The sequence below is a fragment of the Lagenorhynchus albirostris genome, chromosome 20 (genome assembly GCF_949774975.1).
Source record: "Lagenorhynchus albirostris chromosome 20, mLagAlb1.1, whole genome shotgun sequence".
NCBI classification, from domain to species: Eukaryota; Metazoa; Chordata; class Mammalia; order Artiodactyla; family Delphinidae; genus Lagenorhynchus; species Lagenorhynchus albirostris.
In genome coordinates this window covers 13,517,833-14,663,792 of record NC_083114.1, presented here as the reverse complement: position 1 = coordinate 14,663,792, position 1,145,960 = coordinate 13,517,833, and the positions used below count along the sequence as shown (strand labels likewise).

At 46.6% G+C, this 1,145,960-nt stretch overlaps 19 protein-coding genes, 5 long non-coding RNA genes and 1 other non-coding gene across 76 annotated transcripts in view; 13 read left to right on the top strand and 12 right to left on the bottom strand.

Annotated features, from left to right (window-relative positions):
• The window catches only part of BLMH (bleomycin hydrolase), a 44,020-nt gene extending 41,501 nt beyond the window's left edge, over positions 1-2,519 (bottom strand). For 4 of the 6 annotated variants that reach the window (XR_009537519.1, XR_009537520.1, XR_009537521.1 and 1 more), the window contains exons 1-2: positions 2,318-2,519; positions 1,805-2,005 (exon numbers count right to left, since the gene is read on the bottom strand). Coding sequence is in view for 3 of the 6 variants with exons in the window: in XM_060133934.1 (XP_059989917.1) it covers positions 1,805-2,005; positions 2,318-2,357 (241 nt within the window). In the remaining 3 variants the exon portion in view is untranslated. The remainder of the gene's footprint in view (positions 1-1,804; positions 2,006-2,317) is intronic. The other 2 variants (XM_060133932.1, XM_060133933.1) reach the window with 2 other exon arrangements.
• A 150-nt stretch (positions 2,520-2,669) lies between these two features.
• LOC132511111 (uncharacterized) lies at positions 2,670-16,069 on the top strand. The gene is made up of 4 exons (XR_009537522.1): positions 2,670-2,774; positions 10,725-10,859; positions 12,746-12,792; positions 14,869-16,069. It is a non-coding gene; the product is annotated as an uncharacterized LOC132511111 (long non-coding RNA).
• Positions 16,070-19,214: 3,145 nt separating this feature from the next.
• Positions 19,215-31,102, bottom strand: TMIGD1 (transmembrane and immunoglobulin domain containing 1). Its single transcript, XM_060135563.1, has 6 exons — positions 31,021-31,102; positions 29,108-29,386; positions 25,405-25,683; positions 20,671-20,774; positions 19,817-19,857; positions 19,215-19,264 (listed from the first exon to the last, which is right to left on the bottom strand). The coding sequence occupies exons 1-6, from the start codon at positions 31,100-31,102 to the stop codon at positions 19,261-19,263; spliced, it is 789 nt and encodes a 262-aa protein (XP_059991546.1). The 3' UTR covers positions 19,215-19,260.
• A 38,317-nt stretch (positions 31,103-69,419) lies between these two features.
• CPD (carboxypeptidase D) lies at positions 69,420-135,711 on the top strand. Its single transcript, XM_060133172.1, has 21 exons — positions 69,420-70,220; positions 75,795-76,042; positions 94,645-94,787; positions 95,468-95,637; positions 97,072-97,421; positions 97,905-98,096; positions 100,154-100,321; positions 105,390-105,499; positions 115,149-115,251; positions 115,739-115,881; positions 116,999-117,168; positions 118,526-118,849; positions 120,824-121,019; positions 123,289-123,424; positions 124,350-124,481; positions 125,281-125,376; positions 125,481-125,545; positions 129,474-129,605; positions 130,152-130,337; positions 130,638-130,737; positions 132,380-135,711. Exons 1-21 carry the CDS (start codon positions 69,487-69,489, stop codon positions 132,604-132,606), a joined length of 4,125 nt encoding a protein of 1,374 aa, XP_059989155.1. The 5' UTR covers positions 69,420-69,486; the 3' UTR covers positions 132,607-135,711.
• Positions 135,712-142,821: 7,110 nt separating this feature from the next.
• GOSR1 (golgi SNAP receptor complex member 1) lies at positions 142,822-188,838 on the top strand. Of its 2 annotated transcripts, none has more exons than XM_060133945.1 (9): positions 142,822-142,876; positions 145,215-145,329; positions 151,006-151,093; positions 151,449-151,556; positions 155,501-155,592; positions 158,858-158,932; positions 178,057-178,086; positions 185,509-185,591; positions 188,466-188,838. In XM_060133945.1, exons 1-9 carry the CDS (start codon positions 142,846-142,848, stop codon positions 188,588-188,590), a joined length of 747 nt encoding a protein of 248 aa, XP_059989928.1. In that variant the 5' UTR covers positions 142,822-142,845; the 3' UTR covers positions 188,591-188,838. The 2 variants fall into 2 exon arrangements, with proteins under 2 accessions (XP_059989928.1, XP_059989927.1); XM_060133944.1 differs by having other exon boundaries at positions 145,215-145,335.
• Positions 188,839-211,017: 22,179 nt separating this feature from the next.
• On the bottom strand, positions 211,018-231,278 carry TRARG1 (trafficking regulator of GLUT4 (SLC2A4) 1). 6 transcript variants are annotated; one of them, XM_060134616.1, is made up of 4 exons: positions 230,508-231,278; positions 221,531-221,663; positions 220,908-221,099; positions 217,268-220,052 (listed from the first exon to the last, which is right to left on the bottom strand). In XM_060134616.1, exons 1-3 carry the CDS (start codon positions 230,892-230,894, stop codon positions 220,927-220,929), a joined length of 693 nt encoding a protein of 230 aa, XP_059990599.1. In that variant the 5' UTR covers positions 230,895-231,278; the 3' UTR covers positions 217,268-220,052; positions 220,908-220,926. The 6 variants fall into 6 exon arrangements, with proteins under 6 accessions (XP_059990603.1, XP_059990599.1, XP_059990600.1 ...); XM_060134617.1 differs by having other exon boundaries at positions 217,268-219,561; XM_060134620.1 differs by lacking the exons at positions 217,268-220,052; positions 220,908-221,099 and adding an exon at positions 211,018-211,095.
• A 7,087-nt stretch (positions 231,279-238,365) lies between these two features.
• On the bottom strand, positions 238,366-244,486 carry BHLHA9 (basic helix-loop-helix family member a9). 3 transcript variants are annotated; one of them, XM_060134625.1, is made up of 3 exons: positions 244,243-244,486; positions 240,199-240,491; positions 238,366-240,100 (listed from the first exon to the last, which is right to left on the bottom strand). In XM_060134625.1, exon 3 carries the CDS (start codon positions 239,522-239,524, stop codon positions 238,859-238,861), a length of 666 nt encoding a protein of 221 aa, XP_059990608.1. In that variant the 5' UTR covers positions 239,525-240,100; positions 240,199-240,491; positions 244,243-244,486; the 3' UTR covers positions 238,366-238,858. The 3 variants fall into 3 exon arrangements, with proteins under 3 accessions (XP_059990608.1, XP_059990607.1, XP_059990606.1); XM_060134624.1 differs by having other exon boundaries at positions 238,366-240,357; XM_060134623.1 differs by having other exon boundaries at positions 238,366-240,491; positions 244,330-244,486.
• An 11,528-nt stretch (positions 244,487-256,014) lies between these two features.
• On the top strand, positions 256,015-256,121 carry LOC132512406 (U6 spliceosomal RNA). Its single transcript, XR_009538136.1, has one exon. It is a non-coding gene; the product is annotated as a U6 spliceosomal RNA (small nuclear RNA).
• An 11,678-nt stretch (positions 256,122-267,799) lies between these two features.
• Positions 267,800-271,516, bottom strand: LOC132511514 (uncharacterized). The gene is made up of 3 exons (XR_009537626.1): positions 271,398-271,516; positions 270,572-270,664; positions 267,800-268,062 (listed from the first exon to the last, which is right to left on the bottom strand). It is a non-coding gene; the product is annotated as an uncharacterized LOC132511514 (long non-coding RNA).
• Positions 271,517-283,382: 11,866 nt separating this feature from the next.
• Positions 283,383-461,727, top strand: ABR (ABR activator of RhoGEF and GTPase). 4 transcript variants are annotated; one of them, XM_060134493.1, is made up of 23 exons: positions 283,383-284,541; positions 368,866-369,050; positions 389,588-389,686; positions 396,307-396,492; positions 401,581-401,688; positions 404,431-404,491; positions 409,304-409,356; positions 409,943-410,083; positions 411,741-411,862; positions 413,805-413,970; positions 417,650-417,772; positions 418,135-418,210; positions 418,554-418,658; positions 419,575-419,649; positions 422,390-422,487; positions 422,890-423,021; positions 452,284-452,343; positions 452,587-452,696; positions 453,390-453,529; positions 454,593-454,727; positions 456,009-456,114; positions 458,232-458,379; positions 459,010-461,727. In XM_060134493.1, the coding sequence occupies exons 1-23, from the start codon at positions 283,503-283,505 to the stop codon at positions 459,097-459,099; spliced, it is 3,558 nt and encodes a 1,185-aa protein (XP_059990476.1). In that variant the 5' UTR covers positions 283,383-283,502; the 3' UTR covers positions 459,100-461,727. The 4 variants fall into 4 exon arrangements, with proteins under 4 accessions (XP_059990476.1, XP_059990477.1, XP_059990478.1 ...); XM_060134494.1 differs by lacking the exon at positions 283,383-284,541 and adding an exon at positions 328,502-328,590; XM_060134495.1 differs by lacking the exons at positions 283,383-284,541; positions 368,866-369,050 and adding an exon at positions 380,993-381,433.
• On the bottom strand, positions 429,063-468,886 carry TIMM22 (translocase of inner mitochondrial membrane 22). Of its 6 annotated transcripts, XM_060134498.1 has the most exons (5): positions 468,604-468,885; positions 466,312-466,508; positions 465,617-465,689; positions 464,151-464,223; positions 461,274-464,021 (listed from the first exon to the last, which is right to left on the bottom strand). In XM_060134498.1, the coding sequence occupies exons 1-5, from the start codon at positions 468,839-468,841 to the stop codon at positions 463,880-463,882; spliced, it is 723 nt and encodes a 240-aa protein (XP_059990481.1). In that variant the 5' UTR covers positions 468,842-468,885; the 3' UTR covers positions 461,274-463,879. The 6 variants fall into 6 exon arrangements, with proteins under 6 accessions (XP_059990485.1, XP_059990481.1, XP_059990482.1 ...); XM_060134502.1 differs by lacking the exons at positions 461,274-464,021; positions 464,151-464,223 and adding an exon at positions 429,063-429,271 and having other exon boundaries at positions 468,604-468,886; XM_060134499.1 differs by lacking the exon at positions 464,151-464,223.
• On the bottom strand, positions 451,365-452,424 carry LOC132511363 (uncharacterized). The gene is made up of 2 exons (XR_009537601.1): positions 452,174-452,424; positions 451,365-451,964 (listed from the first exon to the last, which is right to left on the bottom strand). It is a non-coding gene; the product is annotated as an uncharacterized LOC132511363 (long non-coding RNA).
• Positions 468,887-479,138: 10,252 nt separating the features above from the next.
• On the top strand, positions 479,139-619,980 carry NXN (nucleoredoxin). 2 transcript variants are annotated; one of them, XM_060132846.1, is made up of 8 exons: positions 479,141-479,617; positions 596,944-597,061; positions 598,758-598,891; positions 599,422-599,522; positions 601,113-601,219; positions 613,287-613,466; positions 615,240-615,364; positions 618,345-619,980. In XM_060132846.1, exons 1-8 carry the CDS (start codon positions 479,246-479,248, stop codon positions 618,525-618,527), a joined length of 1,320 nt encoding a protein of 439 aa, XP_059988829.1. In that variant the 5' UTR covers positions 479,141-479,245; the 3' UTR covers positions 618,528-619,980. The 2 variants fall into 2 exon arrangements, with proteins under 2 accessions (XP_059988830.1, XP_059988829.1); XM_060132847.1 differs by lacking the exon at positions 613,287-613,466 and having other exon boundaries at positions 479,139-479,617.
• A 6,044-nt stretch (positions 619,981-626,024) lies between these two features.
• MRM3 (mitochondrial rRNA methyltransferase 3) lies at positions 626,025-631,603 on the bottom strand. 5 transcript variants are annotated; one of them, XM_060133129.1, is made up of 5 exons: positions 631,536-631,579; positions 631,276-631,456; positions 630,782-631,026; positions 629,207-629,374; positions 626,025-627,026 (listed from the first exon to the last, which is right to left on the bottom strand). In XM_060133129.1, the coding sequence occupies exons 3-5, from the start codon at positions 631,017-631,019 to the stop codon at positions 626,482-626,484; spliced, it is 951 nt and encodes a 316-aa protein (XP_059989112.1). In that variant the 5' UTR covers positions 631,020-631,026; positions 631,276-631,456; positions 631,536-631,579; the 3' UTR covers positions 626,025-626,481. The 5 variants fall into 5 exon arrangements, with proteins under 5 accessions (XP_059989112.1, XP_059989107.1, XP_059989110.1 ...); XM_060133124.1 differs by having other exon boundaries at positions 631,276-631,603; XM_060133127.1 differs by lacking the exon at positions 631,276-631,456 and having other exon boundaries at positions 631,457-631,590.
• A 52-nt stretch (positions 631,604-631,655) lies between these two features.
• Positions 631,656-652,303, top strand: GLOD4 (glyoxalase domain containing 4). Its single transcript, XM_060133130.1, has 9 exons — positions 631,656-631,793; positions 634,582-634,631; positions 635,194-635,314; positions 639,053-639,197; positions 644,573-644,709; positions 645,479-645,565; positions 645,833-645,946; positions 646,037-646,123; positions 651,753-652,303. Exons 1-9 carry the CDS (start codon positions 631,704-631,706, stop codon positions 651,816-651,818), a joined length of 897 nt encoding a protein of 298 aa, XP_059989113.1. The 5' UTR covers positions 631,656-631,703; the 3' UTR covers positions 651,819-652,303.
• Positions 652,304-654,607: 2,304 nt separating this feature from the next.
• Positions 654,608-661,314, top strand: GEMIN4 (gem nuclear organelle associated protein 4). The gene is made up of 2 exons (XM_060135394.1): positions 654,608-654,752; positions 657,966-661,314. The coding sequence occupies exons 1-2, from the start codon at positions 654,743-654,745 to the stop codon at positions 661,133-661,135; spliced, it is 3,180 nt and encodes a 1,059-aa protein (XP_059991377.1). The 5' UTR covers positions 654,608-654,742; the 3' UTR covers positions 661,136-661,314.
• A 1,354-nt stretch (positions 661,315-662,668) lies between these two features.
• TLCD3A (TLC domain containing 3A) lies at positions 662,669-671,049 on the bottom strand. Of its 2 annotated transcripts, XM_060135407.1 has the most exons (5): positions 670,830-671,049; positions 670,303-670,386; positions 666,249-666,453; positions 664,739-664,834; positions 662,669-664,286 (listed from the first exon to the last, which is right to left on the bottom strand). In XM_060135407.1, exons 1-5 carry the CDS (start codon positions 670,949-670,951, stop codon positions 664,017-664,019), a joined length of 777 nt encoding a protein of 258 aa, XP_059991390.1. In that variant the 5' UTR covers positions 670,952-671,049; the 3' UTR covers positions 662,669-664,016. The 2 variants fall into 2 exon arrangements, with proteins under 2 accessions (XP_059991390.1, XP_059991391.1); XM_060135408.1 differs by lacking the exon at positions 666,249-666,453 and having other exon boundaries at positions 664,151-664,286.
• Positions 671,050-684,845: 13,796 nt separating this feature from the next.
• Positions 684,846-824,626, top strand: VPS53 (VPS53 subunit of GARP complex). Of its 10 annotated transcripts, none has more exons than XR_009537729.1 (29): positions 684,846-685,994; positions 687,954-688,034; positions 691,146-691,195; positions 695,348-695,414; positions 718,210-718,296; positions 721,603-721,718; positions 723,401-723,520; positions 734,099-734,177; positions 736,767-736,910; positions 737,739-737,881; positions 741,553-741,694; positions 752,186-752,287; positions 758,520-758,614; positions 768,853-769,095; positions 772,031-772,178; positions 775,737-775,819; positions 776,790-776,868; positions 790,219-790,367; positions 793,753-793,822; positions 806,659-806,796; positions 808,528-808,632; positions 809,097-809,818; positions 811,031-811,296; positions 811,880-812,058; positions 812,143-812,199; positions 812,357-812,486; positions 820,078-820,148; positions 822,803-824,040; positions 824,594-824,626. XR_009537729.1 is itself a non-coding variant. In XM_060135395.1 (22 exons), the coding sequence occupies exons 1-22, from the start codon at positions 685,908-685,910 to the stop codon at positions 809,265-809,267; spliced, it is 2,499 nt and encodes an 832-aa protein (XP_059991378.1). In that variant the 5' UTR covers positions 684,846-685,907; the 3' UTR covers positions 809,268-811,006. The 10 variants fall into 10 exon arrangements, 1 of the variants encoding a protein (XP_059991378.1); XR_009537730.1 differs by having other exon boundaries at positions 824,542-824,622; XR_009537732.1 differs by lacking the exon at positions 820,078-820,148 and having other exon boundaries at positions 823,091-824,040.
• A 1,349-nt stretch (positions 824,627-825,975) lies between these two features.
• On the top strand, positions 825,976-839,312 carry RFLNB (refilin B). 4 transcript variants are annotated; one of them, XR_009537739.1, is made up of 4 exons: positions 825,976-826,236; positions 828,989-829,098; positions 830,918-831,642; positions 839,266-839,312. XR_009537739.1 is itself a non-coding variant. In XM_060135410.1 (3 exons), exons 1-3 carry the CDS (start codon positions 826,049-826,051, stop codon positions 831,246-831,248), a joined length of 624 nt encoding a protein of 207 aa, XP_059991393.1. In that variant the 5' UTR covers positions 825,976-826,048; the 3' UTR covers positions 831,249-834,034. The 4 variants fall into 4 exon arrangements, 2 of the variants coding, with proteins under 2 accessions (XP_059991393.1, XP_059991392.1); XR_009537738.1 differs by lacking the exon at positions 839,266-839,312 and adding an exon at positions 833,844-834,034; XM_060135410.1 differs by lacking the exon at positions 839,266-839,312 and having other exon boundaries at positions 828,989-829,093; positions 830,918-834,034.
• Positions 839,313-845,778: 6,466 nt separating this feature from the next.
• Positions 845,779-848,550, bottom strand: LIAT1 (ligand of ATE1). Its single transcript, XM_060134668.1, has 2 exons — positions 848,367-848,550; positions 845,779-846,185 (listed from the first exon to the last, which is right to left on the bottom strand). The coding sequence occupies exons 1-2, from the start codon at positions 848,548-848,550 to the stop codon at positions 845,779-845,781; spliced, it is 591 nt and encodes a 196-aa protein (XP_059990651.1).
• Positions 848,551-861,335: 12,785 nt separating this feature from the next.
• RPH3AL (rabphilin 3A like (without C2 domains)) lies at positions 861,336-1,006,402 on the top strand. 8 transcript variants are annotated; one of them, XM_060135400.1, is made up of 10 exons: positions 887,747-887,831; positions 903,332-903,693; positions 917,359-917,470; positions 921,022-921,165; positions 923,894-924,023; positions 952,276-952,362; positions 981,572-981,746; positions 1,001,762-1,001,875; positions 1,003,337-1,003,481; positions 1,005,262-1,006,402. In XM_060135400.1, exons 3-10 carry the CDS (start codon positions 917,394-917,396, stop codon positions 1,005,290-1,005,292), a joined length of 903 nt encoding a protein of 300 aa, XP_059991383.1. In that variant the 5' UTR covers positions 887,747-887,831; positions 903,332-903,693; positions 917,359-917,393; the 3' UTR covers positions 1,005,293-1,006,402. The 8 variants fall into 8 exon arrangements, with proteins under 8 accessions (XP_059991384.1, XP_059991382.1, XP_059991386.1 ...); XM_060135401.1 differs by lacking the exons at positions 887,747-887,831; positions 903,332-903,693 and adding an exon at positions 861,336-861,354; XM_060135399.1 differs by lacking the exon at positions 903,332-903,693 and having other exon boundaries at positions 887,704-887,831.
• A 4,803-nt stretch (positions 1,006,403-1,011,205) lies between these two features.
• On the top strand, positions 1,011,206-1,021,097 carry LOC132511790 (uncharacterized). The gene is made up of 3 exons (XR_009537745.1): positions 1,011,206-1,011,381; positions 1,017,792-1,018,116; positions 1,018,681-1,021,097. It is a non-coding gene; the product is annotated as an uncharacterized LOC132511790 (long non-coding RNA).
• A 10,561-nt stretch (positions 1,021,098-1,031,658) lies between these two features.
• On the top strand, positions 1,031,659-1,055,574 carry DOC2B (double C2 domain beta). Of its 2 annotated transcripts, XM_060135398.1 has the most exons (9): positions 1,031,659-1,032,076; positions 1,039,710-1,039,789; positions 1,043,308-1,043,382; positions 1,045,812-1,045,921; positions 1,046,062-1,046,188; positions 1,048,811-1,048,968; positions 1,053,652-1,053,733; positions 1,054,543-1,054,639; positions 1,055,222-1,055,574. In XM_060135398.1, the coding sequence occupies exons 1-9, from the start codon at positions 1,031,704-1,031,706 to the stop codon at positions 1,055,356-1,055,358; spliced, it is 1,239 nt and encodes a 412-aa protein (XP_059991381.1). In that variant the 5' UTR covers positions 1,031,659-1,031,703; the 3' UTR covers positions 1,055,359-1,055,574. The 2 variants fall into 2 exon arrangements, with proteins under 2 accessions (XP_059991381.1, XP_059991379.1); XM_060135396.1 differs by having other exon boundaries at positions 1,054,543-1,055,365.
• LOC132511789 (uncharacterized) lies at positions 1,052,244-1,078,371 on the bottom strand. 4 transcript variants are annotated; one of them, XR_009537742.1, is made up of 7 exons: positions 1,078,242-1,078,371; positions 1,059,216-1,059,330; positions 1,058,210-1,058,384; positions 1,057,260-1,057,528; positions 1,056,430-1,056,503; positions 1,056,068-1,056,167; positions 1,052,244-1,053,655 (listed from the first exon to the last, which is right to left on the bottom strand). It is a non-coding gene; the product is annotated as an uncharacterized LOC132511789 (long non-coding RNA). The 4 variants fall into 4 exon arrangements; XR_009537741.1 differs by lacking the exon at positions 1,078,242-1,078,371 and having other exon boundaries at positions 1,059,216-1,060,252; XR_009537743.1 differs by lacking the exon at positions 1,078,242-1,078,371 and having other exon boundaries at positions 1,057,260-1,057,385; positions 1,059,216-1,060,252.
• A 7,621-nt stretch (positions 1,078,372-1,085,992) lies between these two features.
• YWHAE (tyrosine 3-monooxygenase/tryptophan 5-monooxygenase activation protein epsilon) lies at positions 1,085,993-1,129,627 on the bottom strand. Of its 2 annotated transcripts, XM_060135847.1 has the most exons (7): positions 1,129,448-1,129,627; positions 1,097,753-1,097,952; positions 1,095,276-1,095,382; positions 1,094,211-1,094,417; positions 1,091,749-1,091,885; positions 1,088,579-1,088,625; positions 1,085,993-1,086,956 (listed from the first exon to the last, which is right to left on the bottom strand). In XM_060135847.1, exons 1-6 carry the CDS (start codon positions 1,129,509-1,129,511, stop codon positions 1,088,618-1,088,620), a joined length of 723 nt encoding a protein of 240 aa, XP_059991830.1. In that variant the 5' UTR covers positions 1,129,512-1,129,627; the 3' UTR covers positions 1,085,993-1,086,956; positions 1,088,579-1,088,617. The 2 variants fall into 2 exon arrangements, with proteins under 2 accessions (XP_059991830.1, XP_059991829.1); XM_060135846.1 differs by lacking the exon at positions 1,088,579-1,088,625.
• Positions 1,129,628-1,145,960: the final 16,333 nt, after the last annotated feature.

Sequence of the window (1,145,960 nt, the reverse complement as noted above, 5' to 3'; positions counted from 1 at the left end):
AGAAAAAATAATTAAAAATAAGTAACTACACACAGTGTTTTTCAAAAGTCACTAATGGGGCTTCCCTGGTGGCACAGTGGTTAAGAATCCACCTGCCAATGCAGGGGACACGAATTCGAGCCCTGGTCCAGGAAGATCCCACATGCTGCGGACCAACTAAGCTCGTGCACCACAACTACTGAGCCTGCGTTCTATAGCCCGCGAGCCAAGCCACTGCAATGAGAAGCCTGCGCACCACAATGAAGAGTAGCCCCGGGGCCTCCCTGGTGGCGCAGTGGTTGAGAGTCCGCCTGCCGATGCAAGGGACATGGGTTCGTGCCCCTGTCCGGGAAGATCCCACATGCCGCGGAGCGGCTGGGCCCGTGAGCCATGGCGGCTGAGCCTGTGTGTCCGGAGCCTGTGCTCCGCAACAGGAGAGGCCACAACCGTGAGAGGCCCGCGTACCGCAAAAAAAAAAAAAAAAAAAAAGAGTAGCCCCCATTCACCGCAACTAGAGAACAGCCCGCGCGCAGCAATGAAGACCCAACACAGCCAAAAATAAATAAAATTTTTTTTTAAAAGTCACTAATGACTTAGTATAGCTCATCTCTACCTTGGTTTTATCTGTATGCCACCTCTCTCATAAGCACACTATTATTTTCTAGTGAGGAAATCTGGATGAACTGTTAATGTGAAAACTGCAGGAAAATAACCTACATAGCTCATGTGCTATTTGTACCTCTTGCAAATAAAAGTGACATTACAGGATACATAAGATATGATCTGTTCTAGATGAACATTTCCAGGCTTTTCCCTAAAAGGGCACTGCAATCTAAACCATGTAGGACCACTAATAACATTACTAACTGGATCTAACTGGATAATTTGTAGCCTGACAGGCCACACCACCCCAAGCACTTTCTACTGTGGCAAAACATTAATTACTGCAAGATCATAATTTTTTTCTTAAAATTTAAAAATAACCTTTACTGAGGTATAATTTACATACAATAAAATACATCCATGTTATAAATGTACACTTTGAGTTCTGACTGGCTTTAAGCAAGCAGTGATCTACTTTCTGCCAAAATAAATAGACTGGGAGTAGTTTTAAAATGGATAGACTTTAAAAAGTCCTTTTAGTACAATTCTGCCATGAGAATGTCCTTATTTACATTCCTGGATAACCCATCTTTCACTGTAGCTGTTTTTCTGTTTTCTAGTGGTGCTAGATAGCAGATAGCAAAGCAAGAGCTCTTGACCACCAAGGCATGAGAAATGAGTATTTTTCTGTATTACAAACTAGTCTACTGGTGGTAACTTAACCCATTAGCACATGTGTTCAAATTGCAACCAAAAGGTACACTTAAAAATAACATTTGATGACATTTTGATGCAATTACATTGTGTCTTTTCCATCCCATACATTTGTACATGGCCTTCAGGGAAACGTGGAGGTGTCCTCTAGGGCATGAACCTTTTTGCATGATCTGTTTCGTACCAAGAACATATATCTCCAAGACATGGGGCCGCAGTCACATAACTTCAAGACAGAATATCGTGAATTACATTCAAACAGATGACCATGGGCTAGTCAGTCACTTTAGTGCTCAAATCAAATATATTAACGAACCACAGAGCACGAAAACAAGTTACAAAGTAACCTTCTTGGACCTGCCTGTACTTGGCGCCTGTTCTCTAAAAATTCACTACAACTTCTTTCTATCCAAACCTCTTCTCCCCAAGGCCATTCTTAGGTGAGACACCACAATGGGACGCTGTCAATAAAGTCAAGGGAAGTGTGCAAGAAGTTTGAAGACCTCACCTGAGCTCTTCTGGTTGGTGACGGGCTTGCCTTCAGGATGCACGGCGTGCTGGAACACATGCTGAACACCCTGGACCGTGGCCCTCTTCAGACAGATGTCCAGGAGGTCGTGGGTGGTGCCGACATTCTGGGCCAGTACGAACTGAGGATCGGAATTCAGTTTCTGAAGCAGAGCAGCTACCTTCTCCGAATTCAGTCCTGCTAAAAGACCAAATGGGATTGATTATAACATCAAAAAGAGGCTGAGAAGGGCTGATCCGGGACTCCCACACTCGGGCTCTAACTTGGTAAGAGCATCCCGTGGTGACCATAGCAGCGGAGAAGCCCTTCACCGGCGTCCTCGCCCACGACGCTGCCTCCCTCCGGGCCGCTCCAGCCCACCCAGAAAGCTCTACCCTCACCATCGCCCCGGGACCCGGCCCCGGCCCTTCCCCGCCGCCCCGGCCCTTCCCCGCCGCCGGGCCTCCGGGGCGCAGCTGAGTCCCCAGAGGCCACCCGCGCCCCCCGGCTTACCCTCGGCGGGGAAGAGTGGCGCCTCACCCGCGTCGTTCATGGCGCCCACGCTGCCCGGCGGGGGAACGGTAGTTTCGGGGTCCTCAGGCAAGAGCCGGGGCTGCACAGCGGCTCACTGCCTAAGCTGCCCGACCTGTCTCTCGCACCCCGACCGCCGGAAAAAGGAAACCGGCTCAGCGGTGGCGGACGGCTGAGAGAAACGGGGTCCGCGGAGGGACAAAACTCCCCCCACGCGTTGCTGAGTCAGCGCCATCGGGGCTGGCCCCGCCCGTGGGAGGGCCGAGGGGGCGGGTCGCTGACGCGCTGCAGCCGCCTGCGCCCCCGCCACGGGCGGGTTCCCCTCGGCTCAGGCCCAAGCTCTCCCTCAGCGCTGCCAGCCGTCGGCCCCGGCGGAGCCGGCGTCCACAGACAGCCGTGATTATGCTTCCTGACCACCGGGGCGCCCTCCTGGGATAAGGTCAGCCCCGAGCGTGGAACTCGAGGGGTTACATGCTGGGCCCGGAGACCGAATACCCTAGCTTTGTGAAATTGGCTCCATGAAGCCTTTTCAGAGGCCAAAAGGGGGCTCCAAGGCGGTAGGGCGGGCTCAGGGGCCGCATAATTAAGCACTGGGCTTAGGATGGGTTGACTCGTTTCAGAAATGAACCCGAAAGCTATTCCAATAGGCATCCTTGGCCGACCAGCCACAGCACTTTCAATGGCAATGTTTTTTGTGTTTGAGGGGAAATGGAATCAAGCTCTTTCTTACCCACTCAGTTGCTACCAGGGTTCAACAAACATACAATTGCTGGAACCTCCCTGGTGGCGCAGTGGTTAAGAATCCGCCTGCCCATGCAGGAGACACGGGTTCGATCCCTGGTCCGGGAAAATCCCACATGCTGTGGAGCAACTAAGCCCATGCAAGCCACAAGTACTGAGCCCGCATGCTGCAACTATTGAAGCCTGCGTGCCTAGAGCCCGTGGTCCATAGCAAGAGAAGCCACCACAATGAGAAGCCCACGCACTGCGTGGAAAAGTAACCCCCGCTCGCGGCAACTAGGGAAAGCCTGCGCGCGGCCAAAAAACCCAAAGCAGCCAAAAAAAAAAACAAAAAACCAACAACATAAAAAACATACAATTGCTCATTTCGAGGAAACTACCCATTCTGGGCTTCATGGAGTCAGTGAGTGTCTCCTACCTAGCTAAGGGAAGTGAAAGAAGTCAGTCTGATGCATCGATACTGTTTTGTTTGTCCAGCCCTCTACAAAACCTTCAAATGAGCGGGCCCTCGTCCCCAGGCTTTCAGGATAACTGAGAAGTTTAACAAGGTTTTGAGATAGTGAAGCCTTTTTGTGTTGTTTTTCGTGCTCTAAAATCTCAAACTTCAGTGAGATGTTGGCTGGGACCCAAAGGTGATGAAACAAATCCAGATAGATCTGTCTACCACTGAAAAGCCTGACTCTGCTACTTAGAGCAGTGAGAGTCTTCTGTGGAACCTAGCATCTAGGTCCTAGATTGAAAATAATCTCTGATTCTAAGGAACTCTAATATCTGGGGAAAAACCATACTCAGACACCAATCAGTCATTTGAGAAATCACAGTCTCTGTGTCCCTAGAGAGACCTAGCCAAAGTTTGGGGATATGACATAGCAACTGTCTCCAACAGGGCCCATCAGCTGTCCCATTCTGAGAATCTTCTGATGTCTGAAGAAAAGGAACAGGTTGAAAATTATGCTGAAAGAAATCATTGGTCCTTTCACAAAATGATGTTCACGCATCCTGCCCAATTCAACTCATAAAATTTTATTCAATATCTACCATGTACAGTCACTGGGCAAACTGCTGATGATATGGAGACCTTAAGCTTAAACTTGCCCTTAAGAAACACACAATGTAGCGAAAAAGATGCAAAATAACTTTTGGAGAATCTGTATTAACATAACAGTAGAGATGTAAAAGCAGTGAGGAAGGAGCTGTTAATTGGACCAGAGGTGCCTGAAAAAAGGGGTCACAGTGAACATAGTCTTAAAGAGTGGATGATGGGCTTTCACAAGGCAAAACACAGAGGAAGGGCATGCAAGGCACCAGCAAAGGCACTGGGGCATTAAAGCATGTGGCAAAATTATGTTCAAGAAACTGTGCATCATAGTCTGATGTGGTTAAGATCAGGGAAGGTGTTGAGAGCAGGGACAAAGTGTAGGACTGGAAAGGTAGATTTGGGCCAGAATATGAAGGCTTTTGTATGTCATGCCTGAGTATCTGGACTTTATCTTATGGTTAACTAGAAGCCAATGTAGGTTTTTGAACAAGGGAACCATATGCTCATTTCTATGTAAAGAAAGAAATGCAAGAGCAGTGGGGAGAGTGATTTGGAGGGGAGAGATTCTGGACCTAGGGAAACTAGTTAGAAGGCTAACCCAGCAGTGCACTTGGGGGATGATAGAAGCTTTAAACTGTGGAAAAGGAGGAAGCACAGATAATCTGGAAGTTTTCACTTGAGGAGTGGATGCATGGTGGTGTCCTTAACTTAGAGAAGGAATACAGAAAAATGGATATGTTTGGGAATATGCAAGTGAGTGGGTAATGAAATTAGTTTGGGCCTTGGCAAGTTTGGGATGCCCACAGGACACCCAGGAAAAGAAGTCCAGGAGGCAGATTAAAAGATGTCTAGAATTACACAGGTCTTCGAACCATGAAAGTCAACGAGGTTGCACAGGGAAAGAGAATAAAGAAGAAAAAGATGAGCACCAAGATTGTACCCTGGGCAGCTGCATGCTGTTGTGCAGGGTGTTAATGGCACAAGGGTACCAGGCTGAGTGGGGTGAATGGGACCTGAAGCCACATGCCCTGGCCCAGGGCTGCACCCAATCAGAGTATGGTGAACCTTTTACTGCTTGTTACAAGGATGCCATAAGGGGGGGTACCATTAACTCTGGAAATAGTGGCATTAAAGAATGGGTGAAGACAGAGAAGCTAGCAGTAAATCACAGAAAGAGCACTGAGAGAGGGAGGAGAAGACCCGTAGAGTTATGCCCTGGAATCCCAGGAAGGCAAGGAGAAGATGGTGAATGGGACTGAAAGCTCCAGAAAAGTTTGGTAACTACGTCAGAGGCAACCTTAGAGAGGACAGCTTCAGTGAATGGTGGGGTGGGCAGAAGCCACCACACTGCAGTAAGTTGAGAGGGAAGGAAATACCAGGGAAGGTCTTTTGGGAGAAAAGGAAAACTAATGTCTACCTGGAGGGTGAAAGGCAGGAACCAGTACAGATGAGAGATTAAATATGTGGCAGAGAAGGTACCATGGCTAGAATATAAGCACTGGAAAAGAGGAGGGATGGAATCACTGGAGAAGGTGGAGGGGCCAGTTTTACTGCTACCCTTTTCATGCCAATGACTACATTTCCCCACCCCATGCCCAGAAATTCCTATCATCATCACTTTGCCAGGTCTCCTGCTCTGCCCTCATTGCCAGGGTGTCACCCTTAGTACCAGTTTCCCACCGAGCAACTCACACCCATACACTCGGCCCGTGTGTGGGCACGGAGAAGAAGAGCAGAGGAAAGCTGGTTTTGCAATGGGTCTGCCCCAGATGACCAAGCCAGGAAGACGTTTCCCTAAGAGTAGGATTGTTCAGACCTACCCCTGTAACTCCATCCAGAAAAGATACTGTTGAACCCTGTGACATCTCATGGAACAAAGCTACAAGAAGCAGGATTCTAGCATGAATCCACAATTTTAGAAAAGAAAATGCATATAAATTCAGTGAGTGGCATCACCTGCCTTTGCAGATATGCCTTCTGCCTATTGCTTCTATGGGGCTTCCCTAGTTAAACAGATCCAGTGTCAAGGCAAATTAAAAAATAATACTAAAAGTATGTAGAGAGCGCCTAAGCGTCAGTAGGAAAAAGACAAAAAACCCAATAAAAAATGGAAAAAAGACCTAAACAGGCATTTCACACAAAAGGAAGAATGAATGGCAACAGTAATGTTGGAAATGCACAATAAAATTTTAATAAGATGCCATGTTATCTCTTGATAGGCAAAAGTTTTAAAGGCAGGTATTAAAAAGTAATATTGGCAATCGTTACATACTGCTTGAGGAGATTTAAATAATATTACCAAGTTGGAAAACATTTGTCAATATTTGTCAAGTTGAAGATGCAAGTACTCTATAGCCCAGAAACTTTATTCGTGGGTTTGTATTCGAAAACTACACTGTCCAGTATGGTAGCCACTAGCCACTAGCCACTTGTGGCTATTTAAATTTATTCATTAAGATTAAAGTTAAAAATCTACTTTCTCAATAGTAGTAGTCACATTCCAAGTGCTCAGTAATGACGTGCGGCTACTATATTGGAGAGCATAGATACAGAACTCTTTCATCAGCAGAGTAAGTTCCATTGGACAGCCCTGCCCTAGAGAAATTCTTGCATACGTGCCCTAGGCGTCACAGTCATGACTGTTTATGTGAGCATTGCTGGTGATTGCATAGAACCTGGAAAAAACCCAATAGTTCATCAACAGGAGTGTGTGTGAATTGTGACATATTCATACAATGGACTACTATAGAGAAGATGAAAATCAACGTGGGTGAATTTCAGAAACGTAATGTTGAGTGCAAAGAGCAAATTGCAAAGCAAATGACACACAACCACTTTTTAAAAGTTCAACAACAAACAAAATTACATAATGTATTGTTTAGACATACAGACATATGTGGTAAAAGAATTTGTTTTTAAAACAAGGGAATATACAAGCAGCTCATGCAGCTCAATATCAAAAAAACAAACAACCCAATCCCACTACTGGGCATATACCCTGAGAAAACCGTAATTCAAAAAGAGTCATGTACCACAATGTTCATTGCAGCTCTATTTACAATAGCCAGGACATGGAAGCAACCTAAGTGTCCATCGACAGATGAATGGATAAAGAAGATGTGGCACATATATACAGTGGAATATTACTCAGCCATAAAAAGAAACGAAATTGAGTTATTTGTAGTGAGGTGGATGGACCTAGAGTCTGTCATACAGAGTGAAGTAAGTCAGAAAGAGAAAAACAAATACCATATGCTAACACATATGTATGGAATCTAAAAAAAAAGTTCTGAAGAACCTAAGGGCAGGACAGGAATAAAGATGCAGATGTAGAGAATGGACTTGAGGACTCGAGGAGGGGGAAGGGTAAGCTGGGATGAAGTGAGAGAGTGGCATGGACATATATACACTACCAAATGTAAAATAGATAGCTAGTGGGAAGCAGCCGCATAGCACAGGGAGATCAGCTCGGTGCTTTGTGACTACCTAGAGGGGTGGGATAGGGAGGGTGGAAGGTAGACGCAAGAGGGAGGAGATATGGGGATATATGTATATGTATAGCTGATTCACTTTGTTATACAGCAGCAACTAACACAACAATGTAAAGCAATTATAATCCAATGAAGATGTTAAAAAAAGAAAACAAGGGAATATTAAACATCGAATTTAAGGTAGTGTTTGCCTTTGGGAAAGAGACACAGCAAGCTTCAAAGGTATTGGCAATATTGCGTTTCTTCAACTGGTGGTGGGTACGTGGGTTTTCATCTTATTTGTTACACCTGATTTCATACGTTATCTATATTTTTGTATATATGAAATATTTCTTCTTAAAAAGGTCACTCTAGCTGCAGTGTAAATGCGAGACTGAAGGGAGATGGGAATGTAAGCCAGAGACCTGTTAGGAGACTATAATTGTCCAGGCAAAAGGTGACTGGAGACCTTGATCAAGAGGGCAGCAGTGGAGATGAAAGGAAGTGGATGAAAATTGGATATGTTTTGGAGGTGAATCACCCTAACCCCAATCCTAACCCTAACCATTATGCTCTGGTAGAGGTTTGCATGGTGTAATGTGGAGCATGAAAGAGGAATATGTAAGTCAGACCGGGAGGTTTAGGGAGAGCTCCTTGGAAGAGAGGAGAAATGATTTGAATTTGGGGCAATTAGGGGTTTGTTAAATGATAATGATTGAGGAAAGGCATTCTACCTGGAGGTAATTCTTCTTTTAAGAAGAATTTAAGGCAGCAAGTCTCTGTCTGGGAACTGAAGACACTGAGCATGGTTGGAACTAAAGAGCGAGAAGGCAGGGGCCCAACGCGGAGAGCCCATTGTGTCCATTGGGGGTTAAGACCTTATTCTGGAAGATGCAGGGAAATTGCCCTTGTTTTTCTTTCCTTTTGCCAGATCCTTGTGAACAACAACAAAATAAGGAACGGATATAACGCTGTGAAGATCTAGCCACAAGGAGGCCCTAGCTGGGCTACTCTGAGAATGCTTCTCTTTGAACTAATCGTTTTTAGAAAATGATCACCCGTGATCACCAAAACCTAAATTGTAGAATCACAGAAAGATTGAGATGAGTATGAAAGGAAAAGAAAGGCACATGGAAGAGAAAATGATAGAGATGAAAAAGGAGAAATTGGACTTGAGAGAAAATAATAAGCATCATTGGAGACCATAGATCCCGGTTTCCTTTTAGGAATGCTGTTAGACTGGTTTTCCTTAATGGTGCAACGAACAAAACCAGAGCTTTCTTTATTTCTTCTTTTGTTCATGGACTACATTCTTTGCTATCTTAAGCAAATATTTAAGTGTAATAATTATGACATTCTTGTACTCTTTTCAGAGGTGTTTCTTGAGACAAAGTATAAAAATCTGAGAAATATAGTTAATACGAAGGAGGTGGTGACTCAAATCCACCTTTTCTAATGCACATTCTTTATAATATTTTCTCATCAGATTCCCATTTGTGCATCTCATTTTATTTTTCTTTCATTTAATTTTCTTTCTTCCTTGTTCCAAGAATAATTCATCAGATAAAAGTAAAACTGGACACATTCACAGGGCAAATAAAAAACTAAAAGAAGATAATATGCATCTCACCCTGAAAGTAGATGAAAAACTTGTCCTCTCTTTTAAGGACTAAAAAAAGAAAAGAATATGTTCCTTAAAAACTCTCTGTTAGAAAGCCTGGTTTCTTCTCTTAAATAAGAAAAGCAATGTGGAGTTAAGAGGCAAAGGTTTGAAGTTCATTAGACCTTGTTTTTAAGTCCCAACTCCTGTTTATAGGTGTAAAAAATCATTTAATCTGAGGCTCAGTTTCTTCTGTAAAGTGGGATAGTAGCTATAATAGCTAAAATTCAGTGAGTGCTTAGTGTGACTTACAGTGTACACGTCTCAGCTCATTTAATCCTCATAGTAACCATAAGTCAGGAGGTAGATTCTATTTCTATCCCCATTTTATAGATGAGGGAATGCAGGAACAGAGAGGTTAGGTAACTTGCCTATCACCACACAGCTAGTAAAGTGGTAGAATTTGGATATATACCTAGGTAGTCTGATTCCAGAGACTAAGAGTTCAGGCTCTCTAAGCCTAAGGATCAAAAGATATAATGTAAGTGAAAGAATTTTGAAACAAGTACTTGAGACATGTCAGTTTAAATAATAAACTTGCAGATTTATAAACTGCTGAACGTCATTTTTCAATTTGCAATGAAGTAACCATTGTGGATATTCCATTTGTGGATGGTTTAGTTTTATGGGTGCTTTTACTCTAGGCTTTGACAAATGGAACATAATCAGGAAGTTTTTCTTGGGCCCATACGTATGCAGCTGTTAAGTTTTCGCATTGGCCCATTTTAATTGGTCTAATATAGGTAGAAAATCATGATAACCACTCATCATGACAAAACAAAGTCAATGATAGAAGCCTTAATAGCTTAATAGATGCTTAACTTTTTTTTTAATTAATTAATTTTATTTATTTATTTTGGCTGTGTTGGGTCTTCATTGCTGCACACGGGCTTTCTCTAATTGCGGTAAGCGGGGGCTACTCTTCATTGCAGTGCGCGGGCTTCTCATTGTGGTGGCTTCTCTTGCTGCAGAGCATGGGCTCTAGGCGCGTGGGCTTCAGTAGTTGCAGCACGTGGGCTCAGTAGTTGTGGCTCACGGGCTCTAGGAGCACAGGCTCAGTAGTTGTGGCGCATGGGCTTAGTTGCTCCGCAGCATGTGGGATCTTCCTGGACCAGGGATCAAACCCGTGTTCCCTGAACTGGCAGGCAGATTCTCAACCACTGCGCCACCAGGGAAGTCCCAAGATGCTTAACTTAATAGCATTGTGGAATCATAAAACACATTATGCCTACATCTAGAGTGATTGAAAGAGGTTGTGCAGAAATCTTAAGCAGAAATATGAAATTGTTAATAGATTGTTAAATATTTTCTTAAAAACAAATATGATCCACATGTCAGATTGGGGCAAAGTCCTTTAGACTGGTGATTTCCAAGTGAGCCAAGTTTGTTATTAAACACTTTTATGAGTACCATAACTATAAAATTCAGGAATTCAAGGCTATGATTCTTTATCGACAGCAAAGTCTATATCCTCTTTAGTGCAGTGTTTTAAATGATGCCCTTGAGCTGCCTATAAACTGCCTACAAATGACAGCTGGAGTGAAAAATGACCTGTTTTGGGATGAGAATCTGTTGCAAGAGGAACATACAGTTTGCAAAATGACGCACAAGGAGGTAAGACTTCCTAAGTTTTGTTACCATTAAATTATTTTTTTAAATGTCAGTCATATAATATGAGGGCTCGCAGGATCTTAGAGATGGTCTTTTGGTATAGTCCCTTAGTTCAGAGTCTCTGAAAGATTATGTGACACCCTTGAGCTGAGCAGCTCTTTAGTGGCTGAGCCAGGAGGAGAGGCCTGTTTTTCTGTTCGTACATGTGGTAGCTTCATGTACATCTGGTAGCTGAAACTTTTCTATGAGCAATGTTGAATATATGCAGCAGAGTTGCGTTACAGCTATAGGAATCCAGCTACTCCCTTTGACCCGGCTCATGTTCAGTGATACAAGTGGGTTGCAGCTTACTCAGAGATAAAGTTCCAAAGTCAGGCAAAAATAGACTATAGTCAACACTATCCTTGGAAATTCTCTGGGAAAGTATCACTTCAGAGACCCAAACACCTCCTCTTAATAAGCACTGCAGGGCAGGTTTCTATTCCAGTATGGGAAGAGATTGCTGTTTCTTCGGTTGAGAACCAAATGAAGTAGTTGGCAAATCTGTGAGCACTAGATTCTTCCTCAGCACATGAGATGCTCACACTTTGAGAGCCATGAGGGAATTAACTGGGACTGGCCAGGGGAGCTGATTCTCCTCCTCATCTCATACTCACTTCAGGGCACATGTTCTTTCAGTTGAATGGCATGTCTCATTGCAGGCACTTTTAAGTTGTTCTTCCTGTCTGTCTCTCTCTCTCTCTCCGCACCCCTCCTTTTTTACCCATCCTCTTTTTCCTCCCTATCTCCTAAATCTAATTTCGATTTGAATTCAAATGTTAAATGTGTTGCTTATAGGGATTAAATGAGTTTATATATGTTTGTTCCTGCCATGTAGGAAGTACTATATAAGTTAGTCATTAATGTAAGAGGCAATTTTGTCTAATGGTGAAAGACCCAGGAACCATACAACCTTGGTCTCAATTCTTATTTAGCCACTAACAAACTGTGTGACCCAGGACGTGTGACTTAAATTCTCTGTGCCTCAGTTTTCCTCCCCTGTAAAATGGGTGTGATAAAAATAGGACCCTTCTTATGTGATTGTTACAAAGATTAAGTAAGTTATACATAAGGTGCTTAGCATAGTACAATATAAGGGAAGTGTTTATTGGAGTATAACTATTGCTATGTGATGTCACTATACTTCAGGTAACTCAGAGAACTCAGTTTTGAGAAGTTCTAAAAATTACATGTGTTAGTTTAATTTCTCATCTCCTATCTCAATTCTTACTGGCATACAGTGATTACCCATAAGGCAAAAGGGCTGAATGATTGTCCTGTACAAAACCGAGAGCAATTGTAGTACTCACCTAGAGCCAAAATCATCATAAATAATGATATCACTACCTGTCTCACAGAGTGACTGTGAGGATCAAACAAGACATGTGTAAAATGTTTTATAAACTATAAGGTAACATGAAAATGTAAGAGATTGCTGTTAATACCTATAATTTAAACAGAGGCTGACACTATTGTTACTACCAAGATTGCCCAGAGAAATAAAGACAAATAATTCATGAGTTTCCACAGCAACACTTTAGGAATCTGTTGGCAGGAACACCAGATCTCCAATTTTTTCTTAATATGTACACAATCCTCTGAGAGCACAGGTTTTTGAGAATTCACAGTAGTGTCCTTCATGTTTTCTAGTATTACATACAAAAAAACTGCCCATGACGTTTGCTATACAACCTTGATGTTTCAGAGATAGGCTCTTGAAAAAAGATTATATGAGTGTTAAGGAATTTGTCATTAACATATAGATTTTATTTTCTGTAGTTGCTGGCATGAGATTAAGTATAATTTGTCTTTTTTAATAAAATGAAACAAATGAATTAATTTTTTTCTAGCTGCACTACTGCTGCCCTATTTCCTTAAAGATGTGTTGTCAATAGATGTAAGTCTATTCCGAGGGAAAATTATGATTTTACTGCAGGTTATTCAGCATTTTATATGACTCAGGGTCCCTGGTGGGAGGGATGGGGATTATTATGAACTTGCCCTTGAAATTAAGCCGTATTTCATTAAACTAGATTAAACTTTCCCCTGAATTCTTACTATAATGAAAGTTTTCTGAGTATTTGAATTATGCCAATGAAAATACCTGTGTTAGGATAGGCTAAGTTATGCTGCAGTAACAAATTAACCCTAAAGAATAGTGGTTTAACACAAGGATCTACTTCTCACTTACATGTGAGCAGGTAGCTCTGTTCCACATCATTATTCAAATCCCAGACTAACAGATGTTCTCCCCAGTTGCCATGTCAGAGGAAGGAAGAAGTGAAAAAATATGCATCCATTCTGCTTTGCTTTGTCTGAAAGTGACACCGTTAATTCTATCCATAGCCCCTTGACTAGAACTATTCACATGGGCTAGTTAATGGCAAGCGAGCAGGGAAATGTGAAGAGCACAAGGATATTCAGTGAATGATGAATATCTCTGCTACAACCCCCAAACTCCTAAAGCAGTAAGATGTTCTCAATCGCTTTCTGGTAGCTTTATCCTAATCCTTAGTCTCCAAGATACTGCAATGTAGAGGAAGGAGCATGGACTGTGGGGTCAAACTGCCTTGAGTTCAAATCCCAACTACACCTCCTGCTAGTTGTGTGAGTTTGAGCATGTTGTTTTGTTTCTCTAATCCTCAGTTTCCTCATCTGTAAAACGGGGATTCCAACACCTACCTGTTAGGGTTGTTGCAACAACAGGAAATTATGAGAGAGGTGGTTTGTCTTTATTATTCAACTTTTGCCCCTTCTGTGATAGCTTCTCTCCTACTCCAGGTCCCAGGCTTTGGATCAGCTTGGTATGAATTCCAGCTTAGTCCCCCTCTATTACTTAGTTAAGCATTCTGAGCCCAAGTGTCCTCATCATCAAAGTTGAGACGATCATGACTACTTTATAGGGTTGTTCACAGGATCAAGTAATGCAGGTAAAGTCCTCAGCACAGCGCAGGCATACTTTGTTTTATTGCCCTTCGCTTTATTGAGCGTCACAGATATTGCGATTTTTACAAATTGAAGGCTTGTGGCAACCCTGCATCGAGCAAGTCTATTGGTGCCATTTTTCCAACAGCATTTGCACACTTTGTGTCTCTGTGTCACATTTTGGTAATTCTCACAATATTTCAAACTTTTTCATTATTATTATATTTGTTATGGTGATCTGTTATCAGTGATCTTTGATGTTACTTTTGTAATTGTTTTGGGGTGCCACAAACTGTGCCCAGCAAACAATTGATAAGTGTTGAGTGTGTTCTGACTGCTCCATCGACCAAGCTGTTCCCCTGTTTCTCTCTCTCCTCAGGCCTCCCTATTCCCCGAGACACAGCAGTATTGAAATTAGGCCAATTAATAACCCTACAGTGCCCTCGAAGTATTCAAATGAAGGGAGATGCGCGTGTCTCTTACTTTAAGCTTAATGAGGAAGGCATGTCAAAAACCAAGATAGGGGCTTCCCTGGTGGCGCAGTGGTTGAGAGTCTGCCTGCCAATGCAGGGGACACGGGTTCATGCCCCGGTTCGGGAAGATCCCACATGCCGCGGAGCGGCTGGGCCTGTGAGCCATGGCCGCTGAGCCTGCGCGTCTGGAGCCTGTGCTCTGCAAAGGGAGAGGCCACAACAGTGAGAGGCCCGCGTACCACAAAAAACAAAAAAGAAAACAAAACAAAAAAACAAAAGATCAGAAACTGCTTGGAAATATTTCTAACACTTTTGGGGATTATACTCATAATCTAATAAAGATTATAAACTAGCACAATCATTACTGGGGCCAACATTTCAAAATTCGCCAGTCAAAGCTAGCACCAGGAGAGTATTATACACATAAAATTGAGAAACAGATAAACTTTACTTCAGAAAATAACAGTCCTACAGAGTATTGCTCTCATTATTTAGCTAGTATAAGGGTCAATCTGTCTCACTGAGGCATGTATCTATCTTTGCGCTATTAACATCTTATCTGAAATGCTTTCCAGTTTTTTGGTACCTGTTGAAAACCTGTGCTCTATAAATGGAACAACAAAGCCTGGATGACAGCACATCTGTTTACAACATAGTTTACTGAATATTCGAAGCCCACTGTTGAGATCTATGGCTCAGAAGAAAAGATTCCTTTCAAAATATTGACAATGTTCATTGACAATGCACCTGGTCACCAAGAGCTCTAATGGAGATATACAATGAGATTAATGCTGTTTTCATGCCTGCTAACACAACATCCACTCTGCAGCCCATGGATCAAGGAGTAATTTCAACTTTCAAATCTTATTATTTAAGGAATACATTTCATAAGGCTATAGCTGCCATCGATATTAATTCCTCTGATGCATCTGGGCAAAGTCAATTGAAAACCTTCTGGAAAGTAGTCACCATTCTAGATGCCACTAAGAACATTCATGATTCATGGGAAGAGGTCAAAATATCAACATTAACGGGAATTTGGAAGAAGTTGATTCCAACCCTCATGGATGACTGAGGGGATCAAGACTTCAGTGGACAAGGTAACTGCAGATGTGGTGGAAATAGGAAGAGAACTAGAATTAGAAGTGGAGCCTGAAGATGTGATGAATTGCTGCAATCTCATAATAAAACTTTCATGGGTGAGGAGTTGCTCCTTATGGATGAGCAAAGAAAATGGTTTCTTGAGATGGAATCTACTCCTGGTGAAGATGCTATGAAGATTGTTGAAATGACAAGAAAGGATTTAGAACATTACATAAACTTAGTTGATAAAGCAGTGGCAGAGTTTGAGAGGATTGACTACAATTTTGAAAGAAGTTCTACTGCAGGTAAAATGCTATCAAACAGCATTGCCTGCTACGGAGAAGTCACTCGTGAAAGAAAGAATCAATTGATGTGGCACACTTCATTGTTCATTACTGCCTTATTTTAAGCAATGGCTACAGCCGCCCCGACCTTTCAGCAGCAACCATCCTGATCAGTCAGCAGCCAAGAACATTGAGGCAGGACCCTTCACCAGCAAAAAGATTACATACAACTCACTGAAGCCTCAGATGATGGTTAGCATTTTTCAGCAATAAAGTTTTGTTTTTTTTTCTCTGCTGCACCCTGCAGAATATGGGAATCTTATGTCCCCCGACCAGGGATCGAACGCGCACCCCCTGCATTGGCAGCCCGGAATCGTAACCACTGGACTGCCAGGGAAGTCCCGGCAATAAAGTATATCTAAATTAAGGCATGTACATCGTTTTTAGACATAATGCTATCGCACATTTAATAGACTACAGTGAAGTGTAAACCTAACTTTTATATGCACCGGGAAACCAAAAAAATTTGTTACCCACTTTTTTGAGATGTTTGCTTTATTGCAGTGTATCTGCAATATCTCTGAGGTATTTCTGCAGAACTAATTGTCCTCTGATTTGGTTCATCGTGATCATGCTTGAGCTTCGGGGAATAGTAGACTATGAGTGAAAATTACAAGAGCTGTTCCACAAAAATCTCCATGAAACAATGAAAGCCCAAGTCAACACCAGGTTTTAACTTACCTAACAGAGAATGACACATATTGGGGTGAGAAGATTCTTCTACTCCTAAATATACAAGATTTTTTTTTAAGTTTTTTTAAATTACACATAAAAATCCAGATTTCTGACTTCTCTTACAGAATCAGAAGACCTGTCCCCAGTGGTAACTATCAGCTCCCTTTTAGACATAGATGTGCTATTTGCCACATTCTCCACCATTCCCTATTGTTGTACATCTAGCCTGCTTCACTCATTGATCTGCTTGACCCCTGTAAGAATTTGACTTTATGACCCCTGGCTAATAGGTTCAGGAAAGTAGTCATGATCATGGTGATGAGAGGCGTAAAGTTGGTGAACTATTTGGTAATAGTTGGAAGCTATTTTCAATGATTCAAAAAGCCTGATTGCAATGATTATATTGTTAACCTCTAAAAAACCGCACAGGTTAACTATAGTACGAGATTTATTTTCTTTTAAATGGAATTACATCAAGTGGGTAATTGTATTGTCATAAAAGAAGCTTAGACTGACAAGTAGGTATTATTGGTAAATGTTTTTTAAATTGGGAAAACAGATGACTCTTATTTAACAAGTAAAATTTGTTTGATAGACCAGTTCTTTCAAAATATGGGGCCCAAGAAGGAGAAAAATAATAATTATGAAAGTTGTCCTTATTGATAAAAAGGTTGAGAGGGGAGCAACTGGATTTTTCTGTCACTTCTCCACTGGTGTTTGTAGTCCAAAGGGTCAAAACCAGATGAGGGAATGTTGGAATTCCCCGTACCTCACAGTAGGTAGAGAAAACATTGGGGAAAGGTTATGGGGTGTCTTTATTTTTTTAATTTTATTATTTTTTAATTGAAGTATAGTTGATTTACGTATGGGGTTTCTTTTGAATCCTGGAATTTCACATCTTTCTAAGACAGGCTCTAAGCTAACTTCTAAGTTTAAATAATAGACATAGTTTTAGTACAGACTGTGTTTCAAAACTGTAAGGCAAAATGAGAGGCAATGACTATTTATAATATTGCTGTGCTCTGTTAAAACTAGTTAAGGTTCCTTCTCTGTGCTAATGTACAAGGTCACTGTGTTTAACAAGGGTGAAGAAACTCTTTCCTGATGACCTGTAATTCTCAAGGATATTTATATGTCCTAGAACAAAGCTGATTCATAACTCTGCTAGGCGGGGCAAAGGTATTACATTTTCAGTCTTTCTTGCCAACTCCTTTAGACATTAAACTATGTGGGAATCTTTTTAGGATCACAGAATTTTCAAGCTAAAATGAAAATGCATCTTAATCCTCCTCTTAATCCAACCTCCTTATTTTCCAAAGGCCCAAGAGAGGGAAAAGCACTTGCCCAAGGTAACACAGCCAAGACTGGAACTCAGATCTCCTGATTCCAAGTCCAATTAAAAAAGTTAAAAAAAAAAAAAGTTAAGTTTTTCTGTTTCCTCTTCCACTTTAAACTATCCCAACCCACCGTTTTTTAATTTCTCGTTTCCAAGGTTCTACTTAATTGTCTAACCTTTCAGATTTTCACAGTCCTCCTACCTTATCCTTACAGCATTTTCACAGGGCTTCCAAATTCTAATTTGAGAAATCCTGAATGAGGGACATGATCTGAAGGCTTCCCCACAAAACCTACTAGGGCCTCCAAGAAGACAGAGAAATCTGTGAACCACAGTTTTTAATGGTCTCTCTCTCCATTTCATGCTGACGTTTCCAAGGAAGCAAAGAGGAGCCTAACAGGAGGATATGTCTGTTCTTCTTAGAAACAAAACACTGTTAAGATTTAATACATTCTGCTCATTTCTTCTCTTTGCTTCTAAGGCAATAAAGGGATTTTAACCACCTGTCTGACAGCAAGCAACTCTCTCTCTTTCTCTTTCACTGTGGCACATTTAGCTCCTGCAACATTAGACAAAAAAATTTTTTTCTAAGATAGAGTGAGAGCACAGCAGAGACAATCAAGGGTGCTTCTGGCCAAGGCTGCCTCTCCCTATAACCCACCCCAGCTGTGTGGGAAACTGAAGCAGAGACTCTTACAGGGAAAAAAATGAAGAAAGAATGGAAGTGGGGAAAGTCAGCGATAAATAATAGGAGAGCTGCAATTTTAAATTAAGGTATATGAGAAGAGTACAGGCTGATTCATAATATCGCTGGATCTATGCAAGTGGCTATGCGAAAAGAACAAAGGATACTAGGAAACAAACATGCTATCCCCTGTCCCCTGCCGTTTTCATCTTCATCACCACACAAAACTCACAAAGTTTGTGACTGTCAACCACGATAAGATGAGAAAAATAAGGACATATGTTGTTTTTTATAATACTGAATTTTTTCCATTTAAAGGAATACTTTATATTCTGAGATTATATCCTTCCTTTTTTAGTCCTAGAACATTTCTTTTTTGAAATGACAGTGAAGGTAGATATAATTGATATTACTTATGTGTTTCCTTGGCAACTTTAGAAATTGATCCCTCTATGTTGCCCCCATCCCCCAGTTTTTTTTGGTAATGTACTGATTTGTGAAACCCAAATGTCTGTTAATCTCCTATCTAGAAGAATACACACTAAATGTAAATGGTTACCAATCTTTTCAGGACAAATTTCAATTAATTGACATATCCTTCAAGGAGAAGACTTTAAAAATCTTATCTTTCAATCTTTACAGCTTTCTTCCTGAAAGTGTTCTTGCAAGTATATTAAATTAGTCATAATAACTACTTCTAAGTGCTTAATGAAACACTTCTTCATAACCTCTGACAATTTGACAGGAATGAACTTAGTAATAGCAATAAATACAGACGGGACTACATAAATCAAGGAGGTCCTGATGCAAAACTCTTGCCGTATTAGATGTCATCTTGGCTTTTTCATCTGAAATGAATCAAGAAATTAATTATAAAGGTGATCATAACACTAAGAAAAAAAATCAAAACAAAATTCATACTCTTGGAAAGTATGCCTCTGTTCTCTTTAGCCACTGCCCGCTTCAGGTATGCTGGAGCCAACAGTCTAAAGGAAGCTCCAAAGAGGAGGCGGTATTTAGGATGAGGAATGTGGCTTCTGACCTGGTTGTAAAGGAGAATGCAGCAGTGGCTTCCCCCAGGGTAAGCTCTCTCAGACATTTACATTGTGTGGCGATAAAAGGCAGTTTGCACAAGAATTAGCCTGAAATTGCTTAAAGAAAAAGCAGGCTCAAGACCAAAGGTGTGGTCAGTTCCAAGCAACCTTCCAACCTAGCCTCACCTGTCTTCCTCTAAAGGGGAGGCAGATTCTCCTCCACCCTCCAGTCTCCTCTGAACCACTTCACCTTCTAGCACCTTCCATCTCAGGAGGAGTTTGCCCAGGATGGGCTTTATGATGCGCACCACTGACTGCTACCCATCTGCTTATGGAAAATCGTTGACCCCAGCCCAGAGTACTTACAGAGCTGTTCTGCTTTGAAGATCTGTATCCTTTACGCAGAGCTAAAAGCAAACAGGACAAGGGCAATGAATTTGCCTGTTTTGCTAAGGCCCATGAATAAACATTTTGAATGCATCAAGGTGGCTCAAGGGACCGGAAACCCAAATGTCTGTTAATCATCTATGTAGAAAAATACATACCAATACAGAGGTGGCTGGGAATACAGCCACCTCTGCACTGGTCGAGGTCTTATTTCTTTGACCACATTAATCATTTTTATTTAACCTAAGAAAAGGTAATTCCACACTGGCCTTTCCTTAGAGGCTTTCTGCCACATTTGCCTGCCTTTGGCACTGGATTAACTGGTGGAGTCAAATGCATAGCATTAACCTATGCATGCAGGTCCTCTGCATCATGCTAACCAGCAAGGTTAACCATTCAACAATTCAAACTCCAGCCCACCACAACCAGGGCATGTGGCTGTACTCAAGAGGTGAGCAGTAAGTGCCGTGTTTTTCACACAGATCTCTGAATCCAGAGCAGATGCGCCTCTATATTTATTTATTTATTGTACCAAAGGAACCATAGCAACAATAAAGAGAAATTTAAAAGGAAGAAAAATCAGCACCTACTTCTAACACCACAGCTATTTTCATTCAGGTCTTGTCCACATGCACTTCTATCCTTCTACTCTATTCTTCGTAAAGCTGTACTCATAATAGATGTACAATTTTATTCCCTTAAGCAACTTCCATTTTAGATCTCATGGGAGAGAGACCAGATCGTTCAAGTATGGTTCCTAATTCTATAGTCACTTATATAGCCAGTTCTCTGCTTTTGTTTAGATGACTTTTTAGCTTAGAATACTTAGATACCTTCATCATTCTTTTTCTTCTGGCAATCAGTCCAAATAACAAGGTCAGAAAGACCACAATACATGCAGCAATAATGGGTTCTATTGGTACAGATGAAGCTTTATCTGTTGGAAGTGCAAACACAGGAAACGAGAAAGTTAACATTTATATGCTTCTAATTTATGTACTTCTAGTATGTCCCAGCCACGGTGCCTTGCACTTAACATTTTTCCTCTTAATTAAATTCTCCAAACAGTCCTGAAGAATTTTATTATCATTCTTTTTTATAGGCGAGGAACCGGGGGCTTTGAGTTTACTTGTCCAAAGTCACAGAACTAGTAACTAGCAGAGACAGGCTTTGAATCCACTCCTCTTTGGAAGGATAATTTATTGTAATATGAATAACTCCCCAAAGTCAGATCATTTTGTGCTTGATCCATAATTTTTGCCATGCGGAAAGCAGAAGTAAGCTGAAATCAATGCTTTTTCCTGCCATTTGAAAAGCCCGAAAGATGTTGGGAGGTATCCTCGAAGGAGAAAGAGAGGCAGGAAGGTTTTAAGAGGAAGAAGAGAAAAGGTGAGGAAGCTGCTGGACTAAGGAGGGAGGAACAGTGGGACCCTTGTAGCTGTGCTGTGATTGTGCCCCAGGTAGGTGACAAGACATTATACAGGGTGATTGCATAGTGCCTGCCCCTAGGAAAGTAGAACTCTAAGCATCAGCCTTCCCAATCTTGGCAAAGATTTTTATCTTTCCCTAAATGATATGGAAGAACAGAGAGTCTACTTCTAATTTGGGCTAGGAGGACACCAGCCACCTAGAAGTGAAAGCCCATTCCCTTGTTTTGTGAACACCAGGTAAGCTCAGAGCCATTTTGTACTATAGGTGCAGTCCCTGTGCTTGTAAGCTTTCCAATAACCTATGAAAATATTTGAGACTGGAAAAAAAAGTATTGGCTCCAAAATATGAAAATAAAGTGGTAAAGTTAATCAAAATGCATAAATGTTTAAGCATCTATAAAATGTAACTTTGTGTCGACTATCACCCAACTGTTAAATAATAATAATAACATTTAAAACTTAAGAACCAAATTAATAACTTATTTATAGAAAAATTTAAAATGTATGCAAGTTTTAAATACCCTTTCAAATTTTTACAGCCAAAAAGTATACTTAATGCTTCATGTTAATATATTTGATATGGGGTGAAACGTACAAAAGTAAGAGTGCTAAGGTCAACAAAGGTATTTAAATGACTCTGTCTAAGCTCCTGGATTCTGATGCCACCCTAGGAGGGAAAGGGGTTCCAATCATGGCTAAGATAAAATTTTTGGAATTTATAGGAAATAAAGAGTGTGCTATTTATCGTATAATTGAGTTTGTAGAGTGAATGAAATCAATAGATTTTTGCTAAATGACTACTGTGTGTTAGGTGCTGTTCTTAGCCCTGAAAAAATAGGACAGGCATGGAAGGCTCCTGTGTCTGAGGAGCTCATATTCTAGTGGGAGAGACTGACATTAAAAAAAAAAAACTGCTGCAGATTGAGATAGTGTTGTAAAGGACAAAGTGTTACGAGATAGTATATGAAGGGTGAAAGGAAGAGAGAAGGGGAAGAGAAGACTTTTGATTAATCTAATTTCAAAGCCCAAGCCCTATATGCCTCAAGATTATGACATGGGGTTTATCCCTCCATAATTGTATGACACACTATTTACCTTTCAACTGTTGTCTTCTCCATTATGTGTCCGGCTCAGGATAATTTTAGGGAGTAGATTAAGCATCCTTTACTTTTGCTCTCTTTTGGCTGTTGCTAAAAATTATTCTCATGACGGTGTGGGTGACACCAACCCTCTGGAGAAGCTCTTCTCAATGGGATTTCTTTCTTTCTTTTTTTTTTTTTAAACTATTTATTTATTTGGCTGCACTGGGTCTTAGTTGCGGCATGTGGGATCTCTAGTTGCAGCATGTGGGATCTAGTTCCCCGACCAGGGATTGAACCCGGGCCCCCTGCATTGGCAGCACAGAGTCTTAGCCACTGGACCACCAGGAAAGTCCCTGGGACTTCTTGTAAACCCTGACTCTGTAATAGCCAGCCCTGGGACACACCAAAGGGCATCTTACTGGGGACCCCATGAACTTATAGTGCCAAGGAAAGATGTCAAAATGAAGGAGAGGCAAAGGTGGTACAGTTGGGGGAAAAAATCAGAACTCAGTCACAGATCAGAATATTTTTACCAAGCTGAATAAAATGAAGCCATACGTGACAGCTTTCAGTCCATAAACAAACTGAAATAAACTGCCTGACCCACTGGCTCACTTTGGATTCCGAGTTTCTGTTGAAAGTGAGTTTGGAAAGTGTAACTGCATCTCTTCCCTTTACTCTCTTATTTATAACCAGATCTGGTATTTCCCCCCAACCCAACCCAGCCCATATTCATTACGGTAAAATAATCTCAACACGTGGCTAAAATCTTGTGCTCAAGAAAAGATCCGTGATGTCATTTCTCACTTTGCACAGCCTCATTTATAAACTACCCCACTGAGCGGTGAAGCTGGGAGAGCTCATGGCAAACCTGGCATTTAGCCTGAGCACCAGCATCGGAGTGCTTATGCTCCTAAGGCAGCCAATAGCCAGGCAAGTAATAACGCAGGAAGAAATGAGAAAAACCAGTTGGTTTGGAAGAGCTCAACCCCAAACAGGATTCTGCCCATGAAAGCTAATTTGCCAAGCTGGCATCCTGCTTGCCACACAAGCTGTATGTTTAATGTGACATAGAGCAATTATGATTCCTTCTTAACCAAGAGTTTGTGGGTTTGGTGGGGTTTTTTGTTTGTTTTTCTTTTCTTTCTTTTTTTTTTTTTGCGGTACACGGGGCTCTCACTCTTGTGGCCTCTCGCGTTGCGGAGCACAGGCTCTGGACGCGCAGGCTCAGCGGCCACGGCGCACAGGCCCAGCCACTCCGCAGCATGTGGGATCCTCCCGGACCGGGGCACGAACCCGTGTCCCCTGCATCAGCAGGCGGACTCTCAACCACTGCGCCACCAGGGAAGCCCGTGGGTTTGGTTTTTAAAGCAAGTAGCCCCTGGGCATACTGTCACTGTTCTGCAGGAGAAATTACTGAAAGCACCAGTAATCACAGTGATGGGCATTCAACTGGCAGCCCTTCCTACCCACCAGCCACTCTATTGGTACAGTAATAAGAAGCCCTATGGTCACATGTCCAACGCTTCTGGCTGGGGTTCAATTGGCTTCCTGAGGACTGGCAAGAAAGGCAATGAGTGGCACAGAGAGGCAAATGACAAAGTGAGTGATGTTCTAACAAGATGTGGGAGCCTCAGCTTGTTCGGCTGCTTCTAGCATCCTGGCCCCAGACCAGGAAATGTGTGTGTGAGCATTATCTGCATCTGCCTCTCCAGGTATCTCGCCTTCCTCTTTCTGTATGAGTGAGAAATAAGAGGAGGGAAAGACACGTGGAGCTTCTTTTGTTCCTTGTTATTGCAGAGATCATAAACCTGGGTAGAAGAAGTATGAAGCCAAGAGAAAGAAGCTGTTTCCCCCATTCTCCCTCACTCACTTTTCTGATTAGCCTATAGGTTACAATTTCAGAGTTAGGAGTGATTTTATAGATCTATTTTCTTATCTAGTCAGTATATTTTTCCTCTATGTGTTTATGACTTCTCTTCCGTTTGTCACTAAGCTGTTAACTCAAAAGTCCAGTTCTGGATTTCCCTGGTGGCGCAGTGGTTAAGAATCCGCCTGCCCATGCAGGGAACATGGGTTCCAACCCTAGTCCGGGAAGATCCCACATGCCGAGGAGCAACCAAGCCCGTGTGCCACGACTACCGAGCCTGCGCTCTAGAGCCTGCAAGCCACAACTACTGAGTCCGCGTGCCACAACTACTGAAGCCTGCGCGCCTAGGGCCTGTGCTCCACAACAAGAGAAGCCACCGCAATGAGAAGCCCACGCACCGCAACGAAGAGTAGCCCCCGCTCGCCGCAACTAGAGAAAGCCCGTGCGCAGCAATGAAGACCCAACACAGGCAAATAAAAAAAAAAAGTCCAGTTCCTACAAACCTTGTTGCCTAGGAAAATTCATGGAAATACTCCTCCATAAAAGCCAACCAGAACTGTCTTCTACTACTTGATTCTAGAAAAGGACCTTTGCTCAAAAAGCAGTATCCTATATGGAATGGGAATAATTCCCCTAAAAGAAACAACTAGAATTCCTTGGATCGAGATAATTCTCCAAAGAAAATCCTAGCTACTAATCATAATTGTCATCATCATTAGTTGTCACAAAAAATATTTACTGAGCATCTCTCTGAGTTTTGTACTATGCTAGATATTACTTAAAAAAAGAGTTACCTTTGTGGATGGACCGCAAAAGTATTACGCTCTCTGTCGATTTGACAGAGAAAGACAAATACTGTATGTTATCACTTATATGTGGAAAAAAAATAAATGAATGTATAAAACAAAACAGAAACAGACTCACAGATATAGAAAACAAACTAGTGGATACCAGTGAGGAGAGGGAAGGAGAGAGGGGCAAGATAGGGCTATAGGACTATGAGATACAAACTCTGTGTGTAAGCAACAAGGATATATTGTACAACACTGGGAAATATAGCCATTGTTTTGTAATAATGTGAAAGGGAGTATAATCTATAAAAATATTAAGTCACTATGCTGTACATCTGAAACTAACATAATATGGTAAATCAACTATATTTCAGTAAATAAACAATAGAGTTACCTTTGACAATAAGGTGAAAGTCCTTGGTCTTCGTTTCTATAAGTGAATTTGCAATACAGCTGTAGGTTCCATTGTCAGATTTCTTGACTTTGGTGATTGACAGTTGAAGATACTCACTTGTCTGTTGGATTTGGTGATGGTTTTTCTCTAAATTCAAGAAGCCACTGTTTTTGTACCACATCATTTGAGGCTGGGGGTTGGATTTCACATTGCAAACCAACTTCACATCACTGCCTTCCTCAGCTGTTTGGAAGTCGTTTCCACTTAGGAGAGGAGGAACTGCAAGACGCAAGCATTTAAGTTTAATTAGCAGATAAGCAGTAGTTTATTGCCAGTGTTCAAGATGTCCCTTCAGTCTATCTCATGTAGTCATTCATTTATTTGACAAAAATTTATTGAGTACCTACTGTATGGCAAGCACTGGGCTAGGAACCAGGGGTACAATGGTAAATAACATACATCCAGTTTCAAACTTAATAGCACTTTTAATGTGGTGGGGAAGATAAACCATGAAACAAATGTATATAATAATGAATCTGTATTAAGTAGACAATTTGTAACACACGGAACAATAACCATACTTGTCCTGGCCAGAGATTTACCAACGCATATTTGCATTTCCTCAATGATCTTCTAGAAATAATGTCCTTCTATCAGAAGGCACTCCAGTCGTGGCAACTCTGGCATCCATGGAAGGTGAGCATAACCTTGAGTCCCACTCAACCTTCTGTGTGAGCAACTTCTTATTCCCGTCATGATAAGGACATCTGTAGACCCATAGATTGTCAAACACATTTATCTTCACCAAATGATTCCAACCCTTACTACCACCAGGGCTTTCCAACATCTAGGGGGAGAAATGGCTGAACTGACTCTCCCCTCTTCTCCATGCTCCTTGCATTTTTTTGGCCAAGGTACAGAAGAGTAATAAAATGCATGAAAAGTGGGCAGTAGGAAAGAGATAGACGCAGAGAAGGAGGGAAAAAAGGAGCTTGTATAATCTGCACACTGAATAATTAGACCCTGAGTAGGCTGTGCTATTAATAGCTCTCTCAGAAGAATGACATTTTATTGCTCTTTGGAATGTGTTTGAATTCTGTGTTCATGTCCAACAAGAATGTTATATGGTATTCAGATAGTTGTTCCTTTTTATTTAACTATTTAAAATTAATTTTTAAGCATATCGGCTCTACATGAGCATTCCCTTTTAAAAGTATTAGTACATTTCAGATAAAGTTAAGGTCCTCCTTGACTCCATCCTGGTCACTTCCTGACTCCCCAGAGACACCCAGTGCTATGAGTTTGATGTAAATACTTGCAGATCTTTTTTTTTTTAAATAGTATTTTAAAAATACATATGATATTCCCATAGGAAATATATTGTATTATTCTAGGAGGGTGAGAAGTGTTTACATAAAAGACTTCACTCTCTCAACAATTGCACGCTTTGAGATATATTCATGTTGAACCACATAATTCCAGCTCATTGCTTTTAGAGTGCTATAGTATAATATCTGACTCTTTAATTATTTTATTTTGATGGGCATCAGGTTATTTTCATTTTAAAATGCTAAACAGTGCTTCAATAAACATCCTTGTAAAAAAAAGTATGGGCTCAGGACAGAACCCTGTGTAGTGACTATAATCTAAAGACTAAAAGCAAAAACAAGGAGAAAAATGTGACCAGATGTTTAGCAAATATTTAAATAAAATCTAAAAGAAAAAGTCCAAAAAAATCCTTGTATATGTCTCTTTATGCATATGTGCACGTATTTCTCTAAGGTTAACATCTCAAAGCAGAAACGCTGGGTCATAGGGTAGGTGCACTTTAAATTTTGATAGGTATTGCGAAAGAGGTGGTCTCAATTTATACTTTCAGCAACAACATTATAAAAGAAGTTTCTGCACACCCTCCTCAAATAGTGTATTATCAAGTTTCCATTGAGTTCTTGGTCTGCCATTTATAACAATAATCCATAATACTCAAGATTGTACATGATATTCTTGTCACTTTATGACTTTATCTTAATTTATTGATTGATGAGTTTGTGTCAGTTATTGTCACTATGAATCACTGACCAATTGGGTTTTTTTTCTATATATGTGCAACGATGATAATATTAAATGTGGAATCAGGCTGGGAAACTGAAAATCATTTTTTTAAGCCACTGAATCATATTATCGGCATTTCTACTGCGTCTCTCTTAAGAAGGTTACAGTGGGAAGAGCACTAGATTAGGAGCCTGGGGATTTGTTTTCTGTTCTCAGTTCCAGATGTGATAATTAGGGCCTTCATTCTGGGCCTCAGTTTTCTTGTCTGTCATTTTATAAGGATTACAAAAGCTCCAAGGTATGCTGATAGTCTTGGATTCTAACAAAGTCGCCAAGAGATAGTTTGTTAAAAATCACATTTTATCAATTCATAGGAAATAAAAAGCAAAGCTTCTTTGCCCAGAAACATGTAAGTGATTCACTCTGGAAGCCCAAGCTGCAGGATACCAGCAGATTCCAGTACTGGATTCCTTGGCATTTTCCCCACCCTTTTATCTCAGGAACAATGGCATCAATTTTTCACAGAAAAGTTTGCTGAGCTCATGGGATCAAATGGCTTTGACATTTTATTACTAGGTTCCAAGTCCAGAGCTCTTTCTACCAGACCACACCATATTATCACCCTTACTCACATCACCCCTCACCACACACTATCCACACCCCCCTCACGTAGAACCAGTTTTCCACCCAAACCACCTACGTGATCACCTCCGTAGACTCATTCGAAGGACGACTAACCTCAGATAGTTCCACCAATGGCTTACCAGTACCTGGAACCCAAATATCAAAGAGCTTCACCTTTGAGGGTTTAAGGTGATGTTAAAAGATTGCCAATGAATATCTTTCTAAGTAGAACACAAAAGCTAGAAAAACGTTTAAGAAAGAAAAGATTGGTAATTTTAAATACACAAACATTTAAAATTTCAATATGGCAAAAAAAAAAAGAACTATTTTAAAATGTCAAAAATAAATAGACGAGGGGCTTCCCTGGTGGCGCAGTGGTTGAGAGTCCGCCTGCCAATGCAGGGGACACGGGTTCGTGCCCCGGTCCGGGAAGATCCCACATGCTGCGGAGCGGATGGGTCCGTGAGCCATGGCCACTGAGGCTGCGTGTCCGGAGCCTGTGCTCTGCGACGGGAGAGGCCACAACAGTGAAAGGCCCGCGTACCGCAAAAAAATAAAAAAATAAAATTAAATTAAAATAAAAATAAAATGAATAGACGAAATACTTATCATTCAAAATGACAAAAGGCTTATTTCCTTAATGTACAAAGCGCTTATACAAATCAATAAGAAAAAGGCAAATAACCTAATAGAAAAATGGGTAAAGGACATGAGCAAGCATTTTGCAGACAAGAACCGTGAAAAGCTAATGCATTTACGAAAAGGTGAACACCCTCATTCCTGATTTAGAAAATGAAAATAAAATTTCAAGTCAGGCTGGCAGATTCTTAGAGCTTGAGGATACTCAGGCTCATGAGGGTGTGGGAAACAGGCACCCTCATGCAATGTTGTGGGATCATAAATAGGGCAATTGGGCAGTATCAAGCAAATGTTAAAATACACATACTCTTTAGACCCAGATTTCATCTACCACTTAGTGTAGTACAGACAACACAGACTAACTAGCAGTTTCTTTCCCCTCACTCACAAATGACATTCAGCACCACTGAGATGGATGTCGACTGATTCCTCCTCAGCTTGCAGGTAAAGGTGATGCCGTTGTCATTTTCACTGATGGAAGTGACACAGACAGAGCTTGAGTTGATTTTGTTTCCAGATTTCAAATCCACTCTCCCATCTTCGCGGTACCAGAGAAGTTCTTCTTCTCTCGTATGGTTTTGCACAGCACAGTTCAGAGATTCTTCGAGGCCAGGCTCCGTGTCCAGAATATAGTTTTCAGTTTTACCATTCACAGTTAAAACAGAACCTGGGAGTGCAGGAAGAAACTATTTAGAGTGAACAATCTAAATGACCATAATTAGAGAATTGGTTAAATATGTTACATCAGTACAATGAAATGCTCTGCAATGATTAAAAATAGTCATATTGAGCTATGCGATTTTACAAGGAAAAGATCGAAAAAGGATTATTAATTTAAAAAAGAAAAAGGTTAAAAAATGAGGGTTACCAAATTTTGCTGCACATTGGAATCATCTGGGGATCTTCAAAAACGTACTGATGCCTGGCTCCCACCCCCAGACGTTCTGACTAATTAATATTAGTGTAACCTGGGCACTGGGGTTTTAAAAAAGCTCCCAGGTGATTCTAGTATGCAGAGAAGTTTGAGAACCACTGGGTTAGAAAACAATATGTATGGAATTACCCCATCTATACACGCAAACACACACACACACACATGCACACACATATACATATATATATGTATACATATATATATGGACAAGTCTTGGGAAAATCCTATCTATATATTGACTAGGATGGATAAAAATAGAGAAAACGGTGGAGAAATAGTTACCAGATCTAAATTGTTTATTTCAAGTGCTTGGAAATAGCATAGTAAGGGGATGGGAGTGGGGAAATACAAAGGAGAAAGAAAGAGCAAAATGGAAAAATATTTAAGACATAATATTAGGTGAATAGGCAGAATGTAAAGTACGTCTCTAACAATTCCTATAAATATATCAAAATTGAATATGCATATGGGCAAAAGCTACTTTGAAAACATTTTTGATTAGATGATGGGATTATAGACAAATTTGGTTTTGTATATCTGATGTTTCGCTATTATACTGACAGTGTAGTAAAATAAGATGTTTAAACATCTGTGGTTTGTGTGGTAAAGCTGTTGTTGTGGGGTGGATGATCAGGATATATAGCAGTTAATTTTTACCTCTGATTTTTAGAAATCCATTGTAACATACCTAAATTTCAGTTTCTACTTTCCTCATTTAGAAGCAAGTAACAAAGCTAAAAAATGACTTTATCTGCCACAAACTTGCCCCCTGTGTATCATTTGTTAATATATTCTGTAAATGCATTAACTTTTCCTGTAAAAAGCATGAACTACTGGTGATTGCTGCCTAGCATTTTTTTAAAACCTGGAAGAATATACATCAAAACGTTGAGTGGTTATCTCTTGATGATGGGATTTGGGGGGATTTTTACTTTTCTTTAGTCTTTTATATATTTCCTAACTTATATTACAGTGACTGCTTATCACTTTTTGAATCAAGAAGGAAAAAGGTATTTCCAGGTTGGGGTGGGGAGCAAACATAGAAAAGATTTTCGTGTATGTTGTATGCTCAGATAAAGAGCAGAGGTTTATTTTAGGTATGATTAGTAATGAAATGCATTAGAATGTAGGAAAATTCTGGCTGTGGCTCTGGAGAGAATAAAATACTTCAACTCTGTCTTATAATATCAGAACCATAAAAATATTTTTCCACTTAATTTTTCACTATTTTATCTGACTTCTGTACTCTGAGCCATACCAACTGTGTAATCATTCCAGTTTGGATTCTGTATTTTCCCAAAGCCCCCAATCATTTTATAATCTGAAATTTTCTTTATTTAAAAAGAAGCCCAAAAGTATTAACTTACTTGTCATCTCATGTGGCAGAAATAAAATCACTAAGAGAAGAAATCTGTACATTTGCATTAGGCTGCTGGTCTTCCATGCCATGTTTAATGAATTTAAGTCTGATCTGCTGGGGGAAAAAGAGTGCATTTGGTTCTGCACTTTGGTCTACACTGAGCTTATGAACCTCCTCTTGTCTATTATATATTTAAAATAAAGTCCCAGATGAGTCATCCCAGTTATAATGGTACTATTTCTAGTTTTTAATTAAACAATCTTGTTCTGACTACTAAGTTCAAAGTACTTCTAGTATTAAGTTTCTGGTTTTTTTTTTTTTTTTTTGCGATACGCGGGCCTCTCACTGTTGCGGCGTCTTCCGTTGCAGAGCACAGGCTCCGGACGCGCAGGCTCAGCGGCCATGGCTCACGGGCCCAGCCGCTTCGCGGCATGTGGGATCTTCCCGGACCGGGGCACGAACCCGTGTCCCCTGCATCGGCAGGCGGACTCTCAACCACTGCGCCACCAGGGAAGCCCGTATTAGGGGTTTTTTTAAAAGACAGCAAAAAACGAAACCACAAGGAAATAGGCCATAAAACAGAGGGTAGCTACAGAGCAGCCCCGGGGAAGGTGAAACCAGTCTTCCCTAGAGACATTGATAGAATGTCATTTTAACAGTAAGAAAAGTGAAATTTCCTTTCTGCTCAGATAGCCTCTGCTGAACAAAGTAATTCTTGTCTTGAAAGCCTCTCTTGGGTCATTTTTCATAAAGTTGCTCTCTGCTAATAGAGGATTTTTGAAACTGTTCCAAATCACATAGATTCAAATGGTTTGTACCTTAGAAAAGACTCAATTCGAACACGGCCTCTATAGTCTTTTTTTTAAGATTTATTTATTATTTAATTTATTTTTGGCTGTGTCGGGTCTTAGTTGCAGCACACGGGATCCTTGATGTGGTGCGTGGGCTTCTCTCTAGTTGTGGTGCGCAAGCTTAGTTGCCCCATGGCATGTGGAATTTTAGTCCCCTGACCAAGGACTGAACTCGCGTTCCCTGCATTGTAAGGCAGATTCTTTACCACTGGACCACCAGTGAAGTCCCAGCCTCAAGCTTTAAACCACATTAATCTCTGCTTTCCCCCTTCCCTCCACCCCTCATAACACTCTTCCCCCTTGACTCAGTATAGGCTAAAAAGAATAAATAACAAAGGCCTCTTTTCTCCCTTCTTCTGCACTTTTCCTGCTGCCATCTCTCTCCCAAAGATATTCCCTGCTTCCATCTGGGAGAAACATGTACTTATTACTTCCTTTTAGGAGTATCACTATAAATACAATAGAAACACATATGGAATGTTTTCTAAGCAACAGGCAGTGTGCTAAACACTTTACATACATTATTTCAATCTCAGTTAAGCCCCTAACAAGCTTCTTGAGGTCATTTCTAAAGGTTTTGAGAGATTATATAATTTGACCAAATGTCAAATTACATGATCTGTAAATGTCACGGTGACGATTCTAACCCAGGACTCCTAAAGCAATGTTCTTCACCATGCTGCTGCCTAGGTAAACATTATCTCCCTTAAAGAAACTGCTGTTAATCCCTTCCTGTCCCTGTCCACTCCAAAGACCTCAGCAACTTGGAGTTTTGTCCTCTTAACACAAATATAAAACTTCAAGAGCTGGAACATACCTATGACTTTTGGGGGCTGGCTCTGCTCCTCCCCATGCCAGGCCTGTCCTGCCAGGAGCAAGTTTCATTCCTGCCAGGCTCACTCTTTCTGGCTGGCATGTCTTCATCAATCTTTCAGTAAGATGCTATTAGAAATAATATTGATTCTTTTATAATTTAAAAATTTTGTCAGTAAGATTTCCAATACAGCACTGTTAACAGTGATGATTTCAGAATTTGGTCATTAATAGAGTTTTCTCAAGCACTATCCACTGTAGATGCTTAGTAAACAGTGAGAGTGTGGGCTTCTTAGCAGACCTCACCCTACCCTATTAAGGAGGATGATTGCTGTCTCCCTTTCTCTTCCACCCCATTAAGACAACAACTTTTCAAAATGAATTTCTCTCACTTGATTTGTTTTTAATTTTCATGACTCTTTACTTTCTATACAAGACAAAGTCTTACCGCTTACCCACTGAGCTCTGAAAGCTGACTTCCTTGGCCAATCGTTCCTCCATCTGGGAACCCTGAATCCTTTTCCTGTTACCATCTTTATAATACTTGAATTTGAACACTTTATGACAGTAGGGTCAAGTAAATAATGTACATTGGGTTCAAAGTCTGTTTCTCTTTGTGGATTCTTAGAGAAGAGAGTAATTGGGAAAGGCATCTTCTTAAGATCCAAGTTTTTCTGTGTACTTAAGTTACTGGGTGGGGCCAGGTATTACTAACAAGGATGTAATTGTTCCAAGAAAGCCTGACCTTGTGCAAAAATTGTAGCACACCTCACTGAGAGTTGTCATGCTCAAGTTAGAAGGCTGTGCTTGATAACCTGACAGCCTGAGAATTGTGATAGGGCAAGTCTGAGGGGAGTCTGATTTTCATAGCGGCTGAAACACTGGAAGATTCCACACAACTTAAATAATGCTGGAAAAATATTACTTACCACTGGCAACCCAAGTGTAGTATATAAGCTGTGCTAAGACAGGCATGGCAGGGGAAAGTTTTATCCCTTTGAGGCTCTCAACTGACTGAGAATCCTTGCTTTACACTTTCAAGAATTAGTAATTTGAAGATAACATTTTTATTTATTTATTTATTATTTATTTATTTATTTATTATACAGCAGTTTCTTATTAGTCATCAATTTTATACACATCAGTGTATACATGCCAATCCCACTCTCCCAATTCAGCACACCACCATCCCCACCCTCCCACGGCTTTCCCCCCTTGGTGTCCATATGTTTGTTCTCTACATCTGTGTCTCAATTTCTGCCCTGCAAACTGGTTCATCTGTACCATTTTTCTAGGTTCTACATATATGTGTTAATATACAATATTTGTTCTTCTCTTTCAGACCTACTTCACTCTGTATGACAGTTCCTAGATCCATCCACGTCTCAACAAATGACCCAATTTTGCTCCTTTTTATGGCTGAGTAATATTCCATTGTATATATGTACAACATCTTCTTTATCCATTCATCTGTTGATGGGCATTTAGGTTGCTTCCATGACCTGGCTATTGTAAGTAGTGCTGTAATGAATATTGGGGTGCATGTGTCTTTTTGAATTGTGGTTTTCTCTGAGTATATGCCCAGTAGAGGGATTGCTGGGTCATATGGTAATTCTATTTTTAGTTTTTTAAGGAACCTCCATACTGTTCTCCATAATGGCTGTATCAGTTTACATTCCCACCAACAGTTCAAGAGTGTTCCCTTTTCTCCACACCCTCTCCAGCATTTGTTGTTTGTAGATTTTCTGATGATGCCCGTTCTAACTGGTGTGAGGTGATACCTCATTGTAGTTTTTTTATTTTTTTATTTTTTTGCGGTACGCAGGCCTCTCACTGTTGCAGCCTCTCCCATTGCGGAGCACAGGCTCCGGACGCGTAGGCTCAGCGGCCATGGCTCATGGACCCAGCCGCTCTGCGGCATGTGGGATCCTCCCAGACCGGGGCACGAACCCGTGTCCCCTGCATCGGCAGGCAGACCCTCAACAACTGAGCCACCAGGGAAGCCCCTCATTGTAGTTTTGATTTGCATTTCTCTAATAATTAGTGATGTTGAGCAGCTTTTCATGTGCTTCTTGGCCATCTGTATGTCTTCTTTGGAGAAATGTGTATTTAGGTCTTCTGCCCATTTTTGGATTGGGTTGTTTGTTTTTTTAATATTGAGCTGCATGAGCTGTTTATATATTTTGGAGATTAATCCTTTGTCGGTTGATTCGTTTGCAAATATTTTCTCCCATTCTGAGGGTTGTATTCTCATCTTGTTTATGGTTTCCTTTGCTGTGCAAAAGCTTTTAAGTTTCATTAGGTCCCATTTGTTTATTTTTGTTTTTATTTCCATTACTCTAGGAGGTGGATCAGAAAAGATCTTGCTGTGATTTATGTCAAAGAGTGTTCTTGCTATGTTTTCCTCTAAGAGTTTTATAGTGTCCGGTCTTGCATTTAGGTCTCTAATCCACTTTGAGTTTATGGTGTTAGGGAGTGTCCTAATTTCATTCTTTTACATGTAGCTGTCCAGTTTTCCCAGCACCACTTATTGAAGAGACTGTCTTTTCTCCATTGTATATCCTTGCCTCCTTTGTCATAGATTAGTTGACCATAGGTGCGTGGGTTTACCTCTGGGCTTGTTTCTATCTTGTTCCATTGATCTATGTTTCTGTTTTTGTGTCAGTACCATATTGTCTTGATTACTGTAGCTTTGTAGTATAATCTGAAGTCAAGGAGTCTGATTCCTCCAGCTCTGTTTTTTTCCCTCAAGACTGCTTTGGCTATTTGGGGTCTTTTTTTTTTTTTTTTTTTTTTTTTTTTTGCGGTATGTGGGCCTCTCACCGCTGTGGCCTCTCCCGTTGCGGAGCACAGGCTCTGGACACGCAGGCTCAGCGACCATGGCTCACGGGCCCAGCCACTCCACGGCATGTGGGATCCTCCTGGACCGGGGCACGAACCCGTGTCCCCTGCATCAGCAGGCAGACTCTCAACCACTGCACCACCAGGGAAGCCCCTATTTGGGGTCTTTTATGTCTTCATACAAATTTTAAGATTTTTTGTTCTAGTTCTGTAAAAAATGTCTTTGGTAATTTGATAGGGATTGCATTGAATCTGTAGATTGCTTTGGGTAGTAGAGTCATTTTCACAATATTGATTATTCCAATCCAAGAACATGGTATATCTCTCCATCTGTTGGTATCATCTTTAATTTCTTTCATCAGTGTATTATAGTTTTCTGCATACGGGTCTTTTGTCTCCCTAGGTAGGTTAATCCTAGGTATTTTATTCTTTTTGTTACAATGGTAAATGGGAGTGTTTCCTTAATTTCTTTTTGAGATTTTTCATCATTAGTGTATAGGAATGCCAGAGATTTCTGTGCATTAATTTTATATCCTGCTACTTTACCAAATTCATTGATTAGCTCTAGTAGTCTTCTGGTGGCGTCTTTAGGATTCTCTATGTATAGTATCATGTCATCTGCGAACAGTGACAGTTTTACTTCTTCTTTTCCAATTTGTATTCCTTTTATTTCTTTTTCTTCTCTGATTGCCGTGGCTAGGACTTCCAAAACTATGTTGAATAATGAAGATAACATTTTTAATTGGTTTAAAATACATATGTTTATGATATCACTTATACATGGAATCTAAAATATGACACAAATGAACTTATCTACGAAACAGAAACAAACTCACAGACATAGAGAAGAGACTGTGGTTGCCAAGTGGGAGGAGAGAGGCAGAGAGATGGACTGGGAGTTTGGGGTTAGTAGATGTAATTATATATAGAATGGGTAAACAACACGGTCCTACTGTGTAGCACAGGGAGCTATGTACAATATCCTGTGATAAACCATAATGGAAAAGAATATGAAAAAGAATGTATATATATGTATAACTGAATCACTTTGCTGTACAGCAGAAATTAACACAACATTGTAAGTCAACTACACTTCGATAAAAGAAATTTTTAAAAATACATGTTTATGGTGTTGTTGCAACATGAATTTTATCTGGCAAGTACTGTTGTTCCCATTCATACAAGAATAGAATGAAAAAATATTTATGGTCATCTGTACATTTTAATACATTGGTTAAGAACACCAGAGATCTGCTGCTTGCTAGCTGTACGAGTTCATAAACCTTTTTACTCCTAGGGTCCTCAGGTTCTTCATCAATACAATGGGAATAATAATAGTGCCCTCCCTACAAGGTCACTTGAGGATTAAATGAAATAAAGCATGTGAAGCAGCCACACAGTAAGCTCTTATTAAGCATTAGCTATTATTATTATTAATATAGGCTGGGCAGGGCATAATAAATAAACACAGCCTCACTATAGCATTCTTCCAGTAAGAATCATAACTAAGGGCATTTCCTGTTGACTGGGTTGCAAGCACCATCTAAGCAGGTTTTGAGTTTGCTTCTGTATGGATCTAAGGGCACTGTGTTTTGCTATCATTTTAAAGATTTTTACATTTATTTATTTATTTTATTTATTTATTTTTAGCTGTGTTGGGTCTTCGTTGCTGCGCGCGGGTTTTCTCTAGTTGCAGCGAGCAGGGGCTACTCTTCGTTGCGGTGTGCGGGCTTCTCATTGCGGTGGCTTCTCTGGTTGCGCAGCATGGGCTCTAGGCGCACGGGCTTCAGCAGTTGTGGCACACGGGCTCAGTAGTTGTGGCTCACGGGCTTAGTTGCTCCACGGCATGTGGTATCTTCCCAGACCAGGCATGTGGTATCTTCCCAGACCAGGATTTGAACCCATGTCCTCTGCATTGGCAGGTGGATTCTTAACCACTGTGCCACCAGGGAAGCCCTTGTTCTCATTTTAAAATGAACTTAGCAGAGGATTGATGTCTTGGTTCTGGGTCCCTCCAAAGCAGACCTGAAGATAAAACTTTGCGTGCAAGTAGTTTATTTAAAGGTGATCTCAGGAAGCACAGTAAGGTAGTGAGATAGGGAAGGAAGGAAAACTAATAAAGGATGTGTTAATGAACAGGTTACTATGGGCGACTGTTGCTGTGGACCCTTTGACAAGCTCTGTGGAACACACCTCAAAATCAACTCATGCGGGGGAAAGAAGCTTGAGTATCTATCTACCAACTTTCCTCCATCATTGGTTAAGGGGCACTTTTGGGGTGTTGACTCCCCAGCACTTCCAGCCCACCCTGTGAAGGCAGAGTGCACTCTCTTGGTCTGGCTGTGAATGTCCAGGCAGACCCTCAGGAAGTCATTGGCTATACGGGAATTGTTTGCGGGTGACCTCTAGGCAGGCCAAGGGAATGTGAGTAGGGCACCAACATCAACTTTTACAAGTGGGTACTAGGTGGTTAGGAAATAACGGTTAATTACTCTTATGTGTAATAATGGTATTATTGTTATATAGGAGAATGTCCTCATTCTTAAGAGATGCCTACTGAAATACTTATGTGTCACAGTGATTGCAACTAACTTTCAAATGATTCAGCAAAAATAAATAAACATACTCACAAAGCAAATACAGCAAAATGTTAACATTTACTGAATCTAGAGTTAGGTAGTGGTCTATAGATATTCATTGTACTATTCTTTCAACTCTTCTGTATGTTTGACATTTTCATAAATAAAATGTTGAGGAAAAGTATTTAGTATTTATTGAGTGTCTGCTATGTGCTGAACACTCTAAGCAATGGGGTTGCCAGTCCCATCCAAACCAAGATGGTAGCTTTGTCATGAATTAGTAAGATTTGGCTTTTCAAGTCACTCTCCTGCCATCTGTGGAGAACTGTTTTAATAACTATACAATGGATAATGTCTATAAAACGAATGGTGCTCCCTTAACTCCACAACATTAGGTTGGTACCCTGGGAGATACAAAGATGAGCAAAACAAAGCTCCTGGTCTTCAAGCGTCTTACATTTCTAGAGGGTTAACAATGATTAGGAGCCAGTTAGAGTGCATTTTCAGATTAAAAAACGTTATCATGGCGCCCCTTCTAGAGAGTCAAAGAAGTGACGTGCTTTGTCCAAGAACATATAAGTTGTCCCTGGAACATTCCTCTTTCCTAGGACCGACGGGAGAGGAAACCATTTTGCCATAAGTAGTTAAGCCCAGTAGTTAACCATTAAGCCTAAGTAGTTTCGCTGGTTGGAGTATTAACAGAGTCCAATACTCCACGTCCTCCACAAGTGGCTCAGGCCCAGAGGGACAGAAGACAGGCAGCCTCAAATGTGGAAATTCCTGAGAGTAGAAACAGTCTGCTCCACATCAGGCCCATGTACTTCTGGGCAGAGGAAGGGGTCCAAGAACTGGCAGCCATGGCCATCTGATTTAAGTGAGCCCAAGAAGCACCTGTGGAGTCTCTGGGCACCTTTCCTTCATCAGGAATCTCATCTTTAACAAACTCCCAGGTGACTGACATGGTGGTTCAGGGGTCTCATTTTGCGAACCATGGACTATGGGACTAAGTATTGATGCGGGTGATGAAGGTAGAAGCCCCTCAGCTCAGGGTAAGTGCCTAGCACAGTGCCTAGTGCATGGTGGGTACTCAGGAAACAGTAGTGAAAGGAAGGAAGGAGGGAAGGAAGAAAGGAAAAAAGGAAGGGAGGGAGGGGGGGAAAGATGGGGAGGATGCCTACTTGGAGGTAAATTGGGTGCTCTGCCCTGGAAGAGAATGTGTACACAGGGCTGCCCCGTGGGAAAATGACTCTGCTGGTGCACAGACCTCACAGTACTTCCTGCTGTGTGGGAATGAAGAACAGAGAGGGAAACAGACAACGAGGAGGAAAGACCCGATGGGCAGCACAGCTGACTGCTGACACGTGCCATCCCCAAAGGCCTTTGAGCTGCAGCCTTCACATCTGCTGTCACCAAGCTTGATGTGACAGAGGCAGCAGCTCAGCAAATGGGTGGAGGGTCACAGGCCATCAGGGTCATCTGGCCAGGTCACTGGAAATACAACTGAGGGTTTTAATGTAAAAGAAAACTTAGAAATCTGGTAGTCACAGCCTTGCAATGACAGAGTGGTTCTTTGAGCAATGCAGGGACCCAGTGTGGTGCCTTTCCATCTAGAATCCGACACAGTTTCAACTAAACTGCTTAAAATTGGTCATGGAACTTCAGAATTTCCAGCTTGTAAACAGTAATTAATGATCCTCTAACTTCCCATCCTCCATTAGGATTCCTTCATCCCCAAAAATCCTAGACCTTAAATCAAGACCTGAAAGGCCACCTGTCTAGGGTTGCCAGATTTAGCAAATAAAAATACGACACCCATTAAATGTGAATTTCAGATAAGTAACAAATAATTTTTTAGTATAACTATGTCCTGTGCACCTACTATCTGTTAATTTATGACAAAGCCAATATTTGGAATATACTTATACTAAAAAAAAAACCTTTATTTATGTGAAATTCAGATTTAACTAGGTGTTCTGTCTTTTATGTGGCAACTCTACTTCTGCCTAATCCTCCTGTTTTTTAATAGGTGAGGAAGTGAAGTTCAGAGGGGTAAAGCGACTTGTTCCTAAAGTGACACAGGGTTAGAATCCATTCAGGATTCCTCGCTGCCACACTGTATCCTTTTCCAAATGCCTTACTTCAGAGTTTCTTAACTTGGCTTCTTGAACCACTAGGGATGAATTTTAGAGTGTCAGTAAAATCCCTGAATTTCAGGCAAAAACGTGTGTGCGAGTGCGTGTGGATATTTCTCTGGGGAGGTCATCTCTGCTTTTTCAATTAGCTTCTCAAGAGTCAAGATTTTAATAAAATATTAAAATAGACTATTTCAGGGACTTCCCTGCTGGCGCAGAGTTTAAGAATCCACCTGCCGTTGCAGGGGATATGGGTTTGATCCCTGGTCGGGGAAGCCCACATGCCGCGGAGCAACTAAGCCCGCGAGTCACAACTGCTGAGCCTGCGTGCTGCAACTTCTGAAGTCCACGCACCTAGAGCCCGTGCTCCGCAGCAAGAGAAGCCACCGCAATGAGAAGCCCTTGCAGTGCAACGAAGAGCAGCCCCTGCTTGGTGCAACTAGAGGAAGCCCATGCGCAGCAACAAAGACCCAACGAAGCCAAAAAATTTTTTAAAAAATAAAACAATAAAACATACTCTTTCACAGTACTACGTTCAGCTTTCAAAATGCAGACATCTACTACTTTGGGCTGAAATCACATTTCTGCTTCCCCTATATCCCTTCATTCCCTGGCATAGCACTGGGTCCAATCATGCTAGGAGATGAATAGATTTTGAGTGCAAGTATACAGAAAACCATCCACTACATCTTCTACATGCCATGCAGTGGAAGCCATCTTACCCTCCACACCCTACCTATATCAAAATGCAAAATTCCTCTTAACTATCCTATATTTTACTTCCTCCACTTCTTAGACTGGCAACCCAGAGTTGACAGGTCAGAACACCTTTCAGAGGATAGGTAGAAGGTCGCAGTGATGTGACCTTTGAGATTGACCACTAGAGGTCCCTTTTTATCCACAGTGATTCTGAAGTTAGACTTTGCTAGGGGTTAGAGAAGATATTTCCATGGACCAATGGGGCAGATCTCTGCCTGTTACAGGCATAACTGGCGTATTCTGTATCAAGCAGTGGGGAAGTAGCCATGTGATACAGCAGGAATGATGCAGAATAAAATGGCTTTCTAAGAAGAAATTGGATAATGTCTTCCAGTGTCAGGCTCGAAGGCAGAGTTTTTAAACAGAAGCAGGGGTCTGGAGCTTCCTCCTCAACAAAAAGGAAAAAAAATGCAGGACATTCCACCACTCACCAACACCAGGCAAACATCCAATTTCCTTCTGAGTGTAGTCTGGCTCCAGGGGCATATTTACTGGAAGCCAATGATGCTTCAGCTGGAGACCCTCATTTGCACAGGCTCATTCTAAAGGCCCTGACCTCAGTAGCTTTATATTGGTGATTATATTTGTAATTCTTTTCCTTAAAGAGGATCCCTGAGTATATAAACATTAGGCCCCATAGGGCTTGGATCTAGCCTGTCTGGCTCCAGGATACAGGATGTCAGGGAGGAAGGAGGTGGGGGAGAGTTTCAAAGTCCCTGGAGACTAACCAGAGTTTTCTGTGGGATGAGGAAGAGATTGATACATGTGCCAAAGAACCAGGCAGCAACTTAATTTCCAAAGAATTGTAACTGTGAGGGCACCAGAAGTGAGGGGGCTCCTTCTTGCCTGCTCAGAGCTTTCCTTGGCCAGTAGAAGTTTGCCAAATCTTCAGGTGAACTAACAAGCCTGTAGCATCCTGTTGGCTGCTTTCTGAATAAACAAATGGTCTTGCCAACCATTGTGTAGATTTCGGAGGAAAAAACCAACCAAACAGAACTCTGGTTCCAGAATTCCTGTGAGCTGGGATAAATCATGAAGTTTACAAAGGATTAAATAATCAACCAGGGTTGAATGAACAATTCTGTTTGGGATTTATGGATTGGATTTTGGAATACCAGTTAAAGCAATATCCACAAATGTAGAAGCAGATGAGTGTAAGGAGTTGCTTCTGTTTTTGAAAGAGAATATGGTGCTGGAAACCTGCAGTCAGCAACGTGGTGGAACTGCCAGTACCGACTAGTAAGAGCTGCCTCTGCGCTTTTCTTCTCAACTCTGCATTCAGTGACTTCAACTTGGTACATTGAAATTGGCCTCATTGGGAGCATTTACACCGTTGAAATTGGCAACCGTTACAAATCAGGGCTCTCCTCTCCAGAACGGGCTGTTAGACCTTTACCAGCACATTGCTGCTTGCACCCCACCCCTAACCTACTCTCCCCCTCCTGCCCCACCCCACCCACTGACACATCACAGAACCTGCAGGCACATCCCCCTGCGTATTTGTATATGTGTAGACACACAGAGGATCATATATGCACACTTTCCCCTTTACGGCCAGCTTGGATGTCAGCAGTCATCCTTGCTCTGTCGTGCCGACATCTTTGGTGTTTTTCTACTAATTACATCGTGATCTCACACAGTGATCTCTCTCTCTCTCTCTCATTCACAATTGTTCTGTCCCTTGCATCATGAGGCCCTCAGTGCCTCAGGGATTAAAGTAGCCAATTGTGAAAGTTCTGAGGCAATAATACTGGTCAGGATAGGGGATTTACCTTAGCTATCCATAAGTGAGCAGTAAACATGACACGAATAACTGCACAGTATCATCCAAATGGAAACCATGTTAATACTGGGTCAGTGTTCTTTCACAATGCTCAGTTTTCACCAGTGTACATCCCGTTCTTGTAGCACTCAGAGAAATTTGAGATGAGCAGCTTTGTGTCAGATGGACAGAAGCAGGCAAAGAAAAGTCATGTGACTTGCTCAGGCCAGTCAAACCCAGGAACGGATGTCACTTCTCAGCCTGAAGACCTTGAGCTACAAAATATTACATGGGAGACAGAGGGAAGGGACTGACATTTTCATGCCTACTTTATGCCAGGTACTCCTATAATAAATAGTCATTATTCCCAATTTCCAGACAAAAGAACAGAGGCCCAGGGGATTTAATCTATTCAAGGATATATAGCTAGTAGGTAGTAGAATATTTTGTTGATAATTTAAAATTTTTTATATCTAAGAAAGGTGTGTATATACATATCCTAAATCCACTCCCCAAAGGAACTCTTTTCAGACTTTTACTGTTTCTTCTGGTAGTCATCTTAATGTCTCCACCTTTAACCAATAGGCTTATTAGTAGAATAAGGAGTACAGTGGCTTTTTTTAGTTTAGTATTTTATGTTTGTATCCTTGATACCTAGAACAGTGCTTGGCACATCATAAACATGTGTTGAAAAAATATCATTATTTCTTTTTAAAAATTCTTTTCCATTGCAGTTTATTATAAGATATTGAATATAGTACCCTGTGCTATATGGTAGGATCTTATTGTTTGTCTATTTTATACACAGTAGCTTGCATCTGCCAATCCCAAACTCCTAAATTAACCCACCCCCCTTTCCCCTTTGGTAACCATAAGTTAGTTTTCTATGTCTGTGAGTCTGTTTCTGTTTTGTAAATAAGTTCATTTGTATCATATGTTAGATTCCACATATAAGTGATATCATATGATATTTGTCTTTCTCTGTTTGACTTACTTCATTTAGTATGATAGTCTCTAGGTCCGTTCATGTTGCTGCAAATGGCACTATTTCATTCTTTTTTATGGCATGTCTTGGCTATTGTAAATAGTGCTGCTGTAAACACTAGGGTGCATGTATCTTTTTAAATTAGAGTTTTTTCTGGATATAAGCCCAGAAGTGGGATTCCAGGATCATATGATAACTCAAGTTTCAGTGTTTTTGTTTTTGTTTTTGTTTTTTGCGGTACGCGGGCCTCTCACCGCCGCGGAGCACAGGCTCCAGACGCGCACGCCCAGCGGCCATGGCTCGCGGGCCCAGCTGCTCCGTGGCACGAACCCGTGTCCCCTGCATTGGCAGGCGGACTCTCAACCACTGTGCCACCAGGGAAGCCCCTCGATTTTTAGTTTTTTAAGGAACCTTCATACTGCTTTCCATAGTGGCCGCACCAATTTTCATTTCCACCAACAGTGCAGGAATATCGTTTCTTGATTTATCAATTGACCTCCTGCTGTGAGAGAACAGGCTCTAGTGCACTAACAGCATTTCCCTTTCATCTCCCAAGCTGCTTCCCGGTAAGGTTTTATCAATATTTTTAGTTCTTCAGCTGGTCATCTTGTAACTCTAAGCAATGGATGTACCCCTTCATTTCTTGTTCCACAACTACAGATAGTATCTTTGGACTCCAGTGTGAGAGTCTTGATCTCAGTGCAGGTCTGCCTGACTTGAGGACCCAAACACTTTGTATTCCACACCGAGCCTCCCACACTGACCCCTTCTGGACCAGTGAAGGTCCCTTTGCCTGATTTTTGGGAAATGTATTTTAAAATAATTGGCACTGGTAATGGATTTTGAACAAGAGGTATTCTTGGGCCAGTGCATACCAAGATAGAACAGTCTGAAGATAATGGAGTAAGTTTATCAAACTAAAGTTAAATTTAGTTCAGAGCATTCAGAAAAATGTGCATGGTCTAGAATTTTGACAGTAGGTAATAAATTTGCTGAAACTCTCCTGTTCCTTAAGGTGAATTCCTGCTCTTTCCACAAGGCTGGACTTGCATTTTACAATAGGAATACTTTGAACCTAAGAAACTGGTGGATACCTTGGATTCTCCACTGCTCTCATCGGCACAAAATGCCCCAGAAACATCCCCTGTGTGTGCCCTGAGGCAAGTTATTTCTTGGTATGCCGTGAAAAGGAGAGTGAGAGCTGAGCATAGCCCTGGCATAAGCCTGGGTGTGGGTTTCACTAGAGAAGGTCATTGATACCGTAGAGCAGAGGCTGTGAAAGGAAAACAGACATGGCCTTTGTTTCCCAGGGCCCTCTGGCTGGCATTGCATACACAACGCAAACACTGTGCACGTTGGTGCTTGATATGGGTTTTTTGTTTGTGTCTATTCCCTGCCTACTTTCAGAAGACAGTTTTGCTTATCTTTTATCTGTACTTCCTTGTCCCTGGCAACTCCCACCCCTTGTTCTTAAAGGTACCTGCTGGCTCTGCATATCTGAGTTAGACAGGGACTTGACCTACAGATTGTGAACCTGTCAGGCCTTTGGACTTAGGCAGCACCCATGGCAGATGGCAGGAGAGCTCAGGGTCCCACAACCTCCTGCTAGCCCTGCTACCCGAAGAGAACCCCAAGGACTAGCCCCTGCCCTGATGTAGCCCCACCCCTGGGGTTCCACAGGTACATCCAGCTCACTGCAGATTGCCCCATAATCTGGATACAGCCAGTCAGCCCATCCTAGGTCCTCACCCATTACCAGTGGGAACCTGGCAACGTTTGCTATAGCTTTCTGCCCTATACTTAGAAACAATACCTGCCCACTGGAAGAGAAGTAGGAAGCAGTGGGGCAGCTCAGGTCATAGCAAGACTAGATGTGAATTGCATACATTTAGGATCTGCACTTGGACAAAGCCACATCTGTAGTTAGGATTAGCTTCAGTCAGGAGTAACAGAAAAATCAAGACATGGCTCAAACAAAAATGCAAATTTATTTCTCTTTCACATATAAGAAATCCAAAGATAGTCATCCCAAGATTGATGTGGTCTGCCAGAGTGTCCTTCTTTCATGTTGTTTCATCCTGCATAGCTTCTACTCCCAAGGTTAACTCAATATGACTGCTAGAGTTTCAGTCATTACATGCATATTCTAGCTAACATAAAGGAAAAAGGCTATAGAAGGGTATACTGCTTTCCTGTAGGGCCACTTCCTCAAAATTGCTCACACCATCTACTTATATTGCTTATACCAACTATGCTTATATTTCATTGGCCAGAACACAGTCACATGACCACATCTGACTGCAAGAAAACTGACCATTCTTGTCCTTTCTCCTGGCAGCCATGTGCCCAGCTAATAATTGAAATTTATTTTACTAAGGACAAAGAGGAAAATGGAGATTGGAGGATGACCAACAGTCACTAATCCCTGGTAAAGCAGATCGATGAAAGACTCACTGCCCTAATTCAAGCCACTGTTATTTGGGCTGACTGGCCGAAACAAAAAATGCCTAAAGTTTGAAAGCCTACTCCCAATGCATAACGATGGAGAATCCTCTCAGGTCAAACCCACTCTATTGCTGTTTCAGTCAGGTCAGACCAACTCTATTTGAGGAACTAGGATGAATCCATTTCTCAATGTATCCCAGCTGAAATGGCACGCTAACTGAAGACAACCTTTATTCCTGCCATGGGAAGGAAGAACAATAGGTTTAGACCTCTCCCACCAAACAGCCATCCCAGCTGAAGGGGGCGGAGGAATAGCCACTAGCTCTATAATACAGGTGTACGCACAGACACTGGACTTCTAGATGAGGTTTTGATTTAGACCTTACACCCATCTTCAGCAACTGACATGGCTGGTCAAGTTTGGCCTCCTGGATCACAAAACACTGAGAATTCAGCCCATGCCAAATGGAGGAGTAGAGAGCTTCACTGATCAAGACCTGGTGAATTGTGTGACACCTGGTCCAAGTAAAACCATACCCACGAAGTATATGGTTACTGTGGCAGGCAGCCTCTGAGAGGGCCCTAATGATCCCTACCTCCTGGTCTCCATACCTGTGTGTAATCTCCTCTCCCTGTGCATGGGCAGGACCTACTGACTCATTTCTAACAAATAGATTAGGGCAGAAGGGATGGATGTCACTTCTGAGATTAGGTTACGAAAAGACTGTGGCTTCCGTCTGGCTGGCCTTCTCTTACTCTCTTACTTACTCTGAGGGAAGCCAGCTGCCATGTTGTGAGATGGCCTCGGGGTGGATGGAGGGGCACGTGGCACTGGATGAACTGCCATCTCCAGCCAACAGCCAGGGATGACTGAGTCCTGCCAACAGCCGCCCAAGTGAGCTTGGAAGTGGATCCTTCTCCGGTCGAGCCTTGAGACAACTGCAGCTCCAGCCAATAGCTTGACCGCTGCCTTGTGAGGAACCCTGAGCCAGAGGCACCCAGCTAACCTGCACCCAGATTCTTGCCCCACAGAAACTGTGAGATCATAAATGTTTGTTTGTTTTTTGTTTTTTTTTGCGGTACGCGGGCCTCTCGCTGTTGTGGCCTCTCCCATTGCAGAGCACAGGCTCCGGACGCGCAGGCTCAGCAGCCATGGCTCACGGGCCCAGCCGCTCTGCGGCATTTGGGATCTTCCCAGACCGGGGCACGAACCCGTGTCCCCTGCATCGGCAGGCAGACTCTCAACCACTGCGCCACCAGGGAAGCCCTGTTTGTTGTTTTATACTGCTGAGTTTGGGGATAAGTTGTTATGTGGCAACAAATAATTAATTCAGCTTGTTTATATCTTCTTAAGAAATTCTGCTGGTTTATTTTCAACTTTTAAAACTTGTTGCTATATCCATCTTGAAGTGACAGGTTCAGGCCATGCGAGACTGTGAACACAGAGCCGAGATAATCCACTTGAAAATAGAGAAATGTCTCTGCAGGCATTATGAGTGTCACGAAGAAATACCAAAAATCCCTTCCTTTATTTAAAAAAATGTGTGGGAGTGACTTTCTTCAGCAGACAACATGTCTCCACTTAGAAAAGCAGAATCTTGTTTCTTCTCGCTAAAAAGACATTCACTCAGTGGCTGTGACCTGAACATATTTGCGATCTTCACTCTTGCCTTTATCCTTGATTCAAGGTCAGGGTGCATGTTGTCTGCTAATCATTCTCTAGGAATGAAGCAGAAGATTGGCATTCAAGTGCAACCTTTCTTTGCTAAACATATGGCCAGGTTTTCATCAGTACCGACTCCAACATATATTTTCTCAGAAAATAATTTTTGTAGATGAAAAATTTCTTCTCCTGTAGCATGCATCTGTAGTGATAAATAGAATTAAATGTCGTGGAGCGCTTTCCCCTCATATATGTAGCACACATATGTCAAGGGCTGATTTGTACATAGCATATCAGCCGTTTCCTTCCTATGCAATGGGCAATAGCTTCCAGGATGCACACATGATAGTAATTGCTCTTTCACATTGTATGCCATTGAATTTCTGCAATTGCCTAGACTTTATAAAGGACTTTTGTTCACTTTCTCTTCAAGCATAAAATGTGTCATTAGCTTCGTAATTGGATTTATACCTATTTGGCAATAGAATGATTTACAGCCTGATTTTGCTGAAGAAAGGTAGATTTCATTACTATAGCAATGATGTTGCTATAGTTTTGATATTTTCTGCCTGCCTTTAGAAACAAAATTCTTCCATTTGGAAAGTATTGTTTTGTTCTTATTCTAGAAAAATATTATTTCTTTACTAGGCAGGTCACTTTTGTTTGAAAATGACAATAAAAAATCAAGGGTGGCTTTATGCTCATATATGAACAAGTTCATAATAAATAATACACTGAGGAATACAGATGAATAACTTGCTAGCCCAGTAATATCCAATTTTCAGATACTCTTCATCCCTTTTACTATTCGCACTGTTATCTTTTGCTTACCTGTGCAATTTAATCGTATTTTCAGATGCTTATTCTATAACACACAGAATCATACTCTATATTTTCACTAGAGTCCTGTTCACTGTTTGACTTTATAATGCTATTCTGATTTATGGTATCACATTACCATATTAATGATTTGTTTAAAAAACTTTAATAATAGGTTTATTGATATAAAATTCACATAAAATGTGCCCTTTTAAAGTGTGCAATTCAGTGGTTTTCAGAATATTCATAGTGTTGTGCAACCATCACTATCTAATTTTAGGATATTTTCATCACTCCAGAAAAACCCCTGTGCCTCTTAGTCGTCACTGCCTATTTCCCCCTTCCCTCCAGTCCCTGAAAAACCACTAATCTACATTCTGTCTCTATGGATTTGCTTATTCTGGACATTTCTTATAAATGTAATCACACAATATGTGGTCTTTTATGTCTGACCTCTTTTACTTAGCATGATGGTTTCAAAATTCATCTGTGGTATAGCATGTATCAGGACTTCATTTCTTTTGATGGTCAAATATTACTCCATTGTATGGATATACCACATTTTGCTTATTCATTCATCAATTCATGCACAATTAGATTGTTTCCACTTTTTAGCTATTGTGAGTAATGCTTCTATGAATATTCATGGACAGGTTTTTGTGTGGACTATGTTTTCATTTCTCTTGGGTATATACTGAGGAGGGGAATTGCTGGGTCATATGGTAACCCTATGTTTAACATTTTGAGGAACTTTCAAAGTGACTGCATCATTTTATGAACCCACCAGCCACGTATGAGGGGTGCAATGTTTCGACATACTTGTCATCATTTGTTATCGCTGGTCTGTTCTATTTTAGTCATCCTAGTAGGTGTAAAGTGGCATCTCATTGTGGGTTTCCGGTGATGGCTTTATTAAGATATAATTCACCTGCATACAATTCACCCATTTAAAGTGTACAATTCCATGGGTTTTAGTACATTCACAGTTGTGCAACCATCACTGCAATCAGTTTTGGAACATTTTCGTTGTCTCCAAAAGAAACTCGGTATCTTTTAGCAATTTCATTGTGGTTTTCATTTGCATTGCCCTAATGAGTAATAATGGTGAGCATGTTTTCATGTTCTTATTGGCCATTTGCAATTGTTCTTTGAAAAAATGTCTCTTCAAGTCTTTTGCCAAATTTTCACTGAGTTATTTTTCTTCTTATTTTTGAGTTGTTAAGATTCTTTATATATCCTAAATACAAATCCCTTATCAGATATATGATTTGCAAATATTTTGTGGGTTGTCTTTTCACTTTCTTATTTATTCGTTTATTTTTATTTAGAAAATATGCTCCTATGTTGGGTGCATATATATTTATAATTGTTATATCTTCTTCTTGGATTGATCCCTTGATCATTATGTAGTGTCATTCCTTGTCTCTTGTAACATTCTTTATTTTAAAGTCTAGTTTATCTGATATGAGTATTGCTACTCCAGCTTTCTTTTGATTTCCATTTGCATGGAATATCTTTTTCCATCCCCTCACTTTCATTCTGTATGTGTCCCTAGGTCTGAAGTGGGTCTATTGTAGACAGCATATATATGGGTCTTGTTTTTGTATCCATTCAGTGAGCCTGTATCTTTTGGTTGGAGCCTTTAATCCATTCATGTTTAAGGTAATTATCGATATGTATGTTCCTATTACCATTTTCTTAATTATTTTGAGTTTGGTTTTGTAGGTCCTTTTCTTCTCCTGTGTTTCCCACTTAGAGAAGTTCCTTTAGCGTTTGTTGTAGAGCTGGTTTGGTGGTGCTGAATTCTCTTAGCTTTTGCTTGTCTGTAAAGCTTTTGATTTCTCCATCGAATCTGAATGAGATCCTTGCCGGTAGAGTAATCTTGGTTGTAGGTTCTTCCCTTTCATCACTTTAAGTAGATCATGCCACTCCCTCTGGCTTGTAGAGTTTCTGCTGAGAAATCAGCTGTTAACCTTATGGGAGTTCCCGTGTATGTTATTTGTCATTTTTCCCTTGCTGCTTTCAATAATTTTTCTTTGTCTTTAATTTTTGCCAATTTGATTACTATGTGTCTCGGCATGTTTCTCCTTAGGTTTATCCTGTATGGGACTCTCTGTGCTTCCTGGACTTGGGTGACTATTTCCTTTCCCATGTTAAGGAAGTTTTCGACTATAATCTCTCCAAATATCTTCTCAGGTCCTTTCTCTCCCTCTTCTCCTTCTGGGACCCCTATAATGTGAATGTTGTTACATTTAATGTTGTCTCAGAGGTCTCTTAGGCTGTCTTCATTTCTTTTCATTCTTTTTTCTTTATTCTGTTCTGCAGCAGTGAATTCCACCATTCTGTCTTCCAGGTCACTTATCCATTCTTCTGCCTCAGTTATTCTGCTATTGATTCTTTCTAGTGTATTTTTCATTTCAGTTATTGTATTGTTCATCTCTGTTTGTTTGTTCTTTAATTCTTCTAGATCTTTATTGAACATTTCTTGCATCCTCTCGATCTTTGCCTCCATTCTTTTTCCGAGGTCCTGGATCATCTTCACTGTCATTATTCTGAATTCTTTTTCTGGAAGGTTGCCTATCTCCACTTCATTTAGTTGTTTTTCTGGGGTTTTATCTTGTTCCTTCATCTGGTACATAGCCCTCTGCCTTTTCATCTTGTCTATCTATCTGTGAATGTGGTTTTTGTTCCACAGGCTGCAGGACTGTAGTTTTTCTTGCTTCTGCTGTCTGCACTCTGGTGGATGAGGCCATCTAAGAGGCTTGTGCAAGTTTCCTGATGGGAGGGACGGGTGGTGGGTAGAGCTGGCTGTTGCTCTGGTGGGCAGAGTTCAGTAAAACTTTAATCCACTTGTCTGCTGATGGGTGGGGCTGGGTTCCCTCCCTGTTGGTTGTTTGGCCTGAGGGGACCGAACACTTGTGCCTACCCGGGCTCTTTGGTGGGGCTAATGGCGGACTCTGGGAGTGCTCACGCCAAGGAGTACTTCCCAGTTCTGCTGCCAGTGTCCTTGTCCTCACTTTGAGACAGAGCCATGCCCTGCCTCTGCAAGAGACCCTCCAACATTAACAGGTATGTCTGGTTCAGTCTCCTGTGGGGTCACTGCTCCTTCCCCTGGGTCCCGATGTGCACGCTACTTTGTGTGTGCCCTCCAGAGTGGAGTCTCTGTTTCCCCCAGTCCTGTTGAAGTCCTGCAATCACATCCCGCTAGCCTTCAAAGTCTGATTCTCTAGGAATTCCTCCTCCCGTTGCCAGACCCCGAGGTTGGGAAGCCTGAGGTGGGGCTCAGAACCTTCACTCCAGTGGGTGGACTTCTGTGGTGTAAGTGTTCTCCAGTTTGTGAGTCACCCACCCAGCAGTTATGGGATGTGATTTTATTGTGATTGTGCCCCTCCTACCATCTCACTGTGGCTTCTCCTTTGTCTTTGGATGTGGGGTATCTTTTTTGGTGAGTTCCAGTGTCTTCCTGTAGATGATTGTTCAGCAGTTAGTTGTGATTCTGGTGTTCTAGCAAGAGGGAGTGAGAGCACGTCCTTCTACTCTGCCATCTTGAACCAATCTACTACTAATTCTTTTTAAAATTTTGGAAATATGGTGCACTGTGATAGAAACAATGAAAATGCAAATTTGATCATTGTTCAGTCAGAATTCTTAGTTGCAAGCAACAGAAACTAGGTGGTTTAAGCACAAAAGAAAATTTGCTGAAGAGCTATTGCTAGGAAGGATGGAGAAATAGGCTCTGAAAATGGTCAAAACAAGAAGTCGGGGTGGCAGGGGGTGGCGGCAGTCCCAGCAGCAGTCAGGACCACAGCCTAAATGTTGCCATAAGTCAGTCCAGAGAGATTCTGTGACAAGTGCTGAAACATTGAATGCCACAGGTTGGACCACGGTCCCCAGAGGCACTGGACACTACCCCACTGCTGAAACTGTAGCCCCTGCAAATGGATGTTTCTCCCACCAAAGCTGCCACTGGGCACCATATGCAATTCTGGATTCATTGTGTCACTTGCTCTAAACTCAAAGTTGAGGGGAGGGGCGTGCAAGTGCACTCTTACTCTTGTCTTTCTTATCTGTTGACACTTGCAGTGGTGAGGAGGTATAGCGCTCCAGCGTTAAGAGCACACCTTTGGAATAAGACTGGACCAGATCAAAGATACAGCAATCTGGAGGAGGTCTTGTGTTGAAATTGCATTCACAGAGTTGTTTTTCCTTAGATTGTATGTTTATTTGAGGTATTTGAGGTGGCTTTGGGCAAACTAATAGAAATTATGGAGAGACAGTGGTTGGAGCACTCCTCCACACCAAACCATCCTTTAGCATACGTAATTCAGACATACCTAGGTTCAAATCCTGGCTGAGCCACTTAGTTTAGCCATGGGGCTTAGGAAAATGGCTTCATTTTTCTAAGCCTCAGTTTCTTTGTCTAGAAATTGAAGTCATAACAGTACCTTCTTTACAGGGCCACCGTAAGAGTTAAAGAGACAATGAACATAAGGTGAATAAGACAGTGTTTGGGACATAGTTAGCATTAACAGCTGGTGGCTATTGTTCGTATTCCTCTGTCACCCTATTCCTTGGCAACCAGATCCTTTTCCTTGGACTCAACCACAGTCTCTGTTTTTCACTCTAGCTTTTGAACCATTTCTGGCTCCCAGTCTTTTTTCATATTTCAACCCCCAACCAGTGCCAGTGTTTCTGAACTTGAGTATCTGATCCACTCAGAAGCAGCACTGCCTCATATTGAACTTGGGATCGGCCATGTTATTGGCTGAAAGCTGTCTGACTTAGCAATGCCTCTCCACCCCTGTTACAATTAGCCATGACAAGTTGGCGTGAGACAGGGCAGAACAATGAAGTGCTATAAGCACAGGCTCTGGTGTTAAACTGCCTAGACTCCAACCCACCCACCTCTACCATTTACTAGTCAGTGACTTTGGGGAAGTCGTATAATCTCTGTGTCTCAGTTTTATCTTCTGTAAAATGGGGATAATAATATTATTTTAGAGAGTTACGAGGATTAAATAAATGTATGTAAAGCACGCAGAACAATACTAGGCAAGGAGTAAGCGCTGTAGTATTTGCTATTATTGTTGTTGTTATTACTTTATCTGTTTACCTATCTATCTGTCTATGTATCTATCATCTATTTATTTTCAATCCGGGACTCAATCCCAAGCATTGGCGAATGAGGACACAAGGCGAGAAAACCATAACTGGCAACTAAGTTGCTAAGGTCAGACTGTGCCCAGTAGAAAGACTGGCTCAGGCCAAACAGTGTGTTGCTGACGTTGGCCTCCTGGCAGAAGAGGGACAGGGTCAGAGCAATGTTTTACGACAGTGGCCTCCAAAGGGGGTACCTGTGCTCTTTCCTGAGTGTACATTAGATGCTGCCTTAGGATACAGGAAAAATATTACAATTTCTATTTATTTTTCTTTAAAAAAAATTAAACTTTACTGATATCTAATATATCAATTCATGCTGGTAGCCACACTTGTCTGTACAGAAGTTGTGTCATAATGGTAAGAGAAATCTCCTGAGAGGAATTTGTGTGCTCTCGGGTGTCATTGTTAAGAACATTTTCATAAAAACAAAAACAAACCCCCCAAATTTTTAAGTGGCAGAACCTTTATAATATTGTAATGAGATGGGGAGCAACAGTAAAAATCAATTGTATCAAACAGGTTCACGGGTCACTTGATGGTGAAGGAGTTAAAAGAATTGTCAATTTAAAGATGAATTACTTATTCTCTTACAAAAAGACCGGTGTTCCAAAATTCCTGACCTTTTCTGTTATGACAAGTGACTTTCAATACTGTGCTACCTAACAGATATTAAAATAATAAATACATTTATTTAACCAGTACCCTTAAGGAAAAGATGGTGTTAACAATGAATGAAAAAGTAACTGCTTTTGCAAATAAACACTTTTTATTGAGAGAGCATTTTATTTGAAATGCCTGGAAATGTTTCCATTATTATTTTATTCCTGAAATTAATAAAACTGTATCATTGCCTATGAAAAATTTATATTTACATGCTTAAAAAAATTGGAAACAATCTTCTAACCTATTAATATTCCAGATGTAGACTTATAATATCTTTCAATGAGCTTGCAAGAATAACTCTTTGATGGGACTTCCCTGGTGGTGCAGTGGTTAAGAATCCGCCTACCAATGCAGGGGACACCGGTTGGAGTCCTGATCCGGGGAGATCCCACATGCTACGGAGCAACAAAGCCCATGCACCACAATTACGGAGCCTGTGCTCTAGAACCGCGAGCCACAACTACTGAAGCCCACGCGCCTAGAGCCCATGCTCCGCAACAAGGGAAGCCACCACGAGAAGCCCATGCACCCCAACAAAGAGTACCCCTGCTCGCTGCAACTAGAGAAAGCCCGCACGCAGCAACGAAGACCCAGTGCAGCCATAAATAAATAAATAAAAGATTAATTGTAAAAAAAACACTTTGCATAGTTGGTGGATGAAAATGAATAATAGGATTCAGTAATGCATTTTTGGTGCATTTGGTACTATGTAACTTTGTGAATATCTTCTTCGGCTATGATGACAATTAAAACCTATTTTCAAAAGACAGTGAAGTTAGAAACATACTTGTGAATCTCTGCATCACAAATTATTAACCAATAATTTAAAAAACCAGTGACATTTATTCAATTATAGGGAGAACAAAAATGATTTTGTACCTTTAAGAAAGCAAATAAAAATTTAAAGTATTAATTTCCTCTCTATTTCCTTTTACTTTCTATTTTTCTGTACATTTTACAAAGTACATGTATATGTGTACAAAGTCATATGTGTACATTAGTTAGAAATAAATAAATATAGTAGGAATTCATGCTCAAGCATTTTTATTGGTAGAGTGTGCTTTCAAAAGGGTTTGAAGACCACTGCTTAGAAGGACAGGTCTGAACCTGTGTATGAGATAAAAGTAGAGAGAGGGCAGAAGGATGACAGGACAAGAGATTAATCAAGCCCTCGAACAATGCAACATTCCATGTCAGGGCAGAAGCTAAATTAGAGTGGTGACATTTTGAATGGAAAGGAACAGATTCAAGAAAATGAGGGAATGATGAGAGTTCCCTGGTGGTCCAGTGGGTTAAGACTCTGCGCTCCCAATGCAGGGGGCCTGGGTTTGATCCCTGGTCGGGGAATTAGATCCCACGTGCATGCCGCAACTAAAAGAGTTCGCATGCCGCAACTAAAGATCCCTCATGCCGCAACAAAGATCCCACGTGCCTCAGCTGAGACCCAGCACAGCCAAAATAAATAAATAAGTATTTAAAAAAAAGAAAAAGAAAATGAGGGAATGAAAAGACAGGAGCAATAAATTTTGATGGCTAATGGTACGTAGAAAGCAAGGGAGAGGGAGGTGTCAGTGAATAAACTGGGAGGAAGAAAAAGTCCTTGGGGGTAAATCAATGGATTTCCCTTTAAATATGTTGAACTTGAGTGCCTTTTGGAACATTAACTGAAAGGATCTAGGGAATAGTTGAAAAAAGGCCGGGTGACAGTGACTAAAAATGACTTTTTAGAGAAGTTTTACAGTCCATATGTTTTACAATTCTGACATATATTGCTGTAAAGATAATATGCATTCGTGGGAACCAACAGATTTGACTTCTTAAAATATGAATACCCTTTAGAGGCACACACATCTCTTTTTGTCCTTCAGGACTTCCCACTATAGCAGCAGATGGGAGAGAGAGAGGATTAATGTGGAAACACTGCTTTGGGAAACTCTGGTTCCAAACCCACTCTACCATTTAGCAGTGAGGCAACTCTGGAGATTTATTTAACTTTCCTGAGGCTTGATCTCTTTATTGAATGATGGTCTAATAATATTTGTTTTGTATAGTTAGTTTGAGCATTGAATGAGTTAACACATGTAAAGTGCTTATGTCTTTGCCTTGTACAGTTTTGAAGCATTATTTAATGTTAACTAAAAATTAGTTCTAAGTATTGCTTGGTCACTGTAGTTCTTGGAAAACAAACTGACTAGTGTGTTATCTTTTATCTCAGCCTACAACACCATTATCACACATTCACATGCTTATAAAACCTGGACCTTGTGGTATGTCTGTTCCTAAATAAACATTATTTTCTCCCCTTCAATATTGCTGTAAACAGTGGCACACATGTAGCATATGCTTGATTTTTTTTTTTACTGTTTCATAAGAAAAGTACATAATGCTCAAATGTGTACACACACACTCAAACACACACTAAAGGTCATTCACAAAGTTTTTAGTATCTGAACTGAGAAAGAACAGTAAAATTCCCATATTTGGATCACACTTGTAACAATAATTATGATCCTTATGTTCTGGACTAAATGTTTGTGTCCTCTCAAAATTCATATGTTGAAATCCTAACCCTCAATATGATGGTATTAGGTGGAGTCTTTGGGAGGTGATTAGGTCATGAGAGCGGAGACCTCATGAATGGGATTAGTGCCCATACAAAAGAGACTCCAGAGAGTTCTCTTGCCCCTTTGACTGTGTGAGGATACAGTGAAAAGATAGCCATCTATGAACCAGGAAGTGAGCCCTCACCAAACACTAAATCTGCTGGTGCCTTGATCTTGGACGTCCCAGCCTCCAGAAATGTGAGAAACAATTTTCTGTTTTTTATGAGCTACCCAGTCTATGTTATTTTGTTGTAGAAACCTGAGCTAAGACACCTTACAACTACATAGAATTTTGCAGTTATAGAAATGATATACATTGATAAGTGACAAGAGAAATCCACTATATAAATATATTTGGTGTCCCTGAGGTAGAGAGTACAGCAAATGGAGAATAAAAGTATTCAAAGAGAAAAGTATACTTTCCTGAAATGAAGAACAGAATCCACAAATTTAAAGGATACACTGTGTTGTAGGAAAAATTAACACAGAAGCATAGAGATATGACATGGCCACATGAAATGACTAAACTCATGAATTAAGTGAATAATCCTATGTATATCTAGGCAAAAAAACACAAGCCACGTGTACTAGGAAGAGGTAAATCTGGGTTCAAACTTACTCACAGCAATGAACCTCACTAGAAGATGATAGAGCAATGTTTACAAAGTTCTAAGGAGAAATGAGGTGACCCAAGAATTTTATACCCAGCCAAATTTCTGTGTATGAAGGAAACCAACAAATAGTCTCAAAAATGCCACGGCTTGGGTCAGGTAAGGCACATACAAATACTTTTAGAAAAAGTTGGGGACTTCCCTGGTGGTGCAGTGGTTAAGAATCCACCTGCCAATGCAGGGGACACAGGTTCGAACCCTGGTCTGGGAAGATCCCACATGCCGTGAAGCAAGTAAGCCCTTGCGCCACAACTACTAAGCCCGCGTGCCACAACTACTGAAGCCCACGGGCCTAGAGCCTGTGCTCCACAACAAGAGAAGCCACCATAATGAGAAGCCTGTGCACTGCAACAAAGAGTAGCCCCTGCTCACCGCAACTAGAGAAAGCCCGCGTACAGCAACGAAAACCCAATGCAGACATTAAAAAAAAAAAAAAAGCGCTACCTGATGATAAAATCCAGCCAAGTAAGACATTTCAGAACAGAAAACAAGGGAATGGGGAAAATAGGATATAACAAGACTTGTCGTGAAGTCTAATCTATGTAAATCTAGAAATAAGGCAAAACAATTACAGATATTGCAAAATATGACCTACATGTTTGAACAAGGAAGATAAACTGACAAGCAAAGTGAGGAGGACATCCATGCAATGGTGCAACCCAGTATGGGGTGTCAGAGCCTGAGTGGAGCAAGGAGAGCATCCCCTCAGGGGAGCAACTCAGCACAGGGTGGGTGTCCGAATCTGAACAGGGTGCCTCTGGTGGAATGCAAGGAGCTGGAGCCTGTGCAAGGTGAGAATGGTGTCCTCATGGAGCGGTGGTGATGGTGGTGGCTCAGAGCAGGGTTTAGAGTCTGAGCCAGTTGAGGAAAATGTCCGTGCATAGGGGTGACCTGGTGAGGGTATCAGAGCCCAAGGAGGGTGGAGGAGAGCCGTCCTATGGGTGCACAAACTGGCATAGGGTTTGAGGGCTTGAGCAGGATGAAAGGGAATCCCCACTGGAGGGACATAAAAAAGTTTTTGTTCTTATTTATGATTTTTCTGAAAGTATGTTATTTTTTAAAATGTGTCATAACCCATCAGTTTTTTTTTCTGATATTGTGGCTACTTACCTGGGAGGAAACAACATACAAAATATATTTAAAGTCTTATTTGATGTACTATATGTCTACAAATGCTGGGATTATCATATTAAACCACATGACACCGATTCCTTTCAACTGTATCTTGCTTTCATAATACATAAATCATTCTGGATGTATCAATAAGAATTTTGTTGTGCTAATTTAATAGAATATTTTAATGCTACTTAAAGAATGTGAAGTCAGTAGAATGCATATAGACCCTGAAAATTCCTGGACTTCGCAACGCCTGTTCACCTCTTTCCTAAACGGGCACATGAAACTTAGTGTTCAGGCACCCAGAATTTTCTGGGACGCCACTCACTGCAAAGGTTGAACCTTGGAACCAGCTCTGAATTTCCTTGTGGTTTCATTTTCTTCTCACCTTGCCACTTCCCACGCAGACTCAGCCTTCCTGGCTGTGTCAACTTTGGGTTGCTTCACTTCCTGGCTTCTGTGAAGCTGCAGCTGCAAGAGCTTTTGCACGCTAAGCAGGCGACCTATATAAGGCACACAAATTAGAACATAGATGCAGGAAAGTCACAAGTGTGCTTTCTGAGGGTGTCAGGGTGAGAAGAACATTGTGTCCCCAGTCCTCACTGTCATCCTCTGGTGAAGAGGTCTCTCTGATCTTCAGTCTTTCAGAAGCTGTCTCTGGGATATTTTTGTGTGATAGTCTCTACACGTGAATGAAAACATGGTTTCAGGACACCGGAAATGTCATGTTGGGTCAAATAATTGTTCGGTGGGCTCGGGCTTTTTATCACTGCTTTTGATGCCACCCACCCCCACTTTGTAGTAGCTAGTGGTAGCAGTTCCAAACTCTGGTCTCCAAACAGCTGCTGATATGGGAATTTTTTTTAAAAATTAATCTGTAATGAAATAAGAAGAGTAAGAATAACATGGGAGAACATGTCCAAATGTCATTTTGGGGTAAAGAGCTGTTCTTTATCGTGAGACTATGTCCTTCCATTTTTTTACCTTCAAAAATATCCCTCCTAAAAAAAAAAAAAAAAAATCCCTCCTTTTGTGTAATACAGGTAATAGTAGATGGCAGGTTGTTTGTTGTTTTTTTTTGTGTCTCACCTGGCAAAATAAAAAGAAGACAATCACAGTCCCTGTGCAACTTTTTTTAAAAAATTGTGCTGACAGGGAGATCAGCTCGGTGCTTTGTGACCACCTAGAGGGGTGGGATAGGGAGAGTGGGAGGGAGGGAGATGCAAGAGGGAGGGGATATGGGGATATATGTATATGTATAGCTGATTCACTTTATTATAAAGCAGAAACTAACACACCATTGTAAAGCAATTATACTCCAATATAGATGTTAAAAAAATTGTGCTGAGATACACATAACTTAAAATTTACCATAATTTTACTGAAAAATTTTCAAGTATACAGTGCAGTGGTATCAAGTACATTCACAATGCAACCTTCACCAACATCCATCTCCAGAACTCTTTCCATCTTGCAAAAAGGAAACTCTGTACCCATTAAACAATAACTCCCATTCCCTCCTCCCCTTCCCAGCCCCCGGCTACCATCATTTACTTTCTGCCTCTATGAATCTGACTATTCTAGGTACTTTATATAAGTGAAATTATACAGTATTTTTCTTTTTGTGACTGGCTCCTCTCACTTAGCATAATGTCCTCAACGTTCGTCCATGGTGTAGAGTGTGTCAGAATTTCCTTCCTTTTTTTTCTTTTTTAAAATAAATTTATTTATTTATTTTTGGCTGTGTTGGGTCGTCATTGATGCGCACGGGCTTTTTCTACTTGCGGAAAGTGGGGGCTACTCTTCGTTGCGGTGCGCGGGCTTCTCATTGCAGTGGCTTCTCTTGTTGCGGAGCACGGGCTCTAGGTGCACGGGCTTCAGTAGTTGTGGCGCACGGGCTTAGTTGCTCCGTGGCATGTGGCATCTTCCCAGACCAGGGCTCGAATCCGTGTCCCCTGCATTGGCAGGTGGAGCCTTAACCACTGCGCCACCAGGGCAGCCCAGAGTTTCCTTCCTTTTGATAGCTGAATAATGTTCCATTGTATGTATACACCACTTTTGTTTATCCATTCTTCTGTCAATGGGCCCTTGTATTGCTTCCACCTTTTGGCTATCCTAAATAATGCTGCTATGAACATGGGTGTACAAATATTCTTTTTTATTGAGGTATAATTTACATAAAATGCACAGACTTTAATGAACTGTTTGATGAGCTTTGACAAATATATAGATCAATGTAACTGCCACCCTACAGAACATTTCTACGACCTCAGAAATTTCCCTTGTGCCTATTTCAGTCAATGTCTCCTCCCAAACAAACTCCTCCTCCCACTCTCCTGATTTTTATCACCATAACTGATTAGTTTTGCCTGTTACTAGAACTTAATACAAATGGAATCATACACTATGTACTCTTGTGTCTGGCATTTTTTGCTCAATGTAAGGTGTTTTTTTTTTTTTCAATGTAAGGTTTTTGAGATTCAACCACATTATTGTAATTCATTACCCTTAATTGCTAAGTGTTATACCATTTTATAAATATATACAATTTGTTTATCCATTCTCATTTGAGTTGCTTCCAGTTTGCAGCTATCATGAATAAAGCTGCTAAGAACATTCTTGTACATCTTTTTGTGGACATATATTTTCATTTCTTTTGGGTAAAGACCTAGAAGTGGAATCTCTCTCATAGGAAAGGTGTATGTGTAACTTTATTGGAAAATGACAAAAAGTTGTTTTATTTTATGTTTATCATCTTACCCCTTGTCCTCAGCAATGTCTGAGAGTCCCAGTTTTTCCACATTTTCGCCGTTTGGTATTGTCAATTTAAAAAATTTTAACCATCCTAGTTGATGTATGGTAGTACCTGTGCAACTTTTAATAAATTCCTCAGGCAATTAATTTCCTTCAGTAATATTGCCAGATGGCTTTGCTAGGATAGGATTCTTTGGTTAAAAGTTAAAGAAACACAACTTAAACTAGTCTAAGTGGAAACAAAATGTATTGCCTTTTGCAACCAAACCATGGAGGTCAGAGGTGGAACTGCCCTTCAGATCACTCTCCCTGTGTCCTCTCCTCTCTACCTCTCTTTGCATGTTGGCTTCATTCTCCAAATTCCATTGTCCCCATGAAATTGGAGGTTTGTCTTCAAGCAAGTCTAAGCTTTCATCCACATGGCCTTCCAACTGAACAGAGAAGAAATCACCTTTCCATCTGTTGCAGTTAGAAAACTCCAATTATCCTGGCTTGGGATTCATGCCATCCCTGAAACCAATCATTCTTCAAATCACTGACAACCACAAGTCAGAGATACAGCCCAGACACTTCTTCATTTTTTTCTTGGCCGTGCTGCACAACTTGTGGAATCTTATTTCTCTGACCAGGGATTGATCTTATTTTCCCAACCCAGGCCCTGGACAGTGTGAGCACAGAGTCCCAACCACAGGACTGCCAGGGAATTCCTCCAGACACTTCTTTTCAAAAAAAATTTTTTGTATTGAGTATAGGTGATATACAATGTTGTATTAGTTTCTGGAGTACAGCAAAGTGATTCAGTTTTATATATATATATATATATATATATATATATATACACACACACACACACACACACACACACATATATACATATTCTTTTTCATATTCTTTTCCGTTATGGTTTCTTACAGGATATTGAGGATAGTTCCCTGTGCTATACAGTAGGACCTTGTTGTTTATGTATTTTATATACAGTAGTTTGTATCTGGTGATCCCAGACTCCCAGTTTATCTCTCCCCTACCCCTTTTCCCCTTTGGTAACCATAAATTTGTTTTCTATGTCTGTGAGTCTGTTCCTGTTTTGTAAATAAGTTCACTTGTATCATATTTTAGATTCAACATATAAGTGATGTTATATGATATTTCTCTTTCTTTTTCTAACTTACTTCACTTAGTATGATAATCTCTAGGTCCATCATGTTGCTGCAAATGGCATTATTTCATTCTTTTTTATGGCTGAGGAGTATTCCATTGTATATATGTATCACATCTTCTTTATCCATTTATCTGTCGATGGACATTTATGTTGCTTCCATGTTTTGGCTATTGTAAGTAATGCTGCTATGAACAGTGGGGTGCCTGTACCTTTTCTTTTTCTTTTTTTCATGTATATGTTTTGAATTAGAGTTTTCTCTGGATATATGCCCAGGAGTGTAGTCTAGACACTTCTAATCTCACTTAATTTGTTGCACGTCTCTCAGCTATGGGCATATTAACCATCCATGAACCAATTCCATTTAGGTTTCGGCTTGTATGGCCTCTCAGGTGAACTTAGGAACTGGAAGAGAAGTGCCACGTAAGCAACATTCTGTTGGGCCCAGTAGCCAAAATCCCATCTAGGCTTCCTAGCAGGCCTGCCACACCTTACTAACATGTTGACATTCTCTCTTTCATATTCTCCTTTGATTATTTAATCTTGCCTTTAGAACCCAACTCTACACAGTAAATCATTGGCTTTTAACTCCTCTTCCAATGTCCAGCTTTTTTTAAAAAATAAATTTATTTATTTATTTATTTATGGCTGCATTGGGTCTTTGTTGCCGTACACGGGCTTTCTCCAGTTGCGGCGAGCGGGGGCTACTCTTCATTGTGGTGCGTGGGCTTCTCATTGTGGTGGCTTTTCTTGTTGCGGAGCACAGGCTCCAGGTGCATGGGCTTCAGTAGTTGTGGCACTTGGGCTCAGTAGTTGTGGCTTGCGGGCTCTAGAGTGCAGTCTCAGTAATTGTGGTGCATGGGCTTAGTTGCCCCACGACATGTGGGATCTTCCCGGACCAGGGATTGAACTCGTGTCCCCTGCATTGGCAGGCAGATTCCACTGCACCACCAGGGGAGTCCCCAGCTTATAACTGGAAACTTTCTTTCTTTACAGTTCTCAGTTTCCAAGCCTAATTATTTTAGCTGTTGGAGGCCATCTCAGGAACTCTCTTTTCCTCCCTGGTCTTGACCCATACCTATACTGCTTTTCTGTGGACCTGCCATTCTTCAAGTTCTGCCTGATTTAACATTATTCTCAGACTTTAGCCACTGGATTCCAATGGTCCCTGAGGTCGTTTATAAGAAGTGATCTCTAATTCTGGTGTTCAAGGATATGATGGACAAGGCCACTTTTGCTGAAGCCATAGCTTTATGATTTGGGTCATATAACCTCCCAATTTTTATATGTTTAGATAGTGTTAAAAGTATGAAATGATTTAGTTTATCATTAGGATGGAAGTCATTTCATTCCTCTGATATCTTGGTGTTCCTCCTCTCAAAACCTTCGGCACATCTTGAAGCTCAACTACTAAAAGTTCATTCAGTGTCCTGATGTGAGATCCCAGATGATTCTGTGGGATTTTTGTCATCAAGAAAGCTGGCCCCTTTTCCAGCATATTAATTCCTCCCCTTGCTGCCATCCTATTCTCCTTCCACTCATTAACAACCATGGTGGTTACCAGAAATTGGGAAAGAGAAGAGCAGCCATTGTAGCCAGAAAGGCAAGCATCATCCTCCCTCTTGAGAGCTTTTTAAGGGCTGGGAAAAGGCCCATAGCTAGGTTACCCCTTAAGGCACTGGCAAAGCAGGAACATCAAAATGAGAGAAACATTCATCTTTAATGTAATCTGAACTTTCTCATCCTCAAATCTAGAAGGAAGCTATTTTGATTCTGGAATATATATAAGGTTTGTGTCATTTTGAAAAATAAAATTCTAATTTGAGTTTTATTTTGGGAATGGGATACCATAATTCTTTAGTTCTTAAGGCGCTGAGGCTCTTCTTAATCTGCTCTTAATTGTGTTTTCCTTACTTCTATGTCCAGAGCCTTGTACTGGATCTGGCACAGAGACTGTGCTTAGTCAAGTTCTATTGCATGAATTAATAAATGGATGGAAGACTTGTAGAGTAGAATGAAGTGCTGGGTAAGGAGCAAAGATGGGAGTTGGGGGGTAGGATGGCATTGGGAAGCAGCATTAGAGAACCTGACAGGAACATCTGCTCTGGTGTCCCTAGAGATTTGCTATAATTGCCATCTATGCTGTCTTGTCTTTGGTTGCATCAGTTCCACCTGTTTTACCTGGTTTCCTTGTCATTCTTTCCTTTCTGCATAAAGTGTTTCCCTTCTCTATTGAGCATATGAGCCAGTAATTCCTTCTTATAAGGGTCATTTTGCAAACCCACTGCTTTGTTCTGTGTCCCTGGCACTCAGGGTCTCCTGGGGAGCCTTGGCTTTTCTGTGGGCTTGCAGCATTTCAGTAACTGCTTTGTCCTGGTAACTGCTATCATTCCCTTACACCGTTTTCACTCAGACCTGTAACAGAGAGATGACTGCAGATTGTTCCCATAAATAGTATCAATCTCTTCACCTTCTGGAAATTCTTCATCTTATACTCTCGAGATAGAGTCCAGCTGGCTGGGTGTGAATGTGCTTTGTTTGTGCCAATCCAGTCTCGGCAAGTATTTTCATCAAAATTAGAGGCTGCAATTGCTGACTGCCAGAGCATCCCTGGTAACAATATTTTTCTGGTTGGGAGGTGTGAGTTGTGCTCTGGGGCCTTTATGTAAGAGCGCACAGTCCTAGTTTATTGCTGTTTTTATTGGAAGATGTCTTTGGATTGGGGCATACCTGACTATGTCTGGGCAAGAGAGCGCTTGGTTTCATTTGAATTTGTTGCTAGAATCTAGGACCAGCCTTGGGCAGACTTATACAACAGGTATAAGGTATAACCCAAGTAAGACTAAGCTCTACTCAGCCCTGTCTCAGCATGGTCACATCCAAAGGAAATCCAAATCCGATTCCTGAAAAGTATGGTAAGTCTTCACTGAAGTTATCTTAAAGGTGTGTCTCTCCTAAAGTCTCACACTTCTCAGGAATTTCCTCCAGTCTTCCTTTTCTCTCTGAAATTCCTCCACCCTCATACATGCTCTTTATTACCTCCCCACTCTCAGGGAATTCAGGGTGTTTTTTTTTTTTTTTTTTAAATTTTAGCTCACATAACATAAAATTAACCATTTTAAACTGTACATTTCAATGGCATTTAGTACATTCACAATCTTGTACAACCATCAGTTTTATCTAGTTCCACAATTTTTTCATTGCCCAAAAGGAAACCCTGTATCCATCAAGCAGCCACTCCCATTCCCCCCTACACTTGTATTTTCAAAAAGCTCTCAAGGTGGGCTTCCCTGGTGACGCAGTGGTTGAGAGTCCGCCTGCCGATGCAGGGAACACGGGTTCATGTCCCGGTCCGGGAAGATCCCACATGCCGCGGAGCGGCTGGGCCCGTGAGCCATGGCCGCTGAGCCTGCGCTTCCGGAGCCTGTAAACAGCTAGAAAATGGCTGATCTAGGATTTGAACTCAGTTCATGGTCTAACAGTATTGATGAACTTTTCTCTGACTCCCCATCACAATTAGTTGCTTTTTCCTCTGTGTTCCAATAGAAGGTTTTTTTTGTTTTTGTTTCATTTTGTTTTGTTTTAGTTCACTACATAGAAGCAGTTTTATCATAGAGTAAACACACAGACTCTGAAGCCAGACTCCCTGAGTTTGAGTCCTGGATCTTTGGCTTGCCAGCTGTGAGATCTTGTGCCTCAGTATATTTATTTATCTTTGAAACGGGGAAGATAATAGTACATAACTCAGGATTGTTGTGAAGATTAAATGCATCAACCAATGTAAAGGGTTTAGCACAGTGCCTGTTACATAGCACTGGCCTCATGGGAATATTCTGTCCTGTCTATGTTATATCTCCCTCACTAGACTCTGGCCTCCTAGAAGAGGACAATCCTTCATTCATCTTCCAATCCTCCTGCACCCAGCACAGCAGACCTTTCACTAGATGGGTGCTCCATAAACATTTGCCAAATTGAATGTGTCAGTCTGTGGGTGTTTCTGCCAGACAGTGTGACATTTACAGGTTCATGATCTATGGTGTGCTTCAATTACCTAAGAGTCTTTTTAGAAAAAGTGGTTGCTGAAGTCGGGCAGGCCATTCAAAAGCTCTGCCCTGTTTCCAAAAATCCAGGTCATTACCACTCTGCTTCTGTGAACCAGAAGCCTTTCCCCAATTCCCTCACTTGTGAGGCCAAGACTTCCCTTGTGGGAAGGAGAAAAGGGACACCTGTCACAAGGTTAAGATTTCTCAGGGGCAGCTGGAGTTATTTAGTTGGAGTTTTCCCCTCCAGTGAGCAGTGACCGGGTTGGGAGCTTTGGGTTTCATTTCTAACCACCAGCACAGGGTACCTGCTTAGGATGGAGACTCCAGACCCAAAAGAGGCTACAATCACAAGGCAGGAGGCCCAGGGATTCCTGGGAGGGTGGTGGCTCAAGTTACATCACATTATTTCACTGCCTTCACACGTTTATTTATTGCCTCACTAGGTGAGGCTGCAGGAGTGAGTTGGCAGGAAGAGGCTTCAAAGGAGAGTGAAAACGGTAGAAAAGGAAATATTTGATTAGAGGTTAACATGTCCCCTGGGGCTTCTTTGATTTGGATTATTCTAAAAGTACACAGTGTAATGATTAAGTACTCCGGGTTGGAGGGGGGGAAGGGAGGAGTGGTCTCTGTACAGAGTTGGGGCTCTGTTTCTGATGAGTTGCAGCTGCTGTGTAAAAGGCGCACTAAACCAAACAGGCAGGGAGGAGAAGAGGAGCTCACAGGACCAGAGTGACTGTGTGCTAAAGTCATCATCTTCACCTAAGCCCGCGCTTTCTCCTGTCCTACACCTCAGTGAACACCTGCAAGTTGCTTTGGCTATAACCTGAAGTCAGCCTACAACCCTCTGTCTCTCTCTGTCACCAGATCCTGTCCACTTTCTCTCCTAAAGGTCTTTCAAATCCATTTCCTTCTTTCTACCTCCACTGGCACTGTCCTTGAGGGTTCAGAGCCTCATGTCTTCTCGGATTATATCTTCCTTACAGGGTTCTTGGTCTCGAGTCTTAGTCCTTCCACTCCATTCTCCATGTTACTGTCAGAGAGATTTTTCTAAACTAGCTTAAAATCCATCAGTGGCTCTCCGTGGTCTTACAGATCAAGTGCTCCCCAGAGTCTGGCTTGTGAGGCTCTTTGGGTTCTGGTCCTGCTTCTCTGGCTTGTGTCCTCCATACCTGTGAGCTCCTTCACAATCCTGCTCTGCATGCAGTTCTCAGAATGTGCAGTATTTGCTCTCAAGCCTTCGGCGCTTGCTCTTCCTTCTGTCCAGAATACCTCCCTTCCTCCCCTAGTTTCTCTCTTTCTCCCTTACTCCTCCTTGGGTTGAATGAGGTTTCCCTCACCTGGGCCCCCATATCCACATTGTACCGCTTACCACAAACTGTGTCCAACCTCTAACTGAGCAGAGTGAATTGCTTACCAGCACGTAGCTCTAGCACACAATAGTTACTCAGTAAAAATCTGATAAATGAATGAACCCTTTACTATTCATATTAGGGTTCAATCATAGTTCAAGGAAGGAGACTTGAATCGCTTGGCTCTGAAAGAAGGAACCAGAACAGTTATTGCAATTATGTTCTTTGTTGGGTAGAATTTCACACTTGATAAAAGGATTGTGAGGTTTTGTGTTTCTTCAAGCTAAAGTGATTTAAGCCTACTTTGAAGACCAGTTTAAAGGCCTCTTCTCCAGATGATAAAACAGGGTACTTGTCAGTTTTGAGGCGTTCCGGAATTATTCTCACCAAGCAAGTGTCTCCAGAAATGTCATACCTGCTGCTTTTAAAATGTTATTCTAAGGCCACAGTTAAACAAGTACCTCGCTCAGGAGAGGTGTGAGAGGTGGGCAAGTGAATCATGAAATGAAATCTGCCTACAGGGCTGAGAATAGCACACACAGGAACCAATGGCAGTGAAATAAACTGGGGTAACACCAAGGAAATATATCCATTAACACAAAGGGAGCCTACTACATAGCAGATTTCCACTGTACATAAAGGAGACACCTTCTTTCAACAGAGACTAAAAACTGAAATGAGGTAGTGAGCCCTCTGCCACTCCAAGTGTCCCAGTCTCTTCAACCGCTGCCGAGGCGCTGGGCGACAGACTCCGATGGAAGGGGTGCAAGGTGCAAAGGGCTGAGGCGTCTTTTAGCTCTTCCAAGGTAGATTCTTTAGAACTTTTGGGTTTTTTCGAGTCCTTTGAGTCTTTCTAACCTTTTGATTCTTTCAATTCTCGGTTCTAAGCGTTAAAGCGCCGCTAGGAAAAGCTGCAACAAAGATGGGAAGGAAGCTAGTGAGAGTACTCAGAGAAAAAGGGGTGAGAATTTAAGGGGTAAGCCAGAAAGAAGAGACTGAGGGAGTAAAGGAGAAGCGGAGCAAACGCAGAAGGGAAACGGGGAGGAGGGAAAGAGAGCGACAGGAACCTAGACCGATGAAGAGAGTGACCAAACTCTTCCCCGAGAGAAGGAAGGCACGCCCAGAGGGAATCGGCTGCTTTAAGGACAGCCCCGCCCCTCGGCGTGACGCCGCAGCAGGGCCGGCCACGATTGGCTGCGGCCTGAAGGGCGGGATGGGGTTGCTAGGAGCGGAGGGGATCCGGCTGGCCAAGGCCTCCCGGAGCGCGGAGCCGAGGGAACGGGGTCCGGGTTTGCAGCGCTGCTGGAAGATGGCGAGAGGCTGGGACGCGCGGCCGCCCTGGCGGCCAGGGCGCGTCTCGCTGCTGCTGTGTCTGCTGTTGCTGCTGAGGAGCCCGGCCCGGGCAGCGCACATCAAGAAGGCGGAGGCGACGACGACGACGACGAGCGCGGGCGCCGAGGCGGTCAAGGGCCAGTTCGACCGCTACTACCACGAAGAGGAGCTGGGCTTGGCGCTGAGGGAGGCGGCGGCCGCGGGGCCCCCGGGCCTGGCCCGCCTCTTCAGCATCGGCAGCTCGGTGGAGGGCCGGCCGCTGTGGGTGCTGCGCCTCACGGCGGGCCTGGGGCCGCCGCCTTCTGACGGCGATACGGGGCCCGACGCGGCGGGGCCGCTCCTGCCCGGCCGGCCGCAGGTGAAGCTGGTGGGCAACATGCACGGCGACGAGACCGTCTCGCGCCAGGTGCTCGTCTACCTGGCCCGCGAGCTGGCGGCTGGCTACCGCCGCGGGGACCTGCGCCTGGTCCGCCTGCTCAACACCACTGACGTGTACGTTCTGCCCAGCCTCAACCCCGACGGCTTCGAGCGCGCCCACGAGGGCGACTGCGGCTTCAGCGACAGCGGCCCTCCCGGGGCCAGCGGCCGCGACAACAGCCGTGGCCGCGACCTCAACCGCAGCTTCCCGGACCAGTTCAGCACCGGTGAGCCCCCGTCCCTGGACGACGTGCCCGAGGTGCGCGCCCTGATCGAGTGGATCCGCAGGAACAAGTGAGTGTCGTCCTCCCTCCACCGCCGCCTCCTCCCCCCCGCCCCCTCCCCATCCAAGTGAGCCTCCAGAGCAGAGGCTGGATCCGGCACTCAGCAAGCGCTCAAACGGTGCTCTCAGGCCTAAGGGACGGGAGTAGTGAGGGCGGAGAGCGACACCCCGTAACGGGGACAGGGCCCAGGCCGCTTAGCCTCCTGTCCGTCTAATTGTCCGAGAAGCGCTGCCTAGAGGCTGTCATTTATTCAAAGGATGCAGAGAGCGCTGTTTGGCCGGAGGGGAGACTCTTCTAGCATCCTGGCCCCTGTTCTCACAGGGTCGTAGAATATGAGCGACGGAAGAGACATTGAGGATGACCTAGGTCAGCTCACTTATTTTATACATAAACTGACAAGATTGCGATTATCTTATTACTACTGGCATTGTGCTAAGCCCTTTCCGTGGACTGCATGATCTCAGTTGATGTTGGCCACAACCTGATGAGACAGACAGCATTAACATCCCTGTTCTGTAGCTGGAACTTCAACTCACGCATTTAGTCAGTGCTCTTAACGGGCATGGAGGGAGACTGTAGCCTAGAAATGACAGATGACACTCCCGGGGTCTTTTTCTTGGTTATTTAACCGAAACTGATTCACTTCCAGTCTTTACCTCTGACTCAGCTGTGGAGCATATAGGTATGGCTGGCTGGAGAACTTGTACAGATCTGGAACCTTCATCTGTAAGCAGCTTCATTTTAGACTCTGAAGGGTTTCTGCTGCCACTTGTGCACATTATTAGTGGGCCAGGGCCAGATGGCTAATTGTCACACTTAATAGACACCTTAAGTGTTAGTAACCGCTCTGTGAGATTTAAAAACTTAAAGGAAGCACGAGGACCTGAAGAAATTGGTGTATAACAAGAAAATATTATAAATATATATATGGTGTGTTTATGTACCCAGTTAAACCTTACAGGAATTGTTCCTACTGGCAAAATGTGTGTGGGCTACAATAATATGGGTCATCTCTGTGGAGAAGGTAGAACTTGAACTGAGTCTTGAGAGACGGGTAGGATTTTCAGCAAAAAGGTGGAGGAGAGGAATAAAGGAAGAAGGAACTTATTCCAGGTGGAATAATATCTGAAGTGACCATGCACCTCTTCCTTTTGTCAAGCATCGGCTTTGCCAGCATATCCCCATTTTTGTGTCTTCATAAGGCTTGTGAAGCAATTAATCTTTCCATACTGATTTGAAGAAGATATCTGAGTGACAGATAAGATACAAGCAATAATGAGCAAAGAAGTTTCCCTTTAGGACTTGGAATCATCTCTTCTACAAGGTTCAGCATATATAGCAGACCTTGAAAAATTCATGGCCATTATGACAATTCTAGATTCTTTTTATCTCCTACGTTTCACTTTACTCCTTCTGAGATCCCTTGTAGGTATTAATTTCACATGCTTTCAGGGAAGATTTTTCCTTTAAAGATAGTGGTGTCGGGACTTCCCTGGTGGCGCAGTGGTTAAGAATCTGCCTGCAAATGCAGGGGACACAGGTTGGAGCCCTGGTCTGGGAAGTCCCACATGTCGCAAAGCAACTGAGCCCACAAGCCACGACTGCTGAGCCTGTGTGCCACAACTTCTGAAGCACACGTGCCTAGAGCCCGGGCTCCGCCACAAGAGAAGCCACCGCAATGAGAAGCCCGCTCACTGCAATGAAGAGTAGTCCCAGCTCGCCGCAACTAGAGAAAGCCCAAGTGTAACAATGAAGACCCAACGCAGCCAAAAATAGATAAATAAATAAATAAATTTAAATAAAATAAAAAAATAAAGATAATGGTGTCAGGACCTCTGAACATTTACATAAGAAGTGTGACTTTAACATACAGCTTATTGTCAGAAGCTGTGATGGCCAGGGCCTTTCTGAGATGATATATCAAATTCACTGTTTGCATTGCTTGAAGGACACGTTTAAAAAGCCCCATCATGACCTTTGCAGGGATGTAAATTCTGTGAGTAGATTTTTCTATTCAGTATTACTTCTGCTGTGACCAGAAATAAAAATGAGCTTTGTCTTGGTGCAAGTCACCTTGAGACTATACTGAAAGCTTTAAATTTTAAATCTAGGACCAAAAATGTGCTCTTTGGATAACTCTTTCATATCACCAGTATTTAATGATTAAAGTTATGGTCTGGGCTGGCTATTCAATGATAGGAGCTTGTGAAGATTTTAAAAGCTCATCTGTGTCAGTTGGTATTACAAAGGAAGTGGCTCTATTTTGTGGCTATGGACTACCCTAATCATATCCGCCCTCTTTTCAAATGTAACTCTAATCAGAAGGGAAAGTATGTGAGTATATAGGGTGAAAAGTACATCCTTCCATCCTCAATTATAAATAACTCAAGATGCACATTATTTAATGATTAATCAGTAACAAGGGACATTGATATGTGAATAAAGTAAAGAAAGCAAGCACATACACGATTTGAGATTGATTCCTAAATATATAGAGACAACTTTATGGATAGGAAATTCTAAAACCACAGACATCTGTCTGTACAGGGAAATTACCTTTTTCAATGTATTTCGTGAAATAAATCATTTGAATAATTTCTTGATATCCTATTCACCCAGCTGTATTAGAAATAGATTTTTGTTGTTGTTTTGGATATGTAACAATTTAACACTCATTTCCTCCTGCTTGGGAAAGTGGAGTTTATTTTCTTTGTTTCACTTTATACTTCATCCAATCCATGATTTTGTACTACTGATAATTGACTCATCTGCTCAAGAAAATATACAAGATTTTAACTCCATCATTAAAATAAAGATTTTATAGTTTACTTCACCCTCATATTTTTGGCACAGTTCTTTAATTAAATATACCTGCTTAGACTTTAATAGGAGATTAGCATATAAATGATTTTTTGGGTATGTTTGTGAAAAGCATTATCATATTGTTGGGGTAGGTGTATAGCTACAATTTCCTGAAACCTTTAGAATTTAGTTTATCAGACATCAAGTTTTCTTAATTTTTTTAAAGTTATTTACAGGGTTATCTGGGGACCATAATAAAGTTAACTTAGAGATTGACTTTTTAATATCTACAGACTCTTGTTTATAATTTTTATGATATATTTACCAGTTACTTTAAATCTTACGCAAGGAATGATATATGATATTGAAGTCAAGTGTGAGAAACACTTAAGAGAATTGATTTGATTGGAAACCATAAAATACCCTTCAAATAAAATTGGATCGATATACAAAGTTGGTTTGACAAAGACTAAAAGAAATAATCTTACAACCACTATAATAGATATCACTTTCTTTTGAAATCGCCCTTACCAGAGTGGCATTGGTGCTTTTAAAACTATGTGAGTAGAGTAAGGAAAATCTAATAATTTAATTTTATCACTCAAGTAGATTGCAAATATTTCATTGTTCTAAAAGTATTTGATTAGGCCATTTTAACAGTATTTCAAAATGTGTTACAAGAAATGTCAAACAAAGTGAAAAACAGCATTTAATAGAGAATCTTGGAATTTAAAATTTTAATTGAACACGTATAAAGTAACATGCTTCACTTATTTAGAATATTCAGTTACCCTATTTTTTTTTTTCCCCACTAGACTTTGAATGCCATGAGGGCATTTTTGTATTTGTTTCTTCACTAATATATTCCTTAGTGCCTATAGAACATTTGGCTTATAGTTGACACTCAAGAAAATTTGTTGCTCAGTTGATTGTCTGAACTGGGCCAGCCTTCTTGTAACTTTCCCAAAGTCAGTGTGGGGTGGTGGTGGGGATACTTAAATTATCTTAGGCATAGAAACCAAAAAGTAAATTGTTAATAACTTGCTATGGAGGAGGGATGGGTAAATTGGAGTTAGAATAGATGCTTAGTTTTTGTTTCTGTAACATTGTAGCATTGGAACTGGTGAGTAGAATTATAGTCTGTAAGGCAGTGATTCCCTAAGCAGGGTGCTAGAGGTCTCCAAAGGAATGAACATTTGCTGAGCAGGGGATATAAAGCAGTCATTGTGCTGGAAGATAATTGTACATGTATTATCTTATTTAATTCTTGTAACAACTCTGGGAGGCAGGTAGCATTAATCCCCATTTTACAGATGAGAGAGAAACTGGGGTTCAATGGATTTAGAGGCAGCAACTTCTCCTGATCATGTTACTAGTGAGTGACATGTCTGCAAAACCAAATGTTCTTATGCATATTTGCCTGGTTTTAAAGCCTGTGCTATTGCCACTATACCAAATGGCATTCCCCTCTGGTATCTAGAACTGTGCTAATTTTAATTATGTAAAACTAGTCTTCTTTCATAGTCTATTCTGGTGTTTAATCACTGTCTTTATCAGCTAAATTCTGTCTTCTGATGAATAGATTCTGTGTTACAAGTAATTTTCATTGTTTGACCTCCTCTGGGAGGTACTGATCATACTTAACCTTTCAAATTAAACATATCGTAGACTTAATTTTCTTTCAAACATATAGAAAGAAACGTTATAAATCAACCCCCTTTAGAATTACTGTAGGTCAGTTTATTTCAGCCACAAAAAGGCAGAAGCAAAAAATCTAATTTTGAGTGCAAAGAGAAAAGTGTTTAATCTCCACTCATAGTAATGGTTTGAACTGTTACCTGAGTGAAAAATGTATAAATAGGACTTTGGCATGTTTTTGCCTTTACCTTTTACCATAAAAGGCATTCTTCAGTATTTCTATATCTATAAATTTGACCAAATTGTAAATGGGTTCGCTTAAAAGTATCAATAAAAATGCAAAAAGTTTAAAATGTTTCTTTTATAGAAGCAGCCTTGTCTCCATGTCAGTTTATTTTTTAATGGTCCAACCGGGAACCTTGCACCTAGAAAGAGAGCTGCTTTTACAGTGATGCAATGTGCTGTATTGTTTTTATCTGAAAGCAGCTCGGGTCTTCCCCGCCACTGAATTTTCTCAACTATGGCTTCTCTCCTGGAAATGTGAATTTAGTGTACTGTGAAAATGGAATGAGGCAAAGCACATCCTGTTTTAAATTAGACTCCCTATCTTAAAAATTCTCTCTGGACAGTAATATAAAAAGCATGAAACTTATTAACCTAACTCGTATATTCAACAAATATTTATTTATGCCAGCCATGCTTTCTATGAAATTAACACAATATGAAGTACAAGAATTAGATTGAACTCTATGAAATTGTAATTTTTGTAGGTCAAGACATGGTTGAATAGTGGCAAGTTCATATTGTTCAACTTAATACATGATTTTACAGTTCCCTGAATAAGACGTCTCCTGAAACATTAGTTTACACTGTGTTATTCAGCTATTTTTTTCAGTGATGGGGAAATTATTTAAAGTTATTTGAAGTTAACTTGGACTGTAAAAACTGTTTGAAATTTATTGAGTTAATAATACTTTCTTTCCATTTTCTTTTATTTTATTGTTGTTAGTCTAACAGCTGATAGAGTTGTCCTCTAGGTGTCAAGAGGAATATCTAAGTTCATTTATAAAAGATGTAGAATTTTAAAATACATGTTTTCTGTTCCCTTTAAAAAATGATATGTGATTTGGTTATGTTTTCAAAGGTTTGTGCTTTCTGGAAATCTGCATGGTGGCTCAGTGGTAGCAAGCTATCCTTTTGATGATTCTCCAGAACATAAGGCTACTGGAATATATAGCAAAACCTCAGATGATGAAGTATTTAAATACTTGGCAAAAGCCTATGCTTCAAACCACCCCATAATGAAAACTGGTGCCCCTCATTGTCCTGGAGATGAAGATGAGACTTTCAAAGATGGGATCACAAATGGTGCGCATTGGTATGATGTGGAAGGTACGTAAAGCCCTGAATATGCTATATTTCCCCCTGTGTACATTTAGCATTCCTAAGTATACTCTGGTGGAAAGAGGAAATTTCGAGGAATTCTGATTTTTTTTTTTTTTGGCCATGCTGCACAGCATGTGGGAGCTTAGTTCCCTGACCAAGGATCAAACCTGTGCCCCCTGCATTAGAAACGCAGTCTTAACCACTGGACCACTGGGGAAGTCTGAATTCTGATTTTTTTAATCTTTTGTTTTTTAATTTTGAAAATTTCAAACCCACAGTAAAATTGAAAGAAAACTACATGAACACCTGTATATCCTTCATTTAAATTCACCGTTATCTTACCCCAAATGTTCCCCCTCCTAACCCCTCTCACGTGTATGCACACACACACACACTCTTTTGCCAAATGATCCAAAAGTAGGTTGCAGATTTTATGACACTTCACCTGTAAATACCTCCCAAGTATGTATTTCCTAAGTACAAGGACATTCTCTTGTGTAACCCATGTACCATTATTGTAACTGAGAAATCAACAGTAATTCAGTACTATCATCGCACATGCTGTTCATAAACTCAAAATTCCTCTATTATCCCCCAGATATCTCTTATAGCTCCTTTTCTTCCAGATCAGATGCAGTCAAGGTCCCAGCATTGCATTTGGCTCTTGTGTTTTTTTAGTTTCCCCCATCTAGAACAGTCATATCAACAGTCTCTTTTCTTAATGATGGTGAAACTTCTGAAGTGTCCAGGCCAGTTGTCCTACAGAAGGTCCCATATTCTAGATTTGCTGCTTTCTTCCTGGTAAGATTATCAGGTCAGAATTTCCAGCAAGATCATTATATCAGTCCCATCAGGAGGCACATAAAGTGAGGCTGCAAGTGGCCAAGTTGGGCAGCTTGGTTAATGTGATGACCACCACTTCTCTCCATTTTACATAAAGGCACATTTTCCCTTTGTATTTTAATATGTGGGATGATTGTGGAATGCTGTTTTTTAAAAATTGTGGTTGAAAAAAATATATCATAAAATTTGACATTTTAACCTTTTTTTTTTTTTTTTTTTTGCGGTACGCGGGCCTCTCACTGCTGTGGCCTCTCCCATTGCGGAGCACAGGCTCCAGATGCGCAGGCTCAGCAGCCATGGCTCACAGGCCCAGCCGCTCTGCGGCATGTGGGATCTTCCCGGACCGGGGCACGAACCCACGTCCCCTGCATCGGCAGGCGGACTCTCAACCACTGCGCCACCAGGGAAGCCCTTAACCATTTTTAAATGTAGAATTAAGTGGTATTAATTATATTCACAATGTTGTACGTCTGTATCACTACCGTCTACTTACAAAACTTTAAAAATACCAGACAGAAACTCTGTAACCATTAAGCAAAAACTCCCTATTCCCCACTCATTTCCCACCGCCCCCACCCCCACCCCCAGCTACTGGTAACTTCTAATCTCCTTTTTATCTCTGTGAATTTGCCTACTCTAGATATTTCATATAACTAGAGTTAATATATTTGTCCTTCTACATCTGGCTCATTTCACTTAGCATAACGTTTTCAGGGTTCATCCATTTTGCAGCATGTATCAGAACTTCATTTCTTTTTATGGCTGAGAAGTATTCCATTGTATGTATATACTACATTTCATTTATCCAGTCATCCGTTGTTTCCACCTTTTAGCTACTATGAATAATGCTGCTATGAATGTTGGTGTACAAGTATCTACTTGAGTCCTTGTTTTCAAATCTTTTCAACTACTCAGGAGTGGAATTGCTGGGTCATATGGTAATTCTGTATTTAGCTTTTTACACAGTGGCTGTAGTACTTTACATATCCACCAGCAATTTCTCATGAAATGCTATGTTTATGTTAAAGTAAGCTTGAATTGTTTACCTTTTCTTTTAAATGTTACAAAAACAGCTATTGTTCTTTTTAAACTTTTGGTATCCTTTGAATAATGACTTTTTCATTTTTATGCCCAGGCTTAGACAATTTAATTAAGAGTAATCAGAAGGAACAAGTCACTCTATGGAAAAGTCATCAGTATAAACTTTTTTCTCTTCTTAGAATCTGCCCACGGTGAATGCCTTAGATTTCCCCTTACCTTGTTGTTGGCAGTTAGTCACATTATAAAGTATGTTACGACGTTTCTCTTCATGTGCCTTCATATAAATATTTGAATAACTCTTTGACTTCTTATGTCAAGCCAAGTGTACACAAATTGGGTGCTAAGTTTGAGGACTTGATACTTTCTAGAGTCTTTTTATTCCCGTATAGTTTCTACCAGTGTTTCTTATATATAACTAGTGATTTGAACTATTTAGAAAGGGCTTTGAAATATTTAGAAGCCAGACTTTCTGCCCAGAACAATTAGAAGTGGTTTGAAAACCATTAAAAAATTTTAAAGATAAAGGACGTACTTTAATGTTTAATCTCATTTCAATCTTTAGCAAATATATTTCTATTTTTTCTTTCTTTCTTTTTTTTTTTTTTTTGTGGGATCTTAGTTCCCCGACCAGGGATTGAACTTACGCCGTCTGCAGTGAAAGCACAGAGTTTTAGCCACTGGATCACCAGGGAATTCCCTTTAGCAAGTATATATAATAAAACCTGATTTCATGAACTAGTGGTTTTGTGATGTAGTCAAGTTGCTTCATTATTTGAGATACTATTTAAAATAATGGACTAAAAAATAATTAAATTTTCATTTTTGGAGAAAGTTGTAAAAGGTTAGAAAGTAGTTTCTAATTGACAAATAATTAAGGAAGGTAAATATATGTTATACTATTTAAAAAGTAAGTGTGCTTCCTTCATAGTAAGATTACTTGGTTAAGCCAGGCAACGGGTTTTTCTGAGTCTTCAGACATCTAAAGGAGCTAAATTTTGCCGTTGCCATTATTATTGTTTTTATGAGCATCTACTTCTCTCCTATTTTAGCTGGATGGTCAGGCATATTTTATTTCTACAATAGGTAGCTTATATCTTTTACTGCCTTAGCGATATTGAGCAGTTTCGGTAGTTTCTTTTGTGTGTGTGTTTTAATAGCTTTATCAAGGTATAATGGACATACAATAAACTGGACACATTTAAAGTGTACAATTTCATAAGTTTCAACATATATGTGCACCCATGAAACATAAGTATTAAGTTTCAGTAGTTTCAACAGGGTAAATTCATTGTTTGTCTTATACTGGACTGCGATAAGATGTTGTGAAACCTTGTGACTAGGCATATATTCAGACCCGGATATCCTGGAATAACTTGACTGACATTTATGTGATGTATTTAAAAATTCTAACTCAAAGAAGTTTAGAGCTGAAAATGAATATATTGATCTAGTCCAACCCTTCTGCTTTATAGGAAATCAAGGCCTTAGAGAAGAAATAACTGGTGCGGAATCATTTATTAACCTAGCAAATATTTACTGAGCACTTGCCACATCCCATACACTATATTAAGTGATGGGGTACAGTGTGAGCAAAACAGAAACAATTCCTGCTCTCGGGGATCAGATAGTGTATTAGTAATGGGGGATGTGAGGTAATTTTGCCCCCACCACCTTCACCTTCATTGCCAGGGTTGATTCAGCATATCTAGCTGCCTGCGTGGGTGGCCTTGCTTCTCTCAACATGTCTCTCAAACCTCAGGATCCATCTGGGGAATGACTATCCTAATAAGGCCTGTGAACAGTCGTGCTCCTCTGCTAAAGCCTGTTACTGTGAGAGCCTAAGCTGAACTTATTCACGGGGCAGGCCTTCTTCTATTTTTTTTTTTTTTTTTTAACCACAGTGTGCTGATTTGTATGCCTTTTGTTTACCATTCTTTATTATTTTCTTTCTTCATGGTTTTGAAGACATTATAAAAATCATCTGATGGTTTAATATGTTTATTCCAAAGCAAACCTAATGAAACTGAATTATAGTTTCAGTCAACTTTTAAGAATTGCCCTCTTTCAACTTACAGAAATTTTTAAAAGGGCAAGTAACCACCTAGAAAGAGAAGAGAGCTATGAAATGTGACCAGATAACATATCTGTAACTAATTCAGGATTTTTGGTGCGACTTTAAACTCCTTTGATCATGTGGGCAGCCCTTCTCTGCGTAAAGTGGAGGTCAGACTGAGTAGCACTGATGTGCTCTTAAATACTGAGGTATGTTTGGCTTTAAGTAGATTGCTGACAGAAAGGAAAGAGCCTGGGGAAAATAATTACCAAACTGTTTTGAACAACATAAAAGGTTAGTTAGATTTGGTCCAAAAATGGACTGAAAAGCTTATTCTTGTGCAGCATTTTCTGTGTCATTAAATAGGGCATTATGTTGTAATTCTTATGACACCAGGAAATTGGAATCTATATAAAATAAAAAAAAATCAAATGGATGGTACAGAACTGAAGAAATATAATATCTGGTATTAAGAAATAGACAAATCCATAAATACAGTAGGAGATTTTAAACATGCCTTTCTCAGTAATTGTTAGATCATGAAGACAAAAATATCAGTAAGGACACAGAGGATTTAAATAACATAAACCAATCTGACCTAATGAACATGTACAAAATACTGTCCTCATATCTAATTTTCCTGCAGAGTCTGTTTACTAATCCAAAGTGTATATGATAAGTGATTTACCATTGGTCACACTTAAGGTAGATGTGTCTAGTTCTATTAGTGCTTGTGTTAATTTTTGTTTTAAAAATTACATATTAAAAGCAAACTAGCAAACACACTAAAACTTAAAGCATTCTTATATCTTTGCTTGTTTCACATTTTAATTGGAGCAAGTCTAAACTTTTCACAGTCTGACTCAAGCCTACATTTCTAGTCTTCTCTCCTTCTTTTCACCTACCACTGAATGACTTGTCCTTCCTGCAAAATGTGAACCTTCACATACTAGGCTATTCTCTGTCTGAAATGCTTTTCTCCAGTTCGGCTGTAACCTTCTCTGAAAACTTCCCCTGTAGTAACTGTCACTCTTACCTTCCTAGAACATTTTGTTTAACATCAGTGTAATGCTTATCTACTTATGTCGTTAGTTTTTTGTGTCTCCTGCCAGAGTGTGAATTCTTTGATAAGGACAGTGTGGTGCTATGCATTTTGTAGTTATCTTTATACAAAATGTATTGGCAGGGAAAGGGTCCTACAGGAAGTGAGACTAGGGAGGTTTTTACGGTTATTTGGAGTAAGGTCTTTTTTTGGAGATATGGGATTTATCTAGAGGGATGCCATGGGAATGAAAAGGGAGTATGAGATATATAAGAAATTGTGCAAGAAAAGTTGCAGAACTGACCGTCAGTTAGATAGTAAAACAGAGTGTCAAGGCAAAGAAAGACTTAATTAAAGATATAACTTGGAGATTTTGAGCCTGGATAAGTAAGAATGATAATGGAAATGGGAAAAAACTAATTGGAAGGGGTGTGTTTGTGTGTGTGTGTTTTCTCTTTAGATGTGAGAGGAGTGAAAATTGGAGGTGAGGTGGTACTGGATGTACTAGTTATAAATACTTGATGTACAGTTGTGAGATAGGCTCTGGAGCTTGGGAAAGAGGTCAAGGTTATAAAGAGATTTAGGCATTATGAGATATGTGGAAAGCATATGGCAGTGTGCCTGATTTTGAAAATTGAATTGATATTGTTTCCTAGCATCATTTAATTGCTTGGAGCAAGAAATTCAACTAGGGGGAAAAAATATATATATATATGAACAGATGGGTGCTTTTTCATCTCCAAAGTGAATGTACTTCTGGCATTTTGTACTGGGATGTTTTCTTTAAGGAATGCCAACAGTTTAGATATTCTCAGCCTGTTGATATTTTAAGAATACTATTGATAATCAAATGTGCATTAATAAAGGGCTTTTGGTTTTATCTGATCTTGTACATTAAGGAGCTACTTGAATCTTTCTTCCTTTCTCTCTTTCTCTCTTTTATCTGAGTGCCACCTCATTTAAAAGGAAAGCAAAAACTTAAAATGATACTCAAACGGAATTTTTTCTTCTGCTTGAGTCATAAGTTTGTTTGTTTTAGTAAACTGAAGTATAGCCTCATATAAAAATCTAACCTTTAGGAGCAGTGTGCTTGTATATTTTGTAATGTAATAGTATACTTTCATCAAGGTTGAGAACCAAACACTGTTTTAGGATATGGCTCCTAAATCTTCAGATCCAAAGTCTAAAAATTAGATGTGCTTTTTTTTTTTTTTTAAATACAGGTGGTAGAAAATAGGAAAGTACTTAAAAACAACAGCAACAACAAAAAAACCAAAGGAAAATACAGTTCAAAGACCTGCCTGAGAGAGAGTGTTGACCAAGTTAGACAAAACTGAAAACAGATACAGGACTGTGTAATGTAGTTTAACTTTGTAGAATCATATCATTAGCAAATGTATATTCAGTGGGAGTGGTGAAGGAAATAGATTTTCATAAGATAAGTTGTTCAGAATATGAAGACCAAGTTCAGTTAAGATTTGGTGAAAGCAAACTTGAATTTAAAGACCAGGAATATGGGAAAAATTCTTTCAAGGGCAATCTCTGTTTTTTCCATTCATTTAATGCAGATCTTCCACTTAAAATTTTTTATGACCATCATACTCATTAGCTTTTAAAAATATCTCAAGGAGTGCAAAATTATCATTTAATAACCCACTTATTTATAAATAAATTGTTCACAGAAGTCAAAGTTGTGAGAACTTTTCACTATCCCTTGAAGTAGTTTTTTTTTTTTAAATTTTATTCCACCACATTCTTTTTTTTTTAACATCTTTATTGGAGTATAATTGCTTTACAATGGTGTGTTAGTTTCTGCTGTATGATAAAGTGAATCAGCTATACATATACATATATCCCCATATCTCCTCCCTCTTGCGTCTCCTTCCCACCCTCCTTATCCCACCCCTCTAGGTGGTCACAGAGCACCGAGCTGATCTCCCTGTGCTATGCAGCTGCTTCTCACTAGCTATCTATTTTACATTTGGTAGTATATATATGTCCATGCCACTCTCTCACTTCATCCCAGCTTGAAGTAGTTTTATTAAAGAAATAACAGTAAGCTCCAAATTTAAATATAGAATAGAATTTGCCTGTCTATATTCCTGCATGCTAAAATGCTTTTCCTAATGAAAAAAATACATTGCATTTTTTTTTTCTGTAAAAGGTTTATGGGGTTCTTGTGTCATACAGTTTGATACTTTATAGTTGGCCTACTGAGGCAAGTTAAAAAAAAAACTTGCTCTGTTCAAGTCTTAACATTGTAGCATTGGTTATATTTTTTTTCCATTGGCTTTCTGCATGAGGCATAAGAGTGAGTTGTTAGTGCACCATCTTTGAATGAATGGTTGAATTTATTTAAATACCCTCCACTTCCTTAAAGCTAGATCTCTCTAGTGAAAACAGTAATAGGGATTGGTTCCATGATAAAGATGAATTGAGTATCTTCAGGCATACGAAGATTAGTTGTGAGACACATGGATTGAAGGAGTTGAATGGGTATGAATAGATTCTTTGATCAGAAGATTTAGCCACCCATAACAATTAGTATTGATCACAATTTGTTGTAGTGCTGGACAGATTCCTAGTGATTACACTTTTAGTCTTATTCTTTAATATTGGTAAAGGAATGAAAACATCATAGCTTTCACAATACATTGCATTCAATATTTTCTGAGTATAGAAAAATTAGATTGGTAGGTAGGCTTAAAACCAAAATATATACCTTTCGTCTTTCTTTGCCAGTTTCCCTTGGGAGTAGAGGAAATAGTCTAAATCAGTGGTTTTCAAGCTGGGTGTGTATGGGGAGGAGGAAGAGACCACTTAGTTTGGATAACTTTAAGGAAATAAATTTCCAGATCTTCCATGCCTGAGAAAGATACTGGCTGCTGAGGTTCAATCTCATATCCTCTTCTTCCACTTGACTGAAGATAGGCCTATTTTTTTCTATCCATCTGAATCACACTATGATATGTTAACTCAGGGTTTTACAAAGTGCACCAAAAACAAAAGGGACAATTTGGTGATTACTTTAATGGTATCATGAAAGCATCACTGAAACGTCTCATGAAAAGATATATTTTCAGTAATTATTACCTGTTAGGTTTATTATTTATTGAAATTGATAATAAAACTATGCCTTTATTGATAAATTGTATACCAGTAGTTATTGTCATACTTCAATCTATAAAGTTTTTTTTGATGTGGGCCATTTTTAAAGTCTGTATTGAACTTGTTACAGTATTGATTCTGTTTTATGTTTTGGTTTTTTGGCCTCGGGGCATGTGAGATCTTAGTTAACTCCCCGACCAGGTATACCCCCTGCACTGGAAGGCGAAGTCTTAACCACTGGACTACCAGGGAAGTCCCAGTAATTCAATCTAGAAGACAAAAATTTAATAGGGCATTAATGTCATTGGAAATTAAGAGAAATTTAAATATGCATACATACGTATTATAGATTGAAGTATTATAGGATGATCAATGAGGGACTTTCAAGCATAAAAGTATATCCCATTTGAAGCAGCAGCATAGCACAAGGAGATCGGCTTGGTGCTTTGCAATGACCTAGAGGGGTGGGATAGGGAGGATGGGAGGGAGGGGATATGGGGACACGTGTATTCATATGGCTGATTCGCATTGTTGTGCTACAGAAACTAACACAGCATTGCAAAGCAATTATACTCCAATAAAGATCTATTAAAAAAAAAGTATGTCCCATTTGAATAACAATCTGTGGAGCAAGTGGAATGGAAATAAAAGTTCAAGTTTCTTTTACAAAAGAAAGCTATAAAATTCCTCCTGTTGAAGAAGAGTGTTCATGCAAGTTTTAAAAGATGATTCTAGGAATCAAATCTCTGTAGTATTTTTATTTATTTGAATCCATCTAAAATAACAATGTAAAGGCTTTATTTAAAAAATAAAAATTTACATTATGCAAGAAATTACATTGTTACTATTTAAATTTAAAATCAAAACTTTTAGGTACCAACTTTAGAATGTGTGAAATGTTGCATAATTTTTCAAGATTATTTTCCTATGAATAAAAAAGTTTGAAGGTCATTGGTTTAGATAGCCCAGTAAGAGACTAATGGATTTTAGAGGCTTGATTATTTATGATTGTTAATGAGTAGGATAAATAGCAGATCCTTTATACTGTTAATAAAGTGCTATATTGCTTTGAGATATGCCTATGGTGAATGTTTCATTCCCAAAATTAAAATTTTCTTTGACTGGATAATGTTCTGAAATCAGACATTTTATCCTTTAGTCTATGTTGAGCCACATAACATGCCAGCTTAAAAAAATAAACTGAATCTGGTAGTAGCTGCAGCTGTCAGAAATGTCAGGCCTATCTGCAGATCAGTGTTCTCTGTGACAGTGAACTCTAGCTCTAGCTTTGCATAAGTAGGTTTTCTGTTAAGGAAAAAATCAAGACAACGGATCTGGACCAGCTACTTAGCTAAGATTACTTATACAGTCTTTGACATTTAGTATTGGAAAAATAATGTGAAGTTTAATACAGATGGCAAATAATGCCTATTTGTGGCATCTTGAAAAAAAATCTTAAATTATTCATAACTCAGTTAATATCCCATTTGTTTCCAGTTTTTTAGATGATTTTGAAAAGTTTTTTTTTTTTTTTTTTTTTTTTGCGGTACGCGGGCCTCTCACTGTTGTGGCCTCTGCCATTGCGGAGCACAGGCTCCGGACGCGCAGGCTCAGCGGCCATGGCTCACGGGCCCAGCCGCTCCGCGGCATGTGGGATCCTCCCGGATCGGGGCATGAACCCGTGTCCCCTGCATCGGCAGGCAGACTCTCAACCACTGCGCCACCAGGAAGCCCAGACCTTTAGTTTTAGATTGTTCGTAAGTTATATGCTACAAAATCATTATTTATATAAAATGTGATCTGTAGGACCAGAGGCCACTGAATGTAGTTTCTTCTCTGAGAATTAGATCATATTTTTAAAAGACTTCTGTCCTTCCTCCCCGCCCCTTACCCTGGGCATATGTTTGTATGTGTTATTGATTGGAGCTGGCTAGTTACAGTCCTATTAAAGTTACATCTAAAAAGATGATTAGATAACACTCTAAAATATGACTGTAAGCTTTGTCTTCTTGTTGCTGTTAGCTAGTATTTCTTAAATTATTGCTGAAGTAAGACAATTAAGGGGTAGACAAAAGAATGCTAGGACTCAAGCCTGGTGATTATAGTATTATAAGTAGTCTACTTCACTGCATTCTGACATAATTAAAGCGTGAGTTGACTGTGTTTGCAATTTAATTCAGCTATTAAGTTTTTTTTTTCCGTAAATGGGAAGATTTTTTTTCTATTAACTTTTATATATGCAGAAAAATAGATTAGTTCACATTTGTATTGCTCTGAAATTATTTGTATGTGTTCTGTGTTTCTTTTCCTCACCAAGACTCTAAACTCTGAATGGAAATATGTCTCCTATTTATAAATCCCTATAATCTTAGTTTAATGATTTACAATGACCATTGTACTGTGACCAATACAGTAGTAAATATTGGCGATTAATAAATATGATATACAATGAATAACATATGTATGTTCACATGTGTACATGTGAGTCAGAGTTACCAAAGATGATCAGAGGTCAACAATGACTGAAGGTGACTTACGTCACTTAATGACGAAATATGACTGGTAGGGATGTGAAAATCAGCATCTCACCATTTTTCTTCCAGACCCAAAGTAAGTGCCAAGATGCTGGAAGATAAGAGAAAACCAAAAGATGGATAGCTTGCCTTCTAAGAAAAAAGGTTAAGACAAAGTTACTGGGCTTGTGGTAGTGGTAAACCTGCACATATATTTTACGAAGACAAAGTCTATTTGACATCTCCACATGGATGGTCAATGGGAATCTCAAATTTAATGCATTCAAAACAGAAGTCTTAACTTCCCACTGATCCAGCCTACTTACTTTCATTCCTTCAACAAATATTTACTGAAGGAATACGATGTGCCTGGTACTGTTCTTGTGCTTGGAATATCCATCAATGAGCATAACAAATATTCTGCCCTTGTGTTGCTTATAATCTAGGAAGGAGGAACAGGCAGTAAATAAGAAACATAATAGGTAAATTGTTAGGTACCGTAGAAAAAAAAGAAAAAAGTAGAAAAGGGTGAGAGTGCTGGTGAGATGGGCTTGGGGACAGCGATGGGGAGAAGTAAGTAGCAACTTTTAAGTGGGGAGATCAAGGTGAGCCTAATTGTCAAGTTGAAATTGGAGCAAAGACCTGAAGGTGAGGGGAAGGAGTTAGTCAAGTAGAGATATGTGGGGGAAGAGCATACCAGGCAAAGGAAACAGCTAGAACAAAGACCCAAAGTCAGGAGGTACCTAGTGTATCCGGTGAACAGCGGGGAGGCCAGTGTGGCTGGTGCACAGCCAGTGATGGGGAGAGTATAAAAGGAGGTTAGAGAGGGAAGGGGAGTGGTGGTGGACAAATCATGCAGAGGCTTAGGCTTTGGCTCTTAGTCTGAGTGAAATAGAGAGTCATCGTTTAGGGGAATAACATCCGACTTACATTTTAGCAGAATTTCTCTGGCATCTCTGTTGAGAAAAGAACATAGAACGGCTAGGGCAGGGACAGGGAGACCTATTAAGAGTGATTGCAGAAATCCAGGTGGAGAAACAATTGTGGCTTGTATCAGGGCAGCAGCAGTAGAGGTGAGGAGAAATCTTGGGATTCTGGATATATTTTGAAGTTAGAACTAGCACGATTTCCTGATGCTTTAGATGTGGGATGTGACTGCAGAGCTTTGGGCCTGAGCAACTAAATTCTTCTAGTGCCATTGACCATCATGGGAGAGACTGGTTTAGGGAATATGAGAATATGTTAGATTTGTGATATCCAAGTAGAGATATTAAATAGGCAATTGGATGGACAAGTCTGGATTCTGGGAACGAGGTGTAGGCTGGACATAGAAATTTGAGAGTTGTCAGCCGGTAGATAATATTTAAACCCCATGGGGCTGCATGAGACACCAAGGGCATAAGTGAAGAAAGAGAAGAGGATCAAAGACAGAGCCTTAGGCATGCCATATCTGTTTCCTTTGTTCTCCTTCATCCTCTCAGTAAATGACACTAATAACACTGTCTCCCTAGTTTCTCAAGCCAAAAATCTAGACATCATCCTTGACTCCTTTTAAACAAGTCCTTTCTGCATCCAAGTCTCTCTGCTTTATCTCCATTACCAGCAACCTAGTCAAATCCATCATTCTCTTCTAATTCATCTTCCTGCTTTCCTTTTCGTTTCCCTATAGTCATTTTTCACTCAGCAGTCAGAATGATCTTTAAAAAAGACTGTTCAGATTATATCACACCTCTGCTCAAAACCCTTCAGTGTTCTGTGCAGCAAGGGAGACAATCAACAGAGTGAAAAGGCAGCCTACTGAGAATATTTGCAAACCATATATCAGATAAGGGGTTAATATTCAGAATATATAAAGAACTCCTACAACTCAACAAGTAATCTGATTAATAAACGGGCAAAGGACTTGAATAGACATTTCTTCAAAAAACATATAAACGGCCAACAGACGTATGAAAAGATGCTTAATATCATTAATGATCAGGGAAAAACAAATCAAAACCACAATGAGATATCACCTTATACCTCTGAGGATGACCACTATCAAAAATACCAAAATAGCAGGTGTTGATGGGGATGTGGAGTTTGCACAGTTGGTAGGAATATAAAATAGTGCAGTTGCACAACTTTGCACAGTTGGTAGGAATATAAAATAGTGCAGTTGCTATGGAAAACAGTATGGAGCTTCCTCAAAAAGTTAAGAATAGAATTACCATATGATTCAACAATCTCACTTCCGGGTGTAAATACAACAGAATTGAAAACAAGATCTTGAAAAGATACTTGTACACCCATGTTCATTGCAGTGTTAGTCACAATTGCCAAGAAGCAACCTAAATATTCATTGACAGATGAATGGATAAAGAAAATTTGGTATATACATACAAAGGAATATTATTCAGCCTAAAAAAGAAGGCAATCACATCTGATAAAGGACTGTTATCCAAAATATATAAAAAACTCTTAAGACTCAATACTAAGAAAACAACAACTGCATTAAAAAATGGGCCAAAGACCTTAACAGACATCTCACCAACAAAGATAGACAGATGGCAAATGAACATGAAAATATGCTCCACGTCATATGTCATCAGGGAAATGCAAATTAAAACAAGTTACCACTACACACCTATCAGAAAGGCTAAAATCCAGAACCCTGACAACAGCAAATGCTTGTGAAGATGTAGAACAACAGGAACTCTCATTCATTATTGGTGGGAATGCAAAATGGTACAGCCATTTTGGAAGATAGTCTGGTGGTTTCTTACAAAACTAAACATACTCTAATCATACAACCCAGCAATTTTGCTCCTTGGTATTTAACCAAAGGAGTTGAAAACTTAACGTTCTCACAAAAACCTGCACATAGATGTTTATAGTAAACTTTATTCATAATTGTCAAAACTTGGAAGCAACCAAGATGTCCTTCAGAAGGTGAATGGGTAAAATAAACTGTGGTACATCAGACAAAGGCCTATTATTCAGCACTAAGAGGAAATGAGCTATCAAGCCATGAAAAGACATGGAGGAGGGAATTCCCTGGCAGTCCAGTGGTTAGGACTGCACTTCCACTGCAGGGGGCCCAGTTTCGATCCCTGGTTAGGGAGCTAAGATCCCACAAGCTGCGCAGCCCAAAAAAAAAAAAAAAAAGACTCAGAGCAACCTTGAATACCTATTACTAAATGAAAGAAACCAATCTGGAAAGGCTACATACTATATGATTCCAACTATATGACACTCTGGAAAAGGCAAAATGATATGGAGATAGTAAAAAGATCAGTGGTTGCCAGGGGTTAGGGAGGAGGTTGGGATGAATAGGTGGAGCATAGAGGATTTTTAGGGCAGTGAAACCACTGTGTATGATACTATAATGGGGAAACATGTCATTATACATTTGTCAAAACTCATAGCATATACAACACCGAGAATGAACCCTAATGTAAACTATGGACTTTGGGTGGTAATGATGTAGGTTCATCAGTTGTAACAAATGAAGATTTTTGCATCTGTGTACATCAGGGATATATTCTTTTTCTGTAGTGTCTTTGTCTGGTTTTGGTACCAGGGTAATGCTGGCCTTGTAGAACAAATTTGGTAGTGATTCTTCCTCTTCAACTTTTTGGAATAGTGTGAGGAGGATAAGTATTAACTCTTTTTTAAATGTTTGGTAGAATTCAGCTGTGAAGCTGTCTGGCCCTGGACTTTTGTTTGTTGGGAGTTTTTTGATTACTGATTCAATTTTATTATTGGTAATCAGTCTGTTCATATTTTCCATTTCTTCCTGATTCAGTCTTGGAAGATTGTATGTTTCTAGGAATTTATCCATTTCTGCTAGGTTGTCCAATTTGTTGGCATAGAATTTTTCATGGTAATCTCTTATGATCCTTTTTATTTCTGTGGTGTCAGTTGTAACTTCTCTTTCATTTCTGATTTTATTTATTGGGGCCGTCTCTTTTTTATTTGTGCCAAGGTATTTATTTATTTCCCCTTTGATTTCTTCATTGACCCATTGGTTGTTTAGTTGCATGTTGTTTAGCCTCCACATGGTTGTGTTTTTCCCATTTTTCTTATTGTAATTGATTTCTAATTATTGTGATCAGAAAAGAATGCTTAATATGATTTCAGTTTTCTTAAATTTATCGAGACCTGTTTTGTGGCCTAGCATGTCATCTATTTTGGAGAATGTTCTATGTGCATTTGAAAAGAATGTATATTCTGCTGTTTTGGGATGGACTATTCTGTATATATTTATTAAGTCAAGCTGGTCTAATGTGTTGTTTAAGGCCAGTATTTCCTTATTGATTTTTCTGTTTGGATGATCTATCTATTTATGAAAATGTGTTAAAGTTCCCTACTATTATTGTGTTCTGTCTTTCTCTTTGTATGTCTGTTAATATTTGCTCTCTATATGTATTTAAGTTCTCCTGTGTCGGACACACAGATATGTACAAGTGTCATGTGCTCTTGTTGGCTTGATCCCTTTATCATTATGACATTCCCTTTTCTGTCTCTTGTTACAGTCTTTGTTGTAAAGTTTATTTTGTCTGATATAAGTATTCCTCCCTCAGCTTTCTTTTCATTTCCATTTGAGTGGAATATCTTTTTCCATCTCTTTACTTTCAGTCTGTGTGTGTCTTTAGATTTGAAGTGAGTCTCTTATATGGGTCTTATTTTTTTATCCATTCAGCCATCCTGTGTCTTTTGATTGGAGCATTTAGTCCATTTACATTTAAAGTAATAATTGATAGGTATATACTTACTGCCATTTTGTTAATTGTTTCTCTGGGTTTTTTTTAGTTGTTCTTTGTTCCTTCCTTCTCTTGTCTCTCTTCCCTTGTGATTTGATGACTATTTTTAGTGTTATGTTTGGATTCCTTTCTCTTTATTTTTTGTGTATCTCTTACCAGTTTTTGGTTTGTGGTTACCTTGAGGTTCATGTATAATGACCTTTGTATATAGCTGTCTATTTTATGATGATCTCTTAAGTTTGAAGGGATTCTAAAAGCCCTACATTTTTACTTCCCCCACCCCTACACCACGTTTTATGTTTTGATGCATATTTTATATCTTTTTATTTTGTGTATCCCATAACTATTTATTGTAGATATAGATGATTTTACTACTTTCGTCTTTTAACCTTTCTACTAGAGTTATAAGTGGTTGATCCACTACCTTTTACTATATGTTTGTCTTTGCCATTGAGATTTTTTCTTTATTCATTTCTTACTTCTAGTTGTGGGCTTTTCTGCTTGGAGAAGTCCCTTTAACATTTCTTGAAGGGCTGGTTTATTGGTGGTGAACTCCTTTAGCTTTTGTTTGTCTGTCAAACTCTTTATCTCTCCTTCAATTCTGAATGATAACCTTGCTGCGTAGAGTATTCTTGGTTGTATTTTTTGTTTTCAGCACTTTGAGTATATCATGCCATTCCCTTGTGGCCTGCTAAGCTTCTGCTGAAAAGTTAGCTGATAGTCTTATGGGAGTTTCCTTATATGTAACTACTTGTTTTTCCTCTTGATACTTTTATGAGTCTCTTTATATTAAATTTTGACATTTTAAATATGTGTCTTGGTGTGTACCTCTTTGTGTTCATCTTGTTTGGGACTCTCTGTGTTTCCTGGAACTGGATGTCTGTTTCCTTCCCCAGGTTAGGGAAGTTTTCAGCTACTATTTCTTCGTATAAGTTCTCTTCTTTTTTTATCTTTCTTCTCCTTCTGGGACCCTATAATGCAAATGTTAATATGCTTGATGTTGTCCCAGAAGTCACTTAAACTAACCTCATTTTTTTTTTCCTGTTCAGCTTGGGTAATTTTTACTACTCTGTCTTCCAGATCACTGATCCATTATTCTGTATCATCAAATCTACTGTTGATTCCCTCTAGTGTATCTTTCATTTTATTTTTATTTTTTTAAAAAAGTTCATGTGTCCCTTTCTATTTATTTATTTATTTTAAATTTTATTTATTTTTGGCTGCATTGGGTCTTCGTTGCTGCACGCGGGCTTCCTGTAGTTGTGGCGAGCGGGGACTACTCTTCGTCACGGTGCACAGGCTTCTCATTGTGGTGGCTTCTCTTGTTGCAGAGCACAGGCTCTAGGTGTGCAGCCTTCAGTAGTTGCAGCACGCAGCTCAGTAGTTGCAGCATGCGAGCTCTAGAGCTCAGGCTCAGTAGTTGTGGAGCACGGGCTTAGTTGCTTCTCGGCATCTGAGATCTTCCCGGACCAGGGATCAAACCCATGTCCCTTGCATTGGCAGGCAGATTCTTAACCACTGTGACACCAGGGAAGTCCTATTTTTCATTTTAGTTATTGTATTCTTTAGCCCTAATTGGTCTTTTTTATATTTTCTAACTCTTTGTTGAAGTTTTCAGTGTGTTCACCCATTCTGCTCCTGTGTTCAGTGAGCATCTTTATGATCATTACCTTTAACTCTTTATCCGGTAGATTGCTTATCTCCATTTCATTTAGGTCTTTTTCTGAGGTTTTGTCTTATTGTTTCATTTGGAACACATTCCTCTGTCTCTTCATTTTGCCTAATTTTCTGTGTTGATTTTCTTTGTATTAAATAGGTCTGTTATGTCTTCCGATCTTGGAGAAGTGACTTTATGTTGGAGATGTCCTATGGGCCCAGCAGCTTGCTCCCCTCTAGGCAGACACTTCAGGGGTGTTCCCTATGAGGGCTGCTTGTGCCTTTCTGTTGTGGCAGGGCCAACTGCTTGGGCACATTGATGGTCAGGGCAGGCCCGGGCATGATTGAGTGTGATGCTCAGCATTGTTTGACCACTGTGGGCATGCTGGTGGGTGAGGCAGGCCCCTGGCTCTAATAGGCTCGAAAGAGGATTCCAAAATGGTGCCTGTCAATGCTGGTGTCAGCATGATAGAATGAGATCACAAAAATGGGCTGCTGCCAGCATCTCAGTCCCCAGGGGGAGTCCCAGCTGCCTCCTGCCTCTCCCGGAAGCTATCCAATATCAGCAAGTGTGTCTGATTCAGGTGCCTTTCAAACTGTTGCCTCTGTGCTGGGACTTGGAGCAAGTGTATTTTTGCATGTACCCTTATGAGCAGAGTCTTGGTTTCCTACAGCTCTCTGGTACTCCTGAACATAAGCCCCACTGGCTTTTAAGCCATACATTTTGGAGGCTTGTCTTCCTAATTCAGGACCCTGGTCTAGGGAGCTCAGTGTTGGTCTTGGACTCCTTGCTCCTCAGGGATGACTGTCACAGTTGTGATATTCCTCCTGTTTGTGCGTCGTTGCATCAGGGGTGTGGGCCCTGACTAGACTGCATCTCCACCCACCCACCCCATTTTGTTGTGGCTCCTTCCTTATATCTTTAGCTGTGGAAAATCTTTTCTGTTATTCTTCAGGTTGTTCTCAGAGGTAGTTGTTCTGTAAGTAGTTGTAATTTTAGTGTGCCTATGTGAAGAGTTGAGCTCAGGATCTTTCTATTCTACCATTTTGATCCAGACCCTTCTTGTCACCTTTGTGATACAGGGAGTACAGTTAGAATAGTAAGCCCTTAATAATGCTTTGGTGTGAATATCCTTTATAACTTTAAGATCTTGAGTATTCTTCATGTTCATTCTGTCAAAAATCTTCACCTCTCTGTGCCTTACTTCTCACATCTGTAAAATGGGTGAAATAGCAATACCTACCTCAAAAAGTTTTTGTAAAGATTAAATGTTAATACACATAAAGGTCCTAGAACAGAGCTGGCATATAGTAAACACTCAAATGTAGAGTGGTTATCATTATTGCTATTGTTATTAACAATTATATTCATGCTCTTTATAACTTTATCCTATCAATCAAATATATTTCCTTTATGTATATTCCTTTCCAAGGTGTATTCCTTTCGCCTTCCTTGTTAGTGTCCTCTATAATTCAAGAGCCTTCTCCAACTTCAAACAATTTAATTAAAAGAGAATTTATACATGCAGAGATGACTGATTTAATTTCTATGGTCTTTTTAAGAGTAGAATTCTGAGAATAAACTTATTTTTTCCTTCATGTTTCAGGTGGCATGCAAGATTACAATTATCTATGGGCCAACTGTTTTGAAATCACATTAGAACTGTCTTGTTGCAAGTACCCACCAGCTTCGCAGCTTCAACAAGAATGGGAGAACAATCGTGAGTCTTTGATCACATTGATTGAAAAGGTAAAAGCTGAATGGAAGGTTGGCGTATGGTAATAATTGATTAAATAAGGGAGAAATTTGTGTATATGAACAACAGTTTATTCTAGATACCCTTTATTTTTCTGTTTTTATTAGTTAAGATGGTAGATTATATTTAGAAATTATTATATTAGAATCTGTTAGAACATATTCTAGCCATGCCTCTGTTATCCTTCCCCCCAGCTCTTTTCCTCTGGAGGGCTTCTTTTGACTGTCTTACAACACTTTTACCACCTGAAATAATTAGCAAAATTTGTAGTACCAGATTCTTACAATGCCATTCGATCATATTTGCTAGAGAACCTTTATCATTATATGAACCACGGACATAAGTTTAATTTAAATATCAGGCAGGCTAATATACTACTGGATAAATCAGAAATGATTACTTATATCTTGCTGATAAAAGCAGAAGTCTGGCTTTGAGGAGAAGGAATTTCAAAAGCATTTTACAGTCTAGATTTCAGATGACTTAAGTTTAAGGATTTAATTTTTTTGGTCTATATTTTATTTTAACTTGGAGAGATTGAAAACTATTTCAGGGAGCTAGAGGAATAAGCTTATTTTAAAAAACTTCTAGCATCAATGCAGAGAGGTTATTTTCTCTTGCCTTCCAAACTGATTGTCTGTGAGCAGTCTACTTTGATCCTTGTTTTTTTTAGGTCCACATTGGAGTTAAAGGATTTGTTAAAGATTCAGTAACAGGAGCTGGCTTAGAGAATGCAACCGTCTCAGTGGCTGGTATTAATCATAATATCACAACAGGAAGATTTGGTGATTTCCACCGATTACTTGTTCCTGGAACTTATAACATTACAGCAGTTTTAACTGGGTAAGAATTTAAACTAGACTCTTAAAATGTCAAGTTTCCGTTTATATCTAAGAAGAGAAATATACTCTTGGAGATCTTATTTACTGTATCTGGCTTTTTTTTTTCTTGTTTTCTGATATTTTTCCCCCTTTATAACGAGAAAATACTATGGTGGATCTTCTGTCACATTAACAATACAACTGGATACGAAGCATCGTTGTAAAATTGGGAGGAAGGACAGTTTTAAAAGCTTGATGGGGCTTCCCTGGTGGCGCAGTGGTTGAGAGTCCGCCTGACGATGCAGGGGACACAGGTTCGTGCCCCAGTCCAGGAGGATCCCACATGCCGCAGAGCGGCTGGGCCCGTGAGCCATGGCCACTGAGTCTGCGCGTCCGGAGCCTGTGCTCCGCAACGGGAGAGGCCACAACAGTGAGAGGCACACGTACTGCAAAAAAAAAAAAAAAAGCTTGGTGGTCAGCTGTGTAAAGCATTGCTGCAAGGCTAATTGAATACCAAGGTAGAAGAAACTCAGGGCTCTATGAAAGACATTTTGAAGAGCCGTCTCACCATCAGCTTTCTAATACATGACATGAGTGGTTCCCCACCTCCTCTGGGAGCATTTCTGGAAGCTCATTTTGCTAAGGATTTACCTTTAGCAAATAAATTACCTTTAATTTTGAACTTTCCCATTTGGTAAAGTAGTTGGAATGTCAGTCAGATAAGGCACTACAAAGAATTGGATCATTTATCCCTACTTTGAGTATTGTAGCAATGGTTACAATGGATTAACGACCTTCATTTTTCATCGTATTCTCTCCTTTGAATGTAATTTTTTAAATTATTTATTTAATAAATTTATTTATTTTTGGCTGCGTTGGGTCTTCGTTGCTGTGCACGGGCTTTCTCTAGTTGCAGCGAGCAGGGGCTAATCTTTGTTGCAGTCCGCGGGCTTCTCATTGCAGTGGCTTCTCTTGTTGCGGAGCACGAGCTTTAGGTGCGCAGGCTTCATTCAGTAGCTGTGGCATGTGGGCTCAGTAGTTGTGCCTCTCTGCCTCTAGAGCACAGGCTCAGTAGTTGTGGTGCACGGGCTTTGTTGCTCCCTGGCATGTGGGATTTTCCTTGGACAGGGCTCGCACCCGTGTCCCCTGCATTGGCAGGCGGATTCTTAACCACTGCGCCACCAGGGAAGCCCCTGAATGTAATTTTTTATAAGCATTCTAATGTGTGGAACCTGAAAGGATGGTAAGAGAAATAGTTCTTTAAATACTTAATCTGGGATTCTTTGTGAGATAATACTCTAAAAGTCTTGAATTTACACATTTATCTTTATTTGATTTGATTTTCGATAGGCCAAGCGCAAGAGTATGAAAAGGCTATTGTACTTTTATAATGTTAATGCATTGTCTGTTTCAATTTAACTCCAAGCCATCTACTTTTTCAAATTTTTCTCTTCAGGTATATGCCACTGACTGTTAATAACATAATAGTGAAAGAAGGACCAGCCACAAAGGTGAATTTTCCCCTTCGGCCAACTGTGGCTTCAGTAGTCCCTGACACAACTGAGGTTGTAGTAACTGCTAGCACGGTTGCTATACCTAATAGTCCTCTTGGAACACAGTCCTCCCACCAGCCAGTTCAGCCACAGGACTTTCACCACCACCATTTCCCTGATATGGAAATCTTCTTGAGAAGGTTTGCCAATGAATATCCTAACATCACCCGGCTTTATTCATTGGGAAAATCGGTAGAGTCAAGAGAACTTTATGTAATGGAGATATCTGATAATCCAGGTGTCCATGAACCAGGTAATTGGTGTAGTTTCACACATAATTTCAGATTGCTTCTCAGAGCTATGTGCTATATTGCTTTGCTTCATCTAGAAAGGTCACCTATTGTATGTATAACTGGATCAAAGAAAACGTAACCAATTTTTTCCTAGAAAAGAAGAAAATCCATTTGATAATCCATATTATGCACAAAGTTTAACATACTGCATAATTAGATTCTTTCTGCTAATAGTACTTTTATTTTCATATTATATGGCATATATACGTATGTGTATATATATATCTATATATATATACACACATACGTATATATGCTTTGAGCTTGCTTAGACGTATATATTAGTAAGGACTGCTTTATAAGATGCTTTTTCCTGTTTCTTTTGCCAAAATACATCTTAAATCTTTGGTTTAGGGTCTTTGTATGTGTTGGGGAAAAAGTAGAGAGAGTCTAGGATTAATGAAGAGGAAAAAACATCTTCCATGTAATTACTTTATTTTCAGGTGAACCAGAATTTAAGTACATTGGAAATATGCATGGAAATGAAGTGGTTGGAAGAGAACTGTTACTGAACCTCATCGAATACCTTTGTAAGAACTTTGGAACAGATCCCGATGTAACAGATTTGGTTCTTAACACTAGAATTCACCTGATGCCATCCATGAATCCTGATGGGTATGAAAAGGCCCAGGAAGGTAAAGAATAGCTGTCTACTAATGCTTAACCTTTTTGATTATTATATGGCATAATTATTTGGGGATAGAAAAGAATTTGAACTGGTTGTTTCCCTGAAATTTCTTCCTATTTTTATACTTATAATTTATCATTAGTTCTAGCTTTTGTATTCTTGTAAGATAGGCTAGTTCATTCAACAATTATGTCATCAAGTTTATATTTAATGAAGTTCTCCACTTTGGTAGTGGCTCTTATTTACTAAAATAATGTAAGATTTTTACAAATTGTTCCACTTTAACAGTAATTTTTATTAAATTATTGTATTGGGAACTTTATCTCATAAGTGAAATCTCAAACCAAATATTTTTTAAGCCAGTGACTCTGTTTTGACTCCCATTTCTACTCCCCATGCATGTATAATCTAAACCTGCTAAGTTATTGACTTCCCATTCCTCTACCTCCTCTAGGCTAGCCCATCTTTCCTAGGGCATTATAGTAAGGGCAGGGAGAGCAACTTTCTTACATGGGCCACATTTTGCAGAACACTAGGAGAGTGAGAATCCATCTTTTCCCAGCCTGTGATTCCTTCTAGGCAGTGATACCAGTGAGTAGAAAAGATACCACAATATGAATATGCAGCCACGTGGTTTATTACTCTCACTGACTGAACACTGAGAGAATCGATTAGTAAATGACCAGGTTAATCCTTATATATATCGTTTAGATTCTTTCGCTAAGGACCTTATTCTCTGTCAGCCTCACAAATTCCTTCCACATTCCTCCCTTGAGACCTTTCTGAAAGATGGAACTACTTACTACTAGTGAGTCCTCTAGTAGGTTTTCTTCATTCACTTGCATTCATTTTCTCATTATAATGACAATAATAGGGCTCTCATCCCATAGTAAAATGGAATAAGCTTAAGTTGAACCCTTTCTCCTCCTCCCTTCCAACTATGTTCTTGACTAACTTTACCTTTTTGTTATCACTTTAATGTGAGCATACTGCAACTTTTTTCTTTTCATTTGGTCTGTTTATTTACATTGTTTTAGTGACCTGTATGCCAGTACAATAGAGTCCCCCCTCATGCCAGTCATGCCCACTCAACATTGTGATCACGTCACCGTATGTGGATTATTGACAGATGAGCAATATGTTAATATAATTCGTATGGTTGGAGTTTTTCCCCTCAAAGTATGACCAGAGGCAGAAATGAAAGGATAATGGTTTTACCTTTCTATTCAGAAGAGAGATACATTTTTTTTAATGTACAATGTAAAAACGATGTGTGTTTTAATCACGTTACCCAACTGAACTTGGATCCTCTCACCTGCTGCAGAGCAAAGCCAATTTACTGATATGAGGTTGTGGTGAAGGAAAGTACAGGATTTATCTGCAGGCACTAAACAAGGAGAATGGGCAGCTCATGCTCAAAAGACCTGAACTTCTCAATGGCTTTCAGGGAAGGATTTTTAAAGGCAACATTTGGGGTGAGGGTACAGGGTGCATGACTTTCTTCTGATTGATTGGTGGTGTGGAGGTAGCAGGGTGATGTTTCGGGAATCTTAATCATCAGCCTTCTGGTTCCAACCAGTCCGGGGTCTACATGCTTGTGCTCAGCACATAGTCACCTCCCCCTACTGGGTCGGGGTCTTACATCCTGCAGAACAACTCAAGGATACATGTTAGATTGTTATGTATATCCCTTGAGTAAGAACCAGGACTCTTGTTTTTAATCGGGAATTGTTGTCATTACTTTTCTTGCTTAACTGCTTTTCGTTTACTTCTGAATTTCCTCACTTCCCTAATTAGTAACTGCTTATACCTGCTCTTTGGAACTCAGGGAAGGCCTAGGAGACTAAAGCCTTTTTTCTACAAACAAGAAATACGGGATACAGAGGGGCTTTTTTAACCTGGGAAGGCCCCACAGGGTCCTACTCCGTTTCAATCATAGTGTGTTTGATCATAGTGAAGCCTGATGTGTTCACACTTACCTTTGAGTTAAGATAGCTGAAGTCGTATGTATTGGATTAAAATATAAATGAAACATGGCTTAAATTTGAATCTTTTATCATACAGGAGATTCAATAAGTGTAGTCGGCAGAAATAACAGCAACAACTTTGACCTGAACCGAAATTTCCCAGATCAGTTCATTCAGATCACAGATCCTACCCAACCAGAAACTATTGCTGTAATGAGCTGGATGAAGGCCTATCCATTTGTGCTGTCAGCAAACCTGCATGGAGGTAATAGCAACTTGATATTCCACTAATTAATTCTTGTTGAGAGCATTTGAAAATCCCAGTGGAAGTTTATCTGTTTATAGTCTTAGGCTATCTTAAGCCTGTTATTGCTTTTGTGGCAGACAACCATAAAGGTCTTTTCTCATTACTTTTTAAGCCAGTTTCCTGGCTGTTTTCCCCGTTCCTCCCCCACCCCTCCCCTCTCCCAGTACTCTTCCATTCTCCCTCCTTCCATCTGCCCTGCCTCCCTCTCTTTCTCTGTCTCTCACCCTCCACCTCTCCTTCCCTTTTCCTCCTTCTCCCTCCCTCCATTTCTTTCTCACTTAGTTCTTCAAGTGTTTTATATTTATCCCTCAGAAATGTTTTATATTTATCCCTCTCATTGGGAATTTGGTAACATGTTCTTTGTCATTTATAAAAATTAAACACTAACAGATCCAAATGTTTAGTCCTATTTCTCCCTAAAGTTTAATATGCCCTTTTATGTAGGTTTAGATTTTGACATTCTCTTATCTTTTATCTGCTGTGTATTTAACTGTAGCACAATGACCTCATTCTCATGTAGTATCTGAGCTTATACACCTCCATATAATTCAGCAGGAACTTAGTTGAATGGGATGAGAGGTCAAGATTAAAAATCATCACAATGAGGCTTCCCTGGCGTCTCAGTGGTTAAGAATCCACCTGCCAATGCAGGGGACACAGGTTCGAGCCCTGGCCCGGGAAGGGCCCGCCTGCCACGGAGCAGCTAAACCCGTGCACCACAACTACCAAGTCTGGGCTCTAGAGCCCGTGAGCCACAACTGCTGAGCCCAGGTGCCACAACTACTGAAGCCCACGTGCCAAGAGCCCGTGCTCTGCAACAAGAGAAGCCACCATAACAAGTAGCCCGGGCACTGCAACAAAGAGTAGGCCCCCCTGCATGCCACAGCTAGAGAAAGCCCGTGTGCTGCAACAAGGACCCAACGCAGCCAAAAATAAATAAATAAACAACAACAACAAAAAATCATCACAATGTCCAACTAGGGTTGTGTGAATAAGTGTCAAAACCCTAGAGACCTGAAAACACATGTCTACATGTAAACTGGTATGTGGACGTTCATAGTAGCACTATTCATAATAACCAGGAAGTATAAATAACCCAAATGTCCACCGACTAACGATCAGATAAATAAAATGTGGTATACAATTGAATGTTAACTGGCTGTGAAAAGGAATGAAGGACTGATGCATGCTACAGCATAGATGAGTCTTGAAAGCATGGTAGGTGATAGAAGCCAGTCATAAGAAACCATATATTGTATGATTACATTTTTTATGAAATGTGCAGAAATAGGCAAATCCATAGAGATAGAAAATAGATTAGCAGTTGCCTCAAGCTGTAGAGGATAGTGGTGGAGAGGATGGGGAGTGACTGCTAATGGGTATGGGTTTGTTTATTTTTTCAGTAATGAAATGTTCTGTAATTAGATAGTAGTGATGGTTGTATATTCAACCCTGTGAATATACTAAACAACAGTGAATTATATACTTTAAGTGGATGGATTGTATGGTATGTGAATTATATCTCAATAAATTAAAAAAGAGTGAAGGTATTAACACCAGGGGCAATAGGTAAGAAATTTAGTGTCCACATTTGTTGGATTATCCAAGGAAGTATCACAGTCGAGATTTGATGGCATATAGATTAACCTGCCATTTTAGAAATGACAGTACACACTTATGGATATTTGTATTTAAGAAGTAAATTGAGATTCTCCAAAAATGACTTTGAAAGCTTGCTAATAGTAGGAGAAAATACTTCTATAATTGGTAATCATGGACGATTCTCAAAGACCCAAATAGGAATTATGAAGTGGCAGCCTGGTTAGCAAAATAATTTTTTGGCTTTTTTCTTACTTTATTAATTGTATACCATGTTTGACAGAAAATATTTTTTACTTTGAGCTTTAAAAAATATTCTGTAGTGTTTCCCTGGTTGCGCAGTGATTGAGAGTCCGTCTGCCGATGCAGGGGACACAGGTTCATGCCCCGGTCCGGGAAGATCCCACATGCCGCGGAGCAGCTGGGCCCGTGAGCCATGGCCACTGAGCCTGCACGTCCGGAGCCTGTGCTCCGCAACAGGAGAGGCCACAACAGTGAGAGGCCCACGTACTGCAAAAAAAAAAAAAAAATTCTGTAAAAAATATATCACGTCATATTGGCTAAAGCTGAAAACTTAATACTAGTTACATTCCAGTGAAAATAATTGACAGATGTTTACATGTGGTATCAAGACCTTGGCATGGTGGGGGATACATCTTCAATCACGTAGATGTGTTTCTTTCCATGACGTATTTTGCATTCTCATCTTAAAATCTTTAAGTGAGTTTTGAAATCTTGGCAAAGAAATTTAACAGAGGAATTCTTTGCTGCCAACTTAACAATTTAGAAGGATTTTGAAAGAATATAGAGAAAAGTAGTATTTCTTTTTGTAATTTTTGATATTAATTTTTTATTTAGGTGAAATTCATATAACACTAACCATGTTAAGGTAAATAATTCAGTGACATTTAGTGCATTCACAATGCTGTGCATCCACCATCTCTATCTCGTTCCAAAACATTTTCACCTCCCCAAAAGGAAACCCCTTACCCATTAAGCAGTTGCTTTCTATTCCCCATGCCCCTCAAGCCCTGGTAACCACCAATCTGTGTTCTGTCTCTATGGATTTACCTGTTTTGGATATTTCATAGAAATGAAATCATATAATATATGACCTTTTGTGTCTGTCTTCTTTCACTTAGCATAGTGTTTTCAAGGTTCATTCATATTGTAGCATATGTTAGTACTTTATTTCTTTTTATGACTGAATAATTTTCCATTGTATGTATATACCACAATTTGTTTATCTATTTATCTGTTGATGGACATTTGGGTTGTTTTTACTTTTTACTATTATGAATAATACTACTATGAACATTGGCAGACAGTATCTGAGTCCCTGTTTTCAATTCTTTTGGGTTATCCTATGTTTGGCTTTTTGATGGAAATACCATCATATGGTAATTCCGTGTTTAGCTCTTTGATGCCAAACTTCCACAGTAGCAGAACCATTTTATATTCCCACCAGCAATGTATGAGGGTTCTAGTTTTTCCACATCCTTACCTTGTTAATTTTTTTTTTTTGATTATAGCCGTTTTAGTGGGTGAAAGGTGATATCTCACTGAAATTTAGATTTGCATTTCCCTGACGGCTAATGATGCTGAGCATCTTTTTGTGTGCTTGTTGGCCGTTTGTATATCTTATTTGGAGAAATATCTGTTCAAGTCTTTTGCCCATTGTTAATTGGGTTTTTCATCTTTTTGTTGAGTTGCAGGACTTCTTTATATAGTCTGGATTCTAGACCCTTGTCAAATTGCTGATTTGCAAATATTTTCTCCCATTCTATAGGTTTACTTTAACTTTCTTAATAATGTCCTTTGATACACAAAATTTTTAATATTGATGAAGTCAGATTTATCTTTTTTAAAATAGCTAATGCTCTTTGTGTTGATACTAATTTTTATTTATTTATTTATTCATTCATTCATTCATTCTTGGCTGCGTTGGGTCTTCATTGCTGCGCGCGGGCTCTCTCTAGTTGCGGGGAGTGGGGGCAAGCCCTTGTTGTGGTGCGTGGCGCTCTCATTGCGGTGGCCTCTCCCGTTGCTGAGCCAGGCTCTAGGCGCGCGGGCTCCAGAGCGCAGGCTCAGCAGTTGTGGCGCACGGGCCCAGTTGCTCCACGGTCCCAGACCAGGCCTTGAACCCGTGTCCCCTACATTGGCAGGTGGATTCCCAACCACTGCGTCACCAGGGAAGTCCCAATACTGTTTATTTTTTAAATAAACTTTTGTAGGAGTATTGTAAGTCTTTTATGACTTTTTTTTTTCCCTTATAAAATTAGCCATTTGAAAGACAATATTAAGTAGAAGTTGACTTTTTTTTGTTGTAACTTTTAGGCATGAGTCATAGATCCAGGGTGAAATTAAATTTTTTTGGAGTAATTTGTCTAAGAACAGGTGTTGAAGTACACTTATCTTGTTAGAACTATTTTGGGGAATAAAATGAGCTAGTTCTTCATACTTGTTTCTTAAAGAAAAATTTTTTTAAATATATGAATGTTTGCTGGTATTTGTTATCACAGGATTACTTCATCTGGATTCAAGTTGAATTTGTTCCTTCACTTCCATGCCCAGGAAGTGGCATGCCAAAAAAGGCAAAGATGAATGGCCTAATCAAGGCAGAATAAATGGGCACATGGACAAATGAAAATGATGTGACTAATAGGAAAATAAGGGATTTGATCCTATGGTGGGGGAGGTGGGCTCAGGGCTCCTGCCTGAGAAGCACCCTAATTGCTTTATGTCCTAGGGGAAGCATGAAGGGAGTTGATATCCTTTATATATGTTTTAAAACATCACTCTCTGTATTTTAGGTCATGAAAAATCATATGATATAACTCCAGTTGACTAATTTATAATATGAGCATAAGAGAAATTTTTAGCCTTTTTTTTCTGAATGAAGGTCAGGACTGGCTCTACTATCCATACATTTGTTGTTTAGCCTCTCCATTTTAGACTCCACATCGGCAAAATGAAGAGGGTGGGTTAATCGGACTTCAAGGGTCCTTTCTTAGTTTAAAATTCCATGACATGACCTTATAAATGTCTGAATTTTAGTGAAAAAGTACCAAATTTTGCTCAATTTTTCTGATCCTAAATATTATAAAAGTAAAATTGTTTAAATTAAGGCTGTATACTTCTGGTTTCAGTTCTGACATGTAAAGTATGCCTGTAAGTTCAGGCAGACTCCCAAGACCTTTCCAGTTAAGGCAGTCTTTAAGTGTCATGCATAGCTATTTAATATTTTATTTATCCACTTTGATTTTCTATTGAGGAAATTAGCAACTTTTTCATTTCTATTGAGGAAATTAACCTTGGAAATTTGTATTGGTTTCCTGTCTCTGGCAGTACTGTGAAAAGCTTACTTTATGTTAATGCTCCATCTTGAAAGAAATAACACAATACATTTTGCTCATTTCCCTCATAGGTTCTTTGGTGGTTAACTACCCTTTTGATGATGATGAACAAGGGCTTGCCACATACAGTAAATCACCAGATGATGCTGTATTTCAACAAATAGCACTTTCTTATTCCAAGGTAGGCTTGTGCTTAAACATAAAATGCTATAAAAATTCATTTTTCATTTAAAAAAATGCGTTAAAACGAAGTCCTACAAGACTCAGGTCAAGTGCTTTCTTCTCTGTTAAGCCTTCCGTGATTCCTTTCAGACAACCTTACCTCTTTTTCTCCTCTGTTTCCCACCTCACTTTTAAACATACTGCATGTGTTTCCCCATTAGCCATGAAGTTCAGGTAATGTCTTTTCATCTACAGCTTTTAGCACAGTACCTGGAACATAATAAATTAAACAAACTGCTAGTTTATTTCATTTGAGAAGTACTTAAATATAAACCTTGTAAAGTAGTCTAAGGTGGGGTTGACAAGTTACAGCTCTGGGACTAAATCCAGCCTACCACCTGTTCTTGTAAATACAGTTTTATTGACATACAGCACATCCATTCTTTAAAATATTGTCCATTGCTGCTTCCTTGTTTAACATTTGAAAATAAGTCAGTGTAATTCACCATATTAACAGACTAAAGAAGAAAAACGCTGTAATCATCTCAATAGATGCAGAGGGCAGGGTTGAGTCATTGCAACAGACACTTTAGAGCCTGTAAAGCCAAAAGTTTTTACTATCTGACCCTTTACAGAAAAAAATTGCCAACCTATAGTCTAAGGAAGTGGTCTCCAACCTTTGTGGCACCAGGGACCAGTTTCGGGGAAGACAGTTTTTCCACGGACAGGGGTGGGGAGTGGGGGGTGGTTTAGGCAGTAATGCGAGTGATGGGGAGCGGCAGATGAAGCTTTGCTCACTTGGTGGCCGCTCACCTCCTGCTGTGTGGCCCGGTTCCTAACAGACCAGGGACTGGTACCAGTCCACAGCCTGTGGGTTGGGGACCCCTGGTCTAAGGTATTTAAGAGCCTAGTTGTAACATTGCAAAGGAGCAAGTAGAAATTTCTGTATTTTCTAAACTTCCTATAATGAACACACATTACTTTCATAATCAGAAATGTTATATTTGTGTGTGTATGTATGTGTGAAATTTTAGTTTAAAAGTTGTTCTTAGAAAGCATGTTAAAAGTTGAGGCTTGGGAACTAGGCTTGCTAGTTTCAGTTTTTGGTCTTACTACTGACTCAGTCTGTGACTTTATTGGTCATAGATAAATGAAGATTATTACTGCAGCTCTATGCTCTGTAATCACACCTTTCTGTCATTCTATTTTTCCCACTCCCTCATTCTCTGCAAGTGCATCTTGTGAGATTGTTCAGAGTTTCTAATAGGGGAGTACATCTATTATTTCACCTTAAAGTGTAGTTGTCTTCTGTTTGGGCATGCCGTTTTAGAGGGATGTACATGAAATAATGAAACAAAAATGAGATACCCTCCAATCATCAAAATAAAAACTAAGTGATCAGATTATACACATATCCCCATCACATTCTGTCCATTATTATAGTTCCACTTTTCATCCTCTTTGTAACTTCTCATTCCTTAGCCTCTTTTTATATTTCTTTGACCTTGACCCTTTTGATTTGATTTCCTTTCTACCCAGCCTACACCTATGGACATACCTTTCAGTGATGCACTCACCTACACCTTAGGATCTTTTATACCCTTTTGACATACCTGCCTTGCCAATGTCCAACCCTTAGTAATTACAATCATCTCTCTTCTACATCCCAGAAAAGTCACATAGTCATGGCAATTGACTACACTATGTATATATAGTGCTCTCTAACCTCAGCTGAGCCCTCAGTTCTACCTGGCAATATTTCACATTTTGCTACGTGACTCCGTGGCTCACTTCCCACTATGGTGATTCTGAGCCTTCATCCTCTTCCTGAGCCTTCTAATCCTAGCTTTGTCTTAGTCTCAGTAGATCACTTTGCCTTGAACTAAAGTGGAACTGTGAATAATCTGATGTGTGTTCATTCTGATTCTGTCTTCTCAATTATTGTTTATTTGTATTTTACCCATATTCTGCATTTCTTTTTTTCCTCCTAATTCTTTTAAATTAAAGTACATTTGATGTATAATATTATATAAGTTACAGGTATGTAATATAGTGATTCACAATTTTAAGGTTTATACTCCATTTGTAGTCATTATAAAATATTGGCTATATTCCCTGTGTTATACAATATATCCTTGTACCTTATTTTATACATAATAGTTTGTACCTCTTAATCCCCTACTCCTACATTACCCCTCCCCCCTTCCCTCTCCCCACTGGTAATCACTAGTTTGTTCTCTATATCTGTGAGTCTGTTTCTTTTTTGGTATATTCACTAATTTGTTGTGTTTTTTAGATTCCACATATAAGTGATATCATACAGTATTTGTCTTTCTCTATATGACTTATTTCACTTAGCATAATGCCCTCCAAGTCCAACCATGTTGTTGCAAGTGCCAAAATTTCATTCTTTTTTATGGCTGAGTAGTACTCCGCTGTGTGTGTGTGTGTGTGTGTGTGTGTGTGTGTGTGTGTGTGTGTGTGTGTGTATCACAGCTTATTTATCCATTCATCTGTTGATGATTGCAGTTTTCTCATGTCTGGTGTCTGCCCCCTGGTGGGTGAAGCTGGTCCACAGGCTACAGTGGGCTTCCTGGAGGGCAGGGTCAGGGCCCAGGGGAGTCTGGGACTGGTGCCTTCTCACTGGTGAGTGGAGCTGGGTCCTGGGCCCTCTGGTGGGCAGGGCTATTTCCAGAGGCAACTGTGGGTTCAGGAGATCTTCTGGCAGCCTGTCTGCTGATGGGTGGGGCTGTGTCTCTGCCAGGTTAGTTACTTGGCCTGAGGCATCCCAGCACTGGCACCTACAGGTTGGTTGTTGGGTCGGGGCCAGGTATTGGCATTAATGAGCCAGAGGGAGGATTCCACAGGGGTGCCTGCCAGCACCAGTGTCCATGCAGTAGAAGGAGGTCCCCAAAATGGCTGCCACCAGTGTCTATGTCCCTAGGGTGAGCTGCAGCTGCCCTCCGCCTCCCCAAGGCACTTTCCAAGATCAGCAGGTAGGTCTGACCCAGGCTCCTATCAAATTACTGCTTTCGTCCTGGCTCCCAGAGTGTGTGAGATTTTGTGTGCGCCCTTTAAGAGTGAAGTTTCTGTTTCCCCCAGTCCTGTGGGACTCTTGAAATTAAGCCTCACTGGCCTTTAGAGCCAGATGCTCTAGAGGCTCATCTTCCCTATGCAGGACCCCGGGCTGGAGAGCGGGATGGGGATTCAGAACTCTCACTCCTGTGGGAAAACCTCTGCAATATAATTATTCTCCACTCTGTGGGCCGCCCACCCATGGGTATGGGACTTGACTATATCACGAGTCCGAGATGGTCCACAACCCATCTTGTTGTGATTCCTTCTTTATGTCTTTAGTTGTAGAAGATCTTTTCTGATAGGTTTCGGTCTTTTGCACTGATGGTGGTTCTGCAAATAGTTGTGAGTTTGGTGTGCTCGTGAGAGGAGGTGAGCTCAGGGTCTTTCTACTCCACCATCTTGGCTGATCACGCTTCTTCATTTCTTGATCCCACAGCACCCTACCTCCTCTTTGTCTTTGTTTCTTCTGTTGTAAATGGGAAGGTGACAATTAAATTCCTCAATCATTACTCCAGCCTCCTTTCTCTTGACTGTGATCTATCATGATCTGTTGTGCGCCCAGCCACCTTTCCCCTGCCACAAGGCTTCATGGTAAGGAAAAGCAGACCAAGAAAATTGGTGAAGACAAAAGAGGGGGCTTTAAGGAACAGCAGGCATAAAGGTGATTCGAAAGGACCACCAAACATTGAAAACACGCTACATCTGAAACCTAAATCTGAAAATACTAAGATAGTAACTGGGCAGATGAAAGCACTGGAATATAGGGAAGAGGTTTCAAAGTACATGCAAATTAAAGGACCTGGTGTACTTAAAGGAATAGGCACAATTTAAAAGGAAAGCTGGATTTAAAGGAGAATCTTCCAATCTCCCAACTTCTGGGAGAGAAGAAAAGCAAAAAGAAATGAAGAAGTGGCCTTTGACAATTAGATAGTGAAGGGGAAAGAGAAAAGGGGGGAAATGTAGCATTGTCCAAGACAGAAGAGAACCATAAAATCAGTGGACTCAGAGCTCCACCCTTATACCAAGGCAAATAAGCAAACAAACAAACAAAAATCACATTAAAATACCTTGACTTCTAGACTGACAGAAAAAGGGCACCATTAACTAGTAATCATGTGAAACAACTCAGTATAATAAAAATGAACAAGAGGGGGCTTCCCTGGTGGCGCAGTGGTTGAGAGTCCGCCTGCCGATGCAGGGGACACGGGTTCGTGCCCCAGTCCGGGAAGATCCCACACGCCGCGGAGCGGCTGGGCCCATGAGCCATGGCCGCTGAGCCTGCGCGTCCAGAGCCTGTGCTCCGCAACGGAAGAGGCCACAGCAGTGAGAGGCCTGCATACCGCAAAAAAAAAAAATGAACAAGAGGTAAAAAAACCCATGAAGAACCATTGCAGAAAAAAATCAGGAAATGGAATTTCACACATATCACCTGAGGAAACCTTACCACTACCAAAAAACAATCAAGAAGCAGAAGAAAACTATAAGTTTACACTCCAGGCAGATTGACTATACCCAAACACACACTGAGAATATGAAAAACCACATAGGCTCAGATATTTAAAAAATTAAAACAGGAATGAAAAAAGAAACAGGAAGAAATGAAAGAGAGTTGATAGAATTCAGGAAAGTAATGGAAGAAAAAGAAAATTATCTCTAAAGTGAAGAATAAATTGTAAGGGCTAAAGACCTCACGTCTCCCAATTTCAAACTTACTTCAAGACTGTGGTAATTAAGACACTGTGATACGGGAATAAAGATGGACATATACATGGCACATATATACAACGGAATATTACTCAGCCATAAGAAGAAACGAAATTGAGTTATTTGTAGTGAGGTGAATGGACCTAGAGTCTGTCATACAGAGTGAAGTAAGTCAGAGAAAAACAAATACCGTATGCTAACACAAATATGTGGAATCTTAAAAAAAAAAAAATGGTTCTGAAGAACCTAGGGGCAGGACAGGAATAAAGATGCAGACATAGAGAATGGACTTGAGGATGCGGGGGGGGGGAGGGTAAGCTGGGATGAAATGAGGGGGTAGCATTGACATATATACGCTACCAAATGTAAAATCGATAGCTAGTGGGAAGCAGCTGCATAGCACAGGGAGATCAGCTCGGTGCTTTGTGACCACCGAGAGGGTTGGAATAGGGAGGGTGGGAGGGAGGAGATATGGGGATATATGTATATGTAATGGTGATTCATTTTGTTATAAAGCAGAAATTAACACACCATTGTAGAGCAATCAATTATACTCCAATAAAGATGTTAAAAAAAAAAGATGGACATATACACATCAAAGAAATAGAATTGATAGTCCAGAAATAAACTCTTACATTTATGGTCAGTTGATTTTTCAATAAGAGCACCAAGACAATTCAATGAGTATAGAAAAATCTTTTCACTAAATGGTTATGGAAAACTGGATATTCACATACAAAAGAATAAATTTGGACCTCTTCCTCATATCATACCCCAAAATAATCTCAAAATGGATCATAGACCTAAATGTAAACTGTAAGACTTTTAGGAAAAAATATAGAAATAAATTTTTGTGACCTTGGGTTAGACAATGGTTTCCTAGATGTGACATCAAAAGCACAAGTGACAGAAAAAAGACATACTGGACATCATCAAACTTTACTGGACATCATCAAACTTTAATACATTTTTGTTGCAAACTTTAATACATTTTTGTTGTTGTTGTGTTAGTTTCCTAAAACTGCGGTAACAATTTTCCGTCTCACAGTTCTAGAATCTAGAAGTCCAAAATCAAGATGTTGGCAGGGCCATGCTCCCTTGAAACCTGGAAGGGAATCCTTCCTTGCCTCTTCCTAGCTTCTGGTGTTTTTCTGGCAGTCTTTGCCATTGATTGGTTTCTAGATGGATTATCCCAGTCCTCTGTCTTCACATGGCATTCTCCCTGTTGTCTGTGTCCAAATTTTCCCTTTTTATAAAGATACCAGTCATATTGGATTAGGGCCTACTGTAATTACCTCATTTTAACTTGATTACCTCTGTAATTAAATACATTAAATGTATTTGATTACCTCTGTAATTAAATACATTAAGTCACATTATGAGGTTTTGGGGGTTAGGACTTCAACATATCTTTTGGAGGAGACATAATTCAACATGTAACAGATAATAATCAAGGAAGTAAAAAGACAACACACAGCATAGGAGAATACCATATATCTGATAAGGATCTTATATCTAAAATATATAATGAACTCTTACAACTAAATAATAAAAAGACAATCCAATTGAAAAATGGGCAAAGAATCTGAATACACATTTCTCCAAAGAAATATACAAATGACCGACAAGCTCACAAAAAGGGAAATGCAAATCAAAACAACGAGATACTACTTTTTACCCACTAAGATGACTATAGTTTAAAAAAAAAAAGAAAAGAACAAGGGTTGGTAAGGATGTGGAGAAATTGGAACCCTTGTGCATTGCTGGTGGGAATGTAAAATGGTACAACTGCTTTGGAAAACAATTGCGGTTCCTCAAAATGTTAAATATAGAATTATCGTATGGCCTGACAATCCCACTCCTAAGTATATGTCCAAGAGAAATGAAAACATAGCCCACACAAAACTTGTACACAAATGTTCATAGCAGCATTATTCATAATAGCCAAAATGGACACAACCCACATGTCCATCAAGTGATAAGTGGATAAACAAAATGTGATATATCCATGCAATGGAATACTATTCAGTCATAAAAAAGTAAAGTACTGATACAAACTACAACTTAGATGACCCTTGAAAACATGCTAGGTGAAAGCAGCCAGTCACAAGAGACTACATATTGTGTGATTCCGTTTATATGAAATGTCCAGAATAGGCAAATCCATAGAGACAGAAAATAGACTGGTAATTGCCTTGGGCTTGGGATGTAGGGACGGGCAGGGAAGAGGTTGGGAGGAAATGGGGAGTGCTGATGGGTACAGGTTTATTTTGGGGTCATGAAAATGTCCTAAAATTTACTGTGGCGATGGTCACACAACTGAGTGAATATACCAAGGACCATTGAGTTGTATACTTCAAATGCGTGAGTTGTGTGGGGTGTGAATTATATTTCAATAAAGCAGATTTTGAGAACCTAGAGAAGACTCAGGGGTGGGGTATCCATGCTCAGTTCATATGTAGGCTAAAAAAACGTCAAAAGTTATATGCCAAAATATTAAATGATTGGTGATCTCTAGGTTTATATTTTTTTCTTTTGACTTGCCTCAATTTTCTAATCTTTCTACAATAACTTTTATTATATTTTAAGTATAATGAAATTCAATGAATTCAATTAAGTGAAAGTGAGAAAATGGAGCTATACAGTGTGACATAAGTGAAGAGAAAATTTCAAGGAGGCATTAGTGGAAGACTGGTGATATTTGAATAAAATATAGGTTTTTTAGTTAATAGTATCATGCCAGTGTTAATTTCCTTGTTTTGATCATTGTGCTATGGTTATATAAGATGCTAACATCAGGGAAAGCTGGATCAAAGGTATATAAAACTCTCTGTACTATTTTTGCAACTTTTCTGCAACTCTAAAATTAGTTCAAAAGAAGTCAAAAGAAAAGAATAAGAAAAGTGAATAGTCTCTGCTTATCTCCACTTCATTATTGTTCTCTCATGCCTGTTTCTTGTCATCTGTCTTCTGCCTACATTGTTTTACCTGGAAGTGCCCCCTCAAAGGTTACCAGAAGTCTATTTTTTTTAAATGTTCTTGACCTCTGAAGTCTAACGCTCTTGTCTTCTTCCCTTGATCTCTGTTACATTATATAGCAGAGAGCTTTGCTTCCTTTTTTCTCTTTCAGTGGCTCAACCTCTCTCTTTTACTTTTTTTCCCGCCTCCATATTCTGTCCTTAGCCATTTTTACTGTCTTGGCAATTGCATCCAGTTGCTTTAGCTGTCACCACTATGTAAATGCCTCTTTAAAAAGTTGTTTCATATAATGAAAGTTATTATAAAAAGATTAGAGACTATAGCCAAGCAAAAAGAAGAGAATCATTTACTGTCTTGGTATATATTTTAGATTCTATATATGGACTGAGACTGGACACCTACATCCTCACCCCCTATCTTCTCTAAGTTGTCAAACTGCTTTAAAATTTTTAATTAGTTTTTTCAAAAAAGATTATCAAAGTAGAGTAGTGAGAATTAAAGAAGATGGTAAAATACACATGGTAAAACCTATCTGTCATAACCTTTCAGATGCTCATTATCTCTCAGTTGGATTATTTCAGTAGTACTCTGATGAGTCTCCCTGGCTTTGGTCCATTTTTTCACATTATTATTGGAATAAACTTCCTAGAGCCATGAATATATCATATATCACCCTTCCATCAGAAATCTTCACAAGTTCCTTATTGCTCTGAGAATAAAGTCAAAATGTTAACAGTAATTGCCTAGAACTGTGGTGTCTAGAGTGGGTTTTATACTAGATGATCCGTTAAGATGTAGGAAGACTATATTAGACGTTCTGTTTTTAAAATGTTTTTTTAATGCAGGTTTGTAATATACATACTATATTAATTAGTACAGTAGTACATCTATATAATTTATAATCAAATGGATAGATATTGATGGAAATGGAGATAGGGATATAGAGACATAGAAGATGTGTGCAAGTGTTTAGTGGAAAAACCAGAGAGCAAAAGAGCATGTACACAAATATTCCAGTAACCTAAAACAATAGCTTTCATTTGATAACATTGGTGGGATCATAAGCCTGTAATTGGTATGTCAAGTTTACGAAAGGGGGTTGTTTTGTATATTTTAAAGTTAAATGGTTAATTCTCAGTGATGGGAAAGTGAGAAATTACTTTTCTCTTTACACTTTTCTGTACTTTTTTTCTTTTTCTATTTACAAAAGAGAGAAATGAAGTTTTGACCACCTTTCAAAGCTTAATTTCTTCAGGAAAATTCCCCTGCCACTCTAGTCAGAAATAATCTTTCTCTCCTCTAGCTCCCAGTAGTGTTTATTTGTGCCTCTGTGGCAGTTTTTCTTACTCTCCATTGAACAAGCAATTGCACACGTGCTATGTAGACACTGCTGGATGCCGAGGACACAAAGACACAAACTATTTCAAGGAGTAGTGTATTGTCTTTAGGGGGAGAAGAGGTGCAACCAGTTTTAACAGGATAAAATAATTGTACAGAGTGCAGTCAAAGCACAGCGGGGCTACCTTAGTCCCCAAGAAGTCAGAGAAAGATGCCTACTTTCCATTGTGTGTGAATTACCTCTTTTGGACTTTAAGCTTCTTGAGATCATGAAATGAAAGTACGGATATGAACAGTGTTGTTTTTGTTTTTGAGAGGGGTTAGGTTGGATTTTTATATTACTTGTAATTACAAGTAATAAATGAAGTCTTCACTTTTTTTTTTTACAGAGCATAAACTGTTTAGCTTTGATTTTAAAAAATAGGTAGAAAGTCACTGCTTCCCATGACTCCATCCACCCCCACATATACTGTATTGTTAAACACTCTTCCTATCTTTCTTTATCCTTCCCATGTTTTTTGATGCAGATACAAACAAATACAAGTAAAGATTCTTTTTTTTTTCCCCAGGAAAATTCCCAGATGTTTCAAGGTAGACCTTGCAAGAATATGTACCCTAATGAATATTTTCCTCATGGAATAACAAATGGAGCCAGTTGGTACAATGTCCCAGGTAAACATTTTTTATATTAAGGCCGTATAACTTGATGGATTTTCTGTCCCCCTGGATGGTACTGCTTGTTACTGATTTTTTAATTTTGAGAAAGAATCATTCTTTTAAAAATATTGTATAAATAGTTTAAAACATTCAATTTACCATTTCAACTATTTTTAATATTTGGTGTACTTTGACCTTTGAGTAAAATAATGTACTGAAACTTCATGAAAGTGTTATATTTTACTGCTGGCTATTACAAAGAACTTTAGATGTGCTAAGAAGAAGAGTGTGAGCTACACTTGAATTCTTCCTGAACATGAAAGTACAGATGTTTTACCTGGACCACAAGCATCAGAGAGCTCTCAAATGAACGCATTATTGGTTTTCAGCCATGCTGATAAAAGATGAATTTGGCTTTTTACTAGGAATGTTGCTTACGATTTGGGATCTGAGCTAGTTAGAACTTCTTCAGAGTAACTAATTTAAAATTTTTATCCTTCAGGTGGTATGCAGGACTGGAACTATTTACAAACAAACTGCTTTGAAGTGACTATTGAACTTGGTTGTGTGAAATACCCATTTGAGAAAGATCTGCCCAAATTTTGGGAACAGAATCGAAGATCTCTAATCCAGTTTCTGAAACAGGTGACGATTCTGGAGTGACATGAAATTTCTCCCAAGAGCAAGAAGATTTTTGTGTGTACATGTGGTTTTCATGCATTGATTTTAGAATACACCTCATTTGAATTTCAGTTTGACCTATTCATGTTTTCGTATATCTATCTAGAAAATTCATGGATGTAAATGAGTTTATTTATATGCGCAGAGAAGAGTTAAAAATGATTAAACAATATAGTGATGATGTTTGGCACTTAATGGTTAGTGGTCACTTTTTACCCTTGTCTTTATAAAAGGCTACTATAGATTGGGTACATGCCTAAGGATTTGTCAAGTGATAGAGATGGGCTATGGGGTAATTTTTTTTTTTTTCCGCCATTGGTTTACTGTGAAACGATTAATTTCCTTTTGTTTGGATGTGCATCATGGCCAATAGGTAAAGACTATAAGAAATATGCTAATAGTGGTTAAAATTATTAGGATAATCAGACTAATACTTTGTGCCAGTACTTTGCTGAGTAGAATGGCATAATGGCTGTGAGTTTGCATACTAATTTGTTAGAACATTTTATTCTGAAAATGTGTAAGCATCAGGAAAAATTATAAGACTAACAATAAATACTACTATTCCTTTACCTCGGTTTAACAATTTTTATACTTTGCTGCATTTGTATTTTATATATATATAAACACACACACACTTTTGTTGAACTATTTCAGTATAAATTGCAGGTGTTACGATATTTATCCCAAAGTATTTCGGAATACATCTTCTAAAAATAAGGTTAATTCTCCTACCTGACTTCTCCAATTGCTATTATCTCACCTAAGAAAATTAACAGTAACTCCCTATACTACCTAATACCTAATCCATGTTCAAATTTCCTCCACTTGTCCTCAAAATGTCTTTCTATAGCTGATAGGAAGATAAAGACAAATCTAACTTATGAAAAACTAGCCTTTTAGAAACTGAAATATTTTGTTTAATGGGCGGTTACATTTAGCTTTACTCTGAGCTCCTGAATTCCTATTTGTTCTACATGTTTACATTATTTAACAATCTGTTATTTTGGATGTGAACTTCCAAAATAATTAGATGATGATCTTTATCAGTAAAATCTGGGTGTCCTTGTGCTTTATCCAGGTTCATCAGGGTGTCAAAGGATTCGTCCTAGATGCCACAGATGGCAGAGGTATATTAAATGCCACCATTAGTGTTGCTGAAATTAATCACCCAGTAACTACTTACAAAACTGGAGATTACTGGCGTCTCTTGGTTCCAGGAACTTATAAAATCACAGCATCTGCTCGAGGGTGAGTTACTGAATGCTTTGTAATTGAGTGCTTGGAGATGAAACAAGCATAGTTCCATTCTAAAAGATTATTGCCAGAAAGCCCTGTAGAGGCTAAGCAACCTTGAGTTTAACGCTGAGAAGTCTAGAGCTGGTTACACATTTGACTCTTCTCTGATGGCACAGTGCATACATGAACCGTCAGATGTAAGAAATCTGTGAAATTATTCACTTTGAACAGTAGCCTCTTTTACCTTCATCCTCTCAGGTCACCTTCCCCTGTCCAGATGTAAAGCCATAGTGACTGATTTCCTTCACTATGGGTAACAGTTCTGGGAAGTACTTGTTAGTAGGGAAAAAAAGACTTCTGTTCTGCATACTTCTAGTCATGTTGTCCCCAAAATACCACCACTTTACATTTGTACTCTTTTAAAACTCTTTCACAGACATTTATTTTTTATTATTGTACCTTTGCCTTCTCACATCAAGTGAGATTTTCTTACTTACTGCTAATTCTCTGAGAAAAGCCATTTTCATATTTTTTACAGTTTTTCTCACCACAAAGATATATTTACTTGAAAAGAAAAAATTAACTTATGACCTTTTCCCTTGGAAAAAACTTAATATTCCTTATGTTCCTCCTCCTTTACAAATACCTTAGAACTGGAGCCACCTTACTTTTTAGTCGAAACTTATAATTTTTATCCTCTTGTAGTTTTCTTTTTTATATTTGATACATGTAAGTGTTCCCACAGAATATTTTCCCCTCCCCCTACTAGCTCTCTTATTTCTGAAGAGTTAGTTTGAACACTCATTGAAGTAACGGTAAATACATGGAAACATTTAAAGTTATTGTTACCTTTTTTTAAAAAATGGTTTTCAAATATCAAGTGGTCTGTAAATGAATGGGTTAGAACTTTAACGAGTAAAGAAGTCTATTCTGGTTTTTTTCAGTTTTGGCATAGTATTGGAAAAACCAAAGCATCAAGGTGTCTGAAAAATGGGGCAAGAATGATGCGTTTGGCAGAGAATGTCCTAAGTTAGTACTTCTCAAACTTTTTCCACCATATTCCCTGATGACAGACAAGTGAACTCAGATTCCAGGAAATATGGGCGTATACGCTGCAAGCATGAGCTTTCTTCTGAAGTCATATATTTAATCTTAAAAACTCATTTATGTTTTATAGTCTACCCTTGTATGGTCTTCGTTAATGTTTAAAACAAATCTTAAATTCTCACAAAGTTAACAATTTGACCCTTTAGGGAGATGCACCACATTTATCTCTAGGATTCACATATCCTCTGCACACCTCTGTTTTCCCAGGGTTTGGGTACTCCAGCTGCAGAAGCGTGGCTCTAATCTGTCTCCCTTATTACAGGTATAATCCAGTTACCAAGAATGTGACGGTAAACAGTGAAGGTGCTGTTCAGGTCAACTTCACACTTGTTCGATCTTCAACAGATTCAAACAATGAATCAAAGAAAGGCAAGGGGGACAGCACCAACAATGAGGGTGCCAGCGATCCGACTACTAAAGAGTTTGAAACTTTAATTAAAGACCTTTCAGCTGAGAATGGTTTGGAAGGCTTCATGTTACGCTCCTCCTCAAATCTGGCTCTTTATCGATACCATTCATACAAGGACTTATCAGAGTTTCTGAGAGGACTTGTGATGAACTACCCACATATTACAAATCTTACCAAGTAAGTGTCACCCTTCTTGCTACCTTTTTTTCCTCTTTCTTTCTCCCTTTCTCCTTCCCTCTCTCTTTCTTCCTTCCTCCCTCCCTCCCTCCCTCCCTCCCTCCCTTCCTCCCTCCCTCCCTTCCTTCCTTCCTTCCTTCTTTCTTCATTTTAAAGAGGTTACATTTAGCATAAGCCACATTAAATGGTTCTTGTAATTTATTTAGAGATATTTGGGAGCTGAATGTATAGAGAGTTGGATTTCACTTATTTTGAAACAGATGTTTGCTTGGAGATCTTTCTAACAATGAATCTTGGAACCTTTTATGAGAAACATTGGAGCAGAATTACTTGTTAGTTTAGCAGTGTGTGGCTTGTGCCTCCAGAAAATGTAAAATCATTCTTTCTAATGATTACTTTGATTTCAAAACCCTTTCTACTTCTCAGTTGCAGATTCACATTCTGACTAAATATTATTTAGTTTGTTTCATTTTGCTGGGGGCAGGGACAAATTTGGAACTATGAGCTCACTTGTCAGGGATCATGTTTAACCTTTTCTTCAAATTAAATAATGAAGCCTGGTTGGCTGCCATTTTCTGTGCTTCAGTCTCTACTCACAGTCATGGTTCCCTGAAGCCTTAGGGACATATGTGATTGAGGGTTCTGGGAAAACATGCAGTACCGGCTTATGTAAAACTGATGGCTGAGACAACTTTTACCTTCACTTCTTAGGCTTCTCTGCTTCACTTCCACTGTCTCAAAACTATTTCCTTGATTTGTTGATTCCTATTATTTGCCTATTTTAGGGCCTTTACTTTTTGCCCTGAACTTACAGTTCTCTACTACAAACCTAATGAACATTAACTAGACTTTCACGTTTTCACTTTTTTTCCTTCATTGGTTCTTTTAATTTTACCAGTAAATTTACTTTCTCAAATACTGGTTTATAATGTCTGTAATTGCAAAGACTGATATTTACTTTGGCAATACCAATTACCTCTCTTCCGCAACTGACTCTTGAACATTTCTGCCCAGGTCAGGTTTTAATACTGTCCATGTTAGTGCCATATAGACGTTACAGACTTTCTTATTTTAAAACAAAAAATTGGACATTATTTTGCTATCCATTTACTTAGTTCATTTGTTTTTTTTTAACCTTTCAATTAAACATGCCCTTCTTAGTTAAATATTTCCCCAGCAAATATGCAACACCTGCCAGTGGTGGGACACAAGCCAGTTTTAGGTGGTCCTCCAACGGTTGCTAAGTATCATTAAATACCATTGGGAGATAGTGGTACTTTGTCTATTCTATTAATCCTCAATTTAATGCCAATATTTTTTTTCTATCTAACTCTTATAAATCTCCCTTTATATCAAAGAAAGCAGGCCTTTTCAATTAGTTTTGCTGTAATCTTGGTACTGCATTTAAAGTATAAAACGTCTTATTTGTGTAAATTAATTTAGATTTTAAAAGTAAGGTGCTCTGCATTTTTGTATATTTAAATATTTCCATAATAAAAATTTAAGTGAGTTAACTTAAAAGACATATGTTAACTAGAGACTTCCCTGGGACTTCACTGGAAGACTCCATGCTTCCAGTGCAGGGGCCGCGGGTTCGATCCCTGGTCAGGGGACTAGGATCCCACATGCTAGGCGGCACAGCCAAAAAAAAAAAAAAGACATAAATTAACTAAAGAGTAGTATAGATTATAGAAGATTGGGTAAATATCATGAAGATGATAGGAGAATGACAATTTGGAGGAATGCTGAACTAAATCATGATCTTTCCTAAATCTGATAGTATCTCACATCTATTTGACTTTCTTTGATTAAGGGAACCTAATTTTCTTAAAGTAGTCTGACATAAAGATTTACTCTTTAAAGACTTTTTAAGACTTTTCAAATTTTGTTCTCATTTGTTTTTTTAAAATCTGTAAGGCAGCATTAACATAATACTTGATTACTTGCTGACTTTTTGTTTCTGGTTTTTGAAAGTTTGGGACAGAGTGCTGAATATCGTCACATTTGGTCCCTTGAAATCTCCAATAAGCCCAATGTATCTGAGCCTGAAGAACCAAAGATTCGTTTTGTTGCTGGTATCCATGGAAATGCTCCAGTTGGAACTGAACTTCTTTTGGCTCTGGCAGAATTTCTCTGCCTAAACTACAAAAAGAACCCAGCTGTTACCCAAGTAAGAAAATAGCCTGTTTTGACATGCTTTAAAAGGAAAAAGCTCAGTGATACACTGATATCAAGGCACCATTTTTTAAAAATTTAATTTCCTGTTAGATTTTATACAGAGGTACTTTTAAGGTCATTATACACTTTACTCTTTAAAAATGGACCTTGGTATATAGTCATTGTTAATAGTGTCTTTCTATTATATTTCTTTGTATGTATTAAGAGCCATAGAGGAAAAAAATAATAAAGATTTGCATTCAGTCCTCTATTCCTTTATGTTACCCTTCCAATCTTTACTCACAGTGATGTATATTCTAATTAGAGGGACTTCCATTGCCAATTATTTATAACTAGGATACTGTATTGAAAAATGAGGTAGAAGAGAAATCGGGGTTTTTTTTCATGTAATAAAGATGAAATTATTGGACACCTTGGATGCTAAGAGATTTTAGAAAAAGTGATATGGCAGTGCCTACTTTAGTCGCTCGTGACTATAGAATAGAACGTTGATCCAGAAGCTGGTTATGTATGATTAAGCAACCTAGTTTCTGTGTTGTCTTAGGGAAAGGAAGGAAAGAGTGTGCATCTGTCTAGAACACTCACTAATTGGCACTGTCTGTATAGAATTTAGGAAAGGGAAAAAGTACTAGTATTTGTTTAATACCTACTATGTGCTAGGTACTTTACATACATCATAATTTAATCCTCAACCCTGCAATTATGTTAGCTTCATTTTATAGATGTGAAAACTGAGGCAAGACATTTGATAACTTAGAGGAGGTCACACAGCTACTAAGTGGTAAAGCAGGGATTTAAACCCAAGCATGTCTCACTCTAAAGCCTGTGCTGTTCTGTTTTACCCTACTGCCTCCCCTGAAAGAAATTTGGAAAGAATTGATGTCATGATTAGGATCCCATGATGTGGGATTAGGTGAGATGAACTTAAATCAGACTTGATCAAAAATTATTTTACCATTTTCAGCAAAACAGATCCCATTGACTTCTTCATGTGAGTTGCAGGAGTATTTCAAAGATTTTTGTTGTTGTTCTTTTTTAAAAGGGAGATTACCTAGGACAGTGGTTCTCTACCCTGGCTATACATTGAAAACATCTGGGAAGCTTTTACAAATACCGATGCCTGGGCTCCATCCCCAGAAGCATCAATATTTCTTTAAAAGCTCCTTAGGTTATTCTAACATTTAGCCAGAGTTACTACCTACTGATCTTAAGGTTATAAGAGACTATATATCCCAGGTAAAACATCTACCAGGAATTTCAAAACTCCTAGTTTATGAGAATTTGCCTCACTGGTCTAATTAGGCTTAGATCACTTTAGATTGCCATTTGTTTTGAGCTAAGTGCCAGAATTGTCTGGAGAGTTCATGAAAATATACGTATACCCAGAGACATATGGTTAAGCCCAAGCATATAGGAAAAAAATCTCCCTCAGAGATTCCAGCATAAATGAATTAAAGGATTGCAAATATATTTTCAAGCTATTGACAATTTTACTAGAATAAATAAACCAGGGATCACTTATTCTGATTTATTATTAGAAATATGTAGGATGAATTATATCAGAAATCATGCCATAAATGTAGGTATTAACACCTCTGGATATGGCTCATTTGAGGGAGAAATTATGAGTAAGACAAATATCCCACCTCATTTTTTTTTCATATGCTGATTTCAACTCTTCTGTCTCATTGTTTCCAGACATACATTGATATTTGTCACATTATATGTTCCAGTTTTTAATCTGGAAGTACAATATTATTATAAATACAATATTATTGTGTTTATTGTATTTGTATTATTTTTATTTATTGGTCAGTTATGATTGATCTAAGCCAGTGGTCAGCAAACTTTTTCTATAAAGGGCCATATAGTATATATTTTGGACTTTGTGGGTCAGATGCTGTGTGTTGCAACTACTCAACTCTGCCATTGCAGAACAAAAAAAGTCATATGAATGGGCAAGGCTGTGTGCCAATAAAACTTTATTTACAATAGCAAGCAGCAGGCTGGGTTTAGCCTACAGACAGTGGTTTCTGACCCTGTTGTAAGATATTGGGAGGTCTCTGGGAACAGCCGCTGTGCAGTTTTTTGTTTCCTTTTTAATTTTTTTGGAGCAAGAGAGAATTTTATTTATTTTTCAGTTCTGCCTTTTAAATCTGTGTTTAAAACAAACAATAAAGACTTTCTGTTTGAAGCATGGGAGGGTACCTTTTGATTCCACATAGAGCTAATAAACTCATTGATTTCTGTTTCCGTTTTAGTTGGTCGACAGGACTAGAATTGTGATTGTCCCTTCTCTAAATCCAGATGGGCGAGAGAGAGCACAAGAGAAAGACTGTACTTCAAAGATAGGACAGACAAATGCTCGTGGCAAAGACCTGGATACAGACTTCACAAGTAAGACCAATATTTAGGTCATTAAAGTACTTTGTAGATAATTTTATTTCTCTTTGCTAGGATATTGGTTGATCCTATTTTATAGATGAGTAAGGGGTGCTTTCTTGTCTAGGATGTACAATATAAATGAATAGAGACATCTAGAAAACTTTTCAAATTCTTCTTGTTTTTCATTTGCAAAAGTAATTCAAGTTTTTTTCTTAGAAATTCAATCAATAATATTGGGGGAGAGGTTTTCATCATAGTCATACAGAGATGTATATTCTTCCTCTCTACTCTCTTATATATGAGTGTACACACACGTATACACACACACAATGTATGTGTGTATTGATTTGAAGGGGCCTGTTTCTTATTTACTTAAATAGGATCATCAGCTATACATATTGTTCTGCAACATTTTTATTGGATATATCATTGACATCTATCTATTTCAATACTCATAGATCTCTAACATTCTTATTAATGGCATCTTATTATGCTATTAATATATGGTAGTATTCTAGTTTATTCAACAATTTCCCTACTGATGGACATTTAGTTTCTTTTTAATTTTTTGCTCTTGCAAACAATGCTTCAGAAAATACCCTGATTTCTGAAAATCTTATTTTCTTTCAAGGACAGGCTACTATTTTTTAAAAGAGGATATGTCCATCCCTTTTTGTTTCCAGTAAGAATTTTCTTAAACTTGGTTAGAGTCATTAACCTTTCAACATTATCCTAAAGGGTGTAAAACTCAAAATAACCTACCTCCTAGGAAGTATATTTCTTGCGTGAGGTAGTGGCTTATGGAGTAATAAAGTATTTATCTACAGATTTTGTAAGTTAGCCTTTTGACTGTGCTCAAGTAGGGAATATTTTCTTAGCTGCTCATACTAAAATTTTAAAACTTGGTATTTTATGTTTGACATTTCTATATTTTTAGATAATGCCTCCCAACCTGAAACTAAAGCCATCATTGAAAATTTGATTCAGAAACAGGACTTCAGTCTTTCTGTTGCTTTAGATGGTGGTTCAGTGCTGGTCACATACCCATATGACAAGCCAGTACAAACAGGTATGTAGAGTGTCATTTTACATATATACTATTTAAGCTTAAATAGGAAATTTCAATTAGGTAACATCCCTTCTAAAAATTTTTTAAATGGTGAGCATTTGAGCACACTGCATGAATAAACAGCCTAAGAAGTCTGTACATACATCAACAGTTCAGTTACTTGGAACAGGGAGGTCAGATCTAATGATGGCCTAGCTTTATTCAATGTAGCCATCTTGTCACATCTGCTCAATTTTTACTCCATAAACATTTATGGAACAATTATTATATCTCTGGACATTGGAAATACAAAAGGGAATAAGACACAGTGCCCACCCCAAGAAATCCATATTATGTAACCAAACATTAACAATACAGAATTGCCCTCTCCTGCTTTAAATCTTGACTGACTGGTTGCACCTTGTGGTGAGTTAAACAGTTGCCTGTTGAATCTCTCTGAGGCATTGTATATGGAGATAATTTGTGTTGCTTGCAATGCAGCTTACAAGGAATATTGTAATTAGGCCACAGTTGCCCCCAAATGAAGTAAAACATACCAGAATAGGTTTGTATTTTAGTGTGATAACTTGTTAAACTCGCCGTTAGTGCCTTTTAATATAAGGAAGATGCTTATCTTCTTGGTCAGATTATCTTGGCGTGAACAGAACCGTGTGCTTAATTATAATAACTCCTCAATAAACTTCAGTGAGGTACAAGATTTACTAGAAGGAAAGGAATATGACTTTTGTGTCCATGAAGTTGAACTTGGAGACAAATCTTTTCAATTTCTCCGCTAACTTCTGTATTTTTCTTTTTGTAGTGGAAAACAAAGAGACTCTAAAGCACTTGGCATCTCTTTATGCAAATAATCATCCATCGATGCATATGGGTCAGCCCAGTTGCCCCAATAAATCAGGTAGGTATTCTCCCTACCCTTTGTTATTGTTGTTGCTGTTTCGGGAGAGGATGAGGACTTGCCTTATGATCTTGTTGATCCTACATCTCTCAATGCTTTTATAGATGAGAATATTCCAGGAGGAGTAATGCGTGGAGCAGAATGGCACAGTCACCTGGGCAGCATGAAGGTATGCTTTATAGAATATGGTGAGGATGGAATTATAAATACATATTGGACATTGAGTGAAAGAATAGGTGACTTTTCTGATATAGTAAAGTGAATGGCATCTACTTTGTGGCTTCCTTGACATGATAGCCCTTAAACTAACTAACCCCTGACAGCAATTTTTTTTGCCAATTTAGCCATTTTTAATTATAATTTCAGTGATATTTTAATTACATTAACAGTGTCATGCAACTATCACCATATCTATTTTCAAAACTTTCATTACCCCAAACAGAAACTCTGTGCCCCAAAGCAATAACTCCCCATTCTCCTCTTCTCCCAGCCCCTGGTGACTTCTAATCTACTCTCTGTCTCTATGTATTTGCCTATTCTGGATATTTCATATAAGTGGAATTGTACAATATTTTTTCTTTTGTGTCCAGCTTTCTTCACTTAGCATAATGCCTTCTGGGTTCATCCATTCTGAAGCATACATCACCTACTCCATTCCTTTTTATGGCTAAATAATATTCCATTGTACGTGTAGATCACATTTTGTTTATCAGTTCATCTTTTGATGGACAGATGTTTCCACCTTTTGGCTCTTGAAAATAATGCTGCAGTGAACATTCGTGTACAAGTATCTGTGTAAGCCCCAGTTTTCAATTCTTTTGAGTATATACCTAGAAGTGGATTTGCTTGTCATATTGTAATTCTCTGTTTAACTATTGAGGAACCACCAAACTTCCACAGCAGCTGAACCATTTTACATTCTTATCAGCAATGTATAAAGGTTCCAGTTTCTCCACATCCTCACCAACATTTATTTTCCATTTTTTAAATTATAGCCATCATAGTAGGTGTGAAGTGGTATCTCACTTTAGTTTTGATTTGCATTTCCCTGATGACTAATGATGTTGAGCATCTTTTCATTTGCCCATTGGCCATTTGTATGTTTTCTTTGGAAAAATGTCTATTCAAATCCATTGCCCATTTTAAAGTTGGGGTTTTTGTCTTTTTGTTGTTGAGTTATAAGAATTCTTTATATATTTTGAATACAAAACCCTTACCAGATGTTTGATTTGTCAATAGTTTCTCCTATTCTGTTGTCAATAGTTTCTCCTGTTCTGTAAGTTGTCTTTTCACTTTCTTGATAATGTCAAGAAAACTTCTGATACACAAAAGTTTTAATTTAGATGAAGCCAAATTTGTTTTTTTCTTTCGTTGCTCATGCTTTATTGTCATATCTAAGAATTCATTGCCAAATGCTAGGTCATAAAGATTTACCCCTGTGTTTTCTTCTAAGAATTTTATGGACTTAGCTCTCATATTTAGGTCATTGATATATTCAGAGTTGATTTTTGTATATGATATGAAGTAGGAGTTCAACTTCATTTGTTTGCATATGGAAGTCCAGTTGTCCCGGAACCATTTGTTGAAAAGACTATTCTTTCTTCCATTGAATAGTCTTGCCATCCTTGTCAAAGTCAATTGACCGTAGATGTATGGATTTATTTCTGGATTCTCAATTCTATACTATTGGTCTATATCTCTATTCTTTTTTTTTAATTTTATTTTTATTATTTTTGGCTTCATTGGGTCTTCCTTGCTGCCCGCGGGCTTTCTCATAAGCGGGTTGGCTTCTCATCGCGGTGGCTTCTCTTGTTGCAGAGCAGGGGCTCTAGGCACGTGGGCTTCAGTAGTTGTGACACGTGGGCTTAGTTGCTCCGTGGCATGTGGGATCCTCCCGGACCAGGGCTCGAACCTGTGTCCCCTGTGTTGGCAGGCAGATGCTCAACCACTGTGCCACCAGGAAGCCCCTATATGTCTATTCTTATTCTAGGACCACTGTTTTGAACACTGTAACTTTGTACTAAGTTTTGAATTGGAAACTGTGAGTTCTCCAACTTTGTTATTTTCCAAGATTGTTTTGGCTACTCAAGGGTCCTTCCAGTTTCACTTGAATTTTGGAATTGGCCTCTCTTTTTCTGCAAAAAGGCTGTTGGGATTTTGTTAGGGGTTGTGTTGAATCTATAAATCACTTTGGGTTGTTTTGACATCTCGACAGTATTGTCTTGCTATCCAAGAATACAACATGTCTTTGCATTTAATGTCTTCTTTAATTTCTTTCTGAGAGCATTTTCATTTGTTGTCCATCCATTTCAAATTAGTCAGGAGTTGTTAGCAGATGGGTGGTTAGCTCATCATTCCGTTCACACGTACAACCAGAAAATTGACTTCATTCCCTTCTCTGCCTGCCTTCCCTCCTTTATTTATTAAGAACTTGTTATGCGTGAGGCACTTTTCTATATGAAAGATAGAGAATATTCTGTGGCCCATTAAACAAATAACTATGTTACAGAATTAATCACTGTGATCTAGAAGAGATCTCAATGTGCCATGAGAAATTAAAGACAGAAAGGGTTACACCTAGTCAGAGATGTAGCCTTCTTTTCATAGATGAGATGGCATTAGGGATGCAGAGCTGGTGAACCGAGACATCCATAAAGAGGAAGCAGTAAGGGCAGAGGTCAAGAAGCAGTCTAATATGTACACACTGCTATACCAACAAGGACCTACTGTATAGCATAGGGAACTCTGCTCAATACTCTGTAATAACCTAAATGGGAAAAGAATTTGAAAAAGAATAGATACGTGTCTACATATAACAGAATCACTCTGCTGGACACCTGAAACTAACACAATGTTGTTAATCGGCTATACTCCAATACAAAATAAATGTTTTTTTTTAAAGAATCAGTCTACATTAGTTAGAATATGGGATGTAATGGAGAGCAGCAGAAGACAAGAATGGAAAGAGAGTTTGAAGCTTTGAATGCTTTGTTTTTTTAGTAAGGAATGGGAAGCCATGAAAGGTTTTGAGCAGGGATATAGTGACATGATCTGAGCTATTCTATGGAAATCTTTTAACAGTGGGTTAAGATGGTTTGGAGGAAGGAGAGACTGTGGCACAGGGAGACTGGTTTAGAATAGCCTAGACGAGAACTACTGAGGGCCTAGATTAGAGTAGTAGCAATGGGAATGGAATCAAGGGATGAAGTTCCAGAGATATTGTAGAACTGGAATTCACAGGATTTGGCAAATTCTGGATGACAGCAAGAAATTGAAGTCAAAGACAAAAGATTTCATACCTGTGTGAGAAAATGAGTTACTGTCATTAACTGAATTAGGAAGAAGAACAGGTTTGGTGTGAAAAAGTGGTAAGTTAGATTTTGGAACCTGTCCACACAAGTAGTTCCTACCTAAATAATTGCTATATTGCTGTATGGTAGGTTCGAGCCTGCAGATTGAGGGTATCAGAGAGCAAATACTTGTGCTTTTACCTCTAAGAACTCAAAAACAGCAGTAAGGGGCTTCCCTGGTGGCGCAGTGGTTGAGAGTCCGCCTGCCGATGCAGGGGACGCAGGTTCGTGCCCCGGTCCTGGAAGATCCCACTATGCTGCGGAGCGGCTGGGCCCGTGAGCCATGGCCGCTGAGCCTGCGTATCCGGAGCCTGTGCTCCGCAACGGGAGAGACTACAGCAGTGAGAGGTCCGCGTACCGCAAAAGAAAAAAAAAACCCAGCAGTAACAGCAGTGAAGTTCCAGGGTTTAGAGGGAAGTTGACCCTCTGCGTGTACTTATTCATTTATTCAACAAACCCTAATAAGAACCCCTCTACTGCCAGTCACTGTAGGAAGCACTGGAGATATAAAAATGAATTAGACATAGTCCCTGATCTTAAGAACTCTCTTAGGGGTGGCCATGTTTGTGACTGGTTATAATACCAAGTGGTTTATTTGTATTTGCTGTAAAATGCTTTACAGATTCTTTGTTTACATCACCCAGCTTTTCTTTTTATTCCATTCCTTCCATTTGTCATATTACATAGCCTCATTCTTACTTTTACTTATTAATTTTCCTACATTTGTTTTTGAATCTTATATTCCAGGATTATAGTGTTACCTATGGCCACTGTCCAGAAATCACAGTATACACAAGCTGCTGCTACTTTCCTAGTGCAGCACAACTCCCTTCGTTGTGGGCAGAAAATAAAAAATCTCTTCTTAGCATGTTGGTGGAGGTGAGTCTTTCCCTTTTAACTAGAAGCAAACTCCCAGGAATCTGGTCACTGAAAACGTTTATCAAAATATTTTCTTAATCTTTTACCAAAATTTTGTATTGTTTATTTTAAATGTATGTAGAAAGGAGAGTTTTGTTCATTTTTTATTGCCTAAACAGGTGCCATGAGTTCGCATATCTGATGTATATTGAGGTAATTTAACCCTGTGAGATGCTGCAGGTTCTTCCATTTGAATATCACACGGAGTTACTTGAGACAGTGTCCTGTGGTGGGAAGTAAAGCATTCAAGACGTTGGAAGACTTGGGTTCAAACATTTTAGGCTTTGACTCTATCAGAGGCCTCTCTCCCCTTATTTCCATCTCCGTGCCTCTGAAGCAGTGAATGAGTAGCAAACAAGGTCAGAGTCAGTGGGGAGGGACGAATAAGCTAGACTTACAGAGGGTTTTGTTGTTTTGTTTGTTTTTGTCAAGCCTCAAGTTATGGCCTCTAGAATATCTGGCATTATGAAAACATAAATTTATATCTTAAACATTTATTTTTTTAAGGTTCACAAGGGAGTTCATGGATTTGTTAAAGATAAGTCTGGAAAACCAATCTCTAAAGCAGTCATTGTGCTCAATGAAGGAATAAAAGTACACACAAAAGAGGGAGGTTATTTCCATGTACTGTTAGCCCCAGGTGTCCATAACATCAATGCCATTGCCGATGGGTATCAGCAACAACATTCCCAGGTAAGAAACTCAACTTGAGTGGTCTCATGTAAATTTTTATTATTAATAATACTTATATTTAATTTGAAACTCTTGTTCGAAAGCTTGTGGGGAATAAAGAAAAATGTGACCGCCTCTTGATTATGGTACTTGTTATCTTTCTATCCTTTAGCAACAAAAGGGAAATTTTTGTAGCATTTTGTGTACTTTAGATGACAGTGAACCATCTCCTTGGTTTGCTATAAAGGCCCTAGGAATATAGCAGGGATACAGTATACCTTAGGTAAACTTTTTCCTAATTCTTGCACTTTATCTTCCTAGGTCTTTGTGCATCATGATGCAGCCAGTTCTGTGGTAATAGTCTTTGACACAGATAACCGGATATTTGGTTTGCCAAGGGAGCTTGTGGTAACTGTATCAGGTAAAAAAATTTAAATCTTCAGTAGTTGAAGTTAAAACCAATCCTGACATTTCAATTTGAGAGTGGATCACCTCCATAATCACCCGAAAATAATCACTTTTCTTCTAACGTCTATCTAAACATGATTTTCCTGGAACACTATTTTCTCATATGTTCTCATGGCTTGCCCCATCACATTTTCAGGTCTGTACTCAAATGTCACCTCCACAGAGAGGCCTTCCCTGATCACCCTAGCTAAAATAGTACCCCTGTCACTATCTCACCGCCGCTCGTTTCTGTTAAAGCCCTTATCACTACCTGCCGTTCCATTATGTATTACTCATCTATTTGTCTGTATTCGATCTCTCCCACTAAAACATAAACTCTGAGAGGACAGGGATTTCATCTGCCTCCCAGTGCCTAGAACCATGGGTTGGCATGTAGTGGGTCTTAATGAAGAGTTGTTGATTGAATGAATGATTTGCTTTATACTAAGATCATAAGTCCCTTGGACTTTGACTTATATTAGTTCTATTTTTTCCATGATCCTGGAAGGAGGGAATGTTTGTTTTCTCCAGGCTTAATGTGTGCCATTGCTTGAATCACTGAAAGTTTAGAAAGAAAAAAATGTGGTAAAATAATAAATACTCTGCTGTATTGTATCTTTTGACACAAAGAACCTTGGTTCATTTCTAAGTACAACTTGGACCTGATGCAAAGTAACCAAGTTTTATTACAGGGTGTGTTGGGGAGAGATCCTTAGTTGAGAGAGAGTGGTATATTGGAAACATGGTCAAATCATAGAGCCTGTTGTGGGGTGTTTATGGTAGAGTTCTTAACTTGAATCGGATAAAGCATAAATCACTAAGTGCTTAGAAACATAGGAGCTGGGATTCAGTTTAAATCTGGCTCTGCCACCCATTTGCTGTTGTGAACCTAATTTTTTTTTTAATATTTGGCTGCGCTCGGTCTTAGTTGCGGCACCCAGAGTCTTCATTGTCGCGTGCGGGATCTTTAGTTGCGGCATGTGGGATCTTTAGTTGTGGCATGCATGCAGGATCTAGTTCCCTGACCAGGGATCGAACCTAGGCCCCCTGCACTGGGAGCCTGGAGTCTTAACTACTGGACCACCAGGGAAGTCCCATGAACTTAATTTTTATTATGATTTTATTGGTATTATTTTCTGTTACTTAGACTGTTACTCTGATAACCTTATGTAAAAATATTTTAAATAAATGAGGGATTTGGGATGAGATGAAAATTTACCAGAAAGGAAAAGTGGAAGTCATTGATTGATGAAAAGCAGGTTACACAACAGTAGACACAGTTTGAATTCATTGTGGTAAAAGAAAAAATATATGTGTACATACACACACGTGAAGGAAAATCCAGAAAAAATATGCCCTAGGGTTGTTAAAAATGACCTCGGGGTAATGGAGATGTGAAGTGGAGTTTGGAGTATGGGTTTTTGGTATTTTGTTTGTATTTTTCTAATTTTGCACATGATACATGTACCACTTCTGTAATAAAAAAGGTTGTTTTTAAGTGAATGAAAATAAAATAAAATAAATGAAGGGCATAATATAAAAAGTGCTATTGTAAGCAGCTGCTTATATGTATTCTTCAACTAGAACACCACTCACGTGATGGTTTTGGTTGACAGGTGCCACCATGTCAGCATTGATCCTAACAGCCTGCATTATTTGGTGCATCTGCTCAATCAAGTCTAACAGACACAAGGATGGCTTTCATCGGCTCAGGCAGCATCATGATGAATATGAAGATGAAATTCGCATGATGTCAACCGGCTCCAAGAAGTCTCTCTTAAGCCACGAGTTCCAGGATGAAACAGACACTGAAGAGGAAACATTATATTCCAGCAAACATTGAAACACACACCTTGCATCTCTCCCAGCATAAGTACCAAGCAAAGTTACAGTTCCTTTTGGGAGACACTGCATTAAGAAGAGAGACTATTTTGCTTCTTCAAAGAGCTTTGGGAAGTTAACTTGCTAAATCTGTATTCTCTGAATTTGGCTGGCAGTTTTGAACTTCCCCTCCTTAAAGTACTCTTACCTTAAAAAGAAAAAAAATCTGCTTTCTATTTATGCAGAGATGGGACAGCCACTTTGTTTTTCTTCTTAATTTAAGATGAGCTGTTTGGAGCTTATGCTATAACTGAAGAAAGCCAACTAGTGGATGTTGTATTTTGCACACCAGGTGTTTACTAGTGGCTTTAGCTTTTTCTCTTTATTTTAAATGGCCAAAAGAATCCAGAAACATTAAGGCAGGGACAGCAGTCAGAATCTGACATAAAGCTTTAAAAACTCGAGGTTTTTTCAACCTATTGAGGAGTACTTTTCTCTAGTTATTAAATAGCTGGAGTTTCTCTTATTATTCAGGTTTAATGGAGGCTGGATTGATTTTGAAACTTATGTAACATTAAGAAATGATTAAACGGGCTTCCGTATTTGGCTTTCTACCTGTTCCAAGGCTAGATCAGAACTGGTGGGCTGTGCTCTAAGCAGGATTTCACTACCTCTTGTGTAAGGTTTAGCAAAGCTGTAAACATCCCCATTTTAAGGGAGAACTTGTTGACTGTTGTAAAAGATCTCGGTGTCCATTTGCGTAGAGCTGAGAGGGAGATCTAGCAAAAGCTAAAACTCGTGTTGCCTATCTTTTAACTTGGTAAAAACCCACAGGTGCTGTTGCTTTTATCTGTGAAGCACTAGTTTATTCTAGGAATGCCTAATTCTTTACTATTTCCTAAATTTGAACCTTTTTCTATGTTGTACACTTAGGGTTTTCAGATGACCTGGCAATCGACAAGATCTGAATTCTACTGAAAATACCTGGAAGTGTGGAAGAGACCTACTTGCACATTCTTAACCTACCTTTGAACGCAGAATATCTACGCTCCTTGTTAGCCCAAGCCAGCGCCCTATCATAGCATCCTGTTATTGAAATAGCTTGGCCAACCTTATGCGTAAAGGCCTCTGCGTGTGATTGGGTTCTTTGTCCTAATGTTTCATTTGATGGTCTCTTCTTGATCAACCAATTTTGTTAAAAGTTCAGTTGAAAGCACTTAAATATGGCTCCCTCCATTAAAAAAAAAAAAGTAACACTGTAGTGAGAAAGTGTTATCTTCAGTGCCAGTGGGGTTACTGCAAAGGCCTAAAAGATTTGCGTTTTATTGTGTCTGTCATATCATGCTATTCAATGGAAATGATGCTTTTTGTAAGTATGAGTCTTACCAATGATCTAATGGTTTAATACCTTTGAATGTTTTAATGGCCAAGCTGCTGCTGAACTTGTACTAAATCAGGGGATCAAAAAACTTGCTCTCATCTTTTCAAGTTGTATTCTATATCCATTAATGTATCTATCATCCCAAAGCCTTCATGTGGAGGTGGTTTACCACCCATCTAGGTCATTCAACCGAGTATTGTGAGAAATGTACCCAAAGTGGCTTCATAAACAGAGATTTGCTTTAGCAGGAATAATGAAGTCATGACATTTATTAATGAGTATCTGTGATCTAATTTGGGTGGTTCTGGGTTAAGCCATTCTGGTATTAATCCTGTTATTAACAACTCGAAATTTTGAGCCCTTGCCACCCCACTCTTAGCCCACCACGTACACAGGACAGAGTTTGTGGGGTGCTAATACTTAATGAAATATACATGATTTAATTTCTTCTAATAATGCTCTGCATTTTCCTTAAGGGGATGATGTGGTGGTATCGCTTTTTGCAGCTTTATTTTTGAGTGCAAAGTCAGAAAACCAACAAAGGGCCTGTGAGTGGCTGGCTCTGCTTGGGACATTGCAGGTAGAAATGAAACAAAGTTGACATGACAACCTTTACTTTATTAGCATTGGTCTTCACTAGAGGATGCCTTTTAAATTCATCTCTGTCTTAAATTAAACATGTCTTTCACTGTACATCACAGTGGCTGGAGTCCATTGCCTTTTAAGCATGTGTAAACTATTTTTAGAGATGAACATACAGGTAGTTCTTTTAATAATTTTTCCTGAAAGGAAAACCAAATTCTGCTATGAATCTTGAATCTCTAATGAATTTCTAAATAATGCATTGCTCTGGAAAACAAGGCCTTCTCAGCCTATGTTACCTGTTAACATGAATGTACAGGGTAATGACTACTAAGACTGTGTTCTCTGCCCTGCTTTGTCTTTTATTTGTGGATCTAATCTAATATGAGACCACATCAACTGCTTAAGGCGTTGAAGCCATATGGCATGGGGAATGCATTTCTTCAGTATTTCTCCTAGAGACTTTCCATTTCCTTGGAGTCATGGAGGCAAGTAAGTATCACAGTATTAAGAAATTTGCCCAAGCCTGAGTTGTGCCTTTCTTTACTCACAAGGCTTTTGTTTTTTTGTCCTGGTGATCAGTTTGTAAGCCTTCTTCCCTCCCAGCTCCTTAATAAAAGCAAAGTGATTGAGTAGGTAATGTTCAAAGTGTCTGCCTATGTAAATGCACTTGTACTGATTATGCAGTTCAATAAGATGAACTCAAGTTAATTTCAGAAGGAAAGACCCTTTAGTTTTGATGTATTTCGCTGAACATTTGAGTAGTAGTTGGGATCCCATCCAGTTGAGGAATGCTTGCAATTCTCTTTGGAGGGAATGTGCTTTGGGACTTTGTCATCCTCCAGAAAGGAAACGTAATGTATATTTGGCCCAGTGTGATTGATTGGTTAATCTTTGGTAACTTTCACCTGAATGGGATTTGCTGAATTAATGAATATTGAACTTAAAACTAATTATGAGTTGACAAATAAATAAAAGGTAGTGCTTATGCCTGAACTTATTGTGTTTCTGAGCTAACACCAGGTTACTCAGTAACCAGGACCTGTTCTTCTATTTCCATTTATTTTCAGCAGTAAATCATTTTATTTTCTTGTGGCCTGAAGTGCACTTGTGCCAGGTTCTGTCCTTGCTGTATTAAAAGCTTCTTGGCTATGAATGCTGTAATAGTGCCCTATGTTATGGTTCTCTGGTGGAATTGTTTTTAACAGTAGCAACTTTAATGTTACTACAAAAAAGTCCACTATGGTTGATGTTCAGTGATCTTCTATATAGCAAATTTTTTGATAAGTATTTGGTTTCTGATTTGCTTTAATTAAAGCAGATTTTGGGGGGGGGTGATTAGAGCCCTTGATTAATGTCAGCTGAACTTGGATTTCCAGTTCACGAAGAAATGTTTCCCAACGTCCAATCCTCCTATTTTTAGCAATAATTCATTAATATTCCACTTGACTTTCAGAATATTATCCTAGTTGATTTCCATTTGGCAGAATCTATTGTGAAACTTGAAAATAGGCTACCATTTTGAGGCATTTGGATATAAATTATATAAATATGTATGATTATGGCTTTTACAAATGGCATAACATGAGTATACTAGCTACCTTCTATGCTGGCCATGCTGCAGACTTTCTGGAGGTATGCCATAATGGTATTTTTTTACACACAGATTAAAAATCAACTTTTCACCTCCCCATTTTTTCAGAGTGACATTCCCCAGCTCCAGAACAATCTATAGCTATTTATATGAGGTGCCCAGAACTCATTCATCTCAAGTGCTTCAGTCTTTGGTTCATTTTCATGCACTGTGCCTTCAAAATGAAATTTTTAAAAGGGACTTTAAAAAAAAAAAAAAAAAGGGACTTTAAACAAAGTTGAATAGTAGTTTTAAAAAGTCAATCTGTGTAATTTATGTGAAATCTAAATGTAATGAGGGCCTTTCTGTTTTTTATATGTAAACAGATCTACTAATCCTGTATAAAAGTTATTTTATGATGTTTGTCTTTCTTTGTGTTTTGTCTCATAATCTTTTTTCAAAAGCAATAGACCAGAAAAAGTTACTGTTCCAATTCGAAAGTTACGGATTTAGATTTTCTACCTATATGAGGGGAAAAATAGTCCCAGGCAAGGAATACAGGTTGTTAGCTGCAGAGTGTTTCTGTCTTCATGAATTGACTTAAAATAAAACTATGTTTCTGGAATAATTACATAGTAGCCACAGCTCAGCTAGATTGATATGTGTCCAGTCATTCCACAATGAACATAATAAAAGTGGCCATTGAAAGGTTTATGTACCCATTTCAAGGTTGTTTGTTTAAAATTTGGTTCTTTTTACAGATGAGCCGAGTTAGAGTAATGTGTCCTGGCACTTTTAGGCACAGTGGCAATGAATTTAATATCCCCTTTTCATTTAGCAATAACTTGTTGAGACTGCTGCTCTAATAGGAATTGGGAAAACAAAGTTATATAAAAAACATGGGCTCTGCTGACAAGGAATTCATACTCCAGACCAGAAAAATAGAAATGGAAATAAGCTGTACTTCTATAGTGACGGGTTCCTCTGAAAAGAAAGTCTGCTATAGAGGAAGTACAGCATAGAGATCTGAGCATGGACTTTGGAGTTGAACCAATCTCAGACTGACTCTTGGCTCTGCTCTTGCTTCCTGTGTGACTTAGTTTTGTATAAGCTTCTTAACATTCTCTGAGTCTTAGTTTCTCTACTGGTTAAGGAATAATACCTGAAAGGATTGGAGCGGGAATTAAGCGAAATAATGTTAGCAAAGGGCCCAACATAATATTTGACTCAGAATTGAATTACCATGGTAACCAGCATCATTTGCTGTTTTCTGATCCCTGTGAAAGAAAGTTATTTTATCAAATATATGAACAAAGATCTGTTTACAGGTGGCCTTTTAAATGTAGAAGAAATCCCTAGACATGAGTACTAAAAATGAAATAAAAGTTTCCATTATGTGGTTCCATAAATTGTCTATAGCATGGCAGTAAAGTTTTAAATTGTGCCAAATGCTTCCTATTTGTTTTTAAATAAAATTAGATTATATTTATGCTTATTCAGTGAAAACAGCCTTACTTAAGTGCTGCGAGAAATATGAACCATAAAGATGGCTCTTTTCCCCCCAACGTTTGAAATATTTTCCTGAATTTTTGTCTGGAGTTTTCTCATAACTCAATCAAGAAACTTTTGGTTTGTGTTATAAATAGTAACCTACCAATTATATTCAGTTTTTCAGATTTCTAGAAGCTGATTGTTCTCAGCAAAGTAAACATGAATGCTCAATGCTAATGCACTACTCAGTTACGAATAAATGCTATCACGTAGGTCTTCACCTCTTACTCTCGCTTGCAGTTAGAATGCCAACTGATGCTATGCTGTTTACAGCCTCAGATAAATACACCATTAACTCCCAATTCAAAACCAATGAAATCAGCCTATAAAGCCAAATTTTAACTTTAGTATCACAATTTCCACCTACATTAATCAGTAGAATGTTAAAAGTAAGCATGTTATTTGGCATTGTGCCTGGAATCCTATTCTCTATCACTGTGTAAACAAAGGTCAACGAGGCAAGCAAGAATTAGAGTAGAAAGTCATTCAAGGTTAGAGGCCAGCCTGGAAAAAGCTTGAAAGCAGAAGGGTGAGAAGCTTGATTAGATTGAAAAATGTGATCATTGTAAGTGGGGGTATATAGAGATGGATGCCTCACATTCAGCTAAGACAGTTTATTGATTCAATCAGAAGCCGTATGAAGAGATTTTGATATAGTCAGAGCTGTAGGTGGAAAATAAAAGTAGTAGGAGGAGAAATTTAAGATAGAACATGTAGAAAGAGATTATGGATTAAATAGAAATTGTTTTAACATGGATTATATTCTGTGATTGTCATTGAGGTTGAGCCAAAGTGAAAGAATCACAGGGAAGGTCTAGATTGCTAGATCTGAACCACTAGTAATTTCGAGTATTTGCAGTTATTGCAACACTTATAAGTATTATCCTCACTTATTTTTGTATGATTCCTATTAGAGTTTCTCAAGATCAAACGACTTCTGATTTGGTGTTTGAAAGATGGCAGGTGCCCAGAAAAATTGATCCTAAAGATAGTTAGGGAATGGGATAGATGGGGAGTGGGTATATTATGGTAATAGCTGAATTGGATGACTGCTGGATTTTAAAAATAATTTAGAAGATTTAGATTTCCCGAAAAGTTGCGAAGATAATATAGAATTGGCGGCTGGACTTTTATTTGGAGGGTGTGGGTGTTGGGAGGGCAGAAGAGAAAGGATTGTACAGTTTGCTATTCAGCGGGACTTGAACACATTTGAAAAGGAGTGAGCGTAGGAGGGAACACGATGTCTAGAACCTAGTCAGGTATGTAGAGCCTGGGTAGTCCAGGTGTCAAGCCACGTGGGACTACTTCTAGTTCAACTTAGATCTTCTCTAGCGGAAGGTATCTCCGTCCTAGATTTGGAGATCTCACTATTTTTCAAGAGCGATGACCAAACATGGAAAAAGATAACTAAGCATGTAGAGAAATAAGACACCACCAGTAAAAAAAGCAGAAAAAGCCCACCAGCTTCAGATGACGACATTATCAAACACTGTAAAGCAAATAAACTTACTGTTTTCAAAGAAATAAAAGATAAACCTGAGACTATCACAGGTAAAATAATAGAACTTCTAAAAATGAAAGTACAGAAACTAAAATGGATAGTTGGCAATGGCAGTTTGGACACAGAGAAGCAGAAACTAGAAGGCAGATCTATAGATTCTCTCCTCTGCAGCTGAGACAAAATGGTAGAAAATAGGAAGGAGAGGGTAAAAATATGACGAATGCATGTTTGATCATTTGTTCTAGAGAGAAAGAGGAGAAAGAATGAAGCATAGGAAACTAAGAGACAACAATGGAGAATTTTCCAAAATTGATAAATGGTATCTGTAGATGAAACTCCATCCAAGACAGACAAAGTAAACATCCACACTTAGACACATTGGTGAGACTGCTGAGCATCAAAGACAAAGAGAAAAAAATGTAAAGCAGAAAGAAAAGAAATTAACTTCAAAGAATTAGCAATTAGACTGAGATTAGAATCACTCCCCACAAAGGAAACCAGCACAGTGAAATTAAACTTTGGAAGTGCCAGGGAAGCCATTAACTTCCAACATAGAATTCTCTATTGAACACATCTTTCAAGAATGAAGGTGAGGGCCTTCCCTAGCAGTCCAGTGGTTAGGGCTCCAGGCTTCCACTGCTGGGGGCATGGGTTCGATCCCTGGTCGGGGAACTAAGATCCCACGTGCCGTATGGTGTGGCCAAAAAATTTAAAAAAGAATGAAGGTAAACGTCCAGGTAGCTGAAAACATTGGTGGCAACCTAAGCTCCCCATCTCCCAATATTTCGTTGTAAAATAAGGCAAAAAACAAGAAGGAAAAAGTAAATCTATACAAAAACCTCAGTGTAACTTGAAGCCAGACAATTTTGAAACTTCAAACTGACAATAAAATGAGAAAAATCACCAAATCTCTGCATATACTTTCACATGCCTGCCCCAGTCCCACCTCAGAGCAAGGCTTTGTGGAGAGAAGGCAGAGGGAGATGAACTTCAAGAAAGAGAGAAGAAGGATGCCAGCAAATGGGCCTAAAGTTAGTGTAAAACTACTGCCAAAAAGACTAAGTGCACCATAAGTCTGAATGCTCTAAAAAATATGTGCAAGCAGATCAGAGCACAAACCATAGAGAAGGGGCTTCAAAGCGAGCACAATTTAAAGGGGCTGGTGTAATCTAAGCGGGCAGTCTCTGAAATACAGAAAAAAAAGTGAAAATGGAGATGGACCTTTTGACAATTAGGTGATGAGAGAGAAAAGAAAAAGGAAAATTTACAGTCCTGCAAGATAAATGAAAACTGCAAAATTGGAACACTTATGACCCCTCCCTATCACCAAAACAAACCAACAAAAACCCCACTAAAGCATGTGAACTTTGTTGTATGGACAGAAGAGATCTCAGCCATGAAGCATGGAAATATCAGTAACAGATATGAATATTGATAAGGAAGAAACAAATTTGTCATTATTTGTAGATATGATTGTGCATGTGAAAAATACAAAAAATCTACAGATAAGTTAGAGATAATAACATAACTTAGCTTTACTTCCAGTTATGGGTGGATTAAAACAGAAAGACCTTCCCATCAAGAATAATTAGAAAAGCTTGCATTTTAAAACAACCACCAAAAAACCTGTTGAAGGATTGAAGAGCTACTAAAGTAACAAAGACTTAGGGGTCAAGATCCTAGCAAAGGGAATTCAGGGATGAAAATAATGAAGTTTTTACTTTAAGTTATTGGTTGATTCATAAGTGGTGACTAAGAGTTTAGAGATGCCTGGTAGCAGAGAGGCCAGGCAAGAGGCAGAGAACCATGCAGAAGCTTTAGGCAGTACCACTGTGTGGCAGGAAATATGAATTCAGCACCTATCAAGGCAGTGGGCACCAGTCAACTTTGAGTTAGGACACTTGAATGGCCACACATTAGAAGTAAGGGCTAGTCAGAAAAAGACCAATTTTTATGTAGAATCCCACTTGGTATTAGTCCCATCCCATACTGGAGTAAGCTGATCTGCCCCTACTTGAACTGCCTGCAAGAAGCAGCAAACTGTGTCTGGAGCAAGATACCATCTAAAGCCTCAAATGATTACTGCAAATTTTAATCCATAACATATAGCATCCAGTTAAAAGTTACTTTTATTGTCACATCTCAAATGATGAAAGATCAAGAAAAAAAATAGAAACAGTCCCACGGGAGTTACAGATTTTTCAGTTATCAATCAGAAACTTTAAAACAATGGCAAGGAATAAATTCAAAAAAGTATAAGACAATGAAGAATTTTTTTTTTTTTTTTTTTTTTGCGGTACGTGGGCCTCTCACTGTGTGGCCTCTCGCGTTGCGGAGCACAGGCTCCGGACGCGCAGGCTCAGCGGCCATGGCTCACGGGCCCAGCCGCTCCGCGACATGTGGGATCCTTCCGGACCGGGGCACGAACCCGCGTCCCCTGCATCGGCAGGCGGACTCTCAACCACTGCGCCACCAGGGAAGCCCCCAAGATGAAGAATTTTAGCAGATAATTAAAATCTATTAAAAATTAAATGGAGGCTTTCATTTCTCGACAAAATGGACTAGATGTATTTCTCTTCTATTCCTCCCACTAAGCACAGCAAAAAACATCATGTGTTATATATAAAACAAAGAAGACTCAGAAAGGTGAAGAGAAGAAGGCAGACCAGCTAGGAACCTCCAAGGAACCTCCAAGGGACCTCCAGCATCCAAGGAACGACACTGTGATGAGTTCCTTGGTTTTCTTTTTGCCTCATATATCCCATAATAGATGTTGCCTCATGTATCCCATAATGGATGCTGGAGAAGCTGGCAACCCAGAAGTGGCACACGGGCTTAGTTGCTCCGCGGCACGTAGGATCTTCCCAGGCCGGGGCTCGAACCCGTTTCCCCTGCATTGGTAGGCAGATTCTTAACCACTGTGCCACCAGGGAAGACCCAGGTGTGATTTTAAAACCTTTACAAGACGTAAGATTTCTGCATTTCACAAGAACTGGTAAAATGTGGACACGAGCAAACTGTGATAATTTGTGTATCTATAAAGAGTGAGTTTGGACAGCTGATTTTAACAGGTTGAGGGGTCAGGATGAGGCACATGGAAGCAGTTAGCACACACTTTTTAGATTTGGCGGCTGGGAAGGAAAGAGGGCTGGGATTCTACCGTAGACAGAGGAAAAGGCGGCCAGTGGAGAAGAGCACATATATCAGAGATGTGGGATAATGGAACACAGGCAGAGGTAGCATGAAGAGGTTGGTCTTGGGAAGAAAAGAGCCTCTGGCTTGGAGAAGAGAAAGAGGCTGGCTGAAGATGCACATTTGAGAGAAGGTGAAGGAAACAGGTAGTTGTGTCTAAGGATAACTTTCTTCTCAGCCTGGGAGGTCCCTGTTGGAGAGGGGATAAGCCCAGCTGAGGGCGATGATGTAGGTTTAGGGCGCGGAGAGCGGATACCAACACCAGAAAGGCAGATGTTCAGGGAGTGTCAGGTGCTAAGCCTGAAGTTGTCAGTCTCGCTGCTCAAAAGGTGTAAAATGATGAATTGACCGCCAGGTGGCGGTGTCTGTGGAAGCTCACGTATCCCATCGGCCCTGGCGCCAAGCGGAAGAAGGCGTGGAAATGACTCTCTGGCCTGCATCGCCTCTACTCTCCTACCCCGACTGACGTTGGACAACAAAGATGGCGGCAGGAACCAGCAATTACTGGGAAGGTAAGGGGAGACTTCCGTGTGCGTCTCGCCGAGGGGCAGAAGAGCTGAGCAAGGACGGGTCTTGGCGGAGGCAGCAGGGGGAAGAGCCTGTCTTCCGGAGCGGCCGAGTTGACGGGCAGGGCCGGGCCAGTGCGAGCCGCCGGGCCTGGGGGCTGTAGAGACCGTGCGGTCTGGGGAGGGGACTGACCTGAGCGACAGCGGGACCTGGGGCAGGGGTTGGGCAGAGAGGGCTGAGCCGGGACCGAGAGGAAGAGGGTTTGAGTCGCCGGAGGAGAGCTGGGTTGAGGGGGGAGCGGAACTCGGACGAAGGGGGTTGGGTGTGAACTCTGGGAGGAAACGAGTGTTGAGCGAGAATATGCCGAGTCCAGGAGACTGGAGGTATCAGCGCCTTAGAGTTGAGGTAACTGTTGGGCAGTTGAGTAGGAAAAGAGGAAGGAGAAACTTGTCAGTCCGGTCCATCGAGGGAAGTTGTGTGAGCGGAATGTCTCCCTCCTGTTGGGTCCGCTTGGCACCTTCAGGCTGGGACTTCGAGGATTGGGTGTGGAGTCGGGTTTGAAGGCAGAGGAAATAACTTTACCCTCTGCTCTGGAAATCGGTTTTCTTAAAAAGAGAAAGTTGAGAGAACCAGTGTGATTTGTAATTATTGCATTTGCTTTACCTCTTCTACCAAAAAAAATCTTGTGACTTGACAAGCAAGTTTATTTAATCTGAAAATACGGTTTGATAAAATGGGCTCATGTAAAACTCATTCCTGGACCATGATGATAAGCAGAGATCAGAGAAGGCTGACCTTTTTCTTTCAGTTGTCTCTTTGCTTTACTGCAAAATAGAAACTACTCTCCGAATCCCTTTTCCCTTTTAACCTATTTCCTCTTGCTACCCACCGAAACCTCTGGAACCCACCACAAATAGCAGTATTGTCACTATCAGCCACTTGGTCTAAAATACTTAATTCTGAGGTCATCCATACTTGCTTGTTATACTTTCAAAATGCTTTTACTTGATGTTTTCTACTATAGAAGACAGTTACTAATTACAGAGAAGCATGCTTATAGTTTAACACATGTATTAAAACGGTTATTTGAAATGTGTGTGCTAGCTAGAAAATATTTTAAAATTATGTAGAAGTGCCTATTGGTATCTTGAACATTAGTCATTAGGCTATACTTTCTTGAAGCGTCATGCTCTAATAATTATAGCAGCTTATTATTGACAGCCTACTCTGTGCCAGGTGCCTTAAACACATGATTAGTAATGCATAGGAAAACCCTGAAGCTAGGGGTTTAAAAAACAAAAAGCAGAGATTCATAGGTTAAGTAGATTGTGAATAAATCAGAGCCAGTTCTCAGAACTTCAGAACTTTAGGCTGAGCTGAGATTCTAACTGAGGTTTGGTCTCTGAGAAAATGTGCTCCCCTGTATCACCTGCATGCTGCTTCCTACTTCTGGTTGCTGATAAGTATATTGAAATAATGTTTCATATTCTTATTCCTGAAAGATGAGATCTTTATACTATGCCTTCTGTATTTCAGCCCTTTTATTTTGACCTCTACTTCACCATTAATGAGAGTATTCACATCTAGATATGGGCTTCCTCTCACTCAACCACCTTAGATGCCAAACCATTATACCAATTTCTCTGCATGCTTGTTTGCTTCTGTTCTTTAAAAACTTACACTCTTATTTCTGTTTTACTTATATTTGACCTTGTCGGTAGCACATCATTTACTGTCAAACTCATCCTCTCCAGATATCTTTCAGTAAGCTTATTGAAAGACAGTTTTTTAAATCTTTGTCAGTGATTTTTTTCTTTACACTCAAGCACTTATTCACTGTACTGTTAAGAATTTCATAAGCTTAATAAAGCTTTGGAACGTAAAGAGATAGGAAGATCCTTGTCAAAAACAGTGATGGTTTCTTTCTTATAAAGTTAGCTGGTAAATTGATATAATGCTTGTCATAAACCATACTCGGTTCCTTTGTGATTTGTATTCTCTTCTGTTTTCCCCTGAATTAAAATTAAAAATTTTAGCTGTTGCTATATAAGTAATTTCAGGGATGTTAGAACAGCATTTGTTGTCTAGCTGTCTTTGGGATAAAGCTGAAAATTTGCATTTCCCACTGTTTCTCCCCTTTTTGCCTCATCTGAAGTTTAAATAAGTGACAATTTGCTTTCCTGGGTAGGTGTTTGGTTTGCTTCTTTTAATACTTTTCTTTAAGGGAGACTCTAGATATATGATCATTTTCATAGTTTGTTTTCTTCAGAAAAGTTTTGTGATTTTTATATCTACTGATGGATTTTTTGTGTCTAATTATTTGCTTTTGTAATTTTGTTAAAGATCTCAGGAAACAGGCTCGACAGCTGGAAAATGAGCTTGACCTGAAACTAGTTTCCTTCAGTAAACTATGTACAAGTTACAGTCACAGCAGTGCCCGAGATGGAAGACGCGACAGGTATAGGTACTACCAGATTCTCTCTATTATGCCTTAAACTATATAATGTTTTTGAAGCATTAAAAAAATAAAGTAAAATATATAACTCTGTAACTTGGTCTATTGGTAAATTTTTGGTATTTTATTTTTTGTTTTTGCCTTGTTTTTTAGTGACTTATAAAAATTTTTAAGTCTTGAGACGAACATTTATTTGGGATCCTTAGGCAAAGACTGTGTTGTTGTCAGGAGGAAAATGCTAAGGCTTAAGAGTGAGTTTGCATCAGAAATAAGCCAGTATAAGGAAATGTTGCTTTGCCCACATTGTATTTCTTATATTTTCTGATTGCTAAATGGATCTGAGAGACTACTCAAATGCACAGTATACCTACTGCTATTCTGGTGTTTTAGGGTTAATCTAATGCAGTGTGTATCCTCACTGTTAATGATCGAAGCTCTTTTAAATTTTGGTTCTTTTTTGAGAAACTGGTATACTACTATTTTGAACATATGTAAATGTATTCTTATCTTTGAAACTCACTTTAGACCATCCACTTTGTTTTGAAAAATATTAGGAAATATTTAAGACACTTAGGAAGATATAAAGAATAATATAATGGATCCCCATGTGCCTATCTCCCACTTTAAGAAATAATCATTACCAATTCAGTTGAGGCCCCTGATGGCATCCCATTTTCTCCCTCCGGGTAACCTCCATCTATTTTTACTACATATATATTTGTGTTCCTGAACAATTCATAATAGTTATTTTGCAACTTGCTTTTTTGTGTAACATTATTTTTGAGATTAAGCTATGGATACATTTAACTCTAGTATATTCATTTGCTGCATATAGTATTACATTGTGTACTTGTATCAGTTTATTCTGTAGATGAGTGTTGTTTCTAATTTTTGCTTATTTTAATAATTTTAAACACAAGAGTGTTCATCATGCCTCAGGTCCTGTTTTTAAGAGCTTTATATAAAGGATGCTGGGAACATTTTTACTTATTTTACATACCTTCTTGAGGATTGGTGGTAGGTGGGATATTTTTTCAGCTAGTAATAATAAAAACTGAGCTTGGATTTGAAACCAGATCTTTCTATATCCTGAGCCCATGCTCCAAACCTTTCTGTGTACATTCCAACAAAAGTCTTATTTCAGTACTATAGCCAGTGTTGCTTCTTTTTACAAGGTCACATGATTAAAGAATTAAAGATAGCAGGGCCAACATATTAACTTTAGGAGCTAAAAGTAAGCTATTGGCATGTCACATAGCTTTGATTGCAATGCATTGCTTTCGGCTTGCCTTTATTTAGCAGGTAAAGCGAATGAGGAATATTCTTTTCTATGAGTAAACTTATTTTATCACTAGAAAGCATTTTTCCTGAATTTAAGTCTCCCATTTGACTATGCCGGTGAGTATACAATTTTAAAACTCCAAACTGTTAAGAGATACGATTACATGATGCTTTTCCTGTGTTCTCTGTGTATCACGATCTTAATTCAGACACACCTTGTTTTATTGCGCTTTGTTCTATGTGCTTCACAGATATTGCATTTTTTACAAATTGAAGGTTTCAGCCCTGTGTTTAGAAGTCTGTTGGTGCCATTTTTCCAACAGCATTTGCTCACTTCGTGTATCTGTGTCACATTTGGTAATTCTCGCAACATTTCAAACTTTTTCATTATTAGGATATATTTCTTCTGGTGATCTGTGATCAGTGACCTTTGATGTTACTTTGTAATTGTTTTGGGGCACCACAAACTGCACCCCTATAAGATGACAAAGTTAATTGATAAATGTTATGTGTGTTCTGATTCCTCCGTGCACAGGTCCTTCCCCCATCTCTTTCCCTCTCCTCAGGCCTCCCTATTCCCTGGGACACAACAGTATTGAAATTAGACCAATTAATAACTACAGTGACCTCTAAGTGTTCAAGTGAAAGGAAGAGTTGCACGTCTCTCACTTTAAATTAAAAGCTGGAAATGATTAAGCTTGGTAAGAAAGGCATATTGAAAGTCGAGATCAGTTGAAAGCTAGGCCTGTTGTTCTAAACAACCGAGTTCTGAATGCAAAGGAAAAGTTCTTGAAAGAAATTAAAACGTGCTACTCCAGTGAACACACGAATGATAAGAGAGTGAAAAGCCTTATTGCTGATATGGAGAAAGTTTGAGTGGTCTGAATAAAAGGTCAAACCAGCCACAACATTCCCTTAAGCCAGGGCCTAATCCAGAGCAAGGCCCTAACTCTTCAATTCTGTGAAGGCTGAGAGAGGTGAGGAAGCTGCAGAAGAAAAGTGTGAAGCTAGTTGAGGTTGATCCAAGAGATTTACGGAAAGAAGCCGTCTCCATAACATAAACGAGCAAGGTGAAGCAGCAAGTGCTGATGCAGAAGCTGCAGCAAGTAATCCAGGAGATGCAGCTAAGGTGATTAATGAAGGTGGCTACACCAAATAGCACATTTTCAGTGTAGACAGAACAGCCTTTTATTGGAAGAAGATGCCACGTAGGACTTTCATAGTTAGAAGTTGATGCCTCAGAGCTTCAAAGGACAGGCTGACTCTCTTGTTAGGGGCTAATGCAGCTGGTGACTTTAAGTTGAAGCCAGTGCTCATTTACCATTCCAAAAATCCTAGGGCCCTTAAGAATTATGCTAAATCTACTCTGCCTGTGTTCTATAAATGGAACAACAAAGCCTGGATGTCAGCACATCTGTTTACAACATGGTTTACTGAATATTTTCAGCCCATTGATGAGACCTACTCTCAGGAAAAAAGATTCCTTTCAAAGTATGACTGCACATTGACAATGCACCCAAGAGCTCTGATGGAGATGTACAATGAGATTAATGTTATTTTCATGACTGCTAACACAATGTCCATTCTGTAGCCCATGGATCAAGGAGTAATTTCAACTTTCAAGTCTTATTATTTCAGAAATACATTTCTATGGCTTCCGTAGATAGTGATTCTTCTGATGGATCTGGGCAAAGTCAGTTGAAAATCTTCTGGAAAGGATTCACCATTCTAGATGCCGTTAAGAACATTCATGATTCATGGGATGAGGTCAAAATAACTACATTAACAGGAATTTGGAAGAAGTTGATTCCAAACGTCATGGGTGACTTTGAGGGGTTCAAGACTTAAGTGGAGGAAATAACTACAAAAGTGGTGGAAATAGCAAGAGAACTAGTATTAGAAGTGAAGCCTGAAGATGTGACTGAATTGCTGCAGTCTCATGATAAAACTTGCACAGATGAGGCGTTGTTTCCTGTAGATATATAAATTTCTTAAAGGTGAGTGGTTTCTTGAGATGGAATCTACTTCCGGTGAAGATGCTATGAAGATCATTGAAATGACAGCAAAGGATTTAGAATATTACATTAACTTAGTTGATAAAGCAGCAGCAGGGTTTGAGAGGATTGACTCCAATTTTGAAAGAAGTTCTACTGTGGGTAAAATGCTATCAAGTAGCATTGCCTGCCGCAGAGAAATCGTTCACAAAAGGAAGAGTCCATCAATTCAGCAACTTCAGTATTGTCTTGTTTTTTAAAATTGCCCCAGCCGCCCCAGCCTTTAGGACCCGGATCAGTCAGCAGCCATCAACATCAGGGCAGGACTCTCCACCAGCAAAAAGATTACTCACTGAAGGCTCAGATGATGGTTAGCATTTTTTAGCTATAAAGTATTTTTAAATTAAGATAGGTACATTGGTTTTTTAGAATAATACTATTGCAGACTTAATAGATTACAGTAAATTGTAAACGTAACTTTTATATGCACTGGGAAGCCAAAAAATTAGTGTGACTCACTTTATCGAGATACTTGCTTTATTGTGGTGGTCTGGAACTAAACCCACAATATCTCTAAGGTATGCCTGTACTTTTATGACTCCTTTAAAGGGGAAACTATTCAAGAACATTCCCTCAGAAATTCTACAACAAATTGGAAATGAGTTTGTGGAATTACTTCAGCCTCACTGTCCCTTTTAATGAGAAACCTAGAGCCATGAGGACCAAGATCCAATGTGCATTCTAAAGTTTTGTTTGTTGCCCAGGTTGAAAGCACATCATAATGAATAAACTCAGTGACGACCAGAAGTTTCTTTCAGGAGTAATTTTTTTACTTTTTGTATTTTGAGAACTTTATGATCTTATGAATCACCATGTACTTATAAAATGAATTAAATTTAACTGAATCTTAGTATTGTGGAGAGGATGTTTTTGACCTTTTCCCCGGACTCATACCTCCCTGAGAATGGTGAGTGTAGAGATTGCCTCCTCATCCATTCAACAAGTATCTAAAGAGCATCTACTGTGTGCCAAGCACTATTCTCAGTGATAGGCATATATCTGTGAGCAAGACATAGGCAGTTTTCCTCCTGACGGAGCTTATGTTATTGGCCCATTGTTCTTTTTCTTATTTCTGGTAGGGGAGGATCTGTATTAGTAGTATATAGAGCATTTCACATGGGCATGTTCTGAGATAAGCAGAGAACCTTGGGTTGGCTCTGACACATGATCAAGAATGAGATATTTTAAGGCAAATAAATTAAAATTTTTAAAGAAATAAAAATTTGGACCTAGTTAAACATCCTAAGATAAAAATCCTCCTTATTGGCTCTTTCACTGCTTGTTACTATTGCTGTAGATGTGTATGTGGAAAAGGGAAAGAGCTAAGGTAAATTTACCATTAAACTGGTTATTTAATCTTTTCATTTACTGCACCCAAGCAACTGTCACAGGGCAAGAAAAAGTCTTCAGTAAGGTTGGAGAGCATAGTCATTTCCTGGTATTTATCTGTGTTCAGTATAACTAAGATCAGTATTGAGCTGCAGCTGCTCATATGATAGTATATACCACTTGGGACCTAATGAAGGTTAATGGTTTTTCAGAAGAGACAAATGAAACTTTCAAGACATGTGGTTTTAGAATTTGAATTTGTCAAACATAGTTTCACTTGTAAAAAGTTAGGATTGACTATTAAGATTTCAGAAGACAGTTAAATACATTTTTGCAAAGCAAAACAGAAACAATTATGTAATATAAGTGGAAATGTAAAGGATTGGTATTAAAACTTCCCTGCTGGATGTGGCTATCTGTATTAGACTTAAAGCCAGTTCCTGATTATTTAATAACTATTTATCCAATCTGTGGATTGTTTAAATCTCAATTTTATTTCTTCTTGGAAAGAGTCATAGAAGGAAAAGAGAACTTAAATTAAGGTCTCAGGAACCATAATTGAGGTAAAAATTTTAAAGGTTATTCCTCACAGAGCTAACATAATTTGTAATACATTTTATGGCTCTTCTTAGATGCTGTACTACATAGGTCTGCAATTTTATTTCACATAATTTGTTCCTTTAGATACAGCATTTAATTGGGCACTGCCATAGTTTAAGTTACTTTCATTTGGGAAACAGTAAACAAGCATTTAGAATTTCTTTGCATTATTAAGATTGGATGTATTAAAGCTTGGGACAGTCTTACATTCAATTATATTTTATACTGAATTTAATATTTAGGATGTGTGATCTTTATAGAAAAACTTCTATAAAATTATAACTTCTTATGAAACAAAAAGAATGTCTCCGGGGTTCCACTTGACCTCTTTAAGAATAATTACCTTATTATTTTAAGTATATTTTAAAGGATTAGGTTTAAGTAATGGATACTCTTTATTTGAACTTCTCTTCAGCTCTGACACAACACCCCTTTTAAATGGATCAAGCCAAGACAGAATGTTTGAAACTATGGCGATTGAGATTGAACAGCTTTTGGCAAGGGTAAGTACCTTCTGTTAAATGGCTGTTTTGCTAATAACTGTGTACCTGTTAGATATGGTACTAGATTATATTAATGCAGACGTATTTATTGAAATCACCCTTTCATTCAAGGTGTATGCCTCCCCAGGCCACTTGAATTTTGATGACAGCCATTCCCAGGTCCTATGGATGTTATTTTAGCCTTTATGGTTTATTTTGGGGAAATACTGAACCCTTGCCTGCTGTCTTCTTGGTTTTGTTTTTGTTTTTTGCTGTTAGCCAGAAAGGCATATAGGCATATAATTTACTTTTATCTCTTTACAGTGCTTTCTAAAATATTTTTATTGGTTTTCTTTTTCTTTTTTTTCTGTTTTAGCTTACAGGAGTAAATGATAAAATGGCAGAATATACCAACAGTGCCGGTGTCCCCTCCTTGAATGCAGCATTGATGCATACATTACAGCGACATAGAGACATATTGCAGGTAGTACATTGGGCTTGAGATTTTTATGTTATTATAGGAAGTTTTAGGGTTTTTTTTAACTCTATGAATAGAATGTGTTCACGTGTATGTAGGGGAACAAAGGGAAAAATCTTGTAAGAGGATAAATGCCATGCTATAGAAGTTTGTCCTGTTTTACTTTTTTTTCTTGATATTATAAAATTCTGAAAATGGTTAGCAGCTCTTGCTTTTGCCTGGTAAAATTGAATAATATTCATCAGTAGGTAAGTATACTTCTACTGTGGAAGATCTTGCTAGCTAGCTGAAACAGTGAAATAGCCAGTGGTCACGCATAAGCAGTCATATGGTGGTTTAGAGTATACTTTCATCAAGCTTTGAAGATAACATGGAAGAGAAGTAATTTGCTATATTTAGTGTATTGTTTGAGAAAAATATTAAAAGTATACCAATAAAATGAAAAAACTTTTAAAGATTTACATGGGAGGTGTTAAAAATATAGTGGTACAAATAGGAAGGCAAATTTTTTTTTTTGGCTGCGTTGGGTCTTCGTTGCTGCGCATGGGCTTTCTCTAGTTGCGGCTAGCAGGGGCTACTCTTTGTTGCAGTGCGTGGGCTTCTCATTGCAGTGGCTTCTCTTGTTGCGGAACACAGGCTCTAGGCACACGGGCTTCAGTAGTTGTGGCACATAGGCTCAGTAGTTGTGGCTCGCGGGCTCTACAGTGCAGCCTCAGTAGCTGTGGTGCATGGGCTTAGTTGCTCCGCGGCATGTGGGATTTTCCTGGACCAGGGCTCAAACCTGTGTCCCCTGCATTGGCAGGTGGATTCTTAACCATTGCGCCAACAGGCAAGTCCCCAAATTTTTTAATATTGAAAAAATTCCACCATTTCTAATTTTTAAAACTTATTAAAAATAGGACTAGAAGGATACTTTATTTACCTACTGCAAAAATGTGTACATCAGATTAAAATCTGTCATAATGCTTAATAATAAAGCACTAAAAGCTTTCCCACTGGAAAAAAGAAAACAAGACAAGGAGGGACTTCCCTGGTGGCTCAGTGGTTAAGGATCCGTGTGCCAATGCAGGGGACATGGGTTCAATCCCTGGTCCAGGAAGATCTGCATGCTGTGGAGCAACTAAGCCCATGTGCCACAACTACTGAGCCTGTGCTCTAGAGTCCGCGAGCCACAACTACTGAGCCTGCATGCCACAGCTACTGAAGCCCATGCGCCTAGAGCCTGTGCTCTGCAACAAGAGAAGCCACCGCAATGAGAAGCCTGCACACTGCAACGAAGAGTAGCCCCTGCTCGCGGCAACTGGAGAAAGCCCATGTGCAGCGACAAAGACCCAACACAGCCAAAAGTAAATAACTAAATATATTTGAAAAAAAAAAAAGCAAGACAGGAATACCCACAATCCCCATAGATGTTTAACATTGTTTAGAAGTTCTTGGTTGTTCAGTTACACAATAAAAAGAACAAGATATAAAGACTGAAAAGGGAGACAGAATCTGTATTCTGTGGTAATGATAAGATTATATAGCTAATACAAACCAAGAAAACTAACTAAAAAAAAAAATTGGAAACATTCAGTAAGTTGATGACTTATAAAATTAATATATAAAAGCAAGTAGTTTTCCTACACACAAACAGTAATCTGTTAGAAAGTACAATGGAAGAAACTATTAAAATTTTATGTATAATTTAATAAGAATGTATAGGATTTATATGTATAAAACTCTACTGAGGAACATAAAAGAAGGTTTACTCTGCTTTTTTATTTATTTATTTATTTATTTATTTTTTTGCGGTACGCAGGCCTCTCACTGTTGTGGCCTCTCCTGTTGCGGAGCACAGGCTCCGGACGCGCAGGCTCAGTGGCCATGGCTCACGGGCCTAGCTGCTCCGTGGCGTGTGGGATCTTCCCAGACCAGGGCACGAACGCATGTCCCCTGCTTCGGCAGGCAGACTGTGAACCACTGTGCCACCAGGGAAGCCCTTACTCTGCTTTTGGATGGGATGATTTCTCTCTAAATCAGCCTATATATTGAATCTTATCCCAGTGGAAATAATAGGGGTTTTTGTTTGTTTCATTTTTTAAAAAACAGCAAAATGACACCAAAGTTTATTTGGAATTATAGTTATATAAGAATAACCAAGAAAAAAACCCATGTGAAAATGTAGATAAGTAGTAAAGGATGCCTAATTCTGCCACCTGTTAAAACCTGTTAAGCTAGAATAATAAAACTGTTTGATTCTGGAGAAAAAGTAGATGAATAGAGTAGAGTTCATATATAGACTCAAACATGCATGAAAATTTACTTTCTGATAAAGGTGCTATTTTGAATCAATGGAAAAAAGAGGGATTATAAAATAAATAAGGCAGTAACAATTTGCTAACTATTTGAGGGGAAAAACCCCTCAATTTCTATCTCATTCCTCCTATCCAGAGTAAATTCCAAATGGATCAAAGATTTATATGTAGAAAAAGAAACAATAAAATTTCAGAGTAAAGCATGGGTGAAATTGTACATTTTGGGGTAGTAAAGGACTTCCCTAAGCAAGACCTGATACCAGAAACTATAATAAATGACTAGTTTGCTTAATATACAGAGATAATAGAAATAAGAAAAAAGCAACCCAGTAGAAAAATGGGCAAAGGATATGAACTTGTTTACAGAAAATGAGTGGCCAAAATCATAAAAATATGGTCAGCCACATTCCCAAATGAAAATATACAAATCAAAATGAGATATGGAAAAAAAATGAGATATGATTTTTCACCTGTCAAGTTAGCAAATATTGAAGCATTTGTAACCCATTGTTGGCAGGAGTGTAGAAAAATGGGCACTCATCCATTTGCTGGGCATGTAAGTTGGTGTAGTCTTTCTAGAAGGCATTTTAACACTATCAAATTCATGTAAGATTCTTTGACCCAGTTATTCTGCTAGGCATTTACCCTTTAAATACATTTAGTTCAATAAAATATATACACAAGAGTGTTTATTGAAGCATTTTTTTAACAGCAAAAAAAAGGCAACTAAAATGTTTATCAGTAGAGAATTTATTAAATTACTATAGTCATAATTTAAAAATTAACTATTAAATATTAAAAAGAACGTAGATTTCAATTTGCTGATATGGAAGGATTACTTCATACTTTATGAACTACAAAAAATAAGGTTGCAGCAGAATATAGTATGATTTCTTTATCATAAATGAAAGAAATAATAAACTCATATATGCAAAAACATATTTCCTGAAAGAAACTGAAAGACAGTGATCATAATATTAAGAACTGTGGAGCAAGATGGTTTTTACTTCTGTTCTTTTTGGTACTCTTTTAGTTCATGGTACCCCATGTTCATGTATTATTTTTGTTTTTAAAGGGCTCTCTGGGAGGTGGCATTATGTTTTTTATCTTTTTTATATACTGATCTGAATTTTTTTAATGAATACTCCTTAGCAACTTAAAAATATGGTAGAAAAAGAAAGGAAAATATTTAAAATTATTTTATTCTTTATAGCTCTCTTCTGTTCTTCTTTTGATTAGTTTAGGAATTAAATTTCTGCAGGAGTTCCAAAAAGGTGAAATTTGAAAATAAGCCCCATTGGGTACACTGATGAGTAGAAGGAGCCTCTTAAGTTTTATCCTAGGCTATTTGAAGTCATGTTATCTGAGAATTATTTTTTCTTTACAATTCTGCCCCATAAGACAAGGTACTAGGGGATACAAAGGATAGTGATTTAGTGGCACTGTTCCCCTACCTCCAAATTGTTTTCATTTGAAAGAAGTTGGTCACTCTTCAGGAAAGTGATTATAATGTTATTTTTACCTCTTGGCAATTTGATTTCTTAAATAGCAGTTTTCTGGGCAGAAATTTGTAATATAACAATACATAACTGGCTCAATAAGGTGAAAATTTATAGTTAGCTAGTGTTGATTCTAGATGTTGATTGATTGCAGGATTATACACATGAATTCCATAAAACCAAAGCAAACTTTGTGGCAATACGGGAAAGGGAGAATCTCATGGGATCAGTACGAAAGGATATTGAGTAAGTTACCTTTTATATTTTTTTGTAGGATGTTTATTCAGAATCAGATTTAGAGTATATCCATGATTAATAGCAAATTGAGTGGCAGAACCATGGTTTAGATTTCAAGGTTTCTAATTCCCATTTCACTGTTCTTTAAACATTGCTGCTCCAGTATAGTCCTAATCTACTTTGCTGTCTTATCTCCAGTTTCCCCTAGTTTTATCATTGGCTCCTGCCAACCTTGACTTTCCTGTCTTAATTCAAAGTCCAGTTTAGATGATGTCTTCGTGAGTTCTTCTCTGATCTCCTACCACCCACCTTAAGCATTATAACGTTACCAATAAATGAAGCTGTCCGTGTTTCCCTTCCTGATTACTGTCTATCCCCCTACCCTCTCCCTTGCCCCAACAATTACATATCAATACTTAGGTAGCTATCAAAGTAGCCTTTACTTCCCTGGAATCTGAAATCTGTTTTTTCCAGATTTCATACAGACTCATAACTTTAGTCAAATTATTTAAAGACTCCCAACATTTTTATGCTGCTCTTAAGCCATAATTTTAAAAATGTATTCTTTTCTTCCATTCCTTTACCTCACCTTTAATAATATATTCTGGCATTTTATACACATTTTCAAAATGTTTTTCACAGCTGTACATGACTGACAGGGTTAAATCCATTGGGCATCTTTAAAGCTGCAGACTTTCCACTTTTGGACCATCTGTTGATGGCTATCATTGTCTCACTTGTGATAAGCTTAAGTTTCATAAGTATGATACTTATGTTTCATGAACTATGATGTGTACTACCATCTCATGAACTGATATATATCATGTGTACTCTGATAAATATTTTCTTAGAGTTCCTTTATTTTGTTGTAACAGTAAGACAGTTTTGCAGGAGAGATCATTTAATATTCATCCCATGCAAAATTTTTGTCCAAAACTCTAAACCAGGATTATCCAGTCACCAGTTGTGTTTCTACCTCCAGAAATTATCTTGGAAAATTAATGTTTATTGTTTGTCTGTGTTTTATCTGTGTTTCTTATATTTAGTCATATGTACTTTGTATAACATACAGGAGTGAAAAAAATGAAACATTTTTGCCATATTAGGAATTTTGGAATATTTTTAGTTCTCTGGCACATATATAAGTCTTGTGTCTGTTTTCTGTATAGTCTATTTACATAGGTATTTTAAAGAATGCGTTGAGAATCAGTGTAGCGGAAAGCCTTTGATGTGTAGGCTTTTAACTACCATTCAGTTTGTGGGAATTGTTAGACTACATTCCAATGTAATAACTTGTTTTCTAAAAGATGATCATAAAAGAAACATGTTCATCCATTTACTAAACTATTTCCTGATTACCAACCATGAGTAAGATAATATGTCAGTCACAGTAGAAGGTAGAAATGAAAAGATCAACATGGCCCTCTAGATGCTAGAGGGGAGTAAGGCACATACTCAAATTAATATAATACATGGCAGAATATGATTAGTGAAATGAGATATAGTAGTAATAACTGACATTTAAGAATTTTTTCTGCAGTTACACACTGCTTTTTCATATATTCTCTCTTTTTTGGCCTCATATAATCTTTGGGTATAGATATAAATTATTAGTCCCATTTTATAAAACTAGGTATTAAGAGTTATCTAAGGTTAACTGGCTAGTCATCAGTCTTCCAAGTCCAGTGTGTTCTTGGTTATATCATGCTGCTTTTCCTGGTGTTTTCTTTCCCACTGCACTTTGCACATCAGCCCTACTCTCAGCTAGTGATTCAGTTTTACCAGCATGACCCTCTTTTGTCTTACTGCGGTGTATGTGCAGTTACTTAAATTTTTTATTTTGTTCTTGATACTTTGTAAGTAAGGAACTGAAACGTGTAAGTGTTGATAGTAATGATACAAAGCGTTTTCTAGTAAATTGTAATGAACTTAAGACCAGGATAGAAATCCTTAAGTATGCCACAACTGGCAGATCTTTAGCTTCCTTTTTGTGTTCCTTAGACTTCAGTTGATGGACTGCGTGTATCATTGTGAAGGGAAACATTCCATTTCAATAGCTTCCCCACCCCATGTGCTGTGTAGTAATCAATCCAAAGTAGTATTCCCGGACTTCCCTGGTGGCGCAGTGGTTAAGAATCTGCCTGCCGATGCAGGGGACACGGGTTCGAGCCCTGGTCCGGGAAGATCCCACATGCAGCGGAACAGCCAAGCCCAAGAGCCACAACTACTGAAGCCCGTGCATCTAGAGCCCGAGCACGGCAACGAAGAGTAGCCTCCGCTCACTGCAGCTAGAGAAAGCCCATGCACAGCAAGGAAGACCCAATGCGTCCAAAAATAAAACAAACCAAAAAAAACCCCAACAAAGTATTATTCCCACTTGGGGAAAATAAAGATATAGGAGATAATAGACAAAGAAAGGAAAAGTAATGGCTTAAAAGGCCTCTCCTTTCCTCATCTTTTACAGTATCCTCCCAAACCTTACTCTTCAAGATGGACAATGCAAAGTTTTCTGAAGACACTCTGTTCTTCCACACCTCATGATGCTGCACACGCTCTCCTTCCTTCCTGGAATAATCGTCCACTTTTTATAACTAAATTATCACTCGTTCTACAGGGTACCCTTTGAGGATTTTCTCTCTTTAAGAATGTTTCTGTATTTCTCATAGTCTCTCTAATCTACCCCCTGCCCTATAGAAATGACTACTCTCTTCTTTTGTATATAAGTATTATCATAATAGTTCCTATTACACTGAATTACAATTATATAATTTATGTACCTCTCTAAACTCTCTATGACCAACTTGTGGCTAGGTAGCATGTTTTACTGTTATAATGTCTGGTACCTCACAAATGTTGAATAAATATTTGCTGAGTTAATGAATAAACGAATGAATGTATATTCTCTTTTCATGTACTTTTAGTGAGTTGGAATTTTTGGCAACTGATACAAAATAAACACTTTTAGAAGAGTTATTAATAAATGTATATAAAATCAAAAAAAGGAAAAAGTAAGATTTTTGTTTAAGAATGTTGGATTATTTTGGTGAAAAATAATAAAGTCTTAGGCCTAAGTTAGAGAGCCAGTCATATTTATCTATTTATGATAGATGCTATTTTTAGAAGGAAATGAAAAGGATTATACATTAGAATTGTTTATTCAAAACTATGGAGAGGCTCAATTTGTCCACTTTGGATATTACTTGAGTCAATCATTTAATCCTTTTTTATAACATGTACCAAAAATGTTCTTAAGTTTTCTTTATTTTTGTTCTAGGTCATATAAAAGTGGGTCTGGAGTAAACAACAGAAGAACTGAACTATTTTTGAAAGAACATGACCACCTTCGAAAGTAGGTATTATTGAAAAAATGCATACTATATAGTACCTACTTATTTATTCACATATATAGCAAACATTTTATGGTGTTTATTATAGTAAGTGCTTTATCAATGCTAATTCATTTAATTCTTCTAATGATCCTATTGGGTAGAAATAGAATTGCAACTGTTCTAACCATAATTAGGAACAATATGATGCTATCAGATATACAAAATATGCATTCATTACTTGTTACCTGTAATATGTCTTTTATTGCCTTAATGTTTGTTTTCTTTAGTGAGTCTATTGCTGTAATACTTTGTCCACTACTATAGATTACTGGTAATAATAATAGTAATAATATTGATACTGACTTATGTTTGAATGGCCTGATACCACTTATATATGTCAAGAAGCTTTACAAAGGGTAATTGGCCATACATCAAATTCAAAGAAAATATCTTATCTCCCAAGAACTCAGAAGAAAATACCTAAAAACTTGGATGAACGAGATACACACACACACACACACACACACACACACACACACACACACACACACACACACACACACACACACACACACACACACACACACACACACACACATATAAAAACAAGCCACCATACTCTATCCCTGCTTTATCTATTTTCCTTCTGAAATACACTGGTTTCTTTAATTACTTTCTTTGTATTTTGTTATAGAACTTAAGGATCAGAAAATTACTTCTCTCTCTGAGCTCAGCCTCTAAGCACTTGAGCAGCTAATATCCATGATAGTTAAATGATATGAATTATGTTGATATTTGCTGCTGAATGTCATAAATTAGTCATGTCCATATGCGCTTAATGTGCTGTTCAATTTGTTTTTCTTTAAAGATTACCACTTTAAATATGAGCTGTTGAAATCAGAACATGGAAAGATCAAGACCTTTTTAGTAGAAGTCTGAGTGCTTCTAGTGTCAGAATGTTATTTCTTAAAATGTTAAATATTATTGATTGGCACAAGGGGGCAGCCTTTCCTAGAGTATGTTTAGTTTATAGTTATTTATAGCTTTGGTAGTTCTTTTTGTATTTGATAGAGACCACCATAAAAAGAATTTTGCGTTATATCCAAAACTATATTAATATATTCTTGGGGTACAGAGTAATTTAAGGAATAAGATACTCAAGTAGCATAAAAATAAATATTAGCTTGCATTAACATTTTTATATTTATCAACCCCAAAAGAAGTTAAACAGAAATGCAATAGTTTAATTACTTTAAGGATGTTTTGATGCTGAAAAGAGTATACCAGAGTTATTATATAAATTGATATTCTTTATTTCAGAACATATTGTTTATTATAAATTTTATATGAAAAATTTTAGTTTTGCATTCATTTTAGTAATTCAGAGAAAACCCTTCAGGAGTTTAATATTGTCCGTTTTACAGGAAAATAAATATAATAGTTCAGGGGCACACAGCTTAAGTAATTTGTTTAGGGTTATAAAAATGATAAGAAAATTGGCTATCAAAAGGTATTTACCATTTTGTTTCCCAGGTGATTTTATGTATGATATACTTTACATATATTCCTTTCAGCATTCTTGTGAGAAGTTAGTATGTGCTTACTCCATACAGAGAGAAACTGAGGCAGGATGAAGTTGAGTGAAACATGAGCTGATAAATGAGGGGAATTGTTAACACTAAGGCTTAATCTCAATAACAAGAGTTTAGTCATTGCTTTCAGTATTAAAGCACAGAGCTTCCAAATATGTTTTAGAAAAATCAATATTTTGTGTAAATTACAAATACTTGTCAAGTAATAAAATAATAAAAAATTATGGACTAACATATATACAAAGTAATAATGATATGAAAAAGTTTCTCTTTTTCAATGTTGTCTCTCTTTCATTTGCTAAGTGCTTTGAGGAAGAATTTTTTTAGAATAACTTTTTAACATAAAAGCTATACGTACTTTTTATAGTACTCATTTTAGAAGGTATGAATAATAATTCAGCAACACAGAAAAGACAGTTTGAAACACTTATCAGTACAGATGCGATACCATTTTTTACTCATCAGTAGGTTGTGAGCCTTCTCCCATGTTATTTGACAATTTTTTGTGTTTGTTTTTGAATAGTTCTTTTAACTTTTAATAGTCTACATATCTTATAATACAGATAAACCATAATTCATGTAACCTAATGAGTGTTGGCCTTTTGGATTATTTCTAGTTTTTATTATTGTACATACTGAAGTCTTTGCATGTATCCATAATTATTTCCTTATGATAAATTCCTAGAATTGGCATTGTAGGATTAAAAAATACATTCATTTTTAAAGCTTTTGATATAGTATTGGCAAAATTCCCTCTAAATTTTTGCTACTTTAGAGTCCCATTAGTAGCATATTCTGCCAGTGCTCTCAGGAACAGTTACTTGATTTTTTTCTAACTCATGCCATGAAGATAGGCGAAAATTCTCAGGCAATAGATTTTTTTTTTAAATAAGAAATATATTTTCATTAGAGAGAACATAGGTCAAACAGCCAAGCACAAGAAGCATAGGTGGTCCAGTGGTTAAGACGTGAGCTTTCACTGCCGTGGGCCCAGGTTTGATCCCTGGTCCAGGAACTAAGATCCCACAAGCCACATGGAGTGGCAAAAAAAATTTAAAAAAAAAAAGAAGAAGAAGAAGTAATAGTTAAATTAACCTAAAAGTGAAATAGACAGCAAGAGATTATGTATTGCAGCAAGACCATTTGTAATGAAGAGGCCAGATTTGCTGTTAGGGTACTTTTTAGTTTGATCTTTCATGAATAAAGGTGTTTTTTTTTTAATATGGCAAAAAGCATATTTACATTTTTATTTGATTCTTTATAAAATATTTTTTCATGTTAATGTAAATTTCTACAACTTGCTTCAAAAGTCCATATTTTTGGGCTTCCTTGGTGGTGCAGTGGTTGAGAGTCCGCCTGCTGATGCAGGGGACGCGGGTTCGTGCCCCAGTCCGGGAAGATCCCACATGCCACGGAGCGGCTAGGCCCGTGAGCCATGGCTGCTGAGCCTGCGCGTCCGGAGCCTGTGCTCCACAACGGGAGAGACCACAACAGTGAGAGGCCCACGTAACACACACACACACACACACACAAAATCCATGTTTTTGTCTTGAAAAAGAGTAAAGCAGTTTTTATAAATGAATGGTAAACTTTATTAAAAAAAAACTGACTTTGTAATGAATTGCTTTTAAAGCTCTTCTTAATATTCTTTTTGTCTAAAAATAAATGTTGTTATCTTGTAGCAGTTTATCTTACAGAAGATAGTCATTTCTCTTCCTATTTGGTGGATAAGCTAACTTTCATTGTTTTTTTTAAGATTTAATTTTATTTATTCTTGGCTGCATTGGGTGTTTGTTGCTGCACGTGGGCTTTCTCTAGTTGGCAGCGAGTGGGGACTACTCTTCATTGCGGTGCGCTGGCTTCTCATTGCAGTGGCTTCTTTTGTTGGAGAGCACGGGCTCTACGTGCTCAGGCTTCAGTAGTTGTGGCTCACGGGCTCAGTAGTTCTTGCTCGTGGGCTCTAGAGCGCAGGCTCAGTAGTTGTGGCACACGGGTTTAGTTGCTCCGCGGCATGTGGGATCTTCCCTGACCAGGGATCTAACCTGTGTCCCCTGCATTGGCAGGCGAATTCTTATCCACTGCGCCACCAGGGAAGTCCCTAGCTTTTTTTTTTTTTTAACTTGCCTTTCCCTGAGTCTCAGTATGTCAGAAGAAAATGCTGGCTTTGAATGAGTGTCAAGCTTGTAGCTGTTTGTGTTTTGCTGTACTGTGGATGCATTCCTGTGAGCTCTTTGGTTGCTGTTTAGATTAATTTCCTTTATATGTTTGTTCTCTTTCGTTGCTCCCTTATATTTTCCTTTTTGAAAGGAGTATCTGAGTTAGTTTAAAGAGTGTGGGGCTGATTGTATTATTGCTGTTTTTACAGCTTTTTCTTTAGAAGAATTTTGTCATTTTGAATAAAACATGTCTTCCACATTTACCTTAATGAAGTTGACAAATTTCAGAGTAGTGGTGAGAAACTTGGATTAGGACATAAGTATACACAAATAGAACGAGCCTAGGCTCTTGCTGGACTTCTTTACTGCCAGTGATCATCACCTCCACGTGAAAATTAGCCACCTTTTACCAAGGCTGCTGCCTCCATCTTCTCATCTGTGATTCTATCACTTCAGAAATCTTCAACTCTAACATTTCACTCTGACCAACACAGTTTATTCTTCCAAGACTATCTGCAGCATCACTAGCTTCTCTTTTATATTTTTCTTCTTACCTTTAACCTCTCCTACCCTCGCTAGCTTGGATCTCATAGTTGATCAACTGAAATATTCCCAACATTTGGCCTTTTCTGTGCTCCTGTCTTTTTCTGTACCCTAGTAAAATGCCAACCCGATCCACAGTCTGCTGTTCTACTCCTCTATTTAAGGGTTAAACAGAAAGCACCCAATATACAGATTAACTTTGTTTTAGATTCATTATTTCCAACCTCATCTGAGTATTCAGCATTGCCCAGTACCTTTTGCTTGCTTGACCCAGTTTACTTGTCTCTCTCATTCTTTTCAAGAAATTTACCAGGACTTCCCTGGTGGTCCAGTGGTTAGGACTCTGCACTTCCAATGCAGGGGGCGCGCGTTCGATCCCTGGTCAGAGAACTAAGATCCCACATGCCACAGCGCGGCCAAAAGAGAGGTCCTTAGCTCCTACTTCATTGAATTTTTAAGGTTCTTTCTCCTTAGTACAAATTCACGTACAGGAATACCCTTCTTTACCCCTTTCCTGTAGTTTTTAGAGGACTAGTTTTTTTTCCTGGGAAGGCTAATACATCCGTCTGGCTTCTATCTCTGTCCTTACCTGCTACCTCAGCTATTTTACTCTTCAGTCATCTTCTATACTGGCTCTGTCTCTCTAGTTTATGAATACACTTGCTGTCTCTGTGTCAGTACTCATTTCCTCCTTAGCCTATTGACTTCTTCCCTCACAGTCTACTGAGCATGTTGTCACTGGGGACATCAATGAGCTCCTGAAGGCCAAATCTAATATTGTTTGACTGCTCTGCCTCACTTGATACTCTTAATCTCTTCCCTCCTTGAAAACCTAGGCCACTGTAACACTGAAATTTACTGGTTCTCCACTTGCCTTTCTTACTACTCTTTGTTTCCTTCCTGGCTGCCTTCTGATGTAGCCTCAGAATCCTTTACATAGTGTTCTCCAGGCAGAAATTAATTAGAGCTAATCCACCAAGTGAAACTTATTTGTCATCTACCCTCTCACATTAGCCCAGTTATTTGTCGTTGACATGCATCATAACAACAATTCCTCCTCCCCAGAGATGGCAGCTATAAAGAAGACCTAGTAAAGAGAAATTGAAATTTTCATTCAAAAATTTATAGGAAAAGCAACTGGTGAGATTTTTTTTTTTTTTTTTTTTTTTGCGGTACGCGGGGCTCTCACTGTTGTGGCCTCTCCCGTTGCGGAGCACAGGCTCCGGACGTGCAGGCTCAGTGGCCATGGCTCACGGGCCCAGCCACTCCGCGGCATGTGGGATCCTCCTGGACCGGGGCACGAACCCATGTCCCCTGCATCGGCAGGTGAACTCTCAACCACTGCACCACCAGGGAAGCCCAACTGGTGAGATTTTTATATTGCCAAGAATAATAAAATTAATGAGAGAGTTGAAGAAAGAGGAACAAATTCTGAAGTTATATAGACCCAGCTAAGAAGGTAAGCTGAGGAATTTCTTCCATACTTAGAGGCTCTGTTTGTTTTCATGGAAGTACTCTGATTTGTGGGAATGGCATGATTACAACTGGAATTGCAGACTGGTTATATTAAGCACATCACCTTAAAAATTCTTGACATTTTAAACAGACCTTTGGCAGTATTTCAAAGTAGTCAAAATATTTAAAATATTACATAATATGTCGGTTTCTAAATTATCATTTCATTTAGTTGGATCACATCATAAGAACATATAAATAGACATTTTAGTTTTTCCTCTTATTAACTTGCCACTTTTATCTTGACTAAGATACCTTAATGGATTTATTCCTTAAACTGGTATAGTAGATAGGGAATGGGTTTTGAAGCCAAACAGATCTGAGTTTAAATCCTGGTGTGAACTGTAAATTTGGGGGCAAGGGCCTTAAACCCTCTGACTCTCTACTGTCTTAAATGGGGAAAATTGAATTCTTACTTTGCACAGTGTTAAAACACTTAAAATTAGAGATAATGTGTAAAGGTTTTGCCTAGTACAGTGCCTGACATGTAGTAGACCAGTTCTCAAATTACATTGAGCCATTCTTGCCTGTAGCAGTATTAGAACAGAAAAGTAGACTAGTAACTAGAATTGTGTACCCAGAGCTAGATGACAGAGACTCCAGCCCTCTGGGGCCCTTCAATGCCAAAATGGTATGTAGGAATAAATAACTATCAGCTAACCCTGATTATCTGTTAAAGCTCAGAGTGTGTTTTTAAATCATTCCCTTCATTTATTGCTCATTGGATTTTCATTAGTATAATAAGTGGTTTATTTATTCCTAAGCTTCATTTCTAGATAGGAGTTTTCAAATTCCAGTTGCATTCCATCTGTTTCTTTGCATTTATCTGAATGCACATATAATTTTTTGTATCAGTTTTTGTTGTTACTGTTGCTTATTGAGGTAACATTGGTCTATAACATTATATAATGAAGTTTTGTGTGTACAGCATTATATTTCTACTTCTGTATATGCTACAGCTTGCTTACCACCAAAAATTTAGTTCGCATTTGCCACCACACAGTTGATCCCCTTTACCCATTTTACCTTCCCCTTCCCTTCCCTTATGGTAACCCCTACTCTGTTCTCTGTATCTATGTATTTGGTTTTGTTTGGTTTGTTCATTTATTTTGGGTTTTTGTTGTTGTTTGCATTTTTTATATTCCACATGAGTGAAATCTTATGGTATTTGTCTTTCTCCATCTGACTTATTTCACTTAGCATAATACCCTCAAAGTCCACCCATGTTGTCACAAATGGCAATATTTAATCTTTTTTATGGCTGAATAGTATTCCATTGTATATATATTTACCACATCTTCTTTATCCATTGAGATATTACCTCATACCTATTAGAATCACTATTATAAAAAAGGCAGAAAATAACAAATGTTGGTAAGAGTGTGTAGAAGAGGGAACCCTCATACACTGTTGGTGGGAATGTAAATTGGTACAGCCTCTATGGAAAACAGAATGGAGATTACTCAAAAAATTATGAGTAGAACTACCATATGATCCTGCTATTCCATTTCTGGGTATTTATCCAAAGAATATGAAAACACTAATTCAAAAAGATAGATGCACCCCTCTGTTTATTGCAGTATTATTTACAATAACTCAGATACGGAAACAACCTAAGTGCCCATCAATAGATGAATGGTTGAAGAAGATGTGGTATATATATATTCAGTTTTCATTGTTTTACCAAGCATTTGTTGAGCATCTACAATGTGGAAAGCATTGTACTGGGTGTTGGAGATAGAGAAGAGATAAAGCCTAGTGACATTCTGCCCTGTTTTTAATGAGCTCCCCTAGGATGGGAGTCGGGGGGCAGAAGAGAAATGTTAACAGGTAATTACAGTGCATTGTAATTAAGTTTAATGTATGGAGACGTTTGTGCATACCACTATAGTATCACATTAAAGGGAATGATTAACTCTAAAGCTTCTGAAAGGGCTTTATAGAAATAAAGCATTTGATTTGAGTCTTGAAGGATGAGTAGGTATTCACTAAAGTCGACATAAGAAAAGGTTTTGGGAAAAGATGAAACTTGAACCTTATGATCATATCTTTTTTTTAAAAAAAATCTGTATCATTCCTGATAAATGATCAATGTAGATATATTAGAAATATCATTCATTTATTGCCTGTCTACAAACCCTCTCCCAGATTACAGGCCTTACTCATGACCCTGAAAGGGCAGCCTCATGGGGAGCAAGAGAAAACAGTGGAGGGATGAACTGAGAGGCCATAGTGTTTCTGAGATTCATCTATATGTTTTGTTTTGTTTTGTTTTTGTGGTACGTGGGCTCTCACTGTTGTGACCTCTCCCATTACGGAGCACAGGCTCCGGATGTGCAGGCCCAGCGGCCATGGCTCACGGGCCCAGCCGCTCCGCGGCATGTGGGATCTTCCCGGACCGGGGCATGAACCCGTGTCCCCTGCATCGGCAGGCGGACTCTCAACCGCTGTGCCACCAGGGAAGCCCCTATATGTTTTTTATATCAGTAGTCAGTTCCTTTCTATAACTGAGTACTTCCCATTTTATGATGCTATACCACAATTTGTTTATCCATTAACCCATTGATGGATATTTGGGTTGTTTTCAATTTGGGGCTGTTACAAATAAAGCTGCTATGAATATGAATATTAAAGCTCCTAATATTCTTTCTTACAGAATTCCAATTAATAAATGTACAAGGACTGATAGAAATAGAAAATCAGTAGGTGAACAGCACAGTAATAATGGGAAAGAAAGATTCACTAAATGGATGCTAAAATTAGTGGGAATTTTGAGGAGAAACAGGGTACCTGCATATTCTCAAAGCATCTTCCCCTACGTTAATTAATTACAATAGGAAATATAGTAATTTTACAGTGGAGAAACCTGGCAGACACCACCTTAACTAAGCAGTCTAGGTTAACATCAGTAATAAGACATATTGACATGATATACAGCCTGATATGATGCTTCAAGGGCCTGACATCACTGTATGGTATTCTTGCTAAAACTGCATAAGGTCATGACCATAACACTTTAAAATACTAGTCAGTTATTTTTGTAGAATGTCCCTCAACTTGGGTTTGTCTGATATTTCTCATGACAAATTAAGGTTAGGCCATTTTGTCACAGACTGAAGGAGACTTAGGAGACATGACAACTAAATGCAATATAGGATCTTGAATTGGATCATAAAAAGGGACGTTATGCTGACACATATATATGGAATCTAAAAAGTAAAAAAAAAAAACGAAAGAAAAAAAATGGTCAGAAGAACCTAGGGGCAAGACAGGAATAAAGATGTAGACCTACTAGAGATTGGACCTGAAGATATGGGGAGGGGGAAGGGTAAGCTGGGATAAAGTAAGAGAGTGGCATGGACATATATATACACTACCAAACGTAAAATAGATAGCTAGTGGGAAGCAGCCGCATAGCACAGGGAGATCAGCTCGGTGCTTTGTGACCACCTGGAGGGGTGGGATAGGAAGGGTGGGAGGGAGGGAGACGCAAGAGGGAAGAGATATGGGGATATATGTATATGTATAGCTGATTCACTTTGTTATAAAGCAGAAACTAACACACCATTGTAAAGCAATTATACTCCAATAAAGATGTTAAAAAGGACGTTAGTAGAAAAATTGGTGAATAAAGTCTGTAGTTAAGTTAATATTCTTGTACTAATGTTAAATTCACTGATTTTGATAACTGTACTAGGGTTATGTAAGACATTAACATTAGGAAAGCAGAGTGAAGGGTATACGAGAATCCTCTGTACTATTTTTTGCAATTTTTCTGTAAGTCTAAAATTACTTCAAACTAAAAAGCTAAAAAAAACCAACCAACAGAAAAACAACCATAAGCAAAATAGGAAGGAAAAGGTTCTTCCTCAGCCTGATTAAAGGCATGTACAAAAACTGTTTGAAAACATTCATCCATATAAGGATGAATGCTTTCTCTCTAAAATATAAAACAAGGCAAGAATGTTTGCACTAACCACATTTTACAGCATTGTACTGGAGGTCGTAGCAAGTGCAATAAGGGAGGAAAGGGATAAAAGGAATACAGATTGGAAAGGAAGAAATAAAACTATTTTTGTCAGATAACAAGATTACATAAACAGAAAAATCCCAAAGGATTTACCTAGAAGCTATTAAATTAGTAAGTAAATTTAGCAAGGCCACAGGATGAAAGGTTATATATAATTATAAATTCTATTGCTATACTAGCAAAAACAATTAGAAAATTAAAAATTTTTAATTCCATTTATAATACGTCCCCAAATAGGAAATATTTTAAAGTAAACTGAATATAATTTGTGCAAGACCTTTATGCTGAAAACCATAAAATGCTAAGAGAAATTAAAGGAGACCTAAATAAGTGGAAAACATACCATGTTTCTGGATTGGAAGATTTCCTACTGTTAAGATGGCAATTCTCCCCAAATTGTTCTATAGATTCAATGTAATCTTATTTAAATTCCCAGCATATTTTTTTACAATCTGACTGTAAAATTTATATGGAAATGCAAAAGACCTGGAAGAGCCAAAAAATTTAGAAAATACAAACAAAGGTAGAGTACTTGCACATCTCAACTCAAGACTTACTATAAAGCTATAATAATCAAAACAGTAAGCTACTGGCATAAGATGGACCTATATAGGTTAATGGAACAGAACAGGGTTCAGAAATAAACCAACTAACATGTGGTCAATTAATTCCCAACAAAAGGTGCCAGCATAATTCAATGGGGGAAAGGAGAATATTTCCAACAAATGGTGCTGAAACAATAAGTAAGTCCCCTACATACGAACCTTCTAGTTGTGAACTTTCAAAGACGCGAACCTGCGTTCGCATGTCCAGTCACGTAAGTTAGTTCACGTGTCTGATGTACATTGTCACGTGCGTGCATCCTCTACAAGTGGTTGTGCTTTTGTGTACTTTACGGTACTGTTTATTACCAGGTAGACTCAGTCTTATTTTATACTCTGGGTTATAATCCAGCACTATCATTATTTTGTTCTTCAAACTGTTTCACCTTTGGCCATTGGGAGCTCCTGCAGATTAGCTTCTGTCATTTGACATGCCCCATCCTTTTTTTGAGCATTTCCTGTACTATCTGGCACGACAGTGTTTGTGGCTCATCTTGTACTTTCCCTGCCTTGGCTCTAGAACCAACCACTTCTCCAAGCAGCCTTGGTTCCTCTTATTGGAGAGTGGTTCAGAAACTAAGATCTGGGTGCTAGATATGCTTATTGCTATTGAAGTGTCATTCCTTCTAGGCTCTCTCTTGCTAAAAGTTTTTATCTTGAATGGGGTTGAATTTTTTCATGTATTTTAATCTGTTGAACTGATCGGATCTTTACATTATGCTTATGAAGAATATCTTTAGATTTCTTTTCTTTGACGTGTTTTTGCCTGGTTTTAGTGGAAGGGTAAGACTGGCACCATTAAAATGAGTTCTTTCTGTTTGCTGAAAGAGTTTGTGCAGGCTTGGTGTTGTTTCTTCCTTAAATATTTGATAGAATTTACTATTGAATCCATCTTAGCCTAGAGTTTTCTTTGTGGCAAGATATTTAAATTACAAATTCGGTTTCTTTTGTAGATGTAAGACTATGGCTCTGTTTCATTTATTCCTGGGCCAGAGGGTGATAGGTGATTGTGATTGGCCCAGCCTGTCACACATCCATCCTTGTGGCCAATGGACTGGAAAGTTCGTTATCAGAAGAAAGAGAATGCGGCATATACAGGGCTCCAGGGAAGTTATCAGCCAACTTAGTCACTTCAGTTTGAGTTTACTACACTCTCTTCTATACTCTAAGCCATAGACGTAGAAATAGTATAGTTAAGCAAAATCCTTTTTTCTAGTGATAGTTATTGAAGTGGACTTTTACTTTAATATTTCATTCCTCCCTCCATCCCCTACCAATGAATTATGAACTTTTTATGGGTCTATAACGCCCTACATGACCAACATACTACCTGTTTTATCTCTTTCCATCCCTTCATCTGTATCACTCTCTCCCTCTACTTATTAGGTACCAGCCTGACTGGTTTTTATTCATTCCTTTCCCAAAGATATCAAGGCTTTTCCTTTCTTGCTTCTTTGTTCTTATATTTTGGTTTATCTGCTTAAAATACTCTTCTCTTAGCTTTTCATATACCTTATTCCTTGACATCTTTATGGTCTAAGCTCACTTGTCACCTCTTCAGAGAGGCCTTTTCTAACTATCTTGTCTGAAATAAACTCTCCCTTATTGTTATTTAACAAAGTACTTTTTTTTGTTTCCTTCATAGCATTTATGAGAATCTGTAATAATTTGTTCTTTTTGTTTATTTTTTTAATTATCTGACTTTTCTTAGGCTTCCTGAGGGTAGGGCCTAGTTCATCTAGTTCTTGGCAGTGTGTTGGGTGCCCAGTTCCTGTTATATCATGAACACTTAATATTTACTTGTTTGAATAACTGGATATAAGTAGAAGATGTATTAATTTTGGTTTCATATACATATGTGTATATACATGTGTGCCCCAATGTAGAAAATCTGTTTCATTCATATACTTATTCCTCAAATATTTATTGAATACATACTGTGTACAAGGTATTGGTTCCAATGCTATGTATATATGAAATCTGATTTTGAGAACTGAAGGGGATATTATTGATGTGATTTTTTGTGCTTTGCAAAATGAATTCTCCATGAAATACCTTTTAAAAATCAAATTTTTACGTGGTATATAGTAAAAGTCTGGCAAGCATCTCTCTTATTTACAGATGAGGAAACAAGATTCAGAGAGGACAAGGTCTCATAACTATTTAATAGTATAGCTCTTACTAAACCCACATTTCCTAACCTATTTCCATATTTGTCCCACATCACACTGCCTTCTCTGTGATTTACTTCTTTAAATCTTTATTTTTTCTTGTATTAGGGAGCCAGCATGGTGTAATGCTAATGAGAATTGAAAGACCAGTGACTTTTCACTTCTCTGAAAAGCAAGTGACCTGGCCTTTCTCTGTTTTTTCCATCTTTAAAATGGGATAGTAGCTGTTCCCTTATGTTAGATGATTTTGAGGAAGAATGACTTAAGATTTAAGGCATTTTACAAAATTAAAAGCACTCTAAAAATCTAAAGAATTTGTTTCATATAACTTTTCAAATATGGGACTGTTGTACAAAGCAAATTACACTTAAACAGGATCAGTTACATTATTTAGTTGAGAATTTGTTTTGTTTTCAATCCATTAACTATTTAGCAGATATGATTGAGTTATCTGAGATGGCACACATATTTGTATTATAATTGTACACTTCAGTATAAATATGTCCATGAATGAGTAAAGAAAATTCTCAGGTGGAGGCTTAGTTTTATCTGCTGACAACTTTTCTTATGTCTTAGGCTATGTTTAGACTTGAATTTTTAAATTCACCAGCCTTTTTTCACTTTTTGTTTGTTTCATGATTTTAGTTAAATTTCCCTGAGGTCACATGCCTAGTAAAAGCTGAGATTTAAACCTACGTCCTCTGATTGTGTTGTTTCTGCTATACTGCACTACCTCTCCAAGATGATTCTTACGGTATCTACTTCACAGAGTTGCTGAGCTAATGCATGTAAAAAGGCTTTGTAAACTGTGAGGCATTTCTGTATAAGGCAGAACATAACGGGGATTATAAGAGTAAGAAAAGAAAATATTGAAGGAGGAAACCTTTTATATGCACTGTCAATTTACCTTTCTTAAATAAAATTTGAAATACTTTTGATGCCAGAATAGTCTTGATGAAATGCATTTCTAATGTATTAACAGACCATGACCATATTTGAAAAATATGAGATATATGATCACCGTAATTTAGTGACCTTTTGATGGAGTGGTTTTCTCCCAAAAGTTTTTGGTATACATAGTTTATATATATTATTTAATAAATACCATACAAGTCAATTAAATAGTGGTCAGATTATAACATCTGTGAATGGAACAATATAGTAGACTCTTGGCATTCAAGATTAACATTAGCTTTCTTTTTTTTTTTTTTTTTTTTTTTTTTTTGCGGTACTTGGGCCTCTCTCTATTGTGGCCTCTCCCATTGCGGAGCACAGGCTCCAGACGCGCAGGCTCAGCAGCCATGGCTCACGGGCCCAGCCGCTCTGCGGCATATGGGATCTTCCCGGACCGGGGCACGAACTTGTGTCCTCTGCATCGATAGGTGGACTCTCAACCACTGTGCCACCAGGGAAGCCCTCATATACTCTTAAAAATATTATTTTTCTTTAAAGATTTTTTTTGATGTGGACCATTTTTAAAGTCTTTATTGAATTTGTTACAATATTGCTTCTGTTTTATGTTTTGGTTTTTTGGCCACGAGGCCTGTGGGATCTTAGCTCCCTGACCAGGGATCGAACCCACAACCCCTGCATTGGAAGGTGAAGTCTTAACCACTGGACCACCAGGGAAGTCCCCAAAATATTATATTTTTTAAAATATATGAGATAACATGTGAAAAACTTCCTAAGCTTTACACATTTAAAATACTTTTCCTCCAGTGCATAGTATGATGTCTGATATATCTTAAATGCTTGTTATAATCTTAAAGGAATTGATGAAGAGCAAGGAGCTATGAAAACACATTATAGTATAAAGAAGTATTAGTTCTGCCTGATGTATAGATAGAATGGGAAAGGCTTCCCAAAGGATATGACTTCTGAACTGGACTTTGAAATGAAAGCAATTTATGTTGAAAATCAGGAAAGGGGTTGCATAACAAGAGAGAGACTATGAGGCATGAAAGTTCCTTGATCTACATGAGCCATGTATCTGTAGGCTTATACAGTTTACACAGTACTTTTGTTTACACTATCGCTTTTGAGCCTTATGACAACTCCATGAGCTGAGTTCATATAGTCAAGTGCTTGAGCCTTGACTAATAAAACTCAGGTTCTAGGGTGTAAGAGAAAGCAACTAGCCATTTTATTCTTTATAGTTTCATGAATGTCATGATTGCTGATACTATTGAATTTCTATGATTATATTTATGAAAGAACTGTTTTCTGAGTTATAAGTATGTGAGAGAGAAAAACATATACATACAATGAAAAGTATATTTCCATTTTTATTTACATAAGCAGATTAGTTTATATTGATATACAAGTTAAATTTTTATAGGTCTCAAACAAATTAGAAAATGCTTCCTTAATATTTCATACTCTTTATAATTCAGGTAGGTTTTTAGGATTTCAATCCTTGTATACCATTTATCTAAAGAACAACAAATGGAAACTGTGATTCCTCACATTTTCTCTTAGGCTTTTTGTTTCTGCTATAGTTAAACAAGTTTGTTGACATTAAAAAATTTTTTTTTTGCACAAAAATGTTTATTAAAATACTTTGAAGGAGAAAAAGAGAAACAAAAACTCTCCCCATTTAAACTTGACTTCCTATTGTATATTGTTTGTAATCAAAACAGTGTGGTATTGGTGAAAGAACAGACAGACAGATCAGTGGAACAGAATAGAGAGCCCAGAAATAGACACACAAATATAGTCAAACGATCTTTGACAGAAGAGCAATGGCAAGTCTGTGGAGAAAGGATAGTCTTTTGAATAAGTGGTGTTAGAACAACTGGGCATCCACATGCAAAAAAATGAATATAGACACTGACCTTATACCTTTCCCCAAAATAACTCAAAACAGATCATAGACCTAAATGTAAAATACAGAACTTATAGAAGTTTTATAACATAGGAGAAAATCTAGGTAACATTGGGCTTGGCAATGAGTTTTTAGATACAATGCCAAAAACACCATCCATGAAAGAAAAAGTTGGTAAGATCTACTTCATTAAAATGAAAAACCTCTGCTCTTCCAAAGACACTATCAAGGGAATGTAAGACAGCTACAGACTGGAAAAAAAATATTTGCAAAACACATATCTGATAAAGGACTGTTATCCAAAATATACAAAGAACTCTTAAAACTCAACAGTTAAAAAGTGGGCAAAAGGTCTGACAGACACTTCATCTGAGAAGGTATGCAGCTGGCAAAGAACCATATTAAAAGTGTTCAACATCATATGTCATTAGGGAATTGCAAATTAAAACAACTGGATACCACCATGTACCTATTAGAATGGCTAAAATCCAAAACATTGACACCACCAAATGCTAGCAAGGATGTGGAGCAACAGGAATTCTCATTGCTGGTGGGAATATAACGTGATACAGCCACTTCGGAAGCCAGTTTGGCAGTTTTTCTTAAAAAGCTAAATAATCTTACTATATGATCTAGCAGTCACATTCCTAGGTATTTACCTAAACGAATTGAAACTATGTCTAAATAAAAACCTGCACATGAATGTTTATAGCACCTTTACTCATAATTGCCAGAAGTTGGAAGCAACCAAGAGGTCCTTCAATAAGTAAATGGATAAGCAACCTGTAGGTACGTCCATTCAATGGAATATTATTCAGTGATACAAGAAACAAGCTATCAAGCCCCCAAAAGATATGGAGGAACCTTAAATGTATAAAAGAAGCCAGTCTAGAAAGACTTCATACTGTATAATTCCAGCTACATGACATTCAGGAAAGGTCAAAACTATAGACAATAGAAAGATCAGCTGTTGTCAGGGGTTCAGGGTGGGAAGAGGAGGAAGAATGAACAAGTGGAGAATAGGGGATATTTAGGGCTGTGAAACTATTCTGTATGATACTGTAATGGTGGATATATGACATTATGCATTTGTAAAACCCATAGACCTGTACAACTGCAAAGAGTAAACCCTAATATAAACTATGAACTTTGGTTAATAATGTATCAGTATTGGTTCATCAGTTGTAACACATGTACCACACTAAAGATGTTAATAATAGGTGGGGGAGAATGGGTATATGTGCTCCCTGTACTTCTTGCTGAATATTTCTGCAAACCTAAAACTGTTCTAAAAAGTCTACTGATTTTTTAAAAATAGAAAATGTGGCTCTCTGATTTCACTGCTAATAATTCAGCTTTTATCTTTCTCTTTTTTCTCTCCCTGACTGAAACGGGCAGAGTCTGTCAGGTGCTTAACTTTTTTGTCTCTAGGTAACTTCATGGGATTATAAAACAAAATTTCTCTGCTAAATAAACCATGAAAAAAGCAAGTAGAGTTACTCCTTGGTCTACCCAGACAAGAAACAAATATGCCACAATATCAGTGTTAATGGAAGAATGGTTACAAATGATTTCTACGTTCATCTTTGTTTTTCGGTATTTTCCAAATGTTATCTGTAAAAGAACACTTTGTTAGCGCTTAAACAGCTTTTTGTATCCTACTGCAGCTTAACTGTATTGTTAACATGTCTTAGAAGATATTATATAGAAATAAATAAGACACAGGTCTCTGGTTAACTGTAAGTGAAACACTGTATCACCACAGTGCTTGATGTAAATTATCTCATTGGTTGGTGACAACCTCATCAGATTTTTTTGCAGTTTACAAAAGGATCAGTTTTAAAATTTTATTCGTTATGCACTTGATTGTTTGTTTTCTTACTTGCTTACTTGTTTATTATTTACTTTCTCGTTTATTATTTACTTATTCACCTACTCTTTTAAAAGAAGATTCTAATTAGTGTTACCTAAGTGGTTTTCCCAAGTTCTTACATTTTGTTGGTTAAAACTACTTTAAAATATGTGCTTGAAATTTGTGTCATTTGCAGTTTGTGTATTTAGGGAAATGAGTTATTTTTTAAACAGAATTATTATCTAAGTGTGGCTTTAGTGATTCCTTGGTACAGTAATTGGTGATGAAATTTAGCTCATTGTTTTCAGCTAGTTTAAATCAGTCTTGAAAGAAACAGAAACTTGTTGCTTAATATAGACTCTAGATGACTCTTTGGAATGCCTCTGGGCTATTATGAAGTACTTGTTTAAGAAGGATAATTCCACTTGATTATATATTATATATAATTTTAAATTCAATTTTAACTAGATTATGCTGTCTTTATGGAGCCACTTTGTTGCTGAATTGTATCCACACTATCCAGGATGCTTTTAATGAATGGAGTTTATTCAGCTAATAGGTGATACAGTTACCATTCAGAAAGCCACATAGTCTGGCTCTTAATCCCTCCACCGTCTTTGTAATTTTTGAAATTCTTAATCATAGCATTTATATAAGATATTTATGACATTTTTAAAGTTCATCTTTGTTCCCTAATTCATACAGTAACTTAGATTTCCTGGTCCACTACCTTATAATAAAACCTCAGTTTATTAATTTATACAATAAACTTAGAAATCCTTTTGGAAAGAGGTAGTTGGAAAAAACATACAAGTATTTGAGTCCCTGCTGTGTTCCATGCACTGTACCAAATGGATACAGATGTCTGGGAGTTTGTTTTCCTACTTTCTGCTATAAAGCTGCCCCTTTACCCAATTTAGCTACCTGTAAATTCCTCCCTAAAATGGATTTTTGGTGGGTTTCTTTGTTTCCAGTGTGTGATGCATAAAGGCAAATATTTTACGGATCAAAGGTGCATTGGTGTCTTTATTCAGGTTCCTTTTTTTTTAAACAAGTGAAGGGTCCTTTATTTATTTATTTATTTTTGGCTGCATTGGGTCATTGTTGCCGTGCACGGGCTTTCTCTAGTTGCGGCAAGTGGGGGCTGCTCTTCATTGTGGTGCGCAGGCTTCTCTTTGTGGTGGCTTCTCTTGTTGCAGAGCACGGGCTCTAGGCGCGCTGGTTTCAGTAGTTGTGGAGCACGGGCTCAGTAGTCGTGGCGCACGGGCTTAGTTGCTCCGCGGCATGTGAGATCTTTCCGGACCAGGGATCAAACCCGTGTCCCCTGCATTGGCAGGCGGATTCTTAACCAGTGCGCCACAGGGAAGTCCCTATTCAGATTCTTGAATTCTAAAGTGTGGCAAGCTGAGATTTGATTTTGTGTTTCAAAAAAGGAAGGAACTTTAAGATATGAATAATTACTGCTTATAGGCATTAGAACTATATTTGCCTATCCTGTCTCAACAAGTTGGTTGTAATTCTTAAGTTTTGAATAGACAATGGTGACAACTTGGAGCTATCTAAACTAAAGAAGTAGTTCTATTTATTTGTGCTGTCATTAAAACTGTTCTGACTTTAATAATCAAGTATCTCTGTGGAAGAAATAGATTTAAGCCAACAAATAAAAGTAAGATGAAAACTGTATATGTGGATTAATTAATTTCAGAGTCCAGAATTTTCTCCAGACGCTTTCAAAAGTCTGGGTGCTCTTTCTACATAAATGGTTGGAAATGTAATCTATCTGTAAAATGTAGAAAAATTAAGTGCAAGTTTTAAATGTGCGTTTAATAATTCCAGAATTTGAATTTTTTTATTTGCAGCTCAGATCGTCTAATAGAAGAGACAATAAGGTAGGAAAAATGTTTTGTTTTTGTTTGTTTGCATATAAATGAACAGATAAAGTTAATTCTATAACTAGAGTTAAAGTCAGTTCATCTTCCTTAAAGATGAGAATTTCATTACATGGTAATGTATTTTTACTGTGACTTTCCCTTGTAAAATACATTTGAAGCCTAAAACATTTGTTTCCAGAATTAGTAGAATTGAGCTGTTTTACCTAGGTCAATTTTTCTGATTAATTCATACTCGGTATTTTCAGCCTCTGTCTTTTTATTCTTATTTTTTAATGAAAACAGTCTTGAACATGTGATTTGTTAAATGTCTTATGTATACCATTTATGTAGACTTGGTTTCTGTTACAGCAACTATAGAAAACCTGTAGTAATTACTATTATCTGTAATAACATTAAAGTAGTTTCTTGCTTAAGGTAAGGGAAATATGTTGGTTTGAACTGCTTAAGTCTCTAGGTTTGGTGAATTTTTAAGTACCTATTTTAAGACAGTAAAAAAGTAAGTTAACTAGGAACGGTCTCCGTTCTTTAAAATTCAGCAATGTCTACAGCACTGTTTTTCAGGAAAGGTAGAACGAAGTACATGGGAAAAACAACAAACATTTGTATTCTTACCATAGGCTTTGGTATTGTGTTCAAGTGTTTTACATGCTGTATGTTATTTAATCTCCTCAATAACTCATGAGATAGGCACTGATCACTAGATACTATCTCCAAAACAAAAAAGAAGTTAAGGTAAGTAATTTGCCCATGGTCACATGACTAACAAATAGTATTGAGGATTCAAATCCTCAAATCTGAGTCTCTAACTGTAGAATAAGAGCTCTATCTAAACCACTACTATATTTACTACCTTACAGAAAGGACAAGCTTTGGAGTGTTATTTGGTTTGAAACCTGGCTGTGCTACTTAATTAGATCTGTGTCTTGGATAAGTTTCTTCATTTTCTTATGGGATTGATGATAATACCTACTCTAGAAGATTGTTTTGAAAATTAAAGATAATATGAGTAAAATGCCTAATACAATGCCTGGCTGATACTAGGTAATTTGAAAATGGCAGCTCTATTATTTATATATTTTTTTAACTTTTTATTTTGATTTCATTTTGGATTTCAGAAAAGTTCCAATGGTACAAAGAATTCCCTTATACCTTTTACCGAGATGCCCCAAATGTTATCATTTTGCCACATTTGCTTTTTTGCAATTTTTTTTCTGAACTACTTGAAAATAAGTTGCAGACATGTTGCCTCTTAACCTCTAAATATTTCAGTGTTCATATCCTAAATATTTATGTTGAAATGGCCTCATGGATTCTTATTTTATTAAATGGATCCTATCATTATTTAATAATCTTAATAAATTATCTTTTATAGTAATACGCAGTTATCACATCTTGGAATTTTGTTTGAATTGCATGCACTGGGTCTTCCATCTGACCAACGTTTTCACAAAATTGCCTAATTATCAACTGAAATATCTCCCTTGTGACTCCTTACCTTTCATCAGCACATAAAGTTGGGTCACATTTTGCAAAGGATTCTTTACTTAAGGTTTCCTTATAACCCTTTTCCTTTTTTTTCATCCTTTTATTTCTTCCTTTATACCTTATCTTCTAGCACCAGGCTGCCTTAAGCTTTTCGATTCCAAGCTGGCCTTTTTAAGGGCAGGTGATATGAGTATAAAAATTTGGAGTACCTCATAGGATAGGAACATTTGAGAACTATCAAGTCACTGATATTATTATTTTGCTAGTTAAAAAGCAAAAAAACATGTAATTAGAGGCCTTTTATTTCACTATTTCACTTTGTTTCAAAATATGATAGGTATCACAAGTGAAATTTTATTGAATATAAAGCTAGTTATGATTACTTACGGATAATATAAAATTAAAGTGTCAAATAATTATTTTTACATATTTACATGTAAAATTTTACCTTTTCCTTTTAGAGCTGTATTTTTAGAATATGTACACAAATGAATATAAGCTGACACCAGTTTATTGAAAAGAACGAATATTTTTAATATTTGTAAATGTATTCTTAAGCTTTAAATGTATAACTAGTATTGTCTGTTGTTGAAAAAATAAGTGTCTGAGTTTAGTTCACAGAACGTGTGAGAAAGTTGAAGTTCCAGTAAACACATCAATAATTTATCATTTTAAAAGCATTATATATTATTTGGAGCTTATGTTTTGCCTCTGCATATTTGACCCTTGAAATAACAACAGCCTAGATTCACTCAGCTTGACTCCAGATGATGGAATAAGATGGGAAAGTATATCTAGATATACTTGGTGTGGTACTGGAAATCATGCATATTCAACAAGATAATAACATAATGTATGATGATAATATCCGTTCTCCAAGGAACACAAAGTGCTTTGCGGAAATTATTTTTTAATTTTCCCTATCTGCTTCTGAGTCAGAGTGCATAGGAGATGGTGATAGTCCCAGTTTAAGAAAACAGAGGCATATATGATTCAGAGATTGGCCTCAGATATCTCAGCCCAGGTTTGAATTGTAACTTTTTACAAGGCCATAATACCTATTTAAAAATACCTGGTAAAGTAAATTTATTATAAAACAACCAATTTTAAATGTATTGTATTCTATCATAGATATACACTTAACCTGAAAAATTATGAATAAGGACTGATGGTGCAAAGGATGTTGTTAGTTTGACTCTTATTCTTGTGATCTTTTTACTTTTTGGATCTAAAATTCAATGTGCTATAAAGTTGACATTGCCCGCCTCTTTCTGCTCTAATCTTGACTGGTTTTGCTCTAGACCTGGTGCATTCACTGTACTGGTCCTGGGATGTCATTTCACCATTATCCTAAAATGACCTCCTCTATTGGATCACTTATTTCTAAAAAATAAAAGTCTTCAACTGTCTTAGTTTATTCCCTCATTATGTTGGACCATGTTCTTTAGTAGCTTCCTCAGAAAGAATAGGAGGTAAAATTTTTGGACTTTACACATCAAAAAAAGTCTTTATTCTACCCATATTCTTGATTCATTGTTTAGGTAAGATATAGAATTCTAGATTGAAAATAATTTTGAAATTTTTGAAAGCATTGTTTCCAGTGCTGCTTTTTAAGTCCAATGCCAATTAAAATTTCTGGTCCTTTATGTTTGTTAAGCATTTTTTTTTCCTCTGGAAGCTTTTAAGATCATCCCTTTTCCCTTATGTTTTTGTTTGTTTTTAATCTCACCATATGAGCTTGACATGCATCTTTTTTAGTCCATTGAATTAGGCATTTGGTGGGCTCTTACAGTCTGGAAACTTATCTTCAGATCTGAGAAATTTTCTTATGTTTATCATTTTCTTCCCTCGTTCTTCTTGATCCTTTTTTCTTTTTAATATACACTTTATATTTGTCAAGTATACCTAAATAAAATGGGAAAAAAAGAATTCACCTAAAATACAGCCACTAGATTGGTTAATAATTTGGTATGTGTTCTTCCATATTTTTCTCTATGTCTCTCTTTGTATCTGTGTAAAAATAATAAAAATATGAACATATTCATAGATATAGGCAGACACATGTGTAATTGGGCATTTAGAAAAAGTGGAATGATATTAACCATAGCAGGTTAGTATGTGCCATCACCTAACTTGTCCATGACTTAAATCAGTAAGTTGTGAGAGGGCCATATGGGTAAGTGTTAATCCCTGTAAAGGGAAGGGTGGTTGCTTGTAGAACACTGGTTATGGACACTGGAAATGGGGTTCCTATTCTTGACCAAGGATAATCTTGGGCAGTGGAAGTCCATGATGGTCTAGGGAGCTGCCCTACTGTAACCAACCCCTGAATGGTGGAACCACAACATGCATTTTTCCTAGTTCCTTTTTATTTTTGTAAGGCCGCGCCATGTGGCATGTGGGATCTTAGCTCCCTGACAAGGGACCGAACCTGCACCTCCTGCAGTGGCAGCGCGGAGTCTTAACCACTGGACCGCCAGGGAAGTGTCCCCCCCTTTTTTCTTACTTTTTTATTGAACTATAGTTGCTATACAATACTCTATAAGATATGCATGTACAATATAGTGATTCACAATTTTTAAAGGTTTTTACTCCATTTATTAGTTATTATAAAATATTGGCTATATTCCCTGTGTTGGGCAATATATCCTTGTAGCTTATTTTATACCTAATAGTTTGTACCTCTTACTTCCCTACCTTTTCTTGATCCTTTCTTACCTTTTCTCTGTCTTGCTTTTTTTTTTTTTTTCCTACTTTCTGGGAAGTTTACTCAATTTTTCCTTCTAACGCTTCTGTTATGTTTTTATTTCCACTCTCCTTTTTGTAATTTACACGAGCTCTCTAAAGGGATAGACACACACACACACACACACACACACACACACGTTTATGTTTGTATGTTTCATGGATGTGATACTTTATCTCGGAGGGCATTAAATATAATTAGATTTTAGAGTTTCATGAGCCTCCTTTATTGCCTCTGTTTCCTCAGAATCACTCTTCTGTTTGCTGGTTGGTTTGTTTGGATCTCTGCGTTTTATGTTAGAGGCTCTCCTCAAATGTCTGGTGAACCTTGGCTCTTTGTTCATATTTAAGGGTGAGGCTCCAAATCTAGTGATTGGACGCTCATTCTGTGTGCGTGGGTGGTAGGATTTGTTGAGTGGGAGGCTTCCGCATGGGTGATCAGGAAGGGGCCTGGCTGTTTCATTGGGGGCTTTAAAATGTCAGTATCTGTAGGTCTCTTCTTGGTTAGATTTTCTGCTGAACTGAGGGCAGTCACCTGCCTGCATGGTTTGGAGCAGGTAATTTAGGGGTCTGACAACTCCTTTTACAAATTTCCACAAATGTTCATTCTGTTATACCTGATCCCTTCAATTCTTTAGATTTTCTAGGATCTGGGAAAACCTTTATAAATCATTACTTGACTCATAATGGTACTGAGGTGAATAACAGTAGGGGATTTGGTGCTAGTAATGTTATTAACATTTCTTAATCACTCAGGTGGAATTCCTCTAATTTTCTTTTTGATTTTCTTTATTAGATGTTTATGTATTATAAAAGTACAATGTTCTTACTATAATAATTTAAATAATTCTAAAATGTATAAAGAAAAAGTTTGTCTCCTGGTGGTGCCCCGCCATTCCTACCCCCCGAAGTAACTTGTATTAGCTGACAGTTATGTATCTTTCTGATAGCTTTCTCACTGTCATACAAACATACACAAAGATGTTTTGAGTGTTTCTTAAAATAAAAAAGGACTAATACTATACACATTCTGTGGCTCACTTAAATCATTCAGTATATCATAAACATCCCTCCAGGTTAATGGAAATAATTCTGATTCATTCTTTTAATAAGCAAATATTACTTCATAGTATAGGTATACCATAATCTACTAAACCATTCCAGTGTTGTTACCAGGTTTTGCGGGGAGGGGGTGATGGTGGGGAGTATTTTTTCATTTGTCTTTCACTATTCCAAACAATGCTTATCCTTTTATATATCTCCCTACACACTTTTGTTTCTTCTTTGCCTTCTCAGATCTTGAAATTTCAGTTGATTCATTTGTCATTTGCTCCAAGTACTCCCTCTAGCATTTTCTTCCAGAAGCATACCTGGTCTTGGCCTGTCCAAAAATGTCTTCAGTTAGCCCTCTGGTAGGTCAGGCTGTTAGAGACCCTAAAGCAGGTACATACAGGTGGCAGTAGATGGCCCAGCAGTTTTCCCTCTTAGGGGCTCGTTGTCACACCAGCTTGTAGATGTCAGCTGTCTGCTTATAGGTCTCTCTGGCTGTGTGTAGCAGGCCTTTCCCAGCTGTAGGGACTGAGCAGTTCAGTACATCACTGCAGCCCCTGTGCATGCAGACCCTTACCTTCCACTGTCTGGGCTTCTCAAGATGCAGTGAAACCTACATCTTTGCCCCAGGCTTGAAGAAAAATATAGTCTTCCCTGCCATCAGTTCTTTGGTTCTTCCCTTGCTTGAGAGAGTGTAGCCCTCCCTGGCTTTCTTCCCTCGAGATCTCAAGAGAACTTGGGACCTCAGATGGACCCTCCCTGGCATGTCTGCCTTTGTCTTGTGTTCTTCCATAGAGGAAACTGGGCCAGAGATAAGGTCAAGAATTTGTGCTCTACCATCTTCCCAGAATATCTTCATTTCTGTTGCTTTTCGGTTTTTTTAATGTTTCACGTATTTTCAGAATTACTGAAGAACTTCCTATTTCCTACTGCTTTTTATAATATCAGTATCTAAAACGCTCCCCTGTGTGTTACGTATCAAAATGTATACTGACCCTGCCCTCTAGGATACTAATGTCCAAGAAGATAAGACTATTGAAAGTTAATAATCCTGGCAGCGATAGCAAAAAGATATTAACTGAGATTTCTTTAAAAAGCACATCAAAGTAGTTACATGAAAGAAACTGTACTCTACAAAGAGTGAAAAAGTGACTTCCCTTCTTTCTCATTTGCTTAATGAATCTGTGACCTTTGTCACCTGGCTTGGAAACTAGCTTAATGTTGCATGTGTGTCCTAAAATCTACTTGGTTGGGTCTCAAATAGAGTTTTGGAACATAATTTCTTTTTTTAAATAAATTTCTTTCTTTCTTTCTTTCTTTTTTTTTTGGCTGAGTTGGGTCTTCGTTGCTGTGCGTGGGCTTTCTCTAGTTGCGGTGAGCGGGGGCTGCTCTTCATCGTGCTGCGTGGGCTTCTCATTGCGGTGGCTTCTCTTGTTGTGAATCACGGGCTCTAGGCGCACGGGCTTCCGTAGTTGCGGCACGCAAACTCAGTAGTTGTGGCTCACAGGCTCTAGAGCGCAGGCTCAGTAGTTGTGGCTCACGGGCTTAGTTGCTCCGCGGCATGTGGGATGTTCCCAGACCAGGGATCAAACCCGTGTCCTCTGCATTGGCAGGCAGATTCTCAACCACTGCACCACCAGGGAAGCCCCTGGAACGTGATCTTTCCATAAGTTAAGGGCTGGTTGTATATAAATATTTTGTGATATGTTGCACCTTTGGTTCTATTTTTATAATTGTAATTCCCTACTTCTCTCTCAAGGGTTTTTCCTGATTAAGGATATTTTAGTACCTGGCCCCTTTTAAAACCATTTTAAGAAGCTTTTGTAATGTGTGATTTGTCAGTTGTCTTATTTCATTTGTTACTTTGGGAAAAAAAAAAAGCAACCCACAGGAAACAGTCCACTGCCTTGTCCAAAAGAATATCAGAGAATAGCATTGGGGATGAAGTGGTCATTCAGAAAAAGGACAATGGGAAGATGACTTGGGAGGTGATTTTTTTTTCTTCCATGTTCCTGCCCAGTGCTTTTCAAAGGTGATGTGCTCACCTTAGTTTTCTGTTTACTTTTAAGAGTATGATGGATGCATGCAGGATCATCTTGAAACATCAGTTTATTGAGCTTCTCTTTTCCTCCCTTGCAGCATTGCTATGGCAACAAAAGAAAATATGACTTCACAGAGAGGAATGTTGAAGTCAATTCAGAGCAAAATGAACACTTTGGCCAGTATCCTTTTTGAAAGCTTGAAATCTGGGGTTTTTTGGGGGAAAAAAGTCTGTGTATGTGCTTCACCACTCTCCCCCTCTTCTGGACAGGTTGCCATCATCAGTAACAGTAGAGGCCATCAGTAATTCTGTATTATGATATGCCCTGCACTCCTGAAAGATCATACTGTTTAATGCCATATGTAAAAGATTGCACACCAGAGGGTTAATACTAGTAGATCTAGAAAATAATTATGTGAATTTTCAAATTCACAGAATTATTTTACATTTTAAAAGCTCTTGAACTTTTAAACTTTTAGAACTCCACAGTGTACACAGTTTTTACCTAAACATCATAAATTATGTGCTTTTTCTTCTTTATTCAGTTTGGAGAATAAGTCAGTGGCACATGCTTAGAAAGAGAGGGAAGTAGACAGCCATACATGTAAATGAGTTGTCACTGCTGGTGGCGTAGTTTCATTTTGCACAAGCTAAACTCTAGGATAGATTTGCTGCTTGTTTATTGTGACCTCTACCTTTTTAATTCTTCAGTTTCCCAATTTAAAGTAGGATTACTGCTACTTCTGAGAAACCCAGCAGGGAAACTGATAAGCCTGCTAAGCTAAAACATTTTGTTTACTTTGAGAAGTCAAACCTTCTTAGAGAAAAAAGTTTCCTCCCCCAATTACTAAGGGGGAAAGGACCTTTAATTTTCAAAAGTTGAGTATCTTCTGGTCCTAGATAATTTAAGGTCACTTTTAGTTTCATACCTTATTTGCCTAAGGAAAGGAATATCCTGAAGCCTGTTGGTATTTTCCAGTTTTTGGTGAATTTTGTTCTTGCTTTGTCACCCTAAGTATAAAACCACACCTCCAAAATCATTTATATTTTATATAGGGCTCTACAGTTAACAGAGTACTGTTATATACATTATCTCATTTTACCAGTACCATAAATTAGAATCATTCCCAAAATTATGTTTAAAAAAATCAAATAAAATGGGTGTGAGTTAGTCAGGACTCCATAGAGAGATAGTAATAGAAACCTAATTCATACTGACTTAAGGAGGAAAAGGAGGGAATTAATTTGTTCATATATCTGTAAAATTCAGGGGTAGAATTTGGCTTAAGGTGTAGCTGGAAGCAGGGGCTCAGATTTTATTATCAAGAATCTGCCTTTCCTCTCTGTTCCCCTACTCCATCTCTTATTTCTATTTTCTTGTGTGTTGGCCTCATTCTCAGGCAGATTCCTCCTCGTGCTGATAGAGATGGCTACAAGAGTCACCTCCTACCAGTTCAAAAATTCTCATGGAAAAAGGGTGTCTTTTCTGACAGCTCTGGCACATGTCCCAAGAGGACTGTGGTTGCCCTAGCTTGAGTTACCTCAAGCTGTTCCTAACCCAGTCATTGGCCAAGGGGAGTGAGTATTCTCTCTGGCCAATCCTGAGTGCGTATGTACACCTGATGTCAGAGGACAAGGTCAGCCCCACCCTGTTACGTGAACTGAACTGGATTATTATAGAAGGAGGGGGGTGGTTCCCCTAAGGTAATAAACTAGATAGTAATATGTCCACTATAGACAGGGTTTCCTAATGTCAAAAGTTTTCTTACTTTCTCTCACGGGGTTGTTGACCCTTCTTTTACCAAGCAAGAAAAGATTAAGCATTTGCTTTAAAAGAGATTTGTACCTTACACTGTATAAGTTTTTGCACATTACTTCATGCTTTCTGTTCTGCATTTTAAAAGTTGTTTCTGCAAATTGTCCCCTTTTTTTGGTTGATTAATTTGAAAAACACATGAATGCCTACAGTGTGTAAAGTTCTCTTCATTAGGCACAGGAAAGTTCAAGATTAGAAAAAAACATAACCTCTACATACAATATGTAGAGTATATAAATACACAATACAGTCCCTGCTGAGAGTCATTTATTTACAGGAAAATGCAGTGAGGATTCACCGGGAGTAGGGATTATTCCAGCTCTCTAGTAACCTAGGTGATTTTGTTGTTGCTTTTCTTGACCTTGATACAATACCTCTATTAACAAAGAGGATGCACCTGCAGGTGTGTAGTCAGAAACCAGTGCTAGAAATGCAAAACAATGTAGGATGCAGAAGCGTGTGCTTTGCAACATACCAACAAGTAAGATATGAAGATATTTTACAGTACTAAGTAAAATGCAGTTGTGACTGCTATAAAACTCCTAAAATCGAAAATTTTCTTTCCTTTCTTTATGTTCCCCAAACAGGACAGCCAGAGCAATTTAACCCACTTTCTTACGGTATCCTGCCTACTGCTGTAAAGTAAATTTAAAATTTTAAATAATTAACCAGTACTTGATTATAGAGACACTTAAGAGTTTGTTCCCACCAATTACCTGAATCCAAGGAGGCTTAGCACCTTGGGGAGAAGATCACATATTCCTCAAAACCTTTCTGGCAAAACTTCCCAGTCTCCTGAGAAAAGGGGTTTAAGAAAGAGAGGGAGAGAGAAAGAGAAGGAAAAAAAGGAAAGACAGGAACCTCAGGATAATGGTGGTGGTAGCTGGCTGCACCTGTACCTCCGTGCCCTGCAGGGTTCCTCTCTCCCGACCACATGGGCTCCCACCCTGATAGCAATCCCTCGGTACATGGTAGCAGTCATCATTGTTTCTTCTCTGGCTGTTAATTTTTTTCTTTTCATGGTTCTTGTGTACTGCAGTTTACTAGGAGACTTGAATTTGCCCTTGAGCAGTAGGGCATTTGTGTTTGCTGTAGCTCCCTCAGTGTGACCTTTTTCCCCTCTATTTCTTCTCATCATTTATCGTTTCTGGACTCCACTGATCTCTGTTTTTGTGATTCCTGTGAGTTTTCACTAAAGAGGCTTCTTCCAAATATGACCTTAATAAAGATTTCCCAAAGATCGTTTTCCTGCTGTGAACAGCCTTATCCAGAGGATCAACCTTAGGAAGCGGCGAGACTCACTCATCCTGGGTGGTGTTATTGGTGTCTGTACCATCCTATTGCTGCTGTATGCTTTCCATTGATGAGACATCTCCAGGGACTCTTGACAGCCACCACTTTCACACCCTGATCCGGAATAAGAAAAAGTAGGAAGGAGAAGTTGACTGACCTGATAATTAGCCTGACCGGCAGGATTAATTCAAGACTGATAGTGACGGACTCTGTGACATGGTCAGGTTGAGCTGAAGTCACAGGTTTTCTGTGCTATCTTTTCTAACACACGTTTCCTTCTGTTTTTAGTTTTAAAAAAATAATAAATGTTTTCAGTTGCTTTTGTCTCCCAAAGAGGTAAGTAAACCCATCAGAAACAGAGTTTCCGTGCCTCGGTGAAAGTGTTGAAGGCTGATGACAAGCCCGGTCTTACAGCTGGATTCTTCAGAAAACCAGGTTTCTCTATATCCAAAGACTGCTTTCCTTTCAGCCACCAGATGGGGTTGTGAATAAAAATAGTTTTTGTCCTTCTATTTTACACTCATGATGAGAAATCACAAGTCATTTCTTGATAATCTGTGCTATAAATTTCTACTTTGTCCCCAGCTCTTTCGGTATTCAAGAAAAATTACATTTTTCAAAGAATCTTTGAGATGCTCACAGACCAACTTCAACACAGTTGAGGTTGTCTGAAATAGAAGACAAGTACTGCAAAAAAGCTTTTTTCTTTATTTTATTTTTTAATAGTGCACACTCTGGGGTTAACTGTGTTCCTGGAAAATCATCAAGAATGACAGGCTTTTTTTTTGGTCAGTCACTGTTTTTTGTTAATCTCTTCCATTGGGTTAATATTTACTACTGTAAGAAAATGAAATCTCAGTTCTACCATGACAAAAAGCCAGTGTCTGTCATTGCAACTATTCTTCATCATGTCAGGATTAACACCGGCAACTGAGTGAGGGGAACGCTTGGTTTTCAGTGAGATCTCTTTAACAGGCCACATGTAAAAAGACACTGAGTGAGGGGTCACCATCAGATAATTCCATTTGTAAGTGTTCCACATTTATGAGCAAAAGTTTAAGAACCACTGTCTGATGTACCAGGAATTCTGTGTTCTGTGAAAACCTATTCATTCCAAATCTCTTAAGCTTTTTCAAACATCCAGAGAATGGCTTTATTATTGAAGGTGCATATAACAGAATCTATCTCTATCTGCACCTGTTTTCTATTACCACCCTGGACAGTGACAAAATTTTAAACCACCCACCAGAAATCTTTTCAAGTTTAACCATTTCTCAGTTTCTGTGAATCTATTACTTCTCTAACTGAACTACCACAAATAGGCCGAAGACTTCCAACAGCTGTATTCCTCACCAAGAAAGAAGGCTACTCTTCACCTTTGGAATTTACTATGGTATTTATAGTACTGGCTTAAGACCATGCCATGGGGAATAAAAGGATATTAGTATGTAGTTCTTAACTACATCACAGAGTGTTGATGGTGATATTCAGATGAATTTGATTACAGGCTGATGGGTAGACTAACCTCTGGTCTGGTGCAGAAACGGAGAGGTTTTTCATGCTGGTGTCAAAGTTTTATTATGTTCTGGGTAGGAAGAGTGTTTGATACTTTTTTTTAACTATGGGGTTTATTTTTCTAAATATGGGTTGATTGATCAGTCAGTTGATTGGGGATGCCCTTAAAAGAAAGTTTAAGTTTTCCCAGTGTGAACCTTAAAAGATCAGAGAAATAAGTTCATTTATTTAATTCTCTGTTGGGAGAACAAAACTTCTCTCCCCTGACACTTTATTATCTTTGATTTTTCAAAGGGTCTTGATCGGTGGTTGTGCCTCAGCTAGAATTTATGGGACTTTGGTTGCTGTATAGTCGGCATTTAGAAAATCTGAAGTATAAATAAAGTTATTTATTTAATTATACTACCAGTCTTTTTTACTGGTCTGTTTGGTGTGTTCATTAATGGGTGGTGGTGTGAGACTAAAACTAGGACCCAAGCTAATCTAGCTTTTGCTGCAGCTGAGCAAACAAACACTTTTGATGGTTGGGAAGCCTTTCCATTAGGGTTGTGCTTAAATGAAGTAATAGAATTATGTTGATTATTTTCTTTATGAAAATAAAGAAACTAGTTCTTCTGAGGAAGTTGAAAAAGCGTGGTGTAGATGTTGGTGTCAGGTAGGTCTGACTAACCTCCCAGTGCTGTAGCCCATAGTGAGGTAACCCAGGGCCAAACGTAGAGCGCTAGGGCTGTGCTCCTCTGTCCTTTATGGTTCCTTCTTTTGCAGAAGGAGGCCCTAGAGCGAGGATAGAAGTGTGCCATTTACAAGTAGAGGCTTATTTTGGATCCCGTGATAGCTGATTTGAACTCTTGCAGTTTCGTGCCATTTAGCTTTTTTTTTTTTTTTTTTTTTTTTTTAGCAGCTTGGTTTTCTTAACTTTTTTGCTGTCCTTACAAACCAGTTACTAGGCTCAGGGGCCAACAGTAAATTGCTTATTAGAGCCAGTCAGAGCCAGGTCCAAGGAATTTTCTATTCCTTGTCCCAAAGGTTACCTCTTAGAGGAAGTTATTCTCTCTCAGCTATTGTCTTATATGATGGATCTTTCCTTTTGGGATCTTCTTAATAACCACTCAAAACTGTCCGTTTCACTTAAAAGTATGAAAAACCATGGCAACAAAAAGGGTAGAAAATTCCAAAAGGTATACTTCTGAGAGTTTGTTTTACTGTGCGCTGATAACTTTAGTTTAAAATGCTTAATGAATCTATTACTCAAGTTCAAGCCCAGATATTCAAGTGCTTCAGTTGATCTCTCCTGGCTATTTCTATATTCTTCTTACTGTTATTAATAACAATGCTGAAGGAGTCCCTGTAATTTGCAGCATTGCATACCCATATTTTTCTAATGTTAGAAAAATATGGGCTTTTCTTCTCCATTATTCATTTCTCCTGCTTACCAAAATTCACTTTTATAGAGAATGCCTTTTTCCATACTGCCCAGTACTCAGATCAGACATGGGAGTACAATCCTGAGAGTGGAGATGAGCAGTGAGAGGAGTCATCATGAGGGCACTTTTTGTATCTGGAACCAATTAATATTGATTTTAGTTCTTTCCTGTTGGACGCTGAATACAAAAATGTACTTATGGAGCTTTTTGATGCAATGACTTTTGGCCTCTATGGAATTGAGGCACCTTGGACTTGCATTCCCACCATTAATTTTCTATTTCATTGTTAATGATCTCAACCTGAGGAAAAGGACTTTAAAGAACTGGACTAGCCTTTTTGGTTTTCTAATACCTCATGTTTGATCACTAGCCAGATATGATTTCTTGGAAATTGACTGCATTTTCTAACTTGCAATATTAAGCTATTGAGGATAAATGGCCATGTCTAGTGTTACACTGAATTTTGTGGCAAATGTAAAGAGTAAATGGATTCTGCTGGGAATTAAAATGATTGTGTTCTATTCTCCTTTTGGGGTAGGGGTTGTTTAGCCTGGTCTCCAAAAAGATATAGAGCTTTTCATCATGATCTTTATAAACTAATCTTGTTATTCCTTTATAAATCTGCACACCCGTAAGTTTTATAGGGCAAAAGAAAATGAGGAACAAGTGACTCTTGAGGATGTTTATTGGATAAGAAGCTGAGACAGCTGAGCCATGTCCTAAGGGATCTTTCTCATTTTCTTTGTGCCTAGTACAAAGTATCAGAAGTATTACTTTAGTTTCAAAGTATTTGCATCTATTCCTATCGTATTTAGCTCTTAGGGAGGGAAATCAATTCCAATCACACTTTACCATGATGGAAGATGTTTCCTCATGAAAAATGCCAATACAGGTTTTAAAAAATCTATTCCAAATGCACTTTCTAATTTTTTGCTTTTAAAATGGCTTCTTGGAACCAGGTTTATTGTATTTGTACTTAATTTTTTGTTCTCATCTAAATGTGCATTTTCTGACTGTATAGAAGAAGCTTTGTTATGTAATTTAATAATAAATTAGAAATATGAATGGTGTGTCTGTTGTTTGTATTGGAATAGTGCCATCAAGGCAGTTTGGGGTAGTGTTATGAAATCTTTGGTATTAATAAGTATTTTTCATGGTGTCCTAAAACCCAGGGTGAAACAGTACAGGCACTGAAAAGCTATCACCTATCATTCAAAAACATCATAGGAATATTCCACTAATAATTTAGCCCAAGAAGTGAAGGAGAATCTCTTAGCAAAATGAAACTTCAGGAAGTATGATGGAAATGTAAAATAGTAGAATTTAGCAATAAAAACAAGTTCTTGCCCTCCCTAAATAATGACATTTAATTGTATAGATCTGAGGACCCCCACCCCGCAAAAGAGTTTGAAAATCCCTCACTTCCCATTACCTCTCCAAATGTTCTCATTCATGTATTCTGCATCCTTTTTAAAAAATAACAGCATAGGGACTTGCCCTGGTTGTCAAGTGGGTAAGACTCCACACTCCCAATGCAGTCGGGGAACTAGATCGCACATACATGCCACAACTAAGAGTCCGCATGCCGCAATTAAACATGCTGCAACGAAGATTCCACGTTCCGCAGCTAAGACCTGGTGCAACCGAAATAAATAATTAATAGTAAGTATTTTTTAAAATAACAGTATAATTGAGATACAATTCAATTCACAAAATTCACCCTTTCAAAGTGTACCGATGGATTTTAGTATGTTAGTTGTGCAACCAGCACCACTGTCTAACTTTAGAACATTTTTGTCATCCCAAAAGGAAACCCTGTCCCCATTGGTAATGATTCCCCACCCCCCGTTCATCCTTTTTATCTGACCACGCTGTTCTTCCTTTGTGGGCCACCCCCAGCTTTTCCCGCCCATCCACTCACATGGCTTCTAAAGCCACCTATTCCTCGGGATCTTGACCTTTTTACAGATTAACAAACTAGTGCAGAGGACTAATTTGCTCAAAATCAGAGTGAACAGTTTAAAGATTTGAATCTTGAGGGCTCTTTGGTGCCAAACCTTGTCCTAGTTCCACAAAATATATTGTAACTCATGCTGCATGATTAGGAAAGAAGCTATAGAAGAACCACCAATTTCGCCTGATTTTAGAGGCAATACATTTAGAATATTTAAAGCCCTGTGGCTTGATTATTTTCAAGGAATGCTAGCTACTAGCCAAGGGCTTAATAAAGAGTTCTCATTTGTAAATCACTATCACTTTACAAGAAATAATGCATTGAAGTTGTAGGAAATTTTTTTTTTAATGGGTTTAATTTGGACCAAACTTCCTGCCCATTTCTTCTAGTTTAGAACCTTGGAGGTCTTCCTAGAGATGGCTGAGGCCAAGCCTGACAAAGCACCTCAGCACAGATCCTCAGTCAGTGCCACCCAGACCGTGTCGTGGTACATTTCCCTTCAGGTGGCATGGCTTTGAAGGGCTGCCAGCTCCTACCTAACCTGGCCTTTCCTTAGGATCCGAGGCTCTGCCCCAACATGCCTTGTCTGCTGCCAGAGGCGCCTAGAAGTAAAAAAAACAAAAAAAAAAAACAAAGGCGGCTGGGGAATCTCACTGAAGGTGTTTTCTATCAGGACATTTTCTCTTGTTTCTATAAAGCAAGAGCCATGAGAAAAAGAAGTGTATTCCTCCTTCCTAAGATAAAGATTTGCCGGCCGAGTTGGACCAAAGAGGAATGCACTTCAGCCTGATGCCTTCAGCTCCACTCAACTAAGATTTCTCACCTTGGCAGAGATGATCAGCTTGCAAAGCTCTTTATTACTAACTCTCGGAAGACACTTAAAAGCTAAGAAGATAGGAAGCTGAAAGTCTGTTGTAACTTTTTGCTTAGAGGAATCCCAGAGATCATTGACAATGTTCTCCTCACCCTTGTAAAATTGCCTTCTAATTTGTTATCCCGATCTGTGGTATTCATTTTCTCTCCTTTGAGGTATAAAGCTCTTAGGAAACAGTCACTTTGTCTTAATTGGTACATTTCTTTTAGATACTCTCAAACATTCAATTAGTCTTTTACTGATGAAATTGCTTACAGCTTGAGAGAGCAGGCAAATATGGTTGGTAACTACTTTTAACTCAGTGCCAAAAAAGTATGGTTTAACCATAATTATTTCCCCCAAAGTGACAAGTTATCCCTAAACGAATGTGGCATTTGCTTTTTTTTTTTACAGTTCTCCCTCTTATTAAGGATAACATGCCGAGAATATGGCATTTGGGGGATTTTCGCCCTGGAATCAGTTCTCAATCAGTTCTCCCTGTGGCAAACAGCCCTCTGGGCTGACTGCGCTGTCTCCCATCTAACCCCTCTACCCGCTCTGCACTTAGCTGCCTAGTTTATGTTCCTAAACAACTTCTAATCTGTCATCACTCTGTTCAAGAATATTTGGCATGGCCTCCCCTGGTGGTCCAGTGGTAAAGAATCCACCTTCCAGTGCAGGGGACGGAGGTTCGATCCCTGGTTGGGAACTAAGATCCCACATGCAGCAGGGCAACTAAGCCCACATGCCGCAACTAGTGAGCCCGCGCACTCTGGAGCCTGTGCGCCCTGGAGCCCGTGCACCACAACCAGAGAGGAGCCCGCGCACCGCAATGAACAGCCGTACGCTGCAACAAAAAGAACCCGCATGCCGCCACAAAGATCCCTCGTGCTGCAACTACAACACAACACAGCCTAATTAATTAATTAAAAGAAAAAAGAATATTTGGCAGCTTCCTTCTATCTCTGCCAGTGTGTTATAGCAGCACTTTGCTTTGTACGTACATACCTGCGTGCCTACATACATCACACATAAAAAATGCTGTTCACTTAGTGAGGCAGTATTCTCCTTTTACAGATAAAGAAACAAGCCCAAGAGATCAGAGTACTCCTGATAGCCATGTGCTGCCCTTTGCCTAGCCAGAGTTTCCTCATCTCTCGTGAATGAGCAGAGCCGCCTGGTGCGATGGAAAGAACGAGGCTTGGAGTTTCTGACTATATCCTGGCACTGGGTCTGATCCTTTTAGGCCAAGGGCAAGTCACTAAACCGCTCTAAGTTCAGTTTTCTTATCTGCAGAATGGACTCCAGTAACTTGATGCAGTTGTAGAGATCAAGGATAACAGTGGGACAAAATTCCTCAGAATGTTCTCAAGAACTAATGTGGAGGCAGAGAGTTTTCCATGAGGCTGCAAATCCCTGGAGAGCCAGGGCAGTGGTCTGATCATCTTAATGTCATGTTTATGAACCTTATGCAGAAACTGTCACAGAACTAAGTTCAATTAAATCTGACTCAGAGCTCCCATCCTACTGGGCTTAGCAAAAAAAAATAATAATCCTGCTCATAATTGAATCTCCTTCCCTTTGCCTCTTGGGCTATGCAAAGCTCCCAAGAGTCTTTCACAGTCCGGAACACTTGGGGCAGGTACTCTAATCCGCACCGGACCCCGCTGATAACGCTTGCCATCTGAGTCTGTGTAGTCCTCCTTGAAGCCACCAGCTGCTCTGCTTCTGTGTCACCCTTGAACACAGGGATCTTTGCCAAGGAGCTCCTGGGCCAGGAGGTTCAGCCTCCCTGGCACATAGTAGGCATTAAGTTGTTGAATAAATGAAGGAAGGAATTTTTAAAATGCCACAAAGTTTTAACGCTGATTTGCTTGTGTTTGACCAGTTCCCAGAGATGGTCCTGCTCTGTGTTGTGTCCTGCTCTCCATACAGCTGGAAGGGGTGCCTCTCACAGCACCATGTGGTTTGCCCGCTCCTAGAATGGTGAAGTATGGGGTCAGAGTTCTTCCAGTGGTCTCAACTTGGAGAGATTTACACATAAAGAAAAAACATTTTTTCTTTATATATAAATACGTATATATATTTGGGAGATGTATATATAAAGATGTTCATGGCAGCATTGACTGTAAAAGAAAGATGGTAAGTAACCTAAATGTCCATCAGAAGAAGGATGGCTAAATAAATTGTGTAAATCCATACCCTGGAATACTTATTAGCTGTTAAAAAGAAAGGTAACTTGCTATGTACTGATACGGAATGATATCCAGGATATGTTAAGTGGGGAAATGATAATGCCCCCCCCAGGGGGCATTTAGCAATGTCTGGAGACGTCTTTGGTTGTCTTAACTGGGCTGGGGTGGAGTAGGGCAGATGCTACTGGTAGTGGATAGAGGCCAGAGGTGCTGCTAAAAAAATTTACAGTGCAAAGGACAGCAAAGAATTATCAGGCCCCAAAACGTCAGTGGTGCCAAAGTTGAGAAACCCTGGCTCAAACTGAATTCGTATTAAAGTTGACAGTATCCCCCCAGGCATGAAGATTACTCAAATGGATTCCGGAACCACCGATTCCTCCTGTGAGCTGCTTCCGGGACAAAGGTGGCACGTGTGATCTTCCCTGACCCTCTAGCCTTTCCTTCCTGCCTCATCTCATCACTTCTTCACCCCCGCAACACACACATTTGCACCATCCCAAGTGACTTGATGTCCCAAAGCCTTTGTAAAGTTCCTCTCTTGGAATGGCCTCCTTTCCAAGCCTGCCTGTGCAATGCTTCCTCCTTGTTTCTAAACCCTGTTTATGGGGAGTAACTGCTTAATGGGTATGGCGTTTCCTTTTGCGGGACAAAATGGAAACTACAGAGAGGTAATGTCTGCACAATGATGTGAATGTACTAAATGCCACTGAACGGTACACTTTAAAATGATTAATTTTATGTTGTGTGAATTTCACCTCGATTTTCCACTTAAATGGTCTTTCCTCTGGGAAGACTTTCTGACCTTCCCCTACTCTGTGCCTCCTGTTTTCCTCTGTGATCCCACAGTCCCTATCGATCAACATAGTAGGTGCTCAATAATTATTGAGAAAGAGAAAGAGAGAAAGAAAGCTAAATGGAAGGATCTGGTTGCCCTGCATTAAAGTAGTGGCTGTAACGCTGGAAATGAATGTCATGAGATGCTGTGGCTTCCCCACTAACTGCCGCCTCACTGCTTTACAGCAGCCCAGCCCTTCAGGTTCCTTTCCCTGGGTTCAGTCAGATAAATTAGGCACCTTGGCACGGGGCACCTGATTTCCCACAACTGTTCCAAGAAAATCCTGTTGCCAAAGAAAGCTTGGAATCAAAGAGTGACTGCAAATCAGGACTGCACCATCAGCTCACAGGAGCGTAATTGCCAAAGAAATCCCACTTTGTGGATCTCAGAAAGCTGCGTGGCAGTTTCTTTAATCCGTGTGAGGACCATCCCTTCCATTTCAGAACAAGGCAGGACTTGAGCCTGTGAGAGAAATGGGGCCATTTCATACTGTCTTTCAAAATCGTACATTAAACCTTTGACTAATAAGAAAGTCCACTTCTAAGAATTTATCCTACAGGGGCAAAAAGATGTATATATAAAGATGTTCATGGCAGCGTTGACTGTAAAAGAAACATAGTAAGTAACCTAAATGTCCATCAGAAGAAGGATGGCTAAATAAATTCTGTAAATCTATACCACGGAACTCTTCAGCTGTTAAAAAGAAAAGGTAACTTGCTGTGTACTGACATGGAATGATCTCCAGGATATGTTAAGTGGGGAGATGATATGTATGTGTCACAGACACATACATATGGGTTTTTTTAAAACAGATTTATTGGGTATAACTGGCATATAATAAACTCCATATGTTTAAACAATTTGATCACCCTAATCAAGACAATGAATGTATCCATCATCCCCAATAGTTTCCTGTGCCCCTTTGTAAATCCCTTCCTCCAACCCCTTCCCTGGGTGGTTCCCCAAGCAACCACTGCTCTGCTTTCTGTCACTATCAATTAGTTTGCACTTTCTAAAGTTTTATGTAAGTGGCATCATACAATATGTACTCTTTTGGTATGGGTCTGGCGTCTTTCACTTACCATAATTATTTTGAGATTTATCCATGTTGGTGAGTGTACCAATAGATCATTCTTTTTTTAAGTAACTGTTAAATGGTTTTCCAAAGTATACCATTTTACAATTCAGTCTGAGAGTTCCAGTTCATCCACATCTTCACCAACACTTGGTACCACGCCTTTATGTTTTAGCCGTTCTCATAGGTGTGTAGTGATGTCTCATTGTGGTTTTAACTTGCATTTCCCTAATAACTAATGATGTTGAGCATCTTTCAGGTCTTTATCTGTCACCTGTGTATCTTTTTTGGTGAAATGTCTGTTCAAATTTTTCCCTGTTTTTATGGGTTGTTTATTTTATGTGCAGAATTTGAGGGAAGATATTCAAGAAGATGGTATGAGCAGTTGCCTCTGGGAAACAGAATGAGCAGACTGGAAGGCACAGATGAGGAGGACTCAATGTCTCACCCTCCATATACCGCATTTTTTGTTTAAATTATATTTTATTTATTTATTTGTTTGTTTGGCTGTGTTGCGTCTTCATTGCTGTGCACAGGCTTTCTCTAGTTGTGGCGAGCAGGGACTACGCTTCATTGCGGTGCATGGGCTTCTCATTGCAGTGGCTTCTCCTGTTGCAGAGCACAGGCTCTAGGCGTGTGGGCTTCAGTAGTTGTGGCTCAGGCTCAGTAGTTGTGGCTCGCGGGCTCTAGAGCGCAGGCTCAGTAGTTGTGGCGCATGGGCTTAGTTGCTCTGCGGCCTGTGGGATCTTCCCGGACCAGGGATCGAATCTGTGTCCCCTGCATTGGCACATGGATTCTTAACCACTGTGCCACCAGGGAAGTCCCTAAATTATATTTTAAAAAGAGAAGTAGGTTGCTCTGAAAAAGGGCAGTATTGAAAGCATGTTTTTTAATGGATGGATGGAGACTGTTCTGTTTAGCCAAGAGCACTTCAGAAACTCCACACTGGTAGGAAACTGGAGCTCTGAACTATTAATGAGACATTGAGCATTTTACAGTGTTTTGTATTTAATCATTTACGGTGGTGATGTCTGGGCTATGGCTCCTCTAAGACCCCATCAAGCCGACTTAGTATTTATATTTAAGTGAATACTGTTCCAGCTTTTTAATTTCCTCCCCCTTCCCTGCAAAAGGTGACCTATGAAAAGAGAAGCCAAGAGTGGCTTTCCCAGCCTGTCTGTGGTAAATGATTTGGTAAAGTTTTCCTTTTCACAGCCTGCTTTCTGCTTCCAGCCCTGCTTCCCACCTTGGGACGTGACTTAGGCTTGTAGGTGTTGTTTTGCAGACCCTGGGTAGGTAAGTGCCTCATCCAAGTTCATGTCCTTTTAAGAAAGCAGTAGTGAATTGACAAGAAATGCTTTGTTTTCTAAGACCTCTTTGTGACTATTCTGGTCCTGCTCTTTGATCCAACCCACTAATTAGTTCATAAAAATTTCACATAAATTAAATTCTGTCTCCTAGTCAGGGCTGCATTCTATCAGATTAACATTTGACTCCGAGGAAATGTGGACATTTGCCTTAAAGAAGTTCTTTATTCCAGGGAAGGATCTATATTGTTGTCATTATTTGAATGTCATTCATTATGCTGTGAAACTCTGTTTCAGCCTAAAACTCTGTGCATCCCTCTGTTGAAAACAGCAGAATTTTATGGATCAATTCACTGACTCAGCATCTAAGCTTTTTTATTACTTTTTTTCTGACAAAATTGATGTGTTTATTATAGAAATAAGGATCAAATAGAAAAATAGAAATAAAAACTACCTATTTCCCCAACATTCTGTGATAATGGCTGTTAACCCTTGGAATGTTTTTCATTTTTCAAATATCTAAACACTTAAACATGCATATATTTTTAAATTGGGATCCTCTGGTACATATTATCTTGCGAACAGGTTTTTTTCATGTAATACAGCATACACAGCCTCCCGTGTCTTTAAATTTTCATATGCAGCATTCTTTGCAATGGCTGCACTGAATTTCATTATGCAGATGCCCAACTTCTGATTGTTTCATTGTATGGCTATAACACTTTTTTTTTAACTATAAAGTGGTTTCCCATTTTTATCCCATTGTAAATAACTGAGCAACACTTGGTTTTTCTTTTTAAAAATCTTACAAGCAGGATACATTCTGCCAACTCCCAGACTACTGTTATGTCTGCAGCCTCATCGTTTCCTTCTGGGTGTGTGTATGTATGTATTTGCTTTTTTTTTTTTTTTTTTTTTGCGGTACGTGGGCTTCTCACTCTTGTGGCCTCTCCCGTTGCGGAGCACAGGCTCCGGACGCGCAGGCTCAGTGGCCATGGCTCACGGGCCCAGCTGCTCCACGGCATGTGGGATCCTCCCGGACCGGGGCACGAACCCATGTCCCCTGCATCGGCAGGCAGTCTCTCAACCACTGCGCCACCAGGGAAGCCTGCTTGCTTTTTTTTTTTTTTTTTTTTTTTTTTAATTGGACCCAGTTGAGCTCTCCAGTTTGCCGTGAAGAAAGCTCTAGGCTATTGTCGATATAAGAAGAAGGGAGTCCAAGGAAGACAGTGCCAGAGTAGAGAGAGTAGCACTCATCCACTTAGAGTGGACCAGGAATGGTTTTATGGAAGCAGGGTTGGTGAGGGAGGGGTACTAAATGACCTCCCCTGAAAGGTTCCTTTTTTTTTTTTTGATGTGGACCGTTTTTAAAGTCTTTATTGAATTTGTTGCAATATTGCTTCTATTTTATGTTTTGTTCTTTTGGCCACGAGGCATGTGGGATCTTATCTCCCCAACCAGGGGTCGAACCTGCACCCTCTGCATTGGAAGGCGAAGTCTTAATCACTGGACAGCCAGGGAAATCCCTGAAAGGTTCCTTTTAAAACCCTGTCTCATGGTCCATGCTTTGGAACACTCCACCTCCTATTTGTTGATTCATTACTATGATCATTCTCAATCCTTGCTGCATATTAGAATCACCTGGGAAAGAGCGGTTTAAATATATATATATTCCAGTTCTACCCCCAAGAAGTTTCAATCCAATTGCACTGGGTGGAGCCCAGACATCGGAATTTTTTATAAGCTCTCTAGGTGATTTCAACTTGCAGCCAGGGCCGAGAACCTCTGCTTTATGGCTTCTTGTCTTCCAGTGGGGCTGGAATCACTGGCCTGGGTGCTGAATCTCTTCAGGTCACAGGCTGCTCTTGAGGAGTTCCTACTTCCCACTGGGCTCTGCCAAAGTCATAAGCAGCTGTTTGAAAAATGCTGATGCATGGAGGAAATGGTCTCCCAGCTCACTCCAAGCGATTAGGCTGGAAGATCAGCATTTCGCTGCAGCTGCATCCACCTCCCCAGACAGCCAATTAGCCACAGACTCAGCAGACACCGCCTAAACGAGCTCTTTTGGGGATGAACTTTTAATGCCCAGAAGCACATTATGTAGCTAAACAATACTATATTCATATCAAGCAAAACATCTTGCTTTGAGTCACAGTACTTGTTTCCTGGAGAAAGAGGGCCTCGCCTTAGACCTGGAACGTGATGGTACCCAGATGGATGGAGAAGAGGGAGAAACGTGCCTGGGATTCTGGGGATGCAGCCAGCTATGGAGGAGGGAGCATTAATCCAGAGTCAGAGGATACGGGTTTGAATCTCATCTCTACTTTTGCCTAGCAGCATGATCTTGCAGTTAATCCAGCTAATGATCAATTCCTTCTCTATAAAATGGAGACAAAGATGGCTGCCATAATTATGTCAAAATTATGCTCTAAGTATGTTGTCAGGATTACGTGAGGAAATGCTCATAAGTATATCAACAAAGGCAGGGGTTCAGAGCTGACCTGACAGAAGAGAGATTTTTGTGTATGCACCAATGGTCAGAAACCAGGCCACTTATGCCTCCTGAGTCCCCTCTTTTGCAGATACAGGGAAGGAGAGAACATTCAAGGTGGGGCTGGGAGCCATCTTCAACTCTGATAAGGACAGCTAAGGGGAAGAAGAAATGTGAGCTGTGTTCTCTGTGGTGCCAGAGGACGGGCAGCAACCAGTAGTTTAACAAGCCCTCCGGGTGATTCTGATGCACACAAATGTCTACCACTGCTCTAGAGTATTCCATTGTATGAATATCTACATTCTATTTAGCTGTTCTATTGTAGGTGGATAATTTTTATTTTAAGTTTGGAACTATCACAAATTGTGCTGCTCTGAACATTCTTGAATGTGGGTTTGGGGCCACATATGTGCACTTTTTTGTTGTTTCTATATCCCTAGGAGTAGCATTGTTGGCTTCTAGGTTGTGCATACACTCGGTTTTATGATACACCGGCAAACAGTGTTCCAAGGTGAATGTGCCAGTTTCCATTCCCACCAGCAACGTATGAATATTCCAGTTCCTCCACATCCTCACCTTGGTGCTGCCAGTCTGAACTTGCATTCCCTGATGCCTGATGAGGTTGAACATTTTTATATGCTGTCACTATTGAGGAGATATCCTTTGTATAGTGTCCGTCAAGTTTTTGCACATGTATTCATTGAATTATCTTTTTCCAATTAAATTTGCCATTATTGGATAAATATATTGCAAACATACCCTCCCATTCTGTGGCTTGTCTTTTCACTTTTTTTAAAATATAAATTTATTTTATTTATTTATTTTTGGCTGTGTTGGGTCTTCGTTGCTGTGCACGGGCTTTTCTCTAGTTGTGGTGAGTGGGGGCTACTCTTCGTTGTGGTGCGCCGGCTTCTCATTGCAGTGGCTTCTCTTGTGTAGAGCATGGGCTCTAGGCACATGGGCTTCAGTAGTTGTGGCACGTGGGCTTCAGTAGTTGTGGCACGTGGGCTCAGTAGTTGTGGCACGTGGACTCAGTAGTTGTGGCTCGTGGGATCTAGAGCGCAGGCTCAGTAGTTGTGGTGCACGGGCTTAGTTGCTCCGCAGCATGTAGGATCTTCCCGGACCAGGGCTCGAACCCATGTACCCTGTCTTAGCAGGCAGATTCTTAACTACTGCGCCACCAGGGAAACCCTCTTTTCACTTTCTTAATGATGGTTTTGATGAATAGAAGTTCTTCATTTTAATATAACTCAATTTATCATTTTTTTTTCATTTATGGCTGGTATTTTTTATATCCTGTTGAGAAATCTTTACCTACTCCTAAGGCCAGGAATACATTCTCCAGTACTTTCTTCTTGAAGCTGTGTTGTTTTACTTTTTGTATTTAATGTAATAATTATTCTGCAGTTGATTTCTGTGTGCAACATGAGGTAGAAGTCAAGATTCATTTTTCCTTACAGATATGCGGTTGATCCAGCATCATTAATTGGAAAAGGCCATCCTTTCCTCACTGCACTGGTTTGTCAGCTTTGTCATAAATCAAGAAACCGTGTATGTGTGGATCCTTCATTCTTTTCCACTGTCCTGTTTTTCTATCCTGAGTCAATACCAACCACTCGATGTTATGTCTGATAGTAAAAATCCTGCAGATTTGTTCTTTTCCTCAAGATCATCTTGGCTATTCTTGGTCCTTTGTAATTCATATAAATTTCAGAATCACGTTGTCAGCTTCCACAAAATGTCTGCTGGACTTTGAGATTACACTGAATACATAGATCAGTTGGAAGAGAATTAACATCTTTATAATATTGAAACTTCCTATCCAAGCACATGGTGTTTTCCTCCATTTATTTAGGCCTTTTTAATATTTCAGTGCCTTTTTTTTTTGCTGTACGTGGGCCTCTCACTGTTGTGGCCTCTCCCGTTGCAGAGCACAGGCTCCGGACGTGCAGGCTCAGCGGCCATGGCTCACGGGCCCAGCCGCTCCGCGGCATGTGGGATCCTTCCCGGACCGGGTCACGAACCCGCGTCCCCTGCATCGGCAGGCAGACTCTCAACCACTGCGCCACCAGGGAAGCCCTATTTCAGTGCCTTTTACTGGCAGATTCTGATGTCTCTCTGATCACTGTCCCTATGAACAGAGCCCTTTTCATTTTACATCTTCCCTGTTATTAGGGACAATGTGCAGGATATAAAACTGTGGGCTTACCTCTCACACCCATTAGGATGGTTACTACCAAAAAAAAAGAAAAGAAAAAGAAAAGTATCAGTGAGGATTTGGAGAAACTGGATCCCTTGTGCACTGTTAGTAGGAATGTAAAATGGTGGAGCTGCTATGGAAAACAGAATGGCAGTTCCTCAAAAAATTAAAAATAGAATTATCATATGATCCAGCAAGTCCATTTCTGGGTATATACCCAAAAGAATTGAAATCAGAGTGTCTAAGATATATTTGTACACCCAGGTTTATTGCAGCAGCATTCACAATAGCTGAAAGGTGGAAGCAACCCAGGTATCTATTGATGGATGAATGGATCAACAAAATGTGGTATGTATGTACAATGCAACATTATTCGGCCCTAAAGTAAGGAAATTCTGACATACGCTACTACATGGATGAACCTTGAGGACATTATGTTAAGTGAAAGAAGCCAGTCACAAAAAGACAAATACTGTATAATTCAACTTACGTGAGATACCTAGAACAGTCAGACTCTTAGAGACAAAGTAGAATGGTGGTAGCCAGGGACACGGGGAAAGAGGAAATAGGAAGTTAGTGTCTAATGGGTAAAAGTTTGAGGTTTGCAAGACGAAAAGAGTTCTGCAGATGAATGGTGGTGATGGTTACATAACAATATGAATGCACTTGACATTACTGAATCATACGCTTAAAAATGAGTAAGATGGGGCTTCCCTGGTGGCGCAGTGGTTGAGAGTCCACCTGCTGATGCAGGGGACATGGGTTCGTGCCCCGCTCCGGGAAGATCCCACATGCCGCGGAGCGGCTGGGCCTGTGAGCCATGACCCCTGAGCCTGCGCGCCATGGCCCCTGAGCCTGCGCGTCCGGAGCCTGTGCTCCGCAACGGGAGAGGCCACAGCAGCGAGAGGCCCGCGTACTGCAAAAAAAAAAAAAAAAAAAAAAAAATTGTGGGCTTGGGCTTCCCTGGTGGCGCAGTGGTTGAGAGTCCGCCTGCCGATGCAGGGGACACGGGTTCGTGCCCCGGTCCGGGAAGATCCCACATGCTGCGGAGCGGCTGTGCCCGTGAGCCATGGCTGCTGAGCCTGCGCGTCCGGAGCCTGTGCTCCGCAACGGGAGAGGCCACAACAGTGAGAGGCCCGCGTACCGCAAAAAAAAAAAAAAAAAAAAAATTGTGGGCTTAAAACTGATTTAGGAGAGATTCTTCGCTTTCAAGGGTAGAAGGCAAAGATGTTAATTTTTGTTCTCCAGTTGACTGCGTGTCCTTGCATAATAACTAAAATATTTATAAACCTTTGTTTTCTCATCTGTAAAATAGGAAGACTAGGGCCTCCCTGGTGGCGCAGTGGTTGAGAGTCCGCCTGCCGATGCAGGGGACGTGGGTTCGTGCCCCGATCCGGGAAGATCCCACATGCCGCGGAGCGGCTGGGCCTGTGAGCCATGGCCGCTGAGCCTGCGCGTCTGGAGCCTATGCTCCGCAACGGGAGAGGCCACAACAGTGAGAGGCCCGTGTACCGCAGGAAAAAAAAAAAAAAGGAAGACTAATCCCTGTTTAAAATAGGTTGTCATGAGGATCTAATGAGATAGTGTATGTGAAAGTAAGTGGCACATAGTAGATGTTTAATAAATGTTAGTTGAATGTGAATTTGTTAGTCTAAAATAGAGCTTCTGAGAGTGGAATGGAGTATCTCATGATTTTTCCCCAGGTAATTAGCATTAAGAATGAGACTGAAGTTTTTGGTGAAAATGAAAATCTGCAATTTACTATGGATTTAATTCACCTGTGCTCCATCTAGCTGCCCACTATTAGCCATCTCTAAAAGGGGTGACTTTTTCATGTCTCTTTGCTCTCCAGTCACATGCCCTTGTCCCCAGAGGGAAGATTTTCTTAATTTCTGCATCAGTGAATCCCTCCTTAAGCAGGGAGAAGTCTCAAGGGAGGTGGTTTTCCTTCTCTGCAGGACTAAGTGTCCTGAGAATGAGCCTCCAGGGCTCAGCCCCCCCCACACCAAATCCCCCACCTCCCCGCACCCCTGATCTGCCCTGGGGAGATGCCTCTGAGCTAGGGAGGTGTCCTGGGGCACAGGGCTCTCTGGGGACTCCAGCCTGCTGGGCCGTGGGTTTCTCAAGGAGGCTCCTTGGGCAGGCAGGACTTTGCCTTTGGTGTGGTTGGACCCTGCAGGGCTACTGTTGGGGCCGGGACTGAGTTGCAGGAAAATTTCAGGAACAGACTTCCCAGAGACATGAGTGGTTATCCAGAGATGAGAACCCGAAGACCTCTTGTTAAAATGATTTGGTCTATGAAGTTCAATCCATACCAGATATAGTTCTGGCTGGGTAAGTGTTGATGGCTGGAGGTGACCAGAAAGAAGACTGACAACATTGGAGGAGGCAGCTGGGAAAGGGACTGGATTTGGGGGACAGATAGACCTGTGCTTGATTTTAAACTAGAAACTGTCAGAAGCTCTTTTGTTGGATCACACTTGTAAACTGTTGCTGGTGGGAGATAGCAAATTGCAACAGTCTTCTCAAAAGCCTCTCTGACATACTTTTTGATTTTGAAAGAACAAAGACCCAGAAAAGTGGGGTGATTTTTTTTTTTTTGGTTGTGTTGGGTCTTCGTTGTGTGCGGGCTTTCTCTAGTTGCGGCGAGCGGGGGCTACTCTTCGTTGGGGTATGCAGGCCTTTCATTGCAGTGGCTTCTCTTGTTGCGGAGCATGAGCTCTAGGCGCATGGGCTTCAGTACTTGCAGCACACGGTCTCAGTAGTTGCAGCAGGCAGGCCCCAGAGTGCATGGGCTTTAGTAATTGTGACTCATGGGCTTAGTTGCTCTGTGGCATGTGGGATCTTCCCGGAGGAGGGATCAAACCCATGTCCCCTGCATTGGCAGGCGGATTCTTAACCACTGTGCCACCAGGGAAGTCCCCCCGATTTATTTTTAATTAGCAAGTGCAGTTGATGTATTTCATTTGAAGTGATGAGTATATACAGTTGGTATATATTCAACTGTAAATATATATGAATATATAACAGTTGAACTATTACCATCTCCTGACTGAACCACAATTTTTTCACAATTATCTAAAACATATTTTACAAACATAGAGCTTTACATTTCAGATGGATAAAGGCAAACTCATACATTAAACCAATCTGACAGCAAGGGAATCTTTATCTTCCTGTGTTGAACGAGACCAGGGTCGCCCAATTTAAATTCCTGTGAGAACTTTGCCTCGGTTAATTAATCAGCTAATCAAACCTCTTTGTTGAATTCAATCTTGTGAAACACATTTTCTTATCAGCAGAGACTAAGGTTTTTGATATAACAGTGTCCAGATGAAAAGGGCATCTGGGTCCCTGAGATGGGCTTCAGAGCTTCTTTTTAATTAAAAGCCACTTTTATATGTAACCCATATTTCTGATTTGATTTTTTTTTCTAAAAGATGAAGCTTTTATTATTGTATCTGGAGTTCCAAGTCTAACTCCACTGCTGACCAGCTCTGAAGCCTTGAGCAAGTTCAGTTAAGTTCTCAGATTTCTGAACAAACAACCCCAAAGAGTTATGAGATATAGTCCCCACACGGGGCAGACGTGGGACTCTGACATCAACGTCATTAGACCACCTTCTCTGTGCCTTTCCCTGTCCTACCTGTGCCTAAGCTGGGCCCAGAGCCACCAGCCCTCCCTCCCCAATGCCACCCCAACTGGCATGAAGAACATGAAGAGATCAGTATACAAAATAGCATGAACTGGGTCATCACAACTGAGTGAAAACATACACATCACTCTGAATTCATTCATTCATCAAACATGCAATAAAGCACCTACTATGTGCCTGGCCCTTTCCTGGGCATTAGCTGTGTACAAGGCAGACTTAAGACAGACTCTTTCTTGGGCTTCTGTATAACTTAACTTGTATACACTGTGTACATGCAACCAACCAAGAGAAAACCCAACAGCAGACACTTAAAAAAAAAGTGGGGGGGCTTCCCTGGTGGTGCAGTGGTTTAAGAATCCGCCTACCAATGCAGGGGACACGGGTTCCAGCCCTGGTCAGGGAAGATCCCGCATGCCACAGAGCGACTAAGCCCGTGCGCCACAACTACTGAGCCTGAGCTCTACAGCCCGTGTGCCACAACTACTGAAGCCCACGCACCTAGAGCCCATGCTCCGCAACAAGAGAAGCCACCGCGATGAGAACCCTGTGCCCCACAACAAAGAGTAGCCCCTGCTCGCCGCAACTAGAGAAAGCCCGCGCACAGCAAGGAAGACCCAACACAGCCAAAAATAAAACTAAATAAAGTAAGTTTATTTAAAAAAAAAAAAAAAAAAAGGCACTGGGGATTCCCTGGTGGTCCAGTGGTTAGGACTCGGCGCTTTCACTGCCAAGGACCTGGGTTCAATCCCTGGTTGGGGAGCTAAGATCCCGCAAGCTGCATGGCGTGGCCAAAAAAAAAAAAAAAAAAAAGGATAAAATTAAGGTTGTGGTGGGAGAAATAGTAAACAAACAAACAAAGAAGTCAATAAGATGAATTGGCAAGTGAGATGCTAAAAATAAGGCTGCTTAGTGTGAGAGGAGCTGACGGACACAATCTGGAGACATTTTTGTTTTGTTTGTTACGCTTTTTGCATTTTCCAAGTTTGCCACAATGAAGTTGTATTAATTTTGTAATCAGAATGAAATTAAGGAAGGAAAAAACCACTCCACACTCTGGTGGAAGTCACCCAGGAGGGAGAGTGTACATACCAGACAGTGGAAAAGTGGGGGGAGGTGGCTGGTGAGAGATTTTCCCTCTGTGTCCCCCACTTTCTACCCTGTCGTCGTTATGTTGCGTTTGCAATGCGACCCGCTGCACAGGGAGCAGGCGCCGGTCTCCTCGGTGCCTGTTTTCCTCCTGCCTGTTCAACCAGCGCCAGAGCAGCTCCCACGGGCCGCGATCAAAACATGAGTTCACCGCGCTTGGTTCCCCTGGGAGGGCAGCCTGGCCCTGCCTGGAACTGTGGGTCCCCCTCTCTGGGGAATGTCCTGAGGCTCCAGAGTGTCTCTCCCGGCCAACCAGCCAGAGGACGCCAGACCTGGGACCTCCCTCAGCTTCCCAACAGATGGATGGGTTTGGGGAGGCCTGTGAGGTCTGGTTTGAGGGGTAAAAGAGAAAAATCACACAGGCCCATTTTTCCATCCAGGTTTAATCCCACTACAGTAGACTTCCCAGCATCCGAGTTGTCCCTTAAATGGATGGAGTACTACAACTACAGCCCCTGAGAAAGGTGAGCAAAGAGAAAGGAGCTCCGACTTCAGGAGGGGAAGGAGGTACCAGGGGCATCTGCCTCCAGCTGGGGTCATGGGAGGGCAGGGTTCCAGCCAGGAGGCCTGGGGCTGGGGCTGAGAGGAAACTCCAGACAAGAGCCAGACAGAAGCATCCAGTTCTAGGGCAAGGACCAAGGGCAAGCACTGACTCCAAAGCAAAGGTCAGAAGTGAGCCCTGGGGAGGTCCTGGAGGCCATGCTGACGGATGATGGACAGAGCTTTTCTGGAGACCTGTCTGGGCAGTCGGTCAGTCCAAGGAGGGGAAGAGCTTCTGGGGGCTTCCAGCCCCTCTGACAGCACCCACTCCATCCTGCCCCCGTGGCGCCCGTGTTGTAGTGCTGAGACTGGCACATGTAAGGAGGTGGGCTTGAGGGAACGTAAGGGGCCTGTTAATTAAAAGTGCTGCAAAGTCCAGGTACAATGCTAAGAGCACTTAGATTAGCCCTTTTATTATAAAGCAACTCGCTGCATATTAAAAACAAATTCCTTTTTAAAAGCCTAAAAGAAATATACTCAGATATTCACATTGATTGCTTCAGCTAATGGATTATGGGGAAGATTTTTTAAATTAAATTATAAATTGTCCAAGTAATACAGATATAAACACTTGCTGTAAGATTCCGTGGATACGAGGTATATGGAATAAAAACTTGATCACTGCCCCAGTGCCACTCCCCCACCCCATGTGTGACTGCTGATATCAGTGTGGTGTCTATTACTTGTATAGTTTTTATGTTTAAAAAAAAGTTTAAAGAATGCATATTGCATGGGCCTGGGAGCACAGAAAGTTCTCATGGAAGAGGGTTGTTGACCACATCTGAGGGGCCTGAGAGTCAGGCGAGCATTGCAGCAGCAGACAGAGGCGTCTGGGACGCTGATGCTTGCACCACTGCCCTCCTGCCCACTGCATTACTGGGACAGTCCCAAGGAGACCAAGTCTCCTCTCACCCAGAAACCTCTTCCCCTGACAGGCAACTGTGCACAAGGGGATCCTTGTTAAAACTTCCTTGAGGATCCTAGAATTCAAACCCGGTTAAGAAATGTGTACAGGAAAATTCTTCATCCAGTGAGAAGGCAGGAATGTGGGCTAATCTACTCCCAGCCACCCTTCTTTCCCAGCTCCTGACCCCTGCCTCCCACTTTGCCCCAGCAGGCAAATTCATGTGGAGAAGGAGGCTTCTGGCTGGTAGCCTGGCACTGCCAGTAGCCATGAAGAAAGTAAAAGCAGTTTAGAGGCCCGTCCATCATTCCCAGGGGGGTCCCCCAACAGTCAGACCTGGTCAGCCTCAGGGCTCAGGGTCCCAGCCACCAGACCCTGGGAGCTTCCTTGTGTAGTCCCACCTGCCAGCATCTTCCCTCTTCCTGACTCTGTGGTTGCCATGGCGACGAGTCAGCCCCAGGCATTGCTCTTCTCCCTGGTTCCTGAGAGCAACAGAACCCAGTGAGGCCCGAGTAGCAAGAGATGCTCCTGGAGCACTTTCAGAATTTCCTCCCCTAGTGCTTAAGCCCTGTTTTTAAATTATAGGCAGGAAAAAAAAATGGAGAGAGAAAAACTGAATACCTACATGCCCCGCAATGGGAGAAAAGATAGGTAAATACATGAGTGATGGTTTATACCTATTATACAGCCACTAAAAAAGATGTTTACAAAGAGTCTTTAATAACAGGGAAATGCTTGGCTTAGCAAATCTACAGTAGGTTCGCAAGAAAATGCACCTCAAAGAAAGGGCTTGGTGGTGCATTAAATTTAGGAAATACCATGTCCCTACCCTCTCTCACAGATTCATGTTGCACGTCGATGTGTTCAAGGCTCTGAGGAGTGTCACAGTCAAGCAACTGTATTTAGCTTTATTTAACTCAGTGTTTTCCGGATCTATTTGACGACAGAGCCCTTATCTGTGGAGACCCCTTCTCGACCACAGGGCCGAGGCATGTTGCCCTCAGCCTCCCTGTCTCCCTGTTGGGTGGTCACTGTGTCTCTGGCACCTGGTGGGCTTCCCACACCTCCTCGGAGGCCCCCAGATCTCCTGGACATGGGAACTGTATTTCCTATCTCCTCTCCCTGCCCCTGATTCCCACCCATGGCCTGGCACTTGGGAGTTTGCAGTACGAGCTTTTGGATTGGACTGAATTACAGTCCATGTTTGCTTCCAGTTTAGATACTGATGATCTGACTTTTCGTTTGTTCTTCTTTAAATGGTGTTTATCGTGGGAAATGAACAGTCAGCCCCAGCACTGTCATTAATCTACCTACAATAAGGGATTAATCACCGATGGGCCAGGAGGCAGGTGCACTAACTGGCCTTCCTAATATTGCCATGTGATAAGCCCAGCACTTTCCCACCTGGACCTTGGCCCGTGCCAGCCGTTGGCCTGGCTCTGTCTCAATGCCCTCCCCACTTCCACACCTGGGCAGCTCCTTCGGGACTCGGTGTAAATGTCATTTCATTAGGGAGTGCTTCCCCGATTCCATCATCTGTGTTAGTTCCCTCCATCACGTACTTTCGTAGACACTTTCTACCACCCATCACAGATTGTGATTATGTATTCATTTGTTTAATCTCTCCAGACACTAGGCCATAAAATCCTTGAGCGTAGGCACCCAGTTGGGTTTTGTTCAGCATAGTATACCCAACACTCAGCACAGTGTCTGGCACATAGTAGGCCAACAAATACTTGTTCAGCGAATGAACTATAACTTGACATTACTTTACTTAAATTACTTAGCCAATACCTTGATATTTCACGTCTTAAATTAGCTCACCTTACTTTCCCATCTGTAAAATGGGTAGAAAAAAGGAAGGAAATTGAATTAGGTACAGATAAACCCTGAAATCTTAGGTGGCATAACATGTATAAGTCCAATGAGTAGCTTGGGATTGAGGAGGGGGGCTCTGTTCCATGTAGTCATCCAGGGACCCAGGGTGACAGCATCTCTGCTGTCTTCAATGAGCGGCTTCCAAGGCTTCCCTGGGAGTTGATATCAGCTGGCAGATGGGAGAGATGGAGGATTCTGGGGGAAGTTTTTAAGGGCCAGGCTTGGAAATGAAACACATCACATCCATTCACATTCACTTGGCCAAAACCTAGTCCCATGGCCACATCTAACAGCAAGGGAAGCTGGGAAATGTAGCTAGGTGCCCAAGATTCAAAGGAAAATGGGTTTAGTGAAAAGCTAGCCTGTTCTTGCCACAGAAACTGATATATTGAGTGGGTTTAGAGCAGGGTTAGCAAACTACGACCGATGGGCCAATTCCCGTGCACCCCATGTTTTTGTAAACAAAGGTTTATTGGAGCACAGCCATACTCCTTTGTGTATTGTCTATGGCTCCTTTGTGCCACAACAGCAGAGTTGAGGAGTTGCGACAGAGATCATGTGGCCTGCCAAGAGCTGACATGACCAACATGGAAACCAGCATTATTATTATCATGCTTACTGTTTGCAGTTCGTTTTTAGTAGCAATTGCTGAAGAGTACGAAATTGCTTTTTTCTTGCTTTGAAAGAGTATTTGCCATCTACTGTCAGACTTGACACTTTTCCTTATAGCCCAGGGTGGAGAAATCATAAATAGAACATTTGGAGAAATCCTTCTGAATCAGAGATAGGCAAACTTTTTCTGTAAGAGGCCGGATAGTAAATATTTTCAGCACATTGAAGGTTGACTCAGCAGCCATCTGCAGGGACTGAGGGTGACAGAATGGGGATGCCTCTAGACGACACCGAGGACCAGATTGTTGCCACCTGTGTCCTGGACACCCCGGCCTGCTGTCATCCCCAGGGAAAGGGGAAGGAACTCTGAAATGACTGGGCTTATGTTTTCTGCAACTAGGCAGAATGGAGACAAAAGAGAGATTAAACTGAATTATAAAGAAAAAAAGGAAACATTTCTTGCACACCTGAGTTTGGCCTGAGACTGTACACTGACATCACCCTTACTAAGTACGTGTTACGTGGAACCATCAAAACAGAACTCAGCGCAAAAGCCCAAGCATCAGGGAACGGGTAGATTCCAACACGTGCAGTACCCCCTGCCTCTCCCTGGGGGATTTGAAGCCCCCGACGCTGTGGTTTGGAAAAATTCGGTCAGAAGGAAAATCACTGGAGGGATTCTGAGTCATTCTTTCAATACTCTCCACTACCACCACCCCCGTCCCACACGGCCAGCCCCGCTCCCGGGCACCCACATCCGGGGGTCCCACACCCCTGTGCGCTGAGTGCCCCCCACCCCAAGCATGCTCACCTATCATCCAGTGCTCACCTCCTTCCCAGCTGGGGCCCTCAGCCTTTTCACCAAGACCTCGGCAGCAAAGCATCCCCCATTTATGACAATGGCCTCAACAGCAATAATGACTCGTGTTTACTAAGCAGGTGCTGCGGGTCGGACGGTGTTAGGCCTTCTCACACAGGACTCATCCTCCTAATCAGAGGGGCTAAAGGGCCCAGGCCGTGTGCCTCGAGTCCCCGGTGACCAGAGCATGGTGGGGATGGACGCTCTGCTCCCGGAGCTGTGGGCAGCTGGGTTCGCTGCAACCCCAAACCTTCGAGGTCTTTCTAAGCCTGCCCTGTTGGCAGGAGGAGAAACTGGAGAGTCAGCAGGGGCCTTCCTAGAAGCGCATTAGGCAGAGCAGAGCTCGAGGTGGGGAGGGGCCCAGATGCCTAGAGTTTGGATCCTCAGGCTTCCTGCTCTGATGAATTATTCACGTCCACGGCCAGGCAGCAGATCAATAATGCAGGAGGCAGAAACCCTGGCAGGGCCCAGCTTCTAGCTGACCAGCTCTGTCCCCCGGCTCCGGGGAGGGACCCTCGGCAGCCCTGTCGCAGTGGGGCGGTGTGGGCAGGCCAGTGGGGGAAGTCAGCTGTGCCCGGGCCTCTGCAATCCAGCTGTCCTCAGGGCTCCAGGCTGGGAGTGGGCTACAAACACAGCCAGGAAGGGGAGGCCGTTTACAATTTCCGTACTTCCTCTGCCTGCAGTGGGCCTGTTGGGCCATCAGTACAGGGGAACCATGTGTACCTGGGCCAACCCTGGGAATAGGAATTTCTGCCAGAGGACAGGGGTGCAAGAGGCATCACAGTTTCTCGAGGTCCCTTCTTCACGCTTCCTCCAGGGCCTAGGGGCTGGGGGATGGAGACCCAAGAGAACCAGGGTGTTAATTTTGACTGCGAGTAGAACTTTCCATCCAAGCAGCTTTAAAACACCTGCTTGCCTCCGCCAGCCCCATGCAGGTTCTAGCCGGTGCAGGGGGTGGGGGTGAGGGGTGACAGGCTGGGAGAGGGGAGAAGGTCCTGGCTTCCTAGGGGTTTGTGCTTTGGGGGCACACTCACCACCCACACATACCCATACCCACACAGGCCACCTTCTGCGCACTGCAGCCTCACAGGCAAATGTAACGGAGCAAAGGGCTAGTGTGCCCACAGCACAGAAAGCCAGACTCTGACAGCAGGAGTTTGCCGCAAAGTAAAGGTTTATTACAGAGCACCCAGCAAGGGAGTGGGAGACAGGCCTCAGACCCACTCCAACTCGGTCTTTGAGTTAGCAGTTTGTTTCTTTTAAAGGGAATAACAAACTGGCTGGGATTAATCATTGTCTTGCGACATTTCTTAATCATAGTTTTCATGAGTCAGGATGTCTCTGGATTCCCAGGCCAGGTGGTCTGTGGCTCGGGGGTCTGTTAGCTCATCTTGCCCTAGAGAAATGATCTGAATTTGCAGGTTAATGACGAGATCTATAACAGCAGTTCTAGTACATTGGTGTTGATATTCACAACAGCAGTCTGAGTCATCTGATTCTGGTTGATTAATGTTCAGTTCGTTCAGGGTTGGGGTCAGAGGGAACAGGAAAGGGAATAAAGTTTTGGAGGGAGAGATCAATCATAAACTCGTTAAGGGAATTCCGTTAAAGGGGAACTCAGTTTCACAAACACTCTGGGAAACAGGGTGAAGAATTTTTCTGCTATGAGACCCCCCCAACTTACTTGGGGTTTCTCTTAATGTCCTTCTCTTTGCTTCTCAGTATTGCCTAGATTTTCTCCATTTGTTTCAGTAGATCCTTGTCAGAAAGAAAGGAGAATGGGACTTCCCTGGCGGTCCAGTGGTTAGGACTCTGTGCTCTCACTGCTGAGGGCCTGGGTCCAGTCCCTGTTTGGGGAACTAAGATCCCACAAGCCGCGCGGAGTGGCCGAAAAAGAAAGGAAAACAATTATTATTTTTAGAGGGGAGATAAAAGACCCGCCCCCACAGAAGGTACGGCCTAAGGGGAGACTGCAGCAAGTTGGCCCACGAGACTCGGCTTCAGGCGTCTAGCCCAGAGCGTCCCCAACTTCCGTGCACGGGAACCACTGGTGATCTTGTGAAAGGGCAGAGATTCTGGATCGGGGTGTGGCCCGAGCTTCTGCATTTCTGACCGCTCCTGGCGACGCCCATTAATGCTGAGTAGTAAGTCTCGAGGGCCCAGCCCCATAGCTCCCAACTTCAAATGACCATTGGGATCACCTGGAAATCTTTAAAGGCTCTGGAAGCTTAGGCCACACCTCAGACCACTTAAGCCTGATTCACTAGGAGTGGCGGCCAGGCACCAGCGTGGCCCACGCTCCCAGGTGATTCCAGCGTGCCGCCGGGAGGGATTGAGAAGCCCGCTCTAGAGCCGCACAGCTCACTCCTTTACCTGGAGACTGAGGCCCAGAGAGAGGCCAGGGCTGCTCAAGTTGACACAGCCAAGGAGTGAAGGTTTGAGGCCTGGGCCAGAGACCTCTCCTGGGCACGCGGGGTGGTCTCCTGTCATGGGTCAGGGAGAGGCAGGTAGGGCTGGGGATGGAGGGGAGCAGAGTCTCAAGGGCCAGCCTGGGATGCCCAGCACCTCCCAGGTTCTGGGGTGCTCTCCTGGCTGTGCCTTGGGAAATTGTTATTGGCATTCCCCACGTGTATCCAGCCCTCACGGTTCACCAGGACACGCCACTGGGTCTCCGCCAGCCCTGTGGGTGTGCAGAGAGGATCACCGCACCGTTCACAGGTGGGGAGTCCAGGTAGAGAGAGGGCGCAGCCATCTGTGATTTCAGGCTTCTGCATTGTGGAAGCTGCAGCTTTTCCCTTGCTGAATCTCAGACACATGTACCCCTGCGCCCTTTGCCCCTACAGCCTTTGCTCTCCAGGCAGCAAAGCATGGTGGCAAGAAGCCAACTTTGGGGTCAGACCCAGGGATGTGGTCAGTTCACCAACATTTCTTCAGTACCTTCTGCATCAGGCATGGTGTGACCCGGGCCCAGTGTCTGAACCTCTCTGAACCTCGGTTTACTAATCGGAACCCCGGGATAACACTAGCGACCCCCTCGGATGGCCGTGTGGATTTACCAAGGTTTGTAAGACGCCAGCACAGCCTCCTGCCCTCTTCAATGCCTGAGGCCTTTGTTCAGAGGCAGAAGGAACGACCAAGGGAAGACCAGCATCGCTCACCAGAGAAACTGAGGCTGGGTGAGAACAGATGGCTTGCCCAGGGGAATGCTTCATGGTGGCCATGGAGCCCCTGGATGGCCAGGCTCCCCAGTGCCCCCCAAGTTGTTTGGAACCCTTTGAACCCAGCGGCACAAACAAGACCCTCGGTGGGCTTGGACGGTCAGCTTTATTTCTTTCCATGCCGAGAAATACAGAGAGAACTGGTGAGTGGGGGCCGGTGGTGGTCAGGGGGTGGTGCTTGCTGTTCCCTAGGGGACCTGGGGAGGGGCTGGGTCAGTGCCCCAAGCCAGGGGACCACTGTGTTCATGCAGCCAGTACTGGACCCACGAAGGCGCTAGGATGGCAGGGCCACTGTCCCTTCGTATTCAACGAGGTCTGGGGGTGTCAGGAGACCTGTGGGTGGGAGGCAGCAGGGTCCCTCCGTCCCAGCCTTACCTCTGAAGGGTTTCCCATCCTCTGGCCCTGGGCTCCTCTCTGCCGGAAGGGCCCGTCTCCCGAGGCCTCTGCCCCTCCCACACACCTTGGAGGCCTCTGAGCTACATCCTTAGTCTGACTAGAAGACTCTCAAGTCGTTCTCGCCTGAACGGAAGGATGCTCCTGCCGTGCCTGCGTTTGCAGTGATCTGCTGTGGCTTCTCTCCTTCTCCACCATCCTGGGTTTGGAGTAGGAGCCAGTGTGTGTATCTGTGGGAGTGCGTGCGTGGCAGGGCCTGTTTTTGTGGGTGAGACTGTAGATGGGGGGCAGGTCTAGGTGTGTGTGACGGTCCCAGGGCACACAGAGGCCGCGGTCCCACCTCTGCCATCATTTTCCCACAAGACCACGCCTAAACAGTCTGGTTCACTGCTCTCTTCTCCCTGGGTGCTGAAGCTGGGGACCCCTGGGACCTGCCGGAAGACAGCTGACTCATGACCCCTCCTTCCAGGGTGGGGGCCGGTGAATGTCAGATTCATAGACCTCATCCTGACTCCCCTGGCCTGACCTGACCTTGAAAGTGACACAGATACTCTGGGCTTATCCCCTTCCTCCCCCCCGACAAACACGGGCATTTCTATTTTGGCCTCAAAGGTCCCATAAAGCAAATCCAGCTGGTCCCTCCTTTAGGGTCGGGAGAGGTTGGAGTTTATTCCCTGGGTGGGTGACTGACACAGGAACGCCAGCCCTAGAGGGATCTGCCCATGCCCCTGGGCCCTGAACCCTCCCCTCGTTCATACAGGCCCTCCTAGAAGGCTTGGGGCTGCACCCAGGACCCAGAGCCCCTCCCGGCAGACAGAGCCTCTGTGCTGACATGCTCCCTCCTCAGGAGCCTCTGAGGAGGGTGGGAGAGACGGGCAGGGACCCTGAAAGGAGGCATGAGGGTCCTGAACAGGCACAGAGGAAACATTCTTGGCCAACTTGGGGCCCTGAGAACCTGCCCTCCCAACCTCCTGGAACCCTAGCTGCTAGGCAGGGCCTCACAGGGTGGGAAGGCCTGTAGCATCCTTCTCCAAGGGTTTGGGGGCTGAAGCCAACAGGGGAAGTGGGAGCAAGAAAGACCCGGGAGAAATCTGAGGGGCCCTGCTTAACTCCTTCCAGGTGTCCCATTAAGTCCTGAGACAAAGGCCATGGAGTCCGGGCCCCTGATTCTGGGCATGTGGATGTGTTCCTAAGCCTGGGTCCCCAAAGATGGGACCCTTCAGCCAAGCTCTTCCCTCTTTCTTGAAACTCTCTAGACCCCATGAACAACAAACCTTCATAAAAACTCTGGCCCACGCCCCTGCAGAAGGCACAAACACCCCTAATGGCCTGGGAGCCCATGGGAATTTCCCCCAGGGGTGGTCCCAAAGCCTGCTCCAGGGAAAGCCTTCACTGTTTGTGGTTGGCCAGGGGCACAGGGTGAGGCACAGAGCATCAGATGCAGCTGGGCTGGGAGCTGGGAGCCCAGGCCCCACCTGAGCCCCTCTGCATGGGGACCCTGAGCCCCTCTGCATGAAACTCTGAGTTTGTGCCCCAGACAGCCAGGGAGGGCCTGTCAGGATGAGAGCTCAGGCCTGGGTTCCTTTTCACTGGCTGTCCTGGAGGCAAGGTCAGGCCCCGGGAGTTCTTGGTTGGTGCCCAGGCTACAGCCCAGGTAGGGACTAGAGGCAGACTGCGTCAGCCTGGCAGATGCTCTGACACCAGACTTCTCAGCCGAGATGCTCGTGAGGCTGAAATGTCTGGGAAGAGGTCTGTGGGTCATGCTGTCCCCGTTTCTGTCTCCACCAACATTCCGCTCGGTGCCTGCACCCTGCGATGGATGTAGGATTGAAGTATGGCTGTTGCCTCTTTCCAGAGCAGCTGCACATCCTGTGTGTCCGAGGGGTTTCAGGGCATGTGCTGAGCAGAAGCTTGGCCTCTGAGCTCAGGGTACTGGCTGGGATCGCAGCAGGCACGTGGCACAAGGCATGCACACAGTCTTTTTTATCCTGCCTCAAGAAAAATACAAAAGATAATAAAGGCCCGCGTCTTTTCTCCCGGTCGTCAGACACGCAGGGACTGTGCTACCTCTCTCCCCGCTGTAGTCTTGCTTGTGGGGCTGGTTTCTTCTCACTCTGGCTGTATGTGCTGCTTGGCAGGTCCCAGGAAGTCGTGGGGATGAGAAACCAGCCAGAACCCTGGGGTTAAAATGCCGGGATGTGCATCTGAGATTAAACCACAGTATTCACTGGTTTCACAGTCAATTTCATCTCCTCCCTTCCTTTCTTCCTCTTGCTTTCCCATTTGATGTGGGCTGGCAATGGGGTGACTTGGGGGTTTCCCTACAAGTTTGTACTTTTGGAGCTGGGGGACAGGTGGGCACTTGGCAGTCACCATCCTGTCCTCCGAGGTACATGGGGCATGTGGGTGTGGAGCTTTCCAGTGGGTGGGGGCCTGCTTCTGCTAGCACAGCCCCCTAGTTAGGTTTATTTCTTCTGAACTGTAAAGAAAAGAACAGGTATGGCAGAACAGAGCTCAGAACATAGGGTCTTCCGGTCCCTTTTTTGAGGATTTGAGTCTTTGTTTCCTAGCGGGAAACGGTACCGGGGTGAGTTGGCTGGGGGCTCCCAGTGGAAGTGAGCTCCTGCCAAGGACAGGACCGGGGCCTCGGTGGTTGGTTCGGAGGTAGGCGCGTGGACCCCTGAGGCTAGAACCATCGCTGCTTGAATATTTTAGTGAAAACTAAAGTCCCCTTTGCCAATTTGAGTCCAGTGGTTGTCACTTGCCATTGAAAGAGTCATGGCTAAGGCGACAAGCAGCAGCAGAACAAAGAGACTGAGACGTCGGAAGGTGATACTGAGGTTCATACCCTGGGCTAGTGGGTTCCTGCTTCTCAGGCACCTGCACACCTGTCCAACTCAGAGATTATGGAACATGCTTCCGCTCAGACAGATGAAATGGAGGACCTGCCTTTTGAACCCAGGCAGACTGATTACAGACCTGAACTCTTCCCTCTCCTACGAGGCCAAGGTTCCCCATGACCCCATGGCTGAATCCCAGGCTTTCTACCCCAAGTTGAAAACTCTGTATTCCAGATCAGTGCCTCCCAAACTCTAACGATTGGGCTGGGAATCTTATTAAAATGCAGATTCTGATTCAGTGGGTCTGGGTGGAGCCTGAGATTCTGTATTTCCAACCCTTTCCTGGTGTCAGCAGCCACGGCTGCTGGCCCATGGAGCACACATTGAGGGGCAAGGTCTTTAGGGGAACAGCTTACGTTGATCACCAAAGGGGCAGAGATGCTTGGAGGCTCCCAATGTGAGTGTGTGACGAGAGGGAAATGGACAACACTGACCTGCATAGCCCAGAAATTCTCAAAGCTGCCTGGGCTCTGTGAGCAGCTGAGTGTCACCTTTGAAAATGGTCGTCCTGCTTGGATAACTTCCCTGGGCCACCTTTGGGCACTCACAGAAGTGTTGCTTCCTGACTTCCAGCACGTGCATGGTTGACTTCCAGTAGGTCCTGGTTGTCTCATCAGGGATGCTGTCTGGCAGGCCCCCAGTTTACAAAGCAGAGTCACATGCATCATCTCAGGTGATGCTCACAAAAGCCTCTGTGCTGGAGGCTTCTTCCTACCGCTTTCGACGTGAAAACCCCGAGACTCAACCCAGGCAGACCCTGGTGCGGGACCCAGGACCATCAGAGCTGAGACTAGAGCTCGTGGCCTCTGACTCCTGGGCACGTGCTCTTCCCACGCCCTTTCCTAGTGATCTATTCTCCAGGCATTAGAAAGTCAGAAAGCCAACCCCACTCAGGCAGTCCCTGCAGGGGACTGGGTTGCTTTCCTTGAGTGAGAGGAAAAGGCTGTGGCCCACACGTGCTCTTACCCTTCTCCCCACCAGCACCCCTGTCCCAGGGCGCTGGGCCACAGCCTTCCACAGTCCTCACTGAGTAAGCTGGAGTGCGGCTGGGCCTCACCTGCAAAGTTGACAGCCACGGCCACGATGATGATGACGACCCCCAGGATGATGAAGGTGACGCTGAGCATGCCGGCCAGGCGGCCCAGCCTCCGGGCCCCGTCCAGGTCTCCCTGTTGCATGCTACTTCGAGACTGCAGAGAGAAGGTGGCAGAGACCTCAGGAAGGCTGTCCTTGGCAGCCTTGGAGGGGGCCCCTTACTGAGCCCCTGGAACACACCCGGTCCCCACTGCGGCCCACACTCCAGCAGCCTCCATAGGGGAGCGGCAGGGGGCTCCTTCAGGACTCCAGTGGCCAGACCTCTTGAGGAGACCCGTAGCTAAGCCTGCCCCTCGCTGGCAGGGGACAGCTGGAAGCATGACCAAGCAATGCAGGGTGTTATCTCAGGACAGTGACGGGCAGGGTGGTATAGTGGAGACCGAGGGCCTGGGAGGGTGGACCAGGTCCAGGCCATGCTGAGCTGGCAGGAGAGATAAGCCAGGCCCCCGCGGACCCCAGCCCAAGGCTCATTCCTACAGCTGCACTAAGGCAGCCCCTGTGGCTTTTTCTATGGCCTCACATACCTGCCTCTTTTGCTCTGTGAGCCCCCTCTTGCCATAAAAGGAAAGAAATCACTGGCCCTCCCTCTCCCTATATCCCACCCAGGAACCACATCCTTGTTCAACCAAGTCCACTTCCCAGATCACACCAGAAAGGCGAGGCATTTGGGGTTTGAACCAGGAAGGCTGGGGCTGGGGCGGAGCCATGTATGGCTTCACAGGGGCCCCTATCTGATATTTCACTCCTTCTCAGTGAGCTCGGCTTCTCTTGGCCCTATTGAATTGGGTGAAATCAGGTGGGTTAGGATGGGGATGGACAGAGGACATAGGGACAGATAGGATCATGAGGGGTCTGGGGGGAAGCAGTAGGAGGTGTGTCCCAAGCTTCTCCATGGAGGCCCCCTCACCACTGCCCAGGCTGGCCTGGGACCTCCAGATTCCTCCAGCTCTAGAATTTGGACTTCTATTGATAGAACAGGCACAGGCAGGAGTCTACTAAAGGTGTGACGACTTACAAGACCTCAGGCCATTTATTTGGTTATTTATGTTCTGATTATTGGAGGCTCCTGAGTTCAGCATGGAACCATCAAGTACCTTGACGATGATGGTGACGATGATGACAAAGATGTATTGAGCCCTTACTTTGTGCCGGGCAGCTTACTGACGACTATGCCTAAATGGTCTCATTTAGCCTCAGAATCATTCTATGAGGTTGGCAGTGTTGCCCATTTTTAAAGACGCTGAAGTTCACAGAAGTGACACCTCCCCCTCTGTTCTCTTCATTGGGGCAGTCCCCATTCCCTGGGTCCTGTCTTCATCTCTCAGAATTCTGATTCCCCACCTCCACCCCGTGGTTCCCTGTGCCAAGCTCCTTCCAGGCCAGTACCAGCTGCCTGCCCCAGTGTGACCTCACTTTGCCCCAAACCACAGCTTCCTACTTCCCAGATCTGCTCCTTGCCTTGCACTCCGCCTTCCACGTGCTCAAGCCCCAATTATTGGCAACAGCCTGGAGTGTCCTCCCACTGGGTCATAACTCCCCTCCCATCCTACTCTACTAATTAGTTTCCTCTCCTAGTCAATTCCATTGCAACTCTCCTCTCTAGCTTCGCTGCACTTGCCCTAGTTCCAGGGGCCACTTCTCACTCAAGCCATGACAAGAGCCTCCTGAAGGTCCCCCTGGCTCCAAGCTCTTTTCCTCTCCATTCTACTCCCCACACCACCATTTCACCCTATAGATATTCATGCCAGGCATGGTGCTAAGACCCTGGGGTGCAGCGGTGTACAAGAGAGCCCCGGTTCTTATGCTCATGGAGCTTACAGCCTTGGGGGGAGGCTGGCCTCCATTGTGACCACACAAATAAAAGCAAAATTGCAAGTGTGGGTAGCGTTCCGAAGGAGAGGTACCTGGTACTATGAGAGTTTATAAAAGGGGAGAGTCAGGGAACACATCCTGAAGGGAGGACATCTGGACTGAGATATGAGAGATGAGTAAGAATTAAATAGCTTTTTTTTCAAATGGAAGAAGTGTCCTGCGCAGAGAGAACAGCATGTGCAAAGGCCCAGAGGGAGTCCCTACGTGGCAAATACGTAGATGTTCAATAAATCGTTATTGACTGAAGGAAGCAGGTGGGAACTTGACAAAGGCCAGTGCAGCCGGGGCTGAGACTGAGGAAGAGGAGGCTGCAGAGGCGGGCAGGGCCAGGCCAGGTAGGGCTCTGCCCATACAGCAAGGAGGTCGGTCCTTATCCCAGAACAGTGAGAGCCAGTGAAGATGGAAGAATGGGGGCAGAGGATGGTATGATTGGATGCAGGTTTCCCAAAGACCCCCCCTGACTGTAGTGGGGGATCACAGGAGAGCCAGGAGCTCAGGCAAAAGCTCAGAGAGATGATGATGGCTGAGGCAATCACTCTTGTCCAGCATCCTCCACGGCCCCCCACTGTCTGCAGAACAGAGTCCAAACTCAGGTTTGCTTTGCATTTCCTGGTTTTACCCTCTGCCATTCTCTTCCACAACCTCTGGGTCTAGCCGATCTGAACTGCTCAGGGTATGAGCACTGACTTCCACTTGCCTTTGCTCGTGCTATTTCTCCCGCCCACATTCCTGCTCCCCCATAACACCTCAAGTCCAAATCCTCTCTATTCTTCAACAGCTGGCTCCAATGCCACCTCCTCTGTGAAGCCCACTGAGATTCCTCCACCCCCACTGGAATGGTCATAATCCCTAGCATTATTTGAACATTTACCTTGTGCCAGGAACTATGCAAGCTCAAGTCTAGACCTCAGCCTCTCTCTGCTGCCCAGGGACATTGGGGCACCAGTCACTCCTTGGTCTTTTCACACTCTCCTTTTTTTTTTTTTTTTTTCACCCTCTCCTTCTTGACTAGATCTTTTTCTCTCCTGTCTTGAAGAAATCCTCTATTTGTCTCACCCAGTTGTAGGCTCCCCAGTGCCTACAGGACAAAATCCAGATTCCGTTTTGTGACAGTTGGGGCCCTTCTTGATCTGGCCTTTCTCCATTTCTCCAGTTGCTTCTCTCACCATGCCTGCCTGGTGTTCTATATTCCAGCCGCATCTCCTCATCTGTAAAATGGCCTAATAACAATCCCTGCCTCATAGGAGTGGTAGAGGATAAAATGCTCTAATGGACGGCAAGCTCAGGTCACCAAACTCAGGACATCAACACCGAGGCAACATTGGGAGGAAGAGGGAGCAACATACAGAAAGACTTCTGGGATTTCCAGGAATTTCAGCTTCAGAAATCCTGGGGTTACCTTGAATCATTATCCAGGACCCATTCTCAGCTGTAAATATAGCATCAGGGGGAGGAGCAGAGGGTTTAAGATGAGTCCTGCCCCCCATTTTCCAGAAAATGTCTGTGCAGTAATGATTCAGGGCCATGGAGAGAGGCACACAGGTAGTTTGTTGGGTATGAGAGGTGAGGAAGAAAGGTGAGAGGGAGAGAGAATTTTTTTCAGTTATACTGAGCCCAGTCTCACTTATTTATCCGCAGAGCCATCAATCCATGCATCCTTGGATTGATGGAAGGTCATGCGTGTTCCTTCAAGCCTGAGGGACGCCACTGAAGGAGACACAGTGGGAATGGCTGCATGGGACAGGGCAGACCTGATTGTGGCTTCTTTGTTGTGTCAGACACTTTATACACTCTCTGCAATGTAAACCTCACAACTATTCTGTAAATTTTAGTTTTCCAATCTGTAGAAAGGAGGGATAGTAACTGCCTCTAAGAATAGAGCCCTAATTTTACGTGAGAAGTTGTCCACTGCTAGCTGGCACTCCTTTCTGAAGTACCCCCCTCCCCAAGTAGTTACCAAATGAAAGATCCATCCCTTGTTTCCAGGGATGGAGGAAAACCCTTCATTTCTTTTTATGAGTAAATTACCAGCTGCTCTGCATCTCCGTTAGTGACATCAACTTCCTCTTACACCAAATGGCTCAAGTTGAAGGCAACTAATAATAATTGCAGTAATGGTTGTAATGACTGAATTAATAGATCATTTGTGATTGCAATGACTGTGGGAATGGTGAGTGAGAAAATGAATTCAGGTTAATAGATCAGTGAGGAAAGATATTGAAAAAAGTTTGAGTGTGGGGAAAGGACAAGGCGGGGTTGGGGAGAGGATAGGGTGAGAAGGATGCTGATGACAGCTGCTAGAGGCTGAAACCAGCCAGAGGAGGGTGGCAACAGAGCTTCTCAGGAACGAGCGTTCTCCACCCATGAGGCTCAGGCCAAGGCCTAGCAGGTCTCAGGAGAACTGACAAGATCAGCCAGGGCTGATCAGTTATTGGCCCTTCCACAGAGATCAAGCATCTCCCAGTAGGTCAAGGCAAAAGGATGTGCTTCTCCATGTGCTTCCCAGCACTGTCTCTGCATAGACACAATTGTTTCTGAAATGCCCTGACTACAGTTTAACCCCCCTGTTGCTGGAGAGAGGGGAGGGGTGGTGGAGGATCCTGGGGAAGGAGTCAGGGCAGCTGCAGTGGTGGATGGGACGGATTGGCAAGACTTCGGGGCTTGAGACCGCAGCTGTTTACCAGCTTATTCAGGAGTATGTCAAGAGGCTTCCCTGGTGGTCTGGTGGTTAGGACTCTGTGCTCTCACTGCAAGGGCCCAGGTTCGATCCCTGATTGGGGAACTAAGATCCCACAAGCCACGAGGTATGGCCAAAAAAAAGAGAAAAAAAGACGTCAATATCTTAAGCCATATGCCTACATACCAGCTGACCGTCAGCCCTGGTCAGGGCTTAGCACTCTTGTTGAGTGAATGGATAAATCATAAATGAATGAGAATGAGCCTGCAACACATCAGTTAAATAATTAAGTTGTTGAAAATGCCTGAGTAAGGAAGCGTTGAAGCCGCTCTGGATCTCTGCGTCGCTCCCACATGCTGTAGGAACAACCTACAGAGAAGGGACTGCTCAGAGGCCGCAACCAAAACCGCAGACAGGGCCGCCTACCGTTCCCAAGGCTGTAATGAGGGGTGGGACTCCATTATATCCAGATTGCTAAAAGCCAGAAATGCCTGTTCACTGGGGGTTTGTCCTGTCCGCTGACGTTGCAGTTTCATTTAGTATTAATAATAATAGCAACCACTTCCATTTATTAAGCATTTACTATGTTCCAGGCTTTGGCACACACGTTAGTTCATTTAATCCTCCCAACAGCCCTATGAGGTAGGTGGTTTTATTATACATTTTATAGCTGAGGAGACTGGAGCTAAGGAAGGAGGTTGAATGATTTGGACATGGTCATGTGACTTAAAGGGGCTAGAGATGGGATACACACCCAAGTCTATCTGATGCTTCTTTTATCAACAACTGAAGGCCCACTGCCTGGGGCCCAGCATCCCTCACTGACAGGAGATCTTGCTGGATCGGGGAGCATGGCCATTTCTCATCCTGACCCAGGGGTAAAATGGATGAAGCCAACCTTGCCCTGGCCACCCCAGGAAGCTCACAGGAAGCTGCGGTGCTGAGCAGGCCTGGGCCTGGACATCTGTGATCACAGCTCCTGAGGTAGAGCCCCTGATCCCAGCCCTGGTCCCAGCAGGCCCCTGTCAGAGCTACAGTGGGAAGGACACTGCTGGTCCATTAGTCTTCCACTGATGGAGTGAGTGGGTGGTGGAGAGGAGGCTACTGGGAGGTGGGGGAGAAAAAGAGGGAAGGAAGTAGAATTATTCCCTCCCTGCATAAATGCCTAAAAGGTTTGCCTTTCCTGGGAGGGACACACCATCCTTGTCCCAGAGGTAGATACAGGGTAGGGCCATGAAGAGAACACTGGATTCAGTATCCAGGTGATGTGCCTCTTGCCAATTGTGTGACCATGGGCAAGGCACTGTTTTACATGCCTCAGTTGCCTCATCTGATAAATGGGAACAATTAGCTAGACTCTGTCAGCCTCATACTAGGGCATGCATTGCAGACAGCTCTAGCCAGGCTGTCAGGGCTGTGGGTCTCCTTCTCCCCTGGGGTCAAGGGCTTGATCCTTCACTTGGTAACCAGTGGGAAGACTTCAGATGAGGAGCTCTGAAGTCTGTTGCCAGGACCTGGAGACACCAGCATGGAGACTTAACCCTTTCCATACTCTCTGTCTCTCCTTCACCCCTGTTACTGTTTGAGTGGCACTAAGTATTTCAGCTCTAGATAAATAACTGACCCCTCCCTCCCCAGGGCATGGAAGTGTCCTATGAACTAGAAAAGTGAATATCACAAAAAAGTGACTCACACAAATGTTTTGGATTCCCAGTGTATATAAAAGTTACGTTTATACCTCTCTGTAGTCTAGTAAGTGTGCAATAACATTGTATCTAAAAAAGCAATGTACATACCTTAATTTTTAAATACTTTATTGCTAAAAAATACTAATCATCATTGCTCAGCAAGTTGTGATCTCTTTGCATTAGTAACATCAAAGATCACTGATCACAGGTCACCATGACAAATATAATAATAATGAAAACGTTTGACATATTTCGAGAATTAACAAAATGTGACCCAGAGACACAAAGTGAGCAAATGCTGTTGGAAAAAAAAGAGGCGGCAATAGACTTGCTCGATGCAGGGTTGCCACAAACCTTCAATTTGCAAAAAATGCAATAGCGGCAAAGCACAATAAAACAAGGTATGTCTGCTTATAAAATGTCCAGAAGAGGCAAAACCATGGAGACAGAAAGAAGATGGGTGATTGCTCAGGTTTGAGAGGGATGGGGAAGAAAAAGGCCCTGGGTTTCTTTTGGAGGTGAGGAAAATGTTCTAAAGTTGACTGTGGTTATAGTTGCGCTTGTCTGTGAATATACTAAAAATCATTGAATTGTACGCTTTAGATGGGTGAATTGTATGATATGTGAATTATATTTCAAAGCTCTAAGAAAAACAACAAACAGGACTTCCCTGGTGGTCCAGTGGTTAAGACTCCATGCTTCCAATGCAGGGGGCACAAGTTCGATCCCTGGTCAGGGAACTAAGATCCCATATGTTGTGTGGCGCGGCCAAAAAAAAAAAAAACAACAACAACAACAACAAACGTGATGGCTTCCCATCCCCGCCAGGGAGACACTCACCTAATTACTACCATCACGTAATAGCTCTTACTATGTGCTGGGTGCCTTAGCACTTTGTATGGCTCATCTCATTTCACCCTCACGCAACTCTGTAATTTAGGTATTATGCTGACACCCATTTTGCAGATGGGAATACTGAGGACAAAAGATGTTTGAGTGACTTGCCCGAGGCCACGGAATACCCTGTGGTTTTGTCTAGCGTGGGTGCTTCTTGCAATGTGTTGTAAGGGTCTGTTTACAAGTTTCTCCCCACTGGACAGGAGGCTCGTGGGGATTGGTGCTGGCATCTGGTTTAGCACTGTATTCCCTGCCCCAGGCCCGGTTACCATCAGACCTGACTCAAGAACCTGAGAAGGATGTAGAAATGCACTGGGGGTGGGTTCGGTGGTCTCACAGCCTTGGGCCCAGGTTTCCCTTGACAAAGGCAGCTCCTACCCAGCTCACACCCTGCCACCCCCAGCAGGAGATGGATTCTAGCGAACGTTTTCTCCTGGGTCCTTGTGTGGATTCCCTCTGCAAAGCCTGTCTCTCCTCCTGGGGCTTCTCCCTGTAACCAAGAGGTTGGCCCTGCCCACAGCCACCGGGTGCACCCCTGTGGCCCGGCTCTGCCCCCAGCTGCCTCCAAGAGCAACAGGCAGCACAGGAAGTTCCTCAAAGGCCTGGCCCAGCCCTGGCTCTTCTGCCCACACCAAGTCCCTACCGGTGTCCCCTAAAGCCCTGGCAGGTGGTGCTGGATTTGGTGGGGTTTGGGGAAGGCCCCCCTGGCTGGAGACTGGGCCTCGGTGAAGTGGATAGAGACGTATGAGGAAATAGGGGGTTTCTCAGAGGAGAGTGGGCAGCAGGAATGACCACAGCTCCTGGGGGCTCGATGATGATGACTCAGCAGGGGAGTCACTCCAGAGGGGAAGCAGACAGTGTCTCCCCTCTCAGTGTACTGTCCCCTGCTGCTAACCTCATTCTGAAAGTCATTCCCTGCCAGCCTCTCTCTGTGTGTCTCTCTCACAATCTCCTGGACCACAGAAGTCACTTGCCAACATGGACCAACATTTTCTGTGGCTCCTCTGTAAGTAGCTCTATCCAGATGACTTGGATTGGAGCTGATCTAAGGTAATTTACTCAAAACCCTAGAGCATGAGTGTGTGGGAAGCAAGGACTAGCCCCCATGCCCCTCCCTGGCCAGGCCAGCCATGCCCTCTGACACACGTGTGTTCCCACCCTTGGCCCAGGCCCCCCCACCCTGAAGACATGCTGAAATCGGTGCAAAGGCGAGGCCCAGAGGGCCCCAGCGAGAAGTTACCCCCAGAGGAGCAGCCCTGGGGCAGCCGGGCCCCGGAGCCCTTAGTCCATGGCAGGGAAGCCACTGCCTGCTCTTGGAAACCAGAGCTACCAGAGGCTGACAGAACTCTGGGGGGGGGTGCCTGGATCCCCTCCTGAGAACATGGGGCCCTGGGACCCCATGCCAGGTGCAACCTCTGCTGATTCACAGCCCCACTCAGGAATGACTCCTTGGGACAACGCCCCCAACCCCTGCAAAGGCAAGACCCCCAACTTGGCTGTATTTCTGTGCAGAGTTTAGCTCCAGGTGGCTCTCTGGAATCCCCTTCCCAGCAGGGATGTGTGCAAAGTCAAGCTGTGATGTCCAGGAGCAGAGATGAAGGAGGACAGCAAACAGAAGCTCTCCAGGCCCCTGGACCCCTCTCCAAGGGGGAGTCATAGACCAGCTGAGAAGGGGAATCTTCCCCCAAGCCCCCGGCACCCAGCTCTTTTCTCTACCTCCCAGGCAGGGAGACTGGTGCCTGCAGGGAAGCGTGGCTGCTGACCCCAGGCCCAGCCCCTGCCCTGGAACAAAGAGTAGCACTTACCATAATGGAAAAGATGAGGGGGATGAGGTTGAGGGGCCAGATGGGGCAGAAGCAGGAGGTGATGGCAAGGACGAGGTAATCTTTGGGAACTTCTCTGTCCCGGGTGTAGGAGGTGGTGGCAATGGAGGATGCCCGCCTCGAGCTGGCCCGGGAGGATGCCTGGGGGATCGAGGCCTCCCGGTGCCCCTCGGATACCACCTTGAAGGGCAGGCTGTGGCAGCCCTGCTCCAGGTCCAGAGCCCCCGAGGGGGACTTGGACAGCTTCAGGGGCTTGTCATCCTGGCCCCCGACCTTGGTGAGGAGTTTCTCCATCTCCGGCAGGTCCAGGGGTGAGACGGTGCCTGGCTCCTGCGCCGGGGAAAACTGAGGCTGCCCGGGGTGGGCCATGCTGGCCTGGGCCTTGGGCTGCTCCAGCTCCAGGCCGGGACGAGGGGCTCCAGAGGGACCTCAGCGCACCATTCCTCAGCCCAGACTCAGGGCCTACAGGTCAGGGGCAGACGTGTCACCCAGGAGAGCAAGGGCCAGCTGGGGGCTGGGAGGGTCAGCCTCTCCAGGCCAGCTGAGTTCAGAGTCTCAGGCCGGCCTACTGCCCCATGGAGCTCCGGGAAGCTGGAGCCTTCAGCTCCATTCAAGTTTGAGGCCAACTTTGCCGATGCTGCTGACAGCACAGATGGGCGGGGAAGCAACAGAAAGCAGCTCGAAGAGCAGAGAGAAGACTGCTGTTCTCCGGAGTGAGGCTTAGACTAAGTCAGGGAGGGTGTGTGTGTGTGTGTGTGTACATCACCCAGCCTCCCTCCCTCCCTGCCCTCCTCAGAGATGCTTTTCAATTCCTCTCTCCCCAGAGAACCGCCCAGCAGCATTCTGCCTCTGTCCCAGCCCAGCCCAGCTCAGCTCAGCCCTGCCCAGCCCAGCCCAGCCCAGGGGGACTTGGGCCAGCCTCTGGCTTCCACTACTGACCCAGGACCTGCTCTTCAGGGTGGGGGCTCTGGATGGGGAAGAAAGACAGAGTGGGTCCAAATGGGCGTGTCTTCAACTGTCACGGGAGACTGAGCCCTCTGCTGCTCCTCTACTGGGGCAGGCTTCCGCTTCTCCTATCTGTTGGGAAACGCTGGCCCCTGGACCTACTGCATCCCACCTCGACCCTGACCTCCAACGTCCAGAGGCGTCCAGGCCAGAGCCTGGCTCCTAGCTCCGGGGGGGCTACTACTAGTGTGGCCCCTGGATTCTGCCTGGACCCTCTGAATGGGTGTATGAGCAGCTCACCAAGGGGTGGGGCAGAGGGGCTATTAGGGAGGAGTGTTGGCCCCATCTCATGGCCATTAGAGCTTTTCTAAGGTGCTTTTAAAAAGCCAGCAAAGGGGCTTCCCTGGTGGCGCAGTGGTTGGGAGTCCACCTGCTGATGTGGGGGACGCAGGTTTGTGCCCCGGTCCGGGAGGATCCCACGTGCCGCAGAGCAGCTGGGCCTGCACGTCCGGAGCCTGTGCTCCGCAGCGTGAGAGGCCACAGCAGTGAGAGGCCTGCGTACCGCAAAAAAAAAAAAAAAAAAAGCCAGCAAAGATCCTGTTTCAGGAGCTCCTTCGCGCAGATGCCGACTTGAAGGGCCCGGGTTCTGGCTGCCTGTCCTCTGTCTCTTTGTTCTCTCATGTCTCCTCCCTCCGTTTCTGCCACCTTCTCTATTGTCTGCATCTCTTTCTATGTCCCCGATCTCTCTCCTTACATTGTTTTATAAGGTGACCTAGAACCACCAGGGTGTGTGTGTGTGTGTCTGTGTGTGGTTTGGAGGAGGGCATAGGTCATGGGGGTTGGGGGTGGGAAGTTAGAGGTGAGAAGGGGTCTCAGAGGTTGTGGCGTTCAAATCCTTTGATATCACAGATTAGAAAAGCAAGGCCCAGAGTCATCTCAAGCTGTATCCCAATCAGATATCAATCCCTGGTCCAAGTCCAGGGGCTGGCTTGGAGCAAGATGAGCCATTTTAGTGGAAAGAATTATCTTTGGGTTGTGTATCAAGCTGGCTTCAGAAATGCTGCTTCCAACAAGGGCCGTGACAAGGCAAAGGAGGCAGAGAGTGTGACGGGCAGGGAGTGGAGAGCTGGCCACAAAGGGATGGGAGGAGGGCTCCCCCAGGCCAGGGTTGGGGCAGAGGGAGTGAGCTGGGCTCTTGTGCCCAGGAACTTCCAATTTTATTTATTTATTTTTTAACATCTTTATTGGAGTATAACTGCTTTACAATGGTGTGTTAGTTTCTGCTTTATAACAAAGTGAATCAGCTATACATATACATATAGCCCCATATCTCCTCCCTCTTGCATCTCCCTCCCACCCTCCCTATCCCACCTCTCTAGGTGGTCACAAAGCACCAAGCCGATCTCCCTGTGCTATGCAGCTGCTTCCCACTAGCTATCTATTTTACATTTGGTAGTGTATATGTGTCCATGCTACTCTCTCACTTCGAGAGAGTGGCTAATGTCATTTTAAATAAGAGACCTCCTGCAGAGGGTGGCGGGTTGGGTGCCTGAGACCCCTGGACTCTAAGTCCGTGTCCAGCTTAGACAGGATTCCGTGTTACAACCTGGGAGCTGATTCTTGGGGTGAAGGACTCAGGCCCTGTGGACCTACCGCTGCGCAGCCCAATTCCATAGCCTCCAGCCCAATGTGACTACCAATCGCCTGAAATGTGGCTCATCCGCACTGAGATGTGCTGTAAGTATAAAACATATACTGGATTTCAAACATTTAGTACGAGAAAAAGAATGTAAAATATCTCATTAATACACTGTATATAGATCGCATATTGAAATGATAATATTTTGGATATATTGGGCTACATAAATCATTCTTAAAATTAATGTCACCTGTGTCCTTTCTTTAATATGGCTGCTAGAGAATTGAAAACGTGGCCTCCAGGCACTGGCCTGGAGGACGGAAGGAACCTGACATAAAGGGATTTTTTGACTTAATAAAAACTCGAAGAGAAAAGAAAAAGCCAAGAAGTCCTCAGGGTGGCCCACGGCAGCGAGGTTACCAGGTATGCTGGGGTTCAGGGACTTGGGAGCCGCGTTTGCTCTGTCTGCTGTGAGATCCTCGGCTTGTGGTGCCACCTAGTGGCCGAGTGGTGGTGAGGGAAAGGACCAGAAGTGGGAGCGGAAACCAGGGGGAGGGGCAGAGGCGAGGACCAGGAGCCCCGGGATTGGGCTCCGGGGCTGGTGAGCCCAACCCAGCCAGCTGCGCCTCCTCTGGCCCGATCCTGCCCCCGCCTGCAGGTGCGGCCTCCCCACTCCGCCCCAACTGAGGTCTTCGATGGAGGCCCACGGGCCACGTTCATCATGCAAAGTGGGTTTGGCCTGCACAGTGTTGGCTCAACAGTGTTTTTAAAAAATCCATTTCACAGACTTTTAACATGAAGATCTGGGAACCCTGGGCCCATTTTCTGCAGAGCAGCAAGCAGCTGGGCCCGCTGCAGCCTTCAGAAGGGAGGGCGCTGAGCTCCGACTCCGACTCCGCCCTCACACCGCCCGCGGGCCTCAGGTGGCGGCCTGCGCTGTGAGCGCCTGCAGCTACACAGGTGTATCGGCCTTTCTGTTCTGCTGCAGGCTGGCCTCGCTGTTCTCTAGTGTGGATGCAGGGAACTGAAGAAAGTCACTCCCCTCTCTGTGCCCCCTCCCTGATGGGCTGTGACGTCTTGGAGCGGGCAGGTGTGACCCCAGCTCCCTCGCCCAGGGCCTGACTTGCAGTGATGGCTGGCTGGATGAACCAGAGGAAGATGAAGACGCCAATAAAATGCCCAGGGTGTGTCCACACCGACGCTAAGTCCACCTCTGCCTGTCCCACCCTTGGTACACCCCGGGTGTGAAGGATGCTGAGGTGTAAACAGTGGAGTGGAAAGTGGACAGGGTGGACAGGGAAGCAAACCTCAGAAGGGTAGGTAAGTTCGAGCTTAATCCAAGGAGAAGAGGTAAAAAGCCCCCCTATACCTGTACCCATGGCCTTTTTTGTTCAGCCGTGCGGAGCTTAATTCCCCGACCACGGATCGAACCCGTGCCCCCTGCAGTGGAAGCGTGGAGTCCTAACCACTGGACTGCCAGGGAATTCCCCCCAAGGCCCTTTTTATCCCCAGCATCGCCTTGGGTGTCAGGAAACCATATGGGGCTGACAAGGCAGGAGTAATTAAGAAAACTCCACTTCTCACTGAGGCCTGCCTGGGCCCAGCTCCACTGCTCCAGGCAGCCTTCTGGTGTCTGCACACACATACACTCATACGTGCAAAGTGTGAGCAAAACTTGATGTGGTCATGCACCCATCAGCAAGCACCCCAGTTTCACATCCAGTGAGGTGGGGTCCCTCCAAAGGAATCCTTGCTGTCTGTGCTCAAAACATTTCCCTACTCCTCTTTGGAAGGTGCCCTAAGGAAACAAAACTTTCACCTTTTAAAAACAATTATCAAGAACCTAATGGAGGGACTTCCCAGGCAGTCCAGTGGTTAAGACTTTGCCTTCCCAGAAATAGAGACACAGATGTAGAGAACAAACATATGGACGCCAAGAGGGGAAATTGTGTGTGGTGGTGGTGGGATGGATTGGGAGATTGGGATTGACATATATACACTAATATGTATAAAATGGATAACTAATAAGAACCTAATGTATTAAAAAATTACAAACAAAATAAAGATTAAAAAAAAAAAGGGGGCTTCCCTGGTGGCGCAGTGGTTGGGAGTCCGCCTGCCGATGCAGGGGACACGGGTTCGTGCCCCGGTCTGGGAGGATCCCGCGTGCAGCGGAGCGGCTGGGCCTGTGAGCCATGGCCGCTGGGCCTGCGCGTCCGGAGCCTGTGCTCCGCGACGGGAGAGGCCACAACGGTGAGAGGCCGGCGTACCGCAAAAAACAAAAAACAAAAACAAACAAACAAACAAAAAAAAAAGACCTTGCCTTCCAATGCAGGTGAGGGTTCGATCCCTGGATGGGGAGCTAAGATCCCACATGCCTGGTGGCCAAAAAAACCAAAACATAAAACAGAAGCAATATTGTAACAAATTCAATAAAGACTTTAAAAGTGGTTCACATCAAAAAAAATCTTTACAAAAAAAAAAAAGCCTTAATGGATACTAACCCTGTTACATCCTCCCAAATTCTCTCAAGGTCTGTTCCTGCACCTACCTGCTTGTCCACACTTATAATCAGCAGGTACAGACCAGTTTGTGATCCGCTCCCCGAACTCACCATAACTAGCATCCTGTCACAACACTAGAGAATGCTTTGCCCGTGCCTCTATGGTTGGGCATCTGTGTTGTTTCAAAATCTTTCATCGATAGGTACAGTGCCGATGGGACTGCCTTTTTGCAAATTTGTTTTTGCTTTTGGATTACTCCCTTGGGGTATTTTTACTGCGATTTTGCCAAATTGTTCTCTACCAAAAAGGGAACAGACACACAGTACAAGTAGAAATCTGTAAATGTGCCCTTTTCTCCATATCCCTGACAACACTGGGTCTTACAATTATTTACTTTGCTGGCATGTCTCATTCATTATGCTGTAAAGCTGCTAAAAGTGCTGTAAATTGTTATTATTTTCTGCCCTTTCAAAGTGAACCCTCTCTCTGCTTTGAACACTATTTGAGGGATCTGTTGGGATTAACCTTATAGATACATAATTTCTGTCTTTAGGTATCAGTCGTTCATATCTTTTGGCCATAACTTTTAGCAGCTCTCTCTTATATGTGTTTTCTCTTTCCAGAACTTTCCTTTTTATATTCATTCAGTGCCTCTCCTTGTATTATTTTTCTCAATATTTGAATAAACCTATGTGGCCTTGGTTGATAACTTCCATTTCTTTAACAATCACAGATTTATCTTCTTTCCACAGCAAATCAGTTATCTTGGAGAACGGATATGGTCTTAGGAAGCAGATTAAAAAACTCAAGCAAGAGTTCCAGAAAACCCGAAGGCACATAATTAAAGGTATTCTGGCCTAGCGTCCCCTAAAGAATCAGGGAGAGGAGGGGGAACCTGTTAGGTCAATACATACACATATGCACACACACACATTCACAGATCTACACATCTCTGTAAGCATGCACAAAGTGTGTACACGTTAAAAAACCTGAGAATGCCAGGCAAATACGTATCATCTTGGAAATATGCAGATGTGTGCACTCAAACAAATAGCCCTGATGAAACAATGTTACTAACTAACGTGTTGGGGGCTTTAGTTTATAAAACACCTTCCCATGCATTCTCTCCTCATAACAACCCTGTGAATAGAACTCGTCTTAATAGCTTCCATGCAGTGAGTGCTTTGTGGGCCAGGCACTGTGCTAAGTGCCTTAAATGCATTCTCTCCTTTAGTCTGCACAACAGTCTATGATGTGAGTACTTATTTCAGCCCATTGTACGGATGGAAGTACCTAGGCTCAAAGCCCTGGGGGCGCCCTCAGCGGGGAAGAACGTCGTTTCTTTCCATCCTGGAACTTTGGAAAGCAGGACTTGATGGTCATTTTATTATGTTTCCAGAGAATAGAAACCTGAGGCGGAAGCAAGGTGGAAGCATTGTCCAGGCTGGTCTGTCATAAAATTATAATATGCAAACAGTACTAAGTTGTGGAAAACCTTCTCATTGCCAGAAACTGTACCTTAGAACGAATGTTAATGCTCACAGCCACCCTGAGGTGGAATCATCTGTGTCAGAGGTGAGGCACTAGAGGCTTAGAGAGGTTAAGTGGTCACACATGTAGTAAGTGGCAGAACAGAGATTGGTTTCCAGGCCGGTCTGGCTCTTTCCTTTCCGCTCTTAGACTGTGACACTGCCTCTCCCTTATAGGGCAGGCTCAGCGGGCAGGCCTGGGGCCAGAGTCCCACATTTTGCTCCTAGCTAGGCCCCAAGACCCCTCTGCCCCAGAGTCAAAGCCCTCCCGTGATCTGTATCTACCTGCCCTGTGAAATTTGGAGCCCTGAGGCCTGTGGACCTGATGCCAAGTGTGGCAGCCAGTGTCTCACTTGCAGAAAGCAAAGACACCTGTAATCAGGACGGTGAGCCTCATCTCAGCTGTTCTGGGGACACTTCACTCCTCCCTGGGTGACTACAGGCATCTCTCCAGCTTCTGTGGGGTCCCCCATTCTGAGCTGCATAACTCCCCCCACCCCAAGCTGGCAAGAGCCCAGCTCTCCAAGGAGACCAGCAAGCCCTCAGGCCTCCCCTGGCACACCTGGGTCCTCACCCCAGCAAGAAGCACCTGCAACATCAGCCAGGTCAGCCCAAGTGAGACCGGACACGAGCCCGGAGCGCTCACCTTAGATGCAGAGCAGCTCTCCAGACTTCTCTGGGGGGGCTGGCTGTCCCGCCCACTTCCTCAGCAGCCTTGGCCCGAGGCCCATCTTCCTGGATTCCAAGTCTGCCCCTCATCACAGAGGCCCTGGCTGCACTGGCCCACTCTTCCCTGGGAGCTCCATCCGCCCATAGCTTGGGGTACAGGCAGGACTTACCCCCCAATCCTTGGCCCTGGCCTCAGCTTCCTTCCCTGAGACTGGCCCAGACTCCGCCCTCATTGCCACCATCTCTGTGGCTCACTGCAGACAGCAGCTCTGCCGGGGGGCCAGAGAGGAGGCTGACCACATCCTTAGCCTCCCAGTCCCGCCTCCTGTCTCCAGATAATGTCTTCTCCCGCAGTGCCCCTCACAATGCTCCGTCACACCTGGGGTCTCACCAGGAACCAGTGTCTTCAAGTACCTACCTGTGGGCCTCACTCAGGCCAGGGCCCAACATTCCAGGGTGAGCCTCCAGGCCTCAAGCCCCTCAGGCCTTCTTGCCACCCTGGGCTACTGGGCCCAATAGAGTCCTGGTAGCAGACAGAGACCATAGCTTCTCCTTTTTATTTAGCTGCTCCTGATGGCCTCTCCCGGATCACAGACTTGGGGCCTCAGCACAGGCAGGGGGAGGGGACCCCACACTGTGCCGTCAGACCACACCAGCTGCCACCCACACTCCCACATACCATCACCCCCCTGTCCAAAAGTCCCCATTCTCCTAACAAACAGCAGGACTTAGAGGCACAGGGATGCAAAAGTCACTTTCCAAGAAGAGTTCATCGAGTCCAAAGGTAAGAACCCAGCAGGATCCTGCTCCTTTTGGAGCTGCCAACCCTGGCTGGGATTGGGGGGGCGGGGTGTTAAGGGGTGCAGCCCCAGGCTCAGAGTTCCTTCCCACTGGCAAAGCGCCTCCTTTCCCCCTCTGGCCTCAGCCCATTCAGCTATGCCCAGGATGATTTTATAATCTTCCCTTCTGTAGTCATCAGGTCATTGGCTCCTCCCAGGCCGGCCTTCCTCCAGGCCCGCGGGTGCTCTCGGCGCCGGGTCAGGAGTGCTAGTAGCCCAGCCCGGGGCCCGCTCGCAGGTGGCCCCGCGGCCAGGCAGAGGGAGCCCCGAGACTTCGGCGCCAGCTTCCCGCGGAGGCCTGGGCCACGCCCCGCGCCTCGGCCACCGCCCTGGCCTGTCCCAGGGGCGTGTGCAGGAAGCACGAGGCGCAGCGCGGCGCGAAGGGCCCGGCGGGCAGCGGCGCAGGCTGCGGCGGGCTGGAGCCCGCGTCCGCCGCGTCCCCAGCGCGCGCGGCTTGGCCGTAGCACTCCAGGTGCCCGCAGGGCCAGCGGGGCGCGGGGCTGGCGCGCAGCACGAGGGAGAGCGCCGAGATGCGGTGGATGGCCCTGCGCAGCGTGGCGATCTTGGAGAGCCTCTTGCCGCCCAGGTCGTGCCGCAGCGCGCGGCGCAGCGCGTTGAAGGCCTCGTTGTAGTCCAGGATGCGCTTGCGCTCTCGCACGTTGGCCGCCATGCGCCGCGCTTTCGACCGCACCGGCCGGCTGCGCTTTCTGCTGCCCACCACCTCCTCTGCCTCGCCCAGGTCGCGGGGACTGCTGTTCTCTCTCAGCACCCCAAAATCCCTCCCGGCCTCCAGGCAAGAGCTCCCCAAGTCCTGGGCAGAGCCTTCGTCCCCCTTCAGGCCCCTGAGGCCTGGTCCCGGCGCGCCTCGGTGCATGGCCTTCTCCCGGGCCTTGGCGCCCCGGCTCCGGCTCACAAGCCTGACAGTCCACCTTCCGAGCGTTGACTCCTGCAGTCTGGACACTCCCGGGACAGGCCCTCTGGCTGGGCTTTATGGCACCACGTGGCTCTCCGCCCTCCCCATCCATCCATCTCCCTCATCCTGCTTTATTACCTGCCTCCAGGTAGGTTGGTGAGGGAGGAACCCAGAGGAAGGAAGCAAGGAAGGGAGGACGCATGCAGATTCTTGTAGGAAGGGATCAGATGGGCAGCCGGGCCACGCCCAGGGCAGTGCTCCAGCCGCGGGGAGAGGTTGCCCTGCTTCACTCCAGGGCCTCTCTGCGGTGGCTGGGTTCCACCTTCTTCCTCCCGACCCCAAAAAGAGTGCCACATTTGGCCTCCGGGCAGGAGAGCTGATAGGTGCACAGAAGGGCCCCAGTTTTGTAGTTGAGTGTGTTTAAAGAACCTTGAAAGTTTTGTCAAGTCCTGTGGGCAACCACGGGGCTGTCACAGAGGAAAGCATGACTGTTCCAGCGGGACCGATAAGGGAGGGGCAGATCAGCTAGAGCAGGGCCTGCAGATGAGATGGACCGGGAACTTCTGGCTTTCTCAGCTCCCAGAGTGAGGCTGGCTGTGATTCTGAGTTTGGATTTTGCTTGGGCCTTAACTCACCTCCTATCTCTCTTTACCTCCCTCTTCCGCAGGCAGAGCTGGGCTGAGTGCTGACTCAGAGGGTGATGGTGATTGTCTGGTGGCCCCCTGGCTCCCCTTGTGGTACCCATCAGGGCATCTTTTGGAGTCCAGAGTCCTTGAGCAGCTCAAGACACAGCACTGTGGGGAGGTGGAAGGGTAAGCTGGGACGAAGTGAGAGAGTGGCATGGACATACATACCCTACCAAACGTAAAATAGCTAGTGGGAAGCAGCCGCATAGCACAGGGAGATCAGCTCGGTGCTTTGTGTCCACCTAGAGGGGTGGGATAGGGAGGGTGGGAGGGAGGGAGCCGCAAGAGGGAAGAGATATGGGAACATATGTATATGTATAACTGATTCACTTTGTTACAAAGCAGAAACTAACACACCATTGTAAAGCAGTTACACTCCGATAAAGATGTTAAAAACAAAACAAAAAAAAGACACAGCACTGCCATGTTATGAACTCAGTGAACCCACTCACCACCCCCCACCCCAGGGATTTTTAATTTTACACAGGGTATCAGAAAAAGAATAATGCTTAGTCCTAGAGAAAGACTCCCCCCGCAATGGAATTTCCGGCATCCACAAGTAAGTTGTATGGAGCACCAAGGTCAATATCATTCCCAGCCACAATCCAAATGCCTCCAAAATGCCAAGACTGTGTGATCAGCTGGGATGGATATGGAGTTCACATCCATCTCGCCAAACAGCGGACTAACAACCCCATTACTTCAAACTATGAATTGCTCTATGGAGAAAAAGAATAGGGCTGTTCTTTGGTTTTATTTTCTGCCTTGCCTACTAGACTGTAAGCACCCTAAGGACACTATTTCTAGGGCTCTAGTCCCCAAATCTGCAATGTCTGTGAAATTTAAAAGTGAATGGAAGCAGCTACAGCTGGATGTTTTCACCTCTCAGGCCGTTTCCCACCGTCCCTAGAAACCACAGACACACAACCATACAGAAATGCAGGCCTCAAGCAGGATTCTACCCTGAGCCTGAGCCTCACAGCAATCCTATAGGGAAGGCTCTATTTTTATAATACCCATTTTACAGACTGGAAACTTGAGACTGAAAGAGTTAAGGAATCTGCCCCAAGTCAGAGGGCTGAGCTGTTGCTGAGCCAGGATTTCAAATCAGGTAGCGTGGCTCCTATTTGAAGACCTAACCCCTAACACAGCACAGAGCTCCTAACCCTTCTGTGCTGGGCCTGCGTTCTGGGCTCAGTGAGCACTTCTCCACCCCCAGTGCGGACAGCCTCCACCGACCACCTGTAGGTAATAGAGGCCTTGCATCTGCCCTTTGAAACAACAGTCATCGAGATAGTCAAATAGTTTCAACTGCGTGTGAAAATAAAAAGCTTGGCTGCTGTAGAGAAGACTGGGAAGGTGGGGGGGGGGGAGGGTCCTCCAAATGGAGACAGACAAGCAGGAAAAATATAGAGAATCTGCGCTGGAAGCTAGGAGCAGTCCGAAGCAGCCCAACTGCCTGCCTCCTGGGACGGAGATTCGCTACCTGGGATTTGCTTGGCTAATTCTAACTCTGTCCCCAGCTGAGCTGACGGCTGCTGGACCCCAGGGGGAGCCTCAGAGAGCAGAAGTGACAGGCCAGTGCCCACTTGCCAACCTGACCCTCCACTGCAGGTAAGCCAGGGCCCTGTAAGCCAGGAGTAGCCTGAGGGGACTCGGGATCAGCCTGCAGCCACCTGCATGCACGTGTTGGAAAGGCCTTAGGCCTCTGCCTGCTGGAGATGTGGATTGAGTTCAGTGGTCTGCAGTGGGTCACCAGCCCCGGCTGCTTGCCAACATTTCATCTGTGAAGCCAGCCCCGAACCCTCCCCTTCTGTGCTTTACCCCACCTTAGCATGTAGCAGATCATATTATGCTTCTTTTCCCATGTATTTATATGTCTTTTTTTAAAAATTGAAGTGTAGTTGATTTACAGTGTTGTGTTAGGTGTACAGCACAGTGATTCAGATATATATATGTATGTACATGTATGTATATATATATATAAGAATATATATATATTCTTTTCAGATTCTTTTATAGGTTATTACAAAATATTGAGTATAGTTCCCTGTGCTATACAGTAGGTCCTTGTTGGTTATCTACATATCGTATTCAATACTTCTATGTTCATGCTGGATCCACATCCAGGTCGCTTCTATATTCCCAGTACCTAGCACAGTGCCTGGTACATAGTGGATGCAAGGAGATATTTGCTGAATATTGAATAAATAGTGCCATCCCTGATATTAAGATATTCACAAGGGCTTCCCCGGTGGCTCAGTGGTTAAGAATCCGCCTGCCAATGCAGGGGACATGGGTTCGAGCCCTGGTCTGGGAAGATCCCACATGCCACGGAGCAACTAAGCCCGTGTGTCACAACTACTGAGTCTGTGCTCTAGAGCCCACGAGCCACAACTACTGAGCCCGTGCGCCACAGCTACTGAAGCCCACCCTCCTAGAGTCTGTGCTCTGCAACGAAAAGCCACCACAATGAGAAGCCTGCGCACCGCAATGAAGAGTAGCCCCTGTTTGCCACTGCTAGAGAAAGCCCGCGTGCAGCAACAAAGACCCAACGCAGCCAAAAAAAAAAAACGAAAAAAAGATATTCACGAAACTCTGGAAACTCCACACTGGTCTGATCAAACAAGCTCTATATTCAAATCTGGTAAACAGTTATTGAACATGTACTAAATACCAGGCCCAGTGCTATAGGCTGTCACGTGTGTTGACAGCCATGAACACGTATATTAAGTATACAGAAGCTCCATGGGACTTCCCTGGCAGTCCAGTGGTTAGGACTCCGCGCTTCCACTGCAGGGGGCATGGGTTCAATCCCTGGTCAGGGAACTAAGATCCCACATGCCATGCGGTGTGGCAAAAAAAAAAAAAAGTATATAGCTCCATATTAAAATAGAAGGAAGTAAACCTTGCAGCCAAAAAGAAATGCCATAGAATTCCCCACCGCCCCCAGTCACCTGGGGGGAATTTGATAATTGCCAAAGCTGTATTCACCCATGTGGTTGTGGTGGCAGCAGCAGTACATTATAACTTCTCAGACCCCACCCCAGATCTATTGAATTCAAACTTCTGAGTTAAGAGCAAAGTGGTTCAGATGTTCAGAAATATATATTTGTTCTTCCAGAACCTAGCCCAATCTAAATTTTACCTTGCTTAAGAATGTTCAGGATTGTACACATAATGACTTATTTAAGGTTAATTTAAGTCTTATTCAAAGATAATTTTGAGTACACACAATTTTCTTCTTGCACATTAACTTGAGAACGTCCCCACCTATACTTGGATGGAGGAAAAAATACTCATGGCAATAGACACCTCTGGGGCTCAAATGTAACAATATAGTCGTAGAATAGCAGCAAGGAAAGAAAACGAGGTTGAACCACAGATTTCTCTGCTGGCCCCCGACCATGAACCCTCAAATCGATATGAAAAGGAGGTCAGTGAAAGTAAAAACAGTGTCCCAAGGGCACAAGTTCCCCGATGCCGGGAGCAGGCCTGCCGTCCCATCCCTTCCCTAGAACAATTCTGGCTTTTCCTTCCCGCGTGTCCTACTTCTCCAGGCCGGCTCCTCCGCCCTTCCCCGCACACGTCAGGAAATGACCCTCGGCTCCAAGTTAATAATTCTGAGGCCACACACTGCTGACAAATGGCCGGGGCTCCCAGAGAGAAGCGCCCCCGCCCCACTCGGCCCCCTTCCCACGAATCCCTGGAATCCGAGGGGACCCGTGTGATCCCCGGCTGCGACCCCCGGGGCGTGCAGCTCGCGGGGGCCTCGAGCGGGGTTGGGCCGACTTCAAAGGCCGGCGGCGGAGCAGGCATTTCCGCGGCATCTGCAGCGGCGGCCCGTCCCTCCCGCCGCGCGGCTGGAATCCGCCCCCGCGGGGAGCGCCACTCTCCCGGCCGGGCCGCCAGGAGGCGGGCGCGGGGAGGAGGGGCCGCGCTCGTGATTTAGGGCCGGGAGATTCCGCTGACGGCCGCGAAGGTACCTATTACCTCTCGGCGGGGCTTGGATTTCAGAAATTCCTGCTCTTCCCCGGGAAGTTCCGGCGTCGCTCCCCCGAGGGAAGACAGAACTCCCACCTTGGAGAGAAAGCCGGGATCCAGGGACGGGCCTTCCGGAGAAACCGAGTCCAGGGCGTCCTGAGAACCCCGTCATCTCCGGAGAGCTGGCCTCCAGAAAGGCCCACAGCCTCCCTTCTCTCCCAGACCGGGATCCTCAGCGTTCAACTTAGAGAGAAACTTGGCGTGGGGGAAATGTGGAATCTGGCAGTTCTGGGCTCAGTTTCAGGCTCTGTGCCTTCATTCAACAAAAATGTGATGACTGCTTCCTGTTCTAGTTACTGGTGCAGAGTAGTGAATTAAACAGGCAAAAAGCTGGCTTCACGGAAGTCATATTCAAGTGCAGAGAGCAAATAATAAGGAAAATAAGTAATTTATGTAGTAAATAAGTACTATTAGAATATATTAGAAAGTGATAAATGGTACAGAAAAGATAAAATCAGAAAAGATAGAAAGTGGAGAATGTGGGGGTGGGAGGGGTCAGGGAAAGCCCACCTGAGAAGGTGACATCTGAGTAAGGACTTGAATGAGACAAGGTATTTTTGTGGCTATCTTGAGGAAGAGCTTCCAGGCAGCAGGAACAGCATGTGCAAAGGCCCTGAGGCAGGAGCGTGTCTAAAAGTTCCAGGGGCAGCAAGGTGGCCAGTGGGGCTGGGGCGGAGCAAGAGGTGAGCTCCAGCTGGTGACATGGTTGCACAGTCTACTGCAATATCTTGCACTTTTACGTGGCAGGAGATGGGAAGCCATTAAATAATTCCATCCCCTCACTTCATGAGTCTTAAATACAAAAGAAAACCCATCAGCTTTCTCTTTCTCTGACTGCTGGATGAGTATTCCATAAGCCATCATAGTATGATGAGGAAAATACAGTAAATTGGCCAAACCATGATATGAGAAAGCAGGGGGTGATGGGAGATGAAGCTGGGGGTTTACTAGGCATCATGCCCAAAAGCTTGGATTTCATCCTGTAGATAACTGGGTACCACAAAAGGGTATTAAGTTAAGGAATGACACAGTCATGTTTGGATGGTAGCTAGAGCTCCTTCGAACAGTGTGGAGAAGGGATCTAAGGCAGACTCCAGTTAAGATACTGTAAAGATCCAGGTGAGAGCGGAGTGCCCTGAGTTATGCAGGTGGTTGGGGGTCCTGTTTGCAAAGTAGAACTGGCACATGGGGGTGGCCAGCTGGAGGTAGCAGCTGATGAAAAGGAAAGTGTTACCATCTCCATATCCTCCTTCAAGAATCGGAGGCCTGAGATTTCTGGGCAGCCCCTAGTGATGGGCTCTCTGAAACGCAGAGTCCAACTCTGGATGTGCGAGGAGGCCCAGGAAGGACAGAGAGTTGATGGCATTCTGGTCGCTTCTTCCCAGGGGCTGGGAGACCTGGGGCACGTGGGGCTTGCAGGGAATGTTTTTTTGTTGTCATTGTTGTTTGCTCTGCAGCATTTTAATAGTCTGTCTGTCTAGGGGAGGGACGCCTCCATGGTGGGGCTCTGGGTGGGAAAGACTCCTGGCAGCTAGGACAGACAGGAGTCTAGGTACTTGACTCCTTGAATTGAATATGGAGCAGGTGTCCCAGAGAAACAGGCTCTTGGGGAGAAATTGCCTGTACTGGGCCAGTAGCTTCCAGTGTCCTGTGGGGGCATCCTCAGGAGCTTACTGGCTGGGCTGTGGTTCCAGCCACCCAGTTTCCTATAATTCTAATGAGTTTCCCAAGCTTAATCCCATTCAATTTTCTACTGATCCTGTGAGCTATCTCAGAGCTGTCCAGCAACTTCCTCTTCCTCTTAAGTGAACCAAGTTGGGTTTTGTTATGACCCAAATCCAGACAATCTAGAGCAGAGAGGAAGTAACTGCCCTGTTGCTGCTCTCTTAATCCCAAATCAGTCCCTGTACCTACCCTACCATTTACCAGCTTTGAGACCTGGGGCAGGTAACTTAACCTCTCTGAGCCTCAGTTTCCTCAGCTCTAAAATGGATTGGTAACTGCCTCACAACTGGAAGGCCCTTGGTGCAATGCCTGGCAAACTTCATAATAGTTATTGTGTTATTTTTATCCTGTTTCTGGCAGACTTAGCATCCCAGGGGTACTTTCTTCCAAGCTTATGTAATATCCCTTTCCCCTGCCCCTACTCCCAGCCCACAAAGTAACATCGCTCAGTCAGGCATCTCCTGACTGCTTGCTCCTTCTTGGTGTAAAGCTAGACTATTTCTTGGACCTTCCCCTACACTCACCTCTGCTGTGCCTATAACAGTGAACAACAGAGTGGATGTTTGGGCTCTGGAATAAGACCATCATTTATTAACTGTATAACCTTGGGTAAAATGCTTAATTAACCTCTCTGAGCCTCAGTTTCCTTATCTGTGAAATGGGGATATGCAATAATACTGCTTCATCAGATTAGTTGCAAGGATTAAATAAAACAGCATGCTATGCTCTCATAAGAGGTCCTGGCTCCTCTGAGGTGCTCTAACTTTCTCATCCTCTTGCGGCTCTGCTCCCTTCCCCAGGCAGCCTGGCACTGCAGCTGTAAATCATCCAGAAGCCAAGAGCACCCTCCTCCCTCCCACCCCAGTACCAAACTCCTCATCACCTCCACCCACTAATGACCTGGTGATTGGCTTCTCATTAAAGCAATGACAAAGAGGCCTCTGTGCTTTTAGCTGGGGTCTAATCAGCCATAGATCTGCCCCAGGGTCAGTCAGGGGTGAAGGAGGAATTCTGGTTCCTGGGGCCTGGCTTGGCGTTGATGGGGCTGTCTCCTGGGAGGGGCAACCACTGGCCTGAACTGGAATTCTCGGGACAGGGTCCTGCTATTGTGGGGAGGAGAAACAGGGCTCCTACTCAGTGCCCAGGAGACTGAGAGCCTTGTGTGGTCTGCCTTCCTGAGATGCAATTTTCTCATCTGTCAAGTGGGAATAATAAATGATAATACCTACCTCGTGGGGTTGGTGTGAAAATAGACATAAATAATCAAATGTACATTTCTAAAACTTTGTAGCTGTCAACAAATGGTAGCCAGTATCGTTGTGATTGCTTTCATTATGATTGGATTTTTATTTTAATTTTTATTGGAAACCAAATGCCAATTTTTCCACCTCCATTTGGTGAATAGTTTATTCTGTCTCCAATGATTCATAATGCCACATCTCTATAATGCCACCTCCAGCCATCTCTGTTTAATGCCTGTCTGATCTGGCAATCCCTTGGCCTCATTGCTCATTTTCATAATTTTCTTGAGTACTCTTGGCTCTTTACACTTCCGTGGGAATTTTAGAACCCCTTTGTTTAATTTAATCATCCATATGGTTATTCTTCTGTGATTCTTTTCATATCTCTTCTATGTATATTGGTTTCTCAAGGTGGCTTCCCTCATGGTGGCAAAATGGCTGCAGGAGTTCTAGGAATCACGTACATACTCCATCATGCACAAAAGGGGAAGAGACTTACCCAGGTAGGCCGCTTCTCAAACCCTGACCCATAGAAACTGTGAAGTAATAAATGCTCATTGTTGTTTTAAGCCAATATGTTTTGAGGTAATTTGTTACATAGCAATAGATAATGAATACAGCAGTTATACCATTTCCCAGCCTTTCCTGCAGTTGACTGAGTTCTCCTCTTAATATGAGCTTGAGTGATGTGTGTCACTGCCAGGCCTGTCCATGATAACTTCCCATGTGCAGCCTCCACACTCCTTCCCCTTCCTCCTGGATCAAAGACCCAGGGCAGCCATGGGAGCCGCAAGCTAAAGATGATAGAGCCAAAGGGTAGAAGGAGCCAGGCCCTTCATCGCCTGGAGGAGAGCTGCCCAGGAAAACTGCCTGACCGGGAACACCCACAGTGAATGATTACACAAGTGAGAAATAAACTTTTATGTTAAAGCCTTTGAGATTTGGGGATTTATCTCCTACAGCATTTAATATCATCATTTTTTTAAGGTTTTTTTTTTTTTTTTGATGTGGACCATTTTTAAAGTCTTTATTGAATTTGTTACAATATTGCTTCTGTTTTATGTTTTGGTTTTTTGGCCATGAGGCATGTGGGATCTTAGCTCCCCAACCAGGCATCAGACCCGCACCCCCTGCATTGGAAGGCGAAGTCTTAACCACTGGACCACCAGGGAAGTCCCTAATACCTTCTTTTTAAAAAATTTTTTTGTTTTTGGCGTCGGGTCTTTGTTGCTGTGTGTGGGCTTTCTCTAGTTGTGGTGAGCGGAGGCTACTCTTCATTGCGGTGCGCGGGCTTCTCATTGCGGTGGCTTCTCTTGTTGCGGAGTGCTGGCTCTAGGCATGCGGGCTTCAGTAGTTGTGGCTCGCGGGCTCTAGAGCACAGGCTCAGTAGTTGTGGCGCATGGGCTTAGGTGCTCTATGGCATGTGGGATCTTCCCGGATTAGGGATCGAACCCATGTCCCCTGCGTTGGCAGGTGGATTCTTAACCACTGCACCACCAGGGAAGTCCCCCTAATATCATCTTAATTAATACACTTTTCATATAGCATTTTACAGATCTTTTTTTAATACAATCAATGTTCATTTAAATGTGCTCATATATTTACTAATTTCTTTGCTCTTCATTACTTCCTGCATCTCAGACATTCCATGTGGAATCTTTTTTTTTTCCCTGCCTGAATTATGTCCTTCAGAATTTCCTCCAGTGAAAGCCCACTGGTGATGACTTGCCTTTATTTCTCCTATACAAGTCTTGTCGGTTCTGCTTTTTAAAGTCACTTTGAAACTATGATGTTGTCTTCTTACTTTCATTACTATGGATGAGATGTCAGCTTCAGAGGAACTGTTGCTCCTTTGACGGTAATTTTTTTTCCAGATTGGTTTTGAAATCTTTTCATTGTTTTTGGTTCCTGATATTTCACTATGACACATTTAAGTGTGTGGGTTTAAAAAATATATATCTTCTAGGATTTGTTGGGCTTCTTGAATTTGTGGTTTGATACTTCTCAGATTGGTAAATTTCCTCACACTTTGTCTTTTCAAATATTGCTTCTGTTGCATGTTCTTTTTTCTTTTCTTATGGTTCTTCAATCACATAGGATAGACTTTCTCACCGTCTCCTTCACATCTATTCTCACTTTTGCTTTAGTCTACAGATACTTTTTAAAGCCATTTCCATAAGCTTCAGTTTAATTTGATCCTCCTAACTCCTTGTGACGTAGGTAGGGCAGAGTGCCTCTTTTGCCAAAATAATTATTTTGTCAGCAAGGCAAAGGTGTTTGCCCAAGGCCACACAGCTGGTGGCAGGGCAGTCAGTGAGGCAAGTGGTAGCAAAGAGGCAGGATAATCTAGTCAAAAAAGTTTAAGCTCCGGGGACAGATAGCCAGGGATATGAGTCCTGGACCCACTACTCAGTAGCCTAGTAACCTTGGACAAGTCACTTAATCGCTTCTTGCTTGGATTTCTCCATTTGCAAAATGGGAACCATAATGACTAACTGGCAGGGCTGTTTGGGGAAGTTCACTAGATAATATATGCAAGATTCCTGGCACCGAATAGGCACTCAATAAATATTTGATCAATGAATTAATAAAGTGTTTAGCCAGCTTGGCGCGCAGTCTCTCAATCAATGTTAGCTATTGCTATTATGCTTAAATTTTATTTATATGTAAATGTATTAGTTTAGTACCGTTGTCATTTCAACAAGGCCCTCAGAATTCGGGATCCTCTCTGGTCTCCTGTCCTCCCACCCCTCCCACCCCTGTCACCCCCGCCCCTCCAGGCTCCCCTAGACTTGCCCAGACACAGGACTCAGCCCGTCCCGGCATAAATCAGGCCCTGCAGACCCTGGGTCTGTAATTAACAAGCCGAAGTGGGCGGGTCTGGGTGACCCCGCCCACCCCGTCCCAGGGGCTTCCTGCTCCCGCAGTCCTCCCCAGAAGGGGGAGGAAGGGCGCAGGAAGGTGTGTGTGTGGGTCTCTCACACTCCTCTAATTTATCGCCCTCTGTGTGAAGGAGATTTACGAGCTACGAGACCGGGAGCAGGTACTTTGAGGAAGGGGTGGAGGGGGCGGCGACGGGGGGACCCAGGGGCTAGGCGAGGAGGCAGGTGGTCCACCCGCCTAAATCCTGCAGGGTGGCCGTGCGCGTCCTGCCACAATTCATGGTCCCCAGGTCCTGGCGCCTCCCTCACCAGGGTCTCCCAGGGCCAGGCTCTGAGCTGGGGGTTCCACGTGCTTACCGATTCTTGACGACATCCTGCAGGTTCTGGTATCTGTTGCCCTGTTTTTCAGATGAGAAAACGAAATCTCAGAGACTTCCTTTGCCCTGACTCCAAAGCTTCAGTTCTGTCTATTGTTCCATCCTCAATTACTTCTTGGGGAAGTAGGAAATGAAAATGAAAATTTTCCTACAATTTAAATGAAAATTTTCCTACAATTTAGCTGTATCATTCCCCCATAAAGGAAAGAGCCACCTGCTTGGGGTGGGTCAGGGAAGTGGGGAGAGGGAGCAGACATTCTCCAGGCACTGCAGAGGCCTAGCTTAGCTTCAGGACAGCTCTTTGCTGTGACCATTTTTATGCCCAGTTCACAGAAATGGAAGGAGTTTGCAGCTTTGCCAAATTTATTGACACAGGATCCTTTTCTCACAGAGCATCTCCCAGGGCAAGCTTTCCAGCACACACACCTGTTGAAAAATTGTTAATTGGTTGATTGTTAACTGAAACGAAGCAGGAGTAGGGCTACACTCCAACAGGAAGGATCTTCAGATAACCTCCTTTACCTCTCTCAGACTCCATTTATTCCTCTGTAGATGGGATAATAATAACCACTACCTCAGAGGTGATTTGTGAGGATTAAATGAGACACGCTTGGAACATCACACGACACATAGTAGGTCCTCAGTAATGGTGGTCGTGTCCTCTGCTTTGCCGACGCTTCCTGGAGGGAGGAGGCAAGTAAAAGACATTAGCTCTGAGACACATAGCTAAATTCTTGCTCTTCAAAGGTGTTCCTTTGGGCTAGTTCAAAGAGTTTATCGTCCTTCAAATATGGCTGGCTCAAAAAGAACGTTTTACTCTTGGAATCAGAGGGAAAATTGGGAGATCTAGGACCGGGTGTGAAAAAGTTGGGCGGTGTCTTGGCGCCCTCTGCTGGTCAAGTAGTGGAACTCCAAGGAGACGGTCCAGCTAGGCCTCTAGGCCTGCGGCCCAAGGTTCTGCCTTTTGGGGCAACACAAATCTGTGACGTGAGAGGAAATTGCTCTTTTCTGCCTCTGGTCAGCTTCCTCTTGCACTCCTCTCAGGGGCTCTCCAAACTTTTGCCACTTGCAACCCACAGTTTTTCCACAGGCCCTCTCTCCGCAGATAGCCCACCCTCACCTCTTGTGTCGTAAAGGAAAAACTGAGGCCATCAGGTGGAAACCCTCAACTTCCTGCCGAAGGCCTACAAAAATATCTGTCTGCACCCACCTGCGCCTTTTTTCCTCCTGCCGTCTGAAGCTAATTCCCCTCCTGGGGAACAGATAAAATAGATAACTGATGAGCACCTACTGTATAGCTCAGGGAACTTTACTCAGTGCTCTGTGGTGACCTAAATGGGAAGGAAATTCAAAAAGAGAGGGGTTATATGCATACGTATAGCTGACTCACTTTTCTGTACAGTGGAAACTAACACAGCATTGTAAAGCAACTATACCCCAATAAAAATTAATTAAAAAGTAAAAAATAAAATAATTCCCTGCTGGGGTGGGAAGCCCCTCCCCTGCCATCTCTTACAAAACCTACACTTTGTCCCTCGCTCTCCTGTATTTTAAAAAATTTTTTTGAAATAGACTATCTTTTAAAAATAATTCTAGATTTACAGAAAAATTGAGAGGATAGTACAGAGAATTTCCATATGCTCTGCACCCAGTTTTCTTTATTATTAACCTCTTACCAGGTACATTTGTTACGATTAATGAACCCATATTGATACATTATTATTATTAACTAAAGTCCATAGTCCATAGTCCATAGTCCATAGTCCATATTTCCTTAATTTCCTAATGTTCCTTATCTGTTCCAGGATCCCATCCTGGATACCACATCACATTTATTTGGTGGAATTTCAAATTATTTGGAATTCTTCTGCACTGGAGATTTGTCTCTTCTCTCCTATTCATTCCTTCATTCATTCATTCATTTCATTGTGGGCTCATCAATATTTATCTTGTATAATTTAATATAACTTTGGTTTAATACTTTATTTTGTTGCTTAAATTTTTCTCTCTCAAATATTTTTAACTTCTTCCTTCTTTGGTGTCAGACACATAGGGATATTATGAAGGCTTGTTCCATGATATTTATCGCAGCACTATTTCAAATAGCAAATATGGGAAATAACCTAAATGTCTATCAGTTGGGTTAGAATGATTAAATGAGTTTTGGGTATAACCATTTTATGAAATACTAGGTAGCTCCCCCCAACTCCCTGTCACTTTCTTTCAGTGAAATAGATCTTCGTATACACCTGCATGGAAAAATATAGTGATTGAGGCCACGGGCTCTGGAGACAGGCTGAGTTCAAATTTTGGTACTATGGCCTTGGGCAAGTTACTTAACCTCTCTGAGCATCAACTTTTTTAATCCATAAAATGGTGATTACAAAAAAAAAGGTAATGACAAGAGAATCTATTTTGTGGGATTGTTGTGAGAATTAAATAATACATGGAAAGTGCCCAGAACTATGCCTGGCACATGGTAAGCTTCAATAAATGTTAATTATTATTGGTATTATTATGGAAAGATCTCCAAGACATTGTGTTGAGTAAAAGGGGCAAGTTGAAGAAAAATACTTAAAGCGTATTACCATATGGTATACATATTCATTACATAATAATAGGTAACACCATATGCATATAAAATGTGACACTGGATCAAGTCTATTCCATATGAGGGGGAAAAGTCTCCCTGTGGCCGGCATCTCCTGCCATGTATGCTCCTAGAGGGAATAGTTCCTATTTATATCTCTTTATCCCAGCAACTGGGAGAACTGTGGGACAGTAATAGTAATAAAAATAGCTAACATTTATTACTCTTGGCTCTTGCCATGAGCCAGACCCTGTGCTAAGCTCATTTTATGGATTCTTTCATTTATTTCTCCCAAAAAACCTATGCAGTAGTTGCTACTATTGCCTCCATTTCACAGATGGGGAAAGTGAGGCCTAGAGAGGTTTAGAGCTAGCTAGCAAGCAGTGGAGCCAGGATTCAAACCCAGGCAGTTAGACCTTCCATAATCCTTTACCTAGATTCCCCAATTTTTAGCATGTTGTCCCATTTGCATTATTATTCATTTGCTCTTTATATATGTATATATTTATGTTTTTTTCCTCCTGAACAATTCGAAAGTTACAGACATCCTATCCTGCTCCGTTTACCCCTAAAGACTTCCATGTGTATTTCCTACGAACAAAGACATTCTCTTACATAACCTGAGTACGATTGTCAAAATAATCAATACTATTATCTAATCTACAGTCCATATGCAGATTTGTCAGTTGCCTCATGAATGTCCTTTTGAGCTCTGTATTTTTTCCCCCTGGTCCGTGCATTGCCTTTGGTTGTCATGTCTTTTTAGCCTCCTTTAACTGGGGGCAGCCTTTCCCTGTCAGAGGCCTCACTCTCAATCCCCATGTCACAGGGGTGAAGCTTAGCAGAGCAGGAATGGCACCTTTGTTTATTCGGGAAGTGCTACAGAAATTTTCAAAGCAATGACTATCTCATTTATGCAAATAAAATTGAGTCCCAGGTCTACAAGACTCAGACTGATGGGTCTTTTCCTAAGAAAAGAAAAGCTCCCCCCTGTGCATGAAGTTGAGGCCAGCAGATATTATCAGAGGTATGCAAACTGCCTCAGAATTAGGAGTCTAGTGGTTGAGGGAAAGGCAAAGAGAAGTCTTCACAGGCTGCTGAAACCTGGCAAGCATTGGGGGCACCTGTGAGAGGTGGAAAGTCAAGCCTTTCCTCATCCCCACCAAGGCTATGTGGTCTCTGACTCTCTTGCCTGAAGCTGTTCCGGCGTCAAGGGGCCAAAGAGCCTTCGAGACAGGCATGAACTGCATCCACAAAGGAATTGCTGCTCCAGACCGCCACCTTCACCCACAGAGGAGCTGGTGGGGGTTTCTGGTTGTTTTCCTGACACCCATTCCCTCTTCTCCCACCAAAATGATCTTAATTTTCTGTTAGAGGTTCACTGCTCTTTCATTCTCGGCACACTGGGTGGGATCCCGTCAGGAGGTCTCATCCTCTTGGCCATAGTACATGGTTCAGGTGTGGGCAGTTGCCAGCCAAAGGCAATAAGATACCCAGAGACGTTTGCTGGAGCTTCCAAGAATCTCAAGCCTCCATCGTCCTGTGTGGAAATTGCCTGAGTAGACTCACCTGCTGGATAGGCAAGAGCCTGGCTCCAGCTCTGGGGGGTGGTTATTTCCATCTGGCAAACCATGGGGGAGAGCAGGCCTGAGAATGGAGCTAGCATCAAGGAAGGAGAGCCAGGAAGGTTGGTAAGAGAAAACCCAGGTTCCTGGTCACGTTATTTGAAGACTAGATCAAGCCAGATTTAAAAATCTACCCACACTGTTCGGTTACGTGAGCCAAAATAGTCTCTTTAATATTTAAGTAGTGCCTTTAGATGGAATTGTTGTTTGTAATGTGAAGAGTCCTAATGAATACAGATGGTCAGATTCCATTGATTCTATTTAATGGGTATTTCTTGATCATCAGGCTTTTCATGAGGGGCTGGGGAAATGCAAAGATAAACAAGAGGGGGTCCTGTCCTTAAAGAGCCCCTTTTCAGTCTGGAGAAGCGGACGAGGGAAGAGAAGGATGGCTTGAACTTGAACCCTGCCTCTGAAATGCAAATATTCCTCCGAGGAGTTCACACAGCTCCTATAATCAATTAATAGACTCACCCTAAGCAGCCCAGCTATGAAAGCCCATCTCTGGATATTGCTGGAGACGCTGCTGGAGAGAATTAACACCTGATAGTTTTGCTCTAAGCATTTGGGATTGAGTAAGTCAATGTGTCCATCAAGGAAATAGCAGCCGATGAAAACCCAAATCCCACATCGTTCAATGTGGTCAGCAAGGCTTTACTTTCGATTTTCAAGAACGAGGCGCCAATTTTGCACCTAAAAGCTGCCCAATCTGACCTTGCTAAACAGCAAAATGAAGAGCATCCTTACACAACTGATAAAATAAAGGCAGTTAGGTTACAAGACAAACTGTCATTACAGATGAACCCAGCTTGGTCTTTTAATTTTTTTGGCCGTGCCATGGGCCATGTGGGATCTTAGTTCCCCGACCGGGGATCGAACGCGCGTCCCCTGCATTGGAAGCGCGGTCTTAACCACTGGACCACCAGGGAAGTCCTCAGGCTTGATGTTTTTAAAAAATCAAAGTTTTCGGGTTTCCCTGGTGGCGCAGTGGTTGAGAGTCTGCCTGCCAGTGCAGGGGACACGGGTTCGTGCCCCGGTTCGGGAAGATCCCACATGCCGCGGAGCGGCTGGGCCCGTGAGCCATGGCTGCTGAGCCTGCGTGTCCAGAGCCTGTGCTCCGCAACGGGAGAGGCCACGACAGTGAGAGGCCCGCGTACCGCAAAAAAAAAAAAAAAAATCAAAGTTTTCAAGAAAAATTCCAGCTCTGCAAGCCCAGATGTTTCTGTATCCTAGAAACATCCTAAAGAATGAAGAGATACGACCCAAAATGAATGCTATCAAATGCTCCCTTTGGCAGCACATCTGCTAAAATTGGAAAAATACAGAGGAGATGAACAGGGCCCCTGTGCAAGGATGAGACCCAAATTCCTGAAGCATCTCATATTTTTCAGGTACACTCATCACACACACAAAACAGTGACTGTGTGAGGAGATGTATGTTAATTAACTTGACTGTAGTCATTTCACTATGTATATCAAATCACCATGTTGGACCCCTTAAATATATACAATTTTTATTTATTGAATAAAATTTATAAAGAGAGAAAGAAAAGAGTCATCACCATAAAAACGACCAAACAAACAACCAAACAAAATGCTATCAAGATAACCTTCCTCTCACTGGAAGACACAAAATAGTGTAAAGTAGTTGCTGGAATCCCTAAGCATTACAAGGTTCTCCTCCTGTTTCTGGTGAATTCACAGCAGTGAAAAATGAATATTTTGCTTTTTTTTTTTTAAATTTTCTTTCTTTAAGGCAGCCTGTTATCTGGGATCAAATAAGAACCTGAGTAGGAAAATAGGCCAGACCCAGGGAGGTGCCTTGTAGTCAGGCACCCCAGAGAAACAGAACCAATAGGAAATTGTGATATTGTGATTTATAATAAGAAGTATGTAGTTGGTGTTCATCCCCATTCCTGGCACAAAGCCCCTAAAACCCTTGGAATTTCCTAAGTGATGAGAGTTATAAACATGTCTACTGTTGTATTAATGAGTTATAAACATGTCTACTGTTGTATTAATGAGGTGACTATTAGACTGTATCTTAGGATGGGGGCTGGTTGCCAGGAGAACCAACCATGTGATTAGAGTATTGGAACTTTCAGTCCCCAGTTCCTCTGGGGAGGGGAGAGGGGCTGGAAGTTGAACGCATTGCCAATGGCCAGTGATTTAATCAATCATAACTCTGTAATGAAGCCTCCATCAAACCCCAAATGGTTGGGTTCAGAGAGCTTCCAGGATGGTGAACACATGGAGATTTGGAGAGAGTGGCACACCGTGCCCTTTGCCCATACCTTTCCCTATGCGTCTCTTCTTCCTGGCTGTTCCTGAGTTCTAGGTAATAAGCCAGTACTATAGTAAGTAAAATGTTTCAGAGTTCTGTGAACAGCTCTAGCAAATTAATTGAACCTTAGGAGGGTCATTGGAAGCTCCAGTCTATAGCCAGTCAGTCAGAAGCACAGGTGACAACCTAGACTTTTGATTGGCATCTGAAGTGGCAGGGCGGGGGGTGCAGCCTTATAGGACTGAGCCCTTAACCTGTGGGAGCTGATGCTACCTCCAAGTAAATAGTATCAGAATTCAGCTAGTGTCAGAGAATTTTTTGGTGTGTGGGAAAAGGCCACATGTCAAAACTGGGTGCAGAATTGGAGTTTCTGGTGCAGAAAACTGTGTTGGGTATGGAGGAAGCTGGGTCAGGTTGACTGGAGACAAAAGGACCAGCAAAGGCAAAAGATACTGCACCAGTTCAGGCAAAAGATAATGGATAATGGAGGCCTGAATTAGAGGTGGAGTAGTAGGGTGGATGGGGAAGAGGGAGTAGATTTTTAAATAGACAAGACTTGGTGCTCGATTGGATGAAAGGAGTGAAAAAAGGGGAAAGTCTAGAATGACTCCAAGGTTTCTGGCTCAAGCAACTTAAGTTGTCAGGGAATTGCCTGAAATAGGCAACTTTGGAGGAGGAACGAGTCTTGAGAAGAAAATGAGCTTAGTTTTGGAAACGTTGACGTTGGGGTGACTGTGGGACATCCAAGTGGAGATATTCACAACAGGCGGAGGGTTAAAGAAGCGCGAAGCCCGAGGGAGAGGTGAGTGTGGAGATATAGACTGGAGAGTCAGCAGCACATGCTGATGGCCGTTAACACCAGGTGAGTGGATGACATTGCCCAGGGGAAACGTGTAGAGTGAGAACAGCGGTGAGTCACTAAGAACGTTAAAGTAGTGGGTGGTAAAGAGGACCCTCAAAGGAAGCTGAAGATGGAGGTCAGAGAGGTGGAGAGGAAACCACGAGAGAAGATTCATGGAAACCAGTGAGTAGCACATTTCAAGAAGGTAGCCACGGTCGTGAGCTAGAGGCTCTGGAGAAGTCAAGTAAGATGATTAACCGTCGGGTACCGGCTGGATTCTGAGGTGGTTTCAAGATACAAGGAAGGGACTTAGTTTACCTTAGGACAGTGGTTCTCAGACCTTAGCGTGCATCAGAATCACCCAGAGGGCTTGTTTAGAACATGCCTGGCTTCCAGAATTTCTGATTCAGTAGGTCTGGGGCAGGGCCTGAAAATGTGCATTTCTAACAAGTTCCCAGGTGGTCCTCATGCTGCCGTCTCAGGACCACACTGTGAGAACTACCGCCTTCAGCGTTACCATCCTCAGGGAAGTGAGGTAGCAGGGACGCCTTCATGGCAGCCACACAGTGACCCAGGGACACAGGGAGAACTAGGACACTGGCTGGTTGGAATTCCAGTCATGGAGGAGGTTCTGGTCTAACAGAGGGTTGAGAAGACAGGCCCCCTCTGCACAGAGTGAGGCCAGTTTCCCTCCCGGCAGCCATACCTGAGAGGGCATCACCCTTACGAAGGGCAACTTGGCAACAGCTATCAACGTAGCACTTGTATATTCCCTTTGACCCAGCAATCCTACTTTTGTGTAAAATAAGAATATAAATGTTTATATATAAATATATGTACATACTTGCAATTAAAGAAATTCTTTTTTTTTTTTTTTGCATGAAAAAATTCTTGAAGGATAAATGAGAAATAATAGTGGTTTCAGAGACCGGGGTGGGGTAGGACTGGAAGGATGGAGAACAGAGGTGGGAGATAAACATTTTACTGAATACTCTTTTATGCTTTTTTTAAAAAGCATTTGGACCATGTGACTCTATTATCTTTTTAAAATAGACTTTATTGTTTAGAACAGTTTTAGATGCACAGCAACACTGAGCAGAAGATACGGAGATTTCCCATATGCTCCCTGCCCCAGCACATGCACCGCCTCCCCATTATCCACATCCCCCATCACAGGGGTGCATTTGTTACAGTCGATGGACCAACACTGACACATCATTACCACCCAAAGTCCACAGTTTACATTAGGCTTCATCCTTGGCTTTGTATATCCTGTGGGTTTGGTTAAATGCATGATGACATGTACCCACCATTATAGTATCATACAGAGTAGCTTCACTGCCCTAAAACCCTCTGTGCTCTGCCTGTTCATCCCTCCTCCCCCCACCCCCTTCCCCTGGCAACTAAGTGTTAATCTTTTTTTTTTTTTTGCGGTAGGCGGCCCTCTCACTGTTGTGGCCTCTCCCGTTGCGGAGCACAGGCTCCGGACACGCAGGCTCAGCGGCCATGGCTCACGGGCCCAGCCGCTCCGCAGCATGTGGGATCTTCCCGGACCGGGGCACGAACGCGTGTCCCCTGCATCGGCAGGCAGACTCTCAACCACTGCGCCACCAGGGAAGCCCTGTTAATCTTTTTAAAACTTAAAAATGTTTATTATTCAAAGAAATAGACTAATATCTTCAGTCCTGCTGCCTGGGTTTGGATCTCCTCCCTACCATGGCTGTGTAACCCGTGGCACATGGATTAACTTGCTTAAGCCTCTGTTTTCTTATCTGTAAAGTGGAGGTGCTAATAGTATCTATGTTGTAAGACTGCTGAAAGATAATCTAAAATTTGAGAAGCATTCAGCCGGGCACCTGGCACTTAGTAAACACAAATCCAGGTACATACCATGGTTATCATCTGTCATCTTGTCATCTCTGTGGAGGCTGCCTTTCATTGTCCCAGTGTGCATCTCACATTCATCCATCCAGAGGAAATCTGATTGGGTGACGTTGTCGTTATCCAATATGGAGCGTCTCTGTTAGACTCTTACAGACCCATATCATGGGTGGTTGGTCATTTTGATGTGCAGCCTATCCATAGCCACTTTGGGCTTGGGCCCCACCCCCAGACTAAACCACTGGCACCAGAAGCATAGTCCAGTGATATGACACAAGACAGAACAAGAACTGCCCCCCACCAATGTAACCAATTTCCTCAGAGGAGGGCTCTGGGGGTAGCAGGCACTCAGAACTCTTTGGCTTGTGCAGTACAGTTGGTTAGGAAAGGAAAAGAATCCAGAAAGAGCCTGGAAGAAAATGAGGGAGGACTTCCCGGGCGGTCCAGTGGCTAAGACTCTGTGCTCCCAGTGCAGGGGGCCCGGGGTTCGATCCCTGGTCAGGGAACTAGGTCCCACATGCCACAACTAAAGATCCCGCGTGCCGCAACTAAGACCCAGCACAGCCAAATAAATAAATAATTTTTTTTAATGAGGGAACAAGGGATTAAAAACTCTATTATTATTGGTTTAGGGTTGCTGGGAGGATTAATGGAATCAATCCACATACAGTATTTCTCGAAGTGCTGGGTGAACTGTAAGCACTCAATATATGGTAGCCTTGAGGATGGCAGTGATGATGGTGGTGATGACGATTATGACTGTTATCAGGTCTATTTGAGGCTGAAGAACAGGTACAGGTAGAATGATGGGGAGAGGGAGATAAAGGACGGATTGTACTCAAGAGAAAGGCCATTAGGGTTTAAGGTTTCAAAGCAGGAGTAGCTCCTGGGGATGTAACAGCCCAAGCCGAGGTCCTAAGAGTGGCCGTGTGACATGCATACACCTGGCAGCTCCTTCCTCCCTGCACCTACAGATAGACTGAGTGTCCAAGATCTGTATTCTCCTATGGTCTCACGCAGTGCCCACTCCTCCTGCCTCGGATCCATGGGGAGTGCTCTGCCACTACCTGATGCCTTTTCAGAGGTACCCAATTCTCTCCCCTCCTAGGACTTCAGAAAGGGGCCAGTGTTTGAGGTCCTCCTGCCTGCAGAGCCACTGGATGGCACGTACTGGCAACTGGTGTGAGCTTGGGCTGCGGGGGAGGTTCCAGAACAGGAGACTATTTATAGCCTGGCACAGATGCCCAGTTCCCAGCTAAGGGAGGGGGCGTGGTAGATGGGAAGCAATCGTGCTTCCATTGTTTATTATTTTATTAACCACTTAGGAGACTGTATGCAGTGAGCATCACCTGGTTTCATCTCTAGTTTTCCTGTTTGCGATTCCTTCCTGCTTTTTACCTCAAGAACAACATTCTTCCCCAGGGGCCAAAGAGGGGCCAGGGAGAAAATGAAATTGACCAAGTGACAATGAATGACGGCAAAGAAGGGATAAATATTCATCCAGCTCCATCAGCAGTGGGAGTGGGTCCAAAAAAACACTTAGCCTCACAAATTGCTCACTTATCCTCCCCATAGTGAGTTTGCTCCAAATGGTTTGGAAAACTATTGCTGCTAATCAAAGGCGTCAGGCCCTTTGCTGGAAGGGGGCCAAGCACGGGCCCAGCAAGAGTCTGAATTGTGCCTGGATTCATTATCTAGTCCAACATTTTAGTGGTAGGTTTTTGTTTGATTTCAAAGTGAGATGGTTAGGTCATTATTTGTTAAATTATAGCTTTTAATTAGCAGCTCGATTAAAATGAAAAGCCTAAGAGAGGCTCACATGCCTCTACGTTTTTGTTTGGAATTTATAATTGTTGCTATTTGGAAAAGATTAGCTGGGGGCATTAAAGTTTGTTTGTTTGTTTGTTTTAAAGAAAATCCTCAAATTATATGCTGTTGGGGAGGGAGTGATGGGGGATGCCAGTAAGCTAGATACAAAGACCTTACAAGAATGCTATCTGTATTATTACCCATGCCCAGTGTTCTTATATTTGCAGAAAAAGAGGGGGGACAGATGTTTTATAATAATTCATACATTTTCCCCCAGGTTGAGCCCAAGATGGGAACTGAGGCATTAAGGGGTAGTGAATTTGCCAGAAGAGTGGTTAGCCAAGGCCCTGGTTACAGATGGAGTTTTGTTCACCGCTTACCCACTCCTGATTCCCCCAGAAGGTTGGGAAGATGGGGGGCCCTTGATCAGCCTTGGTAGATTTCTTCCCCTTGGCAATTTGGTTTCTGCATTTGGGAGGAACGAGGAACATTCCTTATTCCTTGCCCCAACTTTGCGGCCATCATCCCACCTGGTTTAGCCCTTGTTCCGCTAGTTGCAGAACAATCTTAGATCCAGCAGGGGGCGCGCCACTGCCTGATTTAGAGCTCGAGCCTCCCTCCCTTGCGAAACCACACCCCCACCATCTGCACAGAAAGTGTGCTTTTCTTCCCGTCTCTGTGTTGGTTTTCCTTCTCTGGTAACAGCAAGGATGTAGATTACAATCTCTGCACGTTGGGCCTCGGGCTGGGAGCGGCTGTCAAGGCAAGCGCCTTGGTTTTCTTCATCTTTTCACACCCAAAGAGAGCATCGCCGCCCACCCCATGGGGGCTAAGGCAGAGAGAGGACCCCCGGTGTCTGAGCCATTTCCCTCAAGACTCCTTTGCTTTGCGCTCTGCAGGTCCCACCGACAGCAGGTGGGAAGCGTCTCTAGAGCGCAGGGTGAGCCCACATCCATCATCCCTCATCCGATCTCCTGTGGTACTTGGGCATCTTGTACCATTGGGCCACAAATGCCATTAGAGCAAAGATCAGGGTTGTCCTCTGATCTATTACCGACACATGTATCACGGATACATGATACATAATGAATGAATGAATGAATGAATTCATATAAACCTTTCTTTAATTATTTCATTCTTTCACGTACTGAGCAAGCACTCTGTGCCAGACACTGAGATTAAAATATAATCCCAATCTTCAAGGAGATTATAGCCTGGAGACAGAGACAGACATGAATCTGGGCAACTAGAATTTCCAGCTTCCCCTAGTTAGTGGTTAACTAACTTCATTTAGCCAGCAAAATCACACCAGTCACATAGTAAGGATACATACTGGCTGGACACGACAACATCCTTCTGAAATTCAACCACCTCTTACCTTGGCAGTGAACTTGACTCCCACCCTCTTTCCCAGGGTTGTGGGGCAGGGGAGGTTCCAGTTCAGATGCCCTTAGTCTCCTATTACTCTGAAGCTCCAGATTACGCTCTACATCCCATATCTCCTGTGGAACCAGGCCACCTTGCCGAGGTCACTTTTGACCCAAAGCCCTTTGGCTGTGCGTCAGGGTCTCTGTGAGTGATTTTTCCCTCAGGAGGGGAGATGTGAAAATAGCCCATTAATAAATAACACTTTGTCCTAAAGGACTTTTGGACGTATGCTGTTATTGATGTTTTGTTTGTTTTGATTTTGCTTTAGAGTATAGATTTGATGTTCCACCTCCCCATCTTGCTTTCATCTTTATTCTTAATGATCACGTTTTATTCCACTTATAGGAGTAATCAAAGAGGTAAAACCCTCTGCCTGTGGGGGAGAACAGCACAGATAAGAAGCCCAGAAATAGGAACTGTTTTCTGATGAGAAAATGTCAAATTTTATAGGAGATTAGCTTTGAGTATTGGAGGGAGGGTTATCATTATGGCCTGAAGCAACTATACGTTATCTCTAGAGTTCTGATGGCCAAGAAAGGTGGAATAAATGTTTGGGAAGTGTTTTAATATTTTGATCTCTGAAAAAGGCTAGAGCATGAAATAAGTAAACGAAAAGACTTTGACGCTTTTTGACTCTTGGAGCAAAAAAAAAAAAAAAACCCACAAAAAATTAACCTTTATAATTTCATGGTATTGAAATTTTACTAGAATTAAATTGTTTTAAATCACACAATTGCTCCAGCTCCAGCTGTGTGCGCTGGTGTGAATCAAATACTGTCTGTCATTTAGATTACACTTCTCCCCTCCGTAGCCCCCCAGCAAGGGTCCCAATGACTACAATTAAAACCACTGCACTACATGGTTTCGCAAGGGAATTCTAACAAACCTTTAAAGAGAAGATAATCCCAGGGCTGTTTAAACATGCTATGTAGAAAAAAGAGGAACTTTTCCAAAATCTTTTAGAAATATGAGCACAAGACTGATACCAATCCAGTGAAGACTTCATTAAATATAAAAACATAGGTGCAGGTCATTAATTACTATTAATGCAAAAAGTTCAATTACAATATTAATAAAAAGAATATAGCATAGTAAAATTAATATATCATATGGAGTTTGTTCCAGGAGTTCAAGGGTGGTTCAACATACGGACCTCTACTACCAAAACCCAGAACATCCTCTTCTGGTAGTAGTGGACTAGATAATTTAGAAGAATACTTTCCACAAAGAAAAATCTTTAAGTTAGACAAAGTATAACAAAAATATTTTAGTAAGAGTTAATAAGATAGGGATCAATTACCGAATGAGGTCTGGGAGAGGTTGGGAAAGTGGGTTGGTGAGCAGAGCACTTGGGGTCACTTTTTCCAGAAAATGTGCTGAGAGTCTAAGATGTACTTTGTGCAGTCCCATAGGGATGGGGGACAAAAGATGGAATCCACCTAGGGTAGGGACTGTGGTTCCATCCCATAGTATTTAATTCAGATAGAATCTAGAAGCAGTGGGGGAATAGATTGATTTCTCAATATGTAGTATTGGAACAACTGGGTAGCCACTTGAAAAACAAAGTTGGATTCAGACTTCACACTACATATGAGGATAAATTCCAATTGAATCAAAGTTTGAAATGGAAGAAAAATGAAATCATGAAAATAATAGAAGAAAATATGAGAGGATTCTAACTCCAAAGGGAGCAAGCCCTTTCTCATTATATCACAAAATCCAAAAGCCACTAAAAATAAATTGATACATTTGGCTACATAAAAAATTTTGCAATGCAAAATACAAACAAAGACAAATGATAAACTTGGAAAAATATGTTCAACTCAAATCACAGGCAAAGAGTTAATTTCCATAATATTTACAGAGGAAAAGATCACTAGCCCAAGAGAAAAGTGGGCAAAAGATGGTCCACAGATGGTTCACAAAAAAGAAAAGAGAAATGACTCTTATTATAAAAAGATGCTCAACCCTAGTCATATGAGAAATGCAAATTAAAACCACATTGAGGTATCATTTTTTACCCATTATACTGGTAAAATCCAAAAATTTGAAATCAGACTGAATGGGTCAGAAAACAAGCATTCTCACACGTTACCAGTAAGAGGGTAAATTGACACCCCCTATCAAGGGCAATTTGTCAGTATTTATCAAAATTACAAATGTTTATACTCTGATCTAGCAGTCCCAGAATTTTTTCCTGCAGATATCCTTACACATGTGCAAAATGATATTCATAATTACGTAATGGCAAAAGAATGGAAACAGCTAAATGTTCAACAATAAAGGATTGGTTAAATAAATTATGGTCCCTCCATATGTTGGAATATTATACAGCTGTAAAAAGAGAGTAAGGAAATTCCTTATGTATTTTATGGAAAGTTCAGCAAGGTACGTTCTAACAAAAAAAGGCAAAGTCCGGAGCAGTGTGCTACCATTTGGGTAAAAAAAGAAAGAGAGAAAAATAACGTATACCCATAGTAGTTGGTATACACATAATTTTTCTAGAAGGATAAACAAAAAACTAAAATCAAGAGTCACCTATTAAGGGACATGGGCACTGAGTGGATGGGAAAAGGGTAGGAGGGAGACTTTTTACTACCTGTGTTTTGTTTTATTGGATGTTTGAACGATGTGGATGCCTTATTTATTTACACCTCTGAGGTGTAACGTTCAGTGTCATGGCCAACCTCCTAACCCACTATTAAAGTAGCAGACGGACTCTATTTCCCAGCAACCAGAAGAGATTGCCCTGAGATGAACTCTCTTCTGGCCAAAGGCATTGATTTCTAATCACCAGCTGGGCTTGGAATGCAGCTGACGTGGTTTATGAGACAGAATGGAGCTAACAGGCCCCTACTTCAATTTTACCTCTAACTTTGACTTAAGAAACAATTTTTTAATCGTGGTAAAATATACATAATATAGAAGTAACCATTTTAACCATTTTTTATTGAAGTATAATTGATTTACAATGTTGTGTTAATTACTGCTGTACAGCAAAGTGATTCAGTTATACATATATATACATTCTTTTTTAAAATATTCTTTTCCATTATGGTTTATCATAGGATATTGAATATAATTCTCTGTGCTATACAGTAGGACCTTGCTGTTTATCCATTCTATATATAAAAGCTTACATCTGCTAATCCCAACCTCCCACACCAGCCCTCCCTTAACCCCTCCCCCTTGGCAACCACCAGACTGTTCTCTATGTCTGTGAGTCTGTTCCTGTTTCACAGATAGGTTCGTTTGTGTCCTATTTTATTTTCTTTTATTAAAATTTTTTTAAAATTTTATTTATTTATTTTTGGCTGCATTGGGTCTCCACTGCTGTGCATGGGCTTTCTCTAGTTGTGGCGAGTGGGGGCTACTCTTCATTGTGGTGCGCGGGCTCCTCTTGTTGCGGAGCACAGGCTCTAGGCGTGTGGGCTTCAGTAGTTGTGGCACATGGGCACAGTAGTTGTGGCACACAGGCTTAATTGTTCCATGGCATGTGGGATCTTCCCAGACCAGGGATTGAACCCATGTCCCCTGCATTGGCAGGTGGATTCTTAACCACTGCACCACCACCAGGGAAGTCCCCTGTGTCATATTTTAGATTCCACATATAAGTGATATCATATGGTATTTGTCTTTCTCTTTTTGACTTACTTCACTTAGTATAATAATCTCTAGTTGCAACCATGTTGCTGCAGATGGCATTATTTCATTCTTTTTTATGGCTGAGTAGTATTCCATTTTATGTAGGTACCACACCTTCTTTATCCATTCATCTGTCAATGGGCATTTAGGTTGTTTCCATGTCTTGGCTATTGTGAATAGTGCTGCTATGAACATAGGGGTGTATGTACCTTTTTTGAATTATAGTTTTGTCAGCATTTTAACCACTTTTAAGTGTACAATTCAGTGGCATTAAATACATTCACAGTGTTGTGCAGCCATCTCCACCATCCATCTCCAGAAAATTTTCATCATCCCAGATAGAAAGTCTGTACCCATTAAACAACAATTCCGCATCCCTCCTTCTGCCCAGCCCTTGGTTACTACTGTTCTACTTTTTGTCTCTATGAATTTGCCTATTCTCATATAAGTGGAATCATACAATATTTGTTCTTTTGTGCCTGGCTTATTTCATTTAGCATAATATATTTTTTATAAATTTATTTATTCATTTATTTTAATTTTTGGCTGCATTGGGTCTTTGCTGCTGCACGCGGGTTTTCTCTAGTTGCGGAGAGTGGGGGCTACTCTCTGTTGCGATACATGGGCTTCTCATTGTGGTGGATTCTCTTGTTGCAGAGCACGGGCTCTAGGTGCGTGGGCTTCAGTAGTTGTGGTTTGCGGGCTTCAGTAGTTGTGGCTCGCGGACTCTAGAGCGCAGGCTCAGTAGTTGTGGTGCATGGGCTCAGTTGCTCCGCGGCACGTGGGATCTTCCCGGACCAGGGCTTGAACCCGTGTCCCCTGAATTGGCAGGCGGATTCTTAACAACTGCGCCACCAGGGAAGCCCCATTTAGCATAATATTTTTTTTTAGCATAATATTTTGAAGGTTCATCCATGTTGTGGCATGCACCAGAATTTCATTCCTTTTTTATGACTGAGTAATATTCCATTGTATAGATAAACCACATTTTAGTTCTTCATTCATCAGTTGATGGATATTTGATTTGTTTCCACTTTGCGGCCATTGTGGATAATGCTGCTACGAACGTTGGTGTCCAAGTGTCTGTTTGAGTCCTTGCTTTCAGTTCTTTGGGGAACATATACCTGGGAATGAAATTGCCCTTATTTTGGCTTTTAACCAAATGAGCTAACCAGAGCAACACTCCTCAAAGATTGTGAAGACTCTTGACTGCAAGGAAAATCAGGAAGAAAGTTAAAATACAAACAATTAAACAATGTAAAACAGCCAAGCAGCGTCTACACATAAATGCATCACAACCAAAATGAACGTGAGGCAACTGAATGCCACGGGCTTGGATGTCGTCGACTTTTTCCCACAGATGATCCACAGCTGTGTTGGTATCTCAGGTTTGTCTTCATCCCAGGGCCGGAAGGATTTCAAAGGATGCCTGGCACTCCTCCTATAGGAAGCACAGATGGATCTGCAGTTTCTACCTAGTCACAGGTAAATTGGAACCTGAGCTGTGCCTCATGGGAGTTTTGGCACTCAGCAAAGCTGCCCTATGGTGGCACTAATGTATCATTTGCTTTTTGAACTCTGAAAAAGGCTGCCGGCAAGCTTAATAATTTGCTGGTGGCGTTCTGACCTCCTCTGAGAGGGCTTCTGGGCAGGGGCATCCTAAATGGCCTTAACCCTGAGCCAAGGTATCACCAAATTTGTGAAATAAGCACCCTGCCCTTCTCACTTCTCTGGCATCAGTTTTTACTCATCCTGAACAGTGGTGAGTGGCTATTGGCAAGGCTGCTTCCTCTATGTAAAACTCAAAACCCGCCTACAGTGGGTCACTTGTGAAGTCCCACAGTTGGCCACGGAGAAGCGCCTGTTAGGTACATAGTCGCCCCACATTCACCCTGTGTGCAGTTCTCACTGTGGCTTGCTGCCAGGCAGATGGCAGAAGAGGCTCACCCTTAACTCCAAGAAGATAAGGGAGGGATCATGTACGCAAAAACAGCTTCCTCTGCCTTGAGGAGTTGAAAGAATGACACAATGAACTCTTGGAATCGGGAGAGCTCTTTTTTGAGTACCCTTAGTTCAACACAGAGCAGATATTTTTGTTTGCCACCCCCTCTTCTGTCCACACCACCCTAATTTCTCATGGGGGAATTAACCCTTCCCTGGTTCGCAGCCATGTGGTACTTTTTGTTTTTTGGTTTTTTATAGCCGTGCCACGTGGCTTGCGGGAGATCCCCGAGCAGGAATCAAACCCATGCCCCCTGCAGTGGAAGCACAGAGTCCTAACCACTGGACCACCAGGGAATTCCCTCAGCCACGTGGTTTAGATATACCTAACCCTGCCCCACAGTTCCAGGGATGGATGCTGATTCGCTTAAGACAGAGTGTCCCAGCCCTTGGATGCAGTGATTAGTTTAAAATGAGTAGTTAACCCAAGCCAGTCAGATGCAAGGAAATGTTTGCTGGTGTTTCTGGGAAGGAGAAGCCCCCTTTTGGGGCAGAAGTATGCAAATAAGGAAGGATGTAACCTCAGGAGTGCCTGGCAGCCATTCTGCTACCATGAGGGAGAGCATGCCTGAGATTAAAACTGAGGACGTTGAGAAACCAACAGAGAGAAACTGGGCACACTGTTTGAACCTATATCAAGCCCCACCTGAAGTTAACCCCGTCTCTGAACCATTCAGTTATGTGAGCCAATAAATGACCTTTATTTTTTTAAGCCAATTTGAGTTGGAGTTTCTATTACTTGCAGCATAAAGTTGTCCAGCTAATTCAAGGCTTCATAATCAATGCTACAAGAAATCTAGATCTTCCAGTGAGAGAAAATTGTTAGTTGTTTCCGTGATGTGTTACTGGAAGTTCAGCAGAGGATAAGGGCAGGAGGATGGAAAGCATGTGAAGAGGAAGTTTGGTGTCTGGCCCAAGGAAGTGAGAGTCCCTACTGAAGACTACTTATTCAGGAGGGAAGTTGCTATGCCCCAGGTGATGGCATGAGAACCATTCTTGTATAAATTGAAGAAAGAAGACAAGTTTGTCTTGGTCTGATCTCCCCCTATTATTCTCATTTCCTCTATAAAATGAGGATGTTGGATTTGGTGAGCTCCAGCATTCTTAAAGAGCACAGGCTTCCGAACCTCACATACCTGAGATTGGATCCTAACATCAGCTGAACAACCTCAGTCAAGTTACTTAACCTCTCTGAGCCTCAGTTTCCTCAGCTACAAAATATGGGTATCGATTATACCTTCCACACAGTGATTTTTGTGACGACCTAATGAAATACCACGTATGAAGGTGCTAGCACAGTGCCTGGCATATGGTAAATATCCTATAAATATCAGCTCTCCCTCCCCCACCCCACTGCCATCTCTGTAAGTATAGAACAAAGGGTGGGCAACCTCTTGCTGACGGGGCCAAGTCTGGCTCCTGCTTTTGTAAATAAAGCTTTATTGGAACACAACTGTGCTCATTCATTTACACATTGTCTATGGCTGCTTTCTAGCTCTAAGCAGAGTGTTGAGTAGCCAGGACAGAGACTGTATGGCCCACAACACCTAAAATATTTACTGTCTGGCTCTTTACAGAATAAGCTTCCTGATGTAGAACATAAGGCCTGATCTAGATTAAGGAACCTGAGTCATTTTGCCAGCAGGGAGGGGAAGTGTTGGGAGGGTATAAAGAAACTTCTTGATGCCTCTTGAATCTTTCATGCTGACTCTGGCGGCCAGTCTCAAAGGAGAATAACCCACGGCAGGAAAAAATCCCAGGGAAATAGTCAAACATGGTTCAGGATTCAAACCTTCCCCAGCACTTGAGGAAAGGGGCCGAAAGGAAGGTTGTCTCTCTAGATATCACACACACACACACACACACACACACACACACACACACACGCGCGCGCACACACGCACACAGCTACAAGGACGTGACCAGACTTTTTTTTTTTAAGTACTTACACAAAAATAGTAAATGTTGCAATAGGTCTGGGATGCTGTTCTGGTGAGAAGAAACAACTTCCTTTGGGGCACCATTTTCTGTGGGTGTGGCATCTGGAAGAGATTATGTCAGGGTCACGAGCATTCGTTGATCACGGGATGCTTGGGTGGCCCCAGCACTGACTGGAGCTGAGTTTAATGCCCCAAACAGATTACCTGACCCACCGTCCAGAGCAATGTATGGTTTCCTCTGTACCTGTAACTGTATGAGAAAATGGCCGGCCCCACAGATCTAGCTGTTGCCCTTCTGGGTGGTACTGACCCACGGTAATTCACCATGACTTTCCCTGCAGAATGAGTGCAATTTACACCCCTCTGAGCTGCACAGCCATCTCCATAGAAGATACTATCACTGGTAACTCAGCTTCTTCCTTAAACAGATAACACGAGGCACACATGCCACTGAAAAATGTGGGGTTTTTTTCCCTTTTTAAATTGAAATATAGCTGACATACAACATTATGTTAGTTTCAGGTGGTGGTGTTTTTCTTAGCAAGACACACCTTACTGGGTGAGGCCAGGAGCGCCCTGGCCCTGCTTGAGTAACAAAATACCTCAAGGCACTTTTTTTTGTTTGTTTTGGGTGGTTTTTGTTTGTTTGTTTGTTTGCTTTTAGCCTTTGCTCTGTGAGAGAAGCCCACCTCTGTGTATTTCTGGGTACTGGGGGCTGGAGACCATTCCCCGACCCCATCACCTCCACTTCCTGGAGAAGTAGTTCTGATTAACTTGCTCTGTCTTTCTTACTTTCTCCCTCTCTCTCTTAGAAACACATAAACTGTGTGCTTACCTCATGACACGTCTCACCCTCTTGTGATGATCACACAGCCTGCATTGCCCTGACCCCAGCCCCTCCAGGATCTGGACGGGGCTGCTTTAATGCTTCAGCTGCCCTTTGGCGCTTCCTGTGCTTAGGAGCTGGTCAGCTGCTTAGATGTTCTGCCAGTGACACCAGAGAGAGGCTTGCTGGTGTGGACTGGAACCACCCACCACCAGTCCTGAGCCAGGAACTCTGAAGGGAGAAAATGTTTCTAAACTAGGAACTCTCAGTGCATGGAGATGGAAGGGGTTACAAACCTTGCCTTCGAACCTGGAAGGGATTTCAAATCATTTCCTCCAACTTTCCCATTTTATGGATGGGGAAACTGAGGGCTTGAGGGGTGATGTGGTTTCCCCAAGACACCCAGCTGGCTCTTGGCAGCACTGCAAATCAAGTCCCAGGTCCTCTTTGTCACATCAAATGGTAAAGCGCATTATTGCCGTTCTGCAGCTGCGTCCAGCACCAAGTGAAGGCAGGCATTTGGTCTGGCTTTTCTCAGAATGTGGTCCTTCTCATGAGAGACAGGTGGGCACGGGGCAATGACCGACGTCTCTTCTCCCGTTTTCATCACAAAATGCCAAAGCCTGTAGGGTAGTGATTCCCAGAGCGTGGTGCTCATACCACAGGTGGGTTGTACATGAGATGATTTCAGGTGGTACCCACTTATTAAGTGTTAACCCTAACCCTAAGCAGGTAACCTCTTAACATTTATTTAATGTGTATTTATGTTAATGTGCACTAGGGAAGTATATAAGTGGACACCAAATCTATTCATGTTTATTATGCTTGTATATGACGACTTAGGAGGGGGGTGGTGCTCATTAACTAAAAATATATTCAGTCAATAATAGCATGCGTGATTTGTTAATTGGGAAAAGACATACTAAGCAGATGACTGAAGTTCAGGAAATGCGGTGTGGAGGATACCAACGATTTGGGGGAAGAGACTTAGACCACTGACTTGCCAGTGATGAAGAAACACCCCCTCAGCCTCATTAATCACCAGACAAATGCAGAATGAAAGTAGAATGAGATAACAATTTTTCACCTTTCAGTTTGGTCAGGATTATATAGTTTGTTCTCACTTCAGCGGCACATATACTAGATGTAGAATGACACAGAGAGCATTGGCAGGGTCCCTGGGCACAGATGACATGCAAAGTAATGACCAATCCCGTGAGGCTGTTATGTGAGTAATCGAATTAGTATTATTGATAACAGGGGCTCTTTTCTGAGGAGGAAGAAGGAGAAAGTGAGATCTTCGAGAGTAAGTGAAAATTCTGTCATCCTGAATATTAATGGCAAAATTCACTATACACTCATGACATGGTTTAAATGTGTATATTTCTTAGCTTTTTCCCCTGAAAAGACCTATAAACAATGACCAATCCAGTAGCAATAAACGCCCCTAATACCTTGACTGAGGTCTCCAAATGCCATTTCCCACTAAAAAGAACCAGAGCTCTTTGGAGAACAACTGATTTTATGTCTAGGACAGGAAATATATAAGATAAGCCTGAAATATCTTGTCAAACAAGAAAGCAACAAAACTATCAAAGACTACTAGAGTGATGTCAAAAGGCCTCAGAAGTTACCTTGAAGAAGCTCCCGCTGGCCAAAGATGGGACAATTTGAATGTCAAGAAGGTTAATAACTATACTAGAACAAAATGCATAAATACACTTAAATCCCTGAATTTATCATTATACTAAAAACAAGTCAAAACAAAAGAAAACCTCACTGGTTACTTTTCTTTTTTTTTTTTTAAATTTTATTTATTTATTTATGGCTGTGTTGGGTCTTCGTTTCTGTGCAAGGGCTTTCTCTAGTTGTGGCAAGCGGGGGCCACTCTTCATTGCGGTGCGCGGGCCTCTCACTATCGCGGGCTCTCTTGTTGCGGAGCACAGGCTCCAGACACGCACGCTCAGTAATTATGGCTCACGGGGCTTAGTTGCTCCGCGGCATGTGGGATCCTCCCAGACCGGGGCTCGAACCCGTGTCCCCTGCATTGGCAGGCAGACTCTCAACCACTGCGCCACCAGGGAAGCCCTCACTGGTTACTTTTCAAGGATACCAGTGAACCAACTCAATTTTAAAAATTGGAAATAACGGTAAAGGGTCAAGTAATCATCCTGTGTTTCATATATGAACTATACCTCTGGGTCAACAAATAGTTGATGAGGGGAAGTTTCCTTTTTGTTTCTTGGGTTTTTTTGCTCTTTTTTAAAATTTTTTTATTTATTTAATTTTGGCTGCATTGGATCTTTGTTGCTGCACACAGGCTTTCTCTAGTTGCAGAGAGCGGAGGCTACTCTTAGTTGCAGAGCACAGGCTCTAGGCACACAGGCTTCAGTAGTTGTAGCATGCGGGCTTCAGTAGTTGTGGCTCACGGGCTCTAGAGCACAGGCTCAGTAGTTGTGGCGCATGGGCTTATTTGCTCCACGACATATGGGATCTTCCCAGACCAGGCCTCAAACCCCTGTCCCCTGCATTGGCAGGCGGATTCTTAACCACTGCGCCACCAGGGAAGCCCGAAGTTTCTCTTTATAGGCATTTTCCTGCTGCTACATGGAGAAGGAATGATGGCATAACACCTTTTGCACTCATCATGAAGAAAAGACATGATGACATGGTTACCATCTGAGGGAAGAACACAACTCCACGTGCAAAGCAGTCCTACCCTCTCCCCCATATTAAATCTGATCAAGGCTCTAGATCTAACTACCAATTCACAGAAGGGACATGTTAAAGGATTCCATGAGGTTCCCATCAGCAAAATACAGACTGTAGGAAACTCTACAGGATAAACTATCTAATGTCTTTAACAAATAAGTTACAAGGACAGATGAAGGTAGGGGCTGAGGGGACATGGAAGGAGAACCTATATGTTAAAAGAGACTTATAGACTGTAATCTATGGGATGTTTTGAATCCTGATTCAAACAAACTACCAATAAAATTATGAGACAATAGGGAAATTGAAGACTGATATTTGATGATATTAAGGAACTATTTTTTTATTTTATTGAAGTATAGTTGATTTACAATGTTGTGTTAATTTCTGCTGTATAGCAACGTGATTCAGTTATACATGTATATACATTTTTTTGCATATTCTTTTCCATTCTGGTCTATCACAGGCTATCGAATATATTCCCTGTGCTGTAGAGTAGGACCTTGTTGTTTATCCATCCTATATATAATAGTCTGAATCTGCCAGTCACAAACTCCCAGTCCATCCCTTCCCCACCCCCTCTCCCCCTTGGCAACTACAAGTCTGTGCTCTATGTCTGTGAGTCTGGTTCTGTTTCATAGATAGGTTCATTTGTGTCATATTTTAGATTCCACATATAAGTGATATCATGTGGTATTTGTCTTTCTCCTCCTGACTTACTTCACTTAGTATGATCATCTCTAGGTCCATCCATGTTGCTGCAGTTGGCATTATTTCATTCGTTTTTATGGCTAAGTAGTATTGCATTGTATGTATGTACCACGTCTTCTTTATCCATTCATCTGTCGATGGGCATTTAGGTTGTTAAGGGACTATTGTTAATTTATTGAGTTGTCATCAGGGAATTGTGGTTGTTTTTTTTTGTTTTCTTTTGCGATACGCGGGCCTCTCACTGTTGTGGCCTCTCCCGTTGCGGAGCACAGGCTCCAGACACGCAGGCTCAGCAGCCATGGCTCACGGGCCCAGCCGCTCCGCGGCACGTGTGATCTTCCCAGACCGGGGCACGAACCTGTGTCCCCTGCATCGGCAGGCAGACTCTCAACCACTGCGCCACCAAGGAAGCTCAGGTACAGGATTTTTAAGGGTAATTTAACAGTGTCTATCCATATGTCAAGGGTACATATACTCTGACCCAGGAATTCCACTTCTGGGAATCTAACCTAAAGGAATACTCAACAAGGATGTTTCCTGCAACTTTGTTAGTGTTTGCAAGAAAACTGCAAATACTGACAACATCTATCAATAGTGGATATTTCAATAAACTACTGTTAGCAATAGCAGGAGTAGGCAAACGCCTGCAATGTCTGTCAATAGCAGATGTTTAAATAAATTATGGTACATCTATACAGTGGACTGCCATGAATCTATTAAAAATAATGAGGAAGATCCACACCTGCGGTAAAATAAAAAATAAACCGTTAATCTTTGTCCCTAGTTCCTGGCTCAGAGCTCCTAAATCCTTGGAATTTACTGTCTATTGTAAGTTAATGAGATGACCCATGACAGGGGGCTAGATATCTTCAGGATGGGGACTGGTGGCCAGACAAACCAACCACAAGATTAGAGGCTTAGAACTGCCTCCCCCTCTAGGGAGGAGAGGGGACCTGGAAGTTGAGTTCAATCACCAGTGGCCAATAATCTAAACAATCATGCCTACATAATGAAACTTCCATAAAAACCCCTAAACAGCACAATTCAGAGAGCTTCTGAGTTGGTGAACACATCCGTGTCCTGGGAGGGTGGTGAAACCCAAGCCCTGCTACAATGAGGACCTTCCAGACCTCTCCCTGTGTACCTCTTCGCCTGGCTGTTCATTTGTAGCCTTTATAATAAGCTGTAGTAGTACATATAATGTTTTTTGAGTTCTGTGGGTTGTTCTAGCAAATTATCAAACCTGAGGGTAGGGTATGGGAATCCTCAAATTTGTAGTTCACTGGGCAGAAGTGTGGGTAGCCTGGGCCCCCATTTGTGGCTGGCATCTGAAGTAGGGGCAGTCTTGTGGGACTGAGCCCTTAACCTGTGGGATCTGACTTACTTCAGGAAGTTGGTGTCAGAATTGAATTAAATTGTTAGTGTCAGAGAATTGTAGGACTGATTGGTGTCAGAAAGAAAAAAAATCACACAACATGTATTGTCATAGAAGGATCTCCAAGACCTATTTGAGGTTAATTTTTTGAATAGCAATTTTTGGTTCATTGGGAAGAGTGCAAATTCTCTTATTATAAAACAAAACATTTACAAAGCCACAGTAATACAAACTGTGGTGCTGGCATAAAGACAGACACACAGTCCAATGGAACAGAATAGAGGGCCCAGAAATAAACCTTCATATTATGGTCAAATGATCTTTCACAAGAGTTCTAAGACCACACCATGGGGGAAAGAACAGTCTTTTCAACAAATGGTGCTGGGAAAACTGGATATACATATGCAAAAAAAATGAAGTTGGACTCTTACCTTATACCATATGCAAAAAACTAACTCAAAAAAAAAAAAAACCCACAAAAAACCAAAAACAAAAACCAGACCTAAATGTAAGACATGAAACTACAAAACTCCTAGAAGTAAACATAAAGGGAAATCTTCATGACACTGGACTTGGCAATGATTTCTTGGGTATGACACCAAAAGCAACAAAAGCAAAAATAGACAGATGGGACTACATCAAACTTAAAAACTTTTGTGCATCAAAAGAAATAGTCAACAGAGTGAAAAGGTAACATGGAATGGGAGAAAATAATTGCAAGTCATATATCTGATAAGGACCTAATATCAAGAATATATGAAGAAATCCTACAACTCAACAACAACAACAAAAATAACCCAATGAAAAAAATGGAGGGCTTCCCTGGTGGCGCAGTGGTTGAGAGTCCGCCTGCCAGTGAATGGGACACGGGTTCGTGCCCCGGTCCGGGAAGATCCCATATGCCGCAGAGCGGCTGGGCCCGTGAGCCATGGCCGCTGACCCTGCGTGTCCGGAGCCTGTGCTCCGCAACGGGAGAGGCCACAACAGTGAGAGGCCCGCGTAACGCAAAAAACAACAAAACAAAACAAAAATGGACAAAGGACCAGAAGAGACATTTCTCCAGAGTAGATATACAAATGGTCAACAAGCATATGAAAAGATTCTCAACATCACTAATCATTAGAGAAATGCAAAACATATATGACAAAAGGTCTGAATAAAGAATATGTGAACTATTACCACCCAAATATAAGAAGACAAACATCCAATTAAAAATTAACAAAAGATTTGTATAGATTCTTCACAAAGAAGATATACATATGGCCATAAAGCACATGAAAAGATGCTATACATCACCAGTCATCAGGGAAATACAAATTAAAACCATGATGAGATACCATTACACACTGTCTAAAATGGCTAAAATGAAAAGACTGACATCACTAAGTGTTGACAAGGATGTAGAGCAATGCAACTCTCAGACATTGCTGATGGTAATGGAAAATGGTACTGGTACAGCCACTTTGGAAAACATTACATAGCAGTATCTTCTTTTTTTTGGCTGAGCCGTATGCGGGATCTTAGTTCCCCAAACTGGTGCCACCTGCATTGGAAGGGCAGAGTCTTAACCACTGGACTACCAGGGACGTCCCTAGCAGGATGTTATAAAGTTAAACATATATTTGTCATCGACCCAATAATCCCATTCCTATGTATTAGTATTTTTTAACAGAAATGAAAACTATGTCCACAAAAAGACAGCCAAATGGCCAGCAACTGGAGAATGGATAAACAAATAGGAGTATATTCATAGTATGGAATACTGCTCAACAATAAAAAGGAGGTAATTTATACCAACTCTCTCAATCTCATCAAACCATAATTTATTTATCTGCAAGGTGGTGATAATACTTCTGTCGCAGCACTGTGATGGGGGTTGAACGTGACAAAGTACATTAAAATGCCTATTCACTTGACCCTGGGGGGAGAGGGAGGGAAGGGATGAAATATAAATACACATAACAGACGAAACTCAAAAATAGGACACTGAACTTCAGCACTCAAACACCAAAGATACATTCGTTCATACAAAAATCTAGAAAAGGCAAAACTATAGTGACAGAAATTATAGAAACCAATTATTGCTTGGTACTGGGAGTCAGGAAAAGGGGTTGACTGCAAAAAAGCAGGAGGGAACTCTTGAGGGTGATGGAGCTATTCTGTATGTTGTTTAATGTGGAGATTACACACATCATGGTTTGCAATGACCAAAATTCATCAAACTGCATACTTAAAACAAATGAATCTATTGTATTATACCTCAATAAAGGTAAAGAAAAGAAAAGAAAATACCGATGTGGGGTCCCATTCCTGAGATTCTGGATGAATTGGCGTTGAAGCAAGTCCAAGCCTGAATAGTCTTACTTGCTCCCCCAGGTTATTCTAATTTGTACTCAGGAGAACTCCTGCATTAGAGGAAGCAAGCCTGGTAGAGAGGGTCCCCCAAAAGAGGGGCCTTTTTTCTGTGTTCACACCTTTAGCACTCAAAGATGCAGGCCTCATCCTAGCCCAGTCCTCCCCAGGTTACCCTTCTCCTTCCGGCTGCACTCTGCTTCCATTCTCCTTCCTAGTCCAAACTCCCAGCCCTCTAATACGAACCTCAGATAACTGGAAAAAGCAAGGGAGAAGCAGTTCACACTGAAGTGCGAATGACTGATAGTCACATTTTATATTTCCATAGAGGCTGCTTGTTAATCTAAAGGAATTTTGTAAAAAGCAGAGTTCCTGACAGCATGAGCTCAGAGGTGTCTTCCCACTTTTCCTTCGGGTGAGGGTGGTCCTGATTTAAGATAGCGTGAGGTTATGGTGTAAGGAGTCCACTCACTCATTCATCATTCATTTATTCCCTTAGCAGACACGTACTAGGCACTGACTCTGGCACCGTGTCAGGGGCTGTGGCAGTAGGAGGAATAAGAGGTACCAGCTGGCTGGAGCCAGGATTTCCTCAAGGAGCCATGGAACTAATTACAATGTGGCGTGACTAAGTTAGATCCCTCTGTAGACGAGCATGCCTAACTGGACCTGGGGAAGGGAAGGCTTCAGATAGAATGTCACAGGTGAGCTGGGCTTGGGCAGGTGAAAAGGGATCTCATCCTTTCACACAGGAGGAAGCAACATGGCAAAGGAAGACAAGAGAGATGGGGGAGTAATTGGGGGAACGGTGAAGCGCCTTGTGTGGCTATCAGAGAGGGTGTGGGGAGGCTGGAGGGTGTCTTAGTGGGGGGACCAGAGGGGCAAAGCAGGGACTGACACAAGGACCCGGTACAAGTATTTTAGTCAGGAGATTATTCCAGGAAGCAGGAGTGAGGGAGAGGGAGACAGACAAGAAGGGAAAGCCAATAGAGAGCTCATTATGGATTGATTACCAGTGTGAACAGTGGGGGCTCATTCCTCTTGGAGACCACTGAGCAGCCATGCAGAATATACCTCAGGCCCTCCAAAGACAGGAGCCTGCGGCATTTATTAACCAACTCCCATTTCCACTGGCCATGGGATGCCCCGGCATAACTTCCCCCCATAGAAGCTTTCATCTGGGATGCTTGAGAAAAACCCTAGGACAGAAGAGTGGAGAGTAGTAGGGGTGGGTGTTTGAGGTGAGACCCCAGCAGCCCTTGGGAACTGTCCACTGCAGCTGCCGCAGAAACCCAAGATGGGCCAAAGGGAGGTGGCACAGAACAGAAAAGGCATCTTCTCTGTGGGTGACTCAGATTGGGGGCCTGAATGGGTGCAGCAAGCAGAAGAAATTCAAGAAATGGGGTTGGACAAGTAGGCTGGGGTCAGAGGATCCATTGTGAAGCGTCTGATATGCCAGGTTACAAAGTTTAAACTTTATTTGCCAGGCTCTCGAGCTTAATAGGTGCTCAACAAATATTTATTGAATGAATAAATGCTAATGACCAGATGCACCTGGGCCAAGCCCTTGCAAAGCTACTGAGCTTTAGACTCCAGAAAATTAGCTGTGTGACCTCTAACCTCTTTGATCTTCCATTTCTCTCTCTCTCTCACTATCTTGACAATAATACCTTCTTTACCGGGTTGTTGTCGAAATTAGGTGAGATCAAAGATGCATGGCCACTAGAAGTGTGGACTCAGTAAATGTCAGCCTCTCTATCCCTGCCCCCACGATGACCCAAAGCCAAGTAATAAAGCTGAACTATCGACCAGCTAGAAACAATGAAGGTTGCTCCTGGGATCTCTTTACAGATGATGAATGCTGGCATTTCTGGCTATATTGGTCCTCGTGGAAAAAATTAGTGGTATTGGTAACAGCTTCCTTGGACAGAAAGGGAATCATACTGCTGCTTTAATTAAAGGACAGAGTTGAAACTATCCTCCCAGGGAAATTACAAATTCAGAAATGGATGCTCATAGTAACTTACAGGGTTTTTTCCTTTGTGCATTTAAATATACATATGGAAACATCTTCCAATCAATACGCTGTTGACTGGGGTTATCCATGTCTGCTGTGCTGCATTTCTCCCCCATTCTGAAATCTTCACAGAGGCCAAGATGCTTGTGGACTCCGCTTGATGGAACACCCCTGCACTGGCTGGCTGTAGGCATTGGGAGCACCTCAATCCCTCCCAGACAAAGATGGTGGTGCCCTCTAGGGAGGTAGGGAGAGTCTCTTCAAAATATGAAGCAAAGGTGGAAGAGAGAGCAGCTTAAGGGACTAGGTGAAGGACTGAGAAATCACACAAGCTGGGGAATATGCAACTAATGTTTTTTAAAACATATCCATTTCTCCATAGCAATCGAGCACAAAGACAAACACAGAGATGAGTCATACCAGTGGCACACCAAATTTAAAAAGAAAAGCAGGAAGGAAGGAAAGAAGGGAGGGAGGAGGGAAGGAAGGAAGGAAGGAAGGAAGGAAAAGAAAAGAGAAAGAAAAAGGAAGAAGGGATATTGGGAAAGTGAGTAAACACAGACTTCGTCAAGGAAGGAAATTCCAGAGTTGAGAAGTGTCTGTGGGAAGCACATCTGCTTCCAGCCCAGAGTGATTCACAACTGGAGCAGCGAAGCAGGAACTGCAAGGTGAGGATTCGGTCATCTGCCTGTTCATTCATTCATTCATTTCATTCAACAATTATCAGCTATCTGTCAGTCACACTCTCCAAGAAGCAGCAAGAATACAAAACTGGAAAAGACACAATCCCTGACCTTGAGAGCAGCTATGAGAAAGGGAAACAAAAGATGTCACTAATTATTGCCATAAAGTGGAACAAGGGCAAAGATAAAGACACATACACGATGGAGTGTGACACAAAGAGGAGGGAGAGGGGCCGGAAAAGTTTTCTCATAGGTGGAGCTGGGTCTTAAAGGAGGGTTGGAGTCCCCCAGGCAGCAGGGAGTTGGTAAGGCTAAAGCCTAGGAGAAAGGCAGAGAGGTGGCAGGGACCAAATGTGGGAGGACCTCCTTTGTCAGTGGAGTCTGGACTCCATCCTGGAGGTGTGCGTTATGAGGAGCCGCTGGAGGGTTTTGCTTGTTTGAAGATTTTGTTTTGTTTTTTGATGTGGACCATCTTTAACGTCTCCATTGAACTTGCCACAATACTGCTTCTGCTCTATGTTTTTGGTTTTTTTTTTTTTTGGCCGCGAGGCATGTGGGATCCCAGCACCCCCACCAGGGATCGAACCCGCACCCCCTGCATCGGAAGGCGAAGCCCCAAACACTGGACCGCCAGGGAAGTCCCTGCCACCGGAGGGTTTTGAACAGAAGCATGACACTATCTCATTTGTGGTTAAGAAATACTTTCTGGTATCTTTCCAATATCCAGCCTTGAGGGATAGGCTGAAAGGGATTGGAAGGTGGGAGAGGGATGGCCTGTTCACATGGTTCAAGTGAGCGGCTAGTGGCAGGGATCTGGAGAGAGTCGCTGAGTTTAGCTCCAGTCCCCAAAGGGCATTGTGGCCAGGAAGAATTTCCAGCTGCCAAGTCACTTAGTCTCTTACAGGATCAATTTCCAACATCCTTAAAACGAAGAAAATGTGAATCACCGACAAGGTCCCCCCTTGAGGACAGCGCGAGACAGTTTATCAGGCCCTCTCTCTGCAGACAGTAGGACCTCACCGAAGACCCTAGAAAAGTGGTGCAGCCAGGTGTGAAGAGGAGGCGAGGCGGGAGCCCTCCATCCGCCCCACCCGGAGTGTCAGGCCAGGCACCAGTACCAGCTCCTCCCCAGGGGAATTGTTGAGGCCACAAAGAGGAAGCAGAGTGGAGGGTCCTCTTAGACGCCCAGGTGTTTAAGGCCCCTGCCAGTCATGGTTTGATTCCATCACAACAAGTCACATGGGAGGATCCTCAGCTTTGAAGTCACAGGGGCCTCTAAGCAGAGCCACTTGGAGCTGTCACCCTTGCCTATTTCTCACCTGAAAAGCTCTAGTGAGCAGTGGAGAGAAAGCTTTAAAGGGTCTCAAAAAAAAAACAACACACACACAAACCAAAAAAACAAACAAAACAAAACAAAACAGGTTTATCCCCAGCTTTGGATTAAGCAGCTCCGTGATTTTGGACAAGTTAGTTCAAGGCGCTCCATAAATCCCAGAGGAGGACAACCCCGCCGGTCAGCCCTTCAGCACCTGCCCTCGCCGCCGCGCCACATCGCCTTTCCCCCACCTTTTCCTTCTCGGCCCCAGGCGCCGCCCGGACCCTGGACAGGCGAGGCTGTGGAGGGCCGGGCGAGCGGAGGTTGGCTGCGGCCCAGGGCGACCCTGCGCGTTCCCTCCCCGCTGCTCCCGCCTCCCCGGCCGCGCGGCCCCGCGCTCGGCTGCAGGGAGCCGGCGCGCAGTGCGCCGGCGGCGACGGGAGCGGCGCGGCCCGACAGGCCAGGAAGATGCGAGCCGGGCCTACGGCGGCGGCCAGCTTCAACTATCGCCGGCGCCTGTGGAGTGGGCAGCACCGCAGGCCCGCCGTGCCAGGCCCTCTCGCAGCCTCTCGGCCGCCGGCGCAACCCAGAGCTCGCCCGCGAGGCTCCGCCCCCGCCGCGGCTCTCCAGACACCGGAGCCCGCGGGGCGCAGGGCAAGGCGCGGGGACTGCAGATCGCCGGCTCAGCGCGTCCTGCCCGGGGCGGGCCCTGGGCGCCCAGGCGCCCGCCTCCGCCGCCGCCGGTGGCCGCTGACGTCAGGGAGGCGAAACCCAGAAGAAGAAGAAGAAGAAGAAAAAAGGCACGAGGGCGGAAGGGGAAAAACTTTATTTCTCTTCTGGGGCTGAAGGGAAGGGCAGGCCACTGCGCCAGCGCGGAGAAAGCCGAGCGCGACACCAACCCGCTGCGCGCGGAGGAGCTGGGCCCCGGAGGCCCGAAGGGGCTCCCGGCATGTGGGACCCCCAGGACTTTGAGCGCCACTGGCAGGCCGAGTTCCCTGGGGAGGAGGCGCCTGTCATGCGGCTGGACTCGGTGCCGGACATGGAGCGCGAGCTGGAGCGCAGCAAACTCAACCTGAAGTGGCTGCAACAGGTGCTGGCTGAGGAAAAGTTCAAAGTCGGCTACCTGCAGGCGGCCCTGGAGAAGCGGGACCTCGGCTGCGGGCGCCTGGAGGGCGGAGACGGGGACAGCAGGGGGGCCTCGGCTGAGGAGCCGGCCGGGCCGGAGGGGGAGCCGGCGCCGCTCGAGGAGGAGGAGGGCGCAGCGGGCGGCGGCGGAGACCCCCCGGGCCCGTCGCTCCCCTCCACGGAGGTGGCCGCGAAGGCCGAGAGTCCCCCCTACCTGTGCCAGGACCTTCCCACCTGGCCCAGGGCGGCGGGGGCTGCGGGCGCTGTTCTCAGCTTGACCGCCGCCATCCACCAGCAGCTACTGCAGCCTCGCCTCCTCTTAAGGCCGCGGGAGGACTGCGCGCCCCCCGGCCACGATGGCACAGTTCCCAGCGCCCCGGGAGAGGAGCGGTCCGCCCGGACCCGCGCGGGGCGGGGCTCGGAGGATGACGAGCCGGACGCCTCGGGCGCGGACGATGGGGGCGACAGCAGTGACCACGACTTCGAGATGGTGGATTTGAACGAGAAACTCACCCCCAGCCAGTTGCTCGTGACCCCTTGCCGGCCCGGGACCTGCGATGAGGCGGAAAAGCCAGCGCGGGTGTACAGTTCCCATCGCTGGATGCACCTGATCCTCGGGAGCCGGCGGCAGCCTCGCGGGAGCCGCGACTTGGAGCAGTTAGAGGCAGAGGTCAAGGACGGGCGGGGCTCGCCCCCGGCGGCAGAGGAGCTCCTTCAGCGTAGGGCTCGCGAGCCCCTCCCCCCGTGGCGGCGCAAGAGGTTCCTGGGGCTGCCCGAGCGGGACTCGCCCAGTCACAGCTCGCCCGACAGGGGCAGTGACTGCAGCCACAACAGCTCCGACCACGAGGATGGCTCCTTTGCAGGTAGGCGCACCCCTCTAGATCCCCGTCTCTTGTATCCTGGGCCTCGCCTGCTGGCCGCTTCCCCACCCCTCCCTGGCACACCTCGCTGGTTCTGTTTAACCTCAGGCGCCGGGGCAGAAGGGAGATAAAATTTACCTATTTACCTTGAAGGCACTTGTGGAACTTAAAAAAAAAAAAGAGGGTGCAAAGTGATTTCGGCTTGGGCAAGTTTAAGAAAATAAGCATTATGGCGATGGTAGGGAATGAGGGGATGATGCATGCGCTCGACCAGACCAAGGGAGGAATCTTTCACTTCAGACCTCAGCCTTTCTTCTGTATTGCAACATCACCGCCCTCCCCGCCCCCCACCCCAACTCATCCTCTGCAAGTCGGTGAGATTCCCTTGCACCACCCACACTGATAGTATGCTTCTCTGCACTAACTTCAGTGGTTCCCATTTCCTCCAGATTCCTTGATGTGGAAGTCTGAATCTTCCACTTAATGTTCTGAACTTATCGCTCATCTTCTCCAGCCTGTACCTTGTGTTCTGGCCAAAATGAAAGAACCCCTCACTGTGGGAAAGGTACATAATAATCCTCACCACCCGCTTCCTTTGCTGACTGTCCCCTTCCTAAGAGGCACCACCTGATCTGTCAGCTTCCTAGGCGCCTAGGAGCCTGAGTGGGAAGGGGAGGGCTTGGAATCATAGAGTTTTTGAGCTGGCCTAGTGCCCAGAGATCATGTCTAGTGCAGTGCCTTCATTTGATAAAGGAGGAAACTGAAGCCCAGAAGGATTAAGTGCTTGTTGGAGTGAGCTGGGACCTCCACTCGGCACTCCTGTCATTTTCTTGCTTCTCCTCACATCTGCCCTCTCTTCTGAGGACAGGACCCGGTCTTAGCCGTGTTGTGGTGGAATCCCCTTTCGGTGGTCAGCACAGTGCCTTGCATACAGTAAGTGCTCAATAAATACTTACTGAATAAGTGGATGATTACATTGAATTTTAATTTTATTTAATTTATTTATTTTTGGCTGTGTTGTGTCTTCGTTGCTGCGCGCAGGCTTTCTTTTTAGTTGTGGCGAGCGGGGGCTACTCTTCGTTGTGGTGTGCTGGCTTCTCATTGCAGTGGCTTCTCTTGTTGGGGAGCACAGGCTCTAGATGCGCAGGCTTCAGTAGTTGTGGCGCATGGGCTTAGTTGCTCTGCAGCATGTGGGATCTTCCCGGACCAGGGCTCGAACCTGTGTCCCCTGCATTGGCAAGCAGATTCTTAACCACTGTACCACCAGGGAAGCCCGATTGCATTGAATTGAATGTGTCTTCCAGCTACCCAGCTCCCCATAGGTCGGGAGTGGGAAAAGGGCTAAGGAGGAAAGGACAGATAAGGATGTGGGCTGTCCTGTGACTGATGCTTTGCTGCCCCAGGGACTGTCACGGTCTCTTCAGCCATAGGGAAAGCATAAATTGTCATCTGATTGGGTCAAGCTGTGACCAGGAACTTAAGATGCCTTCCTGCTCAGGGAAAGAGGAAAAAAAAGAAATCACTGATGCTGGGATTCTTCCAAAATCTCCATTATTAGATCTTATCTAGGTGAGCTTGCATTTGAATGAAAAAAACTGTCCACTTTGCTAAAAGCCATTTGGAATGGCCATCAAGTCATCTGTTGTGATCAATTACACTTACTCATTAGCAGAGACTGACTGCTTTTCCCATAGGTAATGCTTTTGCTGCCCATGCTAGTAACATTTTTATGTGCCCCTTTAACTTGGAGTCTGAAGATTTCACTCTAGTGCCAAGTTTCAAATGTGCTCAGTGGAGGTTACCCAAGTGGCCCAGAGCTGCTTTATTATTTTTTTAATTTATTCATTCATTCATTTATTTTTGGTCGCATTGGGTCTTTGTTGCTGTACGTGGGCTTTCTCTAGTTGTGGTGAGCAGGGGCTACTCTTCCTTGTAGTGTGTGGGCTTCTCATTGCAGTGGCTTCTCTTGTTGCGGAGAACGGCTCTAGGTGTGCGGGCTTCAGCCGTTGTGGCTCGCGGGCTCTAGAGCGCAGGCTCAGTAGCTGTGGCACACGGGCTTAGTTGCTCCGCAGCATGTGGGATCTTCCTGGACCAGGGCTCGAACCTGTGTCCCCTGCATTGGCAGGCGGATTCTTAACCACTGTGCCACCAGGGAAGTCCCCCAGAGTTGCTTTAGAGCTGGCCCCAATCCCGTCTCCCCCCGAGACCCACTTCAATCACCCTGCCAGGTGTGCTCGATGCACTGGATTTTCCCCGGGGAGTGATTTTTATTTCTGTGCTCTGTCTCCTCTATTCTTAAGGGCACTCTAGCACATAGAGCACCTTGATTCACATTAGGAACTAGCATTCCCTCTGGCCTAACAGTTTACAAGAGGTGCTCCCTCTGGGTGGACCAGTGATAAAAAGATTTTCCTTCCTCTGACTTAAGACTCCAGCTGGGGCATATGTCTGGCGCTTGTGGCATTGGCTGACAGTGCCTGGGCTGTTTTTTAGGCCCCATTCCAGGACCCCCTCTGCAGGGCAGGCTTGTGTAGGGAGCCCCTGGAAAGCTGCATGTGGGAGCCCTGCCTCCTGTCTCCCAAACGTCCCCAGTGAGGAAGCGAATGGGGTGGACATGTGTATGCATACATGCATGTAGCACATCCATGCATGCCTATACATGTATACACATGTGCATGTAGTCACATACAAGTGTGCACAGTCTAGGAGGAAGAGCCTCCAGACATACAGGAGGCACTGGAGTGGAGAGATTAGGGGCCAGGGTTTTCCCGCTGTGAGTGACAGCCCACTGAAATCAGCATAGTGGGGAGTGAACACATCATGAGGCCTTCTCTGGCCACCTTGGCCTTCCCTGCTTTACTTTTCTCCACAGCACTCACCAAATTACCACCTCAGATGCTACGATTTTGCATGTGGATCTTATTCACTCTCTCTCTCTGGTAAAATGCAAGCTCCAAGAGGGCAAGGATTTTTATCTCTTTCATCCACTGACTTAGCCCCAAAGCCTAGAACGGTGTCTAACACGTAATAGGTGTTCCATAAATATTGTTGAATGATATATATTTTTTAATGGAATAGAATAGAAAACACCAGAGTGCATTGCACATGGTAATGGTGAGTAATATTCTGTTTTAAAACTTTGTTTCAGTTCTATATAACTGTGTGAGTGTATACTGGGTCCTGCTGTAGAATGTATTTCATGCCGTGGGTTGGGCCAAAAGGTTGGAAAATGCTGATAAAGACCGTGGGCTCTGAAGCCAGACTGCTTGTGTGACCTTGGGAGAAGTTATTTGAATTTTCTGTGTTTCAGTTTTCTCATCTGCAAAATGGGACTGATAAATACAGGTTACATCATACCATTGATATGAAGAGTAAATGGGATATTATTTCTAAAGGACTTTGAACAGGCCCTGGCACATAGTAGGCACCCATAGTATTAACTAACTACAACTGTGGGTCATTTTCTTTGAGTTAATGCTTCAAAGCTTCCCACTCCCAGATCATTCTGGATCACAGATGGTTCAGTTTTCTTTTCTTCGCTTTTTTTATTGGGGTATAGTTGTTTTACAATGTTGTGTTCGTTTCTACTGTACAGCGAAGTGGAGTTCTCATTCGTTATCTATTTTATACATATTAGTGTATGTATGTTAAATCCAATCTCCCAATTCATCCCACCCCCCCTTGTTGTCCATATGTTTGTTCTCTATCTCTGTGTCTCTATTTCTGCCTTGCAAACAAGTTCATCTGTACCATTTTTCTAGATTCCACATATATGAGTTAATATATGATATGTGTTTTTCTCTTTATGACTTACTTCCTTCTGTATGACAGTCTCTAGGTTCATCCACATCTCTGCAAATGACCCCATTTCATTCCCTTTTATGGCTAAGATTCCATTGTATATATGTACCACAACAGATGGTTTGGTTTTCTATGATGCACGTGTTTTTTCTAGCAAGGCTCTGGCTCTTTCTAGAACCTTCCAGGAGCAGGGCAGGACCCAGGGCAGAGTGGTAATCTTGGCTCATGAGGCTCTCTTGCCGGATTGGCCCTCAAATTGTTTCTCCCTCTCCACCAGCAATCAGGCCCATTATCTCTACTCAGAGAACCTCACCTGATGGGGTTTTATTGCACAATTCAGGCTTTGCCTTCCTCTCAGCATTTGGAGGAGAGCATGTGAGGCCTTCCATAAAAAGGCCCAAAGGCAGAGGTTCTCCCCTCCTTGGAAAAGGCCCGTTTTCTCTTAGCTAAGGGACAGATCCCCATACCAGGACACACTTGGGTTTGTTCTACATGTAGTAGGCAAATCAGGGTTTAAGTCAGTTAGCATGCCAGTTCTTTTAGTATCTTCCCTTTAGCACCTTGCAGCCTTGGTTGGTACCAAGAAAGACTAGGCCACGTTGGCATGGATGCGGGTGGTAATGTGAATGGGGTGGGGTGGGGGTCGCAGAGCTAGAATCAGCCGTGTTGGGTCATGTGTGCTTTGAAGACAGACTTGTGTGTGTGCCCAGGCTCTGCCCCGCAGCAGGTGTGAGGCCATGGACAAGCCACCGGCCTTTCTGCACCTCAGTCTCTATTAACGGAAATAACAAAAGTAGCTAATCTTCCTGGGGGCTTACTTTGTGCCCACTCCTGTTCTAAGCATTTTACACATATTAACTCATTTATACCACACAACAGCTTCATAAGACAGGCACTATTATTATTTCCATTTTACATATGTTAAGCATGAGACTCAGAGAGCTTAAATAACCCTGCCCAAGGTTACCCAGCTTGTAAGTGGCACTTGGGATTTGAATCTAGGCAGTCTGACTCCCAAGTCCGTGCTTTTAAACAGCAAACTATACTGCCTCAAACAATAGCACCTACTTCCCAGGGTAGTTATGAAAATTACCTAAAATAAAATACTTAAAGAGTTTACTTTTTTCACACAGTGACCATTAAGTGCATATGTGTGATGTGTATGCATTAGTATTATTTTCTTTATCACTAAAGTCCCCAGAAGACCCCAGTTCATCTGCTGTTGAGGTGAACCGTGAGGGCTGCCACCTGCCCATGGGACTTCTGCGTGGACTTGGCCTCACAGGTGAGCAGACCACCTGCTGGATTTTAGATCTTCCCTCCTCAGCTGGGAGCTCTTGGGCAGACACAACTGCACACCCACATGTGGAGGTCTTGGTATTTTTGCTTTCATGTTGGCATGCTTCTGTGCCAACCCTGCCAAAGAAGTTGGGTAACATGTCCTTCCAGGAGTTTACATATCCCTCCTGTAGCCTGTGGCATCCCCTTTGCCACACGTGGACCAAAGTGCGCTCGTCCAGCTAAAGCCCAAGTCAGGCATCCTTTTGACTGGCAGCAGCTATTCATCTGGTATTCTGATGTAGTTCAGATGACAAAGTCAATATCATTAATATTTTAAATTGGTAGCGTTTTCTCCTTGCATTAAACTTTGCTTAGTGGAGGATGAGCAGTCATTTTTGCCAGCCCTTGGAAATCCTTCATTCATTCACTTGTCCATTCCACTCGACAAGGATTTATGCAGGTCTTACTTTGTGCCAAGTCTGTGTTAAGGGTCAAGATGGCAAAAGTCGGTGACCTGCCCTCAAGGTTCTCACTGGCTTTTTTGCTTCCGGGGTAGAAACCAAAGGTTTTTAGATAAACAGCTTTCCAGCAGGTAACTTGTTAAATCCTGAAATGAGTGACTAAGTAAGGACTGCCATTTAGAACCTCAGTGACAGAAGAAGAAAGGATCTTAGATTTGGTCTTCCAAATCTAGGATCTTCCTGGCCCTCTCCAGACAGATGAGGACCCTGGAGCCCTAAAAGTAACCTCAGGGTCACATGCTTATGACCCTCAAGGCAGGGTCTAGGAGCCAGATCTAGGCTCTTTCCATTGCATCCTATGGCCTTTTCTTTCTTGGAATTTTAAGCAGAGAAAACTTAAGATGTGAGTCCTATCAAACAGCAGTCCCCAACCTTTTTGGCACCAGGGACTGTTTTCATGGAAGACAATTTTTCCAAGGACCAGGGCGGGGAGATCGTTTCGGGATGATTCAAGCGCATTACCTTTATCATGCACTTTATTTCTATCATTATTACATCAGCTCTACCTCAGATCATCAGGCATTAGATCCCGGGGGTTGGGGACCCCTGCTGTCAAAATCATAGTAACAGGAGCAGCAGACTGTCTCATTTAGCCTCATTTAGTGGGTGGAAGTTATTTGTCCCACTCTATAGGTGAATATGCCGAGGCTGGGAGAGGTGAGGACGTTTACCCAGCGTCAAACAGCTCATGGTGGAGTCAGCATTGGAACTTGGGTCAGGCTTACAAAACTGACACTCTTTAACTTCCAGTATGTAAGGCTGTCCTGGACCAGCTGTAGAATTCCAGATTTCTCTACTACTCAGGAGGCCCTGGCATCAGATTCTCCCAGGCTGCCAATGGAGACTTTTTAATCTTCATGGGAAATGCATTTCCTACTAGGCACTCATGTTACCTAGTTCATTTGGGACCTGATGGTTTTTTTTCCCCTTCCCATTAGTGACTCATGAGATTTTTGCTCCAGGAAGAATTCCTTGTGTTCGTTGGATGTGTCTGAATATCTTAAGTCAAAGTATGGAATTTTTAGCCTTAGCTGTGAGGGAGTAATTTTTTTCCCATTCCCTGTTGTGGAGGGATATTAAAAAACTACTTGAGACGCGTGAGCTGGTGGTTGGCTACGATTCATCTGTAGCCAGAGCTGACATGGCCTCACTGTTTGCTTGGTTCTTTAATGCGTGGTACCCCCCACTCCTCCCCCCGCCCACCTTAGCAACATCTACACCTCGTGAACATCATTCGGCCAGGGGGTGTGGGTGGGTTTGTTAACAATGTGTTCCTCCTCTACAAGAGGTAAATGTAACCAAGCCTGAAAACTTTTCTATTCTTCTCATCTGTTTTTCTTCTGGTGAAGAGACTATTCACAAAGCAATTGGCCCTGTGTTTGATTCTGAATCTTTGTGTGTTTTCTTTTTTATAGATTTTGTTTATTTATTTATTTTTGGCTGTGTTGGGTCATCGTTGCTGCGCGCGGGCTTTCTCTAGTTGCGGCGAGTAGAGGCTGCTCTTCGTTGTGGTGCGCAGGCTTCTCATTGCGGTGGCTTCTCTTGTTGCGGAGCACAGGATCTAGGCGTGCAGGCTTCAGCAGTTGTGGCACACGGGCTTCAGTAGTTGTGGCTCGCGGGCTCTAGAGTGCAGACTCAGTAGTTATGGCGCGTGGGCTTAGTTGCTTTGTGGCATGTGGGATCTTCCCAGACCAGGGCTCCAACCCGTGTCCCCTGCATTGGCAGGCAGATTCTTAACCACTGCGCCACCAGGGAAGCCCTCTTTGTATTTTAAGTCAGGATCTTCATACCTTTTCTTTTTTTTCTTTTTTTTTGGCTGTGTTGGGTCTTCGTTGCTGTGCGCAGGCTTTCTCTAGTTGCAGCAAGCCGGGGCTACTCTTCGTGGCAGCGCGCAGGCTTCTCATTGCGGTGGCTGCTCTTGCTGCGGAGCACGGGCTCTAGGCGCACGGGCTTCAGTAGTTGCAGCACGCGGGCTCAGTAGTTGTGGCTCGCGGGCTCTAGAGTACAGGCTCAGCAGTTGTGATGCACGGGCTTAGTTGCTTTGCCTCATGTGGTATCTTCCTGGACCAGGGATCGAACCCATGTCCCCTGCATTGGCAGGTGGATTCTTACCCACTGCACCACCAGGGAGGTCCCCCAGACCTTTTCTTAGCTTTGAAAGAATGGTTCAAACACTTTCTGCATCTGAAAAGCGGGCTGGATGTTACCCAGCTTGCAGGGTTGTGAGGCTTACCTTGGACAAGTTACTGACTCTCTCTAAGCCCCAGTTCTGTGTCTGCCAAATAGGGGTGATAATGATAGGACTGTGTCATAGATGTGTCGAGAAGCTTCACTGAGATAATGTGTACAGGGTGTATAGCACACAGCAGAGCACATAAGTGTTTAATAAATCTTAGATGGTGTTACTATCTAAGAGTTACTATCTTCAGTCCAGAAACGTTCAGCTGGCTGGACCAGGCCACAGCTCATACTCACATTTCTTCATGGAATAAAGTCCCCAAGCCTCTTCATCTGCCTCTTTGTTTCCTTTCTTACCCTGCTCCAGCTCCAGAGATGTTTCGATCCTTCAGAGGGAAACAAGCTTTCTTAGCCCTCTGTGGTCCCTGGTCCTTCCCCAGTCAAGCCCTGTCTCCCCTGCAAAACCATCATCTGACTTCTCCTCATTTCCTACTCTCTACCCACTTGGCTTCGGCCAGTGCTCCTTCTTGCCAGTGTCCTTTCCAGTGCTCTTTCTGGCATTTGAGATGCCCTCCCCCCTTCACTTCCCCAATTGGAAAGCCAACCCTTCCTTTAAGGCCTGGCTTTTCTGTGGAACCTTGTATTGGTTAAGATATGGGTTTGCTGCATTCGACAAAACCCAAAAAAGCAAGATAGAGGTTTACTTATCTCTCATGTAAAAGAATACTAGAGATAAGCAGTCCAGGGAGAGGATGGTGACTCTATGATCATCAGGAATTTAGGCTTCTTTTTTTTTTAACATCTTTATTGGAGTATAATTGCTTTACAATGGTGTGTTAGTTTCTGCTTTATAACAGTGAATCAGTTATACATATACATATGTTCCCATATCTCTACCCTCTTGCATCTCCCTCCCTGCCACCCTCCCTGTCCCACCCCTCTAGGTGGTCACAAAGCACCGAGCTGATCTCCCTGTGCTATGTGGCTGCTTCCCACTAGCTATTTTACGTTTGGTAGTGTATATATGTTCATGCCACTCTCTCACTTTGTCGCCGCTTACCCTTCCCCCTCCTCGTATCCTCAAGTCCATTCTCTAGTAGGTCTGCATCTTTATTCCCGTCTTGCCCCTAGGTTCTTCTGGTCTTTTTTCTTTTTTTAGATTCCATATATATGTGTTAGCATATGGTATTTGTTTTTCTCTTTCTGACTTACTTCACTCTGTATGACAGTCTCTAGGTCCATCCACCTCACTACAAATAACTCAGTTTTGTTCCTTTTTATGGCTGAGTAATATTCCATTGTATTTATGTGCCACATCTTCTTTATCCATTCATCTGTTGATGGACACTTAGGTTGCTTCCATATCCTGGCTATTGTAAATAGAGCTGCAATGAACATTTTGGTACATGACTCTTTTTGAATTATGGTTTTCTCAGGGTATATGCCCAGTAGTGGGATTGCTGGGTCGTATGGTAGTTCTATTTTCAGTTTTTTAAGGAACCTCCATACTGTTCTCCATAGTGGCTGTATCAATTTACATTCCCACCAACAGTGCAAGAGGGTTCCCTTTTCTCCACACCCTCTCCAGCATTTATTGTTTGTAGATTTTTTGATGATGGCCATTCTGACCGGTGTGAGATGATATCTCATTGTAATTGTGATTTGCATTTCTCTAATGATTAATGATGTTGAGCATTCTTTCATGTGTTTGTTGGCCATCTGTATATCTTCTTTGGAGAAATGTCTTTTTTAGGTCTTCTGCCCATTTTTGAATTGAGTTGTTTGTTTTTTTGATATTGAGCTGCATGAGTTGCTTGTATGTTTTGGAGATTAATCCTTTGTCAGTTGCTTCATTTGCAAATATTTTCTCCCATTCTGAGGGTTGTCTTTTCGTCTTGTTTATGGTTTCCTTTGCTGTGCAAAAGCTTTTAAGTTTCATTAGGTCCCATTTGTTTACTTTTGATTTTATTTCCATTTCTCTAGGAGGTGGGTCAAAAAGGATCTTGCTGTGATTTATGTCATAGATTGCTCTGCCTATGTTTTCCTCTGAGAGTTTGATGGTGTCTGGCCTTACATTTAGATCTTTAATCCATTTTGAGTTTATTTTTGTGTATGGTGTTAGGGAGTGTTCTAATTTCATTCTTTTACATGTAGCTGTCCAGTTTTCCCAGCACCACTTGTTGAAGAGGCTGTCTTTTCTCCACTGTATATTCTTGCCTCCTTTATCAAAGATAAGATGACCATATGTGCGTGGGTTTATCTCTGGGCTTTCTATCCTGTTCCATTGATCTATATTTCTGTTTTTGTGCCAGTACCATACTGTCTTGATTACTGTAGCTTTGTAGTATAGTCTGAAGTCAGGGAGCCTGATTCCTCCAGCTCCGTTTTTCGTTCTCAAGATTGCTTTGGCTATTCGGGGTCTTTTGTGTTTCCATACAAATTGTGAAATTTTTTGCTCTAGTTCTGTGAAAAATGTCAGTGGTAGTTTGATAGGGTTTGCATTGAATCTGTAGATTGCTTTGGGTAGTAGAGTCATTTTCACAATGTTGATTCTTCCAATCCAAGAACATGGTATATCTCTCCATCTATTTGTATCATCTTTAATTTCTTTCATCAGTGTCTTATAATTTTCTGCATACAGGTCTTTTGTCTCCTTAGGTAGGTTTAATCCTAGATATTTTATTCTTTTTGTTGCAGTGGTAAATGGGAGTGTTTTCTTAATTTCACTTTCAGATTTTTCATTATTAGTGTATAGGAATGCAAGAGATTTCTGTGCATTAATTTTGTATCCTGCTACTTTACCAGATTCATTGATTAGCTCTAGTAGTTTTCTGGTAGCATCTTTAGGATTCTCTATGTATAGTATCATGTCATCTGCAAACAGTGACAGCTTTACTTCTTTTCCAATTTGGATTCCTTTTATTTCTTTTTCTTCTCTGATTGCTGTGGCTAAAACTTCAGGCTTCTTTTTGCTTTTCTGTCTCAAGGTTGCCTCATGGTCCAAAATAGCTGCTGGAAATCCAGCCATCACATTCATGTTTCAGACAAGAATTAGAAGAAAGGGAGAAAGGACATAAGAGTGAGTAGCAGCTGTTGGTCTGCCTTTTAAGGCACTTTCCTAGAAGCCTCTCATGACAATTTCTGTTTAGATCTCATTAGCCATCTCTAGCTACAAGGGTGGCTGGGAAATGTAGTATTTTATCTGGGCATATGGCCACCTCAAATAAAATAGGGGCTCTGTTACAAGGAAAAATGGAAGAATTGATATTGAGTAGGCAACTAGCAGCCTCTGGCACAAGCTTTTTCCAAGTACTCCAACCCATCTTGTGGTTCTTAGAGTGAGCCCCACATGTACACAATTGTTTTATTATTGTGCCATCTATTAATTCATTGACCCAATGAACAAATAACAACTGAACCACTGCTCTGTGCAAGGCACGATGCCTTTTATATGTTTACTGTTAAGTGTTGCTCTCAAACCTAAGAGGTTAGCTGGCTCCTTGAAAGCAGGGATCAGGGCTTATGCTTCTTTTTCTCCCTCACAACAGTATCTTTCACAAGGCTGGGCACACAGCAGGTACTTGAAAAGTACCTGGTTGATTTTCTAATAGTCGCAAAAGAGAAGCTCAGTGAAGACTTAAATTCCCTAATGTGGTACTGTGCCCAACTATTCTGGTTGTGTAAGGTTTGTTTTGGGTTCAGTCTGGTTTTGAGGAACCATAGCAAGGAGAGTGGGGCCTGGGTCATCTCTAAACATCAGGGCTGTGTTGTGGCCACACGGACTTGTCCAGGTGTTGGGGTGGATTTGGCTATTTTGCAAAACTGGATTCTGTTTGGATACTAAACTAGAATGATAAGCAGAAATGTCTGCACCCGCCTGACTTTCCTTAACACTGCTCTGTCTGTGTAGCTGTTTTCACACTGCATGAATCGCTCCCGTTATTTCTGCACTGCATAGCTGCAGAGTAAATCTTCAGTCTTTCCGCAGTGAGCATCAGCTTCTGTCCGTGTTCCTGTCTTCCCATTCGTTCCCTGCTCTTGTCTGCCTGAGATAAGACTGTCTGAAGGGAGGTTGCCTAGAGCGTATGTCACATCTTGTGGCTGAGAAAATGATTGTTTTAAAATTTTTATTGGCACTTAGGAAGAAAGGAACTAGAAGATATTTTGCTTCTACAACCTGCAAGGCACTGTGTTACATGCTTAACCTACATGGTCACATTTAATATTCAGAACAGTCTACTGTTCTGTTCTTACTGTAAAGAAAGTAATACTATTCTCATTTTGCAGATGAGGAAACTGAGGCTCTGACCTGTTAACTAACAAGCCCAAGTTTGCTTAGGGCTAAGTGGTGGAATTATTCTTTCTCCCATTAAAATAATTAATTAATTTTATTGAGAGATAATTCACATACCATAAAATTCACCTGTTTAAAATGGATAGGCATGGTTTTTACTATATTCACAAAGTTGTGCAGTCATTGTCACTCTCCAATTCCAGACCATTTTCATCAGGTCAGGTAGGACTGTTTCGAGCCTAGACTTCTCCTACAACTTTGCCATTTCCTTTTCTAATTTGCCACATGCAGTGATTTAAAATAACTAGACTGGATTTGGAGGAACATCAGGGCTTGTTTGAGTGAGATGTATACATAAAAAGAGCATCGCCTCTTAAGTCGCTTTCTTCCCATTACTGCAACAGTCCTGGTGCCCCTTGAATTGCTGCAGAATGGGGCTGGCTTTAATTTCTCTGGGCCCCATCCTACCCCATTTGTGTTTCCTGAACTTTGGGCAGGGGGCAGAATATCCCAAACTTGAGGTTCCATGAGCACCCCTCATTCCTGCCCTGGGGTTGTGATTGATATGGTGAGAGGCACCCTTATTCTGACCTGTATCTTGTTTGTCTCTGTAGCCCCAGAATGTGGTAGTGCCTGACATAATGGGAGATGCTCAATAAAGGTTGATGAATACCCAGAGGTTTATTCCATTACCTCTAATGTAAATCACTGCTATAACTTATTGTTCTGCCCTTAGCCTTTCTCCTCCAGCCCCAGTTATCTTCCACATTAAAGACAAAGCGATTGCTCTAGCCCCTAAATCTAATGAGATTAGACTGCAGTGGTCATACTGGCTGACTGTCCCTTTAAAAGACTTTCCCCCAAGTCCTATCTAGCAACTGCTACTTCCATGCTATTGGCCAACACTGGGTCATATTGCCCTTAGCTGCAAAGAGGGCTGGGCAATCAGGAATTTACACTCTTCAGCCTCTATAGTAAAGAGTGTTAAGGGAGAAGGGGACTGTGAATGGCTTTTGGAAAACCAGCCCAGTGTTGGCTCCACAATCCTCCCCTGAACTTGCGCATTCATTTGAGCAATTATAAAATGATTTAAAATGGTTTGTCTCTCTGTTTTCCCCACTGGATTCCAAGCCCCTAAATTGTGTGTGTTAGAGGATGACCATTTTAAAAAATTCTAGTATCCCTGCCCCTAACACCATGCTGGCATATGGTGTTTATTGAACAATAAAAGAAAGATTGTACATTTTCAAGTAAGAATTTTGTGGGATTGGGACTATCTGGGCAGACTCTTGGGGTCTTTAAGCATTTAAAACCTTTTTCATTTTCTCTTCCCCTTCCTCTTCTTATTCTTTACCTTTATCTTCATCTCTTCTTCTCCCTTCTCCTCTTTATTTTTGGACCAGTAGGATAAGATGTATTCTAGAGCTGTGATTCTCAAGGGATGTGCTGGCTTTTTCTTCCTGAAGCTATTTTCAAACATTACATGCCCCAAGGAGATTTTGATGTCTGCCCTTCTGCCTTACTACCACAATCCACCTGCCCACCAGTTGAGAATTTGCCATTTTGTGCCCCTCTTCCTGAGAGGAGTGTGCTGTTTCCTGAAGGTGGTCAATGCACAGAAAGGCCGATATTCAAACCTGCTCAACTAGGCCCTCCCCAACTAATGGAGAACTGTGCTAGTCATTAGGACCATAAACTAAGCATTTTGGTTCCCCTTTGCTGTCCAGGAACATGGTAGGTAGGATTATATTCCTGGTTCCCTTGAAATTGAGTAGGACTATTTGCCTAGTTCTAACCAATGAATTTGAATGGAAGTGATTGTGCAACTTCCAGACCAGAGCATTTCATGCTGGTATGAGACCCTTCAGAGCACTTTTTTCCCTTTGCTATTGCAACGTATACTGTTCCAAATGGTGGCAATTTTGTCAGCCTGGGTCCTAGGGGGAGGGCAATACAGAGCAGAGCTCCTATTCAACCTGCAGTGGACATGTCCTAGAGTGAGAAATAAACCATTGTTATTTGAAGCCACTGAAATGTTTGGTGCTGTTAGTTACTGCAGCATTACCTCATTTATCTTGACTGACACAAACACCTGACTTATTTTCATACAGAAGAATGGCTCTCTGAGCCTCAAAACTCAAAGTAATTTCCTGAAAACCTCTAAGTTCCCTTCTCACTAAGGCCAAGTGGTAACCATAGCTGTTTGTACGTGTATATGAGAGGGTAGGTCTCAAAAATGTGAAAAACAATGTTAGAAATGGCTAAACGGTTTCACCATTGTTTCATTCAGTGATTTGCTGGAGGGATTTATAAGACCCAATAGCAGATTGTACTCATGGCTAAGTTTTTTTTTTTTACAGAGGATACAGAACAAAAGCAAGAAAAAATATATGTATCAACAGACTCCAGAGAGGTCCAGCACAGGCTTTTGATGTCCTTCCTTGTCTTAGGCCATATTGGAATGCTCTCTCTCTAACAGCAAACACGAAGACATATATGGAATATCTTCCCCTAAGGAAGTCTGTTTCAGTCTCAAGGTATGAGACTGTTTTTTACCATAAAGAATAGATTATACCTATGCAACTTTGTTTATTTGATTGACAGAATAAAACACACTTTAGGGGCTTCCCTGGTGGCGCAGTGGTTGAGAATCTGCCTGCCAATGTAGGGGACGTGGGTTCGAGCCCTGGTCTGGGAAGATCCCACATGCCACGGAGCAACTAGGCCCGTGAGCCACAACTACTGAGCCTGTGCGTCTGGAGCCTGTGCTCCGCAACAAGAGAGGCCGCGATAGTGAGAAGCCCGTGCACCGTGATGAAGAGTGGCCCCCACTTCCCACAACTAGAGAAAGCCCTCGCACAGAAACGAAGACCCAACACAGCCAAAAAATAAATTAATTAATTAACTAAAAAAAACCCAACAACACACGCCTTAGGATAATATTTTATCCTAGTATTTATGCAAATAAACAACCTAACCTTACACTTAAAGGAACTAGGAAAAGAAGAACAAACAAAACGCAAAGTTAGTAGAAGGAAAGAAATAATAAAGATCAGAACAGAAATAAATGAAATCGAGAATTTAAAAAAATAGGAAAGATCAATGAAACTAAGAGCTGATTCTTTGAAGAGATAAACAAAATTAATAAACCTTTTGCCAGACTCATCAAAGAAAAAAGAGAGAGGACCCAAATAAATAAAATCAGAAATGAAGAAAGAGAAGTTACAACCAGCACCACAGGAATACAAAGGATCGTAAGAGATTACTGTGAACAATTATGTGCCAATAAAATGGAAAACCTAGAAGAAATGGATGAATTCCTAGAAATGTACAATCTCCCATGACTGAATCAGGAAGAAATACAAAATATGAACAGACCATTACCTGTAAAGAAATTGAATCAGTAAAAACAACAACAACTCGCAACAAACAAAAGTCCAGAACCAGAAGATTTCACAGCTGAATTCTACCAAACATTTAAAGAATTGACATCTATCCTTATCAAACTATTCAAAAACATTGAAGAGGAAGTAACACTTCTGAACGCATTCTACAAGGCCAGCATCACCCTGATACTGAAACCAGACAAAGATACCACAAGAAAAAGAAAATTACAGGCCAGTATCACTGCTGAACGTAGATGCAAAAATCCTCAACAAAATATTAACAAACTGAATTCAACAGTATATTAAAAGAATCATACACCATGATCAAGTGGGATTTATCCCAGGGATACAAGGATGGTTTCATCCCTGCAAATCAGTCAATATGATGCACCACATTAACAAATTAAAAAATAAAAATTATATGATCGTCTCAGTAGATGCAGAAAAAGCTTTTGACAAAATTCAACATCCATTTATGATGGTAGGATATTAACTTCATTTGTGATGATGGAATGCCTAAATGTCTGATTGCCCAGATCTCTGAGAAATGTGATTTCCTCAGGGATTTTGCACACGTGGAATGAACATGACACTTAGAAAAGTTGCAGAAGTACAATGCAATTTTCCAAGGTCTTTGTTGATTAGATTGGGGGTGGGGGGGCTTCCTCACAGCCTACTCACCACTTACACTGTTATTTCAAATCATAAAGAACACACTTGTAAACAAAAGTTTGAAACTATCAATCTGTGATTTGGGGATACCTGACTATAATGATATGGTTTTGCCATGCCGAGTGTTTAGTACAAGTATATATTACACACGTACTTTAATCAGTATAGTCCCATAAGACCAAGTATTATTATTCTTATTCTATAGTAATAATAAGTCTAGAAACGAGTCACTTAGCTAATAAAGAACAGGAGGCTTCCCTGGTGGCGCAGTGGTTGAGAGTCTGCCTGCCGATGCAGGGGACACGGGTTCGTGCCCCGGTCCGGGAAGATCCCACATGCCGCGGAGCGGCTGGGCCCGTGAGCCATGGCCGCTGAGCCTGCGCGTCCGGAGCCTGTGCTCCGCAACGGGAGAGGCCACAACAGTGAGAGGCCCGCGTACCGCAAAAAAAAAAAAGAAAAAAGCAGGGCTAGGAATAGAGCCCAGCTCTTTCTGGGGCCAAAGTTACTCTACTCCATCTCACCACTAACTCTTAATTTCTCCAGGCTACAGCTCCTCATCTCTAAAATAAGGTGATTGGACTAGATGATTTTCCAGGCCTACTTTTATAAATACCAGTAAACTGGATGAGCTGGGACTCTGTACCAAGTAATGGTTAAGAGCTTGGCTTTGAATCAGAGGAACCTGGTTTGGATCCAGGCTGCTGGCTGCTTGTTATTTTGTGCCCTTAACCAAGTTACTTCACTTTTCTATAAACCTATTTCCTTTTCTGTACAACGGAGATGATTATATCTCACCTGATGTTGTAAAGACTAAATGAAATAATGGACAGAAAATATGTAGCACAGGGCCTGGCATACGATAAGCTCTGTATAAATGCAGACAGCCGCCGGTATGGTGCTCAAGAGCATACCGTCTAGGACCACATTGCTTGGGTTTGAATCCCAGCGCTGCCACGTAACTGCTATGTGACTTTAAGCTAGCTTAAATTTTTTGTGCCTCAGTTTCCTTATCTTAGACTGAGTGATAATAATATGATATCAATACCTAATTAAGTGTGTGTGAAGATTAAATAACTTGATATATAAAGCACTCAGCACCTGACACTTAGTAAACAGAGCGTGTTGACTAATTTTATTATCATCACAAACATTACTGTTGTTGGCCATTTGCATTGCTGAAATAGACAATAAGGGTGAAAAAAACGGTATCTTGCTCATCTTGTTGCCTGGTCATATCCTTAATTGAAACCCGAGGCTTCTGGAAATCCTGCAGTTTGAATAATCCAGGAGCTGAAGCAGTGGAGCGTCCAATTACGGATGCCTCACGGCGGGAACCCTGGGGAGGAAGGTGAGGTCTCACCATTGTCTAGCTGAGGTTGTGGTCCTTTTAGGAAGAAAGCCCTGCTTTGTATGCAGCTGCCTTGCCTTCGGTTTGGCTGCATAATTGCGCCTTTTTGTTTTATTTTAAAGCATCTTGAGGAATTCAGAGTCCTCTCCCGCTGACAGTCAGCAGAGAAAGCCACTGAGTGTCACATCTCTAATGAGCCTTGTGGACACTCTGATGGCCCCACTGAAGCAGCCAGGCAGGGAGCGTGCAACACAGGCCTGTGCCTACATCCACAGGCTCCCTTTGAGCACAGGCCACCACGCTGGACTTCATTATGGGGCTCCCTGTGCGCCCCCAGGATCTCCCATGCCTGTCCTCATTGTCTCAGGAGGACATGGCATTCTTCCTGAATGCCGGGCTTGTTGGTAACCTTTGTGGGCTGGCAGTGAGAAAACAGAAATTAATTATTCATATCAGTGGGCCTGAAGAGCTGTTGTTTGCAGAGTTGAGTCTTCTCCTGGCTACCAGACCCAGAATTCCCCAGGGCCTCTGGACCAGCAGAAGGTGGTGTGATCCTTGGAGACAGCTGCTCTGAAAGCAGGGATGGCAAGTGTCTGGCCCCGGGCTACATGCTACGTGCTTTGTCTGGGCTTCAGGGGGTTAAACCAAAATTGAAACCATTTAAAATTGGGAGATTTTTACATAAAATCTGGATTTCTGAGTTTTCTTGAAAGATGGGAAGGTCTACAATACATGTGGAGATTACGGGTAGCGCCGAGTAGCTGACCCCTTGAGATTGGACATGATTTCGCTGATTGCTTCAGCTTCATCTGGCCCCTTTATTCACTCACATTGTGAGAGGTGTGTGTGTATTGTGGCGAACAGAGCTGCCTGGCCTTGCATCCTGCCTCTGCCACTTACTAGTTATGTGACCTTAGGCAAATTACTTAACCTCTGTGGGCCTCAGTTTCTGCATCTGCTAAATGGGGATTATAACCGTTTACCTCACAAATCTGTGAGAACTAAATGAGTTAGAATAAGTGCTTAGAATAGTGCGCCTGTCACATAATAAGTACTGCTTAGGTGTTAATATATAGTAGTATTAACGCTACGTACCTGCCTAGTGTTTTAGGCATTTGAGATGATAATCCTTGTGTTACACAGTTTCCCATAGAAGGAAAAAAAAATGTATTTATTTCCTAGTGTGTGTCTTAACTCACTAATAAGTGTTTACTCCCTCCTCCAGCTCCTAAGCTCAGCGCCTTGGAATGTAACAGAGTAGTGCTACCCACCGTAACAAAGTGTCAGTGGCTTAACAGGCTAAGTGTAGTATATGCCCATGTTCCTGATGGGCAGGTTTGCTTCCCATGGTTGCTCAGAAACCAGGCTCCTGCACTCTTGTGGACCTGCCCTCCTCTAGATCTCTGTGGTTCTCAGTTATCAGGGAGCACTGGAGAACCAGAGAGTGAAGACACACTTGCTTCTTCTTTTTTTTTTTTTTTTTTTGCGGTACGTGGGCCTCTCACTGCTGTGGCCCCTCCCGCTGCGGAGCACAGGCTCCGGACGCGCAGGCTCAGCGGCCATGGCCCACAGACCCAGCCTCTCCACGGCACATGGGATCCTCCCGGACCGGGGCACGAACCCGCGTCCCCCGCATCGGCAGGCGGGCTCTCAACCACTGCGCCACCAGGGAAGCCTCACACTTGCTTCTTAACTCTCTTAGCCCAGAACTGATACCCATTTCTTCTGCTCATATCCCATTGGCAAACACAAGGCACACGTCCCCTCTTAGAGGCGAGGGTCTTGGCAAATGTAGCCCCTGACTGAACAGCTGGTTCCCAGCAACAGCCCTACTCTGGGGAGGGGTCTGGGGCAGGAATATTTGGTGAACCCTCAACTGTCTTTGCCACCACGGTCATATTAAATAAGCTCCGAATCAGCATCTCCCTGGACCTATTTTCTTGTTCCTTTTCGCCTATGAAATGTCTCCAAGGGTGACTGCCTTGTTTTTGTTTGGTTTTGGGGGGGAAGAAGGAGAGAAACAACCATTTTATTTTTTCATCTCATGCTTCAAATTCATATGTACCATAAAAGCATTGATTTAGGATATCAGAATTAGACTTGAGCAATAGTGTTTCGTCTGGGTTACTTACTTGGAGAGAAATACAACTTAGCCGTGGTGCTGACATGTACATTAAAAGAGCTGCCAGATTAATGGAAAAATGACATTTACAATTAGAATGTTTATATGCAAATCTTAAATCTCTCCGACTTTCTTCCTTTATATTGGGTTCATTGTAGACATTTAGCATTTGGCCTTGTTAAGGTAGGTAATTTAAAAATTAAGGCAGTCACTCATGGGGAAATAGGAAGAGAGAGAGAGAGAGAACAATAAAATATACTAGATAAATTCTAAATATTGATGAAAGCCAAAATAAAATTTTAGGTTGGAGGAGCTCTCTAATAGCTAATCTTTAGGATTGAGACACACACGCGCGCGCACACACACACAAAAAGAGCATTTCACGTCTCCTCAAAATAAAAAGTCTTGCACTGCCTTTTTTTAACCAGTTTGTTTCTTTGGAACCACAGAGCCTGTCATCTTTGAAGACATGCGATCACTGTGGGGTTAAGACAGTGTCTCTGCTGCAGTTCACACACAATCTCTGAGAAGCCAGCGCAGAAGAACTTCTTCTGAGTTAGGAATGACCTTCAACCTCTGTGGCCTTAATTCAGACGAAATAATATCTGCTTAGTCACCTAAAACAGGGTCATCTTCCTGATTTTAGATGCCCCTGAATTTGCTATTTGGGTCCCAAACTGCCTGACACCTCTCCCTGTACCCGGAATCACAGGCTTCGGGTCAATCACTGGCACCACGTGGAAGGAAAATCCAGAATCTTCAGTTTCACGTCTGACCACTTCCCAACCTGACCCGACTCCCACCCCAAGCACATTACAAAATCAAGAGGTTTTAGAAAGTGAGAAGTGGAAAGAGCCAGGTTTCTCCCTTGGTCCCAGGCCGCAGCTTGTTTGCTGCCACGTCTTGAAGAAAGATCTCTGTTAGGAAAAAAAAAACCTCTGTGGATCTGTCTCATGGACAGATGGGTTGATTCTCTGTGACTCCATTCCAGAATTTGCTAGGGAATTTCACAGTCCTTTCGCTGTTTGATGAAAAGGTGAAAAATCTCTGGAGTCCAAACTGTGGTCCCAAACATGGCTCCTCCCCTAGGACTTGTCTTCGCATCTCAATTTAACACGTATATCATTCTGCCCCTTATTATGGTCATTTCAGGGATTCCCCCACCTCACAAGGCCTGCTGAAGGTAGGAACTGGCTTATGGCGGTAAACAGTGCAGGCTCTGGCATCAGATCTACTAGTTGTGAGGATTTTTAAAAGTTATTTCGCCTCTCTGTACCTGGTGAGCACTCAATAAGCCATAACTCATTATTATTTACCCTCTGTTTTCCTAGCATCTGCCACAGTATCTTTTGTGTCTTGCCTACTTGACAAATGTTTGCTGATTAACCTGAAAGAATAATTGAGGAACTTACTAAACTATCATTCTTCTACTTTTGGAATAATCGAGATGAAGTACTGACTGCAAGTCAGAATTTTCTTTAGGGACACTGTAAAAAGACAGATTCCTGTTACCAGAGCCCACTGAAGTGGAATCCCAGTGGATCTGGGCAAAACCTGGAATCTATATTTTAACAGGTCCAAGGGGATTCTCGGCAGCCAGCCCAGCTCCCCAGAGTTCAGCAGGCTTTGCTAAGTGCTTGATATGAGGTGGTGGTCAGTGTCTGGTGTTTTTCTTGGTGTTTTTGATGTGTACTTTTATAGTTTGTTTCATTGAAAAAGAAATTGTATTACAATTACCACCAAATGTGGAAAACAGAGTTAGGCTATGTACATTATCTCTCTGGTTTTGTTTTTTTTTTTCCAAAAAATGTTGTGTTAAAATACACCTAATATAAAATTTATCATTTTTAACCATTTTAAGTGTACAGCTCAATGGCATTAAATACACTCAGAATATTTTGTAACCATCACCACTTCCATCTCCATAATTCTTTTCGTCTTGTAAAACTGAAACTCTATACCCATTATACCCCACCCTCCACTTCCCACTGGCTCTAGCAGCCACTATTCTACCTTCTGTCTCTAGAAATTTGTCTATTCTGTGAGTACCTCATGTAAGTGGAATCATACAGTATTTGTCTTTTTATGACTGGCTTATTTCACTTAGCATAATGTCCTAGGGTTCATCCATGCTGTAGCAGATGTCAGGATTGCCTTCCTTTTTATGGCTGAATAATATTCCATTGTATGTATACGCCACATTTTGCTCATCCATTCATCTATCCATGGACACTTGGGTTGCTTCCATGTTTTATCTATTGTGAATAATGCTGCTATGAAATTGGTGTACAAATATCTTTTTGAGACCCTGCTTTCAATTCTTTCGTATGCATACCCGGAAGTAGAATTGCTGGTTTATGTCTGGTGAGGCCCTTTCTGTCCATACAGCCTAAAGGTTGACATTAAAAAGGAAGCCAGGGCTTCCCTGGTGGTGCAGTGGTTGAGAGTCTGCCTGCCGATGCAGGGTACACGGGTTTGTGCCCCGGTCCGGGAAGATCCCACATGCCGCGGAGTGGCTGGGCCCGTGAGCCATGGCCGCTGAGCCTGCGTGTCCGGAGCCTGTGCTCTGCGTCGGGAGAGGCCACAACAGTGAGAGGCCCGCGTACCGCCAAAAAAAAAAAAAAAAACAGTTTACTTAAGAACTTTAGATGCTTCTAAGCAAAATGTGGAAGGAAAAGCCCTTTTGAGTTTGTGTGATTAGATAAGGAGTTGCCAGACAGTCGATTAAATAATCCATTTGTGTTAGGAGCCAGCAAGCGGTTAGAGGGAGGAAGCAGCCCAAGGTGACCTTTGGCCCGAGAGCAAACACAGCAGCAGAAAGCTGAGTGACATTTGGATGGTGGAACAGAGAAATCCATTGAGATCTGCTATTTCAAACCACCTGGCCAGCTGTGATTTGAATTATGTAGGTGACCCTCTTGCTGCCCCTAGATAGTGATCATGGTGTTTGAAGGTGTCAGGTTCCAGGTGTGAAGGCTCACCCACATTCATTCTCCCTGCTGAGCTCTGGGGAAGGAGGTCACTGGGGTAGGGTCACTTCTTTCCAACCAGGTGACAAGTGACAGCCCCTAAGTCCCAATAGGCAGGCTGAGTTTCTGCCTCTCCGAATTCCATTACTTTCTGTCTCTCTCAAAGAGATCAGCCTTCCCTGATTTATCAACAGATTTAGGTGGCATGAAATACGTGTGTGTGTGTGTGTGTGTGTGTGTGTGTGTTTTCTTTGGCAGGAGAGATCAATGTGATATTAAGACGACAGTTTTGCTGCAATTTGTAAATTTGCTGAGTTTATAAATAGGCAAACCTGGCGGACTTTGATAAATGGAACTTTTTCTGGTAATTTTTAAAAGTCACTGTGAGAGCATGGAGTACTTATAACCTCCACACCCACCAATAAAAAGGTCGACAAAACACCTTTAATTCTCAATGTTTATGGGGTATCTAAATCACCAAGTATTAGAGGGTTAAAAGAGAAGGATTTGGACAATAAAACATCACCTACTTCAAAGCAGGTTCCCGAGAGTAAAGCATTGCATGTCTGATTTTATGGCCACGAGAGACCAATTCTGGGCTACCATAAACTCCTTCTATCTGTGAAAAAGGGATGCAGGCACCATTAAAGCAACCTTTATTGACACCTGAATTGTGCCAAGCAGTGAGCCAGGGGAAAGGGTTCAAACCTCTGCTTCAAGATCTCACGGTCTCACTGTGGGACTAGGCTGGTAAGCAGGTTTTCACCACCTAAGTGTATAGACAATAGAGACCCAGGCTAAGGGCTTGCCATCTTCAACTGTCTTATAAGACCCAAGGTAGGTCTTTATAAACTGTTGGCAGCCACTGCTGTTCAAATACCAACCACACCTTTGCTGGATGACCAGTAGTTATGAAAGTGATAGCACCGGCTCCACAATCTTGAGGGCATATCATTTGGCACTTTTCCTTATTTCTTCAGCTCCAGTGCCCACGTGCCTTCCAGCAGAAAGTCCAGTAGTTCCTGAAGCTCTCCCTCACAGAGTCAAAGAAGGAGCAGTGCTTGGTGCTGCCATACCCGAGTCTCCTTAACAGGAGGGACCTCTCATTTCACAGGCCAACAGATGTCCCTGGTACACAGAGGCAGTGGGAATGCACTGATTGAGACCTAGCACAGGCTGCTGCTATCCTTGGAGAGAAGATAATGTCCATTCCTTAGTGCTGAGCTCAGCTGGGGACACCTACTCCTTACACTCACATCCTTCAGGTCACAGGCAGAGCTGCTTCCCATGTGTCCATCTGCCCAGGAAGGCCAGGCAGGACAAGTTCTAGAATCCACCACTATATCCTTTCCATCGCTGGGGACCCATCTGGGGGGAGGTCAGACTACTTTTCAAACCCTCAGAACACAGGGGGGCCTCTTAAACCCTCTTTCATGTCAGTGGCTCCAAAGCGGTTGATCTTCTAAGAGAAGCTGTCCAAGGAATTATGAGGTTATAAGGTCTGTGATTCCAAGAGTACTTTTTTCCCAGCACTTCTCTTGTTAGAGAAAAGGCAACGGGGACAAATCTAATCCTTAGCAGGGTATCCCAATTTCTGCTACTCCAAACAACGCCACAGTGAAAAACCATGTATGGTACACAGCCCATGTGTGCACCTGCGTGAATATTTCTCTAGAGAATATCTAGACATAGAATTGCAAAGCTGAAAAAATGTGCATTTAAAATATTAATAGATATTGTCAAATCGTCCTCTGAACATGTTGTTCCAGTTTATACTCTGGCCATACTTTTTGAGAGAACCAGTTTAGTCCCTCACCAATATTTGTTATATTTCACTCGTGCCAATCTAATGGACAAAAAAATGGCATCTCAATGTACATATGACCCTGATTACTAATAAGGTACAGTATCTTTTCTTATATTCTTTGGCTATTCGTATTTCCTCTTCTTTGTGATATTCTTTGCCCACTTTTTAGGTTTAATGTGAATACATTTAACATTTCACCTTGAATAGTATGCTAATTCTAGATTTCCCTAAGTTAAGGAAACTTGTTGTAATTTTTACTTCTAGTTTCCAGGGGTATTTTTTTTCCTGTTCTTTTTAAGCAGAAATAGGTGTTAACTTTTAACAATGTTTTTATCAAATATGTTAAGATAAGAGAAATATGTTTTTTCTTCCTTAATCTATGAATGTGGTGAATTACACACATAGATTTCTAATGTTGAACTAGGCTTATATTCCTGGGATAAACCCTATTTGATCTGATATACAGGGATTGGGGAGGCTCAGTTGTACACTATACAACTCACTCACATGGCATCAAGTTGTGCAGTGCACAACCTGCACAGCCATGCATAGTGGTTAGTTAGGTAGCTCCCAGCTGTTTCTATGTCCTGAAACAGTTTTTATAACATGGGCATTTTCTGTTGGTAAAGGTTTGGAAGCTCTTGCAGGATTTTCCTCTCAAACCATTATCTGTATATTTTCCTGGAAAACTGATCATCTCAAACTTTTGATCAAGTTCATGCTGTGAATTCATGCTTTAAGTTTATCCCTCTGCTCTAAACAAAGCCATGATAAATAAAACATGTTTTTAACATTTAAAAGGTATAGGTGGGCTAAAACCTAAGATACATATCTCCATGAACCAGAAATGGAATAAAAGCCAAGTGTGAAAAAGAGCTAGAGCCAGAGCCTGTTGGGCCCCTCCTGCTTCCTCTCCACTTGTCTCCCAGATAGCTGGCCCTGGAAGCTTTCCTGCTCCAGGATCTGCTTCTTCTCTGCACCCTACCCCACCCCACGTGTTGGAAGCAGTCCTGTCCTAGGCATGCTGTGACCTGTGGCTTCCTCTTTCAATCTAATACCCACATCCTCTCCTTTCAGGGATTACTTAGAATTCCTCATCCTTGCGAGTACCCTGTGTTATTTTCCTGGGCTGTTATAGGTTTGGGGTTACTATATGACAAAGCATGTCTAGAGATTTGGGTTAAGAGGGAGAGGCATATGACAAATTTATCATAATGGTATAAAACAAACAAAAAAAACTACATGCATTCAGTCTTCCACCTTGAACCAGAAGTTCCAAAGGAAAATTAAGTTAGAACTAAGATCTCAGTTTTAAAAATTAACAACTGAGTATCTACCATGAAGCAGTCCCTGCATGAAACATAAATGTATTTTCAATATAAAAGATGCAAACAGTACTGAAGTCTTTGGAGTAGAACATGAAAGTCTTGTCATTTCTTCCCCACCACTTTCAATCCTCTCTCCAGAAGGAGCCTGCAGTTAACAGTTTGTTGTGGATTTTATATCCTTCTAGTCCTTTTTTGGCACATGTACAAGTATTTTTCTAATCTTTGCATTGCTTCATTTATTCTCACAACAACCATAAGAGGTTAGTATTAACCCCATTTTATGGATAAGAAAATTGAGGCCTAAGAAGATTGGGTAATGTGCCAAGGAGCACACAGCTAGTTTGAACCCATGTTTCTCATTTTGAAAAGAGCCAATGCCTTTTTTTCACAAACCCAAACCGGTCTGAGGGAGTCCCAAGGGACACTTGGGTCTTTCAGCTCAGCTATACTCTCCTCTAGCAGCTGTCCTTTGGGAGACCTGAGTGGGCAAGCCCTTGATTTATAATTTGAATTTCAGGCGACGCTCATCTGGATTTCAGATCTTCCCTTTTCCTAGGGCGTGTTGAAAAGACATCCTTGAAGTGCCTCCAGGAAAGGTTTTCAGGTGCTGGGGACCCTAACAGTTCTTCCCCCAAGTGCCCTGGGGGAAATCCAGGAGACCCCGGCAGTGGCTTCACCTGGGAAGAGCTGGAGTTGAAGCCAAGAGGAAATGGGCCGGCCCAGCGCCTTGGGCACGTGGGCCTGTGCTTTCTCCCTCATTCCGGCTCTGCTCCAGGGACTTCCTCAGTGGACCCAGCTCCTAGGCCAGAAAATGAAAGCTGTTTGATCTGTTTATTTTTAAAGACAATAAACGTTGGAGGTGGTTTCACATCCCGCATCAGGCAGCACCTTCCTGAACGTCTGCCGCTTCCTGCTGGTGTTGGCCGAGGCGTGTCAGCTCCCACATAAATGCCACACCCCACGTATTAGGGAGAGCCTGGGCCTCCCTTCACCACCACCCCCAAGTGCCGAGTGTGTAGAGAGGCCCCCAGAGCGTTGTGGCATCTGCCTTCCTGGGAGAGCCACAGAAAGCAGGCCCAAGACCCGGAATTCGTGTGCATTGCAATAACTGCGTAAACCTCACAAACCCAGGCTGCCTCGCCTACCCGGCTCCACGAGCTGCAGGCCACCACGGGGTTTCTCATTTGATGTCGGATTAATCATGCGTGCAGACGGCGGCAGCGCCGGTGGCCCGCGAGGTTTAGCTGCCGGTGCTAGATTTCACATTTAAATGCCGCAGCCCCCGTCACGTGACTGCGAGCCTGCGGCCCCACCCCGTGGGAGCTGGCGGGGAGCTGGCCAGGAGCCCGGCTGCGAAGCCCCATCGATGCGATGCTCACGTGAACTAATGGAGAAGCTAGCTGGGGGCGGGGAGAGTTGAATTTACCGTTGCTGCAGGCGTCTGGGGGCTCCTCGTTTAAATGAGAGGGCCGTTTGTCTTCAAGCCAGCTGTTTCCAGCCGCAGTGTTTCTAAACAAGCCCTAAACCTAGGCAGGCTTTCATCAGGCGTCTGCGGATTACGAATAGATGATTATGAATCATCTTCCCTTCCCTAACAGGATCATCAAATTTCATGCAACATTTACCAAGGGCTAATACGTGGAAGCATGAGAAGGCGATTACACTCTGGTGGGCACACCATGGGGGAGGGGGCTATGATACCTTCAGAAGAGAGTTGGGAAGTTGTGCCTCTTGTCCACAGGGGAAATACCCTTAAATGTATGCCCTTAAAGGTGTGTGTGTGTGTGTGTGTGTGTGTGTGTGTGTGTGTGTGTTTTTCCTGGCACATCTGTGTTTGGAGACTGTTTGCTGAAGAGTATATGAAAAGGCAGGAAGGATACCCTTTCAATTTGCAATTTAGAGTGAGCCATCACACTGAAGTTCCACATGAGTAATAGACAGACTAGAGAGTTTCTCTTTAATGTGAGCTGTGGGGCTCTAGCATAGCTGAATCTGTTATTATAAGAGGTCCTTCCGGATCCCATGTCCCTATAATAATAGTGACGTGCCCTAAAATTTATAATTTATTTGTGTAGAATTGTGTGTAGTGGGGAGGGGGTACACTAATTTCTGATTTTAAGAAAAATTTTTTTTTGGTCCAGGATTTTGATTGAGTGTTTACTTTGGGTAAACCAAGGTTTATAATTTTAACATGAAATTACTCATATATCTTTTTTTTTCTTGAACACATTTAAACACTTCAGACCTCAGTGTCCCTTTTACTCAAAGAGGGTACTCTACCTAGGTGCCCTGGAGAAAATTCTGTTTGTCAGGAGAGCTTATAGACTGTACTCAACTTTTCAGTTTCCATTGTCCTTGAAATCTTTCAAGGACAGTGATCTTTAGCAATGTAGAAGTTCCTGCCTCTCTCCAATATGACAGCCCTGACTTGAAGGCAAGGAGATTATGTTTTTCTAGATGGGATCTTCTTTTTCTTATTCCAGCTGCTATTGAATAGCAAAGTATGGAGGGGGCACACTTAAGACGAATAGGGTTGCTTTGTCTCTTAAAAATGCTAAAAAATTAACTCTGCAGTGACAATGAGACAGCTACAGGAAACGAAGTGTGTGGTTTGGCTTTGGTGGACTCAGTATAAGTCGCAGTGTCTCTACTTTAGGTTTGCGGTAACCTTTTCAGCCAGGTTTCACTTTTTGCCTTGTTTGGCCCTCAGGAGAGAGATGTGAAATGTGTGTGTGTGTGCGTGCAGAGTTCAACCACCATAATGATAATAGCTAACTTTGCTTGGGTGGATATAATGGGGCAGGCACTGCCCTGAGGGGTCTAACATCTGTTGATCTCATTTGATACTTTCAACCATGGAGTTGAGGCAGCTACCATAACTATCATATTACCATGAAAGAAACTGAGGCTCAGAGAGGTTGAATTGCTTAAGGACACCAGATCTTGAACCCAGGTCCGTTCTATCTCCAGAACCCACATCCTGACCTATACCATTAAGCTCTGCATCCGGAACTCTGGAACTCTCTACACACTCAGCTCTGCAGAAGCCCAGAAGCTGGCCTCTTGTAGCTGTTGCTGATGTGAGCTGCCTGCAGGGGACCAAAGCTCCTGGTAGCAGTGCCCAAGGGAATTAGCCGGTGTCCCTACCCCCAGGCACCTGGAATGGGAGGATGGGCTAACCCAGGCCCGGAGCATCAGAGAAGAGCTGCTACCGTGTTGGCAGTTCTGCTTTTGTAAAAGTAAGTATCAGTCTCCACCTTGGCCAGGAAACAGGAACTTTTTGACAAGATCGGCACAACCACTGTCTGACCCAAGCCACGGCATTCTCCTCCAGGCTGTCAATTCTGCCTTATCAGCAGCCATGCCCAGCAGATAGGATGTCCTCCTGGGAAGTGTGCCCTCAGCCCCGTTGTCTGGGTGTGAGGGTGAATTCACCCGGACATTGCCTCGTTTCACCTGCTATGGGGGCTGGCATTGCTGCCTTAGAGGGAGTTTCACTGGCTTTTTCTTGGCATTGTGGGGGCTTCTAAACTCTGAAATGCTTACGAAGCCTGCGGCCACCTGGGAGGGTTTGTTGCAAGCAGAAGACCATCTCTCCCCACTCCCTCTCCCCGATCCGTGTGCCTAGAACAGGCTGAAGGTGTGGGGAAATACTGACATCTCAGCTTCAGGGCAAGTCATGGGGCAGCGGAACGGCCCCCCCTCACCTCTGACAGCCGGCAGCTTTGTCTGCTCATGGCAGCATGCTGTGCAAACACTGGCATTTCCTGCACACGCCACCGGGTGAAAAAGTTTGGCCAGCGCTTCTCTGTCCTGCTCTCCTGAGATGGGAACGGCAAACCCAGCCCTCCACTCGTTCCGTTCCTGTCTGGGGGTTAGGGTTTAGGCAGTGAACTTCCGCAGAACTCTGTCTTTACCATTCTCCCTGTTCCTCCTTCCCCTCCTCCTCAGTTTCCTTTGCTGAAGGGCTGACATCACTAGGACAGCCCCTCTGAGGCAGGTGGGTAGCCCTGTCCAACCCCCAGACTCCCTTCCCATCTCCAAGCTGACACCCAGCCCCCAGGAAGTAAGAGGCCTGGGGCCCCATCAGGAGCAGCTCTCGCTTCCTACCAAGGACTCTGCAGATGACACTTTATCTCTGGTGTCCCTGGTGGCGCTGACAAGCGGGTGATGTTCCTCCCTCCCCCAAGGAACCAGAGACATCTCACTTGCACTGTGAACAATCTTGGATGGCGAACTAGAGTTTCCACACAGGGGCTGATCTTTGTGTCTGGCGCCAAGGAGACCCTGAGCAGAGTGAGGTCATAGCTTGTCTGGGTAGCGCTTGCCCTGCTGGACGTAACAGGACAGGGGCGGAGAACGAAGGAAGGCTGGACCAGCTGAGGATCCGTAGCCGAGAAGCTCCTGAGCACACTCCGGAGAGCCCTGGTGCACATACCAGAAAGGGCTGAAAAATGCTAATGCGGTGGTGCATTAGCAGGTCGCATTTCACTCTTTTACTGTCTAAATTTTTTTTAATTGTGGCTTTCCTTTCACAACAGAAAAAACAAATTGCATAAACTTATAGTTAAAAAAACCCAACAGCCTATATGCCTCACACCTTCTTTGAGGCCTCTGGTGACATGTGAAATGCATACAAATGAGCAAATGGCAGGGTGCTAATTGCAGTGTGGCTTCTGAGCGGACAGCTTAGGTGTTCTTCACAGCAGGACCTCAGCCCGGCTCCTGTTTCCCCATTCTTCCCTGCCACCTGCAGAGCGAGAGAGAACTTGTTTTCCAACACGAGGTGTCTGTGACCCTGACCACTCCCGACAGAAGCTTCCACACCTTCACCAGCTGCATGGGAGAGAGTGTCTTGTCCTTGGAACCAAGCACCTTTGCCAGCAGGATCAGGCAGGCCAGGTGGAAAGTCAGCTGCTGTTAGTGGCTCGGGCCATGTTCTCCTGGACAAGGCAGAACCTCTTCGTTTTGGGTCCTCAAGCCACGTTAGAAATCAGCAGAAGTACCGCCCACGTGTCCTGCTGTTGGGGTTCGTGGTCTTGTAGGAAGTCAGAGCTCCTTGTGGCTGGGCCTGGAAGGAAACGTGGCCTGCCTGCGTGTGCAGTTCCACGTGTGGCCTCGGGAACAAGGAGCCCCGCCAGAGCTCCTCTGTGGCTCCTTCCTCGTCTGTGGTCCGCTGTGATGGGAGGCACACAGAGTCTCTTTTTACAAAAGCGGCCTGCTTACCTCCAGAAAAAAACCAGCCCAGCGTCCCTGAGGGCCCCCAGAGAACTAACCTCCTGTCTCAGCAGCTTTGCTCCAACACTGCATTTGCCCCAAGAGCCAGGGATCTGAGGGGCAGAGCGGGCCCGGAGCCAGGGCCAGCTGGTGCTAAGAGGAGGCACCATGTCCTTCCTGGCCTGTCTGGAGTGGTTGCTACTGCCTTCTGCCTTGGGCTGCCTGACACAGAGCCCATGTCAGGGGCCTCCTGCAAAAGAGACTGTTCTCCGGGGAAACTGGAGACCAAGTCAAGATCTCATTTGGGGCTGCACTGTCTCCCCCGGGTGGCCCCGGGCTCCCTGGGATGCTGGCTGCTCGGAGTGGGGAGCCACTACCCAAGGCTCTGGGGTCTTCCCAGCACCCTCTCCTCGCCACCGGTGACCTATGGCTACCCCCACGTAACGAACACGTGGCTTCCTGGAGGAAAGAAACTTGATTAATCAGATAGAAATAGGAACCGGAACCTGGAAAATAACTCAGTGCGGCACGTAAGAGATTGGGCAATGAGTTGTCTAGAAGACCTTGGGCTGTGAGAGGGGGATTAGGGTGAGGCACCATGTTTCATCCGAGTCATGGCTAAGATCTAAGGAAGTCTCCAGAGCTTGAGACTTTGGAGGGGGCAGGGGGCAGAGGGACAGGGTCTTCCTGTTTGCCACCTGTCAGACTGGACATTGGATATGGGGCCCACGCTGGAAGGGATGTGCAGGGGCAGGTGTTTGAAATCATTCAGAGGAAACTAAGGCTGCTGCAGCTCCCACTTCCCAGCCCTCACCCTCTCCACGCAGAGCTTGAGACCAGGCCCTGTTTCCCAGTTGGCTCTGGAATAGGAAGGATTCTCTCTAAGTGCTCCTTAATAATTCTCAGCTGAGCCTGGGCCAGGCAGGGCTGGGGGCTGCCTTTGTGGGAGAGATGCCTCAGAGATGAGCCAACCCCTGCAGCACTGAAAAGTGTTTCCGCCCAGGTGGCACTGCAGGGGCCGGGGCAGGGCGGGGGACTGAAATTCCTCAGAGCCTTTGCCTTTTGAGATTCTGTGGGAAGCTTTCTCAGAAGCACAGTGTCCTTCTTTAGGAGAGTGAATCTCTTATACCTTACCATGAGGTGTTACCTTCCCCCAAGGCCTCTAGCTCTGTTCAGAGAACAAAGAATTTTCGAGAAAGCTCTGAGTGTACTGGTCTTCTTTTTTAGGGCCAGGGCAGTGGAGGCATGAACATTTGGATAAGGCAGGATGTAGAGCTGATACCCCAGTTTTCTCCTGCATTCCCCTGACAGGTTCACGAAGGGATGATTTTCCTTAAAATGCTCCTTACAATACTTGGATGAACCTGAGCCCAGGCAAGGCTGGGGGCTGCTTTTGTGAGAGACGTACCCCAGAGACTTCCTATTGCATTGCAAAACACCTTCACCACCAGGAACACTCCAGCTACAGGCCTCGTGCCCAAGGAGTAGTCGAAAGATCCCAGAGCTTGTCAGACTTCAGTTGAGGAGAAAGGATGGAAACGTACCTTTGTGTCTTCTTTGGGGTTTTTTTTGGTTTTGGCCGCACCAGCGGCTTGCAGGACCTTATTTCCCCAACCAGGGGTTGAACCCGTGCCCCCCTGCAGTGGAAGCATAGAGTCCTAACCACTGGACTGCCAGGGAATTCCCTCTGTGTCCTTTTGTGTCTGGAGAATAGCTTTAAGAGCTCTGCCGATAAATTCATGTTAGTGTCAGATGCCAAAGCTGCCTGGAATGCCCGGGAACTTGGCTCCCTTGCCAGGGAAGAATCTTGGGGTGTCAAAAGCTAGGATGCCTCATGCGGCGTCATGACTGGTGGACAGGCACAGTCCATGGTGGGTATCTTGATCCGCTCAGGCTGCTATAACAAAATACCATAGACTGAGTGGCTTAAACAACAGGTATTACTTTCTCACAGTTCTGGAGGCTGGGAAGTGCAAGATCAAGGTGCCAGCATGATCGAGTTCGTGGTGAGGCTCTCTTCCTGGCTTGTGGTCATTGCCTTCTTGCTGTGTGTCCACACGGCAGAGAGAGAGAGCTCTGGTCTCTTCTTATAAGGGCACCAGTCCCATCATGGAGACCCCACCCTCGTGACGTCATCGAAACCCAATTGCTCTCAAAGACCTCACCTTCAAATACCTTCACATTGAGGATTAGGGCTTCAACCTATGAATGGGGGGGGGACAGGGAGACACAAACATTCAGTCCGTAAAAGCTGTTGAGGACCTAACTCACCACTGTAAAGCAATTATACTCCAATAAAGATGTTAAAAAAAAAGTCAACTGGAAAAAAAATAAAAAGCTGTTGAGAGCTTGGGCTCTGGACCCAGTCAGATCTGACTGAAGTTGGCTCTACCACTTACTAGAGGTGTGACTTTGAGTCTGTTCTATAAAGTAGGGATAACGATTGTGTCTTCCACGTAGAAGTGTCATGTATTAAAGGTTAGAGTTACATAAAAACAAAAAGTAGAGTGGTGGTGAGCAGGGGCTAGAGGACGGCAGAAATGGGGAGATGTTGGTCAAAGGGTACGAACTTTCAGTTATAAGATGAATGAGTTCTGGGGTTCTAATGTATAACACGGTGACTCTAGTTAGCGATACCGTATCGAATACTTGAAAGGTTCTCAGAGAGTAGATCTTAGATGTTCTCACCACACACATACACACAAAGTAACTACGTGAGATAATAAATGAGTTAACTAACCTTATTGTGGTAATCATTTCACAATACATTCTTATATCAAGTCATCACACTGTATACCCTAAACTTACAAAATGTTTTTTGTCAATTATATCTCAATAAAGCTGGGGAAAAAAAGTGAGAGTGAAAGTCATGCGCTTAGCACAGTGCCCAGAACGTAAATATTGGTGAAGCCGGGGACACATTGATGGAAGGGCTTTCGGGAATGAGTGCCTCTGCCCACAAACTCACAGGGAGGGGAGGTGGTCCTGAACCTTTGTGGGCGTTGCAGGGGGAGGAGGTGCCCCAGAAAGGCTTCTTTATAAAGACAGGCCTAAGAAAAGCTGCAGATTCTGTTGTGTCCCTGATTCATGCTGAGGTTGCACATCAGATTAGCAAGTCTGTATTCTCCCCCAGTTCCCAAAAGAACCTTCTCCCCAGTCATCCATTCTGGTCTCCCTCCTCATCCACTTTTTGCCTCTGTGTAATTGCTTATGCTTCTCCCCCCCACCCCCCGCCAGAATGCCTGCCTCCCCACCCCACCATTTTTGCCAATGAAATATGAGATGTCCTTCCAGGCCCTGGTTCAAATGGCATTTCCTCCAAGAAGCGTTTAGTCAGCAACTCAGTTCCAAGTGGTGACCCTCCCCACTGCCTCCATACCGTACTGTCTAGACCACTCTTTGGGCACAGCAGGGGCTGCCTTGCCTCTTGGTGACTTCTGGGCATGTCTCAAATCCACTGTCATAAGCATCCTGAGCAAAGGAACACAGTCTTATTTATATAGGGTTCAGGGACTATTCGATGAGGTAATGAGTAACTTTTCTAGCCCTCATAACCCATGGAACTTCCTGAAATCTTGGGCAACTGAGGCGTAGGAAAGAAGACAGTTTTCCTCTCCCTCATCAGCTGTTTCCTGGTCATCTCTCAAGGAATGACAGACTGGGCAGCCTTCATCCATGCATATCATGGTGAGGAAACAGAGGCCCAGAGATGGAAAGAGAGTTCCTCAAGGTCACACAGCAGGTTAGGGGCAGAGCCAGGACCTGGATTCAGGGTGTGCTCAGTTTAGTGTGTTTCTTTGGGGAGAGGAAGTAGAGTGTTGAAGGGCAAAAATTTGGATTCTGGGGTAGTTGGGGGTTACTGTGATAATTCAGTGATTTAATGCATGCAGTCCTTAGATCAGCCCTGGCACGGGAAGCACCATGTGTTTGTTGCTGTCACCTTTATTACTCTTCCTCTGCCCTTTGTTGTCAACCACTACCTCCTCCCGGCAGGCCCCTTCATTTCAGGGAAGAGAAGTACACAAAGGGTATTAACTACGCCAGAACTTCTTTACTAAGCAGTAGGTGAGAAGTTGGCAGGTAGCGTAGAGGACTAACCATCCGGGTTACTGACCCCAGTGGCCTAGGGTGATTTCCTGGACCATCGAGACCCAAGGCCCAACAAATCAGACCTGGACGAATAATTGGACATTGTATTTGTCTCTGTTTTGGTGAAGGGGAAAATGAAGAGAAACCCGCTTCCCTTTTCGCAGGTGCCCAGCAGACCGGGTAAGTCTGGTGTAGTGCCCTCCAGGGCTCTGAGGTCTGCCCAGTGGTCACCATAGCTCAGTGCAAGCAGCAGCCACAGAGGGTCTGCCCAAGCCCTGTCCGTCTGTCTGTCCAACTGTCAGGCAGTCTGTAGAACCTCTCAAGCTGGGTCCTCAGGAGGACAGGGTGCCCAGAATCAGTTTCCACCTCCTTCTCCCATCACTGAGCTGAAAGCAAGATTTCCCATCTGTCTGGTTGAAGGGGCATCAAAGTTACCACTGGAAGCTGGTGAGTGACAGCTTCAGCCTACAGCCCCCTGGGACAGGGGAGTTCAGCATAGCTACAGGCCACTGGCATCTTCTCTCCTGGACTCCCAGTGTCCGCACCCTACCAGGAGGAGAGACAGGACAGGAACGTACCCAAATCAAAATTAATTGCAAATTTGGGACAGGCCTAGGAGAAGGACTCTGAAAATTGAGACCAAAGTTCCCTTAGTGGGCTGAACCATTTCTCAGTTTCTATTCCATTTCCACGTTGGAGTCTGATTGGGTGAAAAAGAGCGCAGCATCAAATGCTGGCTGCTTAGCAAGGGAGCCCTGGGCACTGGGGAGTTTTTAGTTGGGATTTCGTGTGAGCAGTTAGAGAATTAATTGGAACAGCGATTCTTCTGCTCCAGATCCGACTCTAGGATCCTGTTGTTTTTCTGCGTCTTTCGGAGAATGAGACCCTTCTCGACATGACATTCCAACTGGCCTTGACTGTTGTCTTTTTTTTTTTTTTTCTGCACTGCTCAGCTTGTGGGATGTTAGTTCCCCAGCCAGGGATTGAACCCCGGCCCTCAGCAGTGAGAGCGCAGAGTCCTAACCACTGGACCACCAGGGAATCCCCCCCAACGGTTCTTTCCAGTTGGAGCTGGGTCGGCTGAAACTTCTGTACTCCCGCATTCTAAGGTCTTAGTGACCAGGAGCATCTTTGGTCATTCATTCATTCATTTACTTATTCGTTCATCGAAACCACTATTTCAAGGTGCCGGGGTACAGTGGTGAACAAGAGAGATGAGGTTCATACCTTCTCGGAGCTCTCAGTCTAGCAGAGGAGACAGGCATTAGGTGATTTGCTAGAGCACTGAGTCATCTGAAATGCAGGCCTCCCCGGTCTGGTGGTTAGGGACAGCTTCCTAGCAGAAGTGATATTTACGATTAGAGGGAAGATAGGAGGTATCTGGGCGGAGTTGGATAGAGCATTTTAGCCAGAGATGTCGTCCTGTTCAAAAGTTCCGGAAAAGCAAGAGAGAACCGGGAGAAGAATGTGCCAGACGAAGATGAGAGGAGGGGAGGGGCCAGGCCACAGGGCCTTGTGTTCCACTAAAAGGGTGTGGTCTGTATTCTGACAGCAATGGGACGTGTTCTCTAGTTGCTGTTTGATGCTGGAAAACTTCTTCCCCCAACTGATCGTTCTAGCCATGATGTCAGCCTCGTGAGCCTGCGACTTCTCAGACCAACAGGCCCGGCTCAGATGTGACCACGGTGTGGCTTCCACTGACCACGGCAGACGGTGTTTCATTCCTTTCCACTCTTCCTTCATTAGAACATATGTCACGTGTGTTGGTTTCTCATGTCAGCCAGTGGCACCAGACAGTGTTCATGAAACTGAGCTGACCAGCCCAGATCAGGATGCGGTGAGCTTGGGGAAGGAGGAATTAGGACTCACCGGGTTTCACGATCAGTACTTGAAAGTGCCTTATGTGAAAGATGGGTGTCACGGGACAGTTTGGAGACAGAGAGCAAAGCTAGGTTGAGTCATCCATGTGGGAAGGAAGGCAGGGTGGCCCCTTGGGGGAAGGAGGGGCCGGTCTTCTGTGATTTCTTCTCAGAGACCATCTGCTGCTTCCTAACGGTCTGAGTCAGGCTGCCAGCCTGTCTGCCTTTCCCATCTACGGGTCATAACAGCCCAACGCACACTGGGTGCAAGTGTGTGCCTGGCTTTGGGGGAGGGGCAGCCAGGGGCACTGGCGTTCCTTGTGAAGGGGGCCTTGGCCAGATCACTCCCTCTCTCCACCTCTAAGGGTATAAAGGTAAAATTTAAGGAGGACGCCAAAGGCAGAATGATGGGGAAAAGAAGAACGGTGGGTGTGTGTGTGTGTGTGTGTGTGTGTGTGTGTGTGTGTGTGTGTGTGTGTGTGTGTGTGTGTGTGTGTGTGTGTGTGTGTGACGTTGCTAAGGAACAAGCCGCTGTTCCTCCTAACCAAGTAGTATTCTTAACACTGTTGGCATTTGGGGACAGACCTTCTTTGGGATACTTCTGCATACTGCAGGACATTTCAACATCTCTGGCTTTAAAATGCTCCTACACATTTTCAAATATACTTCCTGGTGGGGCAATACAAACTAGCCCTCTCCTAATTGAGAACTACTGTTCCAGTGTTTATGGAAACAGGACACATACAGGCCTTATGTCCTGCAGATGGCCAGCAGGAAGACTTGATAAGTCCTCTAATTTCAGAATATCTTAGAGAAGCTTTGGTCCAGTGGGATGGTTATTCTTCCCAGGCCACTCATGGGGGCTCCTGCTGTCTCCTGACCCCAAAGGGAGTTCCTCCTGACTTCTATAGCCTCATTGCTCACAGTGGTAACCCAAAAGCGCAGAGCAAGATCCGGTGGACGAAGCTGAGATTTTGGTGCAGGTACTTCCAGGCCTCTTGGCTGGACTGTGTCCAGGGTGGCAGGACTGTGTCCAGGGTGGCTGAGATGCTGCTCTGTTGGACCACCAGATGGCGCTTGGGAGTCCCCGTTGTCTGCCGCAGGACCACTGGTGGCTGGAGTGACTGCAGAGGGAACTCCTCTTAAAGAGGCCTGGTCCTTAAAGAGACAGGGCCACCCACCATGAACTTGAACGGTAACCCCAGAGCGAGACTCCACTGATGACAAGCACCACTGGCTAGGCTCCGATGCTCCTTTGTCCTCCCCTTCTTGAATGCTGAGCCACTACTTCTTGGAGCTGGTCTCCTTGACAGGCAGCCCTCAGCCCCTGCAGCCACTCCTGGGCCTGACAGGGACAGGGCCAGCCTGGCGGGTGGCGTCAGAGCTCGTGGCAGAGCAGCGCAGGGCTGGGAGGCACCTGCAGAACTCTGGCTGAGAGAGCAAGAAGCACAGCCAGCTTCAGGGGAATGGTGACCACGGGAGGGCAGAGGGCCAGCCTGTGAGCTCTGGCCCCAGAGAGACATGCCTTTGCTTCACTTGGAGCTGATAAGTTTGGAGCCATCGAACTTTGCCTCTGGGTTTTGGGGACTTGTAGAATCCTTCTGTCTCTTCTGCTTGCCTCTTTCCAAATGCTGATGGGGATGCTGTGGTAAGTAAATCAGGCAGGGGACTCCAGACCCTACTGTCGAGCCCTCTAATCTGCTCTCGGAAACCTCGCATGTTGACCTCTCGGTGGAACGATCCGAGCCCTGTCGGGTGAGGGCCACTTTAGCTGGGGCTTGGCCCGAGACCCTCCTGAAATTGCAGCTTGCTTAGTGTACTCTAAGGCAGCTACTCTTCCGGGGATGCTGGACTCACTGTGGCCCTAGCCATGGGAGTGGGGCTTCAGCACAGCCCCCGAGAAATATGTGGGTGTCTGTGGGGAGCTTCACAGCTACAGGGACCTGGATGTCACCGTGCTTCTCCCGACCGTGGTGCCGAGGGAGGCAACAAGGAGGTGAACGTAATCCTTTGGTTTACATCTTGCCATGACTCTTACATCTCTCCCGTGACTCAAGCTGACACAAAACTTTGGAAGAGAAATGAACAGCGAGGAGGGCTTCCAGTAAGCCTGCGCTGCCTGTAGATCTCGCTGTCTGCTGGAAAAGTGAGGAGCCTCGGAAGAGACGGGAAGGAAGAGGGCAAAGGACAGACTGTTAGGCCAGAACTTCCCACTTAGAGGTGACCCAGGAGAGGCCTGGGGAATTCTCTTCTTTCCAGGCCCAAGGGGTGAGGGTGAATCTTAGAAGAGTAGATGCTGATTTACTGTACAGAGGTTAAAGGAAATGAAGCAAGGAGCCAGAAACAAGCCAATCCAGGGTCTGCCAGGGCAGATAGGAAGCCTGGAGGTCATCTCCCTGCTCCACCTGGGTGCCCACCTAGAGATGTGAAAACTGAGGCTGGAAAGTGGGGTTTGGCGGGGACTAGAGTTCAGGAAATCGTCATCGGATCGATTGCAGCTAGCTTGTCTCCAGGGTCCTGTGCCCTGTTGTAGTAGATGCGGTTTTCTTTGGGAACCAGTTCTTTCTGCTTAATCATTGGTGGCTCTGGGGGGTTCTGGAATTGCGTTCCTCCTGTAGCTCCAATTTCATCCTCCCTGAGTCTATAACTTCATTCTGTTTATTCATTTATTCCCTCATTGCAGCCCGGTACAGAGATTACACATGTGGACTCCGGATTCAGAATCTCGGTTCATTTCCAAGTATCACCACCTGCTAGCTGGCCAATAGCATAGCCTTCCTGCTTCTGCAGGACGGAATGGAGAGACTAGTAGTGCCTATCTCATTGGTTCATTATGAGGACTAAGAAAGGTGGTCTATGTGAAGCAGGGCCTGGCACTCAGGAAGCACTCCATCGAAGTTAGCTGTCATTAGTTTTATTTATTCAGCATGTATTATTGAAGGCCGATCTATTGGGCTTTTGGCAGAACGCTGGTCTGGGGGCGCAGTGTAGTAACGGCTGCCTTGGAGGTCTACCTGCTTTATTCATCCACGGGGCTGAGTGCAGTGAAAAAAGATGCAGTCCCAACTTTTAAAGAGCTGATCTGCCAGAACGGGTGCCAACGGGTTTTTGACTATCACAGTCTGATTCTGTTTTTGTGTTTGTGTTTTTGGCTGCACCGTACGGCATGCAGGATCTTAGTTCCCTGACCGGGGATGGAACCCGTGCCCCCTGCAGTGGAAGCGAGGAGTCCTAACCACTGGACCGCCAGGGAAGTCCCTTGTTTTTGTGAATTTGAATGCGGAGCCCACCGCCACCCCACCCCTGACCACCTGTACCTCCAGCCTGCTCACGCTGGTGCTCTCTGTGGGACTGAGAGTGGGAAGAGGTGAATGGACATCCTCTTCATCAACAGTGACCCCTGCAGGGACTCCCAGGGGCCTTCCTATTGTGCACAGTGGAGCTGAGTTGCTAACAGCAAGGAGGGAAGAAAAATGGAGATACCCAGTTTTGTTTCTAAGCATGGTCACCCTTTCCCCATTGGAGAGGGAGTGAGTAGCGCAGCCCTGGGGATTAAGGTCAAGGCCGCTGACCTTCAGGATGGGATATATCTTCTTCCCACTCGGCCTCTTATCGTCAGCCCAGTGCTCCCAGCAACCTACCCTTAAATCCCCCTTAAATCTGGTGGTGAGGCAGGAGCAGGCCCGTTGCTATGGGAAGCAGGGAGCCAGGACAGACTGAGTGCACAGGCCAGATGGGAAGGAGGAACGTGTTCACCCAAAGGGCTAGACAGCAAATGGTTAGCGCAGACTTGGAGGACGAGGTGTGATGGGTGCTGATTCAGTGCCTTGGGGTGCACGGGCAGGTCCACACTTAGCTGAATCAGGGTGGCCTGTCCACGGAACGTCCCCCTGCTGCTCTGACAGATGCGGGTTGCTGGCAGAGCACTTCACCTTTGGCACAAGGCGAATGAGAATGACTCTTGCAGGTCCTTCCTTCCTAGGATGTGGTATTGGGTCTCCCCCCACCTCCTCTCCACCCTCAGTGCCAGGAATCTGGAGGTTTCTGTCCTGGTCTCATATCACCCTGGTGCTTCCACACACTTGTCTCTATAGCCAAGGTTAGATGTTAATGTCTAACGTGTGTGATGTTAGTGTCTATTGGAAGCCATCCAATATAGGCATCAAGGGATCTTGAAGTAACTGCCCTTTCCTGGGACATATGTGTGAGACAGTTGTATGGAGATGGAAGAGGATTGGGAGAGTTTTCTAGAAGGTGGTCTCTAACCCACGGACCCGCGAAGATTTCCAGGGACCTTCGCCATCCTGCTTTCAACCCTGACAGTGGAGGCAGCATGCATGGCATTTTAGCTACACGAGTAGACTGCCAGGGTTCAAGTCTCAGCCCTCCACTTACTGTCTGGACAGGCTACTTAGCTGACCAGTGCCCCAGTTTGCTCAACTGGAAAATGGAAGGAGCTGAGATAACAGTGAGGTTGTCATGTAAACAAAGCCTTAAGATCCAAGCCAGGTCCACTGCAGGCGTTCTCTGTTAAGTATTAGAAGTGTTCCTCCTTATTTTCCTCCAAGATCCCTCTCCCCTCTCCCCTATATTTTGTTCTGGATTGGGAGGTCCAGGACAGGCTTGGACAGAAGGTAGAAAAAAGCAAACCATGGCAGTGTTAAGGAGAGCAACTGTTAACATTTTAGTCTGAAAATAGCTTGTTCCAGCCTTTGTAGATAAAAATGTAAAATGTATGCAAATGTATGTGACTCACGCAGAAACATACATCCATGGCCTCCTCGCAGTCAGTGCCCAGATGTGGCCATCAGGCAGCGTGCAGAGAGGGCCCAGGCTGCCTTGGTGGAGATGGGGGTCCTTGGGGAGGGGGCAGTGCTGCTGCTTCCCCGGGCGGGGCTCCTGCTTGCACCTTTCTTCTGGGTTCTGTGCCTCCCGTGTGGCAAGAAGAGAGGCCCTGGGCCCCTCTCTGCTCCTCCATCTCACTGTCCTCCCTCTGGTTCCTCCAGGAGCCCGTTTGCTTCCTCTCCCATCCTGGCTCTATTTCTGGAGCATCTCATTGGAGATGCACGCCCCCCTCTCTGCCAAGCTCCAGGTGCCTGCTTGCTTGGTCCTCCCAGTCTTGTGTGCAAGTCAGAGACGGTGGGAGGGTGACAGCTGAGCAGGGAGACCCACAGGATCCAGAGCCTGAGCCAGGAGGCCTGGGGTGGGGGAGAGCCAAGTGGATGCAGTGAGGGGACAGTGTCACCTCTAGGTTGAAAAACACCCACGCAGCCACCTATGGAGGCTTTTCGCTCCCCAGAGCATCTTCCCCTGCAACTCCCAGGGGCTCACCCGGCCTGCTGTGAGCCTAGTGGCCACCACCTCCCCTTGGGCAGTTCTGGAGGCCGCTACCTAAGCAGCTGCAGGGGCTGGGTGCAGGCCTCCTTTCAGCATCATGGGTGAGGGTCTGCTTCTCCGCTTAAGAACAAGGTCTGAAACTAATATAATATTGCATGTCAACTATACTTCGATTAAATTTTTTTTTTTTAAGAAGAACTAGATCTGTGGTTGTTTGAGATGATGAGCGCCCCCCCCCCCGCCCCCACCAAATGCTCTGGAGATGCTGACAACACTGCCCCCTATAGAGGCCAGGGTGAGCTTTGCCTTGTAACCCTGTCCGTTGACCTGGGTCCCATGAAGTCTTTGCCCTTAAAGCTGCTTGGACATGAGGGGTGGGAGGGTCTGGTCCATTATCAGAAACCTCACTATCTGAGGTAAAAGCAGGGTAAATGGTCCAGGGCAGGGTTCCCTTGTGAGCCCGCTGCCTCCCTTCCCTTGGGTTCAGGAAAGGAGATTTAGCCCCACTGCCCTGGACCACCCTAGCCTGACCCTCCCTCCTCTCCAGTCCCTTCTCCAGGGTCCTTTGTTCCAAGGAGGCCTGTAGGACCAAACCTGCAGCCAAGTTGCCTTGGGTCACTTAGAACGTGCACCCAGGGCACAGGTATAAAACTCCCCCACTCCAACCTCTTCACAGCTTTTGGGGGGCGGGGGGGGCGGGTCTTAGAAGGAATTTTGTTTCTAAAGGTCTGTTCTCAAAGGCATCTTGACCCCAGCCTTCCCTCAGCTTGTGATTAGGCATGCATGGTGTCTCTCCTTACATGGGCTGTGGCTGGGATCCCCAGAGAAGGCTCCTGGAGGGAACCCAGCGGAGACCCTGGGGTCTCTCCTGTAACCCAGTTTACCCTCCACAGCCCCTCGACGAACCCCGGCCTCCCGCCTTTCTCCAGCCGCCGCCCGCTGGTGTGTAGGGCAGGAACCGCCCGGCCTTTGGGTCAAGGGTGTTTAAATAGATGAGGCACTGTTAAGGTTTGGAAGGAAAGAGTCCTAGGGCAGCCAAGAATTCCCGCGGGCGGGCAGGACGTTAACCCCGTCAGCGCCGCTCCCCAGGCTTGCCTAGGGGAGGGGCCTGGGAGCCTCACTGGCCCCTGAAACTGCGCTTAGAGATCCTGGGGTGGCAGGTGATGTCACCCCTGCGGGCTCGTAGGTCTCCCCGCGGCACCTAGTCAGCGGGTTGCCAGAATTTGGCCGAGCCCAGCGAGGGGAGGAAGAGGAGCCTGGGCCTGCGCCGCAGCCCGGAGACCCCCCGCGGGCCACTCCTCCGTCACCGGCTGGAGCGCCTCTCGCGTGGGGACCCCGGCTGCTCCCCACACCCCTACCCGGCTCTGGAGGCGTGCTGCGGGGAGGGGGCGCGGGAGCCTCGCGCCGATTGGTCGCGGCCCCCGCCCCCCCCGCCCCTGGGCGCCGTGCAGCCCCGGAGAAGTTGCTAGTTGGCGGGCGGGCTGCGGGGCCGCCGCTCCGGGATCCGCAGCGGGGCTCGCGGCGGTCGCAGGGGCCGGAAGGGCTCCCGGGGGCGCTCGCCGGCCCTCGCCCGCCCTCCCCTCCTACCGGGCAGCTCCGGCTCGGTCCTCCCTGCTACCTGTTTCCCCGCCTCCCCCGGCTTCCACCCCACGCTCGGCAACTTCGGCCTCTGGGGCTGGCCGCCCGCCCGCCGCCCGCGCCCTCCCTCCTTTGTTGTGCGATGAGGGTCGGGTTTCCGATCTGACGGAGCCGCCGCCGCCGCCGCCGCGCGGAGCCGCGGGCATGGAGCCGCTCAGCCACCGGGGCCTGCCGCGCCTCTCCTGGATCGACACCCTCTACAGCAGTACGTGTGCGCTCGGGCAGGGGAGGCCAGGCGGGAAGGGGCCCCGGCACCCCGCGCTGCGCCTGGACGGCCCCGGGGCCCGCGATGCCGGGCTTCTCTGGGGAGCCCCGCGCGGACTAGGGGCTGAGGGCACGGCCGCCCAGGTGCCCGGCGGGCCGGCAGGCGGGCGGGCGGCGTAGGGTCCCGCGATCGGCCGCGGATGGGGTCCCCAGAGTGGACTTCAAGCCGGAGGGGGTGCGCAGTGGACCGACGGGGCCAGGAGAGCTGTGTCACCCCTCTCCCACCTGTTGTGTAACCGAGCACTCCCCAACCCTGGGGAAGAGGGGAGAGCTCTTGTAGGGTGCTGCCTCCGCTCCTCGACTGGCTTGTCCTTCTGCCCACGTTGAAGCAGAAAGGCCATTTTTGGTAAAGTCCTTGGCGCCTGAGTTTGCCACCTCAGGGACATCCTGAGGCCAGTGTGTTTCGGGGTGGGGGTGGGGTCGTGTGGTAAGGGAGACTGTAGGTGCACATCTCTGTGGGGGCCATTTGGATTCAGGACCTGAAAACCCCCAGCTCAGCAGTACTTCCTGCCGGGCTCAGCATCACCCGCACTTTCCCCCTCCTCCCCCTCTCCCCTCCTTCCACACCCCCCAAAAAAGAAAAAACACTAACCTCGGCGGCGTCTCCACCCCCTCGCTCCCAAATCTGCCGCGATCACGTGATTGCCCTTGCACTGCCGCTGGGGATGTGTAACTGACCACTCGTACCTTCTGGGGGCTTGCGCCCAGCCTTCAGCGCCCGGACCCCGACCCCGACTCCGACTCCGACTCCGACTTGCTTAGGTGGCTAAAGCACTGCATTTCTCCCACCCCTCCCTTGAGACACCTTCCCCTAGCTTTCAGTGGTACAGGAAGAGGGTCCTGATAACCCCTGAAGAAGATAGTAAGTGGATTTCACCGTCCCTGATCGGTTCAGTGGGACCCTCCCACTCTCTCTTGCTAGGTCTCCTAGCCCAGAGTCCTGAGGCAGGGGCAGGGGTTGGGGGAGATAGGTGGAGCCAGGTTCTGGTTCTGGACCCTGGATGCCATGGGACAAGGACATTTTTAAGGGTCAACCTGGCTCGAATTCCTTGGTAACAGTCTTACGGTGGGCGGAGTGGACAAGGTGATGCCTTGAACCCCAAAGGCTTGCCCTGGAGGCTCCTCAGTACTCAGTACCCAACCTCTGACCTCTGTATCCCCTTGGGTCCCCACCATTCCCCATACCTTTTTCTTCTCCCTCTTCTCCCTCCATCCTTTTTCCTTTCCTTTCCTCCTCCCCACCCCATCCCCATCCTTTTCCCTTTCCTTTCCTCCGCCTCTCCCCCGCCCCAGCTCTCCTTGTGATGGTTCATTCTGCTTTGGTTTTTCAACATCAAAGGGACAAAGCTGGATCCCCTGGGTGTCGGTCCCCCGCCAAGCCCAGCCACTCCATCTGCTCCTTCCCCTGCAGAGGCCAGCATCGTTGGGTGAAGGTCAGGGCCCACGGTTGCTGTGTGGTGTGTGTGCACGTGTGTTTGCCTGAATGGGGCACACATCTGTTCAGAGCCCTGCTGCAGATCAGCTCCTGACCCGAAGGAAGGATTAGTGACCTTCTCTTAGCTGTGCTCTTGCAAATAACAGTCATAACAATGCCTCATATTCACATGCAGCTTATGTTCCTGAATATTTCTGACTCTTTGCAAAACCCAGTACTGCCTTTCCCTATTTCCCAGAGCATAGAATCCTATGGAAACCTGCCTCTGGCTTTCTCTTCATTGCCTTAAAGAAGACTCCCCCACCTGATCACCTGATCATTTCCAAGTTTTCCTACCACCCCCAACCCACCCCAACACCTAACCCCACACACAAACACAACCTGGAGCAAAGGAGCAAAATTGCCTGAGGGTGCTTTGAAAATTTCCGACTGGAGGAAGGTGGGATTGGAAAAGGGAATTAGATGGAGGCCTTCTTTGAGGGGTGCCTGTTTATCAGCCCTGACTCAGGCAGGCTGGCATCTGAGCTGTCTACCCTTATGCTGCTGCCCTAGCCTCTGGGCTCCTGGGGCAGCCTGGATGGAGGGGAGGGGGCACACCAACTTGGCAGCCATGTGAGGAGGAGTCCTTGCCTCCTTCTTCCAAACAGCTGATTGGAGAGCCGTAGAATGAGGCTTCCTGGGGAGGTGCTGTGCAGTCATGTTTGGGCTGTTAGCCATAAATTTTCCTCTTGACAAGAGCCTAAATTAAAACAAATACCCAAGCTGTCATTTGCCTGGCAGCATGGTTTTTGTGCCTCCCAGAGGAAGTTCCTCTGTCTCTCAGGAAGCTTTCTGCTCACAAGGTTCACAGGGTGGCAAGTCCCCACAAAAGCCAAGTCCATCAGGAATTGTAAAGGGGATGTACCCAGGGCACAGGGTAGCCCGTGTACTTCTTAGGGATGTGAATGACCCAGTGACAGAGGCTCCTTCTAAGCGCTGCTCCAGGTGGCAGTGATAGTAGCATCTCCTGAGGACCTACCATACGCCAGCACTGTGCTAGGCACTCCATCCGGGCTCTCCGTACCTCACAACTCTGCAAGATAGGTAGTCTTATCTCCCTTTTACAGGAAGAGAGGCTGAATAGGCTAAAATCATTACCCAAGGTCACATGACTGGTAAGTGACAAAGCTCAGATTTAGATGATACCCTAGGATGGCGAGGAAGACCCTGAGTGTCACCTAGATATGCCTGAACTTATTCAAGGTCTTGGAATGTCATGGAATGGGGGACCTCTGTCAGAGTTCTCCCCAAAATGGTCCAGCGGGGTAAGTGGTCTGAATGACTGAGCCTAACTTGCCTCTGTGTCTCTTGGAGGAACTGAGGGCTGGCCCTGGAGCCAGGGCAGGGGTGGCTGAGGCTCTGTCTAATTTCACTGAGGCTGGTGATTCTCTACACCTAAGAGGCCAGGCTGACAGCCAGACCCTCCCCTCACACGTCTTACCTTTGGAGTTGTCGGTTCAATCTTTCTGGCTTTAGCATCTGTGCACACTTCCGCTGCAGGCTCATGGTCACTTGACAAGGGGTGAACCTCAGACCCCCTCTTTCCCCTACAGTAGAAGTCCTGAAGGTCTGTAGTGATGGAGATCTGTCTGACTCAAGGAGATGGGCTGGCTCCCAGCTGCCCGTGTGACCTGGGACTGATTGGAGCACGGCCTTTGCCCCCGGTAAACTAGTGTGGTGGATGAGAGTTCCAGCCACCCCACCTCCTGTCTCTGGACCATTCATTTTCCTACATGAATGTAACAGTGTCAGCTTTGCCCCCTCAGTGCCTTGCCTAGATTCTTTCCCTGGAGCTGGTGTGTTTCTCTCTGCACGTCTTTTCTGCCTGTGTTATTCATTTTATCTTCTCTCTGTCTTTCTCTCACCACTGTTTCCACTAGACACCACTTTCTCTTGGTTTTCTTCTATACCACGGGATCACGTTGGATCGTACTAAGTTCTATGGAATAACAAAAATGGGAGGTGCTCTGAAACTTTCTCTGTTCCTCCGAGTAGAGACGAAATCTTTCAGGATCTGTGTAAAAGAGAACTGAGGGCTACATTTAAGGTCTCTTCCTTGGCCATTCCAGCCTCTTTTTTGTCCCAGGCAATTTAGCTCTGGCCTCAAACATGCCGACTATGGAGCCAAGCAAAACCTCTAGATATTTGGGCCTCATAGAAGACAGAACATGATCATCTGTAGTTATTAGAACCTGCCTTTGGAGCTCACTTCTGTGACCCCAAGCGACATTTCCAAGGGAAATCTCTGGTGATATTTTTATGCCCCTTACAGACTCAGTGCCCTGTCCCATGGCCAGGAAAGCATCTGGGGCTGTGGGGATACAAACCCATCTCCAGATGATCAGGAACCTGCCTCCGTTTCCCACCTTATTCCTATATTAGCTGCACCAAGGACCAGGCCACTGGCCTGACAGTCGGTGTGGATTTGATCAGGGCAACTCTCCTACCCAGGCGGCATCAGACCACTCTGAGGTGCCAGTGAACACCTGCAAATGGATGATTTCTTGTCCTGTGACAAAGCCTCCGTCACGTATGCCTGCTTGTCAACACCAGCCCATATTTGACGTGGCTGCTGGAGTCCCAGAGGTGGGCCTGGCAGAAGAATTAAGTCTCCTACTCAGAGAAATGTGATTTTTTTGTTGCTGTTGTGATCGCTGCTGTTATGGTTCTTTGGGAAAAGGAAGGAATGACAGGAACATTGGTGAAGAAATAGCTAGGTGGGTAGAAGAAGCGGGGAGAGCCGGTAGGATGGACGACTTGGGCTGTTCTCTGGGTCCAGGGGCGATTCTGGTACCTTCCTTACTCACACTTCTCTGTAAAGTGAGGCTACGATGTCTCCCGTGGGTGCCACGGGGGTTAACCGGTTAATGTTTCTCAAGTGCTTTGAAGATGAGGAGTGCTATTGAACTGATCAACTGTCCAGCTCCTCACAGCCTTTGTCACTGAACAGGGATCCACGAAAGGCTTGCAGAGGAGTTTGGAAGGGGCTGGGAAGTGTGTGAGGGGACAGGCAGGGGCAAGAATGTTGGACCAGGTTCTCAGCTGGTGCCTAGCCCAGTGCCTTGTGCTATAATCAGCCCACAGTAATTTCCAGTTGTGTGTGTGAGTATGAGAGGGAAGAGAAAACTTCTGGGTTCTTGGTTCCTTTAACTCCTTACTCCACCAGCAAACCCCAGAAACCCATTAGCTGGTCCATTCACAAGTTTCTGGCTGTGTGGATCTGGTAATTGTAGACCCCCCAAGGGAGTCCCACGCATTGCTAGGGCTTGTGATTATGTGATTGGAAGCCTTCCCCACACCAGTGTTGGTGCTGCAGCTGTTTGGCTCAGCTGGAGCCCTTTGGGGCAAACCAGGAGGAAGGCAGCTTCAGGACACCTGCACGTCATCTCCACGACGTCTGCCTCAGCCGGGCCCCTGGCTCTGGAAGGCTGAGGGGAATCCATGGGGCTTGGAGTTCCCACCACATTCTACCTGCAGGGGCTTGGCGCTTTCCACTGAGTACCAGGGAGAGAGGCCTGCAGCCTTACCTGTCTCCGGGGCTGGATAGGAGAGGCTGATTGTTTTGACTTGTGGCCTTGGTCTGCCCTAGCTTGCATTCCTTCGGGCAAGATATGGTCTGATGGAGCCATGGATGGCCCTGATTGGCAGTGGGAGCGTTCTGCTTGTCTCTGAAGCTTGGGGAGAACCTGATCCTGTAAATGGGGAAGAAGAAGGAAATCAGGGCAACAGGCAAACTAGAGGATGCACCCCCATAAGAGGGTTGGGGATAGACGCCCAAGCCTACTCCCTGCCCAAGGCATTTGGCAAAGAGCCCTTTGAGGTGGGGCCGGCTGCAACCGTGACCCACTGCAGATGGGACAGCCAGTTCTCTTCCCCCAGGTTCAGACCTCATTTGGGCCTCTCACTCCGTTTTCTGCCCCCTGTGCTTTATTTCTGTCTTCTCTTCCTGCCCTTCCTTCCCTACCATACTGCGGGACGAAAGGCGAATGTGGATTTACTGGCCATATAGAAACTGACAGGGTCAGTGTGGTCTTCGGGAGACAGGGCGGGCTCTGTGGTGACCTAATTGGTCAGGTGCCCTTCCCCTCTTTCCTCCACCTTCACCTCTGAGGCTTCCGTGTCCCTCTAGACCACAGATAGACGTAGCAGATGTGGTCAGGCATTTTGTCAAAGGTGGGCAACGTCTCCAGGAGTTGGGCAGCTGGGAGGACTCAGGTGGGCCAATGTCGATGGAGCTCAGAGTCCTCGTCACTCCAGGCAGCATAGCTCTTGGCCTTCCTGTGGTGTCAGTGGAGCTGGTACTACCTAGAAAAGCCCCAAATTGGCTAGGGATCTGTGGGTTTACTCAGGGCTGTTGGGGAAGGATGTGGCCATAATTACCTTCATGGGATTGAAGGGCTGATCCTATTAGTGTGTTGGGCTAACCCCTTCCTCCTGGGCATTGCCTCCTGGCCAGCAGCAAGGGTTTAATGGATCAAGATTATGGAGACTGAAGATGTTATACAATTAAGCCTAGTTATTTCCCTAGCTGGGGGATAGCTACCACGGACAACGGCAATTGGTTTCCTCACTTGTGGTCACTGTTCAGGTGCAGGTTGCCCTGGGCCTAAGCAGCATGTAGTCCATCTTTTTGAGTGAGTTTCTCCCTCGAAGGTACGGCTTTATGAGAAAGATCCCTTTCTGAGAGGTTTGGGGTCTGGGTGGCTGTGTGCTCTATGAGATGGTACCCCTGGAGTTGTGCAATGGGGACCTTTTAGGGAAATGTGTTTGAGCTCTGCAAAGGTACATAGAAACCTCATCCTTGGGGCTCTCACAACCACTGGACCCCCCAAGGGAGTCCCACGCATTGCTAGGGCTTGTGATTATGTGATTGGAAGCCTTCCCCACACCAGTGTTGGTGCTTGAACCAAGTTCAAGGAAACCTTGAACCAAGTTCAAGGAAATTCGATTTTTCCATTTGGTCGAGGAAGAATGGCAGAAAACATAAAGTTTAACCAGTCGTACTACGTGCCAGATGCTGTGGTAGGTACTTCCTTACATTATCCTAACAACACACCAAGGTACCTTTTATCATCCCCCTGGTCTATGGATGAGGAATCTGAAGCCCTGAGAGGTTAACTTATTGCCGAAGGTCTCCCAGTTTGAGCTGCATCGGATCTCAGATGGCTCCAACTCTGTATATAGCCCACGCAGCTGCCAACAGCAATAATGATCTTAGCCAACATCGATGAGGACCTACTATGTGTCAGCACGGTCCCGGGCAGTGCCCGTGTGTTATCACTAATCTTCAACAGCCCCTACCTTATGAGGTAGGAAGGAATTATCTCTATTTTATAGGGAGGAAACTGGGACTCAGGGAAGTTAAGTAATTAATTCAAAGTCCTAGCGCTAGAGTACAAGCCAGGAATGGAGCACAGGGTTGGCCTGACTCGAAACCACGCTTCCTCCCACACTCCCTCGCCTTTCATGGGAGCTGGTATTTCGTGGAGTTTGATTGATCTGTTCACCTCTCTAGCTAGAATGACAACTGTGGGGACTGTCTTGGCTGCCCCGTGGTATTTGGGCAGCTCTCAGCCTCTGGGTTCCCTGTAAGTGCCCACCAGCTGGGCTGCCTCTTCCTAAGGATGATTCCCAAGGAGCTCTCCCATGGGTACTTGGAACCCATATCCCAGAGTCACCTCGTCCCTGGATTATTGGCAAGAGGCACCGTTTGTTAACCCCAAAATAAAGAGGAAGTAGAGAAAATAGACTCTGGGGGTAGGGATGGGGTACAGCGAAGGCCCAGTTTCCAGAGCAGAGCAGGGCAAGGGACAAGTAAGTGGGGACTAGAGGAAGAGAGGACTTGGCAGAGCTGGCGCGCTGGCTCTGATCTCAGGCCTTTTAAGATTCACCCCCATAGTTTCCAAAGGAAAATAAAGAGAGCTCTCGGCCATAAATCAGGCCACTGCGCACCAAGGTCCTTTGCTGAGGCCCAGGGCCAGTTGGGCTACAGAACCAGCTTCTGCATTTGAACTCACCCACACAAAGCATGCTAATCATGGGGCGGCTCCAGTGCAGACCCAGAGTCCCCTGCCCCGAGTTCAGGCCTCTGGAGGAAGCCTGTGCCTGGGGCCTTCCTCCTTAGCAGACCCCTCTTTGGCTGGAGCCAGAAAGGCTAAAACAAGATAGGAGGACTTGTCGCACAAAGGGTTTGCGTGTGGAGAGTTTTTGGGGTATGATAAAGGGGGTGAAAGACTGCCTTGAGCTGACAAGCGAAGCAGGAAGGTAAAAGTGGGGACGTGGGGGAGGGGAAAGGGTCCCACAACTCCATTCTCGTCCTTTCCCTTTGCTGCTCAAGACGTCACTGGCAGCTTACTTCCTTCTCTGAGTCTGCGGGCATTTTTAGGAATTCCTGCTTGGTAGGGTGTAGGGACCCATGAACCTTCCCCTTGGCTCACTCGTCCGTTTGTAGGGGGGCTAGTGTGAAATTTCAGCTGGCGCTGGGGCCTTACGCGCTCCGGACCCCTTCCTCCCCCCACCTTGAACGTGCTGCCCCAGTCTTCTTCCTCCTGCTGCCCTGGCGGCGTGCTCCTGCCCTCCCTGTGGGTCCAGGATGCAGCCGGCCAGAGGCTCAGCCTTGACAAGTCCATCCTTCAAGTGCCACCCTGTGCTGAACTCTATCCCCTCCCCCACCCAGAGCTTTCTCCTGTTCTTCCTGCCCTTCCCCCAGCCTCCTTCCCCCTCTCCATCGCTGCTCTTCAAGGGAAGAGACATCTTTCAGGGAAGACCAATGAAACAGAGCTGCCCAAGCCTGGGAGGGTTCAGAGGGCCAGGAGAGCAGATCCTGGTGATGGGGATCCTGTCCCTCCAAAACTGACATGTCTTCATGCTAGTGCATCTCCACACTTCTTTCTGTGCAGGTGCCTGAGTCTTTCCTCACCTCAGCGGGGCTGGGAAGCATCCGTTTAATAACTTGTGGCAGAGACTACTATTGTCAGTTCTGTCAATGAGAGAGGAGCCAGAGAGCTGTGGTGGGACCTCGACACATGCTCATGGGTGGTCTGGCCAAAGGAGTCAACTCCTTCCCATTGGAATTAAGTTAGCAGAGGCCAGGGGCACCTACCAAAGGGAGAGTGGACTCCATGAGTGGCTTGCTAACTCTTTGGACCACAGCCCATACAGAATCCAGACATTTTACATTGTAAGCCAGGACACACACAAACTGAAACAGAAGTTTGTGGGATAGTACTTACTGTTTTATCACATTTGCAATGTTCTCATAATTTTATGCTCTTCTAGTCTATTCCATTCCATTCCACTCCATTAAAAACAAACCCAAGAAGTGCTGGTCATGACCTACTACATTGATTTCATGACCTGTAATATGAAAAAAGTGGACGAGCTGATCTCAGCGGGCTCTTATGAACTGTAAGGAATAGTAATTTACCAAACTGCCGTGATTTATATCCGTGTTGTGATTTTTGCCAGATTCACACACTTCTGTTATTATGGACCTAACTGTTTTTCTTCAATTTGACTCATTGTTTTAAATATCAGTTACTTAGAAAGGAAACGAATGGAAGATCTGTATCTCTTGCAATAAATAAAAAGTTTCCTTACAAATAAATGCACTAAACACTCAACAGTGTTATTAATTCTAGTTACACACTGTTGCCCTTGGAAAGCTCTAGGTCTGAGCCTCCTATGTCTCTGTTTAAGGGAAGGAAACAGAATCGATGTTAAAGACATCTACTACCAAATAGTAGTGGGAAAGATTGAAAGGCATCAAGAAGGGAGTAATTTTCTCAACATGTGCTCTCGTGTGCTTTAATGCAGCATGGCAAGCAAGCAGGTGCTAATCAAAGGGCCCTGCGGCATCAGCATCCTCTACTTCTGTCCACCCGGAGTCCTGGGCCCCGTATTTCCTGAGATGGGAGAGGAGAGGGGAGAAGATGGTTTTTTCCTAGGACCAAATATACTAGAGCAGAGTCTCAAACTCTACTGTGCATTTTAATGGCCTGGGGATCTTGTTAAGATGCACATTCTCATTCAGTAGGACTGGACTGAGGCCTGAGGTTCTGTATTCTAGCAAGCTCCCAGGTGATGCCAATGCTACTGTTGACGGTCTAGGGACCACGATTTGGGTAGCAGGGCTCCAGGGTCCTTTATACCCTCTCCTAGGGGACTGACTGTGGACCCTGAACCAAGTCAGACCCTTCTGTTTCCCAGTAAAAATAACAAAGCAATTGATGGGACACCTAGTGGGTACCACACCTGAGCTAGTGTTCTCACGTTCGCAATCTCATTTAATTCTCAGAGTAAAGCTGTGAAAGGTTGTTAACCTCATCTTAAGGATGAGAAGAGGGAGTGGCCATTGTGATTGGTCTCTGCTGGGGACTTCTCCATGGGAGGCACCCACCATGGGAGACATACCAGGTTTCCTCTGCCCACCCCCTTCCTGAGTGGCAGAAGCCCAGGCATCTGGCCTTTATGAGTTCCTCTGTCTAGACAAAACCTGTCCCGCTCCACCCCCCCACCCCCCACCCCCCCACCCCCATGCCCCCCACCCCCACCCCACCCCGCCAAGGGCCAACTTCGGTGTTAATGGAGCAGAAAGCCTTAGTTGTTAATTTTCTAGTGCATCATTGGGAGGGTTAATGAGAGACCAGCTGGTGTGCCACCCAGCCATGTGGAAGGGCCATTTTCCTTTGCATTTGGTCTGCAGACATTTTGCAGACCCTGTGGCAGCTCCTGACCTGGATGGGTCAGTGGGCATCGTGTGCTGTCTTTGGGTGCAGAAACTTTAGACACCCGAAGCAGGATCTTGTTCTGTCTCCTGCTCCTTGGAAAGGAAGGATGGGATGCAAGTTGGACGAAGAGCTATTTCTTGCCCGGGGACCCACGGTGGCTGCCACCACAGCCAGGCCCTTGCTGCGGACACCTGAGCATCCTCAGGCCCCCTCCCTGACCTGAGACACCACTCCCCATCCAGTTGCCTGTGACTACACTAAACCTGCTTCCATCCACCTCTCCTTTGCCCAGAAACCTTCAGTGAGGCATTTTCTTTCCACATCCAATCCAAACTGCCTTCAAGATGCCCCACGCTGGGGGACACCTCGCACTACCCATCCATTAAGATCTGCCAGCATCCCAGCACGTGCCCCCCTGCTCTAGCCAGTGAGACCCTCACCGTTCCAAGCCAACCTCTGTGCTCAAGCCTCAGCTCAAGCTACCACCACCTCCAGGAAGCCCTGCGTGATTATAGCACCGGCCTTGGTGAGCACCCCAGTTCAGAACCCAGCACTTCTTGCTGGGCCACAACATTGAGTTCTTTCTTATTTATTGTTTTGTAGTGTTTACCTATGTAGGCTTTGTGCCCTGTTGTCATTTCTTCTCAGCCAGACTCTACACTCCTTAGAGGCACAAAGAAGAATAACAAAGGCTGCCATTTATAGGGGGCCAGACACTGTCCTTAAGCACTTGACAAACAATGTCCCGTTTAATCTTCAACCCCCGCTGCAGAGGTCTCAACTATTTTTATCCACTTCTAAGGATGAGGAGACTTTTTTTTTGTTTATGATCCCAGAGAGGGTAAACAGTTTTCCTAAGGTCACACAGCCTAGGAAAAGCTGAGCTGGGCTCTAAACCCAGGTCTGTGTGATGCCGGAGGTTGTGCTTCTCGCCAGAGGTGCTCAAGTGCCGGGGCCCTCGGCATGAGAACCTGGGGTTGGGCCCAGCATCTGTGTGTTTGCAAAGCTCTTCTGAACACCCTGACTCTTAACCACTGTGTGCATCTATCTCCCTTTGCCCCGAGCACGTGGGAGCTTGGAAATGCTTTGTGGTTGGTGAGGGGGTATGAAGAGAAGGATGTTCTAGGGGGATGCGTTCTAGCACTTAGGGCCACCTAAGAGAATCACGGAGCAGGAAGGATGCAAGGAGACAGTAGAGCTGAGCATGAGGAAGGCAGAAGGGCAGTCAGAAAAGGCTACTGGAGAGGTCAAACCAGTGACCCTCTCTCCACCGCAGCCGTAACTCGGCCTCACCTAGACATACGAATCAGCTGGGGCATCTTGTGAGGATGCAGATTCTGGTCCAGCAGGTCTGGGGCAGGGTCTCCTGTTTGGCGTTTCTAACAAGCCCCCAGGTGATGCCCATTCAGTAGGAAGGCCCTGGGGTCCTCAAGCCCTCCTGGAGGATCTGATTCCTTCCCTCACTAGTCTAGCACCTTCCCGCCTCCCTCCTTCCTAGAGGATCAAATCTAAACTCCTAGCACAGCACGGGAGCCTTTTCAGACACCATCTCCAGCCTCACCTCCTGGCTCTCTTAACCACACTCCCCACCCTGCAGCTGCCCTGAATCCTTCGCTGTTCCCCAGACACACCATCCCCAGCCAGAGTTTGTTGCTTTTTGCACAAGCCATTACTTTGCCTGGAGGAATGTGCTTTGGCCTTTCTTGGCCAGGTGAGAAGGAAGCTGAATGTCGCCTTCCTGGGAAGTTACAGACTGGGGAATGGGCTCTAGACTCCTGGGTCTGGAGAGAAGCCCTCCAGAGGTTCTTGGACTCCCTTCCCTGTCCCTGCTCCCAGCAAAGGCCAGCCATGGTCCCTGGCCCTAGAGAGGCGTGGAATCAGGCGACTTAATTGTCCTGCTTTGAACATTCGTTGTTTCTTGGCACCTTCGAGTAAAAATAGAGCTGAGAATGACTCAAGTGAAGCCCCAGCTTGGAATCTGGAGAGCAGAGTGGAGCATGTAGGACATTCTGTGGAGCCCGGGAGGCCAGGCCATCTGCGGGAGCTCTGGGGAGGGGGCCCTGTGACCTGGGCCGGGGCTACCAGGATGCTGTGGTCATACCCGGGGCTCTGAGAGGCCAGCCCATAGCTGCTTTCACTTTAAACTTTTCTCTCCTAGCTGTGGAAATATTTCAGGACTTCCGGAGAAGTTTCCTTTGGTGCTTCCTGAGTTTTCTCCTGTGATTTTTTGCCTCCAGATTTCAGCCCCAGGCAGGGGGCAGCTCCCGGAAGAGCTGCGGGTGCCGCCCTGGCTGACTGCAGCCCTCACAGGACCTCCTCCCTGTTGCCTCCCAACCTCTCTCCCCTGCAGGAAGCCTCCCCGTGCACTGGTTTTGGGGAGCAGTAGCCCCCCCTCTCTGGGAAAAAAAAATATCTCTTCCTGCATTCAGGCTGCCGCCTGGGGGCTGTGGGCAGGTGATCAAGGGCTGTGTCTCCGGCTATAGGCCTGCCCCCCTTCTGAGAGCAGAGCAGCTGGAGGGAAGCGGCCTGCTGCTGAGGGGGAACCAGAGCCTTTGAATACTTGCTGGGATTCACCTCTTTGAGCTTCATTTTCCTCACCTGTAAAGTGGGAAGAAGCTTACCAACCCCACCAAATAGGGTGGCCAGATTTTTTAGCAAATAAAAATACAGGATGCCCGGTTAAATTTGAGGTTTAGTTAAACAATGAATACTTGTTTAAGCATAAGTATATCCTATGCAATATTTGGGATATACTTATACCAAAAACTTATTACTCGTCCAAAGTTCAAATTGTACTGGGCGTCTTGCATTTTATATGGTGTCCCTATTGCTGGATTAAATGGTGTGTATCGTATGTAACACTTAGCAAGGGCCCCATCTAAATGTTCCTTGCTCGTTTCATTACTCCCTTCTCTCCTCTGTGCCACCCTCTGACCCCTGGAGGCCAAGCTGATGAGACATTTCTGTGGAGCAGTCACAGAACTATTGAGATTGTTTTTATAAAATCGACACAAAAATGAGTGATTAATGCACAAGTGCCAATAATAATAGCTGTCACTTACCTGGCACTGGCTGTGTCCCACGCTGTTCCAAGCACTTTCTGTATATTAATCCCCTTACCCTTCACAATAATCCTATGAAGAAGATGCTTATCTCCACTTTACAGATGAGAACGCAGAGGCACAGGTTAGGTAAATAAGTTGCTCAAGGACACATAGCTAGTAAGTGATGAGCTGGATGTGAACCCAAGCAATCTGGCCCCTGTGTTCTTGGTGTTAAAAGGACGTATTGCTGCATCTTGCCTACCAACTGCCACAGTTAAAGATGTAAAGTTTCTTTAAGGTCAAGGACATAGAAACCTACAGGGGTGGTTTCACAAAGCAGGTGATAACACAGCACGCTCCCAGAGGGAGGTGTGACTTCCCGGGTTCCCCCGCCGAGATCCTTGCATGGAGAGAGGGTTCAGCCAGGCCTGAGGAGCTCACACTACGGTTTATCTCTTCCTGCCCACCACCCCTGAAGGTCACAGAGGTACTGGCCATGTGCCAGCCTGTCACCAGGTGAAAGTCTCCAGCTCATCCCTGAGGCCCTGCAAACCCTAATCCAGGTCCTTTTCAATCTTATTAATTCACAAATAACTGTGCCACCGTGTGATGTCCTCTTCTTGAGATCCTTCACGGTTTTCCAGGATACAATGTTTTTCCTTTTGTAAAATGAACGCATATAGTTATTGAGGACTAGAAAAATACCTAAAAGTAGAAGGAAGACAATCCATGTGCCACTGACCCACCCCCTGAGGTGAGTCTTCCTCCTTGCTCTTGTCTGTGGCCCAGGGTCTGGTCATGCAGCCCCACTGTGCGCTCTCGGCAGAGGCCAGGCTACAGGCCAGAGCACGATAGAAAACTCAAATGGCCCCATGTCCCAGCACCACCCCTGGATGCTTGTGCCAAAGGGGATGAGTTGGAAACAGGGTCTGGAAACCAGTAGGTACCATCTCGCCTTCTCTAGAGTCCTGGCTGGCTCTTTGAGACAAGGTGAGGATCAGGTGCCCGCAGCTCCCTTCTCTCAGGGGCTTCACGTGCCCACCTGTCCTCACCCCCACCCACGCCATGAGTAGCAGTGCAGAAGTGCCCGTTGTTGGAAGGGGCTGCCCCGTCCTGTCTCAGCTTATGACCAGAGATGGGTTTCCCGAACACTTTGTAGGTAGCACTAAAGGCTCTGCTGGCCCCAAGCCCAGGTTCCAAGTCTTGCCACCTCTTTTCCCACCACAGGCCTCCCCCAGGCCCAGCTGCTCAGTGTTGTGGTCTTTCCCCATATTCTGAAGGTTAACTCCAATTAATTCAAAGAGAAATCTGAGACTAAGAGCTTGGCCTGTTGCCTCTGCTCCTACCTCCTTCCGTGTCTCTGCCATCTTCCTTTTCTCCCTGTCCCTTCCCCACATGTCCCCAAGGGACTATTCAGTAGATGCTTGTTGGCAGGTTCAGAGAGACCCTGGTTCATTCGTCAGGAGACCAGAGTCCCCAACCAGAGTCCCCAACTTAAATGCCTCATCTGTCAGGGTCCAGCAGGAAACAGATGACACACCCAGCTTGGGGGGTTTGGGGAGAGCTTGTAACAAGACTACGACCAAAATGTGGGCAGGGTGAGGGGAGGGTCTGGTTCCCATACCTGGAGACACAGGCCATGTGGGCAGCTTCCTGGCAGGAGCTACAATACAGCCTGGGTGGCCCACAGGGAGGAGCTGCGGGGAGAAATATTCCAGCTTCCCTCACACCCCTCCCTTCCTGTGATCTCCTGCTGGGACAGAAAACAGGGCGGAGGGGCAGGGAGAATGGACCTGGAGGGGTGCACTCCAGGTATAATCATTCTCTCTGCATCTTTCCCCATTTGCAAAGGGAGGGTTGGAAATACCTGCCCTGTGTATGTCCTGGGGTTTGTAAAAATCAGCTAAGATGATGAATGGTGACGGTGTGTGTTCATCATTTAACACCAGAGTAAGGGATAAGTTATTATTGATAAACACTCACCAGGTACCCCCGACAGAATGAGTCTTACATTCTCACTTCTGCTGGCGAGCCGCTCATCTCCAAAGGACATATGGGTAAAGGAACAAGAAATTGCAGAATTGCAAAAGCCTGGGTTTGAATCCCAGAGCCCCTGCTTAATGTTCATATGGCCTCAAGCAAGTCATTTAATGAGCCTCCCTGCGGTGAAATGTACCTCATTGGCGTTCAGAGGAGAGTGGATGCGGGGTCGTTACTTTTAGCCAGCCGCGTAGGGGGTGCTCGGAGGACCTAGCAGCATCCCTCAGCCCTCAGCTGAGTCCAGGCCCTGCAGTGGTGCCCAGGCTCTGGATCCCTGGGTCTCTCTTCTCAGTATCATTGACCCAGGCCCAAGGACGTGGAAGCAGCTCCTAATGTTAACAGTAATAACCACCACTGATTTTACTGATTGCTTACTGTATACAGGCACTGATCAGTTCATTCTCTTGGACTCACTAGAGTCCCCATGGCTAGAATAGCATTTTAATATAATTGATTTCCTTTACAATCCTATGTATTTAATGCATTTCAAAACATTCTTAGGAAAAGGGACCATTGGCTTCACCAGACTACCATGGATAGATCAAGGCATGAAAGAGTGAAGGGTCCCTGCTCACTCCCAGGGGACTGTGAGTTCCAGGTTCCCTGTACTCTGAACTGAATTCAGCCTTTTCTGGGTACCTCTGGGCCATGGCTGTGATGGTGGCCTTTACTGAACTGGGAGGCAGGAGACTGGGGATCTTCCCCTAGCTCAGCTACTCCCTGGTGACCTTAGCCAGGTCCTCTGTGCCTTCCACTGCAAAGTGTAATGGTTGGACTACCCCTACCTGGTTTTTATTTCTATTTTATATAGGAAATGTATCATATATACGAAAGAGCATATACAATGTCTGGGTTTGGTTTCATAAAGACTTATAAGACAGACATCCATTTGCCCTCCATTAAACTTCAAGAGACCGCTGCCAGTCCTGAGAAACTGCTGTGTGCCCCACTGTATTTATTTGCTAATACAAAGCACCTCAGAGTAGGGGCACTTAAACCGCAGTGGTTGATCGTCTCACAGTTCTGGAGACCAGAAGTCTGAAATCAAGGTGTCAGCAGGGTGGGTTCCTCTGAGGCTCTGAGGGCCACGCCTCTCTCCTGGCTTCTGGTGGATTGCTAGCAAGCTTTCGTGCTCCTTGGTTGATCTATAGATGCATCACCCGATCTCTGCCTTGATTCGCTCTGTAAAGACCATGTTTCCAAAAAAGTCACATTCTGAGGTGCTGGGGGTTAAGACTCCAACAGATTTTGGGGGGAACACAATTCAACCTGTCAACCTCACTGCCCCCCTCGCCGTCCTGAATTTTGTGTTAATCATTCCCTCCTCTTCTTTAGAGGCTTATTACATAGGTATGTGTCCCTAAATAATATAAATGTAGTTTTGCCCGCAATTTATATAAATAGACTAATAGTAGAAGTGTTTTTCTGTGACTTGCCTTTTTCTGCTTAGAATTATGTTTTTTGGGATTTGTCTTTGTTTTTGCCTATAGTTCTAGATTATTCATTGTCAAAGCTGCATAGAATTCTATTATAGGAATAAACTACAGCTTATTTAGTGGTAACAATGGTACTCCTACATTTTTGGACAAAATCCTTAGTAGGGATTTCATTTTATACTGCAACACAGCTCACACACCTTGTGTGTGTGTGTGTGTGTGTGTGTGTGTGTGTGTGTCTGAATTAGCTTCATAAAACTATCCTCCCTTAGTATGTGAGTTGCTGCTTTTCAATCCATTTCAAAGGTGACCTGCCGAACTGATTGCGTGATCCACTAACGGGTCAACCTGCAGTGGCTGGATGCTCCCCCTCATGTGTCCGGCGTGGTGGCCCTGTGGTTCCGTGCCCAGCAGGCAGGCATGGCCTCGCTGCTCCCCACAGGGCTGTCTGCCTGCACACACCCCTTGGCACCAGACCACGGTGCCTGCTGGTTCTTGTCCTTCCATCTGTCTTGGCTGTTGTCTTCTCCCTGCTCCTGCTGGGCACGTTCTAGCTCTGGCCTTGCCCTTGTAGTGGCTGCATCTCATGGGCTGTGACCTGAGGGACCAGACCCTGGGGCATGTTAGAAATGTGTGCGCTGTAGCGTTACTGATTTAGTCAGGTAGCAAGAGAGAGGGTAGTGTCTGGAATCAGACTGTCTGGATTCCAAGCTTAGCGACTCAGTAGCTGTGTGTTGGGCTCAGTTGGGGTGCTACTGAGCCCACCTGTGCCTCAGGGCTGAAATCTGTCTAATTCTTTGTTAATATCTCTGAGCACAGTGGCTATACTAGGAAGAGGTCAAAACACCCAGTTAAAAGGAAGCTGGAGGTGGCTAGAAGAGCTGGTTCTAGGACTTCCCTGGCAGTCCAGTGGTTAAGACTCTGTGCTTCCATTGCAGGGGTGCAGAGGCGGGGAAGTAAGATCCTGCATCCCCGGCAGCATGGCCAAAAAAAAAAAAAAAGCTGGTTCTGCGCTCAGGCTGCCTGCGTTCAGATCTCAGCTCCATTATTATTGTTATTTGACCTTCCTGTGCCTTCTCTTACCCATCTACAAAATGGGGGCAATAATAGAACTCACCACATGCTTGTTAATAGGATTGAATGAGATAATGTTCGTAAAGCTTTCAGTACAGCATCTGGCTTCGCCTTCTACCTGGTTTCCAGCCTGATACTCAAGAGACAGCTGGGGTTTTCGGGGCGGGGGTTTGGTTTGGTTTTGTTTTGTTCCCTGCGCCATGTGACATGTGGGATCTTAGTTCCCTGACCAGGGATCGAACCCATGCCCCCTGCAGTGGAAGCGCGGAATCTCAACCTCTGGACTGTCAGGGAAATCCCTTTTCTTTCTTTCTTTCTTTTCTTTTTTTAACATGAAAAGAGGTTTACTTTCTCACTGTGACCCCATGTGGAAGGAGCGGCCACCTGGCCCCAGGTTCCCTCTCAGCAAAGGTTCATTTTTTGGCACTGCTCCACTCACAAGCCCACTGCAGCCAGAGGCCTGCCCACCCCCACCGCCCCCCACAAAGTGTGTGCTCCTTAGAATACTCACCTTCCCTCTGGTGTGGTCTGGTGGGGTGGGTGTGGAATATTCGCCTTCCCTCTGGTGTGGGCTCTGGGTTGGGCGTCTTCATTCGGGTCCCCACAGGACTCCCGTTGTTTTCAATGACGATCGCGTTGGAGTCCAGCCTGGGGGTCATCTGTGCATAGGCATGTAATGCCCCCCAATGAGCACTTTTCCTTCTGTCCCTTGATAGCCAGCAGATGCCCCCCTACCCATCACCCCGTATTCTTGTTATAGACGTGGATGCAGTGAGGTGGAGGATGGTGTGGGACGTTCCCAGTGCACTGCTGTCTACCACACGCACCCGAGTCATCGTTTCTCCCCAGCCCTCCACAGCTGGTCAGCCAGACCACCTGCCTTCCCTTGGAACCGCCTCCCAGCCACCTTAGGGTGTCCCCAAACTAAAATCAGATCAGGTCCCCCTCCTGCTGAAAACCCTTCCGTGGCCCCCAATTGCCCTGTGGGAGGGAGGGGTCCCGCTGCCCAGCATAGCCCCTGGGCCTGTGTGGCAGGCCGCTGGCTTCTCCAGCCGCATCACTCTCCCCACCCCTCACCTTGCACTTGAACCTTCTACTTTAGTACTGCCGGCCCTCCCCCACCCGAGTGTTTCCCAAACTCAAACTTCTTCCCCATTTGCTTGCCTGATGAAGACCTTCAAACCCAGTTCATGTCACCTCCCTCAAGCAGCCGTCTCTCACTCCCAATAGAATGAAACACTTCTAATAATACTCAATATCATGTCATTGTTGAGAACATGGACCCTGGAGAAAACTACCCTGGGTATGAATCTCAGCCACACCATTTACTAGCTGTGTGATCTTGAGCTAGTTACCTAACCTCTCTGTGCCTAAATTTTCTCATCCATAAATTGGGGGCTCTCAGAGTACCTACTTCACTGTGGGGCTTGAGTGTGTTACTACATGTACCAGGCACGTGGTAAATGTGTACTATCTCTCCACTGGGTGTAAGTCTCCTGAGGGCCGAGGCTGAATCTGCTTTGCCTCCAAGTTTTGTCCCTATTGCCTGGCACAGTGCCTGGCACATAGTAGGTGTACATCAGATATCTGTCAATCGAATGAAGGGAAGCCGTGTTTACCTTCTTTGGAGAAAAGTCCATTCAGATCCTTTGTCTATTTTTTGGTTAAGTTGGGTCATGTGTCATTTTATTGTTGAGTTGTAAGATTTCTTTATATAGTCTAGCTACAAGTCCCTTATCAGATATATGATGTGCAGATTTCCCCCATTCTATGGGTTGTCTTTTCTTTTCTTTTTTTTTTTGTAACTTTATTTATTTATTTTATTTATTTTTGGCTGCACTGGGTCTTCGTTGCTGCGCGTGGACTTTCTCTAGTTGTGGCGAGTGGGGGTTCCTCTTCGTTGCGGTGCGTGGGCTTCTCATTGTGGTGGCTTCCCTTGTTGCGGAGCGCAGGCTCTAGGCGTGTGGGCTTCAGCAGTTGTGGCTCACTGGCTCAGTAGCGGTGGCTCGGGGCTCTAGAGCGCAGGCTCAGTAGTTGTGGTGCACAGGCTTAGTTGCTCCACGGCATGTGGGATCTTCCCGGACCAGGACTCAAACCCGTGTCCCCTGTGTTGGCAGGGGGATTCTTAACCACTGTGCCACCGGGGAAGCCCCTCTTTTCACTTTCTTGATGGTGTCCTTTGAAGCACAGAAGTTTTTAATTTTGATGACGTCTAGTTTATCTATGTTTTCTTTTGCTGTTTGTGCTTTTGATGTCATATCTCAGAATCCTTAGCCACATCCAAGGTCATGAGCTTTACCCCTGTTTTCCTCTAAGAGTTTTACAGATCTTCGATCCATCTTGAGTTAATTTTTGTATGTGGTGTGAAGTAAGGGCCCAACTTCATTCTTTTGTAGGTGGATATCCAGTTGTCTCAGCACTATTTGTTGAAAAAACTATTGCATGGTCTTGGCGCCCTTGTCAAAAATCAGTCGACCAGGGCTTCCCTGGTGGCGCAGTGGTTGGGAGTCTGCCTGCCAGTGCAGGGGACGCGAGTTCGTGCCCCGGTCCGGGAGGGTCCTGCGTGCCTCGGAGCGGCTGGGCCCGTGGGCCGTGGCCGCTGGGCCTGCGCGTCCGGAGCCTGTGCTCTGCAGCGGGAGAGGCCACAGCAGTGAGAGGCCCGCGTGATAAAAAAAAAAAAAAAAAAATCAGTCGACCATACGTAGATGTGTTTACTTCTGGACTCTCAAGTCTACTGCATTGATCTATATATCTGGAGAGCCACCTCCATCTCTAACAGTTTACCGTCTCTGCCCATCTGCTCTCAGCAGTCCTGGAAACTCCCACAAGAAGCGTTGATAGGACATCCCACAGCCGAGCGCCATCTCCCGAATGGCCCCCCCCTGGAGTTAATCACTTTCCGCATCTATCGGGGGGACCACTGGGAGGACCCAGTGTGACCCGCCCTTGAGGGCATGTGGGGGAGGATGCCGTGGAGACGTGCTTTCTCTCCCTTCACCTGCACGCCGGCACATCTCCTCCCAGAGCAGGTCCTGTTTGTGCTGAGGCCCAGCTCCTAATTGGGTGGATGCCCTTGATGCGGACCAGGTAGTTACCTAACCTCTCCTGGCACTAGAGGCATCTTCACCAGAACAGCGGCGTTGGGAGGGAGAGCCTGCATCAATGGGTAGGCACTAGGAGGCTAGAGAGGGCCATTAGCATAGCCAGGCTCTCTTCCTAAGGTGGCTTCTGTCCCTGTTTCCTTTGTGTGTGTATGTGTGTGTGTGTGGCTTGATCCCCCTCCTTTCCGAGGGCTTGTTCCTTCTGGTTGGGGGACTTGTGTGCTTTAAGAGGTCAAGTGGCTCTTGGCCGGTATGTCCTTGGTGCAGGACTGTGGTCTCACATTGACTCTAGCCAGTGAAGAAGACTCCCCAGGGCAGCCAGAGCCCCTAGCGGAGTGGGATGGAGAGCTGGGAGGATGGCGCTCTGTGATACCACGGGGACACTCTAGCTTGCAGGGAGCTCCGAATTTATGGGTGCTTTAGTATAGCTCAGGCAGAGAACACAATTGAGCAGAGAATTGTAAAGTTGCACTATACAACTTGTTGAATTCTACAGGGCAGGGCTGCCTGTGAGCTGAGAGAAGTTGGGGTGCTTAGCTGGTAGGGTGCTGGCTCAGAAGGAGGAAGGGGCCACATTATAGTAGAGAGGCCCATGGTACAGTGTGTCCCCTGCCCCTCCAGATCCCCTAAGGCTTTGGAGATGAATCTTCCTCAAGTGGCAGCCACTGCAGTGACATTATATTTGTTAGGGACCCAGGAGGGGAATCCACTTCTTCCTTCCTTAGATCCCTAGAAGCAGAACTGAGGGAGAGCAGAGATTTCTGTAGAGTTTGTGCCCATCTCCTCCCTCTTCAGCTGTTCTCCCCGCTCGCCCGCCCCTGAGTGGGAGCAGAGCGGTGTGAGCTGGGTTGGAGCTGCTCACTGCCTTAGAATTGCATCAGCCTCGCCTGGCAGGCTGGAGCGGGAGCCTGTTGCTATGGTGACCACTAGGCTTCAAACCAGTGAGAAGGATGAGTTAGTTAGTCGCAGGGTGTGGTTTTCTTGTCTTGTGATGATGTCTTGTAATAGGCACACAGGGTCTGTGTTCTCAGCCCTTGCATGGGGAGATGTGTCATCTGCTCAGGTGGGCATGATGGACAGCTGCTCCAGAAACTGTGTGGGCATTGACCAGATTGGTTACGTGTGACAGAGGACACAATTGGCTCCCTTCTGCCTCATTCTGGCGGCAGTGGGTGATTTGACCAAGTAAACCAGATTCTGGGGGAAGGGAGGGGACCAGGATGCAACCTGTCACCCAGAACGGAAGGCTGCTCTGAATCCCAGCCAATGAAACCTGCCCAGGCTTCATCATGATTTTTTTTCAAAACCACCTGACAGAACTCATCATCTTGCTAAAGATAACGGCTGCTTGGCCAAGCCAGCACCGTACTTATTAGTTCAGATCTCTCCTCTCACATTTTGCCTGCAGTGGGAAAGGAGATAAAAAAGTTTACATTCCAGCCACATTGAGCACTTTCTGTGTGCTGGGCACTGCACTAGACACTGCCTCATCGTTTTATCATCTCCTTACCTCTGCACTCGAGAGCAGGTGATGCTGCCCCGGTTCTGAAGGGGAGTAAGCCCTGGGACCTGGAGGGTTTAAGTGACTTGCCCAAGACTTAAACCTAAATCTTTGGGCTTTATGACTGGTGTTTTTTTGGATTCCAGATGCCCTTAGAAACAGGAATTCTTAGGATGTCCAGTAAAGAGACACACTGTACATCTCCTAGTGGAAAAATCTTGGCAGTGTCTCTCCCCAGAAAAAACACAGTTTCTATGTGGCGAATGGTTGACTGGAGCTATTTCTGATTTCTGAACGGGAAGAATGAGAGATGTGGGCGTTGCCTGCAGACAGAGGAAAACCTGGGAAGCAGTTGGTGAGGTCAGGGCAGGGCATTGACAAAGCCCAGACTTGGTACAGAGACAGCCTGGGATTTCTGCCTGGGGCCCTCTACGGGTGCGGATCAATTGTCAGATGAGTTCTCAACAAAGAGGTGTCTGGTGAACTGGTCCAGGGTAAGATGTAGAACCGGAAGAGAACTAGGGCCTCAGCGAGAGCCTGGCAGTCATCAGATCTGACTTGCTGAGCTTACGAGGAATAGTAACGGCAGTCAGTTCTCAGATGGTGCCGTCACTCTTTGAGGTGCACTTTAGATATAATTACTCATTTCATTTTCACAGAATCCCTGGGAGTTTGGTTGCTATTATTCCGTTTTGAAGATGAAACAGAGGCACAGAGAGGTTGAGTGACTTGCTCAAGGTAACACAGCTGGTAAGAGGTAGAGCTGGGGATTCAAGCCCAGGCAGTCTGACTCCAGGGCATGAGCTCTTGACCAAATGTTCTACTGGCTCTGCTCGTACCTTCTGGAAAGATGATAGGGAGTTAGCTTGTATGACCCACACTGAGGAGTGTGTGTGTGTGTGCACATACATGCACACACACACATATACCCTAATATACTGCAGTGGGAAGGAAGGCTCGTGGCTGCACTTGTGAGCTTCTGTGTATTGATGGCTGTGCCCTGTGCATTTGCGGGGGCCCAAGGAGACCTGTACGTGCGTGTGATGCTCCTCCCTTCTTCTCTCCCTCCCTCCCTTTGTGTTTCCCCGGAGGCTGGGTGCTCTGCCCTCTCTGGTGTAGAGCTGTGGAGGATATTGCTGCAGACCTTGTGCCTGGATTGCTTGCCTAACTGTGTTGAAGGGCCCCGGGCTCTCAGGAAGGAGCTCAGATCTAGAGCTGAGAGTGGACAGGGGCCCCAGGAAGAGCAGGCAGGGAAAGTGGGAGCACAGTTGCCGTGTGTGTGGGGGCATTCTCTTGTGCCTCTTTTGGTGCTTGGGTCACCTGTCTGCTACCCACACAACATGCAGCTGCTTCCAGACAAAATGGGCTTCCTCCTGTCTTCCCCAGGGCCAGGATTGTAGGGAGAAATAATTAAGATAATAATAAAAATAATGAAATTAACAATAACAGCAACTAACCTTGTTTACTACATGGCAGGCACTGTTCTTAGTGCCTCTACTTGAACTAACTCATTTAACTGTCACAAAAGCTCTATGAAATAGTTTTATTATCAGTAGCTTCGTTTTATGAAGGAGGACACTAAGGCACAGAGAGGTTAAGCAAGTTGCCCAAGGTCACACAGCTAAAACTGGAATTTGAATTCTGGTAGCCAGGCTGCAGAGCATATGAAAGCACAGTACACGACTGTGTCCTTTCATGCCTCCTAGGGGAAGCCTCCAGACCTTGTAACCCATTTCTGCCCCCAGTTTAGAATCTTGTTTTTATTTTCCTGAGAGACTGGGTTGTACTCACTTCCCTGCCCACAGGTCCTGTGTATGAGATGTGGCCTCTGACATCATCCAGTTTTTGTGGGAATTGTGCCCCTTCTCTCCTCTCATGCTCAGGTGCTCAGGCATGGAAGTGACGTTTCCAGGAGCTGTCCTGGGAGCAGAGGTAATTAACTTTGGCCATTGCTGCTCTGGCATCATCCCGCCAGTCTGCCTGCACACAGGTGGTTCAGTGTGAACACCTGGGGCAGGGCAGGTCCTGCCAGCCCTGGAGGCCCTGCTGCCTGTTTCTCTCCTGTCCTCTCTGACCTGTGGTCTACAGCCGCCCTTGTTATGAGAGCCGAGTTGAAACATCTCTTTTTCCTTTCCACTACTTGTGGCCCCCAACCCCCCGCCCCGTCTCCTGTCAGTCCCTGGGCCGTGTCTGGTCCTGAGCTTGATTCTTGGAGGAGGCTGCCTTCCTGTGGGAGAAGGCTGGCATCTCTTGCTGCCAGGTGGGAGCTGTGTGGATCTGAGTAGAGGACTTGGGAGGTGACAGAGGGATAGGGGCAGAGCCAGGGAAAAGGGGTGACCTGGGGGAAGTTTCATATCCAGCCATGACCCCTGGGGGTTCTGCATGCTCCCCAAGACATTGCCTTTGCCACTGGAAGGTTGAACTTGGGGTGCCCAGGTGCTGCCTGATGGGGGAAGGAGTATTGGAATTGAAGCTGACAGATGCCTGGCAGCCCCTAGCCTAGGGCAGAGCCAGGCTTGTCTTGTGCCAGGAAGTTGGCAGCAAAACAGAAATGAGCTATGGAGGTGGAACCTGGCTTTGTTACTTAGAAGGTGACTCGAAAGCTGTCTTTGGAAACTGATGGGTTCCAGGCCTAGTTTAGTCCCTGTGCCCCCCTGCTAATTCCCATGAAAGAGTTTCTCTGGTATTTCTCCTTCCCTATGTGCTTTTTTTGAAGTTATATTTTATTCTATTTTTAAAGTTGCGGTAAAATACATATAACATAAAATTTACCATCGTAATCATTTTCAAGTATGCAGTTCAGTGGCGTTGAGTACGTTCACATTTTTGGGTGGCCATCACCACCATCTACCACCAGAACTCTTTTCATCTTGAAAAACTGAAACTCTGCACCCATTAAACACTAACTCCCCCTTCTCTCCCTACCCCCGGCCCCCTGGCAGCCATCATTCTACTTCCTGTTTCTGTGAGTTTGACTACTCTAAGAACGTCATATAAGTGGAGTCATACAGTCTTTTCGTGACTGCTTACCTCACTTAGTGTAATGTCCTCAAGGTTCATCTACATTGTAGCACATGCTAGAATTTCCTTTGTTTTTAGAGTGAATAATATTCCATAGTATGTCTGTGCCACGTTTTGTTTATCCATTCATCTATCAATGGACACTGGGGTTGCTTCCACCTTTTGGCTGTTGTGCAAAATGCTGCAATGAACATGGGTGTTCCCTGTCTACTTTTGGGCTTACTTCACACATCAGCAATGGGCCATCCTTGGGGCTTGGTCAGGGATGGGCCCACTGACTTGGCCCCAGGAGAGTGGGTGGCTCACCAAGTTGACGGGGAAGGCTCGGCCCTCTGGTGTCTGCTTCTACCAAACACTAAGATGTCAGTGCTCCTGGCACCAACCTACTTGCTTGAGGACCTTCCGGATTTCCTTCCCCTCTGCCTTCAGAAGAGGGTGCTGGATTCCTGGTTCTCTCATGGACAGGAGGAGGGCAGCGGTGGTTCGCCACGAGCCCAGCATGGGTGGCGTTAGGAGAAAGTGACTGTCAGGTGTTGGGAAGGGCACATGGAGCCTCTCTGAGAGTGGGGTGGCCAGGTGACCCCACATGAAGGAGCTGGAGGGCAGGCTGGTAATGCTGGGGAAGAAGCTTAGTGCTGAAATCCCCATGACTGAGCACGAGCAAGGTTTGCTACTTGCTCACCTGGTCCATGGCAAGTGAGGTGGGGCCTCTGCTCCACGTGGTCACTCAGGGACCCAACCTAATGGAGGCTGCACCATCTGGAACCCAAGGCCTTCAAGGTCACTGCCGCAGGGGAAGAAGGAGAGGGAGAATTGTGCATGAGGACTGACCAGAACAGTGGGAGTCAGGGGCGTCAGGGCCTTAAGGAGGTGAGTGTGTCTATATATGTGTGTGTGTATGTGTGCATATGTGTGTGCTCCTCTGTGTGTGTGTGTGTGTGTGTGTGTGCGCGCACGCATGTCAGCAAAGAGAAGAAAGGAGCTGGCAGGGGAACCCCATTGCCCTTCCCCAGCTTAGCCCTCACCTGGCTTTGCACCACGCAGAAGAAAGGTGACTTTGGTGTTTAAGGAAGAGGCCATTGACTTGGGGAGTTCCTCTCATCTCCCCTCAGTGGGTGACCAAGCTGGAACAGGCGAAATGACTGGCACTCTGGAGCTGAGGGGAAGGGAGAAGGACGTGAGTTTTGGAGGCATCCTCTTATGGCCCTGGACAATCGTAGAAATTTTTTAAGGTCTAGGGAGACTCTGAGTGGATGGCCAGCAGCTTGAGCTGAATGCCAGTGAGCCTGGCCTCCTGGCAGCAACGGGCAGAGGTGCAGAGTGTTTCTGTGGGTGTATGGGTGAGGGTGTATAAGCATGTTCAGGTTGGGAATGTGTTGGCTGATTCTGCAGGTGGGGGTGGGGAACCTGGAGCCACCAGGCTCTGGGATTGAAGGGAGCCCCTGATGTAACAGGGGGGGTCATAGATTCTGATCCTGGCTGCCACAAACGTGCAAGGCCCTTTGAGAGTCTTACTGGCCTCTCTGGACCTTGTATTACATGGTTGTTCTATGAACTGCCCCTGCCTTTTCTCAGCACTAGATTGAGAGTCATTTAATTTTTCACAAATACCCCAAGGACTCATGAAACCATATATGGGAGAGGGGCTCTGAGGCCGGTGATAAGTGGGATTGGATCCAAAGGTCATTGTCATAATGGTCCTTTGATTCCTCCTCCTCCATTGCCTCCTGGCTGCTCCCACTTCTCCCCCCTTGGGGGCCCAGCTGCATTTCCCACCAGCAAGCGGGGAGAGGGGAGGAAGAACAGAGCCTTAAATCAAATCAGTCCAGGATCATTACTTGTTATCAATTCATGACAGTTTGGAGGGGAAGCAGGAGGCAAGTTAAAGCTGTTAACTCTATCAAAGGTTAGAACTCCTATAGGATTTGTCAGTGACCTCCTGGCCCCAGACCCTAAGTAATTGAATTGGCTGTTATGGGAAGAGATTAGAGGATTTTTAAGCGATTGTATCAGCCAGTCGGCAGTTATCCAGCATCCACTGTGTGTGAACACTGTGCCGAGTGCCACGAATAATACGAAGAAAATAGAAGTGGGCCAGCCTGGGACTTCCCTTGTGGCGCCGTGGATTGGACTTTGTGCTCCCAATGCAGGGGGACCGGGTTCGATCCCTGGTCAGGGAACTAGATCCCACGTGCATGCCACAACTAAGACCTGGTGGAACCCAAAAAAAAAAAAAAAAAGGGCCATCCTTGCCTTCCAGACTCCTGCCACCTAGTGGGGAAGCCAGGATATACCAAAGGCCAAATGAATATGCACTTGACTTTCTTTGTAGAGGATTTTTTTTTTTTCAATTTTTTTTTTTCAATTTTTTTTGGTGGTACGCGGGCCTCTCACTGTTGTGGCCTCTCCCGTTGTGGAGCACAGGCTCTGGACGCGCAGGCTCAGCGGCCATGGCTCACGGGCCCAGCCGCTCCGCGGCATGTGGGATCTTCCCGGACCGGGGCACGAACCCGTGTCCCCTGCATCGGCAGGCGGACTCTCAACCACTGCGCCACCAGGGAAGCCCGAGGATTTTTATTTTATTTTATTTTTTATTTTTTTGGTCTGATTGATTGACCACTGTACTGTTTGTGAAATACTCTTCTTGTCTGGTGTCTCTCATTGGTCTTCAGAGCAGCCCCGTGGACTGGGCATGGCAGCTGCATCATCCCATTTTCCAGTGAGGAAGGAGAGGCTGTGTAGAACTGGGACCAGAACCCAGTTCTATCTGACTTCTAGCCCGGGCTGCCGATCTTTGGCTAGCAGAGGTGGGAGTGCTGACTGCTGCTTAGGGTCTGTTCCTGTCACTGTCTGGTACGTAATAACTTAGGAGATGTTTGTTGAATGACTATTGCTCATTTACACATGAAGTAAGTTTTCCTCCATTATGGTAGGGTCATCTGGTCATTCTGCACCATTATTCCCATATGTTTGGTGGACATATAACTGCATTTCCTAAGATCAATTAGGAATTTTAGGCCCCTCTGCCCAGGTGGGGAATTATGTCAAAGTACAACAAGCAATAGACTTGATCTAAAGAACAGGCATTAAGTTGTGGCTCATTTGTTTATTAGCCAGGTGGCTGTGGATGAGACCCAGAACCTCTCTGAGCCTCAGTTTTCCCCTGTGTAAAATGGGGGAGTAATATCTCCTCTGACAACCTCCCCGGGTTTTGAGAATGAAATGAGATCTTGGCTGTGGCGTTGATTTGTACACTGCAAAATACGGTGCAGATAATAGCGTTTCTCATCCATCTTTCTGAGCCTGGACACAGTGAAGCCTCTCTCCCTTCTCTGCCCAGGGCCAGTTGGCAGGCCCCCCATCCCTCGCCTGCCTCGTCTGCCCCAACTACTGATGCCCAAAACCTACGACTCCTTTGCTTCAGGCTTTGGAGTCCTGGCTTTTCCTGGCGTCCACGGCCTCTGCCTCCTTCCCCCGGGAGCCTGGAGGTGGAGGATCGGATCGCGTCTCCATGGCAACCAGAGAGTCCGAGCCGCACCCCGCGGGGGGCCAGCGTCTGTTCCAAGCAGCGGGGGCGGAGCCAGAACTGAGCGTTCCAGCTACGCGGTAGCACCTCCGGGAACCAGCTACCGGGTCGCCTTTGCCGGGTCTTTCAGTTGCTCCTTTGCGGGGCTAGTGCCCCTGCTCCAGGCCTGCCGGAAGAGCTGGGGGTGAGGGGTAAGCCATCCTGCGGTCCAGGCGACTGCTGCAGGCCGAGTCTGAGGGCTCTGTGTGAATGGGACAGGGGCTGCCCTCCCTGCCTGCCCACGGTAAAGCCCTGTCTGTGCGCCTCCTTCACCTCGTCACCAGCAAACCTCCCAGTCCTTCAAGGCTTAAGTCAAACCCTGCCTCTTAAAGTAACCTTTCCTGTGCTTCTCATAGAGCCTGGCAGATGGCTTCCTGGGGCTCTTTCAGAGTTTAGTTTCATTTGACTTTAGGGGCTCTGACCTCAGGGTCCTTGTCTGAAACTGGTGGTTCTCGACCTTACAATACATTAGAATCACCTGGGGAGCTTTTAACAGCCCTGCTGCCCCAGCTAACCACACCAACTCAATATGGATCTCTGGGTTGGGGGCCAGACACCAGTCTCCCCAGGGGATTCCAGTGTGCAGGGAAGGTTGGAACTGGTGTCTTGAAGTTCAATTATTTATTTATTTGTTTGTTTGTTTTTGTTTTGGCTGCACCGTGGGGCTTATGGGATCTTAGTTCCCGGACCAGAGATTGAACCTGGGCCCACGGCAGTGAAAGCACCGAGTCCTAACCACTGGACCGCCAGGGAAGTCCCAACTTCAAATTTTAAACACTCCCATGGCCTGTGGTGCCTTGCTTGATGCTAAGCCTACTGAACGTAGGCTGACTGATGAACAGTTGGGTCCACTGATGAAGGAAGGCCTGCTAGAGCCTAGCCCGGTTGTATGTTTCCAAAGCTCTGGTTTGTTTTGGTTGTTGTTGTTTTGTTTTTCAAGGACTAGGAGATCTCTGAGGGCACTTACTGCTCAGGAAGAGGACTGGGGTGGTAATGATAATAGCTACTTGTTTATTTAGCACCTGCCCTGGACCAGGTGCCTTTCATTGCATTTATTTTTTGATGGGGACCCCACAAAAACCTCATGAGGTATAGGCATTGTGTATTATCCCCATCTTACAGATGAGGAAACTGAGGCTCTGGCAGGTTAAATATCTTGCCCAAGGTCCCATGGCTCTTAAGTGATAATACTGGGATTGGAACCTGAGACTAACTCAAAGCCCGTGCCCTTGACCACTGCCCTGTCCTGGCTTCCAGCTCCCTCTTCCATCAGTTGTAGGGCAGGAGGTCCTGAGAAGGAGGCGGCTTGTCCCATGGGAAAGATGCTGGTCCCAGGATGCCTCACCTTGGTGCCATGCCACCACTGAGGGGCTCCCAAGGGGACCTCCGGGGTCAGCTGGGGTCACGGGGTCCTGAAAGTGTCCAGCCCTTTCTCCTCTTCCTTCAGCAACCTCTCCTGAGGACTGTTCTGCCCAGATGCTGTCCAAGTTCTTTAACCCCCATAATGTTTAATGTCTCACAACCAGCCTGTGACACGGGCATTGTTATTCTGTTTCGAAGATGAGAAACTGAAGTTTGGGGCGTCCAGAGCCAACCAGCTGACAGTCCGCAGAGCAGTCCTCCCGGTTCAGTGGCTCCAAGGCTCTGGACTCTGAGTCTGCCTTGGGGATCTTGGCTTCCCCCACGTTGTTGGGGGAGAAGAGGCCAGCTTCTGGAGCCCTGTGTGCCTCGAGCTGTGGGAAGGAGATGAGGGTCACTGTGTGTGCTTATCAGCCTCAGAACGGACCCACCTGTTGAGAACAGGAATGTGTGGAGGAGTTAGAGGATCTGGGGGGAAATGGGCAGCTCTGTGCACCTCCCAGGGGAGGGGCCGACACTGGGAAAACACATGTGCACGGTTTCACAGCAGGATCAGTGCAGGCCTCAATCCAGTGCCTGGCATCCAGGGGGGGTCTGAGCAGGGGACAGAATCATTTGCTGGGAGCTAGTGACAGGAGTGGCAAGTTGGAAGGACTGTACCCGTGCAGGAGGGCCCTCAGCTTCAGCGACACCAGTCTGTTCATCTGTGCCCTGAAAAGAAGGGCGTGGTCCTGCCCGGGGTCTTTGCAGCTCTGTCCCCCTCAGTGGGAATGGCCTCTTCCTGCCCCTCTTCTCTCACTTCTGTCAAGGCACACTCAGACCCTTCGCCAAACGGCCCTCTTCTCCTCCAGACTTTGATTCAGGTTGTTTCTTCCACTCGTGGGCCCTGAGAGCAGCCTGCCCAGGTGGTTTCTACAGGTCCTACACATTATAACGGTTGAAACACAGGTCCCGGAGTCAGACGAGCTGGCTAGTCTGTTAAGTGCACTTAGCAGCCTTTAAACCTTGGGCAAGTGACTTAATCCCCTATACCTTCACTTCCTCAGCTGTAAATGAGAATCACAATGGTGGTACTTAAACTTGGTTTTCAAATTTAAAAAAAAATTTGAGTGCACCAATGTTAAGCATACAGCTTAATGAACTCTTACGTACGTCTGCTCATGTACCCACCCAGATCGAGATGTAGCACGTTTCCAGTAACCCAGAAAGTTCCCTCAAGCCCCTTCTCAGTCAATACCCACTGCCTCCTGCAGCCCACCCCCGGGTAGCCACTACTGTGAACTTCCATCGCTGTCTCTTAGTTTTGCTGTTCTTGAACTTCATAGAGATGGAATCCTACCGCATGTGCTCCTTTGGGTCTGGTTTCTTTTGCTCAACACATGACATGGTAAGATTCATCCATCATAGGGTTGCTCTGATGGTGAAATGAGGTAGTGTACAGCCCACGGCCCGGCCCAGTCACAGATGACAGTGAGCATGCTAGGACCACACTGTGAGGTCCTGGAGGGGAGGATGGAGCCTGTGCCCTGTGGCCCTGTCCCCACCTGACACAGCGTGTGGCGTACAGAGATTTCTGATGCTCTCTGAGGAAGTTTGATGCTGCTTTGGTGGGAAGGATGGGCAGGCCTGAGCTTCCCTCCGCTGTTCTCCTAAGGTTCCCTCCACCCGCACTCCCATTGTCAGTTCTAGGGCAGAAAGTGGGTTTAATCACCTAATATCAGCCTTTGTACCTCCCCTGCTGGGAGGGCAGGACCTTTCCACACCTGGAACTTATCTTTATCCTGTACCCACAGGTTCTTAGAGTGTCTAAGAGGAGGTTGGAAAGAACCCGCAAACTTCCCTCAGCATCTGTTTTCGGGGATTGGGATACCGGGATGGATTCTTGGCTGTGTCCATCAGTCGTTGGTGATGGGCAGTCTCAGGGGAGCGTTGTAAACAGCTTGACACCTGTGTGCCTCCAGCCACCCGGGCGCCCCTTCCCCCCCGCCTTGCGCCTCCCAGAGCTGAAGGTGGTAGAAACGAGAGCTGGTCATTTGGGTTTGAACTTACCCCCACTGGCCAACTCTCCACCTTGCCCCGAAAGAGCATGTTTGAGGTCTCCACGGTCTGTCACTGGTTGGTTCATATCCTTTCATCTGGCACAGACTCCATCACAGGCTTAGCATAGGTAACCCTACATTCACATGTGGTCCCAATCTGGGCTGTTCTTGGCGATCTGGAGGTCACAGGATTCTGCCTGCATTGTAACTCAGCAGAGGAACATACGCGTCCATTGGGAGAAATTATCTAAAGTTAGAGATGCCCGGCAACCGTGTGGCTGGCAAGACCCCACGGTAGGAAGTGGTGCAGATCAACCGTCTTCCCTGGGTCCTACCTAACTCTTAGCTCAGCTCACAAGGCCCTGGGTGTGCTGGTCTGTGCCCACTTCTCCGGTGCAATCTGCCCCTCAGCCCCCTGCTCACTCAGTGTTCCAGCCAGGCTGGGCTATTTACAGTTCCCTAAAGCACTTTGTGCCTTTGCCAAGCCTCTTCTCATTGCCTGGAACTCAGCTCCTGTCCCCCATCTGCCTGGCAAGCACCCACACATCTCTCAAGATTCGATTAATTATATTACTAATAGCAGCTAAGATTTATTGGGTGCTACTACGTGCTGAGTGCCTTGCGGGCGTTACCCAGCTTAATCCTTGCAGTAGCCCTGTGTACTCCATCTCTTTGTCATCCTCTTTCACGGCCATTGGTTTAACCAGTATCCATTTATAAGTGGCTGCCTTGTGCCAGCCACTCTTCTGAGCACAGAGGAGTGGGATGTGCTTCAGCCTGGATTGGAACCTAAACTGTGGGACCCCAGGGTCCTTGCTCTTAGCCACAGTGATAAACCACCTTCCTTGGAGTATCACCCAAGCCCATCCAGCCATCCTCTCACCCACACTGTTTCCTGCTCCCTCCTCTTTGCCTTGCCCGTGAGGTACTTCTGTCATAGCATCTAGGATGTTTTCATGCTTGTTGGACTGCCTCCCTCTACTGGGCTGTAAGGATTTCAGTTAGGAATGTGTTCATTTTATGTGGCAGAAAATCCAACATATAGGGGCTTATAGTTCCCATTTAGCAAGAGGTGAGGTAGGCTGTTTCTAGTGTGGTTCACTAGCTCAGTAGCATCCGGGAAATGTCTGCATTCTTTCATGATCATTTCCTCATGGCAGCAGCATGGCCACTGTAGCTCTGGTCATCACATCTGAGTTCAAGGTATAAAGTCCCTTTTTAATTATCAAAGCAAAGGCCTTGTCAGAGGCCTACACTTGCATCTCATTGACCAAAAACTATGTCAAATGGCCACTCCTAGTCGTAAGAGAGGCAGAGAAAGTGGGTATTTTGCCAGGGACTGGGTTCATTGCCACCTCATATGAAACCAGCATAAGGTAAGCAGGGAAGGAGAGAAGATAGATATTGAGTAGGAGACAAGCAGTGTCTGCTAGTAACCTAGAGAGCAGAGACCATGTATTAATTGCTCCCAGATTCTCAGAATCTGAATGCTTTATAATTATTTTGTATTGTTGCCTTGCAGGCAACGTACAGACATATGCACATACAGAAGTTTTTTTCAAACACAGTATACTGTACATACTATTATTAATTTCTTTTTCACTTAATAAGATGATGTAAGTCATCCAGATAATTTTTGATGACTACATAGTAGTCCATCTTGGAGAAATCCCATAATTTACCCAAGTCCCTATAATTAATCATTCAGCTTATTTTTAATATTTCACAATCATAAACAGCCCTGTGATTAATAATCTTGTAACTTTAATTTTATGTACATTTATAATTAATTTCTTAGGACACAGTCTTAGATGATGCTGGGTTAAAAGCTGTACCAACTGTTAAAGCTTTTGATACCAAGTTGACTCCAGAAAAGTTGTGCCACTTCTACACATCCTCCAAGAGATTTCGAGAGTGCCTGTTCTCTTACAAGCTTGAGTATTTCCCTTGCTGATTTGATAGGAAAATTGCAAAAGATAGAGGTTTGCATTTTCTTTGATTACAGGTGAGGTTAACATTTAACATATATATGTTTTATATATATATATTATATGTATATATATATACACACACACACATTGGGCATTTGTAATTCTCTTTTTAATTTTCCATTCATTTCTCTAACTCATTTAGAAAGTTGAGGTATTCGTCTTTTTCTCATTGGATTGTAAAAACGCTTTATATATTCAGGAGGCAAGGAGGTTCATAGGAGAAGGGTGGAACTGAGCTGGATTTGAAGGCTAAATAGGACTTCGCTGGGCCGTCAAAGGGTGAGGAGGGTGTTCTAGGTATAGGAACAGCATGTGCAAAGGTCCAGAGGTGGGAAACTGTGTGTTTGGGGACTGTGTTAATTTCATAGGGCTGCCATTAAAAAAATCATCACAGGAGGCTCAAGAGGGAGGGGATATGGGGATATATGTATACATATAGCTGATTCACTTTGTTGTACAGCAGAAACTAACACAACATTGTAAAGCAATTATATACTCCAATAAAGAGAGAGATATATATATATTTTTTATGTTGGGGGTAGGAGTTTATTAATTAATTAATTTATTTTTGCTGTGTTGGGTCTTCGTTTCTGTGCGAGGGCTTTCTCTAGTTGTGGCAAGCGGGGGCCACTCTTCATCGCAGTGCGTGGGCCTCTCACTACCGCGGCCTCTCTTGTTGCGGAGCACAGGCTCCAGACGCGCAGGCTCAGCAGTTGTAGCTCACGGGCCTAGTTGCTCCGCGGCATGTGGGATCCTCCCAGACCAGGGCTCGAACCCGTGTCCCCTGCATTAGCAGGCAGATTCTCAACCACTGCACCACCAGGGAAGCCCCTAGATATTTTAAAAAATTAAAGTAAAAATAAAAAGTCATCACAGGGACTTCTCTGGTGGTCCGGTGGTTAAGACTCCGTGCTTCCACTGCAGAGGGCATGGGTTCGATCCCTGGTCAGGGAGCTAAGATCTGAGAACCTGTGTGGCCAAAAAAAACCCCCAAAATTTATTTTCTCACAGTCTGGAGGCCACAGTCCAAAATCAAGGTGCTGGCAGGGCCATGCTCCCTGCCAAGGCACTAGGGGGAGAATCCTTGCTTGCCTCTTCCAACTTCTGGTGGTTCCAGGCATCCCTTGGCTTTTGGCCAGATAACTCAGGTCTCTGCCTCCATCTTCACATGGACTTCTTCTCTGTGTCTGTGTCTTCTCCCCTTCTGTTTCCTATAAAGACATGTCATCAGATTTGGGTCCCACTCAATTAAAGTAGGATCATCTCACCTAGAGATCCTCAATTACATCTACAAGGACCTTTTTCCTAAATAAGGTCACATTTATGGGTACCAAGGTTAGGATTTGGACATATGTATTTGGGGGCTACTATCCAGACCCTTTCAGGGACCTACCTAGAAGATGTCTGATATAACAGGGCAGCAGAATACGACTCTGTAAAGGAAGAGTCAGGTGCTGACTAGGAAAGGCCTTGAGCCCGGGAGTTTGACGTGAATGGGGAACTGTTGAATTTTGAACAGTGGGGAAACACGATCAGATTTGCAGTCTGGCAGTCATGGGGAGAGAGTGTTGGAATTGTCCTTGTAAGAGTCGGTGAGGGTGGGAAGGTGGATAGGGAGTGGGGATATTTCAGGGTATAGGAGGTAAGGAGGAAGAGGGAGGAATCTGGCCCGACTCCTAGGTTTCCAACTTGAGTGATCTGGCCGACTAACTTCAGGAAAAACTTGGGTTTGAAGTTCCTGGGGGTGGAGATGTCCAGGAAACAATCAAAGAGATGGGTCTGCAGCCCAGACCTCTCCCTAGAATATAAATAAAATTTGGGAGAGGGAGTAAAGTAGAGGTGACAGAAGCCTGGAGAACACCAATTTTTCCCCATCATTTTATTATGAAAAATTTCAAACATACCTAAAAGTTTAAAGAATTGTATAGTGAACACCCATGTACCCACCATCTGGAGTCTATAATTATCATTTTTCTCCACTTGCTTTACCACACATCTGGCCATCCCTCTGGACATCATCAACCCATCTTGTTTTTTATGTACGTCAGAGTAAGTTGCAGACATCAATACATTTCACTTCGACACTTAAACATTCATGTCACTAACTAGAGTTAAATATTTAGTGAAATGCACAAATCTTTGATGCGGTGTACTATCTGACGAAGTCAGTGAACACATCCGCCTGTGTACTCCAAATCCCTGTCAAGATACAGAACATTTCCATCACCCTAGAAAACTCCCTGTGCCCCTTACAGTCAATTCCTGTCCCTACCTGACCCCCAGAAGCAACCACAATTTTCTTTTTTTTTCCAAGCGTAAATTAAATTTGTCTGTTCTAGAACTTCACATAAGTGGGCCATACAGGATGTGTTCTTTTGTCTGGCTTCTTTCACTTAGCATAATGCCTGTAAGAGTCATTTCTGTGTGTCTCAGTATTTTGTCCCTCTTACTGCTGAGCAGTATTCTATTGTAAGGATGTATAGGGAATACCAATTTTTAAGGGGTGGGCGGGGAAAGAGGATTCCACCAAGGAGACTAGAAGGAGCAGTGAAGACCGTAGGAAAAGCACCCAGATAGAATGTCAAGGAAAACCATCTGGATCAGTTATAATTAGGTTTGACTGCATATAACATAAAAACTAAATAACAGTGACTTAAATAACATAGGCATTTTTCTTCTGTCATGTAAAAGAAGTCCAGAGGTAGACATTCCTGGGGTGGTATGTTGGCTCACTGTGCCGTCACGGGCCCAAGCTCCTAGCTTTGTGCTCAGCTATATTCAGCACTGGCTTCTATCCTCAAGGTCCCCTCATGGCTCAGTATGGCTGCTGGAGCTCCAGCTCTCCTATCTGCTTTCCAAACTGGCAACAGAAGGAGGAAGCATGGAGAGAGGGGAAAAATACATTCCAGTGAAAACAATCTCAGCAACTTTCTTCAAAGTTCCACACATATCCACTCAACATCTCATTGGCCAGAACTTCATCACATGGCCCACACCACTAGGAAAAGTAGCCTTTTAGCTAGCCACGGAGCACACTGCCACTCCAAAGATAGTGAGATTTCTGTTACTAGGAGGGGAAATGGATATTGGCTGTCAGCAGCCTCCTCTGCCTTTTCTCTTTTGACACCTGCTGGCCAAGCCATGGTCCACTCAGCCTTCCTGTCTGTGGACCTGCACAGACTGAAGGCTGTGCTTGGCAGATTTCCACCCTCCTGAGTCCCCAGGGCTCCTGCTTTCTCAAAGGGTTGTTTCTCTGTCTTCTGTATCCCTTTTCCTGGTAGGATTCTCCGGGGTCTCTGGCTGGCTTCCTGGGCTGTCAGGGTCTCCTGGAGGTTGGAATGAAAGGGACAGTATCCAGGAACATCTGCAGAGAGCTCTGCGGGCACTCTCCTCCACGCCCGGGCACCCCGCTGTTGTGGCTGGCAGCCCTCTCTCCCCTCCTTGGTCAGCCTCCCCAGACGAGGGCTGTAGAAGGAGATTTCCCTAGAAGATTAGTGAGATTCAGAGGGGGAAAGATGGCATTTGGAGACAGACTTGGATTCAGATCCTTTCTGTGCAAATCTCTCTGAGACTCAGTGACTCTGCCTGTGAACTGGGGATCGTGAGAGCAGCCTCTCCGATGTGGCTAGGTTGAGATGTGGGGTCCAGGGGCACCACTCTGATAAGGATGAATTGGGCACACATGGCGGAAGGCTGGCAGAGACCTTCCCACCCTGCTGTGACCCAGGCAGCTGCAGACTGTGCGGTAGTCAAGCCTCACCACTTTCCCTGTGGTTCCTTCTCCCCTTGCCCTTGGGAAATATCCTGAGAGTGAAGGCTCTGGTCCTGTGACCTCTGGGAATTGGTCAGTGTCCAGGAGAATCAGCGGGGCCTGCTGGAATCTGAACGGATGGCCAGGCCAGTGTTCATCAGAGTTCACATCCCCCGCTTGACTCTAGGCACCAACAGGGCAGCCTGGAGCCTCCTGGAGGAAAGACCGCAGGTTAACGTGGTGTTTCGTTCCCTCCTCCAAAGTGCTTCTCCAAAGTGAGTAGGTCTCACCAAACAGCCGGGCTCCCTCGCAGTGCCAGACTCGGGCAGCCCGGATGCTGTGGTTCCTCTTCCTCCCTCCCAGGATCACTGGGGGCACTAGAGGGCCACGCACTGTAGGAGTTCTGAGCTGGGACGCCAGGGGGGACACTGTGGAGGAAGTGATATCTGAGCAGATGATGGGACAGACCCAGCCAGGGGTGGAGGTGGGGGAGGGTCCCTCACACAGCTGTAGGAGAGACCCCCATTGGGGGGGTGGAAATAGCAGAGTCGGCTTACCCCCACCTGCTCCTGAGACAGAAGCCCTGTGTCCTCCCGGCAGTGGGTCCTGTTTCCCGGGTGCCTGGCACACACACGTCCCAGTGTCTGGATGGCTAGGTCCTGTGGTTCTTCACGTGCACGCCTGTCCTGGGGAAAAAAATAATAGCTCACGTCCCTGACAGCTTAATGGGCCGTCAGCACAGGACTGGAGAGGAAGTCGGCAGGAACAGGTGCAGCGAGGCTGGGGGACGCTCTCGGCTGCCAAAGGGGCAGATTGGACTGAGTGTGGCCGTGGCCGGGCGCCCTGGTGACCCGTTGACACCATTCTCAGGCTGCCGGCGGCCCGGGGGCTGGTGTGTTGTGACAGGAGGAGGAGCCAGGGCCCCCGCTGAGAACTGGGCTCAAGCCTCAGACCTGAGAGGGACGGTGCATTCCTCTGCCCATTCACTCACTCCACACACGTTCCCGAGAACCTGATGCACGTGGGCCGTGGCTGCTGGGCACACAGCGATGGCTGTGCTCAGGGACGAATGGACAGGATCACTGGGGGCACTAGAGGGCCATGCACTATAGGAGTTCTGAGCTGGGACGCTGGGGGCAGGGTGGGGGGGGGACACTGTGGAGGAAGTGATATCTGAGCAGATGATGGGACAGACCCAGCCAGGGGTGGAGGTTGGGGAGGGTCCCTCACACAGCTGTAGGAGAGACCCGCACTGGTGGGGTGTGATGAGGGCCTTTCTGAGATGCTGCCTTGCGCCCCCATGGACCCGGCCTGCTGTCCAGGAAGGGGGTGTCTGGGCGGGGGCTCTGGCCCCTGAGTGGTGCTGGCAGAGCCGATGGGGTTGACGGCAGCTTGACTTCCCTGTGGCTGTTTCTTCCCTCCTTTCCCCAAGGAATCCTACATTGAAATTACAGAAATAAGTGCCGGCTTTTGAGAAGTCTGCTGTGCAACCGCATGCCTGCCAGGCTCGGCCGCCTTCTCGCCCATGCGCTGCCAGCCTTGGGCTCTGACCTTTGCGGAGCCTTGTTCGAGGGGTGAGGGCTCCCTCGGGTGCCGTTCCTCAGCCCCCACCCCGAACCCTGCTCTGCCCCCCGATCCAGGGATGGGGCTCAGTGTACAAATGGTACCCAAAGAGGAGGGGCTCAGGAAGTGACATCGCTCGGCCCGCCCGCACCTCCTTATTCCCTATAAAAAGCAAAATGGTGACTCAGAGAGGAGAGTTGGAAGCGTCCTGCCGCTTGCTACCACTGTTAATTTTTAGACTTGGAATTAGGCAGGAGGCAAAGGAAACAGCAGCTCGAAATACGCGACTGACATGCTCTTAAGCCGGTGGCAACAGCGGAGCCGCTCCCCGTCGACTCCCAGCGGCCCCTGAACCGCAGCGCCTGGTGCCTGCTGGCGCTCCGGGCCGCGCAGCCCTGCCCGGGCTGGGCGTGGATGGTGCGGCCCGGGGCATGGCAGCTGGGGACCGCCGCTGGCGCCCACTGCGCTACCAGTCCCTGGCAGCCCTCGTGGAGGACTCTCAGTGGCCTTTCTTGTTCCTTGTCTCAGACTTCAGCTACGGGGCAGACGACTACGACGGAGAGGGGAATGAAGAGCAGAAGGGGCCCCCGGAGGGCTCGGAGACCATGCCGTACATCGATGAGTCGCCCACCATGTCGCCCCAGCTCAGTGCCCGGAACCAGGGTGGCGGGGACAGCATCTCCCCCACCCCACCTGAGGGGCTGGCACCTGGGGTAGGTACACCTGCTTTTCCTTCTGGGTTTGGGAAGAGGGGGCTTTGGGGGAGGGGGGTAGGCAGGCATGGGTGTCGTGGGCCAGGCTCTGCTTGGAGCGCTACTGGGGTGCAGGACTCGGGAAATTTGGGCTTGCTCTTGGTGCCCTCATCATCTCATTCCGGTCCTGGGCCTCTCAGATTAGCCCCCGCCCCCCACCTGCTGCTCTCTCTGCCACTGCTGCACCTACCCCTGCCTCTTCTACCAGCCATCTGCTCCCTCTGCCTCCTGGACACCTCACTTGCTCTTTCAGCTTTCTCTCTCAGTTCTTCTCTAGCAGGATGGGACCTTGTGGGAGGGAACAGGCTCTCCTCTCTGGGCCGGGATGGGCAGTGGCTGCATATGTGAGTTGTGGGCTATAAATGCACAGGTCCCAGCTCAGCAAACCAAGGCTGGCCTCGGGGCCGGCAGTGGGGGGAGTGAGCAGCTCCTGTAGCATTCCCTGAGGACCCAGGGCCCCGTCCAGCCCTCCTCTGTTGACTCTGGAAGGGAATGAGCCGTAATGGTGTCCACCTCTCCTCTTGTCCACCGATGAGAGCTCTGCTCCAAAGAGAAGCATTTTACAAGCAATATTGAGGATGTGCTTTGAGACAGGCAGAGGGATAGAGATGCGAGGAGGTTTGCAATCCTTGTGATTAATGCTGTTCCTGGGCCCAGAGACCAGCTCTGTCCGTGCTCAGCTTGTGCGAGTGTGTCTGAGACACAAGAGCAAGTGAGACAGAGGGATTCCTGGGGGCTATTTTTCAGAAATTGGGAAGAATCAAATTTCTTGTTGGGCGGGCGGTGGGGGGTGGCTTGGATTGCTTGGTCCTGCTTGGTAGGGGGCTTGTCCAGGTGTGTTTTGTAGGGGGGAGTCCCCTTTCTTCCCTCTAATACCCTCGAGGAGCAGTCACTGAGTTGCTGTGAGATACTTGTTTCTCTCCTGCAGGGCCCAGCACACACCCACTCCAGCCAGGGGACTGCCTGGACCCTACCATTTCTTGCGAACCCCCTGCTTCCTTCCCTCCCAGCCTCCTCGGCCACCCTCCACCCCTGCGTAGAGCTCTCACCCCCTCTTCACACAGCCGGGTGGCTGTTATAGCCTTTGGCAACAAGGGCCTTGGCAACCAGCTTCCCACTTGGGGGAAGCCACATTGTTGCCATGGCAACAGAAGCCTAGGCAGAGCTTACCAGCTGCCAGGCAGTGCAAGTTTGGGAAGGGATGGTGGGGGCAGGTGGGAAGTGGAAGTGATGGGCAAGGGCATCGATCAGGTTCAGGCCCCCCACAGCTGACGTTCTGGGGTATTGTCCTGTCGTCCTAAGGAAGGGTGGCAGGTGAGAGACAGCCATCTTGGACCTGCGGGGCAGGATTCTTGCTACTGATGGAGGAGAGGGTGCTCTGGGACCTGAACTGACTCTAACCAGGGGAAGCAAAGTGACAGCTCTCGCTTCCCGTCTCTGCCTTTAGGTCTCTGACCACAACAGGGCTTAGAGACATCCCCCTCCCATCCCGGAGACTCAGCTATTACCCCTGTGAGCTGGTGCAGAAAGAGTCACTGTAGGACTCAACACAGCACCAGGAATCCTGGCTGAGAGTTGAGAACGTGTGGCCAGATTAGAGCCACTTGCTGAAGAGAAAAGCCATTTATTTCCCTTTCTCCTCTGCCTTCCTGTCCTGTCTCCTTCCCTCATCACATGACCACCTTGCTGGAGTGCTTTTTGTCCATCGACTTTTAGGTTCCCTGGTGAAAGGTACTCAGGTGCTTTCTCTAGTGAAACGGGTCACAGGCATAACAGGGAGATGCCCCCACCTGGAGCTCTGAGGCTTCGGGGCAGGGACTTCCTTTACTACGATGCTGCCCATTTTGCTTGGTGACTCCCAAGGGAAGAGCTTGGTTTGAGGACTTTGAAATCCAAGAGATGCTACAGTGACAACTGGCCAAAGTGCTTGCGAAGCCCAGGATTAATTTTTGCACCATTGGCTAGAAATTATACAAGGTAGGGATGGGGAGCATTAATCCAACTTGGGGATCCTAGCAAAGATTCCAGCCCAGTGTACCCGCTGCCTGCCTACCTTCCCTCCTGAGTTGCATTTCTGCCCTCTCTGCTGTGTCACTGGCCCCATCTAGTGGACTCAGCAAGTATTGCTGTGTACGTTGGGGTGCTGGAGAGAGTTGACACACCTCTTCCGGAGTACTTGAGGGCTGTTTCAGTTTTTTTTTAAAAAAAAAAAAAGGAAAGAAAAAGAAAGCCAAGGTTTCTGCTGCTTGGCTCTGCTCATTTGACCAGGCAGGTCCCCTCCCTGCCAGGCTTCCTGTTGGGGCGTTGGGAACCAAGGGGACTTTTGGACCAAATCAGATGATTGTTCTAGATATTCAGATATCTACCCTCTGGCAGCCGGACATTCCACACCCAAATGTGCATCCAACTTGTTCCTGGAAGCCCAAGGTTTGGTCTTTATATTAGGGTTCTCCAGAGAAACAGAACCATTAGGATACAGAGAGAGAAGGATTGATTTATTAGAAGGAATTGTCTCACTAGATTATGGAGACTGAAAGGTCCCAAGATCTGCAGTCAGCAAGCTAGAGACCCGGGAGAACGGACAGTATAGTTAGTTCCAGTCTGAGTCCAAAGGTTGGAGAATCAGGAGAGTTGATGGTGTAAGCTCTAGTCCGTATTGAGTCCAAAGGCAGGAGAAGACCTATGTCCCAGCTCAAAGACAGGCAGAGAGAGTGAATTCTCCCTTATTTAGCCTTTTTGTTCTATCCAGACCTTCAACTGATGAGATGAGGCCCACCCACATTGGGAAGGCAACCTGCTTTACTCAGTCAACTGATTCAAGTGTTAATCTCATCCAGAAGCACCCTCACAGACACACCCAGAATAATGTGTGGCCAAACGTCTAGGTATCTGTGGCCCCGTCAGGTTGATGCATAAAACTAGCCCTCACGGTCTTACTCTCCAAGCAGCTCAGAGAATGGAAGGGACGTGAGCTCTGCATAGATGAACATGTTCTGCTCTCTAGCTGTGGGACTCTGGATCAGTGTCATAGCCCCTCTGAGCCTCAGTTTCCTCATCTCTAAATAGGACTAATCACCTGAAGGGTTGTTGAGAGGACGGACTGGGATAGCTCAGGTGAGGCCTGCAGCGCTGGGCCTGGCTCACTGTGGGTCCTCAGTCCTTGGCACCCAGGGCCCACGAGACTCTTCTCACCAGCCATTAGAGGGGTGGGGAGCCCAGAGCACTGCGAGGACCTGGTCTAATGAAATATTTGCTGGACAGCAACTGAATCTGCTTTTGCAACCTCCTTTCTGGGGTCAGATCTGTCCTCCCAGGTGTGGTAGCCCAGATGAAACCGGGTCTCCGGTGTTGCAGGACAAACGCTCTTCACTCCCCAGAACGCCCTGCAGCCTCACTCTGCCCTCACCTTAGATGTGCCCCAGTGTGCAGCCCAGCGAGGTATCAGGGTGAAAGCTGAAGCCCCGCCCTGCAGACCCTCACTCTCCCCAAGCCCAGGCTGAGTACAGCTCCCTCCGGTGGCTCAGTTCAGCAGAGAGGGCCTGCTTTCACCCTGGGAAGCACGGGCCTCTCCATCTCACTGACAAGCAGGGCACATGTTCCCCTGCCAGGACCGTGGTCATTCAGAAAAGCGTGTGCCCCACAAGCCATGGACTCCTCTGACTCCCCTCTCGGGAGGCACCGTGAAAAGGGGCCACAAGGCAGAGAGAAGATCTGGTGGTTGTCTCAGTGCCACCACTTCCTAGCTGTGTGACCTGAGGGATTTCACTCATCTGAGCTCCAGTTCGCTCATCTGTAAAGTGAAGATACTGAGAATTTCCTCCCTCCTGACCTCACACAGCTCTCGGGAGGCTTCTGTGAGATGCTGCCAGTAAAGTCTGTACATGTTAGTACTGCACTAACTGCTGAATTGAGGAGTTTAGACTCCAGACGGCAGGATAATTTAAAGATAGGTGGGGGAGAGTTGAGATGATCACCAGCTGTCATCCTCATCTTCTCCCCTCCCCCGCACAACCCCCCCTTCCTCACAGCTACTTAGACTCACCTTGAGCCTTTTACATGGGGAGCCAGAGATGTACTTAAACTTGGTCTTTCTTTTATTCTTTTTTTTTGGCCGTGCCTGCATGTGGGATCTTAGTTCCCTGACCGGGGATTGAACCCGTGCCCGTTGCATTGGAAGAGCAGAGTCTTAACCACTGGACTGTCAGGAAATCCCTAAACTTGGGTCTTTCTGACGCTGGAGTCTGTGTGGTGCTCCCAGGTCCCCTCAGATACCACCTCCTTTGTGAAGGTTTTCCAGCCCATGGCTGAGCCCTCCACTGTCTGGGGACCGTGGGGACAGTTACTTGTGGGGCACGTCTGCCCTGCGAGATCCGGAGCCCTGATCCCCGATCATCTCCGGGACCCGCATCAGCAGCTCCCGGGCACCTAGGAGTATTCACCCGGCGTTTATGGAATTGAATCAAGTAGCACTGGGTTGGCCAGGGAGCAGAGAGGCAGGGCAGATACAGTCTCAGGGGATGAAGCTAGGACGAACTGCTGCCCCCTCTTCCCTTCCTGGTCCCTTCTGAAGCCTTGGGGTTTGGGATCTGAGGTTGCAGGACAAGGAGGTCGCTTCTAGGTGAAAGGAGAAGCCACGGGGCAAGCCGGGAACATCTGAGATGGTGTCCCGGTCTGCTCTCTTTGGACGGCGTTCGAGGCCTGGGCTGGGTGGGTTGGCGGCTGCCCTTTATCTTTACGCCTCCCAGGAGTTTCCAGATGCAGGTAAAACCAGAGACATCTCTCCTCAGGTTGCCGACCTCCTGCCTCAGCAACCTTGCTGCCCATTGCCCCCTTTCTGGATCTTGGTCCCCACTCCAAAGAGGAGGAGCTTGCCTGGCTCCCACTGCGTGCCAGGTGCTGTGCCAGGTGCCCACGGGCTTCATCGCCACCTATCCCTGCAACCACTGGGAGAGCCCCCCATTTTGTAGATGAAGGAGCTATGGCTCAGCGGGTTCCTTGGCTTGTGTGAGTTGAGGGGGATGTGAGTAGGAAGTAGGGAGACAGTGCCCTGGTTGTGGTCCTCAGCCCCTCCATGGCTGGTGCTCCCTGGCATTTCTGGCTCATCGCCCCCCTTTCACGCATGGCTGGGATCTGGGCTTCCCTGACTGACCACACGCAGCCGACCTGGAGCATCCCGTAGTGCTCACAGCCTGCCTGGGATCTCCCTCTCCCTGCTACTGTGCTGTGTGTTTCACATCAGCCAGTAAGGCGACTTCCAAAGCAACATGTATTCGGTGAAGGTTTGCTCATCTCCTGCAGGTCCCAGGGACAGTGGATAGGAGAGTGAGCCAGACCCATTCTCTGTCCTTGAGGTTCGGGAGTCTTTGGGGGTGGGGCAGGGAGGCCAACCGACCCGCCTAATCGCACCAAGAGGTGTGAAATTGCCCCTGAGAACGCCTTCAGTGTGAGACGTTTGGCCACACAGGTGAGCCGCCAGGGGGCAGAGGCTGGATGTCCCCCTGGGCTCTGGGTTCTGCCAGGGTGCAGAAGGGCAGGGAGCATCCCAGCAGCAGACTGGCTCTTACCCACGGACTCTCTTTTCCATCCTCCTCACCTAGTTCCTCCGCTAGTGGGTGCTAGCACTTTCTTCCCACGATGATGCTCTGATGATGCCCTTGTGGACCTTCCTCCCACAGGGTTACGGGCTGGTTGCTTCTGTCTGAAAAGCCACACAGCCCACCTCCTGCCTATGTGGCAGAAAGAAGAAGAGAAAGAAGAGAAACGCTTCCATAGCACTTACTGAATGCCAGGCACTGTTGTAGCACTTTATAAATACTAACTCATTTAGTCCTCACCACACCTTGGGAAGTAGGCACCGTTACTGCCCCATTTTACAGATGTGAAAACTAAGGTGCAAAGAGGTGACATAACCCACCTGAGGTCCCAGAGCTGGTCAGTGGTGGGTGCTCACCACCGCTGTTCTCTGCCACCTCTCCAAAACAGGAACCTCAGTGCCCTTGCCTTATGTCTTTCTGGTTCTGTGATTTTGGATGACCTGTAGAGTCTTGGTCCCCTCAGCTGTAAATAAGGATAAATACCTCCTATCTGGAAGGGCTGCTGGGAGGACCGAGTGACACAGTGCCCTTGGCACTGGCCCCTGGGGTCAGTTCTCATTGGCCCAGGGTCTGCTGAGCTCCAGAAAGTCTGGAGGTGGGACTTGAGCTCCTACCAAGGAAGTTGGAAGGGCCAGGGATAGGCAGAGAGGAGGGAGAGGGGGCTCCAAGCCAGGTCAAGGCCTGGAGGTGAGAATGCACCTGGCCCTTTCATGGGACAGCAAACAGCAGAAGTTGTTGTCAACGGTTTGATCAGTTGAGTCATCAGCAAGGGCCCCACTGCCCTTGTTAGGGCTGACTTGGTGGCTTCCTGCTGGGTACAGAGTGAGCAGTGTTTTAGAAACAATAATCTGATGTCAGCAGGAGGGATGCACTGAAACACTGTCTGGTCACTCCCTGTGAAATTCTTCAATGCCTGCCCGTAGCAATGCTGTCAAGGCCGTGCCTGACCTGACCACTCGACCTCTGCCTACCTCTGCAGGCTCGTTACAACCCCCCAGCTAGACTGGGAGCTCTGCCACGGAGCTTTGTCACTTTTGTACCAAAATGTTTGCTCACTGCAAACTGTAGTGCCTAGAACTGCGCCTGGCACATAAGAGATGCCTAGTAAGTATTGGTTGAATGGATGAAGACTTGCCACCCAGACTGAACTCATTTCATTATGCCTCATGCTATCCTGTCTGGCCCTGAGTCCCCCTGGCACGGCTAATCCCTGTTCATTTTCAGGTAGAAGTTTTTTTTGTTTTGTTTCGTTTTTTGCGGTACGCGGGCCTCTCACTGTTGTGGCCTCTCCCGTTGCGGAGCACAGGCTCCGGACGCGCAGGCTCAGCGGCCATGGCTCACGGGCCCAGCCGCTCTGCGGCATGTGGGATCCTCCCGGACCGGGGCATGAACCCGTGACCCCTGCATTGGCAGGCGGACTCTCAACCACTGCGCCACCAGGGAAGCCCCAGGTAGGAGTTTTAATGTCACCTCCTCTGGAGAACCTTCTGTGACTCTCTACTTGCCCAATTATAGCACTTACCACACTTCTTTTTTTAATTTCTTTATTTTTCCTGATTACATCACTGAAAATTCTAACTTTACAGAAACATATAATATGGAAAGTGAAAGTCTCCTTAAGTCTCATCCTACAGAGAGAATGTCTGTTAAGAGACATCTTCTTTTTCCATGTGAGATAGTACATATATATATATATACACATATATGTAAAAAGTACATTTTTCTCTGTGTATATATTATATATATACACTTTTTTAAAAAGTGGGATCATACTATTAATACTGTTATGCAATTTTCTCTGGTTATTTAATAAGTCTTGGACATCTTGCATATCAGTAATTAAAGACCAACTCATTCTCCTTCATGACTGTATGCAGTGTTTCTTTTAATGGTTGTACCATAATTCCCTTAGCCAGTCCTCTTCTGTTAGACATTTGGGCTGTTTCCAGTGTTTCACTGGCGTAACCATCATTGCAGTGAACATCTTTGTACAAAGATCTTTGAGTCCTTGTAGAAATGTTTTTGCAGAAAAATTCCTTAACGTGGAGGTGCTGAGTCAGAGGGTGAGAACACATGAAATCACAATAGCTTTTTCCATGTTATTCTTTCTGGAAGAGTTGTACCTTAGCCCCAGAGTTCTGAGATCGTGCCCTTCCCCTGGCCCTGCCTTGGCTCACGGTGGTCAGTCTGTCCCCAAGACCATCAGCCCGCACGGAGGTAGAGACAAAGCGTCCCACTTGTGGCTGTGTCCTGGATGCCAGCACAGCACCTGGTGCATGGTGGGCAATGAATAGATACTTGTTGATTGAGTGGGTAAGGGAATGAGGGGATGGAGAATGAGTGTGAGAGAAGGCTGTTGGGTTTGGGGAGAGTAAACTGTTGGTGGCTTGAAAGCGTGGATTTGGTGGGTGTCTGAAATCTCAGTCCGTGCCCCTTGTTCATGGGGGAGTGGTTCCCGCCCACTTCTCCAGGTTCATCACCTGCCCCTTTTCTGTCCTCCAGCTGTGCTTCCTGGGGTTCCTTACAAAACATTGTGCTCCCTTTGCCTGGAAATGCTTCCCCTTTTTAAGATGCTGCTCAGAAGCCACGCCTCTGTGGAGCTTTACCTCTCAGGCAGGGTTAGTGCCTTTGTCCTGTGTTCCCACTGTGTTGACCAGTGAGAACACTGCCTCATTTGTTTATATGTCCTTCACCCGCTGTGGGTTGAGAGCATCCTAATGGCAAGGCCTGTGTCTCCCAGGTCTGTGTATTTGTAATGCCAGGCCTTCTCTGGGTTGAATGAACAGATAGATGGACAGGCAAGATCAGGAGTCAAAGTGGAATATTATTGCGGTTATGTAGGTGTGAGAGTCTACAAACCTTGGTTGGGGTGGCGGCTTTGGAAAAGGAAGAGAAGGAAGAACCAAGGGGACTTGGTGAAAGGGATGTGGGGCCTGAGGGGAGGAAGAGTCACAAGATGGCGGCCCCGCCAACAGAAGTGGAGAAGCCAGAAGGGGAAGCTGGTTTAGGGAGGGGGAAGGGTCGTTTGGTCTGGAGATGTGGAGCTGAGGGGCTGCTCATGGGACTTCCAAGTGAGGAGAACCAGCTGACAGCACAGATGTCACACTGCAGCAGAGCAAGATGTTGGAGCCGCAGATGGTGACGGGCTGCCGTTGGCCTAGCAGTGAGAAGGGATGAGTTCTCCAAGGATAGAGAGCAGAGGGCTGCGGCCTGGTCCGAATGGGTGACTCCACACTTACAGGAGGCAGGAAGAAGAAGGGCCAGCCGGAAGCAGAGCGATCAGAGGCAGCATCAGCACGGCCACAGAAGCTGAGGGATTTAAGAGCAGCCAGACTGCAGAGGCTGAGGAGCAGAGAAGGTGGCCTCTGACTTTGGAATAAGGCCGTTTAGAGGCCTTTGGAGCAGCTGCTTCTCTGGAGAGGAGGGTCCGGAGCCAGGCCAAAGCAGGCAGAGTTGTAGAGGACGCAGGGAGGAAGCTCGTGTCCAGGGCATCGGTAGGGGAAAGGGAGGAAGCACCATTGGGACTTGTGAGTCACTTCCCTCCAGGGGCAGAACTGAGTGGAGTCTGTGTGCCCAGTGGAGATGGAAGGGCATTCAAATTACTCACTGGAATTTCCAGCCAACCCGGGTGGGGTGGAGTGGAGATGCCTTGGATGTTCAGGGAGCAGCTTCTGAGAGCTTTCAGAGTTTGGAAGAAGTGGGTGTCGACACTGCCGTGCTAGGTAGGGGCATGGGGAGTGGAGACAGGGGTACTCTCGGAGACTCCTGAGGGCCCCTCATGTTCCTTTGGGTGGGGGAAGGGACACTGTGCCGGGGGGGGTGGTTCCTTGGGCTGTTAGGCCTTTCTCCCATTACACCTGCTTGTCCTACCGGAGCGGGCAGCCCACGCCGTGCACTCGGAGCCTGCAGGATGGGAGACAGACTGGCACAGAGCCCCGGGCTGGCATGCTTGTGCCCTGGGGAATGCCAGGCCTGGTTTTTCCCAAGCGCTGGGAACAGCCTCACCCGCCCAAACCAAATGAGGAATTGTGGCTGAGAGGGCCCTTCAGATCTACGCCAGCTATTTATAACCCAGCCCAGGCGGGGACAGGGAAGAACCAGGGATGAGGGAGAGGGCGGGTGTGGGGTGGGCTGTGCCTCTGGGGAGCCCCGTCAGCCCTGAGGCCCCAGAGAGCCTACGCCAAATCCCTCGGTCTGCATTTCAGCTATGGTGACAGGGAGAAACCTTTTACTGGTGAGGACAGCTCTAACAGAATGGCAGGAGCCCCACCCAGAGCTCAGAACCTCCACAGACTTTTTTGGGGAGTTGGGATAAGGAACCATGTCCATTCCTCTCCTTTTTCCCTCCTCGCTCTTCCTCAACCCTCCACCCAGCTTGGAGGATCAGTCAAGGGCCCTGTTCTCAGCTGAGATGCCCAGTGGGAAGGAGAGGTGATGACCCCAGGTGGGCCTAGGATGGCGCGCCGTTAACCCCCCCTTTGGAATGCATTTCCAAACGAGCTCCAAAGAGCTGGACTCTTCCCCCTGTGGCCATACAGTTGCCACCTGACAGGGGATGTGCCGTGTGCATAAGGAGGCCGGTGGTAGACACACGAGGCATTAATGGACAACTCAGACACTGTATCATTAAGAACCACACTGGCTGGTCTGGCAACTGTGTACTGGGAGAGACACTTGTGAGCTAGAAGCATCAGGAAGATTTTGAGGAAATCCCTGACTAGAGACATGGTTTGGGGGCTGGTGGGAGATTGAGGGGATTGGCGTGAGTGGGGCTGGAGCTTCAGGGCTCATTACTCAGAATCCGGAGTTTTCACTTGACCTGTCCGGCTGGTGGCACGTATTATACAGGTTTATAAAGATAAGTAGTGGGCTGGTCGTGTGTGAAGCTGAATTTGATTCCAAGATGCCAGGTCCAGTGATAAAATGGGACAGAGGTGATATTCAAGGAACAACCCCCCCCCCCACACACACACCTCCCAACCTTCCCTCAAAGAAACACAACCAACTGCAAGAAGGCAGCAACCTTGTCTGTGGGCCTGATTCAGTGCACAGATGTGTTTCATTGAGACTGCATCATGTTTTGTTTTTTAAATATAATTTGTCTGCCATCATTTTTAAATTGAGAGCTATCACCTAACAATCCGGATTCCAGCTTCTCTTGATCCAAGATGGGGCAACCTTGAGCCTGCACTGCCCCTGGCAGCCAGCAGCTGGAGCTGAGTGACAGTTTCTTCAGTTCACCTGGTCCCTACCTGGCTCATTTCACTAACTAATCTTACCTGCACCCTCTTGGGTGCTGGAGTTGGCAACCTTTGCCCTAGGTGTTGTGAAAGAGCTTTTCCCAGCTGCTGCCCTTAAACTCCACCCCCATGAGAGTAGATGGATTACATCTCTGGATGGGGCTAGGGGACCAGAGTTTAGCTTCTGTAACCATGGAAGAAGCCAGGGGAAGCAGGCTGGGGGTGGGCAGGGCTGGCGTGCTCCTGGTCCTGGGTTAAGTGTACCCTCCCCTGTGGGGCTGGTTCTACTGGGCCCAGGCCCCTCTTGAGGGAAAAGAGCTCTGAGGAGGTGTGGTGTTGCTAATCGGCAGCATCTGTGAGTAGGAGGTGTGGCACCTCCGGCTGCCCGAGGCGGCCCGGCTGCAGCCCCTGGCTGGCACTTGTGCCTTCGTGGCGAGGCAGGTCAGGCCTCCTTTGCACAAAGCCTTGTTCCCTCAGCCACGGTGGCGATGGAAAGAAACTATGGTTTCTCACCAGGGCTTGGCCTCCCTTCCTCAAAGGTGTCGGAGCCTGAGGCGGAAATGAGAAGGGGCTTGTAGGCATCCCAAGGTGACACCGAGTTTGGCCCGGGGGCCCGCGAGGCTGTGCGGGCAGCTGCTCGTCCGCTCCGCCCCCGCCTGCCCGCGGGGCCGGTGAGGGGCTGTAAATAAAGCCTGTCTCTGGGAAGCGGACCTCCCCCTGCGCCCGGCCCGGCTGCGGCCTCGTCGCCCCTCCTCCGCGCTCCCGAAGCCTCCGCCAGCCGGCTGGCCCGGCGACCGCAGAGAGGGAACGGCTCCACCTCACCCGTCGAGTCGTGCATTTCCTGTGTCTTGAGAGCGAACGCGAACCTCCGCGTCCAGGAGGGCGGGATCTGTGGGGCCGGCGGCGGCGGCGGCGGCGGCGGCGGCGGCGGCGGGGCGCCCGGCCGGGCTGGGAGCGGCGGCAGGGAGCGGGGCCCCGCCTGCCTGGAGAGCCGGCGCGCACGGCAGGAAGGGCCGCGGCGGCCGGCAGGGGCGCGCGGGCTCCGGTGACAGCCCTGGAATCGCGGCGGCGGCAGCGGCGGCGGAGCTCCCCGCGAGAGGCGGCCGGGGCCGCACGGACGCCCCGCTTCCCCTTTCTCCGGGAGGACCCGGAGCCGGCGGGCGGGAGAAGGCTCATAATGGAGCCTTTCATCGGCAGCCGGTGGCCGGGCGCCAGGACGGACTCCGGGGAGGCCCGCGTGCTGGTTTAGGCCTGCCCTGCACGCTCTTCCCGTCCCCGCCTGCCGGCCTCGCTCCTGGGCGCCGGCGGCCACGGCTGCCGCTGCCGCTGCTGCTGGGACCCTGCTTCCTGTTTGCCCTCCGCGGCTCCCGCTGCCATGGAAGAGGAAGAGGAGGCGATAGGCTTTTTGGACAAGGTCCTGGAGGATGAAGATGTGTTTCTCCTGGAGGAGTGCGAGCTGGGAACCCCGACCAGCCCCGGCTCAGGGTCCCCATTCTTGGTGGCTGTGAAGGTGGGAATGTGACACGCCCTGGATGCTTGTCGGGGGAGGGGGCAGGGCTCGCAGCTCTGACTGCCGAAGTCTGTGCGGCAGAAATGGCTGATTTGTGCACAAACCTTGTGGCCGAGTGGAAGCACCTCAGCCTGAGAGGGGCTGGCGCCTGCCTGCCAAGGGATGCAAGGGGCTGTGCTCTGGGCACAGCTGTTCCTGGGGGAGAGGCGCAGTGCCCGCCGCCTCCCCCTGGACCAGTTGTCCTCAGGGGGAGTGGCTGCTGGCTTTCCCCAGGCCAGTTGTGCAGAGGGCTTTCTCTGGCAGTGACATGAGTCCCCTGGTGGGCACGCCAGTGGTGTCAGCCTGCTGCCCCAGAGGAGCTGGTCGACGTGAAACTAGGAGGCCGTAATTCCTTGTTTCCATGGCAGCAGTGGGATAAGTGCACTTGTGAAGTTCAGGCCAAGGGAGCCACTCTCTTCCAAGCAAGTGGAATCTGGTGAATCTGGGCTAGGGCATGAGAGCATTTGGAGAGATCGAGAGCCAGAGGTCCCTGAACTTCCTTGAAGGGAAAGAATTGGATCAGCCGAAGAGGGGCGGTAACAGCTGGCTTGGAGGCAGGAGCCAGGTGGCTAGGCACTTTACCCAAGGTGGGCATAGGCAGGAAGCATCTGCTGGACCCCAGCCCACCGACTCTGGGGCTGTCTCGGCAGCAATGCCTCTGTTTAATCAGAGAAGTTGCCTCGAAGGTAGAGCAGGAGGGGAGTGGTTGCCTCAATCCCCTTCTCTTCACGCCCCCCCACCCCGCCCCAGGGGCCGGGATTCCACTTGAAAGTGCACCAGTGCTGCCTAAGGCATGCGCACCACACCGTCCTTCCTTTCTTTCACCTCTAACCTCAGTGTTTTGCTCACCTCCTCTCTGTTCTGTGGCTTGAAGGGAGGGCCAGTGAGAACGTATGGCAGGGAGTTCACAGACTGCAAGCCAGGCTGCCTAACAGAGAGCGCCCATCTTGTGGGGCCCGAGCCTGTCTGCCCTGGCAGCACTGCACCCCAGAGGGCATGGTGCACGGAGCATTGCTCTGGGCAGGAGGCTGTCGCTGAGCCTCTCTGGGCCTCTTTGTCCCTCCTGTAAGATGGGGATCACTGCCCTGCTCCACCCGTGCTACAGTGTGGATCAGAGGAGGAGCTAATGGAGGTAAAAATAGACTGCAGACCCACGGGTAGATGGCTGATGTGTGGAAGGGGCGGAGCAGTCGCTGTAGGCCTGGGTGTGGGGCAGAGAGGAGCCGTAACGGGAGGCTGGCAGTGGCTGGCGCCCCAGCCCTGGTTTTCTCATCTGGTGCTAGCTCTGCACACTGGGGTAAGTCACATCTCTCACTGGGCCCCCAGGGCCTTGCCCTTAGGGTCTGCCCAGCCATCCCAGGAACAGGATGGGGAAAAGTCTGTTTATGAGGCAAGAGCACCTGCTGGGAGCTTAGTAGTAGTAGTGTGTAGGGTGGGATCTCTGTGGGTTCCTCACGGCCCTTCTCTGAGACACCCTCCCCAGCACAGATGGGGTTCCACTCATATGCTGCCTTATGGGTCCTCCCTTACTCTGGACCTCTAGTCTGGCTTATACCGGGCTAGCCCCTGTTTCATTCTGTTTGGAACTCTAGACGTGTGCCTCTCTCCTCCAGGGCAGGGCCCTCTTGTTTTCATTGTGAACGCTGCACGGTGCTTGGTGTGTGGCTGGTGTCCAGTGGATTGGTGGAATGAGTGAGGCTCCATGGGGCCCACACAGGGCGTACCATGTCCCTGGCCTTATTCCATCTCAGAGGTTTTCTAAGGAGGAAGCACACGGATACCAAAGGGGCTTGGGTGTACATCACACCTAAAAATGCTGTTCCTCCCCAGAGCCCTGTGAGCGCCAAGATGGAGTCTTCCTCTCTGCCTCGCCGCCTCAGTGTTCCCGGACCTGTCTCCAGCACTGGGGGGAGGGCCCCTTTCCTGAGTGTTGGGGGATTCCAAGCCCCCTGTCCCAGCCTGAACACGTCTAGGATGCCCTTCTCCTCTACCAGGCTTGGCCATCTATAGAGGGAGAAGACGAACAGAAAGCTCATTGATTCATTCAACAAACACTGTCAGGTTGTGTTCTATTCAAAGCAGGCTGCCTGGGGGAGGAGACAGGTGAACAAGGCTTGGTCCTTTCTCAAAGAGTTCACAGTTCAGGGTAAGGGGGCAAGTTCCCAGATAATAGGAACATAATGAGAAAGTAGGCAGGGCCATGAGAAGGGTTCTGATAAAAGGGTACTAAATTCAGAGGAGGAGGGACCACTTCTCGTTGAGTCAGGGCTGGACTGGGCGCGTGTGTGTGCACGTGTGCGTGGGCATGTGCACATGTACATGTGAGAGGTCAGGGCTCATTTCTGGAGGGTGTGCTCCTGTCCTGGGCTGTGGACTGGGCATACTCCTGCATGGTAGACTCTTCTTGGTGGCTGGTAGAAATCCAAGGCAGTTCTCTCTTTGCTATTACTTCAGGAGTACTTACCTTACACAGCAGTCGTGTTCCTGAGCACATGTCCAAAGGCCAGTCCTATAAATCAATCCTGTTTTCAGTGTGATTTCCGAGATGCTTCGTCTTCCTGGGGGACAGATGCGAAGATGGCAGCGCTTTTCTCCAGAGCTGGAGCTGGAGCTTGCTGTGTGTTTCAGCCCACACGCCCCTTTGAGGAGTTAATGGTCTATAAACTGATAATAACGTGAATACTGATAGCAGCATCACCTCCCCTCTGTAAAACGTTGTGTACGTCCCCCACATCTTTCATAGGATTCTATTTAAAGGTACCTAGGGCTGATAGGGGCCTTGCTATATAAAGAACTCATTTGTCAGGAATTTTGAAATCCTTTTGTAATGCAGATTAACCCTTCAGGTTAATTCTGTGCCGATTTTTAATGGATTATCTGAACAACCTGTGTTTCTTTTTCACTTGTCCAGGTCTCCGCTCCCTCCATGTGCAGTGATGGCCATGCCTGTGTCCCCCACTTAGGTTTTTTTCCCGAAGTGTGGGCCACATATGAGATGATTTGAGGGATGATTTTAGGTGGCACCTGGATATATATTTTGCACTTTAATAGTTAGGCGTAAATTTTAATGTATCTTAGAAAAAAATAGGGACTTCACTGGTGGTCCAGTGGTTAAGACTCCGCGCTTCCGCTGCAGGGGGCACGGGTTCCATCCCTGGTCAGGGAGCTAAGATCCCACATGCCGCGTGATGCAACCAAAAATAAAAATAGAAAAGTGACTTGCACGTCTTTCCTGTGATTTCAAATATAATGCTTGGGATAAGGCTGTGCTTTTAAGAAGCCAGTTGTTGTGAAGAACAGTATTAAGTAAATAATAGTGCCGGTGGTACGTATGACAGAACTGCAAAGGTGTGGGATGTGAATAGCTGAACTCTGAAAACACTGCTGGACCCCATGGGACCTGCCTGCAGCTTCAGACAGCAGGGAGCCCAGAATATGGAGATCTGCCCTTTAGGAGGGTCCCCCAGCAGTGCCCACCCCACTACCCCCCCCCCACTCTCTATTCTGCTGAGGAATTAGCTGAAAGAGACCTCCCTGGTGCCTAGGGCTGGGGAGAGGAGAGAATGGCTGGAGTTGAGTCCCTGCATCGACTCAACTCAGGGAGGGGCCAGCTGTCCTGAAGCTGAGGCTGATACTTGGCATGGACATAGCGCCTAGACCCAGTGGCATCTGCTCTGACCAGACCCCCCCCCATCCACGGGGTGCTCCTCGCAAACTGGTGTGGCCCATGGACTGAATTCTACTGTCTGTGGAGCTGCTTGGCCTAAGGCTCTGAATTGCAAGTGGCCCTGCTTGTTCAGCCCACGTTGTTGTCCTGGAGGAGGTCAAGGCTCCTGGAGAGAGTCTTGACTTGGCCTGGAACCAAACCTTTGGAGACTTTATTTAGCCCCGACTGTAGAAGACCAGGCCAGGCCAGAGCCAGCTAAGCCTTACTTGCAGATACTGTCCCTACCAGAGTGACTTGACCTCTTGGATTTGGGGCCTCAGGCTGACACTTTCAGCCCAGCAGATTATGTAAATACTGGGCATGAATGAGCCCCCCGTGGCTGCCGCATTTCGTAAGCTCCACTTGGGGAGGAAGTGAGGACAGTGTCACTCAGATGGCAGCTTCCTTGTGCTGCAGGACTGGCAAGCAGCGTGGCACGGGCTCTGGGGGCCCTGAACTCCAGAAAACCCCTCCCTGGAGATTCTGGGTGTGTGGGCACCTCTGGAGGGCTCTTTGGGGGCAGAGACTGTCTCCTTCACTTGTCTTCCCAGTGCCGGGCACATGGTGGGGAATGAGTGAATGGATGTCGAGCCCTGGTGTTTTATGGGATGATAATAGCTCCAGGAGGATTGAAGAAACAATTGTGAATTTCCAGATATTCCAAGCCAGGGACAGGTGGGGTCTGAGGAAAGTGAAGATGGACGAGGTTTTGGGTGGTAACTGACAGCAGGCCACCTGTTGGTAAAATGCACAGAATTTAATTTCACATCCTTTCCCATCACCTCCACCCCCATGCCAGCCAAAATGTCAGGGCGAATGTGGCCCAGAGTGGGGACTCTTGGGGGTGACTACTTACTGCCTTCTGGGGGGTTCTTTCAAGATTGGACTCTGAGGTTGGAGTCTCACGAGGAGCGGGTCCTGCTGCAGTGGGCCGTCACGGGGCCTGACACAAGGGTCTGTGCTCCTGCCAGGGCGGGTGAAGGCTTGGTGGGGCTGTGAGTCACCGCGTCTTCACCCTGGTCCTGGTCCAGCCAGCTCTACATTTAAGCTCACGTTGTGCTTAAGTGACTTCCTTGAGAGGGTGTTTGCCAGGCCCTCAGGCAAATCCCCAGCTGGCAGGGAACGGGAAGGGAATGGGGCACAGGAGGGGAGTGCTGGCCCCCAACGTGGAGGGCGAGTTCCCATTTGTCAGTCTGGGGAAGCAGCAGGTCTGACCTCGACCTCCACTCCCACCTCCAGGGCTGCGAGCCCTGCTCCAAGCTCCGGTCTCATTCCTTGGAGGGGGTGCTGCCTGCCTGCGATGCCCACAGCTCTGGGCAGCTGGCATTTTCCACTCTCTGTGCCTCAGAGGGATAATGATAACACCTTCTAGACTGTGGGATTCCAGTGAGTTAATCCACGGAAAGTGCTTAGAACAGTGCCTGGTACTTGTGAAACCATCAATAAATAACCATTGTCTCTCCCTAAAGCTTGGCATCCATACTGGTCTCCTAATGCTGCTGGAAACAAATTACCACACATTTAGTGGCTTAAAACAACACAGATTTATTCTCTTACAAGTCTCAAGGGTCAACAGGGCTGCATTCCTTCTGGAAGCTCTAGGGGAGAGACCCTGTTTCCTTGCCTTTTCCAGCTTCTAGAGGCCCCCTGCATTCCTTGGCTCCTGGCCGCATCCTTTGTCTTCAAAGCCAGCAGTGTAGCATCTTTCAGTCTTGCACTCAATCTCTCCCCGTCCCCTTCCGCCTCTTCCTCTACTTCTGCGGGCTCATAGCCTTTTCTCTTGCCTGCCTCTCACAAGGACCTTTGTGATTACATAGGGTCCACCTGATCATTCATTCCCAGGATAATCTCCCCACCTAAAAATCCTTAACTTAATCAATTTGCAAAGTCCCTTTTGCCGCATAAGGTGACATAGTCACAGGTTTTGTGGATTAGGAGGTGGACATCTTTGGCAGGACCTTGTTCTTCTATCACAGGATCAGATTACATTTCAGAGACTGGGAGAGGCAGCCTCCAGCACAAATTGCTAACTGGTTTGCTGATGGAAGGTCAAGGGTTAAGTCCTTCACCTGGGGAAAGGGCAGGAAAGCCTGTGAGAACATGCTGGGGTGGCCATGCAGCAGGGGGAAAGCAGCTCTCCTTCGGACGTAGGAGATTTCTGGTAGCTTCAGACACTCTCCCAGCTTATGCTAAGGGTGTGCATTTGATGCCCAGAGAGGGATCTGTTTGAGATTCCAGTTAAGCATCCAAAGCTTGAGAAAGGAACAGGAGAGTGAGGACATCATCAGAGCAGTGGATAGGACGAGAATTTGGTGTTCGAAGACCTTCAGGGGAATCCCAGCTCTGCCACTTTCTGGCTCTGTGTGGTTCTGGGCTAGTCTCCTCCCTCTTTGGAATCTTATTTGCTTGTTTCCATTCTTATAATGGAAAAATATAGTACCTCCCTCAGGGAGGTATTTGAGAGAGGAATGAAGCTAAATGAGAGAGTGGAAAGGACTTACAAGGCGCAGGTGCCCACATGTTCGGGGCATCACGTGGTGCTGGGCTTTAGGGGTGTCCAGAGGAGTGTGACGCAGGTGCCTCAAAGACCCTACAGAATCACCGGGCAGGTAACAAGACAGGGCGCGCGTCAGGTGCTGCGGCGGTGCCACAGATTCTGACACGAGGGCTGACCCTGCAGGCCAGAGGCTTCAGCTGTGTCTTCAGGAGAGAAGACCCCATGTGGGAGAAGGCATTTTAGGCAGCAGGGATGACGAGAACCAGAGTTCAGAGGCTGGAACATTCCTGGCATGTTGGAAAGGCAGAGATCTGATGGCTGTTGGGGAGATTGGACAAGTAGGGAGAGGCACTAGGAGCCATTGCAGGTGTTTAAGGAGAGGATATGCTGAACCCGCATCACACTTTGTAGTCTCATATTTATATTCACTCGGCTTTTGTGTTTTTTTGTTTGTTTTTTAACATCTTTATTGGAGTATAATTGCTTTACAATGGTGTGTTAGTTTCTGCTGTATAACAAAGTGAATCAGCTATACATATACGTAAATCCCCATATCTCCTCCCTCTCACGTCTCCCTCCCACCCTCCCTATCCCACCCCTCTAGGTGGTCACAAAGCACCAAGCTGATCTCCCTGTGCTATGTGGCTTCCGCTTTTGTTTTTTAACGTCTTTCTTTCCCACTAGATTATAAGCCACATGAGCACAGGGGCTATTGAATGCTTGTTTCCCGTTGTATCTACAGGGTCTGGTGGGCATTTGTTGAATGAATAAATAAATGAGTGAAGAACCTACTTGAGTCCCCCAGTAATCACATTTTGCAGCATTGAGTCTTTGACAAGCCTCAGGTGTAGGGTGGCGTTCTGGGAAGGTTCATCTGGCTCTGGTGAGTGGAGCGGAGGCAGGAGAGAGCGGCACTTGGAATCCAGTGGGGAGTGGGATGCTGTGGGTCTCTACCACAGCAGAGGAGAGGGTGGCGCAGAGGGAAGAATCCTTGCAAGAGATGAGCAAGGACACTTTGAAGAGCTTGGGGACTCAGTGTGGCAGAGGAGGGGGAGAGAGGAGGAAGAGGGGGCCAGGAATGACTTGGGGATCTTAGGTGACAAGAAGAATTTTACGTCTTTTCACTCAGGGAAAGTTTTCAAGCACTTTCTGTGTGCGGGGCACTGTGCTAGTTGGTGGCCACTCAAGGCTAAATGGGGTATGATCTCCACCGTAGAGGAGAAGGAATTCTGGAGGAAGGAGGAGGCCTGTTGGCGTCTGTGCCTTACACAGTCAGGAAATGCTGGCGGGGCTCGGGGGGTACAAGGGGTAAAGTTGATGGCCCACAGCCAGCACCTTCCATTGTGGGATTGAACCCCCAGGGACAGGAAGATATAGTCAGAGGTGTAGCTGGAAGGCCGCTCGGCCGGGGTTCCCATGCCCGCTTCCATCCCATCCTCTCTATCCCTACTCCTCTCTGTTTACACATCACTTCCCCGGAGCACCTCCTCTGGCCCCTGCTGTGCCCTCCACGTGACCATGCCCTGCCTCAGTCATGACTCTGATTTCCCTTCTTAACTGTCTGTATCCCACCACCCCCACCCCCATTAAACTGCTCCCACACATGGGGTCAGGTTCTTTTTTATCTTGCTCACTATTATAAGGTTGAATAGGTGGCTGGATACAAATAAGGAAATGTGGGGAAAAAAAAGGATGGGAGAGAATTAAAGCAAGACATTAGCAGTAGGAGTAAGGGTGATTGTTTTTCCTTTTATATTTCTTTCCTTTTATATTTTACAAATTTTCTATAATAAGTATTTGGCTTTTATCCCCTGCAAAAGTGTGAAAGAAGAGAAAACAGGCAAGAAAACAGGCAGCTCAGGGTTTTGGTCTCCTTGCTCATGAGCTGTTGGCTTTTGACCTGCTTTTACAGGTGGAAGCAGGGAAAGGCCTGGAGATGAGGAAGCTGGTTCTCTCAGGGTTCCTGGCCAGCGAGGAGATCTATATTAACCAGCTGGAAGCTCTGTTGCTGGTGAGTATATACTCTGGGGCCTTTGTGCTCTAAAACTGCTTTTGGAGTTGGAGAGGGAGGGGGACCTGGACCAGTCCTTCCCAGAGGCGGGGTCTGTGGTACTACTCTGCCTATGGCTTGGCAGCCAAGGTCACTGAAAAGGCCTCTCAGCCCCGGTTCTCCATTACCTGCCCTGGGAAAGGTAGAAGAAGAAGCACCACCTGGTTGGGGGTGGCAGACACTCCATCATCCCTGACTACAGTGCAGGCATTACTAATGGATCACAGTTCTCTGTCCAGGTGGGGTCTTAGCCTCCGACTCCGGCTGGTACTCTGGGCAAATCTCAACAAGTCAGTCACGTGGAGACCTCTTTGTCATCCCTAGTCCCGTTCCTTCCTTCTCCCTGGAGTAGTTAACCGTTCGCCCCATCCTGAGGCCCTCTGGCCGGAAATGTGTTGAAGGGCTGTCTGTGTGGTTCTGAGAAGCTCTGAGGCATTAGACAGGCTGCCGCCCTCTGTGAATGTGCCTTAGTTTCGTCTCCAAGACGGAGGTGTTGTTGTGAGAATCGGACTGAGAGGGGAATAATACAATGTTTTCAAAAGGCAAAAGTAACCACACAGACATAAGATGTTTTTGCCTCTGAAGAAAGTGCATATTAGATGCGTCTGGATACTTACTGTGCAGAGTGATTGTGGCATGTGAAGTCCTCTTCCTTGGGTGTTGCGCAGTCTGAGACATCAGCTGGTATCAGAAAAAGGAGGGATCAGAAAGGTAGATGTAAATCAGTAGATAGTCATTCTTACAAGAATTGTAAGATACGCATTTATGTACTTGCTGCGATGTGAGGTACTGTCACCCGGTGTCCCAGGGGACTTGGCATTTATTACCCCAGGAGTAACTATTGAGATGAGTAGCTGCTTTGTAACATGCTGGGATGAGTCGGTGGTCGATCTCACTGGGAGTTTGTTGGTCTGCACAGTCATTTTTTCAAGGGAGGAACAGTTTGGCAGGTCCATAAGGACTCGGGTCTGGGGCCAGAGCTAGGGCAAGACTTGATGCTGCCATTAATAGTAGACTTATTGCCCCTATCTTTCAAACTGTGCAACTTAACCATTAGTGGGTAATGTAATCAGTGTAGTGGGGTGAACCAGCATTTTAAAACAAACGAGAAAGAAAATGTTGGCCTGCATCCCATGTAGTAAGAATAAGTACTATTTCATGCAACTTTTGGCTTGTGTGGGTATGTGTATGTACGTACTGGGCCACATGCTTTCTTACATGCGTTGTCGGTTTTAAAAACCACTGGTGGGACTTTCCAGGCGGTCCAGCGGCCAAGACTTCGCACTTCCAATGCAAGGAACAAGGGTTCAATCCCTGGTTGGGAAACTATGATCCCACATGCTGCGCGGCGCAGCCAATAAATAAATAAATAAGTAAATAAATAAATACGTAAGTAAGTAATTTAAAAAAAAAAAAAAAACGGCTTTGGGCAAGCCATGGGTAACCTTCTTGAGCCTCAGTTTCCTCATCTGAAGATGAAAACAAGGCCATTACCTTCTCTCTCTCCTTCATGGGGTTGAGAAAATCAGGTGATCCTTTTGGGGACCTAGTACAGTGCCAGGTACTTAGACACCGAAATATTATCGGAAGGAAGGAGGACAGACAGACGAAATACACCTTACAAACTATGAATTGCTGTGCCCAGACACAGGGGCGTAGTTGTCATTACTTAAAGGATGCATATTTGAAAGACTTCAGAGGAACCAGACTGCCTGGCTTTGAATCCCTGCTCAACTGCTTACTAGCTACAGACCTTCAGCAGATTAATGAACCTTTGTGCCTCATTTTGTCCACCAGCAAACCGGGTATGCTAATATTAGTACTCTCTTCATGGGGCCGTTGTGACGGGTAAGTGAGTTTGCAGGGGAAGCTCTTAGAGCCTGAGTGTGAGTGGGTTCTAATTTTTCCTCCTGTTCTGGGAAAGAGCGCAGGTTAGAGCTTGTTTGTTTCTATCAACCCAGCAGTTCCCTGAAGGAAGGGGAGGTACATGTTCCCATCAGAAGCATGCCCCTCTTAGATTACAGCTCGTTCTAATCTGTCGCTGGGCCTAATTTGAGTCCCATTTGTCTGGGTAAAGATAACAGATTTAGGGGCCAAAACACTCCCTACCTGCCTGCCTTTCTAACAGCTCACGCTCTCAAGGTAAAAACTGGGAGGCTGAGGCTGCCAGTCCTGGGGTGTGACCCAGGGTAGGTCCCTCCTCTTCCCCCCAGCTTGTTCATCCTGGCTTGGTTCTTTCTGGAGCAGAGGCAAGAGCTAGGGAGGGACGGGCCAGGAGGCCTGGTCTGCACCTGGAGGCCCCTCCGGAAGAGGGGGCAGGACCCTCCACGGCCACAGTCTCAGATGATAAGCCTCAGAGATGAGGAATCAAGCCCTCCTCTCTCTCCTGGAGCTGGGGGCCCTTCCCAGCTACCCAGGAGCTAAGCCCTTTGCTCTTTGGGGTGATCTGACAAAGGCGTTCAGAGAAGAAAACCTGTCTTCCCCAGCTCCCTCCGCCTCCCACGCCCAGCTCTCCTTGCCACCCTACCCCCATTCCCGCAGCTCTTCTCCTGAGTGTTTGTTCTCAGTTTCACACTTCCTGATACGCAAACAGCTGGTCGTGTGTAGCCTGGACTATGGACACACAGACGCAGACGGGGAGGCCACACAGGAGGCTCTGTTCCCGCCGCCTGGGTTGCTGGCTGGGCAAGGTTTGGTAACCTTCCAGAGCCCTCCAGGTTCCTGATGGGCTCAGATGACAAGGGAAGAGGGTCTGGGAGCTGGGGCTGAGGTGGGGAGTGGAGGAAGGGGGCAGACCAAATGCATGTAATTCTGCAAGTCTCTGCAGGCTGCAGGTGAGCTGGGTGCTCCCTCTGGCCTGCCTTTGCCTTAGCACCTTCCAGCCCTGGGTCCCACCTGGCCCTCCTCTCTTCGACTCTCCTTCTGGAGTTTGCTTTGCTCCTTATCTGTAAGATAGGTTCAGGATGCTCCCCCCGACCCCTCCACCCCCGCCCCCAGCCTGTGGTGATAGTTAACAAAAAAGTACATGTGGCAGCCTCCAGGCCTCTTGGGATAGGAGGTAGAGGAAGTGGGCCGATTTCTTTCCCTGGTTTCGAAAGTCAAAAGGCAACTTGCTGGGGGACAGAAGAGACAAATGACAGTGTGAAGTCATGAAAGGAGTTCGAACCCGCCTGGCCCGTCTTCCCGAGGAGCACTTCATGGGACACCCAGAGCCAGAGTTAACTCTAATAAAATGGGGAACTGGCGCCCCGTCCTCTGCTGCAGGATTCTGGGAAGAGGGAGGGGGAGCTGGTGTGCTCTGTCAGGAGAGCAGGGCTGCCTGTGCCTTTCTGCTGCCCTCCTTGCCCGAGGCCTATTTTCAGGCCTTCACCTCCCAGGGTCTCAGGCCAGCTGGGGGCACACATCCAGCACTTTCCCTTCCCCCAAAGGCCCCCCCAACCTTGTCCTGAGAACCAACGGCCTGATGCCCCAAGCGCAGTCCCTGTCTGTGTGACCTGCCCCTGGTGAGCACCGGCGCTTCCCCTTTTGCATACAGTGGGACTTCAGGAGGAAGCAGAGCACTTGTGTCTTGTCCCTGCATAGGCCTGAGTGCTTCCCCAGCAGCTTCTGAGAAATCCTGACCGCCCCCCGGCTCCTTCCCCAGGACTGTTCTCTCCTATTTCCTTCATTCCCCCCGGGTGGGGATTGCACCCCGGCTGGGACAGGGACTCCGCGATGACTTGGACCCTCCTCTGGACTTGGGTAGATAGAGGTAAAAAGGATAAACTCTGATGGATCCCAAGGGCCAGCTCTGTATCCTTCACGGAACGTCGGGAGCCGTGAGCTCAATGTCGCTGCCCACCTGGGGTGGGGAAAACATTCTTCCTTGCTCCTGGCCCCGGTTCCCTCTGTGTCCCTGCCTGCCATGCTTCCCCAGGCCCCAACCCTCCACTTACTCTGATATTCCGTCTGAGGCCCTTTCCCATCACCTCCTCTGTGAAGCCCTCTCCGAGCTGTGACAGTTGGTTGGTATTTACAGTCCAAGTCGAGTAATAAGTGTATCTTGCTTTGTCCACGAAAATGTTTCATTTGTGTTGGTCCAGTTTACCCAAATAGATTGTAACGTTGTCCGGAGCAAGGAGCATGAGCCATAAAAATAATCTCCTGAAGGGAAAATTGGACCCCGTCACTCCCCTGTTTCAATCCCTCCGGGGAAAGCCAGGTCATTACATGGGCTTAAAAGCCGCATTCCTTCCCCCTGTGTGATCTGGCCTCTGCTCACCCCTCCAGCCCTCCTTTAGGGCCCTGCTCGCCAGCCCCCTCGCTCGCAGCACACAGGCTCACTGCTTGCTTCTAGCTCCTCTCTCTGCCCAAGCTCTTCCCACCTTGGGACCAGGCGTTGAGGAGCTCTGCCTGAAATACTGTCCCCTTTGCCCCCACGCTTCCATTTCAGGTCAGTGTCTCCTTCTTGTCCTTCAGCAGGACATCCCCTTCTTATTTCCTTCATTGCACTTATGTGTGATTTTGTGTTTGTTTCCTCGTGTTTTGTTTGTCTCCCCTACTAGATGGGAGGCTCCATGGGGGCAGTGATTAGTGAATCACTGACTACCCGCTACACCCCCTGGTCTGGCCTTACGTGGGCACTTGGTCCATTATTTGTGGGGTAAATAGTAATAACAGTAGCAGCTAACACTTACTGATTGCCTTCTGTGTGCCAGGCACATACTCAATATTTTAGATAAATGATGGCGTTTGATCTTCCCATCAGTGTTCTTGAGAAGGTAATATTATCCCGGTTTCACAAACAAGGCTGCTGAGGCCCAGAAATGCTAAGTGACTTGCCCACAGCTATTAAGCGGCAGAACTGGGACTCTGGCCCACACTGCCTGGCCTGCACCAGGTCGAACCCCAGCCTGCTTTCCCAGCAAAGGGCTGGACGTTAAGGCCTCATTGGTTCCAGCACTGAGAGGGTCAGAGGAGGACTTCTGCTTTTTCCTGCTTTCATCATCACGTCTGGATTTTTTTAGAGCTGGGAGGACAGGGGAGCTAGACGTCAGAGCACTGTCTGGGTCTTTAAGTAGAGGGGACTTCCCCTTGTGGACAGACAGATGGGAGGATAGAGTGAAGCCTGGCTGGACATCCGGCAGCGTGGCTGGCTCGAGCTTGGGGGTCTTCTCTCAGGGTGAGCCAGCGATAACTTCGGCCTCCCTCAGGGGAGGTGTTTCCTGCAGTCCAGCACTGGGTCACCCGTTCTCTGCTAGAATGCTTGCCTCGTCGGAAGCTCGCTACCTAATCCTGTGAGGTAGTGGGGGGCAGCTCTAGTGAGCCCATACCTGCGCCTGCAACTTCTCCTTTCTGCCCTCTGGGTCTCCAGAAGGACCCAGACTAAGTCAAAGACCTCTTTCCACACAGCCCTTTATCTTCACAGTAGATGAAGAACACCAAGCATGTCTGACTCAGGCTTCTCTCTCTCAAGTACGCGTACCCCTCCCCCCACCTCCCCACCCCCATGCGTTCTCTATGGGGCAGGTTCCCAGACCCTCTCCCCTGCAGGGCCTTTGGTGTGCAGTCTGGGCATGGTTGGGGGCTTTAGGGCTGAAGGAAGGTCAACCATGGAGGAGCTCTTTATTCTTCAGTATCATTGATTGTTTGTTTCAATGATTAATTTTAATAGCTTTTTTTCCTGATTATAAAATTAATATTTACTCACTGGAGGTGATTTAGAAAATACAGAAATCCCACTGAAGAAAATGTATCCAAGCCTCATTTTCCCTTCATGTTGGGCTTTACGGTGATAACTTCAGCCAGCAAGTGTTGGGGATGGTCCTGAGCTTCCGTCTGTCACCTCACCCTCTCCACCAGCAAGCCTTGGAGCGCCTTGGTGTAGATAAGCAGAGATGACAGATAGGGATATTGCATGTCATCTTGCATGTCAGCCTCGGCATTGAGAAAGAGTCTGAGGCTACGACAAGGCTCAGTGAGGAAGGTCATTGTGCTTGCTTAGCAATGTCTGCCGTGGGTACAGGAGGTAGCACGGTGGCATGCGTGCCACGCTCACTCTCTCTATACTAAGTGATGGGAACTTAAGATATCAGTGCAGCTGAGATTGGTTTGGGTCCCTTAGAAACTCTATTCCCCAAGTCCTAGAATCATGTTCTGTTTCTTGGAAGGAAATAGCTAAGGGGTTGAGTTCCCCGTCAACTCTCCTTCCCACTGAAGCATGACAAGGGAGTTTGTGACTCAGAGCATGAGGCCATTGTGGAAGAAAGCTATGGACCCTGTTAAACCATCAAGCAAACCCAGTACAGGCTGAGAACCAGAGGTCCCTCAGGGGACACAGGGTGGGAGAAATGTGTCCTGGCACCACCCCTCGGACCTGATGGGACTGCTGGACCAGGCTCCCTCTTCTTACAGTAATGGGTGGCTTGCTGGGGCCTGTGACAGCAGCTGCTCCATTCAAACCGCGCTTCAGGTCCCCTGGCCTCAGTGGCCTTATCTGGGCAGAACTCGAGCAGCAGGAGGGCCTAATCTGGGCCCTGGGCCTACTGACCCTCCGGTTGATTTCCCTCTCACCTCTGCTCTTTCTTCCTCTTCTTGCCCAGCCCATGAAACCCCTGAAGGCCACTGCCACCACCTCCCAGCCCGTGCTCACCATCCAACAGATCGAGACCATCTTCTACAAGATCCAGGACATTTACGAGATCCACAAGGAGTTCTATGACAACCTCTGCCCCAAGGTGCAGCAGTGGGACAGCCAGGTCACCATGGGCCACCTCTTCCAGAAGCTGGTGAGTCTCCCGTCGATGGAGGGCCCTTACCCGGGACCTCAGTGGAGTTGCTGGTGTTGAGAGAGGACTGGTCAGCCCCAGACCTCCTGGCCTCCTTGAAGGCCTGAGTCATTTCTGAGTCCTGGAGGAAAGCCTGGGCTTCTGCCTTATGGGGAACCTGGGCCTGCTGCCTCGACTCCCGGCCTCCCCCAGTGAAGCCCTAGACTGCTTCTAGGGCTGCCAGGGACAGGCCACATGGGTAGGTGCCCTTGGCAGGGCACTGTTTCTCTCACCTGGGGGCGCCAGGGCTGGACCGAAGGCTCCCCTGCTGGGCTGCAGGGCCAAGTGCCAGGTGGACAGGCAGGGACTGCTCACCTGAGACTTCAGACGCTCGCCTCACTTCTGCGCTGCCTCTGAAGTGAAGAGTCGGGAGGGAGACCATGTCAGCCGGCGATCCTCTCCTGAGGACCCTGGAGCAGGAAGCACTGAGAGCCCAGCCCACCCGCAGGGCAGGGAGAGGGACAGAGGAGGTGGACGTAGCGTGCGGCCTTGGTCGGGAACGACCCTCTCCTCTAGCTCGGCGTCCGTCTCTGGCCGCGTCCCCTGAGGACCCCCAGTCACACCCACAGGGCCCCCACCGGCTCTCCGCCACATAACTTCTGCCAGTCCAGCAGGCGGGATGGAGCTCAGGAGTCTGTGGCCCTATCCTCTGGGTATGAGTGGGGGTGGGGCAGGGAGCAGTGCTTCTCCGTTTCCTCCCCTGCAGTGGTGGGACCTGTTGAATGGACAGGGCTCTGTTTTTCTCACATGGAGAAGACTCTTGCTTGGATGCTCCTAGGCCACAAGCTCAGATGCTCAAAACTGAACTCATTGGCTCTGAAGTTCTTTGCTCTTTTCCCTGCCTCTGTCTCAGTGGGTGCGGCCATGTCCCAACCACCGTCCATCCATGGCTCCCGGGGGCTCATCCTTGGCACCTCCCCTCCCCCACCCCCTAACACCTCCCTGCATCCCATGGAGTCCACTTCATTAAAGCTCACAGCCACCTGCTTCTCTCCAGCACTCTGGCGCCCTCACCTGGACCACTGCTGTGGCCTCATGAGTGGCTTCTGCCCCAGACCTGCCTCCCAGGCAGCCTCTGGCCTCTACCTAAAAGCAGGAGAGCGTTTTCTAAACTCCTGACCGGACCTCAAGTCCCCCCTGCTCAGGGATTTGGATAAAGGCCAGGCTCCGAGGAGTGGCTTATGAGACCCTCTGCTGCTGGCCTCAGCAACCCCCTCTGCGCCCCCGACGCTGAACCTTCTGGTCTCAGTTCACACTGCAGGCGCGCTTGACCTCTCTGTACTTGCGCTCTAGCCTGAAATGTCCTTCTCTGTCTTATCTGGCTTCTCTGGTCAGTTTCCAATTTAGAAATGACCTCCGTGGAGAAGCCTTCCACAGCCTCTGAAGTGCAGCCCCTATGCTTACCCACTCCGTGAACACTAAACTGCCTGACTCCCCAGAACCATAAGCTCCAGGAGGACAGACTGTATTTTCTTCGGTTTGGACCCCCAGAACCAGCCCCGTGATCAGTACATGAATGAGCGAGTGAGTGAGTGAATGAATGGGTGAATGAGCGCACCGTGTCCTTGACCCCTGGGACCAGGGAGAAGTTGGAAAGGCATGGAGGAGACATCACAGGACCTGAGGTCTGTGTCCTGAGGGACAGCAGTGTTACAGAGATGAGCACAGTTTCTAGAGCCAGGTCGCAGCTGGGTTTGAATCCGGGTTCTGCCACAGGTTAAACTTGTGACACTGGGCAACTTACCCAACTTCTCCTGACTCAGCTTCCTCATCTGTAAAAACGGGGATAGTGATGGTATTTACTTTATTGGGTTGTTGTGAGGCCTGAGTGAGTTAATACCTGAAAAGTTCTTGGAACAGGACTTGGAATATAGTAAATGAGTAAATACTCCGTAGTTAGCCATTATCATTACTGTTATTACTATCATTACCGCTATTATTATTATTATTAGGAAGAAGCACCCCTGAAAGGCGTTGTTGCCAGGGAACTCCACACTTCTGGTTCTGTCAGCCCCAGAGTGCTGGCCCCAGTTCAGGGATGATGAGCGCCCAGTCATCACTGCCCGCCTGGTCCAGGAGCCTGAGCTGATTGGCTTGGTGGGCAGCCTCTCCTCAGCCCTCAGGAGGGCAGAAGAGAGCAAACCCCGGTGGCGGGGGGGTGGGGGTGGGGGGTGGCGGTGGTAGGAGTGAGTAGCCCGGAGCATAGTGGAAAGGCTGTCCCGGTTTATCTCTGTCACTTGGACCCTGCTGTCACCAGGCTTCCCCATTCTGGTCTGAGCTTCACTGGCCTGGCTATGAATTTGCTACCCGCCTCTTCCCTCCCCCTGCATCATGAACTGATGTCTGAAGCCCCTGGGGCTACAGGCTTGGGAGGAGGCCGGGCAGGCCAGGCATCTGGAGACAGTTTATTTTCAGCTGGTCTCCGGGTATTTGATTATCCATTACCGAGAGAAGGGAATTAGCATCTCCGTTATTTGTTTTATGGTCACCCCAGTGCCAAGCTGCTGTTTCCAAGCAACCTCCACTTCCCAGTTAATGGCCCTGGCAGGCCAGGCCTTGGGCCCTGCAGGCGAAGGTGCTCCGTGGAGATGGCAGTGCCTGGGACGGCCGGTGACCCCTGCACACAGGCCTTCTGCCCAGGTGGCTCCTGCTTCTGGCTCACCTCCGGCTACTCCCTTCTGTAGTGGGATAGGAGGGTAGCGTTGCACCCTGAGCACCCAGCCTTTATCCTTCTGTGGGAAGGGGGACAAGGAATGTGCATACTTAGAAGAATAGCAATGATACTTTGGTTTAGGAAGTGACTGGCTAGCACATCCCCTGTAGCGCGGGACACCAGTGGGCCAGGGCTCCCTCTGGAAGAGGAAACGAACTCCATCCCTTCCCGCCCCTCCCCATCTGGGATTTTCCTTTCTGAAAAGTCTGGCCCATCTGGGGCTGAGACCTGCATGGCTCTGGCCCTGGCTTCTTCACAAGCATCCCAGCTCTCACTTTCCCCTCTGGCTTTCCTGCGCCCCACCTGCCAGCTTCCTCGAGTTCTGTCTCTGCCCTGGGTGGCTACAGGTCCCCCACCCACCTCTTCGGATCTTTGAGGAGCACAGGGATTCTGCAGAAAGCAGAGTCGATCCGGGGCAGGGCTCAGGGGCAGCCCACTTCCCGCCTCGTACCTTGGTGGGTAGAACGTCCTTCCTACTTCATTGGAAAAAATTTTAACCAGAAAATCTAGAGAATAATGTAGCAAACAGTGGTGCAGTCACCTCCCAGAAATAACAGATGTTAAGCTCTGAAGATATATGGAAAGACTTTTCAATCAAGAAAATAAAGCGTTACAGATGAGAATGAAGTCTCTCTCTCTCTCCCTTTCCTCTTGCTCTTCCTCTCAACCTAGAAGCAGCTACTGACATGAATTTGGTGTGTAGCCTTCTAGGCTGCAGTTCGTGTTTTCGCTATGCATATATATCTTTTTATGGCATTGCATGTACTTTTAAAGTGTATATAAGTGTGTCTGTATGTATCATATATTTTGCAATTCAATCAGCATTCATTTTGAAACTTGTCAACGTTGCTACACAAAGATCTAGTTCATCCATTTTAGCTGCACTGTGTGTATGGGTTCCCCTTGTGGGCATTTGTTTCCAGTCTTTTCACAAAAGAAAGAGTGAGGCAGGTAAATACCCTTGTTCACATTTCCTTGTGCACACACATATTCAAGTTTCTCTAGAGCAGTGCTTTCCAGTAGAAATAGAGTGCGAGCCACGTATATAACTTAAACTTTTCTAGTGGTCACAGTGAGTAAAAATAAACAGGTGAAATTAATGTGAAGAATATATTTTATTTCGCCCAACAGAGTCAAAATATTATCATTTCAACATGTAAACAAGATTAAGAAATTAATGAGATCATTTACATTCTCTTTCTCATACTAAGCCTTTGAAACCCAGGGTGTATTCTACACTCAGCACATCTCAGTTTGGACTAGTCACATTTTAGGCGCTCAGTATCCACGTGTAGCAAGTAGCTCCTGTACGGGACAGCATAGCCCTGGGGTCTGTTTGTAGAAGAGGATTTGCTAAGTAGCAGGCTAAGCTGTGCATATTTTCAACTTTATTAGTTATTGACAAATTACTCTCCAAATAATTATACTAACTTACACCCCCGCAAGCAGTCTGGGAAAGTTCCTATTTTCCTACATTCTTTCCAACCCTTAATATCATTAGACTTTTAAATTTTGACCAGGTTGATGGGTATGAAGTAGTATCTCATTGTGGTTTAATTAGAATTTCCACCCTTTGCTCTGGTAAGAGGAGATGTACGTGCAGAGCACAGAGAAGGCTTTCCATACATATTTGCGGAATTGAATTAACGAGCCTTGGTTTCCCCTTTTGCAGAAAGGGCTGATGGCATCTGTTCTGCCTCCCTAAGGAGGCGACGAGGCTCTGTGTGGTCCGAAGCTGTGGAAAGCTTTGTGTTACGTTCAAAGCGACATGCAAATGTGTAGAGAGGAAGGACCTCTGGCTCCTTGAAGGCTGAGGAGGTGGGGACAAGGACCTCGAGGGAGGCCAAGGGAAGTGGGGACTGTGCCTTTAAATACAGTTCCCCACACTGAGCATGGGGAGTGGGGCACTGAGCAGGCCACATGTGCCCACCCCTCTCCCTGTCTCCCCCTGCTTCAGCTAATTCCAGGATGTGAAAGATGCGTGAGGCATTAAGGGGCTTCAAACCGTGCGAGACTTTGATGATGCTAAATAAAGCCAAATGCTGCAATGAACTGAGTTTTGGCATGCCAACAAAGGCCGTGCCCTGCTCCCCCCAACCCCCAATACCCCCTTGTTAACCTTATTGGCTGAGCCAGTTTCCATGGAAACTACCAAGTTCAAAGGGATACTGTAGTATGTTCACCCTGCCTTTTCCTTCTGCTCCCAGCTAGCCGCTCGGACTGAGTTAGAGGTTCTGAGTGCTAAGGGAGCTCCAGGTGCTCTGGTTATGCTTTCATCCATTCATTAATCCTCTCTCCCCACCCCTCTCCTGCCCTTCTCTCTCTTCTCCCTGCAGGCCAGCCAGCTTGGCGTGTACAAAGCGTTTGTGGATAACTATAAAGTCGCTCTGGAGACAGCTGAGAAGTGCAGCCAGTCCAACAACCAATTCCAGAAGATCTCCGAGGTGGGCAGCTCCCTGCACAGCCACCCCTACGACTCGGGGTTTGGGGGGCTGCTCAGAGCCTTCTAGCCTTAGGGCCTCTCCTCCCCTGCTTGCCAGTGAGGAAGATGGTTCCCCGGATGAGTAACACTGAGCCTGATTTGCTTTCTTGCCCGCGACACTTTCCCTCTTAACATAAGAATATCGCTTTATGTATGATTTTGTTATTCTCTTTTAGGTTATTCTGCATTAGAACAGGGGAAGCAAAAAAGGAAATTAAAAAGGCAGCATTCTCCCACACTGTGGTGACCTTAAGCAAGTCACTTCCCTTCTCTTGGGCTTATTTCCTCTGCTGTAGAATGAGGTGTCTGGATTGATCCAGCTTATCCCAAGCCTGCTGGACAAGAACCACCAGGGGCCACTGTTTAAAATGCAGATCTTCAGGCACCTTCCCTGGAGCTTCAATTCAGAAGGTTTGGGGTGGGGCCCAGGAGTCTGTATTGTTAACAAACTTCCCCAGGTGATTTTTATAATCGGGAAGATTTGAGGGAGTCTGGACTAGGTGATCTTTTAAGATCCTTGCAGTCCCACAGAGAGCGGACAAAGGCCACGTGGGTAAGAAGCCCTAGACCTTCTGGCTGGGAGTATGCCTGTCCCTGCGGCTGCAGCCCAGCCCTCCCACCACCCTCCTCCGCAGGGCAAAGATGTGGCATTGGCTGCCGCCGACACTCCTATCCAGGAAGTGGCAGGGAAGGGCTCTAGGATTCCTCAGGAGCACAGCCCAGCTCACCCCTTGAGCCAAAAAGATCTCAGGGATACCCCCCACCCCCCACCCCTCCCACCCAGGCCACTGGCTTTACAATCACAACACCCAGCTCCAGGCTCGGGGCCGGAGAACCTCTGGTTCCAAGGAAAGGGAGCTCCTTCTGCAGTTTTGGAAGTCCTGCCGTATAGGCCCCCTCTGAATCCTTTGCTTTCTCTCTCAGCTCTGTTGCTGGAAAAGTTGGTGAGGTGCAGGGTAGTTTTCGAGAAACTACTGGGGTTATAAGGGTCATACCCAAGTTTGGAATCAGCTGGGAGGCAGTACAAGAGTAGGGCAGATGGAGATGGAAATGTCAGCTTGATTACTAGTCAAAGCCGGATTGGAAAAACGTGACACGGACCTGTAGCCACACTGGATTTGCTAACACTTCCCTCCACGTTCAGACACATCTATTGGGGGCAGAGAGAGGAGGGCTGAGCTCTGTTTCTTCTCCCAAACCCAGGGGTCGGGTGAGTCACCCTCTGCCTGGGAGGACGGAGTGGAGTGAGGGGTGGGAAGGTCCCTCTAAGTGGAGCAATGAGGCTGGAGAAAGGGTGTTTCTCTCACGGCTCCCCGCCCTCCCTGGGAACAAACTGGGTTTCCCATCTGTGTTCAGAGTGACCCTGCCAAGGCTGCCCGGGTGCCCGGGTCATGTGTGGTCCAGAGAGTGGTCAGGGGGTTCTCCTCTTAGCCTGGGCTGACTGCCTGTTCTCCATGGTTGGCAGAAACCCCCGCGCTCTTCCCCAAACCCCTCTCATAGCCAGCTGGCCCCAAGGGCAGAGCGAGGCCCGTGGCCTGCTGCCAGTGGCTTCTCACCCTGACTCATGCGCAGACGCTGTCACTTCCCACTGCTGCTGCCGCTTAATTACTGCAATTAGGCCCTCCTCCTCTGCAGCAGAGCGATTTCATACCTCTAGGCTGCCCTGGAAGGGGACGTGGAGAAAAATTCCCTAAACCTGGGAATCCAGACACATCCTTGAGAAGCTGAGTAACCTCCCTTTTCCCCAGCCCCACACCCCAGGCTCAGTCCCTGGGGGTTTTCTCTGTCTAGAAACAGCTTGAGGCAGGAGTAGGAAGTGTGGAGCCCCCGCTGCCTGGGCATTGCCTCCCAGGCAGAGCAGGCAACATCACCTGGTACCTGACCTTGGCCTCACCTCGTCCCCACCTTCCTGCTGACACGTCCCCTGGGAACACCCCCCCCCGTCCCCCGCCCCCCGCCAACCATGCACTCAGTCTTCCAAGTGAGGATTGCATTACAGCTCCAATTACAGGCCACGCTGGTCCAGTGGCAAGGGCTAGAGCTGGAACCTCTGACTCTAAAGGCAGGTGAAAGAGGTTAGGATCAGATAAGCTATCCCTGGGGTCTGTTTCCGGCACTCACTCCCTGTCACTTTGCACGGGATCCAGGAGGGGTGTTGCCTCTTCCTTCCTTGAAGTTTCCTCTCTGACGCCCAGCCCAGACATGGTGGGTGGGGAGTGCGGGTGGGGCCGGTGGCTGGGTGAGTCCCTTTCAATACGCTCGGACTGCCTGCCCCTCCGTACTTCCCCCTGTGCAGGTGTGTGGGGCCCTCCACTCCTACCTCAAGGGCTGCTCACGCCCAAGGAGCAGCTGGTGCCCTGGTAGCTTGTCCACTAAAAGCCTGTTGGCCCTGGGCTGGCGTGTACAGACCTCCAAGTAGCAGCCGCTGCTGCGGGGTGGAGGAGGGTGTGGGCCTCCTCTGGAAGGCCCTCTGAGCTGCTGGGGAGGGGCTTCAGGGGACCCCCGAGGCTCCAGGAGATGATGGGTGTGGCCCAGGGGCTCATAAGCGGAGAGGCAGAGGGAGGCCTGCACGTGTTAGTCTTTGTGTCTCTTCTCCTATTTGCACCCCTGGGTTTCAGAGCCCTGCTTCCTGCGTTGCTCACGATGGGGGATGGGGAGGCTCAGGGGACAGGCCAGGTAGTGATTCCTCTCCTCTGTTTGGCAGGAACTGAAAGTGAAAGGTCCCAAGGACTCCAAGGACAGCCACACGTCAGTCACTATGGAAGGTACTTTGGGGAATGGCTTGGATAACAGTCACCTTCCTTTGTCTGGCTTTGTGAACTATGGTGCCCGGCTTGTGTGTGTGCGTGCGCGTGCATGCGCGTGTGTGTGGGAGCATGCGTGTGTGTGTGTGTGTGTGTGAGCGTGTGCACGCGAGGCATCCAGCCTCCGTCCCCAGGCAGCTGGCCAGCTACAAACGTGCTCCTCCCTAGGATGCCAGCAGGCGGCTCACTCCCCCCCTCCTCCCCCCTCCACGCACGCAGCCCTCCCCTCCCCTCCCCTCCCCCTTGCTAGAAGAGCACTCAGAAGCGGCTGCTTGATTCTGGAGGCTGTGCAGCAGCAGCCGGGAAGGTGGCTGAGTGGCCGGGCCGCTGATGGGAGCTGGGGAGCCGGGAGCGATGGCCGCCCGCTCCTGCCGCGGGGACGGAGGCTGCCATGGAAATTCTCCTCATCATTCGCTTCTGCTGTAACTGCACCTATGGTAACCCAGGCCCCCTCTCCCGAGAGGTGGTGTGTCTTCCCACCTCTGGGGGCTGGCTGGAGTGGGCTGAAATGTGGCCATCAAGGTTTGGGGGGCAGCAGGGCAGGGAGGGGGGACAAGTGGCTGGACCTGTGTTAACCCCGCGCCAGCCAGCTTCCAGCCTGGAGTTGGAGCCTGGGGGCCGCTCGGGGCAGGGTGGCTTGGAAATGGGAGGACCAGGCTAGAGGGGTCCAGGTACCCCGAGGATCTGTGGGGAGCCTCAGCTTCAGAGGCTGGGGGCAACTTCCTGGAGAGGCTGTTGCGGAGAGAAAGTGACAAGGCTGGGCCTGCAGGGGTGGCCACCCTGGGGTTGGAGAGGGGTCAGCAGGGGCAATCAGAGAGTGACAGATGGTCTGGATGGCAGTGCCTTGGAGCGGGAGGGCGCCAGCCCCGGCTGGAGGGAGAAGTTGGGAGTGTCTTTGTTTCGTGAGAGGCCAGGGTATTGTGTGCCTGGAGTGCACACACCGCCTTAGCTCTCTCCTCTCTGAATGGCAGGGGAGCAGGAAGGAATTGGATTGCTCCCAGGGGGTTCGTTTCTAGCCACTGGAGACCCTTGAGCTGAGGTCTTGGCCGTGAATGCTGGTGGGAGAGGGGGGCGTGGCCGGCTGCTGCTTTGTGAAGGTCACACACCCACCATACAATAGCGGGGACGGACAGAGCATCATCTTCGCAGCTCCCTCAGGGAGGAGGTCCTGGGACAGGTGTGTGCAGTCAGCCAGGCTCTTGCTCAGAGGAGGCTGGCACAGATGTAGGCGAGGAAGTGTCCGGAAGCTAGTGGGCCCCGCCTTCCGAGGCCAGAGGTACCTTAGGGATGAGCCCCGCTGCCTCTGGCAGGGGCATAAGGCTCAAATGTTGCCCCAGGCCAGCTGCTCTGGGCTCCTGTGGCAGGCAGCTGGTTTCAGGACCTTCTTCTCTCCCACCAGGCGTTGTGTCTCTGCACCCCTCTCAGTCACTTTGCTCTCATATCTCCGTGGTAACCCGGAGCTCCTTGTTGAAGGCTGAACAGAGGGGGGTGGCAGCATGCTGGAGGAGCGATGCTGAGGTTTCTCGGGCTCTTCCCGGAGGCCGCTGTGCACGATCAGCTGTCCCCTCACCTTCTCGGGCTGTCCTGCATTGAAGACTGCTCGTGATGGAGATAGCCCCTGCCGGTCGCCCCTCTCCAGCTGTCCCAGCAGGACAACTGTAGTCACAGGCAGAAGCTGACCTGGGTCCCCACCCCTCGGCTGAGATTCTGACAGGCTTGAAACTGGCGTGGTCCTAGATCTGAGGGGAAAATGCCCTTTTTGGTCTGGCCTAGGAGTTGGTCAAGTCTCCAGTCAGTCTCCCTAAAGAGGAAACGGTCGGCCCTTTGCTTCCTCTTTCTTCCCCCAAAAGAAGCTTAGTTTTAGTGAAACAGGCCTGGGACCTGGAGTTCAGGGTTTCTTTGGTCCCTGCAGGAAAGTCAGCTTTCAAGTGAGGGGTCAGGAGTGAAGGAGCCCTTGCTGACCACGCTGTTTGACTCTTCTCAGCCCCTCCAAGGGGTGCTGGTTGTGGGGTATCAGGGAGGCTGTGCCACTTGGGGCTCACTCTGCAGGTGTCTGCCTTAGCGGTTGTGTGCCGAGCGCCCAGTCTGCAGGGCTCCAGGGCCACACGCGGTGGAGGTGCAAGGAAAGCCGCGTGTGACCCAGGCTCCTAAGAAGGGGGCTCACCTTGGCAACAAGAGAGGCCCGCTCATCCACTCCTTCCCGGTGAATCTTTCCCAGAATCCTCCCGAGGGCCACCGAGCTTTTGCAGGTGCTGCCGCCCCTACGGAAGGGGACATCTCAAAGATAGGAGCACGGGTAGACCATGGGTAGATTCAAAACCCAGCTGTCCCTTACAGCTTTGTGACTGTGAGCAAGTTACATAACTTCTCTGTGCTTTCAAGAAGTTTCTGCATCTGTAAAATGGGGCTAGTGATAATTGCTTCCCTTTTTAATTAAAGGAAATAACGCACGTAAAACAGTGCCATTGGACACAGAGTAAGTACTCAGCAAGCTAGAGAGAGGCCAGCTCGCACATGTCATGGTTGGACTTTTAGGCGCTGTGAGTGTTGCTTGTGAAAATCCTGGTTGGGGAAGGCTTTCTGGAGGAGGGGGAGAGACAGGCATTGCAACTTGGTGAATGGTGTCTGTCCCAGAAACAGGAACCCCATGGTGGGCAGGGGCAAGAGTGGGTGAAGCAGAGGCAGGAAGCAGGCCAACCTGCTGGAGCCGTGGAGCAGGTGAGGTGGGAAAGATGGGCTCTTCACCCTGCATTCTCAGGGGAAGCAGGTGTGCAGGTGCCGTGGAGAGCACGAACGTCAGGGCCACACTGGTTCCTTCCATACCTGACCGTGGCCCCAGGGCCCTCTCCCTGCACTTGCCTCTCCCCACCCTTCCTCCCACCTGCCCCTCCACCACCTGGGGCTGATGCATTAGGACTCATTCCACGGCCACAATCAAGTGGACTCTTGAGGTGACTCTAGGCATATTAATAACCCGTCTGAAACCCAATCCACCATTTGTGCAGACCTCTGAGCTTAGTCAGAAACCTCTTCCTCCTGGGACCTGACAGCGGGGCAGAGGGAGCTGACACTGTAGTATCAGCTTTCCCTGGACGGGAACTCGAGGGCCCACCCTGGCAGGTGTCTGCTGAGCTTGCACTTTCTCTGGGTCTCTGGGGTTCTCAGGGAGTGATTTTTTTCCCCCCTGCAAATGGGCTGAGCCACAGGTGGGTATCCTAGACAGCCTCAGAACTGGTCCCCTCCTGGGCTGGTAACTGGGCCGTACCCTCACTGTCCCAAGATACCCCAAGCCTGGTCCTGTCCATTCTAGCTCCCATAGCCCACGGGGAGGGGCTCTAGAAATTGCTCAATTAAGAAAGGGCTGCAAATAAATCATGGGAGATGTGTTTGCACAAAGCAGTGGTTTCCAACCATTATGACATATCAGAATCGGCACAGGAGATTTTTTTAAATGGTGATGCCTGGGTTCTGCCCATCAGAGCCTGCTGTTTAGTTGATGGGAGAGGGGGAAACAGGCATCTGAATCTTTTAAGAGTTCCCTAGTGATTCTAACGGGCAGCCAGGCAAAGCCAACAGATGAGGCTCGAGGCACACCACTGAGACTGCATCTTCTCCATAGCCAGCACATTATTCCCCAAAGTGTCCATTTAGCAACGCGCAGGGTATTTATATCTAGGGCTTTGGGGAACTCTCTGGTTTGGGGGCTGGCTGGGCCATGAATGTCAGCTCTGGGACCTGTCACGGCCTGGTCCCATGGGACACCCACTCTGGGGTCCTCCTCCCCAGACCAGCATCCTGCCTCTTACTGCTCCCACGGCAGGAGGACAAAGGTCATGACCTCATGGACAGAGGTGTCCAGGTGCAGGACCGGAGCTGAACCCCCCAGGCTGGGAGGGGCAGGGCACAGCTGCTTGCAGGAGCCTTGTTTGGAAGTATCAGTGGGCCAGCTGCCGCCGCCACCTGTCCCTGCTGAATCCCAGCAATCCTCATTTGGTGTCCTGGTCACCGAGGGGTGTGGCCAGTGGGGGCCCCGATGAGCTTGCATTTTCCCAGCCTCTTCAGGGGCTCTCATACTCGAAGCCCCACCTGAATTCCTTTAGGAAGTCTTTGCCCCCCAGCTGCCACTAGCTTGAGAGCAGAGCCTTTCTGTGGAGGTTGGGCATGCCTCCTTGGCCCTCGGCCAGGAGGGGGTTGAGGGCATGGAGAGGGGTCTTCCTCATGGAGATGAGGTCAACCGTGTGGGTCAGAACGATGCATGCTGTTCCCAGCTGGCGGTGCCAGGCCTTGGACCAGAGGGATATGAGAATGATGGGGCACAGGGACACCGCCCTCCCTGGAAAAACAGTGTCTCCTTCCTGCATTCTGGGGTCCCGGGTGTGACCCCCAGAGTCCTGGAGCTCTGGGGGGTAAGGCTGTGTGATTCATCGTGGAGGGTACAGAGGAGTATCTGTGTCTGCTTTGAGCCTGGTCAAGCCAGGACGGGCCTGGGGGATGCACAGTCCTCGAAGAAATCACGTCTGGTGGGAGATGAGATGAGGAGGCAGGTGGGAGGCAACCCGGGCCACCAGAGCTGTGTGTCCCCCTTTTGGTGTTATCTGGCCTGCCTGGGGTGAAAATGGAGGTGTGGGTTACCATGGAACCCCCTTTGGCCTTCTGTAAGTGGGTGTCCATGCAAGGGAGGGAGGCGGGTGGGGGCATGAGGCTGCCCCCTAAGGTCTCAGGCTGCTCCCTGTATTTCATCTGACCTGTCTCCTTTCTCCCTGCCCCCAACAGCTCTGCTCTACAAGCCCATTGACCGAGTAACCAGGAGCACCCTTGTCCTACACGTGAGTGTGTACCCCGCTGAATGGCCTGAGAGGGCTTAAGAGTTGGATGGGAGACTGAACTCAGGGTGGGCGGGCACTGGAGTCGCTGAGAACAGCCCATCTGGGGAGTTGGGCAGAGGGTCGCTGGGCCCTGACTGCACCTGCCTGGCCTGTGGTGACCATGCCGATGGGTCCAGGGCCTAAAAGTAGCTTGGCTACTAAGCTTGATTTTGGGCCAGATGCTCCCCAGGAGGCAGGCACTTCCTGCCTCCCGATCCCTTGACTGATGGTCTCGAGTGTCCTTGGAGCAGCTGTGGGGTGAGTAGCGGGGTGTCTCTCCCAGCTGCTTGGTGACACGAGACTCCACCTGGCCTGTGCTGCCCGGGGAAAGAGTAATGACTGCAGCAGGAATAAAGCGGCACCACTGCCCTCACCCCTGCTGCTCTGACCCTAATTTTTATTTCAGATTTTGCAGGCATGACCAGGTTAGAGTGTGGGTCCCTAGTGTCTCCCTCGGAATTCTTTCAGTGAGGATAGAGTTCTCCCCACTGTCTTCTCACTAAGCCCCAGAACCGCTCCCCGCAACTCACCACCCCATCCTTCCCAGGACCTGCTGAAGCACACACCTGTGGACCACCCAGACTACCCGCTGCTACAGGATGCCCTCCGCATCTCCCAGAACTTCCTGTCCAGCATCAATGAGGACATTGACCCCCGCCGGACTGCAGTCACAACCCCCAAGGGGGAGGTGAGCTCAGGACCCAGCATAGCCTGGCACCCAGATTGCCCGTCCCTGCTCTCCTGCCCCACTCGGGCACCACTGCCCAATGCTCTGTGGCTCTCCAACCCTGATCTCTCATTCCCAGCCGAGGAGAGGCCTTCAGGTCCTGGACTGACAGCTTAAAGTCCAGCATCTCATGAATCTTCACAATAGTCCACAGGAGCAGAAGAGGAAACGGGGCCCCGGAGAGTCTCTCCAGGTCTCCTGCATGAGGTCTCTCGGCTATAAGTGTCGGAACTGGATTCTTTAGCTGGGGTTATCTGTCTGCGAGCCTCATGTGCTGACCCCCAGACCAGGGCTCTGGCTATCTCGTTCTTGAATGCAGACAGCCCCCTCTGGGCAGTAGGATGTCCTCAGAGTCCCCTGGAAGATAATGGCTCAGGCTGAGGGAGCTTGTGGAGTCAGGGAGAGATGACTGAGGCTGCCAGGTGGCTGGACTGTCCCAGGTGGGCACCTAGGTGTGGCTAGCAGCTCCAGTTCCCTGGGGGCCCTTTTTGGTGGAAGAGTGGGGACACCTCAGTGAGGGGAAGCAATGTGAAGAATCAAAGGGACCGTTAACTGCATGGGTCAGCAGCCTGGCCCACGTACGGGGTTTCCTGTCCAAGAGAGGTAATTAAGTGGCGTTTAGGAGTGAAAGCTGGCTGGGTTTATGCTCCTTTTGTGACATTTACGAGCCTTCAGTGTCTCCTGGGGAGGGAAGTAATGAGGGACACGTTCTGGAGAGTGACTAATAGGGTACAGAGAGCTGTTCCTGGTGCAGCTCCCAGCCCTGGTTTGCAAACCCTGGAATGTCCCCAGTTTGTTGGACTCTGCGGATGTCTGAAAGAGCTCCAGAGGCCCTGGAACATGACCAGTTTCAGATCATTTTAGTTGTGTACTTTCTAGGTACTCACCTACATATGGCAACGTATATAGGTCACGCGGCACGTAATACGGGGAAGGCTGGGACAGGTAGTGGCAGCCCCACAGCAGCCTGCTGGCTCTGAGGGCGGCAGGGAGGAGGCTCTGGAAGTTATGCCTGGAGCAGAATGCTCTGGGCCAGCCAGAGCCCAGGTTAGAGACGGCTGCAGGTTCCGCAGGACACTGTGATGGCCCCACGGAAGGAAGTCCAGGGTCAGAGACGGTGTAAATGGGCCTGAGTGGTTCTGCGGGTCGAGGTTTAGCTGAAACTAGATCAACATCTTAGGCAGGGTTAGGGGGGTTTTATGGTGGGGGTGGGAGGGAGTGTTCATCACCCAGGGTGGGTCCATCCAGGTGTGAGCTGTTGAGAGCTGCAGGGAAGTGGAAAGCTACCGCTTGTTGATCACATCTTACATGCCGGCCACTGTGCTAACTGTTCTACATACACCATGACTCCTACCTTGCGGGGCAAATATCGTTATCCCCATTTTACAGTTTCTAAGACTGAGGCTTAGAGAAATCGGGGAAATTGCCCTCAAGATCACAGCCAGGAAGTGGCAGAGTCTGGATTTAAGCCCATGTCCCTGACCCCAAAGCCAGTGCTCTTAACCACCAGACACTACGGTCCCTCCCTGGAGCTCCACCCTCACCCCCACAGCTGGATGGGTGCAGGCTGGGCCCTGGGCTGACTCCCAGGCGGGGGCGGGTGTACCATCTCCCTCAGACGCGGCAGCTGGTGAAGGACGGCTTCCTGGTGGAAGTGTCGGAGGGCTCCCGGAAGCTGCGGCATGTCTTCCTCTTCACAGACGTCCTACTGTGCGCCAAGCTAAAGAAGACATCGGCGGGGTGAGTGTGCAGGATGGGGGGCTGGAGTGCAGCTAGACCCTGCCCGCTGTGGAGCCCCTCAGCAACCAGGGGCAGTCTGCATTTTTTTTCCCCTTTTTAAAAACATATTAATTAATTTTATTTTACTTCATAGCCTTTTTCTAAAAATAAATCATGGTTTTAATTGTAAAGATAACGCAGCCAGATTACAGAAGAAAAAAAAAAAACCCCGTCACCCACCTGAACATAAGCATCGGTCTCCTGCTGCTGTATTTCCTTCCAGTTTTTTAAAATGTTCTTATGTTTCTTCGTATACTTGTAATCAGAGTGAATACCCAATTTGGGGCTCTGCTTTTTCCATTTCACGTCATAAGCATTTTCCCTGTTGCTGCCTAATCTTCATAATCATCATTTTACTTTCCTGCGTGATGTTACGAATGGATATGCCATAATTTACTTAAGCATTCTCCTTTTATTAGACATCTCTAAATTTTTGCTAACTGCAATTCAGTGAATATTCATTAAATCTGCTGGTATCGTTTATTGAGTGGTTATGCCATGCCAGGTGCCACGACAAATGCTTTGAATATATTATTTCTAATCTCCCCAGTGACTCCACAAAGTAGGTATTATTATCCCCATCTCACAGATGAGAGAAAAGGCTTAGAATAAAGTTAAATAAGTTGCCCGAGGTCGCACAACTGAAGTGGAGGAGATGGGATTTGAACCTTAATCTGACTTGAAAGCTTCTTTCCAGCTCCGTCACTATACCCAGTGATATGGGTGTCCCTGTGTCATGAGCAGGAAAGCTTATTCAGTATTCACTCCCACATCCTTCCACCTGTATTTCCTTATCATCTACGGTGTGCCAGGGGAGACAAGCCATACGCTCAGTGTTGCAGGGAGGTGCAAACCCAAGTCCTGGGGGAAGTGAGAGAAGGAGAGGTTATTATGAGTTTCAAAAGAAGGGATGACTCCCTGGAACTAGATGACATTTGAGATGATTCTAAAGCGGAGGTGACAGTCGTAAGTATACGTACCTCTGCCTTAAGTCCTTTGCCCAAGGCAGACGTTACTAGTGGACCATGGCACCGTTTCTCGTTAGACTTGGATGTGGCTTTTTTTTTTAAGGTACATTCTCAGAGATTACTTCTTTTTTACTCCCTTTTTAAAAAAATTAATTAATTTATTTATTTTTGGCTGCGTTGGGTCTTCATTGCTGTGTGCGGGCTCTCTCTAGTTGCGGCTAGTGGGGGCTACTCTTTGTTGTGGTGCGTGGGCTTCCCATTGCGGTGGCTTCTCTTGTTGCAGGGCACGGGCTCTAGGCACACGGGCTTCAGTAACTGTGGCTCACAGGCTCTAGAGAACAGGTTCAGTAGTTGTGGCGCACAGGCTTGGTTGCTCCACGGCATGTGGGATCTTCCCGGATCAGGGCTCGAACCCGTGTCCCCTGCATTGGCAGGCGGATTCTTAACCACTGCGCCACCAGGGAAGTCCCTTGGATGTGGCTTTATAATCCTCAACTCAGTATCCCATGTGACCTCTATTGATAAAAGTTGGCATTCAAAATAGCGTCTGTATTCTATCTCTAGCCTAGAAGATAATGAATATAAGCTAAGTATAGACAGGCTAGAAGGGAAGGAAGAGTGTGGGATGGGGAACAGGAAGGCATGAGACCACTCTTGCTCATACCCTAGATGTTTGGGCTGTTTAAGAACATCAGTTGTTCTGGGCCAGAAGAATGACAGGCCCAAGGTCCAGAGCCCTTACTGCTGCCTGACCCTAGAACCCAATTCTCGTAATTCCACGAGTGTTTCCTGATTAGGCTCCTCAAGGAGGGGGATCGTTCTTGGCTGTGATGAGTTCTTAGTAAATGCCTTTCAGGTGGTGTTTGGTTCCAGCAATTCAGGCCTGAAGATCCAAATTCCTCTCTGGCTCACATCTCCCTCTGACTTGTTTGCAGGAAGCACCAGCAATATGACTGCAAATGGTACATCCCCCTGGCTGACCTAGTGTTTCCATCCCCTGAGGAGTCTGAGGCCAGTCCCCAGGTGCACCCCTTCCCAGACCACGAGCTGGAGGACATGAAAATGAAGATCTCTGCCCTTAAGAGTGAAATCCAGAAGGAGGTAAGCAGAGCCTGGCCTCAGCTGGGGCAGGGAAGTAGGCCATTTTTATTGGGGCCCTTTGAACTGGGTGTGCCAGGGAGGTGGAGGGAGGGGAAGTGGTAAGGTTTGGGAGTCTGACAAGGGAGGCAGGATGTAAGAGTGGGAGGTCTTTCTTTATAGTCTTCAAGATACATTTATGTGCCCAGGGAAAGACTCTAAGCATTAGCACAGAGCATATGGAGGGCGGGCCAAGGAGGAGTCAGTGCTCGGAATGCAGTGGGGTTAATTACGGGACGTTTCCTGGGGAACAGTGTATGCCAAACACTGCAGAATAGGAAAGCAAGAGAAGAAAAAGTCCTTCTTAAGGAAAAGCAAGATGTATGCAAGAGAAAGGACCTGGGAGGACCCTCAGAAATGGACAGATCAAGTTGGCAAATAAATAACAGAGGGAGCCTTGAATATCACTTGATCTAAAAATGCACAGAATCTTGTGTCCTGACAGAGAACTGAGATTCTGTCAAACACACATGGAACATTCACAGACATTTATCATGTATTAGACTGCATAGGAAATCTCAAATTCAAAAGAAAAAATGATAGTGTACTGGTCATGTTCACAAACTACAGTGCAGTAAAATTAGAAATTAACAGCTAGAATATAGTTAAATATATGCCTGGGAAGTTAAAACTTTCAAGATAAAGAGGAAATCAAAATGGAAACTGCAAACTGTTTAGACCTGCTTGAAGATGAGAGCACTCCATATCAAAACCCATGGGATGTAGCCAAAGTGCTCTTTAGAGGACAATGGATAGCCTTAAATTCACTTATTTGAAAACAGTGGCTAGAGGAAAGCACCTTACAGGCAGAGCCTTACGCATGTATGGAAGGAAGAGCGTGGAGGGGCTTGGTTGGTTGGCCTGGTCTCTCCTCTTCACCCATCCAGGCTCGGCCTTAGGCCTAACCTCACCTGATGACCCTTCCCTGATGTCTGCCCGCTACAGTCTGGGTTGGGTGCCCAGCTTCCTGGTTCCAGACGTTTACCTCTTTGCTTTGCTTTGTTGGTACTGAATGAAAGTTGCACGCTCTGCTTTCTCTTTTCCCCACTAGAATTTCAGCTCTAGTGAGGGGGCTGTTTGCTCCAGTCCTGTGCCCTAGTACTTAGCACGTAATAAATAGGTGCTTTGGGAACAGTTGTTGAGAAATACATGACCAAGTGGCCTCTAAGGAGTCTTTAAACCCAGGCATCTGTCTTTGAACAGCGGAGAGGAAGACCATAGTAGTAACCCCAGGAATGTTTGGTTCAGGGGAATGTCCTAGGGCTGAGGGTCAGACTGCAGGTGCATCTGCCCGGAGGGAGCCCCCTGACAAGCACAGGTGTCCTCCTCCTGAACAGCCAGGCTTACCCTGCCTCGGTGGAGCCTGTTTCCCCATCAGGCTCTGTCCAGCATCCCCACTTCAGGGGCATCCTGCATGCATGTTTCTCACCCGGTCCTGGGAGCAGCAGGCTTTGTGCCCTCCGTCCTTCCCTGGGTGTGCAGACATGGCCTTCTGCTTAGTTGACTCCATGCTTACACACCTCTACTACTGGCTGCTGGCTGCAGGGGTGTGCCAGATGCCTCGCAGACCTCCGTATCCAGTGGAGAATGAAGACATTCCTGTGTGTGACCACAGCATGTGACACAACGTGATAAGAGTCACTGGCGAGGCACAGTGGTGTTCTCTGAATCACAAAAGAAGCAGCAATTTATTCTTTAATAGTATTTTTTTTATTTTATTTTATTTTTTTTTTTTTGCGGTACGCGGGCCTCTCACTGCTGTGGCCTCTCCCGTTGCGGAGCACAGGCTCTGGACGCGCAGGCTCAGCGGCCATGGCTCACGGGCCCAGCCGCTCCGCGGCACGTGGGATCCTCCCGGACCGGGGCACGAACCCGCGTCCCCTGCATCGGCAGGCGGACTCTCAACCACTGCGCCACCAGGGAAGCCCAATAGTATTTTTTAAACACAATTTTTTTCTAATTACCAATGTAACACTAGCTTATTATAACAAGAAATGCTCACAATATCAAAGTGTATAGAGTAGAACTGATCATCATCACCCCACCATTATCACCAGTTTGAGGTGTATTCTTCTAGACTCTTCTATGCTTATACGTGTGTGTGTGTGTGTGTGTGTGTGTGTGTGTGTTTGTGTGTATGTATTTTTTTAATGAGATTAGACTACACGTGCTGTTTTGCAATTTAATCTATCAGATCCTTTTTTTTTTTTTTTTGGTACACGGGCCTCTCACTGCTGTGGCCTCTCCTGTTGCGGAGCACAGGCTCAGGATGTGCAGGCTCAGCGGCCATGGCTCACGGTCCCAGCCGCTCCGCGGCATGTGGGATCTTCTCAGACCGGGGCACGAACCCGTGTCCCCTGCATTGGCAGGCGGACTGTCAACCACTGCGCCACCGGGGAAGCCCTATCAGATCCTTTGTAACAGCTGCATCCTCTTCTGTTGCTCGACTACATGACAACGTATTTGAGTCTTCAGCTTGTTTCTCGTTCTTTAATCTGCACTCATATTTCCCTCCGGTAGATTCCCTACAAGTGGGATGTCTGGGGCAGAGGGCTTGTGCATTTCATTACCAGATTTACCTCTGAAAAGTTTGCATCCGATCATGTTCTCCCCAGCATTGTGTCACAGTCACTGTTCCCCCACACTGTCACAGCACCAGCTGTGAGCAATTGTCACAATTTTGCCAGTCTAGTGGGTAAAAAAAAGTGCTTCAGAGATGCATTCTAACCGTGGAGCTTGAGGACGGCGTTGGAACAGAGATATGAAACATGATAGCAGTTAATAAAAGGAAAGGGATCTTTTATAAAATATAAACTTGAAAAACTGGAGAAGGGAACACTGGCTGAGAGGGGGAACAGCTTGTTAGAGAACAGGGATAATAATAGCGTGATGCTGGGGTGGAGGGTGCAGGGGGCGAGTGACGGGACATCGGCTGGGCGTGGAAGCTGGAACCCAGCCAGGGGAGGCCCCGTGTGGGAGGCCAGAGGTGGGGTCTTTATGCTGAAAGGTGTCTGCAGTTTTTAAGCAGGGTGTCTCAGCGGTACCCGGGATCTAATTTATGGAGATGAATGAGTGACAACTCAGAGATGCTGATGCCACTGGAAGATTTTTATTACTTATATTTATTTTATTACTTATAGTTTCCAAGAGAAGGGGGCGTGCCACATGGGAGAGCACCAGGTTCGGTCAAGAGGCAGAAGGAGCGTGGGGAGTACGTGGCCCAGAGCCTGGATTGTGTTTTCCACAGGAAACAACTTAGGACTGGCTAGTTTGAATAAGGCAGCAGGCTCTGGGCTAGAGTAGTGGTGTCTAGTTGCCCTGGGTTATCTAGGGCAGAGGAAATATTGGATTGTGTGTGAGTTCGTTAAAGGAGATGGTTGGAGGTGTGGACTCAAGATCGATTGGTCTGCACATGAGAGACGCACTCACAGAGGAGTCATTTACTAGCTTAGGATTTAGCATGTCCTGGGAGGAGCAGTTTTCTCTGTGGCTGGCTAGGCCCCCCAAGACATCAAATCATCATAAAATATAGAAAAGGGAAAAAAAATGATGAATACACAGGGGAATGTTGTACATAGAGCTACTGGGTGAGAAGTGGAGTCTGAGTGTGAAGAGAACCGTCTGTGCCCTCTGTCCCCCGCAGAAAGCCAACAAAGGACAGAGCCGGGCCATCGAGCGCCTGAAAAAGAAGATGTTTGAGAATGAGTTCTTGCTGCTGCTCAATTCCCCCACAATCCCATTTCGGATCCACAATCGGAATGGAAAGGTCAGAAGGGTGGGGACGGAACAGAGACAGTTCCCTTCCTCGGTCCAGGGCTGCCCACTCTCTATAGCTCCTGGCCCTGACCCGTGGGAATCAGGGACTCAGGCCCCCAATTCCCAAGGAGGCTGCCATGGCTCCAGCCCTGGACTCCCTCTCCCCGCTGGTGGGGAGCCAGTGCCCTCTGCTGGCCGTCACTGGCACTGCCACTCCTGTCACCAGGCTTCCTAGGAGGAAGGCCTTCCTCCTAGCTGCCCTTCTCCAAGCGTAGGGGTACCTGGGTAAAGGAGCTTCACTGTGGGCCCCAGGATCCAGAAATGTCCTTGGCCTGACTCTGGTCATCCTACTGAATTCTCTTCTTTCTACAGAGCTACCTGTTTCTACTGTCCTCAGACTATGAGAGGTCAGAGTGGAGAGAAGCAATTCAGAAACTACAGAAGAAAGGTAAAACCCTGCCCCAACTACGCTACCCTGATGGTGATTTGCTTAAGGCATACGATGAATTAGCAATAGGACTGACCCAAAGCCCAGGGCTGTCCAGCTCTCTGTCTCTTGCTCTTGTTGTCTCGTACACACATTCGTGAACCCCTCTAGTTAGACCCTCCAATTCTTACCCCTTCCAGCAGCACCCGTGACTATTCCCAGCTGAATGTCTACTCTCCCTCCCTGCCAGTGACCCACTCTGCCCCTAGAGCTCAGCTTTTTTCCTGCAGTAGCCCCCAAGAAAGAGCAGTAGGTCCTAGTGGACCTGTGGTGACATTCCCCTCTCTCTTGTCTCCTCCTGCAGATCTCCAGGCCTTTGTCCTGAGCTCAGTGGAGCTCCAGGTGCTCACGGGATCCTGTTTCAAACTTAGGACTGTACACAACATTCCTGTCACCAGCAATAAAGACGGTAAGATCTGGAACCCAAGGTTACTCAAATCAGCAGGTCCAAGCCCCCAGGGCATTGCTGGGGCCTTGCACGAAGACCTACCTAGACACTCAGCTACAAATAGCTGATCTCTGCTCTGCTGGGCTGGGAAGACTCAGTTGCCAGGTACACAGTTTGAATAGGGGTTGTTCTCTGCTGAGTCTCCAGACAGCCCCAACTACTCCCTGACCACCTCTGGCTGGAGAGAAGATCTGGCGCCCTGGTGCACTGGGATTGTGTTGTTAATATGTTCCTGAGGTCGTCAGTTCATGGAAGCCAGTTCATGGAGTAGGGTGGTGGCGGAGGGGAAGGGTAGGTGGATGAGAGTAGTGTATGAGAAATATGGCTAAAAGTTTCTTGGGATCAGATCTTAGAAGGCCTTGAATGCCAAACGAGGGAGTATGTTGTTCAAGCTGAGGAGTCTGTGGGAGGTTCTGGAGTAAGGGAGGGGTTTCAAAGCAAGCTCTCCTCCACAGTGGGGGTCATCTGCCCCGCATGTCCCAAAGAGGAGGCAGAGCTGGACCTTCTCTTTGCTTGGCACAGAGTGACTTAATATTGGTTAATTTCAATTCGGAAGGCTAAGCTGAGTCGGGCAGCCAGGGGTTAGGCAGGATTCATGGGGGAGGGAAAGTGCCCCGCGGGAAATGGGACGAAGTCCCTGGCCCAGGAGGAAGGTGTGAACTGGCCACCCAGGCTGAGTGGAGGGAGAAAGGAGCATCGGCCCACATTCCCGGAAGCAGTGGACTGTGGAAGCTTCTTCATCTGGCCACCAGGTGGTGCTGTCGGACCAAGGCACAGACTGTCTCCCGCCCTTTCTGCATCCAACCAGCCTGGGGTCAGGAGGGGAAGAAGCAGACCTCTCATCACCCCCTTCCCTGGGGGCTTTTCTCTCTTGCAGACGACGAGTCTCCAGGACTCTATGGCTTCCTCCATGTCATCGTCCACTCTGCCAAGGGGTTTAAACAGTCAGCCAGTAAGTACCCCTGGCCACCAGCCCCAGGAAGAGGCTGGGCGGGCCATTGTTCATCCTTTCACAGAAAGTCCCTGTGGACCCATTGCATAGGGCCTCCCACTGCTCACCTGCTCTGCTCTTGTCTGCCCAGGCTGGGACCCTGCCAGCTCCTCTGAGATGTGGGGCATTCCCCCAAAGGCCAGGAACCAGCTCCTCTTGGCGGGGGATCATCCCTGCCCTTTGTCTCCAAGGTCTGCTCTTCCCCAAGCCCTTCCCCACCCCCAGGTATCAGAAATACGGGGCTCCAATCCCACATCTGCCGATTACAAGCTGTGTGACCTTGGGCAAGTCACTTAACCTCTCTGAGCCTCAGCTTCTTTCTCCATAAAAGGCAATCATGCTTGTTAATACAGACCTAAGAGCAGGCTTAAATATGACCTGTATGTGTAGTGCCAGCACACTGCCACACACACTTTCTTTTTCCTTCTAAATCACCATCTACTACATCAGTGCAGTTCTTAGTATTTCACAAAATACAGTTCCATTTTTATCTAATTTTTCTCCCTGTAGGAATTTGTGAGTCAGTTAGACAGCTAATAGTTTCTCCCCATTTGCCAGATGAGAAAACTGAGTCACAGAGAGATAAAAGGACTTAACATCACGTAGGATCAGAAACCCAGGGCTCCTGACTCCTCTCACTCCCTCTTTTCCCCTCTGGCGGATGAGATCTGCCCTTTGCCTCTCTCCCTGCAGAGCACCACGGAGAGGTTATGCCATTGGCTCGCAAACAGTCATTTAATAAACACTCACTGTGAAGCCTGAATTCCTGCAGTAAATCTGCCTCCCCTCTCTGTGTTCCCATCACCCCAAGGCAGCACCTGTCATACTGTTTTGTCACTTAAAATTTGCCTCTTCGGGCTTTCCTGGTGGCGCAGTGGTTGAGAGTCCGCCTGCCGATGCAGGGGACACGGGTTCGTGCCCCGGTCCGGGAAGATCCCACATGCCGCGGAGCGGCTTGGCCCGTGAGCCATGGCCACGGAGCTTGCGTGTCCGGAGCCTGTGCTCCGCAACAGGAGAGGCCACAGCAGTGAGAGGCCCGCGGACCACAAAAAAAGAATTAAATTAAATTAAATTAAAATAAATTGCCGCTTCTGCTATGAGTTCGTAGAGAACAGAAACCACATCTCCTTAATCCTTGGATGAACAGGAGCTCAGAAATGCTGAACAAAGTAGTTTATTTCCAGACACCTACTGTGTGCCTCGGTCCCTTACTAGATGCTGGAGAAAACGCAAACGTGGCCAGCAAGTGGATAGTGCTTGACACGTTCAAAGCACTTTCAGGTGCGTTATCTGCTCTGATTCTCCTGGCATCCCTCTGAGGTCACTGATGCCATTCCCACTTGGCACACCAAGAGGCTGAGGCCCAGCAGGCTCCAGGGACTTTCCCAGGTGGCCCAGTAGGGCACGCAGGTGGTGGCATCAAATCCATGCCTTCTGACGCTGAAGCCCACGTTTTTGCCTCTAGAGCAGCCCTTCTCTCGATGTGGCCAGGACCACCCCTCTCATCACTCCAGCCTGTGCTGGTGGTACATGCGACAGCTTCCAGGACCCTCCCCACACCCACAGAATCCCCTGGCGAGGGGGTGGCCCAGGAATATTCCTGGTCAGTCAGCTCCTCGGGGCTGTGACACACACCCAAGTCTGCTGCCCACTGAGCTGGACCAGGTGCCCAGATGTCTCCTGCTTCCTGTCTCTCTGCGTCCTTTTGGCTGGGATGGGCCTCAGGGAGCAGGCCCATAGGGGTGGGGCATCCCACTGCCCCAGAGCAGGGGTTTTACCTCTCAAACTGGGTCAGGGTGCTCAGACATGGGGTGAGGTGCTGCTACAGGGTCTCCCCTCACCTCCAGAGCGTCCTCGCCTTCTCCTTCCCCCGGCCCCCTGACCCACTCAGGCATTCATTCTGACTCGGAGTTAAGCCTTGGGAATCTTCAGCCACGGCTTCTTGTCATAGTAAACTCGTCACATTAGGCCTAGGGTGCAGGCACCGTCGTCATTCCTGACTTACAGATGAGGGCAGGAAGGCACAGAGGTAGGGGGTCTGTGCAGAGCTGGGATTTGACCTGGACAGTCTGACTGCAAAGCCCTTCCTTTTATCCCAGGAACTGTCCCCTGGCCCCTGACAAAGGGTTCGCTCATAGCAGAATCAGTTAAGGGGCCCTTCACGCCCCTCCATCTCTCAGCCACCCAGACGCGTCTCTGCTCTGATGGAGGCCAGGGTGCGTCAGGCCTTCCGCGTCATTCGCCTGTTTACCTGCGCTCACAGCCTGTTGGGCTCGGATACCCGGTTACATCTAGTCTCTGTCACACCCAGTTAGAGGCAACTCAGGGATGGCTGTACCCGCTCTCCCCTCTGTAGGAAAGCCCTTCTGATGGAGGATGGCCCAGCTGGGCAGCTCCTGGGGCCTGGGAGGGGCACTTATGTCCATCCTCTGACCTCTGCCCCTGGCCTCATGATTCACGCTGCAGAGGATTGGCTGTAGTGCCCCAAAGCCACCCTCCAACACACACCATTACCCTGGGAAACAACCTTGGCACCACCCATGGAGGGGAAGACTGCCAGGGCCTGAGCCCGGGAGGGAGTGTGTGGATTTGCCGACCGCCCATGGGGATGCTGGGGGGGGCCGATGAGTGATCCCCCTTTCCCTCCCGGGTTCCTGAGCCTCGGGCCTCACTCGGTGTGTCTCTGCTTGTCCCCCCGCAGACCTGTACTGTACCCTGGAGGTGGATTCCTTTGGCTACTTTGTCAGCAAAGCCAAAACCAGGGTGTTCCGGGACACAACAGAGCCCAAGTGGGACGAGGTGAGTGGAGGGGCTGGTGTCCCCATGGGGACCCCTGGGCTTGTCCCCCACCGTGCCCATCCCATTCCTGGTGCTCATGTGCTATTAGCTGGTCCAGGACAGCCAAGCCTGCTGTTGGGCCAGCTCTGTCCCTCTGCCCCCTCTGCCCCCACCTCCCTGCTCCTCTGGCTCTGATCTCGGGTTTGTATTTAGACACGGCGTTACAGCTCAAGCCCTAAACTCCACTTCCTCAGCGATTCGGAGGCCTCTGGATCTCCAGAGAATGAGGACGCTGCGCCAGGCCTCACGGCGGTCCTCACAGGCCCACCTCACCCCCTCTCACCCTTGCAATGGTGGGGCGGGAAGCCACTGGGAAGCCAGGTCAGCTTTGGAGGTTCAGGACCCTGTCCCATCTTTCCCCAGGAGTTCGAGATTGAGCTGGAGGGGTCTCAGTCCCTGAGGATCCTGTGCTACGAGAAGTGCTATGACAAGACTAAGGTCAACAAGGACAACAACGAGATCGTGGACAAGATCATGGGCAAAGGGCAGATCCAGGTGAGAGGCAGGCACAGCCAGGGCACCAGGGCAAGGCTCGGGGAGCTGTCGGGAGGTGGTACCAGCGGGGAAGGCGTCCTTCTCCACCTTCTTGGTCAGGGTGATTGGCCTTTTGTGACTTGGGTTCAAAGCTGTTCTGAGAAGCGTTCGCCGAGGTGGTTATTCTCCCCTGCTGGAGATGGTGTCTTATTCTAGCCCCAGAAGCCCACATGTGCCTGGTTCCTTGGGCTTCCACATCTGGTGCCAGTGGATCGTCCACACTCCTGCAGGACGGACAATAAGGATGACAGCTACCTTTGTTTTCACATCCCATCTTTAGCCTACTAGTGGCTTTTTCCAGGAACACTGTGTTAAGAGGGATTCTGAGGCTGTATCCATGAGAGCTGTGTTGGATTAGCCCTGTCTCCCATGGGAGGAGTGAGACCACCCCCCCCCCCAAGCATTGGCCACTGGACCAGAAGGGCTTAGGATCCAGCTGAGTTGCTGGGGGCTGGTCTCTGACCTGTTGCTAGGGTTGCTGGGCTGACTCACCTGTGCCAGGAGTTCGTTCGTTCGTTCGTACCACAGGAGTCCTGTGGTACGAGCAGGGGCAGGGTGAGAGTATATATGCCTCAGCTACGTTTTTCGGTGCCTTACAAATGTACAGAGGGAAAAGGGCTTTGTTTGCAGCCTGTGTGTTTGGAAGTTCTGCCAGTTTTGAAGGTGGCTGCTATGCACTTACCTGTCAAGGGGATGCAGGCTTGGAGGGGTGCCACTGAGTGTGGAGCTATCCACATTCCATCCGGCACCTTGTATGGCCTCGTGCTTTTGACACAAGTAGCCTGCTTCGGGTGTGGATTCTCTGACCGTGCAAAGGAAATGCTAACTGACACCCTGCCGTTGAGCTGTGGGCCTTGGGTACTCTAGGTTTCTTTTTAATTAATTATTTTTTTAAAACGTCTTTCTTGGAGTATAATTGCTTCACAATGGTGTGTTAGTTTCTGCCTTATAACAAAGTGAACCAGCTATACGTATACATACAGGCTTCTTAACAGTTGCCCCAGATGTGATCTGGGTGCGGGGAGCACAATGATGCTTTTTCACAGGAAGCATTTGTTCTCTGATGCACTGTTGAGGCCGCAGAGTTTGGTACCTGACTCTTGACTGGGTGTCCTTGGTGGCAGTGTCCCCTTGGGGACTTGCGTGCGCCCCCCCCCCCCGCCCCGCCCCTGTCTCAGGCTCCTGTGTTTGAACAAGGGAGATGGCATCATTCAGCGGGGGCCCAGCCATCTGCCTCATGTCACCCCATGTTCCTGAGCACATCCTTTCTTAATGCTGGGGACCTGCACCTCACTCTTCAGCACCGTTGCCAGGGAGATAGTGCTGCCAGGCAACCATGAGCCGGTCCTTCATTATTTAGGAAATGGGAGCTGATGAGAGTGAGCTCTAGATTCAGTCCCGGGAAGCTACTTCCTGCAGGGATGAGGATGGGGGCCCCATCTGCACATCCCCGGCCCGTCCAGCCCCGGGAGATACCCAGCCAAGAAGCGTGACCGGTGGCCACGTCCCCGGGTCATTTAGTGGCTGCAGGATGGAAGAGTTTAAAAGGGTGTCCTGGGCAGCCAGCTCAGTAAGCACCGTGGGCGCCAACCCCCCAGCACCCGGATTCCAGGGCTCGAAGGCATTGTCCCCACCTGGACTTGCAGCCCTGTTGCTTCCCTCCTTCTCACCGCTGTCAGCTGCACGGGCCCCAGGGGAAACACACCATAAATCATTACATCTTGGAGACAGGAGCAGATGGAGGCGGTGGGGGAAGGGGAGGAAGCCAGGTTATGTTTGGCAAAGCAGAAAGCACAGTCTGGTAAGGAAAATGTTTCTGTGTTTAAGCTTCGAGGAATGTTAAATGCCTGGGAGTTGATATTAAAAGAAACACAAACCTTCCTGCTGCCAGCTGACCTGGGCCTGTGAGCCTCCGGTTCAGAGACAGCGTCCTCTGGAGGGCTGTGAAGTTTCCCAGCCCTCAACTCCCCAAGGCCCAGGCCTTGTCCTCAGATGTGGAGCTGTCTTGCCCTCCCTCCTGTGGATCAGAGGGCGGGCTGTCCCCACCAGGGGTGTGCCATGCCTTGTAAAGTCCTCTCACCCTGGGACTACCCTCGGAGCCACCCAGGATGACCGGGCTGGGTTGGAGAGACTGCACTGAACCCCACGGAGCCACAGAACGGTGTCTGTTCCCACAGCTCACTCCCACCTCCCTTCCCACCTCGTGTCCAAGGAAGAGAATTGGAACCAGCCTCTGGCCCTCGGTCCTGTTCCCCTTCAGCGGGCGCCGAGGATGGAGCTAAAGGTGGCCTCACAGTAGGGGCCATGTTCAGGGGATGTTCAGGTGGCCTGAAAGAAAGGCAGGGGAGGAAGGCCCACTCCTGTTGCTCCCACTTCTTTCTAAGCCTGTCCTCCCTCAGCTCATCTAGAGAACAGTGAGGGATCCCGTCTCCTAAGCTCCAGGCATTTGCTCCAAGATGAGTCTCCCTCTCTGGGTTGGCCTCGTGCAGCAATGGGGGCAGGGACCCTGCAGCGGCAGGCTGGGGGGTGAGGAAGGGGCAGCAGTTAGTGACAGACAAATGGCAGCGCTAATCACCAACATGTGTGTCCAGCACTTGTGCTCTTGGAGGCCCGTTCCCAAATGTTCTCGTGTGATCCTTGCGACAGCTCTGTGAGGGAAAGGATGGTCGTATCCACCCCATGTTATAGATGAGGACACTGAGGCCCTGGTGCCTCCGCTGACGGTGAGCAGGGAAGGCCCTGCTCCCTCCTCTGTGCTGTGTCTCCATGGCCCAGGCCTTCATCAGGGGACGCCCCAGCCTGGGTGAAGGGCACTGCATGGCTAGTGGCCTGGAGAAGGAGCTGGGGTGATTTCCCGGCCCTGCATCCCTCTCCAGCCTTTGTCTGGAGTCCTCTTAGCTCCCCTCAGGGGACGTGTCTGCCTGGTGTACCTGGAAGGAAGCAGAATGAGTGTGCGTGGAAAAGAGCCAGGGAAGGGGGACTTCCTCTGCTTCTGCAGTGTGCCCCTCACGGACTGGCTGCTCTGAGGTGCAGGGGCCTGGCCTCAGGGAATCGACTGCCAGATTGGAAAGACGAGAGTATCGATATATGCCACGCCCCTAGGGAACAAGGCAAGGTGCCAATAACGATGCTGGAGATGGTGGTGATGCTGGGCTGCTGATGGTGGGGGTGGGGGTGGGGGTGGGGGTGGTCACATCAGAGAGCTTTGCGTGAGCCCGCACTGGGCTAATGCTCACAGCTGTTACCCCGGGGGATCTTCACAGTACCCTGTGGGGTAGGAAAGTTATCACAGTTTTAAAGATGAGAAAGCTGAGGCACGAAAGGGTTAAGGAACCTGCCCAAGCCCAGGCAGCCAGAGGGTAGGAGAGCCTGGAGTCTCCAGAGCCCCTGCCCTGCCCTCTCCAGGGCAAGCCTCCCACCGTTCCCTGCATAATGAGATGGAAACTTGTGCTGCAGGAATTCAAACAAGGAGAGATCATTGTGGGCTGGAGTTAGGGAGGCTTCCAGGAGGAGGTGGAGTGAGGGATTTGAGAGCACTGGGTTTTTTAAATTCCGAAAGCAGTGTTTATATTAGAAAGAGAATTGCAATAATAATAATGAGACTTGAAACGTAATCACTGACCGTCCCTACTGCCACTCCTCTGAAACAGCCATCTTATTTTGTGCCTTTTCCCTTCCTCAGGTATACAGATTTTTATATGGTTTTAATGATGGTGCGTATTTTTTTTTTCTGTTTTCAAGTAGCATTACCATAAACCCCCTTTTTTCTAGGTCTGAACGTAGTCTTTATAATTACCTTTCTTGTTGCATTGTCCAAAGTACTTTATAAAAATCATTTACATAATGGCCAGCACATTAATTACCATTTTAAGGCTCTGGTGTTCTAGCAAGGTGGGCAGGCTCTGCATCAGCAGAGAGCAGCGGGGTGGGCATTCTGGGGGAAGGGCCCACGTGGCCCAGAGCAGGGAGGGAGGCAGGAATGCACAGGGCGTATCCCAGGAAATTAAGGAGCCCGCCTGCCCTGGGCTGGAGGGGTTGTGAGCCGTGCAAGTAAGAGGGAGGTTGAAGGAATGAACGAAAAAAGGGGGATCGGTAGGGTTATAGCCAGAAGGAATCCTGGAGGGCATTTCATCCAATCCTGTTTTGAGGGGAGAAGGAAACTGAGACCAGAAAGGGTGAGTGACGTAGCCACAGTCACACAGCTCATTAGTGGTTGAGCAAAGGCTCCAGATTCGGGATCTTGATCCCAGTTTGGTGGTGCTTGGTCAGCTGCTGGGCAAATGAGTGAACGGGGCAGGGGGAGACCTGGATGTCAGCCTGTGACTCTTAGGGGTCAGCCCTTCGTCACTGCAAATTTAGTAGAAGATCCCACCAGCTTGGTGCATTTCTGAGCCCTCCCTTCCCTCCCCAGACCTCCAACTTCTCCATCCAGGCCACCCCCACTGTCTGCTTCCTCCCTGCTGCCCCGCCCCTGCCCAGCCCAGGAACCCCTCAGCCAGGAGGCCCCCCCTTCTTCTGCCTTGGCTCCCTTGGCCCTAGGGGACTCCTGTATGTTTGTCCCAGTCTATTTCCAACCATGCTGCTCCAGGCTCCAGATGTGCTGTCCCCTACTGGGACCTGCTCCCAGGCTGATTAGCATATTCCCAGGATCCAGCCCTCGATGACTGGCTGGGCCAGAGGGGAGAGTTCTCCCTGAGGACTTCACAGCTCAGTTCCTGCCACTGACTTCAGACTAGAGAGGGGTCTGAGACCTGGGATCCCCTTCATGCCCCTGCTCCCCCGCTTCCCAGCTCAGCCACAAGCCTGGGGACGGGCCCCCAACCTTCGGCCCTGTTCCCTCTGGTGGGACATAGCTACACTTTCCTGTGAGCCTGCTAGGGGTGGTCCCCTGGGCCATAGGAGAGCTCAAGACCCTGGGGTGAGCTGGGACAGGGTTCCAGGCCAAGAAGGAAGCTCTAGCTGTCCTAATGCCTGGAGTGGTAACTCCCTCTCACTCCCTCCACCCCATCCCCCTCATTGCAACATTTAGGCCCGTTGGGAGCCTCGCCCTCTGTCCTCTTCCCATCTGGAGCTTGGAGCCTGTGTCTGAAGGGGAAAGGAGGGTGATTTCTTTGACATTCTTGACCCTGACCACTTGGAAGCTTGGAAGGGAGAGGTCAGAGCTATTAGAAATGACACTCAGAGGAGGTCATGAAGGCCAGTCCCCTGCCTTCAGGAGTTGGGTGTGTTCTCAGAGCCCAGATTGGTACATCTGACAATATCTAGACCTTCTTATTTTTTTGTTCAACTGTGGTAAGATACATATACCATGAAATGTACCATTTTCATGATTTTTAGGTTTACAATTCAGAGGCATTCATTAAGTACATTCACACTGTTGTGCAACCGTCACCACCATCCATCTCCAGAACCTTTCATCTTCCCAAACGGAACCTCCATACCCGTTAAACAGTAACTTTTCCATTCCTTCTCCCCCAGCCCCTGGCAACCAGCATTCTACTTTCTATGACTTTGACGATTTCTGGGTACCTTGTGTAAGTGGAATCCTGCAATACTTATCCTTCTGTGATTAGCTTACTTCACTTAGCACAGTGTCGTTAAGGTTCATCTATGTCGTATGGCAGCGTGTGTCAGAATTTCCTTCCTCTTTAAGGCTGCATAACATTATACGTATAGATCACATTTTGTTTATCCATGCATCCACCAGTGGACATTTGGGTTGTTTCCGCCTTAGAGTTTCTTACTTTTAAGTGTGGAGAAGAGCGTGGTCTCTGAGGATGCAGATTTCTTAGCCTTCTTCACTCCAGACCCAGGGTTACCACGCCCCCTCCCCCACCCCTGGTTGCTCATCTCTCTCCAGCTGTCACAGGAGATCAGGCCCCCCAACCCCCCAGGACACAACTGGTCACCATTAGCCTCTTTTTAAGATTTTGTTTTATTTATTTATTTATTTATTTTTGGCTGCGTTGGGTCTTTGTTGCTGTGCGCGGGCTTTCTCTAGTTGTGGCAAGCGGGGCCTACTCTCCGTTGAGGTGCGTGGGCTTCTCATTGCGGTGGCTTCTCTTGTTGCAGAGCACGGGCTCTAGGCGCACGGGCTTCAGCAGTTGTGGCTCATGGGCTCCAGAGCACAGGCTCAGTAGTTGTAGCGCACAGGCTTAGTTGTTTCACGGCATGTGGGATCTTCCCGGACCAGGGCTCGAACCTGTGTCCCCTGCAATGGCAGGTGGATTCTTAACCACTGTGCCACCAGGGAAGCCCTAGCCTCTTTTTTTTTTTTTTTTTTTTTTTTTTGTGGTACGCGGACCTCTCACTGTTGTGGCCTCTCCCGTTGCGGAGCACAGGCTCCGGTCGCGCAGGCTCAGCGGCCATGGCTCACGGACCCAGCCGCTCCATGGCATGTGGGTGGGATCTTCCCGGACCGGGGCACGAACCCGTGTCCCCTGCATCGGCAGGCGGACTTTCAACCACTGCGCCACCAGGGAAGCCCTAGCCTCTTTTTTTTTCAATCAATATTTTTTTATTGAAGTATAGTTGATTTACAATGTTGTGTTAATTTCTGCTGTACAGCAAATTGATTCAGTTATACATATATACCCATCCTTTTTTTAATATTCTTTTCCATTGTGGTTTATCACAGGATATTGAGTATAGTTCTCCGTGTTATACAGTAGGACCTTGTTGTTTATCCATTCTACATATAAAAACTTACATCTGTCACCATTAGCCTCTTCTAGTTGAAGAAAACAGCTGCCGCCCGCTGGCTTTCTCTCCCCCAGGTTAGGCATCCCTGTCTCCTTGCCCCTCCTTTCCTAACTTGTTTGTCTTCCCCTCGGTCAGTGGTTTAGATAGATGGAGTGTGGAGTGCAGTTACCCTGACAGTGTAGGAAGAACACTGGGCTGAGGGTGGGAAGATGCATCCAGGTCCCTTGACCTTTGGAGGCCTCAGTTTCTTCATCTATTAAATGGGGACAATTATCCCCACTGTGCCTCTATCAGAGGCTTGTTGTGAGGCTCAAAGGATGGAATGTCCCTGAAAGAGCTGGTCCGTGCACATCCACGCTTTTACTAGTTTATTCCTGCATTTCTGTTTGTTGAACTCCCTCTAAGGGGCAGGCACTGTGTGGTGGATGCAAAGAATGAACAGGACCTCCCTCCCCATGTAGTGAAGAGAACAGAGGAGAATTGTGACCATTCAGTCAGTGTTGAAGGGGCTTTGAGGCCAGACAGATCTGGGCTTCAGTCTAGCTTTCTCCATTCATGAGTTGGGAGAACAGGTTACTTTACCTCTCTGAGCCTCAGTTTCCTCATCTGTAAAATGGGTGGTAAAGAGAACAGAAGGGGAAAGTCCGTGAGGCCCTTGGCACAGGACCTGGCACAAGGCCTGTCCTTGTCTAGTGATGACAGCCCTTTGCCCAAGCCGGCAGGTCCAGGTCCACTGTCCGCCTTCCTGCAGGGATTCTGGGTGTAGCTTGTCAAGCAAACCCCCTTCCCAAAGGCTGTCACCTGCAAGTGGCCCCTGTGTTTGGGCCTTAGGCTGGCTGAGGCCACATCTGTTTTCTTATGCTGTTGGAGTCAGACCAGCTTTGATGAACCGACCTCGGAGTGGGCAGGAGGTCAAGGTTGGGGCCTTACGACCTGCCAGCCTGAGGTTCCCTGCTGTGCCCCCACCCCGGGCTGAGCAGCTCGGGGCTCATCCCCCTCAGAGCCGCGTTCAGCTCGGCGGCGGCGGCGTGGTGCGGTCAGGCCCAGAGTGAGTGATGAGCTGGGAACAAGGGGTCATTGTCAGCGGGAACTACTTCTGGTTTCAATTACTCTGCAGGGCATGAGGAAATTCGGAGTGAGTGCAGGTCGGGAGGCTGCTAGGGCAGGAGTCGAGGGCTCCCCCACCCCACGTCCCTCCCTCTGGCCCCCGAGGTGTCTGTTGTCCCCGTTTGACTCTGCCCAAGCGTCAAGCATCCCAGCTTTACTGCCCTGGAGCTGGGCTCTGGGGCATTGGCCTGGTTGACCCAGAACCCCTTCCACTTGGGCTCCTCACAGCTGGGTGCCTGGGTCCCTCCCTGTGTGGAAAGACAGGGGACATTACCGGGTGTCCTTAACACCTTCTCCCATGCATCCTTCAGGCCACACTGACCACAGCCAGGCCCTGTCCCCTGAGAGTGGCCGGTTGTGACTCGGATTGGGGGGAAGGGCAGCTGGGGGAAAACTTGCCAGCAGGGAGGCAGCTAGGCAGCTCCCTGCCCTGGGACACCGCAGTGGCCATGCAGGGTGTGGCTTTCCAGCCTCTCCCTGGAAGATGGACCCCTCCCCTGCCTTCAGCCTGGGCTGGGTGTGCACGTCCAGGGGAAGCGTCTGCCTCGAGAGGCCGTGTTCTATATCCGTGCTGCCTCCTGCTCTCAGCAGGTCCATGGGGGGCTCTTCCCTTCGCTGCCATCATCACCACTGCGCCAGCCCAGGAGCACACGGACGGGGAGGGACGGGGGCACCAGGACTGTTCCTCTCCCTGCCTCTGACACCACCTCCTCCCAGGGCCCAGGTGACTAGAGCTGTTTCAGACCCGTTCACTGTCCAGTGCCTCACCTGCTGTCCCTCTTCAAGGCAGGTCTCTGGATGGCTCGGTTGTACTTGGAGAGCAGAGTGGGCAGCGGGATGCGGGAGAGCCAGGGGCAGGATCCTATGAGAGGGGATCTCGTAGGATCCTGCCCCTGGCTGTCCAAAGGCCTCCCGACACTTGTAGGACAACCTCTCTCTTCCGGCCCCCGCTTAGCTACCTCCGTCTCCGGGTGTTCCTGATCTTGGGAGCCTGGGCTCCGCCCAGGGGGTTCTGGAGACAGGAAGCATTGGGCAGGAAGCAGACGGAGGCACGGGTCTCCTCTGCCTCCTGCCCTGCGTGGGAATGCCCCCTGCTTACCTGGGAGAGGTGAGAGGCACAGAGAAGCTGATCTGGAGAGGACCTTGGGAACTGATTCCTTCAGGCCCTTAGAACAATCCCGCCTCTCAACAAACCAAAAGAGGGTGCTCTCCCAGCTCTGGGCCCCGGGGGCTCCTAGACTCAGAAGCAGAAGACCCAGGTTTGATCGCAGCTCCACCATCTAACAGCGAGGTGACCTCTCTGTGTGTTCCCTCTCAAACCTGTGCAAGGACCAGATGAGTCCTGGGAGGTAACAGTACCTGGCTTACTGCTCGCTCCCGGTAACCGCTCACCTCCCTGCTGGCGGAGGCTGCAGCTTCAGCCTCCTGGGATGGTCCTGTCTTTGATTTTATTCAAAACCTTTGAGAAAAGGACTTAGTAGGGGAATTGCCAGGGACTCCCTGAGTGAGGGCTGAGGCTGTACGTGAATGCTGATCGGGGGCGCCTCGTGTGGCTCTCCCTCGCTGTGGGCGCTGCACAGCCCACCTCAGCGCCTCACCCAGCCCCGCCTGGCCGTGGCACGAGCCGTGGGGGCAGTGGGGGCTCTTGGTGAGGGTCTGACCGCCAGGTGCCACCCGCTCCCCATGGGCTGGCACAGGGGAAGCGAGGCATAGCCTGCTCACACCCTTGGAGGCAAGAGCTGAGCTACACTGGCTTCAGGCCGGAGGTGACCCAGAAAACACCAACCAGACTGACTCCATGAGATAAGCATTATCCTATTGTAAGGCCACCGAAGGGAACCCACACCAGCAAAGCAGAGGCCCAGAGTTTTCCCAAAGCAGGGAGAAAAGTAGAGATAAAACATGAGCTTCGGATCCAGGACTCTGACCCAAAAGTTTCCTTAAAAAGCCCCTAATCTCCCGACTTCCACATCTGCCCACCCTGGAGGGGAGCGAGGGCCAATGGCCGTGGTAGAGGAATAGCAGTTCTCATGGGAACTGTCCTCCTTTAAAGCCTCTGTCCTTAAAGGAGGACCAGAGGCTTCAGAGTCTGCGGGGCTTGGGGATTACTGGGGCAACCGAGGAGGTGCTCCCAAGGCAGGGAGTGGTGGACAACGGCAGTGTGAGTGGGTAGGGCCCTGAAACCCCACTTCAGCCAGGGGCCTCTGCTCCCTGCTTCTGCCGTTAGCTGATTGGGGGCAGGGAGACTTTGGCCTAAGGTTTCATTTAGAAAGAAAGCGGGCTGTATCCTCTGCTTAAAAAAAGTTCACTGCGGACCACTTGTCTCGTCCAAGATCCTGTTTGACAGGTGTGGAAACTAAGCCCAGAGAGAGGGAGTGGCTGCCACAGTGACCAGGCAGGACCCACACCCTGGTTCCGTGGCTCCCGGGAGCTGTCTTCTGTTCATTTGGAGCTCAGAGTGGGTGGAAAAGAGTTGCTTGATATTAGCAAAAGAGAAAAAAAGCATGGAGGCTCAGCGGACCCTGACCTACTTTCAAACCCCCCTGCCTGAGGCTGTTGTGTTTTCAGTCTGCAGCCTGGGAGGCCCCCTGGGGTGCTTAGGCCCCTGGCTGTGCTGGGAGACCCCGGCCATACTGCCTCCGTCCTGGGAGCAGGCAAGCGGCCAAGGGGGTCTGGGTGTCAGTCTGGCTGTGAGTTCCATCCATGAGTTGTGTGGGAAGGAATGGATGGATGTGTGGTGGGTGTGCTCTACCCACTCCATCCCTGGTGGGTTTTGTTTTAGGTATACAAGATGTTCCCAAAGGCTCAAGTGGATTTTCCACCCTTTTTCCGTGACCAAATATGCTGTGAGAATTACTAGGAGTTGCCAGGGCCCATTAGGACATTAGGACAGTCCTGAAGCAGGCAAGCCCGGTGGCTGTCTCAGCCTCTCCTAGAGCCACCAGGCACCCTCGAGACACCAGCCTGGGGTGGCCAGGCAGAGTGGAGGGTGAGGCTGTGTGCAGAACAGCCCGTGCTTTGCACTGCCCTCTGACTCCAAGGCCAGGCCTTGGGAGACGGGAGGGTCATGGTACACCTTGAGGTTGGGCTGCAGAGCAACTACCTTTGAGTCCTGGCTGCCGCCTGTCCCAACATCCTGGAAGCCGCTCCCCAACTCCCTCTCAGGTGGCCATCTAAAGCTACCGGTAACCACTAACCTACAGAGTTGAGGCTCCAGGCCTTAGAGACCTGTAACCCCATGCACAGCTGTTAGCAGGCAGGGCCCAGACCCCGGAGTCCTGGCCTGGATGCCTGGAAGAGTCCCCAGTTGCTAGCACTTATCTCCTTGGGTGGCGGGTCAGCGGTGGGTTGGCTAGGGCTCGGTTTGGAGTTTCACAGCTCCAAGTGAGCTGTGACCTGTTCAGGGTCCTCCCCACCTGGCATGTGGTGGCTATCTAGTCAGTGATGAATGAATGGGTAAATGAGCGAAAAAGTAGCTTCTAGCCTCAGCTCTGCCGTTGGCTACTCAGTGACTTTGAGCAAAGGGTTCCTGTCCCCAGGCCTAATGCAGGCCTGGAACATAGCAGATGCTCAAAAAGTGTGGATGGAAAAACATAAACGGGTCTCACTTTCTCATTCTCTGAAGATCTCTGCCCTTCCGATCCACGGTTTGGGTTAGGATCGGTACAGAACAAGGTGAGAACACACGTGAGGAATGCAGGGACCCCAGGGCCATTCATTTTAAAGGGACGCTCCCGCCCCCCTTTCTCACAGTTTCCCTGCGGTGTGCCACCCTCCCTGCCAACTCACACACCCTCTGCGTGGGCCCCAGGCTCCCGTGCACTGCCCGCCCTGCTGGTTCTCTCTCGGGCTGGACTCCGGTGCCTGTCTCTGGGCAGGAACCACCATGGGCTTCCCTTCTGCAGCCCTCCCAGCCTCACACGCCACCTGCTCTCCACCCACACCCTGCCTCCCAGCTCTGCTCCCCTGGGGCTGAAGGGAGCGCACCTGGCTGACCCCGGACCACACCCGTCTCGGTCCTCCTCAGCGCCATCCCAGGCTCCTCTCCGGCTCCCGCTCCTGCACCCAGCCTCTCCGGGTGGCCCTTTGGGGCTCTCCCCTCCCCCTCACTCCCAGGCTGTCCTCGCTGGGGTGCCTGTGGCCTTGGTCTAGCTGGCTGCTCAGAAACCCCCTTTCCTGCCTTCAAGTCACTTGGCTGGAGGATAGGGGCAGGGAATCAGGGTCCCAGTCTGGGCTGAAGGGAAGATGAAAGTCGTTGCAGTGGGGAAAAGGAGGTCACTCCAGAGAAGTAGCAGCAGCATCCCAGGGTTCTGCGAAAGAAACTTCCTCCTCGCGTTCACAGGCTGGAGGATTTGCCTGGAAGCCGTCCCCGTCCCCAGCTGTCACCGCGCCGCACTGGTGGCAGTCCCTGCCTCTCCTGCCCACACAGCTCAGGCTGCATAGATTCCCTGTTGACCTTTTTTTTCTTCAGTGATGCCTCTGCTGATCACTTTAGCCTGATTTTGCCTCAGTCATAGCTGTGCTGGGTGGCCGGTCCCAGCCACCCCAGGTGTATACCCCTCCCTCGGTGTAACCTAGGGTCCTGCCCTGCACCTCCCTGGGGACGGCCCCTCTCATTCCTTTGGCAGAGAGCCTGGGGAGGGGGTGAGGGAGGATGGGACAGTCTACTAGGAATGTTTTTAATTCCAAAGGCAGCGACATCTGTTCATGTGGGCCTTCCCACCCAGGCTCTGTTTATCCAGACAGGGGGCCCTTGCTCATCCTCAGAGGCCGGTTCTGCCAGGATGGACAGAGGGGAAAGGGGTGCCGTCACTTCCAGGGTGGCCGGGACAGCCTGAGCCTAGCCCACCCAGTGAAGCTGAGGAAGGGTCTGTGGTGGGCTGGAGGGAGCAGAACTCAGACGGCTGCTTTTGAGGAACTCGCTAGGATCATTTGTCTTGCCCAACCCCCCTGCTGCAGCCTGCTCCTAGACCGTTGCTTCCAGGAAGCAGTGAGTCAGGCTTGGGGAAGAGAAGGCAAATCTGTGCTGTCCCTAGAGAGAACCCCCAGCCCACAGGGAGGAAGGAAAGATGAGCATCTCAAGGGAAGAGCCTCCCAACAGCTATCCATCTGCTAAGGTGCTTATGTCACCATGGAGACCAGTTGGCCATCTTTCATCCAATGAGAGCTTGCTTTACCCAGACAAGTGTTGAGCCTGGGGTTCCTAAGACAGACAAGTATAAAGCTTTGGGAAGAGGATCTGCACTGCCCCCCTTCTCCCGCACACCTGGCGGGGGACGCACCTTACTCAACATCCCCCAAACTGCATCCTGTGGCATGTGACCCAGATAGAGGACAGAGAACCTTAGAAAGCCAGTGAGGGGCCAGTTCTGAAGTTAACAGTTGGCAGTGCCCAGCACGCACCATGTGTCTGCAGCAGGTGAACGTGGTTAGCAATTATAATGGCACCTTACTGGCCAGTTACACAACCAGCACTTGCCCATTAGCTGAGGGATGCAGAGCAAAGCCAGGGAGGGTGATCCTTTTTTCTCTTTTGGCCCACGCCAACCCCTCCTCCAGGAAGCCTTCCCTGATTCTCTCTGGCTAGAATTTTCCTCTCCTTTCTCTCAGCTTTCATGGCACTTGATCTGTGCTGTTCTTGCGGCATAAGACTGGGTTTCTTGAGGGCAAAAATGATGCTTTGTCCATCTGGGTGTGACGTGTGGTAGGTGCGCGATTGGTAAATGCCAGATGCATGAATGCCTTTCTGCCTCCTGTTAAGAGGTGTTTAAGCCTTTGTCTCCTCTCCTCTTTTGGGTTGTCAGCTTTGTCAAGCACAGCCTTTTGATTCATCTTTGTGATTCCCCAGCCCCTATCCAGGGTTGGGCACATAGCCAGGCCCTCAGTCAGTACCTCTTGAATGAAATCACTGGGATGAAGAGGTGAAGACCACAGGAATGGGTGAACCCTTGGAGGAGGTGGGTTTTGTGCAGCTGGTGGGGGCAGCTGCTGGCCACTCATGGGGCTGGAGGGAGATTCTCTTCAGAGGTGGCCCCCAGGTGCCCTGGGAGAACAGGTCAGGGGTGGGTCAAGAAGGGTGGCTCAGGCCCCGGCTGGGCAGGGGACACAGGCATGTCCCTGCCTTGGTGGGTCTCCCCGTCCCACTCAGGGGTTACTGGGAAAACGGTTGTGGCTCTGCCCCACTTAGCTGCACTGGCTTTGGGCAACTTTAGCTCAGGTAGCAGGAGGCTCTGTGCAGCCTTGGCGGCCCAGCCCTGTCTGCACTGTGCAGAAGCAGGTGTGGAGCATGGAGCCCTAGAAGAGATGGGGCTGGCCCAGCCACCCTGCAGGGACCACCAGCGTCCAGCAGAGTTCCAGGACTCCACGTTCACCTCCAGGCAGAAGGCAGCACAGGACCAGACCCTGCCACACTGGGATATCACAGTGGTGAGGGCCTAGCCAGACCTCTGTTCGTGGCCTGGCCCAGGCTGGTCTGGGCAAGTGGCTTAGCTTCTCTATACCCTTAGTTTCCTCAGATGGAAAAATGGGGATGTGAGGACATACTTCCTCAGGTTGGGGGAGCAGTGAGTGAGGTACTCCAAGCGGAGGGTTAGCGTGGTGCCTGTCGCATAGTAAGCTCGGTGAAGGGCGTCTCTTGTCATGATCAAGGCTTGGCTCCCTCTGTGGTGAAGCCGCCTCTTTCTGCAAAAGCACCGCGGGCTCTGATGATAAACCCCAAGACGTGTGCGCTGGTTGAGATTCAGCAGGTGCATTCCAGACGCCAGGGGCTGCTTCTGGGCCCCGACCCACCTGCCCTGGTGGCCTGACCCACCTCTTTTCCCCGAATCCAGAGAACCAGCCACACTTCAGTGGTTGTGAGCACCAGGGCCTTTGGAGAAGGCCTGTCACTAGCCAGCTGCAGTTCTGTGACCTCAGGCGAGAACTTCATCTCCCTGAGCCCCAGTCCTCACAACTCTAAACAATACCACCAACGGCACAGAAGTCGCAAGGCTTCAACGCCAGCAGATACTTGAACACCCTTTGCATGGGACCCGGCTCACGGTTGGCACTGCGAAAATACTGGTTTCCTTCCTCCCCCCATGCCAAACTCTACAGGGTGTGATGCCTGGGCGCCTCTGGGGTGTGTGGACCCTAATCATCTGGGGTTCAGGCCTTTCTCTGTTCTCCAAACACCGGACACTGACTTGTTACCTTGTGAAATGAACATTCATCAACCTGAGAGTCAAGAACAAGTTCTTAGTTCTCTATCCCAAGGCACCCAGCACAGAGTGGCTTTTGTTGCCATTCTGTCAGTGGACGTCCTCTGCCCCCAGCAGCACAGCCCTTTTTTTGGCTTTTCTGGTGAAGGGCACCAGTGATGGTTAGAAGTGGCCCGTGAGAGGAGCACCTCTTGCTGGGCATCTGTAACCCGTGTCGTCCTTGGATTTTTTTGCTCATGTCCCCAGAGAAGGTCCATAGTAGCTGATTCCCTCTGGGGCTGCTAAAGCCCAGGAGGTTGCCCAGCTAGGGGTCTTCTTTATCCTTTACACAGGAGTCCACGCGGGTCGGGCCCTGTCACTGAGTTGGCATTGAGGGAGGCATCTGGGGCAGGAGTAGAACCCCGGGGCAGGACTGGTCCTCTGCCCGGGACAGGGGCAGCTGTTGATGGCTCCTGGCCCTGAGCCCTGGGCTCTGCAGACCCCCTCTGGCTTCCCCCAGCCTCCCGCAGACACCCCAGCAGCGAGGCGCCGCCTGGTGGGGAAGGGGTTAACCAGGGCTCTAGAGGGGAAGGGCCTGGCTGGTTGTGCTGCTTGTCAAACTTACTTTAGGAGGGGCTGGAGGGAGGGCCGAAGGATGGGTGTGGAGGAGGCCCAGCCTGCCAAGAGTTAAAACCGGGAGGTTGGGTGTTTTGGAGGGGGCAGCCTCCCGCGCCTCTTTTGAGTCACTTCCTCCACTGGGGGGGGGGGCTGGGGGCGGGGGCTCCCCGGCAGCCTCGGGCGCTGTGCCGCGCGCTCGGGGCTGGCCTCCCGCTAGCCTGGCCGGGACCAGCGAGCCGCTGCTGCTCCAGCGGTGTCTCCGGGGAGGGAGGACGCAGAGGGAGGAGAAAGCGGAGCCCCGCACCATGCGCTTCCCTGCCCGGCTCGAGTAACAGTCCCGGCGGCTGGCTGAGGCTGCGCCCGCTCCCACCCTCCCTCCAGCGGCTCCGGAGCCCCGGCGGCCCGCGCCTCCCCGCCTCCCCGCCTCCCCGTCCCCGGAGCTGAGCTGGCCCCGCGGGCAGGCTCGCCGTCGGGTCGGGCTTTGCCGCTGCCGCCGGCATGACAGACGTCCTGCCTCAGCCCGACTGCAGCTTGAAGGCGGTGTGCGAACCCCTGGAGCGCTGCTGCCTGGACCCGCTGGAGGAGCCGGGGAGCAAGCGGCCCCCCAACACCGGCGCGCGGCTCTGGGGCCGCGTGCGCAGCAAGCTCCTCCGCCAGAAGGTGCCCGAGGGGCTCGAGGGGTCGGCGAGGGTGGGCGAGAGGGACTGAGGGGGGCGGGGGGCCTGCTGGGGCTCTGGGCGGCCCCTTCTCGGAGCTCACTGCGCCTCCTACCTGACTGAGGGACCCTGGGACAGAGGCTGGGGTAAGCTGGGGTTGGCTCTCAGTGGCCTTAACGTGATGATGAACGCTGTTGCTACCCCAGCCTCCGAGCCCCGCTCTCTCTGCCTCTGTCCCTGTCTCAGGAAGAGGGGGGCTGTCTCCTGTGGGAGAGGACTGCCTGCCTGCTTTCTGCGCCTCTGCGGGTAGAAATATGAACAGATGGGGCGAGGGGCTCCTGGGTCTCAGTTTCCCCTACAGCGCCCAGCCCAAGCCCGACCCCCTGCGTCCAGTGGCCGCCCCTTCTGCAGAGGGGCACCGGCGGAAGCACCTCAGTACCACCGGCCGTGTGAGGTTTCTTTGGGGTTGTGGGGAGCTGGCGGTGCTGCCGGGTCTGGGGGCTATAGGCTACCTCTTCAGGGACCACCCAGAGGCCTGCTGGCCCAGTGCTAGTCAGGCACCAGGCAACTCAGTCAGTGTGCCAGGGGTTTCCTGACCCAGCAGGCAGCTCAGACCAAGCTGAGCCAGGGCAGACTGCCCATCCTGCCTGCCGCCCCAGACCTGGGCGGGGATGAAAGTCTGAGATAGAAGCTGACTGTCCTGCAGCTGGGCAGGCTGCCGCAGGGCTGGCTTTGGGCCCTGGCATTGGGCGTCTGAGGAGGAGCCAGGCCATCGCCTAGCACACAGTGAGCGCTTGGTAACCGTAGACCAGATTAACCACCTAAGCACATGTCTCAGGGTGCCTGTCCCGGCTGGCCAGGGCCATGCCTGTCCTTCGAGGTAGTGATAACAGAGGCTTGGCTAGTCTGTGCTGCTGGGGGGGATTTAAAAGCCCTCCCGTGGGGGCCCGAGGGGGGTCCCTCTGCACAGGTCCTCACTGCCAGCCAGCATAGAGGCTCCTGGCACCTGCAAGAGGATGTGATCTGGGGCCCGTTGTCTCCTTATCTACTTTCATCCTCTTCCAACGGGGCATACGTGACCTCCCAGCGGGGACATCAGTCCTGGAAAGTGCTGGGCAGGGCAGCAACTTGAGCTGTCCTGCATTGGCCCCTGTGTCACCTTCAGCCTCTCTAGGGACGAGGCTAGCAGAGCCCTGCTGGCCTCAGCTGCTACCAGAGCCCCTCTGTGCTGAGGCAGCTGTCTGTGCCCGGCAGCCCGGAGCCATCCCCTGCCTGTACCCCCTTCCCAACCCCTGCTGAGGCCAGCAGACACCAGCCCAAAGCTCATTGTCCATTTCCAGACCTAGAGGTTGGCGAGAAAGTGACCCAGCAGGTTCCTGGCCCAGTCCCAGCCAAACAGAGTCCTTCCGGTTTACCTGCCCCTTTGCTGGGGTTGGGGGGTGGCAGGTAGGGGGCAGTTTCTAAACCTTGAAACTCCAGACTTTCAGTTCTTTTCCCTGGGCATTAGTGACTAGCAAAACCAAGAAGCCGCTTCAGGAATCCTTTAGCCAGCTTCACCTCTGGTGGCGTCTGACACTTCTGTGTCTGACGGTGCCCTCTGGGCAAGAGTGGCAGGCCAGCCAGGCTCTGGGCTGCTGAGCTGATTGGCATCAATGCAACTGCAGGGTGGCTGTGGCGCTGGGATGCTCTGTGCGGCGGGTGATTCAGTCCTCTAGCTCCTGCTGTGTGACAAAGTATGTTGGTGTCACAGACACAAGGGTCTGTACCGTGGGGGACAGAGGGACATTCATTCACCCTGCTGTGCCCGCCTTGCTGTGCCCGGGGTTGGTGGGGGAGCAGGCAGGCTTGTGGAACCAGACCCGCTGCCCACCTCCCTTCTTTTCCCAGCTGCATTAACCTATTTTTTTTTCAGTGCAGCAGACTCACTGCCAGACGAGGGGGCTGGGATCAGGCAGCAGCTTAGGTGGGTGGGAGAAGGGTGCCAGGTACTGCCCAGCCTGACAGGAGGGGTCACCTCATTAACTCCTCATTTAACTTTGCCACAAGGATGTGATGCTCTGGATACCTGAGGCACCTGTGGCCCTCCTGCTGCCACTTAACTAAAGATTCGTGAAGCCTGGAGAGGGGTGTATGTGAGTCATCTGGGGACCCCGTGCTGGGGCCGAGGAGTCTGTTTGAATGGAGAAAGCCCAGTGTTAGCCTGTGGAGCCTCTGGCCCCAGGAGTCTGCGCTTGCTGGAAGAGGGGCAGTAGGGACCACTCACAGGCTCTCCTTTGTGTCCTCAGTGGGGGGCTCTGTTTGGGGTTGTGCTTGTCCCCGAGGAGAGTCCTGGGGCTGAAGCCTCACTCCAGACTCTGACTTGGCAGTTGGCTTGTTGTGCAAGCATTGAGCAGAGGAGACACGTGGCATTTGAGTTTGTGGGTTCTGCCAGTGCTCTCAGCGTTTAACTTCACATTTCTGCTTTCCTTTTCCTTTTTTTTTGGCTTTAAATCACACTCAAGACCAGGCTCAGTGCCTGGTCTTCCTCCCATCCTGCCTGTTTCTAGATCCTTAGGTTGCACTTGGGAGGGAGAAGGACTGAACGAGGAATCCCATCCCTACCCCACAAAGTGTCCAAAGGTTTTAATGGGGTCACGTGGGAGCCAGAGAGGCTAGGAGTGCCCCAGGGAAGCAGCGGCCAGGCCAGAAGTTTTTGTCTCTGGGCAGCGGGGATGGGGAGGGACAGGAATCCATGCCCCTACTGTTGCCCTGCAGCCAAGGTGAAGACGTCCAGACCCAGAACAGGCCAGATACTGGCTGGAGGTAGGGACTCAGGCTGAACTGGCAGGGACTCAGGCTGAACTGGCAGGGTCCAGGGGAGTGGGGGAGAGTTGAGGATGGTTCCTGATGACCTTGCCTCTGCTTCGAGGGGTTGCCACATGGGTCTGGGAATTCCCCACCACCCAAGAGCTTCTCTCAGGAAACCAGAGGCCAGCAGGGTGAATTGAGATGTTTCCTGCTGAGCTCCAGGACGAGTCCACCTGCTCTGAGGTGGGCTTTGCTCCCCTCTACTTCTAGGGAAGGTCAGAGGTGCAACCCAAAGAAAGACAGGATGGGGAGCCCTCTTTGGGCCACTAGTCTGGGGAGCCTAGGGTTCAGGAGGGTCCCTTTCTTTGTCATCTTGATCGCAACTGCAGGACAGCTCCAGACCCCTCCCAGAGTGTGTAATATAACCTGACAGTTTCCTAACAGGTAGCATCAGGTATGCAAACCATGTGCCTGTCCCCAGGGCTCAGTCGGCCATTCACTGGCTGTTCCAGGCATTGAGGGTAGAAGGGTGCCGGGGTATAGAGGGATGTCTTGGGCTCATTTACTTTCACTTCATCATCTGGCTCTGGGCATCAAGAAAGATCTTGAAACCTTATTAGACGCCAATAGATACCTCTCCTGCCCCGGCTGCCCACCTCTCTTCCCTACCCCCGTTCTCCCACCCTGCCCCCCATCACCTTATTTACCAGAGGGAAGGGACCTGCATCCTGTCTTCACCATTCACATGCCCATTCACACCCCTATAGCGATCCCTCAGCTGTCGGAAGCGGACAGTAGTGCCTCTCCGCGGGGCTGGAGACCCCTGCGGCCAGCCATTTCCTCCCTGGCCTCTGTGTGGGCCAGGACTGTGACCAGGCTGGCTGGCTGGGGGCTTGGAAGGGGGAGTAGTGAGACCTCCCTGCATCCCTGCAGCCAGCATAGGTACTGCCTAGAGGGAGAGGATCTTACTCCTGGAGCCACACGGGTGGCCTCCTGACCCCCCCTGTTCCCTACTTCTCCACTAAGCTGGCTCCCAAGAGGCCTGTTTGATTCCACAGAGCAGGAGTCCTCGACTCTGAGAATGTGATGACAGTTATGGAGCTCCACCCAGACCCAGAGCCACGCATATGCACAAACTGTATGCTGTTTCAGGGGGGGTCACGGATACCCAGGTAGGAACCCGTGCTCTGAGTGCACTTGGCAAGCTGCTGTTTCTTGGCGCCTGGGGAGGTTAGAAGGGGCATCGGCCCTCTCCAGCATCTCTGTGGTCCACAGGTGGCTTGGCCAGGCAGCCATGCTGGGCTTGGTGCCCCAGCTTTTGGTTGGCCTTGGACCAGGGAGAGCTGAGCCTGCCAGTTCTGCCCAAGGCCAGTGGTGCAGGACTCTCCAGAGGCCGTGAAGGCCCAGGAGGGCAGACGTTTTGGAAAGAGCCCAGCAACTTCTGCAGGTGCCGGTGTGGCGGAGTTACCAGGCGCTGGTCAGGGCGCCCAAGTCTGAAAGGCCCAGCTCTCTGCTGAGTGGCCTTGCTGGATGCCCAGGTTGTCAGGGGCCGGTCCGCAGGTGCTATTTTGGCTTCCTTTTCCCCATCAAATCGTGCTGGGAGTTGGAAAGATGTTCGTGTTCTGACAGCTCCCTTGCACCCAAAGGAACACACGTCCCCGTGCCTGGAACTTGCCTGCCCAGTCCCCGGGAGAAAGCCAGAGTCCGTCCTGGATCCCAGTAAGGCTTAGACTAAGGCCCCATTGTCCTTGGTCCCCCAAGGTGGGCCTAGAGAGGGAAGTGACCGTGGGAGCTGCTGGTGGGAGTCTGCTGCAGAGAGGCTGGGAGGGCCCTGTAGCCCCACGGTGATTTCACCAATTCTGCTTTGGTTGAGAGAGAGTGGAACTCATGCCTGAGCCAGAAGGTGGAACCGTCTTTCTCCTGGACAGTGACCCCAGCCAGGGTGGGTGCCTCAGATGGGCACAGCCAGAGCAGCGACAGCCACAGCTCCCCTTCCCATCAGACACCTGAATGCCCCCCTGTGTGCTCTGGCCTCCTCCTTGGAGCGCCCCACCTCCTCTCAGGCTGGTGTAGCCTAGGAGGCCACAGAAGGAAGGGCACTGGGCTGGTAGGAGTCAAGAGGCCTCGTTTTTCTAATCCTGAGTCTACGGTCTTAACTTGCTGTGTGACCTTGGGCAGATCGCTTCACCTCTCTGGTTCTCTGGCATCAGTATAATGAAGGAGCTGAACAGGATGATCTCCTAGATCCAGTTCATATGATGATTTTGGCCACGTCTCAAGATTCCTACGCCTAAGCCTTAAACTCTCAACATGCTGGGAAAGTCTGGGTGGAAGAGGTCACAGGGCTGCCCCTGGGCCACGGCCAGCCATTCACTGAGCACGGGAGGAGAGAGGCGAGCAGGCATGTGGGGCTTCTCGACCCCTGTCCCGAACAAAGGGCATTGCTTTCTCCAGCCTGCATAACCCACTTTGTTCATTTGGTCTCTGAATATGTTGATGGCGCATCTTCATGTGCTGGGCTCTCCAGAGGCAGCCCAGGCAGAGGCCGTGCTCTCAGGGAACTTGCTGTCCATAGGAGAGTCAGGCAATAAATGAGATCATTTTATGCTGCACAAGCACTGCAGGAAGATGAAATTGGGTAGCAGATCAGATAATAAACAGAGGGGAGAGGCCTTGCTTGAAGAGATAATTCTGAACTAAGATTTCAGTGACAAAAAGGATTCTTGAAAGATCCGGGGACAATGCCTTCCAGGCAGAGGTGAAAACCCCGCAGCCTGGGGGGACCATGGTGTGTTCAGAGGCAGGCAGAGGCTGTGTGGAGCATAGGAAGTGACCTCGGACAGAGGGGGCAGCAGCCTTAATCTGAGTGCAGCGGGAAGCCACTGGGGAGTTTAAGCCCAGTTTTAGTGATGCTGACATGTTTTGATCCGGTGCTGAGTACCAGGCATCATTCTTAGCTCATGATGTGAGTTAGGTGATAACCCACGAGGTGCTGTTAGGCTCAGAGGGTGACACGGTGAGGTCCCACTGAGTGGCTTAGTGCAGGAAGTGCTTTTAGCCATCATGCCCCCCGCCAAGGAGGAGGCCCAGGGCCCACTCGGGTTTGCGGCTATCTCTTGGTTGTCTGGGTGGTCATGGGGCCCCACTGGGGTCAAGGCTGCGTGCCCTCGATGGGGAGCTTCCGGGGGTGTAGAACCCAGCCTAGCAAGCTGTGCACAGAAATGGGCCAGCACGTGGGGCCTGGGAAGAGCCCATCAAGAGGCCCCTCAGAGCGGGTACGGGCAGTGGCTTTGCCGAGCCGCATTCTCACCAGCAGGCTCTGCGCCCAGACGGTGTTCCTGGCCTGGGCAGGGAGCATGAATTCAGCTTCAGAGAAGGACTTTCATAATTCTTACCAAACCACGGTAAGTCTGGAGGGAGGCCACCGAGCCCACGGCAGTCCTAAAGCCCTTGGCCTTTCTTTCCATGGCAGCTGCATGAGACTTCCCGGTCATGCCTGGGGGAGCCCCTCGCTTGGGACTTTGACCTCTAAGGTGGCCCCTTCCCTTTGGGGACAGGGCTGCTGGGGGCTGCCCCTGTGTTGCTTTAGCCCTGACCAGTCCCTTTCCCGAGAGTGACCCTGTGCTCGTCAGCTGGTGGCCCTGAGCTGGGCGGGACAGCTTGCTGGCTGTTGGTTTGAGGCCTGGCTCTGGGGTGAAGTCTCCAGGCCGGGCAGGCCGTGGAGGGCAGGCCAACTCTGGGGAAGACGGGTCCCCGGGGCTCGGGGCAAGACGGGCCCTCTCCCAGTTCTGTCTGCAGCTGTGCCGGCCCGAGGGCTAAAAGCGTGGCGGCACAGAGGAGGCTGAGCCCTAGAATGCAGGGCGCTGGGGGGGCAGGTCACAGTGGGTTCTACAGGGCTAACCTGGCTTCAGTAAACGCCTCATTCAGAGCTGCTAAACCCTTCCCATGCGTGGGCCTCAGGGAACTGCACAGTTCCGGGGGGCAGGGGAGGCAAGCGGAGGCGAAGTGGCCTCATCCCGGTGCCTGGAAGGACAGTGTGCACAGGCCTTCCGTGTGGCTGTCCTGGAGAGGGTGCCCGACCCTGCAGGGCCAGGGCTGCAGGGACAGAGCTTGCTTGACCTTATGGTGGGGGGGCCCGGCCCCTGGGAAAATGGGCTCAGTTTACTGAGGCTGACCTTGGTCTCCCCTCAACCAGCTGCTGAGCTGGAAGCCAGGATACAGGCCCCAGCGCCCCCTCCCACTCCGCCCTGCCTCTCTTGAGTTTCTCTCAAGCGGCCACGTTGACGGAACCCTCCAGTACCCTTCCCGGGGCGGGGGGGAGGGGGGCAGGCTCTTGGCAGTGCCCTGTTTGTTCCCCCAGTTGCCAGCCCTACCGTGCCTCTCACGCCTGTGGTCTGCCCCAATGACAGGCTGGCTTTGGTGTCCCAAGGGGACCAGCCCAGAGCACGTGCATGCACTTGGGGGAGGGCAGGAGAAGGCCAGCCGGGGCCGCCACCGTGGCCACTGACCTGGGAGCCACAGGAAATGTCCCCCCGTCAGACAAAACACCCGGCTCAGGGCCTGGTCTCCACGGCCCAGCGCTCAGCCTCCGGCCGGGTCCCCAAAACACAGCCACACCTCTGCCTTCTATTCGGTGTCCTGTTCACCTGTGAGGGTGACAACTTCAGCTATACTATGGTTTACTGCACTTAGTTTTTATCAGCCCCCAAAACAACTCTGGGCTTCGAGTGAAGTCCATGCCACCAACCCAGGACAGGCCCAGGATGCCAGGCCCCAGGCCCAGAGGGCAGAGGGTAGAGCAGTGCTCAACGAAAGAAAGCGTGGGACCAGGCCCAAGAGGGACAGGAGGTCAGGGGTCGTGCACAAGGAGGTGGGCTTCCTCAGGGCCTGTGCTGTGGAAATGACAGTGTGAGGTTTTGAGGGAAGAGGCTCAGCGCCAAGGGGCCACAGGGTGGGAAAGTGGGGTCTGGGAGCCCTTGGGAGCCCAGGTGAATACTGTTTTCACGGGTCCCTGTCACCCGCAAGCCCCCGTGTTACCTCCCAAAGTAACTGTGCCGCTGCTCTGTGTTCTGTGCTGGGACCATAGCTGCCGGTTGTGACAGGTTATCCCACACTGACCCCTCCTTGTGGATTGAGCCCCCGTGAGGGCCCGCAGGGAGGGGCGAGCTGCGTGGCGGAGGGAGTGTGGGATGGTGGGAGGACCGTGCCCACGATCCAAAGGACTCTGTCACCTACTAGGGGGAGCAGGAAGGGGGCCCCCAAACTCGCTGGTGCCTCCGAAATCCCAAGCACTAGGAAGTAGCCGTGAACAGCTCTGGAGCCAGAGAGGAGAACATTAGGGTCTCCTACCCCAGGCTGGGGAGAAACGGGTGGGAGGAAGGGCTTAGACCCCTCAGAAGAGACCCCTGAGGACATTCCTGAAGCAAAGGCCGCACCCACCACCTGGGGGGTGTTTGGGTGCACATAGAGCATCCTCCCCTGGCCTCAGGGCCTCAAATCCTCTCAGCCCCCTGCAAGGCTGGGGAGCCCATTTCCTGTCCTAGATGTGAGGCTGCCGAGGTCCAGGAACGTGAGGCAGCATCCCAGCCACCTGCCAGATTCTCTCTCAGACGCTGTGGACTCCTTGCCTGGGTTGCAGGATTCCCAGCGGGGGCCCAGGATGTTGTTGCAGGGGACCTGGGGGGTTCTCTCGGGGACATCAGTCCCAGAGGGCAGCGGCTTCTCCACAGGAGAGGTCTGAATGTGCAGCCATGACCTGACCAGGTCTAAATGCAAAGGCAAAAAGGACATAATCGAGCTGCTCCCAGAGGCTGTGTTCAACCACTCATTTATAACTTTCTCCGGGATGTTCTATGGCCTGCTTCTGTCTCCTGCCTGTGCTCCTCGGGGGGAGCCCCACTGCGTTTTTGTTACCTGTGTGGTGAAGGAGGGGCCCCTCTTGGGGGGTTTCCCCAGCCTGGCCCTTCGCAGCCCCATCTGTGTCACTACCTCAGGTGATCTGGTATCCCCCTGGTACCTGGTCCCCAGGCGGGGGGGCACAGCACCTATCGGCTGGGACTGGAGGGTGAGCGGTCAGGTGTTCCTGTCCACTGACATCCAGGGAGCTGGTTCCTCCACCCCCAGCGTTAATCTAATCAGGAAATAGCAAAGTCCACATTTCCCAGGGGTTATAAATAACCACAGCAATTCAGACAGCATTATTCCTCTGGAAAATGTGCCATGTCCCTCTCTACTCTGCACCCTCCCTTCTCTGTATTTAAATGACATCCTGAAATAGACTTGGTTTCTGGAGGCTGCTGGCCTCCTGGGAGACAGGGCTTCATTGTCAGGGCACCGAGGGGCTGGGCAGGCCTCCCCACGCGGGTGGCAGGGCCGCACCTGCAGACGGGATCTGGCATAGGGCGGTGGCAGGACTCACAGTAAAACACGACAGTGCCACCTTACCCAGACCTGGCCTCAGACAGGCTGAAACAAGAGCAAACTGTGCAGGGGACGGGGTCCTAGCGTGGCAGGGAGGCAGAGGGGAACTGAAGGTTCCTGAGGCCTGGAGTTATCTGGGAAGGCTTTCTGGAAGAAGCAGGGCTGGGATTAGGCCCTAGCATCAGGGCTTGCTAAGGCCCTGTCTCAGATGTTCCCAGGAAAATGTAGGGTTGCTACTTGGCAGCTGGAATAGAAGTGATGGGGAGGGAAGGAATGAAAGAATCGTACTGGGGTTGGCCTGCCAGCACCCAGGTCAGCCTGTGGGGCCAGGCCGTGGAGGGCCGATGTCTCCTTTCTAGATAAATAATGATCACAGCAGCTGCCTTGCAAGAGGCAAGGATGCCTGGCTAGGTGCAGTACACCCAGCTGGGCTGGGTAGGATCTTGCAGGCTTAGCTGGGGCGAGTCAGGGATACTTGATTTTGTACCCCAGCTCTCACTGCCTAGATGTGGAGCACTGGGCAAACTCCTCATTCTCTTTAAGCCTTGGTGTCTCATCTGTAGAAGGGGAGCAGCTAGAAAGGCTTACACCTCATGGGCTTGTTATGATGATTGATTGAGATGCTGTATGTCAGGGGTTTGTCATAGAGCCAGACTTACAGGAAATAGCTCACCACACATCAGTCGCTGTTACTATTTTCCATAGCAACACTCTGAGGCAGGTATGGACACCCCTGTAGGGAAACTGAGGTGCCAGGAGGTTAAGTGACTTACCCACATTCACACAGTTGAGTGGAAGAGTGAACATTTGGACCCAGGTCGGTCTGACTCTCATTCCCTGCACTTTCCCCACTTGGGCTATGTCCACATAGCACTCAAGGGCCCAGGGAGGGACCACTGGCTCAGTCCACAGGAGGTGCCAGGTCATGGGAGGCTGGGGCAGGGGAGGGGCACTAGGGGCCAGGACCACAGAATTGGCCTGAGGCTTATGCTGATGACTGGAGAGAGCTGCATTAGAAGCAGGTGGTCATTCCAGAATGTGTGTCCCAAGGTAGTATCTGCCCCAGTTGACGAAGAGCAGTGGAGATCTCTCTACTCCAGGTGGCCACTGCTCGAGGTCAGGGCTGGGGACAGACCAAGGCCCTGTGTCCAAGACCCAGGATTCAGGAGGGGATGAAGGAAGTGGAAGGAGCAGCCTGTGCCACAGGCCTGGTGAGGGTTGGGACAAAAAGTTTAGGGGAGGAAGGTTTCAGGGGCCCAGTAGGACTTGGCCCCGAGCCTTGTAGAATAGAGAGTCGGGGCAGCAGCCGGGCTGTGAGTCCCACACGCTTCCCTAGCATGTTTGAGGAGGTGTTCAGTCCTCTCCACACCACTCTCCCTCTGTCCTGTTCTCCAGGCTGGGCCTGGGCCCAGATGGAGGGCCCAGACCCTGTCGGAGGCTTGGGTGCCCCCTGTCCCCAGCGGGTGTGTGGGTGATAGAAGGTGCGGGGGTCTTACCTTGAGCTGTAAGAAGCACCGGGGCCCAGCCCACCCTGGACTGACTCGGGTCCAGCTTTCCTTTGTGGCGAGGGGCCTGTTAGAGCAGCAGTGTTCAGACTATGGTGCACATGCCCTGGGACTGCAGAGACGGTCCAGGGGTATGAGGGCAGAAGAGTTTTAAAGCATTCAGCTTGCAGATCCTCAGCTCCCGCCAGAGCTATTGCCAAAAAGCGACCCGCCAGAGAAGGGCCTTGCACCACCACCTCGCTCTGCAGCGGAGCCCGAGGCTTCCTGGGGGACTCGGCTCAGGGCTCCCAGGCCTCCTGGGTGGCAACAGAGGGGCCACTTGAAGTGCTGATGTAGGAGCTGAGAAAGTAAAAGACTCTAAAAGCTGGGTTTCCGACCCTTTCACAAGTCACGTGGTTTCCAGTTCTTTCTTTCCACAAAAGTGATGGAAATGGTCAGCTGAGATCATTTAAGATAAATATTGCTAATAGGTATCTATGCAATTTAAAGCAAATACAGAGGAAAGAGGTTCAGCCCCATCTACTGTATGTGAACAAGATGTTTCATCCTTTACATCTTTAAACACCAAACCAAGGGACTTCCCTGGCGGTCCAGTGGTTAAGACTCCACGCTTCCTCTGCAGGGGGCATGGGTTCTATCCCTGGTTGGGGAAATAAAATCCCACAAGCTGTACTGTGCGGCCAGGGTAAAAAAAAAAAAAAAAAAAAAACCAAGGTCTTTAAGCAATACTAAATGCTAATTAAATCATGTCACTCCCTGGGTAAAAATCTTGGTGGAGTCTCATTAGAATAAAACTTTAATTAAAAAAATGAAATAAAAATTAAAACAGTATTGATGCTAAAACCCCATTTCACCCTAGCAAATATTTGTATACATACATTGAACTAAAACAGAAAAAATGCTCTACCCATCTCATTAAGTGATGCAATTCCACCAGGATGGTACTTTGCTGCTGAATATTTATTAAAATTTGTACTGTGTTGGTCAAATTTTTTATTATGTCCTGCTAATCGTTGTAATAACTAACCCAGAACATGTTTCGAACATTTGGAGCCTAGTGGTCTCAGGAGATCTTTCATTTCCATTTATACAGACATTTTTGTTGAAGCAAAATATAATAGGGTGAGGAATAAAAGACTTTAAAAAAGAAAAATGCAAACTAGGGCATAATTCTTTGGGAGAAATAGACTAGAAACACAAAATCAAAGAGAAAAAGGAACGTTGCAGGGTTTCTACAAGGGAAAGAAGAACTTGTTTATGTGTTTTTTAAATGGATGATGGTGGATATCAAATCACTATGGAATTTGGATTCCACTGAATACATTTAAAAGAATGATGTAACAGTTTTATTTTAAGATGTAAATATTTACATTATTCTGGAAATTATATTCTTTGCAGCTATTTAAACTTGCTCTGGAAACATTCACATGTTGACTTAAGAATGTGCCAGGGTGTGCACTGGTTTTCCAGATGACTTTACGGATGCACAGGGAAAACAGTTTGAAGGCCACTGAACCAGAGAAACAGAGTCCCGTTTGATCACCTGTGGATGTCTCTGCGCCTCCCCCTGCCATCCCCACTTCCCTGGGGCTCCTGCCCAGTCTGGGGGCCTCCTCTACGGAGTGTTTGCTTTCTGGGAGACCAGCCGTTTACCCGTTATCTTACTGAGTCTTCACGACAGTCCAGCAAGGCAGGTTCTTTACTGGCTGCAGTGAACAGCTGAAACAAATGAGGTTTAGCAAGGTGAAAACTTCCCAACGTCACACAGTCGGCAGTGGCAGAGCTGGGATTCAGACCCAGGGCTCTTCACCTCTATGTGGCACCGCCTCCCGTTCGCCACCTCCAGGTACACGGGCTGCGTCCCCTGCTGTCAACTCCAGTTCAGGAAGTTGAGCAAGTTGCTGATGGTTTGTGAGCCTCGGTTTCTGCGTCTGTGAAATGGGGTGATAATACCCGTCTCGCAGGGTGGGGTCAGGAGTGAATGAGAGGTGATGGGTGAATGTGCCTAAGAGCGCGCCCCACCTCCCTCCCAGAGTGGGGGCAGTCCTGCACTAGCCAGGGCAGGAGGGGCCTGGGGGCTGGAGCCCCCTGCAGGACTGATGTCGAGAGAAGCATCAGCCCCCAGTTCCATCTTCCTGACCTTTTAGCCAACTTGTGAGCTGTGGCTGAGCAGCAGGGAGAGCTCTGGCTTGGTCTCAGCTGTCATCTCTCTCTCTCTCTCTCACGTTCTCTCTCTTTCTTTCTTTGCAGCTGGATCCACAAACTGTAGAAACGAAGCACTGGCACACAGATGTGATCGAGATGAATGGGGTGAGCCCAGAGAGATAGGAAGTGTCTGCACACTGGGTGGGCAGCCTGGCCTCTGCTGGTGCCCTGGGGGGCTGTCGGACCCCCGCCCCTCCCCCCTCTCCTCTGCCTCCACCCCTCTCGCTCGCACCCTGTAGGTGTTTCAGGGAGCCCTGGGTGGGAGAGGTAGCCCTTGTTTGCAGTCCTGGGGGGCACTCCTTGGGCACTCATGCCCTGGGGGATTGTACCTGCCTTGCCCCCAACCAGATCAAAGTGGAATTCTCCATGAAATTCACCAGCCGAGACATGAGCCTGAAGAGGACCCCGTCCAAAAAGCAGACCGGCGTCTTCGGTGTGAAGATCAGCGTGGTGACCAAGTAGGTGCTGCGCCCGGGGTCCCTGCCAGCCCTGCCCTCCAGGCCCCCCGCCCTTGTCTGGCCCCTCGACAATCACTTTCCAGTTCAACAGTCACCACGGCCAGTTTGGAGGGCAAAAGTGGCCTGCAGAGGTGTGTTCTCTGCCTCACACGATGCTTTAGAAATAAATGAGCTAGCACTTAAGCATTGGGAGACTGCACGTGAAGATCCCGGATGGTCAGCTTCTTGTAATAGGTGGGAAGGTCTGACACCGGTAGGCCCGTGTCTTGGTGTGACGGTGGCAGGCTGGAATCCAGGAGTGGCTGCTCCTTGGGAGAGGGCACCCTTCAGCCCCCCTGCCCTCCCCTTGTCTCCAGGACCTGGCCCACCCCCCTCTGTAGGTAACCTGCTGGGTGTCCCCAAAGCATTTGAATCTGAGCCCTCTGTTCTGAGGAACACTCTTTCTTTAGTCTTCGGGTTGATCTCCTAAAACTTCCTCCCTCCCACCTTTGTCCCCTGCTGTCCCTCAGCTGCAGGCAGGCTGTTGGGGGGTGGGGTGGCGTGGCCTCTTTCTCAGCCCTCTCCTTGCCCCCCCACCTCCTGATCCCAGAAGCCAGAGCTCTCTAAGGCCAAGGTTTGCAGAGAAGGGGTACATATAGCTATCACTGGGGGGCTCCCTCCATCCTCCGTCCCCTCACATCCCCTCCCTACCAGGCGGGAGCGCTCCAAGGTGCCCTACATCGTCCGGCAGTGCGTGGAGGAGGTGGAGAAGAGGGGCATCGAGGAGGTTGGCATCTACCGGATATCAGGGGTGGCCACAGACATCCAGGCGCTGAAGGCCGTCTTTGATGCCAGTGAGTCTGGGAGGCCCAGCTGGGCAGCAACGGGGAGGGGGCGCTCCGGCAGGCTCGTGGGGCTGGGAGGAGAGCGCAGCAGAAGCGGGAGGCTTCTCCACGGAGAGGCCTCCGCGAGCCAATGGCAGAGGAGCCTCGGTCTGTGAACTACAGCCCAGCATGGCATGGGGTGATCCCCTGCCCTCCAATCTCTTCTCCATTGCTACAGATTAGGAAGCTGAGCCTCAGAGAGGCCAAGTCACTTGCCCAGGATTACTCAGTATATAGGCTTTGAGCCTGATTTAAACTCAGATCTTTCGGGTTCCAGAGTCTGTGTTCCTGGCTCCCTGGTGCCCAGTGGGCTGCAGGGAAACTAAAGGGCTTTGAGCCTGGGTTGGCTGACACGGGCACCTCCACCTTCTCCCAGGCCCCCAGTGCCCTCTGGGAGGGGCATTGCTGCCTCTCGCTTTGACTGGGGGCTCCTTGGTGGTGGTGCCTGACCCTTCTGGTTCTTGCCCCTATCTCGCCGTTCAGGCTGCAGCAACAGCACACCCAGTAGTCAGGACGCCTGAACTGGCCGGGCAGTGCTGATTCCATGGGAGCTGAGAGGGGCCTGGTGGGTGTCCCTGGGCAGCTGCCCGGCAGACGTGTTCGGGGAGCCTGGGGTGGGGGCTGGGGACGTGCTGGCACACGGCTCCTCTGTGCCACCTGGAAGCTGAGGCTTTGTCGGAACATGACTTTAGGTATAAAAAATGCACAGCGCCTTCCAGAGAGGGGCTTAGCAGTGGGGCGATTCCAGTTGGAAGGAGGGCATGTGACACGTGGTGTGAGTGTGGCTCCAGGACTCTGGGCGATGAGCTGTGCTCCCCTCCCCCCACGGAGCTGAGTCACGGGCCACCTGTGGACACTACCTACATCCTGCCATTCCTGGGGAGAGCAGACCAGAGACAGCATGGGGGTGTCCCGGGCAAGCTGTCTCAGGATGGATAGAGGGACGGAACAGGGCTACCTGCCCAGCTGAGGGCTGCGTGGGGGCGGAGGTGGCTCAGCCAGCACAGCCCCTGACCTCCCGTCTCCCCTACAGACAACAAGGACATCCTGCTGATGCTGAGTGACATGGACATCAACGCCATCGCTGGCACCCTCAAGCTATACTTCCGGGAGCTGCCCGAGCCCCTCCTCACAGACCGACTTTACCCAGCCTTCATGGAGGGCATCGGTGAGCCTCCAGTGGGGGCCTGAGGGCTGGGCTGAGCCAGGCCTCCCTGACCAGTAAAGAGTGAGAGAGGAGGGCTTCCCTGGTGGCGCGGTGGTTGAGAGTCCGCCTGCCGATGCAGGGGACACGGGTTCGTGCCCCGGTCCGGGAAGATCCCACATGCCGCGGAGCGGCTGGGCCCGTGAGCCATGGCCGCTGAGCCTGCGCGTCCGGAGCCTGTGCTCCGCAACGGGAGAGGCCACAACAGTGAGAGGCCCGCGTACCGCAAAAAAAAAAAGAGCGAGAGAGGAGATCTGTGGCTTCCCTTGCTTGTTGATCTGCCCACTGCATAGGGCCGTGTGGCTGAGTGGCCTGGAGGGCAAGGTGTGGCCTGCTGGGGCCTCATCTGGAGGCTGGACCCTCTCTCCCCTGCCCCTTTCCCGTCTCATCCCTCTGGGCTGCCCTCTGTGCTTCCTCTTTGGACACTGACCTCCTTGCCTAGAAACCCAGGCACCCAGGGAAATCTGCCCTGAGGTGGGTGGTCAGGCGCTGGTGCCCTGGGGCCAAGAAGAAGTGAGCAGGCGTACACTTGACATGGCCTGTACCGAGCCTTCCAAAAGGAGCACTGTCTCATCTCTGACCTATGCCCAGGGTGGGGAGGAAGCTGGGAGCCCTGGCTGGCAGGGCTCCCGGCCTCTACCCACCTGGGCCAAATCCTGGCCTGGGTGCATCCCTCCTGCCTTGTCTTCTCCTGGGTTGGATCACAGGAATGAGGAGCCCATGGAAGGCAGCTCACTGCTGGGCTCCGGCAGCGGAGGTACTTGAAGAAGAACATTCAGGGAATTCCCTGGTGGTCCAGTGGTTAGGACTCTGTGCTCTCACTGCAGAGGGCCTGGTTTCGATCCCTGGTCAGGGAACTAAGATTCCACGAGCCGCGCGGTGCGGCCAAAAAAAGAGAGAGAGAACATTCATGCCATGACATCACTGTCTTAAACTCAGCCTTACAGTCCAGGTATGGGGAATGGCTCCAGCCCCAAAGGCTTCTGCAGGGAGGGGAAGGACAGTGTCTGCTGAACCACCAGCCTGCCTCCTGGCTGAGTTACAGGTTGTGGTGGGGCCTCCTGTAGGAACCTCCAATAGCCCACTGTTGGGGAAATACCAGGCCCTTCCCTGCAGGGTCTGCTCCCCTGACCCCCTGCAGCCTGGGCTTTCCCGCAGTGTCCCGTAGCCTCCTGACCACAGGGCGCTGGCTAAGGCCTCCCTGCCCAGAGCCGAGCCCCGCCCCAGCCCCTTCTCTCCCCACAGCCCTGTCAGACCCTGCTGCCAAGGAAAACTGCATGATGCACCTGCTCCGCTCCCTGCCAGACCCCAACCTCATCACCTTCCTCTTCCTGCTGGAACACTTGAAAAGGTAATGGGGAGGGGCCCGGTCCAGGGGAGGGGGCAGCTGGGGGGAGGGCACATCCGCTGAGGAACCCACATCCTCCGTGCCTCCAAGTGGGTGCTGGTGTCTGCTGGGACACCATAGCAGGGTGAGAGTTTGCTCTTCACATTCTTGCGTTCACATTCTTCTCTTTTGAGAAATATTTGGGTCCTAATGGCAACCTCGAATAGTGGCTAGAGAATGCTTAGAAAGGCAGGGCTAGAGCCAAGGACTGTAGGTGGATTTACAGTCAGTAGGTCATTCGGTCCACTTAGCATTTTTTAAACGGAGTAGGAGGGACAGCCTTGGGGTGCCTATTGTTCTGTTCAGTTACGCACGTTGCGTGTGCTGGATGCTCAGGTCAGACGTGTGTGTGTGTGTGTGTGCGTGTGCTTGTGGGTCACAGTCAAAAAAATCTGAAGCCCGCTGGTCTTGACCCACAGCTCATCGAACAGATAGGGAATCTGAGTCCCCAGCCCAGCAGGGACTGCCTGGGGTCAGCAGCAGCTCTGCCCTTAGAAGCCACATCCCCCAGATCCTCAACTACAGCCCTTCCGACCTTCTCCTCTGCCCCCTCCACAGTCAGGTCAAACCAACAGCTGCTCAAGTTATGCCTGCAGCAAAGTTCATACTGGAAGCTAGCCCTGACGGTGACCTTGCACTCACTTTTGAGTCCAGGACTGGTCCCAGGTGTGAGTGGGGAGAAAAAGTCCCCAGGCGTCCCTTAAGTCCATTTGCCACCCGGGACCAGGGAGCCCCTGGTGAGGGGCCGTGAGCCCTCAGGCCCAGGCTCCCAGTGGCAGCTCGGCCACCAGGCCAGGCCAGGCTCTGGAGGGCCAGAGACCTGGGAACGCCTGGGCTGCTGTCTTGTTTTTCCCATTATGAGACATTTTCCCTCTGGTTTGGCCAGGACCGAAGTCCCAACCAATTCCCGAATAGTTTGGCGAGCACTGTGGGGAGGACACACAGAGGAGGAATGGGAAGGAAAATTCATTAGGCTTTCCACCCTGGGAACCGGGCACGCTCTGTTCCCACATCTGGGCCCTGGCCGGGGTGCGCGCGCGCGCGGTGAGGGGCTGGGCCAGCTGCACAGCTGCCTCCTGGCATGGCAGTGTTTTTCTGCCTGTTTCCAAAGCAGTCAGCAGGCGCATCGATGGCTCCGGCCTGGAGGGTGGCGTGACGGTGGAGTGGGAGTGCGGCGAGGGGCGCTGTTCAGGGCGGCTGGGTCTCAGCCCCAGACACATTGCTTGGGACTGGGGGAGGCACAGGGCCTCTCTGATGAGCTGGCTGGTGCTGAGCCTGCTGGACACCAGCCACAGATGGCAGCCCCTGCTGTCACTCGGGAAATATCTACAGAGCATCTGGCTTATTATGCAAGAGAAGCAGAGGAAGATCCAAAGGGAGGCAGCTCTGGAGCCCCATGAGGCAGACCCTTCTGGAAAAGCTTGGGAGAACAGCCCCTGGGCTCCATCTGGGTTGAGGGTTGTTCCTGCCACAGTGCAGCAGGCAGACCTCAGGCCTTTGCCCCCTGCCCAGCCCCGCCTGCTCGGACTCTTCCTCAGGGCCCCCCTCCACGGCTGGGCTGATTGTGGGGAAGAGCCTGGGCTCTGGAGGCAAACTGCCTGGGTTCAGACCCCAGCTCTGCCACTTGCTAGCTGTGTAACCTCGGGCAAGTCACTTAACCTCTCTGTACTCTGGTTTCTTCATCTGTACAGTGGAGATGATAATATTACCTACGCAAAGGTTTGTGATGAGCATGAATTACTGTAGGGAAAGTTCTTGAACCAGTAATAGTATCTCTAAGGCAAGGGAGTTGGAGTGGGTCCTTCTGGCTCTGACAGTTTACCATCAGTTCAAGGGGCGGCCCAGGAGCTGGGAATCTGTTACTGGAACGTACTGGAACATAGCTTGGAACTTGGTCCCTTGGCTGAGTCCCCTCCCTACCAAGCGGTCTCTACCCTCAGGAGAGGGAGGCTAGTGACCACCTGTGGGAATCCTTCCAGGAGTGGTAACAGCCCAGGGTCTGGAGCCCCACGCGGCTGCCAGGAATGACTTTTTCCTCCCCTCCCCTCCCCTCCCCTCCCCTCCCCTCCCCTCCCTCCCAGGGTTGCTGAGAAGGAGCCCGTCAACAAGATGTCCCTTCACAACCTGGCTACTGTGTTTGGCCCCACGTTACTGAGACCCTCAGAAGTGGAGAGCAAAGCACACCTCACGTCGGCTGCCGACATCTGGTCCCACGATGTCATGGCACAGGTACCTACGCACTGCCCATGGCCTGCGGCTGCTGGAGGGGAAGGACAAGCCTCCCTGAGGGGTGGAGAGAGAACAGCTAGGACTCCTAACCCCCTCCCCTCCTGACAGCGGGGACGATGGTCTGTAGGATGTCACCAGGGAGGCAGGGCTCTGGACAGTCCTGCTGAAAAGTAGGAACCTAGACCAGGGGCCCAGAGGTTGTCTGTCTCAAGTGCTGGCTGCAATCCTGGGAGCGCCTGGGCCTCAGAAAGCAAGCCTAGGGGTATCAGAAAAATCTGGGGCCTTGTCCCCACGCACGGAAGCTCTAGCATCGCTTCCAGGGTCAGGAAGCTTCCCTAGGAGCCCTACAAGACCCAGGGCGGGGTCTGGTCTGAAGCAGGGCTGCCAAGCCAAAGCCCAGCTCTGGAGCAGGTTGGAAGTTTATGACTGAGGTTGGCGAAGTGGCCCCAGGCTCCCCACCCGCTGCCCTGCGGCGCCCTCTACTGCTGAAAATGGGCAGCCACACCTGGGCTTCAGAGGAAGGGGAAGCGGGGAGCCACAGGGGCCCAGCCTGGAGACCAGGGCTTCTCAGCGGGTCAGAGGGCCTCCAGGGCGAGGACCCCAGCCTCAGCCTCCCCTGTCTTCCCGCAGGTCCAGGTCCTTCTCTACTACCTGCAGCACCCCCCCATCTCCTTCGCAGAACTGAAGCGGAACACACTGTACTTCTCCACCGATGTGTAGCCCGAGGTGGGAGCGTCTGGGGGGGGGTGGCCCGAGCCAGCCTCTCCAGCTGGGGACCCAACCCAGACTTGAAGGACTACAATAGAGAACTCCCAAACCCAGCGCTCCAGACTCCAAGGGACACAGATTTCCAAGAACTGGAAGACGTGCATCTTTTGTGCCACCTTGTACAAAGCCAGCTGACCCGGCCCCAGCCTTGCTGCGCACCCCGGGCTCTGCCCTCTGTTCCTCTAGTTGTGTCTAATGCTCCGTGCTGTTTGGGAATTGTTTTACGTCTACTTGTCATGCAGGAAAGGTAGTGACCGACCCGGTGTGGGCACACAGACAGCCTGCTTTGTTCTTTCATTTCCTCCAACACTTTCTTTCCTCCTGAGTCCGGTCCAAGGGCTTTTATTTTGCGCGCTGTGACTGCTGCCAGCTTCTCCTCTCTTGGCCCTGCCCCCAGATCGCAGTCTCCTGGCAGCCTCCCCTCGGTCTTCCTCCGCCCTCTCCTCCCTCCCAGCCTGCCTGCATGCATGTGCAGCCTTGGTTTTTGATCCAGCGCCTCGAAAGCTCTGAGGAGGCCCTGGGCGGCGGTGGCAGTGGTGGCCCGTGCCGCGCCGCCGCCTGCCGCCCCCGGCCTCTCCTTGCCCTCTGCCTGCGGAAGCGCACCTGCTTGCCTTGCCGCCTGTGCAAATGTTGGACAAGGAGACAGACTCACACTAATCCTCAGCTTAGCACAGGCTGGAGGGCGGATTTCTGGGATTTTTTCCACCTGAGACTCTCCATTTCTGGGTTTATCTGTTCTGTCTCCAGTACCAGTGAGGCATCTTTGACTGTTTCTTCTGCTTTTCAGTTCCTTTTCCCTTGGTGTTCTGTTTCCTTTGAGTATACAAGACTCACAAGTGACCTGCTACCAAGGTAGCCAGAGGGTCAGGAAAGAATCGGGGGAGGTGGGAGGGTCAGGCCGCCGAGGAAAAGGGACAGGTGGGACGTTGAGAGGAGCGCCAGGGAGCGCTGGGTGTCCTGGGCTGGGGGGAAAGAGGCTCTCGGCAGCAAGCAGTTGTGGTGGCTTTTCTCGTGGAGCTGGGCTTCTGGGAGGGCAGCTACTACGGCTGAAGCAGGTGTCCAGAAACAGGCAGGTTCTGTCCAGGAGGGCTAGTCCTTCCCGGTGCCTCCCGTACCTCGTGGCACCTTTGCCTTAGGGTTTACACTTTCTCCACAGCCAAGCACTGCCAGGGGCAGCCCCCACGGCCACGTGTGCTCCAGGCCCTGGGAAAGGCAGGCACGGTCCAGCTAGCCAGCCGTCCTGGTGCTGCCTTCCACCCTCGGCTTCTAGATGCAGCCTTGTGGGTGAACTCGGGGAAACTCCAGGAGCTGGGGAAGAATGAGGAGTCACAGGTACCTGCCTCTCTCGGGACTGGGTTTTGCAGGGGACCCTCGTTGTGGACGCTCTGCTCCAGAGTAGGGGATCAGCAGGTTCCGATCCCAACACCGAGGCCCGCTGCTCAGCACTGGAAAGGAGAAGTACCCCCAAAGTGCAATTTCTCCCCACCTGAGCAGGGGCCGCTGGCCTCTGGCAGTTAGCCTGGGAGGGCAGACACTCCCGGGCTGCAGAGATTGGAGCTGCAGTACACAGCTCCCTGGCTCTCCTATGTGGCAGAGACTGGATTCTAGGCCCTCAGGATTGGAGAGAAGAGCTCCCCTAGCTTGAGCTCAGAGCTGTTTTAAAGAAGGGTTTAGGGCCCTAAAGCCGTAGCACTTGCTCAGTGAGAGGAAGGGCCCTTTCTCATCTTGTTTACACCTGTTGCCCAATCATGGGCAGAACGGTACACATTCTGTGCACATCGGAGGAAAGAGATGCCTAAGAGGAGGGCAGTACTGACCCCCTAGCTGCCTGCTAGCAGCTCAGCAAGGAGCCCCGCTCTCTGAGACAGGGGGTAGAGAAAGAAGGCCGCTTGAGTCTGAAGATCCCCAGTGTCTGATCATCCCTGGAGTCTGCTCGGCACTCAGGAGCTGGTATGTGGCATGGAAGGCTCTTGCTTCCACAGCCATTGACTGGAATGAACTGGAGGGCCAGCTAGAGCTATTTACAGCCCCAAATGGGTGCCTCCCACCTCCCCAAAACAAGGGAGGTTTGCTTCTCAGCATCAGGTATACTGCAGCCCCCCAACCTCACTTAGGCAATGAGAATGGGAGGAAGGCCGGAAGGGCTGAGAAATGCAAAAGGCTCAGAATATTTATAAATTCCACCCCCAAGAGCAGGGAGGGGCGGGGTACCAGACCTGGACTGAGCTGCACTGAGGAAATAGCCCGTGGGTTCTCCTACGAGACAGGGACTGTGCAGCCCAGAAGCCCCAGCCACTGTGCCCAGCAGGGCAGTCTGTGCCAACAGAGGCCCGTCAAGACAGGCTACAGGAATCCTGCATGCCTGTCCTTGCTGGCAACGGCTGTGGGCCGCCGGTGTTTGCTGATACAGGTAGGATGGGACACTTCATTAATATTTGACTTTAATAAGTTGGTAAGGATATATTTTTGTTTGGTCTATGTTCTGTTTCAACTTACGTAGATTATAAATTGATGTAAACCACGTGAGAGGAAAATGTTAATAAAAAAAAATGCAAAGCCCCAACATTTGCACACAACTCAGCCCTGTGGTGTGGACGTTTGTGTTCTCAGGAGTCCAGGGAAGACCACCAATCTAAATATTTAACTCTTCCAGCTGCATCCAGATGTGCTTCCAAGAATCTGTTTACCTAGTGAACTCACCCTTGAGCGTCCCTTCGGCCTGTGGAGCCTGTGGCGGTTTTGGGGGGCGATGAGCCCGCGCCCCGTCCTTGCTCTTTCACCAACGCCTCCACCTCAGTCACCAGCCGGTTCTTTTCATGAAATACAACTGCCCCACCAGGGACGTGGCCATCAGTGTGCCTCGAGAGATGGCAGGAAGTTGTCCGTTCAAGTGGAGGCTTATCTTATGTGAATTTTCTCTCCATTTTCCTTGGAAGTAGCAGGTCCTTGGGGCAGCCTTGTGTCCTCATCTGCCTGTTGGAGTCTGCATCCCCTAGAGGCCCATCCTCCCTGTAAGAGCTAGTGGGGTTAATGTAGGCTTCCACCAGCCTAAGCCATTGGACACTGTGTTTATTCTGGAGATCAGGAACAGATGTCTCTGAAAATTGGTGTTTGGTTTATGAGCTCATACTGCCTCCTTAGCCATCTAAAACAGGAAGCTATTCATCTCCTCTCTTGATTGAATAGTCAACGTGGACAATGCTTGGCTTATTGAACTGATGGCTACTGACAGCCCGGGGCTCATCTTTTTCAAGGCAGTCGTGCGGACAGTTTCCTGTACTCAAGTCAGTCAATGTATTTGACCCCACGCACTAGACTGGATGGTAGAAGATGCTGGGCTTCTAGCACTGTAGCAGGTGCCAGGGTAGGAGTATCTACTCTTGCTCTAAGTGCTTATAGGCGACTTATTTACAGACGGTAGAGGAAACACTCCTACATTTGTTCTCTGACCTGTGAGGATACTCGAGCCAGCCTAGCCGCAGTGAAGCCTCGTGACTGAGACTGGGACAGGCATTCTATAGAATTCCCCATAGAAGGACATGAGTCTTGTGTACTAGCTCACTCATTCCAAAGGCAACAGCAGACATGGCCAGAGGAAGGTGTTACCAGCTGGGTTTGACATTATCTCACACACACACTCACTCAGGATGTCTGGATGGTTCAGCTGAGTCTGAGTTCTGGTTAAGGGTGGGTGAGCTGGAAGACGGCAGACAAGGGGGCAGAAAGCCAAAAAGAGGCAAAAAGGCAAAGGTAGAATAAAGGAGACGTTACCACTGGCTTACGGTGGCTGGAATTGCATGGCCCCCACCAAGCTACCTGCCTGTCCCGAGTTCATCTTCACCCCACCACCAGAGCACCCGAGTAAAGCAGCATCTGTGGCAGATCCCAATTGTAAAAGGCTATTTCTTTGCATATGGCACAGAATTAGGCTGAGCTGCTACTGTCAGAAAAAAGGCTACCAGGTCAAGTCAAAAACACTAATATGTTTAAGGAAGAAAGAAAAACGCTGACATCAGAGAAAAATGGTAGCGGTGAACAGCTCCTCAACTCGGTCTGATCGTAACCAGTGGCTGCTGTGACTTAGTCACCAGGAGGACCAGAGCAGGACCCTTCACACACTGTGTCCTTGAGCCGGGCCTGGTCTGGTGGTCAGAGCGGAACACCAGTGTGTGGTTTAGACCGCAGGCATTCCCATTGGCCAGCCCACAGGAGGGATTCTTTAGAAGAGGCCAGCAGGGGTTATGCGCGGAATTTCAACGCATCCTAGGACATGGCTAGGCTGGGCTTCTTTAGGGGAAGGCCCTGGCCAACGTAACAATCTCAGTGAGGATAACGCTACTCTGCAGATCCTGGGAACCTAACATTCCCAAACTTCGCAGGAGTTTGCTCACGCTTTCCCTATGTATGTTCAATCTTTGGGCACCTGGAACCATTTTTGGGAATTGTGGAATCTGAAAATAAAAATAAGCCAACCTTTTAAACTGTAATATAAATACATATATATATATATGTTTTTTAACAAGGCAGAACACTAAACAAAATGACATCATTGGTCGGATGGCATAAATTCACTTTGCCCTGCCCCAGTGTGTGAGATGGATGACGGCGTGGAGGTCCAAGGTAGAACAGCTTCCCGGGTATATGTGAAGTTCCCTCCATTCCCACGGCACCAAACCACCAGAGGGCCAGTTGTGGTCAGGACTGAACGTCTGCGGGACTCAACTCCTACAGGTCAACACGCTGACTCCTGATCTGCCCGAAAGAGAGCGGCTGGCGTGGCACAGCCCCCCACAGCCTGGCTGGAGTCCAGGAGCAGAGAGCGTGGCAGCTCAGAGGTGGCAGATTGCAGCCAGGCAGCTCCCTCACGACACCAACTATGTGAGGGAAAACAAATGTCTTCAGTCTCTGAAGCAAGTGCCCCGGCATGGTGCAGACACTGCCCTACACAGAACAGCTCTGATCCTGGGCTGGCATCATCCTTCCCTGGAGGCAACTGCTCTCACCGTAGGTAATAATCGATCGCAGCAGAGAAAGCAGCAAAACCTCCACAACCAATGACCCCAGCCTTTACGCCAGCTGCAAAGCAAACACAAATGACATCACCTGTGGTGACAGATGCCGGGTCAGGCTGCACTCAGGAAGAGCCTGGGTACCCGCAGACGCAAAGAAACCGGCGGACGCGTTCCAAATCATTCAACCTAGCAGAGAGCTGGAAGACTTCAGTGAAGCTGTGCACACGATCTGATCCAGTGTGCTTTTATCTAACTGTACGTTCATTTAACTTCTCTCGTTCTAAAGAATTACTATTTCCAGCCTCATGAAAATAGCCCCTCACAGGCAGGAAACTGGTTAAGAGAACCAGCCCTTGGAATCAAGTGAAAGCATATGGCCTATACCCTGATTTGTTTATGGAATAAATTCCTGGGAAGGTGATCAAAGCAATCCTAGAGGGAGCTGAGCCTCTCAAAGGCCCTGACAAAGCTGAGACATGGGAAGACCAAAGGGGAAGTTACTCCATAAATCACAAATGGCTGTTTGAGGAGGAAAATCAGGTTTTAATGATAGCAAATTATCCTGCCTCTCAGAAAATGAGAAAAAAGGCTTTTTGCTTTGGATAAGTCCGGGCACAGCAGATGGAGAGCAGCCCAGCAATGTACACTGTTAAGAACACCCTGTCACTGACGCGCTGCACCACACTCTTGACAGACACACCAACACGGAGAAGTGGCAGGGAACCGGTTTTTTTCTTTGTTGTTTATAGATGATAATCCAACATTTCTAGAATACCTATATTTGGCTTTCAAGGGGTAGAAATCTAAGAACCCTATTACCGTGATAACTTATACACAAATTAAAATGACAGTTGTATAGTACGAAGAAAGATGTCTGTTTGCAATGCGTGGAACTGAAATTTCAGCAGAGCCTGCTATTTGGCCAAATGGGGCCCAGCTATGCTTCTGTACTTTCCCGCATAGCAACACACACCTGCATATTATGAGGAAGTTCTTCCCGTACGTTCAAGATGGGGGCAGTTCTTTTTTCTAAGATAGATCTAGATCTCTCTGTGGTTCTCACCTGGGGGTGACTTTGTTCCCCAGGGGACATTTGGCAATGTCTGGAGACACTTTTACTTGTCACCACTAAAGGATGCTACTAGCATCTAGGGGGTAGAGGCCAGGGATGCTATACATCCTACCATGCACATGACAGCGCCCCCCTCCCCCTAGCAAACATTTATCTGGTCTAAAATGTCAACAATGCCAAGGATCAGAAACCCTGATCTAGATACTAGAAGTTTCCAAAACTGAGTTAACACAGAAGCAAACGTGATTTACTTGTCAGAAGGGAAGAATATCAAGTGTCAATATATGCCTTGGGCTGTCCTTGGAATGCTCATATGTTTAGAAATGTCAACTTCAGCATGTTGTCCAAGGCCACAAAGAAAACCATCTGAGAACTGTTTACTAACCTCTGAAACCAATGGCTCCTCCAGTGATGCAGCCACTGATGACACTGTTCTTCCAATCTGATTTTCCCCGGTACTGTGGGTGGAGAAGAGCAGTTCAGAGCCAAAGAAACAAGCCAGACAAGATGATTAAGGAAAAAAAAAGACGGGGTTTCTGGCTGGCGAATTTAGTCCCTCCCCAAAGGAAACCTATCTTTTTCTCTTTCAAAAGTATAGTTCCTAAAATTTGAATGTGTTCATAAATGCTTCCTGCAGGTGGTACCAGAGCGCTGAGACCAAGTGTAACATTTGAGAAGTAATCAAAATCTCGTCTCAGTTCCCCAGTAAGTATTCTGTTTAAAATCATTCACTGGGAATTCCCTGGCAGTCCAGTGGTGAGGACTCCGTGCTTCCACTGCAGGGAGCCTGGGTTCAATCCCTGGTTGGGGAACCAAGATCCTGCAAGCAGCGCGGTGCAGCCAAAAAATAAATAAAATAAACTCATTAACCAACTTCTAGCCTCCAAAAACAAGTAAAAAATAATGCAAGCCCAAATCATAAACGCACAAAAAGTTTACATTAGGGACTACTTCATGGAAATTTAATCTAGCAAGTATTGGACATTTCTGACCTGCTTTCTAGTAGCATTAAGCGTATTTCTCTTGAGAAGTCCCAAGATGGAAACAGGCAAGGCTTTCTCAGAAGACAGGGACACTTACAGATTCTACCAAACACTCAGTGCAAGAAAACATGGCGCCCACGATGGCAAAATTTTTGGCGTAGGACATTCCTCTCTGCCCCATGTCTTTAAGAACTTCTTTTGCTGTAGGTGTGCGGTAAGGATCCTTAGGGTCAAAGCCCACATTGGTATCAATGCCAGCAGTGAACACCCCAAATGCACCTCCCAAGACAAATCCTAAAAACAAACACAGAGATGAAGATTTCTTTGGTATGTTTTCTGGATTACTGTAATGGGGTCATACTCAAATAGCACCTTTTGGATGGCCACCAGCGAAGAGGACGCCCCTTCTTGCCTGGAAAACTCTCTACTTGTCTGGTTTCCACGTTACAAAATCCAGAATCTATCTTGTTGGCAGCTTCTTCTCTGACTCTTCTTGGATTTCTTCCTCCTTTCATTTTCTAACATTCCTCAAAATTCAGTCTTTAACCCTCTTTCTCTCTCTACACTCTCACATGTAAACCAGTCACCCTCAAGTTCAGGTATCAACTTTGCAAATCACTCCCTTGACGACGGTGACATCCATAATACTCATTTGGTAAATACCATGTGCCAATCACTCTGACGCTTTATAGTCCCAGCCTCATTTATTCTTCACAATAGTCCTGTGAGATAGATACTATTATCCTCTCCTTTCTGTAGGTGAAGAAACTGAGGCTCAGAGAGGTTAACTAATTTCCCTAAGGTCACAAAGCTACCAAACGGCAAACCCCACACTGCTGTCCACAGCTGACCTTCCTGAGCCTGCTGGACATTTCAACATGGATGTCCTCTTGCCACCTCAAGGTCGGTATACGTTCAATGAAATCATGGGCACCTCCCCTCCAGACTTTCCTGCTTATGGCTCCTTCTTTCCAGTCACTCCTACTCCAAACTTCAGGGGCATTTCTGACTGTTTCTTTGCTTCCCCCTGTAACCCTATGTCCACAATTATCATCCTAGTCTAAGGCCTTTATCACTTCGCCCCTGGTGCACTACAAAGACTCATTCATCATTTCAACAGATATGTATTTATTAGGGTCAGGCACAATGATGAACAAAGACCCAGTCCATGTCTCACGGAGCTTCAGTCTAGCAAGTTCCCTATATGGTCTCCCTATCCACAGACTTGACTTTCCTTCATCACACTCCACCTTGAGTCATCATGCTCATTACCACTTGTTACCCTCTAAAAAACCATCAACGGGGACTTCCCTGGTGGTCCAGTGGGTAAGACTCCACGCTCCCAATGCAGGGGGCTGGGTTCGATTTCTGGTCGGGGAACTGGATCCCACATGCATGCTGCAACTAAGAGTTCGCATGCCGCAACTAAAGATCCCGCGTGCCGCAACTAAGACCCAGCGCAGCCAAAATAAATACATACATAAACATTAAAAAAATAATTTAAAAACCATCAATGACTGCCCTACTGCCTGCAGGCAAAAAGCCCAAATCCCTCACCCCACCCCCAACTTGAAATGCTGTTTCTCCTCCTCTTTGTCTAACCCCATTCTCTCAATCCTCCAAGACACGCTCTAGTCTCACCTCCTCTTGTGGCCTTCCCCCAACCAAAAAAGATCTTTTTTTCTTTCTGCTCTACTTCACATGTGCACTCTCACCTACATTCCTTTCTTAATTGCCTTTCATTCTCAATGAGACTTCAAATCACCTGCAAATGTGGCCACCCTCTTTACTCTGCATACAGGAGGGACACATACATTCTCAAATCCTCAAAACGTTAAAAAAAAAAAAAAAGCCAAGTCCAGACTTCTTTCCCCCTCTTTCCCTGCTGTCTAGTCACACTGGCCTCACTGGCCTTTCTGTTTTTCTAACCTCAAGCCACTTCCGGCCAGACCTTTGCAGGTGCTGGGCCCTATGTCTGCAGAGCTCTCCTCCAGGCTCCTTCTCAACAATTTTCTATGTATATTAAAATGTTAGCTTCATGAGAACAAGGATCTTGTTCTCACCCTGTCTTTCCACCGCCTGACACGTGATAGCTGCAAAGTAACAAGTTGTTGGAAAATGATTATTTAAAAGCGAATGAATGAATGAAGTCAACCATCTTAGAACCCCCAGGTCCCGACCCAGGATCGATTCTCTGATCCAATTTCCAGAGGCGAAAGCCACCCTCGGGATCTAGGGAGGCGCTGCTCGAGCTCACTGAACCAGGCGGGGGTGGGTCAAGGTCGAAGCCCATGGACTCCTCGCCTCCCAGGCGCGTGGTCTTATTGGCAGGGGACCCCTATGCCGCCCAAGCCCTAAGCCTCCCAAAGGCCCCCCCTCCTCGCCTCACCTCCCAAGCAGGCCAGCGCCGCCTTGAAGGCGCAGCTTTCCATCGCCCTCTCGACCATCTTCTGCTCCTCACTCTTGGCCGGACTCGGGATCCCGCCCAGGCTCCCAGGCTCCAGGAGCCGGGGCTGACGCTTGTCACCCACCAGGTACTGCAGAAGAAGGCTGTACTGCAGCGGGGCTTCGGCGGAAGCCGCCGCCCCAGGCGCGGAGCCCGCGGCACTGCGGGCCGTCTCCCCCATGACTGTGGCTGCCTAAGAAACCTGGCTTCCTTCTTCCCACAGCAGATTCCACAGGCCTCCCGTGGGGCCTTGCGCTCCCAGCCATTGTGTCGCAACGGCAGATTCGCCACACCGAGCGAGACCGAGGAAGCAGCGGAAGCCAAGTCCGTTCGTGCACACCCGGCGGAAGAGCTATCACGTTCTCCCAAAACCTCCTGTGAATACTGAATCAGGCTTGTGCAGCAGTCCCAACGACACTGACAAAGATTCAGAGTCACCAGAAAACACCCTCTTCGGGGCTGCAGCGCGGTGAGTATCGGGATTTGTAGTTTAACACGTACACCCCAGACATTTCCCAGGAAGCTTTGCGCGGGCACTAGCGTCTCAGCCTTCTCTCGAGCTCCTGACGGGCGGGAGGGAAGGGAGGCTGCAGCGCGCCGGGACGCCAGCAGGAGATACGCGCGCCCCGCCACTGCCCTTCCCGCCTACTAATTCCTAGCGTGTGTTGTGAGATGTCAATAGGGGAAGGTGCTTTGTAAATCAACGTGAAAGCGTGGTATAAATGTATGGAATAAATGTTTTATTCAATAATTAAACCGTTGAGGGGAGAGAGAAGGAGCCAAAAAATGAGTGAAGCTATTTAAAAAAAAAAAGAAAAAGGAATTCCCTGGCTGTCCAGTGGTTAGGACTCCACACTTTCACTGCTGAGGGCCCCGGTTCGATCCCTGGTTGAGAAACTAAGCCTCCGCAAGCCTCGCAGCGTGGCCAAAAAACAAACAAACAAACAAAAATAGTGATGCTAACCAAGCTTAATATGAGACAATGATAGGAAGTGGAGGTGGCTTTGGCCTGACGGAGAGCAAGGGAAGCTGAGGCTGCTACTCACGCCAGCCAGCTGTTGTCAATGGAATTAATGATGTGGGACTAGCATTGCCATGAAAAGCCAAATTTATATTATGCTGAATCAATTAAAGTGCTTACTAGCTTGCAAACTGAGGACTTGAAGGTTAACTGTGAGAGCACCGTGTATGAACCCAGAAAATCTTTTGCAGTAGTTTCTGTGGTACTAAAATAGATCCCCAACTGTTGTATTGATCCAGACTAGCAGTGTATCTGGGTGTATCAGCTAAGAGAAACATAAATGGAAGCAGAAGGTAGTGAGGTAGCCAGTCAACAGAGGCAGAGATACCTCTTTGGTAGCCAGAGTTCTCTGTGCCGCAGAGCAGAGCCTGTGGTTCACTCTGCTTCTGCTCCCACCAGACCACTAAACCAGCTTGTCCTAAGGTCCCTGGTGACGCCTCAGTTGTTAAGTCTAATTCAGACCTCATTTCACTTTACTGCTCAGCTGCGTTTCACGCTATTGACTCCTCCTTCTGTGAAGAAACTTCAAAGCCCCTCTCCCCTCGTTGTGCTACAGCCTCTCCAGTTTCTCCGTCTTCGGCGCAGGCACCGCTGCCTGAACTTTTCCTGTTGGTCCTCTCAGGGCTTCATCCTTTATTTTCTCATGCAGCTCACTCTACCTGAGCAACTCATCCGCACTCGTAGCTTCTACTACCACCTCTAATGCAGGAATGACTCCCAAATCTTCATCGCCAGCTTCGACCCTTCTCATCAACACAAGAACCAGACATTTCCTGTAGGCACCTCTAACTCAACACACCCTGCCAACCACCCATTCCTTCCAGATGAGTGAGGGGCCCAGGGCTCTGATTCATGCTGAGGTCTTAAGAGCTGAAGCTGGATCTGAGAGAAGTTGGGACAGGGCCCTAGGCAAGTCCCAGGCAAGGTGGCCTTGGAAAGCAAGGAATGATCTAAACAATTAATCCCTGGGACTAGTTAGAGAGCAATAATTAATCCCTAAATGAAGGGTCTGCCTCAGATTTCAGGTACGAGCCAAGTCAGCATGTGGTGAGATCCACTGTAACCATGGTGAGTGAGGGAGGGAGCCTTTTATGGAACATAATGGCCCGAATCACAGATGGAGACACAGATACACTGATCTGGTATCTCTCTTCCCCCACCCATCTCCTTCCATAGGTGGAATGCGTTTCACCTGATGGAAAACTTGAACCTCTTCAAGCATATTCCGAAAGAGAGAAGTGGTTTCTCATGTCTGTTTCCCTGGCCTGAATCTTTGCCAGCACCCTAGGGACTTTATCTGGCCACAGCTTCACTAAAAGTCCAGCTGCTCTCACGTTACAGGTTGTCTGTTCTGGCCGCAAGGATACAGAGGTGGGGCGATATCTCAGTGGGTCAGAAAGGAGACACTTCAGGATGAATGAGATTCACAGGCAGGGTCGTAGGAAGTCAGAACACTCTGAGTTGATGACCCATCACTTGAAGGACTCCAGGTCAGGGCACAGATGGGGAGGTGCTGAACTGGAGGAGAGCCTGATCGTCTCTCGCCCCAGGTGTCTGGGAGAGCCTGGCTGGCCTCTAGTTCTCTCAGCATGTCAGGAGTGCAGAAATAAAAGAAATAGCAGGAGTGGGATAGAATGAGGAGGTCCAAGTTGAGAAGTGCAGTGTGTCCTACGTGGATCTGAGTTGGCTGTGAATTTGGTAACAGTGAGTAGTCTGAATAGTCCCATCGCTGGCAGGAGGTCTGGCCACATAGGTACTCTGGGTAGCCAACTGAGTCACCATGTGTGGTGGGTACTGGACAAGTGACTTTGTATTTAAAGTTTTTTTTTTAAATTTACTTATTTATTTTTGGCTGTGTCGGGTCTTTGTTGCTATGCGCGGGCTTTCTCTAGTTGCGGTGAGCGGGCTTCTCATTGCGGTGGCTTCTCCTGTTGCAGAGCACGGGCTCTAGGCGCACGGGCTTCAGTAGTTGTGGCACGTGGGCTCAGTAGTTGTGGCTCACGGGCTTTAGAGTGCAGGCTCAGTAGTTGTGGTGCACAGGCTTAGTTGCTCCACGGCATGTGGGATCTTCCCGGACCAGGGCTTGAACTTGTGTCCTCTGCATTGGCAGGCAGATTCTTAACCACTGCACCACCGGGAAAGCCCTCACTTAATAGACTCTTAATTGGTCTGCATGCCTCCTATCTTGCTCTTCTTCAAACCATCCACAGAATGGTCTTTCAGCACTGAAGCGTGATCATGTGCCCTGCTCAGAATTCTTCTCTGTGCCAGGATAAAGCCTAAACGTGGTGTGTTGCTTCTACAACTTGTGCCCAGGAAGACACATATGCTTCCGCCCAAGTTTAGTGCTTCCTCGAATATTTCCATTCCTGGTTGTCTGCTTTCTTTTTTTAATGTGCTATTTTAACCATTTAAACATGTTTTTCTTTTAAAAAAATTTTTGGCCATGCCATGCCGCGCCATGCGGCATGCGGGATCTTATTTCCCCAACCAGCGATCGAACCCGTGCCCCTGCAGTGGAAACATGGAGTCTTAACCATTGGACCGCCAGCGAAGTCTCTCAGATCTCTGCTTTTGATAATCTCTTTTGGATCTGAAAGTGGTGGCTCAGAATCATTCGCAACAATGTGTGGTCTTTAGTGTTTGGGAGGTGAGTTTGGACTTTTGGACTCAGTGTCATTTCTTTGATCTGTGCCTTGTCCTCAGTCAAGTGTAAATTGTTACAAAATATTTATTATTATTATTTCTTAATTCTTTTTACCTTTGACCTATGATAGCCATGGTGACAACAGAGGTATCCTGTACTGTTTCCAGTGACAGATGCTTAGACTCTGATTCTGATGGGTGGTCTTAATGTTCTAGAGCAGATTTCTTCCACAGCATAACTGTTTGGAGGTTTTATTTACTCACCCAGACCCAGCAATCCAGATTTGCTTACTATCTCTTCTGCTGTTGCTTTGACTTTGCTTATGAAAAGCTATATTGGAGATTTGACCTATAGTCTGGCAGTCGGTGGATGTTTAGGACCTATTTCAGACTCAGGCAATGAATCATACACTCTGGCTAGATCTGCAGTAGGGTCACATTGATGACAAGTTGTGATCCTGAGATCTGCTCTGAAAAGTATTGGAGGCAAGTAGGAATATGCATCATGTTTTTCTAGCACCTCACACTTCTGACTCAGAAAAGAGTTAAGAGGCTTCAAAAACTAGAGACCGGACTCCTGCTTTGCTGAGGGATAAAATGAAATATAGAAAGAACTATGATGGTGAATTCCCGAGGTTACATATCAAGTTGGTCCCAGAAAGAGAAGCAGCACACTTCTGCTGTAACCAGTGAGGGCAATGCCCCTCTCTCCCTTCCCTCATCTTGATCTTTGTCAAATCTCACTCCATATTTTGTTTCACTTACCTCTCTATCCAGCAATTTCCCTTATCAGTGGATCTGCCACCAAAACCCAGCTTTTTAAAAAGGAAATGATAAAACAGATGCAAAAACTGTACTAGGGCATTAATCTACAGGTAAAATCCTTTCACAGGGAACTCCCAATTAAATGGAATACATTTTTTGTTTGAATCAATTTTGATTCACATTTTGTTGACTCAATTATTTCTTGAACTAAGTGGACTTGGAAAACTTTTATAATCAAAGTGTTCATTTTGTGCTAACAGCTTTGTTTTGTTTTTTTGTTTTTTTTTAAACAGCTTTGTTTTAATAGCATTTGAATTTGTGTATGTGAGACATTCTGTCTCTTTTATTCTGAGACGTCCTGATGTACTTTAAATATTTCTTTCTCCATTTATAGCATCTTATCCTTGAATAAGTTCTTATTTGAAAATGCAAAAAGTACTTTCTTTTTGGACTAGATAATACCTTCCATATTTTTCTCACATTTATTCCCAGTTCTTCAATTCCCTTCCCTAAGCAACCTGTTACTATTTCTTTTTCTTTTTCCTATTTTTTTTTTTGGGCTGCACTGCGCGGTATGTGGGATCTTAGTATGCCACCAGGGATCGAACCCGTGCCCCCGGCATTGGAAGCGCAGAGTCTGAACCACCGGACCGCCAGGGAAGTCCCCTGTTACTGTTTCTTAAGTGTCTTTCCAGATATGTTTCCTCCATACATAAGCATTATATTTGTGTATACATATATATGTTTTTTTCTCCACTTAAAAATTCACAAGTGGGGCTTCCCTGGTGGTGCAGTGGTTGAGAGTACGCCTGCCGATGCAGGGGACACGGGTTCGTGCCCCGGTCTGGGAAGATCCCACATGCTGCGGAGCGGCTGGGCCCGTGAGCCACGGCCGCTGAGCCTGCGTGTCCGGAGCCTGTGCTCTGCAACAGGAGAGGCCACAACAGTGAGAGGCCCAAGTACCGCAAAAAAAATAAATAAATAAATAAATAAAATTTACAAGTGGTAGCTTAGTCTTTCCTACCTATTCTGCACCTTACTTTCTCTTGTGTTACATCTTAGAGATATTTCATATCAGTGCAAGAGATGGTTAATTTTATGTGTCAACTTGACTAGGCCACAGTGTGCCCAGTATATTCCTCATTTGGGTGTGTTACTCTGGCCTGTTTACTGAGTGACCACAAAAGTTGTTGGTTTTGAGGGGGTCCCCGAACATGGGAAGACTCTGCAGAAGTTCCAGCCTGCTGTACAAACTGCCCTGTCCCTTGGGCCATATGACCCATCAGATCCGATGGTGCTTGAGGTAGGTCACAGGCAGATAGGGATGCTATTTGGAGACTTTGGCAGCCCGTGTAGGTGAGGCCTGCCATTCTCTGTGGATAACTACTCACCTTTGGAGAAACAGTACGTGGCCTGCTACTGGATCTTCATAGAGGCTGAACACTTGGGCCACCACGCATCAGTTACCACGCTACCTGAGCTGTCCGTCATGAACTGGGTGTTATCTGCCCCACCAAGCCATAAGGTTGGGTGTGCACAGGGACACTTCATCATCAGATGGATGTGGAATATATGCCATTGGGCCCAAGCAGGCCCTGAAGGCACAAGTAAGTTACAGGCTCATGGAATTCACAGGTTACCATGTTCCTCACCACTCTGAAGCAGCTGGTTTGGTGGAACAGTAGAATGGCCTTTTGAACATTCGGTTTACAGCACTAGTTAGGTGGCAGCACTTTGCAGGGCCAGGGCAAGGTTCTCCAGAAGACTGTGTGCTCTGAATTAGCATCCAGTATAAGGTGCTGTTTCTCCCATAGCTAGGGTCACGGAGCCAGGAATCGGGAGGTGGAAATGGGAGGGGCACTGATCACTATTACGCCTAGTGACCCACTAGCAAAATGTTTGCTTCTTGTTCCCACAACGTCATGCTCTGCTGGCCTACAGGTCTTAGTTCCAAATGGAGGAGTGCCTCCACCAGGAGAAACAACAGTGATTCCATTGCACAGGAAGTTAAGACTGCCACCTGGCCACTTTGGACATCTCATGCCTCTGAGTTAACAGGCAAAGAAGGGAGTTACTCTGTTGGGTGGAATGATTGATCCTGACCACCAAGGGGAAATTGGACCACTGGTCAACAGTGAAGATAAGGAAGAGCGTATCTGCAATATGGGAGACCCCTTAGGGCATCTCTTAGTTATCATACCCTGTGATTAAGGTCAAAGGAATACTACAATAACCTAGTCCTGGCAGGACTACTAATGACCTAGACCCTTCAGGAATGAGGGTTTGAGTCACTCCACCAGGTAAAGAACCATGACCAGCTGAGGTGCTTGCTGAAGTCAAAAGGCATAAAAAAAAGATAGTAGAAGAAGGTGGTTATAAATACCAGCTATGATCACATGATCAGTTATAGAAATGAGGGCTATATTGTCATGAGTATTTCTTCCTTGTTATGAATATATGTGTGTGTGTTTGTATTTGGCAAACATCTTTGTTCCTTTTATCTCTTATTTCCTTATAATGTAACATAAAATGTATTGACTTTATATTGTAGAATTTAAGTATTGTTAATTTTACATCATCGTACTTAAGTTACGGGATATCAAGGTGAGTGAACATCCTCAACGACTTTACCGTCTCTTATGGGGATGGAGTCAGTGCATTTTTGCTTGTATACATGATACTTGTATCATTTTAGGCAGGATTATGATCTTGTTATTGTCTTTATTTGGAGAGTAAGTGTGGTTTAAGGAAATGCATATGGGTGCCAAATTGACAAGGGGTAGACATGTGATGTTTAATTTTGTGTGTCAAATTGACTGGGGTGCAGAGTACCCAGATACTTTTTAAAATATTTATTTATTTATTTGGTTGTGCCAGCTCTTAGTTGCGGCAGGCAGGCTCCTTAGTTGTGGCTTTCAGGGTCCTTAGTTGCGGCTCACCTGGCTCCTTAGTTGTGACATACGGGCTCCTTCGTTGTGGCATGCGAACTCTTAGTTGCGGCACGTGAACTCTTAGTTATGGCATGCAGGCAGGATCTAGTTCCCTGACCAGGGATCGAACCCATGCCCCCTGCATTGGGAACATGGAGTCTTAACCACTGTGCCACCAGGGAAGTCCCGAGTATCCAGATATTTGGTTAAACATTATTCTGGGTGTGTCTGTGAGGGTGTTTCTGGATGAGATTAACATGTAAAACAGTAGACAGAGTAAAGCAGGTTGCCTTCCCAATGTGGGTGGGCCTCATCCAATCAGTTGAAGGCCTGGATAGAATAAAAAGTAAGGGAGAATTCACTCTCTCTGCCTGTCTTAGAGCTGGGACATAGGTCTTCCCCTGCCTTTGGACTCAATACAGACTAGAACTTACACCATCAGCTCCCCTGATTTTCCAGTCTTTGGACTCAGACTGGAACTAACTATACCATCAGTTATCTGAGTCTCCAGCTTGCTGACTGCAGACCTTGGGACTTCTCAGTCTCCATAATCATGTGAACCAATTCCTTATAGCAAATCTCTCTCTGAATTGGTTCTCTTTCTCTGGAGGGCACAGACACAGAGCTCTGTGCTGATACAGTGTACATCTCCTTAATTCCTTTCAATGACTAGATTGTATCCCAAATGATGAATGTGCCATCCTTTAATCCTCCTCATTGATACATAGTTAGGCTCTTTCCAGTTTTCCAGTCTTTTTCTGATTTCACCAGTGTATCAATAACTATCTGTACACATACATCTTTGTGCCCTTATGCTACTATAACTGAAGACCAAGGAATGTGATTTATGACTCTTAAAGGTGACAAATATGTATTTGTTCTGTGCATGTTTTGTATGACATCATGTGCCTTAGAATGCAGTTTCCCCAAAGAAAAACTCTAATGTGTAAGTGCTATAAATGTCAGGTATGTTGCGGCTCCCTAACACATATTTTAAAACAATAATAATTTGCAGAATAGCAGGTCAATTCATGTAACCTAACTAGCTAAATACCAGTTGGGACATTTTCTTTAAGTGGGTCTCTTGAACCGTGTACTCAGAGAGAGTGCTTTCCATAAGCCAAAGGATGTTGGCTATTCTTTACAGGAAACCCAGTGAGTCTCCTCAGGCTTCTTCTTGTAACAAACACCCACTAGAACCATGATTTTGGAATCATTTCCATTGCAAATCCCCTCTTTCCACACCCCTTTAAAAGGCAGCTGCAGTATTTGGCATCTAACCAAGGCCTGCTGCACCAACAATTCTCTAAATTTTATTTATATTTCATGTGCAGTATGTTCAAACTCTCACTTTCCCAGGTGCCAGATGCTGGTTTGGACACACTCCAGTAGAAAGTGCTTTCCTGTCAAATAATAAAAGGAAAATGCTGAACATACCACCTCTTTATACAGACTTGCGTATAGTATACCAAAGTTAAGTACTCTAATAATGACTTCACTATTTCCCCAATTTGCAATCCCCCCTAATTCCCTCCTCACCTCCCTCCACACCAAATACTTTGTCCCTCGTCTCCCATAGGATGTTTATGGTCCCCTTCCATATCTTCAGTGTTCACTTGAAAACGTCAGGGTGTAGGAATCTATCTGTCTCACATGCCTTGGATGGGGCCTGATGTAACCCACCCACGGGTGTTTCAAATATGATTTGGATGAGAAAATAAAACACTTTAACCCACTTTCAGTATTTTAAAAGATATCTAACAACTTAATGTCTGCTATGTTAATAGCTTTTACATGTTTTCACTAAAAAGCGATGCTTTCCATGTGTTGGATAATAATACTGTCCCTGCAGTCGCACAGAATTTTGGCATGACACTAAAAATGAGCTTGGAATTCGCCTTTATCATAGGTCTCTTGCCTGCCTAAAGGCAATCCTCAGTCCAAAGATCCTACTTGTGAAATGAGCAGCAGTGTTAGGTGGATGCTGAGAAAGTAGATATCGTTTCAAGAGATTGCCAGTCCACTCGTGGCGCCCGCCTCCACCTCCACCTCTTTCACCGCTTTATGTGGTAACATTTCACTGAACCGAAAACTAGTACAATTCCATGTTCTATCCCAGAAAATTGGGAACCTTAAGCGTGAAGATTTGTGTTTGTGCCCAAAGCTTGCAGTTATATTCTGAGGTTTAAATGAACTCTTGTAAAGCAGGCTATGATTTGTGTGTGTGTGTTTGCATGTGTGGAAAGCCGCTATAAAATATAGACATTCTGCTTGGCTGCCAGTATCTTCTTTTTTTCAACGTTTCCACTAGATGGCGGTACATGTCCAAGAAATAACTTGCAAAAGCCTGGTGGAGGGCTGTGAGAGGGGCGTCCCATCCTTTCACTGGGCTGTTGGTAGCTGAGAGGACACACTGTTGTTCCTCTGTTGCGGGTGGGCATGGTGTACATTTTATTTTTTCGACTGTGTGTGTGTCGGGGTGGCGAGGCCGGAAGACTTGCCACAGACCACCTGTTTAATCCAGGTTCTATCTAACCATAGGGTAGCGTCTTGCCAGCTGGGGGAAAAAAATAATCCCTAGAATTTTTCTCAACTATCAACAGACTTAATAGAAGCCACGGAACCGGTTCAGGAAAGCAGCCAGCTTCGATTTAGAGATGCCGTGGCATCTGGTCCCTATATTTGTGGAGATGGAAGAGAGCCAATCGCTGGTGAGGAAATGGCCGCGGCGACCTGGGGACTGAAATCCCACAGTGAGTCCTGCGATCAACCCACAAGTACTTATGGATTCCCTCCCATGTGCCTAGCACTAGATCAGAAGCTACACAAGAAATAAAAGAGGTGGCGTCCTCCAGTCCTCTTATAGTAGAGAACATGAAACATACACACAGAGAAGTAAGTGCCGAGCAAGACCTAGCGTGATGAAGGTAACATTGTGTGAAGATGGGAAGTCCTCCGCCAGGGTTGTCTCCCGAGCACTTCGGCCACGCGGCGGGAGCCCGCGCCCCCTACGCCCTCTGCAGCAGCCAGTGCCTAGGCGGCTAGCACTGCTACAAAGGGGGCGTGGCGTGGGCGGGCCCCACGGGCGGGGCTTTCTTTTCCCCAGTGCCCGCCGCCGCCGCCGCTGCTGCTGCCGCCTCTGCCCGCCGCGCGGACCGAGGGAGCGCGGTCGCCGCCGCCTGCCTGCCCGGGTGCCCGCGTGCCCGGGCAGCGGTGGGCCAGGATGTCGGGTTTCCTGGAGGAGCTGCTGGGAGAGAAGCTGGTGACGGGCGGCGGTGAGGAGGTGGACGTGCACTCGTTGGCTGCCCGCGGCATCTCGCTGCTCGGGCTCTACTTCGGCTGTAGCCTGAGCGCCCCCTGCGCGCAGCTCAGCGCCAGCCTGGCCGCCTTCTACGGCCGCCTGCGGGGGGACGCGGCGGCCGGGCCAGGGGCTGGGGCCGGCCCGGGGCCGGGGGCCGGGGCGGCGGCGGAACCCGAGTCGCGGCGCCGCCTGGAGATTGTCTTCGTGTCCTCGGACCAGGACCAGCGGCAGTGGCAGGACTTCGTGCGGGACATGCCGTGGTTGGCGCTGCCCTACAAGGAGAAGCACAGGAAGGTGAGCTGCGCCGGCCTCGTCGGCGGCTCCGGCCTCGTCGGCGTCCCCGGCCTGGGTGCGCAGCCCGCGAGTTCCCGGGAGCCGGGTCCTCGCCGCCCCCCCCCCGCGCGGCGCGCCCTCCGCCCCCTCCGCCCCCTTCTCCGTCGTGCACGAGCTTCCCCTTCTGCTCCTCAGCGTCCCCTGCCTCTGCCCGCCTCCCCGTCCCGGAACCTCGCCGGCTAGCGGCTCCCGCGGCAACTCCTCTGTGCCGATGCCAGGCCGCGCCCGCTGGGGAAGTTTGAAACCCTTGGGACCCCGACTCGCATCCTGGGGAGTCGAGAGCCCGGTTCCCCCATGGTGGGAAGCCTCGAGTTAGGGGGTGGCTGCGCTCGGGGGTCGCGACTCGGTGACCCCCGCCCTCAGGCAGAGGCGCAGGGAGGGGCCGCTTCCTTTCCCTCAGCGCTAGACTCCCCGCGGATACCTGTGGTGGTGGGGGAGGGCGCTAGCCCCCTACCCATAATGCCTGAACCAGGAAGTTTCCTCTCTTTCCAAGAGAAATCGGCTTTCCTGGGGCTCTCTCTGGCTGTGGCCGGGGACCTGGAGGCCGAGGCTAGGCCGCCAGGCGCCCTTGAGGGGCGGGGGGTGTCGGCCGCTGACCGTGGCTTCGGGCGAGAATGAGCTCGCTCGTCTGCCTTCGCCTTCCCTCCGCCCCCAACCCCTACCCCGGGCTGAACTAGTGGCCCCCGGGGAGCCTTTCATTGTCTGGCTGTCCAGCCATCCTCACCAGATGCCTCTCGGGCACCGGACCAGACCCGTCCGTGCAGCTCTTAGTTGCTTGGTTGGTGGGCCAGTGTTGCCTTGACATCGAATTAAATGCTGAACCGATCCCATAGGTGCAGATTGACCGGAAGAACGAGGATTGGGGGAAATTTATACCTTGCTGTCAACTTCTCATCTCCCGCCGCCCCCCCGCCCCTCCCCCGGTTTGCTGCTGAAATTAGCTTTGATTTTTGAGTGTGTCTGTTGGATGAAGATGTCTGTTTTAATAAAACAAATTCAGGAAATTTTGCCATGAATCGAAACAGAAAAAGTTTTGGAGCACTTTTGCTTAATTAGTATGCCTGATGCAACGTGTGAATCCAGCCCCTTCCTTTCCGGAGGAAACTCTCATTTTATGGAGTGGACAGGAGAAGGGCTCTTCTGGGGGCGTTTAGGGCTGCCATGTGCTGCTTTAATGTGTACAGAATCTTGTTGAGAAGCATGATTTAAACTTAGTCGAGTAAAAGACTTAGACTGTGACCCCATATGTCTCGAGTAAATCATCCATGGAAGCAGTGTAAGGTACAGACTTGGTATTTAAAGTATGAAATACAGTTTAACAAATACAGTTTGTAAATTTAACATTGGAGAAACATGGGCTCACTAACCACACAGAGGCAAAGCTTGGCGTTTTAAACACTTTTTAGGTGATCTTGCCCATATTTGATTTATATGGTGCCTGAATATGAATAGCCAGTCCTTTTTTGCTTTAAAACATGGGAATCCTTTGTTTTCCTTGGTGGTGGTTTTTATGATCATTTTGGGGAGGAGTAATGTCCAGAAAGTGATTTATCAAGAAATATTTTCATTGTTATGTCCATTTTCTGTTGTAGACCAAAGGCCATGTAAAATAATGTCCTTATTGGGCAATACAAATGAATTCTAGCTTTTGCAAATACACAGTGATGGTAAAATGTTACAGACCTAAGGCCTATTGTTGTGTTTTCCTCCACAACAAGTGGGGGAAATAAATTTGCTGGATAGTAAAAAATATGGGGCAAATTGAGATGTTTTGCAAATGCTTAAAGCTTTTTTTCCAAAAAGGAGAATATCTGATATGACATAGGCCATGCCTAGTTCAGTGCGCTCTGGGCAGTCCTTTTACATGAAAAAAAAGTGGTCTGTAGCTCCAGCCTGGACTTGCTAATTCCACCAGGATGAGAGTCTGGATGACACAGGGCAGAACCTCATTTGAAAATACAGTTCAGATTGCTGGCCCGTGCCCAAACCATGGTGCGTTAGCATATTAAAAATTTATTTTTGCTCAGAGCTTTTCTGACTCACATTCTGTAGTTCACTTTGTTGTCTAAAACAAGTCCAGGGCTTCCCTGGTGGCGCAGTGGTTAAGAATCCGCCTGCCAATTCAGGGAACCCAGGTTCGAGCCCTGGTGGGGGAATATCCCACATGCTGAGGAGCCCGTGCGCCACAACAACTGAGCCTGCGCTCTAGAGCCCTAGAGTCACAACTACTGAAGCCCGCGTGCCTAGAGTCCGTGCTCTGCAAGAAAAGCCGCCGCAGTGAGAAGCCCGCGTACCTCAAAGAAGAGTAGCCCCCGCTCGCCACAACTAGAGAAAGCCCAGCCACACACAGCAAGGAAGACCCAATGCAGCCAAAAATAAATAAAGTAAATAAGTTTATTAAAAAAATAAAACAAGTCCAGTTCTCAAGGAGGTAGTTTCTGCTCCTTGATGTTCATGAATAGGCAACTCAAGACTGGATCCTAGAAATATTCTTATTTGTGGTGATATACCAGGTAAAAGGACTCCAGCTGTGTTTCTTATGGAAAATATACTCTTGGAAATTACAACAGCTATGTACTCACTTTGGAAGAAATTATTTTCCCCCTTGAAACCAAAGAGATGTAAAACAAATTCCTTTTCTGTAGCTTTGAGTTTTTGTCTCTTATTTGAAATTGGTGTGCTTAGAAATCTGTGATCTTGGGATGCCAATTCTGTGATAACAACAGTGAAAAACCCAGGGCACCCGCGATTCAGGGTGCTCACTGGCTAGACAGCTTAGCTTCTTGTTGATGGACTCTGTCCATGTTGTTTCACCAACTATAAAAATAGCATTAAAGGAGAGAATTTTGTTTTTACACTGAAGGGAAACCAAAGTTCCAGATTACTAATTTTTTTAAGTTCTCATTAACATTTGTTCTTAAATCCATTGGTATACTTCCCACTGGGATAACAAAGGATATGGTTCTAATTAGTTATTGGCTGGCATTTCTCTAAAGAAAATTGAAAAATTATGGTAGGGAAAGAAAATGCAGTGTATTATTTCTCTTTTTCTTCTTTTATTAATTTCCCCTTTATATAGTAAGAAAGTCTCGGGATGGCCGAGACTTTAAAACTGCGTTTTGCATGGCTCCTCTCACCTTGCTTGGAACTGTGAGAGAACACCAAATAACAGGATTCCAGCATCTTTTTAAAAAAAATTCTTTGTGGAAGGTTGTCCTGTTTCTACTTGCTTTAGTGGTTGGGGCAAAAGTAATTGAAGCTTCACTTTTTGGCTTCTAAGCACACACGTATAAAGAGCTGTATAGAAATTGTAATTAGATGATAACAGAACTTTGAGTGCTTTTATAAGAGCCGTGTTGTCAGGAAACATATAATCCCGAAGTTAAGGCAGTTAGATTTGTTTTAATAAGTAGGTTTGTTTTTTGTTTTGTTGATAGACATTTTTCAGATTTCTGGAGAGAAAATGTGATGAATAGTTGGGAAGTGGTGAAGATTCGGACTTTTGGGATTTGATCTATCCCTTTAGACTAATATGGGTTACTTAGCTGTCAAAACTAGAGAGTAGATCTTTGGGATCTGCTTCAGCATCACAGAGGAAAGCACTGGTTTTGGTCTTAGAGACACAGGGCTCAGCTTTGCCTGGGCTGGATGCCTGATGAAAAACATTTGGTCAGTGTGCGTGCCCTGACATCAAAGGATGCAGTACCACTGGTCTTTTTTTATATATCTATATATATAAATTTGTTTATTTATTTTTGGCTGCGTTGGGTCTTCGTTGCTGCGTGTGGGCTTTCTCTAGTTGCGGTGAGCGGAGGCTGCTCTTCGTTGCGGTGCTAGGGCTTCTCATTGCAGTGGCTTCTCTTGTTGCAGAGCACGGGCTCTAGGCGTGAGGGCTTCAGTAGTTGTGGCTCGCGGGCTCTAGAGCGCAGGCTCAGTAGTTGTGGCGCACGGGCTTAGTTGCTCTGCGGCATGTGGGATCTTCCGGGACCAAGGATCAAACCCATGTCCCCTGCACTGGCAGGTGGATTCTTAACCACTGCACCACCAGGGAAGTCCAGTATTGCTGGTGTTGATCTGGACAGGTTTGGTGGGCTCTGGCTTGGTCCCAGAACTTCCTGCCCCACAGAAAGGGGACGAGAAAGTCAGAGCAGGAGAGCGGCAGAGTTAGGGGCTCTGGTCTAGCGTCTCTGGTCCGCCTGCTTCGGCCAGGGGAAGTGGTATCTTCCTGTTCCCCACCAGGGTTGTTTGCTCTCGGTGATTCTGATTCAGACTAAATCAGAGGCTTGGCCTAGAATTCACCTGAATCACTTGGGCTCTTTGGATGGGGTGAGATTTGGTACCAACCCCGGCAGTCTTACAGCTCTATCTCTCCCAGTGCTTTCTCCCTCAATGCAAATACCCTAGCCACTAAGAGAATGATTTCTACAACACTGACAAATGACTTTCGAGGTGGTAAAAGATGGCAAAAAGGCACCGCTTTGAATATTGGCGTTTTCTGCCTTCCACATAAGGACCAGCCAGGACAGGTTCCCTCTGTTGACTGTGTTTCCAGGACTTGGATCCGTCTAATAAAAGACAACAGTCTGATTAAAGTAATAAGAGCAATTTTCCTTGAGAGGCTTTTTCCTCATTCCATTATTTGTAATGTATTTCTTAATCTCATTTTTCTTCTCTGCATAATGAAGCTGTCTAGTGTAGTGGCTGAAAATACAGACTCTTGTCCTTTAGATCCTGGCTCTGCCATTTATTAGCTGTGTGACCTTGTGCAAGTTATCCTACCTCTCTGTGTCTCAGGTTCCTAACCTATAAAATGGAGATGACAACAGCACCTGCCTTACAGCATTGTTGTAAAGACTACACAAGATAATAGACACGTGCCTGGCATATAGTACGTGCTCAATAAGTGCTAGCAATTATTATCTGTTAATAAATGACCATGAACTTCAGTAATTCGTTTTATAGTGTGAGCCTTTGGAATATATCACATTACAGAATTGCAAAACTGTTATGAGGCATATTTTTAACTTTTCGAACAAATGACCTTTATAACCATACAAGGGGATATGAGCAAGGAGTTGAAAGAATTGCCCTAGAAGAGCTTACAATCGAGGAGAAAGATCTAGAAAAATGAAACAAAAGCAAATGGATATAACAAACATCATTCCTTAAAGTACTGATAGTACCGATATTTACTGAGCTTCTTACTTATATTTGCCAGTGAAACTTGAGACAGCAAATCAGGGAAGCCAGGCATGATAAAGGAGAACAGCTTTCAGGTGATGGGGCGCTCTTCTTGAGAGAGATTAATTACGTACTTGGGTGATCGTTTTTGTGGTTTGCCAAAGCCATCAGGCATGTCTTCTGCTGATCCTAGCTGCTCAAATCTGGGCGGCTTGGGGGTTGCAGAATTGCCGCTCTTTCGCGTGGGAAATGGACGGTGCCTGCTCTGGTCTCTGGAGCTGTAGAAGCCTCATCCCCCTAAGACGGAGCTGCCTCCCTTCCCAGCTCTGGAATGTTGTAGGATAGGTTTGTTCAGACCTGTTGCCATTTGCGGATTTAATGCTTGTCTTCTAGTTAGCGGCTCGGGCCTGACGGACCAGCTGTCCACAGCTTTTGCTGATCCATTTGTCTCCTGATGTGGGTTGGGATGTGAACTAGAGCACAGAGGAAAGCAGTGGGTTTTGAGGTTAGGGTCATTGATTTCATTTACCCGTTTCCTCCGCCCCTACCCCCTTTTTATCACTGTTCCTTGTGGTTTGAGGCCTTGTTTTAATATCTGCACAAATTGGAGAAAGAAGGCTTTGTGTTGTATACAGCTGGGGTGGGGGGTGAACAAGTCCCTCAGTTGGGGGGATGGCCGGGGGCGGGGGTTCTTCTTTATTTACTGTTAGGACCTGGGACCCCAGGGTTCCAGCTTGCCCCATTCTGAACTAGTCCGGGCTCCTTACTGCACGAATTTGTTTCAGGGGGAGAGTGTAAGCTTGGCATAGGATGTGTTCTTTTTTCATGTTCTGAATCCCCAGTGGAGCTCAGTGTTAACCACCGGGGTGCTTGGGTTTCTGTATTTCATTAATTTATCATTATACTTATTCAAAGGCACTCAAAGAAAATGGCTATGAATTTAGAATCTTTTTGCTGATCCTGACTTTTATGAAGCTTTTGCATACTGTTGCTTTACATCTTGTCATTATTTAAAAAGTGACTAAGAGTTCTTGAGTCTCAGGAGTCATCCTTGATTCTCTCCCACCCCTCACATCTAAAAGGCACTGAGGGACTTCCCTGGTCACGCAGTGGTTAAGAATCCGCCTGCCAACGCAGGGGACACAGGTTCGAGCCCTGGTCTGGGAAGATCCGACATGCCGCGGAGCCACAAAGCCCATGCGCCACAACTACTGAGCCTGTGCTCTGGAGCCCGCGAGCCACAACTCCTGAAGCCCGCGCGCCTAGAGCCCGTGCTCCGCAACAAGAGAAGCCACTGCAATGAGAAGCCAGCACACCGCAGCGAAGAGTAGCCCCTGCTCGCCCCAACTAGAGAAAGCCCATGTGCAGCAATGAAGACCCAACGCAGCCAAAAATAAATAAATGAATAAATAAAATTAAAAAATAAAAGGCACCGAACCCTGTTGATCTCCTTAACAGTTCTCAACTCTGACCCCTTCTCTCCATTCCTACCATCACTGCTTGAGTTCATATTTCATCTGGACCACAGCAGCCTCCTCCATGGGCTCTTTGCTTCCAATGCTGACCCCTGATTCTCAAGACTAGAGCTTCTCAAACTGTCTATAATCAAGGATCAGTTTGCTTTTGTTGTGTTAATTTGCAATCAGTCACACACCCATACGTGGCCCTATTATACAGGACTACTGTACAGCTTGAACCACATACAACTCCCCGCTGGGTTGACAACACACAGACTGGTCTCTGTCCTGTACAACAAGATGAGACCATTGGTCACAAGCTTGGATGTTGCTGGAATGTTGAGCTGCTGTAAGCAGTTCTAGGTGCTCACTCTCCATTTCTGTACCTGTCCTGTCATGGACCAGTAACAAAGAACTGATGGATAACTACTGGGCTACAGACCCACCTTGAGCAGTACTGCTCTGGGCTGTTTCCGGAATGGAATGACAAGTTCAAAAACACAACTTTGATCTTGTCATTCTCCTGCTTAAGAATTTTTCAGTACTTCTTCATAGCCTCTGGGGTCAAGTCCAAACTCTAAAGCGTGGTCCCTGACTGTTCTCCTGCCTCTTCTCCCACCTGGGCAGTGTCCTCTTTCCTCCTACCTGGCTTGTTTGGGTCTTTCTAAAATCACTTCTGGTTTCCCTGCTCTAAGAATCTTTCCTGTCTCTTTCCTCTCTGGGTGGGATGCTTTTGTGAATGTCCATAGATGGAGTACATAGATGTCTTAGCACTTAGCCTTGTGTGATTTTTTTTTTTTTTTGGTCTTTTTCATTTGACTTTAAGCTCCTTGAGGACAGAAACCAGCCAAAGGGAGGGGAAGATGATCAGTGTTTTGGTGCTGACAATCGGATAATATGGTCACAGAAAGCAGGCGTGTGACTTTTAGATTTGTAACTTGAAAGCACAGTAGTTTCCACATTGTGTGAGTTGGAATGTGCACTTTCACTGGTACTTAGCTCGATTTTAACATTTAATATTAGAGTTGGGCCCTAATTGAACTGTATAATTGTATATACCCACAGTATGTGGCTGGTTTTGTTTCTTAATGAGTGCTTTCAAGAGTACTTCCATGAGCAAGTGAATGTGTAACTCCGTTGCCCTGTAATTCTGTGCTCAAAAATAGAAAAAGACTCGCCTCTCCAGTTTTGAAATGTCAAAAATCTTAGTTAAAAGCTACAGGCCTATCATTCTATGCATTTATATTTCCTAAATAGTTTGTGTTTCTCTAGCATCTTTCTTCCAATGAACTCAAACTGCATGCATATTATATCTTCCAGCAACTAGTCATCAGTAGCTATTAAGCATTTTAGTTTTTCAAAGTATATTTGAGTTGGAGAATTGATTCAAAGAGAACCAATTATCAGATCAGGGTCTCAGTGTTGGAAGAAAGGGCTCAGCTGAACTCTCTTAAATTCAACTCAGTCCTTTCTGTTCAAGAAATTGGATCTTAAAAAATGTGCACATCAAACATTCTCCAGGGAAGAGGAGGGAGCCGAAACTTCTCTTTTCAACAAATCACTTTCTGAGTGGATTCACTCTAGATAGACTCTGAAATAAGATAGATATAGTTTAACCACTTGAAACATTTGCTGTTGCTGGGAAGACAGGGGAGCCAGAACGTCTTCTCTTGCTGCCTTTCCGTGGTGGTGGTTTCTAAGGGCCTTTTAATCATTTGGCTTTTTTTAGATCAGCCAGTGAAGTGTCCCCAACGCCCCTTCATCCTATGTAAAGCCTTGGGGCTGCTTTCGTGCTTTTGTTCAGAGACGAAATTGAACTTCAGGTATCCTGCCGAGATCCTAGGACTAAATCAGTCCTCCCTTTTATGAGGTTTTCAGAAACTGCTGTTCTAACTTCCAGTGAAATCTCAAACATGTGCTTTCTGCTGTATGACAAGTAAGAAGTATAGTAATTGAAAGTTGCTTGAGTGCTGTTATTCTGTAGTGAAACCCTGTAATGGAAACTTTTGTTCTGTGGCATCTGTGATTAAATGCAAACATAAATTTTCTGCTGCTTGCTGGTCATATAACTCTTGGACCAGATATACAATGGATTTTTGTGTGAACTACACCTCAGAAAACCCTTTTTAAAAAACAATTTAAGCTTAAAGTTCAGCATTCCTTTCTAGTACATCTATCACCCACTCCCCTTCAGATTATCTTGAAACCCCAGTTACAGGTAAATTCAAGTAATATTTCTACAGTTAATAATGCTTTTATCTTGGATCATTGTTGAGTAGTCATAAAATAGGGTGTGGTAAGTTTTGCTGTTCCAGGGATAGAATTTCCCTCTTTGTTTTCCTAGGAGAATTTTATCCACATGAATCGGTTTTTTGCAGTTTTTTGTTTGTCTTTTTTGGTCAATATTCCTGGGATGAAAATCTGAATGGATTGAGTGTGCTTAAAATCAGAAGATGCTGCCTTTTTTCCCCCTTGTACGTGATCAGGTCAAGACAGTTTTCTTTTGATCGTGGTGGCTCACAGCACAGCTGCCTCATCTGTTACTCATTTTTTAGGGTTTGATGTGAAATATAAAGACTGGGCAGAACAACGTGCAATAGGCAAAATCACAGTGCTGCCCTCTGAGCTCTGAATGGCAGTGGATGTGGGTCTGAGAGCAGCCTTTTTTCACCTTTGGGCACGTGCTTGACTGCAACTTAGAAAAGTGTTTAAACCCACAGACCTTCAAAAATACACCATTATAAGTGGTATTTAAAATCCGTTGCACAGTGCATAAGAGTATGGACTCTGGATCAAGTTTCCTGGATTTGAATCCTGTCTCTGTCACTCTCTAGCAGTGTGACAGTGACGCAAATTACCTAACTTGTGTGTCTCTTAAGTTTCTGGTCAGTAAAATGGAGATAATAGTATCTATCTTATAGGGTTGTATTGTTAAGGATTAAATGAATTAATATTTGAAAATTGTTTAAAACAGTGCCTGGTACATAGTGTCACTGGAATGTGTACCCAGGTGCTTGGTTATGCCATTACATTTTTTTTTTAAGATTTAATTTTTATTTATTTTTGGCTGCGTTGGGTCTTCGTTGCTGTGCGCGGGCTTTCTCTAGTTGCGGCGAGTGGGGGCTACTCTTCGTTGCGGTGCGTGGGCTTCTCATTGCGGTGGCTTCTCTTGTTTCGCAGCACGGGCTCTAGGTACATGGGCTTCAGTAGTTGTGCATGGGCTTAGTTGCTATGCGGCATGTGGGATCTTCCTGGCCCAGAGATCAAACCTGTGTCCCCTGCATTGACAGGCGGATTCTTATCCACTGCACCACTAGGGAAGTCCCTCCATTTAAAAAAAAAATGATTTATTTAATTTAATTTATTTGGCTGCACCGGGTTTTAGTTGCGGCACGTGGGGTCTTTGTTGCTGTGTGCGGGATCTTTAGTTGCGGCATGCAGGATCTAGTTCCCTGACCAGGGATGGAACACAGGGTCTTCCCTGCAGTGTCAGCGTGGAGTCTTAACTGCTGGACCACCAGGGAAGTCCCCATTCCATTTTTTTAAATGGTTATTCAGATTACAGGAGAAAAGAATTCTCAGCTTTTTTCTTTCTCTGTATCCCCTTTACTTTCAACACCTGGCTCTTTGCTTCTAATGGCCTATCATGTAATCTGGTGTCTCTTCAGTTTCTTACTAGGACTATAATCATTCTTTGTCAGTTGTTGACGTGATGACATATCCATGTCTTTGAATGTGGGTATGATTCTAGACTATCTCTTTGACTAATTGAATACTCACTTTTACTAAGTGGCTTCTATTTTCACTTTTGAGCTGGGAGAGGAGAGGGGAGAGATACTGGTCTGTGCCTATTCCTCCTGCCATTTATTTTTTTTTTACCTTTTTATTATGGAAAACTTCAAACACCACACAGGTGGGGAAAATAGTATAGGGAACCCCCATGCACCCAGCGCCCAGATACAACAATCAACTCAGGGACACCCACTGCCCCCACCCCTCACTGGATTACTTTGAAGTCACTCCCAGACATCATATCACTTCCTTCTTAAACATTTCACTAAGTAACTCTTTAAAGAAAAATAACCACAACATCATATCATACCTTAAAAATCTAATAATTCCTTAATATCAGCATATATCCAGCCAGTATTTCAATTTCCTTGACTGTCTCATGATTTTTTTTTGTTGTTGTTGTTACAGTTCGTTTGTTTGAATCCAAATAAGCTCTCCACTTTGCATTTGGTACCTATATCTCAAATCTTTCCCCCCCTCTCCTGACCATTTATTTGTTGTTCACTTTCATTTAAATTGTCTTTGTCTCTGGGTCTGTCTACTTGCCACATTCCCAACCTTTTCTTAGCTGTATTTCCCTCTTTATCTAGGTCTGTGGAATATTGAGTCCTAGGTTCAAAAGGGTCCTAGCCTCCTGTATCTGAGAAGTCCAGATGGGGGAGGGGGTGGCCCTTCTGGGCACAGGTGGCTCTGAGGCTGACAGTCACATTGCACGGTGTTGATTCACAGACCTTTTGGTCAACAAAACTCCAAAGTCTTTTTCACCAATCTTAATACCTGAACAAATGAGAACAGAGTCCCAAATACTGTGTCTGTCACCTTTAAGAATCAGTTTATTGAGATTTGATGAGTTTTTGCAGTCTGTTGAAATATTTTTTTATGCCTGTGTGGTCATCCACTATGATCATAGCCCCTTCTGGACCTTGAACTATGTGATCCCTTCCAGACCTTGTCTATGTCTGGTGATGGAGCCCCAGGGCACATGGCTAGGGGCTTCTTCTGAGCTAAAAGTGGTCTGTTGGTTAGTTGTTCAACCAACTTCAAATCCAGCCAGTTCTAAATCTGCCTAACTGTATCATTATTCCAGCCCACATTTCTCCATCTGGTTAACATGTTTATCCTAGGAGACCTTAACAGGTAGCTTGCTATGACTTCGATATTTGCTGTTTCCCTTCCGAGGGAAGATAGTCTGCAATGCTTTGTGTTTGGTGAGCCCATGCTTGCTTCTAAATTGATCACTTCTTTTCCGAAGTGTTTAGTAACGGTGATAACCTGCAAGGTTTTACTTAAGGGCCGATGTCAACTTCACCAACCTGTAGTTTGCAGAATCTACCTCTTTTTGCCCTCTAGAAAATGGATATTCCATCTGTTGGTTGCAGTTAGCTGATATAAGGTGCACATTTTCTCCCCCTCTGATGTAATTCATACCTTATAGGAAGAGTTGCTAGATCATCTGGGTATCCGTGGAGCGATGGTACATTTGTTTCCTGTGGTAGATCCTGTAGGAATAGCTGTGGCCAGACACCTCCAACAGCTGGTGTGTAGTTGAGAGCACTTGATTTGTCCAGGAGGCCCAGATCCTGCGCTTTCTGAGGGCTGCCTGGCAATAGTGGCTGCCTTGTCCCTATCCCAACACCCTCCACCCCCCACCATCTCATTAAGGCACTAATAGAGCCTGAGGGAGTCTTTTCTGTAATGCCACTTCTCCCCATCAGGCGCAGGCAGGTTGAGACTCTGCTGGCTAATTAATTAAGTGTGGCATTTTGTTTCAAAATGAGCAGGAGACAGTAACGAGTGACAAAGCAACCCAGCGTACTTGTGCAGATAGATTTTTCTTAATATTTGGCTTTTTAGGATGAATTAACCATGTATTTTGAACAATTTACCTTGTTTTAAAATGCATTTGCTTTCTTGCCCAAGTGTATTTGCCCATTTACGATTACACATGCATCTGTGATGTGCTTTACAACTTGGCACCTAAGAATTCTGACATTTCAAATGTTAGGCACAAAGATGAATTGGAATTAAATGCCTAAAACCCTTTCCTGGTGGAAATCACTTGCCTAAATTTGCAGAAGATCGCTGGCTTCAGCCCTTGGATGCATTGTTTTAAGCTTTTACACATGTTCTTAAGAGTAAAATACTACTTAATACCATTTGAACGTATTCTCTTTCATTTGGATTTGTGGAAAGTATTAACTTGCAGGGGCTGTGGTGTGGAACACTCTGGTTTTGAAGCACTTTTTGAAGCACTGCTTTCCTGTGAAGGCTCAAGTAGTGACATTTTCCCTGAGATCGTCTGAGTCTGTTCTTCAGTTGACAGGGCCACAGAGGCAGTAGTTACAGGGTAAATCCAGATCTTTGGAACAAGACATGGTGCTCCTTCACGAGGAGAGTGGGATTTGTTTGCCTGTGTGCATACACAGCACAGACTATGGCTTTACTGCTATTTACATTAAAAAGCCATTTGTATTCCTTCATTCAGCATATACTTAAGCACTGTTTTTCCACTTATTAACTTTTCCCATTTCCAGGAGAAAGCCAGCGTTTCACTGGTTACTTGTAAAAATAATTCTCTTTCCAAAGATAACCACTGTTAATAGTGTCTTGTATATTCTTCCAAAAAAAGTAAGTATATACTGTATATATAAACGTAGATGCTTAAATATTGTTTTACACAAACAAATTTCTAATTTCTGAAAAGATAGTGCCTTTACATGTTAGAAGAAATTTCAAGCAAAACGAAAGGCATGCAGGGAAAAGTAAGTGTCACTTTCATTGTGGGCCATAGTTTGCCTTTCCCGAAGCAGCCACCATTATCAGTTTCTTGTGTGTCTCTTCAGAGGTATTTTGGGAAAACAGTATTGAGGTTGCTCAAGAAGCTAAAAATGGAACTACCTTATGACCCAGCAATTCTCTCCTGGGTATATATCCGCAAAAAAACAAAAACACAAATTCAAAAAGATACATGCACCCCAGGGTTCATAGCAGCATTGTTCACGATAGCCAAGATATGGAAGCATCCTAAGTTTCCATCAACAGATAAATGGATAGAGAAGGTGTGATACACACACACACACACCCCCCACACACCCACCCACACACACACAACAAAATACTCCTCAGCCATAAAGAAGAACGAAATTTTGCCATTTGCAGCAACATGGATAGACTTGGAGCGCATTCTGCGAAGTGAAATAAGTCAGACAGAGAAAGGCAAACACTGTATGATATTTATACATACATTTAGACTCTACATTTATATGTGGAATCTAAAAAAATACAACGAACTAGTAAATATAACAAAAGAAGCAGACTCACAGATACAGAGAACAAACTAGTGGTTACCAGTGGAGAAAGGGGGGGGAGGGGCAATTTAGGGGTAGGGGATTAAGAGGTACAAACTATTAGGTATAAAATAAGCTACAAGGGTATATTGCACAACATGGGGAATATAGCCAATATTTTATAGTAACTATAAATGGAGTATAACCTTTAAAAATTGTGAATCACTGTTATATACCTATAACTTATATAATATTATACAGCAACTATACTTCAGTAAAAGAAAAAAGGTATTTTGTATGTGTATAAACATGTATGTGTGTGTGTGACCCTGACAGACATACTTTTTTTTTTTTCCACCAAGCCTTTTGCATATCTTGCTCATTGGCTCCTGGACAGGTGCTAGTTTTTCTGTCTCAGGTGGGCAAAGACTAGAAATGTAGTTTCACAGCCCTGTGTTAACTTGGTATCATGTCTCCCTTGGTAATGAGCCCAACAAAGATGGAGACAAGAAACAGGATCCCCCCAAACTACTGCTGTCTCCAGAAGAAAAGTGACTTAGCCTGACACACTCAGAGTATGCTGGGCTAAGGAGACCTTGAAAGCATTTTCTCTGTCCTCTGAGAGGGGCCTCCTCTAGGACTAACATAAAGCAATGAGAAGACAGCGTCTGTGAAATTACCACTTCTGTGCCCTGCCGTTTGGATAAATTAAGAGGTTATTCTCTGAGGCTGTCAGTCTCCCCTTCTAAGAGTATTCAGATTTATATGGGGACAAAAGGCTTCCCCAGGCTAGCCATTTGTATTATGCTGTGCCTTTTGTAGTGACTAGTATTAGGCAACTTGTATTTAGTGTAAGTTTTTGTTTACTGAAACATGCTGCACTTTCAGAAAATCCATCACTTCCAGGATCCAAAGTTATAAAATAGAAAAAGTAAGGGGCTGTGACTACTATTTTCATGATGGAAGGATCTCCATTTTATTAGGCTGGATTGTTTTAGATTGTGAGCTCCTAAGAGGTGTTTGAAATGTGATCTCTGCCACTTAGAAAAACTCGTCTACAGCATCATAGGAATGCATCTGTTGCTTTGAGAAAAACATACAAATATTACACCAGAAGTCTGTGATTACCAGATCACGCACACACTTTCCCTTTCCCCTGAATATTCCTTATTCTTTTCTGTATGAGGCAGCTGAGAATACTTATTACTCATCCGATGGTAGATTCATGTAGGCAAGTTGCTTATGGAAAACCAAAGGGTTGCTATGGGAATTAAATAGATTTATTAAATAGATAATAGAAATTATGAAAAGAAAACTTTACAAATATCTGGTGAACCTTTAAAGGGGGCTTGATTTAAGAATGGAAAGGGAATTAGTGTCAATTTAGAATATTTTCTGAACAGTTCATCATAAATGCAGACTGAATGTGTCAACAAAACCAATGATCTTGCCTCATCTTACTTACCTTCATGAAGGTATTCTTTAAAGCTGTATATAATAGTAAGACTTTGGAAATGTCCTAAATGTTCATCACAGGGTGGTTAAGTAAATTACAGCGCTCAGAATCTTGTTGAACATGATTTAAGGCCTTGGTTGGCACGCAGAGCTATACTTCAGATACTGTATTCAAAAAAGCAAGATCCCGAATTACACAGATACCATGACTGCAACACTGTTTAAACAGTTATATAAGAAGAAGGATCGAAATCAGAGCCCATCAGAGCATACCCCAAGTTGCTTATTGTTATGTTGGGATGGTGGTGCCTATGGGTGGTGGGTCACTGATTTCCAAGTGATGTAATCACTTCTGTAATGAAAACTTAAGTATATGTGAAGAAAATAATGGGACTCTGGCCCGAAAGAGTGTGCATCCAGTTTTTGAATGCTTCGTTTTTTGTTTTGTTTTGTTTTGTGGTACGCGGGCCTCTCACTGTTGTGGCCTCTCCCGTTGCGGAGCACAGGCTCCGGACGCGCAGGCTCAGCGGCCACGGCTCATGGGCCCAGCCGCTCCACGGCATGTGGGATCTTCCCAGACCGGGGCATGAACCCGTGTCCCCTGCATTGGCAGGCGGACTCTCAACCACTGCGCCCCCAGGAAGCCCGAATGCTTCGTTTTAGTGCAAGGTTTTTCTTCCCCTCCTTTGGATCTAGTTAGCAGTTAGAGGCATCTTTAGAAGGATGGGTAACTTGCTCATCGTTTCTTATCTAGCAAATAAACGTGGGGTGGCGGGGGAAGAATCAGCTTGCAGCCACCTACTTCAAGAAAGCTTTCTGGAAAGAATAACTTGAAAGTGACCTTTTCAAATGAGGGGGAGGATAGTCCAGTGGATTAAGAAAGAAAGATATTCTGGATATAAATAACCACGTGGGAATGAAGGGGGAAAGCTGAGAAGGAGAAAGTTCATTTGATCCAGCTCGGAAGTGAGTATGGGATGGAGAGAGATGATGCATGTTGGAAAACTGATGAGTGACAGAGGCTTCCCGTGCTCAGTGGGGAACAGTTTAACCTTTTCTAAGGAAAACAAAAGTTCCATAGGCAGATGGTCAGGAAAATACACCGTAGGTGATGCTGATTTGGAGTTGCAATTTTGTGTGTGAAGACTCTGAGAAACCTCCTGCAGTGGCCTGTTTGCAAGGTGATGGTGGCCTCTCTCAGGGGCTTGGGCTTGGGATGAGAAAGAAGGTCTGGATTCCAGACGTGCCATATAGTAAGAAACAGATGCTTTTTGCACCAAAGAGGCCAACGTCGAACTAAAGAACCTCATCCTGGGCCAGGTTGCAGAAATGCATTTTGTATACGCTTCCTTAGATCATAAAGAAGAAACTCTGGGTTAAGGGCTTCTGTTTGTTCAATAACGGGAAGGGAAGTCCTCTGGTGATTTTCCACTCCTGTACAGTGTTGAGACAGGGAGCGATGACAGGGACTAAGACGTTCCCAAACTGGATTTCCCTCTTCATATATGCTTATATTACAAAAATCAGGTTTGCACTTTTCATTGCTTTGTATTGGCACTGCACAGTCTCGGTCAGTCACATGTTTTTTTTTTTTTAATTTTAATTTTAATTTTTTTTGGCCACACCACGTGGCTTGTAGGATCTTAGTTCCCCGACTAGGGATTGAACCCGGGCCCACGGCAGAGAAAGCGCTGAGTTTTAACCACTGCGCCACCAGGGAAATCCAGAAATTCACCAATTTTGATAACTTTTTATAAAAATGAACACACTGATATAACAGCTGTCACATACAATCTAACAAAATTGTTTCGCATGAAGTTAAAGACAACTAAGTGCTACTAGAGCCATCTTACGGAAAAAACTGAATGAACCTTTTGGCCCACGCAGTAAAATGCCCTCAGCCTAGCACGAGGCACACAGTCATCAGTCAGGAGGGGGTGACTGTTCTGTTCTGGCAGACCAGAACATTTCTGAGGGCAGTTTCTTGTGCTCTTCATCACTGTGTCGTTCATACTTAGTACATTTGATAGATCTGATTAATACATATTTGGCACAAACATTTATTGAAAGAAAGAATGAATGAATGAACGGTTGGCAGAATTCCAGTAGAAAGAGGAATGAAATTCGAGCATAAAGGTGAGTCTAAAAGTTAAACAAAGGCATACATTCTTTCATGTACTTGTACTGCAATCGCAGTGAAACAAAAGCTCTTGTTACATAACATTGGCCGATGTGATCATTGAATGTTAAACAGGAAATGATGTTGGGGATTGGGTAGCAACCCCCTTCCTTTACAGATGAGGAAACTGAGGCCCAGAAAGGAGGCAGCCACGTGGCTGACCAGTCTCTTAGGCTCCAGCCTCTAAGGTCCTCATTGCTAGGTCAGTGGTGTTCCTTGGCATTCTTCCTGGTGGCCCTAAAAAAAAAAGGCCAACCCGTGCCTGTATGCCGTTGCCAAACTTTGCTCAGAGAACAGAGAGATAAGCATCCTGAAAAGAGGGAAATGCCACAGTCCTATTTTTCCTGAGTAATTTTGTGTATCTTGGCCTCTAGGACAGGGGATGATTTTCCGGGTCCCAAGAGCTTGTTTCTGAGAGCAGAGCTGTTTTCCTGTGGGAGGGCTGGGGTCAGGCCCGGGGTGCCGGCCAGACCTCCTTTGTGGAAAGCCTCAAGTGGCTGAAAAAACAAGCATGTTACCCCACTGAACAACAGCACTTAACGAGGGGATTACCAGGGCTGAAATGTAAAATGTAAAGAAAGGATTTAAAAAGAGCCAGGTGCTTCAAGTCCTGTGTCTGGGCTGATGAGGCTCAAAAGTGTTAAACAGAAATTCCATTCGGATGACTTGGCCGCCACAGTATTTGTTCCTGCTGGGCCAGTAGGGAAGGGAGGGGAGGCAGTTCCCTGGGGCCTGTCCGGGCAGTTAGGGCCCTTCCCGTGTTGAGGGATAGCCGGGATCTGAACCCTTGGCACCTGGCCTGGGGACCGGGTCACGGGAATTCATACTGTGCTCCCAGGAGGTCATTCCAACCTGAGCACGAAGATGGAAGCCACAGTGGAGACAGGCACAGCCCTGGACACATACTTGGCTTCGGCCTTGAGTGATTGGAAAGGAGGCTGCTGGGTCAGACCAGCTATTTGACTATTTTCCTAGAGGGAGAATTAAGATGTTCAGAAAATTAGGAGTGGGAATTGTTTCTCAAGTCAGTTCTTTTTTTAAATTAATCAATTAATTAATTAATTATTTTTGGTTGCATTGGGTCTTTGTTGCTGTGCACGGGCTTTCTCTAGTTGTGGTGCGCGGGCTTCTCATTGCGGTGGCTTCTCTTGTTGCGGAGCATGGGCTCTAGGCGTGCGGGCTTCAGTAGTTGCGGCACGCAGGCTCTGTAGTTGTGGCTCGCGGACGGTAGAGCGCAGGCTCAGTAGTTGTGGCACACGGGCCTAGTTGCTCCGCGGCATGTGAGATCTTCCCTGACCAGGGCTCGAACCCGTGTCCCCTGCATTGGCAGGTGGGTTCTTAACCACTGTGCCACCAGGGAAGCCCAAGTCAATTCTTACTGATGCTTCATCTTGGTGTGCTTTAAAATACTGTCGGAGGAACTTCCCTGGCAGTCCAGTGGTTAAAGACTCTGAGCTTCCAATGAAGGGGGTGTGGGTTCGATCTCTGGTTGGAGAACTAAGATCCTGCATGCTGTGTGGCATGGCCAAAAAGAAAAAAAAATGTTAAAATACTGTTGGAAACCCAGGACAGGTCCCCTTGAAGCTGTGGTTTGCTGTGTGCTGTGTACAGGGAGGAGATGAGGCATTGGGGCTGTGGTGAACCTGTGCACGTGGTCACGCCCTCCACGGTGACTGTGTGCAGAGCTGGTTTTATGTGTGTCTCTGTTTGAAGACATCTTATTCAATATATGTTGTTGGTTCAGTGATGCTGAATTTACCGCCCTATGGCTCTTGTCTGAATGAAGCTTATCTAACACACATTTTCCCCTTAAGACACACCATAGCCTTCTTGTGCTTGGGAGCATTAGACAGCACTTTAGCATGATGCTTGGGGGCCATTTCAAACAGTGAAATCGCCAAAAAAAGCACAAAAATGCAAAAAATGTAGCACTAAACAGACTGCGAAAAGGACACTTGTTTATAGTATGAGTTGAATCAAGAAGCAGAGCATGGCCTTCCTTGACCTCAGCTGGGAACTCATGTGGTGGGTGACTGATTTTTCACCACCCTGTGCACGTCTGAGAATGACCACGAAGGTGTCACCAGACTGATTTGGGGGTTACAAAGAGATTTTAGCAAATGGGCAAATTCACAAATATGGAATTCGTGAATCATGAGGATTGAATGTACCCATTTTTCCCAAATATTATGCTAAATGTGCAGAATGGCTTCTACTTAATACTGCTTGGCTTTAGGGTTCACTCCTCCAGCAAGTTACTTTATCCCCCCCACCTTTTAAATTTTGTGTTATTTTAAAAAATTAGAAAATACAAACTTGCAAAAGGAAAGATACTTAAGATCATCTAAATTCCACCAACCAGAGATCACCATTGTTTACATTTCAGTGCATGTCTTTCCAGCATTTTTTTCTTTGCAACTATTTACCCATCATCGGTACTCTCACTCATTGAACATCTTATGGAAAAATCCAAACGAATGTTGTGGCCAACCCAATATATATATATTTATGCGTGTGTGTGTGTGTATGTGTATATATATATATACACACACACACACACACACACACACACACACACATAAATGTGTATGTTTAAAACAAAGTTAGTATCAAACAGTGCTTATTGTTATATAATCTGCATTTTACAGTTCCTCGTTGCTGGAGTCTAAAATGAGAGGCAGGGACTTCCCTGGTGGCACAGTGGTTAAGATATGTGCTCCCAATGCAGGGGGGCCGGGTTCGATCCCTGGTCAGGGAACTAGATTCCACATGCATGCTGCACTAAGGAGCCATTGAGCTGCAACTAAGGAGCCCGTCTGCCACAACTAAGACACGATACAACCAAATAAATAAATAAATATTTTAAAAAAGGTCTAAAATGAGAGGCAGAGTGGAGGGTGAGGGACAAAGCTAGATGGGTAAGTGGGGCAGAAAATGAAGGGTCGTCAGGGTGTGGACTGTGTTCTGATGGGGACCACTGATGGGTTCTAAGCAGGGACATTTCATAATCAGATTAGATATATAACCACGGTAGCTGTGTAGACAGTAGACTTGAGGGACAGAAATGAGACCCATGCTGTCCGGTATGGTAGCTACTAGCCATGTGTGGCTGTTAGCACTTTGAATGTGGGTGGGCTAGTTGAGATGGGCTGTGTTAAATATACACTGGATATAAAAAATGTGGTACCAGAAAAGAAGAATGTAAAATATCTCAATAATTTTTTATGCCAATGACATGTTGAAATGATCATCTTTTGGATATATTGGCTTAAATAAATTATACAATTAAAACTAATTTCAGGGACTTCCCTGGTGGCACAGTGGTTGAGAGTCCACCTGCCGATGCAGGGGACACGGGTTCGTGCCCTGGTCCAGGAAGATCCCACATGCTGCGGAGCGGCTGGGCCCATGAGCCATGGCCGCTGAGCCTGCGCGTCCGGAGCCTGTGCTCCGCAACGGGAGAGGCCACAACAGTGAGAGGCCCACGTACCGCAAAAGAAAAAAAAGAATCCGCCTGCCAATGCAGGGGACATGGGTTCGAGCCCTGTTCCGGTAAGATCCCACATGCCGCAGAGCAACTGAGCCCGTGCGCCACAACTACTGAGCCTGCTCTCTAGAACCTGCGAGCCACACCTACTGAGGCTGCATGCCACAAATACTGAAGCCTGCGCGCCTAGAGCCCATGCTCTGCAACAAGAGGAGCCACCGCAATGAGAAGCCCACACACCACAATGAAGAGTAGCCCCCACTCGCTACAACTAGGGAGAGCCCACATGCAGTAATGAAGACCCAACGCAGCCAAAAATAAAATAAATTAATTAGTTAAAAAAAGAAAGAACAAACTAATTTCACTTGGTTCTTTTTTTTGGCCACGCCACGCAGCTTGCGGGATCTTAGTTCCCCAACCAGGGCGTGAACCCAGGCCCTCGGCAGTGAAAGCGCTGAGTCCTAACCACTGGACTGCCAGGCAATTCCCTAATTTCACTTTTTTTTCCTACTTTTTAATGTGGCTACTAAAATTTTTTAAATTGTGTTTATTTGTATTGGACAGCACTGGACTGGAGGGGGAAAGATGATGAGGGCCTAGCCCTGGGGTCATGGTGACGGAGATGGGAAGGAGGGAGTGGGTTTGAGAAGCGTTAGGAAATATAATCGATGGTTGTGTCTTGCCTTTGGAGGATGCTATGGACTGAGTATTTATGTCTCTCCCAATTTCGTGTGTTGAAGCCCTAACCCCCAAAGGGATGGTATTTGGAGGTGGGACCTTTGAGAGGTAATTAGGTTTAGATGGAGTCATGAGGATGGAGCCCCCATCATGGAATTAGTGCCCTGATAAGAGGAGGGGTTCAGAGCTCGCTCCCTAACCCCCCAATGTGAGGACACAGCAAGAAGGCATCTGTCTGCAAACCAGAAAGAGAGCCCTCATCAGACACTGAATCTGCCAGCCCCTTAATTTTGGACTTCTAGCCTCCCAAACTGTGAGAAATGAATGTCTGTTATCTAAGCTGTCCAGTCTCTGGGTTTTGTTACAGCAGCCTGAGCTAAGACAGGGGGTGAGACAGGAAGGAGTTAATGTCACCAGCTGAGGTAGGGAAAGTGGAGGCTGGGCGAGTAAAAGCAGTCGAGATGTTCAACTGTCTGACTGCTTGATTCCAGCTCTGTGGAGAGGTAGGTCTCTGCCTGGGAAAGATCTGTGAGTCAGCAACACATAGAGAGCTGTGAGAAGAATTGAGGGTCCCAGAGAGCGTGTGGGGAGAGAAGGAGGTGGCCTGAGAGGAGGTGCTGGGGAGACACAGCTGAGACCTGGGGACAGGACAACAAAGGAACACATAGAGGGACACAAATCGGGGGGGCGGTCACAGAGGCCGAAGGAAGGTGTATCAGAGAGAGCGTGAGCAACGGTGGGAACATGAAATGTCAGAAAAGTTTGAAAAGCACCACTTCAATTTATCAATCTAGGAAGGGTACCATAAGTCTTCATTAAGCCGTTTCTATTGTTTATTATTGTTAGTGACAATACTTCACATTTGACAGCATTTACTTTGTGCCAGGCACAGCACACAGCACTGCAGGCTTCATACCACAGCCCTGTGGGGCACCTAAGTTATTCTCTCCATTGTACAGATGGAGATACTGAGGCACAGAGGCATATATGGTCAACGGTGCCTGCAGGGCTCCAGCCTTGATCTGACTCTTCCCCCACAATGTCACCTAAACAGTTTTGCAACTCCCAGACTTGCCCTGCCCAAGAAGTGGGTAACTGTGCCTTCTGCCTCAGTCATGAGTGTCTTAGGCCACACATAAGCTTTCCCCTTTCTTTGGTGCTGGCCTTGTGGGGACGATGGCTGTGGTCGGCTAGTGGGGGAGAATTCTGCATTCCAGTGTGCTGAGGTCAGCGCATGTGGGCTCCCAGTGGCACTGATTTCCAGGGCTCGGGCTTTGCTCCCGGGACAGCCTGGGCCCTTCTGTCCACGCTCTCTGAGCGAATGATCCTCCACTTAACGGGTGCCCCGTTGCTTTCCTGCTTCCCATCATTTCTGTGCTATGGCTGTTCCACTAAAGAATCCACTGAAGAATCCACGGGACCCCAGGCCCTGGGCAGAGTCCATCCCTCTGGGCCAGGATTTGCTTCATGGTGAGGAATGCTGCCCCCACCCCCAGCCCTGCCCAGACTCATGCCTGAGGTTTTACTACTTTCGTTCACTTCCATACATGGAAGCAGGGTTGCCAGCCTCTGCTGGGAGCACGCCCGTAGCAGGAGGTTTGCTTCTTCACAGCTGACAGCCCTCTGGCTCACATGTAAAAAATGTATTTATTGAAAAAGACCCTGCATTTAACCATACGTGTCTGCCAAAAGAGAACTTGGGCATCTCCACAGAGAGAATAAGCAGTAGAAATTGCAGTCTAGTTCCTGAGTGCTGTGCTTACAACACTTATCTCCAACCCTGTGATGGTTAGAACATTCTAAGGATGGGAGTGATAAGCTTTTAAATCTTCAAATGGGTAAAGAAGCTTTTGGAGGGGGGGAGAAGAGATCCATTTTCTAAACATAGATATGTGTGTATTTGTTAACATATGAGCGTACATACACTTTTCTCACCAATTTGAGGAAAAAGAAAGAAAATCTGAGGGGACCAAACCAAAACGGAGTAGTGCTGTGATGAAACGAAGTGGCAAAAACAACCTAAACCTGAGCTGTCGATCCTAACAGGGGTAGACCTTGACATGGCCCAGCGGCTAACTGATGTCTATCAATTTTCAAGAACTTTGGTTCTTAAAGGAAGTGCTATTTATATGCACGATGCTAGGGTCCTGCATGGTTTGCTTTTGTTTTGTAAATGATCAAAGATTGGACCATGTAAAAGTTAGACTTCTAGAAAGTAATAGTTGACAACAGTGGATCCTAAAGTAGTTTGGGGAAATAATGAATGTGCATTTCTTACGGAGCTGTCTTTACTGGTTTGTCGTGTTATTTGCTGGTCCTCTGGTGGCCAGATTTACCGTTATCATCTGGTTCTTTGCCCTGTTACCATTTGGGGTACAGTTCTTTGGGTATATTTTGCTGGACTTCCTTTGTAGTCTGCCTCCCCTTTTCTGAGATTTGTTATAGTGGAATCTGAATTATTTGAAAGCTGTAATTCAAGACTGTAAAATTCTGGGAGCACGTGACAGACTCTGCTTTTGTTTTGGAGGACTAGACGAGGGAGTGAAAACACTGATCCTGGCCTGACGGCTTGCTCACCCCACCCTCCGGCCAAACACTAGATGCTGTTCCGGCCTTAGATAAGATCTTAAAAATAAAAAAAACCTTCCAGTTCTTTCTTATGATTTATTTTGAGCTTAAAATAGCAAACCTTGAGCTTCTTGATCTCTGTCCTCACTCCCTTCCCCCACCGGATCCCTTTCTTTAATTGTATAAAAAGATTTCGAAATTCTTCCTTGATTCTCTGCTGCCTTGAGGAGAAGGGGTGAATCGGCACCCGCTTTATTGCTACAGTCCGTGATGTTTATCTGAATTCCTTCTCTTGCTCTTTTTCGAGTTGAAAGATTCCCTGCTGTGACTGATGGATGTGTATTCAGAGGGCATTGAATTTGTAAGGTGGATGGGACTGCCTTCTGAGTTAAAGGGCTTCTTTAGCAACGTTTCCCCCCCCCTTCTGTTTAAAAAAATGATTTCTCAAGCATCATGCTGTCATCAACCCACTAATTGTTTTGCCTCCAGGCAGGACCAGTACTTGGGGCAAATTACTTCTGGCTGTAGAGTTGTTTGGCCTCATCATTACCCTCCCAGAAGCTGCTGACCAAATGGCTGTTATCACAGAGTGTCGGACCTACAAACAGAGCCGAAGGATGGATAATGTCTGCCTGCACCAGCCCCAGCTGCTTCTCCCAGGCTGGAGCTCAGGATGAGTCCCGAGCCTCCCGGGGCATAGAGGGACCTCACTTTGCTGCTCTTTCCACAAGGGAGGTGGGGCTATAGCAAAGGAGGCCAATGGAGGGAAGAGGAGGCTCCGTCTCTGCTCTTCCTGTTCTGATGTGTGGATTCCACATTATTGTAGGGAATACAGGTCTCAATCTCAATGTGCAGCGGGGAGAGACAGGGAATGGTGTTGGGATCCCAGTTCTGTTAGGTTTCCCTCAAGTGCTTGTTCCAAGTGAAACATCAGGTGGTGATTTTCAACCCTGGCTGATTATTCAGAGTCACCTGGGGAGCTTTTAAAAGTACAGATTTCCGGGAATTCCCCGGCAGTCCAGTGGTTAAGACTCCACGCTTTCATTGCCGAGGGCGAGGGCTCGATCCCTGGTTGGGGAACTAAGATCCCACAAACCGCATGGTGAGGCCAAAAAAATACAGATTCCCAGGGCTTGTTCACTGTTATGTCCCCCAGAGTAGAGCACATGCCTGGTACATAGGATGTGCACTATGTAAAATGAGTTAAACGCATGGGAAACCCATTCTGTCTGCCCATGATGCCTAGGAAAGTGAGTAGGTACCGTCTCTCAGCCCGTCATCCATACACACAGAGTCAAGAGTCAGCTGGAAGCTGTGTCCTTCCTTCCTGTATCAAGTCCCCAGCAGTCATGCAGCTCTGGTCCATCTCAGATAATGTCCCGATGATTATTAGGGTTAATGTGCTTTTAGGTTAGTACTCTACTCAGGTATCTAGTGCTTCATGATCTGGGATGAGACACATAAAGAGGGAATAAACAATCATAACAAGAATAAAAATTACAGATTTCATTTACATATTGCGTGTGCCGACTTTGCCAGGCCCCATCTAAATGCTTTGTATTATTATTTAAGAGAAGGCTGTTTTTTAAAATTTTTATTTATTTTAATTTTTTTTTTTTTGGCCACACTGTGCCACATGTGAGATCTTAGTTCCACGACCAGGGATCAAACCCTCACCCCCTGCCTTGGAAGCGCAGTCTTAACCACTGGACTGCAGGGAAGTCCCTAAATGCTTTGTATTATTTATTTAATCCTCACACGACCCTTTGAGTGAGGCACTATTGGACTGAGTAGTTTTCATAATGGTGGAGCCAGTATCTGAACTCTGCCTCTACCACCTGCCCCTGGAGATGTGCTGAACTGCCTAATAACAGGCCCAGGCTGTCACTTAAGGAGGTGTCTTCCAGGTGTCAAGCATGGAGTTGGAAAGGACTTCCCATGTGCTGCCTTATTTAATTTTCACAAGAACTCTGTGAGGTAGGCATCATTACTCCCATTGTATAGATGAGGAAACTGAGGCCCAGAGAGATACGAGATGTGCCCACCGAGTTAGTAAGTGGCAGAATCACCTGGTCAGTTGGCTTTCCCTCCAAAGCCTATTCTTTTTCTCTGTGCCCTACCGCACAGAGATGGGGAACATGGTGTACAGCACATTTGGGAAGCAAATACGGCCTCTGCCTTTTGACAGGAATTTCTCAGCCAAGGTGTTGCTGGAGATAAGGCAGGCTAAGGTCTTGAGCACCCCAAACACAGAGAATTGGAAAAGAGAGAATTCAGGAGTGATTGCAAACCTTCATTTCTCAGAAATGGCCTTCTGAGGTTTTTAAGCATGTAGAATCCTTCAACCTCTTGTCTTTTTTTTTTAGTTAACCCAGCTCCCTCAACACACACACACACACACACACACACACACACACACACACACACACACACACGAGTCTCTCCTACCCCAGGGAAGAATGTCTGTGGCAGCAAAGAAAGAGCCCTTTGAGTAGCCAACAGGGTGAGAACAGCCAAGGTCCCAGGACCCCAGGGACATTTCCAGCCTGTGATTTGCTGACCTAACCCAAAGGACGTCCTGATTGGTTGGTCATTTCTGAAAGATTAGCATTTCTGTACAAGGGCAGAATTGACACATTCTAGAGAGAGAAGGTAAAAAATAATCCAAGAGATAAGCAGATAGCACATGGGAGAGGGCTGCCCCAGACATCCTGAAAGTGGGAAGTGGTGTTGGGTCACTTGTGTGCCCCGTGGCCCCCGTGATCTGCTTTTAGGTACTTTCACTGGACCCCTCTACTCGTTATCTTGGGAGAAACATCCAAACCCTTAGTAGCCACTGGCTTTTCAGTATCTAACTTCAAACTCTGTGATCTTAGTAGCCACTGACTTTTCAGGGTCTGTCTTCTAACTCTCTAATCTGGGAAATGCTCATCTATTCCCCGAGGTTCCTTGAAGACCCACTTGGCATTCTAGGACATGCCATTGGGCAGCAAGCTCAGATACTAAGTGCCACCTGATTGCATGAAGCACGTGGGGAATTTCCACATAGACTTTCTGTGTGCAGGAAACATAGGAATAATTTTCTTCTCTACAAAGAAATATGCTTCTTGCCTGTTTTTCTGGAAACGTAGATCCTTTTTAGTGTATCTTCTATTTTCTAACCTTTGATAGAGACTTAGGAGGGAAAAGTAATTTCCTTTTGTTCTCAGCTCCATCCTGAGTAAACTGGTAAGTGTGAGTCAGGAGGTGATAGGGAGAGTGGCAAGCCTGGGGCAAGTGGGGGAGAGCATCCTCATCTCAAAGGAGCAGCCTTGCTGGAACGCAGACCTGGATGGTCACATCTAGCAAAATGTTTACAAACTGTGGACTCTTCTGATTTCTAAGTATTGTTAACTAATTAAAATTTAAAACACTGTGTGTGTGTCAAACAACACATCTAAAGGCTCGGTTTGGCCCTTGGTGGCCTCTTGGTGATTTTGGCTTTAGGGGCTACCACTGGGGCAGCAACTCCCAACACTGTACTCTGTATGTACGTGGCAATCTGTGGGGCACCTGCGGGGAGTTTTGCACAGGGAGGCCCCAGGAGCACTCAGGAGTATGGATGTGTGGTTTCCAGGGAGTTTATAGCCTTCTTACAGTGAAAAAGCCCTACTTGGGTCAGAGAAGCAGTAAACAAGAGAAGACGGCGTTCAGCCGTATGGAACAGTATAGGAGTCAGAAGGCAAGCCCGGGACCCCTTGGACTGGTCAGAGAAGCTCCCCCAAGAAGGGCAGGATTTGCCTTGGCCTGGAAGGGCAGGGAGAAGGAATATTTAGGGAGATTTCCCAGTGTGGCTCAAAAGTGGTCGTAACACATACTCTCCACATAGCCCTTGACTTTTAAAAAAATTTTATTGAAGCACAGTTGATTTACAATGTTGTGTTAATTTCTTCTGTATAGCAGAGTGATTCAGTTATATACACACATATATATATTCTTTTCCATTATGGTTTATCACAGGATATCGAGTATAGTTCCTTGTGCTATACAGTAGGACCTTGTCGTTTATCCATTCTATACATAATAGTTTGCATCTTCTAGTCCCAAACTTCTAATCCATCCCTCTCCGTCAACACCCTGACCTTCGCAACCACAAGTCTGTTCTCTGTGTCTGTGCATCTGTTTCTGTTTCGTAGGTATGTTCATTTGTGTGGTTTTTTTTTTTTTTTTTTTTGCAGTACGTGGGCCTCTCACTGCTGTGGCCTCTCCCGTTGCGGAGCACAGGCTCTGGACGCTCAGGCTCAGTGGCCATGGCTCACCGTCCCAGCCGCTCCGCGGCACGTGGGATCTTCCCGGACCGGGGCATGAACCCGTGTCCCTTGCATCGGCAAGCGGACTCTCAACCCCGGCGCCACCAGGGAAGCCCTATTAAGGGGTTTTGAGGAGAGGCATAAGATGATTGTGGTGCGTGAGCAGAATTATTACGGTACAGTTTTGTTGGAGGAACTAGAGGGGAAACACTGGCCTGGGAGGCTAACGAGAGGACGCAGGCCACGGTGGTGACAGAGAGCGTGGCTTGTCACAAGGACAGGCCCAAAGCCTGGAGAAAACGGTTTTCAGCTACTTTTGGCAATTCCACGAGGACTTTAGAGAGAAACGCTGTTACAAGACAGTATGTTGTTGATTACCGAGGCAACCATTCCTAGAGCCTTCTGGTGAGCCCCGGGGGCATCTGCCTCCATTTTAGAAAAATCCATTTCTATTTTGCACCCAATTTTCTCTTCTTACTGTGTTTCACAGTTGGTAGGAGGTTTGTTATTAGGTTTTTAAAGTTTCCCCTGTGCGGCCCTCGTCTGGAAGAAAACACTGACCCCGCTGGCCACAATTTAAAACGTTTTGACCTCTGCCCAAGCATTTCTGGATTTTTCTATTTGTTTAGTTTCTAAGAGGGAGGAGTACAAACTCGCTGGGAAGCCCAAAACAAAGGGTGATGTTTTCGAGGTGGGAACAAGGGAGAGGGTTTCCTTCTGTCTCTACATCTCTCACCACCTTCACCCCAACAACTGGCAGACTCGCAGAGCGACTTTTTAGATAAAAGAAGAAAGCACGGGTCTCTTTTAGCAACTTGAAACAAATAAATACGCAGAGATCCACCAAACTTGGCCCTTTGCCATCTGTTCAACTGGAAAAGCCGTCCCACGGCTCACAGCGTAACTGCTGGCTGAAGCGAGTTGAACAGGTTAGAGAAGGCACCTCACCTCACAGGAGCACCAAGCATGGCCTTTGCAGCTGACGGGAAAATCGCTCCTTTATTTACTTATTTATTTACTTATTTACTTACTTACGCTTGAACCCAGGCCCTTGGCAGTGAAAGCGCCGAGTCCTAACCACTGGACCACCAGGGAATTCCCAGAAAAATCACTTCTTCAGGAGGCAGTCCTTTTATAGGGAGGGTCGGTATAAACATTAAACTTCAAAGTCAGAAGTATATTTGATCTCCTTGGAGTTTGGGTCTAATATGGGCAAGATTGGAACAAGAGTCACCTAGATTCCAAGCAAGTTATGTAGCAGGTAATTTTTTTTTAACATTTTATTTCATTATATCTTTTATTTATTACTTATTTATTTAATTTTGGCTGCGTTGGGTCTTTGTTGCGGTGCGCGGGCTTCTCATTGCGGTAGCTTCTCTTGTTGCGGAGCGTGGGCTCTACGCACGCGGGCTTCAGTAGTTGTGGCTTGCGGGCTCTAGAGCGCAGGCTCAGTAGTTGTGGCGCATGGGCTTAGTTGCTCCGCGGCATGTGGGATCTTCCCAGACCAGGGCTCGAACCTGTGTCCCCTGCATTGGCAGGCGGATTCTTAACCACTGAGTCACCAGGGAAGTCCAGCAGGTAATTTTTTTAGTGGAAGAGTGGTTGAGCTAAATGACTTTTTAAAAAGAGGTTATATTTCCTATTGTGGTAGAATGTACACAACAATTTACCATTTTAGATATTTTTAAGTGTGTAGTGCAGTGGCATTAGGTACTTTCACATTGCTGTGCAACCATCACCACCGTCCATCTCCAGAACTTTCTCATCTTCCCCAACTGAAACTTTGTACCTAAAACTCTGTACCTGTTAAACAATAACTCCTCATGCCCTCTCCTTCCAGCCCCTAAGAATCAGCATTCTACTTCCTGTCTCTGAATTTGACTACCTTCTGTCTCTTAGCCTCATCTAAGTGGAGTCGTGCGGTATTTGTCCTTTTGTGTCTGGCTAATTTCACTTAGCGTTGTCAGTCAGTTCATCCGTCTTGTAGCCTGTGTCAGGATTTCCTTTGTTTTTAAGTCTGACTAATATTCTGTTGTCTTTTTGAATATACCACATTTCGCTTATCCATTCATCTGTCAGGAGTCATTGAACTAAATTTTAAGGTCTTTTCCAGTGTTCTGATTTTATGAATCTCTGATTTTCCTTTTGTAACCTCATTTTTTTTTCTGTTCATAAAACAGGACTGGCAATTATGGAGTCTTTGGGAGAGGATTAATTTCAAATTTGTTAGTAATGTTCTTTTAAAGAAAGATATGTGGGGACTTCCATGGCGGTGCAGTGGATAACATTCTGTGCTCCTAAAATGCAGGGGGCCCGGGTTCGATCCCTGGTCAGGGAACTAGATCCCACATGCATACCGCAACTAAGAGTTCACATGCCACAACTAAGGAGCCCACGTGCCGCAACTAAGGAGCCCTGGAGCTGCAACTAAGGAGCCCGCCTGCCACAACGAAGACCCGGCACAACCAAATAAATAAATAAATAAAATAATATTAAAAAAAATAAAGAAAAATATATGATTTAATGACAAGGTGTTACTTATGTTCAACAACTGAAGGCTGGGAGAAGTGATGTGGTCAAAGTGTGTAAGTTGTATAGAGTAGACCTACCTGAGGGTGAGAGCGTGGGACCTGGCCAGGGAATCCCTGCCTTTCCATTGTGATCTCAGAACCCTTCGGGCAGTAGATCTCCTTGGAGCTTCCATCTCCCTGTCTGTGACTTTTCTCTGGAGGTCCGTGCACTGGAACAACTAATATGGAGCGTTGCTCACAGGGTAACCTCGTGCAGGACAAGTACCTCCGCTGAGAGATTTAAAATTCACAAACATTTGAGTTGAGAGAGAATTATGACGCCTGGGAAGGAGCTAACCCTAATATTTACCTTTAGCAATTGACAGCTTATTTAAAAACAGTGAAGTATGTTGGCACAGGGAAGGGAGGATGGAGTCTAGTGCCTGCCTACCCCATAGTAAATTCAAGGAGGCAAACACATGTAGTGAATTTATGGCGGCGCAATGGAATCCTGTTTTTAAGTGCTCTGGAAAGCTCACTGGGTTTTTGTTGTAAAATAAGGCAGGTGGTGAGGTGCCAATCCTGAGTACTTGTGGGGAGACTTGTCCAGGCGATAGCTTCATGAGGGAAGCTGCCTTTGACCTCAGAGGAATTGATTTTTGGTAGCCGTATTGTTGCATTTTAAAGTTGCTCAAGGCTTTTTTTTCTTCTTTTAACCAAAACATCTATTGGGATTTTTTTCTCTTTGAGAAGTAATACAGGATCATTGGAGAAAATTGGGAAATACAGAAAAGTGTATAGAGGGAAAAATCACCTATAGGCCTCCTACCGGAAGTAACTGATGTTCCTATGTCACAGGTTAGCCTTATCTTTTTCTATGTGTGCATATTTCCATCTAAGAATAAATTTTTTTTTTAACTTTATTTGTTGATTGATTTATTTTTGGTCGTGTTGGGCCTTCATTGCTACGCGTGGGCGAGCAGGGGCTACTCTTCGTTGCGATGCATAGGCTTCTCATTGCAGTGGCTTCTCTTGTTGCCAAGCATGGGCTCTAGGCACATGGGCTTCAGTAGTTGTGGGTCGTGGGCTCTAGAGCGCAGGCTCAGTAGTTGTGGGTCGTGGGCTTAGTTGCTCTGCGGCATGTGGGATCTTCCTGGACCAGGGATCGAACCCGTGTCCCTTGCATTGGCAGGTGGAATCTTAACCACTGCACCACCAGGGAAGTCCAGAATAAATTCTTCTAAAAGGGGATCTCTGACAGCTACATGATATTTCACTATATAAATGAACCATTTATAATTTATAAACAACAATTTATAATTTAACATTTAACAATGTCCAGTTATGGCAAACTTAGGCCAGTTCCAAATTTTGCTGTAATCATCAGTGCTGTTATAAACTTGCTTTTTTTCTTTTTTAAAAAAATATTTATTTGTCTGTGCTGGGTCTTAGCTGCGGCCTGCAGGCTCTTAGTTGTGGCATGCGAGATCTAGTTCCCTGACCAGGGATCGAACTAGGCCCCCTGCATTGGGAGCGCAGAGTCTTAACTGCTGGACCACCAGGGAAGTCCCTAAACTTGCTTTTATATACATCTTTGTGCATGTCTTTGGTCGTTTGCGTAGGATAAATTCCTAAGAAGAATAACCTAAGGGTCAAAGATTCTGTTATATTTTAGTGATTATTTCTGTTTCATTTGTTCTAGCCTCAATTTCGTCTTTTTTTCATTAATTTAATTTCTTTTCCTGTTCTCTTTCCCTGATTTTTTTTTTTCTTAATTCTGTAGGATTGGTTCTGTTGGGTTTTTTAAGTTGTCTTTAAATGGAAATTTTTTTTTTTTTTTTTTTTTTGCAGTACGCAGGCCTCTCACTGTTGTGGCCTCTCCCGTGTGGAGCACAGGCTCCGGACGCGCAGGGTCAGCAGCCATGGCTCACGGGCCCAGCCGCTCCGCGGCATGTGGGATCTTCCCGGACCGGGGCACGAACCCGTGTCCCCTGCGTCGGCAGGCGGACTCTTAACCACTGCGCCACCAGGGAAGCCCATTTTAAATGGAAATTTTAAAAATGCAATTGCATTTTTGGTTTCCTTACAGTATTTTCTCATTTTATTCAGCTTTAAAAAAAAAAACATTTTGGTCTGAAAACAAGCATACATTTTCCACATTTTTCTTCTGTCTCCACTGGTCTACTCTTTGTATCTTCAATGCAACATTTTACATACTGCTGTTGTGTTACAGAATATTTCCGGAAGCTTCACAGTTTGTATTGTTTGTTTGCCTGTTCTGGAATGAAGAAAGTTTTGTCGGGTACTGTATTTCCCCACACACAGGGCATGTCATTTCAACTTGGCTCCCCTCTGACTGCCTTGTTGCCGACAGAACCTCTTTTCGGATCTTGAGTTTGTTAGTATAAATTTATCTCGCTATTTCGGCTCTCCAGTCTCCCAGTGGGTGTAGTGAAGATGTGGCACCCATGGGCAGTGCTAGTAGGGAACCTCTCTTTTCTCTTTCTTCTGTGTTTGTTGGAGCTGCTGAGATGGGGTCAACTTTATGCTCGGGGCTTTTTTCTTTTTTCTTCCCCATAGCTGTAAGTTCTGACTGTGGCCAGCCCACCGGTTAGTCACATCCGGGTAAGCTCTTGCTGTCCTGATGTAGATACCACACCTCTGCCCTTGGACTCCTATCTCGTGCTTTTCAGATACTGCTTTCTAGAGCCTTGAAACAGTCCAAGTGACTGTTTCAAGAGCTGTATCCTAGCTCCCAGGCCACTCTGATCCTCCAGTGCTGGCCCCTGTATTCAGCTGGGTTTCACCAGGGTCTCTTTCACGTAATCTCTATATCCTGCTGCTGATGCTTAGAAGGGCAGTTGCAAGTCTAGCCTTGGTTGCCTTTTCAAATCTGGTCCCAGCTACACTGTTTCTATCTAGCAGTGATTCCTTTTCCTCCCTCCCTCCCTCCCTTCCTGTCCTTATACCAAGCATAAATCTTCCAGGTTATTATTTAGGGAAGCGAGACTAACCCCTCAGCCGGCATGGATCCCTCTGTTTTTTTCCGCTGGGTACAGCATTTTCCTTCCCTTGCTGGCCTGCTGCTGAGTGCTGCTCTGGGTTATATGACTTCAAAGCCATCCCCCCAGAGGTAGCTGTCCTTAAACTAAAACTCAAACGAAAGACATTTCTGAGCTCTTTAAAAAAAAAAAATAATAATAATAAAACACCCTGTGAATTCTCTGCTTTTCATGTGGTTCCTAGCCTCCCTCTGACAGCATGACCTGTTCTGGGCTGCCAGCTCTAATTCCTTTGATGTCTGTCTCCAGGATACCTCCCTGGAATCTGCGCAGAGAAGAGTGAAATTGTCTAGTCCGAGTGTGTTGAGTGGGGAGGTAGGGAGAAGCCCCAGCAACTTCGTGTACGTGTTCGGAAGGAAATGAGGTTTAACTGGCAATAACCCTGGAAGAACATATGTCCTTCTCGATTATGGAGAATATTCAGTTTTTCTTTGCTTTTCACCACCCCAGCCCCAAGTTTTCCCTTCAACCACTACTTCGGTATTCATGGTGCTGTAATTATCCATCACCTGGTGGTTTTCTTGAGGTATTTGTTGTTTCCCGAATTCTCTAAAGCAGCCGCCTCTCTCCTCTGGCCAAGGCTTGGGATCTTCTTTTTAGACATGCCTCTCCCTTTTTTTTTTCCTTAAAAAACAAAAGCACAACCAGAAATTATTTCTTATTACAGAGAATTTAAAATTATACAGAATTAGAATAATCTCATGAAGCCCATATACCCATCATCCAGCAGCAGCAATAATCAATTCATAGCTAATCTTGTTTCATCTCTACCCTTTCTCACCCTATTATTTTGAGGAAAAATCTCAGGCATTTTATCATTTCAGCCATAAATATTGAAATGTGACCGCTAGAAGGTAAGGGTTTGAAAAATAACCAATACTATGACTGTACCGTCCAAATTAATAATTCCTAAATAACATCAAGTATCTAATCAGGGTTCAAATATTTCATATATCAAAATATCATATATTGATATATGTCAGCTTTTAAAATTACCTGTGTCTCTTGATTCAGTCTCAAGTTTTCTTTCACTTAAGTGTTTACCCAGCCAAAGCCTAAGGTGCTCCAGTTAAACTCCCTCCCACCCCAAGCTAGAAAGGGAAATTCAGTGAAAGGCACTTAACCAGAAGGGGGGTGCCCCGTGCTTCAGACCTTCCTAGCCAGACAGGCCCTGTGACTGGAGCCCTGGGCTCTTTCTCCCCTTTGGTCTTGGAGCTCCTGGAGGGTATAGACAGTTTCCTCATAAACTTTGAGTCTCTGGGGTCACTTCAGATTTTAGTACCAAACTATAGTATTTTAAAATGTTATTCCTTTTTTGTTATTTAACAGACTTGCATAGCACTCACTGTACCTAACGCTATTCTAAGCGCTTATGCATATTAGCTCTCTAATTCTCATAATAACCCTAAAGATTAGCTTATACGGGCCAGAGGGAAAGGGTGATTATCTGTTTCTTTTATGTCAGTAGGTGATACACATGTCCTGCATTTTCTGGGACGCTCTCAGTTTTATATCATTTTAACTTTTTCAGAAAAAGGTGAGTTTATATGTGTAAGTGTGAACTGTAATGCCGTTATAAAATATTCCATCTGTACCTGCATGTTAGGAAGAAACTCTATTATCATAAGGCCACACATTCTGAAAATTGGTTCAGCTGACAGCTCTGACACCTGACCGACATTGCCTACGCCTCTTAAGTCATATGTCAGCAGCATCCTTCTTTCCTCACTGGTTGCACGTGAGGCCAGGATTTGGCATCCCAGAAAGGAGGCAAAGCCAACATACCTTGCTGTTCTCTCCCTGCTTCTCTCCAGCTTAGCGCTTTCCATCCAGGTCTGTTCTTTTCCACAGCAGCGTCCAGTCTTCAGGTCACCTTGGGGGACTGGAAGGCACAGAAGGAAAGACTCATTGGCTGAGTGTGTTCATTCACAGAAAGGGCTTTCCTGGGGGCGACTGCTGGCCGTGGCCTCGCACGGTGCACAGTAGCCAGCAGAGTGTGAGGGCTGCACCTGCCCCACCGCCACTCTGAGCACGCGCCGCTGCCGTGCTTAAAGGGCGTCTCTCCCACTCTAATGGGAGGAAAAAGGTAAAACAGAACCGGAAGGCTTTGTCACGAGAACATTTTTGGGCTAATGAGAGAAGAGTGCTTTAGCCATGCTCTCTGTGTTGAAGCCTGATTATGTGAGCGCGTCCATCTTTGGGAGGACAACTGATGTAAGGGCGAGGGGGTCTGAGGACAGCGTAACCTCATGGCAGCAGGGATGCAGGTTTTATTGGGGGATGTTTGAAGGATGCTAAGCAGACCCTCATGTGGTTGGAGTGGTAGGAAAGATGTGTTCTCTGAAGGACCACAACCATCAACACCCACATTAATAGCCTTCTCTCCCAGGGCTCTATCTGTCAGAGTCAGCACCTTCTGTTATTCCTGGTCATGTTCTGCACAGCTCAGGGCCTTATACACAGTAGGTGCCCGGTATATACACATTGAATGTATGTGCATATAGCTCATTGATCAGAATGCTTGTTTACTGCAGCCCTCCATGGACCCCAAAGCTGGCGTCTGGTTCCTTTCACACGACCTTACCAGATCTTCTCCAAACATTATCACCTAGGTTCCTCCTTATTCTGCCTTGACGAGAAGGTTCAAGGGCTTTCCGAGCTTTCCCCCAGCCACACCCTGACCCCGATCGTTTTCATAGCTCTCAGTTCCCAAGAATTGCCCTTTCCCAAATCTCATTGCCTGCTCGGCTACCCACAAAATTGCCTCTGGTTTCTCCTTGTTTTGCTAGCACCCTCATCCAGTGGTAGCCCCCCACTTCTCAATGTTGTTAAGCCGAGGGGGGTTTTGGCTGTCAGATAGACCACATAATATAGGAGAGGTGGTGACTTCTTGCCAGAGATGAAACTTAGCAACTGGGGTGGAGACCTGCGGTTCCTTTAAAGAGCACAGCAAAAGGATGCAGTTGTGAGTGGCAGCAAATGAATACTCTGCCCAGCTAGGAAGTTAGCTTGGAAATGGGTTAGGACAGTGTTCTTCCTTGGGCTGGAATTTGGCCAGACTTGGGATTTTATGGAACATCAGTTATCAATGCAAGAACTTTTTCAGAAGTGATCCGCTGGTTTTCTTCTTATTGTACTGCCTGAGTTTCCTGTAGTCAGCATTTATTACTTTTATAATCATAAAGTTAAAAATAAAATGCCACTTAGATGGAAGCGAGAACATCACGTCATTTAAGTCACATAACATGGCACGTACCCACGTCTTCCCCCATCTCTCTATTTTTCAATTAATACAGGGTTAGGGCTGTTTGTGCTCGAGGCTCGAGGACCTTGGCTGCTTGCACTGGAATCCGTGAATTTAGTCCAAATTGATAGTGTTCTGGTATTCCTGAAGACTTTTATTTATTTACTTTATAAAAAGCAGCTTAAATGAAGGCATATTTCTCAAACCGACCACGTATTGTTCAGGATAAACAGCTTTATAGTAAGTGCATAATAGGGATATGGATTTACTGTAGGGGTCTTGAGTATTTTTTACAGGCATTGTTTTAAGTCAGGGGGAGGCAAAGATGAAAGGACATTTCAAGATAAGCCCTGTGAGTAATTTTGTGTTGCAGTGAGGGGTTGAGATGGAGGGGATTTGCTTTGGCATTCATGCCCAGTCCTGCTGCAGACAGTATCCCGGAACAGAAAGCTGCCTGGAACTCATCGGCAGGACAGGGGACCCCGTTTTGGCTCGGATTTGGGAATTAAGCATGTGGCGAGTCTAATATTAGAAAATCCGTCCTTACCCTTCCCCCATCCCTATCCGTCAAGCTCTCCTGTCCCTCTTTGTGTGCACCATGTCTCCACACCTCCTTTCTCTTGTCCTTTGTGAGCAGTCGTTTCATTTATTTTTTGGCTGCTTATCTTTTTTTTTTGTGGTACGCGGGCCTCTCACTGTTGTGGCCTCTCCCGTTGCGGAGCACAGGCTCCGGACGCGCATGGCTCACGGCACGCTCCGCGGCATGTGGGATCTTCCCGGACCGGGGCACGAACCCGTGTCCCCTGCATTGGCAGGCGGACTCTCAACCACTGCGCCACCAGGGAAGCCCTGGTTTTCTTTTTGTTAATCAGATTTTCTCCCTTGGCCAAGCTCTTCAACCAAAGGCCTTGCCTTGGTCTTGTGATGCACGCTTGCCAGTTAGAATGGTTCTGTTTTGTTTTTTTGGGCCACGCTGTGCAGCTTGCGGTCTTAGTTCCCTGGTCTTAGTTCCTTGACCAGGGATTGAACTCGGGCCCCTCAGCAGTGAGAGCGCAGAGTCCTAACCACTGTACCACCAGGGAATTCCTCGTTCTGTGTTTTAGATGCAGATGTTGGCTTCATCAGTAGTAACCTCAATCTGGAGGACAAAATCGTAACAGGAAAACCGAATACCTTTTACATGATTGTGACTACATTGTGTCTTGGGCCCAGCAGCACCCGGAATGAGATACTAAGCTATCTTGCCTTTTGGAACTTTTGAGGATTTGGAAACAAGTGAATTTTAAGTCCTCCTGGGAGAGTCAAGTTGCAAATATTGAAGTTGGTGGGAAGGGGCTATTACAAATGGTCGTGAAGATTGAGACAGAGCAGTTTAAAGAGGGGGCTTGGCTGCTTTATCTCTAATTTCCTTTGTGATCTTGGACAATTAAAATCAATGGAAAGAATATTTTTACTAAGCACTGACACAGCATTTCTGTGTCTTAGTTTCCTCATCTTTGAAGGAGGGAGTTAGTTGGACTGAATAATTCTAAGTTCTCTCCAGTTCTAAAATTGTATGTGAATATCAAGTGGTTATGTGGATTCAGATGCAGTTGAGGGATGTGTAGACTTCCTAAGAAAAACCAATGTACTGGGCTTCCCTGGTGGCGCAGTGGTTGAGAGTCCGCCTGCCGACGCAGGGGACACGGGTTCGTGCCCCGGTCCGGGAGGATCCACGGCTGGGCCCGTGAGCCATAGCCGCTGAGCCTGCACATCCGGAGCCTGTGCTCCACAACGGGAGAGGCCACAACAGTGAGAGGCCCGCGTACTGCAAAAAAAAAAAAAAAAAAGAGAAAAACCAATGTACTGGTTGACTCAAAATAAATAATCCATAAAAAGAATCTTAGAACAAGTATAGTTAATGTGTTGGATACTACTACTACTGATAATAGCCACATTTAATGAACACTTACTATGTGCAAGACATTGGTTTAATTTTTGCATGTATTTATATATTTAACCTACCTAACAACCATATGAGGGAAGTGCTATTATTAGACCCATTTTATCGATGCAGAAACTGAGATGCAAGGAGTTAGGTAACTTTCATAAGCTCACAAACTGGTGGGAGTTCCCTGGTGGTCCAGTGGTTAGGACTAGGCGCTTTCAGTGCAGAGGGCCTGGGTTCACCCTGTTTGGGCAACTAAGATCCCACAAGCCGCGCGGCCTGGCCAAAAATTAAAAAAAAAAAAAGATCACAAATTGGTAAGTGATGCAGCTGGGATTCAAATCCAAACAGGCTCAGACAGGCTGACTCCAAACCCAAGCTCTTCACCATTATACCCTGCTGCCACTGTAATTCATTCATTATGACTGTGTCCATAAGACCCCCGGAGAGATTTACCAGCCCTCAGGTAACTTCCAGGAGCTTTGGGGCCTCTTCCATGGCAGTGGGAGGACATGGCAGGAGGTTGTTCTGAATTCCTTGTCTTATGGATGGATGGCAGGCAGGGAGAGACAACAGACCACTCAGTGTGGTACCCAGAAGAGACCTAAGAAAGTAGACCATAGATCCATATCTTCTGTTGTACCTTCCCAAGCTTCAGTTCATCCCTTATGCTGAGGCACTAATCTTTCTCAAATGCCACTTTCACTCAGTGACTCACTTGAGCAGTAGTTCCCAGTTGCCTGCTGGGCCCATCCCTTAGCGCCAGGCGCTGTTCCTCCCTTGCCCAAGTTCAGTTTTAATCTTCACTGAGCACCAGAGCATCCCCCCGCAAGCAAGCCTGTCTCCTCACAGACCCCACACCCCTGCTCATTCCCCATCCCCTCTCTTTGCGCTGGTTGTTCCTCCTGCCTGGAATGTCTTCCCTTCTACACTCTGCCTGTCCACACCCAATTATGCCCTCCACAGAGCCTTTTCCAACTCTCGGATATTCCCTTCTTGGAACGTTGGCGTTATTTTCTCATCAGCAGTTGGGCACTTACTTATGTTGATTTGTAATTTTCGTTTTGCTTTCCAAACTGTACTAGAAGCACTTTGAAGGAAGGAAACAGGACTGAAAATGTAGATTGGTCTGTTTATGTTCATGTGGGACTCCAACCAGTTCTAAATTGGTTTCTGGAACTTTCAGTTTCCCTTATTAAGGATAGGTAGGCCCACAAATCAGCCCATCAACCTCCAGACCTAAGTTCTAGCAAAGCTGTTTAGGGGAAAGGAAGATGAGTCCCATTTCATGTAGCCGGTAATAAACTCATGAAATTCATTACCCTAAGAAGGAAACTATGTGGAAAATTATAAATCATTAATGACAGTCACCTGTTTCTCCTAAGAGACGCTAGGGTAACTGTCATTCTTTGGGACTTCTTTGATTATAGAATTCTTGAGTGTACTGAACCAGGTATATGATAAATTTCATCTTGCCTGCCAACATTGACTAGCTGTAGCTTTGTGAACTGAGTGTTAAGAAGGATTCTGAGGCTTTGTCTGATTGCTCTGTCTGTCAAGGGCTCTGCAGAGTCATGAAATGCTCTCTACTTTCCCGGAACTCTGACTCCTTCCAAATAGAAGCAGAAGAAAGGAGCTGGCAAAGCATATACCCTGGAGCCCCTCATCAGAGTGTATATAGGATGCAAGATCTTGCTTCCCCCTCCCACTTTGGTCTATTTTAAGTCAGAAATAGCTAGAGGATATCCGAGAGCTCTGTTCAGAATGTCAGGAGTCAGAAGTGAAGTGCCTCTTACTTCCTTATAACAGCAGGTGACTTATGCAAAGCCAGCCACAGAGCACTCCCAACTCACTCAGCTGCTCAGCTGGGGGGTCACCCAGCCCACGTATTGCCCAGTGATGGTGTGGCAAATGGGGACCTCTCAGAAGCCTCTTCCTAGATGAGTCCTTGCTGCCGGCTCCCACCAGAACTCACAGAGGGCAGAGGTCACCTCTTTGTGGCCCTGGCCCTGGGGAAACTAATTCTAGAGATACCTTTAAAATGCATATATTTTTAGAAGGGGCTCAGGCCTTGACCTGAGGCGGCATGATTGGATAGTTAACACTTCAGCTGAGGAGCTGTTAGCACCAAAAACTGCCACAGAGTTTTGTTTTGCTCAAGGCCTATGATTTTCAAACCGGAGCCTGTGTCAGAATCACCTGGAGGGCTTGTTAAACTACAAGTTGCTGGGCCCGATCCCAGAGTTTCTGACTAGTTAGGTCTAGGGTAGGGCCCCCCAATCTGCATTGCTTCATAGTTCGCAGGTGATACTGCCGATGCTGCTGGCCCAGGGATCACACTTTAAGAACCGCTACTCAAGGTAAAACTTTGCAACACTGGTAGCTAGATAGGGAGGCAGACTTTTTTTTTAAATTAATTAATTGTTTATTTATTTTTGACTGCGTCTGGTCTTAGTTGTGGCACGCGGGCGCTTCGTTGTGGTACGTGGACTTCTCTCTAGTTGTGGCACACGGGCTCCAGAGCGCGCAGGCTCATTAGTTGGGGCGCACGGGCTCAGTAGCCCCACGGCATGTGGGATCTTAGTTCCCTGACCAGGGATTGAACTGGCGTCCACCTGCATTAGAAGGCAGATTCTTTTTTTTTTTTTTTTGGCGGTACGCGGACCTCTCACCGCTGCGGCCTCTCGCGCTGCGGAGCACAGGCCCCAGACGCGCAGGCTCAGCAGCCATGACCCACGGGCCCAGCCGCTCCGCGGCATGTGGGATCTTCCCAGACCGGGGCACGAACCCATGTCCCCCACATCGGCAGGTGGACTCTCAACCTCTGCGCCTCCAGGGAAGGCCCCGGAAGGCAGATTCTTAACCACTGGACCACCAGGGAAGTCCCGAGGCAGACTTTTTAGATGATCTTTGCCTTACCTTTTTTTTCCTGGGTTTCTAAATAGGTAAAAATATTTTTAAAATTATGCACTATATGCTTATGGTCCAAAATAAATCAAACAGTATACATAGGCTTATAATAAAAAGCGATCTTTCTCTGTTTCTTCCCAAGAGTTACCACTTTTAAGTGTTGTGGTTTTTTCTTTTTTTAAATTCTGGTAATTATATCCATACCTCTAAATTAACTTTTTATGATTTGAGAATGTTGGTATCGTCCTACTCTTAGTTCCCCGACCAGAAATTGAAGCCAGGCCGTTGGCAGTGAAAGCGGTGAGTCCTAACCACTGGACCGCCAGGGAATTCCCTTGAATTTCCCCTTTTATCTCGGAGAGTCCGCCTTTCCTGGGATTTTGCAGTCCTCCTCCAATTTGGACAGGTTATTCTCTGAGTCTGCTGTACAGCTGTCATTCTGGAACTTTACTTAGTTGGATTTCCAGTTGGATTTTATTTTAACCCCAGTCACTGATTGGGTCCAAGCTTCTTTTTTTCTTTGTAGCCCAGATACCAATTACGAGTGTTACCAAGGAGATCTTAAAGAGCAAAATGCATTTTTGAGAGCAGAGCTTTAAAATTTAGTGTGAGTTCAACACAGGTTAAGTGTAAATGAGAATCAGCTGTCTTTGGATTAAACACTACAGTTTTTTTAAAAGAAGATTAAAAACGGAAGTAAAACAAGGATTCCACATACTGGCCCCTTTCAGAGCAGCCCGGCAGTTTTGCAGTCCGGACTTAAATCTCCTCTGGTTGGGTCAGCCTGGAATCAGGGCTGTCTCCAGGGGTTGAGGGGTACATGGTATGGTGGGAGATAGTAGATTAAGATTTGACCCAAGCCCTCAGCTGAAATCTTGCCTTTGGCCCTGTTAGCTAGTTGATCTCCCTTATAATATAGACAATAAGCTCAGACTTCCTGGAATATTGGGGAGGTTAAATAAACTGAAGGATAGGAAAACACCAGAAAACTGAGATGTTCTGTATGCACAGGTTTTCGCCATGAAGTTGTGATTAGATGTTGGATCTTGGTGCAGGAGCGAAACCCTGCAAAGGCTGAAAGTGAGAGAAGATTGAATTAGAGTTTAATGCACAATCAAATTAGATACATTTAATAATATGGACCAGTGTTTACTGCAGGAGTCACCAAGTCAAATGCCAGTAGGGGCCTGGCAGGTGAAATGGGATGAATTGGGCCATGTTAGGTACCCAAAATGGATGGGGCACAGCTCATCCAAGGGTTCAGATGGCAACACCTCCAGCTGATGTTGCCCTGCAGGAATGAGGTCTTCTGTTTTTCCAAGCTTAAAGTCTGGATTTTTACGTGAAACCAGCTAAGTTTTACATGCTATTAGCCAGTTTAAATTTTTTCTTAACATTGGGCAAGCTAAACAAAGCACATATGCAGTTCATCAATTTAAGGCCTCTGCTTTACTGCATGGGGATTAAATGTAAATTGCAGGCATAACAAGTATTTGGAATACCACATTTAGACAGCTGATTGTAGTGTTTGTCTTCTGCTAGTTTCGTGATATCTGTATGAGTTTACAATATTCCCCGATACCTCTTTTCAAGGGAATTAAGAATAATGTAGAGGGCTTCCCTGGTGGGACAGTGGTTAAGAATCTGTCTGCCAATGCAGGGGACATGGGTTCGAGCCCTGGTCCGGGAAGATCCCACATGCCGCGGAGTAACTAAGCCCGTGCGCCACAACTACTGAGCCTGTGCTCTAAAGCCCGCGAGCCACAACTACTGAAGCCTGTGCGCCTAGAGCCCGTGCTCTGCAAACAAGAGAAGCCACGCAATGAGAAGCCCACACACGGCAATGAAGAGAGTAGCCCCTGCTCACCACAACTAGAGAAAGCCCCTGCACAGCAGCGAAGACCCAACATAGCCAAAAATAAATAAAATTAAAAAGAATAACGTAGAGCTGGACATGGTCAGAAAGGAGTCGTTTAGAACCCAGTGGGAAACTTCCCTCTAGGTTAATATTCATCTAATAATCTGCACTTTGGGGGCATCTTGGTTTGACCACTTACCAGTTCACCTCATCCAGCCTTCAGGTCTCTATCTTGTCCACAGGATTCCATGGAGAAAATCTCATCGAATGCTTTCCTTATGAAGTCAGATATGCCAGGCATACCCACCTTTTCCCATATTGCCACTTTTACTTTTGAAATAAAATAGGAAGTTAGATGTCACTTTTTAAAGTGGCGCTGAGCCATTAAGATCCCCACTTCTGCACTCTGTACCTTTGGATAGCACTTTATTTGCAGGACATCTTCATCTGCGTCCTCGTTAGTTCCTTACAACAATCCTGTGAAATAAATAATGCGTCCAGATTTTTGGCCACGGTCTGCTTCAAGCTTACAGGCTGTGGTTTTCCTTTATCTCTGAGTATCCTCTCCTCTCTTTTTTAATTACCACCAGCTCAGCTTCTCAGAGGAGTTGCCTTTGTTAACACAAGCCTCTCCAGCTGGTGAGATTCTAGGTAGAAGGAACATTAAGTGCAGACTTGAGTAATCGAAGGACAGCTGATGAGGAGGTGGGCAGTGCTATCTCTAGGCGATATTTTGAAATTAGCTTCACCCCTCTAACTTTCAGCCTGTCTCCCTCTGTTTTCTGCCCCCAGGAGCCCAGTGCCCTCTGACTGGTGTGCAAAACTTCCCACATAAGTAGCCCTGCCCCTGCCCTTCCGCCAGATCAGCCCAAACTCTCCGGCTACCTTTTGTTACTTTTACGTCCTGTTCCCATACCCCTTCTGGCTCTCCATCATATCACCCATTCATCTTCGGCAGGACGGTGGAGGCGGGGTGAGGCTATTATAAACAGTTTTCCTGGCTGCACTGGGTGGGAAGACGGATAAATGTAGTTAACAGCAGATGCTTTTGTTACCTGGAACCATGTTCTACAAATCCTGAGAAATGTGGGATGCTGTTGTTAATAAAGAGAGGAAGGTGGGGTGGGGTGACCACACAGACAGTAATACTATTCAATATAGATTTAGAATTTGAAGATCTAACACTGCCCTGATTTTTCGAGAGCTTTAAGCGATCCCAAAGGTTCCTGACAGGTAGTAATTTGTAATTTTGCTGAGATACAGATTTGACTTGTAACTCTTAACTAATTAAAACTTTGTGAAAAATGGCTCTTTGAAAAGAATATCAGCTGCTCATATGGGTGATGTTAGGAAAGAAAAAGCAAAGATGTCCAAAGAAGGGATAGGTCTTAGCCAGGAAAAAAAAGGAGTTTTGGATAAATGAAAAACTAGAATGATAAATTTTGCTGTACTGGGACTAGGTCCACTGCCTACTGTACTTCATAGAGAAATAAGGAACATTTTCACAGGGCCCTGAGCCAAGACAACATTTTTTCTGGTGAGATCGTTTTGGTGAAGGTTGAAAAGGGGGTTAACTTGCAGTGGGAGGTGAGACATTTGGAAGAAAAAAAAAAAAAGGCAAGGAAAAGCCAGAAGCCTCTACAACCTTTTCTGTATTTATGGGTTTGGGGATTTATGAAGCTGTCTGGATGTTCTCTGGAATGTCAGGGCTCTGTTGGACCCCTCTCCTTGGATGTGTTCCGGCAGGTGCTACAAGGCCAGCTGTCAAGGGTATTGTGAAGGAAATTCCTGCATTTGGTTCCGAGGCTTGATTCTTTGACGTTTAAGTTTCTGTCTCTTTTCTTCTCCATTTTTCCGCGCGCGCGCGCGCGCGCGCGCACGCGTGCATGTGTGTGTATGTATGTGTGTGTGTGTATGTATGTGTGTGTGTGTGTGTCTTAGCAGCCAGAGGCAATCAGTGTTGAGCTGAAAACTGAAAGAAACAGGTTTATGGTTGGTTAGTCCTTGCTCCTGAAGAGCTGGCTGCTCCCAGAACCCTGGGGCAAACTTCAAAGCCTGCAGTTCCTTTGCCTTCCCATCTCCGCTTTAGAATCTCCTCCCACTACCACACCCCTCACCTCCCATCCTCTGATTGTCCCAAATTGCCACCTAGACCTGTCTCCCAGCTCTATAAAACTCTAGCTCCTGCCTTATGGGCTGTCTTTTCTAGTGATGGGAGTTTAGCAGATTGAAGGTAATTGACATTTAAAAGGTGAATGAGGCTTGGTCTCTAAATGTTTGAATTTTAAAATTAAATGATGCTTTATGGTTGCTGGGAGGTGGTTGCTGGGGGAGCGGGGGGGTGGGGGCGGTCTGGGTATGGTGGGATGGGTGTGCTGGTGTTTAATGGGCACAGAGTTTCAGTTTGGGAAGGTGAAAAAGTTCTGGAGATGGATGGTGGTGACGGTTGCAGAGCAATGTGAATGTACTTAATGCCACAGAATTGTACACGGTAAAATGGTGAATTTGATGGTATGTATACCTTACCAGGATAAAAAAAAAGAATTTAAAAAATCAAACGAGGCTTTCACAAAGACTGTTATGTAAGTAATAGGAGATTTTTTTTTTTTTTTTAGTAATAGGAGATCTTTAAGAAAATTCGGAAAATACAGAGAAGCACAAGAAAACAGGAACCATAAATCTCTCTATGGCTAACATTTTTGCCTTTTACTGGATTTGTATATCTTTCCAACCTTTTTTCTGTGTAAATATAATTTTTATACAGAAGTGAAACAAAACTGTACATATTGCTTTGTAGTTTTCACTTACTATGTCATGAATATGCCATGTCATCAAATATTCATCAGCATATCATTAGTTTGAACAGTTGCTTGATATTCCATCATTCCTGATCCCCAGATAAGGCCCCCTTCCCAGTATCATATTGTTGCAGGAAGGGGGACCCCTTCCAGAGCCTGAGAGTGGGCTCTTGTCTAACACTCGGAAATGAATTGTCTGAGGAGACACACATGCTGACAAAGCAAAAATCTTGTTGGGAAGGGGCAGCTGGGCAGAGAGCAGTAGGATAAGGGGACCCAGGAGAGCTGCTCTGCCATGTGGCTCGCAGTCTCAGGTTTTATGGTGATGGGATTAGTTTCCAGGTTGTCTCTGGCCAGTCATCTTGCTTGGCCCATATCTGGTCTGACTCAGCATCCTTCCTGGTGGCGTGCGCATCTCTCAGCCAAGTTGGATTCCAGTGAGGAGGGTTCTGGGAGGTTGGTAGGGCATATTATAGGCTGGCATTTCCTCCCTCCTTTTGGCCCCTCCAGGATTTTCCTCGCGAATTTAGTTTTCAGTGGCAGCACCGTGTTCCTTACTGGGACCTCTTGTTGCAAGATAACCTGTGCAAGTGCCCGGCCAAGGTGGGCGATTTCGGTCACCAGTTCCCTAACAGTATGCACTCTCACTGTAACCTAGGTATTTACTTTGTATCGCTTTTCAGAGTTTATAATATATGTTTTGGAGATTATTTGATGTCTGTCTCCTTACAAGAGTATAAACTCTTATTCAACTGACCATTTTATCCCCAGTGCCTGGCTTGTAGTAGGTCTGCAAACTATAAGTGAATACATTGTTGGACTTTTCATTTTCTGATTTTTGCTCATGGATTATACATAAAAGTATAATTCCTTCACTTACAGATAAAACTTTGAACAAATCCATAATTATTTCCTTATGAAAAATTCCTATAATTTGAATAGGTTAAGTGTTTCTTTCTAATATAGTAATATATGCTCTGTGTGGAGTTTCAGAAAACATAGAAAAGAATAGAAAAAAAAATAAAGCTCACCACAGTCCTTTTTCTGGGCTCTGGAATTGTTTAAGTAGCATGATCATTGTCTGTTCCTAACAGGTTTGGAATTGCCTGTGAACCTGTCTGAGCCCAGTGCCTTTTTGGCCAGGTGGTAATTTGACAAGAGTGTGTAGATATTCTGTGATTATTACTATATTCAAGTTTTTTACTTCTTTAGTGAGTTTTGGTCTTTTATGTTTTCCTCCCAGAGTATTTCATCCAAATGAGCTTTCTTTTTTTTGGTGTGATGAATTGGGAGATTGGGACTGACATATATACACTAATATGTATAAAATGGATAATAAGAACCTGCTGTATAAAAAAATAAATAAAAATTCAAAAAAAATTTCAAAAACTAATAGCTCTATATCCAGAATATAGATGTAAGTTCTCATTAAAAAAAATTGAATTTTTGAATTTTATTTATTTTTTTATACAGCGGATTCTTATTCATTATCCATTTTATACATATTAATATATATATGTTGGCCCCAGTTTCCCCAAATGAGCTTTTAATTGGTGGAATTCTGAGGAGATATTTTGTTTGTTTGTTTTTAAATATTTATTTATTTATTTTGGCGTTTCTGTCTTAGTTGCGGCATGCGGGCTCTTCACTGCCGCATGTTTAGTTGCGGTATGCGGGCTTCTTAATTACGGCATACATGTGGGATCTAGTTCCCTGACCAGGGATCGAACCCGGGCCCCTTGCCCTGGGAGCACGGAGTCTTACCCAGCGGACCACCAGGGAAGTCCCCTGAGGAGATATTTTGTAAGCAAAGTTCTCACCCGTACCAATCTGGGAAGAAATAACTAGCATTGCAGTCATCAGGTAAAACAAAGGACTCCAGTGATGAAGAAACCCCATTTCTGGGAGAGGGGCAGCAAAGGGCAGAGATGTATTAAGCACACTCTATACAGGAACCTGAGAATCTCTTGGAATGAGTTGCCAGACAGTGTTTCAAAATTTTCTGTTGTGTGCAGGAATGGCCAGGAGCTTTGTCTCCTTAATGACCCTGGCCTGATTGAGGGTCTCTTTAAGGCTGAATAGCTGTAACCATTCACCAGGTAAAGTCAGTTTGTCCTTCAGGAACATTATCGAGCTACTGGCCAGCCTCACTCACTCATCTGGAAGTGATGATAATTAGTGCTTACCTAGTTCTTGTGAGGATTCAATGAGATGGTGCCTGTAAAAGGGTTAGTGCTTACTAATATGAGACGTTTGCAGCTAACTGCAGGTTAAAGAGAAGTGATAGCAGGTGGCTGTAGGAGGGGCATTCCAGACGGCAGAAGTGCCTGAGTGGTGGGCGAAGGGCTCAGCGTGGTGTGTTCCGTGGCGGCAAAGGGTACGCCATTTGTGGCAGTTATAGTGATGCCAGATGGGAGCAGGAAAGGCAGGTCAGGGCTGGATTGTGAAGGCCAAAGAGCTTGTGCTTGTTCCTAATAGCAATTGGGAGCCATTGAGAGTTTTCAAGCAGAGAAATGGTATGACCACAGTTATGGCTTAGAAAGATTGACCACAAGAGAGAGACTCAAGGCTGGGTCTCTCTCTTGGACCACCTTAGTAGGTGGTCGTGGTTTGTAAGGTGAGAAACAGAGAAGAGCTGAGCTGGTGGGATAGTGTGGTAAGGAAGGTAAAACAGGAGAAATCTGGAGGAATTTGGGAACGGAGTGGATATCAGGGTTTTTGTTTGTTTCTTTGGCCACGCCGCGCAGCTTGTGGGGTTGTTCGTTCCCCGACCAGGCATCGAACCCAGGCCTTTGGCAGTGAGAGTATGGAGTCCTAACCAGTAGACTGCCAGGGAAGTCCCGGATATCACAGTTGCAGAGAGGAGTAGGGAGGAGGTGAGCATAGCTCAGGCTGTGGGAAGTCACACACAGCGCCTTGTAAGAACTGAGACTTCTTCCATCTCTCTTGCTCTTAGCCCCCAAATTAACCCCCTCCCCATTCCTTGAGCTAACTAGGTCTTATGTTAAGCTCTTGCTTTGGGAATGTACCCCTTTGATTTTATTTGTTGCCCTATCCCATTTCTGACTAATGATTCTTACACTTGGAATCTACATCCATGAATACAGGGTTAACCCGTTTCTCTTTACCAACATGGTCGCAGGGACCCGTTAAAGTGGGTTTATGAGAATTAAGTCCTTTGCCCAGCACACTACCACAGGTTTGAAGCAGGAGCTGAGTTGATAATGATGTCATCAGCCTATATAAGAAATACAGAGGAGGGCTTCCCTGGTGGCCAGCGGTTAAGAATCTGCTTGCCAATGCAGGGGACACCAGTTCGAGCCTTGGTCCGGGAAGATCCCACATGCCACGGAGCAACTAAGCCCGGGCGCCACAACTACTGAGCCTGCTCTCTAGAGCCTGCGAGCCTCAACTACTGAAGCCCACACGCCTAGAGCCCATGCTCCGCGACAAGAGAAGCCACTGCGATGAGAAGCCTGCGCACCGCAATGAAGAGTAGCTCCCGCTTGCAACTAGAGAAAGACCGCGCACAGCAACGAAGGCCCAACGCAGCCAAAAATAAATAAATAAATTTATTAAAAAAAAAAAAAAAGAAATACAGAGGAAGAAGCAGGTTTGGGGAAAGCAGTGACCTCAGTTTAGACCTGTTGAGTTTGAGGCTCACTTGGGATAACCAGATGGAGACAGCAGGCAGGTAGAACCCGAAGGGAGGCCGGGTGAGGAATGAATGAGCAGTTGCTGGCACTCCAGGCATGGTCTCCCTTGTGCGAGCAGATGAGCTCATCTTTGGGGCAGGCGGGGGCACGGAGGCGAGGGTAGGAGGAAGCCAAGGGTGGAAACAACAGCCCTGGCATTTAGGGGCAGGCAGAGGGGCTGGTGTAGGAGACCAAGAAAGACAACCCGTCAAAACGGCCACAAGAGGCAAGTGAAGAGTTTCAAGGAGGAGTTGGAGAGCAGTGGTTTCAGATGGCAGAGGGGACTGAAAACTTGACAGCGCATTTGCCATTAGAAGTCATCAGTGACCTCCCTGAGAGCCAATCCTGTAGAGTTCCCAGGGCACCTACAAGGAGCCAAGGAGTGAGCCGGGGTGAGAAAGAGGCAGTGGTGAGTCAAGTCAAGAAGCTTGGTGCTGAGCAAGAGAAAGCGGTTGCTTGAGGATAAACAGCTAGTTTTTTGGGTGACAAAGCCCTGACTCTATTGGTAGGTTGAGGAGAAGAAGAGGGAGCAGTAAAGGAATGACTCCCATGTGCGTGCCAGTCATTGTTCTCAGTGCTTTACACGTGTGTCCTGTTCAGTCTTCACTACACATCTATGGTAGTGCTCTTCTCTGTATCTTACAGATGGGAAAACTGAGTCACAAAGAGGTGAGGTAACTTTTAAAGGTCACATAGCATTAGAGTGGCAGGTTTGGGATAACAAAACAAGAGCACGGGTGGAAGAGCTGGCCGTGGGAAGTGGGGTACCATCATCCGAGACTGGGGGAAGGAGCTGAGGAGAGGCTGGAAGAGTCTTTACTGGATGCCCTCTGCTTTCATGGTGAAGATGAGACAAGATTGTTGCGAGCAGAAGACCTGGTAAACTTGTGAACAACTGCTGTGGGCCCCAGCAAAGGAGCTAGAGGAGAATCACCGAAAGCACTTCCGGGATGTAGAATCCTCCTGGTACCGCGGAAGAGGAGGAACTGGAGGATGGATTAGCAATGTGTAAATCAAGAGCTAGTCGAGAATGGAGTAGATGCTGCCAGTGAGAATGTGACTGATGAGACTGACCCCGGGGAATAGGCTAGTCAATCTGGGTAAGAGTGGAGAGCCTGGGAGAGCACTGCAGTTCCGGAGGGAACTGGTGAGGGCCGGTCACCTGTGGGCAGAGGTGTGGGGAGCTGGACCCTGGGGCTGAGAATGTTGGAAGGATGGGGTAAGAGACTGTGCCAAGCCCGGGCAGGCCTGGTGTGCACCAAGGCCAAGGGATCTGTGCAGGCGCACCGCTGGGTTGTGAAGTCAAACTCCAGTGGGGCCTAGGTGTCCTCAGCTACCCCTGACTGAGAGGGCAGCCGCCTGGGCATGTTGGCTCATTAGGCTGAATCTGAACAATCAGAAGATGTCGTCACATTCCCCAAGGCCAAAGAGGTAGTGGGATAGATGAAAGAATGGGAAGCAGGATTTCTAAGTTTGCAATTTTGGATTTGGGAGTATTTGGGTGTTAAAAATTCAGGTTGTTGCTATCCTAAAGTGAGTGGAGGTGAATGTCCTTAGCTTGGAGGACGTGGTGGAACTGGGTGGGCAGTCTAGATGGGTGATGGAGAAACATAGGATGCCCATAGGAGTTGAAGCCTGGAGGTCAGTGAATGTCAGTTTGTAGGGTGAGCAGAGGGAGGTATAGACAGGTGAGCTCGCACGCCACTATAGTCTGCTAAGATTGAAGGGCAGATATGTCCCGCTGTTTCCTCTGAAGACCACTTTGCATCTAGTTGGATTTTCTGAATTCTTTTCCAACATTATTTTCCCAGTTGTTGCTTGCCTCCAGAGCTATGCACTCACTACCTGATAAATGTTGATTGGTGCTATTCTCTCTCCCATTGGAGGACTAAATGAGATGAATGCATGTGGTTCACATGCATGTGAGGCCTGGGGGATATAGATTCCGTAACCCACAGTACCAGTAGGTGTATGGAAAGGGATTTGACTCAGTCTTCACAAAACTGGCAGCAGTAATTTAACTTCCAGTCATGCTGAAATTGTAGAGGTTTCTCACTGTTGTTACAACAATAGTCACATTTGACAGCATCATGGAATTAAGGAGTTAATCACACTACATTGACAGAATCCTGTAGCAAAGGCTGTTTAGTTGGAATAATTACCCCAGAAACATTTTTCATAAGGGGCTGTGCAAACTCGATTTAATTTATTTTGTTTTCTGAGTCCTTAAATTCACCAAGGGTTCAACCAGACCCTTTTAAAGGCAAGAAACTAAGACCGTAGGCTGTTAGAACTGAAGTGAATTATTGACTCAGTAGCCAAATGAAGATGGGCATTATGAGCTCCCTGAGTCGAGTTCACAGAGGAAATAAAATGCTGTGATGAAACTCACTGATGCATCTTGGGCTCCTCCAGTTTCCTTTTCGATCCTCCTTCCTTTCCTCTCCAATACGAACGTTACAAAGGAAACTAACCTTAATCAAGACCAGATCCCTTTGGGCCCAGGGTTCTGTGGCTCTGTTTCTGGCACAAAGGACAGGCCTTGTACAGCCTCATTTGTCATTGTGTGCTTGATTACAGAAGGAAAAAAAGGCTCTGTTGTCTTGGGAGAGGCGATATTGAATTTTCTGGGTTGTTTTTGTTTTGGGTACTTCTAGTCAGATAATGTTATAGGTTATTTTCTGACTTAGACACATGAGATTACTTTTTAAATGAAACTGTTATTTCATGTAGTCCATGTACTTAATGAGTTTCTGTTTTGTGCCCTGTCCTGGGCCATGTGCCTTCCATAATGTAGGAGCTCAGTAAACATTTTATTATCCATCAGGGGTTCTTGTCCACAAAACTGACTGCAAAACACTTTATTTTTCTTCACTAACATACTCTCTGCTTTGTTTGGGATGCTCTTCCCACCCTTTTCCACTCTGCTCGTCCTCTAAGACTCCGTTTAGCCATCACCTCCTTTGCAAAGCTTTGCTGGAAAGAGTTAGCTGCGCCTTCCCATTGCTCCCATGATGTACTTTGTACCTGCCTCCTGTCAAGCTGGGAACCAGGGTTTACCTCCAGGAGATTGAGCCCGGTAGGAATGTCGGGGTGGGTAGTTGGAATTGGGCTGAGATGGTGCAGTGGGTCTGAGCCGTGTCCTTGAGGGAGTCCTGACCGCCAAGCCAAGGCGTCCGGAGGTGCTGGTGCTAAGTTCAAGGAGTAGACGAGAAGTTGAAAAATGAGGCATGAAGACAAGGATCAGGAAGGAGGTGGCAGCATGACCGGAGAGTGGGAGCAGGTTGAGAAAGAACAAGGAGCATCTGGGACAGTGGACACAAACGACAAGGTGGCACCTGTGGCTTGGCTTTCGTTTCATGAGTAAGAGAGTCACAGACCCAGAACACTTCATTCTTTTGTTCATGTAAGAATAAGCCATCTCACCAGAGGCCAAGTCTCTTTGATTTGTATCTCCGGTATGTGTAATGGAACAGGACACAGTGTCAAATAAATTGGAGTAATGAATGAAGATGAGGACCTCCAGAAAATATCTGCCTTCCTTGGAAAATTTCTAAGGAGGGGATCTAATGTACAGCCTGGTGACTATAGTTAATAATAGTGGGCTGCATGCTTGAAATTTAGTAAGAGAGTAGATATTAAGTATTCTCAGGATACATGCATAAAAAGTGGTAACCATGTGGGGTGATGGATGTGTTAATTAGCTTGATTGTGGTAATCAGTTCACAATATATATGTGTATAAAATCGTTACATTATATACCTTAAGTATATACAGCTTTAATTTGTCAGTTATACCTGAGTGAAGTTGGAGAAAGAAAAGAACAGTGAAACACCAAAAAAAAAAAAGAAGAAAGGACATTTCTAAGGAAGAGGTTAAGATGGCGATTAACCTAGAGGCCTGTTGGCTGCTGTAACTTACAAATGAACTGAGTGTAATATATAAAGGCTCTAGGTACTTTGCAATAGTTTCACCTCTCCGAGATCACTGCCCCATCTTTTCTTCTTTTCCTTCCCTCATTGGCTCGTAACATTCACTTCTGGACCACAGGGATCCCTGGAACCCATGAACACTTAAGAACCTTGACTCCTCAGATATTTACAGTAGCTAATCTAGTGGGATGTATTTTCACATTCTACCAGGAGGGACCATTATTTAACCATGTTCTGAAATCTTAATTTTAAAGATTTGGAATATATTTATATTGATTTTCACTCTCTCCTTATTTAGGTCAGTAAATTTGGAATATATTAATTTTACTTAAAATAAGAGATTTGACCTTGAAGCATTTTTAAAGTCCCCTTCTAGGGAAAATTAAAAATAATTTTATTTACAGCAGAAAGAAATAGAAAAGAATAAAAGGGATCCTGAGCCACAGGAACCTGCATCATTCCTTGTGGTTTTTCCTGTTTGATACCGTGCTTTCTGGAAGATGCAGTTTTCTTCTTCCATCTCTGTTGTCGACGTGCCAGGATTTCTAGCAAAGTGGGCCCAGTGTTCTGCTGGAGGTTACTTTTCCTTGGAAGCAATTCAAATAAAATCATCCTTGTTTCTCCCTTTTCATTTGACATTTGACTAAAACAATGCTTTGGCAGCTAGACAGGAGCTCTTAAGAGCTTCAGTATTTTTCTCCCAATCTTTGCCTTTCAAGAAGTACCTTTTCAAAATGTGGTTTAAAACTGAGCATAGAAACAAAAGCATAGGACTGATTGCTTGGAGACCAAAACTCTAGGGAGGGGAAGAGGCCTAGGGGGGAAACCCTGAAAGTTCCAGTTCTGCCCCCTGTATGTGGTTGCCCATTTTAGTATTGTGTGTCCTAGTCTCTGAGAACTGTCACCCTTGCTTTGTTGGGTCTGCCACCCTGCCGAGTTTCCAGCACCACCGTATCCTTGTTGGTCAGGTACTTTCTTTGTTCCTGTACCAAAGCTGGTGAGCATTATACTAGGTACTGATTAATTCTCACTTTTATTCCTTTCTTAGAAGCAATTCCTAGAGGTCATCAGAATTTTACTTTTTTATACTCTGAAGGTTCTAATCATAATGCCACTTATTTATTCTCAACTATAACATCCCATTTTTTCAAAACAAGTTCCTTTCTGCCACCTCACCCCCCCTTTAGTATTTTTACTCATCCTGTTTTCTTTCTTTCCTCTATCTCTACTCTTGATGCCATGAACTTATCATCAATAATCATTAATTATTTTTGAACTGTCCCACTTGTATGGTTACTAATGTGGTACCATCATGTTCAAATACCAAGAACAAATTGAATGAAGTTAAAATCTTCCCTGAATTTGGGGGGAAACACCATTCTTATTAGGGTTAATGTCCTTGCTGTAACATAAGTGACTTTAAGGCAGTGTAGGTGAAGAGAGAAATCATTTTGAGTATTTTTTTCTACTTCATTTTCCTCTGTTCTTTTACTGGAAAGAAGAAGAAAGTGGCAGGAGAGAAATAGCTGTCTGAGCACATCTGTCATCTGTTCATTGCCTGGGGACTTCGTGAGTTGAAGAACCTGACTCATTATCATTTTTTTCCTTTGGTCTTGTGTTGGGCCATAGTCTCTCTGGGAAATTGACCAAATCTCCTTTCTTTGCTTATCGACCTGGGTGTTGTGTGGAAGAGTCTCTGCTGGGGCAGGGCAAGGGCCAAAATCTTCATCTGTAACCACTTCTGTTCTGAAATGGCTAAGCCAAGGCATCTTTTACTGGAGGCAAAGAGGGTTGCTGGCCTCTGGGAAGCTGACAAGCATATGGACTTTGCAAACAAAAGGAGAAAATGTGCCTTTCCAGGGATCTGCGGATCCCCTTTCCATGAATTACGTCATTGGGTGCTGGCAGTGGTTTAGTTAACAGTTATTTGCTCCTCCAAATTCTCACAAATCCAGGGGAAGGATTTTTGGTGACTGTTAATTTTTCTGTCTGACTTCTCGTCTCTTGGAAGGAACTTAACATATACTTGTGTTCAGAAAATTAAGCTAGATTTTGTTGGTGAGTATAAAAGAGATGAATCTCATGTAGAACTTCTGTTTGATTCAAAATACCAGAAACGAGATCAAATGACAAACCATAGATTGGGAAAGAGTATTTCCAACACATACAACTGAGAAAAGGGCCATTTTTTTCCTTAATGCATAATGAGCTCTTAAAATCAATGTGAGTTAAGAGTTTAAACAGAGAAAGAAATATAAACATGTTTGTAAATATGAAAAGATGCCCGGTTCCACTTATAATGCAAGAAGTGCAACTGATAGAATGCGATACGTCACTATTAGATTGGCAAAAAGAACATTTGATGACAGGGTGTTGGAAAGTTGTGGAGAAGCAGGCACACGTGTAAACTGATGCTGTTTCTTTGGCACTGGTCACTCAAAATGTATGTAACCTTTGACCTCCGGATTCAATTTCTAGGAATTTATCCAATAGAATTTACAAATATAAACAAAGATGTCTTCATTGTAGCAATATTAGCTAAAATGTGAAACAGTGTAAGTGCCTGTGAATAAAAGACTGGTTAAGTGAATCATGATGTATCTCTACAATGTAATACTGTTCAGCCATTGAAAAGATTTGTAGGGACTTCCCTGGTGGTGCAGTGGTTAAGAATCTGCCTGCCAATGCAGGGCACACAGGTTCGATCCCTGGTCCGGGAAGATCCCACATGCCGTGGAGCGACCAAGCCCATGTGCCGCAACTACTGAGCCTTGCTCTAGAGCCCGCAAGCCACAACTGCTGAGTCCATGTGCTGCAACTACTGAAGCCCACGTGCCTAGAGCCCGTGGTCCACAACAAGAGAAGCTACTGCAGTGAGAAGCCTGCGCACCGCAACGAAGAGTAGCCCCCGCTTGCCATAACTAGAGAAAGCCCAGGTGCAACAACGAAGACCCAATGCAGCCAAAAGTAAATATATAAATAAATAAATTTATTTAAAAAAATAAAAGATTTGTACTTGGTGTCACATGGAGTGTGCTTATATTTAGTTTCTGTGCCCAATATCAGTTTATTGTCTCTTGGCTCCAAATTCACTCTTCTTGCCTAATCTATGAAAATGGTTCTGATCCTTTTAAATAATTTTTCTTTGGCAGCTAAGAGGTAGTATATTGATAACTGGCCCAGCTTTTTAAAAACAATGGGTGGGGAAAAGATATTTATGCTTATATAAATATGCATATGCGTGAACATGTTCTGGAAGCTGCATGAGGGGGTTACCTCTCAGGGTGACAGTGGAATCTGGGGGGAGAGAGAGAGACTCACTGGAAGTTTTTTTTTTTTTTTTTTTTTTTTACCATGTGCATGTTTTGTTTTTGTAGAGAAAATGAAAAAACTTTGGTTAGACGTTAAAGGAAAAGAAACTCGCATTAATGGAGAAACAGACTAGCTGGAAATACAAAATATTGTAAATATGTCATTTAATCAGAATAAATTTATAGGTTAAATGCAGTCACGGTAAAGAAAAAAATTCCCAAGGTGGAGGCAGGGCATGGTTTTTATTGTTAAGAAGCTTAGAGTATAGTTTGGGAGACAGAAACATAATGTTCACAAAAAAATGCCTTGAACAGTTACAATGCAATATATCAAGTGAAAAGCAATAAAATTGAATACATATGTATTGTGGGAACTTGGAGTCCTTTGAGAGAATAGACAGAATGGAGTTAATCAGCAAAGGATACTTAAAAAAAAAAGCTAACAAATGATAAACTATATAACAAGAAGGAATCTTTCTTAAAGTCCATATTCTCTCAAAAAATGGAAACTGCCCTCCCAAAGGCTTTTCAATGTAGGGAGGGAGTTGTTTCTACAGGATATTTTGTGTTGAGAAGACCTATGTGAGAAAGTCTATGAACTGTGCCCGCATTTCGCGTTCTACTGCTGAGTAAAGTGGCCCAAATGCCTCTACATTTTCACTTTTGAGTTTGCAAATGACTGAAAATTAAGTAATCAAGTACAGCCGGGATTGGGTCGACCATACAAGGAGTACAATTGCTTGAAGAATCTGGAAACAATACTGACCACATTTGTTGGCATTAATTCATCGAAGCAATAATGCTATATAGAGAAAATATGGGTGTTTTTTTTAAGTCCTCAGTTCTGAGTATTTGTTGCAACTGAACTCTTAACTTGGAACTGATGATAAATTCTTAAAAAAAAAAACCCCACACTATTATGCATTGGGAGCTTTAAAAAATTCCCACAGCATTTGGAAAACATTTTATTATCTCTCTATGCCAGTTATAAGGATTAGAATTTAAGCCACAGATTGATATAGAAGATGTGACATGTTGCTCCAACTGAGAACTGGATAGAACTTTTAGTAGAAAAATGATTGCTTTTGTAGGTCTTCATGAAATCTTCACTGTGAATAGGTGAAATGACTTTTAAGATTTTTCTCCTGGCAAATAAATTGCCTTTATGTTGAGAGTATTTCATGATGATTCTATAATGTCCATAGGGGATAGAAATAGATATTAAAGGAGATCTTACTTGCTAACATTTCTTAAGATATGTTATCTATTGTGTACCATTTCCCATTAGTCTAGTTTATAAGCATCACTCACAGTAGTTCTTTAACTTTCGCTTCCTTTGGAACACAAGTTTATATACCTCCATTTATCATTGCTTGAGAAACTCCCCAGAAATAAAGAAATGCTGTCTTTTGTGAATCGTCAGAGGTCATCATGGTTTTGGTGGCTATATTGTTTTTCTAATTAGTGCAGGTCTTGTCAAAATGTTATATTGAGGCTTTATTCTAAAGACACACCAGTAGCTCCCTCTATTTGGTGTCACTGAAAAATAAACACAAAATCGAATCTGTTCCTTGCCGAAGAACAGAAAATTGTAGAATTTCAAGGAGGACCGTTGAGTGATGTTTGGGTTTATGAGTGTTTGTCATTTCAAATTTTGCCATGTCTTATGAGATTAAGACTGAGAAACAAAATCAAAGAGTTTTTTAAATCATTTAATTAATCTGTAACTTAAAAGAAGATATTGAGTTGTGTTATTCTCTTGCTAATAGGATAGATTACTGGCAAGGGGTGTATTTATTAAAAGCGCTAGTTTTGGTTTCCAGTTGTTTTTGCTTTGTTTTGTTTTGTTTTTGCGGTATGCGGGCCTCTGTCTGTTGTGGCCTCTCCCGTTGTGGAGCACAGGCTCCGGACACGCAGGCTCAGCGGCCATGGCTCACGGGCCCAGCCGCTCCGCGGCATGTGGGATCTTCTCGGACCGGGGCACGAACCCGTGTCCCCTGCATCGGCAGGTGGACTCTCAACCACTGCGCCACTTGGGAAGCCCCGTGAGGATCTCTTTTTAACATCAAAAGGTTTCGTGGATTCCTTCATATAATAGAAGTTACACTTCGACTTTTTGGTCTGCAGACAATTTTTGGTGCTCATGTGGTTGGAAGACCTTTGAAATGACCCTGAGACCCTCTTCTAGGGGCCCTTGGCCCATGTTTGGGAACCAGTGCCATGCACTGTTCAGATTTAACCATGATGGCTTCAGTCCAAAGAAGTAGAACATGGTTTTTGAAACAGCCCAATTGAGTCTAGAGGAGAAAAATCAGAGGTCAGAACTGAAATGTTTCTTTCTTTGTTGTTCCTACTCTGAGCAAGCTCTGTGGAACATGAGGTTAAGACAGTAAAAGTTATTATGATTATATTTTGTTTCAGGATGTTTACACCTTTTTTATCAATACCTATAGGTGCAAAAGCAGGAATGCCTTTGATTAGGGGCCGCAGGTGTCTATAGGGAGGGAGGCCTGGGGGTAGCCCGGGAGGTAGAACAGAGAAATCACAGGTAGGTGGGTGAAGCTACTGCTGTTATATCCGTGGGTGCTGAGTTTGGCGCTTCTGAGGGTCAGCTTTGACGTGCAGTTAGTTCTACAAGTGTGAAAACAACAAAACAGAGATTCAGCTGGTTTCAGGAGAGAACCTTTCTTTTTTTTCTGCCACCCAGTATATTCTGTAACCATTTATGAAAGTGGACGTGTCTGAAGACGTGATCATGTCACCCTGAGGATACTCCAGATCTGATATCTGAAGGAAGGTCCAGTGCACGGTCAGATCCCTCTCTCCCGCAGGACACTGTCATGTTAGAGGCTCTGAGCAGTAGAAGCACCTGCTGAACTTCGTGTGGTCCAGGATTTCCCAGAACTCATTTGGCCATGGAACTCCTGCTGGTTTACCTACCCAACCCCAAATGTGAAATGCCTGGAAACATCGTGCAGAGCACACGTTGGGAAAGGCTGATCTTAGTTATAATCTGGACTTTACAAACCTCAGGAGCTCTAAGTATGGCTGAGCTGTACAGTGAGGATGCTGTCACTCATGGGCTTCACGTCTGTCTCCCGGGTTGGGGGTCTGTGTCTGCAGGGAAGTGTGCTAATGCGGGGTACCTCAGATGGCCTTCGGGAACAAGGATTTGTTCTCTGCCTTCAGCGAATTCTCAAAGACGAAAGCTTTCTCTGGTTTCTCTTTGTATAAGTCACTCTTCATAAAATAATTAGGTACTACTCACTTATTCATTTCATCTCTCCTCAGGGCTTGCCTTACTGCTTCCATTATCATAACAGATTGGGGTGGGGAGGGGCGTCTAGAAGGTCTTTTGTTCACCCATCAAGAAATATTTAGACAGCAGCTCTCTTCTCAGTCTTAAAATATTGATTGTTTCTAACCACTCAAATTCACACATAATTTGGGAAAACTCTTAAAAGAGTCAGAAGGCTGGAGGAAAAGGAACAAGGTGAGGCGGGTGGGTGGATGGGGTGGGGGATGGGTGTTCTCCATCTTTGCTCACTAGTCTAGAGTGCGTCTTTTGAATTGGCTAATTCTCTTGGAGGCAAGGCTAGTTGGTTCCCTCTAGAATTTGCCAACCAGGGATGCCTTCCTGTTTTTAAAGCAGGGTCTTCAATTTTAACAAAATATCTATTCAACAAAATAGTTTAAATATCACTTGGAAATTCTGATGGGATTTTTCTTGTAAAGTAGGTTTATAGCTTCTGATAGGGTAACAGAAATATCATTTCTTACTGTTCTGAAGCCTCTGGGAAGGAAGGACAGCTGTGGGCAAAACGTTTATAGTCTGAAGAGAAGAATGCTATTGATTTGCAAGGATGAGCTGTTCTCTTACAGGACCTATAATAACGATCATTAGCATTTGCATAGCACACATAGTACACAACACTTTCATACGCATATAGCATATGATCCTTATAACAGCCCTTGTGAGGGAAATCATATTGACATATTTTTCATCTCCATTTACAGTTGACGAAGCTGGAGCTCAAGAAGGTTGAAATTACTTGTCCAGAGCCATTTAGTAGTAAATGGACAAGCATGAACTTAACACTTTTTCTTTTTAAAAAACCTTTAAAGAACATAGTATGTATTCATTACTTACAGGCCAGTCATTCAGAAATACACAATTTAGAAGTAAGCTGGAACTCTGGACCTTTTAAAAGTTGCACCATACCAATTTCTAGAGCAGAGTAATCCATATGGTAGCCGCCCCGCCCCACCCCCGCCATGGATCTTAAGCACCTGAAACATGACTTGTCCGAATCGCAGTGTGCTGTGTTTAAAATGCATACTGGATTTCAATGACTAAGTATGAAAAAAAGAATGTAAAATACCCTATCAGTACTTGTTTGCATTGATTATATGTTGAAATGATACTGTTTTGGATATACTGAGTTATCATATATTAGGATTAATTTCACCTTTTTTTTTTTACCTTTTTTTTTTTTTTTTTTTGCGATAAGAGGGCCTCTCACTGTTGTGGCCTCTCCTGTTGCGGAGCACAGGCTCCGGATGCGCAGGCTTAGCGGCCATGGCTCACGGGCCCAGCCGCTCTGCGGCATGTGGGATCTTCCCGGACCGGGACACGAACCCATGTCCCCTGCATCGGCAGGCGGACTCTCAACCGCTGTGCCACCAGGGAAGCCCTTTTTTTTTTACCTTTTTAAAGGTGACTATCAGGAAATTCGAAAGGATATAAGTGGCTCACATTATATTTCTATGGGACAGCAATGGCTAGAACCATTTTCCATGGTTTTCCATAGCATAAATTGTGTCTTATGCGAATAATATGCCTTTATATTTTACTCTTCTGGCATATAACCCCTCTCCCCATTATTTGGGGAGAGGTTGATCTAAATTTCCCTTTCTGTTTTGAAGACTGCTTTAAGAAGCCTGTAAATTATTTTATAATTTTAATATAATTTCTGTGGTTTTAACGGCACCGCCTTCCAGGAGAGGCTTGATTCATTGGCACCATCCTCGTTTGGGAGCTGTTAGATCCGTGGTGCTGTTAGTGTGAGAGTGTGAGTTTGTGTGTGAGGACACACGTGTGTGTATGTATGTGCATGTGTGTGACCACGAGAGAGGGGGAGAGGAGGATGGGAAACGGATTCTCCAGGGGCTCTACCAAATTCTGCAGGTCCCCACCCTTAAAGAGTCTGATTCTTGACGGGTGGGGAGTAAAGATTTGGATTCTCCCCCAGCTCCTCCTCTCCTTAAAGAAATCCCACCCTGCGGATGAGTCCCCGTTGCCAATGGGAATGCACTGAGCCACAGCAGGGGAAAAGGCTGAAAATCCACACATTAGAGGGGAACACTTTATAGCCCTCAGCTCGTGGTAGAAAGGACTGTTGGGAAAGGTTTTCTTTTATGAGCATTTTCTGATTGGTTTCATCCCTTCCTCTGCTCCCTGGTGGTAATGGGATATTAGGAAAGTAGAGCCAGTTGTTTGTAGGATGGGGGGCCAAAGTTGGGGGGCTCACAGGTGTCTTTCTCCACTGACCATCCCCGTTTGCAGCCTGCATGGCCAGGCCTTCCCCGGGCTCTGTGGGGCTTCCAGGATAACTGTTAAATCAGCAGATATTGTTAGGCATGTACAGACAGAGTTTGGTCTAACTCAGTCTAATTATTAAAATTCTTGGCAGGAATTCTACATGAATCACCTCCAAAAAAATTTACATTAAAATTAATGCTACAAGTCTGGCTCCAGCCCACAGAACTGAGAAAACTACTCTGAGTTCTAAGTCCACAAGTGTGGCCTTAACTCCTCCTTGTCCGCAGGCCTAGTGACTTTTTTCCCCACCAACAAGGCCACGTGAATTTTCGTAAGAACCTGGAAGGGTGGGGGAGGGCTCTGAGGGGATCACTCCAGAAGGGAGTTATTCTGATCTTCGAATTAAGGCAGGTGTTCGGTCCTCAGGCTGTGGAGTTAGACAGCCTGGATTCACATCCGGCCAAGCCACTTATGGGTAGTGTGGTTTCGGGCCGGTTCCTTAGCCTCTCTGAACCTTAGTGTTCCGTCTGGAAAATGGGGATGATAACACCTAGAAATTTGTCTAAATACTAAGTGAGCTAATGCACATAAAGCTCGTGGCGGAATGGAGGAGGTAAGAACCTGGTAGCTGTTAGCTCTTTGGTTACTGTTGTTCCTCATCATTCATTGCGGTGAGCTGTTCTGGGGGGCAGCGTTAAAATGCTAAGTGGTGGGACTTCCCTGGCGGTCCAGTGGTTAAAACTCTGTGCTTCCACTGTAGGGGGCGTGGGTTCGATCCCTGGTCGGGGAACTAAGATCCTGCAAGCCGTGCAGCGCGGCCCCCCCCCCCGCCCAAAAAAATTAAAATGCTAAGTGGAGACAGGCACCACTGTAGGCTATGCTCTCCTTTCTTCACTTCTTTGTAAACAGGTTTTAAGGGAAAGAAAAGAAGTCCTGGAAAGCCTGTGGCCTTGCCACCCAATGACTGTTGACTTTAAATAGACTTCTCTGCTCACCCTTTTGGGGGGGCAGGGCAGGGTAAGGGTCCAGTGAGGCAGCATGTTTTTGTGTGTCTTTTGTCATCACTGTTGTCCCCTAATCAGTCTGTGCCAGTCTCTGTGGAGGAATGCTTAAGACCTTCACCATGATTTTCAGGGTTCAGAAAGACTTTCTGATACCTTCTGCCTGAAGGTCGTGGATATCAGATGTCGATCCTCAAAATTAAAAAAAAAAATTTTATATTCCCTTTATAGTTTCTAAGCATGATAGAGCTAATGTTGACTTATGTCTGGGATGGATTATAGATATTTGTTCTTTGAATGTATGGGAGCAGTGAATAATAGATAACATTGGTGAGAGGTAGGTGGATAGCAATAATACTTGCCCTTGGTTTCAGGTTCATTCTTGACTCATCAGCTGGAGCAAACACTGCAGGGGTATTTTTGGGAGATGACCACGGAGGGCTGACTGGTATTGCTGTCAGACAGATGGAGCCATGTGTAAACAGCAAGTCGAGGGAAACTTGCATGGTGAGCATTTATAGGACAAAATCCAGTTGATGTCAGATTTAGCTAACATTTATTGGGTGCCTACAATTTGCCAGGCATTGTTCTGGTTTTAACTGATGCAGTGTCATTTGATCCTGTGACCATGATCTGAAGTAGGGACCAGAAAGGAAACTGAGGTCAGGGCATTTGAAGTATTTGAGTCACACTGAGTCAGGACAGAGCTGCGAGGTGAAACCAGGTCTCTTGTTTCCCAGGCCAAGGTTCTTACCTGGTGTAAATGGCAGGAGAGGCAGTGTCCACTTCCTGTGCCAGGTACTGTTATCCCCCTTAACTTAGATATCATACCCCCTCCCTCCAAACCCCTGAGTTTGGAGAGGCTAAAGTAGATGCAGATTGGAATACAGACCTGTCTTCCTAAAGTCCATGCTTGTCCCCTCAGAGCCATCCTGCCTCTCAGAAGATGCTTCCAGCCCAACAGATTGGGTCATTTTTAACATCTGTGCAGAACGATCCCAGCTTTTATATATTACAAACCTTTCTTTCCTTGAAAAGAAAAAAGGCAGACATTTTTGGCCCTCTTCTTTGTAGGCGTTAGTTTTGGAGTGATTTTTGGCCCTGCTAGTAAAGTGCTGAAGTAGAGGCTCAGTCCCAGTGGTAAGAATCTGAAAAATTAATGTCATTCATTTTTCTTCTCCTTGAACTGGCAGCTCCCTTTTGCCTGTAAATAAACTCACCACCTCCCCGTTCCCACCCAGGGAGGATCCCCAATGCTAGCCACGGTTTGCCAACAGCCTTCTGTCAGGAAAGAGATTTTCTCCGGACATTTTTACCTAATCTGTGCCTATCTGTTTCTACAAGATGCAGTGATATGTGGTGGTGAAGAAAGCGTGGTTTTTGAGGCAGATGCCTCGTCCAGTTTACTGGCTGTGTGACCTTGGGCAAGTTGCTGCTTCTGTTTCCCCATCTATTAAATGCTTGTCTCTCCTCTTAAGCTTTTTAGCTATATCTTTAGTAAAATTTTAGTGTTCAAAACTATAGCTTGAGGAAAATCATTTAATTGAACAAAAACCCTGTGATTTTCTCTCTGTAAAATTTATAGGTTGGGCAGTTCCTCCCTTCAAGAAGTTTACTGTCCCCCAGGAGAGAACCCCTCCCAGATCCCGATAACAGAGAGCAGAAAATGACATATGCCTGGAGAGAAAGGAGGAAAAGGCTGGGGGTTTTTTGTTTTTTTTTTTAAGGCTCACTGCTAATTCCTGTAGATAAAATAACGAATAATGCGGTCTTTGCTCTTAAGGAGCTAAGTCTCCCTTGGGGGAGACACCCACTATATATTTTTTTGTAGCTTATTAATATCTGCCATTTTCTTGTCCTTGTTTATTACCTGTCCTCCATCACTAGAATATAAGCCCATGAGAGCAGGAACCCAGTGTCTTATTTGTGGTCCTGTTTCCTATACACAGCACTTCAGTGTTGGTTGAATTAATGAATGGATGGATGAATTATTAAATGAAGTAAGGAGACAATTATCCTGTCACATAGGTGCTATCAGAAAAGCATGTACAGGGCGGGGAGGGCACACGGGGGAAGAATCCCAGCCCTGCTCCTTTTTGGGGGGAGGGGCGTTAGAGTAGTTTTCCAGAGGAGGTGATGTCCAAACTGGTTCCTGACAGCAGAATGGAACCAAAAGTATTCCAGGCAGTGGTAAGTTTTACCCCCAAAGAGTGCAAAGTAAGCGATTAGGACAGTGGTTCTCAACGGGGCAGGGGCGGCCGGAGGGGGCGGGGTGCGGAGAGTATTGCCCTCAAGGAAATTTGGCGTGACTCGGGGAGCATCCTGCAGTGCACTGGACGGGCCCCACCACAGAGAAACTATCTGGCCCCCTAGAGCCCAGGTTGAGAAACCCTGAGTTAGAGGAAGAATGGCCCAGGGAGGAGGGGCAGGTGCTGAGGTGGGAACAAAGATGAACAGCAGGAGGAAAGAAAGGGGCAGCCGTGGGCGGGTAGTTATTTGAGAATTGAATTTTGTTTGGCGGCTCAGGACGTGGAGAACTTCTAGATGCACAATGTCCAGTCATCCTTAAATAATCCTGAAGCAAGGATTCATTTACCACCGAGTTGCAGAGCACCCTGTATTGAAGAAGTCTTTGCTGATTACCCTGGGACAGGGCATTATGAAGCTAATAGCTTATGCGGCCTGTAATTTCTTTATTTCCTTTCAATAATAGCGGAATATGCAGGATGTCAATAAGGCAGCTCAGCATTTTCCTTCTCTTATTAAATTGAAGTGATTGCCTTTCTGCATCTGACTGATGGGAGAAAAATGCATCCGACCCTGGAAGGTGCTTTCAAACAGGAATGGAGTTTCTTTTTTCTCTCTGGACCACATGACCCATCTTGCTAATTGATCGTCCCCTAAGCAGTGTTGAGCCGCCCATGGTGGCTTTGTTTCCACTTTCCTAGGAAAAAGCCAGGTGTCTATGCTGCAGCCTTGATGCTCACCCAACTACTGCCTTTCTCGACCAGGGCAAGTGAGGGTGGGAACGGCCCTTACCTCCAGCGCCCCCTTCCCAAAGACAGAACATTCAAGTTCTCCAGTGAGCCTGGCTTCGGCTTGCCCGGGACCTGCCAGGAGCTGAAGGTTGTTTTCTTTCTCCCACAGGACGTAATTTTCCTGGGCACGGCAGCCCTGGGTTGCCAATCCCTTGGTTTCACGAAAGCTCACGTGTGTGTGACAGTGGCACTGTTGTTGGGCATGCTGGAGTTTCCATTGCAGATCCTGTGTTTATCTGCTGCAGGGATTTTTCTCTGAGAGGCATAATTTAAACAGTAAGGCATAAGAAGGGACCGATTTGAAAAAAGAGAGAATAGTCTCTGATATCTGGCAACTGAGAAGTGGGTGAGTTGTAATCAAGTGGCCACGTGCAAGTGGTTGAGCCTGGGTCAGTTTCAGTGGCTGAGGCTACTTGGTCCTTTAGGAGTTTTGAACTAGATGACAAAGTCCTGCTACCAGGAACAGCTCTCCCTATAAAAACAAATGTCAGTTCCAGAGAAACTCCCCTGGGCTACGGTGGATGAGATGAGATGTGGGGGGACTGGGTTTAATAAATGTTTATTTTTTGTTTTTTTAAATTTATTTTATTTATTTATTTTTGGCTGCTTTGGGTCATCGTTGCTGCGCACGGGCTCTCTCTAGTTGTGGTGAGCAAGGGCTGCTCTTCATTGTGGTTGTGGTGTGCAGGCTTCTCATTGCGATGGCTTCTCTTGTTGCGGAGCATGGGCTCTAGGCACGTGGGCTTCAGTAGTTGTGGCACGCGGGCTCAGTAGTTGTGGCTCGCAGGCTCTAGAGTGCAGGCTCAGTACTTGTGGCGCACGGGCTTAGTTGCTCCGTGGCATGTGGGATCTTCCTGGACCAGGGCTCGAACCAGTGTCCCCTGCATTGGCAGGCAGATTCTTAACCACTGTACCACGAGGGAAGTCTCATTAATAAATGTTTAGATTCAGTTAAAAATGAAGTTGAAGTAAATATAAAGAGAATAGGTGAAACCATCTAGTGAGCATGGCTACCATGCCAGGCACTGTGTTCAGTAGTAGAGACACACTTAATCCTCCCCTCCCAACCCTGGAAGGTGTAGGAACAATTCATGAGGCCCATTTTACCAAAAGATTTAACCTTGGAAGATATCAACCACGTAGAGAAAAATGAATGATGTTGGGAAAGATGAGGTCTCATTGAGCTGGGAAGTATTGTTGTATCGGCTTTCGAGTGGTATTTAATTCCATTTTGTCCCCACACCAAGCTTTGTCACGGCAGCGCACCCCAGAGCCCTTCTCCTGGTTTGTGTGTTATCTTCTTTCACTCTTCCACTTCTTTGGGGAGTCTCTTTTCTTCCTTTTTCTTTCTTTTTTAAAAAATATTTATTTTTTTTATTTGATTGTGCCGGGTCTTAGTTGTGGCAGGAGGGCTCCTTAGTTGCGGCTTGTGGGCTCCTTAGTTGTGGCATGCGAACTTTTAGTTGTGACATGCATGTAGGATCTAGTTCCCTGACCTGACGGAGGATTGAGGCCCTCCGTCCAGCCTCTGCCTGGATTTTCCTAAGAGATGTCCTCGCTTTCTCCCCTAATAAGATTATCCTCTAGAGGAGTCTCCACAATCCAGGTACACTCAGAAAACTCACCTTTTCCACCCTCCCTCTGGAAGTGTGACCTGATACAACTGGACTGATGCACTCAGTAAAGCAGTGAGAGGGACTTGGCCTGCCCTCTGCAGCACGGTTCTCAACCGGACATTTTTGCCCTTTAGGGACATACAGCAATGTCTGGAGACTTTTTAAAAAAGTAAACTTTATTTATTTAGAGCAGTTTTAGGTTTATAGAAAAGTTGAGCAGAAGTACACAGAGTTCCCATATACACCTTTTACCCCGGTGTCTCCTATTACTAACATCTTGCATTGATGTGGTATATTTGTTACAACTGATGAGCCGATACTGATACCTTATTAACTAAAGTCCATGGCTTACTAAAGTTCACTCTTTGTGTTGTACATTCTGTGGGTTTTGACCGATGCGTGATGACATGTATCCATCATCACAGTGTCACACAGAATAGTTTCACTGTTCTCAAGTCTCCTGTGCCTTCTGGAGACATTTTTGATCGTCGCAACTGGGCAGGTGTTGCTGGCATCCAATGGGTAGAGGCCAGGGATGCTGCCAGATATTCTGCAGTGCGGAAGCCAATGCCCTAGTGAAAAGTCAGTAGTGCCAAGATTGTGAAACCCCGCTGTACACTCTCGCGCAGGTGTGGTTGTGTGCATGGGGGGTATGGGGGGTGGTCGTGAGGCTCCAGGGCTGCAGAGGAACCTGGCATTTAGATGGTGGGAGGCCTGGCTGTGCATTGGCAGCAAAGAGGCACCCGGGAAGATTTGTAAAGTCCTGAGGAGAAAATGAACTGTAACTTGCAGGCAGCATTTCAGCCGTAATCCCTACACATATTGCTTTAACTCTCACCCTCTTAAATTCAAACCCTGAGGTCTGAGTCCGATTAAAATGCCCAAAATTATAATTACTGGGTTTTGCATGGTGGGGTTAGCTTAGGTCACTCTCAAATTAAATGCAGTCGGATCCATCCAGAACTAAAATCCTAAGTCTTGGGTTCAGATCCCCTGTATTTAAGCAACGTCAGTGTTTTCTCGCTGCCTCGGTTTCCTTTTCTAAGGAAAACAGTTGTCTTCCTTGTCTCGACTTCATGAGTTAACTCTCTGCCACGCGCTACCGTTAGCTTTTGTGATGCCAACGTTGTGTTATGGGCAGCAGGGAATAAATACTGTTGAAGACCTAATTAATTAGAAACTGCCCACGAAATAGCATTTTTATACTGGAAAGGGATGGGTTTCCCTGGTGGCGCAGTGGTTGAGAGTCCGCCTGCCCATGCAGGGGACGCGGGTTCGTGCCCCGGTCCGGGAAGATCCCACATGCCGCGGAGCGGCTGGGCCCGTGAGCCATGGCCGGTGAGCCTGCGCGTCCGGAGCCTGTGCTCCGCAACGGGAGAGGCCATGACAGTGAGAGGCCCGCATACCGCAAAAAATAAAATTAAATAAACAAAATAAAATATATACTGGAAAGAGTTTACGTGGGTGCTGAGGTTTGTGGGCAAGGGTGGTAGGCTGTGAGATGACTGCTTTTCAAGACGAGATTTATAAGGGAAAAACGCAGGCTTTGTAAACGTCAGCTATTCTTGCAAATGGAGGGCTTGTGCTCAAGAATTGGGTGGTGTGGCTTGCATTGGTCCCGCAGACCTCTCATTGCTCCATAAGTCTTGTCAAGTGGGAGCAAGGACTTTATTCCCCTGATAGGGCTGGGAGGAGAATCCAAAAACCAAACTTACTCCCTTAGAGAATGTAAATATGGATAAAGAGAAATAGTCCTTTTCATACATGACCTCCTCCACCCTCATCTTCCTGAAGTCATAAAACCCCAAATGTAACCAGAAAAATGATCTTTTGAAAAAAAAGTCCTCCTTTGTGGTGCGTCTTTGGGCTGGAGAGGGAAAAACTTTGCAGAACTAAAAGGTTCAACTAAGGCATGTAAAACAAGTTTTATTAAAACGTTAATTATCTCCCACCTGCTGGTACCTTGTGAAGTTCAGAGGAAAAGGGCTAACTGAGAACAGCATTTGATGTGCATGAGAGTTGCTGGGCTCTTTCCTCTTCTTAAAAGGGATTTGTTCTTAATCAAGTTTATTTCATAATAAGTAGGTCCAGACACTGAGTTTGTGTTTGCAGTTTTAATATGGTTTAATTAAGATCCTTCGCACGTGAGGTGTCAACTTCGGCTGTTTGAAATGTAATGTCTTGGCAAGTTTGGACCTTGGGCTTGGGACATTTTTCTTTAGACTAATGACAAGGGCTCATGAACTGGCCGTGCTTGTGCACCCTCTTTGTGGGGAGGGGGTGAGGGTACATTTTGTGTGGCAAGTCCGGGGGAGCAAGGACAAAACATTCCGGTGCTTTGTCCCTCACTCTGAAGTACAAGAAGTATCCCTGGCCCTAAACTTGAAACCCCAAGCTCCACCCTTATTTTGCATCCTGCAGCCCTGAAGGATTAACCTGTCTGCATTTCTCATTTATCCCTACCTTCCCACAGTCTGCTCTTTGAATCACTCCAGGTATCAGGGCTCAGAGCTTTTCAGTGTGTTGCAAGAACAGTATCTTCACCACCTATTAAGCATTTAACATATGCAGGGACAGGGCTTAATGCTCTGCCTTATTACTGGATTCTCCAAGAAGCTAAGGGTCATACAGCTGATGGGTGGAGGAGCTGACATTTGAACCTGTTTCCTGACCAGAATCAAGCCTTTAGCCATTAGGCTGTCATGCTTTCTCTTTGTGCTCTAAGACAGGGGTCCCCAGCCCTCGGGCCGTGGACTGGTGACGGTCCAAGGCCTGTTAGGAACCGGGCTGCAGAGCAGGAGCGAAGCTTCATCTGCCGCTCCCATCGCTCGCATTACTGCCTGAACCACTTCTCTCCCCCACCCCCACCCCCTCCCCGTCAGTGGAAAAATTGCCTTCCACAAAACCCGACCCCGGTGCCAAAAAAGGTTGAGGACCGCTGCTCTAAGACTTAGAAAAACTCCCCACTTTCTGGTTCTTGGTTTGTTCTTTTTTTTTAAATTAATTAATATTTTTTATTTTTGGCTGCACTGGGTGTTCGTTGCTGCACGCGGGCTTTCTCTAGTTGCAGCGAGCGGGGGCTACTGTTCATTGCAGTGTGTGGGCTCCTCATTGCAGTGTCTTCTCGTTGCAGAGCACGGGCTCTAGGCGTGCGGGCTTCAGTAGTTGTGGCACGCGGGCTCAGTAGTTGTGGCTTGTGGGCTCTAGAGCGCAGGCTCAGTAGTTGTGGTGCACGTGCTTAGTTGGTCCGTGGCATGGGGGATCTTCCCGGACCAGGGCTCAAACCCATGTCCCCTGCATTGGCAGGCAGATTCTTAACCACTGTGCCACCAGGGGAGCCCCCTTTTGTTTTTTTGAGTCTGGAATTTTGAGTAGATCAGTCAAAGTTTGTGTATGTTCCAATGTATCAGAAAGTCCTCTGATATCCCATCTGTATTTTTTCATTTTGATTGATAATAGCAATTGTCTGAAGACCTTGGAGCACTCTATTTTTTTTTTTCTCTGCTGAACTTTCTCCAGCCTTGTTCTAAGATGTGAATTCTCTCTCCCTCACTCTCTTTCTTTTGCATTACAAGCTCCTTAAGCCTAGTCTTCTGTCCTTTTCTTTCTTTCTTTTTTTTGCGGTACGCGCGGGGCTCTCACCGTTGTGGCCTCTCCCGTTGCGGAGCACAGGCTACGGGCGCGCAGGCTCAGCGGCCATGGCTCACGGGCCCAGCCGCTCCGCGGCACGTGGGATCTTCCCGGACCGGGGCACGAACCCGTGTCCCCTGCATCGGCAGGCGGACGGACTCTCAACCACTGCGCCACCAGGGAAGCCATTCTGTCCTTTTCTACACCTACGATGATACCTGCACCACATCCCTTAGGTGTGGTATAAACCCAAGTTGAAGGGAAAGGAACACTTACCGAGCACATGCTACGTCCTAGGTGCTTTCTGAACGTGGATTATCTGCCCTAGTTGTCTCAGCAACCTGTGTGATAGCTGTAGACATCTCTGTCTTATGAACAAGGGGACTGAAGCTTGGAGGGGTTCAGTATGCTAGCTCTGGACCTCATGGCCAGTGGGGTATAACAGAACAAGGGTTCAGACTCAGGCCTCTGTGACATCAGCCTAAGTCTTTCTACTTGGCTGTACTTCTTCCCACTGAATGTGAATTGGGTTTAATGGCATTTTGCTTTTCCTTACGAAAAAGGAGGTAGAGAAGGCTCATAGAAACACATGGAAAACCTTCTTCTTTTCACCCTCGCCAGAAGCCATCGCAGTAATGGAGGTTCACCTACATCAAGTGGATGGAAACACTGGGTCACGTAGCTGCCACGAGCCTGCATTTCTGTTTTATTATATAATTGGCTAGCGCACACTTGCTTTGTATTTGTTTACCTATGGCTGGTTCTGACAAAGTAGATTCTTTTCTTGGCCTCGTCACTCAGAAGTAAGCTGTGGGTTGTTAGTGGAAGGAGTAAAGGACTGAAAATGCCTGGGAGTTGGAAAATCTCCAAGTACGTGGTGCAGGAGGAGGTATCCTTGTTGACTTGGTGACAAGAGCTTCATGCATCACACCCACGAATCACATGCTGCCCTGTTGCTGCAGAACTTGCACACATCCTCTCTTTCTCCTGCTGATCCTTTACTGCTGTGGTCTCTTCCCTGGGAGGGTCCTGGCCAGTCCACTAACCAGTATTTACTGAGCTCCTACTAGATAAAAGTTTGTTTGTTGTACCCAGACTGTCAAGCAAAAATGTTAGAATAAATACTAGAATGAGATCAAGGCATTCTTCCTTTTGATTTAGGTCCGGATTCAAAGCACCCAGAGGAGTAAGAGCTGTTATTTGTACACTTTCTTTATGTAGTATCTTTCAAGATCACTGGAAAGGATTTTGATCCACTTTCTAGAACTGAAACTTTCAGGGTCCAGCAATTTCCCTTCAGAGCCTTAAAAGTCATTGTGTCATTGGGACTTTATTTCCTGTCCTCGCATCCCTTTCTCCTGCTGATCCCCCCCCACCGCCCCCACCGCCCCGGCCCTGGAATCCTTGGCTGTTCCCTTACCACAGTGATTTCTGGTAGCCTAGCAACACTGATCTCATGTAGCAAAGTCACCTGGGTACTGTTGGCCCTCCCAAGGAAAAATCATGTGAAGGTATCAGGTATCCAGCAGAACATACCTCCTTGGACTAGATACTCCTTTGGCTTGGAAAGGAGTATCTTTGGTCCAGCCCTGGTTGTGAGGGGACCTTCTGCTTGCTTTATTTATTGATTTTTTAAAGCCAAAGCAATGTTAGCAGAGCCAAGAATAATGCTGGAAAGATTCTGTACAAGAACATAGCCTTGCATAGTTTCCTGGCAGCAGTCCAGTCTGCCTTACGCTTGGGACCCGAAAGCTCTGGTTGAGAAATCCTGCACTGAGATCAGAATGTGAAGGGTCGAATGCGGAGCCTTCAACTTCTGGTGGACCCCACCTCATGTCAGCCTCTTTCTGTCTTTTGTGTGGTTCCCAGCCAGGGTTTTGAGCTGTGTTTGAGCTTTTGTTTAGGATTTCCTAAGGGGCATGAAAAGCATGTATCGTAGTCCCCAGGTGGGCATAGAGCCTGTCTTCAGAATGGAGCAGCTGCAAAAAGAAAAGGAAAAAGCCATTTAATTCCATAGACTATTCATGGCTGAGAAATGGAAGACTATGGAACCCTTAACCCTTCTTAGTGTCTGCCTCCTGCTCAGACCTGCACATACAGTCACCATCCAAGCCTCACCTGATCTGTATGGGACCCGTCATTGTGACAAGACCCTTTCCTTGGGATTCTCCCTTACACCAGCTCATCTCACGCAGACTGCTTCATCTTAGCTGCCTCTCTCACCCCTAACTGAGACGGCACTTGCCAGACTCCTTTCATCCATACCTCAGTCTTTCTTCCTTGTCCTCAGCTATACATCTGAGGGGGAAACCCCACAAGTTAATAATAATAAAAAATAACAGGTTTTAATACTTCATTTTCATTGTGTACAGGACAGTGGGCAGCCCGGGCAAGCAGTGTATGGCTGTTAGCCAGCTGAGGTCAGCCACCTCTCTACTGGGATCTTTAATTCACTGGGTGACTTTATTGGGGTGGATTAATCAGATATGAGAGTATGGAAACCATGTTTTTGATCTCTGGTTCCCTAGGTTCTAGATTGGTGTTTGGGATACAGCTGCTTGAGAACTATTTGTGCACATTCTAGAAACATGTTTTAGCAGGACCTCCAGAGGTGATGAGAAACAGAGGTGATGAGACATCAGCTCAGGCTAGTTAATTGATTCGCAAGGGGCCATCCATCCCTTTTCTGGTATCTGAACATCTGTATCCCCACCCAGGACCATGCATTTCCCCATTATCTAGGGGACTAGAAACCAAACTAGGAACCAGAGGGATTTTTAGGCAGGTGGATGGAGAGGTGGAGGGACATTTCCCCTGACCTGTCCCCAGCTCCTGTGACCACTGAATTTCTGTCCCCCAGGCAGTGCCAGGCATACTTCCAGAACTTGCTTCTGTGAACCCTGATTTTCTCCGCTCTTTGCTGACCACGCCCCTACACCACCACCCACGGAGACCCGAGTCTGTCTTTAGATTTACTCATCCCACTCACCAGGCCGAGGTCCTGTGGCCTTGCTGACCCCATTTTTGTACCTTGACCTCTGGGGTTCAGTCACCCCCGAACTCTTTACTAAGGGAGCTTTCTTCCATGCTTGTCTGTACGGGAATTTCTGGTTCTCCCAGGGTGGTGCCTGCTTTTGGGAGAGGATTCCGGAGGGTCTCCTCATAGGTGATCTCTTTGGAGAGGAGGTTTTAGTGTCTTAGCCCAGGTTGCTTTTGGCCGGCTGTTTTCTTTCTTTAGCCTGAGGTCGGGAAGGTGCTGTAGGAGGAGTTTGGAGCTGTGGATGTAATGGAAATTCAAGGCCCATGCTGGTTGAACTCCAAAAACAAAGACTACTTTTACAACAGCCAGGGAGCAGCTTCTGCCCAGGGGGCTCAGGGAAAAAAGTGGAGAAAAAGAGAGAGAAGGAGAGGCCTCAGCTGTGAACAGGGTGTTTCCACATCTGAGAAACTAGGATAGTAACAGAGGGTCAGGCTTCTTTATCCAGATCAGCTCTCTTCTCACTCTCAGTCTTTACCTTCCTGTCCTCATTGGCCCAGTTCCTGCACATGTTGGTATGAAGGACGAAGGAGAGGTTAGCAAATAGTCCTTTTTTTTTTTTCATTTAAAAACGGGAATTTCATATTCTATGAATTGATGTCCAAGACACAATGGAGGAGGAAGAGGCTGGATTGATTTCTTAGAGATCTTTCTCTCACCCACCCGCCCTTCCTCAGGAGAGATGGGACCACCCACCTGCCAGCTTCCTCCTGGTGCTCCAGGGCCTGGCTCTGGGGGCCCGCGTTGGCTTGCATCTCATGGTTACTCATGGCAAAGCAGAGTCCAGCTCACTTTCCCCACATGCTCTGGGTTCTGCAGGCTCCATGCTGCATGGGATCACAGTTCCATCAGCCCAGCTCTCCGCTTCCTATCACCTCTTGGGAGGGTGCGAACTGATGGCCTCCTCGCATCCTCCGTGGTCAATAGAGTCAGCCTCGCCTTAAACAAACAGCTTCCCACAAGTGTCTTCTAGATCCTCCTTCTAGAGGAGCTTCTCCTCCCAGAATGACCTCCAGCACATCCCCTGTCCCTTAAGGCAATACTCATGCAAAACATTTTCTGCTTAGTTCTGTGGTCTTTACCTACTAGGCTTTTGGCTTTAAAGATTTTTGCTATTCTAATCCAGAGCCACTAGAGACTATAAACATATTGTCATCATATCCCTAGTTCTCTAGAAATTCTATACCTTAAGCCCAACAAGCCCAGTTGGTCACTGTAACTTGCAGCTATAGGGTGGGTTTGAGCAGGTAAGAAATGTGATGCGTGGGGTGAGCATGGAGTTAGGGACCTGCTGTTCAGCCGTTTGGCAGCCGCCTGGCGGTGCAGAACAGACCTCACTCCTGCCTCGCTCCTGTCACTGCTCTTCGAGTGGCCTCAGCAAGGTCACAGAGTCACAGTGAGTTTGGGTTTCCCATTCTACAAAAAGTGGATATACATCCATATAACAGTGACTCAAAAAAACATTGTCTCAAGGCAGCCATTGAGAAACCTTGAGAAACCATTTCTCAAGGTTTCCCATTTTTGTCTTCCCGGGAAGCAGAGTGGTGAGTGGGAACAAGGTAGGTTTTTGGCCTTAGAACTGCTTTTTGTTCTAGACTTTACCATTCCGTGGCTCTGATCCTTTAAACAAAGTTACTTAACCTCTCTGAACCTCAGTTTTCTTGTACATAAACATGGGGATGATGGTGATGCCTATCTTTGCAGCTGTGGCAGGGGTTAGATTACGTGAGAGACCAGGACAGTGCAAGGTATACAGTAGGTACTTTGTACAAGGTGGTTGTAGGAGTTTGGTTGTTAGAGCCCTAGAGACACCAGATGGTTGGGTGTGGCGAGTGACTTACGCCTAAAAAATCGTTCGGGTGCAGTTGGGTTTTGCCCCAGCAAGCCAGGTAGCAGCCTTGGCGTCTTGCCTGGATGTCCTCTATGTTCACTTTGCTTGTCGAAGTAAAATGACATGCAAACCATTTCAGGCCTTCACTGTGTGACCCTCATTTATTCGGGAAAGAGTTAAGCTAGTACCTATATTTTCCTAGTGCTTGAAAAGGTCCTAGTTGAACAGAATAACCTCTATTTACAGTTGAGTCCGTTTAGACAAAAGAAAACCAGTCATCACTGTGCAGAGTGATAATTGCTGTTGAATGAGCTAACATATGTAATGTGCTCACACCCGGTGCCTGGCCCCGTCATGTAAGCCGTTTTGTAAGCATATAAGCCATGTGCCAGTGTAAGGGGATGTCTGAGGCAGAGGGCCAAGGAGGGGTGCTTAGGAGAGAGGCTTGTGGGAATAGGTGTTGCTTGATCTAAGTCTTAAGGAAGAACAGGGACTCACCAGGTGGACAGGTGTGAAGATAGGGGAGCAATAAGGGGGAGGAGGGTGCCCCAGGCAGCTGTAACATCTGAAGCAAAGAGTTGTTTGATGCACGAAGGGTACTGACTGCCTTTGCTTATCTTGCTGAGGAGTTTGGTCCTTATCCTCTGGGTGACCAGGAACAACAAAAGGATGTTAGGTAGAGGATTTTGTTTTGGGATGAGGACAAATTGGAAAGCCAGCCTGGAAATGGTCAGGAGGCAGCTGGGATGGAGGGCAGGCAGTGGGTAGGGGCGGTTAGATTCAGGAGTGGATGTGATCAAGTAGAAGTGAAGAAGAGGGATGAGTATGGCTGGACTCCCAGTCTTCTGGCTTGGGAAACTGGGTGGAAGGTAGCTGGTGCCATTCACCGAGACAGGGAATAATCACAGAGAAAGATAGGGAGGGGAGGTGTTCGCACAGGGCAAAGTGAACACGCCCAGCTGGCAGGCCCCACGTGTTTACTCTGGAATTCTCAATTATTTACCCCTCGATGGAGGAACAAAGGTTTGGTTTTTCTTTTTCTTTTTGGCATGTGTTTTTTTGCTTTGTTTTGTTTTGGTGTAATTTAATACAATAAAATGCACAGATCTTAAGTATTTAGTTCAATGTGTTTGGACAACTGTTATGTAAATATCATTCAAAACAAGATATAGAACATTTCTGTCTCTCTAGAAAGTTCTCTTATGCTCCTTTCCAGTCAACTGGTCCTCCCCACCCCCCATCACTTTTGGTTTTTTGTCACTATAATTTAGTTCTTCCTGTTCTAGAATGTCATAAATGGAATCATTCATATGCATTTAATGTTCATAAGGATAGTCCATGTTGTTGCATGTATCAATAGTGTGCTGTTTGTTATTGCTGAGAAGTATTCCATTGAATGAACACTCATGTCACAATTTCACCATTCTTCTGTGGATGGAGGTGTGAATTGTTTCCAGTTTGGGGTGGGGGAGGGCTGCTATAAACATTCTTGTATAATTCTCTTTATGGATATATTTTTCATTTTCTCTGGGTGAATACCTATGAGTAGTATTGTAGGGTTATAGAGTAAATGTATATTTACGTTTATAACAATTCTCCGAAGTGGTTGTACCATCTTTTTTTTTTTTTTTTTTTTTGCGGTACGCGGGCCTCCCACCGCTGCGGCCTACCCCGCCGCGGAGCACAGGCTCTGGACACACAGGCTCAGCGGCCATGGGCCCAGCCGCCCCGCGGCATGTGGGATCTTCCCGGACCGGGGCACGAACCCGCCTCCCCCACATCGGCAGGCGGACCCCCAACCACTGCGCCACCAGGGAAGCCCTGGTTGTACCATCTTTACTCCCACCAGCAGCGTGTGAGAGTTCCCTTTGTTCCCACTCCTCAGCAGCCTTTGGTGTTGCCAGTCTTACGCTCTTCTTGTGTGTGTGAAGTGGGTTTCATTTGCATTTCCCTGGTGGCTATGATGTGGAGCACCTTTCCATATGCTTATTTTGGCCAGCCACCTATTTCTTTTTTGAAGTGTCTGTTCAGATCTGTTGCCCGTTTTTTATTGGGCTGTTCATCTTTCTGTTGTTGATTTGTAAGAGTTCTTTATGTAGTCCAGGTAGGAATCCTTTGTCAAATACACATTTGCATAAGTTTTTGGTTTTCACATCACTTGGTTCTACCCATCTGGAGGCACTAAGCGTTAGAGGCATTTTCAGATTCTCGTCAGGAAGTTATAAGATGTAACAGGCTTTAGTTATTATAATCACTTATTTCTGTTGTCGAAATAACAACAGAATGGAGGTTTTGCTTTCTATTCTAGCTTTATCAGTGGCTCTGGCTCTGTAAAAAATGTCACTTAGCCTCTCTTAACCTCAGTTTTCTTATATATGAACGTGGGGATGATGATGATGCCCACCTTTCCGGGCTATTTTGGGGATTAAATACGACGATGTGTGTGAGAGGCACTGTTGCTGACTCTTGTTCTAGGCAGGGATTGGAGCTGAGCAGTACCCACGTAGGCACATGATCCCCTCTGTATGTTAAGAAATATGTTTATTTGTGGTGCCAAGGAGAGTTCTTCCCAGTTATTGAACAACCAGTATTAGGATCTTTCCAAGATAGTATTCCCTTGCCTTCTTTTTTAAAAAATGATGTTAAATTCCAAACTTCACGTTTTCACAGTGGAGAGGATATTATAAGGAACCCTCATCACCCCGCCTCAGCTGTTCACAGCCAGTACTGCTTGTTCCACATTCACCTGCACTAACACCTCCTCCCCAGCTTATTTTAAAGCAAATCCCAGATGTCCTATCATTTCCATCATGAATGTTTTGCTATTTCTAAAAGATAAGGACTTCTTCAAAATACACACACACACACACACACACACACACACAACCAAAATATCATTATCACACCTTAAAAATTAATAATTCCGTAGTAATACTTTTTCTGTGGTTTGTTTGAATGACCTTTGTCTGAATTTTGATCATCACTGACAGAAGACAAGCTAGCTCCTTTTTATCCTTACTGGCTCTTTTTCTTTTTTTTTTTCAAAAAAATTTTTTTTAATTGAAGTATAGTTGATTTACAATGTTGTGCTAATTTCTGCTATACAGCAAAGTGACTCAGTTATACATATATATACATTGATTTTTGGTATTCTTTTCCATTATGGTTTATCCCAGGAGACTGGATATAGTTCCCTGTGCTATACAGTAGGACCTTGTTGTTTATCCATCCTATATGTAATAAGTTTGCATCTACTAACCCCAAACTCCCAGTCCATCCTTCCCCCTCTCCCCTCCCCCTTGGCAACCACAAGTCTGTTCTCTATGTCTGTGAGTCTGTTTCTGTTTTGTAGGTAGGTTCATTTGTGCTTACTGGCTCTTCTTGAACTTGTGTAGAGGCTCTTTGGGGTCATATGTTCTGTAGTTCAGCTGTCTGATTCCCCTTCACTTTTTTTTTTCTTAAAACCTTTATGTCCAGTATAATATGCATACAGAAAAGTGCAAAAGACATAAATGAGCGAGTTAATGCGTTATTATGAGGTGAACTCCCATATGACTGCATCTAAATCAAGAAATAGACCTTTGTCGTACTGTCAAAGCCTCCCATGTGCCCCTCTCCTGGCACAAGGCCTTCCTCGCTTTCAAAGGGAGCCATCCCCCTGAATGGCAGTCATTTCCTTGCCTCCGTCCAGAATTCTCGACCTAAGCGTGCTTTCCTAAGCACTGTGGTTTAGTTTTGGCTGTTTGGGAGTTTTATGTAAATAGAATTAGGTATTAATCTTAAAATGAAGTCACATTTGTCAGACCTTTCATTAAGGATGGGTGCTTTTGTGTCGTAAGAAATCTTTCAGCACCCTGAGGCTTTCATCCTAAGTGTTTTCTTTCACCTTCTGTTGTTTTGGACAAGCTTCATTGTTCTGCCTTTCACGTTTAGGACTCTTTTTCACTTTCAGACCTATTTTCAGTCTCACTTTTCCCAGGAAGACATTCCACGACCATTCAGACTCCAGCTGATGTTCTGTCCTTTGTTCTGTACCTCACTCTAATACCTAACACTTTCTGATTCTTTAGAGTGTGAGCAGAGGTGGGGCTCATGCCACCTGGCATAGAGGGAGCAGAAAGGGAGGGAGAAATTTCCACGTGTTTGAGCCAGTGGACCCCGGTCTGATCAGCCTCATTGGAGAAGGGCCACATTTCAGATGGCCTTATCCTAGTTTCAGACCAAATGCCTTAGTTAGTTTCCAGTTGGAAGTATCTATCTCTCACAGTCAACTTACTCTTTTGGCCAAAAGGATGCTCTGCTTCTTAATATGTGTAAGGAATTTGACCAACAGACCCCAGCTCTGCCCCCTTGGGGGAGCAGGGGAAGCACCTTTCCCTCTTTTCCCTGCTTCTTCTTGCCATTAGTAGAGGTCTTTGTGTGTGCAGCTCACAGCCACTTGGAAGATTCTGTGGCTTTTCTATGGCCTCCCTATTTTGAGTCTGATTGTTTGGTTTTAATCAGAAAAATAAATACTTATTTTGAATTTTCTCCCTGACCTATCTGAGCTAAGTTCAAATGATCTTTTTTAACTCTACCACATGTGAATTACAGGAAATGATCTCCTATTGGGGAAATGGGTCATTTCCAAGATTTTTCTCTCCAGGAAAAGTGCAATTTATTAGTTTACTGAGAAAGGCTCCAACAGGCAATAAAAAAGCAGTTATTAAGATATTTTTCTCCTTTTATGTGCCCCTAATCACAATCTTATCATAAACCTCAGCCCTGGTAGTTAATCCAAAGTTATTTAATTAAATTCTTTAATTTTACATATGAGAAAATAAACACCCCCCGCGCCCCCCCCCCCGCAAAAAAAAAAGAGAATGATTCGCTCAAGGCTATGTGTTGTCTTCAGAGACCAGTATTAGGAATTATGCCCTGAATGATAAGACCACCCCCCCCCGTGATGATTTTTTAAAAATCACTGTGATCTCATTGTTTAAAAAATTTCTTAGTGCTTCCCTGGTGGCGCAATGGTTAAGAATCTGCCTGCCAATGTAGGGGACACGGGTTCAAGTCCTGGTCGGGAAGATCCCACATGCTGCGGAGCAGCTAAGCCCGTGTGCCACAGCTACTGAGCCTGTGCTCTAGAGCCCATGAGCCACAACTACTGAAGCCCGTGCGCCTAGAACCCGTGCTCCTCAACAAGAGAAGCCACCGCAGTGAGAGCCCGCGTACCACAACAAAGAGTAGCCCCCACTCGCCACAACTAGAGAAAGCCCGCGCGCAGCAACAAAGACCCAATGCAGCCAAAAATAAATAAATAAAATATATATATATATTTTTTCCGGTACGCGGGCCTCTCGCTGTTGTGGCCTCTCCCGTTGCGGAGCACACGCTCCGGACGCTCAGGCTCAGCGGCCGTGGCTCATGGGCCCAGTCACTCTGCGGCATGTGGGATCTTCCCGGATCGGGGCACGAACCCGTGTCCCCTGCATCGGCAGGCGGACTCTCAACCACTGCGTCACCAGGGAAGCCCTAAAATAAATTAAAAAAAATTTTTTTTTCTTGAATGAAACCTCATCCTTGAGTTTGGTGCGTCAGAAGATTTGCTTGGAATAAAAGTGGAATTTCCATTCTTAACCAAACAAAGTACAGCTCAGAGATTCTATTTGAAAGATGAATTGATTGGTCTTAATGTCATTTTGTTCGTCATTTTCTTCTTGGACCAAAACAGTGCTTCCCCACAGTGGGCATTGTGGTTGAATTCCATACCTGTGAGAGAAGCTTCTAGAGCCCTTTGGCTTGAAAGACACATACCTAGCCAAGTTCTTTCTTCTGAATCATCCTTTTTGCTGACCGCCCTCATTGGAGGCCAAAAAGAGGCAGTTGCAAGAGGCTCTTCCCCTCTAGCTCTCCTGCATGTAAGATGTAGCCTCCCAGGATGGGGAAAGGCAACATCTCCCACTCATCACTCAGCCAGTGGCGTCCTTACCTGGTTGCTGGAGAGGCCTCCGGTTCCCTGGTTCAAAACCAAGCTCATTCCCCAGCCTCCACCAGTTTTTCCTCCACTTTGTTCTCTCCTTCTCTCTCTACCCACCCATTCTTTCATTCATTCATTCAACAAATAGTTGAGCTTTTAACTGACTACCTGCTTTTTCAAGCTCTAGTTAACTCTGATAACAAGATTATACTGACCATTTACCCAAGCTACAAACCTTGGCATTTCTCAACTCCCCCCATTCTCTGAATCTAGTTAGATCCCAGTGCCATTGTTTTAGTAATCCCTTAACTAGTCCACTGACCTCCAGTCTCACCCCCTCTACACAACTCCCAGGATGACCTTTCTACAACATCAGTTGTTCACGTCACTGCCCTACATACAAACCTTCATTGTTGACGGATTAAGTCCAGAACTTGGCATGGACTCCAATGCCTCCTACCACCGAGCCCCACCTTGCTTCCTTGCCCTCTCACCTTGCCACTACCCTCTACCACACTGATCTGCACCAAAGATCCTCAAACCACCACCTACTGTTACACCTTTGCACCTTTGTGCGTGCTGATTCCTCCACCAGGGGTGCCCTTCCCTTCTCTGTCTGGTGAAGTTGTGCTCCAAGTAAGCTGTATCCATTGTCCCTTCAGCCGTCACTGACTCTAAGAAACCTTCCCTCTGCTGTGTGTATCACTTTGCTCTACAGATCTCTGTTATGGCATCCGTCACCCATGTTCTAGTTAGTTCTTGTCTATCCCCCCCTTCAGACTATGTCCCCAGAGTGCAGCCCAGGTTTTCTAGGTCTGGCCTCGTTTCCAATAGTTTGTTTCAATGATGACGTCAATTAGAGTCACACTTGTCAGCCCGTATGACTCAGTCTCCCACTGCTCCCCACTCTCCTTACTAGCCTCCGAAAGTTTGTATTCCACGGTCCTAAAAACTTGCAGTTCCCCCAAAACGTGCTAGGCTTTACCCTGCCTCTCTCTCTGTCTTGGATGCTTTACCCCATCCTTCTCACAACCTGCCTAATAAAATCCAGTTCATTCTTCAAAAAGCAGCTCAGATGTCTCTTCTTCTTTCCCCTTCACTTGCTCTAACTTGTAACAAGAGATTGAATAATAAAAATAGCTAATACTTACATTGTACTAACTCAGAGCCCCAGACACTGTTCTAAATAAGCACATGGTTCTTGACAAAGTGCTCAACCAATGGTAACTAATGTTATTTTGCTTTTTAACAATGCATTGCATTATGTTAATTGCATTGTTAATGTGTTTCTTCAGAATTATGCTTTCCTCTTGTCATTTTTGTCGTTTGTCCCAGCTAATTTATTTATTTATTCATCTAGAGCAGATTCTGGTTCTCATGCAGGACTGTCTCTGCAGTGATGACAGGTTGCCTTTGTCTGTGAAAAAGGGCTTGTGCTTGAGAGGAGAGAACTTATGCAGAAGAATATGATTCTGTGTTAGGAGTGAGTGTTGGAGAATTGAAAGAAACTGAGAAGTGTTAATTCTTATGAGACCCCCGTTGTCTCACCCCACCCCTGCCCTTTCATTGTCTTATGTAATAAATGACCGCCTCCTGTTTTTCCCCAGGGAAATGGTTTAAGTGCAGGTTTAAACATTTTTCCTTAATCAACTGTGGGAGGATTTGCTTTTTCTTTGATGGAGGGAGGCAATTTCCTACAAACTCATTTGGATATTATCATCATCATTATTAACGTGAACAAAGCTTGTAGAACTTCACTTCCCCCAAACTGTCGAGCACAAGGGCTCAGGAGGCCTCAGATAAGCAGAAGCTGGAAGAAGTTTCCAATAAGAGTATGCTGTTGTCCGGTGTATAATTTTGAAGGTGACAGACTCTCTCTGTGGTCTGCAAAAGTCATTGATTTGGGCTTTCTGTTACTCTGGGTTCTCCAGAGAAACAGAACCAATAGGATCTATCTCTCTATATTTAATATATTTAAAATACTTAGTATATATAAAAAATATATATATGTTTCTAAATGAAGAGATTTATTATGAGGAGTTGGCTCATGGAGTTCTGGAGGCTGAGAGGTCTCAAGATCTGCACCTGGCGAGCTGGAGACCGAGGAGAGCCAGCCAGTGATGTAAGTTCTAGTCTGAGTCCAAGTGCAAAAGCAGGACAAGACCTATATCCCAGCTGGAAGACAGACAGAGAGTGAACTCTCCCTTGCGCAGCCTTTTGTTCAATTCAGGCCTTCAGTGGGTTGGATGAGGCCCACCCACATTGGGGAGGGCAATCTGCTTACTCAGTCTACTGATTCAAATGTTCATCTTATCCAGAAACACAGACACAGCCAGAATAATGTTTCACCAAATATCTGGCTACCCTGTAGCCTGGTCAAGTTGATACAGAAAATCTACCATCATAGGTGCAGTGCTCACACATGCTGGCTCGCCCCTCTGGCTGTCTTTCTGTGTTTTAATGATGTGGTTCCGTGTCCTGGCCTTGAGTTTTTGGCAGCTTAGCTGAACGATCAGGACTTGATACTGGAACTCTCCGTGCCGTCCCAGGCTCTTCCATTTACAGCTGGTATTATTTCAGGCCTTCTTTGTTCTGCATTAGAACCACAGCCCCTCAACTTTTTTTTACTGTTTGGCTGCAGCACACATGGTGTATGAAATTCCATGCATAACATACTTCCATGGGCATGTCCGAATTTTGACAATTCCTCCCCTATACTCCCACCCTCAGGTTTCCCAAGAAATAAAGTAAATATCACCACAGATGCCTTGTGACATGTTGTTCACAAAAGCATTTTACAAGCTTGGGAGTAACTCTTAAGAATTCATCAGTAATGTAGCATGGCTAGATTGGGCATGGCTAAAACATGTAATTCCCAGTTAGCTAGGGTACTTGAAGTTTTTCCGCTTGAGGAAGCTTATCAAAAACATGCATGGGACTTCCCTGGTGGTCCAGTGGTTAAGGCTTCACGCTTCCAATGCAGGGGACGCGGTTTCGATCCCTGGTCCGGGAACTAAGATCCCACATGCCACACTGTGTGGCCAAAACAAAACTTAAAAAAAAAAAAAATGCATGTGCTGTGATTTACATTTGCAAAAGTTATGATTTAGAAACTTGCCTTGGACTGGTAGCAGTAATAGATTTTGTTGTTTATCTCATCACTGAGGCGATGATGCCAGACTAGCCTTCAGCACTGTTGCTGATGGAAGGGGCCTGAGAGGTGTATATTCTTTTGATTAATGCTGGTTGCAAACCTGGCTCCAGAACTAGAGCCGTGAAGATCACTGTGCTTAAAATCAAAGCCTATATCAAAGCTCCGAAAGTGTGGGTGATTCCAAACTATTTGCTCAGAAGGAAACACTATGGGGCTAGGATTCCCCATTCAACCTGGCCCTTCCTATTCCATGATGTTCCTTTATGCCACCTATCTCTTACCAGATTATAAAAATGAGACCGTTAAGGCTTGCCCGTGAGTCTTCCAAATTACACAATAAATTCAAGGTGCTTTCCCTATTGCTAACACATGGCAGAGCCAGACACTTGCTGAGTTAACTTGCCCTTCCTTTCTCTAATCTGTTACCTGTATACCCGTGTTGGAGAATTGGAGTTAGGAAGTGATTCAGGAGCAGATGGAAACCAGAAGAATTCCAGCAGAGGCTTAGAGCAGGGCTTCTCAACCCTGGCACTATTGACGTTTTGAGCCAGATAATTGTGTGTGTGTGTGTGTGTGTGTGTGTGTGTGTGTCCTGTGCATTGTAAAATATTTAACAGTATCCCTGCCTTCTGCCCACTACATGCTAGTAGCAACCTCTCTCCCCAGCTGTGACAACCAAAATGAAATCACCCTTGGTTGAGAACGACTGGCTTAAAGCAAGCACTCTGCCTGGTACCATCCCCCTCTTCCTGGACAGCTGGCCTTCCCAGAGGCACGCCACCTTTGACACTGGGGCAATGCTTCACCGAGGTCACTAGTTCCCCGAGACACTTGGTGGGAGAATTGGCAGAACTTAGCACTTAACTTTGTCCACAGAATACAAAAGAGTAGGGGAAATAAAAAACATCAAGATTTTACCTATTTCACACTTTCCTTTTCACTTACTTCTCCAGGTAATTTACAGACCCAAGTATTTGAAATGAGAAGTCTTTTCCTAGTGGGTAGAGCTGGAGAGCTGTGTTTCAATTGAAACTTACGTACAACAATTATTCTTACAGGCTCTTTCTAACGTATTAAGTTTACATGCTGCAGAAATATTACTCAGAGTATAAAATACACGTAAGTGAACAGGGATAGGAACTTTTGCCAGAATGCTTTGAGGAAATGATCCCGTTTGCAGCTCAGGGCCATTTCTGGCGCTTTAGAAACCTTCCTCCACTTTGTAACCTGTGTAGATCTGAAACCCTTGTTGGATCATAATAGAGACGTGACAGGCTGCACCCTGGAACCTAAAGTCGCCTGCCCAGAGCTTCCTGATCAGAGAGGCTGAGCAGGTGCCTGGTGAGTCAGAAGCTGGGACGCTCCTGAGTCAGTGTCAGGAGCTGCAGGACCACTGACTGTTCTGGATGCCTCCTCAAGGCACTCTGGCCTTTGATGTAGCCCCGTGTGTGTTGTGACTGCTTGCACTTTAAAGAGGAACAGATTGGAGATGGGAAATTAACAAATAATGAAACAGAAAAAGAGATGTGAGAAACGGGACTGCTTGGTGGACAGGGTTCATCCAAGTCTTGAGGTTCATCTGTGAGAAGGGCCAGACCTGATAAAGGCCCCCGCGTGCGGGTGGCGTGCCATCTGGCTGCCTGCTCACTTCTGGAAGGATCGGACAGCCTTGCAAAGACCGACTGACCCCATGAAGAGCCGAACGGCCTGGCTTCTGTGTGCTCTGCACCTTTCACTCGTGCAGTGATTTCTGAGATGAAAGGGAAGTATCTGTCCTCTTCGTCCTTCCTGGATATTCCTCTCTGCTCATTTACTCCTTCCACAAACACGTGCTGGATGGTGAACCCGGCACAGGGCCTGTGTGACACTGGGGCTACCACGGTGTCTGCTCCTGGGGGAGTCTCGGTGTTAGTGGGGACAGGAGAGAAGTGGATGTGTGATGCGGTGGCACGGAGTACAAGGGTGAGAGCAAGGGTGCGCTCAGTCCTCGCTCTGCTGGCTGGACGAGAGTGTGAGAGAGATGAGGTCAGGGAGATTTCAGAGATTCTTACCAAGTCTGATGAACGAATAGCAGTCAGATAAATGGGACAGGGAAGGGCAATTCAGACAGAGGGAATGGCATATGCAGAGGACAGAGGGTGGGGTGAGTTCAGGGAAGTCCGCGGTACAGTTGCAAATATTGCAATATCCAAGGTACAGTTGCAAAAATAAGATCCAAGTAGATGGCTGGAAAGAGCAATGGGAGCAAAAGTCTTACATGGCAAAGAGTGCAGACTTCATCTTGAAGGTGTCAGAAGGGTTTTAAGTAGAAAATGGTTTTAAACAGGTGTTTTAGTAAGGTGACACGGGCTGCAGGTGGCCGCAGTGTAGGAGATGGAGGTAAGTGTTCTCAAAATGGAGGCAGAGACTTGGGGCTACTGCAGAGGCCCAGCCAGGAGACGGTACACAGCAAGCCCCACAGTCTGGCCCAGGACAAAACGCACGTCTCCCGCGGCGCCCCTCAAAATAGCTCCGGCTCCTGGAACTCTGAGGGTCTTTCAAGACTAGGCAGAATCCTCATCCAGGATGTTCACCTAACATTTTGACAGATTCTGCGTATCCTTTGCAAGTTAATTGGCTGCTAATACATCCGTTTAAACTTGAGTCTCCCACATTAAGCTATTTTTCTCTCTCTTTTCTTTTAAGATTTATTTATTTATTTTATTTATTTTTGGCTGCGTCGGGCTTAGTTGCTGGCACACGAGATCTTCGTTGAGGCATGCAGGATCTTTGGCTGCGGTGCGCGGGCTTCTCTCTAGTTGTGGCGTGCAGGTTTTCTCTTCTCTAGTTGTGGCATGCAGGCTCCAGGGCATGTGGGCTCTGTAGTTGTGGTGCGCAGGCTCCAGGGTACGCCGGCTCTCTAGTTGAGGCGTTTGAGCTCAGTAGTTGTGGCGCATGGGCTTAGTTGCCCTGCGGCATGTGGGATCTTACTTCCCCGACTAGGGATCGAACCTGCGTCCCCTGCATTGGAAGGCAGATTCTTTACCACTGGACCACCAGGGAAGTCCCAGCTATTTTTCTCTTAATCACAAATTTGGGTGTATCAAGAGGACCAAACTGCTGTTCTCCCAGGCTTTGAGAAAAAGCCATTAGTGTCTTTTAGCTACATAGTTTTACTGAATTTTTCTTTCAACAAAGGGAGGGTATATTTTTGAAGCTGTGCATGCCCTACCCTGAACACAGTTTAAGGGACTGGAAAGAATTCCCTGGAGAAGCCAGGGAACTTGCTGACCAAGCTGGCATCATTTTTCTTTCCTGTAAAATGTTTCCACTCAAGTGTTCTGACTCCAGCCTGAGGCTGGCACCAGCTGAGCGTTTGCAGCAAAGAAGTATTTGAATGTTGGCCTTACCCTGACCCATGTTCAAATCATTTGTCTCACCAAGAGTATGTATTTTGAGATAGTAAACTAGATTAGCTCATATCCAGCAGTTTAATTGCTGATTCAGTTAAAAAGTCTTTACTTGATGGGGCCTGGCCTGAGATGTAGTAACCTCTGAGGCTGCCAGGACTTTTCTAAAAGAAGAGGCCTTCTCCCTTTTTCTTTCTTTTTTTTTTTTTAAATTAATTAATTAATTTATTTTTGGCTGCGTTGGGTCTTTGTTGCTGTGCACGGGCTTTCTCTAGTTGCAGCGAGCGGGGGCTACTCTTCATTGCGGTGTGCAGGTTTCTCATTGCGGTGGCTTCTCCTGAGAGCACAGGCTCTCGGCACGTCGGCTTCAGTAGTTGTGGCATGCGGGCTCAGTAGTTGTGGCTCGCAGGCTGTAGAGCACAGGCTCAGTAGTTGTGGCGCACGGCGTTAGTTGCTCTGTGGCATGTGGGATCTTCCCGGACCAGGGCTCGAACCCGTGTCCCCAGCATTGGCAGGCAGATTCTTAACCAGTGCGCCACCAGGGAAGCCCCTCCCTTTTTCTTAAATTATAGAAGTAGAACTGCATGCACATGGTTAAACCTTCTAAGCTGTACTGAAGGATAAAACAGAGGTATAATTTGATAACCACACATCCCCCTAAAATATGAATATATATGTATAATACATCCTTCTCAATGCTTTTCTAAACACACACATATGTATGCATAATGTCTATCTTATTTACAAAAAACCCTTGATTTGTAAAAAACTTAATTCTGGAGGCTTCCCTGGTGGCGCAGTGGTTGGGAGTCTGCCTGCCGATGCAGGGGACACGGGTTCGTGCCCCGATCCATGAAGATCCCACATGCCACGGAGCAGCTGGGCCCGTGAGCCATGGCCGGTGAGCCTGCGCGTCCGGAGCCTGTGCTCCGCAACGGGAGAGGCCACAGCAGTGAGAGGCCCGCGTACCACAAAAAAAAAAAACAAAAAAAAACTTAATTCTGTATCTTGACAATCTTTTCCTTTCAGCACATGCTGACTTGCTTCAATCTTTGAAATCCTAGCATTGTATTCCATTGAATGAATATAGCATGATTTACTTGCCCAGGCCTCTATAAAGAATGTTTCTCCTCTCCCCTAGTCTTTTGATATTTCAAATAACACTATGATAAACATTCTTGCACATGCATTTTTGCACACTCATGCGTGTGTATCTGTAGGATAAACTTGTAGAATTGGGATTGCTAGGCCAAAGGATGTGTACGTTGTCAACTTGGAGCAATAATACGGATCTATCTAATTTAGCACTCCCCAACGCTTTTGCACATTCAAGAACCAACAATTTGAAGAACCGTAGTTTAGATTCCTTGACAAGGAAATGGGTTAAGACTTATTCTCTCCATTCCCAATAGTACAACGAATGCCCATCATCTACCCCTCATTCTTTCTTTTTTTTATAAATTTCTTTCTTTCTTGTATTTTTGGCTGCACTGGGTCTTTGTTGCTGCACGCGGGCTTTCTCTAGTTGCCGCGAGCAGGGGCTACTCTTCGTTGTGGTGTGCGGGCTTGTCATTATCATGGCTTCTCTTGTTGCAGAGCACGGGTTCTAGGCGCGTGGGCTTCAGTAGTTGTGGCACATGGGCTCAGTAGTTGTGGCTCATGGGCTCTAGAGCACAGGCTCAGTAGTTGTGGTGTACGGGCTTAGTTGCTCCACGGCATGTGGGATCTTCCCGGACCAGGGATCGAACCCATGTCCCCTGCATTGGCAAGCAGATTCTCAACCACTGCACCACCAGGGAAGTCCTACCCCTCATTCTTTTATAAAGAAGACACCTTTGTGCCCCCCCCCCCGCTTTTAGTATCACTTTAGACTCATGGATTTTTCAAAAATGCTGTAGTTCATTAACTGCATAATTGTTTTTAGTACTCTAATTATGCCGAACTCGGTAAATGAGATCCTTTTCAAGATGGCTCTTGGGTCCTTTTAACATGCCCCCAACGTTCTCTGAGTATCTCCTTGCTTTTCTGACACAGCAAAGTGCTCAAGCTCAAATTGCCCTTTCCTTGGCCCAGTCTTGGAATCAGCTGTTTCTCTAAGAAGCCCTGTTTCCATTTAGTGCAGAAATGGTATTTAGAAACCAAACTCTGGGCATAAATTGTGCTTATTGCTAGGGTTGTCATTGCTTCCAGATACTTTCAGTAGAAAGAACTAAGAAATTTAATTTTTTGTTTTTTCATCTTGAGCTCATAGTGATATGTTCAATTTAGAACCAGTATCACAGGGTACTTCCTTGCTGTCCCCATTGCATATTTACATCCCTCACGTCATACAGTGAGATCCTTGTTTACAGATTGACAACACTGATATCATGGCCAACAATAAACCTATTAAGTAAAGTTCAGGATTTCTTTTTCTTTTTTTTTGCCCGCACCGCATGGCATGTGGGTTAGTTCCCTGACCCCGGATCGAACCTGCGCCCCCTGCATTGGAATCGTGGAGTCTTAACCACTGGACTGCCAGGGAAGTCCCTCTTTTTTTTTTTTTTTTTTTTTTTTTTGCGGTACGCGGGCCTCTCACTGTTGTGGCCTCTCCCGTTGCGGAGCAACAGGCTTCGGACGCGCAGGCTTAGTGGCCATGGCTCACGGGCACAGCAGCTCCGCGGCATGTGGGATCCTCCCGGACCGGGGCACGAACCCGTGTCCCCTGCATCGGCAGGTGGACTCTCAACCACTTCGCCACCAGGGAAGCCCCCCTCTTTTTCTTTTTAAGTTTAGCACCATTTATTAAATGAGTTCAGCTGCTGATGTAGATCTTTTCAGTTCTTTTTGTCCTTTGGCTACATCCAAATAAGGGTGAACAGGCAGAAAACTTGCATGACTTCACTTTTTTGTGCAGATAATATAATTATCATAACAGTTAGGCTCATGTATTTCTGTTCATATTCAACTTTAGGATTTGCTTTTTCCCTCATACATTTTTAAAATTTTATTGTTTTAGTACATAAAATATTTTATGGTGCAAAAGCCAAAACTGTATAAAACAATATACTAAGAAAAGTCTCACTTCTACCTCCAGAAGTAACCATTTTCATTAGTTTCTGTCTTCCTTATTGTGAAAGCAACCAACACCTGTCTGTATTAGGACCTGTTCTTTATGCACACACAGGAATGGTCTGAGGTGCTGGTTTTCAGGGCCAGCCATAACCAGAGACAACAAGTTAGAAACAGTGAGGTGTGGCATTCCCTATCTTACCTCGCTCTGTTAATTTGCTTAGTTTTGTCTATTGCTTGGTAATCTGTGCAAAAGGCAAAGCTCTCCGTGGGAGGATAATTAACGGGTGACTGGGAGGCCCTGTGGTGCAGGCCTTTCAAGTAGAATGAAGATGTCTGAGTTCGGTTTTGATGGTCCGTTTAATCGCCTTTGACAGGGGTGGAACTGACTCGGTATCCCCAGAGCAGATCTGGGATCCGTGAAACAGATTCTGACTAAGCAGATAAGTTGCTTCTCTGGTGGGCCTTTTAGTGCAGCTGTTGTTTTTTCACTTGAGTAATTTGGGCTTCCCTTTCCTTTTCATATAATATTATCTAGTTTTAATCCCCTCCTGCATAATAGTTGCTGGGAACACATTTTTTCTTTAGAATAAACATTTTGGGGAAGTTAACTTTTCACATTTGTTGTTGTTGTTCCTTACTTGACATTAAGGAGCTTTTATAAGCAATTAAAACTAGGAGAAAACCCAAACCAAAAATTCCCCTAAACTCCAAATGACCTCAGTAGGAATCTCTTCCAGTATATCTGGTCTTAGCTCCTCAGTAAGTTTAGGGAGTGATTCTTTGTCCCACTTCCAAATGACAACTGTGAACTATGGGTAAATGTGGATAAACACTCTAATAGATTCCGTTAAACATGGTTTTGGGGGGAGACTTAGAAGAGTGAATCTGAAAACTAGAGCTGGACAGGAAACTGGATCTGAAAGCATTTCCTGGAACGATTCGGTCCTTTTCTCAAACGGTGAATGTTCTTGGTCAAGAAACTCTCTGAGATGGTAGAGGTGGGATGGCCTTTGAGCCAGATCCTTCCAACATTAAATCGTTTTGTCAGTTCTCCCTTGGATGATGAAGCCCATTTTGATCATGTCAGGGTGCTCAGAGTACAGTAAATAAACTCTGAAAAGTGACCACTGCCTGTTGTTGGCTAGAATGGGATAGAAAGGGGAGTATGAGGTTTTCACTGGTGTTTTCCAAATCTCAGTCATTCCAATACCACCATTGTGGTTTTGTCATGTCAGGATACCAGTTGTATTACCATTTGCTTCATATTTTTCTTTAAATATACTCACTTTAAAATTTTAGATTTTTATCATTATTAAAAAGGGAGATGAGCCAGTGCTGGAAAAATGTTAATCACTTATTGACATCAAACTAAGACTTTCCCCTAAAGTAATTTCCAGTACTGAAAGAAAATTGAAAAAAGGAATAACATTTTGATTCAGTATTATTTATTGGGGAATACTTGTGTCACCTAAGGAAAGACCTCCATTAGGTATAGGTAAGGAATTTCACTTAGAGAAACATTGCCCAATGCCATATTTTGACTGCTCTGGTTGTATTTGGGAAGGTGGCAACCATTGATACAGATAGCTTCTATGCTCAACGTTTAAAAATGTCCTTTAAAACTAAGCGTCTCACAGTAGTTTGGCATATGTCTTAAAAAGACAGACAAACAAAAAACCCTTATTTCAGATCAAGGCACTGAGGTTTCTTCTAGAAACAGAATACATGCATGCATATTCTAATCCATGTTTCAAAAAAGTTGACTTATAAGGAAGCATAAACTTTGGCAGGATAAAATAAAGGTGGAGCAAAATAAGATAAACATGGAAATAAGGTAGAAATAAAATAGGAAAAATAAGGAAGGAGAGGACAAAATAGAATTAGCAGTAAGACTAAAAATTTGTATCATGGTGACCTGTACACCTGCCACATAGAAACATAAAATTTTGCATGAACTTCCTAATGGCCAGTGAGGAAAGGGAAATTGTGTCTATTCCACAATCCCCAATATCTGTAAGATAAAAATAAAACCAACTGCTTAAGAAAAACATGAGCATTTCTTCTAGGAACCTCATAGAGAGGAATTTGTGTGGTCTGTTGCCTTCAACAATATCTTATTGTAAGTGTATAGTTTTCATAAGATAACTGTTGATAGATAGACTCTGATGGCCAAAGAAATGAAGAAGATCGTGTCTTCTACCGGAGAGAAGTTCAGTAAAACTGCTTCTGCGAGCAGTCAGTATGAAGTTCAGCTCCCTGCCACTCTGCTGTGAAGTAGACACGTACTTCAGGTCATCTGCAAGTGTATTCTGCAAGCATTCTTCCCGGAATGTGGAGAGAGTGAACTCAGGAAAATGGCGATGAGTTTAATATTGTACTTCCCGGACAAGCCTGGACCATGGGTGAGCTGAGGTTAGGTTGGTGCCCTCCTGAGAAAGCCAAGGAGCCCAGTAAGAACAGGCTGGAAGGCCATCCCACACTGGGCTTCACCGAGGGAAGATGACTGGAGAGGGTGGGGTAGGGAAAGAACTCCTCTTGGAAATTCATGTGCATCTGCTCTAGGACCAGATAGACAGGGGAGTGATTGAATTCCCACGTTCCACCCAATATGGTGTTTTGAGACTGAATGAAGTTTAAAGTGTGTAAAACCGTTCAATCACCTTGGCCAAGGACAGCTCTCCACAGATACCTCACAGACGACCTGGCTTTGATCCTGGTTCCTGGGGAAGTCTTGGTGATGGTACCCAAAGGAAGCTGCGTGCCACATGGGACTGTTACTTAATTTACAAATCAACTAAAAGCTGGCAAGTGTCTTCCAAAAATAACAACTTTAGCTTTTGAATAGTTCTGACAACAGTGAATTAGCAAAGTCATGTGTCCATCGGAGATGAGAAACTGGCATTACAGATGGTAGAAGAAGACTTCTGCGGTTTTTGTTCTGGAGATGGCATGTACCCGGCTCATCTGAAAGTGCTATCACTTATTAGATCACTAAGAACAAGTTGCAGGGAATTCTCTGATGGTCCAGTGGTTACGACTCTGAGCTTACACTGCCTACAGCGTGGGTTCCATCCCTGGTCAGGGAACTAAGATCCCGCAAGCTGTGGTGCGGCCAAAAAAGAACAAGTTGCAAAGAAGAGAAGGAAGCCAGAATGAATGGAAACCTGTTCTAATCTGGTGAAACTGCTCCCCCAGGAAACATTTCTGATAGTGACTCTCGAACTATTACAGTACAGGTTCTAAATGAGCCTCCATAGCCCAGAGTTGAGTTCACGCCCTTGGCCTATGACCTTTTTCCTGTCTGAAGAAGCAGAGACCCCTCAAAGCCACAGATAATCTGATGTTTCTGGTAGATTTCTCCACAGAATGGTAAAAGGTGTAACAGGGGTGTGAGGTAGCCTGCCCCTCGTATAAAATATCGGCCTGAGAAACCCTGACTTATTAAGCAAAGTAACTAATCGGTACTCTGTGTTGTCTCGTTTGCCGGGGATGAGTCAGTCTCACTTTACTGCGGGTGATATGGCTGGGCCTTCTAGAATAATTAGCTTAGGTTTACCTTGGTCCAGGTGAACTTGGCCATCCAGATGGCAGGGCAGGCTCAGCCATGGAAATTGGAGTTTCTAGTGAAAGACAGGTGCTTAGCACTACCAGTGGAGCCAAGCTTGAAGACCCGGTAGGATCCCAGCCTAGAGCACATGCTCCACAACGACTTAAGATTCTTCTCTTGCTGGATCACATCCAGTTAGAATCCCAGAGGTAAAGACCACAGTGAGAAAGCTTTCCTGAGGGGTTTAGTGTTTGTTTTGTGCCTACAAATGCCTTGACTTTTGAATGTCTGCCTCCTCTTATGTAGGGTTTTAGGCCTTTTCTTTCTTCAGCCATCATGGAAAAGAATTTTGGCAGATGCAAGGCTAGATTGGACCCCCTTATCTCCATCTCCCCTCGGGGACTGCTGTCGAGTAGCTTGTCTCATATGACAGGAATCGTTTTCTGCTGGTTTTGATTGAGTTCTCTGGCACAGGGGATAGGATTTGTTGTAGCACATTCATTCCCCTTGCCAAGGTACACAGCGTCTTTAGACTTAGAGGCTTGTTTTATGATTTCTCCCCCCTAAACTTAATTTATTCTATATATCCCATGGCAGAACTAAACACTTGTGGGTATTTGGCTGCCAGAACTGGAGGTGGATCTGATGGGGCCGTGTCTATACTTGTTGAAGAATGAGATGGTTGCTTCCTTCTGGGGCATATTTTCAGAGAGAGTTGTGCTAATTCAAACAAAACTTTTCAGCAAACTTATTCATGAATAGAACTTACGGGATAAATTGATTCTAGGGGAGCAGTCCATTTTTTGTTAGCCTTAGGGAAGGTATTTTGGATTGCATAGAAAGTGATGCCCTTCCTCTGCCTGTAACCTTGGGCATAGCTGTCTTGTTAGGACATGGTGGGACCCAGGAGACGCAAGGGCTGAGCAGAGCAGGGGCCACTGTGTGAAGGCTTTCAGCCGCTCCTATTACTATATGTCAGTGTATGAAAAATTTTTAACTTTTAAAACTCTACTCGGGCGAGCAGATGGAATCATTTAAAAGATCTCAGCAACAGGCCCCCCCTTCCCAGGACCTGCTATGACTTTCAAGGATCTGAAAAACCTTAGTGAGAAGAGTGAGGTAGGGTGGGAAATGAGAATTGGAAACAGGGATTCCAGATTCGTTCATTTAATCAACAAATATTTTTAGTGTGTGCCTACTCTGTGCCAGGAACAATGCTGGACGCTGGGGGCTCCATGGTCAGCCCTGCCCTCACGGAGCTCTGCAGGCCAGCTGGGAAGATAGACATGATTCGACAAGCCACACAAAATAGATAATGAAAATCGGGGCTATGAAGGAAGTGCACCAGGGCTTGGACGTATCATGGGGAACCTGGTCTAGACTTGTTGGGGGGGTGAGAGGGGCCACTGGGCTCCCCTGAGGAAGTGATGTTTGATCCAAGATCCCCAGGATGAATAAGAAATAACCGGGGAAGTTGGAGGGCAGTACAGGCAGAGGGACTCAAACTTCAGTGGGCATAAGTGTTACCTGGGAGCGTCCTTAAAAGTTACATGTTTGCATCTCATCCCCAGAGAGTCAGACTCAGTGGTTCAGAGGTGGGGCCCCCAAACCTATATCACCCCAGGGGATTCTGATGCAGGTCATCTGGGGAAATACTGTATTAAACGTTGGGGGATGCTCTTTCCCTCCAATGTGCAATGTTTGCTAAACTCCAGGCCTCCTTCATAAGGGTGGATGCACCTAGGTTTGGCATGAGTGTAACCCCAAGTGTTCAGGGGAACCTTGCCAGCTTCCTGGTCGGGGTGAGTTTTATGAGGTTCCTTCACGGAGACGTCACTGGCCATGGCCGAGGCGGGTTCTCCCTGCTAGGGCCTGTGGGAAGAAGTCATCGTGATGCTCCCAGATGGCAGGAAAGCTCAGACCGAGCCAGCAGGGTTTCCTCCTGACGAAGAGCTTTCTGGAGACTCTGGGGCCTCGGCTGGCATGCAGGGGTAAGCCGAGCCCACCGGATTCTCATCCCCCTTCTCGCTGCTACCTCCGCTGGCACTGGACCTGAGGAATTTGAGGTGGCAGGGCTCTTACTGGGATCGGAGCCGTTGGTTAAACTATATCATGTTTTTTTCCATTCTCTATTTCAAGTGTCTGTTTATATCAGGAGGAAGTCTTGATGTGCACCCCTTCTTTAAAGCTCTGGAACACTTGCTCGTCTCCTTTTCAACAGAGAAAGCAGACCTCAGAGCCTTTTGCAGGCAACAGGGGCCAGGTCCAATTTAATAATCGTTTAGGCTTCGTTCTTTTTATTTTGACGCTTACCCTGTATTTATGGTAAGCGGTACTGGTTTTCTGTTTACAGCAGCAATATCAAATTTCCTTTCAAAATAAAAATATTTTTTTCCTTACATAAAAGGCTTATTTAAAGCAAACTAAGTAAATAAGAGAGTTAGGGATACAAACTGTAAATGATATATGTGAACAACTGAATTTGGGAAGTATGGGCCTGGAAGGAGCCATCTGGATTTTCCATCTCGTTTAATCCTTACAGCAACCCTGTGAGGCAAGAACAGTCAGAGAAGTGAGCTAACCTGGCCGGCCTGGCCGACTTCCCTCTGCTCTCTCAGCCTGCCCTTCGTGGTGACTGGGGGACACGGGGAACTACACACTCTTCTGTGACCCTCAGCTCCCCTGCTTGCGCTGTCCCCTGCTCTCTGGGCCTTTTCCTGCTGTCTGTAGCCAGAGCTGCTCTCAGAGGAGCTGGGCCTCACCCTTTGTCCTGGCCTCCTTCGCTTCAGCCCGGGGAGCACGGGGTCTTCATTGTTGCGAGCAAAGAACAGAGCTCGAGGACACGGGAACCCGGTCTCTTGACTGAATCTGCCTGTTCTTGGACGCAGATGATTCTCTGGGTGGTCTGGAGCCCCGTCTGAAACTTGTTGACATTTAACAGTTCGGTTCTGCTAAAGGTCGACAGGATTATTGTGCTCTTGAAAGTGGTCTGCATGTCCCAGAAAGTCCGCACTCCTGGGGAATCAATTTGTGTGTGGTTTCTATTCAGAAGGCCTCAGCAGTTTACGTTTCCTAAGCAAGTGATTAGTGGCATATTCAAGGTCTGGTTCACTGGGACATTTACGTCCTGGAGGAGAAAGTCAGCCCAGTCACAACCTCAGAAACTTTACACACTCTGTCCATTTTGGTTCTGCGGCACCGGTGGCTTCTGGAATTGGCCCACAAGAAGGTACTTGGCCTGGGAGTGTCCACAGAGGGCCGCCCCTCACTGAGCTGGATTTGGAGAATGAAAGTTGGTAAAGACTTGCTGTGTCTGCTCCTGAATGCCACACGTGCTGTTACACCTGCGGAATGTAGACTATATGGGGGTGGGGGGGGTTTAAAAGTAGCCACTCATCTTATCTGTAGAGGAAACCCTCAGGCTTCCTTCAACCTCCTGACTTATCTCAGGGCAGTGTCTCCTGGAGCCAAAGAGAATGAAGAACCTTCCTGGCGGGAGAGCCACCCTCTCCTTGGGAACTAAAAAAATATAAATAAATATTTTCAATTAAAAACATACTTCATTGTATGTAACTTGTTGCTTTTCCCAAAGGAAAAATAAATTTATATACTTCAATTAAAAATAATAAAATTTTTAAAAATAAAGAGATCTGCAAAGATATAAAAAAAAAAAAACAACCAAAAAAAGGCCTCTTCTCTGCAAGTTTGTGACAGTTTGACCACCATGGCCACCTTCCCTTAGACCCACAAGTCAGAGAGGCAGGCCAGTTTTTCTCCCATCTGCATGTAGTATTTTAGGCTCGTGTGTAAGGAGTACTGTATTTTAAGTTGGTGGCTGGCAGAGAGCAGAGGCCCCGGTACTGATTTGCTGTGTCATCGTAGGTGAGTCATCTTGCTCCCATCTCTGCATCCCTGGCACAGGGAGGAGTTTCCTCCCCAGGGTCCCAGGATCCTGTGGGGGCAACAGAAGAAGTTTAGATGAGAAAGAGATTGGAAAGGGTTAAGAGCATAATGTAATTTTGCTTTTCTTTCTCCGGGCTTTGGAGCGGTGAGGACTCCGTGGTACACAGGGGCCCTCCGAGCACACATATCCCCACATCTGTCTTAGTTAGGAGTTGTTTACAAAGAACAGAAATTTGCTCAAGCTGGCATCAGTAGGTTGGGGGAGGCTCTCAGAATACGGTTGTTAATCACACGGGCATCCAGATTCAGGAAGTAGGGTTCAGCTGGGATGCGGTGGGACCAGGATGGGATTTCAGAAACGGGTGTCTCTCCCTGCCGTGCAGTTTCTCTCATTTGCTTCTCGGTCCCTGACTCTCTAGTGTCTGTCTTCCTCGCTGTCCCATCTGTTTGTTTGGGAGGATAGGGGGCTGTAGGACTGTGTCATTTCCTTCTTGTCCCTGGTCCAGCAAGGCTACTCCTGTCTCCATTTTACATGAGATTTCGTCCCCACCTCCACTGTCGCCTAATCAGTACTTCACCTTTTTCACATGCCTGCCACACTTAGAAAATGATCGTTGTGTGTCTTCTGGGATAAACGGACAGGGCAGGTTGTCACCAGAGGCCTAGGACTTGGGGGGTGGGGTGGAGACCCAGCTGCCCCAAGGGCTGAGAGGATCAGTATGGCGCCCTCCTTTAACCTCTTTATAGATCACTGGTTGGGGAGCCCTGCCCTTACTGAACTGAACTTTGTATTCAATTTCTAAATTCCCAGGAGAGAGTAGAATTGGTCTCAGATCAAGTGTCCACAGGTTGCTCTCAGATCAAGTGTCCACGCTTGCTGCAGTCACCTGTGGCCTGAGGCCGGCACCCGGGGAGCAGACATGTCCCCGGGGTCCTCACGATGGGGACGATGGGGGTGTGTGGGGGGCAGGGACTGGCATCCCAGGTGGAGCATCCAAATAGCGAGCAGACTCCTCTCCTCCCTTGAAGGTGGGGACCTTTGTCCTCAATCTCTATGGTCCCACGACATCTGGCACAAATACTTGGTAAGTTTTGGACACTCACTTAATGTCTATTGTTGAATGAGCGCCTAGGCCCGTGCGGGGTGGAGGCCTAATGTTCTGCCGAGCGTGACACTTGACACCTCTGTAAACTCAGCCACCTCCCCACCCCCTGTGTCACATTGTGTGACGCTGCTTCGCCCCCATTTCTCCAGGACATCTCGCAACCAGCCGGGGCCTTCATGCCGTTTTCCTCTTTCTTGTTACCCTCCGAAGTCTCAAACCGAGAGCCTTTAACCAACGGGGCAGGCCGCCTGTATTTTTTCTCAGAATGAGGCATTTGGAACCAATTGTGTGGTGGCCTCTTAGAGTTAGCTGTTTAGAAGTTAAACAACACACACTAATACTGCATTGTAAAAATGTCTTTCCGGCCAATGTCTTGGACTTCTGTGTTTCTGTGGAAACACCCATCTAAATTTCCTGCTTGATTTTTTTCCTTAATGGTCAGACATTAACTTGGCAAATACACTGTTTTCTAAAATGCGGCTGCCGTTAAAGCAAGCAGCAGCAGTACCTTTCGGGGGTAAGAAATCAACATTCAGTCACTGGAAATAAATTGGTAGTGGTTAACGTCCTGCTGAGAGTGACAGAGACCCTTGGCTTAATTAATAATTTCATCTCAGTTCCTTCACTTGCCCTGTTTTATAACAGCTTTATTTAGCAGAAAGAGAGATGGAAACGGATCTTTCTTTGTAAGAATGGGGGGATGTAGTACTTTGTTCTGCACTGACTCCCATATTTATTTCTATATTGGGTATGTAGCTCTTTCTTACTTATTCTACATGAATCACTTGGACGCATAAATTCAAGGACATATGTTTGCAGCTCTCACACATCTGTCTTGAATTTCATCTTTTCCACCCCGTCTTCTGCTTTCCAAACAATTTACCTCCCTCTTTCTCTCTCCCTGCTGTTATTTATTTCATTGTGCCGTGGAACCCTTTCATTTCAAGAGCTGGCGGAGGGGAACAATGCAGGCCACACAATCCATTTCTACATAAAGGCATCTTGGAGCATGGCGAGCATAGCTTCTTCGTATAGGACGCGATTCCTTTTGCTGGGGACACTGCTGGTCCAGAACACATAGCAGCATGGCTGACCCTGGTTTCAGAGCTCTGGAGGAGCCTGGCTTGCTGGGTTCCCAGCGAGGTAATGTTGTTCCCATCATGGACCAATCCAGTCCAATTTATGGCTGACCTTCATGTGCCCGGCTCCGTGCAGAAAGGGCCCTTATGACTATCCTCTTTGATCTTTTTTTCCAGACTGAGAATTTCTCACATCATTGTAAATGTTTCCTTTCCTCCCCTTGTCATTTGGCTGGGGCTCCGTGGGGACTTCCTGAAGCAGGAAAGTGGTAACAAGGGGTTTAACTGGGCACTCAGAAAGTTCTGCCAAGAAACAGAGCTTTCTGTGAAGCCAGGGCAAAAAAAAAAAAACTTGATGAAATAACAGTCAGGTAGGAAATTGAAAGAAGTACTCTGCTGATGGCCTCACGGTGGAGCAGGTATGGGTGGTGCTGAAATGATAAACATCGCTGAAATTCTCACAAACCATACTTCCGGCCCCTATTTTCATTTGGAGAGAGGACATGGAAATGCTCACCCCGCTGACTTGTAATTTACAGCATTTGGGTTAGGAGGTGTTACGCAATCGCATTCCTAATCTGCTGGAAGCTGCAGAAAGTTTTGAGCCTATTTGCCTGATTTGTTTTTTGGATAAGAACTTATTTAGTAGCTGTTTAGGAACCATGATGAATGTGTGAGAACGAAATACCAGCTTGCTTATTTTTCATGCCGCATCTGTAGAGTCAAATGTGAGAAGCTAGTAAACATACTTTCTTGGCCTGAACATCACCATCGTCGTCGTCGTCGTCATCATCATCGTCATCATGATGTATTGAATACCTACCAGGTGCACAGCACTGAAGATGCAAAAGCAGCGTAAGATTTAGTCTCCTGGAGGGACTCATCAGATGGAGGAGACACAAGGTGGTTTTGAGCCCTGGAAGGATGAGCACAGTAGGATTCTAAAAGGGTGGAATTCTCTTTTGCTATTGACTTGCTGGATCACGTCACATCCTTAAATTCCCTTGTTGCCATAGTTTGTGAAATCTCCCTCTCTTTCTCATTGGATCTTTTCACTGTGGTTCCTTGGCCCTAGGGGTTCTATCGTGTGCAGTAAGTCCATGCTGGACATGTCATTCAAGCGCTGAGTCTGAGAGTTAGTGGAAAATCAGAGCTTGGAGCTCCAAGGTCATGGAGAACTGAGGAGGCTGGGGGAGCTCTGTTGTCCTCCCTCAGGAACCTGCACTAACACCGTCTCCTGGGAGAAGGTCTGTTTTCAGATGAAGAAGTTTTCTTAGTATGGATTTTAATTGTATTTACTTAGCCACACCATGCGCGGTTTGGTATCTTAGTTCCCCGACCAGGAATCAAACCCATGCCCCTTGCAGTGGAAGCGCAGAGTCCTAACCACTGGACCGCCAGGGAAGTCCCTGGGTTTTTATTTTTTTAAATTTAAATGAAAACAAAACCTTGCTGGCATTTTTTTTTTTTTCTCGCAGAAGTCCCTTTATCAGCTATAGCCAGTTCCCAAATTTGATGGCCTTACATTTTATATTGAACTGTGAGGGATGGATTGGTTGGGGCCGGGGTGGGGGCGGGCAGGGGGGAGTGGGTATGAATTGATGGCATCTACCATTTTCTGGCTCGGGAGGGGGGAACGTGGGAGATACCACTACTTTGACAAGCAACTCCCTCCAGCAGAATCCCCAACTCTGCAAGGAACGGCAGTCTTCCTTCCCCACAGTCCTTATTCCTTGGGTTCCTGTCTTCCCTTTTTGTTTTGTTTTAACCTTATGGGCCCTATAAAAACCGGGTGTGCAGACCCTCAGAATTTATTTCTCTTTGGTATGAACTTAAACATTCTGGGTTGAACTTGTATGGTGACACGTCTCTCAAAGGAGGTGGCAGACCCAAGATCCCAGTGTTCCAGTAAAAACACGCTGCTCAGGGTGAATGTGGGCAAACTTTCCCGATAATATCAGCAGAGGGATCCACAATGGCACAAGCCACAGAAACCCTATCCCCCCCAGAAGTGAGTGCCTTGGGAGCTGCGACGTGGTCTCTCCAATTCCAGAGTGGTTCTGGCTCCTTGTCCTCTCTCCTCTGAAAACTCCCAATCCTTTCTTTAGTTCTTCTTTCTTTCTTTCTTTTTTTTTTTTTTTTTTTGCGGTACGCGGGCCTCTCACTGTTGTGGCCTCTCCCGTTGCGGAGCACAGGCTCAGCGGCCATGGCTCACGGGCCCAGCCGCTCAGCGGCATGTGGGATCTTCCCGGACCGGGGCACGAACCCGCGTCCCCTGCATTGGCCATCCCCCATATGCCCCCTTGATGGCATATGTTATTACTAGCCACCCGCTTACTGTTCCAAGCCACTCTGCCCAGTAGAGGCTTTTATACCAGATGGGGCTCTAGGAAATCCCTCTGTCAGCTTGTGAAAACTGCAGCACAGGGAAACAGAGCAGCCTCTCCTCTGTCTTTGGTGACGGCCAGAAAGAACTTGGCAGCCATATGTCCCTTTGTGATCCCAGCAACTGCTCATCTCCTGGCCTGTTGACTCATTAGGACAGGAAGTTGTGTGGCACAGTCAACGAACCTCTTTAATTGGAGTTGCAAATGGGACCAGGTTCCAAATATTTGGAGAACAGGACTCTCCAAGCCCGAGGTGAGGGATTAAGAAATATTTTGCATTTTAGCACTTTTGAAAGGGTAAGAAGAAAACATTTACGTTTTTTGTCTTTATATTTGTGGGCATTATTTCTTATCTCATTAATTTTTTCTTGTTGTTGATTGAAGCCAGTCCGAAGGTGCAGTTTTCTGAAAGGACCTTTAGTAGCAAAGTTGCCTGGTGAGTGACTCCCAGGAAGGAAGGAGGGAAAGTGGACGGAGGCCGTGGCCTCCGTGTCTTAGAACATGTCGGCTCCTTCTGGACTGCTGGTTGCAGACGGGATGCAGCTGCGTTCATAGGAACCCACTGTGGCTTTGTCACCAGAGTCGCAAAGCTGCAGCCCACTGCCAGTGCTGGCAGCCAGGCCCAGGCCTCCTAGCCACATGAAACAACACTTTTTAATGTTCAAGCTTCTCGTGTCCACTAGCATGGACACCATCCGTCCCTTTCATCTCAGGTGGTCGTGGTTAGAATTAGTGGCCATTTCTTAGTTGTTCTGCCGCATCCCTGTTAGCAGGAGGGAGCATCCGTGGACTGGATGCTGGTCTGGAAAGTATCTGCATTTCCACGAAGAAGGGGAGCTTTTGCCCCTCCCAGAGCCGCTGCTGGGGAAGCAGATCCTCCTCTGCTCTCCCTTCCTTCATCAGAGCCCATCTGCTTACCTTCTGGCAGGAGGCCTCTTGTAACCTATTCTGTATTTATTTGTGTGGATTATTCTGGGTCCCAGCCCTGGCAGGGGCCAGTGGCCCTGTGATGTCCTGATCACCATTTTTCAAGCACTGCTTAGTAAGTGCCCTTGCAGTTTGATTATGTGCAGGGCCCATTGCCCTAGATGGCCTTTCATCAAGAGACTTCATCGTATTCTCTACCCATAGACTCTGGAAGGACACACATTAGAAGCGTTCTCATGTGAGTGTTTACTAAGCACGTCATATGTCTTATTTATCCTCATGGTAACCTTAGGAAGTATTGGGCTGGCCAAAAAGTTCGTTCGGCTTTTTTCCGTCACATCTTATGGAAAAACCCGAACTTCTTGGCCAACCCAGTAGGTACCATGGGACCATTTTGTCATTGAAGAAAGTGAGGCTGGGGGGCTGCTGTGTAATTTGCCTGAGGGGCAGAGCCAGGATTCCAGGCCATCTGCCCCCAGAGCCTGTGCTCTCAGCGGCTACGTGTGCTTCCCTCCCGCGTTCATGCAGTGAGGATCTGGAGGCCCCCAGAACACAGCAGTCTGCTCGGAGGAAGGATGAAGGGGCAGTGGTGGTTCTGTGTTGGACCTAATAGAAGCATAGTACGCGCCCCTCATGCTGGGAACCAGCAGGGCTTTGACAGTACTTTGGAGCCACAAGTGAAGACAGAAGCAGAGCTTGCTGTCAGCCAGTGAGGTGTGTGCTGGAAGGCTGGCTGCTGACAAGGACAGACGTCTCTCGGATAAAGAGATAAAAGGAAGAAGCAGCATATCAGATCCTCCACCTCATACTAGCGGCAGAGTGGCTCCTGTTGTAAAAGAATACCTTGCAGAGCAAAGTGAGGCTCTTAAGAGCTTAACAAGTCCCCACAGCACCAGGCGGGGAGTACCCAGCACTTACTCAGTAGGCTTGTCTGCTGGCCTGGTTCCTATGTCTGCAGGTGTCCCACGTTGCACAAGGCCTAAGAAGTCATTTCCCACATCCCCGCCTCCGCCAGAATGTAACCTGCAGCTGACATGGATGCTTGATGGGGGTTGGGGGGTCAGCGCATTTCTCCACTTAGGGTCAAGGAGAAATGGCAGTGTCCTCTTCAGGCCTCATCATCATTTCTGACATTTATCGAACACTTACTGTGTACCAGGCAGTGTTCTAAGCCTTATACGTATAGTAATCCAGTTCATTCTAGCAACAACGACGTGGAGCAGGTATTGTTATTATCCTCACTTTACTCATGAGGAAATAGAGGCTCAGAGAAGTGAAGTAACTTGCCCCACGTCACCCAGCAGGGATGTAGCAGAGTTGCGATTTGAACCCAGGCAGTCTGCTCCAGAACCATGTTCTTAACCATTTTACCTATACTGCCTTCTGATAGAAGTACTGACTAAAGATTTGAGTGACCAACAAGGACCAAACTCAGCCCTGAGCTGCTGTTGCTTCTTGGGGCTGCCCCTGCATGGAATCACAGTGGTTTTATGGAGGATGTTTGAAACAGTAAGCGTGTTTGATTGAACACACAGAGCCGTTCCTGGCACGTTCATTGAACTAAGATGGAGCCAGGCTTCCTTCTGGCCCTTTCTGCTCAGTTTTCCTGGCAGTTACCGCGTGTTATGCCTGCACAGAAGTAGTTATAGCTCCACTTCTGTGCGTGTGGTAAAATAGATATAACATTGACCATGTTTACCATTTTGCACTTCTAAACCGTAAGGCTCCTGAAGGCAGGCCTGGTGTCTCACACCCTTCATGTCCCCTGTGGCACTTCGATTATTGCTGTCAGTGAATCACACCTGCTGCATCTCTGCTGGATTGCGCAGCCCGGCTAGGTCAGCTGTAAATCAGCTAGAAAACTTACTATTCTGAGATTTGGGGAAATGAAGAGTAAATTTATAACATCCCTCCTACCTAGTCTTGTCTTTTTCTTTTACTGCAGCCTGGAGTAGCAGAGATGGACCCAGAAGGAGAGCGTGTGGTGTATTTCAGGCCTGGTGCCTTTGTCTGCAGGAAGCAGCGAGGACATGTTATTTTGTAAACCTCATGCTCAACGACCCTTAGGGCACAGGTCCTCTTCCTAAAACAGCTGTAGTGAAGGGGAAATTGATTGTTAATCTAGTTTCAGAGCTGCTCCCTTGGGAGGGCTTTGATTTCTCATAAGCTGGTGCAGGTTCCGATCAGCCCGGCCCAGTCCACTCGTTCCTCTTCCTTGATCTCACTGGCCCATTCTCTGTGTTGCCTCCAGACAGAGGAGAGCTGGGGAAGGGAAGGGATCAGAGGCACTGTTAGATAAAGGGATAAGAGCTTTAATTCCACCAGCACTTGTTTTGGGTAATTTATTCTGCAGTTTAAAAAGCTTTCTGGGCCCCCAAGTCTGCCAAGGAACAAGGAAGAGTCTTGGTCATCAAGAAGCCCTTTAAACGGCTGAACTTGATTGTGTAGCTGGGCATCTAGTCTGGCTGACCCGTCGACCGTGTTTCCTCTCTCCCTTCCTTGCTTGCATTGTCATTCCTCCATTTGCTCACCATCATTTACTGAACACATAACATGTGCCACAAGCACTGTACTTGGCCAACCGCTGTACCAGGCTGGAAAATTGGGGTCTCAGGCCAAGTCACACACTGGGAATCCTGCCTCAGAAGCAAGGCTTGGTCTTAACTCTGGGGATATGAGGACAAGGGCCTGCTGGAGCATTTAGAATGGTTCTGGGATAACAACAACAACAACAACAATAATAATAGCAGCTAACACTTATATAGTACCTAACCTGGGTCAGGCCCTATTCTAAGCACATTATATGACACATCTAATCTTGACAGCAGCCCAGTGAGGTGTAGGTACTGTTATCTCCATTTTGCAAGTGAGAAAACTAAGAGAGGAGTTAGGTAGCTTGCCTGAGGTCACCACTAACAAGTGGCCTGAGCGGAGTTAGACCTGGGCTCCAGAACCTGTGCTGAGTAACCTCTAGTGCGTGTATATACCGCCTTGACATTGGACAGTGGGACGGGGGGATGTCCCTCTCACACTGCATATATCACGGGCTTTGGTCATGTTTGGTTAGAAAGGGTAGGGACACTTTTGAAGATCTGTTTTCACACGCTGCTTCCAGAAAGGATGGTGTTGACCGTGGTCAGCCTTCGGTGGAAGGGCTGGAGTAAGGTCTGCCTGAGAAGGTTCCGGCTGACCTTGCCAAGGAGCTGGCTGATTAATCCTACATCTATGTCAGCTTTGGCTTGATCCCACAGATTTTCAGCAGCTGTTGAGAAATTAAAAACTTAGACCCCCAGTCAAGTGCAAGACCCAGTCCTCAGAATGAGAGGCAGATTCTGTGTCACCCTCAGGAGCTGGGGCTTCTCAGAAATTGCCGGGTTGAATTTCCCTGTGGCATGTGTGGTTGCTGACTAATCCCACCAGGGTTTCCGCTTAGCTCAGCTTTAGAGTCTGCATTTTTACGGTTTACCAGTTCCCAATCCCATCCCTTTGGATATTTGCTTCATTGTTCGGTGGGTCACTGTACAAGCATTTCTGGTCGGCACTCCTGGGATGATAGCTCCTACAGCAGCCTTGCGATCGCTAACGAGAACCTGCCACCAGGCTGAGGAATGGGAACTTTTAAGTAACCCGGTAGCCCGGTTTGTCATCCTTTTTGCTTTTGGCCAAGTCTAGCTAATATTGTCTCCTCTTTCTTTTTGTCTATTTCATCTTTGCCGCCTTGCCTCCTGTATTCTAGGCTTTGGGCGTTTGCTGGGACGCATTCTCTCGGAGTTGCCTGGCCTCTGGGTAGCTATGAAAGGAGGTGGGACGTGGCATCAAAATAAACTCTGGGTGGACGTTGTGCCAGGATGGTCACTTGAGCGAGAGCAGGCATTGGATGTAAATAAAAGTTACTGGGTCTCTCCCACCTGCAGCAGTGCCTGTCAGCATGGCCCTTCTAACGAACCTGTTCAGTAGCCGTTAGCCTTTTTTGTCCTGGTGACCTGGAAGGAGCTCCTGCCTTCAATCCACCCCCCAGTTTCAGGTGCTGGAATGGGAACCGCCTGGCATGGCCCCTCTCCCTCCTACGCTCCTTGGTAGCAGACTGTATGGTATTTCACACTTCCAAGCCAGAATCAGACGTGAGGTCAGAGTTCTCTTAAAAAGAGAGAAAAGCAAAATCCAGGGTCAGTTTAAGAAAAAAAATCCAGACGCCTCTTTAAAATCTGGAAATCCAAAATGGGAGGTGGGAGGAAGAAAGTGGGGGGGGGGAAGGCAAACGGACCACATTAAACTGGGCCCCGAATATGTACGTGTTTTGTAGAAGGTGCTTATGGCAAAAAGACCACTTGCTACAGAAGGAAATCCCTGTTTTCTGAGCTTTATATGCAGCCTAGGCAGTTGATTGATTAACTTTAAAATAGAGTTGACAGGAAAACATTTTTTGAAAAGGATGCTGACAAGACAAGGGGGAAGTAAGCATAAATTTGATTCAGATATTAATAATGTGTCTCATGTGTGTAATGCTTTAGTTTTCAGAGTGTCTCCACACAACGTTACGTCGTTTAAGTTCCGTATGCATCCTGCGATGTGGGTATGACCGTGCTAGGCCAGCCTGCGTGACCTGCCCAAGGTCTGGTACCGTGTCACCTACTGACATCTACTGAGATGTCAGGGCCAGGATGGAAACCCAGGCCCTCCGAAGCCCATTTGCTTCCTCCACCACTGTTATTTCCTCCCAAGAAGAGCTTTGAGATAATGTAGAAGCACTTATGCTCCTGACTCTGGTTAAATGCTCTAACATCATACCAGGAAAGACTATGAACTCATTTCCTAGGGATCCTTAAAAAATAAGCAGCATTAGTGCTCTGTCCCAGGTGGTTCTGATCTTCACCATCCTGAAGGCAAAGGGATGAATTGGAGACCACCGGCGGTACCCAGCTCTGAATAAGTTTGGGAAGGTGGAGGCTGCGTATAGTGAGATTTTAACCTCCCACTCTTCACCATTGCATCATCTTCGAGTTTAGGGAAATGCTGATTTTTATTAGATTTTTCATGACAAGAGTAAAGATGGGGCCATATCATAGTTCTCCCAGTTGAATCAAGGTTAAGCCATGTACTAAAGTGCACTCTTAAAAGAAGGGGGTCTTTTTCTGGGGTCCATAGACCTCTTGGAGTCAGACAGGTTCAATAATCTGGCTTCAAAGAAATCACGAACTCTATGAAATTACACACAGACTTTTTGTGCATGTGTATTTTCCTCTGGGGGAAAAGATCTATATGTAGCTTTTATCATCAAAAGTGTCTGTGACCCCAAAATGGTTATGAAACCAATGTTTTAAGACGCCTTTTTGAAAACCTTTAGTGGACTTGAGATGTCAGCCACACTTAAAGGCACAGAGGTGAATCTTGGTGATCATTTCTTTAAGCTCATCTCCAGTTGGCATAAAAGAATCGTCAAAGCGGACCTGTGTGACTTTCTAACATAAATTGACATGGTTGGAATGATCATTCTTATGCCTTCTGCAGTTTCAGAGCAGAGTAATCGGGATGCTAAAACCTGAGACGGATAGTCCCAAGCAAATCTATAAATCACTGATGAATGATATAACTTCCTAAATAAATCACTATCATATAAAATTAGGCCATGATATGTTAGTCTACAAAAGGATCAACTTTTCAGCGTCAGATGTGAGTCTAGAAACATAATTTTTTCCCACTAACCCAGTGGGCCTTTACTTGGAAACAAGGTCTAACAACAATGGACAAAACACAGCCATGACCTCCTGTCTTCCTTGAGATCCAGGGGGAAAGAAAGGGGAGGCTCTCTAGGGAGGGAGGAAGATAAGGGTCATAGGGGCTACAGTTTCTTCCCTCTCTAAGGAGGATATTGGGAAAAAAGAAATATCTGTGATGATCTGAGGTAGGACAAGGGGAGGGTGTTATAGTCCTTCTGCCTACATGAGGGACCCAGAAAAAATTGAATTCTTCCTTATCTGTTATGGGGGAGGGGACAGCACCTTTACTTTTAGAGTCTTAAAAGGTACTACACTAAGCAGGCCTCATCCTCAGGTCCTCCTTTTATGACATCAGCTGGGGGATGGTCCTGACTCACACTGAGTGGCCCAGCATTTAGGGGCTATGTTGCCCAGATACCATAAGTGGCCCAGCATTTAGGGGCTATGTTGCCCAGGTACCATAGCCACCATTCCTCGAAAAATATCTAGCCAAGAGCCAATCACATGCTTATGTTTCAAGTATAATATGGGTGCCTACATTCAAACCGCTCTATTACAATCACATTACATCTGCCATCTTTATATTTAAAGCTCACAGTTTGCAGTTTCCTTTAGGAAAAAGACTAGCTACCAAAAAGCTTGTTGTTACAAGATGCCATTTGCTTGTGGGAGTCCCAAGTCCCTGGGGAGATATGATTATAGTGATCCCTTAACAATACATGTGACCAGGGAAGATTTCTTCTATGAAGGCAAGAATGGTTTAACCGTAGAGTGGTTACTAATGAAATATACCACAACAAGTCAAAAGAATAACCTTAAAGTAACCATCCATTCCTGATAAAACTTTTTTTTTGTTTTTAATAGGTCCATTGTTTTATTTATTTATTTACCCTTGGCTGCACTGGGTCTTCGCTGCTGTGCGGGGCCCTCTCCAGTCGCGGTGAGCAGAGGCCACTCTTGTGGCGGAGCACGGGCTCCAGGCACGCAGGCCTCAGTAGCTGTGGCACGCGGGCTCAGTAGTTGTGGCTCTTGGGCTCTAGAGTGCAGGCTCAGAAGCCGTGGTGCACGTGCCTGGTTGCTCTGTGGCATGCAGGATCCTCCCGGACCAGGACTCGAACCCGGGACCCCTGCATGGGCAGGCGGACTCCCAACCACCGTGCCACCAGGGAAGCCCTTTTCCTGATAAAACTTTTGTTCAAAGTGTTAAGGAAGGCTATTTTTTAAAAATTGTGGTAAGATAGACGTACATAAAATTTACCATCTTAACTTTTTTTAAGTGTACATTGCAGTGGTATTAAATATATTCATGCATGTTGTTGTGCAACCATCACCACCATCTATCCCCATACTCTTTTCATCTTTGTAAAACTGAAACTCTACACCCATTGAATAGTAACTCTTTCTCCCATCCCCCCTACCCCCTGACAACTACCATTACAATTTCTGTCTTTATGATTTTGACTACTCTAAGTACCTCATTTAAGTGGAATCATACAGTATTTGTCTTTCAGTGACGGGCTTATTTCACTTAGCATATGTCCACAACTTTCATCCTTATTGTAGCATACCCTTCCTTTTTCAGGCTGGATAATATTCAAGACTGTTTTGTTGAACATGTTAAAGGATATCTGTCTCAACGCAATGGCTAATATTACATATGATAGTAAAATATTACAGATATATCCATTACAGTCAGGTGGAAGATAAGGATGCTCGCTACTTAATATTGTTCTTGAAATTCCAGCCAGAATAGTTCTACAAGAAAAGGAAATAAGTAATATAAATATTGAAAAAATAAGATGAAGTTGTTTTTATTTACAAATGGCATGATTTTTTATTCAGACTAAAAAACTACTTTGAAATTTGTATAGTTGACCCTTGAACAACATGGGTTTTAACTGTGTGGGTCACTTATACACAGTTTTGGTGTTTTTTTTCCATAGTAAATATACTATAGTACTGCACTGTCTGTGGCTGGTTGAATCTGCAGATGTGGAACCGAGAATATGGCGGGCCACCTTGAGCATTCCAAGATTTTGGTACCTGCGGCAGGTCTTGGAACCAGTCCCCTGTGGATACTGAGGAATGACTGTATATTTAAAAATTAGCTGTTTTTACAATTCCATCTTTCCATTTGTGACCTGGATCCCACCTTTTTGCCTATTCAAGGACTTTGCTTCTATACTTTTCCTTTTCATCAGTTTTCTTCTTTCTCTTCTGTATTATTCCCAGTTGCATATATTACAGTGTCTCCCATCTTTAAAATATCCTCTCTCTGACCTCATCATCTGACCTCATTTTTCCAGCTACAATCCCATTTCTTTGCTTCCTTTACAGCAAAACTCTTGAAGAGAGTTGCCTATAGTCACTACCTCAGCCCCTTATCTGCTATTTTCTCCTCTTTTTATAACGTTTCTTCTTTGTGTTATTCTCCTCTTGATGTTTCACGTGTTGTCGGGACGACTTGGACTTGTCTGGGTCCCAGGCACATTGTAGGCATGTGTGCTGGACAGAGCTGTGCCCCATCCTTCCCTCTTCATTCCAGTGTGTCTGTCAGCTTCACCCCTGAGCTGACTCCTCCCCGACCCCATCAAGGTCATATGCGACCATTGGTGCCACATCCACTGGTCAGTTCTCTGTCCTCATCTTATTCAACATCTCAGGGCATTTGACACAGTGGCCTACACTGTCCTCACCAAAACACTTTGCTCACCTGCCTATTGGGACACTGGAGTCTCCCTGTTTTCCTGTGTCACTCATCACTCCTCAGCCTGCTGTGGGTGGTACCCGGCTCTCCCCTGGGGTCCCTTTTCCTCTGTAGCCGTGTCTTCTCCTTGGATGACCTCACCTGGTCATCCAAGACTCTAGGATCCTCACGGATACCAAAATCCGTGGATGCTCAAGTCCCTTACATAAAATCGCACGATATTTGCATATAACCTATACACATCCTCCTGTACACTTCAGATCTTTACTAGAGTGCTTACAATACCTAATACAGTGTACATAACGTAAATAGTTATACCTACAATGTAAACGCTATGTAAATAGTTGCCTGCGCTTGGCAAATTCAAGCCTTGCATTTTAGAACTTTCTTGATTTTTTTTCCCCCGAATATTTATTTTTTTTTGTGGTACGCGGGCCTCTCACTGTTGTGGCCTCTCCCGTTGCGGAGCACAGGCTCCAGACGCGCAGACTCAGCAGCCATGGCTCATGGGCCCAGCCGCTCCGCGGCATGTGGGATCTTCCCGGACCGGGGCACGAACCCATGTCCCCTGCATTGGCAGGCGGACTCTCAACCACTGTGCCACTAGCGAAGCCCTCCCCCGAATATTTTTGATCTGCGCTTGGTTGAATCCGCAGATGCGGCACCTGTGGATATGGAGGTCTGACTGTAACGCTTAGAATAAAATTCCGTTATTTTTACACGTCTACAGGGCCTTGAAGATCTGGTCCACGACTGCCCTTCTGACCTCATCGTGGCTCCCCTCCCTGACTGTCTGGCTGCGTCCACTATCACCTTTCCCATTCAGCCTACCCCCGTGTGCACGTGACTTGTTTCATGTCATTATCTGTGCTCAAATGCCATTTCTTCAAAGATGCCTTCCAGAGCACTCACTAAAACGTGTACCACTCCCCCCAGTGTGCCTTCGCTCTTACCCTGCTCTGGCTTCTTTTTATTGCTTACAAGTGCCTGAAATTATTTTTCTCTATATATTCCTGCTTATATTGTCTGTCTCTCCCACTAGAATAGAAGCTCTGCAAAGGCAGCCACGTCATCTGCCTTGTTCTTTCTTGTCCCTTGGGCTGGCGCATAGTAGGTGCTCAGTTAATATCTGTTCAATGAATTGCAGCACTTACCACTTGTAAAAAAAATATCTTGGGAAAAACAGTGTATTTGTAACAGTGAAATAGATGTGTATCTCCTAAACATCAGTAAGTAAAAGAAAGATAAGCAACAAAGATGAGCATCATTTTTTCCTATCAAATTGGGAAAACTAATGGTAGTGATAATGTTGGTGAGAGTACCAGGAAACGGGTGCTCTCATTTGCCATTGGTGGAATATAAAATTGTCTAAGTTTTCATAAGTGATGAGTCATGGGTTATTTTTTTTTTTATGGGTTATTTTTATCTCAGTTTTTGTGGTTTGCTATGTTTCCCATTTTTCCCAATAATTACTTTTCCCCCCAGTAGTTACTTTTGAAATCAGGAAAATCTGATAACTTAATCCCCCACCACCCCACCTTTTTTTTTTTTTTTTTTTAACCTGGCTGGATCCTGGTACCAGCAAACTTGTAAAGTTAATCCCACTGGTAGGATGGTCTTGTTTTGTTGTTGAGTCTCTTAAGAATGTTTAATCTGAATCCTGTATCGGGTTTTTTGGGAATAGTGCAAAATCGGTCACTGGAAACTTGATGGGCAGAGTCACCCTTGATCTGAGGTCCTGGCCGGTTTGGGGAGCCCAATGGAAACGTGAGACTGGGAAAAACATGCAGCACTAAGGGGGGCCCACCCAGTTAGAGATGGAGTCCCGCAACCCTTCCTGCCAAGACCCAGGTCTCCATAGGCTGGGTAGGCCTCACATTTCTTGGCAGATACACTGCCCAACTCCCTGGCTGCTTGGGACTGAGTTAAAAACAATGATCACAGCCACCCATGCCTTTTCCTCTGCTTTATGCAGCTGGATTTCTGATGCCTGTTTCCCTCGACACCTCCATACCCTACTGTGCCAGTGCCCACAGGGCCAGCCCCTCCTGTCTGGGCCCCAGGCCCCCGGAAGGGAGGCTCACGGCTGAATCACCAGTGGGCCATCCTGCAATCTCCCCTCGTTTCTTTCTTTTCTGGAGGTGCATTGGTAGTTCAACATTTCATTTCTTTATGTCACTTTCTGGCCTTGGCAGTTCAGTGCCAGAGCTCAGCAGCCCACCTGACCAGCACCACCCAGACGGCCAGGAGCTTCCAGAGGAGCCGGCACACACTCGGCCCCCAGCCCTGGGCTGTCGCCTGCACACTTTCTCAGCCTCGGCTCTCAGACCCTGGCCCTCTGACAGCTGGCACAGCTGACCGCAGGCACCTGCCAAGGACTGGGGATTGTTTTAAGCGGCACAGGGAAATGAGGGCTGGGGCTGGCTGAGGACCGTGCTTCCCCAGTGTTTGCAGGCTGAGTGGCACACACTTAGAGCGACTACCGGTATTTCGGTGCATGGACCCGGTGAAGTGGGGAGAGGGGCCGATTTTAACTCTTGGTCATCTGTGGAATGCCCTTGTCCCTTCTCCCTTGGGGCCAAGGGGACATGGCCGAACACCTGCCTGCTGATAGGGTGGAGAGGCACCAATAAAAAGCCTCCCTTCCTGCCTTAACCACCTGGTGGAGGTCTGACTGTATCTGAAAGATGCCTGATCCATCTTCATGTTCATGCTTCTTAGAGACAGTGCCCATGGGGGAGGTAGGAGAGAAAAGCTCACCCAGGGCGAGTGTGGTTCTCCGTCGGCCTCTGCTGCGACTTGAGCCTGGGTGTGGCTCTGACTTGGGGTCCGCTCCACTGTCTCAGGCCGCAGGGACAAGTGGGATTGTAGCTTCTCTTGCCCCTTTTGCCCAGCCAGCCCTGCTTTCAATCAGTAATTCATTTAATCTGTACTTTCGTGTTTTCCAGCCTGTCTACCCCTGAGGCCCAGGAGGCTCCGAAGAACTCTGCAATTAATCTGGTTTGGATTTAACCACCTTCTTTTACTTTTCTTCTTATAGCTTAAACTTTGGAACAAATATCGAATTTCCAACATTCCATCACTAATATTCTTAGACGCCACCACCGGGAAGGTCGTGTGCAGGAATGGGCTGCTGGTGATCCGCGATGACCCAGAGGGTAAGACCTTGCTTTGTCCACCCGTACTCCCTGCTCTACCCCCCTGCCCTGCCCTCCTCCCTGTTGGTAGAGAGTGTATAAAGGAAATAGATGAGTGTGGGTTTATTTGGCTAGAGAATATTGTCTTGATGAAATTACAGTATTCTCCAGGTCATGGTTAAGATTTTTACGGAGATCAGAATGTCCCTCGTGGGGGCTTTAGTTCATGGGCCAGCGGAGATGGAATCTGAAAAAGGAAGTTTAGCTTTGAGGGCTGAGGAGGCCATTGAGAAGCGGCTTGAGCCCAGATTCCGACTCCTAGTGCTGTTTCAACGGCAGCTCTCACCTTCACAATCAGAGGCAGGCTGTGTGGTTTCGGGGTTTTTTCTCATTAAAATTTTACCGTAGCAAAGTCGCAATCTCTGCATTGCTCTGCTGGCCTGGCAGTGAGGGCCCCTCAGTTCTCGGGGCTGCTCAAGTCCTAAGCCTTGGTCTTGCTGACTGGCCGGGGTGGCTGGCTGTGCCTGGGTGGCTCTCATCACCCTGCTCAGAGGCTGTCCAGGGCCTGTTTCTCTCCTTCTCTCACCCCCCGCCCCCCAACCCTGTGCACTGGAGTCATAAAAGTCATAGAAGTGTTACAAGTTCTTCTGTCCCTCACTTACTGATCCAATTGGAGGATTCAACCCGGGTCACAAATTTTCCCAGTAAAACTATCACCTGCTTCAAAGAATTGTCCTCAGTAAAAACCAGGGCAGGTAGAACCAAGTCTTTACTTTCTGAAATGTAAACACACACACACACACACACACACACACACACACACAGACACACACACACACACACACACACACACACACACTCTCTCTCCACTCTGAAACTTGTTAGAAACCCAGCTTCCCCGCCTCCACCCCCAGAGAATTTTGGATCCATTTGTTTCAGGGTGGGCTTGGCCACCTGCTTTTTCAGCCAGGCTGTGCTTCTTTCTCCCTCCCATCCTCCACCCGCCCCAGGCGATTTTGAGGCAGTGGTCCCTGGACCACCCTGTGAGAAAACACTGTTCTGTTGATGGGGGGAGCATATCATTTGCTCTTCCTGCCTGGGGCTTACCTGTCACCAGAATGTCGACCATCTGGGTTGAGTGGTTTTACTCTTTCCTTTCAGTAGACTGAAATTCTCATCTCACTTGGTTCCCTGGGCCCCAACCCAGACCAGCTGTATCAGAATCTTTGGGGGTGGGGAATTTTACAGTTCCCCAGCTGATTCTAAAATGCAGAGTTGAGAGCCACTGAGAGTCCAGGGTTGGAATCGAAGAAACTCACAGTTAATACCCAAGGCAGTGATTTCCCAACTGTCCCATCATCACAATTACTTGGGGAGTCGTTTTGCTTTGTTTTGGACATGCATCTTCAGCCTTGCCCCTGAATCCTGAGACTGGGGGTGGGGGGTGACCTGGGCTTCTGTACTTTTCAAAAGCCCCCCAGGAGATGGGTCCTGTGGTCATCCAGGTTCAGGAACCATTGCCTTGAAGGTAGGTAGGGCTCTGCCGCGGATGAGTCCTGCTTTTATTCCTGCTTTAGCTGCGGGTTCTATGGGTATGTTAAAAAATACTGTCTGGTGATAAAGTTGTCATGCTCTGCAGCCCTGAGGCCTTTTGGGTCAGAGGCCACGAGGAAGAGTCTTAAGTCTTAACATTCTCGCTATCTGTTGCCTGTTTCAGGTTTGGAATTCCCTTGGGGGCCTAAACCCTTCAGGGAAGTCATTGCAGGGCCCTTGCTTAGAAATAATGGGCAGTCCCTGGAGAGCAGCAGCCTGGAGGGGTCTCACGTGGGAGTCTATTTCTCTGCACACTGGGTGAGTGTTTGGTCCCTCTTTAGTCCAGACAGAAGGGAGCAGTGATGGCACCACCAACCCCAGCTGGGGTTGGCTTCCGGAGGTGTGACTGCTCAGGTGTCATTTCCCGGCATTCTTGCCTTCCCCTGTGCCCGATGCATTGCTGGCATGCTGCAAGTGCTTATTGTGATGAATGATATTAGCAGCAAGAAAACGACTTCTTTGGACTGGCCTAAAAGGGCAGTCCTTCCCCCTAAAAAATAAATAAATAAAAAGAGGAGTCGTCCTAACCCATTCTGACGAGGCTCCTCATGGGCCCCGCGGGAGCTCGTTTTAACTGCTGCCTGCTGGCACCCACGTGGATGGGGCAGGGCCTGTGCTGGATACGCGCCATCACAAGAGGCACGTTTGTTTCTGCCTCTTCCATAAACTGGAAACGCGATCCGAATCCTGCTTGGGTGTTGCTGACCTGGCCTCTACGGGCAGGTGGCTGGGAATTGGGAAGGCGAAGGCGCGACGTGAGGCTGCAGGATCCCACTCATGTCTTCCAGTGTCCACCCTGCCGAAGCCTCACCCGGGTCCTGGTGGAATCCTACCGGAAGATCAAGGAGGCAGGCCAGAAATTCGAGATCATCTTTGTTAGTGCAGACAGGTAACGCGTGCTGGGGAGAGTGGCGGTGCATCTCCCCTTTTCTCTAGGTGGCTGTCTCTTGCCATACACATCTCGCCTCTTTAAGCTTAGAGCTTGGGGGATAGGGATCAGGGAAGACATATCTGGGATGATTATCGGAGGGACAGATACATTTCATATTTACTCACGTAATTGTCTGAAGGGGAGCCAAGAAAAACCCGTCCTTGCTGTCATTATTAAGGGACATCCCAATTCTGGCCTGGGGCATTTGAGATTAGCACGCATTTTTTTCTGATTAGTTCATCTTTGTGGACGGTGGTGAAAGGATGTGGAGGGGGGAGGATGGAAAGAAAAGAGCCGGAGACTAATGGAATGTGGCACCTATCCTAGTGGGCTCTGCAGGCATTTCTCTGAGCTCTGGCCACGTGCTTTTTCTAGGGGCTCTCCTCAAAACAAGAACAGACATTCTTCCTGGAGTACGTCAGGGCCTTTTAGCCTCAGTCGCCTCTGTTTCTTGCCCTCTTGCCGGCTTTACTCATCAGTGACCTTCCTTCATCTCAAAACTCCAGCCCCAGTTCAGACTGAGCCGCCAGGTGTTCTGTTCACAGAAGGGTCTCTGAGATGGCAACACACGGAGGGCCTTGTGTCCACTGCCGTACCCTTGATGTCTGCATGATGCTGTCCTCAGTTTATTGGCCCGTGGGCCCCACCCCACTACACCGCGGGGGGGCCCCCCCCGACCCCGCATGGAGTGCGGCAAGCCTGAAGGCATGCCACAGGGAGGAGTCACTTTGTTAAAGCCTTAAACAACATCAACTTGGGGATTCCCTGGCGGTCCAGTGGTTAGGACTCTGCACTTTCACTACTGAGGGTGCAGGTTTGATCCCTGGTCAGGGAACCAAGATCCTGCAAGCCCCGTGGCGCAGCCAAAATAAATAAGTAAATAATAAAAAAGTCAACTTTATTGAAGTACGATTTTCATACAATGAAATTCATACATTCTGGGTGTCCAGTTCAATGTATTTTCACTAATGTATGTACCTGTGTCACCATCACAGTGAAGGTGTAGAACATTCCCATCAATTAAAAGAATCCCTCGTGCCTCTTCTCAGTTAATCCCAGCCCCACAGATCCCCGGATCTGCTTTCTGTCACTTGATTAGATTTATCACTCCTAGGGTTTCTTAGACATGGAGTCGTAGGTATACGCTTGGTTAAGTGTCCTGTACGCATCACTGTTATGTGCACAGATTACAAACATGGCGGGGAATGTGGTGTCTGAACATCTAGACTCCTTATAAAGGTAAGACCTGTCAATGTTGAAAAAGGAGAAGTTAAGCGTGAGCTGAATGTGTAGGGTGCAGAGAAGCGGGATGTTGGAGTGGCCTGGCATTTCAGTTTCGCGTCCACCTGTTGTGTGGAGCTTTGCTTTGGGGTGTGCGCTGGAATGGGTAGGACAGTGTCCTCCGGCCTGGTGTCCGAGGAGCACGATGATTAGAAGCCCCGGCATCTGTAGGGCCCTGGGCACGACTTGGTGGAAGGTGGGGAGGACCCAGTGGTGGTGCCTTGTGGGGTAATAGGGCTTTGTCTCCCTGTGTGTGTGTCTCTGTAGGTCAGAGGACTCATTCAAACAGTACTTCAGTGAGATGCCGTGGCTCGCAGTTCCCTACACCGACGAGGCCCGGCGGTCGCGCCTCAACCGGCTGTATGGAATCCAAGGTAGGTGTGCCCGACTTGTGGGTTCCTTGGAATCCTGCTCGCTTGTCTGGGCTCACCACCTCTTTGGCTTTCCTTCTAGAGGGAAAAGAACATCTTTATTTCCATGAATGTTCACATTCTTTAGCATCTTAAAAAGATGCGGTGGATTTTAAGGTATGTAGATTATCCCTCATTAAAGCCTTTTTTTTTTTTTTTTTTTGAAAATGCTTGTCCCAGTGAGACAGCTACTTCTCACCACCCGGCCTAGTGGGTTCTAATGTGGTTGGGCTATGGAGAACAGCTGCCCAATGACTCGGCCAAAACCCTATCCCAAGGTTCTTTCTGTCAAACAGACCTGAGGGTGACCTTTGGTTCTGTTAGTCAAGCTCCTTGAGCCTCGGTTTCCTCATCTGTAAACTGTGGATGATATATCTGCCACAAAGAGTCGCTGGGAGCGTTAATAGGATAATGCAAATCCCATACTTCGCACATTCCTGAAGTGTCACAGAGACGGCTGAGGGGGTATTTATTGCCTTTTAGGCAAGAAAATTGATTTCCTGAGAGTGTTGAAAACTTGGACTTGAAGTACTAATCATGGTGTTTTTCAGAAATAATGATTACTAGTGAGACAATCTGTGTTTTTATTCTTTATTATGTGAATACCTCCTTCCCAGCCTTCACCCAGCCAGGTTTTTTCTTGGTGGCCTATTACGAGTTAAATTCATTGTCTTTGTATCAGTGGTACCAGATCCTGGTCAACCCTAGACAGATAACAGCTAATATTTGAGTTCTCAGTGTCTTGGTTTATAGGAAGTGGGAAAAAAAGACAAATCAAGATCTACCCACCAACTCCACAGCTTGTGGGGGAACTCATCAGGTTCTTTAACCTTTTTTCTTCACCATTTAGAGTAAGCATTTGGCTTTGTTAGGAGCTAGTTTCAAAAAATTAATATTTCATTTAAAATTGGTGATTCTCAGTTTCAAATGTGCGTAAGAATTCCCTGGGGATCTTGCGAAAATGCAGATTCGGATTCAGTGGTTCTGGGGTGTGGCTGAGATCCTGCATTTCTAGCAAAAGCCCCCAGGCGATGCCACTGCCGCTGGTCCAGGGACCACACTTTGGGCATTAAGTCTAGGTCTATTCATCCTTTGAGAATTTTGGAGGCTTACGCCTCCTACTAATAAAAAAGATGAAAGCAGTTTTCTTTCCAAGCAGAAGTGGAGAGACATGACATGGTTTACTGGTCCAGAAGGACGGGTACCAAGTTGGTTAATTTACAGGAGATGGCCCAGGAGTATTTCCTTCCAGCACTCTGCTTGCAGAGAGCCTTAAAGCATGTGTGCCTTGGGGTAGGAGCAGTATTGCTTGAGAAAAGTGATGATCCTAGGCCAGTCGTACTAAACAGAGGGTTGAATTGCCACTTGGTGGGGATAAGTAAAACTTCATGTCTCTCAATTCACTTATTCATTCATTCAACAAGTATTTGCTGAGGGTTTACCCCCCTACTGCTGACTGACCTTGAGCAAGTTACTTAACCTAACTTTTTTCAGTAAAACTGGGCAGTTTCACTGTTGGATACAGAGTAGGCACTTAATATTTAACTGACTGACTTAGGGGAAAAAAGGGAAATATTTGATTTTACAACCTAAGAAAGATAAACTTTTCGATGTCAAAAAGCTTACTAACAGAAAGGCAACTAACAGTATTAATAACACATGTGGCAAAGAATCTATATCCTTCATAGAAAAAGAGCTCTTTCCAGATACCAGTCCAAAAAGAGAGAGAGACAAACAATTTAGTTGAAAATATGTACAAGATATGAGGTGGGCAATTCACCTGATGCATATTGTCAGAATGGATAAGAAAAATATTCAGAATAATTTTCATTCATGATTTACAGATTAAAACACTGAATTTGTGTCTATCACATTTGCAAAGAACTCTACTTGCCAAAAAAAGATAATCCCCAGTATAGGAAAGAGAGCAGACTGCTAGTGGGAATCTAAATCAGGACGTTTCAAGGAGAGAAATTGGCAATGTACACCAGAGGCCTTAAAAATCTATAAAACCTTTAATTTCAGAATCCCACTTGTAGGAATTCATGTTCAGGAAATTACCCTCTAACACCCAGCAAAAACTGAACTTCTTTTGCAGTTGGAGGTGCATTTTTGGTTTTTTCCTTCATCTTTCGTATACTTTGGATTTCATCACAGACCACAGTTCTTTCCTTGCTTTAGCCCCTAGAAAACTGAGAGCTGAATTTGGAGCCACCTTTAGCAGTTTTACAAAGCTGACCATTTCTCTGCGTGCCCTTGACCCTAGCTTGGTGTTCTCTTCCTTCCTTGTTTTCCTTTCAGTGGGATGTTTTCATCAGTTTTTTATTGGATTATATCATGCACTTTTTAAGCAGCCTCAAATCCTTTTTGGAAAAAAGCTGGAGTAGATTTAAATGCATAGGATTCTATTTCTTGAGCTCCAGCTAACCACCAATACTGTACACTGAGCTTGGTGGGGAATAAGAAACCAGAAGGGTGTCCCAGGGCTGCCCTTGAGTGGGCAAGATGGGATTTACATTGGGAAATAACTACAGTAGGATGATATCTTCTGAAGAACTAAAAAGCGTTGGTCAAATAGGTGTCACTTTGTACAAGGGCTCAGAAGACTGAACTCGTCCCCGAGAGCAGAGCGGGTGCTGGGCTTCACTTGGCCACTCTGCTCAGTCAGGCAGCCTCTCCATATGGGGGCATCTTCTTTCCAAACACATGTCCTCAGTGAAGCACAGCCTTTTCCTCTCTGAGGAAGGGAGTTGCCCTTTCTTGGGGGTAGAGGCCAGTGAGGTGCAGGTCATATTCTAGTGGTCGATGCTAAGGCCCTGAGGTCACCTGAAAGTCATAAATTACCAAAGGACAGTCTATATCATGCAGAGCCAGTTTGAGGGTGGGGGTTTCTACCCTCCCTGTGCTCTGTGAGATGCTTCTTGGGGCCCTTGTTGGCGGGGTAGGCACAGAATGGCAATCTCCTGAGGAGAAGTCACAAACCCTGCAAGATTCCGCACAAGTTCTGGGCACACGGCTGAGGCTAGAAGGTACCCTTCTGTCAGACATTGGCAGGGCACGAAAAAATTAAATTGATCGCGGGACTTCCCTGGCGGTCCAGTGGTTCAGACTCCGCACTTGCACTTTAGGCGGTGTGGGTTCGATCCCTGGTTGGGGAACTTAAGATCCCGCATGCTGCATGGTGTGGCCAAAAAAACAAAAAAGGAAAAAAAATTAAACTGATTGTTTTCTGTCTGCCTTCAGAGAGCAGAGAAGGGAACTCTCCTTGTGGATTCTCCAGCTATCGACATGTAAATATTACAGCAGTAGGAGCCCTGGTTGCTAGGTGTGGCCCCAGACAGCCAGGATGCGGGTGACCACAAATGAGCAGGAAGAGAATGGAGAGTTTTCAGAGATGCATTCATTTGGCTCAGTCTCTTAAGGCCTGGCAGTGTGAGGATGAGTACATATGTGGTTCCCAGACTTCAAGGAGCCCTCAGCTGAGAGTCAGAAAGCTGATCTGGAGAGGCCCTGTGCCCAGGCAAGCAGCGGCCGGGCAGCCACACAAAAGAACCTAGCTCTGGCCGGCGAGTGTCCTCTGCAGCCCAGCCCTGCACCTGGCCCGTCCCGCTGCTCCTTGTCTGCTGGCTCCACGGTGTACACTCCCTGCCATCTGTACTAGTCCCTCCTCAGCTTGGACCAGCCTGCGTTCCCAGCTCTCTACCTCCTGCTGCCTCACTCTTGGGTTCTCTCCCTGGCACAGTGTTTTCTGCCAGCTGCTCACTTGATCACTGACCCCTTTGGCTAAGCCTTAGGAGTCATTCCTGCAAGCAGCCTGTCAGACGTTGCCGGCTGACCCTGATCTGTCTGTCCGCCTCTGGCCCTGTGAAGCCAGAGATGCTAAAGCATGGGGAATCGAGAGTGTGGAAGAGACACACAGGATCCTTTTCAAGGCAGCATTTAATGAAGGGCAGACAGGGGAATAGTCTGAATTCACAGGAGACTCTGGCTTGGAGCTCTTGAGCCCAGAAGGCTTCCTGGAGGAGGTGACTCTAGAGCAGGGCCTTACAGAATGGATGGGATTTAGGTAGAGGGTTTGAGACATTCCAGGGCAAAGGCCAGAGTAGGATGTCCATGGTGTACTGTAGGCAGACCGGGTAATAAGGCTGGTGATGCCACATCACAGAAGGCCTTGAGCACCAGGCTGTGGTCCTTGAACTTGGCGCTTTGGGCTTTGGAGCTTTTTGAAAAATTTGATTAAGGGGAGATCAGTACAGTAGTGACATGTAAGCTAGACTAGAAGAGAAATCCCAGAGGCATGTTATCTATCCTCTGATATTTCTGATGGACTCACTGAGCTCCCACTGTAGCCAGACCTCAGGCTGTGGCTCACGACAGGCCTACCTGTGGGGAGAGAGAGGGAGGCTGCTCCCTTGGGCTCTAGGGCAGGTGGCCCAGGCGGCCTGTGCCTCCTTCCAGCCTCACAGGGTGCTTTAGCTTCATGGCATGTTTCGGGTTCCCCGGCGCATTAGTCGTTAGTAAGTTCTTTGGCAGCATTTCCATTGATCTTACCAGTCAGCATCCCAGTGCGTTTGACTACCAAAATATAAGGTCGAGAAGATCCACAGCCTGTTCAAGGGGGCGGGGTTCCGAGGTCCCGGGGCCATCACTTTCCTCCCTGTCGGCATCTCCCATGGCCCAGACTCCTCCCCTGGGTGAGTGTCTCTCTCCTCAGCAGACCTGCTTTGGTGCGCGTATGGCCGGCTCTCCTGAATTCCCTCAGTCTCCCTCCTCTCCACCACGAAGCATCTTTTACAGCCTCAGGTCCGTAACTCAGAATGTCTGTGTGTCTCTCCATCCCCTTTCTTCTTTCTTGCTCAAATAGGGCTCCCATGTCCTCTCCAGGTGCACCGCCCTCCCAGCACCTCCACATGTTCACCACCCTGGAAGCTCTCTGAACCCCATCATTTTGGGGCCTTTATGGAGGTTTCACTATGTAGGCATGAGTGGTTAAATCATTGGCCATTGGTGATTAACTCAACCTCCAGCCCTTCTCCCTTCCCCAGCTCTTGAGGTCAAGGGTGTGGAGCTGAATGTTCCAACCTTCTAACCACGTCTCTCTGGCGACCTAGACCCGTCATCTCGCGAGCATCCAAAAAGACACTCACTCTTACCACTTCCATTCCAACAGTCTTGGAAGCTCTTGCGTCAGGATCTGGGACCAAGACCAAATATTATAACAAAAGATGTTCCTATCACCCCAATCATTCAGGAAATTATAGGGGTTTTAGGAGCTCTGTGCCAGGAGCTGGGGATGAAGGCCAAATATATACGCCTCACTATGTTACAGTATCACGATGTGCACGTACATACACTCCATGCATGTGCAGAGTCAGTGGAGGGTTCCACCAGCTCTCTGGTCTTCTGAAATCCCGCAGGGCTCTATCTGGGAGAGCTCATGCTCCCTGCTTGACTCTGTGTCCTGGTCTCTCACCCCACTTTCTGTCTCTTCCTGAACGTTTCGATGAGGGTGCTTTCAGAGAGCAGTATGAGGTACCTTCCCCTGCCCGCACCCAAGCTGAGCCACCTCCACCTGGCCTGTCTTTGGGCCTTATAGCGCGCAAATGACTTCATCAAACCATCTTGAGGCCCATGAGGGCAGAGCCGCTCTGTGTCACCTGGACAGGCTTGGGTGAAAATGGGCAATGCAGAAGAACCTGGAATCCTCTGAGCATCCTGGGAGCTGGGCTCAGAGCGCCCCCGGATTCTGAGTATCTTCCAGCATCGCGAGGAGGCCTTGCATAAGATGCTGCCCCTTCGTTCAGGTGTCCATCCAGATGGTGGTGGGAGAGTCTGGGTCTTGAGGCTGTGTCCTCCAGTCACCCCTTTCAGAGATGGCAGGACCTGCTGCAGGCCTTGAGGAGGCATCTGCTCCCAGGCTGGTTGCTGGTCCCTCGGGTGCTCTGGCCTGAGCCCGGGCCGTGTTAGCTCGCAGTCTTCATGGGGCCGCTTGAGTTCACCAAAGCCTGGCATGTGGCCTCCGTCCACTTCCTTTGCCTTGGGGAGTAGCTGGGTTGGCCTCCCTCCTCCCAGCACTTTGTGCAGACTGGGGAATTTGTAGCCCTATAAGCTGCTGACAAATGCCTTTCTAAGGAAAGGGTTTAGACGCACTTGGCAAAAGGCAGATCCCATTAGCAATTCTCTAATGCTGGTTGTTGGAGAATACCATGTTCTGCGCAGGGAGGCTCCGAGCCCCTTCTCTCCTGGGTTAGAGGCCCTCGCTGGCTTTGTTCCTCTCCTCCCCACCCCCGCCCCCGCCTCTGGGGCCAGCGACAGGGCCCAGGGTGGACGGAGGCCCTGCCACCAGGAGAGCAGCAGGGAAGACCGGGAGGCAGTTGTGTGAGGCCCGTCGCTCTCCCGGGATCCATTTATCTTCTGTTTCTCTGTTGCCCTCTTATTCCTTAGCCTTATCCTCTGGCTTTTTCTTCTCCTTTTCCCCTTTCCCTGCCTTTCTCATCCATTTCCCGCCCTTCTCCTCTCTCTTTCCCTTCCTTTGCCCTCTTCCCTGCTCCTTTCACAAAATGGACTTGAGGCAGAGTCTCTTTATTTTCTATAGAAACGAAACATTCAGCCATTGTGTTTTTCAATGAGTAGAGGGCGAGGGGCCCACGCTGGTGTTTTTTGTATTGAAAGGGCTGGCGCAGGCTCTGTGGAGCGGGCCCCCTGGGCCTGGGGAGGGCGGCTGGGGGCTGTCTTAGGGCCTACAGAGCAGCCTCAGTGCTCTTCTCTGCTCGTCTTGTTTCATTCTGAAAACATACAAAAAGGAAAAACAGGAAAGGACAAAGAATAATGTAACAAACACCCATGTGGCCACCACCTAGAACTGACATCTTTGCCTGAGGTATTTATCAACGAATGGGAGCATTAAACACAGACCAAGTGGGGCTCCCTTTACTCCTCCGTGGAGCCTTGCCCCTTCTTTCTCCCCAGCGGGGGAGAGCGGTGACACTGTCATCCCTTCACTGTGAATATTCCTCATCTGTTTTCAGATGTTCACTGCGTCTCTGAATCCGTGAGTAATGTATAGTCGTGCTGGGTGTGTTTCTAGAAGTGTACTTAAGTGCTGACATGCTGTAGTATCATAATGCAGCTTGCTTTTCTCACTAAACATTATGTTTTTGAGATTTATCCCTGTTGATATTTACATCTGGTTTATTTCAGTGCCGTGAAGTGCTTCGTTGTACCACAGCCTGTTTATCAGTTCCACCGTCAGTGGATACTTGGTCATTTCTGGCTTTTCTGTGTTACAAGAACGCTGCCATTTTAAATGTCTTCTTTGGGACTTCCTGGCGGTCCAGTGGTTAAGACTCTGAGCATCCACTGCAGGGGGCTCGGGTTCAATCCCTGGTCCAGGAACTAAGATTCCCGCATGCCACGTGGCATGGTCAAAAAAGAAAAGTCTTCTTTGTGCCTCCTGACGCGGGCCTTCTGGCCGAGTTCAAGTGGGCCCAGACTCATCCCTTTGACTTCCTTTGGGTTTCTCTGAGCTTCACCACTCAAACCAGCTGCCTTCTTCCTTTCCTTAACTCTCCCAGTAGGGGAAGGTTTGGGGGAGAAGGAGGGGGAGGAAAAGAGGGATGTGATGAACTGGGGTTGATGTTGCCAAGGCGTGGTCTGTATTTGTCATCCCACCCCTGCTGCCCTACGGTTCCTGTTTGATTTTTATTTAATGTTAGTGCATTCATCATAATATCATTTAACAAAACTCAAATATGTATCTATTTCACCCACATTCCTGCCTTCCTAGCACAACTGTTTTCACTTTTCTGAGTCCTTTTGGTCTCTGTCTTCAAGCATATTTCTACATAGTTGTAATTGTACACATAGCACTGTGTATTCTGCATTTTCAGCTCATCCATGTATTACAAACATTTCCATACTGCCACAGTGTTCATGATGACCATTTATTTCCGTGATCACGTAACCACTTGCCCTGCCACGTGCCCTAACCCACTCTTCCTGTCTTGGGGTCTGCTTTTCCTCCCCTTTCTCTTCCCCACTGCCAGCAATCTTTGCGATCACACTGCCATCGAGAAGCAGAGAAACAAAGTTGGGTTACGGCCCCGACCAGGTCCTCTCCCACCCCCAGGTGCTGCCCCAGACCCACCACCTCCTTTGGAACTCCCTCTTTCCTTGGTGATAGGAAAGCAACCAAACGCAACTGTGGGACAGTCTCCGTGCACGTGGCTTTTTTTTTTTTTCGGCCACGTTGGGTCTTCGTTGCTGTGCATGGGCTTTCTCTAGTTGTGGCGAGCGGGGGCTACTCTGTGGACGGGCTTCTCATTGCAGTGGCTTCTCTTGTTGCGGAGCATGGGCTCTAGGCATGCGGGCTTCAGTAGTTGTGGCATATGGGCTTAGTAGTTGTGACGCACGGGCTTAGTTGCTCTGCGGCATGTGGGATCTTCCCGGACCAGGGCTCGAACCCGTGTCCCCTTCATTGGCAGGTGGATACTTAACCACTGCGCCACCAGGGAAGTCCCGCACGTGGCTTTGAGATGGTTTTAAATACTCACAAATCGGCTCCTCCCAGGAGGAAACAGTATGGAGCCGGCTTCTTAGGCCTTGTTCCTTCTTCTCTAGGTTTTCGGGGAGATGCTGAAGGGGATTCTGAGGCACTGCTGTGGTCCACCCAAGCTCCCCTGGGTGGGGGCCTGGGGCTGAAGCCCTCTCTAGGAGCACAGAGTGTGTGTTCTACTCGCAGAGGTTAAGCTTGGGGTGGTGCAACCGACAGAACACCAGCCGCACACGTGGCAGCATTATACCATCCCCGGAGCCCTCCCTGTGGTGTTGACGTCGCCTCGGTGTTCCGTTTCTTTAGCGAACTCCCTCCAGCCAGCGTGGAGGTTTCTGTTTATCTCACGAGAGCAAGGCACCAGTCTTCTGTCCCTTCTCGCGAGCCAAATGATCAACTTAGGGATGATTAAAAAAAATAATGATGAACTTATTTATAATAAGAGCTAATATTTACGGAGTACTTACTGGGTGCCAGATGGTCTGCTCAAAAGCATTTTCTACTTGTCATTTTACTTCCAGCCCCCAAGTAAGACAGGAAACTATCACTACCCCCATTTGACGGTGTGGAAATGAGGCTCTGAGCAGTTAAGTGACTTTCCGGGGTCTTCCTTAGAATTCTTACTGTACTCTGCCTCCAACCGTTCCAGCCATCCCAGCTGGGAAACGACAAGTTCAAGAGAAGCAGAGGCGAACTGCTCCCTTTTCATTCCCGTCGGGGAAGCGAGCCCCTTGCTGGGGTGGTAGTTATTCTGTACAAAGGCATTGATTAGAAATTTTCCATTCCCTTTAAGTTTCCCATAAGAGGCTCTGTCCTATTTTCTCCTTAGAAGTCTCTGCTTCGGGGAACCTGCTTCAAGGGAGGGGGGAGCAGGAAAGGCCTGATGGGGCGGGGGGCGGGGGAGAAAGGGGAGAGGTGATCGTATCTCAGCCTCCTTCCCCAAAGCCTCAGAGAAGAGGGAGGTGGGTGGTGCAGAGAGTGTGGATGCAGGGCCCGCCCTGCCCAGCTCCTCCATGGGGATGAGAGTCCCCAACCCGGGGCTGTGAGCGCTCCCGCCAGTGGCCGGCCTGGTAGAAAGAGCAGCAGCTTTTCCAGCAGGCAGACCAGGCTTCCTGTCCCACCGTGGCCACTTACTGGCCAGACGACCTTGGGCAGGCAACTTGAACATCTGCAGGAGGAGGATAATCATACTTCAGGAGTGAGTGAGGTCCCACGCCCTGTGCGGAGCACAGAGCAGATGCCCTGAGAGCAAGCTTCCTTTTCTCACCTGCTGGTTGTCTCTGGAGGAACATAGACACTTAGGGCTCCAGGGCCAAGCTAACCCAAGATCTGGTGATGGGAAGGCGGCCTGGCCCGATGCTTGTTGATTCTTTTTCTCTGTCCATGTACCGGAAATGGGCTTCTCTTGGTTGAAGTCTGTGGTCATTGTACCGAGTCGCTTTCTGTTTACACTCCACAGGCACATGCACCTCATCATCTTGGGCTCAAAGCACCAAATACAAGGGGGACTTCGCTTTCACGTAGCCGTGGGGGAGGAGTGGGGAGACCCGGGGGCCCAGCGGAGCTGTTCCTCTGTTGACTTGGCGAGGACTGCATAGCAGCCAGCTGGGGGCCTGTGTCCCTGCCCTGCCGCCCTGGTCCCCACCAGCCATGACTGGAGAGAGGCTGCAGCCGTGGTAACAAAGAAGCCTCTTAGAGTAGTCACTGGGAGAAACCGAGGCACCAAACCAGGAAGTGAGCTTCTTTGCCTTTGGATTTTACTTCTCCTGCCTTCTCTGTCCGTCCTCTGTGCCTGCTTGCCCTCCACAGACCAACTCAGCATCCCACGTCTGAGCTACAAACAGGCCTGCTGCAGTGTCTAATCATAGCAGTGGGCAGGCCCTGGTTTAGTCCAACGCTTCAAATTGCCCAATTTCAGAAACTGATTAAAGACCTTGGCCAAGGCATTTTTGAGATGAGGCATGGTGCTGGGGAGGTATTTGTCTGCAGACGGCCAGACTGTCATGTTGTGGGCCCCAGCCCCAGGCTCCCTTCAGGCTTCTGACTCAAGCCCAGCCCGATCCGGGTTGGGGACACACCTGATGTGAGCCCCAGGCCTCTGGGGGATGACATGCCGTTGTGAGGATGAGGCTGGAAATGCCCCAAGTCTCTTGTACTCTGACACACAACTCAGGAGGCCCGGACAACTCAGGAGGCCCGGACAGCTCTGGGCGCATCCTGAAAGCCCGAGTGTGCGGCTGCAGCCACGTGCGTTTGTATGTGCTGTGCGTTGTGGGAAAGGCAGTCCCCAGAGTCTGTTTCTCTCTGGACCTGTTCCCCAACATGCCAAGCCACTCCTTCTAATAGGTGTGAACATAATAGACTCGTTTTTCCTTTTTCAGACAGGCTCACCACTGCATGCCCGCTGCCCCAGCCACCATGCAGGTCATAACACCAGGGCTGTATTTCTGGTACCTCAGCATCGCCCCCCGTGGCGAAGTAAAATGTCAGTGGAGCAAATTCCCGACTGAATGCTGTGGAATCTATAAATATTAAATTGCTCTGGCTTTCCCTGGCCCATATAAAATTAAAGCTCCGGTCAGCTCCAGAGGGGAGGCAGCTGGTTGGTGCAAGGGGGGAGGGGACCAGCTGCCAGTGGAGAGACAAGTGTCCCCAAAGGGCAGGGCCGAGTCTGCCTCTGTGGGTGGTGGCTGGAGGAGAAGCAGCGGGGAATGGGGTACAAAGAACAGGGAGGTGGAAAACCCACGTGCGACTGTAACCCGGGAGGGATCTCCTCTGATTTTCCACTGGAGGCTTCATGGTTAGAGGCGGGCTGTGGTTTGCGGGGCGCTTTGTGTTGCGTTTCTTACCCCAGCCCAGGATTCTAACATGAGGGCGACAGCACTGCCGTCAGCATGTTCCCTCCAGGGACTGCCTCCCTCAGAGCGAATGCTGGAACCTCCCCAAGCAGCAGGGCTGGAGATGGCGGCCAGCTGTCCTCCTCGTGTCCTTCTGCCCCTGGCAGCCCCTGTCCCAGGCTCCTCCCCGCAACAGGCCCCCAGTGCTTGCACGGGTGGGGCCCTCCTGCCCTTGACCTGTGCTGGTCTGCATTGCAGGGGAGTGGGTGTTCACACCACCTCATGAGGTTTAGACTCCCTGCAGGTGTGGGAGCCGCTCCTGCTTCTTGGGGATCTCTCTAGGACTTCCCTGCTTCTATGTGCCAAGCCCCCGTGCTGAGTTCTGAAACGCACAGCCTTGTTGATCTTTACGTGGCGGTAGGATAAGGTGGGAGCTTCAGTGCATTCACCAGGAGGCGGGGGGCGGGGGAGTGACTTGCTTATTAGGCTCCCGTGGAGATGTTACCTGCCAACCCAGGGGGGCTCCCTGGCTCTTCAGAGGCTGAGCCCAGCTTCCATCCCAGAGCTCTCCAGCTGAATTGTGTCCTAGGGGGCCGTCCCGTGGACTGTGGGTCTGTGGCCAATCTCGCGCCCTCTCTTGCAGGCATCCCCACCCTCATTGTGCTGGACCCACAGGGGGAGGTGATCACGCGGCAGGGGCGGGTGGAGGTGCTGAACGACGAGGACTGCAGGGGCTTCCCGTGGCACCCCAAGCCCGTGCTGGAGCTCTCCGACTCCAACGCCGTGCAGCTCAACGAGGGCCCCTGCCTCGTCCTTTTTGTAGGTATGAAGCTCAGCGGGAGCCCCAGGGTGGGACGGGATGGGCAGAGCTCACTGGGTGGGGGTCTGGGAAGTCTGTCCCCACATCTTCTTTCTGTCGCCAGCAACGCAGGGCCTGGGCCTTTGTCTCTGCGGCTGCCGTGCTCCTGACCCCAGTGATTTACTCGTGGTTCTCCCCTGTGGGGGGTGGTGTTCTGGGAGCTGCTGCTGTGCTTTCCTTCCTAGCTGCTCCCGGCTGCCAGCTGGGAGGAAGAGGTCAGCCCGGGAGGAAGCCTTCCGCCCCGTGATGAACAGACCCATTGTTGGGGGCCGGGCTGCAGCACAGCAGCTGTGGGGGGCTGGGCCCCTTAGGCCAAGGCTCGTTCCCAGCTGCTGCTGCCGCTCACCTGTGCTCTGAGGAGCTGCCCCAGGGTGGCTGGAGCAGGGCCCGGCCTCGGGGGGCATCTCCGGGGCTGAGAGCCCCTCAGTCTCCCCGCCTCTCCCACTCTGACTTTCAGTGGGTGACAGGAGGAGGACACAGAACACCCACTCCGGGCTCCCTGCAGGCCCATAGGGTGACCCTGGTTCCTTCTGCAAACGGAGCAACTGCTGGCCAAGGTCCACCTTGCCCTCTGCCTTGGGACTCGTTGCTTGGTTCCAACTTAAAGTAAATTTGGGTACCGGAATCACGGCTGAGCTGCTGCCATACGCACCACGGTGAGGGGGCTGGAGAATGCAGGCAGCATCCAACCCCCATTCTCTGCGAGTCTGGTTTGGGGGCCCCCAGGCGGGAGCCAACATGCGGACTTGAGGGAATCCTGAAGCAAACTGACTTGCAGGCTGGCCCTGCGCTTGGAGGGCAGAGGCCCTGGGAGGGGCTGCCCTTGGGGGACCATTCACCTTTGGGCTTTCCTGGGCAGGCTCACATGCCCACATCCTGGGGCCTGGGAAGCAATTCTGAACTGAGGGACCGTAGGGAACCTCACTGGCCATTTGCAGATGTGGAAATAGGGTCCCAGGGAGGCAAGGCGAGTTCCCAGCATCACGGAGCTAATTAACTGTGGATCTAGAGTGTGTGGGGCCGAGCCTGCGCACTGGGCCTCCCGGGTGGTGTGGCACTTCCGGGGCACCTGTTTCCACCCACCCCCGGTCTGCGCTTGCTCTGGGTTTCAGGGTTCAGCAGGAGTGAGCTGCTCCCATGCTGCTGTTTCACTGGAGGCAAGAGATGCCCAGAGGGGGCTCTGGGAGCCCGGCTGGAGGTTCTCCCCTGCAGTCAGCCTCTCCCTTCCCAGCCAAGTCCCGCTGCCAGCTGTGAAGTTGCCAGTGCCCTGGTGCCTCCCAACCGCCACCAAAGCTGATCAGACCACAGTCCTGACCCACCACCACCAGTTCTGCCATTTCCATTAGGAAGTCAGAGATCCGCGGTCACGGCATCTCATTCTGTGATTGTGAGGAAAAACTGCCGGGACCTCAGGTCCTGGCCTAGGGGAGGCTTAGCTTCCAAGGTGGGTTTGTGAAGAGCTCAGTGAACAGGACTGCACTTGCCTGGGCATTAGCGCTACTTGGTTCTTCCTGGGGGCGTGGTTCAGGACAGCCTGTGTGTGAGAGCAGCGAGCACGCTGGCCTATGCCTGGGGACACACGCTCCTGCACCCAGGAGGCGAGGCTGGTGTCCCAGGGGAGGCTTCTCTTCCCTTCAGGCGCTGCTCAGATGGGCAAGTCAGGCCCTGGACCCAGGCACCACTCCATCTTGATTGACAAGCCAGTGCGTCTTTGTGTCTTTCTCTCTCCTGTCACAGATTCTGAGGATGACGGGGAGTCCGAGGCGGCCAAGCAGCTGATCCAGCCCATAGCTGAGAAGATCATCGCCAAGTACAAAGCCAAAGAGGAGGAGGCGCCGCTTCTGTTCTTTGTGGCGGGGGAGGTGAGTGCTGCTGTGGCCTGGCCCCGGGGCTGGCTCAGCTGGCCCGCTTTAAAACACCGGTGATAACAGCCCTTGGGGATGTCTGAAGGGGGTCTGGGGTGACCGTGCTTCCAGAAGGCTCCACAAACAAATGTAGCATAAAAAGATGTCAAGGAAAACCAATTCTGGCCCCTGCCGCCTCCTTCTTGCCATCTCTCACACACAGCAGCCTCAGGGCCGCAGGAGGCCCTCCCACGACAGAGCCCCCCCCCCCACCTTGCACCCAGGCTACGCCCACCCCAGCTGCTGGGGAGCCACAAAGATCGCGATCAACACTTACACCCTATGGGCTGGGTCCAAACCAAGCTCTTGGTGCTTTACAGAGTGTCTTCTTGGTTAGTCCCCTCCCCCGGCCCGCAAGGGGGCCTTTTCCCATCATGGGATGCCGGCGGGGATCCGACCACCACTCCGACCTGCAATTACCCCTCCAGCCCAGGGAGAGTGCTGACGTTCCTGGCATCCCTGTGTCTCCCACCCCAGGCCTGTCCCTGGAGGGCCTTCGGCTGGGCTGGACCGAGCAGAAGGCTCGCCACCGGGAGAGGGGGAGGGGGAGGGACAAGGGGCAGGCCCTTAAGCTGGGTCGCCTCGCCTCCCCGGGGGGCTGGGAGCCTGGGTCCCGCACACGTGGAATCTGCAAGATGGTCGCAGCCACGTCTCCCCGGTCCCCACCCTGAGCCACCCTCCGTACAGGTGCCGCTGCCTTCCCCCACCCGGGCACTGGCCTAAGCCAGTTACTGACAGATACACGTTTTGAAGCCCCCCTGCCCTCCTTGCTCCCATCTGTACCTCCAGTTGGTCCGAGCCCCTGCTCATTTCACGCTGTGTTTGGATCCCAGGGGATGCCGCGGCGGCGCGACACCCGGAACCACCCATTCATCACCTCAGTAGCCGCCCCTGCTCCGCGGGCCCCTGGAAGGCAGCTGAAGTCACCCTGCCCAGCCATGGGGTGGAGGGAACAAAGCAGCTTCACAGGGCCCTGCCTTGGGGGTCCCCAGCCCGCTCCACACAAAGCACAAATGGAAGCCGCTCTGAATGTATTAAACTCTAACCCCTTTCGAACGGCTCGGAGAGAAAAGATGGGCGCAGAGGAGAAAGGGCGGAGCCAGCGCGGGGGCAGGGCTGGAGGGCTCCGGTGGCCGCGTTACAAACGTGGCTGAAAAGGAGCAATGGCAGGTTTCCTATAGGCCAGGCCCCGAGCGAGGTGCCTCACCTGGACCACCCACGTGCTCCTCACCTCGTGGGCAGGGAGCATCGTCCTTACCGTCCCACAGATGAGGAGGGTGAGGCTCAGAGACGGTGAGACGGCTCCGAGCCCCGCCCGGGCAGGCTGTGAGTGCGGGCTGGCTTTCACGCTCGCGGAGCCCCACGTGAGCTATTATTGAATCCGTTTCACATGTTTTAGGAGAGCTGGGCTCCGAGAAGTTTCTGCCAAAGTCCTGCATTAAGTGGGTGGCAGAGAGAGGAGTGAACGTGAGATGAGGAGTGACTCCGGAAGCAGTGCTCTCCCTCCCTCTGTCCGTGCGGGTCTGGCAGACGGGCCGCCCAGCCTGGACCAGGAGGTTGGGCAGAGGCCCGGGGGCATCCGCTGCTCCAGCTCTCCCACCCACCGCCAGGCCTTCCCCTGTTCTGCACCTGGGCTCCTGGCCTTGGCAGCTCTCTTGGTCTGACCTCGGAAGCAAGGCAGCCAGGAAGGAGCACAGGGCGCAGGAGCATCAGGCACCAACTGGGGGCCTCTGAGCCCTGGACTTAGGCCCTTCACGATCCCCCAGGGCTGAGCGGGCTGCGGCTTTGTCTTGATCCTGTCCTCTCCCGCAGGCAGAAGTTGCCCCTTCTGAAGCCTTAACAGACGTTAAAATTCATCTCCCCGTGTTTGCTCCAGGGAAAGTGAAGGGGAGGCAGCGGGCTCTGGCTTGGCCTCCAATTGGATGTATGGTATTTGTCCAGGTGTCTCCCCTCTGTTTATGGTGAAGATTGTTTATTAACCCAGATGGAGGCCCTGAGTTGGGTGAATGCTGCCAGAGATGCTGAATCCCAGGCATTGCTGGGGAGTGCGTGCTCTTTATAGGGTGGGGGAAAGAAAGACAATAACTAATCATCTCTCCTAAAGAACTGCCCTTTCAGAAAGAAATGTTTCTTGTCTCAGAGCCCAGTGAGCCTCCTGCTCACCCGCATTTAAGGCCAGGAATACCCCGAGTCCTTTTTCGGCAGGGCGACTTAGGGCTTTTCATTCAGTGGAGAATTTTGCACATTTTATGGTAAGACAACCTGGGGATGGGTATAGACAGTCCATTTCCTGTATCAGCAGCGTGAAAGGTAATCTCAGGTGGTTGCTCCCTTACAAATCTTTCTCCTTGTCTTTGGATTTCTCTTTGCCTTTATACTTTAAAGCTACATCTGATACTAGGGAAATTCCTCAGGGCAGTCACTGGGAACGTATGATAGATACAGCGACCCGTGTAAACTTCAGTAGCACTTCAGGGGCCCCGGCTTCTGAACTGGCGGTGTAACTCCTGCCCCTGCTGCAGCTGTGGGGCTGGGGGCAGTGGGCTGTTTTCTTAAAAACATTCTGAAGTTGAAGTCCAGATTGGCCTGGGCCCACAGTGGGGCTGCAGATAATTGAGAGTTGGTTGCAAAAGTAAGTAATCAAAGGACATCCCATTTTCACAAGTTAAAGCTGCTTTCATGCTAATAAGAAAAGATGGCTTGCCTGGGGTTTGGGGTGATGCAGAGAGAGAATTTTATGAACCAGGCTGCCCCTCCCCCTGGCAGGGCGGGGTGCCCTGCTCCCCGTTCTGAGAGCCCATCTTTCCTGGAGGCCGGCCTCGCTCCAGGATGATGTGGTGGGTCCGTCCCTAGGCCGTCTGGGGAGTCCGGGCCCAGGGGACTCTCTACCCTCTTTCTTGGAAACTTACTGGTTTTCTTTCCCTCCGGTGACTTCCAGGATGACATGACCGACTCCCTGCGAGATTACACCAACCTGCCCGAGGCTGCCCCTTTGCTCACCATTCTGGACATGTCAGCCCGGGCCAAGTACGTGATGGACGTGGAGGAGATCACCCCTGCCATTGTGGAGGCCTTTGTGAATGACTTCCTAGCAGAAAAGCTCAAACCAGAGCCCATCTAGTCGGGCTCCCGCTTCCCGGGATGTTATTTAAAACGCATTCTTCTCCTCCCCCTCCCCCGCCCTTCCCTCCACCCTTGGACTTTTCCAGGGTGTCCCGAATCACACAACCCAAGTGTCCAACCTCTCTGTGGTGCCTTGTTTTCTGCATTAACTCCTCAGCTAGCACCCTAGGGTGCGCATCCTCTCCAGCAGCAGAAGAACCTCCGTGTTTGGAGACTCTGCTTGGGATTCGCGGGGCTGGCATAACCCAGCCCGAACTGGGACTGCAGCGTTCTCTTGGTCCCTAGCTCTTGGTGAGGTATTTGCCAGGGTGTTCTTCTGTCAAGTGGGCACCAAGGGACAGAGCATCGGTGCTCTGGCTCTGCCTTAGGTGCCGGCACGTACGTGCAGAGCCCGAGGGTTCAGAGGCGCACGCGCGGCGGGTGGAACAGGGAGAGGGCGGCAGCCGCGGAGGCCCCGTGCAGAGCTGCTGGCGAGGACGTCCTTTCCTAATTGACTTGGTCTGAGGGAAAAACACCAGCTTGTCAGCCGGTTCTCGGGCAGGGGCTCTCCAGCCCTCAAAGGAAGTTTGTGTTCTTTTCTGGTGAGGAAGAGAGTAGCTACGGTAATGATTCCCGTACTAATTGCTTACTTTGATGGAGCGCCTCCCATGTGATAAGAAGGAGCTGCTCATTCCTTCCTTCTAGCTCTTTCTTCCTTGATCTTGACCTTCTCCCAGTTTCTACCTTCTCAGATGAACAGCCCCTACAATCTTGGAATGTTGTTACTAAGTTCTCCCCCTTGGACATCTTCCCAAGAAGACGCGGTGGTCCTGTGTTCCCGGAGGAGCACCGCTCACCAGCTTAGACCTGACTCAGCCCGGCTCTGGGCCTGGGGCCGCTGGACCTCTGCTGAGGTGCCCTTGCCCACCCTTGGTCACCCCTGCATTCCCTTTTCTTCTCAAAGCAGAACTTAAAAGAGACAAAAAAATTACCAGAAGCCTAGCTTTTTCCTAAGAACCTACAGAAAGGGCTGTGCCCTGAGGTGGGAGTGCAGGCCAAAAACAGGTCAGCTAAGAGTAGGCCCTGGGTCCGCTCTGCCGGGCCCAGCTCAGCTCCTTGTTTGGGCTGAACTGACCACAGAAAGGAAGCTAACAGCTGTGCTCTTAGGATTTGGGATGGAAGGCTTTGCCTAGGGCCTCACAGGGTTTCAGCCTATCTCAGTCAGAAGTCAGGGCCTTTAAAATAATCTCAGGCCTCACCCCTGGCTCCACTCACAGCCAATCAAGACCATTTATTTGGAAAACCCAGCCCCCTCCAATTAGCTGTTGACATGTTGCTCCTTGCTGAGTGGGATTGTTGATTTGTAGTTCAGAGGTACAAATTTAGTTGGTAATTAGACTGTCACTGTTACCAGCCTGAAATGCAGTCACCTAGTAAGAAATAAAACAGGCATCTCTGGACGTTATCAACCACTTGGCCATTCCTGTCCTTCATAACGAAACTCTTTTGGCTTGTGCTCCGTGGGGTGGGCAGTGGCGGGGGGGGGGACACACAAGATCCTCTTGACTTTCACCGGATATTTGGCAGCTATGTTTCAGAATTTTTGAGAACCAAGCCCTAACGTGGTCATCTGTCGAATCCTCTGGAAGCCGGGATTCTCGTTTGGATTAGAGCGTCAGAGGCAGATCCCCCGCTGGAGCTCTGGCCGCCACCTCTCCGGGTTTGACTTGCTGTTGCGGGGGGTGGAGTCTCAGATTACAGACATCCTTGTGGACACGTGTTCATTCCCCCCTTCACGGGAACACGTGCTCAGAAGCCTGAGAAGGCCAGTTGGAGAAACACAAGGAGTCCAGCACGGGTCCTCCTGTAAAGAATGGGGCAGTAGTTGGAGACTCAAACCCAGCTCTGTCCTAGGGCTGGGGGCTGCTCTGGGAGCCCTGCCGGTGTCTCCCTGGGGGGCGGGGTGTGTGGGGACGAGGGGAGGTCACCCTCACTTGGAGGATGGTCGGGATTTCTGTCTGTGCCCTGTACCATGATGGCCTTGGAACAAAGGTGGTCTCTCTTAGCAACTACTTAACCTTCTGGGGCAAAAGAAACAAAGTCCAGTTGAGACGTCCTCCTCGCAAGTCACTGCAGCAGAAAAATTAGGTCATTTTTGATCCTTCTACGGTCCATACAGGGCCGACTAAACTACTTGCCACTAATGTCAACTGGACCCTTGACACCAGAATTCCCCTTCTGGAGGGGGTGTGGAGGTTAAGATCAATGGGAAGGTTTGCCAAAAAGGTGCTTTTGGTTTATACGGTGGCAACTTTGGGGGAGAAATGCTGGGGGAGGATCACCTCACCAGTGAAAAATCCCGGTCTCTATAGTGCGAGAGATCTTAAAGGTTATTGATGCAGACGAAGTGGGTGGCATCTTAATTCCCACTAAGCAGCTCCAAAATATCTTAAAATTCTTGTCGCTGATCGGAAGCAGGTTAAAACGCCAGCTGTGACATACTTAAGGTCTTCCGCCAGCAGCAAGGGAGACCGTGCCCTGCAGGTTGATGAGGCAGGATGGTGGCTGTAAAAATGCCACCCTGGGGTTCCAGATCTGTGTTCACCACAATGACTTCCAGATCCGATTCTACCCATTTTCACAACAGAGACGAGTTTTTTTTTTTTTACCTGTCCCCAACAATAAAGATCTGCTTAAGGAAAAAAGTATGTGTGTGGGGTTGGCATGTACAGCGGGCAGGTGTAAAGGCCAGAGGGCGACCGAGAATCAGCTTCTTTTCCAGAAGTGAGGGGGCTGCCTGCTACCCCCGCTCCAAGTGTGTCCTCGCAATCAATGACTCGCTCATCCAAGCGCAGGGAGCCTGTTCTGCTTTTCTGGCATCAGCCAAGCTTCAAGTGGTAATTTTCAGCCAGACTGTGTTTTTTCCTGTTGCCTAATTAAAGCCACTGAAAAGCTGTTCTCTCCTCCTGCGGCCTTGTTCCAGGGCAGCAAACGGAATTCTGCAGTGATAGACATAGTAGAATGTGGTCCAGGAACGGAGCAGCTGGACCCAATGAGGTCATCGGAGGAGGAGAACTACACACGCGTGTGCGTGTACACGTGGAGAGGCCCGCGGGCTTGGAGTGGCAGCCCTGGGAGGGGCCCAAGCGAGTAGCTGGTCCAGCGCCTCCAGTCACGCAAGCATTCTGTTCACTTTCGCCTCCCCCTTGGCCAGGCCCCTTGCCCGCTGGGAGCAGGAGCTGAGCACGGCGGCGGCGGCGGCGGCGGCGGCGGCGGTGGCGGTGGTGGTGTGGATCGGCGAGCGGTGTGGATCGTGGGAGGTCCAGTAGTGCCCCTGCAGCTTCTCTCCGGTGCTGCGGCATGAACTGAGGACAGCCCAGAGCTCAGGATCTTCCATTTGCCCTGAAGCAGCTGTGTTCAGTGAGCACTCAAACCTAAGTCCCTCTTTGCTGACACCAACAGGGACGAGAGCGCCCACTGCTTTCCTCCAAGCAGGCTGCTCAAGGGAAAATGCTTTGGGGACAAACGGCTGTTGTCTATTCGCCTCATTATTATTATTATTATTTTTTGCGGTACGTGGGCCTCTCACTGTTGTGGCCTCTCCCGTTGCGGAGCACAGGCTCCGGACGCGCAGGCTTAGCGGCCATGGCTCACGGGCCCAGCCGCTCCGCGGCATGTGGGATCCTCCCAGACCGGGGCACGAACCCGTGTCCCCTGCATCGGCAGGCGGACTCTCAACCACTGCGCCACCAGGGAAGCCCCTCGCCTCATTATTGATTGTTCATTATTAGCAAGTGGTGCATGTGTGAAGGGTAGAATATTTTCCAGGAAACAAAAAGCTCGGATATAGGAAATCTTACATTGGCTCTACTCTATGGCTGGGACTTCTCCTTCTACGAGGGTAGATCTGACATCAGGACATTCTAGGTATGCCTAAGTGTGAAAGCACGAAGAGAAGTAACTCTGCTGCATTTTTCAGCCTAAGTATGCCTCACCCTCTTGGCCTTCTGGAACACTTCCCGAGTCAGGAAATGTGTGATTAGATTTGGGTAGGACTTGTTCTGAGGGGCTGTAAGGTTTCCATGCAATAATGTGCCGCCTCATGAGAGCCTCTGTCCCCAGGCCTATAGGCCAGTGTGCAGCCCCAGGAAGGCAGCCAGTCTCAGGTCTGACTCCTGGGCGCTCTTGCCTCACACAAGTAAGTCACCCACGCGGGCTACAGGTGGGATATGGGAGGAGGCATGATTAGGACCCAGTCCCCCCAAACAGATCTCCTTTGATATCAGAGGATACGAAGTCCCCAGCCAGTCAAGCCACTCTGCTGGCCTGGGGTCACAGAGGTGCAAGGGCGGCTGGGAGGCCAGACCCTGCTACAGCCACGTCTCTCCCCAACCTTAGTTCTCTTCTTGCATTTTGAGGAAGGATCAGCTTTGGTGATGGTCTTCTCCAACTATGAGACCTTAGTTGAAAAAACTTGCTCCTCCCTACAAAACATGTGAAGAACAGAGCTGCTACCATGCATGATGTATACACATTTTCAGTACCTGGCCTTCGAGCAGCGGCCTGGCTTCCTGAGGCTATGAGCGCCTGCAGCTGCTGCAAGGTAACGCGGGACCCTGGTTCAGGGACTGTCAGTCACCCACAGCAGCACATCTGGCTTCTAGCTTCTTTCTTTTGCGTGTTCACTGATGCAGAGGACGTGAGATCTTGGAGTTTAAAGGTGTCTACGTGAGCGTGTCCTTTAAAACACGTTTTTCAGGTGGGCCAGTCAGTTCTGCTCCCGCAGTGGGTGGAGGCGGCTTGGCCAAGAGGGGCCCACAGCACAGCCGTGGTTTTCAGCACCAGTCGGGGAACCCTGGGCGAGGTGCTGATCCTGGAGTCTTCATGTGGTGGAACAGAAGTGGAGCAGTTCAGCTTTTGGTGACATCGGGTGTTGCTAATACCCCTGGGGCAGGTGGTAAAAGGCCCCAGTGGAAACCAGTCCCCCGAGGTCTGTTTATCCTCTGGGCCTTAATGACTGAGATTCTAACATGAGCTAGTAGCCACGGCGGGGGGAGGGAAGAGGACCTTTCTGCCTCCCCTGCCCTGAAACTCTAAACGGGGCGAGGCAGTGGGTTCTCAGTGTGAGTCCCAGGCACCTGGGGACATCAGCATTAGTCCAGAGCTGCTTTCCCAGAGGCTCCGTTCAAGGGGAAAAGATGTGCTAGTTTTTTCTGAGGCAGCTACTTCCCACTTCTGTCCATTTCCTCCCTAGTTTTTGGTCCAATGTTCTATACTTCAGATTCTGCCGAGAATGAATGACAACGTGGCTGGGTCTTCAACTTTAGCACCTCTGAGCACAAACAGCTTGCAAAAGGCCCACTGTGGTGGAGGGAGACTTTTGATTCCATCCTCTTTCACAAGTTATATCCAGGAAAAATCCCCACCCTTCCCTTCAGGGTTGGGAGTGGTTGAGGCGTGACTGCCCCCTTGTGGCAGAAATCACCATTACAGCCACATGCAACACAAAAGCAAGGGGCAGCTTGGCCAACCTTCTGAAGGCTTCTCTTTCAGCCAAGCAATGTGTTTTACTTGTCATATACTGCTCAGTTTTCATCCTGTCTCCTGGGGAAATGGTGACATAAATATTGGCCTCAAAACTGAGAAGAATTTCCAGATGGCTAATTTCCATCACTAGGCAAACAACTTCACCATTTGCTTCCCCTGTAATCATTTTAAAGAAAGGAAAATTTGCCCTCCCCTCTGCTAAGTTATACGCACAAATATACAAAAAGAACTCACAAGGCATGGTATACAAGTCATGGACTATAAAGTGAATGGGATGTAAATGTCTTTTCCTTCTTACACCCAGGATGACAGAATGACTTGCTAGGTGTGCTCTTCTGCGGTGCTTTGTTTTTCTAAACAAAGACAAGGTATGGGTTTGTTGTTCTTTCATTGGTTTTTATTTTGCAATAAAAGCCAGCAGGAATAATAACCCAGGGACAAAAATTGCCAGAGACTGGTTTCATGCTGAAAAGGCATGAGCCTCTTTTTATTTTTTTAAATATTTATTGGAGTATAATTGCTTTACAGTGGAGTGTGTGTTAGTTTCTGCGAGCCTCTTTTTAGTGACGTGTTTCTTTAGCACTTTTCCAAGGTGTTGGGAGACTGTCAATAGAGTGGTATCGTTCTCTGGTGTCCACCGCCCCCAATTTCGCCTGCTGGTGTGACGGGCATTATAGCTGTGAAGCTGGCAGAGGGCCCCAGCCTTTGTGGGCTCAACACAGCATGAAGGCTGTGGGCTTTTCTACTTTTTAGAAGCTGATGAGGGATGGAGAGTCTCAAGAACATTCTGGGGGCCGCTGTCACCCAACATCTGTGCGGGGCCCTGGGCAGCCCCAGACCAGAATGGGACACCAGAGCAGCTTCTGGCCAGTCAGCCTGAGAGAGCACAGCCAACCAAAGAGATTGTTCTTTTAAAAACCCCTCCCCTCAAACATAACAAAGCAATCCCACTGGGGCACCACGTGGGGCACGGTCATGCGTGACCTTTTGGTCTTACCAGGGAGCTCGGCGAGCCAAGGGAGGAGGGAGGGGTCCACGGTTCGTCTTGGGCATGCTGCAACGCATGGAACCTCCCTGCGATGAGCAGCTGAAGGGCTCCCGAGGAACCCCAACCATGACGGGGGCCACTGTATGGAAGGGACGTGGTGACACTACACTGCTAATGTCTGTCCTCAACTCCAACCACATTCGCTGAGGTGGTAAAAGCACTGCTTGGACTAGGTCCCATCCTCTGGTTCCCGCCATCCCACCTCACACGCGCAGTGACTAACACACACGGCGAGTACCATCTGCCTTGGCCCTCGTGTCCCTGGCTACATCCCACTGGCACTTGGTAAGTAAGGATCCAGCTTGCCCTGGTCCCCTGGGGGTTTGAGAGAGAGAAGAACAGCAGGGTCTTGCTGCAGAGTTGTGGGCTCAAGGGCCCCAAGCTCTCATCCTCAGAACCTCGGCCTCTCCCCTCACAGAAGCCTCTGTTCACACGGCCTCCAGGAACAGTGGCATCTTCCTAACAGTTCTGTTTATGCAGGATGGGGGATTAATGTAAACAAGTCATTACATTTAACCAAAAGTGTTATACGAAGTAGGACTAACAGCAGGAAGCTAGTAGAAAGGGTACAGCTTTGCTGACAGATAGATGCAGGATTAAGCTGAAGATTTAAGAACTGTTTCCTCCTTTTCTGAACCAAGTTCTCAAAAAGATCTGCAGAGGTGCTAAGAAGGTGTAATACCACCTGAAATGGTGGTATCAGCTCTTTCACCAGAAATGGGGGAAAAAAATTGTGTCATACATAAACAGTGTTTAAGTCATGGCCTGAATTAACAATCACAGAGATTAACACAGCCAAGCCAAAAGAAGAGCCAGCTACTGAACGCCACCACCTGTAGCCCTCAGCTTCCTGGGTCATTAACCTCTCAGCAATGTCCTCATCACTAGGCCAAAGATGAAAAGACAGGCATTGAGACCCACTGACCACACTGAAATAAAACTTTTTAATGTAATCTGCTGGTCTACACTTCACAGGGGTGAAGTCCATTTCCACTGACCAATGATCACAGGAGTTGAGTGACCAAGGCCGGCCTCTAACCAGCACTCCATGACTGCAGAGCACCCCCAGCTGTGGAGGGAGGGGTCCTCCCTACCCAAGGTGATGCCCTCAGCAACTTTCTGGGCACAAAGATGCTCCTTGGTGGATAGTTTTTAAAAACATACAGCCATGAGGAGCATTTACTTATGTTGTCTCTCTCTTACTCCCCCACACACGTACATATACACACATATATAAAAGTCGGTGGGAAGATGGAGATCTCAGGAGGAATTTTGGCCTTTGTTATTTTTGAGGCTAAGCAGGAAGTCAGAGAAGTTCTTATTTTTCCAGTAACCACAGAGACAACCTAAAACTGAGGACTGGCTTCCACGTCCCCTCTCAGTGGTAACTCCCGTCCCTGCTCAAGCGTTCCGCCCTCGCCCGCAGTTGTCTTCTCCCTTCAAAGAGCAGGATGCTCGCAGCCATGGCCGAGTTCAGGCTGTCCACACCAGGCACGATGGGGATCAGCAGCCTCCCGCCCCCCGTGCTCTCAGCCAACTGCAGGGACTCCAGGCTCACGCCGCTGGTCTCCCCACCTATCACCACAGCTGCAGGTGCCTCTGTCCAGTCTGAGTCGTAACTCTGGACCTCAAGTTCAGGGAGCCAGCCTTTACTGGCTGCACTTTCTAGATTCTCTTCCTCCTCCTCATACTTGTGAAACTTTAGGGGTCGTCGGTCACATACCCAGCCGTAGTCACTGGCCTTATTAGACATCTGGGCCTGGGCCTGTGTGTAAAGGCCACAGTTGTCAGCCACGTAGACGCGGGTGTCATTGGGCAGGTAGTTGGGCACTGCTTCCCAGTCCAGGTTGTTGATGATGGGCACTTGGAAATGTGCGCCCATACCTGCCCGCAGCACTTTGGGTTCCCAGGCATCCACACAGCCTAGAAAATAAAAGGATCCAATTAACATTACAAACCTTCCCAGACATGGGGACTTTGAAGTAAATCAGATTAATTCTAATCAGGAGATAAAACAAAAAGTGTCCTAGTGTGGCCTTCTTGGTGGCTGAGGCCTCTGCCTCCCCAGCTACGGCGGTGTCCAGCCAAGGGACTGGAGGATTCGTTCCTGCTAGTGCTGAAACAGATTTTATTCATCCCTTCAACATTTACCACACGCAGGGAATTCCCTGGTGGTCCAATGGTTAGGACTCGGTGCTTCCACCCCTGGTCGGGGAACTAAGATCCCACAAGCCATGTGGTGAGGTCAAAAACAAAAAACAAAACAAACAAACATTTACCACACACGTGCCAGACACTGGACGGGAGATGAGAGAGCCTTAAAGTCCCCAAACTCAAGGAGCTCATGATGGAGTGGGCAGTGGCGTCGGGACGACATTTCAGCAGGTGACTACACTACCAGGAATAACTGATGTAAAAGAAGCATGAACAAGGTAATAGAAAACTCTCGTACGAAGCAGGGCTATCGAAGCAGGAAAAACCACCCGAGAACACAACACTGAGCGGGATCTTGAAGGTTAGGAGGGTTTTGTCAGAATGACCGGGTCAGAGGACAAAGTTACAGAAGTGGGAGGAAAAACTAAGTAAGGCAATTGGGCCAATTACTGAGTGGGGGTGGGATGGGGGTGAGGTGGGAGATGAGACCGGAGGCAGGAAAGGACCAATTTAAAGGAGGCTGGATATGCCAGGCTGAGGAGTTTAGGATTTTATCCAGAAGACAATATAATGACCCTGAAGGATTTTAAGCAAAGTAGTGACAAAATCTGGTTTTTGTTTTAGAAAGACCCATTTGGCTTCCATGTTGAATCTGGATTGGAGCAAGGAAGATGCTAGAAATGGGGAAATTAGACTGGAGGCAATTACAGTAATCCAGGGAGAACCAAGGCCACAGCCCTTGCTTCCATACACACTTCCTCTCCCTTCCGTGCAGTCGTGCTAAACCCAACCACCTCTATGCATCAGCAGACACTTGGCCTTTCCCACAGGTCGGGAGACAGCAGGACCAGGGCACCACATATCCGGTATCCTCCCTGACTTGTTAGCACGAGTCTCCTCATTATAAGTTATCTTGGAAGTTAGCCTGTCAAACTTCAGGATAGGTTAAGTAGGCAAACCAAGTTTATAAAGGAAAAAAAGACATGCAGAATGTACACTGTTCACATGGATCCCCAACCACAGGAACAAGGCATGGAAAGTGGGCTGTGTGCCAAGAGGTGGCAGGAGGGGCGGGCAGAAGAGGGGCCCAGACTGGAAGGGCGCCATCTAGTCTGACCCCTCCACCGGTGGGGAGCAAGGGACAAGGTGAGACTCTCCCTCATCCTGGTGTCCTCAGCACTGGCCACCACACCAAGTGTTCCTACTCTTTCCCTACCTCTCACACACCATCCACCAGCATCAATGTGGAAACCACACTGCCTGGATAATACAGGTGCATTCCCAGACCACACCTGCTCTCCGAGGTCTCAACAGTGAGGCAGGTGAGTGGGGTACTGATGATGGAACCCCGCACCTCACTCATCCCAGCAGAGAGATGCATCCCAGCGAGGCCTGACTGGGAGGAGGAGCTGTCAGGAGCAATTCAGGCGAGTCTCAGCAATGGGACCACTTCAGTTTACACCAAATGGTAGCTTGACTGTTTCTGATGAATGATCCTCTCCCTCCCCGCTCCCCCCGGGTTGTAATAGCCCTTTCAGGCACATCCCAACTGTTAGACAAGTCTGTTTGGAACCAAGGCTACTAATTCCCGTTTCTGACGAGAGGAGATAACCAAGTGTTCAAACCAGCATCTGTTTCTTCCCTGATTAATTTTAAGTCTTTAATAACGTAGCAGGTGTCAAAATAACTTTAAAGATAATCAACATGAATGAGTGTGCCAGGCACAGTGCTAAGTACCTGATATTCATCATCTCACTTAATCCTTAGAACAACCTTACCAGGTAGATTCTGTTATGCCCACTTTACAGATAAGGAAATTGACATTCAGAATACTGCTTACACATAGCTACCAAGGGACAAATCCAAGATTCAAATACACACATGTCTGCCCACAGAGCCAGCTCACTTACAAACAGCCACCCGATCCACCCAGTAGCAGGTGCTCTTACCTTTGGTGAGTAACACTTTGCTGCAGCCTACGCCAGCAGCAGATCGCAGAATTGTCCCCAGGTTCCCAGGGTCGCGGAGATTGTCACAAATCAACAATATGGGCAGTGCGTGGAGAAGCTGAGTCTCTGGGTATGTCATCTTGACGTGGTCAGGTTTGGCAAAAATCCCTAAAGAAAAAAAAAGGTGGTTCATTTGTCTGGCATGGGGAGTAATTTGACTTTTCACTTATTTATCATTCTTTGTGTATTCTTAATTACATACTAGGTGAAAACATTCTGATCGAGAAATTCAGTGCCCTCCTCTCCCTCATAACTGCTTTCGACCTTGGAGTGTATCCTTTCAGAAGTTGTTCCATGCATCTCCCTACATGTATGTCCATCTACCCATATATAAGTGCTTTTTCTTTTACCTAAAAAAAAAAAAAAAAAAAAAATCACACTGTATGAAATTATTCTGTAACCTAGTAATTCTTTTTTTCTTTTTGGGCCTCACTGCATGGCTTGTGGGATCTTAGTTCCCCGACCAGAGATCAAACCCGGGTCCTTTTCAAGGACAACTATAGCTAATAAGAGCACAGTTACTTAGACTGAGTGGAGGACTTTAGTAGTCCAAGTCCCCACCCTATGGGAGAGTTCTGGGCACGGGGGCACAGATTCCTAGGAGTTGCTGGGTTACAGAAACAAGAGACTGTCCCCAGAATTTCTGCTCCCAACTAATAGCTATACAGTGAGCCCACTACAGGGAATATGCATGCACAACTGGTGTGAGAGGCCCTGGCCTAAACATTAGAATCTTGAAGAAAACGCCTTCCCTGCCCCAACTATCCCTTACTATCTAAGAGAAATCTCTACACTCACACATTCGATTCTCATATCTTGAATGTCAAAAAAGTATAAAGAGTTTAGTCTTTCCATATTTAGAAAAAAGACTTTCTAAGTGCTAACAGTCTATTAGAATCTTGAGTTGGATTCAATCAAATGAAGACATGGTTTCCTGTTCAACAGGCTAAACCGGGCGACAAATTGCAGCTTACTGCTCAGAACTGCTTCTAGAATAAGGGGGTCAACAATATATAGGTATTACCACACTGGCAGAGGTTTTGTGGAAATAGAGGGTAAATCTTTTGGTAAACATTTTAATTTTTTTGTTTTTGGCCATGCCTCGTGGCTTTCGGGATTTTAATTCCCCGACCAGGCATCGAACCTGGGCCCACAGCAGTGAAAGCACCGAGTCCTAACCATTGGACCACCAGGGAATTCCCAACATTTTCTTAATTTTTAATTGAATACTTAAGGTTGAAGAAGTGACCCCCAAAAAATAAGGTCGGAGGAAGACTGATTATTCCCTAGAGACTATAAAAAACCCACAATACAAATGACAAAAAAATGGCTTGAGTCTCCACTGAAGATACAAGATGCAAAGATTTGAGAAATGTATTTTTCTGGGTGTCTTAAGAAAAGGTTAGGCACAGTAATATTGTGAATTTGGTTTAAATAAAATTTGTTGCCCTGAGACAAATATGAACAAATAATCCCAAGTCTCTACTTCTAGAGACACACTGGATAACCACTGACCCATTATTCCTTGTGGTGTTACTAGGTCGGACCAATCCTTGATATCCTCAAATTTCACCTTAATGAGGCTAACACCTTTCAGCTTCTCAATGGGCAGCTCCTTTATGTAGTCCAGACGGCTAAAGAACAAAACTCTGGGCACAGCACCAGCCTTGAGAGCATCTGCAATCAGCCTACGACCTTCCAACAGGATCTTCCCTTGCTTCTCCCGAAATTGCCTGGACTTAACTACTGTCATCACACTGCTGTGGGTGGAAACAAAAAGACGGGTAATTACCAACATCCTTGTTACGGAGACACATCTAGTTCTAACAGACATGAAGAGCTTCGCGGGGAAAGAAACGAACTGTTAGACACTTATCCTACCCTCCGTGCATAATAAAAACCAGCGAGTTGTGCTTCAAGAGGTCCTCCAACGGGAGGAAAAAGGTCAAGGTCTCGTTGTGAGGGGAAAGAGAAACGAGAAAACTCGACAAGCCTCAGGAACACATCACCTCAGCCTTTTGTCTCCGGGGAAAGCCTTATCATAGCGAAGCCCCGACTCTTCCCAGGTGCTGGGGGTCTGGGATGGGGGCACCTGACGCGACTGCTTCAGTCGCTGCTCGCGGGGACTGGCCTCTGCCGCCGCCTTCCGAGGCTGCTTCCCGGGACCGGGCTTCCGTTCCACGACCTGACCTGATGGAAACACCACTTTCACGGGGCTGCGCCGCAGCGCCCGGACCCAGCGCCGCGCATCGAGTTCCCAAGTCCGCACCACCGGCAACAACGGTCGCGTGGCCCAACACGCACGCTCCCCCAGCACCGCCATCTTCCCCTGCGCCGTGAGCTGCGTCACGAAGGCGCGCCGGCGGTGATCAGTGACGTCACTACCGCGCCGGCATCCTCTGTGGGCGGTGCGGCGCTGTACGAGTAACGGCTGGTCATGGCGTCTCGTCGATCTTTGCACTTCGTGTTCAAAGTGGGAAACCGCTTCCAGACGGCTTGTTTCTATCGTGATGTCCTGGGAATGAAGGTGGAGACGGGGCGGAGAGGGGTTGGTGCGCGAGGGGGTCGCGGGAGGCTGAGCCCCACATGGCCGAGGGAGGGGAGAAAAGGGTGTGATGTGGATTTCAGCGCGAACCCGGGTGTCCGACCTTAGCCCCTAGACTTCCCATTAGCTCTGTGGTTTTCAACTTCAGGAAGAGCCGTGAGTCGCGGCTTGGGTTAGATGGACTTTGAAAGGGGGTCACACTTAACTAGTCGCCGATTGTGTTGCCCACACACGTTCTTTCATTTAAGTTTATTCACGAATGTTTATTCCTGCCCTTGCGAAGCTTCTAGTCTAGTGGGAAAGGCAGTAAATAAAAAGTTATATATAATACTCCTCCGGTGAACAATGACTCTTCTGGTTTGGAGCCTTTCGGTTTAGATATCAGCATTAGTCATAGTTCTACTTCTCTTGTTGCTGGTTTGAATGGTCTCTTGGATATTCAGTCTCTGGGTGAGTGCTCCAATTCTTCTCTCCATAGTCCAGATCTAAGTGTGCAATGAGAAGCCATCTTCGTCTCCAACACCTGGAAGTCGCCTCTCTCCAGCTCTGAGCAGCTGTGATTCTGCAGAGATCACCTGGGTGGCAAGCGCTGGTGGAAGCTATTGGGGAGCTTCCTGATAAGCAGGGACTTTAGATGTTGTCAGCTGAAACAAAAATGCACAACCTAAAATTTTCGAGTTAAGTTCTTTTTGGGAACCTTACTGAGGACTATAGCCTGGAAGACAGCCTCTCAGATAGCTCTGAGGAACTGCCCCGAAGAGGCAAGGGCGGAGCTAGAATATATATGAGTTTTTTTCTGGGGGGAAAAAAAACAAAACCACGTAGTTGAACATCAAAAGATTACTGCTAATCACAAAAACAGACATCTCAAGTTAATGCTTCTTTCTTTTTTTTAACTTGGGATTTTTAAAAATAAACTTATTTATTTAATTTTGGCTGCATTGGGTCTTTGTTGCTAAGCACGGACTTTCTCTAGTTGCGGCGAGTGGGGGCTACTCTTCACTGCGGTGCGTGGGCTTCTCATTGCAGTGGCTTGTCTTGTTGCGGAGCATGGGCTCTAGGCGCGTGGGCTTCAGTGGCTTGGGGGCTCTAGAGTGCAGGCTCAGTAGTTGTGGCTCATGGGCTAAGTTGCTCCACGGCACGTGGGATCTTCCCGGTCCAGAAAGTGGTCCCCTGCATTGGCAGGCGGATTCTTAACGACTGCACCACCAGGGAAGTCCCAGAAGATGGGTTCTGGATTCATTGAAATTATTCCTTAGATATGCATCTTAAATATCTAGGGCCAGCATCCAAAGCATGGAATGCTTCTTGTTTTTCTCCATCCTGAATTCCCTTCAAGGTGCACTGTTGGTGGGCCACTGCAGTAGCTGATGCCCTGGTCCTTGTAGAAATGGAGTTGCAGGTGACATTCTTTGTTTACAGTGTGCAAGAGTGCGATTTAATGTAAAGACACCGCAGGAGACATGGAGTGCAAAGGGAGTTACCTGACTTCATCAGTCATTTAAAAAACATCACCCACTTCATGGTTCTGTGTTGGGGTTTGCTGACAAAGATGAAAATAACCCTGGTATCTGTCCTCAATTAAAGCTCCTGGCTTGGAATGGGGGTGGGAATTGTACATTGCTGATGGTAACGGTACTTGAAATTTGATGATAGAAAACCACAGAGCTCTCTCTTCATGTGTTTCCTCATTGATAAAAGGGTGGTTGTAAAGATTAAACACATTATTATATGTGTAGTATTTGACACATGGTATGTCTTATGTAAGTGTTAGCTACCATTATTATAAAAGTACAACAGTAGGAGAGCTTTAACTCTAACCTGGTCCTCAGGAAATAATTCATGGAGACCTTGTACTTGAGGTGACCTCTAGAGATAGGTGGGATATCCATAGACCTAGATTAGAGGGAGGAGTATACTAGAAAAACTGAACAGCCAATGCAAAGTTAAGATATGTTTGGGAAGCACCACTAGTTTTATGTGCCTTTAGTTTTTTGGGGTTTTTTTTGTTGTTGTTGTTGGCTGCTCCACACGGCTTATGGGATCTTAGTTCCCTGACCAGAGATCGAACTCCAGCCCTGGCAGTGAGAGCGTGGGGTCCTAACCACTGGACTGCCAGGGAAGTCCCTGATAGTATCTTGAATAATATCCTAAGGAATTTGGATTTGATGTCATAAAAAGTGGGGAGCTCTCTTACATTTTAGAACAGGGCAGTGGTGTGATCAGAGCTGTGCTTTAGGGACTTAATTTTATGGTGGTATTAAGGAAAGAGATCAATAAGATGATTTCTAATAAATAGTCTGTGAGAGATGTGATGGGAGCTTGAACTGGAGCAGTAGCTGTGGGACTCAAAAAGGAAAACAGAAACTGACACATTGAGAGCCTACTGTGTAGTAGGTTCTGTGTCAAATGCTTTAATAAATTATCTATTTTCACAACATATTAGGAGACTCAGATCCTAATATGTTGTTCTCAGAGTTACACAGCTACTAAGTGAAGGCCACACTTTTTTCACTACACAGTACTGCTTCCCGATCTAAATATAATAGATTTACAACTTTGGTTGGTTGCCTGACCCTTGGTATCAAGCCGATCTTTCTTACCTCTACTACTTCCAGCCTGGGAAAGATATACAGCTCGTTATCTTTTGTTTGTTTTACACAGAAAGCTTACAAATAATAATGTCTGTGTTTTGACATTTTAGTTTGTGCTAAATATGTTGTGTGTACTACTAGGACAACTTTGCCATTAATTCTCATTCCCTTACCAGATTCTTCGGCATGAGGAATTTGAGGAAGGCTGCAGAGCTGCCTGTAATGGGTATGACCCCTTGTTTCTTAAAATCTTCTTTAGTCTCTGAATACCCCTGAAGAACAGAAAGCAGTTTCTCAAAGCGAGTAGAAGGCAGTAGAATAAATTAAGGAGGCAATAAATTAGGGAGGCAGCTTCAGGGTCACAAATAAGTATATGCTGTGGATGAAGCAGTGTCTTATGGAGCATCTCTTAAGCTTAGTAACCATGGCAAGCTGAGAAATTCCAAGGCCTGATGGGAATTGCATGCTTGACAAGTAGGCAAAAAATGAGTTAAGGTCAGGTGGGACGGCTGTCCCTGTAGGATTCAGCTCCCTACTTTAAAGAAAAGGTAAACGAACCTTTCCCTCAAGTAAGTGCCAGACAAATGGTCTTTTGAGCCTTTGGTGATGGGGCCCATGAGCGCTGTGCACAGCTGCTCTTAGCACCGGCTGAGGTCATCTCATCCTTATGGGTACTTGGAGGACCAGAAGGGACTGCCCACCTCTTTGTCCCAATAGTTCTTTGGGGGCAACCTGAAGCAGATTTTGTCTGTGGTCACTGGGTTCATTTTTTTTTTTCATTTTTCTAGGCCTTATGATGGAAAATGGAGTAAAACAATGGTGGGATTTGGACCTGAGGATGATCATTTTGTTGCAGAACTGACTTACAATTACGGCATTGGCAACTACAAACTTGGCAATGACTTCATGGTAAATATCATTTTGTTCTAGCAGATTTTTGGCTGTACCTTTTAGAGGTGTCACTGATACGGCTGTAGATAACGATGACTACTGATTGATGGCTTTGGGGTGTAGTTTAGTGATTAGTTTTTTGATATTTTCTATTTAAAAAAGAACAAAACCAAGAAACCTGCTTGGGCCCCTGTCTCCAAGCTCGCTCAGGATGAAATGTGTTCTCCCACCACTTAGGAATCAAGCTCAAGACTTAGAGAGAGGTTTGAAGGAGACAAGACTCCCCTGGGGGAATGACTGAATCTCAGGAGGTGGAAGGGCCAGAGTCAGTGGTTCGTCAGGTCCTCATCACCATCCAGGGAAATATTTTCTCTCTAGTGGACAGTTGTGATTGGGGTGAGTGATTGCAGTGAATCCTAGTCAGAAAAATCTGAGAAGGTTTTAAGGATAGAAAGAAGGTGTCGTTGCATGCACTGCATTCATTAATGCATTCAAGAATTCAAGTCATTGTGCACCTGTTATAGTAATAGTGTCTGTCATTTGCTGAGCAGTTACTGTGTGCGAGAGGGAATGTCACTGGGCCCAAATACATAGCAAGAGAGGAGTAACTGATTCTTACCCAGAATCTACTGAGCAACTCTACCTCATGCTAGATGTTATTTTGCTCATTTGATTTCGCTATTCCTGTTAACTCATGTTAAAATAATGGTACCTAGATTGAAGTTTGTAGGACCAGATATATATAAAAGTGTTTTGTAAATGGAAAGGACTGCTCAGATATAACATATTAATACATTTCTCTTTCTCACTCTCCATGCCTCTCACTAATTTATTCATTTAACAGATATTTATTGTGACTTGCTCTATGCCATGTACCTTGTTAGTCCTGGGGATACCATTTAGAGCATGTTCCCTGGCCTAAGCAGTTTCGTGTCTGATGGGGGAAACAGGTAAAGAGACAACAAGAATACCGTGTGATAAGTTCTAAGATAGGGATAAGAACAGGGGAATGTGGGAACACACAGGAGGAATTTCCAGCCTGTGCTCAGACAGATGAGAGTTCAGGGACGGCTTCCCAGAAGTGACGTCTAAGCAGGGTGAGGAGGGCAGGGTGGGAGGGTGAGATGGCTGTCCTCAGCATGTGCACAGGCCTGGAGGTGAGAGGGAGCATGGCGCTAAGAGAACTGTGAGTGACTCACTCTGGCTGGAGCTTAGTGTGTGAAGAAGGGAGAGTAGAGTTGAGGCTGGAGGAGTGAGCAGGGGCCACATCATATCAGGACGTTCAGACTTTATTCTGAAAGCAGAGTGGAGCCACTTTTAAGCAGGGGAATGACGCAGTATTTGCCATGCACAAGAATCCGTGGCTAGAGCAGGGAGGTTGGGTTGGCAGGGAGCAGGACTGGAAGTGACGCCACCAGCACACAGGATACACAGCAACCTGCAGTTCCGTAACTAACAAACGCAGCAGTAGTGGGGGAGGGAGGGAGAGGATGGATTTGAGAGATGTCAGAGGTAGAGTTCATAGGATTTGGTGATTGAGTGTATATGAGGGTCTCTGTGTTTCTCCTTATCTTTCTTTTCTTTACTCTCCAAATTTAAATCAGGGAGAAAAAAAAAGAGCAAAACCATCTTGGTGCCATAAACATTTAATCGGCTCAGGTCAAATGTTGATCAGTGGGCCTGCAGGTACTAGAAGCCATGTAGGTGGAGAACAGCTTGGTGGCTCTACTGTGGGTCTTCCCAGGAGACTTTGGTAGTAAGAGAGCCCTGATGAAAGGTGCCTTCTGTGCTGCTCCTCAGTTCATGGAACACAAAGAAAAATAGGTTAAATAGAACTCCCATATGTATAAAGAACCCCTGTATAGTGAAAAGAAGAGGAAGTCTCTTAAACATTGAAAAAGATGTTCAACTTCCGAGCTGCCATTTGTCATCTATCAGATTGGCAGAAACCAAAAGGTGTGATAACACACTGTGAGGAAGGGTGTGGGAAAACTGCCACACTCATGCATTACTAATAAGAGTGTGAAGTGGTACAGCCTCAAGTTTGGCAGTATCAAAATAATTAGTGCCTTTACCCTTTGACCTTGCAGTTTCACTTCTAGGAGTTTAGTTTATGCATATGTTAACAAATATGTGAAATGACCTATGTATTAAATTATTTATTATTGAGTGCCTGCTATGTGCCAGGCACTGTTCCACGAACTTCGGATAAGCGGTGAACAAAACAGACAGAAATCTGTGCCTGGTAGGGGAGGGGGCCCTGGGCCTGACAGACAACAAATAATAAATTTCAATGAGGCTTCCCTGGTGATGCAGTGGTTGGGAGTCCGCCTGCCGATGCAGGGGACACGAGTTCGTGCCCGGTCCAGGAGGATCCCACGTGCCATGGAGTGGCTGGGCCCGTGAGCCATGGCCGCTGAACCTGCGCGTCTGGAGCCTGTGCTCCGCAACGGGAGAGGCCACAACAGTGAGAGGCCTGCATACGGCAAAAAATAAAATAAAATAAAAAAATAAATTTCAATGAATGAATAAATAATATAATATAATGTAATATACGTTATTGAATATTTTAAAGGTGATTATTGTAATGGGGTAAGAACAGAACAGGATAAGGGGGGTTGGGAGTATGGGGCAAATGACCAGTTTTATTTATTTATTTATTTTGCAGTACACGGGCCTCTCACTGTTGTGGCCTCTCCCATTGCGGAGCACAGGCTCCGGACGCGCAGGCTCAGCGGCCATGGCTCACGTGCCCAGCCGCTCCGTGGCATGTGGGATCTTCCCAGACCAGGGCACGAACCCGTGTCCCCTGCATCAGCAGGCAGCCTCTCAACCACTGCGCCACCAGGGAAGCCCCCACTTTTAATTTTAAGTGGGGCGTTGAGAGCAGGTTTCCATGAGGAGGTGACATCTGAGCAAAGTCTTGGAGATAAGGGAGTTAGCCGTGTGGATATCTCGGGGAAGAGCATTTCAGCTAGGAAACAGCCGGCGCAAAAGCCCTCAGACAGCGCCTGGCACGTTTTAGAAAACGTGAGGAGGCCAGCATGGCTGGAAAAGAGCCAGGGGAGAGGGGGAGGAGGGGGGCTCAGAAATGACATGGGTCAGATTGTCTTGGCCCTTTCAGGCCATCGTAAGCCATCCCTGAGTGAAATGAAGAGCCATCAAGGGTTGTAAGCAGAGGAACAACAGCATGGGGTTGCCGTCTTGAGACAGACTGTAGGGTGGGTTTCAGAAAGTTTACTCCGGCTGCAGAGTGGATGATGGATTGACAAGACTGGAGGCAGAGAGAGGCTGATCTGCAGTCCAGGCTAGAAACGAGGCCGGGCACATCGGAAGGCATGGTGCGCATTCTTAGGCATTTTGATTAATTTAAATAAAGAATGCCTCGATAGTTGGTTTATGTATTTTGGTTTAAAAAGCAAAATTAAAAAGAGAACATTTTAAATAAGTAGCTGGCGAACCAAGGGTAAGATCAAGATTTCTCTGACCAGATCTCAAAAGTGAGGAGAGATTATCTTTGGTATTAAATGAATCAACTTTCTCTGGCATTTGTGTTTCTGTCCTACAATTCACAAAGTTTAGAATCTTTGTGGGAGAAAAATGTCCAAAACCTACTTCAAAATTACTAGCAGAAAATTTTGAATGCCAATTAAATCTTAGGTGATTTGATGTAAAGGCAGTGGGGTTTTGCTTCATTACCTTCTATAAAAGATCTGTTGTGATTACGCACTTGGATGATACTGTTGTTTGCCATAGGGTATCACGCTCGCTTCTAGCCAGGCTGTCAGCAACGCCAGGAAGCTGGAGTGGCCACTCAGTGAAGTGGCAGAAGGTGTTTTTGAAACCAAAGCCCCAGGAGGATATAAGTTCTATTTGCAGAACCGCAGTCCACCTCAGTCAGGTAATTATCCCCACACTGACAAAAGCCCTCTGTCTAAAGGCTTCTGATGGAAGGAGAGAGGGAGCTCAATTTCTGTCTCCTGTGGAGTCTTTCTATATTGACATGACACATCTTTCCCAAGCCAGTGTTGTTATTTGTCCTCTAAGAAATTATATTCTCATATCAGAATTTGAGTGCATCACTGTAGGGGTTCTGGACTGGTTCTATCTATTCTACTGGTAATGTATCTGTTTAGGATACTTCCAGCTGCAGATATTAGGTACCCAACTGTAGCTTGAACGGTAAGAAAATGTTTTAGTTCACAGAGCAGGCATTCTCTGGGTAGGAAAGACTTCAGGGTTAGTTGATTCAGCAGCTCAGCAATGGCATCAAGAACCCAAATCTTCTCTCTCTGCATCTTCTTGTCCTCAAGGGTCTGCTTCTCCCTCTCAGGGTTGTAGGGTGGCTGCCAGTAGCAGTTGGGGCTACCTGCCTCCACATTCTCATCTGGTAGGAGGAAGAGAAACTGACTTCCTGTGGCTCTTTTTTAAGAGCACAGCAAAACTTTCCCAGAATCTTCCAGCAACTTCCTGGTCAGAATTGATTCCCATGCCTGCTCCTGAACCAATCGCTGGCAGGCAAGACAAATAGGATTATCCTTAGACCGGTTAGTCGTATCTTGCAGCTAAGGTCAGTTTCCCAGACTACAGTGCTGGCTCTTGGTCAGTGTGGGTGAATGAAGTGAGGAGCCCACTGCCCTGACTGCCGCAGTGAGTGGGAGAGAAACCGCATGACGTTTCACGTACGAGGCATCCTCGTCACACATGTATTTAATTCCTGCAAATTCTGCTACCTGCTCTGCCAAGAGAAAAACAAAAGCAAGAAAAGGGAAAAAAAAATACTGGTGAATAGCAAGGGCACTTCTGCCTGTCATTCAATCAGTGAACACAGGCCCCTAAGTGCACCTGAGGTGAAGACATTCTCTTTCCCCTCTGGTCTGCCTCAAGTCCCCAAGGCCCCTCAGACTGAGCCTGACAGTTGTGTTTATTGCTACTTGCTTTTCTTTCTTTTTTTTTTTAATATTTATTTATTAATTATTTATATGGCTGCGTTGGGTCTTAGTTGTGGCAGGCAGGCTTCTCTCTAGTTGTGGCGCATGGGCTGTAGGGCGCGGCGGGCTCTGTAGTTGCCCCGCAGCAAGTGGGATCTTAGTTCATTGACCAGGGATCGAACCCTCATCCCCTGCATTGGAAGGCAGTAGGGAAGTCCCCACTGCTACTTGCTTTTCATCTGGAGCTCAGCAAAAGAAAGAGCGATGTTCCAGTGTGGGAGGTTAGGCTGGTACTGTGGGACGTACTGAGAGATGGTATTTCTGAACTTCACTGGTAATGTAAGGGATTCCTATGAGTATTTTTATTGATAGGTGATAGGTGTTTTATATACTAACTTTGAAACTTAACTCCTGCCACTCATTCCATTATACATTTTTTCCCTAGTCTTAATGATGTTTCAGTACATAAAATAATACAGGACCTCACAATCATAAGGTTTTTTTTTCTTTGCTTTCTAGGTTTGGTTTTTATATTCCAAAGATACCAATTTAGGGTATTGACATTAAAATTCAAATATTTTCTAATGACATCATCTTGATTACCTCCAAATAACTTGAAAAGTTTTCCATAGAATCTTTTTTTTTTTTTTTTTTTGCGGTACACAGTCCTCTCACTGTTGTGGCCTCTCGCGTCACGGAGCACAGGCTCCGGACGGGCAGGCTCAGCGGCCATGGCTCACGGGCCCAGCCGCTCCGCGGCATGTGGGATCTTCCCGGACCGGGGCACGAACCTGTGTCCCCTACATCAGCAGGCGGACTCTCAACCACTGCACCACCAGGGAAGCCCCATAGAATCTTTTCTTTGGTCACTATTTTTAATTTTTTAATTTTTATTTTTTTTTATTTTTTTGCGGTACGCGGGCCTCTCACTGCTGCGGCCTCTCCCGTTGCAGAACACAGGCTCCGGGCGCGCAGGCCCTGCGGCCATGGCTCACGGGCCCAGCCGCTCTGCAGCACGTGGGATCCTCCCAGATCGGGGCACGAACCCACGTCCCTTGCATCGGCAGGCGGACTCTCAATCACTGCGCCACAGAGAAGCCCTGGTCACTATTTGTTTTTTGAATTTTATTTTATTTTTTATACAGCAGGTTCTTTTTAGTTATCCATTTTATACATATTAGTGTATATATGTCAATCCCAATCTCCCAATTCATGACACCACCACCACCTCCCGCCACTTTCCCCCCCTGGAGTCCATACGTTTGTTCTCTACATCTGTGTCTCAATTTCTGCCCTGCAAACCGGTACCATTTTTCTAGGTTCCACATATATGCGTTAATAAACGATATTTGTTTTTCTCTTTCTGACTTACTTCACTCTGTATGACAGTCGCTAGATTCATCATAAGATGTTTTTGTTCTTTGGAATGATAATACCTTTGGGGCATTAATTTCTGGTTGGTGATATAGTCAAATCTATAAGTCTAGCCTGGTGTCCATACTTCTTTGAATGAATCACTCCTGTGTAGTTTCACCCACTATGACTGTTCCTGCCCCTACCTCCCTTCAGGGTCTGAATCACCTGGAATTTGTTGATGTCTCAGTGAATGGGGAAAACTAAAACAGTCTGCCAGGTAGAGGCCCCTGTGAGAAACACCTTGCTTTAGCCATGGTATTGCTTGTCTAGAAAACGGGACTAAGGCAGTGAAAACTGAAGGAAAATGCACTGAATTTATCCTAGTCAGATACAGACTTGGAACAGCTCTTCAAAAAGTCACTTTACAAACTCCTTAAAGAAAAATTTTAGTGTAATATCTAAAAAGACTATCCAAAAAGACTTTTAAGATACTCCTCAAACAACTTATGTCTCAGAAGCTGGAGTTTCTTCATATGCTTCAACTAAACAATATATTGCAACAGACAGGGTACAGAAGCAGATGTAAGAATCCAGCTATCTTCTACTAATCCAGACCTTAAAGAGATTCACAAAAACGTAAAACGATGCTGTTCTTGTCATTGCTTGTTTTGGAAAACACAAGTTGTTTTTCACAAAAAAAAATGTAATATTTTTAAATGAATTAATATGTAAATTTAAAAAGTCATTTTACACTATAAAAGTTTCCAATAATGATAAGTGTTTAAATATAACTTTTATTCTTTTTACCAAAAAAATAGATTTTTTTCCCCTAGACACACAGATACGCAAAAATAAGGAAGAAGAAAAGAAATAACCACTGTTAACATTTTACTTATTTTATTTATTTGGTTGCACTGGGTCTTAGTTGCAGCATGCATATGGGATCTAGTTCCCTGACCAGGGATCGAACCCGGGCCCCCTGCATTGGGAGCATAGAGTCTTATCCACTGCACCACCAGGGTAGTCCCTGTTAACATTTTAGAGTATATCTTTCCAATCTTTTATCAAAAGAAATAAATATATAATTAAATATATATGGGATTCCATTGTGTGACATTGTAGGAAGAGAAACAGTTGTCTGTTGTTAGATATTCATGTTGTCTCTGGTGTTTCGTTGTTATGAGCAACACTGTGATGAATGTCTTTGTGACAAAAGGCCTTCATACATCCGCAGTCACTTCTTTAATTGCTGAAAATGGGATTGCTCTTTCAAAAGCAGTGGAGGGTTTTTAGATACATTTCGTCAAATTGTTGCTCAGAAACGTACTAATTTACACTCTGCCATTATTACATGATTGTGGTTTTTTCCCCCTGTACTATAACAGTTAACACTGTGAACTTTTAAAATTATTTGCTAATTAGATAACAAAATGTTTTATTTGAATTCTATTTATTTATTTATTTTTGGTGTGTTGGATCTTCGTTTCTGTGCGAGAGCTTTCTCTAGTTGTGGCGAGTGGGGGCCACTCTTCATCACGGTGCACGGGCCTCTCACTGTCGTGGCCTCTCTTGTTGCAGAGCACAGGTTCCAGACGCGCAGGCTCAGTAGTTGTGGCTCACAGGCCTAGTTGCTCCGCGGCATGTGGGGTCTTCCCAGACCAGGGCTCGAACCCGTTTTCCCTGCATTGGCAGGCGGATTCTCAACCACTGCGCCACCAGGGAAGCCCCTTATTTGAATTCTAATTTCTTTGTGAGGTCAAACATGCATTCATATGTTCATTGACTGTTCCAGTTCCTCCTTTTGTGGATTACTGCTTCGTGCCTTTTGCTTATTTTTCCAGGACGTGCATCTTTTCCTTATGATGTTTAAAGGTGATTTAAATATTAAGGACTTTTTGTCATATATGTTGTTAAAAAAATGTTTCCTACTTTGTTTTATTCTTTAATTTTGATAGTAATCCTTTTTTTTGATTGTTGTCTAGGGGTTTTCCATTTCATGTAATTAACCTAGCACATTTTTTTCTTCATGGTTTTTCTATCTTCAGTGTCAGATTAGATCTTTCTGGGCTTCCCTGGTGGCACAGTGGTTAAGAATCCACCTGCCAATGCAGGGGACACGGGTTCGAGTCCTGGTCTGGGAAGATCCCACATGCCGCGGAGCAACTAAGCCCATGCGCCACAACTACTGAGCCTGTGCTCTAGAGCCCGCGAGCCACAGCTACTGAGCCTGTGCGCCACAGCTACTGAAGCCCTCATACCTAGAGCCCGTGCTCCACAACAGGAGAAGCCACCGCAGTGAGAAGCCCGTGCACCGCAACAAAGAGTAGCCCCCGCTCACCACAGCTAGAGAAAGCCTGCACACAGCAACAAATACCCAACGCAGCCAAAATAAATTGATAGATAAAATAAATATTTTAAAAATCTTATTTATAAAAAAAGTCTTTCTCCACCCCAAAATTGTTTAAATAATCACCCATTTCTAGTATTTTCACGATTTCAGTCTTTAAACAATCCTTTAACTCATTAGGAATGTATTTTGCCATTTAGTTTAAAGGTGTAGCTTCTTCCCACCAAATAAGAAGTCAGTTACCTTTTTTTTTTAAATTATTTATTTATTTTTGGCTGCGTTGGGTCTTTGTTGCTGTGCGTGGGCTTTCTCTAGTTGCGGTGAGCGGGGGCTGCTCTTCATTGCGGTGCACGGGCTTCTCATTGTGGTGGCTTCTCTTGTTGCGGAGCATGGGCTTTAGGCATGCAGGCTTCAGTAGTTGTGGCACGTAGGCTCAGTAGTTGTGGTGCATGGGCTTAGTTGCTCCGCAGAAGCCAGTTATCTTAATGCCGTTTATCTTTATTGAATAATCTGCCCTTTCACACTGACTTAAAATCCCTTTCTTATAAACTAAATTCTTATATATACTTGAGCCTGTTTGGGTCCTTCTCTTCCATTCCTTTGCACTGCCCTGTTCATTCCTGCTGTTTCGTTACCCTACAGATCCTGTATTAAAAGTAACTCTAGCAGTGTCTGATCTTCAGAAGTCCTTGAACTACTGGTCTAATCTACTGGGAATGAAAATTTATGAAAAAGATGAAAAGAAGCAGAGGGCTTTGCTGGGCTATGCTGATAACCAGGTGAGCAATCTTGGAGAGAAATAATCTGTTACTATGAGTTTGGCTTATAAATAAAGTTAACATGAAGGTTATTCTCATAGTTTCTTCATAGTAATTCAATATTTAGGACAGAAGAAAATTAAAATTGCTGGTAAGCTCACCACCCAGATATTACCTTTGTTTATATTGGGGGAATGTGTCCTTTCAGGAGTGGATTTGCTGAGTCAGAAGAGATGTAGGCAAGATTTAATGCTGTAATGATAATCTTTTTTTTTTTCTCTTAATAACTTAGCATTTGAGCATGATTTAGTCCTTTTACTTTAAGCCAGAAGGTCTACTCCTAGGAATTTATTTTACAAACGTACTTATCCTACACGTGCACAAAGAAGTATGTACAAGGTTATCTGCTGCGGCATTGTTTGTAATAGCAAAATATAAGAAATAACCTAAATGCCCTGTGGATTCAAGCAATAGTTCAACCATTTATGGTTCATCCATAGAATGGATTAGTAAGCAGCCATCAAAAAGAATGAGGCGAGTCTCTATGTGCTGAGATGGTAACATTAATTGGAGAAAAACAAGGGACAGAATGGTGCATAAATTATGCTACCATTTGTGTAAAAAAGAAAAAAGGCTATATGCCTGTGGATGCCTGCTGACTGGTTGCCTCTGGGGTGAGAGTAAGAGGGAGACTGAGAATTTACTTTATTCCTTTAGCCCTGTTTGAATTTTTTTCTTTTACCACGTAACCTGTTCCGAAAAATAAACCCGCTTTCTCATGTCTTTTCAGTGTAAGCTGGAGCTACAGGGCATCCAAGGGGCAGTTGTTCATGCAACAGCTTTTGGACGAATTGCCTTTTCTTGCCCCCAGAAAGAGGTAATGTTTGGTACCAGGTCTTTTGTTTAAACTCTGTGACTAGCTAGTTCAAACAGCTAGGAAACTTGACCCTCCCTTCTCTAGGTTCATGTTGATTGTGGCTTTGGTATCAAGTTCAGCAGTTGTCTCGAGCAGCTGAGATATAAAATCAAACAAGTGGCGCCAGAGTTTTCTGGTTGATCTGAGATTCCTCTGGGGCTTTCGAGGACCACAGCCCAAGAGTGGTGTGGGACCCCTTGCTCACTTTGCTTTTTTGTTTTCCTCAAGTTGTCAGACTTAGAAGATTTGATGAAAAGGGAGAACCAGAAGATTCTGACTCCCCTGGTGAGTCTGGACACTCCAGGGAAAGCAACAGTGCAAGTTATCATTTTGGCCGACCCTGTAAGTATTACCTAGGAACAGGACAGGCTGCACCAGGGCTTTCTTCTGAGGTGTCTTTTTGCCAAATTTCTTTTCTCTCTTTTGGTGTAGGATGGACATGAAATTTGCTTTGTGGGGGATGAAGCATTTCGAGAACTCTCTAAGATGGATCCAGAGGGAAGCAAATTATTGGATGACGTGAGTCTTTTTTCTAAATTTATCTCACCTTCAGCTCAAGGGGGTGCTGTTAAGTGTGTATGAAGAAGGACCCAAGCATCAGGGCCAGTTCTTACTTTCAGAACCGTGTCCTTTTGAGGTGACTTTTTGAGCCAGAGGCTTGTGTCAACTTCATTGCCACCTATGTGACTCTTATCTGGGTGCAGTATGTGTGCCTTCCCTCCACCTCGGGCTGCCTTGGAGAACCACTGCTGCTAAATACATCACTGTTCTGCTCGGTGATCGGAAGTGCCCCGACGCCACCCCCTCTCACTACCTTAGCCCCTTGGTCATCTCTTCTCCACTCTACAGCATCGTTCTCTTCCTTCCTAGCAAATTGTTCTCATAAGCATACAAACTAACTCTAGTATCTTCTAAAAATCTTTTATTGACCCCATATCCCTTCTCCAGATTTGTTTTAAAAATCTCCCTACACGCCGTTTCTACTTCTTACCTCCCATTCACACTTCACTCTGTTCTGCATTGGCTCCTGTCACGCAGTGAGACGCTCGCATTGACATCATCGGTGACCTCCTCTTGCCAAATCCAGTGACTGTTTTTCTATCCTCATCAAACACGATCTTTTAGCAGCATGCAGTGTTGTACCCCAGCTTCTAGCACATACCTCATATGTAGCTGGAACTCAGTGAATACTCTGCTGCTGCTGCTGCTGAAAGGAATGAATCAATCTGTCCTGGTTCTGTCGCTTAGGATCTATGTGACTGACCTTAAGAAATTTACTTCAAGTCTCTAAACTGTAGTTTCTTATCCAAAAATTTGAGGAAATAAGATTATCCACCTCATAGGATTGTTGTGTTGTTTATAGAGCTTGGCAAACTGCTGACATAATAACGGACACTCAATTGTTGTTCATTAAAGCTGGAAATGTACAAAAAATATAGCGTTTACAAATTTTACCATAAAGGAAAATAGAATCTCAGGCAACCTCTTAGTTGACAAATTGGCTAGATTGTTCTTCTTGCTCTTTCATATCACTGACCAACTTCCTCCTCTTTTTTTATTTTAAAATATTTATTTACTTACTTTTATTTGGTTGTGCGGGTCTTAGTTGCAGCAGGCGGTATCCTTAGTTGTGGCTCGCAGGCTCCTTAGTTGCGTTGTGGCCTGTGGGCTGCTTAGTTGCAGTACGTGGGCTCCTTAGTTGTGGCATGCGTGTGGGATCTAGTTCCTTGACCAGGAATCGAACCTGGGCCCCCTGCATTTGGAGCACGGAGTCTTATCCACTGCGTCACTAGGGAAGTCCCCAACTTCCTCCTCTTTTGAGCTCTCTTCTCCCTTGATGTTGGGGATCCTGCCATCTTCCTATCTCTCTGACAGCTTCCCCTCAGCCACAGGCATCTTTTTCTGTGACTGATCCTGAAATGATTTTGCCCACGGTCCCATCTTGGCTGTCTTTTACTCTCTCATTGTACATTCTTTCTCTTCTCTGAGTAGAAGTTACCTGTTACTCTGGTCATCTCTGCGCAGAGCTTCAGCCATCATCCATTCTCAACTTCCTAACTTCTAGTTCCCACTCCCCACTAAGCTCTAAATGAGCATTTTTCATTGTTGTTACTGCGGTAAAATATACATAGAATTAAAGTGTACAGAAAGTTTAGTGTCCACTTTGATGAGTTTTGACAGTTACATATACTCGTATAACCACTACTCAAAATATAGAGTATTTTCATTGTTATAGCAAGTTCTGTTGTGCCCATTTCTAGGTCCCAACCCCTCCTCTCAGCAGCAACTACTGTTCTGAATTCTGTCATATGAATTTTGTCTGTCCTTGGACTTCATATAGATGGAATGGCTTCTTTCAGTCAATGTAACATTTTTGAGATTCCTCAGTGTAATTGTACATGCCAGAATTCTTTTTTCTTTGCTGAGTGGTATTCAATTTTATGAATATAACAATTTGCTTATCCATTCTTCCAATGGTGGACATTGAAGTTTTTTCCAGATTTTTATCTATTTTAAGGAAGACTGCTCTGAACATTCTCACGTAACTCTTCTTATGGACATGTGTTTCATTTCTCTTGGGTAAATACCTGGGAGGGGAATTGCTTTTACTTTCTAAGAAACTGCCAAACAGTTGTCCAAAGTGATTGAACCGCTTTACACTATTGGCCATGTATGTATAGAAGAGTTCCAGCTGCTCTGCGTCCTCACCAACATTTGTGTGTTGTCTTTTGTCCGTTTCTTTCTGTAACAGATTTTATTTTTAATATTTCATGATTTAAAATTCCATATATACACAAAAGAGTACAAAATCCCTATGTGACTGTCACCAGTCAACTCTGCCATAATTTTTCATCATTCCTTTCCACCCCACTTGTTTTTTTGGCAGTGGGGATATTTGTTGGAGAATTTTAAGGCAAATTTCAGACATCATGGCATTTCAACCCTAAATACTTAAGTATTTTACACATTTTAAGATGATTTGAAAAGTGAAAATTACAACATTGTAAAGGAACTATACTCCAATAAAAATAAGTTTTAAAAAAAGCAAAAATTAAGGAATTTTCATATATACAATATTGATATAATCACACTTAAAAATATATCCTTTTTTTTTTTTTTTTTTACAGTTAACACAGTGTTATATTGCCTCCTTATATCAACCTCTCATTTATTTATTTCATTGCGTTGGGTCTTCATTGCGGTGCGTGGGCTTCTCATCACAGTGGCTTCTCTTGTTGCAGAGCATGGGTTCTAGGCGTGTGGGCTCAGTAGTTGTGGCTCGTGGGCTCTGTGCAGGCTTCTCATTGCTGTGGCTTCTCTTGCTGTGGAGCATGGGCTCTAGTCACATGGGCTCATTAGTTGTGGTGCACGGGTTTAATTGCTCCACGGCATGTGGGATCTTCCCGGACCTGGGATCCAACCCGTGTCCCCTGCATTGGCAGGTGGATTCTTTTTTTTTTTTTAACATCTTTATTGGAGTATAATTGCTTTACATATATCCCATATCTTCTCCCTCTCGCATCTCCCTCCCACCCCTCTAGGTGGACACAAAGCACCGAGCTGATCTCCCTGCGCTATGTGGCTGCTTCCCACTAGCTATCTGTTTTACATTTGGTAGTGTATATATGCCATGCCACTCTCTCACTTTGTCCCAGCTTACCCTTCCCCCTCCCCATGTCCTCAAGTCGATTCTCTATGTCTGCATCTTTATTCCTGTCCTGCCCCTAGGTTCTTCAGAACCCTTTTTTTTAGAATCCATATATATGTGTTAGCATACAGTATTTGTTTTTCTCTTTCTGACTTACTTCACTCTGTATGACAGTCTGTAGGTCCATCCACCTCACTACAGATAACTCAGTTTCATTTCTTTTTATGGCTGAGTAATAGTCCATTGTATATATGTGCCACATCTTCTTTATCCATTCATCTGTTGATGGACACTTAGCTTGCTTCCATGTCCTGACTATTGTAAATAGAGCTGCAATGAACATTGTGGTACATGACTCTTTTTGAGTTATGGTTTTCTCAGGGTATATGCCCAGTAGTGGGATTACTGGGTTGTATAGTAGCTCTATTTTTAGTTTTTTGAGAAACCTCCATACTGTTCTCCATAGTGGCTGTATCAATTTATATTCCCACCAACAGTGCAGGAGGGTTCCCTTTTCTCCACACCCTCTCCAGCATTTATTGTTTGTAGATTTTTTTGATGATGGCCATTCTGACCGGTGTGAGGTGATACCTCATTGTAGTTTTGATTTGCATTTCTCTAATGATTAGTGATGTTGAGCATCCTTTCATGTGTTTGTTGTCAATCTGTATGTCTTCTTTGGAGAAATGTCTATTTAGGTCTTCTGCCCATTTTTGGATTGGGTTGTTTGTTTTTTTGATATTGAGCTGCATGAGCTGCTAGTATATTTTGGAGAGTAATCCTTTGTCCATTGCTTTGTTTGCAAATATTTTCTCCCATTCTGAGGGTTGTCTTTTCATCTTGTTTACGGTTTCCTTTGCCTTGAAAAAGCTTTTAAGTTTCATTAGGTCCCATTTGTTTATTTTTGTTTTTATTTCCATTTCTCTAGGAGGTGGGTCAAAAAGGATCTTGCTGTGATTCATGTCATAGAGTGTTCTGCCTGTGTTTTCTTCTAAGAGTTTTATGGTGTCTGGCCTTACATTTAGGTCTTTAATCCATTTTGAGTGAGTGAGTTCTACCTCTGAAATCCTTTGTCTATCTACTTCCCTTTTGAAAAAGCTCTCATTTTCACCTGCAATACTGCAAAAGCCTCCTCCCGCCTTCCAGTCAATCCCTGTTGCTAGCACTAGCTCTCTAAAGCATCAATCCAGTAATTTAAAAAACAGTTTAGGGGCTTCTCTGGGTGGCTCAGTGGTTAAGAATCCACCTGCCAGTGCAGGGGACACGCGTTTGAGCCCTGGGTCCGGGAAGATCCCACGTGCCGGGGAGCAACTAAGCCCATGCACTACAACTACTGAGCCTGCACTCTACAGCCCGCAAGCCACAACTGCTGAGCCCATGCGCTTAGAGCTCGTGCTCCGCAATGAGAAGCCGGCGCACCGCAAAGAAGAGTAGCCCCCGCTCACCACAACTAGAGAAAGCCCCTGCGCAGCAATGAAGACCCAGAGCAGCCTAAATAAGTAAATAAATAAATAAAATTTTTAAAAAAGAGACTTCAGTTTTAAGCTGGGCTCCCCTGCCCTCCCTGCCCACAAGCCCCTTTCTATGACCTCAACCTCATGGAATGGTAGGATAAAAGGACTCTGGTGGAACCAAAACATATTGTTATTAACAAGACTTCTTTTTTAATTAAGAGGTTCCAAACCAAACAGTACCAACATCAGCGGAATGGTGTGGGAGGAGGCGTGGAAAAAGGAAATCATTCCAGGCTCATTGCTAAGACGTCAGAATAGCTTTTCACATTTGGTCTCATCATTAGACTGAGTCTCCTGAGCACTAAAGATTCTTGAGAGCCCACCCAGACTCTGAGAATGACAGCACTTTCTGTTCCAAAGAGCCCACAGCGGGGTGTGCTTGGCCTGCTCTCCAGGCAGCGTCAGCCGCACTTTCTGGCTGCAGGCTCTGCCCTTTACTCTGCAAAATGAGAACTAACAAGCGATTGCTTGATACCCATCAGCATCCTCTGTCAAAGTAAACACAAGACTCTATACTGAATGAACATTTTTTCTTCTTTTTTTAGTTAATTAATTAATTAATTTTTTGGCTGCGTTGGGTCTTTGTTGCTGTGCCCGGGCTTTCTCTAGTTGCAGTGAGCGGGGGCTACTCTTCGTTGCGGTGCGTGGGCTTCTCATTGCGGTGGCTTCTCCTGTTGCAGAGCACAGACTCTAGGCACGTAGGCTTCAGTAGTTGTGGCACGTAGGCTCTAGAGGGCAGGCTCAGTAGTTGTAGGGCATGGGCTTATTTGCTGCGCGGCGTGTGGGATCTTCCCGGGCCAGGGCTCGAACCCATGTTCCCTGCGTTAGCAGGCGGATTCTTAACCACTGTGCCACCACAGAAGTCCCTGAACATCTTTTAATTGTTAATTTCTTGATTGTGGGCAGTGCAGTGAGGTATGAAGTAGACTATGTGTTTTATTTTATGGATTGAGAATAAATAAATATTCCAATTCTGTTTCTGTAGGCAATGGCAAAAGATAAAAGTGATGAATGGTTTGCTGCACAAAATAAACCAAAGGCTTCAGGTTAACGGAAGACATCACGTGGAACAAGCATTAGTGATTCCTGTCGAACACCTGTGAGGCCTGATGTGTGCATTATGTGACAAATGTTCTCACAACGTGGTGGTTTCCTGTGTGGGCAGAGAGGCTGGGTGGTGAAGATTTGTGTATTTTTATCTTTGAGAGCTCTGATATATTTTAGAGAGAAGATCCTATCATTATCAGTCCATTTAGAGGAGAGCTCTTGCTGTCATCTGTGCCATCCCTGGAAGGGTACATTTTTTGTGTAACTGTATTACATTAGTAATCAATTCTTCTGCAGCCTGGGACAGCTGTATTGAACAGGACCTTTGGTTGGGAATGGAGGGAATTTTGATAAGTATGTAGATTTAATGAGAACAAATAAACCCAAATCAATTGCTTACAGCAGGAGTACTTCCAGTACCTGGTGACAGTATGCTGTTCTAATGTCTTAACTCTGGCAGGCCTTGACCAATAAAAACTTTTAAAGAAATTTTGTGCCTTGAACCAAAAGACTTGGTTAACGTTCCCACATTTTTTGCTTTAAATTTTTGAGTAGCCAGAGAAAACAGACAAAAGGATCTAATGTATTATGTTGCTACACGCCTGGCTCTGTGCTAGTTTCTCTCTCTCCCTCTCTCTCTATATGTATATTTTTTTCTTTTAATCCTCATAAGAAGAGACCATGTTAGATTTCTTAGTGATGAATTAAATGATTTCTTCAGCATGAAAAAGTTTTTTTTAATATTTTCTTGTTTTCTATTTGATTCTGCAGAACAAATCAGTTTTAATCACTGGAAATAGAATTAAGTTGGGCATAGTTATTATGAAATGTTTTTTGAAATTATGCTTCTGAAATCAAGCTGTTACAACCAACCTGTAAGACTCATTATTTAAAGTGGTTGCCAGGTTCAAACTATAGGGAAAAAACTGATGAGATTGGAAATGATTGACTCAGAAGATATCTGTTCCTGTACAATATACATGAAATTACTTGTAAATCATAGCCTCTGCTGTTCTCCCTTGCTGGCAGGGTAGGGTATGGAAATTTCAGAGTGAGTTTCAGCTCACCTTCTGATAGGGCTATCTTAACCTTCACTGAGAGGAAAAAATTATTTCCCAGCTCCACAGCACTTTTCATTCCACTTAAATTCTCTATCTTAGGGAAGCAATTGTGAGTTTCAAAGCAAATCAAGCTATGTTCCTCCTGTCGACAGTTGGTTCACTTTTTTTTTTCCTATGCATGGGGAAATTATTATATGAATTTTGAATAATCAAGTAAATGCCTCTGTCTTCTTTAGACTATGATTTGTTAATTCTCAGATTTTCTAATTAATAATTAGATTATTAATTCTTGATGTTTATCTCTGGTAATACTGTTCTCCTGAAAAGAAACTATACTTCTCCCAGTGTATTAGGCTGTTGTGATGTGGCCTTTCTTTTTTTTTGGCTGCGCTGCACGGCATGTGGGATCTTAGTTCCCTGACCGGGGATCAAACACGCACCCCCTGCATTGCAAGGTGGAGTCTTAACCACTGGACTGCCAGGGAAGTCCCTGATGTGGCCTTCTAAGTTTGTTATAGTAAAATAAGTGGTTTATGTAAGTACTAAACACATGCCAGATTCCTCTTTATCTGTTTATCTTATGTTGTAACATACCCCAAATTTTTTCTCTTAAATGTACAGCTATGCATGAGAGAACTGAATGCTGTTTATCTACCTGGGACATTTTAGCTTCATGATATCAGCCTCCTTTTATTTCTCTCATTGCCTGTCATTTTTCCTTTGTTGCAGTCTTCAATATTTTATTCATCCTAAAACCATTTACTGTACCACTTTGGCCTTTTATCAAGCAATCCAAAAGTTTACCTCTGCACAGGGCAGCTAGTAATTTTAAACCAAAAGTTACTACTTTCCCATCTCTGGGAATGGTATAATCAGCTACAAAACAAGGTTTAAAGATAGTTTTGCCCAAGCTGGTGTTTTTAAACAGATGAAGTTGGGAAGTTCCTCAGTTTCTCCAGAGTTGTGTTTTCAGAGTAGTCATTTTATTTTTCGACTTGAGGGGTTGTGGTCCTAGCATATTAAGTTGAAGTTCAAATATCTCTTGAATTTAAATCCAGAGAGATTTAGAATGGCTGTGTTGTGGAGTTTTCCTAGGTTAGCCTGTAAAGTTAGTATGAAATCCATGTGTGTCTGACGTCTGAATGGAATTAGCAAAGCCAGGGACATTTAGTGCTCCTTAGTATGACTTTCTGCCCATCTCACATGTCCCACAATGTCCTTGTGAGTCGGAGAGTTTCCAGGAGGACTCCCCGTCGGCCACTGAAATTTATGGTAAGAGTTGATGGGAAGAGACCCGCTGCGGGGGAGGAAGCCTCTCAGGGAGTGGTGAGTCCATGCGGGTTAGTGGGCAGCCTGGGTAGGGGCATTCAGTGAGGGTGAACTGTGGCGGGGGTGTGAGGAATCCGGGGATTACTGGGTGCGGGAGAATGCGGGGCCAGGGACGGAGCTATAGGGAGGACAGACTGGGGCCCAGGAAGTAGGGAACTGCAGAGACGCGCGGCCGAGCGGAGCCTGGGCTGGGAGGGGGCGGTCGTTTGGGGGCCGGGCCCTGGGTAGGGGGGACGGCACGCCGTGGGATGGAGGCGCGGGTACCTGCCTGTTGCCTGGTTGGAGGCCTCTGGCCGATAGAGGGAGCTGTGGGTCTGGCGGCCCCGATACCGCGGGCGCTTAGGTGGGACCGCGCGTGCGCGCGGAGCGGCGTACATATGCCGGGGTCCGCGCATAGCCCGAGCTGAGACTGCGGGCGGGGGCCGAGGCGCCGCCCATTGTCCCGCCCCCCGGGACCGCCTATTGTGCCGTGACGCTTGCGCCGCCCTCGCGGCCTGGCGGGGGAGGGGCGACCCGCGCCGCAGTCAGCGTCGCCGCCATGGATCTAGGTGGGTGTTCGGTTCCTCTGGGCCCCCGTGGGCCGCGTTGAGCAACCGGCGACCAGGCAGTGCTGAGTGGGCCCGGGCTGAGGGAGACCTCCGGGCCGGGGAGGGGTTTGGGAGGGCGGGGGTGTCTTGGAGACCGGAGGTCGGGGGGCCGGGCTCTACCCGCCGCTCTTCCGCTCGCCTCTTGCCGGCTCCAGGCCCCTTTCCACGTGAAGGGGCCAGCGGATGTGAAGTTAGCGTTCGCGAGAGTGGACAGGTTCGGGCACGTGCTTTGGAAAAGGCCGGGCTCCGGCGGCGCCCCGGGGAATCCCGTATCCCCAACGATCTCATTTATTGAACGTCTACTAAGTTCTTGAGCAAGCGTTGAGGTCCTCGTGGATAAACGGGGATGATGATACCGTATCAGCCTCACAGAGTTTGGGGGAGTTTTCACTGAGATCACGTGTGTACAGTGTCGAGTCCGGTGCCTTGCGCAGGGCTAGCGTTCTTCAGACCAGCAGTTGTGGGCACGGGTTGCAGCAGCCGAGGCGGCAACGTGCGTCTTGATTCTCCAGATGCCAGGTCTGGGAGAAGGGAGGGGACAGCTGGTATAAATCGGCGGCTCCTTGCCCAGCCTCCCCCGCTGCTGGATGTGCTCTTAAGGGCATAAGACCAAGAGCTGTTCTGGGAGAGCTGGGGTGAGGCTCCCCAAGATGTGCCAGTATTAGTAGGCTGTTGAGAAATGTTCTGGTCCCTGTGCCCAGCCAGCTGTTCCGTGGTGGAAAGGTAGAGTTGGAAGAGTTTGGAGCCCTGCAGCTGTGGTGATCTCTGTCCCAGCCCACTGCTTTGCAGTTCCGACAACCTGAGCAAATTGTTTGAGTCTTAATGTTTCCATCTCTGAAACAGGAATGGTCCTCAAAATGTTGATCTGACGATGAAAAGATACACATACCAACTAGCACAGTGCCTGGTACAGAGTAAGCGCTTAAATATAAGGAGCGGGCACTCACAAGCGCCAGTTAACCATTCGTGATAAAACACTTGGGATTCGCCCAGCCATTAACTGCTTCTGGGACTTACTCCTTCAGGTGGCATGAGTATATACTTACCGTCTCTGGAAGGTGGGTCTCGGGGGCCAAACATCTCAGCTGAGCAGGTAGAGCAATAAAATTAAATTTACAGAGTCAGAAGGGAGCCTTTTGGGGGGCCCTGGGAGAGCAGCCTGAACCAGAAAGAAAGGCCAGAACCCCCAGGGAGACCTCTCAGCAACCTGGCTCTTCCTGGGAGTCTGCCTCAGCCACTGGGCACCAAGATGGATTGCCTTCACCAGCGCGTTGCATAGGAGTGCTGTTCCAGATGGAAGGGGCAGGATAGTCTCCTGGCCCATGAATATGGGGAAGCTGTGTTCTTGGGGGACTGAGGAAGGGGCCCTGGGAAAGGGGAGAGAGGTCAGGAACATAGAAGAGTGAGCAATGTTTGTACGATTGATTTAGTTTCTGGGCCAAAGGAAATATACCTAAGAAAGACATGTCCTGTTTCTGAGCTGGAGGAGGCAAAGAATAGGGACAAGATTCTGGTCTTGGCAACAGTGGAAAGGTTTGGGAGAACCAGCGTTTATCGAGCACTTAGGCTCTTTGTAGCCTGATTCTTTTCTTGCAGTACGCGGGCCTCTCACTGTTGTGGCCTTTCCCGTTGCGGAGCACAGGCTCCGGACGTGCAGGCTCAGCGGCCATGGCTCACAGGCCTAGCCACTCTGTGGCACGTGGGACCCTCCCGGACCGGGGCACGAACCTGTGTCCCCTGCATCAGCAGGCGGACTCTCAACCACTGCGCCACCAGGGAAGCCCTGTAGCCTCATTCTTAATTGTATATATCTTACCTAACTCTCAACAGCCCTGGAAGATGGGATTGGGAGCCAACAGTGGGTGTGGACCCAATGCCAGGGGCTTGAGTGTATGTATTATTTGATCCTCAGGGTCATAATGTGAAGTCTGTATTATCCCCACATATGCAGAAGTTCAGAGAAGTAATCTGTCCAAGATCACACCACTTCCCCCCCTTCCCCCCTTCCCCCCCTTCCCCCCCCCCCCCCGTACGCGGGCCTCTAACTGTTGTGGCCTCTCCCGTGGCCTCTCCCGTTGCGGAGCACAGGCTCTGGATGCGCAGGCTCAGTGGCCATGGCTCACGGGCCCAGCCGCTCCGCAGCATGTGGGATCTTCCCGGACCGGGGCACGAACCCGTGTCCCCTGCATCAGCAGGCGGACTGTCAACCACTGCGCCACCAGGGAAGCCCACACCACTTGTAAATGGCTGAGCTAGGAGTTAAACCCATGTCTAATTAAACATCCCAAGATGCCTTCCTTGCTAAGTCTGTGTCAACTCAGGGCTCACTGAAGAAGGACTTTTCTGAATCTAGTACAGTATTTTTTTCTATCTACTTCTTGGCTTCTACCAGAGAACCAGGACCATTAGTAGCTTATTCTCTTTGATGGAAAGAGCTGTGGGAATTGAACTGTTTCCCCAAAAGGCAGAACGTTTGAAATCTGTTTCCAAGACAAGGCTTTAAGAGAAAAAAGAGAAGCAGGGCTTGTCTGAGTGCTGCTGTGCAGACAGTCCTGGTCCACGCCCTTCCTAGTCTGTATCGGTACTTAGAAGCTCAGTTGTCAAGTCCTGCAGTATGTACTTGGTGGCCGCTGTAGTTTGGTACTGTCCTTGCGCTCTCTCTCTTTCTCTCTCTCAGCCAGCCCTTCTTCCTCAAATCTTCTGCTGGCCCATCCTTTGCTGGAGGGCCTTGCCTCTGGGCAGGCTCCTTCCTGAGTCACATTTCAAGGTTGACTTGCCTCCTGAGCTTCAGCCCTGTGTTTCCATTGCTGGAGGACGTTTCTACCTTAATGTTCTACCTCAGACTCCAAATGACCAAAACGTATCAGTGTTCCTTCCAAGCACATCTCTCGTGTTCCCTGTTTGCAGTAGTGCCCGTTGTCTTCCCAGGTCCAGGCTAGAGAGCTTGGGAGTCCTTTTTTATTCCTCAGGTTAATCCTTTGACTTCAGCTCTGCAGCGGGTCCTAGAACCATCCCTTCTTCCCCCTCTCCCACTGATTTCATTCAGAACCCTTTTCATCTCTAACCCTAATAATGACAGCCCGCTGACCAACTGCTGCCTCTCCCTCTAACCTCTGCTTGCTGTTCTGAAAATTTTTCACCACATTCTATCCTATTGGACTTCTGTCTGTGCAGGACCTTTGAATATCTGTGAAGAAATGACTGTTCTGCATGGGGGCTTCTTGCTGGCCGAGCAGCTGTTCCGCCCCAAAACACTGGCAGAATTGACCAAGTCTGACTGGGAGCATGTCGGGCGGCCGATTGTGGAGGCTCTGAGGGAGATCTCCTCTGCCACGGCCTGCTCCCAGCCCTTCGCCTGGAAGAAGAAAGCTCTGATTATCATCTGGGCCAAGGCTCTGCAGCCCTACCCTGTCACGCCTTCTGACACTGAAACCCTGTGGCAGGAAGATGTGTTCTTCTCCGTGGGCAACATGATCCCCACCATCAATCACACGGTCCTCTTTGAGCTGCTTAAGTCCCTGGAAGCTTCCGGACTCTTTATCCAGCTCCTGATGGCCTTGCCCACTACCGTCTGCCGTGCAGAACTAGAGCGCTTTTTGGAGCACATGACTATCGACACTTCTTCGAAGGATGTGGCCTTCTTCCTCGACGTTTGGTGGGAAATGATGAAGCACAAGGGCAATCAGCAGGACCCCCTGCTCTCCCAGTTCCAGACAATGGCCCATAAGTACCTGTCCTCTTCAGATGAGTTCTCCCACCCTCCAAAGAGGTTCAAGTCCGACCTGGATGTGTGTCCTACCATGCCCCTGCTGGGCATGCTGCTCACCGGGCTGAAGCAAATCCAGGATAGGATCCTGTGCCCCGGGATGAAGTGTTGCGCCTTGGCCAACTTGGCTGACATGCTGACCGTGTTTGCACTGATGGAGGACAACCCCCAGGAAGTGTCCGCCACTGTGTATCTAGACAAACTGGCCACGGTGATCTCCGTGTGGAACACGGACACCCAGAACCCATATCACCAGCAGGCACTGGCAGAGAAGGTGAAGGAGGCAGAGCGGGACATCAGCCTGACCTCACTGGCCAGGCTGCCGAGCGAGACGATCCTCGTGGGCTTCGAGTTCCTGCGCAGCCTGCTGCGGGAGTGGCGGGAGGAGCTGCGGGCCACGCTCGGTGGCAGCCAGGGGACGAGCTACAGCAGCTACCGGCTGTGCGACAGCCTGACCTCCTTCAGCCAGAACCTGAAGCTCTACCTGGACACTGCTAGCCTGTCCAAGGAAGAGAGGCAGGTGGCCTCCGAGCTGGCGGAGTGCGTGGGTGACTTCCTGAAGGACACGAACAGGGTGCTGAAGAACAAGGGCTTCGAGAAGGACCTCACTGCCTCCATCGCCATGGCCATCATCGAGCAGAAGTTGGACCGGCACATGGAAATGTGCTACATTTTCGCTTCTGAGAGGAAGTGGGCCTTCTCGGATGAGTGGCTGGCCTGCCTGGCCAGCAGCCGGGCTGTCTTCCAGGAGCCCGGCCTGGTGTTACAGCTGCTGGAAGCAGTGGTGGACGTCAGCACGGCAGACGGGGCTGTCCCCAGACCCCAGATCAAACAGGTCATCGACTTGATCCTGGAGTGTCATGCACACCTCTCACTGCCAGATAAAAATAAAGTCCTCTCGGGCGTCCTGCTCTCCTGGGGGCGCAAGGGCCTCTCTGAGAAGTTGTTGGGTCACTTGGAGGGGTTTCAGGAAGACCTCAACACGACTTTTAACCAGCTCACGCAGAGCGCTTCTGAACAGGGCTTGGCTAATGCCATCGCCTCTGTGGCCCGCCTAGTCATTCTGCACCCGGAGATCACGGTGAAGAAAGTGTGCAGCATGGCCGTGGTCAACCTTGGCACCCACAGGTTCCTGGCTCAGATTCTCACCGCCTTCCCCGCCCTCAGGTTCGCGGAAGAGCAGGGTCCAAATCCCTCCACGACGATCGTGGTGTCCTGCCTCAAAGAAACAGTCTGGACGAAGTTCTCTACACCCAGGGAAGAGAAGCAGTTTCTGGAGTTCCTGAGATGCCTGGTGAATCCTGTGAAGCCCCAAGGGATTCCAGTTGCTGCTCTTCTCAAGCCAGATGAGGTACTAAAGGAATTCGTCCTGCCTTTCCTGATGCTCGACGTCAAAGAGGTGGACCTCAGTCTGAGGATCTTCATCCAGACTCTGGAAGCAAACACATGTCTAGAGGAATCCTGGCTGCAGACCTGCCCTCCCTTCCCACTCATCTTCAGCCTGTGCCAGCTCCTGAATGGCTTCAGCAGATACTGGCAGCTCCCCAAGGACAAGCGCTGCCTCCCCCTGGACGGGAAGGACCTGGTGATCCACATCCTGGAGCTCCTCTGTGAGGTGGTGTCGGCTAACGCCGAGACCTTCTCCCCGGACGCCTGGGTCAAGTCCCTGTCCTGGCTCCACGGGAAGCTGGAGCAGCTGGACTGGACTGTGGGCCTGAGACTGAAGAGCTTCTTTGAGGGCCACTTCAAGTGTGAGGTACCAGCCACGCTCTTTGAGATCTGTAAGCTTTCTGAGGACAAGTGGACCTGCCAGGCCCGCCCCAGGTATGGGCCCGGCACAGGCCTCCTGGCCTGGATGGAGTGCTCCTGCATCTCCAGCAGCATCTCTGAGCAGATGCTCGCCCTGCTGGTGGTGGATGTGGGCAACCCTGAGGAGGTCAGGTTGTTCAGCAAGGGCTTCCTGGTGGCCCTGGTGCAGGTCATGCCGTGGTGCAGCCCCCAGGAGTGGCAGTGCCTTCACCAGCTGACCAGGAGACTGTTGGAGAAGCAGCTCCTGCATGTGCCCTACAGCCTGGAGTATATTCAGTTTGTCCCTCTGCTCAACCTGAAGCCCTTTGCCCAGGAGCTCCAACTCTCCGTACTCTTGCTGAGAGCTTTCCAGTTTCTCTGCAGCCAGAGTTGCCATAACTGGCTCCCTGTGGAAGGCTGGAGCCATGTGGTCAAGCTCCTCTGCAACAGCCTGACCAACCTCCTGGACTCTGTTCGGTTGATACAGTCAGTTGGCCCTTGGGCGCAAGGACAAGAGCAGGACCTGACCCAGGAAACCCTGTTTTTTTACACCCAGGTGTTCTGTCACGTTCTGCACATCATGGCCATGCTCCACCAGGAGGTGTGTGAACCACTGTATGTTTTGGCCTTGGAGATCCTCACCTGCTACGAAACCCTGAGCAAGACCAACCCTTCTGTCAGCTCCTTGCTCCAGAAAGTAAACGAGCAGCACTTCTTAAAGTCCATCGCCGAGAACATTAGCCCCGAGGAGCGGCGCCAAACCCTCCTGCAGAAGATCAGCAACTTCTGACCTTCGTGGGTCAGAAAACAGCTGGGCCTCAACTTGGCCAGGTCTACAGCTGAAAAACACAAATTTTTCGGTTATGTGAAATTGTACACAAGCCCAAAAATCTGACGACATTGTAAAGAAAATAGTTTCTTAGGTATTTGTAACATACAGATTGTAATAAAATTCTCTTTTGAGTTTTATCTTGCCTCCTTTGGGACTTTCTTCTCAATAGTCTAGGCTCATCAGTACACTCTGAAATTGGGCGCAGCCAGTCGTGAAGATCAAGTCAAGCTGGGAGGCGCGTGTTCATCACTGGGCTTCTCCACCCTAGAATCTGGCAAATAAGTCTAAAGGTGAACCCACCCAGGTGGACTGACTACAAGGTACGTGTGTTCTGTTGCACCGAGAGTCTCTTTAAGAGTCATTTCGCCGTATCTTGGAAAGGGCAGGAACTAGGAAAGGGACTCTTTTCTGCTACCAATTGGCCATGTGATTTGTGTGCGCACAAGGCCTGCAACCAGTGTAAAAGGAGAGGGTTGGACCAAGAACATGAAATGTGGGGTGGGTGGGAGGGAGGTCAGTGACCTCAGGAAAACGGGTCTCTTCTGAATCGAGGACTTCTGCCCCACAGTGTTAACGCTGTCCATTCAGTGGATCTCAAAGGGGCTGTGCTGATACTGTCTGGTAATCACCACAGAGACGTGTTTAAAGGATGGGTGTAATTATCTTCTGCCTGGGGTGGGTTGTCATGGGTGGGTTGGTTGGTTGGTTTTTCTGTTTGTTTTATTTATCTATCTATCAGGTCTTAGTGTGGCAAGTGGGCTCCTTAGTTGTGGCTCATGGGCTCCTTAGTCGTGATTCGCCAGCTGTTTTAGTTGCGGCATGCGAACTCAGTCGCGACATGCATTTGGGATCTAGTTCCCTGGCCAGGGATCGAACCCTGGCCCCCTGCACTGGGAGCGTGGCGTCTTAACCACTGCACCACCAGGGAAGTCCCGGTTGTCACGGTTTTGAAGAACATGTGGGAGCAGGGAATGGTGTGTGCAAATGCGTGCCCAGGATATATTCCAGAACCATGAGGACTCGTTAGGGAAGTGTTTAATTGGGAGGCAAGGAAGGACAGCTCCATACCCCCATCACAGTGAGGCACTATTCAAGTTCTCTCCCCCCGCACCTAAAGTGGGCTGGCTCTGTCTGCGGCCTACAATTGGGTTTCCACCCTCCTGACTCCTAGTTGGGATTCACCTGGGAAGAGAAGAAAGGGCCTAAAGTTACGTGACCACTGAGCTAGAACTCTAGAACTCTGCAGTGTACTCTTGGCACCGTGAATTACAGAAACATGTTAGAGTGAGGTATGAGCTAGGCTCTGCTGGAGGCTGAAGGCATTCACACACACCCTTCCCCTGCAACAGCCCACCTCTGCCAGTTACACGGAGAAGAACACAGAACAGAAACAATAGCACACAGCAGCCATTCCAGTTGGTCACAGGACAGGTCTTACCAGAAGTCGGCGTGGATATATTTCACAAATGAGAATAAGTTGGAAAATATTAGTGCAACTTAGTCACCACAGGGGTGATTTATAAAGATATACGGATAGTAAACAAAATGGTAAAAAAATTACAGCATTTTATGTTTTTAAATGGCACCCATTAAAGACTGAAATAGTCAAAATTTGAGACACTGTTACACACTCAGTACTTTAAAAGTTCACAGACAACAGTGAATTAAAAGGCACTTTTAAAAATCTAGTTTTTCACTACTGCTTGGGAAAAAACTTCATGGTAGCAGTTTCTAAAACCCATCCTTGTCGTTCAGGAGCAATTAGTGTTGGCACCAGAGGATCCTATCTGTAAATGGTGGGTGAAGGAGTCAGTCCACAGAACATAATTTGGCCAGGGCTGACTTGCACTTTTGCTCTCCAGCCTTCTGTGGCTAAATGGCAGTAAGTCAGATAGGAACAGACTTTGGACCACAAGCTCTGGCTTATCAGGAGGCAGTCTAGATGAGACATCTCATGGTTTGGAATACAGCAGTCCGTTCTGCTTCATAGGATAAGGACAGTGTCAAAGCGGGGTTACCCAGTGAATAGCTCGGTAGCCATCATTTCACTTTACCCCTATAGTTTTTAATAAGAGCATCCTGTGTGTGTGGATATGGGGAAATCTGGGCTTGAGGGACATGCTAAAAAGGGAATAGTATCTGTGACTGTTGGTCTAACCAAGTCAGCCTGCAGAGGTGCTGACCTATTGGCCTTCCTACCTACTCAGGTGCTTCAGGTTCCCATCCCTGCCATCTACCCCACCCCGCCAGTGAGACTTCTGATCAGAAGTCGGTAGACAGGAGAATTCAATGTTGGCACATGGATGAAAGGATGAGGCAAAGGACCTACGGGTTATCTAGTAAACAATAAAAAAACTACCTACCCACAACGATTTTCCCAGGCCAACATCACAGGAAAAGAACCAAGTCATCACTTGCTTCTGCTGGCCCAGTATGTGTGGATACTCCCTGAGTGGCTGGAAAGGTGGGGAGCCACCAATATGAGGACCAGGCAGGTGCCCAGTTCCTTGTCACCTTGGTCCACCTATCTCCACACCCCATGCTTCTACCTCCAGAGCCCTTGAGATAAGACCCAAGGAAGGATCCTTGGACTTCACGTTAAACCACCTTGCTGCCAGTGGAGGTCTGACGGGATCCAATAGTTGTTACTAAGGAAAAAGTGCTTTTGCAAAAGGGGCAGGTTAGAAACGAGAGGTGATAGGAATATTCTTTAGAGAAACGCTAATCCCTCTGCTTATCAATACCCAAAAGGCTGAGGCCACCCAGGGCACAACCTGCAGTTTGGTCCACGGGAATACTGAGTGGAGGAGGCGCCCTCACTGCCTGGCTCATGGAGCAATTAACCATCCTTTTTGGCTGGGGGAGCATCAAAGAGCCGGACTGCCTTCTTGCACAGCAGAGAGAACCAGTAGATCTGGGGAGCGATGAGGAAGGCGTTGGCCACATTGCAGTAGAAAGGAATGTGGAACGGCACTTGGAGCAGGCTCAGTCCCTGCTGCTGGCCGTAGGACCAGTACATGAAGGGGAAAAGGAGGATCCGACATGAGAAGAAGGTGGTCAGCGTGAGGATTCCGTTCACCTTGTACAGCAGCGTGTGCTGCTGCTTTAGCTGCAAAAGAGGGAAGGAGAGCACAGGGTCACTTTCAGGGAATGACTAGCCTGAGTCCCACAACGGACAGGCCAAGCGTCTCCTTTTCGGACACTTGTAGAAAAGATGATTGAGCACTGCCGTATTTGTATATGCGGAGAGTCTCATATTGTTTCCAACAGTGATGTGAAATTTGATCTAAGCCACCCAGCTGACAAGAGCACAGGAACGGTGGGTTAGAGAAACTCTGTGACCAGGATAAATATATATGAAGAACTGGATCAAATTTGAATCAAATGTACAATTTTTCAACCCCACTGGCTCGAAAGACCAACTGACCTTTAAGTCTGTTCAAGGGTCTCCTACCCCACTGTTGGTAGCACTAAAGAAGTTTCTCCAAACCCTCTTAATCTACCAAGGAGAAGCAGAGTCTGTTCCCTCGGCACTCTTTCTGCCACTCCTTTCATACGTGCCTGAATCAGAACTCTGCCCAGCGACACAAACGGAGTACTCAGTTCTGCCATGAAGATGCAGCCAACAAAGAAGTCCCCAAGCTCTCCCCTAAGCCTCTGCAGAGGAAAAGAGGAAAAAGGGAAATAAGTAATGGAGGTTAAGGAACCACCGGAAGGAAAATTCTAACTAGGGCTATTGAAAAGGGTAACCCTGAGCAACCATGCAGGGAAATGGAAGTGCTAAACGGGCCAGTGCAGACCAGTTCACACTTGGAATCCTCATGGTCCAGAGGCAACTGCATCACACACTGAGCTTTCTCTAGAATTTCAGTGTCAGCCAAAAGGAACTCTGCAGCCCACTTCTGGGTATCCAACTTAGTCATGCCAAGGGCAGGCACTTAAGCCAGTTCAGTTCCACGAAATATGCACCAGGGCCCATGCCTGATGTTAGGGTCCCCAACACAATCAAGAGAGACTTATTAAAGAATGTCATGCACTCTACCTCTCCTTTTATCCTTCCAAGAAAGCAGTATAGGGAATTCCCTAGCAGTCGAGTGGTTAGGACTCGGCACTTTTGCTGCTGTGGCCCAGCTTCGACCCCTGGCTAGGGAACTAAGATCCCCCACAAGCCACAAGGCGCGGCCAAAAATAGAAAGCAAGCGAGCAGTTTTGGGATAGCAGTTCTGTCTCTTAGTACCACCGAGCGAGTACGTAAACTCATAGAGCACCCGTTTCTTCCTCTATGGTATAGGGCTAATATTTTCTAATTATCATTTCTAATTATTTCTAATAATTTCTAATGATTAGAAAGCAACAAATTTTTTTAAAGTTTTTTTTTTATGTGGACCATTTTTAAAGTCTTTATTGAATTTGTCACAATTTTGCTTCTGTTTTATGTTTTGGTTTTTTGGCCGTGAGGCATGTGGGATCTTAGCTCCCCGACCCGGGGTCGAACCCGCACCCCCTGCGTTGGAAGGTGAAGTACTAACCACTGGACCCCCAGGGAAGTCCCCAAGCTACAAGTTTTTAAATCAAGCACCTGTCACCTGGTAGGCACTTTGGAATTACTAGTCTCCCCTCTGCATTCCCATTTCTCTTCCTTGTTGGGTGAGTTTTTTTAATGGGAAAAAATGGATCTGGGGAGAAATTATGAGGCTATTTGCTTTGAGAGTCTGTGCTTTTGTGACATCAAAATAATGCAAACAGCCCTCTCTGGGCACTGTCAGAGCAAATAACCAGTTGATGGAGCTACGCTCATTTCTTTGAAATGTTTTCTATTATATTGTATGAACTAAAGGCAGAACCTTTGACAAATGCTTGGGCATCACAGAGGGCTGGGGGATTGCCAGTAAAGAGGATCACAGACATTTCAGATTTAACTCCTTTCTACACTGTGGCAGCAGCTGGCAGGAGGGCAGTGGGGGCAGCAGGAAAGGGGAAGAAAAGGGGGCAGTCTGACAGTTGGGACACCCAGTTCAACAGGAGGAATGAGTGGCTGAACCTACTGGTGCCTGTCCTGGGAGGCCATTACCTGTGCGACCGGCACAAGGACGAACAGAATAACTGCGTGGTGCGTGATCATGAGGCGGTTTTTACTTAGGAAGTTTCGAAAAATGGTGAGGGGATGTTTGCTGCTCTGGTCCCTGGTTCGGTACCATTCACAGAGGTACATGGCATAGGAGTCATAGATCATGTATGGAATCAAAAACCAGACATACTCTCGGGCAAGCCAGTGCCTGAAAGAAAGCATATGGATGGTCCAAGAAGTAATTATGGAAATCCGTTATGAAGGCTCACAGCCAGCCTCTTCTTAAACACATCTGCATCAGCTTTGTACTTAATCAGCTGTTTTTACTCCAGATACTTCACAATGAACATGCTGAAGCTGACAAATAAGGAGAGTGAACAACTTTCTCTAAATTACAGGGCAAACTCACAAGTGTCAAAGGTAGAAAGCAAGGATTCACTCAGCACCATGGGTTTCAGTGACTTGCCCTCACTGTTTGTCTGGTTTAGCTACTCATTTGTAATGGATTTTCTGGTACTTTGTGATATAAGCTGACTTTGATAGATATCTCTACCAGGGATTCCACAGACCCACCAAGAAACAGGTTTGGAAAGTGACCCAAATCCCAAACCCAGTATTTCCAGTTTAACTCTACTCAGTTGCTCAATAGTTGGGACATTACTCTTGAATCTGTTTGCAACCCCACTCTAGGGAGTTTCCAGGAAGTAACCCTGGCCACTTTCTTTACAATACTATGGCTAAACCCAGTTTCATTCAAGAAAAATATCTCTGGAAATGAGCCAAGAGCTCAAGGACTACCTTACAGTAGATAGATACCAAAAGAGAAGCTAGGACAAAAGACAGTGTTCCCATTTACTTGTCCACAGGGGTTGAATCAATATTTGCTGAGTCAAAATGACAGTTTATCACTGTCCCAGAGCAGATTAGAAGGTAAGTCTCTACAATTTCCAAAATTTTGTTCCCCAAATAGTCACTCTACAGAAAATCTACATGAAAAAAAAAATCTAAATTGAAATTATGTACTATCCTGGGAAGGATTAAACTAAGTCAGCAAAGTTTTATCAAGCGCCCATGTGTTAGGTAGAAGAAACCATTTAGTTTTATGGTTCTTAAACTACCTGAATATCAGAATCGCCTGCAGTGCTTATCAAGGGCTCCACGCCTCAGAGACTAAACATGGTGTGCCCAGGACCTCAAATCTGTATTTTTAACCTTGTCTTCATTTAACCTAAGGAGCCAGTCCACTGAACTGCAACATTGGGAATATAGAGTGCCATTCACATTTCTGTTCCTGAATGATTCCACACTTACCACAGCAAAACTAAATAATGAGTAAGCAGTGAAATAGGCAAACAAGTAATGGCAAACTTAATATACATTCAGGTAAATTAATTAGCCAAGTTCCAATGAGGCAAAAAGATGCAATATTTATTCTACTGCCCATCTGTGGTCTCCATCGCTTTCTTGAAGCAATTCCAAAGTAAAACAACTATGAAGAGCAATTAAAAACTCATCTGAAATATAACTGACCTCTCCCCTTGCGTGGAGCCTAGGGTTTTAAAATTTTGCACACGGTACCAATTCAATAAGATGCGAAATTGTGGCTGTTAGTTGAATTCCCTTAAGATTTACCAGCAAGCGATCTGGATTATAATCTTAGCTAGCACTAGCCTGGACCTTAACTTTTGTTTTTGTTTTTTTTGCGGTACGTGGGCCTCTCACTGTTGTGGCCTCTCCCGTTGCGGAGCACAGGCTCCGGACGCGCAGGCTCAGCGGCCATGGCTCACGGGCCCAGCCGCTCCGCGGCATGTGGGATCTTCCCAGACTGGGGCACGAACCCGCGTCCCCTGCATCGGCAGGCGGACTCTCAACCACTGCGCCACCAGGGAAGCCCGACCTTAACTTTTTTTATAAAATGAAGATAATTAAAAAAAAAAAAAGCTAATAATCCTTGTCTTACTTTCCTGATGAAGTTATTGTGAAGATTAGAAAGTTAAAAGTATGAGAGTACTTTTAATTGTTACTATTATTATTTTTGGCCACACCACGCAGTTTGTGGGATCTTAGTTCCCAGACCAGGATCAAACCCAGGTCTTCGGCACTTATTTAAGTGTAAGTGAGCTGTGTGGCCAAAAAAAAGGAAGCGCTTACATTGAGAACTAGGGATCTGGGTCTCTTTAAGGAGCTGATGAAACCCCTGGCCCTGCATCACACCCTACAGATAATTTGGGAAGATTCATAGACACCCCCTCCTACCTACAGACATTCTATATGAAGGCCTAAAATTAAAAGACATAGAATAGAAAAATATTTGAATGTACAGACTATGAACCCCAAAAGGCTTTTTTTTCCAGATGATTAGGTGCCTTTAGGGCATCCTTGTGCATCCATGTAAGTTAAGGGCGCAGAAGGTGGTGTCTGTCTCTATTTTGCAAGTAGAGGATGAATCTAAGGCATAAAGATATACAAAAGAGGGGCTTCCCTGGTGGCGCAGTGGTTGAGAGTCCGCCTGCCGATGCAGGGGATACGGGTTCGTGCCCCGGTCCGCGAAGATCCCACATGCCACGGAGCGGCTGGGCCCGTGAGCCATGGCCGCTGAGCCTGCGCGTCCGGAGCCTGTGCTCCGCAACGGGAGAGGCCGCAGCGGTGAGGCCTGTGTACCGCAAAAAAAAAAAAAAAAAAAAGATATAGAAAAGGAGGACCCTAAAAGCCAAACTTAGATTTGCTACCATGCTCAAGCCACTAAGACACATGGCTTCTGAGGGGAGAACACAAGCGTGCTACAGAACTGAAAGTTAATTGTGTGCAGATCTCTTCCTGAGATGTGTAGCAGCTGCCTGCTGCTTGCCCTCAAGTGCCATGCGGGCTGCATCTGTCTTAGCTTAATCTCTGCAAAGGAGGCAGGTTTCAAGTTTGACCTGACAAACTGGGGGCAGTGAGGGAGCCTGCTGCACCATCAGGAAATGCTCAATTAAAATAAAAATTGAACCCAGCTGAGAAAATGCTGTTAGTCTTTGGTGTACGCAATCAAAGTCACTTGACCTATCTTCTCTCAGCATCTACAATTCATCACCAATAACTGGTTTTCTCTAAAAAAAAAAAAAAAAAAAAAGGCAAAAGAAAAGCACGAAAATCTTGATGGCAGGGTTAATCCCAAATAAGAACCAGGCACTAAATTTGCAGGCCACAGTGAGATAGATGCCCCTCTCGGGCTCCCCTCCCATTCCATTCCCAACAGGTGAAAACCAGGACACATAATAAACATGAGAAAGGGATTAGGAAAGGCTATTAACTTTCCCTGCACATATGACAATTGCTCTTCAACTTAACTGTGAGGAGGAAAGGGCGATTCTAGGAAGACAGGTAAAAAAGGATGGCTTTGAAAGGATGGCTTTAAAATGGGGTGGGGGGGCACTGTTACCCAGGTCTAAATACTATACAAAGTAGACCAGCCTGGTCGCTATAATTTGTTTCACTGAATGCACATTTCCTGTCCTGCCTGTGGACTGAACTTTCACACCCATTCGAGTCAGTTTTCTGAAAGCTCCAGAAAACTCTTCATCACCTTCATCTTTCAGAGGAAAGACAAGAGCAGCATTTGTAAGGAAAGGGGTGGTGGATTTGTTCCTTTCATAGCAGGGCTCTGCTAACCACACATCCTATCTTGGCCAATGAATGCTCCACAGCAGAACCCCAAGGGAGATCATTTAAAAGAACCAAAAGCCACACTTCCACTTCTGAATAATTTTCACATTTATCTATCGCATAAAGAACCTGGATCGTTGGACCACACTGTCCTCTAACACGCCACCTTAAATCAGACTCAGGCTCTGTCATGGTCTAGCATTTCTTCAGTTTACTTTCTCCTAAGCTGGCGATGCTGAAGGTGAGGAGAGGAGGAGCGAACTAGTTATAGTGCCCAAGTTTCACCCATTAATCAGCAGCCTGACGGCACATGCTGATAAAGAACTAGGACCTGTGAGCCACTCAAATGCGGAAGCTTCGAAAAAGCCCAGCGCCGTGATCGGTGTAGCTTTCACCTGGCATTGGATGTTACCTGTCGGTGATCACGTGGCTACAGGAGCGGATGATGATGATCCCAGACCCGGTGGCCAACACAGCCTGCACTGAAGAAACCAGCCTAACGTGCGACAGAAAAGGGGGGAGGGGGGACGGAAAGAGTGCTCAGTCCAGTCCCATGGACAGCATGAAGCCAGAACTCTTCAACCTGACTTCCCCCGGCCGCCAGGGCGCCGAGGAAAACGGTAGGGCCGCCGCCGCGCTCCCGTCTCCCAAAGCAGCTGGCAGATGTCAGCATCGGGGAGACGTCCCTCCCGGTCCTCATCAGCGTGGGCAGCCCCCCCACCCTCCAGCCTGCTCCCGCTCCACCCTCCTCCGCCTCCCTCCCTCCGGGGGCAGGCTGCACAGGGTCCTCGGAGCTCTCCGGCCCGCGCCGTGGACTGGGCGCGGACCCGGGAGGCGGCCCCCTCGCTTCCTGTCGTCCCCCTTTTCCGCCCTGGGCTCGGCGTTGGGCGGGCGCAGCCGGGACGCGTGGTCGGGCGGCGGCGCGGCCTCGCCCCGTACCTGGTGCTGATCAGCACGCAGTCGTTGTGGGTCCAGGCGGGCCGCGCGCGCCGCAGCCCCCAGGCGCAGAGCCCGAAGAGCCCCGGGAAGAGGAGCGAGCCCCAGGCCAGCGGCAGCAGCATGGGTGCTCGGGCTCGGCCGCCTAGCTCGGCGCCCTCGGCGTGGCTCAGTCGGCTCCGCGCGCGCGGCTCCGGGACTGACGCGGCCTGCCCGCCCCTATTTCTACCCTCCGCCCTCCGCCCCCCGGCCCAGGCCCCGGCCCCGGCCCCGGCCCGCCGCGACTCCGGCAGCCGCCGGGCGCTGGTCCCGAGCCCGCGGCGCCACTCCCCGCGTGACCAGGCCGCGGACCGCGATAGGAGCGGGCTGGCCGGGCGGGGCGGGGTCTCGCCGCCACCGCCCCTGGGCCCCGAGGCTTCCCCTGGTTTCCCGGCCGGCGAGTAGGCGGCAGCGGGAGCTGCTGCCCGCCGGGCCCCGAGTGAGCGGACGTTGCTTCCCCGACCAGCGGCGCGCGAGTGGCCGCCGCCGGGGCGAGGCCGTGGAGGAAGCGCCGAGGCACTCGGGGCTTCTGTTCCGTCACCGCTGACGCCTCCCCCTCCCTCGGGGACCCGCCTGGCTGACGAACTGCCCCGCACCTGCCCACCGGGCGAGGGAGGAGAGGTGGGGGAGGCCCCGAGAGGGCCAGGTAGGGAAAGGCTCCGGGCCTAGACCCCCGACCAGCAGGGTGGGGTGAGCCCGCGGGGCAGGGGCGTGGCCCGGCGCGAACAGGGCGGTGAGCGTCTCTCCAGGCGAAGGAAGGACAGGGCGGGTGGGCTTGAGGCCGTCTGCTCGCCTGACTTATCTATGAAGCACTCTCGCTTCCAAGTGGGAGGCTTAAGGAAATGGTCGTTCTGCCGGCCAGAGATGGCTTTTCCACGTCCTGCCAACCGCCGAAATTTCTCCAGAGGAGCATCGATCCAGCAGTTCCTCTCTCAAGCCACACATCGAGGTGGAATCTCACGGCTGCAGACTTCCTGTGGTACTGCGGTACTGTCTCTAGGCTTTGGCTCAAGATGCTGTCCCTTCTTGGTGACTGTTTTGTTGTTGTTGTTGACAGCGTTGTGCTTACTTCAAAGTTCTCGGGCCAAATGCCCTGAACTTGGGTGGGCGGAATCGAATCATTTTCACTCAGCCCCAGTCACATGGCACCAATACAGTAACTTCAGTATTACCGGCTTCTCTTCTCTTGGGACTTGCCAGAGCTTTACTTTGGTCTGTATCTTCCTCAGCTTACAAATGTGGGGGGAAAGACAATTCATTTATGTCTACAGCAATTGAAAGGTACTGTGGGTCTCTTCAAATCACCATCATGCAAAATGCTAACCAAAGCCCCATAAGAGTCCTTTGGAACAGCTGGGCTCAGCCTCCCTGGGCCAGTTTCCTCATTTGTGAAATGAAAAAGCTGAATTACAAGTTCTCTTTGGTTCTTCCAGCTCAAAATTCTTAAGATTCTATGACTTTCATAAGGTAACATTATTTCTTTAGATGTCAATTAAATTTCTCTAACATGGCAGTTGCTGGTGTAGAAGCCGATGTAAACACAGCTTTTAACGTCGTCGTATATGTGGTTAAGGTGAGGGATTTAGGAAGCAACATTAAGGAAGCAGAAAACCCAAAGAAAAGTCTGATATTTCTTCCACTTAGGGCAACATCTCTAACTCCCAAATTCACCGGTAACACCCTTGGTGAAATAAGAAAGATAATTCAATTTGGTAGCAAGATATCTGGCAAATAAAAAGCTTTCTGTACATTCACATTTGCATGTGGGTAAAGGACAGCTATCTTCCATTCTCTTCAGAACAACAAATCCTTCTGCATTGCAATTTCTACTCCTTACCCGTTTATCCCAGTCACCTCTGGCTCCAGCTTTTCCAGAGAGGGACAAGTGGTCACAAGTCCTCCCTGCCTTCTCTTCTTAAAGGGATCAGCAACATGCATCAAGGATGACAATACTTTTCAGTGATGGGAATCAATCTACCCCCTATGCAAGAAGTCGTTTGTACAGCTCTTAAGGAGTCTATGAAACGACAACAAAACAACAGATGTTTCATGCATAGAAAATAACCAGTAAAATCAGTTTCCAACACCATGCTCATGAAGTCACCAGAATGTTTAGGCTGAACCACCAGAAGGGCAACAAGCATAAAGTGAGCCCTGGCTTTTCAAGTGGGCAAACGATAAAGTCAAAAAGCATCAAGCTTTTTTTTACACAAACTTCTACTCACCCTTCAGAAGTCTTGAGTCAACTGTTTCCTCCTGCAAGAAGGTTTCAATTTACCTGTCTCTCCAGGCAGGTTTATAAGTTCATTTTCTAAACTGCCTTTGCATTTGAGTAGTGAGCAAGTTGGTTTTTATTTGTATGCGCTTTCCTTGAAACAGGACCATGTCGGGAATTCCCTGGCGGTCCAGTGGTTAGGACTGGGCGCTCTCACTGCCAGGCCCGGGTTCGATCCCTGGTTGGGGAACTAAGATCCTGCATGCCGTTTGGCGCGGTCAAAAAAACCCAAAAAACAACAACAAAAAAACCCCTCAGAATCTTTTTGTTTTGTTTCCTAAGTTATACCTGGCACGTTGCAGGCGCTCAAGAAATGTTTGATACTTTTTAAAGCTAATGCTTATTGAGTGCTTACTGTGTGCCAGGTACTGGATCCAGCATTTTGCATGAGTTATCTCATTGGTTCCTGGCGAAAAATCTGTTGTCCTCACTCTGTGTAAGTGAGTGTGTGTCTGCAAAATGAGACCCAAAGCAACTAAAATATTGCTAAGGTCACACTGCTGGTAGCAGAGTTGGGATTCAGTATTTTCTGCCTTCAAGGTCAATGTGCTTAATGACTATTCTGCCTTCAAACTTGATAAGCAAGGAGAGAGTACATAATTCTTTTTCACAATGTGGTTGCTGATTAATAACCACTGTTCCTAATTGTTTACCCACAAATATAAATGTGTGGGGTGGAGTTTATGGGCTCTGATGCTGCTATTATTAACACCATTTTATATTTATATATAACTTTATAATTTTTTTTTTTTTTTTTTTTTTGCGGTACGCGGGCCTCTCACTGTTGTGGCCTCTCCCGTTGCGGAGCACAGGCTCCGGACGCGCAGGCTCCGCGGCCATGGCTCACTGGCCCAGCCGCTCCGCGGCACGTGGGATCCTCCCGGACCGGGGCACGAACCTGTGTCCCCTGCATCGGCAGGCGGACTCTTAACCACTGCGCCACCAGGGAAGCCCTAATGTTATAATTTTTCAAAGCACTTTACATGTATTATCTCACTTGGTTCTCAAAATAACCCAGTGAGGTAGGTGAACATATTATTTTCATTTTATAGATAAGGAGACTTGGATGCAAATGGTAAACTGAATTGCCACCCTACGAAGTGGCAAGTCTCAAATTAGGACCCTGGACTCCTGATTCATGTTACAGGGTGATTGCAACTACTTCATGCTGAGGCAGACAAAGAGAAAGAAAGTGATGGCCGTTAATGGAACATCACTCCCTTCAGGCTACCATCAGCAAAAGCCAGACAGCATTTCAAGGAGGCAGCTTGCTCTCAGGACTCAGAGTGTGGCCAGGAGGAAGTTAGTTGCCTTCCTTTTTTTCCCCCTTGTACTTTGCATTCAGTAACAACACCTGATCAACACCTTTCACTGATACCTGCATTTGTGTTTCCCTTCCAGACTGAATGCTCCTAATGGGCAGGTGGGGCCTATCTATCTATTAGGAGTAGAGGACCTGAGTGCCCGTTTTGGCCCTGCTACTCAGAAGCTGTGTGACATGGAGAAAACTACCTACCCTTCCCTGTAAATGGGGGTTCCTCTACCTAACTCACAGGGTGGCTGTGAGAATTAGGTGAGATCTTTTCAAAAATACATGTAAACTATATGCAGGGCAGGGATTTCCCTGGCGGTCCAGTGGTTAAGACTCCACGCTTCCATTACAGGGGGCGCAGGTTCGATCCCTGGACCAGGAACTAAGATCCCACATGCCACTGGCTCAGACAGAAAAAAAAAAAAAAAACTATATGCAGGGCAGAGGCCAGGATTATTGTTCTTTCTCTTGGTATCCCCACAGCACAGTTACTTGCTGGTAAGCTTCTCAATAAACATCTATTGGGTTGAAGATGCCCTAGGCCTGCCTTAGCCAGCTTCCAGACTGCAGCTTCTTCAGTTATATCCTGGACTATTTGCAATAGCAAACTGTGAGTCCGAGAAGCAGTCACACCCAAGCACGTGGCTTCTGCAAACAGTGGCCACAGCTGCACACCACAGGAAAGTCTTTGCTTTTGTACACAGTGATAGTGATCCCTGTCAGTAAAAACCATAATTTACACAAAGAGCTGATTACATAGTGCTTGCCTTTGTGTACTGCTCTGTTTTTTCAAAGTCCTTTCACATAGGCGTTTCCTTTGCTATAAATGCAAAAATTTGCTTGTTTGCAGATGGCTACACCTAACTAAAAGCAGAGTGAGTCCTACAAGCTTAAGAAGTATTCAAGGGCTTCCCTGGTGGCGCAGTGGTTGAGAGTCCGCCTGCCGATGCAGGGGACACGGGTTCGTGTCCCGGTCCGGGAAGATCCCACATGCCGCGGAGCCTGTGCGTCCGCAGCCTGTGCTCCGCAACGGGAGAGGACACAAATGAGTAAGCCTGCGTACCGCAAAAAAAAAAAAAAAAAAAGTATTCAAGGACGTTAATCCATTAAGAAAATTACCTTTGAAATGAGTTAGAACCAGCAAATTGCTGTGAACAAATTCAGCTGCCTTCCTAAATCATCAGGTCAACAATTTTCAGTGTCTTCATGTCTCCTAAGTAATTCCATAAAAGGTTGATTTTGCTTACTTTAACTTATATGATTTCTTCTTTTTTTTTAGTTTTTTGGTCATAAAAGTAATACTTTAAAAAGTAAAACCTGTGCAATATGGAAAATAATAATCATAAATAATGCCACCACTGAGAGATATTACTCTCAGATTATTAACATTTTAGTAGAATTCTTCCATATGTATACATATATAGTAGAATATGCATTTATTATATATTTCATTGAGATCATGCTTTAAATTAATTTTTTTAATTTTATTTATTTATTTACTTTTGGCTATGTTAGGTCTTCGTCACTGCTCCTGGGCTTTTCTCTAGTTGCGGTGAGTGGGGGCTACTCTTTGTTGTGGTGCGCAGGCTTCTCATTGCAGTGGCTTCTCTTGTTGCGGAGCACGGGCTCTAGGCGCGCGGGCTTCAGTAGTTGTGGCACGTGGGCTCGGTAGTTGTGGCTTGCAGGGTCTAGAGTGCAGGCTCAGTAGTTGTGGCGCACGGGCTTAGTTGCTCTGTGGCATATGGGGTCTTCCCGGACCAGGGCTCAAACCCAAGTCCCCTGCATTGGCAGGTGGATTCTTAACCACTGCGCCACCAGGGAAGTCCCTTTAAATTAATTTTGAATATTAATATTTCACTTATCATAAGCATTTTCAATGTTAAGATTTTCACAAACCTCATTTTTAATAAGTCAGAAGTGATTTGATATTTAAATTATTGTAGATTATATTTCAAAGTGGGTTTTCACTGGTTTTGAAAGGAATTCTTGCGGTGAGAGCAGGTTTGTTCATAGACACATCCTGGCACACAAACATAGACAATGGCTTCATCCTTTCTGGTAACTTTATCCTTAAAAATATTAAGATTCTCATCCTTACTAGCACTCTCAGTTTCTGTTTTTAAAGTGGCATCATAATATCTATAGCGACCCCAAGCTCCTATTTAAGTATCTAGTTTTTTCTTTTTATAGGCTGAGCTCTATTAACCTATGTAGTAAACTACAGTTATGTAGGCGCTTGGCACTTAAGAAATGAATGAAGGAAAAGCATTCCTGTGAAGCTAAGTCTGTAGTGTCTTGTGCCATGCACAATCTCAACGCCAGGAGTTAATTACAGCTCAGCAAGATTGTAGGTGAAAACTTAAATGCTGGAAACTAAGAACTAGCATTCAAAAAGATACGTGCACCCCTATGTTCACAGCAGCACTATTTGCAATAGCCAAGGCATGGAAACAACCTAAATGTTCATCTACAGATGAATGGATAAAGAAGATGTGGTATGTACATACAGTGGAATACTACTCAGTCATAAAAAGGAACGAAATAATGCCATTTGCAGCAACATGAATGGATGTAGAGATTATCATACTAAGTGAAGTCAGAAACAGAAAGGAAAATACCATACAACATCACTTACATGTGGAATCTAAAATATGACACAGGACTATCCCTGGTGGTGCAGTGGTTAAGAATCTGCCTGCCAATGCAGGGGACACAGGTTTGAGCCCTGGTCTGGGAAGATCCCATATGCCGCAGAGCAACTAAGCCTGTGTGCCACAACTACTGAGCCTACGCTGTAGAGCCCACGAGCCATAACAACTGAGCCCATGTGCCACAACTGCTGAAGTCCACACGCCTAGAGCCTGTGCTCTGCAACAAGAGAAGCCACCACAATGAGAAGCCCACGCACTGTAACAAAGAGTAGCCCCCACTCGCCACGATTAGAGAAAGCCCACAAACAGCAACCAAGACCCAACGCAGCCAAAAATAAATTAATTAATTAAAAATAACTAAATAAAAATATGACACAAATGAACTTATCTACAAAAGAGACTCACAGACATAGAACAGACTTGTGGTTGCCAGGGAGGAGGGGGACTGGGGGAGGGATGGATTGGGACTCTGGGATTAGCAGAGGCAAACTATTTTATATAGAATGGATAACAAAGTCCTACTGTATAGCACAAGGAACTATATTCAATATCCTGGATAAACCATAATGGAACAAAATATAAAAAATAATGTATATATATGTATAACTGAATCACTGTTGTATAGCAGAAATTAACACATTATAAGTTAACTATACTTCATTAAAAAAAAAGAACAATGCAGAGAGAGTTGATTAGTTACAGAGACTTAAAAGTCTATTTTGGGAAGGAATCTTCATTATATATAGCAACAAGAACCTCAGCCCCATTGTATATATGTGCCACATCTTCTTTATCCATTCATCTGTTGATGGACACTTAGGTTGCTTCCATGTCCTAGCTAGTGTAAATACAGCTGCAATGAAATATTACTCAGACATAAAAAGGAACAGAACTGCGTTATTTGTAGTGAGGTGGATCGACCTAGAGACTGTCATACAGAGTGAAGTAAGTCAGAAAGAGAAAAACAAATACCGTATGCCAACACATATATATGGAATCTAAAAAAAAAAAAGGTCATGAAGAACCTAGGGGCAAGGCGGGAATAAGAGAACAGACTTGAGGATATGGGGAGGGGGAACGGTAAGCTGGGACAAAGTGAGAGAGTGTCATGGACATATATACACTACCAAACGTAAAATAGATAGCTAGTGGGAAGCAGCCGCATAGCACAGGGAGATCAGCTCGGTGCTTTGTGACCACCTAGAGGGGTGGGATAGAGAGGGTGGGAGGGAGACACAAGAGGGAAGAGATATGGGGATATATGTATACATATAGCGGATTCACTTTGTTATAAAGCAGAAACTAACACACCATTGTAAAGCAATTATACTCCAATAAAGATGTTAAAAAAAAAAAAGAACCTCAGCCCCAAGAATCCTAGCGCATGCTTATGTGGCACCTGAGTGTCACACTTGCCTGTGACTGACCTCATGAACTATGAATGGTCAGTATAAAGACTGAATGAGCTGTTGACGTAAGAGCCAGGCTGAAATACATTTGCTCTGCAGACAGAGCAAACTCCCACGTTGCCAGGTAACATGATGGAGCTGCCTAGCAGAGGTCTTAGAAGGATTTGGAAGGTTTTAAATAATATTAGTGTAAGATGAAGAGCAGGGAGCACTTGGTAGTCAAGAGTCTGCCACTTTCCTTCTTTTATGTGTTATAAATCCATTGTTTCCTTATGCAGTATCTGTGGCTTGATTGGTTTGTCCTTATATGTTTTCTTCTCCTGTTTAGATAGTAAATACTATGTCCACTCAATCTGCTGCTGTTTAACGTCTACTATTGTGGTCCTGGCCAATACAGCAGCACACATATTAGCCTTCACAAAAGATTTTAAGGGCTCCCCTGGAGGCGCGGTGGTTGAGAGTCCGCCTGCCGATGCAGGAGACACGGGTTCGTGACCCGGTCCGGGACGATCCCACATGCCGCGGAGCGGCTGGGCCCGTGAGCCATGGCCGCTGAGCCTGCGCGTCCGGAGCCTGTGCTCCGCAACGGGAGAGGCCACAACAGTGAGAGGCCCGCGTACTGCAAAAAAAAAAGATTTTAACATTGAAAAGGGAGAGAAACAACTATCACTATTTTTCAAACAATATGGTACTTTATCAAGAAAAAATAAGAAAATCAACTGAAATTTAGAATAAGACAGTTGAGGTAAGGTGGCTAGATACAAAATTGACACACAAAAATAAATGGCTTTTCTATAAGCCAACAAATAACAATTAGAAATGGTAATAGAAAAAGAGGACCATTTACAATTTTTTTATAATTTATAAAATCACTAGTTTTAGACCTAACAAGAAATATGCAAGACCTATATGAAGAAAGCCACAGACCTTTACTGAAAGACATAAAAACCTAAATAAATGGAGAGCATGGCCTAAAAATTCAATGTTGTAAACATGTCAACTTTCCCCAAATTGATCTAAATTCAATACAATTCCAGTCAAAATCCCAGCGTGTTTTTAATGGACTCCATAAGCTCTTTCTAAAGCTTATGTGGGACTTCCCTGGTGGTCCAGTGGCTAAGACTCTGCACTCCCAATGCAGGGGGCCTGGGTTTGATCCCTCGTCAGGGAACTAGATCCCACATGCCGCAACTAAGAGTTCATGTGCTGCAACTAAAGATCCCACACGCAGCAACCACGATCCCGCGTGCTGCAACTAAGACCCGGCGCAGCCAAATAAATAAATAAATAATAAAGCTTGTGTGAATTAGAGATTATGTGCAAGTAAATATTTACAAGACTGATAATTTCCAGTGTACATAAAGATATGAGGGTTATAGACACTTTTCTCAGTGCTGATAGAAGTATAAATATGTATTGCAAGGATTCAGCATTGTTTGTAATAGCAAAGAAAAATTAGGAATGATCTAAAAATCCAGTAGTGGAATGCAGATCTTCCTCAGCTTATGGTGGTGTTATGTCCCGATAAACTCATGGTAAGTTGAAAATATCGTAAGTTGACAATGCATTTAATATACCCAACCTACTGAACAACATAGCTGAGGCTAGCCCATCTTAAAGTGCTCAGAACACATACATTAGCCTACATTTGGGCAAAATCATCTAACACAAAGCTTATTTTATAATAAAGTGTTGAACATCTCATGCAATTTATTGAGTACTGTACTGAAAGTGAAAAACAGAATGGGTAAGAGTACCAGTTGTTTACCCTCGACTGCCTCGCTGACAGGGAGCTGCAGCTCGCTGCCCCTGCCCAGCATCGCAAGAGAGTATATTCACCCAGCACACTGCTAGCCCGGGAAAAGATCAAAATTCGAAGTCTGGTTTCTACTGAATGCGTATTGCTTTCGCATTATCATAAAGTTGAAAAATTGTAAATTGAACTATCGTAAGTCAAATGGGAGACCGTCTGACAAAATATTTTATGGTATGATCAAACAATGGAATGCTACATAGCCTCTAAAAGGAGAGATAGACCAAAATACAGAGAAAGATCTCCAGAACATACTGGAAATTTAAAGGGGAAAGAACAAATCACAACAATAAGTACAGTGAGATGTAAATTACAGTTTAAAAAAAACTATAAATGTGCTTGTACGTATATTGCTACATAATCACGCAAAGAAAGGTTTGGAAGGGGAACACCAGACTAACAGTGTGGGGAGAGAAGTGTGTATGGGCGTGTGTCGGTTTTGTGTCTGTGGGGTGAGGTGAATTAAGAATGACTTTTACATTTTCCCATGTTGTACAAGTGTATGAGGGTTTTGAAAACTATAGTTAGAAATCTGATAAAGCACACTGCCTTGAAAATTATATGAAAGGTAATATGTAAAAAAAATATGACATTCAGGGACTTCCCTGGTGGTCCAGTGGTTAGGACTCTGCGCTCTCACTGCCAAGGGCCCGGGCTCAATCCCTGGTTGTGGAACTAAGATCCCGCAAGCTGTGCAGCATGGCCAAAAAAAAAAAAAAGAAATGACATTCATTTAACATACTTTTGAGGAATCATCATTTTTTAAAGTGTGAAAGTGTCACATAAGCTGTTGAAAAGTAATGGCCTTGATTTTTATACGTAATGCTGTAACAGGACCTGGCTCAGGTAGGTTTGAGAGGCATTAAGAGCAAAAACACTTGAACATAACAGACTTTGGTGTCATCTTAGCAGGCCAGCACTTAGCTGCCTGACCTTGGATTCTCACCCTACTGTCCCACCTACGTCAAGAACTATGGAGAAGTCTAAGAAATAACATATATGAAGGACTTCCCTGGTGGCGCAGTGGTTAAGAATCCGCCTGCCAATGCAGGGGACACGGGTTCAAGCCCTGGTCCGGGGAGATCCCACATGCCGTGGAGCAACTGAGCCCATGCGCCACAACTACTGAGCCTGCGCTCTAGAGCCAGCAAGCCACAACTACTGAGCCCACGTGCCACAACGACTGAAGGCCACGAGCCTAGAGCCTGTGCTCCGCAACAAGAGAAGCCACCGCAGTGAGAAGCCTGCGCACTGCAATGAAGAGTAGCCCCCGCTCACCACAACTAGAGAAAGCCCACGCACAACAACAAAGACCCAATGCAGCCAAAAATAAATAAATAAAATTTAAAAACTTTTTTAAAAAAAGAAATAACATATATGTGTAATTCCCTGGTGGTTCAGTGGTTAGGACTCCGAGCTTCCACTGCAGGGGGCCTGGGTTCACTCCCTGGTCAGGGAACTAGGATCGCACAAGCCTTCTGGCCAAGATAATAATAATAACATATATGAAAACATTTAAACTGTTCATTAAAGTACTATGTAAATGCACTATATTGTATTAGTCCCTGAAACCATTTGCTATCATTTGGTGTAGTGGATTAAATCTGCCCGTAAAACTCTGTATAAGTACCCCGGGCGCTAACTGATTGCACTACTGGAGTGCCTCGCCATCAAATGCTAAACTCTAAACCCAACAGATAAATGTGCTTAGGCTAGGGCAGTGAGGGCAAAGAAAAAGAGAAATGATAAACAAAGTGAAGATTTTCACAGGCATTTGAAAATGTGTGACTGACACTAAGGAGAGAAAGCCAAGTGTGGACAGAAAAGATGTGGAGACTAGAGATGGCTGTGGGAGTGATCTCTCAAAGCAACGAATCTCCAAGGGGGATTGGGGTGGAGGAAGCTATCGAATCTTGAACAATATTATATTTAGGACATAAAACTTTTTTTTTTTTTGTGGTACACAGGCCTCTCACTGTTGTGTCCTCTCCCGCTGCAGAGCACAGGCTCCGGACGCGCAGGCTCAGCGGCCATGGCTCACGGGCCCAGCTGCTCCGCAGCATGTGGGATCTTCCCGGACCGGGGCACGAACCCGTGTCCCCTGCATCGGCAGGCGGACTCTCAACCACTGTGCCACCAGGGAAGCCCTAGCCTGTTACTATTTAATGCAGTTTTCTTCACCTGATGTCCACCTATCTCTCTGCTCTTTTATCTTCCTAGACTTTTGTACCATGTAACTCTCTTAAACCCAAACTTATATTCATTATTATTATCTTATCTGGAAATAGGGAGAAGGGGGATAATGGAGTTGGGAGCTTCAGCATAGGGAAAGGTTTGGGTTGCAGGGGGAATGCAATGAGAGTTGACAAGGGACTTGTAAAAGGACAATTAGTGGCAATGGGACAGCATGACTTTGTATTGGAGATGGTCACCCTGGTATCATGACTCTCCATGACATTGTGGGCCACTTGGAAGCAGAGAAAACAAAAATGAGGGGACTAGGGCTGATGACAGGCCCGGTGAAGCCAGTCCTGTCACTCCTCTGCTTACAATCCTTCAAAGGCTTCCCATCTCTCAAATGACCTTCAAGAGTCTCCACCATCTGGCACTGCCAATTTCTTCGGCCTCTTGTTCCATTCTCCCCTTGGCTTTGAAAGTCCCATCACCCTGGCCAATTTCTACTATCTTCGTGGCTTTTGCATATACTGTTCCTTTTGTCTGTCATCTCCTGTTCACACCCCACCCTTTGCTTCAGCTTAAAAGTCACTTGCTCAAAGAAGCCTCTCCTGACCCCCCACATACAATCAGAGCACTCTATCAATATCGTCTTCCATAGTATGCTTTACTTGTCTTTCATTAGACCTAACACAATTCTTTGCTTATAAGTATGAATACCCTTTTCATACCTGGAAATAGTTCCGTGGAGGCAGGCACTCGGTCTATTTTGTTGGTTGCTAAAGTCCCAGCACCTGGCCTAGTGCCTATTGCCAGCAGGAACATTCATTTATTCATTCAATAAATTTATTGAATGAATGAATGAATGGCAGGAAGAGTTGGTTATGGAATCTTGGGAACGTTTTTTGTTAGTTTTTAACTACATCCCAATTTTCTCATCTGTGAATAGCAGATGATGATAGTAACTACCAACCTCAGAACTGCCATGTAGATTGAAACAATGTATACTTAGCATGGTGCCTGGCATATAGTAAGGGCTAGGAAATGTGAGCCATTATTATCATCATTAAATATAAGTGCTGTAAAAAAAAATATATATATATATATATATATATATAAGTGCTGTGAGCAACCAGAACGCTCATGTGAAAATGATAACAGCCCACTTTGGAAAACAGTTGACCAGTTTCTTATAAACACAGACTTACTATACAACCCAACAATCCCGCTTCTACGTATTTACCCAAGTGAAATGAAAATTTATGTTCACACAAAAACGTGCATATGAATGTTTATAGCAGTTTTATTCATAATTGCCCCAAACTAGAAACAACCCAAATGTCCTTCAGCCAGGGAATGGATAAACAAGCTGTGGTATATCCAGATAGTGGATTACCACTCAGCAAGAAGAAATAAACTACTGATACATGCAACGACATGGATGATATACAAATGTATTATGTTGAGTGAAAGAAGCCAGACTTAAGAGGTGACATATTGTATGATCCCATTTATATGACATTCTGGAAAAGTCAAACTATAGTGACAGAAATCTGGTCAGTGGTTGCCAGGGGATGAGGTGGGGCATGAGAGAATTTGGGGGGGACGATGGAACTGTCCTAGGATTTGATTGTGACAGTGGTTACATGACTATATGCATTTATTAAAACTCACGGCATTCTAAACGACATGGGTGGATTTTACTGTATATAAATTATTTCTTACTGTATATAAATGAAATGAAAAACATCCAAGACAGATGGATAAAATTATCATTTCCTTTAAAAAAAAATGGCATTTATGGGCTTCCCTGGTGGCGCAGTGGTTGAGAGTCCGCCTGCCGGGGACTCGGGTTCGTGCCCCGGTCCGGGAAGATCCCACATGCCGCGGAGCGGCTGGGGCCGTGAGTCATGGCCGCTAGTCCTGCTATTCCGGAGCCTGTTCTCCGCAACGGGAGAGGCCACAACAGTAAGAGGCCAGCGTACCGCAAAAAAAAAAAAAAAAAAAAAAAAAAGGCATTTATATTTCTGATTATAAAAATGCTACAGGCTCATAGACATTTTGGGGAAATGTGCAAAGAATACATTCCATCACCTGCAGAAAAGTAATATTTCTTGCTATAATTTTTATAGGCACAAAATACACACACATGTAAACTGGGACCATGCTGTATATTTTTGCTTTCTGAAATATATTATGTACATATTCCCATGTCATTAAATAATTTTCAAAAACCATGATTTTGAGTCAGTAATATTCTATTATGTAACCAGTTTATATTTTTAAGCCTTCCTTTACTGTTAGAAATTATATTGCTCCCATCTTTTTTTAACCACAATTTTGATTTAAAAAAAAAAAAAAAAGCTCATTGGGGCCAGGGACACTTCATCATGGAGTTTTACCATGTTACTGATAAAACAACTCTTCCCTTGTCTGCAATTATCTCATTGTGTCTGGAGGAAAAGTGGTTCCACAGGGTGACCTGGCTTTTTCCTTTGTGGAACATAAGGGCTAGACACACTCATATTACCTGTATTATTAGCTTAAATTTGCATAGCAATTTTAATTTTTCTCTCTCGCCGCATCCTTGCAGGGTAAGCACGGCCGATGTAGTAATTTGTTCAAGATCACACAGCTCATCATTCGTGGACCGTGACTTCGACTCCAGCTACTCAGTCTCAGAGAAAGTCAACATTTCCCCAGGGCGGGTCACTGCCTAATCTGGATCTTTTTCCCCGCCCCCGCTACTGCCACTGAGCAAGGGGCCCCTGAGTGCGGACGCCCCCAGAAAATGCTGCCTAGAAGCTTGGCACACGGGGAATTTAACTCTTGTCAAGTGGACAAATTCCCATCCTACAAATTGTCCTTGGCAACATCGCCACTTACCAGCTGGGGTCATTTCTCCCCCGATGGCTGGGGGGACACCTACTGCCACTGAGCAAGGGGCCCCTGAGAAGGATCGCCGGCCTCGCGGCCCGTGAGAGCTGCTGTCATTCGATCGCGACGGTGTTGGGGCGCACCCTCACTGGGGGGTCCTGCCGGAGCGGCCGGGTCCTCCCCAGCGCCAGGGCCCAAGTGCGGAGGGCGCCTTCGGCGAGGTGAACCGGGTCCCCACCATCTTAAGGAGGGGTGAGGGCAGGTGGGGGCCGCTGGACTACAGGGTTGCCCAGGGAGACTCCGGGAGGTGACAGGAACACCTCCTTCTTGGGACCAGAGGTCAGTCCTCCGCTATCCCAGAATGCCCCGGATCCCGGAAGTGCCTGGCTTCCCGGAAGTGCCCGACTGGGTGACAGAGCCCAGGCTGTCTGGAGCGCTGCCGCTGGAGGGTTGCTGTTCTGGGGCGTGGGTGGCTGCAGGACGTGCGGCTCAGGGTAGGGGTGGGCGCCGGGAGGGAGCTGGGCGGCAGGATGATGGAGGAGGAGGAACTGGAGTTCGTGGAGGAGCTGGAAGCCGTGCTGCAGCTCACGCCCGACGTGCAGCTCGCCATCGAGCAGGTGAGCGTTCCGCCCCTCGACGGGAGGAGAGTGCGGAGGCTGGGGCAGCTCTGCGGGTGGGACCTGGGGTAGGACGCCGGGGAAGCGGTCTTCGTGGGAGACGTGGGAGCTAGGCGCAGAAGGGCAAGGAAAGGTTTTGGTGGGAGGTGGTGGTGGGAAGGGGTTTCTGAATCTAGAGGAGGGAGAGAATCTTTTCTAGGCCTTGATTGTCTTTGGAGGGTGGGGCGTCCTGGTGGGTTTGGGTAACGGAGCTGTGTCTCCTGAAAGGATGCACCTAGAAAAAGGGACCTCATAGGTAGCAACCTCAGGTTTTGGGGGTTGCGGGGCTGTTCATTCATTTATCAGGCTGGTGTCACAGTGTTCCGGATTCTCCATCTAGCCCCTTGTGAGTGACTCAGAATTGAGGGGAGGAGGTAACCTCTATTTTTGAAGCATATCGCAAAGCAGAGGGGCAAAGGTTAAAAGCAAAAAACAAAAAACCCTTTACCATACTTAGTTGAGAATTCCTGCTGTTGATTAATTTGGGTTAGGTTGAAGAATATTCCCAGGTGGCTTCTCTTCCCTGCAGGAATTCTTTAGGTGACTAAATTCTCTTTTCAAGTGTATGGAGTTTTTAAGAGTGATGATATTAGAAATAGCAATTTAGACCCTTGTACAGGGTATCGCTCCTGATAAAGGGAGAAAAATCTCCCTTAAAGAAGTTGGTGTCGGGGATTTAGGAAAAGGAGGGGTGAGCCATACTTAATGACCACTGGGAAGTTTTTTGAAGTAAAACATTACTACTTCTATTACTGATAGTTAATATTTATTGACCATTAATACTTACTATGGGTCTGCCAGTGTACTAAGTTATTTGTTTGTATTGTCCCATTTATAGATTTTTAGGTGTGTTTTCCTTGGAGTGGTTGGATTACTCATTCACAGCACATTTGGCAGATCCTGAGGATGCCAGGCCATTAGGCAAAGGTTTTGGTGTTCAAGTCACACTGCTTTCCACCCACCTCCATCTGCCAGAAAGAGACATACGTTTCTTTTTTCGTTTGTTTTTTGTTTGTTTGGCCTTGCCTCAGGGCTTGTGGCATCTTAGTTCCCCTACCAGGGATTGAACCTGGGCTGCCCGCAGTGAGAGCACGAGTCCTAACCACTGGACTGCCAGGGAATTCCCAGAGACATACATTTCATGCCCTTTGGACCTAGTGGGCTCCAATAGAAGAAACAAATAATGCAGTCAGTTATTGTTTGACAAGGGTTTTAGAAGAGCACAGTTTTTCCTATTTCTTAGTAAGATTGAATTCTAGCACAGGTTTCTCCAATAAGCAGACCTCAAAAAAGAATTTGCTTCCCAGAATAACTGCCTTGAGCTGGTGAAATCTAGTACCCAGGGGATCACTTAACTGCTTTGCAACCCACCTTGATACATGTTCTTCAAATTGCAACATTTGAAGGGAGTTAGCTATATTTCTCAGAAGGCGGCTTGCTTTCTTCTGTAAAAGAGATGGACAGTTCCTAAATGTCAACTCTCCACTTCCTGACGCTGAGTATAATAATCGCTTTGATGCGTAGTGAATTCTACTGCTGAGACATCACTGAGACATGGTGTATAGTAAGTCTGTTATCAAGAGTCCCTTAATACAACCATGTCATCCGCTGGCTTAATCTGATAGTGTACAATGCCCACTTATTTTACCTTGTCCTTGGGATTTCGTGGATATCTGGAACTTTTCACTGTTGCACATTCTGTTAGTTTTACTAAGATGTTAAAATTACGGATGTTGGTGAAAATTACAGATTTACTTTACTAGATATTTTATTGCGCGTCTGTTGTTGTTAAGCCTCGTAAAATGAAAAAAAGCTATGGTCTTTGCCTTCCAAAAACTTACCAACCAATAGGGAGGAAAGAAATAATACATAAAGCAAGGCAGAAAGATAGGTGATTTTTAATTCTCTATCTTTATGTAGGTATTTCCAAGCCAGGATCCTCTAGATCGAGCAGATTTCAATGCTGTGGAGTATATCAACACCCTGTTCCCAACAGAGCAAGTAAGTATAGAGTTTTCTTCTTGCAGTGGCTTCTGGCTCATCCTGAATATTAATGATGTATTATGTGTTATACTACATAATCTAAGGGACCTTGATAAGCAAGTGAGAGTTAAATTCAAGTTAGACTCCGTTGTAACCAGCTTTTTTTTGGGGGGGGAGGGTTAGCTAATACCAAATACTGTTGTTGTGTTAGTGTGGAATTCTCTGTACAGTGAGCATATTATTAGAAATCGTACCCTTAGGTTGAAAGCGTCTGTCCTGTTGCCCCCCAACCCCCAATTTTCTGTAGTAAATTGGGAAGTAGACAGGATTTTTCTAATGTAATAGGGGAAAAATGGGAATGAGGTAGGCAGGGTAAGCCTGGAGTTAGAAAGCTACTTTTATTCCTATTTCAAGATGTAAATTTCAGAACTTCGATTTCTAGCCCAGCAGACTGTGAGTGGTGTTGGCCCCTTTATCCTGTACTGGGAGTAAGGAGGAAGAGCCAGTTTTAGTTCTACGGAAGGTAGAATTAGGGTGTAAAGGTGAGCTCAGTTTTGAACATATTTGGGCCATCCAGGTAGAAATACATAGTTGGATATTTGAGTCTGGAGCCCATCATTGCCATAACTGTTAATATTTTGGCATATATCCTTCCAAACTTTTTTTGATGGACATGCTGATTTTTAAAATAAATTTGGAAAAAATGGTATCATGCTGTGTGATTGTCTTTTCTGAGATTTCACAGATAGCCTTTAGAACTCATCTTTTTCTTTTTTGGCTGTACCATGTACAGCTTGCAGGATCTTAGTCCCCGGCCAGGGATTGAACGGGGGCCCTTGGCAGTGAAAGCGCCAAGTCCTAACCACTGGACCGCCAGGGGATTCCTAAGAGCTCATCATTTTCTATGAAATATGAATTCTAGGAATTAGCTGGAGATAGAAATTTGGAAGCAATGGTATAAAGATAGCAGTTTTAGCCACGAAAAGATTTAATTTATCCCAGCCTATCAAGACAGCTAACTCACCACAACAAATTGATAGATTTGAAAATTATGTATATAGGGAACCACCAGGTTCTCCCTTCTTCCTGATAAGTTTTTGTGGGTTTTTGTTTTTAAACTACTGAAGGTAGCATAAGACATTTGTTGTTCAACAGATTCAGTTATATGTCTTGTCTAATTATGTCCCGACATCCATGGTGATGTATAGTGAAGTTTCTCAGGTAATTCAGGAAATTTATGACACAGGGGTACCTTTATTTCCCCAACCCCAGATTTATACCATTTTCCAACCCAGATTCTCATGGACCTTAATTAAAAGGTAATAGAAAGTAAGGGCATGATTTATAATTTCTTTCAACTATTGCTAAATCTTGGGCAAAATCCATCTATATACCTCATGGACATTGCAGTAGTTGCATTGTAGCTGTGGCACAGGGGCTTAGTTGCTCCGTGGCATGTGGGAATCTTCCCAGACCAGGTCTCGAACCTGTGTCCCCTGCATTGGCAGGTGGATTCTTAACCACTGCACCACCAGGGAAGCCCTTGTTCATTTATTTTGTTTATTTGTTTGTTTATTTGTTTTCTATATTTCACATATGAGTGAAATCATACAGTATTTGTGCTTCTCCGTCTGATTTATTTCACTTGATACCCTCAAGGTCCATCCATCTGTCGTAAATGGCAAGATTTCATCTTGTTTTATGTGTGACCTGGTTCTCTTATCAGACCTGTGCCTGGAAGGCTCCTGCCTCTTCCTGCCAGCACAGGTTGCCGGTAGCAATTTATAAGCACAATTCCTGCATCACCCCCAATTCCTTCTGAGGTAAAATATCTATCGGGAGAGAGGGAAAGAGGACTTACAAAATTATATTTTGAAAACTTCAGTTAAAATGGTGCTATAAAATTGTACCATCTCTATTCCATTAGGGGGCACCCTTTCCTCATGTTTTCAGCTCACTAAATTGGTACTAGTCCATTTGTTTTTATTGTCATTGTCTTAAAAATAGAAATAACTGTATTATAATTGCAATAGCAGTGCATTGTCAATATAGAGCAATTAGAAAATACTCATAGGCAAAAAGAAGAAAAACTTAAAATCCCTCTTCTTCATAGATTACAACTACTGCTACTGATTTCATAGGTTACAGCTACTAATATAGACTCAAAGTAATAGTGTTTATCCTTCCAGGCTTTTTTCTAATGGACCTAGACACGTAATAAAAAACAGAGGTATTTATTTATTGACGTTTAACATAATGTGGAGGAGTATACAGATCCTAAATGTACAACTTGATGAATTTTCACCAAATGAGTAAAGCCAGGTAACCACCACCCAGACCAAGAAATAAAACATTAATAAAGTAGCCCCTTCTTGCCTCTCCCAGTCACTGCCTCCCCCACAGTTAACCACTATCCTGACTTCTAATGCAGGAGAATAGTTTCACTCACTTTTGAAATACTATAAATGCAATCATACAGTATATGCTCTTGTGTCTGGTTTGTGTATATGTGTGTGTGTGCGCACGCAACATCATGTTAGTAAGATTCATCCATGTTGTTGTCTGTTGTAATCATTCATTCATTTTTGTTGCTATGAGGATTTTGTTGTACGAGTTTGTCACGATCCTAAATACCAGGGGTCAGGAAATTTCCTGTAAAGGTCTAGATAGTAATTTTAGGCTTTATGGATTATTCAGTCTCTGTTGCAGCTACTCAGTTCTGTCTTCGTAGCTCAAAGGCAGCTGTCGATAATATGTAAACGAATGGACATGGCTGTTTTCCAATAAACTTTATTTATGAAAAATAGATTCCAGGCTGAATTTTGCAGTTGTTGCCAACTACCGCTATACTTCCTCCGCCCTCCCACCCCGGCTGCATTGCAAGGCTTGCGGGATCTTAGTTCCCCGACCAGGGATTGAACCCATGCCCCTGCTGTGGAAGCATGGAGTCCTAACCACTGGACTGCCAGGGAATTCCCTATCTATATATTTTTTAAGTGAAAATTGTATCATACCGTATGATTAGTTTCTTTGAGATGTCATAAATAGCCATTATAGTTCATCATTTCTCTGGAAAGAGGAATTCCAGGAAGTGAAATAATAGCTGGCACCTTTCCTTCTTTATTGTAGTCTCTGGCAAACATCGATGAAGTTGTGAACAAAATTAGACTGAAAATAAGGTAAGTAACACCGTGTGATTATTAATAATTAATGAAAGTATGCTGTTCATTTAGTTAATCACATTCTGGATCACACTTATCTGTAAGAACACTAAAATCTCAAGTTTGCTGTAGATGGTAATCATTTTAAAAATAGTATTTTTTTCTGGGTTTCCATATGAGCCTTGTGGCAAAGAACTTGATTCTTTGATCAGTCTTCAATTATTTATTTTAAAAAAAGGAAGGGGCTTCCCTGGTGGCGCAGTGGTTGAGAGTCCGCCTGTCGATGAAGGGGACACGGGTTCGTGCCCCGGTCCGGGAAGATCCCACGTGCCGCGGAGCGGCTGGGCCCGTGAGCCATGGCCGCTGGGCCTGCGCGTCCGGAGCCTGTGCCCCGCAGCGGGAGAGTCCGTGACAGTGAGAGGCCCGCGTACCGCAAAAAAAAGAAAAAAAATAAATAAAAGAAAAAAAAAAAAGGAAGGAATCTGTAACAGGCTGTTCAAAACAGTTGATTATAAAAGGAGACAAAAGCATTTCTGCTACATTTTTAGTGGCTTTATTTCCCTAGCAGATTTACCCTTTTTTTTTTTTTTTTTGTATTCCCGAGGCTTAGGTACGAAGCTGGGCTTATATATCCCTTGGCCATGTATCAGCTAACAATGTGGTCAGATCTGCTGGTTGGTGTGGGTGGTGTCCCAGGACTAAACATTGTGATTAATCTAGGATGTCTAGGGTGGTCATCAGATGTCCTTTCTGCCAAATAGCCTTATTCTGGTTTATCCATGTCTGAATTTCCAGTTTTGACACATGGTAGATACTCAAAGTTTGTTGTAATTATTATTGTAATGGTTGATGTTATTACTTTAAATATAGTTTTTTTGTTGTTGTTTTTTAACTTGTGATGAGGAGAAGCCTTCATTCTGAATCCAGGAGATGATTTTTTTTTCCCTGACAACCTTTGGGTTTTTAGGTGAAGACCTCTGCCATTAATGTTTTGTTCAGTTGGGTGCCTTAAAAAGTACAAAGAAGGGACTTCCCTGTTGGCGCAGTGGTTAAGAATCTGCCTGCCAATGCAGGCGACACAGGTTTGAGCCCTGGTCCGGGAAGATCCCACATGCTGCAGAGCAACTAAGCCTGTGCGCCACAACTACTGAGCTCATGTGCAACAACTGCTGAAGCCCGTGCGCCACAACTACTGAAGCCTGTGTGCCTAGAGCCTGTGCTCCGCAACGAGAGAAGCCACCACACTGAGAAGCCCATGCACCACAACGGAGAGTAGCCCCTGCTCGCCGCAACTAGAGAAAGCCTGCGCACGGCAATGAAGACCCTATGCAGCCAAAGATAAATAAATACAAAGAAGCCTGTTGATTGTTTCGGTGGACTTTAGCTGTAACAGCGGTAGTAGAGACCGCTAAGTTTTATAGGGTTTGCACAGAAAATGAAAATTCCCCCATGATCCAAAAATCACTTGCAAGGGGATTCCCTCGCTGTCCAGTGGTTAAGACTCTGTGCTTCCCAACCTAAGTGTCCATCAACAGATGAATGTGGATAAAGAAGATGTGGCACATATATACAATGGAATATTACTCAGCCATAAAAAGAAACGAAATTGAGTTATTTGTAGTGAGGTGGTTGGACCTAGGGTCTGTCATACAGAGTGAAGTAAGTCAGAAAGAGAAAAACAAATACTGTATGCTAACACATATATATGGAATCAAAAAAAAATGGTTCTGAAGAACCTAGGGGCAGGACAGGAATAAAGACGCAGGCGTAGAGAATGGACTTGAGGACACGGGGACGGGGAAGGATAAGCTGGGACAAAGTGAGAGAGTGGCATGGACTTATATATACCACCAAATGTAAAACAGATAGCTAGTGGGAAGCAGCTGCATAGCACAGGGAGATCAGCTCGGTGCTTTTTGACCACTTAGAGGGGTGGGATAGGGAGGGTGGGAGGGAGATGCAAGAGGGAGGAGATATGGGGATATATGTATATGTATAGCTGATTCACTTTGTTATACAGCAGAAACTAACACACCATTGTAAAGCAATTATACTCCAATAAAGATGTTAAAAAAAAAGACTCCATGCTTCCAATGCAGGGGGCGCGGGTTCGATCCTTAGTTGGGGAACTAAGATTCCACATGCTACGCGGCACGGCGCGGCCAAAAAAATCCCAAAACAACAACAAAAATGAAAATCACTTGCAAGCCAGTTATTTTCAGCTTTCTCTCACCATACCTTTAACGGTTCTTCAAATGAAAAATGACATAAATGACATAAACTGACATAAAATTCTCTGGTTGAGATGCCATTAAATGGCCCCTGTTAAGCTGCAGGAGAAAGAGGAAGTGGGGGCCACAGATCTGCCTCCTGCAGATCAGGGCCCAGGTGGCGAGGCATGGATTTCATATAGCACCTGCTCCTCATCCCTTTTAAGGTTCCTAGGATGTTACTGAGGAAGGATTTTGTGCGGGCTACTTTGAATTCTCTGGCTTGTTCCCATAAAGTTTCAGCAACTTTGTCATTTCTGGTTTACTCCATGACAAATACTAAAAGTTACATTGGTCCTTTTGAATGGCTCTGAACATTAAGTGAAAATAGCCTTTTAAAAAATAACAAAGGTGACTCATCAGTCTGTGCTGGGCTTGGCTTCTACACTACTGTTGCTGCTCCCTCACTGAGGTCCAAGTCCTCACTCTTCCTCCTGTCATCAGACATCTTTGTTTTTTCTTCTGAGTAAGTAGTGCAATCTGCAAACATTGATGGGTATGTTAATTAATTAAAAAAATTAATTAATTAATTTAGTTTTGGCTGAGTTGGGTCTTCATTGCTGCACACGGGCTTTCTCTAGTTGCAGCGAGCAGGAGCTACTCTTCGTTGCGGTGCGCGGGCTTCTCATTGCTGTGACTTCTCTTGTTGCAGAGCACGGGCTCTAGGTGCGTGGGCTTCATTAGTTGTGGCACGCGGGCTCAGTAGTTGTGGCTCGTGGGCTCTAGAGCACAGGCTCACTAATTGTGGTGCATGGGCTTAGTTGCTCTGCGGCATGTGGGATCTTCCCGGACCAGGGATGAAATCCATGTCCCCTGCATTGGCAGGCGGATTCTTAACCACTGTGCCACCAGGGAATCCCAGCTTTTTTTCTTTTGGTCAACCTGGAATCAAGATTTTTTTTTTGAATTTTTGAATTTTATTTATTTTTTTATACAGCAGGTTCTTATTAGTCATCCATTTTATACACATCAGTGTATACATGTCAATCCCAATCTCCCAATTCATCACACCACCACCCCCGCCACTTTCCCCACTTGGTGTCCATATGTTTGTTCTCTACATCTGTGTCTCAATTTCTGCCCTGCAAACTGGTTCATCTGTACCATTTTTCTAGGTTCCACATACATGCGTTAATATACGATATTTGTTTTTCTCTTTCTGACTTACTTCACTCTGTATGACAGTCTCTAGATCCATCCACGTCTCTACAAGTGACCCAATTTCGTTCCTTTTTATGGCTGGGTAATATTCCGTTGTATATATGTACCACATCTTCTTTATCCATTCGTCTGTCGATGGGCATTTAGGTTGCTTCCATGACCTGGCTATTGTAAATAGTGCTGCAGTGAACATTGGGGTGCATGTGTCTTTTTGAATTATGGTTTTCTCAGGGTATATGCCCAGTAGTGGGATTGCTGGGTCATATGGTAATTCTATTTTTAGTTTTTTAAGGAACCTCCATACTGTTCTCCATAGTGGCTGTATCAATTTACCTTCCCACCAGCAGTGCAGGAGGGTTCCCTTTTCTCCACACCCTCTCCAGCATTTGTTTGTAGATTTTCTGACGATGCCCATTCTAACTGGTGTGAGGTGATACCTCATTGTAGTTTTGATTTGCATTTCTCTAATAATTACTGATGTCTAGCAGCTTTTCATGTGCTTCTTGGCCATCTGTATATCTTCTTTGGAGAAATGTCTATTTAGGTCTTCAGCGCATTTTTGGATTGGATTGTTTGTTTTTTTAATATTGAGCTACATGAGCTGTTTATATATTTTGAAGATTAATCCTTTGTTCATTGATTCGTTTGCAAATATTTTCTCCCGTTTTGAGGGTTGTCTTTTCGTCTTGAAGGAATCGAGATATTTTAATGATTTGTATCCTTTAACTTTTTTTGCTAGGAGACTGGATGACAGCATTCGAACTGTTGTAAGAGGTCAAACAAATGTGGGGCAGGATGGCCGGCAAGTAAGTAACTTATTCCTTTGTATTAAGTATATCCCGATTTCTTCAAGACCCCACAACCAAGTGACCAAAATATTGATCTGCCTGCTTACAGAGTACTTCCTTAACTGATCTGCCCCATACACAGCGGGAAACTTGCATGACTTGTCCCACTAGTAGCAGGGGGAGGCTGCCCAGACCAGCCATGAGCTGTCACTCAGCATCCCTTGGACCAGAAGCATATATTGTAGCACAGCTCACCCAGGTCCAGGGTTAAATGCACGCTAAAATGAGAAAACAGAAGTTTCCTTGGCTTTCTCCTTATTGTCGGACGTCTCTGAGCCCTCCTTTATTTTGTGTACTGTGGCCCAACAAAGTTGCTGCATTTATCTATCTGCTAAGTTGTTGGGATTTTGATATTAGTTTTTTTTAAAAAAATATTTATTTATTTAGGCTGCTCTGGGTCTTAGTTGTGGCATGCAAACTCTTAGTTGTGGTACGCACGCGGGATCTAGTTCCCTGACCAGGGATTGCACCCGGGCCCCCTGCATTGGGAGCACGAGTGTTACCCACTGGACCACCAGGGAAGTCCCTCATATTACTTTTGTTGCTGCAAAAGACAGCAGTAACCTGTGTGTCAAAAGACATTATCAACAGAGTAAAAAGTCAACCTATAGAATGGGAGAGAATATTTGCCAATCATATATCTGATGAGGGATTAATATCCAGAATATTTAGAGAACTCCTAATATTCAACAACAAAAAAGCAAACAACCTGATTAAAAACTGGGCAAAGGACTTGAATAGACATTTCTCCAAAGAAGATAATATGAATGGCCAATGAGGCCACGAAAAGGTGCTCAGTATCACTAATCATTAGGAAAATGCAAATCAAAAGTACAGTGAGGGCTTCCCTGGTGACACAGTGGTTGAGAGTCCGCTTGCCGATGCAGGGGATGCAGGTTCATGCCCCGGTCCGGGAAGATCCCACATGCTGTGGAGCGGCTGGGCCCGTGAGCCATGGCCACTGAGCCTGTGCGTCCGGAGCCTGTGCTCCACTATGGGAGAGGCCACAACAGTGAGAGACCCGTGTGCCGCCAAAAAAAAAAAAAAAAAAAAAAAAGTACAATGAGAGTGGGACTTCCCTGGTGGTGCAGTGGTTAAGAATCCGCCTGCCAGACCTACTAGAGAATGGACTTGAGGATATGAGGAGGGGGAAGGGTAAGCTGGGATGAAGTGAGAGAGTGGCATGTGACATATATATACTACCAAACGTAAAATAGATAGCTAGTGGGAAACAGCTGCATAGCACAGGGAGATCAGCTCAGTGCTTTGTGACCACCTAGAGGGGTGGGATAGGGAGGGTGGGAGGGAGGGAGATGCAAGAGGGAAGAGATATGGGAACATATGTATATGTGTAACTGATTCACTTTGTTATAAAGCAGAAACTAACACACCATTGTAAAGCAATTATACTCCAATAAAGATGTAAAAAATAAATAAAAGAAAAAGAATCCGCCTGCCAATACAGGGGACACAGGTTCAAGCCCTGGTCTGGGAAGATCCCACATGCCGCGGAGCAACTAAGCCCATGCGCCACAACTACTGAGCCTGTGCTCTAGAGCCCGCAAGCCACAACTGCTGAAGCCCAGGTGTCTAGAGCCTGTGCTCCACAACAAGAGAAGCCACCGCAAGGAGAAGCCCACGCACCGCAACGAAGAGTAGCCCCAGCTTGCCGCGACTAGAGAAAGCCTGCGCACAGCAACGAAGATCCAACAAAGCCAAAAATTAATAAATAAATAAAGTGTTTCTCTTGGAAAAAAACACAGCATTTATAAAAAAAAATGTACAATGAGATACCACCTCACACCCATTAGGATGACTACTATCAAAAAACCAGAAAACAACAGGTGTTGGCAAAGGTGAAGAAATTGAAATGCTTGTGCACTGCTGGTGGAAATGTAAAATGGTAGAGTTGCTGTGTAAAACAATACAGTGGTTCCTCAAAAAATTAAAATGAATTATCATATGATCCAGCAGTTCTTCTGAGTATATACTCAAGAGAATTGGAAGCAGGGTCCTGGAGAGATACCTGTTACCCCCATGTTCATAGCAGCATTATTCACAATAGCTTAAACATGGAAGCGACCCAGGTGTCCATTGGCAGATGAATGGATAAGCAGAATATGGTCTGTACATAATTGGAATATTATTCAGCCTTAAAAAGGAAAGAAATTCTAAAAAAAAAAAGGGGGGGGGACTTCCCTGGTGGTCCAGTGGTTGAGACTCTGAGCTCCCAATGCAGGGGGCCCAGGTTTGATCCCTGGTCGGGGAACTAGATCCCGCATGCTGCAACTAAGAGCCCACATGCCGCAACTAAAGATCCCGCATGCCGTAACTGAGGATCCTGCATGCAGCAATGAAGAGCCCATGTGCTGCAACTAAGACCTGACACAGCCAAAGAAATATTTTTTAAAAAAAAAAAAAGGAAAGAAATTCTGGCATCTGCTATAGCATGGATGAACCTTGAGGACATTATGCTAAATGAAATAAGCCAGTCACAAAAAGACAAATAGTGGATGATTCCACTTATATGAGGTACTTAAGAGTAGTGAAAATCATAAAGACAGAATGTATAATGGTAGTTGCCAGGGGCTGGGGGAGAACGGGGAGTTAGTGTTTAAAACATGTAGAGTTTCCGTTTTACAGGATGAATTATGGGGATAGATAGTGGTGATGGTTGCACAACAGGTCAATGAAACTGTACAATAAAAAATGGTTAAGATAGTAAATTTTATGTTATGTGTATTTTACCTCAATAAAATTTTTTTGAAATCAAGATGGAAATAAAGTTGATATATTGCAAAAAAAAAAAAAGAGAGAGAGAGAGATAGTAGTAACCTGACACAGCTATAATTCCTCATACCTAGTTTTGTTGCCTAGCAGGCAACTGTCGATTCATTTCAAAGTTTTATAGTTCTTTTTGGATCTAGCTAAGGAGGGCTGTTGGAAGGGGATGCAGGGGAGAAGCATTGTACGGGGAAGAGGTATTCTTCAGTGACTGGGGGGCCAGATGTTATCTGTTAACCATTTTTCCTTTTCATCTGGATTCTAGTCTTCTGCTTAGACGTCCTATTTCAGAATTGCTGTCGTAACAGAAGTGCTGATCGTGCCCTGTCTAGTCTTCTCTTACAGTGTCCGGCCTGCCCTCTTCAACAGTAATTCAGTTAGGTCGGCTGTGTGCGCCTCTCAATTCTGTTATTTGTCCTGTTTTGACATTATTTAGTATATAGCCAATTTTTTTAAATGTTCATTATGCTGCCCAGATTTTATGGGGGTAGCGTGTAGTCCTATGATCGCTCATATTCCGGTTTCCTCTAGTAGCTCACAGGTGTTATATAAGTCTTTTTCCTTTTCTCTTATATGTTTAGTTTTATCCGCTTCTCTATTTTTCCTACATTTTGTGACTTTCTTTTTCCTCTTACTCGTCATCTTCCGTTGGCCTGTTTGTAAGTAGTCTACCTTGTAGTCATCGTCAATATTTGTGTGTAGACATCTTAGTTTCCCGCAACTGATCCTATTTCCTGGCCTTGCTTGGTTCTTAGTCCTTATTGCTTTGGTTTTTGTTTATTTAGGTCTCTCCCATGAAGTGTCACCTCTCTGGCAGGTGAGGCCTGTGTAAATAGGGCCCTTAGACATAACAAAGAGTAACAGGGTAGCCGGCCAACACTGTAGCCTCATTCTGCTCTTTCACTTTCCGACCTATGTCTGGTCATGTCATCTACACAGCCCACAAGCCCCTGTGGGCTCTCTACCAACTTCAATCCAAGTTCCTTTGCATGGCATTGAAGGCCTCCATCTACCTTTCCAGTTTTGTCTCCTGCTGTGACCCATCCACGCTGGAAGCCTAGTGCTCTCCCAAGCATGCCCTTTGCTTTCTGGACCTGTGCTTATGTTCTTCTTTTTGCCTAAAATGCTCTCTCTCCTCTTTTTCTTCCAGTAGCTTCACTTCAAGATCATACCCAGTTCAAATACTACTTCCTTTATGAAATTTTCTGTTTGGCTCAACAGTATATACCAAAGGAATCAGAGTTTTAGAACCCGAAGGGACCTGGAACTTATCTGGTCCACTCCTCTCATTTCACAGATGAGAAAATCGATCCCAGTATCCATCAGTTAGATGTACAGTCTCTCTGTCCACGAACTCCCACAGTCCTGCGCCCGTGCTTTTGACTTGGCTTTCGTGATCTGCTCTGACTTATCAGTGAATACATCTTGTCCCTTTGGCTCGTGTATAAGGTCCTTGAGGCAAAAGCTGTATCTCTCTCATCTTGGCATTTCTCAGAACACATAGGCCACCTGCAATAACATTTTATTCAACTGTATTGAATATTAGGTCTGTGGGAGAGTATTTATTATTTGTAAGTAAACAAAAGCCCTCTCCCATAAAACATCATTTTGACCAGTGTGTGTGTTCTTTTAAAGATGTTTAAAGCTTGATTTGTTTATGACTAGTCCCAGCTTACTACTATTTGAAATAACACTACTGTTTAGTGTGTTTCCGCCTATATTTAGAAAGGCTCACTAGAAACCTTGAAATACTTCAGAGAGTTTCAGGTATTTACAATTCCAAGAATGTGAAAATAAAGTGAGTGATTCATCAGCACTTTCTGTTGGGTCATGCTGTGTAGATATATATATCTTTTAGTTATTTATGTTTTAACCTGTGGTCACAAACGAGCGTTATTGGAGAGGCAGGCCCAGAATTAGACAGCCTGGAGGAAAGTCGGCCCTCCCCACCTTCACATGTTAATAGGTTACAGGTTGCTGCAGCAAAGGCAGGCCATATTTCAGAGAGCAAGACCACATTTCAAGAATGTTTAGATAGCATTTCAATCTGTGATGGAATTTGGTATCCGTCTCCTTAGCATCCAGACAGAAAGGAAGCCCAGAAGAAGTAATTGCTTTTCCTGTCATCTCCTCCATCTGTGTTTTCCAACAGCTTGTAATGCAAGCTGAAGGAGAGACTTTTTTTTTTCCCAGGGAGCTTTTGAGTCCTATCCTTGTCATCTCCTAGGGGTGAGAGCCTTGCTGTCCAGCCCCAGCCGGCCGGTGGTTTGCTAAAGAGAGACTCCATTTGACTGGCATGGACTCGGGAGAATTATGGATGTTCCAAAATATTGAGTTTTTAGGTCAAGAGGCCCCAGTTTCCCCTCTTCCCTGGAACGGAGGAAAGGTTTGCTTTCAGAACTTGTTTCCGAAGCTTCTGGGGAACAACTCAGAAGGGGAGAGCAGTAATATGGGCAAAAGGAAGTTTTCCTTTTATACATTTCATCTTGATTGTGTGCGTCTTGAACAGATATGCTTTGTAATCCGTGTAAATAGGGGAAAGTGTTGACTTCACATTTGTGGTGTCTTAAAAGACATCTTTAGCAGAAAAGTTCTTTTTGGAAAGCAGTGTTTCTGACTCAAAAATTATTTGTGGAGAGGGAGTGATTTAGAAATTGAAGACACAGTGAGTCAGTTGCTTTAGTTTCTCGAAATTTCTGAAACACCCGCTGCCTGGTTAGCACTCTGCTGCACGTTTTGGAGAGCCTTCGATGTCGACCACCTCCTATGGGGGCAGACTTGAAGTGGTCTAGTCTGTGACCTTTTCTAACCAGAATGTGGTGCTTGTACAAAATTAATCCAGCACAGAATTCTCCCCATTTTTTTTCTTTTTTTTTTGCGATACGCGGGCCTCTCACCGTTGTGGCCTCTCCCGTTGCGGAGCACAGGCTCTGGACGTGCAGGCTCAGCGGCCATGGCTCACGGGCCCAGCTGCTCCGCGGCATGTGGGATCTTCCCGGATTGGGGCACGAACCCGTGTCCCCTGCATCGGCAGGTGGACTCTCAACCACTGTGCCACCAGGCAAGCCCTCTCCCCATTTTTATCTGTTGAAATCATCAGGCAAAAGCTTTAATTAAATGCCCACATGTTTGAAAGTTTGTGGATGAGATGAGTCAATTCAGTAAGTACATGAGCTGATATGCTTTGAAACTTACACAGCTTCCCAAGAATTAAAATGGACAGCTTGAACAGAGGTAGAAAGAAAGGCAAATAGAGGAGTGGGTTAGAAGAAGAAAAAGTTAGCATGTGAAATTTCAAGAGTGGCCATACCTTTATCAATTCCTAGTCAGCTCACTGAGAATCGCCAAGAGAGGATAGTCATGGGGCTTCCTTCTGGGTTTCCTTCAGTGTCTTGTGTGGAGCTTGGCTATAATTTAACTATTGCATCACAGCAAGACTAAGGTTTGGGAGAGGAAGAAAATTATTATTGCCATCTTCAGTTCTGCTCACTAAAACTTTGATTTGGAAGAAGCATTAGATAATTGTAGAACCACCTCCCACCCGGTTCAGGAATCCTTTCTATCACATCTCTGACATTTCATTTTTCTGTTTCTGCTTGGATTCTTGCAGGGATGGGGAGCTCACTACTCTGTTGTTCCAAGGACTGTCTGTTCCAGTTTTGTACAGCTTTATTTTTATTTTTCTAATAAATTTTATTTATTTATTTAGTTATTTATTTTGGCTGATTGGGTCTTTGTTGCTGCATGCGGGCTTTCTAGTTGCAGCGAGCGGAGGCTACTCTTCGTTGCAGTGCACGTGCTTCTCATTGTGGTGGCTCCTCTTGTTGCAGAGCATGGGCTCTAGGCACGCAGGCTTCAGTAGTTGTGACACAAGTGCTCAGTAGTTGTGGCGCATGGGCTTAGTTGCTCCACAGCATGTGGGATCTTCCCGGACCAGGGCTCGAAGCCGTGTCGCCTGCATTGGCAGGCACATTCTTAACCACTGCGCCACCAGGGAAGTCCCCTGTACAGCTTTAATTGTAAGAAAGTTCTTTTTCTTACACTGAATTGAAATAGTAAAATAGACCTCACTGGGGCTTCCCTGGTGGCGCAGTGGTTGAGAGTCTGCCTGCCGATGCAGGGGACAAGGGTTCGTGCCCCGGTCCGGGAGGATCCCACAGGCTGCAGAGCGGCTGGGCCCGTGAGCCATGGCCACTGAGCCTGCGCTTCCGGAGCCTGTGCTCTGCAATGGGAGAGGCCACAACAGTGAGAGGCCCGCGCACCACAAAAAAAAAAAAGAAAAAAAAAATAGAAAATAGACCTCACTGTAACTTCTCACTGGTCTTAGTTCTGACAGCTGTACAGGTGTAGACCTAATCCCTGTCCCTTATTATAGCTTCTAAAATTAAAAATGGATATTATGTTCCTTTCCGAGCATTCCTTTTCCTAGGCTAACCACTCTTAGTTTCTTCAGCTCTATGATATGATTTCTAGACCCTTTATCATCCTGGTTGCCTTGAAGTTTGTCAGCATCCCTCCTGGACATGGGTAGACATACTGTGTGAACATACAGTGGGACAGTTTACCTCCTTGTTCTAGAGTGGGCTTGTTAACTTGGGAACTGGGAGTTCAGGGGGGTCTTTCAACTCCCAGAAATTAATTGTAAATTTTTATATGGATAGACATATGTCTGGAGAGAAGACTCATTGATTTTTCTAGATTTTCTAAGGAGTCTGTGACACAGTTCTTCCATTACCATGGATTGGGTGACATTTTTGGCAGGTGTATCACACGGTGGGCCTCTGCTGAGCTGTCAGGTATCTGAAACTTCCAGGTCAAGAGTTGCAAACAGATGCCCACAGAGCTAAGAAAGTTACCTAAATTGGCTCTGGCAGGTCAGGACGCATCTGCGGGCACCCATTGTGGGAGTGGATGCCCTGTCTAAAGGAGAGAGCCACAGCTCATTCCTCACCCACTGTTGTCATGTCTAAGCACAGACATGGAGTTTGCCAGATCTATCAGTTTTTCAAGAGAAGCCGGAAATTTGGATTTTTACGTGACTCTCCCCAATTTTTAAATGTTGGTTTAACGTTTTTCACAAATACTTCAAAGGCCAAACAAAACACATCTGTGGGCCAACAGTTTGCAATATCTGCAATATTTTTTTCATACGAACTGCTTTTAAACTCTCCCCTCTTCTGTTTTTTTAAGGGATTCTTTGAAATTAAGTGCTGGACTTTATGTGTCTCACTCTTGGTTTCATCTTGCCAGTTCTGCCTGATTGTTCCAGCCTGTTGAGACCTTCTGGAATCTTGATGACCTTCCCATTTATCATGAGCGGATTTGCCAGATGGGCCTTCTATGTCTTCATTCAAGTTGCATATGAAAAGGTTGACCAGGATGGGTTCAGAGTCACGTGGCATGCTATTAGAGACTTCTCATTTTTCTCTTCTTATCCTCATTTTAGTCAAAGTGCCAGGCCCAGGGGACAAAGGATTGTTTTTCCGGTCTTCGGTATCCGTCCAAGGCTGTGTTTCTTAATTTTTCCATGTTCTTCGTTTTCCTCAGCAAAGGAGGCTAATCATACTTGCCTTCTTCTCTTTTACGTAGAGATATCGTAAAGATTTATTAACTAAATCAGCAAAGCATGTTGCCTTCCAAGGAGAAAGTGTTCTTTGCTTTTCACCCTCAAAATTAGTATATCATCTGAGTCAGGCCTTAGAGCAAAAATAACTGTGCTCTCCAAGACCCTGAACTAGGTAGACGGACTTCACAGTACAGCACCGATCTTCGTCATGTGGCATTATCACTTTGTAATTGTCAGCTCTCTTGCAAGACGGCTTGAATCTTCCCCTCCATCATTTCAAATATATCCTTTCTCTCATCTTTTCTTTGGGAGGAAAATGAAGCCCATCGATGGAAGAAAATAAAGGGCACTTAGTAGTAAAGGGACCAGGATTTCCCTGGTAGCGCAGTGGTAAAGACCTTGCGCTCCCAGTGCAGGGGCCCAGGTTCGATCCCTGGTCAGGGAACTAGATCCCACATGCATGCCACCACTAAGAGTTCGCATGCCACAACCAAGGAGCCGACGAGCCACAACTATGGAGCCCACCTGCTGCAACTAAGGAGCCCGCCTGCCACAACTAAGACCTGGCACAACTAAATAAATTAATTTAATTTAATTTAAAAAATACTTTAAACTAGTAGAGGGACCATAAATAGTTTGGGGAGGAAAAAAAAAGACAACTGTCACTTGCTTCCTTCTACTGAAACATACTAAATCTGAAGCAAGTGAGCTTTTTAAAATGTAGGCTCAAATTTTTCCATTTGTGACCGAGAATGGTTAGGCATTTTTTGGTTTCTTTTAGATTTTTTTTGAATTGTATTTTTCAGACTGCAGACAGCACTGAATGAACTTCAGCAATCGCTAAGGTGTGAGAATGGCCTGGGAGTGCAGCACGCCTTGTGATTCAGTGGGGCAGTGCTGAAGTCAGGGTGTAGTTGAGTCTTTTGCAGGGGCCAGCGCCCCTGGTTTTGACTGGGACTCTCCGCCATTCCCCAACCAGGATTTCTTCCATCGGGTGCAGAGGTCAGGGCTGGCTTGCTTTTGTTTGATAAGTTGCATCCAAGTGAGTGTTCAGTTTCCCATGCTTCTAGTGCACTGTTGGCTGTAGTTGAGGCAAGGACTCATAGCATGTCCAGTATCGAGCACTACAGGGGCTAGGTGCGGTCGTATCACTGTACTTCATCTTTTTGACTGCCCATGAGCCTGTATAGTGCTTTTAGGCAGAAGGACATGTCTGCTGCATATTAGAACCTCCTGCCACTTGTCCTCTAAGGTTTCTCATTTTTAGACAATCTGTAGGGAATCCAAACAGCTATCTTCTCTCTCCTCTATGTACAGGACTGAGCATTGTTTTTGGATTCTCTAAGGATTGGGGGAATTGGACACTGTCCCTAATGTGACATTAGATGGCAGCCTGGTCAAATGAAAAAACCTGAGCCTTGTATTTAAAGTTTGGCTCCTGCCACTCTCTCTATCCGTATGACCTTGGACAGATTACTTCTTTGAACCTCAGTTTCTTCATCTGGGACATGGAGATGATAATACCTACTTCAGGGAGGTGGGGATTCGAGTTAACTAATTAAAAACACCAAGCACAACATCAGGCTCAGTCCTGTTTAGCAAATGGCCGTAATACTGCTGCTGCTGGTTATGAGGTAACCATTGGAATATCCATGTTCCTAATTCTGTGCATCCAGGCATTTCTCAAGTTCCGGTGGCTTTTCCATCAGCTCCACTCCTTTCCATCCCTACCGCCCTGCTTTGAAGCACCTGTAGGTTTCCTTCCTCTGAAAGCCTCCTTACTGTCCCCTGGTGTGCTGTTCTTTGTGAATGGAAGTCGCAGCACGGCTTACCCGAGGCCCAGAATTGTTGCATCAGAGGTAGTGAAAGGCTCTGTTCTCTTGTTCTGTCCTTAAGACTTACCTCGGACATTTGCCAGGCTGCCCCTCACTCAGAGTTTTAAGGCTTTAGAGAGGTGGGTTCAGGCAAGGGTGAAGGTTATCAAGGCTTCTAGCCTTTCCTACAGTGCCCGTTAATTTCCTGCACATCTGCACCCCAAAGGGAGGCTCTTTCTGGTCTCCCCCTCTGCCTGCAGGTTTTCTCACGAGCACCCGGTGCAGGTCTTGGAAACGAGCCCGAGAGGGGTGCAAACTGCTGACTATGCAGTTCCCAGAGGTTCCACGCTGTTGCACTAGCCCCACACTTGGCCCTTAGCAATTTGTTAAAAACCATAGTTGATTCCTTCCTGTCCGCTGGGATAGCATCTGCATCTTCCTCTTAGGCTCTGCCACATATGAAACAGTTCTTGGGTGTCCCCATCTCTTGGATTTCAGGAGACCTGGTTGCCTTCAGCTCTCTGATGGGTTCAAGAAATGTTGTGATTTTGCTGTTTATTTTTTTTCTCATTGTTAATGTTAGAGCAACACTCGAGCTTTCTGCATCTTGGGCAAAAGCACAACTGACCAGTGGATTTTCATGTAACATAGTATCAGAAGTTCAGTAATGAGATTTCAGATTCCACATTGCAACCAATCTTTAAGAATCTAGCACTCTTCCTCAAAAAACTTAAAGTAGAACTATCGTATGATCCAGCAATTCCACTCCTGGGTATATATCCGAAGAAAATTAAAACACTAATTCGAAAAGATACGTGCACCCCAATGTTCATAGCTGCATTATTTACAATAGCCAAGATATGGAAGCAACATAAGGTATCCATTGACAGATGAATGGATAAAGAAGATGTGATATATATATATATGGAATGGAATATTAGTCCTGAAAAAAGAATGAAAAATTGCCGTTTGCAACAACATAGATGGACCTGGAGGATATTATACTTAGTGAAATAAGTCAGAGAAATACAAATACTGTGTGTTATTACTTATATGTGGAATCTAAAAAATGATTGAATATAAGGAAACAGAAACAGACTCACAGAGTGGTTACCAGTGGGGAGAGGGAAAGGGAAGGAGCAAAATAAGGGTAAGGAATTAAGAGGTACAAACTACTATGTGTAAAATAAGCTACAAGGATATAGTGTACAGCACAGGGAATGTAGCCAATATTTTATAATAACTTTTAGTGGAATATAATCTATAAAATTTCTGAATCACTATGTTATACACTTGAAACTAATATTATAAATTTTATGGAGTATAATCTATAAAATTTCTGAATCACTATGTTACACATTTAAAACTAATGTAATATTGTAAACCAACTATAGTTTGATTAAAAAATTTTAAAAAGAATCTCCCACTTTCCAAGTTTTGATGTAGTTTCAAAAAGGATTATCAGTAAGTACCTGAAAAGGATATTAAAATATTTCTTTCTTTTCTAACTGCAAATCTGTGTGAAGCCAGATTTTCATCATGTTTTTCAACTAAAACAACTTATCACAACAGATTCAATACAGAAGCATATATGAGAGTCCAGGTGGCGTCTATTAAAGCAGACACTAAAGATATTTGCAAAGTCACAGAGACGATGCCGCTCTCTCAAGAAATTTGTTTGGAGGAAATAGAGTTATTTTTCATAAAAACATGTTATTTGTGTTAACATGTAATGGGTTTATTATTGTTATTTTTAAATGGATTAATAGATAAATTTTTTTTAACTTCTCAGTTTTAATTTCCAATATGGTATAGCTATAACTCACATAAAATCTCTTTGGGGCCCTCAGTAATTTCCAAAAGTATCAAGGGATCCTGAGATAAAAATTTTTAGAAATACTCTTTCTGAATAATATTTCAGTGTTCAATACGTAGGAATGGCAGGCAGTTCGTTCTTGATTTTAGTGACTCTAATTAGTGTATTTGTTCATTCGCTCCTACAGAAAGTCAGTGCTTTCTCCATGCTGGGCTCTCTTCTAGGCACTGGCGATAATGCAATGAACAGAGCCAAGACCCTTCTCCTCTAGAGCTGACACCAAGTGTGAAGGTCTCTCGTTTCCAAATTCTCTATTAAGGACTTATCCTCATGACCTTGGTTCACTAAGCCTGTTTGCCAGAAAAGAGATGTTGAATTTTATCATATGCCTTTCCATCTTCTTCTGATAGGAGCATATGGTTTTTCCATTTGATGATTAGCTTAGTTTTGTTTTGTTTTTAATATTTAACCCACCTTAAATACCTGCTGAGTCACGGTGTATTGTCCTGGTTATGTGTATCTGGGATTTTCATTCCTGTTCAAAAACTTCATTCCTTTTTCACAACTGAGTAATAATACTCCATTGCGTGTGTATACCACATTTTGTTTATCCATTCATGTGTTCATGGACGTGAGCAATGCCATAATGAACACTGACATACAAATATCTGAGTCCCTGCTTTCAGTTCCTTTCAGTATATACCTAGGGTGTGGAATGGCTGGATCATATGGTAATTTTTAATCATTTCAATATTTAATCTCCTTCACATTAAATGGAAATGGAGACTTTTTTCCATATTTTTCTGAACTTTAATATATTCTTCCTCTAGACAAGCCTGTTTTGTCTTCATTTAATCCATACAGACGATGTGTTTCAGATTAGTTACAGGCTTAAGTTTTTGTGTTCAGTACCTAATAATAATACTGCTGCCTTCTCTGAAAAAGAAAACTACCATGATGATTTCTTTTAGTTAGCATGTCCAGCATTTGGACTATTTCCTTCCTGACCTTAGAAACACATCAAATCCCACTTGTGTGCAACATGATTATTGAAAATGGTTTTAGGAAAATAGTATTGCCAAGGAGGAACACTGAAGTGTATTATTCTTCTGAGCCATCTCCATGTACATTGGCACTCTACAGGAGCCAACAAAGAAGGTCAAGCATAACTTTTGCCATCTGCTTGTTCCCGTGTTAAGGGCAGTCACAAGTTTAAACTGCAGTCTCTGCATCTAAAGAGGAAAGTGCTATTCATCACGACTGTAGCTGCTCTGGCTGTTACCCAGGTTACTCTTGCTTTTGACTGCTGGTTGTTAGTGATGGAAGGAAAATTCCACCCTTAGTTTGAGTTTGCCCGTGAGAAAAATTGCAGTATTGCTGCTGACAAGGTGAAGCTTTCTGGGTTTTAGATCCTTGACAGGGGAAGTCATCCAGGTGTGTTTGAACAATGGATGGGAATTTGAAACTATGTTACTTCATGTAAGAACTTGACCTCCTTTTTTCTCTCCCTTCTCTCATCCATGGTTCACAGAATTTAGAGCAGCGTGAATTCAGTTCTGTGGTGGTTCTGTCAACATTTCCATTCATAAATCCCTATTTTCAGGAGTCTGTAACATAGCTGTAAAATGTCCTTCACTCTAATTTGGACTCTAAGGTCTCCTCTGGAAGGAGATTAGTTTTGCCAAACCAGAGATAATGCCTTTTTAGTCTGTTTTGGTTTGGTGTTCTATAGTTGTCTAAATCAAAGCTCTAAAATATACAAGACACTTACGGTCATTCAGATAGCATTGGATCACATGCCAGGATTTCTGATTTTTGTTTCCATGGTACATTGTGGACCCTCTGAGCAGATGCTGTGTTCACCTCTAGGCATTGTATGTGACACCTAGAATTTGCATGTTGGGCAAACTACATGAGTGTCACTCTCATAATGGCCCCCAACCAGAAGGGGGATGTTTCTTCTACAGATATACTTAAAGATAGGTAAATCTGATGGTCCAAATACCATCTTCTATAAAACAGAAGAGGTGAATTGAAGGGTCTTTACCCCATCTCCGACCTAGTTACTCACCCTTGTCTTCTTGTCATACTTCTGAACTCTTCTTGTTCTCAGTCACATGAGAACAGTAGGGACAGAGAGCCAACTATTATTCATATAATACCATTTATGCGAAGCCAAGTGCTATACTTTTTTTTTTTCATCGAATACTTGGAGATTCTGATATTTGGAGATTTTGGTTTCTGGATTAGCATCTTGTGGTCCAGTTCCAATACACTTGTCAGCCCTGTAATTACCCAGATCTCTAGAATGAAGAAGGTACTGCTGGAAGACTAATGTGTCATTCTTGATAGATTCACTATAAGCAAAGACACATTTTGAGTTGCTTAGGCAAAAGGTACATTTTGATTTGTTTGTCTTAATATATAGTGCTTATGTTTTATTACAATATAAATATGTTTATCTTGGGGAATGCCCTGGTGGTCCAGTGGTTAGCACTCAGCACTTTCACTGCCAGGGCCCCTGTTTGATCCCTGGTCAGGGAACTAAGATCCCATGAGCCGTGAGGTGCAGCCAAAAAAAAAAACCCCCCCAAAACAAAACAAAACCAAAAAAGCAAATAAACATGTTTATCTTACGTTCTGCAAAACATTGTTGCATCGATTACTTAATCCTCACAAAGATGTGAATTAGGCCACATAGATGTTATTCTCCCAATTTTACAGATGTAGGAACAGGCTCACACAGGTTCTGTGACTTGCCCCAAATTACACTGGGTGAGCTAATCACAGGTCCAGATTTTCTGATCTGGCCTTACCTGTGTATACCAAATTCTCTTTTGAAACAGGGACAAACTTTAAAAGCAGATTTGGGAGCCACTTTTTTTCCACTGCAGAACCTGGAAAGTTAACTGGTTCACAAGGGAATCCAAACAATGACAGTGACTGTGGCCTCCTTAACCAGCTGGGCCCCTCTCAGCATGAAGAGAGGAACTCCAGGAGGGAAGGAGAGAACTGAGCACCTGTGGTCCTGAACACATGGGACCCGATCCTGAAGGGAAGTGAAACAGGAAGAGAAAGTCATCCAGATGAAACCCCAAGGCGGGCCGTAGCCTAAAGGGCTTTGGCACAGGAGGTGTCTCTGCAAAGCAGCTGAAGGAGCATCCAGAAGTCAACCCCAGATGAAGCCCTGAATCAAAACCCGTAACACAGATGAGAGTTACTGTGTGACTGCAGTGGCAGCTGGGAAGTCCTAGCTATTTGCGGGAGATAGTCCTTTGTTAAACTCAGGCAGATTGTTCCTTTAAATGTGCCCCCATCTTCTACAGTATTGCATTTCTGTACCTTCTATTCAGCAAAGCAACTGAGACTCTTGCTTGAATTTTTCCTTGTCCAGCTCCATTTGGAGTTGTTGCTTTAAATGCGCTCATCCTCAGGGGTTGCATTTCATCAAAGGAGGCTGTGCTTGAGTGCATTCCCCCCTCCCCGCTATTTCAGGAGGAACAGATTTTAAGTTACAGGTGATAACAGGAATAAGCAGAACTTTAAAATCTAAATGTTTAGTCTTGTTTGGGTACTGCTGAATTTGTGTCCCAGCCCTGTCTTACAATTTTAATTTCTGGCTTGTTTCCTAAAAACAATAAAAATGAACTCTTTGGTTCACATTTTCAGTGGATGTGGTTTGCAGACATCGTAAATTAAAGTAACAGGTGGAACAGAGCATTTTAACAAATAAGGTGAAAATTACTCCTTTTGCCCTTTATATTCTTTTGGTTCACAAACTTGGAAAGAAATCTGTGCTTTAAATAAAGCCCCTTTATACTCAAGGTTTCTGAATGGGCTAAGGAGGAATTAACGTTAGCACCAATGCTTTGCCTCTGATGGGTGCCCGTCTGGCATTTGACCGGGGCTGCCAGGCCTGGAAGGTACCTAGTGTGTTCAAGGACACAGAGAAGCGTGATGCTGTGCACATGCAGCCGTCCATGGCGGTGAGATCCCTGGAGCCTCTGCTCCTGTTTAGCACCATTGTGGGGAATGGGCTGCGTTGTTTTTATCGCTGAGAGTTCTTAAAGCACCTCTGCTCTAGCCGGGGATGCCTTGTTTCCATAGCAACAGCTCTCAGTGGTACCAGGCTAGCCAGTAGTGTCAAAAGAAGGGACATTCCATAAATAGAGGCTACTTACCCGTAGGTGTCTGCCTTTAGTGGATGTCACAGGGCACTTTGTTCAGGGCTCATCAGATGTGGTCGCCCTCAGCAACATTTTTGCGGAGTCCTTTGCTTTCCAAATGATCCTGGCATTCATACTTCTTTCTATCATTCTCATCTTCTAGTTATTTGTTTCTTACGTATCCCTCACAAGCTCTTTAAAGATGTGTCCCCATCTGCAATCTTTTTCTCTCCGTATCTAGCTTAGTGCATATAGTAGGCACTCACTTTTTGTTGACGGGGTGAACAAAAGATTGAAACTTTTTTTCCCCTGGAGAATGGCTCATTTACAACATGGTTCAAGGAGACCACCCTCCGATCCATGAGCCACTCTTGTGTGTGTGCCTGCCGATGTTGAACTTAACCAGCCTATTTGCAAAGCTCTGAAATACGGATCGACAACCTTTGGTTCTTAGAGGGACAGTCTCATCTGAAATGTCACACTCTATCTGGGAGATCTGGGAATAATAATTACCATTTAGTAAACCCCTTCTATGAGCTGCATCCTCTGTCAGGATTCTCTCGACTGCAGAAGACAAAACCCCAGCTCAAACTGGCTTAGGCAAAAGGGGGATTACTTGGAAGCCTCTTGTGTCTTGTTTTGAACAGTCAGTCTGTGAAAGAGTAGTTTCTCAACTGGGCTTTTCAAACAGCGGAAGGTGGCCCTGGAATACAGCTCTGGGTCTTCCTGTCTGTGTCTCTCTGGGAGTCGGCTTCACTGTCTCTACCTGGAGACCAGCTACTATCTAACCTAATTTCACATCGTGGGGATGCCACCACCAGAGAGAGAGAAACTTTGTTTCCCAATTCATTCTGGAAAATCACAGAAAAGCTCCAGGTGGCCCAGCTTAGGCCTGGACTGCCTCTGGGACAGCGACTCAGAACACAGTGAGAGGAAGACTCCCCGGAGGAAGGCAGTACTGAGTAAACAGTACCCAAGGTGTTTACTGCTAAGCCCTGTTTTCCTAACAAGTCTCTGGGTTGGGACTATTGTCCCTGTTCTAGAAATGATGAGTCTGCGCCTCCTAGAGGTTAACTGGCTTACCAGAGATCACACAGTAAGTGGCAAGGCCGGCATTTGAATCCCAGTCTGCTGATTCAAAAAACCCCTGCTTTTTACTAAAACAGTACATTGTTTTTCCAAATAATAGAAGGGAACCGGCAGACAGATGTAAAGTTGGACCACAGAAATGATAGCAGAATAAGTGGGAAAATATCGTTTTCTTCCCAGTAACCTTGAATATTAGCACCTTATTTTTTTTCAAAGAGCAGAATGCCATATTAGTTCTGAAAATGATCAGCCTCTTCCTCCTTCCTGTAGTGGCAGCAAATGGGATCTCAGTTTTAAATCTCTTAAAGGCTGCCCGTGGACTCACAGGATAAAGGCAATATAATTCTCTCATAGAGCAAACTGCAAAGTTTGATGCATCTAAGAGCCAGAGGGGATGTTAATTTCTCAAGGCATTTCCATTGGCTCGGATCCGCTCTATCTACACAGGTGGCTGACACAGTGCTGGGAAGAAAAAAGAGATGAAAGAAGAAGAAAGCAGTGGGGTCTGTGCCAGGTTCCATGCTGCTTATCTTCTGCGCACGTGACCTAGTGTGGCTTTGGTAGCCTGTTCAGAGTCTACTTCAGGAGGCAAGGAAAATTAAGAAGAATGGTTACAGTTAGTGATGCACAAAAATACAGAGATAGCATAATTGGTTCTGCTGAGTCTTCTGGGTCAGCTCGGTGGGTCGCCTTGCATCCCATGATTGCAGGATTTGAGTTAGTAAAGAGGACGACCACTGCCTCCTAATAGCACCCTCGCATGCAGGCTGCAGCCACGCTCCAGTGCTCGATTCAGAAACTCCGGTAAGGGTGGGTTGAAAGCAGACATTTTTGGGTGATTAGTTCTGTTTTTAATCCACATACAGCCTGGAATGGAAAAGTAGCCACATTTTATTTTAAAGAGTGTCTAGGGACAGTGCCAGAATCTTTCTTTCAGCACATTTTCTGATTAGCTAGGTATAGAAGTATTTTAGTGTTACTTAAAAATAAAATCTTAACCTTTTATAGGTCTTACGATCTTTCCAATTACAAAACACTCCTCTTCCTGTGTGATTGATTTTTAGACATTAGATATCAAATATTAGGGTGTGTGTTGAGAATGGACTTGCTGACGGAATGAATGCTTCAGAAGAACCTTTTTGACTCTGGAAAGTGAATTATATTAAATTTCCTCGACTTCAGTGCATTGTTATAACAAGTGAAAGTATTCCAGCCTGAAAAAAAAAATCTGGCAGACAGTTTGTCTTTCTTTAAGACTGTGAAATGTAAGATTGTGTGAGTCTCACTTGTTTGCTGAAAGAAAAAAGTGGTACCTTGAGCAGAGACAACTCTGGTAGGATGCCAGATGGAGAGTAAGAGAAAAATAGCGATAGAAACCCTTTCTCTGAGAAAGGATCGTGGAAACTTCTTCAGCCCTGAGATCTAAGTATAGAACTGGCCCTTTTTGCCTTTCTTAGCTGAATGTCATGTGTCTTAGAATGTTTGGCCAGAACATGATGGCTACAATCCCATCAGCACATCCTTATACCATGACATGACCAGCAAGATCACAGAATTTCATGCAAGCTGTGCCCCAGAAGGTGCGCAGTTGCCGGCAAGGGCCTCTGTAGTGCTTTCCCGTGCCACGAGGCAACATGTTTTAGAAGGTTCCGGGGGGTTAGAATTTACTCACCCCTGGCAGCATCAGGAGCCTTAGATTCCACATGAGCCAAACAGGTAACAGTTGCAGAAAGTGTGATGCTGTGTTTTTGAACCACTGCTTACAGTTGTGCCTGGAGTTAGGGAAAGCCATGGGTGTCATCCTACCTCATCCAGAACAGTAGCCTCAGCACTGCTACTCTTCTGAGAAGTGCCCCACGATGTTTTGTTTTGTTTTGTTTTGTTTTTTGCGGTACGCGGGCCTCTTACTGTTGTGGCCTCTCCGGTTGCGGAGCACAGGCTCCGGACGCGCAGGCTCAGCGGCCATGGCTCACGGGCCCAGCCACTCCGCGGCATGTGGGATCTTCCCGGACCGGGGCACGAACCCTTGTCCCCTGCATCGGCAGGCAGACTCTCAACCACTGCGCCACCAGGGAAGCCCCCCCACGATGTTTTTAATCTGTTGGCACATATTTGTCGAGTTCCAGCTGTGCTCCAGCTTTGGTTAGATGCTGTAGTTGAAGTGATCGTATGATTTATCATCAGAGTCACTTTTGGAGTGAGAAGGAGCTAGTGGTGATTATACTGAGACAGTACTTATCAGCTGGGCCTGTCATTCTGGCCACCAGAATGGGCAATTGCCTGAACCATAGGGGATTTAAGAGTGCCATTCATATCCTTGGGCCACACTCTAAAGGGTACTTACAGCCCCGTTAGAGAGCTGGTACTTAAACAGTAAACAATTCAAGAACATTACAAAAAAGTCCTTCTCTTCCAAAATTGTCCCATTACCCACCCCCTACCCCCCAATCAATTTCTCCTCTTCTTGTTTACTCTCTTGTCTTCTCACAATAAAAGCTTCTTGAAAAAATAGTCTATACCAGGAGTCAGCAAGCATTTTCTATTAAGGACCAGGTAGTAAGTATTTTAGATTTTATATGCCATCTGGTCTCTGGCAACTACCCATCCCTGCTGTTACGTGGAGCAAGTGGCCACAGACAGTTCCTAAATGAACGGGATTGTGTGATCCAAGCTGTCATTGTTTACAGAAACAGGTGGCACACTGGGCTTGGCCCCGAGGCCATCGTTTGCTGGCCCCTGCTCTCACACGCACTGTCTCCACTGGAATCATTCTTGTCAAGGTCATCAGTGACTTCCCTGGTGTCCAGTTTGGTGGTCATCCTCTGTCCTAATCTTACGTGAATTTTCAACAATGTAAGACATAATCACTCTTTTCCTCTTCCTTCCAACACTTTTGTTTGGCTTCTGTGACACCATAGTCCCTGATTTTCTCTCCTGTCACTGGTGGTTTTTCTCTTGCATCTTTCCTCCCTCCTTTTTTCTCTTAGACTGCTGAACATTGGAGTGTCCAAGGGCTCAGCCCTGGGCCATCTTCTCTTCTCTTCTTTTCTCTTCTGTCTGTACCCTCTTCCTAGGTGATTTTTAGTCCTACAGACTTAAGTGTCATCTATAAGCTGATGACTTCTGAATTTCAATTTCTCTCTTCCAAGCTCCAGACTCATATGTCCATCTTGATATCTCCACTTGATATATATGTATGTATCCCTAGGTGCAAACATGCATTTGCCCAGGCTGGTCAAAAGCCCTGGAAATAGACCTAATATCTGTGTAGCTTTCAACACCTATTATGTCATTGAGTCTTCCCAACAACACCTGAAGTAGGTGGCATCGTCACCACTTTGCAGATGAGGAAACTGATCCCTAGAGAGGTTGCCCTGCTGGTATGTGACAGCAGAGACAGGCCTCAAACTCCTGCCTTCTGGCTGGAAAGTGGAGGGATTTCTCACTGCACCACAACTGTTTTGGGGGTGCTGAATCTGGGAGTGAGGGAGGCAGGATGGTAGGAAGCAGAGAGGAAGCAGCTGCTGAGTGAGGCACCCTCTTGGGAGGGAATGGGTTTGAGAGGGGCTGCTCAGTGAGGCCCAATTCCATTCCATCGCCCCTTTTGATTGGTTACTACTCTTCAGGTAAAACTTCCCGAGTTACGGATTTTGGTCTCTGATAGCAATGCCAACTGTTGTTCTAAGACCATACCTTCTGATGATTAAAATACCTCTGTCCAGGCAACAGAAATGACAAGTATAAAAGCTTCTTTGCTCCCCAGCCTTGGTAGATATAAGTGAAGCGATCCAGCAGAGCAAACGCCCACTCCCTGCCTGTCCCAGGAGGTGGTGTGAGCCGCTGTTTATTCGACTAGCATCACCTCAGACTTGGCAACAAACGGGTAAAGGAAGCCATAACATAGTCACACGCAGAAGCTCGGTATCCTTGTCCCCAGGCGTGAAACCCCTGCAGATCCCAGAGATGAAGAAGGTCAGAAGAGAGCTCTGTCTGGGACTGAGCCACACACAGGGCGAGGAGCTGCAGGGGAAGGAAGGAGTCCCAGCATCAGGAGAAGTGGGCCTCCCGGAAACCTGGGAAAGACAGGGAGATACAATCCCTCCTTCCAACAAGGAAGGAACTTCCTGCAGTGGAAGCAGACTTAAGTTTGCTTTTTGAGCATGTTTTTCAGCCATAAAGAAAACGTGTTAGTTCATAGTCTAGAGGTAGCTCTTCTGCTGGGTTCTACTGAAGGCGGAGGTTCAAATACCTCTGTCAGGGCTTTTGACTTTCTCCCCACGTCACAGCTTTACTGTCCTCTTTCCTCTGTCAGGGTGTCCTCAGGGAGGCTGTTTCCCCCCTGCAGGCACAGATGGCCACACACAGCTCTAGGGCGATGCTGGCCTTGTCATTACATTTACAAAGGGTTCGGGAAGCCATGTTAGGGCAGGCCACTCTTTTTTTTTTTTTTAAATTATTATTTATTATATTTTTGATGTGGACCATTTTTAAAGTCTTTACTGAATTTGTTGCACTATTGCTTCTGTTTTGTGTTTTCGCTTTTTTGGCCGCGAGGCATATGGGATCTTAGTGTCCTGACCAGGGATCGAACCCACATCCCCTGCATTGGAAGGTGAAGTCTTAACCACTGGACCGTCCGGGAAGTCCCCAGGCCACTCTTAAATCCAAAATAAAGTGCGTTCAATGAAATAAAGTGGGAGTTCTTTTGGCTGCTGCCTCTTTCACCAGTACATGTGTTCTTCATGTGTGCGGCTGAGCGCCCTCTCCCCTCCCCTAACACTGCTTCCCAGACTCACGCAATTACCACTGTGGGTTGTAATGCTTTTAATGGGTGGCATCCATCTTTGTTGGTTTTTATTTCAGTGGAAACATTTAGCTCACCGTTAGGTGTAAGTATTCCTTTCTAACTTCATTTCATTGGTTTCCAAGTGGGGTACTTACAGATGTCGTTAAGGTCTGCCCATGGTTTTGGAGTCCCCATGCGCAGCCGTGACTTTTTTTTTTTTTTGATGGCATCATCTTCTGGAACTCTCAAAACCCAAAGCTTCCCCTACCCCCAACTTTGAGCCACCTATGTCTCTCTTCAGGGTTTTGAAGGTTACTGCATACGTGCGCGCGCACACACACACACACACACACACACATATACACACAGATGTGCATGTCTTATTTATTCGTTGTCATCACTGATGACAGTGATGTCATCAGTGTAGTAATCACTGATACAGAGGGAAATATGTGTAGTAATTATGTGTAGTAATCACTGATACAGAGGGAAATAGTTTAGTTTTTAAATTAAAACTTTATGATGCCACTTGGCAAGAGCTCTGAGTGTTTATTTGCCTGTATCCAAATGGTGGACTCCCTCTGCCTCTGCTGCTTCGGCCTCAGGTCTGGTAAAATTGTCAGTGCAAGTGCAGTGAAGCAAGAGAGCTTCAGGCATTTTCTTCTGAGGCTGCACTTGATCACAGCGTAGGGACCGGTGCTGCCTTGTTTTTCATTTATGCTCTTATTCTAGGCACTTGAAGAGGCCCAGAAAGCGATTCAGCAACTCTTTGGGAAAATCAAAGACATCAAGGACAAAGCAGAAAAATCGGAGCAAATGGTGAGTTCCGGTCTCTTCTGGACATTTTTGCGCCGGAAGAGGAAGTTGGCTTCTCGTCCAGTCACACTAGTCAATAGACTTGTTCTCCCTCTTCCTGCCAAGCACAGCGCCCACGTCTCCAGTGCTGGCCCTGGGACGACGTCCATTCAGGAGGTGCCGCTAGACATGCAGTGACTCACTGTCTCTGCTGCCCTGTATTTGCAGCCCTGTTTTTAAACAGGGAAAGTTCTCTTCTTCTCCTTTCCCCAAAATAGTTTCCTAGTCATTTTGGATTCCTTTCTCTAGCATTTGTTTATATCACGTGTTTCTCAGTTCAGATGTATGACATGTAACTTGGCATTGCTTGAAAACTGGACCTGGATCTGGGAGGTGGGCCGCATCCTGCCTGTGATACGTGCTGAGGGGCTTGAGTAAACTCTCCCTCTACGCAGTGCTGCCCTCGGGTGATGTGTTCAGGGACCTCCACTGACCGAGAGGCCCGCCAGTTTCTTCCACTCTTAATAAGAATAATAACTACCTCAAAGGGATGTTGTAAGAATTAAACGTATGAAGAGCACAGAGCATAGTACTGGGCTGGGGTTAGTTGCTTAATGAATGAAAGCTATTATTAATGTCATTCTTTTCCCCCTACTCGTTTTGGTTATAAAAACTCCTAAACCCTCCCAGACTTCTCTGCCTACATCTTATTATAATCTACTCAGGAACAGATCCGAGGTCACACTCCCATGGACCCTTCAGTTCTCTTCAGTGGCCATTTGGCAAGACTGGACAGGCTGTGGAAGGCGGCGGGGGCGGGCCTGCCTTCAGCGGAGGGCATGGGGCGGTGGGGTGGGAGAGGGGACAGTTGGATACCATTAGTGAGCAGCATGGCCTCTGACGTCAGACCGCCTGCCTTCAGATCCACCCTCTCTCCTTCCTCCCTGGGGGCCGTAAGCAAGTCACTTACCCCCTCTGTACCTCAGCTGCCTCTCTGTGAAGTGGAGGTAATATTTGTGTGTACATCACAGAATTGTGGAGGTTCATGAGCACTTAGGATTCTGATCTGCTAGTCTGGACCATGCTCCCTCTTGAAGCTGAGGGGGGATGCAATAACAGTCTGAGTAGACCGCTCCTAACGCCAGTAGATGTTTTATTTGAAAGCAGTCTGGGACTTCCCTGGCGGTCCAGTGGTTAGGACTCTGCGCTTCCAGTGCAGGGGGCGTGGGTTTGATCCCTGGTCGGGGAACTAAGATCCCATAAGCCATGTGGTGTGGCCAAAAAAAAAAAAGCAGTCTGCTTCCCCAGACGGTGCTTTGCTAAAGGGAAGAAGAGGATATTTGTGGAGCTCTTTCACTGTGCCAAGCACTGTGCCCGTTCCTTTATACAAGTGGTCTAACTTTGCCCTCACAACAGCCTTACGAACTCGGTTTTACTCTCATTATTATTTTTATGATTGACCATTTTATCAGTGAGGAAACTGAGACTCAGTGAGGCTAAGCCACTTGGTCTAGGACACCGAGTCCGTGAGTGAAAGAGCCAAGATTCAATCTGAGAACTGTCTGACTCCCAAACCTGCCATGTCCTGTTCTGTCCTTTTTTGGCTGCCCAGGGGTAACAGTTAAGGTAAATTAACGACCAGCATTCTGTTTTGCGAACCGGTCTGGCGAACCGGTGTGGCCTGAGCGCCACTTGCGTGAGCTGCCATTAAGGGCTTTATTTGGGGAATAACAAGAAGTTGGGTTTGTCTAGGGAAGCACAGGGTGTGTGATGGGGAGAGATGGGGAACACTGGGAGTGAAGGGACCAGTGAGCTCCGGTGCAAAGCAGCGAGGGCCCGGAGGAGGAGCAGAAGGGACAGAGTCTTGAGATGAGGCAGAGGAAGAATGTTCCGGATTTAATGACTGACTAATGATGCAGGACCTGCAGGAATGAGAAGACTGGTAGATGACGCTGACTTTTAACACAGTAGTTGAAGACCCCTGATGCTAGTGCTGGAGCTAAGGAACCCAGGAAGAAGTACAGGGATTTTTTTTTTTTGATGGGAAAGAGAATGATGATTTATTTCAGAGTTGGAAGGGTAATTAGATTATAAGGCCGAACTCCTATATCTAGTTTATTATATCAGTCTTGATCGTCTTTCCCCCCAAACTCAGTTATTTGGTAAAGGTGTGGTAGGTTCTTCACCTCTTCCCCAAACCCCCACGACAGAAATAGAGACATTTTGGTGGCCTGAGGGTCACACAGAGAGCAGGCTTGATGGGCCAAGTCCCCGTGAAAGAGGCTTTCTCTGCTAGGATCCAGGTCAGCCTTGCGGCTTTGTAGGTGTGGATCTCAGCTGTACAGGTCGTGACCTTTACTTCATAACTCTACCCGGGATGATCAAACTCTAAAAAATCAGGTCATGTGAATTTAACTCACTACCGGCCTTTTTCACTTTTAATGGGAGACCTATGTTTCCAGTAACTAGGATGTTTGTGCCTGGTATCCAGGGCGCTCCCTTCCCTCCGGGTGTCATAGAACCTGGGGAACCTAATTGCTCTTCAGAAAGTTTCTTGTTCAGCATGGACTCAGGCAGTTTAGTGGAAGAGTCCGCCTGGGTGTTAGTAAAGGTGGAGAATTGTTTCCACCTCACTACTGAATGTACTTTTCTAGTGACTTAAATATACTTACGTTCCCAGCTACAGAGTTCCTTTCTCTTGGACCCGCTGGATCAACACTGTTGGAATTTTACTCCCCTGATGGCCATCTGTCTCCCTGAAGGCTCTGCTCTTAATGATGTCATGTTAAGCTTACTTTGCGGGGGTTACATTTCAGTCTTCTTGAGATTTGAGGAGAAATCTGGAGACCGGATAATAAGCCGTAGATCCACGAATAAAGCCCATCTCAATAGAATTAGCTGAGTCATACTCTGCTATCCATTTTGTATGGAACCTAGTAACCCCGGTGCCAGAAGGCATACTTCCCTGACCTTGTTCAGGAGGAGATCGGTGTCCTTGGCTGCCAGACACCGTGTGCTCCATACTCAGTCACCATGTGGCTCACTCCTCTTTACTTGGGGTGAAGAATAAAGTTCATTTCATTCTCACAACTGAGGATTTTGTAACCCTGGGTAAAGTCTGCTGAAGAAATGCCCAATTAAATGTAAACGGGCTGATTGGAAATTATTTTGAGTGTGTATTGGGAGGACACCTGTGTTTTCTCCGAGGGCTAACGCGAGGTATGTTTGTCCCTATTTCGTTTGCATTATTTTCTCCGGAGGCCACTGGCAGACCGGTTGACGTCTGTTTTAACCCTCCTCCTTTTTCTCCTGTGGTTTTTCACTGTTTAGGTGAAGGAAATCACCCGCGACATCAAGCAGTTAGATCACGCCAAACGCCACCTGACCACCTCGATCACGACGCTGAACCACCTGCACATGCTGGCGGGCGGCGTTGATTCCCTCGAGTAAGCACGTCAGCGGTCCCTTTCAGGTCCACGGGAAATAAATGTATCAGAGGAGATGGCACTGTAGGTTTATTTACTTCTCAGCCAGGAGAGTCTCATCATCCTGGCCCACTTCCTGCAAAGCGGTCTCAGATGTTTAGTCACCACTTTGGCTTTGTGCCCTCAGGTGCTCAACGTGTAACAGACACCCGAGACTTTGAGGTGAGGGGCAGGTGAGTCTGAAGGGGCCCAAAAAGCATGTGGAGAATGACTTCAAGAGCACAGGTCATTTCCATGTGGTAGATCTCTACCACGGAGGCTGACGAGGCAGTGTAGGGCTGTAATCATGCCCCCAGCCTGCGCGTTGGCAAGTTTTCCCGCTTATGTTGGGCTCAGTTGCACTGTCGTTGAACATGCCTTATGGAAACAGATCCTTGTACCCACTTCTTTCTTTTTTTTTCCACCCACTTGTCCAAAGGCAGAAGCTTTCTGTTTGGCTTGTAGGGGAACTATAGGGAATGGTACATGAGAACATGAGAAACAGTATTAAAAGGAAGAGTTGGTTATTGACCACAATGAAGCAGCCCAAAGGCCTCCTTTCCTAGAAGATGCTGATATTCCTGTTCACTTTTGTGGTCTGTCTCATGAGAATTGCCCCTGTCCCAGCCTCAGTGTAATCTCATGTGTGGATAAAGAAAGAGCACCTCCATAGGAATTTAGACACAGTGTCCAAAGTTGGGGGAAACAGGGGACAGACTCCTTCCTGGTCTCTCCCAGAGATTGCATGGTCTTCAGTGAGCCCTGGCCTGTTCTCCTGTGAGCAGTGATCGGAGAGGACAGCAGGCCCATAGGAGACTGGAAGAGCAGTGTCCTTGTCCCTTTCCCCAGGTGCTCAGTGCTTTCCAACAAACCAGCAGACCAGGCAGTGATAGCAACGTAACTCCTTGGCTTGAACTTGAGCCTGTCTTTTTAAATGCCTTGTAAAGGAAGTCATAAATGATACGTTTAATTAAAAAACCCAATCCTAATGAAAATTTCAAATCTAATCGTTTGTTCCTTCCTTGCTGTGTGTAACTTGATTTTATCAGCATCCTTTTATTTAAGCTTCATTAACCTTAGCAGCAGGGAACCTAAACATACCTAAACATACACAGAGTTGCTTAACATTGGCTTAAAGTCTACAGATTTGAGTTAACATGTAAGCGCATATACATGCTCTTTGTTGTGTCCTGAGATATGTTTGGTTTGCTCAAACGCCGTAACCCTCAAATAATAACATCCCGACCCCTGCTCTCTGTCAAAAGCCAACTGATCCATAATACCCAACCCAAATCCCAAACCCCAAATCCACAGTCTTCCCAGATTCCCCTTCCCCCACCCAGGGAGACTCCATCACTCACACATTCTTCTCTACGTCCCAGAGCACATAACTTGGACTTCTGCTTAGAGCTCCATTCATCCTACTTGGTACTGCTTAGATGTGTCCTGTTGCTCTCCCTTACTAACTCATGTTCCCTTAAGGATTTGGACCTGGTCTTATTTTTTTTCTCCCCCAGTGCACAGCACCATATATATTCAGTGCTCAGGAAATGCTTATTAAGTTGAGTTGATGTCTGTTTTAGAGCCGAGAGTAGGTTGGTCCATATCTGTATCTTGTGTCCTTAGTGTTTTTCTGGAGTCCTCAACTTCCTACTTCCTTTCAGAGCCATGACCAGGAGAAGGCAGTATGGAGAAGTTGCTAATCTTCTTCAGGGCGTAATGAATGTTCTGGAGCACTTCCACAAATATATGGGAATTCCACAGATCCGGCAGCTTTCTGAAAGGTAAAATGTCATTGGAGAAAACGACCTTCCCTTTTAAGAGAAGGTGGTGCTGGGAAGTGCGTAAGCACTCAGCTCAGGATGTTCATTGTACAGTCTCCCTGTGGGAAGGAGCCTCAGAGCTCACCTGATCTGACTCTGCCTGTTGCAGACGTCCCCTCTATGTCCCCTCACCACCTCCTTACCATGTCTTCTAACACTACCTGTGTTAGATAGTTGCTGGCCTGGTGCACTGGAGTGAACCAAGCCCACGTTCGTGAGGGAAGCTGTTCCAGTTGTCTGCTTCCTTGTAACAAACCAACAAAACCCAGGACTTAGTGGCTGATGACAACAGTTATTTCGCTCGTGTAATGTGGCTGGCCCAGCAGGGACAGCTCATCTCTGCTCCGTGCAGCATCAGCTGGGGTGGCTCCACAGGGGACTGGAGGATCCGTTGGTTTAATCTCATGGTTGGCAGATGGGTGCTTGCTGTCAGCTGCGAGCTCAGCTGGGTTGTCCTCCCTGGGCTGCTTGGGCTTCCTCATGGTGAGGTGGTGCTGGGGCCCATGAATGAGCATGCCAAGAGAACCAGGTCTTAGAAGCCACAGAGAGTCGTTTCTGTAGTCACAAGCCTGTCAGGATTCAAGAGGAAGGGATATAGCCTCCGCCACTCCCAACGGGAGGAGTGTCAAAGCCCCATTGGTATAAAGAGCACGTGGGGGACTTCCCTGGTGGCGCAGTGGTTAAGAATCCTCCTGCCAATGCAGGGGACATGGGTTCGATCCCTGGTCCGGGAAGATCCCACATGCCGTGGAGCAACTAAGCCCGTGCGCCACGACTACTGAGCCTGTGCTGTAGAGCCCGTGAACCACAACTACTGAAACCATGTGCTGCAACTACTGAAGCCCGTGTGCCTAGAGCCCATGCTCCGCAACAAGAGAAGCCACTGCAACGAGAAGCCCGTGCACAGCAACGAAGAGTAGCCTCCGCTCACTGCAACTAGAGAAAGCCTGCAGCAACGAAGACCCAATGCAGCCAAAACTAAATAAATTATTTTTTAAAGTATTATTAAATAATAATAAAAAACGAAGAGCACGTGGGATGAGAGATCACTGTGGTAGTCTTTGCAAATACAGTCTGCCCTTGAACTTCAGATGTGACAGAATGATGACTTAGCCTCTTTAAATTTGTTCTTTCCTTCCTATTCTGTTGAGTTTTAATCCTAGATTCAGAGCCAGTAGAAAGAAAGGCAGATGCTTAAAGAGAAGGAAGATGAGGATCTGGAGGAAGATAGGGGTGGGGAATTTAATGCCTTTTCTGTTAGAAGTAGCAGCAGGGAAAATACTAAGAGACAGTCAAAATTGATGGATCACAACCTTTTTTTTGCAAGAAAGAGGAAACGAAGGGGCCGTTACTCAGCAGGAGCCATCATTTTCAACTCTGCTTTCTCATGAGGCCTGATGGCTGCAGGCCTCTTGTTTTCTAAGTTACTTTATTTCTAATTATATAAGTAATACACGTATACATTTTCTTTATTAGAAAAAAGTCAACATACAGATGAAACTTAAGTCCTCTTTAACTATACCTCACACCCCAGTGCTACCCATAGAAGTAGTTACTATTATCAATTTAATGCTTATCCTCCAGATTTTTTTCTGTGCATTTAAATAAATCTGTAGTTTTAGATTGTGGGTTTATTTTGCTTTGTTTTGTTTTAAATAAATGATCTCATACTGTATGCTTCATTCTGAAACTTTCTCTTTGTTTTTAGCTTAGCAGTGTATTCTAGAGGTTTTTCCACATCAGTGTATACAAACCTATCTCATTCCTTTTAACAGATGCATAGAATTCTGTAGTATAACATACCACAGATTTAAAATTTATTTTATTTATTTATTTTTGGCTGAGTTGGGTCTTCATTGCTGCGCACGGGCTTTTCTCTGGTTGTGGCGAGCGGGGGCTACTCTTGGTTGCAGTGCGCGGGCTTCTCACTGCGGTGGCTCCTCTTGTTGCGGAGCACGGGCTCTAGGCGCGCAGGCTTCAGTAGTTGTGGCACATGGGCTCAGTAGTTGTGGCTCGCGGGCTCTGGAGAGCAGGCTCAGTAGTTATGGCGCACGGGCTTAATTGCTCCGTGGCATGTGGGATCTTCCCGGACCAAGGCTTGAACCCGTGTCCCCTGCACTGGCAGGTGGATTCTTAACCTCTGCACCACCAGGGAAGTCCCATACCACAGATTATTTAACCATTTTCATATCACTAGACTGCTTCTAATTGAAAAAATATACTCCCTTTTGCACATCTGCAAGTATTTCTCTAGGATAGATTCTGGGTGATAGGTCACGTGCATTTAAAATTTTAATAACTGCTGCCCCTTTGCCCTCCAAAGAGGCTTTATTTATTTATAGTACCATCTGCATAGCGTGTGAGTACCCATTTCCCCATATCCTCAACAACACTTGGTATTGTCAGTTTTCCTTTTCATTTATCTGATGGATGAAAAATGGTACCTAGTTCCTTTCATTTTCATATCTCTGTTAACTAGTGAGATTAGTTTCTTTTCACTTGATTATAGGCCATTTGCATTTCCTCTGTGAAATGCCAGTTTATATCCATTGTCTGTTTGTCTACTGAGTTAGTTATCCCTTCCTTATTGATTTGTAGGAGTTCTCTATGTATTCTGGATACTAGTCCTTTGTCAGATCTGGCAGATCTTGCCTGCAAAACTATGTAGGTGTGTCACCTGTTTTCAAGGCAGATCTTTGTCCTTTCAGTTTCTTCAATGGTAATTGGTCTATTCATGTTGCCTACTTATTTTTTTTCCTTTTTAAAAATTGTGTTGAAATATACGTTACATAAAATTTACCATTTTAATAATTTTTTAATGTACAATTTCGTAGCATTAAGTATCAATAAATTCACAGTATCGTACAACCATTACCACTCTATTTCCGAAACTTTTTTATTACCCCAGACAGAAACTTTGTATGCATTAAATAATAACACTCATTGCCTCCTCTTCCCTGCTTCTGGTAACCTGTGTTCTATTTTCTATCTATGAATTTGCTTATTCTCGGTACCTCATATACTTGGAATCATACACTATTTGTCCTTTTCTGCCTGGCTTATTTCATTTAGTACGTTTTCAGGTTCATTCGTGTCATATCATTTATCAGAATTTCATTCCTTTTTAAGGCTGGATATTTTATTGTGCATGTAGACTATATTTTGTTTGTCCATTCATCTGTTGATGGACACTTGGGTTGCTTCCACCTTGTGGCTGTTGTAGTGTAGACTAAGCAAATCTATCGTCTGGTGCCTATTAAAAATCTGAAGTCCATCTCATTCTTATTCCTTTATAAAATAATCTATAAAATAATTAATTTTGTTCTGGAAGCATTTGAGATTTCGGGATGGGAGAATCAGGAATTTTACTAGGACATGGGTCTCTTTTCATTCATGTTGCTCTGTACTTAATTGTATTCTTTTCTTTTTTAATATTGTATCTTAATGAATTAATTTATTTTTTGCTGTGTTGGGTCTTTGTTTCTGCACACGGGCTTTCTCGAGTTGTGGCGAGCGGGGGCTACTCTTCATTGTGGCGCGCGGGCTTCTCACTGTGGTGGCTTCTCTTGTTGCGGAGCACGGGCTCTAGTACGTGGGCTTCAGTAGTTGTGGCATGCCGGCTCAGTAGTTGTGGCTCGCAGGCTCTGGAGCACAGGCTCAGTAGTTGTGATGCATGGGCTTAGTGGCTCCGCGGCATGTGGGATCTTCACGGACCAGGGATCAAACCCGTGTCCCCTGCGTTGGCAGGCGGATTCTTAACCACTGCGCCACTAGGGAAGCCCCCTTAATTGTATTCTTAATCTGAAGACTCATGAGTTCCTTAAATTCCAAGAAATTGTTCTCCTTTATTTCTTCGACTAGTTTTTATGCTTTGTTCTCTGTGTTCTCTCTTTGTGGAATCCCTAGTACATGAATATTGGAACTTCTAGGTCTGCTGCCTTGTTTCTTAATTTTTTTAAATACCTTGTATCTTTTTGTTGTGTTAAGCTGAGTTCCTCAACTCAACCCCCCTGTTTTAATTTATTCTTCAATCTTGTCCATCCTGTTATTTCGCCCAGCTGTTGAGTTTTTATTTCAACAATCCAACTTTAATCTTCAGGGTATCTAGTTGATTCTTTTCTCATGGGCATATTAAGTCTCTCAGGGAGTGTAAACTATATGCGTTTTAAAGTTCTGAGTCGCCTGTTCCATCTCTCTGTCCCCTGATGTCAGGTCTTCAGTTTGCTGAGCACGATGACTCTCTTTCTTGGTGTTTGCACTCTGCCAATATTTGGTGATTTCTAGCTGATCGCTCAGTCTTGGCTGTGAGATTCTCTGTCATTCTGATCAGAGATGCTCTTTTACTGTCACCTGCTCGTGAGGGGCAGGCGGGATGTGCCGCTCGGCTACGTGTGCCACAGACTGTGCTTCTCAGGTGAGGTGGAGCTGGAGCTGGGGGAACTGCCAGGTGGGATATGCTGGTGGCTTATCTTCTGGGCCCGAGGGCTCCCTGATCTGCCTGGATGTTGTCAGCCCTCTGGTCCCTGCTGGGCTTCTCAGACCCACACCCATTCCTGCTGAACGCTCAAGGCAGGGGTGAGACCTGGGCACTGGCTTCATGGCTCCTCTTGCAGGACCCCAGCGTATCCCTCCAGCGGTTCCCTGGGCCCCCCTCCTGCTCTGGTATCCACTGCCCTCGTGTCCTTCATCTTTGAGAAGCCATTTTAGGCAGGGGTTTCCTTCTTCAATCCTCTCCTACCAGAGTTTCTAGTCTACCACTCCTTTTCTTGCCCAGTTCTGGATTCTTATTAAAATCTTTTCATTGGGCTTCCCTGGTGGCGCAGTGGTTGAGAGTCCGCCTGCCGATGCAGGGGACACGGGTTCGTGCCCCGGTCCGGGAGGATCCCACATGCCGCGGAGCGGCTGGTCCCGTGAGCCATGGCCGCTGAGCCTGCGTGTCCGGAGGCTGTGCTCCGCAACGGGAGAGGCCACAACAGTGAGAGGCCCGCGTACCGCAAAAAAAAAAAAAAAAAAAAAATCTTTTCGTTATTTCTCAATTTCTGGGACAGGAAGGGGAGGGGTTACCCTGCGTGCTCAGGGTGCCATCTTAGAGGTGAAATGCCAAGGAACTGTTAAGGAATGTTGGAACAGAGCTTGGCGGAATACTCGGGAAATCACCACCCTTTCCCTTATCCTTCCTAAACCCTTCACACTCAGAGCTGGCTGATCGCCATGTCACACTGGGGATGTGAGGCAGCCAGGAGAGCAGACAAACGGGGCTTTGTGAGCTGCAGGAAAGAAGGAAGCTTGGATGGAGAAGGCAGACTCACTCTCAGTGGATGCGGGGGAGAGAGGAGAGGCAGCATCACCTCCCCTTACCCTCCTGATAATCCAGAGTTGATCTTTTTTTCCCCGTTCACTTGTTCTTCTCTTCACTCACTAATAGATACTTACCACACACTTTTGTATCCCAGGCCCTGTGCTGGGGGACTGAGGGCACAAAGATAAGAAACACATACTCTCTGCCCTCAAAGTGCTCACCATTTTTGTGAGAGACACTAATAGAAAATTTCAGTATAGGATGGATATAGTATATGTACAGGCACAGCAGGGAATTGATAGACTGACCCTTCAGGGGTCAAGGATAGGGGTCACAGAAAAATTCAATTTTAATGTGATCTTAAAAGAATGGGTAGGATCTTACCACCAAGACAAGAAGAGAGGGGGGGAAAATAGGAGAGAGAGAGAGAACATCGAGGTACTTGGGGAGACAGTGGAGGGTGAAAGTCTGTCTAGGTAGGCAGAGTCAGATTTTATATGCCTCGCTAAAGAATCCGTTCTTCATCTTGTGGACAATAAAAGATGTTAAGCGGGGAGAGGCATGGTCTCATTTGTATTTTGTAAAACTCTTGTGGGTTATAGGTACAAGAGACTGGAGGTTGGAACTATGTTCTGGATTAGAAAAGATGAAGACCATACCATGACAGTGACCATGAGGTCAAGGAGTTGTGGGGAAGGGTTACCCATTGGTTCCATGAGATGGGCATTGCTGAATGGCAGGAATGTGGCAGAACTGAATTTTAGTTATAAAAAAGCACCACAGGGACAAACAAGAGAATTCACTCTTTTAGGATTCCTTGCCTTTTAACATTGTTTTCAAAGAAGTGGTTTTATAAATTTGAAGGAACTTTGTGATCACTGCTGTAATAACACTCCCCTTAGAAATAGAAAAAGATAACATTCTATCAGTATAGTTTGGTGCTCCAGCCATTCATTATCATGTAGGGTTGCTGCAAACACAGGAGGATTTACTTTTCTTTTAGTTCATTTCACAACTTCTATTTGCAAAAAAAAAAAAAAAAATGTGTTGATTAACAGAGAATATATACTATTAAGTAACACGAAAAATAACGGAAGGGAAGGAATCTCTCGTTTCCAGTGTCTGACTACAGTTCTTTTTCAAGAGGTACTAAAAGTTTGAGGAAAGTCCAGACTTCTTATTTTTAGCATCATTTCTGGTGAATATTCCTCCCTTATGTTTACATAGTGACAGTAGAACCATCTGGAAATGATAGAAATAGCTTGTTTGTTTGGGGGGAGGGGAGAAGGCAGGAGAGTTACATCCTGCACGCTGCTTCAGGTTCTCTAACTTAATAGCTTGCTGTCTGTAAACTGTGGAAGTCATACAAAGGGTTGTGTTCTGAAATCTTTGCCTGTACATTTGACATATGAAGTTCATAGGCTTTGATTTGAATATAGCTGTTTCTTCCAACTACCCTTCTGGAAAATGCTTAAATGTTAATGTAGCGTTGAAGGAAAGATTTTTTTTCTTTAATGTCATCTTTACATTTCAGATCCTCTGGCTTAAGGATATCCATGAAAGCAAATGTGTCCAGTAATCAGTCAGTATTTCCTGAGGAAGAATGGAAGATTCTTGCATTCTCTTGAAACCCATGAAACCGTTGAACTGAAACATATTTTTCAGGGCTATTTCTAACCTCTTATACATGACAGGTACTTGGCAGGTTGAGGGGATCACATGGCTTAGTGATCAAAGAAACTGAAGTGGAGAATGAAAAGGGCTGGCTAATCAAGTGTACTTCAATAAAATTTGAAAAAAAAAGAAAGAAAAGGCCTGGTTAGCTGTGTGACTATGACAGAAAGAACTTAAGTTTCAAAAGAAAGTATAAGGGTTGTACTTGATGATCTCAAAGCATGCCACTGAGTCATTCTAAGATTCTGGGTTGAGATTTCTGTCTGTTTGGAGATGGAGCGTCTGACTAATCTGACTGACTAACCATTGTGTCTGGCACTCCGTATGTTGAGAGGTCAGTTTATTGTGACTCATTGAGGGTATTTTCTTTAGGACTGTCATTCACAAGGTATTGGAAGCACCAGGGTTATTTTATCCATAAATGTCTAAGTGGTTTTCATAGTTTGCTGTCCCTCTGCTGCCACCCCTTATGAAGCACATTTAGGGAATGGCGCCCTTGAACAACCCTTGGTCACAGGGCGTGGAGGATGCTAGGAGGCAGTTGGTTCACCTTCATTTCCGGGCAGCACAGGGAATCTTTCATCTCCTAAGAGTGGTCAACGCTGAGTTGTCACCACCCAACCAGGCCGAGCTTATTTGGATGCCAGGAGGAATTGTTATTTCCTTTCTTCTCTAGTAGTGGTAGATTGATTTTCATAACGATGACTAGGAAGTCTTGGTAGCTGAACTCACATATATGCTCCGCTAACAGAGTCTGTTGCTGCATCTCTTCCCAGTAGGAACTTACTTTTCATCTTTGGAAGAGGAAGGAGTATAAAGGAGTGAGACCGAAGCTGTGTTCTTTTAAGTATGTTGACGTCTTTCTAGGATCCCGCTCAGGCAACTGATTGTAAAGACTGCTCTTCATATCTTACCCTGAAAGTACACGGATCATGGTTTGGGTTTATAGGTACCATCGTTATTGTCAGTAAGGGAAATGGTTTCTCTTTCATCTGAGTCACTGGTAGATACTTCAGGAACTATGCTTGGAAACATATTATTATAATTATTATTATTATTATTCTGCTCCAACATTAATTAAACATCCGACTTCCAGTCACCTGTAAAGATGGATGCCATTGCCAGCTAGCGCTGTAAGACGGGTGTGGTAGAATAGTCAAGATTGGAGCGGATACTGAAAGGCATCTAGTCCAGGCCTCCATCCCCACCCTCTGATTTCACAACCATTCTTAGTCGTGGCCCACATAGGGGAAATGGCTTAATTAGGATTACACGTAGCTCACCAGTGGCACAGCTAAGTCTAGACTTTCTCAAGAGGTGACCTTGGGAATGGACTGAAGAAGAAGGCAAGGGGGTCTGCAAATCACAGCCTGGTACTTCTGTATTTACCATAGGCTTTGGCTGTCTTTTCAGGCACCCAATCTCTTTTTTTTTTAATGGATTTTATTGAAGTATAGTTGATTTACAATGTTGTGTTAATTTTTGCTGTACAGTAAAGTGATTCAGTTATACATGTATATACATTCTTTTTCATATTCTTTTCCATTATGGTTTATCACAGGATATTGAATATAGTTCTGTGTGCTGTACAGTAGGACCTTGTTGTTTATCCAGTCTATATACTGGGTTGGCAAAAAAGTTCATAAGATCTTACGGAAAAATGTGGACGAACTTACCCAATATAATAGTTTGCATCTGCTAATCCCAAACTCCCAATCCATCCCTCCCCGACCCTTCCTCCCCCTTGGCAACCATAAGTCTGTGCTCTATGTCTGTGAGTCTGTTTCTGTTTCATAGATAAGTTCATTTGTGTCATTTTAGATTCCACATATACGTGTTAGCATATGGTTTTTGTCTTTCTCCTTCTCACTTACTTCACTTAGTGTGATCATCTCTAGGTCCATCCATGTTACCTCAGGCACCCCAATTTCAAATCTGGTTAAGAATATGGAGTTAGGGGATGGTGGGCTGGGTAGGGTGACGGAGGCAGAGCCGGGACCATCTTTACCACTGAAGTGCTCAGGGGCCCTGAGAATAAGACTGTGACTGTCCCTGGCGGGGCTGGAGCTCCCCCTCCAGGAATGAGCCTGTGGCTTAGGAGGGAACCTGTGCTCTCTGTGCGCTGCCAAGGGGAGAGGAGGAACAGAGGGGCCTGAGGCTCTGGAAGCTCCGTCTTGTGACCTGGCACCAGGGCAGTCTGTCTGCCTGGCCCGTTATGTGGAGTCATAAGACCTTGGAGGCAACGGTTTAACAAAAGCGTGTTCTCTTCTGTCCTGTCAGAGCTCACACTCAAGGAATGTTTCCTGTGGTCCACTGGGCAACTGTAGGTGGATGGCCCTGATTCTGCCTTGGGGGCTCCTCTGGTGATAGCCTTAACTCTGTCGTTTCTAACCCCCTCGGAAGGTGACTAAAGAGGCTGCAAACCCACCTGTAATAGTGGTTTTAAAAGTTTTGAAGATGGTGGAAAAACCCTGGAAAGTATTTGGAATAAGGCATAATTATAACTATGCCATAGAAAAACCAAACTGTTTTGGGTCCTGACTATCCCCTCATTAAAAAAAAAAAAATCTGAGTACGTCGCCAGGCACTGCCTAGTAGCCAAAGAAATTGTGGTTTTGAGCTGTTCGCTATTTCTAGAAACTTCATAACGTTAATTCCAAAGTAACAGGGTGGAGACCAAAAAAGGAAGAACGTTATTTTACGGTGCTTTTAGCAAAGATAAAATATTTGCCGCAGGCTCAGGGCTGTCCAGCTCTGAGGATGGCTGGTGGGAGGCATCCAACTCCTGGGGCTGGTGGAGGACAAGCTCCTCACAGGAGGCTGACCCGTAGCCCCTTTCCCCTCCCAGCTGCTCTCCTTCCTCCTCTTTCCTCTCAGCGGACAAGTATTTCTTGAGCTCCTCGCTTCCATACAAACCACCGTGTTCAGGACCGACTTCCCTGTTCTAACTCATGCTCAGGATAACTCAGTTTTCATCCTCACAGTCTTCTGAGAGAACTTAAATCTTCATTCAGTGGCCTTCACCCTCAATTAGCAGTTCATTTTATCATTTGGATCTTTTTTACTTTAGAAAACATGCTTTTTGTTCTCTTGTTGAAACTTGGGATCCTGCTGTTAGTTTGCGGGTTGAAAAAACAGCGACTCTGAAGCACTGTGGAGCCCTCCTCCCATCCTGTACTCCACGGAGCTGGAGAGTAGTTATACCAGTAACCCGAAGTGGATTTATATGTGATTTGGGCATTATTATATAGCACTTTCCTGCAGCATAACTACCCCCAATGACATTTTGTAAAGATTAACATATACTACCTCACAACGGGTGAGAGGTGGCCCAGGAGGACTTTGGGATGTGGAAAACCCGTAGTGAGCATGAATCCGATGCCTGCGTCCTGGTCATAAACCTGCTGCTAACTAGTGTGTGACCTCTCTTATCTAGCCACCCCTCCCCCGTTCCTGGATGATCCCTAAAGACTTCAACAGTTCTAACCCCTACGGATCTGTGCATAATTACTTACGGACGTTTGGAAATTTATACCAGGCAATGATATGTTCTCTTTTCCCTACAGAGTGAAGGCTGCCCAGACCGAGTTAGGACAGCAAATCCTGGCCGATTTCGAAGAAGCATTTCCTTCCCAGGGTACCAAGGTATTGTTTTGCATTTTCCCTTCAGTCTTTGGATATTATCACCATTTGCGCCTGAGGCACACGCACTGTAGTTACTGTTCATTTACCATTCCAAAAGCGTTTGCCAGCAGCCATAACGTCTGTTGGCTAGAGGTTCAGGGTAATGAGACCATCCTTGATTTTAAATATCCCAAAGCAACAATTGATTCCCCATCTGTGTCCTCCCAGCATCAAAAAGTGAGGATTTGTTTCAGTTTAATTTAATGTGTGTCAAACCCAAGATGTCTGCCTGGTAAATTCCTTCTTTTTCTCATGGCTATGTTTTAAAAAAATAATAATAATAAATTTTTTTTCAAGCCACAGTGTTTTTTAGGATCGTTACATAACTTTTTGGTTTCAGTTTGGTGAAGAGACAACTGGGAGGAACGTCCCCAGGCTTATGTAACTCTTGGAGTGGCACAGTTAGGAGGCTGGCTTTTAATGATCCTGTTCTTTGGGATTAATCCCTTTAGCTCTCACTGGTAGCATAGCTGTTTGTGTTGTGTCTGCAAAGCCCATGGTATTTCACTTGTGAGCTATTGGTTACACTTCTCATGTAACAAGCTTTGCCTCACTTGGCCATCACCGTGCTGGGGTAACTGCCGGGGTAACTGCCTTCAGCTCCATCCTGCAAATTATAGCAGACATAATCTTAATGCTTTGCATGTGTTGGGGAGAGAAGAACCCTCAGAAGCTTTTCTCCCCCTCTATTATTTGAGCTATTTCAGGAGAAAGAACTGTGCAGCGCAGAAGTGACCCAAAGCACACGCCGGCAAGCAGCACTTGGTGGGTGGAGATGGGGGATATATGTTCATTCACCGAGCCAAGGAACGTTTCCTGGATCTGCTCTATAATTCAATAACTGGAAATATCTTAATCGTTTTTCTTTGCGCCTCATAAAGGAAACTTAGGACGTAGGTGGGGGTAGCAGCCCCAGCTTTGTAGATTACCTTCTACAGGAAACCTGCCTCTGATTTTAATGTCATATATTCTGGCTGACTTCTAGCAATCAGGTATTTTATGTGTAAAGCACGTTCCTTTGTGGACTTCATCTTCCTTATTCATTTGCTGTAAGTGTGGAGAGTGGATATTGGAAAGCTGTCCTGTAAAAAGGGGTTGTACAGTATTCACAATACAAACACTAGCCTCTTCTTAGTCCAGGGCCTGCTACACTATACTCTGCTGTTCACCCTGGTTTTAAGAAGTTTCAGAAAAATGTGGATGAAACCCAGCTTTATCATTTAGAAAAAAATAATGTTGACCTACATTATATCTTTTTCTCAGACTCCACGAGGCAGATGAGGTGAAAAATGGTTTTCTTTAACAACTTGCTTCCCTTTTCTCTGTCTGGGCGACTTTTTTTTAAGAGTTTTCTTTTTTCCTTCTGAATGACTATTGACTTCTCTTAAAGGCCTTGTGTTACTATTACTATTTCACAAAATGGAAATAAAGATTTTTTTTTTTAATTACCCAAAGGTTACCTATTAGGTCCTTTTTAAATGAAAAAATCTGAACCCATGAGCCCATAGGTTTTGGCTTTCGTGACTTCTCTGTCAGATCAAACATTTTCATCTAGAAGCCAGAGTTGAGCAGTCAGGGTGCTCAGTGAATGACAGAACAGAACAGCCACTCAGCACGGAGCAAGTCAGAATTTTAACAATTTAGCTCTCGGGCAGCTTAGGTAACACTTAGGAAACTCTTGAACTTCAGTTGAGGTGGATAAATTGGACAGAATTGACAAAAAAAGAAGTCATAAAGATTTGGAAGACCCTTAATTATCACCTAGTTAAAGTCCATTATTTTTTCTCACTTCTATTTCAGATGAGTGTCAATAATTGTGCCAAAGCTATGTGGCTATTTAGCCAAGCCAAGAGCAGATGCCAGGTGTTCTTTTCGCTATAGCCCACTCAGCCAGCCATGTTCATTCAGTGAGTTACTATAAAGAAAGGGTCAGCGAGGCTGAGTTACCTTCAGTAATACAAAGGCCTTCCCACCATGATGTATCAATACAGCCCCTTGATAGTTACTTCTACTGTTTTTTTTCAGGTCAAGGGGCCAGTATCATAATGTTTTACCTTTGGCTACCTGTCTGCATGGTTGACTATCAGTGGGACAAGGCTGGTGGTTTAGAACCGGGATTTAGGTTTTAAATGCCAGCACACTGTTTGGCACAAATATAGCACCTTAGGAACCGGAATCCAAGGTTAGAATCAGGGAAAATTGGCATGTGTGGAGTGAGACTGGTATCATTCTGATTCTTAAGGCTCTTCAGCAAGGCGACTGCAGTTCAGATCGCAGAAGTTTCTACCATCATTGCTGGCCCTGTTTCTAAAATGTCTCATTGCTGATTCATGGAGTAGCTTTTATACTGGCTACTGCAGACTAGCTTAATGATTCTTTCATCAAGGAACAAGTAACTAAAATATCCATCCACAGCACAAGAATGAGTGTCAGGGGAGTGGAAATAATAATAACATCATGAGTAGAACAAGAAGCCGCAGCTGTCAGAGGCCATAAGATTTAAAGGTCATTTCTGGCTTTTGAACTGGTGTGTGTTGTTTGTTTTTCCAGAGGCCAGGAGGACCCAGCAATGTCCTACGAGATGCTTGTCTGGTTGCTAATATTTTGGACCCCAGAATCAAGCAGGAAATCATCAAAAAGTTTATTAAACAGCATCTGTCAGAGTATCTAGTACTTTTTCAAGAAAACCAAGATGTAAGTATTGACCAAAGGAGATCAGATGTTACATTTGAATTTATTAGTTTATTTTAAAATTTATTTTATTTTTGGCTGCATTGGGTCTTTGTTGTTGCACATGGGCTTTCTCTAGTTGCGGCTATTGGGGGCTACGCTTCGTTGCAGTGCGCAGGCTTCTCACTGCGGTGGCTTCTCTTGTTGCGGAGCACAGGCTCTAGGCGCTCGGGCTTCAGTAGTTGTGGCTTGCAGGCTCAGTAGTTGTGGCACGCAGGCTCTAAAGTGCAGGCTTAGTAGTTGTGGTGCACGGGCTTAATTGCTCCGCGGCATGTGGGATCTTCCTGGACCAGGGATCGAACCCGTGTCCCCTGCATTGTCAGGGAGATTCTTAACCACTGCGCCACCAGGCAAGCCCTATTACGTTTGAATTTTATTGAAAATTGATTGCTCTCAAGTCTGTGATTTATATTTTATTAGTGTTACTGTCTTAAAATGTTGATTTTTGGACCATGAATCCTAGGGGCTGACTGTACAGTTCAGCAATTCTTAACCATTTTGGGGTCACTGACCCTTTGGAGAAATTAATGAGAGCTACAGATCTTCTCCCCAAAAATGCGCCTATGCATAAAACTTTGCATACAGTTTCAGGAAGTTTGTAGAACCCTGAAGCCCAATCATAGACCCCAGGTTAAGAACCTCTAGATCAAGTAAAAAAAAAGTAGCCTAGACTCTGAAACTGTGAGAAATTGGTTTTGTTTTTGTTGGTTCTTCTATGTTTTTGCTTATTTCCTTGAACTGTCAATACTACTTCTAAGCAGTGGGGTGGATTTTGTTCCCTGCCTCCCCAAGGTTGCCTGGCTGGACAAAATTGACCGGCGCTATGCCTGGATCAAGCGCCAGCTTGTGGACTACGAGGAGAAATACGGCCGGATGTTCCCGCGAGAGTGGTACATGGCGGAGAGGATTGCAGTAGAATTTTGCCACGTCACAAGGTAGATGCCAACTCTCTACTGGTTTTGGTGTTGATTGGAATCAGTTGAAACCAGTTGATTGAAACCAATCCCCCAGGCTCTACAGGCTCCGTGTTGTCTTGTGGCTTTGGTACTACTCCCACCTTTTTTGGTTTGTTTGTTTGAAAGTCATCATTTTAATGAGAATGTCTTCACCTGTGCTGGACTCCCCTCAGAGAACTCCTTTCCTTTTGAAAGTCAGATTTTATATACCCAAAACCAAGTCCCAAACTCCAGCTGTAGCTATATCCCACCTTCTCCAACTTTAGAGTTCCAGCCCTAGAGGAGAGAGCATTATGTGAAGGCAAGGTAAACACTTGATAAGGAGACATGGAAAAGGTTACATGAGAAGCCCTGGGCCAGTAGATTGTAGCCAGAGCACTTGTATTTGTGTTTGTTTTGCCTTAAGAGTAAAATATACCCAACACAGCAGCTATGTCTGCTCTTATCTTTGCTCTAGGACTTTCCTATAGCCTCGCCCTTGCCTTGAACAGCCTGCCTTCTTAATCAACTAAAAGTTCATCAACCAGATTTCCCTGTAGTGGTTCAGTGCCCCACATTTTCCCAGGTGTCTGTATCACCTATATCAATGTGCAATGAGAATACATCCATCATTGTTCTGCTTTTCTTTTTTTTTTAATAAATTTATTTGTTTATCTATTTATTTATGGCTGCATTGGGTCTTCGTTGCTACATGCGGGCTTTCTTTGGTTGGGTCGAGCGGGGACTACTGTTCATTGCGGTGCATAGGCTTCTCATTGCGGTGTCTTCTCTTGTTGTGGAGCACGGGCTCTAGGCACATGGGCTTCAGTAGTTGTGGCATGCAGGTTCTAGAGCTCAGGCTCAGTAGTTGTGGTGCGTGGGCTTAATTGCTCTGCAGCATGTGGGATCTTCCCGGACCAGGGCTCAAACCCTGTGTCCCCTGCATTGACAGGTGGATTCTTAACCACTGTGCCACCAGGGAAGCCCTGTTCTGCTTTTCTACTTGCTGGGTAGGTGGTTCCAGAGGGACAGGGGCAATATCTACTTCAGTGACATAGTAGACACTCAGGAAATAGTTGTTGAGAACATTTCCCACCCCTAATACAGTGTTTATAGTCTTTGTATAGTTAATATTATTGGCATCTGAGTGTTCTAAGCATTTTAAAGACCTTCTCTCATTCATCCTGACTTCACTTTCAATGAGTGTAGCCCAGGGCCAGATAGTCTCTCTTTTTTTAAAAAAAATTTGTTTGTTTGTTTGTTTGTTTATTTTTGGTTGCATTGGGTCATTGTTGTTGCCCACAGGCTTTCTCTAGTTTTGGCGAGCAAGGGCTGCTCTTTGTTGCGGTGCGTGGGCTTCTCATTGCCATGGCTTCTCTTGTTGTGGAGCACGGGCTCTAGGCACGCGGGCTTCAGTAGTTGTGGCACATGGGCTCATTGGTTGTGGCTCGTGCGCACTAGAGCGCAGGCTCAGTAGTTGTGGCGCATGGGCTTAGTTGCTCTGTGGCATGTGGGATCTTCCCAGATCAGAGCTCGAACCCATGTCCCCTGCATTGGCAGGTGGATTCTTAACCACTGCATCACCAGCTAAGTCCCAGATAATCTCTTTATATCAAAGAATTAAAGCCCAAGAAGTATAGATCAACATATCCATTGACAAAGCTAGAGTCAAAAGTTTTTATTCTTTCCTTGCAGCTTTACCACAACAGTGGTGGCAACGGGCTTTTATTGGTTATGTAGTCCCTTCTAATAGTGCACAGTTACATTAACTCCAAGTTACTTAATTTATTTTTTTATTTTTTATAAATTTATTTATTTTATTTTTGGCCATGTTGGGTCTTCATTGCTGCGTGTGGGCTTTCTCTAGTTGCGGCGAGCAGGGGCTACTCTTTGTTGTGGTGCGTGGGCTTCTCATTGCGGTGGCTTCTCTTGTTGCGGAGCATGGGCTCTAGAGTGCAGGCTCGGTAGTTGTGGCGCACGGCCTTAGTTGCTCCGCAGCATGTGGGATCTTCCCGGACCAGGGCTCCAGCCCGTGTCCCCTGCATTGGCAGGCGGATTCTTAACCACTGCGCCACCAGGGAAGCCCCAAGTTAATTTATTTATTAATTTATTTTTAAAAAATATTTATTTAGGGTGCGTCAAGTCTTAGTTGCCGCATGTGGCATGCGGACTTCTTAGTTGTGACATGCATGCGGGATCTAGTTCCGTGACCAGGGATCGAACCCGGGCTCCCTGCGTTGGGAGCGCTGAGTCTTACCTACTGGACCATCAGGGAAGTCCCAACTCCAAGTTAATTTTTTAAAAAGTCCCATATCTAAGCATAACTGAACCACCTTATAGTAATTCATGGTAGTCATCTCTCTTAAAATCATAGGTACAGTCAAGTTGTATGCTTTAAGGGCACATTGTGGGGGTGTGGGGATTTCTTAAGGGATTTTGGCTGTTGTTTTTTTTTTTTAATAGGCTTTATTTTTTTAGAGTAGATTTAGGTTCACAGCGAAATTGAGAGGAAGATACAGAGATTTCCCATATACCCCCTGCTGCCCCATCCCTCCAGATAGCCTCCCCCATTATCAACATCCCCGACCAGAGTGTACCCTGTGTTACAATCACTGAACCTACACTGACACATCATTACCAAGCAGAGTCTGTAGTTTACATTAGGGTTCACCCTTGGTGCTGTACATTCTTTCTGGTGGTGGTTTTCAGAAACACATTTGCCACTGGATTTAGATAACCTTTTTGTACTGATTCAAGGTTGATTGTGGTTATGACTTTCTAAGTCCTGATTAGCAAAGAAAGAGTGAATTCCTTGAGAAATTGATAAATAATTCGCTTTAGCCTCCAGTTCAGTGACTTGCAAAATTCATTTTCTGTGAAAAATGAAGTCCGCAGGAGACTGGGAGTACCCAAAAGCCAACACATCTGCTGCTATTCCGTCAGCTAATGGCAGTGTTGCTGCCAAGCTTTCATTATTCGAATTTTGGCTAAAATCCTACAGATACATAATTGTTAAATAAATTCAGAGACTCTTTATTTGGTTTTTGTCACTTATTTATGAGGAAAGATGACCCATAGCTCAGTGCTTACTAAGAACTCTTGTGTTACTGCTCCCTTACCACTTAACATTCCGAGACGGGACACTTGAGTGTCACGTAAGCTTCACAGGCAGGAACCACCCAGACATGTACATGTCACTTTTCACATGGGGATTCCCGTCTCTCACGTCTCTTTCCAGGGCTCCTGCTGTATGGTGGAAGAGGTGATTATTGAGCTCTCTGGAAAAGGGAGGGCTTTGTAATTCAGTACTTAATGACTTGTGAAATTATATAGAATATATGCATTTTTATAAAATACTGAGTAAATGCTTCGTATATATTATTAACAAATTATTGAAAAGTTTAAAGATAAAAATTGTAGTACCCATGTAAACAAATTGATGTCCATAATCCTTGAGGTTTTTTTTTTGACTAGTGGATAATTTCATCTAAAAATTGTTACTTAGGATATGTATTTCTATTCCCTGGGCATTAAACTTAGTTAGTGATAGATGTCAGGTTTTGAAATGACCACATACTTTTTTTTTTAATAATATACGCTAAAGCCACTTACTTTGTCTTATCTTGAATGATCAGTTTGTTTGACAACATTCCTATATCTTTAATTTGAAGGACAGAACTGGCCAAGATCATGCGTACCAGAGCTAAGGAAATTGAAGTGAAATTGCTTCTCTTTGCTATTCAGAGAACGACTAACTTTGAGGGGTTTCTTGCAAAACGCTTCTCCGGGTGTACCCTGACAGATGGAACTCTGGTAAGACGGTCCTAAGGGAGACTGGACCAGGAAATCAGTGGCCTGGGTGGGTGGGCTTCACTTCAGTCTTTCACACTGTGGTGGTTCCATCCATTGGCTCAAGTGCTTAATCCCCCATCCCCGGGATTTTGCTGAATTTGTGCAAATAGTCATACAGGATACTCTGTATGGATTTATTGTTTGTCTATTATGCAGTACTTCATGTTTCTAGAATGTCCTGTCATCATTTTGTCTAAGGATAGGCCCCATTTTAAAGACTAGTAATTCTGTGAGTCACAGAGGCCTCACTTATTCAGTCACAAATACCTTATTACATTATCAACTCTTGAGTTTTAGTACAATTAGGATATGTTTAGAGGAAATGTACCAAGAAAGAGGTGAACTGCAGCCTTAAAAGCAGAAAACGTTGGCGATTTCTACAATGTTCATCACTGAAGAATAGTTAAATAAAATATGGTAAATTCATGCTGTGGAATAGGTATAGCAGTTTGAAAGTGGTAGAATGGGGGATAGATCTAGATGTGCTGTCATAGAAAGAAAACCTCTCACATATATTAGGTACAAAATGTAAGCTGCAGCCCAGTATATATGGTATAATTCCATTTGTGTGAGAAGCATGTTTATATATGTAAATAGGTAAGAAAAAGATCTGGAAATGATAACAGTGGATGGATGTCTCTGGGGAAAGGAAATTGGAGTGAGACTAGGTAGAGAAGCAAAGAATTTTTTTTTTCATTTTATTCTGGTAATTCGTTTGAATTTTTCTTATAAAAATGCATTCACATACTTTTTAAACTTTGCTTTTACATAGTCTAACAACATTATTTTTCAATTTTTTTTTAAATGAGGGAGATGGCCCAAACAGTGACTTCCAAACTTTCTCCCCCTCCCTCCCCCCTCCCTCCCTCCCTCCCTCCCTCTCCCTCCCCCTCCCTCCCTCTCCCCCTCCCTCCCTCCCTCCCTCTCCCTCCCCCTCCCTCCCTCTCCCCCTCCCTCCCTCTCCCCCTCCCTCCCTCCCTCCCTCTCCCCCTCCCTCCCTCCCTCTCCCCCTCCCCTCTCCCTCCCCTCCCCCTCCCCTCCCCCTCCCCTCCCCCTCCCTCCCCTCCTCCTCCCTCCCCTCCCCCCTCCCTCCCCTCCCCTCTCCCTCCCCCCCCTCCTCCTCCTCCTCCTCATTATTCCTTTTTTTTTAACATAAATTTATTTATTTATTTCTTTATGGCTGTGTTGGGTCTTTGTTTCTGTGCGAGGGCTTTCTCTAGTTGCGGTGAGCAGGGGCCACTCTTCATCGCGGTACGTGGGCCTCTCACTGTCGCGGCCTCTCTTGTTGCGGAGCACAGGCTCCAGACGCGCAGGCTCAGTAGTTGTGGCGCATGGACTTAGTTGCTCCGTGGCATATGGGATCCTCCTAGACCAGGGCTTGAACCCGTGTCCCCTGCATTGGCAGGCAGATTCTCAACCACTGCACCACCAGGGAAGCCCTCATTCCTTTTTTAATTGAAGTATAGTTGATTTACAGTGTTGTGTTAGCTTCAGGTGTACAGCAAAGTGATTCATTTATACATATATGTATTCTTTTTCAGATTCTTTTCCATTATAGCTTATTACAAGATATTGAATATAGTTTTCTGTGCTATACAGTAGGTCCTTGTTGTTTATTTTATATATAGTAGTGTGTATCTGTTAATCCCGTATTCCTAATTTATCCCTCTCCCTCTCTTTCGCCTTTAGTAACCATAAGTTTATTTTCAATGTCTGTGAGTCTAAACTCTTTCTTCTAACAAACTGTAATGTGGGATCCACACAGAATAAGAGCTCACAGTTTGGGAACCTCCACTGTGTATCTCACACTGTGCCAGGTGCGTTTGCCTGCAGTCCATCACTTTGCTTCATCAACTGTAGGAAATACGCATTTGAAACGTACTCGAGGTCACACAGCTAATAGGCACATATGGAAAACTTTGAGCTATTGTGCTTGAAGCAGGGGCAAGGCAGATATTGGGCCTAGAGCGCCTTTCTGTTGCTCACCTGTCACCTCTACTTTCTCTGGCCCCCACCCTGCCAGTCATAAAATCCTGGGACCTCACTGGAATCCCCTCTTTGCCTCCCCCCAAGACCTGCCCCAGAGTAGGCACGTAAGGAGCTGGTCCCTCAGGGCAGTGGGCTGAAGTGTGGTGATGGCAGCGCTTAGTTTTAAGGCAAGACCATAAAACCCTGTCCACTCAGGGCCACGCGTGACCTCATTAAAATAGAATGCGGGGAACCACAAAGCACTCTTTCCATACTTAACAAATAAAACTATATACATATACAGATATATGGACGCTCCTCTGCTTGTTAACTCATGCTCAAAATGGATTTCTTCTTATTAACAAGGAAAAGAAAAATAGTGCATGAGACAAGTGAAAGCGCCCTTACAGAAAATGCAAATCCCCAAAGGCAGCAGGTCCCACAGATGCTGTGGAAAGAAGCTTGTGTCTCTCCTGAGAAGTATTGGGTTGACTGCAGCACCCACCTGATGTCCTCACGCTGGGGCTGCTCTCCTCCCTGCCCGAGCTGTGCTTTTGACCTGGCTTCCAGCAGAGATTCGTGTGGCTCTGGTTCAGCCCTCCAGGGATCTGCCTGGGGACCAGGCGGTTTGAGCGTTGAGCACAGGCCCCAGCTGGGTGTGCCGCCTGCGTCACACGGCTCCCCGCCGGGCAGGGTGGGTAGTGCATGGGGTTGGGCTCCGGAAGCCAGTAGTCCGGCTCACTGTTCAGGAAATGTGTCCCGTGAAGAGTGCTTGAATCACAGCACTCCTGAACACCTGTTTTGAGCCATTCCTCCCTTCCTTTGGCTGGGCCCTTCTTCCTAGTGATTTTGGTTTTACATTTCGGGAGCTCTAATGTCACAGGGGAATGAATGGCCGGCCCTGTGGTACCTGATGACCAGGAGACCTTGTAAACTCGGGGCTGTCCTGGGACACGTCAGGTCTCACCTGTGCTAGGAAATGCCCCAAAGGTCAAAAGAGCTAGAGTAATGTGGGCTGGGAAGGCCCCCTCTACACCAGGTGAGGCTACTGTGCAGGGTAACCACATAGAGACCATGAAAAACAGGCAGGAGCTGAATGTAAGTTTGCAAAGACAGCGCTTTTTCTGTGGAAAACTGGTATAGGAATGTCAAAGCAGCAGTTGGTCAGCTGTTAACCAACTTCTGTCTGAGGGAGGAGATGGCTAGAGGCACCTGTTCTTTGGGGCAGCCCAGCCCCTCCACTCTCACTTGCTGCCAGGGCCACGCTCCTGGGCTGCAGCCTTCCATCTCCTGGGGGTGCTGCGCTCTGCGGTGCCACTCATGGTCACTAGGAGCCCCTGAACCTTTCCCACCAATCCCTTCCTTTCTGGACTTCTGGTTTTGAAATTTTCTGGCATAATTGATTTACAGAGATGTCCTCCAGTTGCTCAGCTGTTGCTTGCCTCTCCTATAAAGTTTGCAGAGAGTTTCAGGTTACAGATCCTTGGCCAGGAAATCCTGCTGAGCCAGGAGCTTTTCATTTATCCCTCCAGTTGGTCAGCTGTCTTCTGCACAGACTTCTCCAAGTCACTCAACGTCTTTAAGTCGGCTCTTCCCTCAGACTGTTCTTTGTCACAGTTATCGTGACCCGGTGATCATTCTGCATTTTCCAAGTCCTGACCATGGCTGCTCCATAGCCTGTGAGGACTTTCCCTTAAAGATTAGTTTCTAGAAAGGCAACAGAACTCCTCTGGCCTCTTCCACAAGGCAGGCCAGGTCTTAGAGAATTGGTTCACTGCAGCCCTGCTGTGGGGAGATGTGAACGCCGTGCTTCTCACTGTCGGTGATGTTCACTCTGACCCTGGTCCTGCCAGCACCTTGCTGTGGGCAGTTGGGGCCACACCTTCATCAGTAGCCTGTAAGCCTCAGCATCAGGGACCCCGATGGATTTAGTCGTGACCACTGACCATGCTCCCAACAGACAGTGTTGGGAAGAGGCTGGCCTGGCCTGGGCCAGGATGGCCACGCTAGCTGCTGGATACCCCACCTGAAGACTGACTGCCCCTTGTCTCCTCCCCGTCGTGCCTTGATCCCAGGATATACCTTTTGGAAAATCTTTTGTGGTCACCATTTTGTTTCAGGGTATCAGAACTACAAAATGAACCAGAGTATATCATAATACCCTTTAACATATGCCAAATTTCATAGAAAGTTAGCAAATTCCTTGGAAGATTATAGAGCAGATAAGAAGTCAGCCAAGGAGCCAAGTTGACCAGAGACCCTCCCAGGCCTGTGCCCTTCCCCCTCTTCACTTTATCACTCAGGTCCTTTTAAGACCCTTGGTGACTGATTGACAGTCAAACAATGAGGGTGAGCTTGAGAGGGGACAGGCTCACCTGCAAAGACCTTCCTAACTGATCCATGCGATGCATCATCTTTTGCTCTTTTTTTGACAGATGCTCTTTGACATCTGTTAGAAATCTAGACTGAAAGAGCCTTAAGGACAGGGCTTGTTTTGTTTTTGACTATTCCAGCCCCAACAAGCTTCTAACACCCTGTGCTTAACTGTTACTGGAAGAAGGGAGTTGCCAAGCCTTCTAACTAATTGCCTAAACTCCTGACCCTTTAGGAGGGATTTAAAATAGTCTGTAAATTAAGGGACTTCCCTGGCAGTCCAGTGGTTAGGGCTCCACGCTTCCAGTGCAGGGAGCATGGGTTCGATCCCTGGTTGGGGAACTAAGATCCCACATGCTGTGCTGCACGGCCAAAAAAAAAAAAAAAAAGTCTGTAAATTAAAATGCCTTGAAATTAAAAGCAAATGTCTAGGTATGATTTAACTATGCCCACGTGCATTGTTAGGGACTCGACGATTAGATTTAAGGTTAAACATTATATTCAGCCTCTATGAAAGCACTGAAGTGAAAATCACCTTAAAATGGTGAATTTTATGTTAATTATATCACAATTTTAAAATACCAAGGGTTTGTTTTAGAAAATATTGTCTGAGTTTAGTTATAAATCATCTTCATATTTCAGGTAATTTGTTTACCAAAAAAAGAGACGGAGGGAGAGTAATACATGCTTGTTAAAGCTCAAATAAATTCTAAAAGAACAATCTCTTCTTTCTCAATTACTCAAAATCCCTCTCCCCAGAGATGTGCACTGTTTAACAACTTGGGGTATAATTTGAGACTCTTCCAAGCATACACGTGCACACGCGCGCGCGCGCACACACACACACACGCTGGGTTTTTTGGTTTGTTTGTTTTACAAAAAAACAGACAGTGTTGCCCATGTGTCTGAAGAGGACTTTATTTAGTGCTTCTCATGTGATCAGCATTTATCCACAAGTGTTTTTCAAGCTCCGTCTTGGTGCAGGGACTTGGGAAAAGATGAAAAATTGAATCAGACAGGTGCTTATGTTCCATTAGGAGAAAGAAACCTATGCATAACTGTCACAACATAAGATATGAACATGGTGGTACCAAGAACAAAAGAGGGGTTCCAGTGATGTTAAACCAGGTGCAAATAGTCCTGTACTTACTGTCCTATCAACTGAAGCCTCCAAGCCATCTCTTTAAGAACAGATCAGGAACTGGGCTGGAGTAAAGTGTTTATGGAATGAGAAGTGCAGAAATTGTGGAACTTTCACCTCATAATGAAAGCTCTCTCCTCCAGAGAAAGGAAATAGATTCATCTTAAATTTCAGAATTCCTTCTTTGATCATTTGAAGTGTCCAGCTAGGCCTCAGAAAGGCATGCGTGCAGGCAGACCCAGGTATGGATGTACTACTGACTAAAGCCTGACCATCTCTTCCCAACAGTAAATTAGACAGCTTGGCTGGCCTGTGGCCCTTGTGGTTCTGAAGGTGGGTGTGGGGAGTCCCATGTGGTTTAATTAGTAGGAATTAACTTGCCGAATGAAGAATTTTTCCTTCCTGTATGGACTTGAAATCAACTGTCATCATAGCAAAAAGAATGAATCCTTTTAAAATTGGAAAGTCGGTCATTTCTCGGCAAATTTTTGGTTTCACTTAGCAGCCCCAGAGCTCATGGAATATGTCATTTGAGTTCTTTCAAATCTAAACCTAACCTTGTAATTCTCTGTGGGCTCTGACAGCCGCAGAGCAGGAATGAGAAGCATGGTCTGGCTGGCTCCGCCCGAGGGGCCCTTGCACAGAAGGCTGAATTGTGCCGGTGATGGCTCCCTGCAAAGACTTGTTCTTTCATCACAGCAAATCGATCTGAGCAGTAACATGGCCCCCTAAATAGCAGGAGTCTATGTCCACCCCTCAGGGTTTTATAATATAACATTTGCCAGTAGGATGGTGGTACAGGCGTTACTTTGAGGGCTTCATTGGAGACTAGGGGAGAAGGGTGAAGCCTTGTAATTTGATGGGTGCATTGCTTACATTTCCTGGGGAGCTCCCAAAGAGACGGTATAGTAGGGACAGGATCTCACTTGTGATTAAAAAGAATTCTTTTTGTGAGTCTTCGAAGTCCTGTGCTCCCCGCTTTTTCCCTCCGGAGAGTTGCTTCACTGAGAGAGGCACAGCCACGGTTCTGCCTTCGTGACTTGCCCACCCCGATTAAACACTAACGACAGCCCCCATGTGCTGAGCTTCCCCTATGAGCCGACCGTTGTGTGAAGCTGCTCTATAGACATGCTTTGCGTGCATTACTTCATTAATTCTCATGACAGCTCCGTGCAGCGGGTGTTGATATCCCTTCACATTGCAGCTAGAAGGACTGAAGCGTGGAGAAGTTAAGCCACATACCCAAGTGGTAGAGCCTGGGTGCGAACCCAGCCCCGTCCCTCAGTCAGTGGTTGCACCGGCCACACAGTTGCTCGGGCCAGAAAGCGCACGACTCTCGATTCCTTTCTTTTCTTTCTCCTCACATCCACTCTCTCACCAAGTCCTCTTGACTCTCTCTCCTAAAGATGCCCCAGGTCTGGCCACTTTTTTCCATCTCCACAACTCTAGCTTAGCCCACTCCCACATCAGCCCCACCTGGCACGCTGCAGCAACCTCTTCACACTCGAAAACTGGATCCTACCGCTGCCCTGTTTAAAACCTCCAGTGACTGCCCAGTTGCCGTGAGAAGAAAACCTAACCTTTCCCATGGCCCACGACAGCCTGTGTGATTGGGTCCTGGCTGCCCCGCCCCCTCACCCTGTCCTACTTTCATTCCAGCCTTTGCATGGGATCCCCCTGGTGAGAATGCTCTTCTCCAGATCTTTGCCCGGCTGGCTCCTTCTCCTCATTCAAGTCTCTGCTCAAAAATCCACTCCTCACAGGGGCCCTCTCGGATCACCATATGAGAAGCCCTTCCCAGCCTCACCCACAGCCCAGCCCAGTTCCTACATTGTATTTTCATCACAGTGCCTCCCTTCTTTATCTTGCTCACTGCTGCATCTCCGGTGCCTAAGAGTGTGCCTGGAGCTGAGCAGATGCTCAGCACATGACTATGGAATGGATGGCGTCACGTGCTGGTCCCTTTGCCTAGAAAGCCCCGGCCGTCCCGTGCCCCTCCCTCACTGAACTGTGGAGCATCCTTCAGTTCTGGCTCAAACGTCGTTTCCTCAGGGAAGTTTTCTGTGACCCTGTTGCATCCTTTCGTCACCTTTGCTTTTCCTGCAAATAATCACATATGCTTGTGTGATTATTTGGTTAGAGTCTGTCTCTCCCACCTGACTGTAAGCTCCCTGAGGGCAGAGGGTGGTCCACCTTGCTCCCTGCTTTCCTCGTCGTGCCCAGCACATCCCTTTGTCGAATGAGTGAATGGAGGAGTGAATCCCTTTTCTGGTATCAGCTTGGTCCCCGGTTGGAATGTGTGTGCCTGAAATGAACAAGAAGTTCCTGAGTGCCCCTGACTCCCTGGTAATCTCATCAGTATGTGACTAGAGAGAGACTGCGGGAATAGGAAAGACACCTTTCCTTTTGGGAATCTCCTGACCCGGTGACACCAACAAGTAGCCCACATTATACTGCCTGAAATGTTGCTCTGCTTTTTCAGTGTTGCCTTTTACGTTTCCTTCTTAGTACTTACGTCCACCCATTGGATACCCCACCGGTGAGCATGGAGCCCAGGAACACCCTCAGTCCACTTCACCAGTGTCCCCTTTTTGTCATATTTCCAGTAACACATTGTTTTTAAAATGAGGCCCACCTGTACATAATTGTGAGACGTTATTATCAACCCTGGTAGACCTAGCAATAGATGAGGAACGTTTGGTTCAAAAATTCGTATCCTGTTTCTGTGGCTGAATGATTTTGAACAAAGCTTTTCACTTCAGTTGCTGGCTTGCTCTTTACACCTCCGAAGGACTGAAAGACTCAGAATCATAGAGATTCAGCTCATCAGTATAATCCCCAAACCCACTGTTGAGCCAGTGGGATCAGGAATCCAGTGCTACTAACTAATTTAACTTGTTGTTGAAGCTTAGATTCCCTTTCTCACCCTCACCCTAAAATACCAGCAACCCTCACAGTGACAACTAAAACTTAGAAATATGGCTTTCAAAGAAACATTTCTAAAAATATCCTAATTTTGAAAATGAATGTAATTGCTTTACATTTATAAGGATTTTTTTTCCATATCAGGCAAAGAAGCCAAAGTTCGGAGTGTATACATTTGAAATGTTTGCTGGGTTCTTAGACCATATTGTTTCTCCAGAGGATACCACAAAAATCATTGTCCTACTGCTGATTACCTAGAGCTAATACGTTAATCACAGGGCTTTCTTCATACCCCAAGGCTCTGGCTAGCTACATAATAGCATCCAAGTGTTTGGGCCAAGAATTAAGTAGTTGACATGAATGTAAGTGGAATTGTCTTAAAGCCGAAACCAGACACAGGTGTGGTTTTTGTTTTTGTGTTTAAGTTTTATTTTTCTGGGTTGTTTGTTTGGTTCTTTTTTTTTTTTTTTCTTCTTCCTTTCTTTCTTTTTTGGTAATATCTTCAGCTGATGTCCTGGCACTTGACAAAGTCATTCACACACTGTGGTCCATCTGCCTTCCCTCTTGGCGTAGGGATTAGTTCAAGCTGCTCCACTGATATATGCTCAAATGTCATAAGTACTTTTAGAAGCTCCTCTCCACCCAGCTTCTTGTCTCCAGAGAGTCATTCCTTTCCCCTTCCCCTCTTCCCCAGCACCAGCCAATCCCTTTTATCCTGCTTGTCCACTTAGTTCCCTTTCTGCTAGAACTCCCAGCTCCCTGGCATAAATAACATCCTGAGGTAGAATTTGTAAAAAATTCCAAAGATCTGCCTCGATTCTGTTGTCACATTGGACTCATCATCGGTAATATGTATCACGTGCTTCTCCTAGGGTTTCACATGCTTTATCACATTTAATCACTCAAGTAGTCCTGTAACTCTATCCTCATTCAGCAGATTGGGCCGCCGGGGCTCAGAGAAGCTAGGCGGTTTGGCCAGCGCAGCAGCGTTGGAGCTAAAAACCCACATCGCCTGCCTCCAGCTTTCCCGCTAGCCCAAGGTCCCACTCAATGACCTCTTTTGAAAGAATGGTCGCATTCAGGAGCTGGGGAGTAACTTCTCTCAAGATTTTATTGTGGTTGTTGTAATGAGACTTATTTGGGAAGGGACTTCTCTCTATAATCTAGAACACAAAAGATTAGCTCTGTAGTATCTTTTTAAAAAAATTTTTTTTTTTTTTGTCTGCGTTGGGTCTTCATTGCTGCGCACGGGCTTTCTCTAGTTGCGGCGAGCGGGGGCTACTCTTCGTTGCGGTGCGCAGGCTTCTCATTGCGGTGGCTTGTCTTGTTGCGGAGCATGGGCTCTAGGCACGAGGGCTTTGGTAGTTGTGGCTCACGGGCTCTGGAGCACAGGCTCAGTAGTTGTGGCGCACGGGCTTATTTGCTCCATGGCATATGGGATCTTCCCGGACCACAGCTCGAACCCGTGTCCCCTGCATTGGCAGGCGGATTCTTAACCATTGCGCCACCAGGGAAGTCCTACAGTTTGTTCTTGAATTCAAACCCATCTGGCATTTTGACTCATTCATATTTATGAAGACCTATGACATGCCAGACACCAGAGATAGAAGCAAGACATGTGATTCCTGCTGTCACAGAAGCTAGTGGGGAGAAGACAAATAAATGAGCGGTTGTGGTATTTTAGTAAATACCTGGGTAGGGGACATACCGGGGTGATGGGAGCGTGTGACTGGGACTTATAACCCAGACTTGACAGGTGAGAAAGGCTTCCCAAAAGAGGGGACTTCTGACTTGAAGACTGAAGGATGATGGAGAATCTTAGGCAGCTTGGGATTGGGGTTGGGTGGGCAGTAAGGTTTCAGGAAGAGGAAGAAGCAGTGTGAAGGCCTGGAGGTGAGAATGTGGTCCAGGTTGTCTCAGTTTTTGCTCATTAGATCAGATTTCATGATGTAGCTGTTGGAGAGACGTGGAAAAAGCAGATCAGTGGGGAAAGCTACTGACCACGCTCAGAAAATACCTACCTGTTTCTCACATCTAATCAACAGAAAAAACTCGAGTCTCCACTCGCATCCACCAATCCCTTCCTAGAAGATGAGCCGGCACCAGAGATGGAGGAACTGGCGATGGAAAAAGGAGACGTAGAGCAAGTAAGTCTGGTTTGCATTTCCCTGTGTAGCTACCTAATGTTTGTTTCTGAAAATGGGTCTGCTTGCTCTAAATGTGATCCCTTGGCTGTTGACTACATTCAGAGACTACAACCTTGGTGGTCTTTATAGAAGGCCTTGATCTGAAAGTGCATTTAGAAACCGGAGTGAAAGAGCAGCCCTTCCTGCCCCACCCCTTGTCTCCCGAATGGCACACCGGCCTTAGCAACACGGCCAAGCTTAATTAGCCCATGTGGTGGGGCAGCAGAACTCTGCCCTGCCTCCTTCATCATCTCCCAAGCTTGTCAGCTTAGCTTTCCATTGTCCCCTGATCTGGTCTGGTGACGACATGGGTGACTGAAAGATCCCGGGTGAAGTTAGCAGCACCGTCAGCCAGGAGAGGTCTCTGCCCAGCACAAGCCGAGCACCTTAGTCTGGAAGCCGGTGGAGAGGCCTGGAAACACCATGGTGACCAATGGCGTATTTGGAGAGTTACTTTTCAGAGCACACCAGCACTTTCATTTCCTTCAGCTTTTTCTGTCCAACTCTAAATTTCCTCTCCCTTCATCCCACAGAATGGTGTTTTTGTTTCACTGCCATTTTATGGTGAGAGAGCTTAGAGCAATAAATCAGGACTTTTCCTGTCTGGATTAGTGATCCTTCTTTTTAATTTTCTACACTTGGCTGCTAGAGGATTATTTTATGGTATTGTTTTTGCTCCAGACATCACCGAAAGGGAGGCCTACTGGGAAGAGCAGCTCTGGGAAACCCGTAGCCACGCACTTTGCAGTTAACCCTGCATTCCTAGCATGGGGAGGGTAGGTGTACAATCCTGGCAGGAGCCAAGAGAGCAGAGTTTCCAGGAGCAGTTCTGAAGTGACGTCATCAAATGTGTCTGATCCATCGATTAAATAATTATAATAACATGGATGCCTCACATCTTCATGGTGCTTTATGGTTTAAAAGTCCTTTCCACGCTTTATTCCCTTTCATCCTCACAATGCCTGCCTTTCCTTTTATAGGATTTTATATGGGAGCTGCAGGTTAAGTGACTAGCGCAGGGTTACACAGTTTGAAAGTGGAGGAGCTGAGACCAGAAGCTAGGTCTAGAAGTCAGAGACTAGAATTCCTTTTCTGGCGTTCCTTCTATTACGTCGGTGATGTCTCCCTGAAAAGTGGAGGACGTAGAAATGCATCCCATGAATAAAAGTGAATGGATAAAACTGAAGGGATACCTTGAGGCCGTATCCCAGAGATCTATGGGATTAGACATAATTGATTTAAAGCCATCATATCAGCTAGGCTGGGAGAAAACAAAAGATTTCTTCTAACTGAAGAAATGCGTCTCTCACATTTTGGGAGGAAGGACTGGGGTGGGAAAGAAGACTCTGGGTGTGGAGCTTATCCTTCCCATGTATCCTCCACCCGCGCCTGGCACCTGCACCCTCTGAGCTGGCCTTGTGTAGCTGGGACGTTCTCAGGGCCCTCATGTCTCCCCAGTACAAGTGGCTGCCATTGTCATGTCCAGAATTGTGTAGCTGAACTCAGATGCTGCCGTGAAAAGTTATCCCTTTCGCTAGTCATCTCTGGATATTATTAAACTGGATTATGATAGCCCCCATTAGCTACAAAATCAGTTTTTCCAGGTAACATATGATTTTTCTTTCTTGTGGAACTTTTTACTCGTCTTTTAAGCTTGAGGTTACTGTCTTAAAGACAAAGACCTGCTCATTCTAAGGACACAGAACACAGGTACACAGGGTAAAGCAGAGTCACGTGATGGGGAAGATGCCAGACTCTGGTTTGCCGTTAGCTGCCCGCATGACCTTAGGTGGGTTTTTACTCTCTCTAGACGTCCCTCGTTTCTCCATGTCTAGAGAGCCAGTGGTTTTCCAGCTGTATTCCTTGCCCTGTCAGATGTCACTGTGGGGAGTTGGGATGAGACCAGGGCCCCAAGTCCCTCCAAATACAGCAGTTCTGTTTTGAGTCACTTTTTTCATGGACTTCCAGATAAAATTGCTTTTGGATCAGGGGTTCTAGGTGTGTTCAAAAAGAAAGTACTGAAAACCCCTGGACTAAATGATCCACCCACAGCTTCACGGGCTATTACTTGTTAGTAATAAAACTTACACGTCAGTGACTAATGACTCCTCAGCTGCCATCCCGACCTCCCACCACCTCCCCAGCACCTGTCCCACTTGTGGTTGATGATGTGGGAGCTCAGGGCCCCCCTTTTCCCAGCCACTCGCTGGCTTCTGGAGCTGGGCGCACAGGAAGATGAGGAGCCAGGTGGGGCGCTCAGGGCAAGCCCACAGTGCACTAGTGGCAAGCTCGGCCAGAGGTGGCGGGAGGCCCCAGTAGTTGTCCTGGGTTACCCAACCCACTGCATCACTGCAGTTAGCAGACGGGTGGCCCTCGAGGTGAGGGTCGCTCCCTGCTCACCACTGCAGTTAGGCTCTGGAGAAGGGAGCGTGAACTTGAAAACAGCTATTTAGTTTGAACAATCAGTTGCCAACATGTTCCTGATGATTAAAAACTGGCATCTGAAGAGGGACTGAGGGTACTCAGAGTATAAAAGGAAGAGAGAAGAAATAAGGAGTTTCTGGTTTTAAAATGTACCCTTCTGGTGATCCGAGCAGTTAGATTTAATCTGTTTACACTGGATAGTAATAAAAGGAAATGGGACCAGCTGCAGACCTCCTTACTGTGACAACAGTAACCTTTTATTATTCCATCAAACTCCAGGAGGAAATAGCTTAAACATCTGCAGCTTTTGGACAGAATTCACACACTCCCAAATCCAGCCTGAGTGCTACTGCTAAATGACTTAGTATATTCTTTAAGCTGAGAAGCAACCCTTTGCGGAGCTGGACGGTACAAAGGGAGACACCAGTATGAGCCGAAATTCCAGCCCATTTCATCTAAATATGAGCACAGCTATGAGGCAGCCAGAGGCAGGAGGCAGCCCTGTGGAAAAAAAGAAAACAGGAAACTTCAGGCAATCCCTCCCATTGTTCCCCTCTTGCTTCCAACTCACGTTGAAAACACTGTAAGAGGACAGAGAGCCATGGCGATAGGGCCCTCCTCACTGCTAGGAGTGCCGTTAGCGGGCAGAGGCTGGGCGGAGCGGACTCCCCTGTGGGGACGGGGGTCGGGCCACCTGCACTGTCTGGTTGTGCGGCTCTCTGAGCCACATCCAGAGGGTTCTGTGGGGACTCATCAAGCACGGGGCCTCTGGGAGACTGATCAAGATGAGTTTGTTGGAATATCATGTGGTCATTTTCCTTAACCATTAGAATCTATGTTTTATACTAAATGAGCTCTTCAGACTTATCCATACATTTTTATCATGTATCACTTTTGTACATACATAAAAAGGAAAATATAAGCAAAATAAATAGGTTAAGATATTCCCAAGACTTCTTCACATTCAGAGTCTAACTCTGCTGAACCACTTAAAAAAAAACAACTTTTTATTTTGAAATAATTATAGACTCATAAGAAGTTGCACAGAGAGGTCCTGGGTACCCACTTCTCAGCTTCCCCCAGTGCTGATGGCTAACATAACTATAGGGCATTATCAAAACCAGGACGTTGGCTCTAACCCTGTTTTCACTCGGGCGTGGATGTCTGTGTTTCCCCACGGTGTGGTCCTCCAGGTCATCCGGAGTGTTGGTGATATGCCGTTTCTCAAAATGCTCCACTACTGTACCTGGGATTATCTGCCACGTTTTTTATTGTTATTTTAAACTTTTTTTCTTTTTTAATAATGTCAAACTTAGGGAAAGTTTTAAGAATATTACAAGGAACTCTCAACTGTCTTTCACTTGGGTTCACCAGTTGTTACTATTTTGCTACATTTACTTTTCCATTTCCTCCCCCCTCCCTCTCTCTCTCTCTCTTTCTCTCCCTCCCTCCCTCTCTCTCTTTCAGAACAAGTAAGTTTATAGGTATCACACCCTTTGCCTCTGAGTATTTCAGTATGTATTTCCTTTTTAGGAAATATATTCACTTAAAAAAGATTTTCACTTAAATTACTACAGATCAAAATCAGAAAACTTAACATTAGTACAATACTATTATCTCATTTACAGACTTATATAAATTTTATAATGTGATTCAAGAGTGATAAATTGAAACATTGTCAGTAGTTGGAAAAGTACACATAAATTAGTAGGTAAATAAAGCCAAATACAAAATACCCATGTTGATTTAAAACATGACAACATTCTATATTATATAAACTCCCATTTGTAATTTCCAGAAGCTATCCTACAGATATGTGAATATTTTCGTCAAGGGAAGAAAATATAAATAAAGGGAATAATTATAATGTTTATGAAGATTCTATTTTAATTAATGAAAAGATATATGGCTATAGTGGCCATATTTTCCAGTTCTAAAATCAGGATATCTAATCCTACAGAAGTTATTCAGATTAAATCACATTTGTCTATTCATTTATCTGATCATCTTATTGAAAAGAATAGAATAATTTTTTTAGAAAGGTAACTGACTTGGAAAATGTAGAACAAATAGATAAGGACCATACCTTCACAACCATCATACTGCATCATGGATCCCTCATTTTAAACTAATGGAAATGTGGAAAAACTCCTAAGGCATCTGTGAAATGAAGTGGGACTTTGAATCCAGTCAGTTTAAACTCAATGAACCTGAACTTGAGAGCCTCTTACAGTCTCAGCCTAAGGCCTGGCTTTGGCAGTGGCTTCTGGATGATAAGAGAAAATAGCCCAGACTGTAGTTATTCTTAGGAAGAACCAGAGTTTCTTCAAATCCTGCAAAAAAAAATTAAAGACATGGAACTGTTAGAAGGTGAAAAGGGAAGAGAGTTAAACATGAAATTAAATGGGATATATCTGCAGTTGACATTTAATTTTTGGTGATCATTACCAGTTTTTACAGATGCTTTTAACCGTTACAACGTTTATTTGTTTTTAATTACTAGAAGAAGGTAATCATTTCTGTCTGTCATTAGGGGGCTTAGCTTTTCCTCTTTTTATTAAAAGATATGAGCCATTCAGTTCAACAGGTGTGCTGTGCGTGCCAATTTATATCCAGATTGTACTCTTGTATCAAGCCCAGCAAAGGCTCAAGGACCTCTGTCTATTTTCAGATACCAAGAAACAGAAATAGATAGAATTGGCTTTTTTTTTAGGAACAGAAAGAAATATGTAGGAAGATCCTTGTTTATTTTTTAGATGTTTTGAAAGGGAATTTAAGTAGCAAATAATAGTTTTTAAATGCTTGCCTGCCCGGATGACCTTTTTATCAGTGGTTTCCCAGTTTCAGGTGGGGACCAGTACTGATCCAGGTTTTAGCTGGTGCAAGGCAAAAAATAAAGACAAAACAGCCAGCCTGTGTGTCTATCTCTTTGTCTTTCTATCTGATATAAGGTCACCAGCTAACTGTCTTTTCTTGGGAAGGACGGCCTTTATGCGACTATTTTCTCTTATAAAATGTTTGGGTATAAAAGTTCTTTTAGGAACTTGTGGTTAGAGTAGAAAGTAACAAAATAAAAAGTTAGCAACCCTGTGTTGACCCCCTACTTTTCTTTTTTCCTTATATTTGTTGGTGAAATTCAACAGTCTTAGGAAGCACCGCAAGACAGCAATGATCTACTAGAAAGAATTCTGGTTTAGGAGACAGGAAACTTCACCATGTGCCTTGAGGCAGGCTGCTAACACCCTCTGAGCTTCCCTTTCTTTAGGTGTAAAATAGTAGTAATAATTCCTATATTGGGGATTGTTTTGAGGAATAGATGAGATATTTCGTACCAAAGTGCTTGGCTCATAATAACAAGCAGTAAATGGAGGCTTTTACAACTGGATGGCGTGAAAGCACTTTATATGTTCCAAAGCACGACACAGCTCTGCGGTGCTGTTATTAGCTAGAATTTACATTTTGAAAACATCAGTCAGATGATGAAGAGCTTCCAAATTGAAAACGCATGTGTTATCAAAGTAGCAATAAATCTTTCACCGCACAGAGCACGTAAATGATGCCAACAAAGCTGGCTTATTGTTCACAAACTGGCATGACTCATAATACAGGACATAGTCTCAGTCTAGTTACGCTGAGTGCTTCTTATCTGTAAGTTGGGAGTGAACTTTGAAGGGGTGTTTTCTTTGAAACTGCTTGAAAGTTTGCAAAGATGACTCAAGTATAGGGTTTCTTTTTTCTTTTCTTCTTTTCTTTTTTTTTTCCTTTACAGCCCAAGAAGCCTAAAGCCCCAGACAATCCATTTCACGGCATTGTTTCCAAGTGTTTTGAGCCTCATCTCTACGTGTATATTGAGTCCCAGGACAAGTGAGTGATGAACATTTTGCTGCCTTCTGCATATCTCGCTCCTTGGGTCAGGGCTGGGGCCTCACAAGGGCACAGCTCCTTCTAGAGGCTGAAGGAGGGACTTGGGGCACCCGTTACCCTCCCTGGAAACCTGTTAAGGATGTTTTTCGGCCTTTTGAGTGTTATCATGTATTGTGTCCATGAATCTCAGAAGCCTGGGTTTGACTCTAACAAGGTTCCAAACAGGTCCCAGCACCTACTTCCCAGGTGGGCGCTGAGCCCGTATCCCACTCTGTATGTCAGCTCGTGAGGCTTTACAGTGTCAGGCGCTGGAAAGTGGAGAAAGAAAGCCTCATCTCTAATGTATATGTTTTCAAGTGTAATTTGTTTTAACTTTTCACTGTGAAATCATTTAGACTTACCAAAAGGTTTTAAAAAGCTCTCATATACCCTTCGCCCAGAGAAATGTTAACAGTTTACATAACCGCAGTTATCAAAACAGGAAGGTACCCTTCTCCCACGAATGTCCTTTCTCTGGTCCAAGATTCAATCATGCATTTAGTTGTCAGGTCTCTTTAGGCTCCGTTAAGCTGGAATAATTCCTCAGTCTTTTGTTTGTCTTTCATGACCTTGACACATTTAAAGAGTGTTTGACCAGCTATTTTGTCCAAAGCCCTCAATTTCTGTTTGTGATGTTTCCTCTTGATTAAATCAAGGTTATGCATTTTGGGCAAGAATACCACAGGGGTGACATCGTGTCCTTCTCACAGCCCAGTGCGTGATGTCAGGAGGCATCTCACCTGGATTTGTCCTGTTATTGCTGAGGTTGACCTTGACCACTTGCTAAAGTGATGTCTGCCAGCTTTCTCCCTGTGAAGCCACTATTTTTTGCTCTGTAATTCATAAGTATCTTGCAGCGGGGGGGGGGGGATACTTGGGGACTATGTAAATATCCCATGTCTCATCATACTTTGCCCGCTCATTTTTCACATCCCTTGACGATTCCTGCCTGAAACAATGATTACTGTAGTGTTTGCCAAACGATGGTCTGTTTCTGTCATTTCTGCTGTATTTACTCATTAGGGTTCTACTATAAGGAAGAGCTTCCCCTTCTCCCCCACTTGTTGATTTGTTTGTTTTTTCCTGTTTGGGCTGATGTGTTATATTTTCTTCGATGAATTATCATCCATTTAACATATGTGCTTTTTACAGAGGGGCTCCAGAAAATGTTTACAAAGCAGCCCGCTGCAGCCGGGTTCCCTCACAGCCAGAAGAGTATGGTCATGTTCCAGTATCCATTGTTCATGCGAAGGACAGAGATCCCTCTGCATCCCTGAATCTCTGTCCACAGCCAGAGCAACTGTGGAAGGCCCTTCCATGCCGGAAGGCACATTTTGGAAAGGCCCAGTTTCTGGAACAGGCCGAACTGACCAGAGACAGGCTGGTCCAGGCTCTGAGGAAAGGCCCGTAGCCTAAAGAACACACGCTTGGGAGGACCAGACAGTGGGTCACACAGGGAGGACAGCAGCTGTGAGAAAGTTCTTGAGGGGAGTTCTCGGGGAAAGCATTTAGGTGCTGAAGTCCAGTCCTTTTTTTTTTTTTTTTTTTTTTTAATGCTTCTTTCAGTTTAGAACATTCTTGCTTCCAGGTATGTTTCAAGGGTGAACCATCAGCTTAAGAGAACATTTCAAATGGCTATTTGTGTCTTAAATGGAACATTATTGTTATTCAACTATTTGATTTTGTATCAATAGATTGCTTCTATTCTTTTCTTCCCTGATTACAAAATGCTTCATATGAAAACCCCAGAAAATTACCTTTGTAAAAGCACTTCTACGTTAACAAAAACAACCTCCTCACCGCCCCCCACCTCACACAGAAAAAGTTGCCTTGACGTTTTTTGTCTTGTAAAGCCCCAGTTTTCCTCCTGCTCTCTATCTACTGGGCTTGTGTCTGCAGGCGTGCAGAAGGGCAGTAGTTACTATTGCCGTTTAGTCCTTTGAAAACACCCTCTCTTCTGCATTCACAAAGTTTTCTCTCAGGATATTAATAAGACACCCTTACGGGGCCGGAAAAGGAGCAGCTCTTTGCCTGTTAGATGAACAGGTCTTGGAGCAGCCCACCCGTATGACTATTTTGGGACAAAGCCCTCTCTTCTCTTATCAATCCAAATTCTTATTTCTTAAAAGGCTTAAAAGCTATTGGGTCCAGGGTTTAAAGTGCACATCTGAGATAACCACGTACTTTCTCAAAACTTATCTGGTCTAAAGAGTCAGTTTTCTGAATTATCTGGTGTAATTCTGGGATCTACTCTTTTCGCATGGCCTTGATTCGTATAAAGCACACTCATTGTTCGTGAGACTTTGGGCAAAGAGCCAGCCCTCCCTTCCTTAGGGACTCTCCATTTCTGTATGAAACATGCAGTGCTGGCCCCTCACCCTGCCGTCTGGCCTCGCTGGGATGTTTCCACAGCACTAGTGCAGTAGCGGAAGCTTCTCACAGGAGAACTGCGTAGGCCGTGCTGTTGTCGCTCCAGAATAAACAGCAAAAGCTTGAAGTAGAAAATTGAGTTCAAGAAATCCGTTTCCTCATCTGTTACAGGGGCGCAGCAGGCAAATAATGCCTAAAGCAGCAGGTTATTAACCTCTTTGGAGTCACAGATCCCTCTGAGAACCCGATGAAAACCACAGGTCCTCTTGCCAAAAAAACATCCACATAAACCCACACGCTATCTTGAGCACAACTTCAAGGGGTTCTACGAAGCTCGTCCTCCCTTAAGTCAGAGAATCCTAAGACTGGGGAAGGAGCTCAGGTGGGGACTGATTTGGGACAAAGTACTCCTCTTGTTGTAGTTCTGACTCAAAAATCTGCAAGGGAGGAAAATCTGAGACCATTCGCAAGTTCCCCGATGACTGAGACCCAACCCAGGGTAGTGGAAAGAGCATAGGCCTGGGTGCCAGACGGACCTGGACTTGAGTCCGCGCTCTGCACTCCCCAGCCTGGGGCCTTGAGCATGCCCCTAACCTCTCCGAGTTTATTTTGTGCTCTCTACGGTCAAGTGAATAATGCCCCCCTCCCAGGATTAGCGGTGAGGAGTAAATGACATGACACGTTGTCACTCGGCACAAGTAAACAGCACTCGGGAACTGTGCCTGCCCTGCCCTTCCGGTGATCTTGTTCTGGACTGTGGTTGGGTGGCCTGCTTGGTGCTGCCAGCTCTCTGTGGGCTTGGCATGGGGTCCACTCTTCCGTCTCCCCAGCCTCCCACCTGCCCGGGGAGAGTCCTGGCAGCACCTGCCCCAGCCCAAAGCCCAGCCTTGGTAGGAGGACTGCGGCGCCAGTGCCCAGGGAGGAGGAGTGGGGATGTCCTTCGGCCACCTCTTAGCTGGCTGGGCTGAGCTGTCCTCCTGTGCTTTGAGCAGTTTTCTCAGTTTTTGTCTATGTCCAAGGAGGAAGTTAGTAGTGTCTCTTCTACTCTTGGGGATGTAGGCGTTTTCTTTGGCTGACTTGCAGGAGAGATTTCTCTCCATAGGCACTTTGTTCACTCCATTCAGTGACATTCTCAGTCCAAGAAATTATTAGGGACTCCATTTCTGCCCATTCTCCTGAGTTCCCTGTCATAGCTTTCGTTGAAATAGAGCCCGCCACCTCTTCTAGCTGGGTGAAGCCTAGAGTCTTTCTATAAACTAATGTTGCTTGTTGTTTGTTTTGAATTAATTTCAAACTTTCAGAAGAGTTCCAAGAATCGTACATAGAGCTCCTGTGTATCCTTCACCCAGGTTCCTCAATTAACGGCTGTCTCTCCCGCCTCTGACACACACACTGACAGACACACACATACTCACGGATATGTGCACATACATGTTGTTTTTCCTGAGAGATTCAAATTCTCAAATTTCAGGCAAGATGCCCCATTACTCCTTAATATTTCAGTGTGTGTATCCTGTAAATAAGGGCACAGTCTATGTAACCGTAGTACAAACCATCAAAATCAGGAAGGTAACATTGATGCAGCACTCCCATGAAATCCATAGACCCTATTCCCTTTCCCCATTTGCCCCAATCCCGTTTTTTATAGATCTCAAATCCATTCCGGGATCACAGGTTACATTTATTTGTCATGTCTCTTTGGTTCAATCCAGAAGAATAATCTATTCTTTCTTTATCTTTCATGACTTGGAAATTTTTTTAAATTATTTTATTTTATTTTTGGCTGCGTTGGGTCTTGTTGCTGCGCGCAGGCTTTCTCTAGTTGCTGCGAGCGGGGGCTACTCTTCATTGCCGTGCGCGGGCTTCTCCTTGGCGGAGCACGGGCTCTGGGCACGCAGGCTCAGTAGTTGTGGCGCACAGGCTTAGTTGCTCCACGGCATATGGGATCTTCCCGGACCAGGGCTCAAACCCGTGTGCCCTGCGTTGGCAGGTGGACTCTTAACCACTGCGCCACCGGGGAAGTCTCACAACTTGGAAATTTTTGACATGTGTAGGCCAGTTACTTTGTGGAATGTTCCTCAGTCTGGTTCTGACTGATGCTGGCTCATGATTTATGATTCACACAGAAGTGGCACCATGTTCTTCTCAGTAACTCTTGTCAGGAGACGCACGGTATCAATGTGTCCCACAACTTGTGCTGGTCAATTTTACTACTTGGTTTAGATGGTATTGGCCAGGTTTCTCTATTAATTAATAAGTAATTAATAAGTGTTGATTAACCTTGAAACCATATAAATAGCCTTTTTCTCATCTTTCACTTACTTATTTTACCATCTGTTAATGACACTTGCCTGAATCACTTATTACTAAGATAGTTGCCAAATAATTATTTTTCTAATTCCATCATTTCTTCTACATTTATTCTGTTTTAAGAAACAGCCTTCTCTTTTCCCCATTTATTTGTATCAGCATGGACAGATTCCTATTTGTGGATATAGGAAGTTGGATTCCTATTTTATTCAATGGGTTATAGTCATTACTATCTTTTTTTTTTTAACTTTATGCTCGAATAAATTTAGACCTACAGAAAAACTTCAAAAATAGTGCAGATTTCCCATATTCCCTCTCCCAAGCTCCCTTAGTGTTCACATCTGACATAACTGTAGTACAGTTATTATCAAAATCAGCTAGTAAACATTGGTACAGTACTATTCACTAAACTCCAGGTCTATTTGGATGTTACCAGTTTTTCCACGAATGTCCTTTTTCTCTTCCAGGATCCATCATTATTTGTTTTAATGCCCAAATTGTCCTGGTTTCGGCCCCTCCCAGCTAGTTTTCCATTCTTTTGCATGCCCCTAGCGTGTTTTGAGTACTTTCTTTCTGGCCCAACAAAATATACCAGGCTCGTCTTGTACTTTCCTAACCCAGCCCTGGAGTCATCCATTTTTCCAGGATCCCTTGTTCCTTTGGTGGGAAATGATATTTAGAAACTAAGTCCACGCGTTATATGTGTTCATTGCTGCTGGGGTGTCGTGCTTCTGGGTCCTCTGAGCTGAGAGACCCAAGCAATGTATGTATGTGTATATCTACATATCTATCTACTTTTATACCTATTTATATATTAAAACCTGTGAGTCTATGCCAGTACCTCCAATTCTAACCTAACCTCAGGATTTACCATGTCTGTAACTACCTTCTACAGCAGTGAGAAGCTTGGTTCCCAGGATCCTCCATGTATTTACCTGCTCTATTTACCTGTGTGGAACCCATCTCCCAGCTGTGCTCAAGCCAGAGCTTGGCTCCCTGCCGGCCACACCAGAGCCAATTCCTCTGCCCCAACCACAGGGAAGGGGTAGGGGCGCATATTAGTCGGCGCATCCTTGGATGAACAAGTTCTGTAACTTCCTGGGGGTCTTAAGCCGCTTTGCCCGTACTCACCTCCTTGCCCACTTTTTCTGACTACCCTCTTCCTCCCCCAGAGCCGTCACTCCTGTACTTTCCAGTTAGAATACTGTTTCTGTGAATGTCAGCTGCAGACCCACCAGAAGAAATGGCCTTGGTCATCCATCCCTAAGCTTGGTGTGCAGTGTGGTTTTCCTTCTCACCGTGTTTTAATCTTCCCCTCTGCTGCCACCGCTCTGCAGTAGTCTTTATTCCTAGGTCGTTTTATGTTATCAGTGGAACTCCCAGCAGTATTTCACATGGCGCCCCCAGAATGCTTATACAGTTCTTGGGTTAAAAGCTCAAGCTACAGGGAAGAGGATAAAAGACACCATCTGCATCCATGACGTGTTTCCTTAAGCTGCAGAGAAAGCGAATCACACCAATAATCGTAATACCATGTATCTGTATAGCGCTTTAGAGTTTTGAAATCAAAGCATCGGATAGTGGTTAGAGCTTGGCTTTGGAATCAGACAGGCTCCAGTTTGAATTCCAGCTCTGATAAATTCTGTGGGCTAGGGCAAGTTATCTTGTTTTTCTAAGCCTCAGTTTCTTCATTTATAAAACAGGGATACTAATGCCTTCCACTCAGGGCTGTTGTGAGGATTAAGTGAGATTGTATTTATAATGTAGCCAGTGCAGTGCCTAGTTTATAGGCATATAGCCTAGTGTGAGAGAGAAACCAAAAAAAGTTTTTGGAACACAGCATGGAGGGTTAAAGGTATGAACAGTTTGCTGTGGGAATTCAGAGGTGTGTATGAACCTAACTGCAGGTCAGACTTTTCTCAGTCTGTGTCTTCTGCCTCAGCCAACTCCTCTCCTTCTTCCCATCCTCTCCCCCTCACACCGTGTTCTGTACTTACTTCTGACTCGAGGCCTTTATTCTCTTGCCTGAATCTGCTGTGGAATTTTCTCTCCAGTTTCCTCTGTTATTTCCTTTGTCTAAAACAAATTGGTCATATTGTCCGTACTGCAAAACTAGCATTTTGTTGCCATCTTGAGATCTAAAGATCATAATCATGAAGGTCCTATCTCCCCCAATAGGTCACAGCCTCTAATGGACAGATGCTGTGTCTTTACCCCCCGCAGCACTGTAATCAGGACTTGACCCTTTTTAACCTTTTACTTGATTGTAATTGCTTTAGGGTATAAAAGGCGCATCCCTGTGATTCCATTCAACAGGTCAGCGTGCCCCGTGTTCCTTTCTCCAGTAGTCCTTCCTATAAGATCCTGCCAAAACTCAGGGTAGTGTTTGGTGCCTGGAAGAAATGGTAACCTTTGCTTTTTTTGTTGTTGGACTCATTTATATCTTATACTTGCTGCCCGCAGCGCCTTATGCATACGAAGTGCTCCATCCATATTTGATTGGATTGCATCCCCTTTGCAAACTCACGAACTTTACCCGTTCCCATCCAGGTGACTTGTCCTCTTCTCTTCTGTGAAGGTATTGATTACTCGTTGTCTAGCGTCTCGTGTGGCATAGAAGCAGGCTGATGAAGAGCGCAAGATGGAAGTGGGGAGGGGTGGGTCACTCTGGTCTATTTCTCTTTCACACCAGAGAACAATGTCAACAGTAACCCAAGAGACATTCTGCAAAATATGGAAGATCTTTAGTGTTTGGGTTTTTTTAAAGAGGAAATTTTGTCTCTATTCTATGATCACAATTAATTTACAGTCTTACTCATCAGCTTGGCTCCGAAATAGGAGGTAGATGAGGAAGTATCCTGGCTTCAGCTTCCAGTGGCATTAGAGGAGTGGTTCAGGCAAAAATGCCTTGGAGCTCTCGCCCCTGTTTTGGTTGGCACTGTGGATTCGGAGGTTAGAGTCCCTCACAGGAAGACTCGAGAGGAACCCTCCCCTGCTGTTCTGTGCTCTCCTCCAGTGCACCAGCCCCGACCCTTCCACTCCCATCCCTTAGGAACAAAACGTGGAGGTTGATCCGCCGAGTACGTATTGGGCACCAGCGTAACTGGGAGCTTAACTGCGCACAGAAGCTTGAGGGCTGGGCCTCGGGGGAGCAGAAGTAGCGTAGACATTATCCCTGCTCTCAAGAATCTCACGATAACATACGTGACACAGAGAAGATTCTACCACTATAAAGCAAGCAGCTTTCACCTTCTCTGCCAACTTCAGCTCATAAGAAGTGACTGGCTACAGTGCTGTCTCAGGAAGGCTTCTGAAATTACCCTGGAGATCAGTGAGAAAGACACAGCCATTCCTGATGAGCATGGCCTACCACGGGCCCAGGATGGGAGAAGGTCAGCATGTTTCCTGAATAGTTGACACCCTCACACTGTATAATGAAATGTTAAAAAAAAAAAATAGTCGTCAGTGTGTTATAGATGACAGAAGTTGCAATTGAGATAGAGGATGGGTGTGAGTAGGAGTTATCTAGGTGCCTCCTGAGCTGAGCTGGGAGGGTGAGTGGACAGGTGGTGACGGGAGAGTCACCAGGGGACGCATCCAGGCAGATGCACAGAGTCAGGGATAGAGATGGAGCAGAGCGGCAGCTGAGGGGAGCCTGGCTGGAGCATGGGGTCGCTGTGGAGGAGACGTGGGAAATTAAATGGAAAGGTGAGACAAGAGGAGGGTGTGAGGAAGGAGGGTGGACACGCTGGAGCTTTCCAAGGTCAACTAACTCGCTCCTTCTCTGCTTGCTAACCGTCACCACCATCACAATGGACTGTCCTAGGCCTTAAGTTCTTTGAGGGCACAGTGGCTATATCTGGATGTAATAAACTTTCAATAAGAAAAGCTCTTGAGTAAAATGTCAATTTTCTCCTGTTCCTACTCATTAATACTGCATGTGGTTCTTGTCTTTTTCTTCTTGACTGTTATATAAATACAAAAAAACAAAACAAAAAACACAGCTGGATTCCTGTAGCCTTAGACAGCAACTAAAAAGATGCAAAATGTTAAGAGGGGTGGGAACACCCACCTCTCCCCCATTTTTCATAGAGCACAACTGTGCAGGGACCAATTAATATAGCCCTGCTGGATGTGAACAGTGATGACTCAGTGTGACTGAGGCAAATTCAGTGATGTTTGAATGGGAAATGGGAGAAAGTTGCAACCATCCTCATCACCGTGACCTGGGGCAAGCCTGGAGCGGCTCAGTATTTTCTCTCCTCCCAAGATTTCTTACACCTTTGATTTTGGAAGTTGTTCAGAAGAAACTGCATTAAAGGAGAAAGAAAGCATTAGACTGTTTCTTTCCAGTTTCTCTTTGTTTAGTTGTCTGTCTGCTGGGTACCTTTAGGTTAATGATATCTAAATATTTGCTGACATCATAACCTTTTTGTGTTTGAGGAGGTAGTAGGGTAGAGTGGGTGAAAGCATGAGGTTTAGAGCCAGGCTGCTTGGGTTTTAATCCTGGCTCCTCCACTCTCTGGCCGTGTGACTTTGGACAAGGTCCTTTAATTTTCTGCACCTCGCTTTTTGAAAAGGAGGATAGTTTTAGTCCCTACGTCATAAGGTTATTGTGAAGATTAAGTGAAGTTCACATATAAAGACTCTTACAAAGAGCTGACATGGTGCCTGGTATACCATAAGTGTTCAGAAAATGAACACTGTCATTATTTAGGGTTTCCATTTGTGGAAAGGGGAGCTGGTACTGATAAGGTAGTAGGACCAGTGCACACACTTAAGCGGTAGATTCTAGGCTCAGCTCTGCCACTAAATCGTGTGACAAACTTTCTGGGCCTTATTTTTTTCATCTCTTAGAGGGTCCAATAACACCTTATCTTTCTCCCAGGGGTTTGGGGTCAAATGCGATCATGAAGTGCGTTGAAAAGTATAAAACAGCACAAATGCCAAATTTTATCACTGCTGTTGTTGTAGGAGTGGTGGTGGTAGTTAATGATGATTTTGATAAAAATGGATCCAGGTTCTAAAAATGTTTTAAGTTAATTACTTTTTATTGAGGTACAGTTGATTTACAGTATTGTATTAGTTCCCGGTATATAGCAAAGCGATTCAGTTATTTTTTTCAGATTATTTTCCATTATAGGTTATTATAAGATATTGAGCATTGTTCCCCATGTTACACAGTAAATCCTTGTTGCTTATCTGTTTCATATATGGTAGTGTGTATCTGTTAATCCCATACTCCTAATTTATCCCCCCCCCCTTACCCCTTTGGTAACCATACATTTGTTTTCTATTTTTGCGAGTCTTTCTGTTTTGTAAATAGATTCATTTGTATTGTTTTCTAGATTCCACATATAAGTGATATCATCTAATATTTGTCTTTCTCTGTCTGACTTACTGAAACGGGTCCAATTTTAAATGTAAAAAGCATGAGGAGTGATCGCCTCGCGGCAGTCAAGCACGTTTGTTTTCTCTTTCTTGAAATAAAATAACGTTTCATGTTTTCTTCCTCCCAGAAACCTTGGGGAGCTGATAGATCGGTTCGTGGCCGATTTCAAAGCCCAGGGGCCACCTAAGCCCAACACGGACGAGGGGGGCGCCGTGCTCCCCAGCTGCGCCGACCTCTTTGTCTACTACAAGAAGTGCATGGTGCAGTGCTCGCAGCTCAGTACCGGGGAGCCGATGATCGCCCTGACCACTATTTTCCAGAAGTACCTCCGAGAGTACGCCTGGAAAATCCTCTCTGGCAACCTGCCCAAGTGAGTCCTGTTCTTCCTGGTCTGACCGGAGAAGTGAGATTCTGAATATACCTAAGTATGGAAATCTTTAAGGAAATCCGCCCTGAAGCTGTTCGCTAAACTGCCAAGAGTATCAGGGAGGAAAACACCCTTATGGAGTTCCCAAGGGTCTGAGACTGTTTCCTCTCAAATGGGATTCCACAGCTGATCAGGACCGCCAGAGGAAATCAGTACTGCCACGCTGGCCACTAGCATAGGTCAGATCCTGCCACGGTGGACTCAGGGGAGTCAGTCCCATTATAGACGTGCTTAGTTTACATGGATTCAGTGATAGGTACTTGGCAAAAGAAGTGGGGTGGTGGTAGCAATGACTTTTGAACAGCAAGGGCAGTTTCATTCAGGCCAAAGTCTCTCTTATGGTGTGTGTATCTTGCTCTCCTGGGTTGAGTCTAATGTTTAAAGATGTGGTAGGATTTGGGGAAAGGTGGTTGCATAGCATAGCTCCTAATTATAGCGACTTCACTCTGTTATTCTGGGGCATGAAAATATATAGCTTATTACTTGAAATAAATGGATTGTTCGACTAGAGTTTTAGAGATAGTTTGGTTATATAGCAATTTCTATTGTAATAGAATATGATCTGAAGCAATGCTTCAGAATCCAGTAATTATAAATCACTCCCATAGCTAAATTCAACAGTTTGGAATTTAGTTTCTGTCACTGGCACTAAAATGTGTCATATATAGGAGTTTTACATAATTGGGAGGAAAGAAAAATAAAATCCCTTCGCTCTACAAGAGATCTGAAGTAACAGACATGTTTTACACATGAGAATTTCTTTGAATATGATAAACATTATTTTTAAATTTTTGATAACTTTTATCCTGATTTTCAAAATACTGCAAGTTTGTTATAGTTTGTAAAACACAGAAAAGCACAAAGATGAAGATAAAAATCACCACCCAGTGAAAACAGGTTTAACTTTTCAGTATACATTTTTCTGTTCTTTCTTTATATGTGTAATGTGTGTGACTGAATGCTTCTGTTTATTTGTTTAACAGGACTGGACTATAGTGCTTATAGTTTTATACCCTGCTTTGTCATGATGTGAGCATTTTGCCATGTGTATTAGTCAGTGTCACAGCAGGAAACAAATGGTACTCAGCTGGGATATTATTACTAAAGCCACTGTTCACAGAAATGGGGGCAGGTGAAAGGAACCAAGGGAAGATTCTGAAGCATCCAAACTCTAGTGGGTAATTGTCACTACTTTAAAACTCACGTGACAGCAAGGGCTGTGGACAAAGGGCTGCCTAACAGAAACTGTAGTCATAGGGGCCACGGTCACTGCCAGGACCACACTGAAGCAGAGGGAACAGGAAGGCTAGTTGTTACTCTGACTTCTCTCTCCTCAACCTCTCTGACTTCCTACAGCCTCTGCTGATGGCTGAAACCAACAGGAGCCCAGGGGGCTGGGGAGCCTGGGTGAAAAGTCTGCAGAGGTCAGTCTCCCAAGCGGTGAAAAGGGAAGAGAAGAGCAGAGAACAGTCAGCACAGTAAAAATATTCAAGACACTTTTTTTTTTCCAGATTTTTTTTTTTTATGTATGTATGTATGTATGGCTGCATTGGGTCTTTGTTGCTGTGTGCGGGCTTTTCTTTAGTTGCGGCAAGCGGGGGCTGCTCTTCATCGTGGTGCGCGGGCTTCTCATTGCAGTGGCTTCTCTTGTTGCGAAGCACGGGCTCTAGGCGCATGGGCTTCAGTAGTTGTGGCTTACCGGCTCTAGAGCACAGGCTCAGTAGTTGTGGCGCACGGGCTTAGTTGCTCCGCGGCATGTGGGGTCTTCCCGGATCAGGGCTCGAACCTGTGTATCCTGCATTGGCAGGCGGGTTCTTAACCACTGCGCCACCAGGGAAGCCCCATCAAGACACTTTTAATGATGCTATGATGTTCCCACATACCGAAGGCCCTCAGCTAACTTCTGAGATTTCTTATTGATCATTCTCTTAATTGACCATTTATGTTGGGTTCAATATTTTGGTATTTTAAATAACATTCAGAAGAGCATCCTTGAACAGAAGTAGAACTACTGGGTCAAAGAGTCTGAACGTTTTTTTAAGCTCCTGAAAAATACCTCCAAAAAAGTTGTACAATTTAAAGCTCCTAACCCGTAGCGGAAGAGACAGCCAGTGTCCTCATACCCTTATAAGTACTAGAAATTAAGATGTTTTCAAATCTTTGATTACCTAAGAGTGGGAAGTTTAGGGGTGTGTGTGTGTATGTGTGTGTGTGTGTGTGTGTGTGTGTGTGTGTGTTTTAAAGGAAAAATTTCTCTTATTTTTAAGGTAAATATCATTGATTTCTGTCTTCTTAAAAAATAGACTCTCACAGTTGAAATTTTATTTATAACTGCAGGAAGTTATTTTAAAAACTGCTTTTTTATTTTTTGTGATCACATGATTAGATCAGTAGGAAGAGATGACGTGCTTTTTTGTTTCTTGAGGCAGTCAGGCCTTTGGCCAGGAACCATGTCTTAACATTCACTTCTGAACCCCTCCACAAGCACGAAGACAAGCTCCCATGCAGAATTTTCTTAACTGAGAGAAACAGTTGGGGAACCAGCTTTTGCACCACACATGACTCCGAATGAGCTGTACAGATCAGGAAATGCCACGCTAAGCAGAGGGGCCGCTCAGCAGAGCAGAGTCATTGTAGTTAACGTGACTGATGGCTGGCTCACTGTTGGGATCGTCTCTTCCTATTTCTGATGGTCAGAGAATTTAAACAAATGACAGTCAAGGTCAGGTCACTCGGAAAGGGCCTCATTGTGTGTGGATTTGTTTGGGCCACGTCCAGCCTCTCCTTCCCCTGTTTCTTTGTCTTACAACGTGCAGTTTCCGGGTCAGGAAGCAAATGAGGAGTCCTGGCCTGACTGGTCCCTATGCCTTTTCCTCAGAACCACAAGCAGCGGCGGTGGGTTGACCATCAGCAGCCTCCTCAAGGAAAAGGAGGGCTCAGAAGTGGCCAAGTTCACCCTGGAGGAGCTCTGCCTCATCTGCAGCATCCTGAGCACTGCAGAGTACTGCTTGGCCACCACCCAGCAGGTGAGCCGCCCGGGCTGCCCTTGCGCCACCTCCTCCTTTTCCTGAGCCGCCTGGGCCACTTAGCTCAGTGGGTAAGAATATGGGCCCCAACGAGGCCACACACAACCTTGGGCAGAACAGCTGGTCTCCCACAGGGGAAAACTCGAGGTCCAGCCAGGGGACGGCCCAGGCAGCCCCCTTGCAGAAGGACCTTGTTAAAAGGAGACTGGACAAGAAAGTATGACTGGTCTCCTCCCCAGAGCTGTGTAAGCTACTCAAAGAGCATGACGTGCCCTCTTGAAAATAGGTCAGCAGCCCTGTCTCCCACGTGCTAAAAGCAGTTACAATCGTAGTGGTGGTAGGCCCCAGCCTTAGTGGTGATGAGTCACAACCAGTGATTCCATTCTCAGGAGTGTTACCAGGTCATTGAAAATCCTTTGGGCTTTCATGTGTCTCCTGAAATGTATGGAGCATATTCTCAATCTGCAGAAACAAATAACCATTGTCTGGATGCTGACGTTCAGGAACTGGGAAGCAGGAAAGGGTAATGTCTCTGCTGGAGCTCCCATTAGCAGAAGGAAGACCAGAAGAATTTTCTGTTCAGCCTTAGATGTGGGATTAGAAGTTCCTTTCCACATTTCCAACCCTGCCAACCCTTCCCTTTGGACTTCTGTGAGAGAATACATTTCCATTTTAAGCCACCAAGTTTGTAGTAATTTGCTACGGCAGCGTTAGGAAACTAATTATAGGAGTCAACCTGAATGAACTCTACTGGTCAAAGATGAGACATACAAGTATCAGTGAGAGTATTAGCTACAGTCGATTGTAAACATCAAATATGTTTAAATCCATTTGGTTATAATGATTTTTAAAATTCACTTATCACCTTGGAAGATACTAAGAAACCACTGGTATGAATTGAATACTGGTAAATAAAGGAAAAGTTCTTATCCTGCCTTTCCTATCTGACTTGTACCTCAGGATAACCAAATCACAGACAATGGGAAGTATATTTTTATAGCAGATTTTCAGTTCATAAATGAAGAAGAAAAGATATTGAATTCAAATATCATTCTTTTATACCTCTTAATGGAATAATAGATCTGGGCATTGACCATCAATGGCTGCTGACATTACAAAAAGAGAGACAACCAAACATCATGTTATCTCCTGATGGAAGTACACAGCACTATCATGAAGGAGTTTTCTTTTTTTTTTACTCTCTTTCTTTCTTTTTTTTTTTTTTGCGTTACGCGGGCCTCTCACTGCTGTGACCTCTTCTGTTGTGGAGCACAGGCTCCGGACGCGCAGGCTCAGCGGCCATGGCTCACGGGCCCAGCCGCTCCACGGCACGTGGGATCCTCTCAGACCGGGACACGAACCCATGTCCCCTGCATCGGCAGGCGGACTCTCAACCACTGCGCCACCAGGGAAGCCCATCTTTTTTTGTTGTTGTTGTTGGTGCTGTGTGACTTGTGGGATCTTCATTCCCCGACCATGGATTGAACCCCGGCCACGGCAGTGAAAGCGCCGAGTCCTAACCACTGGACCGCCAGGGGATTCCCGTGAAGGAGTTTTCTTTAAAAAAAGAAAAATCTGAATCTGATCAAGCTTTTACATCAAGCTACAATTTACAGGAAATACAAGGGATAGAGGAGCGTGCTAATTAGTACCTTGTGGATACAATCAATGAGATCAAACTATGAGAAAATCTACGGGGCAAACAACCTAGTTTCCTTAAGAAAAAATCACAGGGGTTTGGTGGGGGGGTTGCAAAAAGAAATGGAGGGAGAAACCAAAGAGACTTGAGAATCCAAGCAATGAAGAATTGAAAAATAATACTTAGAAAACAATGCCAATAATGTGTCAATATCGGTTCATTAATTGTAACACTTTTACGCTTAACACCTGCATGGGGTGTGCCATTCCCTCCTTCAAGAGATCTTAATGAAGCACTGATTATGTACCAGGCATTGTATTTGGTATTAATTCACAGAGGTGAACAGAGTAGACAAATTTCTTACTGTCATGGAACTTAGAACTAATAAAGGAGCCAGATAATAAATAAGTAAGGCAAGATGTAACCTCAATTTTGTTCTAAGTGCTGGGAAGGAAACAGATGTTGCAGTGCTAGTTAGGGAGTTGCCTACTGAGGTAGAGTAGTCAAGGAGGGCCTCCTGGAGGAGGTGATATTGAAGCAGAGACCTGAGGGGTGAGAAGGAGACTGCCAAGTGAGGAGCTTGGAAGGGATGGGCAGTGGGTGGGGGGGGTGGCAAAGCGAAGGAGCTGGCTAGGACGGGGGAGCAGAGAGTGCTTCGGAGAGAGGAAGTAGGACGTGTGAAGGCCCTGAGGGGGAAAAGACCCGGTGTCTTCCAGAACCTTAAGAGGTCGGTATGACTGAAGCCAGGCAGACAAGGGGGAAAGCAAGATGCAGGCCCTGAAGCTAGACAGGACCCAAATCATAGTTAGAAGTTTGGATTTTATTTTCAGTGTTAACAGGGAAAGGCCGCTAGACAGTTGAAGCCTTGAGAGCCTGCGCCGTAATTTTTCTCCTCAATCCCTTATAAACGTGTAGATTGTTTCCGGTTTTTCACTAATATAAACGACAGCAGAATGTGAGCTTTATGAGAAGAGGATCTTATCTGTTTTTTTCACCAGCTAACTCCCTTATGCTATGACAGAGCCTGGCACTCTGTTTAGAATAGACTTTCAGTAAATATTGGTTTAATTCATGAATGCTGCAAAGAACACGTGCGCATCTCCGTACCTTGTTCTCATTACTCGTTGAAATATCTTTCTAGGTGCGAAATTGCCGGCCAAAAGAGTGTGTATATTTAAATGTTTGCCTTTTAAATAAGTTGCCTTCCCAAAAGGTTACATTAATTTACCCATTCCTAGGAGTCACTTTTAAATCTAAGACAAAACATTCTTTATTCTTAGAATTTCTGTAATAAATAGGTTTAGGGATGCTTGGTGAAGCAATTCCCGGGATGTTTTGAGGTATTTACAATTCCCGGTCAGTTGTATTTTTCTTCGAGGCTGCTGGAGCGTGGCCAGCATTTCTCCCCACTTGGCTGTAGGATGATGCCGGCAGAAACTGTTTCTTTTGTTTATTTTGGTATCCCTCAACACCTTAACGCGGTGGGTGGCCCAGCCCAGCGCTCAGGGAATACTTTACCTGATTTTATTGCGACCCACCACTGGAGGCTTCCAGTGTTGGTGGGTAAGCCAGCAGTTCACGAGGCAGGGAGTATCCTAAAAACGGGGATCTGTTTAAATTGTCAGTGTGTCATGAGAACCAAGTACAGTGCAGGGCCAAAGGGCACAGGCTCTGGAGGAAGTTTGATTCCCAGCCCTACCACTCACTGTCCTGGGTAGGGCATGCCTCCATCTTCTCATATATCAAAGGAGGATCATAATAGCATCTTCCTTACAGGGCAGTGAAAATTAAATGAGTCCATACACGAAAAGTGCCTGGAATTATACCGGAATCCTCACACTCAGTAAATGTTAAGCATTGTTACGTTGCTCCTTCCGATAAGCATTAAGTATGTCGTTCTCTCTGTTACTCTCTAACAGCTGGAAGAGAAACTCAAGGAGAAGGTCGACATAAGTCTGACTGAACGAATCAATCTGACTGGAGAAATGGACACATTCAGCACGTATGTACTCGCGCGCCTGCTCGAGGCCCGCCTTTCCCCCTGCACGGAGCAGCGTGTCTCAGGCCGTCAGCGTAGGTTACTACAGAGCCTGAGAAGTTTCCAGGGCCTTCTGTTGGATCAGGATTATTTTCTCCACCAGCCACCAAGGAGCCTTAGAAGTTGGTGCAGCTGCCCCCCATCCCGCCTCCTCAAATACAATCATTTTTAGCTTATGGGGGCTTTATTGTTGCACTATCTAGAATAACAAGAGAAAAGAAATCCCCCCTTGGCCATCCCTGCAGGAAGGTCAGGTCCAGGGCCTCCTATCTGACCCGCTAAATCTACAGAGAGCCAGCCCCACCTCCAGTGTTTCAAGGGTATAAAGGGTGAGCAGCCTGATTTTAGCTACTGGGGGGCGGGGGAGGGCAAGTGTATTTGGGGTGGAAGAGTGTCTGTCCAAGGAGTTCAGCCTGTAAAGCCTTCTTGAAACAGTTATTGCCCTGGTGCTACCTGGCAGGATTTTGTCCTGGTTGTTAAATGAGATTTGGGAAAGCCAAGCTTCTGCTTTCACATCAGCCACTTACTGAGGAAAAGTCCAAATTCTCTTCTTAGGTCATTTTCTCTAAACTTGCCCCCCACCCCCGCAAGATCTGATTTAAACATTTTGGGTAAACGGGTCCTTTTGGAGGAGGTAGCAAAGAGGAATTCTGGGTGTAGCAACTGGGGAGACGAGCCGTGGAATCTGGTGTCCTGACTGAGTAGGAACACATCCGAGTGAGACCAGGACACACAGCAAGAAGGAGGGCAGAGCCAAAACACTCCTCCTTGTCATTCATTCCTTTCTGAAGTGAAACTCAAGTTTTTCTGAGGAAATGGTGCACCTAAGTTTTACACAGGTGCCTGAAACATTTGGAAGGGGCTGTGTCGGTCAGTCATTCGTTCACAGTTCACTTTTGTAAGCTGTGCCCACAGTAGTGTGTTTGATTTGCAGTGTCATCTCCAGCAGCATTCAGCTGTTGGTTCAGGATCTCGATGCTGCCTGTGACCCCGCCCTGACAGCCATGAGCAAGGTAAGCTTTTAGGAAGTGCTTCTTCCTGAATGTCCAAGAGTGACCCCAGGTGGTTTCTCCCTGCCCTGCCTGTAGCTCCTGCAGGCTCTTCAGTGCTTAAAGCACCAGTTGGGAGGAGAACGGAGCCCTCCAGGAGTTTGCTAAAGCACTCAATTGATCTTGCACCTGAAGTCAATTGCCTGTCCTTTGAGAATGAGACAGGGAGCAGGTGTGTTTCCTAAGTTTGAAGGAGAGTTTGCTTTTTTTTTTAAAATCGTTTTTATTTATTTATGGCTGCGTTGGGCCTTCGTTGCTGTGCGCGGGCTTTCTCTAGTTGCGGCAAACGGGGGCTACTCTTCGTTGCAGTGCACAGGCTTCTCATTGCAGTGGCTTCTCTTGTCGCGGAGCACGGGCTGTAGGCGCACGGGCTTCAGTAGTTGTGGCACGAGGGCTCAGTAGTTGTGGCTCAGGGGCTCAGTAGTTGTGGCTCACGGGCTCTAGATCACAGGCTCAGTAGTTGTAGCTCACGGGCTTAGTTGTTCCGCAGCATGTGGGATCTTCCTCGACCAGGGCTCGAACCTGTGTCCCCTGCATTGGCAGGCGGATTCTTAACCACTGCTCCACCAGGGAAGTCCGTGAGGTTGCTTTTGATCAGCATCTGACACGTGCTGAAAACCCTTCATGTGGCGGCAGTCACTTCAGACTCATTTTCATTCCCGCCCACTGAGAAGTTTTTCCGACTCTCTCTGCGCTCTCATGCAGGTGCAGGATCATTTGATCAGGTTGCGGACCCTGGTTTTCTAATATCGTGGTGGCCCGTCAGTCAGCCCTCAGTCTGCAGGCCCCTCCTTTGGCGCTTGTCACGTGCAACTTCATGTTGCTCTTTGGCTTTTACGTGCCTGTGTCTTTTCTTCCTAAAAGAAAATCAATTCCTTAAGTTCATGGACCACATAGAATAGAGAAGACTCATACTTGTTGATTAATTAAGTTGGAAATAGGCAATTCTTCATTGATTTCTAAGCCAAATAACACGAAGTTGCCCACTCTTTGAACCTTCTAGAGCAGGGGTCGGCAGACTACAGCCAGTGAGCCAAATCTGGTCTGCTGCCAGATAAAGTTTTATTGGAACACAGCCTCGCTCATTCATTTATATATTATCTATGGCTGCTTTTGCGCTACAACGGCAGAATTAAGTAGTTGCAACTGAGACTAGATGACTCGCAAAGCCTAAGATATAAACAGTCTGGCCCTTTACAGAAAAAGTTTGCCAATGCCTATTCTAGAATCGTAGACTCTTGGAACATTCTTACAAATTCTAGAGAAAGAACTTCTCTGGGGCATACTGACCAGTAGCAGAGTAGAACACTGGCTTCGGAATCAGACAGACTTACCTCTCCTCATTTTTCCTTTGGGCGTGTTAAGCAAGTAACAACCTCTCTGGGCCCAAGTTACCTCATCAGTATGTGAAATGCCAGGATCTGCCTTCTGAGGAGAGTGACTGGTCTGGTGCCAATAACCATTAGTCCTCTTTCCCTCTTGTCAGGAGTGGCCGTGTCACAAGGTTGTGTAAACACACATTTGCTGTGAATTTGGTTTTGTAGTAGATTGTAAATATTTAACAAAACTAGGGCTAAGACCAAAACTTAAGCTTTGGAGTTTTATGGCGCTCAGTGGGGAGTCCTGAGTAGTTGATGTCACAGAGTTTCCATTCAAAAGGCCCTTCCTTTCACCAATCAGATATGGATGTGTATTTCCAGCATCCAAGTGTTTACAAGCAGAATACTCCAAGCAGGCACAGGGAGACTCACTCATTTTCTGAAAGGAACGTGACTCTGAAGATTGGTTTTGTGGGTTCTGATTATCCCCTCGCTGCTGGGGAACACTCCCTACATCCTGAACATGATCTGTTCCGGCTGCCATCTCTCCTGCATTGCCACACACTTTCGATTGGAATGCAGCTGGCGAAAGAATTTTTACATTTACCAAAGGAAGAGTGGATTTTTTTTTCCAGGAAAATAACAGTTGTAGGGGTTTAACACTCCAGGTGTTGCTTATATGAACTGTCAGTTCATTAGGTGGATTTCCCTCAAACTGCCCCCACCACCCATCTCTCCACCATACCCACACCAGCAAACACTAACAGAGACCATACCTCCAGAATCTTTTGTTTACATCATAGGAAAACCACAGATGTGGGAAGGCAGCAGCTGGGAGGCCGTTACTCTTTGTCTGAGTCTTCTGGAGTTCTAGCAAAATGAAATCCATGTGATGAAAATGACCAGATATAAACAAGCCAAGTGGTCACAAACTGATTAAACAAATACCCTCTGTTATTTGTGCCTGCCTTCTGTTCTGTGTAGTTCCTTCTAAGATTTTTTAAAACTTTTGTTTTGTGATAATGCTTATTCCTGTCTGTGATTCCATCATTTTTGCTGCTAGTTGAACAGTTCATTTCAGACTCTACCCAGCACGGTGCTGGGAGTCCCAAGGCTGGGAAAGATGTGGACCTTATTCCAAGGTGCTTAGATTCCAGAAAGTGTGGGGTAAGAGATGTGTGAGATGAGGGGGGTTAAGGTATGAGGAAATCAGTACCAGAAGTACAGAATACACCCTTCTCAAAGGAGGAGAGTTCAGGACTTCCCTGGCAGTCTGGTGGTTAGGACTCCGAGCTTCCACTGCAGGGTTCGATCCCTGGTTGGGCAACTAAGATCCCACATGTTGCGCTCGCACGCCCGTGCAGCGTGGCCAAAACAAAGCAAAACAAACAGACGAAAAAAGAGGAGGGTTCACATCCAGGTGGGGAAGCAAAGAAAGCCTTCTTAAGGAAGTAGCATTTGAAACAGACCACCAAGGATGGCAAAGTTTTGAAGAGATTTGTGATTAGGAGGGCATTCTGAGCTGAGTGACAACATGAACACAGGTTTATAAAGTTAGGAAAGCTCAGCACCTTGTCAGCATTGCCAGTCTCCTTACACATCTTTGGAATTCCACAGAGCACTCTGGGTGTGCTTGTACCTACGTAGTCAAGGCTGGAAACAGGGCTGCCCTTGAGGAGCTTATATTCTGGTGGGGCAAAAACTTAGAATAATTGATGCTGTAAATAACTATTTTATAAATGGTGAGAAAATGAGCATTGGGCTCGCCAAAGTGGAGCGGTGTTGTCAGATGATTCTGAGTTGAGGGAAGGAGGCTTCTTTGGCAAGATGGATTGAGCCAAGAAACTGAGTTATGTCATCCTCCTGCGAGGAGACCTCCTTCTCATTGAAGGCACCCCATGATCTCCTTGGTTAGCATACTGGGCTTTTATGATTTGTCCCTTCACTACCTTGTTGGTTCTGCCACTCCTGTGTGTATAACTATACTCCAGCCTCTGAGCCACTTTTCTTTCTCTGAATGCATTACTTTTTTTGTGGCTTCCACACCTTTTCTCATTCTGTTCTTTCTGCCTAGAATTCTCTTTCCACCCTTGTCTGCCCAATTAGCTCACCCTTTAAAATCCAGTTCAAATGTCTGCCTGCTTTTAGAAAATTGAGGTATAATTCACATACAATAAAATTCATCCTTTTAAAATGTATAATTCGGTGGAACCACTACCACCGTCTAATTCCAGGACATCTTCATCACATGAAAAAGAAACCCCATACTCGTTAGCAGTCACTCCCCATTTCCCTGACAGTCACTAATCTACTTTCTGTCTCTAGGGATTTGCCTGTTATGGACATTTCACATAAATAGAATCAAACACTATGTGGCCTTTTGTGACTGGATTTCTCCACTTAGCCTAATGTTTTCAATGTTCATCTATGGGGTAGCACGTATCAGTACTTCACTCCTTTCTATGGCTGAATAATACTCCCTTGTATATGGTTAAACCACATTTGGTTTATTCACTGATCAGTCAATGGACATTTGGATTGAGTCCACTTTTTAACTCTTATGAGTAATGCTATGAATATTCATGTACATGTTTCTGTGTGAATATGTTTTCAATTCTCTTGTATACATACCTAGGAGTAGAACTGCTGGGTCATCTGGTAGCTCTACGTGTAACGTTTGAGGAGCTGCCAAACTGTTTTCCACAGCAGCTGCACCATTTTACATTCCTACCAGCAATGAGTGAAGGTTCTCATTTTTCTATATCAACACTCATCAACACTTTAAAAGAAAAATTATAGCCATTCTAGTGGGTGTGAAGTGGTATCTCATTGTGGTTTCAACTTGTATTTGCAGTTCCCTGATGACTAACACGTTGAGCAGCTTCTCATGTGCTTATTGGACATCTGTATATTTTCTTTGAAAAAATGTCAGTTCAACTCCTTTGCCCATTTTAAAATTGGGTTGTCTTTCTATTGTTGAGTTGTGAAAGTTCTTTTTATAGTCTGGATACTAGACTCCTTGTCAGATACATGAATTGCAGATATTTTCTCCTTTTCCATGTGTTGTCTTTTTACTTTCTTGATCATGTGCATTGAAGCACTAAAGTTTTAAATTTCGATGAAGTTCAATTTTTGTATTTTTTCTTCTGGTGCTTGTGCTTTTGGTGTTACACCTATGATACCATTACCTAATCCAAAATTATGAAGATTTACACCTATATTTTCTTCTAAGTATTTTATAGTTTTAGCTCTTACATTTAGGCCTTCAATCCATTTTGAGTTAATTTTTGTATATGGTGTGAAGTAAGGATTCAGTTTCATTCCTTTGCATGTAGATGTCCAACTGTCCCGGTACCATTTGTTGAAAAGACTATTTATTCTTTACCCATTGGGTGGTCTTGAGACTCTTGTCAAAAATCAGTTGACCATAAGTACATGGGTTTATTTCTGGACTCTCAATTCTATTCCATTGATCTGTATGTCTTTCCTCATGCCAGTACCACACTGTTCTGATTATTATAGATTTGTAGTAAGCTTTAAAATCAGGAAGTATGCATCTTCCAATTTTGTTCTTTTTCAAGATTGTTTTGGCTATTTTGAGTCTTTTCCAATGTCACCATTTTTTGTCTCATCCAGAGTGTTTTCCTCCCTCACACCACGGCACCTATACTAACTCTCTACTTTGTTGTACAATTATTTTTATATCTGTGTCCCACCCCCGTTAAGCTTTGAACAACTCATGGGCTGTGTCTTACTCATTTTTTGATCTCCACAGTAGTACTCCGTGAATGACTTTGAAAGTAAAAAAGACAGGAAGAACAAAAGTTTGTAGACACCCATTTGACCAAGAATGGTGACAAAATAAGACATAGGTAGTAACTCTCCTGAACAGATTTAGCTGGGTAGAGCTGGTAGACATAGGTTAGGAAACTTGGGCATCTTTATTGGAAACGGCAGGATTGTAGACTCCCGGAAGCCTCCAGGCTCATCCAGGTGCTGTTGAGGATGATGTGATGCTCCTGGATCGTACTTAATAGCAGGGCTTCTTTCTTCAACAAGTAGCATCCTGGAGCTGATTGAAGAAAAGTCAGAAATAGGAAATGCCCACATCTAGCTATTAGCTTCCCAGCTGTGGGCAAGAGCCCTGCTGCTGGAAAAGGAGAGGAGAACACAGAGGGGCAAAGTTTGGTAGAAAATCCACAGGAATGTCTTTAAACAGGCCAGGCCCACACGGAGGGAGTGAAATATGAGGAGAGTTTAGTGGTTTCTCTGAAACTGTAACCTAGAGATTACAGTAGTGTTGATGTTAAGTTATGTCAAAATTACCTTTCAGACCACTTTCCCCTCCCATATTGCATTATTCTCTTAGATGAGCTCTGTGAGATGATAGTAAGTTGTTATCTACCGAGCGCTTACCAGGAATCAGCACCCAAAGGCATTATCTCGTTTAATTCTGACAAATATGTAAGGTACCTGTGTTAGTTCCTTCTCTCTTTCACAGATAAGGGAACTGAAACTCAGAGAAGTTAGGTCGCTTGTCAGATCTCTTAGATAACATGTGGCAGAGCCAGGGCTCAGGTCTCCCCTCTGTGCAGGATTGTACCACACCACACTTACAGAGTAAGAGTTAGTGTTTTTGGCACACGTGGAAACTGAGGCAAAAATGAGCGTAAGCAACTTGTCTAAAAGCGCGGAAATGATGACAGTGTGTGCCCAGTACTGCTGGGTTCACACAAGTGTGCATTCACGCTCACTTTGACTATGAGCTCTTCAAGCACTTACAAGCATCCTGTTAGATATTGGTCTTCAGCATTTCTCAATCTGACACTGACTTTCCTGCAGGGGAGAAATCGGCTTGAGCAGCCAACCCAAGTAGTGCAGTCTGCTCTGCACGTTTCTCCCTAAAACTGATGAATTGTCCTTCTGGGGGGTGTGTTGCTTGGTTTTCTTTTTCATAAAAATAGCCATATAGGTTTATAACAGTGAAGCCAAAAATAAAACCAAGTCTCCTGATTCTTGGAAAGGAAGTTGTTTGGAGTGCTTTGGTGGAAATGTGAAGAGTTTTGTCTTTTAAATGTAAATTCTGTGAATTCTTAGGAATTAGTATGTCTGCTTATGGCCTTTTGTAGGATTTTTTTTTTTAACAAGTAGGATTTAAAAAAAAAAATCTGTGGCTTCCTTAAAAGGTCCTGTGGTCCTCTCCTCACTCTGTCCTTTTCCCTAGGGCTACTCACATCACTAGATTTAAAGAATCTAAGTCTCTGTCCAAAATCAAACAAACTTAGCTTTTTGCCCATTAATGGTAGTTTTAAGAAAAAAAAAAACCCAAATTAAATTTCCTTACAGTCTGGCATGTAATTTCTATTAGGTTTCAAGATCATGAACATGTACTAATTTAGGAGGCCGCCTTACTATCCCCCAAAGACATTTTGAAATAGCTAGAACAGTCCTCAAATCTGTTCTCATTTCCCTCTGTCATTAAAATGTAGATCTGTTTCAGGAGGCCCACAGAGCTCCATGGTTAAGAAATCCTCAATTTCATGTACCACCTATAATCAAAGCACATCTTTCTTTCTTCGTAAAAGAGATTTTTTTTCATTATGACCAAAACAAATTACCTTCATTACAGAAAATTACAGATTTTTAAAAAGAAGAAAATTTGGGCTTCCCTGGTGGCGCAGTGGTTGAGAGTCCGCCTGCTGATGCAGGGGACACGGGTTTGTGCCCCGGTCTGGGGAGATCCCACATGCCGTGGAGCGGCTGGACCCGTGAGCCATGGCCACTGAGCCTGCGCGTCCGGAGCCTGTGCTCCGCAATGGGAGAGGCCACAACAGTGAGAGACCCACGTACCACAAAAAAAAAAAAAAAAAAGAAGAAGAAAATTTAAATCACCCGTAATTCTGATTAATAGACATATTTCATTCTTTCTATGCATATACTTTTAAATTAAATAAGTTTATACTTTAGTTACTATGTAACCTGTTTTTCTCATTTAGCAGGTTTTAATAGTTTTCTGTGTCATTTGATCTAGAGCTATGATATTTTTAGTGATTGCATAGTATTCCATAGTACAGAGTATTTACTGTTAAAATCATAACAATAGTTAACATTTACCATGGAATTAATACATGCCAGGTACTATGTTATGAGCATTCGCTGTGCTGTCTTTCAGTAACTGTATAGATTATACACATTATCATCATCCCAATTCTATGTCTGAGAAAACTGAGGCACAGAGAGTTTGGTCACTTGCCCAAGTCACTCACTTAGCAAGTTGCACAGACAGTATTAGAACTCATGACTGGTGACTCCAGATTCCTTCATCCTAAGTACTATCATCTATTGCCCTTGAAATGTAAGTGATCATTTCACTTTTGATGGATTTTTGGCTATTTCCAATTTTTCACATTTATAAACAGTATGACAGTGGACAAGTTCGTGTGTGTGTATGTTTTCTGAGCCTTCATAATTATTAACTTCAGATTAACTGCCGTAAAGGAAATTGCAGAGATCTAAAGCTATGTAAAATGCTAAGATTTTTTGATAGATACTTTAAATTTGCCTTTAAGAAAGGTTATACGGGGGCTTCCCTGGTGGCGCAGTGGTTGAGAGTTCGCCTGCCGATGCAGGGGACGCGGGTTCGTGCCCTGGTCTGGGAAGATCCCACATGCCGCGGAGCGGCTGGGCCCGTGAGCCATGGACGCTGAGCCTGCGCGTCCGGAGCCTGTGTTCCGCAGTGGGAAAGGCCACAACAGTGAGAGGCCCGTGTACCGCAAAAAAAAAAAAAAAAAAAGAAAGGTTATACGGGGGGCTCCCCTGGTGGCGCAGTGGTTGAGAGTCCACCTGCCGATGCAGGGGACGCGGGTTTGAGCCCTGGTCTGGGAAGATCCCACCTGCCGCGGAGCAACTAAGCCTGTGCACCACAACTACTGTGCCTGCACTCTAGAGCCTGTGAGCCACAACTACTGAGCCCACGTGCCACAACTGCTGAGCCCGTGTGCCACAACTACTGAAGCCCGTGTGCCTACAGCCTGTGCTCCGAAACAAAGAGAAGCCACCGCAATGAGAAGGCCGTGCACTGCAACGAAAAGTAGCCCCCCCTCGCTGCAACCAGAGAAAGCCCGCATGCAGCAAGGAAGACCTAATGCAGCCAAAAGTAAAAATAAATAAATTTATTTTTTTAAAAAAAGAAAAGTTATACAAATTCACCTTCCCATTGGCCCAGCAATGAATGGGAAAAAAAATCTACACCTATATCATCTTCTTTTAATATTTATTTATTTTGTTATTTTGGCTGCTCCGGGTCTTAGTTGTGGCACGTGGGATCTTTGTTGCGGCATGCGACTCTTAGTTGCGGCATGCATGTGGGGTCTAGTTCCCCTATCAGGGATCAAACCCAGGCCCCCTGCATTGGGAGCATGCAGTCTTACCCACTGGACCACCAGGGAAGTCCCTATATCTATATATCTTCTTAGAGCCTTTTTTGCTCCACTTTCTATCCTGGGTCTTCTTGGTTTTCCTCCTGGAGTTAAGGAATGTGTATTCCTGATCAAAGAGGTGAGGAGAGTCATCCTTTCCTCCCCCTCTGCACCACCATCACCACCACTACATCATCTACTGTGGACAAGCTCATTCTGTACGTAGATTTTGCTTGCCCCCCAGATCCCTCAGCGAATTTCAAGTTCATTTCAGGTGGTAACACTTCTTTTGGAAAGCAACGTGGTAAAGTGGAAAGAACATGGATTTCGGAGTTAGTCAGACCAATATCTAGATCTCAACCATTCGGACTTACCAGTTATGCTTCATTAGACCAGCCCCTTATTGTCCGCAAGCCTGTCTTATCATCTATAAAGCAGGAGTAAGAATACCTTCTTCGCTGCATAATCATAAGCAGTAGGTTCACAGGAAAATGTCAGTCATCGTGCTTGGTGCACAGTAGGTGCTCGATAGATGCTCCCTCCTCTTTTTTATTCCCCCCACAGTTCTTGGTTCAGTGCTGTACATGGGGAAGGTGCCTAGAAACATAGCACACGCTTGTTCTATGAGTAAAAGTAGCCCCGACAGACATGAGAGTGTGCGCGTGTGCATGTGTGCATGCCTGGGGCCAACGGCCCAGCAGCCTAAACTGTAGCACTAGACTGATTACCTGCAGTGTTCCCAGACTCCACATGTCTGAATCCGTGCTCTGTACAGCTCTACTCCCATGATCAGGATGAGTACTTGGGAAGTTGAATTCTCACTTAAGGAAAATCAGTTTCTTAGGAGACCCCTTTGTAAGTTTTACACAGCCATGGAGAAACACAAGTTCCATAGTAAACTAGTGTGGAGCCCTGTCCTCTGATCAGTGGATGGGTCAGAATTCTCTGCTCCTGTGGGTTCTTGCCAGGAAGAATGAGCCTCTCCCTCACCCTCCCTGTGAGGTGCAGCCACACACTCCTCCCCAGGTGGCAGAAACCACGGGCGCTGGCGACGCCCCGGGCCTCACAACCTCTCCCTCAGGCCAAGTGTGGGGTCCTACAGGCTCTGCCATTGTCATCTTGATCCTTTCCTTGCTTGCTGTTTCTGTCACTCCTACATCTTAGTTACCGCTTCTTTTGCAAACTGTTTTTCTTGTTTATATAGCACCAGTGGTATTCAACCCCACCCCACCTTCTAAACAAAAAGCGCAGAAGGAAAAACTTGAAGTATGGAGGGGTAAATTTTAAAGGTCAGATGCAAAGTTCATCTGAAAAAGTTGGAGTCTTACTTCGACTGATGGCTTTTCAGGATGTTTGTTCTTCCAGCGCAAGCTACTGTTTGTGTCCCTTTTTGAAAGAGAACTTGGCTTGATCCCTGTGTATTTCATTAGCTTCTCCGTGAGAAACTAGGCTCCCCTTGAACTAGGGCCAGTTGAGTGCTTTGTTCTTTGTTTTCTTTGTTTTAAATCATTTGTTAACAAGTGTCTAGGAAGTGGCCTCGTATAGTGCTTGGGCTGTAGATGGACCTGGGCTGCCTCCACTCTGCTGTTAACTAGCTGTGTGACTTTGGGCAGGTGACCTCTCCTCTTTGAGCTTTTTGAGTCTCCTCGTCAAGAAGACCGCTGTGAGGAAGATGACGTCTGAATAGTAATGAGATGATGTTTGCAAAGTGCCAGGCCAAGCAGCCTGCACACGGTAGGCCCTGATGTAGGTATATCGGGTCATTCGAGTTACAGCCCAAACCCTAAGTCATTGGGATGGGTGATGGCAAAGCATCCGTCCTAGGCAGTGGCTGGACAGCATCACCGCTGACGATATTTTGTTCATTTTTTAGAAAATAGTCCGAGCAATGTCAACTTTCATTGTTTTCCAGTACTTTAAATTCTTTTCTTACTTCATAAAGCTGACTTAAATTTAAACTTGCGAATCTACTTGACTTTTGCCAATACTTCCTTTAACTTGACCGGTGGAGTCCTAACTGGCTTAAGTATTAAGGCAAATCCAGTCTTTTCACACCGATTCCCAATGTGGGCACGTATTGACGTGGCCAGTGGTGATCAAGAGGAGATAGCTCTCCAGCGGGAACTTGAACTCTCACGCCACACGCTCCGTCTTGCCCCGGAGCTGCTTTGAAACCGATGACAGGACATGTCACCACCTCCCTCTGTGGTTGTCTTCTGTCGATGGAGAACCGTTGTGCGTAGATAATTGTTTATGAACTTTTTGAGCTGTTGAAACCTAAACTGCTGCCGATTTGGAAAACAGTGGTCATTACTATGGACGAGCTTTGCGTCGGGTGGAGGGGTGGTGCGTCCCGCTCTCTACCCAGTTGACTGTGCCGTCCTGGGGCCTGCTGCTCCGGAGCCGCTGCCGAGCTGGGAGCAGAAGATGAAGCGTAGGTGCTAACAGCACCTGCCAATTCTGGCCTCAACCCTGTGCGCTCATTTAAAACCCCCTAGGATGTTCCTTGTTTGGATGGGTCACATCTCTAAAATCAGATGGAAAAGAAGCCTCTTGAATAAAATAGAAGAAAAAGAGGAAAACATTACACATAGCCAAAGAATTAGAATATAAAGTCAGTTCATATTAGACTTTTCTACCATCTCTCCGTTCTTCATTTTTATTTTTTTCCCAGTTAGAGAATTAGAGACCCTTTTCCTTCTGGAGCGTCACTATGAAAGCTTGCGTAAGACTTCATGTGCCTGGGCCTTGGTTTTCTTATCTGTAAAATGAAGACGGAGGTGCCTTCCTGCTTTGCCATGGTTCTGTCCTTGCACAGACTGAAAGCTTTCAGGATATAAATATCTGCTGACTTGAAGAAACATTCGGGTAAAACATAGAGTCATTTGAGCTTCCCAGGAGCTGGGGGATCATCCACGTACAATATGATTCTTTCAAACAAGTTCTCTCAGGATTGAATTTTTCCTTTCCCCAAGAGCTCTATAAAAATAGTATTTTCTTGCCAGAGACATCAAGGCCTCAGAACTACTGCCCTCGTTCCGTGAACGTGTTACATGGTTTGTGTTTGGCTTAGGGTCCTTTTATTAGACAGCCCGGCTCCGTTCTGAGAGGCTGACTCAGCAGAGCCCCAGCGCGGGGCAGGCTGGGAGCTGGTAAGACCTCCCTTCTCCCATGTGTATCCGAGGCGGAAGCAGTATCATACCACTGCTTCTTTCTCCCTTTTACTGTACATGCTTTCAGAGCATTTTCCCTAGTTCTCCTCAGGTTGTGAGAACTTAAGCCCAGCAGGTCTCTCGTTTTTGTTCGTGGCCTGGTCAGGGGTCACACAGGGCTTCTCAGTGATGCCCATCTCCCCCACACCTGCCATCTACACAGTCCCTGCCCCGTTCCCCATGGCACTGTCTTAACCTCTGACCTGCCCCTCGTGTTTGCCAGAGATCCTCTTTCCTTCCCCTTGATTGAAATCCCACAGAACCCCAAAGGCTCTAGGAGTAAGAGTCTAATGTTTGATTATGGAAATTTTCAATTATATACAAAAGTAGAGAAAACAGAAAAGTAGAAGAAATAAGCCACCAAAAAGCAGAGAAAATAAGCTACAAGGATAGAATGTACAACACAGGGGATATAGCCAATATTTTATAATAACTATAAATGGAGCATCACCTTTCAAAACTGAGTCGCTCAGAAACCAACACAACACTGTAAATCCACTATACTTTTTAAAAGTTGTGAGTTGCTATATTGTACACCTGTAACTGTTGCTGTATCATACACCTGTACAATACACCTGTATTGTACAGCAACTATACTTCAGAAAAAATAGAGAAAACAGTATAATGAACCTCATGTACCCATCACCCAGCTTCACTAATCTTGTTTCACCTGCTCCTCCCAGCACTAGATTGTTTTGAAGCAAGTCTCACAGGTCATATTGTTTCTAATTTCCTTTTTAAAAAAAAAAAAATCTCCAATTTGGGACTTCCCTGGCGGTCCAGTGGTTAAGACGCAGCCTTCCAATGCAGGGGGTGCGGGTTCAATCCCTGGTCGAGGAACTAAGGTCCCACATGCTGCAGGGTACAGCAAAAAAAAAAAAATCCCCAACTGCTCCCCGTGTACCTGAGAGAAGGGCATTCCAGGTTTCCTTTCGTGTGGCCCAGCCACCTCTCGGGTTTCCCAAGCTGCCAGCCTGGTCGGAAATAGACGTCCCTCCCCTGTCCACCCACAGCCCCTTTCAGGTGGAGCAGCTCGTAGAAGAATACGATCCAGTTCATCTGCCTGGTGAGGGTTCGTTTAGAAAGAAGGTGGCACTTAGATGAGGAGGGAAGGCTGTTTCAAGCCTGAGAGGGACAGGGTAGGAAAAGGTACACTTCACTGTCAGGGAAAAGGTGGGCTTACTTGTTTCTATTCATGATTAGCTCCTATAGACAGGGAGAGACAAACCCCCTCAAGACAAATCAGCCTCCGTGACAGCAAGTCACGGGCTCATTTCCACCACCCTTGCCCCTTCCTCGCTAAGAGGTAAGGCTATCCTCCAGCAGAGGACCTAAAGGCTTGTCCCGCCCTGTCTCCATTTTCAGATGCAGTGGCAGAACGTGGAGCATGTCGGTGACCAGAGCCCCTACGTCACCTCTGTCATTCTTCACATAAAACAGAACGTCCCCATCATCCGTGACAACCTGGCTTCCACGCGGAAATACTTCACACAGTTCTGCATTAAATTTGCAAAGTAAGTCCTAGAGCATCCTCATCACTGGGTTGTTCTGAATGCCATGCTGACCACCAGCACGCGCCCGATCCAGGTGTCCCCGCCGTCCAGCTAATTTCTTTGTACCCCAGAGAAGCATAGTAAACTAAATTTGCTACTTAAAGTCCTAAAGAACAGTAGTAGCCATACAGTCATCCTCATTAAGACAGACAGAAGTGAGTGGGGAGCTCCTGTCATTCGAATTACGTGGACATGATGACACCCCTGCCTCCCCCCAGGTTTGGGTAATGAAAATTATTTTTCAACATTTCATGTATCTATTTTGTGTCTCCAGCTAGATGATAAGCTTTTTAAGGGTAGGAACCATGAGTTGTTTCTTTTGAGCCTTGTCTTACTCCTTCCTCATAGCACTCGTTACTGTGGCTGCTGGAATATATCCACTTGTGGACATGCATGAGCCCAGGGAAGGTACTAGAAATCGGGGAGAGCAAGTCAGGGAGCCAGTCCATTGCCAAGTAGGTGGAGTGAACACTGCGCTGCGTGTCTTCCTGCCACGTCCTCCTGTGTGGCCATTTCTGGCTTATTTTAAAGAGGGGAAATGGTTTGGTCCCTCGACAGTCAGCATCTGGTTATAGCACTGTTTCTCTGGAGACCGGACACCGTGGAGGGTCAGTACCTCCTCTGACCAAGTATCAAACAAGCGTTTTGGCAGACTTCGCAGGCAAGGGCCTCAGGAAGATGGGCCCAGTCCCAGCTACTGAATTTAGGTTGTTCTCATCCAAGTCCCAAAGGGTGATTTAGGGCTCCAAGTTTCTGTCTTCCCCAGCTCTCTCCCAGTTTGTATTCAATTAAGGCTTTCCCTCACAAATGAATCCCTAAGGAGCAACAGTTATGGAGTGGCTTGTGGCGTAAGCTTCAGTTCCCAGTTTGTCAGGAAAGGCTCGCGTGGCCTCTCCCGGGAGGCATTGACATGTGCGGGGCGGCGGGTAGGCCAGGAGCGGACACCCCTCCACTCTCTGGGTGCTCCTTAACGCGTGTTGAAAGCATTGCTGGTAAATCACACATAGGCCCTTGTCCTCACCCCCTCCTGATCAATCGGCAGGCATTCCCGTAGATCTGATATCTGGAGCTGACATCTCTTTCCTTTTAACTTCCCTTCTCATCTCACTAATGCAAAGCCTTGGATGTTTCCTTTTGCCTCCACTGGGTCTCTGAAGCAACCACAGTCTCTCCTGTTTAGACATCAGGATCACCCCGCTGATTGAAACTACTGTTTGAACCATAAGCGACTTCCCTCATCCACTCAGCTGATTCTCCTCCATTCAGTCATGGAGATGATAGATCTCTTACTAGTGGTTGGAGGGATAAAATCAGAAGTGTTAAAAACGTCCTGGTAAAGTGCTGGTACCATGCTGACATTTAAAAAGTGTTAGCTGTTACCATTATTATTTATTATTTATTCAGCGTGCAGTCAGTTGAGCGCCTGCTGTGTTCCAGATGCAGAGTTAAGTGCTTTGGCTTAGTAGACGTGGTCCCTGTCTGCATTTGCCTTACGGTCAAGTGGAGGGAAGTAGACGTGTAAGCAAATAAGTGTAACAGAGTAGGTTACGTATTAGGCTAGAGGTCTGTGAACTCTGCAGAGTATGGTGGAGGTGACTGAGGAAAGGCTTCATAGGAAAGCTGGCCTTGAGCAGAGTCCGGGAGACATGTGTGCACTGACCTGCAAGGCCGTGGGGAAGGGCATTCCAGGCAGAGGGAGCAGCGTGAGCAAGTGCACAGAGGCATCAGACAGCCTCTACAGAGTCGTAGGATCTGCAAGTGGCCCAGCCCACTTGAAGCACAGCGCACCAGGGCTTAGCAAGATGGGGCTGGGGAGAGAGAGTCAAGACAGTGAAGGAAGGCCTGTCTGCAGCCATCGCAAGAATTGTAATCAGGGGAGCGTCTTGGTCATGTTTGCATCTGAAATATTGATAGATTTCTTTGGCAGCTGGCTGATGGATGAGAAATGATAAGGCCGAAGGCTAGGAGACCAGTTAGGAAACAACTGAAAGAGCTCTAGTGAGAAAGAGAAGGGCAGCGGCAGGGGGCTGGTCAGGAGGGGTGGGTGTGGGCCTTCAGGGAAGAGCTGGGAACTGATTGGATAATGGAGTTGAGGGCAAGGGTATGGTTTCTGACTTGGATGACTGGGCAGAGGAGATCCAGTCCCCTGAGCCTGGTTTTGGGGTGGGGCTGAGTCTTGGATATGCTGGGGTCGAGGTACTGGTGCCATGCCAGTGGGATGTCCAGTAGGCCACTGGATAGCAGAGTGGGCACACGCATTCTGGGAAAGATGTGGAGAGAGCAGAGCGTGGCGAGCGCAAGCCTGAGAGCAGCATTTGGAGAGTGAGGAGAGGGAGAGGCTGGCCAGGCTTTACCTCAACCTCCAAGCCCTTTATTGCCATGGTCCTCCCTTCGTCGTGGGCCCTGTGTTCTCCTGGTCAGCTCACTCTGAATCTGGCCTGATTATAGGCATTTCTGGTTCCCACATCTTCTGTTCTGTACCAGTACAACTCAGCCTTCCCTACACAGGCCTCTGCAGTTTTTTTTCTAAAAAGCCCTCCTGACCTATTAAAATCATATTCTCCCTTTCCCCAAACCAGCATCATCAATCTACCTGGCCCAGGTTGCCCTTCAGTCCCCAGTAAACTTTTTGGAGATCATGTATTTTGTTCCCTGATCTGACAGTTACTCCCTTAGCATTTATTTCCTATTTTTTTGCATTTAAGATCGCATAACTACCTCATGTGTATTCGACTATCTTTATCTATTAGGGTGTTTTCAGCTACTAGTCATAGAAGCCCTGACTCAGACTGACCTAAACAGAGGTGAATTTTTTTATTTCATATAACCAAAGTCCAGAGATAGGAGAGATCCAAAGATGACTGCCTCAGTGGTTCAGCAATGTCATTAAGGACCCAGGCTCTTTACTTACCCTCCTCTCCTTGGGCCTGGCTTCATCCTTAGAACAGTGGTAAAATGTTAGCTCTAGATGTTAAATCCAAACACACGAATACCCTAAAGAAGAAGAGAGACTCGCCCCAGCCGTGCAATGAAGTCCTTCCCTCCAGCTGGCTTGGATGACAAGCCATGTCAGTACCAACAACAGTCACCAAGGGACCCCAGGCTCTGCCTGTAGTTTAGGAGGGATCAGCTTTTCCCCAGCATCCCAAGGCTAGATTTACCTAAATAAAACCAGGGCTATAGTTAGAAAGAAAAAGAGTGGATGCTTGTAGGCCACAGTAGTGTCTACTTTAATTCTCAGTTTTCTTGTAGAAGGAAGTGGGGCCTTAAAAAAAGAAGAAATGTTTCTGCAGTTCTTTACCAAAGAGAATATAAGCCTAATTTGTCACTTCTTTTTTATCCACAGCTCCTTCATTCCCAAGTTCATCACCCACCTCTTCAAGTGCAAGCCAATTAGCATGGTGGGAGCAGAACAGGTAAGACGGAACTGGGATAGGACTGTTCCTTATGGCTTTTGTCGTAGATCAGACTGTGTAACTTCTTAGTACAGAGCTGCTGTGGAGAAGTAAAGTCACTGATTTCCCTGTTTGAGGACAGAATGATGACCTGGCAGCTTAAATTATTCATCCATTTATTGAAAACATTTTCATTGAGTACCTCCTAAGGTGTTTGTCCTTAGACAAGTTGCTTAACCTTCCAGGGCTGTAGTTTCTTCAGCTATAAAATGGGGATACTCACAGCAGCGCCTCACAGGGTGGTTGTGAAGATTAAACAAGATAATGCACTGAAGTGCTTGACCCAATGTCAGGCATATGAGAAGCCCTCAGCAAATGCCAGCTGTTACTACTGATAGTTTGTTTCCATTGTCAATGCCCATCTCCCCACATAGAAACATCTAGTTGATGCTTGCCGCGGGCTGTCTGGCTGACCAGCTTAGCAGAGTCAGAAGTACTGTCTCAGCAAACTTCCTGGGAGGTTGCGTGGGTTCAGACACTGACCGACTGTGTCTGAGTGTAGAATTTCAGTGTTTGGAAATTCTTACCTCTTGCATGTCATAAACACAGAACGAATTCTGTCCTCGGGAAACAGCAGAATGATGCCCCAGCACGCCCAGTTTCATTAACTCATGTTTATCAGGAATCCACTCTGTTCACTTTTGTGTGTGATAGGAGAGGACGCGGAGTGATTGCTCTCTGTGTGTCTGAGAGAAGCTTTAGATTCTCAGTTACTAGGTTTCTGTCTCTAGACTTGATGAAGCCACTGGAACACAAAGTTGACTCATTGGAAGCATGTTTCCATGAGTTTGCAGCTCTGCCCAGGCCTTACAAGCTCATTTAGTGTCCAGTAGCATGATATTTTCATATTGTCACATGAACCCAATGTCATATCTATTTTCCTCAGATTTTCTCTTCTTTAAAAGAATGTTAAAATAATCAGCTCAGACTTGAAAGCCCGCACCTTCAGAAATATATCAATTTGGCCAGTATTTACTTCTGCTTTGAGATGCGGATGAGAAAACCATCTGTGAAACTGGTGTTTTACTTTCTCAGACCCCAGACAAATAGGAGTGGGTGACAGGAGAGCATAGATCTCAACAGGCCCAGCCTGGGGGAGGCCGTGGGTGAGAACTAAAGGCAATGTGGCCCTTGGAGGATTCCCACGTGAAGTTCAGGTTTAGCTTGGGTCCGTTCTTGCCCTGAGTATCTGGCCTTAGAAACCCAAGCAGTCATGGAGCTGGAGGCGTGATCAATCAGGCAGCAAAACCATAGGAACCGGGCTTCCCTGGTGACGCAGTGGTTGAGAGTCTGCCTGCCAATGCAGGGGACACGGGTTCGTGCCCCGGTCCAGGAAGATCCCACATGCCGCGGAGCAGCTGGGCCCGTGAGCCATGGCCGCTGAGCCTGCGCGTCCAGAGCCTGTGCTCCGCAATAGGAGAGGCCACAACAGTGAGAGGACCGCGTACCGGGAAAAAAAAAAAAAAAACACAGATTCTGCTGCAAGTCTTGCAGCGGCTGTAATCCAAACTTTAACAAAAGCTGTGAGAGTCAAAGCAAAGACTGAGGCCTAATCTCAGATGCCTCTGCTTTGCCACAGAAGTACTAGATCCTAAATTTAGACTACACTTTAATACTTGTGCCAAAAATGGGAAAGGAGACATTTTCCTGCTCTTGATTCTCTTCCTGATTACTGTATAAAGTAAATTATTTCTCTTTGGGCCCCAGAGTCCACTTGAGCAATTGCAAGGGCACGTGGAACTGAACCATACCAGTATTTGTAATGCTTCTTGCTAGTTTGTGATTTTCAGAGAGTCTTGTGGGATTTGCAGGGTCATTAATTAGTCTTTTGGCCACAGTATCTATGACCGAGCACACAGTAGAAAAGGAATCCAGGGACTTCCCTGGTGGCGCAGTGGTTAAGAATCCGCCTGCCAATGCAGGGGACACGGGTTCGGGCCCTGGTCTGGGAAGATCTCATATGTTGCGGAGCAGCTAAGCCCGTGAGCCACAACTGCTGAGCCTGTGCTCTAGAGCCCACGAACCACAACTGCTGAGCCCACATGCCACAACCACTGAGGCCCGCGTGCCTAGAGCCCATGCTCCGCAACAAGAGAAGCCACTGCAATGAGAAGCCCGCGCACCGCAACGAAGAGTAGCCCCCACTCGCTGCAACTAGAGAAAGCCTGCGTGCAGCAACGAAGACCCAACACAGCCAAAAATAAATAAATAAATTTATTAAAAAAAAAAAAAGGAATCCATTTGCATAAACTACTTACCAGAGAGGAAGCAGCACATTGTAGTGTTGGGAAAAGGACCCTAAAACTTGGGGTCCAGTCCCCGCTCTGCTTTTAATGGTCCCTGTGATCACGAGCAGTTGCTTCCTTGCTCTGGACTCAGTTTCCTCATGTTTAAATAAGAGCCCTGAATCAGACTCTCCACACACCTCCTTCTAGATCTATTGTATTGTGGATCTAAAATATTTTGAGGGGACTTCCCTGGTGGCGCAGTGGTTAAGACTCTGCGCTCCCAATGCAGGGGGCCCGGGTTTGATCCCTGGTCAGGGAACTAGACCCCACAAGCATGCCACAACTAAGAGTTTGCATGCCTCAACTAAGGAGCCCACCTGCTGCAACTGAGACGCAGGGCAACCAAATAAATAAGTAAATATTTTTTAAAAATCTTAAAAAAATAAAAATAAAATATTTTGAGCAATATAGTTCATGTCTATGAAATATAGACATGAACTATATTGCTCAGAATATTTTAGATCCATAAATATTTTCCTTTGAATTATCTTTATATACCATATTGACTTTTTTTATTGTGGTAAAACATACATAACATAAAATTTAACATTTTAACCATTTTAAGTGTACAGTTCCTAGTATTAAGTATATTCACATTGTTGTGCAAACATCCACCATCCACTTCCAGACCTTTTTCATCATCCCAAACTGAAACTCCCTTCCCATTAAACACTAGCTCCCCAGCCCTCCTGCCCCAGCTGCTGGCAGCCACCATTCTCCTTTCTATCGCTATGAATATAACTGCTCGAGGGACCTCCTAGAAGTGGAATCATACAGTATCTGTCCATTTGTGTCTGGCTTATTTCACTCAGTGTGCTTTCAGGGTTTATTCATGTTAGTATGCTTCAGAATTTCCTTCTTTTTAAGGCTGAACAGTATTCCATCATACATATTACCACATTTTGACCATATTGACTTTTTTTAAAATAAATTTATTTATTTAGTTTTTAAATAACGTGATTTTTTTTTAAACATCTACATTTCTTTCTATTCATTCATTTATTTATTTATTTTTGGCTGCGTTGGGTCTTCGTTGCTGCGCACGGGTTTTCTCTAGTTGTGGCGAGCGGGGGCTACTCTTCGTTGCGGTGCGTGGGCTTCTCATTTCGGTGGCTTCTCTTTGTTGCGGAGCACGGGCTCTAGGCGCACGGGCTTCAGTAGCTGTGGCAAGTTGTGGTACGCGGGCTCAGTAGTTGTGGAGCACGAGCTTAGTTGCTCTGCGGCATGTGGGATCTTCCCGGACCAGGGCTCGAACCCATGTCCCCCTGCGTTGGCAGGTGGATTCTTAACCACTGCGCCACCAGGGAAGTCCCTAAAGACCTTTTTGAATCTCTTAACTACCCAACTGCTCACTTTTCTCTGTCTCATTAAGCTCTGGCCCGTCTTGATTTTTATGAGGCCCTCCTTCCCACTGAGAGCTTGAAGCCTCTTCTGTCACCCAGTCAAAAGGGTCCTCCTTTGTGCCACACAAAGAGACAGGCACGGCCATTCTCCACAGGGGTTTACAAGCATTGGCAGGGTCGCCAGGGTCCTGGAGATGGGGAGACCGAGCCAGCTCATGAAAGAAATGAATCAGTTAATGAAAAACAGTATTGCCATAAACATCACACTTAATGGTCAAATATAGAAAGATTTTCTCTTGACATTAGGAAGAAGACAAGGATGTCTGCTGTCACCATTTCTATCCCACATTGCCCTTGAAGTCCTAGCCAGAACAATAAGACAAAAAATAAAAGAAAGTTTTAAAGAAATAAAAGGTACACAGATTAGAATGGAAGAAACAAAACTGTCATTTTTCACATTTCACAGAGAACGTGATTGTGAATGACAATATCCAAGAGAATCTACAAACTATTAGAATATAAATTTAGTAGCGGTGTGAGATATAAGGTCAGTATTTAAATTATTTTTAATATTTGCATATAACAGCAACAAACAATTTAAAATGATAAATTTTTAATGAAACCATATACAGTAGTGTTAGGAGACCTTAAATAGCTAGGAATAAGTCTATTAAAAAGTGTGCTAGTCTTTTACACAGAAAATGATACAATATTAAGAGACATTAAAGAAGACCTTTAAAATGTCAGGAAAGCTCATGTTCATGTATTAAAGGACTCAATATTTTTATTTATTTATTTATTTATTTTTGCGGTATGTGGGCCTCTCACTGTTGTGGCCTCTCCCGTTGTGGAGCACAGGCTCCGGATGCGCAGACTCAGTGGCCAGGGCTCACGGGCCCAGCCGCTCCGCGGCACGTGGGATCTTCCCGGACAGGGGCATGAACCCATGTCCCCTGCATCGGCAGGCGGACTCTCAACTGCTGCACCACCAGGGAAGCCCAGGACTCACTATTTTTAAAATATCAATTCTTCCAACATTAACCTCTAGATACAGTAAAATCTCAGTAGGGGTGGGGTGGATGTGGGTGTGAATGGGAATTGATAAGTTGATTCTAAAAGTTGGATGGAAGTGCAGAGACCAAGAATAGCTAAAATAACTCTAAAGAAAGAGCAGAGAGTTGGAGGATTTAAACCTCAGGATACCAAGACTTATTTTAATGCTGAAGTAATTAAGCACACAGGGACAAATGGGCCAACAGAACAGAGTCAAGTTCAGAAATAGACCCACACATACATAGACACTTGATTTATGACAAAAATGGCACTAATTCAGTTGGGAAGGGATGGTCTTCTCAGTAAACAGTGCTGAGTAATTGAATATCCACGTGGAAAAAAAATTAATCTTGACCTTAACCACACACCACATAGGAAAGTCAGTTCCAGCAAGGATGTGGAGAAATTAGAACCCTTGTACACTGGAAATGGAAAATGCTGCAGCCATTTTGGGAAACAGTTTGGCAGTTTCTCACAATGTTAAACATAGAGTTCCCATGTAACCCAGCAATTCCACTCCTAGATAGAAACCCAAAAGAACTGGAAAAGTATGTTCATGCAAACACTTGTGCAGCGTTATTCAAAGCAGCGTTATTCATAATAGCCAAAAAGGAGAAACAACTCAAATGCCCATCAGTTGATGAATGGATAAAGAAAATGGTTTAATCTTACAAGGGAATATTATTCAGCTCTAAATAGAAATGAAATACTTACACATGCTACAACATAGATGAACCTTGAGAACGTTACACTAAGTGAAAGAAGCCACAGACAAAAGGTCACGTAATGTATGATTCCATTTATATGGAATGTCCAGAACAGGCAAATCCACAAGACAGAAAGTAGACTAATGGTTGGCAAGGGGTGGAGGAGAGGAGGAAAAGAGATGTGATCACTAATGGGTATGGAATTTATTTGTGGTGTGTTGAGATGTCTGGAACTGAATGGTACACTTTTAAAAGGTGAATTTTATGGTATATTGTATCTCAGTTTTTAAAAAATCAATTCCAGGTGGATTATAGCTCTGAAAGTGAAAGATAAGACAACAAAACTTCTGGAAGATAATAAGAGAATATTTTTATGACTGTGAGTTAGGCAAAGATTCCTTAACAAAACATTAAAAGTACCAATCATAAAAGAAGAGATTATTTGGAGTACTTAAAATTAAGGACTTCTTTTTCTCAAAAGACAAGCCAGAGTAGCAGATGATATTTGCAATATATGTAACGAAGTACTCATATTCTAAGTATATACTTCTAAAAATCTCTTAACATATCACTTATATGTGGAATCTTAAAAGGAAAAAAAAAAAACAATTTCATAGAAACAGGGAATAGAATGTTAGTTGCCAGGGGCTGGGGGAAGGGGGAAATGGGGAGATGTAGGTCAAAGGGTACACAATTTCAGTTCTAAGATAAGTTCTAAGGACCTAATGTACAGCATGGTGACTGTAATTAATAACGTGGTATGATATACTTGAAATTTGCTGAGAGTAGATCGTAAGCATTCTTAACCACATACACATAAGGAGAGTTAATTATCTTGATCTTGGTTATCATTGCACAATATATATGTATGTCAAATAATCACCTTGTACACTTTTAGTATATGCAGTTAAAGTATATTTGTCAATTATTCCTCAATAAAGTTGAAAAAATTACTTTAAAAAACCCCTCAACAAATCAACTAGAAAAAGATGATCAACCAGTAGAAAAATGACAAAAGATTTGAACAGGCACTTCAGAAGGAGGCTCACCAAAAAAGCCAAAAAGCATATTAATCATCCAGGGAAATATAAATTAAAGTCACAATTAAAGTCACAATGATATTAGAATGGCTAAAATTAAAAAGGCCAACGATACCAAGTGTTGGTGAAGATGTGAAGCAACTGGAACTTTCATGCATCGCTGGTAGGAATGGAAATCAGCACAACCAAATTGGAAAACTATCTGGCAGTCTGTACTAAAGCTAAACATATGCTTACTCCTTGAACCGGCAATTCTGTGTAGATGCCACCCCAGAGAAATAAGGGTGTATGGCCACCAAAGGCATATACAAGAATGTTCATAGCACGTTAATGAGCAGTAGACGAATCCTGAGTGACAGAGGGCAGAAGAGTGGTCATCTTTGTTAGGAAGGAAGGGAGAGCGTTGACTGGAAGAGAACCTGAGGGAGCCTTCTGGGATGCAAGAAATGTCTCATATCCTTTTTTTTTTTTTTATTTTTTTTAAAATTGAAGTATAGTTGATTTACAATATTGTATTAGTTTCTGGTGTACAGCAGAGTGATTCAGTTATATATATGTATATTCTTTTTCATACTCTTTTCCATTATAGGTTATTACAAGATATTGAATATAGTTCCCTGTGCTATATAGTAGAACCTTATTGTTCATCTATTTTATATATAGTAGTGTGTATCTGCTAATCCCAAACTCCTAATTTATCCCCCTGCCCTTTCCCCTTTGGTAACCATAAGTTTGTTTTCTGTGTCTGTGAGTCTGATTCTGTTTTGTAAATAAGTTCATTTGTATCATTTCATTTAGATTCCAAATATAAGTGATATCATATGATATTTGTCTTTCTCTGTCTGACTTACCTCACTTAGTATGATAATCTCTAGGTCCATCCATGTTGCTGCAAATGGCATTATTTCATTCTTTTTATGGCTGAGTAGTATTCCATTTTGCGTGTGTGTGTGTGTGTGTGTGTGTGTGTGTGTGTGTGTGTGTGTGTGTTGGCCAAAAAGTTCATTCGGGTTTTTCAGTAACATCTTATATGCCACATCTCTTTATCCATTCTTCTGTCGATGGAGAAATGTCCCATATCTTTAATGAGGCAATAGGTATATACATTATGTAATAGTTTATCAAGCTATGTACTTGGTCTTTGTGTAGTTTACTGTATGAAAGTTACACCTAAATTTTAAAAAAAAGAAAAGAGGAAAGAAACTAGGCATGTCCTCACCTTGGTCCATCCATTCTTCAGATCTGGAACTGTCTCTTCTGTGTCACCTCATTGAAACTTAACGTTGTATATATGGTCCTTTACCTTCTAGCAGTGGGCCTTTTATCTTGTCTACTCAAGGTTTCCATCACTGTGATAGTCATGATGACCCCCAAGAGTTGTAGGGGCTCTTTAAGAAGTAAACCCCTCAGAGCTTTCCACTGCTGGGTGATGACGCTTCCCAGGCATTGCATGCTGGCCAGATCTGCACCCCAGTAGCCCATCAAGAACATGAGCCACACCACCCCAAAATTTATCTCTGAGGCTCAAACAAATTTGGTGGATGGCCACCTCTTGCCCAATGCCTCACGCCTAAGGGGATGAACTTTCAGCTATTTTCAAAGATGAAAGCCAGCAGATTTTCATGATAAATGGGGCCTTTCACCTTCATTGCCCACAGACAGCTGCTAAGCCTATCAGACTAGCTCCCACCTTTTCTGACTGCATTACTTCCGGTAAAACCTGAGACGAAGATTTCCATCTGTACAGCTGTCTGGTGAGGACAAAATTTTATTGTGACTGGCTGGGAATTGAAAAAGTCCTATCTCTCAAAATATGGGAGACACTAGAGAGTTATGTCTGGCTCATTCAAAGCTCTTCCTGTCGCTTAAGACTGTACAATTATTTATGCATATAATATATCTCTGGGAAATAGAAGTACAGAAAAAACAGGAAGAATCCCCATAAGTTTTTAAATGATCACTGATCTTTTTTTTTCCTGCTAGCAAATAATGCCAAGACATGCCTTTGATTTTGACAAGGCTCTGAAATTTTGCTGTATGGAAGATAAAGTTGAATCCTCACTAGGCCTCAAATAACATAGTGCGGGAAAAAAAGAAGAAGAAGAAAAAGACATAGTTTCAGTTAATAAAAGTAGAGAAAATAATGTCAAGAATATCAGCTTCCCACTCAGCTCAGTCAGATCTTAACATGTTCCCACATTTGCTTTAGATGTTTTTTATATAAAGTAAATCATTACAGTTATGGCTGAAGTCCCCCCTAGACCCTACCCTTCCTCTCGCCTCCCTACATGCCCAGAGGTAATCACTATTCTGATTTTGATTTTTATCATTCCCGTATATGTTTTGATATGTTACATGTGGATCTATTCACAAAAGATATATAATTTTGTTTTGCATATTTTTAAACTTTATACAAATGGTACTATACATATCATTCCCCACTTGCTTTTTTTTTTTTTTTTTAAATGAAAGCTTCTTTCTTTCTTTCTTTATTTTTGGCTGTGTTGGGTCTTCATTTCTGTGTGAGGGCTTTCTCTAGTTGCAGCGAGCTGGGGGCCACTCTTCATCGCGGTGCGCGGGCCTCTCACTATCGCGGCCTCTCTTGTTGCGGGCCACAAGCTCCAGATGCGCAGGCTCAGTAGTTGTGGCTCACAGGCCTAGTTGCTCCGCGGCATGTGGGATCTTCCCAGACCAGGGCTCGAACCCGTGTCCCCTGCATTGGCAGGCAGATTCTCAACCACTGCGCCACCAGGGAAGCCCCCCACTTGCTTTTTTTGCCCAACATAATGTTTTCTGAGATTTATCTATGTTGTTATAGGTTGTTTGAGTTCACTCATTTTAACTAAAATATCATATTCCATTGCATGAATATGCCACCATTTGTTTATCCATTCTACCGTTGATGAGCATTTAGGTTGTTTCCAGTCTTCTGCTTTTACAAACAGTGGATGCAGGGAACGGTTTTTTTTTGTTTGTTTTTTTACATAGGCAAGAATTTCTCTAAAGGATATTAGTGCTGTGTTATGGGTCATGCACAATATGTAGCCTTTTCAAATTGGCCTTTTCACTTAGTCATGTGCATTTAAGTTTCCTTCATATCTTTTTTTTTTTGTGGCTGCGTTGGGTCTTTGTTGCTGCGCACTGGCTTTCTCTAGTTGCGGCGAGTGGGGGCTGCTCTTCATTGTAGTGCGTGGGCTTCTCATTGCGGTGGCTTCTCTTGTTGTGGAGCACGGGCTTTAGGCGCGTGGGCTTCAGTAGTTGTGGCGCAGTGGTTGTGGCTGGTGGGCTCTGGAGCACAGGCTCAGTAGTTGTGGCGCATGGGCTTAGTTGTCCCTAAGGTTCCTTCATATCTTGATAGCTCATTTCTTTTTAGCACTAAGTAATAATCCATTGTCTGGGTGTGCCACAGTTTCTCCATTCAGCTACTGAAGGTTATCTTGTTTGCTTCCAAGTTTTGGCAATTATGAATAAAGCTGTTAAAAACATCCATGTACAGGTTTTTGTGTGAACATAAGTTTTCAATTCTAGACAAATAACGAGTAGCATGATTGCTAGATTGTATGGTTAGAGTATGTTTAGTTTTAATAGAAGAAGCCACCAAACTGTCTTCCAAAGTGGCTGTAACATTTTGCATTTCCACCAGCAACTAATGAGAGTTCTGTTGCTCTACATCCTCACCAGCATTTGATGTTGTCAGTGTTCCAGATTTTAGCCATTCTAATAGATGTATAGTGGTATCTCGTTGCTGTTTTTTTTTTTTTTTTTTTTTTTTTTTTTGCGGTACGCGGGCCTCTCACTGTTGTGGGCTCTCCTGTTGCGGAGCACAGGCTCCAGATGCGCAGGCTCAGCGGCCATGGCTCACGGGCCCAGCCGCTCTGCAGCATGTGGGATCTTCCCGGACCGGGGCACGAACCCGTGTCCCCTGCATCGGCAGGCGGACTCTCAACCACTGCGCCACCAGGGAAGCCCTCATTGCTGTTTTAATTTGCATTTCCCTGATGACAAATGATATGGAACATCTTTTCAAATGCTTATTTGTCATCTATATATCTTCTTTGGTGAGGTATCTGTTAAGCTCTTGGGCCCATTTTTTAGTTGGGTTGTTTGTTTTCTTATTGTTGAGTTTTTCTTAAAAAGCTTTGTATATTTTAGATAACAGTCCTTTATAAGGTGTATCTTTTGCAAATATTTTCTCCCAGTCTGTGGCTTGTCTTCTCATTCCCTTGACATTGTCTTTTGGATAGCAAAAGTTTTTCATTTTAATGAAGTCCAGTTTATCAATTATTTCTTTCACAGATCATATCTTTGGTGTTATATCTAAAAAGTCATCACCATACCCAAGGTCATCTAGGTTTTCTCCTATGTTATCTTCAAGGAGTTTTATAGTTTTGTGTTTTACATTTAGGTCTGTAATCCATTTTGATTTAGTTTTTGTGAAGGGTATAAGGTCTGTGTCTAGATTCCCTTTTATTTTTATTTTTTGAACATAGATGTCCAGCTGTTCCAGCACCATTTGTTGGAAAGACTGTCTTTGTTCCGTTGAATTGCCTTTGCTCCTTTGTGAATGACCAGTTGACTATATTTGTGTGGATTTGTTTCTGGGCTTTTTCTTCTCAGTTGATCTATTTGTCTATTCTTTCACCAGTATTAAACTGTCTTGATTACTATAGCTTTATTTTATTTTATATTTATTTATTTATTTATTTGGCTGCACTTGGTCTTAGTTGTGGCACACAGGATCTTCGTTGCCATGTGCGGGATCTTCATTGCAGCATGCAGGATCTTTAGTTGTGGCGTGCGGGATCTTTTAGTTGTGGCATGCGGGCTCTTAGCTGTGGCACGTGGGATCTAGTTCCCTGACCAGGGATCGAACCCAGGCCCCCTGCATTGGGAGTGTGGAGTCTTAACCACTGGATCACCAGGGAAGTCCCTACTGTAGCTTTATTATAAGTCTGGAAGTTGGGTAGGATCAGTCCTCCAACTTCGTTCTTCTTTAATATTGCGTTCGCTGTTCTGGGTCTTTTGCCTCTCCATATAAACTTCAGAATCAGTCTGTTTCAATGCCTCACCGTTTTTTGAGAGCAATATTTCCCTCTGTGTTATCCCAAGTAAAACATTGATGGCTTCTCCAAATTTTTTGTACCATTGTCAAAATTATAATCACCATGTCCATTAAGTTAATGGTGTTTCTCATTAATGAGTTTGTCTTATCTTTAGTCGTTAATTCTCCTGTCCATAGCAAAGTACAGGGAGAATGAGAGAATTCAGGGTGTCCTAGGGCCTGAAGGGATACCATTCCACCCCTGCTTGATATAATTATGAAAAGCTTTCTGAGAGGAGCAGGCAGTGGTAGATACAGCAAGCCCTGTCCTGAACGTAAGATTGACCATAGAGTTGCAGTAGTGAGACTGTCTCCCTACTGCTACCTTTGTCTGCTTGGTGGGCATGTGATTCCATCCTCCTACACTGTCTGAACAGGCCAGTGTATATATGCCATTTCTGTGCCTGCAGTTGGTGGGCAATCAGGAAAGCTGATAGCCTTCCAAATAATTGCTATCCAAGAGAACCAAAAAAAAAGAAAGAAAAAGACAATTTGTTGCCAAGATACTGATGTTTAAATTTGATTTAATCTCCTACATCCTCACTGGTATCCAGAGAAATCCACAGTAGAGCAGCGCGGAATTACCATGTTTTGCCTGTTGAATACGCAAAATTTTTATGGCAGTTTTCAGTGCTGATGTGGGTGCGGTCCGCACTGTGTAAATAGGTACATTCCATTCAGAAAGCAGCTCAGGCTGTGTGAGAGGAGCCTCCCAAATGCCCTCGTCCTTTGATCTGTCCCAAAGACTGTCTCCTAAGGAAATGCCGCTGATAGACCTAGAATTATATCTACACAGCTGTTCATTACAGTATTCGTTATTTATAATAATAAAAATCTAGAAACAAAGTGTAGGGGAATGGTTAAAAATATTGAAGTTACACACACACACACGCCATAGAGTACTGTATAGCCATTAAAAATCATGATTTTTTTTTTAAAGACTGCCAAGATGGGAAAATAGAATTCAAAAAACTTCATGTATTAAGTGGAAAAACCAGGTCGTAAAACTGTCTATACAGTATAACTCTAGCATGTTATACACACACACACAAGCTGGTGGGAATGATACCACACTGAACTGTGACATCTTATTATTTTTTCCTGGGTCATAGTAATTATAACTCATGTTTTTCCTTTTATGTTTGTTCATTCGTTCATGAGAACGTATTACATTTAAAATCAGGAAAGTGTTATTAATCAGTGTGCGTACACCAGGTATCGTGTCCCTGTGAAGTGGCTGGTTCTATTCTGCTCTCTTCCCTCAGCTGCTGCTGGACACCCACTCCCTGAAGATGGTCCTGCTCGATCTGCCTTCCATCGGCTCTCAGGTGGTGAGGAAAGCCCCAGCCAGTTACACAAAGATCGTGGTGAAAGGCATGACCCGAGCGGAGATGATCCTCAAGGTGGGGCTTGTGTCTTCCTCGGGGTTTCGGTTAAAGGGCCTGGTTATCTGATTGTTTATTCCAAGGAGTACTGAGTACTAGTCTTTGAAAGCACAGGTTAGGACCTATGCCCATCAGTCCTAAAAGATTGTCCACAGACTTTGGCCTCATCAGATATTGTTGAAAGTCAGTGCACTGTTACTGGGGGGTCAGTAATTCTATCTGACAAATGAATTCTTCATCATAGTGGAATTCTCTTGTAATAAGATTTGACCAAGATTGGAGGTTGGGTGGCGCTGTCACTGTGAATCAGCATCTAAGTCAGGGATCTCTCTGCTTCTTAGCAGGAATTTCTGGCCCAGCTATCAGTTACTCAGGTCCACGTAAGCCTCTTTGGCACTCTGAACTCTGCCACTTTATAGGAACTCTGAACAGATGTTGCATAACTGATTCTAATCAGCAAATGGGTTTTCTAAAGCCCCGTTTAATAAAATATACATGGGGTGATGATGCTGAGAACGTCTGAAGCCTTGAGCTCCTGCATATGATTTCCATCTGGATGTGTCAAGGGGAAAGGGGGCCTGTTGGGGAGGGGAGAGAAGGCTGGAGAAAAAACGGAACTGTCAGGGGATGCTCTTAGAAGGCCAGGGCCTGCAGGCCCTTCAGGTCTGTCTCCAAACAGAATAACTCGAATGATGGAGGAGTGAAAAGTAACGGCAGGCCCTGACATGGGTGGGAGCAGGTGAGGGGCCCACACAGACCTCAGGCTTTGGCCTGAGGAAACCGGAAGCAGGCTAATCCATTTCTTCCCTAGCTGGTTTACTCAGCAGGGTGGAGAGCAGGGTTTAGAGAGAACTTCTGAGTGCATACTCCTTGCCAGTCTGAGTCATATGCTCAGAAATTCAAAACAAAAGCAGTCTGCTGGCCCGCGCGCCACAGCTACTGAGCCTGCTTGCTCTGCAGCCTGCGCGCCACAACTAGAGAGAAGCCCGTGCGTCGCAAAAAAAGATCCTGCGTGCCGCGACTAAGACCCGACACAGCCAAAAAATTAATTAATTAAATAATTTTTTAAAATTAAAAAAAAAGAAAATTGAAGCAATGGTTGCCTCTGGAGGAAAAAAAAACCAGTCTGCTGGAGGAAGGAGATCAGATGCCATGCTGAAAACCAAATGGCAGTGAATATGAGGGTTGCGATGCCATTGCTTTCCTGCTGTTGGTACATGAATTGGACGTAGTTAAATGAAGTTCCAGATTTGAAGTCTTGAAAAGAGTGAGGCTGTTCTAGGGGTTTTGTTTTTGAGAAAATGCACTTAATTCAGTGCCTTTTGAGGCCATCTTTCGGGAACAGTGATACATCAGGACAGAAGGAGCAGGTACCACGAACCTACGAAATGTCTCAAACAGGGGACCCTGCAGCAGAGTGTTTCCCGTGGTCCTGATATTTAAAAAGTCACTTGGGACTCCCCCCAGGCCCTCTGAATTAGAACCTTCAGAGGAGGGACGTAGGAAGGTGTACTTAAGAAGCAATCCAGGTTACGTTTATGATTTAGGAAATTTAGGAAGCATTGCTCTAACTGAATGTCGAGATGAAACAGGCTGTCAGGACATTTCTGGGTTTGCAGCTGCTGCTGCCACCTAAGAAGATCGTGCAGAGTCCGTTTTGTGATCGGCCTGCAAGTGAGGAAAGGTAATCCTCGGCCTCCGATCGTGAGTGTTCCCGGCAGGCCTACTCTCGTCTCTCTCCCTCGGTAGGTCGTGATGGCCCCTCACGAGCCGTTGGTGGTGTTTGTGGACAACTACATCAAACTCCTGACGGACTGCAACACAGAAACCTTCCAGAAGATCCTGGACATGAAGGTTGGCTCCGCGTTTTGTTTTGTCCCCGGGCACCTTCTTCTCACGCTCGGTGGTTAACTGGGGGATGGGATATTGGCCCCCGGGAGCTATCTCAAAGTGCCCATGCCTGGCCCGGGCTGCACACCCAACTCCCAGAAGCCTTTTAAGGAGGAGGAAGAACCGGGGCCTGCGAGTGTCCCCGTTCTGATGGCACCCTGACGCCCAGCAGAGAGCCAGGCTCAGCGGGACTGCGGTGGAGAGGAGGCTACCCTCGCGCATCCTGCCGCCTGTCCTCCGCCCTCTCAGCCCCTTCTCCCTCCTCTCCTATTGCCTCTTCCTCTGATTCTCTCCCAGGCTGCTACCCAGGGCTGGTATCTCCCTGAAGAAAGCCTTAATCCTCAGCCCAGTGAATACCAGCTACTGCGCTTGCCCTCGGGCCCTTCGGGCCAGAGCTGACGTCACCCTCCTTTCTCTCTCCACCTCAGGGGCTGAAAAGGAGCGAGCAGAGCAGCATGCTGGATCTCTTCCGCCAGAGGCTCCCCGCGCCGCCCTCAGGGCCCGAAGGCTCCAGCTCTCTGTCCCTCCTGGCTCCAACTCCAGAACAGGAGTCATCTCGCATCCGCAAACTGGAGAAACTAATTAAAAAGAGACTGTAGGAGCGTCCAAGGGGCACTTTTCCCCCAGCCAGTGACACCCCCCCCCACCAGCACCCAGATCTCCGGAAGCCCCCCACCTCTCCTGTGCTTCCCCGACTCTCAGATCATCCGTCTTGAAACTTGCTGGGGCTTTTGGGTTATTCACATGTTTCTCCCATGTCCTGTCTTAATTCCTGTCCTAATCGGAGAAGACGGGTAACGGCCAGATTATAAAAAGGCAGTCAAGATGGTCCCTGATTCCTGCAGCAGAGGCAGCTGGGGGTGAAGGTTCCGTGTGCTTCACTTGCTGGTCCCGGGCTGCCCTCGACTGGTCCAGTTGTCGCTGACTCTGTAGCCTCACCCCCGCAGTCACACCCTCTGGCATGTGGTCCTGTTCCTTTCCATGCTTCTATCCCAGCACCGTGGGTGAGAAAGCCTGGAACTCACCCCTTCCTCCACATGCAGCCGTGTGAGGTTCCCTCTGCGGCCGGACCCTTAAGAGATGTCATCTGGGCTTGGCTCTAGGGCCCAAGTTATGAAGTGGAAGATCACAGGTGTGACGGAAGAAAGAGGTGTGGCCTTTAGCTAAGCCCTAGTAGGGAAAGCTGGCTAAATAAGAAAAGCGCTGGAAGGGCAGGGAAGGGGCTGGGGGGGCACGTGGGCAGCTCAGTCGATAGATTTCACTCTGCCCAGACAGCCATGGTGTGGCTCTGGTAAGGTTATCCAGCCCGAGCTAATTGAGGTTAACATTCTCTTCCCACTCTTGAAAGAAGGGATGATGGGCCCATCTCCAAACAGCCACTTCAGCCATCTGTCCTCGGCCTGGGAGCTGGAAACCCAGTGGACTCCCACACCTGGTTCTTGTCACTCTCAGTGTTTACAGATCCACACTTCTCTTTGTGTTTCATCATGAGGAGTCATTTTCTGGAAGTCTCCATGACGGCATTGAGATGTCAAGCTGCTGTTTTGCACCCCAGGTGGTGGTCACAGCCGGGGAAGTTGCCTTCTTGATTTATTACACTGTCAGTAAGCTCCAGGAGCCGGCAGAAGTCAGTAGGAGTTACGTCAAGTGTCTTGTTGATGGGCGCTGCGTGCCCTGTGTGCGTCCTGTACAGACAGAGCGTGTTTCTCATCTGGGGGGGCTGCATCAGAATCGCCTGGGGCTCTTTTTTTTTTTTTTTTTTACAAGTACAGATGTATGGAGATTGTGAATCAATTAAGTCTGGAGTGGGGCCCAGCATCTAGGTTTAAAAGTTCCATAGGTGATTATAACGCTTACTTCTCGTGAAGAACCATTGTAACAGAAGTTTGCTTTATTGAAGGGTTCCTGTTGCACATTTTCATAAATGTATGTTCTTTCTGACTCTAAGCAAGTGTAATTACTGTATAACTGAGCTGGTACCCAAACGGTAAAGGTTTTTCTTTTTGCTGATAGCCAGCAGCTTGAGTTTTGAATTTGTGTTGGTGGTAGGGACCATGGCAGAAATCATGCTGTCCCCGTACTGACTAGGATTCTTCTTGTTTTGATGATCAAGCCCCAAACAGAAGGTTTATTTATTACTGTCACTTTGAAATAATATATATAAAGGAGCACTCATTGATAAAAACAGTAGCTAACAACTCTGTTATTCAGCTAAATTATATAGATACTGTACCGGTTCCTTCCCTCTGCTTTCTCTAGCCCCTTAAAAAAAAAAAAAACTTAAAGTCACCTTATGTGGTTAAAATAAATATTCGTAATTTATAATTGATAAAGAGTTCACTGCTGTTTTTACTCTGGACAGACTTCCTGATTGCTCGTTAGAGGTGCCCAGGCTGGAGAAAATTCTGTTTGGATCATAACAGGGAAATGGGAACCACCATGGACGGGGTGTTTTGACCTCCAAATTCCGTTCTGGAATTGAAACTAACTGTTGCCACGCCTCCTGTCTTGAAGAACAAAGACCCAGTACCTGGGGCTTTCCCAGGAAAGGGCACCGACTTTCCCATGCCTCGGGCAGCTCCTCGGTGCAGGTGGAACAGGACCGAAAGCAGACGTCCAAGGACCAATGTAAGAGTGACGGGCAGGCAGGGCGAGCGAGCAGGGGACGCAAGGGACGCGACACCAGCCCATCCTGAATTGCCATTGGACAGGGAGCCCTGGTCCCCCGTTTACAGAACGCTAGGGAAAATGCCACAAGTTCACAGCTGGAAATGTAATTCCTCTCTCTAGGAAGAGAAATCTCCAAAATAACCAACTTGCTTGAGCGTGAAAGCAAGTGTTTCACACTTCTTGTCTCCTCCAAGTCAGATTGCTAAAAATAAAATCCTTAGAACTGTATTGGGCCATTTAAACAATAGCCTTGGAAACACGGACACGTGAAAAGCTGGCGTGCAGAAAGAGTACTGTTAGGTTTTACACAGTAAAGAAACTCTTCCAGTCTCTTTCTAGTATTTATCAAAATAGATAAGCCCCCTGGACCCTCAAGGTATCGATTCCTGAAAATAAAGAGATTGCTTTTTTGTGTAAATATCATTCATTTTTCCCCCGTCTGGAAGTGATTTCGTGGCGCATATCGCAGCATAAAATACTACAGTTAATTAAAGCATTACTGGATGTCATTTGCTAGGATGTATTTCCTCACTGTTGACAGAAAACAGAACAGGCTATGGGAAAGAATTAGCGAGCCCGTGAAGCCTGGGCTCCCCTCTCGGCATCTGCCCTTCTGCCTGGTGAAGATGCGCCCATTCCCTGACAGCACGAAACCAGAATGTGATGTTCCTCAGCGAGGTCCCGGCATGTCCAGCGGTGGTGGAAACCCTCTGTAAATAGGTATAAAGCGTTCTGCTTCTGATTTGGAATCCTCCCTGTGCTCCAAATTTCTACCCCGTTGACTTTCCCTTCTCCACCTCCCAGCTCCAATCACAGCCTGCTTCTCCATGTGACTGCCAGAGGCCTTCTGTCCTGTGCACAGTAAGTCAATCCGGTTTCCTTAATAGCTGGGTGGGCATTTTGCAGTGAACCTCTGGGGAAGTCTGATGTTCCCCTCAGCCCTGGAAAATCTGCGGCAGCACTTCCATTAGGTTGGCTTCAAGATCATTCCCTAGTTTCCATTCTTTATTTTCACCAGCTCACCACTTCGATAGGGTAGCCAGAAATCCATCTGATGAGAAAAGAAACATTTCCGTATACCCCACCCAGAAGAACGCTGCCAGATGATTGACCCACCAGGCTCTCTTCTTTCTCACATACATAACCAGGTAAGTAGAGGGATATAAAGAATGTTTGAAACAAAAGCAGTTTTCATAATCCATGAAAGGGGGCGGGGGGTGCGTGTAATTGACAGGGCAGTGAAGGTCACACAAGAGCCAGCTGTGCACACGCTCTGTCAGCCACGAGGCCGTGTGAAATGTGACCTGCTCCTTACCACTCGCCAGGCCTGAGCCCCAAGTGGGTGGCCACAGCGCTTGCTCTGTCCCTGGGCTCACTTGGACAGGATGGCCATGTGACAACACAGCCTGCTGCTGGGTGCAGGCTGCATCTGAAGCAAGCACCGGAATACGGAGCCTTTGCCTTTTTAGGTCTGCCGCCTGGGATATCCAGCTTACTCAAGCGTTTTAAAAGACGCTCCATCCTCCGTTCCCCTTGCCCCAGCAGCTGCTATTTCCGTAGCATTTAGGGATAAACCTGCAGACACTGAGAAAAGAGCTTCCTCCCTCCCCGGTGGTGTTGGCCGGACTGCCTGTTACGGAAAATGTGGCACATTTCCTCTGAATGCAAATTAGAAGGATTGCCAAAGGCTGCTTTCCAAAAAACATGTCTTTAGAAATGGTGTCTGGTGTCCACAGAACCGATTTCAACTGGCCAGTCCTGGCAGGGACAAAATTCTTGCCTGCACTCTTTTTTTTTTTTTTTTTTTGACCTTCAATGCCCAGAAAATGCTAAGCGAGATTATCTTGGGACAGGCAGACCTAACAGGGAAGCCAGAAGTTCACCAGCTATTCGGATTACTTCACAGTTGCCTTTCAATGATGATTCCCAAGGCCAGCAGAATCCCTGTAATCAGCTGAAAAGTACCTGCCTGGCTCTTCCAGTCCCCTCTGGGGATATCGATACAGAGAATGCTGGGCGATAAGAGTGATACAGAGGAAAAGCTGTGTACATTCTTTGTCCCCTAAGAATGTTTATCACTTAATCTGAGAGCTCTGGTGGCCTCTGCTCGGCAACAAATAGAATTTGCATAATCGCTGGTGCGATCCTGCTTGGGGTAATTCTTCAACACGTGAGAAATTAAGAACAGCTTCTCAACATAACTTCCCTTTACTTCTGGGGCCATGAAAAGCATTTACCAAGTAGGCTGCAACTTTCAGGAGCACCAGGTGAAGTGGTGGAGAGAAACTCCAGCTTCTGCTTGGTTGCTTTGTGCTGATGGAAAAGGAAGGCCCTTCTCAAGCAGAGGGGAAGCGCACCACCTGCTAAAGAGACCGCATTCCACGGAATTCTTCACTAAAGTCCTGAGATTGGCCTGGGGCAGCCGCGGAAGCGCTTTAGCAGGCAAATGGAAAAATGGCCAGTGTTGTGTAAAGAAAACATGCGTGCACACACAGAGACACCCCCCTCCCCCAGCCTCATACCCACTCCCTGCTGCAACCCTGGCACTGCTCTCAACGGATCCCAAGTGTCGGCCCCTCGGCTGGCTGGCTTGCTCAGTCGTCAGAGAAGGGCGCTAATGGGCCTTATGGTCCCCGTGGATTAAGCCCTTGGCCAGAGTTGCAGCCCAGCTACTGTCTGGCATGCAAATAATACCTGATTGTGAGCAGGCCCGAGAGATCCAGGCCATTCCATGCTATTGGGTGGGGAGGGAACTGAGTATTTACTGCCTCCTGGATAGTTAAGAGACCTCATTGGATCAAAACCCCTGTTAAGTGGGTAGGATTTTATGGATGTGGACCTGGAAGCCTGGGGGGCAAATGATGTGCCCAAGGCTATGTAGCTCGTGTGTGGCAGAGCCAGGATTGGTGTCATCCATGCTCTTTGCACTTCACAAGTGGTTTTCAAATTTATGAGACCCAACTTTACATGGGACTCTCACTCTACGAATAGATAAAAGTATTTTATTAATACATTTTGTGAGTTCAAGTATCTTTCAAAGCAAATCAGTGAGAACACTGAAACTGTTTCAGTTAAATAGAAAGCATTGCAAAGCTAAGGTTATGGGTGGCAGTCGATATGTACCAATGCCAGCATCCAGTTTATTTCTGTGTTTTGCTTTGCTTGCATAGAATAGAGAAATCTTGACTTAATCCAGCTAAGAATTTGCAAACAGCATCAGTTTTGTTTTAAACAAGCCCTCCTCCCAATCCCAGATACTCTTTGGTTACCCAGATGTGACAAGGACTCTTTATCCTGAGGTCTACGTGCACAGAACAGCCCTGACAGTGCAGGTTAACACACCAAGGATCTGTAAAATCTTATATTTGCACCAATAACACATTCGCATGTTATGTTATTACTTTCGAATGTTCAGTTTTTAGAATAAGCTTAAAGTATGCATCCTTAAAGGGAGGTTAGAATCAAAGCCTTGTGGAGCTCCTTTGCCCCCTAAAACATCTCAAGAATTCCAGGTTCCCCAGAAGCCAGTTTGGAAGCTGCTGTCCTCATCAGCGGCTGCTGCTCGAGGGGCGGGGGTGTTTGGCGGTGTCACCTTTGTACAGGAGAGAGCAGCTTTTCATCTGAGGTCCACATCCCTGAACTGTCACCCAAATCCTGTCCGAGTCACGCTGGACGCCACCTTCTGGGTTGAGCCTTGCTGCCTTTAGAAAGAGGACATCAGAGGGCAAGGACCACCCCCGACCCCCCGACCCTGTGCGAGGCAGCTCTTTTCTAAGAACAAAACTATGCAACCGGAACTGGGGGAGGGGGCTTGGGCAACATTTGCAAGGAAGGCCATCCTTCTCTCAAAATCCCGACAAGCCCCAAATCTTAACGCCTGAGGCCTCACACGTCTGTCTGTGTACATGCAAAGCTTCCCAACCTTTTCAGGACTTGAAGCATAGAAATGATGACCTTTGTGCTCCCTTGGCATCACACTGGGGCAAACCAGTTGAAGAGTCTGCCGGGGCCATATTCATGGGCCTGGGGACTGTGGCTGCTTCAGGGGACCGCCCCCGCCCCCGGCCAACCGGGCTGAGGGGATCCACGTGGGCATTTGCTGTGCACTCCGGCCACGACCCAGCTCTGTAGTTGGGAAGCTCTGAATTGGAGCATCAGCGTTGGGTGGTATGTGGGTTTATTTGTTTTTAGAGCTTTGTTCAAATTTCCTCATTTATCAGTTGGGAAACTGAGACCTCGAGAGTTCCAGTCGTGAGCTTGCCCTTCACTGTGGCGAGGACTGGCAAAGTCCAAGCCACCTCTGTGTATCCCACTTGCCACTCACCGCTCCACCCTCCCTGGCTGGCCTTCCCTGGAGTCCCACCCCTCCCTTCCTGCCCCCTCCTCCACTCCCACCAAGTTTCTCAGAGCTCGTCCCCTTTTCCGTTCTGCCTGAAGAAGTGAACCAGGGCTTCCATGCTTTCTTTGATCTCCCACCACCCTCCCAGGCCCCCGTGCTACTTCTCTTGTGGCCTTCGTTACCATTTCCAACAAAAGGTTACAGCCATCACCTCCAGCCCCTAAGTGCATTCCCTCTTGTTCAGCATCCATCTCAACTACCTTCCAGAAACTTCTCTGGAAGGATGACCTTCTTGCCACACTTTCATCCTCTTTGCACTCTCCGTGGATTTGGTGAGTCCTCCCTGCCCCTGGGAATTCTCCCTTCACTCCCTCGATGCCTTGCTTTCCTGCTCCCTTAACGTCTTGGTCTCCGTCACTGATGCTCTTTTCCTTTTGAACCTTGACTCTGGTCAAGCCCCAAGGTTTTAGGCCTCCTGTGGTTTTCACTCCAGACTCTTTCAGAGGACTTTTCTGCCCATCACAGGTATAAACACCAGCTATGCCTTCTGAGGTTTCTCAGATTTTTAGCCCTTGTCCGTCCCCTTCAGCTGACCCCAGTCCGCTTGCAGGTCCCATCATCGACTTGGGTGGAGCATCTCCAGGTACACTCGGCTCCCTTCCTGAAATTCCCCGTCTCTAAAGGGCACCACCTTCCTTTTCCTAGTTCCTCAGTCTCAAGGCCTTAGAGTAAGGCACCCTTGCCAACTCTCTTTGTCAACCAATATGGTTAGTTAATCGTAAAACATTTTCTTAATGATTGTACAAACACCAGTCACAGAAACCAAGAGAAAAATCTAAGTTGCCCCAGCAAATCAAGGCTCTCAGTCCCGGTCAGGCCTGGCAGGTGGGGTTTCCTCGTGGGGTAGCCCTTCTCCGTGGTTTCCCAGCCGGGCCCACGGCGTTCCTCTCTGCTCTGAGGGCTTCTGCGAAGAAGCTGGCGTAAGGCTCGCTCCACTGACCTCCTGTCATGACTGCTAACCCCAATGATTGTGAGTGTTTCTGCACTGCTGTTTCCATTTTCTTCACCTTATAAAATATTGCAATAATAATACTCATTTTTAAAGTACACAGTATTCATGTTAGTAAGTTTAAACAATATAGAAATATATCAGAAGTGCTACACTCCTCTTCCAGACATTCTGTCTTACACTGTGGGGGGAGGGCGCTTTGCAAACAAAATTCATATTAAGCATATCTGCATATTTTTCTATAGCTAAACAAGAAATCTTGGATCTCTTTTCCCTCAGCATACACAGAGCCACTCATTCTTTTTAAGGCTACACGGTGTTTTATAGTTGAGATAGACCACTGTTTACTTAGCCAGTCTCCTCTCAGTATACAAATAGGTTTCTGTTTTTTGGCAGTGAGAAACACATCGCCAGTGAAAACCTTTCTGTAAATATCTTTGCTTACTTGTGCCCACCTTTTTGTAGGCTACTCTCCTAAAATCGTTCAATTCCCATTTTAAAAGGTTAAAGGGCACGCACATTTGAAATGTTGCTAGCTCTCGCCAAAGTGTCCTCTGCAGAGGTTATGCTGCACACTGCCATCGACCGTGTGTACGTGTGTACGCTCTTCTCCACATCCTCACTTGCCCTAGATGTTCTTTCCTGCTTCTTGACTGAGAGGATGTAGTTGCAGCTCTATCTGTAGAGACCCAGTAAGCAGAAGTTCCCCCTTTGGCTTTCACTGCACACAACCAAATGTGACCCAACCAGTGCTGTGTCTTGCTGCAAGAAAACTTTCTGAGCAAAAGCCCCGTGGCTTCCCTCATGGTCAGGGCTCCTAGAGGACATGCTTTGTTGGTTCGCTCATGAAAGCAGCGGTCGTCCTTTGTATTTGTAGAGTTTGATATTCAGTTGAGCATCCCTTCTGTTCTTTATCTCTGCCCTTTCCCCAGACTCCATCAGCAGACCGGGCTCCCTATCATGCACTGTCTTCTGGCAGTGATGCTATGGAGATAACAGCTTAAATTCTTAGTTTCTGAACTCCTGTAGAGACTTTGTGATTCTATAGTAGAGAAGAAAGTCTTGAAAGCCGCGAGAGTTACAAGAATTGTTGGAATGGCGTTTTGCTTTGTTTTTGTCCTTTATTCTAAAAGTTACCCTTTACATTTTAAGAGCCAAAATGCTGGAGGACTTTGCACACAGCCAGCACCATCAGCAGAGGGACAGTGCATCTTGACATAAACATTTTTTTCCATAGAAAAAAGAGGTGGCGGGGGAGGGGGAATTTTGACCAGCAGGTATCAATAGAAGAGGAAGAACTAGAGGGGATATGACTTGGTTTTGAGGCTGGAAGGTCATGGAGAAGAAATCCAGAACCCTACCGCACTGGGCTGAGCCCCAGTATAAGCGAAACCCCCATAAGTTTGAGGGAAACCCTGATCTAGAAACCATTGCCTGGCTTCCAGCAATTAACCTGGGAGACTGCAGTCCCCGTAGAGAAGTGAGGTGTTCAACAAGGCACCTGAGGAGGAGAGAGAGTGTCTGAGAGTGTTGTCCGGCCAGGTGGGCCCAAGGGCGGGCACACCTCAGAGTCCCTCACACCCCGTCATGGGGAGGTGATGGCTTCCAAGCTCCCTGAGCTCCCAGAAGTAATGAAAGGGCCAGCTCATTGGAAGGGACTTCAGGCTGGGACAACTAGGGTACCGATCAAGTGGCATATGGACATGAAAAGCAGAGGGTGGGTCTTCCCTGGTGGCGCAGTGGTTAAGAATCTGCCTGCCAATGCAGGGGACACAGGTTCGAGCCGTGGTCCTGGAGGATCCCACCTGCCACGGAACAACTAAGCCTGTGAGCCACAACTACTGAGCCTGCGCTCTAGACCCCGTGCTCCGCAACGGAAGAAGCCACCGCAATGAGAAGCCCGCGCACCGCAACGAGGAATGGACCCCCGGTCACCGCAACTAGAGAAAGCCCGTGCGTAGCAACCAAGACCCAATGCAGCCAAAAATAAATTAAATAAAAAAGCAAAACAGAACAAAAAACGACGTTGTAGAGGCACAAATGCCAACCAGTGCCATTAAAAAAAAAAAAGCAGAGGGTGGCATTCCTTGGCCAAGCAGAGCAAATTTCTCCTCCGTAGAGGCCAGAGAGATAGGAGGGCGACCACGGACCAGGCACTTACCACCAGCCACCCCATCCTTGCTGCCGTGATGTTACGGAAGCCTCCCCAGATGCCACCCAGGCAAAAGGGAAGGATGAGAGTAGTATTTACCCAAGAGCCACTAGTCATTTTCCAGAAGAACTATACTGTGAGCAAGACACTTCAGTCTAGAGAGAAACGGGGGGTTTACGAGCTAAACTGAGCTCAGTTTAAAAAAATAAAAAGAGAACCTTTTGTATGCCAGAGTACAGTCACAAAACAATACCCGTGACAAGTGCAAAAGGAAAAGTAACAGCTTGCTCCAGTGTCCTCGCCATGGCATTTCCAGGAGCACAGCTGGACTAAACCAGCCACCCTAACTCTTGCTTCCCTCTGTCACCAGTGCAACATCTTTGCAGGATGCACGTCCGGGAATGGAGCTAATTGACTCCAGAGGCAATGAACTTGGGGCACTTGTCAAGTCTGCAATGCTCTCCGCTCAGTGAATCTAAGCCAGGGGAGAAGGATGACCAGATCTTCAGAGACCTCATGGCAGAGCTTTGGTCATCATCTCCTCCTCCCTTCTTTGCTGCCTGTTCTTTATTTGCTGCTTTAGTATCAGCACAGGTGTCACTCCCTCCGGAAATCTTCCCCCAATCTTCACCTCCCTCTCTCCACCAGGCTGGTGAGGCTCTCTTTGTGCTCTCACACTCTGTCTCGCACAAAGTAGGCCCTTGGTAGGTGCTGATTGAATGAATGGGTCTAGCAGGAGAGCACACACGAACCCCCAAATCTCTCACCCAGAGCAGGTTTTGGTAAGAGCTCTCAGCCTTGGGAGGAGAGGTGAAATGGATTCTGGGGAACAAGAACAGGGTATCTGCTGATAAACAGTCTTTCAAGAGGAACACAAAGCCCAGATTCCTTAATGTCCGTGTGTGATGGAAGGCCCGGGCTGCACTCGTACTAACTGCTCTTTTTATTACAAGCGTGGAGAATAGGTAGGCATGGTGCCCTGTCTTGGGGTTTGTAAGATGATGATATCTCACATTCTAGAAGCTTCTGCTTCCAACACAGCCTGCTAACAGCAGAAGGTCCTTTCTCAGATGGCAGACAGCCTTGATGCTAAAAAAGGCATCCCTGGAAATAGCAGAGTCTACCTTTCAGTCTTTGAAAAGCAAGGTGTTGAGATGGGAGTTGGGTGATATTTGATGGGTGTCTGATGGGGCAGAGGGCCCAGCCGCGACTGAAGTCGAGTATCCCTGTCATTCTCAGGTCCAGACGTGCTCTTTGCATGCAGGACCTGGAAGCCTCTTAGAGAAATCCCAAGAGAACGGCCCAGAAGGGTAAGCCTGGCTCAGGGGAGAGGGATTTGGAATTCAAAGGGGTTTTTTGCTTGCTTGTTTTATTATTTGTCTCTTGGCCCAGCCCTGCACGGTTCAAGGTGAATCCTAGGGCGGGAAGCAGGCATAAAGGAAGCCGCACTGCATCAGGACCACCCTGTAAACGCAACCAGAAGGGGCGAGAGGCACTTAGCTGCGGACCACAGCACAGCTCCGGCACCTCCAAGCTACGTAGCTCTCCCCCCGCACCAGCACCGGCAACGGCACCCGGGGCTTTGGTACCCACAGCGGTGGCGTGGCTGCAGCCCCTCTCTAAGTGCCTGGTGGAGCTGGTGGTGGTCTCTGCAAGGGCAGCCTGTTGGAGGGCCGCCGTGTGGGTCACTGTCACCCAACTTAGCAGAACCAAAGGCTGGGGCAGTGGGTGCAGGAAAAGGAAAAGAAAACTAATGGCAGGCATCCTCTGCATATAACCAGATTTATTTATGAGCATATGAGAGGCAGAGACTTCCAGAAATACTTGTCATTGGTTGGGGTCATCCTGCAGAAGTACAAGGCAAGAGTCAATAAAATTCCAGTTAACCCCCAGCTGATGCGACCTGGGAAAACATGAGACTCATGGAATTTTTCATTGGTACCTCTTCTCTCACCTCAAGTTCCTACCCCACCCCTGGCTAATTTTCCTCAAAACTGAAAAACATTTCTTCAAAGGCATGTAAATGTCTTCGGCAAGTCTCAGGAGCTCCCAACAGTACATAGCTGCAAACCACAGCCGCCTCCCGCTGCGGGGTATTCTGCTTTGAATTTGAGGGAGGAGAGGAATGCACTTAGGGACACCGGCTCCAGGGAAGGACAGCAGAGCCAATTGGCCGCCCCCAGGCTCCCACTCTCCACCCTTTCCCACGCAGCCTACAGACCGAAATCCCCCGAGGGTCCTGGAGGCTGCCTTTGGAGAGTGGCTGTGCAGACTGGCCAACTGTTGCCTGCACACCCTTCTATCACGCCCTTCAACCAAGGAGCCAAGGGTCTTAACTTCAGTTGCTCAACTAAGGGCTATTTTTCTGGGCTGCAAGTCCTTGTCTGGTGTGAATACACAGAACGGAGCCAGGAGTGCAAGTGTATTGATGTCGTTCCAACGAGGCCGTGAGCCCCAGCTCTTTGCAAAATCCCATCTGGGTTTTATTTTGCAGATGCCACGGCCCTTTTTCTGTGTAACTAGGGAGCGTTTGGGAGAACAGCTCTCAGCTTACACATAGGAGGCCCCAAGGGTGGAGCCTGTATTTGGGGTCCTCAGGTTCCCCACACAGGGGTCACTGGCCTGACTCCACCCCAAGCTTCATTCGGTGTCTGGGTGAGCGTCGCCACTGAGGCTGGGCCAGATCCCACCTCTCCACCTGACCTGGTGGTCTCCCAGGTGAGAGGTCAGAAAAGGAGCCTGGGTGCTTCCCTGGTGGTGCAGTGGTTAAGAATCTGCCTGCCAGTGCATGGGACAGGGGTTCAAGCCCTGGTCCAGGAAGATCCCACATACCGCAGAGCAACTAAGCCCGTGCGCCACGACTACTGAGCCTGCAAGCCACAACTACTGAGCCCGTGTGCCACAACTACTGAAGCCCGCGTGCCTAGAGCCCGTGCTCCGCAACAAGAGAAACCACTGCAATGAGAAGCCCGTGCACCGCAAATGAGAGTAGCCCCTGCTCACTGCAACTAGAGAAAGCCCACGCATAGCAACAAAGACCCAACCCAGCCAAAAATAAATAAATAAATTTTACAAATAAATAAATAAATAAATATTTTTTTAGAAAAAAGAAAGAAAGAAAAGGAACCTGTTCCCTCAGGCCCATTTCGCTCTGAAATGGCCAGCCTTTGGTGTCCCTGGCCTCTGGTTCAGGCCACCTTTGTGAGTCCCGGGAGCACAGAGGTATGAACCAAGCTCACCAACTCATGTGTGCACAGACTCCTGTGGGCTGGGCCGTGTCAGTACATCTTTTTTTTTTTTTTTTTTTCTGCAGTACGCGGGCCTCTCACTGTTGTGGCCTCTCCCGTTGCGCTCCGGACGCGCAGGCTCAGCGGCCATGGCTCACGGGCCCAGCCGCTCTGCGGCATGTGGGATCTTCCCGGACCAGGGCACGAACCCGCGTCCCCTACATCGGCAGGCGGACTCTGAACCACTGCGCCACCAGGGGAGCCCCAGTACATCTTTTTAATGCAGTTTCTTTCTTTATCGAATATGGCAGTTCCCTTTCCATGCTCTTTGAAACCAATAACCTTAATCTTAAGACACATAAGGAAACAAAGTCCTATTTTTTTAAGCATTTTGGTTGACATGGGTGTATATGAACGCAAGGGGGGACCTGGTTTAATACTAAGGCCAAGCCACTGCCTCGTGGTTCCCAGAGCCCGGAGACCCAGGGGGCTGAGACCGCAAGGTACCTGGGGCCCTGGGCACACGCCAGCACACTGGAGCCCACAGTGCTCTTAATCCGCTGTCTGGCTGGGTTTACTGAAAACAAGCTACTCCAAAAACAATAAGCAGCCGCGCTGTGGGGGGTCCCGCCCTGCTCTTGACTGACTCAACTCCTGTTTGGGCATCAGCTTAATTTAGTGGAGAAAAAGGGAAAATGCAGGATTGGCATTGATTGTGACGCAGCTTTGTTCCTCAGACCCTGCTGGGAGAGGCCTCAGGGCCAGAAGCCAAGTCCTATGAGGACACCAGTCTCTGTGATCCAGGCAGGGGATGATGGCCGCTCAGAAAGGACAGCTTTGAGCAGAGGCCACTCTTTCGGCAGGGTCCGTGGTCTCGTTTTTGTGCAACTCACCCCTGATTTCTAGGTGCAACCCAGATGCTCCTCAAAAGAAGGCCTGTCTTCGAAGCCAGACCAGGAGGGGGTCAAGTGGAATCCGTTGTCTTTCCCAAGCCTTGGTTAGAGTTTTTTGTTATTTTTTTTAAGAAACGTCCTTTGGAAAACAATCTGGCAGAAGATGTAGGACAATGATGAGCCCAGGGCATGGGGCTCTTCCCAAGGACTATAGCAGATATGCGGTGCGGACTCACGGCTCAGGGCTGACGAAACACAGCTGTCTTCCAGGATCTGTGCCGCATGGCTCCCATGAGGTTACAAAGGAAGTCCCTCTGCTCTCCCACCCAGGGGCACTCATGGGCAGGCTGAAGTCAGATGGTTCCTGTTGTAAGAACCCCTCTGCTCATCTCCAGCAGGACTGCCACGAGTTCATGGAGATGCAAGTGCAGGCAGGACACCTGGGCCTGGCTGGGCATGCCCTGCACGTTCTCCTCTGAACCCGAGCAGCTTCCAGTCAGCTCCAGCTTATCTCTGAGCTCTTTGAAGACAGTCTGGACAGGAGAGGACAAACCTGGGGTCCCAGGTGTCTTCTGATTGGCTCAGCAGGGTTCTGGGAACCATGGAGGGGAAGACTTTGATGCAGCTTCTCCGTCAGCGTCAGGTCCCCGGGCTGAATTCCTCTTCAGGCCCCTCCAGTTTCCTTTGTGTGTATCAGCGCTAGGCTCCTCTGTAAGGAAGGAGGCCAGGGTATGCAATCATTTCACGCTTTGGGAGCTCCTTGGCAATTGTCCTGAGGCCTGAGGATGTCCTGATCTCTATTAAAGCCAAGATGTTCTTCTGGGTTGGGGAGAGGTTATGTTGGGGATCAGACAGAACTGTCATAGGCTGGAGCTCAGGACATAGATGCTTCCTGGGTCCAGTTTGATGGCTGAGATGCCCACGTGAAGTCCTGGGCCACCTGCTTGATGACCCCAGTGCCAAGGAGGAAGGGGTGCCTCCAAGGTGTCTCCTTGATCTGCCTGGACCCTCCGAAGCTGGCAGCTTCACACTCCCTTGCTCTCTTCGGCGGCTGTGATGTCTCTGTGGATCTCTGTGAGAATGTGAGTAATCTAAGCCCTTCAGAATTCCCCTGAGAAGGTGGCAATTCAGGGCTCCCCCTAGATTCCATGTTTTAGTGGGTCCAGGGGGCGATCCCTCCCAAGACAGTCCACAACGATCCAGGCTTTGGTGGAGACAGTGGCTGCACTGGCCTAGCATGATGACCTTCCTCAGCCTCATCCTCCTCTTCCAGACTGATGACCTTGGAAGAGGGAGCAATTGCCACCTTCCTGGACACCTTTTCCCAGCTGGCCAAGCCGGGAAAGAGTTCTCAGGATCTACGTGGGAATGCTGGTGGGCAAACTCCCTCTAGGGCGCCGAGTCCTGCCACGGCCAGCAGACGGCCTTTCCACACCCCCAGGAAGCTCTTAGATTCCTCCCGTGATGCCCCGGGTTGGGGGCAGTCTGGGATGTGCAGGTGGTGAGGTCAACAGGGGTAGGGAATTGTAGCCACACAGTTGGCCCAATCTCTAAGACCCACTGCTTACAGTACGTCCTTGCAGGAACCATCGATCCAGGACTGTGCACGCTTGATTTTATAATCTGTTCCCACAGGTCCTGAATGAATGACCTCCAGCACACAGGCACGTACCCGGTTTTATTCTCTATGGAGGGGATGATCCTGGGCTTTCTGGTCACAGCAAGCTGCGTTGTACCAGCTGTCAAATTCCTTCTCTGTTTCCTTACCTAAAAGTGATGAGTGAGGAGGGTAGGAGGGCTGAAATTTCCCAGCAAATCTCGAACATCTACCTGCTCGAAATTTGGACATCACCAGGTCCCAAGTAGGACAAGGATCCTTTGTTTTCGCAAGGACACAGACTGGCCCGCTATGGTGGGGCATGCAGCACGCCCACCTCTCATCTAGCCAGGGAAGTCCCTAGTCCACGGCACTGCTCCTCTCCAGAGCTGGCACCTGTGGGCTAGGTCTGGGCAAGCTCCAGCTTGAGGCCCTAGTTGGGCACCCATCAGAAACCCCCAAGGTACAGTGGCTGGTGGGAGGTGGGGACTTCCTATACTTACTGATAATCAGGGAGGTCTCTGTTAGAAACAGTACTCGAACTTTCTAGTACTTTTAGATTTGAGAACAGCCCAGTTCTACAGCTGGCAGCTACTGCAACAAGTTCCCACTCAGATAGGGCTTCTCTAAGGAGGAAGAAGTCCCCCGTCTGAAAAGCTGTGACCCCCACCAGGGAGCCCCTGGCACTTCAGACAGCCGTTGGGCAGCCTGCTGAGCCCGTCCATCTGGTTCGAGGTCCAGTCCACGCAGAATTTTCCTGCCAGGTGTGGCCACGGCCTGTTCCGCTGAGCACCCAGGCCAGGGGGTGATGCGCTCCTCCCAGCTCCGCCCCCACCCCCCAGCCCCTGAGCCCCCTGAGGAGAAACGGAGTAGGCGCTCTTTTCCTCCGGGGCAGAAATGAGAGCCAGACACAAACTGAGAGCCCGCCCGGCTGAGCCAAGAGGCGGCTGGAACCATACGAAGCACATTAACTATTAATAATTTCCAGTTGTTTGCTCGCTGGGTTCAGCCGGCTCCCCCGGCCTCTGCGGGCCCGGGCTCTACTCTGCCTCCCGCCCGACGCCAGGGCTCGAGATATGAGCGCCTGCCGGCCTGGCTGGGCCAGAGCAAGGGGACAAGGCGCCCTCGGGCCCGGCGCGAGAGGGGTACAGAGTCGGCTTGCTGCGGGGCGGGTGGCCGAGCGGAGCGGGGGCCCGGGCCGGCGCCCGCCGTTCCTGTGATCGGCCGCTCGGGGCTGGCTGAGCGGCCGGGCGGAGCGCAGCGTGGGCTGCGCGCGGCGGGAGCGCAGCGTCCCCTGGCGCCCGGCCTGGCGGCTCCGCCACTGCGGGCGGGCGGGGCGGGCCCCGGGCGGGGCGGGGCAGGGGGCGGGCCCGGGAGCGCGGAGACCGGCGGACCCGGACGGCGCGCGGGCGGCGGGCAGGGAGGGCGGCCGGCGGGCAGCGGCCCCGGCCCCGCCGCGCGCACCGCCATGGTGGGCCGGCTGAGCCTGCAGGATGTGCCCGAGCTCGTGGACGCGAAGAAGAAGGGCGACGGCGTCCTGGACAGTCCGGACTCGGGGCTGCCCCCTAGCCCGAGCCCCAGCCACTGGGCGCTCGCGGCGGCCGGGGGCGGCGGTGGCGGGGAGCGGGCGCCGGCCCCCGGGGCGCTGGAGCCCGACGCGGCGGCCACCCCCGCGGCCCCGGTGAGTGACCCCGCCTCGGCCCCTCCCCCCATCCTCTGCATTCCCCCGCGCCCGGGCCCCGGAGACCCCCAGGCGGTCGTGTCGGCCCTACCGGGGCACGCTGTCCCCGCCGCCGCCCGCCCGTCGGCCAGCGCTGGGAGCCCGCCCGTGGCCAGCGCTGGGAGCCCGGGGCGGGAGGCGCGGCGAGAGCCCGGCCAGCTGGAGCCGGTGGCTGGAAAATTGTCATCGCCTGGGAGGCCCGGGAGCCCCGGGAAAGGCGACCACCGCCTCCTCCCTTAGGGGTGATGGCCCCCAGGGCTGCCAGGCTGCGGCTCGTCCACATTCCTGACCGTGCCGGGCTGGAGGGGTCCGGGAACACCGAGAGCAAACTTCCCCCAGGCACCTCCGGGCTTTGCCCTCGCCCCCGGTGGCTCCAACGGGCCTGCTTCCCCTCCCGGTGGGTGTTGGGGAGAGGGGTGTACTCGGGCTCCCCGATTCAGAGAGCTTTGGGGGACTGTTAGTGGCCTTGGAGGGGACCTTTTCAGATCCGTGGCCCCTCTTGTCCCGTCACCTAACCCGTGTCTGGCCCATGATGGGTGGGAGGCCTTTAGGTGGGTGGAAACTTTCAAAAATGAGTCCTTTTACTTTAATTTAAAATTTTTATTTAAAGAAAAAACACCAGGTCCCTTTTACCTTAGAAATGGCTCACATGGTGGTGTTTATTGCCTTTACCTAGAGCCCAGGGGACCCACATCCTGCCTACAGTCAAGCTAAAAGTGGGACTCTGAGGCCACCCCTCCCCCTTGGGATGGGTGTTTGCAGCCTTCTCCCCTGGGTGAAGTAGTCAGTGGCAGCTGCTGCTCCTCGGGGACCCACCCACTTTGATGGTGCGTGGAATTCTTGACCAATGATCCTGTCTCTCGGTGGACATCAGTGCATCCTCTCATTTCCATTTAGAAGGCAGCACTTGCTTCATCTTGGCCTTCAGAACCCTCACCACCTGGCCCTTTTTAGCCTCATCTTCCACATCCCCTGACCACAGGCAGATACACACATCGGTGCCTCTGATGCTACTTGTCCCCCTGGTGTGCCTTTTCCCTCCCAGCCATCCCCTTCTACCTCTCCCAACAACCAGCTGGCTTTTCCACCTGTCAAACCCTTGCCAGCCCTGCAGTGCCCAACTTGTCACCTCCTCTGGGAAGTCTTCCTGGATGCTTCCCAGAGCCATGCCAAAGGCTGTGACTTCATCCCCTTTCCCTGGTAAGCCCCTTGTTCATGTGTAGAACCCCTGCTGCCCCGCCCCACTCCCAGCCTGCCCTGGAGCAGGCTGGGTGCTCAGGGAGCTTGGGTGGCAGGGATGAGGGAGCAGAGGAAGCAGGAGCAAGAGAACCGAGTGCTTGTCTGGATACCTGTGAGTGCTGGGTGGCGCCTACCTCCTTTTTAGTGGCTGCATTGTCCTGCAGCCCCCAGGACTCCCGGAAGGCACCCCCAGGTTGGGGAGTGCCCGGCAGCTAGAGAGCTTGGGGCAGCGCAGGGCCCCCTGTCACTGCTGGGGGCTGTTTCCTAAAGCTCTGCAGTAGCCGGTGCCCGCACCTTACCCCCTCCCCCAGCTGGGTTCTCAAGCCCCAGTGGGGGCTTATTAAGCTCTCCCCCCACCAAGTTCAGGGCTGGACCCTGGGGTCCCCCTGCCTCTCCCTGACCTACCTGGTCCCCTTTGGCTTTTGCATGTCCACCCTATGCCCCCACTTGACACCTTGTCCTGGTAACATAAGAGTCTTAGAGTCAACCTTCTAGAAACGTCTGCTTCCTGGAAGACATGGGAGTGGGGCTGCCACCTACATACCGTGGCCCAAGTGTAGGTTCTTCTCTCAAATCAGGCAAAGAAAATGACAGCCCCCAGTTACCCCAGGAACCCAAAGGGCTGCTCTCTGTTGCTCGCTTAACACTGATTCCAGTCAGGTCAGGTGAAAACCCAGCAGCTGTGTGGAGGATGGTCCCGTCTCTTACTCAGGCTGCTTGCTGAATCAGAAAGCCCAATGCTCTGACCAGGCTGGAAGGCGGTGAACCCCTGGGATGCTGTGCTCTGGCTCTTTGAGTTTTCTGGATAGTGGAAGATGACATAGAGAACTTTGTGGTGTTCGTCTTCCCAATGAGTTTGCAGATTCCTCCATCTTGGCTGGGTATTGATCTGGTGGCCTCAGAGGCAGAGGACATGGGGGAAGTTGGACTGAATCTTAAGTGTAAAAAAAAAAAAATCCCTTGTAGCATTTCTCTTTGTTGGTTTTGGCCTTTTCTGAAGAGTTGCTGAGACAATGACAGGGTTGGGGGCACATAATTGAAGGTTCTGGTTAGTGAAGTCCCAGTTCGTGTCGGTTTTCTCACCGCCTTGCTGCGGGATGATGCAGCAGCCCCGGGGTCTGGCCGCGGTCATGACGCTGAGCTGTAATTTGTTTCCTCTTTTCATCCTTCCACAAAACCTCATCGATGGAAAGGGACACCCCCTGGGTGTGCAAATAAGGTCACAGGGCATATGCTGTGACTCTGCTGAGAGCACACGTTCATGATAGGCCTGGGATTCGAGCAGACCTCTTGGCATTCTCTGTGCCCTGTCCAGTGGTCTTCCCGTGCTGTGGGTCAGCCCTGCGCTGGCATCATTCCCTGGAGGGTGACACAAATCTCAGTTGGGCCCATCAGCTGGAGGCTAGAGCCAGGACCTTCTGCGGGGAGCGCATCGGATGGGGCTGTGATCTAACTGCGTTTTCTGTTGTTGCAGAATCCAGCTTCTTTCCCCAACGCCCTGGGCTCCGGCTGCTCGCCAAGGTTATGCCCCCTGTCGTTTGGTGAAGGAGTGGAGTTTGACCCCTTACCACCAACTGAAGTAAGGTAAATATAGCAGGCCCTGATTTCATTTTATTTCTATTGTCAATTTTTTGTTCCAGTCATTAACGCTTGTTATTTTAAAAAAAAATAGTCAATGACAAAAGTGTGCCAAAGACTCGTATAGTTTGGTGGGTACTCTTTCGGATGTTTTTTCTGTGCTCTAACCATTTGAATATAGATACACTTATTAAACTAAAAACGAGATCGTGTTATACATAAAGTCCTGCAACTTGCTTTTTGCACTTCACTTATCATGGCCATCAGATGTTTAAAAATTTGTAATAAAGTAATTCCCCTTTCCAGAAGCTTCTTTCCACATCTCCCCACCCCCACCCCAGTGTCAAGGTGCTGTGACCTTGCCTCAGGTTCTAATTTCACTGGGCAAGTACCGTTCTTCTTCCTCGGGGAATTTATCATCCAGGCTCATCTGGGGGCAGAGATCCATTGAGAGGCTCCATTAAAGATATGTCTTTTTAGAGAACGGAATTTTACTTTTGGTAGCTGGTGGCTTTAGAGATGGAGTTCCGTTGCACGAATACAAAGGGCCCTTTGACACAGAACAAAGGAGGCTCACCAGTTTGGAGGTGAGCAGTTCAGCCTTTTATTCCTGAGGAGCTTGCATTTTGAACAGAATGGGGACATGACTTCATGACATGAGCTTCCCAGCCTTTTAACCTACTTGCCCAAGGCGAAGAGATGTTTCCACTGGACTCATTTTAAAAAAAGAGTGCCGGTTCTTACTCCCTGACCAGTGGGTAGGGGCTGGCGAGGGGCAGTGCTGTTCAATTTGTCTGTGTGTGATGCTTGTGCATACTTTTTATTTTATTTTTTATTTTTAAAATTTCTTGGCCACGCCTCGCAGCATGCGGGATCTTAGTTCCCCGACCAGGGATCGAACCCTCACCCCCTGCAGCAGAATCGTCACGTCCTAACCACTGGACTGCCAGGGAGGTCCCGCTTGTGCATATTTTAGTATCTATGAAGATGCCATAATTAGGAAGTAATATGAATTCATGCTTTGCTTCCAAAAAAAAAAAAAAAGAAATTCCCAAATTGCCCAAGATGGACTTTAAAAAAATTATAAAGTAGCTGCTGAGGAACGTGGATGTTAATTTATTTTATGGAAAACAAGAATGTAATTGGCTGTGATGGATAAGGTCAGCTCTCGGTTCCCTGGGTTTGAGGGAGTCTCCAAGCCGAAGGCAGAGGTGGCCCCAGTACTAGGATTTGGTATCACCAAGCTTTCAGAACCAGCATTCAGGATGTCTGGGTTCCCTTCTCCTCTCATTAAAGAGCTGATTGTTCACTTCAGGGGATAGAGAAACCACTCATCCCCCGTGGACAGGAGAATCTGCCTTGTTGTATATATCATCCCCACCAACAGCAGTCGCTGGGTTAACACTCTCCCCCATTCTATTGGGCACCTTTTTCAGAAAGAGGAAACAGGCTTGGAAGTTAAGTAACTTGGCCAAAGTCTCAAAGCTTAAGTCAGTGGGAGCCGACTCCAGGGGCTGCCGCCTGCAGTGAGGAACAGTGAGTGCGGGTTGAACTTGGGAATCCTGCATTTCTGCACTGAAACCCCAGCTCTACCGCTCCCTCCCACTGTGACCTTAACCTCTGCACCCCGATTTCTTCTCCCAGGGTTGTTGGGAAGATTAAATTACATCCTGGAAGTAAAGCGCTAGGACAGGAGCACACAGTGAGCACGTTATAAACTCCGTGCGGCTTCTCCCTAGAGTCTCAAGGTTCAAGGTCACGGTAGGGATCCCCGCGCCCCCAGCTCAGAGGAGCGGCTTCACGCTGCCTTATGTCTCCCGCTCAGGTACACATCCTCCGTCAAGTACGACTCAGAGCGACACTTCATCGACGACGTCCACCTGCCCCTGGGCCTGGCGGTGGCCTCCTGCAGCCAGACCATCACCTGCATCCCCAGTTGCACGTGGCGCAACTACAAGGCTGAGGTGCGCTTTGAGCCGCGCCACAAGCCCGCCCGCTTTCTCAGCACCACCATTGTCTACCCCAAGTACCCCAAGACCGTCTACACCACCACTCTGGATTACAACTGCCGCAAGACACTGAGGAGGTTCCTGTCCAGCGTGGAGCTCGAAGCCATTGAGCTCGTGGGCGGTGATTACCTGTCGGAGGAGAGCTGACTGCAGCAGGCTGGGGGCCTGGCCCGGCTCTCCTGCCCAGGTTGGGTTGGGCCAGGCTGCCCTTGTGTGTCATTCCAGCCCCAGAAGAGTCTAACCCAGAGATACCTCTAAGCCCAACCTGGGGAATAAAAAAAAAAAAAAAGTCACAACATCTTCTAATTATTGAAAGAATTTGATTTTTTACAATTTTTTCCAATTGTTTTGAAAAGGAGTGTGTTTTCCTAGTTTGCTGCTACATAGCTTCCCCGAAGTCTCGATTTGATGAGAAAATAAAAGGATGGCTAGAGCAAAAGGAAAATGGCCACACTTTGAAATAGGGAAGAGGGGAGCGCCCTTCCTCCAGCGGTCAGTTTGTCTGAGGAGGAGCGTGGAAAAAGTCTCTGAGATGGAAAAAGTGAGTTGGAAGAACTTTCTGCCCCGGTGTCTTCACTGCTACAAAAGTGGTGCTAATTCAGTGAGCTGTGACACCCATATGGGTTCAATCTGTGGAGAGTTGAGTTCCATTCTGGTTTTTTAAATTTCCATTTGTATTTCCTGTTAACCAAAACTCTTGGAATTCTCTAAATCTTTTTTGTGATATCAAAAAACCCCAAACCACAATATAAGATGCCTTTCAAAAAAAAAGCAAGAGAGGAAGGGAAAGGCAGGCAGGAAGGAAGGCGTTCACCCTGTTCTTGCCTCTAGAGTGGGGTCAGATCAACTGGTGGCTGAGTCCGGGGGCAACGGCTTGGTTCTGGTTCCTTCCACGGGTGGGTTCCAAGCTCGGGCTCTGGCGAAGCGCCTGCAACCCCTGGCATCTGGTAATGTCTCCACAGGCTTGTGTAACTCTCCTGATATGTATTTTGGGGTTTCCAAATACTTTCCTAGTTTTTTCATAAGGCGAAACATAGCAGAGGGTCCTTTGGAGAGAAATGGCGTCTTGAAAGAATGCTTAGGGAAAGCACTTTTGACGGAGTCCACAGGGGGCGTTTCACTCACAGTGGGAGCCGACAGTCACACCTAGGACTTGATACCCCCAGGGAGGAGGTGGACACAGATGTTTCTGGTGATCTGGTTCATCAGGGTGGGCGTCCTTTCCAGTGACTTCGGGTCAACACCGCGGAGGAATTCTGCTGGTGCCCGAGGTCTAAGCGAAAAAGCAAGGAAATCCACCTCCCTACCTCCAGCCAAGGGAAGCAAAGGAGAATTGAGCATAGGGAATGATGCCACATGTCAGGCTCCCAAACCTGGGCGCTGGGGTGACCGTCCACGTCTAAGCGTTCGTTTTAGTGTAACAATCATGGCGTTGCATGTGAATGGAAGAAACTGTGTGAATTCAGCTGAACGGGCCACAGAAGCGGGGACACAGGCTGGGCCAGGTCGGGAGGGCGTGGAGGCCAGGCTGCCTCTGGCCTTCAGCCTCCTGCCCGCCCTGCCTCACCCGGCCCGTACTTCTTTCTCCTGCCAATCCCTGTGGATTTTGAGTAAAGAAAGTGGCAGAGGACTTTTGCTCTTCTGATATCGGAGAGAACAAAACCGTGGGTATTTCCTTTCAATGCATCCAAGTTATGTCAAGTGCTTGGGGCTTGCAGAGTCCTGGAAGCTCGGACTCCCGCTGTATCTCCGGGTTTGTGCTGATGGCTTGCATCTGTCCTGAAAGCAGAATTGAGAGTTCTCTGGGTACCCTGGAGCCACAGCAGGGACTTTTGTTCTGAGGAGAGCAGGTGTGATGATAATCACTGTCATTTAAAGTCATCAGAGGCCTAGAGGGCCAAATGGTCTGCTGTCCTCTTCAGGTTGAATAGTGTTTAGTCTGTCGTGCACCTGGTTGGAAGCATCCCTTCCGTGGAGCCTGCGATCAGCTCCATGGTCCCGAGTTTGCCAGCGTGAAGCTCAGCAGGGACCCCTCGAGGGGTCACTCCAAGACCCCGTAGTCTCCTGTCTTCATGCAGAGCAGCCTCCTGCGTTTGGAAGAGTAAATCACACAGCATTTATTGATTAAAAATGGGTTTTTCTCTCTGATTTCATGATCTTGTCATTTAAGACAAGTGGTAAGTGTGATTTTTAAACTATGGTAAGAGAATTCCCAAGGTTTTGCTCTGGCCCAATGGAGACACTTGACGAGCCCAGGACAATGCCATGGGCAGCTCGGCCAGAGAGACGAGGGGTAGAGAACGCGGCCTTTAAACAACCCCGTGCTGAGATGCATGTATGAGATTTTTTGATATGAAATATATCAGTAAAGTAAGTAGAAGTGAGCGACTGTACGTGTGTCATGCGAGTGGAAAAGCAGATTTTGTTTTAAGTTATTCACTAGGGACCAAACTAGTTCTCTCAAATCCTTTCTTTTTCTCCAAATCTGCGTTGCTGAAAGTTGCAGAAGAGGAAGCATGTGAAGACGTAAGGGGACACATCAGGGTGGATAGCATGTTGTCGATCCATGGTGGATTCATGTTCGTTTGCAAGGTGGAAGCGATGATTTTTAAAACCCACTGATTAAAAACAAGCATTCCTAAGGGAGTCTGGGAAATACCATTTACTTATGAGTTAAAAAGTCTTTTTTCTCAGACTCTTAAATGATGTCTTTTATGTAATAAAGATGATTTGTATTTTCAGAGAAAAGTTTTCTTTTGAAATCACAGACCTTTGAAAAAGAGTAAGTACCTTTTCATTTGATGCATTTCCTGTTTCTCACCTTAGGAATAGTATTTGATGAAAACGACTTTGTAAATTTATCTTTGACATCTGTCTCACTTCATTTTGTTTTATGACTTCTTCATTTCATAATAAATTATCCTTTAAAAACACTTGGAGATGTTTCCTTTTTTTAAAAGAAACTCATAATGCCTGGTTAAGAAAAGTGAGACAAACGGTTCCTCCTCTTAAGAAATTTTAAGACGTGATTATGAAGTAATAGAAGTAATAGTACAATACTTCTGACTGGGGTGTGCGTTATCCTGGGGGTATAAGAAGATTTTCCAAGGGGTTCCTGGGCACAGGAATTTTAAGGAATTTGTTCCCAGATTTGATGTGTACTCTTTCCCAAAGCCGATCTGCTCTGAGATGCACCTGTGAATGATGTTGTCAGGCCAGCCCCTTCCCACCTTCCCTTTCAAATCGCCTTCCTCCCACTTTGCAGAAGAAATACACACTTTAGTCCACCGAGCCTGAATATTATTGTGGTATTTTGCTCTGGGCTGGAAAAACCTGTAGGCAGGACAAAGGGACAGATAGAAACATGGTGTCTGGGCACCAGGATCCACTGTAGGTTTTGTGCATGCCTGCAGCAAGCGTCCTGCACGTAAATCGTCATGGTGGTGGAAGCAAGGCGGGCCCGCGTTGGGAGTTCTCATTTGCAACGTCTCGTACAGTTGAGGCAGTCAGAATGATGACACTCCTTATGACCACCCATATCTCTTCAATCTCAGACTATTGTCTTCCCTGAGGAAAAGTCCCTTTGGGCAAAGCAAAAGAGAGGGTCAGTAAGAGCTACTGAAAGTGAAGGCATCTTATTTCACTCCAGCCTCAAATTCATGGCGAGGCTCTGTGCCTCATCCATTAGTCTTTGAGTTGCGACTCAGAAATAAACATGTCCCAGGAATACATATTACCATTCTTACAAATACATTTTCAAAGCCAGTCTCTTTTTAATAGACATTAAGTCTAACTTGGCTGATTGGGACGACAATGAGGGCTAATTTTGCCTTTTAGGTCATACGGTGTAAATTTTCCATAAAATGAATGAACTAATCAGCAGTTCCAAGGTTTTGATAGAAAAATATTTAAAGCCTGTAGGATTAAAGCTATAATTTGTGTGTGTGTGTGTGCGTGTGTGCGTGCGTGTGTGGCGAGAGAGAGAGGCGAAAGTGTGTTGAAGCTAATAATATTTCAAATTTTCAGCCTTTTGAAGTGTATCAGACTAAGCTGGTGCCCTGGAGAAGCAGCAGTAGGTGGAATTAATAGTAACGTGATAACTCTCAGAAAGCCCTTTTGGTATACTTCCCAGAAATTGAAGAAATGAATAACCCTATTGATTAGGCAATGACTCCTATTGTGTGGGACGCCTCTTGTCAAAATTAAATTCTCATAATTTTATTTTGGCATATAATCATTATCAAGTGGTTTGTATATGTCACTATTTCCTAGAGTGCTTTCTGTGGAGTAAAATAAGGTTCTGTGATCAAATAAGTTTGGGGAAATGAAAAGTTGAACAATGCTAAACATGCTTATCGAAGGCTTCTTGGAACCCGTGTATTAATCAGCTCTTGCTGTATAATACCGCCCACAAAATCACAGTGATACGATAGGGCGTTTCTGCCCAAGGCTAGGTGTTGAGTTCAAGTTTGTTCCCCTTGTCTCTGGAGTAGGCTGGGAAGGTTGCATTCTTCTCATGGAAGAGGTCAGAAGCTCCCAGAGGAGCAAGTAGAAACATACAATACCTCTTAAGGTCTACACTAGGAACCGGCACCCTGGTACTTCCACCCGCTTTCTACTGGCCAAAGCAAGGTGCACGGCCAAAGCTCACATCAGTGGGTCAGGGAACCATACTTCCACCATGGATGTGAGAAGGAGTGAGTTTTTGCTGTAGAATAATCTACCTTAGCCTTTAATGTGGTAACATGCATTGATAATCTTCAAAAGGCAAGCTCTAGTATGTAACATTTTCCGAACTCATTAGATCAAAGAGCCTACGTGCATTTCATAGGACTAGTGTTTTTTGGAATGCACTTTAAGAAATGCTAGTTCGTATGTGTAACAGTCAGAGTCCAGTCTGGAAAACTAAACCCATACAAGATATTTCCAACAAAGGGGATTTCATACAGAGAGTTGACCACACAGATGTTGGAAGGCTAAAAGAATAAGGGGACGTAATCCCAATTGTTAGTAACTGTAGGAAGCAGCTCCCACCCCTAACGCCCCCTTCTGGCAATTTCTGCCTTAAGACGCTAGAAAAAGATGAGCAAATTAAACCCAAAGTCAGAGAAAGCAAGGAAATAATAAAGATTCTTACTGATGAAATAGAAATGGACAAACAATTGTGAAAATTTTAAAAACAAAAATTTGAGTCTTTGAAAAAATTGATAAATCTCAGCTAGATTGATTAAGAAATAGGAAGCATAAATTACCGATATCATGACTGAATAGAGATCCTACAGGCACCAAGAGCGTAATAAGATAATATTAGGAACAACTGTAGGCCAACAACTTTGACAACATAGGCAAAAAGGAAAAATTCCTTTAAAAAACTTTATCTGACCCAACTGACATGAGATGAAATAGAAAATCTGAAAAGAAAAGCAAACTGTTTATTTTATTTATTTATTTATTTATTTCTGTCTTCAAATACTCCATTAAGAAAATATTGAATAAAAAATAGGCCGTGCACTGAAAAAACAATTCACATCTGACAAAGGACTTATATCCAGACTATATAAAGAGCTCTTACAAGTCAACATAAGAATGACAACCCTGTTAAAAATGGAAAAGAGACTTGAACAGATACTTCATAAAGGAAGATATATAGATGGAAAATAAGCACATGAAAAAGTGTTCCACATCATTAGCTAGCAGTGAAATGCAAATTAAAATCACAATGAAATGCCATTAGATACTTACCCAAGAGAAATGAATGCGGGTCCATAAAATATATAATGTTCACGACAGTTTTGTTCACAACAGTCATATGTTGAAGGAACTGAAATGTCCATCCATCAGTAAGAGAACTGATCCACCTTGGTGTATATTCCTACAATGTAACACCAGTTAGCAGTAAAAGAAATACATTACTACTACATGAAACATTATGGATGAATCTCATAGACATAATGCTGACAGGCACCAAAGAATATATACTGTATGATTTCATATATAGGACATTCTAGAACAGGCAAAACAAAGTTGAAAAAAATAATAGTGATTGCCTAGGTGTACGTGGTTTGGATGACTGGGAAGAGAAGTGAGGGAACTTTCTTTAGGAATGGAAATGTTTTATACCATGATGGGGGTACGTTGCATGGGTATATACTTCGTCAAGATTATACAATTTAGATCTATGCATTCTAATGTAATTTTTTACCCAAAGAAAAGAGAACCATAAAAGGTGAGAGGGGTGGGGAATGGATGGGGATATAGATGAAACAAGAATGGTAGAAGATGAAAATTCTAGAAACTGGGTGATGGGTACATGGGGTTTCATTATGCTATGTCTGCTTTATTTATATTTGAAATTTTCCATACTAAAATACTGGAAAAAGTATATCTTAAATAATGTTTCTACGACACAACTGATAAGTGATCGTTTTTTAAAGTTGGAAAATACATATTAGAGAAAATAAAAATCACTCCTATTTCCCTGATAAACCATTACTGATTCTGGAGAACCGTAGCTTTTGATGGTGGTTTGAATGGACCAATCTAAGAGACAACATTGCTTTTAGTCATCAGAGCATAAAGGGTTTTGTTTGTTTGTTTGTTTGTTTTGCCTCACTGTGCGGCATGCAGGATCTTAGCTCCCCAACCAGCGATCCAGCCCAGTCCCCCAGCAGTGGAAGTGCGGAGTCCTAACCGCTGGACTGCCAGGCAATTCCCAGGAGGTTTCTATTCTTTACGTTTGCTGGTTTCTTTTTCAGAATGAGAATGCAGGAGAAGGCAGGGGTCTTGGGTGTGTCAAACCAATTGCTGGTAATTACAAATTACTGCTTTTCTCCAAAAGCACTGGGGCTTAGGGCAGGTAATTAAGGTGGCGAACACGAATAACAGGATGTTCTGAATGCCAGCGCCACTGTTTCCAACCTGGAGAAGTTCTTACAAAGCAATAAGGGTCCAAAAAGTTAGTTGAAATGAGTTCTTTTTTTTTTTTTTTTTTTTGCGGTACACGGGCCTCTCACTGTTGTGGTCTCTCCCGTTGCGGAGCACAGGCTCCGGACGCGCAGGCTCAGCGGCCATGGCTCACGGGCCCAGCCGCTCCGCAGCATGTGGGATCTTCCCAGACCAGGGCACGATCCCGTGTTCCCTGCATCGGCAGGCGGACTCTCAACCACTGCGCCACCAGGGAAGCCCCGATGTTAATATTTTTTACGTACACGGGGTTGTCACAGAAGTGAAAAGCCAAAGAAATTAGACTCAGGAGCTTATATACCATTTTAACAAAGGGTGATAAATTGAGAAGTCATTAGAAAGAGGAAAGGGAGTTTGGGCCTAGGGCCAATAAACTGTGGAAAGTGACTAGGAAATAATTGGGGAAATTAATGGAAGATAAGGGTTATTTAACAAGACCTGTTTATGCAGATTCATCTCGGTGCCTCTCTGTCTCTGGTGACAAGAGTTGCTGTCCTCATCATGGTATAGGAGGTGCAGGAGCAATCTATCCCAGCTTCACAAAGCGAAATTGGTGCCCTGCTTTTAGGCAGACAATGGGAAAGCAAAGAACTTTTCCTACGTCTGTTGATTCTTAATTGCCTTCAGCTCAAAATAATCTTTATGCCAAAGTGGCATATTTTGGAGTGGCATATTCTAGACCTCTTCACCAGACCACCTGGATTCAAATCCCAGCTCCATCGTTTATTAGCTGTGTGACCTTAGCAAGTCCCTTAAGCTTTCTGTAAAATGAGGATAAGAAGGGTCTTTCCTCACAGACAGCTTGTGAAGATTAAATGAGTTCATACATGCAGAGTGCTTAGAACAGTACCTGCCATGAGTTAAAAGCCATACAAGTGTTTCTTGTTTTAATTATCTTTTGGCTTGTAATTTCACTTCCAAGAATGTACCCAAAGCACTGGACAATTGCACTAAAATGTGCCTGTAAGGATGTTCTTTGCAAAATTGTTCAGAATCGCCAAAAAGTAGGAAACCAAGTAAATGTCCACAAATAGGGACTGAATAAATAGTCTATACAATAAAATACCAGGCAAGCTTTACAAAGTCCGATGTGGATGTCAATTTAGTGACTTGGAAAGATGTTCATGCTATATTTTTAAGAGGATCGTTAGAAGACAACACATGTATTATTAACCCATTAATTTTGTTTTCCTGTATGTAGATACTTGAATAGAAAAAGGCTGGAAGGATGGATATGAAACAGACGAGGCTCAGTTTCTCTGAATGGTGAGACTATTGGGTGTTTTTAAAACATTTTTTTGCTTATGTGTAATTTCTAATTTGTCTGTAATATATATGCATTTCCTGTGTAATTTGAGAAGTAAAACCCGCGTGTAGAACATGGTACAGCTTTGTGATCTGAGTGAAGAGAAACCAGAGAGTTAAATGGTCAGTGTGTTAAGAACTGTGTAGCGCCTTAGCTTTTAACACTATTTGCAAGCTAACGCATTAGCCTCCACACTTTCAGGGATGTTGGCTAAAGACATGAGACTCTTGGGTCAGAGACAAAGGATGATTTATGAGTCACAGCAATAGCTAGAGGGTCAGCATTTGTTTGTTGGTTTCCAGAGCCTCAGTTCCCACAGAATGATGCAGAGGGGGCCAGGTGGCACTGGGATATAAAGGGTGTTTGACGGGAGAGGAACTCTGAGCTTAGTAACTGGAATCGAGACCCTGTCTATCTTCCAAGGCCGTTGGTCACCCCAACATCCTTCAAAGAGCAAAGGCAAAAAAAAAAGAAAAAGAAAAGGGACTTTTCTGGCGGTCCAGTGGTTAAGATTAAGTGGTTAAGGTTAAGTCTTAACTCTGTGCTTCCACTGTAGGGGGTACAGGTTGGATCCCTGGTCTGGGAACTAAGATCCGCATACTGCGAGGTGCAGCCCAAAAAAAAAAGGAAAAACAAAAGGCAGTTGGAGACTCCTTACAAGATGCACAACACGTGAGAGATCTGGGGAAACTGTCTCCCAAGCAGCAGAGCTGCTCAAACATCAACGTGCGTGAGTCACCTGGGGAGCTTGTTAAACTCTAGGCTCTGATTCGGGAAGCCTGGCCTGGGGCCGGAGAGTTTCTAACAAGCTCCAGGCCCTGTGGGTGCTGCTGGTCCCAGGCCCGTTTTGACAGTGAGGCCTTGGCACCATCCTCAACGCCAAGGCGTGGCCGGTAAGTGGCCCCAGGTGGGCATGCGGGCCTGGGTGAGGTGGGAGAGAGGATGCTTCCTAAGCCCTTCCCAGTGATGATCAGAAGGGAGTGTGTCAGGAGTTTCAAAGGCCAGATTTGACCATGAACAAGTACACAGCATGTCCACGAGGCCCCAGAGAGTGTTTTCCCATCACCCTGGGGCCCTCTGGAGCCCTGTGGGTGTGGATTTCTACCTCCCCAGGCCTCTTCTTCCCAGCAAGCTGCCCTGCCAGCCACAGTTCCCGGGAAGGACTCCCTCCTTTCAACCACACCCCAGCCGGCTTCAGCCACCGGCCCTGCCGACGAGCCCCCATTCTGTCTTCATCTGCCTCTTTCCATGGCGGTCGAACTCCAGGAGGGAGTGTAGCTTGGCTCCCCGCTGCTTTGGGAGCCCATCTGAGGCACCGCAGCACAGCAATTAAGAGCTGGACCTTTGGAACGAACCAGACTTGGGTGCGACATCCCAGCTCCTCCCCTCCTCATGTAGGCAGGTCACTTTCCTTTTCTGCGTCCATTTCCTCGTGTGTGATTGGGATCACAACACCTCGCATCTCAGAGATGGTTGTGGAGATGGAATTGTGTTATGTTGGGTATGTGATGCCTATACCGCTCCTGGGCACCGCTCCTGGGCACCACCGCTCCTGGGCACCGCTCCTGGGCACCGCTCCTGGGCACCACCACTCCTGGGCACCGCTCCTGGGCACCACCGCTCCTGGGCAGGGAGGAGCCTGATCCATGAGATGGTTATTCCCAGTATCCTGGCAGCAATTAGCAGAGAACTGCAGACTGAGTAGTGACTTGATAAACATTTTCTAAAAGACCATTGGAGACCTTGGAGCCCATCTCTTGCAAGTTGTGTGACTTGAGCAATTCACCTCTTCTCTTTAAGCCTAAACTGTACCGTGGAGATAATAGTTCCCACCACTCAGAGGACATCTTGACTGAGGAACAAATGAGATAGAAGAACCTATAAACTAGAAAGTGACCTAAGATATTATAATTACAAGGTGCGGGCAGGATGCAAAACACAGACCACGGAAATATAAATAGCTGTCGACAGCTCTAGGTGTGAGCGTAACAGGTGGAAGCCATTCAGTCTTACCTATCCCTTAACTCACCCAGCAGCCCCCCTCAACCCTGCAGGGCACAGCATTGCTTCTGGGTATAAACTTAAGCCTCCTCGGAGCACCAGCGGTGGGAGTCCATGGTGCCCAGTAATACATGGCTTTTAGGAGAAGGTTGGGTTTCGGGTTTTCCACCCTCAGGTCGAGGGGGACGCAGCTTGCTGAGAAGCACAGCTGACGGTGAGGGAAGAAGCCAACTGCATTCGTAACAAAATCACCCCCGGATTTAGTGGCTTCAAACAACTTTATTATCTCGCAGTTTCTGTGGCGTCGCTCAGCTGGATGCCTCTGGTTTCCAGTCTCACGGGCTGTAATCCACCGCGTCACTCAGGGCGTGGTCACCTCAAGGCTTAACGGGCTCACGCGTGGGGCTGTGGGCTGTCGGCGGGGGCTGTGGGTTCCTTGCCACGTGAACCTCCCCCCGACCCCCGCCAGTTTCAATTGTTAACGTCTTGCATGAGTTGGTACATTTGTTATAATTGATGAGCCCACATTGACACATTATTATTAACTAAAGTCCATAGTTTAGGAGTCCGTCTTGGTGTTCTACTTTCTATGGGTTTGGACAAATGTTTAATGACATGTATCCACCACTACAGTTTCCTATAGAATAGTTTCACAGCCCTGTTCATGCTTCCCTCCTTCCTGCAAACACATTCTCTTTTTGTTAACCTCATCTCGGAGGAGACATTCCATCACTTTTGCCGTATCTACCACGCCAATCTGCACCGCAGTCGGAACCTCCCTGGAATTTTCCTGCAGCGTCCACAGTGGATGTTCACGGGGCTCAAACGGTAGCACTTTGTTCCCAAGTCTCCAACCACTACTAGTGTGGAGACCCAGGGGCTACTTAGGGTGGGAGTGTCTTAGAGTGAGCTGGTCATGTAGGCACATTCTAGCTACCTGACCTTAAGGCTAGCTTCTAGCCTTAAAGGTTGAAATCCACCCCCTAGGTGCCACCAAAACCAGGTGCAAATCATAAACCCAATTATTACTAAACTGTGCTGACCAGCTGATAACATTCTGCTCCAAAACAGCTCAGGGACCCATGGTTACACAGTCTTGTTCATCTTTAGTTAATAGATTCCCTAGTGTTGGGCAAGGGTCAGTAGTTCTGGAGATGAGTGTGCAGCCAATCTGGGTCCTTGAGATTAACTCACGCTATGCAATCCACCCCCATGACCCTTCCTCAAGTTCTTTTAAAAATGAATCATTCGGGCTTCCCTGGTGGCGCAGTGGTTGAGAGTCCGCCTGCCAATGCAGGGGATACGGGTTTGTGCCGCGGAGCGGCTGGGCCCGCGAGCCATGGCCTCTGGGCCTGCACGTCCAGAGCCTGTGCTCTGTGGCGGGAGAGGCCGCAACAGTGAGAGGCCCGTGTACCGCAAAAAAAAAAAAAAAGAATCATTCTCCACTTGGAGGGTAATGGACAAATCTACTTGGCATCTCTCTAGGGAGTCACTCTGTATTCTATGTAGGTTTTATATAGATTCTATGACAATCTGTTCAGTACATGTGTCCAGTGGGGTTGACTCCCTCCGCCACGTCCCCACCGTACACTAGGTCTCTGCAGCAAATACTCCATTTCCTTGACCACTGTGATTAGTCCATTGATGGGCATATGACCTGTGCCAGGCCAGAGATCTTCTCTGGGGTTGATATGGATACAGGAGTGACTCTCTTTTCTTCGATGAACTATAAGGATGTGAGTGGCCATTTTTGCAATCCTGTTATGAGAACCTGCCTGAACGTGAAGCTAATCAGGGAGGCAGAGGCAAGATGTGGAGAAAGAGACAAATTCTGATGACACAGTATGACCTCCTGGATCCAGCCATGCCTGAAGCCATATCCAACCCTGGACTGTTGGCCTTATAAATCAGTCTCTCCGTTTTGTCAGTAAGCTGGTTTTCATTGGGTAAAGAGTCCTCACTGAAACAGGCTGGATATGAGAAAGATACTTAAAACTTCTAACCCCGCGTGGTTTGAGTTGGAGCCACTTCTGTGCTTGTGGAAGAGTTAATCCCCACCTGCTTCCTCTGTTCATATCTTGAGCACAGACTCCCCTTTAGTTCCAGGCTACAAGTAGGCACGTTCTTGTTTGGCTCAAAGCCCCCTCCCCAGAACACTGGACTTTGAGACCCTCGGTTCATTCCTCCTACATTCCTCTTGCTCCAGACCCCTGTAATTTGTTTTGCGGTTTGTTTGAATTCTATCAGCCAGTCGCTGAAGCCACGTTTCTTTGTGAAGCTCGCCCTTTGATGAGGTGGCTGTGTAGCCACCCCACCTAAAACATCACTGCTCAAAGCTCCTACAATAGATTGAGCGCTTCCTAGGGGCCAGGCGCTATGCTAAATGCTTTATGTAATTACTGCATTTGATTCTCACAACACTGAGATGGGTATTTGCATCCCCGTTTCCAGATGTGGTAACTAAGGCTCAGAGAGGTTAAGCAATTTGTCTGAGGTCACACAGCTAGCACGTGGTGGGAAAGAGAAAAATGCAGCTCTGAGGTCAAAGTGCGTCATTTTCACCATTATCCCAGAATATCTCATGGCAGAAAGGCGGCCACAGGCCACCCCCATCCCCACCCCCCATGGAAGACGATACCAGGAGACCAAGGTACTCTGAGGCAGGTGTGCCCTCAGACTCATACGTGCACCGCACCCCCAGCCACCATGGTAGAGCCAGAGGGCACAGGAAATGCCAACTGAACTGCCCCACCCTCTGCTATCTTTACCTTAAACCCAGATCAGTGGCTGAGGTCTGAGTATTAGTATATTTCCCATCTCCTCCTCCCCATGGAGCTGTGCCTGAGCCCTCAGTGCCCTTTGCTCGATTCCATGGGCGCGCCCCAACCTGGCAGCAGGGGACAGGCCTAGCCTCGGCACAGGGAGGGCCCCTGCCAGGCCCGGCTGCTACCCTCCTCTCCAGGGGAGGAGAGGGCTCTTCTGAAAGCCCCTCAGTATATCTTGCCAGGGTGTGGTGGCCGATGTGAAACCTGTCACTGTCCTTTTAAGGAAGGGGTAGGGGGCTGCGCTGTCAGCTGGGGGCTAGCGGAGACCAAGAGGACCACTTTCGCTTGACTTTCAAATAGGCATTCTGTGATGTTTTGTGTTGGCTTTCAACTTCTCCTGTGTACGCTGTATGTCTTTACCTCCTTGGAAGGCAGGAACCTCATCCTAAGTGTCCACTCTGTCCCCCTCGGGGCCTGCACTGTGCTGGACACAGGTGTCCGATGCTACCCCAGAGACCGCCTCTATCTCTTGGAACTTTCAGGCTGCTGCTTTGTGCCCGAGGGCGATTTCCTCCCCCACCCCCCACCCAAGCTGAGGTTGCTCTCTGGTCTGGGTGTGGCAGGCTTGAAATGCCAGGAACCCAACCCCCCCAGGACCCATCAGCCAATGCCTCTGGGGAGTGTAACACCCCAGCTCCCTCCCCCTCTGCGGGGATAATCCTGACAGTGTTTCCTTGTGGGACTGAGGCCCTGTTGCCCAGTATGGAAGCTGTTTTCATAGTGTCCCTGGGTTGGCCCTCTCCCCTTCCCTGCATCCTCTCCATTGAGATAATCTACTTGCAGTGCAGTCTTTGTCTGCTTCTGGAAGAACCTAAACTAAGGCAGTACATGGCCCTCACTCAATATTTGTGGAAAGGAAGTATTAACTTAGAACAAGTAGTGTTGTAGGGCCCTTTTAATGCTCCAGATCTTTGCTTGAAATGCTGTCTTGGGGGATTAGAGGAGGCCCGTATTGATGTGAGAAGCAATGTTCCTTTTGAGACTTTCCGTAATAACCTCCCAAAGATGATGTTCAGGAACTCACTTATTTTGAAGGCCACATAGGGCAGGGAGTATATTTAATTTTTTTTTAAAAAAAGGCTTTAGGGAATTCGGGGCATTTTCCTTGGGCTTCTGAAAGCATGCTGTGTGAGGAATTTTACCCATGAAATTAATTTAAAATTAGAATTGATACAATCTACACACTTTCTCTTTTTTTGTGGGCGGGGGAGATTATACATATCTAACTGTGATGGGAAATTAAATAACAAAGAGATGCCAGATTATTTGAGAAAAAAAGGATATTCGGAAAAGAATTTTATTCATTGACTTGCTTACTCTCTTAAGGAAGGAGCTGTGGCTTCCGGGGCCTCGAGCGGTGTTTTGGTGGAAGGTGAGTTGAGGTCATCAACACACCAGACACGTGCTTCCTTCAGAGGTAGGTCTGATTTCCTTTTATTTTTATTCTTTTTTTTTTTAACACATAAATGTGTGGTAAGGATAAATGATAAGCTTGTCCGTGTCGCAGGTGGGCTTTCACTCAGGTGGAGCTGCTACTTTGGGATAAGGTTTCCTTTAAAGCAGTGATTGGGGCTGTCGGTTGTCAGCAAGGGCTGCTGGCCGCCGCTGCCGCCGCCTGCTCAGAGAGGTAGGCTGGGTTCTCTGGGGCCTCCTGGTCACCGGGGCCAGAGTGGAAGCCCCTCAGGGCCCAAACCTGGTACCGCTTCCTCCGGTTCTGCTTGTAAATGCGAATCCTTTCCTTTTCTGCCTCTGGGTCGGCGAGAATGCCATCCCAACGCAGACTTTCGTTGATCTGGTTGGAAAGGGTCTCTTCTATTTTGGCAAAGCAGGGGAGACATACGGCAGAGGAGTAAGAGGGGGTGAGCTTGCTTTCATCCCTGTCCTGTCTGTGCTCTGGCCCCGGGCCATGATCTTTGCTGGGACTTAAGATGTCGTGGAAGGATGGAGACAGCTCCTGAGTCTTCAGGCCTCCACTCTGATGTTTATCTGCTGAGCAGATGGGTGGTGTTAGCGTTTGTGATGCCTGCCCTCAGCCTGCTTGGGGGTGATGCCCAAACCACTAAAGATGTGAGGGGGGACCTGGAGGCCCCTCCTCACCTGGGGCCTCAGGTGGCCAAGCCCACCAGCCCCGTACACATCCACTGCCTACATGCTTTGGGCTGTCATTTTGGGGAGGGAGGAACCATTTATTGAGCATGTACTATGAGCCAGGTCCTCTGGGTAAAGGCTGTCAGCCCTATTTTCCAGGTGAGGAAACAGACTCCCAAAGTTTCAGTCGGTTGCCGATGTCACAAAGCAGGTGGCAGAGCCGGGATTTGAACACACACCCGATTGCCAGGGCCCTGTCCTTTCCACACTGCCCCCCACCTCACCTACCCACGTGCTCGCCAAGGTACTGCCCAGTTCTGGGAGCCTATGACTTACCCCTATTCTAGACACTTTATGATGGAAGAAATGAAGAACAACAGAAAAGCTTCCTACATCTGACTGTGGAAAGCATTCTGCCAAGCCAGGAAATACTTTTTCTGTGTGGCTTATACTGATTTTTAAAAATATTAACAGCCCTTCTGAATTATATAACACGTATATACAGTACTAGAACATGCGATTCTTTAATCAGCTCATCCTATTTCTTTGGGATAGAGGAATCTCCCTCCCCCCACCAAAAAAAAAAAAAAGAGAGAGAGAAGAAAATAAGAAAAAAATCCTCTCTTGGCATTCCTATACCTTCCTACTCCCTGAGAATTATTTGGTGGCCCCTGCTGACAGTATGAGGTCCGTGCCACTGTAATCTCTAGAGGCAGAAGCTAAGCTAAACAGATAATAAATTTCCTCATCTGGTTTGGCAGATACACGTGGAGCTTATTGACCTAAACTCCAGAATTGCTTTCTTGCCTCTTTCTTACGATCCCAACTGGAGACGTAATTATCATCTGCCCATCGCGCCTTCTGCCTTCAGCTTGTCAGGGGAGCTGGTTCTGCATAAAGAGGGCCGGGACCCAGAAACGTGAACCCAGGACTAGGCGTGCTGGAGGTCAGGGCAGCTGTGCCAGGGTCGGCGAGAGCCACCTCCCTGACAGACAAGAGCCACCATGAACCACACAAGGACAGTGGAGACTCACAGCACCCCTGGACAGGTGCGCTCGACGTCACTGTTGCACTCTCTCCACCAATGGGTGCTCAGGGGCTTTGTCGAGCTCCCGGGGCGTTCTATGAGAACGGAGGGCTCTGTGCTTTTGTGGCAGCTGTTAGTGGGTGTACGTCTGTGAAGTGTCCGCAGGAGGGCCTGGAGTGAGAACCCCACGTGTATGGTCATACGTGTACTGGAGAGGTCTAGGCATGTGAGTATGTAGCGGAGTGTGTGCTTGTGCGTGCAGACTGTGAACGCGTGTGCCTGCTGGGGTATCTGTACTTTAGCTTTATTTGGCGATTATATTGATAGAAGGGGGTGTTGTTGAGGGTGTCAGGGATTATAAGAGTGTGTAGCAGTGACTGGTGTGATGGTGTTTGTGTGCAGTCGAAGGGTGGCCTCTGTAGATGAGGGAAAAGGAAGGGCGGTCTGTACAGGGAGCATACTTTATATGAATGTCCTGGGTGTCTACACAGAGGCAACCAGAGGCAGGTGCCCCTAACAAATGAGGGTGAAAGGAGGGTGTCCAGGCGGAAGGCAGGAGCCTGTGATTCTGTGTATGAGTGAGAGCATCTGTCACTAGTGCCTTAGTAGCTGTGGATGGGGACAGTCTCTGTGTGAGGATGGGGGCATCTCTGTAGGAGGGCTTGAGATTTCTGTGGGGAAGGAATAGATGTTCAGGATTTTAAGCTTGGACTGAGGGAGGAGGAAGATGAGTGAGTGTCTGTGTAAAGCTAGGAGTCACAGAGTGGGGCTGGGAGGCTCTGTGGCGTGTCTCTGTGTGGGGCTGAAGGTCTCCATTGATGTTGAGAATTCTCGACGCAGGATTTGGGGTCTCTGCGGACATGGATGGTCTTTGTGCGGAGGGCTGGATCATCATCGTGCGGAGAGAGGGAGGACCTCTGATTGGGGCTGGCGAGTTTCTGTTTCTGGGCTTAAGTTCCCCAAGTAGGTGGGGGTCTCTGAGGGGTGGGGTGGGTGTCCTCGGAGAAGAATCTCAGGTATGGGAGCGAGGCGGACGCGTTAGCTGCTTCTCTTACCGTGCCCCTTCCCAGACCCCTTGGTCTTTCTCTTCTTCTTTTTCGTCTTCACCTTCCGTTTGGTCAGTTCTGAGGCGCAGCCCGAGATGCGGGGCAGCCTGGACCCCTGCGAGGCCGCCATGCAGCCCTCTCTCTCCTCCTCCTCGCCGTCCTCCGACACCCCATCCCCACCGCCGCAGTCCATCAGCCCGCGGGGCCGCCCCCTGCGCCTGGGGCAGCAGAGACCCGCTGCGGCTGAGCCGGAGGCTCCGGCGGCGAGGGCCAGGCTAGGGCCAGGCTAGGGCCAGGCTAGGGCCAGGCCAGGGCCACGCGTCTCCACGGCAACCGCTGCACTCTGCGTGTGTGTGTGTGTGTGTGTGCGCGTGTGCGCGCGCGCGCAATCCGCAGGCTGCTGCCTAGGAGCCGCTGGCGGAGATATGCGCATGCGCATTTCATCCTGCGCGCTTGCTTGGTCGGCGGTGATAAGAGGAAGAGTGGGTACCGAGATTGTGAATGCTTGGGTTGACACTCATTTTCCACTCCTGTGCCCTTTTATTATTTATTTATTTTTAAAGCATTTATCTATCTATCTATCTATCTATATTTATTTATTTATTTAGGCTGCCTCCCGTCTTAGTTGTGGCAAGCAGGGGCTTCGTTGAGGCATGCGGACTCTTCATTGCGGCACGAGGGCTTCTCTCTAGTTGTAGCGCGCGGGTTCCAGAGCGTGTGGGCCCTGTAGTTTGCAGCACGTGGGCTCTCTAGTTAAGGCACGCGAGCTCAATAGTTGTGGCCCGTGGGCTTAGTTGCATCCCCGTGGCATGTGGCATCTTAGTTCCCTGACCAGGGATCGAACCCGCGTCACCTGAATTGTAAGGTGGATTCTTTACCACTGGACCACCAGGGAAGTCCCCTGTGCCCTTTTAAATGCTGTGTGTTCTCTCCTAAATTTTTATCTCCTGAGTTCCAATCTCATATGTCTATCCTGGCCTTTTAAGCCCACTGTGTCCAAACTCATTTCTCTATTATTCTTCATCTCTGTGAACAAAAACAGCTGGTCAGTCCAGAGCCCTGGCAGTCTTCCTTACCCCCACTCTCTCCCTGTACCCTCACCTAGGCTGGGGCTGACCACCGTGTCTGGGACGTGAACTTCTGCACCCCCTTCCTAAATGGTCTCTGCTTCCAAATCCACATAGCTGCTAGGAGGAACTTTTCTTTTTTAATAATTTTATTTATTTATTTTTGGCTGCATTGGGTCTTTGTTGCTGCATGCGGGCTTTCTCTAGTTGCGATGAGCAGGGGCTACTCTTTGTTGCGGTGCACGGGTTTCTCATTGCGGTGTCTTCTCTTGTTGCGGAGCACGAGCTCTAGGGCGCGCGGGCTTCGGTAGTTGTGGCTCGCGGGCTTTGTTGCTTGGCGGCATGTGGGATCTTCCCAGACCAGGGCTCGAACCCGTGTCCCCGGCATTGGCAGATGGATTCTTAACCACTGCACCACCAGGGAAGCCCAGAACTTTTTAAGATGATGAACAATTTCACTCTCTTGCTTAAAACCCTCCGGGGGGGTGGTGGGGAGTGGGCCATCACACGACTGAACTTTAGAGTGGCTTACAAGGCCTGGTATGATCTGTCAGCTTTTCTTTCCAGGTTAATCCGCCACAGATTGTATTTTCCCAAAATGGCTGCAGTAACAACTTTTATTCCCCAGGCTCTTCTAGAATCTTGCCACTCCCACATCAAGAGACACAGTCTAACTCCTCCCCTTCAATCGGGGTGGCTCGGTGGGGCCACATGTAGCCAGTAGAATATGGTGAAAGTGACACCGTGTGACTTCTTAGGCCAGGTCATAAAAGGTACGGCACATCCACCTTGTTAGCCGAAGACTTGCTCCTGGAGACCTGAGCCTCCTACTAAGACATCTGATGTCTGGGTACCCTGAGGCCACCATGCTGTGAGGAAGCCCAAGCTAGACCACATGGAGAGACCCCCAGACTATGTAAAAGGAGAGAGAGAGAGATGCCCCAGCTGCTCCAGCCCCCACTTTTCCACCTCCAGCCATAGTCCGACTATAACAGCAGGAGAGACTCCCAAGCCAGCCTCACCAAGCCAAGCCCTTCCTGAATCCCCGACTCAAAGAAACTGAGAAATAATAAAATGATTGTAACTGTTTAAGTTACTAAGTTTTGGGGTGATAAGTTATGGAGCAATAGATAGCTGAAACATCAGTCTTTGATTTTAGCCATTCTAGTGTGTATGAAGTATTTCCCTGTGGTTTTAAGTGCCGTGTCCCTGATGACTAATGACGTTGAGCACTTGTTAAACTACTTATTGGCCATTTGTGTAACTTAGTTTGTAAAGTGTCTGTTCAAGTCTTCTCCCATTTTGTCATTGGGATATTTATATTTTTATTGTTGATTTGTAAAAGCTCTTTACATGTCTTGGATATAAATCCTTTGTCACATATATTGCTGCAGAGATTTTTTTTTTCCAGGTCTGTAGCTTGTCAATTCATTTTCTTAGTGGTGTCTTGTGGTAAGCAGAATTTTTCTATTCTGATGAAGCCATTTTATAAGTTTTTTTCTTTTTGTATACTGACCAAGGAATCTTTCCCTACTCTGAGATCACAAAAGTACTCTTCTGTTTTCTTCAAGAAGCTTTATGGTTCTGGGTTAGGTCCACCATCCATCTCAAACTCATCTTGTGAATAAAGTCAGATAGGGATCGAGATTCATTTTTTTTCCAAATGGATTTCCAGTTGTTCTAGAAATTTTCAGTGAAAAGACATTTGTCGTGGTCCGAATGCAGGTTGGAAAAGAATTTCCAGGCACAAGGCAGAATGTAAAGAAGATAGAATTTATTAGAGGGAAGGGTCACTGCCACAACAGTGGGCCGACTTCCTAGTAGTCTGGTAGAGTCAGGCCTGAACATGTGCTGTTGATCAGTTTTTATAGCCAGAAAATGAAAGAACGGTCCGAGGTGAAAATTTTGTTTACTGATTGGTCGAGGCACATATACCTTTCTTCTATAGGGTGGGAGTGAGACAGTCCAGATGCCTTTCCTTATTTGGGACAGGTCCCATTGCCCAGGTGGGCGTCACCCAGGTGGGCTCAGGAATTTTGTAACCATCGCAACATGGTGGGGAGGGCGAGTAAGAGTCCGGTAGGGGGTGTAACACCGCCGACACTTTTTCAGGCAGGGTCGTCCTTTGTCGCTGGAGCACCACAACGTTCCTTTCCCACTGACTTGACTTGGCACTTTGGTAGAAAATCAGCTAATTGTTCATGTGTGACTCTATTTCTGGGCTCTGTTCTGTTCCGTTGATCTTTTTGTCTTTCCTTACAGCAGTACTACAGCGCCCTGGTGATTGCCGCTTTATAGTAAGTCTTGATATTAAATAATGTTAAATCCTCCAACTTTGTTCTTTCTGAAGATTGTTTTGACTCCTCTAGAGCCTTTGCTTTTCCATATACATTTTCAAATCATCTTGTCTGTCTCTTCAAAATAGCCGGCCGGGATTTTGATGGGAATGGCATCAGATCTATGCATTTCGGCACTCCTAGTACTCAGCGAGGATCGTCATCAGTACTGATCCACACACAGGCGTGAGTGAACACATTGCTCCGTAGAAGACTTTTCTGTTCTTCTATTTTCCTCTGTCTCTCACTTGCTGTCCAGCTCCCTGAAGTATCCCCTACAGCTCTGCACACAGCGAGTGCTTGTGATCTGCCCCTTGACCGTCTGCTTTTGTCCCCAGCAGCTGAGTGAAATGTAAATCACAGAGGTCCTTTGTGCAGGTGACCACCTGCTAATCGAGATGTCTGGGGTTGGCTTTCCAGATACCCTACCCTGCTGACCCTGGTGCTCGCAGACGGGTGCTTACAAAGACCGGCTGCCCTCCTTTTCCGAGAAAGGCTGGCCTGTCTTCCCTCTCAGCTGGTCCTCTTTGCCTCGATGCTTATCTGGTAGGAGGCAGCTAGGCCACTTCTCTTCCCGATTTTTGTGAAGGTTGCATCGAGGTTATGTTGAACCAGCCAATCAGCTTCGAGAGACAAAATTCACATCCAGCAAAGGAATACATTTTTTGGAATAATCACAAAAATCCCTTGCAAGTAGAGAGAGAGAGGGCGAGTATATACCTGTTTGATAGATGAGGAAACGGACAGATGCAGAGTGACTTGTTCACCTCTCAGTGCTAATGAGCCTCCCAGCTGGGCCTGGAGTCCACCTTCCCAGTTTTTTTTGTTTTTGTTTTAATTTTTTTTTTTATTTTTTGCGGTACGCGGGCCTCTCACTGTTGCGGCCTCTCCCGTTGCGGAGCACAGGCTCCGGACGCGCAGGCCCAGTGGCCATGGCTCACAGGCCCAGCCGCTCCGCGGCACGTGGGATCTTCCCGGACCGGGGCACGAACCCGTGTCCCCTGCACTGGCAGGCGGACTCTCAACCACTGCGCCACCAGGGAAGCCCTACCTTCCCAGTTTTACACATTAGCATCTTGCAGGAAAACAGTTGACTTTACAAAGGTGTTCACTGCCCAACAGGAGAGATGATAGTGTTTTCATTGTTTTTTTCAGCTTCCTTGTTTGTACTTCTCCTTGTGGTTTCAGTGGCTGTGATAGTTATGAGCTGGTAGGAGCTGAGGTTTCCTTCTCTGCAAGGCTCAGGTTGTCCCCTTTGGCCAGTGCTGACGTAGGCGTGCTTGGGTGGGGCTTGCGGCTTTGTCCCTCCCTGATGCCTGCTCAGCCTTGGTCCCCCCAGCTGGCTGGGCTGCTGGTTCCAGCTCTTTGCTCTTTCCGGCCTACTTTCTCCATGCTGTCAGCTCCTTCCCCAAGGTAGACAGGCAGTGTCCACTCTTTAGCAGCACCAGCCTTAGACTTGGGCAAGTGGGGTCCCTGCCCTGGGCCTTGCGCTTCACAGGACACTGCTCTGACTCTCCCCCCACGACTGTATCCTTCCCTAAGGGACAGGAAGTCTGTGGAATCAAGGGATCCTTCCCACCCAGCACCTCACATTCCTCCTCCAACTTGTGGCCGACAGTCTGAGTACCTGGCACCTTGGACTTTCTTGCCCAAATGACCCCTGCCTGCTTGTAGGGTGTATCTGGGCCTCACTCCTGAGTCCATCCTCCTGAGTGGCCCTAGGCCAAGGGCAGCATAGGTGGAAACTCAATAGGCAGGCTGAGGTGTCCAGACCTATGTATTCAAGGGCCTTCTCAGTGCAGGATGGAGCTGGGTGTCGGAAGAGAAGGGGGCAGGCCATGGGCTGGGTGCAGAGCCCCAAAGAGCCAGAAATTTTAAATTTAAATCTGGCCTTCCAGACTGGTATGAAGGTCTAGTTGTCAAGGTAGAAAGATAGTATTTATTTTATTTAACAGTATGTCCATTTATTTTACCACTTTTAATATTTAGACGTATGGTATGTGGGCCTCCATCTACTTTTGCCCCAACAGGGCTTTGCAACTGTTGAGAGCAGGCTTGCTCTTTATTTTTCCTCCTTCCATCAGCCACTCCAACTGCTTCCTGATTTTCGCTTCGTACCTCATGGTACCTTAAAAAAAAAGGAAAAGAAAAATCCTACAACCTATTAAGTAAATCGCATTATAGCCACGTGGCAGCCTACTTGGGAGTTTCTAAAACAGAATGAGGCAGGCTGGTTTAGGCTGATTTGGGACAAAGGCAAAGAGAGTGTCCTTGGAGAAGAAGTAGAGCAGTGTGAAGGGGTTGCTAACACCTGCTACCCTCTCCTCACTCCCCTCCAGCCACACTGACCCACTGACCGCCTAGCTGTTTCTCCTACATGTCCACGTCTCAGCCCAGGTCTCTGACTTCCTGTTCCCTCCCCCTGAACACTCTTGCTCTAGATGTCCCGCCTCCATCCTGAAGTGTAGAAGAATATGTCACCCCCAAATATGCCTCTTTACACAGGGTCTGGGTGCTTTTCAGATGTGATGGTCTGTTCCTCACGTCTGGGCTGCTCTGCTTGTCTCTTCATATGACAAACCCCAGGAAGCTGGGACCTACACAGGCAGTTCTGTTTGTACAGCCCCTTCCCCACACCGTCTGTAGTTAAGTGCTACGCTGATGAGGATGCTGGAGCCTCTCTTGGGGCTTTAGTTTCCTTCAGAACGTTCGTTGATTGTTCTACATCTTGGCACCCAGTCTATTTCCGGAACTCAAAGATCTAAATCGCTGCCCCCATGTTTGCCTTTGTGGGCTGCTGTTTAACTCCGAGTCCTGGACGCCTGTTGGTTCTGAGGTGATGAGGGAGCCCCAAGGCTCCGACTCACCAGGAACATTTCTAGAAAGTGTTAAAGAAAAACAAAGCTGGATAATAGGTAATGGCGGTAAAGACAGATTTTATTCGGTACTACTGCAGCGGGGGAAAGAGACTTCTTGAGAATAGAACCGAGCTTGGTTCTGATCTATGTAGAAGGCACTTGGCCTTTAAAGGGAGAGTAAGGGAGTAGGGAAGGGGAGTGAGTGAGGCATCAAGCATAGTCAAGACAGTGAAAAATTACAAAAAGCAAGTAAGTGGTCAGTGTCAGTATGATTAGGCCATCTTAGTCTGGCCTAATCACTCAACCAAGATACCTGCCTAAAGAGATTGAGACACAGGGGCCCCGTCGTCCCTCATGGTTATATTTCAGAGGAATAGCTCCCAGGTCCATGAGAAAGACACTCCTGGGTTCCAGGAGGTACACATACATCTCAAAGGCACAGAGAAAGGATTTACAACAATAAGTTTCCAAAATAAATGCTCTAAGGAAATGGAGGCCAGGAGCCTGTCAGCAGGCGTCGGCTGGAACAAATGGTAAATTCCCTTGGCAGTCGAGGTTTCTCAGACAGAAACTCAAGAGGGAGGGAGGGACTGGGTCACTGCAGGGACACCGTGGCCTTAGACTGCTAGAAGCCAGGCTAGATTTTTTTTTTTTTCCCCAAGTCTCTGTGTGTGGGAGCGTGGACAAAATCATTTGTGTTGGGAGTTGCAGTTCTCACAGGCCAAGGCTGAGGCCTAGTTGAGAAGTGGGCTCAGAGGTACCTGATGGAAGTTTGGTCAGGGAAAGAGCCTTTGTCAAATGGAAGGTGGAAGTCGATGACGTCATCCCCGTAGTTTGGGAAGCCAAGAGTGAGGGTTTCCGGGTCTTCCACCTGATTAGGTGGCCAGAGGGCGCCAGCCAATGTGGTCCTGGATCACTACAGACACCCAGAACCCCTCGGGCTCTTGCGCCCACTTCGTTGCGATGCACAGGCTTCTCTCATTGCAGGCGTGTCCTGCCACCTAACTTGTCCACACTGCCTGCTCCCCGTCTCCAATCTTCTGAAAGTGTCATCGGAGACACACAGAAGGGCTGTGGTTTACTGGACCAAAAGAACACCACATGCCTTGAAGTAAGAGGAGGGTTTGAGCTTTAATCACTGATTTGTGCCGGTGAGTCTCTGGGCGCATGAATGAGCGCGTTTACAGCCTGAGCACATGAATGTCTACGCCACGGATTATTACGTCCATCAGTGGCACTTGGAAATATATAAAACTCTATAATGAGGATGTCTTTTATTCATAAAGTCTTCCATTAGCAAGCAGTCCCATCTGTGGCAGTGAATCTGTGTAAGCCAATATCTATTTACCTTTGTCTCTTAGACGCAATAGAAAAGAGGCATGTCTTCTTTACACACACACACAGATAGATTGCTGATTCTCTGTACTTCTTGATGGTGCCTCAGAATTCAAGGATATGAGACTGGAAATGACTGGCCAGCTGTAATCCACATCCTTGGCCAGGTGCCCGGGACCCTTCTCCCACTGGTCCCCACCTACCACTCTGGGCTCATTTTCTGCTCTCCCTCACTATTCACCACTCCCAACCTTTCAACATCCCCTTTCTTGCCTTCTCTGTGCCTTTGCACCTGCTGTTCCTTCTACCTGCAATGTCCTTCCCTATCTGGCCCACCTGGCAAACTCCTAATCCTTTGGGAGGCTGAACAAGGGTTTCCTCTGAAAAGCCGGATCTGAGCCCTGCCACACTGTAGTTCACTCCTCTGTGTTTCTTTTGTGTCTTATGTAGCCACAGGGGTAAGGTGGCATAATGGCCCTGCTACTACCTGCTGTATGACCTTGGGAACATTCCTTAAGGTGTTTATGTCTCAACTATCATAGCAGTAAAATGGAGATAAACAATGTCCTACTTCCATGGCACCTGTCTACCATGAGATCAGCACACAATAGGCAGCATGTTACAGCCTGCACGCCATTGTCCAGAGATAATTTTTTTTAATTAATTAATTAATTTTTGGCTGCGTTGGGTCTTCACTGCTGCGCACAGGCTTTCTCTAGTTGCAGCGAGCGGGGGCTACTCTTCGTTGTGGTGCACAGGCTTCTCATTGCAGTGGCTTCTCTTGTTGTGGAGCACGGGCTCTAGGCGTGCAGGCTTCAGTAGTTGCGGCATGCAGGCTCAGTAGTTGTGGCTCGCGGGCTGCAGAGCACAGGCTCAGTAGTTGTGGTGCACGGGCTTAGTTGCTCTGCGGCATGTGGGATCTCCCTGGACCAGGGCTCAAACCCGTGTCCCCTGCATTTGCAGGCAGATTCTTAACCACTGCGCCACCAGGGAAGTCCCAGAGATGATTTCTTTATGTTTCTGTTTTCCTAATTGAACTATGAGGTTCTTGAAGACCCAGTATTTTACCCATCTTCCTCACGTAGCAGATTTCAATGCTCCTCCAAGTCACACACCTGCTGTGGTCGCAGGAACACTGGGCATTTTTGGCAGCACAGGGGCGGGGGCGGAATTTGCCAAAGCAACCAAAGAAAATTTGGGAAAGAACTCTTAATAACTAGGATGTCAGCTGGGGCTCCTCCAAGCCTGCTTTGAAATCAAAGCAGGACCCATCCCTAATGTGAAGCACTTACTCTCTTAAGGCTCCCTGCCTTGGGCCCTGTCCTTGCTGTTGTGCACGGACACTTTCTTTAAAAATCTCAACACTTTCCTTGAGTTGTTCACCAAAATCAACTCACACAAAAATGTCAGCAAGTTAAGTAGACTTCACCGAGGGTTTTGTAGGGGAGCTACCCATCTTTTCTTCTGCAATGTCTAATCTGCCATTAATCCTATTCAGTGTATTTTTCATCTCAGACATTGTAGTTTTCACGTCCAGAAGTTCAATTTGGGTCTTTTTTTTTTTTTTAAAAAAAAACCTTCCATATCTGTACCTAATATATTCAAGCCTTCCTCTAGCTTCTGGAACATATAACTGTTTCGGTGCCTTTGCCTACTGATTCTATCATCTGTGTCATGTCTGAGTCAGTTTCAATGAATTGAGTTTGTTCCTCTGTATGAGTTGTGATTTCCTTCTTTCTTGTGTTCTGGTAACTTTTTGTTGGATGCCAGACACTGTGAATTTTACCTTGTTATATTTCTGAATTCCTATAAACATTCTTGAACTTGGTTGTGGCAGTTAAGTTACTTGGAAAGAGTTTTATCCTTTCCGATCTTGAATGTAAGCTTTCTTAAGTGGGACCAGAACTGGATTTCTGGATTTAGTCTAAGGTTAATTTTTCTCTAGCCTCAAAGCAAGACCTTTCTTAGTATTCTAACTCGTGGCCCCTGAGATGTTTTCCACTTTGGCTCTTGGGAACAGGCCTTATTCCAGCCTTGTGTGAGCACCAGGCACTGTTCCCATTAATCCTTTCGGGTGGTTCATCCCCCAGCCTCGCATAATTTTCTCACACACATGTGCTGAGCGGTACTCATTGAATACTTGAGGGGGAACTTGTGCAGATCTCTAGATTTCTCTCTCTCTGTGTATCTCTCTCCTCTCTAGTCCTCTGGCCTGAGAATTCTAACTGGTTTCATTTCCCCAGAATCCAGCTCTGTCTCTTCCATTCAGGTAGATTTCTCCTTCTCTGAACCATGGTCTGGAAACTCTCCAGGCAGTAAGTTGAGCAGTGCAGGCTTTACCTTGCTGTTTCCTCTCTCCCAGGGATCACTTTGCTTTGTTGCCTGATGTCCAATGTCTTGAGTATTGTTGTTTCATATGTTTTGTCTGACATTTTAGTGGTTTCAGGCCTGAAGCTAACTCTGGTCCCTGTTACTCCATCTTGAACGAAGCAGAAGTTTGGGTAAAAATATTCTTATTTGATCGTGTAATGAATTTGTTGAACAAATTCAACTTGATGATATCAATCCAGGAAATAGCCTTGTTTTTCTCAAGGGAGGAAGGAGGAGAGCTCTCTTCTCTCCCTGTCTTTTTCCTGCTTTGATCTCCTCCGGATTAGGGCATTTGAGGGTTTCTCCAGGAGCCCCTATGTGGTGCATTCTCTTGCTCCCCTCTAAGCACCTGCCTCCCAAGCAACATCCTGCAGCCCCTGACAGCTAGGGTTCCCTTGTCCCACCAGCCACTTTCTTGGACAGGAACTTCTTCAAGACCAAACACAGCTCTCTTCCACAGTTTCCTCTCGGCCTCTCCCCTGGCCTAATAGTGGAAATGCAGGCCTACGTACCCTATCCTGTTTGTCCCACTACTGCAAACACAGAGCAGTTTCCTGCCCTCCCCTCCATAATTCTCTAGGCTAAAAAGATACACTAGGCTCTGGGTCAGTGGTTCTCAATGATGGGGGGTGGAAGATACGAGGGTGGACCCCCCCACCCGGGGATAACTGACAAGGTCTGGAGGCATTTTTGTTTGTCACGACTGGGGAGTGGGTGGCTAAGGAGGCACAGGACAGCACCCCCGGCCAACAGCATAGGATTGACTGGCCCAAATGTCAATAGAGCTATGGTTGAGAGACCCTCTTCTAGGTTCATGTCGGCCCCCAAAGTCCAGGAGGCAGAGTCAACTCCCCTGAACTTCTTCTCTCACCAGTCTCTGCTCCTGGAGCTACAGGGTCACCAGCTCGGCCAGCATCCTCCTGGGGAGCGAGATGCCCCTCTCATAGGCACCCTGGATTTCTCGAAGGGGTTTTCTGTTTCTGTTGTTTCATCATCCCGTAAATCCACCTGAAGACAGAGGAGACGTGAGCTTATTTGGACCAAGTCGCAAGAAGAGAGGAGAGGAGGCCACTCTGAATCTGGCTGCGGAGGTGGTGCAGGTAGGGTGCTCTTCCCCAAGCTGTGGGGAGAGGAGTTGGTCAAAGGAAAGGGCCTCAGCAGCAGACTCCGGCCATGACATTGGAGTGAGAGGCTGTGCAGCAGCTCGTGACTGCCTGAGGGCGGTAGGTACCTGTGTGTGTCGGTGTGTGCGCATGTGTGGAAGCGTGTGTCCCTCTGCAGTGAGCATGACGAACCCAACACCAGGAGGAGGAGGAGGTTATGGTGGAGGGCGTCGGGGGAGGAATGGGCAGGAATGGGCCGGGACCAGTGTACTGCCTCGCGGGGCCAAGGGAATAAACACTGGGCCAGGAGAGCAGGAAATGGCTTTTTAAGCGAGCTGGGAGGCTGTGTCTGCTCTCCCCTGTGAGTCATCCCCGGGGCATGGGGCAGGGCCAGACACATGCTGTTTTGTTACTGTCACTGGGACAGTGTGGTGAGGCCTGGGGAAATGAGTGCGAATCCCGTGTAGTCAGACCCTGGCACAGAGCAGAGGACAAGCAGTGCTTTGCTGAAAGCTTTGATACTGAAGGGATGAAGACTAGCGGGGTTCACTTTTTCTGAGCCCCAAAGACGTACAACTTCAGCCAGGAAGAGGTGCTACAGGGAGGCCACTTCAGGTCAGTGTAGAAATCTTTCTCCCATGGTCAGCAGTCCAAAGAGAGGCTAGGTCCCCCCAGAGGTGGTGAGCGCTGCGTCACGGGCTGTGCAAGCGGCGATGTGAGCGGCTCCTGCCTGCAGGGGCGGCTGTGGGGCAGGTAGGTGGCCTAGAGCCTGCAGAATCCCTACAGCCTTGAGGTTTCAGGCTGAGTGAGGTGATGATGGTGGTGAAGATGATGTAATGACTCGACTGAGCCCCTCCAGTGAGCCAGGCCTAGAATCGGGGGCTTCTCCTACGTGATCTCATTCAGTCCTCCCAGTGGGACTATCACGTCCCTTTTGCACATAAAGAAACTGAGGCTTAGCCACTAGCTACACTGGCGAAGGAAAATTTAAACGAAGTAAAATTAAATTTAAAAGTTCATCCCACGTGACCGGTGGCCAGGGGACAGCATGGCAGTATGACATTTCCATAATGGCAGGAAGTTTACTGGACAGTGGTAGCTTAGAGAGATGTGCTCACTTACCCAAGGTCATCTCTCCCATGGGCAAGATCCAGAACCCAAACGGAGGTCTGACCCAGGTACCGGTGGAGGCTGCTGTGTGCGTCTGGAGACCAGGACTTCCAGATGTGGTCATCACTCAGCACCTGATCCTGGAATTATCTCAGGAAATCAGTTCGTAAACAGGTTTGGGGTCGAATCGTTTTCCTGATAGAGAACGAAGGGTAACAGGGCTCTAGCACTGCCCCTCCAAGCTTCGCGCTCCCACCCCACCTGCATACCAAGCCAGGCACCGCGGCTCCGAGTGGGTGGAAGTGGAGAACGTGGCAGATGTTCTTGAAACGGGGGAGCCACGACACAGGGCTGATGGGTCTTTTTTGTGGCCGTTTCCTTTAGTGACTGAGCCAAGTTGCCACAGCTTGTCCGGTGTCTGTCAGTGGAGCGTTCATTCATTCAACAAATACACGTTGAGCTGCAGGAGGTGCCAGGTGCTGTTTCAGGCCCCAGAAGTCATACCTGCCCTGCTTTTGCACCTTGGGCGGTTAGAATGGCTCATTTGGGGGGTTGGGGACTTGGAGCTGCTTAGGGAACAGAGACAGTGATGTTCGTTACCCAGAAACAAGAAGGGGCCATTGAGACTGGTTTGGCGGCGAGGACAGTCACCCAGAGGGGCCCTGGCCTACAGGGTGACCTCAGGCCGGTCCTCCGCCAGAGGCCTCAGGCCCCGGGCCGGGCGGGGCGGGGCGGGGCGGGGCGGGTCGAGCGCCGGGTTCCCGCGGCCGCCGCCAGAGGGCAGCCAGGGAGCGTGCCGGAGGCCGGCCGGACCCCGGGTGAGTCTGGCGTCCCGGGGGCGGCCCCCCTTTCGGGGCCCGGTCTGCGAGCGCCAGGCCGTGCGTTCGGCTCGGTGGCAGGGACCGCGGGGGCGCGTGGGGCGGCCCTGGAGCGGCGGGTGGGTCCGGGGAGCTGTTGCGCGCGGAGTGGGGACGAGCCTGGGGGCTGCGGGCCGCGCGCAGGGCCCGAGCCGCGTTCCCTCCCGCCGTGCCCGCTGACCGCCTGGCCTGGAGTCCGGGGCTGGTCTCGAGGGGCTCGGGGCAGCGCCTGGGCCCGGCCCCCGGAGCGCCTGGTGCTCAGCGTCCGGCCCTTAGCCTGTCTGGGGCCCTCGGGGGGTGGGGGGTGTCGTGCGCCCGCGTTGGGGGGCCGCGGGGAGCGAGTGGGCGGCCGAGAGCGGCGGCGGACTGCGGGCGGCGCTGGGGAGAGCGCTCCGGGCGAGCGCGTCAACAAGCGCAGTGTTTACCCACCACCCGCGGGGCGCACACGTGCGCGGGAGGGGCCCCGCGGGGACGGCGCGCCCCCGCTCTCCGCGCTCGGCCTGGCCTTCGGTGAGGATCCACGCTCCAGATGGTGGGCCTGGGCCCTGGCCGTCGGGGCTTTCGCCCCCAGTTAGGTGGTCAGGAGTGGGAATCGAATAGCACTTGGTGCCGGGGAGGGTGTGAGGAGGGCGGGATGGAGGTAACTCTCACTGGCCAGGCAGGATTCCTCACCCTGAGCACCTCTTTTCAGCCTGAGAATCCTGCCCCGGGTTTGTTTTCCAGTCTTCCCAAAACCCTGCTCCCAGCAGTCGGGCCAAGCTCTGTTTTCCTCAGCCGTGGGTTTGGAGGAAGTGTAGAAATCATCCAGGGGGGCTCCCTGCATTCAGGATGAAGGCTCTGGGCTCACAGTGGTGCCTGTGACACCTGCGCTGTGGGTGTGGAAGCCCCCTTGCTTGGGCTGCAGCGAGGGCTCTGCTGGGAATTTTGTCCCCTGCTTGGGGCTCGGAAGGCTGAGGACCTGATTTTCCTACCTGCGTGGTCTGTGACATGCCCACCGCTGGAGGTGGCCCTGGGGAGAGGTGTGATGTGGGAGGTGGGCACCCATCCTACGTGAGTTTAGGGCTGGGGGGGGTGATGAGGCTCTATCTGTGCAGCCGCGTGAGAACCTTTGATCCCCCAGCATTTGGAGGTCTGGGGGAGTCAGAGTGTCCCGGGACACCCTGGTAAGAGCATTGGCCGAGCCGGGGCTGCAGTCTAGTTTCTGCCCCCCCCCCCCAGACACCTTGAGAGATTGTGCCCGTCTCCGGGTGCCCCTCCATCCTCCTTCCTCTGACGTTCACTTGGCCTCCCATCTCTTGGGGGGAAAAATCCATGCACTGGAGCAGAAAGCTTCGTTTCCTCTTTTCTCACTGTCACATTTTCCCGGCGAGGGCTCTGCACCTGCCGCCTGCCTCCTGGCTGCACGCCTCCCCTCTTATTCCCCTGCGCAGCCTGGGCTGCTGTCCCCACCACGTTGTGAAACTGCTTCCCTGAAAGTCAGCTTGTTTCCAAACACTGATTTTTTTTTGTCGGCCTCATCCTGCTACCAAGTCCTTCTGCCCAGGAAGCAGGCCCCTCTTTGCAGCCTTCTCTGCTGCGATTTCTCTCCTCATTTTGTTCTTGTTTCTCCATCATTCCTTCTCCTCTTCTGATGCCCCTTCCCTCTTTTCTGGGATGTTTTGTGAGGCCCCGTGTTTATCTTCTCAGAGAACTTGCTTCAGGATCCTTCAGGGAACTCCCCCCCGCTATTCTAGCTCTAGTCCTGGCTCCTTGGATGCCCAGTGACACCCCAAACTCACCATGTCCTCCTTACTCCCCAGCAGTGGGTATCCTTCCCTTCTGTCACACTGACTTTTCCCTGAAGCGTCTCGCCTCTCCCTGCCCCTTTGTGACCAGGCTGCTGTTCCAGGCCTTGAATGTCTCAGGCAGGAGGTCAGAGGCCCCTTCGCTGGCCTGATGCCAGAATCCCTTCCAGTGCCCGCAGTCCAGCTGGCATGTCACCTCTAGACCAACGGTCTCTGGATGACGACTGCTTTTACCCTGTTGCTGAGCCCTCTCGCCTAGGAAGTCTTCAGAGGCTCCTGGTCTCCTCCCACACAAAGCTCAGCTCCTCCACCTCCTGTAGCCCCTCAGTCGTGTGGCCTCACCCTCCAGAGCCACTTTCCAGTCCCGAGATTTCTTCCCTCCCTACCATGGTCAACCCTCTTGGCCTTAGTCTTAGAGACCCAGCCCAGAGCTGTCTCCCTGGGAAAGCTTTGCCTTTCCCAGCTGCCCTGGGGGCCTCTTTCCTGGCCTTCCCACTCCACCGTGCCCTCAGGACCACGGCTGTCTGTCTGCTGATCGCGGCCCCTTTGTGTCCTCTTCCTTTCCTCCCAGATCTCCAGGACTGGGTATCCTGTTGGCTCTCGATAAAGGAATTCCTCCCCTTAACCTCCAAGAACACCTCTGGCCATCCTTCAGAGTCTGGTTCACATCCCACCTCCCTCCTGGACTGTTCGAGTCCCAGATTCCCAGTGGCCTGCACTTCTGGGCTCATGGATGGATTCATTACCGTTTGTGCCACCCAACTTAATACTTTGTTCTCTGCTATGAGCCTCCAGTTGTATCATGGGTGTGAGAGATGCTTTTCTGGTTCTTAATCATAGCAGCTGTTTATTGAGTGGTCGGTATGTGCTGGGTGTGTGCTGATCTCTCCGAGCAATCCCTCGTGTGTGTTATTCGCACAGCCCCCAGAGGGGTAGGAGCTAGGAGTCTTGTTTCATTCTCCCCATGAGGACATAAACCCCGTGAGGTCCAAGGACCTGCCTAAACCACACAGCTTGTAGGTGGGCGGAACGGAGGTTGCAACTCAAGCCTGTCTGACTCCTGAGACTGTTTATTGGTAGTAGGGGTTGCTACTTGTCCAGGAAAGCGTACACTTCAGTCCAGGGAGTGTGTTACAGGTCCTCTTAGCACCTGGCCCAGATGTGCAGGATGTCCTGGTGGTGTGGTCATCTGTTTGCTTGGGACCCCACTGGACTCCAGGAAAGGACTTTGTAACAGAACAGATGCTTAATGGTGGGACCAGTGACGGGGAGGCTGTGACAGCTGCCCCAGAGGCCTTCGAAAACAGGCCGTGCGTATGTGTGCAAATGTGTGTATGTGTGTCTTAAGTAAGAGTTGTGGAACAGAGAACCCTGAGGAGCCCTCAGGTCATTTCTGTCCCTTAGGATACTTTTTTTTTTTTTAGTAAGTGCTTTTAATTTATTTTATTTTTGGTTGCACCGAGTCTTTTTTTTAAATAAATTTATTTATTTTTATTTATTTTATCTTTGGCTGTGTTGGGTCTTCGTTGCTGTGTGCGGGCTTTCTCTAGTTTTGGCGAGCGGGGGCTACTCTTCGTTGCGGTGCATGGGCTTCTCATCGTGGTGGCTTCTCTTGTTGTGGAGCACAGGCTCTAGGCACGCGGACTTCAGTAGTTGTGGCACACGGGCTTCAGTAGTTGTGGCTCGCGGGGTCTAGAGCCCAGGCTCAGTAGTTGTGGTGCACGGGCTTAGTTGTTCCGCAGCATATAGGATCTTCCCAGGCCAGGGCTCGAACCCGTGTCCCCTACATTGGCAGATGGATTCTTAACCACTGTGCCACCAGGGAAGCCCCTGTACCGGGTCTTAGTTGTGGCAGGCGGGCTCCTTAGTTGCGGTTCACTGGCTCCTTAGTTGTGGCATGCAAACTCTCAGTAGAGGCATGCAAGTAAGATCTAGTTTCCTGACCAGGGATCGAACCCACGTCCGCTGCATTGGAAGGCGGATTCTTAACCACTGTGCTACCAGGGAAGTCCCCCTTAAGGCACTTTTAAAGGCTTTTTTTCGTAAACAAAATCAACGCTATCCCCAAACAGTACCACCTTCAACTAAGTTTCCTTAGGAGCTATACTCCCCTTCCCTCCACAGGTCACTATCATATGAAAATGAGTTCCTGATGTGAAATTCAGTTGCCACGGCAACCAGTAATGCGAGGCCTGGAGTCTTGCTCCTAGGTCTCTGCACCGTGTGCTTCTAGGGGCTTTTTCCATCTTTGTCGCCTAAAAAAACGAGATACTCCATTTGACTCTCCTTTTGCCGGGACATTTAAAACATTTGTTTTGTTCAGGCAGCAATTTCTAGGCACTGTTAACACCCCAGCAGCTTGTCACCATTAATAATGACCCCGAATGGTGCCTCTGGTTTAGGTCACATTTCGAATGAAATCCAGTGCCCTGTGGGTAAAAGGACAGTAGCTGCGGCCTCCACGCAGCCTTGATGGCTGGAAAGACAGAGGGAAAGAGCATGGTCTGGTGTAACAGAGAACCCCGAGAACAGAGAACGGAAAAAAAAAAGGCTTTTTAGAGCAGTTGTGTTGTTTTTTTTGTTTGTTTGTTTTTTTAAATTTATTTATTTTTGGCTGTGTTGGGTCTTCGTTTCTGCGCAAGGGCTTTCTCTAGTTGTGGCAAGCGGGGGCCACTCTTCATTGCGGTGCGCGGGCCTCTCACTGTCGCGGCCTCTCTTGTTGCGGAGCACAGGCTGCAGACGCGCAGGCTCAGTAGTTGTGGCTCACAGGCCTAATTGCTCCGCGGCATGTGGCATCTTCCCAGACCAGGGCTCGAACCCGTGTCCCCTGCATTGGCAGGCAGATTCTCAACCACTGCGCCACCAGGGAAGCCCCATGTTGTTTTTTTTTTTGGCTGCACCACGTGGCATGTGGGATCTTAGTTCCTTGACCAGGGATCGAACCTGTGCCCCCTGCAGTGGAAGCGTGGAGTCCTAACCACTGGACCGCCAGGGAGTTACGGAGGGCTTTTTGGTACAGCTTCGTTCCAGTTGGAGGCGGTGAAATTGTTTGTCTTTAGTTGCTGTCTCCTCCTGTGTGAGACCCTTGCTCAGCTATCCTGGCAGAGGCCACCCAGAACAGGGTGCCTCAAGGGTGAGAGAGACGGGGTGCCTTTGGCCATAATCAGAGCTCCTAACTTTGATGGGTGCTGATTTTGCGCAGCCCTTATTCCTTTATTTAATCCTCAACCAAATGAAGGTAGAAATACTATTGTTTTCCCCATTTTACAGGTAAGGAAAATGATGCTCAGAGAGGTTAAGTGCTTGCCCGAGGACACAGAACAAGTAGGTGGTAGAGTTGGGCTTTAGTACTAGGAAGTCTGACTCCTGTGGCCAACGCTCTTTACTTGGTACCACGTGGATAGTGGAAAGACTGCGTTTAAAGAATGAGAGGGTGAATCGGAGAGATAGAGCAGGTTGGCTTTCTCAAGATTTGATTTAAAGCACTCGTTTTCAACTTTTTATATCTTATGAGAGGCAAAAGGCTGCCGTGAAAAGGCATGTACGAGAGCGTTCACGGCAGCACTGTTTGTAATAGCCACAAAACTGAAAATCACCCAGCATCCTTTGGCAGTAGCATGGACAGATACAGTGGAGTGAATACATACAATAGAACGCTCTGCCACAGAAGAGTCCGCAGCCACGTGGAACATCATGGAGGAATCACACAGACACTGTTGAGCAAAGGAGCCAGACGGAAAAGAGCATGTACCGTAGGATTCCATTTATATAACGTGCAAAACAGGCAGAATGAATATAAGGTGTTAGAAGTCAGAGTAGTAGTTCCCAGGGGCACAAGGAAGGCTTCTGGGAGGCTGGTGATGTGCGATTTTTCTATCTGGGTGTTGGTCACATACGTGTGCTCATATTTTCAAAATTCACCAGTTTTAGTGTGTGCACTTGTGTGTGTGTGATACTTCAACAAAATTTACTGAAACAGAGCAAAAGGCAGCAGTGACCCTCAACCCAGGACATGAATACTGATGCTCCACTCCCTCATAGGGGCCACACACTTGGCACTATACTCGGAATCTTAGATTTCTTGTGGGAGGTGGGAGGTGACATGAGGGTAGGCACCTAGGTTCTGGGGCAGACGGCTCTGGGGATGTGGGAGCAGGGCCAGGGCCAGCTCTGGTTTTCTTCCGTCCCCATCTACTCTGTGGGGCTTGGGGAGAGCTTGCTAATGAGCTCGGAGGTGGCTGGTGGGGTTCTGCCCATGAAGCAGCCCTTTTCTCCCCGCCCTGAGGCCTGGGGGTAAGGAGGTGACGTGATCGCCTGCTGCTGGTTGGCGGGGTGTCAGGTTGGCCTGGAGAAACTGCGGAATATGGATGGTGCCGCTGCCCTCTGCACAGACATCCTCACCCCTCCAACAGCAGGACTGCGCCCGCCTGGAAAGTGAGCGGCATTCGCTGGGAGATCAGCTCCTCCTTTCACATGGCAGTTGTGTGCTGCTAAAAATACTGGAGCACCTTCTGTAAGACCACAGTTCTGTGGTTAGCACCTTACGTAAAAGCACTTAGCATTACCGCAGACAATTAATCGGTCAGGCGTTTCGGTGACCTTGGTGGGCATCATCACAGAGTTGGCGGTTGGCTTGCCCGGTGAGGAGGGTGAACGGTCATCAGTATCCAGGCCTGCCTGACTCACTCGGCTGCGCTCACACCTAATTTACGTGTTGATGCTTTTTTTTTTTTTCCCCAATGTGTTGATTGCATTTTCCTCTTTAGGCCCAGCCCATCCAAGCAGTTGAGTTGATGCCGGGCTTTGTACAGTTTCTCCTTGCTCAGCCCTCATCCCCTTCTCATTTACTGGTAGAGCATCTTCTGATTCACAGAAGCTTAGAAGGGCCTCCTCCCCATTCAAGAGGTCCCCTCCGTGAGTGGCCGGGAGGGTGGCCATTGGCTTGAGTGCCGCCAGTGACCAGGGCAGCCCATCTCATGGTTGGATGATGATTTGAATAGTTATGGAGAGCAATGGAACAAAACCAAGGTGCAGGATGTGCCAGGTAGGTTGAAACGCTGAGCTGAAACTGACAAGAAGACATTTCACAGGGATCAGGTTTTTAAAGCCGTGGGATCTGAGGCTAGGACAGCAGTTTGGCAGGACCTGTCAAATTAAAAAGCACCTGCCCTACATCACGAGGATTCTACTTCCCAGGGTCTGCCCTAAAGGAAACGTGGCATGTGTGCACAGGTGGAAAGTCCTGGGACAGCCTTTGTGGCAGTTTGCCGTCCACGGTGAAGAACTCTACACAGTTTGAACGTCTGCTGGTGGTGGAATAGGACCCGCTACATCAGCTCACATTTTCACACCTGGGAGTCCTATGCAGCTTTGAGAAAGAATTAGTTGGATCTCTCTATAACAATAATGATGAATCTCTCAGATTATAAGGTGAAGAAAAGCAAGTTTCCAAGTGATGAATACATTATGATGCCTTTCATAGAAACGTTTTCACATAGTCCTTCATACTTTATATGAATACAAATATAAGTGACGCATACCTACATGTAAAAGAATATAAAAAGGTCTAGAAAAAGGCATTCCAAACTTATAATAGCTGTTATCTCCAGGGCCTCAGGGCATCAGGATTGTGTGTGTGTGGGGGGGGTCAAAGAGAAATTTAGCCTTCTCTGTGATATTTAAACTTTTAAAAATAATTTCATTGATGTGTTTAAAAATTTTTAAAGGAAAAGTAATTACATAATTAAAAATTAATGTCTAATTTAACCCCCTTCCTCATACAAGAAGCCTTCTTCCATCTATGCCTGAGTCATGGAGGGACCGTGACGTGAAGCTCACTGTATGGTGTTTTGCATTTAGGGGCAGCTCATAGAGGTAGAAATTATTCCCTCTTTTGAGCTGAGATCTTGAGATCTCTCTCTTCGTCACTTTGCTTCTGGGTCTGTCCCTTTCGAGCCATCTCAAATAAGTCTGTTTTCCACGGGGCAGGATTTTCGCTGGCGCAAGATCCCCATCATGCCCGCCTCTTCCAGGGAGAAGGACTTGCCTCTTTCAGGGGCTCCTGGTAGAGTCTATAGGGAGATATGGATCACACTCCAGGCCGTGCTGGGCACCTGGCCCATCACACATCCTCCAAAAGTTTTGCAGAACTGGACCCTATGCCCGTGATGTTGCTTGAACATAACACTTTTGAAAAATAATGGTAATTTTTTTGAATCTTAAAAGTAATTCATATTCATTATGGAAAATTTAGAAAATACACAAAAACACAAAGGAGAAAGTAAACATCTGTGATTCTCAGCCTCCAGAGATAACCATGTTTAATGTTTAAAAATTGAGATCATTCTATATGAATGATTTTATTTATTTATTTTTTTAAGTAAAAATTTATTGAATTTGTTACAATACTGCTTCTGTTTTATGTTTTGGGTTTTTTTTTTTTTTTTTTTTTTGGTTACAAGGCATGTGGGATCTTAGCTCTCTGACTAGGGATCGAACCTGCACCCCCTGCACTGGAAGGTGAAGTCTTAACTACTGGACTGCCAGGGAAGTCCCTGAATGATTTTTTTTTTTTTTTTTTTTTGCGGTACGCGGGCCTCTCACTGTTGTGGCCTCTCCCGTTGTGGAGCACAGGCTCCGGACGCGCAGGCTCAGCGGCCATGGCTCACGGGCCCAGCCGCTCCGCGGCATGTGGGATCTTCCCGGACCGGGGCACGAACCCGTGTCCCCTGCATCAGCAGGCGGACTCTCAACCACTGCATCACCAGGGAAGCCCCCTGAATGATTTTATAACATATTTTATTTAACATTCATTTATCCATAAGAATAGTGACTGACGTATATGTAATACATTTTTTCTCAGTTCAGTGTTTGTTTTTCTATTATTATTATTATTAGACATAGAGAAGTTTCTAATGTTTATGTGGTGTTGTGGACTGAATGTTTGTGTTCTCCTGAATGCATGTGTTGAAGCCCTAATTCCAAGAGTTGGATAATATTTGGAGGTGGAACGTTTGGAAGGTATTTAGGGTTAGATGAGGCCCTGAGGGTGGGGCCCGCATGATGGGATTCGTGCCCTTATAAGAAGAGATGGCCGAGAGCTCTCTCTCTCTCTTTCTCTTTCCGTCCTCACACATGCACTGAGGAAAGGCCATGTGGACACACAGCAAGAAGGCTGCTGTCTACAAGCCAGGAAGAGAGCCCTCACCAGGAACTGAATTGACTGATACCTTGATCTTGAACTTCCAGCTTCCAGAACTGAGAGGAATAAATTTCTGTTTTTTAAGCCTCCTAGTCTATGGTATTTTGTTTTCACAGCCCCAGCAGACTGATCCATGTGGTTAAGTCTATCAGTCCTTTCATTTGGTGATTCCTTCCTTTGCTTTTGGGTTTGAAAGGTCTTCCCCACCCCAAGTTCAGATAAATATTCACCTATATTTTCTTCTCGTTCTTTATTTGGCGTCAGCTTTTCCACTCAGCTCTCTTTTTTACATTCAACTCTAATCCTATCAAAATTTATTTTAGTTTATTGTATAAGATTAGAGCCTGATTTTATTTCTTCTCAAATCGTCCGCCAGTTCTTTTAGTTCAGTTTCTTTTCCTACCAACTACATTTGAAATTGAAATTTAATTTTTTTGGACTATTCAGTTGACCCTTGAACAACACGGGTTTGAACTCTGTGGGTCTACTTATACATGGATTTTTTTCACTAAATAAGTACTACAGGTCTACACAATCTGTTGTTAGTTGAATCTGAGGATGTGGAACCATGGATATGGAGGGCTGACTGTAAAGTTATACGGGAATTTTCAATTATGAGGGTGTTGATGCCCTTGACCCTCCCCCACCGTGTTTAGGGTCAACTGTATATTACAACCATGTTGCTCAAAATTCAAAAAGGCAAAACATGAGAGTCTCCCTCCCCCCCTCCCTTAGCCTCCCAGGTCCAGTAACCTGTGTTACTAGGTTAATAGATTTTGGTCTTGGACTAGATTTCCTTCCCCCTTCCCCCGACTGACTCTAAATGTTAGCTTTATTATCGTGCACAAACATATGAGCTTCCAGGTTTTCTCTTTTTTCATTAACTGATCTCTTTTTCTTCCACTATCACATTTTTTAAATTATGACTTTATAAATTTAACGCCTGGCCATGCAGATTCTTTCTCAGCTTTTCTTTGGTTATGCTTGCCTATTTAGTCATTCTTCTCTATGATATTTATGGTTATTTTATAGCTCTTCTGCACTTATCATTAGAATCTAATTTGGAATGACAATAAATTTCTAAAATAATAACAATATTGAGTTTTCCTCTCTAGAAATGTGGTCTATCCCTTACTGATTCGTGTCTTCCTTCCCGTCATTCTCTTTTTTTATAGCACCCACTTAAGTTTCATAGATTTCTTTATGGGGGTTGTGAACATTTCTTGTTTGTTCCTAGGTGTTTTATGATTTTTGTTGCTAGGGAATAGGATAATTTCCCCCCAGTCTTATCTTTAACTGGATATTGTTGGAATATAAGAAAGTATTTGATTAAAAAATTATTGTGAAATAGATATATATGCATATAAAACAAATATGTACAGTTTAAAGAAGAGTAATAAAGTAGACATATGCCCAGACAAATGAAGAAACAGAGTATCAAAAGCCCTTTAGAAATTGTTTTTATGCCTCTCCTTAGGTGGGTTTTCCTCTCTCCTCATCCCCAGGGGATATGCTAAGCTGAATTCTGTTATCATTATTAGCCTGCTCTTCTCTATAACTTTACCATGTAGGTTTATGTCTTTAAACAATCTGTTTTAAAATTTTGTATACTTTTGAACTTTTATAAATGGAGTCACACTGTATTCCATTTTTTAATAGATCCATTTGTGTTTGTGGGTTTTTTTTTGGCTGCGTTGGATCTTAGTTGTGGCACACGAGATCTTTGTTGTGGTGTGTGGGCTTCTCTCTAGTTGTGGCACGTGGGCTCCAGAGCGCGTGGGCTCTGTAGTTAGCGACACTCGGGCTCTCTACTTGAGGCCGGAGGGCTTAGTTGCCCCTCAGCACGTGGGATGTTAGTTCCCCTACGAACCTGCGTCCCCTGCATTGGCAGGCGGATTCTTAACCACTGCCCCACCAGCAAAGTCCCATTCCCCCTAACTTTATATTTAGTTCCCAGTTTTGAAACAATTTTCTCTCGGTCCCCAGTGGAAAGTTAATGGCTTAAGTAACTGGCTTAATTTAGAAGGTGGAATGTAGGAGTCTATATTATTTTCCAGACTTCATTTTTGGAAACCAGGTTTATTTCTCTTCGATGTAGAGCACAGGGGGGTTGGATGAGGGGGTGTTTGGTGCCATGATCAGAAAACAAGGGCTAGACCCCAAGTTCTTTCGCGCCATCCCTCAGGGACCCTTTGCCTAAGAAGGCTCAACATTGAAATTGGTCTGCTGTAAGTGGGGCCTCATTTACAGGTAAAAAAAGAAATGAATTCTCTTCTGGTTTCTTTTTTAATGTCATTGAATCACACGGGTTAGTGACAGGAAACGACCCAATTTCAACTGGTCTCAGCACTGTCAGCTCTTGTCCTCTTTAATGGCAGGGTCTGGGCAGGTGTTTGATCAGGGGTCGGTGCCCTGGGTGAGGCTCGCCAAGAAAAGGTCAGAGATGACTGTGAAATTCTTTCTAATCCCCAATGGTAGTGATCAGCACGGGCCGTGTCTTGGAGCAGCCACGGAGCTCCTTTCCATGTTTCCCGGGTCTCATTCCTTGGCTTTTCTTGAGAGCCTGTTCCTGTGGGGACCTTCTCTACCCGCCAGTTCTAATCCTGCCGGCGGTTCTCCTCATTTGCAGAAGCCACTGCTTGGGGGCCGATGACCCCAGCCTGGACACGAAGACCTTTCTCCCATTCCTGGGGCTTGTTAGGACTTCCACTTTTAACGTGAGCACGGCAGAAAGTGGGCGTGATTCTTGACCACGTGGTCTCCGCGTCTGCAGGGTTCTGCGGAGCAGGAAACTAGCTGCTTTGAGTATCTTGCTTGGCTAGAGCTGCCATGGCTGGGGACGCAGCAGGTCTGCCAAAGTCATTTTTGCAGGTTGGGAGCCACACGAGGGCACGGCACGGAAGAGGCTTTCCATTGTGGTTTATGACGGCGATTTTCTCACACATGGCTGTGAAGCATCTTGTTTTAGCATTATCAGTTTATGACAGCGATTTTCCAACAGGTGGAAGAGACACGCCTCCACCAAGGGTTGCCTCTTCTCACTTCATGGAAAAGGGCCTCATGGGCTGGGACGGCCTCAGATATCCCCAAACCCATCTGCAGGTTTGGGTGTCGTGAGGTGAACTGGGTCACCCCTCACAGGGTGAAGGGGGATAATTTAGCAAAGCGGGTAACTCAGGAGTGAGAGTTCCCTGTTTGGAATCTAAAATGCCTTTACAGAATTGAGACTTTGCATCCAGGACACTCTGAGGTCAGGGCACAGAGGACAGCCCAGTGAGCAGGCAGGACCCAACTGTGGGCTGGCCTCTCTTGGTGCAGACCCGGTGTCTGGAGCGTGGGCTCACATGGTAGCTAGTCAGGGACTGAAGGCTTGCACTTCAGGGGTCATGGCCTTAGAGGACGTTCACTGTACATCACTCTCAATGGTGGGCTCTGCTGACAGATGTAGAACGTGGACTCTTAGAGTTTGTGTTGGAATATGGAACAGGCATGTGGATGGATAGCAAATTGTGGCAGGTCGGAGGAGCTGAAGTTGATACACTTTGGGGAGGGCTGGGTGGCAAGGGGTATGTTCTGGGAGTGCAGGTCTAGGTGGGAAGGGAGATAAGGCACATCTCCAGAGGGTGGCAGGTGGGAACTGAGACAGGCCATCTGCAGGGTCTTACCAGGAAGTAATGGGGTCCTGACAAACAGGCTAGGCTAGCGACAGATCTTCAGAAGCGTGGGGGATAAGGCCTCAACAGGGAAGAAGGTCGGCCTACAACCAACTCAGAGCCAGAGGCCCAGTGATCAGGGTCTCCGGGTTGTGGCTGGGCCCAGCGTGAGCAAAGCAGAAGCTGACTTGCTTAGTGGTTAAGGGTTCTCGGCTCAGACTTGCAGGCTTTCATCCTGGCTCTGCCACTCCCTCACCCTGTGCCCCTGAGAAGTTGCTTTGCCTCTGTTTACTCATCTGTAAAATGGAGATAATAATAGTATCTGTCTCATTGTTCAGAGGACTCCGTGAGAAGTCATGTACAAAGCACTTAGAACAGTGTTTGGTGCATGGATGGTGGTTTTATTGTTAGTATTGAGGTCTCCCCCTTTGGCCTCAGAGTTGCCTGCGAATGGGGTTCACACCCAGGCTTGAGGGCTGCTGCTTTCATTATGTTGAATTTTGTAGCCCACTTGCTTGTCTTGTTTCTACAGCTGCTGGAAATTGCAGAGTCCCATGTATTGCATCAGGTTTCTGATGCCACCTCCCCTTTCTGCTCTCTGCCTGGCCTCTGTTCTCTTTGATCCTGAAGTTGTTTATTTTTTATTGTGCTCGGCCCCTAAGCTGCCTCAAGCCCTCCTTGAAATAGGCAGTTATAAATTTCCAATGAATAAATATAATTTTAGATCATACATGGAATCAGAGTTACAGTGTAAGGAGGTATGCTCTACCTGCCCACATCCCTGTCTCCTCGTCTTACCTGAGACTGGGGGATCAGTTGGCAATAAGAAGGGGCAGCCCTGGGACAGGTTAGGGTGCACAGCAGGGAAGAGGCTGCAGATATTCTGGCTGTGAAGGTCACTCTCAGGCCCGGGGGTGGAATGGATGAGAAGGTGGAGGAGGTGGAGGAGGACGAAAACTAACTCCTATCAAGTACCCACCCTGCACCTGTCACTGTGTAGGTGCTTAACACACTTAGGGCTGCTCCAGGAGGCTGGTAGATGAGTATCCCCATTGTGGGACTATAGAATTTGGGGAAGTTTAGTCTGTAAGTTAGAGACGGGATGTGCATCCGATTATTGTAGAGTCAACCCAGACCCAGCTGTGGGCCATATGAAGGGTCAGGTGCGAGACCTTCCCCAGGACTTCCTCCCACTCTTCAGACTTGCCAGGGCATATGTCTCAGTCATCTTTTGCCACAATATTGCTGTGAAACAGACCAACCCCCAAACCCACTGGCATTTGGCAGTAAGTGTTTATTCATCCCTCATGTATCTGTGGGTTGGGTGGCGTTTGGCTGACCTAGGCTGCTCTCAGTGGGACTAGGTTGGCTTTAAGCTGTGAGTTGGGTTTAGGCCTGTTTCATGTGTCTCCTATCCCACTTGGTCCAATGACCACCAAGGCACGTTTGTGTCAGAGTTGCAGGCAGGAGTGCAAGAGTGCAAGCTCAGCTGCGCAAGCACATTTCAAGCCTCTGCTTACATCATCACCACTGGCATCATTTGGCCAAAGCAAGTCGCATGGCCAATCTTAAGCCAAGGAGCAGGGAATCGCCCTGCCTACCATTGAGCCATGGCAGAGTGTGGCTATCTCTTACTCTTACAAAGAGAAGAATTGACACCAGTGATTCAGCCTACTTTAGGATGAGTTTCATTTATTTGCTCAGTAAATGTTTTTTTGAAAGGCTGCAGTATGACTGGTACTGTGTTGCCTCTGGGGATAGAGTGGCAATGCAAGCCACTGAAAAATACAAGCTTGGTCCTTGCCTTACAGAACTTACAGTCTAGTGATAGAAACAAACTGGAGAGCTACTTCTATCATTAATTATTTAATTACAGTTGTGATCATCTCTACAGGGGACAAGTACAGAGCACTGGGCATGTACCAAAGGGCCTGACCTACTCCAGGGAGGAAGAGATGGTTGAGCCCAGAATTGAAGGGTAAAACTAATTAGACAAAGGATCCTTAATAAGATTAACAATTGACTTCTCACCTGAAACCGTGGAAGCCAGAAGGCAATGGAATGAAAGTCAAAGTGCTAAGACAAAAAGACCACCAATCAAATCTATATCTGGAAAAAACATCCTTTAAAAATGAAGGAGACAGGCTCCCTGACTTCAAACTATACTACAAAGCTACAGTAATCAAGACAGTATGGTACTGGCACAAAAATAGAAATATAGATCAATGGAACAGGATAGAAAGCCCAGAGATAAACCCACGCACATATGGTCACCTTATCTTTGATAAAGGATACAAGAATATACAATGGAGAAAAGACAGCCTCTTCAGTAAGTGGTGCTGGGAAAACTGGACAGCTACATGTAAAAGAATAAAATTAGAACACTCCCTAACACTGTATACAAAAATAAACTCAAAATGGATTAAAGACCTAAATGTAAGGCCAGACACTATAAACTGTTAGAGGAAAACATAGGCAGAACAGTCTATGACACAAATCACAGCAAGATCCTTTTTGACCCACCTCCTAGAGAAATGGAAATGAAAACAAAAATAAACAAATGGGACCTAATGAAACTTAAAAGCTTTTGCACAGCAAAGGAAACCATAAACAACATGAAAAGACAACCCTCAGAATGGGAGAAGATATTCGTAAACGAAGCAACTGGCAAAGGATTCATCTCCAAAATATACAAGCAGCTCATGCAGCTCAATATCAAAAAAACAAACAACCCAATCCAAAAATGTGCAGAAAACCTAAAAAAGACATTTCTCCAAAGAAGATATACAGATTGCCAACAAACACATGAAAGAATGCTCAACATCATTAATCATTAGAGAAATGCAAACCAAAAAACTACAGTCAAGTATCACCTCACACCAGTCAGAATGGCCATCATCAAAAAAATCTACAAACAATAAATGCCGGAGAGGGTGTGGAGGAAAGGGAACACTCTTGCACTGTTGGTGGGAATGTAAATTAATACAGCCACTATGGAGAACAGTATGGAGGTTCCTTAAAAAACTAAAACTAGAACTACCATATGACCCAGCAATCCCACTACTGGGCATACACCCTGAGAAAACCATAATTCAAAAAGAGACACGTACCACAATGTTCATTGCAGCACTATTTACAATAGCCAGGACATGGAAGCAACCTAAGTGTCCATCGATAGATGAATGGATAAAGAAGATGTGGCACATATATACAATGGAATATTACTCAGCCATGAAAAGAAATGAAATTGGAGTATTTCTAGTGAGGTGGGTGGACCTATAGAGTCTGTCATACAGAGTGAAGTAAGTCAGAAAAACAAATATCGTATGCTAACACATATATATGGAATCTAAAAAAAAAAGTTTCTGATGAACCTGGGGGCAGGACAGGAATAAAGATGCAGACGTAGAGAATGGACTTGAGGACACGGGGAGGGGGAAGGGTAAGCTGGGATGAAGTGAGAGAGTAGCATTGACATATATACACTACCAAATGTAAAACAGGTAGCTAGTGGGAAGCAGCTGCATAGCACAGGGAGATCATCTTGGTGCTTTGTGACCACCTAGAAGGGTGGGATAGGGAGGGTGGGAGGGAGATGCAAGAGGGAGGAGATATGGGGATATATGTATACATATAGCTGATTCACTTCGTTACACAGCAAAAACTAACACAACATTGTAAAGCAATTATGCTCCAATAAAGATGTTAAAAAAAATGAAGGAGAAATCAAGACATCCTGTATAAATAAACCTGAATTTGTTGCTATCAGACCTGCCCTACAAGAAATACTATAGAGAGCCCTTCAGGCTGAAATGAAAGGACACTAGACTGTGACTCAAGTTCACAAGAAGAAATAAGCAGCATCTTTAAAGGTGTAAATGTATTTTGTTGTAACTCTTTTCTTCTCCTATCTGAATAAAGCAATAATTATGAAACTGTGTTGACAGACTTATAATGTACAAAGATGTAATTCGTATAATAATAATAGCATAAAAGAAGGGGGAAGAAACAGCTATATTAGAGCAACGTTTTTGTATATATTGAAATTAGGTTGGAATTAATCAGAGCTAGATTTTTTTAAGTTAAAATGTTAGTTGTAATCTCCAGGGCAACTGTTAAGAAAATAACTAAAAAATATGTAATAAAAGAGAATTAAGGGCTTCCCTGATGGCGCAGTGGTTAAGAATCTGCCTGCCAATGCAGGGGACACGGGTTCGAGCCCTGCAGGAAGATCCCACATTCTGCAGAGCAACAAAGCCCATGCGCCACAGCTACTGAAGCCCGCGAGCCACAACTACTGAAGCCCACGTGCCACAACTACTGAAGCCCGTTCACCTAGAGCCTGTGCTCCGCAACAAGAGAAGCCACCTCAGTGAGTAGCCCCCGCTCGCCACAACTAGAGAAAGCCCACGTGCAGCAACAAAGACCCAACACAACCAAAAATAAATAAAGTTAAAAAAAAGAATTAAAATGGTATGCTAGAAAATACCTATTTAACAGGAAAGAAGGCAGTAAGGGAAGAGTATAGGAACAAAAAGACATAAGACTATATAGAAAACAAATAGCAAAATGACATAAATCCTATCTTATCAGTAACTATTAAATGCAAATGGAATAAACACTCCAATAAAAAGACAGTGATTGACAGAATAAGTTAAAAATCCCAGTTCTGTGCTATCTACAAAACACTTTAGATTCAAAGATACACATTGGTGGAAAGTAAAAAGATAAAGATATTCCATGCAAGCGGTAACTAATAGAAATCTGAAGTGGCCACACTCATATTAGACAAAATAGATTTACTACAGACAAACAGGATATTTTGTAATGATAAAAGAGTCAATTTATCAGGAAAACATACCAATTATAAACATGATGCACCTAACAACAGGCCCCCAAAATACATGAGGCACAAACTAAGAGAAATGAAGGGAGAAATAATAATAGTTGGAGACTTCAAGGTTCCACTGTCAATAATGGACAGAACTGGTAGGCAGAGGAGCAGTAGGGAAATAGAAGACCTGAAGAACACTATAAACCAAGTAGACCTAACGGATATTTATAGAACACTCCACCTAACAACAGCAGAATACACATTCTTTAAATGTGCACATGAGAGAACATATATTACGTCATAAAACAAGCCTCAATGCATTTAAAAGGATTGAAATCCTACAGAGTATGTTCTCTGACTACAGTGGAATGGAATTAGAAACCAATAACAAAAAGGCAATTTGGGAAATTCACAAATATGTGGAAAGTAAAAACATTCCTAAATAACCAGTGGGTCAGAGAAGAAATCATAAGAGAAATTAGAAAATACTTTGAGATGTATGAAAAAGAAAACACAACGTACCAAAACTTATGGGATGCAGCTAAAGCAGTGCTCAGGAGGAAATGTATAGCTGTAACTGCCTATATTAAAAGAGAAGAGAGACTTCAAATCACTAGCCTTCTTCCACCTTAAAGTAGAAAAAGAAGAGCAAACTAAATCCAAAGCAAGCAGAAGGAAAGAAGTAATAAAGATTAGAGCACAAAAAGGGAAATAGAGAATAGAAAAGACCACCGATTGTGTGATTCCATTTATATGAAATGTCCAGAATCTGCAAATCCCTAGAGACAGAAAGATTAGTGGTTTCTGGGGGCTGGGGAGAGGGGGGAATGGGGAGTGACTGCTAATGGGTACAGAGTTTCTTTTGGGGGAGATGAAAATGTTCTGGAATGAGAGAGTCCTGGTGGCTGCATAACTGTGAATATACTAAAACCACTGAATTGTACATTTTAATAGGGTGAATTTTATAGTACCTAAATTAAATCTCAGAATAGTGTTAGTTAAAAAAAAAATCAAAGCGGGTAACTAGGCAAAGGAGGTTGGGAGGAGTAGAGTTGGGGAAGCATTCCCCAGGGAGGAGTATCAGGGTGTCTCCATGCCCTAAGGGGGTGTGTTACCAGAGGCCCCAGGTGGGCTGGGCTGGGCTGGGCTGGGATGGGATGCCTTTGGTTTTATCATTAGAGCAGTAGAAAGTCACTGGAGGATTTCTGTAGGTGGCTCAGTTGCAGGGCTGGCATTTTGAAGAGCTCATTGTGACTTTTTTTTTTTTAATAAATTTATTTTATTTATTTGTTTTTGGCTGAGTTGGGTCTTCGTTGCTGCACGCGGGCTTTCTCTCGTTGCGGTGAGCGGGGGCTACTCTTCGTTGTGGTGTGTGGGCTTCTCATTGCAGTGGCTTCTCTTGTTGTGGAGCACAGGCTCTAGGTGCGCGCGGGCTTCAGTAGTTGCGGCACACGGGCTCAGTAGTTGCGGCTCACGGGCTCTAGAGCACAGGCTCGGTAGTTGTGGCGCACGGGCTTAGTTGCTCTGTGGCATGTGGGATCTTCCCGGAACAGGGATCGAACCTGTGGTCCCTGCATTGGCAGGTGGATTCTCAACCACTGTGCCACCAGAGAAGCCCTGGTGAACAGATTGGAAAGGGCCAGGAGTGGACTTGGGGAGGCGTCAGCGGTAGCCCAGGTGAGAGAGAAACCTACCTGTCAGGGAGGTTATTGTTTAAGGTCACCCCACTAGATGGAGCCAGACCTGGGTCCCTCTGGCAACGCAACCTCTGCTCTCCACAGGCCACTGATTTGCATCCTCCCAGGTATTCCTGATCAGCCCAGAGAGTGGCTGAGATCTCTGTGCTTAATGAGAGAGGGGGAGGGGAATGGACATCATATTAATCAGGCTAAGTAGGATTTGTGGCTAACTAGGGCCGTCTCGCTGCAAACAGTAGACATTAAACTGTAGAGGGGCTTCCCTGGTGGCGCAGTGGTTGAGAGTCCGCCTGCCGATGCAGGGGACACGGGTTCGTGCCCCGGTCTGGGAAGATCCCACATGCCGTGGAGCGGCTGGGCCCGTGAGCCATGGCTGCTGAGCCTGCGCGTCCGGAGCCTGTGCTCCGCAACAGGAGAGGCCACAACAGTGAGAGGCCCGCGTACCGCAAAATAAATAAATAAATAAACTGTAGAAATGGGGATTTATTGCCAGGACACTGGAGCATGTCACAGAAGCCCAGGCCATCCTCTGTTTCGGCTCTTCTCTCTTTTCTCTCACCGCAGACCACCTTTCTCTTCCCTGGGCGTTCCCACCTGGGGAAAATGCCCCCTCCATCAGCTCCTAAATTTGCATCTTATTATTCCAGAGAGCAGTTGAGTTAAAACTTAAGTCTCTTAGCCCATTTCCTAGATTCTCAAGGAAGGGACCTCAGCATGCCCGCCTGGGCTGAGTGCACCCCTGGAAGAGTCAGCGGGGCCTGAGGAGGCTGGTCCCAGTGTAAACTGGAGGCTCTGGAGCCCACGCCTGAAGGCAGCTGGGCAGCTGGTGAGACCAGAGAGAAGAAGGGGTGTCCAACGGGATGCAAGCGACCTTGTGTCAAGGGTCCCTCCCCCACCACTCTGGAGAACTCACTGCCTAAGATGGGTCTGTCCCTAGGGATAAACCACAGGGGACTTTATTTTATCACTTGAACTGGCTTATAAACAGCCCTCTGACTATCCATCTCCCCTCCCCTTTGGGCCTCCACTTTCAGCCCTTAACTGGGCAGGGAACATTCCAGAATTTAGAACTAGTCTTACTACCTTTGTGAATTCTGTCCATTTTCCCAGAAAAGCAAGGTCTAGCTCATGCCCTGCTGAAAAACTTGTTGAAAAGGACCCCAGTTACTGTCATTGTCTCATTTTCACCTGCTGTTTGAAACTCAGTGGCGCTGAATCGGATGCCTGGAGGCCCTGGTGGTTGTGGAATAAATGGGCCTCTGATTGGGGACAGGAGGGGACAGGAGGTGTCTGTGAGGTCCAGTGGGGGGCACGTGTGAGGGTCGGCCGCCAGTCACGTCCCCAGCCCCACCGTTTCCAGCCTCAGCTCATTGGTTTCAGCAGGCCTGCCGGTAAGGCGTGCTATGCCGCCCGCCCTTTGTGCAGGGAATGCTGTGGAAGGGAGACCGCTGGGGGCAGGGAGACACAGGGAGCCCCAGGCCCTTCACCCCACAGCCATTTCCAGTGCTAAGGAGGGGGATTGATCCTGAAGGGGGCTTTTTCTCTCGCTGTGAGAAGCAGGGAATTGAAGTCCTTTAGTCAGATACTCTCTCAGACATCAGAGAGGGGGGACAAGGAAGGACACTGCATGCAGATGTGAGTTCCAAAGGCCCATTTCTCTTTGAATTCCTGCAGCATTTATAGGAGGCTGAGCTGTTTGGCGTCTTCTTTACAGCCGTGTGCTGGTTGCCTGGAATGTTGTTTCCAATACTAATAATGATGCTGGGGGCATGCACGCAGCTGGTGCCTTACCTCTGATTAGCAGTCACACACCTCTGCATTTAATTTCTCTTATAACCTAGTGAAGGAGGTAGGGCAGATTGTTTTATATGCATTTAATAGCTGATAAACCCTCAGGTCGCCTGGGCATGGGATGGAGGGGGTATGTGAGTAATTGTTTACCCTTCACAGCCACACAGCTGGTCAGAGCTGGGACTAAAAGCCTGCCTTCTGATTTCGGATCCCGGACTCTGTTCACAACAGAGCGGAACGATCTTCGGAATTCTCTCAGGCACAGTCTGTAGCTTATTCTTCCTGGTTTTCCTGTCTGTCATCCATCCATCCCTCCATTTATGCCTCCCGTCTTGTTCTGCAAAAGGAATTGAGATACTAACCAGAACATGTATTTCTCTATATATCTTGACTATATAAGAAATTAGAGAAAAGTGTATTTATAATAAAAAGGTATAAAGTAGATACTTAATGCCAGAGCTATGTATAGATATTTTTTAGATATGCTTGTATATGTGTGTGTGTATGTAATTAAATAGAAACCCATAAAAATAAGATCAGGGAAAACATAGATTAACTGGAAGGTCACAAGCAGGGAGAGAGTTAAGACACATATTCAGGCCATAGAGCTATGCCCACTTTACTATGGTTGAACCACAGATTTAGCTCTGAGCTAATGAGTCATCAAAGCAGGAAAAAAATTGTATTATTTACACGGTTCGTGGGGTCCATAAGAAGCCGGAGGCCAGACGCTGAGTGCTTTTCCAGGCAATTAGATCTGAAGGGAATTTCTTGCCTGGGTGGTCATCCACGAGACCCTGAGGGGCAAGGAAAATACGTGGCACATGTACCACTGCTCTCTGTTCCTCCTCCCATGCTAGACATCACTAATCGATCACGGTCCTTTCTCACTGAGGCCAGAGAGAGCCTTGCAGAGTCCTTCAAGCATGGTGTTCCAGGCGGCTATTACCAACGGTGTGGAGTCGGCATACAGGACAAAACCACTTGCTTGCTATTCCAGCGCTGGGGGTGATGGTGGTATTGGGAGTCATGAGGGAATTCTGAGTGGAGAGCCACAGGAAGCCGTGGCAAGCACCTCTGCAGGGGTGACATGAGTGGACACCATCTCCTGTTGTCCATAGGAGGTGTGTTTGCTGTAAACCGCCTCTAGGTGCCAGTTGGAGGGACCCATCCGGGTGATGACGGGTCGTAAGTGTGTCTGGAGGGACACAGGGGACATACTAGGAATTTCTGACTCATTACAGTCATTTACTTGTTCCACAGATATTTGGAAAACACCTATTATGTGCCTAGAAAGAGTGCCTGACCCACTGTGCTCACCTGCCTCATCCCAGTTTAACATCGCTTTTTCAGAGATGCTTTCCTGACTCTTCTCTACGTCAGAGCTCACAGATCACACCCCCTTGCACCTTTCTCTCAGGGCCTGTATCACAGCACATACGGATATACTTATTTACGTTTGTTTGTTTAGTGTTTCCCCCACTGAGATGTGAGTTCCAAGGTGGCAGGGACAGTATCTGTCTTGTTCATCATGGTATCCCCAGCCCTAGCACAGGGTCCAGCACATGATAGGTGCTCAATACATATTTGTGGAATGAATGACTGAAAGAATAAAGGGAGTGCAGAGGCGAAGCGGTTGCAGACTGCCCAGTAGAAGATAGAACATAAATATAAGGTGTCAAATGCTCAGTGCTACAGGGAGGGGACAGGCAAGGAGCTAAGGGACTTCAGGGGAGGAGAGGTTGCTACCAGAGGGAAGGGGAAAGCAAGGCAGGCTCCATGGTGTAGTAGGACCCTTTGCTGGGTCTGGAAGGATGAGGTGGAGGGGGGGACATCTGGGGCCCTGGGGGCAGCAGGAACCGAGGCAGAGAGGTAGATCTGGAGGAGAGAAGAGCCAGAATGACTTTGGGGTGCTTTTAGGGCAGTGGCAGGGAGCACACCAGGAAAGGTGAGTCCGAGCCAGCTGCTGGAGCTTTGCCCACAGGCTTGATTTGGGCAGCAGATTTGTGAGTGGAGCAGGGATGGAGTGGGAGGGGCCCCAGGCAGGCAGGGGCAGGCTGGTGGGAGAGCTGGGGAAATCAGGGAGGCCCCAGTTTGGCCTGGGGGTGGTGGAGGCAGTGCCTGGGCTCCCTGGACTTTGTTTCCTTCCTTCCTCTCCTGTGCCTGTTGACCCTTGGGGACCACGCTCTTCAGGTTCTGGCCCCAGGACTCAGCCCCAGCCATGCTCTGCCCTCCCCCTCCCCCGCCCCCAGCCTGGCCCAGCTCTCTAGGGGACTCTGTGTAGCTGATTTACCCAATAGCACTGTGGCCAACATATTTCTAATTTTAAACAGAACGTGCGTTGATCACATGTAGCATATTATCTTTTGTTTTTAATTAATGTATTTATTTTTGGCTGCGTTGGGTCTTCGTTGCTGCACGCGGGCTTTCTCTAGTTGTGGCGAGCGGGGGCTACTCTTTGTTGCGGTGCACGGGCTTCTCATCGCAGTGGCTTCTCTTGTTGCGGAGCACAGGCTCTAGGCGCTCGGGCTTCAGTAGTTGTGGCTCGCGGGCTCTAGAGCGCAGGCTCAGTAGTTGTGGCACACGGGCTTAGTTGCTCCGCGGCATGTGGGATCTTCCCGGACCAGGGCTCGAACCCGTGTCCCCTGCATCGGCAGGCAGACTCTCAACCACTGCGCCACCAGGGAAGCCCTTAAGTGTGGATTTGTTAAGCAGTTTGGCGCCTGCTTTCACTGTTCAGGCCCACCCGGTGAGGGTTTGACTGGAGAGTGAGGAGATGCAATGGCAATGGGACCTTTTTGCTTGTGATTCCTGGATCCTAGGATGAGGCAGGGTGGAGAGACGCTAACGGATGCACACGCTCCTCACGTGTTAGTGCTGAAGGCTCTCGAGCCAGCACGCGAGGCCTCCTTTCCACGTTCGTTCTGGTTGCATTAGCCCAGAAGACCGGCCAACCTGCGGTGGCCAGAGGTGGACAATGGAGCCTGAACTTGGAACCTGGGAGATGAGCCAAGGGTCTGGGATGACCCAGGGCAGCTTCCTGTGTCCCTGGAGGTGTGAACAAGCGCGTCAACTTCCTGCAGTGGTCTGGTGGATGCTGAGACAGAGGAGGCTGCCACATCATCTAGGGACCGTGGAAGCAGCCCCCAGTGGAGGGGCTCCCTGTGGACCACGTGACTGCTGCAGAGAAACCAAAGGAAGCCTAGGAATGAGCACTGGGTGCTTCAGAGGAAAGCAACTGCCGCCCTGACATCCCTGAGCCGGGCAGCTGCTGGCAGGGGCTCCAAAGGGGTAGTTGGCATGGGGGCAGGAAGCTTGCTTCCAGGGCTCCTGTCATTTCTGTTAAGACGTCAGGCTCACTCAGGTTAGTACATGTGGTACATTCTTATCCCTTCCCGCTCCTGGATAGGTGACGTACCCAGGACACTTGATGTGCAAGTTTGGAACCAAAGGAGCGGTTCAGGCATGGCTGGATCCAGCAGTTGATTATGTCCATCTCTCAGCTCTGCTTGGCTTTATTCTCAGGCTGTTTCCAAGTGGCAGCAAGATGGCCATTGGCCATCTCAGGCCAACATTGCTCTCATAGCTTGCTGTCACAGAGAAAGAGGGTACTTCTCAGTAACTCTGGTGAGAGCCCAGGGAAGCTGGGCCTCGGTCAGTCACTGTGCCCAGCGGGTGGGGATATTCTAATCAGCTGGCCCCAGTCACATTCACCCTGAGGAAGAGGAAGGAAGGGCCTGTTTCTCCCACCCAGAAGAACTGGGCATGATTTCCTTGGCCCTGAGGGGGAGTCGTTCTCAAAGAGAGGGATGCTGGGCAGACAGAATGTACGTCCATCGTGAAAGGCCAGCAGAGGCCCCGGCCGTCTGGAGGCAGCTTTCAGGGCGCCAACTGCATAGCAGGGCAGCAGCACACCCGCTGTTCTCTGTTGAGTGAGTGTGTGCCCTCGAGCCTCTTCACATCCTCAGGTCTGGTCCATCCTGGACCTTCAAACAGAGTCGGCCTTTCTGTGGAGCAAGCTGCCGGGAGCACGTGGAAACCAACCTCTCTCCACCGTGTGTGTCCCAGAGGCCGCCTCCAGCCACTGACACCACTTTTCACTTCTCTTTGGCCTTTGGTCCCTGGATCCACAGATCTGCCTCTGATGTCTGCATTGGGCCCCCGTCGCTATAGAGTCTCTTATCTGGACGTTTGACTCAGCTCAAGGCTTGGCCTGATCGTGCCTGCAGTGTCCAGCCTGTGGTCCTGCCAGGAGAAGGGCAGAGTGGCCAGGCTGGACCTGTCGCTTCTCCTAAAGTCAGCGCACCCACTCGGGATGAAGGACCAGTGGGTTCCCGGCACACCTGGGTATGTGGCGACCGCTTTCCACAGACTCAGAGAGACTCACATCACTCCTACGTGATACAACCGGGATCACACATTAGCACTTCTCAACGTTTTTAGCCACAGCATCTTCTCTTCAAAGGCTGTCTTCCCTGAAACTCCAGTAGAGGAAGCTGACAAGAGCAGCGTTGCCCTGGGCTAGGTTGGAATACATCCCCTTTACCCACCTCCCCCGCATTCATCAGCAGCCCCAGTGAGGTACATGGCACCCAGTTTGAGAACCTCTTCATGATTACATCCATCCATCCCTCTTTGTAGCACCTGATTTTGTCCCCCATGAGGGATAGTTGCTAGATGTGGTGTTTTTCTCACCACCACATTTTTTTCTGTCATTAGCTTGTTCGCACTATGAAAAGGGCAAGAAGGGGATCCTTGTCACCTTCCTTCTCCCTGCAGGCAGGTGTCAGGCTGTCCCTTCATGACCCTTGTCCTCCTCGAGCTGCATGTGGGAGGCCACTCCATTTGCGGCATTCGTCACATTGTCTGGGCCTCGGTAAACCTTCTTCCTGGGGAGCTACACCCAGATGGTTGCCTCGCCCCCAGCAGTTGAAGTTTCAGGAAGTCATGAGATGCTGACACCTCACGTATGACCACTGCCTGGAATGAATGGCTTTGATACCTTTCCATACAATGTGCCCTTTTTAGAAACAACAAAAAATAAAATAAAATGATAACCAAAAAATAAATAAATAGATAAAATAACAACAGCAAAATCCTTAAAACTTGTAAAAGTGGCAAGACTTTAAAAAAAGAAAAAAAACAAAAAGAATGCAAACGTTCCCAAGGGAGGCCTCCCGCTAATAGAGAGTGTCCCTTATCTGTTCAGTTTTAGAAGATGTCATTAGGGGGACTTGGTCACCCGTGATTGGCCGAGGGCGGGCTTCAGCTGGGCTTCCCTCCACCGTCCACCGAGGAGAATCCAGGCCTTGGTTTGGCTCCAGCTGGGCCTACCCGCAGCTGCCGCTTATTGACTTAAGTCCCAGTGATTCCTCTTCATCAGGGTCGCCCCTGGCAACACGTGGTGGGCGGGAGCCGGACCTTCTCTGCCTGGGGTGCCAGCAGGGCCAGGCCCAGGCCAGGTCCCCTCGGTTCCCGGTAGGTGTTTCGGGGTCTTTGGCAACGAGGTGACGGGAAGATTTTGTATTTTCTGGAGCCAGGAGTTTTCCCAGAACTTTGCTAACACTCGGGAAGGGTGTGTCTGTGCTGGGAGAGTGTCGTTAATGGTTGACTTGTTTTTCCGGGTTACCCCAGGGCCTGCTGCTTCGCAGGAAGAGGTGGCAGGGGTCGGAGAATGGGGGGAGCCCCTCAGCACCTCCCTGACAGTTGCCACACTCGCTGTACCATCCTCTGAGAGACCCCAGTGGACAGGGCTGGGTTTAGGGGTGGCTGGAGGAGGGGATGTGTATTTTGGAAAGTTGATTTGTGGATCGGCCCAGGGCCAGGTGGAGAAAGGGGCCGTGTTACTATAACTGAACAAATGGAACTTTCGTTAAATATTTTTATTGCACGTCACGCTGTGTGTAGGCACTGGAAGAGGGGCTGCAGCCCCCCAAGTGCTGTTGTTTGGGGTCAACTAGGATAAGACTGTGACAAGTCCTCAGAAAACTGTGGGACAGGACCAGAAAAACCAAGGGCCAGAAGGAGGCAAAAATAAAGAAACGCCAAGGCGGCATTTCTTAGAGTGTGAGAGGATTTTTAAGTATATTATACAGTAATATTAAGTATATTCTACAGACGAGCACTTAAAACATTTTAATGACTATGTATTTTCATGTGCATTAGAACGTAACTTTTTGAAGTTCCCTTCTATTTATAGCAAATGATACGGTTTGCTATTTATGGTGGAGATATAAAGTTTCCTTTGAAAATAAATTTAAGTAAAAGAGTGTGTTGATTTAAAGGAAAATGTTAAGTAAAGAGTAGTACGGATGGCAGGTGGCATGGGAACGCCTGAGGTGTGGGAAGAGCGTGCTGGAGAAATTCACAGGCTTGGAAAGGAAAGGGCTCCTGGAGGAGTGAGCAGGGGTGGGGGAGGGGTAGGATCCAGCTAGGTGGAGGCGGGAGAGGGTGCATCGGAACTGGCAAGTGTGCAAGTGCGTGTGTGCGAATCTTGGTATAATCCATTTTAGTTGCGACGTATGAGTCGTGTCGGGACTGGAGGGTGGGTTTGGGCTGTATCGTGGAGGGTCTCGAATCCCAGGATACAGACTCCAAACTGAATTCAGGGAGAAGTGGGAGCCATTGAAGGTGCTTGAGGGGGGGAGTGCTTCATGACTATCTGACGAGACTCGTTTATCTGTAGGGGGTACCAGGACTGGAGGCAGGAGGTCCAGGCAGGGGCCTAAGGAAAGAGAGCGTAAAGTGGCCAAACTGGAGCCGTGGCTGAGGACCAGTGGCTCAGCCCCCCGGCCTGTCTCCAGCGGGCTCTGGCTGGCTGCCTAGAGACGTTGGAGAGAGGCAGGTCTGGGGCAGAGGAGCCAGCTCTGGGTCTCTCTGTAGGGAAGCAGTGGGAGCCGGGCAGGGGTGCGGCTCAGAGGTTGTGCATAGAGGCCTGGAAGGGAGGTGCGTGCCTCTCCGGGCTGGGCCCAGTGGCCTGTTCCTGGGGTCTCCTGTCTGAGTGTAGAATGTTCTGGGGGAAGCGGGTGGGGTCGGCTGAAGGAAGCTCCTCTCTGGGTCAGAGCGCTGATTCCTGCCCTGGGCCAAGATTTCATTCATCAGCTGGGCCCGTGGTCATCTGGGTTACAGATTGTTGTTGTTTGTTTAGTTCTCCCATTTTTTTTCCTTCTAGTGCAGAGAATTTCCCCAGGAGTTCAGAGACAGGCTTGGTTTAAAAAAAAACAGGGGGCTTCCCTGGTGGCGCAGTGGTTGGGAGTCCGCCTGCCGATGCGGGGGACACGGGTTCGTGCCCTGTCCGGGAGGATCCCACATGCCGCGGCTGGGCCCGTGAGCCATGGCCGCTGAGCCTGCGCGTCCGGCGCCTGGGCTCAGCAGCGGGAGAGACCACAACAGTGAGACGCCCGCGTACCGCAAAAAAAAAAAAAAAAAAAAAAAAAACAGGGTTGTTTTTGTTTTTCTTCCCTTTGAAGGCCTACTGTGTGCCAGGCACTGTGTTTGGAACTTTTACTGTGTTCACCCTGGACAAAACCTGCATTGTACGGAGAACGAAGCAGGGTGTGGGGAAATAGGACGTGTCCCAAACTATACAGTCGGTTCACTGCAGCGCCTGATTCCAAGCTCACACACTTGTGTCGTTGTAGGAATGAGACTGTGGGCCAGATACGCCACCTGGGAGAGAGATTCACTGTCTGTGCCCCCCTGTCTGGCGTGGGGCTGCTCCATGCAGTGTGCTGGGCTGTGTCTGTAAAATAGGGGTGCTGGCGTCCACCAGTGTTGTTGCCGGGATTGCATGAGTTATGATATAGCTAAGGTGCTGTCTAAGCGTTACCTGCTCTTACTGCTGTGAGACAGAAAACTAGAGTTGCAATCCTGAACATCGGTTTTACTGGGAGACATTTTTGGGAGGATATCAGAGTCGGGGAGAAGCATTGTTTTGATTTTAAAATAATTAATACATATGGCTTAGGATGGGAAAATTTGACCTTGGAGACATTGTGCCTTTGGCCTGCCTGTTTCTGGCCACACTCCCCGTCCCTGGATGTCAGGGGATGTGCATGTAGAGAGAAGGGGAAATCTGTGTTCTTTTTCCTCTGTTGTTAGCCTTACTTAGGTGAAAGCTTGAGAATAAAGGTGCACCTTGTTGTTTCCCCTGGCTCCAAGGAGGCCCCAGGTCTATGATTTCACCTGCCCTAAATTACTGCCCAAAAGCTGTGTCCTAATTCCCTATGACCTTAACTAGCCATTCTCTGAGTTAGTTTCCAGCTCTAACATTCAGACAGGCTTCTTCCTTTCCAGCGGTTCTACCAGGATGTCTCTCTTCCTGGAATGCCTGCCTAATGCCTGCCAAGGCCTTACTTTTTCCTTTCAGCTCTCTGCCAGACTCTCCTCCACTTGGAAGCCCTCCGGGATTGCCACAGAGAGAAATCCTGAGACTGCTCTTTGCTCCCACTGTTCTTTGTGCAATCCCAGCATCTATTAGAGCCATTGTCTGATTCATTCAGAATTCATCTCGCTCATGTATAGTCCATACTGGGTATTCACAGCCAACAAAACAGAGGTGGCCCCTCTCCAGAGATTAACAAGTAAACCAAGAAATAGATGCACACATTCAAATTGTGATACATGCAATGAAGACCTATCCATCTTCAGCACTAGGCTGTGTCCCCCACCCATGAGGGCCACGTGGTGTGGACAGACCAGACGTTTGTGGACTAAAGGCCCGAACAGCAAGCACTTTCCTTGTTCGCAGATGGGATGAGATCAAATTGTTAATCAACACAAAAACAATTTGCAAGGTATGACACGTTACACAAATCCAACTGTAATAATATTAATATCTCAAGATTCTTTCCCATGGATGAAGATGAGGGCAATATTTTTTTTTCTCTGTAGAAGAAAATTTAAAAAATTTTTTTCCATTGTATTGGTAGCCTTTGACTTTAAAAAAAAGTTTTACGTTTACAGAAAAAAATTGAAACATACAGAGTTCCCATGTACCCCCTACTTACCCCAATTTCTCATTATTAACATCTTGCATTGATGTGGTACATTTGTTACAGGTGATGAGCTGATAGCGATACATTATTATTAACTAAAGCCCATGGATTTCAGTAAGGGGTCACTATTGGTGTTGTACGTTCTGTGGGTTTTGACAAATGTATAATGACACGTATCCACCATGACAGCATCATACAGAATAATAGTTTCACTGCCCTAAAAATCCCCTGCGCCCCACCTATTCATCCTTCCCTCTCTCCCCCGAACCTCTGATCTTTTTGCTGCCGCCGTAATTTTGTCTTTCTTAGAATGTCATACAGTATGTATGTATGGATTGCTTCTTTCATTTAGCAATATGCATTTAAGGTTCTTCCATGTCTTTTCATGGTTTGGTAGCTTATTTTCATTTTCTTATTTATTAATTTCTTTTTGGTGGCTGATTTTTATTGCTGAATTTTATTCCGTTGTCTGGATGTACCACAGTTTATTTATCCAATCACCTATTGAAGGACATCTTGATTGCTTCCAAGTTTTGGCAATGATGAATAAAACTGGCATAAGTATTAATGTGCCATTTTGTGTGTGTGTGTGTGTGTGTGTGTGTGTGTGTGTGTGTGTGTGTTTAGGTTTTCAGTCCTCTGGGTAAACACCAAGGAATGTAATTGCTGGATCATATGGTAAGAGTATGTTTCGTTTTGTAAGGTACTGCCTTCCAAAGCAGCTGGACCATTTTGCAGTGAATGAGAGTTCCCGTTGCTCCGCATCCTTGGCAGCATTTGGTGGTGTTAGTGTTCTCGACTTTGGCCATGTAATAGGCTTGTAGTGGTATTTCATTGCTATCTTAATTTGCAGTTCCTTAATGACATATGACGTTGAGCATCTTTATGCTTATTTGCCATCTGTATATCTTCTTTGGTGAGGTCTCTGTTCAGGTCTCTTGCCCATTTTTAACTGGGTTGTTTGTTTTCTTATTTTTTGAAAAATAGTGTTTTCCCTGTTTAGAATCTTGTTCATTGTCTCTGACTTAGCTGAAGGGATAAGGAAAGATTGTGTGGGTAAGTGGGGGTGACTGGCATGGGACAAGGCCCCCAAACACACATAGTTCTGTTTAGTGCCAGGAAGTTGGGATACCCTTGAAATTAAGAGCTTGAGCTTGGAGTTCAAATCCTGGGCGTTGTCACCTACTAACTCACTTCCTATGGCTTTGGGTACATCATTCACCTCTCTGAGCCTCAGTTTGCTCCCCTGTGAAATGGAGCTGTTAAAACCTGCTGTGAAAAATGAAGGTGATTCTATAAAGCACTTGGCACCCAGCTTGACATATAGTAAATGCTCAGTAAACGGGGGGTCTTCTCATAGATGATTAGCAGACATACTTTTTGCTTCTCCTATGTGACATTTTGGGTTTCCCTTGTGTCCTAGTCTTTGAGACCCCAGGACCCACTAGAATTCCATTTGTGCTTACAGTGAACAGTTGGGGGGGTGCATGTGGGGAGCCTGCCATGTCCCAGCAGGTACCCACTTCTCAGCCTCAGCCCTTCCCCAGCTTCCTCTCATTTCCCTATCGGGAGCCCCAGATGTGTTCCACTCATCTCTTCTTGGTCACTCCTTCTATCCACCATGTCCCCTGGGCTCCTGCTTCTCCAAGGCTGGCTATAAGTGTAGGCACCCCAGCTACTACCCATTTTGAATTCTCTGAGGATGAACCCTAGGCCCAGTAGGGATCCTGCTGGTGGCAGTGAGGAAGAGGGAGACAGGCAGGAAAATGACCAGGTTGGTGGGGTGCTCCCAGCAGTGGCTCTAGACTGGCCGGCTCCTGGCTCCTTTAGAGATGGGCCTTGGAGTTGATTTCTGAGGTGGCCTCACCAACATGTCCCCCACCCCTCTCCAGAAAGCCACATGGCCTTTCGCCTCATGCTGGCTTCTCTTCCCAGTTGACACGCATTCTGCTCACCAGGCATCTGCCCTGCCCAGAAATGACCTTGTCTGGGCATTTCCTACAGTACTGAATGGAAGGCTCGGAAACCATCCACATTCCCTGCAGGCTGCTGGGAGACAGGACCGTGCCTTCTAAGGTTCTTTGCAGAGCAGTCAGGCAAGCGGCAGGACTGGCCACAGGCAGAGGGTGAACTCTGCAAAGCCACTGCTCCCTCCCATCAGGGAAACAGCAGTTCAGTGGTTATGATCATAGTGGAGAGTAATAATAGAACATTATTATAATATGTTATCCTGTTATGAACTGACCTCCTTGGTCACTCAGAGAGTAAAATGAATTAATACACGTCAAATGCTTAGAACAGAACTCACACACGTTCAGTGTTAAATAAGGATGTCGGGTGGTATTGCCATCATCTGCTCGGACCCTTTCCCCAGGGCACCGCCACTCCCCTTACCCATCTCACAGCTCCTACATGCTTCAGTTCCCTCAGGTGAGCTTAGGGCAGGGGTCCTCAACCTCCAGGATCTAATGCCTGATGATCTGAGGTGGAGCTGATGTATAATAATAGAAATAAACTGCACAATAAATATAATGTGCTTCAATCATCCCGAAACCATCACCCCACCCCCGGTCCATGGAAAAATTGTCTTCCATGAAACCGGTCCCTGGTGCCAAAAAGGTTGGGGACCACTGGCTTAGGGGATTGAAGGGACATTTTGGAATGTCCTTAGCTCAAAGGAATGACCTGTTTTTTCAGTTTAATAAAACGCTGTCATTGATGCTCCCTACCTGTGCTCTGCTGGGTACCGGGAGTTCCAGGCTAATAATACTGATGGTGGTGGTGGTGATGATGATGATGATGATAACAGTGATGATGGTGATGGTGATGATGGTGGTGGTGATGATGATGATGATGATGATGATGATGATTGCAGCCCTGCACCGAGAGCGCACAGTGTTAGAGGTCCTGTGCTAGGGGGGTTACCTGTACCATTTAAATCAGGGTTTTTCTAACTTGGCGCTTTGACGTTTTCAGCTGGATAATTTTACGTTGTTGGGGGCTGTGCTGTGCATTGTAGGATTAAACGTTTAGCAGCATCCTGGCCTCTACCCACTGGGTTGTAGCCAGTGGCACCCCTGCCCCCGAGATGTCTCCAGACACTGCCACATGTCTCGTGGGGGAACAAAGTCACCCCGATTCAGAACGATTGATCTAATTTATTCTTCCCAACAGGCTGGGAGGCTGCTACTCATTTTACAGGTGAGGCAGCCGAGGCTTAGAGAACTGAAGGAAGCTGCCCAAGGCCACTGAGCTACTAATTCACACAGAGCGAGAATGTAGACCCCAGATACCTGCCCCAAAGAGCAGACTCAGAAGGAACCATCTCCCTTTATTTTTTGGCAGAAGAAGAGAATTCATCAGCCATTGGCAGGGCCACCTAGGGTACGTGACCAGGTTGGGACCTGCTTGGTCAGCCCGGCCTCCATTGCCAAATTCATTCAGAGCTAACGAAACCTGTGGCTGCTACCCATTTTCTGACTTGGTTTGAACCCAAGGAGCTGAATGTGTTTATGTGGAGACTGTGTCTACAGGCCTCCAGCCTTGGCCATGACAGGGACGTCCCACTGCTTCTCCTTCCTTCAGACACAGCCCTGTTGCCTGCACATACCTGCGGGGAGAAGGAACAGGTGTGCACGTATGTTTCTGCAAATGGAGCCTCCTAGGCGCATCCTCCCACTGAGGCTGTGAATCTGGGTTTACAGTTTGTATGCCCAAAATACTCATTTGTAATTTTACTTTTTTTTTTTTTTGGCTGTACGCGGGCCTCTCACTGTTGTGGCCTCTCCCGTTGCGGAGCACAGGCTCCGGACGCGCAGGCTCAGCGGCCATGGCTCACGGGCCCAGCCACTCCGCGGCATGTGGGATCTTCCTGGACCAGGGCACGAACCCGTGTCCCCTGCGTCGGCAGGCAGACTCCCAACCACTGCGCCACCAGGGAAGCCCTTACTTTTTTTTTTAACACTGGTTTATCATGAAAAATTTAAAATATAAAGCGAAGTTGAAAGAAGTTTGCAGTGTACACCTGTATGCCCACCACTTTAGATTCTACTATTAACATTTTATCACACTTCTGTTTTCCTTGTCTGGACCCCAGTTCAGTGTCATCTCTGGCTGGTGGGTCAGTGAACACACTGTAAATTCTCCATGAGGAGAACACATTCATAACATAGACAGTGGTAATCAGACAATATGGTCTTCATTAACCAGGTTAATAGGGGAGGTAAAGGGTCGTGGATGACCCTACTCACTGTTAAAGCAAAACTAGTGAAAACAAGTTAGTAAGTAGATTGGAAAGTTATTTAGTTAAAAATGTCGTCTAGTATTTAATCCAGGCCATCTGAAAGTATAGAAATACTGCAAGTGCAATAATTTCAAACAATAAAAGGCATACAAATTGTCACACACAAAGAAGGCCACGTGTGTGAAATTCTAGGTGATGTCCTCTTTCCCTTTTGTGGAGTCATCCTTTGTCTCAGAAATAAGCAAAGACCTTGGCAGATACTCTCACCCCTTCCTCCACCAACGCCTGCTCCCTCCAGCCCAGATCCCCTGCGGGGAAGTAGGGGCCCTCACAGTCACCCCTTCAGTCCCCTCTCACCTTCCCCGGGTGGGCCTCAGCTTCTGCTTTGGGTAGGGAGGGGGTGTTACCCCAGTTGGCACCGTCCTGTGAGGCCACAGCACATCGTGTACTGCTTGGTACATGTGATTCCAAACAACAGACACCTGGCATCAAAACTGCTGCGTTTTAATTATGAAAACTTTTTAAAGCTTTTTATTGTGGAATTATTTTAGGCTTCCATGAAAGTTGCAAGAATGGTTCAGAGAGTTCCTGCATACCCCTCACCCTACCTGCCCGGTTAACATCTCATATAAGAATATAACCGTTCTCAGTTTTTCCTATCGTTCATGACCTTCATGTTTCTGTAGAGTCCTGGTCCGTTGTTTTATAGCATGTCCCTCTGTTTGGATTCGTCTGGTATTTTCTCATGATTAGACTGCAGTTAGCATTTCGGGCAAGAATACCACCCAAACGATGTTATGTCTTTCTCAGTACATTGTTTCAGGAGGGACGTGATGTCCGTATATCTTATCCCTGGTGATATTAGTCTTGATCACTTGGTTAAGGTCGTGTCTGCCAGCTTTCTGCCCTGTAAAGTTACTGTTTTTTTATTTTGTAATTAATAAATATCCAAGAGAGATACCTTGAGACTATGTAAGTGTCCTGTTTCTCCCCACACTTTTGCTTACTAATCTTAGTGTCCATCCATGGATCTGGCCTGCAACGGTTATTACTGGGGTGTTTTAATGCTGATTCTTCTGTCCCTTCATTCCTTCTGTCCAAGACAGACTGCAGATATATTGCAGGTTCAGTTCCAGACCACTGGGATAAAGCAAATGTCGCAATAAAGTGAGTCACACATTTTTTGGTTTCCCAGTACATATGAAAGTTATGTTTACATGATACTGTAGTCTGTTAAGTGTGCAATAGCATTTTGTCTTAAAAAAAAACAATGTACCTACCTCAATTAAAAAATACTTTATTGCTAAAAGAAGCAAACTATCACCCGAGCCTTCAGCAAGTTGTAATCTTTTTGCAGTAGTAACATCAAAGGTCACTGATCACAGATCACCATAACAGATATCATAGTAATGAAACAGTCTGAAATATTGTGAGAATCACCGAAATGTAGCACAGAGACACACAGTGAGCAAATGCTGTTGGAAAAATGGCCCCGATAGACGTGCTAGATGCAGGGTTGCCACAAACCTTCAGTTTGTTAAGAAACGCGGTATCTGCAAAGCGCAATAAAGTGAAGCGCAACGAAACGAGGGGTGCCTGTATTTATTCATTGGCGCCCTTCTGTAAGAGAGAGTTGGCCCCTTTCCCTATTAATTTATATATTTATTCAATTATTTATATCATAAAGACTCACAGATATTTATTTTATCTTATGGGTTATAATCCAATACTACTGTTATTTTTTTTGTTGTGCAAAGTGTTCCACCTTTAGCCTTTGAGAGCTCATTATGGAAGTTTTACTGTGAAAGTTTGCAACCCTTACAGAAAAGCTGGACAAACAGTATAAAGAAATCCCTCCACCTAGATTCAGTCATTCTTAGCATTTGACCATGTTTACTTTCTCTCTCTCTTTCTCTCCCCTGCCCCTCTCCCGCAGTGTTTTCACAAATGCACCATCTGTTGTTTTTTATTATTGAGGTTAATTTGCAGTTAATCTGTCCCCAGGCCACCAGAGGGTGACGGTAAAATGTAAGTGGCCAGTTCCTTGTCCCCTGGAGACTGTGTAGCTGGTTGCCCTGTCCAGACCCCCGATTCATTCTTCACTGTGCCCCACGCTTTGTTTTTTAACAGCTTTATTGAGGTATAATTCACATACCACAGAGGTTACCCGTATAAAGTATACAATTTGGTGGGTTTTGGTATATTCGCAGATAGGAGCAGATATCACCACAGCCAGTTTTAGAACATTTTCATCTCCACAAAGAGAAACCCCGTATCCTTTAGCTATTACCTGTCTTCCTCCCCATGAAGCCCTAGGCAACTACTAATCTATTTTCTGTCTCTACAGATTCGCCTATGCTAGACATTTCATATAAATGGAGTCATATGCTGTGTTGTCTTTTGCAGCCAGCTTCTTTTAGTGTAATGTATTTGAGCTTCGTAGATGTTGTAGCATGAATCAGCACTTTTTTATGGCCAAATAATATTCCATTGTTGGTTACACCGCATTTTGTTTATCTGTTCACCAGTTGATGGACGTTTGGGTTGTTTCTACCTTTTGGCTAGTGTGAATAGTGCTGCTATGAACGTTTGTGTACAAGTTTTTGTTTGAAAACCTGTTTTCAGTTCTTTTGGGTCTATACCTACGATTAGAATTGCCGGGTCGTGTTGTAATTCTATATTTAAATTTTTGAGGAACTGTCGAACTGTGTTCCACAGTGGCGACACCACTTTACGTTCACACCAGCAGTGAATGAGGGTTCCCATTTCTCTACATCCTTGCCAACACATGTTATTTTCCATTCTTAAAAGTATAGGGGCTTCCCAGGTGGCGCAGTGCTTGAGAGTCCGCCTGCCGTTGCAGGGGACACGGGTTCGTGCCCCGGTCCGGGAAGATCCCACATGCCGCGGAGCGGCTGGGCCCGTGAGCCGTGGCGGCTGAGCCTGCCCGTCCGGAGCCTGTGCTCCGCAACGGGAGAGGCCACAACGGTGAGAGGCCCGCGTACCAAAAAAAAAAAAAAAAAAGTATAGCCGTCCTAGTGGATGTGAAGTGGTATCTCACTGTGGTTTGGGCTTGGTGGTCTGTTCACGTGCTTTTAGGCATGTGTGTATCTCCTTTGGAGAAATGTCTATTCAAGTCCTTTACCCATTTTTTAACTGAGTTGTCTTTTTATTGTTGAGTTGTAGGAGTTCTTTATATTTTCTGGATACTAGCCCTTTATCAGATACGTGATTTGCAAATATTTTTTTTCCGTTCTGAGTTATCTTTTCACCTTCTTTTTTTTCCATTTTATGAATCATTTCTAGTGCACTCTACGTGGCCATTTGAAACGATTCCTGTTTGGGTGCATGAAGGACAATTTAACTACAAACATACTTACACATATCTTTTGTTGCACAAGTGAACACATTTTGAGGGGTGAAAACATTTCCAAGACCAGAGTGGCAGCTTTTTTAACATCCTTACCTTCCAGGGTTACGTAGTCACATACTCAACTTTAGAGATTCACACCCATGAGAGAAAGGTGGGCTGTGCTGGCCGTATGGGCCTGGGTAGCAAAGTACCGGCAACGAAGCCACCCATTTTGTTCAAAATCTTGAAAGGCAACGTTTATTAATAGACATTTGTATTTATCTCTCAAACACCTGAGACAGACCCGAGCTATAAAAATCAGGACAATAATTTGAATCAGGTTTACAGAAGTACGGAAGTTATAGGAAGTAAGAGATGGAAAGCAATAATAATTCTGCTGTTCGTGAAATTTAATAAAAGGTGTGTATGGTGAGCCTTTGTTCTTTTAATATTTTTCTATAAATATACCATGAAAATATTGAAATAGACGTATGTTCAGGAAAACATTTAGGATTAGCATTGGTTCTTTGGTGCACAAAATTTTTGAATGTCGATGACATCCACTTTATTGTTTTTCTTCTGTTGCTTATGCTTTTGGTGTGTGAAGGGGTATCCCGTTGTGGTTTGGGTTTGCATTCTCCTATCTAAGAACCTACTGCCAAATCTGAGGTCGTGAAGATTTGCCCCTCTATTAACTTCTAAGCGCTTTATAGTTTTAGCTCTTACTTTATAGTTGTAGCTCTTACTTTACAGTTGTAGCTCTTACTAGCTCTTTGATCCATTTAGAGTCCATTTTTTAAATGGTGTGATGTAAGGGTCTAAGTTCATTCTCTTGCATGTGGCTGCCCAGTTTTCATAGCACCATTTGTTGAAAAGACTCTTCTTTCTTCCCTGAGTGGTCTTGACACTCTTGTTGAAAAATCAGTTGATCACAGATGTATGGGTTTATTTCTGGACTCTCAGTTCTATTCTGGTGCACGTGTTTTGAGTGTCGTCTGGGCACGAGGTGCGTCCTGCTCTCAGGGAGTGTTTGGTCCAGAAGGTGAGGTCAGATGCTTTCGTAAACCACCCAAAACTGGGAAGTGCTGGGAAGAGGTAAAAAGTGTTCATGGAGATGCCGAGGAGGGAGTCATTGCTTCAGGCTGGGGCAATGGGTGTGGACTGGGGAGCAGCAGGGTGGCTGCCTGGAGGAGGCCTGGGCTTAGTTACAGGATATGATGCCAAGTGTTTCTGTTTGTCTGGAGATAAATTTGGCAAGGTGGCGTAGAGCCTGTGGATGGCTGTGCACTCCCAAGTGAGGACATTGGGCTTGATTTGGAAGTGTCTGAGCAGAGCCGGGCCTTTGCAGGGCCTCTCTGGTGGTGGGGAAGGCTGGGTCGGGGTGGGGGGGTAGCTAGGATGCAGGGGAACCGCTTAGGATCATAGGGTGACTGAGCTCTGCGTGAGCTCCTGGGTCAGGCAGTGGGAATGGTGGGGAACAAGGGGCTGTCAGAGACCTGTGGCTTCAAGCCGCTCTGCCCTGTGGGCATAGGTGGGGCACAGCAGCGCTTGAGCACCTGCTGCCCATCTCCCGGGCCTCGCACCTCTAATCCCAGCCACTGGCTGCCTGCTCTGGGAAACCCACGCCAGCCTGCATCCTCTGCGGTACCTCCAGCTCTGCTCCAGCCCAGGTAACTCTGAGCCTTCTCAGAACTCCTCTTCATCCAGTTCCTGCAGGTCTCGGTTTCTGTGAATTCCTGGCACATTCCTGAGTGCTGGGAGCATGGGAGAGGCTTGGAGAATGCGCCCTGGCTGATTGCTTTCATTAGGTGCCACATGCTGCAGCCAGGGCTCCTTGGGGGCAGAGAGGGTGACAGAAGGTACCAGGAGCCAGCTGCGTGGCCTTGAGCGAGTGGCTGCACCTCTCGAGCATCAGGTCTCGAGCCTCTTCTCTGGAAGGGGATGACGGCATGCCATCCCCTTGGGGTTGTGATGAGTTTCACTCGGTCAGCCTGTGGCCAGCACCTGGCAGGTAGGCAGTACCCTGTAAAGTCGGCTGCCTTCCCTCCCCAGTTAGGCAGCTCAGGGCCAGGCTGCGCATGTGCAGCGAATTTTGATTTGCGGGCTCCTTCTAAAAGCCTCCAAAACTACCTGCAAAGTGCCGGTGGTCCTGTTTGGCCTTTTCCCCACTCACCTTCTCTGTACCAAGCCACATTCTGGGGGTGGTCCCCGCTCTCACTCTCAGATGGCCCTCCGCCTGGCTTGAGTCTTTGGCAGTCCTCACCGTGGTCGTTCGTGATGGGCACCCCCAGTTCTTTGGGGTCTTCACCTCTGCCAGAGGAACAGGGCGTGTGCAGAGAAGTTGACAGCTGACACCTGGGCAGCACGTACTTAACCTTGGAGCTGGAACAGGGAACCGTCTGTTTTTGTTTCCATGAACGAGAGAGGACAGCTGGCCACAGATAGCAGCGAGGTCAGCAGGGGTTGCCTTGCCTCCTGGCTTTATGCAAACAGCCAGGGCCAGGGTCCCTGCCCCGGCTCCGGGGAAGTAGGCGGAAGAAGTGGGCTGAGGGACCTGGCAGAGCCTGAGAAGAGCCGCCTAGAGCTGGTATCCTGGCAGGGCTGTCAGAGGCCGCTGCTCCCGGGACCTGAGCACACGGAGGACTACCCTGTCGTCACACCTGAGGCTTGGGTGAGAAGGGGTGGGCCTCTTTTCCTTCCAGAGGCTTCTCTGCTTCATGGAGAGGTTTCTCTTGGGCTCCTCCAATAAGCAGCTGTCAGGTGTGAGCTGAAATCAGATTTCCTTTGCAAAAACTCTGTTTGCTTGGGACTTTCCACACAAATTGCTAAGATGGAAACAGGCTTATATTTCTGCGTGAAAAGACAGATAGCCTTCACACCCCTCGGTGTGCACCCCAAGCCAGGTGCCTGGCAGCCCCTGGGATGGACGACTTGGGCATTTTCTGAGCAGAGTCCCCCGAGCCACGGACACCTGCTCACGCTGAAGGCTCGATTTTATCCTGGTAACCTATGAGCTGAGTTTCAATTCCATCTCCTGTTCTTTATTTTTTGTGCCATCAACTTTTTTTTTAATTTTTTAAAAAAATATTTATTTATCTTTGACTGCATTGGGTCTTCGTTGCTGCACTCGGGCTTTCTCTAGTTGCAGCGAGCGGGGGCTACTCTTCGTTGCGGTGTGTGGGCTTCTCATTGCGGTGGCTCCTCTTGTTGCGGAGCACGGGGCTCTAGGCGGGCAGGCTTCAGTAGTTATGACACGTGGGCTCAGTAGTTGTGGTGCATGGGCTTTGTTGCTCCACGGCATGTGGGATCTTCCTGGACCAGGGCTCACACCCATGTTCCCTGAATTGGTAGGCGGATTCTTAACCGTTGCGCCACCAGGGAAGCCCGCCATAGACTTCTTTTTTGACAGTCTGGTGAATGCTATGGAATGTTTCTCAGAATAATGGCTCTAAATGCACAAACAGGATTACAGAGGATGCCAATTATATTGACTTATCATTATCAGAATTTTTTTTAAAAAAACAAGCTTTTGATACAGTAACCTATGTACTTATTTTATTTTATTTTATTTATTTATTTATTTGGGCTGGACCAGGTCTTAGTTGCGGCATGCGGGATCCTTTAGTGGCAACATGCAGGCTCATAGTTGCGGCATTGCGGACTTCTGAGTTGTGGCATGCGGACTCTTAGTTGCAGCATGCATGTGGGATCTAGTTCCCTGACCAGGGATTGAACCCGGGCCCCCTGATTGGGAGCGTGTAGTCTTACCCGCTGGACCACCAGGGAAGTCCCTGTGCTTCTTTTTTGAATCATTAAGTAAACAGCCTTGCAGTAGGTCTAATAACTATTGTAATTTTAAAGTAGTGGTGAGCATGAATAATATTTCGAGGTGTCTGCAGGTCAGTATTGTGGTATGAAAATATCTGTGTTTCTACCAATGACTAAGACACAGGTACTTTTGGAATGACTGTGGTGTGTCGCCTATATTTATAATGAAAGGAAATAGGTAATTTCAGTTATAGGTTAATGAAAATGAAGATACAGTTTGTTCCCATCCAAGTTCATGGCTCCCTTGTTAAGAACTCCCAAGACAAGCAATGACCAATGGAGATTGTTTTCCTGAATCCACTTTTTGCATCAACCATGACAACTCCCTGTTTTAGATGTAAACCTCTCTCCTGGTCCTGAGGACCCCAGGAACTCCAGGGGGCATTTTAGACCAGCTTAAACACCTATGTGTAGGGGACATGTTGAAGGGGGACATGTTGAAGTCCTAATGCCCAGAACCTCAGAATGTGACCTTATTTGGAAATGGGGGCATTGCCGATGTAATTAGTTAAGATGAGGTCATATCGGAATCTCCTTTGGTCTTAATCCAACATGATAGAAACACAGGGAGACGGCCACGTGGAGACACAGAGGGAAGAATGCCATGTGAAGATGAAGACAGAGACTGGCGCAAAGCAGCCATGAGCCAAGGAGCACCCAGCATTGCCAGCAGACAGCAGAAGCTAAGGGAGATGCTTCTCTAGACAGATTCTTCTCTGGATCCTGCAGAGAGAGCTTGGCTTTGCCCACATCTCGGTTTTGGACTTCCAGGCTCTAAGACTGTTGTAAGCCTCCCAGCTCGTGGCACCTGGTTACAGCGGCTGTCGGAGACTAATACCACGTGGTCCAGCGGGGACTGGAGCACTGCTTTGGGCGCGGCAGCCAGCCTACGAGACTTCCCTCCTCCCCGTGTGTTCAAGGGTGAGTCCTGCCTGAGGAGTCTGGTTGCCCTGGAGCTGGCCGCCATCAACTCTGTGATCGTCTTGATCTGGGACCTCCACCTGCTCTGTGTCAGGCCTTTTAGAAGTGACAGAAGTGAGCTGTGCCTCTGGGGACACGTAGGCAGAGCTTGCGGCTGTTAAAATCGGAGGGCTGGCACCTGAAGTGAGAGGGGTAAGAAGTGGGATGCTTTGCATCTCACCTCGGTTGGAGGCTGCAAGTACTGTTGCAGCCTGGAAGTGAGAAGACAGTTTCAGTGAGACAAAGAGACGGGCAGGGATTTGGGTCCACTGGAGTGGGCATTTGGGGTGAGGATTTACTTCCCTGGGGAGAAGACCCCTGCAGCGGTATGTGGGGCTCCTAGCTGTGCACCTTGTGGGGCCTTCTAGGGGGTACAGGGAGCTGTCCCGGCTCGCCCTGCAGTCGGCTGAGGTGTGGCACGTGCCTGGTGCAGAGTCAACACTCAGACCTTGTTTGTTGAATGAATGAATGAGGGCAACGAAGACAAAAGCAGTGCCACTGGTCTTGCTGAGGCCCGCAGCCCACTCGGCCCTGTGCCTCAGTGGGGATGTGCCCTGGGGCGTCTAGGATGGACTGCTTTTTGCAGAGCACAGACAGGAAAGGCTGCAGGAATCTGAGCTAGGGCTGAGGGGTCTTAGAGAACCCCACCCGAGAGGAGGAACCTGAGTGGGCCATGAGGACAGGTAGGGTGCCCTCACTTGTCTGACTCTTCCTAAGTCACCCTTAGAAAAATGCTCCAGAAGTAAATTCACCTGTAAGCCCAAACCCTGCTCTCTGACACACGAACTCTGCATTTTCCTTGTGGGCCCATGACTGTTACATTGTGTGTCTATGATGTGGTCTACACGTCTTGCACTTACTCTTGGCTGTAAACCCTTTTCCAGATCATTTGTCATTTTTAACATTGACTGTGACATTGTGCCGGCTGGGCTACTGTTGACCATTCAAGAGTTAGGGCCCTTTGGGGATTTCCAACTTTTTTTTTTTTTAAATACGTATTTATTTATTTGGCTGTGTCGGGTCTTAGTTGCCGCACGCAGGATCTTTAGTTGCGGCATGCAGGCGGGATCTTAATTCCCTGAGCAGGGATCGAACCCGGGCCCCCTGCATTGGGAGTGTGGAGCCTTACCCACTGGACTACCAGGGAAGTCCCTTCCCACAGTTTTAGCTGGTATAAACTGCTTTGCAGAGTGGGCCTGAGGCAGGATAGGTGAGACCTGCTCAGTGCGGGGGCCTGCGTGTGGCTGGGAGGAAGGTTAAGGGGCGGGGGGAGGTCACAGTGCCCAGCCTTTAATTCTAGTCTAGGGAGGCTGGGCCTTATTCCATGGGCTGTGGTAAACTCTCGAAGGTCAGTGTTCATTCTGTAAAGGGGGACCTGCATCCTGTGTCCTGAGAGCTGCCTTCTTCGTGGGGTTAACAGAAGTAAAGACCCGCCCGCTCCGGGACACAGAGTGGAGTGAAATGCTGAGGGGAGACAAAGGGGGTCCATTCCGAGTTGGGGTTCGGTGGGGAGGAGAATCCCCAGAGGGTCGGTGCTGGGCCTCTGCAGGTAGACAGTGTACAGGGAAGGCGGGTCACGGGAGAACTTCCAGAAACAGAGCCAAGCAGCCGGAACACATCCAGGCTCCCAGCGATGAGAGTGGAGACCCTGCGGAGGGATGTGGTGGCAGGTGAGGCCGGAAGGATGGTTTGGGCCAGATCATGGACGGCCTTCGCGCAGCTTGGGTTTTTCCCTTCGGCACTGGGGAGCCATCGAAGGTTTAGAGCAAGGGAATGGCATGGTCTGACCTACACTTTAAGGATGATCTCTCTGGCTACAAGTGAAGGGGGTGAGGTGAGCCTCAGGAGGTCCAAAGGCCAACCGGGAAGCTTTTGCCAAAGTCTGGGCAAAGATAGGGGGAGAATCGAGTGGGGAGGGGGAGAATCGAGTGGGGAGGGGGAGAATCGAATGGGGAGGGGGAGAGAAGTCACCCAAGGAAGCACATCTGGCACGGTGCCCGCTGATAGGGTGACTCCTAGGGACGTTTGTCAGGCAGTAGCTTCCCCGGGACTCCTGTCTCATCTCCTGAATCCTCTCCAGCCTTGCTTCGTGCATAATGAGCCCAAGAGAGCTTCCCTCGGATTTCAGACAGGCCTTCGATGCTTCCTGTCTGAATCTTTCATCCTCCGAGTGCAGTGTGACAGGTGGAGGAAACATTGATGTCTCCACTCACCGTATCTTACTGCTATTATCATGTTTCCCGAATCATAGTAACGGAGCAGATGTCAGGGCCTGTTGCTAAGGGTTCCCTGGAATATTAATACCCTGGGTGTAGAACTGCAGGCTCTTAGACGGTGTCTTTGAGGCCTCGGGAAGCACGGGCTGGGTGGCCAGTATGCTTTTATATTCGTCCCTGTTTTTTCTCCCTCCTTTAGCCCCTCATTTCCTCCCCCTGACCACCCCCCACCCCGCCGCCCCTGCCCAGGCACAGTTGGTTGTCCAAATGGCAAACCCAGCAGCAGCAGTGAATGGGCAGCCACCATCCCCTCCCACACCCAGGGCAGGCATGACTAAAGGATCACAGTGTTCTTTCCAGAGGCTGATGCAGGCTCCAGCTCCTTTCCTGCGTGACTCTGCAGGCATCGGCTCAGATTTGGCACTGGGATGACACCCCTTTTCCGCCCCTGTACAGGCCACCCGAGATGGCTCCCGGGCCCTCCCCCAGACCCCTCTCCTCTGAGCTTTTCCTCTGGCACGTGGGTGGGGAGCAGAATGGGTTTTACTTGCGTCTTGTGCCTCCTGTTTTGCCTCCCTCATCTGGCCTTTTGGCTTTTCCACTGCTCACAGTTTGCAGATCAAACTCTAAACAGCTCTGGGAGGTTGGACGCAGCAGGATATTGAGACCAGGGTTGGGATTTTGTCTACCAAATGCCATTTGTATCAGCTATCTATTGCCATGGTAATGCCACGTAACATCCATTCCCTAACTGGGTGGCTTATGACATTTCTTTATTGCTTCTGAGTCTGTGGGGTGGCTGCTGCTCTTGCCTGGGCCTCATGTCTCCTTCATCCTGGTTCAGCCACTCCCAGAAGACCCACCTGCACCTGTGTGGAAAGATGCACTTTTGTTCTCTCTCAGTGGCTGTTTGGACCCGGCGTCCTGCACTTCTTGGTGACTTGTGTTTGCCTTTGCACGTGGTGTCCCCTCCTAGACCCTGCGGCTCCTTTCAGCCCTTCCATCCCCCCTGCCTCTTTCTTGCTGTTCTCCCTGTATCATCTCTGCTCTTCCCACAAGGTCAGACCCTACGCTCCATGAACGCTCTTCCATTCACATCCCGACCTGGGGCGTCAGACATGGCTCAGTTGTATGTACCAGTGAAAGTTTCCCTGAAATAAAACCAAGGAGGTGAAAACACCAGGGTCTGAAGGTGAAAAGAGAACCCCACCAGGAGAGGGTGCGGGCGATGAGGAGCTGTCCTTGCTTGGTAGTTACCTTTGTCCCTGTGGTCCTGTAGGCAGGGCAGAGCCTCCGTGGGTAGGTGCGATCCTCTCGTGTGATCCTCTCGAGGGGCAGGTTGTTTTGCCCTCCGGTATCTTTTTCAGAATCTGGTACATCTCAGAGACAGCTGCAGGCTAGGAACGTTTTCCAGGCTGTGTTAAAGAGACTGTAAGATTTGGAAGGTTGGGTCAAACGGCAGTGTTTTCCTGGGTTAGTAATGATGTGAGCTGTTCTTTGGAGTTTACAGGCTCGTGTTTTCATTTCATCTTCTCTGAGGGCCTGTGTGGAGGTGGAGACCCCAGCCCTCTGTAGAGAGAACTCGGCTGGAGAGGGCGTTACCTGACCACCGGGTCACCGGGCTCTCAGGCCGGTGTGGCTTCACCGGATTCTAAGCCCACGAAGTCCATTAAGAGGGAGAAGCCTTCTTTTAAGTAGACTTGAATGTTTGCAGAGAAGTGGTCTTTTTTTTTTTTTTTTTTTTTAGTGATTAGGACTGTACACATTATTAAAAGCAAGTTGTTGGAGATTTACAGACAGATTCTTCCATCTTTGAGTTCTGAGTTTGAAAATACAAAAGTCCACATGAGGCGGGCGGGACACAGCTGCCTGCAGCAGAATTTTCTGTAGTGAATGATTCTAGATGCTCTTTGGAGGTGCAGTTCAAAAAAAAATACACTTCCTTTCCCTTTGGGGAATTTATCCTAAGGAAATAATCAGAAGTGGGCACAAAGATTTATCTCCCAGGATATCCATTTTAGGGCTGAATATAATAGAATAAAATTGGAAACAATCTGTGTGCCTCCCCCAGGAGGCAAATGATGAAATATATCCAGGATACTAAGTTGCAATTAAGAATCATGTTTTTGAGGACTTTTAATAAGGTGAGAAAGTGCGGTATGATAAGAAAGCAGAGCAAACAGCGTGTGTAGTAAGAACCGAATTTTATTCAAAATCTGTGTACAGACACCTAGGAAACCATGGGAAGATCCTACACGAAGACGAAGACGGCGAGTCTTCATCTGGGGGTGGGTGCTGAGTGCGTTTAGGGTGCATGTTCGGCCGTGCCCGGGAGAGCCCACGGGAGCTTGCGGTTTTTTTTTTTTTTTTTTTTGCTTTACATGGGCCTCTCACTGCTGCGGCCCCTCTCGCCGCGGAGCACAGGCTCCGGACGCGCAGGCCCAGCGGCCACGGCTCACGGGCCCAGCCGCTCCGTGGCATGTGGGATCTTCCCGGACCGGGGCACGAACCCGTGTCCCCCGCATCGGCAGGCGGACCCTCAACCACTGCACCACCAGGGAAGCCCCGGGAGCTTGCATTTTGACTTGCCCAGTGGAGTCGGCTGTGACTCCGTCATTTGCCTGCCGCGGCTAACGCCAGGGTGACACGCTTTTGGCTTTAAGGAGCGGAGAGTTGCTCTCCCTGTAAGAAGGTTCGCTTTCATAGATCTGCCTTGGAAGTTTCCTGGGGCTCACAAACCTCTACCCTCTAGGAATCTTCTCAGGAAACCAGCACCAGGCAAGTTGTGATTCTGTCCCCCCACGGGTCCCCTGAGCCCTTGTGCTGCAGGGTTTAGAAGCGCTGGGGAGGGTGCTGCTCAGCTTGGCTCGCCCAGCGGGGTGCAGGCGGCACCCGGAGGCCCTGGTGGGCCCCTCCGCAGGGAGGTGGCTCAGACAGAGCACCTGGGCGCTCACTACCACGTGGGGAATCCTGAGGAACAGACTGCCTAGGAGTGACGACGCCACAGGGCATAGTGAGAGCCCAGCCCTGCTCCGAGCGTGTCTGGCTTGTTGTCTGAGTTCCTGCTTGTCTGGGAAAGGCCATTTGTCTGATGAAATCAGCTCCACTGCAGTTTATTCACTAAACACCTACTTTGTAGCCAGCCCTGTGCAGGGATGGAGAGAGGATGCAGGCCCCCCCAGGGAGCCCACGAACACGTGCACACACACACACACACACACACACACACACACACACACCCATCCTTCAGCCTCTTCCCTCACAGCTGGAAGGACCTCCGAGACAGGCCAGGCCCCAGGTGCCGCTCCTCCCCTCGTTTAGAGCAAGGCCAGAGCCCCCATGCAGCCCTCCGCCTGCAGACCCTGCTGCCTCTGTTCCCCTCCAGGCTCTGGGCCATTTCCACTTGTGAATGTGTGGGTTTGCCTTCCTGCTTTTTACTTACCTTCTTTAAGCCCCTGTTTTGGTCCCTCATCATTTGATTTTTTTTTCCAAGTTGGATCTATACTTCTCTTATGCAAAAATCCCATTCTTTTTTTTTTTAATTTCTTTCTTTATTTGGTTGTTCCGGGTCTTAGTTGCGGCTTGCCAGCTCCTCTGTTGTGGCATGCGAACTCTTAGTTGCAGCATGCATGTGGGATCTAGTTCCCTGACCAGGGATCGAACCCGGGCCCCCTGCATTGGGAGTGCAGAGTCTTACCCACTGTGCCACCAGGGAAGTCACTTCATCATCTGATTTTTGTCCAGGACAGATCGAAGTGTGTCAGTACAAGGGTGCGGTCCGTATTCAGCTCACAGGCACTGCCCTTTGGAAGTCTGAAGGACCCAGCTCTTAAGAGGGCCTGGACCTTGGGAAGGGCACCTCCTGCCCTGCTCCTCCTCGAGGCCCCGGCCGGAGGCGGAGCAGAGCCCAGGAGGTGTGTTGGGTGATTGTGAGCACACAGCTTGGCAGAAGAGGGGGCGCGGGAAGCCGGGGACAGGGGCCGGCTGGCGGCCGAGGAGCTGGCAGCCAGCTCAGACTGCAGAGGTTTGGGGAACCTAAGCTGACTCTGTCGGCGGTTTCCTAAGACATGTTTCCCCAAGCTGCCCTTCCCCTCCCCCCACCTGTCCCGAGATCGCTCCGCGTGGGCGAGGGACAGCTGTGCCTTCCGAGGTGCCAGCCACAGCCCGGGGCAGGCCCCTCAGTCCCTGGACGGGGCGTGAGTTCTTGCTCGGAGCCACGGCTGTGGACATGCTTAGCCTCGAGCTTACCGTCGTCGAAGACCCTGCCACCAGTGCCCAAGGCCCCAGGCCCCAGCAGGGGACGTCTCTCTCATCTCCCTGCACCTCTCTGAGGTGTTGGGCTCCGTGGGCTCATCTTCCTGAAAAAGCTCCAGAAGCGAGAAGGGGGGGGGACCCAGGATGCCTCCTCCTCCCTGCCCCGGGGACCAGGCTGGGGTGGGGACTCAGATCCCCCCACCAGGTTGGAGCAGCGACCAACCTCCCACCCCAGGATCCTTCTCCAGTCCCCCGCCTGCTATCCCTGCATCCCTCCTGCAACTCAGCGGGTGGGAATCTGTTGGAATTGCCCAGGGCAATCCCTCCAGCCTGTCTGTGTCAGCTCAGTCGGGTACTGATGGGGAAACTGAGGCCCAGGGAAAATAACTGATTGCTCCTGGTCTTCCAGTAAGTTTGCATAAAAGCCAGACTCTCCAGGTCTTTTCTCTCCCAGTTGAGTCATCCTCACTGCCACGAAACCTTTCCCTTCATACTTACAGCACAAGGTGGCCCGGTGCAGAAGAAGTAGTATTGGTTAAGGGTTAGCAGACCTGCATAGGTGTGACCTTTTCTCAGTCTCTCATCCTCATTCTTCTGTCTTCTGCCCAACAAAAAATAATTAGATTGAGGAAGAACAGAACAGAGCCTGTGGGTGGTTGCAGAGTCATTTTGGCTCAAGTTAAACAAAGCAGGGCTTCCCTGGTGGCGCAGTGGTTGAGAGTCCACCTGCCGATGCAGGGGACGTGGGTTCGTGCCCCGGTCCGGGAAGATCCCACATGCTGCGGAGCGGCTGGGCCCGTGAGTCATGGCCGCTGAGCCTGTGCGCCCGGAGCCTGTGCTCCGCGACGGGAGAGGCCACAGCAGTGAGAGGCCCACGTACCACCAAAAAAAAAAAAAAAAAAAAAAAAAAAAAAACCAAAGAAAAGGAATAGACCTCAGATGGGTCAGAGGACAGATAAATGTTAGTTCTCTTGTCAGTGATCCCAAAACTCTGGCCCCCTAAAAAGTGACCCAGGGACTTCCCTGGCGGTCCAGTGTTTAAGACTTCGCTTTCCAATGCAGGGCATATGGGTTTGAACCTGGTCGGGGAGCTAAAATCCCACATACCTTGCAGCCAAAAACCAAGACATAAAACAGAAGCAATATTGTAACAAATTCAATAAAGACTTTTAAAATGGTCCACATCAAAAAAATAATAAAAAAGAAGTGACCCAAAGGGGACAAAAGAAGTTCATTCTTTAGAGGTTCATTTGGGGGCAATGTGTTTGGGGCAGTGAGGAGCTGCTGCCTCTCCACCTGTGTTTGCTGCTGTCTCCTGGACGTCCCTACCTGTCCCGCTGTAAAGGAGGTGAAGGTTCGAGCATGAGAGCACAGGGTCCCTTCTTTCTTCCCACCTCCTCCCCCGGCTCAGTTCCACTCCCTTTTGGTTCAGAAGCTTCTGCAGATGATGGAATTCCCACCCTGAGATTCCCTGGCTTGCCCCTCCCTCTGGGTCACCACTGGTGCATCCCTGCTTTTGTGAGGGTGCCTGGCAGAGCAGAGGGGCCACCTGCATACTCACTGCACCCAGCTGCAGCAGGGTGGGCAGGAAGGCTCAGGGCCTTCTAGTGCTGGGAGCAGTGGCCCAGACACGGTGCCCCCTGCAGGCCACGGCAGGAATGGCAGTGCCTATGAGGTGATGGACACCTAGTTAACCCTGGGCACAGCCTGTCCCTGTTAGGGACACCCCATCACTTCCATTTCTTGAAGCTCCCAGAATATTTTTTAAAATAATAAGGAAACAGGGCTACTGAGATGAGTGTGTTTTAAATGTTTACTTGGAACAGAGTAACGCTTTTCACACCCATGCAGCAGTGTGACTGCGCTATTCACAAGATAACAGAACTTATTAAAAAAAACAACAAAACAATCATGAGAGATTACTACAAGCAACTCTATGCCAATAAAATGGACAACCTGGAAGAAATGGACAACTTCTTAGAAATGCACAACCTGCCAAGACTGAATCAGGAAGAAATAGAAAATATGAACAGACCAATCACAAGCACTGAAATTGAAACTGTGATATAAAATCTTCCAACAAACAAAAGCCCAAGACCAGATGGCTTCACAGGCGAATTCTATCAAACATTTAGAGAAGAGCTAACACCTATCCTTCTCAAACTCTTCCAAAATATAGCAGAGGGAGGAACACTCCCAAACTCATTCTACGAGGCCACCATCACCCTGATACCAAAATCAGACAAGGATGTCACAAAGAAAGAAAACTACAGGCCAGTATCACTGATGAACATAGATGCAAAAATCCTCAACAAAATCCAACAGCACATTAAAAGGATCATACACCATGATCAAGTGGGGTTTATCCCAGGAATGCAAGGATTCTTCAATATACGCAAATCAATCAATGTGATACACCATATTAAAAAATTGAAGGAGAAAAACCATATGATCATCTCAATAGATGCAGAGAAAGCTTTTGACAAAATTCAACACTGATTTATGATAAAAACCCTCCAGAAAGTAGGCATAGAGGGAACTTTCCTCAACATAATAAAGGCCATATATGACAAACCCACAGCCAACATCATCCTCAATGGTGAAAAACTGAAAGCATTTCCACTAAGATCAGGAACAAGACAAGGTTGCCCACTCTCACCACTCTTATTCAACATAGTTGTGGAAATTTTAGCCACAGCAATCAGAGAAGAAAAGGAAGTGAAAGGAATCCAAATCAGAAAAGAAGAAGTAAAGCTGTCACTGTTTGCAGATGACATGATACTATACGTAGAGAATCCTAAAGATGCTACCAGAAAACTACTAGAGCTAATCAATGAATTTGGTAAAGTAGCAGGATACAAAATTAATGCACAGAAATCTCTGGCATTCCTATACACTAATGATGAAAAATCTGAAAGTGAAATCAAGAAAACACTCCCATTTACCATTGCAACAAAAAGAATAAAATATCTAGGAATAAACCTACCTAAGGAGACAAAAGACCTGTATGCAGAAAATTATAAGACACTGATGAAAGAAATTAAAGATGATACAAATAGATGGAGAGGTATACCATGTTCTTGGATTGGAAGAATCAACATTGTGAAAATGACTCTACTACCCAAAGCAATGTACAGATTCAATGCAATCCCTATCAGACTACCACTGGCATTTTTCACAGAACTAGAACAAAAAATTTCACAATTTGTATGGAAACACAAAAGACCCCGAATAGCCAAAGCAATCTTGAGAATGAAAAACGGAGCTGGAGGAATCAGGCTCCCTGACTTCAGACTATACTACAAAGCTACAGTAATCAAGACAGTATGGTACTGGCACAAAAACAGAAATATAGATCAATGGAACAGGATAGAAAGCCCAGAGATAAACCCACGCACATATGGTCACCTTATCTTTGATAAAGGAGGCAGGAATGTACAATGGAGAAAAGACAGCCTCCTCAATAAGTGGTGCTGGGAAAACTGGACAGCTACATGTAAAAGAATGAAATTAGAACACTCCTTAACACCATACACAAAAATAAGCTCAAAATGGATTAAAGACCTAAATGTAAGGCCAGAAACTATCAAACTCTTAGAGGAAAACATAGGCAGAACACTCTATGACATAAATCACAGCAAGATCCTTTTTGACCCACCTCCTAGAGAAATGGAAATAAAAACAAATGGGACCTAATGAAACTTCAAAGCTTTTACACAGCAAAGGAAACCATAAACAAGACCAAAAGACAACCCTCAGAATGGGAGAAAATATTTGCAAATGAAGCAACTGACAAAGGATTCATCTCCAAAATTTACAAGCAGCTCATGCAGCTCAATAACAAAAAAACAAACAACCCAATCCAAAAATGGGCAGAAGACCTAAATAGACATTTCTCCAAAGAAGATATACAGATTGCCAACAAACACATGAAAGAATGCTCAACATCACTAATCATTAGAGAAATGCAAATCAAAACTACAATGAGATATCATCTCACACCAGTCAGAATGGCCATCATCAAAAAATCTAGAAACAATAAATGCTGGAGAGGGTGTGGAGAAAAGGGAACCCTCTTGCACTGCTGGTGGGAATGTGAATTGGTACAGCCACTGTGGAGAACAGTATGGAGGTTCCTTAAAAAGCTACAAATAGAACTACCATATGACCCAGCAATCCCACTACTGGGCATATACCCTGAGCAAACCATAATTCAAAAAGAGTCTACCAAAATGTTCATTGCAGTTCTATTTACAATAGCCAGGAGATGGAAACAACCTAAGTGTCCATCATCAGATGAATGGATAAAGAAGATGTGGCACATATATACAATGGAATATTACTCAGCCATAAAAAGAAACGAAATTGAGCTATTTGTAATGAGGTGGATGGACCTAGAGTCTGTCATACAGAGTGAAGTAAGTCAGAAGGAGAAAGACATATACCGTATGCTAACGCATATATATGGAATTTAAGGGGAAAAAAAACATCATGAAGAACCTAGGGGTAAGAAAGGAATAAAGACAGACCTACTAGAGATGGACTTAAGGATATGGGGAGGGGGAAGGGTAAGTTGTGACAAAGTGAGAGAGTGTCATGGACATATATACACTACCAAACGTAAAATAGGTAACTAGTGGGAAGCAGCCTCATAGCACAGGGAGATCAGCTCGGTGCTTTGTGACCACCTGGAGGGGTGGGATAGGGAGGGTGGGAAGGAGGGAGACGCAAGAGGGAAGAGATATGGGAACATATGTATATGTATAACTGATTCACTTTATTATAAAGCAGAAACTAACACACCATTGTAAGGCAATTATACTTCAATAAAGATGTAAAAAAAAAAAGACACGTAGGCAAAGAGTCATAATCTAAAAAAAAAAAACAAATCGTAGCTGAAATGGGACTGGTTTAAAGTTGTTTGATGAGCGTGTCATTTTTGAGCCCACCTTTTCTTTTTCCTGGACTGGATGTGAGTCTCCTTTGGGAGAAGGTCAAGACTTTAAATGTGGGGAGGCCTTTGGTGACGGTGGCCCCAGCAACCCTCCCAGCACTGGGCCTGGCCATGGGGACTCCACATGCGACTCTTTGGGGCCTGGGTTAACTCAGGTCTCGCTCTCAAGGTGGCTGACAGTGGGGACTGGATCAGTTGAGTGGAATAGAGAGCCCACTGTGGTCAAGGTAGTGGGCTTGGTCCCTGAGTGGGTCAGTTAGCTGCAGTCTGCACGCTGCCCCCTGCTGGTCATCACAGAAATAGGTGACATTGGTCTAGAACAACAGTTCTCAAAACTACAGTCCAGGGATCTCTGGGGGTTCCCAACGCCTTTCGGGGGGTCCACAAAGTAAAAACTATTTTAATAATACACTTGGTCAAGTTCTCTCACAAATATACAGGTGAAAAGTTCATTGGCATGAATGCCACATTGGAACTAATCTTTAAGAAACTACCATCTGTTGAGTTTGGGTACAGTGTGAAAGAATGTCCACAGTTATCTGGGAAGGCTATTAAAATACTCCACCCTTTCCCAGCTATAGCATGTAGCTGTGAGAGTCTGGATGTCCTTCATGTACTTTAACAAATCACAAAAGATTGAATGAAATGTCAGATATGAAGCTGACTTTTGTTTAGCCAAACATTACATAGATTTGTAAAAATGCAAAACAATACCATTATTCTCACTAACTGTTTTTGTTTTGAAAATACAGTTTTTCAATAAAATATGTGAGCATCTCATGGGTTTATTATTTTTTGATGAATTGACAATTAAAATTTTTTCTCAGTGTTAATTTCTAATATGGTAAATCTCAATAGCTATGGCCCATATCCTTTGGAGTTCTCAAGAATTTTTTATAACAGTTTAATGAGATGTAGTTCACGTACCATAAAATTCAGACATTTAAAGGGTACCGTGCAGTGGTTTCCGTGAATTCACAATGTTATGCAACCGTCACCACTATCTAATTCCAGAACATTTTCATCATCCAAAAAAGAAACCCTGAGCCCATTAGCAGTCACTCCCGTTCCTTCCTCCCCTCTACCCCCAGCCCCTGGCAACCACTAATCTACCTTCTGTCTCTGTGGATCGGCCCAGTCTGGACATTTTATATAAATAGAACCATACACTGTGTGGTCTTTTGTAACTGGCTTCTTTCGCTTAGCGTGTTTTCAAGGTTCATCCATGTTGTGGAGCCTGTGTCAGCACTCCATTCCCTTTTATGACCAAACAATATTCCATTGTACACATTTTATCCATTCATCAGTTAGTGGACATTTGAATTGTTTCCACTTTTTGGCTGTTATGAATAATGGCTGCTGTGAATATTCATGTACAATTTCATACGTGGACATACGTTTTCTGTTCTCTTGTGTTTATACTTCAGAGTCCTCTCTGGGTCTTATGGTAACTCTGTGTAACATTTAAGGAACTGCCAGACTAATTTCCAGCCTCAGTGATTTTTAAGAGTGTAAGGGAGTCCTGGGTTTGAGAACCACTGGTCTGGAGGGGATTAGACCAGGGGAGTGTGGATAACTCAGTACTACCCCTCGTCTTTGCTCTGGGATTGGGATTCCCTCAAACTCATCCCTCTCTCTTCCCCTCCTTACTCTCCCCACCAGCACACATCCTTGGTGGCAAGGAGAAAGCCAGCTAAGCTAGGCTGCACAAGTTAAGCCCCCAGCAAGCTCTGGAGCAGGGTCTCCTCCCTGCAGGATTCCCAGGGGGGCCATTTTCATTGTGGTCCCCATGAAGCAAAGCAGGGGTAGTACTTGGAGGGTGCAGGGATCAAACGCCCTTGGGGCTTGCCCGCTACGTTGAAAACTGCTGAGGTGTGCCTCTTTTCTCCTTCCGATTCTGTCCCTTTGACATCCTGCCGGTCAAGTCCAACCTTGTCACTTAGCTGCGTGATCCACCTAGTTACCCCTCCCAGAATCACGAGTCTTTTGAAAGAGGAGCTTTGAGGGAATAGCATTTAGCTGGAGGAGTGATTCTGCTGGTGAGATTCCAGACATCCTCGGGGACGGGGTGGGGATGGGGCAGGGGCCGGCAACGGACAGGGATAGGTTGGAAGTACCGGTTTTGGGTGTCTGAGGGACCCTGTCTGCCATCTGTACCCCAGCCAATGACATGCCCTTTCTTCTTCCCTCTTCTCCCATCAGATGTGACTCCACACCCTGGCTGGGTGTTCCAAGTCATGGCCGACACCATCTTCGGCAGCGGGAATGATCACTGGGTTTGCCCCAATGATCGGCAGCTTGCCCTGCGAGCCAAGTGAGTACCTCTAGGGCTTGGCTGGGCCCTGCCTTCCCTCCCCGCTCCTAGTTCCTCTCCTTTCTTTGACAAGATTCAATCCCAGGCCCCCAGAAAGAGCAGTTTGGAGACAAGTGCCCGTCTAATACACACCACGCTCCTGGCGCTGAGCTGGGTGCCCAACAGCCATTCACTCATTTAACTGCCGTATGAAATGTATTCCCATTTCTCAGATGAGGACAGTGAGGCTGAGGTCCTCACCCAAGTCACCCACCTTGTCAGTGGCAGGGCTGGGACTCCCCTGGGACCATCTGACCCCACACCTATGTTCCTTCGATCACAATAGGCTCCAGGGAGCCAGCCCACTTCCTTTACCTTCTCTGTTAAGAGTATAAATCCCCCATCACTGAGCCTTCAGTCCCTGAGTCCCTGGCAGCGGGGAGCCTTTGATCTCTGGGTGCCCACTTCATAGTTGAGCGCCCACTTCATAGTTGAGTTGACAGACCAAAGGCTTGTCTAATTTATGAAGAGCTGCCCTCTGGGCTGAAACACACAACCAGCCTTGAAGCATCCCAGGTCTCTGCCATGCTCGTGTCAGGGTCTCTCTTGTTCTGGTTTGCCCCCAGTTTTCCTGTTATCTCTCAGCCTGGTGACCCCTCGGCTGTAGTTAGATCAGCCCATCTCCACCCACTGCCCCCCTCCGTGGCTGGAGACCAGGGGCTCCCAGATGCCTCTCCAGCCTTCCAGTCTCTTCCTGTCCCTCCAGGGAGTTGGGGGTCCCTGGGGTCAAATAAGCCCAAGAGTGCCTCTTCATCTGTCAAGTCGTGCTGGGTACAGGAGCCAGCATTTCCCAAATGGAACCAAGTTCAAGAAATTTGTAATTAAACATGGTGAGCCTGCAGGGGACAGAGCTGAAACATCAAAAGAGGATAGAAAAATTAATCTGAAATGCCCAAGAAGAGTGGAGTCCTGCGTGATTTGCAGGACTCTTTGCACCACAGTTAATTTGTCTCACTCACTGGGATGGCTCGGCTCTTTTAGCCCCCATGTGGCCCCTGTGGGGGAGAGACCAGGGGTGAAACCGTCCTCTCTCCCTCTCTCCTCTGACACCAGGCGAGATGATGCGTCCTCCGTGGCTGGATGTGAGGAGCTGGCGAGAGCTGTGCTCTTGTAGGAGGGCCCGGTGTGACCCCTGGTGACCCCGCCGGCATTCCCTTTGGCTCTCTGTGACCTGGTCTTGCGCTCAGCAGCAGCCAGAAACTGTTGTAGCACCTTTTATCTATTTATTTATTTTTGGCTGCGTTGGGTCTTTGTTGCTGCGCGCGGGCTTTCTCTAGTTGCGGCGAGCGGGGGCTATGCTTCGTTGCGGTGCGCGGGCTTCTCATTGCAGTGGCTTCTCTTGTTGCGGAGGACGGGCTCTAGGTGTGTGGGATTCGGTAGTTGCAGTACGCGGGCTCAGTAGTTGTGGCGCACATGCTTAGTTGCTCTGCGGCTCGTGGGATCTTCCCGGACCAGGGCTCGAGCCCGTGTCCCCTGCATTGGCAGGCGGATTCTTAACCACTGCGCCACCAGGGAAGCCCGTAGCACCTTTTAGAAGAGTAAATGCTTTTATCTCCTCCCCGGGGTGTGCTGCCTTGTAATGCCGGGCTCCTTAAAGGAGAGTGTTACAGATTCCCGCAGCCAGGGACAGGTGAATGTGTACCCCTGCCCACTCCAAGGCCTGGCCTCCCTTCCTGTCCCCACCACTCCTGCCCCGTTCCCATTCTTTGCTTTCCTCAGCTCTGTGAGGGTCACTTAAAAAAGTATTAGTCTAGGGCAAGGTATTTTTTAAAATTGAAGTATAGTCGATTTACAGTATTATATTAGTTTCAGGTGTACAACATAGTGATTCAATATTTTATAGATTATACTCCATTTGAAGTTATTGTAAAAATTATTGGCTCTATTCCCTGTGCTGTACACTATATCCTTGTAGCTTATTTATTTGATACATAGTAGTTTGTACCAAGGCATTTTTTTAAATTGGAGAAATAGGCAGTCTAGAAGTCTGGACCTCTCCAATGCAGCACATTACTTTATGCCTTTGTGCCTTTGCATGTTCAGTGTCCTTTGCCTGAATGCCAGCTCCCTGCTTCCATTGGGGGAGCTCCTATTCATCCTGCAAAACCCAGTGCAAATGCTACCTCTTTGGTTAAGCTGTTCCTAATGGTCTCACCCATGATCGTTATAAAAATCATCGCTAACTGCCACTTATTCAGCAACTGGGCATCTGCTATGTACAGAGCACTTTATATTCCCTCCTTATTTCATCTTCCTGACATCCCTTAAAGAGACAGATCAGGAAATCAAGGATGAGCAGCTGTCCAAGTTCTCATACCTGGGAAGGGACAGAGCCATAAGATGAGACCGCCCATTGGACTTCAGAATCTGAGTCCTTCACCTTAACCAGCCTGGGATGGCTTTCTCTCTACTCACAGAGAAAGGACATGCTTTTTAGCTCTCCCAATTTATACAGTGTCGGCGGTGCTTGGATGCAAGAGCTGGACTGGGTGGTGACGTGAGACCACCAGTGTCCATCCGTTTCAGGGAACCACTAGGAAGGCATCCACACCCTCATCTTCCTGCCCTGTATCCTGTGTCACAATCTCTTGCCTGCTGCCACTTCTTTAGGGGAGCCCTTCTAGAGCTGCTCCCGTGCCTGGGTCAGTTCCCCTTATTTGTACATCCTCCTCACGACCACCCGCGTGGCCTGCCCAGTGGCTCTTCCCAGCACCTAGCGAGCCTGGCATCACAGTGGATGCTCAATAAATAGGTATTGAATGAATGGCTCTCCGAATTTTTCAGTAAATAAATATTTTTGTAACTGATCGGGCATCCGTCTCCCCCAGAATATTGTAGTTCTGGAGGGCAGTGACCTTGCCACCTTGTCCGTCTCTGTGTTCCCACCACCTGGCGCAGAAAGTCTGGGAGAAGCTGGGCCCCAGGGCAGGGAGTTGGGGCTCGGTCCACTGCTGCCACTCTCACCATCCAGAAAAATAGAAAGGGTTGGAGTTCATCCCCTCAGTCCTGGGGCTCTGGGCCGGGCCCCAGCCCCGCCTCGCCACACTGGCCGGCCCTCACCGCTCCTCCAGGGTAACCTCCTGCCCTGGATCCCTCTAGTTTTCAGAATGCTGCGTGAATATCCTTTTATGCTCAGCGCTTGTTTTTAACCTAATTACCAGTCTTTCCTGTCCCATAGTAAACTCCATCTCACTTTCTTGTACAACTCAGATCCGGGTGTTCATTCTTCTCTTGGTCATCTTCTGTGCTTTTCCCTTGAAACCGCTCATGCTGTGGCCGTGGCCTTCTGCGCATTCCATGCTCCTGTCTCCCCCCAACCCCCCCCGAGGTGCTAAGGGGGTGCTGCCATCCTTGTGGGAGCCGGGAGCTGGCGGGTGGCAGAGGCAGCGTTTGGAGGCTGGTGTCTGAACCCCTTGCCCCTGACACACAGACTGTGCTCAGGGGACCTTTGTGGATGTGGCGGGGATGCCAGTTTGCACTGGGGTTGCACTTCTGTGTTGTTCTCTCTCAAGGCTGCAGACGGGCTGGTCTGTGCACACCTACCAAACAGAGAAGCAGAGGAAGAGCCAGTGCCTCAGCCCAGCCGAGGTGGAGGCCATCCTGCAGGTCATCCAGAGAGCCGAGCGGCTTGACGTCCTGGAACAGCAGAGAGTCGGGTAAGGGCTGCTCCCAAGATGGGGCAGGAGTGAGGCCGTGGACAGGGAAGCAGGGCATTTAGTGCCAGGTCAGTGGGCTGGGCGTCTGGCGCCCTGGCTCCTAGTTCCAGCTTTTCACTGGGAGTGAGTCAGCTCTGCCTGAATGCCCCTGGCGTGCAGATTCCTAACCCAGCCTGTCCAAGCCTCAGTATACCCCTCTGTAAGATGGGGATAGCGGCTGATGTGTGGGCCCCAAGCTGTGGGGAGGATGAATGAGTGCCGTCAAACACGTTAAGGTCTGTTTAGCTCTGCACAAAGGAGGGTCGCTGTGGTTCAGCCGGGGGAGGGATTGACGTGGAGGCTGAACTGTGGGTTCTCCCATCAAAGACCAACAGGAGCCGCTCTCCAGCTTAATCTAAGTTCTTCCGGCCTCCGGCATCCAGAGCCGTCTCCTACATAGTCTTCAGTTTTGTTGTGGCTTTTTTTTTGTTTAATTACAAAAGCAATTCATACTTCCTAGACAATCTGAAAAACACAGGCAGGCACGAGGAGGAAAACATAAATGCAGGGCACTGGCAGGAATTAATTTGATTCTGGTCTCCTTGTTCTTTTTCTATTTATTTTTTTCTATTAAATAGATGATCATTTTTAAAAAGTCAGACATTGTAGAAATGCACAGTTCTAGAAAGTGAAAGCACCGCTACAAAGACCACTGCTGTCCAAACAGTTTGTTGTCTGTGCCTCCGTAATACTGACATATTACTACCATTTCATTACAAAAAGGGTTTGTATCTGACAGACTAATTGTCTTTTGCTCTTTTCTCCCCACCACACCTGGCTGGGGCCCCTCCCTCTCTCAGGCCTAGCCCAAGGGTCCTGCAAGGCTCTGCAGGTCTCCGAGGTGCCTGTGCTGATGACTGATGGGCCAGCACCACATCCCTCGGGCTCCCCCAGGAGGGCGTGCTGGGAGCTGGTGAGGGGTGTCCCCCATGGCCTCCCTGCAGCTGTGGGAAGCATTTGCGCCCCGCCCGCATCCATCTGGACTGTCATCTTTGCCTTCCCTGTGCCGCTCACATCGTCTGGCCCTGGCTGTGAGCGCTGGGTTTGGCTGGGGCAGGAATGGCCCAGGAGACAGTGAATCATCTCAGAGGGAGGAGGTGCATCCTGTGTGTTTCCATGAGTGGGAGTCACAGGGCTGTACAGAGAGGGGGTCCCCCAAAAACAAGTGGGTCAGGCCAGGGCCAAACTCGGCTTTGCTCCCGGAAACCTGCAGGTCCCTGGAAGAGGGACGGCGATTCCTGTGGAAGTCAGGAGTGCAAGCTGCAGGGCAGGTGGGCAGAGGCAGCCTCGGCGCCCAGTCCGCCCTCCGTCGGCCCCCAGGCAGGGCCTGATCACCCCAGGGGAGAGGGTGGAGTTGCCGTGAGACTTGGGGTGGCCTGAGTGTGGCCCTGGCGCTACCTCTGAGGAGCTGTGCAACGCTGGCAAGTGACTTCACATCTCAGAGCCTCAATGTTCTCACCTTTAAAGTGGGGGGGAAACAGCATCCTCTGCACTGGGCGGTTGTGAGAGTTACAGGACATAACGTGCCCACACCCCGTCTTCCATGCATTCAAGAATTTTCACTGGGAATCCACTGGGCACTGGAGACACAGCGGCCAACGAAACAGAAGCAGAAGTGGCCGCGTGTTGTGGGGGTGGCAGTGTCGTATGACAGGTTGTCATGAAACGGGTCACGGTGGGCTGGGGGGCCGTGGGACTCGAGGAAAGGCACCTATCCTGGGCTCAGCAGGGTTCAAAGAGGACCTCTTTCTCTTTCTCCCTCTAGCTTCTCCGTCCACCCAGGTGTTTAAGCCAAAAGGCTCTACTCCATCCTGGGTCTTTCTCTTACCTCTCCTCCCCCAAATCCATCCATGCTGACTCTGAAATACAGCCCGTCCTGCTCTCCGTCCTCCTTCCCCAGCCCTCCCGCTGCCTGCTGCCGGCTTCCTCACCGGACTCCCCCTGTAATCCCAGCTTCCCACAATAGCTGGAGGGAGCTTTTAGCTTTTAGGGAGCTTAGATCAGACACTCCTCTACTTAAAACTCTTCAGTGGGCCGCGTTGATCTTAGAAAACAATCCAAACTTCCAAAACCAATCCAACCTACAAACCCTGTGTAACCTGGCCCCTCCTCACCCCTCCAGCCTCCTTTATCCCAGGCAGTCTAGCCCCCCTGGCCTTCTTACCATTCTAATGCGCCAGGGCCTTGCTCTTTGTACTTGCTGTTCCCTCTGCCTGGGATGCGCCCCCAGCTCTTCACATGTTGGGTCCTTGTCATCCTTTACCTCTCAGTTCAAATGTCCTCAGAGAGGCCTTCACTAATCACCATCTAACATGCCCTGCTCCCTCCCAGCCCCACTTATTTTATTTCATAACACTCCCTCCTCTGAAGTCAGTTTGCTTGTTTATGGACTTTCTCCCTTTTCTGAACATAAATTCCATAAGGACAGGGGCCATGTCCATCTCTGGCTTGTTTGCTACAATATTCCCAGTGTCTGGCATGTTGCAGGTGCCCAGTTAATGGTTGATGAGTGAGTGAACGATTAGGAGTTAGCCAGGGGAAGGGATGGGGCAGGGAACAGTACCCCAGGTGAGGGAACCAACCCCCAGGAAGTGGTATAGTTTTGGGGCCCCGTGGCAGCCGCGCCTGGGCAGGGGGCTGGTTGGAGACAGGAAGCACGTGCCATCTGACTCTGTGTCCTGTGCTGCAGGCGGCTGGTGGAGCGGCTGGAGACCATGAGGCGCAATGTGATGGGGAACGGCCTCTCCCAGTGTCTGCTCTGTGGGGAGCTGCTGGGCTTCCTGGGCAGCTCATCGGTGTTCTGCAAAGACTGCAGGAAGGTAAGGCCCTGCTCTGGCTTCCCAGCCTGGACCAGCCCTGTTACTCTGTGGCTTTGCATCCTGGCTCCCAGGAGTGTGTGTGTGTGTGTGTACATTCGTGTATACATGTGTGCTCCCATGGTATCCTATGCTTCTTGGCAAGAAGGATTGGGGCCTGAAGGTCAAATGGCCAGGCTTCTAGGGCCAGCTCTGGGGAGTGGACCTCTGGGTCTCACAGGCCTCACAGGGTGTGAGTTCAGCTCTTCCACTAGCTGTATGACCTCAGAAAACTTATTTGCTATGTCAATCCTCACCTTCCTCATCTGTAAAATGGGGATGGTGATAATATGTACCTTAGAGAGTTGTGAGGATTAGATATTATATGCAAAGCTCTTACAACCTTGTTTGGCATATAAGTATTCAGGATATGTTATTAGTTGTCATTAAATAAATACAATTTTCCTCAGGGCCAAACAGTTTGCTAAGATTATACTTCCTCTTCTATTGGTCTGCTCTCTTGATCCCTGGCCACTCAAATGAGAATGATCTTTGCAGCAAGGCCAAGTGGATTTTCTCCTTTTCTTATACTCCACTGATTGTTCTAAATTATGCCACATATTAATATTGAGTCCAAGACTTCTTCAAATAACTTTTTGTTTTTCCTGGAGTTTCTAATTGCCTTTCTTTTCTCATTGACCAAAGAATAACGTGCCTTCCAGTCCTCAAGGTTATGTAGTATCTGAACTTTACTCTCTATTGCGTGAAGCCTCCTTTTTTTTTCCCTGCCAGAATCTCTTCTGGACTCTTGTTCCTGCTCTAGCCTACAGTAGTTACTGCATAGCTGTCATCACGGGACTTCCCTTGACTGCCCTCCTAGGTTAGAAGCACTGTTCCCAAGACACCATGTCTTTTTCTTTGTTTGTTTTTCACTCTAGTTTTACTAGAACCCATTCTCAAGTAACTTACATGTGCTAGTCATTATTTTAAGCCTGGAGTTATTTTGGTGAACAAGGCAGAGAAAGAACTCTCTTGAGGGAACCAAAAAAAAGTAATGTAATAGATAATAGTAAAGTAAATAGTAAATAGTAAAGTAAATAAATAAAGTAAATAGTAAATAAGTAATAGATAAGATTTCAGGAAGAAATAAATTCTGGAAAGAATTAACAGGGAATAGAAGACTGAGGGTGGGGTGGGGCGTTAAGAGTTGAGAGGACTGTAAATTATGGGAACGTCAAAGAAGTAAACATGGACTTGGCAGCAGAGGCCGTTGGCAGCCTTGACAAGGGCATTTTCAGTGATGTTCAAAGTCTGGATGAGAGAACGAAGGTGCAAAGAAGTTAATGTACCAAATGAACAGGTGGGAAAGCCAGGATGTCAGCTAAGGTCCCTTTTCCCCTGTTCTGTCGCATGTGGTGAACTGGGCTGAGGAATGTGGATTAACTGGTGAGGGGTCCCAAGAACAGTGGAGGTGTGGGAGGGGCCTGAGGGTCAGGGAGGGGGTGGGCACTTTGGTGCCGCTCCTCCGCAAGCCTCCATAGGCCTAGACTAGATAGATACCAACAAGGTACTGGGCACAGGGACTCAGAAATGTCTTGCTCCCAGCACCTGGCCAGGTGGGGTTCTAGTATGTGACTTCTGCCTGGGAGAATGAGGCCCAACAGCCTGTTTCCTCCTTCTGCCCCTCAACTCCATGACTACTATAAATGTCTGGGTTTGCGGGACCATGAAGAGCCGGTCAGAGCCTTGTCTCCTTTCCCTGGAAAAGTTTGGGGCCTCTGCCGCAGAGGCAGGCTGCTGCCCCTGGTTGCTGAAGGGTTAATGCCTGCTGCTCCTTGCAGAGCCGTTTCCTAGGCAACAGTGGGAGTCCCAGGGGAGAACCTCAGTGGATGTGGGGGTGGGGGAATGCTCTTCCAGATACTCTCACCACCCCCACCCCATGGCTTTTCGGGAGGACATTTCCATTTGAAAATGTTCTTATTTCACAGCAGGCTGAAGACTTGGTCCTGGCTTGGATGGTGAGATAAGGAGCCCTCTGAGTTCCTGAGGGGACCTGTTCTTGGGTGAGAGTGGGAGGAGAGCGTGCCAATTAGGGCCACAGCTGAACGATGGGCATTTGGGGGGGTTATCTTCATCCATCCTTGAGAAGACTGTGTTATTCATTCAGTCATTCATTTACTCGTTATGCAAATAGTAGAGGGTCTGCTGTGTGCAGGCCCTGTTCTAGGTTCTGGCGATACCATGAACAAGATAAAGTCCTTGCTCTCATGGAGGGGTAGGAGAAGACAGACAATAAACAAATATAAAATAACGGTTAAGTAGACCTAGGGCTCTGTAGTGAATTAAAACAAGGTGCTCAAGTTGAGTCTCTGTGAGCTCAGACCTGACCACAAGCAGAAGCCAGCCCCGGGAAGATCCAGGTGGAGGAGTGTTGCAGGCAGAGGGACCAGCAGGCACCAAGACCCTGAGGCAGAAATGAGCTGGGCATGTTCAAGGAACTAAGGAAGGCTTCTGGGGCAGAGGGAGCGAGCGGTGGGCATAGCCAATCACACAGAGCTTTGTAAGTCAAGGTCAGGAGTTGAGATGTGATTCTAAGTTTCATGGGATGTCAGTGGAGCGTTTTAAGCAGGGATGTAATGTGATCTGGTTTGTGTTTTTAAGAGGTGAGCCTAGCTGCTGTCTGGCAAGTGCGTGACAGGGGGACATAGAAGAAAAGCAGATGAGTTAGGTGGCGATGGCTGTCATTGGAAGATGATGAGGTTGGGGACAAGGCAACATAGGGACAAAAGCCATACGCTAAGGGAATCAATCTTTTCAATGTATTCTAAGCAAATAGGGAGGGGTTGGGGGGTGATTGAGGGTCTTAGGAAGGAAAGCGGGCCCTAGATTCCAAATGGGCCAGGGCTAGAAGTCACTTGGTCCTGCACGGTGAGGGGATGGAGGTCCTCCTGGGTTGCCAGTAAGTGCTGTTCCCATGCAGAGAGACCTGGGTTGTGCTCCAGCTTGGGCACAGTGCAATGACCTTGTATGAGCCACTTAACCTCTCTGGGCCTCTGTTTCTTCATCTGTAAACGGGGGAATAGAACTACATCATTATTGGGTGGGTGTGAGGAGTAGATGAGCTAATGCAGGGAAGCCCTTAGTGTCGGGTCCATTGCAAACTCTCAGTAAAGGATTCCTGTTATCATTATTATCACTATTATTATTAATTCACTTCGAGGTCCTAGCTGTTCAGACTGCCCAGGTGTTACAAAAATAGAACCAACCTCGCATACATCTCAGAAGAGGTTTTGTGATATCCCATGGATCAGTCAGCTCAGGCTGCCATAACAAAAGACCACAGACTGGGTGGCTTCAACGACAGAAATCGATTTCTCATAGTTCTGGAGGCTGGGAAGTCCAAGATAAGTGTGCTGGCCAATCTGGTTTCTGATGAGGACTCTCCTCCTAGCTTGCAGACAGCCACCTTCTCACTGTGTCCACACATGGTGGAGAGAGAGCTCTGGTCTCTCTCCTACTTCAGATAAGGTCACTAGTCCGTTTGGATCAGGGCCTCTCCCTTATGACCTCATTTAACCTTAATTACCTACTAAAGACCCTGTCTCCTAATACAGTCACATTGGAGATTAGGGCTTCAACACAAGAATTCTGATGGGACACAATTCAGCTGATAGCAACCTATGTTCTCCTTTTTACAATTCATGTTTTCCCTCCTTCCTCCTTCCTTCCTTCCTTTCTTCCTTCCTTCCTTCCTTCTTTTCATCATCCCTCCCTCCCTCCCTCCCTTTCTCTCCCTGTCTCTCCCTTTCTCTCCCTGTCTCTCCCTGTCTCCCTCCCTCTCTCTCTCTCTCTCTCTCTCTCTCTCTCTCTCTCCCTCTCCTCCCCACCCCTCTCCCCGGGATCTTACTTCCCCCACCAGGGATTGAACCTGGGCCCTGGCAGTGAAACTGCTGAGTCCTAACCACTGGACTGCCTTGGAATTCTCTACAATTCATGTTTTCTTGAACTGAAAGTTGGAGTTCCCACAGTTAGTCCCAAATTTTTTGTAATTTATATAAAAGCCTCTGGAAGCCTTTGTAGCTCTCCAGGATTGGATGTCTTAAGCAGGGAAACCAAACTTAATTTCTGTGCAAGTTCCTCAGGTGAACCTAACACTCAGTCACTTATTCAGCCTGTTCTGGGTTAATTCTGGGTTAGGGGACTCCAAAAGGAGAAGGGTCCAGAACGGCCACTTCCCTCTGGTCCTCATGGTCAAGGTGGGAAGACAGTACCCTCTAGAGTGATGCTGACTATGGCTGGGACCAGGGTTTCCAGGACTGAGAACAATCAGGAGGGCTGCCTGGAGGAGCTGGCTCCTGAAAGTTGGTTAGGCTTCTGAGAGGCTGAAAGCAGAGCCAAGGGCATTCCAGGGATGGGAGAACAGCACAGCATAGGCATACAGCTGGAAATGGGCTGGGCAAGTGCTTGACTATGAGGATTCAGGCCCAGAAGACAGGGAGGACACCCTGGGCCACTCTGCCAGGTGGTGGTCGCTTAGGAGCCAAGTCTCTGGAGAATCAGGAGGGAGGCCCAGACTTAACCTCACAGCCCCCTGCAAAACTTTAGCCCTTGTACAGGGGCTCTCTGGTGTCTGGGAGGGATAGACAATGTCATCTATTCACTCTTTCAACAAATATGTGTTGTCATATAAATATGACAATATACTGGTGCAGGCATTGGAGATACACACAGATGCCTGCCCTCTAGGCAGTGGGTGTTAAATGATTATGGGTAATTAATTATAGTTGGGTTTGGGGTTACAGAGGCAGCTGTCGGGGGCTAAGAGAGATCTAACAAGGTAGTGACCAGATTGGGGGTATCAGGAGCCCTCCACTCTGGGCTCACCAATTTCCAGGGCGCCTCCCTATTTATTTCTATCACTCCTCTCCACCTCCCCACCTTTTGCAATGGCTATAGCACTGGCTCCCAGGAGGTGCGTGGGCAAGGGCAGGCTGCAGAGCAGGGGTGCTGGGGAACTCTCTGACGTGGGAAGCATCCAGATCCATGTCTGGGGTCAGATCCTCAGGTGCTCCTGGCCACATGGCGGTGTCCCGAGCAAAAGCCCTGGCAGTGCTCGGCGGCCACAAGCTAATGAGCACGCGTGCGGGTGGAACCCCTGATGCTGGTCCTCGGAGCAGCGTCCCCTCTAATTGGGCCTGCATGCCCAGGCTGCCTGCTCTCATTATCAGAAGGCTGTGGTGGGAAGGGAGAGGGGCTGGCTGGTTAATTAGAGAGGCCTGGCACTCCTAATTGCTTAGGATCTGAGTCTGCCAGCTCTCACTTTAATTGAAAGTCTGGCTTCACCAATAATAGGGAGGCTGGGAAGGGCTGCTGGAGAGCCCGCCAGAGCCCAGGATGGCACTGTCACTGTGCGGGGGAAGCAATCAGATTTTTCTCTGGTCTCAGCTAAAATGTGCTCCGCGTGTGGGAGCAGAGGAGCCTGCCCATGAAACGATGGTCTCGGTAATGTGTGCTGAGTCCTGGTGAAAGAGAGTGAGGCAGCCCCGCACGTTGCTCAGAGCCTTCAGGGGACATCCAGCTTGTTGGGCGGGGGTGGGGTGGGGTGGGCAGGCATCCCCCACTGAGGATGGAGGGCCAGTGGAGGAAAGGGGCCAGGCCAGACCCTGATCCCTGTCCCCAACCCTGCTCAAGGCTCTGAGGAGCGGTATCCTGCTGAGGTCATCCCAGACCCACAGCAGGCAGTAACCCTGGAGCCACTAATCCCATCACAGGGGCCGCACCCTCGTGACCTCTCATTGAACTCTAATCACCTCCCAAAGGCCCACCTCCAAACACCATCACATGGAGGGTTAGGACTTCAACACACAAATTTTGAGGGGACACAAGTACTTCATCCCTAGCACCTACTGAATAGGAACTCTGCCAGCAGAGGCAGTGTGTTTAACAACAGCACTCCTGGGGATTCTGATCCTCCTTAGGCTGGAAGACCTCTGCTCTGGGAATTCCCTGGAGGTCTAGTGGTTAGGACTCCGTGCGCTCACTGCTGAGGGCCTGGGTTCAATCCCTGGTCAGGGAACTAAGATCCCACAAACTGCATGGCATAGGCCAAAAAAAACAACCCTGCTTTAAGGTCCCAGCCCCAGGCCCGGCTCAGGGTGGTGGTGAAGGACCTCACGTGACCGCCTTCCCTCTGCTTGTCTTGCTCCCCTTGCCCTCCCTATGTTCTCCCCTGCACCACACCCCCAGACCCTCAGCTTAGAGTCTCCTGCATCCTCCCTCTGCTGCATCCTCTTTGCAGGAGCGAGCCATCCTCGCTCTCGCAAACAGTGAACATGGAGGCCACTGTCTCACCTTGTAATGTCCTTTGGAGTTTATAAAGCACTTTCACAAAAGTCATCCTTCTGGGTCCTTAGGGCAAAGCCATAAGGGAATCAGGGTCAGTGAGGCTATTCCACAGTCACAGATGGAGAACAGGGGCTCAGCTTAGGTGATGTGGGCTGCTCAGGTCACCTGGCCAGATAGTGGGGAGCTGGGTCCCCCAGGGTGAGTTGCTGTGCCATGTTGCCCCTCCGTTGCTTCAGACCAAAGCATTCATTATCTCATGCTTTCCCTTCCTTGGAGAAGCAGGGATATCTTATTAAAGAACACAGGAGAAGAAACATCATACTCAATAGTTATTGAAAATTATTCTCATAAAGTCTGGTATAAGACAAGTTCTATGTATCTTTATCACCACTTCTATCCAACATTGTGCTGGAGGCCTAACCACTGCAATCAGGCAAGAAAAAGAAATGTGTGGCATAAGGATTGGAGAATAGCTAAGACTGTCATTATCATGAAAACATGATTCTATAACTAGAAAATCTTAAAAACTCTAAATACAGATGGTTAGTATTAGTTGGTGAATTTAGCAAGATGGTTGTATACAAGTTTAATATACGTACAAAAAAATCTGGACAGGCGTACCTCAGAGATACTGTGGGTTTGGTTCCACACCACTGCAGTAAAGGAAATATTGCAATACAGTGACAAATTTTTTGATTTCCCAGTTCATATAAAAGTTATATTTACACTTTAGAGTCTTCCTTTCATGAACAGTTTCTGTGCAGTATGTGATGCTGTTTGATAGTATTTTACCTATAATAGAACTTCTTTTAAAATTGGAGTCAATCCTTTCAAACCCTGCCACTGCTTTATCAACTAAGTTTATGTGGTAGTCTAAATCCCTTGTTGTCATTTCAACAATCTTCACTTCAACAATCTACTCCCTTCCCCGGGAGTAGACTTCATCTCAAGAAACCACTTTCTTTGCTCATCTATAAGAAACAACTCCTTATCTGTACAAGTTTTATCATGAGACTGCAGCAATTCAGCCACATCCTCAGGCTCCACTTCTAATTCTAGTTCTCTTGTTATTTCTACCACACCTACTTCCTCCACAGAAGTCTTGAACCCCTTAAAGTCATCCATGAGGATTGGAATCAACTTCTTCCAAATTCCTGATAATGTTGATATTTTGACCTCTTCCCATGAATCATGAATGTTCTAGTGGCATCTAGAATGGTGACTACTTTCCAGAAGGTTTTCAATTGACTTTGCCCAGATCCATCAGAGGAATCACTATCGATGACACCTATAGCCTTATGAAATGTATTTCTTAAATAATAAGACTTGAAAGTCAAAATTACTCCCTGATCCATGGGCTGCAGAGTGGATGTTGTGTTAGCAGGCATGAAAACAGCATTAATCTCATTGTACATCTCCATCAGAGCCCTTGGGTGACCAGATGCATTGTCAATGAGCAGTCAGATTTTGAACAGAATCTTTTTTTCTCAGAAGAAGTTCTCCACAGTGGGCTTAAAATATTCAGTAAACCATGTTGTACACAGATGTGCTGTCCTCAGGCTTTGTTGTCCCGTTTATAGAGCTCGGGCAGAGTAGATTTGGCATAATTCTTAAGGGCTCAAGGATTTCAGAATGGTAAATGAGCGTTGTCTTTAACTTAAATCTTCATTAGCCCCTAATAAGAGAGTCAGCCTGCCCTTTGAAGCTCTGAAGCCAGGCATTGACTTCCTCTCTCTGGCTACGGCATCTCCTTCCAGTAGACGGCTGTTGCATCTATGTTGAAAATCTGCTGTTGAGTGTAGCCACCTTCATTGATGATCTTGGCTTGATCGCCTGGATAACTTGCTGCAGCTTCTGCATCAGCACTTGCTGCTTCCCCTCGCTCTTTCCTGTTACAGAGACGGCTTCTTTCCTTAAACCTCGTGAACCAACCTCAACTAGCTTCGGACTTCTGCAGCTTCCTCACCTCTCTCAGCCGTCATAGAATTGAAGAGAGTTAGGGCCTTGCTCTGGATTAAGCCCTTCCTTAAGGGCATGTTGTGGCTGGTCTAATCTTCTATCCAGACCACTCAAACTTTTTCCATATTCTTAGTAAGGCTGTCTCACTTTCTTATCATTCATGGGTTCACTCGAGTAGCACTCTTTATTTCCTTCAAGAACTTTTGCTTTTTATTCGCAACGTGGCTAACTGTTTGGTGCAAGAGACCTAGCTTTAGTCTGGCTTGGCTTTCTTTTCTTTTTTAATATTTATTTATTTGGTTGCACTGGGTCTTAGTTGCGGCAGGCGGGCTCCTTAGTTGCGGAGCACCAACTCCTTAGTTGCAGCATGTGAGCTCCTTAGTTGTGGCTCACAGGCTCCTTAGCTGCAGCTTGCCAGCTCCTTAGTTGCAGCACACGGGCTCCTTAGTTGTGGCATGCAAACTCTTAGTTGCGGCATGCATGTGGGCTCTAGTTCCGTGACCAGGGATCGAAGCCCGGCCCCCTGCGTTGGGAGCGCGGAGTCCTACCCACTGTGCCACCAGGGAAGTCCCCTGGCTTGGCTTTCGACATGGCTTCCTCACCAAGCTTAACCATTTCTAGCTTTTGATTTAAAGAGAGAGACGTGACTCTTCCTTTCAGCTGAACACCTAGAGGCCATTGGAGGGTTAGTAAATGGCCTAATTTCAATATTGTTGTGTCTCAGGAAATAGGGTAACATCAGAGATCACTGATCACAGATCACCGTAACAAATATAATACTAATGAAACAATTTGAAATATTGTGAGAATCACCAAAAGGTAATGCAGAGACACAAAGTGAGCAAATGCCGTCGGGAAAATGGCGCCGACAGACTTGCTCAACGTAGGGTTGCCACAAACCTTCAATTTGTAAAGAATGCGATATCTGCCAAGCGCAGTAACGCAGAGCGCGATAAAATGAGGTGTGCCTGTATTTCTATACACCTGCTGCGAAAATGAGCGAAAGTAAGAATTCCAGTGTATGGCAAAGGAGACACGGATGTGCGGTGGGAAAAGAATGGTCTTCTGGGTAAATGACGCAGGGTCATTTGGATACTATATGGAAAAGACGGATCTTGACTTTTACCTCCCACGAGGCACAAAAGTCAATTCCAGCTTGATTTCACATGTAAATGTGAAAGGTAAAATAATATTTGGGAGGATAAATAAATAAGCAAACAAATAACAAAGAAAGAAGACACTTCAAGGCGAAGCAGTGGCAGATTTGAGGACCCCAGGTGCACCCACATGGCCTTGTCCAGAGCCCACCCACCCCCTGTATTCCCTTGATACCAGCAGTGGCCGGCTAGCTGCCCTCACCACCACTGGGGGGAACCAGCTTTTCTACCTACTTTCCCAGGACCTTCAGAAGCAGCCTGAGTGTTCTCAGGATGTTCCCAATGCAAAAGCTAAGCACCTGAGGCTGGGTGGAGCCCACCTCAAGGGGCCCAGGCCTGTGTGGGCAGGAGGATGGAGCAGGCCTCTTGGGGGACTTTCACCTCCTTGGGAGCTGACTCAGCTCCGTAGGCCCATCCTTGAAAATGAAACTGAATTGCATGAAGGTCTTATCTCTCTGCAGAATTTTTTGATTCATTCATTCTTTAAGGTTTTATTGGGTACTGACTATATGCCAGGCCCTGCAGGTACCGTGATGAGCAAGGTAGGCCTTGTCCTTGTACCCACCGCTTGTCACAACGAGACCTCTTCTCAGTACTGTGCAGACTCTGTTCTAAGGACTTTTCACTTGTTAACTCATTCCTGTCAACCCAACAGTCCTCCTGTCAACCCAGTGGGCTCAGCACCTTTATCATCGCCCCTTTACAGATGGGGAAACTGAGGCTCAGAATGGTTAAGTACTTTTCCCGAGATCACTCAGCCAGTCAGTCGTGGAGCCAGGATTTGATCCCAGGCAGTCTGGGTCCGAGCATCCTTGCCATTACCGCTATACCACATCACCCCCACGGAGTTTATGAGCTAGAAAGGCGAGATGGACAAGAACAAGTAAATACAACAGTTCCAGAAAGTGGGAGGCAGAAACCTAAAAAGTGAAGGTGGGGGGCACTCGAACAGCCCGTGGGGAGGGCGTGGGAAGGCAGCTATTTTATTTCAGACGCGCAGCATGGGCCTCTATGAAGAGGTGACGTCTGAGCTGGGACTGTGATGAGGAAACGCGAGGTCTGGCAGAAAGTATCCCAGGCAGGGGGAGCGGCGTGGATGGGGCACTGGGTGGGAAAGAGCACAACGTAAGTGAGGACCAGAAAGGAGGCCAGGGGGGCAAGGGAAGGGGGAGGCCCCACCGATGACCCTTCACATCTCCGTAGCCTGGCCCTTGCTGGGTCTGTGCGGTAGCAGCTGCCCCACCCTGCTCCTTGGTTTAATTTGGGTTCCCCCAAATCAGAGGCAAGTTAAAAAGTTATTTACTTTTTAATTTGTGGTAAAATGTACAAACATAAAATATACCATTTAAATCATTTTTATGTGTACAGTTCAGGGGCGTTAAGTACCTTCACATTGTTGTGCGGCCATCACCACCATCATCTCCAGAGCTTTCTCGTCTTGCAGAACTGAAGTTCTATACCCGTTAAATGGTAATTCCCCATCCCCACCCACCCCAGGCCCTGGCACCCCACTTCTTTCTGTCCCTATGTGTTTGACTACTCTGGGTACCTCATATAATCATTCATGCAGTATCTGTCTTCTTGTGAACTGGCTTCTGTCACTTTGCGTAATATCTTCAAGGTCCATCCATGTGGTAGCGTGTGAGAACGTCCTTCCTTTTTAAGGCTAAATAATAATATTGTGTATGTACACGTGATCCATTCATCTGGCAATGGACACTTGGTTTGCTTCCACGTTTTAGCTCTCGTGAATCGTGCTCCTGTGAATATGGGTGTGCAAATATCTCTTTGAGACTCTGCTTTCAGTTCTTGTGGGTGTATACGCAGAAGTGGAAGTGCTGGATCATGGGGGAATTCTGTTTAATTTTTGGAGGACCCGTCATATGGTTTTCCCCGGCGGGTGTACCATTTTACAATCGCACCAACAGTGAACGAGGGTTGGGAGGGGGCAGTTTTCTGCAGGGCCTCCCTCCCGAATGGGAGGCGCAGTGAAAGTCATCCCTGGCTCCCTGTCCCCTGCTCCCTTTCCAGACCCAGCGCTCAGCATCTCTGTCCCTCAGGTGCGGCCGCCAAAACAGCAAGCTTCTTGAGCAACAGCTGTTTCATCTGAGCTGCCTCCACACTGGCCCTGCAATGTCCTTTTTCCTCCTCGACCTAATTCAGATGTTAGGAGACGTGTGTTTGTGCCTCATTACGAAGATGGATTTTTCATTCAGCTACTGATGTTTCCTAAATTCCCGGAAAACGTCACTTAATTCGTCTGCCCCGAGGGCCCTCTCTGACTGCTTGGCAGGAACTGACTTGGCTGCCGTTGCCGGGATGGGAGGATTGGACCAGACCCCACACAGCATCTTGGAACATCTGCCTCGGTCAGGAGTCTGACGACCAGAACGTCTCCGTCAAGGCCCCCTTCTTTCTTGCTGCCCTGGTGCCTGCGCCGTGGCTTTTCCTCCCCCAGAGTAGCTTCTTTCTTTCCACTTCGTGCAGTTCAGAGCCCTTCGCATAGCCCAGTCTGACATTGACCTCCAGCTCAGGGTCATCAGGACAAATGCAGCGGAGGAGCTGCTGAGAGCCAGGCTGGGCTCCCGGTGGCAAGGCCCCGAGTGTCCTGGAGAGAGACCAGCGCCATGGTCATTGGCCATCTGGAGACCCTGCCCACTTAGCTCACCTTCCAGCCAAGCCCTGCCCTCTAGGAACTCACCTGGTGACAGATAATGCAGCTCGGTGTGACAAGTGCTGTAGACGCAGATGGCACGGAGTGAGCCCAGAGTGGAGGGGCGGGGGTGGCTGGCCCCTGAGAGGTACGGGAGGCTGCAGCGTGGAGCTCACTTTGAGCTGAGCCTGGAAGGGTGGATACCCAGGGGGCAGGGGTGGTGCATTTCAGGAGGAAGTGCAGGGACCGGTGGGCGTTTGGCAGAGCTGGTGGATGTCGGGGAGGGAGGGAGAAGGAGGGGGTGATGGCGAGAGGCAGGCTGAGGGAGGGAGAGAATGAAGCGAGGATCTGGCGGCAGAACCATCAAAGGGTGCTAAGCAGGTGATGGCTGTCAGGTGTGTCTCTGGGGAGTTTAAGTCCAGAGGTGGATTTGGAGGAGGGAACGTGTAGTGGGTTGGAGAGAGCCTGTCAGATGCTGGATTATCCAATTAGCAATAATGAAGGCCTGAATTCAGGCAAGAACAACCAGGATGGGGACTTCAAAGATGGTGAAGAGTTAGAAATAAAAGCTGCCAGTGATGGAGAGCTCACTCCGGGCCAGGCCCCTGCCGAGTTATCAGGCACCCTTCCCTTCCCTGTAACTCCTTCTTTTCCAGGCTGCTCACACACCCTTCAGGGGCAGGACTGCGCTGGGGACACTGGGCCTGGGCCCACCTTCTCTTGCTCCAGACGCCCTTCATCCTGCCCCTGTTAGGCCTGGCCTCTCCCCTCGTCTGCATCTCTCCCAGGGCCGCAGACCTCTGCACTTCGACTTCTGCTGCCTGCCTTTGCTCAGCACTCTCCCCCGATACACACATCCTACCCGTGTCTGAAGTCCAATTGAGGGCGCGGGTCCCTGTGTATGTCAGAGGATGGACATAGCTGGTGGGATAGGGGCGGGGCCGGTGTTGCCTAAACTCATACTGACTGCTATACCTGCACCTGTGCTGAGTGGACCGGGCGTCAGGAGTGCAGGAGAGCTCTGCCCTGGGCTCCCTGCCCCCCCTCCGCCCCCGTGACCTCGGGTTAAAATCCCTTCCCGCTCTGGGCCTCTCGTGCTCCCTGTGAAAGGAAGCAGTTGGAGGGTTTGGAGGACAGGGTCTCTTGGGCTGTCCAGCAGTTTCCTTCTGTGAAGCTCAGGTCAGCCCAGTCCCTGCAGGATCACCACCCCAGAACCTGCTCCCCGGGGGCCTGCACAGATCAGTGAGCTAAAGCTCATTTCTCTGCATCTCCGGAACACAGCTCGGTTTGTTGTTATTTTAAAGCCATGGCAGGTTTGCTTCCCACTTGGCTTTGGCTCAGGCTGTGATTGCGTCTGTGTCCTCTCAGCAGGAGGAAGCCAGGGTGGGGGTCGGCATGTGCTTCTTAAAGCCGCCTCTGCCCCTGATGTTCCTGTGATGCCATAAGTCCCTCAGAGCCCCCTGGAGGTCAGTAGGCAAAAGGCGGTGATTATACCCATTTTCCAGATGGAGAAACTGAGGCTCAGAGGGATAAGTTGCTCCTGGTGGCACAGCCAGGGCCTTGCAGTTCTTCCTACCTCTTGGTTCAGAACTTTGCCCACATGCCCTCTGGGAAGTAAAGAGAGCTGAAGACACGCAGGAGACCCCCAAAGGAGGGTGTTGTCTGGTGCCGGCTTGTCCATGGAGTGCAGAGGCCATTGGCTAAGTGCCTGCAACACTGGGGAAGGGATGGTAGCCCCAACACTAGGGCTCACCATAGTCGGGTGTGACACCCTGAGCACCCCTGAGGCAGGACCCTGCCCCCCAGAGTTTGTCACACCCCTAAGGTGGCTGAGCAGCAGCTGAACACACATGGGGTGTCTGTCGTTGTTGAGTCATGGACTGGTCAGTGTGAGGCCAGCCCCTCACTGAGTGGGCAGAGTGTCTGTAGGCTTGGGCTTGGGTTGGGTTTGGGGACACCAGCCGGGCTTCCCCACTGAGACATCCATCTGTCTGGCACCCCCTTGGGCCCCTCGCTACCCCCCTCAGTGGCTCTTCTCCCGGGGTCTGGTCAGTGTAGCGAGCCCGCCGGCAGCAGGAAGCCGTGTTGGCAAATCTGTTTAGCGGCTGTTACCGGGAACAGTAATTTTGTGCAGCCTCTTGTCCTCTGTTGCGGTAAATAACAGATAATGACATTTCCAGTCCGAGCTGTGGCCAGCGCCGCCCACGTGGCCCTCGCCTCAACAGCTGCACCCCGCAAGCTGCCACCCTTCGCAGGCCCTGCGATTCTTCATCGCTCTCAAATTGCCCCTGTTTTTCCTGCTGCGTTGCTTCCCGCACAGCTGTTTGCTGTTCACTGACCTTAACTGGAGGTGGGTTTAGCCTGTCCTTCTGTTTCCCCGCGGGGAAACCAGGATGCCGCTCTTGTGGATAGAGGGAGCAGAGGGGAGCATGGGAGCCGGCTCCTCACCTGGGCACCCTTTAGCCCGGGCCTCCAAACCAGGAAAGAGCCGGGCCTTTCTCAGAGGGGACTTTTTTTTTTTTTTTTTGCGGTACGCGGGCCTCTCACTGTTGTGGCCTCTCCCGTTGCGGAGCACAGGCTCCGGACGCGCAGGCTCAGCGGCCATGGCTCACGGGCCCAGCCGCTCCGCGGCATGTGGGATCTTCCCGGACCGGGGCACGAACCCGCGTCCCCTGCATCGGCAGGCGGACTCTCAACCACTGCGCCCCCAGGGAAGCCCTCAGAGGGGACTTTTGAGCTCTCTCCTTCCAAACCCTTTCCTCGCCCTTGTCATCCTGCCTTCCAGAGGAGGGATGACTCTCCCAGGTTACAGATGCAGAAACGGAGGCTGAGGGCGGTTACGATCTGCCAAGCCTTCCAGAGACCCCTCTGCCCAAGAACCACAGCTGCCTTGCTGAGTTTCCAGGCGCAGACAGGAGTGTAGTCTGGGCCCCCCAGGGAGTGAGGCCCGAGCACCTGGCTGCCACTGCGGGGCCTCCCCACCCGGCTCCTGACTGCCTGCAGTGGAGTATCATCCGCTTTCTAGCTCATTCTCTGCTTCTCTGCTTCTTCGTCTTGCTCAAGTGTGGCTTTTTCCCTCCGGCTGAAGTCTTCAGTGGCAGTCTACTGCCACTCTGTTCTGCTGCCTAGAATAGAGTCTAACCGCCGCCACTTGGTATCCAGGGCCCTCAGTCCATTCGTGGCCTGAGCACGAGCTGCTGACCGTAGCAGCATAAACTGCATACGGGGCCGGGAGTCCCGAGGCCTGAGGGTCAGACCTGACTCTACCTGGCCCAGACCTGTCACCGCGCTTCCCGGAGCTCTGCTCCTGCGCATAGCCAGGGTCCTTCGCTGATCACTAGTGCTGTTGCTCCTGGGATGCTAAGAAGCCCTAGGGTGTTTGTCAAGTCCACTGTATTTTTCAAATTAAAAAAAAAATCAGTTCCAGTGACAGGTACTTACTGGCTTCGAGGACGTTTACTGTGTCTAGGCACTGGAGTGGGCACAGAGAAGGGAGAGGGTATTTTCACATAAACTGACCTTTTGAGAGTTAGGATAACCCTGGAAAGTCAGAGAAGACGGTGCTGACCCTGGGACAGGTGAGGCTGCCGGGGAGCTGAATGTCCACACTGGGCTGGTGGGGGGAATCTGCGCTAACTTGGCTTCCTGTGGACCCTGGATTGGCCTTCGCTAGTCTCCTCAAGCCCTCCCCACTCCCCACCCTGATCTCTTTGGCCCAGCAGCTTGAATTTGTTGTCTGGCTGAACTGTCTGCATCCAGCCCCGCTCCTCTGGCTCTGCGCTGGGGCCCCTCTGCTCCCCCAGGTCCTGGCCCCACCCCCACGGAGGCCCCTCCCCCTTCTTATGCCCTCCCCCTCCACCAGCTCCATCAGAGCCCAAATGCTCATATCTCCTTCAGCCTAAACAAACATTTATTGAGCACCTACAGTGTGCCAAGCACCAGTCCAGGTTCCAGAGTGACCTCAGGGTCAGGCCAAGCCTCGGCCCCTCCTGAAGCACCTGTTCTAAGGGTGGTGAAACTGACAGTAGCTGCACTCAGACCAATATCGAAAGTGCACCCATCTACACGGCCTCTCACTTGCCTTGCGTTCCCAAGCTTCAGGCAGCGCCGTGTGCTGGCCCTCCCTCATCTCTGTCCCCTGCCTCCCTCCCAAGCTCTGGACCTGGGTGTCACCTGCGGCGGGACAACTCTTCCAAGGAGTCCACTCGCACTGCAAGTATCCATGTGTCCAAAGCCGAATGTTTTGCCGGCCACTTGTCCCCACTCTGTTAACATGACCACCGTCCATCCTGTTGGCCAGCTGGCAGCCTCTAGAATGAACCAGAGTCCTTCCTTTTCCTCACCTTCCATACCCAGCTAGGATTGGAATTCCATAGGTATCTGGGAATGTTCTGGAAAAAGAGCCTCTGCTGAGAATACAGAGGACAAATTGACCAGGAGTGACTGAATCTGTATTTTCAGCAAAGGTGCTTTTTCTGAAACTCAGATCTGATCGTGCCCCTCCCCTCCTTAAAAACCACCATCGGCCCCCAGATGTCTGCAGAATCCCAACCCCACAGTCCATGATGCTTGTCAGTCAGCCCCTCCCTTCCTTCCTAGCCAACTACATGCCAGACGCCTGCTAAACTTGGGGATTTAAACAAGAACAACAATGTCCTTTTTCTAGAGGGAGCATACTCACAGGATAGACAATTTCATTATGATGCAATTAACACCCCTCTAGAGATGTTGACCCATATTGGGAGCGCACAGGAGGGAGTAACTAGTGCTTCCCCTGGGGGGAAATCAAGGAAGGAGTCACAGAGGAGGAGACATTTGAGTTGTTCCTGAAGGATGCGTAGGAGTTTGCTAGTCATGAGGCAAAGCCTGGGTGAAAGCATAGAGGCAGGGAAGTACCTAGAGTGTTGGGAACAGGCAGGGAGGCGTTTGGGGCTGGCATGGTGGGCTTGGTGAGGCTGGAGAGTTAGGCGGGGGCCGAGGAGGAAGGCTCTCACATATGTGTGCATCCCGCTTCTTGTTTCTGTGCCCTCAGCCTGTGAGCCTCGCCGTGTTCTCCACCTAGTCCAGGGCCTGGTAGCAGCAGGGCCTTAGGAAGTGTTTGCTGAATGCTCTTGACGTCATTGGCCCAACCTGCAGCTAAAGTTGCTGCCCACCGAATTCTAGGGGGAGGGACGGTGAAGGTCCCCCGGAGACCCCCACCTGGCCTTCCCGTGGAGATTTCAAGCGTTCCCAAAGCAGGGCTGCAACTTCAGTATCTCTGGGGATCCGTCCCACAGGCTGGTCGCACAGCCTAGAGCCATAGAATTTTGGAGCTAGGATCTGCTCAGCACACCTGGCCAGGGGCTCCTTGCCTGGCCCTCCCTCCAAGTTATGGCTTTGCGGCAGCCCCAGTGGAGCCAGGCTCCCTTGTAGCCTTAGCTGGGAGGCTGCTGATAGGGGCAGGGTGTTTTTAGGATGCTGGTTGTGAGGACAGAAAACCAAAATGATCCAGCCTCTCCCTTGGCTGTGCTCTTGTAACAGAGCCTGGGCCAGGTGGCTACCAGGTGGCTACCAGGTGGCAGGCACGCCTCTGGGTGAGAGATTATCTGTGGGAGGCCCCAGCCCAGTGCTGAGTTTGGTTATGCAACCATGGCCTGGCCGAGGGAGGCTGGAGCTGGCTGTGTCTGGGGCCTTTAATTCCCTGAGTTCATGTTCCCGGGATGGCCAGTGTCTGTCTCGGCCATGTGTCTTCAGACCACCACTGTCCACTGGAGAACCCCATCCACTTCCTCCCTCTCAGGACATCCGTTCCCTGGCCCCATCGGCATCCTTCTCAACTAGGGTGGGGTTCATAGCGGGCATGGGTGAGAGGCAAGACAGGGAGTGGGACCCGAGTCTGGCCCTCCACTTACTCTCCTTGGGTGGCCCCAAACAAGTTACCTGGGCTGTCTGCCCCAGTGCCGTCATCTGAGTGACTAATCTGTGTGAAGCGCTCCTGCTGTGCCCAGCAACTCAGTACGTGTTATATAAGCTCTTGCTTTTTATGATTATGAACCTGGGTCCCCATCCTGGCTCTGCCACCTCCTGGTGACATGAACTTAGCCAAGCCACCCAAGATCTCTGAGGATGAGGATGCCTTCCTCATCCAAGGCATCCGGATCATAAAAACTCCCTCACAGGGCTGTTGTGAACATAAACGGGATTAAATGTGCTAATGTGTGTTGAGCGCTGAGCTGGGCGCCAGGCGTGGAGTAAGTACTCAGTAAACGGTGACTGTTAATCATTATTGTGAGTTGTAACTCTAAGTAACCACCTGGCAGGGAGCAAGAGGATGTGAGCCCGCTCCCTCCACCACCTGGGCCGTCCTCTGCCCTGACTCCCTCCCGGCCAGAGTGGGAGGAGCTGCAGGCGGGAGAGCTGCAGGCCGCCGTGTGACGCGGTGGTCCCGGGAGACCACTGGGCCAGGGATTTGGATGGAGCCACGTGGACCCGCAGCTGAGAGGCCAGAGGACTTGACGAGCTCAGCCATGGCCCAGGCCCCGTCAGTCCCAGGAGCAAGGGGTTTCTTCCTTTAGGGCTGGAAGAAGCTAGTGAGGCTTCCAGGGTTGGTCCCCGAAGGACCGGCAGGACCCAATCGGGAGGAGCCGGCCATGTTCAGAGCTTCAGGAAAGCTCAGTGTGGGTCAGGGAGTCCCCGCGTGCACTGGACTCCATCTACCCCAGAGTCTTCCCCCTCGGCAGGTTGGCCCAGGGACAGGGGGCCCTAGGGTGCACTCCAGGCCTGGGAGACCTTAGGAGGGTTGTGCCCGAGAACCCCTTAGAGAACCATTCACCGATTACTTTTTTTTTAATTGAAGTATAGTTTATTTACAGTGTTTCAGGTGTACAGCAAAGTGATTCAGCTATATATAGAGAGATATATTCTTTTTCGGACTCTTTTCCATTTAGGTTATTATAAGACATCAAATATAGTTTCCTGTGCTATACAGTAGGTCCTTGGTGTTTTTTTTTAATTTTAATTTTATTTTAGAGTATAGTTGATTTACAATGTTGTGTTAGTTTCAGGTGTACAGCAAAGTGATTCAGTTATATATACACATATTATATATGCATATAACATATATAGATATACTCTTTTTCAGATTCTTTTCCGTTATAGGTTATTACAAGATATTAAGTAGAGTTCTCTGTGCTATACAGTAGATCCTTGTTGTTTATCTGTTTTCTACATAGTAGTGTATGTCTGTTAACCTCTAACTCCTAATTTATCCCTTCCCACCCCCTTCCCCTTCCATAACCGTAAGTTTTTTTTCTATGTGTGACACCCATTGATTTCCTCCCTCATTCACCCCTGGGGAGAGTCAGTGCTATCGCCTGTCCCCACACAAGGCCCCGTGAGACCCAGGGTCCCCTTAGAGGTTGGGAGGGAGAAATGCGGAGTCCCCACCTGTCCTTCTTCCCCATCGGGACTTCAGAGCAGTTATTTTAGCCTTTCAAAACCCAGACTCCCTTTAGATAAATGTAGAAACCTTCCACCTTTTTTAATGCTATTTGAAATTTCAAAATAATATTTTATGTTTGAAAAAAGTGAGCATACTGTTGAATGTGCTTTTCCCCCTACAAGTGCCCTGTCCTCGGCCCTAGAGGGTCTGGCACCCCCTCAGAGGGAAACACAGCAGCCTCGGGGGTCGACATTGGCCCTCGCCTGAGACGCACCGGCTCCCCCGCCATCCCCTCAGCCCTCAGCCCTTCCATGATTTGTGCACTTCCACCAAGTGTTTCTGCCTTGTCACGACTCAGTCTCACCAGGAGTCAGTGCTCCGTCTGCGCAGCCCAGTGTTTGTACGTCTCTTCACCCCAAGGGGCTGAGTACCCACCGTGCCCCGCACAGACGCTTGCTGAAGGAATGAATGAATTCCTCGAGACCCAGGGCTGTGTGTCATGTGGTCCCGTTTTGATCGTATGTTATTAGGTTTGCTGGTCTTTAAAACCTCCCTCTCAGCTTCATACTGAATAACCCGTCTCCACTCCTTTGCCCAAACTCTCACCTGCAGCCGTGGTGCAACCACTGACCCTCCTGTCACCCACCGTGCGTGCCCCCAGGGCCCGTCGAGACAGCTCACATCTTTGCTTCCCACGTTTGCCTGGGAAAGAGGCAAAAACCCAGCATGGAGTCTCCCTTTTTTTGCTTTTATTTTTTGCGGTACGCGGGCCTCTCACTGTTGTGGCCTCTCCCGTTGCGGAGCACAGCCTCCGGACGCGCAGGCTCAGCGGCCATGGCTCACGGGCCCAGCCGCTCCACGGCATGTGGGATCTTCCCAGACAGGGGCACGAACCCGCGTCCCCTGCATCGGCAGGCGGACTCTCAACCACTGCGCCACCAGGGAAGCCCTAGGCATGCCTTTTTAGTATGCGCTTATGAATGTTCATCTCGAGCTCCTTCCATTGCCTTTTTAACCCTCCTGTCTGCTCAGGATGCGGGGTAGCGAGTGGCAGGAGATGGAAGGCAGTGCTTTGGAAGCTAGTCCTGAAATCTGCAGTGCTGCCTTTCAGCTGGGAGAGGTGGCTGGGGGCTGCCCAGGACTGGGGTCTGCAGGTGGTCCCCACGTAGCATCAGCGGCTCATCTGGTGGGGAGCTGGGGAGGGTTCACTCAAAGGAGGCGGTGCAGCCTTCCAGAGACCGAGGTGAAGAGTGGCCCTGCGTGGGGTAGTACACCTGCCACCCGCAGCCGGGGCACGGGAAGGCTGGCGTTTCCCCGGCATGGCACCAGTGTTGGAAGCACAGAGAGACTTGTCTTCCTTCTGAAATCCTTCTCCGGGCGCCTCCTGGCTTCTGCCTCAGGCCAAGCAGCAGGTGGCTGGCATTCTTAAGGCTGTGCGTCTTTGGGTGACTCAGTATTTGCAGTGGTCAGGGCTCAGGTCAGCATGCCCTCAGCCCTGCTGGCCCCCAGACTGTGTCCTAATGAACAGAGGAGGGCCCTGGCTGTGCCCTCTCCCACTTGAGGCTTGACCGAATCTGGTGTTCTGGAAGGGGAGCCGGGGCCCAGGGAGCCAGCTCTGCCTTCACCTGAGCCCCCGGTGGAGAAGGAAGGCTTGGATGAGTCTCTTGTCTGAGCAGAAACCTGGAGCTCAAACAGCGCAAGGTCCACATCCCAGCTCCTCGTGGTCAGGTTACCTAGCCTCAGGCCTCAGATCCTGAGTTGATAAAATAGGGACCGTAATACCCACTTCTTAGTGTGATTATGAAAATTAAGTGAGATTCTACATAAAGCACCTACCTTGATGCCTGGTGTAGCACCAGGGCTCGAGAGAGTATATCAATATTTATAATATGTACATCAATACCTAAAGTATGTAAATATTTTTAATATGTACATCAATATCTAAAGTATGTAAATATTTATAATATGTGCATCAATATCTAACGTATATCAATATTATAATATGTGCATCAGTACCTAACGTACTGAAAGTAACTTGGCAGCAGAACCTGGCTTCCAGATACTGAGTGTGTCTATAGCAAGGAGGCCATGTCTAGCCCCTGCACTCCCGGCCCTCCAGGGCTGGTGATGCACCTCCAAGCCTGGCTGATGTCTTGGGGTTGAGCAGGACTGATCCTGTGATCAGAGGGATCAGTGACCCGTGGACACCACCTGCGGAGGTGGAGGCGGGTGGAGGCAAGGCTGACTATCTACCTTTGAGCCACACTCAACCAGCAAGTCCAGTCTCCCTCCCGTTTGTGCCTATGTCTTCGGCTTCTTTAATCCATCCTGACCCACAAAAATCCAGATAGGGTCAAAAAATGAAGTCGGGGCAAGTGATTTCCCAAAACATTTAGCATAGCCTTCCTTTAAATAGGAATTCTGCTTACCCATTTAAAATAGATTTCGACTTAGCACAATTCAATTTATGTTTTGGCCGGTCTCCTTCCAGATATTTTTCTGTGTATATATCTACTTCTAAATGGATATAGGCACATATACATATCTATATGGTAGAGAATCACACTAGGCTTACTGTTTATAACCTGCTTTTTTAACTTAATTTATTGTGAACATTGCTCCATGTCAGTAAATACACAGTTCCGTCGCGATTGTTTTCATTCTTTCTGTTTACGTCGTCATTTTTTATTGCCGAGTACCTTTCTCCAAAACACAATCGGATTTTTTTTCCTTGCTGAAGATTTGAGTTCTAGCATGGGGAGCACACTGGGTGGCGTGAAATGCACGCTCGTGGGCTGATTTCTTCACGTTGTTCGTGCCTGTGCTGTGATTGTCTGGACACAGCCATTTCTTTACCCTGCTTTCCTGGGGTGAGGGGTCGGGGGCAGCCCCTCCACGAGCATCATTGCTGCCTGGTTCCTAAGGAGAGACCGTCTCACTGACAAACTTCAGTCGGTGAAGCTTGAAACTCTTGGGCAAGTCCTTTTCCAGTTTCAGTCTTGAAGCTCTTGGGCAAGTCCTTTTCCAGATGAGTTTTGCTCGTTCATCAAGTCCTCCGCTCGACAGAACCCTCGCTGAGGACAAAGGGCCGTGGCTTGTTCATCCTCATCCTTCCTAGAACAGCACCTTCCATCCAGTATTGAGTAAACGTTTGTTGAATTGAAGCACCAGATGTTTTCAAATTAGCCGTCTCCATTATTCATTTCTGCAGCACAGCGTACGTTTTTCTGGCTTCCTCGTGTGGGACATTTAAGCACAATCTCGTCTTTCTTCGGTTGGCTGAGTGCCAGGAGCACTGCTTTCTGTGTGATGGATGATGCAGCAGCAGCGAAGCCTCCAGGGCCTGTCACAGAGAGCGTGGCTGACTCCCGGGTACTAAGCGCCCTGGAGGGGTGCGAGCAGTTTCGTTCCCGCCCCCGCGTGGGCCCCACACCTGCTCCCTTCTAGTCGGCGGCAGCTCAGGGACTCCACCGTGGAGCGTGAAGGCTCCGCGTGGAATGAGTCAGGGGCTCGCGGTGAGGATGGGAAGGCCGGCCTGGGAGTGAGGTGCCCCAGCTCTGTGGTCTCCCGGACCGTGTCGTGCCTCTGACTCTGACCTATAGCGTGGGAAGGTGAAGGTGATGATGTTGGATGGAGAGGTGGGGTTCCAGGGAGTCTTGGGGTGACCGAAGTGGCCTAGGGTATGAGGATGCTCAGGAGGGCGCCCCCACAGACCTTGGAAAGAGTCTGAACACACAGGCAGCCTGCAGGATGCGCCCCTGGGGCGGCGGGCAGGCAGTGGTCACGTGGAGGGCGGGGCACACATCTCTGCCCCCACCCTTAGCAAAGGACCCTCAGTGTCATTTCCTCTGTGGCCAGCCCAGCCTGGATTCATGCCCCGCCCACTGAGAGTGAGGCCCACCGGGCAGCAGTCCCACCACCCCTGACACCCCACCCCAGAGGAGGCTCTTCCTTGTCTGGTCTCCCGTCGCCTGACCAATCAGCCTCGCTCAGTGTGGACGGGGCACCCCCTGCCCCGCTGCTGCCCAGCGAGTGTTTCCTGTTTCTGTGCGTCTCTTCCCCCCAGCAGGTTGGCACATTCCAGGAGGGGCCACATCTTGCCTTCTCAGGTGTAATGTTAAAAGTAGCTCTCATTTGTTTATTCGTTTATTCCACAAAAATTCATCATGCCGGAAACAGGAAGGTGAACAGAAACAGACGCGGCCTCTGCCCTCTGGTTGTTGACAGCCTAGCAGGGGAAGTGACCGTAGTTACACAGCCACACAAATGAGGGTAAGTCTCAGTGGAGGAGAAGAGGCGAGAGCCTGTTAGGGAAGCTCCAGCTGGGTTAAGACGGCAGAGAAGGCTTCCTTGAAGATGCGGTGCTTTTGCTTTTGCTGAGGTCTGAAGGATGCATAGGCTCATGAGGAGAGCGTGTGGTCAAGTACATCCCAGACAGAGAGAGCAGCACATGCCAAGGTCCAGTGGCAGGAAAAGCAGATTGAGGACCAGGGACTGAAGTCAGGCCAACACGGCTGGGGCTTGAGATGGAGAACGAGGCAGTAGAGTAGGGGAGAGGGGTGCAAGCTGAGGTCACAAGGAGGTAGGTCTACCCTGAGCGGGCATCATGCGTCATGTGAAAGGGTGTGGTCTTCATCCAGAGGGCAACAGGAAGTCTCTGGAGGCTCCTAAGCTGGCAAGGACGGTAGACAGGACGTCTTGAGATTTGCATCTTGAAAAGATCACGCTGGCTTCCATGCTGGGAACCAGCTGGAGGCTGGCCAAAGTGGGGTGGGGCCGTGGTGCAGGCGCCGGAGATGGCAGTGTGGATAGGGAGGGTCTTGGAGGAGAGTGGACAGTTCTAGTGAGATTTAGAGTTCCTGGAGATGGATTACTTGGATGGGCAGGAGGGAGAGTGGGGGCCAAGGATGATTCTGGGGTTTTGGCTTATATGACTGGTGCGTATGGCATCCTTCACTGAGGCAGCTGTGCAGGACTGTGGTTGCCGCCTGCTCCTGACCGTGGACTGTGCTGAGCACTTTCGTCAATCATCTCCCTTGACCCTCCTAACTGTGACATGAGCCCGCCTGTTACCACCATCTTCGGGACAAGAAAATGCAGCTCAGAGAAGGCTAGTAACAAGTCCAAGGTTGCATCTAAATGGCAGACGCTGTGCTCCCCTGCCCCAAAGCCTGTGTCCCGTGGGCTACACCCTGAGCCACCCCCTTTCCCCATGCATGTTCTGGGATGGGATGTACATTTGCAAAAGGAATGCATGGAGCGTCTGAGTCAGGCCCAGAAGCTAGACTTGGTTTGTTTAACGCTCAGACACAGTTTGAGGCTGCAGGAAGCATGAGAGAGCCAAGTCCGGGAAGCCAGCGCTCACTCACCCGGGGCAATTCCGCTCAATGGAAACCCACTTGGCAGGGAAGCTGGTGGCCACCCCCAGGCCCGGCTGTCCTTGACACAACTGTGCAGTGTTCCCTTTACACTGAGTTGATGTTGTGGCCGGCTCACACTCTCTCTCACTGGCTTTTTAAAATACCACCTGCTTAATTTTCTTTATTGGAACCTGGAACAAAGACCAAGCCCATAAGGGGAAAAGGCTCGTTATTCTCTTCTTGGTCGAGATTTAATAGAACAGCAATTATGTATTATTTGAACTGGGGCGTGTTATCTTTTTGCTGGCCCGGATTCTGCAGCTGGAGATGCTGGAGCTTGTAAAGAGGCCAAGAGATGGCCGGGACTGACCAGGGGCTCCACTAGTGATGGCTGGTAGCCTGAAAACAGGGCTGCCCGTGGGCCAGGGAGGGTATGCCCTGTCATGCCACCCCCAACTCCCTCCAGAACCCCACAGGACAAGGGAAGGAGAGAACACTTGGGACATGCCATCCATCCCTCCCCCACCAGGACTGGGAGCTGACCCAACAGCCTTTGACCCTGCCTCTGGAAGGCGACTGGTCCACACGGCTCCTGCCCCCAGGCCAGGTGGTTCCGTGTGCTGTGTTCTCTGGGTAGAAGACAGGACACAGCTTTCAAGCACTCTCTGCTAGCTTCTTTCCCTGCCGCCCAACAGCACAGATGATCAGTCAGTCAATCAGATGGCTATTTATCGAGGGCACGTGCACGCCCGTCCTTCAAACCCTGCTTAAATGTCACTCCTCCAAGGCAGCCAGACATGCCCTTTGGCCTGGCAGGCAGGCCGACCTGGGACTGAGCGTTGGGTGCCTCACCGGGCCCCACCCTCCCAACACAGGGCTGTGCTCCACGCGGTGCTCAGCTCTCCTAAGGTCCAGTAGAGGGGAGCTTCCCAAATCCTGACTGTCGCTACCTAACTGTGGGACTGCGGGCAGCCTTCAATATCTCTGAGCCTCATTTCCTTCACCCGTATGATGGACATCATGACACCCACCTCCTTCACACTCTGTTGCCAGGGTGGCAGGGGCTGGTGTTCCATAATGGGAGGAACTGGTCTTCTCTCCCGATTCCCAGCAGCATCGTCTGATTCAGCAACCTTGGGAGGGGGTTAGGGCACACTGCGCGCTTGGAGGACGAGCTGTCATTGGACCGTACAAGCATGTAGAAAACACAAGAGGGAAATCTGCCCTCTCTGAGACGGCTCCACTGATCCCACGTGTGCCATCTATACGGGATCATGGGAATGAGCAGGAAAAACAGCCCGCCGGCTGCAGCGCCTCCTCCCTCTCTTCACCCCAGGAAGGAGGGGCCCGGGTGTGTTTCTTTTTTTTTGCGGTACGCGGGCCTCTCACCGCTATGGCCTCTCCCGTTACGGAGCACAGGCTTCGGACGCGCAGGCTCAGCAGCCATGGCTCACGGGCCCAGCCGCTCCGCGGCACGTGGGATCTTCCCGGACCGGGGCACGAACCCGTGTCCCCTGCATCGGCAGGCGGACTCTCAACCACTGCGCCACCAGGGAAGCCCCCATGTGTGTTTCTTGAGTCCCATCTTATGGGCTTATGGGGGCCCCTGTCCTAGAGGTAGAAGGGTTGGGGTGAGCATTGGAAGGGGTAGCAAGAGGCAGCTCTAGTGGGGAAGGGAGAGTCTCCAGACTGGTGGCTCGGGGCTCCAGGGGGACAGGCTGCTGGCCCCCAGAGAGGCGGCACCCCAGCCTGGCACAGATCCCAAACCCAGGCCTGACACAGAAGTGGCCAGGCCCCTTCCCCCTCTGAGGGACGTGGGAGCTCAGAGGGGGAACAGCACAGCAGTGAGCAGTCCGGCAGCACCCAGGGGACCCTTCCCAGAGGTACTGCGCCACCAAAGACCCCAAGCCTGGGCCCTTCGCGAGAGCGGGGCCCAAACAGACTGGGATGGACTTTCCTGCCAACCCAGAGGGACAGGAGCTTGGAGCAGATTACAATTTATTTGGAGAAATAAAAGAAAAGTGACATTTCTTGTACCTGCGGGTCTGATGGAAGCGAATGCATACCCCCCACGAATGTATCATAGCTTCCCTTCTGCCACGAGCTGATTCCTCACCTCCTGTGGCCCCACTGCCCAATCAGGCGGTGACAACATGCTCTGAAAAGCCAAGTTGGTGACATTTCCCTCTCCGTGGAGAGGTGTGCTCCTTGCTCAGCTGGCAGCCTGCAGAAAAGGCCAAGCCGCAGATACAGCCTTCCCTCGACAGGAGAGAGGAGAGAGCCCCTAGCCCCGCAGGGACCGGGCAGCTTCCACGCAGCGGCAGAAAGATGCATGGATTAGCTGGTGTGACTGTTCTCTGAGGAGGACACGCTGTCCCTGAATCAGACTCTGCCTGGGTTAGCCCAGAAGAGGTCTCAGCCCCACCAAGCGCCCCTCTGCCTCCTGGTGCCTTTCATCTGGCTTTTTCCCACCAGGGCTTGTGGCTGTGCATCTCGGGGAAGCAAAATATGTACCGAGAAGTTATATGATCTTCAGCAACTCTGTAGAAGGAGAAACGCTGCAGAGACTAGCTTCTGGCCGCTCACGTGTCCGGGGGCAGTTATATAGCAGCTCTAGAGGCAGACCTGAGTCTGTTACTTACTTGCTGCGTGAACTTGAGCAATTCTCAAACTACTGCCTGTAAAGTGGGCCTAATTCTTATATGACAGGGGTCCTGGGATCGTTAAATGAAGGGCCTTGGCATGAAGGAAGTGCCCAGGCGGTCACTGGTATTTGTCACCATATCGTTGTCTTACCTTGTCAGGTACACAAGTGAATGTTTTGCCTGGTTATATACAAATGTCTGTTTTCTTTGCTCCATGTTCTTTTTTTTTTTTTTTTTTTTGTTCCTGGTCTTCCCTTCCTTTCACTATTCCATGCTCTTTTTTTTTTTTTAATGTTTTCTTTGTTGAAAAACGTCATTTCCTGCCCACATTTCCAGGGACCGACAGGCTGCTGTTAAGGCCGTATCGTATTCAGTTGTGTTTGCCCGGATCGGCCTCTGGTACTGGGCGTTTGGGTTGTTTCCAGTTCCTTGCTACTGAAAATGATTCAGCTGTGACTGTCAGCAAGGTTATTTTTTTTTGACGTGATCCCAACAGGATGTACGTGTGAGGGTGAATTTCTATCACGGAGATCCTTGGATGGGCACACCTATTGTGCCCCAAAGCCAGCTGCGGGTCTTAGATGATCTGTATCCTTTGGGTTATCGCCCCTTGGGGCCTGAAGCAAAAACCATCCCCTCAGAAGGTGCCAGAGGGCGTCTTGGTTATAGTTTTCCCAGCCCCTCAGCTGAGGAGGAAGGAGCTGAGTGTTTACATTCCCGTGTCCTCTCTCTTGTAGAAAGTCTGCACCAAATGCGGGATCGAGGCCTCCCCCGGCCAGAAGCGGCCCCTGTGGCTGTGTAAGATCTGCAGTGAGCAGAGAGAGGTAGGGTACCCGGGGCAGCGGGGTCTGGGGGGGCCCTGGGCAGGGCCGGGGCGCGCACGAATTCAGGGAAGTTCATGGTTGGTCACGGAGAGGGGCTTCTCAGAAGGCCAAGGAGGGCCTACCAGGGGCAGCCCGGGATGAGGGTGGGGAGGGTAGCCGGCTGGCTTGCCCGTTCCCCAGTGCAGAGGGGGCAATGGGCCCTGGTTCTGCTCTGCCTGGGGTCCGTGGTTTCAGTGGGGAGCCCCTCGCACTGCATATAGGTCGCAGGTGGCATTTCATGGGCGTCTATTATTATCATAACAGAAACGGCTGCCCCGGGTTGAAGGTTTACTCTGCGCGTGGCACCGTGCTAAGTTCTTTACGCGAATGAATTCATTTCATCCTTATGCAACCCCACAGGCCAGTGCTGTTATTATCCCCTTTTAATGATGGGGAAATGGAGACGCAGGAGGTTAAGTATCTTGTGGGCACCGAGCTAGTTAGTGGGTCTGACTGTGGTCTAGCCGTGGTCTGCTGTGATGATGCCACCCCCAAAGTCCCTTCTGGTTCTAAATTTCTGTCATTCTACTTCTGATCCCATTTGAAGGGAAGAAATCAAGGCTCAGCAAGGACTCTGAGGCAGTAGCAGATGGGGGGCTCGAACCTACGTCTCCCAACCCCAAACCCAGGGCTTTCCTCACTGTGCCAGGATCAGGAATGGGGCTAAAACAGTGGAGGACCTTGTCAGGCAGCTCCTGGGGAAGGCCATGGGCCAGGGATCTCAGGAACAGAAGGAGTCGGGTAGAGGGAAGATGCCCCAGGTTTTCGACATGTGGATTTATTTTTTTTACTTACCTGCTTGGTGATTAATACGCGCCTTTCATCTGAGGATCCATAAAATGTCTCTAGTTAGAGAAAATCCTCCGCCATGATATCCTTGAATATTGCCGCCCTGCCATTCCAAGTCTCCCCTCTTGGAAACCCTGTGGGATACAGTTCTGAGCCTCTCCATCCATTCTCCACAGCTCCCAACTGTGCTTTCTCATTTTTTTCTTTACCTTTCTGAGATACTTTCGGGGTAAACTCCTCAGTACTGCTTTCCAGCTCGCTAAATCTTTCCTCGGGTGTTTTGGAATTGGGGTTCATCTGCTCATCTTGAGTGGGAGTCCGTCTCTCTCTCTCTTTCTCTCCTTGCTCATCACCTCCATGCAGCTCTCCTTGCCGAGTGATTTCAAGTTGCCTCTACCCAGGTCCTGGGTCCCCCGGCGCAGGGCCAGCTAGCTGTCCTGGGTTAGTGATGAGCTGCATGTTCACAGCGATCATGGGATTATTCCTGGAGCCAGTCGTCAAAGCCATAGGCAGTCTGGCCAGGCCCTGGCTACGTGTGTGCTTCTTCCAGCCTCTATCACTATTCACATTCACAGACAAGCTTTAGTCTTAGGAGGGTGGGGAAATGGTACCTCTGGTTTTTTCAGCTTCCTCCCTCAGATGGAAAGTGTTTTCACCAGCCCCCATTTCAGGGACTGGTCCCCCACCTCCCGTGGGAGACTTTTAGTCCCTGTACCCTTGGAAAACCAACCTTCCAGCTCCCTCCACATGCTTCTGGGTTCTGAGTCAGCAGGCTGTGCCTTCAGCCCCTCAAAATAGTAAATATTTGGAGCTTCTGATCCATCGAGATATATGTCTTACTTCTGAGAACAGTTGAGCTTCCTTGCTGGAATCTTTTCATGGACCACTGTGGTGTCTTTGGAACAGGGAAGATAGTAGGCAGGGCCTCCAAGCGTGAACTAACGTTCTAGTCTGTCTTGCCCAGAGGTCCCTGATGTCTCATCCTGAAATGGAGACGATAATACCTGTTTCCTGGAGATACCTTGAACATTCAGCAACATCATTACAGTAGACAAAGTGTCCAGCCTAGAATAGGCACTCCATCAATATTAGAAGCCTGCCTCTCTTACCCAGCTGGAACTTCCCCCTCTGAACTTGAGGTCCTTCTGGGCTTCAAGGGGTCCCTTCTAAGATGCAGGCATCCGCGAGAGAGGAAAATTCCCTCAAATACTATCTTGTAGGAGATTCCTGAGCAGGATAGCAAGACGCGGCTGAGCTGTGGGGAGGATAGAGATGAAGGAATTGTCAAGGAAAAGGAGGGCGATAAGAGGAAAGACAAAGTTAGCAAATGTCGGGCTTCCCTGGTGGCGCAGTGGTTGAGAGTCCGCCTGCCGATGCAGGGGACACGGGTTCGTGCCCCGGTACGGGAAGATCCCACGTGCCGCGGAGCGGCTGGGCCCGTGAGCCATGGCCGCTGAGCCTGCGCATCCGGAGCCTGTGCTCCGCAGCGGAAGAGACCACAACAGTGAGAGGCCCGCGTACCGCAAAAGAAAAAAAAAAAAATTTAGCAAATGTAATAATTTAGTGGAGGGCTTGGGTGGGGATCAGCTGGCCCCGTCCAGCCCCACCGTGAGTTACCCTCACGCTCATTAATAGTCCTGAGCTACCGCAGGCAGCGTCCACCACCAGCCCGTCCTAATCTCTGAGCGCTCCGATGCCCAGGAAAGTCTGAAATAGCTTAGGATGAATTTTCTTATCTTTCCTTAAGTAAAGAATATGAGGCTGTGCACTATGCTATCAGTTTGTCCTTGAATTTCTAGAGGCTGATAAAACTGGGCAAGATCAAGGATGCTGTATTCCCTCTGCAGGACCAGGCAGACTGTGGACGCTTAGGAGGTGTGGACGGGCCCTGAAAGTATATGTGTCTGTCTGGGTGCCTGTGGAAGCCATACCCAAGCGCTGCATTTTCCTGCCTGCTTTTGGGGTGGGAGAGTGCCAGGGAAATGGGTTTCCTCATGCCTTTTTTTTTTTTCCCCGTAGAAAAATATCTAATCGCAACAAAGAGATAGCTAAATAGAACGAGCATTTGAAATGTCATTTTAAGCGCCACACAGAGCTGGTTCTGAGTCTGTGATAAAAGTGTGGAGTTCTGTCGTGCAGCAAAAACCAGGTCCTGATGGAAGATCTTGCCTTTTCTGATGGAAACTCTCATATTACTGTGCCCAGATACGCTTATCTTCTTTTTCCATTTGACTCTTCTCTGCTGTCATCTTTGGCTGTAATTATAAGTATTTTTTTCTGGAGTGAGTTGAATGTTGGTTACGTGTCCCTGGGACCATCAGGTTGGCATTGCTGCCTGTTTTGTGCACTTCGGTGATGCAGTGGTGTCCGCTTCAGCCCCTCTGCTCTCGAGGAGCTTACAGCCTCGCGCATTTAGTTGTTCGGACATTCAACGCTTAGTTATTGGGCATCTTCTATGCACCGGGCAAAAGAACTCTTCTCATGGGAGATGGAGACCACAAACGCAATAAAGTAAGTTCTGCCATGTCACAGATGGTGAAAAAGTACTTGGTAAAGGGGACGGGGTGATGGGAACATAGGGGTAGCTGTTATTTTTTACAGGGGTCAGGAAAGGGCTCACTGATAAAATGTCATCTGAGCTGAGGTGTGGAACACACTATGTGGCTGCGTGGACAGAAAGCATTCCAAGTAAAGGGCACTGCAAGTGTAAAGGCCCTGAGGCAGGTGTGTCCTTAGTAGGTTTGAGGAACAGCAAGTAGAACAGTGTGACTGGAGCAAAGGCAGGTTCAGGAGAGGAGGTCAGAGACGTGGCCGGGGGTCAGATCATGTTGGTCCTTGTAGATCCTTGGAAGGACTTTGGCTTTTACTCTGAGTGAAATGGGGAGCCCTCGAAGGTCTGAAGTAGAGGAGAAGCGTGACCTGAATCCTCCTCCAATTTCTTTTTATTATCTTTTATTTATTTTATTATTTATTATCAATTTTTATTGATATTTTATTATCAATTTTATTATCTTTTAGATAATATTTTTTATTTTTATTATCAATTAGATATTGATATTATCTTTTATTATCAATTAGAAGGTCTTTAGGATTCCCTGGCATGTTTTTTGGGGGGTTTTTTTGTTTGTTTTTTTGTTTTTCTTAATTTATTTATTTTTGCTGTGTTGGGTCTTCGTTTCTGTGCCAGGGCTTTCTCTAATTGTGGCAAGCGGAGGCCACTCTTCATCGCGATGCGCGGGGCCTCTCACTATCGCGGCCTCTCTTGTTGCGGAGCACAGGCTCCAGACGCGCAGGCTCAGTACTTGTGGCTCACGGGCCCAGTTGCTCCGTGGCATGTGGGATCTTCCCAGACCAGGGCTCGAACCCGTGTCCCCTGCATCGGCAGGCGGACTCTCAACCACTGCGCCACCAGGGGAGCCCTCCCCCAATTTTTAAAGGATACTCTGGCTACTGTGTTGAGTATAAATTATAGACTATAATGTCAGAGTTTGTACCATGATATTTCATCTTTCTTATTTAGTATTACCCCAGATATTTAAGTTCTTGACTGTTGTTACCCTTAGAAGTTTTCATTTTTTAAAATATTTTATACATTTAACTCTTTTCTGATTATAAAATTAATATGGTTCATTGACATTCACAATGTATAGAAAGCATAAAGAAGTATACACCCTCCCAAAATCCATGATCTTACCATCCAGAGACAATCACTGTTAGCATTTTGGCGTAATTACTTTCTATCTTTTTTCTGTGTCTGTTTTCTTTATATTGTTGAACTTCTGTTTTAAAATTAACATTGTATCGTAAGCAGTTCTCAGTGTAATCAATAACTCTTTGTAAACATTCTGTCATATGGATATTCTGCTAATTTAAGCCATCTGAGTTATTTCCTTTTTTCCTTCTCATTGCTAATTGCTTTATATATCTGTGTACATAGCTTTTTGACTACATTTGAGATTATGTCCTCAGAAGGGAAAACTAAACACCAGTGTTTATAGAACCTCATTACCTATACACCCTTGAGTTATTGCTTTTGACTTATAATTAGCTGGCTATGTGATCTTAAATAATGACATGTGGACAGTGTATTTTCTGAGTCTTTTGCTATCTGGTAATAGCTGTTGCCTTTATACAAAAAAGACAGTGACTTGACTGATAATGCAATTGATCATAATCTTTCCCACTCAAAATTCTGTGAGTTTGGCTTCTGTTGTCTAACCGACCACACGTGAAAAGAACCACCATGAGGGAGAGTAGGCAAATGTAACGACTAGGAGAATCAGTGCCCAGGGAACTAGAGATAATGGTGAAACTGTGAAAGAAATATAAATAAGTTTTTTTTTTTTTTGGCCTCACTGCACGGCACGTGGGATCTTAGCTCCCCGACCAGGGATCGAGCCCGTGCCCCCTGCAGTGGAAGCATGGAGTCCTAACCACTGGACTGCCAGGAAAGTCCAAATAAGTTTTTAAATTAAGTAAAAGAGATAAGAGAAGCAATAGAAGCCCAACTGAACAAATAGGACATTTGAAAAAAGAATGAGCAAATTTGAAAAAGAACCAAATGAACCATTTTCATTTCTAAAAATGAAGAATGTTATTAAGGAATTCACAAACTCAATCAAATGATACTTCAATAATTTTTTAGAGCAGTAAACCTTGTCGTTCCCATTAACAGACACAGATGTTTCCTTATCATTTGCTTCTTATTCATTGTTTTTTATTTTTGATCCCTGGTTGGCACTCCCAACAGCTTGGAGTCCCCGGCCCCTGATATCCACTGTACTGACTGCCATGAATATGATGTTTTTGTGACCGCACGAAACTACAGTCTTTATCTAATTAAACCAGCTGCTTATATAAGTGTTCGGCCTCCCAGCTCCCTGTCCCACCTCATTTCTATTCCCTCTGTGGATGGGCACGTTCTTTGGTCACTTTCCTGGTTTCCTTGTCAGCAAATTAATAAACTCTGATACAAGTTCAAGATTTAAAGACACAGAAAAGGGAATAAGGGACTTCCCTGGCAGTCCAGTGGTTAAGACTTCGCCTTCCAAACGCAGGGGGTGCAGGTTCAATCCCACATGCCTCATGGCCAAAAAACCAAAACATAAAACAGAAGCAATATTGTAACAAATTCAATAAAAGACTTTAAAAATGATCCACATCAAAAAAAAAATCAAAAAGAAAGAAAAGGGAATGAGACATCCCTCAGTGTACTGGTTAAACGGCACATCAGGCACACCTGCAGAACCCCAGGGAAGGACCTTGTGAACCAGAAGACAGTTTCCAGGATGCAGTGTAGGCAACAAGCAGGTGTAGCCCGTGAAGTCAAAACTGAGAACAGGAGAAGGCGGGCTGACCAGATCTGATGCTCAGCATAAAGTAGTTTTGAAGGCGAGAACAGAGACGTGGGGGAGAAGTCTGAAGCCAGGCGTATGCTTTTATTCCCTTTTAAATAACCTGGTAGTATTATTTATGCCTATATTTGGAAGTTAGTAATGTCATCTGGATACGCCTGGGTCATTTTCACTGATTTTTGTCTAGGACGAACATAGTTGGATCTTCCATTCAGAAAAGCTTTTCAATTATGGTTTTGCTTATTGCTTTGTTCCTGAACTAGTCTGGTCTCTCCTTGGGAGCACTTGTAATTTGAAGAGTGCATTTTCATTCTCTGCCTTGTGTATTTATCATCTTCTACCAAGTCATTTTCAAGTTCTCTTCATTTTTCCCTCCATTCCGAAAAATCTTAAAACTTTTCTTCCACGTCACTGATTCTTTTTTTCTCTTTTGTCTGACTTTGGTGGCTTCCTGTGTTTGGTCTTGGTGGTTGCACATGTGCCTTTATCCCCCTCCTGATGCTGTGAGAGCTGCAGGCCCAGGGTTTACCGGAAGCAGCTCAAGCACTGCTCACAGCCCCTTTCCTTTGTCTGGGATTCTGCTCCACAGAGGAGATACCCTGATTCTCCTGGGACCTGGCCCTCTGGCCATCAGGACTAGGGAGGGGGCTTCCCTGGTGGCGTAGTGGTTGAGAGTCTGCCTGCCGATGCAGGGAACACGGGTTCGTGCCCTGGTCCGGGAGGATCCCACATGCCACGGAGCGGCTGGGCCCGTGAGCCATGGCCGCTGAGCCTGCGCGTCCGGAGCCTGTGCTCCGCAACGGGAGAGGCCACAACAGTGAGAGGCCCGCGTACTGCAAAAAAAAAAAAAAAAAAAAAAAACAGAACTAGGGAGGACTTGGAAATCTGTAGCCCCTAGTTTGGCTCTCCCCACTCTCCCCACTCTCCCACGATTGAGCTTTACTTAAGAAAACACACCTTCCCAGATGCAGTTCACTGTTGCCAGCTCCTTCCCACACCTACCTGGTTGTTTGCTGGGAGTCTATCTCCCATCCATAAAGACAGAATTAGAGGAGGGAGGACAGCCCCTGAGCACCACCAGAAACCCGTAGTCGTGCCACGCCAGGAAGGCTGCCCAGGGACAGCCCTGACCCTGCACCCTGATCCCTGCTAGGCAGGCAAGGGTGGGTGGACCCGTGACACCCGTCTCATCCATCCCACTCGCCTGTCTTCAGAGGGGAGACTGACTGTAGGTGAAATGTCAGATCCCTCCTGTGCTGGTGTGCACGTGCCCTTCACTCACGAGCTTTCTTGGGTGTGTTAGTGCGAGCTTGGGAAGGACCTCCTCGGCGCTTCTAAACACACGATGTTGCAAAGCCAGAAATTCACGTCATTGATTGTTTAGCCTTTAATCCGATTCATTAAAAAAAAAAAAGAGTGACTCACTCAAAGTTACACTGTAATCAGGGGGAAAGTGAATTGGAATCCAGATTGCCCAGGATTCTAGAAACCATTCCTGCAGCCTCTAAAATGTACCTTTGGAGTAGGAAGGCTTCTTTGAGGATGCAGGCATTCTCTGAGGCGGATGAGCTAGAAAGGGGAGAAGGCCAATTTGTAAGTAATTGGAAGCTGATTAATACAATGAGAGCATTCTTCCCTGCTCAGTCCGCTGTGCCTTCCCTGTTTCACTCAGCATCCTGATTATAGCTCAGTGGAGACCGGGCTGCACCAACACTTACTGTGTTTCCTGCAGTGCTTTTCATGTAAAACGTGTTCGGGAAACGTTTGCTGATTGAAAGAGACATTTGCAAAAGAGGAAAGCGGGTTCCTTGTTTAGATCACTTTAGAACCTTTTCCCAGCAGGGGGCTTTTGACTTCCCTGTAGTCTTATCACAGATGGCCCTGGCTGGGGCCCCACGGTGCCCATTGATGCTAGGTCTGTATTCCTGCTTCCGGCCCCTCTCTCCTTGTTGCTTCTTGATTGACTGAAAGGGGAATTTGTGGAGTAGGAAAGTGGCTTCACATGGTGGTTTTTAAATCATCTCAAACACCCTCCCACAGGCTGGCGGGTAACCAGTAGCCCAGTTAGGGCCCCTGGGGAGGGTCCACCTTGGCACAAGCCTGCAGGAGGTTGGGAGAATCAGGGGCCCCCTCGCTCCCAGCTGGAGCCCGTGGGAAGCAGCCATCCAGCCACGCCCAGCATCCTCATGGCACTTGGCTCCCAGGAGGGCAGCCCGTGCTCACCGCAAGCTGCCATCTGCTTCCCCGCTCCGGTTCTCTTCTGGTCCTGCTGTTACTTGCAGTTTGGATTTTTGCTGCAAACAGCTTTGCCAGAGGGTCGCCCCCGGAGGCCCGGGAGTGCGCTCAGGAGTGGGTGGCTGGCGCGCGGGTGGCTGCCTGAGCACCCCGCCATCTGTGTCTGGCTCGCTCCGGGCTGCTGCCACTGCGGCCCCAGGGGACCCAGATGGTCACACTTCCTCAGTGTGTTGGCCACCGCCCACGTGCCCTGCTTTGCCAAGTGGAGCGGCTATCAGCGCAGGCTCCTGGCCTCCCACACAGGCGGAAGCAGCAGGAGGAGGAGGGTCCTGGGGCCCAGCAGCCCCCCTTCCTCCTGTGGGGAGGCAGAGTGGTCTCCCACCCCTCCCTGCCCCTTATTTGGGGTGCCTACCTGAGCCTGTGTCCATGCGCTGGAGAAAGAACGTTCCTCTCTCAGGTGCTGCCTCCTCCAAGAGGGAACTGACGTTATCACCGTTGCGCTCCAGTCCGCTGAGCCTGGTGTCTCGGCTGGGGAGTCCAGTCTGGCTCTGAGTAGCAAGCATTAACTCAGCACCCACTGTGGGCCAGTCAGTATCTCGCGTCATCCTCACTGGAGCCCAATGAGGTATTCACTCTTGTCTTCGTGTCACTTGCCCAAAGACACCAGGTAGTAATTGATGGAGCAGGGGTTGAAGTCAGGAGTGTCTGCCTCCAAAACTCCTGACAACTCTACTGTCTATTCATGCATTCATTCATTTATTCATCCATTCATGTAACAGTCATTGAGTAGTTACTATGGGCTGGGCACTGTCTTAGGCCCTTGGAAAGTAGTGATGAACAAATCAGCCAAATATCTCTGCCTTGAGTTTGCATTTTAGCAGGGACCAGGGGAGGAGAGCAGGAACAGACAATAAACATAACTGCTGCAGGAAGGGGGACCCCTTCCAGGGCCCAAGAGTGGGCTCTTGTCTAACACTTGGAAATGAATTGTCCGAGGAGACATACACGTGCTGACAAAGTAAGAGGCTTAATTGGGAAGGGGCGCCCAGGCAGAGAGCAGCAGGGTAAGGGAAGCCAGGAGAACTGCTCTGCCACGTGGCTCGCAGACTCGGGTTTTATGGCAGTGGGGTTAGTTTCCGGGTTGTCTCTGGCCGCTCATTCTGGCTCAGGGTCTTTCCTGGTGGTGCTCGCATCACTCAGCCAAGATGGATTCCAGCGAGAAGGATTCTGGGAGGTTGGGAGGACATACAGGCGGGCGTCTCCTCTCTCCTTTTGACTTTTCCTGAATTCTTCCGGTTGGTGGTAGCTTGTTAGTTCCCCGTTCCGGGACCTCCTGTTGTTAAGATAACTCATGCAGATGGCTACTATCTTGCCTGGCCAGGGTGGGCAGTTTCCGTCAGTGGTTCCCCTCACATAACCAAACTAATACATGAGCAAATTATACAGTGTATTAGATGTTCACGGGAAGAGGAGAGCAGAACAGAGCAAAGAGATCAGGAGTGTGGGGTGCAGGGTGGGGAGGGAGGTGGCCGTGTTGAAAGTAGACCAGCCACCATGTGACACCCATTAGGATGGCTAATATTTAAAAAGCAGAAAATAGCAAGTGTTGGTGAGGATGTGGAGAAATTTGAACCCTTGTGCGTTGATGGTGGGAAAGTACAACAGCGCAGCCACTACGGAACACAGTATGACAGCTCCTCAGAAAATTAATGATCTAGCAATTCTACTTCCGGGTATATACAGTGTTCCTTACAGCATTATTCACAACAGCCTAAAGGCGGAAGCAACCCAAGCATCTACCATTGGATGAATGGATAAACAAAATGTGGTCTATGCCTGTTATTATTCCTATTATTCAGCCTTAAAACGGAATGGAGGGCTTCCCTGGTGACACAGTGGTTGAGAGTCCGCCTGCCGATGCAGGGGACATGGGTTCGTGCCCTGGTCCGGGAAGATCCCACATGCCGCGGAGCGGCTGGGCCCGTGAGCCATGGCCGCTGAGCCTGCGCGTCCGGAGCCTGTGCTCCGCAACGGGAGAGGCCGCAACAGTGAGAGGCCCGCATACCGCAAAAAAAAAAAAAAGGAATGGAATTCTGACACATGCTACAACATGGAAGAACCTTAAGGATATTATGCTAAGTGAAATAAGCTAGACACAAAAGGACACATATTGTAGGATTTCCTTTTTTTTTTTTTAATGTGTATTTATTTGTTTTGGCTGCACCAGGTCTTAGTTGCGGCACGTGTGATCTTCATTGCGGCGTGTTTTAGTTGCAGCATGCGGGATCTAGTTCCTGACCAGGGATCGAACCCGGGCCCCCTGCATTGGGAGTGCAGGGTCTTACCCACTGGACCACCAGGGAAGTCCTCAGGATTTCCATTTATATGAGGTCCCTAGAATAGTCAGATTCATAGAGACAGAAAGTAGAAGGGTGGTTGCCAGGGGCTGGGGGTGGGAGAATGAGAAATTATTGTTTAATGGGCACAGAGTTTCGGTATGGGAAGATGAAAAAGGTCTGGAGACGGATGGTGGGGACAGTAGCACAGCAGTGTGGATGCACTTGATGCCCCTGGCCTGTACACCTAAAAATGGTTAGAAAGTAAATTTTATGTTATGTCTATTTTACCACAGTTAAAAAAAAGGGTGTGGGTGGAGACTGGCTGGGGTGGGCCTCTTTGAGGAGGTGAGATGTGAGCAACGACTTGAAGGAGGTGTAGCGGGGAGGCCGGTGGCTCTCTGGGGAAGAAGCAGCCCAGGATGGGGCCACACCCAGTGCCCTGTGTTCACAGGACAGCACGGAGCCAGTGAGGCTCGCCTCCTTCCACGTGAGGGGGTCCTGGGTTCCCCTGAGGCAGGTGGGGGAGGACGTGGTCCCCGGAGGCTCCTTGGCCACGGGGAGTAGGGAGGGGAGTCGATGTGCTCCAACAGTAAGCCCTTGGCCCACCAGGAGCAGGGCCCACAGGTCCTAGCATTCGGCTATTGCATCACCGGCTGCCCCTCCACCACTTACTCAGCCACCCAGGTGTGCTCAGCGGTCCACGGGCTTGGGAACCCTGTGGTCCCCATGACCGGGCTTGAGAATAACAAGGTGTGGACCAGCTTCACTGACCCTGTGATCAGTTGGTGTGACACCATCCTGACACCACAGCCCGCTTACCCCCCCGCTCCCCCCTGTTGGGCCTGTACAACCTGGCTTTCCCTGCTATGATACCCTCTTCTACATGGCCCTGGGGAGGCAGGCGAAACGCTAGGGAGAAAACATCTGATTGTGGTCCTTTTCTTGCATTACTTGGAATAAAAATTTGGATAATCAGCTTTTCCTGCACGTTTTCCAGATGCCAAATGACATTGCCTGGCACGATTGTTCCCCTTCCACTAGCCAGCTGTCTGGCAGATGGGGGCTAGGGAGTAGAGTGAGACTGCATCCTTTAGGAGCCATTTATTAAGCTCCTAGGTGGTGCCCAGCCCCGGAAATACACAGCCATCCCCTCTTCTAAGGAAATAACTCAAGACACGTGTCCTCCTGCTGTGCCAGAAAATCCTGTGAAAAAAGGAAGAAGAAGAGAACCAGCCTTTGTTGGGATCCTCGTCTGGGCCAGCGGTGGGGCCCTGTGTCCCCACTCCTCCCACCAGATGGAAGCTCTGGGACCTTAAGTGACAGGTCCAAGGGGGCACAGCAGGACGTGCAGACCCTGGGCTGTCTAAAAGGCTACAGCCACTAGACCAGCTTCCTCCTGATTTCTACCAAGCTGGCGACCACTGCCTTCAAGAATCAGCCTTCCTATTCCAGGATGGCCCACGGGCTGGAGGGACACGGGAGGTTTCACCATCAGTAGCCAACGTAGTGATCCCCGACCGTCTGGGGGTCCCCTGGGTCCCTGCCCCGCTTCTCCTTGCCCTGATTTTGTAAGTTATTACATCCCAACCCAGGCTAACACACCCACAGCTGAAGCCCAGCCTGGCCCTGAGTGTCATCTAACTGCTTACATCCCTGAACCTGGTTTTGGGTCCCAGCACCTGACTGTCCTCTTGACCCTTGAACTCTGCCTGCTGCTCCCTACCCTGCATCAACCCCAGGGTCATTGTCATAGGCCGGCTCCTGAGGCTCCCTTGTTTGCAAACTAAACAAGAGGGCCATTCGGTAGGCACCCCGAATGGTTCGCCTCCACGTTGCACTTGGCACCTCCTGAGTGGCATCGGTGTATGACGTTCAGCCTCACACGCTGCTCCCAGCTGTACAGCCTGGAGAAACTCTCACACCTGCTTCCCGGGAAACATGACCAAGAATGCACGTAGCAGCATTTGTTGTAATAGCAAAAAACTGGAAACCACCCAAATGACCTTTCATGGTGGAATAGACAGATAAATTTCAAAGGATGAATTAAAAACCCAATGAGCAAAAGGGAAAAAAAGCAAGTCACTCAAGAATACTCAGTGATTTAAAAATACGATGTTCAAAAACAGGTAATAGTAAATGTTTTACTTAGAAATATACATATAAGCAGTTTTTAAAAATAGGAAGAAAAGCAAAGGATTGCTTCACACAACATTCCAGATGGTGGTTACTTTTGGAAGGAAGACAGGGAGGACCTATGGGCCCTTCTCAGATCTGGTCATATTTAATTTCTTTTTTTTTTTAATTTATTTTTATTTTTTTTTTGGCTGTGTTGGGTCTTCGTTGCTGCGTGTGGGCTTTCTCTAGTTGCGGTGAGCGGGGGCTACTCTTTGTTGCGATGCACTGGCTTCTCACTGTGGTGGCTTCTCTTGTTGCGGAGCACGGGCTCTAGGTGCACGGGCTTCAGTAGTTTTGGCGTGTGGGCTCAGTAGTTGTGGCTCGTGGGCCCTAGAGCACAGGTTCAGTAGTTGTGGCACATGGGCTTAGTTGCTCCGTGGCATGTGGGATCTTCCCGGACCAGGGCTCGAACCCATGTCCCCTTCATTGGCAGGCAGATTCTTAACCACTGTGCCACCAGGGAAGCCCTTAATTTCTTAAAGAGTTCACAGATGTTTACTTCAGTGTGGTTCTTTGAAACACACTGTGTTTCCATACGGTTTTGTGTGTACGCTAAATTTCACAGGCACACACCCAGAAGGTAACAGGAGATCACCAAAAATCAGACCCAAAAAAGCTTAAGTCAGTGATACGGAGAAAAACCTTTAAAATCTCCCAGAATGCAGGGGGGGAAGAAAACCCAAAGTGCTAAAAACAATAACGGAGACAATGATGAATCTGGAAGACAGAGAAGGCAATGGAACCTCAGAATTACAGGTTTTCCCCAAGAAGGAGCAAGACCAATAGGAAATGAAGCAATAATCAAATCCATAACCGAAGGAGGCGTCCATGATTCAAGTCCACACATCGGAAAACCGGAAGACCCACGAGCTCTGCCAAGTAGGGGTCAGCCCAGAAACCATTTCATGTTGGCTTTGGAGTACGTTTCTGAGACTGTGTTTACACAGAGGCATGTTTGTTGTTCTGGGAATTGAATCAAAATCACGAAGCTCCTCTGAAAAGACCTGGCTGGGTATAGCCGGCCTGTCCAGTTTTCTGATTCTAGCCCTATTCATCTGCCATGTGTGGCCCACTCCATCTGGGAACAGAGGCCGGCTTCGCAGCCAAATACCACCGCGGCACGCTTGCCCTCTCTCAGGTCTGTGCTGGAACGGGGAAGATAGTTAAATATTCGGGATTCAAAGGGATTTCATGCTGCATGCAAATAAAGACTAAGAGGTGGCGGGTGTACAGTGTCGATGAGGCAAGTAAATAAGAACAGTAGTGGGGCTTCCCTGGTGGCGCAGTGGTTGAGAGTCCGCCTGCCGATGCAGGGGACACGGGTTCGCGCCCCGGTCTGGGAAGATCCCACATGCCGCGGAGCGGCTGGACCCGTGAGCCATGGCCGCTGAGCCTGCGCTTCCGGAGCCTGTGCTCTGCAACGGGCGAGGCCACAACAGTGAGAGGCCCGCATACCGCAAAAAAAAAAAAAAAAAAAAAGAACAGTAGTGAAAGCATCATTCTCCTCCGTGGATTTGTTAAACTTGCAAGACCATTCTAGACAAAGGAGAAGACAGTCTCTCTGGGACCAGAGAGAAAAGGAAGATAGGGGGTCTCTGTTCTCAGTGACTTGTGGGGACCTTTCCATGTCAAGATAATCTGGGAGATGCAAGGGCTAGCGGGGCACCCCTGGAGGCCATGGGAGAGGGTGAGGCCAGAGCTGGAGGTTGGCCCACCCGCCCCAGAAATCCTCTGTGACGCCGGGGCACATGGCCCTGCAGCCATCATGAGCCCTTATTGGACGCCACCTCCCTCTGAAGCTGGCAAACGCTCCTCACCAGTAATTGTGCAGAAACCTCGCCAGAGGAAACCCCCACCGGGGGTTAATGGAAGCCAAAGCATTTCCTCCGGTTCTGAAATAATCTAACCAAGGGGTTTAAATTATCCAGAAAACAGCACCCTCAGAATATTTCTTCTCACTGCATTTTTTCGTTTCCGCTATGTTAGCCATTGCCTGCCGCCCAGGCTGACCTGGTTGAAATAGAGACACAGATGTAGAGAACAAACGTATGGACACCAAGGGGGGAAAGTGTCTGTGTGTGTGTGCCGGAGGGGGGGGGGGTGGATGAATTGGGAGAGTGGGATTGACATATATACACTAAGATGTATAAAAGAGATAACTAATAAGAAAGTAAATAAAGGCAAAAAAAAAAGAATAAAACACTTGAAATGAAGGGGAAATTCGCTTAGGCCCAGGGGAGGGCTCTGGCTCCTGGCGGGGGGGCAGGGGCGGGCCCTCTTGTCTTTGCTGGGGCTTAATTTCTAGCCCATCTCCTGGTGAGGCTGGGGCCTTGGCCCTGCGTAGGGAGCCTGAAAGCAGCCAGCAATACGGGGAAGGGTGGGGTGAACAGGATGAGCCTGTTGCCTCTTGCCGGGGCCTAGGGTGGGTGGGAGGATGGTAGAGACGTTCTCACTGGCTCACCAGCACCACACACACACACACACACACACACACACACACACACACACACACACACACACACACACACACACACACACACACACACACACACACACACGTGTGCGCGCGCCTGATTTTTTTTTTTTTTGTCTTTGTCGGGTCCTAGTTGCGGCACGCAGGATCTTTAGTTGCGGCATGCGGGATCTTAGTTCCCCCACCAGGGATCGAACCCGCGTCCCCCTGCAGTGAAAGCATGGAGTCTTAACCACTGGACCACCAGGGAAGCCCTGCCTGATGTGTTTTAAAGTGTTATCCTTTAAATTACAAATATGCAAATATTCCTGGGAGGAGTCTCATTTAGCTTTCCCCTAACACCTCAATTCTTAGTTAGCACTTTAGAAGGGATTAGTGGAGAGCCAGAACCTGGTGGGTGGCTGGTGGGTGCCTGGGCTGGGAGGGGAGCTCTGCCCGGGATTGCTTACTTGTGCTCTACACCGCAAGATTGAGGATTCCACCCCAGGTGCTGGGGGGATGGATACAGGGAAACCCTCCCGGGACAGAATAGCGCCTGAGGGCAGGCCGTGAACACACTCTCACATGGCAGCGAAAAACAGAGTCACAGACCCCAGCCCTTTGTGGATTTAGGTCCTGGGGCCACCCGTCTGCAAGGACATTTGACCTTTTCTCTCCATTGCTCAATCTTAACACGTAGGAGGTACTGAATGAATGCCATTCGAATGAATGAGTACCTGCAGACTCCCTCTTCAGAAGTTGTTTGTAAGCTTCGCCTTTCTGAGGGAGGGGAAGTAAGCCATGAGGAAAGACGACCGCTCTAAACTTAATTCCTACCAAAAGAAGAAAAAGGAAAAAAATTTAAAACAAAACAAGAAAGTGAGAGAGGAAGAGATGAAGGAAAGAAAGAAGAAAAATAAAACTGTCAGAAAATCAAGTATTTCAGTATGAAAAAACTCTCTAGTTTTAATTCTGCTCGTTGTCTTAGATGGACAGGCAGACAGATAGGTGTATATATGCATATATAGCTTTTTAGTTATTCCAACCAATATTTGTCTAATCACTTACATTACAGTAGAAACAGTGCCTTTTAACTCCACTTGCCCAGAAAGATGAGGAACCCAATGCTTTTTTCCTTTCCAGCCACTTCTTGCTTTTTGTTGAGACAATCTGAAATCTGGGGACAGATTATTATTGTGACCTATTTTTAAGCACCATTTCTTTCACATTTTTACTATTTTTCAGTTATATTTACATCAGTTATCTAGACTGAATTCTACCTTTCATTTATTTCACCGATGCTGGTGAGTTTTCTGGTACCGCTTCGTCCCCCCATTCTGAAGCTTTTTATTTTAATTCATCTGTTTGTCAACTGAGCAATTTTTTAGGAAGACTGGATGCACCTCTGTTTTCAGTTTTTGCTGATAGGATCCACGCACCTTTGGGGGATGAGGATCACAGCCCTCTTCTGATTACAGAGGCAGGTGGAGGTGTCATCCTAGGCACATAGGACGGCAGGTGATGCCGTCTCCACAGGCTGCCTCTGGTTACACATGTGTGACACAGGCTTGTGACCTGCTTCTGCCCCGCTCGCTTCTCACCCTAAACAAACCTGCACAGTCACATCCGTGCCACAGTCACACACGTCGTATACATGCCGCGTCTCCATCCTGCTTGAATAGGGTAGCAGATAATCCAACTGTCAAGTCGTATGGCCCTAATCTGGTTTGACTGGACAGATAGCATGTCTGCCATAAAGTAATGCTGAAAATAAACGTGCGCGTTACATTAGCACATCCTGTGTTAACTCGCCTTGCTGAGTATCAGCTTGTTGCCCTCGGCAGTAACCATGGCTTTTCATACTCAGCTTGTCACCACGGAAACCTGGTCACTGAGTACTGCCCAGCAGTCTTGAGAGAAGCGTCTCTTCCAACTAACAGCGTGATGCCCTGGGCCCTTTCTCTTTTCAAAGGGATCCAGCTCTGCCTGCCTTTATGCTGGGAAGCCCTGGTTCCCTTTGAAAAGTTGTCCAGGGTTTTTCCATTGTCAAAATTCTGACTCCTGGAGGTGAGGGGTGGGCAGTGACATCAGAGGGGGAGCTTCTCTTTCTGCGGGGGCAGAAATGTCCGTGTTGTGAACTCGTGCTGGTGTTTTCAAACTAACCATCACTTGACTAAGCCTTTCCTATCTTGCTCCACTGCAAAAAATGTAATGACTGCTTTCTTTTCCTTCCCTACCAGCACATCCAGGTTCAACATACCAGCCACAGACCGTTCCAACACCATGTGTCAACCTGCCAAGCAGCGCAGGGATTTAATAACATTGACATCCAATTACCAATCTGTTATACTTCAATTTAAATCAAAGTAACACATGCATGTGCTTTTAAGAAAACATCCAATTGCTCTGAAGAGCTTATGCTGGAGGATGGCGGTCACCTGTCCCGCCCCTCCCTCACCCCGCCCATCACATATGGACTGCTTGCTTTAGTTCACATGCTGACTCCTGCCCTGACTTTTTGTTTTTAAATCTTTATTGGAGTATAATTGCTTCACAATACGGTGTTAGTTTCTGTTGTACACCAAAGTGAATCAGCCATATGCATACGTATATCCCCATATCCCCTCCATCTTGCATCTCCCTCCCACCCTCCCCATCCCACCCCTCTAGGTGGTCACAAAGCACCGAGCTGATCTCCCTGTGCTATGCGGCTGCTTCCCACTAGCTATCTATTTTACATTCGGTAGTGTATATATGTCAGTACTACTCTCACTTCGCCCTAGCTTCCCCCTCCCACCCCGTGTCCTCAAGTCCATTCTCTATGTCTGCATCTTTATTCCTGCCCTGCAACTAGGTTCATCAGTACCATTTTTTTTTTTAGGTTCCATATATATGCGTTAGAATATGGTATTTGTTTTTCTCTTTCTTACTTCACTCTGTATGACAGACTCTAAGTCCATCCACCTCACTACAAATAACTCAATATCGTTTCTCTTTATGAATGAGTAATATTCCATTGTATGTATGTGCCACATCTTCTTCATCCATTCATCTGTCGATGGACGTTTAGGTTGGCTCCGTGTCCTGGCTATTGTAAATAGCGCTGCAGTGACCATTGTGGTACATGGCTCTTTCTGAATTATGGTTTTCTCAGGGTATATGCCCAGTAGCGGGATTGCTGGGTCATATAGAGCTACTATATGACCCAGCAATGCCCTGACTTTCTTGCTTTATCAACGTTAGGTACTCTCTATCGACTCGACTCCATGCTCTGAAAGATAAGGAGCTGGCTAGCTTGGGCTACTCTGCTTCCCCTCTCTCCTCCTAATTTTTGATACTGTTATTATTATTATTTTATTTTATTTTATTTTTTTTGCAGTACGCGGGCCTCTCACTGCTGTGGCCTCTCCCGTTGCGGAGCACAGGCTCCGGACGCGCAGGCTCAGCGGCCATGGCTCACGGGCCCAGCCGCTCCGCGGCATGTGGGATCTTCCCAGACCGGGGCACGAACCCGTGTCCCCTGCATCGGCAGGTGGACTCTCAACCACTGCGCCACCAGGGAAGCCCCTGTTATTATTTTTTAACTCTTTGATTACATTTGTAACTTTCTATACTATTTGCCTCTTTCTTCTTCCATCAACTTTAACATTCACACCTCCACTCCTTCTGCATGAGTTGTGGGTACGAATGCCTCTATTCTTCCCTCCATACTCTCACCTCCCTCCTTTTCTAGATGGCACCCTTACTAATAGATTGCCAGGATTGTACGTTTAGACTGTTCTGTTGCTGTAGTTAATTCTTCCGTGCTGTGTGATGTATGCCTCAGTCTTAGTTTACAAAGGTGACTGAGTGATGACAGGAAGAGGCTAATGCCATTGAAAGAAGAATTATTGCTTACAGTTTCCAAAAGAAGGGGGCATTCCACGCCACTCAGGGCCACATGGGGAAGCACCAGAGGCAGAAAGGAGTGAAGGGAAGGCTGTGCGCCACAGCCTTTAATGGGGTTTCTACGGGAACGGCAGAGCAGCGCAGGGTAGGTATCTTAGGGTGGGCTAGGTTGAATAGTTTCAGCGGCCGCTGGGGCCTAGAGGCTGGCCCTGGCTGCCTGGTATCTGGCCCTGGGTTGAGTTAGGGTAGGGGGACTATTGGCTTGGTGAGTGAGAGTTAGGTAAAGGGGGTGGTTAGAGTGTAGACTCAGGATCGGTTGGAGGGTTTGTAATATGACTTTCACATACCTGCAAAAGCTGCATCACAGGGGAGATGTAAACAGCTTTGGCCGTTGGTTTGGCCCTGTGATGAATGGATGCCAAGTAGACAAATACAGAATCTAAGAAAACAGCACTTTGTCTCTAGGTTAATTAATTCTAAGAGCTGAAAATCAATAAATAGCATTTAATTTCACAAACCTGTATATGATTTTGTAAGAGGGTGAAAAGGGCAGGTTCAGGAGCTATACTGCCCGGGGTCCTATTTTTATTTTGTTCTTCCCTGTTTGTGTCACGTGTTCTCTCTGTGCCTGATTTCCTCATCTGTAAAATAGAACTGTTAATACCACCCACCTCATCGGATTTTTGTGAGAGTTAAATAAGTTATATATAAAATTCTTGGAATGGTGCCTGACACATACAAAGTGCTCAATAATTATGAGGGATTTAAATTTTTTTTATCATTTTGTAAACATTAAACACCTCAGGGTGGGCTTCCCTGGTGGCGCAGTGGTTGAGAGTCTGCCTGCTGATGCAGGCGACACGGGTTCGTGCCCCGGTCTGGGAAGATCCCACATGCCGTGGAGCCTGCGCGTCCGGAGCCTGTGCTCTGGAACGGGAGAGGCCACAACAGTGAGAGGCCCACGTACTGAAAAAAAAAACCTCAGGGTCAAATGATATGTGAAGATCACATTTTGGTAATTTGTGACACCTCGACCCCTGGACCATCCAAAGGAAAACATTCCTAGTATCATGATCAAATGGATTTCTTTTTAACTCTTTATATCTTAAACCACATCACAGTTTAAGTTCCCTAATATTTGGACCATGACTTTCTGGTATGATTTTAGTTTTCCCTTGGAGTTTTTTATTGCCCTTTGTTCTCATTGACAAAAAATAATGAAACTCTATGTCCTTTTATGCAGCTCCTTGATTTTACCTTCTATTGCGTGGAGCCTTCTCTATTCCTGTCAGAAACCCCTGCAGACCCTTTTCCGGCTCTATCCTGCACTACTTACTGAAAGCCATCTTCATGGCATTTCCCTTTGACTCACCTGCTGAGTTGGAGACACTGTTTCTAGGATCTTGTCTTTCTTGTTTTTCACCTCTGTTTTGTTGGAGCTCATCCTGAAGTAACTTCTTAAAAAGAGACCATATATAGGAAAATTGGAGTCCTTGCAAGTCTAAAAATGTCTCTATTCTCTTGTTTCATTGACAGTTTGGTAGAATTCTAGATGCAAAGTCTTTTAGTATCCAGTGTGCCGATGATAAGTCTGATGCTGTTCTAATTCTGGTTTCCTTGTAAGAGACCTATTTTTTCTTTCTGGAAGCTTCTAGGATCTTTTTATATTTATAACTAAGTGATTTTATGAGTATGTATTTTACTTTCCTTTTTTTCTGCCTTAAATTCAATTAAAAACCTTTTAATCTGAAGTCTCATGTCCTCTTTCAGCTCCTGGAAATGTTTTTCTATTGCTCTGTTTCTGAGGAGTCTATTATTAGGAATTTGACCCCTCAGGTTGAGCATTTTTGACTTCATCATTTCTTCCACTTTTTTCTGTTTCTTCATCTTTGTGCTCCAACCTTCCAAATTTTCTCATTTTTATCTTCCGGCCTTTATTTTACATTTTTATATTTCTGCATTGTAGTTTTAGTTTCTAGGGGCCTTTTCTTATTCTCCAATTGTTCCTTTTTTGTAGCATGTTGTTCGTATTTGATGAATGAGCCTATATATATTTTAAGTCCCTGAATTTAACTTTCCTACTTTATTCAGTTAATTACCAACCTATCCGATTGTTTCCTTTTTCTAGAAGTGTGTAGAGGTTGGATGTCCTGCCAGAGGTGTGGAGGCTTAACTGCCTTGAAAAAGCAATCATTTATTTGCTCATCTGCAGCTTGGGCTGGGCTCATCAGGGTGATTCTTTTGCTGGTGTCTCCTGGTGTCATTCATGGACCGTAGTCATCTGACAGTTTGACTGAGGTCAGGGTCCAAGAAGCCTCACTCCTCTGCAGCCGCTGCTGGCTGTTGGCTGGGGTGTCTTGGTTCTTCTCCGTGTGGCCTTTTGTCCTTCGTACACTGGACTAGGCTCTCTCATGATGGCAGCAGTGTTCCAAACTGGTCAGAAGTTTTCACATGGTACTTCTGCCACATTTTACGTGTCAAAGCAAATCACAGGCCTAGACCAGATTCAAGAGGTGGGGAAAATAGACTCCACCTCTTGATGGGAAAAGAGGAAAATAATTTGGGACCATGTTTAATCTACTACAACCTCCCAGGCAATGTCTCCCTCTGTCTTAACTCGGGCTGCCGTAACAAAATAACATACGCAAGGGGCTTAATAGGAGTTTATTTCTCACAGTTCTGGAGGCTGGAAGTTCCAGATCAGGGTGCCGGCACATTTAGTTCCCAGTGAGGCTCTCTTCCTGGCTTGCAGACTGCCATCTCACTGTGTCCTTACACAGAGGAGAGAAAGGCAAGCTCTCCGGTATCTCTTCCTATAAGGACGTTAATCCCATCGTGAGGGCCCCACCCTTATGACCTCATCTAAACCTAATTACCTCCCAAAGACCCCCATCTCCAAATACCATCACCCTGGGGTTTATGGCTTCCATATATGAATTTGGGGATGGGGCACAGTTCAGTCCGTAGCACCCTCTAAGAGCCAGTGTTTCTGTTAAGTAAGCTGAGTTGAAAGCCTTGAAATTTGGATATGTGTTCAGTAATCTCAGCTGATGGGTATTTGTCAGGCATCTAGCATGTGCTAGCAGGTGCCGGGGGGCCTGGGGGGCTCCTGCTGTCATGGTGCTTTCAACCTGGTGCAAGAAACAGACATGTAAATAGGCCTTCATAACACTGTGTGTGCACTGAAGTGGGAGACCTGCATGTTCTGTGGAAGCTTCTGGATAAAAGTAGTTTCCTAAAGGCTGGATTTCATTCTCCCAGCCCAGGGAAGGAAGAAGAATCGGCGTGTACAAAGGCCTGGGGGCGTGGACAGCTGAGTGTGGTCCTGGAGTGGGAGCGGCTATGTTGGGTGATCCCCAGTGCTGGGGAGAGAGGCAGGAGCTGGCGGAGCCCTGGGGTCTTATTTGCCACGTTGTGGAGTCTAGCTTGCCTGTCAGAGCTCCTGGGAAGCCAGCACTGTGTGTGTGTGTTTGTGTGTGTGTGCGTGTAGGTGTGTGTGTGTGTGTGTGTGTTCAGGTAATGGGGTAGGGAGAGCTATGCTGTCTCCCTGCCAGGGTGGGTGGACCCTTTAAGAGACATTCAGTAACAGGCCATTTCCCACGGCTTTTCAAGACTGGAGCTTGTTAAGCAAACAGAACGTGGTCCCCCTGAAGGCAGAGTCCCACGCTGTGTCCCCGGGGACAGTTCCTTTGTTTTGCCAACTTGGTTTGTTCATTCAGTCACTCAGTCAGCGACATTCCTGCCACGTACAGCCTCCTAGCTGGGTCCTGGGAATACAGGGATGGCTCCGGCACAGCCCTGCCCTGGAAGAGCTCACAGCTTCTAAGCTGGGTGAGGGTCTGGGGCAGCAGAGCCACGGCGCCGCAGAGCTGCTCTGATTATGCATAAAGTGGCACTGAAGGCTTCCTAGGGGAAGTGTCCCTGCCTCATGGAGCCAAGGGTGAAGGGCACTCCAGGTACAAGGAACAGCATGTGCGAAGGCCAGACTGTCCCCCCACTCCCACCCCTGGGGTGAGGAGCGGAGAGCGTGGTCGCCTCCCCTGAGTTGACGCAGGTGTACTCCTGTGTCGCGTGGGAGGTGGGGAGAGGTGGTAACACACGGAAGGCAGAGCGGGGAGCAGGGGCAGAGGTCTTAGGCCGCCCCTCCCACATCCTCCCTGGAGGCCAGTGCCCTAGACCTGCCCTTCTGTCCAACAGGCTCTGCCAATTACCAGCTTCTCCAGCCACAGCCGTTCAGGAAATGCCGATGATTAGCGATTGTTATCGTGGTAATTAAAATTCCCTGGGAACAGCTTGGCTAATATCCATCAGTATCTGCTGTCAGGTTGGCAGCGAGGTGAAATTGGAATGAAAACCTCAAGGCAGAGGAGTACCAGCGCGCGAGGCGGAGCACGGCGCACGAGGCGGAGCAACGCACGCGCGCGCGAGGCGGTGCGAGGGGAGGATTTAAGGCTGAAGCCACCCCACACCCTGGCCTCCCGCAAGTGTCATGGGGGCTGTGTGGGTTTTTTCTCATTAAATGGCATTTTCAAGGTTAGCTGCTTTGCTGGCCTTATCACAGGGAACCACTCGTGGGGAGCAGAGCGTGGCTTTGCAGAATCACACGGCTTCTCCAAAAAGCAAAGGTTTTCCCCAACCGCGGCCCTAGACAGGATGGTTGGGGGTTAATTTCCACGGAGGGCTTTTCCCACCGCTGTTCTTGGGGAGCGAGTCAAGCGTTGATGCCAGGCTGTGGGTGATAGGCTTGGATGCCCACAGCAGAAATCACGTGATTAAAAGCTACTGCATTTTACAGGGTGGCGGCGGGCAGCAAGGCGGGAGAAGGTCTGAGGACATGCCGGGACTGGTGTGGGGGGAGGGGAGATGGCTGCTCAGAACTGGGAGTCCCTCACCCCTCGCCTCACCAGTTTGACTCTCCCACGTGGAAGGCATTTTCCAAAACACCCGACAGTGTCTTCAATGCACCTCCACACGGTGTGCCCCCCATACCTAGTGATGCACCTGTGTGCTCTCGTCCCTCTGCCTCGGGGACTCAGAAAACCTGCTCCTCCAGCTGGTCCGGGATCACCAGCCAGTCTGGTCTGGTCTCTGCCCATCACAGCAGTATCCGGCGTTCCACCTGAACTGCAGCGCCAGCACGAGAGAAACGGACAGACCAAGGCCCCGGTGCAATGAACTCACCTGCCTTCTAGACCCCAGGGAGGCGCTGCACGCCTGGCAGACCCGTGGGGCCATGGCCCCTGCTGCGCATAAATATCGGGGTGAATTGTATGAAACTGACAGGGGTTTTTATAGGTCAAAAATGGTTGAACGAACACACACACACACACACACCACACACACACACACACACACACAAAGGCTGAATATCGGTAGTTTCATGCAATTCAACCTAATACTTTGGGTCTTGTGCTCTTTATCCCGTTTTCCAAAAGCACTTGACGGATCAGTGTTTTTTAAGTGGGTGGTAGGGGTGGAGGTGGATCGTTGCAACAGGAAATGAAGCTGATGGCATGGGGCCCGCTGGCTGGGATATGCCAGGGTGGGCAGGGGCAGCCGGGGCTGTGGGTCTCACTGGTGCTCGAGGAGAGACTGGGAGCACGTGGCTGCCTTGTGCCCTGAAGTTCAAGGTCGGGGACGTGCACCTTGGCACGCCCTGCTAGGCACTCCCTCTTTATCCCCCTTTTAATCTGAAGTGGTAAATCCACTTGATTAATTACAAGAACTTGGGTGAAACCCTCCGGCCACTTCCCCAGGAAGGCGACAGACTATATGGATTGGGTCACGCTCCAGCAAACAGCCCATGGCTGCCAATTCGGTCGTTCAGCCGGTGTTTACGGAGCCCCTACTGTGTGTCAGGCGTGTGCTAGGAGCTTAAAGATCCAGTGTTGAGCAGAGACGCCCTGGGCCTCCCTCCCGGCTGGTAGACTCTGGTGGGAGAGACAGACAAAAATAAAGGACCAGCCAAAAGGTGGAAGCAACCCAGTGTCCATCAACGGATGAGTGGATAAAGAAAATGTGGTGTACACATAAAACGGAATATTATTCAGCCTCGAAAAAGGAAGAAAGTTCTGACACATGTTGGTGAACCTTAAGGACATTATGCTCAGTGAAATAACGAATACTGTATGTACGTCAAAAAGGCAAGTACTCTATGATTCCACTTAATTCGTAGATAGAAAGTAGAACAGTGGTCACCAGGGTTTGGGGGAGATGGGCCTGGGGACTTGTTTAATGGGTAAAGTTTCAGTTTTACAATATTAAAAGAGTTCTGGAAATGGGCTACCCAACAATGTGAATGTACTTAACATACTGAACTGTACACTTAGAAATGGTTATGATGGTAAATTTTATAGTGTGTGTATTTTAACACAATTGAGAGTGTAATGTGGGGTCCCTGCCCTGAAGTCACTTAGTGCCCCGCTGGGGATTTGACTTTTCTTCCTGAGGGCAGTCTGACGATATGCGTCATCACCTATGTACACTATACGTCATCATCTATGTATATATATCCCTTGACCCGGCAGTTTCACTCCTGGGGATACTTCCTAAGGCAGTAACCGACAGCCGTCTGATGATGGGTGTGCCACAATGATGTTTGCAGCACTGTTCAGAAGAGTGAAAAATTGGAAACAATTTAAACTCCCATCAGTGGCGGGTTGATTTAATTAAGTTTAATAAATCCAAACTATAGAACCATAGTTTCATGTGGAGACCATTACTTATGAACACAGTACAACTGCTGTGATATATAGTTAAGTATCATCTAATAGCATCTACATGACCCTATTCTTCCAAAAAGGAAGGAAGGAAAGGAGGGAGGGAGGGAGGGAGGAAAACTGAATTGTATATATGCCCAGGAAAGGGGGTAAGAAAATTCACAACACAGTGTTAAGCAGGGCTCTATCTGTGTGACCTTCCTCATTTTGCTTTTTTGTTATTGTCCTAATTTTGCACGATGTGTATGTATTTCTCAGGGGGAAAAAGGCAAAGCAACGTCCATGGTGGGGGTCAGAGAGGCAGTGCAATGCGGATCCTAAGCCCACCCAGACCCCACCATGCCCAGATGGCTTTCGAGGGCTTGCTTCACTTGGTCCCCCCGAGGCCCAGACATGTTGGAGGCAGGAGGCTGGCACGCCCAGGGGAGGGCAGGCAAAGCCAGCACCGATGGATGCCCAGGCCTTCGCTTAGCAGAGGGAGGCCAAGTGAGCCCCTCACCAGCCCCCTATGGCCCTGGGCTTGGACACCTGGTCTAAGGAGCCGCACAGCAGCTCTACAAGGACAGGGTAGCCTTGGTGGCGGCTGTTTGTGTTTGTCTCCTCTCCCTATATGACCCCTCCCTGCCCTCTAGGCATCTAGACACTTAGCATCCATGATGGTGATGTCTGACCCGCTGAGGATTTACCCCCTGCTCAACCACAATTTAGCAGGCCCCTGCTTCACATCTGTAGACTGTTGGGATGAGACTCTGGGAACCTTCAGTGTGGAGTAGAGGCCAATAGAATGGTAGGCTGGCCTTGGGCAAGTTGCTTAACTTGTCCGAGCCTCAGTTTTCCCATCTGGAAAGTGGGAATAATAATAGAGCTTCCTCAAGGAACCGTTATCACCAGATGCCTCTGGGAATGGGAAAGGAGACTTTTTAATTTCACACTTTGTGAATTTTAGATCATGTGCATGTATTACTGATTCGAAGAAATATCTACATATCGTAGGAGGGCTGCGAGAGGACCAGAAAGGGTTTTCCAAGGCAGCTCCAAGAAGCATTCATCTCTACGTTATTCGAGAGCCACACGCAAAAGCAGGCCCTTCTGCACAGGGAAGCTGGGAGGGAGGGCTGAGTGACTCGTGCCCGGGACAGTGTTTGGACTCAGTGGTCCAGTGCCTGGCACTCTGGAGCATAAGGAGGTGACTGCCGTCTACTTGGAGAAATAGATACACCTCACTCCACAAGGGAACAGTAAGTGCTACAGTTAAGGTTCTGCAGACCCATTACTAGGGTTGAGTTCCGCTAGGAAAACTTGCTGGGTAGGTTCCAAGTGGGAAGAACCGTTTGTCCTTTTGCTGTGTTGGAGAACCCTGTGCACATTGGTATATTAAAGGCTCTGAGAAGTCCTGCAGTAACAGAGCTTGGTTTAACTTGGTGCTTCTTGATGGACATGATGGAGAACTCTTCTTTTTTCTTTTCTTTCTTTCTTTCTTTTTTTTTTTGGCTTGGTCCCTGCTAACAGCCCACAGATCCAGTTGGTGTAGAGGAGTTGGGGAGTGGGAAACACTGTCCTCTAGAGAATCAGGGCAGACTCTGGCCCTTTGATTTGATTTGATTTGGGTTTTTTAACGTCTTTATTGGAGTATAACTGCTTTACAATGGTGTGTCAGTGTCTGCTTTATAACAAAGTGAATCAGCTATACATATACATATATTCCCATATCTCCTCCCTCTTTCGTCTCCCTCCCACCCTCCCTATCCCACCCCTCTAGGTGGTCACAAAGCACCGAGCTGATCTCCCTGTGCTATGCGGCTGCTTCCCACTAGCTATCTATTTTACGTTTGGTAGTGTATATATGTCCATGACACTCCCTCACTTCATCCCAGCTTACCCTTCCCCCTGCCCGTGTCCTCAAGTCCATTCTCTACGTCTGTGTCTTTATTCCTGTCCTGCCCCTAGGTTCTTCAGACCCTTTTTTTTTTTTTTAGATTCCATATATATGTGTTGGCATACGGTATTTATTTTTCTCTTTCTGACTTACTTCACTCTGTATGGCAGACTCTAGGTCCATCTACCTCACTACAAATGACTCAGTTTCGTTTCTTTTTATGGCTGAGTAATATTCCATCGTATATATGTGCCACATCTTCTTTATCCATTCATCTGTCGATGGACACTTAGGTTGCTTCCATGTCCTGGCTGTTGTAAATAGAGCTGCAATGAACGTGGTGGTACATGACTCTTTTTGAATTATGGTTTTCTCAGGGTATATGCCCAGTAGTGGGATTGCTGGGTCATACTGTAGTTCTATTTGTAGTTTTTTTAAGGAACCTCCATACTGTTCTCCACAGTGGCTGTATCAATTTACATTCCCACCAGCAATGCAAGAGGGTTCCCTTTTCTCCACCCTCTCCAGCATTTATTGTTTGTAGATTTTTTGATGATTGGCCTTTTGATTTTAAATTGTCCCTTTTGAGTAGGAGACTTGGTCCCCTAGTTGTAAAGCTGTGCACGTTTGTCAGATGACGGGAGGAGGGTGACAGTGACGCTAGTGGGCACCATGTGTGCCGAGTGGCTGCTCTGCGCCTGGCACCAGTCTATGGAATTTACATTCACTTGCAAGCCTGACCCTCATGGCCGTCCTGGGAGCTGGCACTGTTCCTGCCTTCCACCTACCGATGATAAAACTGAGGGTCACGAAGGTTGATGCGTCCAGATCTCCCGGCTGCGGGATGACAGATCCAGGATTCAAACCCACACATCTGCTCTGAGCCGCCAAGGCTTCCTCTTCTCAGAAAAGGTCACCTCCTTCCTTCATACGCTCCCACTCTTCTTATAAATACCCTGAACACATTTCCTTCATCAGGAAAGAGATTACAGAGCGCTTGGCGTTTTCTGAAGCAGGCGTTAAGGGTTCAGGAACCTTATTGCACTCGCTGCTCTGAATTCTAATCTGTGGCTCTCTTTAAACTCCGGGGGCCCGTCTGTGCCCCGCACAGAGATAATCACATCCCGAGAAGCTCTCCAAGACCATGGTCAGTGCCAGGCCGTGGCCAGCCCAGCTCGTCCCCTGACCTCTCGTCGCTCTGCCCAGAGTCTCGAGGGGAAGGGGCAGCCCGGAGGAATGCAGTGGCCTCTTGAGTGCCTTCTGGGAGGCGGGGCCGGCTGGGAGCAGGGTACAGGGAGGACTGCTCTGCATCCTGTGCTCTGAGCAGGTGTCTCCCCCTCCAGGTCTGGAAGAGGTCGGGGGCCTGGTTCTACAGAGGGATCCCCAAGTACATCCTGCCCCTGAAGACCCCCGGCCAGGCCGATCGCCCCCACTTCCGACCATTGCCCACGGAGCCAGCAGAGCAAGAGCCCAGAAGTACTGAGAGCAGCCGCGTCTACACGTGGGCCCGAGAGAGAGGTAAGTCCCCACCGCGCCCTCTCCGGGATGGCAACCCACATCTGAGCCATCGGCAAACCAAGCCGCATGCACCAGGCCGGGGCCCGCCACCGCTCCACCTGGCTCACACTGGGCCTTGCCCCTCTCTGTGCCCTTGGCTCCCCGCCTGCACCACGTGGGTGGCTGGTCCTCAGCAGGGTGCTTGCTTGCATCAGGAGGGTCCCCCGGGGGCCGTTTCACCAGTAAGCACTAATTAGGGGGCAGCAATGCCATGGACAGCACTAGGGATCTGTGCAGAAATGTGATGCCAGTTGAGGTTTTTTGCAAAGTATGAAAATACATCTTTCTAAGGCAGGTCTGTACCACCTCTTTTCAGTGCTTGTCTATGTCTCAGGAAGGGGGACTCCTGGCTTCCCTGGTCTTAACAAGCAAAGTGACGGTGTGCCCAGGGCCCCTTGGTGTTTGTGGTGCCTGCACTGATGTGGGTGTGTCCTAAGTGGCCACCATCAGAAGGGGAACGCGCCCATGGGTCATGATAACAGTGCTTGGGGTGGTGGACGGCTCTCCACTGCTTGCATGACGCTTTAGTGCTTGTGATTTTATTTTCAAAGTTCCTGGTCTCACACCAGACTCTGGAGGTGGACAGAACAGGTATTTTGTAGCCCCATTTTATAGATGAGTAGCCTGAGGCCCAGAGAAGAGGAGGGATTTTCTCAGTTCGGTGTGGCAGAGCTGGAACCAAAAGGTGGGGTCCTGCCCTTGCGGCTTTGACTCCTTCTGCCCTGAAATGTCGGAGTTTCAGCCCAAGACTCAGGGTCTGAGGGTCCTACATGAGACACGGCAGCCAGAGGGATGAGGGCTTATCGTGTTCCTGGGGACGATGGACCCAAGAGAGTAGACATGGCATCTGCTTCTGAGGGGCTCTCGAACATCTCCGTGTTTGGATTATGACCTGGCATTTATCTTCTTGTCATTTGGACTTTGGTTTTCTTGTTACAAAAGTAAGGCGTGTTTATTAATACAGTTTTGAAAGTTGTCAAATGATACAATTTAGAGGTAAAAACCCCCTGTAGGTCAGCCCTTCCAGACATAACTGGCATTAACACTTGGTGTCTGTTCTCCAGATACTTTTTCTCAGCATCACTCGGGTTTTTGCAGCCAGCCTTCCTGCCTAATTCTCCTGGGCTCTGTTTGCCCTTCTAATTCCCGTGAGTTCACCTTCCCTGCCATCACTGCCACAGAGCAGCCTCGGTGGGGACCACGGCAAGTGCAGGTGCAACCTGGGCAGTCAGGGGGCAGCAGACGGCCAGGGAGGAGCCCCTTTTCCACCCTCAGCGCCGGGGCTTTCTCCTGCCCCAGCCTGGTCGGGGTGCATCTGTGTCCCTCAGACCGAGGGAAGAGATACGGCTGTGGAGGTTGAAGCTGGGGGACACTGGTGGGTCTAGAATGTTGTTTCCCATAGATTGAGGAGGAGAGACCTTGAGGCCTCACCCCGAGGGGCCTCAGTGCCCTGTCTGCTCCAGCACCAGTGCGGCACACATGAGCACGCATGCGTGCACACACACACACACACACACACACACGCACACGCACACACATCCCTAGGGAAGGGCAGGACCTTCTCTTGTCTCCTCGTCAGCCACGCAGACACACAGATGCCCTTTTAATTATGTGGGCAAGGAGGCCAGCGGCCCACACACTTGGAGTTGGCACCGTTATTAACTGACTTTGCAGTGAGGCCGGGCCAGGCAACGTGGAGGTCCCCCCGACCCCGGTGTGAACTCGGTCTCCCTCCACAGACTGGGTTGGAAGCCCCCCAGGCCCCCAGAGCACGAGACCGCTGGAAAGTGGCTTCCCCTCGCCATCTGCAGCCCCGTCATCAGTGGTGCGGGGTGTCAGGCAGGAGGCTGGGGTCAGAGCTGCGGTCTGTGGTCCAGATCAGAGCCTGTGTGCTAAGCCTGGCCCTCGTAGCACCCCATTCAGCCCCAACTGAGCTTGGGCCAGACGGAAACAGAGTGACCAGCACTGGGGTGTGGGCTCCCCCAACCACGCTGGAAGCTGTCTGCAGGCAGGGCCGTGTCTGTCCTGAACAGGCCGATTCCTCAGCACGTAGCCTGGGAGAGGCACGAGGTAGATGCTTATTAGGTGATTGCGTGGAAGAATGAAGGAATGAACTACCCACCTGCTCCGGGATGTTTGAAAGGCCTATGGAGGAATTTTCATTAGGACCTCAGGCTCCCCTGGGTCAGGGGTCTGGTGGACAGCCCAGGAGGCTGTGAAAACCACCTTGCTCTCCTGAGGCAGCTCTCCTCCCGCATCCCTGTCTCCAGGGCTAGCCCCACAGTCCCTGCTCCCTTATGTGGAAGCTGATCCTGACACCAGCTCCCTCTCTCTGACCACCTCCCCGTCACCGGCCCCTGCCACACTCTCTCCTCTGTCTTTCACTCTCTCTCCCTCCCTCCCTCTTGGGAAGTACACCTGTGTCTCCCAGCTTCTCCCCCGCCATCCCAGCTCACTTCACTTGGAAGAGGAAGGGGAATCAATAGATAGAAGCCAAGAAGTTTGCAGGCCACAGAGCAATCAAGTGAAATGTATTGATGTTTTTGAGGCAGGTCCCTTTTCTTCCTCCTTTAAATTGTCTTGGTTAATTTTTAATTACATGAGCGTACCTGATAAATTTTTAACAAGTTAAACAATTCAGAAGTCTATGAAGAATTAAAATCTCTCCTGCCATCATCTCCAAACCCCTTTCTCCCTATTCCTACCAACATATACTTGATACAGGGTTATGTTTTCTTTCGTTTTTATTTTAACAACAAAAATAGGCTCTTACCCATAACTCTGCATGTTGCTTTTTTCACTTAACAGAATATCATGGGCATCCCTCCAGGTCAATAGACACATAGATTTTACTTTATTCTTTTTAATGGCTGAGTAAAATCCCATCATATCATATATTGTGATTTAATTATTCACCTATTTATGGACATTCAAATGATTTCTGGCTTTTTGCCACTGCAGGCAGTACTGAAACATCCTTATATGTATATGGTGCTTCTATTTCCGTAGGGCAGGTTTCCAAAAACGGGTTGTGTGTTTTAAATTTCAATAGACATTACCAAACTATATTCTGAAAATGTTACAGTTTTTTTTGTTTTTGTTTTTGTTTTTTTTTGGCGGTACACGGGCCTCTCACTGTTGTGGCCTCTCCCATTTCGGAGCACAGGCTCCGGACGCGCAGGCTCAGTGGCCATGGCTCACGGGCCCAGCCGCTCCGCAGCATGTGGGATCCTCCCGGACCGGGGCACGAACCCGTGTCCCCTGCATCAGCAGGCGGACTCTCAACCACTGTGCCACCAGGGAAGCCCTGTTATAGTTTTTTATACTCACCTATACCTGCATCCTTGCCTGCCATGAATATTTTTGGTGTTTATCATTTTGGCCAGTAGGCTAGAAGAAAAATGATATTTCATTTTTCTGATTTGTACATTTGAACGTGTCTTCATGTCTTATTATTTATTGATTATTTAAGCTTCCTCTTTTAAAACTTGCCTGTTTAAACTCATCGCTCATTTTTTATTATGTTCTTTATTTTCTCTTACTGATTTGCAGATGCCCCTTAGGGGTATTAAATGGGTTGCAAACCTTTTTCTCCTTGACTTTATATTTTGTTTGACTTTAGTGTTTACTTATAGTATTTCGCCAGTTAAAAACAATTTCTTTTCATTTTTGTGAAGTCAAGTATGTCTTTCTCTTGCTTTGTGGCTCATAGGTTTCCTATCTTGCTTTGAAATGTCTTCTTCTACAAGGGTAAAAAAAATCTGTTAAATAAAAAGTTTAAGTAGTATGAGAATAAAAGGAAATACTTAAATATGATAAAATTACTCAAAAAGCAGAAATGTAACACCAAATATCATATTAACTGATAAAGCACTGAAGCCATGTTCTATCAAAAGACAAGTCAAGAATACCTCCATCACCATCATTCAACAGTATACTGTAGTATTTAACTAATGTAACAAGGCAAGAAAATAAAATAATCTGTCACTATTGGAAAAGAAAAAATTCTCTTATTTGCAGGTGATGTAATTGTATACCAAGAAAACCCAGGAGGGTCTATTAAAACAACCCACCAGGATTAATAAGAGAATTTGGGAAGTGACAGGACACAGAGTAAATCAATAGTTTACACCAAAAAATCAACAGTTTTACTCTATACTGACTAATTAGAACTGGAAAAATCCATTCATAATTGCAACAAAAATTGTAAAATGCCCAGAAACAAATTTTAAAAAAGAATTATAGGTCAAACATGGAGAAAATTATAGAATCTTATCAAAGGACACACAGTGGAATATTACTCAGCCATAAAAAAGAATGAAATCATGCTATTTGCAGCAACATGGATGGACTTAGAGGTTATCATACTAAGTGAAGTAAGTCAGACAAAGATAAATATCATATGATGTCACTTATATGTGGAATCTTAAAAAATGATACAAATGAACTTATTTACAAAACAGAAATAGACTCACAGACATAGAAAACAAACTTATAGTTGCCAAAGGGGAAAAGGAGGGGAGGGATAAATTGGGGATTTGGGTTTAACAAATACACACTACTGTATGTAAACTAGATAAACAAGGACCTACTGTATAGCATAGGGAACTATATTCGATATCTTGTAATAACCTATAATGGAGAAGAATCTGAAAAAGAGTGTGTGTGTGTGTGTGTGTGTGTATGACTAAATCACTTTGCTGTACACCTAAAACATTGTAAATCGACTGTACTTCAATTTTTTTAAAGTTACTATAGTCAAGAGAAACAGTGTAGTGTTGTCACCAGAATAAATAGAATATTTATATAGATAAGTGGAACAGAAGAGAAGAATAATAGACCTAAGGATGTAGGGAAGCTAAACATAGGTAGCTTTTCAGTTCAACGGGAAAATAACTCGTTTATTTATCCACCAGGGCTAGCATAATTAGATTTCCATCCCATTCCATCTGTATCCAGAAACACATTGCAGACAGATTAAAGATCTAAATGTTAGAACTAACACAGTGAATGTATTAGAGAAAGATTAGAAGTGTTTCTTTCCTCTGTGTCAAACTCAGAGATACCCTGGCGCCTACAGGACAGGTAGGCTGACTACCTGAGTTGGCTATGCTCTCCCTCCTGTGGACACTGGGTGTTGATTTTGGTCCAGGATTTGTGTGCAGACCCCTTGGTGAGCCCCCTACAAGCTTACTCATAGCAGGACATTCATTCTTTCTGGGGTAGAGAAAGAATATGACCTGAGTTCCTCCTGTGACTGACCCTGGGTCCGACCTGGCTGCCTCTGGGGAAAGGGCTCCCCCCTCCCAGCCAGTCAATCCAACTGGACTGCGTGCTCCATGCTACTTTCCCTTGGCAGGTCCAAGTTTATGGCAGCAATAAATATAGTCAGTTTTTGTGTACTCCCAGGCCTCTTTGTTCCCTTGAGAAATATAAGGTATAAATAGTGGAACCAGTACTGTGGGCTCTTAGGTCTTAAATCTCTTTCGAGTTGGACCCACCCCTTCTGCAGGCATCTTTCCTCTCAGCTGGATTCCCACCCTCGGGCAGTGTGTGGAAAGATATTTGCTGGGTGTAGGGATATTCATCTGGCATATTTGGGTAATAAGAGATTACATTTTTTTTCTCACATACTTTTCTTTTTTTTTTTTTTTTTTTGGCTGCGTTGGGTCTTTGTTGCTGCGCGGGGGCTTCTAGTTGCAGCCAGCGGGGGCTACTCTTCATTGCTGTGCACAGGCTTCTCGTCGCAGTGGCTTCCCTTGTTGTGGAGCACGGGCTCTAGGCACGTGGGCTTCAGTAGTTGTGGCTCGTGGGCTCTAGAGCGCAGGCTCAGTAGTTGTGGCGCACGGGCTTAGTTGCTCCGCAGCATGTGGGATCTTCTCAGACCAGGGCTCGAACCCACGTCCCCTGCATTGGCAGGCAGATTCTTAACCACTGCGCCACCAGGGAAGCCCTTCTCATATACTTGAAAGCTTAGAGGAGGCAACTGCAGCTTTGGTTCAGCAGCTCAGTGACGTCAGGACAGATGTCTTGATATTTCTTGCTCTTTCCCTCACGGTCACAAGATGATTGCTACAGTTCCAGCCATCACTATAAGGAAAAGAAGAAAGATTAAAGAGGAGGCTGGAACATTAAGCTTTTCCCTTCTGCAGCTTTGCATTATAATAGAAGCAGGCTGGTACTTGCGCTGGAGGAGCCTGATGCCCTGTTGATGGAGAGCTGAACTGATCTGACTGACGTCGTTATGTGTGGCAGCTTTTCTCAGATAGGATTGTGTGCTTCTCTGCCTCCAAGGCCGAGGACACTTAACGTGATGGTGCTTATTTTCTTCAGCCCCCAGTGCTGTGACTGGGAGACAGCACTGCCCTGGGGCTGCTCTGTGGCTGGCCTGCCCCGCCTTTCCCAGCTGTGGCTGTACACCTGTGATGGGGTGGGGGCAGCGCTGAAGCCCCAAGTCTTGGGTCCGTACAGCGCTCCGGGGGTATTTTAGGATGTGTGTCCTTTTCTCAGATGGGAGCCAGAGAGTCGAGGTTCCTGGGAGACCGACTCCTGGATCTGTGAGGCTTTGCTATATTCACCTCTCTTAGGGAGCCTGGGGCCAGGCAGGGGTTGGGGGCCGGGGGCCCATCGCCATCTAAAGCTTTCGTCACTGCCCTGTGGACTGGCCGGACTGGGGAGGCCTTTCCATTCTGCCCGCCCCGCTAGACCCCAAAAAGCCCCAGCTGAACACAGGCAGGTGCCCTGAGCGCCCAGTAGCCACGAGGCAGACTCCCTTTCCCCTCCCCACTGAGGCCCGGCCGCAATCCCTCCCCAGGACCCTCCGCAGGAACCCTCCCTCCTCCCACCCTCCGTCATCCCCCTGAGCAGAGCACAGGCTTCCTGGGTGGAACTGAACAGAATGACACACTGGTCACTGCAAGGTCTGTTCTGGAAAAGTACTTCGAGGTTTTGGATTTTTTCCAGCTGAGTAGTTTTAAGAAAAATCAGAGTTTCATTATCACTTTATTGGTTCACTAGGTTTTAAACAAAATTTTTTTTAAAATCCCGAACTGTGGTTCTGTTTGCAGTCCAGTGAAAGCAAGCTTCGAGGTTGTTTGGGTTAAGCAGTCTGGTTCAGCTCAGCTGCAAATGTTTTCCTGGGGCCGCCCTTCCTGAATGAACCCTCAGCCAGCCTTCCCGCCCCTGCGCCGCCATCTCCTGTCCCCCTGGAGAAGCCGAGTCATTGGTACTGCATTGGCCTCAGCCAGAGCTCCTTGACTCACAGCCATTATCTCATCTGATGCTCAAAACAGCCTATGGGGCAGCTAAGGACGTGAAATTGGCTCTAAGTGACGGAGGACGAGTGGGGTGTCTGCCCAAGGTCACATAGGCTGCCGCTAAGAGGGCCTGGGATGCAGGCTTCTGCATCCCAGCCCACTCTCCTCCCCTCTGAGAGTAGCTCGGAGTAAAGCTGTTACCCAAATCGCCACACACACTGGCTTTCCCCTTTCGGACTTGGTTCAAGGGTTTCTGGTTGCCAGGCTGCTGAGGAAGTTCTCCCAGAAGCAGGGATGGAGAGGTAGGCTTTCGAGGCCTGTGGGGATGGGGGGATATGGCAGCATCTTCTTCTGCTTCTCAGGGAACTCTCGGATCAGCTCCGTTCCCCAGCCTCTGCCCGTCCAGCAGCTGGTACTCAGCTGCGAGTCTGCATGCCCTTCAGTCTCAGCCTCTGCCCCCACTCTCAGGACCCATGTCCACACTTGGGGAGGACGCGATTGGCCCAGCTCCCTCCTGCTCAGGATGCCCTTTTATGCATCAAGCCTGTAACCTGTCAGACATTATAGATGGTGTGGCCCATTACGCCCAATTGAGGCTGCTTTCCCCAAAAGCAGAGCTGGGACAGAGCAGGGAGAAATTTGTATCTCTTGCTCAATAGCCATTGAATCACAGAATTGGGTGTTTTGTATCCTACAGGGCAGTGAGCTCCCCGTCACTGGGAGCATTCAAGCAGAGGCTGGATATTATAGTAAGGATACTATGGCTCAGAAACTGGGGGAAGCTTACTATGGGGCTTGTTACTATGTATCCAGAGTTATGACCCCATGTTGTGACCAGGGCTGGGGAGATGGGGACACAGTCTATGGCCCAAGATTGAGAAAGCCACATGGCTTTGAACCCGAGACCTCTGTCTCCTTAGCACAGAGCTGCAGCCGACTGAGCTAATAAGCAGTTTCGCGGCAGCCGTTTTTCCATCAAACGCATATGCTGTTTCCTGACTTCTTAAGGCAGCACGCTATTTATACCAGTAGATCCATTCATTCTTAATGAGCCACGGTTGTGGATTGTAAAATGTTTTATTTTCAGACAGGATTGCTCACTGCCCAGAGCCAGTTGTTGCTATGCCGCCTTCCTTCTTTCTCTGTTCCTGAGAAATGAGTGTTTTGGAAGCTCCTCGGGGGCTCAGCTGCCCTCTCCCCCACTCCCTACTCACCCCAGTGTTTCCCCAGCAGACTCAGAACTTGCCGTTTCTATCACACCAGGCTGAACGTGGTACATGAACTCCCTGCAGCCTTCAGAGCAGCTGGGAGTGTGTGTTGTAGGGGGCAGGCGGCGGGCAGGCTGGCCGAGGCTTGGAGAAGGAGGCAGAGTAGAGCAGGAGGTCTTCGTCGTTTGGAGGTGGGATGCCATCTGTCCTGGGTGGGTTGGACATTTGCCAGCGTCACAGGTCACTAAGTGATGGAACAGTGACTCGATCCGACTCACTGCTTTAAATTCATTGACAGCTTTTTTAAAGGTAGAGAATGTTCATTAAAAAGAATATGGAATTCTGGCTTCATTTTTGAAAATCAGAAGGTCTGGCATACTGCCCCTCCCTGGAAAAATTGGACAGGCTAAGTGGCAGCTTCCCCCTTCACACAGGCCTGTAGTCTCTGGTTTGCTGCAGTCCCCACCCCTCCCTATTGTCTCTCACGCTCTTTGATCATCACCCTTGCTGGGTTATTAAGGAGAAAGTGAAATAGTTCTAGTTTCCACATCCCAGTGAAAGAGAGAGACTAGAAGTTAGACCAACAGGGACACCTGTTGCAAAAACAGTGGGCGCACGTCTCTGTGGAAGTGAAGGCTTCTCGTATCCAGCCCACCTCACTCACTGACCCTTCACCTGACCAGTGGGAGACAGGAGCCTGACCACGGCACATCTGGGCGTCCTTTCTCCTACCCTGACCCCACAAATCCCGCCCACAGTGGTTCTGCGCCTTCTGTGGAGGTGACCCACCGCTGTCGCCCCCAGGGCCTCGCCAATAAGGGCTTAAGAGGTCAGGCCTCGCAGAGCTCCTGTGTTTTAATAGGGGATCCCCGGGCAGGAAAACTTTAGTTTTGTAAAGTCCTTCTTCCTCTCTGGGCCTTGGTTTCCCCATGAGGAGGATGGGGGTGATGGGGACTGAGACAGAGAGTCTGTTCTCGTCCAGCTTTCATATCTCATGGTTCCAAATCCAAGGAGATGAGACTTTATGGAGGAATTTCTAACAGGTGGTAAAGCAGCTCCCAGACTGTACATTGAGGCTGTGTCTACCAGAAAGACCAGCCCCATCTCAGCAGTGGCCCCGTCTCTCTCACTCACTCACTCACACACACACACACACACACACACACACACACACACACACACACACACACACACACACACACACACACACACACACACACTCTCTCACACACTCCGGGTATGTGCTGCCAGTGAAATCCCATCCCCCTTCCCCCACCCCGTGCCCTGTGTTTGTGGTAAACGGTCACTAAGTGCTTATGAAGTTCCGGAATCTTCCTTTCACGGTCCTGTCCCCGGGATTGTCTCTAATGCTTCACTATCACCTTCCCCGCCTCAGTTCGTCTTACACCCTGCATGGGTTCTAGAGTCCTGGGCAGCTGGAAGTACCTGGGCTTTTTTAATGGATAAATATAATAGAAACCACCAAACACACACAGATGTGAGGCAGAAAGGACTGCTCAGAGGGGAGGGAGGAGAGGCTGCTTTTGAACCACCTGAGGAGGGTGCTGTGTGTCCAGCCCGGCACCCGGAAAGACACTGACCCCGGTCTTCATGGTGTAGGTCTGCTGTTTGGGTCCAAAAAATAAATAAACAAAAACAAGTCATAGCTGCACAGTCCTGGCTGTGGCTCCCACTAGCCGTTTAGGGATGGGAACGCCGTCCATCCCACCGGGGGCAGGAGAGGGGGTGGTGGTGCTGAGTTGCCCGAGCCCACTGTGAGCCCCGCTTGGGCAAACACTGACAGTCTTCTGTGCGGCCACCGTTCTTCCAGGCTCAGCTGAGGGCCTGGGTGCCACGTGCCTGTTGGTCTGGGCAGGTGAAAGAGGCAGGTCTCAGCCCTCAGCTGCCGTGGGCCACAGCCCATGCCAGGCGCTGTGCATTTGTGTAATCCCCTGACACCTGTGCTGGGGGGACTACTGTTGTCCCATGTTATAGAAGAGGAAACTAAGGCAGATAATTTACATTGTAATCTCGGCGTGGGCAGAACAAGAAATCCCCATGGTGTTCGGGAAACTCTGCCCTTTTCCCAAGTCTCAGGGAAACAGAGGCCTGGCCATGTCTTGCGTGGCTGTGTTTTGAAAGAGAAGCCCGTGCGTTACTAATTTGTCTTGACCTTCGGAGCCCTTGGTGAAGCCAAACGCTAGCTCGGTGCTGGCGTGTGTGAATGGAGGGGACCACCCCCAGAATAGAAGCCCTGAGCTTCCAGGAGCCACCGTTGTCCCGACCGCTGCACCCCACCCCTGCCCCCTGCGGCCCTGTTGCCTGTCCTGGGCATCTTCGCTGGCCTGGGGGTTGATTTTCCAAGAGCAGGAGGCCCTCATTAGCCACACCACAGAGGTCAGGGGCATGGCTGTCGCTGCTAATTTGTCCCAACCCGATGGCACCCTCAGCTGATTGGATGACTCCAGCTGCAAGGTAAGGTCTTGGGACTCCTTGCCCCCGCCACCCCTGCAATCCCCAACTGAGCTGAACTGGGGAAACAGGCCCCACCCCCAGGCAGCCCGGCTGCAGCTGAGCAGATGACCGCAGAACTCTCGCCAAGTGCAATACAGCACACCCCTCTCCAGCCGCTCACCTGCCTCGCCGTGTGGACCTGCAGCTTAATTCCGCCCACTCTAGATTTCTCGGCCTTTGGGGACCTGGTGAAGTGAATACATCTGGGCCCGCCTGCCCTGTCTGACTCCAATAAGCCCTCGGAGGTAACAGTGCTGATTCCACTCGGCTCAGCAGTCCTCTCCCCAGGCCTCTTGTCCATCACAGGGTGGAGGCCGGCCCCACGGATGGGGCCAGGATGCTTTCCGCTCGCTGGTCCAGGAGTGGCGGCAGAGGCTGGGAGAAGCTGTCTGTCCGGTGATCTCCATACAGGAAGGAGGGGCCGGGCCGTCCCTGTCTCAGTTGCTCCTGGGGTCCACATGGAGTCCGGGCAAAGCTGGCAGCCCAGCCCCCCACCTAGCCTCTGAGATCAGATGCCATGGACTGAGCAGGGACTGAGATTCCAGCCCCAGTGAGGGAACCTGAGGGATACACCCTGAGGCCAGACCCTGAGGGGACGTGATAGACAGAGACAGAGGCGGAGACCCAGAGACAGATGGACAGACATGTGCAGAGACTGGAGAGTGAGAGAAACCAACCAAAACAGAAATAGGGATCAAGAGACAAACCCAAGGGCTTCCCTGGTGGCGCAGTGGTTGGGAGTCCGCCTGCCGATGCAGGGGACGCAGGTTCGTGCCCCGGTCCGGGAGGATCCCACGTGCTGCGGAGCGGCTGGGCACGTGAGCCATGGCCACTGAGCCTGCATGTCCAGAGCCTGTGCTCCGTGGCCGGAGAGGCCACAACAGTGAGAGGCCTGAGTACCGGGAAAAAAAAAAAAAAAAGAGACAAACCCAAGAAGACTCAAAACACACGGGGACACAAAGACACACAAGAGAGGGAAAGAAAGACAAGAGAAGCAAAGGCAGAGAGAGAGCTTTTTTTCAAACCATCAACAAGAGAGGCACAAAGAGATGAGGTCAAAGGCGCAGAGACCTAAAGGAGGACAGACAGACAGCACTGACGTCATGGAGTGGATGAAGATGCGTTTTGCATCCCAGCAAAGGAACTGTCAGGAGGTATGCACCCACTTTGCTTCATCTCTGCCACAAATCAGAAGCAATAACCTGCCAGAGAGAAATAGTGCAGAGCACATCCAAGCCAGGCCAGCCCCTCGGCCCCTAGGTGCCTGAGTCCGGAGCCTTCCTTTTGAGCCTATCCTGGCTCTGGAGAAGCCCACCACCTGGCCATTGTGTTTCCTGTTCTCTGTCAGGGATGCCTGGCACACCCCAGTCCCAGCATTTCTATCTGCCAAAATCATGCCCATCTTTAAATTCCACCTCTTCCAGGAAGTCCTTCCTGACTTCTCCTTTCCCTGAACACTTTCCACCTCCCCTGCAGAGTATCATGTTCTCCCTGGAAGGAGCTGTTCTTATCTTCCGTCTGTCCATCTCCCATTCTATCTGGAGCTCCTCCAGCCAGGGCAGGACCACAGGATCTCAGTGCTGGCGACCACATCACTATTGATCTGAGGATTCATCTTTGTTATCTGGTACCTCCTGTCTGTCTGCAGGCCCCAAGGAAGGAGTTAATTAAAATCAGTGGCAAATGAGTAAGCAAGCACAGGAAACCCTCCACTCCCCAACTCTCAATTTCTGGCCTGGTCTGTGCTGTCCCTGCTGAGGTCCCAGGTGGCAGCCTGGAAGGGGGACCAAGGAGGGAGAGCTCCAGGGTCCCACTCCCTCACCCCTCCTTCTATGGTGGTCCTGTGACTATCCCCACCTCAGAGATGAGGAAATGAGGCCCAGGGTGATCAGGCAGCTGGACAGGGAGGGTCATCCGGATCTCCTGACTCTTGAGTCCAGGAGGGAGGGAGGGAGGAAGGCTCTGAGCCTCTCTCGTTCCACCCAGCCTATCCCTATGAGGACAGGCCCCCTGGCCTTGGGACTACCTTTCTTATTGTCCAGACCCTGACTCTCTGGGACCCTGGAGGGAGTTTCCAAAACAAAGGAAGAGCCCATCCTGGGGCCTGGGGTTTGGAAGAAGAGAAGGTTTTGCATGAACAGTGCACTTCTCTCCCCAGAGCCCACTCATCCCGTGTCCATGGCAACCAGCCTCCGACAGCCCCTCCCCGCATTAGTCTGTGCCTAGCTCAGGCTGAGGCCACCATTGCCTGGCTCGCTCATCCCACTTGAGTGTCCTTTTGGGAGAGGCTGCAAGGAGGCGCCTGCCTGGTGGAAAGCCCAGCCCAAGCTGGCTCGCCACCACCTTGCTGACCACCATCAGTCCTGCTGTCTCTGCACAGTGCCGCGTTCTCTCCTGCTGCGTGCCTGCTTGGCCCAAGGCCCAGTGATGGGGGCTGAGGGAAGGAGCCAGACACCAATTAAGACGTGACCGTGCCCTGAAGGGGCTCCTGGTACAGTTGGGGAAGTCGAGGCAGGTGTTTGTAGGAAAAGAAATGCAATGCCAGGGGTTGTCTGAGAGGGGCCAGAAGAGCTGCCCCAGCAGTTGTGGGGAGAGTGAAGGAGGGCCTGTCTTCCATCCTTGGGCTGGAGAAATTTTCCAACAGAGGCACGGTTTGGATGGGTTCCTGGAGGATGAATTGGAATCTAATTTTCAAAAATATATATAGGCTCGTATAGCTTTTTAGACTTGCAATGCCTTTTGTCCTACTTGATCTCTTGATCTTATTTTATTGGTAGTTGTTATTGTGTCCATTTTACAGATGAGAAGACTGAGGTTCAGAGAGATGTAGGTATTTGTCCAGGAGTGTCCAAAGCAGAGCTAGAATTCAACCCTAGATGTTGGGAGTGAACTAGGCGCTTTTCTCACACACATGGCAGCCCCTGCCTCTGGCGGCAAAAGGCATGTTGAGGAGACAGAGGATGAACTGACCTGCCTGCAGGGGACCAGAGCCCTTGGGGTGAGGCCAGACCATGGGGTGCCCTGCATCCTGGGTGAGGAGGAAAGAGCAGAGATTCCTACAATAGTTAGGCCTGGGTTCAAATCCCAGCTCGGCCTCCAAACAGCCTCTGAAGGCACCTAGTGCCTCCAATGTCTTATGAAACACAACTTGGAAATCTAAGCTCCCCGGAAAAAGTGAGTCCACCCCTGTGAGGTTGGCCCGGGCACCGAACATGGTTAGTGCAGAGGCCAGCTCTGTGCCGGATGGTGTGGGCCATGAGTTCAGGATGCACCCCCCCCCATCAAATAAAATAGCTCCCATTCATCAGGCACCTACCATGTGCCAGACACTGCCTGTGTTATCTCTACTAATACTCACAACAACCCGGGAAAGGATCCGTCATTACCCCATTTCATAGGTGGGCCTGCTGAGCACAGAGAGGTGAAGACACCGACCCAAAGTCCCACAGCTGGGAAGTGGCAGAGCCAGGACACTGTGTGACTCAGAGCCTCTCCACCACCCCTGCACCTCGCTCCTGCTGCCACCAAACAGAGCCCCAGACTTGGGAGGCATCTTGGTGGGATTTCAGGCTGCAAGCCTGGCCCTACTCCCAGGTGGGGCAGCCCTCACCTGTCCCCATGCGGACAGCTCTGTGACTCTTCTCTGCAGCTGTGCCCGCCTGGTGGGCTGGGTAAGGCTAACTGGGGACGTCTCTGCATTCCCCAGGGCCTTATCTTTCCTTTACATTAAAAAAAAATTTTTTTTTTTTGCTTTTAGTATGCAAAACTTTCCACCATCTGCGTTGCCTTTGGCAGAATATTTGCTGAAAATATCTCTCTTCCTCTCTAATTCCCGTAATTTCTTGGGGCTGTGGGAGCCTCCAAGCAGAGCAGCAGATGCTCACAAGGGCCTCCCGAGCTTACAGGCTCCTGGCTGTCCTTGTGCCAGGCAGGCAGATGTTGTGCGGCCCAAAAGTCACATCTCCCCGCCTCTCAACCAGAGTGGGGCACTGGGGTCTCTCCACTGATGGAACAAACCTGACCTGACGTTGAATCCTAGGATTCAGACCCAGAGTGGCTGTCTAGGTTGGCCTCTTTTTGTGTGTGATGAAGCCCTGAGAGGTGTCCCCAGGGTCACAAAGAGAGATGGTGGCAGAGCAGAGGCAGGAAGCAGGTCCCGCAAATCCCGGTGCAGTGCTGTGAGGTCCAGTGGCCAGCATCCTGCCTGTCCCCTGGACCGTCCCAGGCAAGGTATCTCCACAAGCCAGCAGCAGCCACATGTTCTTTGAGGCAGTCGGGAAAGACTTTCCAAAAGGGAAGACTTCCCCCCACCTTCATGTACCAAAACTCTGAGTTTCCATGGTGACAGTCAAATTGCAAATCCATCCAAGAGTGAGCCAGGGGGAAAAAAAAAAAAAAGCTGGCCTCTCCTCAGAGAAGCAGGCATGGCTGGTGCTGGGGCTGTCCGCTTCTGAGGATGAGAGCTGGGCAGAGTGGGGCCGCCCTGCTGCGGCATGATGGGAAAATCTCAGGGACGCCAGGTCCCCAAGCAAGTGGTCCGGGGGCTCAAGCCACTGCAGAGGGGGAGGCCCCCCTCCTCCCTGCCTGCTGGCAGAGCCCGGGTGAATCCACTTAGTGACACCTCCTTCTTGGGGAAGCTATCGGGACAGTCTTCTCCCTGGTGTTTTCCCATTTTCAATCTGAAAATCAGGCGTGGGCAGAATACAAGCGCTCGTCACTGACGGAACCATCCTAGACTCAGCCTTTGGGGAATTAGAGGAAAAAACTCAGCCTCCAGACACACAGAGTGTTTTCTTGAGGATGGAAGGGCAAGAGTCAAAAGATTTATGAGCCTAAAAGCTTTGTTAATAGACCTGGAAGATTTACGATCGCAGCTGCCGTGCAGGGAAAAAGGTGGCAGCGCAATCGAATGGCAAATTAGCCAAGGTTCGGGTTTTAACAGCAACATTTGGAGGGGGAGGAAGAAGAAAAACTTCTTCCCTTGCTGCCGGAGGAGTATTTGGATAAACAGCGTCTGCACTGGGCTGTGTCCAGGGATGTTCTCCGCAGTGTCTCCTTGGTGCGTTTCTTTCCCACTGACATAAGTGCCGAGGCCAGGTGTCAACACTGCCGACTTCCTTGGGTTTATTCCTTTCGAGTGGGGTTTATTAGAGTGGACTAGAAATGGGATTGAGTTTGCACCACAGAGACCTCTAAGCTGAGGCTTGGCCCCCTGCTTGAAATCGCAGACACAGTGAGCAAGGATGCTTGAGCTGAGGGAGACGAACCCAAAAGGGATGAGTCGTTGGCTGGCTGCTTCTCTGCTCTGTGATGTCTTTGTGAGCTCAGTTGTCATCTGGGGCTGTTCCCCCCGCCTCCATGGCTGTGGCCCTTGTCTATAAAAGGAAACAAAAAAACAAGACAACTGACTGTCACTGGGGAGGTTTATTTTTTCTAAACCTTGCACAGCATAGGCACCAAGTGGGAACTAGGCAATGTGGCCCCCGAACCCCACCTCCAGCGTTGGTGCTTGGACGACACATACCCCTCCCAACAAAACATGCTCTCGCAACATAGCATAGCAGTCTTCTTGCGGCTTAAGCCCACTCCTAGCTCAACACTGTGACCATGTACCACAGATGACAGAACAGGGAGCAGAGTGAAGAAATAGGGTGAATGAGTAGCCACCATAACCCGAGTCCTGGGATGTCCTTTCCCATCGTCTCCTTTCAAGCTCTTGGTATGTTGTGCCCTGTGGTATCTGCTCATCAGCACCAAAGAATCCAGGCATTATTTCCATACCATGGAGCCCCGTGTCATGTCCCCTACCCCCCACTGCCTCAGCCTCATATTCTCCACCCTGCCCCAGAATTTTGAAGGTCCTGCATATCAAACATGGGGGAGACGGAACATTCCAAGTCAGGAAAAAGGAATAAATTATCCGTAAGCGTCTCTGCCAAAGAGATGGGGAAACCAATGTGGAGAACGGTAACCGTGTTCCCCTCAGGGATTTCCCACTGCTTAACAGGCTGCTGGACACCCCCTCCTCCTGCTGCGGGAGGGGGCAGAATCCTCCCCAGTTCCTTTGCATCTGCCCCTAGGGAGACATGGGGAGCTGCTTGCTACCTCCTGCCACCTCCCACTCCCTTTGTCTGAGGACCCACAGAGTTGGCATTTAGTCAGTCAGTGAATGAGCCAAAAATACGTAAATGCTTATAAAACCGATGCCCATAAAATCGGGTCTCGGTGGATTCATAATCAAACCCAGTCTGGGACCTAAAACGCGATTGCAAAATAAGTCAGGCCTTTACTTGCGTTTCTCAGATATTGTAAAGGGGGCACGTGGACCACAACCCCCCCCATCCCCATCTCTTTTTGATTCTACGTCACAAGAGCCCAGAAAGCCAAAGCAGAACTCTTCCTTGAGGGCAAGAAGGGAAAGAAACAGCAGAAGAGGCAAAATCCTTGAGCAGACAGAGGAAGGCAGAGCTGGAAGCAATCCTGTTAGCATCGTTCTTGCCCCACCCCCACGGATCAGGCTCTGCAGGAGAAGCACACCAGCCTTGACTGTGGTGCAATTTGTCCCCTGCCCTCCAGGAGCCTCTCCGTCTGCTGGGGGAAACACACACAGAACACTTAAAGCGGGAAGTAGCTGCTGCAGGTGTAGCAGAACACACAAGGTGTTCAGCCAGACAGGTGGGAGCCATAGGGAAGGCTTCCTGGAGGAGGTGGTACCCGAACTAAGCCAGAAGAAGAGAGGTGGGCAGGGTATTCTGGGTAGAGGGAAGCCAGTCCCTGCGGGAGGTGCTGACCGGCAGTTTGGCAGGAGCTCCAGGCCGCGTGGGGCCAGAGGAGCCCCAGATAGGAGAGCCAGTGAAACTGGCAAGATGTGGGGATGAGGGAGGGAGAAGAACCAATTAGTCATTAAAGCTTTCGAAGCACAGCTGCCCTGCTGTGGAAGCACAGGGTCAAGGATCTCTTAGGCTGGAGTGGTCAGCCAGCTCCAGCCCCTCTGGTTGCTTGGTTCTATGACTTGTGACTTTCTTAGCTGAAAGGTGACACAGGCTGAAGGCATGAAAACTTTCCAGAAGGCTCTAGATCCAGGTGGAAGCTACATGGCCTAGGTCCTGCCATTTCCCTTCCTGGAACCACTGTGGACTTCCCTAACTGACCAGACTCTCTCCCTGCTGGGCCTTAATGCAATTTCAGGATTCTCCTCTGCACGCTGCTCCAGAGGCGCCTAGAGCATCAGATGAAACCTATTAGCCGCCCTTGATATAGATTGATTTTGTTTCCAGTATCATCTCCCACCAAACATGTCCCTATGGCTCAGGTTTGTTCTACAGGTCAAGTAAGATAATGCTTCCCAGGTGCCTAGCACAGTGCCTGGCAGAAAGCACTCAACTCCCTCTGTAACCAGCATATTGCATTCCTGGGGAAGAAACGCTGACGCTTACCCTACCCGCTGAGTTAGTCATCTATGCGAGCTGGTTACCTGTGATCCCAAACCTTTCTGTGCGCTTATACTTGCTATTATAATTATATTATTTAATTAAATGTTATATAAATTGATGAAAAAAGTCAGAAAAGACACAGAGTCGTTTCATTAAAACCAAGATTTTGGAAAGACTTGGTAGAAGTCACTTGCTTAAAAAGGCTATTGAATTAGGTGTAGGCAGCACAACTGTAAAAAAAAAAAAAATGGGAGAAAGAAACGGAAAAATAGAGGACTCCTGCTTGCCCATGTCTTCAAGATCTGCTCCAATTTAAAGAAACTGAACCTGAGAATCACAATGCAATATAGATGCAGTTTAGACACAAAAGACCATGTGGGTCGATCTCAAAGAAGCACCCAAGCCCTCCATCAAAAGATTGGCGAATGGGGCTTCCCTGGTGGCGCAGTGGTTGAGAGTCCACCTGCCGATGCAGGGGACACGGGTTCGTGCCCCAGTCCGGGAAGATCCCACATGCCGCGGAGCAGCTGGGCCCGTGAGCCATGGCTGCTGAGCCTGCACGTGCAGAGCCTGTGCTCCGGAACGGGAGAGGCCACAACAGTGAGAGGCCCGCGTACCGCAAAAAAAAAAAAAAAAAAAAAAGATTGGCGAATGGATGTACATTTCTATGCTTAAAATTAAAATGGAGTTTAGTGTATGAATAGATCCTGTATTATGACTCCCACTGTTGACTAACCAGCCAAATATGGTTGCATTTAGTCCAGAAAAGAGGGTTTCCACCACAGCAGGTGCTCACTGTGGGAGCTCCCCCTCCCCTTCCCTTCCCTCTCCTGGGGTTCCAGCCCCACCAGCCATGCTCCTTCTGCATTCACAAGACCCCACTGGCAGTTGCTGGATGAGCTGGGATGAGAGCCCAGGCCTTCTGGCTCCCGGTTCAGTTCTTCTGGTGGAATCAGAGTGGTTACAAACACAGGCTGTGGAGCCAGCCCGCCAGAGTAAGAATCCCACTGTGGGCAAGGGCCTCGGTTTCCTTGCCTGTGAAATGGGGACAATGCTATTTCCTATCTTGCAGGGTTGTTCTGAAGCTTCCTTGAGTTAGTGTATGTCAGGGGCCTGGAGCCCTCCATCAGGGTCAGCGAGGACTGGAATTATCCCTGCAGAGCATGGCCGGGCACCTTTAAATGTTGCCAGGTGCAGTTGGGCCTGCACCAAAGGGGGTAATCAGCTCCTCCCAGCAAGAGGGTTCTGATTCAGCCACAGGGAGGGGGTGATGGGTGGAGATGGCTGCCTGAGGACTGAGCCCTCCCTGCCGGTGCTGGTCATACTGGGCACCACACCCCCGAGTCCCCGCCTCCTCGCACCGGGACTCACCTCTTTGACTGACAGGAGTACCCTGCCATCCCTATCCCCGGACCACTGTCCCCGTGCCCCAAACACCAGGGCCGGCAGAGGTCCTATGCCACTTTGTCCTGGAAGGAAGAGGCCTGCCCTGGTCCCCTCTGTCTGACACGCCTGCCTGTGGTGGCCAGTGGGGGTGACCTCCTGTGCTGGTGTCTCTTTTCCAGTGGTTTCCAGCGACAGTGACAGTGACTCAGATCTCAGCTCCTCCAGCCTGGAGGACAGACTCCCACCCACTGGGGTCAGGGACCGGAAAAGTGACAGACCCTGGGGGGAATCAGGTAAGTGTGGGAAGCAGCCCTGTTTGTTTCCCAAGCCCCTGGGGCAGTGGCTTTGCTGCTTTCACAGGCTACCGCTCCCTAGTGGCTCCCCAGTGGCTGGGTCTGTGGACTTGTTCTAAATCCGGGAGGCAAAATGGGCCATCAGCTGGGAGGGCTAGGAGCTAAAGTGTTAGCACCACTCAAGAACAGATAGAAAGGGGAGTTCCCTGCCGGCCTATGGTTAGGATTCCGGCTTTCACTGCCATGGCCGGGTTCAATCCCTGGTCAGGCAACTGATCCCACAAGCTGTGTAGAGCAACCAAAAAAAAAAAAAAAACATATGGAAGGGAAGCTCAGGTATATATGCAGAGAAGGCCTGGGGACACATTTTCCATTCCTTTCCTTTAGACACATGAAGGACCTTCCCAGGAAAAGGACCAGCTTCATTCAGAGTCACTCCAAAGGTTAGAACTGGGATACTTGCGTGACATTTCAGGCTGAATTTAATACCTAAGAAGAAAGCTTTTCAGTAACTGCCTCAAACTGGAAGGAAATGGAAGGCTGGGTGATCTTCTGCCAGAACTGATACGGAAGGAATTCCTGCCGGGGGTGGCAGTCTGGACTAGGTCAGAGATGCCAATGCCTGGCACTCCTGTGCCCATGGCAGACATTACCAGTTGATCCCGGCACTCTCTCCCACAGAGCCTGACATGGCTTCGGAATCCTCCTCCATGCGGTTTTCCCAGGGACCAGTATCAGTAGGCGGGGATGCTGCATGAGGTGAAAACTGTCCCTGGACTGGATGATCTCTTAGGCCCCTTCAGGCTGCAGATTCTCTCTTAGGAAAGCGTGGAGGACACTTACCTGCCAGCCTTGGTTGCTAGGGCAGGTTTTACACTCCTCACCTCCCACTACCGCAGCTCGTGTCCCCTCTCTTCACACCGGCTCTCAGCTGCGGCCAAGCGGGTCAGGAGATGGAAAGATGGAGTGCAGTCTGCAGGCCCCACCTCTGCTCTCTGGGCCGGGCAGGGGCTAACAACCGTGTCTGAGTGAGGATTCTTTAGTCTGCAGAGGCAGCCGTGAATGTCCCTCTTATTGGGTTAACAGAAATTTACACGCTTCTCCACGACACCCTCCTTCTCCGAGGGCAGGACAGACTCGTCCTCACTGCCAGTTTTCATGTGGGTAACTACTTGTTCCTTAGTGAAATGACCTCAGGGCCCATTCGATTGCCTTTGTAGGTTGTGGGCCAGTCGGCAGTGGCCAGAGGGTGGGGTCCCGCTAGAACATGGCAGCCATGTGGATGGGGAAAGGGGGTGGCGGTTCCCAGGGGAAGGGGCTCTGGCAGACGGTCCCATCGATACAGGTCACAGTTCCAAATGAGGAGACTTCAGATCAGCTCCTTGTCAGGCTGAGATGGTCCCCGTCTCGGTTCAAGGCCCAAAGGACGCAGCCCTGAACCATTCATGTGGTTTCTTGCAGGTGGCAGCGTGGAGTCATCAAAGATGGGGCCTCCCCGCCCACGCAGCCACCTCTCAGGGAGCCAGAGCAGCCTGGCCATCGAGACGGGACCGGCTCTGCGGACCCACAGTGGGGGCCCCACCCAGGCCGGACCCAAAAGGCCACAGTGAGTACCAAGCTCCTCCTTCCATCGTACCCACCTCCTCTCTATCTGCACCCCCCTGGGGGGTGTTTTCAGTTCTCTGCATTTTTGAGCCCTGTGCCAGGTGCCCGTCGAACAGAGGCAAGCCAGACCCATCCGTGCCCACAATGAACAGAAAGCGGGACCCAAAAGGACAGTGGTGACTGTCCCTATCCGTTCTCAGTAACTGTAACAATGGCTGTTTCCATCCTCTGCTTTATGAAATGTGTAATCTTTCAGAGCTTTTCCCTTCCTGCCTAACAGTCACAGTAACTCTGTTTTCAGAGCACCTGCTAGTCACCAGGCAGTGCGTGCCCAGCCTGGGCCGGGTGCGGTGGGGGACAGTCCCTGACCTCCAGAAACCTACTGCATAGCTGAGGAAGGCAAATCAGCTCACCCAAAACAGAGCCCAGGCCAGGGCAGGCCCAAATCCTAAGAGGGAGGATTCAGGACCCCTAGAGCTGACGGCATGGAGGCCGGCCTGCCCTTGCACTTCCAAGGTCAACTTTCGTTCTCTTGGCCAAATAGACAGGAGGCTCATTATCCCCGTGTGATGGGTGTGGAAGCCAAGGGCAAGAGTCCAAGCTCCCACCGGCCCCGGCCAACCTGAGGTCACCATGCACTTGGGGGACAGGGGAGTCCTGACACTCAAGCGGGAGAAAATTGTGCAGGTGCACGATCGGCGCCCAGCCTCCTTCCAGAAAGAAGCCCCAGCTGGACTTAGTGCGTCTACAACCAGAGGACCCATGGTGCACACTGCGTGGGTCAGCGCAGCAGCTGGTGCCCCTGCCGCGCACGGGGACGGCTGCAGGCCTGCTGGGCTGGGGAGTACCCCCCAGGAAACCCTGTGGGAGCGCCCCTCCCCTCCCCTTTCCCCTCCCCTCCCTCCTCCTCCCTCATTTCCCCTCTTGATGGTCATGAGGGACAGAGGCAGACTGTGACGCTGGGTGGGCAGGTCTCAGGGAGGGAGGCGCCGTGGGCGTGCACCCTCTCCCCCCTACCCTCGCCTCCTGCAATCCCCCCAGGGAGGGTGGTTTGGAATCAAGCAGGCCCAAGCTCCAGTCCCAGCCCTGCCACCCATACCCATGGGAACTTGGGCAAACCATCAGGTCGAACCACATGAAATTGCATTTTTGTAGATAAAAAACAGTTAAATATTGGCAAATCCGTAAGATTCAACCTAATATTTGATCTCTCAGTGCCCAGTTCCATTATCACTGAAATGGGGACCACATCGTGTCCCTTGCAGGTTGCAGGGAGGGCAAGATCCAGGGTCCGTGTGGGGTACCTACCTGAGTGGGTCTTCAGGAACTGTCCAGTAATCACGGGACAGGCTGTGTGGCCTAGCACATAGACAGGGTTCCAGGGCTTAAGTTGTTACTTGGAAAGGACTGGCCTAGAGGAAGGTTGTATGTTCCCATGTCCATTTGCTCCTGCTGGCGTCCCAAGATCACCTGTGTTGACTAGCCCAGGTATCGATGGCCACACTGAAGCCCAGGGACTGGGCGACCTGCCTGCAATGACACAGCACAGCGGAGCAGCGCTGGGCCCAGCATGCAGGTGCCCCCTGCCCAGCACTCAGCCGCCGGCCCTCCCGGGCAGCCCCCTGCTTAGTTTCAGACGGGGCAGCTGCTTCAGGCGCAGGCCGCTTCAGCAAGGAGTCAGCCTTCCCTGCATTTCATTCCCAAAGCTCACACTGTCACTGGGGTGGGACTCTGCCTCTGCTCCCCCTATAGTGGCCTTTTTTTCTCTCCCCCAAAGGTAGAAGGCACACCTGGGCGAGCCCCTGCTGCTGACGTGGGCTCCGACGGTCCCCTCCGCCTGCCCTGAGCAGAGGCGTGCTTGGTGCGTGGGGCAGACTTTCCAGTGGAAGAGCTTGAGAGAGAGAGAAAGCGCTGGAGCCAGACCCTACCCGGCTCCTTCCTGACCAGTCCCAGGGCCCTCCACTGCCAGCCCTGTCGGACGTGACCTCTGACTCAACAAACCAGCGTTTGCAAGGCTGAGTCTGCTTCCCCCAACCCAGTGCCTTTCTGCACCCCTTCTCTCCTGGGAGCCCCCCTCTCCACCGCCACCCCAGTCACTCCCCTCAGCCGTGACCTTTATTTATTGCCTCCAGCCCCACCCCCAGTCTACCCCTATGTTCATTTTAAGTTTGCTCTCGTCTTAGTTGGACTGAAAGGGCCTTCAGACCCACCTTCTGGGGCCTTCCCCTATGCACTGCAATTTCAGAGGGTGCCAGGTAGGGCTTTCTCCATATTTGTATTAATGGAAAAAGAAATCAGAGCCTGAGCGTGACCCTTCACACCTGAGCGTGGCCCCCGGAGAGGAACCCAGAGCAGGTGGGATGAGCGATCCACCCATCCTCCCCCTTCCCCTGCGGCTCTGAACGTGGATGCAGCCTCCTCCCTCCCCGCCCAGGAGCTGCTGTTGAACCTGGCTCTCTGTTAGGTTTCTTGGAAGCCCTCCTTGGCCTCCCCGAGGGCTGCTGGAGCTGGAAAGGGTTCTGGTGAACACTGTGAATTCACTCACTGGAGAGCAAGCAGGCTTCAGCTGAGCCCCCTGCTGGGCGTGAAGCTCCCTAAGCCATTAATCCACTCCTCTTCAGTAGGTTCAGTTTGGCAGAAAAACACTTAATTCAAAGTGTGGGCAGACGCTTCTGGAAAACCTTTCCTGGAGGAGAGAGAATGCGTGATTCTGTGTGTATGGCGTCCACACCCCCCCTCCTGACCACCCCGGGCCTGGTCCTCGAAGGGCCTTCTTCTCCAGGCTCTCAGGCCCCCACCATTAGCTCTTTTGCCCTAGTCGCTGGCAGACAGTTAAAAAAAAAAAAAAGTAATAAAAACACTGTTTCCCTGTGACAAGTTATGCTTCAGAATAAAAACAATAAAGATTAGAATTTGCATTGAGCCAGCGTGTTGATCAAAAGACCACAATCACTTGTGTTTCTGAGATGCATCAGTAGAGAAATGGATGGAAAAAATGTGGTACATTGGTTGCTGGAACGCTTGCTAAGCCGCAGTAAAAGGAATGAGCTAGATCTGCGTGGGTTAGAAGGGCTCACAAACCTAACGTTGAATGGGAAAAACAAGGCCATCTAAGTAAAAATAAAAAGTACAGATAATCAAAATGAGTCATATGAACTTACATGTAAATGTGTCAAAATACGTGTAAAATGGGCAAGGATTTGTGGTTAAACACTGTGGACTGAACACATCTGTATCTCCTCTGTCTCCCCAAACCCCACCAAAATGACATAAAGGAATGAAAATGGCATGAACTGCAAAGATGGCAGCAGGTAAGAGAGGTCTGAAAACTTTGGAAGCTGGAAGAGTATAACTTGTTTAGCGCCAGCTTCCCCGACTCCCCAAAGTGTCTAAGGGAGCTGGCAACCCTTAACAAGCCCATTTTCTCTGCAGAATCCCCCACATGCTCAGAACATGGAGGGACCGGGTATCCCTAAGGCAGGAGTTCAAGATGGTGTGAAAATAGTATTGGTTGGAAGAAGTGGTTAGACCCGAGCCCAGATTGCACGTGACTGCCCTTCTCTGATCCTGGTAGAAGACAGGTGTACAGCTGGCCAAGGTTGAACTAGAAGGATTCTGGATTGGGAACCCCAAGACCAGCCAAAGGCTGGGGTGAAGCGATGGTTAATGGGGAGACCCTCAGCCCCCTTCCTCTGCTGACAGCTGGGCCTGTTCCCATCCAGCCACCCCAAGGCAGGACATTATTGAATTTCTCTCTGGGAAACTGAGCAAAGAGAAAAGACTGACAGATCCTGAAATTGACAATTCCCCAGTCTCTACCCAGTCACCACTATGAGACCCCCATTCCCAAGCCCTACCCACATGTACAGAGCTTCCTGTTAGCTTTGTTGTGTTACAGTCATAGTGGCAACAGCCAGGGGCACCAGCAGTTGACCAAAACCAACAGCTCCAGTACACAGAAGAAAGGGGTCAGAGAACAGTCCTCTGAAGATATTTGCCCATGAAACAGGAAGAGAGTGTCATTTTTTAAAAGGAAGTGTTAAAGCTCTTGAAAATTTTTTAAAAATATACGATAGCAGAAACTTTTAAAGGCATTAGAAGGGATGGAAGATGTGAGAAAATCTCCCAGAAGGTAAAACACCGAAACAAAGAAAAGTCAGGACCATTGGACAACCAAAACATCAGATCCATGCAGAAGGTCTAACCTCCAACTAATAGGAATTTCAAGCCAAGAAACAGAAAAGAGAGGAGAGAAAATTGTAGAAGAAATGATACAAGAATATCTCCTAGGACTGAAGGAAAGGAGCTTTCACAGAGCAAGAACCCACCAAGTGCCGAGCACAGTGACATAAAACCACAGCCGTGCGGTGGGCCACCACCATCGTGAGCTGCCATGTGGCAATACCTGTAGATGAAGATGCACCTGGCCTGCAGGTGCCGTGCAATCACCTGAAGTCTGGCTAAAACAGATTCTCACCCACCGAGTCTGGGCCAGGGGCCGAGCATGTACGTCTATCAAGTTCCCAGATGAGGCTGCTGGCTGGAGGACCACATACCCTGAGGAACACTGGTCCAGAGCAGTGGTGGTCACCACTGACAGCTCATTGGAATCACTTGGCCAGCTTTACACACACTCATGCTGGATGCATCCGTAGAGATTCTGGTTTAATCAATGTGGGGCCCAGCCTTGACTCTAGGATTTTGTAAAGCTCCCCAGATGACTCCACGTGCTAGCAGAACCAAGAACCATTTCCCTATAGAAACTCTTCTATGTGTGCTCCAGAAGGTGTGCACAGGATGTTTAGAGCACTACCTTTTTATTAGCTAAAAACTGGGGACAACCTAAATACCATCGACAGAAGACGAGATCCATAAATTGTGATATAGTCAGGCCACGCTTAGTATAGATGACTCTCACAAACAATGCTGAGGAAAGAAACAGATGGCAGAAAAAATAAATATGTTATGACACCATCTATATAGAGATTTTAAAACATGCAAAAATGTTATATATTAACATATATTTTATGCAGTGGAAGAATAAAGAAATGCATAGGAAGGATAAACAACAGCTTTCAAGATACATCTTGAGAAGAAGAGGCACAAGGAACGGTTTCAACTTTACTGATAATGTTTCATTAATCTCAGCGATGGATAGATGGGTTTGTAATATTTATAATATTTCATTATATGTCATATTTGAATTATTTTTAGATGTCTGAAATCTTTCAGAATAAAAATTTAGGGAACTATAGCAAGCCTTATCATGAAATTTCAGGACACCAGGATAAAAATCCTAAAGAAAAAAAATCCTAAGACCTTCCAAAGAGAACAAAATTTTTTGAAACACGTCATATACCAAGGGTCAGGGGTTAACATGGCTTTGAAATTCTCAAAGCACATTTTGAAGCCAGAATATAATGAAGAAGTATCTTCAGAATTCTGGCAGGAAATAATTTCTAATCTGGGTTTATATCCACCCAAATCTTAGTGACAGTAGAATGAAGATATTTTCAGACTTGTGAAGTTTTGTTTTGTTTTGTTTTAATTTACCTCCCATACATTCTTTCTCAGGCAGCTACTACAGGATGTGCTCCAGCCAAACAAGGGAGAAAACCAGGACACAGGAACACAGGAAACTGAGGATCCAACAGAGGAGAGGGGCAAAGAGAGTCCCCAGGATGTTGGCAGTGGCTGTGTGTGGGGGCTAGAGGCCAAGGCCAGCCAGCCCAGATTGGAGCGTGAGGACAGGGGAGATACCCAAGGATGTACAAACAGGATAAGAAGCATACCTGTGTTGGAGAGATTGAATATGATATCACGATATTCTATATCATGACATACATAAAACTGAAAAATCAAGAAGTAGAATCAGCATGAGATTTCAGTACAAAGGTAAACACCAGCAGAAATGGCTGAGTTCTAAGTGTTGCCTAGAGAGGGACTTGGGTTGGGGATGGGGGGGGCAGGAGATTGCTGGCCTGTGTTATAAACTTTATAGTACAGTTTTTGACTTTGTACCAAATTATATTTCTAACAATGGAATTTTTTGTGGAAAAATATGTATCAAACAGGATAAACTCGTGGGATGTGGGTGAGAGCCCTGGAGCCATAGCAGGAAAGTAAGATAAAGAGGCGATGAGGACCTGCCTAGCAGAGAAAATGCAGCTCCAGAGGTCCCTGTATCCAAATGCCCAGCCTGTAAGGGGCTGTTGCCTCTGCCTCCCGGCTCTCGGGAACCTCTGTGCTGGGACCAACACCCCCTTTAGACCCCTCAGACCTGATGTAGCACAAGCCACCACACTCAGCTCCCACTAGAACCCCGTGCCTGGACCAGACCTAGTTTAGGAGAAGGACCCAATCCTTACAGCCTCCAGGGGGAATTCCAAATGTGTTTCCTAGAGATGTGTCCCAGGGTTGATGGGGTTCTGAAGCAGTTTCATCATGTGTTAACCCCGGAAGCCTTCAGCTTCAGGGCAGAGATGGGATGCAGATACCCCCACCAGGGTCTGGGAGCTGCCAGGAGTCAAGGGTTCTTGATGGCGGTTCTGGGAACCAAGAAATCCTTGCTTTCTGAGTCTCAAGCATCCAACTTACCAATTAACTTTTGAACCTGAGACTCTCGCAGTTAGGGATGGAGGATGTTCTGTGTCATCTGTAAAAATCATGGAGTGCAGAAACGACTTGATCTGTCCCAAATTTTGGATAACCCAAGTAGTCCCTAAAAGAGACCACATGAACTTTGGATACCTGATTTTGAATCCCAGCTCTACTACTTAGCACCTGAAATGATGGGTACTTCTCTGTCTCAGCTTCCTCATCTGTAAAATGGGGATAATACTTCCTTCACAGGATTGTTGTGGAAATTAAAAACTCGAAAGCACCTGTAAAACTCCAACCACTGCTATTAGTCATGACTCCCGTAGGATTCAGATGTGGCCCTTGCCTCAAGAGTTGTTTAGATGACGTAAGAAGGTAAGTGCAGTGGCTGCATGGAGCCCGGGACACAGCAGATGGTCATGCGCTTCCCCTCGGGGAATAATGGTTCATATATCCAGCGTTGACTGGGCAGCTGCTGAAGTGTCAAGTGCAGTGTTAGAGGCTGAGGTTCAGTAGTGGCCCCCACCCTTCTGCAGCATCGAAGTCACCTGGTGGGCTTGTTAAAACACAGGTCACTGGGCCTCACCCCAGAGCTTCTGGCTTAGAGGTCCAGGGTGGGGCTGAGAACATGCATTTCAAGTTCCCAGGCGATGCTGATGCTCCCCATCGGGAGACCAACTTTTTTCTTTTTTTGGCTGCATTGGGTCTTCGTTGCTGTGCGCGGGCTTTCTCTAGTTGCGGCGAGCGGGAGCAACTCTTTGTTGTGGTGTGCGGGCTTCTCATTGCGGTGGCTTCTCTTGTTGCAGAGCACGGGCTCTAGGTGCGCGGGCTTCAGTAGTTGCGGCATGCAGGCTCAGTAGTTGCGGCTCGCGGGCTCTAGAGCGCGGGCTCAGTAGTTGTGGCGCACGGGCTTAGTTGCTCCGCAGCATGTGGGATCTTCCCGGACCAGGGCTCGAACCCGTGTCCCCTGCACTGGCAGGCAGATTCTTGACCACTGCACCACCAGGGAAGTGCAGGAGACCAACTCTGAAGACCCATGGATCTAGTGGAACCAGTTTACCTGTGTCTCCCTGGACTGACACCCCTAGACACAGTTTACCTGTGTCTCCCTGGACTGACACCCAGGCAGGGGAGCGGCGGGCGGGTGATGAGGACCGGGCTGGCGGAGAAAACACAGCGCCCCACTGGACGAGGAGACAAGCCTGGGACCGAGTCCTGCTGCCACATGCCACCCCTGGACAGAGGCCCCGCCCCCGGCTGTTCCTTAGCCCTGGGGCAAAGAGCGTCCACAGGCCCAGCAGGTGAGGGTCACTTCCACCCACAAAGAAGGGGGCTGGCACCTTTCCCGAAGGAGAAAACGCCCACTTTCTGGCATCACATCCCTAGGTTCCCAGAAGCCTGAAATCTCTATCTCTTCCTGTTCCTGCCTCTCCGGTGAACCGTCTCTGACGTGTTCTCCCCGAGTGCCGAGCCGGGGAGCAGCAGGCAGTGGAGAGGAGAGCTGCCCGGCTGGAGGCCCATCAGGGACCCCAGGCGGTGCCCTCCCTCGCTTCCCTCACAGCTCCCGCCTCCTCACACCACTTTGTTTGCCGACAACAAACAGAGCCCTCAATTCCACTGAGCCAGGGCCCGGGAGAGATGAAGCGTTTTGCTGTGTAATAATCGTCACGGCCAACATCTGTTGAGTCAGGCACCTGCTGCCTGCTTTAGGGCTCCTCACCCACCTGTGCAGCAGATACTTCTAATGTGCCCATTTCACAGAAGAGGAAACTGAGGCCCAGGGAGGTCAAGAGTGCCTGTATTTGAATGCAGAGCAGTCAGATGCCAAAGACCATGCTGGGTTGAGCAGGGGGGGTGGTCTGGTGAGAACAAATCAGGATTCAGTGCGGCGATGGAGGTACGTGCAGGCAGAGAAAGACAGATCATAATGTCTAGATGAGTAGGATAAAGTCAGCCCCTTGTCCCACTGGGGTATTTTCCTTCTGCCAATTAACACACGAGAATAAAGTTCAGTCACTACACAGAGATTTTGTCCCCATGTGGGACGCTGTCTCATGCCCCGCGAGGCTGAGCACACGCCATGCTCTCCTGAGTCCTCCCTTATCGGGAGACCCAGGGTAGGCTTAGGGAAGCAGTTGTCTTTTCAGGCCTGTATAAGCAGGAGGATTTGCCTTAGAGGGTTTCCAGGAGCTTCCATCAATCAAACAGCCTCTCAGCAGCTTTGGAGCCAGAGCCTGTCTCTGGGCTGACCTGCAGCTCCTCCCAGGGCTGTGGGAGCCGCACCCGAACATGACCCCTGAACTCCAGGACTGGGAGCTGCAATCCCACAGTCCCCAACCCATCTCAGCTGTCAAACCTCCACAGCTGTCTTGTCTTCCCACGCCACCTGCCCCTCTTTCCTTTATTCTCTTTATTTTTTTTATTGGGGTAAAATACACGTAACATACATTTTAACCATTTTTAAGCGTACGGCTCAGTGACATTAAATCCGTTCACTTTGTCGTGCAGCCATGACCACCATCATCCCCAGAGCGTCCTCATCGTCCCAGAGTGAACCCTGTGCCCGTTAAACACTAACTCCCCATTCCTCCCTCCCCAGCCCCAGGCACGCCCGCTCTACTTTCTGTCTCTATAACTTAACTACTCTAGGTAGCTCATGTAAGTGGACTCATACAGTGTTTCTTCTTTTGTGTCTGACTTATTTCACTTAGCCTAGTGTTCTCAAGGTCCATCCATGTTGTAGCCTGTGTCAGAATTTCATTCCATTTTATGGCTGAATAATATTCCACTGGGTAGATCACATGGTTTCTCCATTCATCTGTTGATGGTCATTTGTGTTTTTTCCACCTTTTGGCTATTGTAAGACTGTTACGAACATTGATACACAAGTATCTGTTCGAGACCCTGCTTTTAATTCTTTTGGGTGTATTGCTGGATTACGTGGCATTGCTAGATTAGGTGGTAGTTCTACACTTAACTGTTTAAGGAATCACCACTGTTTTCCACGGCAGCTGCACCATTTTCTATTCCCACCAGCAGCGCACGAGGCTCTGCCTTCCCTTCTAATGCAGGATGCTGTCCTGCATCTCTCTGCCCCCTGTGGCTCATGGCATGGGGAAGAGCAGTCACCCAGGGACCTCAGCAGCTCCCTCGATGGCTGGAGCCTGACTGGCCTCAGTGCTGGCCTCACGGGCACATGCACAAGCTGTACAGTCACACAGGGCCTCACACTCAGTTTCAGGCTCTGCTGTCACTGTCTCGAAATTCTCAGTAACGTTGAACAGGGGGCCCCACGTTTTCATTTTGCACTGGGCCCCACAAATTATGTAGCTGGTCCCGGCCGGCCTGGCTGTTCTTTCTGTGTGCAGACCCAGACCCACAGTCAGGGCCTGACGGGGAGGATCCTCACACGGTCTGCTGAGGGGCGGCCTGGGGACACCGGTTGTCTGGCCCTGCTGCCAGCCCATCTGTGAGATGAGACAACTGGACTAAATAGTTTTCTAATTTTGTTCTCCAGAGGTCCCTTGGGAGGGGGTGGAGAGATGGGAAGTCCCAGGGGCAGGGGTGGGACCCATCCCCACCCCTACTGCCAACAGAGGGGCTCCCTTTGACCTGATCTCTCTATGTGGTTCTGCAGCAGGAAGGAAGCCTCTGGAAACTGACCAAGCTGTCTGGATCCTCCACCCCAGGCCGCCCCAGCCCTGTGCTCTGCCCCCAGGGAGGGAGAGAAGCCTCCGGCATAAGGAGACCAGGTGGAGAGCCCCGCAGTGGGAGAGGTGGCCCAGGCACCAGCCAGAAATGCACTGGGAGGGGCCCTTGCCAGGGGAGATGGACAGCACGCACACGCACACGCACACACACACAGAAAGATCCGACCGTTTACAAAACGTGTGACAAGTCGGTTCAAATTGCTCATCTGCAGGGCCAGCAAAGGCTCTTCTGCACACGGGAGGGATGAGACTAAAGGAAAACCTGGCACTGGCCTTGTCCAGACACACACTGGCAGAGCCCCCCGCAAGGCTGTCCCCTGCAGTGAAGGGCCTCGGTGCTCTAGTGTCCTCGTCCCCGTCCCTTCACCCCCAGCTGACCAGGGATCCGACCTGCATGCGCCCAGCCCCGCCCCCCAGGTTGCCTTGTACAGAAAGTCAGGGAGAGCCTGGCGGCTCGTCAGTACCAGGAGATGGGGAGGGGAGAGGCGGTGGGAGCTGGAAGAACCCTGGGAGACCTGGACAAGCTGCCCCCAAGGCCTCACCGAGACAGGCCGAGCTCTGAGCTCTTTGATGCAGACCGCAGGATGTCTGCAGCTGCTTCAGTGCCAATTACTGGAGAAATAATTCAGCGTGCTCACCCCCTGCCTCTCAGCAGACACTCTTTGGGGACATTTTAAATCTGACTGGACCTGCTGAGCAGCTTCTCCACCTCTCTGCCCAGGGGAAGAGGGAACCTAAAGCTGGGCTTGTCATCCCTGCCCCCTGCCCGAGGCAGAGCCTGCTCAGATCAGCACCCTGCGTGCCTGCCGCCTGGGCGCTGCCTCTAGATGAGTTGCAGCTGAGCTGGGCTCCCTAGAGTCCGTCCCCCCACCCCTACCCCCACCCCCATCTCCTTAAAGGCAGGGTCATGTCTTCTGCATCTTTGAGTCCCTTGTTAGCTGTCAAGAAATATTGCTGGGTGGAGAGATGGGTAAACGGGGAGGGAGGTGGATAAGTGGGCGGACAGGGTGGAGGGAGGGAGGCAGGGAGAGAGGAAGGGAAGGATGGAGGGAGGAAGGGGGAGAGAGGGTGGGAGCGAGGGAGGAAGGGAAGGATGGAGGGAGGGAGGGAGGCAGGGAGAGAGGAAGGGAAGGATGGAGGGAGGAAGGGGGGAGGGAGGGAGGAAGGGAAGGATGGAGGGAGGGAGGGAGGGGTGGATGGGTGGAGTGTTGGGCAGATGGATGGAAAGATAAGTGAATGATTATTGTGTGTGGCCCAGTGTACTGAAAGACAAGAGAGGATGGACAGAAGGATGGACTGCTGTCCTGAGGGAGGACGGATGGATGGATGGATAGAAACACTCCCAAGTCCAGGGCCCGTCTGTTCTCCATCCCTAGGGAAAGGCCAGCAGATCAGGAGCCTACACTTTCCACAAGCTGTGGGGTCCCCTGCCTGGGGCTCACTCAGTTCCAAGCAGCTGCTAGGCTCCCAGGGAAGAGCCGATGTTGAGACAAACCCGGGCTGCTGAGGACCCGGCCTTTGGAACCTCCATTAGTACCCTGCCCAGGCGCCAGGCCTCCAGGCCCCAAAGCAGCTGCTGCCTGGGGTGCGGCAGAAGCAAGTCCGGCTGCCCATCTGGCTGCACCCCTTCCTCACTGTCCTGACTCTGCTGCCTCCAGAGCGTGTGGGTACAGACAGGTTGCCTTTGCCAGCAGGAGCCTCGGTTTCCCCATTAAATAAAATGTTGAACCAGCTGTGCTCCAGGGTCTTCTGGCCCTGAAGGTGGTGACTTTGTAGCTCCGGGGTGAGAGCCAGCCTGGGGCAGGTGTCACGTGGGAAGGAGGGCTCCCTCAATGGTAGCAGCTCCGCTACAGGGGCCGGAGCGCCAGGAGGGAAATCAGGGGGAGCCCAGGAGCATTGTCTCTGAAAGAGCCAGGGAAGGGAGCCCTGCACAGCCGGGAACAGACCCGCAGTGCGGCCTTTCCCCACTCTGAGGTCCTTCCCAGTCTAAACACATCATTCAACACAGTTCATGTGCGACAACTTACTGTTATCTGAATGGTTGGCCCCACCATTCTTGGGGAAGGAACTGTCTTTGTTTAGGAAAATACTCTTTTTTTTTTTTTTTTGCAGTACGTGGGCCTCTCACTGTTGTGGCCCCTCCCGTTGCGGAGCACAGGCTCCAGACGCGCAGGCTCAGCGGCCATGGCTCACGGACCCGGCCGCTCCGCGTCATGTGGGATCCTCCCGGACCGGGGCACGAACCCGCGTCCCCTGCATCGGCAGGCGGACTCTCAACCACTGCGCCACCAGGGAAGCCCGGAAAATACTTTTTAAGGCTGATTGTGGTTGATCCTGAGAACATAGTCTAACCGGGGCCCAAGGCCCCAGAAGAGATGGAAATGAACAGGAATTTAGAGGAAGGAACAGAGGTCAGAGAGTGATGCCAGAGAGAGAGGGTGAGGCTGGGGATCCCTGAGTGAAGCCGCCCCTGCCCCCCCACATGGCCACACGCCCCCAAGGGGGCCGAAGGACTGGCCTGTTTTGTTCCCTGTGATGCTGTTTGCTCTGCAGTGATATAAGCCACTCCCACCCCACCTGAAACATTCACAGTGTCACCTGCACACCCACGTACCTTGTGGAAACGGATTTGGGGGAAGAAGGGACTGAATTTCACATCTGAGTCTCTGTGGTTCAGAATCTTAGTATGGAAATGATATCCAGTCCGCAACATGGAGTCAACCCGGCCAAAGCAAAACCCCCGAGCCAGAGGTGATGCAAACACCCCAGGTTTTGCAGAAACCTTAGCAAAGGCTTCAGCCTTTCCCAGAGCACCTAAGTGGACTTTGAAGGCTCCGCCGCTGGATCTGAGGAGCATGGAGACCGCAGCCGGGATGACCGCCCGTCCCAGTGTCCCCGCACCTAAGGGATTTCCCAGGATGCAGGACTTTTGGTGTCAAAGCCTGGAAAGGTCCCAGGCACACTGGGAAGGGTTGCTCACCGTAAACAGCTGACATCTGGGTCCCACGGGCCACACTGGATGCTAGACTAAGCCCCTCACACACTTCACGCCCATTAGTCCTGACGACAGTGGGAGGCAGACGTATTCCTCCCACTTCTCAGATGAGGAAACCGAGGCTGGGAAAGGTTAAGCCACTTGCACGAGATAACACAGCTAGCGAGTGGCAGGACGAGGATTCGAAGCCCAGCCCCCTGCTCTGAAGCTCGTGCTCATCTACGTGGTCCCCTGAGGATTCTCAGCTTGTCGGAAACTGAACTCAGCATCCTCGAGCAGCCTCACTCTGTGCCCTGGTCCGGGCATGGGTCTAGAGCCCTCTAGTTTTCTGGAACCCCCCCCCTTCCTGCCAAGGGCTTTGCCTTCCTTGGGCCCCCTGGCTGTGGGTCCCAGCAGGCCTCTGCCGTCCACACCCATCAGCCCAGCAGAGCCCTGTGGAACTCCACCACACACCCTCCTCTGGAGTCAGAAGAAACAAAAATGCCCCCTCCTTCCTGCCCTGGTTTTTATCAGCCCCCCTCCCCACTGTGTTCCTTTCCCTGCCCCCCATCTGCTGGCAGTACCTCCCTCATCCGCTCCTAGGAGGGAAGCGGTATTTCCCGCCCAGCCCAGGGATTTCCAAGCTGGGAATTCAAACAGTGCAGCGTGGAACAGGCTCAAACAGTCAGCTAATGGAAATAACAAGATGAAAAATTATTCCAGGGAAAGAGCGATTTTCCTTATACCCTGCTTGACTCAGAAAACACTGTGATTGCGGTAGAAATTGGAGGTGTCAGAGCTGGTATCTGGGGAAAGAGGAGTGAAAGCATTCTGCTTGCCACTGTCCGCGCAGCCCCAGGGGTGAGAGAGAATGTGAGGTTAATCCCAGGCCTGGCGCACAGCTGGGCCCAAGCAGGTGTGTCCTCCCTAGAAGCCCCAGGTGGCAGGACTTGCCACCAGCTGGCTGAAGAGTCAAGGGCAGAAAGCCCAGGCCCTGGAGTCAGACAAAGCTGTGTTCTTTTTCCAGCTCTGGCATCCGCTGGCTGTGTGACCTTAGGCAAGTAACTTAACCTCTCTGAGACTCAGTCTCCTGAAGATAACAGTAGAGGGGATTACACGAAGTAATGCATGACACCTGCTCGGACTGGTGCCTCAGTCATGATAACAGCGGTAAATGCCCTGCCTCGCCTGCTCTCTCTGGCTGCGCTCACTCCACATGGTCAGTGGGGGGACAGAAGAGCTCCCAGTCTCCGGGTGCAAGCACCAGCAGGGGAGGCTGGGAAATGCAGTTGGACACATGACCCTGGGACCATCTGAGGTACCAGGCCCGTGCCAGGAGGCAGCTCCCCCAGGTAAGCTCCGGCCCCTGCACAGCACTGCTAATTTGGCAGGGGGAGGGGGAGGGCTGTCTGACCCCACCTCCCACCCAGCCCAGGCACGCACCCTGTAGTGTTCTCCACTCTCTCCAAAGCTTCCAGACAGCTGAAGTTTATCCTTTCCCTTGTCTGTTTGGTTTCGGTTTTGTGCTTGCCTTTTAGCCACTTTCGTGGAAATCTTTCTGAGGTGTATTAGGAGCACCCCTTTTTTTCCAGGTCAACATATAGTGTCTTGTAAACTTTGCTTGACTACTCAGGGTGCTGTGGACGTGAGGAGATCCCTTGGCCCCCGGTGCTAAATGGCCCCAGTATACTGAGCCGCTGCCTTGCCCTAAACAGACCTGCCCCAGACAGCCCTGCCGGCCTCCTTTCCAACCTCCTGCCCGCTGCCCACGGTAGCTGGTGGAAGGGAGGTAAACAAGCTTTACCAAACCATTGTTCTTAATTTCCATTAAGGCCAAAGCTTGGACTTCAAGCTGAGCTCTGTTCTAAAGACATTTTTTTTTACTGCTCAGAGGTCTTTGATTCTTCACTTCCCAGGAACTGGCCGAGTTCCCAGGTTGAAGTTGCCTTGAAGTTTGACGACTAAAGAAGAAAAAAGTTTTCCTCTATTTTGTTGTTACCTCGATCCAGAGTTTGAGCTGGTAGCGTCAAGATTTTAAACATCCTGGACAGGACTTCCTCAACTAGAGTGTTCTGGCAAATGCAAATATGAAACTGGAGAGGACTGTCACAGAAGGAGAAGTCCCAGCTCCAGGCTGAGGTGGGCCGAGCGGTGGGTACCCTGAAGAGGCCCAAACTTTCGGGGCTCCATCAACCAGAAACCAAACCTCCCCCAGATTTGGGGGCTGGCAGGCAGCTGCTCACATTTTTATCTAGCCAAACAAGAATATAAAATCATAACCATCCTATGAGAAAACTCTCATTTCAGAAAAGAAAGGAAAAAGAATCAAGAAAAGACCATCTTTTTTGAATTAAGGGAATTTAACGTGAAAAAGTAACTACATCATCCTCTGTTTTTCCCGTTTTGCCGCAGCTGGGTAAAAACCTCATCACGAACCTGTCAGCTTACCAGCTTTTGCAAGTCACCAGGCAGGACCGAGGCCTGGGGGCTGGATGCCAGAACTCACTGTGCTGTTGCATGGGTTGGGGGGCTGGTATCCCCCGTGCCAGGTGGAGCAGACACACAGCAGCCCGGGTTTGCATCCAGAGCCCACCTCTTGTTAGCTATGGGGTCCTGCAGAAGGCCCCCAGTGCCTGGGTTTCCCCGTGTTTGAAATGGCAGTGGTCGCCGTGCGCGCCTCACAGACCTGCGTCGAGGCCATATGTCTGGCACACAGCGCATGCTCACTCAGTGTTTGTCTCGCTTTTTCAGCGGGGCTCCCATGCCCCTCGCATGTCTGTGTAGGTTCAAATGAGTCCAGGGACAGGAACGATCTTTGGGGACAGGAAGCATCTAGGCCAGTGAGCAGAGACACGGTGGATTCGGCTCCTGGCAGCACAGGAGCCGGGCGGGCCCTGTGGCTGCAACAGCTCCGTGAAGTCCCCGGAGATCACGCCCAGCTCCGCTTCCCTGGAGCTGAGACTTTATTTAGCAAAGACCCTCAGCAGACACCGGGGACAGGAGAGGGGGCTGTGGGAACGGAGGCCCAGCCCCCCCGCAGGGAGGGGCCCTGCCCCTGATGGAGCGTTTCCCAGGTCTGGACCCTGACACAGGGGCCACCGAGGGACCCGGCAAGGCTGAATCCCCCACTCCACACACACACACACACACACACACACACACACACACACACACACACACACTCTCTGACATTCTCTTCACTTTGAGCACAAGGGGCCTCTGAACACTGACTCTGGTCAGTGAGTGTGTGTGCAGCTGTGCGTACGCACCTGGGTGGATGTGCACCCGTACAGGTGTGTGCAGCACTCTGTGCGCATGTGCGGCTGTGTCAGTGTGTTTGTGGGTACATGCACGCATTTAGAAGTCGGTTCTGACATCTCTCTCTCCTTTTCCACCCAGCCTCCGCCTCCTTTCCCTCCCTTTTCCCTTTTCTATAATGAAAAGAGAAAAGCAGCAGAGGGGACCAGAAAAGGGGGAGCCTGGGAGTCACACAGACCTGGATCCGAATCCCAGCTCTGCCAGTTCCCAACCCGGGAATATCGAGCAAGTCACTTGGACCCTCTGAGCTGCAGTGTCTCATCTGTGTGATGAAAGTGTTCGCCCAACGTAGCTTATAGTAGGAAAAACGCGGAATTCAGAGCGCCGGGGAACGGAACTGCTCTGCAGCCTCTGGGCTCAGATGGCTGGGTTCCTGGCCCGTTCCATCGGTTTCTCACAGAGGGACCTTGGGTGGTTCCTCACCCTCTCTGAACTCATTTTACAGAGGTTCTGCAAGGGTTAAATGAGTGACATAGGTAACGCTCTTAGAACACATGGCACGTAGTAGGAGCTTTATAGAGGGCAGATATTAAAATGTGTATCAAAAAGCATTTAGAGGGCTTCCCTGGTGGCACAGTGGTTAAGAATCCGCCTGCCAATGCAGGGGACACGGGTTCAAGCCCTGGTCCGGGAAGATCCCACATGCCGCGGAGCAACTAAGCCCATGAGCCACATCTATTGAGCCCGCGTGCCGCAACTACTGAAGCCCGCATGCCTGGAGCCCATGCTCCACAACAAGAGAAGCCACCTGAGCGCCAAAACGAAGAGTAGCCCCCGCTCGCCGCAACTAGAGAAAGCCCGCGTGCAGCAACGAAGACCCCAACACAGCCAAAAATGAAAACAAACAAATAAATTTATTTTTTTTTAAAAGCGTTTAGAGGAAAAGAGAGAAAACAAGAAAGCATTTAGACTTTTTTGGAGGGATGGAAACGTTCTGAAATTGGACTGTGCAGATGGTTGCGCAACTCTGTAAATTTACTCAAAACCATTAAATCGTACACTTGAAACCGTTGAATTTTATGGTATATAAATTATACCTTCATAAAGCTGTTTTTTGGTAAAGCATTTAGAGATGAGTGAAGAAGCAAGTTGCAGAATAATACACCCAGTATCGATGCCACTTGTGAAAAGTTTTAAACTATATAAAACAGTGTTTCTCTAATACGAGTATGCATAGGAAGAACATCAGAGCCTGGAATGATGTGTCGTAACTATGCTCGCCCGCTGAGTAGATGGGACTCAGGAAGGGAAATTTTTGTCTGTAGTGTTTTATTGTATTTATATATTTAAAAGACCAGGAAACCTAGGCAATGGTGTCGTAAAAATCAGAATTTGTAGGGGGCAAGGGGAGCGTGGAATGAGAGAGACACATCATGGGCAGCTCCGGCGGGGGTGGATCGTAACTCCCTACTTCTTGACTTCTGTGATGAAATGGTGGTGATTACACTGGTGTTTGCTTTAGAACTATTCATTACACTGTGCATCTGCGTTTTATGCAATTTTCTGTTATAGTTCACATTTTTTAAGCTAAAAAAAGTCTCTCAAAAAAGAGGAACATGTTGATTTTTGGTGGGTATGTTTTGGGATTTGCAACCTCTATACTCTTGCATATTGCAATTCAAAATAAGTCAAACAAAATAATGACCTGTCTTGCAGGATGGGGTGAAGGTTGTATAAGGTCATTGGCCATACTCTGAGGTGCCTGGGGGTACAGGGAGAGGGAGGGCATTGTCCTCCTTCCTCAGTCAGGGTGTCCCTGGGGGTGCCTTGGCTGTCCGCGTCCCCATAGGAGCTGGGCTGAAGCAGCCCATCCGCCTGCCCACCAGGCTCCCAGACGTCCAGAGCGTCAGGCAGACATGTGGTGGAGGAGCCTCAGACAGCCTCCCTGATTTATCAGGCTCTCCACGTCTCTGGCTGATGGATGACCCTCTGCTCTCCCTCCCTCCTCCCTCTGGACGCTGCTGTCTCCAAGGCCACCGCCCACCCAGCGTGGGAGCTTGTGCCGGCAGGGAGAAGCCGGGCAGGCTGGCGAGGCCTCTGCTGGCCTGGCCTCCCTCCTTCCACAGCTGCCCTGCCTGTAACCCCAAGGTTCTCCCCAACAACCTCGGCTGGTTCTGGTTGGCCCGGCTGCCAATGTGCTTGATTCTTTCCTTCAGCCACTGTGAACTGAGCGCCTGCCAGCTATGGGCCAGGCACTGTGCTGGGTCCCTACCTCCAATGAGCTCACCCACAATGAACAGTAAACAGGACCAGAACTCAGCTGGCTTGTTCGGGTCGTCAGGCCTCTCGAGGAGATGGCCTTGAGCTGAAATCTAAGAGGTGGGAATGAGCCCCCCGTGAGATGATGTGGTACAAGGATATTTTGGAGGAGTTGCTGGCTAGTGCAAAGGCCCTGAGGCAGACCTAGGCTTGCATCAATGGGCCTGGGCAGAGGAGGGTAGGATGAAGGAAAGGAAATGGATTCCTCTTGAGGACTAAGTGTCCTCTGCCACAGCCTTGTGGGAAGGGGTCAAGTTCCAGTCACCACCAGGGCCACCAGAACCCAGGCAGGGCCCAGGGAGCAGGAAGACCCCACCGGCGTATCTGGGATGTGCTTCAAGTCCCGAGCTGGAGGCTGCGCCCAAAGGATCCCGCGTGGCAGGAGAGGGTAAACCCACCCTCTTTGTCCCCAGGACAGTGGCTGGCACAGAGCCACGAGCCCTGGCTTGCCTCAGAGTTACTGAGCAACCTTGGACAGGTCAGGTCACCTCTCTGGGCCTAGGTCTCCATGTTAACAAACATTGGCTGTGTTGTGGAAGGCTGCCTGCCCCCCAGCTTCTGAACTCTGGGACCCTGGGCGATTCCCGGCCCGCCCTGGGCCTGCAGGCTGGGCTCCCGGGGGTGAGTCCTGGGAAAGCCCCCGGGGCTCCGAAGGCATGTCAACTCTGAGCGCGCAGCTTGAGGGTCACAAAGACGGAGCCGTCCCTCGAGGCCCTCAAGAAACTCGGGGGGAGACCGACGCTGGAACAAGTCACGGAAAGTGAGATGAGCGCTGCAATGAGGCACAGACCCAGCCACGAGGGGGCGTCGTGAAAAGAATTCCTGGCCTCGGAGGAAGAGCACCTGAGCATCGGGGCCGCGCAGGTATGTGCGGTGGGGGGGGGGGGGACGGGGGGGCAGCAAGCAGAGGTGGAGCAGCCCGGCTGGGCGATGGGTGTGTTGGCAGTGCGAGGGGAGGCTGGAGGAGCTGCGAGGACCCTGCACCGTCCTGGAGTCTTTGACTCTAAATGAGGACGCAGCGAAGTGCTCACACACTCACCCAGGAGGCAGGGGAGCCCTCGGGAAAGCAGCCCCCCGGGAGGGAGGCGGTGTAAGGCTCAGCAGGGCCATCAGGCCTCCACCCCCGGCCCCTGTAGGGCCCCGCTTCACAGCCCGAGCTGCAGCCTGAGCAACCGCCAGCCGTTCTGCCGGGACCCCTTCCTCCTCCATCCGCCCCCTTTGCTGACCTAACTCTCAGCCTTCACGTTTCAGGACTGAGGCCAAGGCCTTGCCTCCTGCGCGGGCCGGCCGGTCGCTGGGGATCTAGAGCTGGGGGCAGGGCGGGTAGGGCTGCCACGCTGCTAACCTGACTCAGACCCTGGGCTCTCCAGTGAGGTGGAAGGTGAACACCAAGGCCTGGCCCCGTGGGAGCGTAGGCCCCTGGGCCGTTGCCCTGTGTGTGTGTGTGTGTGCACGGGGGGACGAGCCAGCCCAGAGCTGGCAGGTGCCACGAGGATGCCAAGCAAACCTCAGACAGGCTCGCCCCGCCCTGCAACGCACCTGCGCAGAGCTGTGTTCTGTCATCTTCGGCTTCAACGTGTAGCAGACTTGGCTGGTTGATGGGGGCTGGGAGAACCGTGATGTCAGCCACGTGTTAGCTCTGCCTCTTTCTGGTTGTGAGACCCTGGGCAATTGACTTAACCTTATTTACTTAATGAAAACAATTTTATTGTAATAATTATATGTTTATTTCGATGTGCAGTAGAGAAGTATAAACAGTGCGTCAATTCCCATCCCAGATATTATGGTTAGGACAGAGCTCACCTGGGTATTTAAAGCGTTTTTTAATGCACGTTGATTTAAAGTAAATAATAACGCAGGTCCCAGTTGAGAAGCTGGTGCATAAGTGACCGAGGTTGGGGAACGCCAGGTTACGGGGTGTCCTCTCTTTGGCTGTGCTTTGGGCTTTTGCTGGGGGCTTGGGACCCTCAGAGGTTTTCAGGTGGAAACGCAGGGACCAGCAGGCGAGGGTGTCTGCAGCAGCCGGGAGACTAAAGGAAGCCGCTCCGCCCTGTGAACCAGGTCTTCCTTCTCTGGTGTCTGATCCCCCCACACTGCCTGGGCTGCAGCCGTGATTTAGGAAGTAGCGCGGCGACACAGGGCACGGCAGGGCCCAGGGTGTGGCCATGGGAAGTGGTGGCTGACGTGAAGCCCTTGGGAGGGAGGTTGCTGGTGGAGGGGTACCGAGCCGGGCTGTCGTGTTGAGGGGCGAAGGCATCAGAAGCCGTGAGAATGGCACGGAGGGGGTGGGCGCCAGGGCACAACACGTTGGCAGAACATTAGAAGGATCTGGGGAGACTCCAGTGCCAAGGCATGGAGGAGGGCCAAGCTGGGCGAAATGGTGGGAGAGGCCCAGGTCATCAGAGGTCTTGTTTACAGAGAAGCAGGGATCTGCGAGCCACGGGGACAGGGCTGAGAGGCAAGCAGCAGTGGAAGGAAGCGTGGGGCTGGGGAACCTCAGAGCTGCATGGGACACCCAGGCCACCAAGTTCATGGGACCAGAGTCTTGATGGGGAGTTAGGCAGTGCTCAGTCAAGGTGAGGCCTCAGGAGCTGGCGTCTCTGGCTTCTGGGGGACTCTGGACGTCTCAACTCCCGTCCGGTGGAGACCCCTGCTCGCTAGGTCCAGGTCCTGGCTCCCAGCTCCCACCACTTCCGCTGTGGAGCCAGGATTAGGACTTCTCTTCAGGGACCGGAGATTCAGAAAGGAACAAAATTTTAAATAATTATTGTTTTTAAAGGGTACAATTAAAATCTTTCTTCATCATGGGCTTATTCTTTTCCTACTTTCCTTTTAACATCTTTTCCTACTTTTTTATAGTGGCAAAATATAGATAACATAAATATGCCACTTTAACCACGTTTAAGTGTATGATTCAGTGGGTTACGTACGTTCACAATGTTGTACAACCGTCACCACTATCCATTCCCAGACCTTTCTCATCATCCCAAAGAGAAACTGTACTTATTAAATAATGACCCCCCACTCTCCATCCCCAAGCCTCTGGTAACCTCTATTCTACCTTCTGTCTCTATGAATTTCTTGTTTAACAGGTAATACATATGTGTCGTGTAAATGCACGAGCAAAACATTTCCCTGACCCTACATACAGTTCCCTTCACAGATGAACTGTTTTTATCAATTTCCTGTTTGTTCTTTCAGAGGTGTCTTATGCATATATAAATGCATGTGTATATATATCTTTATATACAAAGAGAACACACTGTTTTATGCCTCTTCCTTTTTTATTAGACAATATATCTGTGACGAAAAGACTTTTAGTGCATCAGAATATCAGTATATCCTCCATATTAGTGCACACAGAGCTGCCTTGTCCTTTTTAATGGTTACATCATAATATTCCATTGTAAAGGTGAGTCACACTGTATTTAACCTACCCCTTATCAATAGAAATGCTTCAGTTTTCAATTTGCTACATTTATCTATTGTCAGCTCACACCCACTCTTAGTGGGGAAAAAAATGCAACAGCACCTAGTTAGCAAGAAGAACAAATTAAACATGATGAGATGCCCTTTCACACCAATTAGACCAGCAAAAATTCAAAAGTCGGGCGACATCAAGTGTGGATGGGGCTGTGGAGGAAGTGGAACCCTCAGACACAGCTGGTAGGAATGAAAGGGTCATAACCACGGTGGAGAGCACTTGGCATTATCTGGTCAAGCTAAAGATACATATATCCTTCAGCCCAGCAATTCCCTATCCAGGAAGTTGCAAAGAAACCCTCCCGTGTGGGCCAGGAGATAGGACTATCCATGGCAACAGGTTTGCAATAGCAAAGTGTGGGAGTCAACCTAAATGTCCAATGACGGGACTAAGGAGAAATAAATTGTGGTGTAGTCACAGAGTGGAATGTTATACAGCAATGAAAACAAACTATAGTGTACGCATCAGCAGGAATAAATCACACACACCATGGGAAGTGAAAAAATCAGTTGAATGAGGATGTGTACAGTATGATGCCATTTACATGAAGTTTTAAGATGTGCAAGACAATATCATATTGTTTATGGATGCATACATATTTAGTAACGTAAAAATGAATGCGTGAAATGATAATTATGGAATTCAAGACAGTGACGGCCCCTGGGGAGAGCAGTGGGATGGAGGAGGAATATTAGGGGATTTCAAATGCATCTGTAATTTTTAAAATTGTGGTGAAATATATATAAAACACAAAATTTGCCATTTTAATCATTTTTAGGTGTAGCATTCAGTGGCATTGATTACATTCACAATATTGTGCAACTATCACTGCTCTCTATTTCTAAAACTTCCTTCGTTGCCCCAAGCAGAAACTCTGTGCCCATTAAGCTCCCCATTCCCCTCACCCCAGACCCTGGTAACCTCTAATCTACTTTCTGTCTTTATAAATTTGCCTATTCTAGACATTTCCTGTAAGGAGAGTCATATAATTGTTGTGCTTTTGTGTCTATCTTCTTTCACGTAACATGTTTTCAACTTTCATCCAGGTTGTAGCATGAGCAGAACTCATTACTTTTCAGGGCTGAATAATATCCCATCGTATGGATATGCCACATTTTGTTTCTCCATTCAGCTCTTGGTAGACATGTGAGTTGTTTCCCTTTTGGCTGTTGTGAATGATGCTGCAATGAACATTAGTGTACAAGTATCTGTTTGAGTCCCTGCTTTCAGTTCTTTTGGGTGTGTACCTAGGAGTGGAATTGCTGGGTCATATGGTAATTCTATGTTTAACTTTTTGAGAAACCTGAAATGTTTTGGTTTTAGGCTGGCTTGTGGGTCTTTATGTTATACTCTAGACCTTTTCTCTATGACTGAAATATTTTATAAATTTCAAAAGTAGAATGAATTGGGCTTCCCTGGTGGCGCAGTGGTTAAGAATCGCCTGCCAATGCAGGGGACAAGGGTTCGAGCCCTGGTCCGGGAAGATCCCACATGCCGCGGATCAACTAAGCCTGTGCGCCACAACTACTGAGCCTGCGTTCTAGAGCCCGAGAGCCACAACTACTGAGCCCGCGTGCCACAACTACTGAAGCCCGCGCGCCTAGAGCCCGTGCTCCACAACAAGAGAAGCCACTGCAATGAGAAGCCCGCGCACCGCAACGAAGAGTAGCTCCCGCTCGCCGCAACTAGAGAAAAGCCCGCACACAGCAACGAAGACCCAACGCAGCCAAAAATTAAATAACTAAATAAATAACGTAGAATGAGTTAAAATTGGAAGCCACCATTTGCATGGTTAATATCTTCTGAACTGCATCATAATTCAAAGCTCTTTGAGGGAACATACGTGGCTATTGGCTCTCAGTTTCAAAATGGCCAGTTAGAGCTCCTGCCCATTCTAGCCCATTCCTAATGCTGAAACATTCACGCCACACTAGAAGACGCTGGAACCAGCCCCTGGGCTCCAGCAGTCCCCAGGCCTCTTAGGGTGGGGGCAGAGGGCGCTGCCTCATCCTTGCTGTCATCTAAGCCTCAGGCTGCACACCCTGTCCTTCAGCAGGTTACTTCTGGAGCTTCCCCTAAGCATTCAGCATTATCCCTCCCTGGCATCTGATCTCCAGCCAGAGGCAGCCTGATCCTGGGCTAAGCCCCTCCTGCCAGGTGAGCTTCTCACCTCGGCCTCTTTCCAGTCCGGCAGCCCAGACCATGGCCTGTGTGGAGAGGGAGAGAGAGCCGTAGGCCCTCCACTCAGCCTCGGGGTGTAAGTCCTGGGTCAGCCTCCCGTGACCTTGGGCCAGGTCCTCCATCTCCAGGCCTCAGAAAGTGGGAGTTGTGGGTGCTGACAGACCTGTGGTCTGCAAACCACTGAACAGGTGTCCCAGGAGGAAAAGGAGACGAGCATCTCTCTCAGCCATTTAGCCCATCACGACAGCTCCAAGAACATTTGACATCTGTGAAATAACATCATTAGGTAAGTGTTAACTTTTCCCCACTGGTAGGCCCAGTGCTAGTAAATGTACTGTGACGAGTGTAATGTGTTTATGAAATGTGTATAATAAATTATCAGAAAGAGCTACATTTTTAATATCGCTTAATATATCCAGTTTGCCTGTCGGCAGCCACAGGCTATATGGCAACCGCTTCCATCGACTCATCGTGCATCAGCTTACACGCTTCCAGGCTGAGGCCCCGGCATGGGCTGAGGAAGAGGCAGGGGGCGGCCAGAGTGGATGGCTCCCCTGTCCCTTCCTGATTTGCTCCCTGTCATCTGGAATCGAAAGAAAAATGGGGCTTTGTTCACCATCAGGCCCCCTGCAGGACGCAGCCTGGAGCCTGTCACAGGGTAGGTGCTCAATAAATACTTGTTACGGTGTGGATTCTTAGAGAAATGAATGGACAAGGGCCCCCAGAAGGCCCCTCTCCATCAAACAGGAAGTGCTTGGAATTTTTCCAGCAGCCCCTGGTTTGGGTTAAAATTTCCTATCAATACAGAGAAACTTCTATCAGCACAGCAAGCCCAGAGCTCCTCCAGTAATCAGGGAAGGGTGGAGACTGGGGGTACATGTTAGACCAGGGCCAGGGAGGGTCCTTCCTCCCAGGGCACACGGACACCAGCCAGAGATGCCAGCCAAGGACGTCCGGCCAAGTGCAGGGTAGAGGTCATTTCCTCTAAATGCCTCTCACCTACCGGTCGCTCTCAGCCAGGAAAGAAGTCACAATGCCTGATGTGGGGTGTTTCAGACTCCCTGTTGGGTGTTGGCCTCAGATACGCCACGTGTTTCTCCAGTGGTCATCCTGACGTTCACTGACTGGATGCTTTGAGGCTGGGCCCACCACTCCCACTTCTTCCAGACCCTCCCCAGAGCCAGCACCTGCAGAGCCAAGAGCCGGGGGCTGATCTTCCAGAAAGCCAGACCCACAGAAAGTCAGGAAGCCAGGAGGAAGTGATCAGCCCCCTCTGTCCCCACTCCCAGTGAACTCACGGGTAGAGCCTTGCCATCAAAGGGGCACAGGGTCAGGATATCCAGGCTCTCATTCCCAGTCACTATACCTCCCGAAGCTTCAGTTTCCCCACCTGTAAGAGGGTGACAACACTCTCGTGCTCCTCAAGTGAATGAATTAGGAAATGATGGTTCAGTGCCTGTGTCATTACGTAATCGCTTTGTGGTGCAGCCACCTCTAGCACAGATGTCACTCTGTGCCTATTTAAGGACTAATCCCCTTAAGCATTCCTGGAAATGGGATACCCACTCACTGTGGTAGGCTTCCAGGCTCTCCTGTCCCTCCCTTGGCCTTTGACTCTTAGGCTGAATTTCTCTCCTACCAGCATCCCAGATGGTCCTTAGGGAGCCCCCAGGCTGGTTCATTCCTACTGTAACCCCTAAGACCCTTGGTCCCCCTCTCTGTTCCTCCTCAGTTTGGGCTCGAGAAGCCTCAAGGAGAGCTCTGGGGAGCAAGATTTTACCTGTGTTTCCAGCTCTGCTCTCTCGGGGTGAGAAGGGAGAGGCGGGGATGGGGGCAGTGGAAGCCCCCAAAAAGTCAGGACCCCAGCTCTGCCACCGGCCAGCAGTCACCTGGGCAAGTCACTGTGTCTGAGCTTTAATTTCCTCACCTGCAAAATGGGAACATTGTACCCTGCCTACATCGTGGGGTGATAAAAGGAATCAGTGAGATAACAGCTGTCGAAGGCTCCCGACAGAGTATACCGTAGGTTTCGAGGGTGGGTGGTGACCTTCACCATCCATTTCAGGACTTGTCGTGAAACAACGTGTGGATCTCCACCACGTCTCACCAATGAGTCTCATCTCCCGAAGGGAAGGGTGAAGAGAAGGCCGACGCTGGTGAGCACCTCTTACCTGCCATGCTCTGCTAGATGCAGCCTCCCCACGATGCTGTGAGGTTGGCAGTAGCCCCATTTCACAGCTGAGGAAACTGAGGTTCAGGGAGAGCCAATGATCTGCCAGAATGATGCAACTGGAAGTAATGACGGCGAGGCCTCCTCTCTCTTCTCTCTGCTCTCCACACCTCCACAGGGGTTATGGTGGGTGGAGGGGCACAGGCTTGGGGTCCTGCGTTCAGTTTTCCTGGAAGGGACCCAGCCAAGAAGATAAGCATTTCTGGCGTTCAGTGGGAACCAGAGAGTGAACAGGATTCTGTCGGTGCCCAGGGCTTTCTGGGGACACACCTGTATAAGCAGCAGCCGTTCCCAACAGAGCGTTGTTCCTGGGAAAGCAGGACAGCAGCCAGGGCTGGGCATTTGTTTGGTTATCCGATCATGTGGGAAGCCTGAGCCTGTGGGCTGGCCACACCCTGCCGTTCCACCTCTGCCTCGCTCATCGTTCCCTGGGGATGCCCAGCCCTGCCTGCCCTCATCCTCTCCTGACCACGACTTATGGTCAAGGTCCTTACCCACCCTGTCCCCATGGGGGGCGGGCGGGGGCTGGGTCACTCAACCTACCCAAGGACCAAGTGAGAGACTGACTCCTGGTTACAGAGTGTGTTTGTATGGGACCTGAGAGGAAGGGTGAACAGACTGTACCAGTAGGGAGCTGGTACAGCTGTGGATGTCTCGCTCGGGTGTGAGCATCCTGTCCGACACTCCTAGAGTGTGGCCGTGTGTCCTGCTAGATTGGGGGTTGGGAGGTGCCTTGAGTCCCCTGATCACTTTTTGGGTGTGTTCGTATGTCCTGTTAGGTGTGCTGGGGACAGGGGTGCCCTGGGTCCCCTGACCACCTCGACGAGTGCTGTTTGTGTGTACTGTTAGGGATGTGTATGTACTGGGGGATATACGGTGCCACCGCAGCCTCAGGCAACTCTGTACAGGTACGTGTGCCCTGCAGGTGGGAGCAGTGGGAGCTTCCGCCCAGTTCTGCACATGTTTCTGTGCGCTGGGAGTGTCCTTGCACACCGGTATGTGTCCTGTGTGAACGGAGCCCAGAAAGTGCGGGCACGCGCGGGAAGGTGCGGGGCCCTGCTCAGCTCCCCGCCGGTCCTGCGGTGCGTGAGTGGAAGGCGCCCGGTGGCCCTGCCCGCCGGGTGTGCGCGCGCGGGGTCCCGGGCCGGCGTGCGCGCCGGTGTGAGTGCGAGTGAGTGCGGCGCCGCTCAGCTCGCTCCGCGCCGCGCCGCCCTCGCCGCCCGCACTCTCGCACTGCTCGGCGGCTGCCGGTGACGCGGGCTGGGCCCGCCCCCTGCCTGCCGGCCCCTGGCACTCACTCGCGCCGGCCGCCGCCGAGCAGGCAGCAGCCGCGTCAGGGCCGTCCGGGGGCGCTGCCGGCGATGCCCGCAGCCCCCGCCGCTCCCAGCCGGGCCTGCTGAGCCGCCCCCGGGCCGGGGCCGCGCCGAGTCTGGCCGGGCCGCGCCCGGGCGGGGCCGCGCTGCCTGCATGACCCTCCGGCGGCGCGGGGAGAAGGCGACCATCAGCATCCAGGAGCATATGGCCATCGACGTGTGCCCCGGCCCCATCCGGCCCATCAAGCAGATCTCCGACTACTTCCCCCGCTTCCCGCGGGGCCTGCCGCCGGACGCCGGGCCCCGCGCCGCTGCACCCCCGGACGCCCCCGCGCGCCCGGCCGCGGCCAGCGCGGGCCGCCGCAGCCCCTCCGACGGCGCCCGCGACGACGACGAGGATGTGGACCAGCTGTTTGGAGCCTACGGCGCCGGCCCCGGCCCCGGCCCCGGCCGCAGCACGGCGCGACCGCCTGCCAAGCTGCCCGAGGACGAGCCGGACGCCGACGGCTACGAGTCCGACGACTGCAGTAAGTTTCCCACCCGCCGGCTTCTCGCCCCCGCCCCTGCGCGGCTGCTCTCGCTCCCGACCTCGCCCGCCCTCGGATCCCCTGCGGTCTCGGTTCCCCCGGCACACCCCTCGCTGTGTCGCTGCCCCCGGCCGCTGTGCGCTCTCCGCGCGCCCGGCACACACAGCCCCGACACCGCCCCCGAGCAGATCGGAGAGGTGGGAAGTTTGGGGGCCCCCCGGGGGTGTCCCATTTCCGGGGCCCAGCTCCCCGGAGCCCGCGCCGCGCCCCCTCTCGGCCCTCCCGCCGGGAGCCCCGGAGCGGGCGGCGGCTTTTGTTCCCAGGCAGGGCGGAACTGCGCCCCGGGGAGACACCAGTTGCTGCTGGCCGCGTGGTCGCTCCCCTCTCCGGAGCCCAAGGCGGATCGGCCCCTCGGCCGAGGGTCGGGCTGGGCGAGAGGAAGAGGGCGCCCGGGGCCCGGGCCGGACGGCCTCCCTGGTGGGGCCGGCGGCCGCAGAGCGCGGCGGCTTGGCTGGCGTGGGGGGCCGAGGACCAGGGGACCGCGGGGCCGCTTGTCCTTTGGAGAAACCTTGGTGATTCCTCCTCCCGCGTCCGTTGGTCCCGCCGCTGCGCTCGACCGGGCCGCCGACCTTCGCCCACCTGTTACACCCGCTTCCCGGCCGGGAAGGGTCCCCCACCCCAGCCCGCGCCTCCTCCTCCGGGGCTGAGCCCCGAGCCCCAGGGATTAGGCAAGCGCCAGGGCTCCCGGGGCCTCCGGGGCCGAGGCCCGGCCGGCTGGCGCTCCTGGCGCCTTTCTAGGCTCTGAGGGTGCCCGCGCCGGGACTGGAGGGGAAACCGAGAACGAAGAGGTCGCCGGGCGGTGCGGGATGGGTTTACGCGGGATTGGGGTGGGGATGGGGGCAGCGCTGCTCGCCAGGCCCCCAGCCCAGCTGTAGCCCCAGCCGCGTGACTCTCAGAGCTGGAAAACCCGAGTCAGACGCCGGCCCTGCCTGGGAGGTGGACCTTTCCCGGGGCAGGGGTCGCTCGCCGACTTCCCCCAGGCTCGCCGGGTCCCATCCCCCGCGCAGCGCAGCGAGGGTGGCTGCGTCTGGCTTGAATGCCCACACGGGCCTCAGGCTGGGGGTCTGGAGTTTCCCCCAGAATAAAATGTGCCTCTGGAAGCTGACAGTGGGGGTGACCACTGCGGGAAGAGGTGGGGCCCGACCTCTCATCACCCTACCTAGGGAGGCCCAGGAGGTGCAAGTGGGAGGAGGCCTGTCAGACAGTGGGTCGCTCGGAGCCGGGCCTGTGCTGGGAAGCTGCCTGCTCTGCACTTTCTAGGGCCTGGACCACAGCCCTCTGGCTGAAGTCTGGCGTCCCTCCACTTTCCTGCCAGCCTGGGGAAACGGTCGGGAGAGCTTATTGCCCTCCAGGCTGTGCCCTTAATCGTCACCCCCCCCCCAGCTCCTGGCACCCTGGGCAAGGTGCACCCCCTCACTTGCTGTGTCTTTGGGCAGGCCCTAACTGAGACCCAGGTCACCCCTTTGCATGCCCTGAATCTTCAGCCAGCTCCAGAAGAAGGGGTGAGGAACTTGTTCCCATTTCCAGCCTCTTTCCTGCTATGCCAAGGGAGCAAGCGAGCAGGGCAGGGCTTCTGCCTGGGCTTCAGGCCCTCCTGGTGCCACCCAGGGCCCTCTGATGACATACGGCTAAGAGGTGAGAAATCTGGTGGTTTCTTTTGGCTGTCCCTGAACCCACAGGCAAGGAGGGGACCCGAAAGTGCCCCATCTTCAGTCCATCGACTCAGCAGTCCTTCACGGAACACTCTCCTAGCAGCACAGAGGGAACAGGGCTGGGGCCCCGGACCCAGAGAGCTCACTGTCCTGCCAGGGGACAGACACACTTGAGGTCAGCGGTACAAGGTCTGACACAGCCTCGCCAGCCTGAACCGTGGGCTGGCCACACCCATGTCACCAGGGCAGTCTGCTGAAAAGAGCCAAGGAGGACGGTGTGTGGCTGGCACCAGGGCCAGCTTGGCCCCCTCGTTCCCTTCAAGGGGCAGCCACCCTGGGCTTAGACCCCCTCAGCGGCCGAACAAACATCCCACCATGGGAGCACAGAAATCTTGGCTCCTGCCCATGGGGGGACCAGGTTCCGGGGTGGAACCGCTCTCTGCCCAATACTCCAGGCTTTAGCCCCGTCCCAGCTCTGACAACCAGATCCCTCCAATAAGCCTGAATGATTCAAGCCAGATGGTTCATTACAGCTTTAGCCAGGGTTATGCTATTTGCTGCCCTAATTATTGGATTATGTCTGTTCTAACAAAAAGAAATTAGGACGGTTGCTCTGTTGTCCAAGGCCGAGAGTGAAGTGCTGTTTATTTATTCGGCCTTTTTTTCCTTCTCTTTAAAGCCCATCACCTCAAGGCATAAGCACAAAATTGACAGGCTCCAAATTGATCTAATAGAGGAGCGCTGATGGGGAGAAGATGCAGAAACGTTATAATTGGAAGTGTCCCCCCAGTGCCCTTCCCCTCCCAGTGGTCCACAGCGCAGCCTGGCTAACCTGGACTCCGCTGCTTGCTGCCCTCCCAATGGGTCCTATGTCCCACCCTCCGTGTGCTGCTCCCCTGCCTGAGATGCCCTCCCACCCAATCTCCACCTGTGGAAACAGTCCATTCTTCAAAGCTGTAACGACTAGGATATTTGGGGGTTGTAGGCGACAGAAAAAAATTCAGAGTGCCTTAAACAGTGAGGGGTGTCGAGGTCATGGGGTGCTGGGGTAGATTCATGCAGCCGCTCGTCAGCAGCATCAGTGGTGATGGTTCTGTCTTTCCACATGGCCATGCCCTTTTCCTCTTAGGCTGACCTCCCTCATGGTTCAAAGTGGCTGCTGCAGGTCCAGACATCACATGTAACAGTAAGATCCTAAATTTGATAAGGATCCGTTTCCTCTCCCATGTCTCAGTTCAAAAGTGAGGGAGCCTCTCCCAGAAGTCCCCAGCAGATCTGCCCTTCTGTCTCGCTGGCCAGAATTACATCTCTTGCCCATGCTTACACCTGCATGATTCAGCCTGGGCTAGGTCAGGACTGATCCCCACAGAGGCCTGGAGCAAGGATGGAGGGGAGGAATCGCTGTTAGGCCTGCCCAGAAGTCCCTCGGCTCGAATAATTTCCCCGTACCCACTGGCTGCGATTCCCTTTCCTTAGAGCCAAGTCATATGCTACCCGGACCGTATTTCTATGCACTTAACCTTATAAGACCAACTAGGTGTCGGGCACTATGCTGAGTGTGGAGGTTCCAGCATGCCTGAGACACGATCTCTGCCATCAGGGAGTTCATGGAAACCGCGACACACAAGTAGCCCAGCAGTGAGGACAGGGAGTCAGGAGCCCAGATGGGAAGCACCGGCTCGCGCAGAGTTCCCCCACAGAGAGGGCGCTCTGAGGCTGGGAGGAGGGGGGACGCAGCCTGGCTTAGTGCAAGGAGGAAGAGTCGAGTGGCTGGAGCAAGGGGAAAAGGCCTCTGATGGTGAGGCCGAAGCGGTCATATCACAGAGGGCCTTGAATGCCACACCGAGGAGGTTGAACTGAGTCCAGGTGGCAGTGGAAAATTTTTGAACAATGTAAAGCAGGGAAACGAATAGGTTTATAAAAGTCCTAACCCTCTGCCTCTGAGCTCCCGAGAAGCAGGGCTATATGATGTGTGGCTCGTTCCTCTTTGTACCCCCTGCAGCGCCTGGTCAGTGTCTCAGTTTCCCCAACTATGAAATGCTTTCGACGCAGGCTTGATCATTTTCTGTGGTTCTTGCCATGGTTTTTTTTTTGTGTGGTTGTTGTTGTTTTTAAACTATTTCAGAGGCTGACATTTTTCTTAAAAAAACAAAACCAGGGCTGGTTTCCTCCTCCCAAGGGTGTACGGGCGAGGAAGGTCCAGGTGCAAACGAAGGTCAAAATGATGCTGTCAGTCTCCGTCAGCAGAGCAGAGGGATGTGCTGCCTTAGAGGAACTGATGGGGGCTGGAGCTTGATTTTCTCTGAATTAGCCCCATTAAAGCTCTATAATTATCAACAAGCTGGTGACAACTCTCAAAGGCCCATTAGTGACCAAGACTCATTATTTATCCAAGGATGTTAACTTCAGCCAGGAGGTGTGATTTGAGTGTCTGGAGGACAGGACCCCGTGGCTCACACAGACAAGCACCTTCACCTGCCCTCAGGGCCCGCCTGGCCTGCGCAAGCCCAGGGGGGTTTTCAACTCAGAGGCTCCTCCAGGGTGGAGGCTGAGCCCTTCCCGCTCCCCACACCCCCGAGAGCAATTCTGTTATTCTCTCTTTTGTTCTCCTTTCCACCCTCTCAAGAGTTCAGCTAAACAAAGAGGCAGAAAAAAATGTTCGGAAGCCACTAAGCTTTAAGGCGGGAGCTCTCAGGATGGAAGTGAAGAGGCTTGGATTCTGCTTCCGGCTCTGCTGTGCCACCCTGACCAAATCACCTCCCCTCTCTGAGCCTCATTTCTCCAAATAGGGAATAAAGACTTCGGGCGATGAGCTCTCTCAGAGAGCTCCACCACCGGCAAGTCTCTAAAAATGGTGACTGAGCTTCTATTTATAGACTATTATTTCTTATAAAACTTGCATTTGGAGTTCAAAGCAATTCATCAATCCCATCCTGGGGCAGCACTGGGCTTGCTCTTCCTTCCTGGGAAGTGAATACCGGTGTGGGTTTCACTGGGCAGCTTCGGGCCTTCCTTAAACACGGATGTCTGTAGAGCCAGTGGAAGGGACCCCTCTCCCCGCCTGGAGCTGAATTTCCCAGTGGGGACTCTGTCTGCCAGCTTGTCCTTCTCTGGAATTGGGAACCGGGCAGAGATCATGGACTGTGTTGTTTTAATAGATGAGCATCACACCTCTGCTCCCGTGAGAAGCTGGAGAATGAGTTGGTTTGGATGGACTGGCCGCGTGGATTGAACATCTGCTCTTTGCTGGTGTCAGAGGTGTGGCCGAGGCATGGTCCCTGCCCTCAGGAGGCAAATGTCTGGGGGGCACAAGCCACAGGTTAGGTCTGAAGGGAACAGCAGACTGATTTAATGTCGTGCAAAGCCAAGAGCTTTAGAGACTATTATTACAAAAGCCTGGGCCTGGAGAAGCTCGGGCCCATGGCTGTTAGTTGTTACAGACGTGTTGATAGATCACTCCCTTACAGCACCTCACCTGCTTACCCGCACAGAGGGGAGCTAGGATACAGGCAGCAAAAGGCCGGATACACCTGGACTAAAGCACGCATGCTCTGCTCAGGGAAAAGGACTTTAGGTTCCACTCAAGGCCTATTGACTTTTTTTTTTTTTTGGCTGCGTTGGGTCTTCGTTGCTGCACGCGGGCTTTCTCTAGTTGCGGTGAGCGGGGGCTACTCTTCACTGCGGTGCGCGGGCTTCTCATTTCGGTGGCCTCTCATTGCAGAGCACGGGCTCTAGGCGTGTGGGCTTCAGTGGTTGTGGTGTGCGGGCTCAGTAGTTGTGGCTCACGGGCTCTAGAGCGCAGGCTCCGTAGTTGTCGTGCACAGGCTTAGCTGCTCCGCGGCATGTGGGATCTTCCCAGACCAGGGATCGAACCCGTGTCCCCTGCACTGGCAGGCTGATTCTTAACCACTGCACCACCAGGGAAGTCCCATGGCCTATTGACTTTTAGTTTAGACACAATTTTAACAGGTATTCTCACCTGGTTTCATAGAAGAGCCAAGTAACTAGTGAATAGGAGAGAGAGCTGTTTGTGCTACCAGAGGCAAGTACTCTAACAGGAGTTTCAAGCTGACGGCAAAGGAGGAGGCGGAAAAAATGAAGAAAACCTCAAAACAGAGTGGCCACCTGGGATCCCTCGGTGGAGGAATCATGTCACATGCCCTTCTGTGTCTGGGCTGGGACTCTGACACACAGAACAGTAACCGTAGTCATAGCAATGATTCAGGTTATTCCGAAAAGTGTAAGTGACCATTTGTGTATTCTACTCACGAAGGCTGGGAGGGGAGTGATCCAATTCGGAATGAGTTCATTCCAGAAAGTGTCTCAGAGGGGCAAGTACAGTTATCTAGAAAAATCACCTAAATGGATACGCTCCTTCTATAATTATCTACTGAGTACTTTCTGTACCCCAGGCCCGGTGTTAAAGCACAATGCCATGAGGTGGATGCTGTTGTGTCTCCACTTTGCAGATGAGGAAACTGAGGCACACTGAGGCTAGATACACTGTCTAAGGTCACACAGCAAGGAAGTGCAGAGCCAGGATATGAACCCAGGGTCAGACGTCAGAGGGCAGGTCTCGCACCCTACGGGTGTCCCCGCGAGACCACGACAGAGACACTGAGCTGTGTGCCTGACCCTGTGTTAGGAGCTGGGGTGCAAGACAAGCAGTGGCTGGACTCAGCCAGCAGGCTGTGGTTTGCTCTAGACCCACACTGGGCACCCCTGGCCTCCCCCCGAGCATCACTCCAACCACTCCGTCCCCCCACCCTCTGGGTTGGCCTGTGGTTGGAATGCCCCTTCCCCCGGCCCCAAGGTGCACTGGCCAAGCCCTACTCGTCTTGCATGGCTCAGGTGAAGTGTCGCTTCCTCCAGGAAGTCTTTCCTGATGGGCCCAGTTCACATCCAGGCCAGGCGTCCCCCCTGAACCCTCCATCAGTCCTGGCCCACTAGACTTTGTTTTGACCAATCCTTTTCATCTGTTCCTCCCGTTAAGCTGTGCTTTCCTCGGGGCAGGAACCCTGTCTTATTGATATCTTCAATCCTGGAGTCTGGCAGATTGTAAACACTTGGGAAAGAAAGAAAGAAAGAAAGAATGAATGAATGAATTAGATGCCAGTTGACCAGCCCAGCAGCCTGCAAGGAGCATCTGGGCTTCTAAAGACATCCTGTGAATGTGTACCTCTCGGGGGAGAGATTTACCCCTGAGGTCTGCTCCCACCCACAATCCCAGCCTTCAGGCCGGGAACCATGTCCGTGAGAAAAGCCACAGCTGCCGCCTGTGATCACGCCCGAGGGCAGCAGCTGCATCCAATCACTGCCGCACCCTCTGCCCAGCCCTTGGGAATCACTCGCTGCCTTTTAGAGGCTGGGGGTAGCAGCCCGCGGGCCCAGCTCTCTCCTCACACCCTGCGCAGCGCTCCAGAGGGCCCGGGGAGACCAGGGAGCCGCAGCCCCAAGTGCTGCTGGGGGACGGTGAGTGGGCCAGCCAGTCGGCCGGGCTGGGTCCTGCGGTGCTGCAGAGTCTGACACCTCTGCCGTCTCGCACACTCCTGGGGCAGTTAAGAGGCAGGGGGAGCTGAGGTGTAGAGCCCTGGCCAGTGGTTGCACCAGGAGGACAGGAACCCCTTTAGCTGAGTGTGTAGCACATGTGGCCCCACCCTGGACCAGCCACGGGCCACAAGGCACGGCGTAGGGGTCAGGGGCCCACTGCCTGGCTTTGACTCTCAGTTCGCCGCTCGTGGTGTCTGGAGGAGACGGGCCCCCGAGCCTCCTTCCCAGGGGTGGGGGGGGTCGGTACGCAGCAGGCGCTCTGCTGGTGGCAGTCAGCGCGGTCACCGTGGCACCTCGTCCGGCCGCGCAGGGGTGGCTGACGCTTCTCCACCGTGTGGGCCCGGCATGACCTGAGCCCTCCCTGTCTGCAGCCGCCCTGGGCACGCTGGACTTCAGCCTGCTCTACGACCAGGAGAACAACGCTCTCCACTGCACCATCAGCAAGGCCAAGGTAGGCCCCACCTGTGCGCAAAGGGCGAGGAGGGAGTTCTTGCTTCAGTCATCTCAGCTGCTCCTGAGATGCAGCTGCCTCCCCTACAGCGAGGTTTTCAGGGGAAAGAGTAGAACAGAGAAGCCAGAGAGAATGCGGGTGGGGGGCAGCTTTCAGGAGACAGAGGCCCCAGAGCTGGGGAGCTGTCAAAGGAGGGAAGGGCGGGCAGGGAGGTGACAGGCCTGTCCTGCAGGCCAAGAGGAAGGGTTGGACTTGGGTGCCTCCGGACTCCCCGAGGAGGCTCTGGATGCTGACGCCACGCCAGGCGGGGGATTAGTCTCTGGTCGCACCGGCCTGAGCTTGCTCTCTGGGTGGAGGCGTGGGCGTCTGTGAACCCCACGCGGGTCCTGCCCCGGGCTGGCACCGTCAGCTGTGTTCTCAGCCACGCTGTTCCCTTCGTCCCCACACCGCGACGCGCCCCCTGGGAGGAAGGTGCCCAAGTTGATGTTCTCCTGCAAGGTAAGGGCAGCCGTGCGGCCTGGTAGACCTCCCAGTAGAGCCGTGGAAGGGCCTGGGGCCGGCTCAGAGCAAGGAGCTTCCGGCATCGCTGCCCGCGCCCAGCCCCGCACCACCAGCACCCCAACCTGCGAGCTCCTCTGCCCCTCCTCCCGCCCTGCCCGTGGCTCTGCTCACCCAGAGGGGCGGGGTGCCTGGTTCGGCCCCGGCTGTGCCCCACCCGGCCTGGGCCGCCATGGCTGGGCCACCGGGGCAGGGGTGAGCAGTGTCCCTGTTGGGCCAGCACCGCCCCCGCCCCCTCCTCTGGGAGCTGCTCGGGCTGTGACGCAGGGCACGCCCTGCCCTCCTCGAAAGGGCTCTAGACCTGCCCTAGGCACAGAGCTGGGAATCTGATAACCCCCGGCTGTGCTGAGGTGGAAGGCAGGGTGCACGCCCCGGCAGATCCCTTCCCCTCTCCCTCCACCCAGCTGTGTAGAGGTTGTCCAGGCCTGGGGACTGGGAATGGGCACTGGCTGCCAGGCTGCTCTGGCCAGAGCCGTCCCTTCTCCTCCCCACCCAGACTCCAGGCCCCTCCTGTGCTGTGTACCCCGCCTTCCCTACCCAGGCTCTAGAGGGGCTACGTGGGTGAACTGGTGGGGGGGGTATGTGTGTGCACATGCGTGTGTCCACTTGGGTTTGTATCACTCAAGGCATTGGAGATGGGGGATGGGAGGACCCCAAGCCATGGTCGCTCCCACATTCTCCAGTTCATCCTCTGCTTAGAACCAGTTCTGCAGGGGAAGGGGCGGTGCAGGCATGGGAGGAGCTGGGGCTGGACTGGGGTGTGGGGAGGAGCCGCAGGGGGTAGGAAGACTGAGGCTGACAGGCAGAGCCCCTCGGGGGCCCCTGGGAGGATGCCAGATGCCCCAGTGCTGGACCCTAGATTGGCCTCCCTCCCTCTAGGTAAGCAGAGCTGCCTCAGTTTGCTCATCTGTAAAATAGGGTTAATCACCCCCACCTATGTGGTGGCTGTGAGCATTTAATGAGTGAGTGCTCAGTACCTAATGCTGTCCTGCAGGACAGGGCCTGGCAGCAGACCCCCCACCCCCGCACCACACACACACACACACACACGTACGTATGTACGTACGTACGTATGGGCACTCATATCCACAGCAGAACTGGAAAGTTCCACCTTCGTGTGAAAGGGTGAGAGGCCTGTGTTGGGAAGGTCTGCCTCTCTGCCACAGTGCATGCAGGGCCGCCCGGCCAAGCCTCGTCCTGGAGCCAGCCCCACGGAGCAGGGCAGAGCTGGAGCCCAGGCAGCTCCCAGCACAGCTCAGATGCCTCCGCCCTCAGCAGCTTCTCCGGCATCTTCCAAGGGGCCCGGCATTTAGGGGAAGGGGGGAGCAAATGCCCCACCAGCAGGCCCCGCATCAGCATTGCCTCCTCAACTCCCCCAACAACCTTGAGACGTGGGGACTATTAACCCATTTTACAGATGATAAAGCTGAGGCTCAGGAGGCAGATGAAGTCATCCACTTACCCAGCTGATAAGTGCAGGAGCTGAGACCTGAACCCCGGCCAGCCTGGCTCTAAAACCTGTGGGCCCCTTCCCAGTAGCCGAGCAGTGCTGGTTGGAAGGTGGAAGACCCCACCTCAGATCTCAGCCCCTACCTGGGACCTCCTCCGAACCAAGGTGGGGACGGGGGAGAAGAGCCTCAGCTCCCCTGGGAGGTGGGGGAGGTGGGCTGGTCATGAGCAGCCAACTTGCAGCTCATCTTTGCCTGTCTTTTTCCTTTTTTTTTTTTTTTTTTTTTTTGCGGTACGCGGGCCTCTCACTGTTGTGGCCTCTCCCGACGCAGAGCACAGGCTCCGGATGCGCAGGCTCAGTGGCCATGGCTCACGGGCCCAGCCGCTCCGCGGCATGTGGGATCTTCCCGGACCGGGGCGCGAACCCGTGTCCCATGCATCGGCAGGCGGACTCTCAACCACTGCGCCACCAGGGAAGCCCTGCAGCTCATCTTTGAATGAGGCTGTGGGGTTGCCAGCTCTACCCCACACATGCCCCAGCTGCCTTCCTCCATCCCCGTGTGCCATCCCAGAAGCAGAATAGACCATTAGCACAAGCAGGAGCGAGCGTGAGGTAACCTAGGCCCCTGTTTATGGTTCCGTGAGTTCCTTGGCTGTGCACACTTGACTGGTGGTTGAGAGTGAGTGAGGGGGGGCTTCCCTGGTGGCGCAGTGGTTGAGAGTCCGCCTGCCGATGCAGGGGACGTGGGTTCGTGCCCCGGTCCGGGAAGATCCCACATGCCACGGAGCGGCTGGGCCCATAAGCCATGGCCGCTGAGCCTGCATGTCCGGAGCTTGTGCTCCGCAACGGGAGAAGCTGCAACAGTGAGAGGCCCACATACTGCCAAAAAAAAAAAAAAAAGGGGAGTGAGTGAGGGTTGCCATCTTGTGGAGGGACCCTCCCTGGCCGGCCAGCTTGTGTGGCCTCTGGGGACACAGACTGGCAGGGGACTGTGGCAAAGCCAGAGAGAACTTGAGCCTGGTCTCCAGGACACAGACTGTTTTCCCACGGCCTCAGGGAAGCGTGTGGATGAGCAGACAGAGGGTCACAAGGACCCTCGGGTCTGTGAGGGAAGTCGCAGTGCACGGGGAGCAGGGAGAAGGGTGATCGGGAAGAAGGAAAGGCCTGACCACAGCAGGAGAACGAGGGCCTCATTCAGAGAAAGTGAGTCACCTGGCCTCCAAGATAAGGAAAACAGAAAGAGTCCGATCTGACAAAGGCACCCCGTGTCGCCTGCCCAGGGCCAGACGTTTGGGGCGGCGGTGGGGGGGAGATCGCACCAGCACGGAGCCTTCCTCGCCGCCCCCATTCTGGGGGTGTGGGGCAGGATTGCTTCTGTGAAGAGGGTCATGAATGGACCCAGCCAGGAGGCCCAGGGGGCGGGGATGCCTGCTGACCCAGGTGCCTGGGGGCCTTGGCGGCTCTGTCCCCAAGCCCCCAGTTACACCCTTCGCCATTCTCCTCTGCTCAGGGCCTGAAGCCGATGGACCACAATGGGCTGGCAGACCCCTACGTCAAGCTGCACCTGCTGCCGGGAGCCAGTAAGGTAAGGGGCCCTCCTGCCGCGACTGGGGTCCAGGCTGGGCTTGGGGCACCCAGGGAGGCCCACAGCTCCCACACCCACTCAGAGCCCAAGCAAGTTGAGGGGTTCACTCCACCTCCACCCAGAGCACCCAGTCACCCCCACACCCTCTAGGCCTCCCAGGGAACTTGAGTCAGTACCACCTGTCCGCTGAGTTGGGGAAACTCCCGGGGAGAATTTCTAGGCCAGCGTTTTAAAAGAAACACTCTCAGCTGGATGTTAATACTGTGCGCAAACAAAGGGTTCTGTGGCCAGATAACACTGGGAAACATCGTTAAACAGGTTTCTTTACTGCAGGATTTACCAGAGCCTTTAATGTGTTGATGGGCTGCTCTGTGATGCCCCACAAGAGGGATGGAGTAGTCAGCAACTGCCCAAATTATTTGACTACAGAACCCTTGTTCCTGCACCGGATGACCTGACAAGCAGACCAGCCCAACAGGTGCATCTATGAAAGGAGAGGGAAAAAACCATTTTTTAAATTCTCTACGAAAAGCATCAAGGTGGCCTTCAGCACTAGAAGATCAGAACGTGATGAGACTTCCTTTCGTACGTCTTACAGTTCAGTGTAGTTTTATTTGTAATGTCATGGGAGGGAAGGTCACATCTTTTCAGAATTGGGTCCTTCCCTAGCCCACAGATATCTCAAGGGCTGAGTAGGGCAGACCCCATGCCAGGGGGGACTCAACTGGAGTCCAGCAGCTTTGTTTCCAGGTAGAGACCAGGGTGGAGGCAGAGGGACAGGGGACACAGGACACAGAAGCATGAGCAGCAGAGCCCAGTGGCTGGTGTTCTAGTCCTGGCCTCCTTAGAAGCCAAAGTTGGGGGAGTTCCTTCCTGGCCCTCGAGTGACCTGATAGAGAGGAAGAGTCAGCAGTGGGGGCACCCCCCTGGGCAGAGGGCCTCCCCAACACTGCTCAGGACAATTGCAGACCAACTGGGGGGTCCCACCCCCAGGTGGCCACCCCAGGCTGAGGAGCCACAGGCTGCTGGGGCCTGAGTTAACTTTGGGGCCTGGGCTGCCCCTGGTCCGGGGGCGCCATCCCAGAAGGGAAGGCAGGGCTGCGGGAGAAAGGGCAGTGGACCTCCCACTACACCTGGAGGAGCAGGCTCCCCACTCCAGGCCTCTCTGTCCTCATGCTGCAGGGAGGACCCCCAGGGCTGTGAAGGCCATGCGACCAGGGGAAGGGGCCCAACTCGGGGGCTCAGGGACCGTGCGTCTCTAGACTCCTGGGACCTCGAGTCGGCAGTACCTGGCTGCTGAATCCTAGGGACCCCCCCCATAGGATAGATTCCCTCGTAGGGCAGAGTTTCACAGAGCACCTTATAGAGAAGGTCCTACAAACCAGGCTGAGAGAGACGTGGTGTTACGTCCTGGAGCCTGACCCTCAGAAAGGGTCAGTAACCCACTGGGTTCCACAGAGCTTATGTAAGTGGTGGAGCTGGGATTTGAACCCAGGGCTGTCTGACCTCAAAGCCTGGGCCGGTTTGTGGACATCAAAGGGAATCGGCTACGGAAGTCAGGGTCTGAAGGGGGCAAGGCAGGTAAGGAGTCTAAGAACCACGATCTCTGGAAGCACTGAGGAAGGAGGGGAGGCAGCCCCCAGGCGTCCTCCAGGAGAGGTGCCTTCCCGGCAGGGGCCAGCCTGAGCGAAGGCAAGGAGGCTGAGGGAGAGAATCTAGGTCCAAGCCAGGCTTCCCAGCCGCCCAGACCACGCCTCCTGCAGACACCCTCCCCCCCGCCCCCCCCGCCCCCCCCCCCCGCCACACACCTGGGCATGCACTTGGGAGGCAGGATTCTTCTGTTGTAGTTTCCTAGGGCTGCGCTAACAAATGACCACCAACTGGGTGTGTTACGACACCACAAATCTCACACCTTCCAGTTCTGCAGGGTGCGAATCCGACATAGGTCCCACTGCGCTACCATCACGTGTCAGCAGGGCTGCGTTCCATTCTGGAGGCTCGAGGGGAGAAGCTATTTCCCCTTCCTTTCCAGCTTCTAGAGGCACCCCCTTTGCTGGGCTCGTGGCCCCTTCCTCCATCTTCAAAGCCGGTGTCGCCTCTCTGACTTTCTCCCCTTGTCACGCTCCTTCGGACTCTTCTCTCGCCTCCCTCTTCTACTTTTAAGGGCCCTGTGATGACGTGGGACATGGCCCACCCACATCATCCGGATAAAACCCCTGTATTGGAAGTGCAGCGTCTTAACCACTGGATCGCCAGGGAAGTCCCCAATCGGCCTATTTTAAAGTCAGCTGATTAACAACAGCGTTAATCCCCCTTTGCCAGGGAAGAGCACTTATGCACGGGATCTGGGGGATTGGGATGTGTTTGGGGCCATTACATTGCCCATCACCCTCTTTGACACTCAGAGGATCCTTTTTGCTCTCTCCCAGGCAAATAAGCTCAGAACAAAAACTCTCCGAAACACTCTGAACCCCACGTGGAATGAGACCCTCACTTACTACGGGATCACAGACGAAGACATGATCCGAAAGACCCTGCGGTGGGTGAGACCCCGGGCCGCCGGCTCCCCCACCCCACCCAGCCTTGTCCACAGGGCAGGCCCTCCCCACATCCCCCGGCCCACCGCCTGCAAATCTGCACTGACTTTGGCAGCAAATTGAGAGGCCCCTTGCCCTCCAGGATCTCGGTGTGTGATGAGGACAAATTCCGCCACAACGAGTTCATAGGGGAGACGCGGGTGCCCCTCAAGAAGCTGAAGCCCAACCACACCAAGACGTTCAGCATCTGCCTGGAGAAGCAGCTGCCGGTGAGTGGGCCACGACCTCCGGTCTTGGGCTCTGCAGCCGTCCAGGGCCCACCCTGCCGTGAGCGCAGGGCCAGGAGCATTTATTGAGCACCTACTATGTGCCTGGCACAATTGCAGGTGCTGGGGAGACAGATAAATCTCCCTGCCCTCATGAAGTTTGGGCGGGAGACAGACAAAAAATGAAATAAACGACCCAAACAGGTAGTCTGTTCAGCAGGTATCAGGGCCGAGAAAAAAAGCATGAGAGGAGTCAATGCGTTAGATGGGTGCTCTGGGAGGGCTCACCCGGCGAGCAGGGAATATTCCAGGCAGAGGGAACAGCAGGTGCAAAGCCCTGTATGGAAAAGCGCCCAGCATGTGGAAGGCACAGGCGAGAGGTCAAATGAGAGGGGCAGAGAGAGTGAGGGGAGGGGGTCCTGGGAGCTGAGAGCAGAGGTTGGGGGTTGGGGATGCTGGGAGGACTCTGGCCTTATCCCTGAGTGAGACGGGCCACAGGAGGGTGCTAGGCAGGGGCCAAGGCATCTGAGGACTTAACAGGCTCCTCAGAATGGGAGGGAGTGGAGGGCCGGGGCGGGGAGACCAGCAGGGTGGAGGGAGGAGCAGGACCCAGGCCTAGGCGGGGCAGCAGTGGAGGCAGGAGAAGGGCTGAAGATCGGTATCCTCAGGCCTGGGGCCCGAGCACCTGGGAGGATGAAGGGTCATTAACTGGGATGCGGAGGACCATGGGAGGAGCAGCTGGGGATGCTTGGAGCACAACTGGAACATGTTAGGCGTGAGGTGCCTGTGAGATACCCAGAGGAGACAGAAAATCATTCTTTCCTAGAAATTGCAATTGTTTGAAAACGTCAAAACCAATTTTGCCCCCGGGTCGTCTGCAGCAGCTGAGCCCTCCCAGAGTCTCTGAGCAATTTTCCCCTCCCCCTTCTCCTCCCCGTTCCTTCCCCTCCCCAGGTCTGCCTTCACCCAGTTCAAAAGGGCCAGGAGGGGTTGGCCAAGAGGTCCAAGGCCCGGGACCCTAAGAAACCTATGCCTTCAGGGACTGCATGGTGTTCAGGGCACAGTCCCCTCCCCAGGACAGTTCCCTACCAGAGGTCTGGGCAATGGGAAAGCTCAAGAGGACAGTCCAGCAGCTGTCCCCCGAGGGCCTGTACCCCTCCCCCATAGGGCCCCGAGACACCTGCTTGGCGCAGCCTGGCCTGGAACAAGGGACCTGAGGTCAGACCTCCCTCCCAGAAACCCAGCTCTGTCTTTTTGCATAAGTTGAGCAAATTGTATTCCATCGTCACGTTCTCTCCCACTCATAGATATTTGTGTGATGGAGATAACCCTTCTAATTTTATTATTAGTCACTAACCATAGGTGACCCAGTTTCTCCAAATAATATATGTCACTTATAAAAGGCAACACCAACTCCTGCTGGAGTTGTGTTTCTGAGTTTTGATCCCTGACATAAACAAACACCTATGTGGTGTGTGAATTGTGTGTGAGCAGTGTGTGAGAGCATGGAATGCATGTGTGAGCACCTGTTTCATGCACGGGGGGGATGTGCGTGAAAGCATGCATGCTTGTGCAGCAGGTGTGATCAGGGACTTGCTTAGCCTTGCTTGAATTTGCTAGGATCTCATTGGTCCAGTTCAGGGACCCACAATGACAAGGGTACAGTTCAGAAAAATCAATCGGCAGTAAAGTTTCATTTTGATGATACCTTTTAGATTTTACATAGCCTTGTAAACCTTATTCGTTCTCCGTAAATACTGAACGATGCCCAGTTCAATGGTCTGCATGTGAAACAATCCAAAGTATATCCTACCCTAAAAAAACAGCTGAAAATATCCCGGCTCATTTATACTGTTTAATTTTCACACATCACAGCTGCCACAAGAGCCATGGTTTAGTGAGGCTGTCATACACAGAGCCCTAGGCCCGAGTGGCAGGTAGTTAAAAAATCTCATCCGCCTCCTCTGAGCCACGGGTACAGGCTGCCTGAGCACTGTGTTGAGAAGATACTGAGGCTGCATTTGAGCTCAGGGTGAATTCAGTCATCAGCTAGCCATGTCTGCTCTGGGTGTGGGAGTTGGGGAAGGTAGTCCTTCCTTCACCTAACAGGAGCCCCATCTACAGAGAGGTGCAAGCATGGCCCCTGCCCATGAGGGGCCACGTAAGCTGCCGTTTTAGTGCCAGGCAGTGAACAGTCCAGAGCAGAGGGACCGAGTGCAAGAGGAGCCTGGCAGAGAAACCTAGGAGGGGCCTTTGGGGGTCATAGGGCTCAGGCTGGGTGGACAGAGGGTAAAGGAAAGGGGTTCCAGGTGAGTAGCAGCTGGAAGGTAGAAACAAGTGGTCTCAGGAGGGTGAGGAATGGTCTCAGTGGGCTGGCTGGGGTGGGGAGGCCACACAGTGAGGCCTGGAGTTGAGGTCTGATCCGAGGCAGGCGCTAGGCAGGGCAGGCCTAGGCCACACCCCACCTGCCTCCTAGCTGCCCCTGGGGTTGGGAATGTGCCTAAGACGCTCCAAGAAGCACCTTCCAGGGGGCCAGGGACCGGGCTCCGTTTGGCCTGGGCCTGTGGCTGCAGGAGACGTGGGAGCAGGCAAGGACAGCTGAGTGACCACCCACCTGCCCCACAGGTGGACAAGACAGAAGACAAGTCCCTGGAGGAGCGGGGCCGCATTCTCATCTCCCTCAAGTACAGTTCGCAGAAGCAGGGCCTGCTGGTCGGCATCGTGCGCTGCGCACACCTGGCTGCCATGGACGCCAACGGCTACTCAGACCCCTACGTGAAAATGTGAGTGTGCAACCCAGGCCAGCCACCTCCTTCCCCACTTTCTCACCTCCAGGGACTAGGGAGGTCCATGCATCGAGATCAGTAGTCCGTGTGGTAAGTAGTTGTGTGAAGCACAGGGGATGCTGTGCCCACGAGGTCATACTCTTTTGCGCTCTTTGGGCAACTGTGGGTTGAGTCTGGCCAAACCCATTTCTCAGATGAGGAAACTGACGTCCATAGCAGTTGAGTGGCAGCCCAGTCACACAGATAGAGAGCAGTTATCTCCTGATGTTTGGATCAGGTCTCTCTGTGGTCACGGGGCCCAGGAAAGGCTGTGAGCAGGTTGGAGGAGGGGACAGGAGGCCAGGAGATCCAGTGAAGGGACTCCATCAGGACTTAGGGCTGGGCACGTGTGGGCAGTGCTCTACGGTACCACAGACACAGATAGGGGTCCACCAAACCCTGACAGGTGGGGCTTCTGGTAGCACTGGGGAGAGACTTAATTCAGGGGCCCCAGAGCTGTGAACCTGGGTCAGGACAGGCTGTGATCCTAGCTCAGGCAGGAGCTGGTGGCCATTTGGAGAGGGATAAAGCCTGTGTTTTGGTGACCACCGTCTGTGCTTCGGTGCGCTCCACAAACAAAAGATGGACGTAGCGAGGTTGTCTTGAAGGGTAGGACTTGGGGAGGAATTTGACTCAGCAGAAAGGAGGTGTTTCTGCTCAGGGAAAGGGACAGAGGATTTAAGATAGTTAAGAAGGAGGGATGGTTCTGGCCTCAGGACACAGTAAGGAGGCCCAGGTGACAGAGGCCATCACAAGGACTACTGGTTTTCTGCTCAAAAAACAATGTTGGGGCCCAACTTCAACCATTAGCAAGACAGTGATTTCCAGTGGATCAGAGACCACTGGGAACGGAAATGCTGTAATAGCTCAGAAGACAATTAGACTCTTTAAAGTGGAGGGAAAGTAAGTGATACTCGGTAACCTAGAAAGATGCGTACGCCCTGTGGCCGCATCATTTCCCTTCCAGGTCTGCGTCCTAGAGACCCAGGCCCTGGCATAAAGCTGCTTTTGCAGCATTGCTTAATAGCAATAAGATGGAAATAGCCTAGTGTTCATTAGCAGATTAATAAAATGTGGCATCTGTGTACAGTGGAGTACTATGCAGTTGAAGAGAATAAATGAGGGAGGTGAATGAACGTGGACAGAGCTATGCTGAGCCCAAAGCAAACTGTAGTGGGGGGGGGGCACCAGTGTTGATACTGTAGTGATTGTCTCTGGGGAGGGAGGATGGTGCCTCCACCTGTAACTGTGATGCTAGAGGGTTTTTTTCTAATTTTTATTTATTTTTGGCTGCGTTGGGTCTTCGTTGCTGCGTGCTGGGCTTTCTCTAGTTGTGGCGAGCGGGGGCTACTCTTTGTTGCAGTGCACAGGCTTCTCATTGCGGTGGCTTCTCTTGTTGTGGAGCACAGGCTTTAGGTGTGCACGCTCAGTAGTTGTGGCTCGCGGGCTCTAGTGCACAGGCTCAGTAGTTGCAGCGCACGGGCTTAGTTGCTCTGCGGCATGTGGGATCTTCCTGGACCAGGATTTGAACCCGTGTCTCCTGCATTGGCAGGTGGATTCTTAACCACTGCACCACCAGGGAAGCCCTAGAATGTTCTTATGGAAGAAAATATGATCTGAAGCCAAAATGGTGTGAAAAAATTTTTTAATTAACATTTATTTTTGGTTGCAGTGCATGGGCTTCTCATTGCATTGGCTTCTCTTGCATTGGCTTCTCTTGTTGCGGAGCACGGGTTCTAGGCACACAGGCTCAGTAGTTGTGGCGCACAGGCTTAGTTGCTCTGCGGCACGTGGGATCTTCCTAGACCAGGGCTCGAAGCCGTGTCCCCTGCTTTGGCAGGCGGATTCTTACCACTGTGCCACTAGGGAAGGCTGGTGTGAAATTTCTAAATTGGGCTTAGTTCCCACCTGCCAAGTTGATAGGAATTCAAGGGGCTTATGCTGTGTTATCCAGAAAATAGGGTCTCAGCTCGTACAACAGAGGGTCCAGCCACCTCCCACAGCCAGGGAGAGGTAGCCCTGGCAGGGCCTGTCCACCATGCCTGGGGCTCCCCCGCCACAGGTGTGGTAGTTGCTGGGCCCACCCTCCAGCCATGGGCCGGGTCAGCGTGGCCTTTCAGACAGGCAGCTCTGTGGGTGGCCCCGTGTATCAGAGGGAGGGCCCCAGCAGCCTAGAAACCTGTACATCTGATTGAAATTCCCTGGGTGAGTTGCAGGGGCTGCTGCTCAGGCCTCCGCAGGGCTCCCTATCTCTGAAAGGCCCCTTCATGGACCGTGGGCCTTCTCTTTGCTAAAAGTAGGGGAAATAAAGGCACAGGTGAGATTCCGAGCGGAGCATCTGGGGCCCTGAGAAGAGAGCTACATGGAAGTGCCCGGTGGAGGTGGAGGATGCTGAGGGGCAAAGCTAGATGGGCCAAGGCCTTTTGTCGGCACCCTTATTTTTATAAACTTCACCCCAGATGACAGCTACCTCCGTTTCCCCAGGCTGGAAGCTGACCCCAAATCCGGTTCTTCAGGGTCTGCTAATAGTTACAATCAATCATCAGTAACACATACCGAGTAATTGCTGGGTGCCAGGGCTGTGCTAGGCCTCTTTGAAGCCCCCCAGCAGCCCTGTGCAGTACTTGTTACCACCTCCATCTCACACCCAGGGGCACTGAGAAAGCTCAAAGCAACTTGCTGTGCTGCCCTGGGCAACCCCTTCCTTCGCCAGCCCTCTGCTGTCTTCTAGGGGCCTCAGGTGAGCAGCAGTTGCTGTGCAGAAGGGACCAGCGGTGGCACTGGTAGGGAGGCTCCCTGAGCCCTGGTGGCCAAGGCAGGAGGGAGTGCTGATAGGGAGGGTGAGCAGCCATGGGCGGGCCCCTGGAGCGTGGCCAGGGTGCACTTCTTGCCCACAGAGGCCACGCTCCCTCAGGAAGCTCCCCTGCATGCAATGGTGAGGTGAGGCGAGAAGGGACTCCAGGCAGGGTGACAGCATAGACAAAGGCCTGGGGGCAGGACAGGGGATGACCCCTAGCTGGGGCCTCGTGAGGATCACTGGACGGACACTGGCCGTGCAGCGCTGAGGGAGCCTGGGATAGCTTTCCTTCAGGGCCTTCCGGAGGCAGGGCTGGGAGACACTCCCACTGTGCAGGACCGCCCCCATCCCTCCTCCTCGCCCCCAAAGTAAAACAGGCAAAGACGAGTCAAGAAGTGCGTGGAAGCTTGTAAGGAATGCAGAAATTCACCATCTCTGGGTAAGCGTTTAAGGGAAGCCCCCAACCTATTTAAAAAGTCATCTTTATTGAGGTATAATTTACATCTAGTAGGTTTCTCCCCTTTTGAAGTGTGACTGACTGAAGTATACAATCTTGTCACCACCACCATGGTTAAGATCCAGATACCATCACCCCAGAAAGGTCCCCGGGCCCCAGTCAACCATTTGACTTGTTTTCTGTCACAACAGTTTTGCCTTTTCCAGACTGACTTATAAAGGCAACTCCTACATAACTTAATGCTCTGGGGAGCCAGCCACGTGGTGCCTGAGCCCAGAGTTCGGTCTGTAGGTCTGCATTGCCAAGTAGTCGTCCGTCAGGTCACTTCCTGTTGAAGTGCATGGGGGCTGTTCCCAATTTCTGATGGCTGTACAAAGCTGCTAAGGAACAGGCTTTTGTGCAGACCTGTGTATTCATTTCTTTCCCCACCCCCAACTTCTGTTAATACATATTTTCTAGTGTTTCTATAACGAACCAGTATTTCTTATGTAATAACAATCACAACTTTTTTATAAAGTGCACAGAAAAGCAATAATAAGGTACCACTTTCTATGTTCACTGACCCCACCCAGTGCCAGGCATCAAGTTGGATACCAGGAAGCTGGTGGTGGGTGAGACAGATGTGGTCCTGTCAGCAGGAGCAGGGCAATTGTCACTAGTGTCCATGCAGGGACAGGGTAAAAGAAGCTTTGCAAAAGACACGGCCTGGCTTCTGAGCACCATCCCTGTGCGGAGCAACTGTGTGACCCTGGGTGAGTCCCTCCACCTTTCTGAGCCCCAGATGAAGACTGCTGTTCTGCATCAAAGTCTAAGGAGCTGATGCCCGTGGAGGGAGCTGGCCCGCAAGCAGGGCTTCCCTCTTTCCCTTCAGGAAGCACTGCTGTCACTGCCCAAAAGACCTTTTTCCCTTCCTCAAAGCTCCAGTGAGGTAGTGGCAATGGTTGTACAACTCAGCTACTATGCTAAAAACCGCTGCGTTATACACTTGAGAAAGATGAATTTTATAGCGTGTGAATTCTATCTCCATAATCTGCTATTACAAAAAGAAGAGCTCTAGCAAGGGACCAACTGTGCTAAAAATGTTTTTCTGGTGGGAAATGAGAGCTGTGAAAATTAGACTTCCAGAAATAAAGAAAATCCTCTTTCCTAGGGGATGGAGGGGCTCTGTGACATCAGGAATGGGCTGTGAACAGAGGTCCAGGTGATGAAGGACCCACTTGCTTCTCCCACTGCACTGACTGCTCACCTTTGTCACAGAGTAGTGCTGGGGACATCCGAGGGTTAGGATGAACAGGAGGCCTGGGAATCTCTCTCTTCCAAGCCCTGCTGGCTCCATGTGTGCTCAGTATCTTCTCACTCTCTGCCTGTTGATTGGTTATAATTCCAGATACCTGAAGCCAGATGTGGACAAGAAATCCAAACATAAGACAGCGGTAAAGAAGAAAACCCTAAACCCAGAGTTCAACGAGGTATGAGAGGCTGGGGAAGCCATGAGCCACTCACTCTCCCTCAGGACAGGGGACCCCGGAGGGACTGGGTTTTTCAAGGGTCACTGTGGGAGCTGGAGGTTGGAGAGGGACTGACAGGAGAGACCCCAGCCATGGGGTAGGAGGACTGGTGGGAGAAGTGAGGCCAGGCTGAACCAGGCCAAGATGGTGCAGACAGAAGTGAGGAAGCGGCCTGGAAACTCTTCGGAGAATTGAATTGATGGGATTGTAGCCATGTTAGATGTGGAGGGGGTGGTGTGAGGATGTGAGCGGCCCCAGGAAGGTGGGGGCAGATAGATACCCAGGTCCTCAGCCCAGGGGGTGGGTGCAGCCAGAGAGGAGCTCCAAGGAACGAGATGAGGGAGGGGAGCCTCTGACAGCCTGAGTGACTCGGGTGCAGGCAGAGAAGGCCGAGGAGGTGCTGCCAGGGAGCGAGGGGGACACCAGATGTTGAAGGATCCTGGAAGCTGGTGGGAGAGGGTTCCACAAAGAAGGGAATGGTCAGCAGAATCAGACCCAAGAGAGATCAAGCATGCCAAGGCCGCCAAGTGTGCGCTGACTTGCAGTAAGGAGACTCTTGAGGATCCTGAGAAAAGCAGCTTCAGTGACAAAGGGGCAGGTGGGTCAGAGGGAAGGGGACCCGAGGATCTCAGCTGGGCTCTCAGATGGAAGTGGGTGAGATGGGTGAGAATCCATTATCATCCACTGCTGTGCACTGCCCACCCTCCCGGCCACCAGCCGACTTACAGGCCGTGTGTCACTGGTCCTGACACTCCCCTTCTGGCCACCAGGAATTCTGTTATGAGATTAAGCACGGGGACCTGGCCAAGAAGACCCTGGAGATCACCGTTTGGGATTATGACATTGGAAAATCCAACGATTTCATTGGTGAGAGGACACGATGGGAATGCTCTTTAGCAACATGCCCATCCTGGGTTCAGCAAAGGGCAGGGGCCCTGAATCAGGCCACAGTCCTGCCTTCCTGGCCTGTGGGGAAAGTTGGGGCCATAGACATGATCCAGCCTGACCCCATGTGACAGAGAAAGAGGCCCAGAGAGGGCAAGAGGCCTGGCCGAGTCACACAGCAGTCTGTGGTGGAGCAGGGGTAAAAGGTGATGATGGTCAGCCCCTCAGGCTGGACTCTGAGCCCTCGTGGCCCCACATTTGGGGTGGGCTTGGTGGCTGTGCAGTGGAGCTGCCCTGGCACCAACGCAAGCCCCTGTGCTGCCCTGCAGGTACTGCTCTGGTCCTGGGTAAAGGAAGAGCAGGATCCCTGGGCCCTGACTGGGGGAGTGGGGGCTCCCAGAGTGTGGCAGTCAGACCACGGTCCACCCTCAGAGCAGGTGGGCAGGGAAGAGAGTCTGGCCGTGGAGCACAAAGTCTGGGAGGGGTGCCAGGGGGTACTGGCTCCAGAGACCCTGAGAGTCAGAGGTCACCGTGTCCTGGCTGCCTCTCGGCTCCCCTCTGCAGGCGGCGTGGTTCTGGGCATCAACGCCAAGGGCGAGCGCCTGAAGCACTGGTTTGACTGCCTGAAGAACAAGGACAAGCGGATCGAGCGCTGGCACACGCTCACCAACGAGCTCCCGGGGGCCGTGCTCAGCGACTGACCCACCCCACCTGCCCGCGGCACCCACCCCTGCCCGGCCCAGCACAGGCCTGGCCCTGGGCTTCCTCAGCTGCCACTAAGGGCCTCGCCCCCATGTTTGGGGAGATCCAGGACGCCTGCTTGGACACAGAGCCACTGCAGCCCCCGCTTAGAGGCCATGAAGGCCCAGCCCCTCCGAGGGACAGCGGGGGCAGAGAGCTGGGCCTGCTTTCGCCCCCCCCGGGGCCTGAGAGGGCCAGAGGTGGAAGAAGAGGACCCTGGCCTCAGCAGCCACCCGGAGGAAGCAGATGGGGCTGTCCAGAAGACAAGGACCCTACTAGAGGTCAGCAGTGAGTCGCAAGGGCCTCCAGGCTGAGAGAGCGGGGGTACCATCAGGGAGAGGGACAGTAAGAGAAGGAGACTTTGGGCAGGGGCAAGACAGGACGCTGAAGAAAGTTCATTCCCAAAAGGAGGTTCTGACTACATCTGCTCATCTCTGGCATGACTGGGTTGGGGGGAAAAGTTGACCTGAGAGCCAGGAGTCTGGTAAAGATCCTGGAGCTCCCAGTGAACGTGGGCACAGGCCAAGCGCTTCACTCAATGATCCCACAGGCCCCTGGGGATGAATGAGACCCTGGGCCTGCCCTCAGGGAGGTCCCCATCTAGTCAGGGAGCTGGAAACAAACCATTACAATGGGGTTGTGAGGAATGCCAAGGCCAGCCTGACCCACCTACACATTCTGTGGACTCTGCTGACTCGGCTGGAAGAGCAGGGAGGGGTTCCTGGAGGAAGTGATGCTTTAGCAAGGCCTTGAAGGGTGAGTGGAGTTTCTAGGCAAAGGGGAAAGAGCAGTGTAAGCAGTGGGACCATATACAAGGCCTGGAGGGGAAAGGTGATTTGGGCCAGGGGCACTGTCTGGGACCCAGGGTCTCTCTGGGAGAGGGAGCAGGGCTTGTCAGGGGCAACGGCACTCAGTCCTGCTCCCACCTCACCCCTAGCTGCCAGGCCAACTGGGCTTGTAGACATAGGAGGAGTGGCTTAAACTGATGTTGTTGCACGGTCAAGTTCAGTTCTCAGACCCAGCTCTCCTACCTTTGATCTTTCTCCTCCTGAGGAAGCTGGAGGATGGATCCTGCCTCTCGCTCCAAGCTTAAGCATCAGGTCAGCTGCAGTCAAGAAGAGAGTGAGTCTGTTTTTCTTTGCGTGAAAAGAACCAAAAAGTCCTCCTTGTCCTTACCCTCCTCTCCCCTTCCCCCACCCAGGGCCCTTCTGGGTTCAGGGTTGGGAAGTGGGGAGCCCCAGGTGGCTGCCCCTGCATCCTAGCCCTACTGAGATCCCTTTCAGGAGTACTCAGCAGCAGTCCAGGGCCTTGTTTCTGGGAAGGGCTGGTTCTGTCTTCCAGAAGCTAAGAGAGAGCCCCCTGCACCCTGGGTGAAGGTCTCCAGGAAGGGGTTGAGGGCATCAGAATCTTGGGCCCAGGCTTGAAGCCCCAAACTTTTCCTGCCAACTAAGGGGCCTTCAGGAACACTGGATGAACAAATGCAGAACCCAGGAATTTCTGTGCTCAACCCATCACTGCACTGATGGGAAACAAAGCCCAGAGAGGGAAAGTGATCTACCTGAGGCCTTCCAGCCCTACCACAGCTGGGGCAGACCAGGTTCCATGGCCCCTGCCCCACCACCTCCAGCCCAGAGCTCTGGACACCACACCCACACCAACGCTTGTACAGGGCTCACAGGGGCACTGGGGCTAGACCTTATGCTGCAGACAGGCTCACAGGGGCACTGGGGCTAGACCTTATGCTGCAGACACAAAGCACATTACCATCTGAGGTCTGGGGTGATGATGTGAATCCCACCAAGTGCCCATCAGCCTTTTTCCATTTTGCAGGGGAAACAGGACTCCAGCCCCCATACAGTACCTGGCAAACTTTGCTCGTCAGGCAGTCCTGGTTTTCCCTAAGGAGGCTTTGTGTGTGGTAAGGGTTTTACAACCACTGTCGTCTTGATGAATCTTCACAGCCCCGTGAGATGGGTTTAACTGCCATCTGACAGATGAGAAAGGAGAGTCAGAGAGGCTGAGTCTATTTATGAGGAACCTTGTGTCTGGGTGAACTCTGGGTTATCGTCTTAGCTTTGCCTTTTGGGTGGGGGGCAGGTTTCTCATTCAGAGAGGAGCTTCACGAATTCCCTGTAAACACACGGAAATGCTGAATGGCCAAGTTAGAAGTACACCTAGAGCCTCACCTAGTACAACTTCCTTGTCAGACCCATGGGGAAACTAAGGCCACTTAGCGCCACTTACTCGCGCCACAGAAGTAGCAAGCAGAAGGGGCCTACACAGGACCCAGTTGGGATAAGAACCCAGGACACCTGGCACCTAGTCCAAGGCCTTCTACTGCCCTAGACTGTGCAAGAGCAGATTTGGTCCTTAACCATGGTCCCAGATGACCACAGGGACAGTCAGGCTGGGAGGTGGGGCTCCTGGACAGCTAGCCCGAGTGGAGGATGGGGCACTGGGTAGAAGACCTCCCAGGGAGAACCTTCACTAGGACCCTGGCACTGTTCTGGACCCCTTGCAGGTTCTATCTCTGTTTGTTAGAGAAAAAGGCGCTTTGAGAAGCTACAGTGTGAGCTCTCCCTTTGACCCCAAGCTGGCATCTTTCCTCTGGTCCCTCAGCCCCACAAAGACGGTGAATTTGACGCCAAACAAAACAAAGTCATTCCAAAGTCAGATGTCAATAACCAGGGGGTCACCAGGTGTGGCATCCACCGCCACCCCCACCCCCCTGCCTAGTCTCAGCACCCACCGCCACCACTAGCCGATCCCCCACGGGCCCGTCTTCCAACCCTGAAGCGGTAACCTCCTGACCTCTAGTGGCGAGCGCGAGGAACTGCATCTCCTGGCCCGAGCATGTCCTCCCTTTGTTCGTTCTCCAACCGAGAGAACCTCCCGATGCATGGACTCTGGCTGTCTTCGACGCAGACTCGTGCACTGCTTACCACCGTTTTGCTATCATGTGACGGCTGCAGAAACAGTCCTGAAACTGCAGCCCCACACACAATTTTTGTACTTTTGTCTGACCTACCCGAAGGTGTCCTTTTTAAGTCTTATTTGTTAATATTTATAATGACATATAATCCAAAGTAAATGGAAACGTTCATTGTGATCATATGGGCTTGGGAGACTCATCTTAATAGATTTGAATGGGTGAAGAGGAAAGAACGCGAGCCCAGCAACCAGGGCTTATTCTGCACATTGTCTCGTTTACTCTTCACCAAGAATCCATTTGAGGTAGGTGCCCATGTTACAGATGGGTAAAATATTTGTGCAGAATCACAGCTGGTTAATGACAGACCAGGATTCAACTTATGCCTCAAGACATTTTATGCCATGTTATCATCTACACATCCAACCAACAGCTGTGGAGTGTTAACTCCAAGGCCACCCACTGGTCTAGGCACCTGGGGCAGATTCATCAGCAAGACAGCTAATGAACAGTAAACATAACATGTTAAAAGATGACAAGGGAAAAAAAAGGCATAAAGGAATCCTGTGGGCAGGGGAGGCTGGGCTTAAATAGGGAGATGTGGTGGGCCTCCAGAGAAGGTGACTTTTGGGCTTAGACTTGGAGGAGGTCAAGGGAGGAGTTCTGGGGAGACTTGAAGTGCTCCAAGTGGAGGGAACAGCCAGTGCCCCTAGAGGTGGGGGCAGGCTTGGTGTGACAGGAACTGCAAGGAGAGCGATGTGGGTGGAGCAGGTTGGGGCGGGGAAACGAGGGTAGATGAGAGCATAGGGAACGGGGGACCGGATCAAGGACGACATTATAAAGTCTGTGGCTTTCACTCTGTGTGAGATGGGAGCAACCCTGGCTTACCTGTGAACAACCTGTGGTCTGCGGTAATCAGGCCCAGTTTGGAGGTCCCTCTGGTGGTGGTGTGCCTGTGGGTCCAGGGTTCGAGGTCAGTATCCAGAGCAGAGGTGGCTGGGTCCTAACGAGAAACAGCTGTAGCATGATTTTGGTCAGTGTTCTGGCCAACCTCCCTTAGCAACCGCCTCTGTGCTGGCCTAATTTTCCAGGCCTTCCGCCCATTCTCTGAAGTACCCAGTACCCTTCCAGTGCATTCCTTTTCTGCTTACGTTAACTAGAGTCGGATCCTGTTATTTTCAACAGAGAAACCTGCCTGGTGATCTGGTGCAGTCTGATCATCTAGGTCTCGAGCCTCACCTCTTTGTGAGGCCTGTCTTGACAACCTCAGTCACTTTCTCCCGCATCAGCCTGCTTTCTTTTCTTCACGGCACTTACCATCAAAATCACCTGGTGTATTTGCTCATTCCTTTCTCCCCTCACTAACCTTCATGAGAGTAAGGGCCACACCTGTCTTGTTTACCACAGTAACCCCAGACCAGGACTGAGCGTAGGGCAGGCCTCGAGTAAGTATTTGTTGAATGAATGGATGAAGCTGCCAATATGGACATTGTTTGAAAGGAGCCAAGTCCATGAGTCTGGAGCATGTGGTTATGAAGATGACGGGTCCAAGCCCAAGTGAATATGCACAGAACTCCTGTTAGCTCCAAAGACTTCTGGGGTACAGATGAGAAATGACCCCAAGTACCACAGAGTTCCCTGAGTAGGGAAAGGGAGAGAATGAGAGGAGGAAAGAGAGAGAAAGAGAGTGGGAGGGTGATCAAGATGGCAGAGTAAGAGGATGTAGAGCTCACCTCCCCCCCGCAAATCAAAAAATACATCTACATGTAGAACAATTCTCACCAAAAACTACGTGGAAACTGGCAGAAGGACTCCTCTACAACCAAGGCTGCAAGGAAGATTCCCCCATAATCCCATCCCAGGTAGGATGGGAAGAAAAGCACCGGGTCGAGACCTGTGCCCCCAGGAGGGAACTAAGAGGTACAGGGAGATCATACAGGTGGACATTCACCCTGGGGAGTGAGCAGGTTGAGAGACAGACTGGGCATTCTAGTCCTGCGGTCTTATACAGAGGAGGCAAGGCCCTTTGGCTGCCTGGAGAACAGCTGTGACACATAGAAAGGCTGGAGAAGCCTAGACTGCACTGGCGAGGAGTACGCAGTGCTGGCTTGCCACCAAACAGGGCGGAGAGAGGTCTGCCCTAGCAGCTGTCACCTTGCCACACTCTCTGACCCAAGCTGAGTGAACCCCCGGCCCCACTCACTCCACACCACAGCTTGGCGCTGAATCTAGGGCAGCCACATCCTGGGAAAAGACTCGATCTAGGGACACAGAGGTGACCCACGGGCCTGGGGTATGGTACAGGCTGAGTGACGGCCATTGCTGGTGCTTACTCAGCGCCACAGAAGTAGCCCAGACTTCTCAGGACAGTGCAGCCACTTCGATTCCTGCAACCACAATGCCATGATCCCCAAGCAAACGCTCCAGCCCCACCCACTCCGTGCCACAACCTTACATTAGAGCTGAGACCACCGCAATAGGGGAAAAGACAACCCTGATCTGGTTCTGAGCGTGACTGCAGATACCTACACAAGCAGCACATTGGACATCTCTAAGCACACAAACCCTGCTTATTTCAGCACTCCCCTCCTTCGGGGCAAAGGTTCCAGTGTGGGGAAAACCACACTTGAAGGGAACAGAGCCAGCTCCAGCCCGACCCTCAGGGCTTCCACTCCAGCAGCTTGGGAGCAGACCCCACCCAACAGGGCGGCTGTGGCCAGTGAGGAGACAGGAAGTCTCGCCTCACACCCTGCACAGTCTTTGGCTCCTCCAACGCCAGCCGTACCCCCCTATCAAGGTGGTAGTTGTCATCACATCCTGAGAAAAGTAGTGGGCTGGCATCCACATCAAGTTCAACCCACACACCAAAGATGGTAGGCGCACACAGTCTACACAGGGATGTTCCCACATAAAAACACCCCTTCAAGACCATAACAGATAACTGTTGCACCTAAATTCACAGACAGAGAAAGTTAAGTAAAATGAAAACGCAGAGGAACTACTCTCAACTCCAAGAGCAAGAGAAAACCCCTGAAGAAATAAATAATGAAAAAGAGATAATCAATAGACAATGAATTCCAAAAGTTGGTAATAAAAATGCTAACTGAATTAAGACAGTAGAGGTAAGCACAGATCATTCTACCAAGGAACTAGAAATTTAAAAGACCCAATCAAAAACTGATAATTCAATCTCCGAGATAAAAAGCACTCTAGAAGCAATGAATAGCAGACTAAATGACACAGAAGAATGCATAAGTGATCTGGAGGATAGAATAACAGAAATCACCCAATAAGAACAGAAGAAAGAAGAAGGGGGGGAGGGAGAGAGGGAGAAAACAACATACAAGATCTATGGAATATAAAATGTGCCAATATTCACATTATAGGGGTTCCAGAAAAAGAAGAGAGAAAGGGATCAAAAATGTACTTGAAGAAATTATGGCTGGAAACGTCCCAAACCTAAAGAGGGAAACATATCCAATTTCAGGAAGCAGAGAGTGCCAAACAAGATGAGCCCAAACCGGCCCACACCAAGACATATCATAATTAAAATGGCAAAATTAAAGATACAAAGAGAGAATTCTAAAGGCAGCAGGAGAAAAACAGAGAGTCATATACAAGGGAATCCCCACAAGGCTATCAGCTCATTTCTCTGGAGAAACTTTGCAGGGCAGAAGGAAGTGGCATAATACATTCAAAGCCCTAAAAGGGAAAATCCTGCAACCTAGGATACTCTATCCAGCAAGATTATCATTTAGAAGAGAAGAAAAGAATTTCTCCGACAAGCAGAAACTAAAAGAATTCAGCAATACTAAACCTACCTACCCTAAAAGAAAGGTTGAGGGCTTCCCTGGTGGCACAGTGGTTGAGAGTCCACCTGCCAATGCAGGGGACGCGGGTTTGTGCCCCGGTCCGGGAAGATCCCACATGCCACAGAGCAGCTGGGCCCGTGAGCCATGGCCGCTGAGCCTGTGCATCCGGAGCCTGTGCTCCGCAACGGGAGAGGCCACAACAGTGAGAGGCCCGCGTACCGCAAAAAAAAAAAAAAAAAAAGAAACGTTAAAGGGTCTACTCTAAATGGAAAAGAAGAATCTATAGGAAAGGGAAAATCCCAATAGGCAAGGCAGATATATAGTAAGGATTAAAGATCACTTAAATAAGCCAGTACTTAGACTTTTTTTTAATTTTAAAAAGCAACCACAATAAACAGTAAAGGGATAAGCACAAAGGTATAAAATATCAAAAACTCAAAATGTGGGGGAGAGGAGCAAAATATGTAGATCTTTTAGAATGTTTAAACTTAAATAATTATCAGTTTAAAACAATTAGATATAATTACGGGTCAATATGTATGAACCCCATGGTAACCACAAGTCAAAAACCTACAATAAGGGGCTTCCCTGGTGGCGCAGTGATTAAGAATCTTGCCTGTCAATGCAGGGGACACGGGTTCAAGCCCTGGTCTGGGAAGATCCCACATGCCATGGAGCAACTAAGCCCGTGCACCGCAACTACTGAGCCTGCACTCTAGAGCCTGCAAGCCACAACTACTGAAGCCTGTGCACCTAGAGCCCGTGCTCCGCACAAGAGAAGCCACCGCAATGAGAAGCCCGCACACTGCAATGAAGAGTAGCCCCGACTCGCTGCAACTAAGAGAAAGCCTGTGCATAGCAACAAAGACCCAATGCAGCCAAAAATAAGAATAAATAAATAAATAAATAATTTTTAAAAAAGAAAAAAAAATCTGCCTTCCAATGCAGGGGACGCTGGTTCTATCCCTGGTCAGGGAACTAAGATCCCACATGCCACAGGGCAACTAAGCCCGCACACCACAACTATTAAGCCCACACGCCGCAACTAGAGAAGCCCACGTGCAGCAACAAAAGATCCTGCGTGCCACAGTGAAGAGCCCACGTGCCACAACTAAGACCCAACGCAGCCAAATAAATTATAAAAAAAAAAAAGACAAAGTGAGGGGATGATAAAAGATATTTCATGCAAATAGAAACAACAAAAAAGCAGGGGTAGTGACACTCATGTCAGACAAAATAGACTTTAAAACAAAGGCTACGGACTTCCCTGGTGGCTCAGTGGTTAAGAATCCGCTTGCCAATGCAGGAGACATCGGTTCAAGCCCTGGTCTGGGAAGATCCCACGTGCTGTGGAGCAACTAAACCCATGCACCACAACTACTGAGCCTGCGCTCAAGAGCCCGTGAGCCACAACCACTGAGCTCACGTGCCACAACTACTAACACCCACGCACCTAGAGCCCATGCCCCGCAACGACAAGCCACCACAATGAGAAGCACGCACACCACAACGAAGAGTAGCCCCTGCTCGCCGCAACTAGAGAAAGCCCCCGTGCATCAACAAAGACCCAATGCAGCCAAAAAAATAAGTAAAATAAATTTTAAAAAATAAAAGAATAATTTTTAAAAAAAGGCTATAACAAAAGACAAAGAACAGCATTATATAATGAAAAAGGGATGAATACAAGAAGAGGATATTATACTCATTAACATATAGGTACCCAATACAGGAACACCTAACTATATAAAGCAAATACTAACAGACACAAAGGGAGAAATTGACAATAATAGTAGGAGATTTTAACACCCTACTGACATCAATGGACAGATCATGCAGACAAAAAACAAAATAAGGCAACAGAGGTCTTAAATGATACAACAGACCACTCTGAAAAACTTAGAGGAAAAACTTAGAGGAAAGCATTTCCTCTAAATTCAGGAACAAGACAACGATGCCCACTCTCACTGCTTCTTTTAGCGTAGTATTAGAAGTCTTAGCCACAGCAATCAGACAAGAAAAAGAAATAAAAGGTATCAAAGTTGTAAGGAAAGAGGCAAAACTGTCACTATTTGCACATGACATGATACTTTATATAAGGAACCCTAAAGTCTCCACCTAAAAATAAACTATTAGAATTAATAAATGAATTCAGCAAGGTTGCAAGATATAAGAGTAATATATAGAAATCTGTTGCGTTTCTACACACAAATAATGAAACATCAGAAAGGAAGTTTTTAAAAAATCTCACTTGAAATCACATCAAAAATAAATAAAATACCTAGGAATAAATTTAACCAAGGGTGTGAAAGATCTATACTCTGAAAACTATAAAACACTGATGAAAGAAATTGAAAATGATTCAAAGAAATGGAAATTTATCCTGTGCTCCTGTATTGGAAGAATTAATATAATTAAAATGACCATACTACCCAAAGCAATCTACAGATTTAATGCAATCCCCATCAAAATACCCATGACATTTTTCACAGAACTAGAACAAACAATCCTAAAATTTATATGGAACCACACAAGACCCCCAATTGCCAAAGCAATCCTGAGATAAAAGAACAAAACCGGAGACTTCAGACTATACTTACAAAGCTCCAGTAATCAAAGCATCATGGTATTGACACAAAAACAGACACAGTTCAATGGAGCAGAATAGAGAGGCCAGAAATAAACCCACATACCTACAGTCAATTAATCTACAATAAAGGAGGCAAGAATATATAATGGAGAAAGGACAGTTTCTTCAACAAGTGGTGCAGAGAAACCTGGAGAGCTGCATGTAAAACAATGATATTAGAACATTCTCCCATACCATATACAAAAATAAACTCAAAATGGTTTACAGACCTAAATGTAAGACCTGAAACTATAAGACTCCTAGAAGAGAACATGGGCAGAACTCTCTGACATAAATCGTAGCAATATTTTCTTGGATCAGTCTCCGACAGCAAAAGACATAAAAGCAAAAATAAACAAATGAGACCTAATTAAACTTAAAAATTTTTGCACAGCAAAGGAAACCATCATCAAAATGAAAAGACAATCTACAGAATGGGAGAAAATATTTTCAAATGATGCAACTGACAAGAGGTTATATCCAACATAAAGACAACTCATACAACTCAATATCAAAAAGAACAATCTGATCAAAACATGGGCAGAAGGTACTTCCCTGATGGGAAATAAAAACAACTAAAAAACTAAAAACAGATCCAGCAATTCCACTCCTGGGTATATATCCATAAAAAATGAAAACATTAATTCGAAAAGATCACCCCAATGTTCACAGCAGCACCATTTATAATAGCCAAGACATGGAAGCAACCCAAGTGTCCATCAATGGATGACTGGATTAAGAAGATGTGGTGTATATATATACACCGTATATATATGGAATATTACTCAGCCATAAAAAGAATAAAATACTGCCATTTGCAGCAACATGGATGGACCTAGAGAATATTATGCTTAGTGAAATAAGTCAGACAGAGAAAGGTAAATACTATAGGATATAACTTATATGTGGAATCTAAAAAATAATACAAATGGGGACTTCCCTGCAGTCCAGTGGTTAAGACTCCACACTTCCACTGCAAGGGGCGTGGGTTCGATCCCTAGTTAGGGAACTAAGATCCTACATGCTGTGTGGCGCAACAAAAAATAATGATAATAATACAAATGAATGTATATGCAAAACAGAAACAGACTCACAGAGAAAACTTGTGGTTACCAAGGGGGAGGGGGAAGGGGGAAGGACAAATTAGGAGTATGGGATTAACAGATACAAACTGCAATATATAAAATAAAGACGCAACAAGGATATACTGTACAGCTCAGGGAATTATAAGCATTATCTTGCAATAACCTATGATGGAATATAATCTGCAAAAATACTAAGGTACTATGCTGTACACCTGAAACAAACACAATATTGTAAATCAACTATACTTCAATTAAAAAACAGAAAAAGAAAAAAAGAGTGAAAGGAGGAAGAGAAAGAGAAAGGAAGAGGGCTAAGGGGGACTAAGGAGGAAAAGAAGGGAATGGTTGCAGAAATGGGCCTGGGAAGGGCCGAGAAAACAGGCAGGGGTGAGGAAGGCCAGCTCCACTGCATACTCAGAGCCCCAGGGGAGGTGGCACCCCAGGATGGGCAGAAGATATGGCTTTCCTTATTATCCAGTGGTGGGGGAGAGTGCTCCAGGCAGGGACTGAAGGGGGATCTAGAAACAAATCACACCAGGAGGGTCATGTCCCCACATCCATGGCCAGCAGCAATGGGCACAAGGAAGCAGACTCATGGCCCCGTGCAGCCAGGGTTGTAGTAAACATCCTGATCACTAAGATTCATTGGGGCATGAACAGGCAATGTGTTAGGCTCTTTATGGGACTGTTAGAACAGATCATCTCCTGGTCAGGAAAACTGTACAGAACAAGTCTGGAGATGGAGGTGGGGCACTGGTGGCAAAACTAACATAAGGCGCAGAGGCTGTGAAAGGTCCCTGGGATGCATGAGACAGGGACAGGTGACAGTTGGAACGTGGGCAGACGTGCTCTTCTGGGAGTGGGACCACCCTCCATGGACACTGAGGCCTGGTCAGGGCATTGTTTCCTCAAAAGGGCACCCTGGACAGCCCCCAAATCTCCAGGGTGCTCCAGCACCAGCAGAGGCTATGGTGGACTCTGCTCTCCCCCTAAATATTCCACCACACTAAAGGCAGCAACCCCACACATCTGCCCCTACAAGCACAAGAGGAGGGAAAAGGAGAAGGACTATTTGGGGGCAGGCAATTTGTTCCTGTGCGACTTCAATGTGAAGGGAATCCTTGGGACCTCCCTGGTGGTCCAGTGGTTAAGACTACACGCTTCCACTGAAGGGGGCTCAGGTTCGATCTCTGGTCAGGGAAGTAAGATCCCATATGCCGAGTGGCTCGGCCAAAAACAAAGGAGTCCTTAAGGACACGAAGAAAATAACTGACCAGACAGGAGGTGCCAGAATTGCAATATCAGCAGCAATAACACCCATATATAGAGTGCATATCTACACACAGCATATCTATATACTGCATATCTCAGTAAGATATGCTGACTGCTCTACATGTTATACTCATCTAATCCTCATAATTATATCTCAATCCCCATTTTACAGATGGGAAAACTGAGGAACAGTGGAGGATGCCCAAGGATAATTAAGGGGTAGAACTGGTATTTGAAGACTTGTAGCTCCACAGTCCATACCCTATTTCTATACTACACAGCTAGATGAGGGAGATGGTGTTGCCAGACCTGGTAGAAGACTCTCAGGTCCCACCAGGTCCCTTGCAAGTTAGGTCCCACTCACCACCAAACTCCAAAAACTAGCAGGGTCTCACTCTGCTGAGGAAGATTATCCAGGGCTCACCCTCATGGCCCTTGCTGTCAGTCTCGACTGAATGCAGCACTCATCTTTGCCCAATGGATTCCCATCTGCCACAAGCCCCAATTCCCCTCTGTGGGTTTCCTGGCCACAGCCAGGTGAGATCTCTTATCTGGAGAAGATGTGGAACTAACTGGGGAGCACTTGTGTGGCTTCCCAGGAGCTGTGAGCCAATGTGAATTTACTGCATTATGGGAAACAGAAAACTGAGAAACCAAGATCTCTCAAAGCCTCCTCTCCACTACTCTGCACTCTCCTCCATCCTACTGCCTCTCTCAGCACACTCACTTTCTCAGATGATTCAACAACACATAAATCATCCAAAATAGTAGCCTAGCACCAGGTTGGAGTGGCTTTCAACTTGGGTCTCCATAGGTACCAAAGAATGTTTTCTGACTCTTAGTTTAGCTTCTCTGGACAGAAACAACTTAGTCCAGGTTATGACTCACCTCCTTGGGTCAGAGAGCCCAAGGGTGAGGTCACAGGATAAAACCATGCCTGTGGGCAAGGCACACAGGGTCAAATGTGTCTTTCACAAGAAGTCCCTGAGCCAGTGGGAAATGAGGAAGGAGAGATGCCAGTGGGAAAGAAAGGAAGCCAAAGAGCAGTGCCAAAGTATCCTAGGACAGCAACCATTCAAACAGAAAAAGCTAGTATAAACAGCCAAGAGCAAACACTAAAAAAACAAGAAAATGACCTAAGTGATCAACAAAGAGGGAATAAATTCCATTATGGTCCATCTGAAGGCTAGAATATCACGCAGCTGTTCCCATTTTTAATTATGAACACAGGTATCATGGAAATGTGTGACAGAAAGTGAAGGGAACAAAGGATTAAAATTTAGTGCAGATGCAATCCTTTTCATTGTCAATGTTTTCACTGTGGTAAAACATACATAAAATCTATCATTTTAACTATTTATAAGTTTACAATTCAGTGCCATTAAGTATATTACGATGTAGTGCAACCATCAACACTATTTCCAGAACTTTTTCATCATCCCAAACGGAAACTCTGTATCCATTAAACAGTAACTTCCCATTTCCCCCTTACCCCAGCTCTTGGTATCCTCTATTTCACTTTCTGTCTCTGTGAAATTGCCTATTCTAGGTACCTCATATAATTGGCATCACATAATATTTGTCATTTTATGTCTGGTTTATTTCAGGATATTTCTAAGTTTCCTCCATGATGTATCATGTATGAGAACTTTGTTCCTTTTTATGGCTAAATAACATTACATTGTATTAATATATCACATTGTGGTTATCCATTCATCTTTTGATGAACACTTGGGTTGATTCCACCTTTTGGCTATTGTGAGTAATGCTGCTAGGAACACTTTTATTCAAATATCTGAGTCCAGTTTTCAATTCTTTTGGGTATATACCTTAAGAGAATTGTTAAAACATATGGTAAAGCTACGTTTAACTTTTTGAGGAATCAAAAACTTTTCCATATAGCAGCTACAACATAATACACTTCTACCAGCAATGCAGAAGGGTTCCATTTTCTCCACATCTTCACCAAAACTTCTTGTTTTCTGTTATCATAATAGCCATCCTAACGGGTGTGGAGTGGTATCTCATTGCAGTTTTTTGTTTTTGTTTTTGTTTTTTTTGTGGTACGCGGGCCTCTTACTGTTGTGGCCTCTCCCATTGCGGAGCACAGGCTCCGGACGTGCAGGCTCAGCGGCCATGGCTCACGGGCCCAGCCGCTCCACGGCATGTGGGATCTTCCTGGACCGGGGCACGAACCAGTGTCCCCTGCATCGGCAGGCAGACTCTCAACCACTGCGCCACCAGGGAAGCCCCTCATTGCAGTTTTGATTTGCATTTCCCTCATGACTGGTTATGTTGAGTGAGCATCTTTTCATCTGCTTATTGGTCATTTGTATACCTTCTTTGGAGAAATGTCCATTCAACTCCTTGGCTCATTTCTGAATTGAGTTGTTTTTCTGTTGAGTTGTAGAGGTTCTTTATATGTTCTGGATATCGATCCTTTATCAGATATATTATTTACAAATAGTTTCTCTCATTCCATTAATTGTTTTTTTACTCTCTTGATAGTGTCCTTCGATGTGCAAAAGTTCTTATTTTGATGAAGAGCAATTTATTTTTTCTTTTGTTCCTGTACTTTTGCTGTCATATCTAAGATATCATTGCCAAATTCAATGTCATGGTTTTCGCCTATGTTTTCTTCTAAGAGTTTTATAGTTTTAGCTCTTAAGTTTATGATTTTCATTCGTTTTGGATTAATTTCTCTGTATAATATGTGGTAAAGTTCCAACTTCATTCTTTTGCATGGGGATATCCAGTTTTCCCAGCAACATTTGTTGAAAAGATTGTCCTTTTCCCACTGAACTGTCTGGCACCCTTTTTGAAAACCAACTGACCATACCTGTGAAGGCTTATTTCTGGGCTCTCTATTCTATTCCATGGGTCTATATAGGGCTGTCCTTATGCCAGCAGCATAGTGTTTTGATTACTGTAGCTTTGTATTAAATTTTGAAATCAGGGATTCTTGATTTCTCCAAGTTTTTCTTCTTTTTCAGAATTGTTATGGCTATTCCGAGTCCCTTGAGATTCCATATGGATTTTAGAATGGGTTTTTCTACTTATACAGAAAAAAAAAGAAGACACTGGAATATTAACAGGGATTGGATTGTATCTGGAAATCACCTTGGATAATATTGACTCTGTAACATTAAGTCTTCCAATCCATGAAAAGGAGATGTCTTCCATTTATTTGTCTTCAATTTCTTTCAGCAATATTTATAGTTTTCAATGTACAAGTCTTTCACACTTTTTTTTTTTTTTGTCTGCGTTGGGTCTTCGTTGCTGTGCATGGGCTTTCTCTAGTTGCGGCGAGCGGGGGCTACTCTTGGGGGCTACTCTTTGTTGCGGTGCATGGGCTTCTCATTGAGGTGGCTGCTTTTGTTAAGGAGCACAGGCTCTAGGCACGTGAGCTTCAGTAATTGCAGCATGTAGGCTCAGTAGTTGCGGCACGCTGGCTCTAGGGCTCAAGGGCTCTAGAGCACAGGCTCAGTAGTTGTGGCTCATGGACTTAGTTGCTCTGCGGTATGTGGGAGCTTCCCAGACCAGGGATCGAACCCATGTCCCCTGCATTGGCAGGCAGATTCTTAAACACTGGCCACCAGGGAAGTCCCTCACACTCTTCTTAAACTTATTCCTAAGTACTTGATTCTCTTTTATGCAATTGTAAGTAGAACTGTCTTCTTAATTTCCTTGTCAGATTGTTCATTGCTACTTTATAGGAATGCAACTTATTTTTGTATGTTGATTTTGTAACATGCAGCTTTGGTGAATTGGTTTATTAGCTCTCACAATTTTTTTGTGGAATTTTTAGGGCTTTCCAATATAAGATCATGTCATCTGCCATTGTAAATCAACTTTTTATACTCCAATAAAAATTTTTTTAAAAAGATCATGTCATCTGTACACAGAGGTAATTTTATTTCTCCTTTCCAAATTAGATGCCTTTTATTTCATTTTTCTTGACTAACTGCTCTGGCTAAAACTTCCAATACACTTGTCTTCCAGTGTTGAACAGAAATGGCAAAAAAACAGGGACTTCCCTGGTGGTCCAGTGGTTAAGACTTTGCCTTCCAGTGCAGGGGGTGCGGGTTCAATCCCTGGTCTGGGAACTAAGATTTCCACATGCCACGTGGCTTTAAAAAAAAAAAAAAAAAAAAAAAAGGAAGAAATAAATAAATGGCAAAAAAGGGCATCCTTGTCTTGTTCCTGACCTCAGGGGAAAAGTTTTTAGTCTTTCACCTTTGCTCTTATTATGTTGTAGTTTCCTTCCATTCCTATTTTACTGATTTTTTTCTTTTTTATCATTAAAGAGTGTTAAATGTTGTCAACTGCTTTGTCTCCATCAACCGAAGGTATTTTTCTTTCATCCTGTGAGTGTGGAGTATTATACTGATTGATTTTCTTTGTGATTTTTTAAATAGAAGTATAGTTGATGTACAATATTATATATTTTACAAGTGTATAATATTGTGATTCACAAATTTTAAAGGTTATGCTCCATTTATAGTTATAAAATATTGGCTATATTCCCTGTGTTGTATGATATATCCTTGTAAGTTATTTTATACATAATGGTTTGTACCTCTTAATCCCCTGCCCCTATATTGCCTTTCCTGCTTTCCCTCTCCCCACTGGTAACCACTAATTTGTTCTCTGTATCTGTGAGTCTCTTTTTCTTTTTTTTTTTTAATTTACTTATTTTTGGCTGCATTGGGTCTTCATTGTTGTGTGTGGGCTTTCTCTAGTTGCAGCAAGTGGGGGATACTCTTCGTCACAGTGTGCAGGCTTCTCATTGCAGTGGGTTCTCTTGTTGTGGAGCATGGGATCTAGCTACACGGGCTTCAGTAGTTGAGGCTCACAGGCTCTAGAGCGCAGGCTCCGTAGTTGCGCATGGGTTTAGTTGCTCCGCAGCATGTGGGATCTTCCCAGACTGGGGCTCAAACCCATGTCCCCTGCACTGGCAGGTGGATTCTTAACTACTGCGCCACCAGGGAAGCCCTGTGTTTTTGTTATATTCACTAGTTTGTTGTATTTTTTAGATTCCACAGATAAGTGATATCATACAATATTTGTCTTTCTCTGACTTACTTCATTTGGCATAATACCCTCCAAGTCCATCCATGTTGTTGCAAGTGGCAAAATTATATTCTTTTCTATGGCTGAGTAGTATTCCATTGCGTGTGTGTGCGTGTGTGTACCACATTTTCTTTATCCATCATCTGCTGATGGACATTTAGGATACCTCCATATCTTGGCATTTGTAAATAATACTCCTATGAACATAAGGGTTTCAAATTAGTGTTTTTGCTTCTTTCGGATATATACCCAGGAGTAGAATTGCTGGATAATATGGTAATTCTACTTTTAGCTTTTTGAGAAACCTCCATACCATTTTCCACAGTGGCTGCACCAATTTACATTTCCAACTACAGTTTAAGAGGGTTCCCTTTTCTCAAAATCGTCTCCAACACTTGTGTTCTTTTGATGATAGCCATTCTGACAGATGTAAGGTGATGTCTCATTGTGGTTTTGACTTGCATTTCCCTGATGATTAGCACGTTGAGCATCTTTTCATGTGCCTGTTGGCCATATGCATACCCTCTTTGGAAAAACACTGATTCGGGTCTTCTGACCATTTTTTAATTGGGTTATTTGGGGTTTTGTATATAACTGATTTTCATGTGCTGAGCCATCTTTGTATTCCAGGAAAAAACCTAACTTGTCATGATGTATAATCCGTTTAATGTGAGGCTCAAATTAGTATGCTAGTATTTTCCTAAGGATTATTACATCAATATTCATAAGAAATATTATCTGTAGTTTTTAGTTTCTTTGTCTGGATTTGGTACCAGAGTCATACTGTCCTCATAGAATGAATTAGGAAGTATTCCCTCCCCTTCAATTTTATGGAAGAGTTTGAGAAAGACTAGTGTTAATTCTTCTTTAAATCTTTGGTAAAATATACCAGTGAAACAATGTGGTCCAGGGCTTTTGTTGTTGTTGTTAGGAAATTTTTAATTACTGATTCAATTTCCTTACAAGTTGTAAGTCTGTTCAGATTTTCTATTTTTTCATGAATCAGCCATGGTAGGTTGTATGTTTCTAAGAATTTATCCATTTCATCTAGATTATCCAAGTTGATGGTGTACAGTTGTCCACAGTACCCTCATAGTCCTTTTTATTTCTGTAAAATTGGTAATGTCCTCCTTCATTTCTGATTTTAGTTATTAGAGTCTTCTTTTTCTTAGTCAATGTAGGTAAAGGTTTGTCAATTTTTTAAATCTTTTTGAAGAAGCAATTCATGGTGTCATCTTTTTTTTTTAACGTATGCATTTACAGCGATAAATTCCCTTCATAGCACTGCAGTTCCTTCATTTCTTACATTTTGGTATGTTGTCTTTTCATTTTCATTCATCTCAAGGTGTATTCTATTTTCCCTTGTGATTTCTTCTTTGACCCATTGGTTGCATAATAGTGTTAAAATCCACATGCTTGTGAATTTTCCAGTTTTCCTTCTGTTATTGATTTCTAGTTTCATTCCATTGTGCTTGAAGGTTATTGGTATGATTGAAATCTTGTTAAATTTCTTAAGGCTTTGTTACCTAATATATGGTCTATCCCATGAGTTCCATATGTACTTTAGAAGAATGTGTATTCTCCTGTGGTTAGTTGGTTAGGTCTAATTGCTTTATAGTGTTGTTCCAATTCTCTATTTCCTTATTGATCTTCCTGGTTCTACTATCTATTACTGAAAGGGGGTATTGAAGTCTCCATCTATTACTGTAGAACTGTCTATTTCCCATCAATTCTGTCAATTTTTGCTTCATATATTTTGGGGCTCATTTGTTAGGTGCATGTGTTTATAAATGTTATATCTTCTAGTTATATTGAAACTTTTATGAACATATAATGTCCTTTGTCTCTTGTAATCTTTTTATATTTAAGTTCTATTTATTCTGACAATAATGTAGCCATCCCAATTCTCTTATGGTTACTATCTGCAGGGATTATCTTTTTCCATCCTTTTATTTTATTTTCATTCTCTTTTGTGTCCTTATACCTGAAGTGAGTCTTCTATAGGTGGCGCATATATAGGTCCTACTGGATTTTTTAATCCAATCTGTCAATCTCTGCCTTTTAACAGAAGAGTTAAATCCACTTTCATTTATGGGAATTCCCTGGCAGTCCAGTGGTTACGACTCTGCACTTTCACTGCAGAGGGCCTGAGTTCAACCCCTGGTCAGGGAACTAAGATTCCACAAGCTGTGCAGTGCAACAAAAAAAAGAAAGAAGAATCCACATATATTTAACATGATTATTGATACAGGATTTACTTCTATTTGCTTTCTATATATCTTCTATGGTTTTCGTTCCTCAATTTCACCATTACTGCTTTTTCAAATGTATATGTAATCTTTTGTAGTGTACCATTTTGATTCCCTTCTTTCCTTTCCTATATATTTTTAAGTTATTTTTATAGTGGTTACCTTGAGGGTTACTAACAACCTACTTTGAATAACACCAACTTAGTTTCAGAAATACACATTTTAATCAAAAACCTGTCCCTCCGCTTTATACTGTTTTTGGTACAGATGACATCTCTTGTACATTGAATGCCCATTTGCATGTATTCATAATTATTGTTTTATGTTTTTGCCTATTAAATCATATAAAAGGAAGAGAAGTTACAAACCATATCTAAAGTACAATAGCACTAACTTTTATATTTACCTACTAGTTACCTTTTCCAGTGTTCTTTATTTTCTTGTGTGGCTGTGAATTACCGTCCTTTCACTTCAGCCTGAAGACCTCCCTTTAGCTCTTCCTGTAGGGCAGGTCTACTGGTGATAAATTCCCTGTTTTTGTTTATCTAGGAATGTCTTAATTTCTCCTTCCTTCTTGAAGAACAGTTTTGCCAGAGATAGATTTCTTGCTTGACAGTTTTTTCTTTCAGGACTTTAAATATGTCATCCCATTGACTTCTTGCCTCTACGGTTCCTAAAGAAAAATCAGCTGCTAATCTTACTGAGGATCCCTTACACTGATGAATCAGTTCTCTCTTCCTATTTCAAATTCTCTTGGTCTTCGGATTTCAGCAATTTGATCTCTTGGGGTTTATCCTGCTTGGAGTTCACTGAGCTTCTTGCACATGTATATTCATGTCTTTCCTCAGATTTGTAAAGCTTGAGGCCATTATTTCTTCAAATGATTTTTCTGGCCCTTTCCCTTTTTCCTCTTCTTCTGGGATTCCAATACACATATGTTGGTATGTCTGATGGTATCCCACATGTCCCTCAAGCTCTACTAATTTTTCTTCATTCTTTTTTCTATACGCTCCTAAGACTGAATTTTTTTTAATATATAAATTTATTTTTTTATGGCTGCATTGGGTCTTCGTTGCTGCACACGGGCTTTCTCTAGTTGCGGCGAGTGGGGCTACTCTTCGTTGCTGTGTGCAGGCTTCTCATTGCAGTGGCTTCTCTTGTTGCAAAGCACGGGCTCTAGGTGCGCAGGCTTCAGTAGTTGTACTACGCGGGCTTAGTAGTTGTGGTACACAGGCTTAGCTGCTCCACAGCGTGTGGGATCTTCCCGGGCCAGGGCTCGAACCCATGTCCCCTGCATTGGTAGATAGATTCTTAACCACTGCACCACCAGGGAAGTAAAGACTAAATAATTTTAATTGCCTTATCTTCAAAAGTTCATTGTTTCTTCTGCCTGCTCAAACCTTCTGTTGAACCCCTCCAGTGTATCAGTTCTTGTACTTACGCTATTGGTGTCATATTTATTACAGCTACACGCTATTAACCCCAAAGTACGTTACAATTTTTGCTTTCAACAGTCATATGCTCTCTTAAAGAAGTAGTATTTCTATATTACTCTTTTAAACACTCACTCCTTAAATATCTTCACTTCTGATATCATCTCCTCTCAGCCTGAAGAACTTTATTCAGCATTCCCTACTGTTAAAATCTGCTCCCAAATAATTTTTAGTTTTCTTTTATCTGAAAATATCTTTATTTCACTCTCATTCTTGACAGATGTTTTCAGCAGTATAGAATTCTGGGCTGGCTTTTTTCTTCTTTGAGCACTTTAATATTGCTGTTCTCTGGCTTCTGTTATTTCGAATGAAAAGTCAGTGATTTGAAGTGATACTCGCTTGTATATGATTTGTCCATTTGTCAACATACGTGCATGCTGTTTTCAATGTTTATCGATTTTTCAGCAGTGTGATTATAATGTGAGCAAGTATTCATTTTCTTTGTATTTTTCTTATTTTCACTGGACTTGTTATATATTTGTCTTCCACAAAATGTGAAAAAAATTTAGTCATTCTTTGCATACTTTTCCCATCCCATTTTTTTCTTTTTTCTTCTTTTTTTTTGGCCACACCATGCAGCCCGTGGGATTTTAGTTCCCCGACCAGGAAACAAACCTTGGCCCTTGGCGGTGAGAACGCACAGTCCAAACCACTGGACAACCAAGGAATTCTCTCCCATCCCATTTTTTTCTCTTCTCTCCTTCTGGAACTACATTTACACATATGCGAGACCTTTTGATGTGTATACTATCTCACAGGTTCCCCTGAGGCTGTACTCTTTTTTTTTTAATCTTTTGCTTTCTACTGAGTTAACTTCAGGTTCACGAATCCTTCTGTTATTTTCCTTATTCTGCTGTGAAGCCCATCCAGTGAATTTTTATTTCAGATATTGTATTTTTTAACTTTCTTTTTTTTTTTTTTGGCTGCACTGTGCAGCTTGTGGGATCTTAGTTCCCTGACCAGGAATTGAACCTGGGCCCCAGGCAGTGGAAGCGCTGATTCCTAACTACTGGACCACCAGGGAATTCCCTTTTAACTTTTATTTTTTCCCAAGACACTGTATTTTTTATAGTTCCAAAACGTCCACTTGGTTCTTTATTATAATTACAGTATTTCTACTGAAATTTCCCCTTTTAATTTGCACATATTTTCCCTTTCATCCTTGAACACAGTTACACTAGAAGCTTTAAAATTCTTATCTGCTATGGTGGAAGAACAACAGTAAGACTTTGCTAATTTACTTATCTGGGTCTTCTCAGGGATAATCTCTATTGATTTTCTCTTGAGTATGGGTCACGTTTACCTGTTTTTTCACGTGCTGAGTAGTTTTGGATTGTATCCATGTTATTATAAAGAATGGGACTCTAGATTGTCATGTTCCTCTGAAGACTATTAATTTTTATCAGGCAGTTACCCAACTGAAATCAAATTGCAAATTGTCTCACTAGCAATGGGTGGCAGCCGAAATGTCAGTTCAGTCAGCAAAGAGACTTTTAAATGAGAAAATTATTGGGCTTTTTTTTTTTTTTGCAGTACGCGGGCCTCTCACTGCTGTGGCCTCTCCCGTTGCGGAGCACAGGCTCCGGATGCGCAGGCTCAGCGGCCATGGCTCACGGGCCCAGCCGCTCCGCGGCATGTGGGATCTTCCCGGACCAGGGCACAAACCCACGTCCCCTCCATCGGCAGGCGGACTCTCAACCACTGCGCCACCAGGGAAGCCCTGGGCATATTTTTAAAAGCTGACTTTAACATTTCAAGCACAACATAATATAATCTGCAGAACAATTCTGTGAATTCCTCAGAAGATTCATTTCCAAATGTCAACACTGCCGAGAATTTTCCAGCCACACAAAAAAAACACCTAATACAAGTTCCCAAATCTCAAAATTAAGTCTTACTGAGCTTTCAACCTCTCCCTGAGAGAAGACTTGGGAGCACAACTGCTCTTGTCCTCTCCTGCTTTCTTTTGGATTAAATAAATAATTTTTAGAATTCCATCTTTGTTATCTACTGACTTTTAGCTATACCTCTTTGCATTATTTCTATATAGTGCTTGCCCTAAGTATTACCATATATATTCTCAACCTCTCAAGGTCTGAGAATTCATATTGTATCACTTCAAGTAAAATACAAGAAATTTACAATAAAATGTATCCATTTACCATCCCTTGGCTGCCTCTTAATGCTATAGTTACCATATGTATGATGCGCCCACATAATCAATCCCACAATATAGTTATAATTTTGCTTTAAACACTTGTAAGATTTTCAAAGAAAGTGAGAAATAAGTCTTTTATAACGTACCTTCATATTACCATTTCAAGTGTTCTTCCATTCCTTCTTGAAGATCTATTAGGACCATCCATCTCTTCTATTTTGCCACAGAAGAAAAACTTTTGGTGCTATTTACATTTCATCACTCCAGAACTTTCAGGCTTATGAACATAAATGCAAAAAAAAAATTTAAACAAAATTTTAGCAATGCAAATCCAAAAATATTTTTAAAGGACAATACATAACAACTGGGGTTTATGCCAGGAATGCAGGGTTTGTTCAGTATTTAAAAAGCAATCATTGTAATTCATTATATGCATTATAATTCTTTATATTAAACTAAAAAAGAAAACACACATGCTCTTCTCAATAAATGAAGAAAAGGCACCTGACAAATCCAACATCCATCCATTCCTGATAAAAACTCTCAGCAAACGAGGAATAGAAATGAACTCCTCAACCTAATAAAGAACACATATGAAAAACTTACAGCTAACATATTTAATGGTGAGAGAATGTTTTTCTCCGTAAGATCAGAAACAATACAAATATGTCTGCTCTTACCATTTCTATATAATATTGTGCTGGAGGTTCCAGCCAGTGCAATTGGGCAAGATAAACAAATAAGAGCAGGAGAAGAAAAGAAGTTAAAACTTTATATTAACAGAAAATATAATTGTCTATGAAGAAAATCTGATGACATCTACAAAAACACAACTACTAAAACTAAATCAGTTTAGCAAGGCTGCAGGGTACGAGATCATTACACAAATATCAATGTTATTTCTATACACTAGCAATGAGCAATCAAAAATTGAATTTTAAAAAGTATACAAAAACAAAGATTATGAAATACTTAGGGACAAATATGACAAAAGAAGTGGAAGACCTGTACACTGAACAGTATAAAACACTGCTGCAATTTTAAAAGGCCTAAACTATTAGAGAGATATACCTTATTCATGGATCAGAAGACTCAATATTGTTATTAGAATAGACACCTCACTAAAGAAAATATACAGATGGCAGATAAGCATGTAAAAAGATGCTCAACATCATTAGTCATTAGGAAAATACAAATAAAAAAACACCTACTAGAATGGAAAAATTAAAAAGACTAAGCCAGCTCTACAGTACAATGGCTAGTGCGTTGGACTTGCAAAAAGACTAACTATACCAAGTGCTGCAGAGGATGTGGAGGAACAGGAGATTTCAGACACTGCTGGTGGAGATGTAAAATGGTGCAATCGTTTTGTAAAACAGTTTGGCAGTTTCTTAAGGAACGAAATACACACGTACCATACTATCCGACCATTCCATTTCTATTTATCCACAGAAAAAAGGAAATGTATGCCCACATAAAGACTTGTCACATTCATAGCAGCTTTATTAGTAACAGACAAAAACTGGAAACCACCCAAATGTCCATCAATAGGTGAATAAACAAACTGTGGTATGTCGTAACAGTGGAATACTTCCCAGCGATAAAAGGAATCAACTACTGACACATGCAACATGGATGGATCTCAAAACAATTATGCTGAAAGAAGCCAGACCATCTCCCCCCTAAAAAAAGAGTACATGAATTATATGATTCCATTTATATAAAACTCTAGAAAATGCAAACTAATGTAAAATAACAAAAAGCAGATTAGTGGTTGCTTGGGGATGAAAGAAAGGGGAAACAGGAGGGAGGAAATTACAGAGTACAACAAGGAAACTTTTGAGGTTGAAGGCTATATTGACTATCTTGATTATGATGATGGTTTTACAAGTGCATACATATCCCAAAACTTCTCAAACTGTATAGTTTACATACATGACTTTTTAAGTCAAATAAAACTGTTTTATGAAAAGAAGCTGTATCTTTCAGAAATTTCCTAAAGACAGGCTAATACACATACAGAATATTTTCCTGTTTTATACATATAAGATTATGCAATGTTATGTATCTTACTATTCTCATCTAACATTGTATGCAAACAATTTACAACATTAGTAGAAATGTTTTAGCCTCATTTTTTTAAAACAGCAACATAGTATACATAGTAAGGGTGAACCAAAATTGATGGGCATTTAGGTTATTTCTAATTTGCTATTATAATGCCAAAGTGAACGTATTTTACATTTATTTGTAAGCATACACACACAAGCAAAGGGTGCGTTCATTTAAAACTTTCATTTATATTGTCCTGTCTCAGGATCTACATGGAACTATTAGAATTAATAAGTTAATTTAGCAAGGTCATGGAAAACAAGGTCAGTATATAGTATTACTATAAGTAGCAACAACCGGAAAATGAAAAAAAATACTATTTAAAATAACACACACAAAAAAATCAAATAACTACAAATTTGTCCAATAAAAAGTACCAGACCTCTACATAGAAAACCACAAAACACAGGAATTCCCTGGTGGTCCAGTGGTTAGGATTTGGTGCTTTCACTGCTGCGGGCTGGGTTGGATCCCTGGTCGGGGAACTAAGATCCCGCAAGCCACACAGCACGGCCACAAAAAAAAAAAAGAAAAAGAAAAAAACATTATTGGAAAAAATTAAAGATCTAAGTAAATGGAAGAATATACTATGTTCACGGATTAAAAGAACATAATTGTGTTAAAGACTGTTAATACTCCTAAATTTACTTATAGATTCAGTAAAATCCTAATCAAAATCCCAGCAGGTTTTTGTTGTTGCTGTTCTATTATTGAAATTAACAAGCTGATTCTAAGGTGTATATGGAAATGCAAAGAGCCAAGAATAATCAGTACAATCGTGAACAACAAAAAAACTGGAGGACTTACATTACCAGATATTGAATATTGAATTATTTTATTCCTACAGTGTTGCATTGGCACTAGGACAAATAGACCAATGGAACAATAAATGTTGCTGGGTCGACTGAATATCCATATGGAAAAATGTTATTTTTAACATCTCCCTATTACCATGCACAAAATATATTCTAGATGACTCTAGATCTAGATATGATAAGTCAAACAATGCTTCTAGAAAAACAAAAGATTAACAATCTTGGGGTAGACAAATATTTCTTAAATAGCATACATAAAGCACTTACCTTAAAGGAAAATACAGATATATTGGACTATATTAAAATTAAGAACTCCTGCTCATCAAAAGACATCATTAATAAAAAAGCAGGACAGAATGGGAGAAGATAACTGCAATAACTACAAAGACACACACTATTCTTAAATATATTAAGATGTCCTACAAATCAGTAAAATGACAACCTACAGAAAAACAGGCAAAAGAAGCTATCCAAATGTCCATAAACATATTAAAAAGTACTGTCTCCTTAGTCATCAGGAAAACACAAATTAAATCCAGAATGAGATATCAGTACACACCCACCAGAAGGCTACAACTAAAAACAGTGACCATACCAAATGCTAGTGAGGATGTAGAGCAACTGGGATTCTAATACACTGCTGGTAGGACTGTAAAACAGTACAACCACTTTGGAAAACTGTTTTGCAGTATCTACTAAGCTGAACACATGTATTCCCTATGACCCAGCAATTCCATTCTTAGATATATGTGCAACATTAATTCATACATGTATATACCAAAAGACATGTAAAAGAATGGCCACAGCAACATTATTTGTAACATCCAAAATTTGAAAATAATCCAATGTCCATCCATAGAACAAGTAGTGGTATACTAATGCAACAGAATACTACATAGCCATAAAAATACACTATTATTACAGGCAATAATACAGACTAATCCCACAAACCTAATGTTAAGAGGAAAGAAAACAAGCCATTTATGTGTATGTGCCATTTACATCAAGTTCAAAAACTAAGCAAAATTAATCAATGGCAATATCAAGATACTGGTTCCAGTTGTAGGGGTAAGGGGGTAAATTAATGAAGAGGGCATGGAGTGCTCTACGATGTTGGTCCTGTTCTGTTTCTTGATATGAGTGGTGGTTAAATGGTGTGTTCCCTTTGTAAAAATTCTAAGATGTACACCTTTGATGTATTTTTTATACTTGAATAAAAACTTTACTTAAAAAAAATACCAACAATAGTCTTATGTATTTCTCTACATCCTCACCACAACAAAGTATTCTATAAATCTAATCACTGCTAACCATAATCTTAGACAAGGTGAAATTAGCATCTCTTGTTTTGGCTTACATAACCTCAATGACGAATGAGGTTAAGTGAAAAAAAAAAAGTTTTTAAACGTTTATTACTTGAACTCTGCTGAAAGCAAATTCTGAGGAGGTCAGCAGTTATTGTGGCCTGTTAATGCTACAAATGTACCACTAATTAATGGGAAAGAAGCCTTAGGTGCTGAAATAAGCCCTACCACAACCCTACATCTCCAGAATTCTAAATGGAAAAGGGTCTTCATGGAAGACTCAGGAACAAGCAATATAGGATGGAAGCATGAGTTCCAAGACTTTTCAGCACAACTGAAAAAAATGGTCAATGATAGCTTTAGCCAGAGGAAGAAAGCTCCTGGACATGACTCATACTGCATGGCTTGTGCAAGTACACATTCTTAACATCAATTATGTGAGAAACAAATGTCCAAAACCCAAGAACTTTTTAAGAACAGTAAGACTTAGGTTATCTGGAAAACTCAAGTCACAGCACTGCAGCAACTTGACAATCCATAATCACTGGTTATCTATTTGGATTATAGCTCTACTTGTCCAAGCTAAACTGTTTTAAATTGGAAGAATTGCTCCACCTGTTAAAAAAAAAACCTTATTTTAAAATTTCTAAATTAAGCTACAGATTAAGAAACAAACTGCCAAAAAAATTAATCTAGGCAGTAATCCTCTTTTTAGACAGCAGCCACTGAAGAGCCCTAAATATATTTATCATTTATATTCTATTTCCTCAATTCTAATATGATTTATACTTCAGCTTAATGTCTACTATAGCTTTTCAAAAAGGCATATATCGATTGTAAACCATATACTGATCTCAGAAATGTTAAAATGTATTTTTTAGATGATCACTTTAGGGTAGGGAAAATATATTTCAATAAAACACTAACAGCCTAAAAGAAAGAGAATGCTTAATGGTTAAGAGCATGGGCTCTTCAGTCATACAAACCCAACTCTGAATCCTGTTTGAATACTACTGGCTTTGTGGCTTTGGACAAGTACCTCAACTTCTCCCATCCCAGTTTTCCTATTTAAAAAACGCAGATGGAAAACTTACCTAATTATCGAGTACCTATGTGCTAGACACTGCCTAATGAGCACAGTGCCTGGTACATAGCTGATACTCAATGTTAGCTATTAGTTGTCAATACCAATCACAAGTCTAGGAACTCAAAGAAATGAGAGCTATGTCTTATCTTGTTGGACGGTTTAATTTTGCTGATCTGGGTTGGATCCAGTATCACCACTTCCTCTAAAAGCTCGCAATTCCTTTTCAGTAGGCAGAGGAAGGGGGAAGGGGCATGATACAGGTAGGGAATTAAGAGGTAAACTATACATATAGCCAACATTTTAACTATAAATGGAGTATAACCTTTAAAAACTGTTGTACACCTGAAACTCATTAACATTGCAAATCAACTATACCTCAATTTTTAAAAAAATTTCGAGGGGGAAAATAAAACTTTAAATCCAAATCAAAGAAGGAAAAACAATTATTTTAATGAAGCACCCCAGAATTTTACCAGGGATCCCTGTGAACTTGTTAAAAATTTCAAAACAAAGCAAGATTCATCTTTATGCAATTTTTTCAGCATGACCACTCTTCTACTGTCCTAGGATCAACAGCATAGCAACTAATATGGGATTTTGTTTTGTAAAACTCTCAAGTGGCATTCGTCTGGAGCAGGAGTCACTGTTTATATTAGTCCATCAACACGCCCTTACTATGATCTAACTTACAATTCTTGTCTTCCTAGAAAGCAGCAAAATATAATTTTGGAGATCTTCCTTTCTGGCCACCCATCACAGAACCCAAGTATGGGTATAAACCCATTTATTGCTGCTCCTAACATTTTAGAAAACCTTTGAATTTAAAACCTTTTTCAAAGCAATTACCAAAAAATCAAAACAACTGCATTCAAGTTGTAATGGTAACTCAAGTTTCTATCAAGATCAACTGATCCTCACAGATGACTAAACCAGGAGCTGAAACAAACACTCCACCTCCCAGACAACAGATACAGGAAGTGAAGTAACACTGTCCTCACAGGGCTGTCACCTTTCTGCAGTCTTCGCTCGCTGTCTTCCAATCTTTGATAGGGATCTTTCTAAAGACCTGTACTAATCACCACTGTCCTTCCTAAGTGCCTTCATTAATTTCTTTGGATGGCAAGTCCTTTTTTCTCCATACCAAAATTGCCACACCACTGAAAATGCTCATGGCCTCCTGAATTTGCTGAACACAAATAGAAGTCTACATAGTCAACTAAGGAACTCTTTCACTAAACAAATTCATGTGACAACCCAACTTGGCAGAATCACCTCCACAAACCAGACTATTTTGTAAAAAGATTACCTACGTGTTCATTCAAACTCTTCCAAGTCCAGGCATTCACACATTAGTGTTTAGTGTGGGAGCGGCCCGCAAAACCCTGAATCTAATCTATTAGCAGTTTCTTTAAAAATCTGTGATAGAGCTCAACAAATTCCTCTAGTTTTGGACTGAGATGCAGCAGACAACACTTGGCAACATTACTGCTGGAAAAAAAACAAATCTGATTATCTCTTGAAGGTAGCTCCAAAGAGTACAATTTATATACAATCGTCTCCAATTATCTGACGGAAAAGCAATTCACAAAAACATTGTTTATTCTACATACACTTATTTTAGTAAGAACTACTAAGTACATCACTAATCTACTGATTTCCCAAGTCTTTACTACGAAGAACTCAAGCCCAAGGTATACTTTTGGTGTCAACATCTCATTTAGCAACAAGTCCAGTGTGGTGAAGCTAGTAGTCTCATACACTGTTGATGGGGCTATAATGTCGAACAATTCTTGGAGGGAGATAGTATTTACCAATTGAAAAGTATATGTTTTCTAACACAGGAAATCTAGAAATGTATCATACAGATACACATGCATTTACTGCAGCACCATTTACAACAGCAAGGCTGGAAATAATCTGAATGTCCAAAAGTAGTCAACTGTTTTTTTCCCAAAAATCAGGAGTACATCAATGTGAGGCAGTCATTTGAATGAGACAGATCTCAATGCCTGACAATGATCTATACTAACTAAATATCTATATACACTGATGTATATGATCTCTGGAAAATATTACTTACATTGTTTCTAATACAGGGGACTACCATACTATTGTTTTACCATGTGTACGTGTACTACTGAGAATGAATTTAATCATTCTTCTCTGCTCCTGTCACTGATTGGGGCGGGGGGGATTTTTCCCTCAGCCTAAGAAGGATTATTCTGACACATTCACATATTCAGCCTTTCGTTGCACAACCCCAAAAATTCCATGCTAGATGATCCACAATTACACCTTGTATTATAAATACACACTTGCACTTTAATGATTAAAATAAACAATTGTGTTGTTATCTGGTTTAGAAGACAGGATACTTGCGCTACTTACACTTGTTCTTCACAACCAGGTTACAGGTATGTTCCCCCCAGAAATATACATCATTTTTGGGAAACAGACAAGTGATTTACGGAAGGAAAAAACTAAATGGGATCTTTTTCACATTCAGGCAAACAATATAATCAATATGTTCAGACTAGAGATTTTATTTTAGAAGGATAAAGGATGGAGGCGCAATGATGTTTGGCATTTTTAATTTAGGTTTGTTTTATTTAAGTTTAATGTTAATCCATGCTGTGTTTCAGTAAGAACAATACAGATTCTGTATCTGTGGCTCCAGTCAGATATCCAGTAGTACAAATTAGCTTCAAGTTACACATACTGAACAAAAGAGGTTGAGCGAGCGAAGGAGGGGAGGGGCGGGGCCCAGGGGGAGAGGGAAGGAGAAGAAACAAAGAATTGAACACGCATGCAGGCTTTTCCATTACCACCTTCAATGCTAACCTGCTTCAGAGGGAGAGTAAAGTAGGCAAGAATGAGCAGCCACGGATTGTTGAACTGTTACCAGCACCATGCTTTTCAGCAACATTTCAGCAGAGTTTGAAACACTTTTTACAGCAAAACCATTACAACAAACTCCCCAAACCACCTTTAACCACCTCAAGCTAACATCCAATTATTTTTAAACATTGGTATAAAGTTCAATTTAAACAATTAGAAAAAGGGAAAATGATACCACATACACCTCTACAGTGTGATTAACTTTTCTCTTAGATGCTTGCATCACCTAAAAGTCTAATGGCTTTCGAATGTAATTTCCATTTCTAATGGTGATCTTGCCACATCTGGCAGGAGACAATACAGTAATGCTGAAAAAGCCTCTATGCAGTCCTGTTAGTGTCTTAAAGAACCTAAAAGCTGGGACCAGTAAAATCCACAGAAATTCACTCTTGCCTTTAAGAACTTTTGAAAACTGTTTTTTTTTTAAAAAAAAAAAAAAAAAAAAAACCAACAGGGCAGGAACCTAAATTCTGAGACCAAATGTAAAAGTCAGATTTGGTGGTTCTCAGTGACAATGGGGGAATTTCCAACAGGGGTGGGATGGGAAGGTGTGGGGTGGTCAGAGATGGTTTCTCTTGTTGGCTTTTATGTCTCACTGATTTTCATCTTCCACATCCTGCAGCGCTTCTTTATTCTGCTCTTCACCTGCAAAGAAGAATGACAGTTAATTATTTCATAATGACTAAACTAGGCTGTTGTGGTCACAAAGGTATCATTCCAAGCATAAAGACTCCTTATATTTGCTACAATTGGTTTGAACACAGACAGGCAAAGGATTTCTACCTTGACACCTGAGATGCCTAAGCCAAGAGGTGCTGCTGGATCAAGGTCCTGAATGATCAACAGGATGAAAAAAAACTGATGCATAGTAAAAGTCAGTGTTTTTATGCTAAAAAAGCTCTTAGACAGACAGCCAGGTAACCATATTGTTAAAATGATTTTCAAGCTTTCATGTATATCTGGAGTCAAAATACTCTTTCTCAATAACCTCACCTCTTCAAGAACCAAGAGTATGTTATAATTTTTTGCAAAATCTAATTTTTCTGCAGGCCCCATTATTAGAAATGTTTCAGTAAGAGAACTGAGCAGTAAAATTCTTCAAAGGAGTTCTATAGTTTTAGAGGGAGGATTCTGCTTTTGTAAACGAATATTTTACACATTTTGTATCCTGGACAGTCACACCAAACCATAATCACAATTTCTCACTCCAGAGTGGAATAGCATGCTCAAAGTAAACCAGACCACTGAGGTTATTAAAGAAGGGCATTTGGACCAGTTCTCTCATGCCACTTTTCTTTTCCCTTTGAACACGATGATTAGCCTGAGGAGTTTCAACTGCACTATGACATGCAACAGAAAGCCAGCCTATTTACCAGAGAATCATCTACCTATTAATAAGCATTAAATAAGTCAGCCATAATAAGGAAGCATGCAGGCTTCTGCCAAAAAATAAACGTGTAAAAGTTACATTCTTCTTCTTTAACAAACCACTTGTAATTCCTATGTAGTTACTAGTTTGATCAAAATAAATGAAAATCAATTAACTAACCCAACAGTCATTATATGATAGTTCAGACAACCCATCCATTCATAGTGCTTGTTAAATTACTTAATTAGAATGGACAAATGACACTAAGACCGGCTGCCTACAGACATAAAGCAAAACTCTGAGGAATGCTTTTAAAAGTCTTAAAGACCTTGATACAATAAATGCTGTCATGACAATAAGGGTTAAGTAAAGATAGTTTCAGTCATTTTAACATTTTTGTGATAAAAATATTTGACACTGATTGTGTAGAAGTACTTAATGTACATAAAGATTTTTGAATCACATTTAGAAAAAGTCGTGCAAGGAAAGACAAAAGTAACTATTTACTGAGGGAAAAAATGATGGTCCACCCAACTGTTCCCCCAAAGAATAATGTATTCAAACTTAGGAAATGATAGGAACGTTCACTCTCATTTTTAACAGCCATACACTGCCAAAATATGGTTAACATACAACAACAGAGCACACTCTAATTTACTCATAAGCAACCATTAGATTTGCCAAAAGTTCCAAGTAACTTTGGCATAAAAATACTGTCACATAAGTCACACCCAAACAGAGGTAGACAGGGGTAGCAGATCATAAATGTCTTAGAAGGTTTCACATCCTGGAATGTAGAACAGGCAGTTTTTTAAGCGACAAGATGATGATATGCAGGCATGATTAGTGAAGAACCAAAACTAAAAGCAGAATTCACTGTGCCATGATAATGACTTACAAAGTAGAGTTTTTAGGAAAGGAAGAGTTGGATTTTCCTTTAGGAATCTATATTGCAAGGAGAAAGGGAGGGAGAACAATCATATGAAAGCAACATTACAAGAAAAATAAACCAAGAGCAGGACAAAGGAAACATCAATGATTTAGGGGAGTCAGATTTTGATCCTTTTACTTTGCATGAACTTCACTCTAAGAAATAATCTGTTCCTTTTTAAGAGGATGTAATAATATCCTCTTAAAAGGTATACAGAAGGGGGGCAAAAAGGGTTCTTCAGATACATATTTCTTTGCCCAGTTTCTAGATTTGGAGGGGAGGAGGGGAACGGGCAGAGCGAACACATTTCCTCTCTATGGACTTGTGTATTTAACAGTCCTCTGACCACAGGTTAAGAGAAAAGGACTGAAATCACTTGATGAGAAAAAGTGGTGCTCCCTTTAAAGAATTATGTTTCAAAAGACCCAGACAGACATTAACATACTCTGCTGTTAATAACATATAAACGTGTAAGTAAAGGCTTGTGAATATATACTTCTTCCTTTAGAAACCCTCAATTCAAAAGGTTTTTGACACCATTTTTCATATTTAAAGTAAAAAAGGAGAAAACCATCTAAATAATCCTTAAAATAAATGCAAGTAACATCCTGACCAATTTCATGACCAAAATTCTTCTACATTCAGCATTGATTCTAAATCACAAAACCAATTTAATGAAACATGTAATACTCTACCTTTTAGCAAAACTGGCAAATAATTTCCTAGTACCGACAACAATTTGTAAATTCAGATAGCTTAATATTGCTAAAATTTCAAGATAGACCACTTGAATTTTTCACATTAAACTGCTTCTTAATTCCAAATATTTTGTGACAAACCTCTTAAATGAAAATCAGTCTGTTTCGACCAAATTTAATTAATTGGTCAATTTACAAAATGAAAAGGAACTGATGCAACTGAATTTCACTAGATTTTTAAGTGTTTTAGGATTAAAGAGAAATCTACCCTAAAATGTAATAAAACATTTTGTACAAAGAACCTTCCCAACTATGAAAACATAACAAATCTAAAGATACCCTATTTTTAAATGATCCATTTCATAAAACAATGCTCAATAACCAAGAAAAAGCATATCTTTGGTTCTGTATAAAAATGGAGTGACATACAGTCTACCCTCAATCAATTCCTGGTTATGAGTGATAATGAAAAATATAGACTTTATTTTTGTAATCTAGCAACTTAGTTATAAGAGCTGGCATCAAATGTCTAAAAAAAATTGCTTTTCAAAGTCACCTTCTTTTTGTTACTTTTCATCCTCAAAAAAACATCCCCAGAGGTCAAAGGGGTATAGAGCTTACTTATAGGTCAATAACCGCTTACCAAACTCTCCACATGCTTTCCTTTTATCCCCTCAAACGGGCAGAGATATTAGTCTTCTCTGAGCTGGGGGTGACTGTGAAGAGTCCACAGCTATTTGGCCATTCTTCTTAGTAGTTATTGTTAGAATACAATAGAATTTAAAGCTGGAAGGAACCTTAGTCATTAGTTCAGAGATAGTTAAATTGGTTTTGAGTCCCACAGACTGGTACTGGTTGCCCCTCAAGTGCTGTGTTGAATGAAAAGTCATCTGTGACTCCATCTGGCTTTGTCGGTAAAGTGTGCAAGTAGGTCACATGTGCCACATATCTCATGCCAACCCTAGTCAAGCTTCTAAATAGTTCATCAAGCTGGTGCACTTTAGAAGCTGAGTCACCTAATTCTCACTTCAGGACCATGACTCAAGGTAATTCTAAAATCTGACTCTATCCTTCCACTGCCAACCTACATGCCCTGACACCCATTTTCAAATACATCTTTAAAAAGTATGCTTCCAAATACAGTACAACATGTTGGTTTGACCAACGGAAAGTACAGCTAGCCTCAAGCAATACAACATATGCTTCAGTTTGGGTAATACACTCTTAAAGGATCTGTAGCTGAAAATGACAAGAAACTTTATTTCCACTCCCCATATCACCACCACCAATTACAAAAACTCTCATAATTATCATGCCACACTAGTTTGTGTCCATCTCCCTGTCCCATCCCCCCTCCTTCAATGATGTATCATGGATTAAAACAATTCTTTAGAAATGGGCAGAATAAAATATCCTTTAAAATCAAGAAACGTGACAAATTTGGCCTTTTACAACTGGAAGAAACATTAAGCACCCACCCCACCCCACCGCCCATCACAAGATTTAATTTTATAAAATATTCTAGTAACTATTTACAACTGCAACGCTAGAAAACAAGACACTACACCAGACCTCTTAAATAAGGACCTATGGGCAGGACATGCCATTTGTTGTGTAGAATACAGAGGTAACACTAGTTCTTTTTTTAGATAAAAGATTTCCACACAGAAAAGATGCTTCATAAACATCTGCTTATAACCATCTAGTTGTTTTTGTTTTTTTTTTTAACATCTTTATTGAAGTATAATTGCTTTACAATGGTGTGTTAGTTTCTGCTTTATAACAAAGTGAATCAGTTATACATATACATATGTTCCCATATCTCTTCCTTCTTGTGTCTCCCTCCCTCCCACCCTCCCCGTCCCACCCTTCTAGGTGATCACAAAGCACCGAGCTGATCTCCCTGTGCTATGCGGCTGCTTCCCACTAGTTATTTTACGTTTGGTAGTGTATATATGTCCATGCCACCCTCTCACTTTGTCACAGCTTACCCTTCCCCCTAACCATCTAGTTTTAACCTGAGGATTACCACTCAGCCAAAGCAATGATCATGACAATCAAATACAATTAACCTTAGACCCCCTAAAATTGAATCTGAGTAATGATAATATGAACTGCTTCCTCTCCCTCCATCTTTCAAAACACAGTGTGAGAGAAGAGGTAAACTAAGTTTAGCAAACAGTATTAGAGGCAAAACGTTAAATCTTTGAATATTAACAAAAGATCCCCTTTCCCAAACAGGTCTTTTATCATCTTACAGACCAAAATGGAAGACTGTACTTTGATATCATTTCCGGTAAAGGCAGTAATCAAAATTTGATAGTTTGGAGGAAAGGCTGTTGAGTCTAAATTGTAGCTTAATGTAAAGAAATTCCAACTTCTAAGAGTAAACAGATCCAACAACTGAAAGAGACAACACTTTAACTTCAGTCTCCTTACCATCACCCTGCATGTCTGAAGTCCATAGTGTCAGATTATCACGTAACAACTGCATGATAAGCGTAGAGTCCTTATAGCTTTCTTCACTCAGCGTATCCAGTTCTGCAATTGCATCATCAAAAGCTGCTTTTGCCAACCTACAAGTGTTTACATAAATGTATTACAAAAATAAACTAAAAAAGTCCAAAACCAGAATTGGAAATGACATAAGTTAAATTTCAGTCTTTTCTTCAGTTATCACACAGTAATATCGACACTGAATGCTTGGGTTTAGGCACTGAAATAAAGGAAAAGCAGATGTAACTGATGAAAATTAACTTCCTATTAATTCCCTTTTTAATTTTGTAATCCAGCAACTTTGGAACTAGTGGAACTTTTGGAGTTCCACTTATGACTATGCTTTTGACAAGCAGACCAAATCCCATTCTAATCCACCACCAAAATACATACATATTAAAGGTATTTCCAAATTCTAGTCAACAGTTCACCAAAGTTTTAATGCAAAAAGAAAATTCTGAGACAGTATCACAATTTAATCCAACAGAATTTAATGTTAATGGAGCAAGGAAGAAAACTAGGCAATCTAGAACTCACAAAAATGTGATCACATAAGCGAATTACTACAGTTAAAATGAAACAAAATTCACATTCACTTATTGAGTACTGTGTACTATGTACACCAAGTGACGATGGACACGGGTGGGGAAAAGAAAAGAGGAAAGAGAGACATAACCTGGGTCCACAATGAACTTTTTAAAACATCTAAGAATAGAGGGACTGACACATAAATACTATAATAGGAGGATGAAGTGCTATCCTGGAGAAAGTACTTTAGGGACCCAAGAGGAGGAGCAAATGGGGAAGTCATATTTGAACTAATTAATGGGTAGGAAAAGAGCACAAATAGCACACTTCCGATTAAAGCAAAAGCATGGAAAGGACTAAGTTGAAGCTACGTGTGGGACAGCTAGCCTGGAGAATGGCAATGAGAGATTCAACCAGTACTATCAGCTGAACAGCTATAGCTTCTTTATTAGTCAAGACATATTACCTGTTTGGACAAACTCGACTAGCAACATTTAGAATATTTTCAGATAAATTAATATTTATTTGCATTCAAATGAATCCACCTTACATCAGGAAAATCTCTCCTTTCATGGAATATCTGATTCCTACATACTCAAGAACACTGAAGTTACAAAGAACAAATACATTATTCCTATTATATGAGATATCTAAAATAGGCAAACTCATAAAGACAGGAAGTAGAGATTACCAGGGACTGGGGCAGAAGGAAATATGGAGTTATTGTTTAGTGATCAGTTTGTTTCAGGTGATGAAAAAGTTTTAGAAATAGTGGTGACAGACAATACTGTGTGTGTACTTAATACCACTGAATTGCACATTTAAAAACAAAATGCTAGGGCTTCCCTGATGGCACAGTGGTTAAGAATCCGCCTGCCAATGCAGGGGACAGGGGTTCGAGCCCTGGTCCGGGAAGATCCCACATGCTGCAGAGCAACTAAGCCCGTGTGCTACAACTACTGAGCCTGCGCTCTAGAGCCCGCAAGCCACAACTACTGAAACCCACGCACCTAGAGCCCGTGCTCCGCAACAAAAGAAGCCACCGCAACGAGAAGCCCACACACCGCAACAAAGACCCAATGCAGCCAATAAATAAATTAATTAAAAAAAAAGAACGCTAAACTTCATGTTATGTATATTTAAAAAGTAAAAAGCTATGTACATAAAGATATTCCTTAAATTTATATGTGTATCAAAAATTGGGAACAGGGCTTCCCTGGTGGCGCAGTGGTTGAGAGTCCGCCTGCCAATGCAGGGGACATGGGTTCGTGCCCCAGTCCGGGAAGATCCCACATGCTGCGGAGCGGCTGGGCCCTTGAGCCATGGCCGCTGAGCCTGCGCGTCCGGAGCCTGTGCTCTGCAATGGGAGAGGCCACAACAGTGAGAGGCCTGCGTACCCACCCCCCCCAAAAAAAAAAAAAGGGAACAATCTGAAGTATAAATGGGGGAGTACTTTTACATACGTCAATAGGATGCCAAATTTTATGACAGAAAATACAAAATGACATGTACACTAAGAGCATAACTATATTAAACACATGCTATAAAGACTGAAAGCTAATATACAGAAATGAAGATAGTTCTATTATGAAAATTTCTCATTCCTTCCTCTTACTCTGTAACAAGATTCTTTTCAATCTACCAATCAAATTTTTCCCCATCAACATAATTATCCTAACTGCTATCCTAGTGAAATGAGATAGGTCTGTCTTTATATCATTCAAAACAGCTGCATTAAAAGCCAGAATAATTCTTTATTACAGGGCCAAGCCAACGAAGGCAGTCCCAAGGAACAAGACAAAAAACAAGTTGCTATTCTCCTTTGTAACCCTTTTTTACTTTCATAGGGAGAGCGTTTGTTCTCCTTCATGACCTACCTGCAGGCACGGTCAGGGGAATTAAGAATTTCATAGTAGAATACGGAAAAATTGAGAGCAAGACCTAAGCGAATGGGATGTGTTGGTGGAAGTTCTGTCATTGCAATATCACTAGCAGCTTTATAAGCCACTAGGCTGTTCTCCGCAGCTTCCTTCCTGTCATTTCCTGTGGCAAATTCAGCCAGATACCTGTGGTAGTCCCCTTTCCTAAAACAAAACAAAAACAAAACACAGAATTAGGAATAATGCTTTTTAAATAAGTTGTTAAAAGTTTTCTGTATTACATAAGATCACGTATGTGACAAAAATATGAAACCAGTATACTTCAATAATTTCAAAAAGCCTCTTTCAGGAATGACTGGCTCATCTATTTAGTTTTCCTCCTCAGAGATTTCACATTGCCAAATATAAGCCAAATCCTAGAGAAATTAACTGAAAAGGCTCAAAAATCAACAAATTTATCACTTGATAGACGAGAATTAAATATAAAAAGTGGTTCCAAAGAATGGCACAACAGTTTGTTAATCATGAAATAAAACTTCCATATAAATTGTTAAGACTGAACTGTGGGGCTTCCCTGGTGGCGCAGTGGTTGGGGGTCCGCCTGCTGATGTGGGGGACGCGGGTTCGTGCTGCGGAGTGGCTGGGACCGTGAGCCATAGCCACTGGGCCTGCGTGTCCAGAGCCTGTGCTCCACGGCGGGAGGGGCCGCAGCGGTGAGAGGCCCGCGTACCGCAAAAAAAAAAAAAAAAGACTGAACTGTGTAATGCACTGCTTGTAGCTAGGGGGCCAGCCCCACACAAGCAAATGACTATGAATAGGTAAAGCAAAACTTAGTACATTTTTACAGTAATAGTTTGACCACCTTAAATGCAGTAATATTGATTCTTCTTAGCAGTGAATCTGCAAATGAGTATTCAAAAATTAATTTAATTCTTGAGACTCACTCCTCCCGTAACTATCTTTCCAACATTAAATAAAATGCTGTAAACCTACATAAAAAAGTGATGATTCTAAGAGAGCCAACATTTAATCTGACATTTTCCCTTCTAGTATAGAACCTACATTTTATAATAGAAAACCTTGGACTCGCCAGTGTTAGCTGCTGGAATGAGGTGTTTGTCCAGTACATCCAGAATGTCACAACAGATTAACTTTAGCTCAGTCTCAACCTGAAAAAAAAGTCAAAAAATTGTTTAAGAAATTATATATAAATTATCACGTTCTATCTCTGGTTTTGGAGAAGATAACATGCATACCCCTCCCTCTCCAAACCCCCCTTCCCTCTCTTGATAAAAAAGCAGAGACAAGCTGTGTCCGGTTTATGAGAAGTCTTTCTTCCTATGTGCCATTACTTAAGTGCTTAAAAAAAACCTCACAGTTCAACTACAGAACTAACAGTGATTACTACTTACTAAGTGCAGCACATTTATATTAAGTAGCTTCTTTAACGAGGTAGCAACTATTGTCTCCACTTAATGGGAAAACAAAGATTACTATATTCGTCCAAAGATCACTAACTTAAAGAACTTAGAGGCAGAGTGAGAACTTGAACCCAGGTAAGGTTGCATGGTTAGTCACAGTTTGTAAGGGATGGAATAAAAATTCAAACCAAGGTATTCTGCTTCCAAGGCTCACATTTCTAACCACTACTATGCTCAACAGCCAACCACCTGAGTGGTAGATCCATAGCCAGTTACAACACCAAAAATCTATAAACTAAAGGAAATATTGCCACTCGTCCCAATTCGTTTATCATGCCCAAAACGCACACTACTCCTAAACATATATACACAGTCTGCTTTCCATTTTCTATTACTACAGTGACATTGTTCAACCTTTCCAAATTCATTTCATGCCCTCTGGAACCTCCTCCTTCCCACTGTAAATAATTCGCCCACTCTCTCTTCTCCTATAATCTCTTTCTAATCCTAAGTAACCAGCTTTCTCCTGAATAAGCTACCTTCTTTATGGCTTTTCAAGAAAAGATAGTCTGCTCTAAGAGAAGGATGATTTCTGACTCTCTTAACTCCTCACTGACTCAGTAATGACTGCTCTCCTAATACTCCAAAACCCTTCCTCCTTGGAAGCTCATCCACTATGTTTTAATTTCTCAATTTCTGTTATTAGTAGATCTCCAGAGGCTCTTCACCCACATTCACTGAGTATCTACAGCTTACCTCTCCAATTCCGGGTATCACATCAAGGTATTATCATGTTCGTTTCAACACAGTTCCTTCATCTCAACTCCATGACCCTCACTTGTCCATACTGCTAACTGTGCTGTTCTATCCTAGAAGTCTTAAATTCCAGCCTCTTGACTCTTTCATCTTCTCCCAATTTACCAAGTCCTCTCTTTGCTTCCTGCTTCCTTTCCTACTTATCCCAAATCCCACAATCTAGTTCACAGACTTACCTCTTTAGCACTTGCTCATTTCCTCATCCCTCTGAGACACCAAACTTGTCTACCGACAATCCATATTCTTTTTTCAACATATTTGAAAGTAATGGTCACACTGGTACCAGCTAACCACCTTCTCTGTAACCCCAGGTATGTTAATCACTCAGAACACCTCTGTTTTCCCATCTATGAACTGGAGTAATACCCTTTACACGGTCATTTAAAGATTAAATACAGTATCTTGCACAATTATATATATTACAAATATCTCCCCATGTTAGTCAGTAAACGTTTCCCTTTTCCCTCCCCCTACCAAATTTACTACTCCCCATGCTAACTTTGTGACTGCTTCTGTTATTTCCCTCACTGTACTCTTAAGAGTGTGTTTAGAATCAGTTCCACTAGAATCAGTTTCTCAACAGTGGGAGCTGTTCTATGCATAACAGGATGCTCAGCAGTATCCTCATTTCTACCCACTAAAATACCAGCAGAACTGTCAAGTTGTGACAACCCAAAATGCCTCTAGACATTGCCAAATGTCCTCTGAGGAGCAAAGTCACCTCTGGTTGAGAACCACTGCACTAGATCAAACTTTTTTGACCAAAACCCACAATAAAACATTACATATCCGTATATACCCACGTGTAATATATGAAACAATAACTTTATGAAATAACGTCCAATGCCCTCGGATACTTTCTATTCTATTAAAAAAACAATGACTAGACTGATCTTCCATAAAGATATTAACTGTAACTGTCTCAACTTTGCACATAACACCTAGCAACTGGTGTGGCACATAATAGGCACACAAATATTTGTTAAATTGTCCTGAATGGTAATTTCAAGTCACTCAAGGAAGTATTTTGTAGTTACCACAATAAAAACAGAGATTAAATTAGTTCTTTACTTGTGTGGTGCTCAACACTACTCTCTGCAGCTTCCAAGGAAAAAAATTTCTTCTCCTCTGTCCTGAAATAGCCTATAATTCCCAATCCAGGTGGGTGAAAGATGTAAATACATTAAAATGTAAAATATACATTACACAGGTATACAACAATGTGTGTACTAGGTTATGATTTAAACAGTCCACCACCTAAGACATCATTCTTTAAACTTGTCTAGGATATGACAATCTCACCATTTGCCGATATTCCCGAATCATTTTTAGTTTGTCTTCTCCTCCCTTGTTTTCTTCTTTCTGTTCAATGCTGCTGATTATCCTCCAGGAAGCTCTTCTAGCTCCAATCACATTTTTATATGCAACAGATAGGAGGTTTCTTTCTTCAACTGTCAACTCCACATCCATCCCTGCTACTTTCTTCATTGATTCCACCATTTCTATAAGTGAAAATAAAATGAGACCGTACAAACTATGTTTTGTTGAAACATCCTTTTTTTTTTTTTTTTTTTTTGCAGTACGTGGGCCTCTCACTGTTGTGGCCTCTCCGGTTGCGGAGCACAGGCTCCGGACGCACAGGCTCAGCGGCCATGGCTCACGGGCCCAGCCGCTCCGCAGCATGCGGGATCCTCCCGGACTGGGGCACGAACCCACGTCCCCTGCATCGGCAGGCAGACTCTCAACCACTGCACCACCAGGGAAGCCCTGAAACATCCTTATCACAGTAGATCTTTTTGCTGTCAAGCTAATGTAAAACAAAGAAAAAATTTTTTAACAAAATAACTTCACAATCATCAAAACTAGTATGAGTAAAAAACTAAAACCATGTAAAAGATAAAGTAAATTAAGAGCCCAGAAAAAATAGTATCTAGAATATAAATTGTATGGAACCAAAATGACTTCATACAGTATCAAGTATGGCTTGCAGGCCATACTCAAAATCATCAAAACTAGTATGAGTAAAAAACTAAAACCATGTAAAAGATAAAGTAAATTAAGAGCCCAGAAAAAATAGTATCTAGAATATAAACTGTATGGAACCAAAATGACTTCATACAGTATCAAGTATGGCTTGGAGGCATCTCTCCCATATTAAGAGAACTAGGAGCGCACACCTATCTGTTTCCCAGTAAAAATAATTCAGCTGGCAGTTTAAAACAAAAGTTTTAAATTTACAGGCTCTAAAATGCATTTTCTCTCAAATAAATTATCCCCCAATTAAACAAATAAATTGAACTTCCCCAAAAAGCAGTCACTGGAAAAAAGGGAATTCATTCATATAGCAAGCATATACTGAGCATTTGGTTAGTCACAAACACAAACTTATCTTTGGGTATTTGCAATCCTTCCTCCTTTAGAAGGGCACACTGTCCACTTCCTATGCATTCATTCATCAGTAAAGTTTTGTATGGTTCTTATTTGTCACCACTAGGTGGCGAGCAAAGAAAGGGGCCCAGATAAACCTTGGGTGATCCCAAGTATAGGAAAAAATAGTTAATAAAATGTACGTGAATGCAAAGGAAGAGCCAAAAACAGCTCAATAAACACTAACTGAATAAATAATGAAAACTATGCTTTCAGAAGAGACTAAGTGCCATATTAGCATGTGGCTCTCCAACTTTTACTGTGTCAGAATTTTTGGTGATGAGACCCAAGGATCTGCGTTTTAACAAGCACCCTTAGCACACATTCTAAGCATAAGCATACCTTAAAGTACAATGCAGATGGTGACTTTATGAAACACTGCTTAACGATATGATAAATTATGTGTAATCCCAGGAAATGATATGTTTCCAAAAATTATCCTTTCAGGAATATCAAGAAGTTACATAGTGGGGGGAGTTCCCTGGTGGTGCAGTGGTTAAGAATCCACCTTCCAATGCAGGGGACTTGGGTTCAGCCCCCAGTCGGGGAACTAAGATCCCACATGCTGCGGGGGCAACTAAGCCCAAGTGTCACAACTACTGAGCCCGCGTGCTGCAACTACTGAGCCCGCAAGCCACAATTAGAGAACCTACATGCCACAACTACCGAGCCCACGCACTCTGGAGCCCGCGCACCACAACTAAAGAAAAGCAAGTGTGCCGCAACAAAGAGCCCACACGCCACAACGAAAGATCCTGCATGCTGCAATGAAGATCCCATGTTCTTCAACCAAGACCTGACCCAGCCAAATAAACAAATATTTTTTAAAAACAGAAGTTAGATAGAAATATTAAGATGGTATGATCTTTAGAAAACAATTCAGTAGTTTCTTACAGAGTTCAACACTGTAAGACTAAGCAAGCCCACTCCTAGGTATTACCCAAGAGATATGAACATATATCTTCACAAAGACTTTTTTACATACATGTCCACAGCAATTTTATTCATAATAGCCAAAAGGTGAAAACAACCCAAATGTCCATCCATACAATGGAATACTACTCAAGAATAAAAAAGAATGAACTATTGATACAAGTAACAACATAGATGAATTTCAAAAAACATGCTAACTGAAAAAAGCCAGACCAGGGAGGGAGGCTCAAGAGGGAGGGGATATGGGGATATATGTATACTTATAGCTGATTCACTTTGTTGTACAACAGAAACTAACACAACATTGTAAAGCAATTATACTCCCATAAAGGTATTTTTAAAAACAAAAGGAAAAAGCCAGACCAAAAAGGACTATGATTCCATTTAAATCAAGTTATAGAAAATGCAAAACTATAAAGGCAGAAAGCAAGTAAGTGGTTACCAAGATATGGGGGTGAAGTGAGAGGCTTGTGAGCAAAGGAGTACAAGGGAAATTTGGGGGGGGTAACAGAATTGTTCTACCATGGTGGTTACACAACTGAATACATTTATCAAAACAATGAATTTGGGACTTCCCTGGTGGCACAGTGGTTAAGAATCCGCCTGCCAATTCAGGGGGCACGGGTTCGAGTCCTGGTCCAGGAAGATCCCACATGCCGTGGAGCAACTAAGCCCGCACGCCACAACTACGGAGCCTGCGCTCTAGAGACCGTGAGCCACAACTACTGAAGCCCACGCACCTAGAGCCTGCGCTCCGCAACAAGAGAAGCCACCACAATTTGAGAAGCCCGCGCACCGCAACCAAGAGTAGACCCCGCTCGCCGCAACTAGAGAAAGCCCACACGCAGCAACGAAGACCCAACTCAGCCAAAAATAATTTTTAAAAAAACAACGAATTTTATGTGTATAAGTAGTGTATTATAAACTTTACCTCAATACAGCTGAATTTTTAAAATGCAATTCTGAAGCATTAAAAAAAAAAGTATTAAGGCATATTTAAGACCATCTGTGGGAGCCTGAGCACATTCATTTGAAACATCCAATTTTTTTTTTAACCACAGCCATGTAAAAAAGCCTAAATTTAGTGGCAGTGGAGTAAAGAGGGTATCATTTCAAGCTCACTGCCATACTAGTTCTCAAAAACTAACAACAAATAAAACACGCCTCAGAAGTGAACCAGTAATTCATCTAAGTTGTTCCAACAACAAAGCAATTTAAAAAGTAACCTAGCTACACCAAAAAAAGACCATAATTCTTTTAAACTGTAGAGCTCTGCAACATTATATATGGAAAAACTGTACCCAAATATCTAATACCACTAAAAATTTAACAATGGTATGTCTCTGGGTACTATTCCAGATGACAGATTGTTTTCATTTTTCTGTGCTCTACAAATTTTCAACAATGATCACATAATAGTTTTACAATGTGAGGGGAGAAATATATTTTAAATACTCAATGATATTCTACTACCCCAGCTTCAATTAAGTATACAATTCCCTTCATTGAAAAAGCCACAAAACAATGCACAAAAGACTGTGGTACAAATACAAAAGTAGCAGTTATCTGTTATTATTAAATAACAGCTTTACTGATCTATAATTCACATACAACTCACCTATTTAAAGCATACAATTCAATGGTGGTTATATTCACAGAATTTGCACAACCATTACTATAATCGATTTTAGAACATTTTCATCATTCGAAAAAGAAAAGCTCCATACACATTAGCAGTCATTCCCCATTTACCCCCAAATCCCTCAGCCCTAGGCAACCACCAATCCACTTTCCATCTCTATGGATTTACCTATTTGGACATTTCATATAAATGGAACTATATAGTATGTTGTCTTCTGTAACTGGCTTCTTTCACTTAGCATGTTTCAAGGTTCAGCCATAGTGCAGCATCTATCGATACTTCATTTACTGAATGTATACAGGTGTATACCACATTTTACTTATCCGTTCATCAGTTAATGGACATTTGAGTTGACTTTCCACTTTTTGGCTATTATGAAAAATGCTGCTATGAACATTCATGTAAGTATGCATTCAAATCTCTTGAATATATACTTAAGGAGTGGAACTGTGGGGTCCTATGATAACTTTCTGAGAAAGGAACTGCTGAACTTTTTTAACAGGGGCTGCACCATTTTTACATTCCACCAGCAATAGAGGAGGATTCTAATTCCTCCATACTCTCACCAACACTTGTTCCCTTTTTTTTTTTTTAATAGTCATCCTAATGGGCGTGAAGTGGTATCTCTGATTTTGATTCGCATTTCCTTGATGGCTAATGATGTTGAGCATCTTTTCATATGCTAACTGGCTATTTCTGTATGCTCTCTGGAAAATACCATTCAGATGTTATGACAATTTTTGAGTTATCTGCCTTTTTATTACGGAGTTATAGTAGTTACTTTTAAAAGCCAAACTACTCCTCATAGCCCTTTATCTTCAGGAATTTCTTCACTCCCGAAGGAACTAGATTAAGGGACAGTAGTAGCACGAAGCAGAAGAGAAAAGAGCTAAAAGTTCTACCACCAGGCTTTGTACCAATTTGTACAAATTATGACTATAGAGAAATTCCCGTAACACTGGTGTCATCCTTATCCTTTTTTTTTACACCAGCAACAGAAACACAATCCTAACTATAATATACCCCAAAAGTATGTGAAAACCCTAATTTATCCAAAACTCTAGACTAGCCACAACCTTAAAACCTCCACCAGCAGAGGACTAACACCAGTTATATTCACACAACCTTCTCAAACACTAGTATTTCATGAAATCATTATTGCAGCAACTATTTTATCAATGCGATCTCAGCATTTCTCAGATGGCAGAAGACTGTCAAATCTATCTGCAGTAGATATGATCACAATTTATGAACCAGAGAACTGCATCTCATGGTCAAATCACTACTTGTGGATGCGCAGTTTGGTACATGAGTTTTGGGCAATAAAATATCATTTCTGGGACTCTTGATAGTTTGGGGACAACGGGTAGCTGACTGAAAATCACCACTGTTACAGAAACTCTGAAACATTATAATCCTCACAACTCAAAGGACATCTTAACCAAATACTAAGCTTGTTTCGTTCCAGGTCATTTCTCCTTCATTGAGTGGTAATAGCCTAGTTAGACATCCATTACATTAAACCAGCTTACTTCTTTTTGTTACTGACTATCCTGCCAGGAGAGTCAAATGTTTTGTACCCCAACTTTAATTTAGCTTTGGTTCTTGGTTTTTGCTCTCTGAACTATTTACACATTCCTTCGATAAACTGATTCACAAATAAAACACCTCACGGTAGGCACTGTTCTAAATGCTTTACACCGTAACAGACACTGAATCTGAATGCACTGAATCTGAACAGACCTTTGAAGTAGGTACCAGTATTATCCCCATTTTATAAAAGGAAACTAAAAACTGGGGGTGAAACTTGCTCAAAATCACAAATTCAGTGGATTACAACAGGCACTCTGACTCCACAGTCATGCTCTGATTTAATCATATTATCTCAGATTTAACATTTATTTGAATTCATCTGTATGGGGATCCTTTCGTTTGCTTTTATAAGAATAGATGCAAGATAAATGATTTCAATGACAACAGACATACAAGCTTAATACATTAAAATGTGGTTTATTCCTGCTTACATCTTCTTCCACCTACAAGTTAACCTCCCAGAACATTATCTTCAAAAACCTTAACTGCCGGGCTTCCCTGGTGGCACAGTGGTTGAGAATCTGCCAGCTAATGCAGGGGACATGGGTTCAAGCCCTGGTCTGGGAAGATCCCACATGCCGCGGAGCAACAGGGTCTGTGAGCCACAACTACTGAGACTGTGCGTCTGAAGCCTGTGCTCCGCAACAAGAGAGGCCGCGAGAGTGAGAGGCCCGCGCACCGCGATGAAGAGTGGCCCCCATTTGCCACAACTAGAGAAAGCCCTCGCACATAAACAAAGACCCCACATAGCAAAAATTAATTAATTAACTCTTACCCCCAACATCTAAAAAAAAACCTTAATTGCCAATGCCTAGTAGTAAACAACATCCCAGTAAACTTGATTCTCCCAAGACTGTCCCTGCCAGATGGTAAAACAGGTCTCTGCTGAGGTCCAATCGTCTTAATTTTATAAAGACAGAGTACAAAATCTAAAGTGGGGCCTACAGTTTCTAGTAAGAGCCAGACTCAGGATGGAAGCAAACTGTTCAGAATCAGTCACAGGAAAACAAGCAGGCTGTGTATTGGATGATGGGACTCATGTACCTCCTACCAAAGTATACAGGGTCATAACCATAATTTCTCTGAACATGGAAAAAAAAGTCTGCCGGCTGTCAGAACACATAATTCTGACTTTAAAGACAAAAAACTGAAAAAGTAACTTGCCTAAAGTCACACAGCTATTAAGTGGTAAAACCAGAATTCGAACCCAGACAATCTAACTTAAGTGCCTGAGCTCCCTCTTAACAACCACATTCAACTAATTTTCCAAGTAGTGTGCTCATAGAAACAAATTCTTAAGTCCAAAAACACTAACGGCAAACACCCCAAGGACAGAAAGGGCCACAGAATCAAACACTGCCTTAAAAAGGTTCTGTCACTCAAGGTTCTGGAGAGGTCTTGGGTTTGCTTTATGTAAGATTGATCAGTTGACCCATGACCTTTTCCTCTTTGTCTAGGAAACTATTCATCCCTCTGGATCAAGTTCTTATTCTGCAAAGCCTTACTGTGCTCTCCAACCCATGTTCATACTTCTTTCTGTGTTGAGGATCAGTGTTTTCTTCCCATCAAATACTACCGTCCTAAAAGGGCATTAACTGTGTCTTTATCTCTCTATTCCCAGAAAAGCACAGTATCTAATGATATAAATGGCACACAAACATTTGATGAAAGAATGAAGAATGTAAACTGAACTATGTTAATAGAGATTGAGAAATATATTCTGGTGGGCCTGACTATATCACAGATAAATGAAACCTATTTAAGGATCCCCCCCTCCTAGATAGAACAAGAGATTCTATAGTCCCTTCTCAGCAATTTCAATAGGCCCTTTTTCTGCAGCCCATTTTATTTTGTAGAAAATTTAGCTATGTATCTGCCCCTAAAGAAGTTTCTGAGACCCAAAGAATCATCCTGAAGGTCTGAATTCTGTTCATTAAATATATAAAGGGGAATTTAGTATAGGTGTCCTATGTTATCAAACTTTAGCTAAATGCCTATAGTACATTCAAATAATATACCCAATTAACAAGACCATGGCATCTTAGGGACTTATGAAGTATCTAGTATTATATGATCTGATCTTGAATTCTGTACATGAAATGACTAAAGAAGACCAAAACTCTTTCATAATACAAAAAGTCAAGGCATTTGGAGTTATTCTGAGAACTGGGTATACTGTAGTCTAGAAGTCTTACCAATTCATCTGCTATAGATTATCAAGAAAAGGCACAAAGAATGCGAAGGGTTATAACTTGTCTTTTATATGGAAAAGTGGCTGGTTGATGTTAAAAAAATAAAAAAAGGAGAGGGTAGGAAATAAGCCCATCAAAGCAATCTATAACAGAGGATACAAAAGTGCCATTTTAAATAATTACCAGATTTGATTCCCAATCAAGAGCCTCCTAGGGTGCATTCAGAGCAAGACAATCAAGGGGAAAAAACATCTAGCTCTTTCCTTTATTTAAAAGACTAAGATCATCTACCACTTCACACCCATTAGGATGGCCACTATCAAGAAACCAGAAAACAGGTGTTGGCAAGAATGTGGAGAAATTGGACCCCATGCCCTGTTGGTGGGCATGTAAAATGGTACATTTGCTGCGTAAACCAGTATGGTAGTTCCTCGAAAAATTCTGAAAACAGAATTACCATATGACCCAGCAATTCCACTTCTGAGTATATACCAAAAAGAACTGAAAGCAGGATCTTGAACAGATATATCTGGATATTTTCATAGCAGCATTATTCATGATAGCTACAACATGGACGCAACCAAGTGTCCACTGACGTGTGGAGAGATAAACAAAAGGTAGGTATATACATGCAATGGAATATTAAAAAGGAAATTCTGCAATATGCTACGACATAGATGAACCTTAAGGACACTATACTAAGTGAAAGAAACCAGTCACAAAAAACACAAATATTGCATGATTCCACTTATATGAGATACTTGAATTAGTCGTAAAGAAAGTATAATGTTAGTTTCCAGGGGCTAAGGGGACAATGGGAAGTTACTGTTTAATGGATACAGTTTCGGTTTTACAAGATGGAAGAATCATGGGGATGGATGGTAATGGCTTCACAAAAATGTGAATGTATTTAACACCACTGAACTATACACTAAAAAATGATCAACATGGTGGGACTTCCCTGGTGGTCCAATGGTTAAGACTCTAAGCTCCCAATGCAGGGGACCAGGGTTCGATCCTGGTCAGGGAACTACGTCTCACATGCCGCAACAAAGATCCCACATAACGCAACCAACATCCAGCGCAGCCAAATAAATAAATAATTTTAAAAATATATGTATCACTGTTTAAAAAAAATGATCAACGTGGTAAATTTTGTTGTGTGTATTTTCTCACACACACACGATGAAGATGAAGTAGCTCTGTCCCAAACCCTGTAGTCCCCCCACTTCTCAATGAAAAGTAATCCAGATGACAGACATGATGATGATAGTATTGATAAAATCTTCAGTTAACTAGGGACTGTTGAAAAGAAACTCCTCCAAAGACCCAACATGAGAAGAAACTTAAGACAATACATTTATTTCTGGCTTGCATGAAGGCAAGCTTCCCAAATCATTATGTCAAATGGAAAGAATGCAAAGTTATCTCAGGGGTGATGCAGAACTACCATGGGAAAAGCCAGGGGGAAAAAACCAAGGTACCTCTGTAAATTGTATAAAACTCTCTGTAAAATTCACCTTGTTGAAATAATAAAAATCACCTCAGTAAAAATCTCTCTAGACCAATTATTAGTTATCAGGCATGGTTGTTTGAAATTGTTAGTTTGGGATCTATCAGAATATATATAATATTTTTTTAAATTTCTTTTGGATGGGGACTTTTTTTTTTCTTTTTTGCTGTACGCGGGCCTCTCACTGTTGTGGTCTCTCCCGTTGCAGAGCACAGGCTCCGGATGCGCAGGCTCAGCGGCCATGGCTCACGGGCCCAGCCACTCCGCGGCATGTGGGATCTTCCCGGACTGGGGCACAAACCCGTGTCCCCCTGCATCGGCAGGCGGACTCTCAACCACTGCGCCACCAGGTAAGCCCTGGATGGGGACCATTTTTAAAGTCTTTATTGAATTCGTTACAATATTTCTTTTAATATTTATTTGGTTACACCACGTCTTAGTTGCAGCAGGTGGGCTCCTTAGTTGCGACTCACAAGCTCCATAGTTACAGCAGGTGGGCTCCTTAGTTGCGACTCACAAACTCTTAGTTGTGGCATGCATGTGGGATTTAGTTCCCTGACCAGGGATCAAACCCAGGCCCCCTGCGTTGGGAGTGCAGTCTTATCCAGTGTGCCACCAGGCAAGTCCCAGTACATACATACATACGTGTGTGTGTGTGTGTGTGTGTGTGTGTGTATTGCCTGCGTTGTGTCTTCATTGCTGTCCGCGGGCTTTCTCTGGTTGTGTTGAGCAGGGGCTACTCTTCGTTGTGGTGCACAGACTCCTCATTGCAGTGGCTTCTCTTGCTGTGGAGCACAGGCTCTAGGCGTGCGGGCTTCCACAGCTGCAGCCCTCGGGCTCAGTAGTTGTGGCACACGGGCCCTAGAGCGCAGGCTCCGTAGTTGTGGCACACGGGCTTAGCTGCTCCGCAGCATGTGGGATCTTCTGGGACCAGGGATCAAACCCATGTCCACTGCATTGGCAGGCAGATTCTTAACCACTGCACCATCAGGGAAGTCCCAGAATATATTTTATATGCATACATCTGGACTGACATATAGAGAAGTCCTTACCCCTCCCCCAAGACATATTAATATTTCTATCAAATGAGAGTACTTCCTCAAAACAGGAAGATCTATTGTTAAAATAGAAGGGTAAAAACTATACTTTTCAATATAATAAAATAAAAACCATTTTCCCCTCACACTGAGTTTTTCACTTTATCACATGATGACTATTATCTTAGAGACACTTTACAAAATAACTGAAAACCTCAAATAAAGATAATAAGATAATAAAGAGAAAAGAATCATCATCACAGAAAGCCATTCTGCACTAGAAGAGAACAGCAAAAGGAAGAGAACAAATATCTTGAAGTATTTTCCCAGTTGCTGAAGAAAAAAGTTTGTTTTTTTTTTTCTTTCGGTAGCACCGCACCACATGCAGGATCTCCCACCAGGGATCAACCCCGCACCCCCTGCAGTGAAAGCATGGAGGCCTAACCACTGGACCACCAGGGAATGTCCCAGTTTCAAAAGTTTAAATTTTGGGAACATTTCCATCTTATGATTATCAGAGAAACTTAACACTGAAAGCTGGGATGTACGAAGGTGATGCCTCTTGTACCATACACAGAAAAAATATTTGTGTTTTCTGGGTCAAAAGTGGGGAAGATAAGTACAGCAGCAAAGGAAAACCTGATGTTTGGCATGGGTTGGGGTGGGGGGGGGAGAGTACCCAAATGAATAAAAAGCAGAAAACCAGACTTGTGCCAGCAACAGGAGAGAATAGCTAGATTGAGGACCAAAGGGAGAACTAAAAGGCTTAAGATGAAAGAGCTCAGGCTGGCCAGAGAGCTTAATGTGATGAACATCTCCCTTAAAATCTCAATACTTAGTTCTGAAGAGATACGGTTTAGAAATTAAGGAATGAAAAGAAGGAAATCCACCAGAGACTTAGTGTGCAGAGAAGGGGGAAGTGTTATGCCCTTTAATGATTCATTCATATTGAGGCATGCCATGAAAGCAAAATGTCCTTCGTATAGCATGCACATATTTAACATACCAGCCAAAGGATGCTGGTATGTTTAAAGAAGCTGGCATATAATTTTGAGACAGCTCTGCCTCCCCTAAGATCTGGAAAGCAGAGGCCTAGATGCAATCTATTTAATATCTCAAAACTGAAAGTACAAGAGACAGTAAACATGTTTTCAACCTATTCTGAATTGTGATTGATAATTCTGTATTCCCAAAGGAGAGGTGAGCTTGGGAACCAAATTATTCATCAAATTTCAGAGCCTTGACACAACAAAGGTTTCTTTTTCACTCAAATGTTTGTGAGAGTCCACCATCTTGAGGCTGTATGGTTCAGTACTTGAGGTTTCTCTAGTCAAGGAAGCAAGGGAAGAAACAGAAGAATCAGGAAAGAGTTCGTCACTGTCTCTGTTAAGTCCCCTACATACGAACCTTCAAGCTGTGAACTTTCAAAGATACGAACATGCGTTAGCATGTCCGATCACCTGAGTCAGTTCACCTGTCTGGAGTACACTGTCATGTGCATGCATCCTTTACAAGTGGTTGTGCTTTTGTATACTTTACAGTACTGTATAGAGTACAATACTATAGTGTCTTTATTTCAAGCTAGGTCTGCAAGAGGATGACTTCACTGAACTCCTTGCTGTGCAACATGAGGAGCTTACTAATGAAGACCTGATGGAATAGGAGACGCACAGAAAAGACGAAGAGAGACAAAAGAAGTAGTAATTGAAGAATCAAAGAGACACAATGTGGGAAATGGCAAAGAGATTTTACTTGAGGATTTTAGTTTTTTGAGGCACAGGACCTAAACGTAGAACGGTACTGCAGCAGCCGTTCAGATTGCAATCCAGTCCTACTGTGTCATTTATGACGAGAAAAAAAGAGCTATTACCCAGACATGACTGGATCATTTTCTCAAGAGGGTAGGTAGAATTGAATCCATCAAGGAACCAGAACCTGTGCCATCAACATCAGGTGTGAGTGAAACTGCAGCTTGCCCTCTGTCTCCTATTGCTGACGATCCTTCAGCTCTACCATCTCCCACCTCCTCTCTCTCCTCCAGCCAGTAACTCTTCTTGCCTGTTCACTCGATGCCCAGCCCTTGTATGCCAGCTGTCGTACTGCACTACTGTGCTTTTCAAGGTACTGTTTGTTTTCTTTATGTATTATTTCTGTGAAAAGTATTATAAACCTATTACAGTACAGTATTATATAGCAGATTGTGTTAGTTGGGTGCCTAGGCTAACTTCGTCGGGCTTAGTAACAAACTGGGCTTAAAAACGCGCTCTTGGAACAGAACAAGTTCGTATGTAAGGGACTTACTGTATGTACACAGTTACACATACAATTTCTGCTCACATTTCACTGGCCAAACAGCTCACATGACCCTGCTGCTGCCCAAGTACAAGAAGCTGGAAGAAGGGGGGAGGGCGCACTACAGTGTCTCAATATAACTTTAAAAAAAAAAAACCAATGAAACCACACTAAGATTTATTTAAAAAAAAAAAAAAAGGCTATCAAACCAGACATTACTTATAAGGTCACAGATACGCATAGGAATTATGGGCAATTAATTAACACAGACCACGAATTTTGTCTATGGTTAATGACAGTTGAAGCAACAACTTAAAATGTCCCAAGCTGGACTTTCCTGGTGGCACAGTGGTTAAGAATCCACCTGAAATGCAGGGGACACGGGTTCGAGCCCTGGTCCAGGAAGATCCCACATGCCACAGAGCAACTAAGCCCATGTGCCACAACTACTCAGCCTGCGCTCTAGAGCCCACGAGCCACAACTACTGAAGCCCGCACGCCTAGAGCCCGTGCTCCACAACAAGCCACCACAATGACAAACCCACGCACTGCAACAAAGAGTAGCCCCCATTCGCCGCAACTAGAGAAAGCCCGCATGCAGCAACGAAGACCCAGTGCAGCCAAAAATAAATTAATTTTTTAAAAATTCCAAAAAAAAATTAAAATAAAAAATGTCCCAAGCTGAATTTTGTTCCTGTATTTGATAACAAGAAGTACGCAAGTTTGTTGGAGGAAAAATTTCCAAGGTACTAAATCTAAGAGGAATTTACCATATGGATCTTTACGTAAAAAGAGTCACAGAAAACGTTTGACTAGATTTACACAAGAGAAGCAGTCTTCACTCAGACACTTCTAATCTCATGAAATCAATGAGAGCATTTCTACAGGAAGTTACCTATGTGAATGTCCAGGTGTTATGCTGCTTTCAGATGATCTGACGGACTTAGACAACCTCCAAGAAATGAGTGAAATTACCAGCTAAGCAAAATTTGTACAACCACTAAATATAATCAATGCATATGGATAATGCAATGACAATCACCATCCTGTCTTACAGATTTCTAAGAGTCATATCTCTTGGTAGCAATGACTGTTAATATTTAGGAATATACAGGTAAGAGCCAAATTTTTTCTAAAACTATGCATTTTCTCTGTCACACTGATGAATACTCTACTGGCACCAATAATTCTGTACCATAAGGCATGGAAAAGAAATTTGATTTGGACAATTTTAAGGGCAGGTATTGTCAGCTAACCATAAAAGAAATTCAGTATGATTCCCTATGGAACATGATTTTTGACAGAGCTATACTCTCATAAGCCCATCAGATTAAGCTGGTTACAAAACATTCTCAGAAAACTAACGTGACTTAAATTGGCTGCTGAACACTAAATCCCTGCCAAATTCGACAATTTAGTTTCATCACTAATAATTCAGCTGCCTAAGTCTGCACAAAGTTTGTGATGCCATCACTTTAAAATGTTTTTTGCACTTGTGAGTGTGCTTCCAAATCACTGAAGAGTTCTGAGGTGCGAAAACACAATTTAAGATTTTACATTACTCAAAACTGTAAGTCAATCTATTAAAAAATTCTTAACTGGGAATCCCCTGGCGGTCCAGTGGTTAGGACTCAGTGCTTTCACTGCCGAGGGTCCACGTTCAATCCTGGCTGGGGAACTAAGATCTCACAAGCCATGCGGCGCAGCCAAAATAAATAAATAAAAATTCTTAACTACTTTAATTCCAACAGTAAATAATGTGGAAAGGATCTAAAAATACAATTAAAAGCTGATGTTTGTAGCTTTAGGAGACTTATGTCACTTATATTTTCCTGGAGAGAGAAAAAGCTATAGTAATCACTAGTTATATTTTGTTAAAACCAACAAAATATTGAGATATATGTTAAAATGACTTATTTTAAAAAGCAATCTGAGTAAACAGTTTGGCCAAGATTTGGAAGCCACTCCTGGCTTTTTGTTTTTTTTAATATTTTATTTATTTTTGGCTGTGTTGGGTCTTTGTTGTGGCACATGCAGGCTTTCTCTAGTTGCAGTGTGCGGGCTTCTCACTGCAGTGGCTTCTCTTGTTGTGGAGCATGGGCCCTAAGCACGTGGGCTCAGTAGCTGCGGCGTGCAGGCTCTAGGATGCGCGGGCTTCAGTAGTTGTGGTGCACAGGCTTAGCTGCCCCACAGCACATGGGATCTTCCCGGACCAGGGATAGAACCCGTATCCCCTGCATTGGCAAGCGGATTCTTAACCACTGTGCCACCAGGGAAGTCCCTGGGATTCTTCTTTAAGCAAAAGTTTAAATGGCTTAAAGTTGACAGCATAAATCTGACATCCAAATACAGTTTGTGTTGAGTACTATATGAAATGAATAGGATGCTGAAACAAAACAGGAGATCTGGGAAGCCCCTCTGAAGAGGTCTTATTTTACTCCAGTAACATTTTTACTATTCTTGTCATATCTACATACCACTTGTACTGTTACTAGGTGGACCAAAAGACACACACACTTTGGGAAACAGCATGGTAGGAAACCACATTTATAGCCAGAATGATGCAGATTAGATTTTCATTCTGGCTTAGATATTCACTTACATGCTATTTGACCTGTATCACTTAACCTCTATGAACTTGTTTCCTCACTTACAACTTGGAAGATACCCCATCACTCATTGGGTTATGAGAGTTAAAATGAGATTGCATCGTAAACTCCCTGGCACATAATAGGAACTCAACAATATGTTAAAATCCTTTTATTTGCTTGCCTCTTTTTTTTTTTTTTTTTTTTTGCTGTACACGGGCCTCTCACTGTTGTGGCCTCTCCCGTTGCGGAGCAAAGGCTCCATACGCGCAGGCTCAGCGGCCACGGCTCACGGGCCCAGCCCCTCCACGGCATATGAGATCTTCCCGGACCAGGGCACAAACCTGCGTCCCCTGCATTGGCAGGCGGACTCTCAACCACTGCGCCACCAGGGAAGCCCTGCTTGCCTCTTTTAAGACTTAAAAACATACAGGAATCCAGGAAGATGTAAGCACTTAGAGACGTGTTAACACTGTGCTTGAAGCAGTAATAAGCTAAATAAAGAACAGTGAACTTAGTCTAAATGGCATCTAGAATGTTGAATCCTTTCCAAATGGCTTTCAATTTACTTTGCTCAGATCCACCAGAGGAATCACTAACTATGGAAGCTACAGCCTTACAAAATATGTTTCATAAATAGTAAGACTTGAAAGTTGAAATTACTCCTTGATCCATGGGCTGCAGAATGGATGTTGTGTTAGCAGGCATGAAAACAGCATTAATCTCATTGTACATCTCTTATCAGAGCTCTTGGGTGATCAGGTGCATTGTGAATAAGCAGCAATATTTTGAAAGGAATCTTTTTCTCTGAGCAGTAGATCTCAACAGTGGGCTTAAAATATTCAACAAACCATGTTGTAAACAGATGTGCTGTCATCCAGGCTTTGTTGTTCCATTTACAGAGCTCAGGCAGAGTAAATTTAGCATAATTTTTAAGGGCCCTAGGATTTTCAGAAATCAATAAATGTGGGGCTTCCCTGAGGGTGCAGTGGTTAAGAATTCGCCTGCCAGTGAAGGGGACATGGGTTCGAGCCCTGGTCTGGGAAGACCCCACATGCCACAGAGCAACTAAGCCCGAGCGCCACAACTACTGAGACCACACGCCTAGAGCCCATGCTCCACAACGAGAAGCCACTGCAATGAGAAGCCCATGCACCGCCAACGAAGAGTAGCCCCCACTCGCCGCAACTACAGAAAACGTGCACGCAGCAACAAAGACCCAACGCATCCAAAAGTAAATACATAAATAAATAAAATTTAAGGAAAAAATCAATAAATGAGCATTGGCTTCAACTTTAAATCACCAGCTGCATTAGCACCTAATAAGAGTGTCAGCCTGTTTTTTGAAGCTTTTAAGCCAGGCACTGACTTCTCTCTAGCTATGAAAGTCACAGATGGGATCTTTTTCCAGTAGAAGGCTATGAAACATATGTTTGACAATGGCTCTCAAAGTTCCTCCAGGGTCATTCAGTTACAGTTGCCCACAGTGGTAGTTAGCCTGATAATACACCTTTACTGACTATCTGCTGGCCCTCACTCCCCAACTGATGTTTCCTTCCCCAACAAAGTAAATCATTGGCTCCTGAATCTTTGCTTTAGGGTCCACTTCTAAGGAAACTCAAGCTAAGACAAAGTTGCGGTTGAAAAACGTAGTCTACAATCCTTGCTACAGGAAGTGTAGTCTACAGACCAGGAACATCAGACATCACCTGGGGGCTTAACAAAAAAGCAGAAATCCCAGGCACCATCACAACCCTCCTGTTATAATCTCTACTTAAAGACGACCTCTGGGGGCTTCCCTGGTGGGGCAGTGGTTAAGAATCCGCCTGCCAATGCAGGGGACACGGGTTCGAGCCCTGGTCCAGGAAGATCCCACATGCCGCAGAGCTCCTAAGCCTGTGCACCACAACTGCTGAGCCTGCGAGCCACAACTACTGAGCCCACGCGCCACAACTACTGAAGCCCACACACCTAGAGCCCGTGCTCTGCAACAGGGGAAGCCACTGCAATGAGAAGCCCTCGCACCACAACGAAGAGTAGCCCCCGCTCGCTGCAACTAGAGAAAGCCCACGCGCAGCAACAAAGACCCAACGCAGCCAAAAATAAATAATAAATAAATAATTTTTTAAAAAAAGCTTTTTTATATTCACAATGTTTTGTTGAGGGAAAAAGGCATGTGGCTGAATAACATATAATGTGATTTCTATGAAAGAATGCAGTACATTACGTGTATGTACTATAAATATGTATCTATCTTTAGGACACTTTTTTTTTTACATTAACGTTTCTGAAACCCAGATTTCTCTTAGTCAGTGGCATGTCATGATGCAGTTAGCATTTTTCTGTATTAGTATGATGCATGTTATATCAATAACATTAGAGTCAATAAAACAAGGTATGTTTGTGAATACACGAATTGGCACTTGAGCGAAGTTCTAAAAGTATATTCAAACTGTCAACAATCGTTACATCCGGCAGGTTGGAGTAGCTGTCAATATTTTACTTGATAGAGCTGTACTTGTTTAACTTTTTTACATTTAATTTTAACTTCTATAGTTAAAAAAAAGAATCAGGGAAATTGTGAACTTCCCTGGTGGTCCAGTGGTTAAGAATCTGCCTTCCAATGCAGGGGATGCAGATTCGATCCCAGCTCAGGGAACTAAGATCTCACATGCCACAGGGCAACTACAGAGCCCGCACGCACCACAACTAGAGAGAAGTCCGCACACTGCAATGAAAGATCCCACATGCCGCAACTAAGACCTGATGCAGCCAAATAGAAAATAAGTATTTTTTTTAGAAAAGTGGGGAGAGCTTCCCTGGTGGCACAGTGGTTAGGAATCCACCTGCCAATGCAGGGGACACGGGTTCGAGCCTTGGTCCAGGAAGATCCCACGGAGCAACTAAGCCCGTGTGCCACAGCTACTGAGCCTGTGCTCTAGAGCTCACGAGCCACAACTACTGAGCCCATGTGCCACAACTACTGAAGCCCACGCGCCTAGAGCCCGTGCTCCGCAACGAGAAGCCACCGCAACGAGAAACCTGCGCACCGCAATGAAGAGTAGCCCCTGCTCGCCGCAACCAGAGAAAGCCCACATGCAGCAACGAAGACCCAATGCAGCCAAAAATAAATAAATAAGAAATTACAAACAGTGGTATTTTTCTCCTGCTCAACACTGTTTAATCTCTCTATTCCTTTTTTTAAATATATTTATTTATTTATTTATGGCTGTGTTGGGTCTCATTGCTGCAGGCGGGCTTTCTCTAGTTGCAGCGAGCAGGGGCTACTCTTTGTTGTGGTGCACGGGCTTCTTATTGCGGTTGCTTCTCTTATTGTGGAGCACGGGGCCTAGGCGCACAGGCTTCAGTAGATGCAGCACACGAGCTCAGTAGTTGTGGCTCGCAGGCTCTAGAGCACGGGCTCAGTAGTTGTAGCACACGGGCTTAGTTGCTCCGTGGCATGTGGGATCTGCCCGGACCAGGGCTCAAACCCGTGTCCCCTGCACTGGCAGGCAGATTCTTAACCACTGTGCCCCCAAGGAAGTCCCATAATCTCTCTATTCCTTGATTAAATAACATGTGAACATCTTCAATGGCCATGTGAAAAAGCCAGGGGGTTTAGGAATAAGCACTAGTTAAGACTTCAAAGCTAGAAAGCAACAAAGAATCTCACAATGCATAAGGGGAAAGGGGAAAGACAACAGTAATTTAAAATATAAAACAGTAAGAAAAATTCCACTTTAATAAGTGGGATTCTACTGGTTACACTTAAGGAACCATATTAATACTACATAATCTAATAAATCCAAACATTTTCTTACAACTGCATTTTACCAACTGTAAAGTATAATACTGAGACCAACTCTCCTCTGGAAAGAACAATGAGGGTAGTAGCCTTGTACATTCTCTTTATCCTGACAACTAGCAAAACAGGATGAAATTACATTCATGTTATTCGGGAGAAAAAAGTATTTTATGCAGCACCTTTTCTCCAAAATGATCAAAATATCTGGGGTCCCTATGTTGCACAGTTCCAAGAGAAGTTTATCATGCCAAAGTGACCCTGATAGTGCTGCATTAAAAGAATTGCAGGGCTTCCCTGGTGGCGCAGTGTTTGAGAGTCCGCCTGCCGATGCAAGGGACACGGGTTCGTGCCCCAGTCCGGGAAGATCCCACATGCCGCGGAGCGGCTGGACCCATGAGCCATGGCCGCTGAGCCTGCGCATCCGGAGCCTGTGCTCCGCAACAGGAGAGGCCACAACCGTGAGAGACCCGCGTACCGCCAAAAAAAAAAGAGAGAATTGCAAATACAGCAAATGCGAATCCATTATTCTGAGAAAAGAAAAAAAAAAAAAACAGAGAACAGACCTACAAAGTGAAAATAGGTCAACTCAAGTAAGGTAAGTAAAAAAGCTAAACCAGCCTCTGAGGGAAAGTATTCGTGCACAGTCCCTCATTAATCCTGGTGCTTCCTTAAAAGCTTGATGCCTTTTGGGGTATATTGAAGCCTCATCTTCCAGACCTTCCAACCACAACTTAACATTACATTAAATCATATAAAATCATCATTTTTGTAGGTCAAAAATGGCTGAAATTGACAATTTCATATAGTTGAACCTTGTAATTCATTCAACACAAGCAGGAGTATATATGAAAACTTGGCAAATGGGAGTTCCTCTATTAAATGAACCAGTAGCTTAGCTGACTGGAGTAAAACCCAAAGTTGTAGACACAATCCACAGCTGAATTTAGATTTCTTTCATAGCCCTCCACTCTGCTGGTCACAAGGCAAAGATTACTTTTTTTAAAGTTTCTGCCTGCAAATTGTATAAAACAGCTTTCAGAAGTCTATTATACAGGGACTTCCCTGGTGGTCCAGTGGTTAAAACTCCATGTTCCCAATGCAGGGGGCATCAATCCCCGGTTGGGGAACTAAGATCCCGCATGCCCCACAGCACGACCTAAAAATGATAATAAAAATAATAGTAAGAATAATAATAGTAGTACCAAAATGTTCATTGCAGTTCTATTTACAATGGCCCGGAGATGGAAGCAACCTAAGTGTCCATCATCAGATGAATGGATAAAGAAGATGTGGCATATATATACAATGGAATATTACTCAGCCATAAAAAGAAACGAAATTGAGCTATTTGTAATGAGGTGGATAGACCCACAGTCTGTCATACAGAGTGAAGTAAGTCAGAAAGAGAAAGACAAATACCGTATGCTAACACACATATATGGAATTTAAGGGAAAAAAAATGTCATGAAGAACCTAGGGGTAAGACAGGAATAAAGACAGACCTACTAGAGAATGGACTTGAGGATATGGGGAGGGGGAAGGGTAAGCTGGGACAAAGCAAGAGAGAGGCATAGACATATATACACTACCAAACGTAAGGCAGATAGCTAGTGGGAAGCAGCCACATAGCACAGGGAGATCAGCTCGGTGCTCTGTGACCACCTAGAGGGGTGGGATAGGGAGGGTGGGAGGGAGACACAAGAGAGAAGAGATATGGGAACATATGTATAACTGATTCACTTTGTTACAAAGCAGAAACTAACACACCATTGTAAAGCAATTATACTCCAATAAAAAATAATAATAATAAAAGAATTCTATTACACAGATGAGAAAAACAGGCCCTGAGACTAAGTTACATGTCTGAAGGGACAGTAATCAGAAATAAAACATGGACATGACAGACCTCCCCTAAATTTAATGATTTCTGGTCCAGTGCTCATTCTACTATCTCATCTCTCTCTTCAATAAAAAATATACTCAAACCTACATACCCTTCTGCCTTATTCATATATGAAAGAAAACACAAATTAAGCCAAAAGACTGTTCAAAATAACCTTTAAGTTATAAAATTAAAACCTAAAGAACAAGGCTTCCCTGGTGGCGCAGTGGTTAAGAATCCGCGTGCCAATGCAGGAGACACAGGTTCGAGCCCTGGTCCGGGAAGATCCCACATGCCACGGAGCAACTAAGCCCATGCACCACAACTACTGAGCCTGCATGGTGCAACTACTGAAGCCCACGTGCCTAGAGCCTGTGCTCTGCAACAAGAGAAGACATCGCAATGAGAAGCCCACGCACAACAACGAAGAGTAGCTCCCGCTTGCCACAACTAGAGAAAGCCCGCCCGGCACAGCAGTGAAGACCCAGTGCAGCCAAAAAAATAAAATAAGAATAAATAAATTTATATATATTAAAAAAAAAAATTAGAAACAGGGACTTCCCTGGTGGTCCAGTGGTTAAGAATCCACCTTCCAATGCAGGGGGCTCGGCTTCGATCTCTGGTCAGGGAGCTAAGATGCCACATGCCACAGGGCAACTAAGTCCACAAGCCCCAACTAGTGAGCCCGCGTGTCACAACTACAGAACCTACACGCCACAACTAGAGAGAAGCCCACATGCCACAACAAAGACCCGACACAGCCAGAAACAAATAAAAAATTTTTTTCTTTTTTTTTTAATGTAAGGAACAGAAACAGAGCTTCAAGTGGTTTGGACTAATGTTTACATACAAGTATGGAAGTGGATGGACTTATGAGCTTGGGAATAAAATAGACTAGCTGAATCCCAGTGATCCCTACTGCTGTCACCTTTCCTAAAGTTCTTAATCCTTATCTGTAAAAGTACCTACTCTGCAGGATTGTTTTTGAGGACTGAGGGACTGTTAAGCACCTGGAATAGTTTTCAATAAATTGTACATGGTACTGTTACAGGGTTTTATTATCACAGAGTCCATGAAAATAATTTTTTAAGGAAACTTTTGTTTGTTAATACCACTTAACACTAGTAGTCAATGAAGAAAGAATTTGATATGGGACAGGGACCAGCACCAGGTATAATGCCTTACATTGTACCAAACACCACTGTTGTTATTGACTAATTGAAATTAACTCTTTTTTTTTACATCTTTATTGGAGTATAATTGCTTTACAATGGTTTGTTAGTTTCTGCTTTATAACAAAGTGAATCAGTTATACATATACATATGTTCCCATATCACTTCCCTCTTGCGTCTCCCTCCCTCCCACCCTCAAATTAACTCTTAATTACACATACTAACAGAAAAGTAATTCTAAAAGCATTTATGCATTCACTGCAAAATAAGCCCCTTGAACAGACCTTTTGTCTGTTTTGTTCACTGGTGAATCCCAAGTTGTTTAGAACAGTGCCTGGTACATACCCTGAATACTAAGGCTTTTCAAAACACAATAATCTTGACACTCAAATATGTACCATTTTTCTTCTTCATGCACCAGCCTAAACAGAGGAGCCTCTCACTCTAAAATTAACTCATACCTTCCCTTAAAAAAGAGTAAAACAATTTTTAGCCTTGAGAATTCCCTGGTGGTCCAGTGGTTTGGACTCCACACTTTCACTCCTGAGGGCCCAGGTTCGATCCGCAGTTGGGGAACTAAGGTAACACAAGCTGCGCAGCTGGCCAGAAAAAAACTAGCCTTAAAAAAATTTTAGGGCTTCCCTGATGGAGCAGTGGTTAAGAATCCGCCCGCCAATGCAGGAGACATGGGTTCGATCCCTGGTCCGAGAAGATCCCACATGCCGCAGAGCAACTAAGCCTGTCCGCCACAACTACTGAGCCTGCACTCTAGAGTCCACGAGCCACAACTACTGAAGCCCACGCACCTGGAGCCCGTGCTCCACAACAAGAGAAGCCACCGCAATGAGAAGCCCGCACCCCCCAACGAAGAGTAGCTCCCGCTCGCCACAACTAGAGAAGCCCGCGCACAGTAACAAAGACCCAACACACCCATAAATAAATTTATTAAAAAAAAAATTTTAAACGTTCCTGATTAGCTTCTGATAGGTAGAAAACAGACATCCTTTTACAACGACTCTACAATTTTGACTCCAGAAAGGTATCTCGCCCACGAGTCTCAATACTGAGAGGAAAAAAAAGATCCCTCTTACTCCATCAGAACTGGAGATTTCTCCTCTTAGAATTTACGAAGATACTCCCTCAGGCATGCAAACATGTTTACCTGTACTAGAACCAAAAAAAAGGTAAAAGATTGGGGAAGTAAATGACCTAAGGTACATATGGGAGTGGGAAAAAAAGAGCTTAAAGTCAATCTCTTTTCATAATTTCTGTAGAATTTGATACTGAAATTTAAAAACCTTAAAATTTTGTTTTGGAGTACATGAGAGGTAAAATGACCAGAAATAACCCATGCACTGATTCAGGAGAAGAGTTATACTTCTTATTCAGCTTTATTAATCTGATTTATTTTCCTAAGTCTTTGAACAGCCAAGAAACTCTCATCAAAATTGCAGCACTTTCATAGTAACGTATTTTAAAGTTGTGGAGGGAAAACTCTACTCTGCACAAAAAAATAATTTGTATTAATGAATACCTTTTGAAAAACTTATAAAAGCAAAATTATAACTGTCCTAAGTGATATTTTATAGTCAAAGGGCATAAAATGTGTCGAAATTTTCATGGTAATCCTATTATAAATTTTTACTAATTTATGATTTAGCCCATTATGAGCAAACAAAATCAATCAATCACATAAACTCTTAAGCAGGACACATTTCTACAACACAAAAGTATTCACCACCACCATTCCAAGGTCCTTAAATCTTCAAATGACTAACCACCAAGGATTACGTAGTATTAATTGGTAGCTTATTTTCATACAAATTTATTTATTTTATTTGTCTTTGGCTGCGTTGGGTCTTCATTGCTGCATGTGGGCTTTCTCTAGTTGTGGCGAGCAGGGGCTACTCTTTGTTGTGGTACGCGAGCTTCTCATTGCAGTGGCTTCTCTTGTTGTGGAGCACGGGCTCTAGGTGCGCAGGCTTCAGTAGTTGTAGCGCATGGGCTTAGCTGCTCTGCAGCATGTGGGATCTTCCCAGACCAGGGCTCGAACCCGTGTCACCTGCACTGGCAGGTGGATTCTTAACCACTGCACCACCAGGGAAGCTCATAATTGGTAGCTTTCTTTAATCAGAACCCATTCACTGCCCAAGGCTTACACTAAGCCTTTAAAATCACATCTCACGATACTGGTTACACATAATATTTTTTCCTAGTCAGTAACCTGAGACTGCTAACATGCAAATATTTAACACTGATTTACTTTTACGTTTTTGTACTGTGGAACCTTTCAGCCCAAACCCATAGACAACAGGTGCTATATCTGCTAGGGAGATAAGTATATCCTCCTGAATATTAACCTGGAATTAATATCAAAAGAACTACAGGGACTCCCCTGGTGGTGCAGTGGTTAAGAATCCGCCTGCCAATGCAGGGGACATGGGTTCAAGCTCTGGTCCAGGAAGATCCTGCATGCCACGGAGCAACTAAGCCCATGTGCTGCAACTACTGAGCCTGCGCTCTAGAGCCCAAGAGCCACAACTACTGAGCCCGAGTGCCAGAACTACTGAAGCCCACGTGCCTAGAGCCCATGCTCTGCAACAAAAGAAGCCACTGCAATGAGAAGCCCGTGCACTGCAACAAAGAGTAGCCCCTGCTTGCCGCAACTAGAGAAAGCCCGCATGCAGCAACGAAGACCCAATGCAACCAAAAATAAATAAATTAAATAAATTTAAAAAGAAAAAAGGAAGAACTACATACCAGGGACTCCCTGGCGGTCCACCGGTTAGGACTCCACGCTTCCACTTCAGGGGGCGCAAGTTCCATCCCTGGTCAGGGAACTAAGATCCTGTATGCCACAAGGTGCAGCCAAAAAAATCAGGTACTACATACCTCAACATGGCCAAAGTATAGGTTAAACTGCTTGGGAATAAATTTGGACAACCTTCATCCTCTGGATATGCAATTTTACAGATGAGTTAAGATTAAGGATTTTGTTTTGGGAACTAACCTTTATGCAAATCTAACTTGGACACTAAACCCATGACAGTACACTTTCTAAGAATAACTCAAAAAAGGTACGTCAGGGCTTCCCTGGTGGTGCAGTGGTTAAGAATCCGCCTGCTGATGCGGGGGACGCGGGATCGTGCCCTGGTCCGGGAGGATCCCGCATGCCGCGGAGCGGCTGGGCCCATGAGCCATGGCCTGCGCCATGGGCCTGCGCATCCGGAGCCTGTGCTCCGCGACAGGAGAGGCCACGGTGGTGAGAGGCCCGCGTACCCGCCCCCCCAAAAAAAGGTACGTTATCCTCTAATATGAATGTAGATCAACAGAAGAACATATACTTCATCTCTGACAATGGGTAAAAGGAAATTTTCACAATTAAGACTACTACCTGATAATTATACTTCGCAGTTTACAAAACCCCACAACTTCATAACCACCCTTGAAATTAGCAAGCAAGGTAGATATCATTAATCCCCATTCTACAGATGAGGAATCCAAATGATTCCAAGGCCTTTGCACTACATTACATCCACCAAAGTATGAAAGTCATTTTTTTAAGTATCATGACTTCCTAACAAGCAAATTTAACAAGGTAACTGTTTATTATAAATTTATTTATTATTTATTTTTGGCTGTGTTGGGTCTTCGTTGAGCGCGCCAGCTTTCTCTTGTTGCGGTGAGCGGGGGCTACTCTTCGTTGAGGTGCCCAGGTTTCTCATTGCGCTGGCTTCTCGTTGCGGAGCACGGGCTCTAGGCGCACGGGCTTAGAGCACACGGGCTCAGTAGTGGTGGCTCGCAGGCTCTAGAACGCAACGCAGGCTCAGTAGTTGTGGCGCACGGGCTTAGCTGCTCCACGGTATGTGGGATCTTCCCGGCCCAGGGGTTGAACATGTGTCCCCTGCACTGGCAGGCGGATTCTTAACCACTGCGCCACCAGGGAAGTCCAAAAGTCATTAATTCTTACTCATAGTAACGCATCTCCTCCAAATTTTTGTATGTGAAGAGAAGGGCTTAACACATTTCATATTGCTTTAGCTAGATAAAATCCTGTCCTGATCACAAATGAAGCCTACCAATGGCAGATATGCCCAGCTACTATGATGGATCGATCACTGGAAGAAGAGCAATAAATTCAAGATTAAATTTCAAAAAGATAAACCAGCATCATGATCATATTTTTTCTAAACTATTCAGGATTCAGTGTTCTAAACATAACGATCATAACAAGACGTGGGTGAGACTTTAAAAATATTATTTGGAAAGTTCTAAACTTAAGACAGACCCTGCTGCTAAGGGTCTACACCTAAGTTTTTTTCTTTTTTTTGCGGTACGCGGGCCTCTCACCGCTGTGGCCTCTCCCACCGCGGAGCGCAGGCTCAGCAGCCATGGGGCACAGGCCCAGCCGCTCCGCGGCATGTGGGATCTTCCCGGACCGGGGCACGAACCCGTGTCCCCTGCATCGGCAGGCAGACCCCCAACCACTGCGCCACCAGGGAAGCCCTAAGTCAAGTATTTTTAAACACAGATCTAGCTCAAGGTAAACATACATAAAACATACTTGGCTTTGACACTATCAGTCTGATTGACTAGTTAGTATGCCAGTAAGCTCTATTTTCAGCAACTACTGTATTCTTGACTTTTCCAGCTCCCATTTGGGGGAAAGGGGAGTGAGAGGAGAAAAGCTTTCACTTTGCCTTTGATCTGTCTTATGTTCTGCCAAATAATAACTTCATTTGAAAGAAGAAAACCAATATTGTGGGGATTCAGATCTAAGATATCTTGGTGGTAGAGGGATGGGCAAAGCTTAGGAAACTTTCTAAATGAGACAACTAGTAGCAACAAATGGTCTTAAGTAGGACGACCATAGGGCAAATTTGCAGTTTCAGCACAATTATGAATTGGCACCCCTTCACTTCAAGGTATTCTGACTTGAATAAATTATGATGACCCTTCTATTATTATGGCAGTTGTTATTACAACTTAGTAAACTTAAACGAGCTTCTGAAATTGCTCCTAGGACTTGCATGAATATTTAGTTAATGAGCTCAAAGTAATGTTATCTTGGTAAACCAATCTGTCAACTGGGATGTATCTGTATTTAACTGTATCAAACTGTTAACTGACCATTTCAAAAACCGTGAAAACAATTTTGTTTCTGTTCCCCACTACCCCTTAATAGATTCTGCTTAACAGCTAGCTAGGCTACTATTTGGAACATTTGAGAATCATTTGCCAACCTCCCTGCCCCCCGAATTTTTATGACTATATCATTAATTTAAGGGCTGCATTCATTAAGACTAAGGTGAGGGGCAGAAACGTTTTAGAAGTACTTTACAGAAATGCATGGCATTAAGTTGTATCTCAATACAGAAATTGTGGTAAAGCAAAAAATCTAACTATAAACACACTCTGAGACTACCTAAAATTCATCACTCTAACTTCATTCACTGTGCCTTGTTTTTGAAAGAAAACAAGAGGTTTCTTTAGAAAAGTATGAAGATATCTTACCTATTTACAATGGATACGAGTCAAGTCATAAATACCAAAACATATTATGTGAAGTAACTGCTAAAAAAATAAGCATACCCCTCCTCCCACAAGGCACCATCTGATTTAGTTACACATGGGTCTTTTGTGAGTGGCTCAGGAGAAATAAGAGTACCAGTCTAAAGGTCATCAGACAGACAAGTTCTGGCTTTGCCATGTACTTGCCAACTAATCATGTGATACAGGAAAATTAAAAAACAAAACAAAACAAAAAAATCACTAAATCTTCTCAAATTCACTTTCCTGAACCATAAAATGGAATTAACATTACCTACTTCAATATCACATGAAATAAGTAAAAAATTTTCTGTAAGTGGTCTGTGAAATGTGAAGTTCTATATAAATATGAAATTATATAACGTAAACTTTAAAATTTTAACCTTTATCCTATGCCTGTCACTACTGTTTAAATACACTTTACTTAAATATAAGGCTAAAAAATTGCTGGAAAATCAGCCTTACAGCCCTTTAAAAAAAAAAATCATGCTTTCAGATCAGCTTCTTAAAGTATTTGAAATTCATCTGTAAAATTAGATACATTAATTCACTGTGCTGAAATTTCACTTGCTATACCAGGTTAAAGTCAAGAAATTTTCTGAATATTTCATATTCCCTTGACCAAGCTATAAAACAATTATGAAAAGCCTGCTTATTCGTATGGACTTTCAGCGGGTTTGCTTGTACTTAATGAATCCAAAATTTGCTCAGTTTAGTATCTGTGTTCTTCCCCATACTAGAATTCAAAGGTGAAAAGGGTGCCTAGAAATGTCCACAGTAAGAATTTACCCCATCACCACCTCAAATTGCAATGATTCATGATTTCATTATATTCTATAGTTTTGTAAGCCAACAGAATAGACTGAACTATATATTGTGTATATGCACTAAAATATACACAAAAGAGCATCTACCTTAAACACAAAGACTAAAAGCTACTGTAGGAGGAATTTTTAAATTGCATTATCCAACTCTGCTTCTGTTTAGATAGGAGAAATGTAGTCAATAAATTTAACTCCATTAACTAAAATAGCAATTTCAGCATTAAGTGAAATAGCAACAATAAAAATTATTACTGGCCTATAGTCAAAGAACTGATAATTAACCTGTGCTTTTAAACTCATTACTAAAGTCAATTTACTCTTACCCATTTTTTTTTCCCTAACAAGATGTATATTAAGGAGGTAATTCAAAACATGCCCCCCACCCCCTCACTGACTACCAAAATAAGCCAGAGATGAGGCTCTGGTGTCTTAAAAGGACAGCTCTCAAGTGACACAGAACAGATGCATTCCTGGTGTTCCGTTCACAGACTGAATCAAACTCGACCATCAAAATGTTACCCCTACCTCATGTGGAGCTAATCATCACATGGAGAAGAAAAGTGAGAAAAGACCAAAACCAGCACTACCCCACAACCCAAATGTAGCTTATGGTGACTGCTCTATTCTCAAAAAATGTAGAAAGTGCTCATTTTCTCCCCTCTATATTCCCCACTTTCCCATACTAATATGGTTTATACACATGAGAAGTTAAGACTTCAGAAATGCTAAAAGATGATGGGTTTGCTTAATATGGTTATGAATGATATAAAAACCATCCCTTAGGCTACTGTTGTTACATGATAAGATGCTAGATTTAATCTTCAAAGTGAACAGTCCTAGCCCCAAACTTCAATATTTCCCATCTGCAACACCAAACTGTCCTTTTCCTGAACACAGCTTAGCTCGTCCTCCAGTACCATTAAATAATCTGCATCAATTGATTCCAATTCACCAGGACAAAGTTAAATGATGCCACAAAAAAGGTGAAGTACTAGGTTCAACATAACATGCAAGATAAAAGCTAAAGGTACTGCAAGAACAAGGAAAAAAGCCAGTATGTATATCCAACTACACCAAACCCAATCATCAAAAGCACTCTTCACCTTCCCCATACCTGATATATTGTTTGGCAACTTATAACTATGGGGTCATTTGTTTTGTGACCACAAACAAAACTGAATTATTGCACCCAATAAAGGAGTGGACAAAGGTAGAGGATGATTCCTAATGATTGTCTTCCTCTTCTTCCTTTCCAATGAATCCCTCCCAATTTTGTGCCCAAAAGTCACAAGAGATCCTCTCCACCTGGGAGATCCTATATACCCCCCACCCTTAGATCCTGAAGGACAACCCTAATGTTTAAACAACAGTAAGGATGTGGCTCTATAGTCCTGTGATGAATAACCAATTAAGCCTTTGGTCAAAAGTCCTCAACACCCAATTCCAAAAATATGATTTTCACACTAAACTGTCACTTACTTGGAAGCTACAATCACAAGCTTCCAAATCAGTTTTTAAAATAAGTTCTTAAGAAAACCTTCCTCCATGTCCTTTTTGGTGATCACAGCAGGTTTACTCAAAGCCTAAATCCCTACACAACAAAAAACATTCAAATACAATTTAGAGTTTCTTCCCAAGGGCACTGGTAGATTAAGAGGGGAACCTATTTGGGGCAGGAGAGGGGAAGAAGAAAAAAACTTCCATTACAAGCACACCTACATTTGTTTGACTTTTAAATACTGAAATAAAGACAAGTCTGACCTTGAGCTGTATTTCCCCATCTTATTCCCCTCCTCCTCCCAACAGAAATCTTGTTCAATACAAACAGCAATTTAAGGATTTATTTATTTATTTCGTTCACAAAACGAAATTTAGTGATCTTTCCTAAATTTGAGTTCGAGGTCTTTTCTCCTAATTTTCAAATTCCTGAATCCTAAGGTATGACACACTGGGACTAGCCCTGAAGCTATTCACATGACCAAACAGGCATTCAAGGAAAGCAAGGTTCCCACACAGCATGTTGAAAAATAAATGGTTTAATGAAGCAAAATCTAAAGATCACTGACACTTGATTCCAACCATGTCTCACCCCACAACAGCATTAAAAACACAAAAAGCATACATATGACTTTTTGTTTTGATAATACTAGTTTAAAGGATGTGGGGATAATTCAAATACCTAGGTCCAAAATGGGGGAAGGGAGGGACCCAGGCCAGGAGGGGCAATTATAAAAAGCAGCAGTTTGGGACTGAGCAAACAGACACAATGGCCACTTCGATAAAGTTCTGAAAAATGACTATAGCACCTTTAGGAACAAAGGAGCGATGAACAAAGAAGAACTGTTCCAATCTGTATATAAAGCCGTCTATTAAAACTGGAGAAAAGAAAACAGGATCTGCTGGGATCCCTTATGTTCTTAATACAAAAACCGAAGTCTCTGCTGAGTGCTTTGGAATAACTGAATATCCCCAATGAAGTACGAACACGCATTCCAAGTCAGGGGAGTCAACCAAAATAGTTACTACACGTTATTTGAAAAAACTTTATTTTTCAACAGGTCCTTCCATTTGTCATAACGCTGCGTGTAAACAGGAAAGTCATCATTTTTAAATACCGGTAGATTGAAGCACAGGCATGGAAAAGAGACTAAGAGTCATGATCTCCTTGTTTCCTGTTCAATGTTCTATCCAGCAGAACCCACAACTTATGGAGCCAGAAAATGATTACAGAAACTTCGAGCTCTCTGGGATAAGTCTGAGAACAGGGAACGTGAAAGAGATTTTTCTAGACCTCCCTAGAAAAAAGCGAGGTTGAACGGAAAGCCTAAAAAACCCCGCTACAAGGTGTGCCGGCCTACGGGAAGGAAATCCGACCGTAGCATCTCAGCTGGCCTCCGCCCAAGGATGAACTGCAGTGATTCCCACTCTCTCCCCCCTTCCCCCACCCTCATCCAAGACGGCCCCCCACCACAAGCCCAGAGAAGCCCTCCGCTTGCAAGGGTTCTCCTTTGTGAGACTCCACAGCCGCCGCCCCACTTTGGGCCTCCGGGGAAAAGCCACCGCCCCCACCCGCCATATTTCCCTGAAAGGCGCCCGCGCTACAGCGCCGAGTCGCCACTCTCCCCCATGTGGCGAGTGTTTCTTCCCTCATCACGCCACCAAATTGTTCACCACGTCCCAAAACCGGCCCAGAAACTCCCCTGGGGATTGCTCGCCCGGAGACAGCACCCGCCATCTCCTCCCCCGCCCCCGCCCCGGGACTCGCCCTCCCCCCCAAGCCGCCATTTTACAACCAACTCCTCCACCCTATGGCCTTGGTCTCCTCGGCTCGCGAATGTCTGCAGCTGAGGACTGCGAACAGGTCAAATTCCTGAGCCTGGAGCCTCCCACCGCTCCGGGAGCCCAGAGGCCATTTCCTGCTTCCCGAATCCACGTCCCCGGGCTAGGCTTGGAGACGATGCCGCCATTTTGTCTCCTGCTCCCGGCCTCTGTGGGCGGCGGCAGAGGGTCCGAGAATTCCAGCCCCCCGTTGCCCCGCCAACTCACCGTCGTATCGCTCAGCCTGCTCGGCCAGCTTCGCCTGGTACACCAGATCCTCCCGATCATCCATAGCGGCAGCGGCTCCGGCAGGGTCTGCGCGACGGATGGAAGCGGATAGCGTCTCCAACTCTCAGCCTCTCGCTCCGCGCCCGGGCTGCAAAAATGGCGGCGCCTCAATCCGGGACTTCCGCCTGCGCACGCGGACAACTGCTCAGCTCTATGGCAACCGCTCCCTGGCAACTGGCGCGGGGGGCGGGTCCGCGAGCTAAGTGCCCGAAGAGGCTGGAACCAGCTAGACGCCCCTCCTCCGTGGGCTCAGCGGCTGCTCAAGGCGGGAACTGCGACTGCGGGGAAGAAGAGCGCCACGAGGGAGCGAGGGAGGCCAGGTGAGGCTAGCTTGGACGGCTCCAGGAGAGAGTGAGCAGGAGAGCCTGGACTGCGGACTGAGAAACGAGAGGCTGTAAAGGTTTTTGAAATCGCAAGCTTTCCTCTCCGAAACCAACTTCTCTCCCATTGCCCCCGTTTTCTCAGCCAAGCCCAGTCCTGGCCCTTATTCAGACCCGTTTAACTCCGGGGTAAAGAGTTGGGCCCTGCTGTAGTTGATAGGGGAAGGAGGGCTGCAGATTTCACACTTGACCTTCGCACTTTGCAATCTTTTCCTGTTCCTCTCCCTCAGCCGCCTTTTTCCCTTTAGGCCCACCATGGGTAGGAACAGGGAAGTTCTTAGAGGAGCCTGGTCTGGAGTGCAAGGTGCAGAAGAGTAGGTCCAAGATCAGACTGAGATCCAGGAGGCAAGAATGGGAAAGGACCTGGTCTGTTTTGCTTCCCAATGGATTCGCAGCACCTTGTACTCAGTACAGTATGTGTTGCAAGACTAAGGCTTAGGTACTTAGAGCATATGCCGTGTGGTAAAGTCTGCAATAAATGTGGAATAAAAAGCTTGGAACAAAATTATGAGGAGCCCTGGATGGCAAGCTGAGAAGTGTGCACCTTATTCAGTGGGTGCAAGAAAGTTACTGTTTGATGATTTTGCGAGGAGGATGACACCGTCATAGTTATTCTTTAAAAAGATTATAAATATTGTATAGCAGTAATTAAAGAGCAGCAGGAATTATCAGGTTATTACAATAATACAGGCAAAAGGTAATAGAATAGCAGTGAAAATGTGAAAGAAAGGACAAATAGGAATAGTACTACAGAGGGAAACCACAACAGTTTCCAGCTAATCAGATTTGAAGACCTTGTGAAGGGAAAAAAAATTAAAATTGACCTTCAGTCTTCCCACCCTGAGTCACTGGGATAATGACTGACAGTACCATTAACAACAAAAAAAGGAATGCTAGGAAAATTTGCTGACGGAATGCAGAGAAAAACCTGAATTCCTTTTATCACATGTTGGTTCTAAGGTTCTCACATATCACTAAAGTAGAAATAACAGGCATGGAATTGGAAAAGGGGACTGGCATTCCAAGCTGGAGGGAGGCTGCAATGGAAGCAGCTAGAGAATGTGTGGAGGTAGGAGGACAAACAAAACCTTGGAGAATACTTACTTTCAAGTGATAGGAGAAAGCAGAAGAGCCAGCAAAGTTTGGCTCCTTAAGCCCCTTCACACTTTTAATACACCTTATCAAATGTCAATGATGAATGACTAAGAATCAAAAGACCTGGGTTCTAGCCCTAATTCTATAACTAAACAAATGTGTGACCTTCAGAAAGTCACTTCACCTCCGAGCTTCATGTTCATCTGTAAAGTTAACTGGAGACCATATGTTAGGCCACAAAACAAATCTTAATATTAAAAGATTGAAATCAGGGCTTCCCTGGTGGCGCAGTGGTTGAGAGTCCGCCTGCTGGTGCAGGGGGCGCGGGTTCGTGCCCTGGTCCAGGAGGATCCCACGTGCCGCGGAGCAGCTGGGCCCGTGAGCCATGGCCGCTGAGCCTGCGTGTCCGGAGCCTGTGCTCCGCGACGGGAGAGGCCATGGCAGTGACGGGCCCGCGTACCGCAAAAAAAAAAAAGAAAAGAAAAGGTTGAAATCATACAAAGTGTCTTTTCTTGTCACAAAGGAATGAAGTTAGAAATCAATAAGAGAAGGAAAACTAGGAAAATCTGCAGATATGTGGAAATTAAATAACACTGTTAACTAACTGATGGGTCAAAGAAGAAAATACAAGGGAAATTAGAAAATACCTTGAAATTAATAAAAATTAAAATACACTATACCAAAAATTATGAGATGCAGCAAAAATCCTGCTAAGGGAAATTTATAGCTGTAAATGTCTACATTAAAAAGAAGGGGACTTCCCTGGTGGCGCAGTGGTTAGGAACCCACCTGCCAACACAGGGGACATGGGTTCGATCTCTGGTCCAGGAAAATCCCACATGCTGCAGAGCAACTAAGCCTGTGCGCCGCAACTACTGAGCCTGCACTCTAGAGCCCACAAGCCACAACTACTGAGCCCGTGTGCCGCAACTATTGAGCCCACATGCTGCAACTACTGAAGCCCATGCACCTAGAGTCCTTGCTCCGCAACAAGAGAAGCCACAGCAACAAAAAGACCACGCACCGCAACGAAGAGTAGCCCCCGCTCGCCACAACTAGAGGAAGCCCACGCACAGCAATGAAGACCCAACGCAAAAAAACAAACAAAAAAATGTTAAAAAAAATTTTTAGAAAGCAGAAGGATCTTGCAGGTTGGGTCAGCCTGAGTCTTTGGTCCTACTCCCATATGCTTCAAAGCTTTATTAAAAATATTTGGAAAAAAAAATATTTGGATCCCTGTGAAGCCCTACTATACACAAGTTTACCAAGAGGTTTGGGTAGGAATGGAGTTGGTGGGCTTCATTTATAAAATCAGGAGTACTGGGCTTCCCTGGTGGCGCAGTGGTTGAGAGTCCGCCTGCCGATGCAGGGGACACGGGTTCGTGCCCCGTTCGGGAAGATCCCACATGCCGCGGAGCGGCTGGGCCCGTGAGCCATGGCTGCTGAGCTTGTGCGTCTGGAGCCTGTGCTCCGCAACAGGAGAGGCCACAACAGTGAGAGGCCCGCGTACTGCAAAAAAAAAAAACAAAACACAAACAAACAAACAAAATCAGGAGTACTGATAAAAGAAGTAAAGCTTTGAAATTTGACTGCTCATGATGACCGTGAGCAGTCCTGCGCCTGCTTTTGGTCATCATTAACCAGCTTTACTTGGAGGGAACGTTAGTCTGGCTGTAGATTTCAGCAAGCTGTGTCAGATGGGAACCTGCCACTGACCTGCTGGCATGAATAAATGTACCTGGTGAGATCCACACTGCCTACATGGGTGTTCCTCCCTCAGCCCCCATGCCCATCGTGCTCTGCGTAGATCTTTGTGATGCAGCAGGTACAGTCAGAGTCTCACTGAGCAGTCTCATCCTTAGGAAATCTGAGGGAGGGAGGAGTAAATATCTCAATTAGCACGTAGAAGTTGGGGATCAGATCTAAGCACTCACACTTCCGGTGTTCTATAAATACTTGTTAAAGTGGGGGGGGATAAATTGGGAATTTCGGTTTGGAATTAACAGATACACACTACTATATATAAAATAGATAAACAATGGGAATTCCCTGGCAGTCCAGTGGTTAGGACTCATTGCTTTCATTGCCGCGGGCCCGGTTCAATCCCTGGTCAGGGAACTAAGATCCAAGAAGCTGCGTGGCGCAGCCAAAAAAAAACCAACAGATAAACAACAAGGACCTACTATATAGCACAAGGAACTATATTTAATACCTTGTAATAACCTGTAATGGAAAAGAATCTGCATATATATATATATATATATATACACACACACACACGTAACTGATTCACTTTGCTGTACACCTGAAATATTGTATATCAACTATACTTCAATTAAAACATATATGTGTTAAACAGATTTTAAAAAAGAAGGCTCTCACATTGATAACCTAACTGTACAACTTAAGGAACTACAAGAAGTACAACATAAGGAAATAAATAAAAAATATTAAAGTGGAGATAAATAGAAAACAGAAAAAAAAGAAAATCAACAAACTGAGTTGGTTCTTTGAAAAGATTAACAAAACTGAAAAACCTGTAGTTAGATTGACTATGAAAAAAAGAAGACGCAAATTATTAAAATTAGAAATGAAAGTGAGGACGTTACCACCAACCTTACCGAAATAAGGAGTGTAAGGGTTTTATAAATTGGATAACAAACGAAATGAACAAATTCCTAGAAACACACTGATATCATGATACAATAAGAAATATATATTTGGTCTTTGTCCTTGGTTCTTAACAGAGAGCTCCTAAAACTCTTGTATGGGCATACTTCGTCTTGTTGCACTTCACTTTATTGCACTTTGCAGATACTGTGGTTTTGTTTGTTTATTAATTAATTAATTAATTTTTGCTGTGTTGGGTCTTCGCTTCTGTGGGAGGGCTTTCTCTAGTTGTGGCAAGCAGGGGCCACTCCTCATCGCGGTGTGCGGGTCTCTCACTGTCGCGGCCTCTCTTTTTGCGGAGCACAGGCTCCAGACGAGCAGGCTCAGCAGTTGTGGCTCACGGGCCTAGTTGCTCCGTGGCATGTGGGATCTTCCCAGACCACTGCTCGAACCCATGTCCCCTGCACCAGCAGGCAGACTCAACCACTGCGCCACCAGGAAGCCCGATACTGTGGGTTTTTTTACAAATTGAAGGTTTGTGGCAACCCTGCGTCAAGCAAGTCTACCGGTGCCATTTTCCAGCAGCACTTTTTTTTCCCCCTAATTTGAATGTATAATTGGTTGTATTAACTCCAGGTAGTGTCAAAAATGAATTAAATTATAGAACACCCAGTTGGTATCCACAGAGAACTGGAAAACTGCTTGATGTGGAAAACACACACACTTGGTATCAGAAATGTTGTGTGTAGAAACAGATTATTATACACACAAACTACCAAAACTGACTCGAGAAGAAATAGAAAATCTGAACTGCCGTATAACAAATAAGGAGATTGAACCAGTAATCAAAAACTTCCCAACAGGGTTTCCCTGGTGGCGCAGTGGTTGAGAGTCCGCCTGCCGATGCAGGGGACACGGGTTCGTGCCCCGGTTCGGGAAGATCCCACATGCCGCGGAGCGGCTGGGCCTGTGAGCCATGGCCGCTGAGCCTGCGCGTCCGGAGCCTGTGCTCCGCAACGGGAGAGGCCACAAGAGTAAGAGGCCCGCGTACCGCAAAAAAAAAAAAAACCAAAAAAACTTCCCAACAGCACAACAATGTGAATGTATGTACTTATGCCATTAAACTGTACACTAAAAAATTATTAAAAGAGTAAATTTTATGTTATGCATGCTTTACCACAATCAAAGAAAAAAAAATCTTCCAACAAAGAAAATCCCAGGACTAGATGGCTTCACTGGTGAATGTGTCTACAAAACACGATAAACAATTAACACTAATCCTTCTTAAACTCTTCCAAAAAAATAGAAAACTTTCTACTTCATTTAGTTAGACCAGCATTACCTGGCCTCTAATACCAAAGTCAGACAAAGACACTACAAGAAAAGAAAACTACAAGCCAATATCCTTTATGAATACGGATGCAAAAACCTTCAACAAAATAATAGCAAACTAAATTCAGCAGCATATTAAATTTAAAAGACCAAGTAGGATTTTTTTTTTTTTTTTTTTGCGGTACGCGGGCCTCTCACTGCTGCGGCTTCTCCCGTTGCGGAGCACAGGCTCCGGACGCGCAGGCTCAGTGGCCACGGCTCACGGGCCCAGCCACTCCGCGGCATGTGGTATCCTCCCGGACCGGGGCACAAACCCGTGTCCCCTGCATCGGCAGGCGGACTCTCAACCACTGCACTACCAGGGAAGCCCCCAAGTAGGATTTAACCAAGGAATGGAAGGCTGTTTCAAGAAATTCAATCCATGTAATTGATACCCTACATTAACAGAATGAAGGGGAACAAAAAAAATCATCAGCTCAATTGATGCAAAAAAAAATCATTTGACGAAATCTAACATCCTTTCATGATAAAAATAATAAGATAGGAATAGAAGGGAACTTCCTCAGCATAATGAAGGCCATATTTGAAACTCACAGCTAACATCATACTCAATGGTGAAAGACCAAAAGCTTCACCCTAAGATCATAAACAAGATAAGATGCGCCCTTTTGCCACTTCTATTCAAGCATAGTTCTAGAAATTCTAGCCAGAGCAATTGGGGAATAAAAAGAAATAGAAGGCATCCAAATTGTAAAGTAAGAAGCAAAATTATCTCTGTTCACAGACATGACCTTGTATGTAGAAAACTCTAAAGGTTCTACAAAAAAAAAAAATGGTAAGAAAATAAACAAATTCAGCAAAGTTGGAGGATACAAAAAGCAACACGCAAGTCGGTTGTATTTTTATACAGTCGCAAATGAACAATACAAAGAGGAAATTAAGAAAAACAATTCTATTCATAACAGTATCAAAAATAATAAAATAGGAATAAACTGATCAAGAACGTGAAAGATGTCCTGGAAAAACTCCAAAACACTGCTGAAAGAAATTAAAGGAAACCTAAATGAATGGAAAGACACTCTGTGTTCTCGGATCAGAAGATTCAGTATTGTTAGTTTAACATTATTACACAAAGTGATCTACAGATTCAATGCAATCTCTATCAAAATCCCAATGGCATTTTTTGCAGAAATGAAGTGAAACAGCTGAATTTGCTGACCTCTAGAAATCCCTCCCAGACACATCACAGCAAAGGTGATGGGCTCTGCTCTTGGAATCCCTGGGTTCAATGGCTCCTTATCACCTGTGCAATGGAAGCCTATTACTCAACTTATTTACACCTCAGTTTTCTCACCTATAAAATGAGAATAGAATTTTCCTTGTAAGTGGGAGATTGAAAGAAAAGAACCTGATACTCAATGAATGTTAGCTATGTTTATTAATGTTTGTATGGTTCACGCTTGAGCAAGAACCAGGAGAAGTTAGTGTCATAAAATACAAGTGAGAAGCGTTCAAAAATAAGGGGATGGTCGAATTAAATTCTCCAGAGACATCAAGATTAGCACTGAGGAAAAGCCACTGGTTATAGCAATTAGGTCATTAGTGACCTTCATTCAAGATCAGTTTCAAAAGGGTGTTGGAAGCCAGACTGCATTTGGTTGAAGCACAAAGAAGGTGAGAACGTGGAATTGGTAAGTGTAGGGTACTCTTGAGAAGAGTAGCAGTGAAAAGGTAGAAGGTGATCATTTAATAGGGGTGATCCCCCAATAGGGGTGGCCAAATCATAGAGTTGGTCCACATGTTCGCAAAACCCACCCCACCTTACAAAGCTGGCCCTGCTGCCATATTGACCACAGGATATGCAGAGATTAGGAGTAACATCTTTTTAACCACTGGGTCTTCTCTCCTGAATAGTCTCCCAAGACTGGCTAAAGTCTGTCTGAAGGTGCCTTTTCAGAAACTGCTGAAAAGGCAGAAATCTGAAACCTTAGATTGATCCTCTGTACTGCCTGTTCTCTCAACCAACAGAACTAAAAGGGACAGAAATTGTGGACAGGGCAACAAAAATATAAAGAGAAATATTTATGATATAGCATCTGGGATTATAAACTGATAAAAAAAAAAATCATGGTGCTGAACTAAGGGTGGCTCCCGCAGTATGGTACTGCGCTTCTCATGCTGCTGTGTTGATGGACAATGTCACCAACATCACCAGGTCAATAGATCACACCCCTAAATTGGAGTTTTCCAACTTTACTGAAGAATCTCCTTTAATAGAAATAACTCATTTGACCTGTCTTGAGGAAATAATCGCCGACACATGGCAGTGTACTAACCACTGCAAGAAGGAAATAAGATGTTAAAAAATATGATTACTCATTGCCTACAGGATCTTGCAGTTTAGGGCTTATTTTTTTAAAAGGTTATTGTGTCTTTGGACTTCTCTGTTTTGCCGCAGTGGTTAAGAATCCTGCCAATGCAGGGGACATGGTTTCGAGCCCTGCTCCAGGAAAATGCCACATGCCACGGAGCAACTAAACCTGTGCGCCACAACTACTGAGCCTGCGCTCTAGAGCCTGCGAGCCACAAGTACTGAAGCACGTGAGCTCTAGGACCCGCATGCTGCAACTACTGAGCCTGCGTGCTGCAACTGCTGAAGCCCACGTGCCTAGAGACTGTGCTCCGCAACAAGAGAAGCCACCACGATGAGAAGCCCGCGCACCACAACGAAAAGAGTAGCCCCGGCTCACCGCAACTAGAGAAAAAGCCCGCGCCCAGCAATGGAGACCCAACGCAGCCTAAACTAACTAAATAAATAAATAATAAATTTATTTTTTAAAAAGTAACAATCGACTACTTGAATAAACAGTAAGTCCAATAAATAACATATGCATAGGATATAACCTGGTAATTCATATATGAGGAAATTCAAGGAGTAAATAAATGGAAATAGATTCATTTTCACTGGTAATAAAAATATACAAAAAAAGTGGCTGAGATATACTTTTTTAAATTTTTAGGGACTTCGCTGGTGGTGTAGTGGATGGGACTCCATGCTCCCAAAGCAGGGGGCCTGGGTTCAATCCCTGGTTGGGGAACTAGATTCCACATGCATGCCGCAACTAAGAGTTCGCGTGCCACAACGAAGGAGCCCACGAGCCGCAATGAAGACCTGGCGCAACCAACTAAATATTTTTTTAATGTTTTAATTCTTTTTAAAAATTAAAATAAAAAATTTAATTGTGGTAAAATACACATAACAGTTATCTTAACCAATTCTAAGTATAGAGTTCAGTAATGTTAAGTACATTCACATTGCTATAGGAGGCATACTTATAAGCATACTAAATTATCTTTTATTTTTTAATTATTTATTTATTATTTTTGGCTGCATTGGGTCTTCGTTGCTGCATGGGGGCTTTCTCTAGTTGCGTCAAGTTGGGGGCGGCTACTCTTCGTTGCAGTGCACAGGCTTCTCATTGCAGTGGCTTCTCTTGTTGCAGAGCACGGGCTCTAGGCACACGGGCTTCAGTAGTTGTGGCACACAGGCCCAGCAGTTGTGGCTCTCGGTCTCTTGAGCGCAGGCTCAGTAGTTGTGGTGCACGGGCTTAGTTGCTCCGTGGCATGTGTGATCTTCCCGGACCGGAGATCGAACCCATGACCGCTGCCTTGGCAGGCGGATTCTTAACCACTGCGCCACCAGGGAAGCCCCACTAACTTATCTTTTAAAAGTTTAATGGTGGGGCTTCCCTGGTGGCGCAGTGGTTGAGAGTCCGCCTGCCGATGTAGGGGACACAGGTTCGTGCCCCGGTCCGGGAAGATCCCACATGCCGCAGAGCGGCTGGGCCCAGTGAGCCATGGCCGCTGAGACTGCGCATCCGGAGCCTGTGCTCCGCAACAGGAGAGGCCACAACAGTGAGAGGCCCGCGTACCGCAAAAAAAAAAAAAAAAAAAAAAAAAAAAAAGCTTAATGGTGGTCCACACTTTCTAGGTTATTCTGTTATCAGTGTTGACAATTGGTAAACGTCCTTTGGAGAGCAATATAATCATGGTGGTAACAGCCACGACCCAGTAGTCCTACTCCTGGGAATTTGTGCTAAAAATAATTCAGTTGAACCAAAAGGCTATATTCATGAAGATATTTGTAATACTTTCCTATAACTACTACAGCAAATTACAAGTTTTGTGGTTTACACACAAATATATTATTTTATGTTTCTGGTGGATAAGAAAATCAAGGTGTCAGCAGGACTGTGTTCCTTCTGGAGGCTCTAAAAGGGTTTCCATTTCCTTGCCATTTCCAATTCAGTCTGCCTGTGTTCCATGACTGACTGCCCCTTCCTCCATCTTCAAAGTGCCTCATTGCAACCTCTGGTTCCACTGTCACATCTTCTTTTTCTCACGGACTCCTCTTGTATCCCTCTTATAAAGCCACTTGTGATTACATTGGGCCCACCAAGATAATCCAGGGTAATTTCCCCAGGTCAAGATCTTCAACTTAATCACAACTGCAAAACCCCCTTTGTCATGTAAGGTAACAAGTTCCAGGGATCAGGATGTAGACCTCTTTGGGGGACTATTATTTTGTCTCCCACAGTATCACTAACAGATTTTGTTAGTATAATCACAATAACATTATTACACCCCAGAAGATTCACATTTCTTAACATCATCTAATATCCAACCTGTGTTCACTTTCCCATGTTTGTCTGGTGTTTTTTTCCAGTTGGTTTACCTGAGTCAGGATACAAACTAAATTCACAGAGAGCGTCAGTAGATAGGTCTGTGAAGTCTCTTTATCCATAACAGATATCCCTTCCTGTCCTTTTTCATGTCACTGATTTCAGAAGAAACTGGGCCATTTGTTTTATAGAACATCTCCCATCCTGGATTTGTTTCTTCAGCTTCTTATGGTGTTATTTAACTTGTTCCCCTATTCCTCACATTTCCTGTAAACTAATAGCTGGATTAGAGTCAGGGTCAATTTTGGGGGGTTTGAATGCCTCAGAGGTGATGCTTGCTGTGAGCTTCCTGTTGTATCACAACAGAGACAATGTCTTGTTCGCTTTTAGTGACGTTAACACTGAAGAGACAATGTTTTTAAAATGGTTTTATTGAGATATAATTTACATACCATACAATCCACCCATTTTAAGCATACCATTCAATATACCATTAGTACATTTACAGAACTGTACAACTACGGCCACAATCTAATTTTAGAACACTTCCATCACCTTAAAATGAAACTGTGAGCGCATTTACAGTCAATCCCCATTCCTACTCTCAGCCCCAGGCAACCATTAATCTATTTTCTCTCTATATAGATTTGCCTTTTACAGAAACAAATCACATTTTGGGTGCTTCAATGTTCTGGTCTGTTAACTTTCAGTTGGTTTCTGAATTCGATTCAGACATATTAACCTAAGTCTCTTTTTCTTGCTCCTGGTTCTCTCAATCCCTCATTTATCTTGATCCACTTATAAGAACAGTGTTTTGTGCTTACTTTTCTTGCTTTGTGCATTTTGTGCCACCTCATGTTCCATTTCTCAGAAACCATTTCTCTGCTACCTTAGGTTGAGTATCGGGGCCCTGCTAGCCCACAGGGCACTTCTGAGACATAAAATAGGTGCCCTTTCCACATATATGCAGCCCTAGGGGCTCAATGCTTAGCAAGCAAGATGTGCTTTTGAATTTAAAATGATGCCTCCTGCAGGTTGATGAAGCCAGGGACCAGGCCTGCTTCTTGGCTAGCCCAGTGCAGGTTGGATTTTGGCTCCACTCCTCCTTGCTCGGCATGTCCTTGGAAAGGGCATCACCTGCATGTCCACACGCAGCCATACTGCTAGTTAAGACTAGACATTCAGCTCTCCTGTACAACAGTAAATAGACGTTTACTATTAACCATTCAACAAATATTTGCTGAGTGCTTTCCATGTGCTAATCATGTGAGATGCTACAGATATAAGTTGATAAAGTGGACACAGCCCCTTCCCTTATGAAGCTTCCTGTCAGAGTCTTCATTCTCAGTGACATTTTTGCAAGTGCCTTTCTTCTCAAACAGTCCCCATGGTCCAGTTCCAAACACCTATTTTAGCAGGTACTGAAAATCATGATTACACATGCAAAATGTTCAAGTTACAAAATAAAATGAAGAAAAACTATGAACATTTGGGTATTGACTCACCCAGTGATGATGCTTCCTAGGAATCTGTGCTTCTTCACACATTTTAGTCAAATAGTTTCTTTGGGGTAGCTGTGTAGCTTCCAAAAGTAGCCACAATCCTTCACTCTTCCTATATCCACACCCCTTTGCAGTGTGACTATATAGCTTCTCCCATCAAGAGGTGAAATCTATTTTTTCACTCCTTGAATTTGAGCTGGCCTTATGACTTGCTTTAAGCAATAGAATGCAGTGGAATTGACACTGTGTCAGTTCTAAGGCTAGGCCTTATGAAGCCTTGTGTGATTCCATCTGTTCTCTTGGAACCCTGTCAATAGCCATGAGAACCAGTGTGGGCTGCTCTGTTGGAGGATGGAAGATCACAGGAAGCAGAGACTAAACTTGGTCAGCTAAGGGCCATCCAAGACCAGCCAGCCCCCAGCCAACCAGAAGCTGACCTCAGATACATCAGTGAGACTAGACCAGACCAGAAGAACTGTCCAGCAGAACCCAACACAACCCAAACAGCTGAGCTGTAGAATTAAGATAAATGACTGTTGTTTTAAGCCATTAAGTATTGATGTGGTTTATTTTGCAGCAAAAGCTAACTGACACTAACTTTAAGTCCCTAGGAGTAATACTACCCACTGCTCCCACTTGGCTTTTGATGACCTCTAGCCCACCTATCCTGTTTTTCATTCTTTTGTTCAAAATACATACCCTGGGTATCTGCTGTGTGTCAAGCAGAGCTGGGTGTTGGAAATACAATGAGAAGTCTTGGTCTTGTGACAGACACATGCACAGGCAATTTCAGTTCAGTGTGACAACTGTAAGCACATATTGCCAAGAGAGGACATGGAACAGATACATAACCCAAATCAGAGTGTCTGGTAAGACTAGTAATCGAAGGTGAGCCAGATAGAGGTACAGACTGTACGAAAGCCTGGAGGGGTGAGCAGGTGGGTCAGGTAAAAAAGTATACAAACTCAGTATGGCTAGAGCCCAGAGTACAGCAGAGAAAGTGACGAGAGGGGAGGCTGGAGAGAGGAGCAGGAACTAGAGCATAAAGAGCTCTGTATCCCTTTGCAGGGAGTTTAGATATCTGCTGAAGGAGAATATAATCTAATCTAATATAAATTATAGAAAGCTCACCAAGGCTGCAATATAACAAAGGGACTGGAGGGACCAAAACTAAAGGCACCCAGGTGGCTTTTGAGCTGATCCAGATGAGAAACATTGGTAGTTTGAACTAAGGTAGCAGCAGTGGGGATGGAGGTAAGTAAACTGATTTTAGATGCTCAGGAGTTAGGACTTGGTAAATGACTAGAAATGGGGTGATGAACTCTCGAGAGGAAGGAATAAAAGATGGTCCCCAGGTTTTTGGCTTAGCCAATTGGTGATAAACATTGAGATAGGGAATGTATATGAGGGGCAGATAAGGGAAGGGATGATGAATCCAGTTTGGAATATACTGAGTTTGAGGTGCCTTCAAGATATCCAAAAGGTGTCCAGTGGGCAGTTGGATACATCTGAGACCTGACAATATTTTATATATTTCTTCATTATCTAACTAGAAAAAAAAAGGATAGTAGATGGCTGATAGCTGAAGAGTTTAGGAACTAGAAGGTGCCTTGAAATGGAAGAGCAAAGGCTTTGGGAAGACAGTGAGAGAACTGTAAGGCTAGAAAGTAGTGGTCAGGGAGTAAGATGTTTAAGATTCCGGGGATATAACAGTACAAGATAATGGATTTGAGGTGGTCAATAAAGTGAAAAGCTAGGTGATGGATGGGTAACCCCAGAAGACAGCAGACCTTGGCAAGAAGAAACACTGTGAGCCAGACGTCAAAAATCTTTAATAAATGAGGAGAAATTTGATTGGCAACAGTAAAGTGGCAGGGAGCCTAACAGGTTGGCAAAAGCTTCAAAGATGGAGTAACGTACAAAAATGGGGGACAGAAGAGAAGACCCAGTACAGCTTGAGGATGCCAGTGACAAAATGAGAGGTGACTAGAGGGATTTACACTTGGGGCAATTAGCAAAGATGACAAGAATGTGAGCTACGGAATGAGCTGGTTGGCCCTAGGTGTCCTAGTTTGGATTGTTTTTCCTTCAGAAGAATTCAATTCCCGTGGAGGAAAGAGCAGCAGCCCTGCAGCAGTATTTCTCTAAAGGGGAGACCAGGGATAGAACTGCCAGATTTAGCAAATAAAAATACAGGATGCTCAGTTAAATTTCAATTTCAGGTATTACATAGGACAGACATACACTAAAAAGTTATTTATCTGAGGTGCCTGAAGCATCTTATTGATTTCAACAAAGCTTTGGCATCATGTGGTCCTAACAACCTGTCAGTTGGTCAACCTCTCACCTATCCAATTCAACTCCCTTGTGGAGTTGAATTGGATTAGTCGGAGTAGGCTAACTAATGTAACTATTTGACCTTAAAACATATGGTTGAACAAAAGTTTATTTCTTGCTAATTAAGCCAGTCACCAAGCCAAAGAGGCCCTTCTCTGTGTAGTCACTTTGGGCTCAGGTGGATGAAGGATTTGCCCTGGGTGTCATCTCCATTCCCACCTGATGGAAAGGAAGAGCATGGAGGAACACCTGTGGAAGGTTTCTATAGGCCAGGCCTGAAAGTGGTACAGGCACTTCTGTACACAGTCCATTGGCTGAACTCAATCACATGGTCATATGTAATACAAGGAAGCCTGGAAAATATACGATGCACAGGAAGAAAAGAACATGGCTTTGAGTTGGCTATCTCTGCCACACCCTTTATGAGTCTATCTGTGGATTCCCCAGGGATCAAGATTCTGGATCAATAACCTCTGCTTTAGAAGAACAGGCACCCACACATACACCATGTCCTAATTGCTATTGAAAACGTGATCAAGGACAGAACTAAAGATCATTACATGTATTCCTTTTTTCCTAGACATCAGGGTTTTTTTGATAGCCAAAAGTGGTACCTATCAAATAGATCTCACTAAAAAGAACCGGAGAAGTTCATCCTGTTGTTCCCAATTCTAGCTGCTAGCCCACCAAGTTGGTATTTTATCTTTCCATTACGATGAAATTTACCACAAATCATTCCAAACAAATGTTTTCCCCTAGTTCTTGCTTATGTAAATGTTGGTTGCCATGACAACAAAAAAGACTGCCCTTGATCAAATGGCAGAGCTTGCTAAGGAACAAGAAACAACTGGCTGGTTCAGCCATAAACCTAACCCCTCAGGCATGTTTAACAAGGGAAATAAGAAACTGGGGCAATTTTTTATTCAAAAGAAAAAGTGAAAGTAGAGGAAGAACTTGATTCTAGTGGGAGAAAAGATGTGGCCAAAGAATTTACATAAACCACTTCCTCTTGTTACCTTCTTTTTTGGGGATGGGATCTGGCTTTCTCCTTTTCTCGTTATATCACAAGGCTCATAAAAGGAATTGGGCCTCAGACTCAGGCCAATTTTGTCTTTACTTCCTACCTACTTTCACATTAGAATGGGTTCATGCCCTTTACCATAATGCACAGAGAGAATTTACCTGCCCCTCTTAGATGCTTTCTTGAGTTGCTTCCTCTGAGGTCTGTTATTGAAAGACCTAAATGACAACAGGATAAGGAATAACTACTTTGAATATTGTTTAGGCTATATTAAGCTACTTCCATTACAATTGGTATTTTAGAACAAGATAATTTAGACATCATCTTGACACTTTTGTTAATGAAATTCAGCCTTTTTGAAAATATTGTCAAAACTAGAAATTAAAATACCACCCAGTGAATAATCTTCATTGTATGAATATAGCTCCCCTCTAAATAATCCAGTCACCTCCTTTTCTATGGAAAAAGAAAGAACAGGAAAGCACGAGAACTTGAGACTAGGCTTTGTCAAGCATTTCATGTTTCTACAACAGAAAGACCTTCGGAAATGGGTGTTATTCTGACCGATATTAAAACGAACCTACAGCCTTCGAGCATACATAAGACCAGGGATACTGGGGACAGCAGCTGAGAGGTAACAGGTCAGGTCCCTATTCCCCAGACTCAAACCCTGCTAAGGAAAACGTTATTTGATCAACAAATATGTACTGCCGACTGTGAGCCAAGCTCTGTGCTGGGCTCTGGCGATAGAATAATGAACAAATTAGATGTGGCTCCTGCCCTGATGGAACTGACTGACAGTCTAACAGAGGAGCTGGAATGAAATCACAGAAATAATTACAATCTGAGAGGAGCTCTGTGAAGGTGAATGATGTGATGATTATAAACGGGATTTAGGGGTTCAGGGAAGACATCTCTGAGAAAGCGACATTTAAGCCAGAGGGGGAGGCAAGTTAAGTTCGCTTCAACCTGTGTCCCTAGAGGATCCTTAAGCCCTGCTCTTTTTGAACGTCACTTCTTAACAGCTAGCTCTTCTTGGTCCCCTACCTTACCTCCCCATTTCTTTTTCTTCATGATATGTGTGGCAGCAGAGTTCCAAATTCTTAGCTTCCTCCTGCCAAACTTTGGAAGACCATTTTCATATTCTCATCTGTGGACAGGGCCACTTCTCTCTCCACATCTGTAAGAGGAATAGACTTTAATCTGAAGATAAGGGTCACAAAATTTAACAGCTGTTATGAGCACTCCAGGCTATATAAAGGAACCCAACACTCAACCTATCACAAGATTTGGCAGCTTCGTATTGATAAAAAGTGGAAACATACTTAAATCACCTTGCTGTTAAGTGTGTGTACAGCAAAGATGGCCCCCTTGCAAGAGCTTCCTTTAACTCTGGGTTGATACTCTGCTATGTATACAGCAGTAACTAGATGTTTGTTTTGGGTCCAAGGCAGAATACTCTATAAATGACTGGCAAAGCTTGACCATTTCATT

Bases quoted from the DNA above. Each gene is read 5' to 3' on its own strand.
- MRM3 (XM_060133124.1), bottom strand. From the start codon at position 631,589: ATGGCGGTGCTGGGGGAGCGTGCGTGTTGGGCCACGCGACCGTTGTTG. The intron at 629,375-630,781 runs GTCAGTGGTTAT...TTTTTTCTTTAG, and splicing joins AACACCACAAGGAATAATGG to GGATTTTTGCCAAACCTGAC. The intron at 627,027-629,206 runs GTAAGAGCACCT...TTTATTTTCTAG, and splicing joins CAAAGTGTTACTCACCAAAG to GCTGTGTGGATGCCTGGGAA.
- YWHAE (XM_060135846.1), bottom strand. From the start codon at position 1,129,511: ATGGATGATCGGGAGGATCTGGTGTACCAGGCGAAGCTGGCCGAGCAG. The intron at 1,095,383-1,097,752 runs GTGAGATTGTCA...CTTTTTTTTCAG, and splicing joins TTCGGGAATATCGGCAAATG to GTTGAGACTGAGCTAAAGTT. The intron at 1,091,886-1,094,210 runs GTAGGTCATGAA...AAACACTTGTAG, and splicing joins TCCCCTGACCGTGCCTGCAG to GTTGGCAAAAGCAGCTTTTG.
- RFLNB (XM_060135409.1), top strand. From the start codon at position 826,024: ATGGTGGGCCGGCTGAGCCTGCAGGATGTGCCCGAGCTCGTGGACGCG. The intron at 826,237-828,988 runs GTGAGTGACCCC...CTGTTGTTGCAG, and splicing joins CGGCCACCCCCGCGGCCCCG to AATCCAGCTTCTTTCCCCAA. The intron at 829,099-830,917 runs GTAAATATAGCA...TCTCCCGCTCAG, and splicing joins TTACCACCAACTGAAGTAAG to GTACACATCCTCCGTCAAGT.
- BHLHA9 (XM_060134625.1), bottom strand. From the start codon at position 239,524: ATGCACCGAGGCGCGCCGGGACCAGGCCTCAGGGGCCTGAAGGGGGAC.
- VPS53 (XM_060135395.1), top strand. From the start codon at position 685,908: ATGATGGAGGAGGAGGAACTGGAGTTCGTGGAGGAGCTGGAAGCCGTG. The intron at 776,869-790,218 runs GTAAGCTTTTAG...CTCCATTTTCAG, and splicing joins CCCTGACAGCCATGAGCAAG to ATGCAGTGGCAGAACGTGGA. The intron at 793,823-806,658 runs GTAAGACGGAAC...CTCTTCCCTCAG, and splicing joins GCATGGTGGGAGCAGAACAG to CTGCTGCTGGACACCCACTC.
- NXN (XM_060132846.1), top strand. From the start codon at position 479,246: ATGTCGGGTTTCCTGGAGGAGCTGCTGGGAGAGAAGCTGGTGACGGGC. The intron at 597,062-598,757 runs GTAAGACCTTGC...TGCCTGTTTCAG, and splicing joins GATCCGCGATGACCCAGAGG to GTTTGGAATTCCCTTGGGGG. The intron at 599,523-601,112 runs GTAACGCGTGCT...GTGTCTCTGTAG, and splicing joins ATCTTTGTTAGTGCAGACAG to GTCAGAGGACTCATTCAAAC.
- GLOD4 (XM_060133130.1), top strand. From the start codon at position 631,704: ATGGCGTCTCGTCGATCTTTGCACTTCGTGTTCAAAGTGGGAAACCGC. The intron at 631,794-634,581 runs GTGGAGACGGGG...TTCCCTTACCAG, and splicing joins GTGATGTCCTGGGAATGAAG to ATTCTTCGGCATGAGGAATT. The intron at 645,566-645,832 runs GTAATGTTTGGT...GTTTTCCTCAAG, and splicing joins TTTCTTGCCCCCAGAAAGAG to TTGTCAGACTTAGAAGATTT.
- CPD (XM_060133172.1), top strand. From the start codon at position 69,487: ATGGCGAGAGGCTGGGACGCGCGGCCGCCCTGGCGGCCAGGGCGCGTC. The intron at 117,169-118,525 runs GTGAGTTACTGA...CCCTTATTACAG, and splicing joins ATCACAGCATCTGCTCGAGG to GTATAATCCAGTTACCAAGA. The intron at 129,606-130,151 runs GTGAGTCTTTCC...TATTTTTTTAAG, and splicing joins TTCTTAGCATGTTGGTGGAG to GTTCACAAGGGAGTTCATGG.
- LIAT1 (XM_060134668.1), bottom strand. From the start codon at position 848,550: ATGGACTGCGGCGGTGGGGATGGGGTGTCGGAGGACGGCGAGGAGGAG. The intron at 846,186-848,366 runs GTAAGAGAAGCA...CCATCTGCTCAG, and splicing joins GGGGTCTGGGAAGGGGCACG to CAGATAAACATCAGAGTGGA.
- GOSR1 (XM_060133944.1), top strand. From the start codon at position 142,846: ATGGCGGCAGGAACCAGCAATTACTGGGAAG. The intron at 155,593-158,857 runs GTAAGTTACCTT...TTTTTGTTCTAG, and splicing joins TCAGTACGAAAGGATATTGA to GTCATATAAAAGTGGGTCTG. The intron at 185,592-188,465 runs GTATCCTTTTTG...GATTTCCCAAAG, and splicing joins CAAAATGAACACTTTGGCCA to ATCGTTTTCCTGCTGTGAAC.
- TIMM22 (XM_060134498.1), bottom strand. From the start codon at position 468,841: ATGGGGGAGACGGCCCGCAGTGCCGCGGGCTCCGCGCCTGGGGCGGCG. The intron at 466,509-468,603 runs GTGAGGCGAGGA...GTTTGTTTTTAG, and splicing joins GGCGCTGGCCTGCTTGGGAG to GATTTGTCTTGGGAGGTGCA. The intron at 465,690-466,311 runs GTAAGTGTCCCT...CTCCACCCACAG, and splicing joins CTGAGTGTTTGGTAGAATCT to TACCGGGGAAAATCAGATTG.
- TMIGD1 (XM_060135563.1), bottom strand. From the start codon at position 31,102: ATGGCATGGAAGACCAGCAGCCTAATGCAAATGTACAGATTTCTTCTC. The intron at 20,775-25,404 runs GTAACTCTATTG...CACTTCCAACAG, and splicing joins CTTTCACCTTATTGTCAAAG to ATAAAGCTTCATCTGTACCA. The intron at 19,858-20,670 runs GTATCTAAGTAT...GTTTGCTTTTAG, and splicing joins GAAGAAAAAGAATGATGAAG to CTCTGCGTAAAGGATACAGA.
- RPH3AL (XM_060135401.1), top strand. From the start codon at position 917,394: ATGGCCGACACCATCTTCGGCAGCGGGAATGATCACTGGGTTTGCCCC. The intron at 924,024-952,275 runs GTAAGGCCCTGC...TCTCTCTTGTAG, and splicing joins TCTGCAAAGACTGCAGGAAG to AAAGTCTGCACCAAATGCGG. The intron at 1,001,876-1,003,336 runs GTAAGTGTGGGA...GGTTTCTTGCAG, and splicing joins CAGACCCTGGGGGGAATCAG to GTGGCAGCGTGGAGTCATCA.
- DOC2B (XM_060135396.1), top strand. From the start codon at position 1,031,704: ATGACCCTCCGGCGGCGCGGGGAGAAGGCGACCATCAGCATCCAGGAG. The intron at 1,032,077-1,039,709 runs GTAAGTTTCCCA...CCCTGTCTGCAG, and splicing joins CTACGAGTCCGACGACTGCA to CCGCCCTGGGCACGCTGGAC. The intron at 1,043,383-1,045,811 runs GTAAGGGGCCCT...GCTCTCTCCCAG, and splicing joins TGCTGCCGGGAGCCAGTAAG to GCAAATAAGCTCAGAACAAA.
- TRARG1 (XM_060134616.1), bottom strand. From the start codon at position 230,894: ATGGCCCACCCCGGGCAGCCTCAGTTTTCCCCGGCGCAGGAGCCAGGC. The intron at 221,664-230,507 runs GTAAGTGCTACT...TTCTCTCTGCAG, and splicing joins CCCTCATCTTTTCCATTATG to TCTCGAAGTAGCATGCAACA. The intron at 221,100-221,530 runs GTGAGGCCCAGC...GGGGCCTGCCAG, and splicing joins CGTGGCTGTCAACTTTGCAG to ACAGCATCCCTGATGAGACA.
- TLCD3A (XM_060135407.1), bottom strand. From the start codon at position 670,951: ATGCTGCTGCCGCTGGCCTGGGGCTCGCTCCTCTTCCCGGGGCTCTTC. The intron at 666,454-670,302 runs GTAACATCCAAT...GCTTTCTTTCAG, and splicing joins AGCCACGTGATCACCGACAG to GCACTGGCTTGCCCGAGAGT. The intron at 664,835-666,248 runs GTAATGGCCTCC...TTTCCTCTGCAG, and splicing joins TCCTTGTGCCGGTCGCACAG to AGGCTTAGGGGAGAGCTTGG.
- ABR (XM_060134493.1), top strand. From the start codon at position 283,503: ATGTGGGACCCCCAGGACTTTGAGCGCCACTGGCAGGCCGAGTTCCCT. The intron at 452,344-452,586 runs GTGAGCCCAGAG...GCCCCCAACCAG, and splicing joins ATGTGATCGAGATGAATGGG to ATCAAAGTGGAATTCTCCAT. The intron at 456,115-458,231 runs GTAATGGGGAGG...CCTCCCTCCCAG, and splicing joins CTGCTGGAACACTTGAAAAG to GGTTGCTGAGAAGGAGCCCG.